This window comes from Sporisorium graminicola, chromosome SGRAM_8 (genome assembly GCF_005498985.1).
Source record: "Sporisorium graminicola strain CBS 10092 chromosome SGRAM_8, whole genome shotgun sequence".
NCBI lineage: Eukaryota > Fungi > Basidiomycota > Ustilaginomycetes > Ustilaginales > Ustilaginaceae > Sporisorium > Sporisorium graminicola.
The window spans coordinates 1-1066648 of NC_043738.1; the positions used below are offsets into that span (position 1 = coordinate 1).

Here is a 1066648-nt window from a genome sequence, read left to right on the forward strand (position 1 = left end):
CCTAACCCTAACCCTAACCCTAACCCTAACCCTAACCCTAACCCTAACCCTAACCCTAACCCTAACCCTAACCCTAACCCTAACCCTAACCCTAACCCTAACCCTAAACCCTACCCTTCCGGGTGCGAGTGTGGGCACGGCGGGCGCCTTCGTTCCCCTGCCCACTGCAGATGGATTAGTAAAGGAACTCAGTGCTTTGCTCAACCCTAAGACAACTGTGCACACGCTGGGCACGCTGCTCTGCGATGCGAGCAACCTCGTTTTGGGTTTCTTCCCAACGCAGATCACCAATATCCTCGCTGACGTTGGTATCCACGGTGTCGGAAAGACTCTCAACTGCGGCAAATAAGGCCAATCAACAGGCGTTATCTTGTCGTGGATGCGTGCCAGCGATGTCTACACGTGGCTCCCTCATCGGCTCAACCTTCCCACTTCGTCCAATTCACGCTTCAAATAGGGCCTGCTTGCAGACTCGAGCAGTTCACCGCGTTGTCCCCCCTTCCTTCTTTTTCCTGTTTCCCTCTTTACCTCTTTCCCTCTTCCCTCTTCCCTCTTCCCTCTTCCCTCTGTCCCGAACTGTCTCTTGTTTGTCAATATATTCGATTCAGATTTTTCTCTTTCCAACGACCAAATCTGGCGCTGTACAATACCGTACAGTGTTCGCCCAACGCGACGACAAATCAAGTGATTTGAGAAGAGAACAAGCGCGCTGAAATGAATTTTTAACAATTAATGCAGTTTCTGAGGGTACGAAACAGGTCCGGCACCCACCGTTCGTCTTAGCGGAAAACAGAGAAAACCAAACAGGACGCACTTTTTCGTTCCTCTTCGCCATGCACCAACCACGTTCTCAACTATGAAAGTGACGCCAAACGTCGGCAGGCTCAGCGATACCTGTACCACAAAGCGTGCTGTACCTTCACCCCAATCAGGCCCACATGTAGAGTCTTGACTGGACCAGTACCAGACACATGTTGCTGGTTCTGGAGAAAGAACCGCTCGCCTCGATTAGCCTTCCTACGTGTGCAAGCGTACGGCGTAGGCGTCTCGACCATTGTCGACGTTGAACGAGACGGTAGCAGCGTTGTTGCTCACGGCAATCGTTTGAGTGGAGATTGTTGTCCACCCACTGACCGGCCCACCGTTGCTGTATGGAAGATAAACGAGGTCGGCTTTGACTTGAGCAGCGCTTCCAAAGTATTGATCGATGTTCTGGAAGTTGACGTTCCAAGTGCCCGAGAAATTTTCGCTGCCAATTAACGCAGTAACGTCGTTGCTTGCACCAACAGCGTACGAATCGATGCTCGAGCCTGAGTCCGTGCTGCAGGGTGCGCCAGTCATCAGCTCATAGAACTTATACACTTGATACTCGCCCGTTTCAGAGTATGAGCCGTCCGCGTTCTTGATCAGCAGGCCAGCAAGGCTATCAAGCAGTGCTGCGCCACCAGCCCAGTTCCCGCGAAGGGCGTTGAACTTGAGGCGTTCGTAGCGAGCGTGGAACCAGGCGGCCCACCCGGGAACTTGCTGCTCAAGTAAGCCGAACTCGTTGTTCTGAACGCCAATGCCTGTGGTGAGTCCATACTGTTGCACGTAAGCAGGAAGCGCTTGAGCCGGTGGGATCGGGTCGTTTGGAAGGTCGCCTTCCATATGCCAATTGTAAACGTCAGGTTGTACCGCAATTCCTCCGTTAGACTGGATGGAGGACAACCAGCTGTTCCACCAACCATTATTGTACCCGGGATTGCCTCCCGTACTCGGACCCACGATCGGAAGGTAGTTGTTGGTCGAGGGGCCGAAAACGCTTCGAAGGGCGACTGTGGTTCTGCGCCAAAGCTCGTTGAACTGTGACTGATCTCTACCGCCAAAGTTGACGTCAGGTTCGTTCCACGGCTCCAATTGCAAAACGTACGGCGCCGTCATACCATTCGCTTGGACGTCAGAGATGAACTGCTGGACAAAGGCATCCCATTTCGTCCAGTCGCCGTTGTCGCCTGGCCATACGAAGGAGCCAGACGTCGTCTCGTCGGCGCCATACAGATCTGCCATTTTGGCGATGGTTACACCGCCCACCTCTCGCATTCGTTTGTAGGCTCCTAGCAGTTGTTCGAACCTACGCTGGTACGACGCCATACTCGCAGCGTAGCCGGATGGCTGAGCATCGATCTGCGCACCGCCCTCGGAGAGGTAGTTGATACCAAGATCGACGATGTATGATTGAGGAGGGTTTGTGCCATTGACACCATACAGGACGCCCTGGGCGAAGTGCTGAGGGGTGCCGGAGCATTGGTTGAGATGGACGGTGGTGGTGTCCGAAGCTCTCTTCACAAAGGCTGGGGAGGCATCGGCCACTGCGACTGCAGTGGCCGCGATAGCCAGAACGCATTTCTGAATGGCCTTCATATTTTGACTTGGGGTTGAGCGAGGAGTGGTAATGATGAAATGGGAGGGAACAAGGCCAATCAAGCGGCAGTTATATACCTTCCCGCAAGCAGAGCCGCGGGCACAGCTACCGCACCCATTGCCTCTGGAACAGGCTGAGATTCAGCCAATTTCTCTCTGACTCCTGTCCGATGAACGAGACACGACTATGAGAACTTTCGCAGTGGTCAAATGAGACCTTTGCTTGCCTGTGGAGCCCCGCACATCTCCAGGTTGAGTTTGGACACAACCGAACATCAAGGTTTCCGAGACGATGCGCTTATTGCCGAGCACCAATTGTTGTGTTGCGTGATGCAAGAACAGGTTGACCCTACAGAGAGCTGGTCAGTCACACAGCAAGCCCATGCCTGCAAGAGATCGAAAGGAAGGAAACCCACTTCTCCCCACGAAAAGGATCGCTGTAGTCCTCTTTGCACGCCTGACCTACATCTTTTTACAAAGCAGATGTCCGTGTCTGAAGATTGCCGGCACGAAAGACATACAGTACGCGCTAATTCGGATGATGCTATGCTGGACCGATTGATTGTAGATTTCCGTTCGGTAAAGTGGTTATTTGCATCGGTCTCAATCATCGGCACCAATGTCGGCTAGACCCCTGCTGAAAATGGATTCGCCAACGTCGAAGCGAGGACAGCTTCAGCCTTGCCGGCTTTCTTCAGATTTCTGTCACAAAGTCACATGCAAGTATAATAGTGGTCGAGCAGTAGGGAGGGAGATTGCCGGGAGCATCGAGGTAGACAGTTATCCGGCGATCCATCAAACGTGCCTCCCGTCGGAATGCTACCTCGGGTCTGATCGACATCCCATTCACGACTATCGGCAACGGTTACGCCACGCTTCTCACGGCCGTCAGCAGCAGCAGCGCCTCATATTGTGGCTTGTTTTACGCCATATCCGGTCGGGTTTTGCTGTCGCAATTCTCATCCAATTTTCGAGCGCGTGTTTTTTGAGTGTCAAGTTCTCGCAAGCCCCAGAGCGGAGGTTCCCAGGAAAGAGCGAGGACAGCGACAGAGACGGCAGATTTGTTGCAACCGACGCTTTGAAACAAGGAGCGGCACACAGATGCGAATCGAATCGAAGAAGCACTGGAACGGATCTTGAGAGCAAGGAGAGGCAAGACATCGCGGGCGCTGTGTCCTGACAGCTTTCAGGCCAGCCATTCCTGAAGCTGAGCGACGAGAAGGGTTCGGCCTGCTTTGGCCGCTCCTGTATCTTGGAGAGGATCGAGAAGGAGGAAGTCGTGAATGATCCCTCCAAGCCGGGCGCTAACCATGGGAAGAAGAGTTGAAAGCGAGACTGGTTAATATCGGCTAGCTTCTGGTAAAAGAGGAACAAGTTCCCTGAGACTTACCTTGCAACTTGCACACCCGCTTCGCGAAGCTTTCCAGCATACTCTTCTGCGTGATCGCGCAGGACATCAGCCTCGGCCGTCAAGATGAGAGCAGGCGGAGCTTTGGCCAGCAGCTCCTTGTCTGTGCGTAGGACCGAGATCTGCACATTGTCCGCGCTGGCGGTATGGATACCGGCGGTGTATTGCTCAAAGAACCTGCAGGTATAGCACAAATCGTCTCACCAGTATCGGTTAGGCTGCGTTGTAGGGTCCACAGGTGGAACAGCATGTGAGCAATACAGTACCTACCATTTCATCGCGTCTCGTTGCAAGAAGAATCCCTTGGCGAAATCGTTGTAAGAGCCGGTATCAAACGAGAAATCGCACACAGGGTAAAGAAGTGCTTGCCCTCGGAGATATCGACCTTGGTCACGCAAAGCGGTAACCGCGGACATGTTGCCACCAACAGAGTCGCCTGCGATAGCGATCCGATTAGCATCGCTGTGGTACCGGAAACAGAGCAAATGGATCAGGTCTGAAACGAGTCTGCGAACGGGGGATGTTCATATTGTGGCCACATCCGTGCCAGACTTACACGTTGTACATTGCGCTTTTGCCCTTGATGTGCTCGAGAGCTTCCCAAATCTGATTCAGTGCAGTTGGATACTTTGCTTCTGGAGACCTTGAGTAGTTGACAGCAAACACAGCTGCGTTGACCCTTTTTGCAATGTCGCCCAACAGACGGCCGAAAGCGTCCGGGCTACCAAAAACCCAACCGCCCCCGTGAACGTACAAAACGACGGGCAATCGCTGAGAAGAATTGTCGGTGGGCTTAATCAACTTGACGTCAAAGGAAGAAAATGTGATCACCTCACTGGTGATGCCGTCTTTGAACGCAAGCGACTCCTTCTGCACGTCATCAAAGATCTTTCTTCCCTCGTCCGGGGGGAGCTCAAATAAAAAGGGAGGCTTGGCGGTTGCGCTGTGCTCGAGTGTGTGCCAGATGGGAAACCTCGTCAATATTTTGGCCTAGAACCGAGCTGCATCCAGGTTTATGTGTACCTACTCGGCAAACTCTTGCGCAGCTTTCTCCAGGATCACCTTCATAGTACCGTATGTTAGTGCGAAGTGAAGGGTATACTGGGGTGTGGTGTGGTGTTGAGAGTGTGGGGGGAGACTTGGCTGACTCGAATGTTCGCCTTCACCTCTAAGTAAGTTACAGCAATCACACATCTCTCAGGAACAAAACGGCGTCCGAGGAAGGTGGAGCGCACGGACCATTCAAGGCCGACCAGCAGTGGATTATCGGCCCTGTGCGGAGAGAGTGACCTCCCACTTGACCGCTCGAGGCAAAGTGCGCATGCCATCTGATGAGAGGCGCGCCGGCGGCCTTGACGACGCTTTTCATACGGGATCTAATGTACCACGACCGGCTCATGCGACTTCGCGCGCCAGATTTGACTCGGACAAAAAGAGAGAGAAATAAAATTTCAGGGTCACCAACCGCACCCGTACTGTAATTCGGAGCAACCGAGTCCATCAGGATGGATGCGTTCCTTGTGCTGGGCTGTCTTAAATTATATTTAAATAAATTCGCTTACGCCTCTCGCACAGACCGATAACAGTGCGTACAAGCCAGTCTTCTGCACCGAAGCGCTTTAGCCTCACCCTTTGTATTGGCAAGAAAAGGTGAGGCTTCCATATCCGTGGATCAAACACTTTGCGGGCTAAAATGATGTGCGAGTGGTACCGAGGTCGCCGTGCAGGGTTTCACTAGAACAAAACCTGCCAACCACAAAACACCGACTGTGGAGGGGGAAGGGCGAAAGGTGAAAAAATATTTAAATATGCAATACTGTAAGAAAATTCCACTGCATTGTCGTGTCAAATAACGCAGTGATGTTACGCTTCCACGGGGCAAAACATTTCGATTTCTAGACCAGGTTGGTGGCACTCTGTTGCAACCGGAAAAGGTCTGAGTCTGGAATGACTCTTGGAGAGAGTAAAGGCCGGTGTGCGGACATGTAGAGTTGCCAGGCGTGTGTTCCGATCGGTGGAAGCGGTAGCTGCTCCACTTTTGATGTTGACCCATCTGTCCAGTGTGCTCGCGCCGCCTTCGGTCCCTCTCTCTTCGGCTACCTTCTTAGTCTCGACAGCTTCGAGGATCCTCCCCCCAAGCGATTCAGGAGAATTAATCTTTCGGCGTGAATGTTGTCTGGTGCCGTGCCAAGGGTCTCGCGCGTGACTTTGGAGCTCGCAGTAGCATAGCTTTACCTACGAGTTGAGATCACCTCGTATCTAGCGAGATCTGTCTAACCAAGCCGACTGACCCTCGTGATTCCCTAGATCCGAGATAGTGTGGCACGCTTTGATGAGGTTGGAGTTGCCGTGAGATGCGTTTGCCTCCGGTACAGTGCTTGGGCATTCTTGAGGCTTGTAGACGAGCTTGCGGCCGTCGGCAAGCAGTTTCGACGTCGGCGTTGCTAAGTTTAATTTTGTTTTCATGTGGTGCGTCGATACTACATATGCGTCGGTACTAAAGTACGTACGTTAACTTATTGTACTGTATGTGTACATTTGCTGCAGTTCCGTGGTACGCACAAGATCGATTGATGCTGACGCGACTTCTACAATCATACATTCCAACAGCCCGTGGCAACAGAGTAAGGGACATAAAGGACTAAAGAGACTGGCGGCATTATTGTTGCGATTTGCGAGCACGTTTCCGCAGCGCGACCCCGGCGGACAGAGCCAGCAAGGCACCAAAGCCAGACGTTCCTACGAGCGCAAGAAAGCCGTGCTTGTAGCGGGGAGCATCCTTCGCGCGCAGCACCTGTGCACCTGCCAAGCCTGCTGCGTTGTTTGCCATCACCAGAAGGGCCAGGGCGATCGGACGCTGTCGAGATTGAACGCTGTTGGAAATCCATGAGCCCATGACTCCAACGAATGATGCGCTGAACGCAGTCATGACCAGTGCGCCTACGAGCAGGACAGCCCGCGACGTGCCCTGAGGAGGCAAAGAGATCCAGAGGAAGCCGACGACGCCGCCAAGCATATAAGCTGCCACCCAGTACGAGTGACGGCCCCACCTGCTCACGCAGGCACCTGCAGTGAGACTGAGAACGATCCCTGCAACATAACCAGGAACTGCCAAACCATTCGCGTCGTACCTGCGGAATCCGAGCTGCTTGATGATGAACGGTACGTAGGTGCTGACAGGGGCTGTGGAAATCATGCCACTGAGAGCCGAGAAAACGATCAAGAGCACACGCCAGTCACTGACGGTGTCGAGGATATCAGCAAACTTGACCTTGCCCCGGTGCACCTCGTTGCACTTTGTTGGATCGTCGACGAGGACGCGCGTCATCATGATCCTTCCTTCGCGCTCGGTGTACCATGCACGACGCAGTTTCGACCCTTCTGGAACCACGGTGCCATCCGGGAACCAAAACAGAGCAAAGATGCCGGCAACGACGGTCAGAATACCTTCTATGATGAACAGCCACGACCATCCTGCCAAGCCTGCCGTGCCACGCAGGGTGAGAATGCCCAAGGACGAGACTCCGGCAATGCAGCTGGCGATGTTGTTGGCGCTCCAGAACAATGCGTATCGACTGGCGAGCTCGTCTCGACGATAGAAGCGGCCCAGATAGTACGCAAATCCAGGGATGAAGCCGGCCTCGAAAATGCCAACCAGAGCACGTGTAGCGTACAGCTGACGGTGATTGGTGATCCACGCCTGACCAATAGTGACGGCACCCCAGCAGATGACAGTGAGGGGCAAGAAACGATGGGGACCGAACTTCTTTGCTGCCATGTTCCAGGGAATCTCAAAGACCACGATGCCGACGTTGAAGATAGTTGTGGCGTTGTTGAGCTGATTTTGATTCATGCGGAGATCCTTGAGGAAGTTGTCGGTCAGAGCGTTGGCGACATTGCTTCGATCGAGGGACAGTGTGATAAAGACAATCATGGCAGGGATCAACGCCAGAAAATCTGTGCGCCTACGAATCCTGTTCTCTTCCTCTTGTGTCCAAGTGAGCTCGTCGTCGTAGCCTGGCTCAAGGAGCAATTGCTTGCGGAGGTCCGGATTCAGAGCCTCGCGCTCTGCCATCGTCTTGGAAAGGCCACCGAACGCCGTTTCTTCGTTGAAGGAGTGGTTGCCGGTGGCATCAGGAACCCAGGCAGTGTCGGATAGACTCTCCTTGATCGGCGACTTCTCTGCCTCGACAGCATGAGAGAGCGACATTGTGGAAGCGTTGCTGAGCGAGAAAGCTTCGGATGAAGAATAAATTCGTTCGTGGAAAAGCGTTTCCCCATCCGGTATATATGGCTTTCTTTCTTCTTCCTACATGGATCGTATCTAAGCGAAGAACTGCTCGCTGTCTTCGTCAGATCAAAAGTTATCATTGACCATTGCTGCTGAAGTTTTTGCAGACATTCGGAGTACAAGGCGGGCTGTCGACATCGTAGCGTCAGCTGTACCATCAATCACGCGATGTTTCAAGAAGAATGTCCCGCTTTCCTGTCAACTCGAATTGCTGTCAGCTAGTGCCCGTTTTTGACAGGACGCGCGCGCCAATACCGTGGTAACCATGCACTATAGCGACTGAATTCATGCGCTAAATGGCGTGCGCGTTCCTGGTTGACCACATGGCCGCAAACAGACATGGTCTTGCCGGATATTACCGACCGTCGCGCTACCTCTGGTCTTGGCGTAGCGCCGCTCCGGCTTGTTGATCGTCCGCCGTTTCGGGCCGTGATTCGGGTAAAGTGTCAAGTCGGGTAAAGAGGCTCCCTGCGGTCTCAGAAGATGCACGCGGTTAAATGTCGTGACCGTCATCGTGAGCACGCCATAGTACCGGACCGACCTGATACGACTCTTCTCAACGATTCAGGTCGCAGCTTATCAGAACCTATTCCGGCTTTCATCTCTCCAGGACCCTCTCCTTACCTCGGTAAGCTTGTTTCGTCGACCGCGTGGTCCGGGATCTTGCTTGTTGAGAAGACCTCGTCCGCGGACTCCGAGAAGATGATGGTCCATATATAAAGCGCTTGTGTTCTTTCGAGTTCGTGTCGGGCGCTTTCCTTATCTTGATACTCTCTTCAACTTTAAAGATGACCTCGGCAGCATCAAACAAGAGGCCAAACTTCCTCATCATCGTCGCCGACGACTTGGGTTTTTCCGACGTAGGTGCCTTTGGAGGCGAGATCTCTACGCCCAACCTGGACAAGCTGGCGTTGGAAGGCGTGCGTTTGACAGGCTTCCACACTGCGTCAGCATGTAGTCCGACGCGCTCGATGCTCATGTCTGGAACCGACAACCATCTTGCCGGACTGGGCCAGATGGCCGAGACGATCAGTCGCACGCCAGGCTACCAGGGCCACGAGGGTTACGAAGGTGTCCTCAACGACAAAGTGGCAGCACTGCCCGAGCTCTTGTCCGATGCAGGCTATGCGACCTACATGTCTGGCAAGTGGCACCTCGGGCTCACCAAAGAGACTACACCGCATGCCCGTGGCTTCCAGCACTCATTTGCTCTGCTGCCGGGCGCTGGCAACCACTACGGCTACGAGCCCCAGCTTCAAGACGGCTCGCCCGCCATCAAGTTCATGCCTCCTCTGTACTATGAGGATGATCGACACCTCTCGTTGAACGAGCTTCCGCAACCGTTCTATTCGTCCGACGTGTTTGCCAGCAAGCTCATTTCGCAGCTCGAGCACAGAGAGGGCGATGCCGCACAGAAGCAGAAGCCCTTCTTTGCGTATCTGCCCTTCACCGCTCCACACTGGCCGCTGCAAGCCGACCCTGCGGTCGTCGCAAAGTACAAGGGCTTCTACGACGATGGCTTTGAGGCCTTGCGCGTCCGGCGTATGGATGCTTTGGTCAAGCTTGGCTTGATCGATGAACATGCACGACAGGCTGCCCACCCTGCCATCGAGATCTTCAACCAGGATCCCAAGTGGGACTCGTACACGGACGAGGAGAAGAAGTACAGCGCCAAGCTCATGGAGACGTACGCAGCCATGGTCGAGACGATGGACACCAACATCGGCAAGGTCATCCAACATCTTGACGAGACCGGCGAGCTGGACAACACGTTCATCCTGTTCATGAGCGACAACGGGGCCGAGGGAGCTCTGTTGGAAGCGCTCCCAGTGATGGGGCCGCATATTGCTCAAGTGATCCGCAAGTTCTACGACAACAGCTACGACAACATCGGACGCAAGAACAGCTTCACCTACTATGGCCCGCAGTGGGCTCAGGCTTCCACTGCCCCTTCGCGCATGTACAAGGCCTGGATCACTGAAGGTGGCATCCGATGCCCCTGTCTGATTCGCTATCCTGGATTCGCTAAGCAGAACGGCAGCATCGTATCCAACTTCACCACGGTGATGGACATCCTCCCGACGCTGCTCCAGCTGGCAGGAACGCAGCATCCAGGCAGTACTTTCCGAGGCCGCCCTGTGCTGCAACCAAAGGGACAGTCGTGGGTGCCTTTCCTGACCAACACCTCGGAACAGATTCATGGCGACGACCATGTCACTGGATGGGAGCTGTTTGGACAGCAAGCCATTCGCAAAGGAAACTGGAAGGCGGTCTTTATCCCCGCGCCCAATGGACCGGAGCGATGGCAGCTGTACAACATTGAGAAGGACCCAGGCGAGACGGAGGATCTGGCCGAGTCGCACGCCAAGATTCTCGATGATCTCATCCAACACTGGACCGAATACGTCGCTGAGACCGGAACCATCTTGCTGACACGCAAATAACTAGGCCTGGCGGGCAAGGCTGCAGAAGATTTCCCGCCCGTACCCCAAATGGAGGTGCAATCTGCTTCGTCGAAGCGGTGGCCACTTCAATCCAATGATCGTCAAACTATCTATGCCGATTGGGTCTATGAGACAAAAAGAGAACGGCACCTGAGAACTTTCGTGGTACGGCCGTGAGCGTCTCTGGGTATGCAAGCATTGTGTGTGCCGTCCGCCCGACCAGGCGATGAGCCGGTAGCAAGCAGCGATTTCGGGCTGCGAAACGTGGCAGCACAGACTTGAGAGAGACCTCTTCTAGATACGTGCCTGTGCGGTGACGGCAGTAACTGGTGCAAACCATCGCACCCATCGCTCGTCACTCGGGCCATGAGACAGGCAAGGTTTCACATCGCAGGGGTATGCATCACTCAACGTGACAAACACAGAAGCGCGGACAAGAGGTGAACCTGCGAAAAAACGATAACAATTGCGAATTCCTATGCTAGCAATACAAACACATCGACAAACCCATCACTCAATCATACATTCTTCTCGAGGCTTTTCCTCTGGCTGTGCGACGAAGCCGAGCTGGACTGGGGAAGGCGAGCAGCCTCGGCATCGTCGACCTCGTGCAAGGCGCTGTCGTGCTTGGGCTGGGCGTAAGCCACGCGCCAGATGCTGAAGGCGGGAGTGTCAAAGATGTCCTTGATCTCCTCGAGCGATCGACCGGTAGTGTCGGGGATGCAGAAGAAGACAAAGGTGAGACCGAGGACGCAGATGCCGGCAAAAAAGGCGAAGGCACCCCAGCGGTCGAAGGCGACGAGCATCGAGCTGGTAGCCCGCGAGCAACCAAAGTAGAGGAGCCAGTGCCATGCCATGTAGAAGCCGTAGGTGAGACCACGCACACGGGTCTCAAAGAGCTCGGCAGAGAGAAGGTAGGGCAGCGAGAACCAGCCGACGGACCATGCGACAGCGTGGAAGTAGATGGCGACGATGGCCAGGCGAGAGGCGCTGGTGAGCGACTTGGAGGCCTCGATCTGTGCCGTTGTCTTGCCGTTGGTAACGCCGAGGTAGGCACCAACAATCGTAAGCGTTACAATCTGCATGCTGACACCCGTGATGAGCGAGCGGCGACGTCCGATAAAGTCGATGACAAAGAAGGCGGTCACCACGGTTGAGGTGAACTTGACCACACCGTAGAGACCGGTGGCGAGTAGCTTGGTCGTGTCGCCCGTGATGCCAAGGTACGAGAAGATGGTGGGGCTGTACTGGGTGATCGAGTTGGAACCACTCCACTGACCGAACAGGTGGGCGGCGGTGAGGATCCAGAAGCGGCGGCGCGAGTTGGCGGTGGCGAAGACCTCCTTGGTGAGCTGCCACATGCTTGCATCAGCGGTTGCGTGCTTCTCTTCGAGAACGCCGCGTTGCATCAAGTCGAACTCTTGCTGAACATAGGGGTGCGAGGCGTCCAAGTTGCGGAAGGACGACAAGTTCTCGAGCGCCTTCTCATCCTTTCCCTTGTTGAGCAGCCATCGGGGAGACTCGATGCAGAGGAAAGAGCCGGCAAGCCAGATGGCGGCAGGGATGAGCTGCATGAAGGTGCAAAGACGCCACTGCATCGACGAGTTGTTGGGCTGGTGGTGCTGGGAAGCGTAGGCAAAGAAGAATCCAAAGACGACACCGAGCTGCGAGTGATCCAAAGCAAACCGTGAGAAAGAACGTGATCAGTGTCTGGCGGCAAGTGACACTGCAAGTGGTCAATAGGTGGTAAAACTTACCTGCTGGCAAGCAGCGTACTGGAGGACAGCGAGACCTCGAATGCAGCTTGGAGCAATTTCGGCAATGTAGACCGAGGGCATGACCGTGGTGGCACCGATACCGATACCGCCGATGAATCTGGAAGCGTACAAGGCACCAATGTTACCGCCAGAGCAGGCCTGGCCAATGACTCCGGCCATGTAGACGAGAGTAAACAGGCGAAGAGACCAAAGACGTCCGTACATCTGGTTGAGCTTGATGCTGGCAAAGGCACCGGGGACGGCACCGGCGGTGGCGATCGAGATGACCCAGCCCTTGACGTTGGCTTCGTCGGTCTTGCTGAGGTGGGTCCAGCCAAACTCTTTGCGGAACGAGTTCATGGTGACGACCGAGGCGATGTTGCCTTCGTCGATACCTTTGGCTACACCCGAGAAAGCAATGATCAGCACGCAGTAGATGAGCTGCCAGCCAAAGATCTCGCGCGGACTCTGCTTGATGGCCTTGGCCGTCCTCTGAATCATTGTCTCGGTCATGATGGAATGCGAGCCGACTGGCGTGGGTTACTTGCGGGAGGGGGGAGAGAAGGCAAGGCAAGGCAGCAAAGGTGATGGAAGAACTTGCTCGTGCGCAATTTGGTGCCTCTACGACGGACGCGTGCCTGCTCCTGTTTGGTGTTGCGAGTTGGAGGAGGAGAAGGAGGTGTCCTGGTGTGGGGTGGGGAGCTTCGTACCGTCTTGTAAGGGAACGGCTTCATATATACAGGTGCGACCTAGCAAGTATGGGTGGAGCCCCACATGGTAAACTTGCGGGGGGAGCTAAGTTAGCGTATCACGTTGAAGCATGAGCAAGAGCACCAGTGAGCAAAAAAAATCACCCCTTTTGGCGAAGGCTGCAAGCCAATGAGAGCGGATCAGAGGCGCAGAGAGACCAGGAACGGAGAAGGCCATTGGCTGTGGGCACAGAGCTTGGGGTATGATAGGAAGGAAGCGCAGCTACGGTCGTCTCGGCCAAACAGCGAGCTGCAAGATGGCGCGAAGGGGGTCGTCGGAGGTAGAGTGGCAAGATCTTGGCAAGGCTGCGCAGAGTGGCCGGGTCAAGCAAGCAACGTGCGTTGGAAGCGCAGTGAGTGAGATTGGCAGTGTGGCAAAGTCACATGAGTTGCCGTGCATCCGGCATTGCCAAAGACAAAGGCAAACGATGACCTCGTGGGTTGGACGAATGGAGAGTCAACGTCGCAGAGGCAGTTGGCGAGCGGGCATATGCTCCTACCAAAAAAAGAGATCTGTGGGGTCGGCGAGGGGCTTTCAGGCACCGTCTCCGACTTTTCTTCGGTTCAATTTGGATAAGTCCCGCTTCTTACCCCTCCTTGTTCACCGTTGGCGGAGGAATGTTGAGGACATCTTTGCTGTGACCCGTACACGAATTTTGGAGAATAGTGCATAGGAAGAAAGACTCAGTTGGAACCGAGATCGGAGAGTAATGCAAGCCGGCCATTTTGCGAGGCCTCGAAGCTGGTTGCCCCGGTCATGCTTGTCGGTCAATATGCGAGCGTGTCGTGGTGGACGTTCGTGGACCGTAGGCCGTAAAACCCAGGCTGGAGTCCCGCAAAATCGCCGACGCTTCTTGGCTGCTGCCCAATCTGATGCCGTGGATCAATGCAAGGCTGCCCAGCTAGAAGGACAAGGAAAAGTTCTTGCCAACACAGCATTGGACCCTCTCATCTGAGCTTGACTTGACACTTTCGGCTCCATCGGATATCGCGCTGCCGTGGATGCGACGTAGGCAGCATGCAATCGTCTCTACTGTGAGCTGGGTGCTGCTTCGCCCTCGCGGCCCTTTCTTCGGGCAACTCGAGATGGTTTAGCCATCTATCAATGACCAGGGACAGATTCGGAACACGTCGCTCAGCACCCATCCTCCTCATCCCTAGTCAATTGCTTCTTTTAAACACATGTACCCCAGGCCATTGCTCCCTCTGCGATCTTTTCGAGCCCTCTCTTCCTCTGTGACACGATATCCCACATTGCGACCACACTCAACCATGGCACCTACATCAACATCGCTTTCCGCCGGCACGCCGGAGACCAATGCTTCCAAGCAGGCCAAGAACCTGCCGTACATCCCAAATCCGGTCAAGGAGGCGCTGGCGAGGAACGAGCTCACGTACGCATTCACTGTAAAGCTGCTGCGCTCGATCGAGGCGGTGCAGATCGCGCAGACGGCCGGGTACAACAGCATCCTGATCGACCTTGAGCATGCGCCCTTGACGCTCGAGCAGACGGGGCAGATGTGCCTGGCGGCGCTCGCACGCGACATGTGCCCCATTGTTCGCATCCCGCAGCTCGAGAGGCACTGGATCTCGCGCACGCTCGACATTGGCGCCCTGGGCATCTTGGTTCCTCACGTAAGTCATTCCTGGCAAGCCATTTTTTCTGGATATAGTGTGCTGACGCTTGCTTGCGTTGCGACAATGCTGCATTTTTTTGTCTTTTTTCTTCTTGGGGGTATACAGATCAAGACGGTGGAGGAAGTGCGTCGGGTGGTCTCGTACTCGCGCTTCCAGCCCATCGGTGAGCGCTCTGCTGTTGCTGGCCTGCCCCACCTGCGCTACAAGAGCTACCCGGTCGCTGAAGCCAACAAGGCATGCAACGAGGCGACACTGGTGATTGTCATGATCGAGACGCTCGAGGCGTTGGAGATCGTCGAGGAGATCGCCCAGGTTCCTGGCGTCGACCAGCTGCTCATTGGCACCAACGACCTGACCGCAGAGATGGGCATCCCCGGCCAGTACGACAATCCTCGCCTGACCGAGGCGTACCAGAGGGTCATCAACGCTGCCCAGGCCAACGGCCTCTCGGTGGGCATTGGCGGTCTGGCGTCAAGATCGGACCTGGTCGCCAAGTTCGCCCGCATGGGAGCCCGCTTTGTCATGGCTGCCACCGACCAGCCTCTGCTCAGCGCTGCTGCCGCCAAGAACGCCGCCGAGATGAAGCAGCTTGGCGAGAGCCTGACTCTGTAGTGTCCCTTTGCTGTCCCGTTTCCTCTCTTCGCAGCTGAATGCATTCTTTTTTGGTCGAACTCTGAATCTATACACTGCGCTAGCCACGTCAATATTTGAATTGCAGATGCTTGCTTGCTCATGGCTGATCTCCAGGGTATAAAGGCAAGGTGCCAAGTGCATCGAGCAAGTCCTTGTCGTTGATGAGAGCGTCCAAGTTCCAGTGCGAGGTGCCCATGATGTTTTCCCACAGGATTGCATCCGGTTCCGAGGCATGTGCCGGTGGAGGGGGCAGATTGCTCGTGCTCGTAGTCGGTTGCATCGCAGCCTGAGGCCCAACGTGCTGAATTGGCATCACAGAACCATTGCCCATGTGTGGATCCTGGTGGCCAGTCTCGGCATCCAAAACCTCTTTGAACATGGTGTCGAGATCGACGGTGCCCAGATTCCACTGTCCTTGGTATTGACTGTCGAGACCGTTGTTTGGAAGCGGAGGCTTGACAGCTTCTGAAGACCGTTTCTGTGCAGGCTGGCCCGGAGCGACACGCGCTTTGCGCTTTTGTTGACTTCGAGGGGCTTCAGCTGGCATGGCGCTGGTTTGCCTTCTGTCATCGTTGGCAGGTGAACTCTCGCTGATGTTCCACGAGGCAGTTGAATGTACCGAAGGGCTCGTAGCGTTCAAGCCGTCCTCGACGTAGTCCGAGCCCGCAGTGGAAAGCTTGTGAGAACGGGATCGATGCTCGGCATTGATGCGCTCAGCAAACTCGAGGAGCGCCGACGTGCTCTTACGAATGCCAGGGGTGAAGCTCGCCGAGATGCCGAGCGCGTAAGAAGCAAAGTTGAGCCTGGATGCAGCTTGGCGTGCGGTGTCGAGGTTAGGATGGCGGACGTCCTGCGCATTGACGACGGCGCCAGTGTAGACGCAGCAGCCAATGAGCCACGTCATGCGGTCAAAGGCAAAGGAGCGCGACCACATCTCCAACAAGGCATGAATCTCGATAGCTGCAGCTCGGCAGACTTGATCATCCTGGCCATCAGCGTCGATGTGAGCGGACTGGTCGTGATTGGGACTGTCGTCGACCAGGTTGTCGATACGCATCGAGGCGGATGCGGCCGGGCCACTGCGTCCGCTGCTGTGTACGAGGATGCGGCAAGTTTGGTAGATCATGTTGAGCGCCATGATGTTGGGAGGACGACTGGCAGGTTCGCGAGATGGATCCGAGATGCCAATGTGGTCTGGCAGGTCGTGCCTCCATTGCGAGAGGCGATGTCGAAGACTCAATATCGCAGATCGAGTGTCTGCATTTGTGCTTTGGCCGTGCGAACGCGTGCTGAGCTCGAGGATCTCTCCAAGGAGTGCCGAAAGCGAACACCAATTGCCAAATGTCTCGTATGGATAGTGCGAGGTACGGCCCATGACGGGCTCGTCGGAACTCGCCTCAGACTTGTCGGTGATGGCTGCCATAACGGGGATCTTGAGACCGGACGGGTCGTGCACAGTGGAAGCTTGGGATGTTTCAGGCCAGGAAGGCGAGGCATCGCGCGTCGGCTGTCCGAGCCAGATGCTCTTGATCTCTCCGGACCAGGTGAGGGCCGGTTTGCGACCGAGTCCAAAGGCAAGCGTCTTGTCAAAGGTAAAGCCGCTCCAGAACAGACGCCAGGCGCGCCGAGTCTCTGGATCCTTCAAAGCTTGCATCTGGTTGGAGGAAGAAGCGATGGAGGCTGCCATGGCTGGAATGCCCATATCTTCGATCATACGGATGGCCATGCCAGAGTAAACCCATGCTTGGGTGAACGAGCCGCATGCGACCTGTCTGCTGGCCATCATGAGGATGGCAGCGGTGTCGGAGAGGGTTGGAGGAGCATCGAGCTGCTTGTAGAGCAACTGTTTGGCTCGGGTGAGAAAGATGCCGCCCATCTTGAAGGAATCTGTGGGAGCCGAAGTCTGGACGACGACCCTGTTGGAAAAGCGGGCTGCGTGTGCGAGCATGGTGAGGAGCAAGAGGGGAGAAGCATAGCGAGGCGGATCCGTGTGGATACGCGCGAGATCTTGTATGGTAGCATCCCGGTCGGCAAAGCAGTGGATGGGCCATTGCCATGTCCAGTGGATGTACTGAAGATGATCGATGAGGTTGAGTGGTAGCTGGCGAATGAATCGCATCTGCTCGTCGAGGTCTGAGTCCGAGTCGGGTCTGCGAAAGCTGGGGAGGGGAGGGTGGGGAGGAGTAGTAAAGGCAGCAGCGTCAGACGCATTGGAAGAGGCGGAAGCAAGTCGAGCGTGCGGCGTCGATGAGCTTGGCGAGAGCGGAGAAGCGGATTGCTGGTGAGCGGTGATCATGCTGGTAGAAGGATCGAGATTGGTAGCGCGGTTGATGTCGGCACGTGCTGCTCTGCTAGACTGCCACTGTGAGAGCACGGTTGGCAGCGAATCGGGGTTCTCTGAAAGCATGTCGAGAAGACCCTCTGCTTTTGCAACACGGGCGAGCAGCACTTCTGCAGAACGATAGGAGAGAGAGGCATCGTATATGCAGTCCACATGGTAGACCTGCGTGCAGTTGCGACATGCTGGCTTTGTGAGATCGCAGCGGATCTTCTTGCGTCGACAATTGGAGCAAGCCTTGGGAATCACGCGTTGGTCGCGAGGAGGCATGGTTGAGTACGCGTCTGTGGCAGGTGCTTGAGGAGGATGACTATGATGCTGCCGATGCAAAGTAGAGTAGCGAGGGGACAACGAGCGCAGACATCACTTGGAACCGCGGGGTTGAACGCTTGTTTGGCACGATCTGGCTTGGCTTGGCTCGGCTTGGCTTATCCCCGTGCAAGGCGCTGGGAATGGTAGGAGGATCAAGTCGTGTTGAGGCGAAAGCGTCGTGTTGGTGGCATGATGGTTGACGATGGCGATGGTTGTATGGAACGGGTCAAGGTTGGTCGGCAGAGACGGTGCAGTTTGCAAAACGTCATCCTGTGCTGCGCACGAGGTCGTCAAGAGCGAAGGGATGTGCAGCTAGCAAGATGCTGGAAAGCATGTCGATGGGTCCGGTGCGTCCGATTCGTTCCTTGGCCAGCCAGTCTGCTTGCTGTTCGAGATGCGGAGAAAGAAGAAAGCGAAACAAAAGGCCAAACAAACGGAGTGGAGCGGCAAAAGCGGGGAAGACCCGACCAAATTCCCAATAAATTCAAAACAAAACAAAACAAAAAATTACAATAAATCAAAATTCATTCGCAATTGTCCACCAGGCACGAGGGCAGCTGTCAGTTTTGCATATGGCCAAATTCCCGCGGTTCGCAGATTGACCGAGACGCATTGCAAAGTGGATTTGCTCGCTGCCCAACCATGCTGTCTGTCCGTGCGTCGTCTCTCTCTCTCTCTCTCTCTCTCTCTCTCTCTCTCTCTCTCTCTCTCTCTCTCTCTCTCTCTCTCTCTTTCTTTTTACTATCTCGTCTCGCACACGAGCTTCTGTGGAGCTGGTTCGTTGGTCCAGCCTGCAACCAACGACTCGGTCCGACGAATACGAAACCCTGCGCTGAGCGGATCCTTCCGGCTATGCGCACCAGCCTGCACACGCCTCGCCCAACGAGTTTACTGTATAGCTAGCTGGCTGGCTAGCTGACTCGCTCACTCGTGAGCACTCGTTGTCTTCGCTCCATATAAGGCGCCGGACGTTCAATTGCAGCAAGCCTCCATCTCTTCATCCCGTCCTCCCTTGCCAACATTCACAGGAAAGCTTGTCAAGATGAACTTTTACCCTGCTCCTCCCGAGCACATTGCAGAGATCTTCTGCACCATACCCGAGTCGTTGCGATGCACTGGACAGCAGACTGACTGGCGCGGTGGCTCCAACCCTGCTTCCCTCTCCATCTTCCTCGAGGGCCCCACCACGGATGCGCAGGGCAACCTGTACATCGTCGATGTTCCCTTTGGCCGTATCCTCAAGATCGACTCCATCACTAAACGCATCGATGTCGAAGCGCAGTGGGATGGTGAACCCAACGGTCTCGCCATCACCCACGATGGGTATATGCTCGTCACCGACTACAAGCGCGGTCTGCTGCTCTTCGACCCCAAGACCAAGCAGGTGCTCCCCTACCTGCCCCGCAGGAACCTCGAATGCTGGAAGGGCATCAACGATCTCGTCGTCGACAGCAAGGGCTGCGTCTACTTTACCGATCAGGGCCAGACGGGCATGTCGGACCCTACCGGTGCTGCCTACCGTCTTCACCCGGACGGCAAGCTCGACTGCCTCCTCGACAACGGCGTCTCCCCGAACGGAATCGTCCTCTCCCCCGACGAAAAGTGGCTCTACGTGGCTATGACGCGTTCCAACGCCGTGTGGAGGATGCCGGTGCACCCCGATGGCACCACCACCAAGGCCAACCTCTTTTTCCAGTCGTTTGGCAACAGCGGCCCCGACGGTCTCACCATCGACGCCGAGGGCAACCTCTTCATCTGCCACCCTTCGCTCGCCACGGTCTTTGTCGTCGACAAGCACGGTCTTCCCGTCTGCCGCATCAAGGGCCGTGGAAGCGGTCTGGTGACCAACATCATTTTCGGCGGGCCCAAGAACGATATCCTCTTCTTCACCGATTCGCTCAACGGACACGTCTTTTCGTACCAGTGGCACTGCCCCGGTGGCACGCCGACACGTGCTTCCCGAGCCACCACGACTCCATTCAAGGACGCCGGCCTGTCCGAGCTCTCGGTCGACCAGCCCGCGAGACGCGCAGAGATCAAGGTTCCCCACGCACAGCCGATGAATCGCGATCTCACTTCGCCCAAGACGAGCTTTGTGCCGCAGTCGGCTACTCAGACCAACGGCCACGCCGCCAACGGCACCACTGCCAACGGTCATGTCAACGGTCATTCCAATGGCCTTGCCAATGGCTTTGCCAAGGGTAAGCTGCCGTACAAGGTGTACGCTCCGGATAACTTCCATCCCGGTGGAATTGAGCGCGCACGCGAGCTGTTTGAGACGGTCGTTGCCATGGGCGACGACGGCGTTCACGACTGGCCTCAGCATGCGGATGGACTCATGAGCCGTGCCATTCCCATCACGGGCGACCAGATCCGCTCGGCGAGCAAGCTGCGCGCTATCTCCAAACAGGGTGTGGGCGTCGACACGCTCGACATTGATGCCGCCAAGGAGTGCGGCATCACGGTGGTCAACACGCCCGGGATCAACGCCTCGGCCGTCGCCGAGCTTGTCTATGGTATGGTCATCAGTCTCAAGCGCCGAATCACGGAAGCTGACCGACGAATGCGCAGTGGTGAACAGCTGATTGCTACCAAGTGCATGGGGTCCGGTCTATCGGGCAAGACGGTCGGCATTGTCGGCATGGGCAATATTGGCAAGGCGACGGCACGCCTCTTTTTGCTAGCGAGCGATTGCCAGCTCATTGCGTATGATCCGTTCGCTCCCAAGGACGCATGGGCAGATCTCAAGCACACCCGCGTCGCAGACCTCAACGACATGCTGGCCGACGTCGACGTGCTGTCTCTCCACCTGCCCTTGACGCCCAAAACGCGTGGGCTGATCAGCAAGGCCGAGATCGAGCAGATGCGTACGGGCGCCGTGATTGTCAACGGTTCGCGCGGGGGGATTGTCGACGAGGCCGACCTGTTTGACGCTCTCAAGTCCGGCCGGATTGCTGGTGCGGCCCTGGATGCGTTGGAGCATGAGCCTGCTTCCAAGGACCAGTACGGCGAGACGCTCTACACGCTTCCTAATGTCGTGCTTACTCCTCATTTGGGTGCGGCGACCAGCGAGGTTCAGGAGCTGTCGGCTAGGGCTGTGGCCGAGCAGTTGGCTCTCGTGCTCAGTGGCGCTCCCGAGTCGCAATTCAGCAGGATCGTATAGGCGCGCCAAGAACGGCGGGCTTCTAGATTCATTGACGTGGCATGTGCATCATCATCATCATCATCATTCAATTTCATTCATCGGTTCTTCCATCGTGATACTGTATTTTGACCCATGAAGCTTGGTATACGAGCTACGTGATATGGGCTTGACGGAGTGACAGTTAGGCTGTGCACTGCATCGGCCGAAAAGGACGCCGGAGACGATGGCAAGTCACGGCCAACTTGGCCGATGAATGAGCCGAGACAAGTCGATGTCATGGTCGCACCTCGGAACGGCGTGCAGTGGCGAGTTTGCGCATGTGGTCCGAGTAGCCCCTGCGCGAACGAGGTCGAGGGACCCTTGCTGGTCTCGCTTCGGCGCCGAGAGCTTGTGGTAGGGAGAATATTCTTGCTTGCATATCGAATGCGTTCCGGTCATTCTGCGACTCGGTCAATTTGCGGGCCCCCTCCCCCGGCCATCAAAAAAAAGGGGGAAAGCGGAGGGGGGGACAGCGTGACCGGTGTCGACAAGATCCGGTGGGCACGGAGAAGTCCACGTCAGGCAACCCCACACCGAGAAGAGATCCACGATCCGTGTTACCCCATGTTTGGCCAGGGTTGGGCCCCGCAGAAACATGTGAGCTCGAGCTGTTTGGAGTCGTTTTCCGGGGGAGGTTTGGAAAGCACGCGTGGTCTGTGGGCAGTCGGAACTCGTGGTCAGTGTTTGCCTCGAGATGGCACGAGATTGACTCCTTGTTGGCCCATCTACTGCGTCGTCTGCAGATGTCGAGCGAGCTGGGGTGTCTCGTATAAAGACAAGCTTTACTGCCCGGCTGGAGCTCTCGCTGGATCAGTAAGACCACGAACACCCTGATAGGATAAAAAATGGCTCCAGTTGCTCAGACCCTCTCTGCGCTGCTTCCGTTGGTGAGCAGGGCGACGCCAGGCAACCAGACGTTCCTCAAGCAGCTGCCACAAGGCTACAACTCGAGCCTCATCTCGTTCATCGATCGACACGAGCTCGATGTGATCCACGGCAGCTTCAACCGTTCGGTCTGGACGAGCCCGTGGAACGACACGCTTTCGGCAGCCTTGTCGACTTCAGAGTTTAGCCAGGTTGCTTCGACGCCGTTCATCGCCTATGACCGTCGGTTCCTGGACATTATCGGACAGCAGCCTTCGATCAAGAAACTGATGGACTTGGACCAGCGCATTCACGAGGCACCGAGCTACATTCCCGAGACCAACCAGCTCTTCTTCACTGCGTGGGGTGAGCTCAAGCCCGATTTGTTTGCTCAGCATAACTGGCAGTATTTGGTCGACGTAGGTAGCCTGGATGACGATGCCAGCCAGATCAAGGTACGTGTGGCCGTGGCGACTGGGCAGACACCGAAGCTGGCCGATCTGAAGCCGACTGACACTTCTCCTCTTGCCTCTATCTCTGGTGGTCCACGTTGGCTTGCGAGAGCAGTGGCATAACGTGACACTGGATCCGCCGGTGCAGAACGCGCACGGAAGCTTCTACTACAATGGCGAGCTGTACGTCTGCACCGACGGCGGCAACGGCACAGCGCCGGCTGTCCACGTTGTGGATGTGCAGAGCAAGACAAGCAAAGTTCTGTTCAACAACTACTATGGCCATCAGTTCGATGGGTTCAACGACCTGGCCATTTCGCCGGATGGGACCATCTTCGTGTCTGACACCAGCACAGGCTACGACCACGGCATCAACCCGTCGCCGCCTGGCAACCCGGGGTACACGTGGATGTACGAGCCGAGCACGGGTGAGGTGCGAGCGGTGGGCAACACGCTGTCCAAGGGCAACGGCGTTACCGTGTCTCCCGACGGCCAGCATCTGGTGGTGGCCGACACGGGGGCATCTGGGTCGACGGGCAAGGATCCGTTGGGCAACCGCTCGCTGACCAAGTACAAGGTGGTGTATACCGATGAAGGGGGTCATGCTGTTACGTCTCCCTCGATTCTGGCCACGCCGATTGCCGGGCTGTACGACGGCCTGCGGTACACGGGCAACGGCAAGTACCTCGTTGGTGGCAGTTACGAGGGGCTTGACTTCCTGGACGCGGTCACGGGTTCGGTTCTGGGCACCATCAAGGTCAAGTCGACCGACTCGACGGTCAACTTTGCTTTCCGCAAAGGAGGCGGCATTTACGTGGTGGGTAAGGGTGGCATGTACTCGATCAAGATTGACGAAGAAGTCGCCTGGAGTGATGCTGCTTTTAGCGGTCAATGAGCAACCAAAGGGGCTCTTGGCACACCGTCGGTAGGAAGTGCGCTCGCTAGCTTCGGGATGCTCTTCGCTATATAAAAAAAAAACAAGGTAGAATGCTTCCACACGTGTTTGGGCTTGAATGGTTGCATACCACTACGCGAGCAACAACAGCCTGATGTAGAACGAGACCTTTCCGATCAAGCAATGGATCTGCGATGCGCCAGGCACAAGCTCAGGGGCCGTGCCAAGTCGATTGGCGGCATCCATTTGATCAGGTGGCCGGCTGCATCGCATCGGCATCGAGATCGAGGGCATCGCACAGAAAAGGACTGCGACCGAAGAACCCCGAGCATGGGATCCACCCTTCGGCTTAACGTGCACGCACTTGGCGTTTGTTTGTTCTGAATTCATCTCGATCGACCCGGGGCATGGAGCGAAGGGTAGACCGTGAGCATGACCGTGTGCTTCCGCGGAGAACAAGCTCATGCAGATCAAGGACTGTAAAATGCACAGAACGATAGGCGAGGCTGCAGAGATACACTGGATTCGGGACTCCGCACTGTTATACTGCATATATTCTCATGCTAGCCGAACGCAATCGGCTAGCCGGGACACAATAGACGTTCGTTCTAATGCACTGTCTGCTGCTCTTGGACAGGCGAAAGTTCGAAAGCCGAACCCGCTTGACAGCTGCAACGCCACCCCAGCCGCAGAAGAAGCGAGTCGAGCCAGGCGGGACAACTCTTGACGTTGGTCAGCTGATGTCAAGCTCTAGGCTGGTGCGTTGGGCCGCAGATGAAAGGTGCCAGGGTTCGGTTGCGGTGAGCCAGTTGGTCGCATACGATGCCCCTGCCTCCTTGCTTGTGCCGTTGCATGTAACATATTAAGTTGTATCGATGGGGAAACGGTCATGGATATAAAGACCCCCGGGCTGTATGACCCGTACGTGGCGTCGCTTTCACTCCTTCCACCTAGCTTTCTCCTTGTCCTGCTTCGTAATCCCCCTTTCCTTCTCTTGTCGATCACAAAGATGCAGCAGCACATGAACAGCAGCCGGCTCGGCGGTGGTTCGTTCCTTGTATGGTGCGTCCTCGCTCTGCAACTAGGCGCCCAAATCGCCCTTGCTGGTTCGGTGATGCCTCCCACCGAAGAGCTACTCCGGCGCGAGCTGGGAGACCCCCCCCATCCCGCAGATTCCTGTCTGCGTGCCACCCGAAGTCACGTCGCCGCTGACAGGCACCTACCCGACCTCTGCCGTGACGACGGTGCAGAAGGGTACCAACTGCGGCAAGTACGGCGATCCGCCCGCACGCGTGCTCAACAACCTCGAGTCGCCCGACGGCCTGCAGGACTACCTGCAGATCTGCCATGGTGAGATCTTGACGATGACGGACAGGGCGGGGCAGGCGCGCGCGGTGTGTTTCTATGCGAATCCCAACTCGACAAAGGATAAGCCGCTGCCGTTGCTGGTGTATCTGCATCCATCGTTGGCCGGGTCGACGGTGACATTCCCGCTGACGGGCTACGACGAGGTGCGCGACACACAGTCGCTCAACAACGAGGACGCTACGCGGCTGGGCTTCTCCTACATCCTCCCCGCGGGCAGGAACACGGTGCATCAGTATCCGTTCCCGGACAACACAGGTCTGGGCTGGGACAACTGGTACCGCAACGTCGACCGCACCTCGCCGGACGTCAACATCGATGTCGACTTTATCGACAAGAGCATTGCGTATGCCAAGAGCCACGTCGCCGTGGATCCGCGACGAGTGTTTTTTACCGGATGGTCCAACGGTGCGGCGATGAGTGAGCTGTACGTGGCCAACACGGACGGCATCGCTGCAGCCGTCGTATACTCGGCCCCGGACCCGTATCGCGATTCGCTGGATCCATGCACCCAGGTACCCCATCCGCAATACGCCACGCCCGTCCGCGACGTCCACAACTACTGCGACATCATCGGCATCTGCACCACGGGCAAGTACTACCGCGACGAACTCAAGCAGCGCTACCCCAGTCTGCCCCAGAGTCTGGTCGTCATCGACACGCTCACCGCCGAGGTCAAGAGCAAGGACGACAGCGCCTCGTGCAACCCGGCGTGCCAGGGCGCGTGCGGCATCACGTCCGGAACCCTGGCACACACCCGCTGGCCCACATCTCGCATCCAGGATACTTTCTTCGCCTTCATGCGCGCCAATCCTCTGCCTGACTCTGGCACCTGGGGCCCCCCTAAGTGAATCCCTTCGGCTTTTATTCTTGTACTGTACTGCAATGGGACACGTTTGAACGGAACTGGGCATGTGCGAGACTGTGTGATTGCTCTAGCTTTCAGGCTACACCCTTGCCTTTTTGTTGTTGTTGTTGTTTTGGTGCTGCTGGGTGGCGGCAGGAGCAAGCTGCTCGGCGAGGTCGGGAGACTTGCGCTTTTTTGTAGCCGCTTGAGGTACTTCTGGCTTTTGATTAGACTGAGTATGTGCGGAGAGCACGGCGACGGGATGCGAGACGACACCTCTATACGTCTTGCGCGTCTGGGATCTCAAGATGAGGCTTCTGCAGTTGTTCGAGATGGCGTCTCGGGCAGCGGACGGGTTCAGACCAAAGATGGCGCCGAGGTTGATGACGTCGTAAGGCGCTCGAAGCGATAGGGCGTCGGTGGCCCCGGAGGAGAAGAACACGCCTTTGCCGTTGGTGGCACGCAGTAGATCCCTTGCGCCGCTGATGAGGTTGCGCCTCGCCTTTGTACCGTCGTCGGACACAATCTGGGCGTAGGTGACCTCGAATTGGACGCCGTTCTCGAGTGCAGCATTGACGGTGGAGCGTTTGAGGAAAAAGGGCAGGCGGGGCTGCGCACCAAAGTCGAGCGAGATAATGTCAATGCTGAAGGGTTTGAGTTCGCTGAGCGTCAGGCAAGCGTGTTGGAAGGCAGCTTCGTTGGTGGGACGCACGGCGAGCAGGTCGTAGCTCTGCAAGGCGGTGGCATTGTTGGTGACCCAGCCGCTGCCGGATTTGGCCATGGACTGGTCATCAAGCACGAGCGTGAGTCGACTGAGCTGGGTGAGTCCGGACGCATCGCGGAAAGGCTGGGTTTTGGCTTTTCCTTTGATGCTCGCGCGTGTCCTGGGGTCGAGTTCGGGGAAAGGCGGGTTGGGTCGACCGTCTCGGTGAGGCGCTAGCAGGTTTGGATGGATGGCAGGGTCGTACCTGGAATGGACTATATGGTTGAAGGCAACGTGCGAGTATCTGAGCTGCTCGAGCTCGAGCGCAGTTTGTGCCAGCAGAGTGGCATCCTTTGGACGCAAGGCGGAAAGGGGAGTCGAAGGTGAACCTGGAGTTGCCGTTGCGGAGGTTGCAGCTGGAGGTGGTTGTTGCGGCTGCTGTTGTTTCGATTTCTTCTTGGAAGCCGTTGCTTGTGACGATGATGATGACGAGGAGGAGGATGCAACGGGTCCGGCCACTTGCGGCCAGGGTATGTTGAGGTCGTAGAACATGGTGATCAGGACCAATGCTGTCAGGAGGTCGATGACGACGGTCTAGAGGGACGAAGAGAAGGAGGAGAAGGTTGGCTGTCAAGAAGCTCAAACATAACTCAATGCGCTTTGGAAATTTTGAAAAGAATCACGGAACTCGGAGTCGGTCGGCGCTCTTGATCCAACTTACACGCTTCCATCGGCAGGTGATGGATGCACAGTGATCTCAACGACACGACATGGATCTTGGAAGCGAGGCTGAGCACAGAGAGATGCACGACGCATTGTGGAGACAGACAGAAAGGGTATAATTGGGGCATGAAAGTACAGAAAGCAGCGACGGAACGAGGGCAATAGAACAACGAGGATAGGGGGACGCTTGAGGGACGGGCTTGTGGTAATCACTCGGCTGGGCGGCAAAAGGATGAGATCGATGGAGGCAGCAACGATTGCACCAGCACCCCTCCGAGTCGATGATGTGACAGGCTGCTCCGTCGAGATCCGCCTAACAGGCAAATTCGATCGAGCTAGGTTGCGCACAACCGGTGAGTCACATAACAGAGAGCGCCTACCACTCTAGCAGGGTGATGACGGTGCTGATGGCCACGATGGCGCAGAAAAAGGTGATACCGAATGTGGCGAGGGACAGCATGTTTGCTTGCAGTTGCGTATTTGAGAGTGTGGGTGTGATGGTAAGCGAGGTAGATGGTGTTTGAGGAACGACGTGGCCAGTGGCGTTGTAGATGCGGGCCAGGAAAAGAGCAAGTTAAGTTGGTTACCAGATCGGGCACCGTAATCTGTGTGACAATTGCTTAGTCATTCTTGTGTCCACGAAAGCCGAATTCACGCGCCATTCCTCTTCCACGGCAGCCGACGAACAAAAAAGGAACAGAGCGAGCGGCTTGATGTCAGTCTTATTTTTGTTGTTTGTTTCTTTACCCCACAGCCAGATGCGCGAGCAGCATGATCATCTGCCTGTCAGCGCAACGGAGAATTGCAAATGCCACTGTGCGGATAGGCCGAACAGCGTTGTTTTTCGGCAGTCGTCGAGTGAGAGGCTTCTGCAACTGTTTGAGTTCCTAGCGGTTCTCGAGTCCAAGTAGAGAAGGTGACGGGAACCGCTCGTAATGCTGAAAGGCGGTTAGTTGTGTGGTGGACACCGGCCGGAGCCAAGGTCACCCCCAACACTTGCTGCTGCTGCTGCTGCTGCTGCTGCTGACTGCGCTCAATTCGGAGTGAGGACCCATTGTGACGCTGTGCCAGATCCACGACAGACCCTGAGAACAACACAGCGCCATGCATTTCACACGAGTGCGGCCCCCGCTTTTCAGCACTCGCCGCCTCTTCTTTGCGAGCATCATCATCCTAGACAAGCACCGCACAGGACCGCCCCATCCATCCGTCTGGTTCTTCCGCTGACCGACCTTCGACCCCTCCTCGCCCTATATCAGCATCCAGCCCTTGCCTTCATCCACCGTCCTCAACCCCCACCACCACCACCACCACCACCAACGACAGCAACGACAGCAACGACAGCAACGACAGCAACGACAGCAACCTCACTCGACTGTTGTCTCAGCCATGTCCGCAACATCCACGTCCGGCAAGGGCTTGACGAAGTTCAACGAGCCGTTCACGTTCGACTCTGTCCTGCGCATCCTGGGCAAGGCGCCGTTTTCCACACCATTTATCGCGCTCCTGCCGGCGCTCGCCGTGGCATACCACAAGTACACCCATCCAGCTGTGGTGCTGCCGAGCTCGCTGGCCGCGGGGTGGGCGCTGGTGCGAACGCTACTGTTCGCGCAGTACAAGTGGGTTGGGTATATTTGGGTGTTCCAGCTGATCCGCACCGTGAATCGGGCGCTGAACAGGTACACGCGCAACCACAAGGAGTGGCGACGCGATCCGACCGACTATGCGAATGATGTGGTTGTCATCACAGGCGGTTCACAGGGGATTGGCAAGGAGATTGTGCAGCTGTTGAGCCACCGCAAGAAGGCGCATATTGCGGTGCTAGATATGGCACCGCCTGCGTACATCGCCGCGCCCGCGGGCGCGCCCGAGATTCTGTACTTCAAGACGGACGTCAGCAACCGCGAGCAGGTGGCGGAAGTGGGCGCCAAGATCCGCGCGGCGTTTGGGGGTAAGAAGATCGGCGTACTGATCAACTGCGCCGGTGTTGCGTCGGGCAATACCATCCTCGACGTCGATCTCGATTCGGCCGCTCGTCTGTGGCGCATCAACACGTTTGCCAACTGGATCACAGCCAAGGAGTTCATCCCCGACATGATCGCGCGCAACCACGGACACGTCATCACTGTCTCCTCTGCCGGAGCCTACGCCACTCTGCCCTCGATGAGCGAATACGCCACGTCCAAGGCCGCCGCACTCGCGTTCCACGAGTGCCTGGCTATCGAGTTCCGCACGCGCTACAATGCCCCCCGCGTCCGAACCACGCTCGTCGCCCCCACCAAAGTCCGCACCGCGCTGGGCGATGGCATGGAGGATCACGCAGACCCCTTCTTCACCCCCGTGCTCGAACCCATCCAGGTCGCTCAGAAGATCGTCTGGACCCTCGACTCCGGCCTCTCCCAACACCTCATGCTCCCCGGTTTTGCCAACTTGCTCCCCTGGATCCGCGCCGCCCCCGATTGGTTCCGTCGCCTCTTGGCCGTGTTGGACAATGGCGACAACACGGTGACCCACAAGAGCATGACCAGGGCCTTCAAGAACGGCTATGGCTCCAACTGGGAGGGCTCCGACAAGGAGGTCTACGAACGAAGGGCTCGACTCTTCAGGGCAGCTGAAAACGCAACCAAGTAGATCCAGCCCCTCCCCTTTTTCCCCTCGGCCCGTCCGTACGTAGCACAAGCTTCCTCTTAATAGATCACTCCACACATTCAAGCTGCAAATGTCAAACTACTCTGCTCCATTTCTGCCCAGCGTCGATGTGAAGCAACTTGACTCTGGTTCGTCGATCGTACGACGCGAATGAGTTGAAGTATGGATATGTTTTCGTGGTATACATAAAGAGCAGATCGTTTTCTCAAGAAGTGTTTCAACTTGGTGTTGGCTTTCTCTATCCTTAGCGTCCGCTTTTCTTCTTCTTCTTTCCACCTCCTCCTGAAGTGCTGATGGGCTTTGCTGTAATGATCTTGACTACTTTCGCGTCCTTTGCTTTAGCAGATGCGTCCAACTCGTTCGCAACGTCGATGGTGTGCGTCTCCTTGCTTCCTTCGCATAGCATGCCTGATCCCACACTTCTCTGACTTGCACTGTCGCCCTCGTCCGAGTTGGACGGGCTGCTGTCGCGGTCCGCTTTGGCTTCAAGTCGGTTCTCGACCACTGTGCTAGTCTTACCACTGCTCTGGCTCAACAGGCTCGAGCGTGTAGAGCCGCCCGCAGGGAGAGCATACACCAGCTCCTTGGGCGCGCTTGCTCGGGCCATTACGTCCTGTGCGATTGGTGTAAGGCCGGACTGCGACTGCGACTGCGAACGAATCACCGTGGCCTGGTCCGAGTCTTCGTCGAGCATACCGACGGTAAAGTCGTCGTCCATGCTCGTGTTGCTGCCGTGCGTTCCTGAGGCGCCCTGTTTGTTGCGACTCTGATTTAATACCGCGTTCACGTCATCCAGTAGGCGAGCTGCAGGAGCTGCCGGACTGCGGCAGTCGTCGATAGCGTCCCAGTCGCATTCGTCTACATCTTCGACCTCGCTGAAGCGTGTCGAAGGCGTCTCTGCCGAGCTGGGCTGCGAGCCTTTACCAGGCTCATCGTTGTGCAGTACAGAAAGCATCGACAGATCCGACCGTGTGGAGCCCTGTTCGATATGTTCTGCAGTATTGTGATGATCACGATACCGGTGCCGACTTGAACGTGCCGCATCTTCGTCTTCGCCTAGCAGATCGACATCGTCGACGGCGTCAAACGAGATGGACGCTGTGTTTCTCGCCACGGGTTCCGCACTGCCTTCCGGCGGTTCTGTACCAGAGGCACCGCTGGTGCGCCTTCTGGCCATGTCGACTCCACGTCCGAGCTCTTTACCTGCACGATAGATGCCTCCGAGACCACCCGCAACGATACGGATAGGGATGCTGCTGCCTGCTGTCCAGCCAGCTGATCGGCCCCGTTGACCCTGGGGGAAGCTGGGGATATGTGCTGAAGCACTACGCGGCGGCAAGTGTTCAGGATTGAACGACATCTGGTCAAGCGCACCAGCTAAGCTGTCATCAAACGAGCTAGCCTCTTCCGACGAAGGCTCACGAGACACAAGGCGTGCAGTCCGACGAACTTGGATGGGCCTGGATCCGCGACGCTGAATGCAGCGAAGCGAGTCGGCAGGGCCCGTGGCAGTAGCAGAGTTTGGTTTGGTGCTGCGGGTGCGAGCGTGGAAAAACGTCTGGCGAGAGAGGAAGATGGACGATGGCAGCATGGCGGGTGATTGGCTGTAAGTTTCGATTTCTGCCTTGGCTACCGAGGCAAGAGGCTTTGCGAGCGAATTGTGGGACCGATCGCTGTGGTACGATGCACTCGTCTGATCGCCTAGGGCGGCGACACTATGCTTAGTGACCGAGCTAGTGTCAGGCAAAAGCTGGTCCCACAGCGCAACACGCACACACTCAGCCTGCAGTCGCGGTGCCTGCTGAGTGGGGAGAAGGCCTTCGCCGGCCTTTCTCATCATCTGCGAAAGACCAGAAGTTCGCGGGGAGGTAGCAGGAGCGAAACGATGTTTGGCATCGGCTTGCACCTCTTCACTGCCCATTCTAGCGCTGGGAGCTCGAGTCTGGGTGCTCCAGCATCGTACATTGTGCAGGGTGACGCTGACGGAGCGTGGATCGTTGGTAACAAGCTCAAAGGGAGAGCTGACATCACCTTCCAGCCCAGAAGAGGCGTGACTGACCAGCAGGAAAGAGGGTGCTGGTGCCAGCTTGCTCTGTACATCGGCCGCGGCTGTAACGTGTGCCTCTGCGCCAATTGGATTCGCCGATTTCTGCGTCGCTTCCTGCTGAGGTGGTGCTGTGGGTCGGACCGACCTTGCGAGGCTGGACAGCGAGAGACCGAAAGGCTGAAGCATTTGCGGGTTCTTGATCTTGGCTTGGACGTGATTGGCGATGGAAGGAATTCCACCGAAGGGGTTGACGGCGTAGATGTGGACGGTGCCACTGTGTGTGCCGACAGTAAGCCATTGAGCGTCGGAAGACCACTGAGCGTGCACGACATCTGCGGTAGTGATGCCACGCATGAGCTTGTACCGATGCAGGACTGGCGACGAGGATGAAGTTGTCGCAGCGTTGCCAAAGGTTCCTGACAGGGGCAGCTCAAAGACGTGGAACGCGTGTCCAAGAGTGTCTGCAGTCAAGATTAAGCGGCCGCAAGGACTGAAAGAGACGAGGGTCACGGCGTGATTGGAAGGTGCAAACGTGCAAATGGTGCGTGTATCGGATGCGAGGTCGATGACGCGAACGCACGCACCATACACGGTGTGGGAGCTGTGGCCCGAGCCAGCAGTCATGTCGTTGGGGGCGGCAGATGGAGCCCCTGTGGACAAGCGTTTTGCTGCGCGACCGCCGTCTACTGCGAGTAGCATAGGAGAGCTCGAGGCGGATGAAGCTTGGCGCGGAAGATGCGACGCCGTGTGAGGGGCAGACTGCGAGAGCAGGCTGGATTGTGGCGGCGAGAAGGCAGCGCCCGCGGCTGGAGGACTGCCTGCCTGGGGCCAGTAAGAGCTTCCCCACTCGCCAAGTGTGCGAACGCCGCTTATGACACCGCCACGGATGCGACGAGCTGCGTCGCCCACGTGCGCTGAGGTCTCGAAGAGGTTATCACGCATCTCGCCCACACGTGGGGATGCATCCGAGGGCACAGCTGCAAAGGAGGTGCGTGCAGGGTCGTGGTAGGCCGAGTTGGAGGCTTTGCGAGCGTCGGAACGAATAGGCGAGACGTTCTTGGAGGCGGTGCAGGCGAATGCGAGCAGACGATGCGAGAGAGAGATGGGAGGAGGACGCTCTGCGGAAGCAGCCGAGACCTCGAGAATGGGAGAGCCAATGTACTCGAGAGTCGAAGTGGACAACACATGGATGGAGGCAGGAGCGGCAAAGGAGAGAACAAGGTAGTTTTGGTTGCACTGAGCCTGAACTTGCGGCCAGAGGACGTTTCGACGTTGCTCGTGAAGCTGAGCAGCTGGATGCAAGACGACCGAGTGGTGCTGAAGCTGGATCGAAGCCTGAACCTGGTGAGAAGTGAGCGAGTAGGCAAGAAGACGCGTAGCATTGTCGGGTTCGTGGACGACTAGGAGGAGCTGAGGATCGGCCGTGTCAGCCGAGGGCGGTCGAACCAAGGCGGTCAAAAGGTGTGGACAATCGAGAGTGGTAACAGAAGCTGATCGATCGAGAAGTACATCCGCAGCATTCGGGAGAGAGAGCAGCTCAGAGATGGTACGGTCTTGGAGGAGAAGAGCCTGGAGCGAGCCATTGTCGAAGTAAGAGAGGAGCAAGGGAGCAAACTTGAGAGGATGCGACTTGAGGGGGAGGCGATCCCAACGAGACCAGACAACACGAGGTTGAGGAGAGAGTGTTGGCTGGGCGGCGTTGTGGAGAGCGGCTTGGATGTGAGCCGGGTCGGGAGTTGAGCCAGCATTGTGAAAGGCGTCGTAGATGGGCGAGACGGAGCCGTCTGATCGAAGCGGGGTGGCATGTTGGTCTGCGGCGGTGGCAGGAGCAATGTGAGGCGAGGCTGAATTGGTGGTGTTGGTGTGAGCTGCAATGAGGCTGGAGATTCCGCGATTTGCATGGTGAGAGATGGCCGAGATGGTGGAGGTGACCGAGTCGATGGTCGAGACAGGCTTGAGGGTGGATGCTACAAAAACTCGAGGCGCTGTTGAAGGCGATGCGGACAAGGCGACGCGTGCATTGTGAGTGGCAGTGGCGTCAGGGACGTTGAGTGTGGATTGGGCGGATGCTGGAGCTGGCTCGAGATGGGTGAGGAGAGCGTCCGGGCTTGAGGGCGAGGAGGAATCTAGAAGCGAGACTGAAGGAGGAGGATGCGATTCGATTTGTTTCTTCTTTTGCTTTGCTGAGGATGCATTGGAATCATTGGAGCGAGGGTTCATGGATAGACGGCTCGCTGCGAGCCTTGAACGAAGTTAGCAAAAGGGGGCTGGCCAGCAAGATGGATCACCAAAGCTGGCGGTACGGATGCTTTGAGAGTTCGGAACGCGACGGGGAGGGCTTGATAAGTCGTGATTTGATGATATTGACGACTAGCTTGGGATCCGAGAGAACGTTGAGCGTGGTGAAGCAGTGACGAGCCGGGACGAGACAAGGAAACAAGGAACGCGGAAGGAGAGTGGAGCAGTTGGTGGGCGGCGTTGGCTTGTGCAGGAGGCGAGGTGCGCGTGCGTGATGCGAGCGAGGTCGACTTTGTTGCGTAGATTTGACTTATGAACAAGTGAGTGAGTGTTTCTGTCTGTCGATGGTTGGTTGATCTGAGATGGTTGCAGTGATGGTCGTGATGGTGAGCAGCGTGTAATGGATGGATGGCGATGCTCAAATCGGTTACGTGAGAGAGGGGCAGGTGGGTGTGTGCCTGCCTATCTGGCCCTGTCTCTGTCTCTCCCTCCCTCTGTATGCAGGCATATGCAGACACACAGGCACAAACTGACGCGACGGCTGAGTTTATCGCCCAGCACAACGCGGACGGGCGCAAGGGCAGGACGGCTCTGTTCTCATCGAGACCCTGAAAAAAGGGCGAGTCGGCAGGCGTGCGAGAGACAGGGCGCGTCACCCGGTCCATCCGAGTCGTGGTGGGGCAGGGCGGGGAGGGGCGGGGCGGGGCAGTCCAAAGCTGCAATCGCGCTATCACACAGAGCCAGTCGAGCCAGCCAAAGTCGAAAAAGTGGAGCGGCGTATTTATTTTTTTGGGCAGACCTTGCCGGTTTGACCCACTGCTCCGGTGCCAGACAAAAGCCCCTCCTCTCCTTTCGAAAAGGGACCCTGTCCGCGTGTTCGATTCGAGTGCGGTGCAGCGCGATGCAGAGCTCCTGTGCTTGTGCGTGCTTGTCCCGTGCATCGACGGCGAAGGGGCAACCTGTCAGTAGCGTCAAAAATCACGCTTTCTACGCCTATAGATCCATTTGCAAGCGCACACACACACTCTCTCTCTGAACGCACCAATCCGGCAGTCTCTAGTCGAGCATCGTGACTGGCCGGCTGGCTCGCTTTCCTTTTGCCTGTGCGTTGACAGGAATGAGAGCATGAAACAAAGGCCCAGCACAACGCCGCGACGATCAGATTCACCCAACAGATCGATCGAAGCAAGGCGCTGTCGAACAGTGCACGCACCTCTAGAATCCACCTTCACCACCTTCCTCGCACTCTTGACCAGGATGGCTCGGTGTAGCAGGCTTTTTTTCGACGACGTTGCTTGCATCCTAGCTCATCAACATGACGGACATGACGAAACCCCCTTCGGATACTCTGCAAGAGATACCTCATCCTCGCGGTCTACACTACCTGCGTTTGAAAACGGTCGTCGTCTTGCTGCGATCCCTGCTTCGTGTCGCTGGCCTCTTTGATAAGCCACAACCACCGCTGCCCCTTTCTTTCCAGCGAGAAGACGCCCAACTTCCTTCACGCCAGCAAGGACGAACCATCCAAGCCTACGTCTATCGCTCCACCGACGCTGCCGATGCTCCTTTGCCCGTCCACATCATCTGGCACGGCTCCGGCTTTGTCATTCCTAGACTCGCCGGCGATTACGCATACATCGATTACCACCTCAAGCACCTCGGTCCCGACTGCGTTCTCATCGACGCCGACTATCGCAAGGCGCCCGAACATCCTTTCCCAGCTGCCGTCCACGATGCCATCGACATCGTCAACTACTGCCTCTCCCAACCTCATCTCTACGACGTGAATCGCATCACGATTGGCGGCTTCTCTGCTGGTGCCGGCCTCGCTCTCGTTGTTGGCGCGCACTTTGGCCCACAGCGCATCGCAGGCGTCGTCGCACTTTACCCCGTCACCGACTTTATCATCAAGCCAGACGAATATCCTCTGCCCACCAAACACCATGACAGTGGCATTATCATGCCAGGCTGCCTCACCACTTTTTTCCTCGATGCCTACTTTGTCAAGCAGGAGCACAAGCAGCATCCGCTCAGCAGCGTCAAACTCGCCGATCCTGCCTCCTTCCCTCGCCTCCTTGTCGTTGGCTGCAAGGCCGACACCCTCTACACCGAGGCTCTAGAATTTGTCGCCAGCCTCAACAATGCCGGTCGCACAGACGTCCGCTTCATCAGCATCGACAACGAGGGGCATGGCTTTGATAGGCGTCCCAAGAGCCCAGAGTCCGTCGAACGCAGAGACAAGCTGTACAAGGAGATGATCGAGTTCATCAGTGTATGCTCCTCGTCGGCCACGTCGGCTGCCTAGACGGCTCCACTTGACCACGCTAGACTCGATAATAGACCACACGCGCACCAATTACTTCGAAGTTTGTCGCACAAATACACATCCATTGCATTGCTTTGCCATGCCCACGAATGCCCCTGCTCCTGGGCATCTAGTTGCTGCGTCCCGTGACTGGCTCGGCGTCTCACTCCATCGCTCGACCATGTCTCTGCATTTGCACCCTCGCCATGGCCCACACTGTCTCCGGTTCTCGACAAACCTTGAACGGCACCTCTATCTTCACGCACCGTCCAGTCTCCTTGTTCGCTCCTCTCCTTGCTTCCGCCGCCCAACGACCTCTTCAAAAAGTGCGCCCTGTCCGCCGAATTACGCAACCTCGCTCCGATCTGTGCCGGCGTCGACTGCATCCACCCTTGCCTCGTGTAGTTGATCGGTGACTCCTCGCCTGTGAAGATGGCCAGGTCGTACAGCAGTGCGCCAAGCAGCGCCCCTGCAAAGCAGCCCGCCTGCGGACCGTACAGCCACCAGTATGCGTTGTGCGTCCAGAGCTCCCGTCCGTACCCTGCCATGTAGAGGAACAATCGCGGGCCTAGATCCCGACTCGGCGAGATGGCGTAACTCGTAGGCCATCCGAATGACATTCCGATCATGACGACAACCAAGCCGAGCACCAGCGCAGACAAGCCGTCCGAGGGAGGTGCGTTCGTTTCGTCTCCCACGGCGAGCACCATCGCCATGAGTATACTCGTCGCTACGACCTCGGTGCTGAACCCAGACGCGGCGGTGAACACGAGCTGCGGGACAGTGACGAACAGCCGTCCCGTGCCATGCTCTCCCGCTAGTGTGCGGATGTTCCGCCCTCCTTCGTACTGATCGATAGCGGGCAGGTAGATGCCGTACGTGATCGCTGCGCCTAGGATCGACCCAAGCAGCTGGGCAGCCCAATACACGGGCACTTGGATCCAGGGGAATCCACGGAACACGGCCAGCGCCATCGTGATCGCCGGATTGCAGTGCGCGCCACTTCGCCCGCCACTCAGGTAGATCGTAGATGCAACCGCAATCCCCCACGCCCAGTTCTGGTTTGAATACGCGCCCGCACTCGGGCCCATGGATTGAGAGAGCGCGACTTGGCAGTCGACGGCCGTACCCACGGTGATGAGCAGCGTTGTGGCAAGAAGTTCGGCGAGGAACTCGCGGCTGTGGTATCGCCAACGAGACCAAAGCGTGGGGAAGGCGATGCTTCCGTCAGATAGTGTGCCTTGCCCTCCTAGCCAGATCTCTTCTTCCTCCTCATCTTGCGCCGAATCTCCTTGGGAAGCACCATCGTGTGCGTCTGCAGAGTACGAGGAATATGCAGTCTCGTCGCTGTACCGCCCTGCATGGCCAGCATCCCTGGCCTGGTGCAAGCTTGGCTGCCCCGCAGACTCAGATTCTCTACTCGTCCGCTTTGCATCCGCCTCCTCGCCCGCTCGGCTGGCATGGGACGGCATCGTCCGCGCCAGCCACGCGCTCCGCGTATCACGCGCCTTGTCGCTGCCTCCACTCCTGCCCCCCACCGGCCTGGCCTCGATGTGGTTCTTTTCCTCCTGCGATTGGCGTGCCGGCTGACGAGTCGACGATGACCCCACGCGCTGCAGATGCGCAAACTCGCCTGCAGCAGCGTCGTCATCAAAGTAACCCGCTTCGTTCTTGGCGGCATTGCTCGCTCGACGCGTGGACGAAGGCTTGCGAGTGCCCACTCCGGCAGCTGGTCCGCCTGCAGCTCGACCTCTGGGGGTGGGGCGAGCACCAGATAGCCCCGGGTGCCGAGTCTTGTCCATGGCCGAGCGGCTGAGCGATTCGGTTCTGGACTTGTCGCGCTCGAGCTGATCGGTGCCATGGTGACGGTGATTGTGGTGGTGAGGCTCTGATACGAGCACCTCGAACCCTTGGGAGGGCAGGAAAGGCATCGACGACGTCTTTATGTGCCTTGAAGCCGGTTCCTTGTCGTCCTCCACTTCATCGTGCTCTTCGATCGCACTTCCTTGCGTCGCGAGCAGGCCGTCGCCATGCTGTGCCTCCTCCACGAGCTGCTGACGTGCAGTCGCAAGTCTCTGTTGTGGATCTGAATCGAGGTGGTGGCCAAGGTCAGTTTGAGTGTCGCTGCTGAGCTTGCCAAGCTCGTTGTTGCCGACAAAGCGGACGTTGGCGGTGTCCGCAGCCGTTGGACTGCTGAACGAGTAATCGAAACGCGGGCGAGCATGCATTACCGAGAATTGCTCAGCCTCAGAACCGTGTGCTTGGCCAGTGGGCAAAGTCTCGCCCTCCCGAATCGGCGTCAAGTCGCCCGCGCCCGCATTGGTGGTGGATGCAGAAGTCGTCGGGCTGATACTCAGCTCTTGCCGTTCAACATCTGCATCTGTAGTCCCTTGAACGTTGTACGTCGGCCCCAGCGTAGTGCGAGCGGCAAAGTCGTGTTCATGCACAGGCGCTTCTGGTGCCCCGGCCGTCGACTCTGTCGGCGCCCTGTTGCCCGTGTAACTTCTCGGCGTGTGCAGGGGCACCAAGCTCACAGGCTGCTGAACGATGTTCGAGCGACTGCCTGGCGTCGGATGCGCTGTCTTCGTCGGCTTGGCTGCGGGTAACCGTCTGACCCGCGGTAGAGTGCTACCCAGGCTCCACAGCGGACGCTTGGGCGCAGGCTCGATCGAGGTGACGTTCTCGTAGCCGCGTGCGGGCTGTGGCGTTGTGCCTGCAGGTGGTGGTGGAGGAGGATGGGGCAGTTGGGCGGGAGTGCGGGTGTGTAGAGAGGACTGCGAGGTCGTTGCTGTCGACGGTGCTCGCGCTGACGCGTACGAGGTGCTGTGCGTGGTGGTCGTTGAGGGTGCTGCGCCGGAGTTGGTCCTCGATGTGTTGGAGGTCGATGGGTGCTGTTGCCGGATGCTGTTCGTGGGACGTGATCTTTGCATTCTTCCGGCCTCGCCGGTGTCGGCGGGTGCTTGAGTCGAGTCGTTATCGCCCATGCTTTTCCCAGACACAAAGCTGTATGGATGAATCGTGGAGATAGGTTCAGTTGGTGGTCAGGAACAAGGAAGCGGACCGCCCGTTGTTTGACCAGCTTCTCGCTCCAGCCTGAGGGGGGAAGCTGCTAGGCAAGATCATCGACTCGCAAGGAGCTCACCCAGGCAGAAGAACCCTTCGTCAGTCAAACCGGCTTTGCAAAAGTTTCTCACACCTCGCGCTGTATGACACACGACATTTTGCGCCACCAAATCTTCCCAACTCTTGAGCAAGCAAGCCATTACCATCTCGAATCGACGTGTCCCTTTGCGAACCACCACTGCACGCTACGCGCACCCTCGGGCTCTTCGCTGGGAGCAGGGAAGACGCCGCCCGTTGTACGAAAAGCAAAGCGGTACGAACATGAAGACATCATCGTTGTGCTGAGCAGCACCAGCAGCGCGACGTTGGGCGTGGCGTGCGGTATTGGATCGGTAGAACCGTAGCAGCCTGCACGAGGGCTGATTCATCTTGCTGCAGCAGCTGCAGCGCCAGAATTGCCGACATCTCGCTCGAGCGTGGATCAAGAATCGGAAACGTAGATCTCACATTGCCGTCTGAGGATCGACACAGATCTCGAAGCCCTGTTTCGCACAGCGTCTTGCTAATCATAAATGTGCATTTTTCCGACGCTTGGATGCGAAGCGGAGCGGACAGTGACGTTGATTTCATCGAAGGTTTTTTTTTTAAAAAAAAAGGGGGGCACAAAATTCAGGTCACAAAATCTTCTCAGATAATTCACCATTCACAAAGCCACGCTCACTCGGCTCCAAGTATGATGGTCTCAAAAGCTGATACACAGACGACATCCAACAGACATGAATGGAACAGGGAACAGAAACAATTGATCTTTACTGAATGAAAAGCATGTCGCTCATGACACGGTTTTGTGATGATGGTATGGTACATGTTTGCGAAGGAAGCCAAGCACTTAGTCGATCGACTCCATGGCCGACTCACCAGCCACCTCCTCGGTAGCCTCTTCGGCCTTGTCTTCCACCTCGGCGTCGAGGCCAGCGTCGTCGATCGACAGACCGAGCGAGATGAGCTTGTACAGGCGGTTGGCAAAGTCGTGCGGCTGCTCCAGGGTGAAGCCCGAGGTGAGCAGGGCAGTCTCGTAGAGGAGGACAGTCAAGTCGCGCACCGTGGTGTCGTTCTTGTCCTGGCTTGACTTGGCGGCGAGCTCCTTGACGATGGGGTTCGAGGGGTTGAGCTCGAGCGTCTTCTTGGCAGCCATGTACTGCGACATGCTCGAGTCACGCAGAGCCTGCGCCTTCATGATGCGCTCCATGTTGGCCGACCAACCGAACGTGTTGGTGACCAGCACACAGGGCGAGCCGACGATGCGGTTCGAGACGACCACCTTCTCGACCTTGTCGCCGAGAATCTCCTTGACCGTCTTGCAGAGGTCCTCGCAGTTCTTGGTGTCCTCCTCGCGCTGCTTCTTCTCGTCGTCCGACTCCTCGAGCTCGAGGCCCTCCTTGGAGACGCAGACGAGCTTCTTGCCCTCGAACTCCTTGAGCTGCGTCACGGCGTACTCGTCGATGGGGTCAACCATGAGCAGCACCTCGAGGCCCTTCTTCTTCAAGCGCTCCAAGAAGGGAGAGTCGCGGATCGAGGCGAGCGACTCGCCGGTGAGGTAGAAGATCTGGTTGTTCTTGCCGTCCTGGGGCATGCGCGTGATGTAGTCCTTGAGCGAGGTCTGCTCCTCGCCCGACTTGGTCGAGTGGAAGCGCAGGAACTCGGCGAGCTTAGCGCGGTTCGTGGCGTCCTCGTGGATGCCGAGCTTGAGGTTCTTGCCAAAGGCCTCGTAGAACTTGGCGAAGTTGTCCTTGTCCTCGGCGATCTCGGAGATCATCTCGAGCGTCTTCTTGACGACGTTCTTGCGGATGACCTTGAGAATCTTGTTCTGCTGCAGCGTCTCACGCGAGATGTTGAGCGGCAGGTCCTCCGAGTCGACGATACCCTTGACAAAGTTGAGGTACTCGGGGATGATGTCCTCGCAGTCGTCCATGATGAAGACGCGGCGAACGTAGAGCTTGATGTTGTTGCGCTTCTTCTTGGTCTCGAAGAGGTCGAAAGGAGCACGCTTGGGCACAAAGAGGAGCGCCTTGAACTCGAGCTGACCCTCGACCGAGAAGTGCTTGACGGCCAGGTGGTCCTCCCAGTCGTTGGAGAGCGACTTGTAGAAGGCCGAGTACTCTTCGGCCGAGATCTGCTTGGGGTCGCGCGTCCAGAGGGGCTTGGTCTTGTTGAGCTCCTCCTGCTCGGTCTTGAGCTCCTTGACCTTCTTCTTGGGCTTGTCCTTCTTGGAGTCCTCGTCGTCGACCTCCTCGATCTTGGCCTTCTTCTCATCGTCGTCGGCGGTCTCCTCCTCGGCCTCCTCGACCTCGACCTCGACCTCCTTGGTGACGACGAGCTGGATGGGGTACGAGATGAATTCGGAGTGCTTCTTGACAATCTCGCGGATGCGCTTCTCCTCGAGGTACTCCATCTGGTCCTCCTTGAGGAAGAGGCGCATCTCGGTACCGCGGCCAATGGGGGGGTTGACCGTGTCCTGGGTGATGGTGAAGGTGCCACCGGCGGCCGACTCCCAGATGTACTGCTCGTCGTCGTTGTGCTTGGTGATCACCTGCACCTTCTCGGCGACGAGGTAGGCCGAGTAGAAACCGACACCGAACTGACCGATCATGGAGATGTCAGCGCCCGACGAGAGGGCCTCCATGAACGCCTTTGTGCCGGATTTGGCGATGGTGCCAATGTTGTTGACGAGGTCGGCCTTGGTCATGCCGATACCGGTGTCGCGGATGATGAGACACTTGTTCTCCTTGTCCGGGGTGATACGGATGTAGTACTCAGGCTCGGCCTTGGTGTACTCGGGGTCGGTGAGGGCATTGTAGCGGACCTTGTCGAGGGCATCGGACGAGTTGGAGATGAGCTCACGAAGGAAGATCTCCTTGTTCGAGTAGAAGGTGTTGATAATCAGATCCAGAAGCTGGCTGATGTCGGCGGCCTGTTTGTAGTGTAGTGCAGATAAGGAAAAGTGAAACCGATGTCAGTGAGTGATGCTCCTCGCCATCTATACTGGGAAAGCGGTGGCGTCGTCGTTGCTGTTGATGGCAATCACGGCTACGACCACCACAACGACAACGACGACAACCACTGCAACAAACGCAGAGCGCTAGAGCAAGTCAATACTTACGAAGCCGAAAGTCTCAGTGTTGCCGGACATGGTGAATATGCGATGCAACGTCTGGGGGGTATGTGCGGTGGAGAGAAGAGAAGGAAGGGGGGGTGAAGGGGCAAGGATGGGGCAATGGAATAAATGGCTTTGCGCAGTCTTGGGCGTGTTGAGCGAATTTCCGATTCGAGAGAACGCAGGATAGTTGCTGCTGGATTCTAGAAGAAAAAAGCCAACGCTGAGCCACAGTGCGCGGACCTTCGAGAAGAAATTGCAGAGGAAAGCGCGCTTGTTCCATGTGATTCTTTTGCAAGCAGGAAAGAGCAACAGCAGTGCGCACGCAGCCTCTTCAGTCCGACAGATCGACAGACCGACAGACTCAACCAGGGTTCAGCTCAAGTCATCATTGCTCGAAAGGCACACTTGTTTGGATGCCGTCTGGAGAGCATTGCTTGTTTCGAAGCTGCAGTCAATGTTTCACGAGCAGCTATCGGCAGGGGCGGCGATGGTGAGCCATAGAGGAGCAAGCGCAAGAGACCCTCGTGAAGTTGCAGTCCAGTTCAAGATCTAGAGCAGTTGCCTGGCCTCTCTGTGTCAGTCACACCGCGCCGCCCCGCTTCCTTGCCACGCGTAGAATTCGATGGAAGGCTTATGTAAGCTTGCCACCCAAATCTTTGTGCGCCGATAAGGATGTAACATTGCTCTTCAATGTATTACTTACAATGTTAGACTATTCAAACACACAAGTTGATGACGCACTCTTGTTCCCGCCTTTTTCTGCAACGGAACCGAGCTCGATCACCAATTTTTTTTGTTGGAAAACGCGACTGCGCTTGGGCAGTGTCAGACAAATGGGAATGGAAGCTGCAGTCGAGGGCTGCACATAATCCGAACCCCGCGCCAGTGCGAGAAAGACAGAGACAAAGAGTCAATCGACTCATAGGCTGAGTGACTGACCGAGAGGCTGCGACTGTCTCTGCATCTGCAATTCACGTCTGCGCTGTCACGAGAGAAAGAGATTGGGGCAGAGCGCGCTTTCCTCCACCCTTGTCGGTCGCTCTGTCGCCATCATCTCTCATCTCGATTCTCGATTCTTTCATCTCATACGCTTTCTTCCTTTTCGTCTGCGCCGCCCACCTCTTCAGAAAGGCAGACAAAGAGATAGAGAGTCGATCCTGCACTCTGCGACTCCGCGTTGCGCATCCTCCCTCTACCAACAAACGCGCACGCGCAACAGCACTCCCACCAGCTTGCCGCATCCGACCATCTCCGTGCTTTCGTACCTTCTTCTAATTCCTATATGAACCATCTCCGGTCTCGCCATACAACAATTCACGCACTCAAACCGCTTCCATCCAATCAACGCTGTTGATCCCATTTGCGCGTGCGGTCCTGCCACAACGCGGCCCTGCTTTCATCCTTTCCGCAACCAACCTTGCCAGCGGGAACATGCAATCATCCCGCTCCTCACACAACGCCCCTTCTATTTCTCCATCGCCTGCTATCCTCTTGGCTCAGTCCAACTCAAGCCTCGACTGCCTCTTCCAACAACGTCCAGCTCACCAGCCTCCTCCTCCCTTCTACCCGCACGCTCCCTATCGTCTTTTGAGCCACCAATAGAGCCCCGCCTTCAATAAACGCCAACCACCGCCACGTCGACCTGTCTTTCTCCTCATAAGGTCAACACCGCGGCTCGGCACCAACCTACGAATACATGTATCCCTCCCCGTCACCTTCCCCGGCCCCTTCGCCTCCAGCATTCCTCTACCTCAACAACCACCACCACCAGTCCGGTAGCCATGGAGGTGGTCCCATCTCGGGTGCTGGCGGCCAAGGCTCCGCCCAGAACAACGGCTACAATGGCGGCTCCTTCACTCCAGTAGGCAGGTTCCCCATGCCCTCGGGTGCATGGCCTCAGCGCGGCCATCAGCATCCTCACCACTCGCACCAGCAGAACCCTTCGCTCTCCTCCTTGCCCGGCTCCATCGGCCACTCGAGCGCCGCTTCCATCTCCGGTGCAGGTCCCTCTTCTCCTGGATATTCTAGCCTCGGTGCACACCACCACCACCATCACGGCGCACACGGTCCCTCGGGTCTTTCGCATATGACCTCGCCCGGTGGCATGCATTCGGGCCACCTGAGCAACTCGGCAAGTCGTACAGAAGCTGCGGCTGCTGCAGCTGCTGCCGCTGCCGCCTCCGGCTCGCCTCACTGGCAACAGCAGATCGTCAAGGCCGAGATCTCGCGCCAGTCCAATTCACCCCACCACCACGCACGTGCCGCCGCACTCGCCGCGCGCTCCGCCACCAGCTCCGCCATCGCCATCCAAGACCCTTCCAAGGGCATTGTGCCGCCTCAGGTCGCTGCCAACGGTCTCTTTGTTGCCAAGAAGGATTCCAGCTCCACCAACGGAGGTGGAGGTGACGACGGAAAGGGAAGCGGTGCCGACGCTGCTGCTACTGGTTCGGCCACACCTAACGGCGCAACCTCGACCTCTTCCAACTCAGCCGGTGCAGGCAGTGGAGCGACCAAGGACAAGCAGACGTGGTCCACCATCGACATGGGCGGTCTTGCACTCAAGAACATCGCCAACGAGGTCTACCGCTACTCGTTCCTCACGTCGCTCTTTATCAACCACAACGCGCTCACCACCATTTCTGCCGACATTGTCAAGCTTCGTCACCTCACTGTGCTCGACGCTTCGGGCAACAAGCTCGCCGCGGTGCCACCAGAGCTGGGCATGCTCACCAGCCTCCGCGAGCTGTTCCTGTTCGACAACAACCTCACCACGCTTCCACCGGAGCTCGGCACGTTGCATCAGCTCGAGATGCTCGGTGTCGAGGGTAACCCGATGCAGGACAACCTGCGCACGCTGCTGCAGCGCGAGGGGACTGGTGCCGTCATTGCCTACTTGCGCGACTCGTGCCCCGTGCCGCTGCCGCCTCCAGAGCGCGAGTGGATCATGATCGACCCAGACCTGCCGGACTTTGACGCGGACAAGGACGCCAACGAGACGACGCAAGAGTCGTTCAACGCGCTCTCGTACAACATCCTCTTCGATCGATATGCTACACCACAGATGTACGGCTACACACCCTCGTGGGCGCTAGCGTGGGACTACCGCAAGGAATTTATCCTGCAAGAAGTCATGTCGTACAGCGCCGACATCTGCTGTTTGCAAGAAGTTGGCGTCGAGCAGTACGAGGATTACTTCCTCCACCACCTCTCGCAGCAGGAATACGAGGGCGTCTTCTACCCGAAATCGCGCGCACGCACCATGCGAGACGAGGAGAAGCGCCGTGTCGACGGATGTGCCATCTTCTTCAAGTCAAACAAGTGGCAGCTGATCGAGAAGCAGCTGGTCGAGTTCAACCAGATTGCGCTGCAGCGTCCCGACTTGAAGAATTCGGAAGACATGTACAACCGTGTCATGACCAAGGACAACATTGCGGTGATTGCGCTGCTCGAGAACCGGCTGTCGGGGTCGCGCTTGGTGGTGGCCAATGTGCACACGCACTGGGATCCGCAGTTCCGCGATGTCAAGCTCGTCCAAGTCGCCATGTTGATGGATGAAGTCGAAAAGGCAGGGGCACGCTTCGCCAAGCTTCCGGCCAAGCCGAGTGTGGCAGAGGGCTACCCTCCGCCGCCCAAGTACACTCACGCCAACCAGATCCCCACCATCATCTGCGGCGACTTCAACAGCGTTCCCGAAACGGGCGTGTACGACTTCCTCTCGAACGGCGCTGTCCCGGGAGACCACGAGGATTTCATGGACCACGTCTACGGCAATTACACCGCTCAAGGCTTGCAGCATAGCTACAAGCTCGAGTCGTCGTATTTGCCGATTGGCGAGCTACCGTTTACCAACTACACTCCCGGCTACGAGGGTGCAATCGACTACATCTTCTACAGCAAGAACACGCTCAGTGTCACGGGCGTGCTGGGCGAGATCGACAAGCAGTACCTGTCCAAGGTCGTCGGTTTCCCCAATGCGCATTTCCCAAGCGACCATATTTGCATTATGAGCGAGTTCAATGTCAAGAGGTCGCGTGGCGAGGACAAGGCGACGTCGACGGCGAGGGAGGTGCAGCATTCTGGGTTTGGTGGCGGTGGGGCGGCAAGGAGGTAATGGATGCTGTTGACGGTTTGGCTGGCTTTTGTAAATATCGTGCCGCCCGGCATGGCAGCTTCTATCTTTTTATCTTCCCTCTTGGTCTGTTCTACCACTCTGTATTGCAACTCTATACTACCATACAGCTTCCTTCCTCCCCCGCCGTACACGTCTCACTCTTCCCGCGCTCATCCGCTCATCTCGCACACTTGCACCCCACCCCACCCCCCGCTCGTTCCCCCCGTGCTCCTCCCTTGTCAACCCTCGATCAACCCTCTCTCTCTCTCCTGTATCAGGCTTCTGCGTCAAGCCCATCTCCTTCTCTGTGCCACATGCTTCTTGGAACTTGTCCTCAATAACACATCTGTTGTCATCCTTTCCCAAACGAAGCCGTGATTTGAGATTGGCCAAGTTAACTACTGTACACTCTAGATGCGCTGGCGCTTGCGCTGCTGGTTGCGCGTGGCTGTAGCGACGAGGTTTGTCGTCCGCGGCGCGCCTCCTGGCGCGTTGCCGGCCGAGGCGGCGGTGGAGACGGTCGAAGGCGTGTCGGGATCGCTGACGTTGAGCGAGTCTCTGGTGCTGCTGGCGGGGTTGGAGAGCGGGCCACCGGAGGTGCCGATAGTAATGACCGGGTGATTGTTGTGCGGCAGCTGTGGCTGGGACGCATTGGTGGTGGACGAGGACGGTGCCGAGCTGTGCGGGACCGTGTTAGAGGTGGTGGGGGGTTTGCCACTGCCGATGGTGATCGGGGGAGGGGCGGCCGGCCCGCCGAGGATGGGTGCTATGGGCACCACGCCTGCGGCGGCGCTGACCCGTCCGTTGTGACCCGCCTGCATGCCCCGCTGCTGCTGCTGCTGCTGCTGCTGCTGTCCCGATTGCACCTGCATCTGCTGATGCCGCAACTGCTCCTGCTGATGCAGCAGCTGCGCCAACCGATGCGGCTGGCTGCTGTTCAAGTTGTACTGGTGCAGCGGCTGCATATGGTGCGTCTCGATCGGCGGCTGATAGTTGCTCTTCATCTTCGGGTCCATATCGTCCTGAATCACCCTGCGATTCGGATACGTCGCTGTCGGCTTGCTCAAGCTAGCAAAAGCGTTTGCAGTCGGCTTTGGATCCTGCTCGACAAACCACGCGTGCTTCAACGCTTGGTTGGCGGTCAGCCTCTGCTCTGGATCGTACTGCAGCAGCGAGTCGAACAGCTCGTAGCCTTCGTCGGTCTTGTTGCGCGTACCGTACCAGCGCGACAGCGTCTTTGGGTAGTTGTCGAGCCGCAGGTGCGGCCACCACCCCTTGTAGTCCGGCATGGACTCGATCGACGGCCATCGGTCCTTGTTGGGTGTACCGAGCACTTCGACGATGCGTTTCAGCTGATCCGTCTGAAACGGCGCGGCTTTGGTTTTCGGGTCCATCTTGGCTTCTTCGCCCTTGAACATCGGACGGAGGGCCAACAGCTCGCCCCAGATGCAGCCCACACTCCACATGTCGATAGCAGTCGTGTAGTGGCGTGCGCCCAAGAGCAATTCGGGAGCACGGTACCAGATGGTCACCACCACCTTGTCGCCATTGTACAGACTCTGCAGTGGCGAAGAGTATAGCCTCGCCAAGCCGAGGTCTCCGATCTTGACCACTCCTTGGGACGTGACCAAGATGTTGGCCGGCTTGAGATCACGATGCAGGATCCAGTTGGCATGCAGGTACGCGACACCGTTGATGAGCTGCCACAGCAGGCTTTTGAGCACGGCGGGCGGGATCGGGGAGCGCAATGCCGTCGAATGGTAGTGAATGATCTGGAGCAGATCGTGCTCTGCATATTCAAACACCATGTAGATGGCCTTGTCTTCGAGCATCACTTGGTGCAGCGTGACAATGTTGACGTGCGACAGTTCGCGATTCAGCGAGATCTCGCGCATGGCGCTCTGCGAGATGCCCGTGTAGATGGTGGCGTCGGTTTCCTTCGTGTCCGGTTTGAATTTCTTGATGGCGAAGATCTGATTGTCCGGGATACCGCCGCCATTGCCGCTATTGCCTTGGCTGTTGCTGTCGACTCGACCGGAGGTATTTGCTATCGAGGAGCCACCGCCTCCGCCACCGAGCGAGACACTCAAACTGGGCGAGGCGGTCGGCGTACCGTGTCCAGCGTCCACCGTCGATTTAGGCGTCGCATGCAGAGAAGACGCAGCACTTGGCGAGTCCAACAGCTGATGCTGCTGCAATAGTCCACCTCTCTTCTTCGACGTAGGTCCATTTCCAACCGCCGCTTTCGTCGACGCAGCACCGCCATTGGCACTGCCCATCCCGGCTGTCCCTCCCGCACCGCCTCCGCCGCCTCCTGCTGACAAACCGCCACTCCCCGCTGCAAGCTGAGGCGGATTGCGCAGCCTCGCCTTATACACCCTTCCATACGTGCCGGAACTCAGAAAGCCCAAAATGGTATACGTCGCCAACACGGGCTTGCGCACACGGTCGCGGTACTCGCGGTACGCTTTCATCGCCGCACCTGCCGACGAGTCCGTGGGGGTATGCTTCGCAGCCAAGTCATGCGGATCTTCGAACTGCGACCAGAAGGCTCCCGCGAACGGGTCCTCGGTGTCCGAGTAGAAGTAGCCCGAAGGTCGTAGATGGTCCGAGGACATTGTGGGTGTGCGAAGGTTGTGTGTGTTGCAGAGGTTGAGATGGTGCAAGCTGCTGGGCTTCGCCGGCCACGATGCGTTGGAACTGGACGCTAGTGGAGCATTCTGCGCATAGCTGCTGTTTGTTGTGGTGAAAGGAGGGGCTGTAGTCGAATATGTATGAGGAGGATGTTGGGTGAGAAAGCAATCGAGAATGACAAGCTCAAGGGTCCAATGCATTGGCCATGGTCGAATTCGGAACGCGGAAGTGGCCAAGTTGGACAGCAGAATTGGACAAACCGGCGTCGTGTACAATCCTTTGCCTTGCACGGCCACCTCTTCACCGCACCACCCTCACCTCGGGGGCCCCTCATTACCATGCCAGTCCATTTCTTTGCCTCGGCAGTATCATCTGCCGTCCCTACCGAGTACTGGGCAACGATCGCCGCCTCGTGCATTGCTATCTCATTCCTCAAAACCTGGTTCAAGGGCGCAAAACTACTCGACCCCCCTTCACCCCCGGCGTCAACCTCTCCTCCAACACCCCCAGAATCGCAGTTCACAGACCTGCACGGCCGTGTCGTCCTCGTTGCCTCCGGCGCGTTCACCCCGCTCGGCGTCGTCACGCTCTCGGCGCTTGCACACCGCGGCGCGCAGATCATTGCGCTGCACCCCGACATCTCGGCCCCGGATGTGGTACAGCTGATCCATCTCATCCGCGACTCTACGCAGTCCGAACTAATCTATGCGGAACAGTGTGATTTGGGCTCCTTGGAGAGCGTGTCTGCCTTTGCGGCGCTCTGGAACAGTGGGGACAAGAAGCAGCAGGAGGCGGTGAGGCGATTGGATGCGTTGCTGTTTTTGCCTCCGGGGCGCGAGGAGTTGCACTCGGTGCAGTTGGATGAAGGCGGACGGGCAGGTGGGGGGACGAGGAGGCGCGAGGCCATCTATCAGCTGCATGTACTGGCTCGATTTCATCTGGTCAATTCGCTGCTGAGCAGTTTGCTCGTGCAGCCGCCCGATCGAGAGGTGAGGATCGTCAGCGTTGTCTCGCCGTTCTACGCTGCGGGGTTGACGCACTTTGATGTGCTTGCGCCTCCACCCACATCCAGCAACCGTGGCAAGAAGGACGAGTCAAGATCGAGCGCGGCTAAGGCGCCGACGCTGCAGACGCTCTCGGAGTCGAGCTACTCGGCACTGGTCGGCGCGGCGTCGCTACGATGGCATGCGTTGACGGTGGAACTGCAACGGCGTGTAGACTTGCTCGCTGAGGCCGACCCACGACCAAAAACCAAGCTGCCGGGCATCGACGTCCATCCTTCTCCCGCTCCGAGCTCCAAGGCTTCCGCAGCAGCGTCAGAGTCGATCCAGCAACAAGCAGCGTTGCGCATGCGCCAGCACTCGAACATCTCGATCATCAACGTCTGCACCGGCTTCGAACGCTCCTCGGACATCATCGAGACGTTCTTCCCCGCACCGTCACCTGCACAGTCCCATGCCAGCATCCTGGCGCTTCTCCGTTCGGTGCTGCGCTTCGTCGTGCTGCTCGTGCTGTGGCCGTTTATCTGGCTGCTGGCCAAATCGCCCGCCACGGCCGCAGACGGCATCGTCTGGGCCACCACGCGCCACCTCGAACCGCTCTCGGCCCGCTTCGATCGCATCCTCGCCTCCCTCTCCCGCTCCCCTGCTCCCTCTTCTTCTTCTTCTTCGAGTCAAGATCCGCACGAGGTGAGAAAGTGGCAAGACCATCTCATCCCCGGCGAACTGTACCGCGAAGGTCGCATCGTTCGTCCGAATCTGCCGCCCAGATTCACGGAGGACAAAGACGCCTGGTCACAGCTCTGGAAGCAGACCGAACACGATGTCGAGGCAAAAGTCAAGCAGCACGGCGGCCAGATCAAACGGCCCGATGTCTAGACTCCTCCCTTGCACGCACAACCGCGACTCCTCCGTATCGAAAAACATTCATCTGTATTAATACACGACGCAATCTGAAATCTCATTATACATTCATCACTCCTCGACCGTCTGCGAAACGCTCCTCTTGGCTACACCCAACGCCGGGCCTTTGATCCCCTTCGCCTTTTCTGCAAGGAAGTTGGATGAGGCAAACGAGTTGTGCATCCTCGACCGCTGCAGCACCGACGACGGCGTCTTGCCGATCGCCGGCGTCATCAGAGCCTGCAAGTTCAACGACGTTCCTGGTTTCGACGCGACACTAGCAGACGGCGTCTTGGGGGGCATCATGCCGTGTCCACCTGGTCGAGGTGTAGCCGCCACCAGACTTGCCTGCTGCGAGCGATGCAAGGGAGTCGCTGCTGGCGACCCGGGGATCATTGCCATGCTCGGTCGAGAGTGTCCACCTCCGGCTGCGTTGACTGCGGGCGCCGGCGGAGGTGCAAGCAGGTCGGTGTTGTCGATCGTGAGCGATTTGGTGCAGTTGGCCGTCTTGTACACGCCGATCAGGCGCGACGACAGCTCAAACATGTTGTTGCGCAAGGAAATGATGATAAACTGTCCACCTTTCGTGCGCTCCTTGATCAGGTTGGCCACGATCGACACGTTGCGGAAGTCCAACGCTGCATCGATCTCGTCCATCACGTACACCGGCGTCGGCTTGTACGCGTGAAGCGCAAACACGAGCGCCAGCGACGACAGCGTCTTTTCACCACCCGACAAGTTCGAAATATTCTTCCACGACTTCTTGGGCGGCATCACCGAGAACAGGATGCCTTCGGCAAAGGGGTCCAGCGAGTCGACCAGCTCGAGCTCGGCGTTGCCTCCGAGTGTGATGGTCTGGTACATCTCCTTGAGCTTGGACGAGATGATGCTGAAGCCCGCCATGAAGTTTTCCAATCGCTGCTTGCGCAGGTCGTCGTACCTCTGCTTGGCCGCATCACGCTCCTGCGTCGTCGCCTCGAGATCCTTGGCTCGAGCCAGGAACTCGCCTTCACGCTTGCGGTACTCGGCCAGCACCGACATGTTGGCCGAACCATTCGCCACATCCGTCTCGTACGCCACGATCGTCGCTTTGAGCGCGTTCTTATCTATAGCACGCAGCTCATCTTCGGGATACTCGAACAGCTCGTCGTTGACGTTGTCATCATCGTCGTTGTCGCCCTCCTCCTCCTCGCCGTCCTCGTCTACGACGTCCGCGTTGGCGGAGGATCGCTTCTTGGAAGACTTGGAACGCTTTCCGGACGCTTTGCGGCCTTGGTCACCCTCGGCATCCTCCTCGTCTTTTACTTGCGCGTCGCCAGCCTCCTCGTCGTCACTATCATCGTCTTCGTCGATGTGGTGGAGCGACAAGGCGGCCAGCTTCTCGCGCAGGTGCTTGAGTTGCTTCTCGTGCTCGCTTCGGAAACGTTCATTATCCTCGAGATTCTGTTTGATCTCCATCTCGAGCGCACGGAATGCGTTGGCCGACTCTGAACGTTCGTCGAGCTCCGACTTGATCTCGTCGCGCTCTTCGGCTTTAGTGTCCATGAGGTGCTGTGCCTCCTCGACCTTAGCTCTCACGCCGTCCGCGGCTTGAGAGTTGCTCGCAATCTGCTCGCGCAGCTGCTCCAGCTCGCCCTCCAGCTCCTCGAGTTGCGCCTCGTTCTTCTCGAGCGACTTTTGCAGCTTGAGCACGTCCTTCTGCGCTTTCGACTTGGCTACCTCGGCTTTGGTGGTTAGCTCGGACGAGAGCTCAATTTTCTCCTTGATGCTGTCGACCTTGCTGTTTTGCGTTCTTAGCTCGACACCGCCTGCCTCGAGAATCTGCTCCTGAAGCCGCTCAATGTCGCGTTCGATGGCGCTGCTCTTTTCGGTGAGCTTGGAAATCTCCTTCTCGAGCGACGCGATCTGGCCATCGAGCTCAGCAATTCGCGAAGCATCGTTGGCGTCTGGTTTGCTCTCGGCCTTGAGCTCAGCAACACGCCTCTTTGCTTCGGTGACTCGCTGCTCGCCGCTCTCGAGGTCCATGCGGATCTTGTCGAGCGCCACATCGATCTGCGGTGCACGAGCGCGATGGCCGTCGAGCAGCGACTCGACCGTCTTCATGGACGCGACGTGGCCGCGCAGCGTGTCTTCGAGCGAGTCGCGATCGCGCTCCATACGCTGCAGCTGCTCCGGCGAAACCTCGTCGGCGGCAAATTTGGAGCTCATGGCACCGCGTGAGACCTTGTTGCCGCCACCCGACATGGTACCGCTCTTATCAATGAGCTGGCCGTCGAGCGTCACGACACGCCAGCGTTTGGCACCGTAGGCGATGCGGTTGGCGTGTGCGAGGTCCTTGGCGACAAGCGTGTCGCGCAGCTGGTGGTAGAAAGCAGCTGCAAAGCGAGGCTCACGTGGCTTGACGAGGTCAAAGAGTCGCGGGACGTTCTCGGGCGTCGTGATGGGCTCGAGAGCAGCGGCACTGATGCCGAGGCTGTTGAGCAGAACAAAGTTTGCACGACCCAGGTTGTTCTTGCGCAGATGCTCGATGCAAGCTTGGCCGCAGTCGACCGAGTCAACCACAATGTTGTTGAGTCCGGGACAGGCGGTGCTGATGGCGACGTCGTACTTGTCGTCGATGACGCCGAGGTTGCCGAGCCGACCGTGGAAGCCTTTGATCATGCCGAGCTCGGCTTGGCGCGTGAGGCTCGAAAGCACGTCTCCGCGCGATCGACTGGCGCTGACGGTGGCGCGTGCTTCGTCGGCCTTGGAACGCGCCGAGACGACCTTGTTGCGCAGCGCGGCTTCTTGCTGCTTCATGTCGTCGAGCTGCTTCTGGCAGGAAGCAATCTTCTTCTCGAGGTCACGTCGCTCCTGGTTGAGGCTCTCAACCTCTTCGTGCTTGGACTCGTTGTCGAGCTCGAGGTTGCGGAGCGCGTCCTTGGCTTCGGCAATGCTGGCTTCGACCTGCGCACCGCGGCTGGCGAGCAGATCACGCTCTTCAAGGGCAACGTTCTTGGCGGCCGACTTTTCGCTAATTTTGGCGGTCCAGGGCTGAAGCTCACGCTGCTTCTGCTCGATGGCGCGGCTGAACTTTTCGGTCTTGCCCTTGAGCGAATCGCGGATCTTTTCGAGCTGAGCTTCTTCGCGCTCGAGCGAACTCTCTAGCTTGCGCAGCTCGGCTTGCTCTTTTTCGATCTTATGGGCCGAGTCGGAGGCGGTGGCTTGTGCCTCGGATGCAGCGTGGCGGTCGTCAGCGATCGACTTTGCGAGCTTCTTCTTCTTGGACTCGACGTGCTTGCGCTTTTCTTGCAGCTGGACATCCTCCTTTTCGAAGCGTGCAAGCTCCTTGGCGACCTTTTCGGTTCCGCGGGCAATGCTGTCGAACTCTTTGACGAGCGCCTTGTATTCTGCTTCGAGCTCTTCGATGTCGGCCCGGGATCCAGAGTGCTTCTCAGCCTCTTGTGCCAGACGCGCCGTGTACTTTTCGATGGCATCGGTAGCAACCTTGATGTTGTCCTTAGCCTCGAGACTGTACAGCTGCCAGAGTGCAGACTGTCGGCGGGTGAGCTCGTTCTGGGCTCGGAGGAAGCGTTCGGCTTCGCGCTTTTTGGCTTCGAGAGCGTCCTTCTCCTTTTGGACGATCTTGAGACGGCCAAGTTTCTCAGCGCGCTTCTCGTTGGCTTCGTCGACGAGCTTGGCCTGCTCCTCGATGGGCGTCTTGAAGCAGCTGGTGCCGATGATGTCTTCGAGATACTCGAGTAGACCTTCTTCATGCTCGTTCTTGGCACGTGGGGGCATCTGAGCGATGGACTCAACTTCACCTTGCAAGATGAGGAACCGTTTGTGGTCGAGGTCGATGCCCTTGGCCTTGAGAAGGCTGGTGCACTCGGTAAACGTCGACTTGCGCGCATTGATAAAGTACTGGGAGGTGTTGTTGCGGTAGGCGGTACGCGAAACGACGAGCTTGCTGCCAGGGACCACTTTGAAGCCGTCGCCAGGGAGGTCGATGATTTCGCGGAACCAGACCTCGACGCTGCACTGCGAGAGATTCTCCTTGCCGGCCGAGTTGTGGATGAGCTCGCTGAGCTTGCCCTGACGCATCTTTGTGGCTCTCCAACCAAAGACAAAGAGGAGCGAGTCGATGACATTGCTCTTTCCGCTTCCGTTGGGGCCGACGACCGAGGAGAAGGATTTGTGGAAGGGACCAATCTCTTGGCGACCGGCGTAGGATTTGAAGTCGTTGAGCACCATCTTATGGATGACGAGACGTTTGAGAGGACCAGCAGGTGCAACGGGCTTGGCCGGGGTTGCGATCTGCTTGAGCAAGCTAGACGAGGGCGTCTGCGGTGCGTCTGCTGCATCTTTAAGCTCGGGAGTATTGGAGCGTGCTTCCTTGAACGAGACCTCGGAGGCATCAGAGTCGAGATCTTCTTCTTCTTCTTCTTCTGCCGAGTCCTCGTGCTTGACTGGGAGGGCCTTCTGCTTGGCTGAGGAAGAAGATGCCTTGGCAGATTTGGTGCTTCGACGGGCGGTAGGTGATTGGATGACATCGTCGTCATCGTCTTCTTCTTGGTCGTCGCTTCCATCGTCGTCACGAGCAAGGCTGAGCGACTTTTCGACTTCATCTGTCTCCTCCTCGTCCTCCTCTTCGCTCTCTACTACCTTTTTGGCGCGCGATCTGGATGGCTTTACAGGAGGTGGTGTAACTTTTGCAATTCGAGTGGAAGGTTGCGAGCGTGCTGTTGATGTGCGTGATGCCGGCTTGGCGAATGGCTTTGCTGCCCTTGACCTGGGAGCGGGTTTGACCGGAGTGTCGGGCTCGTCATCCTCGTCGTCTTGCTCCTCTTCGCTTTCCTGCTCGTTGTCATCATCGCTCTCTTGATCTTCATCGTCAGAGTCTTGAATGCGTCTGCGCGTTCTCGAAGACGCTGCTGTTGTGGATGGTTTGGACTTGGTGGCTGCCGACGAGCGGGACGAACGTGTTGATTTCACCTGTTCGGTGGGAGAGGGGGACAGCGAGGATCTAGATGAAGCGCTGGATGCGATCGAGTCACGCGCTTTTGTGGCGGCTGCCCTGCGAAGCGGCATGTTGGTGTGAATGAGTATGCACGAATGTGCAGCGTAGTATGGGAGCAAGAAGAAAATGTACGACCGGTCGCGAGATGTTTACAGCAGCTGAGGACGTCCGTTTGGATGCGTGTCTTGTCGATGGAAGAGGTAAGTAAGTGGTGATGATCCGAGGATGAAGGAAGAGTGAAGCAAGGCAGACAAGTGATCAGGGTTCACACAACTCAGCCCTGAAAAAGGCGCGCCCCGCCCGCCGCCCGCTGAAATGTGTTGCTCTTCCCCATCAAGGCCAAGGCTGGCAGGCGAGTCTCAAGTGTTGCTCTCTCTTTGCGCTGAGCCAAAATGCCAAATCCGCGCCGCCCCCGACGCGTCGACTCGATACTCAAGCCTGAGCTCGAAAAATAATTGTTTTCTCGGCCACAGCCAAGAAGTCTCACAATACGCGCATACGCCTCGGTCACGTGCAGAAAAGCCTCCACTTTTGCTTCGACTCGCACGACACTGTGAATTGTTCTTCCTCACTCAGCCCTACCACCACCACCACCCCCTCACCTCGTTGTCCGCGATGAGAAGGAACAACCCCAACGCACCCGCCTCGTCTTCCATCCATGCACGTCGCACCGGATCCGACGCGCTCAACGTCTACTACTGCCTTTGCGGTGAATTCGTGCTCGTCTCGGACCGTCCTCTCTCAAGCCTCCCACTGCGACCGCTCGACAATGCACGTGTCTTGCGCTGTCTAGACTCGCCGCCATACTCGATCACAGGTGCACCGCAAAAGGTGCGCAAAGCCAGAGTGTTCAAGGTTAGCGCATCGCAAGGCTCGGCCAAATTCATCCAGCGTCCAGACGGCTCGCTGGAGAAGCAGTATCCTTTCCAGTGTTCCAGGTGCAACTTGCAGCTGGGATATGAACATACTCCTCCTCCGCTCAAGAGTGGCGGGAAATTCACTTTTCTTCTTCCCGGAGCCTTGACGTAAGTTGGTTACCCCAGTGTACATGACTTTAGAGCAACAGTGCAGTAGCTGACCTAAAGAATCGTTGGTCGTATTGGGGTTACAGAGACAGACAAGGTGTTCCGCCGCCGGATGTCTTTCTGCAAGACTTTTTCGCTCAGACTGAAGAAGCAGCAGATCAGGAGGATGGCGACTACCCCCACATGCCAGCAGCAAGTGCGTAGCGACCGCGCCCAATCCTTCATACTTGTATTAACATAATCAACGGCATTATACCCACGATCACCACACCAGCAAAGCCAATATCGAGTAATATACTCAGGGAGGCAGTCACGGACTAAGTTACAGATGAGTAAAAGAAACAGAAATTAAATTGGCAGTAAGAAGCGGAAACACAAAGAGGATTGTGCTCTGGGATATCTTCAAGACTTGGAACAAGTGAAGTTGTGATGGTATCAACGTTGAGTGCGAGAGAGAGTATACGATACAAGCTAATTTAACGGATCAGACTAGCGAGCAAAGGGTCGAACAGCGAACGTCCACACGTTCTACCATTTAGATAGCAGTGGTGGTGGAGGTGGTGTTCTTGGTGGCACCGGTGGTGGGGGTGATGCTGCTCTTGAGGCCGAGCTCGCGCTCGAGCTTCTCGGCAACACCGTCGACCTTGCGGTCGCACTTGCCCGTGTTGAGCAGGTTGGCCTCGTGAACCGAGCGCAGCTTGTTGTCGAGGCTGCCGCCGCCCGAGAGGAACTCGTCCTTGCTGACGGGCTTGTGCTGGGTCGACTCGTGGACGATGGGCGCCTCGTGAGTGACAACGTGCGTGGGGATGACGGTCTGGATGCGGTGGTACTCGTGCGAGTCCTTCTCGATGACGGGCTGCACAACGTTGTGGATGTGGTGGTGGAGGTTCTCGTTGACGATCTCACCCTTGTCGACAACCTGGCGGTGCACGGGTGCCTCGGTGTACTGGTCCTGGTGCTTGCCAGCGACCGAGGTGAGCAGGGCAGCATCCTTGTCGGTCGAGGCGTGCGTCTCGTGCACCTTGGTAACGGGGTGGATCTTGGAGTGAACCTTCTCGGCAGAGTGCTCCGAGTCCAGAACGGGCTGGACGTGGTGCTGGACGTGGTGCACGTGGCGCTCGTGCTCGCGCTGGCGCTGCACCTCCTCCACCTCGTGGCGCTGGTGCGTCTCGTGAGTGACGGCAGCAAGGTGCTGGACGTCCTGGTCAACCTTACCGCTGTTCAGGTCGAGGTGCTTGGAGCTGTTCACGTCGTGGCCGTGCTTGTGGCGGATGCTGCCGTCGGTAGCGTGAACGTCGCTGGATCGGCCAAGACCGTGCTCGATCTTGTTCTCGATCTTCTCGGTGGTGCTGGGCTTGGTGGTGCGGGTGGAGTGGTGGCCAGCGGTGACAGAGTCAACCGAGTTGAACTCCTTCTGGCGGCTGGCGGGCGAGCCAGGGTTGGAGGTGGGGGCGGTCGACGACGAGAGACGGCCGTCGTCCGACGAGTCGTCACCAGACTGCGACTTGCGCGAAAGAACCTTCTTGACGGTGTTCATGGTGGACTGTAGGTTATAAACTTGGTGAAGAGCTTAGAGGGCTAATATAGCGTACTTGCAAGAGCGGGCTGTTGTTATCTTAGTCCGGGATGGGTATGAGGAAGAAGATAGTTGTTGATGAAGGATTGAGATGAGGTGTCTAAACGAGCTCCCTTATATGTTTTTTCGCATCTTTGCTTCCGAGCCAGATGAAGACCCAAGGGGAACAGGGTTGTGCCGAGCCCAAGGAGAGACCGCGAAGTCCTAGATTGACCTGGGACGGATAGCAACTGTAGCGGACCAGCCGCCGTGTACGCCAGGCAAGACGGGAAAGGGTCGAATGTCGTCACCGAAGAAGCTTTGCCGTTTGCAAGCTTCGAAAAGTGCTCGGCTCGCACGAGGCATCGGTCAAAAAGGGAAGTTGGAAGGTGCAGGTGCAAGTGGAGTCGAGTCGAGTCGAGTCGAGTGACGCAAGCTGCGGGCAAAGAGGCCAAGTGGTACGAAAAACCCAGTAAGATGACCATCCGTTGGGCAGAGGTTGAACTCGGCGGACGAGTCAATGATGTCAGAGCTAATTGCGACGAGTGCTGTCTGTCGTGCTCGGTGGAGCGGAATGAGCAATGACGGCACCGTTCCTGCGATCGCCTTGCAGGTGGTTGCCAGGGTGTGAGACCAGTCAAGAGCCTTATTGACGTCTTGCTGCACGATTAGAGCTCATGAGTGATAATGTGGCATGGCGGTGCACAGCGATGGCAGACATGGTCCCCGAGAAAATGCGGGTCTGGAGGCGTGCACCGAGCAGACAAGCGAGGCGCGAGGCGGCGAGGTGGAGTGGCGAGCCGTGACATAGCTAGAACGGAGGCATGGTTTCAGGCCGAAAGCAGGAGGGCAGCGACAAGAAGAAAATGAAACAGACACAAACGACGTCAAGTGGCGACGTATTGCTGGCATGTGCAGGTCAACGACACACAAGCGAGCGCAAGAGACGAAAGAACGAGAGGAACTGCTTTCTTGGCGAGACCGAGCGACGTCGTTTCTGGAACGCACCGTAGGTTGTGCGTACGCATATGCGTATGCGTATGCGGGCATTGTACCGCCAGAAAGCGACACGCACCGAATGTCTCAAAATGTCATTCAGAGCTTTTTGTCAGGCGACCGTTCGTATGACGGGCTTCTGCAGTCTAGGAAGCGGAAGCGGAGGGGGCTCAGCTCTCGGCGATAGCAGCTGACTATTTGGCAAAAGTGAGACGGAAACAGGGCAAAGCAGCCCAAGCGAGGCAATACCAAAGCGGCGCCATGCTGGACGCATTACTCCTCTTGACACTGTCCCGCCTCGGCATCGAGATCGCTTTGTTGTGGTGCCAGAGCGAGGAGACGAGTAGAAGAAGCTCTCTCATTGGGTTGGGAGGAGAATGGGCGCGACGCCTGTCAGTGTGCGACCAACACTGCACGAATTCGGAGTCCGCGCCAACGGCAATGGCAACCAAGCAATCGCGAGGAGGTTGCCGGGGGCTGGTAGGGGCGCTGGGTAAGGTTCAGTAGAAAGAGCAGGAAAGCGGCGAATGGAAAGCCGTGGGGTGCTGCACAGAATGTGGGTGACGTCTCAAAAGGAATGCCGCTGCTGCTGCTGCTGCTTGGATGCCAGGCACGAACGATGGAAAGCGAGGCACAGCTTGACAGGTGTGGCCGCCCTTTGTCTTTTGTTTTGCTAAGAAATTGATTATTTTTAGAGGCAGCCGCAAGCAGATGATGACGGCACAGCGTTACCGCACGCTCTTTCTCCCGCAAAAAGAATACCAAAATTCAATTAGAAAACCCCCTTCAAGCAGTCGCGCACCACCACGGCAAATGAGCAATTTCAGCCAGACAGCCAGCCACTCGGCTCGAAGCAACTGGCATTCTCTCTCTCTCTTTCTCTCCCTTTTTTCTTGATTACTGCATCTGGTCCGATCGCTCTGCACAATGATTCATGCCATGCCCCAGTCAGCCCCGCCCCAGCTCCCATCCCTACTGATGGTCACAAAGGGCCTCGACTTCTCTAGCTCGCTTGGGTTTTGCGAAAAGCTGCTAGCGTCCGCATAACCGCATCCGATGTCACGCCCGCTGCACACCTTTGCCAGTGACCACCTTTCCTTTTTGAAAATTTAGTCAACTCGATCCCAACAGGATGATTTTTTTATGCCTGCTGCTCGTCATGTCGCCAGACGCAATCATCTATATTTCACGTTCACATGCCCATCCGCTTCGGCTCGCTTTTGTATCTCGCTCCCTCGGGTCTCCTCCTCCGCACATTCGAGACATCTTCCGTCCCGAGAATTGGGCTCGATGGCTTGAGCCTCGCACGCTCCAACTCTGTAGCCGCCGAGTCGACCAGAAAATAAAACTCTCAACGGTGCAGAACACGAAGGTAATACAGTAAGTGCATGGAAGAGCTTTTACGACGTGCACTACCCTCACCTCGTTTGCTGCCGTACTGTAGAGTGCCTACGCTCAATTTTGCTGTTGACAATGAAATGATGTAAATTGGCGAGATGAAGGTGGGTTCGGCATCGCATGGACGAACCCTTTGCCAACGTGATGCGCTCGGCGACGAAAGGAATGCTAATGTCTGGTGACGACAAACCGTGTCGCGGCTGTTTTACACTAATCCCTTTCGTTTGGCGGACCCACTGCTCCGAGTGCGTTGCGCCCCGTGGACTTTGTCCGACAAGCTTCGCAACCACGTTATGCATCCGACCGCCATAACCCTCTGGTGTCGTCAGATATCGGTGGCTTAGCCAGGGTACGCGAGCCATGTCTCGTTTCGCGACATTCCTCGTCCTTGCGCCACCGCACTCACGCGACTGTATGATCTCGATAAATTAAAACTGTACAGTACATCGTCATATTGTCTCAAGAGGCCAGTCGAGAAGGTCCGAAACGTTTGCACCCCGGCAGGGATAGCTCGCTTGATGGTTACCGTTGCATAGAACACATCTTTAGGCTTGCGTCGAATCCGTATCGAGAGGCAAACCTTCCGCATGACGACAGGTTCAGAGGTGTGGTTCGATGGGGGTTGCTCATCGTATCTCTTCCATGTTGGATCTCCGCACGGCTTCCCACAGTATGGTCTTCGTCCTGCACGGAGTTGTTCCAGGGCAAGCCGCGGGTCGACCACAAGATCAGGTGAAGCGTAGTTCTGTGGGGGTGGCAGTCAATGACCTGATGCTATCATAACACTGAAACAAGACCGGAAACGTTCAGTGTTGCCATTTGGCTGAGAACTTGGTGACTGGGGGATCACGACAGTGCGTGTGTATGTGCTGCACCATTAGCTCAATAGACTGAGACACCAGTCAGCTGGCATAAATCGCCGTTGCTGCAATACGCGCTATAGCGAAACATGACGATGCTCACACGCGGGCTTGTTTCCAAACCCAAGCCAAATTCAGTATGTCGACGCACATCCAGCTCATCTCGACCAGAAGAAACTTCTATCTCCTCACGATCCCACTTGTTGGAGCTGCATGGGAGTAGCTGATCTAGACGAATTCGGAGTGCCAAATAACGATGAGAACATGCACTTGCCGGCGCGGGGGTGACGAGAATTCGGAAGCAGCGTCCTCCTTCCACCTCGCTGCCCATTCCTGTACTGTAGTACGGTACCTGCTCGTGCTCGTCATCAAATCTTCTGTTCTTTTCGGACGGTCTACCGCATTCATAGATACAGTACCAGCCATTCCTTGTCGCCAGGAGAGGATGGGCAGCAGCGCGGAACGCCGAGCGAGAGGCGATACCTGGTCGCCTAACGAAAGTCGCCAAGCTTAACGTCACAATGGAAAAGGTTAGCGATGTGTGACAGCCGGGCGGGGGCAAAAAAAAACAAATTAATTAAAAATCGAAAACTGCCTTTGGGCTCGCAAATTTGCCGAGACACAGAATTATGGTACAGTACGCGCGCTTGTGCCCGAGCAATCGGCGTCCACAGAAACCCAGGCAAGGGAGCCGGAAGCAGCGCGAGAAACATGGCTCGGAATGTACTGCATGAGCCACCGCACACTTTCCTGCTTCTCAACCTCATACATCATCATCATGGCGATGTTCTCGATTCCCGGATAGATCTTCCCGTAACCGTGCTTCCGCCGGCTCCTGGTCTGCGATCGCACCTCCACCCCTCTCATCGCCGTGTGCAGCTCGACGCTGTGTCCGATGCGGTGCGATCACATGTTTTGCGATAGTTGTTGGGGTGCATCATTTTCCTTCCCCCTCTCGACCCATTGTCCATAAGGTCCGCGATTTGTACTGTACCAAGTCCATACCGTCCACATACTGCCCCAAGCGGTTCCACGCCCCGCCCGCACCATCCAACGTCATCGCAGACAGAAAATCATGAAACCGGCAGTTCCACCTTGCGTCCCTTGATCGTCACCCGTCGTCCTAAGAACCAGATTTCTCACCGCCTCAAATGGAACAAGTTGGTACAGTGTGTAAGCAACTGACTCAGCGCACACAGTCAGTCGTGATTTCCAATATGTTAGATCCACCTCTCTATTCTCAGATCGACATTTCCGATCCTCAAGACAGAGATGAATGTGCCTATATCTCCCCCGCCTCATCCAACCTTAGAAGGCATTTGAAATCGACATCTCGCAACACATCACACAAGCGAGAACGGACGAGAAACTTGACTACAATTAAATGACCTGTGAATCCAAAAAGAATGCTCCCCAGCCAACACGGGAGCGCCAGGCTTTGTGTGTGAGCACAAAACGAGATACGATAGTGGTACCAAAAAAGTGACAATGAGACACCAAAAGACAAACGGAAACAACGAAAAATACCCTGTTCAAGGGAAAGTATGGAGAGCGGGAACAGAAAAAGGAAACACCTTATCTTTTTGTGTGGCGATGGTGGCGACTGGGACTAAGCCTCAGCGGACCCAGATCCGCGACGACTGTTGCTGCCGCTGTTGGAACCGCCGTCCTTCTCCGAGGTATCGCCCGACGTGGTGGTGGTGGCCGCTGTCTCGTCCGAAGCATCGCCCGAGCCCGAACGACGTTCGTGGAGAGTTCTCTCTCCAAAGGGCGAGATCTCGGATCCCGAAGAACTGCTGCTGCCGAAATCTGTGCTGTGACCGGCATGCAGGTACGTCAACGCCGCCGTCGGCCTCAAGTGCTGACGATGGCCGTGGCCATGATCCGGGCGTCGCTTGATGGGGCTCGGCGCCTGGATGTGAGGAACCGAAGAGCCTTGACCCATGCTGAACGCCGAAAGATCCAACATAGGTCCGCTGCGTCGACGTCCTCCGGCTACGGTCGGGCTCGGTGGCACCGACACCTTGGCGCCGTTCGCGGCCATGCCGTGTCCGCTGGCGGTCAAGTGGTCTCTCGACTGGCGGCGTAGCGCGCGAATTTCGTCCTTCAGTCGACGATTGACGTTCTTGAGCTGGTGCATCTCAAACACCCACGACGAGCTGCGGTAGGTCGACAGCTCTCCAAACACTGACGTGAGCGAGTCGACGCTGGTGCCAGTGGCATCAAAGGCCGGCTGAGGACCACCCTTGGGATAGGCCACATTCGGGATCATCCACGAGCTTTCCGCCGAAGCACGCTGAATGTGCACAAACACTGTGGACAGCGCGGGGCCTGCCGCAGCTGACGAAGGGTAGAACGAGGAGAGCACGGGTGTGGTGTTGCTGGCACCGTCGCCCATCAGATGCGAGACGCTCATGGCCTGACTGCTCCGTAACGCCTGCAGCAACGACGGCGCCGCCTCGTAGTTGGTCACCTCGAGTACGTGGCGACCAAAGATGTCCCTGCCATCGCAGTTGAGCACCTCGGCGACGGGACCGGTCGTGCTCAGAAAGACGCCATCGATAGAGAGCTTCGACCAGAACGAGGGCTGCGCCGACTCGGCACCACGGCGCACATGCTCCCACGCCAGGTTGTACACGGGACGCGGTCGGCCACTAGAAATGACCACTTTGCGGCCCTTGCCCTGTTCGAGGTGAAGCTTACCACTGCTTTCGATCCAACGGTGACCGTCGTGCTTGTGTCGCATACGCAGCGTCAGGTTGACGCGCGGACCGGCCTGGCCGCCTCCGCCCTTGGTCAACGGATTGGCAACCCCCTCTGTGCGGAGGCTGCGCGAGGCGGCCGCTGCAATGCTGGCATTGCTCGTCGAGTCCTTCAGCTCGCGGAAGACGGGGACCACATCGCTAGGATGGCAGAATTCCGAAATCGACTTGCCGATCACTTCCTCGGCCGTGTAGCCAAGGATGCGCTCGATCGACGGCGAAACGTACAGGAAGGTGCCCTTGAGAGAGAGCACATAGATGAGGTCGTGCGAATTTTCCAAGAGCACGCGGGACCACTGCTTGGAATCGCAGGGGCCCACGCCGTGGATGAGATCGAGAATGTCGGCAGCGATGGCAGCTTGCTTGGACGCTTCAGCATCGGCGTCCTTGCCCATCTCGTCCGCACCCAGGATGGCCGAGTGTGGCGGGTCGTTGATGGAACGGTAGTTGACGAGGTAGGAGCCGTCGTCCTTGCGCTCAAGGATGGCGCCGGGTTGCTCGACCAAGTCGACCTGGAAGCCGACGAGGAAGTCGACCTGCGATGGATCCGACCACGAGACGGGCACCACAGTGACGAGGTTGATGAACGGGCTGCCGTCCTTGCGATAATTGATGAGACTCGCCTGACACTCTCGGAAGCCGATCAAGTGTCGCTTGAGGTGCTCGACGGCGCGGTTGTCGGTGTGTTTACGTTCAGCACCAGACTCGAGAGGCACACCGGGCGTTTGCAGGAATCGACAGTTCTTGCCGAGAATCTCGTGGAGCGTGTACCCGGTCAAGTGGCAGAAGGTCTCGCTAGCGTAGATGAGGGGCTGCTCGGGGTGGCGCGCATCCGAAATGGCAAAGGAGCACGACAGGTCGACGGGACCGAGGGCAATGCTCGGGTTGGCGCGGGTGATGGCACGCGACAAGATCCCGAGCACATCAACGCCAGAACTCGAGTACTTGTTGGAGGTCGGGATGGCCTCGCCCGAGGTGGTATTGAAGTTGCCCTGATAGACGTGCGACGGGGGATCGACACCGCCGCTGGTTGCGCCGCCGGAAAGCAGAGGCACAAAGCTACCTGAGCGGCTATCCAGCATCTTTTGTGGCGACAAGCTTGACGACGACACGGATGAGCCAGACGAATCGTTGAGGAACGAGACGCTGCGGGAAGGCAGATGTGATGCATGCATGGGGCTGCTGCTGATTTGTCCGCTGTCGTCGGCGATGCCACGCTTAGCGCCGCGACCGGCCACAGTAGGAACAGGCCCGCCAATCCCTGGCGCGGCAGCCTGCGGTGCAGTTGGTACAAAGGCTGGCTGAAGATGTGCGCCGTTGGCGCCTTGTTTTGCTGCCTGTCGCGAGAGGCGTCGGCGCTCTTGTAGGCTGAGGTTGGCTCGAGCAGCATTGGGAGCCGTGATGCCGCGCTGCAGAGGAGGCGGAATACGCTTGAAGGTGGAGACGCGAGGGATGGAGGATGAGCTGCGACTACCAGCACCGTTGGGGCCGAGAAATGTGCGGGTGTTCATGAGATGGGAGTGGTGCGCAGCGATCTGACCGCGGTAGGATGCAGTGACGTCGCGTTTGGCTCCTTCTGTCGGGGTCATTGTAGGTGGCACAGGAGCTGTCGAGGTGGGCATCGAACCAGTGGAGGCTTTACCGTTGCCCGCAGACTGCACACCAGCAAAATCGAACGAGGAAGCGCCTCCATTAGCTGCAGCGGCAGTCGAGCCTACGTCCCACGAATCCATGAGGTCATTTCCGTAAGAATCGCCGGGGTTGCTGCCGAAAATGAGCGAGTTGGACTGGCTCATGAGCGCGGAGCCGCTCATCATGTCGAGGGTCCCATTGGACAGGAGACCGTTGGCATCGAATCCGACGTTCATACCTTGATCAGAGAAGGACGAGATCATGTCTTTGGTAGGACCAAGCAGCGACGAGGCGGCGGCGGCGCCGTCGAGATTGCTGACACCGCTGGTGGCGACCACGTTACCGAGGTTATCGACGGTGGAGGCAGCGCCATTGGCAAGGGTGTTTTTGTTGGCGGAGATAGGTGGGGCGACCTCTGCCTGCGAAGGAGAGGAGATGAAAGCGTCAAAGTCGAAAGTATCCGCCATGATGGTTAGGCGACGAAGGTAGAGCGTATACAAAAGGCTGCGAAAGAGAAGGAGAAGCTGACTGACTTCGAGTCGAGTCGAGGGTTGGGGTATAGGAGTCGGAAATGGGTAACGAAACGATCAAGAACAAAGAACGCTGGTCGCAAGTACGATCAGGAGAGCGCTGGCGTAACGAATCGGACGCCTCAGAAAGAATATGCGCTGACGGAAGAGATGGTCCCTAGTACTCGAGTGAGGAGCGTGAGAGTATCCGAGTCTTTCGTAATAACAACTGGAAGGACGAGCTAAAGTTGATAGCTAGCAGTCCTTGGCTCTGATGATAGTCAAAAAGATGGCTAACGACTGCGGAAAAGAATGGTGTCGGGATCGAGATTCAATCGGCTCCGTGTTGAAATGTTGCGAAAAGGTCGCGAGACAAGCAATGTGGGTTGGGCAGAGCGATATCGGCTGCCGGGTAACCAGAAGAAATTAGAGAGGGGATATGATGGCGACTAACCCAGGGCGGGGTGGGCGCGAGGCGCGGAGGGGGCGTCGAAAGTGTCGAGCCACTCTTCACCTAGCCGCAAACTCGATCGGAGGAAGCAGCAGCAACGGTGGTTGTGGTGAGAAGGAAAAGAAACTACGGCGCTCAGGGGCCTTCTTTCCGAGATGCGCAGCAAAGTATGCGGCGCTTCTACGTACGAAAGGTCGGAGGACGTATGCACTGAGCCTAGGATGTAGGCTGAACTTGAATGTTGACTGTGGATGGAGGCGATTCGGCGAACGGCAGCATCAAAGCCAGTTGACAACAGAAAGACGTGTTTACGTGCAAAAGGGTCGTTATCGAACTCGAAATCGTAGGATGTTACAAGATGGGACACAGAAAGGTTCTCTGGCTCTGAAGATTGTGTCGTTTGATGGTGGTGATGATGATGAAGAAGAGGAAGAAGAAGAGAAAGATTGATTGACGTAGACAGCTGAAAAGAGCTTTGGTCGGAAGGTAGAGTAAAGTAGCCTAGCGATGTCGGAGGCTGAAAGACGGATCGCCTAGAGAGAGGCGGGATGGAGTTGGCGATGAGAGATGGCTATGCTCGACTTTACTGAACCATGAGGAAGTAAAGAATGAATGACCTTTCAAGGATGGTGGTGAGGAGACAAGTTAGGGTTCAACAAGCCTCAGCCACAGTCACTCACAGTCTCTCTCTCTCACTCAGCCTCGCTCGCCTGCCAAATTTTGCGCTGGACTGGCTGGTTTGGCTGGCTACTTGCTCGAGTCGTCGTCGTCCGCCCGACTCGATATCGCGCGCGGCTACGTCCTCACTGGACGAGTGTCCTTTTCTGCAAGGTGATGTTTTTCAACCTCTGTCGCGGTGCCAGAAATTTGGAACAGTTTATGCTCCGTAGCGAGCCGTCGTCTCCTCTCTTCTCACGCCTCGCGTGCCAACAAGAAAAAGAAAAGCCGAAAAAAGGAGAGCCAGAGCCAACCCCATTCATTCGCCGGTCTTCCTTCTTCCTTCTTCATTCTCTTACAGCTCGGCTTAGCCCTTTGGTTGTTCGCAGTAAGTACTCTAGTCGGCACCAACATCTCCCTATTAGGTCTGTGCTCGAAGCATTGCCATGTCGTTCAGCCTTCTTGTGTTGCAAGGACAAGTGGAAAGAAGCACAAGGCTGGAGAGGAAGGGGCAAAGTGGTTGGAGAGCGTCGCACCGACAGCGAACACGCGGCGGGGCATATCGAGTTGAATAGGCACCACAACGCGAGAGGTGGGCGCCGATGGTGGTGGAAAGAATGTGTTACGACACTGCTCCAGTGGGCTTTTCCGGATTTTCTGTCGAAATTGCAATTGCGTCGCCCTCGCGTCGGACTTGATCGTCGCCATCCTCCAACCTGCGAGCTCCACTTTCAAAGTGACAGCAGCTTCTTGCTCTCTTGCTCCTCATATGCGAAGCCTGCGGCGGCTGTCATCGCGTAGAGGAAGCAAGCAAGCAAATCGTATGCAAGCAACACAGCATGACGCATACGCTGCTGGCTCAGCTTGGTTAGCTCTGCTTGGGAATGACTCAAGTGCTAGTTTCGAGGCTGAACGAGACTTTCGATCCTCGGCTCGATACGATGAAGAAATTGACCCACACCTTTTCGCTGTTCACGGCTGTCTGCCGTGGATCAAAATCGCACGATAGGCTGCTGCACGGAGCCAAGTTCAAAAGTGGCGCAAGGCGGCGCATTGACAAGCCCAAATTTTCGGTCCCCAGCCTGGATCCCCTGCGAGCAAAAACATTTCCCGTCGATTTTAGTTTCGGACCGACACGTAGAAACAAAAGATTGGACCCCAGGGTTCAAGACCCTGGCAGCCACATCTTTTCCGCGCGCGTTCTCCCCCGTCCCGCACTTTCCGTCCGGCTGCATCTTTTTCGTTCATCTCTCTCTCGGAACCGGAAATGCCGTCTGCAGATGCAAGTTGCGAACGACTGCTTGCCTTCCGACGCGTCGACGTTGAAGCCCCCTCCGAGCTCGGCTGCTGCACCGACGATCAACGCGACTACAATTTTGAAAGGCTTGACGCGACACAAAGCTGGTCCTTCGTTCAAGCAGAGCCCTTCTCTGGTCCGCTCAGCTGTTGCATTCCTTCTCAGACAGCCAGAAGTCAAGTGCAAGCAGTTGAGGTACGAGCTTGGTCCGTTCGATCAGCCTTGGCTGCCCGCGAAACTGTGCGGTAGGACTTGGAGAGTGAGAGAGAGAAGAAGCCCCATCGCTATGACGCGCTTTGAAATTCTTCGCGTGGGCTGTCGTACGTGTAAGAGGAAGAGACGCGTCGACGATCGCTGATCTCTGAAATGTTTTCCCCGATTTGCTCGGCGCTACAGCCGATCTTTCGACTGAGCGCACTGCACAACAAGCTTGCGCACACGAGAGCGACCAAAAAATGCAAATCGACACACACACACAACACACAGCCAACGCCAAGAAGAAAGAGCCTTCCACCTTCCCTTTTCCCATCGGTCGCCGGCGCTCAGACTGTAACTCAACGCGGCTCCTTACTCCACCGACCTTCAAGTCTTCGACGCACAATTCGATCACTTGAATCACGCCTTCCGCTCGCGACCATCGCTGCACAACCATGGAGGACGACGACGACGCTTTCTTGTACGGCGACGAGCCAGCCGTCGCCCCTACCGCTTCTCGATCAGACGATGCAGCCAACGGGGCAACGCCGACTACTCCGGCGCATGCCAAGACAGAAAACGCTGATGCTACTGGAACAGTAACAATAAACAACGCGAAGGATGCCGGACAAGGAGATGATGGTGAGGAGGACGACGACGAGGAAGGAGACGACGACGACAATGACGATGACAGCGACTCGGACATCGAGTTCATCATAGATGCAACACAGGAAGCACAACAACCTGTGCGCCCAGGCTTCCAACGGCCAGGTGCTCCTGGCGCTCGACCTCTGCCATCGCAAAGCACGCCTCAGCGCCCTCAATCGACGCTCACTTCCGAATACACTCCCCTCTCGCGATCGCAGCTGCTGGCTTCCGCCAGCCCAGCCTCTGCCGTGGCAGCCACTCCGTCGTCATTAGCTCCACAGCCTCCCGGTGCACCTCCCGTCAAGCCAGCCACTGCGCTCGATGGCACCGGTCCCGAAGGCGCACCTCCTGCCGTCCCCTCCACGGCACCGCGACTGAACCTTTCACCGGGACCCGAGGACCGCGCCTACCCCAAACCCGAAGATGCCGTCGAGGAAGAAGAGAGTTCGTCCCAAGACATCTTCGACATTGATCTTGAAAATCTCGCCGAGAAACCGTGGAGACGCTACGGCGCCGACCTCACCGACTACTTCAACTACGGCTTCAACGAAGAGTCGTGGGGTCTCTGGCGCGGGAAAAAGGAGCGCATGACCGAGGCGAGGAAGAACACCGAGAATGCCCTCTTTGGCGGTGGGGGTAATGGCGATATGATGCCCAACATGCAGCAGATGATGGCCATGATGCCTCCGCCCCAGGCGATGCAAGCCATGATGGCGCAGAACGGCGGTTCGAGTGGCGCGGGGCCGATGGGTATGCCTCCCATGCCACCCGATCAGATGATGGCCATGATGGCCAGTATGTCGGGTATGCCCGGTATGCCTCCCATGTCTGGCATGAACAACATGCCGCCCATGGGTGGTATTGCAAGGGGTGGCATGAACAGCATGATGATGCCTGGCATGTTTGGAGGTCAGCAATCCAATGGCGGCGCCAGGGAGCAACACAACAACCATCACCAACAACAGCACCAGCACCCACAGCACCTACAGCAACAGCAGCGTTTCAGTAACTCGCCCTTCCCGCAAGGACAAGGTCAACACGACGGACACCACTCGCCCTACCCACCTCCCCACGATCGAGACGACAGGCCCAACGACCAGCAAGCCGACCAGCAGAATGCTGCACACGGCTGGGACACGCCACCTGCCGGAATTAAACAAGAGAACACTGACGACGCCCCAGGCGCTGGACTTGGGCCTCCTTCTTCGATGGGCGGCGCACCACACATGAAGCCCATGTCGGAAGCCGACATGTCTCTCTTCTTTGGCGCTTCCGGTATCGACCCGTCCCAAGCAGCGGCTGCGGGCTTCCCGGTATCGAATTCGAACGACATCCCCAAAGCGCCTACGGCTCCCGCACCCAAGCCAGCACCGCCAAAATCGGCCCCTTCCGGACCCGCAGCCGCCACGAAAGGCACTTCGATCCGAGGCCGCGCCGCTGCGGTTGCAGGCAGTTCGACCAACTCACGCGGTGGTCGTGCTGTGTCGCCCACTCTGCCGCCTAATGTTCCCTCTGGGCCCAAGAACCCAGGCAAGCGGTACAACGATCGGGATACGGGAGCGGGTGCAGCTGATCTTCTCGACTACGGCGCCACCAGCGGCGGCGGTGGTGGAGGAGGAGGAGCTGATGACGATCGCGGACACGCCGATGGCTGGGATTCTCGAGACCGTAGTCCCGACCGAGGGCATCGACGCGGCGGTGGAGGTACGTCAGGTCGAAGTCGACGCGAAGGCACGCATGACCAGCACGAAACGGCCAGCGCCAACGGACGCGACCACGATGACGGCTACACCTCGCGCCGCGGCGCCACCTCGTCCTCTCGATCCTCCAAACGTGCTACCGATGACCGGGACGACGAGACCGCATCGCAGTCCTCTGCCGGGGGACGCCGTCGTCGCACCACGACTGGGAATACCTCTTCGCATCGTGAACGTGAATCGTCTTCCTCACATCGCGATCGTGACCGCAGCGAGCGGGAACGTGAACGCGAGAGGGAGAAGGAACGCGAACGCGAGGCGAGAAGTCAGGCGAGATCTGAACGTAGGGCAGGGAGAGATGTCGACGAGCCGGCTATCCCCACTGGGCCTTCTGCGGGCAGTGGCCGCGCGAGTCGGAAACGCGCGGCGCCGGAAGATCGAGATGCCGAAGAGGATGCGCCGAGCAAGAGCAGCTCGAGCAGTCGAAAGGGTGCTGGGGGCTCACGGAAGAAGCGCTGAGCACAGAAACGCACGACGATTTGTATTCTCGCCTTTCAACAACCAAACAAAAAGATCTCGATTCTTAGGAGCCATCCTATGTTTGTTCTGAATGTGATCACTGCTAACAAGGCGTTGATTGAGATGTGATGAATGCTGACGATGAGTTAAGGGTATGAGCTTGTGCGTTGTAGGTGAGCTAATTAGTACGAAGGTGAAGCACGCATAGCTCCAGACGACCGTCGATGAGGAGGAGGAGCTTGTGGTGACAGGGAGCGATCTCGGCCGCGATTCGAGTCAGGCTGGCCCCATCTGCGCATCGGTCTTGTATACGCATCGCCGCTACTATCGCGATTAGTTCTGCCAGGGGCGTACGGGTTCGTCCCACCGCCAATCATTCGCTGACGATCAGGATGCACGCCTCGCTCCTCGACGTGATCATATCCTCCGGTGCGGTCCCTATCTCTTCGCTCAGCGCGACCAGGCCACCTCTTATAGTCTACCCCTCGGTCTCTGTGCGAATACCCATCGCCCCGACGTACCGCGGTTCGCTCGGCAGGCAAATCCTTCGGGACCTCGCACGTCGTCACGATCAAACTCGCGCCGTCGATCTGGCCGCCGCTCATGTACAGCGCCGCTTTTGCAGCCTCGCCCACGGACGACATGATCACATACGCCCACGCGCTCCGCTGCTCTCTCACACCCGGTGTAAGGTGAACACGCAACACACGGCCGTACCAGCCAAAGATGTGGCGGAGGTGCGATTCGCGTACGTTGTGCGTAAGGTGATCGATGCGTAGCGCTGTTTTTTCCGCACTCTGGCTTTGAGTGGTGCGGTCGGGGCCCTGATGAGGTGAGGCGGACGGTGAGACGCGGATGCAGCTACGAGAGCGGGGAGATGCGAATCGAGGAGACATTGAGGCGTCTGAAGAGACTGAGCGTGACCGCGATCGAGAGTGGTGTATGGTTGAAGATCTTGAGCGTGAGTCCCGTCGGCGCATCCGTGCATCAGGTGAAATGGAGCGTCGGTAGTGGTTCCGATCGTCGACGGAAGAAGGCGATACGCTGCGTGCGCCAGATCGACTCGACTCGGCCCTGCCGTCCATTGTGACTGAGGCCGTTGTGAGCAAGGGGCACGGTGATGACGGTGAAGACAGAGAGAGGCAAAATTGAATGCGCAATGGAAAGAACTCGGTGGACTGTGCTCGTTCACGAAGAATCAGCAATGCGCCAAAAAGCGGGAAAGAAAAAAAAATCCCTCTCAACCTCCAAATGCACTTTCAGAGCTGTGCATCGGTTGGCTTCTCTCGGGGCCTTTCTTCGATGCATCACAGTCCCCTCACAACAGCAGCAGCTGTTCGATCGGGAAGGTATCAATCATTGCATTGGGATAGAGATTCAAATCATTCGTCCCAGGCCTTAGACAACCTTGAGGACGTTCTCAGCCGAAGTGACAGTGACGTCGGGAGCGTGGTCCTCGACGAAGGCCTTGCGCACCACGCCGCCCTCGACAACGAACGCATATCGCTTGGAACGGTGGTTGCCGAGAAGGCCGGAAGCGTCAAAGTCTTGACCGATCGCCTTGGTAAAAGCACCAGTGTCGTCAGCGAGGAAGTGGACGTTGGGAGCTTTGTCGCCGCCCAGCTTCTCCTTCCATGCCTTCACGGTGAACTGGTCGTTGACGGCGACAATGTAGATGTCGTTGACACCCTTGGATTGGAACTCAGAGGCGTGCTGGATGTAGCCAGGCACCTGCGACGAGCAAGGGCTGTAGCAGCAGCAGCAGAAAGCAAAGCAGAGCAGAGCAACAAGGTTAGTGAGGCTGAAACACCGAGTAATGGCATTGGCAGAGGACAGCAGCAACTTACGGAGTGAAGGCACCGGGAACACCAACGATGATCGACTTGCCCGTGAGGTTGTCGAGCGAAACGTCGGCGTTCTCAGGGTTGTTCTCCTTGAGCTTGATGCCCGTCTCGAGCTTGGCCCCCTCCTTGACGTCGCCCTTGATGGCTGCCTTGATCTTGTCGGTGAACGATGCCATTTTTGGTTGTTTCGATGTGAATGGAGTGAGAGAGTCGGGCAAGTGTGGGATGTTGGGTGGAGAAGGGTAGGAAGCCTTGTGAAGGGCGAATCTTCCTCAGGCTTATATACTCATCAAAGCAGCGATTTGATCGGCGAACGGGGCAAATCGAAAAGAACACACACACACACCGACGAAGCAGCTGTGTAGCTTTGCATCATTGAGATGCGCTCTTGTGTCAAAGCCCGTTGCCACACTCACACGCACGCACTTTGGCGGAAGTAAGCTCCACGCCTCGTTACACTGCCAGCTGTGGCAGAGAGCACGAGAATGGCACCATATCCGAGACTTCTGGAAGCGCAATGCACTTGGCTACAGTGCCTGAGATGGGGGTTTTCGCCGTGCGGGACTGTGGCGCGCGCTGCTGCGACTTCTTGCGAGAAGACGCAATCTGACGCAGGGTCACGGCCCCGCATGACCAGCTAGCTCGGAAAAGAAAAAGTGGAGGCCGTCCTGCCACAAAATCACCCTGCAGGTTAAACGTCACATCGGCGAAACGTCCCAGATGCAGACAGTGCCCCCGTTCTTTGAGCATTGTGACTGTATGTGGACGATCGGCCGGCTTTCCGAGGATTGATGAGGGCGATGGACTTAATCTGCGAGTGTCATTCTGGCTGTTCAGGGCGAGGGAAGTGACTGGCAATGCAAGTGTGGCCAGAACTTGCACCGGAGCCCGTCATGCGTAGATGCACGCTCGGGCCATGTCGATCCTTGTCGCGAAGATTGAGATTAACAAGCGCAGCCCTCCAGGATGTAAGGAAACATCGCATCAGTCCCTTCCATCGACAGCCTACCTCGCATCTCGCTGCCATCTCAACAAACAGGTCATCTTCTGGTAGCGAGACCTGCAAGCGGATCGACAGGTGTCCATTCAAGACATCTTCGCTATCAGCATGTCTACACCGCAAATACTCAGAGTAGGCGTGGTAGGGGCAGGAGAGGTGACGCAAGTAGTCCATCTTCCCACGCTCAAGTTCCTGTCGGATCGTTACGCCGTCACAGCCATCTGCGATGTGTCTCGCGAGGCTGCCGAGCATGTAGCCGCCAAATGGAATGTGCCCCACGTTTATACTTCTTGCGCCGAGATGGTTGGACGAGAGGACATCGATCTTGTCCTCATTGCCAACAGTGACGAGTATCATGCTTCTTGCGCGATCGAGGCAGCGCAGGCAGGCAAAGACGTCTTTATCGAGAAACCTATGGCGCTCACCCGCACCGACGCACAGGCAATTCAACGGGCTGCACACGACAACCAACGCAAGATCTTTGTTGGCTACATGCGACGCTACGCACCTGCCTTCCGAGTGTTTCAAGAGCTTCTCGCCGAGTCTGGACCCATCCGCCACGCCATCGTCAAGGATATCATCGGTCCTAATTCGTTTTTCGTCTCACAGTCCAGCACTGATCCGCGGAAGTTTGGCGCCGACATCCCGGAAAGCGCCAGCAAAGACAAGGCTGCACGCGCTACCGCCATCTTGCAAGAGGCGATAGGCTCGGAAAAGGCAGCCGACGCTCGACTCGCATTTGTGTATCGCTTGCTAGGCTCGCTAGGAAGTCACGACCTTAGCTTTATGCGCGAAGCCCTCGGTGGCAAGCCAGATCGGTGCCTCTCGGCATTCGCCAGCCACGACGGCTTGTTCATCTCGGCTTCGTTCGAGTACACCAACCAAGGCGGCGCCAACAAGGGCAGTGAAAAGTACAACGTACTGTACACGACGGGTATTCACAACGTGGGCATCTTCGAGTCGTTCTTGGAGGTGTTTACCGACGACCGCGTATTGAGGATCGACATCGATACGCCGTACGTGAAAGGGTTGCCTATCAACGTGACGGTCAAAGAGAATAACCAGCATGGACACTACTCGGAACGCATAATCAGAACGACGTATCAGGATGCCTATACCACCGAGTTCTTGGATCTGCATCAAGCGCTGACCACGGGAACGGATCTCAAGACGACGCCAGAAGACGCGATGGAGGACCTGGACGTGTTTGATATGATCATGGCCCATCTGAGGCCCTAGTCTACCGCGTGCAATGCAGATGTTGCAGAAGAGCAACAGTCGACTGATTGAGGTCGTTCTGAAACTTGAATACTGTACTGTACCTGAGCTGCAGCGTCGCATTTCACGCTCGAATTTCGTTGCTGGGAATCAAATGCAGCAGCAGAAATGGGTTCCGCTGTTTTTGCAGGTTCAAGATGCAGCCACGGGACAAACAATTCTTGACAGCAGCCAAGTGCAGGCACAGCTCTCTCTGCCTGTCTCTGAGAAAGAGCTGTCTCGAATGAATTTGGTATTTGCAACCGCCCTTTCTCCGCAAAAATGACCTGTCTGTCGCCCATGCATCCACAGCCGAGACGAGGATGCATCTTCCTCGTTCCGCCAACCACCTCGTCGCTTGCTCCCGAGAGTCCGTCCTCATCTCATTCACGAGTACAAGTGGACTGCCGATCGCACTGAGCTCCTCCCGCAAACTCATCACGGAACGCCGTCCACAACATCACACCTCTGACCGTCCTGGTTGGTATCCACCATGCAAACGTAGACGCTTAGCGAGCGCAACTAGCCTCGCCTCTCATCGGCATCGCGCTCTGCCCGCTTTCCAGCCATTCATCCAAGTACGAAGACTGCATTAGGCTAGGCCCATCTTCACAAGCGACTCCACCATGGAGCCCCTATTGGTCGCGGCATCGGCGGCCGCGGATGCCCAGCCAATCGCCCTATCCTCATCATCCGCCTCTTCGAACATCCGAAGCTGGTTGCCGGCCAAGGCACAGCTCAGTATGAAGAGCCGTCTCTTCTCCAAGAACGTCCTTCGCAGCAAAGATGTGTGGGCTGCTGGAGCTACGCCAACATATGGATCCATGGTGGTCTATGCACTCCTCTTTGTCGGAGCATGCTCTCTCGTCTATCTGCTCTTGTTCAAGCCCTCCAATGCTACCAACGGAAAACCGCTCTGGCAGTTGTCCACCATGCTCGCCGATGATGCCACCATCAATCGCCTCGACAACCAACTCGACAGCGACGAGTACGAGGACGAGGAAGGATCTTCCCGCTCGTCTGGATTCCTTGCCAATTCGAAAGAGAGGCTCGCACTCCGCAAAATGTTGGGCAGAAACGATCACACCCTTACTAGACGCAGCAGCATCGTCCGCATTACCTCTTCAGATCCCACCAGCAGTTTATGCGATCATCCTATGCAGGTCGACCTCGAGCCTCCAACGCGTCGCTCCTTTTGGCCGGCCCCTGCCTCTGCCAATACCCCGCCATCCGACTCGAGCACACCCAACAGTCCCATCATCCCGTCGCCCGTCCTGGCTGCCACCAATCTGCGATCCTCATCTGGCTCTCCTACCCCTACTGCATCCCGGCGACGAAAGGAAAGCGGCAGGCTACACACGGCTAGTCCCAGTCGTTCACCCCTTGGATCCGGTGCAACGCGCAGTCGATCAGCGGATGCGCGGTCGCCTCTGAGCCGCCAAGCTGCCAGGAACAAGAGGAACAGCACTTCGAGTCTTGGTGCCACCGACGGAGCCTCCTCGAAATCACTTCCAACTGCAGGCAAGCACGATGCTGGGACGGAACACTTCGACGAGCACGACCAAATGAGGCCAGGCACACCGAGCATGGAGTCCGAAGCCTCTTCTGCCTCGGCAGCCTTGGGCCATTCGTCGGCATTTGCTCAATACGACCACGGCCCCTTCAACTCTTCTGCTTGCTCCTCGCCCACCTCGAGCACATTTTCCATCAGTCGAGCACCGTCCATCCTCAATCGTCGACCACAGACCTTCCGCACAGCCTCTTTGCGCGAAATTGACATCTCGTACAGTCTCATGCAACGCAAAGAGTCGCTGCCCTTCTTTTCCGGTGACCACAATCCAGCTCTTGTACAACAGCAGCAGCAGCAGCAGCAAGAAGAGCTGCTGCAAGCAGCGAACGGCATCTTTCTGCCGCCGCTAGGTGCCAGTTCTCCCGCTCCGCCGCCTTATCAGCCTAATACACCAACAGAGCCTGCACCCTCTTGGTCGCGAACTACCAGGACGAGGAGCATCAAGCTTGTGGAGCCGGATTGGCGGCCTCATTTCGAGTCTCACATTCGGGCTCGCGAGCGTCTTGAGACGGCCATGCGCTTTGCTGCACTCCACGGGTATTCCTCCTCTTCTGTAAATGTAGACGAGTATGGCGACGACCAATTGGGGGATGATTTCTGGTTCGAGAGATTCACACAGAGCACGGCAGCTGCGGGCAGGGACTGGGACTGGAGGAAACGGAGGGCGAGACTGCAGCGTGCGGCTACACTCGGGATGGCGCTTGGCCAGAGTGGGCTCGCTTCCCAGCCTGGCGGCACATTACCAGGAAACGTTGGATTGACGGATGTCCAGTTGCAGCAGCAACAGGAAGGTGCACCAACACCGGCAGCCCAAGTAGCCTCGCCCACACGCAAGCACATGCCTCTCCCCACGCCACTCATCACATTCACCGAACAGGAGCTCAAGACTGCGCCTAACCTGAAAATCGATACCGAGACCGGACGCCGTTCGCTGTCACGCGGCAGCAGCGAGGCTTCGCTCAGCCCCACCGCACAGGGCCCGGGTACACCCATGAGCCCCACACCGAGCGGAACGGGCACGCCGCTGGGTGGCATCTTTGGAGCGGCAGCCGCTCCGTCTGCAGACAGCATGAACCTCGTAATGGCCGCACGCGTCGCACAGCGCAGACGAGCGAGCGACGACGCCAATTTTTCGCAGCTCGCAGCTGGGCCGCAGGGTCCGAAGAGGGGTGTCGTCAACAAGATTGCTCGTCGGAGACTTTCGGCGTCCGCAGCTGCTGGTATTCCCAGCTCGCCTGGCCCGTCGTCGTTGAACGGCAACCCGTCGACGCCCAGCGTGGAAGGCGGCTCATTGTTCCGCTCGTACTCCGCGTCTTCTCCGCTCGCGGAGTCGTCCAGTGGCTTCGAGTACAGCGGTGGCAGTAGCAGCGCGTCGGTCGAGGCGGTGTCGAAGCCGTCAGCGAGCTTGCCATCGAGCCTGAGTGTTCCTGGACGACTGAGCAGCTTGGGTGGGAATGTGGGGAAGGTTAGTTTAACTCACTTGCGTGCTGGGTTCAGAAGAGACTCGGGGGGGAACGAGTTCCTGCCCGATTCGAGCGGGATCGAGCTGGTGCCGAACTCGCCCGAGCTTCGTGATGAGGAGCCTGGCAACGTTGCTGCGTACTTGGACGGCGCAGCATCGTCAGAAGGACCGAGGAGCAGTGCTGATGCATACAGTTTCGCCTCTCACTCAGCAGAGGATAGGGAGCCACAGTCACCAACCTCTCAGCGCTCAGCCTCGGCGTCTAGCCATAGCGCTGGTTGGCAGGTGACACCCGAGACACCCATCAAAACCGACACTCGCCCACGCAAGGCGCAACCACCGATCTTCCGTGGAGGCTCTGCATTCGGCAAGCAAACCTCGTCACCGCCTTCGACCACGACATATCACCACCACGATGACATCGAAGAGCTGCGCAACGACTCGGCGGAGCGTGACTCGATCTCGCGTGGCTCGAACTCGTCCGATTCGCTGCGACGCAAGATGCGTGCTCGTTCTGCCACCGAATCTTCCCCCTCTTTCGGAGATGCCGTGCAGCACAGTGGTGCGATCACAGCGCGCAAGGACGGCCTTGCAGCACTGTCTGCGGGTCTACCTACTTCGTCTCCGCCTGCAGTGAGGGCAAAGGCGAGAAATGGCTCGCGGTCGAGCATCATGCGCAGTGCGAGTGGCGCGCATGTCGATCTAGATCGCACGGCTAGGCGACGTGCTCCGATGCGCCAGGGCTCGGACACGTCGTCGATTACGGGCAGCACGGGCTCACGCAGTGGGTCGGTGCGCTACAGTGGCTCACCGCAGCGCACGAGGAAGGATAGCAGCGCCGGCGCGGTTGATCTGCATATGCAGCCGGAGCCCGCGCCAAGGGGGATGGCGCAGCGCGCGAGGAGTGCGTCCCTGAGCAGCAACGCGAGCAGCAGCTTGACTTCCCGGGATGGCAGTCGGACGGCGAGCAGGAGTAACAGCTTTAGGGAGGGGGGTGCAGCGGGCGCGGGGATGCTGGGGTTGAGTATGACCAGTAGCGGTGCGGCGGCGTAACAGGCGGTGAGGAGGGCTTTCTAGCAGGCTGCGGACTCAGAGTGTAGCGGGTTTTTGCCTGTCTAGAGTGTGTAAGAATGTATACCATTGAATCTGTGTGCTTGTGCTAGAGTGTCAGATGTGGATGACGATGGAAGGCGAGAGGGATGGCGGGGAGCGGGAATATTTCGGAAATCGGGCAGCTGGCGAGTGTTGAGGCGCGAAGAAAGATACCTTCTCGAGATTTTTTTTGGAAAGAGACCCTCTCGACTATCATCAACTTCTTTCCTTTGTATACCTTCTCACACGCACGCAGTTGCCTAGCTACGCCGCCCTTCTCTCCATCCTGAATTCGTACACGACGATGTTTCGCAACTCGATATTGGCATCGCGGTCGATAGTTGGTCCTGCTTTGCGCAGAAACGATGCTGCTGCTGCTGCTCGACGAGCGCTGTCCTCTACATCTGCGGTGCTGGACACGACCTCTTCAACGAAAGACACTGCCCCTTCGACAACACCCTCCGCACAAAGTTCGACCTCTTCAACGGCGCCAGATTCTCCACCTTCGTCATCCTCTGCCACTGCCACACCACCACCGTCTTCGTCGACGAAACCGCTCGTGCGAGAATCGTCGTCGTCGCCAGAACAGCTGAACACGCTGCCACTGCCGTACCTGTCCTTTGCGCTTGGGGTGCCGACGCCGCCGTCGTCATCGTCGACTTCGTGGGCGGAGACGCGCGATCGTCTGGTATCACCGGAGCACCGTATGGCGTCGCGCAAGGCGATTGTGAAGGAAGCAACACGCGGGTACTTCCACGACTTTCACGCAATCAAGTCGCACGGCGGCAAGACTTGGCGTGCCCCGCACACGCTCATCCGCTCCGACCGCTCGCTCTACTTCCCCAAATTCACCGGCACACGGCTATCCGACAAGGCGAAAACAAACACGGTCGACATGCTGCGCAACAAGATCTCGGTCATCGCCCTCCTCGGCAGCAAGATCAGCGAGGAACACACGAAATCCTTCTATGCAGACACGCTCGCCCACTTCGCCTCGCATCCCAAGTTCCAGCTGGTCCACATCAACCTGCAGAGCAATCCGCTCAAGTCTTATCTCATCAGCCTCTTCCTCGCCTCGCTCCGCTCCCAAATCGACGAGCGTTTGCACCCCACCTACCTCCTCAGCAGCACCAACATCGAACTCGAAAAAGAAGCACTCGGCTTCCACAATAAGCACGTCGGCTATACCTACCTCGTCGACGAGCGCGGCAGGATCCGCTGGGCCGGCGGCGCCTTTGCCGAAGACGCCGAAAAAAACGCCCTCAAGAGCTGTACCGCCGTCCTGCTCGACCGCTTCGGCGAGGATGCCAAGGCCAAGGGCAAGGGCAAGAAGTGATGCTGTGTTTCCAAACTGCTCATGATTTCATCACATTCGCACTCATAGACTTGCAGAGATGAAGCGGATCGCCTTTGTATTGCGTGTGTGCACTGTGAGCGAATCTCTCCCTCCACCCCTTCGATGCGTGTGCAAAATGAATCAGAGGCTGCTAGGAGACGATGCATTCCTCCTTCTTGGGCTTCTGCGGCGCGAATCCCATCTCTGCAAACGTGTTGTACGGCTTCTTGGAATCGTCCGAGCTGGTCGATGCCGTAGTATTCGAAGTCGACGGTGGCTGAGACGCAGAGTGTGACGACGGAGCCGACGAGGCAGGTGCACTGTGGTTGAGAGTTTGCCCTGGGCCGTGGCGGCCTGGTTGGGAAGAACCCTGTGTGCCGGAAGCGAGGCGGCCGGCGTGTGTTGGAGGCACAGCACCCGTTGGAGCTACCGGTCGAGGTTGAGCAGGGGGGACAGCGACGGGAGCGCTCGGCATGGCTGGTTGTTGGGCAGAAGTAGAGCCGTAGTTGGGCCGTCTGCGTCCAGCGGCCGTCTCTTCGACCATCTTCATCGTCTTTTTCCGCGACAGCTCAAGGTGATTGTTCTTGTTCCCCGTCGCAGTTGGTCGGGCGATGTTGTTATTGGATGCAGCAGCCGGACCGCTTGGTCTCCGTTGCCCGTTGTTAGTACCTCCGTTGCTACTGCTGCCGTTGTACTGATCATGCTCCACCATGGGACTGCGTCCTTCGCGGTCGGACAGCATCTTGGCCTGTGTACGTTTGCGAACCAGTTTGTCGTCCATCACAGCCTCGTGTTGCTTTCGCGAGAGTCCCAGAGCTTGCGGACCCTGCAGCGCCTGCAACCTCTCCTTGGCGTCGGCGTTGTCCTTGGCCGCTGCCTTGTTGTACCATTTCCTCGCCAGATCCACATTCGGCGCCGTACCAACGCCGACCTCGTGATAGTAACCCAGCGCAAATTCGGCAGAAGCAAGCCCCCTGCGAGCTGCTTTGTCCGCAAACGTATACGCCAACGTCTCGTTCTTGTCAAAGTACGACTCGGCACCGCAGAGGAACCATTTCGATAGAGCCATGTCCGCTTCAATCTCTCCGCCCTGCGATGCCAAGCTGTAGTACTGCACGCTGAGCAGTGGGTCAAAGGCACATCCAAGTTGTGCGTATTCGAAGAGCCATCCGCATTTGTACTGTGCAGGAGCAAAGTTGAGGTACGCCGCGCGTTGAATGCGTCGTCGCGCTTCCGCTTCCAGCGAGGCCACCGAGGTATTGGGCGATCGAAGCAGATGCGATGGAATGTCGACGTGTGAGAACTCGCCGGCAAGCAGCATGCCATAGATATAAGCTGGTTGTGGAGTGTCGAGGTCCGCCTTGTCAGCGGCATCGCCCAGCATGGCGACAGCTCGAGCATAGTTGACGGGCAGCTCGAGCTGGCCCAACAGATTGGACATACCCATGCGATAGATGCATCCAACATCGCCAGCGTGCACACCTCGCTCGTAGACGTCTCTTGCACGATCCAGATCGCCGAGCACCTCGTAGTCGCGTCCGATGCGGAACCAGCTGGGCGCCCAGCCCATTCGCGCCGAGAGCTCAAAGTCGTTGAATGCCTCCTTGAGATTCTTGGCGAGATACGTGGGGAACGCGCCGGATGCTTGCAGATCGCCGCGAATGTACAGTGCTTCCACCTCTGGTCGCGGTGACGAGGCGTTGCGAGTGATGATGGAGATGGCTTCGTCGGTCCACTTGACCAGATTGGGTTCGCTGATCTTGGTGCCATCTGAAAAGTTGCGCTCGACGTACTTGAGGATCTGTTTTGCCCACGACACGAGTGATTTATCGTCCCGAGCCCTGTCTCGCTGCGTTGCCAGAGAGTTCATATCTGGGAGGGGCGCGGATAGACTGGGCGGGTTGGAAGAGGACGAGGACGCCGACGCGGAGAAGGGATGAGGCTGGGATGTTCTTCGTCCGGAGTGCGATGCGTAGGTATCGTTAGCGCTTGCTCTTCTTGCCGAAGACAACGACGACGAAGAGGGTGCCTGCGTGTTGGAGTGGATCGACATGGCCTGCATGTTGTTAGCCAGACCATACGATGGCGTCGGCATGGAGGGAGGAGGTGGAGGAGGGCGAGGCGCAGAGACAGGTGCGCTCGTACGCTGCTGGTGTGAGGATGCAAATCCGCCGACAAAGGGATGCGATGATGATGATGGCGGCGGTGGAGTGGGAGCATGGACGAGCTGACCCGGTTTGAGACCCGACGATATCGCAGAGGGCGAGGACGGTGAGTGGGAAGCCGACTGCCGCCTCAAACGCTGCTGCTCCTTTTCGAGAGCGCCAGGTGGCAGAGGTGGGAGAGGCGGTGCCGTTGGCCGATAGGGTCTTGGAGGAGAGACAGTTGTCGATGGTGCAGCCCCCACTGCTGCTGCTCCTGCTGCTGATGGTCTTGGCTGTGAGGCTGTGATGCGAGTACTGCCGGGCATCGGAGGATACGACGAGTCGGTGCCAAATCCAGCAGGCAAGCTGGAAAAATGAGGCGTTTGTCCCGACATGGTTGCAACCGATGCTGTGACGAGTGATGGTCGAGGAACAGGACGTGGGAGAGTGTGGATGTGGCTGACTGACTCTGCCGGATGGAAGTGGAGCGGCTACGGTCGAAAAGCACGGGGTGCAGAGGAAGGCTGCGTGGCTTCCAGATGCTACGGAACTGCCGATTGAGACAGACACACACTCTCCTTCACATCCACGTCAAGAGAGTGCCCTACATGCATCCAAAGTATGCAACCGGCATAACCTTGCCTTGGCTGTGCCTATTTTTCAGCTGTCAATCTCACACACAATTTGCGACACCAACACAGCAACAGCGACAGCAAGAACACAAAAGCGCGAATTCACCGCATCATTCCGGAAAAAAATGACATTCTTAATCAACAGGAAAATATGCGACAAAAATGCAGGTCGAGAAAAGAGCAACAGCAACACAGAGAACCCTCATTCTGCTCGCTCCGCGTGGTGAGACATCTGTTCTGCTCTATGTTCCGGAGGACGGCACGCGTGCTTGCTAGGGTTACTCACGCGTCCGCAGCGGCTTCGCATTCACGCCACGACATAGCGCGTGTTGCAGCAGCGCGGTGGAAGGATCTTGTCCTCGTTCTCGAGCTTGTCTCGCCAACAGGGGACAAAAAAAGGAAATGCCCGGTCATGCACGCTCGCTACCCAAACTCGCTCGCTACCCGACCCGGACGACTCGAAATATTCACGCCAGGCCGATCGAAGCGGGTCGTGTATCGGTTACCGAGCATGTGCTGAGACCGTCGTGCATCCGCGCAGCTCCGTTCTGCTTCTATGTGTCACCTTGCCTGGCCTCGCCGATCTACCGCACGCCAGACCCACAACTCGAAAGACACACACATACACACACAGAGGCCACCCTTGCACCCCTGAATTTGCCCCTCCCCCACCACGACCCTATTTTCGGCTTGGCCGTACACAGTGCCGAATCAAACAAGCTTCGGACCTCAAAAGTCTGACTCACGTTGTCACCTAATCGCGCTCTAAAAGGTTAAAAGATTAAGCCCTTGACATACGGACGTGCTCCCCTCATTGTCGGTGGCTTTCGGTTCCCGTCTCTGCTTCTGCACAAACTTGGCCGTGCATCGATCCGATTGGTTTGGAAGTGCAATTCGCTTTGTCAGCCACAGCCCTATTAGCCATCTCGCCATCTGCTGGATCCAAAGCTCAACGGCGCAAGCTACACCGCCGAGTTGGCCGAAGCCGCAAGATAGGCTACAAGTGTGTGAACAAGCACAAAAAGGCCGCCCTCTTGGGACCGTTTCGAAGCATTCGCCTCTCTGCCGCATCAATCGCGGCAATCACAAGATCGCACGTATTCAAACTCTGCTTCCAGTGATCACCTGCACCCGCATTCAACAGCCTCCCACGTCCACATCGTCTCCTTGGACTGCACCATTCTGCACGGCCGATACTCGCCACGTCCAAACGAGAGAGAGAGAGCCCCCGCCTTTGCACTGCTCGCCATCCTTTGCCTGCTCTAGCCCTACAACCAGGACTCTTCCAAGCATGCAAACGCATACGATCACACCGAGCATCTCTATATCACCTACCGTGCCAGTCTCGGACGCCACCGTGATCCCGCGTGTCGGCGTTGGCGTCTTTGTGATCAACGAAAAGGGACATGTCCTCATCGGCAAGCGCACAGGCAGTCACGGTGCGGGCACACTCGCGCTACCCGGCGGCCATCTCGAACTGCACGAGTCCTTCTCCGACTGCGCTGCTCGTGAAGTATTCGAAGAGACAGGGCTCGTCCTCGAACCACCCCACATCCAGCCACAGTCCGAGCTGTTCTCGCCATCACCACCGCAAGTGCGCGCACACCTTGGCCCGCAATCCCCCTCGCAGCCCATTCTGGCGTACACGGCGTCCACACCATCGCCTTTCGATTCGGCGACAACCCCACAAGCCAGCAGCAACAGCGACAACATTCTTCCTCTCCTACCTCCTACACCTTTGCAGTTCCTCACCGCGCAGAACTCGGTGCGCATGAAGGACTACGGCGAAAAGGGTCAGGGTAAACACTATGTCACCATCTTCATGAAGGCCAGCGTCAGATACGACCCTGCGCATCCCGTAGCGCAAGCGCAGGTCATGGAACCCTTGAAATGCCTTGGCTGGTGCTGGGTGCCCGTGCCGTATCTGCTCAATGCCGCCGAACGACAGCAGCAGCTTCAACTCTTGCAGCTCGCCGCAACCACCGAAGGCCGAGCGCTACCCGTATCCATCGACAAGCTGCTCGAAGCCGAAAGCCTCGCTCAAGCACTGCAGGACGCCGACGAAACCCGTCCGTTCAACGTGTACGGCTCGCCCACCTCTGCTGGCCCGCTTTCTAATGGCGTCAGACTGCCATCCTCTTCGTCTCTTCTCAACTCAAACGGCTCTCAGAGCGGGTTCAGCGACCAAGAGGCGCTCGCCTGGGCCCAGGCGGACGACTTTGCTCGCGGTGCTCCCCTCTTTCAGCCGCTTGTCAACGTCATTATCGATAATCCCGGTTTGCAGCTCGCCTGACATCGCATATGACAAGCGTCGACTTTGCACTAGTCGATGGCCACCATTCTCAATAAGCATGCGTCGCGGAACGGAAATGGAAGTCATGATCTCAATTATTGCGACTGTTCCCATCTCGAGTTGCCACACAATAATGGCAATGACCGCCATCACCACTGCCAACTGCCTCACGAGATCAGGGGCTTTGCGCGGCCTGTTCGTCTCGCCCGTATCGTGTCATTGCTAACAGTCAGACGTCTACGTCTGTGGGAGAAGGGACGCTATGCCATGATCCCACGCGCTCTGGCCGCCAGCAAGCCACATCTTGTTTAGAACTGCTACAACTTCATTCTCGTTACCCCTGAGCTACTGCTCCAGCATCCCCTTGATGGTGGGCTAGGCGAATGCTCGTGAGAGATCCAAGTGGAAGCCGCTCTCACCACGTTCGACTCCCTCCCAAGATAGCCAATGTGGTGTTTGTTTCTCCCCCCTTTCGCGAGCGGCTCCAACGCTCGCATCTCATCTCGTCTGAGCGGCGCACGCTTTATCGACCATCCTTACAAGGGCCAACAAAACGAGAGAAGAAAAGCTTTACTCTCTTATCCTCCTCGATCTTACCCGACTTCTGGATTGCCCTTCCACAAGCATCGAGCTCGTGCCCTTCGACGTCGTAGCCGCCATCTTAGGATATGGGTTTATCCTCGAAATGAGGTGGCCGCCCACAGGCGCAAAGGGATCGTCGCCAATTTGGACCCAGTCGGGATTGTCCGGATCACACGTGCCACTCCAAGAGCACACTTTTGATCTGGAGCACACTTTTGATCTGATCTCCGAGTTCAGATCTCATCTCGACCGTGCCCCCTTGGTTTATTTTAGACATTTGCCTTGCCTTGCAATCTGGCTCGTGGGCCCTTGATCATCCGATGCAAACCGCCAATCCTTTGAATGGGGTACGTCCTTGTTGTGATCGAGATTCGAGCTGGCTCCCGGCGCTACTGTTGAGCCGGCACAGGAGTAGTAACTTCGGGGTCCGAACAGAGATCGCAGCTGTCAAGATCCATTTGACGCGCTCGCACGCATGCCAGGTGTAGGCAGCCTCGCAGTCTCGCTGCCTGCATGAAATTGGTAAGCGCAAGAGACAGGCAGCACGACAGGACCAGCTCTGGACCAGAGCGTTCTCCACCACACGACCGGCCTCATCCGCAAAGACAGCCAGAGATGGACCACTACTTCGGACTGCTTTCGACCTGGCACAGAAATCCGTCCGCCCCATTTCTGTGGCCAGATGGTCCCAAAGTTTAGAAACGTAGCTTGCTCGAGGGTGCATCTCGCAAACGAAGGCGGCCCGTGTCCGGCTCATAACCGCGAAGAGGCTAGGGAAGATTCTCAGCATGTCGGCGGCTGCGGCGGTGGCGCTGTTGGTCTATCGCGAGCACGAGCCTGCCTACTCTTCGTGATGAAGACTAGCTGCAGCAGACTTATTGTCGGCAAATCGGCAAACGCAGAACGATGCTGCATGATTGGTTGGCAGAGGTCCATGTGATGCGTTAGTGTGGTTAATGCTCAGGATGCTTGGAGCTCCGCCCCACCACCACCCAAGCCTTGGCCGAACATGGTGTGCAAGCTACTGTACCATATGTGGCCCTGGTGTAAGTGCAGTCTTTTTCCTATGTGATGGCGAAAGCATGCCCCAGGCTGTCTCTCTCCTGTAATTCACTTGTCATATCGAAGACGGGACATGCGTGTGCGGAGATCCCGCGGCTTAGCTTCGCTTGTCATGCTGGTCGCCAAGCGAAGCTGTCAAAGCCCTCATCATCACCATCACGACGCACCTCGAACAAAAGGAAACATTCGAAAACTGCAGAACAACCCCCACCGCAGGCGGAAAAAATTTGGTAAAAGTCGATTGAAATTCGATTGTTCTTACGCTCGTTGCGACTCCAGCATACGAACTGCTTCGCTTAGTCTTACATAGCTGGGTTTCGAGGACGTTTAGGGGTAGAGTGGGCGTCGGGATCGTCCTCGGGATCGCCTCCATGCTTCTTTGCGGAGACTCAATTGCGCTTTCACTTGGAAGGGTGGGAGATCGGCTCCCTCGATCCATCCGGGCTAACTTGGCTGCGGGGCCAGAATGGACGAGAGATAGGACTCGCTTGGCTCACAGTGGTTAGGGCGGGTTCTTCTGCTAAAGCAGCGATTGATACAGCGTCTCGCGAGCTCACCCAAGTCAGAGAGCACGCTATCCATCGGACCTCCATCAGCTGCGAATGAGATATGAACGGACCCTGTGGACGGTACGGTCTATACGGATAAGCATGAGAAGGAAGGGGTCCAAGTTGGAGCTGCCTCAATCTCGAACAGGATCACGACATCGAATACCGGCCAAGAGAAGCTTCTTTTCCGGTTAGCAGTCCGACTCCATCTGTCAGAGGTCGGCCGAAGCTTCTCCGAAGGCGTCCGTCACGCTTTCGGGGCCGAAACGATTGCGCTCGTCTTCTCGATTGCCCGCCCGTAGCCTTCAAGGAGCTGCCCCAAGCTACGCCAAGCCACTTGGAGACAATGCCACCTCTCTCCTGACTGGTGAGTTCCACTGTGCGTAGACAAAAGCAGAACTACAAGCAAGGAACCTCCAGATTGGTCGTTTCGCAGGCGACAGTGGAACGGTGAGGATCGAGACTCTCCCAGGCGCTGAATTGCCGAGGCGTGAGGAGGGCCGAGCTGTCAAAACCTGATGATTGAGGTGCTCGCTCGCTCGATTGCGCTATCAAAGGCACTCTTTGTACAGTCACGCCTCGTCGTTGTGCGTCGCGGCTCTGGCCTACAGAATAGACCGTCTGGACAGTTTCATCTCGCCTGAAAGCTCCTCAGACCCCTCGACGCCAACGCTCGTTGCACACGGTCTCGAGTTAGCCTCGTACGTAGGGACTAGCTAGCAGGCCAGCGGCACAAGGTCTACTCTGCCGGCGACTAGTGCACGCTGCCGAGATGTGGTCAATGATGCGTTGCTTTGCGTTGCTTTGCGTTGCTTTGCGTTGCTTTGCGTTGCTTTGCGTTGCTTTCATTCCCGCAAGCGCGAAACATATGGGCTAGTTCGGTCTCGCTCTAAGCCACTCTGCAACAAATTTGCAGTGGCAACGGCAACAGCAACCCATCCGACGCGGACTTGCGAGTGTGGTAGCTGCCTTGGCATTGCACCGGCACCGTCACACTGATCCGGGCCTCATACACAGCGCACGTTTGCACAAGCTAGATGTCTCAGATTGCCGAGAAGGAGACGTAAGATCGACGAGGAAAAGCTGGACCAGTTAGGCTGCTGGTCAGAGCGCTGGAACGGGTGGGAGGGAAGTGTACAGACGACAAGCAGAAACAAAAGGACCTTGTCGACGACGGCGAGATTGATTAGGGTTGTGACATCTGCCTCGGTTGAGATTTGGGTCTCCGCCTTAGTTATTTTTGTTCTCTATGATTTATGGATGTAATCATGCAAGCGTCTCGTGTTCCTGGGTCCCTTTCTTTCCCCATATCTCTCTCTGGAAAGTGTCGTCAAGTAGTTTTACCCGAGGGAGACAGACAGATACATAGATAGAAAGACAGACAGACAGAGAAGGCTCTTTGTTCCGCGCCAACTTGCCTGTTAGTTGCCTTAGCGACCGGCGAACGCAGTCTAGCTCGTTGCTCTGGTTGCCGCTTTCAACACTTTCGCAACCCACCGGACGTTGCCCGCCTCGCGTGTTGGCTGCTTATCGAACCGTGTTGTCTGGCGTGGGCGGTTGCAAACCCGCGAGCTTCAAGAACGGACAACAAAGTTGCGGCGACACTTTGAACGGGAAAGGCGGAGGCAGCGGAGGATGGAGCAAGAGTGAGTGTGGCATTTGTTTGTTTCCTGTGACTGCTGCGGTTGGCTGGGACGCAGTGATGCACCAAAATTAGGTGCGGTGGGCTCGAGACCTTAGCCGAAACTTCTTGCTTGTCCCCAGAGCTGGAAGCCGAGGCGACTGGTTGCTTGCTTGACTCCCAGCAGCTTGAACGTGTGCCTGTCTGATCGACTTTCGGCGTTGGTTGCATCCTTGGCACAATGGGACAGCACAACGTACCGCAAGCAGCACAGCCAAAACGCCTCGCCCTGCAGTGCCACGGTTTCGGCCAATCGCACATCAAAAGCATGATCCTTCCCAGAAAAGAAGCCGGGTGAACCAAAGCCGTTCGTTCTTGACATCTGGCCGCATCCAGGGATAGGAGATATGCAGGCCACCTGAAATGCAGGACGCCAGCAACACCGCATCTTCCATTGTTGATCCGCTTTTTTATCCTGTAATCTCGTCCTCAAGTTTAATTTCATGGTCCTCCCATTCAGACCGAAGACCGACTGACTGGCAGCCTCGAAAACGCACACCAAGGACTCGGGTAAGACGGAAACTTGGGCATAGGCTGTCGAGCAGATGCAGACAGGCATCCGGCCTCGCTATTTCGACGCCGAGTTTGGATCAGCCGCCTGCTGCGTGCACTTTCGCTCTAGCCACTCCTCCACTCGCTCTGTCGCCTTTACCCTTCGTTTTAGCCTTTGCTGAGCCTCGTTTCTGGTCCCGCCTAAGGGCGATAGCGTACAGAACTTGTTAGCTTGCTCTGCTACGTTCTGCTCTGAAGGTGGCTAGATTGCGCCACAACCAGCGAATGGCAGTAGATGAGCAGCATTGCCACTTCAGTGACGGTGGTTGCAAAGGCTGCTCTTCTCCCTTTCCTCTGCCTTTGCCTTTGCCTTTGCCCTCGCACTCTGCTATCCACTTCGAAATCTGCTACCCGTTGCCGCTCAAATGCTTGTCCGTTCCTGCCACCGCTCCAGTCGCTGTCTCCCCCGCGTCGCTAACCTTGACCTGCTCAGCGCACACAAGCATTCCCTTTGCCTTTGCCGCCCCGCGATATCTGACCTCCACTCACCTCTTTAGCCAAGCATATAAGGATCCGCCTTCCGCGACCGATTGCAACCTCCGTCCTTTCATCACGCTTTGACACTAGGCCTTCTTCCCTTCCCTCCTCAGCTACCCGGTATCACCCCGGCTTGCCTCCAGTGGCTTGGCGATCACCTTTGCTCTTCATCTTTTCCGACCTGAGCCCTTTGCTCAACACCATCAAGCCTCTCCTCGCTTCTCGTGTACGACCCCCATCAGACAACACGCCTGGATTCGCCAGTCACTGTTACCACATCAGCACTACTCATCCTCTTACATAACCACCAAAATGGATATCCTCGGTGAGTATGAAGATTTCCTCTCGACATGTCCAGGCCGCGCCTTTGTGGATTCTCTGCTGGACTCATACTGACACGTCTTTGCTTTTTGCCTTTGCAATCTTGCAGAGCTTGTCCACGAAGACCAACGGAAAGAATGCCGCCCGTTTGATTGCAAACATCCAGGATGCCCAAAGGCCTTTTCCAGGTAGGTTGAAGCGCAGATCTGGCACGGCAATCTTGGCACTGCTCATGACATCATGTTGACTCGCTCTTTATGCTTCTTCCGATGCTTTCCACATTTAGGCGATCTGACTTGGCTAGGTAAGTTGTACTCCGCGACAGGAGCAGTGGTAAAGGGAACATTCCAGCCGGATCCACTGGTGCTGGCATGCAGACTGTGGCGGACAAAGGATGGGCGGTGGGGCGGTGGGGATTGCGCCTTTGTTGTTGGTGGACACAATGCGTTGAAGAGTGCGCCGGCACGCAATACGCTCGCCCAACTCTAAATTCCCTGCTCCTGTCGAACAACGCCACGTGGGAAATTTGGAGCGTCCCTTTGTCCATTGCCGGTGGTAGCGAAGATGTACAATGTAACTGACCACTTGCGACGCTCCCTTTCTGCCATCTTGCAACTTGGGTAACGACAGGCACGCTCGCATCCACAGCCAAGAACGGCCTTTCGCCTGCCAGTTTCGCGGCTGCGGCAAGACTTTCATTCAGCGATCCGCTCTTACGGTCCACATTCGCGTCCACACGGGCGAACGACCCCACGTATGCGAGTCGTGCAGCAAAGCATTGTAAGTGAAGAGCGTCTTTGCGATTCGAGCTCTTGCCTGTGCAAGATGACTGACCAGACTTGCACTGCTGTCCGCGCCCATAGCTCTGATTCGAGCTCGCTAGCGCGTCACCGCAGGATCCACACGGGCCGACGTCCATACAAGTGCCTTGTGCCCGGCTGCGGCAAATCGTTCTGCCGCAAGACGACGCTCACCAAGCACACGCGCCGCAACCATGCGGATGCCGAGGGCACCTACACAGGAATCGGTGGGCCGACGACCATCATGAGCAATTCGATCTCGATGAACCGATGCATTGTGCCGCCGCACATCCGTTCGACGTTCCCGCAAGGTCTGGAACACCACTACCTCGCCAGCCTCAAGGAGGAGGACACCTCCAGCAGCGCTCAATGCGGCTTTCCGGTGCAGCATGCGGCCGACTATCCAACCACTCCGTACAGCGCTCCTGCCATGTCGGCCTGCCCCTCGTCCAGCACCAGCAACGGCTACGACGGATGCGAATTCTCACGCAGGTCGAGCAGCACATCTGGCTACATCTCGAGCAACTCGCAAAGCTTTTACAGCCCCACGAGCAATAGCAGCCGCATGTGTCCTACGCCAACCGCGCTCAGTTCGGCCACGGAGCTGACTCACTTTCCTCGCACGCCAGATTTTCGCGATGCCAGGGCTTTTGAGATGCAAGGCTCCGGTCGTCCTCACTTCAACCAGCTCTCGGTGGCCAATATGGGTTACGGATCATGTGGTCCCGACTCGGCCGTTTCTCTGGCTGGGCTCCAGAGCTCGATGGTTGGTGCTGCCCCGACCTATCCTATGGTGTCCGCCAGCTGCATGTTGGACGGCCAGGAAGCTAACAACATTGACCCCAGCCTGTGGGATGCCGGACCGTCGTCTACTGCTCCGCCCACTTCGAGTGTTGGAACTCACTTCTACGACCAGGCCGTAGGCTTTCAACACTTCAAGCAGACCTTTCCGCAGCTGCAGCAGCAGCAGCAGAACATCGCCGGTACTTCTGACTTTACTCAGCCAGCTATGAGCAACGAGCGCATGAACTCGTACGCTCTCAGGGCACCGTCCTCTCAGCAGCAGCAGCAGCAGCAGCAGCAGCAGCAGCAGGTGGTGGTGTCCGCCTTGTCCTAGACTTTGACACGAACCGAAGTATCTCGCATCTCATCTCGACTTTGCTTCAAAATCTCTCGTATCGCCTGCCTTTCCAGGAAGGAATCTGTTTTCGCTTTCGTTTCTTGCACAAACTTGTTAGGTTCTTTGTTCAGTCTTGCATGTAAATCGCATTCGTTTGCATTGTTTGTGTCCTTGTCTAGTCTCTGCTGTGGCATAGTTTAGCACTCTATCGTCTTATGGAATCGTCTAATCATATCTTGCATCTTTTGATCTGGTAGGAGGTGACTGTACGAAGAGGTGGTGTGGTGTGGGTTAATAGCCTCTGCGAATTTTTCAAACGCTGTGAGATTGCACATCTGTACACGATGTCAAGCGCGAAAATTGTCGGCTTTCGGTCGAGGAGTCTGTCTCTACTTTTGATTTTTATTAATACCTTTCTTTGCCTTGTTGAAATGCCCTTCTTTCTTCCTTCGTGCATTCATCAACCTAGCTCTTCACACTCGCGGCTTTGTCCCCACATCACCATGGCACCAAGTGCGACTGCGACGTACTCGTCCTCGGCTGTGCCGACGTTGCTCGCGCCTTCGGCAAGCAGCAGCAGCAGCAGCAGCAGCAACAACATCAGCACCGACGAATTCGACATCATCTCGTGCTACCACTCGCTCCTCTCTTCGGACGCCGAATTGCCTTTCCCGATTGCAGCCATCTTTGCGCTCTCTGAACTCGTCTCCAAGTCAAAGGCCGCGACCACCTCGGAGCTCATGGAAAACATCCGCTCGGCGTCGCAACGGCTCAAAGCATCGCTCGAAAACCCGGTCCCCGCCACGGCAGGCTTGGACCTCTTCACGCGCTTCGTCGTCACAAAGAGCTGGGACACAGGCGACGACTTTGAAGCGCACAAAGCGTCTCTCGCAGCGCTGGCGCACGAGTTTGCCGTGCACACGGTCCCCAGCTGCCGCGAGAAGATCTGCGAACTGGTTTTGCCGTTCATCAAGGACGACAGCGTCGTGCTCACGCATTCCTACTCGCGCGTTGTGATGCAGGCGTTGAAACACGCCGCCCTCACCCAGCGCAAACGCATCTCGGTTTACGTCACTGAATCCCGCCCACAGGGCTTGGGACTGAGGACGTACAACCAGCTCATCGAGAACGGCATCCCCTGCACCGTCATCCTCGACTCGGCGGTCGCGTACACCATGCCCCAGGTCGACCTCGTCCTCACCGGTGCCGAAGGCGTCGTCGAATCCGGCGGCTTCTTGAACGCTGTCGGCACCTACGGCATGGCCATCATCGCCAAGGCCTGCAACAAGCCTTTCTTTGCCCTGGCCGAGAGCTTCAAGTTCCTCAGAATGTTCCCCCTGAATCAGTATGATCTGCCCACCAACTCACGGAGGCGCCTCCTGGCGTTTCCGGAACTCGATGCCGACGCCGACGTCGCGGCTACAGCACCACAGGACGACAAGGATACCCAGGGAACACCAAAGTTGTCCGCGGGCGAGGCGAGGGGTGCCCAGCAGCAGTTGATGTCCAAACAGCAAGAGCTCGTGAATCCCGCTGTAAGTTGCGCCGTGTTTACCGTTCAGAAGCTAGCTGAAAAGTCACGAAGGTGCGCTGACTCTTGGATCATTTCCCGTTGTTTGATGCTGTCCATCTGGTGGTTTGGTGATCTGTGCAGATCGACTATACGACACCGGATCTGGTCACTTTCCTGTTCAGCGACGTGGGCGTGCTCACGCCTTCGGGTGTAGGCGACGCACTGCTTGCGGTGTACGGCGGTGCCGACTGATCCATCGTCCTTGCAATGCCAATCCAGACCCGTTCTCTCTTTCCCTTTCGCGCGCGCGCACTCATGTCAAGCTCGAGCATGTTCCGACATCGACCCCTCGCCCGTGTGAAGGCATGCGACACAACTCAGAGCTTTCTTTCGCACAGACCGACCGCACGCACGCACTTGCTGCGCTGAGCGTTCTCGCGTTCCATGCATGGAACAAATGATGGATGCATTCGTATTAAAATATCGCTCGCTCCTCTCAGCGACAGCAACAGGGCCTCGAACCAAGGCCTCCTCTGCTCTGCTCTCAACGACGCTTCTTGTCGCCGAAGTCGCGGCTGAAAGAGCTCTTTGTCTTTTTGCCGCCTGCTCCTCCGCTCTTGCCGCCGCCGCTGCTGCTGCCTTTCTTGCCCTTGTTCTTGCTCAGAACCTTGACGGGAGCAACGCCGAGCTTTGTCGGTCGCTGCGCCTTCTTGGCCGCGCGGATCCCGGCATGCATGCTGCTGCCACTGGCGGTCATTGCGCCGCCGGAGCTGCTGGCCTCCTTGCGCTCCCTGTCGATCTCCTCGCGCATCATTTTGCTGCGACGCTTCTTCCGGCTCAACCCGGCATACTTGTCGCGGCCCTCTTTGCCCTTCTTTCCCGCTTCCATCGTGGCTTCGTACTGGACCTTGCCGACAAGCGCGGCTTTGTCCTTGTCGGCACCCGTCTGGAACCAGGTGCGTTTGGGGCGCGAGAAGATCTCGTCGGCGTGCGCCGCCATGTTTTCGCCCTTCTTGAGTTCCATCTCTGCGATTCGCAGCGCCTTTTCTTCCTTCTCCTCGCGCAGCACGGCGTCGACCTCCGGCTTGAGCTCCTCGAGTGTCTCGAGCATCCTCGAGGCGACGGCGGCGGGGATGATGCGGTGCTTGATCTGCTCCGCCGACGACTTTTTGATCGCGAGTTTGAGCATGCGTCGGTCCGCCTCGCCGACCAGCGTCACTGCGCGACCGTTGCGCCCCGCACGCGCAGTACGTCCCACACGGTGGAGGTACGCTTCGAACTGCCCCGGCATGTCGTAGTTGATCACCGTCTGCACACCCTTGATGTCCAAACCGCGCGAGGCGAGGTCCGTCGCCAGCAGGAAATCCACCTTGCCATCGCGGAAATCCGTGAGCGCGTCGATACGCTGTTCCTGCGACAGGTCACCGTGCAGCTCGCCGGCGGACAGGCCGAGCAGGCCAAAGACAATCTTGAGCTGGTGCGCCAGTTTCTTGGATCGCACAAAAATGATGACTTGACTGGTGAATGTGCGCGTGCAGAGCGCGAGGAGCAGTGCGGGACGTTGGGCGTCTTCGCTCCTCTTGCCGGTGACAGCGGAGGAGGCCGAGGTGGAAGCTTCTTCGCCGACACCGACAAGACCGTCGGCACCAGCTACACCGCCGGTGCCAGAGCCTCGGACGCGGACAAACTCCTGAATGAGCTTCTTGGCGGTGGTACGCTTGGGATCGACAAACAACCGCACGGGCCGTTTGAGCGACAACCTGACCAGCTGCTCGACATCGTCCGTCATCGTCGCCGAAAACAGCATCGTCTGCCTAGCGCCCTTGGGGCACGATTTGACAATCTCGTTCAACTCGTCAGCAAATCCATCCTCCAGCATTCGATCCGCCTCGTCCATGACCAAGATCTCGATGTCGTCCAGCGTAAAACTTGCCGAGTTGCGCACGTGATCGATCAGCCGACCGGGCGTAGCAATGACAACTTCGGGCCGCAGCTTGAGCTCCGCTTCCTGCGACTTGACCGACAAGCCACCGACGCACAGGCAGAATCGAATATCTGTAAACTTGGCGATCGACTTGCCCACCGAGTAACACTGGATGGCGAGCTCGCGCGTGGGGGCGAGGATGAGCACGCGCGACTTGGCTTCCTGCGCCCGACCTTTGGCGCGCCACGTGAGACGTTCGATGGTTGGGATCATGAAGGCGGCGGTTTTACCGGAACCGGTGACAGCGCCAGCAACGATGTCCTTGCCCGCGAGAGCAATGGGGATGGTACGCGACTGAATGGGCGTAGGTTTGTGGAATGAGAGCGAGGAGAGGGCGCGAAGCACGGGTCGGGAGAGCGAGAACGCGCCAAAGGAAGCTTCGGCATCGGCGCTGGCCTTCTTTGACGAGGAGGTGGTGGCGGGCTCGTCGGCAAAGAAGGCGGCCTTCTTGGCTTTTTCCTGTTCGGTCTCCGAGTCCGAGTCGTCGTCGCTCGAATTTGAGGCTTCGTCTTGCTCTGCTTGCGCGGGGTCCTCATGGTCGTCTTCTGAGGCGTCATCCTCGTCGTCACTGTTCAGTGGATCTTCTCCGCTGTCAACTTCTGCTGCGTCGTCCTCGTCCTCATCCTCGCCGACGATCTTGCCATTTCCACCTCCGAATCGGTCTTTTGTTTCCAAGTCATCGTCATCCTCTTCGCTGTCGGCATATTCGGCGTACTTGATATCGTCATCCAAGCTGTCATCTGTATCTTCCGAGCCGCTGGATCCGGAGACGTCCTCCTCCTCGTCGTCATCATCGACAGGGAGCGCCAGTTCAGGACGCGTCTTTCTCCTCTTTTCAATGATATCGTCGACGTTGAGCTTCTTGTGCATCCTTGTTCCGGTGACGCTCATGTCCCAGCCGTTGGTCTCTGCACTTGCATAGTCGGCAGCGGAACCATCACCAAAGATGTCGAACTCGAAGTCCTTGTCCAGCGCCATGCCGTCTTTGGACGCTACGCCGTTCGCGGGTTTAGCGCGGGAAGCCACGGATTCGACGATCTTCTCTTTGCCTGCGAGATGCGCCTTCTCCTTGCGCTTGCGCTGGTTCTTTGTGAGCTTCTCGTCCGATTGTGCAGCGTCCTGTGCCGGCTCTGGTTCGGACTCGTCGTCACTGGCAGCAGCATCGGCGTCGGCGTTGGCAGCATCGAGATCCTCGACATCGTCATCCGAATCGAGGGTCATGATGAAGTCGTCATCGTTATTACGCTTGGAGGGAGAGGATTTGCTGGGGATGATCTTCTTCTTTTGTGGTGGTGTCGAGACGGGTGTTGCGTTGGCCTTGCGCTTGGCAGCAGCAGGACTCGATACGAGGTGCTGAGCCGGCATGGTGGCGGGAGGAGGCGGAGCTGGTGTCAAGGCCGGCTATGCTATATGAGATGTAGGTATAAAGTGGTGGCGCCCCCTCGAAATGATGGAATGTAGCTCGCCTTTCCGTAGCGAAGGATGTGACACAAGGAAGGGATGATGGGAGCAAGGTGGGAGAAAGATGAAGAGGTCTACAGATTGGTTGTGGAGAGAACGTTTCGGTCGTAGAATTTTTGGGTTTTCTTCTTTCCTCTGCAGCCAAAGGAAGCAAAAAAATTCCAAGGTCGAGAAAGCGCAATTTTTTCGTGGACCCTGAATCGATCGGATTAGCCAGGATCCCGATGTAGACAAGATCCGGAATAGCATGTTAGACCTAGTCAGGACTGCTATTCAAACCAAATTCCGAACAAATAGCCGGAAACCTAACAGCTTAAAAGTGTCTTTGTTTTAGAGCGGCCAGCCTGTCTGGCGGAAGTGAGGATTGCGGGGTGTACCCCGTCATGATATCCGGGCTAGCCGGCACGAGTCCAGCCAAGAGACGCGGCGGTTCGCTTTCGCATTTCTCGCGGGCGGATAGCGCTCAATCCAGCAGGCGAGCGAGCCATTCACAGTGAGCCAATTTGGCGCCTGAGCATGTGGCCTGTCTGTATCGACAAGAGCGAAAAGCACTCGTGACTCTCCTGTTTGTCATGCTCTACAGCGTAGCAGCGAATGAACTGATAACCGGTCAAGCAACCGTGTCTTGCTCCTCGTCACTTCCATCTCACCCCCTCTCGAGACTTTCTGCTGGCTCCTTTTCTACCCTTATCGTCGAACTGCGCAGAATCCCCGCCTCCTTGCTTTTGACATATAAGCCCACCTCGCGCGACCCGGTCCTCTTCCTCCTCATCCACATCAAGCCTCGACACAGCAATTCGCGCTTCGAGAAACACCCATCGATATCAGATAGCGCTATCCTCATCGTCAAACATGGCCCCTACAGCAACATCCAGCGTCGGCGCTGCCGTCGCCGCCATCCCCACCACGCTCAAGACTGCCGTCAACGCCGTTTCCGCAACCGCTTCTACCTCGACCACCACGCTCTCCACCGAGGAGGTCATCCACAAGGAAGCCGAGTATGGTGCCCACAACTACCACCCTCTCCCTGTCGTCTTCGACCGTGCCCAGGGCGCGCATGTCTGGGACCCGGAGGGCAAGCAGTACCTCGACTTCCTCTCGGCTTACAGTGCCGTCAACCAGGGGCACTGCCACCCTGCTATTGTCGGTGCGCTCGTGGCGCAGGCGCAGAAGCTGACTCTCAGCTCGAGGGCGTTCTACAACTCGACGTTTGCTCCTTTTGCTGAGAAGGTGACAAAGACGTTTGGGTACGAGATGGTGCTGCCGATGAACACGGGTGCTGAGGCGGTCGAGACGGCCCTCAAGCTCGCGCGCAAGTGGGGTTACATGAAGAAGGGCATTCCCGAGGGCAAGGCTCGTCTGCTGTCCGTAGCGGGCAACTTCCACGGCCGAACACTCGGTGTCATCTCCATGTCCACCGACCCGGAGTCGCGCACTGGCTTCGGGCCCTTCCTCGACCGCGTCGGCCCCGGCGTCGACGACATGACCATCCGCTACGACAACGCAGACGATCTCGAAAAGGTGCTCGACAAGTACGGTCACGAAGTCGCCGCCTTCCTCGTCGAACCCATCCAGGGCGAGGCGGGCATCGTCGTCCCCTCCCCCGGTTACCTCAAGAAGGTCGAGCAGCTCTGCCGCAAGCACAACGTGCTTTTCATCTGCGACGAGATCCAAACCGGTCTCGGACGAACGGGAAAGATGCTCTGCCACCAGCACGACGACGTACGTCCGGACATTGTTACGCTCGGCAAGGCGCTTTCGGGCGGCGTTTACCCCGTCTCGGCTGTGCTGGCTGACAAGGAGGTCATGCTCTGCATCAAGCCGGGCGAGCACGGTTCGACCTACGGCGGCAACCCGCTCGGCTGCGCCGTCGCTAGCGCCGCCATTGACGTGCTTGTCAACGAAAAGCTCAGCGAACGAGCCGAGGAGCTGGGCGCCAAGTTCCGCCAGCAGCTGTCCGAGATTAAGCACCCGCTGCTGTCCAGCGTTCGCGGGCGTGGTCTTCTCAACGCGATTGTCATTGACGAGCACAAGTCCACCAAGCGCAGATCTGCATGGCAGCTCTGCTTGCTCCTCAAGCACAAGGGTCTCTTGGCCAAGCCTACGCACGTCAACATCATCCGTCTGGCTCCGCCGCTTGTCATTGATGAGAAGGACCTCGAGAAGGGTGTGCAGATCATCAAGGAGGCACTGGAGGAGTTGGATGCGTTGGAGGCCATTCCTGGTGACGAAGCGCACTAAGTTTAGTCAACTCAAAACAAGATCCGCACTGTATTTGTAGCACGTTCCAAAAAAGCATTGTTGATTCACATCTTGGATTCAGAGTGTGACGACCGTGAGGAAAACTGTCCTTGAGCTGAGAAGAGCAGAAGATGATTCTCAAAACCGCCTTCCACCTCGACTGCTGTGCGGAAGATCATCAGCGAGCGCACACCAAAGAAGGGAAAGAAAAATTGTGATAACACTTCCACATCCTACCCTTTCCTGTTCTGTAGCTTATCGCAGAGCAGCACGACTGAGGGGTCGAACTTGGAGCTTTCTGGGAGTAAGCGAGCAAACGAAGCTCTATCAACACTCGGAGACGCCAAACACCCGCAACCCCACCTCCTTGTAACCTTCCGGGACAGCTCTCTCCCTTGGCAGCACATTCGAATCGCGACCTCGACCGAGTCCTCGTACGCGCAAAAGCACAAGGAACAGGGGATCAAGCGAAAGCGAACGTCGGCCACGTTCGAGGAAAAAGCGTCCTAGAAAGTCCACTGAAAGGAGGGGAGCGCATGCTGCGACTCCTTTACCCTCCGAAGAGCTGTGTTTGTCCCGAGAAGTTTCGCTCAGACTCTCTCGTGCTGTGCCGCTCTGCAGCAGAGCTTGATCGACGCATCGATGCTGTCGACAGAAAAAGTGGCGAAAGAAGAACGGACGGGAAAGAGTCGAACACGCACGTACCCGAGCGGTCTTGGTCGTCGCCTCGAGAAATAGAACCTCCTTCAGAAACCCTGCTTTTCCCCTCCCCACCTGACCAGGAGGGCACTGGCAGCAGACCCTACAGTCAAATCCTCGCGCAACGACAAACGGGCATTCGTCCTTCATTGGTACTTGCGGCGACAAGAAGGACAGAACAAAGAACCGTTGCGCACTATTACGTCGTAGTGTGCAGTTTATGCGTTGCATAAAAGAGTGTTCATCGACCTGGGTTGCAAACCTGCTAGAGAGGAGGAATGCTTGAACCAGTTGAAGGTAATCGACGTTGGCAGAGGGCGTATGGTGTAAGAAGATCGAGGTGTAGGGTTGTCATCCGTGCAGGAAATTCACGTGGCCTCTTCCCTCGAAAGGGACTTCCTTACACACGCCAAAGACGCTTCCTCTCGAAGTTGGCACTTTGCTTGCTTTCCCCTCTTCGTGTTTCGAGACGCAATGGTCTGTCCTCTTTGATAACAGCGGTCAGCTTCTTAGCCCAGTAGATCCAACAAAGGACAGAGAGCGAGTCGACTGTTCTGGCTCATCACCGCCTTAGCCACTTATGAAAAGAGGCAGCCGGGAAGAGTGTCCAGCTTTCTACAGCTTCCTCAACAGCCCGCCCCTCGTCTCTCTTCCTGGACCAAAGAAAGCAACCCACCGCCATCGTCAAGGAAAGCATCGGCCCCGAATGTTCGAAAACGAGAAGAGAGCAAAGCGCCTCGAGACAGATGCATACTCTGCGTAAAACAACTTAGGGTTAGGATCGTCTAGTACCGCTTTAAAGCCCTTTCAAAGGCTACCTTGTAGCGTCTACGCTCGTTGATTCCTCTAACATCTTTGACCGACATGCTTTCGAGAAAGCTAGTCAAGGTCCGAAAAGACATGAAGGACTTTAAGCGACCGAGAGCCAAGAGGCGGGCGCAAGATCGAAAACGGGTTGAATGCTGCGTTTGCCTTGTTGCTTCTGCGAAGTTCGGTAGGGAGTGCGTTGCCGGATACCTTCCTGGGTCAACTTGTCGTCGTCTGAAAGTGCACTGTCAAACAGCACTTGGAGTAAGAGAGAAGCAGGTTTCGGCAGGGCGGCCAATCTGTCATCGGCGGGGTCCAAAAGGATCCAGAGCGAGCTGGCGTGCGAGTTTCGCCGTCCCGTCTAAAGCGCCTGTCGAAGCAAGTGCATGCAAAGAAAGACGTGGAGACGGTGAGCTAAAAACAAAGCCAAGAAGCGAATCGACGTACAGCATCTGAAGTTTGCAAGTCGTTGTAGTCGTCATGTCCGTAAAGGGTGACGACGCCGCCTCGAAGTTTTGGTGCTCACATTGAGAGTGCGGATCGCACGTTCATGGCAACACTGCCTTTCGTTTCGCATCTTGATCCTTGTTGAATGTTATTGTTGATCTCCTTGCCGCCCTTCAAACAATCGTCCCGCTTGCACCGGCCTTGGACTTGATTGCCTCGTTGGGATCGCGTCGAATCTCCCACACATTCTCTGCGCTCTCGCGTCCCATTCTCTTCTCTGCAGTCTTCTCCGCTTTCCGTTTAATCCAAGCCTCGTACTTCTCTTCTTGAGACATTCCCTTCATGGTCAGGCAGTACTTGAAATCATCCAATTTGCCTTTGCAGTCTTGCATGCCTCCGTATCGGTAGACCGCTTTGAGCTGTGGCCCAAGCGCAAAGCACTGCGCCCACTTGTCAAACATGTCGGTGCACGAAGGCATCTCTGATAAGGGCGTTGAGGCTTTGTGATATGCCACATCTTCCGCAACGTATTGCTCGTATTGTGACGTTGTTGGTGACGAAGGGGATGAAGATGACATGGTGAGGAAAAGTCGGTTGATGGAACGGTCGATGGAAAAGAAGGAGGAAGAGGAGCAGGAGGAGCAGGAGGAGCAGGAGAAGAGGCCGTGCTGGTCGCGCTCGAAAAAGGGTCTTGCTTCTCTCGCGTTCGCGTCTCAACCGTGCGGATAAAAGATCGATTTACGGAACAAGTAAAGCTCGAGCTTCATCTCATTCGCAGCTTTCCATTTGCCAACTCAACTCGTTCACACAGTACCGAGGGGAAGGAATAGAGACAAGATCTATGCATTACAAGCCAGAACCGAGCAAGACAAGGCTCTGACACTAGAAAGAAACAGTAAAGCGAGTGCGAAGACAGAGAAAGGAAGGAGGGGAAATGGGGAAGGTTACAAGTACAAACCATTCACTTGCTGCGCTCAGCCGGACAAGGAAAGCAGCCCTTGAGACGACAGAAAGGAATGGACAATTAGAAGTGGTAGAACGTGTGTGTGCGAGAGATAAGCAGAAGTATCTTTCGTCAAGAGGACGCTTCTGTAGAGGGCGTCTGTTCTGACGAGGTGATCGCAAGGGCGTCTGCCCCCGTCTCGTTGGAAAGATTGCTGGGGCGATCAGCTCGTCGACCTCCTCGCGATCCACGAGGACGACCTCGGCCGCGTCCACGCGTTGGAGTGTTAGCAGCAGTAGCTGCGTTGCTTTTGTCTGCAGCATCTGAAGTCCCGGGGATGGTGGCGTGCCTCGGAACCGGGCTCATGGCAGCATCGAGCAATAATTGAGCTTCCGACAGGGAGCTCGAATGCGTCGTATCCTGACCGTTACTGGCAGTAGCAGCGGGCGAGTTGGCAAAGCCACCCAGCACCGCCGCTGCAGCCTCCATTGCTTCGTTCGAGTCGTTGCTGCCCATGCCAGGCGAGAAGCTGGCGTGATTGCTGGCAGCCAGCAGCGCTGCAGTGCCATCCTGCGCCGACATCGAGTACGAGGTGAAGCTCGACGAGCCAGACCATGGCATGCTAGCAGCAGCACCGCCTTGGTGGTGTGCGTTTGCTGTTCCGGCGCCGTTAATCTGCTCGGCGTAGTAAGGGTTGAACTGGGCCTGCAGCGCTGCTTGTGCCAGCGTCATGGCTGCCTCTGCATCGCTCGCCGAGCGGTTCATGCGGTTGACCACGCCCGCCGCGTTGCCCGTGTTGGCCTTCTTCGCGGTCGAATTCTTGCGCCCGCGTCCGGGTGCGGCGCGCTTGGTGCCCTTGGCGACCTGTGCTGACGTCTCGGGTGGTGTGGCGGATTCAGCCGGCTCCGAGCCAGAGCCAGACTCGACTTCGGAATCCTCATCTTCCTCGTCGTCTTCCTCGTCGCTGTCGTCCTCGTCATCATCGTCGTCCTCGTCCTCGTCGTCATCATCATCATCGTCGTCGTCGTTGGCAGCAGACGGGTCGTCCTTGTTGGCCGACTTTTTGCCCTTGCCTCGGCCCTTGCCGCGGCTCTTGGGCTTGACGTAGCCAGGCTGATGGCAGCGCGAGTGGCGGTTGAGCGTGGTGCGTCGCGTAAACATCTTTCCGCACTTGGGAAAGTCGCAGACGTATGGACGGCGCCCCGTGTGCGTACGCCGATGGCGGGCTAGCGAACTGCTATCGGAGAAGCTCTTGTCGCATCCTTCAAACTCGCATTTGTGCGGACGCTCGCCCGAGTGAACACGCGAATGAACAGTGAGCGCCGATCGCTGAATAAAGCTCTTTCCACACCCAGGATAGTCGCAAGGATAGGGACGCTCGCCAGTGTGAATGCGTCGATGACGCGCGAGGTCGGATCTTCGGCTGAACGACTTGCTACACGTCTCGCATTCGTGCAGCTTGGGACCGCCTGCGTCGCTTTCCGTCTTGGTCTTGGTAGCGCTCGGCGATTTAGGTGAAGTGGATGAAGCGGCGGCGGGCGTCACGGTGACAGCGGCTGCTGACGTGGACGCCTTGTTGAGTGCATCGGTGGGGGTAACAGCTGCCGGAGCCGGCGCCAACGAGCTGGCCACCTGAGCAGCCAAAGAGACGAGAGGGTTGGCACCAAAGGCGTTCGCCGGCATGCTGGTGGCGCTGTAATCCGGATAGCCGTACGGCGAGAAGGCAGGCCCAGCATAGACCGCGGGTGCTTCAGAAGCAGCAAGCGCCGCTGAGACGACGCTGTCGAGAGCCGAGGAGCCGTTAATTGCAGGAAGCGGTGCTGGTTCTGGGGCCTCCTGCTTGACATTGCTCTTTTTGCGACCTCGCCCGCGTGCTTTCTTCGGCGGCGGCTGTTGTAGTTGTGCGTGTTGCTCTGGCTGCTGCTGCTGTGGCTGGGCGGGCTCGTGGGCATCTGGCTCGGTCTTGACATGGATCTGGGAGTCCTCATCTGCCGCGGTGCTGGCAGTGGCAGACGGCTGTACTGTCGCTTGTGCATATGGAGAAGCGCCGTCGAGGCCTGCGTCGATGCCGCGGTAAGGGCGTGCAAATCCAAGGTTGGGCGAGTTGGTGAATCCAGCCAAGGCCGAGGAGTTGGAACGGTAGGCACCCGAGTAGGGTGGGATGCCATAGGTAGGCACTCCTTGCTGGTAGAAGGCACTGGGAGACGGGAAGCGGTTCTCGTTGGAGCGATCCGACTGCTTGCTAGCTTCGTTGGCGGCAGCGGCAGCATGCAGCAGCGCGACGACACTATCGGCGTTGCTCGTGTCTCCATAATGGAGTGCGGGATCACCGGCGGGATGTGTTGGGTTGCCTAGGCTCGACTCGAGCTCTAGAGTGGCATAGTCGCGCGCGGCTGAAGATGCAAACGGAGATGAGCGTGCGTCGTTGTACCAGGGCGAGCCGTCGCGGCCCGTGTAGGAGCTCGAATGTCTCCATGCAGATGAGGGAGGAGTGGCGCGGTATCCATCGCGTAACGGATCGCGCTTCGGACTGTTGACGTAGGCTTCGCCGATGCGTGGCGAGCTAGCACTCAAAGGTTCGCCTCCTGAAGTTCTGCGTGCGGCGGCGTCTGCAGCGGCAAAGGTGGAGTGAAGTGGGGAGAGCATGTTGTCAGTATTTAGAAGGGAGTTGGTGAAGCTGATGAGCTCCGGTGAAGCCGCCATGATTGCCCTTGTTCCGATTGCGATGAGGCCGAGGTACGAGGGAGAAGGCCGATGGTCGGTCTGAGAGAGCAAAGCGATGGTGCGATGGAGAGGCGTGTAAAGAGCGTTGTAGCAAACGGCGTCCGAAACAACGTGGGATTTGCAACGGTGATCTTGCCGATCACTGCTCGAGAACCTCGTCACTGATGGAGATGATCGGATTCAGAGAGAAGCGGCCCTGGTTGCTGAAGGCGGTGTCGTGAGTGTGACGATGCGGCTTGCAACCGAGAGAGAAGGGAACGACGGTGGCAAGGTGCGGAAGGCGAAGGGATGGTATCGCTATGATAGGAAGGATTGGGAGGAGACGGACGTGCAGGCAGCGAGCAGGTGGCCGGTGCGAGAACTGAGGGCCACGAACAGAATGGGTGGAGTAAAACGGGCCAAGTCCAAACAAAGGCAGGGAGAGAGAGAGAGAGACGGCAGAGCCAAGCAACGAAGAAACCACGTCTCGCTTTCTTGGCTGAGCCAGGCGGAGAGAAACACAGCCAAGGCCAGAAAGCCGTCAAAGCGGGAACTGAGCGGAGCGAAAGCACCACAATCGCGCGAAGTTTTCAACTGCCGGGAGGTCTGCAGAAAGCAGCGACAGGATGACGGCAGAGCCGCCTTGTGGTTCTCCACCCGCGAGGGAACCAAGCAATAGGGGAGAGCTAAACTGAGCTGTAAAACCTTGCAGAGCCATCCGAAGCGAAATTTCGCTGTAAAAACGTGCGGGCACAGCTACAACCAGCACTAAAACGGGCACCAGAACAGAGACAAGCGGAATTCGCAGCGAACAGATCCCACGGAAGCCGTCACGCCGCGATGCACCTATCAGCCGAAGTGGCAGCAGACGGCACAACGCGCTGCTTGCACCAAGACGTAGCATCACATCGCGCCCACCACTTTGTTCTGCTAATGTTGTGTATCCGAAAATAACACGCCGACAACTGGCCAAATGCTGACCGGGATGGAGCTGTCTGACGAGATGCATCGCTGCCCTTCACTGCAAGTCATCGGAACAGAGCTGCCTTCCGTTTCGAAACGTGGGGGGGCGAGACAAGTTTGCTGCGGACCAACTACAAGGCTTTCAGCGTAAAGCCACTCGCTTTCATGCGAGAAGAGAGACGGGACAATCCATGCTGGTCTGGCCGTTAGGCGAGAGCAAGACCGAGCTGTTAGGTAGCTCCTTGCTCGATTCGCGGCGTACGTCTCTGCGTACATCGGAGACTTTCCCGACAGGCAATTCCAGCCGCAGCACATGAACGGAACAAGCCAATGCAGATAAATGCAGCCAAGTGTGAGTCGCGAGTCGTGTGCGGGCTCACATCGTTTGGCAATGACCAACCTTAAGCCAACAATAAATAGTGCCGCTCTCGAAACAAAGGCCTGTCCACATCGTCTCGCACGTCGTCGACCGAAAGCTACCGCTAGGTTTGCTGGCAATCCGAGGGTATTGTAGAGAAGAGGTCGGAAGCGAAACAGTTCCGCAAAGTCGTCTTCGGCGTTTCTCCACAACAAAGAAGCGGACATCGGCCAGACAATCGAGCACATCGGAAGACCCTACAGCTGAGCAGCTTGGCAACTGAGCAAGAGGGACACGCAGGCGGTCGCTCCGACGCCGCCGGCAGAGCAGCATGTCACGTCATCACACAACCTGTCTCACCGTTCACGATCGGATGACCGCTGCAGGCGATACCAAGGTGGGGCCCAGATACTGGCCATAAGAAAGCAAAGCCTTGAAACACGAGGATGCGAAGCTTAGGCTGATGCCGTCGAGGGTGCCTTGACCTTCTGACCGTAACCTTCAGCCCAGAGGAAATGCGCCGTGCCGTAGCGAAACGATGCACTGTTGCTCTTCAAAGTCTGCAGCGACTGAAGCTTGTTGACCAATGCCACCAAAGCAGCGGACCGACGAGCTCCTCGTGCACGAGCGCACGGCTTGCTCTACCGCAAAAGGAGGAAGCGGGAAGAAATCTACGCAAATGCTCGCATTCTTCCCATCGAGACGGAACATGCGGAATCGAGAACAGAAACACAGCAGCCAGGCTGACGCAATCAAAGGATGCGGCAAACTCGAGCCCGCCTAGAGAGAGCAACGTCGATGGTCGAGCATGCAATTGTCGAGGCATGCCGACCTGATGATAGGAGAGCAGAATCATTCAAAGAAAGAGGCGGAGTCGGGGATGCCGTCGGCAATTGTTGTGGTGCTGGACAAGAGGGCCGCGATGTTGACGTCGAAACGTAGGAACAAGGGCAGCAGATGGCTCAACGGGAGGACGAGATCTTGGAAGTCAGACTCACCTTTGGTGTCGATAGGCTGCAATTGATGAACACGCTTGAGGCCCCTTGGAGAGTCAATGATATTTGGTACTGCAGCGGCTGAGGGATCGTCGTGATACGATTCAGGGTGAAGATCCCTGCGACTGGACGAATCGCCTCGAGTGAGAAGGGGTCGGTCGGGGCGGTCGCCATTGTCCGCATGCGCGTGTAGTCCGGGCGAAGAGGATCTGCTGGAGCGATCGCTATCGCTGCTGGGAGAGGGCGAACGAGAGCCTGGCGTTGGAGAAGTTGGTCGAGAAGAAGAGGTCGGGTAATTGCTCCCCTTGAGAGCGGCGGTGGCATCTCTGCTGAGCGAGCTTATTCTGGGGCTTCCCAGGTGTGCATAGCGGGCAGAGGCATCACGATACGGCGACATTGCACCTGGCAAGTGCTGAGCAAAGTATGGCCGCGGAGACCCTGAAGGAGAGCTCGTGCTGTAGATGGCCGCCGCACCCAGCTTAGGCGACGAATACGAGTGAGAGAGAGGCGGTGGTCTGCTGCTCATATTGACAATGTGTATGCGCTCGAGGTGGATCGAAGCGGAAGACGTAAGGGGGGTGATTGGGCAGGGAAGTATGCGAAGCGGGCCAGACCAGGGCGGGCAGACTCGAGAGGATTACTTGGATTATCACAAGCTGTGCTGCCTAGTGGTGATGCTGATGCCAAATGGTCACAGGGTGAACATAGTGTATGCTGTTGAGTCGCTGTCGAGCCGAAGCTGAATGGACCTGTTGATCAGGCCAGAGATAGTTGGAAAGACTGCGGATGGAGACGGATGGAACAAGTCTAGGGTACAGCAACGGCAATGTGTCTGCTTGAAGATGCAGGTTGACTCCGTCTGAGGGCGGCGTAGAGCGATGCAGGCCAGGAGCTGTCGTTGATTGTCCAGCAACGAAACGAAGACTTATCGTCCCGAAAAGGTAAGATGATGAATGGCGAGGAGATGGTGGTGCTGACGATGTCGTCTGGATGAAACTATCTTGGGTTCGAGCTTCGACGAAGCAGAGGAGGAGAAGGGTGGCAAGACGACACAGCAGTTGAGCCTGACGAGCACCAAGCCATTCCAATCCGGCACGTTTGACTGGGTGTGCAGCCGCGATTTTTTTGCAGTCAAACAGTGCGAAGCCTCGGGATCCACTTTTTTTTGTCATGCACTGGGGCCCTTCACTTCTTTTTCTCCTAAACTTACCGCTAATCAGGGTCAGAAATGTCGTTGCTGAGCAAGCCAAAGGCGGGAAAAAATCGAAAAAATCGAACCAAAATTTGGTCCGTGAGAGGTGGGCCCGGACCACTTTACTGTTTTGCTTTTTGCTGGCCTTACGCTTGGGCCAAGGTTGCCGAGTAAGGGGGTTCCAACTCGAAAAATTTCACATTTTCCTCGACAACGCTGTTTGCGCTTGAGCCACCCCTCGTGGGATTTTGCCTGTCAAGGGGTCCAAGCAGCAAAATTCGCAATTTGTCCCTCCTTTTCGAACTCGTCCTCTCAACTGTTTCGAACCTTTATTTTTGGCTTTGGATTCGAAATGAAATCTCGAAGGGATGCACGCCGTGCATGCTGCGCACTGTCCAGCCTGGACCCTTCGATTCGGTTTTCGAAAAGAAGTATGTGAGATTCTTCGCCTCAAACAAAAGTCAGGTTTGTTTCGGTGTAACATCAACAAGAAGCGGCACCGAGTCACGGGAGCGCGGCCATTCCTTCTCAGAAAATCTTCCTCTGTCAAAGTCACCGCAACGGTGTCATTTGTTCAATCAAAGCATCAAAGCTTCCCTCAACCCACCATCCATCACCTCGACCACGACACACCGACTGCTTCGAACATCTGATTGCCATCGCTGCTATAGCTGTTTCATGCTCGTTGCGTCCCGGTCCCTCCTGCCCTCCCTCTCCAGACCCATCTCGGCAGCACTGCGACCTTCGTTCCTTCGCCCTCGATCCACCTTCAATACCATCGCAGCCTATACTGCAAGCAAATCCTTGCGTACCATGTCCAACGTCGCTCCCGGTGTCGCTCCGGACGCTCCGGCTCCGTCGGCCGTCTCGAATCGCCCCGATGTCAAGCGCGACGCCCACCCCTTCTCCCGCGGCCAGCTCGAGGGTCTCATGACGAAGCGCTTCTTTTACATCCAGGCCTTCGAGATCTACGGCGGTGTCGGTGGTCTGTACGACTACGGCCCCACCGGTGCCGCGCTGCAGGCCAACATCATTAACCAGTGGCGCAACCACTTTATCATCGAAGAGGAGATGCTCGAGCTTGACACCACCATCATGACCTTAGCAGACGTCCTCAAGACCTCCGGCCACGTTGACAAGTTTGCCGACTGGATGTGCAAGGACCTCGAAAACGGCGAGATCTTCCGCGCAGATCATCTCGTCGAAGGCGTGCTCGAGGCGCGTCTCGAAGGTGACAAGCAGGCACGCGCCAAGGAGGCCGGGAAGACCATCGCCGTCCCCGCCGAGACTACTGGCTCGGACGATAAGAAGAGCAAGAGGAAGAAGGTCAAGTCGTCCGCGATCAAGCTCGACGATGCGCTCGTCGCAGAGTACACCTCCACACTTGCGAAGATCGACAACTTTGACGGCAAGCAGCTCGGCGAGCTCATCCGCAGGTACAACATTCGCTCGCCCGAGACCGGAAACGAGGTCTCCGAGCCCATCGAGTTCAACCTCATGTTTGAATCGTCCATCGGTCCCACCGGCCAAATTCAGGGCTACCTCCGTCCCGAGACCGCACAGGGCCACTTTGTCAACTTCCAGCGTCTGCTAGAATTCAACAACGGCCGTGTTCCTTTTGCCAGTGCCCAGATCGGCAAGTCGTTCCGTAACGAGATCAGTCCGCGTGCCGGTCTCTTGCGTGTGCGCGAGTTCACCATGGCCGAGATCGAGCACTTTGTCGACCCGGAGGACAAGAACCACGAGCGCTTCGACGAGGTCAAGGACATCAAGGTTCCGCTACTCGCCAAGGACGTCCAGGAGTCTGGAAAGACTGACATCACCATCAAGACCATCGGTGAGGCCGTCGCGGCTGGCATCATCGACAACCAGACGCTCGGTTACTTTATCGGACGCATCTACCTCTTCCTCGTCAAGATCGGCATCGACGCCACCCGTCTGCGATTCCGACAGCACATGAGCAACGAGATGGCCCACTACGCTAGCGACTGCTGGGATGCCGAGATCCACACCTCCTACGGCTGGATCGAGTGCGTCGGCTGTGCTGATCGCAGCGCCTACGACTTGACCGTGCACAGCAGAAAGACCAAGAAGGACCTCGTCGTGCAAAAGGCGCACAAGGAGCCCAAGGTGTACGAGGCGCTCGTTCCCACCATTGTCAAGAAGAACATTGGTCCCAAGTTCAAGAAGGATGCCAAGATCGTTGAGGAGGCCATTCTCGAGATGGACCAGAAGAAGCTCGCCGAGCTTGAATCCAAGCTCAAGAACGGCTCTGCGCCACTCACCGTGTGCACTGGTCAGACGTTTGAGCTGACCACCGATGTGGTAACGGTCGAGTTGAAGACCATCCGCGAGACGGTGCGCGAGTTCACCCCCAACGTCATCGAGCCCTCGTTTGGTATCGGACGTATCTTTTACTCTTTGCTCGAGCACAGCTTCTGGACACGTGCCGAGGACCAGGACCGTGGTGTGCTGAGCTTGCCACCGCTCGTGGCGCCAATCAAGGCATTGATCGTGCCCATCAGCTCCAACGAAAAGCTCGCACCTCTCGTCAAGCAGGTCAGTCGCAAGTTGCGTTCCGCCGGCGTCGCATCCAGGGTCGACGACTCGAACGCCAGCATCGGTCGTCGCTATGCACGAAACGATGAACTCGGAACTCCCTTCGCCTGCACGCTCGACTTTGCCAGTTTGAGCAAGGGCACTATGACGCTTCGAGAACGCGATTCCACTGCTCAGCGCATCGGCCCCATCGACGAGGTCATCGACGTCATCCGCCAGCTCTGCGACGCCAGCCTCGACTGGCAGGGAGCATGCAAGATCCTGCCCGAATACTCTGGACAGCAAGACGTTGAGGCTTAGACAGCGTCTCTCTCACGCGACGAATGCGTTCAAAAAGTTTGCTATTGCTAGCAGCCATGTATGTACAGTAGCGAAGCATTCTCACAACATACAGTCGGCTACGTCGCACGGCGCCTCTAAGCATCTTGCGTTCTGTCTGTGAATCGTGCGGGGGCAGGTTTGAGAGGTTGCCAGAGTGATATGCCTTTGCGCAACCTCGCTTATTCAGAATCACTCGCTCCTTGAATGAGAATGCCGTCGAAGTAAGGCATCGTGTTCTTGAGAAGACACTGCGCTCGGTGTTGAGGCCGCAAAAGGAACGAGACTGGTGCAAGTCGTCGCCATCCATCTGTCAAGTCGGGAAGCAGTCCAAATTGCTAACCCAAAGTGGTCCCTTCGTATCGGGTCAGTTGCTCCAGCTCCGCTCTGTTCTGCGTCCGAACGTTCAACAGACTAGCAAGCAGCAAACCGCTCGAGCTCGCTTGTATGAGGCAGAGCAAGATGGGTTCTGGTTTGGATTCGAGACAAGGCGGGAGCTTCAATCGGACGTCGACGCTCGTTCGAAAGGCGTGCTCAAATAGATCCGACCTTGGACAAGACTTTGTTTGGTCGGAAGCTTCGGGAGAACAGGTGGGGAAGTTGGCGACAAAGTCGATGGTTGTCTCAAACTCGAAGCAACAGCTGAAAGCAAACGGGAACATTCGAAGGTGTGGGGTGCAGCCAGTCCTTTGGACCACCGGACGAGAATCCCGTAATGCAGACGAGACGGCGAACACTCACGCTCGTGGTGGAGGAGACTTCCAAGGTGTCCCTGATCCGATTCGATCACGGCACCGTGTCCGCCGTTGGAGTGTTCTTACGCTAGGAGCTCATTCCAGGTGATCCGCAATAAGGATGTCTTTCAGCTTCACAAGCTCCCAACTAGGATCCTGACAGCCGAGTCAACTCAACGCACTGACGACCTTTCATGTGACCGGATGGGAGAAGATGCTTCACAAGCTCACGACCTCGCTTGCACCGCTTATTAGTCGAAACGGAACCTTGACACCATACCGTGATGGTTAGTCAGCGTCACTAGCGTCCACACCCGACCGCTTCACAACGGACGTGAAGAGTTCTTGGTTCACGCTAGCAGCTTTTGTCATCACGAAAGTTCCAACGCCCTGAAGATCGTGAATCACATCGGCACCGTCTAAGTGGACCGACCAGGTCTCAACCAGGCTTGCGTCGAGTTTATTGTACGCGGACCGCCGAAAGCGAGGAGGGTACAGGTTGTTGTTGATCTGGATCGACCCGCGTGGTCAAGCAGACAGAAAACCGAAGAATCCAAAATCTTTCTACACAAAATCCGAGCTTACTTCCGTATGTCCGTGCATTGAATAAACTGCGATCGTGCCGCGGGTGCATCCGTTCTGTCCAATTATGCAAAAAGTTTCGACAGTTGGGTGACGTTGATCTTTGCACTGGAATGTTTTGCGTGCTCCAAGTGAGCTACGCACCAGTCCATAGCACATCAGGTCCGACACAACAGGGTGGACCGTGCTCTGACAGAAGCCTCCAAGCGGACTTTGCCATGTAGCTCCGAGACTGCTTGCTGCCTCTGCCTTGGGGGTTTTTTTTGTGGTCCGAGTCCGAAGTCCGAACGCAGCCTAGCCTGGCTTGTCTGTCCATGATACAAGGCTGCCATATATAAGGAGACCAAGTCGGGCGGTTGGCAGTTGACCCTCTTCACCATTACACTCTACCATTTGGCCCTGCACCAATGTCTTCTTTGATCAAGAAGCTCTCCAACCTTAGCACCAAGTCCAAGTCTTCCAACGCCTCGTCCAACAAAGAGACCGCCGCTCCCGCCAAGATGTCCAAGATCGCCATTGTTGTCTTTTCGCTTTATGGTCACGTCGCTAAGATCTCCGAGTCTGTAGCTGAGGGCATTCGCGCCACCGGCGTCACGCCCGACATCTACCAGTTTGAAGAGACGCTCAGCGGCGAAGTCCTGTCCAAGATGCACGCCAACAAGGCTCCTACCGAGTCTCTGCCCGTCATCACCCCCGAGAAGCTCAAGGAGTACGATGGCTTCATCTTTGGCTTCCCTACCCGTTTCGGCCGCGCTCCTGCTCAGGTCTCGGCCTTCTTCGACAAGACTGGTGGTCTTTGGGCCAGCGGTGCCCTGGTCGGCAAGTTCGGTGCCACTTTCACCTCGACCGCTTCACAGCACGGCGGTAACGAGACCACGCACCTCACCACTATCCCCTTCTTCGTCCACCAGGGCGTTAACTACGTGCCCCACGGTTATCGCAGTTTCCCTGACCAGACTAACCTCGAGCAGATCCACGGTGCTTCGCCTTACGGTGCTGGTACCATTGCCGCCGGTGACGGCAGCCGCCAGCCCATCGACCTTGACTTCAAGATCGCCAGGGCTCAGGGTGAGCACTTTGCCAACGTCGTCAACACCTTCGTCAAGGGCAAGTCTGCTTAAATACTGGCGATTACCAGATGTACGTGTGTAGGCTCTCGTCGATTTGAGGAGCTTGTCAATGTTCTCGCCTCAATACGAAAGTCTTTATGATACCATCAACACGTTAGAGAGTGGCGGTGACGGAGAGAAATGTGATTGTTGCAGCGTTGAGATTTGTGCGACGTAGTCGTTGGAGCTTGACCTGGTTCGTGTGATTTGAGGTCGGTCCAATTGTAGCAGCTGTCCCGCTTCTTGTTTGTCGATCAACCGTTTTGACACTTGTTCAAGCAGGTGCCGGGCCAGCCTCAGCCAGGTAGTCCAGAAAAGCAGCTGCGGCAGCGTTTGCTGCTCAGGCGGTTGGGAAGAGAGTTTGTCCACGAAAACGTTGTCTGATGCTACACGGCGAAGGACGTGGCGACGAAGATGGAACAATTCGTGCTCGGCCTTCAATGTCATCCTCTGCACCCTTTCAATACAACCTCTCGACTGTCTCTGGTGTACCTTCCAAGGTTTAAACTCAACTGAGATGACACATAGCCTCAGCCGAACTCGGACGTGACCATCTCACATCAGAGCGGTAGGAGCACGCCCGCAGGACGCAGCTACACCATGTACAGACGCTGCACAATGATCACGACCAAAAAAGAATGTTTTAGATTGCTTGCGCATCAAGACTAGTACACGGAATATGATAACGAGGGTATCAAAAGGGATCGAGGCTGTTCTAGAGGTCAGAAAGAGTGTGTGTGGAAGGCTAAGGACACCAGATCTTGACGCTGAGATCGACACTGCTGGTCGCGACGACATTGACGGTCCTCGCCTCTGGCAGACTGGAGCCGTTGGTAGCGTGGTCGCCGTCCTGGGCCGGAGGAATGGGTTGTTCGATCTTGGCTTTCCCCCAAGCAATGCTCGTACAAAAGTGCTGATGGGCATCCAGCGTCTTGATGCATCTACCCGTTTTCAGCTCCCAAATGCGCATCGTCTTGTCGTCAGATACAGATAGCAAGTGCTTGCCGTTGGGTGAAAACGCCAATCCGCGGATCCAGTTGTCGTGGCCTACGAGCGTTTTCAAACATTGACCTGCACTGTCCCACAGACGAATGGTCTTGTCCCTCGATCCGGTGGCTACGAATTGGGCTGGTGCTGTGGCGGATGCATCCTTGGCCGATGCTGCGATGCCTACGAGTTCTCGAATAGCAGCGTAGGACGCGACGGGCGCAAAGATGGCCACTTCCACGACGTGCTCATGTCCCCGCAGCTCGACCTTGGTTTCGCCTGTCGACAGCTCCCATATCCTCGCTGTCTGATCGGTCGAACAGCTGATCAACCACCTCCCGTCCTCGGAAGGTATCGCCGAGCGCACCCATTCTGCATGTCCGTGCAAGGTACGTGTGCAAAACCCAGTCGAAAACTCCCATATCTTGATGGTCTTGTCTCTGCTCGCCGAAACAATAAAGTCGTCGCCTGGCAGGAACTTCACGGACGATACACTGTGATCGTGCCCATGGAGCGTCTTGATGTTCTTGTAGTCGTTGTTAGCATCCCATACCTTGATGGACAGATCCGAGGAACAAGAGACAACAAAGTTGCCCTTGCTGTCGAAATCGACGTCCTGCACTGCTTTGGTGTGGCCCTTGAGCGTTCGTTCGAAGTCGCCCGTCTCCCAGTCCCATAGCTTGACGGTGGTGTCTTCCGACGCGGATGCGACTTGGCTGAACACCGGATGGAAGGCGACTTTGGTGACGGGCATGCGGTGGCCCTGCATGGTGTGCCGTGCCGATGTGCGTGGAACCCAGTCGTTGAGCGACGCCGAACGCTTGGCGGAAGGCGCAGCTGCTAGTTCCTCTTGCAGCTGCGACATGCGTGATTCCATCTCCATGATCTTTTTCTGCAAGCGGATCACACTGGTCCACTTCTTTTCGAGCAAGCCGGCGTACTTTGCTTTGGGATCCGGGACGAACCCATCTTGACCAGCTTCGCGCATGAGCGTCTGATACGACTCGTTAAGGCCATTGGTCTTGAAGTAGTCGAGGATGGATTTGTGCAATTCATCCTTTTGCCTCTCGGAGAGGATGCTGGTGCTGTTGATGCTGCTCATGTTGCCGCCTCAGGTTGTGCCGGAGTGTCGGGACCGGAGCCGCTGCCCTTGCCTAGCAGCAGCGAGGCCGGAGCTGCCTTACCGCTCTAGTGTAGTCACTGCTGAAGTTCGTCGCCGGCGCCGTCACCGCTGACTCGAAATGATCCAAGCCAGGAGCGGGGAGTTGTGTGAGTGTCTGTGCGCGTGTGTGCCGTCTAGCTTTGCGAGATCATCGTTCGAGAGACCGAACCAGCTGGATGATGATGGGTGGCGTGTACGCTTACTATGAGCTGCCTCCGGTAGGTGTGCACGACCGCTGCCGCTGCTGCTGATGGGGATAGTGTTCGGCAATTCACCTTTAGCCGCAGGTAGTCGATGGACGAGGTCGACATCGAAAGAGGGTCCACTTGCCGCATTGTGTTGGTGGAACTGCGTTTGTATTGCATTCCTCGTTTCCCGGCCGAATCCAGGGACGAGTTTTTCTAAATCTAACACGTCCTTAAAATCCATCACCGGCCTCGAGCTTGACCTGACTGAACCGGTCGTGAAAATCACAGCCGAATGCTCGCTCGCTCGCTCTCTGTTCGGCTCAGCCTATAGAGAACGGCGCTGGGGCTGCGCCTCACTCATCCATCCAAAATCGTGTCGTCTCCCCGGTCTCCCCACACTTTCGTTTCTGCAAATGTGAGAGCGACTTGTCCATTTCTCATCACCATCCTCCACCACCCACCTCTATCCTCCATCAACTATCTTCCAGAACGATACTACACGAGAGCTCTGCCGGACGAGCTGCAAAGTGCAACTATACCTCGATCTGCGGTCTCTATCTTGGATCATTCAGGGCACATAAACTCCCGCTCCTATTTTTTCAACAGAGCAACAACTCACATTGAACCGATCGAATGCCTTCGCCGCCAAAGCCTTGGGAACGAGCAGGCGCGGGTGCAGGCGCTGACTTCTCGTCCGCCACCAACATGGCTTCCTCTAGCGTGCCTTCGACTTCCTCTGCATTGACAACAACCTCGTCATCGGCTGCTCCAGCACTGCCTGAACGTCCGTCGACACTTGGCACAGGCGCTGCCGGTACGGGTGCTTACGGCGCGTCAACCTACAACTCTCCTTATCGCAGCACGGTGGGCGGATTGGGATCGACATATGGAGGCATGGGTTCTACCTACGGTACCTCATATGGCTCGCCTTACTCAAGATACGGCGGTATGAGCGGAATGAGCGGCATGGGTGGTATGGGCTATGGAGGATACGGTGGCTACGGTAGCTACGGCGGATATGGAGGCTATGGTGGCTACGGCGGCTACGGGATGGGTATGGGAATGGGCATGGGCATGGGAGGGATGCCCGGCATGCCAGGACAGCCGGGTGATGTCTCCTTGACGCAACGCATGGAAGCTGGTACGCAAGCCACCTTTGAACTCATCAGCAGCATTGTTGGTGCATTCGGAGGGTTCGCACAGATGCTCGAGAGTACATTCATGGCGACGCACAGCAGCTTTTTTGCCATGGTCGGTGTCGCCGACCAGTTTGCCCACTTGCGGAACTACCTCGGCCAGGTGCTCAGCATCTTTGCGCTCGCACGATACCTCAAGAACCTCGGTCTGCGACTCGTGGGGAAAGCACCTGCGGTCGAGCTTGACGCACGCGAGTTCAAAGAGTTTGCAGCGCACGGCGGCAGCGGTCAGCCAGCGAAAGCGGCACGTCCAAGCAAGCGCCCGCTCATTGTGTTCTTCATGGCCGTAATCGGTCTTCCTTACCTCATGGGCAAGCTGGTGCGTTTCATTACAGCCAAGCAGGAGGCCGAACGACAGCGCCTCGAGCAGCAGCAAGGCCAGAACCCAGGTCAAGCTGGCGTGCTTCCCGGCCAACATGGCGGTGGCATGATCTCGGCCAACGACGCCAACGGCGAAGCGATCGACCCGAGCAAGTTGAGCTTTGTGCGCGCACTCTATGCCTACCCTGCCGCCGACCCACTCGAGCTGAGCCTGCAGCCCAATGACATTGTTGCTGTGCTCAGCAAGCACGACCCGCAGACGGGTGCGGAAAGCGCATGGTGGAGGGGTCGAACGCGAGATGGTCGCATCGGCTGGTTCCCCAGCACGTACGTCGAGTCGCTTGAGTCGGCCAAGGAACGTGCGGCCAAGGCATCGGCTGCAACAGCAACCAGTTCGAGCCAAGCGGCCGAGTCGACCGACAAGGCAGCTGCCTCGGCTAAGCCTCCTGCTGCTGCTGTCAAGGCAACATGATTGGCGTCAAGAGCCTTTTGCGCGTTCGAAACCATCTCACACATTCATACATATTGTACTTGTACCTGTTATAGTAGCTTTTGCCATGTTGCCTCTTTTCCATACCATTAGTGATCTGCATGTCGATGATCGTGTTGCATGCACAGGAAGCGCGGTTGAGTGATTCTGAGTAGAGTCGCGTGAGGTGTAGAATGCCATTTGCACGCTCGGTGACGTTTTTGGCGCTCGAGGCTGCAGAAACAGAATCAGCGGCTGTCAGTAGAATTGCTGTCGGAAGCATCCGCCAAGCCAAATTATTTTTAGGGACTTTAAAGAAAACAAACAACGCTCAAACGCACACTCGACCTCCACCCGACAATGCACTGACTGCTGAACTCGGTGACTTTGCTGTTGGTACTTAGCTTGTCTCCCTCACCTCGACCTCAATCACATACGCTTCTGACCGTTCACGTACAACGGGACAGAAGCTGAGGCCGTACCATTCGGAGCTTCCTTGGAACCACTTCTGTTCTACCATGACTCCCCTATCGCCGCCGGCAAAGTATTCAAGCTGACGTTGGCAACGAGCCGTCCGACTCGCTACCGACTCGCTAATCGACACTATACCCTACACCTATCAACCCTGAAACAAGAAGCCCTCTTTCCGGCATGACCAATAGCCAGCACCATGCCCCCACCATCACGAAGGCAAGACCGCAACCAAGCGGCCGCACCAGCCAACCGGTCTCGCATGTACAATCTCGCAGGTCACGCACACTCGTCGGGCTCCTTGCTTCCTAGGTCCACCGATGTCCACGTCGCTTCCACATCAGGTGCTGTGACGCCTGGAAGAGCTGTCGATGCTGCAGATGCTCCTTACCTCACCAATCTCGAGTCGCATTTCGGCAGAGTCACCCTCACAGCGCCCGACAATCTCTTGCGCAAACAGGCAAAGGAAAAGAAGCAAAAGACACGACAACGCAAAGCACAGAATGCACAACTCGCCGCAGCCGCGCTCGCAGCAGCGCCCTCGTCCTCTACCTCGAACCTTCTCGACTCCAGTCGCAGGTACCAGACCACACTCGATGACGCTCCCGTCAGCACGGGGCTGCTTGTTCCGCCATCAGCGCAGATTACGGGGATGCGCCGGGCGTATAGTGGCGGGCACACACCCACATTAGCTTCCACATCGCAGTCACAGGCATCCACACCTTCAGCATCGCAGACGATCGTTGCACGCACTCGCAGACGGCGCCCCTCGTCTGCTGCCAGAGACGACACCAGCCGGCCTGCTTCCAGAGCCAGCGGTGTCAGCCGCCCTGAAAGCGCTTTGTCGCTCAACGACACGGACCTGGCTCAAGCTGCTGCGATCACGTCCAATCTCTCTCAACCATCAGGCGATCAACGTCTGCCTCGCTCCCGCACCGAGAGCGCACCTGCCAGCCAACGGCGTTCTCACAATGCTTTCGACACCGCCCCAGCTAATCCTGCACTGGACGCATCGGCACGACCAGACGCAGCAACCTCGGCAACAGCACCGCAAACATCATTGCATCGCCAAAATGTCTGGAACGACATCACAGAAGCAGATCCTGACGACCTTCCACCGCCCTTTCCTGTCGGAGCCACTCGACCCCCAACCCCTCCACTCCCACCGACTCATTCTGAAGCTGCCAATGATGCGCAGCTCATTGGCCCCCAACCGCATGCTCGAATTCCGGACAGCCCTCCACCAGCTTTCGTCAGCGATGACGAAGATGAAGCGCTCTCAGCTGCTGCAGAGCTCCCTTCCCCGAGACTGTCAGTATCGTCTCCATTGCCAGAACAGTCTGTTCCTCAACCGACTCAAGAGGCCGGCCCAAGCAACAGTCGTTCTGCCAGTCGCGCCTCCACGCCAAGCTCGGCATCCGTTAGCGATGACGAGAGCTTCGAGCTCACGGAGGAGCGTCGTGCATGGGAAGCAGATATTCGCAACGGGCTCAGCTTTGAGGTCAGGCTCCTGCGGGAGCAGCAGCGTCGCTTAGCACGAGAACGTGCCTCAGCGCTTCAAATTGCTTCAATAGAGCAAGAGGCGGAAGTGCAGGCTGAACCAACGGAAAGACGTCAGGAGCAGGCTGCAGCGGCAGAGCCTGGGGTAATAAGCGCTGAACAAGCTTCGCAGCTGACAGGTGCTGCAGTGGAGAATGAAGCCGCGCACATGGCTGAGGCCGTGGCAAGTTTCAGCGTGGAAGCAGGCGAAGGCGAACGTACCGTCAGCCGAAGAGTGACTCCGGTGACAGATGGAACGTCGCAAGCGGATCAGGTCTCTGATGAGCACCTTGCGTCAATTCAAAGCGATGCGGAACAGCCTCGAGCTCAAACGATCGCGGATGCACCACAGGAAGAAGAAGCTCCGGTTTCATCGGTACGCATCTCACCGCCTTCAGACGATCAGCAAGACAAACCCGACGATGAAATAGTGGCAGATCAGGCAATCGAAGCAAATGCAGATGGAGCCACATCCACCTTGTCGCTACCCGAGGAACGGCAATCTCTTGTACAAACAGCCGCTCATGAACCCGACACGAGCGGCAGGCTCGTGCTTGCGAATGAGCCTCGCCTTGGTCTCCCGCGCATGCCTTCCCAATCAAGGCCGACCTCTTCCTCAATCAACAACATTTCAAGACCGTCTTCATCGTCCTCTCGCCGCATCTCTGGCCATCGAAAGACCAATTCGGACACTCAGACTCCTGTCCAGCCTAAAGTAGGCCCCAGCGGTCTTGGCAACAACGGACGAGCGTCTCTCAGCGGTTTTCCTGTACGTCGTTTGATTCAAGGACAAGCTGCTCGCGGTCACGACAGTGACTTGCATCTTCCTCTCAGCCGACGTCCGGAAGACACACTTTACGTCATCTCTGCTCCTCCTCCTGCAACGTATGCGAAATCTTCGAGCGATGAAGAAGCAGGCGCATCGCGCGCAGACGTGGACGCCTCGCCGTTGCAAGGAGATCACAAGGGCACAGACGGCGAGGAAGTGTCGGATAATGATGCACGACCGGATCGAGAGGATGACGATGGTGCCGAGTCCGACTCATCCATCGAGCAGTGGTTGGCAGAGTCTGCTGCTTTCGATGCATTGCGCAAGAGAGAAGAGGAAGCAGCTGCAAGAATGCAAGCGCTGCGCGAGCCACTAGACTCCGATAGCGACGAGGCTGACGATGCAGCCATGCCAGGTGCCTTTGGCCACAGAGCCTCGTCGCGCCACAGACAGGCCAGCAGCGGCTCCCGAAAAGTACCAGATCCGGCCAACCTCGCTTTGATGGACCGGGCACTGCCAAGAGCGCCGCCTCCCCTCGTCTTGGGTCGTTCGCGCGGCGGTGCTGCCTACTCGGACTCTTCCTCGGAGTCGACTGATACCGATGATGCGCTGGATCTGTATTCGTCGAGTGACGAGGAGGACGAACAGCATCGAGCTTTCTACGATGCGCGCGCGGCCGACAGCAAGCAGAACGACCTCTTTGCAAACTCGCACAAGTCGGTGCATGCCCGTACTACCTCATCGGCGCCCAATCTGACTACAGTCGACGAACCTGAAGAGCAGACCTCCAGCAGAGGTAATGTAGTTGTCGCGCCTGCTGCTGCAAGTCGAATAAGTGGTAACGTCCCAAATGCCCAGGCGGTCTCTATACACACTCCACAACCTCTCGGAGCTCAGACATCGACTTCCGAGCTTCCAAGACGCAGCTTGAGCCTCAAAGCTCAAGGCAAACTCCCCGAGCGTGTCGCCGAACCCGCAGTTATTCCTCCGGACGAACGAGCAGGTGACTTCGAAGCAGATACATCGAGCAGTCGCGACCTTTCGGACGAGGATCCGCCCACCGCAGACTCGAAATACGTTCCTGAATCTGTCCGAAAGAACGTCAATGCGGCTCCTCGTAACAGTATGTCTTCGCATCTTAGACCAGAGATCGCCATACCCCGTTCTGCGGAGCCTGCACCTGTCGATGTGAGACGCTCTTCGCTCGACCCACTCCTTCAACCTCTGGCGTATGGGCAGATTGGACGTAACAACGAGCTCAGAGATCGACTCAAGGGTCTCTTCGGCCAGCCTCTTGTTGTCGGCGCTGCGAGCCAGCCAACAAATGCTACGAACACATTTGACGCTGCAACGCTTCCTTCGTCGACCACAGTGCAAGCCGGGCGATTTTTGAACGATTCTCGTCACGTCTCAGATAACAACTTACAGTCAGCGAGGGTCCCGCCTGCTGTAGAAGGACAGCTTGACTCTAATGCTGCTGCAAAATCAGATGCACTGGCTGCTGCAAAGACTGGTGCTGTAAAGCAAGACGACGCTGTCTCGATCACAACGGCACCAACTCTACACAGGCATCCGAGCACAGGCAGCGGAACGATAACAGACAAATCAGCCAGCCCCGAAGCCACAACACCGTCATCTTCTGCAACTAGACTTCCCGAGCAGAGGGCACGTGATGAGGCGCTTCTTCAGATCGCACAGCTCAGCGCCTCTACTCAGTCGAGGCAGGACTCCTTGGCTGCCTTGGAACGGCTCCTAGCTAAAACGGGTCGACCAACGTCCTTGTTGCCGCCGAGTACGATCACGCGAGCAGAACTGGGCGGGCGTTTGCAGTTGACCTCGGACGTGGCTGCCACAGATTCGCAAAGGAGCACGGAGGGTGGATTCACGAACAGCAAAGAGCAATCATCTACCTCTCCTGTCCCTACGCTGCCAGCGAGCAACCGTCTCTCGCGTCAGGGAGCCATCGTTCGAGGCCGAGGCCCGCTTCCATCTCCACCATCTGCCTTGTCCAGGGGCGCGTCTACCGCCAGTCGTCCAGTATCGTTTGTCAATCCGCGATCCTCAGCTGCACCACTGCCCCGCGGACGCCTTCCGGCCATTACAGACGCAACCCGTCACTTTCCGCCATCATCCAGCACGGGACCCGGCGTGGCTCCCTCCTGGCTGTCGTATATTCCTTCCGAAGAGCGGGAGAGGCTGCCAGCGCCGTTGGAACCACAGAGAGCACATTCCATGTCCGCATCCAGAGCACCTCCAGGTAAAGTGTCGGCCATGATCTCGCGATTCGAGGCGGCGCCGACACCTAGTCGGGATCAGCAGGATTCGGGTTCGCTCAGCTCACCCACGAAGGAAAGCGGTGGCGTTGCGAGTTCAACTCCAGGAGCAGATTCCACGCGCAGTAGTGCAACTCATAGCATCGAGCCAGGGACAATCGAGCGCGAAGGGCCGGGCAAGACAGAGCAGAGATCCGAACCGGCTGTTTTCAGACGCTTCTCACGCACCGATGGCAACGAAGCGTTTGGGGAGAGGTCTCCTACGCAAAGACGACCACCACCGCCGCCTCCGACGCTACCGGTGAGACGACCCAACACCAATCCTTTCCGGCCCTCTCAAAGTGCAGAACGCCCATCCACCAGCACAAGCAGTCTGACGCAGTCGAATTCGATGGAAGCATTGGCCAGACAGATCGAGGAGGCAGCATTCGAATGGACCGAAGCTTCTCTCCATGATCACGGAGATGGGCTGCACAACCGGCATCAAGCGCCACCTGCGAGCCGACTGACAGTGCCGGTCTCATCAACCACAGCTTCTTCAAGCGCTTGGCCTCGCTCACCGCGGACGCAGGCAATGCACACCCTCACTCGACGCGAACACGATGATGGTGCAACCACGCCGCCGTCGTTGCCTCCGAAGTCGCCGCTCATGACGCCCGAGCAAATCTTGGCCTCCGGGAGTCGAAATGGCCTGTCTGCATCCATTGCTGCCGCGCAAGCCGCGGCATTTGCTCGGCGTGATGGGCGTGAGTCTCGTACGCACTCGGCCTCGTCTAGCATGGATACAGTCAGTCGTGAGGCGAGCTCGTCGTCGAGACCCAAGTGGACGCAGCGTGTAGAGGAAGAAGGTGACGCTGCAGATGCGGCATCGAAGGGCCCGAGACCGTTGCCGACGCTTCCTTCCTCCCTGAGGTCGTACTATGGATTAGGAATCAACGACGAAAGAGGTGAGGGCGAGGCTGCCGGAGCGAGTCGCAGAGAGTTGCCTGTTCCTCCTCCCTTGCCGACGCGGCCTCGCAACAGGGACTGGGACAGTCTGAGCAGCGCGTCAGGGGTCGCACGGAGTCCGGCAGCTTTAGAAGCCTCTTCAGCGAGCAGCATGACTACAGCGCAGACGTCCAGCGCTGGGCCAGCTCGCTCGATCTCTACAACCAGCTTCAGTGAGCCAACCGATCACGTTGTTCGCGACGCGACCTCACCCACAGCTGGAGCAAGCGCTCGGGACCATCCTTTACCCGAGACTCCTGTCGCAGGCAATGCCGCGCCACCCGCAGAACCCCTAGCGTCTGCCTCATCCTCGACAACAAGCACACCAGCTCCACGTCGCGAAGCCTCGCTCGGCGTCACCGACTTTGACCTGCTCGTCGCCCAACTCGAACGGCAGGGCTCGCACTTTGAATCGCTTTCCGCGATCGGTGAATTCCTCGGCCCTGCCAAACCTGCTGCTGCCACAGCCGAGCAACTCGCCTCGCTTTCAGTGGGCTTGATCGAATGCGATTCACGACGCATGACACGCGAGGGCAAGATCAAGCAGAAACTCAGCTGCGTCGGCGTGCGCGTCGACAAGTGTGCCATCTGCTTGGCGCAGTTTAGAGAGGCTCAGCGCGCCGTCATCTTGCCGTGTGGGCATATCTTCCACGAGGAGTGCACGATCGGGTTGTTGAGGCGCATCACTACGTGTCCGACCTGTCGTGCGCCTGCTGTTTAGGAAGAGGGGACGGTAAACTGTAAATGAGACGAAAGAATGCACAGACGAGCCAGACGGTACGAATGTGGCAAAATGCTGAACAATGACATTGCAGAGTTGGTTTTGAGAGAGAAAAGATAGCAAGGGTGGACATTACTTCTTGCCCAACGTAGCCAGAGCGTCGTCGTTGAAGCCACGCTGACCCTCGGCCTGCTTGCGCAAGAAGTGGTCGTTGACACCTTCAGTGCTGCTGGACCTGCTCAGTCTCGCCTTGAACCAGCGCTTGGCCTCGGGGCTCTCCCTCCTCTTCCTCACGCCCTCTCTCAACGTATCGAGCGCCTGTACGGTGGTGTCCCAGTTGACGCAGGCGTCGGTGATGCTCTGGCCGTACTTCAACGCGGTGGGTCCCTGGGCCGGGATGCTCTGCTTGCCCTCGACGAGGTTGCTTTCGATCATGACACCGAAAATGTTGCAGGCGTTTTCGTCTGCAGCGGCAAGTTGCGAGGCGATGGAACGGACGACGTTGATCTGGTTCTCGTGCTTCTTCTCGCTGTTGCCGTGCGAGCAGTCGATCATGATGCGGGCGGGCAAGTTGGCCGCGGTGAGTTTGGACGAGACGGCAGCAACGTGTTCCGGCGAGTAGTTGGGACCCGTGTTGGCGCCGCGGAGGATGACGTGGCATGCGTCGTTGCCGTTGGTCTCCACGATGGCGGAAATGCCCTGCTTGGTGACCGAGAGGAAAACGTGTTCAGAGCTCGCCGCCTTGATAGCGTCGACAGCGATCGAGATGCTTCCGTCCGTGCCGTTCTTGAATCCGATCGGCATCGAGAGACCGGAGCTCAACTCTCTGTGGACCTGCGACTCGGTGGTTCGCGCGCCGATCGCGCCCCACGAGATGAGGTCGGCGGTGTACTGTGGCGAGATGGTATCCAAGAACTCGGTACCTGCGGGCAACCCGAGGTTGTTCACCTCCAGCAAGAAACCACGGGCCAGCCTCAAGCCTTTGTTGATCTGGAAACTGCCGTTGAGATTCGGGTCGTTGATGAGACCCTTCCAGCCGACAGTGGTGCGTGGCTTTTCGAAGTAGACGCGCATCACGATGTGGAGATCCTCCTTGGCGGATTCGGCGTACTCGGCGAGCTTGCGTGCGTACTCGAGTCCGGAACGAACATCGTGGATCGAGCAGGGGCCGACAACGACGAGCATACGGTCGTCCTCCTGCTTGACGATTTCCTCGGTGGCCTTACGGCCGTAGGCGACGGTCTGTGCCGCCTGCAGGCTGAGTGGGTACTCTTCGACGAGGATCTGCGGGGGGATGAGCGGCTTGATCGACTTGATGCGTCGGTCGTCAAGCTCGTTGAGCGCGTCTTTGTAGGTGAGCGTCGTCATTGTGGAAGATCCAAACAGCAGACAACTTGGGATGCGGTGGTGACGGTGAGACAGAAGGATGAGCGTTCGAAGAAAGTCGACGCTGAAAGGGCGAGACGGAGACGCAGCTGCAGGTCAATGCACACTCATGTCTTGCAAGTCTGTGTGCCTCGTTTCTCTCCGCCACACCTCGAGACTTTCTTCTTGAGTCTTGCGACAGGATTGAGCTTCCGACCGAGTCTCGAAGGCCGGCCACTATCGAGTCATTTTCTTTTTTTGTCTTTTCAACCAACCAGCCATGCACGATTTCATCTTCCAACATCTTCTGTCCATCTTGAATCGATGAAGCCCGATCGGCCGATTTCACCCTTTCTCTGTCCCGCTCTCACATCCGCGTCGAAACCGCAGCAAAAAAATTTGCCAGCAAACAGACGTCGTTCGTCCAGTACACACGCAATGCCAGGGAATATGCCATCCCGATGCAAGCCCTGCAAGGAACTGGAGAGGTTTGTTTCTGCGCGCCGTCAGGATGGCGAGTCTGTGATGGCCAGAACCCAGCACCAAAAGAGGCTACTGATCTGGGAAGATCACGATGACAAGCCAAAGGAGAAGAAAACTGTTTTCAGATGTGCCACAAACCGAGAGGCGGGGTGACTGGCACGTTGAAGCGCACAACGCCAGGGGACGCGTGCTGGTACGATTTGTCGCATCACGCATAAGCCGGGGTGTACGCTAGAGTGAAAGTGGGAGAGCGCGTCTCGGTCCAAGCGAGGTCTCCTCGACCAGCAGCACTGTTTCGACGGAATAAAAGGGAAACTCGGATTTTCGAACATTCCGCTTTTTGCCCCCCATTTCGATCCTTTCCCCTCTTCACACCCCGTGACCTCCTCCCCTCACGCAGGCAGCGCGCGCTTCATTTCTCTTCCTCTGCCTGCAATTTCCATGCCCACCAATTGTTGCACCAATCTCCACTAGCTAATTCGGCCTAACAGCATACGCCGACAAAAAAAACTTCAAGGCTCGCACCCCACGCTCCACATCCTTCAGCTGCACACAGCTCCGCAAAAGCATGTCGGACGACGAACGCCTGGCCTCGGGCGCAGGAGCCGATGACGAGCTTTCGCTGCCCAAAGCCACTGTGCAAAAACTTATCAGCGAGATGCTGCCCAAGGACGTGTCATGCTCGAAAGACACGCGCGATCTGCTCATCGAGTGCTGCGTCGAGTTCATCCATCTGCTCTCATCCGAGTCCAACGAGGTCTGCGAGCGAGACTCAAAGAAAACCATCGCGCCGGAACACGTCCTCAAAGCACTCGACGATCTAGGCTTCCCCAGCTTCATCGAAGAGGCGAAAGGCGTGCTCTCGGAACACAAAGCCGCGCAAAAGGATCGTGAACGAAAGACGTCGAGGATGGAACAGAGCGGGTTGAGCGAGGAAGAGCTACAGCGCCAACAGGAGCTGCTCTTCGCTGCCAGCAAGGCGCGGTTCGAAGCGTCGAATTGAAAGGTTCCCGATGCTGAGATAGCTATTTTGTAACAAACACCTGTAATAGTATGTTCCGCAAGGTATCTTCCGGCTGTGCATTCTGATCACAACTTGCTTTTGGCCTGGGCAGCACGCATCGACTCGGGTCCTCGAGGGTAGAGCGAGACGTCTGCCTGTCTCCACCACGGCCAAAAGGCGAATCGCTCGAGGTCGCCCATGGTGCCGGGGAACTCAGGTTTCCTCTTTTCCAAGAAACTCTTGGCTCCCTCCAAGCCGTCCAGCCTGGACGTTTCCCAGATTCCTTGGCTTTCCAACAGATGAGCGTCTTCGGGCGAATCGACCTGTCGCCAAATTTGGGCTTTGCATAGCGCCATTGACACGCTGCTGTTCTTGGCGAGCTTTTCGGCGAGCGCGAGCGATTCTGCGAGGACTTTGTCTTGCGGCAGCGGAGCCCGCGTCCACAGCGCCGTGTAGCTTTCGTCTTTGGGCGAACGAACGTCTCCCGTCAAGATGATATCCATCGCCTTGGACACTCCCACCAGCCGCGGTAGCAGGTATGACGAGCACGCCTCCATGGCGATACCGCGCTGAACGAAGGGGATGGCCACCTTGGCGTTGTCGGCTACCAATCTGAAGTCGCAACTGAGCGTCATGGTGATACCGATGCCGATGGCGTTTCCGTTGATCGCAGCGATCGACGGCTTCCTGCAACGCAGGATGGACAGCCCCACCTGCCCACCGCCGTCTCGGTGGCCCTGTGCGTGGTCAGCGATCGCTCCAAATCCTTGCGCGAGGTAGGCCCCTGCGCAGAACACTTTCCCGCCGGCTCCCGTGATGACGGCAACTTTGACCCGGTCGTCCGCGTCGAACAGCTCGAACGCGAACACGATCGAGTACGACATGGCGCCTGTGAACGTGTTGTACTGCTCGGGCCGGTTGAGGTACAGGATGGCGATGCCATCCGGGCGCAGTTCGACTTTGATGTCTTGCCACGGGTAGGCAGAGTAGTCGAAGTGGGCGACGTCGACATCGCTGATGCGAGGATGCGGGTTGATGGGCGTCCAGCCGGACATGGTTGGGTGAGACTGGGGGATGGCTGGAGGAGGAGGCTGGGAGACAAGATGCTGAGATGGTAGAGAGGGATCAGCTCACAACAAAAGTGCGGGGGAAAAGCTGTGTGGCATGCGTATCTGGCTTCCCCACTTTTCGTGTGTGCATTGGAGAGGCAGCTCATGCCACTGCGCATTGTGCGGGGCAGCATGCTACCCTTTCGCGCACGACCTTGCCATGCCGGCTCTTCCGGTCATCTTACTTGCCGAACCCCACTGTATTGTTTGTATTGTTCGATCAAACAAAATACAAATTTCCCCTCCAATGGAGCCTTGATCGCGTCTTGCTTTGCGTTTCCCCTAAACTCGCTCTCTCTTCCGCCCTCGCGTAAAGAGCAAGCATCGCGCGAGGTCTCTCTCTCTCTGTCGTCCTTGGAAGCTCGAAGCCGAAACTCGTCTGAGACCTCTCTCTCTCTCGCTTAGCGATGCAAGCTGTCAGGATCTCTTTGCTTTTGCTTTGCATTGTCTTGCAATCTGCAAGGCCGCCCCTTCGCAAATACAGTAAAAACAAACTAGAGCTCGCCTAGGGACGCACAGCGTTCTTCTAGCCAACTTGGGCCCCATGAAGGAACAAACGGAAGAGAGTATGTGCGTGTGCACTTGAGGGTGACAGACTTGCCGGTCAACCTGCAAGAAAGGCGCATCGGGTTGCAAGAGGCTGCCGCTGCTGCTCGAGTCCCCATTCCCGTTCTTGCTTTGCATTGCATTTCTGCGCCACCGTCTACGGTAGCAGACGGGCATGGTCGTATATCGTTGCTCGCTTGAAAGATCAGAGTTGCATGCGCGCACCTTTGCCATGCCATGTTGCAAAAGAGAAGCCTCTCAACGCCAGCGTGTTCGTCCGCTGGCTTGGGTCGCGGCGAGAGGAAAGTCTTTAGCGACAGCAGAAGCGCGTTTCTTTTCTTCTCGCAATTTCAACGGGAAATAACACTACGCCCTCAAGCGAAGTCAAAGGGAGACACGCAGGCAACACGCACGGAACCCTGATTGCGGACAACGTCGCAGCAGCAGCAGCAGCGGCGGCAACAGTGCAGAGCAGAGCAGAACGCGCCGCCTATTTTCTCTGCGCAGAGGCGGAGCAGGGTCCTCTCTTGCTTGCTGCTTCGCTGTTCCTCTCTGCCGCTATCTTTGCTCTCGCGTGCTGTGCGCCTGTCTGCGTTGCGTTGCGTTGCGTTGCATTGCGTTGCTTTGCTCCTTCACCTCCCGCTTCTCGTTCCATTTCCACCACCATACGAAACAGCACATCGGCAACAACTCATTGTCGGATCGTCCGTCGACCGATTGGGACCTTGACTTGGTTGTGTCTGCGCCACCTCTTCCGCAAGAGCTCATTTTCATTCTCTTCTTCACCGGCGCCCTTTCCGACTCTTCATCTTGGTCCTTCCGCAACGCCACGAACGCAGATACAAATTGCATCAACAGAGGCACGCTGCCTACTCATTCGGTTCCTCGAACTCGCTTCCAATCAAGCTGGAGCGAAACAAGCTGTGTTTCAAATCTGACTCCATCTTCAACAGGAACGTCGATCTGGTCGCTACTTGGAGCACCTCAGCCCACCCATCAACGCTGTTCCAAGTCGATTACTCAAAGAAAGCTGAATTCGACGGAATTTTCGTGCTACCCCCCAGAGATCTTTGCCCTGAACCACCTCGGGATTTCTCTTCTCCACTCACACCCCGTGCCCCCATAGTCATGTTGAGGACACGAGAGGCAAGCGGCGCCTCGACGCCCTCCACGCCCAACACCACATCAGTGCAAGTCGCCGTCCGAATTCGTCCCGTCACCACAGCAGACCAGAGCAACATTCCTCCAAGATGGCAAAAGAGCATCCTCACCGCCTCTTCCAACAGTAGCGTCACCGTAGAACCTGGTTCGGCACCCCCAGCTGGGCCAGGCGGCAGCTCTGCTTCCTCTTCGGCAGTTACTCGTGACAGACGTCAGGCTTTCAGCTTCGACCGCGTCTTTTCTCCTGCAGATGGCCAGAAAGAGATCTTTACCGTAGCAGAACCCTTGATCGATCGCTTCCTAGAAGGATACAACGTCACCATCCTAGCATACGGACAGACGTCGAGTGGAAAGTCGTATACCATGGGCACAACCGCCGGCGATGACGTCGATTACGAGAGCCTAGTAGCCGGACGCTCCGCGGATCCACAGATGGGCATCATTCCTCGCGCCGTCGCTCGCATCTTTTCCGCCATGCGCAACAACAAGTCCTCCGGCACGCAGTACAGCGCCAAGGTCAGCTTCATCGAGATCTACAACGAGGATCTCATCGATCTCCTCGGCGATGCGGTTGACGGCGATGCCAGGCCGCACGTTCAAATCCGCGAGGGCAAAAACGGTCAAATCATCTGGAGCGGTCTTCGCGAAGTCAAGGTGGCCAACGTTGCCGAGGTCATGAACTACTTGCTGCAGGGCAGTTCGGTACGCCGGACCAACGAGACCGACATGAACGCCCAATCCTCTCGATCCCACGCCATCTTTTCCATCACTCTCACCCAGAAAAAGTGGGTGGGCTCCGGTCCGCCCCCCAACGCTGCGCCTCCCTCAAGCTTTGGTGGACGTTCAACTCCAGGTGGAAGGGCCGTCTCGAGTCTGTCGCGCGCTTCTGGGATTCCCATGGCCGGTCGCGTTGCTTCGCCTTCGTTTGGACGAAGGACACCCAGCGGCATTCCCGCTCTTGGTGGACGCAGTTCCTCCACCGGATTGCGACCGCCCAGTACGTACAGTGAAGCTGGCGACGAGTCGATCGGCGGCAATGCATCAGCAGACGGCGAGTGGGTGACCGTCAGCAGCAAGTTCCACTTTGTCGATCTTGCCGGTTCAGAGCGTCTCAAGCGCACTGCAGCGCAAGGAGAGCGCGTCAAGGAGGGAATCTCGATCAACTCGGGTTTGCACGCCCTCGGCAACGTCATCTCCGCCCTCGGCGACCCTGCTAAAGCCAAGCGTACCACTCACATCCCTTACCGTGACAGCAAGCTCACTCGCCTGCTACAAGACAGTCTCGGCGGCAATGCACACACTCTCATGATTGCCTGTGTTTCGCCGACCGAGTACAATGTCAGCGAGACTGTCAACACGCTCCAGTACGCCAATCGCGCGCGCAACATCAAGAACAAGGCCGAGCTCAACGAAGTCGAAGTCGGATGGGACGACGTCGACTATCTCCAGACGCTGGCCCATCGCCTTCGCAAGGAACTCAGCATCATCAAAGGCGTCGGCAAGGGCCTCGTCGACCTCGACGACCCTCGCAACAAGGATGCAACCCGAACCACGCAGCGCGAAATCCTCGCTTGGCAGGACAAGTATGCAACGCTCAGCCAGAAACACAGCCAGCTCACCGCCGAGGTCACGCAGCTTCGCACCCAGCTCGATCCTTCCAAGCAAGACGGCAGCGAGCAGGACTTCTTCCGCGCCGCCGAACCTATCATTGTCGAGTACGAAAAGTCGATCGACGCGCTCGAGGGTCAGCTCAACCTCACAAAAGCCGCACTCGCCTACGTCGAAGACATTGCTAACGAGCGCGAGGCCCAAATCGAGCAGCAGGCGAGCCACCTCGAGATCATCGGTGCCGAGCTCGAAGAAAAGGAGGCTAGTCTCGCCGAGCTTCAGTCTCGCCTGAACAAGCTGCAGGAACGCGAGTCCTCCGCCGAAGTGTATGCACGCGAGCTGGAAGCAAGACTCGAGGCGGTGGGGTCGCGTGGCGATACCGACACTGCGGTGCTCGTCGAGCTGCACAAGGAGATTGCGCGTCTCAAGGAGGTCGAATCGTCGTCCGAGCAGTACATCCGCGATCTCGAGGCCAAGCTGGCATCGTCGGATGAGTCGGCTGCTAGCTTGGCTCGAAAGGTCGCCCAGATGGAGGTCGATCTCGAGAAACGTGACGAGGACTACCGCAACCTTCTCTCGCGGTTTGAACTGCTCGACAACGGGCAGGAGACGCGTGCGATGGCAGCCGAGCTGGAAGCACGTACTGGCGAGGTGCACGATCTCGAGGCTCGTCTGGCCGATGCTAGCGCCAAGCACGAGGGTCTCGCTACGCGTTTCGACAGCCTCACTGCTCAGCACGACCAGCTAGCCAAGGTCAGCGATGAGCATGAAAAGGAAAAGAAGTCGCTTTCGCAGCAGATCAAAGAGTTGCAAGTTGCTGCTGCTGCTGGCATTGCAGCTGGAGGCGTGGGAGGTGCACTCCTCGGAGCTGCTGCCAAGTCTGATCACGAAGACGAGGAGCCCAACAAAAAAGCATCCTCGCCCAATGGAGTCGAGGCATCGGTCAAGGACCTGGAGGAGCGCTTTACGAGCTTGCAGGAAGAGATGCGTGCAGTTCGCGATTCCGAGTCGGGCATCCGTGCCGAGCTCGAATTGACCAAGCAGAAGTACAAAGAGTCGCTGGCCGAGATCAACGACCTCAACTCGCAGCTCACCGAAATCAAGCTCAACGGTGGAGTTCCTTCGCACCTCGAGCCCGACTTGTTCCAACTGGACAAAGATTCTGGCGACGATGAACAGGTCGAGGTGCTCGATTCGCGCGGCGACGAAAATCAGCCACCACAGACTCCAAACCGCAGCGGCAACCCGCAGCAGAGAAGTCTGTCCAGCCGCCGTCCGGGTAGCTTGCTGATCGACACCACCAATCGACAGACGCCCAGCCCGTCGAGCCGCCTTTCTCGTCGTTCGTCTGGTTCTTTTTTAGGCTACAACAAGAGCGACGGAACGAGGTCGACAGCACTCTCTCCGCTCGCTCACGGTCGTACTCGCTCGATCTCGCAATCTTCGTCGCTGGACTTTGCATCGGCCTTGCCCTCGCAACATTCGCAGGGGAGGGGTCCAAGGCCGCTCTCGCTGACGGGATCCGTGCCGCCGTCGCCCACGCTCAAAGCGTTCGAGCACGATTCGCCGGCGAACTATGAGCGCAAGGTGGCCTCGCTTGAGAAGGAGACGATGCGTCTGCAAGAGGCGCTCAAGGATCGCGATGAAGAAATCCGGGCACTCGAGACGTCGCTGCGTAGCCGTAGACAGTCCACGGTTGCCTCACTGGCTGGCTCACCCACAAAAGCGGAGCTCGGAGCTTCCGGTGACGAGGTCGAGCAAACGCTGCTCGCCCCCGCTCATGCTGCTGCAAATGGCGCCGATCCGGGAGCACTGACCCCTGCAACAGCTAAAAATCTCGATGCCATTCGACAGGTGATGGCGCAAGACGATACCGGTAGCTCTAGTCCCGACTCGAACAGCTCTCAGATGCTTGACGACCTAATGCGGTCAATGGCTCGCAAGGAGACGCAGCACCGCGAGACAGTCGAGTCCATGTCCGCCGAGCTGTCGACGCTACGCAAGCAGAACGAGACGCTCGAGGCCTTGTCGCGTGACCAGCTGGCCAACATGTCGCTCGAGATCGAGGAGTTGCGCGCTCAGCTTGCGACCAAGTCGACGCAGACTCTGCCGAACGAGAGGGGACTCTCCAAGACCAAATCAACGAGTGGACGCAGCTTGGCTGACGAACTCGACGCCGCTGCCGCGGCTGAGCAAGACTCGGCTACGGTTGTAGCACAGGATGAGGTGCAGCGACTCAAGCAACAGCATGCAGCTGCGATCGACAGCCTCGAGCAACAGCACAGGATCAACCTGGAACAGCTTGAACAGCAACATGCAGAGAGCCTCGCGAAGATGCAGACTTCCACTTCGACGAGATCCATCCCTGGTGGATTTGGCGGTGAGGACGAGGATAATCATGCAGCAATTTTGGCACAGGCACAGCAGAATCATGCTCAAGAGCTCGCCAACGTCAAGGAACAAGCCAACGCCGTTCTGGCCAAGGCTGTGGAAGCACAGACCGCACAACATCAGAGTGTTCTCGCCGAACACGAAGCCAAGTTGGCCAGCGTCCACGCGGATCTTGCTCAAAAGTCGCGCGCACATGACGAGCAGCTGCACGCTTTGCGAGACAGCCATTCCAAGGCGCTTCAGGAAGTGAAGATGGAGCTTGAAGCGCAGCATCTTTCGGCATTGTCCGTGGCAGCACGTGAAGCTGAAGCAACGACAATAGCCATGCACACGGCATCGCTCGAAAAGATCCAGCAGGAGCATGTTGCGACTGTCTCGCAAATGACGGAGCAGCTCACTGCAATCAAGGCCGAGCACGAAAGCACCCTCGACAAGGTGAAGGCAGAGCACGCTTCGAAGCTCGACCGAAGCCTGCTGGACCTTCAAATTGTCAACAGCGACCGAGACGAGGCTCGGCGTGCCTACGAGGAGCTGTACGCCAAGCACCAGGATCTGATGGCCAAGATCGATATCGACCCTCACGAGGTCGACATGCTGCGCGCCGAGTTGAACGATACGAGCGATGCCTTGGTGACGTTGGAAGCTGCGCTGACCGAAGTGCAGGAAGAGCGAGATCAGTTGCTGATCGAGATCGAGATGATGCGTCAAGAGTCGGAAGCGGCACAGCAGCAGCAAGACACCTCAATCGCCTCGGTTGGAAGCAGCCTGCGCAATGCGGCTACGTCCAGCCCTGCCGATGCTGCACTCAAGCGAGAGCTAGAGTCGCACAAGTCGACGCTGTCCAAGACCCGAGGCGACATGACCAAGCTCAAAGCCGAGCTGCAGGCGGCGCGCGACGAGTGCGCTCGTCACGAGCAGTCGGTCAAAGACTTGCAGCTGAGATTTGCGACGTCCGAGACGAGGTCCATGCGTTCGAACGGCAGCGGCAGCTTCGGACAACACAGTCAGAGCGAGCACGACGCTGCAGCTGCAGCTGCAGCTGCAGCAGCTGCCGGCACCGGTACAGCAAGATCGTCGCTCACCAATGGAGCTCGCTCGTCGCTCAATAGCAGACGAGCTTCGGACTACGATTCGCCGAACAATACGCTGGATCTGCGAAACCATCGTCCGAGCTTGGGAGCTGTCAAGCCTCCTCCGCCGACACCTCCGCCTAACATGCCGCCTCCTCCAACGCCAGCTGGGTTGCCAGTCACGGGCCGTAGCTCTGCTGGTGTGCGTACTTCAACGTCGTCGCTGATGACGCGCCCCGAGTCGCCTGCGAACGTGGGCGCGGGCTCGATGACACGGTCGTCTTCAATGACGTCTGTCCACTCTCCTGCTGGCCAAATGCTTAGCAACGGTATGGGTCCAGACGTCAAGCTGACGCGGCTATTGTCTGAGCAGGCGGAAGAAATCAAGAATCTCGCAAGACAGCTCAACCACTGTGAAGCCGACTTGCAGGCCAACATCGACCTCGTCGCCACGCTGGAAGCAGCGCTCAACGACAGTGAACGCAACCTGCGCAAGAGCAGGGTGCAGCTGTCCGAGGTGACGCGGGAGAGGGAGAGGTACGCGGCGGAAGCCAATGCAATGCGTGCGCAGCTCAACACGGCGCAGTCCGAGGTGGAGAACGTGCGCAATAGCGTGATGCTCGAGAAGCAAGGGTTTGAGAGCAAGCTGGAGGAAGAGAGGTTGGCCAAGGAGAGGGCAAGGAAGGCGTTGGAGGCAAGACTGGAGGAGGTGAGCAAGCGCAAGGGCAACAAGCTGTTCTGCTTGTGAGTTGTGCCCGAATACGTCAAGGGTTCATCGAGATGCTGTATCTGTACATTGTTATGAAAGCATTTGATCGAGTATTTCCTGTGTCATGTCTGTGAGCTTTGAGAGCAACAACCTAGAATGAAGAGGAATCTTGGTCGAATCGTCCTACGTCGTCGTCGTCGACATGAGAACACCTTCTCAGGTGTAAAGCTTGTACTGTACAGCGAAGACAGCATTGCAAAAAATAACCCCTGAAAGAAGTCGTCTTCACCGTTTTTTCATTTTTGAATGGCTGTGCTTTTGCTGTGCATCAGCTGCTGCTGGCAACGGATCGATGCGAACAAATCGAGACTCTGTCTATCACGCGTGTGCGCGTGCGTATGTGATTTTTTTCGACAGGCAGATCTTGAGCGCCGGAGTTGGAATAAACCTTGACACGGACAGCACAGCATTAGCACAGCAAAAAGACAGAGAGGAGCAAAAGCTTCAAGAAAGAAAGAAAAAAAAGTCCGATCCGAATGCCAGTAGTCTCGGTAAGTTTGCTGTGTGTCGCTCGCTGTAGCTTGTCGATCGGGACTGAAAGCGTCGTCTGCATCCAAGCTTAAGCCAAAATGTAAAGGACTGACTTCGGCTGTTCCGATGTGTGCAACAGTGTCCAGTTCTGAACACTGAGGTGTCTGCTAGATGCTCGCCGTTGGAAAACGGTGTGGTGCGGGACGGGTTGGTCACTATAAGAACGAGCACCGGAGAGGCCGACAAGGACGGAAAAGGCATGATCTCCAGCAGAGGCTAATAGAAAGTCGTGAATGCAGAGAAAGGGGGGAAAGGGAGGAGAGGCATGTGTGTCTCAGCTGAGGATTTCCGCTTGCTCCACACGTAGACACGCCGAGGCGTTGGCGGGTCCATGGTCCGTCGCTTGGCTCTTTGAGGTCCATTTTTAGCTTCCTAGCTCGCTTTGACCCTCATCAGCAGCCAGCTTACTCCCACCTCGGAAGTACGCTGCGATTCTCTGTCCTTTTTCGGCTACCATCCTCTCTTCTCCATCCTCCTCCATCCTCCTCCTCGTCCCCATCCGTTCAATCGAGCTACCGAGCTACTCTCCTTTCATTTTGATCACGACAGCGGCACTGCTTCTCTCCCGGCAGACTACATTCGACCGCGTCGTTTTCAACCGTAGTCACAAGCCTCTCTCATACGCATCCAATTACAGCAAACATGCCAGGCAAACGTGGTGGTGGCGGAGGGATCGACATCGGGTGAGTCTCTCACCTCTTTCACACTTGTGTGAGGAGCGCATGCGCTGCCAATTCACCTTCAACTGACCCTTTCCGCATGAACTTCTCTCCTCTCTTTTTCTCTCCGCAGGCTCATCTTTGCTCATAAGATCCTCACCGTTCTCTTCCTGCTCAGCACCGTCGGATGGATCGTCGCCTTCATCGGCCAGTGCGCCGCTGAAGCCGGCTCTGGTGGCCACCAAGGTGTGCTGTGGTTCGCCATCTTCCTCCAGCTCTTCCTCATCATCGCCAAGTACCTGCTCGTCATGACCGACTCGCTCGGCACCTCTCGCCTCCAGCTCACTACCTTCACGGCAGTCGCACTCGTCTTCAGCGTCATCGGCATCAACTCGGGCATCTATTCTTCCAACTCTTCCGAAGAGGCCGTGGCCGCAGGCTGGTTCCTCATCACGCTCACCAACGTTGTCTGGTTGCTTTTCCTCACCACCGAGGAGGAGTCGGCGCTCTACCCGATTGTCAACATTGCCAACGCCGGTGTGACACCGCCTGCGGCCAGGACGAGTGGGCGATACAATGGTGGCGGTGGCCAGTCGATGAGGATGGCCGGCGGAGGTGCTGGAACTGGACTCGGTGGAGGCTACGGTGCCGGCAACGGTAGTGCCTACTCTGGTGGCTTCCAGGGCGGTGCTGGTGGATACCAGCCTGCCTACGGCAACAGTCCTTCGGCTGCCGACATTACGACCGCCAACGGAACCGGTCTGGGCGCACCCAAAATCTCGTCTGCTGCTTCCATCCGCAGCCGTGGTGCTAACGACACGGGCGTGGGAGGCGTTGGCGGCGTCTCGCAAGACGCCCCCAGCGTCGCTTCGCACGGCGCACCCGCCAGCCCAGCTCAGCCTGGTACCAAGAGCTCCGATCTGCCAGATTATGGCTACAAAGCTCGTGCGCTCTATGCTTACCAGGCCAACGCGGATGATCCTACTGAGATCAGTTTCAGCAAGGGTGAGGTGCTCGACATTGTCGACAACTCGGGCAAGTGGTGGCAGGCGAGGAAGAGCAACGGCGAAACGGGCATCGTGCCGAGCAACTACATGCAGCTTCTATGAGAAGTGGTCAGACACTTGCGCACTTCCGATATTGATCCAACAACAAAATACAACGCAGGCTCGTCGATACCCCTTTCTCTCTTGTGCTTCGCCCTTCTCGAACGGTCCCTTCTTCAACCGCGACTCTTCCCCATTGCCCATTGCTAAACGGAACCGATGTTCTTTGCGACTTTCGTTCTTTTCTCGAAATGGTCGTTTGCTCTCTCTCCTCGGTGTTTCGATCCCTCTCCACACACACACATTCACTCACTCATTCATAATTCCCTCCTTGGTCTGCTCTGTGTCCCTTCTTATGTTCCCGTTCTTTTGTAGATCAAGCCCTTTATCGTTTTCTGACGAGTGGTGGTGTGAATGACTTTGGGCGTCGAGTGTTGAGGGGTTGGCAGTTTCTCGTGCGGAAAAGAATTTCGGAAGTCGGCAGATTTGTGTGAAGCTGCCGCGTTTTTTGGCTCACTCGAGAAGAAATGGTCTTGCTCCTTTCCACGATCTTTCACTTCGACCTTGACCGTCATTACTCCTTCCTCGTAACCAGATTTCGGTTGACAATTCAAGCACATAGCTGCCTGCTACACTCACAACTACGACCTTTACCGACATATCAACACCCTCATTGAAGTCATTTGTAGACCTTGGGCGATCGGCAATGTCGTACCTCAAACAATTCACAAGAATCCTGCGGGGCTCGCTCAGCTCCTCGCCGTCGACACCGTCGACATCCGGATCGGTGGGAGCCTTCCACCTGCCCGTACGAAAACTGGTGCTGCGGTATAGCCAGCACAACGCGTCCTCCTCGGGAACACGCGCATTCCTCCTCTCTCCACGCTTCGCCTCCCTGACGCAAAAATACCCCAGCGTCGAGTTCGTAGTCGACCACGCGGCGCGCGACAAGCACCCGCTCGTCACAGGGTTCTACGCTGCCACAGAAAAGGACGGCAGGCGGAAGGACATTAACTTGGCTAACCTGGACGCGAACCAGGTCGAGGCGAAGATCAAGCAGGTCGTGGAAAGCAGCGGAAGGAAGATCAAGAGCTTGAAGAGGAGGCCGGTCGAAAGTAAGGTCGAGAGTGCGAGGGGCGTGTGGTCGCAGATGCACGATCGGGCTGTTGATATCTAAGGCGTATGGCTTGGGGACTCGTAATGGGGAATCGCAATTCGCACAGACGATCCGTCAGCGGACGAACGGTGGGTCGAAACCGGTTCGCTCGCCACCCCTCGGAAGAGGGCGGTGGCCCCTACATTCTCTACCCAGCCTGACGGTCGACAGTTCTGCATTCCACCGCATCAACATTGTAATACTATTCTATAAGTCATCACATTGCGCGCTCAGCATTGTAGTGGTTGGGGTGATAGCGAAGCGACGAGGATTGCCGTGAAGGAGGGCTCGAGGAAGCATTCGCAGCACGCAGCAAAGAGATTGTTCGGAACACAAAAGCGTGTGGCCGGGGGAAAGTGACTGATAGCCAGCGTGTGAGTTGCCTAGCGACGCATCACAAACGAGGATGGGAAAGCAAGGGAGGTGAACAGGTTGAAGGGTGCGGATACAATGGGGTCACCTGACATCGAGTTCAGACCGTCTTGTTCGGTTGTGCGCGAGTCACATCTATGGAAGGAAGGTAGCGTGTTCTTGACAAGGGACGATGCGCTTGTCGACCTGAGGAGATTGCCTCGCTGGATGATCATTTGTCATCGGCAATCACTTGTGATGAGTCAAACGACTCAATGCTAGCAGGGTAAGCTTCTCCCAACTTGTGAAACTTCTCTTTAGTCCACTCGGTTGCTTCTCCCTTCTTGAGATTCTTTGCCCAAGGCGACTGCGTCCCAACAACGCCACCCATCGGAACGTTATCGGCGAGCAAGAACCTGTCGTCATCCAGTCTGATGGCAATATCATGATTTCCCACTGGCACTCTCTTCCGCCTTTTCACCTCGGGCAGTCTCTTAGACGGTTCCCCAGCATCGTCCCAACGTGCAAACTGGTGCCAACCGTAGGATTGGGGGCTTTGCGTGGGATAGTCGGCAACGAGGTGCTCTGTGTAAGCATGGCGGCTGGACATCATCAAGTACGCGTTTTCATGGATCCTGGGCGCCCTGAATACTATTCGACCTTTGCCGGTCGTCCCGACGAACATTGTGTCGAGTCCCGTCGCATGTAGGTTTTCTGGAAGCTTGTGGTGTTCGATGACTTTCAAGTCAGGATCCTCGGTACGGGTGGCTAAATGGAGTGACGATTCCAGCGGGCCGTCGGTGGTTTCGACAAACTTAACGTCGGGCGCTATGACCTCGAGTAGCGGTGCCGGGTCTGGGCAGCGAATGACGTTGGTGCTTACAAGCACCATCGTGACCACCACAGCAATGAAACGAAGAATGTGTTTAGAGAAGAGGTTCATCTTGGAAGGTTTGCTCCCAAATGGTGCCTGCAGTCTCGAGTGACGATGATGGACTGGAATGTGGTGTAGAAAGGGCCATCAAACAGCTGCCTTTATGTACCTTTCCAACCAGAAGCTCCTCTCGAAGACACAACCCCATCGACTCCTATCTCTGCGGCTTTTCATTCACTTAGCTTCAACCTTGTCGTCGCTTTACAAATTAAAACCAGGCATCCACCAAGGTAAGCACCGCCTCTTTGTGCGATTCAGACCACACCACGCCCACATGCGGTACATAAAATTTATGTATGCTTTGTCACATGTGGGATCGAGGGACAGCACGCCCCACCTGAAAGGATAGTCTAGGCAGGAATGAGAGACCCTGATCAACAAACATGTCCGATGAAAGGGCACCACCGGACATGATGCCGAGTACACCTGGTGGGAGAACGCCCTCGCCGCCAGTGCCACTGATCCCAATTCAACGTCGCTATTGATGCAAGCAGAGTTACCAGAGCTCCTCGTGCATTGACATCACAGCCAATGGGCAAAGCTACAACGGCCCTCAAATCACTTCAATGTGTCATACCAGATGGTGCAAGTGTCCTTGATCACATTCGACCCAAGTCTATGTTCACATCAGTCACATTGACAAAAGCGATGAATGCAATGAAATTGGAGCAAGCCTGGCCCGCTTCATCCGCTGTCAAACCTCGTCCACTTTCCTTCTCTTCCGCCATCACCAACACCGCTCCCACTGGCGTTGCTGTTTGGAGTAGTTTCGCTGCCACTTTTACCTGCGAATGACGAAGCTCTTGTCGACGACGAAGCTCTGTAGGATGCACCCGAACCCGACGACGAAGTACTAGACAGAGACAACGGTTTGAAGAAACTCTTGCCAAACTTGATCAATCTGCCTTTGCTCTTTGCCTTCTTTGGCTCGGACTGGAGTTGGCCACCCCACTGTGCTGGTGTTGTCATAGATACATGACGCAACTCCCCTGCATCTTGCGTCGATCGCGGCGGAAGGGATAGCTGCAAAAGTGCGTTATCGCCTTGTTCGACCCTAGCTCTCGGTGGCGAAGTAACCAGACGCTGAGGTGAGATTGCGGCCCAAGCATCGAATTGCGGATCGTCGCCCTTGATCGGGAATTCGAGAGGTGGACTGAGGGGAAGCTCTCTTGGATGGTTGACAGACTGCCATTCGTCATCGCTCTCGCCTTGCGCGGTAACCTAAACATACCGCCAGTCGTCCGACCATGACCATGAACAATGCAACGCGTAGCTAGCTAGTCAGTCGTCGAAGAATCAGTAAGGGCGAAAGGAAAGACTGGCGCTTACAGATGGTGATGCCGACGGTGTAACGAAATATCTTGCTGGATCATAGGGTCTACTTGAATGGTCAAGACCCAAGTCCTCCATTCCTGACACAGTCTCACTTTCCGAATGAGAGGGTCTTGCCGACCAAATCTCTTTGATAACTTGTTTACCTCTGTCGACAAGCTCGGCGCCTCCGGCTCGTTTTACCACGGCATCGAACGCTCCTGATTTCCCCTCCACGCCACTTTCCCACAATACTACTGCAAATATAGCAAGCACCGTGGCTTTCTTACCATGCTTCATGATCTCAACGCTAGCGATTGGTGGATGCATCGGTAGTTCTGGGGGAGATGGAGAAAGTGGTGAAGGAGGCGGAGGTGCGAAACGCAGCCCACGGCCACACTTTTATAGCCGGAGAAAAGTATGCGTTGGACCAACCCCGGAACGTGACCAGCAACGATCGGTAGCTTCAGCACCTTGTCCCGTAAAAGCAGTTCATTTGAATGATTCATACAACAACACCATCGTGACGAGTAGCACCCTTCGTTATGAAGACAATACGGCAAACCCCAACCTTAATTTAGCCTAGCAACTCGGCCGTCTCCGTCGGATGGCCTTCCTGCCGCCCACACGCGGACCGCATGCCGTTCCACGTTCCCCTCTCAACCGACCGCAACGACGACGTCACCTCCCCCGCAATGCGGGCTCTTGTAGACATCCATCCCTGCGTCCTGCGGCATCCACACACGGACAACGTTGATTATTTTCTGGTTGAACAGCTGAGGTGTATTTTTGAAGAAGAGACTGAGCTAAAAGTACAGGTTTATCAAGGCGAAGCAAGACATCGTGAGGAAGATAGAGAGTCGAGGATCGAATGTGTACGTCGTATATGTATATGTCTGCGAGATGTAAGTCATTCTAAATGTAGCCAGCGTTGAGCTGGCCTCTTCAGGCAAAAAGAGTCGCACGGTTAACGAGTAACAGTCTGTGAGTAATCGTACTTGCTGAAAAACTTCTCCGAGTCGGTCGTCTCGTTTTTTCTGTTCGCACCTCTGGTCCTTCCACGTTTGGACTCCTCCTCCGCCCTGACTACCTTGTCCTCCCTCAGCCAAGCCAAGGAGACATTGAGCAGGGGTGACAGGTCCCTGTCCTTATCCGCACTTGCCGTCGGAGGCAGAGCAGCGATGTCGGCCGGATTGGTCGCGGGCCAATCGATGGGGAGCGTCGTCGTCGTGGTGCCCAGCCGCATGTGCGCCAAGTGCGTCGGGAAGCTCTGAAGCCCATCAAAGATGTGTGTAGCGTAGATGATCGTCGCGCCCCTCTCCTCCGTCTCTTGCTGCAAAAAGTCGAGCAGATCCGCACGGACTTGCACATCGAGATCCACAGTCACTTCGTCGAGCAACAGCAGGTCCCAGGGCTCCATCAACCCCATGCAAAGCTGGACACGTCGTCGCTCGCCGTCCGAGATAGCATGCATGTGCCACGTGAGGTCAACATCCAAAATATCGAGCAGACGATCGCGACGCGCCTTGTGACGGTAGCCTCCCACGGAGTCCAGGAAGGTGGAAACGACGATGTCGGAGCGCACCACGGGATTCATCGCCCACTCGGTGCCGAGATACGTGACGCCCGAGGGAGAGTCGCGGAACACATCCTTACCGAATACGCGCACCTTCGAGTCGCACAGCTTCTTTCCAGCAAGCAAGCGCAACAGCGTCGATTTGCCTGCACCGTTGGCACCAATCAATAGACAGCGCGAGCCGCGCTTGAGGTGCAGATTGCAGCGTTCGAGAGAAGGGGGGATGTCCGGGTTGAAGCTAAACGTAAGGTTGGACACTTCCACCGCCAGTTGTTCACCATCGGCGAGCTGGAGAGGTTTGTTGGCAGCGTCGTCGATGACGCCACCTTCGGCAGTGCTGACGGGTCCTTGCGGCTTGTTCCAGTCCCAGTAGCCGGATCCGCTGGAAGAAACCTCTTTGGCGAGACGCACAGCCTCGGCGAGCACAGCGTCACCGCACGCAGCAATGTTGGAAGCGTCGCAGTCCACCACACTGATGAGCTGCTGCCCAGCCTTGGAGATAAAGCCCTCTTCAACAGCCAGATCGATCTGCTGCTTCATAGGAGTGTAGAAGCCGTTGACGTTGAGTAGCACCATGGGCTTGCGGTGAATGCCCAGCTGCGTCCAAGTGACCATCTCCATGACCTCTTCAAACGTGCCGTACCCACCTGGAAGGCCGATGAAGCCCAAGTTACTCTCCGCAGCCATACGCTGCTTCCTCTCGTGCATGGACTGCACCACCACGGTCTCGGCTAGACCTGAGCCGGCGTCCGGGTTGTGGACGGTAGGACCGGTGCCTTCCTTGGACACGACAGTCGCTCCACCGGACTTGTGACCAGGGTGACCAGAGGGAACGGTGGTGGCCATGACTTGAGGGATGACACCGAGGACATGTCCACCCGCTTCGAACACGGCCTGAGAGACGCCGCTCATGCATCCGCGGGAGCCACCGCCGTAGACTAGACGATAGTTGTGCTTGGCGATGGCATGGCCGACGCTGGCCGCCGCCGCCATGTATTCGGGCTTGCTTCCGGGCGAAGAGCCGCAGAACACGCATATCGAGTCGGTGTAGCCGCTCATGGTGTTCAAGCTGAGTCCAAAAGAGACGATGAGGGTGGTGATTGATGGGGTAGTGGAAGCGTGGGAAGAAGCAGCAGCTGAAAGAGGAGCAACTGAAAGCTGAGTCCAGCGCAAGTGGAGCGTGCGAAGAGTCATACAGTGTGTCTCGAATGACTCCACACACAGAAATCCCTCGGAGTTCTTCTCAAAGAGCTGCTTCCTTACTCAAGCAAGTATGCGCTTTTTCACACTAATGTTAGGTTTCAAAGCCGGCTTCTTCGGCGACTTTATCGGGGCAAAGACGGCAAGGGGCTCGCTCGCACCTCGCTCTGCATCGGTATCGACTCCGAAGGTGTCGGAAGAGTCGCCGACAGAGTGTTTTTGCTGCTGCTACTGCTGTGGTCTGTGCTTTGCATTGCTATCTCTCGATCAAATCGGCCAGGCGGTTTCTTTCCCCATCATCAGGTAGCGCTGGACAGACGGCAGTGCTATATTAATAGGCAGGCGGGCCAATTTCGAGCAGCTTCGAGCATCCACGCCGGGCGCTATCTACCGTATCTCTGCTACCTCAACACCATGGTGGAAGCCCTTGCTGGCACAGCCGATGCAGCTTCACGTTTGCGTAAGCTTGGCTACGACCCCGAAGCCCTGCTGCGTCAGTATCGCGACCAGGGCTATATCATTCTCGACGGTGTTCTCTCCTCCGACGCTTCCTCGCCGCTTCACGTCGACTCGCTTCGACAATCCGCCGACGTGGCAACCCAGCTGACCCGCGATGGAAGCTGGACTCATCGCCGAGTGGTGGGCAACGCATTCCCCCCCTTCACAAAGGACAACCGGGACAGCTGGGGCGTGCAGCACCTCATGAATCCACAGCTCGACACGCTCGCCTCCTCACACACAACTTCTTCGTTGTCAAAGCAATTTCAGCAGTTCTACGGAAGCTCGCCGTTGATCGAGATTGCTTCCCTGCTGATAGGTGCCGAGGCCAATGAGATGCAGATGGAGCTATTCAACCTGCTCATCAACCCGGACTCGCACCGGTTTGCGCTAGGATGGCATCGAGACGATGTTCGGCCGGACGTTTCGCAGGCCGAAGAGGAAGCGCGGCTGCAGACTCCGACCTACGGTGTACAGTTCAACACTGCGCTCTATGACGACGACTGTCTATTCATTGTCCCGGCTACACACAGACGACTGCGCACAGCTGCAGAGATCAGTGCCAACAATGCCAAACCGCCCGCAGCTACCCAGATCGGACCTTCGCAATCCGAGTCCGAGCAGCAGCAAACCGACTTTGCACCCGATGGCTCATGGGTTGGTGTTGATCCACCCAACACGTTGAGGGTCAAACTCAAGCCGGGGCAGACCGCCTTCTATTCGCAAAGGATCTTGCACCGTGCCAGCTACCTGCCGAGTGCAAAGCGGGCAACGCTGCACGGCTGCTTTGGTGATGCTTCGCAGGGCGGCAACGGGCCAGCAGAGCGAGCGAGGAACGTACTCCAGCACGGAGTCGAGTGGATGCGCGATCCTGCTTTTGGCAAGTCGCTGCCAGAGACTTTGAAGCCTAGTAAGTGCGCACTACGGCACGCAATGCTCGCGACAAGTTGACTGACCCATCTTCTCGCCTCTCCTTTGTGGACACAGTGTGGACCAATCTGATACGCATGGACGCTATGTACGCGGACAGAGAGCTCGGATACTCGCTCGACAACGACTGATAAGGCTTTGTAATCACAAGTTGGTTGAACAATGAGGCTGCGGTGATTGGTGTTTGAATGATGCCCAGTGTGCGGGAGATGCATGGTTTCCATCTAAGCGCTGCCGCGAGTTGAGACACAGTTTTTTTCAGGGTCCAATCCGCCACAAATTTCAAGCGAGAGACATCATCCGCAAGACTTGGCTGAAATTACGCCTCGCTCAAACACCTAACCGACCTTCGTCTCTCAACGATAACTAGCTTCCACCTCACCGTGGCCTCCTCTTAAGCAGGCTGGAACGACCCTCGCTGCTCTTGTCACCACGACCACCACCACGACCACCACCCTCAAACGCAACGCACCACCCATCAAGCCACTTGACAACGATGAGTCAATGCCCACTAGGATTTAAAGGTACACCGCCACCTGGACACCCAAAAGTCGCAGGACTCGACACGTCTTCACCGCCATCAGCAAGTGATGCGGCGTCAACGCCAGCCAGCGCATCAGAAAAGGGCGGGTGGAACCCTTGGCTGCTGTTGGTGGTCGATGCAGTGTTCATCTTGGTGGCCATCTACGTTGCCAAGAACGGTGTGCCACGAGCGATAGCCGATCCCGTCAAGGCGGCACTGACAAGGGCGCAACGCAAGGTCGATACAAAGATCGAGTGAAGGCGATGGGCCCATTACAACATTCAATGACACACTGTAGATGGAAAGGGACGATTGTGGTCACCTCCGAGAAGATTAGCACCGGTCGTTTCCGTGCAGGATGGCCCGAAAGAAGCCCGCATCCTCCGAACACTCGCGCGCGGTCCTAACATGTCAAGAGGTCCATCGCTGCGAAAACAGGGCCGTCAGCATTTGCGTTTGTTCGACGAAGCTGCTCCTCGTCGTCGCAATGCCTTCTGCCCAGGTTCATCCCAGTGCAAGAGACGATCCCATCCCGAAGTATATATACACTTTCCGCATTCCACTCACTACGCTGAACTGCACTGCTTCCTTAATACAAGTTGTCCCCCTTGCTGATTCCATCAGCTTTGTTTGATACCGTCACAAGTCACGCGATTCAATACGCCGTTTGTGTGCTATCGGCAAGCGAGCAGCGTGAGTGAGTGAGTGAGAGGCTCGGATGTGAATCGGGTGATTGTGCGTTGACGTGGCAGATTTGAGAATTTGCCGATCGCTGCACAGACACGCTTCGAGAAATGTGGAAATTAGCTCTCCGCCGTGCATGAAAGCGAGCAAAGGTGTTGTTCTCGCCTTCTTCTTCCATTGACAATTGCGTGTGTTTGCCTTTCATCCACCATCTGCTTGAGGAACACCAAGATGACGCTGGTTCAGCTCGGAATCTGTGCCGGATCCATATACACCACCTTCTTGATATGGGGTCTTCTCCAGGAACGACGTGGGTATCTTCTCTTTGCCTTGGCTCTAATATCTGCATGGTATTGGATGCTGATCATTGCTTTGCCGCTTTGCCTTGCTTCTGATGCGACAGTGACCAAGACACCCTACTTCTCACCGGCGACACTGCTGCATCCTAATCCGCAACCAGACTACTTCCGCTCGCCGCTATTCCTCAACACGGTACAGGCGCTGTTTTCTTCCATTGTGGCCTGCGTCTACCTCCTCGTGCGAAACCGCGGCTCCAACAAGCCCGTCTCTCATATCCTCGGATTGCACACTCTGACGTCCAACGGCATTCTGACGCAGAAGCAGAATGGATCGACATCCGATGGCGCAGCTGTACCAACGCGCTCTCGCTGGATCTCGCCGCTGCTCTGGCGCTACATTCTGATCGCAGCGCTTCAGAGCACCGCGTCCCAACTGGGCTTCCTCAGCCTGCGCTACATTTCATATCCTACGCTAACGCTGGCCAAATCATGCAAGCTCGTGCCCGTGCTCGTCATGAACGTGGTGTTGTACAGACGCAACTTTGCAGCGTACAAGTACGCCGTGGTCGGGTTGGTCACACTCGGCATCTGGCTGTTCATGGCATTCGCGCCCGCCAAACCAGGCAAGAAGGCGAAAGGACCCGAAAGTAGCAGCGTCATCGGCCTTCTCCTCTGTTTGCTCAACTTGGTTCTTGATGGAGCTACCAACAGTACCCAGGACCAAGTCTTCTCCAAGTTCGGCCGCAAGACCGTCTCAGCAGGACAGATGATGCTCGTCATGAACGCCATCTCGGCACTCCTCATGGCGCTCGCCCTGTCTCTCCCCCTGCCCTTGCTTTCGACACCAGGACAGCCTACACAGCTCTCAACCGCACTGGCGTTCACGCAGAAGCACCCGCAAGTGTGGAGAGACATCATCGCCTACGCACTGGCAGGAGCCGTGGGGCAGGTGTCGATCTTTGAAACCTTGGAAAGGTTTGGCAGTCTGACGTTGGTGTCGATTACGGTGACGAGGAAGCTGTTCACGATGCTGCTCTCTGTAGTGGTGTACAAGCACGAGCTGAGCAGGCTGCAGTGGGTCGGTGTCGCTGTGGTGTTCGCGGGCATTGGGATCGAGGCGAGGGAGAAGAGACGCGAAGGATTGGCGAAAAAGGTGATCAATGACGAAAAGAGGGCGCTTGCCAAGGATGCTTGAGTTGTCGATGACATATAATAAGAAGCTACCTGGGCATGTCCTGACGCTCCTTTGTCTGTGCTCGGTTGCAGCGTGGGTGCTTGAGAGTGATCTTACGGAGCATGAGCACGAAGAGGTGCATCTAGTGTTGCAAATCGGGCTTTTGATTTGCCGATTTTACAAGAAAAGAATACACGCGCACGCGGAGCTCGATAAGACACTTTTTCGATTGACTTTGCTCCACTCTCGATCTTCTCATCGTCGTTGCCCACCCTCTTGTCATCCATACAACTCACCATGAAGCCGTTGCTACGAAATACTCCTGCCTGGAGCAGAGGTAAATCCTCAACTACAATGCAACCAGCTCTGCTCCGACCCACGCGACCGATGTCGATGATGCGCACAGTGCGTCCCAGCTTGGAACCATCATCATCATCATTATCATCATCATCGCGTTCGACCACGATCGCTCGATCTACAGCCCTGCGCACCTCATCCACACCCCTCAGCGCATTTCTGGCACGAAGCTACTCGACCGCCCCGAACCAACACCAAGTGCTGCAATCCTTTGGCACGCCATTCGCGCAGTTCATCTACACCATCTCGCGCATAGCCCGTATCATCACCTTTTCCGCGCTTGGAGTCGCCACCATCGGCGTCGTCTCGTTCGAAGCCGCTCATCAGTATGTCGAGCACATTGCCATGCCTGCTGCTTCCGCTTCCGCCTCTTCGTCTTCCTCTCCAGACGAGTACGGGTGGAGCGAGCAGGCGCTCGAGGAGTCGTGGTCCGGATCGCCAGACAAGACGGGCACAGACCCCAGGCTGGGGATCAAGGGCCGACACGCCGTACGATCCGCGTGGATGTGCGCCAACTGGGGCGGCGGCATCTCGCCTGGTGTCATGTTTGGCGGCGCGGCGGGCAATGCCGGTCTGGGAAGGACCGCAATCACTTCGATGGGTTCCGCAAAGACGTTGAAGGTGGATGATGGAATGATCCTGGCCATGCAGTACCTCAACTTGGCCGTCAAGATCGCAGCGGCTAAAGGCTTCAAGCTTCCTGATACAGACGCCATTCGGGCTGGGTTGATTGGAGAAGAGGCGGCAAGGCAACAGCTGAGCAACGTCGACCCGTTGGCGCTGGCTCTCGAGGCGAGGTTGGCCGCAGTCAAGGAGCGACAGGGAAGCAGAGGTGCATTGGAGTCGGCAATTGCGAGTTACGAGAAGCTGTACGATGTAGCGAGCTTGACAACGGGTGGAAAGGGGGAGCAGGCGAGCAGATTGGTGCGACTTGCTACGAAGCTCGGTGATCTCCATTCGGCGTTGGAGAGGAGAGAGGATGCCGAGGAGTGGCTCAACAAGGCTGTTAGCATTGCTGCGACTGCTGGAGCGAGCACGCCCGAGCTGGACCAGAAGCTTGTTGTAAAGCAAGTCAAGGAGACAGCACCGGAAGAGCAAGGCAAGAGTCGGTTGGGAGGGTGGTTCTCAAGATCCAAACCATCGGCCAAGGACACCACGCTCACGTCAGCAGCCAAATCCTCCGCCGTAGCATCTCCAGTAACCCCGCATTCCGGCGCAGAACCAACACCAGCACTCACGCGCTCGCTCATCACCGCTCTCGTTTCGAAATCCGCCCTGCACGCGCACACGCCCACCACAGCATCCCTGCAACAAGCACTGCAAACCCAGATGTCGGCGCTCCAACTCTCTTCCGCCGAACTCAACCGGCTCGTCTCCACCACCTCGTCGACGTCGTCGCCGCAATCGCAGCTGCATACGCTGTGGCTCACCCACCACCAGTCCATCTTGGATCTGCACGTCGCCGAGACCATCTATGCCCTCACGCGCGGCTCTTCGTCGTCGGCGGCGGCGAAAAGCTTGATCCCGGCATGGTTCAAGTCGTCAGCAGCGAAAGGAGAGGGGGAGAAGTCGATCGAGTGGCTGAACCAGGCCGAGGGCAGGGCGGAGCGTGTGATTGCTGCCCTGGAGAAGAGCGGTGCGGGTACGGGTACGGGTAGGAAGAAGGGGGGTGCAGGGGAGAGCGTGGTGTTGGGCGAGAGGTGGATGCGAGAGAAGGAGGTAGAGGTGGCGGCGATGAGGATTTTGAGGGATGCCAAGAGGGTACAAGCGACGGCCAAGAGGAGTAGGAGCACTTTGGAGGCTTTGTGAGCGGTGCGATGGAAATTTCACGACTGGGATGGACAGAGAGTAGTGGCGGCGTGCGTGGGATGTGTACAGGATTGATTGCATGCGTGCGTTTGTGGTTGCTGTCGTCTCAAAACTCAAAGATCCGTTCGCGATAACCTAGTCGTCGAACGCAAGAGACCAGACATCAGACAACACACGCACTCTCTCTCACTCTCTGTCTAGAAAAAGAAACCATTTCCATGAATCCATCAAAAGCAAAAACAAACAAAGCATCGAAATCAGGGGATGTCGCCTACCTCTTCCTCGTAGCCCTGGCCTGCAACTCGTCGATATCACAACTCAACTCTTTCCCCGGATAGACCTGCTCGAACTTGCGCCACATGTCCATCCTCCACTGCTGGACGGTCAACAACTTTGCAAAGTGCACAAAGCGCCAGACGTCCTTGAAGTTGGTGGCGACGCCGAGGCTGACGCGGACGATGCCGACGTCGGCCTCTGCGAGCAGGGTGGAAGCGTCGAGGTCGGTGATGAGGCCGCGGTGCATGACGCTCGAGGAAGCGCCGGGGTTGCACATGCAGGGCCCGCCGCGCAGGGAGATGCCCAGGCGTGCAGCGGCCCAGATGACGAAGCGGTAGTTGAGCGCGTGGCCGGTGGGCGAGCTGAAGACCAGGGGCAGGGTGCTGCCGCGCGGAGTGGGAGCTCCACCGATGCGGATGAGCTTGACTGCTCCTCCTGCAGCAGTGCGTCGAGTGCAGGAGGAGGACGTCGACGAAAAAGACAAAGATCTTTTCTCTTTCTCACCGCCATCCTCCCCTGCAACCTCCTCCGGGTAGTAGATCGCCTCGAGCTCGCTCACCAACCACTTAATCAGCTCGCCATTCCTCACCGCCACCCTCCCCATCCACCGCCCCGCAAACTCCAACCCCTCCTTGACCGCCATCATACTCGCAAAGTTGGGCGTGCCATCCTCGAAGCGCTCCGGCCCTTCCACGAGGGTAAAGTCGAACGAGTCCATCGTGATGCCCTTGATGTTGCCGCCGTAGAACGTGGCTTTCTGGTTCATATCGGCGTAGCGGTCTTTGCGCAGCAGGAGGGCGCCGAGGCCGGTGGGGTAGCCGCAGATCTTGTAGAGCGAGACAAACATAAAGTCGACGCTGTTGTGCAGGCTGCGGAGCGAGATGCGTGTGGAGGGGGCTAGGGCAGCTGCGTCGAGAGCCGTGTGCCAGCCGAGGGATCTGGCGAGCGGTAGGAGGGACAGGTCGAGTTTGGCGCCCGTGATGTTGCTTTGGCCTGTGAAGAACGCGAGACCTTTCCCATTCTTGGCTTCGTCGGAAGAGGGTTTAGAGAGGATGTCGACGTACGCCTGGCGGGAGATCATATCCATCACCCCACCTTCCGAGGTTGCAGCATCGAACTCGACCAGCTCTGCACAGCCGCCACCTCGGCGCGCCTGCCTGAGCACGCCGTTCAACGAGTTGTGCGCATCGCGCGGGATGACCGCCTTCTTCCCAGCCCAATCATACGCCTCGCCGACCACACGAAATCCGCCGCTTGCATTGGCGGTCCACACGACATCGTACACGGCCTCGTCCGCGTCAAAGAAGTGCAAAACGGCCTTGCGCGCTTCTTCCATCGCGCCGGTGCTCAGCAGAGACGCAGGCGAGTCCGAGTGCGGGTTGCCCGCGACGCTGCGCAGCAGCCAGCGCTGGTGCGACCGGATCAGCGAGGACGGATAGAGCGACGCGCCCGTGTAGTCGAGGTACACCGACGAGCGCAGGCGCGCAAACTCGCGCTTGCGCAGCGCGCTGAGTGACGCATCGCGGTACGACGGATGCTGGCCGAGGAAGCGCGCTTTGTCCTCGTGGTACGCCAGGCTCTCGGCCAGGGTGAGCTCGGGCGTCTGCACCGCCGTGGTCGCTGCCTTGATGTATGTCAGCAGCACCATTCTCAAATAAAACTTGCACCGGGGTTTGGATTTCTTGAAGAGCAAGGGTAGGGATGCTCTCAACGCTCTGATCCGACGGCTTCCCTTGGTATGTCCACGACGATCCGTTGGACAAGTATATCCGAACAGTTAAAAAAAGCCTATGCACAGCAGCGCGGCGATCCAGAACTGGGGTGATCAGCGGACAAACAGACGTGAGACCCACAAACCAAAGCACCCAGACAAACAGAGTGCTGCGTGTGCGGGAACCGGGCTGTCAAACAGTGCTTTCCGGGATTCCTGGTATACCGTGCTTCCGAACGTTGATCCGAACGGACGGGGACAGGCGGGGAAGGGGCTTTGTAATGTAAAGTGTGGGTTAAGCTTCCCAAAGTGAAGGGAAGGGGGCAATATGAAAGCGGAGCGGGGGAGTAATGGAAGGTATGGCGTGATGTGATTTCAGCGATGGCGTGATCAAGCTCCAGAGTCTGCGCTTCTTATACTCTTGCCCCGGAAAGCAATTTGCAGAACGACTATGGAGCGTAAGACCGTTTCCGACCCTTGTCGACTGCTTTCTTGCGCCAAAGCTGCCCCTCTCGAGTCATCCTTTGCCCCCTTCGAGCGAGAGAAGCGCCAATAGCTCAGAGGCGGTTTGGAGATAAGCATCCTAGAGCGACAGGAGGTGTCGCAGCAAGCGGTCTGGCTGGAGCATCTGGCACGACTGGCACGGCGCTTGCTACTCACAGAGAGACAGAGAGAGAGCGGCCTCGGCCAAAATTTGTTTCGGTTCGCAATATCGGAATAAGACAAAATTTACAGTTTCGGTCAAAAGCTGTCAAACAAATGGTTTTCGGAATACGGCTGCCGATTTCTTTAACAAACTCTTGTCGTTCGATCCGTGTCGAGCCCTCTCTTCCAAGCAGCACAACAGAAAGGGAAGAGGGCTTCTAGCACGGTCGGCTTCGACACCTCCGCACATCACCAACGAGCGTTCGAGTACCTCCCTAGTCAGATCTGGGTTTTTTTCTGTTGCCTTGCGATTGTCTTTCGCGATGAATGGTCGCAATCCCCTCCATCTCCTATCCCGGTCATCAGAGTACCGAAACAAGTCTCTATCGATTGTGAGAAGGCTGGTAGGCGATCGGAACTCTTCTTTCGGCAGACGTGGTGTGAGCTGGAACGAGACGTGGGTTAGGGGCGATTTTTTTTCTCTTCGTTCTCCGCGCAAGGCCATGTTGAGCCGCAAGCGTGACATCGCAGGGCGAAAGCAGGGGGCACAGATGGATATAGCGCGGACCAAGCCTTGTAACGTGGGCTCTGGACGCATTCATGCAACTTGCTCCAATCTACGCTTGCGACACGCGCGCGAACGGCATCCATCGGAAGCAGGACCGGTGAACAACACGGCCCCTTTTGACAACAACAAGCTGACGTGGAAGCCTGCGATCGAAGCTAGGGGAACTGCGAATTAGCAGCCGTTGCCCTTACACTGATAGACCTCTGGGACGATGGTCAGAAGCAGCGACGATCAGCTGTTTTCTCCCTCGTTACGTCCTTCCTACATTGCCAACCCTGATGGTTAGTGTAAAGTTCGATCGTACACGGCCTCACTTCGGGCGTCCGTTTTCAGCGAGCTCGACTTGCAAACCACAGCGAAATTGGCATAGCGAATGGTCACACAATCGTCAGCGAAAGAGAAGCGGAACAAGCGAAGCGCAGGGGTGAGAAGTCACGAGAATGGCCTGGGGTGCGGTCACGAGAACATCGATCTTGTGTCAGGCTGATCTATCTGGCGACGCTCCCGGGACTGGAACGCCGGTTTCCTCTTTCTCGGTCTGAACCCCGATCATGATCGTGTGGAAGAGCCGCTTAACTTCTGCATTGCACGCAAAACTTGGTCCGCCCTAATCAATGACAACGTTCGACCCCGCGCTTCTCGCCGCCTTCTTCTTCTTGGTCACTCGAACAACCTTTGCCGCCACCTCGCCTTCTTCGCCCCTCGCCTCTTGCGCCTCCTTGTTCATCCCCTTCTTCTTGCTCTTGCGCACCAGCGGCTCGGGCATCTCTTCCTGCTCCAACACCGGCGCGTCCTTCTCCTTCACCTTGTCCGTTTCCGTCGCAAACAGCCCATCGAGCCGAACAATGGGGATTTGATCCACGTCATCCTCCTCCGCTTCCACTCTCTGCTGCTGCTTTGCGGGCGCGCCAGAATCCACAATGTAGAACGGATCCATGCGCTGCTGTTCCAGTCTCGCCTGTCGTTGTGATTTGCTCTCCTTCGCCGTGATCGCCGGTGCTGGTGCTGCTGCTGCTGCCGGAGTGGCGGGGTGGTATGGAGACGCATCGTCGTCGATAAGCTGAGACGAGAGATCAATGGCGTCCAGAACGACATAGCTGTCCGGTTGGATGATCCACGCATGCAGGTCGAGATCCAGCGGCTCGGGAACGCGGGACTGCGCGTTGGCACCCAACGGTCCCAGCACGTGGTTGAAGAACAGCGGCGCTAGTAGATCCAAGCTTCGTGGCGGGGTCGTCTCGTCATGCCCGTCCTTGCCGCCAACACTAGCCTCCAGATCCCGCTCGATCAGCCTGAACAGCTGCCGGTACTCTACCGTCCTCTCCTGCACCTCTGCGTCCGATGTCACACCTTGCATCGCGTCCAACCTCGCCGCTACTGCGCGCGTCACGCCGACCATGTCCTCAAACTCCACCTGCGGCTTGCGCCCATCCGCACTCCAGCGCGTCGAGACAGCCGAGGCCCAGAATGCGTACAGCTTGACCGCGGCGTGTACGCACGCTGCCGACGTAGACGCATCGCATGAAGTGGCATCGTAGAGCGCCGGTTTGAGTAGCAGCGGGATCACGTGGGCTGGGTTGGACAGCTCGTACGCGTACTCGCCGAGGATCCACGCTGCTGCATGCAGCGCCTTGCGTGCTTCTCGCGAGTCGTCGCCGCTGCTTGCTGCGCCTGTGGTCGGCTTGGTGGGGACGGTGAGAGTCGTATCCGAAGCAGTCGTCCAGTCGTACGGAGGCACAAGCCGTCCATCGCTGAGCAACGAGATCATGGCGCGTGCGGCGTGCGGCCGGATCGCCCGCACCCTCGCCGTGATGTCGATGAGCTGATCGCGAATCTTCGACCCGATGCTGTTGCCATCTGGCAGATTGGACACCATGGCGAGGTGAAGAAGCGTGTCGAGGTACCACGAGAAATCGACGACATTGGCATACGTATCGAAACTGCCAAGCGCCAGAATCCTCTCCACGATCTCGAGTCTGTACGAAGGCGACAGTGTCGGGTTGTTGGCTGAAGTGATGGCGGCTAGCGAGCTCGACGATGGGTCCGCATCTCCGCCGCCGCCACTGGCCAGACTCGCTTTCAACGCCGCAGCAGCTGCGCCGACACCATCTAAGCCACCGTTTGCGCTTTTAGACGAAGATGAAGGCGGTTCCAGGTGCGACAGCAGCTGCGAAACAATGCTCTCCAGATTCCTGCTCACCGCCATGCCCGAAACGAGCTCGAGCGCTCGCAACCGAATCGACAGATCAGGGTCCTCGATCGACTCGAAGATCACCTCCTGATACTGCGCAACCAAGTGTGGGTGACTGGGCAAGATCTTGACTAAGGCCAGCAGCGCAATGTACTTGAGGTTCTGATCGGAATCTGTCAAGAAAGCTGCGAGCTTCTCGACACACGTGTGCGCCAGATCATCGCCGCCGGGCTGAGTGAGCATACCGCCGATGATGATAGTGTGAATGCACTCGTACAGAAGACTCATAGCCGGGGTGGTGGAGATGATGGTGGTTATTGGCGGCACGAGTTTCTTGACCAGGCGTGGTTCGAGTGGAGTGAGCGAGCCAAAGAGCTTGATGATCTTGATGAGCATCCAGTTGTTGGTCGAGGTGGTTAGCAGACGGAACAATTGCGGTGACAATGGCAAGAAGGGCCTTGGGTCTCTCCTGGCGAGCTCGCAGATGATGTTGACTGCAGCCGATACCACGCCCAAGTCCGAATCGTCGAGTTTGTCCCTGAGTCGGTCCCAGCTGGTTTCGAGCAAATCGGGCGACTTGATAATGAGCGCATACAGTACGAGCAGCGCCTTTTTCCTAATCATAGGTCTGCTGTGCGTCAGCAGCCGAATCACATCTGGCCCCAAATGCCTTGCCAGATCCGGCGTGGCAATGTGAGCTAACCCGTTGAGCGCAATAGCTACATCAAGCGGCTGACTCGACTGCAAGTCCTTCTTGATCATGTTGGTGGCCAAGATCAGCACTTCTGTATCCGCAGAGAAGCACTGAGCAGCAGCGAGGTATCCGACGTGTTTGTGGTGGTACTTTGCGGAAGCCATAGTTTCGAGCATGTGGAAGTTTGCACCCGAAAACGGGTACCCGAGCATCTGGAGGTACGTGAGCTTGAGCACGGCTTCGGCTTTGACCTCGAGGTCGCCGGAGCGCACTTCGTGGCGGATCTCGTCCAGTACCTGGGCGACATACTTGGGCTCATCCTTGCCGCGATGTGACCGAAGACCCTTGATGAGGGCCGAGAGCGAGCGTTCGAACATGGTGTAGTGTGTGGCTGTTGTACCGTGAGTAGCGGAAGCACCTATGGAAAGGGATGCGAGACGAAGAGACGATTATACTGAGAGTTTCATGGTCTGGGTCGATCTTTGAGGTGAGTGGCCAACTCGAATCGTGTGGAAGGGTTGTGGTGGATGAAGGTTAGAAGGTCTTGATTGTCGAGCATCGTTTTGTGTTGGTTGGTCTTTGCGTCGCAATTTCTCCACAATACAACCCGATTCACTCAAGATTGCCCCGATTTTCACACGAAAAGCACACCTTTTCTCGACCAATTTTTCGCTTTGTTTGCTTTGCTGTTCAACAACGTTCGACAATGACAGACACAAACGGGGATCCCAAGTCATGGGTAATACGATTGATCGGTGGTGGTGCCACGCTCTTCCTTTTCATTATAAGCCAACGGGCAGCTCTTCCAACGGTTGCGACTCGAGCTGTTTCTGACGCTCAAGCTGCTGCTCCTTGAGCATCTTGTCCTCAGCTGCCATCCTCTGCTCCTGTTCCTTGCTAGCCTCCTTCCTCAACTGCTGTTGCTGATCGATCTGCTGCCTCGCTTCGCTCGACAGCTCAAACACCCTGAGACTGCCACGGAACTTCTCGTCCCACTCGACGCCTTTGCTGGGTCGAACAATCTCGAAACCCATCTCGCCGTTCCTCCACTCCTTCTCCTTCTTGAAACGCTGCTCGCGCAGCTCGGCCTCAGTCTTGCTCGGATCGTTCTTCTCGATCTTGCTGGGCTCGCGCAGGCCTCTCGCCAAGTCGCGCGCGTCCTTGAGATGCTGAGGCAGGGCCTTGTAGTAGCTCTCGCGTGCTTCGGCGAGGTTCTTGTCCGACTTGAGGAAGTAAGGTGTGTACCGCTCCTCGGACTGCAGACCCCAGTCGAGATCGCCTCCCTGCGGGGGCACGTCGCTCACCTGACCCGGTAGTGTGCCCGGTCGACCAGCCTGGAACTCGCGCGCGGTCTCCTTAGTGCCATAGACGATCGTCAGGCCGAGCTCGGCGCCGTGGCGCACTTTGTCGCGCTGTCGGAAGAAGTGGTACATGCGTGTGGGGATGTTGCGCCAGCCGATGAGGTTGGTGAAATCAACAAAGCAGATGGGTGGTTGGGCGGGGATCTGTTCGGGCGGTTCAAGCAGTTTCGGGTCCAGTCGGGCGGCTGCAGCTTCGGCCTCACTTCTGGCTCGCTTCTTTTCGGCTTGGGCAGCAGCGGCAGGCGAGGGACCCATCATGCTGCTGAATGCGTTGGAGCCAGAGCCAAGGCTGTAAGGAGCTTGGCCAAATTTGTTGGTACCAGAGCTCGGACCGAAGCGCGATGGAAGCGGAGCACCTGCACCGTCGTCTTCTCCGCCCGACTCGGCAAGTGCGGCGATGGCTCTGTCCTTTTCGTCGAGGAACTCGCTCGGTGCAGATGTGCGATCGGTCGTGGCCGACGAAGAAGGCTCGGCGGGGAGTTCGTCGAAGGCGTGATCTTCAGCAAGCTCCTGTGCGAGTTCATCATCACGATCGCGTTTGAGCACTTCGAGCGGTGTGCACCAACCATTCTTCAATGCCCACGCCCATTCCTTCAACGCAGGTCTGCCAACAAGAACAAGACCACCGTCAATCTCTCTCTGCAATTCCTGCTGCGGTGTGAGCGAGAATTGAGTCTGGGACATGGCGGCGGTCTCGTCCAGCCAAGGTTCGAGCCCCAACAGCTTGCGTCTCCTTTCCTGGATCTTGCTCTGCAGCTCGCGTGCCAGGCCGCCATGACGTGTGCCGTTGGTGACCTCCCAGTCGATACCTGCAGCAACAAGCACGGGCTTGACGTACTTTTTGAAGTATCGCAGCGCTTTATCGTAGTCATCGTCACCGGGCGAGCGTGTGGCATATACAGTGACCTTGCGTGGCCACTCGCCAGGCTTCATAGGTGCGGTCGAGAGATGCTTGACTTTGTCGATATACTCTTGGCGGATGATTTTGCACTGTCGACGATCATCGTAGTAGAGGTAGGAGATGGTAGAGACGGTGACGAGGAAGATGGACCAGTTGCGCGATGGCAAGCGCGGCTTCCATGCGAGCACTGATTTGGGAATGCCCATGAACTCGAGGGGACGTAGCACGGCCGGGATCTCACGAGGAACCGGCTTAGCACCAGCGGCGGCATTGCTGCTTGTGGATGAGCCGGAAGCTGCGGTCGAAGAGGATGCGGTCGCCGCTGAGGATGCGGACGACGCGACGGGTGGTGTTGATGTTGATGGCGGTGTAGAGCTCATCTTTGGCGAGGTGGTGGTGGTGATGTTGATAATGATGATCGAGTGTCAAGGTGTTGGAAGATTCTGCAGTCGTCGACTCTGCTTGTTCGGAACAATTCGCACAAAACCAAAACGCGGCACAGACTCAGCCAGGAAGTTCTCTCTCTCTCTCTCTTTTTTCCTGTTTTTGCTTCTTTTTCTTTTTCTTTTTCTTTTTCCCCTTTTTGAAGCTTTACCGGGATTCGGAGCTGACACAGACAGCCGCATTTTTTGACATTTGTCGGGTTTTGCTGATCATTCTTCTTGCAATCCTCGATCATCATCACTCGAGACTACGACGGCAGAAGTTTCGACAAGATGGCCGCAACAGCTCCTTCCACATCGACTTCGCAATCAGTGCGAAGAACTTCGCCAACTGCACTCCGACCGCTCTCCGCCGAATTAGGTACACTGGCAAGGTCCGACGCCAGCGCCTCGTTCTCCTTTGGTCCAGTGCACGTAGTCGCTTCGGTCTCAGGACCCACAGAAGTACGCATCCGCGACGAGCTTACAGATCGTGCGACGCTCGATGTCATCTACCAGCCTCAACACGGTGTTGCAGGCATCCCATCACAAGATGTATCCAACTCGCTCTTGACAGCATTCTCATCGGTGCTGTTGCTGCATCACCATCCACGATCTTTGATCCAAGTGGTCCTTCAGACGCTCTCATCACCCTCGCTACCGCAGTCATCAGCACAAACTCTTCACAAGGATGTGGGACCCAGCCAACGACATGTGCCGAGACAGCCGCTGCTGTTGGGGCCGGACAACCCGCCGAGCGTCGCCGAGCAAGCTGCGCTGGTTAATGCGGCGTCGTTGGCATTGCTAGACGCGGGAATTCCAGCAAGAGCGAGCATAGCAGCTTGCGCATGCGCTATTCTCCCAGCGGCGCAAGGGACGGTGTTGAGGCAGAACAGCCACATTACAGAGATGTCGGAAACGCAGTTGGCAGGGTTGGTGCGCCAGTACAAGCAAGACCAGGGCGAAAGCGACGAAATCGAGATTGACGACGAGCAGGATGCGAATTGCATCAATTCAAACAAGAGATACACCGGAGAGTGAGTTCCAACCACAGACATCTATACGTACTTCTAGGAATTACGCCCATACTTACAGCTAGCCCTATCATCCTCAAATACACAGCACCGTCATTCTGTTGGATCCAACACCCCTGGAAGTCGACTATGCTCTCAGCACACACGTTTTTGCCTTTGCCTTCTCGCAATGCCTTGACGGAAAGGACAGAGAAGCAGCTCCGCATGAGGTGTCCGAGCAGATCCTGGCCGAATCGCACGGCGCAATCGACTTGGACGACCTCGAACGGGCGCGAGAGCTGTGTCTGAGTGCCTGCTCTGCAGTGGTCGGTTTTATGCGCACGGCGTTGCACAAACGCATTGCTTCGCAGACACTTTGATCAATGCAACACTTAGAGAAACTCGCATCAGACTACACCTTCTTTCGCTGGTGCGTGTGTGTCCATCATCATCGAGTGTGTTGTGCTATTGGTTGGAGGTCGTGACGTCGAGCAAGGTGTTGAATTTTGTAAACTTGTTACGCCGCGTTTGGCGATGCAATTGGACGAAAATTCCTGGCTGGCTTGAGCGTCAATTCGGCTCTCGGCTGAGCATCGCAGCGACGGGGCAGTGTCAGTGTGCGTGTGTGGAGACAGAAAGAGAACCCTTTGTGCGAACCTTTCTTCCCTTTGATCGACTGGCTTAAACTTATACCTTCCTGCTCGACGTTCTGTTTCATCAAGACATCACCTTCCCTTTATCTTGCTCTCGACCACCGACAGACAGAGTTCTGGACTTTCTACAGCCCTTTGTTGCTGTCTCAAAAGCTCATTTCAGCATCCGCGATTCTCCGCTTCAAGTGCATTGTACTCGGTCCCATCAGCCAAGCCTCGCTTCGACAGTCGCAACAATTAGCTCCAAGGAGGACACCCTGCATCTTTCATTCGAGAGCGTTGTGTGCACCATAGCCAAAAGTGCGGCTCGCCAAAGGGGGCTCGTTTCCATCGAGCCCTACACTGCACAACACGTATAAACAGCGCTCGAATCCAAGCCCCCTCTCCCTGAACCCCTCTTCACCATGATCTCGGCCTTCTTCATCTTCAACCAAAAGGGCGAGGTGCTCATCTCGCGCCTCTTCCGAAACGATCTCCGTCGCAGCATCGCAGACATCTTTCGCATCCAGGTCGTCTCCAACCCGGACGTGCGTTCGCCCATCATCACTCTAGGCTCCACCAGCTTCTTCCACGTGCGCCACGAGAACCTCTACATTGTTGCCGTCACCAAGTGCAACGCCAACGCCGCACTCGTATTCGAGTTCTGTTACCGCGTCATCACCATCGGTCGCTCTTACTTCGGCGGCAAGTTTGACGAGGAAGCGGTCAAGAACAACTTTGTGCTCATCTACGAGCTCTTGGACGAGATTCTCGACTTTGGATATCCGCAGAACTCGGAGATCGACACGCTCAAGATGTACATTACTACAGAAGGCGTCAAGTCGGAGCAGGCGGTGAGGGAGGACTCGAGTAAGATCACGATCCAGGCCACGGGCGCTACGAGTTGGAGGAGGGCGGATGTCAAGTATCGCAAGAACGAGGCGTTTGTCGATGTGGTCGAGACGGTCAATCTGTTGATGAGCAACAAGGGGACCATCCTCAGGGCGGATGTAGATGGGGCGATTCTGATGCGCGCCTACTTGACGGGCATGCCCGAATGCCGATTCGGGCTGAACGACAAGCTGGTGCTCGAGAAGAACGACAAGAACAAAGGCAAAGTAGACGCGGTCGAACTCGACGACTGCCAGTTCCATCAGTGCGTCAAACTGTCCAAGTACGACACGGATCGATCCATCTCGTTCGTCCCGCCCGACGGCGAGTTTGAGCTGATGCGCTACCGCTCCACCACCAACGTCAATCTTCCCTTCAAAGTGCACGCCATCGTTGAAGAGGTGTCCAAGTCCAAGGTCGAATTCACGCTCAACCTCAAGGCCAACTTTGACTCGAAGCTCAACGCGACCAACGTCGTTCTGCGCATTCCAGTGCCGCTCAATACGTCGACGGTCAAGTGCCAGGTCAGCATAGGCAAGGCCAAGTACGTGCCTGCGGAGAATCACGTCGTGTGGAAGATTGCACGCATCCAGGGTGGTGGAGAGGCCAGCTTCGGCGCAGACGCAGAGCTGAGCAGCACAACAACGAGAAAGGCATGGAGCAGACCACCTATTGAGGTGGATTTCCAGGTGCTCATGTTTACCAGTTCCGGGCTGTTGGTCAGGTATCTCAAGGTGTTTGAGAAGAGCAATTACCAGAGCGTCAAGTGGGTGAGGTATTTGACTAGGAGTAATGGGAGCTATCTCATTCGCTTCTAGAGGAGGTGGCCAAGGGTTGCAATGCTATGCAGTCGTTCAGGCAAATTCTGGGAGAAGCTTTGTGTGAGAGACGTGTGTGCAATGTGCGGGCATCACAGGGGGGATGAGGGGCCGAATGACGTCTCCATTGCAATCTGAGACAGTTCAAGACCTATACGCATTGCAGCAAGGGAACAAAGGAGAAGAACAGACAGCGGTCAGTACTCCTTTCTGCTTGGAAGCCGTTGCAGCCGAACGGAAAGCGTCCGTGATTCATGATTAAAACAAGCTCTCCACAGCGAATCCCTAGTGAGATTCTCGGAGGATTGACAGATTATATATAGATTGTTTGAAGTATCGTCATTCGCTTGTGCCTTGATATGGCGAGGTGGCTGCAGAGGGTAGTGAGACTTACGAATTGCGGGCGGTGGTGGTGGAGAGGAGGGACGGGTTGAGAGAGAGAACGAAGAATGTTTTCTGTGCTTTCCGGCGCGCTGAGAAGGAAAAAAAAAATAGAGCTCGAGTTGGTATCGGCCGGTTCGCTCGGCAATGCTTTTGGTGAAGAGCAGGGTCCACCATGTCTTTTGCTTCTTGTTCTTCTTCCACTCATCCTTCTCGCTGATATCACTCCACGCTCCGTCGTCTACCTCGACTCCACGTTCACAATGTCCTCAGCACCACCAGCAAACGAGGACAGAGCAGCGTTTCACCTGCTCGGACACCCGTTACCTGCTCTGATCGACCTCGCCTCGACCTCCGGCACCACGGTCGACCTGTTCACGCTTTCCCTGCGCTCGCCCATCATGCTCTTCCTCTATCCATCCACGTCCTCTCCGCTCCGCGCCACCCCTGCCACCTGGTCCACCATCCCTGGCGCCACCGGCTGCACGCCACACCTTACCTCGGTCAACGCCCACCTACCCACGCTGCTCGCCAAGGAACCCGAGCTGAAAATCTTCGGCCTGTCCACTCAACCGCACGCCGAACAGCTCGAAGCAAAGACGCGGCTCGGGTTGAAATTTGACTTGTTGTCAGACGAGACCGATGCGCTGAGAGAGGCGCTCGATATCCCGTCTTTTGAAGTCGAGGGGAGGAGGTACTTTAGGAGGATGACGCTGTTGTTGAGGGGTGGGCAGATAACTAGGTTGGATTACCCCGTGGATGTGCCGCAGGAGGCCGCGAGGAGGGCAGAGGGGTTGTTGAGGAGTGAACAGGAGTTGATGGATGAGGTCGAGGCAAGGGATGCGGCGGCGGCGGCGGCACGAGCGCAGGCTCAAGCATAAGAGGCGGATTTGCACAGGACGTCAGAGAAGCAAATAGATGGAAGAGAAGCAAATAGATGCCGAAGAGTGGAAGCCTTACAAGTACAATTGTTGGTTTGTGAGTGTGTGTGTGAATGTATGGATGGAAGAGAAAACTCTTCGCTGCCTCCGTTTTGAGTGGAAAGCAGAGCATGCTCGACGCCTCAACGACCGCGACCACGGCCCCCACGCATGCCACCACCACCCCTCCCCCTCCCCCTGCCCCGATCCATTCCCACGCCGCCACCACCTCTCGCCCCCCTCGCAGCTGGGTCCTTCCTCTTGCCCTTGGGCTTGGGCGCATCGTCCACCAGCAGCAGGTCCAACGGCAACGCATCGGGCAAGATCCAGTATCGGATGTTGTTGCCGCGAATCGACAGCGTGTCCAGCGTGACGGCAGGTCGACCGCGCACCGTCATCTTGACCGTCTTGAGATGCGTGTTCATCTGGATGTCCACACCTGTAACGGTGCCGTGGACGACGGTGCCGTTCTTGAGCTCGATGGTCACCGACTCGTTATTGAGCTTCATCAGGAATCTGCGTTGCCAAAGGAAGAAGTCAGCGGATGATGTTCATTCTGTACGACGGGGAGAAGAAGGTGCACTTACCTGACGAGCTTCATTGTGAGGTAGTTGGGCGTCCGGTCGTCGAGAGCAGAGAGATGCTATACAGTGTATGTTGCAATGAGGTGTGGGAAAGCCTTGACCCAGACACAAAGAATAACAGAGCAAACGAGGAGTGACCACGCCTGTTGCTAGACAGATGTATGCCAGGGAGTCCGGCTGTGGAATGAAGAGCACTCCGTTGCAGAGTGAATGTTCCTAGGGACGCTTGTGGTCGATCGAAAGTGAAAAGGTACGGTTGGATGGAGAGGAGAAGACTGAGAAGAAGTGCGGATCGACGGACGATGATGAACAAACAGCCTTCGCTCTCGCCAGCTTTCCGTTTCTTTTTTAGATCGATTTTGTAGCTCTGTAACCCGATCTCCCGATTTTGAGACAAACAAGTGCGTCGCGAGTCGCGTGTGCTGTCTTGGCTTGGCTACGAAACACACACACGAGACGAGCAAAACGACGTGTTAATTGGCCTCTTCGCTGAGAATCGGCTAAAAATGCAACTCAAACTTTCGGGCTTGCAGAGCAGTACAATTGGCTCCACTCCTCCACAAACCCAAAGTTGGCGCGCTCTTCTTGACTTTCGCTTCCTTGTCAATCTCTCTCGTCTGTTCGATTCGCTCTCAGCCATTCTTACATACCGACCACGACATCCCGGCAATCGCAGCATGAAGTAGCACGCCACCTTCGCCCAAATCACCTCTACAAATTGGGCATTCCGACAAGGGCATCGCCTCGCTAGCCCACCATGGGGATTCAGGGTCTGCTCCCATTGCTCAAGGACGTTCAGAAGTCCGTCCACGTCTCGAGCTATGCCGGCAAAACTCTCGGTGTGGATGCCTATGTCTGGCTCCATCGCGGAGCATACGGATGTGCTCGCGAGATTGTGCTTGGCGACCCTACTCCACGCTACATCGCACACGCCATGAGTCGCATCCGCATGTTGCAGCACTTCGGTGTCAAGCCTTACCTCGTCTTCGACGGCGACAAGCTTCCCGCCAAGAGCGGCACCGAAGACGACCGAGAACAGCGTCGAAGCGACAACCTGACACGCGCAAAGGAGCTCGAGCAGCAGGGCAATATGCAGCAAGCCCGAGACGTTTACGCGAAATGCGTCGACATAACGCCCGAAATGGCTTTCCAGCTGGTCAAGGTGTTGAAGGAAGAAAACATCCCCTATGTTGTGGCGCCATACGAGGCGGATGCACAGCTGGCGTACCTCGAAGCTCAGGGCATCATCGACGGCATCATCACCGAGGACTCCGACTTGCTTGTGTTTGGATGCAAGACGGTGCTCTTCAAGCTCGACCAGGCAGGCAACGCGGTGGAAATGCTGCAGCAACGCTTTTGGACCAACCGACACATTGCGCTTTCCGGCTGGACCGCCGTTGAATTTCGTCAGATGGCGATCCTCTCAGGTTGCGACTACCTGCCCAGCATCGTGGGCATGGGACTCAAGAACGCGCATCGACTGCTTAGGCGGTACAAGACGGTGGACAAGGTGCTGCAGGCCGTGCGCCTCGAGGGCAAGATGCGTGTGCCGCCCACGTATGCGCGCGAGTTTCGCAAGGCCGAGCTGACGTTTGTGCACCAGAGGGTGTTTGACCCGCGTACGCAGAAGCTCGTCACGCTGACGCCGTTGCCGGATGATACACATGACGATATGCTGCCGTTTATCGGGGCTGCCATGGAGGATAAGGTGGCCAGAGGTGTGGCTGATGGTAGCATAGATCCGATTGCGCGCACGCCGATTGTGGACAGGGTGCCCAAGACGATAGGTGCGCGCAGTAGTTCGGCTGGAAATGTCGCGTCGATGCATGGTGTGCCAACCACGGCTGCTTCGGGCGTGCACTCGCTGCATAGGAGTGCTACGGCTCCGACGACTTTCAGTGCTGGAGGCAATGGCAGTGGCAGTGGCAGTGGCAGTGGCAGTGGCAGTGGCAGCTTTTACAAGTCGTCGGTTGGTGCATCATCGTCTAGTGCCAAGAACAAGCTGGTCAGCAAGGAGACCGGGCTGCAGAGCCTCACCAGCTTTTTCCGTACTGCGAAAACCGACGGCACCAGCACACAAGTCAAGAATGCTGTCGGCAGCCGCACCAGCACCAGCACCAGCACCAGCACCAGCACCAGCACCAGCAGGACACACAAGCAAGAACGTGTGCCTCTTGCGCCGCTGGATATCAACCGGAGCGAGTCAACGGCAGCACCAGGACCACCAGCAAAGGCGCCAGAGCTAGTGGACGCGAAAGCGAAAGCAACGCAGAGCAAGTTTTTCGCGTCCAAGGCTGCTGCAGTATCGTCCTCGCATGATGCAAAGATGGATCATGCGTATCTGCATTTAGGAGGCCAGTTGACACCGCCGAAAGCGCGACAAGATCCAAACGATTCCGGTTACTGGGACGACGAGTGTGATGACTTGCGCGACTTTGTCAAGTCGAGCAGTCCGGTCCGTGCGGCGTCGGTGGCCAGCGAGTCGCAGCCGCTCGTGATGGATACGCAGGAGCTGTGGCAGACGCAGACACAGCAAATTGATATACAGGTGGTGGAGAGTGTAGCAGCTACGCAGGTGGTGGTAGTGCCGCAGACGCCGTCCAGGGGTAGCAGAAAACGAATGCATTCAGCGACTTTGACGGAATGCGAGGTGGAGTTGTCTTCGCCGGAAAGCGCGATGGGGAGTGGCTTCATCTCATCGCCTGCGTCGTCATCGGTGCGCGGGGAAGGTGGTGACGGTCCGAGTGTCAGGAGGGCAAGCGCGGATGCTTTAGCGATTGCTAGTCAGGCAGGAGAGGAGGAGGAGGAGGAAGAGGACGACGTGGTGCAAGCCGAGCCGATGACACCGTTGGCTATGCGCAGTGGTGGGGTGCGCAAGCCGATGCTGCATACCAGTGCGAGCTTGTCCAAGCTGGAAGCGTTTCGGTACAGCGCTCAGACGCCTCAACAGCAGCAATTATCCAGCGAAGGAGCGAGACGAGCGACGGTGCCAAGACGGTCGACGGACGTTCCTGCAAGCATTGCGAACGGGCTCTCGCCGTCGGTTCTCAAGCTTGCCTCAGCCTCAGTAAACACGCGCACGCCATTGACAGCGAGCAGGCCGAACAAGGTTCTCAAGCGGAGTCCGACACTGTTGCTGGGTGAGCAAGGCGAGGAGGCGGACAACACCAGCCGTGGACGCGGTGGTGGTGGTGGTGGCGGCGGTGGTGGTGGCAGTGGCGGCCTGTTTGACAGGTTCCGATTTACAGAATCGGCTCGGACATCCAACGCGAAGCAGTTTCCGTTCTAGCGAGCGCAACAACAGCACAGGGCGGTACTGTCAGCTGGTTGGCGCATGCGCAATGCAATGTCAATTCGCCTCGCAATCCATGTCAGGGAGCAGCAACGTACAGAGTCAAGCAGACAGACAGATGATTATTTCATTATTTTTTCTTTGAGTTACAGTATGAAATGCTTGAAATTCGAAGAGCGCTCGGTGCCAAGAAGCAAATTCACCGCAGCGGCAATGTGCTGTCAATGTGCATTCACCGTGTCTTACACGCTGCGGAAATGTTACAATAAAAGCGGAATCGGAGGGCTGCGGTGCATTTTGCTGCACAGCAAAGCAGCCTGAAGATCGCAAATTCAACTCAGCCCCACAGGCCAATAGAGGTGTTCTGATTTGATCGGTGCCCACCAACCAACCGACCAACCACCATCGTCGTCCTCATTTCCGTCGCCACCACTCTGGCATCTCGACTTTTATTTGGCGCAAACGGAGTCATAATCAACCGTCACACCACCTTTAGGATCTCGAGCTCTGTATTGTATGCACAACGATCCGCCTTTTCGGTAAAGGTGTCGCATTCCCGGTTCCAACCATGTCGAGCCGCAAGTCTCCACGCTCTACGCTGCAAGACGCGCAAGGCGCACCCATGGCCGGGTTTGGCGCCGTCTTTGTCGCATTCTGTCTTGTCTTCTCCATCTTCCCACTCTCCAACCTCTTCCCCGGTTACGTCACCTCCCTGCCCGCTGGCATCAAGGACAGCCAGCCCTCGCTCAGCCCGCGCAAGCAGGACGATTTGCATCTGTCGCAACCTACATGCAAAGCCGAGTTCTCGCGGCTGTATCCACAACTCACAGTGAACGAGCTCGTGTGGAAGGCCAAGGGCGGGATCCGGTATGAGGATGTGCAGAATGCGGCGCAGCACTGTCGACACGGGTGTGTGCATCTGGTGATCAAGCATGGCCAGATCTTTATTAAGGCGCAGGAAAAGGACTGGCAGAGTAGGGTGCGCTCGAGTCTGCAGCTGCTTAGCAGTGCGTATCTTGGTGCGAGCGAGGACGAAAAGGCGTTGATGGAGGGTGTGGAGCTAGTCATCTCGACGGCCGACTTTGATGGATTCACAGATGCCGCTAGTAGGGGCGCCGGCTGGGTGCTGGACAAACGCGTCAACGACACCGAAGGGCAGTATCTGTTCCCGGATTTCTCGTTTGCCAGCTGGCCCGAAGCAGGCATTCCGTCCTACCAAGAGTTCCGGCGTCAGGCGGCACAGGTCAATGATGCCGTCCCCTGGGCGTCCAAGTCCAACCTGGCCTTCTGGCGCGGCGACGCGCTCGCGGGGAGCAATATCAAGCCACGTGAATCGCTGCTCTCCGTCGCCACTGGTTCAGGCACCTCATCGTGGTCTGACGTCAAACGCACGAGTTTCTGGGAATCCGGCCCGGAGTTCGGATCGATCGTCTCGCCGCCGGACCACTGCAGACACAAGTTCCTCATCCATTCCGAGGGAGTCGCCTACTCGGGGCGATCCAAATTTGTCCTCTCCTGCACATCCACCGTCATCCTCCACCCGCTCCAGTGGGAACAACACTTCCACCCAGCCCTCATCTCGGACCCGCTCTCGCCCGATCGCAACCACATCCTCCTCACCGGAACGTACTTCGAGAATCTGCCCACCACCATGCAATCGCTCATCGCGGAGGAGGCAGGCCTGCACTACGGCGAGACCACAGGCGAGAGGGTGGCCAAGAATGCCAAGAGGACGTTAACGGATCGGTACCTGACGCCCGCGGCGACGGCGTGCTATATCAGGGCGGCACTGATCAGCTACAGTGCGGCGATGGTCAGGACGAGCTGGCCAAACGGAAAGGGTCCAGTGGTGAGCGAGGGTTCGGGCGTCAAGCCGGGCGCGGGCACGAATAAGGGCACGTTGAAGGAGCTGGGCGTCGTGGGGGATGTCGAGTTGGGCGTGTGGCACAATTTGGGTCAGCCCGAGTGGCCGCCCAAGTGAGTGCCGCGAGTTCGGCAGACTGTATAACAGCAGCATCATTCGCGATTTTGGCTCACATGGACAATTTCAGCTTTTCTTTTTTCCTTCTCATTGAACCACACACGCTTTTGCATTGATTACGGGCATGTTGCGACTGACTCGTGGGTAGTACAGTGCGAGAGAGGGCGTAAAAGTATACAATTAGGATGTCAAGATGCAAGCGCAGAGGGAGAGACGGTTTAGAACTCGTGGTTGAAGATGTCGTCTTGGTAGCGGCGCGTGGTGTAGTTGTTGGGAGTGGAGCTGGCAGTGGAGCTGTTGGTGTGAGCTGTTGGTTGATGTGTTTCAGATGCTTTTTCGGCGTAGGGGGAGAAGCGGGTGGGGTCTTCGGGGGTGACTACGCTGAGCGAGGACGTTGTGCTGGCGAGGCTGTCGCGTCTTGCGCTGCTGCTGCCAGCGAGCGCGTGCGGATCGTGTGCGCTTGAACTGCCGTTGTGTCGCGAGCGTCGGAAGCGGGCGAGCTTGGACGGCTTACCCTCGTTATGTTGCTGATGGGCGTAGTCGAACGACGACTGGGAAGCATCCTGGTTGATCCACTGGTCCGGCTCGACCAATCCGGTCCTGTTCTCCCTCACCGCACCGTGTACGTTCCATGGTGCGGTCACCCCATCCTCCCTCGTCTCCACCTCTTCCTCGACCACATGCGCATTGCCCTCGTCGTCATATACCACCCTCTGCGCCACCCTGTCGTAGAAGCGCCCCGTCCACGCCCTGCTCTTGGCCAGCTTCTTCGCCGGCCGGTCATCCACCAGTCCGTACCGAATCGCCCACTTGGGCGTGCGCGCCTTTGTGTCGTTGTTCCTTACATTCTGGATGAACCAGTTGTGTATGTGGCCCGGGATGATCCCGCAGATGGTGAGGAGAACGTTGATGAAAAAATCCTTTCCGATGCCAAAGCGCACCGCGACGGCTAGCGGGGGAAAGAGGAAACCGCAGAGTACGATGAAGCCCGTAAAGCCGTAGTGGTTCTTCCAGCTAAAGTCGATCTTGCCATCCTCGGTGCGTGGGATGCCGTTCCGGAGCAGTTTCGACATGGTTTTCGTTAGAGTTGTCGTGTGTGTGTGTGTGTGTGTGTGTGTCTAGGGGCCGTGTGGAGAGAAGGATTCGTTATATCGTGTGCAAGCTTCTACTGAAACGGGCAAGGACTTCGTTGAGGCCTTCGTTGATGCGATTGTAGGGGGCGTTGTTCAGTGTTTGTTAAGAGGTTGGAAAGCTTCAGCTCGAGTAGATGGCAGCTGTAGGGTCGACAGAAAGAGTGATGATGGTCGATAGGCAAAGTGATAGGCGTGAGTTTGGGTCGCGTTTGCAGATGCAGTTGCGGCTATGGAACAGGGACTGCAGCCCTTTGCTGCGCTTTGTATGCAGTGCGGGGAAGAGTCTAGATCACACGCCCCCTTGCCCTTCCAACAACCTTCACACACACAGCCTGATATGCCAAACAGGCGCTTGGCATACCGAAGCATTCGCCGAACTCACCGTCCGCAGAGTCTCACCTCCCTCATCTTGTGCCTCTTCGCCCTCTCCCAAAGGGTGACGTACAGGCAGACACTCTACAACTCCGACTCACCTCAGCACGAAAGCGAACCACCTCGTCACCCCATGCCGAGCGATAACCCGCCAAGGAAGTTGACCGGTGGTCCCCAGGTGGCCCCCAAGTCACACAATCGGCGAAACTTCAGGCGCTTGGCTTCGGCTATGCAAGGACTTGGTTGCGGCTGGGCTTTGAAAATAGAATTTGGCCTCTCTCAGGGACCAAAAGCCTTGACTCAGACGGATACAGGTCTTGTCTTGGCGCTTCTCTTTCATTTTACCCGACGGCGAGTTGTTAAAATGGCAGTGCGAAGCATGTGGACAATGTGCGTCATTTCGCGTCAAACCCCGCTCGCGAACCCTGCCGTGGGCGGAGAGCGGATTTGAAAGAGCTAGACAGGCCATGGCAAATAAAAGCTCAAACCGCGAAACCGCGGGCTGCAGACAAGATCGCGACGCCGAGAAGGCACATCCAGATGCGCGAGACAGAACAACATGCAATATAGGTGTTAAATTGCTTGCTTGTTCGATCTGTGGCGAGAAGCACAGACGTCCAACGTGAGCCGAATGCCAATCTAGACTCAAAGAGCGAGAGAAACAGAACAAGACTGAGGACGAAGAAGCATTCAGTTCAGTTTCTGAACGAGGTGTGCATTTGTATTTGGAGAATGGTCGAAACACGATCACAAACAGGCCACTGCGAGCAATTGGTAGGGATCTTGCGGCACCAAGGCACATTCTAGTAGCTGGGCATGTCTCCACCGCCGCCGTGTTTGGCAGTGCCGCCCTCGCTTCCCTTGGAGCCGGAAGAACCCTCGCCGCGGCCCTGAGAAAACTGCTTGTAGCCATCACCGTAGCTACCGCTGTCGCTACGTGATTTGCTTGACTCTCCGTCGTCGTCGCCGTACTCTTCGGTGGTCTTGTCATCGGAGCCGCCTTTCTTGTCGTAGGAGTCACCTTGTTGGTCTTCGGAGCCACCTTTCTTGGAGTCGGAACCACCCTTCACGTTATTCTCGCCTCCTTTCTTGTCGTCATCACCGCCCTCGTTCTCGCTGGGAATTTCCTCCTTGCCGCTGTAGCCACCCTTCTGACCACTGTCTCCTCCCGTGTCGTGATCATCAGAGCCTTTCTCGTTTCCACCCTTGCCTGACTTCTTGTCGCCCTTCTCGCTCACGCCAGAGTCGGGCTTGTGAGCTTCGCCGTGACCATCGGAAGTTTTGTCTGAGTCGCCTTTCTTGTCGCCTTGTGCACCCTGGCCGTCGGAGAATTCACCCTTCTCTTCGCCTTTCTCCCGGCCCCTCTCTCCATCTTTCTTGCTGCCTTCTTTACCAGGGCCGGAGGCACCTTCAGGACCCTCCCCGCCACGCTGGCCACCTTGTCCGAAAAAGTCAGAAGGAGGACCGTTTCCCTCGAAGGCTTCTTTGAAGTCGATAGCCTTGATGATGAAAGGGGTGGAACCGTCGCCTTTGCCCTTGCTGGGTAGGAAGATGAAATCAAAATATCGAGACTTGAGGTTGTTCACGGCGCGGGCTTGGTGCGGGACCCCTGTAACGGCCGAACCAACACCGTTGCGACCAAGACTTTGGTCAGCCGGGACCGGCCGTGCGTCGATACGGGCGGGTAGAGCCAGAGCGACGATGGCAAGGAGAGCTTTGAACTGGAGCGTGAGCAACACCATTGCTGATGGAGACTGGTAAGCGAGATGGACGAGTAGCAACGAAGCGAATAATAGGTGCGTCGAGCTGGTGCAGCGGATATATCGAGTCGATGTGAAGAGCCCGTGAAGGAGATTTACATTGAGGTGCAGACCGAGCCATCAACGAATGTAGTTATATACCTTTGAGTACCCAAAGAAGCGCCGACGAGCGAGCGGCAGCGAGACGGCAAGCTTCTGAGCTGATTTGTCTTACAGCCTCGCCGTTTTGCTGTTTCGCAGCACTCCAGCAGTGTTGGACGTCGCTATGGCGATGGCACTCATGGACGTGTGTTGCAAACGAGAGGGGTCTGGACAGATCCGTCGGGAGACTCCACGCGATTCCAAGTAGCGCTGAGGTGTATTCGGTGGATTCAATGACAGCTGAAGACGACCTAAGTTGCAAAAGACGTTCGAGAAGGAGAAGGTCGTTCGGAGCTTCCTCGACCTGGCTCGAGGGGATTCCGAAAAGGGCTCGCCAGCAGGTCGCGTGAGAGAGGTATCGACGCGAAATGCTCCTCAATTGTTGAAGCACATATGAAGCGCCTCCTTTTGCAGCTACGGGAACTGTTCTGGCACTGACGTTCTGAATCGATAAGGACCAACCTCACCAGATGCGAGCTTCGAGCCAGAACTCAGTGATCAGACTCGGCGACATGCTTGCGAGCATATCAGATTTTCGAAGGCTGAAACGCTCCCATCAGATTGAATCGGCACAACAACCGAAACAAATCGCTGCGAAGAAAGTGAGGTGTAGGAAGCTTCATGGCCTCCTCGTGGGAAAGTTAACTCTTCGTCGGAAGTACGCCGAAACGCTTACTCGCCCGCCTTCCTACATGCGCGTAACGCGTCAGAGAGCATGCGATTTGAATTTCAGGACCTTTTTTTTCCATTCTCGCGCCACGAGGCGGAAGCAACACGCACATCGCAACGGCACACGCCTGGACCCTGAATCGTCGAAATGAGACAGCCATCTTTGCCTCGAAAGTTGATTAGCACCGTGCCTGTCGTCTCCATTCTCGCGTTGGTCGATATCATCACCAGCACCGCCGTCCCATCATCACGGTACACGACCGCTGTAGAGCTTCGCCACATCTGCATTCTCGTCTCAAATGGCTACCGCAAGTACCATGCCACGCCGCTTGCCGTTGCCATAAAAGCGGTCGTTGTCAGGCAATCTTGTGCTATCGGCACTTCCGACCAGGCTGCCACACCGTCGGAGTCTCGCGAGAGCCTCACTCCATTCGCAGCCTCGCAACCCCTCCGCTTCCTTCGGCTACTCCGATATGCTTCGCAGGTCTCTTGCCGCCACTGCGGCCATCACACTCATACCTCCATTACTCTTCAATGCAGCGGTGCGATTGCACTGGAGCGGCTTCTTGTGGGCTTCTCCGCTTCTGCTTCTCGGATGCGCCTTGATCCTGCTGGCCACCTTCCTGTTTGCCTCTCATATCGCGGATGTTCAGCTCGTCCGTCGGCGCCGGCATCTCCACGATGGACTTCGTTCTCTACCGCGTCTTGCCTATCTCACTCCAGCGGCATGGTCAGCCCAGCGCACTCGCCTGCAATGGGCACGCGAACCGCACGGTGCATCCTCCTTATCAACACGAAAGTGCATGGATACTTCTTCACTGACTCGAGTTCTTGATGATGTCGTCGAACTCATCCTGCGCGACTTTGTCTGCAAGTGGCATACTCCCTTGGCTACAGGCTCGCTCGATCCGACCATCAGCGACTCTGCGCCTGAATTTGTTCAGGCAGTGGAGCAGACAATCCGAACTGCGCTCGACAATGCCACAGATATCGTCAAGCAGCTCAATCACGCCGATCTGGTCGTGCGCATACTGCTTCCTAGGATCACTGCACACATCCATTCCTACCGCCGCGCTGATGCCGACTTTCGTGGCTCGTCTGAAAACGCAGCTCAACTTGCTAGCTTCGAGACCGACCAGACCGACCTCTTTCTAGCTCGCAAATTCGAGGGCGGGCGCCTTCATCCTGCCGTAGGCGACATGAGCAGCCCCAACACCAAACCGGCAGAGCAGGCATTTCTCCGCTCCATCTGCGCCCGGCTGCTACGCGCGTTGATGCCGTATCCAGAATGCGAGAGCGCATCTGTCAACATTGTCGTCCGCGAGCTCCTCAGCTGCACAATCCTTTTTGCAGTCATCGAATCCATCAGCGACCCCGACTTCTGGAATCATCTTCTAGAGCAAAAGGCTGGCGCTGTCATTCATGAACAGATCCTGGTTGGCAAGCTACGCGATGCTTTGGACAAGCAAGAAACTCTCTCGAGTCCCAAGGTCGGCCGAACACGAAGCGTACCCTTTGTGGACATTGATGCCAAAAATCTCTTGCCCTGGTCGCAGGAGACCAAGAAGGCGGATCAAAAGTCGTTCGATGCCTTTTTGCGATCCATCCGATATGCAACTTCTCTGCTGGAAGTTCGTAGAACCAAAAACGATATCGCTGTGCAGATTAGGAAGACAAAGACGAACCTCGAGCGCTTGTCAGACAGTTCTCCCGACGGTTCCCGTGCAAAGCTGCAGTCATATCTTCATCGCCTCGAGACTGCCTACGCTGTCGCCGAGCAGAAGATCTCGCAGTTGGGCTCGGACAAGGGTCTTCCTACTGTCTCAGCCAAAGCCTCAGCGGGTGCCGATCCAAACGCCTCTCGCGTCAAGTTGCATGACGTGCTACTCAATCCGTCTAGCCTCTCCTTCTTCATGGAATTCATGGATCGCCGCAAGAGATCCATCTTGGTACAGTTCTGGCTCCTGGTGGAATCCTTCAAGAATCCTCTTGAAGACGCTGAAGCAGATTCATCGACAGAACAGGAGCAACTCAACGCTGCTGCGAACGCGTCTCCTCCATCTCGAGCGGCTATCGAGAATCTCAAAGAAGACTTACGCCTGTTTGACAGTGTCTACTACTCTACGTCTCCCATAAAGGTGTCGAGGCGATTTATTGACAGCGCTAGACAGTTCCTCAGCATCAGTGAAGATGCTGACATCACAGCATTGCAAGTGTGGCGCGTCCGACGAGACGTTCTTCACGCTCAGAAAGAGATCTACGAAGAGATCGAGGAGGAAGACTGGCCAAGCTTCCGAGAAAGCGAGCTTTTCGTCAAGGCTGCTCAGGATCTGCGCCCCAATCCTCATCTTGCCGCTGGTCTCGCATCTAGCGTCGGCTCACTTGCCGCAGATCCGCAAGTGTTCACAAATACAACATCCTTGGAAGCGAACGAGGGTTTACATCGTCCAATTGGACGCTCGATTAGACCAAACCTGGAGCATGCCGACCTCTTTGGCACTGACAAACCCATGGGTCCCGAACCAAGACATGCCGATCTCTTCGGCGACTCGCCATCCGGCAGCAGATCCAAAGCCAGCGCCAAATCGGATAATCTCGACATTTTGATTGGGGGGAGAACACAGCATGCGGGGCCCGACGGAAGAACGCCTTTGTTTCGCGAAGATCCTCTCTTTGACGAGCAGGACGATGACGACGACGATGGGCCGGACGAGGAAGCTCGTCGTGGCGACAACAGCTCTGATTTGCATCAGGTCGAAAAGATGAACGAACTACAGAGCGTGCTGCAGACCATCATCGATGATGACAATGACAAGAGCAGAAAGCGGTCATCCGGATTCGCGTCCCTCGGTTCAGAATCAGGATCGAAAGTGAGGCGCAGCAGCGATCAAGACGACCAGCACCAAACACCTGACAGTAAGAAAGGCAGCGAGATCGTCAAGAGCCTAGAAACTGCTGATCGACCTCGCACACCTCGCGAAAGGAACAGCTCAAAAGCGGACGATGGCTCTTTGAACGATGCCTTTGCTGGGTTGACGAGCTTGAATCTACGCCAAGAAATCCGCAAGATGGATGCACAACTGGAAAAGCTCGAAGCACAAGCTGACATTTTGGATGCGCTGGCTCGGAAAGCCGAGCTGACGGGAGCGAGAAGCGGCGAGACGCGACTGCTAGCGCAGTCGATCCAAGCGGTTCGAAGAGAATCGCGCGACATTCGATGGCAGCGCAATCAGCTCGAGCAGCAGATGGATGCAACTCAGCTCATACCCGGTCGAACAAAAATTCTGATCCAAGATACAATGATCTCGGTTGATCAGGAAGGAAAAGAGTACGCAGTCTACCTCATCGAGGTCAGCATTGTAGACAATGGGAAGAGCGAGTCTGACGACCACGGTAGGAAACCAGATTTGGCCGTGCGGGCTGCACGTGGCTGGATCGTAGGTAGAAGATATTCCGAGTTCTGGTCCTTGCATCAAGCGCTGAAAGAGCGCTATGCCGAAGTGCGGACGCTCGAGTCAGACTTTCCCGGCAAGAGGCTGGTCGGGCTGGTCCATGCACCTTTCGTCGATGCCAGAAAAGCGGCGTTAGAGAGGTACATGCAAGCACTTGTCAAGCTCAAGGTGGCGTGCGAAAGCGAGGAGCTACGCATCTTCCTTTCGCAGAGCCCTGCCGCCACATTGCCGAGGATTGAGTCGTCGGCCTCTGACGACGCAGCCACCTCACCTTCGCTCGGCACTTCGACCCCAGCTACACCCGGTAAACAGTCAGCCGCGTTTCCTGGCGGGGGGTTGGTCAAGACACTGTTCAAAGGCATGACTGGCGTCGCGGAAGGTCTGGACGACCTGATCGGGATAGGTCCCTCGATGCTCGATGTTGTGGTCCAACGCCTGTCGACGCAGATGCAGACCAGATCAGGCGCCACTCTCGTCCAGGGCATCGCTGATATCGACATGGTCTCGCAAGCCATGGACAAGGATGCTACCGCTGCCGAGCTCCGCGAAGCAGCAGGTGCAGGCACGACCTACTGGACTGAGCCCATCTGCGACCTCTTTACTGAGCTTTTCGAGCTGCACGAAAAGAACAATTGGCTCCGTCGCCAAGCCATTGTCATTCTGTTGCAGCAGTTGTTTGGATCCACAGTCGAGCGCAAGATCCGTGAGACGTTCTCCAACGCTCTCTCGCCTCCCTCAATCGCAGGCTACATCTCCGCTTTTAAAGCCAGCCTCTGGCCCAACGGGGTGCTCAAGGAACCAACACCACCGAGGACTAGAGCGGAAAGGGACGCGCTCCGAGAAAACGCCAACAGCAAGTTGGCAAGCCTCATCCCCGAGCTCGCCGCCAATTTTGTTGGTCGCGAAAACGCACGAAAGGGAACGAGACGAGTGTTTGCTGCCTTGCAAAATAAACGGCTCAACAAGCATCTCATTTACAGCTTGTTGGATGTTGTAGTGGATGAGTTGCTCGCTGTTCCATCGTCAGCAGCGACGAATACGCAACCATAACGTTAGAAGGGAAGCGATGAAATGTCACGCCACACCATGAATTCGTCGAGTGGTCTGTCTCGTCGACGGAAAAAGTGTGTGCGAACTTGTATGTTTGACTTGAATCTTTCGTTGCAAGCTCTTTTGTGGCCTGTCGCTCATGGAGACATTGGGTTGGCACTTCATGAAGCTTCAACGAGGCTTAATCAGGCGGCTGCTGGTCTTGCACGTGTGAAAAGGGTATCAACTGCAATTCAAATTCGACAAATGGTATCGTAAGAGCATCTATGATCTGCTAACGTTGTGCGTTCTTGAGCGCCGTAAGACAAGTCGGATCAATCGATGGAAACATCTCCGTGAAGAGGTGGATTGCTGCCGTAGGCGGAATCCGGATGCAAGCCAACGTGAGAGAGTGCTTTTGTTTCCGAGCTCACGCCTTGGACCGAGTTGCTCGCGGCGATCATTGGGGAAGAAGCGGATGAGCTATCCGCTAGATTCTTCTGGGAAAACTTGAGAGAGGAGCTCGGTGGCAGGAGATCATCTTTGCTGATGTCTGCAGAGGAGCCATCGAAGGTCATAGAGGTGTCCAATAGGTCTGTAGCGGCGGTAGTGTCGGCCTCAGTATCGTTGCCCTCGTCGTCCAACTCTCGCTGCATCTCTTCGAGCTCAGCGGGGTGTAAGACCTTGCCGCCGCTGTTTTCGGGCTCGTCGTACTCTGCTAGGATGGCCTTACGTGCTTGTTCGACCATGTGATCGACGAGGTCCTTGCAGCGCTGATGGGCAGCTTCGAGTTCGGGATCCTCTTTTACTAGGAGATCATCGTCATCCTCGCTTTCGGTCAGATCACACTCGTCGCTAAACACTGTACTTCCCGCAGATTCGCGAGGGCCTGCTACTGCGGGTAGGCCTCTGCCGTCTCTAAGACGCCTCTTGAGCTCGCGTATCTCCTTGGCCTGCTTCAATTTGGTGACTTCAAGAGCCGAGTTGATAGCCATGAGAGACTTGTTGGTGATCTCGAGGTCGAGTAGTTTGCGATGAACACGTGCCTCTTCGGCTTCGCCAACCTCGCTGGGGGAGCGTGGCGCCTCGGATGAGGGTGAGAGGGGTTGAGCAGCGGAGACCGCGGAAAGGGCGCTGGACCCGAAGCTATTACGATGCTCTGTACTTGGACTCAAGGGTTTTACTGCAGCGGCGAGGTCCATGAAGCTAGGAGGCAAGGCCGCTCTCTGCAACGCAGGCGTAGGACGTAGGCCGGCTCGACCGGTGGTCATTGCTGAGCCCGGCTCGAGGCGGGTGGCAGCGTCTGTATTGGGGAAGTCGTGTGGATCGCTCGGGGAAATCGAATAGATTGACTGATCTTCTGGAAGAGCAGCGGAGCCACAGCTCGAGTTGAGATCCCTTATCGGCTCCGCGGGCTTGGCAATGGCGGACGCAGAGACAGGTATTGACATTTGGCGAGCCGAGAGGATGGGCTCGGAGTTGTGAGTGAAAGGTCGCGGCTTTGCTGGGCTGGTCTGTTGGGCGGAGGCGGCCGAAGCGAAGGCTTGGGATGCTGCTGATGGGTTGGGTGAAGGAGCCCTGTTTCTGGACAGAGTAGCAGCGCGATCGATCGTCTCTTGAGTGCGCTGTGGCGAAAGGTGAGCACGGGGCGGTAGTGTTGCAGCTGGTCGAGTGGACGTTGAGGGAGTGGATGGCTTCTGGAATGGTGATTGGTCAGCACGAGGTAGTGGTGACCTGAGTGAGGCGGATGGTGCTAGCTGCGAGGTTGCCGATGCCCTCGCACTAGGCGATGCGACGGAAGGGGAAGCAGCGCCAAAGTCGACACTCCCATTCCGTGCTCGGATCTTTGGTGATCGTAGATCAACGGCCCCGTCGACCCTGGCTTCGCCGAGTTTGTAAGAAGAAGTGCTGACACCGACAGTAGAGCCTGACCTGCCATGAAAGGTGGGAGTCGAGCGTACGGTGGGAGACTGTGCCGACAGTCGAGCTGTAATGGTGGTTGAGGTTGAGGAGGAGGCAGACATAGGTCTGGCAGATAGGGAAGGAGACATGGCGGGACTGGATGAGGGACTCGCAAAAGCAGACATGTCGACGCGTGCGCGACCTGTACCGGGCGTAGGGCGAGCAGCAGTAGGAGTGACTTGGTTGGAAAGGGAGGGTGACGAATAGCCATGCTGTGCTCTGACGATACGTGGACGCGCGCTGGGTGTGACAGAGCTGGAGGGAGGTTCGGAAGGACCAGCGTCCATGCGACCCATCACCTTGCGTTTTGTGACCGCGGTGGGGGTTGACTGCGACATGTTGACCAAGTCAGACGCTCCCTGTCAAGGGGGAAGTGCCGAGAGTCGATACTATAGGCAGTCCTCCCGTGCTTGTGCGGAAGGCTGCCGGGTTAGTTGTCAATCGCAGCACGAGGTGACGGAGAGACAAGGTTGCGATCGGCCCATCCTCAGATGAATCTGTCGCGATTTACCCTGGTTTCAGCTGCCAGATCACGAGCGCGCTGGGAAGCGAGAATACATGCTGTAGAAGCGCTTGACTGAGGAGAAGGAGGAGTGGGCACTGTTGAGTCGATGTGTCGGACCTTCCGAAAGGCTGGGTGGTGTGGAGGAGGAACGGTCAAAAGAATCGTCGAGCTTTGTTGGCCATTGCGCTGTGTGTGTGTGTGTGTTGTTCCGACACGCGACGTAATCACTCAGCATCGCACGTCAAGAGCAATTTTTGGCATCGGACCCTGTCGATTATCACGAGCCCTTAATTTACAACTCTTGCGGACTACTCGAAGCCCACACCTCAAACGCACACTTTCAAGACAGAGCAAAGGAGTGCCTCGTTGCAATGCGATTCTGACCATTGGCTCATATCGCTAGGCAAACAGACTCCAATCACGGATCTGCAGAGATGCAGCCGCCAACTCGAACGCGGCTTGTGCTTGCGAAGACTGCGGCGCGTCTCGTTGAATCCCCGGGCCCGGCTCGTTGACGCTTAGCACGAGATCAATCTGCTTGGAAGGCAACCTCCACAGAGCGACGCGGATTTTGACTGGTTCTTCCGGCTCAGAAGCTTTCCCGAACTTTCTCACCAGCTGAATGCCCGTAAGCAGCGCTGGTGGCGGTGTAGCCGGGGGTGGAATCTCCTGCGACGGCGTCTGTGTCTCGAGCACTGTCGAGCTGCTCGCTGAGTTGTCGTGTGCAAGCGAAGAGAAGTGGAATCTATTGCGGCAGCAGCAGCAAACATCATCGACAGCGTTAGTTCCTGCGGAGGACTACTAGTCGCTTAGAAGAGTGAGCGAGAAACAGGATCGCCTCAACTTACCTGACAGCTTTGTCTAGATTCTCGTCTGCTCCTTCGTCTGTTGAGAGCTGCAGTACTTCCACGATAAGACTGACATCGGAGTCGTCTCGTACGAGCACCTCTTGATTATCTGGAACTTGTCGAAAGTCGCTGTACGAGTCGGTTTCAGCGGAGGTCAGCCGTCCAGTCGCTGTCTAGGCTCAGGCGGGCCTGATCCGGACGTACCTTGCATCGATGAAGCCCGAGGGCAAGTCGACCGAGATGGCGCCGCCGAAAAGTGCTCTTGTTTCCCTTGCAGAGGAGGCCATTGTGTCGCTGGAACGCATTCGATATGGTGTTCTCAACTTGCACCAAAGGCCAAAACAAGATGGTCACGTCCTGTACACGATTTGAGAAGAGTGGAGGCGAACAAGGAAATCGCAAGCTTCTGCTTTGTCATCGCATGTCAGCATCATGAGCCGAGAGAGAAAATCAGCTCATTTCTCGTTCCCGCCCAATACCGGCTGTGCTCCGAGAGGTTGCCTGCCGTGTGCTCCACGACCACGCGCCACGCCCTGAGTATTGTGGCCATCGATTGGACCCGCTCTCGTAGCCTTTTTGTGTTGGATTTTCTTCGCGTATCCGGTCCACTGGCATTGGCCACAGGTGTGTCGCCCGAGCGCGTGCTTTGACGAGAAGAAGCACTTTCAAGAATCTCATGATTTTCGCAAGCGTGTGTGCATCTCAGCGGCACGAGCTGCTGGCGTGTTTCTGTCTGTCTGCTGTTGCCCTTGGACCGTGTGGCTGCTCTAGCAAAAGCATGCGTCTGCATTGCTGTCGATCCTTGAATGGTGTTCGGAAGCGATATCCAACCATCCCAACCCTTCTCACCACCTTCACGCCATCTCTCCATCCACACTCTTTCCTAGGCTTCGTCTGTACATACACTATATCTCCAGTAAGTACAGCTCCTATTGACAGTGCAGGCGTGCCCTCTCTTTACGCGTTGCTCACCAACGTTTCTCCCCGCTCCTGCCTCGTCTTGTGCTACCACAGAAATGGCGCCTACTGCTACCAGCGTCCGCAACAACGACGGCATCGCCAACTACACCAAATTTTGGCAAAAGGACTCCAAGGATGACTCGGCCACCGACATGGCAAACCGCCTCTCCGAGTACACCTCGGTGGTCAACGGCTACTACGACGGTGCCACTGACCTCTACGAGTACGGCTGGGGCCAGAACTTCCACTTCGCCCGCTACTACCCCGGTGAGGCCTTCATGCAGGCCATCGCACGTCACGAGCACTACCTCGCCCACCAGATGAGCCTCAAGCCCAAGATGCGAGTGCTCGATGTCGGTTGCGGCGTCGGTGGCCCCGCCCGTGAGATTGCCCGTTTCGCCGACGTCAACATTGTCGGTCTCAACAACAATGAATACCAGATCCAGCGCGCTCGCAAGTACACAGAGAAGGCTGGCCTCTCCGCTCAAGTCGAATTCGTCAAGGGCGACTTCATGAAGCTTGCTGAGCAGTTTGGCGAGAACAGCTTCGACGCCGTCTACGCCATCGAGGCCACCTGCCACGCACCCAACTTCGAGGGTATCTACGGTGAGATCCAGAAGGTTCTCAAGCCCGGAGGAATCGTAAGTCGCTTCGCCTATCGCGATTCTTTGCCACCATTTCACCACTCGCCACGTTTGCTCACCTGTCCTCTCTCCATCTCTCTTTACTTACCTTCTTCAATGCGCTCAGTTCGGTGTCTACGAGTGGTGCATGACCGACGCCTGGGACCCGACCAACCCCGAGCACAAGCGAATCGCCCACGGCATCGAGATCGGCGACGGAATCCCCGAGATGCGCTCCATCGAGAATGCCCGAAACGCGCTCAAGTCCGTTGGCTTCCAGATCGAGCACGAGGAGGACCTTGCCGACCGTGGAGACAAGATCCCCTGGTACTACCCCATCGCCGGAAGCTTGAGAGACTGCCAGACCGTATGGGACTACTTCACCGTGGCCCGTATGACCAAGATCGGTCGAGCCACCACCCAGACCGCCGTCAAGGTCCTCGAGACCCTCCGCCTCGTTCCTCAGGGCACTCACTCGGTCGGCGCCTCGCTCGTCACCGCTGCTGATGCTCTCGTGGATGGCGGTCGCACCAAGCTCTTCACCCCAATGATGCTTTTCGTCTGCCGCAAGCCTGCGTCAAACTGAAACACACGCTTGCACATCTGCCTCCCTCTGCACATCCTCGGTCATCGCCCCCGTTCTCTGCATCGGCTCCACTCACACTTGCACTGTCACTTCGCGGTTCGCTCTCGTTGTTATTTTTCACTTTCGTGCAAGATAAGATGACTAGGAAGAACGGAGGATCGTTCACTCCGTTTTTTCCCACAATTGGTACTGATACCAGGTCCCGCCTTCGCTTGTCACCATATCCTGTGAATCCTTGAGCGAAGCAGGGCACGCGCTGCCCAGGTATTGTCGCAACGAATTAGCCGATGCTTGTGTCCACTCTTGCTGCTTGAGCAGGCCTTGGAGCTGCTCCGCCCCGTCTGTCCCTTCTGCGGCAATCTGCTTGGCGTGCTCCACTTCTGATCTGTACTGTTCCGCCGTTCTGAATTCTGGAAAGTATGCATCGCATTCGTAGCGAGGTGCCATGATGCGGGTTACCAATAACTTGTCCACCGTTGCTACATCCGAGTTGAGCTTGAGGAGATCCGTGTACAGCTGAGCGCCGCCGATGACAAAGACTCTGCCAATCTTGGCCTGAGGAGCGGCCAGATGTGCCAAAGCTTGCTCGACCGACGAGAAAACTTGAACGTTGCGCGAGCCTGGATCACTGTTGGTGTTCGAACGGCAGAAGCACGATCCTCCTCGAGTCAGCTACAGCGGAAAAGAGATGGCCGGCCACAGCAGCATACTTACATTCCTAGATCTTGGGCGCTTGAATTGCGGCTGATCACAATGTTGACTCGATCCGCAAGAGGCCGGAATCTGGGCGGGATGCTAGCCCATGTCTTTCTCCCCATGATGACAGCATTTCGAGCTCCCTGGTGCTTGTCATCCTCTGCGACGTAGGTCGTGACGCTGCGGAAGTAGGCCATCTCTCCCTTCAAGCGCCAAGGCAGTCCGCCGTCTTTGCCGATGCCGTTCGTCAAAGACATGGCCGCGACCATCGCTAGCTTGAGCTTGCCCATCTCTGCAGACCGTGTTGGGAGTGTTGGGAGATGGCGGGGATGTGATGTGCGTAGACGGTGGTGGTGTCCTCGCAAGGGACGGAGCACCGTCGCTGAGCTCGACAACGATCAGCCCCAGAAGATTTGGCAGTCTGGTCGTTTCCTTCAGGGTCTAGAAGCACTTGACCACCGTCACGAAATAACACACTCGTCGCTTCTGACTCTCGAAACGGCACGATCTTTACGCGTCGCGCATCAGCTTCGCCCGAGACCCCACGGTAAATTCCTAAGACGTGCTCTTGGTCTATGCCTGACGTTCGGGTCACACGCAAGCCATCAGTCGTCCATTTGCAGCTTGTGATTGTCTTCGAGACAGGCCCATGACTATGAGACGAAGCTCGTGTCTTGCAACATCACAAATCGAGAGTAAGGCTCGCCTGACAACGACGTCTGTTGCTACTCGCGCCGTCCATTCGTTATTGAGGCTCCATGGCTCATCTCATAAATAATATTCATTATCAATGCCGTGAATGCATCAAATATTCGTCTTTGTACGATAAACATGCGAACACCGCTAACAGAGGGAATGCAAGTTCTGCCCGCTGAAAGTATTTCTTGTTTTGAACGATTGTGGCTGTTCTCTCTGTTTGATAGATCCAACAGGATTATAGTAAGAAAGAGGAAAACCAAAACAGTTTTCGATCATGATTTTGGGAGGGGTGGGACACTGTTACACAAGCTGACACCGAGGTTACCAAAAATGTTTCTACTGGGTAACGTAAACAAACTTCAAAAAATTCTTTATGCCGCTCAAAAATACTACAGAAACAATATTGGGAAAAAAATGTTTTACGAAATAGTCAACAATACCCAAAGTCTTGTCGGATCACTGATTAACGTGGAAGACCACGTCTCAATCCGGGCCAATCGACATTTCTAAAAGAAAAAGATGTTCGAAAGGTATTGTGTGACAAATCAATGATTGGTTTGAGGAGCAGGGACAAGGATACACCGGCCAGGCAATGTACCCGTGGTGCCAATATGGAAAAGCGGTGAAACTCGACTAAATTGTAGTGTAACCATTAACAGGTTCTACGCTCTTCGCTCTTCTTGCAGAACAGTGTGTGAGTAGGTTCTGCATTCATGATTTGGCAGTTGAGTGACGTGATTCACTTGAAGTACCCACTTTTTATCAAATTAAGCCGTGTCGCTAGCAAAAATAAAATAAAATTTTGTTGCGATCAGCTAGCATCTGGAGTGACATTCATAGTTCAGTAAATTTCATATAATCCGACAAAACACGAATCGTCTGGTCGCTTTAGGGGCTGCATAGGATTAGCATCTTCACATAAACTTGTCTAGGGCCACCGTAGCAATTCCACCTGCTATTTCACCGATCTTTGACAAGTCTCTGCGGCGCGGCCACTACAACAGTAGTAACTGCAATTTCTCCACGCGAAACTTTCAAATTGAGGGCTCTGCATCCCGTCGTGGAGGATTGGCTTCCGTCAAATGCTGTCGTGCAGCCAGACGTCTCGGTTGCTGTGCCGGTCTTCGACAATACACGACGCAGCCAGCTTAGTACTTGTATGGACTTAACTGTGCAACACAAGGTCAGAAGTCATTCTCCAGGTTCTCAATCGTCACCGTCTTGAAGAATTTGCTGGCCTGAGACGCCGTCGGGCAAGCCGGGGGATTGTTGGTGTCCAGCGCGACCTCGGATCTCGGCAGGCAGCAGGACAGGACCCTGGACCTCCACACGCAGCCCACGACGTGCTGAGTCGGCAGGCCCTGCTGCGCAAGTAAGTCAGCACGACCACCATCTTGCCGCCTATCGCATCCTCAAGCGTGCACAAGAAGGCCTCGGCGCCCCACGACAATGTCGGCACACAGCGCCATCCTGCAGAGAGCTGCGTTGCTTCCCTTTCACTGCCAGATTGTGGACTCTCTGGTGCCAGGGCAAGACGACAGCCCGGACGAAGGCGATGCATTGGTCATCATCGCACGGGGTCTTGGCCTCCGCAGAATCGTCAGCACGATTCTGCGCATCTACGACTCGCCCAACAGTCTGGTTGTCCTGGTCAACGCAACATCCGAGGAAGAAAGCGGCATCGGAGAAGAGCTGACGACGTTGGGAGTCCGCAAGCCGGGGCTTCGAGCCATTCATCACGAAATGCCAGCCAAGCAACGATCCGAGATGTACCTGTCTGGAGGCATAATGAGCGTCACTTCACGCATTCTGGTGGTGGACATGCTGAGCAAGAGGATTCCAACGGGTCTCATCACGGGACTGGTGGTTCTCCACGCCGAGAAAGTGACTCCGACCTCGGTCGAAGCTTTCATTGCACGCATCTATCGGCAAGAGAACAAAGAAGGCTTCCTCAAGGCTTTCTCCGACAACCCAGAACACTTCACAATGGGCATCAGCCCTCTGCAAACGGTACTGAGCCAGCTCCGGATCAGAAAGGTGGAACTCTGGCCAAGGTTCCACCAGCAGACGAGCAAAGACCTGGGCCAACGCAAGGCAGATGTGATCGAGCTTCATCAACCCTTAAGTCGGTCCATGCGCAACATCCAGACAGCAATCATCGAGTGCCTTGATGCATCCTTGTCTGAGCTGAAGCGCGGTAATGCTAACGTGAGCCGGTCCCCTCTACTTCTGCAAATCGGATTCACCTGAGATTGCTGACACTCGTCCTCATTCCAACCTGGTACCAACCTCACCATAGGTTGAGACAGACGACTTTTCCATCGAGCATGCCATCTTCCGGGCCTTTGACGTCGTCGTTCGAAGGCAGCTCGATCCAATCTGGCATCGGGTCAGCGCCAAGACAAAGCAGCTTGTCGGGGATTTGACGACGCTACGAAATCTGCTCAAGTAGGTCACAGTCCCTGTCCAGCGTGGTCTTCGGTCTTAGAAAACTCTGACCTCTGTTGCTCTCACTCCTGGCTTCTGCAGCTATCTTCTCACGTACGACTGTATCACATTCAACTCTTACCTCGAAACGATCCTGGCCTCGAGCACAACAACTTCCAAGGGCACTACTCGACAGAATCAATCCGCCTGGCTCTTCATGGATGCAGCAAATGTCATCTTTCACGAGGCGAAACGAAGGGTGTACATCTGGGACGAGTCCCGAAGCCGGGGGCCACTGCAGTCCGAAGACCGGTCCTATGCAGACGACGAGGAAGCGCTACGGCAAGCAGAAGGAAACGGGGCAACCATCGGCCAAGCTCACGAAGGTGCAGTGCCCCCGGAAGTCGAGCCTGTGCTCGAGGCCAATCCGAAATGGCAGCTCCTGCAAGAGGTTTTGGACGAAGTCGAGCAAGAGATTCACTTTAACTTCGCCGACAATGGTGAGTTTGGTCGCCTCCTGCTGTTTCTTGATGAATCATCTGACTTCCCCTCGCCTTCCCACAGATTCGGGAGTCGGTAACACGATCTTAATCATGTGCGGCTCCGAGAGGACCAGCATGCAGCTTCGACAAATCATATCCTCGATGGATGATAGTCCTCCAGGAGAGCCAGGGAAAAAGCTGTTGCAACAACTACTGCGGTCATACTTCCTCTGGAAAGGAGGTCTTGGCAAGCTGAACGGCGAAAAAAATGACGGATCCGGAAACGGTGAACCGCGCGCAGCGCAAGGAAATCTCCTACAAGCTGGTCCCATCAACGAAGCCCTGAAGCGAAAAGCAACCTTTCAGAGGGGTCAACAGTCCGCTTCTAACAAGAGACGACGCCAACGTGGCGGTTCATCTGCTCAGAGTGCGAGCGGACGATTCAGCAGTGCCACGGACACGGTGGGGCAAGCGAACTTGCAAGCTGAAGCAGCGCAGGTCTCTGACTTGTAAGTGGACAGATTGGACCTTGTACGATGGAGTTGAACGACGCTGACGGTGATCGTACGTGCTTCACACTACAACAGCATTGCTTCTGCAGCCAACGGCAATGAGAGTGGAACGTCTACCGTCGAAGCTCCTCTCGATGCCGAACAAATTTCCGACGAGATCGACGAGGTCGAATTCGATGCCTTCTTCGGGATGCTCAGCATGGAGAACTTGGTGGTTGTCCGCTCTTACCGTGGTGATCAAGACGACAAGGTTCTACAGGAACTGCGCCCACGCTTCGTGATCATGTACGATCCTGATCCGGCATTCGTTCGGAGAGTGGAAGTGTACAGAAGCACGAATCCTGGGGTTGGCGTGCGAGTCTACTTTCTCATCTATGCCGATTCCGTCGAAGAACAGAGATACCTCAGTGCCCTTCGTCGAGAAAAGGAGTCGTTCGAGAGACTCATCCGAGAGAAGTCAATGATGGCTTTGCCACTCTCTGCAGATGGTCGACCGATAGCCGAAGACGCGGATCAGCGATTCCTTCGCACCATCAGCAGCCGCGTAGCAGGTGGACAACAGTCAGCGACGGCTGAACCTCCTCGAATCATCGTCGACATGCGCGAGTTTCGATCAAGCCTGCCATCCATGTTGCATGCAGCTGATATCCAGGTCATACCCTGCACACTGCAAGTCGGCGACTATGTATTGACGCCAACGATGTGCGTCGAGCGCAAAAGTCTCACGGATTTGATCCAGAGTTTCAACTCAGGCCGACTGTACACTCAGTGCGAGCTGATGTGCGTGCACTACCAGCATCCGATCTTGTTGATTGAGTTTGATCAAGACAAGTCCTTTTCGCTCAAATCGTCCAATGACGGGAAGGCAACGGGACGCACATCTGGGACGGAACTCGACATACAGGCCAAGCTCGTCTTGTTGACCTCGGCCTTTCCAAGGCTGCGCATCATCTGGTCGAGCTCTCCTTATGCCACTTCCGATATCTTTGCTGACCTCAAGCAAAACTTTGACGAGCCGGATGCTGCCAAAGTGGCCTTAGTGGGTCTGGACGACGTCCTCGAAGCAGAAGGAAGCACGACGAGCGCGCTCGTCAGACGTGCTGATTGGCAGTCTTCGAGCGAGCATTCCTTCAATCTAGGTCCACAAGACCTGCTACGAGCTCTTCCCGGCGTCAACACCAAGAATTTCCGCTACATCATGAGTCAAGTTCGTGACATTTCAGATCTCTGCAACATGCCTATGGAGGATCTCAGCGAGCTCATTGGCGTCGAACCGGCGCGGCAGCTCTCGCGATTCATCGAGCGAGGGCTTTGATGTCCGACCAATTCTGCCGCATGCAATCAATCCATTAAATCAACTCTCGAGAGGCATTTCCTCGCTTCCTGTGCCGTATCTGAACCGTCTGGAAGTCTTGAGCCACCGTTCAGGTTTGTGCAAAGATTGGCAGCTGAGAGTGATCCGTGATCTGCCCAGCAACCTGGCAGAGAGGATTGAGCAACACAACGGGTGCACGGGCAGGGTCGATGTCTCATGGCTCATCGCAGGTGAGAAGATCCACGCTCGAAAGCGCAACAACGATCGGGGGCTTGACAATGACACAGACCGAGCGAACGAGACATCCTGGATACTTCAAGCGTTGATTTATATTTATGGTGAATGAGGTTTTTTACGAGACACCGGGACCATGACCGGATGGCTCAAGTGCCGGGTCAAGACTCATGGCTGATGAGGGTGAAGGGCCGTTGATCGATTCGCCGCTTAGGTGCTGCGGGCGATCTCCTCAGCCTTCTTCTTGACGTCGTCGATACCACCGCACATGTAGAAGGCGGACTCAGGGAGAGCATCGTGGTCACCGCGGAGGATCTCCTTGCAGGCCGAGATGGTGTCCTTAAGGGAGACGAGCTTTCCCTCGATACCGGTAAAGACCTGGGCGACAGCGAAAGGCTGGCTCATGAAACGCTGGATCTTACGGGCACGCTCGACGGTGAGCTTGTCCTCTTCGGAAAGCTCGTCCATACCAAGAATGGCGATGATATCCTGGAGCGACTTGTAGTCCTGGAGAAGCTTCTGAACACTGGTGGCAATGTCGTAGTGCTCACGGCCGACGACGGCGGGGTCAAGCATACGCGACTTGGAGTCGAGGGGATCGACGGCGGGGTAGATACCGAGCTCAGCGATACCACGGGACAACACAGTGGTGGCGTCCAAGTGGGCGAAGGTGGTGGCGGGGGCAGGATCGGTCAAGTCATCGGCTGGCACGTAGACGGCCTGGACCGAGGTAATGGAACCCTTCTTGGTGGTGGTAATGCGCTCCTGCATGACACCCATGTCGGTGGCGAGGGTAGGCTGGTAACCGACGGCCGAGGGGATACGACCGAGAAGAGCCGAGGTCTCGGAACCGGCCTGAGTGAAACGGAAAATGTTGTCGATGAAGAGAAGCACGTCCTGGCCCTCCTCGTCACGGAAGTACTCGGCGATGGTGAGACCAGTCAGAGCGACACGGGCACGGGCTCCGGGAGGCTCGTTCATCTGACCGAAGACGAGAGCGACCTTGGAGTCACCCTCAAGGTTGATGACACCGGTCTCAATCATCTCGTGGTAGAGATCGTTACCCTCACGGGTACGCTCACCGACACCGGTGAAGACAGAGTAACCACCGTGGGCCTTGGCGACGTTGTTGATGAGCTCCTGGATAAGCACAGTCTTGCCGACACCGGCACCACCGAAGAGACCAATCTTACCACCACGGGCGTAAGGTGCGAGGAGGTCGACGACCTTGATACCAGTCTCGAGCACCTCAGCCTTGGTGGACTGGTCGACGAACGCGGGGGGTTCGACGTGGATGGGGGCGACCTTGGCGCCCTTGATGGGTCCACGCTCGTCCATGGGCTCACCAATGACGTTCATGATACGGCCAAGGGTGCCGGGACCGACGGGGATCTGGATGGGGAGACCAGTGTCGACGACCTTCTGACCACGGACGAGACCCTCGGTACCCTCCATGGCGATGGCACGGACAGTGTTCTCACCAAGGTGCTGGGCGACCTCAAGAACGAGACGTCCACCGCCCTGAACATCCTGGACCTCGAGAGCGTTAAGAATGAACGGGAGCTGCTCAGTGTCGAACTGGACGTCGACGACGGGACCAATGACGGTCTTGACGGCACCAGTCTGGCCCTTGGGCGAAGCCTCGGTAGCAAGGCCACGGGCTGATGGACAAAAAAATAAGATGAGAACCAAAGTCAGTATACGTATTAGAGCTAATGATAATTTAGCCTAGCGTGCAGAGTCCGACGACGACGAGGCCAAGCGCAACGAAAGGTGTCGATGAAGAGGAACATTGTTGAGTGCCGAGTTTTCTTCTTGAATGGCGATGAAGCCAGTGGTGTGCCATGGGTTAATTCAAGGCGATCTACGGTTGAAACACTGCGCTATCGAATTGACGTTTTCCCACCATGTCACAACATCGAAAACCCCTTCCCAATCGATGACCTTCCATTGTCGGAATCGTGGTTGTCGATCGATGGAGTCTGCTATGTTTGTGTCGATGCGATGTGTTTCGTCGTCGTCGGAGTGTGATCGATGACTTACCCTGAACGGCGGGCTTGACGGCAGCGACGGCGATCTTGGGGGCGGCAGCACGGACGCTGGACGAAGCGTTCACAGCGGCGCGGGCGACGGTGGAAAGAGCGGCGGCATTCTGGCGGGCTCGGAGAGCGGAGCGGCTAGCAGCACGCACGGCGGTGCGCTGAATGACAGGCATGATGGTGTCGAAGGGGGGTTGAGTAGGGTGAAGGGGATGACGACGGAGAGGTGTAAAGGAAAGAGGGGAGGGAAAGACAGAGCGAAGAAAGGAGAGAGCGACGGGGCAGCGAGCAGGCACAACACACGGACACAGGCAGACACGAAGAATTCCAAGGCTTGCGATCGCACTCTTTTGCCTCGCAGAACCTGTTTGCGCCGTGTCCAAGGCTCGAGAAGAAAGAGCAAAGGCCAAGCAGAGCCAATTTTCAACTCAAAATGGCGACTCCGGTTTCAAGAGCGTGGAGAGACAGCCCAACTGCCTGGGCGCTGCGAAAACTGATCGCACCTCGCTCCAGCCGGCCCACCGATCAGTTTCAACGAATAGGAACAGCGCCGTGCCCATCAATCCAACGAGCGCGCAGACAGCAAGGGAAAGAAAATCGATGAATACACATTCAAATCATCAGAGCACTCTTCCGTTTGCAGCAAGTCGCAAGTTGATTAGAGTTGGGCTTTGACAATCGAATTGGGACAAGCTTTTTTGTGCTAATTTGTATTCATGAAGCCTTTGAGCGCACGTTCCCCTTGAAATGAACTGCCTGCCGCCCGCCTTTGAGAAGAAATTACTTGATCTCGTTAATCAACCCTTGTGGTTCCGTCGCCCAACAGTGCGCGGATCCGGGATCTGGTTCAAGTGCGCCTGGAAGCTGTCCTCCCGAGCCACTTTTTCCGGTTCTCACCGTCAAATGTCGCTTCTCCTCCTAAGGTTTGCGACGAGTCTCCTACGTGTGTCCGCCGTGCAGTTTAGGAGTCGATAGATACCTGGCACGGTTTCGGAAAGGCGGAATGTTGTTGATATGTCAGATGTCTAAGGTCTCAGGGAGCAAACGATAGACGAGTGCGAAGCTGGCTCGAGATACTCAACTGTCCGTTCCTTTCCGGCTGGCGCTCTATTACGCTGACACGTGCGAGAAGGGAAACGAAGAGGAGAAGCAATGAACGGAACTTCTCCTGTTCAATGTAAACTTAACAAAATTATAAAGACGCATCACGAAGTTCGCACATTCGTGTCGTAATCTTGCACCAGATCTTCTAACACAGATGCCTCGCGCTGCTCTGCGTTTACTTTTTAACATTCAACCCTTTTGACAACGGCGGAAACTAATATCAGTCAGGAGTGCTGGAGCAGCAAAGTTGAAAGACTGTCCATAGCCTGCAACTCAGCCTCTTTGACCAGGAACCGCGAAGAGGTCGAACGATTCGATGAGGAAGAAGGATGGCTGCGATCGCTCTTCGGAACGGAAAAAGGTGGAGGGCTCCGCTCACGAAAATATGAGAAGAACCGGTAGGAACCGAGAGGAGAGGAAGCTTCGAGGCGTGATTTGTGCGATTTTTCTGACATGCCGCTTTTGGAAAAATTGGGCGACGGCCTGCTGCCTTTGATTGCTGACTCCAGACTCATGTTGGGCGGAACGGATGATGGCTAGGCAGCAAAGGTGAGGAGCATCGGGCTCACGGTCCAGGCCTACAGTGAGGGGTACGACCGCCTTGCATTCTACATCCTTTTTTCATCATTCCAACTCACCACCATCCACCCGATAAGGACAACGACATCGTCTCGTCATCATCGCCACTACCAACAACTCATCAACATCATGATCGCTAGGTCCATCTCTAGGTCTGCTAGGCCATTGGCTCGCTCTGCCGCTGGCCCTTCGCTCGCTCGTCTTTCGGTTCGAAGATACGCAACCAACCCACCTGGCCCCGTCGCTACCAAGTCGGATGCGCCCTGGGCCATCGCCTCAGTTCTCACATTCGGCGGTGCCTTTGTCTACTTGACCGCTCCCGGCGCAAAGAAGGACGACCACCACGGCGCGAAGCACGACGAGCCTGAGCAGGAGGACGAGGAGGAGCCTGAAGCTCCCAAGGAGCCCGTCGAGTTGCCCGACGGCAGCATCGAGCACCCCGAAGGTTTCGTAGAGGTCAAGCGCCCAGACCTGCGCCACGATGCTCCCGATGGTGACAAGCACCTCGACTCGAAGAAGATCGCCGACGAGCATGCCTACGACAAGCAGTCCAAGGTCAAGCGTGAGCCCTCGCTGCCTGCCGATGACACGACGTTCAAGCACGGCGTCGCTGCTGCCAAGGACGGAAATCACGTTTCGGATCCCAAGAAGGTTGTCGCCGCCGCACACACCGACAAGCAGGACAAGGCTCAGGCCAAGGCCCAGAACTCATCTTCCGATGCCGAACCTTCCTCGGACGAGTAAAGGGACCGATGACATCTCGTTGAATTGCGAGACGCCCCCTTCACAAGCTGATTAGCTACGATCACGGCAGTGACCGTATGAAACGGCAAAGCGGCATACCGACTTTTCTTGCCTTCGATCACATGCAGCAGAAACATCTCTACACTCATCGAATTGCAGCATCATCCAGTCAATGACAGTCTCTGACACATCCTCGATTGTTCAGCACCACTATCGACATCTGAGAACCAGCACTTCCTCCGCTTGCTACTTTGGGATCGCCGGACGAGCCGCGATGTACTTTTGAAGCTCATGTCGATCGAGAAGTTTGGCCAGATTCTTGACAGACGACGCATGATGGTAGCGCCATAGAAGATGCGCCGTAGCAATCTTGATCTCGGGTTCGGAAGCGTCAAACAGCAGCCACCAAGGTGCTGGCTCCAAAGGCAACCGTACCACTGGTTCGCACATTTCGGTCGCAAGCACAATTGCGGCGCAAGCGACAACGTGAGGGCCAAAAATGCACAACACGGGCGTCTGTAGGCTATGCTTGGGCAACGAGAAAAGACAGAATGGTGTCAGTCGTCGCTCGACGTCTATGCGCAGATCTGTTCCACATACGGGCGTGTGTCGACTACTTACGCATCGTTAAGGAACGACCATGCACACTGAGCAACCGAGACGCGCTCAGACGACAGATGGCCCGAGGCCTGCGTAGGTGTCCCACTTGCGTGCCAGTGCTTGCGTGGCTGCACCGTCACTTTGAGCTCGGGATCGGTGAGGCCGAGCACTTGCAAGTAATTGGCCAACAGAGCATATGGCAGCGTCACGTGCACCTGAAACCCAAGCCGCTTGAGTACTTGCATCTCGGATACAACTATGGCATCACGAACGCTAATCATCTCGGAAGCATCGTAAGCAAGAGGCGTGTAGGATGAAGCGCGTCGGCCCTTGGTGAGTTGAAAGTCGACATAGTGGTAGGCGTTGACCAAGTGACGGAGGCTGATCTGCGTCTCCTCCAGCTTGGTGGAGAGCAAGAGAGTGCCCATTGCAATCTCATCGGCGGAAAAGTTGCACATGGACGAGCTGTACCAGAAGCGCTGATAGAAGACCTGTGCCGCAGCCATGGTGCGTTGGGGCAACTGCAGAAGCATGCCGACTTGTTGAATCATCTGGCAGCCCAGCGCGCGAAGCTCCAGCTCGAGATCCAAGCAGAGACCGTCTGCCATGGTCGGAGTGACCGACAGCTGCTGAAGTGTAGCGAGCGGATTGAGCATCATGTTGCGGGATCTCCGACACTTGAGAGTAGGGGCTGAGCCAGGCTGCAGTCGGGCCAGCTTGGTCTTAGGATGCGAGGCGAGGCGAGCAGTGTCCTCTAGCTGGGAGCTGAACGTGACTTCGAGACAGATAGTGTTGCCATAGCCGCACAGGATGCGCAGCCGAGGCAGAGCGCAGACGGTGTCGGCGACGAGGCGGATGGCGGAGCGAACGATGGGAGGTGACTGTGAGAAGGGTGTTGGATCCGAAGCTAAGCTGTGTATCAGATGGTCACGAGCGACAAGGTGGAGTCAGACAGCTAAAAGTTTTTGAGTACCAATATCAATGTTAGGTTGCTATCTTCTTGCACTCGACACAGGTCTGAGCCTCGGTTGTGCTCCTTCATGGTTTTAGCTTTTCGGTCTCAATAGCCTCATGTGAAAGGGAGAACGCTTAGGCGTGCAAGCCAAGGTTTGTTGATTGAGATTTCAGAATTTTGTGTGGAAATTTGTTTGTTCGTGCAAAGCGAGACTCCTGTCGCACTGCCTAAGGGTCAGAGGAGTGTTGTGTTGTGTGTTTCTTTCGAATGCAGCTGGCCGAGCCACTCAAAGAAACAAGGGTCTCAAGCCTGGAACGCTTTCTTCACGGGTTTGGCTGTGAAAGTCGCAGCGGCCACTTGCTCGCTCTCCCAGATCAAAACCTGACCTGCAGCATCACATTGCTCGACTCGAACTGGACACGACATTGAAAGGCGAGCTCACCACCACCATCGCTTGCATCCCTCAACCGCATCTTTCACTTCAAAGCCTAGCCATTCCTACGCCGCCGCACCTACACGCTTCACAATTGAACGCGACGAATCCTGCTCCGCATTGATCCACACCCCGACAGAACCACATTCAGAGTTTTTAAGATAACAACCCGACTCATCTGCTCTTGTGCTCTACACGCAACGTAAGAGGTGACAAACTCAAATACAGTGCCCTGCTTTCGGACAGCCCTTATCGATTTCTCAACGTCGAATAGCTCAACGCCTCTTCAGGATCCAACAGAGCATACGTGCCATATCCGACGGCTCTGTCCATCTGTCATTACTGTCATCGATCATGTCGTTGCTGCTGAGCTAAACGGTCAAGCTGGCTCCACCATCTCCCGTCCTGCCAGCTTCTCCTTCAGGCAGATCTTATCGCCGTTACATACACATTCACCCGGCAGCCAGCGTGCTCCTCTTCCGAGAGCTCTCAGTAGCAGTCCGCGCGGCTCCGCGAGCAACAATCCGGTGGCTGTAACACGGTACCTGCAAAATGCCATTCATCTCATCGATATTCTATCGTGCTTCCGTCAGCGAAGAGTCCAGGCGGGCTCCCATCGGCAAAGTCAACCGCGCGCGGCGACCACCACCTCAAAGGGATCATCTCACACCCGGAGGATCCAACGATGCTGGCGATGCAGAACACACTGCAGATGTCTTCGACAGCACCACCGCAAATACCACCGATATCGACAGCTTCCAAGCCAAGGTTCAGGTGATCGAAGATATTATTGCAGAGGACAATCTATACAAAGTACTCGGCATCAAGAGGAGCGCCAAGAACGAGGAGATTCGTCGTGGCTTTTTGAACAGAAGCCGATCTTGCCATCCGGACAAGTTCCCAGACTATCCAAATTCAACCATCGCCTTTCAAAAGCTTGCCTTTGCCTACGAGACTCTGTCCAAACCCGCATCTCGCCAGGCATACGACTTCTCTCCTCACACCCACTCGATGTTCAATGGAAAATCCCCCCATGACGCTTTTGACGACGAATTTGGAGAAGCCTTCGCAGACGCCACGCTTCAGGATGTCCTCTTCACCGTATACGTCGAATTCTTCGAAGGAGACTTTACGTCCGTCAAAGCACTGCTCAAGGTCCTCGCCGACAGCGGTCTCGGGACCTACAGCGACGCCAACATTAGCAGCATCGAGGCCAAATTCAGAGCTCTCTCGCGGCTCATGCGCGCAACGCGAAGATACTCGCGCGTTCTTCTCAACGAAGTGTCACGCCTGTACGAGATCCAACAGGATCTGCGAGGTCTTTCTTACTTTGACATCCCAGGCCGTCTTCGATTGACTTTGCAACTCGCTCGGGTCACGCTCAGCATTCCGCTTGCCATTGACCAGGCCATGCAGAACCCCGAAGACTACGACCGCAAGGAGTTCGGTCAATGGTTCGAAGACATGCATGCACAATCGTCAGACTGCAGCTCGAGTGAAGACGATGACAGCAGTCGAGCAGAGCAAACTTTCGGGTTGCAGAGCGAGGCTGACATCGACGCGCCGGGATCCGACGAGCATGCACGTTTGCGCTACGTGCGAGCCCGTGACGCCCGCATCGCACGACGAGCTGCCGAGTGTCGCGATCCGGGGTCCGATCATGGCCCAGGCGGCGATCAGGATGCGGCTGCACTGCCTGACGAAGAGATCAAAGAGCTGCAAGCCGGCTTCCTCGGACCCACCGCTACGGCCCTCTTCACGGGCATGGTCAACTTGCTCGAAGCAGGCGAAGGATGGATGGGTGGCAAGCCAGCAGAGACGCTGTCACACTGACCGTATCCCGCTGCATACCATCACTCTGTGAAAGCGTCATGGCCCCATTTCTCTCTCTTTCGCTTGTGGAGCGTCTTGCAAGCGCCTCCCTTTCCCGTCTCGTTGCTCGCTCGAGCACCGCACTCCCCTTTTCACCATTTCGCATCGCAACATTCCCCGCATCGCTATCGCTAGAGATCTCTCTTGCCTTTGTTTCAGTATACCCACGTCTGTTCTCTAACGTCGTACAACGAGCTAGTCACCGAATTGTACCGAGCTGGACTGCCCGCTGCCTTGTCGAAAGCTCCTTGAAATCGAATGGCTCGTTGAAATGCCTCGGGGTCCTGACGTGCATTTGTGGAGAGCGTGAAATTCCGGGTTCCGATTTCGCAGGAACGCGTGCTTTTGAGTTCCAGTCGAGGAGCGCAGTCAAGTATGATTCTGCACAACTTCCATCCTCTTGGCCAAGGATGAGTGCAGGATGACAGCGTCTACAGGCACACGGCCATCCACTGGCCAAACAACAGCAGACGATCAATGGCTCTTCTCCAAGACCGACCTGGCGCTGACTCCGTCTGTGCTGCAAGCAGGGCTGGATGCGATTGAAGAGAAGCAACGACGCTTCAAGGGCGTGACCGCGATTTATCGGATGGGCGAATACATGCGATTGGCACAACATGTGATGAACACGGCCGCCATCTACCTGCATCGGTTCTACATGCGCAAACCGCTCGAATACGGGGTCGGCGCGAACAAGACGGGCTTCTCGCACTACGAAATCGCCGCCACGTGCGTGTTTCTGGCGTGCAAGGTGGAAGAGTCGCACAGGAAGCTTCCCAGCATCATTGACGCAGCTATGGCATCGTTCGACAGAAGTGCAGCCGGGAATGAAAGGTGGGCGGAGCGCACGTTCCGAGCGGATCCGTCTAGCAAGGTGAGCAGCCAACACTCTGGACACAGAACCGACAGGACGCAGCAGCACTAGATATTAACGCTTCCTCTATCTCGGCTCGGACGGCTTATGCAGGAATTTGCTCGGTGGAGAGACATCATTTTGGTCTCGGAAGAGACAGTGCTAGAGACACTCTGCTTTGACCTGATCGTCGAGCACCCGCACGAGATTCTGGTCAAAGCATGCAGTCGATTGAACGTCGATGCGCCTCTGGTACGCCTTGCATGGACTATTCTCAACGACAGGTGAGTCAAAGAAGGAGCGTAGACTGGCAGACTTCAACGAGCGATCGTGCGCTGACAATCTGGCATCTAATTGTCAACCTTGTGGATGACAGCTTGAGGGATGCGATTTGCGTTATGTTCGAGGCGCCGGTGCTGGCTGCAGGAGCCTTCTACCGAGCTTGTCAAATGTCGCAGGTGGATCCTTCGCAGTTTGTAGGAAAGTGGCCCAGCAAGGAGGGCGAAGAGACTCAATGGCCATGGGTGGAGATCTTTGACGTTGACGAGGCAGAGGCTTTGGAAGCGGCAGAAGCGTTCGAGAAGGACGTGTACGAGTTTCACGAGCAGCACGGACAAGGAACATAGCGAGCGGTCCGAGAACAATCTCAGCCAGCTACGTTCATGGTGCAGAGGACGCAATCGGGCAGACATGCATCGAGCAGACATGCATCGGGAGCCAAGGGTCGACGGCGTCTTGACCGATAAGCATGATTTAGGGTCCGCACCGACACAGAAGATGGCTCGGTCTCGACAACCAGCTGCAGAAAGCCAGCAATGTCGATCATCAGTACTCAGCCGAGCAGAGCGCATTGTCTAGACGCCTGGCCGATGCACATGCAGCCCAGAAGGTGGGGCTCCCAGGGCTACAAAAGGCCAGCTTCTGGAAGCAGTTCTACTGTGCAGCGCCTCCTGTTTCACTTAAGAGGGTGACACTCCATTGAGATTGAGCTCGCAATGATCAGACACGATACACGCTCCAGACACGACGCGAGAGGCGGCTGCCTTCAGGCTGCGAGATACCGGCAGCTGGCGATTGCGTGCGTGCAAGTAGACTCCGATTATGGCAGGCCAGGCGCGGGAACGACAGCTGGAGCAACTTGATCCGATTTGATGCGAGGCGTGGTTTGCCAGCGCTTGTTTTCCAACCGTCGGAGCGGATGCAGTACGCCGATCCTCTCCGGCAACGTGCAACAACATGGAACGCAGCGCACACTTACCGAAGTGCACTTCGCCAGTCTTTTTTCACAATTTGCGCAGAGACACGAGAATGCCGAGGGGACGAATTGCTCGCTTTGGCCACTGACATCCGAGCTGCATATTCGTTCTACTGCAAGGGCTAAAAGATGCTTGTAGTCTAGTTGTGGTTTCCGTTGGACGGTCACGAAGGGTTTGAGTGGAGTGTTGAGTTACTTACTGCCTTTTAGCGTGTTGTAGGCATGTTGATGATCAGCTTGACTGGTTGAGTGTCTGAAGAGTCGCCGAGGCCGCTGCGTCGGCGCATTGTCGAATCTCCACGATCAGCAGCAATGGCAGCAGCAACAGCAGCAGCATCAGTAGCATCTGCGACAGACCCCGGACAAGCGTGGCATGGCGCAAACACGCACTCGCAGTTTCGCGCTCGCACACTCGCTGTGTCAGACGTAGGAGGTGTGACGGAATCGGGACGGAGACTGCAATAGTCAAGGTGCTCAGAAGCGTCGGCGTGGGCGACAGGAGCAATTTCGAATTTTTCGACACACACAGCCTTTTGTTTCATCGTGAAATTTCAAGAACACGCACAGTTCACAAGCACTTCGATACTGGCTGGACATGCGCGCGCACACACACTCTTACACACATACACAGTCTAATTTTTACCATAAGCACCAAAGTCAAAGTCGTTCTTAATGCTCGTCGCGCTTCAGTCACAGGCAAGCGTGTCCATTTTTTCTTTCTTTTTCATGCTCCTCTTTTACTCCGAGCCTAGTCGCAAAGAGGAATGAGAAAAGAAAAAAAAAGAAGGGTTGCAGCGGCCCGCTAAATGTTTGAGGTCTAGTCTTACCTTTCTTTATCGGCCTTTACTTCCTGTATTTTTGTCACGCTTGTGTGTCTGTGTGTGTTTCGGAAGCGTCCGCATCGCTCTGCTGCTTGCTGCCCACGTTTGTGCTTTCTGCCCTGTTGGTAAAGAGACGTGCCAGCACTGTTCGAGCAATCAACACCTCGTTCTTTGTCAACGTCGATCGCAGAACCCATTTGCTTCTCCTACCACCACCACCTCGTCTTCCCTCTCCATTCATATCGTCCGCCTTTTGGTCACTCCCATCAAGCATCTCGCAGCTCGCTACTTGCAAGGCCGATCATATTCAAAATGTCCAAGGATCACACCTCGCTCCCCATGCAGAGCTTCTCGGTCGATGAGAAGGCCGGTCACGACCCCATTACGGGCCACCGCACGCCTTCCGTAGGCACCCCTGGTCACAGCGGTATGGGTGCACAGCCCACCAACGGCATCCTCCCAGGCGGTCCGGCCAAGCCGGACAAGAAGAAGATCCACCCTGCAGTCATCATTGTCCTGTGGATCTCCCTCTCGAGTAGCGTTATCGTCTACAACAAGTAAGTAGCCTCAGGCCAATACAGAAGGCGTACACCGATAGCCAAGACTGACCACAACTCTTTCCTCGCAACGCGCCATTCTCGGTTGCTCCTGCACACAGATTCGTCCTCGACCCCAAGCAGCTCAATTTCCCCTTCCCCGTCTTCCTCACCACCTTCCACATGGCCTTTGCTACTGTCGGCACCCGTCTTTTGGCGAGGTACACCCACCTCCTCGACGGTCTTGCCAACGTCGAGATGACAAACGAGCGATGGATCAAGAACATTCTGCCCATCGGTGCTCTCTTCTCGTGCTCGCTCATCTTCAGCAACATGGCCTACCTCACCCTCGGCGTCAGCTTCATCCAGATGCTCAAGGCTTTCACCCCCGTCGCCGTTCTCCTTATTTCGTTTGCTTTCGGCCTCAAGCAGCTCTCGGGCACTCTCACCATGATTGTCGGTTGCATCTCGTTCGGTGTGGCGCTCGCTTCTTATGGTCAGGGCGACTTTGCCATGTCTGGTTTCATCTGCCAGGTGCTCGCTATCGCTTTCGAATCGTCGCGCCTCGTTATGATCCAGGTACTTCTGCAGGGCCTCAAGATGGACCCTCTTGTCTCGCTTTACTACTTTGCTCCCGTTTGCGCTGCGATCAACGCTGTGGTGCTCCCCTTCACCGAGGGTCTGGTCCCCTTCTTCCAGATCTCCAACCTGGGCCCCTTTGTGCTCTTCACCAACGCTGGCGTTGCTTTCGGTCTCAACATTGCTGCCGTCTTCCTAATTGGCGCCGCTAGCTCTTTGACCTTGACACTCGCCGGTGTCATCAAGGACATCCTCCTCATCCTCGGTTCCATGCTCCTCCTCGGCGACACTGTCAGCGGTCTCCAGTTCCTCGGTTACGGTATCGCTCTTACTGGTCTCGTTGCCTTCAAGACGCACAAGGGTTGATTGCCTTATCACACTATAATTCTCCTGAGCTGCTATGCGGTCTCGTTCTTCCCCTCTATTCACAATGGACGCTCTACTTCATTCCTCCGCCTCATACCATCCCGCTTGCCATGCCACGCTCTTTACATCTCTCCATGTTGCTCGTTCAACGGCCTCGCTCAACCCGCTTGGCTTGCATCTTACGACTCAACGTAACTTTTACATGGCATATTCTCGCTGGTTGCATTCACTAGCTCAGGTTCTGTATTCACGTCTCCGGATAGATTCTCTTGTTCCACTGTACTTCAACGCTTTCATGGTCCACTCTGGCTGTGCGCTTATGCTCAGACAAGAAATATGTCTGCAAGATGCTGACCCGTGACAATGGCACCTAACAAGCAGAGCCGACCGAGCTTGTACTGTAGGTGCCTGTTCCCATGAGTTTGGAGATAAGCGCGATTCTCGACACACCCACCCACCCACTTTACGCGTGGACGCATTCTGCAAATATTTAAAAAATTGAGAAGAGTAACGCGACCCGGAAAGTAAAAAAATAAAAACCAACACTTGAGATGTGAGATGTGAGAACAACACTCCTTCTCTCTTCAGACGCTCTCGACCACCATCTGCCACCGACTGCAGCCACGGCGGCTCTAGCATGATCCTCTCTACAATGCCGCCATGAGCGATAGCCACAACACCCTGAGGCTTCCCACCCCTGGGAACAACAGCGACGCCGAGCTCGCCTCGCGCGAGTTTCACTTCCCGTATCCCGAAGCGTACTCGATACAGCTCGATTTGATGCGACAGGTGTTTTCCACCATCGAGGAAGGCAAAGTGGGCCTGTTCGAGAGCCCGACAGGGACAGGTAAATCACTCTCGCTCATTTGTGCGGCGTTCACATGGCTCAGGCAGAACGCACAGAGACATGCCAAGGCAGGCAGCAGCGCCAAGATCGGTGACAGTCGCCGAACGAGTCAAGGCGCAAACTCGCAACAGGAGCCCGACTGGGTCATCCAGCACGAGCTGGAGCGCAACAGGAAAGAGCACCACGCGTACGAACTCGACCTCAGAGATCGCATCGCTGCTGCTCGTGCGAAGCAAGCTGTACTCAAGCGAAGTCATCGAGACGGTCTGCTGGATGCCGGAGCGAGGGCGGCAAAACGGCACCGCAGCTCAACCAACGTCAACAATAACGACAGCCAAGACTCGGATGACGATCTCCTCATCGACGAGGACGAAGGAGCTCAAGGCGCCCGAGCACTTCAGATGGCTAGCTATTCTAAATCAGCCTTGTCCGGAAAGTCGGCTGACCTCGACTCGAACCTTTCACTTGCAGTTCGCGCACTTATGCAACAATACGAACAAGCGCACAGTCGCGCAAATGAGGACGAAGACGAGCCGGAAACTCTGCCTCGCGTCATCTACGCTAGTCGGACGCATTCGCAGCTCTCGCAGTTCGTCGCCGAGCTCCAAAAAACTTCATTTGGTCAAGTCGACATCTTGGATCCCGAGAAGCTACCTATCCGCACCATCGGACTTGGAAGCCGCAAGCAGATGTGCATCAACGAAGAGGTGCAGCGCATTGGCAGAAACAGAGGCTCCGAGGCAATGAACGAACGATGCCTCGAGCTCATGAAGGGCAAAAAGGGCAAAACGAAGTGTTCCTCTTTGCCGCCCTTTGATGAGATCGGACGTGCTCAGGTGCTCGAGTTCCGCGACGCTGCTATGGCCGAAGTTGGGGATATCGAGGACCTCGTCCAACTCGGCAAACAGACCAAGACGTGTCCCTATTTCGCTGCGCGCAGCAGCGCAAAGCAAGCCGAGCTTGTCACGCTACCGTACAATCTGCTGCTTCAAAAGGACGCGCGCAACGCCCTCGGCATCAGCCTCGAAGGTTGCATCTTGCTGATCGACGAGGCACATAACCTTATCGACACGATCCTCTCGACCCACTCGGTGACCGTAGATTCGCGACAGATTGCGCAAGCGTCCAAGCAGATTGACACCTATCTCGATCGATTTGCTCTCCAGCTCAAAGGTACCAACGAGCAGAACCTTCGCAAGGTGCGCAAGTTGTTATCGAGCATGTCGACGTACTTTTCGAACCAGGCTGCTAAACGCAAAGCGAATATGGAGGTGGTCATGTCCGCGGCAGACTTGGTCAGGGGCTTGACTGGTAATCTGGATCAGATCAACCTCCTGACGCTCGAGACCTGGCTGAAGGAGACACAAATCGCAAGAAAGATCAGTGGCTATGCGGATAAGCACAAGAAGGAGACAGTTGAGCGGTCGACAGCGACCGAGCAGCAACGTAACAGAACTCAAAACAGAAGCAAGGGCAGACTACCGTCACAAAGGATGGTCACAAACGGCAGTGCGGATGCAGCGCCTTCCACGACGAGTCAAAGCGCCATTTCCAGCATGCACGCCATCGAGTCGTTCATCCTTTCGCTCGCCAACCGCTCAGAAGACGGTCGGGTGGTGCTCAGTAGCGCTACGGACAGCTCTACCGGTGAGACCATCGTGCGGGCCAAATATCAGCTGCTGAATCCTTCGCACGTCTTCAAGTCGCTGGTAGATGAAGCGCGATCTGTGATTCTTGCGGGAGGAACCATGGAGCCCATGTCGGACTTTCGCCAACAGCTGCTTCCCTTTGTACCTCCAGATCGACTGGTCACCTTTTCATGTGGCCACGTCATACCCCCTTCCAACTTGATGGTCTCCGTGCTATCCGCGAGTCCAAAAGGCCTCCCCTTCGAATTCAAGTTCGACACCCGCGACAACACGGACCTCATCAACGAACTTGGCCGCACGCTCGCCAATCTGTGCAACATTATCCCCGCTGGCCTGGTCGTCTTTGTACCTTCGTACGCGTTTCTGGATAAAGTTATGGCACGGTGGAAGGATGCCGCGTCAGGAGGGGTGCTGCAGAGGTTGAGTGCCAAAAAGAAGATCTTCACCGAGCCGAAGACCACAATGGAGGTGGACAAGGTGCTGGGCGAGTACACGGCTGCTATCCGAGCGAAAGATGCAATTACGGGTGCGTCGAGTGCTGGTGCTATCATGTTTGCGGTGGTCGGAGCTAAGCTGTCCGAGGGGATCAACTTTTCGGATGATCTGGCCAGAGGCGTCGTCATGGTCGGCATGCCATTTGCCAACATGCACAGTCCCGAGCTGGCAGAACGGATGAAGTATGTACGCGAACTCGGTGCAAAGAGCGACTCGACCGGGACAGGCGCTTCGACAAGCAAAACAATCGATCCGGTAAGTAGTGCCCGGCTCTCTCATACGCTCATGTCTTGGCTGAGAATGTTGACGTCTTCGTGATTCCCTGCCAACCCCGCAAAACAGGGCCACGAGCTATACACCAACCTCTGCATGAAGGCGGTCAACCAATCCATCGGTAGAGCAGTACGCCACAAAAATGACTATGCAGCGCTGATCCTTCTCGATCGAAGGTATGCACGTCCCGAGATCCGACAGCGACTACCGGGATGGATTCGGGACCAAGTCTCCGTTGCAGATCGGTTTGGTGGGATGATACAACAGACTGCTGCTTTCTTCAAGGGTCGTAAGAGTTGACGTTCTATCGTTACTGCGAATGAAGACACTTGCTCTTTCGAAGGTGATGCTTAGCGATATGCTTGCTCTTTGCAATCTGTGCCTGATGATGAACAGCCTGCCTATAGCACAACGACGTGAGACAGACAGGAAATTCGAGAGCGTGCCGAACAAGCTGGCGAATTGAGCGGGCATTTCGCAGGCATGTGACGTTGTGTTTTTTTAATGTCCGACGCGTCTAGTGATTACACACAACCAAGGCCGTTTAAACCGAAAGGATTTTGCGACAGCGTGACCGGGGTCCCCACATTCTGCTCGACGAGGAGCGGTCCTTTTCATAAATCCCTGCTCACGACGAAGCCAATCTCTCTTGTATCACAACCTCCATCAAGGGAAGCTCTGATTAACGAACAGCGATGCTCGCAAGAACAACATTGCGTCGCGGCCTCAGGCTGGCAACCACCAGCTCCCACCCCACCACATCACACCTCCTCAAGCGAACTTACGTGCAGCAACCCTCCTCCTCCACCTCCTCCGCGTCTTCGATCCCTATCGTCTTCGGCGGTGGTAGCGCAAGCAGCCTCTCCAATACGGTGCTACGAAGCTTTGCGACCACCCCTCGGCGCCTAGCGACCGAGATCAAACCCTACCTGCTTGCCGACGTGGGCGAAGGAATCACCGAATGCGAGATCATCAAGTGGTTCGTCCAGCCGGGCGCGGTGGTGCAGGAGTTCGACCCCATCTGCGAGGTGCAATCCGATAAAGCGAGTGTCGAGATCACCTCGCGCTATGCCGGCAAGATCAAGAGGTTGATGCACCAGGAAGGCGATGTTGCCAAAGTGGGGCACCCGTTGTGCGAGATTGAGATGGAGGCTGCGGAAGGCGAGGTCGTGGAGGACCAAGGCGAAGAAAAGATCGAGACCGGAGGGGCGTCCAAGGAATCAGAGTTCAAAGCTGTGAGTATGGAAGGCTTTGTCTCGGCTGAACAGAAGCACTCCAATGGCGGAGGAGCTCAAAATGGACACGGCCTCAAAGATGTACTGGCCACACCCGCGGTCCGAAGAGTGTCGAGGGAACATAAGGTCGATCTGGCCGAAGTTCGCGGTACAGGTCGCGACGGGCGCATCACCAAGGAGGACGTTCTCAACCACGTCGAGAACGGTGCCTCCTCCTCGTCATCTAATGCTGCATCTAGCACCACTCCTACCTCTGGTGCTGCTGCTGCTGCTGGACGGGGCACCACCGATGTAGTCGACCTGACTCCGGTCCAACGAGCCATGTTCAAAGCCATGACCGCCACCTTGGCCACCCCGCACTTTGCCTACTCTGACGAAATCGACGTGACAGATCTCGACAAGGTCCGCGTCCTCCTCTCAAAGTCCATCCCTGAACGCTACTCCCAGGCAGGCGACGACGCGTCGTTCACCAAACTTACCCTCCTCCCGCTGCTGATCAAAGCGATGAGTCTAGCGCTCCACGATCACCCTATGTTCCGTTCGACACTCCAGAGCGAACAGCAAAAGCTAGTCCGTCGCTCGTCGCACGACATATCGATCGCACTCACAACCAAGGTGGGACTTCTAACGCCGTGCATCACCGACGTGCAGTCCAAATCGATCTACGATTTGTCGGCGGCCCTCACGCGTCTCCAGACTGTCGCTGGCTCGGCGAAAGGCCTGTCGCACGCCGATCTGAAAGCGACGGGAACCATCACGCTGAGCAACGTGGGTGCTGTGGGTGGGGGCACGTACACTCATCCTCTGCTCCCCCCGACAGGACAGTTGGCGATCGGTGCGTTGGGCAGGAGCAGGATCTTGCCGCGCTTCGCCTCTGAGGTTCCTTCACTGGGCGTCTCGGATCCAGACAAGATCGTGAGGAGATTGATCATGTCGGTCTCCTTCACAGGCGATCATCGGGTGGTTGAGGGCGCCGATCTAGCTAGACTCGTCAACAGGTGGAAACAGCTCGTCGAAAATCCTTCCTTGTGGTTGGGATTGTTGGCCTGAGACACTTGCTGACGCGCTACCCATTCCAATACGCAACACGTGTTCATCATTCACCAAACTCGCATTCAATGAATCGCATCTTGAATTCACTTCTGTTTGCCGTCGCCTTTCCGTGAAGGTCCTGGTCCTCTGCAGCACGAGGTCGCGATGGACCCCGATTACGAGCGTCTCGCACATGGCCACAAAGATGTTGGTTCTGGGTTTGATTTGCATCGTATTGAGTGACCGATCGTTCATGGATTTGTACAAAATGGGGTGTGTTCGAGGGCATTAACGAAAAAGCAAGACAGCGGCAAAACTTACTCAACCGTGACCGACTTGGCGAGGTTGCGCGGGAAGTCGACGTCGACGCCGGCGGCGGTGGCAAGGTGGTACGAGAGCAGCTGGAGAGGGATGACGGTCAAGAGACCCTGGAGACAGTCAATGGTACGTGGCACACGGATCGTCTTCGTGCCTGCCTTGATATCCTGGTCATCATCGTTGCAGATGATGATGGGCTGACCCTTTCGTGCTGTGACCTGCATGAGGGCGGTCTGGACCTTGGGGTAGAGCGAGTCCTTGGTCATGATGAGGATGACGGGCATCGATTCGTCAATGAGGGCGAGGGGCCCGTGCTTGAGCTCACCAGCCAGAATACCTTCCGAGTGCATGTAGCAGACCTCCTTGATCTTGAGCGCACCCTCGAGACAGGTGGCGTGCTGGTAACCACGGCCCATGATAAGCAACGAGCGCTCCTTAGCGAGCGTGTTGTGGGCGAGCGATTGGAGCGCCTTGTCCTGGGCGAGGATGGCTTTGATCTGGTCGGGGAGGGCGTGGAGGCCGTCAATGATGGCCTTTCTCCGCTCGGTCATCGAGATGCGGTCCTCGCAAAGCTGAACGGCCATCATGATGAGGGCAATGTATTGGGATGTGTAGGCCTTGGTGGAGGCGACACCAATCTCGGGACCGGCGTTAATGTGGATACCGCAGTGGGTCTCGCGCGACATTGTGGAGCCGACGGTGTTGACGACACCGAGGCAGAGGGCACCGCGCTCCAAGCAGTATCGGAGCGCGAGGATAGTGTCGGCGGTCTCACCGGACTGCGAGACAAAAACGCAAACGTCGTCGCGGAAGATGGGCGTCTTGCGGTCCAAGAAGTCCGAGGCAAGCTCGACGGAGACGGGGATCTCGGTCAACTCTTCGAAGATGGCACGAGTGGCCAAACAAGAGTGGTACGAGGTACCACAGGCGGTCATGACAATTCTGCGGCATCGACGAATGGTGTTGAGGAAGGCGGTGAGACCACCGAGCTTGACCTGGCGCTTGTCAAAGTCGACTCGGCCACGCATCGTGTTGACGACCGACTCTGGCTGCTCGTAGATCTCCTTCTGCATGAAGTGGTCGAAGGAGCCCTTCATGATCTCGGCGAGCTCCATCTCGAGCGTCTCGATGGAACGCATCGAGCTGAGACCGTCGTTCCTGCGGAGTCGGTGGATGTGGAGCTCACCCTCGGAGATGTGGGCAACGTCGTCATCCTCGAGGTAGAGCACGCGCTTGGTGTGCTCGACAACAGCAGCAGCGTCGGAAGCAATAAAGTACTCGATGGGCTGAGGCAGGCCGTCCTCGGACAGGAAAGCGCGCGACTGGGAGCGGAGGAGCTTGTTGTTGGCGTTGGGCACCGAAAGCGAGCCTGGGCCCGAAGGGTCGTTTCCAGGAGGAGCAAGCAGACCCGCGTCGCCGAATCCAGTCTCTTCCACGGCACCACCGAGCTCGACATCAACAAAGTCGACCTTGAGCTTCTTTTCGGTCTTGACACCGATCAGGAGAGGCGAGCCACGTCGAGCGACGACGAGCTCGCCGGGGAAGTGGACCGACTTGAAGACAAAGGAGAAAGCACCCTCGAGCTCCTTGATGACGCTCTTGATGAGCGAAGTGAAGTCAGGCTTGCGGCCTTGAGCCGAGTCGTACAGGTACTTGCAGAGGATGGCGACAGACTCGGTGTCTGTGTCGCTCTCGAATTTGAAGCCGCGCTTCTCGAGGACCAGCCTGAGCTCCCTGAAGTTGGTGATGATACCATTGTGAACGACGGTGAATTCGTTGGTCGGGTCGGAGCGATGAGGGTGGCAGTTCAAGGGGCTTGGCTGACCGTGCGTGGCCCAACGGGTGTGGGCCATACCCATCTGAGAGATGGAGATCTTGTGCAGGTCGATGGGAGACTCATCGATGTGCTTGCGAAGGGCGGCGACCTTGCCGACCTGCTTGAACACCACGGTATCCTTCTCGGAGTCACCGTCAATTGCGATACCAGCCGAGTCATAGCCTCTGTATTCAAGGCGCGCAAGACCGTTGACGAGGATGTCAACGACCTGCTTGCGATCTTTCTCCACCAAGTGGTTGATATAAGCGAAAATGCCGCACTGTAGGAAAAAGTAGGCCATATCCGCAGCGAAAGCAAACACGAACGTAAGTATGCTGTATTCTCAACATTTGTTCGACAGCGCCGGGATAATGCTGTGGAACTTACCATGATTACAGCGAGTTGGATCAAGTAAGCCGATGCTCAGCAACGGATCTGCAAGAACGAACGAAATGAAAAGAAATGGAGCCGAGCAAGCTGCGTCTCTAGGAAGCGTTGAGAAGCGAAGCGCAACAAACGCGAGGAGGAGGAAGAGATGCAAGGCAGCGAAGGGTGATGGAGGGTGGAAAGGTGGATGGCGAGCAGGTCGGGTATGGATATCGACGGAGAGTTTAAAGGAGTTGCGCTCGCCAAATCGAGCAACAGCGAGCGAGCGAACGAGCCAGAGTGTGTGTTGGTTTGGCGACAAAGCGCTGAGGCGCTGAATGGGGTCTGGGCTGTGTTGTTTTCTGCCGCTCGCTGCTGGTGCTGCACGCAAAAAAAGTGACAGCACCAAGGGGCTCGAAAGTTGGCGCGGGTGTGCGCATGCGTGAGTGTTGTGAGTTGGCACCGCTGCCAGCCAGCCAGTCAGCCACGGAAAAAAGGGGCTCGAGCGAAGCTCTCTCGTTCTCTCGCTCTCTCGCTCGCCTGCCCGCCTTTGAGCGAATTCGTGCAGACTGCCGCGCCAAGTTGAACGAACCAACGCAACACATCACTTTTGTTCCGGTCAGACCGAGAAATTTCGAAAAGGGCGCAAAATCCCAAGTCCGAATCCGCCCAACAGGGGCTGCCACACGGCGAGGGGTTAGCGGACGCGATTGGCCAGCTGTGATCGTTCGCCAAGGTGTTGGTCTGGAACATTTTACCTGCTGCGACTGGCCATCTGCCTGTTGGTTAAGGCAAGTCCAAATCAGCTGTCCAACTCGATCTCTGCAAATCAACGAGCAGGCGCGTCTCGGTCAAATCTCTGCAGATCATTCCAGTACTTGGCGAGAACAACACTTGGCCCTGCCCGATGCCACACGGCGCCAGCTGTGCAATTACAGCATCGCCGTCGCGTCGAATCGCACTTCCGGCCAGCCTGCCAAAAAAAGAGAGCGATCGAGTTCCAGCTGATGGTGCAGAAAATCGAAACCGTCGCTTGGCTGCACCCCGACACCTCTTCTTTCGGAGTCGAGAAGAACACCTTTCGCTCCATCGATGGCCGTTCAAATGAAGAGCTATCGATGGTGGAGTGCGGACATCAATTGCAAAATGCTCGTGACGTTTCATGCGTCCATCTGGGGTCCAAATCTCAGCACAGCTGCACGGTGCAGATCGAACCGCCTCCCCACTTTGTCGATGGAATTCCGTCTCCAGGCTGTGCCTCTTGTTTTCACTTACTGACCTCATTCCTCTTGCGCTCGACTCCCCACCTGGCTGGACTACCGTGGCCGGCAGTAGTCTTCTTGGCTTTGAGAGCTTATCTTGTTGCCGAAGTCCTATCCGAGTGGCCAAGTTCTTTTTACAGAGGAGCCAATCCGCCATGGTGCTCCCGGAGTACCTTGGTACAAACACGCCGAACGGCAAGACTCCCTAGACGAAGCTGCAGAGGGCAGTGGGTTTTGAGCGAAATCATGCCATGTTGTAGCTTATTGCTCGCTCCAACGTAGAACCGTTCGCATTGCATTCCTGCGACCTTGCTGATCATCATGCATGGTGCGGATTCACCTCAACTGGGCAAGACCGAATGCCGTAGAAAGTTAGCGGATGTCTCGTCATGGTGACCAGAAGCAGCAGCAGTAGCAGCAGCTGACCTCGAATCTTAAAAATTAATCTCCTTGAGGCGAAAAATGCTCAGGCGAAGAAAGCTCTGCCTTTCCCAATGCGAAGTCGTTCCGCGGTCGCAGAGCTGTTTGGCGGAGTTAGCTGCTTAGAGCTTGCGCTTTGAACGAATCACTTTCGAGACAGCGATCCCCATCGCTCACCTTCTGTTAATCGACGTGTGGTAGCCCTCACGAGATGATTCGAGCACGATGCCCGATCCTCCAGAGATCCGCTTTGGAATCGGCTGTTTACCTTCGGTGTGTGGAGGCAATCTTCACGCTTTATAGCGAGAGCGTGTCGTGAGCGTGACAAATTTCAACTCTGCCAGAAGTCTTCGCGTGTAGCGAGGAAAGCAAAAAGTGTTGGACTCTGCGGCGACCTGCAGGAAGCACGAACTGAGCGTGGGTCTTGATTTGTCTGTGATGTCGCCCACTTGACGCACGCAACCACCAACCCGAGCGTCGACCCTCTTTCAATCTGGCATCGTCGGAAGCTTCCGATGAAATCTTGTCTCCAGCGCAGAGGGCTCTAAAGCCTCGTGACGCGGCGAAAGGGTTCGCAGGACCCTCGGCGACAGAGAAGAGCAAAAGAATGACCACTGCTCGAGCCATTCAGCAGCACCCTTGATTCTTCGTCTTGCTCTCCTGGGGCGGCGACCGAGTTATCTCCCATCCGAAACCCGTCATCGAGCTATGACAATGACGGACTTCAACTATATCGCATCTCCTCTGACGGCCACCGCGGTTGCATCTGTCGATCACGAGCACCCTTTTGACGACGAGCTCGCTGCCACGCAACAATCCATTCTCGAAGAACTGCATACAATAAGCGAGGAAGCGCTCATGGGCAATGCAAATCAACACGGTAGCCTGGTCGAGAGCTGTCCAGACGACCATCGTATGGATGTCATGATCGACCACCAACAAGCAGAGTCCGTTGACGGCGACACGAGCACTCGCGAACTCCTCGATAGCCGGACGATACTTCGGCGGTATGCAGAGCCATCAGAGATCTGGACCCCGCAAAAGGTGACGACTCCGTCTCCATCGGCTTCCCAAACAATAGAACCAAGTGGGCCTGCACCGTCATCACCTGCCCCAGCTCTACTGGAGACGGAAGTCAAGACCTCAGTCGCGGACTCAATCGCAGAATCACACACAGTGACGAATGGAGCTGTAGGGTCGGGATCGTCGATCGAGACGCAGTGCATGGCTACCGTAGCGGCCTTGGAGCTGCTTCCACCTCAGCCAAGCCATCCGGGTCTCACGCACCTTTCAGAGAGCGTCGATGCAGCGCCCCATGCTGGTCTGGAGATATCGCACCTTGACACCAGCCATTTCGACGCCGAGGTCGAACTCACTCATACCGACTTGTTCGACGGTATCGAAGCAGACGCTTTTGACGACATTGAGCTCAGCCCACCCACTCGCAGAGCGGCTGTCTTGCCTTTACAGGAAGGTAACCATGCCCTGCCAGCATCTCCGACACGGTCCAGGAACCAAATGTCCGTTCAGTCGCTGGAAAGCGCAGACAATGCTTCAGAAACAAATGACGCTACCGATGCCGAACTACCGCAAATACCAGCGCCTAGTCAAATGGCCTCCTTCCTCGATCCTACTTTTGTCGGTTTCGTGACCGGCAAGGACAGGAAGCAGATCAAGCTAAGCGATAAAGCGCTCCAAGCCGCACGCAAGCTCATGCTCGAGATCGAAGAGTCTTCTGACCTGCTTCCGCCTGCAACAGCTTCTCAACCATCACCGCACAGACGCGTTCAGATGACCGATGCGTCTTCACTAATGACACAGCATCCTGGGGATGGCCCGCCGGCACATTCGATGCTTGACCGAGCACCGATGCAGGAGATCATGCCAAGGCAGGACGGCACTGCTCTCAACGGAAGCGACTCATTTCCAGCCGAGAGAAAAGGCAAGGCTGTGGTGGTTCAGAGGGTCTCAGACGCCCAAGCGGCGGCCGCAGCCAGCCAAATGTATCATCCTCCATTTGAAACGCCAAAGCCAACACGGAGCAGTCTTCTTTCCACAAGCCAGAGCATGGCCAGCCCAATGCGCGCTCCTGCTGTTGCTTCCGGTTCGCGCTTCTCCACGCCACAACCAAGCAAACGCATTTCGCTCGGCGTGTCACCCAGAGTCCAGCTTGGCGGCAGCAGTACAGGGAGGAAGAGGTCGCTACCACGATTCGTCCCCCCATTCATCGGCGGCAAACGTCCTCGTGGCGAGGACCTGCAAGATCCAGCGTCGCCCTTACGTAGACAGAATGATGCTGTCGGTGCTGTCAACCAGGTTCTGGGGCAGGCATCGACGTATCCTCCGACGCGAACAAAGGAGACCGTCACCTCAAAGGGGCCCGCTGTCTTTGAGATGCAGTCGAACGGCCCTCGTCACAAGCTAGCAGAGTTTGGAAGGCCAGAGTACTATTCGTCGATGCAGATGATCGCCAAAGGCGTTCCTGACGAGGTGCTCGTTATCCTGAACGACGCTTCTCGAGCTGCCCAATACGCTTTCGAGGCGCCAAACGGCACGTTGCTGATGCAGAAGCAGGCTTTTGAAGAGCTGCGGGCAAGAGGGTGCTCGAACGTCGAGATGTCGTGGGTTCAGAACCACTGGACGCTCATCCTGTGGAAACTTGCGGCCATGGTCCGTTTCGAGCCAAGCAGTGCCCCAGAGCGCTGGAGTTGGACCGAGCTCATTCGTCAGCTTCTCTACCGCTACGAGCGCGAAATTCACCTGGCCCAGCGCTCGTGTCTCAAGCGGATTCAGGAGCGTGACTCTTCCGCAGCGAGGCCGATGGTGCTCTTTGTTTCCAAGATATTTGAAGAGGACACAGAAGTGCTGGACCGGTCGGGCGCGATGGTGCCTTGCAAAACAACCATCTTGGAGCTTTCAGACGGGTGGTATCGCATCCAAGCCACGATCGACTCCGTCTTGACGAATGCGTGTCAACGTGGACGCCTCCGCATTGGACAGAAGCTTGCGATTACGGGTGCAATGCTTGATACTAAGGGCGAAGGCAAAGACGTGCTTAGCGCGTATCACATGTCGAACCTCGCTCTCGCCGCCAACTCGGTGTCGCTAGCACGCTGGGATGCCAAGCTCGGATTTGCATCCAGGCCCTTTTGTGCTAGTGCCCGCAGTCTCTCTCCTGAAGGGGGGCTGGTGTCCTTGATGGATGTGGTGATCGACAAGGTCTTTCCACGCGCTTACGTCGATGTTGATCGCTCCGCACCAAGCGCTGGAGCACCACGCGGCGAGCAGGAAGAAGCGGAGGAACGCGAAGCTTATAACCAGAGACGCGAAGACGCCATCCAACGACTTGAGCTTGAGATGGAGGCCGAGAATAGGCGACTCTACGACCTGGTAGAGGCGCTAAGCTATCTGACGGGCGACTCATTCCTGCCCACCATCCCAGACGATCCGAACGGCCGGCTGGAAGCGTTGGCGAACCAGCTGTTCGAACAGCTTATAGCACAGCCGAATCCGGCAGCAGCGGTGAACGAGAAGGTGGTAGCAGCGGGGCACAAGGTTCTGGTGCCGTGGCTGCATAATTTCGCCAAGAGCGCGATTCTGAACGAGGATGGCTTGACGGGGTCGAGGATGATCGCCAAACTGGACGAAATGTGTCCTCCTCGCAAAGTGCGCGAGTTTCGGGTGGTGCGACTCAAAGATGCACGCCTGCCACCACCGGTACCACAAGCGCCTGGTTCAGCAGGAACAGCGCAGCAAGCTGGCAACCCTGGCGCGAGGCTCCAGAAGAGGAATCCGCACGCTCGGACGGTGAAGCTCAATGTTTGGGATGCAGCGGAGCTTGGCGACGAGCTGCGGGAGGGCAGGCGCTTCTTGGTAACCAATTTGGTTCCGGCTTCGAAAAGCGCTTGGAGGAAGCCGGACGATGAAGGTGATATCTTTTTGTCGACGAGACGCGATACAAAGTGGCGGGCTTTGTCCTAGTTTTTAGAAGTCATTCTTCATTGCATCGTTTGCAATTGTACGGTTGCACGCATTCTCACACACACATGCCCCGCTCTTGTGGCAGCTTCTCTCGCTAGTGTATGTGTGAGAGTCGGTCAGCCAGTAGATGATGTGTTTGCAAGGTCCACGATAGCGGAACAAGAATGGCGCCGACGTGAAGAAAAAGTTTGGGTGAAAAGGTTGGTGCCGCAATCGAGACTAATCTACCAGCCGTCGACGAAGTGCATCCTGACGTCGTCAAAGTAGTCGTGGTTGAGTCTCCTGTTCGTCGCAGCTGCAGCGGGATCGGCCGCTGCGGGCACAAGAGCCGCTTTCGGAACCTCGCCAGCATCCACTGCCACCCCACCTCCGTCCGGCTCCTGCTGACGCTTGGCTTGGTCTACTTCTCCTTGTTGCTGCTGCTGCTGGTGGCGGTGGTGATCCGCGCTCTGTGCTTCCTCGTGGTGCTCGTGGCCGCCCCTCGCGCCGATCACGGCGTAGGGCAAAGCCATCCCCTCTCCCTGCGGGCACGCCTCAAGCAGCCTGCGCATGTCGTCTCGGGGCCCGATCAAATTTTCGATGTTATCGGCGAAACGGGCAAGCAAGTGTCCAGGGCCACGTCCGGGGCGGGAGACGTAGCGCATCGCAACACACCCAGGCCGCTTGGCGAAATCGAGATCGATGCAGCACCCGCCGTAACACACGTGGAACGGATTGTCGGTGTACGCCGCACGCTCGAAGAGAAACGCTCCCTCTGAATGCAAGCGATGAAAGCAGAAAGCAAAGGAAGAGGAAGAGGTCAGCAAGAAAAGCAAGAAGGCGAGCGCAGGAAAAGATCGACGTACGAGCATCAGTGGCGTTGACAGGCGAGGCACGCACGGTTCCCGGGCGGTTCTGGTCGACGTAGATGCAGTAGTTGGCGGGATCCTGGCACAGCTGGTTGAGTACCACGGGTGTGTACACTGTCGGAAGCACGGGGGGCGACGAATTTGGTAGCGTCGGGGGTGCATCTTGCTCTGCTGCTCCTGGTGGAGGCGCTTGGTCGACCTTGTCGCAGCTGACTAACAGCGAACAAGTCAGAAACGGGAGGAGCAGTAAGCTCGAGACCAGCATGTTTAACATGTCGATCAAGCTTGTTCTCCGAAAGATCAAGTCGAAAGCGATGGAGTCGAGAGAGGAAGATGAGACTGAATGCGTTTACAGCAGAAGCAGTGTTCGTTTTCCTCTTCACCTTCAGGCTACTTCACTGAGGCATCGGCATCGGTACGCTCGGGTGAAGTTGAGTTTCTTGGGGACTCATCTTGGTGGGAGACAATCGAGGACCAATTTTCATCTTGTACGCTGCTCGAACTTTGGCCGTCAGGGGCTTCAATAGTTGTGTGTGTCCCGGCTTGTGGCTACTACGAATCAAAATGAGAGGCGACTCAATCCGACCGTTGACCCCTACACGGGTTCATGTGATCTTATTGTCAAAGGCAGGGCAAAGAATGCAACGGGGGGAATCTCAAAGTCGGGACACGGGTGGCTGTACCGGTAGCCACCGTGGGACCGCGTTGTCACGACTGATAGCCTTGGAAATAGCTCAAGTATCCTTTCCCCCTTGTCCTTTCCAGAAGACAGGCATGGGCAGACTGCACTGTCCGTAAAACCCTAGCTTTCGTTGCAGTACAAGATGGCGCACCTGCCACCAGAGAAACACCCTGCAGGACACAGGCTATCAACCATCTTTTCAAGCCCCGACACCCAAGAATGAAGCTACATGTCCTCTCAATCACCCTTACCACCTTTCTTGCCGCTTCGGCCACCGCTGACGCTACAGTCTCCACTACCGACTGCGCAGACAAGCCAGTTCCCTGGGACGCACACAAGGACGCCGTCAAATGGACCTTCTATTCGCGACACAAAGGCACGTATCTGCGAGCCTTATCGCCGGAATACCACGAGTGCGGCGGCGCCAACAGTGCAGCGTCACCATCCCTGACCGAAAGGACGATCTATTCAACATCTTCTCGAGCAATAAGCACTTTGATTCCAAGCTTCTTCCAAATAGTGTGCTGGCGGCTAACTGTATCAGATGCACGCGTCAGACGCCCAACCATCACTACAAAGTCAGAATCACTGGTCACATCTCTTGCGACATGTACGAGGTTCAGCATTCCTAGTCGAGCCTAGAGTGCTGCAGCTTTGCCGACGTACAGCCACGCGTAGCTTCATCTGAATTGCCATCGAGCGATTGAATCTGATCTGGCGTCAGAAATTAGCTCGATCGTTTTGAGGAGAAACAGCTGCGTGCTTGTGATATGAAGGTGATTGAACCCACATCATGTGGTGATCGAACATCGACTCGGCCACACAGCGCAGCTCCCATCGGAGAGCGCAATGCGTCCCCTCGAGTGGCAGGCATCGGTGGGCCCATGAGAGCTTTTGCTGCTCCCGCCATCTCAAAGGTCTTGGAAGGAACGACGCGTGACGATTAGAGTCACAGGTAGGTTGTTACTTTAGCCCTTGCATGCTGTGCCAGGACGAGAGCTCTAGTGCTGCTCCGTTGTGTCGGAGATGAGCCTCGGGGTCCCGCTCCGACGAGCGGGCCTGAAGTGGGGGAAGGATGGTCTGGTCTAGGTCAGTCATGTGAGTTGCTGTCCCACCGAAGAGGGCTGTGCCTTAGATGAGCGCTGGCTGTGTGTGGGATGGTGGAGCCTTTGTTGCCTGCGTAAAGGGATGGCGAGGAGACTGGCCGGCAGGACCGGCTCAAGGAAAAGAACATCCCTATAAGAGCCACTCGCTTGCTATCCTTCCATCCGTCGCTCGCCTCTTAGCAACAAGTCTCTTACATAATCAAACTCCACATCACTCTACAAACGATGAAGCTGACCACCCTCTTCTTCGCCCTCGCCGCCGTTCTCGCCGGGGCCGCCATCACCGAAGCTGCCACCATCGACCACGCAGGCCCCTGGACCCAGATCCACCACAAGAAGGATATCAAGTCCTTTAGGATCTACGCCGAGCCCAAGGGCGCAGACTTGCGCAGCGCCACACCCGTGTACGACAAGTGCACCTTCTATGGCGCAGCGGCTAAGAACCACGATCTTGAGAAAAGGAAGCAGCCCAGCAGCATTCTTGAGTTCCAGGATCTGCGACACAAGACGGTGGGCATCAACTGCGTCAACTGCACTCCCCAGGAGCTTGGCAACCTGTACCAGACCGACTTGTACTTGAACTGTGCGGTGCTGGACCACAGATCGGCCGGTTGGAAGCCCAAGGGTGGCAACTAAGCGCACTCCTCCGGAACCCTTCTGGTGTATATGAGCATGGAGGTGGTACCTCTGGTGAAGGTCAATTCTTTGCTCGTTCCCTCCTCCCAAGCTCGTTGAAGATCGTCCGGGTCTTTAGTCCAATTTTTCTAGCTTCAACTCAATGCAGTGTTACCTCAGTGTAGGTATGAGCGAACAGATCTGGCAGTAGGCATGAGAGCCAATCGCGGAATCCGCGCAAAAGCAGAGGCGTGGTGGCTAGGACAGCAGAGCACAAAACGGAGGGTTTCTGCACCTGAGCAGTCTCTTGTCAACCTGCGAGTAGACGGGCGGAACCTGCACGCCGAGCTGCATTTGTGCGAATTGAATGGATGCGCGGCCGCTGGCAGTTTTGGCCCGATTCGCGCGTCGAGACGCGTGTGATATTGGAAGCAGCAGAGTGCCGACTGTTGGTTGGTGTCAACCTGCGGCTGTGGTGCAGCTGCTGTGCAGGGTGTTGTTTGGACCCTGGATTTTCGTCTGATTTGAGCTTCAACTGCTGCTCTGCCGGACTCGGCTCGACGTTGGGCGGGTCTGAGTCAAAAAGTGCAGCTCTGCAATCTTGGTACCCCCTTGAAGGAGACTATCCCTTGGCCCAGGGTGAGGCATGCACAAAGCTATGCTCTGCGCAGCAGCAGCAACCGGGCGCTTCATTTGATATAGCAGCCTAAGTAGAGTCTAATTGAATGCGGAGCTCCAGATGAGATCCGACGCCATAGTCGCACTCGCACTCGCACTCGCACTCGACCACAATCACCACCACCATCGCCACCACCTTCCTCTCCAACTCACCCTAGACCACCCGGCAACTTCCATCATCGCAAAAATAATGTCGTCACCCTCCCTACTCGAGCCGAACCACCAGCGACTGGTGGTCGCACTCCTCAATCGAGCCTCCACCACACACCGCCTGACGATCCTCGACCAGCTCGTGTCCAACGACGGCGACGATGACGCTTCGTCGCCCTTCGAGCTGGTCGCCGAACGGTCGCTGCGACTCTCGCTGCCCGACGATGACGAGCTTCTGCGATCGTTGCTTGCCAGCGAAATCCAAGCGCACGGGGAAGCTGAAACGCTGGTGCAGTGGGCCCTCAAGTTCACTGCTGCGACCAGCTTTTTCCTTGTGCTCCAACGCAAGGCTTCTGCTGGAGAGCTGTCCTCGAAGAGTATCGGCGAGCTGTTTCTGAGTGACTACGCCCCGGCGCTGTGGGAGAAATACGGCCACGACGAAATCTATGTCTCCCCCAATCAAGCTACCGCCGAGATGCAGATCGAACTGCTCTTCCCGGACACCGTCGACAAGACCTCTGTCGACGCCGTTGCGCTTCCAACCGAGCCCGCACCTGCTACCGCGGAAGCACCGAGCATGACGCTCGCGGCATCCTCCTCAAGCGAAGGCGTTGGCGCCGGAAGCGGATTCAGCCAAGCCTCGGTCCTGTCATCCACATCAACGGCAGCCACGTCCACCCGACCACCAAGCCGCGCGTCACTGGTCCACCCAACCCCCAACCCGAACCCCACCTTCAAAGCCCGCCCCATCCCCTCCACTGTCAAAAGTAAACCCTCGATCGAGCCCCGACTCAGCAAAGCTGCTGCGCTGCGCATGGGTATCAAGCTGCCAGAGTCTCCCGCCGCCGCCGCCGCCGCGCGTAGCCGTACGTCCTCCTCATCGTCGTCGAGCCCATCCAAGGACGCTGCCACCGCCACCGCTGCTGCTGCTGTGGGGAGCGTGGGGATCTCAGGCGTGGCCAAACGTGCCGTAGCACCGCCCGTGTCGCTCAAAGCACCGAGCATTGCCCCGCGCCTCAACAAGGCTGCGCTTGCGCGTCAGGGTCAGGGCGGCAGCAATCCATCCGAAGCCAGCGCATCGAGAAGACCCGCCTCTGCTGCTGGTGCTGCTGGTGCTGCTGGTGCTGGGCATGTCTTCCCCTCGACTGCACCTGCACCGGCTGCCGCGCCTGGTGGGGGAGGAGTGCAGCCAGTGCCGCGCAAGCAGGTCGACTACTCCAACACGCCCGGCCACAAACGTCTCTCGCTCGCTGGGGGCAGATCCAGCATCGCGTCGATCGCACCGCCGGCGATTGCGCCTCGGCAGAACAGGGCCAGCATGAGCCGGATCCAGCATCAGCCCACGGGCGGCGCGGCAGCGAGCGCGGCGCCGCCCTCTGCGTTCAAAGGCGCGACCAGGGGACACACGCGTGCAGCCAGCGTCGCTTCTTCTTCAGTATCCACGCCGGTGGCGTCAAAGGAGGAAGGGAGCGTCGAAAGAGCGCGCAGACCAGTCGACTTTGCGCACACGCCCGGCCACAAACGCGCCAGCCTCTCGCTGCTGTCCACCATCCCGTCGCTCGCCGCACCGTCCTTGGCGCCCCGTCAGAACCGTGCTTCGCTTGCACGTGCGCGTCCGATGAGCTCCTCCACCGCACCCGCCCCCTCGGCAGCGTCGACAGCGTCGACGAGCACCAGCAACGCAGCAGCAGCGACAGGGCCAACAGACTTCACCCACACCCCGGGCCACAAGCGCCTGTCGCTGCAATTCTCGCTTGCGTCGCTCAGGGCGCCGTCGATCCAGCCCAGGTTGAACAAGGCTGCTGGGGCGAGAATTGGCGCGGGTGCTGCAGGCGCTGGCAACGTGAACACAGGTATGAGCACCAAGTAAGGAAGAGAATCTCATCGAACTCGATGCATTACAGAAAAGACAAGAGAGGGGTTGATCGAATTTGATTCGGAAACAAGAGAAAAGTGTCCGTATGTGTGACAAAGATAAAGAGAGAGAGAGAGGGGGGCGAAAGAGATCAAAGGCGACAAAGTACGACATTGTCATTGGATGTCAAGAGACAAAGGAAGAGCAGAAAGTGTTTAACTTAGTTACGACTCGGAAAGGACGTTCTCAATCTCGGCATTGATAAACGCCTTCCTCGACTCGATCGAGGTTGCATACTTTTGCTCCAGCTTGGCACGCAGCTGCTTCTTGGTGATGGTCGTCAAATCCGACTCGGCGATCAAGCTTCGAATATCCAGCTTGATCTGACTATCGGATGGCAGGCCATCATTCGAAGCAGCCGCTGCTGCTGCACTACCAGCATCTCGTGGAGGACTGTGACTGCCTCCACTGCCTGACAGGCGCGACGCTTGTTGCTGTTGCTGTAGGTATTGCTGCTGCTGCTGCTGCAACTGCTGCTGCTGCTGCTGCTGTTGCTGGTGATCCGCATACCCGCCAAACCCGAGCTGCGAGCCGCCATAGATCGACTGTGTCGCCGCCGCCTGCGGATAGCCGTACATGCTCGCAGTCGTGTTGAAAGGCTGAGGCATGAAACCACTGCCGCCCGTCGGCATGCCAAAGCTCGAGCTAGGAGGCAAGCCATACATCGACATGGCCTGTCCGCCATACCCACCGCCTAGACTATAAGTCGACTGACGAGCAGGATCTTGAGGGAAGTAACCGCCGCCGCCAATCTGCGAACCGGGACCAGGCGTGTGTGCACCATACTGCGAAGGTGTGCCACCAAACGATGGCGAGGGACTGTGTCCAAAGCTTGCATTGGTAGGCAGCATCGGCTGTCCGTACAAGCTTGGAGCATACTGCGAACCCGCACGCGATCCCAGCGACTTGTTCTCGGCGCGCGCGGCCTCGATGATCGATCCGATCGAGCGCGCCGAGTTGCGCTCCCAAAGCTCGTTCTCGTAGTCGCTCCACGTCTGCAGAGGGATCTCGCTCGGATCGAACGTACCCTCTTCGTGCACTACCACCTTCTGGCCCTTTTCTCCCATCACGACACGCGTGTTACCCCACGAGAAGTCGTCCATGTGCCAGAAAGAGTACAGGGGCAAGAAGAGCGACCAGATCGGAATACCAATGATGTAGACGATCATCCAGCCGATCATCTCGAACTTGCGGTTGAGCAAGAAGATGAGCGCCTGGCAACCGTAGATCGCAGCCAGCATGATGATGGCAGTGAGCGGAACCGTACCGTTGGCCGTAGCCACCAAGACGATCAGGTAGACAATGTAGGCCACTGTCACGGGGGCGATGATGGTCGACAGCAGGTCGATGAATACGATGAATCTCATCGAAAACAGACAGAACCCACACAGACCCGGAGTGAAGATGAGCTCCACCAGGTTGTGGACGGTCGAGTTGATCCATCGTCGTCGCTGCGAGAGCAGCACCTTCCAGTCGTCGGGTGCCACGGTCCATGCCTTGCAGTCGCGGACAAAGATGGTCTTGTACTTGCCAAAGTGCTTGAGCACCAACGTCGTCAGATATCGATCCTCACCGAGGTGGAGCAGGTTCTTGGTGTGCAGCGTGTCGACGCGGTTCTCGGCATAGTCTTCCACGATTTGCGAGGCGATGAACAGCGGTCGATGCGTGTCGGGCGTGCGAATGCGGAACATGGAAAAACAACCGGGCAGACAGGTGACGGATCCGAACAGACTCTCGAACGCCTTGGCAAGGTAGTGGGAAATGTAGTACTCGTAGACCTGAAGCATGGTGATGATGCTCGCCTTAGCGTTGGACAGCGCCGTCTCACCACAGAGACCGATGACCTTCTTGTCGCGAATGAACGCCGAGATGAAACGGTTGAGCGACAGCGCCTCGACCTCGGTATCGGCGTCGACCTGCAAAATGTACTCGTAGAAGCTCGGGTTGACTCCGATAACGTTCTTGATCTGGTGATAGATCTCGAGCTCCATCGGATTCATCGGCAGACCAAAGTGCACCTTGTTCAGGAAGCGCATGAGAACCAGCTGAGAGTCACGCTTACCTCGGTTACCGGGTCGCGAACGCTCCGATGGTTTACCGCACTTGACGACAACAATGTAGGGCACAACGTGACCGTGGTGCTCGTACAGGCCGCTGTAGACCTTGGCCATGTTGTGCTGCTTGCTGCCTTCGCCAAGCGAAAGGAAGCTGAGCGCCTCGGGTTCCAGGTTGGGGTCGGCACCCAGGATGTCGAGCACGATGCGTGGCGTGGGTCGGTCGTTGCCCGAACCAACAATCATACCGTCGCAAATGATGAAGAGCAGCTTGCGCTTGTCGTCGTACTTGAGCGCAGCCAGTGAGTTGATCGTCTTGCGCATCGACTCTTCGCCTTCGGTGTAACAGGGGACCTGGCAGATGACAAACTTGTCGTGGTCCTCTGGCTTGCGACTACGTCCGAATTGGAGCGCAGCAAGGAACTTGAAGCCGAGGATGGCCACCATGACGAGCGACAGTGCCAACAGGATATACTGCGAAAAACGACACTGTGGCGAGTTGCGGTGGTCGACCTTGCCGATGAAGTACAAGTTGCGCAGACAGACTCGTTGGCGATCGAGTACATCCGGGTCGAGAGCAAGGTTGTCGAACTGCTTGGTGATGTCCTTGCCCGGGTTCTGGGAGATCAGACTGATGATAGAATCGCTCATGAACTTGCGGTTGGTGCCAACAGGAGCCTGGAAGCCGTCCGGGGCTCGGAGCACACCCTGGTTGCCCTGCTTGATGTAATCGCTGACGTCGTAGATGTCGCCGCGGTAGATGGCGACCGCACGTCCCTCCTCGAGCATATCGCGGATGCCATCGCCCGTGTATCCCATGAATCCGACTCGGTAGTTGGAGCGCAACAGCCACATGGTCTCGTAGTACCAGTCAGGTCGAGCATCGTCCGTGTGGTAGGATCGGAAGTCGTGATACTGAGCATTCTTGTCGGTCGAGTTCTCGTTGGACAGCTGCACCCACGGGCTGACGTTGCCGTCGACACCGTTGCAGAGAGCATTCACCTGAACGGGGAAGATGGGCGTGGCATCTTCTCCGGAATAGGCCAAGATCGTGTTTGCGGGAACGACGGGAACAACGGTCTTGTGACTGGCAATGAGGTTGCTCAGGTCGAACACTTCGCCGCGAATCGAGGTGAAGGAGGAGTCGCCCTTGTGCGAGGCAAACTCGGTGGGACTGTAAACGTGCTGCTTGGGGCAGATGAGGTTTCCGAGGACGACAATGACGAAGACGGCGCAAGCGCAGATGAACCAGATGATGATGTTGATGGCAAGCTTCTCGCGCCACGCCTGGCGGATGTCAGGCCTCTTGAGCGAACGGAAGCGGCTCAGAACGAAGGAAGGAATCCAGAAGGTGACGGCCCAGGTGAAGGCCACCCACTTGCGACGAGTCGAGGTCACACCGACCTCTTCGGCTACTTCGCCCAGCGGCTCTTCGGTGAAGGCAGCAGTGCCTGCTTTCTCGTTGAGGCCGTTCTTGCCCATGTCGGCAAACATGTTGCGCGAAGGAGCGTAAGCCTCGGATCCGATGACGGATGGAGCAACGCTGAGTGCTCGGCCAAAGCTGTTCCTGGGAAGGGTGCCAGACATGCCCGAATACTGGCTCTTGACCTCTTCGAGGCCATCGTCGTGCTCGGCGGCACCCCCTCCGACGAGGGGCAGGGCGACAGAGGAGCGCTCCTTAAAAGGATCGCCGTAAGTCCCGACAAAGTCGTGGCTGCGACTGCGCATGTAATCGTCGTTCAACGCAGCCACGGGTGAGAAGGGATCGTCCTCACCGCGTGCTGCTGCGCCGGCATCGAGCTGGGCTCGCTTCTCATTGTTCTTGGCCTCTTCTGGGTCGGCAGCGCGGAGCTCGTCTTCGAGCTCGCGGAAAGCGGTGTGCGAGAGGAAGACCTTGACGCGGCCCGAGGCAGCCTCTTCGTCGGACCAGGACATGACCTCTCGAGCCGCCGAGAACTTCTGCTTGGCCTCGCCCGAGACGGCGTTGCGCATCTGGATGGCCTCGAGCGAGGGAATGTCGGCGTAACGCTGGCAGAACTCTTCGTAGGTCATACTGACACTGTACTCGTGGAGCAGCTTGCGCGACATCTCGGACAAGCCAAGTGTGGTGATCTGCTGTTTGACGACGCGAGCCTCGAATTGGTTGGGAAGCTGGTTGTCGTTAGGTCGAAGGCAGAGCGTGAACCAGGTCTTAGTTTCCTCGAGCGTCTCGAGGAGCAACTCGAGAGCTCCGCGGAAATCGCCAGCCACGCATCGAACGGCATTCTTCTTGGCGCCGGAAGCGTCGCCAGCATCATCGTCCGACTCATCGTCCTCGTTACCGCTCTTTTTGATCGTGTTGCTACGCTTGACTGTATTGCCACGGTTGGGTCGGCGGGTGGATGGTGCACGCATGGGCCTGACGGACTGCTGAGCAGCGACGATGGTGTGGTCATTTTTGGGATGCGACTGCGTCTTGAGCACCTTGGTGTTGAAGATGCCACGAATGAAGGGGATGGTGGAGCCAGGCGCAAGTGTGGGGTCGGAACCAAGCTTGCCGGGTTCTTGCTGGTTGCCTCGGAGGAGCGAGACAAAGTCGGGACTGACCACCTCGCTGTTCTTCTCGAGGAGATTCTCGCTGGTGTAGGTGACAGCGCTGTTGTAGTGGCTAATGGTAAAGCTCGAGAAGCCGCTGCGGTCGGCGGGACCGACCTTGAAGGATGGGTGGTTGCCCCATCGCTTGCCAAAGGCTTCGATCATGGTCTGATCGGTCTTCTTGGGCATCCTTCGCGCCTGGTCGTCCATGATGTGGACGAGGCCACCGGGCTGGTTGGCCATGAGGCGCAAAGTCTCTGCATTGTCGAAGTAAGGGATCTCGGGCGAGAGGTGGCTGATACCCTCGTCGGCAAACTCCTCGCGTTGCTTCTCAAAAACGCTGCGGAGCATGAAGCGGTGCAAATTCTCGCAGGCAAAGTTGACGCAGAACTGGTCGAGCGAATTGCCCTTGGAGAGGTTCTGGAAACCGGGGAGGTCGAGGAGGCCAATGAAGGTGTCGAAGTCGTCGCGGCAGAGCTTCTCGTTGAGGCTCTCGTTGACCCAGGCAAAGAGAAGCGAGTAGAGCGACTTGGCGAGATCGTCACGGTGGTCCGAGGCTCCATCGGCATCGAGGAGAATGGTGCAGACTTCGTTGCGGATCAGCTTGGTTTTGTAGGTGAGCGCTTCTTCTAACGACTTGGACGGGATGCCAAGGTATTCGGCCACCTTGTCGAGCACCTCGGGGTTGCGAACGGTAGCCGAGTCTTGGGTGCGATGACGGTCGTAGTGGAACTCGATGTTGCCGAGGTGGAGGATGGCAGCCAGCACCTGGCAGATGGAGGCAACGTGGCGTTTGGAGAAACCGACATTCTTGAAGGCAAGCTTGAGCCTGTTGAACTTGGCGGCATCTTGGTTGTCGGCGTTGCGCGCAGTCTGGCCGAGGTAGCGGAAGGAGGCGGCGTCGTGAATGCCGAGATACTCCTTCTCCTCGTCCGAGGCACCGGCGACCATGTAGTGGAAGACGTGGAAGTTGCGTTCGCTGGAAGCGGCACTGACGACGCGGTTCTTCTCGAGGTAGTAGTCGAGGGTTTTGGCACCGACGAGCTTGCCCGAGTCGGAGAATTGGAGTTCGGTGTACTTTCCAAAACGAGAGGCGTTGCTGTTGTCCAGGGTACGCGAGTTTCCGAGGGCTTCGAGGATGTATTCGGCAGAGGGAACTTGGAAGGCAAGCTTGGAGCCCTTTTTGCCGGGTGCGGCTACGCTGAGGTCAATGAGGGCGCGAATGGCGAGACGACGAACTTCGCTCTTTCCACTCGAGGTGTCTCCGCTGTTGGTATGCGAGAGGGAAGAAAATGTCAGCAAACAAGGAATGATACAAGGTCAAGGAGAAGAAAGGAAACGAGAAACTCACGCCATGAGCAAGCTCTGATCTTGGCCGGTGCGTCGCATGTAAAAGTAGGCATTGCAAGCGTGGGCAAAGATGTGTGGAGGCAAAGCAGCGCCGCGAAGCTGCTTGTTGGTCTCGCGGTAGTCTCTTGTGTATTCGCGCAAGGTGTCATCGCTGTTGCGGTTTCCAGAGGATGCGTAGGGGTTGACGGAGACGAGGATGGAGTCGGAAAGGGCGGTGTAGGGCAAGCCAGAGTAGAATCTATCGCGAAGGACGGAAAAGATGGTGTCTGGAGTGATATTGGTGAGCTGCGAGAGCTTGGCCACCTCTTCGGACGGTGGGTTGACTGCCGACATGGCGTCGAGCAGGGATGTGAGGCAACGGCCAAACGCAGACGAGCCGCGGGCGTTGACAAGGTGAGGTGACTAGAACGAGACCTGCAGGACGAGACTTGCAGAAGGCGAAGAGCGTGACGAGCGTGGTGTGGCAGGCTTGTTCGATGCGCGAAACCCTTCCGCGAGACGTCGTCGCTCTTGAAAGACTTGAGTGAGTGAGTCGAGATGGTGGACTGAAGGTTGAGCGCAAACGGTGAAGCCAGCGGGAAGGGAATAGAAAAGAGGAGGCTGGCAGGCAGGGCTGAGCTGGAAGAGATGGAAGGGGCTTCGCGATCTGATCGAGATGAAACGCCAACAGCAACACGCACGCCCTGGGACGATGCTGGCCAATGGACGAGACGAGAGTGCTGAGACGAGGAGCGGGAATGTATGGGAGAAAGGCAGAGATGGCGGGGGAGATGGAAACACTAACCGTATGGTCCGATAGCCAGAGAGAATGCAATGTCGAAGCCAGGACGAAGCTAGAAGGGCGCCTTCAGGGGGTTCACCCGTTTGAAATTGACACCAAGCGTGGACAAGACGGAGCATCGACCGCGACATTCTCAGCCAAAAAGTCACAGCCAAAGCGAGCGATCTTTGCGTTGCTGCAATTTCAAGCCAAAAAAAAGTCCACGCACTCTTCGATGTCGGCTCCCTGTCGCTTGGCGTGCGCTGGCGTAGACGTTTGTTGGATGGGAGAACAATGAAAATAAATAAATTATTAGTAATGGAATAAAATGGAACAAAAGGGGGCCAAGCAGGAGCGCCGCTGCATCTCGTACAGTACATCGACTCGCTTGCTTGGTCTCCTGTCGAAACCCTATTGTTTCGTTCCAGGCAAAGGACATGGCACAAGTAAGTGTGACTCTGCAACAACGAGTTCCATAAGGTCGAGCGTCAAGCCTCACTGATCAGAGTCTGTCGACGAGGAGAATCTGCCTTGCTCATTCTATTTATGAAAAGGAACAGGCGCGCACCGACCAGTAAAGTCGAGGTCAAGGGTCTCGTTTGAAAGTTGGTGTTGGATTCAGAATTTCGTGGAATGCTCGCTCAAAGGGGAACGTCGAAGCGAGACGAGGTTCAAGCAAGGGTCACTTGTTGCTGCCAGCGAATGCTGTGCCGCAATTTCGTAAGGAATAAATAAATAAATATATTTAAATTACAGATACAGTAAAAGGAACAAACGCCGTCGCCGGAGGTGCTCGTGCAGCGGCCCGTTCGTGTCTATCTTCGTATGTTTCATGGCCCGGTTATGGCGTCGTCGTCGAGGCTAAACAGCGATGGCTCGTTTGGTCGTGATGAGGCATACTGTCTCCGGTTGGTGTCATATCAAGCCAGTCTACGGTCGGCTGCTGTCAATCAATTCCTGCCATCGACATTGGCAGGCTGCGCCCTGCAGTGGGCGGAGATGGAATATCCACCTATTGGTGTACATCATGCCGTCACGCTGTCTGCTCCCACCGCTTTTCTTCGTTTAAAAAGTCCTGTGGTCCTTCCGATCGTCGAGAGTGCCTGTTTTCCAGATCCACGCTCGTCGAAAGGCTGCGGCTCGTTGATCTCTCTCTAACGCTACTTTCCACAGCATGGGCTTGATCCTTCCCTCAGCCTCAGTGGCGTCCCACTCTCAACTACGTGCGCTTGAGAAGCAAAGCCGGGTTTGGCGGGATGTCGTTCGAAAGCCAGACGCGCGAGCAAAGAAAAGCCGACGAGCCTCGGATTTCCAACGCCGTAAATTGAAACTCGAAACCAAATGGCAGCTGCTGCTGTTGACGGTTTTTTTATGTTACACCGGAGTATCACACACTCCCCAGATTTGCGTCGTCGACGAAGCGCAACATCATTCAGACAACGCCATCACCAATGCAGAATCAAGGAGTTAGTATTGCCTTCGTTGGGTGGCGGATGAGACGCCGTCTTTGGTCGGGAACAATGCACTCTAGAATCCATCCTTGAGCTTGAGCCGGTTAGTCGCCTTGTCCATCACCGCCACCTTTCGCACCGCTGCACTCAGTTGATCCTTGATGTGCGGCTCCGACTTGAGACGCTTTCGGAAGTGCTGCACAAGCTCGCTCGTGTTGGCAATCTTACCATCTCGAATCAGCTGGATGATCTCGGCTTCCACTGCGTTGGCAGGAACACGCGGCGCGCCAGGGCTGCCAGCTCGCGAAGCCGGCTTCGAGCCGGGCGGCGATCCCGAAGGCGAGCCCGCTCTCGAACCTGAGCCGCCCACCTTGACACGCTTAGCCTCGGGATGGCCGCTGGCTGCATTGGATCCAGCTGCGGCCGAGCTCGGCGTAGCAGGACTGTCTGTCCTACGTTTCAGTCCAGACATCGAGGTAGAGCCGCTCAGCGTAGACGAAGCATCAGGGGAAGCAGCGAGCGGTGGCGACTCTGCGCGTCCCGGGCTGACGCTGCGAGCAAGATTGGGACTCGACGAGCGACTGACCTGCTTGCTGCCGATCTTGGACGCACCACGCGTAGGACTCGTGGCACGCTGAGCCAAGCTTACGTGTCCAGCGCCAGGACGCTGCTGCGTCTGGCTGCCGCCGAGCGTGACGGGCCGCTTTTCGGGTCGATCTGTCGGCGTGTTGGAGCCAGAAGGCGTGGTGGAAGAAGGTTTACCCTTGTTCTTGACCGCTTCCTTTTCCTTTCTTTCGCGCTCTTCGCGAGCCAGCTGGATGGCCTTTTCCGGATTGGCGACGTACGATTCCTCCTCGTCCTCGTCCGAATCATCCGTGGCGTAAGGGTTGCGTCCGTCGTCATCCTTCTCGTACGCTTCGTTGCCTTCGCGCTTGCCCAGCGCACGCATAATTTTCATCATCTGCTTGCCGCTTCCCGTCAACATCTGATCCTCATCTTCGGGTGCGCTCGCCTCTTCGGCCGCATCTTCATCGTCACCCATGTGGTTGGCACGGGCCATCTCTCGCTTGAGGCGCTCCTCGAGCTCCTTGGCTTCCTCATCATCCACCACATCCGCTTCGGGATCGTGCGTCTCTTCGTCGTCGGCAAAGTCTTCCTCGTAGTCGAGCTCGTCGTAGCCAGCACCGGGACTGTCTTCCCTCTTTCGTCTTTGCGAGCGGCTGGTATCGTCGTCATCGTCATCGCGCAGCAGCTCGCCGCCATGCACGGCCATCAGGTTGCGGCGACGGCCTGCGCCAAACGACATGCCCGTGGGCAGCGAGAGCTGGTTAACCTGGGGCCAACTGCGCCAAGCTGCGCTGTCCTCGTTCCTGCTGGCCGGGGAGCCAGTCGAGATGGGCTTGTTGCGCAAAGCCCATCGATCCATTTCCTTGGTCTTTTGATACTTTTGGTACTCTTGCTCCACCTGCTCATTGGTCATGGTGGAATGCTTAGGCTTTTGCAGGAATTTGTACATGCGAGAGACCGGCACCACCTTGAAGCCACCGGCGTCACGCTCGTCAAAGACAAAGAGAACGTGCAGCGAGGACGCTTCGGAGCTCGAGTCACCCTCGAGCTTTCCGATCCAAGGTGCGTGCGAGGTGGATGACGACGCACCAGACTCTTGCTTGATGCCATCTTCGGGCTTGACTTTGCTGCTGCCGTTGCTGTTGGAATCGTGCATGTTGACGTCGCCGTTGGCATCTGTGTTGCTGGTGTTGGACTGCTTGGCCTTGAGCTCATCGATGTGATCCTGCAGAGCGCGTGCACCGTTGGGGAGGGGTGTACGAATGCTCTCCCATTCTTCTGAAGTCTCGAAATCTTCGAGGACCCAAGGAAAGTGTTCTTCCTTCATGGTCTTTCTTGCACTGTCTGCTGCCTTGTGGATCTCTCGCACCTTTTTCTTAAAGAGCTTGCTTTTGGGAGGACGGGCGCTTCCACCTGGTGCGATGAGATTCTGATCGGCACCCGGACCTTTGGGAGCGACTTCTTTCTTGATGACTTCTTCGATACGCTGCAGATCGTCGTCCGGACCAGGCCATGTGAGAGGCTGACCATCCTTGCCCATCATGGGACGATTGTACTTGTCTGTGATGGGATCACCTGGGTTGGGACGAGGCAACTTGAGCCTGGGCGGATTCTTGCGATTGAGCTTGAGCGGCGGGATGAACTGCGCCGTGTCGTTGGGGTCGACGCGGGTGTGATGCGCAAACTTCATGAGATGCGTGAGCCACTGCCCGCAGTCGGTCGAGAGCAGAGGGATGTCCCGGTAGGTGGTGGGCGGCGGCGGTGGCAGGTCCTTTTTGTCTTCTTCGGCCTTGAGGTTGGAGCGAGCGCTGCCGCCGTTGGCAGGTCGTGCTCTTTGCACGCTGGCTCTGCCATTCTCTGCCTTTACGCTGACTGAGCCGGGCTCAGCTTTAACGGGAGGCATAGCGAGGAGGTGTGATGCGCCGTGAGGGACAATACAGTCGGGTGACAAGGGTGAGATGATAATCTTCTGCAAGTCGTCGAAGTGCAGCAGCAGCAGGAGCAGCCGAAGCAAGCACCTGAGTTCTGGCTAAACCCAAACTTACTCCACTTGTGCCTTTCTCGCACGGATCGCTCTTACCGGTTCCTCTACCGGACGCGTCTCTGTTGAGCTGCTGCAGTTGCAGGCCGCGGCACGACAAGGCGCGATGCTCAAAACCCAGAATCAGCTGGCTCTGAACACGGGAAGCAGAGCTCAGACCCTGAATCACATTCGCAAAAGGGCGAATTGTGGTTTCATTTCAGACGACGGCAAGCAAAAGGCGCAAGAGGGGGCTTCCACACGAGCACATACAAACGACGTGTTGTGCCAAGACAGACCATAAACTCGCTTTATCCGGTTCCTCGTCATACACTCTCTGTGTGCGGTACAGTCCTAGCATCGCGGCTCTACTTTTCTAAAGAATGTAAGTACAGATCACTGTAGAAGGCAGAGATTCAGAGCTGGAGAGCTGGAGAGCACAGTGGTGCAGCAGCATTCCGCTTTCGGAGCACAACCCGAACCTGTATAGACTAACGTCGTCTGAGCCTTGTCCCTACTCAGCATTCAAGTAGCTATCCAGTCACAACCACCATCAGCCAGGATGACGTCTCGTAGCTGAGAAGCACAACCACTCTCTTCGGCCACCAATCGTTCCAGCAACTCGACGGCCATGTCGAGCTTCAAGCCTTCTGCCATGCCGCAGGGCAACATCGGCATCGACACCGATCGCAGTCCAAGGAGGAAGCTGTCAACAGACCTCATGAGGATCAAAAACTTTCCTTCCTCTCTTTCGCTCCGCAAGACAGATCCCGACACGTCGCCGCGCTCCGACTCGCTCCAGTCCAACAGCACATTTTCTCGTTTCAAGGCGTTGGGATCACGAAACTCTTTGGGTACGGACCAACCCGATACTTCGAATGACTCTAAAGCCTCGAAAAGGACTTCGCGGCTGCTCGATGCGTTCAAGCCTTCCAAAAAACCATCACCCTCCTTCGAAGTGGTCCGCAAACCCCCAAATCGCAGCACCACCTCCTTCCACTCTTCGTCCCTTCAGCCCTCTCCGCATCTTGAGGTTCACAGGCCAGACAGCCATCTTCCATCGTCGCACGATGCACCTACGGATGCTCCTTCGGCAGCACCCAGGATATCCTTGTCCGTACCCACGTTCGATGTACCAGTCCAACAGCATCCTCACGTTGATACTGCCGTCGCACCACCTTGCCAGCCAACCCAGAATGCTCTCAGTGCTCGACCTCCGTATCCGCCGTCCACCACAAAGACCCGAAAATCCAGCGGCGCCATCACTGCAGCTAACAACCGCAGAACATCCGATCCCTACCTCAACTCGGGCTCTACTCCCAACTCAGCTGCGCAATCGCCCTCTGCCAGTCCCAACATGGAGCCAGCCAACGGAAGCTTCAGTCTGCATTCCTTCCGCAACGTTCGATCGGCTAGCGACGTGTCAGCACCCGACGACCTCAGCGCACGACGCCATTCGAGAGTGCAGAGCATGATCTCGGTCGACGAATACCTCACGCCAGGCGAAGAGCTGCCGGAGCCACATTTTCCTGACAATACCAGCAACGTCTCGCGACTAGCGGGTACCACGGTCGGCCCCGATCGAGCTCAATCTACCAGTCCCAGTCCGGTTCCATCGAGCGTACGACCAGCTAGCATCTCGGCTGCCAAATTCCGCCAAGCCTCGAGACAACGCAGCGAAAGCGTCACATTACCCACCCTGGACACCATCCAAGCCGCCCCCAGCTCAGGCTTGGTCAGGCCGCAGAGGTCCCGGACCCCCTCGCAAGACTTGGCCGCCATGGAGGCCGTGCTCGCACAGACCCACAAAACTACCCATCGCTCCTCTGATGCCAACGATCGACGCAAAAGCACGGATCTGGCCTTGCTGCCTGCAAACATCTTGGCAACCAGCACAGGCGAGGACTCGCAACGCTCCAAGCGTGGGTTCTTTATTGTTGTCGAGGGCCTCGATCGAGCAGGAAAGAGCACACAGGTGGAGAGGCTCGCCGAACATCTCCACGCCAAAGCCATCAAATTTCCGGAGCGAACCACCGCCATCGGTCAGATGATCAACTCGTATCTCGCCCAAAGTAGCGACCTCGACGATCAAGCCATCCATCTGCTTTTCTCTGCGAACCGCTGGGAATGCGTCGCTTCCATCAAAAGGACGCTCGACGCCGGCGAGAGCATTGTCTGCGATCGTTACGCGTTTTCAGGCATCGCCTACTCAGTCGCCAAGGGTCTTGCGTACGATTGGTGTCGCAATCCGGACGTGGGCCTGCCTCTGCCAGACCTCACCATGTTTCTCGACCTCGATGCAGAGACTGCCGCCGCTCGAGGCGGATACGGCGAGGAGAGGTACGAGAAGCTCGACTTTCAGGCCAAGGTGCGCGACGCGTTCACCCGAGTATCTCAGGACGTCAGGGCACATGGTGGCAGGTGGGTCACCATCGACGCAAGCAAGACGCTCGATCAGGTCACCGAGGATATACAGAAGGCGGTGCAGAGGGTCACATCATCGATCGATCGAGTCGGAGCCAGGCTCGGACAGCTTTTCGTCTCGGAGCGTCCGCCCAACTCGCGCGCCGGTTCCAGCAAGGAGCTCTTCCCTCCCGCCATGGTGCCTACTGCCAAACGCTCGTCCATGTCGTCCGAAACTTCAGATAGGAAGGGCAAGTCACTGGATCAGCCTCGGATTTCTGTCAACACCTCAACGACAAATGGGAACTTTCCTGCTTCCAGACAGTCCGGATCCCCCTTGACCTACACCGAACAGCTCGCGGCGGTGCGAACTGCAGCCGCCGGAACGTTATCGGGACTGTTCGGCGGGTCGAGTGCGACCGTGGATCAGCAGACGTCTCCCGCATCAGGCGAAAAGCAGCTGCCCGTAGCCGACGGCCCTTCACCGGTGAATGCGACGCGTGGACAAGGCTTTGACTCTGTGCGTCTGCTAGCCAAATACCCCGATGGGTCTGGAAGGAGACGTACTTTGATCGACCTGATTGGAGAGATCGAGAATCAGCCACAGCAAGGGGCATGGCCCGATCACCGTCGGACGGCCTCCGCAGCTGCAGAATCCACTTCGCCCACGCTGCAGTCGCCCGTGGACGGTTTTCCAAGCACGTTTGCGCAAGCCGGCCGCGTGCGACGTAGCACCGACCAAGGGCGCGTGTCTCAGCTGCCCACTATCGCGAGCAGCGGTGCGTCCCCTGCTACTGCACCTCGCAGTACCTCGCTAACGGTGCAATCTGGTGAAGGCAGCGGCGACAAGCCTGTGCCTCTGTCGCTGACCTTGCGAGCAGCTTCCTTCTCATCGACGGGAAACGCAGGCGGTGCAGAGAGCTCTCTGAACCCTCCTGCCGCGAATGTTCGGTCGTCGACACTGTCTCCAACTGCACGCACTGCATCTCCTGCGATCACCACGTCTTCACGCAGCTCTCTCGCCAGTCCGCCTCCACCGATCTCGTCATCGACACCTCCGATCGCGCGACCTGCCAGCGCGAGTCCCGCAGACTATGCCACCTATGCTGCCGGCGCGAACGCAGACGCGAACCCACTCAACTCACAGCACCTGTCGGTGCTCAACGTGCAGCAGAATCAGGCTGAGATGCAGGAGCAGTACATGCGCACTTACATGGCAATGATGGCGAATCCGATGCTGGCGCAGCAGGCGCATTACCAGATGATGCTGCAGAGGCATCAGCAGCAGTACTATGGTCGTGCGGCGAGTGCCATGGGATTTGCTGGAGGGAGTCATATGGGCGCGGGTGCGAATGGGAATGGCGTGCAGCCGGTGTCGACGCAGGGTGCGGGAGGACCACCGTTGGCGGCGTTCATGCAGCCGGCACAGGCGATGGCGATGCAGTCGACGGATGCGATTGCGGGTAGTGGTGAGAGGGGGAGGGTGAAGTCGTTGCACAAGCGGACACAGTCTTCTGGGTCGCTTTATGATAACGGTGCGGCGAATGGGGCGAATGCCGCATCATCGACGTCGCAACCTATGCTATCGATGATGATGGCTCCCCCACCATCCTCCAGCGGCACCAATGCTGCTGCGCCAGCCGCGTCCTCGCCCACGTTTGGCCCACAGGCGTTTTATGGCTCGGCTCATCCGCAAGCGTTGTACCCCCAGCCGACCGTGTTTTACCCGAACGGTGCACACGGTTTCCCGCCTATGATGGGCGGTGGTAGTAGTATCGGATGGGGCCAGCAACCTGCAGTAGGAGGACACGGTGGGAGGCCGGGATATGTTCCTAGCAGGTCCGAGTTAGGCGGCGTGTCTTCCGCGTTGAGGTCGCAGAGAAGCAGTGAAAAGGGGTTGAGGCAACAGCAGCACTAAGCTTTACCAACAAGCTACTCGATACCCATCACCAACAGGTTCGATGTGGGATATACCCCGAAGAGGGCACGTTGAAGTTCAATGCCATTTCATTGGGAATGTGCACGATATGGTGTGCTTGTGTGTATGGTTGAGTGCGAGACAGCATTATCTGGGTCGGGGACTTTGAGAAGAAAAGGATGCTCGGATGCCGAGCTTCCATTGATTTTACCGTGGCACCGGCGAATTTTGTGCGTGTGGGGAGCTAAAATTGTGGTGACGTCTTTGTGAGCGTGGGTGTGGTGGGTGCGTGCGTCATTCTCAGCCTCGGCTTCGTTATCAATCTCTCTGATCTACACGTTCTTCCTGCTCACCACGTCCTTCTTCTTTGCTCCTCACACTTTTCGTGACCTAACCCTCACTCTCGCCTCTATAGAGTTAGAAAATAGAAGAGCAGCGCAATGTCGGCATTTACGAGGTTTATCGCCGCGACGTCGTCGACGCTGCCACGGCAGTGTCTCACGGGCGGTGTCTTGTTTGCGACGGGCGATACCATTGCGCAGCAGCTCGTCGAGAAGCGGCGCTCCAAGCACGATGTGCCCCGTACGCTCCGACTTGCGCTGTACGGCGGCTGCGTCTTCTCCCCGCTCGCCTCGCTGTGGTTCGGCAAAGTGCTGGAGCGCGTCCAGTTCAGCTCCAAAGCCGCCAACATCGCCACCAAAGTCGCGCTCGACCAGGGCATCGCATCCCCCGCCTTCGTCGCCATGTTCTTCGGGGTTACCACGCTCATGAATGGCTCAGGCCCCGAAGCAGCCAAGCAGAAGGTGAAGGACAACTGGTGGGAGACGCTCAAGACCGCATGGGGACTGTGGATCCCCGTGCAGGCGCTCAACATGGCCGTCGTCCCGCCGAATCAGAGACTGCTCTTCGTCAACGTGGTTAGCATCTTTTGGAATACGTTCTTATCGATCAAAGGAGCTGGTGGCAAGGAAGGGACGGTGGAAAGCAAAGTAGGCAAGGCGGTCGAATTGGTTGAGGCGAAGGTGGACAAGTTGCACTAGAGAGAGCCGCCACGAATGGACTTCCCCAACAAGAAGAAGGACGATTGCGCACACAAGATCGCATTCGACGGCGCAGACCTTTGCACGCGTATCCACGCAACGCCTCCTTCCCCTCACCTCAACAGCGACTCATACCCTCGCACAGACGCACTTCACACACACAGAGCGAAGCAATTCACCGTCAAAGGCATTCATTCCCATTGCCCAAAGATCATTCGACCCTTGCAACCGGCAATACCCCACTGGCTGCTTTCGACCGTACCACTCGCTGTCCAGTGATGGGCAGCTTGGGACTTCGCACTTCGAGAGAGATGAAGCACTCACAATGTTTGCACAGTGAACGAGCCAAGCTCGTTCGCAGAGGCGACAGCCAGGTCGGACGGCTTGCGTGTCGAAATCCGTTCGATGCGGGAAGCGAAAAGAAGAAGGGAAAATGAGCAACGCATAAAGCAGCAGCATTGGTATTGTTACAGTGTGTTGATGTTCAAGGTCGAATGAGTTGTACGTCGGTTTCTGAGCGGAGCACTCAACTGGTGAATTGGCAGCTGGCTTGTGACTTTGAGTCATTGTAGACTTGTTCTTGCAGTCTCGAGTGATCTTCGTGCTAACGCTGCGGTATGTTCGAAGCCTTTGAGCGGAATTTATACGGTGATTCCTTCAGCTGCTGCAAGCGAGTCGACAACGACGAGGCGCCACAGCTTGTCGACAAACGCCTCTGCTTCTTCCGCCAGAACCTGTTTACAGAACAAAAGACGTCAGTATGTGTTCCAGTCTTAACATAACAATTGAGGACAAGGGAGTCAAACCTACCGGCTCAACCTGCTCCACCAGCGCTTGCGCACTCGACCGATTCTGTAACGCTTCGATGATCACAGTCACAAGCTCCTCCACCTTCTCGCCCAGACTCTCCTCGATCTCGGCATCCGCCCAAGGCCTGTACTTGTTCTGAATCAGCCTCTCATCCACCCACTCCCACTTGGGCACCTGTGCAAACAAGCCCGCGGTCTCCTTGGGCAGCGTCTCTGCCAGCTGCGTCAACTTGACCGCCCTCTCTTCTTCCGACAGATCGTTCCCAAGCTTGATGTGTTTGAGTCGGCCGGTACGTTTGCTGTGTTCGTCTTCCTCGGCCTCACCAAGCACAGCACCAGCAGTATGTGGCACACCAGCGCCATTCGTCGCATTGGCAGCGACACCACTACTATTACCAGTAGCAGCGTCTGCATTGTCCGCTTTTGCCCCGCTGCCTGCAAAGTTGAGCTTGATCGGCGCAAGCGCTCCTCCCTCCTGCACCAGCACGCCTGCCGCGCGCTGCTGTTCGGTAAGTTTGGCCATCTCTGCAGCTTGCAACTCCAAGAACTTGTCCGCCTCTTGCTGGGCGCGTTCCTTTTCTTCGGCTTCGGCTGCACGATCACGGTCATCCGCCTCCTCCTCTCTGCGCCTTGCAGATGCACGGAACTGACGCCAGCGATGTCGATCAGTATAGAAGAGCTCCTTGCGCGTAGCACTGTCGTCGTCCCAGTCCTCGTATCTGCGCAGCAGTGTGACCTTCTCGCGTTCCCATTTCTCAGTTTCGGCTTGTTGCCTGTCCTGCTCCTTTTCCCAATGCGCAAGACGTTGACGTTCGCGTGCAAGGTATGCTCGCTCTGCATCGGCTGCCGCAGCTTGCGCCGCAGCCTTTTTGCGTTCTTGACGCTGCTGTTCCTCAATCTCGTCGGCATCCTCTGGTTCGCGTGCAGAATCGGTCTTGGAATCGTAAGAGCTGGCTGCGTGAAAGTCGAGCGGTCTGCGGTAACTTTGCGGGTCGTCGAGCGATCGGCCGTTGCGTAATGAAGAGGAAGACGAGGATGCTGGTGTTGCTGCTGCGGCTGCGGCCTGGGCTTGCAAGTTTTCTCTCCTCGCGCGTTCGACCGCCCTTTGCCTCTCGTATTCCGCTTCTCTCCTTCTTGTCTCGGCATCTCTTGCAGCAGCAGCCTGACGAAATTGCTCGATCTCCGAAAGTACGGTAGCACGCTGGTCTTCTGGCAGCTCCTCGGGCGGCAGATCCTTCAAGTGGTCGGGGACGACGTAGCCAGGCTTGGACGGGTCGGTCTCGACTTTTGCGTTGGGATCCGACATCTGACGCACGATGTCCTTAACTGCAGACAGCGCCCGGCTTTCCCTCGCCTTGTCTTCGGAAGAAGCGACACGATTCTGCTGGTACTTTTCCAGAAAGCGCTTCGTGCGTTCGTCGGCTTTGACGAGTAACTTTTTGGGTGGAGCCGATGCTTCTGATCCCATGGAAGGCAACTCTCGTCCTTGAAGAACCTCGATGGCGCGCAACACCGAGTCAGGGTCGGCGTACTCGGCGAACCCGAATGATTTGGATGCACGTTTGAGCGAGCGCAAATTACCACACGCCTCGAGGAGCTGAGTGAGCCAGCTGTCGGGAATGCCAGGGGAAATGCTGCCGACAAAGAGCGTAGTCGCGACTTCGGGTCCCGACAAAGAAGCAGAGGACGGAGCCTGCTCGGGATGGGGGCTGCGTGTGTCGGCAAAGGACGGTGTACTGCGCACATTTGGACTACCGTAACCAGAGTGAGGAGAGGCAGAAGAGTGGTTGTAGCTTGGCGCGTTGGAGCTGCCAATGCCACCGCGCGGTCTTGGTGGTAAAGGGGCCATATTGGGGTTGTGCGAGCCCTGCCAATTGGAGGAGCCGTAGCCTCTGCGCGACATCCTGGCGTCTTGATGTCGTCCTTGTCTTCTATTGATGAAGAGATGGAGCGGCGATGATCGGTAGATGTGGGAAGAGGGAAGGAAGAAAGTCCCAGTAGGCAGCGGTATTGGGGAAAAAAGTTGCAGCAAGTCAGTCGGCTATTCTTATTCCGCACAAAGTGCACTGAGCGGCCGAACAAGCTAGATCGTAGCCGATCTGCTCTGATCTAATTGTTGTGGATTTACGATTTCAAGTCTTCCAACTTTGCTTTGCGGCGGTCTGTGTTGATTCGAGCAAGGGTGACAGCGTGGAAGGCTGGGGACGGCCAGAGGCAAATTGCCCGCCTCGAAAACAGGCGAGTCAAAATTAGCTCTGGATTTTCCAGCCTGGTCTGCGCTGTGCTGCCTGATCTTCCTGAGACAGAAGCAGAGATAGAAAGGATGGCTCGACCGGGCAGGCAGGCAGACAGCGAGCCAGCCTGTCAAATCACAGGCTACGCTCTACTCACTGCAGATTCTGTCAATGCTTAGCCCCCGCTCATGGCTTTGAATTCAACATGTGTACTCAAGCTGAGCATTCCGTGTGTGAGTTTGTGTGTGTCGTGTTCGAATCGAGTCGACCATTGCACCTCCGCTTTCTTCTCATCTCGCCTTCCTTCTCTCCTCCCCTTTCCCAACAACACTCTGATCATCGATCCTCGCCTCTGTGCATCTCTGCTCCTTCACGCTCAACGAGAGCAGGTGCTTCTTGGCTCAGAGTTGTCGATCTCATCGCTATCGCCGTTTCCGTCCAGATCACCATCTCTGAAAACACGTAACGACATCAAACCCTCGATCAAGCCTTGCCCATCGTCCACTCGTCGCATCCAAGCTCGTTCCAGATCACGGTTTCTAAGCACAGCATGGCGCAACCACCTCCTCAGCTGCCTCCCGGTTGGGTCACCCAGTGGGATCAGAATGCCGGTCGTCAGGTCTTTGTAGAGACTTCCACCGGCCGAACCAGCTGGCAGCCACCCACCGCTGGCGGCCCTGGTGGTGCGCCTCCCCCTCAGCATCAGCAGCAACAACAACAACAACAACAACAACAACAACAACAACAACAACAACAGCGTCCTACCCACCCTCAGGGACAGGCTCGAATGTCCATGCCTCAGATCCAGCCCCCGCCTGGCATGCGTGGTCCCTCGTTGAGTCCCATTCCTTCTCACGGTCCCGGTGCTCCCTTGAGCCCTCCTGCCGCTGGCTCTCCTGCGCCCGCGTCCATCGGTCCCGGTGCTAGCCGAAGACGCGCCTACCCAACCGCTCATCTCGCTGCCAACAGCATCAGCTATGCCGGCGGATATGACGCCAGTGCCCCGGGAGGTGCCGGCTACGCTGGCGCACAAGATGTTCAGCCTCAGCTCTTCACCCCTGGCGCTCCTGACCAGGCCGCTTCTCCTTACGGTGCCGTTCCCCAGCCCGCTCCAGGTGCACCCGGCATGGCTCCTACGCCCGGTGCCCCGGTGGCTGCCCCCGGCTACCCAGGCAGCGGTGTTCAGGGCATCACCAACCAGTTCCAAGGCATGGGAATGGGCGGCGCCGGTGCAGCGCAAAAATTCAGCACGCTTCAGACCGTCAACATCAGCGGTGTACAGCCGAACGTAAACGACCTCGAACGTCCCCCTCCCGAGATCCGTCTACCACCCAATGCCTGCGCGTCCACTAACCCCAAAGCCAACGCCGATCCATCCTACCAGCGATGCACGCTCAATGCCGTTCCCACCACCTCTTCGCTCCTCCAGAAATCCAAGATCCCGCTGGGTCTCATCCTCTCGCCATACCGCTCCGTTCGCGAGGCTGACGGCGACGAGCCTGTCCCCGTCGTAACCGACACAGTGATTGCGCGATGCCGCAGGTGCCGAACCTACATCAACCCTTATGTCACCTTTATCGAGAACGGCAACCGCTGGAAGTGCTGCATGTGCAACATCAGCAACGAGGTGCCCCAGCTTTTCGACTGGAATTCCGAAACCAACCAGCCCGCAGACCGATGGCAGCGCCCAGAACTCAACCACAGCGTTGTCGAGTTTATCGCTCCTCGCGAGTACATGGTTCGTCCGCCGCAGCCTCCCGTCTACACCTTCCTCATCGACGTCAGTTACCAGGCCATCAACAGCGGCATGGTGGCTACCGCCGCCCGCACTATCCTCGAGACGCTCGACCGTCTGCCCAACTCGGACAACCGCACCAAAATCTGCATCATCGGTGTCGACACCAGCCTCCACTTTTTCAGCATCACGCCCGAGAGCACCGAGCCCGAGATGCTCGTTGTCAGCGACTTGGATGACGTCTTCCTCCCTAAGCCCAACGACTTGCTCGTCAACCTCACCGAGTGCCGGGCTGGTGTCGAGGCGCTGTTGCAGAGGCTAGGCGATATGTACAAGGACTCGCTCGTAACTGGATCTGCGCTCGGTGCCGCACTGCAAGCTGCCTACAAGCTCATCTCGCCCATCGGCGGTAAGATCATGGTGCTCACTGCCTCACTTCCCAGCGTGGGTCCGGGCGCTCTCAAGAACCGCGAGGATCCCAAGCTGCTCGGCACTGCCAAGGAGAGCACGTTGCTCGGTGCTGCCTCGTCGTTCTACAAGACGTTCCCCATCGACTGCTCCCGATCGCAAGTGTCGGTTGACATGTTCCTGTTTGCCCCCTCGTATACCGACGTCGCCACGCTCTCATGCCTTCCACGCTACACGGGTGGTCAGACTTTCTTCTACCCGGCCTTCCATGCTGGTAGATCCGAGGACGCAGTCAAGTTCTCTCACGAGTTCTCCGAGGTGCTTGCCAGTCCCATCAGCTACGAGGCTGTGCTGCGTCTACGTGCCACCAAGGGTATTCGCGCCACAGCGTTCCACGGCAACTTTTTTGTACGATCGACCGACTTGCTTGCTCTGCCCGCGGTGCCGCTCGACCAGAGCTACGCGATCGAGTGTGAGATCGAAGAGACGATCAACGCGCCATTCGTCGTGTTCCAGTCGGTAGTGCTGCACAGTACGAGCTCGGGAGAACGTCGTATCCGTGTGGCCAACTTGGCTCTGCCCACCACGAGCTCCATGTCCGAAGTATACGCGAACGCCGACCAGATCGCCATTGCGACGCTCTTGGCCAACAAGGCGGTGGAGCGCTCCATCCACTCTCGTCTCGAGGATGCGCGCGATGCGCTGTTCAACAAGCTGGTCGACGTGTTTTCGACGTACAAGTCGACCATGACTTCGGCCGGATCCGGTGCCAGCCCGCAGCTCGCGATCGCGCAGAACATGGCTCAGCTGCCGCTGCTGGTGCTTGCGCTGCTCAAGCACGTGGGTATCCGACAGTCGTCGTCGATCCCCTCGGATCTGCGCGCGTACGCACAAGCGCTGCTGACGACGCTGCCGGCTCAGCAGCTGATCCCTTACCTGCACCCGAGCTTCTACTGCCTGCACAACATGTCGCCCGAAGCGGGCACGACGGTGGCCGAAAAGGGCTTTGTGATGCCTGCCAAGCTCAACCTCACCTCGGAGCGATTCGAGCGACACGGCCTTTACCTCATTGAGGATGGGCAAAACATCTTCCTGTGGGTGGGCCGCGAGGCAGTGCCGCAGCTGTGCCTGGACGTGTTTGACGTGGCCAACTACGGCACGCTTCGGGGCGGCAAGACGACGTTGCCCAAGCTGGACAACAGCATGAACCAGCGGGTGAACGCGATCGTGCAGAGAATCAGGGAGAGCCGACGTGGGCCCTACCGCGCGCATCTGTACGTGGTTAAGGAGGATGGAGAGCCGAGCTTGAGGCTGTGGGCTTTGAGCCTGTTGATCGAGGACAGGTTCGAGCAGACACCCAGCTACATGCAGTTCATCGGACAGCTCAGGGACAAGGTGAACGGTGGATCGTGAAGAGGGGTTGGCTGCCAGCACAGGCGATTCCTCCGTTACTCAGGTGGCTTCTCCTCACCACCCTGTCCGTGTTAAATACCAGTATTGACTTCTTGCCTTGCTGTCTTGTGCTAGTAAGATTTTCCTCCGCGGTTTGAGTCACATGATGGAAAAGATGGGAAAGCAGAGGTAATGGCCAAGGACGATGTGAGTAGATTCCTTTTGCTCGTGTTGAAGGAGAGGGCAGTCGCGTGAGCTGTGTGGATTTTCAGCAGTGAATTCCCCGAGTCGGAGGAGGCGCGCCGACACGAACGCTCAAAAAAGGGAACGCGCCGATCCTCTTTTTGTTGGTTCGAGACCAACACCTGGTTAGAAATCTCGCGACTGTGTTCGTTTCGCGAACAAGTCAGCGACACGAACTGGGTCTCGACCACTTTAGCGCAGACTGGTAAGTTTGCAAGCATCAAGCGAAGGAGATCTGTGGGCCCTATTGGGAGACGGGTAGCAATGTTAGAGGGGACACAGAGCGTGCCGGATCTTTGTGTGTGTCTCTGTCTGTGTTGTTCTCTCAGCGATGCGGGAAATTCCAAAGGTCAACTCGGCGAGAGAGCAAGAGCGGAAGGAGACGCCGAGGAAATTGCTGGCTCGAAGTGCGCAGCGAGAGAAAAGACAAGGCGCGCGTCTGAGGCCTTTTTTTTTTGTTCAAAGCCGTGCGCATCCTTTTCTCCTTTCCACCTCCGCACTCCTCCGCAACATCATACATCCCCACCATCACCACCACCACCAACATCAACAACACCTCGGTCATAAGTAGCGCGATAAAGTTGTGGGAGTTCAACGCTGCATCGAAACAACATCGCTCTCGTACGTCAAGCAACAAGAGAGCGCAACCAAATACCGCTTCGCCCGCATAGCCTCAACGAGGGCTGCTTCTGTCTACTACTAGACAGCCTCTCGAGCTGAGACACAGACTACGAAACGCAGGTACCAACTAAGGCCTGAAGAGAAGTTTTCACACGAGCGCAACCATGTCCAAGGAAGAGGCGGCCAAGGAGCCTACTTACGACGACTATGTCGAGCGGTAAGTTGACGCCGGTAGAAATGGCTCGACGACGCGATTGCGTTGGCGAGCTGCAAACTACAGAGTCGAAACCGTAGCACGCTGAACTACGAGCATCATTCTAATGACAACTTTCTATGACGCTTGTTCAACAAACAACAGTATTCACTACAGCGACAAGTACAACGACGACGAGTGGGAGTACAGGTACGTTCACCTCCATTGATCCCCCTTAGCTCCTCGCTGCTCCCTCGATCAACTCGAGCCTCTTAGTGACCCGACCATCTTCTCATTCTGCTTCCTTTGCAACGTCGACAATTTGCCCACAACCACAGACACGTCATCCTGCCCAAACCAATGCTCAAACTGCTCCCCGAATCCTTCTTCGACCCATCCGAACCCGGCGTCTTGCGAATTTTGACCGTCAAGGAGTGGCGAGATATCGGCATTACACAGAGCATGGGCTGGGAACACTACGAGGTGCATGCGCCCGAACCGCACATTTTGCTTTTCCGCCGAGAGAAGGACTTTTTGGAGAAGGTAAGTATTTCTTTGCGCGGTTCAACAGGGGCAAGTAGAAGAAGAAGAAGAAGCAGTAGCAGCAGCAGCTAGGTTTGCAAGGATGAACGAGAAAGTTGCGGTGCGTAGAGAGATAGCGGAGAAAGGTGTGCTGGAGGAAGGGCGATTCAAGGATGGAACACGGGTGGTCGTGCCAAAGGGCATGGTGGGAGGAAGCCTTGATACTTCCCGCGCTAGAGACGACATTCGCTAGGCCTAAGACGTCACAAGCCTCCATCAGCGCCAATCTCTACTCTCTATCCGCAACCTCAGCTGCAACAAGCGGGCATTCTATTTGCCGCATCATCTGCTCAAGGGAGCGCCTTCCAAGAGGGCGGGCGGGGGGCGCATCGACGCATCGACGCAGCGTCTGCCTTGGAGATCCAAACCGCATCGCTCGCTGCTGCACAACCAACACAGGACGGTCTCACTGACACCTACCACCTCCCTTCCTCTCCCTTCCACGTCTGCTTCGCTCACCTCGAAACAGTACCAGGCACAAGCGCAAGCGCAAGCAGCAGTACAACAGGCGAATGGTAAAAAGTGACGGCAGGCTCCGGACCGTTTCCGTTTCCGTTTCCGTTTCCGCTTGCGCTTGTGCGCTCGGCTATTTCAAGCCCCCATTTTGTTTGTCGATCGTGTAAATCTACGTGCACCTTGTGTTTGAACAAGATCGGAACGGATTGGCTGGTGGCGTGTGCGGACGGCGAGTGTGCTTTCGAATGAGAGGGAGCGGGAGAGGGAGAGTGAGGGTGTGGGTGCAGGTGTGGGTGTGGGTGTGGGTGTGGGTGTGGGTCGGAGGGATGAGTGCGGAGGCGTGAGCGAGCAAGTGGGTGCGTGGGACACACGGTCCTGCTCCAAAGGCTCCCCTGCGCCCCACGGCTGCTCGCCATAGGCTAAGGTATCAGCTCACCGACTTACCGGCACACTACTGCCCACTGAGGTACGGCTCACTATGCTACCAGCCACTTCCAATGACCTAAGTTAACTTACTGCAAACATCTCAGGAAACCGGTTGCTGCGATTCACTAAGCTTCACCGCTGCGCACATTTCACCTCGTCCAACGGCCCGTCACCACCTTGTGCGCTACCTTAACGGCACACCTTGTACAGCATGTGCCTACCAACTAACTTTAACGTTAGACCATTGCATCGAAAAGTACAGTACCTAAAAATACAGCCCATCTAGCTTGACGTCGACTTAATCTTCCACGCCGCCAAACGTATGTGTAGACTCGGCGAGCGAGGGCGAGTAGTCGTACTCGCTGTGCGCCGAGAAATCGTACGAGACCATTGAGTTCGCCAGAGAAGGCGTGTTGGACAGCCTGCGGTCCAGGCCCGCCACGCCCGCCATGCCCTCGCCCATGGCTATCGCACCGGCGTTCGTGATGGCGAAAACCCCGTTGTGCACGCCGCCGAACGAAGGCGACGGAGACGGGTAGCCGTTTGCTGCTCGGAATGCGCGTGCTGAGGGCGAAGCCCAGTTGGCAAACGACATCGAGGGCGATGTTGACGGTGTGTTCGATGCCGAATGCGTTGGTCGTGCGGATGGTGGAGCGGGCTGCGCCGGAAGCGGTGTGGCTGTCGCATTGGACAACGGTGCAGGCGCACTCTCTCCGCTGCCAGCCGCCGAGGACGACGCGGTCGAGGCATCCCTCCTCCGCTGCCCACGATCCGTGTCGTACCCATCTGCATTCCCATCCCCACCGTCATGCCCTGCAGATCCCCCCGACGCCGCCGCTGTAGGTACAACACCGCCAGTAGCACCATTTCTCGTAGACGGCCTGGGAGGAACAGGCAGTGAGCCCACACCATTCGACGAATACGTCGAATCGGTCGACACATCCCCCGTCCTGAGACCGATCCGGCTTCTCCTGTCCCGAACCTTGAGCGTGGTATCATTGCTGGCTTCCTCATTCATCGGCGGCAGCAGCGGCATCCTGGCAATGTTGCCATTCGCATAGACTGTAGCACCCCCGTTCGCCTCCCCGCCGCCCTTTCCACCTGCCGCAGCATCCGTAGACGCCTCTCCACCAGGAGCAGCAGCAGCGCTGTCCGCCGATGACGCCCTCTTGTTGATCAATGAGCTGGACCGCGCTTTCGGCAACGCGCCCTGTGCAGCACCAATACCAAGACCGTTCACGAGCGCGCCTGCACGGCGCGAAGGCGACCCGGACCGCTCGAGCTCGGCATGGTGGGCGCCGGCGCCAACCCCGATGTGAATGGCTGCAGCAAGCTTGTGGGCGTGCGGCTCGGGGCCTGGCGATGTATGGCTCGTCTCGCCCGTCGAGACAGAACGGGCCGAAATGGTCGAAGGCGTTGCCCAGCCCGAACCTGACCCGGAGCCGTTTCGTGTCAGCTGACTAGCTTCGGCGAAGTCGCGCGCGACGACCCCGGCTTGGTCAGACGAGGACGAGGAGGACTCGTCCAAGCGCATTGACTGGACTCGCGCAGCGACCCTGTCGGCGGATCGCACACCGGTGGAGTGCCTGTAGTCGACGTGCAATGGCTCGTCGTACACGTTGCTGGAAGGTTCCGAGGGCCGCAACCAGTTCTTGAGGTTGCGTCGAGAAGACTTGGGACGCGCTGTTGAGCCGGATCCGTGAGCTTCGGCGGCTAGCGATATAGATTCAGGCCTAGTCGGATCCAGGAACAGCCTGCCTTTGAGCTTTGTCGCCGTCGGTGCAGCGCCGTGACGAGGAGCGGTAGCGATGCCGCGGCCGGGGACAGCGTCTCCATACACGACCTTGATGTTGCGGGAGATCTCGTCGCAAGCTGCCGAGTCGTCTGCCTCGTGTTCAACATAGAAGCGCTCTCGACCCGACAGCTCGTGTTCGATGCGGCAGAGCCACTTTTCGGCAAAATCACGGTGGCCTTTATAATCCCAAACGCCATCCAGCATGGCCCTGACAATGCCGTCATGATCAATGACAAAGGTACATCTTCCATCGATCAAGCCGAGCAACCCCCTGCCCACCCCCCATGCATCCATGATCTGACGATCAGAGTCGTGCAGGATCCGGAAGCCCAAATGATGCTCATCGACGAACCTCTTGGAGCGAGTAGGCGGGTCCTGAGAAATGCCAATAACGACCGCGTTGAGATCGTTAAAGATCGGCGAAGTGCCGACGGCGTCGCGGAACGAACAGCTCTCCTTTGTGCAGTGGGGCGAACCGGCGAGCGGGAAAAAGTAGAGCACGATGGGCCGACCAAGCTGGATGGTAGCGTGGAGCGAGACGTCGCGGCCGAGGTGATCTTTGGCGTAGATTTCGGGTGCCAGGTGACCGATGAGCGGAGAAGCTCTTTCTTTGGCGGGGATCTTGAGGGCTACACCAGCGGCTGTGATGATGCTCCTTTCGCCCGCGATGGGGAAGGCGGGCACGCGTGGAAGGTATGGCATGATGGCGGCGGCGGATGCCTAAGAACAAGGCACCTGAGCGCGTCTGTAAGACGGGAACCCGAGCAGAGGAGGGCGAGATGAATCTAGAGCATGAGAACAACGCTTGTCGTCACCAGAGACTGTTGTGCACCGATTGATGTAAGGCCTTTTGTTTCCAGTGACTTTGTGGGGGCTTGTGTTCGATATCAATAGCTGGATGCGTGCTGATGTGTGCAATTAACGAAGCAATGGTGGTCGGCAGAGATCTGATCGATTCGTGGGTGTCCGTGGAGAGAATTAGATGGAGCGATGGTTTGGACAGAGAGGCGAGGACCAAGAAGAGCAGGAGAGGAGTGAAGATGCACGGGGACAAGCAGGAAGGTCAGGAGGTGGTGGAAGATGATCCAGAAGTCTCGGTACGGCAAGTCGGTGCCAAGCAGACCAGACCAAAAGGTGTGGATTTTTGAGATGTGTGGAGTGGCGCCCGGTTGGGATCAGCGGAGAGGTTGGATGAGAGAGCATCCAACGCTCGCTCGGATACTGTACAGGCGGTGCACCAGACTGGGGAGAGAAAGAGAGAGAGAAAGAGAGAGGCAAAATTAGCTCTGGAAAGCTGGGGAAACTCTGCTCGATTTTTTCCAAATTTGTTTTTCTCGCTCTCGCTCTGTCTCTCTCTCTCTCCACGGCAAACCATCTTATCACCGCGACCCATATATGCACACTCCGACACCAGTTGCAAGCAACGACGACAGTCTAGATTTCGATGGCTCGATCCACTGCTGCGCTCTTCGTCACGATTCCAAGCTTTCTTGGGAAGAATGGACAGGGGCCGAGGAACAGTACAGTACGGTACTGTAGGTGCCCGGGTAAACAATGCTTTGAGGTTTCCTGTCGCCGACGGCTTTGGCTTTTGTTTTTCGGACAAACTTGTTCTGCCGGTGAGTTCGGTCAAGTTTGGTCCTGTCGCCGTCGTCAAACTTTATGCTGCTTCATAAGGCCTCTCTCTCCCCGCCGGAAACACGAGCTCTATGACTATCCTGCGCTCGAGTTTGCTGAATCGCTTTGGGAGGGGCTCGCACCCGTCTCTCGTCCATCCGATGTGCAGCGTTGTGCAGCGTCGTGCAGCGTTGTGCGGAACGGAGCTGTAACCCTTTACGGAGCTAGAGCTGAAAGACTAAAGAAAATGACGTGAGCTTCGTTCGGCTAGCACTGTTGATCCAACCGCTTAGCACCTCTAAATTCAGTTATTACTTGGCTCTGCGCTGTGCAGTGGGACCTTACCACATGGTTCGGCCTTTCGGCGTTCGAAGTGTGAGCGTCAGACCCTTTTCTCGTGCCCCGTCTCTGTCTTTGTCGCCTGACCAAATTTGCGGATCTTCGTTTGATCGTCTGGACAGCATCGGCTGTGGATCCGCAGCCGATGCGGCGCAGATCCTCCCCGATGCAACGCGCCACAAACAAATAGAGCAGCGTCGAGCCGCGGTTCGAGAGGATCGCCATTGTGCTTTCCGTGCCACTCACAGCACGTCAGAGTGATCTTTCAATCGTGCAGCAATGGAGTGAGAGGCAAGAGACGAAGAAGGACCAGAAGAGAGACAGAGAGGACAGAAAGTTCGCCCGGTCTCCGAACACATTTGCTGTCTCTGCCTCATCCTACAAAGCATGGGATTGGGCTCTTGCGATGCCCACTGAGACGCCAGCTTGTGACTCACCCCGAACACGGACGCCAAGTTGAAGCGTAAGCGGAACGAAATGAAGTCTCTAACAGCGCGCTGTTGGAAGTATCACCTGCCATTCTTCATGTCCCCCTCCTTTCACACGAAAAGTGTTCGACACTCTGCCCCTATTCATCCCGATCCGTGAGCAAACTCTCCTCTCATGAAAAGGTTGATGCTGATCAAGCACAACAACAAATTCGAATCAACCATCAAAGAAAAAGCTTTCATCAGAGGGGAAGGTCCGTAAATTGTTGGACAGCGCCAGAGATCCGACGCCTTTTGGTGTGGGGGTGGGGGCATTTTTGGGCAAGGTGAAGGATAGTATACAGCAAACAAGGAGGATTCTAGGACATGACGAACAAATGCGAGTAGAAACGATGACTAGAGAAACAGAGAGAGAGGGAGAGAGAGAGAGATAGAAGCAGGAAAGATCAAGAGCAACTCGAGGAAGATGCCACTAGCGACAACCGACCTTGAGGCTCTTTGCCCAAAAGACGGAACAATGTATGTGTGTATGTTCTTGCAAAGCTGAAATGAACTGGAAGGAATCAACACAAGCGGCCCGGTCGCCAAGACTGGGCACTGCCAGTTGTGTTAATCCCCAAACCGATCACGCTTTGATCTTGCTGTGTGCAAGCAAAGCAAGTGCAAACGTTCAAGACCACCAGGTGATGGGCACAACGCCAGCATCCAGACCCGAGAGCTGCTCGAAAGCACCCGTCGAAAGGTCCAGCGAGCCCGAGTCGCAAGTAGGACACGTGTCGGCAACAACAGCAGAGATCGTCTTGCCGTTGGCCTGGATCCACACCGTCTGCCCGCAAAGGTCGTCCGACATCTGCGCAGAGTTAACCGCGACCAGAGGCGTAGAGTCGCTGTTCCACTGCCCGCACGAACCGGGGTTGCCGTTCTGCCGGGTTACAATCGAGGTTTGAGATGATGGTGGGTGTCGAGAGAAGAGGATGATAAGTCAGTACAGGTCTTCCGAGATGGTGTCGAGACAGATAGGGTTTCATGCCACGCTTGCGAAATGAAGTGGCAGGAAAGCCGACCTCATTTGGTGGGTGTGCATGGCTAAAGCAGCAGGAAGTGGGTTCAAAGACTTACCTGGTAGAAGTAGGTGGCCTGGCCCTGACCGCCGGCGCGCTTCGTCATGGGAGCGGCAACAACAGCAGAGGCGGCAGCGAGAGCCGAAACAACAAGGGTAGTGAACTGCATTGTAAAGGGTTTGTGAGAGTGAGTTGAGACTCGGAGAGATAGTTGTGTAGAGTGTATGTATGGAATGGAGCTGGTTGACGAATTCAATGGGAAGGGGGTCGAACGAGGGCTCCTCTTTATACGATCGAGGGTCGCCAAAGAGCCCTTCGCCGGGGGTCTACAGCATAATGGGCAGGCCACTGATGATTTCTACGCTGTACGATACAGCGACGGAAGGTTTAGGCAGTATTCACGCTGTAGGAACAACAGGTACAACCAGAGACGGAAAAGTTTTGCGTGCCTTGCTGCCAGAGAGTAGAGTTGGTGTTCCTTGGCGGCTGAACAGTACCCACAGCGGAAACGTCCAGTGCGGTGCGTTTGCACCGCCGAATAATTCTAGGGACCCAACAGAAGGCGGTACCTAACGAACGACAACATCAAGAAGGAAAGCCATACGGAGTCCGTTCGGTGTCGGTGAAAACGAGTGGGGGAGAGCACGGAATCGGACAGCGATGGAGGGGACTAGGGGAGACCGGAATGACAGCGAGACGGAAGCCCAGCCGCAGCCGCAGCTGCTTTCCAAACACACCATCTGCAAAGCTGACAAGACTGATTTTGGCAACGAGGGTACAACCACCTGTCCCTCAACCTTGTCTCGCGATCCTCTTGTCTCTCGCTGACACCTCCCCTCCGCGTGGCTTTACGGATCGATGCCGCTCGGGTTTGTCACAAGCGAACAATAGCTTGTTTGTAGAGCTCTGAGCACTGTCGAGACGAGCTCCCCCCTCTGTCTTTCTCTCTCTTTCTCAAGATCGACATATAGGAAGAAGCGAAACGTAACTGAACATCATCGTTGCAGAAGCGACGTCTAGCGAGCATCTGTCAGCGTTGCACTCCTTTCACTCTCTCTGCAACCCCCCTGAAAATCAATGGGCCGAACGTGGATCAAGCGAACCAAACCGTATCCGAGGAACAACCACTGTGTCAGGTGAAATTGGAAGTGCAGGAGAACAACTGCAAACGGGAACGTGGTTTCAGAAGACGACGGCGGGACAGTGACGGAAGAGGCTGGCTGGCTGGCAGTGGGGGGGAAGGGCGGAGTCGGCGGTAACAGACAGCTGTCCCAGTAAAAGAGCGAGCGGTTCGACGTCGGCTCGCGTGATTCTTCTTCCAGCTAAATTTAGGAAGCTTTTCTTTTTTGGCAAGCACCCTCGAAATTGTGGCCGTGGATTTCAAGCGCAACTTTTGCTCATCACGCACTTGCTCTCTTGCATCGAGGCTTTCTCTCTTGCTCCCCTCTTTCTCTTTCTCCGGGAGCATCGCTGCCTGCCAATCAAGTTCGCCAAAGCCACCGCGCCTTGCCCCTTCGTGGCTGCAGTCTGCAGTCGAACGCCGGGTTCAAAGCTCAAATCGACGGTTGGAGCTGCAGCTGGGCGTACGTGTGGGGGAGTGCAGGTGCGTGACCGGAACCGGAAGGATGGCGCTCGATGTTCGAAACTCTGCTGTCTCGCGCCTCGACTGATGGGTGCATCGGTTCGATCGCAAGCCGTGTAAGCTGCAAGCCAGATCGAGAGCTGAACGGCTTTGATCCGGTCAGGTGCTGGACTCAAGTGCATTCCTTGTTCTACGCAACAGCATGAGTGGGGGGAAGGAGGGAGGGCCAAGGGTTCATGTGGATCGAGCTCATCGTGCGACCGTCGACGACAGAGTGCATTCTTCCAGCTTCAGAGGCCGCGAGTCAGAGACAAGCTGCCGCAGCGCGGAATAGTCGCCGTGGGCCGAACTCCGAGCTGAGTGTGAGTCTAGTTCGCATCGGCTCTGCTCTGCGCAAGGACAGCTCGGGAACTGATCCGCTCTGTGGAAAAGCCGGCAAAGCTCGACATGCTTCGGTCTGTGCAAGAGAACACCCGATGCAAGGTGTCGGCACTGTGCTGTGTTGGATTACAAATGTCGCATGCCTGTGTCTGCTGCGGCTGTGAGACCGTGCTGCGGCAACCCACGCGCGGGTGGAAGCGGCCTTACGTCCACAATTGTTCCCATGGCAGAGGCTGTAATAGAATGGCCCTGTCAGGGTACCAGCGCACTGGAAGGCTTATGTTCCAACTGAAATGAATGCTGATCGGTCTCAGAGCGAGCGATCGTTTTGTCTGATGAACAGGATTCTGAGACCAACCTTCTCCGAGGCTGTGTGGGTCGGGAGTAGCAAGCTGGCCAAATGCCATGCTGAAAATTGTCTCAGCTGCGTGAGGAGCGAGACTGCAGCGCGGTGTTTGAACGGTGAACCATATGCAATTCCGGAACGTGATGGCCCTCGTGGCTTTCCCGAACAGGCAAGTTGTTGGCTGGCAGGGATGACCGACCGCGTGTACCCCGTTTTCGCCCAGCGCATTCCTCTCCTCGTGTGACACTCTGGTCCAGATCATGAAGCTTTCATCCAGCATTATCGGACATGTTGTGCAAGTACAGTGACGAGCGTGGGAAGCTCTGCGTGCAAGCATGACTGACAGCACAGGCGGCGGCAAACCGTTCAAAACCTCCACAACCCCAGTTTTGAAAAGGTTGAGAAGAAGCATAATTGCCGTGACTGGCCGCGTTTGACACATGAATGCCGACCGTCAGCGACGAATGGGCATTCTTTGCAGTGAACACCGACTGCGTGTGAAATTGAAGTGTGAGCGGTCTCTCGCAAACTCGCCTTCCGTTGGTCGACCCCGGAAACTGCGACTTGCCCATCGCACTTCCGATGGCCTCCGCGCGATGTGCGCAACGCTGCTTTTGTTGCGGTACCGTGTGGTTGTCAGCATTGCGCATGCTTCGATGCGAGTGTAGTTTGCATCAGATTGTCACAGAGCATCGACTATGCCTCTCGTTCACATTTCAAATCCACGCGTGAAAGAACCCGAGCCCGCCTCGGACCCCCTCGATCGTTGTGTATCGCACTTGTTGCCTTGTGCTGTCGCGCCAGCTTCACGGCATCGTAGGTTTACACGAAGCTTTGTCACATCGCTGAATTCGCCTGTGCTGGCTTGATCGATGCATCCTTCGCTGGGGACGATGGTGGATCGAGGCGGTGGAAAACGAGCTGGAAGGTCGCCGAAGAAGTTGGAATCCAAGACACCGATGATCGACACATGACACCTGATCGACGTCGACTCTTCTTCCCGATCTACGTAGGCAACAAGTCCGCTTTGGCCCAGCACTACAGAAAAATCTCGCAATCTCCGAACGATCCACACGGTGGAGTGATATCTCAGGAGTGCTCTCGTCCGCATCTACCCGCTCCGCCCTGCTCCACGAACTCGTGCTTGTCGCTTCGTGCGGAAACGCCGGCGTCGATCCCATGCATTTTTCCTGCGATTAAAGTGACCACTATTCAAGCGTGTGATTTTCAGCCATCCTCTTTTCTTTCTCGGTTGATAAATTTCCTTTTCATGATTTAAGCATTCTAGCATGAGCTCTAACAGACACAGAGAATAGTGCAAAATCACCGATGCATCGAGAAACGCTGTGACCGGATCGGTCCCTTGGCTGCTCATGTTTGGATCGACGCAGACAGGGTAGAAATCAAGAGAGAAAATATTCGGAATGTGATTCCGGACATTGGACGGCCTGCTGATCTGCAGAGGCGGATCGACACGCGGTAACGAGCGAAGACGAGCTCGGGCTGACACGCCGGCCGCTCATTTCCCCCTGCGCAATGCAGCGTCGTCGAACTGTTGCAGATCGATACGCTTTGCAAAGATGACTGGCTGTTGGAACCGCCAGCAACATCGCTGGTGCAGCAGCAGCCCTTCATCACCCTGCATGCCAATCCAAAGTACACCAAGACGAGAGCGGTTCAAGGTGCGTCTGGCTTCGAACTTCACGGCCAAGTTGATCAGGCACGTTGAGCGAGCTCGTTCAAAGACTTATGCTCACGTACGCCCACATGCCTTTAAGATGATGGCGATCAGCCAGACATCTCACATCTCACCGGGCCCTCAAGTGCGACTAGCACGCGATCAGGCGTGCTGAAGTTGATCTAGCCCCTCTTCTGACGGGCTTCCATAAGAAATAGCCAAGGCCGAACGTTGGAAGCAAGGACGAACGTGCCAAGAGGTCAGACTCTAGGCGTGGGGACCGAGCAGGAGATGGACGGGCAAGCATATAAGCAAGAGGCCAAGAAGAACGAGACGCAGCAGCACGCAAGTGTGTCGGTCGGCGTTGCCAAATTACCGGTCGGATCGCCCGCTTGGCTTGCATGGGCTTGCGTGGACGTGTGTTGGCTGGCGTTTGCTTGAGGTTGGCTGGTTGGCTGACTGGCTGGCTTCGCTGGCGCAGCTAGCTGGAGACCGTAGCTAACGGCTCTTCGAACGGAACGGCTGAATATTTTTCGATTCGTTTTCCTTGATCGAGAGAGGCATTTTGGTACTAGATCAGCTAGCTAGCTGCCTTTGCCGATTTCCACTTGCGGAGCGTGCTCGAAAGCCCCTCTCTCGGTGTCCGCTGCCGGCCACAACGCCCCTGTTCGGCCAACACGCGCCCAGTGATGATGAAAATTCCTATTTCGATGTCGCGCTGTGCTGCCCTAATTTCCATTCTCTTGGCCGAAAACAACCGCCAGCTAGGCAAAAGAGCCAGCCAAGGGCGACGACGCAGGGCGCAGAGGGAGAAAGGATGGAATGGTCAGGGTCTTTTCGGATTTTTGTTTCAAAATCAAAGTGTCAAAAATGCATCGCAACAATCAATGCACACCACCCGTCGCCAGCAGCCATTGCTTCAGCTCGGACACAGCCGCCAGCTGGAAATCCGATGAGAGGCTGATCTGCTCTGCGTGCGTGTCTCTCTGTGTGTGCGTTGGCTGTGCCTGTTTTGGGCCTTTATCGCTTTCTCGTGTGCCTCCGCTCGCTCCCATTCTCATCATCGATCGAACCCTGGTTTGGCGTCATCGACCTTTCTCCTCCTCCTTTCCCTCTTTCTCTTCCTTCTCCGCATCCTTTTCATCATCTCTCTCTCTCTCTCGCGGACCTTACGACTTTTGGTTGCATCTCTCATACAACTAGGCTCGCTAGACTCGACCCTGTCATTTGCCATTTTTGCAACGTCACGACCCGGACTCCCTTTTCGACTACGGCCGGACACACTCGATCTGTTCACGAGCACCCACCGCGCGTCACACACCTCTTCATCGACTGCATTAGGACCAAAGTCACACGCTGAAAACAAGGCGAACGAGCAACTTCCATTAGCCAGCGCTGTGCACTCGGCAGCCTTTCTGCTACTTTCCAACTCGGCGTAAAGGACAGACCATAACGTCACCGGAGGCCGTACCCCCATCAACGGAGCGCGTTTGGCCAGTCACAGCGCCCCAGGCACGACTCACCACCCTAAGCGCAAAGCGAGAGCCTTCCGTGGCCTTCACATTACATCATGGCGACACCCGCCTCGTCGGCATACGCCTTCCATCACCGCTTTGATGCTGTGCCGGACAAGCACTCCGCGATCGCCAACGGAAACCCTGCTGATGCACCCAAGCGTGAAGAGCACTTTGAGTACCCTGACCTAGATGCTGGTCAGTTTTACTCTTCGGCCGCGCCACATACCGCTACAGCTACAGCACCCGCACCCGCTCCTTCCAATCTCCCCGACTTTCCAGAGTTCAAGAGCTTCGACTCCAAGTCCGAATTCTTTTCTGGAAACAACTTTTTCCAGCAGTATGCGCCTCAGCCCGCGCTCTCGGCTGCCTTGGTCGAGCCTCAGTCTGCACAGATCGAAGGCAGCCCCGAGCTCGACCAGCTCGATACAACTGCTAAATCGGAAGCACAACAAGCAGCGCCAGAAGCACCAGCACCAGCAGCAGCAGCCCCTCGTGACGAGCAGGAGCCCGCACAGCCCGCATCGCCCCCTCAACCGCAGCAACACGCTCCGGCTCCTGCACCGCAAGTGTCTGCAGAGACAGGCAGAGCAGACGTGAATGGCAGCGCGGAGTCGCATTCGCATCCGCAACAGCACGAGCCGCAGCAGGCCCATCAAGCTCCTGAGCAGCCACAGCTCGAACGTCACTTTTCCTCGGCCAGCTCCTACGTCCAACAGCCCTCGTCGCACACCGTCAGCCACGACTCGCAAGCCCCTTCCCATCACTCGCATACCAGCCAGCGCAGTCCGCTCCCCAAGCCTCCGTCAATGCCCAACTCTCCGCCCACGCAGCACATACAGACAAATGGAGTTGGATATCAACATAACATGCCGCCACGCAGCCCTCCAGCTCCCGCATTTGCCTTCCCTGGGCAGACAGCCCCAGCCACAGGATCATCACAGTTGCAATCAGCCGCATCACCGCACAGGCCGCTTCCTCAGCCTTCTGCCGATGCTCTTCCCATGGCTGGCCTTAATATCAACGGAGCAGAGCGTCCCACCGATCAGCAGCCACCCGCCCAACCCGCCAACAATCGCGACGAGAGCGGCGACCGAATCCGACCGAGCAGCTTTTTCGGTATGCAGAGGCCTGCTGCTGCGCTTAACGCTGCCGGCCAACAAGTGCCAGTCCCTGCCAGCATGCTCGCGGACGACGACGGCTTCTACCAGGACCAGCAGCATCTCAGTCAGACCAACGGCCAACCTCAGCCTCAGCAGCGCAACCTGCAAGACATGCAACAGGCCCCTCGCCCCTCGTCCTTCTTTGGTGCAGAGGGCGAGCTGGCATCCAATGGCGCCCCAGAGTCCTTGTCCAACTCCAGCCACGCACGCGATGCGAGTGCACCTGGAACGCGCCGCTCTTCCATCCATCGCGCAGAGTCGACGCTTCGTGGCATCTCAACCGCTGCTGGTGGCACAGGAAACGGTCCCATGCCGACCTCGGGTGGCTTCGGAGGCCTTGGTCCCGCGGGCGCAACGCGTCCTGCTAGCATTGCTCCATCGGTAGCGAGCGGGCCGTTGCTCGACCACAGCCATCTCAAGGTCGGCCAAAAAGCATCTTTGCTCAGCCACGGAAAGACGCTCGAGCTCTACCGCCAAAATGCAAAGAAGACCAACGACCCTAACCTCATCTACGAGCTCGCCGTCTTTATGGTCGACGCCGCTAAGACTATGGGCACTGACGAAGACGGAACTGGACCCGTCACAGCCGTCAACGGCCCCAACAAGATCGACACGCAGAAGGAAGAGCTCATGAAGGAGGCCACCGGCCTGCTCAAGAAAATCGCCGATCGAGGCCACCCGGACGCGCAGTACTTCCTGGCCGACTGCTACGCAAACGGCATCGGCACGCGCACGGGCAAGCAAGACTTTGGGCAAGCCTACACCTACTTTGTCCTCGCTGCGAAGCACGGCCATCCCGATGCTGCCTACCGCGCAGGCACCTGCTACGAGAAGGGCTGGGGCTGCCGCAAGGACACGGGCAAGGCGCTCCAGTTCTATCGCAAGTCGGCCGCCCAGAGCCATCCAGGTGCCATGTACCGCCTCGCTACTGCTGAGCTCAATGGCGAACTTGGCCTCAAGAAGAACGCCAAGGAGGGCGTCAAGTGGCTCAAGCGCTCCGCCGAAGCTGCCACTCCCGAGTTCCCACACGCGCTTCACGAGCTCGCGCTGCTTCACGAGCGTGGCATCGACAACGTACTCTTTGTCGACCCCGAGTACAGCTGCGAGCTGCTCGCGCAGGCGGGCGAGTTGGGATACGCACCCAGCGCCTACAAGCTCGGCGTCAACTACGAGTACGGACGCATGGGCTGCCCGCAGGACGGAGGTCTCAGCATCCACATGTACAACATCGCCGCCCAGCAGAACCACAAGGAGGCCTGCTTTGCGCTCACCGCCTGGTACCTGGTGGGTGCGCCGGGCATCTTGCCTCAGTCGGACACCGAGGCCTACCTGTGGGCCAAAAAGGCAGCCGAGCAGGGTCTTGCCAAGGCGGAATACGCCGTGGGCTACTTTACAGAGATGGGCATCGGCACTGTCAAGGACCTCGCCGAGGCCAGAGCGTGGTACCAGAGGGCAGCCGATCACGGTGACAAGCGTGCCAACCAGCGCGTGGCCGCGCTTCAAGGTCAAGGTCAAGGGCAAGGTCGGGGCGGCCCAACTAGCCTTGCTGGTGTTGGCGCAGCACAGCCGCCCATCAATCGACAGCAGCAGCGCATGGAGCAGAAGCAAGAGCAGCGCGAGAGCATGCACGAGTTTGGACGACGCGCTCAGCCCACTTCGGCGCCCTTCCCGGGCAGCTTCACGCAGAGCTCGATGGCGCCGAGCACGCAGATGAGCTATCCGTCGCCGCTCGCCATGCGAGAAGCGCAGACGGCGCAGCGAGAGCAGCAGTATATGGCTAATGTGGCCGCCAACGAGCGGGCCCAGGCACGCGCCATGCTGCGACATTCGCCATCGCAGGCCGAATTAGGCTCACCCATGTCTGCTGGTGCTTCGCCCGTGATCGGCTTGCCTCGTCCACCATCCATCATGCCGCAGCAGCATCCACAGTACCAGCCGCAGCAGCATCAGCAGTATCAGCAGTATCAGCCACAGCAGGCGCCTTTTCAGGTTGCGCAACCGCCCCGACAAGGCTCTCCATCGTCGCAGCCACCCATGCCGTTCTCGCAGCAACAGGCGTACCCTTCCTATCCCATGAGCGCCAGCACGGCTCCTCCGCAGCCGGCTGCCAACGGGGCGGTGCACGCGCACAACCCCATGTTCCCACCTGCACACGGTCCTCACTACACTTCTCATCCCGGTATGGGAGCTGGTCCCGGTCCTGGACTCGGTCCCGCCGGCCCTGGCAGTCCTACCATGGGTGGTGCTCCGACTAGCACGTCGCCACCTGCCAAGGCTGACTTGGGCAAGGACGATGACAAGAAAAAGAAGAAGGGTTGGTTCGGCCGATCGTAGGTCGAGCTTCCTCGAACACGTTGCTCTGCATTCGTCTCGGAAATCCTCTCACTCTCACAGCCACACTCAGCATACCTCTCTCACTTGCTTGATGCATGTTTTGGTCTCAACTTTCTCGACCGTTCCTACACACCTTTCCATCTCGCTATTCTTGTGAACAATTGAATTTTTGCACTCTTCTGATGCCCTCTTGATGGTTTGCGTCGAGACTGTGTTGCTGTTACTGTGAGTGCCAGTTGTTTTTGATGTAGGTAGAGCAGTGAAGGCCAATGAACCGCACCGATGACTCGAGCTTTGAAGAAGCGAGGGGGGAAAAGGGGTATATATCATACTGTAGGTCCATGGCAGCGCGCTGGCTGGGTTCAAACATGCCTGGTCTCCGCTATCGGCTCGGCCATGACTTTTGTCCAATCCACCGCCTTGTCTTTTTCACTATCCAGGGGCCCTACCAGGCAGATGCTGTCTCCGCGCAGCACGTACAGCCCGAGCGGCACCTCCTCCACGCCCTCGTCGGCGCTGAATATCCGCTCGATGGATGAGGCGAGGATGATGCTACCTACCGAGTCCGACCCGCGGAGCGTGCCGACGAGGACGCGCCCGTCTTGCGTGAGCACGAGCACGCGCTGGTTGGCGTACTGCTGCAGCGCAGACATCGTGTTGCACCTTCGACTCCGACTTGACTCGCACCGCTCTGCTTCGTGTGGGTGAAAGCGGCAACAAGGCCCGGTGTTGTGCCAGGTGCCAATCTCGATGCTGTGTTGCCAAGGCGCTTATTTGACGAGGACAATTGGTGCCATGTGAGGTGTGAACGCGGAGTTTAATCTTGAGAAGCCAAGGGCTGAGAGTGAAGGGAGTGCGAGGAGCTGTACGCCCTGCTCGAGGATGGATGAGTGTGTCCTTCCGTCTTTGCCTCGGATGGATGCGAATTGGCCTGCTTTGCAGAAGCACTTGGCGTGGGTACTGAGGGGTCAAGATCCGGATGCGATATTCAGGACTGGGGACAAGCCGGTCGGCCAGTGTGTCGTGGAGATGGTTAGTTGGTGATGGAGACGTGGAAGAGGAAGAAAGGAAGCCAGAAAAGTGGAGCAAAGGCGGCCTCAAGTCACGTGTTAGAGTGAGGCAGCCGATGCACGCAAATCGGACTGTACGGACTGAGATTTGGGGCGATATCCCGCGAGAAGCACAGACTGGAATGACGATGAGAAAAGGCAAAGGAAGCGATGTTGAGTTCAGGCTCACTTTCGGAAGAAACTGGGCGAACTGGGCGAACTGCATCGACGCACGAGCATCGAGGACGGTCCACTTGTTCGTCATCAGCAGCAGTGCATCCCAATCTTCCCCTCCTTCTCAACAAGTAACACACTCTATTGCGCTGTTTGTGATCCAGCATGCTCGCATCTCGTAGCGTTCGCGCCGCCGCCGTTGCCGCTACTGCTGCGGCTGCGCCCATGCGCTCGTCTCCTATCGCAGCGCGTGCATTCGCAACAGTGACACGGTCGTCGACGAGGCCTCGAACCTTGCTCGCATCGCCAACAGTCGCGGCGAGATCATTTGAGCAAGTGGGACGACGCACGCTATTCACTCGAGCACCGCCAACGCCGCTGGCCCGCACCAAGCAGTACATCTATCTCGTCTTTGCCCTTGCGGCGGGTACGCTCGGTGTCGCATACTATGTAGACTCCCGATCGGCCATCCACCGCTGGATCGCCATTCCTGCGCTCAAAGCGTTCCTCGACCCTGAATCTGCCCAGAAGCTCGCCATCAAGATGCTTGAGACGGGACTGGCACCGCGCGACCTTGTCGATGACGACGCTGTGCTCGAAACCGAACTCTTCGGCAGGAAGCTCTCGAACCCGATCGGCCTTGCCGCTGGCTTTGACAAGCAGGCCGAGGCCATCGATGGTCTACTTGATCTTGGCTTTGGCTTCATCGAGATCGGCAGTGTCACGCCCGAGCCGCAGCCGGGTAACCCGCAACCACGCTACTTCCGCCTGATCGAGGACAACGCCTGCATCAACCGTTTCGGCTTCAACTCGGAAGGTCACAATGTCATCCTCAGCCGTTTGAGGGATCGCATCCGAAGGTGGCTCCTTCACTCGTCGAGCGTGGCTAGCTTGCAAGACGCGCTCGTTGCGGCGCCCGACTCGGCCACTGCGGATGCTAGGCAGTTGATCGCTACGCACCCCAAGAGCACCTCGGCATTTGTCGACGCTACGGACCTGCCTCGAAGCTTGCGACCGGCCAAGCTGCTCGGCATCAACCTGGGTAAGAACAAGACTAGCAAGGAGGAGAGCGTCGACGACTATGTCAAGGGTGTCGAGCGTCTTGGACCGTATGCCGACATGATCATCGTCAACGTCAGCAGTCCCAACACACCCGGTCTGCGTCGTCTCCAGCGCCGTGGCGTGCTCGAGGACCTGCTGACTCAGGTGGCCAAGGCTCGCGACGGCATGGTCGAGTCGCATCTGCGATTCTCGGACAAGAAGGTGCCTGTGCCTCTGCTCGTCAAGATCGCACCGGACCTGAGCGAGGAGGAGCTGCACGACGTGGCCGATGCAGCGCTCAAGAGCGGTATCGATGGGCTGGTCATCAGCAACACCACCATCTCTCGCCCGGCATCGCTCCGATCATCCGAGCACGTCCGCGAGACGGGCGGTCTGTCCGGCCCACCCGTCAAGCCGCTTGCGCTCAAGGCGCTCACCACGGTGCACAAGCGCTTGGAGGGAAAATTGCCCATCATCGGATGCGGTGGTATCGCCAACGGTCAGGACGCGCTGGATTTCGCCAAGGCCGGTGCCAGCGCCATTGAGCTGTACACGTCTTTCGGCTACCAGGGCGTCGGCCTACCGCGACGACTCAAGGACGAGCTGGTGGAACTGCTCAAAGCCGAGGGCAAGACGTGGAAGCAGGTCGTGGGATCTGGTATCGACCTGTCCAGCATCTCGATTGCCGCTCCCAACGCCGAAACCCCCACGGGTCTGCACCCGGGCAGTGACGCCGCGTTTGAAAAGAGCGTCGCCAGCGTCAAGCTCGAGCTCGACGGACTGCGTGAAAAGTTCGGCCTCAACCAGACACTGACCAAGGAGAACTTGCAGAGCTTCCTGCCCACGCGCGAGTCGGATGCGAGCTACTACGATCTCATCCAGCAGGCTCACTCTGCGCTTGGGCTCGAGTTCGCAGCCGGTGAAAAGACCTCGCTCTCGGCACCTTCTTCCACCGCTCCCCCCAAGCAGGACAAGCCCACCGCAGGCGAGAAACAGGTGGCCAAGGCGCAGGAGCTGCTGCACGATCCCAAAGTGCCGAATGTTAACGTGGACCTCAAGGAAAAGACGCGCAAGGTGTTTGGCGAGACGACGCAGGGTAAAGTGCTCGAGGCTAAGGAAAACGCGGCGAATCGCGATTTCGCAAAGATCGACAAGGTCCGTGTTGTCTAAGTTCCCATTGGGGGGGGGGGGGGGTGCCTGGCTGTCTCTGTTAGAATTCACCTTACCTCTTGATCATGACGAAGCACGTGGGAGAGCCTGATGAGAGGAGAGAGATGCTGTTGAGCATGCTTCGTAATCGGCTTCATCGGCGGCAAACCGAGTCCAAGGGCACAATTTGAGCAGCAGCAACAGTGAGCCGTTGAAGATTTATTTCAGGTCATGGGTTCGGGAGCAGCGAAACCCAGAGGAGAAAGCGGAGTGACTGATTTGGAGTTGACGAATTTGGGGATTTTGGGTTGCTTGGACCATCTTTTTCTGTCGTTATTCTCATCGTCTTGTTCTGCGGTGCCACGTCCCACATTCCAACATCCTACCACCTCATCGCTGCCGTCTCCCGACAGTTGTGCTCAACCAACCTAGAGACACGGCTCATCCGGTCTTCTGAGAACGCGGCGCTCAGCATCCGGCAACGCTGTTACTTCCAGTTTTCTTGCGGTCATCGGTGTTTGCGACACATTCAGAGGCACAGCATTGCGCTCATATACCTCCGTCCGTTCTGCTATATACTACGCTTAGACGCCCAATCGATCAGCAGGCGGCCACCCAGTATCCAGAGCAGGAGTAGGGCAGGCTTGGACATGGCTGGTACCTGAACACGGCTGAGCTGCCTTTGCCCCACCATCCCTTTTGTTCCTCGCCCCGGCTTTGTTTCAGCTCCGCACATCACCATGTCGGCCCTCGGCGTACATCAGAGCGATGCGCTCAATCGCATCTTTGCTGGCCTCAAGAGCAGAGACGAAGCTACACGCCAAGCAGCGGGCGAAGAGCTGAAGTCCCACGTCGCCTTTGTCGTCTCGGAACTCAAGGGCGACAGCCTCTCCACCTTCAACAACGACCTCCACCGCAGAATCTTCGAGCTCACTCACAGTCAACATGTTCACGAAAAGCTCGGCGGTATCATCGCCATCGAGGATGTCATCGAGCAGGAGAGCGAGGACAACAGCGCGCGTCTGTACCGATTCTACCAATACCTCAAACCTAACCTGCCATGCAACGACGCCTCGGTCATGATTGCTGCTTCGCGCGCTCTTGGAAGAGTCGCGTATCACGGTGGTCAGTCGCTCGGAGAACAGTTCATAGAGTTCGAAGTGCTGCGTGCGCTCGACTTCCTCCAAGCAGGCGACCGCAACGAGTCGGGTCGATACGCTGCCGTACTCATCATCCGCGAGATGGCCAAAAAGGTGCCGCAGCAGTTCCATCCCTATGTTCCTCGTGTCCTCGACCGTATTTGGGTCGCTTTGCGCGATGTTCGTGTCATCGTCAGGGAAGGCGCCGCAGAAGCCATGGGTGCCTGTCTTGGCATCATCGCTGCTCGTGAAAAGCAGATGGGCAGCCACTTTTTCGAGTCCATCTACGAAGAAGCCGAGAAGGGTCTCAAGATGAGCGCCGCCGAGGCCATCCACGGCAGTCTGCTTGCCGTGCAGCAGCTTCTCCAGCATTCTAAGACCTTCATGCGCAACCGCTTCCAGCGCGCCTGCGAGCTCGTCTTCCGTCTGCACAAGCATCGCGATCCGCTCATCCGCCGCACCATCACCAATCTCGTTCCCGTCTTGGCCCGCTACGACCCACACTACTTTGCCGAAGAGCATCTCGGCGCCGTCATGGGCATCCTCACCGAGCAGTTGCGCAAGGAAAAGGACCGATCGCCCAAGGAGTCCGCGCAGACGTTCGAGACGATTGGCTTTGTCGCCGCTGCCATGGGACCTCGGATGAAGCCCTTTATCGAGCCTGTTTTGGCCTGCGTCAAGGAAGGCCTGCAGATGCGCGGCAAGAAGAATGCTCCTCCAGAAGGTCCTATCTTCCTCTGCGTCGGCAATCTGGCCACGGCCGTCGGTCCACACCTCACACGGTACATGCATGATCTGCTCGACCTCATGTTCTCCTGCGGACTCAGCATCCCGCTCGTCACAGCGCTGGATGGCATCGTCAAGGCTATTCCACCACTCATGAAGGTGGTGCAGGATCGTCTGTTGGACATGCTGTCCATGACACTCATCGGCCAACCCTACCGTCCGCTAGGCGCACCAGCGAGTCTGCGCCCCTCGGCCAATGCGAATCGTGACGTCGTGTCCGCTCAGAACGTCGAGTCGAAAGGTGTCGAAACCATCACCGTAGCGCTGCAGACGCTAGGCAGATTCGATTTTCAAGGCCACATTCTCAACGAGTTTGTCCGCAACTGCACCCTGCCTTACCTCGAAGATGACCATGCTGCAGTGCGTCAAGCTGCCGCCGAGACATGCGCGGATCTGTTTGTCAACGATCCCATCTGCCGTCAGACCAGCATGCATGCCATCGAGGTTGTTAACGATGTGCTCGACAAGCTCATGACCGTAGGCATCGCTGACCCGGACCCGGAGCTTCGTTGGACTGTACTCAGCAAGTTCGGCGCGCAGGAGCAATTCGACCGCCATCTCGCGCAGTCCGAGTACGTGCGTTCGCTCTTTATCGCGCTCAACGACGAAAAGTTCAAGGTGCGCGAGGTGGCCATCGTCATTATCGGTCGTCTGGCCAAGCACAATCCAGCCTACGTGATGCCGTCGCTCCGCAAGGCACTGATCCAATTGCTGACCGAGCTCGAGTACTCGACCGTCAGCAGGCACAAGGAGGAGGCTGCCAAGCTGTTGACAGAGGTCGTGCGCGCTTCACAACGACTCGTCAAGTCGTATGCTTTGCCCATGCTCGAGGTGCTGCTGCCTAAGGCGAATGATCCCAGCGTGGGCGTTGCCGCAAGGGTCATGGAGTGTCTCGGTGAGCTCGCAAGGGTGGGAGGCGAAGACCTCGCGCCCCATGTGGATCAGCTGATGCGTCTAGCCATCGACCAGCTCTCTAGCACTGCGCCTGGTTCATCCACCGCAAAGCGAGATGCAGCGCTCAAAACTTTGGGTCTCGTCGCTTCCAATACCGGTCACGTTGTCAACCCGTACCTCACATACCGGAACCTGCTCGGCACCATCGTCAAGATTCTCAAGACCGAGCAATCAAAACCCGTCCGTCGCGAAACGATCCGCGTCATGGGCATCCTCGGTGCCTTGGACCCCTACAGATACAAGCTGCTAGAAAAGAATGGTGACGAGGGCCAGGACGAGACGGCCAAAGGAAGCGGAACGGATCTCTTTGAACTTGCGTTGGCCATCGGTACTTCGACAGACGACTATTATCAGAACATCGCCATCGATGCACTCATCACCATCCTCCAAGACCCTTCGCTCTCGACGCACCACCACGCCGTCATCGAAGCCATCATGTACATGTTCAAGACGCAGGGTCTGAAGTGCGTCACTTTCTTGCCGCAGATCATCCCGGCCTTCCTCAACGTCATTCGCACGTGCGGCACGGGTCTCTCGGAGTTCTACTTCCAGCAGCTTGCCATCCTCATCTCGATCATCAAGCAGCACGTCCGCAGCTATCTCGAGCCCATCTTTGAGCTGGTGCAGGAAAACTGGAATCCCAACTCGAGTATTCAGCTGACCATCGTCTCGCTTGTCGAAGCCGTTGCAAAGGCGCTCGAAGGCGAGTTCAAATCGTATCTGCCCATCTTGCTACCCAACATGCTGCAGACGCTCGACGGCGAGATCACCAGCAAGCGTCAGCCCACGTTGCTTCGCATTCTGCAGGCTTTCTATGTGTTTGGCTCCAATATCGAGGAGTACCTGCACCTGGTGTTGCCGGTTGTTGTCAAGATGTTCGAGCGTCCAGATGATTCACAAACGCTCCGCCGTGCTGCGATTCTGACCGTGGGCAACCTGTCGCGCAAGGTCAGCTTCTGCGACCACGCCTCGCGCGTCATTCACCCGCTCGTTCGCGTGCTGCCCTCCGGGACCACCGACATCCGCAATGCCGTCATGGAGACTTTATCGGCGTTGGTCGTCCAGCTCGGTGCTTCGTACGCCATCTTTATCCCCGTTGTCAATAAGGTGCTTGTGCAGAATCGCATCCAGCATGCGACGTACGATCAACTCGTCACCAAGCTGCTCAACGGCGAACGCCTTCCTCAGGATCTGTCCGCCGCTGACAATGCACTCGGCAGCAAGGTCGACGAGTCACCCCAAGCCGAAGCCAACAAGATGACTGTCAACCAGCAGCATCTCAAGCAGGCTTGGGACACGTCCAAGGTTTCGACCAGCGAGGATTGGCAAGAGTGGCTGAGGAGGATGGCCGTCGAGTTCATGCGTGAATCGCCTAGCCATGCATTGAGAGCGTGCAGAAGCCTTGCAGATGTCTATCCAGCCTTGGCGTACGGCCTCTTCAATGTCGCCTTTGTCTCGTGCTGGACCGAGCTCTACGAGCAGTACCAGAGCGACTTGGTCAAGGCGCTCGAGACGGCATTCGACGCGCCCGAGGTGCCTGGTGATGTGGTGCACATGCTGCTCAACCTGGCCGAGTTCATGGAGCACGACGACAAGGCGTTGCCCATCAACATCCGCGTCCTTGGCGACCGCGCCTACAAGTTTCACAGCTATGCAAAGGCACTCCACTACAAGGAGGCCGAATTCCTTACGGATCCTTCGCCGCAGGTCGTTGAGAGTCTTATTGACATCAACACCAAGCTGCAGCAGTCGGACGCCGCATTCGGTGCGCTCACATATGCTCGCGAGCATCTTGACATCACTCACCATGAAGAGTGGTATGAAAAGCTGCACCGCTGGGAGGAGGCCTTGTCGGCGTACGACCGCAAGGCGATGCTCGATCCAGACGACTACGCCGTGGCGTTCGGCAAAATGCGCTGTCTGCACGCCTTGGGAGAATGGGAGCACCTCTCGGATCTCGTGCAGCAGAAATGGGGCAGGGCTGACATGGAGGACCGCCGCCACATGGCGCCTCTGGCCGCTGCAGCCGCCTGGTCGCTTGGCCAGTGGGACTCGATGGACGACTACATCTCGGCCATGCGTTCTGATTCGTCTGAAAGATCTTTCTACCGAGCCATTCTGCACACACACCGTTCGCAGCGAGCAGCGGCCAACAAGCAGATTGCCAAGGCGCGAGAGTCGCTCGACTCGGAACTCACTGCGCTCATCAGCGAGAGCTACGGCCGAGCGTACGATCTCATGGTGCGCACTCAGATGCTTTCCGAGCTCGAAGAGGCGTTGGCCTACAAGCTCGACTACAAAGAGCAGCCTGACCGTCAGGCTACCATCCGCTCGACGTGGATGAAGCGACTCAAGGGTTGCCAGCCCGAGGTCGAGGTGTGGCAGCGCATCTTGTCGGTGCGGTCCATCGTGCTGACTCCGGCCGACGATACCGAGACGTGGATCAAATTTGCCAATCTGTGTCGCAAGTCTGGCCGAATGGTGCTGGCCGAGAAGACGCTCAACTCGCTGTTGGGTCCTGAGCGAACCAATACTGACCCGAGGTCGCCCATCGGTCCCAGGGCACCGCCTCCGGTCATCTACGCTCACCTCAAGTTCATGTGGGCATCTGGCGCCAGGATTGAGTCGCTCAGCTACCTGCAGGACTTTACGCTCCATCTGGCTGAGGACCTTGGTGTCCACACCGTGGACGAGCACGGTAATCTGATCACGCAGGACTGGCAGTCGTCGCCACGGCTCGGCGAGTTTGCACGTCTGTTGGCGCGTTGCTTCTTCAAGCAAGGTGAATGGCAGATGTCGTTGCGCGAGAACTGGGTCACGGACGATAATAGCAATGTCATTGAGAGCTACCGCAGAGCAACGGAGTTGGACAGGAATTGGTACAAGGCATGGCACGCTTGGGCGCTGGCGAATTTCGAGATCATCTCGCACCACGAGGAGAGGAACGAGCAGATCACCCCGCAGATGATTGCGGCCAGCATCGTGCCGTCCGTGCAGGGCTTCTTCCGCTCGATCGCACTGGCGAGCGGCAACTCGTTGCAGGATACGCTGCGCTTGCTCACCTTGTGGTTCAAGTACGGCCATCAGGAGGATGTCTCGCAGGCGGTGAGCGAAGGATTTGCAAGTGTCATTGTCGACACGTGGCTCGAGGTGATTCCGCAGATCATTGCACGTATTACTGCGCCCTCGCCGCGTGTGCGGCGTCTGATCCACAACCTGCTGTCGGATGTCGGTCTTGCACACCCGCAGGCGCTCGTGTACCCGCTCACGGTAGCTGCCAAGAGTCCCAGCCACATGCGTATCCAAGCTGCGATGGGTATCATGGACAACGTGCGCGAGCATTCGCCCGTTCTGGTGGAGCAGGCGCTGCTTGTATCGAACGAGCTCATTCGCGTGGCTATCCTGTGGCACGAGATGTGGCACGAAGGGCTCGAAGAGGCATCCAGGCTGTACTTCACCGAGCACAACATCGACGCCATGTTTGCCACGCTCGAGCCGCTGCACGATGCACTGGAAAAGGGTCCCGAGACGTTGCGCGAGACGTCGTTCGCCCAGACGCACGGCCGCGATCTCGCCGAGGCGAGGGAATGTGGACGTCGCTTCAGGCAGTACGGCGACATTTCGGATCTCAACCAGGCGTGGGATCTCTACTACCACGTGTTCAAGAAGATCACCAAGCAGCTGCCGGCGGGCAACTCGGTGCAGCTGGATCTTCAGTACGTTTCGCCCAAGCTTTTGGCGATGCGCGACCTGGAGCTGGCGGTGCCCGGAACGTACCAGTCTGGCAAGCCGATTGTGTGCATTACGCGGTTCGAGCAGATTGTGCTGGTCATCGCATCCAAGCAGCATCCCCGACGTCTCAAGATGAAGGGCTCGGACGGCAAGACGTACCAGTATCTGCTCAAGGGTCACGAGGACTTGCGACAGGACGAACGTGTCATGCAGCTCTTCGGTCTGGTCAACACGCTGCTGTCGATCGACTCGGAGAGTTACAAGCGCCGACTCGAGATTCGGCGATTCCCTGTCATCCCGCTCTCGCCCAACACGGGCATGCTTGGCTGGGTCGAGAACACGGATACGCTGCACGTGCTCATCAAAGAGTACCGCGAGCAGCACAAGATCTTGCTCAACATCGAGCACCGGCTGATGCTGCAGATGGCGCCGGACTACGACCACCTCACGCTGATGCAGAAAGTGGAAGTGTTCGAGTACGCGCTCGACAACACGCCGGGCCAAGATCTGTACCGTGTGCTGTGGCTCAAGTCGCGCAATTCCGAGTCGTGGCTGGAGCGCCGTCTGGCGTACACGCGCTCTCTGGCCGTATCGTCGGTTGCGGGCTACATCTTGGGCCTGGGCGATCGCCACCCGTCGAACCTGTTGCTGGATCGCTTGACAGGCCAAATTGTGCATATCGATTTCGGCGACTGTTTCGAGATCGCGTGTCACCGCCCCAAGTTCCCCGAGAAAGTGCCGTTCCGCTTGACACGCATGTTGGTCAATGCGATGGAGGTGGGCGGAATCAAGGGCACGTTCAAGGTGACGGCGGAGAACACGATGAGGGTGTTGCGCGACAACAAGGAGTCGGTGCTGGCGCTGCTCGAGGCGTTTGTGCATGATCCGTTGATCTCGTGGCGACTGGTGGCGGACGATGCGGAGCAGCAGAGGGCGCCGGATGCACAGGAGAACGAGGCGGCGGCTACGGCGGGCAACGATGCAGCTGGCTCGGCGGCGGCGGCGGGTGGAGCGGGGACAGGCGCGGTGACGGGGGCAGCCAACGTGGGAGCCTCGGGAACCGTCGCGCCGAATCAGCGTCAGCAGGACGCCTCCCAAGCCGGCACCGGTGCCGGCGCACCCGGCACAACAAATGTCCCAGGAGGAGGAGGCGCCATCGCCGCCGCCGTCCCTGCAGGCCCGTCCGCTGCCGTCGCAGGTGGCGCTCCCCCCACAGCCGTTGCACCAGCTGCCGCCGCCGCCGCAGCAGCAGGCCACGACATGCGCAACCAGCGCGCGCTCGAAGTTGTCCGTCGCATCCAGAACAAGCTCAGCGGCCGAGACTTCAACCCCGCCGAGAGCCTCAGCGTCTCGGCCCAGATCGAAAGGCTCGTCCAGGACGCCACGAGCAAGGAGAACCTGTGCGTCGCGTTTGTTGGCTGGTGTTCGTTCTGGTAAACGGTCCCGCGGTCTTGTTGAGTGCGCAATGTGATTGGTTACACGGATTCGACAAGGCTGAGAGAAAGAGAGAAAGAGAGAAAGAGAGAAAGAGAGAGCGGTTGTGTATGAACGTGTGGGAGGACATGGCTCTCGTTCCAATGGCCGTCGAAGATGCGTGTGCGACTCGGCGTTCGGGGATGAGGCCCCGTACAGTGCAGTGCCACACCGCTTGCAAGAGTCTCGCACCTTGCCTTCCATTCCCAGCTTCACATCACACTCTTGAAGTATCACCAACGGCACAGAGCACAGATCTCGAAGAGACTCACTCATTTTCAGGACCTTTTGACAAAAAAAAAACGTACATGGCGAAAAATACAACCCTACATTGCTCGCTTCCCACGCCTCCGCAGCCCTGGTGGGGTGGCACCGCGCATCATCTCGTCGCCACGGTCTAGTGCTGGGCTGCTGCCTGTTGTTGCTGCTGCTGTTGCTGCTGCTGCTTCGACGAGCTCTCCTTGAGCGCAAGCAGCTGCTTGCTCCTGAACGCCTCGTAGTGGATCTGTGCGGTGGTCTCGATGAGATCCTGCAGGTGCGTCCTCGTCAAAAAGTTGCGCAGATGCACAAACTCGCAGTGGCTCTCGTTCTCGACATTGACCACGCCGTACCTGTTCTTCCTGCCGCGCACCTGTTTGCCGTCGATGACCACCGACTTTTCGCTGCCGACGACCGCAAAGGGGATCAGGGTGCGGATGCGTTCGTTGAGTTCACGCTCCTCCTCCTCGTAGTCCTCGTTGTCGAACGGGTAGGCGCGGATGTTGTTGTACTGCATCTCGGCACGAATGCGTTCCTTGAAGAGATCGCGTTCGTCCATGGTAAGCGAGTCGGACTTGGCGATGACGGGTACAACGTTGACCACGTCGCTGAGCTTCTTCATCACGGTCACGTCGATGGGGCGCAACCCGTGACCCGTGGGGTTGATGAAAAACAGACAGCAGTGGATGCGCGTGTCCACGATATACCTGTCCCTCATCGCAGTCAGCTCCTTGCGCAGGTACGCAGAGTGCTGGTCCTTGATATACTTGATGATCGGATCCCAGCAGTTCTCGTTGTTCACCTGATCGCCGTACCCGGGCGTGTCGACAATGTTGAGCCGCAGCCTCACGCCGTTCTCCACAATCACGTGCGAGACCGGGTGAATCTCCGTCGTTTGGCGCACCACTTCGTCCGCTGCAAAGCGGCCCTTGGTGTCGATCAGGTGCGCGGCGAACAGCGTGTTGATGAGTGTCGACTTGCCAAGTCCTGTTTGACCGACGACCATGACGTTGAACTGGAAACCGCGCTTGAGCAGCTTCGACTCGATCTGCTTGGTGATCGAGTCGAATCCGACGTACAACTGCAGCGGAGTGTGATCCTGGTCTTGCGTGAGCACGGCCGTCATTTTTGTTAGAGATGGGGTGGGTGCGTGGCGAGATCAGCTGGGTGTTGCGTAGGACGATGATTCAGAATATTCCTCGAAAAGAGCGGCTTGAGGGCAGATCGGTGCGCCGAAGATAAAGCAGAAGAATCTACAAAAAGACGATGTTGTGTGTGCCGGTGAGGACGTAGGTAGGAGAGAGTGTCGAGATGGACGGTGAGGAAGAGGGTGATGTTGAAGGCGCGAACAGCGCTGCGTGTGCGTGCGTGCGTGCGTGCGTGTCTGAGTTGTATTCTCGAGAAGTGGCTCATGCGTTGGTCTCCTCCCTCCTTGCTTCTCCTTGCCTCTCTCCCTCCCTCTGAGAAGATGCGCAGACACACGCACGACCGTTCCCTCAAAATTGACGCACCATCTGAGACCAACGCAACACACCTCTTCAAAATCCCAAATTCAAATCTGGCCAGCACATGCAACTTCTTTCGAGCTAGCGAAGGCCCTTTTGTATTCAGCTTCGATTTTCCTGTAAAGTCGTCCGTACTAGAGCCGACCTAACAAAATCGACGTAAAACAGGGGCTCACCTCCTAAGCTTACGATTTGCGGCTCTCACGGCGCTGCGAGAGAATTGGTGGACATGGTGCTGAGCTCATTACATTTCGTCAAACAAGATAGTACAGGGGCATAAACGGTAAGCAGCCGAAAGAAGGGGTGACGACAGTGAAGATGGGGTGGGGCGCGAACTGGTATGATCGGTGAGGGCGGGGCGAATCTTCGGTGTGCAGCCATGCGGAATCGGAACACGGAGCTATTGGCAGCATCAAGCCTTGGTGCGGACCGACAGAGGAGCTGTACTCGCTGTTCACACCTGTGACCCACGCGTAAAGTATGCCTTCATGCCGTGCGTAGCCAGCTCGTTCTTGGCCTGCGCAAACGTGTGGCCCTTTTCGTTGTTGTGCTTCCAGATGAGCCTGTAGTACCACAAGTTGCCCAGCCCCTGCACTGCGAACCCTGCTGTAGCTACAGCTCCCAAGATGCCCGCTACGATCCTGTGGCCTGCAAACGCCTGGATCGTGTTGATCAGCCCCGCCGAACCGGTGGACGGGATGCCCAGGAACACGTACACCGAAAATGCCAGGTGGAAGCCAGCAAAGATAAAGTAGACGTAAAAGAACAGCGAGTGCTCTTTCATCAACCCGTTGTAGATGGGCCTGTACCACAGCAGGAAGCTGGCCACGGTGATGACGGGCAAGTAGACGATACCAGAGATCATATCCTTTCCACCATCCGATGCACCTTGGATGAGCAGGAAGATGCATGCGACCATATTGATGATCAGCGTGGCTACGAGCAGCAGCCAGAGCTTGTACAGGTTCTGCATGATCAGCTGGCTGTCCGGTGGAATCTCGGCCTCAATGTCGTGGTAGATGAGCGGGTAGAAGAACGGCCAGTTGTTGCGTCCGTGCTTCTGGATATGTGCGGCACGGTTCTCGAGGTCGCGCTCTCTGCGAGCCAGCTCCTCTTCTCTGCGGCGTAGTTCCTCAATCCGGTTGGCCTCGGCGCGCGATGATGGCATCTCGTCCGTGGTGCTGCCCTTGTATGTGGATCCGACGTCGTCGTCCGCACCGGCATACATGCGGGATGAGTCATTCAGCGCGCCTTGCACCGTAGGGTCCGCGAACGGATTTGCGTCCAGCGCATTGCGGTCCGCAAAGGGGTCGGCCGACGTCGCCATCTTGGGTATGTCTGTCTCTCGGAGAGGGTAGAGACTTGTTCGAAGTTGGGGTCGGGGTGCTCTTTCCGTTCGGGCTGCAATTAAGTTGCGAGATTGCTGGAGGGTGAGGGTTTGCAACTATGCTGCACAGATGATGGTGGTTGTCTATGACCAAGAATCTACCGCAGCGACTCGGGAGAAGATGAGCCAGCAGGCGAGTCGCAGTGATGAAGTGGAAAAGGTGGTCTGTGTGAGCTGTAACGGTGTGCGTGGAATCTCATAAGACAACCACCCAACGGGTCAAAAAAGGCCCAATTATGTCGAATTTAGACGCACACAGCCTCCTCCGCCTCGTCGGGTTCAGTGTCAGTCGAGCCGGCACGTTTGCCATTTTTCGGGACATGCCAAAATGCAGGTTCGGCGGGCCCGATTCGACGGACTGCTCAGTGTACCGATCTGATGCGCTTTTCTTCTCGTCCAGCCGATACGCGTTGGCCTCTCTGCGCGGTCGACAGGCGGCGGACTCTTGTTGGTAGAGAAGGGGTGGGTGGTCTTCGCGCCGCGCGAATTGCAGCGGCGTATAGGCAGAGAGGAAACAGAGCAGACCGACCGACAGACACACACACACACACCAGAACGCGCCCTGCTGTTGGACAATGGGATTCGAAGAAGGTCCACCGTCTGGCATGTTTGTGCCCTCTGCGTCTTCTTCACTCTTAGCTCTCTAGTTGCCTCCTCGACTTCATTTGTTCCCATCGCTCGCTCTTCCACTAGTCCTGCAGTGCGCTGGTGGCTCCAACCTTTAGGTCGAGGTCACGCAGCCATCCATCGGCAAGAAGCGCTCCCTCCGCGGTCACGACTTACATTCCATTTTGCAAGCCAGTACACCCACCTCGACGGCACATCCGACTCGGCGCGCCCTTGCTGTGTTTCATCATCCCCATCCGGCCGCTCCGACACTGTTCGCCTCTCGCCTCTTCTTTTACTGCTGCTGCACAGAGCTTGAGCTTAGTGTAAATCCGTCTTCTTTCAACCCTCTTCGTAACCGAACGAGCCAGGCAACTCAGCACAGCAGCGCAGCGCACGTACCAAAGCAGTTGGAATCGTCAGTCGCCTAGACTCACTTGCAGACCTTACACCTCAACCTCAGGAAAAGGTGACTCAAGAAGCAACTCGTTAGCGAATTACACACCCTCTGCTCGTCACTGCCTTACCGCTGACCTGTCAGCAGTATCGGGTTTGACGTGACTTGACCATGTCGAGACGCGGTGGAATCGAATCGTCGAATATCCTCGATGGCCCGCGCAAACGTCTTCGCGGCAACAACGACGCATCGGGCGATGATGCGCCTGCAGCCGCTGCTTCCAGCAGCACAGCCGCGCCCGCAACTGCAAGCGTAGCGGGCATGGGTGCAATCGAGCGCAAAATTCACAGCCTTTCCGTTGATCAAGTGGCGCAGCAGGGACAAAGGCTCATGGACGCTATCATGGAAGCAGTCGATCCTTCCGATGGCGAACCTCTGCACGAATTCTTTCTCGAGCTTCCCGACGCTCAGGAGTACCCCGACTATTACGAGATCATCAAGCGGCCCATGGCACTGGACGAGATCCAATCCAAGCTCGACCAACGCAGCTATTCATCACTTCCCGACGTGAAGCACGACTTTGAAACCATCTGCAACAACGCCAAACGCTACAATCTCCGCGACACCCCCGTCTGGCTCAAGGCAAGAGAGCTACACAGTCTTGTCAAGATCACCTACGTTCATATCGTCGAGACTCTGCCAGAACCTAGCGTTGCATCTGCACCTGCTTCCATCGCCTCTGCTGATCCGTCCAGCTCTGCTGTTGGCTCCGACGCTACGCCGTCGCGACCCAAACGCATCCTTCTGCGCGCTGCCAAGTCGCAGCAAAAGCTCAATGAGCACGTCCAGCCCAAATCGGAAGTGCAAGATCAACCGCTCCCACCAATGCCCAGCTCATCTCATCCTCGACCATCGTCGGACTCCAAACAAGAGCCGAGTGCGCCCGTCACCCCCGCTCGTCAGCAAAGCCAGCAACCTTACTCGGCTGCCGACACGCCCAGCTCCACCGCAGATGACGACGACGCTGACGAGGACGATGACCGCTGGGACACCAATGACGGTGACTCGTCCAGGCTCACCAAGGGCGGCCTTCTTGACGGTCGCAAACGCCCGGGCAAGCGGGGCAAGCGTCTCAAAGCCACTCTTCGCCAGCTTATCCACGACCTCCGTCGCGTCAACGGCTCACGAGGCTATCCGCTCGTCGCCAACTTCGAAGCGCTCCCTGATCGGCGCTCGAATCCCGGATACTATCAGATGATATCGAGGCCTATCAGCTTGCGTGACATTGAACATCGCGTCTTCGAGAAGGGTTACATCAACGCATATGCCCTGTTTACGGATCTTGAGCTCATGCTCAACAACGCCATGACCTTTTATCCTCCCGACTCTAACGTCTGGCAAGACGCCGCCGAGATCCGTCAGTACTTTGAACGCGAGGCCATCCCCGCTCTCATTCAGGATGGCTTCACGCTTGAAAAGGACGATGTGCGTCAGTCGGCTCTCCCTCTCCACCTCGCTGCCAATAGCACCATCGAGGCGCACAAGCTGGCTTACAAGATGATTGTATCCAGGGCCGCTGGGGGCGAAGGCGCGTCGCAGAGTCCTGAGCCTAGCTCTCGCGCTCGATTGGGCTCGGCAGGCATTGCAAGCTCTCCGGCCTTGTCTGCCACTCCAGGCTTACCAGCAGCATCGCCTGGCGCTTTCGGGTCGCCCGCTCCTACCTTGCAGCCTTCGTCGACGACAGCACCCGCAAATGTTCCTATGTCGATGCCCATGCCTATGCAAATCTCGATGCCCATGGCTCCGCCCATGTCGACTCCAACATCCATGTCTCCTATGGCTGCCATGCCTGGGATGCCTGGTGTGCCTGGTACGGCTGGCATGGGCATGGTAGGCTCTCCTGGACGACCTGTTCCATTTCCCGGAACGACCATGACACCGACAGCATCATCGCCACGACCTGCTGGGACACCTGAAGGCGGGAGAAGGCCCGTAGGTCGTCCTCCAGGCAAAGGTACCCCAAGCAGGTCTAACCCTTACCCCTTCTTGGAACGACGTGTGGGACCTGGTCGACCCAAGAAACACGAGGCTGCTGCTCGTCAAGCTGCCATCGCTGCGCACGAGGAGATGCTTCGTAAACAAGCGTTGCAACAGCAGCAAGAGGATATCGTGCAGCAGCAACAAGCAGCAGCACTTGCAGCGCAGCCTATGCCGCAGTGGCAGCAGCAACAACTGTTGCAACAGCAGCAGCAGATGCAGCAGATGCAGATACAGCAACAGCAGCGACAGCAGGAACAGGCACTGCAGCGTCAGCAGCAACAGCAGCAGCGTCGTCAACAGCAGCAGCAGCAACAACAACAACATCAGCAGCAAGTACAGCAGCAACAGCAGGCGTACTTGGAGCACCAGCGACAGCTTCAGCAGCAGCAACAACAGTATCCGCACGGACTTAGCCCGTCGCCCTCGCATCAGATGCTGCCACCAGGCACACCGGGGGCTCTTGCACCCTTTGGAAGTGGCATGGCTATAGGAGAGCCTACTTCGCCGGTGAAACGTAAGGAAGTAGTGTTGCCGGCGGAACCACGGGAGCCGCCTGCATTTGAAGGGTTGGAGGACCGTGTTCCTCTGATTTCCAACTTTGCCATTGGCATGGAGGTGGAAGAACCGGACGGCCAGACGCTGGCCGTTCCGCCGTTGGAGATCAAGAACGGTTTTGCTACACAGCATACTCTGCAGATTCCACCGAACGCTTCGAGCATCACGATCGAGTTTCCGTTACGCACGCTTTACAAAAGGTCGCGGTCGAAGAAGAGCGAGCAAGAGGACGCGATCGATCCATCGCTTGTGGATGGAGATGTGTCGACGGGTGATGCTGCTGCTGCCACCGGTTCTTCGACCAACGGCAACGGCACTGCTGATCACGACGAAGCTGTTGCCAAACCCGCAGCGGCAAATGGGACGGCCGACAGTGGAGCCGAGGGCGAATCGTCCCTCACGTGGCCATGGCAACCGGAACTGTTCTTCAACGGCAAACACACGGAGGGCAATTGGACCGCCGCCGACGCCCTGATCGATCCAGAACTGCTAGAAGCAGCTGACGATGAAGAGGGAAGCGACAAAGAAGGCATCACCACGTCGATCGGTTACTCGTACTGTCGCGTGCGTCTGCTGCCCAAACGAGGTATCAACGTGTTTGAAATCACGCTCAAACCAGAGCCTTCCCACCCGACCATCAGCCAAATTCCGGCTGAGAGGTACTCGATCTACTTTTGTTGAATGGCTCTTCTAGTGAGCTGCAATGGCAATGGTGTTTTACGAAAGCTCTGTGTGTGAAGTTGAGAGGCCCGTGTGTCGGGTGAGCGTACCGTGAGTTCGGAGCGTTTTTTAAGCGTCGATAGTTGGGCGCGAAAGGAAAAAGAGAGGGAGGGATAGGAGCTTGAAAATTCAAAACGAGATTGCGCAGCTGTTCGTCGGGCTGGTCACCGTTCTCCCGACGTTTGATTCAGCTCTTCCATCAATCGATCATTGGCGGTAGAACACGTCACCTTCTCCAGCACTCTGCTTCGCACATAGCGGTAAAGCAGGCACGCACGATCGCGATTCGACGTTGCAGGTCATCGACACTCGCTTCTCACGGCTTACGACAATCCGACTAGGATGAATCACGGCGGCGTGGACCATGGAGGACATGGGGGGATGGATCACGGTGGCCATGGCGACATGGATCACGGCGGCATGGGCGACGGGTGCAAAATGAACATGGTCTGGAACTGGGACACGACCGGCATCTGCATCTTGACTTCGAGCTGGCGCATCACCACGCCGTTCTCGCTGTACCTCTCGCTCACATTCATCGCCTTCTCTGCGGTGCTCTACGAATGGCTGCGGCTCTATATCCGCCGCCTAGACGCCCTACTAGCAGGTAGTTCTTCGGCGATGGCGGGTGCGACGCATCGACGACGTGCGTCGCTTATGCTACCCACCACCAACCCAGGGTCCGCTTCGAGTAGCTCAAGTGGAGCGGCAGGAATTACCGACAGACGCTCGATCAACAACTCGAAACGCCGCTCAGCTTCGTCTTCGTCTTCATCGCTGCTCGGGCTCGACAGGCAGAGTGGCAGAGGCAAGTGGATCAAGCCGCTCGAAACCAGTCGAAGGACTCAGATCTGGCGCAGCAGTCTGTACGCCATTTCGATCGGAATCAGTTTCGTGCTCATGTTGATAAGCATGACATTCAATGCCTATGTCATTGCTGCTATCGTTGTTGGTAAGTCTTTAATTTTCCACGGAAAGAGTTGGAGTAGAGGTAGTATAGCTGACTGACCGATGTGTCCTCGTTTCTCTGATGCAGGCGCTGGACTGGGCCACTACTGGTTCAACCGCGATCTGCCTTCTACCAGCCTGCTGACCGGCTCAGCAGACGACAAAGGACTTGCTTGTCACATGTAGCTTCACAGGAGTGAAGGATGCACACGACCACACGGTGAAATACGATCTTGACGATCACGATTAGCTACATTACAGAACACTTTTCTCTCTGAGCGATCGAGCGGATCCTTGAAGAGATGACGTATCAATACTTGGCACGAGGCGTAAACAGCTGCTCATTGGCATCGTCGTTGCTCGTCCTCATCACCTTGATGGCGTCTGCGTAGATGACCTGCTTATTGCTGCCATATGCGTTCATCTTTGCCTTGATCTTGAAGCGTCCTGCCAACTCCACCGCTTTATCCAGCGTGTCTTGAGGCGATTCGGCGAGCACATCTACGATTCCAGCGTCGTATGCCTCCTTTGCACTGAACCTATGCCCCTCGAGAACGATCTTGCGCATGGTCTTTTGGTCGGAGATCTTGCTGGCGAGCGCCTTCTGCAGGCCGAACGGCAAGGGTGCGCCGAAGTCGATCTCGTTCATGCACAGGTACCCGCGCTTGGCGTTCATGACGCGGTAGTCGTGCGAACAGGCGAGTCCGAAACCGGCGGCGAATGCGTGTCCGTTGATGGCGGCGATGGTGGGAATGGGGAACGTGAGCAGCTTCTCGTAGAGCGCATTGAGGTGAGTGTCGAAAAAGTGCGGGTCTGCCGTGGCTTTTTCAAAGTCGAGGCCGTTCGAGTAGATTTTCGCCGAAGCGTCTGTGCCTCCGGTGGAAATGAGTGCGGCTCCTTCAGACGATTCGCCAGAGCCGAGCATGTCACTCCAGGCGTCCTCGACGTGCTCCAGGGCGGGCAACAGCGCCGAACCGATCAGCTTGTGCGTCACTCGGTTGTCCGGCGTCTCTTTGCCCAACATCGTCAGCACCCAGATGCGCTTCTCGCCGTCAAAATCAAGCTTGACCAGGGCATCCGATTCGGAGGGAAAGTACTTCGAGTACGACTTCATGGCGACGACGGATGAGGAGGGATCGTACTTGGGAACGCGGGTCGGATCGAACGGGTGGAGCGGGTCGATGGCTGTATGTTTGGCTCGAAGTGGGTCTTGCTTTATAAAGGGAACGGATCGCAGAGTGTGCGTGAGCGTCGACGTTGTGCGGAGAGGGTTGATGTTGCGCAGAGAGGAGCAGTAGCGGAGGGCAGAGCGAACCATTTAATTGTCATGGAAGACAAGCAAAGTGAACCAGGTAGAAGTGCGGGGTAAAGAAGAGGAGGAGGAGGCGCGAAGAGAAATCCGTATTGCTTACTGTGCAAGCCGGTTATGCTGGAATGCCTTTCTAACCGGACAGGCTGCGCTTGGCGGTTTGGGAGCAACTTATTAGCGGCAGTCGCGTTTTCACACAGCGCAGCCGTGCGCAGAGACGCCCATTTTGTTTTCAGGGTCTTCGGGCGTGTGAAATCTGTCTTTACGGCCGATTGAGCAACGCGGGGAACGGCGTTTATAGCGGTGTTCAGAAAGGGCGTTTGGACGTTAAGGAACGCAACGCAGGCGTAGCACGTCCGAAGCAACACTCAAACCATCTTACCCGAAAGATAACAACGCTTCTACCACCCACCATCTCCTGAAATCTGACTTCAGACGTTTCACCCAGAGAGCAAAGCGACAATGTTGAGCGACGACCAAGAATATGTCGACATCTCGACCATCGGCATCGACCAAGTCGCCCAGACACCTGCACCCCTTCCGTCTTCATCTGAAAAGGCCACCGTCAGCTACTGGTTGGCCACCACGGCTGCTCACCAACTTCCCGACTCGCTAGACACCCTTCCCACCGAATCTGACACTGTCATCATCGGGTCTGGCATCACAGGTGTCTCGACCGCTTATCATCTCGTCACCTCTGCTCCATCCTCGAATTCGCCCATTTCATCCATCACCATCGTCGAAGCGCGCGATTTCTGCTCTGGCGCCACAGGACGCAACGGCGGACACCTCTCAGAGGCTTCTGCGCTAGCGTACACCGAAATCGCTGCCAATCCTAACCACCTTCTCGGCACGCGCGCTTCGGGCCTCAGTGCAGATGACATCAAGGTAGAGTCTGCCAAAGTGGTCGAGCAAATTCTGAAGTTCGAAAAGCGTACGGCTGATGCTATCCGCTCTCTCATCGCGGAAGAGAAAGTTGAAGAGGAGATCGGCTTTACCGACGACAGGAACTGGCACCTCTGCTTTGAGCATGCAGAAGTGGACGCATTCGAGAAGTCGCTTGCGCAAGCTGCCCAGCACGATGGACTGCGTAAGTTCGTCGAGCAGGTGCGTCGCGTGCCTAAGGAAGAGGTCAATAGACGCATGGACAAGCCAGTAGGTATCGTGGGAGTGTACGAGATCCCCGGGGCAACGCTGCACCCCCGTGCGCTCGTGTCCGTCATCTACCGGCGTGCGGAACGCATCGCTCGTGACAAGGGTATCTCTCTCAATGTCATCACTCATTCGCCCGTCGTCGGAATCACATCGTCCTCACCAGAGCTCACCACCCTCACCACGGTCAAAGGCGATATCAACGCCAAATTCGTTGTACATGCTACCAACGGGTACACATCCCACCTTCTCCCGCACCTCAGCTCCAGCGATAACGGCATCATCCCCACACGAGCACAGGTTGTTGCAGTCGCCCCCACACAGCGCAAGCACCTGTGGGGGATGGCGTTGAGTGCAGGTGGCGGGTACGAGTACGGCCATCAACGCCCTACTTCCGAGTCATCATCGCTCAGCGGCGCCCCAGGCGCACCGCTGTACATCTTCGGTGGAGGGCGCGAGTACGCCGACGGCCGCGAATGGGGCGTTGCAGACGATACCTCGCTCAACTCCCAAGTGTCGTCGTTCCTCCATACGTACTTGTCCAACACCTTCCCGCGCTCGTACAGCGGTGAGGAGGTGCAGATGGAATGGACCGGTGTAATGGGGTACACGAAGAGCAAGGATCCCCTCGTGGGACCTGTGTGGAAAGTGCAAGAGGGAGCGAGGAAGGGCAGGGAGTACTTGGCAGCGGGGTACAGTGGACACGGGATGACCAGGGCGTTTGGGTGTGCACAGGTCGTTGCAGACATGGTGTGGGCTGATTCGAATAGGGTCGCGTGGAGGAAGAAGGAAGATTTCCCGACCTGTTATCTCACTGCAGGGGCGAAGGAGGAAGGGATGTGGCTCAAGGAGTGGAGTGCGGACAAGGTGCAAGAGGGCGAAGGAAAGGGCTCAAATGTCGGAAACGACTCGTTCCAAGCCAGACCAGCCTCAGGCTCGACTTCTGCTATCAACTGCTGCAACGTTGTATAACTGCGTACCCCACTAAATCTAACGATTTCACTGCCACCTACATGAGCCAGCAGGTTTCTCCGAGGGTGAGGAGGTGGGGACTTACCGTTGAGATCGCCGTCTTTCGGCGCAAGGATGCTCTTGTTGCCAGCAGCAGCAGCTGTCTGTTCGACAGTGAACTGTCTTGGGACGGCGGACTGGTGGTGACGTGGGTTCGTCTGATTGTGTGTGTGGGTCCCCGACAACTCAATCCCTTCTGGAAAGCACAACGTACCACAGCCTCGATCCTGGCATCTGTTCTTCAGGCTCTCTCCCAGGATACCTGAATTGTGCGTGTGAAGGCAGTTCGAAAACCTCTTTAAGCCATAGAACGACTACAGAACTAGCAATCCTCATCAGTCCTCGCATCCGGGCGAACAGCTTCGGCTCTCGAAAGGTTGCAAACGAGACTTAGGAGATAGACGAGACACTGGGGAGATGATGATTGCGTACTTGACACGAAGCCGATACAAACTGGAGACGATGAAGCAAATGACACAATAGAACGAAGCGTCTTGCTGAGAGCCACAGCTGTTTGCCCTTTTCTACTCTTTGAACAAACGAATGTGATACATCTTTGTACAGGTGGTCACTTGTGCACCATTATCGTCTCCAGTATCACCCAGTGCAGACGCCCCTTCGGTCCCGGACGTAACGGTCATCCTATACTTGCTGTTGACATCATACTTGTTGACACTGAGGACGCCACATCCGGGTCGTACGGGACTGTACTCGAGCTGAATTCCCACTTGATAGTAGTTGATGGCGAATGACCTGTCCGCATCTCTGGGCGTGAAATCTGATGTACTCTCGCGAACAATACAGATCAGCAATGTCCAACGAACCCGGAGTCAAGGGTGAATAACTTACCAACCAGATCGGCGTCCTTGGCCAGAAGTATGCCGTCTTCCTCGAATTGGCCTAGAGGGGTAAATCGGAGGATGTCGGTGCCGTACAGGCTACCAGAACTGTGCGTGAAGCAAGGCCAGAGCGTCCGAGAATTGTCCCCGCAGTGTTGAGTGTAGAGGTGGTTGTTTGGAAGCAAGGGTGGCTTGACACTGCAGACGGCTTCGCCATCAGCTGCAATCAAAACAGTCTGGATAAGAGCGAAGACGAGAGCCAAAAACAGTGTGCTATAGCGCTGTTCGGTCAACATTTTCGGCTCTAAAGATACGCGTTGCTTTCGATGTCAGTCGGATGTGGGAACATAGTGGACGAGATTTGTCTCGGTGCTCGGAGTTTCCTTCTATTTATCGAGCACAGGCACCTCACGACGACGAAGGCTTCCTAGCGCTGAGAATGTGGTCTGGCTGGTGGGGCTGCTCTGAAAGGCTGGATAGTCGCCCAAGGCCCCCCCACAACAAATGAAATCCGCCATCCACCATGCGACCAACCCACGGTACCTCCACTACCAGCTCGACGTTGCTGGAGTTGCTCCTCGATTGACAGGGCACCCGTAGTTGGAGACGAATTCAGGACGATGCAAGCTTGTTCGGACTGAGATCGAGAGTGCGATTCGTGTTGAGAGCATTGAACCTTTTGTAGGAGAGATGCAGTTTGTTTCCGCTCAAAAGGTGCTCTACCGAGTCATGTGCAATGGGCGTATAGCATTTAACCCTACCTATTTTTTGGCACCGACATGTCCACACGCTCTGAGCACCCACTTTTGACCCACACCTGCACCCTTTGCTGTTCCGATTCTGACTCGCTAGCTACGGCCTGCCACTGAACAACTCCGCCTGGAATTTAAAAGTGGGCAGGGACTCGACTAATTACACGTGACGACGCCAATTTAGGTGCCGTGGTGGGGTGTGGGACCGCTTCATCGCTCTGCTCTACGCTGTTGCCACCCTCTGCAGATGGCTGTCACCGTGGTACCAAAGCCAGCGCTGTCGTGTTCAAATGTAGAAGTTCATTTCCTACGCAGCTGGAAAATGCTCAGGCCGTTGAATTGAGTTGCGAGTTGCTCCTTTTCACATTTGACGGGGCCACATTGAGTCCACTGCTGTATCCATCTGCAGAGGACAGCAGGAGGTGCCGCTGCAGCAACAATAACAGTGAGAGGTGGGGCGCAGGAACCCCTTTTTAAGCCTTTTGGGCCCGCGCAGTCAGCGCGTTCGTTTCATGCAAAGGTACATACAGCCACCAGATTGGACCCCAGGCAGACAAGAAAACGATAAAAGGGCTTGTGCCGCCATTTTCTTCCTTCGAAAAGATGAACGTAATCTCCCATCAAGCAACGTCCACAAACGCAAACATGCTACACTCTTCCCTCGCCGTCGTTCTCAAGTTCGTCGCCGCGGTTCTCGTGGTGTCCATCCACCCTGCTTACTCGGCCATGACTCGCGTCCCGCTTGGCCTGCTGACGCTCGCCCGTCGAAGTGATCGCAGGCAGGCCCCCTCTCAGGCGCAGTGTTGGCCTACCAAGCTCCAACCCAACAAGCCGGGTTACCAAGACCGTTGCGGCGCCGTAAGCGATCCGAAGCACCCCTGCCTGACGCAATGGAACGGTGATTTGAGCCATGTCCAAGCTCGTCCCTATCTCGAGCCACTCGCCATCGAACGGACTCTTTTCATCAAGGACGAAAACATGCTCGATTTCTCCATGGATAAACCAGAGGACGCTTTCATCGTCACCTACCTCGATGGCGGCAACACTCAACTTATCTATTCGGGCTACGATCAGCAGAGTGGATGTTATAACATCACGCTGCGAGGAGGACAAGATGACCCGCGTTGGAGGATTTGGGTATCGGACGATAAGGGGAACGATAGAGACGTTGACACCCGTCATCACCCCGAGACAACGCAAACGCTTTGCACAAAGTGGATGCACGTGCATGTCAAGAAAGACGGTGGCAGCAATTATTAGAGCCCTAAGCAGAAGTGGCCAAGATGCACGGTGTTCTTGCCGACCAGGTTGGATCATAAGGTCGTCTTAGATCGGTGCCACCGATCATCTCCACTTCCACAAGGCTTCGTTTTGCCCAGTTCAGTCGAACATATCTCGGCTATCCAGCGTAGGTCCCCTTTCTTCAATTGATAGCAGTGGCCCTTGCCTGAAAACCCTGAACATGATCGTGGGATAGCCTGCCTGAGAGAAACGGAACTGAGGAACGTGGAAAAGGTCTGAGCAAAGTCTGACTCTGAAAGAGGGCATCCGTTACGACAGGAAGGTGCGTCTGGGGAGGGTCAGATGTCCGAATTTCTCGGGGCGGTGATTTGGCGTACTCAGACGAAGTTAGCTAGAAAAGAGCGAGAGTGACAGAGATCTATTATAATTACAGCTAGGTTTTCAACCACCGAGCGCGCGATGCAATGAACCGTTGGAGACCGGCTTCGTGATGCTCATGTTGCAATCTTGGCATTGAGCCCCACTTACGACTACAGGAACAACAATGACGGTAAGCGACCAGAGGCAGGAGCTCGAAGCAAGGCGAAGCAATAACGCCAGCAATCCGTTGCTCGTTCGTACTGCTTTGTACTCAGAAAGAATCTCCATCATTCTTAACATGGATGTGAAGCCATTTGGTGCAAAGAGTCGTCGAGGTCGTTCCGTTCTCTCCGGAATGAAGGGTATCGAGGTCATGATCGTCACCATCTTCGTCCGAGACCCAGATCCTGAAAGCATCTTCACTCTGATGGCTGAGGGTGAGCTTGTAACATCCGCTCTTCTCGTCGTAGTCGGAGTAGGACAGGGTGACGTCGTTGTCCCAGCTCAGGGTGAATGGCTGTTTCGGATCTCTCGTGGTAAAGTCTGCGACGCACCCAAAGACGGAAACGCTAAGTTCAGGAAGCCATAGTAATCCCAAGAAGGTGGATCTGTGGGTCACTTACCCGTCTTCCAACCATCTTTCAGGAGGAAGTGCTCGTCCGGGTTCTTTTTGCCGTTGTCAACTTGGGCTTTGATGTAGGACAAATTCCCGGCCCACATGGTGAAGCAAGGGTGCTTGGGGTCCGAGCCAGAAGGTCCAGCCTCAGCTTCGCAGTGCTGTCGAAAGAGCGAGCGGCGAGGGAGCAACTTGGTGTATGCAGCACACCCGTGTCCACTTCTTACACCAGTACTGGGCAACGGTGCGTACTGGGCAGAGACGCAAGAAACGAGGAGAAAGGGGACCAAAATCCTGAGCTTGAAGAGCGTCATCGTGCCCTGGAAAAGGTCAGAACGCGAAAGACGAAAATTTGGTGGTTGCGATTACTTTCGACGGGCGGCAGGATAGCACGTCGGTGGTTTATATGGCTTTTGCATAGGGTAGCTCAGGTTCCCGGAAAGGCATTTATCACAGCCCACCCAAGAAGACTGAGAGTGCTAAGACTCCGTCTCGAAACCACAAACAAGAATTCGACAATGATACCATCAAGCCGAACTAAGATCGCCTGTTGCGGCCTCAGTGTACCATCGTCCCACCCTGAAGGAATGAGGTCTCAGTGTGCGTCCCTCGACATCATCGTTGACCCACCAATGTCATGCACCGACCATGCGAGCTGAGAGTCACCGGGCGAGACCACATTGAACGCACGCACTGATGAATGCGAAGCCTAGGCCTACTGAGCCACGTCAGCATGGTTACCTCTGCCAAACGAGTCTCCCACGGTATTGTAGCCCACTCAATACACCAAAGAGACACTGCAAGGCATGCAAGTCCCACGGTCAGAGGCCACATACGCATGGAGAGACAGCAACACATTAGAAAAAGCGTCAGTTTAGAGCATTCGAGCGGCAGACACCATGCAGGTGTCAGATCGTGACCGACAAAGACGAGCTTCACCCTTTCATTTGCATAGTGGCTTGCGTACAGACGAGATTGTAACACTTTCCTGACTCAAAGTCACACTTCAGAGCAAAGCTCTCGGACCAGCAGCCTGTTTTCCCTCAAAAAGATGATTCTCCCTTGCAGTATAAGAGACAGCTCTCTATCACCAGAGGCAACAACGCCCCTACGACATTTCTTTTTCTGTGCATTCCGGTCACCTCACAACCATGGCTGGTCGAACTCTTTCTGTCAAGTACGGCTTAGCAGCGGCAGCTGCAGTAGCCATTGCTTCGCTACTGCCTGTCACTCAGTCTACCAACTTCCCAAAATGGAATGGCATCGGTCCTCAAGTGACACCCGAATTGACCCGTTCGCTGACGGAGCCAGCGGGCCATCTGCTTCGGCAAGACCTCCAAGACCCGTGCTACTTCATCACACCGTTGGTCGTGGATCCCGACGGATACAACGACCGATGTAGCCCACCACTCAACGGACCTTGCTTCGAGCTCGTGGGAGCGTCGATGAAAGGTGTCTCGGTCGAACCATGGTACGAGCCTGACAACATCACCGATATCTTAGTACTGGCAGCGGATTCTGCCACTGCATTTGCAATGAAGGATCCCAGCGTTGCCTTCGAGGTCGATTTCCACGCCTATGGCGACTCCAAGTTTCGCTACCTCAACTACGATCCTGTCACAAATTGCTACGACGTGGTGCTGGAGAGGAAGAAGGACACGCTTCGCCACAAGCGCTGGAGGATCTCTGTAGGAGAGACAGAGAACGATAGAGATCTTGATACACTCAATCGGCACTATACTACCACGAGGTTCTGTGCTGAGAAGCTAGTCATCAACATCAGGAGACAGCCCAAGAAAAGATCCTAGGGTGTTGAATTTTCAAGAGACGACTCTGAGGCTATCTGGGCAGCAGCTTTCGCTCAGGTTAGGAGAGTCTTCCCATTGTCTCTCTGTAACTTGGTCCATGCAATAAAAATTGTTGATGTACGTCTATCTTCCGCTGAGTGTCTGAAGCGAACAATGAGCATGCTCACCGATCTAGCGATAGTCAGTGATTGTTCTAACAACTAGCAGGACTAACAGTCTTGATTCTGAGCAGACCAGTACCCGATACAAGGGTCTATACAGCAACCTACAGGGGCGAGCCTTCAAAGGTGAAACATACGCAAGCCCACCTTTGGACTTCGTTTTGGACCTCCATCACCTCGTGTCGCGGCAGGGCTTACGGCTCACTGTGCTACTGAAGACCGTTGTCCCACTCAAATCATGCAGTCGACAGCCTCCGTCAATTCACTCAACCTCATTCTTCACTCAGTCTTGGCAATCCCACAAGGAGCGCAAAGCCATTGAAAGGGCAGTGGCGCTCTTGTGGTCACGAAATGCAACATGGTGGTTCATGTGGTACTGAAAGGGCATTTTCTTGCGTTTGGACAACTGGGGGACCGTAGCCAGCCTTTCATAACGATACCGCTTTCTGACCACGCCCCTCGCTGCGATCCCGTTGAAACACTTTAGCCATTCACTCACTCGGTGCCCACCAAGGTCTCTCAAGACTGTACTCGTGACAAGGATAGGCTTGCCTACGAGAGCTTTTAAAGGCCACTATCTGAAAGAAGCATTGCCCTTTCCGCATTGATTACGTCTTCCAACTTCCCTACGCTTCGCTCACACAACGAGGCTAAGGTGCCTTCAAGTCTCCGTTCAGGTTGACTGGTTTGATCATCCGAGGTATTCAAAGGAGCAGCCATCATGCTAAGTCTTCCTAGATTCACCATCGCACTCAGCTGCCTTGTGCTATTGTCGCTACAGCTGGTTCTCCAAGCTCACTGTGCTGTGGTAGAGGAAGAGCCCTCGCCACCTTCGAAGCCGGCCACACCCCCGCCTGAAGAAGAGGGAGCAGGACCCTCGTCTAGTGGGGAAAGTAGCAAAGGAAACGGCGTTCTCAACGCATATGGTTACTTACCGTACGCGACTACGGGTAGTTTGGGTCAAAGTCTTGAAGGTAGCGAATGCGGACTGACGAGACTCGACATCAACGAGACCGAGTACAATATCCATTGCAGTCCTGACTCTGATCCAAAATGGCCGTGCTTCAAGCGCGATGGGCAGGACAATGTGGCCTACGTCAACGTCGTACCTTGGTTTGAACCTGTGGAAGAAAGCGACATCCTGACTGTCAAGAACTCAGATGGAAATGGTAAGTTTGATACCACCAACAGATCCCCATCAAGTTTGCTAACAAACACTTTCACACCCACAGAGTTTACGCTGAAGAATGCAAGCACCGCGTTTAAAATCAGTTACTTCGGTCACCAATTTGCCTCGCTTTTGTACTACGACTACGAGTCTGACACCGGCTGCTACAAGATTCACCTGCACGGGAAGGAGAATGCGCGTATTCATGTATCCACCACCAACAGAGACTACAGAGACATCGATACTATGAAGTACCTAGAGACCGGAAAGCGGCTTTGCAGCAAGTGGATCGCTATCGGAACCAGAGACCGCGACAGCTTTCTCACAAGGATTGACGACAGCGACAAGAGCGGCATCTGATCCGACGGTGATCTCTCGTGCACATCTCAGCTCCGAACGTAATGTGAACCGAGTCTTCTGCGAGCTTTGCACAATCAAGCTTCATATCTCTCGAACGAAACAGTCTCTTTTCTCTCTTTATTTCGGTCTCGACGCTTATTATCTTGCACAGTTGGGTGTGAGCCACGTTTCCCAGCGGCTAGAATGCACTAAGGGCAAACGTATGAAGCAGAAGGAGCCGGTTGCTGAGTTTGAGAAGAGTTCAAAGATGGCAAGACGTAGGAGCCAGACTCGGGAGAGCAGAGAATGAGGCTGTGGGCCGAAGACTGCTGAGCTCAAGCGGGGCGCTCTTGCCTTTCGACCATTCGCGCTGCGCCAGCATGTTCTGTCACTGGCTCTCGCTTCGATGTTTCTCCTTGTAATCACTCGCAGCGGTGCTAAAGGGGGGGCACCACAGGCTCCACCTGCACGACTCGTGTTGACTTTTAAAGAGCAACAAGACCGGACGTGACGAACCAGTCAGATGAAGTTCTGTTCAGGTCAACACTGCCGAGGTTGCACCTACCCGTCGTGAGAGATACAGCAGGGTCGTCGACCACAGTCGATATTGCAACTCCAATAGTGAGGATGTGGAACGCCGCTGACGGCAGCAGAAGAGGCCAGGAGGATTACTGCGAGCGCTGCCAGTTGCATCTTGTCGGAATTCTTTGCTGTTCAAGAGGTGAAGGTGGAGTTGACGATGGAAGGAGTTTCAGGGGGCCATATATGTGAAACGAGGCTCCTATAGGAGAGCCGGTTGGAAGCGTTGCTTGCTGTATTGGTGCGTATTTACTGTGTGCCGGTGTCATTCAGCATAGTGTCAGCTGTGATCGGAGTGCAGTGACCGAAATGAATGGAAAGGGGCTTGACTATCCGACCGTGCCGCGAAACGCGATGGCCGTGCCCTCCACGCCTCTCAAGCCTCTGAAGAAGAATGCAACATGCACACGCAAGGCTCTCACGCTTAGCGATTCGGACGAGAGCGAGAAGCAGCCGTACCTCACAAGCCACAGACAGCACTGCAACAGAGCTGGGTTTGCAGCAGAGCGAACCATAAGGACTGAGGGCGTTTTACTCCCACGATCCACGTCTACCCCAAATGACCTGTCATCCCCACTCAATTCCTAGTTCCTATATTATCTTGTATACGAGACACCGGTACGAGAGCGGGCTCACCCTATTTTCTTGCAGAAGCGAGCGTGAGACACTACCTTCCACAAAGCACCACCTCTATTGTTGGAACCAGTGGTCAAACGATGAATGTCGAGAACAAGGCAGACCACTGATAGCGTCACCGTCGATGTATTACAAAGACACCTCACACACCCCGGGATAGACGACGAACAAAGGGGTAACAATTGAGGGCTGGGATTGAAGGTGTAGTGGGAGCTCATGACAGGTGTAAATTCTGAGAGAAAACACAGTGCAAAAGCTGGCCAAGAGACGTGCAAGTCGTGGTTCGGCAGATCAATTGTTAGCTATCACCAACCTTGCCGGAAGCTGTGCCTTGGACTGCTTCTTGGGAAAGAACATTGTTCTCTCAGCAGTTCAAATCTTGCGAGCAGGCCCAACGAGCAGGACTGACGCACAAGAACAAGAAGGCACTTGTTAGTAAGCATTAGAGTTCGCAGATGTTTATGCATCTTCCTGAAATAATGAAGCTTACTGGTCCGAATATTTGCAGCACTTCTCATCCCGGCTACAAGTGTTGTTGCATGGGTCAGTCGCCATGGCCATTGTCATGAGAAGGATGACAGAAAGAGCAGCAAAGGGGACGGATGTGAACTTCATGTCGGAAGTAGAAAGAGGAGGGATATTTTGACCTTTGAGTTAGGTTGTGTTGGAAGGATGGAGAAGAGGACGAAGAGCAAGCAAAACCCCGGCGGCTTTTAAGCTTTTCCTCGAGCCTAAGAGTTTGACAGAGTCATATAGATGGCTCGATCATCTACGAACTTGCCAGGGGTGTGGATAGCTGACGTGGCAGGCATTTGTTGGTGGCTTGATTCGAGCTTTTGTGCACACGCCTGTTCATCAACGGCTGTTGCCGTGGGATGAGGTGGTACTCGTGGTCAGTACTCCAGGAGCCTACTCTCCTAGTAAAACTCATCGGGGGCCGAGTACTCAGTTTGTGGGAGGACTCACCAACTACACAGCTCAGCCCACATTGTCCTTTCTCACGTCGTAGGTGCCGACGACGTGAAGCGACGACGTGCTCTCCGCCCAAGAGATGAATTATTGTATTTACCGTATGAAGGGAGCGGGACGAGTTCAGCTTTGCCGAACGCTCTCATCCTTTCGCATGTACTTGCTTTCACACAGGGAATGGTTCAGAGCCTGATTGTCTTTTGTCCACCACAAGCTTGGCGGCGCCACAGTGCTCAGGACCCCACGACATCGGCGCTGATATCGTGGGAGCAGCAGCAAGATTTAGAGCTTGAAACCGATTTGGTGAAACAAAAGTCGGCACACCCTTCAACGACTTGATTCCCAATGGAGGCAACTCAGAGAACCCCAATATGAGGTCGGCCAGGTGTTGTCGCACAAGGCTGCATCACCGGTCTGAGAGTGGGACGATGTGGAGCAGCAACCTCGGCTCCTCAGCACACTCACCACTGGTCGTTGTGGCGGATAGCAGTGGGTACATTCCAACAGGGCGATACTGTTGCTTTCAGTTTGAGCGCTTTCCCTTTGCTTGCAAATGGAGCAGCAAGCTTCCAAACGGCTAGTTGATGTCGATTGCCGCACGGCCCGCCCTCTGCAGCACAAGCAAAGCAAATTATCGGGACCAAAAAAAAAGGATCACAAAATCTGGCCAAAAATGGGGCCAAGAAAGTCTACTTGAAATTCGTATGCTTTCCGAGGCCTGAGGCTGGGCGCGTGAAAGAAGGGCTCAAGTTGACGGCGGAAAGTGGCACAAGCGCCGGTTACATGACATAGTTCCACCTCGCAACGGCGAGGTGCGGGGTAAAGTTGAATACAGCGCTGCCGGACAGGTGTCCTTCGCTACTGGAAACTTCTCGAGCTTGCGGTTCTAAGAACACCTTCGTCACCAGCATCCATCATCGTTCCTCTGAACTCGGTGCAAGCATGTCGAACTCGGCCTCCTCCGCCTCTACCACTTCGGTAGCGAAGCCCTTGAACGATGCGCTCAAGCGGTCCATCAACCACCGGGTCAAACCTAACACGTTCACGATTGATGCCATCATCAACAGCCTCTTACGCCCTCTGTTCCATTCGTCGGCGCTGTCGAGCATCGCCACCATCCTCTCGGTGGTCAGGATCGTCGGTGGCGTCAACAACCTCAAGTTTCTCAAGGACAGACGCGATCTGAGTGCGCGCGAAAAGGTGGCATCGTTTGCCTCCGACTTTGCCGCTGGCTGGAGCGATGGTGCCAACCGGTTGGCGAAATGGTACCTGGTGATCCGGGTGCTCAAGACGATCAATGCGATCGGTAACCGTCTCGTGATCGACCGTCAGCGACCGCGCCCCATCCGGTGGAGCGAGCATGTCGTCGTCATCACGGGAGGCGCGCGAGGCATCTGCGGCCACGTCTGCAAGCTCCTGCGCCAGAAGGGTGCGAAGGTGGTGGTGCTTGACCTGCCGGAAAAGTCCGAGCATGGATTGGAGACGCTGTACATCCAGACGGACGTGACTGACATCAAGTCGCTGCTCAACGCCAAAAAGGTGGTCGAGGAGCAGCTAGGCTACACCACCATGCTGCTGCTCGGCGCCGGGATCGCTCGACACTCGTTCCTGCTGGATACGGAGGAGCAGTTCCCCTACGAGCTCGCCAAGCAAGTTTCTGAAGTTAACTTTCACGGCGTCATGGCCACACTCAAAGCGTTCGGCGAACACATGCTGCCGGACGGCGGCGTCAAGGACCGCCCCTACAAGCAGGCCAAGAACGGCTGGGGTGGACATATTCTCATCATCGGCTCGGGGGCTGCCTACATCGAGCTGCCCGCCAATCCGGGGTACAACGCGTCCAAAGCCGCGACCGTGTCGTTGCATGCATCGCTCTCCGCCGAGCTGCACGCCTACCACAAGGTAAACAATGTGCGCAGCTCGATCATCTGCCCACTCAAGATCGAGAGCAAGATGACCGAGGGACGCATGCTCGACACGCACGATCAGTTCTTGCTGCCGACGCTGACCATCCCAGAAGCGGCTACAAAGATTGTGGAGATTTTCGAAGGTGACCGCTCCAGGATCGTCTACATCCCACGTGCCATGTACGTGATGAGCTACAACAAGGTGCTCCCTGCTTGGGTGCTTCGGCTACTCCACGTGACACTCGGGTCCACGGAAACGTTCATGACCTATGCCAAGGAGTTTCGCAATCGCGACGAAAACATTAATCAAAAGTAGCGGAGCGCTCGCTTCGTGTACTGTAGGGATGGTCGCTTTTAATAATGTAAGACCTGTGAGGGCAAGAACCGCGAGCGCAGACTCGGGGCAGCTGTATATCAATGGCAAGGAAGGGGCAGAGTGTGAAGCTGTGACGAAAGCAAAAGAGCAAGCGGAGTTGAGTCCAGTAGAAGATCGGGCACTAGTTTGATGCGTTCGGCTCGTTTCAGTGTGAGGGTAGAAGCGTTCTTCTCAGGGGCTTCTGGCTTGGCACTCGACGCTCGTCGTCAAAAGCTTGCGACTCGTTCGGATGGGCCTTGTCGGATGCTGGAGTAGACGGCCAAGACGATTCGTTGGAAGAGTCTCCCTCGCTGTGCCGAAGCTTTGGATTTCGCTGCGCCGAGCTTGCCTTTTCGGATTTCGTCTATCCTATTGCACGTCCCTCGGCCCGTGCGTCAAAAAGCCTTTTTTCCTTTTTGCCTTTTCTCTTTTTCTCTCTTCCCCTCTCCGCACGCCAAGAATCAATTTAGGGGTCGTCGACGTCTAACTTAGCGCAGGAATGCTAGCAATCCAGGAACTCCCCCTATCCTTGTTTTCTCTTTCCATGGAACAAAGAACGGCAGACGACACTCAAGAAAGCAACACAGTACACCAACGGGGCAGCGGCCAGGTCAAGAGGGAGGGAACCACGGAACGAAAGGAAAAGCCAAATTTGAATGCGTGTTCCTGACGGTCCGAATCCGAGACAGAAACAGAGAGAGATAGACAGAGAGAGAGAGCGAGAAGACATGCATTGCCGTTTCCGTGGACCTTGTGCTTTCTGAAAACCGACGCGCTGTATGCTGTGCCACACCTGTGCGGTCTTGCCGCAGGCTGTGCTTTGCTGTCAATCGATTTTGCCTCTGTGCTGCACACCGGCGTGGCGCGTCTGGACGCGAAGTGCGCAAAAAGACGAAAGGCGTGTCTGCAATATTTTCGTGCTTGCTGGCCGTCCTGCTCGCCTGGACCCTTTTTGCCAGGCTTGAGACACACACGCTGCTCCAAGCAAGCAAGCCCCTGTTCAGTTTGCGACAGACAGGCACTGCTTCTACGGAGATACAGTAGATCCTCGCTTAAATTGAAGCCGGAAACTTTTCTTGTATTCGCCAACGGTCCTGTCCTTCTCGTCACAATGAGCAAGGTCCTCGGCTCCCTCTCTCAAGGACAGTCGAAGACTGAGCTAGGGGTACCATCAGCATGACGATGTTGATCTCCGAGAGAGAACGGGGAGCAGGAATCTGGTATTTTCCGCTTCTGCCGTTTTGGCCTGTGCAATTATCGAACATTGGCAGACATCATCTGCCTTTGCTCAAGCTTACGCCACTCGCTTACTACCGATAGTCTCTTTCTTTGCAGGCTAGTTGATGCGACAAATCAGTCCAGCCGCCGAACGTTGCACATTGTCAAACGTGGGAAAAGGGATGGCCGATGTCGAGTGAAAGCGTGTGTTTGAAGAGAGAATTGCGAAGTGATGTCTCGGGTTGGCCGAAGCGACTGACTGCTCTGTGCATGCAGTCGAGGGAAAACGGAAGAGACACAGAGCGACAGAGCTCACAGCAAGGACCCTTTCCCCCCCTCGGTGCCACAAAACGCACACGCTCGACCCTTCTCTCGGCTTTGGCTCTGTTTGCTCCAAAGCAACGCTGCTGCTGTTGCCCTTCATTCAATCGGATCAACGCCGTCAAACCAAGACTTGCTTGGACTCCCACCAAACCCTTTCATCTTGCTCTCTCCACCTTGTCACACACACTCTCCCTCCCTCCTTCCTGCTTCAAGCTGTTCCACGCCAGCCGATATTTTGACTCGCTCGCTGCTGGTTCTATCGCTGCTGCGCCTCATCACCTACTACACCTTCATCACCACCTCACCACATCGCACCATCTGTATCGACCATCATCATCGATTGCTATCGTGGTCGGCCCACTCGCTCTGATCTACCGTGTCCTTGCAGCTCAATCTCCTTCAGCCCGCGCACAGTACGCCGTCTAAGCGTCTGCTCTTCCTGAACAGATTCCACGCACACGGCCGGTTCCGTCTACGACATCAACCTATCATCGTCTCGATCGACATCTACCTCTTTTTGTCTCTGCATTGTCAGTCCGGTTCGCCTCTTCTGCATGCTTGTGTAATTCAACCTTGCCACGACCTTGCTGGATTCCAATCTTTTCCCCTTTCGACTCGCTGGCTCGAGTCAGACGCACGTCGAATCGTCCATCATGGTCTTTGGTCGCTCAGAGCACCTCCAAGGCCACAGTGGCCTTGATCAGGCCGGCCACCACTATGACCCGAACCACAGACTGCCGTATCAGCCAGGGCCGTTGGATCAGTCCTACGTTACCGACCCTACGCATCCCGATTACGATCCTATGGTCGACCCGAACCTCCAGCTCAAGACCGTCCGAACCGCCGCCGCTTCCATTGCAGAATCGCATCGCTCAGAACAACGCAGAGACGAGAGGAGAAAGGCGAAGCGCGCCAACAGCCTTTCACATAAACTCTTCCGCGGGCGAACCCTGCGCAAGCAACAGCAGCAAAAGAACTCCACCCTAGCACAATTAGTGTCGGAGGAGGCCAAGAAGCGTCGCTCCAATGGGCCGTCCGGTTATCATCTCGACTCGGATGCTGCATTCGCCTCAGCTCAGCAGGGCTCCGTTCCCGATTCCGCCATCGCTGAAGAAGCATCCGATGAAAAGAACCCGTCCCAAGATGCGATTCAACCACAATCAGAACCTGCTGGCCCAACCGTGCGCAAGATGAAGCCAAAGAAGAGAAGGAATGTCTATGTCAACATTCCCCCAACCCACTCAGAGCTACGCAAGAACGGCGAGCCCGCCGTCGTCTATCCGCGCAACAAGGTCCGCACCTCCAAGTACACCGTCGTCACTTTTCTTCCCAGATTCCTCTTTGAGCAGTTCCGGCGCGTCGCCAACGTCTATTTCCTGGGTCTCGTCGTCCTCCAGGTGTTCCCCACATTTGGTGCGACTATCCCGCAGATCGCCATGTTGCCACTCGTCGCCATCCTCACCATCACCGCCATCAAGGACTCGATAGAGGATCATCGCAGACACGTACTCGACAACGAAGTCAACAACTCGGCCGTCACGCGTCTCGGCAGCTGGCGAAACCTCAACCAGGCCAAGGACCAGCGCTCGTGGCTTCAGAAGCTGTTTGGCCTTTCCGGACGAGGCAGCAGCAAAGTTTCCAAAGGCGTTCGCAAGCTGCGTGAAAAGGAGGATGCCATCGGCATGCATCAAGTTGGTGGAAGCTCGCGGCGTTCCAACGCTGCCAACGACGCCTTTCAGGACGCTGATGACTTTGGTCGCCGACCCGATACCCGCAGTATGCGTAGTGACAGTCTCGCCAGCTCCCGTGCCTTGGGAACGATCATGAGCGAAAGCGAGCGAGAGAACGGCAGCCTCTACGGCACAAGCTACAACCAGTCCAATGCGGCACTCGCACGAGGCCTGTCATCAGCCAACTACGCTGACGCAAATGCAAGCAGCGTCTCGGTACTCCAGCCGCTCCAGCCCAATCAGCAACAGCTAGGGCCCAGCGCAACCACCTTCCTCACCACTGGCAGCAATGTCGAAGGCGTAGTTGACTATCGACGACACACGCCCGGCACCGCACGATGGGAACGCACGCTTTGGAAAAAGCTCGAAGTGGGTGACATCGTCATGCTGCGCGAGGACGAGCAGGTCCCTGCCGACATTGTCGTGCTCAACACATCCGACCCGGATGGCAACGCGTACGTCGAGACCAAGAATCTGGACGGCGAGACCAACCTCAAGGTGCGCAAGTCGCTCAAGGCCACCATGGGCATCCAGAGCGAAGAGGACGTCGAGCATGCCCGCTTTGTCATCGACAGCGAAGCGCCCCACGCCAATTTATACAGCTTCAACGGTCTCCTCAAGTACAGCGTCAGCGAACCTAGCAAGGAGGGCGACTTTGCCGACACGCTCGAATCGCTGCCGCCGGACAGCAGCGCCTACGCCGCCGCCGAAGCACGCACGCGCCGCGTCGAGCCCATCACCATCAACGAGCTCCTGCTGCGAGGCTGCGCTCTTCGAAACACCGAGTGGGTCATCGGCGTCGTCCTCTTTACCGGCGAAGACACAAAGATCATGCTCAACTCAGGCGAGACGCCTTCGAAGCGCTCCAAGGTCGAAAAGGAGACGAACTTCAACGTCATTGTCAACTTTGTCATTCTCATGGTCCTCTGCCTCGTCTGTGCCGTCATCGGCGGTCTGCGTCTCAGCAACAAGAACACGAGCCGCGCCTACTACGAGGTGGGTGCTGAAGTGAGCAGCAGCAACATCGTCAATGCGCTCGTCATCTTTGGCTCCTGCCTCGTCGTCTTCCAGAATATCGTGCCAATCTCGCTCTACATCTCAATCGAGATCGTCAAGACCATCCAGGCCTTTTTCATCTACCAGGATATCGAAATGTACTACGCCCCGCTCGACTACCCGTGCGTGCCCAAGACGTGGAACATTTCGGACGACCTCGGCCAAATCGAGTACATCTTTTCCGACAAGACCGGCACGCTCACGCAGAACGTCATGGAGTTCAAGAAGTGCTCCATCAATGGCGTATCCTACGGCGACGGCATCACCGAGGCCATGATCGGCGCGATGAAGCGACAGGGCAAGGACACGTCGGATTTTAGCGCTGAGAAGCAGGAGGCAGAGCTGGCCGTTTCCAAGAAACGCATGGTCGACATCATGAATGGCGCGTTCAAGAACAGATACCTGCGGCCCAGCAAGATGACCCTCATTTCGGCGCCCATGGCTGAGACGTTGGCCGCAGGCGCTTCGGATCCACAGCGCAAAAACGTCGCCACCTTCTTCCGTGCCCTTGCGCTTTGCCACACTGCGCTCGCGGATCGACCGGATGGCACCGACCCCTACACACTCGAGTACAAGGCCGAATCGCCGGATGAGGCCGCCCTGGTCGCAGCTGCGCGTGACGCTGGTGCTGTCTTTATCGCCAGGAACAACAACACCATCGATATCGAGGTGCTCGGACAGCCAGAGCAATACACGCCGCTCAAAGTGCTCGAGTTCAACAGCACCCGAAAGCGAATGTCGATCATCGTACGTGAAGCCGACGGACGCATCCTCATGATCACCAAGGGTGCCGACTCGGTCATCTACCAACGTCTACGTGCCGATCATCCTGAGGAGCTCAAGCAGGCCACCTTCCACGACCTCGAGGCCTTTGCCAACGCGGGATTGCGTACCCTTTGCATCGCATATCGCTACCTGGATGAGGCTGAGTATTTGGAATGGGCGCGCATCCACGATGAGGCCAGCGCCAGTCTCACCGACCGTGACGAAGCTATCGATGAGGCCAACGAGAAGATCGAAGTCGATCTCACGTTGCTAGGTGCTACTGCCCTCGAAGACAAGCTGCAGGTGGGCGTACCCGAAGCCATCGAGACGCTGCACCGAGCCGGAATTAAGCTGTGGATCTTAACGGGTGACAAGCTGCAGACCGCCATCGAGATCGGCTTCAGCTGCAATTTGCTGACCTCGGAAATGGAGATCATGATCATCTCGGCCGATCACGAGACGGGCACGCGAGCACAGCTGGAGGCGGCCTGCAACAAGATTGCGGCGGCGGGCAGACCCGTGGTGGTGGAGGAGCCTTCGACCCGCAAGGGAGGCAAGGCGCGCAAGAATCGTCTCACTGTCGAACGATCTGAGCAGGCACCCAACGATGGTTTCGCGGTGGTGATTGACGGCGAGACGCTGCGTTATGCGCTCGATTCCAATCTGCGGCCGCTGTTCCTGGCGCTCACCACGCAGTGTGAGGCTGTGGTCTGCTGCCGTGTTTCGCCGGCTCAGAAGGCGCTGACGGTCAAGTTGGTCAAGGACGGCAAGAATGCGATGACGCTGGCCATTGGAGATGGTGCCAACGACGTGGCCATGATTCAAGAGGCGCACTGCGGTGTTGGAATTGCTGGTCTCGAGGGTGCCCAGGCATCGATGAGTGCTGATTACGCCATTGGCCAGTTCCGCTTCCTCACTCGTTTGCTGCTGGTGCACGGCCAACTGTGCTACCATCGTATTTCGGACCTGCACAAGGTGTTCTTCTACAAGAATATCATCTGGACCTCGATCTTGTTCTTCTACCAGATCGACTCGGACTTCACGGGTTCTTACATCTTCGACTACACGTACGTCTTGCTGTACAACCTTGTGTTCAGCTCGCTCTGCGTCATCGTGATTGGCGCACTCGACCAGGTTGTCAACATCAAGGCTCTGCTGGCATTCCCGCAAACGTACAAGCGAGGTATCCAGGGCACAGAGTACACCAAGTTCCTCTTCTACATGAGCATGTTTGATGCTGCGTACCAGGGTGCCGCATGCTACTTTATCCCTTGGTGGTTCTTCACCTACGGTCCGATGATCAGCCATAGCGGTCAAGAGATGGGCGGGCTCAGCATGTTTGGCACCACGATCGCTGCCGGCGCGGTCACGACGGCTAATTTGTACGCTGGCGTTATCGCCAAGCACTGGACGGGCATCTTCTGGGCGGTCGAGATCATCTCGCTGCTGAGTGTCTACGCGTGGACATTGTTGTACTCGGCCTTCCCCGTTTTTAGCTTCCAGAATGTCGGATTCTGGCTTGTCCAGACGGTCAACTTCTGGGCAATCATCCTGCTCATCACAGTCGTTTCGCTGCTGCCACGCTTCTTTGCCCGCGCCTGGCGATCGTCGTTCCATCCCAACGAGCACGATATCCTGCGCGAGGCCTGGACGCGTGGCGATCTCAAGGACCAGCTCGGCATTGCTCACCACAGCAAGAAGAGGGCGAGGCGGGCCGAGGCCAAACACGGCGTGTACGTGGAGGAGGACGACGCGAACATGGATGAATCGTTTACGAGAAGCAGCGATCGCGATGTCGAGGGTCAGAACAATCACCTCTTTGCGCAGGCCAAAAGGTCCACCGAGCGCCAGCGTCACCAGCAGCAACATCAGCAGCGTCTCAAGAACCTGTCAGCTGTGGGCGAGGAAGACGACAGGTCGGATACATCGGTCGATCCGCTTCAGGTGGGCGTTGGCGATTATGAGGACACGTACTCGCGACGCAATCTTGGTGGGCATGGTCAGAATCTGCACGCGCACACGGGAACGCTGCAGCTGCAGCCGCCGCCCGGCTTCAGCCCTGCTGCGGGGTACGCTCGCGGCAACGGGGCTGTTTCTGGTCTGTCATATTACGACCCGGACGCGCTTCCGGCCAGCGGCGATGCGATGCACGCTCGTCCATATGGAAGTTACGACCCCGAGAGGACGCCGCGACCCGATGGTGTGCCGAGGATCCAGGTTCAGACCTCGTCCTGGGCGGAGAAGAGCAGATACCCGATGATGACGAAACAGCCGTCGAAGGATAGTTTTGCGCGGGCATTTGACGACGAGTTTGGCGCTGAATACGACGATGGCGTGAATCCCTACCCTGCTGCAACGGGCACTGGGTATACACCAGCAGGAGTCAGATCCGTGTCAGGGTCGAGCTACGGCTCGGGTGCCACGCACACGACGAATGCGAGGACGAATGCGGCGGCAGATCAGTCCCAGTCCGGATCGAACCCTACGACGCCGACGAAACTGGCCGGCGCTCGGTACCACGATCGGTTCAAGACACCTTCGCCGCCACACTTTGACACTGGGGCAGCCATGGCTGCTTCGGAATCGCAGCAGAGCTTGACGATTGCGAGGGAAGGCGGGCATTCACACGAGCTCTCTGGTGCCTCGGGGATGTCCTGGCACACCGCGGAAGGATCGAATCACGACAGGGCGCCGTCCGAGGCGTCGAAGTTTATGGCCTTGTGATGACTTTTTTAGCAAGTGTGGACACTTCTTTTCTCTTTATCTTTCACTTTGCTTTACTGTGTATGACTCGTTTACGAATATAGAGCGTTACAGAAGGTCGGTTGGAATGCGTGTGTGTGAAGGGGAGAGCGTAGAATGAAGGCGGTTGATCATGATGACGGTGCGGTTGTGGGAATTCCTTTGGATGTTTGGGAGCCTCAATTACTGGTGTGTGATTTTATGGCGTTGCATCAGTGAACTGCGAGTCTGAAAATAGTCGGAAGTCGGGCTATGCTACCAATGCTTCTGAACAACACCGCCGAACGAGCAATTTGTTCCCTCCCTCCTTCTTCTTTATCTCGCATACAGACCACCTCACTGTCACCTCCGTCATGAGCACAGCATCTTCATCAACAATCTACGTCGGCAACCTGCCTGCTCACTTGGACGAATCATCGCTGGCCTCGCACTTTGCCGTGTTTGGCGACATTGTCTCGGTCTCTGTGCCCTCGACATCGACTGCAGCGGGGAAGCGCAACAAGGGGTTTGGATTCATCACGTTTGCAACGCCGGACGACGCGCTGGACGCGCTGGACAATATGAACCTCAATGCGATCGGTGGGAGGACGATCAGTGTTAATTTGGCCGATCCGAACAAGCTCAGGCAGGTAGGAGCGGACGGCGGGGGAGCGAGGAGTGGTAGGGCAGTGTGGGATGACGAGGCGTGGCTGAAGCAGCATGCTGTCGAGCCAGAGTCGAGTGGAGCACAGGCCGAACAACCCGACGCTTCGCCATAAACAGCTCCCCAGTCAACGTGGATCATCTTGGCACTACTTTGTGCTCACTGGGTGCGAGCCGAATCACAGATGCGGAAACGTCGAAGCATACCCCTTCGCCACCTGCAACAAGCTGTGCTCGGCCTGCAGCGTTTCGATCGAGCGCTCGAAGCTCTGCCTCTCCATTTCTGACAGCTGGCCGGTCAGCTTGTCGGAATTATCGTCTCTCTCGAGCAGCTGCAGCAGCTGTGCGTACTTGGAACGCAGACTCTCAAGCGGCGAACGGTGCTGCGACGAGACGTTTTCCGGATGCAGGGCGTTTTGCATATGCAATCTCGACTGTTCGCCGACTTCGTTGAACAGCGCCAGGAACGCTCCTACACATTATCAAGCGGTTCAGCATCTCACACCTGGGGGAAGCAGAAGCGCAGGCTCGGACGACTTACTCTGCTCATCACGGCCCGGGGCAGCGTTGGGCGCAGTCAGCGTGTAGGCGCGCGCCAGGAGGCCGGGGATCGCCTCGCCGGCTCCCGGGGCAACGTAGGCCGGGTGCGTGTTGACGGTGCGCTGGTACGCGGCGATCGCACCGGTGCGTGGTGCTCGGGCTGTTGGACAAACAGCCCCAGCGGCTCCAGGTAGGATCGGTACAGGTTTTCGTACTGGGTCGGCTGGGTCGGATTGGCGAACACGCGGGGTGGCGGGGCCGAGTGGTACAGCGGGGGTGGTGCGAGTCGCGTGCGGCGCGGTGGGGGTAACGGGATGGCGAGGGTGATGGGGACGAGTGCGAGGGTGATGACGATTACGAGGGGGAGCTGGCGCCTGTTCATTGTGCCAGGCAGCCAGATAGGGGCAGAGAGGAGAGGGGATAGGAACAGGAGGATAGTGGTGGACATGAGCGGTCCATCGGGCTTATATGCTTATCCACCGCCCTCTAGTCAGCGTTGCCCCAGAAGATCGCACGACAAACAAGCCATCGACCCGTAACCGGCGACGCATACCATCGCACCTCGCCTCCCTCCCACACGTTGCGCTCCCTCCTCACCATTTACCGTCTTCGCGCACCCTTGTATGCAATTTCGTCACACGCTTCCGTATGTCATCCAACCCCCCTGGCCCCCCAAACCCCCTTAAAGCGAGTGTGAGGACATGGCCGAGCAGATGAAGCCGCTTCTCCTGTCTCTCTTTCCCTCTTTTCATATCTCCCGCAGCGCAATATGCGCGCCAAGGTCGTGCCGGTGCCGATGCCGGGCGCCAAGCACTTTGTTTTGCTCCCGCCTCCCTTTTGGCGTTGCATTGTCGAGGGTCGAGTTGGGCAAAACGGGCCGAGATGAGACGGTGCTCACTTGCCGGTGCGGGCCTCTGGTTGGACAGTCGCGGTGTGCTGCGGTAGAGTTTGCCCTGCGACAAGAACGATTGCACTGGGGCATAGTGGAAGGGTAGAGGGCAGTGCGTGTTGGGAAAACGGCGTCGAGGGGGTGTCATGTGGGTGCTCTTCTCTGCCGTCGGCTGTTGTTGCGTATGGTGCGCGTAGGGTGGAGCAGTAACATCCGGGGCTGCTGCACAGTGCTGTACGTTGTCCGGAAGACGCTTGGGCGGCGTGTGAGGCCGTGCAGCTGACGGCGAGAGACGAATGAACAGAGCGTGGTGTCTACATGTGACGACGACACAGGCGGCAGCAACGTCCGTACGCTCGCTTGGGTGTGTGGCCACCACCGCACTGGGTACGCGGAGCGTGCGAAGAACGTTGCTAGCCCGCTCTGTGTGGCGTGGTCATGCGACAGGACCCTGTCTTTGGACAGCTTGGCATGCCCTGTACGCTCACGGCGCCTTGTGCATCATCAGTTTGAACCAACCTGACACCAGTCTCGGCAACGCGTCAAAGAATACTCTCTCGCCTTTTCCCTCCACGGCGGCAGGATCAACTGTTTTCTCACGAACCACAATTCACACTCACTCATAGACAAGACAAGCTGGGCCGCGCAGTGGTGCGTGTGAGAGGTGTGTCTAGTATTACGAGTGACTTTTCCGAGCTGCGTCTAGCCCCAGAGCACGCTGTGCTTGCGGGAATTCTCGTTGTACCTTCCGCCGGCGGTCTTGAACTGCTTGACCTTCTGGTCCAAGTTGTCCTTGGTCTGCGGGTCGAGCTGGAAGCCAGCGGCGGCGGCGTTTTCCTTTGCTCTAGCCGCCTTAGATGTTCCGGGGAGGGGGACGATGACGTTGCTGCTGGCCATGAGCCAGGCGAGGCCCAACTGGGTGGCGGTCAAGGGGGGAGACTGCTGCTCAGCGACGGATCTGAACTCGTTGGCGAGCTCGAGATTCTTGGCCAGGTTTTCTTCCGAGAGTCGGTCCATGTGGCGACGGATGTCGTTTTCAGGGAGGTCGCTGAGCGACCGGATATTTCCGCTGAGAATGCCCTTGCCCGTGGGCGAGTAGGCAAGGATGGGGATCTTGTGCTGGGAGCAGTAGTCGACGATGCCCAGGTTGTACGCCTCGAGCTCCCACGGGCTGACCTCGAGCTCGACGCAGGCGATGGGCGCGACGCTGACGGCTTCCTTGATGCTATCCAGCCCGAGCTCTGAGAGCGAGATATGCTTGAACAGGCCTTTGCCCGTGACCTTGTTGCCCTCGGCGTTGGTGTAGGTCTCGGAGGAGAGCGAGAGCATGTTGTGCATGATCTGCGTGACCGAGGCAGCGGGATCACGACGCGCCATCTCGTAGATGTCGATCTCTTTGCCGCCCTGGTCGGTGCCGAGCTGCTCGCGGATGGCGCGCAGATCGGCCTCGAGCGTCTCGAGGGACGAGTCGGGCTTGAGGCCGGCCATACCCAGGGCACGATACTTGTCGATAGGCATGCCACCCTTGACGGAGAGGATCGTCTTGGATTTGTAGTCCGGATGGGCGTCGTAGAAGCGTTTGAGGAGCTGAAGATTGGCATAGGGGTTCGTCGGCGGGCCGTAGAAGGCGCCCGTATTGATAAAGTTGCTGCCGGCATCGACGGCAGCCTTGATGGTTTCGAAAGCCTGCGGGTCGGGCGTGGCGTCCTTGGGGTCGCACCAGGTCATGCCCATGCAGCCAAAGGCGACACGGCCGATGTGGATGTGGCTTGCCGAGCCGCCGAGTGGGATGGTAGGGATGGGAGACATGATGTTCGTTGGTGCTTGCGAATTGAGGAGGCAAGTAGTGGATGGGAGGGTGGGTGGGATCGAGTCGAGTCGAGCCGAGAGGAAAAGGGAGGGAGTGTTATTTATGCCTGATGTTCTCGATACCGCCTCTCGACCAAAACCGAGTGAGTCTGCATTCGCCACGCTTTTCTTCCTAGCTACTCCGTCGCTACTTTCAGAAGCTTCAATCGCTTAGACGTCCACCATTCGCCCAGCTGCCGAACCTAGTCGTTCGTTGGTCTCGGGGCAATGAAAGAGGCGAGACTCGCATCGTGGCTAACACCATCATCTCCGCGGATGCCGGTCGAGATTGCGAGCGGTTGCGTGTGGTGGAGGTGGAGGTTGCGAATGTTTGCGCGTGCGAATGTTACACCGAACCTGGTCTCATGCGAAATACTGTATTTCAGATGGACAAACTTGCACGTGATGCAAAATGAACGTCTGGTTGCAGAACGCGTTCTGGCGGCGTTGGCACGTCAAAACATGCTCTTTTTTACAGTATTCAATCCTTGTTTTCCGGCCTTTCTCTCGGGCTTGTTCAACCTTTGACAGGCCAAACTTGGACAGACAGCCATTGCACGATGCTGCGTCTCACATGAGCATGGATGCCTACAAACGTGTACCAACCAAGCCGCCGTGCTTTACGGAAGCAGAGAGGGAGCATCATTTGAGGCCCATCTTCGAGGACTGAATGTGCAGGTTTGGGTGGGGGGTTTCATGTTGGTGTGAAGTCTACTTGCTCGCCTGCTTCTCGTTTTTCTTTTTATGCAAACGCTACGCATCCATCCCATGTGCGAGTGGACTGACTGTGGACCAGGTAGGAAGGAGCTTGCAGCCGTCTGTCTGTGCTGTGGCTGACAGTCATCCCTAACCCCGACGCAGCTAATCGGACGCACTAAGAGAAAAGAAGCAAGCAAGCAAGCCTCTTCCTTGACCGTTCTTTGACGAAGGTCCGTTGGTATTTACCTTTTTTCTCCCTTTAGCTGTCACATTGCAGGCAGGCTCGTGTCAGTCACAAACAGCACTCGACGCTCTCCGTTGCTCGTTACTGCTGTCCACTCTCACTCTTACTCCTGACCATCATCCTTGTCTCTCTCCTACACTCACCTCTTGCTCCTTTGGTTGTCGCTTCCAGGGATCACCACACTGCATCTTGTGTGTGTCAAGATAGACCAGTGACAGCAAGGATCCTATCAACAGACACGCCGTCAAAATCATCAGTGCTCGTCATCATTGCAATCATCAACAACAGCAACAGCAACAGCAACAACGTCAGCAAGGACCTTCATTCGAGTCATCTCTTCTCCTCACAGCCTTCATTGCCGTACATACATACATTAGCACCGGCATTAGCTTCCCAGACGCTCTCTCTCATCGTCGTCTTCTGTGTCAACTCCTCCGTCACGCACGATGGCGTCCACAATGGCCACCGGGCCTTCGTCCCTAGCGCATCATCAACTGCCCGCTCATCCTGGCTATGCTCGCACTTCCACGGCTCCCACCACATCAACGCTCCCATCACGTCCGCGACCTGCTTCCACCATTGCATCCAAGCAGCCCTCCACTCAGACCGCAACCGGCACTGCTCCTGCCGCCTCTTCCAAGTCGTCGTCAAAGAAACCCACGCTGCCACCGCCGCCCAAGGTCATTATCGACTCCGAGGGGCGCGCGTTCAAGCGCGGTGAATTGCTCGGACAGGTACGTTATAACCTCCCTCCTCCCCGTATTGACTGATTCGCACAGCACCTCTGACTCACGCTCGTTACTTTTGCTGTTTGCAGGGAGGTTTCGCACGCGTCTACATGGCTGTCGACCCGGAAGGCCGACGCAAGGCGTTCAAAGTGATCGCCAAGTCGGCCATCGCAAAGTCGCGCAAGAACCGCCAGAAGATCCTTGCCGAGATCATGATCCACAAGTCGGTCGACCACATCCACGTCGTCAAGTTCGAAGACTGCTTCGAAGACGACTCGAACGTCTACTTCCGACTCGAGCTGTGCCGCAACGGCTCGCTCAACGACATTGTCAAGAAGCGCGGTCCCTACACCGAGCCCGAGGCGCGGTACCTCATGGTGCAGATCCTCGCAGGCACGCAAAACTTGCACCAGAACAGCATCATCCACCGCGACCTCAAACTGGGCAACATCTTCCTTGACGAACACATGCACGTCAAGATTGGCGACTTTGGCCTGGCTGCGCTGCTCAAGCACCCAGAGGAGCGCAAGAAGACGGTCTGTGGCACGCCCAACTACATCGCCCCCGAGATCCTGTACGATCAGGGGCAGGGGCACAGCTTCGAGGTGGATATCTGGAGTGTTGGCGTAATCATGTATACGCTCTTGGTTGGCAAGCCGCCGTTTCAGACGCCAAAGGTTGATGAAATCTACGAGAGGATCCGACAAAATGCCTACGAGATCCCGGAGAAGGCCGGGCTCAGCACCGAGGCAATCGACCTGATCACGAGGATCTTGACGCACAACCCGGCACAGAGGCCGACGCTGGTGCAGATCATGAACCACGCATGGTTCCAGTGCGGACCCGTCCCGCTCACCATCCCGCCGACATCGATCGAGGGCACCCCATTCCTGCCCGCCATCACCGCGCGCGAGAGTGCGCGCAACCTCGACATGCTCAAGCGCCAGGCCTGCTGGGACGAGCGTGCCGACGACCTGCTCGAGGACGTCGTTGCCGCTGCCGGCGGGGAGGTCTACTCAGATGCGCACGAGCGTGTTGACGTGCTGGTGGATGCACGGAGCGAGCTCGAACAGGCCGAGCAGGCCGAGGAGAGGCGCGAGAAGATGGACCGCGAGGTGCAGCACGCGATCCAGCCGGAGTCGCCCATCTCGGCGCTGCTCAAGGCGGGTCGTCAGCCGTTGCTCAAGGCACCCGCTCCCCCGCCGCAGAGCTTTGCGCGGTCGACGGCGAACAGCTTGGCAAAGCAGCTGTCGTCGCTGACACTGTCCAGGGGCCCCGGTGCGGCTGCAGGTGCAGCTGGGGATAAGGAGAATGCCAACCCGATGGCGCCTCCTCTTCCTGCGGCTGCGGCTGTGAGGCCGGAGTTTGGGAGGATGTATTCGCGCAATACCAACGTTGCGGGTGGTGCTGGTGGTGCTCAGGATGAGCGCGCGCTGCAGCAGAAGGCACGGGTGGTTGCGGGTGGTGCGACTTGCACTGCTGCTGCTGCTGCGGCGGCGGCGGCGGGCGGACTGACACGTCCACTGTCCACCACATCGTCGCTCAACGAGTACACGCCCTCGCTGGCCCCTTCCTCATCCCGCGCCACGCTCGCGTCAGTGGGGAGCTCCACCGCGCTCGCTGCGGGCGCCAAAAAGACACGCACGTCGATCGAAGTGATCATCTCGCACCTCGATGCCGCACTCGCATGTCTGGAGGCCAACACGCTCTACACGCCGCCCTCGACCTCTGCGATGGATTCGGTACGTTTTGTGGAAAAAGCGTGCGAGCTCAACGGCGTGCGCGTGGTGCCCGAGTCGCCACGGACGTTCTTGATCTCCTGGCTGGACCATTCGGAGCGGTACGGCTTGGGGTATGCGCTGAGCGACGGCACAGTGGGCGTGTACTTCCGCGATGCGACGTCGATGGTGCTGTCGGCGAGCAAGCGACATGTGGACTACATCTCGACCATTCGTGCTGCCAAAGCACCTGCTCCCGGGGCTCCTGCGGCCGCGGTGGGTGGGCCAAAGACGGACCAGCTGAAGCGGGAGAACTTTGTCATGCCCGCGAGTGGTGCGGACGAAGGGTCGGTGCCCAAGGAGCTGCACTCGCGCGTGCGCGTCATGAAGTTCTTCGAAAAGGAAATCATGGACCGTCTGTACGGCGCCGACTCGCCGCTCACATTCAGCGACACGGACCGCACGGTGGGCATGACGTTCGTGCACAAGTGGTACAAGACCAAAGACGCCATTGTCTTCCGGCTCTCGAACGGCACGGTGCAGCTCAACTTTTACGACCACACCAAGGTCTTCCTCACGCACGGTGCGCAGGTGGTCAGCGTCATTGAGCCGCTCGACAAGACGGGCGGGGTGCCGCGCATCACCAGCTGGACACTGGCCGAGTTTGTCTCGATCGCGTGTACGGACAGGAGCGCGCGCGAGGCTGAAGAGGAGCAGCGCCTACGCTTCAATGTTGCAGGCGCCCGTGCCGAGGCCGAGAGGGTGTACCGCACACGCCCGGCTGAGAGGCGCAAGGTGAGGGGGCTCGTCACAAAGCTGAGGTATGCCGTCGAAGTGCTGCACACGACCGTGCAAAAGAGGGGGGTAGAGAGGAGCGCCTCTGCGACGACCATGGCTGCTACCGCCGACTAAAGCGCTCCTCTCTTTCTCTCTCTCTCCGGGCTCACCGCGGCGCATCCCTCTTCACACACCCTGACGTCCTCGCACGCCCTCGCACGTCCTCGCTTCCGGGCTAACCCCACGCCACAACCAACACGATACCCTACTGAGGCCCCGCGCCTTCCCACCCATCTACACGCCCCTCCATCCCGTGCTCCACTCTTGCACATGCTTCCGCTTTGCACTTTACGCTTTGCACTTTCGCTTTCGTCTTCTCTTATCACATACGCTACACATACGCTACACACACTCCAACATAACATAAGTTACGTACACTTGTTTCTGTTTCGCTTGCATTTAAAGTTATGATGACTCGCAATGATATCGTTCCTCGCACTGTCCGTCTGTGTGTCTTTGCAAGTGTCGCTCCGTTGTGAACTGGCATGCATACATGGTGGTGCGATCCCTCCTCGACGCAATGGATCAGGATGACGACGAGGCCGACGGCCGACACGGAAGGCGGAGCGGTCACTGCACAACCCAAACCACGTCCGCCGGCCTCACGAACAGCTCGACGACCGTCAAGGCGTCCTTGCTCGCTGTCTCCGCCTCTGCGCGCTTCTCGTCCTCGCGCGTCCCCGCTTTTGCCGTCGCCGCCGCCTGCGTCTTGGCCCTCTCTGGAACCTGCGTCGTGGCGGCGCCAACCTGTTCGTACACGGTCATGCGCCGTTCGATTCTCCATTCCGCCTCGACTGCCTGCGTGCAATCCGGACAAAAGTAGCGCACACCATTGTAGTAGCCGTCTGTTAGCCTTACTGGGCAGGCTACCCTCGAGGTTGCAAAGAGAGAGTTGATGTGAGAGGGTGAGAGCGAGACGGTGATACCCACCCACATGCCTGTGTGTCCGCTGACGGGGCCCAGGTAGCGCACCTGTGCGCGCACTTTCCTACCTGGGGCCGCGGCTGCGGCCGACGCTGATGCCCGCCCAGTAGCACTCGAAGCGTTGGCCGTCTTTTTCACCCCCATGGGCCTTACGGGTCCGCCGACCGGCTTCCTCTGCACCGGTGCACCCGTCTTGCCCTCGACCCCACCGCCACCCAAAGGCAGCGAAACAATACACGGGATGCCAACGTGCAAGCTCACCCCACCCTCCTCCGCCACCGCCTCTGCGTCCACCGCTGAGGCATCCACCGGCCGGTACACCATCGTCTTTGTCGAATCGCTTCTCGGCAATTGGCGTGCTCTCTCGACGTTCACCAGCGCATCAACCGGCATGGCCTCCACGCGAGCTCCTGTTGCGGTCGTCCTACTAGCATCCCCACTGCTGCTGGTGGCGATACCGCGCACCGACGACGGGGAGGTGGAGCGTTTTCGATCGCTTCGAGGCGTTGTTTTGGTTGGAGTCGTCGATCGAGATCCAACGCTTGAAGCCTTGCCGTTTGCAGCGGTGCCTGCGTCCCTCTTGGTAGTGGAGCCGGTGCTGATGGTTCGAGCGCGCAGATCGCGGCCTGAGTCGGTGGACGAGAGCGAGAATGTCCCGCCTGGACCAGGCGTGGCGCGGAGGAAGGAGGACTTGTGGCCAAGAACAGGCGGTTGTTTGGTCGATTTGTCTGCGGTAGCGGCAGCGGCGCTGTCGACCGACAAGGATGCTTGCTTGGTATTGTCGTGGCTGGTGCTGGTGCTGGTGCTGGTCGTTGAGCGAGACGGGAGGGTGGTTGTGGAGCGCACGTTGCGGATGTGTTTAGCGGGCGTTCTGTTGGCGTCGGGCGTGGCGGCACGGCGCGTTGTTGAACGTGTTGGAGTGGGCGCTCCATCTGGACTTGTTGCTGTTGCAGCAGCAGCTGAATGAGAAGCTTTGGCGTTGGTCGAGCGTGCGCTTGCCAGGCTAGCGACACTGCTGCCGCTGGTAGTACGCAGCCTCGGCTGCTTGCCCAACGCTGCACCACTTGCGGCCGCAGATCTGGCAACAGACGGGCTGGCGCTGCTCGGCTTTGCACTTCTTGTCGCAGTCACCGTCTTCGTGCTGTTCGGTGTCACAGAGGACACAGCCTTGCTCTTTGGCGTTGTCCTCGGAGAAGCACCATTGACGCTCGAGCCGCTGGGACGTGCTGTTGAAGACGACGCGGAACTTTCCGAGGCAGATGTTGCGGACAAAGAGCGATGTCCGTTGGCAACTGACGTCCTGGCTGCGTTGCGGTTGAGCACAGCTGCTCGCATATGGATGGGTCCGGCCTCGCGCTCTCCATCGTCACGCACCTGCTTCTTCGTCGTCGTCGACGAAGCTGCATTCCCGGATAGCGAAGCGGTCGAAGCTACAGAAGGACTTTTGAGGCGACTTGAGCTCGCTGCGGCAGGGCTGAGGGAGGACGTTGGCCCGGTGCCGCTGCTTGTTGCTCCAACACTGCCACTGGCAAGCGAGCTTGTCCTCCGCGCGGCCATCAACCGGCTAGGCGGACCCACAGCTTTTGAAGGGCGCGGCACCTCTTGAGGCAAGACGAGATCTGTTGTCGTGACATCCAGCTCATCAGCCAGCTCCTTCAAACACCATTTTTCGAGCTTGTTGAAACCTGCCAGAGCGCGAACGTTGATCCAGCGTTTCTGAAGGTAGCGCAGAATGCTGCCTCGCGCCGTCTCCACCGCCTGTCTCGACTGCGCCACTTCGAAACCCTGCTCTCGCAGCAGCACCTGCCCCACAAGCGTCTGATACACCTGACCAGCTCTCGACTCGGTCAGGCCGTCGATGAGCATCACGAGACATTTTTCGAGAACGTCGCCGAGTGAACCGATGCCGTCCAGCAAGTCGGACCATGCAGCGCTCTGCACAATTTTGTCCAGGTTGGTGTGCAGGATGGGCATCACGCGGTTCTCGACGGTCTCGGCCATGAGTCGCAGCGACTCCACCCAGCGACTCGACCGCTCCGTATCGATGCGCTGTCCGACGATCGAGAGCTGCCGAAGCACAGAGACCACGAGAGTCGGATCCTGATTGAGTCGGTCGGAGATCGAGTCCACAATGCGGTCCTGAAGCATCGGATCGAGGTTGCCGACGTCTTTGGCCCAGTACATTCCGAAATGTGCTCCCGAGACTGCGGCGATCGCCGACTCCTGCAATGTTTGCTCGCTGACGTCTGGACTCGTGGCAAAGGCAAGTGTGCGCGGTACACGCCTGACACACTTGCGACACGGTGGAGAGCATACGAAGCCGTGGCAGAATTCGCGTTCGATGAGAGTAGCAACGAGCGCTTGGAGCGTCTCGATCTGCAAATAGGCGCCTGCCCGCCACAAGGAGAAGGCGGTCGAGAGGTCAAAGGTGCGATTGGAGAAAAAGAGCGTGCCCGTGTAGAGAAAGCCAAGTGTGAAATGAAGGGAGGCAGGCGTGAATGGTGGCGACGGCAAGTGCAGCACAGGTGCCCGGGAATCAGCATACGGCGAGAGCAGCAGCGAGGCAAAGTACTGGGAGCGCGAAGCGAGAATCATGCGATGGGTGGAAAAGGAGGTAAGCTCGTCATCCTCGGCATCCGATTCGTCGATCCTGTCCGTGTCGACGGTCTGTGCCAATGACAAGACAGACATGTTGGCGTCTGGAATGTCCATCATCTTTGTTGAACCAACTCGGCGCTGCCTGCCGCCACCGTCGCCATTATCGCTTTGGTCATCGTCATCGTCGTCACCAAGCACTAGCTTGACGTCGGAGTAGAGCTTGCTGCGCCACATGAAAGTAAGGTCTGATCGAAGCTTGTCGAGCTTCTCGTCGGGGGTGACTTCCGAATCGGAGGCCAAGCGATCCTCGAAGAGAAACTCAAAGGCGTCGACCATGGCTTCTTCGCTTGTGTATAGATACTGGAGTGTCGCTTCGAAAAAGGCCGGACTGACTTCACCCAGACTGATTGGAGCACGTAGGGTGCTGGCATCGCTGACGACAGAACGAGTCTCTGTGAGATGGGAATCGGCTGCAGATGTGACGGAAGCAAAGGACGATTTGCGCACGGGAGCGCTCGAACCGTGTCCGATGGACGAGGAAGTGTGAGATAGTTTCGAGGGTGACGTGAGGTTTGCATACTGTGCTGTTGCGGGCGGCGTAGCATTGATAAGGCGAGATGCTCGGAGACTGGATGCTGGACCCCCTTCGCCCTCGCTGTCGCTGGTGGCGAAACCTGAAGTGTAGGAGCCTGCGTCGTCGATAGACCCTTTGTGCAAGGGCCTGGATATACTGGCGCGCGAAATGGGTTTGCGCAAGGACGGTCTGGTCATGGAGAAGCTGCTTGGAGGAGCTGCGCCGCGAATCGGTTTGCGCGGTTTGGCTGGGATGCCCGTCCGACTAGATAGCGTGTTTGCATTCGATGAGAAAGCAGAGGGGTTGGGCGGCGCTGCCGCGCCGGTCTGGGTGGAGCTGGAAAAGTCGGATGCAAGCGACAGTTGGGATTCGCTGCTCTGCAAAGGAAGAGAGACGAGGCTGGCAGTGGAACCGATATGCTCAAGCTGAGCAGCAGGCGAGCGCAAGTTCAAGAAGCGGGTTTGAAACGTATTGGGGGCGCGTGCATACAGGATGGCCTTGTGAGCCCATATGAGTGTGCCGGCGGAAGTTGCAGTTGAGTTGGGTATTGATGATGAAGCTTCGGATGGGCTTTGCGGTGGTATCAATGTATTGCGTGCGTGAGCGGTGTCGGAGCTGTTGCGACCGACACTGCTCGAGTAAGCGCTGGTCGAGTGTCCGAGGTCAGAGTCAAAATGGTTCTGCTGATCGAGAGGTTCAGCGCTGGTGGTAGTCCAGCAGACATCCGCAAAGCGTTCTTCGGCTCGTTCTAGCAGCCTGCGCATGTCAGCTTTCCAGACGCGCGTTGCTTCTTCTTGAGCAGTGCGGACTGGATCATCGTGTTGCAGACGACGGGAGTCTGGTTGTGACGCAGGCATCCTCGAAGGACCCGCCTGTGGGTGTGCGCTGCTATTGGATCCATCGGCATGGTCTCTGCTGTTGTAGACGGCTGATGGTCTGCCGGGCTGACGACTGATACGGGAGGCTGGGCCGCTGTTGAGAGCCATAGCAGCGGACATGATGATGCCAACCGGTGGGCTTGGAGCATAGACGGTGACGGAGACTTGCTAGGGTCGCTGCTGTTTGGATGTGAGTGTCAAGCATCAAGGGCATTGGCTCGCCAGGTGTGTTGGCGCAGTACGTGCGTGGCTAAAAGCTAGACGATGACCCTCTCTCAGGGTATCAAGCTGTAGGAAACGAGACCCGATCGACTGGTCGGAAGGCGGTGGTGATGTTCAAGGGTGTCGTTGCTGCGTGCTGCGCTCCCCTTTTCTCCCTTTTGTCGGATGTACCGATGATGAGCGTGCGAATATGGGCGGAGCAGTCAATGCAGGGAGCAGCTTCTGAACGGTGTTGAGACCCGCTGTGAGCCTCGTCAAGGGTAATGGTGTAGGGATGTCGGCTGGTTCAGAAGCAAGCAAGTAAAGCAAAGCGAGGGAGCGGTCAGTCACGCGTGCGCCCCGAGCAAGTTAGGGTCCAAGCACGCACGCTCTTTTTTTCGAGCACCATCAGCAAGTATGTTTGAAAGTGTTGGTCTCGAGACCGCTTAGATTTTTCGAGAGAAATAATTCACGCCAAGGACCGACGATTACGATTCACGCCCAAACCAAGCCCAGCCGCAAACCCTTCTTCTCTGTCAAGGCCAAGCTTCGGTTCAGATAGGGCTGGCTGGATCTGAAAGCATAACTCAAGCGCAGCCTGCTCATCAGCCCACCACCAAAGGAAGCTTCAGAACGATTGACGATTGACGGCAGATCTAAAAGATGCATCTTCGTTGACACAGTGGAACACTAAGCCATCTTGATCATTGTCGGGTCAAGCGAGCAAGAACGTCCGAGCATTGGAGAAGAGCGTTGCATTCAATTCCCGCAAAGTAGGCGAAACTGAGTTGATTGGCTGAGAATGTTTCTTCTTTGAACGGTGTGGTTTGCATCTACGTCGACACAGCGAGACGCTTCTTTCGCAGCTCGCCCAGTGCGCTCCTTCCCACCACAATTGTCACCAACCCCGCACCGAGCAGCAACGGCAGCATCTGGAACAGCGTCAATCCGATCCAGTACCTCACGGCCAGACCTTCCAGACCCGCGAGCGTAGCAAATAGCACCAGCGCCTTGGACGACGGCGACTGTACATCAGGCTTGATGATGCCCAGTGCAGCCAGCAGGAAGAGCCATGGAACAGCGGCGGTGACGAGCGAGGCGAGGCCGCTGATCTTGGTGCTAGGCATGGTCTCGGTAGGTGGGATGCCAAATGTGTGCTTGTGCTCGGGGAGGCCGTGGAAGCCCTGTTCGGTTTCAGCCTTCTGGCGAGGAGAAAGCGAGGACGAAGCGGCAGCCATAGCGGTATCGATCAGGCTCGAGGGTGGAGTGAGTGAGAGCAGGGGCAATGAGAGCGCCGAATATGCGCCTTCCGAGGCCGAGTTGGCGGGGAAGTTGGCGATGAGTAGCGAGAGAGTCAAAGGCGACGGTGCTCGAAGAAGCGATGCTGGGATCCTGTCCATTCTCTGTTGCATGCGAGGAAAACATTTGATCAGTTAGCGGTCGCTCTTCGTTGTTGAGAAACGATGTGATGTGCATGACTTACCAGGTTCCACGAAGCCTTTCCCGTGCTTGGCTTGACAACGATGGGCCAAGCATGAGATGCCGCCTCATCAGATTCGGAAGCGAGTACGACGAAAGCCTGGTGAGGTACATGTTCCTTTCCAAGCGCAGATCCCTCCTTGCTGCCGCTGATCTTCTTTCCCGTTGCCTCTTGCACGCCCAAGCTGAACGTCAGCCTGATCACATCGTCGTTCTCGAGTTGCGTCGGGCTGGTAAGGCTGAATGGCGGCGTGTTCTTCGAGTAGTCAGGATATGTAGTGAACTCCTTCGAGAGACGCGATGAGCCATCTACCGTCGAGAGCGCAAGCTTGGCCGATTTGAGCACGTAGCTCAGCTTGGGCTCCGAGAGTGCTGCACTCGCCTGGATGACGAGCATCAGCGATAGAAGGAGCGGAGCGACAATCAAAGCTATTGACCGCATAATGTGGTGTGGCAGCGACTGTCGATGGAGGTGGTGGTATTTGGTGGTGGAATGTAAATGTCGATGGCCGGTGAGCTGGAAGAGCCGACTTGTTTTCGGCGATGGCGCGTGCACACAGGAGCATTCGATGATTGATTGACTGCCTTTGCCGAAATGCAGCTCTGTGACGGCCAACTTGCCAGCCTGGAAGCAAAGTCGCAGGCAAAGTCTTTAGCCCAGTTCTTCCTAAATTTGGGCAGCAGCAGCAGCAGCAGGAACGGCAAGCGTCCATTCGTGCGGCTGGACGCGAATGGCATTTTTTTTACAAATTACGCTCTGCAATCTCGAATTCAGCCAAACCAGATTCCCGATTTAGATCTTCGCCGATCTGCTGCGGCAAGTTCGAGTTTTGATTGGCTGCTTAAGCGCGTCTTCCCTCTGCTTTTTCGGGGCCGAGTCGAATTGCGAATTTTGCCCGTTGTTCTTGGTCGTGACCAATCACCGCTCCTTCCTTCTCCTCTTCCTCATACTACACTTTTAGTATACCTTGGTCACCGCTGGTTTTCATCTTCGACTCTCTACAACACCACCAACCCACCCCAACACTCTATTCCAAGATGAGCTACGTCGCCAAGGACAAGGATGTCGATGCTTCGGCCCCTGCTGCCAAGATCCACAAGATCCGCATCACCCTCACCTCCCGCAACGTCAAGAACCTCGAGAAGGGTAAGCATCTCGACTCCCAATGCTTCAGACCATCGCTGCCGTTGCTTGTTTCGACAATATACTGACCTGGATCATTACTTTCAATTGTGTTTTGATTGCTACAACAGTCTGCTCCGACCTTGTGAACCGCTCCAAGGACAAGCAGCTGCGCGTCAAGGGTCCCGTTCGTCTGCCCACCAAGGTGCTCACCCACACCACCCGCAAGTCGCCTTGCGGTGAGGGCTCCAAGACCTGGGACCACTTTGAGATGCGCATCCACAAGCGTCTCATCGACCTGCACTCGCCCTCGGAGATCGTTAAGCAGATCACCTCCATCTCGCTCGAGCCCGGTGTCGAGGTCGAGGTCACCATCCTCTCCTCCAACTAATCGTGCTCCTTGTTAGATGCACGTTGGGCACAAAGGATGGCCGCTTCTTCTCAGCTTGTTCGTTGACATTGCCAAAAGGGTGTGGTCAGGTGGTGGATGCGTCGATACGTCTTGATTGCACGTCGTCGGCACGTCTACCACTGTTCAACGGCCGCCCCATTTGCCCTACACCTGGGCGTTACGAAATATCACGACATTCCTTTTGCTCTATTCATACTTGTCTTGTGCTGTGTGTGTCTATTACGCTTTTCATTTGAGTTCGATTGAAGATGGAATGCATGAGGTCTACTTTTTCTTCTTCTTGTTCTTCTTTTTGTTCTTCTTGGCTGCTCCGCCGCCGCTCGTGTTGTCGGGGTTGGGCGTCGTCGGAGTGGCAGGCGTATTGGCCCCGCTGCCATCCGCTTCGCCAGCAGCTTCTTCTCCGTTCTCGTCATCCTCGGCTGCTTCCTCCTGCTCAGCCTCGGTGTCGACAGCCACTGCTTCACCAGATGGGGCGGTGGGAGCCTCTTTTGCCTCATCCTTCTTGCCAGCTGCATCGAAGGATAGCTGACTGTTGTCCTCCTGTGTCGGCTCTGCTGCGTCTCTGTCGCCGGGCTCTGCGTTCTCTGCATCTGCTGCAGCATCCTTGCTGTCTTCCTGAGTGACTGGTGCTTCTGTAAACTTTTGCGAGGCTCCTGCAGCGGTGGCGGCGGCAGCTGCGAGGTCGCGCTCCTCTTTGCGTTTGCGAAGCTTCTCTGCGAGGCTGGACTTCTTCAACGCGCTGGCGGACGATGCACCTTGCTCGGGAGTTTCGACTGTTTCCTCGGTGCCAGCGTCGGCTCTGTTCGGAACTGCGAGGCTCTCTTCGGCCTGCTCCTCGGCTTCGTCTTGAACAGCTTTAGCTTCTGCTGCCTTGTCTTTTGCTTCTTCTTCTGCTTCTGCTTCTGCTTCCGCTCTCGCCTGTTCCTTCGCTTCCTCGTCTGCCTTCGCTTTCGCATCTTGCTCCGCCTTGTCCTTTGCTTGCTGCTCGGTCTTCTCCTTCGCTTCGGCTTCAAGTCTTGCGTCTTCCTCAGCTTTGCGAGAGGTTTCATGTTCTTCAGCGTCCAGTCTGACCTTCTCTTCCGCCTCAGCTTCAGCTTTGGCCTCGGCTTCTGCTTTTGCTCTCGCTTCTGCTTCAGCCGCCGCTTTCGCATCTGCCCTGATCTTCTCCTCCGCTTGCGCTTTGAGCCGCGCCTCTTGTCCCGCCTTGATGCGTGCCTCCTCCTCAGCTTTGAGACGCGCTTCTTCCTCGGCCTTGAGACGTGCCTGCTCCTCAGCCTCCAGGCGAGCTTGCTCTTCAGCCTCGAGTCTGGCTCTTTCTTCAGCCTGGCGGCGGGCTTCCTGTTCGGTTTTGAGACGTGCCTCTTCTTCAGCCTTGACCCTAGCCTCGTGTTCAGCTTGGATTCTTGCCTCGTGTTCAGCTCGTCTTCTTGCTTCCTCTGCAGCCTTCCGCCTCGTCTCCTCTGCAGCAGCCCCCGCTTGAGCCTCCGCTTCCTCCACCGCCTTCATCCTAGCACTCGCGTCTGCGCGCCGTTGTTTGGCGTTCTCCCTCGCTTGCGCATGCGTCCCTTGGATCCATTTTTGCGCTTTGACCCAGACTTCGTCAGCAATGGTCGCAGCACCTTCTTTCTCCGCATCCAGGTCAAAGATCTGAGTTCGAACCACGTTAAGCGTCCAGGCGACGACGGAGGAATGCCACATCGCCATGACTTTGCTCAAGATGGCGCGCTTGCGGTCATGAACGATTTGCGCCTGCAGCGCCTGTTTCGTCTCTGCATCTCCATCCAAATGCAGCAAAAGGGACTGGGCTTCGTCATCTGCCAATAGCCGTCCGTCTCTTGGCGTGGCAGTGTCGAAATTGGCGACGGAGTCGGGTAGCGCGAGCAAGCGTTCCGAGATGCTTGCGAAGTGCATATCCAGTCGCTGCAGAAGGACACTGGCCAGATTCACTGGCGCAAAGACCTGCAGCGCATGGATCCATTCGAGCAACCGATTCAACAGCTTTGCAATGACAGGATAGTCGACGAGCTCGATGTTGGGCCGCGTGAGGTCGTCGTACACGGACGAATCCACGCCCGTGCCTGCAGAGATGCCATACAGATCCTCCAAGGCCGAGGTGGGCAGTTGCGACGAAATCAGGAATTGTAACAGCAGCGAGGTACCGTCGTGGGCTTGCAGATTCTGGTCAAGCTCGGCGTGAGTGAGTGAAAAGATGCGATCCAACGCGTGGGTCAATGCGTCGAGCCATGTAGATTCGATGGTGCTGAGCGAACGCGTGGATGGATCAGCGTCAGAGTTTTCAGAAGGGCCGAAGAGGAGCGCACCAAAGTCGAGCCCGAAACGTGTGAGTGCAGCGGAGGCGTAGCTGAGTTGCGTGTGAATGTTGGCGAATGTTTCGGCAAGTGTCTCGAGACTGGCAGTTTGGCCAGAGGATGCAGAGGAGGCTGATTGAACCCGGTGGGAAGTAGCGACAAGTTGCACAGAGATTGTATCGCGCAAGCGCTGCAGACCGGACGTCGCAAAGGACGAGACAAGGTAAGCGGGGTTCATCATCTCTGAGCTTGTGTCGTCGTCGCGATGCCTTTGAGAAGCTGAGGGAGCTTCGTCGATGAAGAGAGGGAAAGCCATTCCAAGCGTGTCTGCCATCTCTTCACGCCAAAGGTCAATGTACCTGCGAAGATAGGCCTCGCTGGAAAAGGATGAGGGCGATCCCATAGCTTCGACAGCCGAGTAAAAGGAGCGGATCCGTGCTTTGAGGAAGGCAAGACAGAGCTGGTTTTCGGTCATGCCAAGCTGCGGTACAAGTGCATTCGGATTGGATCGGGCGGAAATCAGTAGGTTCTGCCAATCTGGTAGCCGGGGGAGCGAGGACTCAAAGTGGCTGAGCCTGCGGAGGATGGTGACAGATTTGAGGGCAGCAGGGAGCTTGAGACCGGCTTTGGAGAAGCTCGAGATGAGGTCGGCTTTCATGATTGCCAAATGTGAGAGAGTCTCAATGAGCAAGGATAGGTAGGTGCTGCGCTGGCTGTGTAGAGTGTGGGAGCTCGAGGTAGAGGTGGGAGGTTCTTGGGATTGCTTGAGCAGATGAACGAGGTGCTCAGCCAGCTGGATGGCTTCCGAGTGGTGGCCAGCGCGGACACACGTCTGCACAAGCGGAGGGATCTCGAGGAGATCGGAGAGATGACCGCGCTCATACTGATCTGCGAGATTCTGGATGCGCTCTCGTTCGGCGAGTACGGGCTGACTGGCCGAAACAAAGGCATCTACAGCAGCTTGAAGATCCGGCAAGGTGTTGGCGATCAAGTCGTCGAGGTGAGTGGCAAATGTGGAGAGGGAGGGGGCAAACTGCTGCTCGGCGTGGTGGATGTGAATGAAGGCGTCGGTCTGCGAGATACAGAGCTCTGAAAGCTGATGATGGAGCGCTTCGGATTTGGACTGAAGGTGCTGTGGTTGTGACTTGAGGTCTGTGAGGCTGAAGTTGGAGAGGGAGCGGATGTAGGAAGCGACTTGCTTGTCCGCTAGCGACTCTGGCGAGATGGGCGAGTCGGAGGATAGGGCAGCATTCTGGATAAGTGATGTGAGCGAGCTCGGGGAGTTCGTGTATCCATCTGCTGCTGTTGTCGATACTGACATGGCTGCAGACGAGCGAGGCACAGATGGTTCCACAAATACCGAGGGGATGTAATGCGGAAAGGACGAACAAGGGCAAACAGGCTGAATGAGGTCCGTGTGTTCCTCTCCATCTTCAAAAGTGTTGGCCCGAGTTCCGAGTCTGAGTTGAGCGTGTCTGAGCTGACAACTTAACATCTGCACTCCTATTTTTGACAACGGTCTGGGCACACGAGTCCTGCTGCAAGTCGATTTGACCGGCCGCAGAAGAGCGAGACACGCGGAGCCAATAAGACGTGATGTAGCTCAACCACGAACCGAGCGCAACGCAGATAATCAATCACAAAAGCACGTCTCGGTTGCCACGATCCAATCAGATTGAACAGCAATGGAGCCGAGAACTGGATCGCAGGCGCGGCGACTCTTGTCTCTCGTTCCGCTACGAGAGTTAGAGAGAGAGAGAACAGGCTGGAAACGCTGCGAGGCCCAATCAGAGCGTTCGCCTTGATCCGCTGATTTCGCACAATCAAACCTGAACAGACGGCTCGATGTGGCTGTGAGCTCAAGTGTGGGCGATCTGGGGAATGACAGCCAGCAGTGAGCTGCTGAGGCGGGGATCAAGCTCCAGGTGTAGAAGCGAGCATTCACCCCGAGTCGCAATGGCTGGTCAGCGATTCTTCCAAGCGCGGGGTAAATATGGTCCAGAGGCAATGAAATGATGCTTTGTGAAGGGGTGAATGGGCTGCAATAGCAGAACAGCTTTTCGAGTCATCTGTTGCTGTCTCTGGCTCAGAAAAATAGTCCGAGAGTGAGTGAGCCAGAGTCGAGTCGGTGCTTCTCTTTCATGTGGGGATTTGGCTGCTTGGCTGCTTTTGAGGCGGGCAATTTCGGTTAGATTTGCATTTCAAGAGCCGGCCAGTCCAGTTTGTAGTCGCTTTTCCCTTCTTCGCAGAGGGCTCCTTTCGAGAGAATGAAATTGAGCATTACAAAACCAGACAAGCCTCGCCGCTGGTGGCAAACGAGCGGATTTAAAAGAAAAAACAAGACAGAAAATATTTAGCCAGCCCAGTCATGCCTTTCAGCTTCTGCTTCTGCTGCTGCTGCTGCTGCTGCTGCTGCTGGATCCTTCTTGCAGCTAATGCGCCTGACTGACCGAGTCACCGATTCTTCTCGCTCTGTCTCCGTTCTCCGCGCCTCTTGTTGGCTGGTGACTGGTGAACCCCGGCTCGATCGGTCCAGAACGCGATGGTATAACCCTCTTGGTCCCACCTCGTTCCCTCTTCCTCTCCCCCATCTACACCTGTGACGTCTCCTATCGTCCGACCTCTTCCCTCTGACGGAACCTTCCTGCCATCTTCTCTCTATCACCGTCGAACATTCGTATTTGCTCCCCCTAAAACTCGGGTTGCCACCACTTCAAAGCACTGCAGAGTCCAAAAAGAGGCGCTCGAAAGAAGCACCGACGACCACCCCATAACTGGCTCAATCATGACCAGCTTCGCCGTGCAGTTTGCACGCCAGCAGAGGAACGCCTTCCAGGCTGCCTCGAAACTTTCTTCGTCGGCTTCGACCTCCAACATTGTTGCCGCTGCCGCCGCTTCCACATCCTATGCCTCTACCCCCAGCGCCGCAAGAGCCTTCTCCACCGCTAGGAATAACCTCCCCCGCTCCGCGCACCTTGCACGATCGCAACGTACTCAGCTTGCCCTCTCAAGACATATCTCCACAAATCAGCCCAAAGAGCAGGCCGCCGCTGCCGCTGCCCAGACCTCTGCCGGCGTCCGCCCAGAGCCGTCGCCTGCTTTCCAGCAGTCCAAACCCGCTCCGCTCGCCTCGAAATACGATGCCAACAAGCTCGACGAGTCGTTTGTCGGCATGTCTGGTGGCGCCATCTTCCACGAGATGATGCTGAGGCACGACGTCAAGCATGTCTTTGGCTATCCCGGTGGTGCCATTCTGCCCGTCTTTGACGCTATCTACAACTCGAAGCACTTTGACTTTGTGCTCCCACGTAGAGAGGACGGCGCTGGTCACATGGCCGAGGGCTACGCTCGTGTCACGGGCAAGCCTGGTGTGATTCTCGTCACCTCGGGTCCTGGTGCTACCAACGTCATCACGCCCATGCAGGACGCTATGAGCGACGGTACGCCGCTGGTTGTCTTCTGTGGTCAGGTCGCCACCTCGGCCATCGGCTCGGATGCCTTCCAGGAGGCTGATGTCGTCGGCATCTCGAGATCATGCACCAAGTGGAATGTCATGGTCAAGGACATTGCCGAGCTCCCTCGTCGCATCAACGAGGCCTTCAAGATTGCAACCTCAGGTCGCCCCGGTCCTGTTCTTGTCGATCTGCCCAAGGATGTCACCGCTGGTATCCTCCGTCAAGCTATTCCTTACAGCCAGACGCAGCCCAACATGATCACCAGCCTGCCCAGCCGACAGGTGGCGCGCAACCGCCGCGGTGCCACGTTCCAGCAGAACACCAACCTGCGCTCGTCGGAACAGGACATCCTCACTTCGGAGCTGCAGGAAGCCGCCCGCCTCATCGGCATCGCCAAGCGACCCATCATTTACGCTGGTCAGGGTATTCTCTCGTCCCCCGACGGCCCCAAGCTGCTGGCCAAGCTGGCCAAGGAGCACAACATCCCCGTCACCACCACCCTGCAGGGTCTCGGTGCCTTTGACGAGCTCGACCCGCTCAGTCTGCACATGCTCGGCATGCACGGATCGGCCTACGCCAACCTGGCCATGCAGGACGCCGACCTGATTATTGCGCTCGGTGCGCGATTCGACGATCGTGTTACGGGCAAGATCGACAAGTTTGCCCCGCACGCTCGTGCTGCAGCGCTCGAGAACCGCGGCGGTATCATCCACTTTGAGGTGATGCCCAAGAACATCAACAAGGTGGTGCAGGCGACGTGTGCGATCGAGGGCGATGTCGTCGCCAACCTGGGCAAGCTGATGCCTTTCCTAGAGGGCAATGCCCCGGACAGGAGCGAGTGGCACCAGCTCATCAAGAGCTGGAAGGAGGCGTATCCTTTCACGTACGAGCCGTCCAAGCAGGGCGAGCTCATGAAGCCGCAGGAGGTGATTGAGGCGCTCGACGCTGCCGTGGCGGATCAGAAGGACAACGTCATCATCTCGACCGGTGTCGGCCAGCATCAGATGTGGGCTGCGCAGCACTACCGCTGGCGTCACCCTCGTACGTGGGTCTCATCCGGTGGTCTGGGAACCATGGGTTTCGGACTGCCCTCGTGCATCGGTGCCAAGGTGGCGGCGCCCGAGAAGATTGTTGTCGACATTGACGGCGATGCGTCATTCAGCATGACGGCCATGGAGCTGGCCACGGCTGCGCAGTACAACATTGGCGTCAAGGTGCTGGTGCTCAACAACGAGTTCCAGGGAATGGTGGTCCAGTGGCAGGATCTCTTCTACGAGAAGCGATACTCGCACACCGAGATGCACAACCCGAACTTTGTCAAGCTCGCCGAGAGCATGGGTGTTAAGGCGATTCGCTGCGACGACATCAAAGACCTCCCCGCAAAAATGAAGGAGTTCATCGAGTACGACAACAACAAGCCCATCCTGTTCGAGGCGAGGATCACCAAGAACGAGCACGTCTATCCGTTCTGCCCAGCCTCGGCGGGTCTGCATGAGCTCATCGTGCATCCCAGCCTCAAGCCTATCCCTAAGAGGGACTAGGCCGCTTTTTCCGTCGAATGGTTTTGATATGCAACACATTTTCAGTCTTGGTTTTGCTCAACATCTGCAGTGTGTGTGTGTGTATGACTTTGTTGCGAAGAGCAAAGTGAGGGAGGGAGGGCAATGAGAGCAAGGGTAGGGAGGGAAAGGCGGATCAGATGAAAAGAATGTGGCAGATCGGGGAAAGTCGAGGTGCGAGCTAAATCGGGGATTATGTCTCCACGCGGCGAGAGCGACAGAGAGACGAGAAAGCAGAGAGACGCACCCGAGTTGCGCATGCTCGTGGCCGAGGCCGACTTGTGTTGCTCTGGAGCCTGGACCCTCGCACACGTTGCTTCACTTCTTCTTACACTCACCCCTTTGACGACAAGCTACACCTTTGCTTCAACTTGCTTTTGCGGGCGATTACTGTACGGCCGCCGAGCTCACTGCAACGAGCACACCTACCCACGGCGAGGAGTCCGAGATCAGCGTTTGAAGACCGCTACGGGGTTCTCCGCGAAGGCAGGAGAGCGTCGAGAATGGAGGTCTAGACGATCAATCACACCTACACGCTGCTACGTCTAGCATTCCCACACCCAGCCGTCAATACAGATGTCGGCCTCCGAAGCGTCGACCTCAGACGCAGAGCGGGCGTCCCTCGACACGCCCTCCGCAACCACCACTGCCCACACGAACGGCAAAACCACCTCAGATACCGACAATTACACCGCCAACACCAACGGCGAAGAAGGGGAAGAAGAGGACACATGGCAACCAATTTCCAGTATGACCGACGCTGCTGTACGCACAGAGCTGCAGCGTGTACGCGAGGAGCGCGACACCTTCGAAACACAGTACCGCTCCCTGCTCTCGAAACTCACCACGATGCGCGCCACGCTCGGCGACCGACTACGGCAGGACGCGGAAGAGCTCGATCGACGCGAAACCCAGATCGAATCCCTCACCCTGCAGGTCAGCACGCTCGAATCGACTGTGTCTACTCTGCGGGACGAGCTGGTGGCGTCGCATGCGGAGACGGATCGGCTGGGGGCGGAGGCAGATACGCTGCGTAAGCGCTTATCCGCGGCTGCTGCTGCTGCCGCTTCTGCGGAGAAGGAAGAGGCGGGAGGCGGAAGGAAGGAGCGCGAGCGGGAGCTGCACGAGTTGGTGGAGCGCGTGAAACTTGACGCGCACGGCTGGGAGGCGACGTGCTTAGAGGAGCGCGCGAAACGGCAGGATGTCGAAGCGCAGCTCGTCGATGCTCGCACCGAAGTCGAACGGGCACAGCAGTCCGAGGCGCACCATCGAGCGCTGGCGGAAAGAGAGGCTGCATCGGCAGCCAACCTGTCCGCGGTGCTGTCCGAGTTCCAGTCGTCTCAGGAGAGCGAGCTCCAGCGTGCCCTGGGTGACCATCGTACGCAGCTCGACGCGCTCTCGTCCTCGCTCTCCGAGTATCGAACGCGCGCAGAGCAGGCAGAGGCGCAACTTGCGCAGAACGCAGACCTGGCATCGCAGGCCGAGACCTTCGCTGCTCAAGTCAAAGAGAAGAACCTGCTCATCGGCAAGTTGCGCCACGAAGCCGTAATCCTCAACGAGCACCTCACGGAAGCTCTACGCAGGTTGAGGAACGACCAGAGCGATGCCAACGTGGACAAGCGGCTGGTGACGAATCTGCTCATCTCGTTCATCACCACGCCCCGGGCTGATGGGAAGCGGTACGAGATGCTCAACCTTATCGCCGGCGTGCTCGGCTGGAAGGATGCAGAACGAGAGGCGGCGGGCTTGCAGAAGAGTGGTGCCGGTTCGTCCCGTCCCGGGTTGGGCGCGAGAGGAGGCTCGTCCAGCAGCATGTCGACGCCGAGGCGTGTCTCGAATGGCGGCGGAGCGGACGAGAGCTTCGGAAACCTGTTTGTCGAGTTCCTCCTGTCCGAGGCTGAGCGCGGCAAGGCAGCCGAGGGTGGGGTGGATGGCGACGCTGCGACGACAACGGCGCCGAGTACGCCTGGGTTGCCGAGCCGGTTGTTTTCGCCGACCAGGACGTCGTTTGCTTCCGAGCCCATATCGCCGAGCAAGAGCGATGCGGGGGTGGCGTCGATGGTGGGCAGTCCCACAGCAGCGGGGGCGGGCGAGGGGTCAGCGGGTAAAGCTGCTAGCGGGGGCGGGTTGGGGTCGTATTTCGGTCTTTCAAGAGGGAGCAAGAAATAAACTGGGACGTTTGCATCGTATGTCGTTCTCGTACGTCTTGATCGTTCCACGCACACAATACCATGCACTTTGAAGCCACACACACAAACTCACAAGATCGGCACATCACACCACGTTCCGATTCTCTTCTGCCGCGCACAGCGTGAACACCGTGACATTTGTCAGCGTTTGCAGCCACTCGAACAAAGGTACAACCCTGGGTGCGATCACTTTGGCTTTTTACTCTTCTTGTCACCGTCCTCGGCCTCCCTCTTGCGCTTGCTCTTGTCCTTGGCGGCGCCGTCCTCGGTCGGGGGGATGAAGGCCTTTGCGCGCTCCGCCTCGCGCTTGTCCTTGTGCTCTGCCTGCTTGGCGAGCTTCTTGGCCTCCTCGGCCTGCTTCTTCTGCCTGGGCTTGAGGAAGTATTCACCGCTCTCGAGCTGAAGGTCGATCTTGCTGGGTTGCTGCGGTGGAGGGAAGGGGGTATATGTCTTTGCTTTCGCTTTGGCCTTCTTCTGTGCTGCGGGTGCTGCGGCTGCTTCTCCTCCTGTTGCTGCAGCGTCGGTCGAGGGCTTCTTCTTCTGGTTCTGCTTCTTGAACTTGGGCAGGAAGCGTTCCCAGTTCTCTTCGGCGAGTTTGGGATCCTTGGCGAGCTCGCGCTTGATCATGAGCTCCTTGATGTGGTAGATGGGGTGGATGTTTTTCAGGCAGTCGATGACAATTCTACGGACCTCTTTGAGGTTTTTGAACTGGCCCATGGCGCTCACTGTGTTTCCCTGCACGAGCACGTAGCAGTTGGTGAGCAGCTCAATGGCCTTGAGCGTGCTCCCGTTGGGCCCGATGATACGTTGTCTTCGCTTGACGAACCTCTCCTTGTTGCGCAACAAATTGCCGATTTTGATCACATCGCACTCGACACCATCTTCCAAGATCTTGACCGCCTGCGGGAAGGGAACAGAGCGCGACAGGAGGCGGATCATGTCCCTCGCTTTGAGGATGACGTAAGGATCGTACGTTTTACGGGTGGTCTTGACCATCATGGAACCTTCGACGAGATCGAGCGTGCATGCGATGCCATGCTTGTCGAGCGCCGAGGTGACATGGCCCCATACTTCTTTGAGGTAGCGTTCGCGGTATTTGGGGAAGAGCGTGGCAAAGGACGATTCTTCGAGAAAGGGGCCCTTGATCTCGTCTGCGGTGAACTTGGGCACTTCCCAGTGGTTGATCGAGTCGTTGTCCCAGGGTTTGTCCTTGCGGTGCTTTTTGTTTTTGGATACCTCTGCGGGGGGAGGGGGCGAAGAGGAGGTGGTTGCGTCCGCCATTGTGTTGAGACTGCTCTCGCTTGGTTGCAAGGTGTGCGGGTCGAGAGTGATGGAGGAGAAGGTGGAGACTGAGCATAAGATGAGAGAGAGAGAAGGGTCTTCCGAACGGCAAACGGGAAAAATTCTAGAAATCCTGTTCGGTCGCGATTGCACAAATTTTCATCGCCGATTTAATTAGCAGCAGACGAATCGGGTAGTGATTCTTCGCATTTGCCGCTTGGACCCTCGTTGAAGACCAACCAACACTTGGCAGACACCGAGCTCCCCGTGCATCCCTCACTTCTACCTCACTTCTACACACCACAACCTTCAGCAATGTCGACCACACCATCACCATCCAAACGACCGCGTATACCCACATCCTCCGCTGTCGCCTCAGCCACCGCCTCGCCTTTTCCCGGTGCTGGTGCTGGCACTGGTCGACCCTCCCATGGCGGACCACGCTCCGTCGGGCCCACTGGCACCTCTGCGCACCCCTCCGTCGGTCCTATGCCCATCGTGGGCCTCGGAATGAGCCTCATGGACACCTATTCCCCCGCACCCGGAACCGTCGACTCTTACGGCATGACCGGATTCACGCCGTACAGCACCACCTCGCCCGCGTACATCGCCGGTGCCGCTTCGGCAGCTTCTCCCATCAGCGCAGCACTGGCACACGGATCGCGCATCCTTTCCGGCATCCAGGCAGGCTCTCCCTTCTACAACAACGGCTCGACGCCCATGATCCCACAGCAAGCACGGTACGCGCCAGGGATGATGCAGCCAACACCGTCCCAGCTGCAACAACATCAGCTGCTAGCAGCACAGCAGGCACAACAGCCGAGACCACCATCAGTACCTCAACACGGCTCGCCCGAGTACTTGAAGCTCGCGTTGCAGCATTTGCAAACCACATTGCTGACGAGACTGGAGAGCGATGCAGAGGCATTCTTCGATGCTGCGTGAGTCTCACATCCACAACGACGGTGCGAGTGACGATAAGAATTCTGACTGACGTTCGAGCTTTTCTTGCTTTTGATAATGGGTGAATAAACGGTAGAGACTCGGCGGTTGCGAGCACAGCAGACTCACGATTGGTCGCTCAAAAAGCTGCCTCGTTCCAGCTGGCCATGGACAACGTGTTGGCGTACCTCGAGAAAAACGGACTGGCAAGCATTCCTCTTCTTCCCCTGCCAGAATCAAATTCTACCGACACTAAAGACACCGCACCACAATCGACCGAGAGTCCAAAGGATGCGGCCTCCACTACAATTCAAGACGCAGCGCCAGCAGTACCAGCTTCGACTTCAGCAGAAGCATCTCCGCCTTCACTCCAGACAGAAATTACCCTGCTGCAACATCAAGCCAAAGACCTCTTCGATCGCCGTCAGAGACTCAAAGAGTCGGCTTCCATTGTCGGCGGCATCCTCGACTCCTAGATCTTTCCTCACCCCGCCATTCTCGCCTGACTTATACCACGCGGTCGTCTGTACCATCATCGCACCTTGTCGTAAAATCACTAGCAACTCGCAACTACAAATACAAAAGCAAACATGACCACACCGCCTCCGCATCGACTAGGCATACTGCTCCAGATCAAGCGTCAAACTGCTCGACGAGTTGACGTCCTGATCCCTGTAAATGCCCACCAAGCTCTGACTCCTCTCGTACAGCGACGCCTTGAGCGAAATGACGATGAACTGGAACTGATCGCTCGCATGCTGTCGGATGTAGTTGCTCACCTTGGCCACGTTTTGCGAGTCGAGCGCGGCATCGACTTCGTCCAGCACGAAAAATGGCGCAGGCTGGAAGCTGTGGATCGCAAACAGCAGTGCGAGCGCCGCCATGGTCTTCTCGCCTCCCGACAGCGCTGTGATGTCACGGAACCGCTTCATGGGCGGAACGACGGAGTAGGTGATGCCGCCCAAGTAGGGCTCTTCGGTGTTCTCGATCGAGAGGTAAGCGGATCCACCCATGGGCGCAGCCTTCGAGCGCGACAGATCCTTGTACGTCGGATCGATCATCTTCGAGATGTGGTTGAACGCCGTATTGAACAGATCACATCGGCGCTTCTTGATCCGGTTGAACTCGTCTCGCGCCTCTTTGGCCTGCCGACGCGAACGGTCAAATTCCTTTTCGGTCTCGGCCAGCTTGGCTTCCGTGTCATCCAGCCGTTCGACGGCCTTCATGTTGGGCGACATCTTTTCGATCTCGGCTGTGATGCTCTCGATGCGCGTCTGCAGCTCGTTGCCCATCGATGCACCACCGTCCTCTCTGGCTTCGTCGTCGAGGCTGCTAAAGTCGACCTGAATACCAAAGTCCGGGGCCGTGAGCGGCTTTTGCGTGTCGTCGTCGTCAATGTTCATAGGTGCATCGACGTCGATGGTCTCTTCGAGTCCCACTTTCGCCAAAGAACCCTTGAGCAAGGGCAGCGCAATCTCTTCCAGACGACATCGACGGTAGATGGCCGCACGTTCCGATCCGAGGGCCTCGATCTCGTCGTTGCGCGCCGAAATCTCCTTGGACAGCGAATCGAGCAGCCTGGATGCCTTTTGTAGCTCGACACGCTTCTCTTCCAACGTCGCCTTCTTTGCTTCGTTCTGCGTCTGCAGTTGCGACAATTGGGTCTGGAGCTCTTCAATCTCTGCGAGCATATCGTCCAGCTCCTCCTGCTTGCCTTGCTTCTGCGCCTCCCACGATTGCAGCTTCTGCCCTTCTCGTGTAATGGCTTGACGGATCGTCTCGAGACGTTCTTGGGTGCTCTGGATCTGCTGGCGCTCGAAGTTGGCCTGATGGTTGAGACGCGCCAGCTGCGACTCGAATTGAAGCCTGGCATCGCTCTGACGCTCCATGAGACGAACTTGACGCTCTTCGTACTCGCGGATGTTGTCTACCCCGATTCGGCGGCAGAAGCTGGCAAAGATGCGATCCTCCTCGCGGTCGACGACCGTCTCGAGCGTCGACATCTTTCGCTGCAACTGGTCCAGCTCATTCTTGGCGGTGCGCAGCTTCGGCTGAATCTCTTTGGTTTGCTTGTCGATATTCTTGAGTTCATCTCGAATGCCAGTGAGACGCGTGCTGACCGCAGCCAGCTCGTCCTGTGCGGACCTGAGGTCGGCCTCGAGACCGGTGATCTTGGCGACCATCTCATCGTCGCTGACAAAGGCGCGCTTCTCCTTTTGCAGCTCCTTGAGCTCGGCCAGGCACTTGTCACGCTGAGTGGTTAGACCTTGCACCTCTCGCTCTTCCCATCGCTTACCTCCGGACGAGCTGGACTGACCACCTGTGATGAGACCGCTCCTGTGGATAACGGTACCTTCGAGCGTGACTGCCTTTGCCTCGACCTTCTTGTCGTAAACAACGGATCGAGCAATGTCCATCGTGTCGCATACAAGCGCGTTACCGCAGGCATGGTGGATGGCTCGTTCGATGGAAGCGTCAAACTGAATTACGTCAACCGCGAGACGAGCACCTCTTGCGATGCTGCGCAGACGGTCGTTGATGGGCTTGGCCTGGATTCGGTCGAGTGGAAGGAAGGTGGCCTGGCCAGAACGAGTGTTGCGGAGATACTCGATGCAGTCGATGGCGGTCTTTTCCTGATCGACAACGATGGCGTCCGTGTTGCGTCCGAGCACAGTCGAGATGGCCGTGTCGTACTTGCGCTGTACAGGTTTGCAGAGATCGACTACACGACCACGCACACCGGGGAAGATGCGCTGCAGCTTTGAAATGGTCTCCTTCATAGCAGCCTCACGCTCCACCTCCTTCAGATCGTTGCCGGCCTGCAAGAGCTTGTTGTAGCAGACCTGGAGGGTATCGTTGAGCTTGGTCTCGCGCTGGTTGATGGCGGTTTGCTTTGCTTGCGTCCTGTTGAGCTCATCGCGAGCTGCTTGCAGGTCCGTAATGATGTGATTGCGCTTGGCCTCAAGCGACGAGTGCCTTTCCGAGAGGGTCGACTCTTCGTCCTTGAGCTTGTCCTTTTGCTTTGAAAATTGCTCCGACTTGTCCTGGAAATCCTTGACAGCGTCCGTTTTGATTCTGGCATCTCGCTTGAGGCCGTCGAGCTCCTGGCGTTCTGCAACCGCTTCGAGATTGGCCTGTGCTTTGAGATTGTGGTATTCGCCCAGGTCGGCCTCGCTGAGCGTGAGACCGGCAGATTCGAGCGCACGCTGCTGCTCCTGAGCAGCACGATCTGCGGCTCGCTGAACGGTTTCGCGATCGCGCTCGAGCTTGGCCAGATTGGCTTGCTGCTTGGCAAGGTCGCGCTCGACCTGCTCGGTCATGCGAGCGCCGTTGTCGAGCTTTTTGCGCGAGATGGCAATCTTTTCTTCGTAAGCGTCGAGCGTAGGGCGGAGGTCCTCGACATCGCGCTGCTTGCGCTTGATCGACTTTTCAACTTGGAGGATCTCGGTTTGTGTTTGACCCTGATCTCGTCGGGCACGCAGCACAGCGTCCTCAGCCTTTTTGTGCTCGGTGCGCAAAGGCCGCATGTTCTTGGCCTGGGTCTTGACAAAGTCGGTGCTGAGCTCGATGTCCTCGTTGATATGAAAGAGCCTCCAGAGGATGTGGTTAAGAATGTGCTGGACTCGCTCTTGCTGAAGACGCTCAAACTTTTCGGCTTCGCTCTTCTGCTCACGGAACTGCTTGAGCTCCGAGTTGATGCCTCTGCGCTTGTTGAAGTTGAAGGTGGAGTTGTCGGTGGCACGTTCTTGAGCCTGCTTGGCACGCTCGTATTCGTCCTTGAGTTCGAGCGAGCCGCTGATCTGGTCGATGAGGCGACTGAGCTCCTTGGCGCCCTGGGAAGCGACGGCTTCAACGTCACCTTGGAAGACGAGGAAGTTTTTGGCTTTCACAAGGATATTGAATTGCTCGAGCTTGGCGTTGTACTGCGCGTACTGGATAGCGCGACCATTGTACCTATATTCGCTGTTTCCGGAGATGGTGATGGAACGCTGGAAACGATGCTCGTAGCCTTTGCCATCCTCGTAGATGGCGGTGACACTGGCTTTGGTGGCGGTGCCTTCGCCCTGGTCGTCGTCGTCGGAGCCCGAGGCATCGTCATCGTCGTCGATGCCCTCACCTGCCCTGCCCATCTTGCGACCTCGAAAGATAAGATCCTTAAGTTGGCTGGATCGAAGCTGTGCAGAGCGGACGCCAAGCACAAACGAGATGGCGTCCATGAGGTTGGACTTGCCGCTACCATTGGGGCCGATGACAGCCGTGAAGGCATTGAAGGGACCGACGACCTGGTGGCCGCGGTAGGATTTGAAGTTTTCGATCTCCAGGCGTTGGAGCGGCATGGTTGCGAGGCAGTCTAGGAGAGGCGCCTGAGCCCTCTATCGAAGGTGTGATGCGATGTCAATTCGTGGCGGGAGGGTCTGATGGTATGACAGAGACAGGCGTTTTCGTTGAAAAAGGTGATAATGATGCAAGTGATGGTGATGGAAGGGTTCTGTCGCAACACCAAAAGCTGGCTCTCGAAAGAGAAGAAGAGCAGCAGCGCGCACTTTGTCGAGAGTCCAACATCAACCGAAAGGAGCCAAAGCAGCAACGACGCGACGCAGAAATTGAATCCGACTCAGCAACGCAGCGCACGCACAGATTCACATTTTGCGACTAATCAACGCGTCCACCCGTTTCGCACGCGCAGCAAGGAAGTGTGCGTTCCATCTGCAGCAGGTTGACTGCGACCAATACGCGTTGAGGGCAAAGAGAGATGGAGCGCGCTCTGCTGCCCCTCCTAGCTTTCGACTTTTATTTCCGACGCACGCCCCACACAAGCAGCGCGCGTTCGGAACGAAAGTCAGGAAAAAGCCTCCCTCCACTCAGCTAAAGCGCTCGCTCTGCACCCTGAAGCCCAAACTCGCGAGCCTGTGCCAAAAAGGGCGGCGCTCTTCTTCTTCCAGCGTCGCTCATTCAACATTTTGCAAAGAGCCGAACGTCAACAGCACTTTGACCACTTCGGAACACCCGCAAGCTCTTGCCATCCGAACCTATATGGCGCCCAGCTCAATCCGACTCAGGCTTTTCGTCACTCTCGACGACGACCATATGCAGCGATGATTCGACGAAGCTCTTAACCTGATAGGCACAACAGTAACGAGGACTCGCCTTTTGCTAGCCAATAGCTGGTCAGGCATCATCGTCCAACCATGTCGTCGGCAGGCTCGCCTCGCAAACAGGCTCCAGGCTCGCCTTCGAAGCGTCTCAAGCGCAAAGCTGCCGACGTAGACGATGCTGCTGATCCCTCCGCCAGCGCCGGCAGAGGCAGAACTGCATCCGCCAGTCCCTTTCGTCCCGACTCTGCCTCGTCTTCCACCACACCGTCGCCCGTCAAGCGTACCTCTACATCTTCCACATCACGGCGTGACAGCCGTGCATCTCGCACATTCCAGATCTCGGACGACTTTGGACAGGACGAAGATGCGCCATACGACGAAGAACTCGACGCCGATGGCGAGTTTGACGAAGAGTACGTCGGTCAGGATGCGCAGGGCGAGGAGGAAGATGACGAGGTCGAGAAGGTGGTCGCGACGCGAGCGTCTAGCTCGACCAGCACAATGACGCCATCGCGACAGTCCGCGAGGCCAAAGAGAAGCAATGCGCCCAATGTCTCGTATTATGCGGTCCAGCCGTTGCCGAGCTTTTCGGACGATGAGCAGGATGAAGAGGTGACACCTTCCATTCGAAGGCGAGGGAGAAAGGCAAAGCTTCCGGACACTTCAGATAACGATGTCGACACGGACGATGACGATGCCGAGGATCACATCCGCCCTACTGCAAGATCGAGCAGCAGAGGCACACGCACCGACACCCCGTCTACGTCAAAGCAATTATCCGGCAAAACTCCCAGACGACCCATCGACAAAGACGTCAGCGAGCAAAGCAGTGTCAAGCCGCCAGAACCAGAATTGTCCGAAGAAGCAAAGCAGCAGGCCAAGGCCGAAAAGGAAGCACACGATCTCCAATCTCGCTGGACTGAGGAGTACTTTGAGATTGTCGAACAGCTGCCCTTGGAAATGCATCGCACCTTTGCCCTTATGCGCGAACTCGAAGGTCAGATGCAAGCACGAGTGGGCACCATGGTCCAAAATATGACTGCTTACCGCGATGTCAGGATGGAGATGCAGAACCTTCTCGACGCCGGCAGCCCGGAGGAGCAGACGAATACACGCGTTAACGAGCAAAGCAGCAGTCGCAAGAGTGCACGTGGAGGGAGCGAGGACGAAGCAGAGAACTTGCTTGGTGGGTCACAGGACGGGCATAGAAACGGACAGTCATCAGCATTTCAAGATGACATCGATGGAGTTGAGGTCCACTCCGCGGACGGCATTCAAGCTAAAAATTTGTTCGACAAGGACGCGCGACGTCAACTGTTGCGCTCCATCTCGCTGGCAGCCAACGAGTCGGTCAAAGCAGCCGAAGAGAAGATGGGTCTCGCTGCTACTGCCTACAACTGGATCGATCGGCACATTCGTCGTCTAGACGCAGACATTTCTAAAGTCGAAAGCAGCATTCTCCTCGGCTTGCGCTCCGGTACGGAGGAGTCAAGAAACGCCAGAGAGGCGCTCGGCTTGCCGGTCGACGATGCAGGAGAAGAAGGCGCGGAAGATGGCGAGGATGGACGTACCCATGCCGGCGAGGGTATTAGCGCCGAGGCAGAGAGTGCAGCACTGACCAAAGCTGCTGGTGCCGCAAGGAGAGCCTCTGCTGGTGGCGCTGAGGGTGGCAGAAGGAGTACGAGGACCACCCCGAAAATGGGAGGGCAAGCGCAGCTCGCACCTTCGCCCAAGGGCACTCAACGATCGCTTTCAAGATCCCGTTCGCGTTCCGCCTCTACTTCTGCTGCCGCGGGTAGTAGCACCGACAAAACTACCGCCGCTGCATCAGTCAGTACCACTCGAGCAGGACGTCAAAAGACCACCTCGCCCGCACCTCTCGTCGCCAACGCCCGCATCACGCGCAAACGCAAACCAAAACCGCTCTCGCCGCAAAAAGGCGGTCGGCGCTCCATCGTCACCGCCACCCCGACCATCGTCTCGCCCACGACGCAACTCCCGCGCTCCTCCGGCACCATCGTTGGTCCCGACACGTCCGAGATGCCCTTCGACCCGACCGAGCCGACGTACTGCTACTGCGATCAGATCTCGTTTGACGAGATGGTCGCGTGCGATAACGAGGACTGCACCATCGAGTGGTTTCACTATGCTTGTGTGGGGTTGACCAGGCAGCCTAAGAACGAGTGGTTCTGTCGCTTTTGTGCGCCGCCGGGCTGGAAGGGCGAGGGGATGGCCGTGCCGAGCAATGCCAAACATAGGCCACCGGGGTTTAAGAAGGGCGTTGGAATCAAGGCGTAGCCGTCTGCTCTAGCCAATGCAGCTCACATTCATTCACGTTGCTCACAGAAAGGCTGTTTCACCTGCGCTCACAATCGTACATCGTCTGTCTGTCTATGTAAAGAGTCAAATTGAGTTGGATAAAGTGTGATGCTGTGTGCTACATCGCTCTCGCTCACCCCTCCAGTGTCTCACCCTCACTCTGCACTTTCCCCTGGCTCTCGCTTGGAGCATCGTCCTCGACATTCGCAATCCCGGCCATCTCGGCCAACGAATCAATGATGCGCTCGCAGCTGTCGACATGCCATTCGGCGAGCGTCTTGCGGTTGTTCGGCCCGATCATGGTTGTGTAGATGCCACTCCTGGTCAGCTTGAGCTTCTTGGGACTGCCGACGGGGGTACCGGACTTGAGCGGGGCTGGGGGCGAGATGAACAGCGGCTGGTCCTTGGGTACTTCGCGCGCTATGTCGATGCGGGCCGGCACGGGCGCCAGCGTTGTCTTGTCCGACGGCCCATCTGCCTCGGGCGAGAAGGGCGTCAAGCTCGAGAGCGTGCGGAACATGTCTTCGTCGGTCTTGTCGTCTCCGGCGCAAAACACGAACTCGGCATCCGGATGATCGTACAAGATGCGCTTGACGATCTCGCCCTTGTTGATGGCCAGCGGACGAACCTCGAGGTTCTTTTTACCCACCAGCACCTCGATCGCCAGCTTGTTCTGCGAGGTGAGGTTCTCCAAGTGCGCCTGGCATTCTTTCGCCTGGAACGAGCCAAAGTCAGGATCGGCGCCACGGTAGTGCCACGTAACTGCGCTCTTCTTCTGCTCGATGAAACTGCCCGCAGTGCGTTCCGTGTAGTATTCAAACACGCTGCGGATGTCCTTCATCCACGTCATGTCGAGCGTTTCCGTGAGGTTCTTGTACTCGTCCTCACCGGGCTCCTTTACAAATCCACCGTGCTCCGCCGAAAAGCCAATCCCGCGGAAGTGTCCGAGATGCTTGCCCAAAAACCCGGCATCGCGCCCAGAGATGATGTAGAAGATGTTCCTCTCGTCCTTCGACAGCACCTCGAGCGCCTTGAGCAGCCTCTCGGAAGGCAGCGCCATCTCCGGCACCTTGACGATCGGCGTCAGCGTTCCATCGTAGTCGAGCAGCAAGAGGCGCTTCTTGGCGTTGCGGTACTTGTTGACCATCTCCCTGCGATCCAGCGGTGGCGTCAGATGTGCCGAATGCTCGTTATGAAGACGCGTCAGCAGCTGCTTCACAAGACCCGCCGCCCACGTGTGCGATGTGTGCATCACCACCTGATGGTACAGCTGGTCATGCCTCGCCCGCTTCTCCTCATCGGTGAGGCGAAGCGCATAGTCGATCGCCTTGGCCACGCCGAAGATGTTCCAAGGATTCACCTGGATGGCCGAGCGCATCCGACCTGCCGTGCCGGTGAATTCCGACAGAATGAGGGGGCTCTTGTTGAAGCGGTCCTGGCAGATGATGTACTCCATCGATGTGGTGTTCATGCCGTCTCGCACCGAGGTGATGAGGGCCAGATCGGCGACCGAGAGCAGCGCAAAGTACTCGTCCCTATCGATGATCTGATGGTAGTGGTGAACGGGCGTGAAGCTGAGCGAGCCGAACTCGCCGTTGATGTGCGAGACGAGCTCCGACACCTGCCTCTCGAGCTTGGGTGAGTCGTTCAGCGCAGGCGCAGTGACCTGGATGAGCACCACCTTGTTGCGCCATTCGGGATACTCGGCGAGGAACTTGTGGAAGGCCTGCAGCTTCTGCACCACACCACGAACCACGTCCAACTTGTCCCTACCCACGAGGATCTTCTTGCCCTTGTACATCTCTCGAATGGCTTGGATCTTGGGCAGCACGCCCTCGGACGAGCTGTCCTTGGCAATCTTGACCGAGTCGATGCCAATGGGGTTGTAGGTGATGTTGGTGACGTGGCCGTTGGCCGACTCGACGGCATTGGACGAAGCCTCGTAACCACAAACACGGATGCACGACGACAAAAAGTGGCGCGAGTAGCTGAAAGCCTGGAAACAGGCAAGGTCAGCGCCGAGCATTCCCTCGAGGATCTCCTTGCGCTTGGGCAGGCATCGGAACACTTCGCTACTCGGGAACGGAGCGTGCACAAACAGCCCAATGACTGCATCGGGGACGAGCTTGCGCAGCATGAGCGGCACAAGCAAGAGATGGTAGTCGTGGATCCACACTAGGTCGCCAGGCTTGTATTCTTGGGCGATACGTTTGGCAAATGCCTCGTTGGCGGCGTAGTAGGCGTCCCAGCTGTACTCTTCCCAAGCGCGACGCTCCGAGTTGACGTCCTGCCAGAGCAAGTAGTGGAACAGAGGCCAGAGCGTCGCCTTGCAGTAGCCTTCGTAGTGTCCGTGTGCGACGTTGTAGTCAAGCCAGACAGGCACGTACTTGATGCCGTGCTCGCGATCGCCTACGTCGTTCTTGGCGGCGGCGGAAAGGCTGTTGTGCGCGGTAGTGGCTGCGGCAGTGGCTGCGGCGGCAGCAGCCTTGCCCTCCACCCGGGTGCCGTTGGTACGCGCAGCTGGATCTCCTGAACCGATGGGCTCGGCGCCGTTCATGACAGGAACAGGGACTTTGCTCACCGGCGGCTGATTGGATTCAGGGTCGACGGGAGCACCAGCAACAGGAGCCTGCTGCGGGACCCACGCGCTCGCCTTGTCGAGCGAAGCAAGTACCTCTTCGATCTCGCGTTTCTCGGCATCGGTCGTCTCGGAAGGATCACTCCGATGGTCGTTGCGCGCCTGCGCGGCAAAGTGAACGTCACCCGGCCATCCAATAAAGGTCTGGCGATGGGTGCTGCATAGACTGCGGATACCGCTGTTGAGGGCGGTATGTCCACGACGTGCGGTGAGCACCCACTGCGGCGGCGGCGGCGCCACGGGGGGCGATTCGGCAAAGGGGCTGTTTGCGTCGCTGGTGCTGCCCCACTGCCTCCATGGCTCTTGGTTGAAGCTGCTGAAGCTTGCACGACTTGCCGTGGACCACGTGGAACCTCTGCGGGATCCGACGGGGGTGAACCGGTCCTCTTCCGAGCACTCGCTCGTGTCGTCGACGACTTCGGTCATCATCCAAGCTCGACGACCTGCTTTGCGCTTGGCACGCTCCTGGTTCTCTCGCAGTCGTGCTTCGAAATCCTGACCCTCGAGCTCGGTCATGCCGAATCCGGGAGCAAAAGACGATCTGCGCGAGGCGGCACGGAAGCTGTTCTTGCGCGATACGATCTCCTGCAGCCCGGCCTGACGCTGAAGTTCGCGCTGCGCCTCCATGTCGCGCTTTTCGGCCTCTGCAGCCTGCTTGGCCGCTCTGCGCGCACGGGCAGCTGCCGCCATGGCAGCGACGCTGGCGGTGGCAGCTATCCTCTCCTCGCGTTGACGTTCAAAGTCGACCTCTGCGAGCGGACGAATCTCGAAGGGGATGTAGTGGCTGACGTGGATGATGCGCCCGCTGAGGGGCTTTTCGGGATGCCTTGCGTTGAAATCGTCCTCGAGATCCTTGACGACCTTGCGCATATCATCGAGGGTTTCGAACTCGGCCTGTGCACCGAGGTCACCTGTGGCAGCGGTTCCCAGACCCATACCGCCGATGCCGTCTGGACGCATCGAGATGCTGTTGGGAGGGGCGAGCGATTTGGGAGAGGCGACCAAATCTTGGTCTGGGTTGCCTGTCAATGGCGATGGATCAGCAGCACCAGCACCAGCGGTGTTATTGTTGGTGTTGCTGGAGTGTGACTGTGATGTAGAAAGAGACGCCGAGATGATGTCCGATTCGGCCTTCTGGCTTTCCCTCTGCAGCTGGAGGGTGTCGGGAGTGTGGCTGGTGCGGGGCTGAGCGGACGCCGAATCCACATCAGCCGTCGAGCCGTTTTGCAATGGAGCAGCGCTCTTGAAGTAGTCGACGCTGGATTGCTGTGATGATGATGAAGGTGCAGAAGCAGCAGCGGTAGCGTTAGCTTTAGCAGTAGGAGATGATGAGGAGGCGGTGGCAGCGGTGTTGGTGGAGTCGTGCGAAGGCTGAGTTGCTGAGGAGCGATCTGCTGCTGGTGGTAATGTCGGCGGCTCTTCCGCGAAGACACCAGGAGTGAGGGATCCACGACGATCAGGCGCTGGTGGAGCGCGGCTGCGCTGACTATGGCTGCTGCTGCCGCTGTTGCTTGTGCTGTCTGTCATCTCGCGTGTCCTCTTCGGCTTGGCAAGACGAGCTTTGAGAGCCGAATCTGAGTTCGTGGGTGATGGAGTGACTGAGAAAGTTCTCGATACAACAGCACCGTCCAAGCAAGCAACAACGGGGCACTTTCCGAACGGAACGGAGACCTGGGCCAAGCGCAGATCGAGGCGAATCACCTACCAATGTCGTGGTAAACCGGCGTCTGAATCCGAACCGGGGCGGCGTGAGAGCAGAAGCGAGCTGGTTGGTGGCGTCGGCGGCGTCGGCAGAGAACGGAAGAGCCTCGTTTTGTGCGTAGACACAACGAGATGCGAGAGTTGGGCTGCAGAAAGGTGATTCACGCAAAGCAAAACGTCGACCAGACCAAGCCAGCCAGCCAGCCTCCTTTGCCGATCTAAAGAAATCAGTCAGCGTGTGACAGGGGCGTTCAGATTGGAAACGCGGCGACTTTGGTTGGATGCCAAGAATGGGTTGGGAAGAGCCAAAGCCTATATGTCGCAGAGCAGAGTCTTTCGAAGCTGCGACTGAGGATGTGTAGGGGTAACGACGATGGGGGGTGGGTGAGTTAGGCTTTGGGTTGATGTCTGCTCAAAAGCAGAAAGCAAAGCCGGGAACGAGCGAGAGAGCTGGTGTTAGATACCGTTGCCGAGTTGCTCGCTGACGCCGGCTGGTGTGGGCGTGAGTACAGCTCTCGTGCCTTCGAATTTCTTCGAGAAGCCATGGAAAAAAAAGCCACGGCCAGTCGCGGGTGTGCAGATCAGCGAACAAAAGATTATCGCCGTCGTCACTTCTAGACGCTTTGATCAAGCAAATCAGGACCGAGCGCAGACTGTGGACAGCAGAAGCCACAGAAACGAGAAGCTCGCTCCCTTGCGCCAAGAGAAAAGAGGATCGCACATGCTGTTCTGTGAGCTTCTCTGGATCATGCCGTGCTTTCCTCCCATCATGTTTGATCTGCAGCTGGTTTCATAGTCATCCTTGGAATGGATGCTGAAGCTCGAGCCGATTCTGAAAGTTGTTCTAGTCAGTTCGCTCGCGGAAGATGGTTTGATTATTTGATGGAGAGAATTCCAAGGCTTCTTATCGCGGCCACATCGCCTTGCTCCTCAGCCTCTTTCTGGCGAAGAGTGGAGATTTCTAGCAAACCGAGAAACGCACGCGAATGCAGTTCTCATGTATGACTGAATCGTGCATCAGGCTTGATTGCCTCTGTTTGCCATGCTCTTTCTCCCCCTCTTCGCCGCCACAGAAACACGCAAAGCCAGACCGCATTGCTAAGCCGAGAGTCGAAGGGCGTCGTACAAGACAGGTAGCGGCTGCACGCTCCAACAACAGCGGCCACCTGAAGCAATCTTGCATGTCGTTGTCCGGCTTCTTGCTTCATTTGGAGCACCAACAAGATCCTCTCGCTTGGTTGAGCCGAGCTTTTTTGTCATCAGCATAGAAGCGTAGAAGCGTCTCGAAAGGATACCAAACAAAGTCTTGACCCTGTCATGAGTCTGAGAGGAGCATCGAAGCCAAGGCTGGGAAGGTCGTCGTTCAGCAGATCAGATACAGTCGATCGGGAGCGTTGACGTTGCGATCATCGGCCAGGTGCAAACATTTTTGTCAACATGGGGTGTTAATCGGCGATCTGACATGGTCAAAAAATGCGACAGCGTCCTGGCACGGATGCTCGAGCCCGACAGCTCTGCAACCCCACACTCCTTGCAATCTGCAACCATCTACTCTCGAGGCTTCCCGATGATGGACCGAGGCTCGATCTTGCAGCTTCATCAGTGTGTCTCCAGTCGTCCTGTCTCCTTGATCTCCTTCTTCGGTGGTCAGCCTCTTTAAAAGTCGGTCTCCTGTGTATGAAGGCTGATCACCTCTACTCTTACAGATCCTCTAAGCAGCATCAGAATGGCTGCTAAGATGTCTCCATGCTACATGTCGTCGGATTCTGCCAATGCGACCAATCGTTTTTAACAAACCGGCAAAATACAAAGGCTAGACTTGTAACACTCGGCGATCTTACGAAAGACACTCAAGGAGATCGACCTTCGCTTCTCTACTCACCGACCGATACGACTGGCAATATGACACACACCTCGGTCACATCCATCGCTGCGAAAACAAGAGGAAATTAGTTCACCATGAACGTGAATCGGATCGGAGCGGAAGGAAGGGACGCAGAAGCGAGGCGGGAAAGCGTCGACATCGCCTAAAACCGAAGTGTGGATCTCTTTTCCCCGCGCAACTCCCCCGCAAACCATGGCTGAGATTCACATCGGAGCTTCAAACCTTAAGATACGCTCTACGCGGAAATTTGCCCGCCCACAACAGCCTCTGATGTTGGTCCCAGTCTCTGCCTGACCAGGCTTGCTGACTTGCTGGGAGCCAACTGTGCGCTTTTACTGCGCCGCCTGCGGACATGCGCAGCTGAGTTATGCTGTTTTACACGTTTCTCATGCACGCACACCACTTGTTTCACGCCCACCTGCAGGCATTTCGTGAGCCGAGTACGCTAGGTTTACGATGCTCTGCTTCCATTTCGACATCCGCTTCCGATACACATCGATCGGCTCACTCGTGTTTCACTTCTCTGCTGTCGAACTCTGCAATGCCTCTGAGCCATATGCAATCTCTTGGCTTCCCAGATCGAGGGGACTCACTCTTTGTCAACCGGTACGAAAGCTTCCCAGCATGCTCAACATGGGACTCGGTCGAGTTCTGCGCGATAGAGGATAGTCGAGGCAGCAGCGGTCACGAGCAACCCTCAAGGACCTGCGCATCTAAACATCCGTGGAGGCGGCTAGAACGTCCCGATCGCCAACAGAGCATACGGCTCTGCTCGACCAACTCCGACTGCATTAGCTTCTTTCCTACCCGGTGTCTGGACTTCCCCCGCCGTGTGAAGATTGCAACTTCCTGGACCTACAGTACTTCTCCCTTCGTTGATGTTCGCCATTCCTATTTTCCCCGTTCTTTGCTCGAATCCGTATGACCTTGCATGATTCGCAACTGTTGCGGTACCACCCAGATCGAGGCTTCTTGACAGATCTGAGTCTAAGCTTGTCGACACAATGCCGAAAGAGGAGTACAGATCATCAATCTTGGACGTGGGCATCGGAGATATAAAGGGATCTTGAGTCGCTGCCTACTCGCGACAGAACTACTCGTTCCCCACCGCACTCTCCTCTTCTCTCCATCTTCCTCCCACGCCATCTGGAAGCCCCTAACCTTTAGAGCCGCTCGTCCGCTCACGGTCTTTCCTGGAATCGTTGCTGGATCTCCTCTACGCCTCCCACTCCAACTTCGAAGCCATCCTACTCCGTGCCCAAATATTGTGAAGCATCGACACCATGACGCTCGCCGTGATCCGCCTCGCCATCGTGGCTGGCCTCTTTGCCTCCTTCGGCGCGGTCAGCAGCCACCCGATCGAAGACGAACAGCCCCGTCGAAGGCTGCTCTCCCCCTCTGCACCCGCCACGGACACGTACGACTACATCGTCGTCGGAGGCGGCACCAGTGGTATGACGCTCGCCGGTCGGCTTAGCGAAAACAACAATGTTACAGTCGCGGTGCTCGAAGCAGGCATCGACTACCGCTCCAACATCATCAACCAGCAGCTCGTCGATACCCCAGGCTTCGACGTCTTCGGTGTCGGCGCTGCACCTAGTGAGTCGTTCGTCAACGCGCCCATCGACTGGAATTTTGTGACCGAGGGAGAGCCAGGATATGACAACCGCAAGGTGCACTATGCGCGCGGCAAGTGCGTCGGTGGCTCGTCGGCGAGGAACTTCATGCTCTACCACCGCCCGCCCAAGCAGGCACAGCAGACGTGGGTCCAGCTGACAGGCGACGGTCAATGGTCATTTGACAACACGCTGCCGTACTACCAGAAGACGTTCACCGCTTTCGGGCCCCGTCACGAGTTCAGGAAGGACGACCCGCCGGCCGAGTACAACCCCGCTGCGTTCCCTGGAAGCGGCCCGGTTAGTATTGGGTTCCCCAACTACGCCCAGCCGTTTTCCGGTCCGCTGCTCAACAGTCTCAATGAGGTTGGAGTGCCGACGACAAACGATATGAGTTCCGGTAACATCCTGGGTGCGCAGTACTCTACGTTGACGGTGGAGAAGACGAACGGGAAGAGGGCCACGTCGCGCTCATTCTACGACCAGGCGCTGACGGATGAGCGCGCCAACTTGAATGTCATCTTCCAGGCTCTGGCGAAGAAGGTGGTGTTCGATACGTCGGGCAGCAAACCCAAGGCTGTTGCGGTCGACTACACTCTGCCCTTGGGAGTCAAGAAGACGATCAAGGCCCGCAAGGAGATCATCATCAGCGCGGGAGCGTTCCAGTCGCCTCAGCTGCTCATGGTCTCCGGAATTGGACCTTCGGACCAGCTCAAGGCACAGAACATCCCCGTGCTCGTCGACAACGCCAATGTCGGGCAGCACATGCAGGACCACGTGTTCTTCGGTCCCACGTACACCGTTAACGTCGATACCCCGACCAAGGAGGCCAACGACCCCGTGTTCCTCGCCTCGTCCATCGCTGCGTTCAACGCGGAGAACCAAGGCATCTTCACCAACAACGTCGCCGACCTGATCGCCTTCGAAAAATGGAACAACACGTTCCTCGACTCGATCCAAGCTGGAGCGCTCAAAAGCAACCCCTCGGACTGGCCCGAGATCGAGTACCTCTCCGGCCCCGGCTTCATCGGCGACTTCAGCAACCTTGTGATCAACAACTTCATCAACGGTCTCACTCTGCAGCAGTTTGCTTCGCTGCTCGTTGCTATCGTCGCTCCCGTGTCGGAAGGGTCGGTGACGCTCAAGAGTGCGGATACGAGCGATCTACCCGCGATTCGACCCAACTGGCTCTCGAGCCCCGTGGACCAGCAGGTGGCGATTGCGGCCTTCAAGCGCGCGCGTGCCGTGTTCAATGCGAAAGCGATGAACAGCACGCGTACGAGCAACACGGAGAGCTTCCCCGGTCTGGACGTGGCTACAGACGACCAGATCCTCGCGAGCATCAGGAAGAACTTGATGACCGTGTGGCACGCCGCGTCGACGTGCAGGATGGCCAAGGACGCTCAATCCGGTGTGCTCGACTCGAACTTCAAGGTGTTCGGTGTGGATGCGCTGAGGGTGGTCGACGCCTCTTCGTTCCCGAGGCTGTTGCCCGGTCATCCCCAGGCTGTGTGCTACATGATCGCTGAGAGGGCGGCTGATATTCTTCTTGCTGCTAACAAGTGATCGAAGCCTCGGTGACACTCCCGATCCTTCCGACCTTCTCTTCTCCCTCTTGACGTAGTTGCGCGGTTTCTCTTGTCAGTCACGCTGTTTTTATGACTGTTCTCGATGCGAATGTACCTCTTTTTATCAGGCTTGCATGTGTGTGAGTTGCCCATGACGCCGGTGGTGTTCGTCGACTGGGGGATGTGGAGAGACAGGATCGCAATGTGTCAAGAAGTGCAATCACTGTTAGAAATGGTTTTTTTGCATCCCTTTTCTCGAATAAATTGTTTAATTTTGCCAAACGGAATATTATTTTAAATCAATCTTGTTCAGAAGAAAGCTGTATTGGCCTGAGCGTGTTGCTCTTCCTTCCAACAACACCACCCGTTTTGTCTTCTCCAGTCACTCACACACACCATTTACCACAGCTGCCGTTATTGCGGAAGCCAGGCAAACAGGATGCAGGTGGAAGCAAGTGGCGCGGGTAGAACCGCGACTTCACCACTACCAACACCTCTACTCGACGCGCAAGTAGCACAGGCGAGCACCTCGAAAAGCGTCGCGGAGGCGCAAGTTGCGGATCTATCGTTGTTTCTCCAATCCTCCTTCGACGCAGGGAGCTATGTTTCGGGTCTTCTTGCCGACGTCGACTCAGGATTTGCCGAGACGGGGCAGCAGGCCGTCGCTGGATCGTCAGCCAAACACCTTGCCTTAACCCCGTCTTCACCGACACGCAAGCCGAGCATCTCGCTCTCCACCCCCATCGACACCACGACCGAAGCTGCAGATGCCACCACAAGGAAGCGCCAACAGGCTCAGGAGGATCTGGATCTGTCGCTGGCCATTTCACGCCTCAACTTGGCGATTGAAGAACTGAACCGCTCCATCTCAACGCAGGTCAACGCCAACGCGCCGGACCTGCTCCGCCGCACCTCGAACCTCTCGCTCATGCAGACTGGGATCGGCGAGACGCAGCAGGGTCTCAGGGGCTTGGACGAGGAGGTGTCGAGGCTGCGCGCCAAGGTACATGTGCCGTTTGTGCGCGTGGTGGAGCTACAGCGCGAGATGAAGCTGTTCGATGGGGCGGCGGAGCTGGTTCGGCGGACGAGAGGGGTTGTGGGGTTGGCGAGGCGGTTGGAGAGCCAGATGGAGGCGTTGTTTGCGCGCAAAGATGGTGGTGGTAGGGCGGATGCGGATGGTGAGGCGGAGGATGCGGTGGTGGGCCAGGTGCATGAGAGAGATCTGTCGCGGGCTGCACTGCTCGTGGCCGAACTCACGTCGTTGCTCGATGCGGAACGTCTGCTGCAAAAGCAAGAAGGCGAGACGTCGCTGCTCGATCTCAAACTCATTCAGGACCTCATACCCACCATCGACAGCGCGCGCAAAACCATCATCGACTATATGGAAGACATGATTGTGCGCGGCTTGCGCGATCTCTCGCCACTCATGCTCGGCTCGTCGCTCCAGACGGCGTTTAACATGCGCATGCTACCCACGCTAGTCCAGGACCTGCTCAACGACCTCACCGAAGTGGTCAAAGAACGCACCGCTGCAGCGTTCGACCTGGATTCGCTCGCACAGCAGCTCAAACTGCCACTGCCCTCACTCGATGCACCTGCACCCACATCCTACTCGGCCTACCGCAGTGGACGCAGAGGCGCGGCGCACGATGACGAACTTCGACACCAGCATCAGCAGCAACAACAGGTGTGGTCGGACAGCGTGTGGAAGAAGCTCGAGTCGCTCGTGGCCGTCGAGATGGGCGCGGTCTGCAGCAAAGTGTATCTGCTCGAGAAGGTCTTGAAGCTGAAAACCGATAGCGAGACGGGCGTCAACTTCTTGGACGCGGCGTTGGAGGTGCTGGGCGACAAGCCGAGCTACACATTCTGGCTGACGTTTGCGCAGAGCTTGCAGCAGCAGGTATCGGCGGTGTGTGCGCGGTCGGCGTGGCTGGCACAGCTGCTGTCGGTCGGCGGCAAGGCTGCAGATGGATATCCCAAGCTGATCCGGCTGTTCCAGGAGTTTTTCGCAAAGATCTCGGTATATACCGATGTGCAGTATACCGCTTCGCATCAGAGCCCCGAGACGGTGATCCTGCTCAAGGGCTTGGGATCGCTCGAGAAGGCGTATGTGGAAAAGATCACTAGTCGCACTGCCGAGGTGTTGGCCCAGGCCCTGTCATCGCTAACTGCGGCGTCGGGGCCTGGTAATGGCGCGAGACGAGTGGTGGTGCGGGAAGAGGAGGCCGAGGCGGTGGTACGTTCGATCGCCAATGTGTTGGATACGACGCGGTTCGATCCGTTGCTCTCGCGAGCTGTGGTGGTGCAATGCACTGCATTGGTCGGCCAGTTTGCAGCGCGCATCGAGGCGGTGGCGGCGAACGAGGAGAGAGCGTCGGAACAAGTGTTGGAGCGTCTTCGGAACATGCTGCCGATCAAGGGGGTGGACGAACAGACAGAGCAAATCATCGAGGGCCTACTGAAACCCTCAACCTGCACCTCACTGCCGAATGCTTAGAGCGCTCCCAGACAACCCCACACACACACTGACTTGGATCACATTCGCGCCGCACGCACCGAAGACACACCTGGGCTGGCTCTGTGGCACCCGACGATATGAATTCACCCACTGCGGAAGTCAAGCGTCAAGATGAAACTGCCTAATCTCTACTCCTGCCTCGGCGAAGATCATCTTTGTCCGAGTATCCATACTGTACTCCAACTGATATACCACCTTCTTGATCCCCGTTTGAATGATCTTGACCGCACACCGCAAGCAGGGACAAGTATTGCAATACATGGTCGCGCCACCGGCTGCGATCTTGCCCCTGCCTGCCTCGAGCAGTGCATTTTCCTCGGCGTGGAGGCAGAGGCACTCGTCGAGATTTTGGCCGCATGCGCTGCTGCCCGTGCGCGACCCGGACACCTGTGCTGTTGTGGTAAGAGTGTTATTGCACCGCGCGCATCCTCCTTGGTTGCAGTTCTTGAGGCCGGAGGGAGTGCCGTTGTAGCCTGTAGCGAGGATGCGGTTCGAGGCGACGAGGACCGCGCCGACACGGCGCTTCATGCAGTTGCTGCGCAGCGAGGCGAGGTTGCACAGTTTGAGGAAGTACGTATCCCAGCAGGGACGCAGGCGTTCTTCTGAGGGCAAGTTGAGCGTCGTAAGGTGGGTATCAAGTGAGGAAAGGTGCGCGAAGTCGTTGTTGATGCTGAGGTGGACATAGCGGCGTAGTGCGGTCAGACCAGTAGGTGGTGTGTTTGGGTTGGAAGGGGCATCAGCGCCACCCGAGGCGAAGGCGGAAGTGGAAGAAGATGAACGCAGCGATATGCTAGCCACATTGTCGATGATCCCATTGCCGCCGGTCAACGAGCTACTGCTCGATCCGCTCGCCAGCGCTGGCCGCCCACCTGACACACCGTTGGAACTGGGCGCTGACGGACTACCGAACGAAAGTGCATCGTCGATGCGCACAAACTGCTCCAACCCAACCGGGCCATGTTTCGACTGAAACCGCTCCCATCGCATCAACAGGGGTGCACCCACCTCAACACACAGGAAGAAGGGTCGCTTGATAAACGCATCCAGATCGCCGACTGTGTGCAAGTCGAGCGTGACGAAGCGCTGATCCCATCGATCCGTGACGTAGTCGAGCATCAGTTTCGAGCTCGGTAGCGAGGTGATTTTGGGAGCGGTGGTCGTGGTCGCAGCATCGTCAGAGGATGAGAGGGGGTCGATCTTGAGCAGCTGGAAGTCATGCTGGTCGGAGAGGTAGTGAGCGACAGACGCTTTGCCAGCCCCCGGTGGACCGATGAGGGCGATCAACATCTCTTCGCTTCACTGTCTTGTGAATCGTGCTGGTCGATGTTGGTTGTATTAGATAGAGGCAAGGCAATAAAGCAAACGAACGACACCTCGATGGGGTAGTAGCGGTGACGATGGTGTTGGTCTTCTTCTTTCTCTCTGCGCCGCGTCTTATTTTCCAATTTACGCGTTGTGAGCATTGAATCGCGCTTTCCCGTACAAGCTCGGGGGCTGGTATTTCAGATGCTTAGTTGCTGCCATTTGGTTCGGATCAAAAGAGGTCTGTCTATATACTTGTTAGAGCAGCTGGCTCCAAAAAGCCTTGGTGGCAAACCTTGTTTCCGATCAACAATCAAGCTCTTCGGCCAAAGATAGTCACGCACACGAGCAAGATGTCACAAGGTAGCCACATCGATGCTGCGATTCTCAATGACAGCCATACTAGGAGTGTTGCAGCACAAGATATAGAACCTTCTACCGTTTGTACCAGCTGCTATGCGCGCCCAGTAGCTCTACATGAGCACGGAAAAGTAGTGAGGAGGATGTCTTCGACGCCACAGTGCTCAGTGCCGGACACATGCCCTGGCCGGTCTTTGCCGCATCTGTGCGCCGCTACGGCGTGAAACCTGGTGATGCGTTCCTCGCTGTAGGCGGAAAGAAACAAAGGGTAGTTTTCGTGTCTTGGACCGGAAACGAGACGCCTGCCGGCACAGGTAACATTGGCTTTGATGACATTCTGGACGGAGTCTCCTACCTCTCCGGCGCCGTACTTCACACACTGGATCACAGCATACTCACCAAACGCCACGATAGCTCATCTGGAGCTTGTTTGCCAGTTGCTCGCTTTGGTCAGCAGCGACCAACTCCGTACTCTCTCTGCATACGAACTCAGCACTATAACAGATGCCCACATCGAGTACGTAGTGGTCGGTCATATCCATGACAAATATGCTTCGATCATCTACGAGCACATCAAATCCAAGCCAGTTCTATCACAGGTCATAGGTGGGTGTCTGGGTCGTGGTTGTAAAGCGTTTGTTCCAAAGGTACATCCCCGAGACATATACTGCAGCATGAATCCAGGTAAGCCTGTTGTGGTTAGGCATCGTCCAAGTCTGTGCTTATCAAAAAGAACACACTAAAAATACAAAGATGAGTGCAGATTCTCACGGAGTGGCGCGAGCCGCTGTCATGAGACTAAGGCCTGTGCTGCACAACTATGCAGAGTTGGCTACCCACTGGTGCTAAGGGGAACAGCTTACTGAAGGGAGCAGTACGATCTGTGAGAGTCGTATCGAAGCTGCGAGGCTCCCAACCCGAAAGCGACACCTATGTATGTAGCGGGCTGGCCAGACGAACCAGCCTACCACCTTCACGACCATCTCCAGACGATTCCTGTCGTCGCTATCGTACCGACTCCCGTCGTCGCTATCCTGCCGATTACCAATGAGTAGCCTTTCAAGCAATTCACCTTTGCAGAACACTGTCGTTCATGCTTACTTAAGTGGAAAACCTCCAGTTGCAGGCGTCAACTACACGGACCCAGTGACTGCGCCCACCTTCTGCGCAGAGGATGGCGGGATCTGGAACAGCAGCATCTACTATTGCACTCCGGCTCCTGGTTCGAACTTCACTACTCTTTGGGACAACGTCACAAAACACAATCGAGACAGCGCGATCGGCTACGATCCCGCGGCCAACACTGCGCGCCCTTTGGCATCGCCTGCAATCAAGCAACTCGCTCTCCTGGCTTGCGTTGTGGTCCTGCTCACGTCGGCAGTTCAGGCACTAGTGTAAACTCAAACTGATCCTTGTCATTCTAGCTAGCTTCAGTATCTCCTGCAATCAATCATCTGTTGTGACAATCCAAATTGAACTCAATGACGATGGACCCGCAGCATCCGCCTGACGACGAGCGCTATCAGCGCCTTGCGCGCGACATAGATGCGACCTCTGACCCTGCCGCAGTCCCCGTCGACGTGGCAGCCGAAAAGCTCGTCCCTGCTCTTGCGCCCAAGCATCCTCTCTGGAGCGAACGTTGGGCAGCATGCTGGCCTAGAGAAATGTGGTCATACAAGTGCAAGTTGAAAACGATCGGCCAAAGGAACCACTCCCAGAAGTGCAAGGCCAAGGAAAAGCACAAGAAGGACAACAGTGCTCAGGATGCTCAGCCTCTCGACGTCTAAGCTGCCCAAGGCACTGTGCCACATCGCACATGCTTCAATCTGTCATGAAGAAAAACACGTCCCACTCTGTTTACGATTCGCGATACAACGATTTGATGATGCAGACATTTTACAACTTCGACCCCTTCCCACTCACGCCCTTGTCTTCCTTCCTCGCACCCTCCGCCTCCGCCTCCTCCTCCCCAGCCTCGATCTCCGGCGGCTTGATACTCCGAATCGGCGCCAGTCTCCACTGCAGATCCTTCAGCGCCTTCGACTTGGCATCCGGCTTCCACTCGTCATAGCTCTGCAGCAGCGCCAGCATGTCTTCCGCAAACAAGCTCCTGACATGCTTGTCCTCGAACAGCCCGCGCAGCGACCACGGCAATTCGTACGGATTCCATCGCTGTGCTTCGAACGCCTCAGAGACCAGCACTGCTGCATTGCCAGAATCGGTGTCCGAGCTCGAGACACGGCGCGCCGACGAATTCGCAGAAGCCGCCGGTGGGGACGCTTTGACACCCGGAGGACCAGGCACAAACGTCGGTTCCGCCAGAGGATGCGTCACCTCAAACAGATACCGCGTTGCCAGATCATACACCGCTTTCTCCTCGTACACCTGCGAGTGTCCCTTGCCGCCATACAAGCTCCCCGCCACACTCGCCGACAGCAGCGTCAACAAATTGTGATCACTCAACCCTGCGTTCCTGACCGCCACGCAGAGCACCAGTAGATTCGTCAAGAAATCCACCTTGGGGAACGCCTGCCCGTCAATGTAGAGCGCGCGCAAGATGCTCGGATGGTTGTTGCTCGAATTGAGCGCCGAGTAGATTGGCACCACATTGTCGTCGGTCGACCCCACATAGACGCACTTTACCCCCGCATCCAGCACGATTTTGAGCGCCGCCGTGTACTGCTTGGATACAGCCGTCGACGACGACTGAAACTCGAACAGCTCCTTGGCCGCTGCCGTCTCAAAGTAATTGATGTAGCTCGCGGTGACGGACGACTTGAGATGCGCAAACGGCCCGTGATGGATGCCGCACATGGCAAGCAGACAGATGCGCGTTTGTTCGGCTTGCACGATGCGCTGCTCGATCAACCGCGCCAGAAGTTGTGTCGCCACCACTGCACCCTGCGAGTGCGCCGACAGGAACAGTGCATCTGCGTGCTTCAAGTCGTTGACCCAGTTCGGTCTGCTGATCAGTTCCGAAAACAACCGGTCCACGCGATCGGCCACCTTGCCGTTGCCCTGCAAGGAGATGGCAGTGATAGCTTCGGGGTTCAGCTCCAAGCCAGCCTCCAGGAAGTGGCGACGGATTGACTCGGTCTGCATGGCCGCAAATTTGGCCGAAGTGCCTGTCGGCTCGCCAATCATGTTCTTAAAGATACTTTGTGTAAACCAGCCATGCACTCCAATAACGACAACCTTGCCAATACCGGCAGTCCCTTTCGACTGCGCCCGTTCGTGCATGCCCACAGTCGACCAGGCTCGAGGAAGACGCTGAGCAGAGCCGGCGACTTCTTTAAGCGCAGTCTCGACGCCCTTATCCTTGCTCGACCCCGCGCCCGTGGCTTTGGCTTTACCTGCTAGGCGCTGAGTGGGTCGGCCGCCCTTGGAGGCGGACGCATTGGAACCAAGGCTAGGCTCCCCGTACGTCGAAAAGCGCGTCGGCCGCTTCATGCGCTCCAGATCAGGCACTTTGCTGAAGAGGTAGCTGTTGACCGCGCTCAACGTCCTTTCGAGCACACCAACCTTGGGCGGCCACATCCTCGGCGCTCTTGCAAAAGTGTCATCAAATGAAGGCAGAACCAAGTTGGGCGGCACCATTGGTACAGGATCGCCGGCAGACCTCGTAGGCGTAGTAGCGCCCGATCGAGAGGGGCCAGACCCGTTGGGTGCCACGTTTTTGCTAACATCCTTGGCTGGCTGTGCGCTGCTGCTGCCGCTGCCGGTGTTGACGCCACTTGCAGTATCGTTTCTGGTTTGGGCGGAGTCGGTTCGCTTCCCTTTGCCAAGTCCCATGGCTGACGCGGCTGTGGCGTTGGCAGCTTTGGTGATAGCCACCTTGCTGAGATTCTTGACGCTGTCCTTGCTCATGCTCGTCGACAACGGAGTGGCTGAACGGGAGTGCTCAGCATCACCAGCGAGGGACGACGACCTGGACCCAGTCACGCTGCCATTGGTAGTCGTTCTAGAACGTGGCTCTCGCGCCGCATCCGCGGTGAGCCTATCAGTTTTAGTAGCTGCGATGGCCCGAGCCGCCGTTGGACGAGCCGGTCCATCGATTTCGCTGATATCCATCACCTCCATGCCATCGTCATTCGTAATGGCTTCGGGTGCTTCTCGCGGAAGATTTGCGCTGCGAGAGCCAAAGAACTTGATCCAGCCGCCGCGTGTCGATTCGTTAAGCACCGCTTTGTTGGCATCGAAGACGGCAGCCGACGCATCCCTAGCCAGTGCATCGGCCTTGACTTGCTCAGCAGGCGTGCGTGGTGGCACCTCAGCAGGAGCTTCAGCGGGAGTGGAATCGACTTGCGCAGCACTGTCGTTAACAGCCAACTCCTCCTGCTGCGCATTGTACACCCAGGTCGGCACCCAGCTGGCCAGGTACGAAGAGTAAGTCCACGAGCCTCCGTCCGGTGCTGTTGGTGCCGTGGCCTGATGGCCATCCTGGTCGATGTCCATCGGCATAGCTGTGTCTTGTGGATACTCCGAGCCAGCAGCTCGAGGAGCAGCGGGCAGTGCATCCGGCACTTGGAGCTGTTGAGCGGCCGAGGTCGCATCCACCTCTGGCCGGTCCTCGTGGCCAGACCAGAACCTCCATCGCCAGGTTGCACTGGGTTGTCTAGCATTGCTGCCTTCCGAGGCTTCTGCTGCTGGACCAGTTGGAGGATACGAGGCTTGATGCTGGACAGGCTCGGCGGTGGCACCTTCATTGTTGGCTTGCACCCGGCTGTCCTTGGTGGTGACGGTGACGCCCGGTCCCGACGCTTGAGCTGCATCTGGTGCAGGCGGGTCAAACATTTTGCGCAAACCAGATACGGGCTCTTGCACTTCGTAACGAGCGCCCATCCAGCCTCGCTTGACAATGGTCTTGTATGTGACCGTGTCTTTGCTATCGTCGCGTCCTTCTTCGGTGATGGCTTTCTTGGTCTCCTGCGCAAGAGCATCAGCGACCTCTGCGGGTGCCGATTCCGCCATCTCGACGTTCTTCTGCTGACCAGCACCGTCGTCGGCAGCCTTTGCGACCGCCCCAGCCGTTACATCAGGATCAGGAGGCGCGATGTTCCGCCAAGGCAACCACGACACACGTCGCTCTCGAACCGGGATTTGAGCAAGCGCCGGCTCAGCCTTGATGGTGGCATCCGAGTCGCGACCTCCAGGAAACGCCGCCCTTTGGTCGCCCAAAGGCTGAGCAACGCCTTTGCCATCCGCCGAAGAATGGAAAACATCTTTGTAGCCAAGCGATCTCCTAAATGCAGCTTCCTCCTCACTCATGGGTGGAGGCGGTTGGTCGTCTGCGGAGTCCATAACGTGCATCGGCTCATCCTTCATCTCGGAAGGTACCTGATCCTCTGCCTCTGCTGCCCAGCCAAGTCCGAACCACGTCTTTCTGCGCGGCGCTGGCTGACTCGGAATGAGCTGCATGGGAGGAGCCTTGATATCCTTGGCCGTTTCTTCGAGCTTTGCGCTTGAATGCGGAGACGAGCTGCGTTCCATCTCGTCGGCACTGCGTTTTGCCTGTGTGGGCGAGGCTGCCGGTGATGTGGGCAGTCCGAGCCCTAGATCCGTCGCACCGAGCTTGCGCGGCGACATCACGCCAGAGGGCTGTGCAGGTGGCTTGTGGATGTAACTCTGCGGCCTCCGTCGGGGAGACAGAGGCTGAGCGCGAGCAGTAGGCGAGGTAATTCGAGGTGCACTGGTTTGCCTTGAAGTCGAGGTCGGCACGACCGATTGATTCGACGTAGTCTGTGTTCTAGTTGCCGTTGCTGCAGGAGACTCCACCGCAATGGTCGGAGATCGCGCAGGCACACATTGTCCAGAAGGGGCTCTGGCTTTGACGGTAGCATTTCTCGCTTGAAGCGAACCCGAAGCACTACGGCTCTGAAGCTGAGCTGCATGCCCATGCGCAGTCAGATGACTCTTGTTGTCCACCGTACGCCCGGTGACGGGGCTATCATCGATGCCGAGTTCAGGCGTTTGTGCCTCGAGGGAAAGCTGTTCCAGGAACTGGCTCGTAGGATTGCGGAAAGTGACCGAGTAGTTTGAAACGGATCGAGGCGCTCGCGAGACCGCAGACAGCGTCGCATTATGTCTCACGCTCGTAGAGGGGGCATTTGGCACAGCTCGTTGGCTGTTGACGCTGTTGAGGGTCGACGAGCTGGCAACTCTTCGTAACGACTCGGCTGCACCTTGGGGTCTGCTCGCGTTCTGACCACTGGGCGCAAGGGTAGCCACTCTTTGGGCTTGCTTTTGGCGCTGAAGATCGTCTTTGGCCTGTGCCTCGTTTAAGAAGCGTCGAAAGTCGTCGCTCTCGTCGGCGCTTGTGAGAGCAGCAGAGGTGGAAGACTTTGCCACCGATAGCGACGAAGGCGGCAGTGCCGTAGAAAAGTGAGAGCCGGAAGCACTGCGTGCGCTGGTGCTCAGGCTGCTCACATTCGAGGACATGGAGGTCGAGTGAGGCAGTCCGCGACGGTGACCTGCTCCTGTTCCTGTTCCTGCTCCTGCTCCTGCTCCTCTTGTCTGTGCCGGAGAGGCCGAGATTCGACCCGAGGGAGCGGCCGATGTCGACGAAGCGGTTGCTGCGCGATCGTGCGTCCAGGCGAAAGGCATCGTGTCTGACAGGAAGCTAGACGGCCTAGCTCAGCTTGCTTAGGAGTGAAAATGACAAGTGGCTGGCGATGCTAAATGCGCAGATTGTAGACATGAGCAGTTGCCTCGGCGTCCGCCTTTCGCTTCAGCGCCGCTTCAACATGCAGCGCTGCGTTCGTTTGTCAGTGTAAAAAACGAATTGTCCCGTAGGATCGTCCGTAGGAAGATGCCTAGTGGTGGGGATGGTGATAGCGGCTCCGATAGGGATGGGGCCAGACGATGAGGTGCTGATAGCCACAGTTGAATGCAAGACACAAAACAAAGCACACCTCTGAGTGTCTCTATCGCTCTCACGTTCACTCAAAGCAATTTAGCTTAGACCTCTGTCTCTCTTCCTTCGGCTCTCAACCGGCACAGTGTGTGTATGTGGTTTTTGTGTTTTGTTTTTCTTTTTGAACTGAGCTGAAAGCGGCCCACACCTTGAGTTTCTGCCGGGTCAGGCACCCTGCATGCAACTCTCACGCAGCCCGCACGCTCCCTCTCCCTGTTTCACTCTCTTGTCCTCCACATCAGAGCGCAGTTCCAACTCAGCCTCTATCCCAAAAATGGAATGAAAATGTTAAGCTGTCGGGTTCAAATGGACCCTGAATGGCCACAACAGGATCAAAGGTCGACCACTTCTCACCTCGCCCATCACTGATGCCGTTCGCAGTGCTCGTATCACCAACGATGACAGTGGCACCTATGATAGATCCATCCTGGCATCGCCTACCAGAAGACGCATTTGGCGCCGGACCGTCCACTCTCACACCGCTGGATCCTTCTTCCTCCATACCTCGCGCTGACGAGTCGGACAGCGATGGTTCCGAATGGTCCTTCTGCGACCAAGAGGAGCTCATCACTTTGGACCTGGGCACGGAACGCGTCGCCAAGCGCGCACTGTTGGGATACTCTGTCGGTCTGGACTACAGCGATGCTGATCCAATCCCGGCGGCTGCTTCGTCGAGCTCGAGAAGTATAAGAGGGTTTAGAGGTAGCGGCGGGGTCGGCGATGGAGTGGAGATGGACAAACGCATCAAACGAGGCACTGATCCCAAATCTTCCCTCGTTAGTAGCTCGAACGGACCGCATCTAGGCGCGGGAAAACAGCTCTCCATCACCGGTCTCGACACATCTACTCCACTACTGAAGATCAACGACACCGTGTTGCGCGGTAGCAACATGACGCTGTTCGGAAGCGAGATCGTGATCGTCGACCACTTCGACCCCACACGCCCTCGGAACAGCCAGCACCGCCTACAACCCATCCCACCATCAATCTCGGACGGCCGTGCGAATCTTGCCTCTTCAACCACGCGGAGGCGGATCCTGTTCAAACCGATCTACGACCCCGCAGCGCGCGAAACCAGCACCGAGGACGGAGAAGGATACGAGAAGCTACGCGCACTCGCCAAACCTCCTGCCTACGTTCTCGCGAACGAGGCGAAGCAATCCGCTCTTGATGAGCAGCACAGGCTAGCTTCGCTAGCAAATCTGCTGAGTGCGCCGTCAGACGCTCAAGCCGATTCATCACAAGCTGGGGTAGGCAGGGGCAAGAACAAGAGGAAGGATGTTTCACAAGGAGAACAAATGATCCGCGCTATGGAGAAAAAGATTCGGAAAGCCGCCAAGCTGTATGATGAAGAACAGAAGGAGCAGCGAGAGCATCAGGATGCAAGTGCTACACCAAAAGAAGGGGCGGCCGATCAGTCGCAGCACGAGATCGAATCAGGGAGTGCGGATCAGGGGAGCATTGCTGTACAGGACCCACCTCCATCGTTCGAGGGCCCGTCTTGAGCCACCTTTCAAGCATGTCTGCAAACAAAAACTAAATCCGCATCGCACACTCACGATCATTCTGTATCACTCGCCTCTTGGCACACACACAACAGTCGAAGAGATGCACATCTGAATTGCAACCGACGCTCTGAACGTCTTGAGTCTAAGCCCAGTCATCATCGCTATCGTCCATCTCGCCATCCGCGATCTCGGCGGCCAACTCCCTCTCGCGCTCATGCGCTTCCGCCACGCTGTTCAGCTCAGCCTTGTGACCGTTGAGCGGGTAGCGCATCGCTTTGACGCTCTCGTTGTGCAGCTGAAGACAAAACTGGATGCGCTGCTGGAACTGCTGCATGGGCTCGTCCGTCTCGTACAGATCCTTGGTCTCGCGGTTGACCATCTCGGCCTTCTCGTGGTCGACACGCGTATCTCGGCTGTCCACCACATTGTCGCGGATCGCTTTCGCGACGATATACTCGGCGTCTTCCTCCGATTCGAGGTGCAGCTTGTGCGTAATGTCAGCGAGCGAGATGCGCGAGTACGAGAGCGAAATCATTCGAATGCCCGTCTTGATCACGTTGTGGCGGAGACGCACGATCAGCGAGAGCGTCTTGTCTGTCTGGAAGAGCGAAGTGTACTTCTGCAGCGTCGACTGGAAGCGTTGCAGGTCACCCACGCGCACCGCCTGCACAATCTCCATGTACGGCGCAAGCGCTTTGCGCAGAACAGGCGTACGGAAGATGGATCGTTCGGGGATCTCACCCATCAACAGCTCCACCACCACCAAGAACTTGTGCGCGGTCTGCAAGAAGCCAGCTGCAGTCTGAGATTGCCCAACTGGGTTTGACTCCCTCTTGTTGGCCGTATCCTTCTTCTCGACAGTCGCCGGTTTAGGGGTAGCAGCAGTGGTATCGCTACCAGCCGAGCTCGAGTCCTGCGGAAGCGAAACCTGAGGCGCGCGTCGGATGGCCTGCTGGAGGTGGACGTGCGCCTGCGTGTAGTCGAGCTGGACAGCACGGATGCGTCCGACGTAGTAGTCGTACCTAGCCACCTGAGGGTTACTGGCGCTCGATCGAGGGAAAGGAGCTCGGGCGACGAGCTTGTCAGCCTGGTCGTACAGATTTGCTTCCACAATGTACGACCTCAGCAGCAGGTTGATGATGGTCGCCTCGGTCTCGGAGTCGTGACGCAGTGAGGCGGTTCGCTGCAGGCCGAGCAGCTGGCTTCGAATGGCGGTGAGGCCACCTTCGACGCGCGCACCTTTCGCCTTGGCATGGTGTTCGACTTTGAGTTCTTCGGCTCTTCCCAGGTAGAAGATCGTCTTGGCAGCGAGGTGGTCGAGCGTTCTCCTGTTTTGCTGCGTGATGGTCGAGATGGAAGCAACGGCCTCGTCGGAGGCTGCATCGAGCTTCTTGTTGTCAATGAGGTGGACGAGCGTCAGCAAACGCAGGTAGGCAACCAGCTCGGGCTGCGCCTCGGGCTGCCTCTGTGCGGGTTTCGCCGAGGCGGCGGCAGTCGAAATGGGTTTGGCGTCCTTAGCGGCCTCCGCCTTGGGCTCGGCAGAATCGACGTCCATCGCCTCCGAACGGACTGCGGCACTCGCAGCCGCGTTCGAGCTGGCAGAAGGTGCTTCGGGCTTGTAAGGCTGGGGCAAGAAGGTGAGCAGGTGTTTTTGGATCGATGCGTTGTCCTGTGCGTTGGCGAGGATGCCTTCCTGCACAGCGAGCGCGAGCACTTCCGGATAGGCGTTGACCTTTCTCCTGATGTAAGGTAGCGTTCGAAGCACACGTGCAGTGAAGCGCTGCTCGATATGCGAAACGCTACGCTCGATCAAGAGAAAGTTGTGTCGAAGAAGCGCAAGAAGCTGTTCCTTTTCGCTGGGCGGCTTGATATCGGCGGCGTCAGCAGCCTTGACTGCCGATGCAGCAGGGACATCCTCCTTGGACGCCTTTACTGGCTCTGGCATGATTGGCAATGGGGGTTTCGGAGTTGTGTAGAACCAGGGAAGGTTGAATTGCGATTCGAATCGGAGGTGGTCGAGAACGTCAATCCCGAACGGTGCGAGCGAGAGTGAGAGGATGAATGGAGGAAGGAAGGTGTTGGTTGAGAACACAAGTGTGCGGCACAGTCTGCGAGCTGCTGCTTTGGTTGAGACGCGCGGTCGGTCGATCACAAAATCCGATTTCGTGTTCCCTTCTCACTTTGAGGCGGTCAGACCTCCACTAAACCAACGATTTTCTTAAGGAAAAATGATGGATGTCCTCGGCCTAACAAACCCATCCTTGAAGCTTCCCCAACCGTCACAGAAGGCCGCGTTGCCCTTCTCTCACAGCACATGATCATCGCTGACGAACAGAAAGAAGTGAGATGCATGCTTGCAATAACAAAAGGGTACAAATACAAATATTAAGATAGAGATGTGCGTGAGAGACGGAGGGCATCCCATCCTTGCCGTTTAGGCGGCTGTGCCGTATAGAGGAAGTTCGGTCGTGGCCATGGCGGGTTGCGACGTCTTGCCAGGCTCTCCGGCATATGCCCAGTCCCCTTCTTCGTCCACATTATGATAGATAGTCCCAGAAGAGGACTCGCGCTCGCGTGGCGGTCTTGATCTCTCGGATGCCGAAATGCGTGGCGTGGCCGGAGGGTCGGAAAAGGAGGTTTGGTCGGTAGCAGAGGATCGTCGTCTGTCGTCCGACTTGATGGAAGCGTTCGAACCAAACCGATTCGATCTAGCGTCTTCGAAGTCTTCTTCGTCAAGCTCTTCGTCCCCCGAAGATGACGATGAATCTGAACAGGGAGGAAGAGGAGCAGGCGCAGTCGAGGTGGGACGAAGCCAGCCTGCTCCATGCCAGCCCTTGGACGCGGCTTCCGACGGCTCGATACCACGGTTGCCCTTCGAACGCCTTTCACGGCCAGAGACGCCTTGGCTGTCGTTCGCAGGTAGTAGATCCGAGCTCGTCCCAAGACGGGACGTTATGGAAGGATCCTTGGCGAACTGATCGTTAGCACGGCTGGTACGTTTGAGCCGCTCGAGACCCACCGAGGCATTGTTGGACAGACTCGGAGGCATCGAGAGCTCGGCCCGATACAGTGCCTTCAGATCGCTGGAGCTTACCTTCTTCCCATCGTCCGAGCCGTTTGCAGATGACAAAGAGGACTGACGGCTGTCTGCGTCGGCGTAGGCATTGTTAGCCATCTGCTGTTTGGGAGAGAGGGGCGCGCTATCTGCAGACGACGCTGTACTCTTGGCTCCCGCGACTGGCCAACTGCTCGAGGCGTTGGCCGTCACATCGACAGAAGACAAAGAAGCAGCAGTAATACCTCCCGCACGAACAGGGATATAAGCATGATCCACGACGACGGACGGCGGCGGTGGCATGGCAGCCCGATCCTGTGCTTCCTTGTCGTGAAACGTCTCGGCTATTGGCGTCGTCTCTTGCGACGGTCGAGGGTTTCCTGTCGCATCATCGCCGCTACTACCCAAGTCCCAACGAACAGACGAAAGTCGCTTAGCAGAAGAGCGTGTTGCGCTGGTTGGTGGCACAACCGCAGAATCGCTGTTGGTGCGTTGGAGTGTGTCTGTAGAGGCAGATGGCGACAGGACCAGTGGCCCGGGCGTCAGTTTCCCAGCATCGGCACCGAGAACGCTGAGATGACGGCTTTGTGCTTTGTCTACATGCACACTGTCCGAGTCGGCTGCGATTGAACTGCCCTTGTGGCCTTTCTTGCCGTCCTTCTTTACTTTGGCTTTCTCCTTCTCCTTCTGGTTCTCTTTGCGCTCCTTTTCCTTTTCCTTGTCTTTGTCCTTGGGGCGAATTAGGCCGAAGGAGAATGAGCGTTCCGACTTTTTGGATAGATGTGACGCCGAGCTTACGGTGCGAGGACGTTCGCGCGATCGTGATCTTTCCGAAGACTTGCTCGCCTTGTGCCTCAATTGGCGCGTCTGGGAGTCGACCATGGCGGCAGCTCGCTCGGCTCTGGCGGCACGGGCAGCAGCCGCTTTGGCAGCCGCGGCTTGGTCATGCACCTGACCATGGTGGCTGCCACCGACGGAGATACCTTTGAAGATAGCATTGACAACGTCTTCGGGCGCACGATCACCTTGAGAGCGCCCGGAGAAAGAGGACGGCTCGTGGTGGCGTTGCGTCTTTTTCTTGGCACCGTCCGCGCCAGGAGCAGTAGCAACGAGGTTCTCGTCGGGGATGCGATTGGTCCAGGTCTTCTTGGTATAGATGGACTTCAGCGGAGGTCCGTACATGCTGTGATGCGAGTAAGCCGACGAATTCATGTGGTTGAGTGTGAAGCTGCTGGCACTCGGCAAGCCACTGCCCATGAGGCTCTGATTTCGAACGGAAGCACTGGCGCGGATGGGCTCATTGCGCAGACTGCTACCCGCGCTGCCACTGTGCGAGGACGCAGGATCACTGCCGGGGCGTGCCGGAGACGAGTCGTGGCTGGCTTCAAGCAAAGAAGGAGCCATAATGGACCCCAAGCCGTTGACCATGAGGCCATTCGAGATAGGTGGAACATAGTACTCGCGCGCGCCGCCGAGGAACGTCATGCTGATGGTGATCTTGATAGTGGCATTGATCTTGCTGTCGTTGAGCAAGAACTTGCGCGTCTCAGTACGACATACACGATCCCGATACGAATGCTCTCCTCCAGGTCCGTGGCGATGGTGATGATGATGGTGGTGGTGATGGTGATGGTGATGGTGACGGTGACGCCCTTTCAAGCTCGCTGCGGGGGGATTGGGTGCAAACTCGGAGAGATCGAGGACAACATGGCCAAGTACGGAAGGATGAGTGGTGGACTTGGCATGGGCGGGCATCTCTTGTTTGATGGTGAGCTTGAGTTCCGAGTTGGTGAGACGACCCCAGGCGGTGGACAGATCATCAAGGTGCTGGTCGCGGTTGGAGCGCGATCGGAGATCCTTTGCACTCGACTTTGCCGAAACGGCGGGGCTGTCATGGCGACTATGGCTGGGAGACGAGGTCTTGGGCTTGCCAATCCCGATGCGCATGCCGACCTCGACGTCGCGCTCCCACTCGACCTTGTGATCGTGAACTTTGACAAAGTCGGTCTCGCCCTTGGGCTCCTGAGAGAAAAAGAGGAGCGGGTCGACGTTGTGATCGTGCTTGTCGGAGGCATGAGGACGTATGAGGCCTTTGAGCGCCTTTGATCGAGAGTGGGAGGTTTTGCGGCTTGTGATGCTGTCTCTGCGCGAGACTGGACTCGAAGTGACGCTTTCAGACACATCAGCAGGTGAAGTGAGGGAAGTTTGACTGCTTGCTTCAGCTGATGCCGCTGGTTTTCCTGACTCGGATGGCGGTTCGTGGTCGTCCGTGTGTTCCGAGCTTTGATTGTTGTTGTTGTTGTGGTGGTGGTGGTGGTGGTTTTGCGATGGACGTATCAGATTATTGAGAAAGCCATATTTATTAGAAGCATGCTGAGACGTGTCCTTGCTGGACTTGCTCAGAATGGAAGCTTCGTCTGCATTACTGGTGGAGCCGCTGGCATGCTCGTGAGGTGGACCGAGCGCTAGATCGTTGGATGCTCCTGATTCGTGATCGGTAGCGTGAATGTCCTTGGCGGCGTCTTTGGCAGAGATCGAGTGTGCTTTGCGGGCAGCGGTCGACACAGCTTGCGAGGTTTGCTGGTGGAGGGCGGCAGCTGCAGAATGCTGCAGGCTTGCGAGAGAGTGGGAGCCTTGGATCTTCCATTTGCAGGCGAAGAAACCGGTGACAAGAGGTACATTGGTGAGCTCGTGGATGGTGAGCTGAACGTGGAAGTACGAGTGCTTCTGACCGAACCCGAAGGGTGCGAGCAAGGACATGATGACGGCGATAGTGGTGTCGATCGCTCAGTCTTGCGCGGCTCGCTGTGCGGCTCCTTCAGCGTCCCAGCGGTCCAGGTTGTGTGCGAAATCGATGTGCTCCGAGGATAGAGACGCAGCAGAGCTCGGTTGGTGGTCATCGGAAGGCAGCCATATCGGCGGAGCTGGGCTTTTTAAGGGCAATCGATCTAGTAGCAGGCTCCGTGCTTGGTGGGTGACGACCAGCAACGTCTTTGCCCGACGACGACTTGGCTGTTTAGTCGTTGTTTGATCTAGAGGGAGACGAATGTTGACGAGAAATGGCGGCTGCGAGGAGGTGACACGGTAGAGCTGCAATGGCCGAAGCTGTACCTGGAACCCGTGTGGTTGAAGTGAGGAGCGGTAGCAAGCGGGTCGCGTGTTCAGGTCGTGCGTCGATGCGGGATATATCGTTCAGCCCAGTCGCCAACGACGCCTCAATAGCGGGAACGAGGATGATGAGGATGAGGATGGCGACCAGCAAGAAGCCATGATCGGAATGAGCACGGCGATAAGTCGAGTTCAGAATGTGAGAATGACGAAGCTGCTCGGATTGCGGTGGAGCATGCGTAGCCAACCTGCACGACCATGCAATGCTAATGAGAAAAACAGAGGTCCGACGCTTTAACCTATTCCTTTTCCGTGGACACTGCAGCTGTGCGTTGGAATTGCGATGCGGTGTGAACAGAGAGGGGAGTGCGTGGCGCTGTGCCAATTCGGTGGGTGCGGATGTGGTAGATCTCGGATTTTAACTTAGCGAACAAGAGAGAGAGAGACAGAACATGCGAGTCAACAGAAAAGCGTGACGTGACTGCACCGCTGCTGCCTGTTTCGTTCAGCCTTGAGAGGTAAGCAGAGTAAGCCGCGAATTAAATGATGTGGAGCCTGGCTGCAGTCAACTTGCATACAGGGCGGAATGAGGAGGCCGTGGCCGCCCGCGCGCTGTTTCGCCGTGCCTCTCTCTCTCTCAGTGGGTGTCCCGGGCGCAATGACATGGTCGGGTTGCCTTCGAGCTCAAGCTCGAATCTGTTCATTTTCACTCTTGAGCAGTGACAAAACAGGCGTGCGAGTGCAACCGAATCGGCTCCGTCCCGAACCAGCCAGAGGAGCGAGAGGAGAGGCGAGGCAGAGCAACAAGAGCTGTTGGCCGGGACATTATTTTCATGGCTTCGGCAGGGAAATTCTTTTCTTCTGCTGACGCCTCCTTCGTGGGCTGCGATTTGCGCATCTCCTGTTCCTCTCCTTCGTGCCGACACGGGTTTCAGCGCGAGAGTTGGGCTTGCCGGGAAGCGCATGTGTCCTAAAATCACGGCAATCCAGATTGTCTCGAGTAGGCCCGGCTACTCCTTGCCTTTTGCACAATCCCGTTTTTGATCTTGAGGGCAGGTACAAGACCAGAACATGAAAAGCAGAAAGGCATGCGGGACAGACCATGCGGGACAGACCGTAAGTAGCTTTCAAGGGATGGCTTCCCACGTCAGCGGAAAACGTTAGCGCGGCGGGCCGCATGGTTGTTCGTATTCGAGATGTAGTGGCGTCTGCTTTTCCCACGGAGCTGCCGTCGTGCCGCTTAGCAGAAAAAGCCTTCTTGTTACAAGCTCCTTGCCGTCTAGCACCGAAAAGGTCCGAACAGCCTTTGCCTGCCATATGGGCCCTGCTCATTGCTCAACACGGCTGCAATCTCACTCGCCATTGTCGCTGTATCACTGCTCTCGGGAGTGTAGTTCGTGCACTTCATTCATTTCCGTTGCTTGATGTGCGCTGAACTGTATCTATGGTTACAACCTGAAGTGGTGCTGATCGTGACACATCGACATCTGCCACATGGGCCCCATCCGCGCTCAAATGACAGCCGCAGACTGACGTCCGCCTTCTTCCTGGTCCTCTCGTAGCATGCGTTCAAACGCCGCGCTTGGGTTCAGCTCGTTTTCCAGACTCATGCTGGGCCGTTGCGAGATGCTGTCCCGTGGAGTCGCTTCACTGACGCTACCACCACCTCGAGTACCGTTGGCAGCTCGACCACCCGCTTCAGCCATCGACCTTCGTTGTGCCTCGGCCAGATCGCGTGCCTCCTGCTCTTCCGCGTTCACCGTCGCGCCATCCGCATTGCGACGACGACGACGGCGTCGGCGAGGAAGCGTGATAAACTTGGGCATCGCTCGCTTCTCCAGGTCCACCGACACATTCGTCGCAGCTTGCAGCGCTTCGATCCAGTCCACTACGTGTCGGTCGCTTCGCGTCTGCAGCAGGAACTGCTCGCCCTCGGCGCGTACACGCACCACGTGTCGGCGCTTGAGATAGTCGGCTGCGAGTCCGCTCTCGGCGCCTTGGAGCGTGTAATTGCGTATGAGGCCGTTCCTGTTGTCAAATTGCGTCGAGGCTTCCTTGTGTTTCGACGCATCGTGACGATGAAAGCCGAGTGGTGTATGCGAGATGGCCTCGCGCGCAGCAGCACCCAGTCCGATTCCAGAACCAGAACCATTCGAACCATCCTCGTTCATCGGCTCCAAGTGAACGTGAACACCTTTCATCTCGCCCCACGACCCGTTGGCGGCAAGTCGGTCCACACTGAGATCGTTCTTGTACACACGCAGACTCGTGCCGTGCAGCACAAAGTACTGCCTCTTCCAACTTCTGTCCTTGGCCTGCACGCCCGGAGCGGAGAACTCCAACTTTCGCGGCAGGTAGCCCTCGATGTGCACACCACAGCAGTACGCCGGCAGCTTCTCGCGTCCTTCCTCCTCTCGCGGCAGGATAATTTGCCGTCCTTCGGGTCGGTTGTGGATGATTGAGTATACTGGAGGCTCGGCCCGCATCTCAAACATTGACCTACGACGTCCCAGTGTAGCTGCGCCGGGCGAGGCGATCGAAGCCGCCGCAGAGAGGCTCGTATCAATCGGTGCCAGCCCGTCCTTCTTGCTGTAAGTGGGCGCTTCGGACGGCGGACGAGGCGTCGTCGGTGTGCGCAGAGCTTCAATGCCCGCAGGTTCATTTACAGGACGGATCGGTGAGGATGGGGCAATCTCAAGCCGCCTTGAGGCAGGCCCAAGCAGGTCCACGAGCGACTTTGACTTTTGCTGGTAGAAGTTGGGTCGAGCCGCGGAGGTCGAGATGCCATCGAGTCCAACCAAGGGTTTCAGTACTGGCTTGGGGCTCGGCGTTACCTTGACCTCTTCTCCTTGGCCTGGGCGCGCAGCAAACCTCTCGGACGCTGGTCTGTCGATGCTAGGTGCTCGGCTTCTTCCCACCTCACCAGCAGGAGCCTGCAGTGGCGTCAGCGTACCAGAAGTGCTGGGTCGACTGCTGACTGGCGTTTGCGCTGGAGACTTGCTCCTATCGACGACCACCTTCGACAGTTGTCGATGCAGTGTCAACGGAGGCAACGCAGCCACAGGTGCAGGCATGGATCGGTTCGGAACAGGGCCAGACCCCACGGCACCCGCGCCGGGTGTCCGAATCGTTCGCATGCTAGCGGATGAAGGAGCACGAGACCGGCTGATAATGGATGGTGAAGGCGGTGGTGCGTCGCCGCTCATGCTGCCCACCGTGGAGGCGCGGTTGCTGTTGCTGGTGCCAGGACGAGCGGTAAAGTAGGACGATTCGGACACCTCCTGACGAGCTCGTGGCGTTGGTCCCGAAAAGTTGAATCCTCCAAGCCTGGGCGTCGGTGTCTCGAATGGAGTAAAGCCACTCGCACTGAAGCTGGTCCACGAGTCGCGACCGACATTCTGACTAAAACCATCGCTCTGGACTTGCACTTCACTTGTGGTCGATGCTGCGGTTTCAGAGCCCCGCGAAACGTGCGAAGTTCTCGTGTTTGGGATGAAGGTAGGTGCCGGTGGCAAGATGAGCGACTCAGTTGGACGATTGCGGTGGATTCCACCAAAGCTTCCGGTGGCAGCCATTGGTGCGGCCGACATACGGCTGGCAACAGGCGAGCCGTCATAGTCTGTGTCATCGTCGGTCTCGGTGTCGTCAATGTCATGGTAATCGGATGTCTGGCTGGTTAGGTCTCCTTCGTCTTCCTCCTCGCTCAGCTCCTGCTCTTCGTCGCTCGTGTCGCGTGTCATTGTACTGTCCTGCGTGCTCTCTGAGCCCGTGCGAGAGGTTCTGGTCCCATCTGCGCCTTCCTGCCCACTGCCAGAAGCACTGGGAATGGCACGCATCGAGTCGAGTCGTGGCAGGTGCGACAGTGCGTGATTCGAGCGTGTCGTTCTCTGACGTGCGACGTTCGAATTCGGGCTTGCTGTAGCAGAGCCGGTTGTGCTCAAGGTGGCACCACGCGGAGCGGGCGCGTCTGTGATTGAGTCGGTTGCCTCTACGGCGTCTTGCTCCTGGTCGATGCCTTGTGATGGGCGGCGCTCGGCAAGGACGCCAGAAGCAACATCGGTCACACTCCTGGGCTGCGGTGCGGTGCCATTGACGGCAACAGCAGCATCAGGGTAGGCAGGAGTTCCTGAACCGATGGGGTCGACATCGTTGGGTGCAATTTCATCGCGGGTGGCGTTTTGAGCCGTCGTTGGAGCGTTCCAATCGACAGTCGAAGACATGCCAGGATAGGTCACGCTCCCTGGGGCCACTGGCGCACGAGACTCGAAGACACCGCTTCGGAAAGCCGGTGGCTCAGCCTCGGCGTGAGGTGTCGCCTCTGAATTTGCTGCGTCTTGTGGTACATCGCCCTTGCTGTTGCGACTCCATGTCCTACCCATGAAAGTGCGCGCAAACGAGCCCCTCCGCTCGCCGTTGACATTGTCGGCAGCCGAGTGGTTGCTGGTGGCACTTGCACGTCGCAAGAAGTTGAAGCTGGTACGGGGAGCAGACTGCGCTGATGGAGACACCGACTTGTCCGCCTTGATGAAAGCTGTGGGTATTGGCGGCAGTGCCATCGTATCAGAGGTACGTACGGCAGTACTCGTGGAAGTCGCCGTGTCAGAGGTTTCTTCCGCATCCAAGTCGATGAGATTTGCACGGGGCAGATGCAGGCTCTTGCGCGGACGGATCGCTTCTTCGCGAGCTAAAGCCAGACTGTTGCGACCATGCGTCTGGGCGGGTCCCGTGCCGAGCACGTCGGTAGAAGCGGATGCCCAAGGCTGCATTGACTTGCGCAGGTCGCGGCCGCCATTGGGTGAGGTCTGGTGTTCGCTGCCTCGGCCGATCTTACCGAAGCTCGAGAATCGCGATCGAGATCTGGCTTCGGGCGAGGATGCGGGCGACTCGTTGGTGCTGCCTCGACGGCTGCCGCCCGGCAAGCTGATGCGCGAGAAGAATTTGGACGAAACTCCGCCGCTGGGAGAGGATGCATGGCGGATCGAGTCTGTGTTGGCGGCGTTCGGAGACGGACCGTTGCCCATACCGGAGAAGGATGCTCGCGTTACCTTGGACGACGACATTTTGCTCGCCGTGGAGAAGCCACCAAATGGAGCAATCCTTCGAAGGTCGAAAGAAACTCGACTGGAGCTTGTACTGGAGCTTGTTGGCTCGGGTCGAATAGTGTCGACAGCGACCGAGGAGCGTGGTGAAAGTGGATTGATCGACGAGGGTGCAGGCTCGTCGCTGCTACCTCGACGGCTGCTACTCACCGAGCTGTTCCTGTGCGCAGATGATGCCGGAGGAGAGGGTGGGCTGACTCTGGCCCGCTGCGATGTGTGAGTGTGGGCTAATGCGCCGCCGGTGGACGATCGCGGCGATGTGCACGCACCCGAAGAGCTCGGTGGAGTAAGAGGAGGTGTACGGGTAACGTCGATAGCTTCAGCGGCGCCGGCAGACGATTTGATAGATTCGCTTTGCGTGGCTGGAATCTGGATATTCAGAGACCCGTCGAAGGGTAAAGATGCATGCTGAGAGCTGGGCAGTGCGGGCGATGCGAGCGCTGGGGTGCTGTGAGAGGGAGTTGTAGCTGCTGTCGAAGCCTGAGTGGTGTTGGGCGTCGACGTCAACGTCTGAGTGGTGATGATGTTGGAGGTGGACGATGCCGTAGAAAGAGTGGGAGCGACACTGAATGCTTCGCCAGCTTCGGAACGGGAGGAAGCCGTTCGAGAGGGGGTTGTAGGAGGCAAGCTTGCAAATGGGGAAACTGGGGAGAAGGAAGACGAAGCTGCAGCAACAACGTCGTCTACGACAAACACGGCAGGCGAATCGGTGGAGTTCAATGGAGTCGACGGCGCAGTGGATAACGCTGTCACGACCGCAATGGAAGGATCCAGCAGCGACAACGACGACGTCAAGACAGGTGAAGACGAAAACGAAGACGAAGCTTTCGGCTGTTGCGAAGCGTGAGATGGGGACTCAGCGTGTGACTGAGACCGGAAATTGGACTGAGGCAGAGAGGATAAGGAAGAAAAGGTGCAGAGCAGCCGATCGTCAGACACTAGCTCTGCAAGCTGGGTTTCAATTGGCACAGCATCGGCGTGGTCAAGCGCGCCAAGGGGGAGAAAGACGGCCGCGGCGCGATGGGAGGATCTTCCTTTCTGTCAGCGGGGGAGAGGAGCGGCAGGCTCAGCCGATGCATTTGCTGCAGCAGCAGCAGCAGGAAGCTGCACGACCACAGCACAAGAGGAGAGGGGTCGCGATAATTTGCGCTGGTGCGGGTTGCTGACGCCGGCATCGCTGACGCTGACACTGCAGATGCCGGCTCTGGCAAGACCACTGCTGCAGCTGCTGCAGCAGGGAGTTGTGCCGCTAGCATGTTGGTGGTGCCTTTTTATTTTATTTTATTTTTGAAATTCGTTCAAAAATTCCCCATCATCGATGCAGCAGATATGCCCGGCGCAACGAATTCATGGCCAAGCGGGAGTCCGGCTTGGCAGACGATGCTGACCGAAGTGGCCTGCGTGGGGCCTTGCTGTGCTGATCGGACGACACTTTCCATCTCCACCTTGGCTGTGACTTTCCCCTCACTTTTCCCGTGTTAGGGATTTGTTTTCCTAATGAATTCCCGGTGGAAGCTGGAAAACGGGCTGATGCGCGAAATACGAAACACGGTGGCTCTGACTTACCTCGGCAGTGGATTTTTTGGCGGTAGCGGAAGCGGCAGAGCTATCGGCTTTCAAAGTCCGTGTGTCGCCGCCGCCTTGCCCAGCAGGAATGTGGATTTTTCGGGAATGCAAAAGCGGGTCAGCTGGTCGGCTTGCTTGCTTGCTGTGGTATTGGCGGCTATCGAGGTTGCTAGGACCGTCCAGCACCGTCGCCTCCGTCGTTCTGGACGCCTGCTCGTCCGTTGTAGGAACGTCCGCGACAGATTCCAACGGCATCTGCTGAACACTGAGCCCGCCATCGGAAAAGCCGGTCGAGACTGTGCTAATTGCCTCTGGCTGGTCTTCGGAGACGCCGTAGGAGCGACCAAAGAACGAACGTGAGGACAGGAGCGCCTGGCGTGCTGTTGCGGTGAATTGGTTTGAGCTTCGTCGCCGCTGAGTCCATTTCGGCCGTGCATCCGATTGCTGCGATTGCTGACTGGTGGACTGGCGCGGCAACGGACTGCCAGAGACAGAAATGGTACTGGTCGAGGCAGAGGCAGAGGCGGAAGAGGTGGCTCCCGAACTGAAGAAGGACGGTCGACTGATTTGCAACGATGGCCTCGAGCTGGACGCCGACGACGACGGCGAAGCGATTTCTCGACAGGGAGAGCTGATCTGAGAAAAGATGCTGCCTTCGCTGCGCCTCCGCCCCTCAAGCTGGCTGTGCTGCTGGTAGCTGGGCGGTGCTTCGGCGTCGTTGGCGACGTTGTTGGAGCTGCCTCTGCGCAAGTTGGCAAAGAAGCGCGTCGACTGCGAGAGGCCGGCGGTTGCATTGCTTGAGAAGGCCTCGGCGGCGGCTCCAACAAGGTCGTTGGTGCTTTCTTTGGAGAGCTGTGTGACGCTGCGGAGCACCTGGCTCCTCTCGCGAGAGTCCATCGAAGAGTTGTAGATGCACCCCAGCCCCTCGCTTCCTCCCACCGGCCTGCCCCAGTCGTCAACACGAGGACGGGAGACCGACTTTCCTCTTTGCCGTAACAGGGTACTGCTAAATAGCGTAGTGGTCCTCGAGCGGGGCGACTTGCGAGTCTGAGCAGCTGCAGGAGAAATCGAGCCAGGAGACAATCCTGATGCTGAGACAGCAGCTGGAGCGTTAGCAGTAGTGGACGAAGGAACTGCGGGAACCGCAGATGCCTCGGCGTCCGACATGAACTCGGCTTTGCATGACGCCATGGCGTGGTCGATGCTAAACTTGCTCAGCCGTAGCTGCCGTGCTGTTTGCGCTTCCTAGTTGGCCGAGGTGGTGATGGTGCCGGCTTGGGGGCAGTAGCTATAAGCGTCGCGGGCGTTTGCTGTAGTTTGATACGTCACTCCAGACGTTGCTTCTTGAAACTACTGCTCTTTGATGCGATGCAATGCGCCGTGATGCTATGCAAATGGGAACGCCGGCGGTATCTTCCACTCTATTGTGTGTCGGGATGGGCTTCAAGAAGGCCTCATACAAGGCCGATGGTGGGAGCAAAGCGAGAATCGCAGATCGAGGTGTCGACGAGGTCAAAGTTGCGAGCCAGGACCCCTTTTCTGGAGGCTCGAATGCGAAAACGAAGTAGCGTCTGAATGATACTCTGATCGACTTTTGATGCGCAGTCAGAAGAGAGAGTCCGGGGCAAGCAAGGCTGGCAGCGGAGCAGGACTGTGACACAACGGCACACGAACAAAGGCCACGCTCGTCTTTGTCACGCGAGAAGCATGCATTCTAGCGTAGTCTCTTTTCACGCAAAATTCTAGCCTCCAAGCTTCCTACTCTTGCAGAACAACACAATCGCTTGTAACACGCAGTATTCCTAATCTCTGTAAGAGGCAATCGCCAGTCAGGACGTCGCCTAATTTTAGTGCCTCGTTTCAGCGAACCGATCTCGACAAATCTGGAGAGCAGAGTCGTGACGCGCAGCTTGCGACCCTCTTTCTCGGCTACGCAGTATTGCAGTGCATCGAATGTGCGGTTTTTGACTTTCCAAAAATTGCTCCATTGATGACAGTAAGTAGCTTGAAGGTACAGTTTCGGACGGGACCGTAACGCGGCCTGTTATGTCGGGTACAGAGCCAACGAAAAGAGGGCAGCAGCCCATGGCTGCATTACCGCGATCATGCAGTCCAATCGAGAACGTTGACTTGAATTCAGCAGCTGCTTCCTGTGATTGCTGACTGGCATGTCATGCCTTGGTTCGGGACCGATCCGAGTAATTATCCGTCAAGTCGGCACGAGCGCGTTGCAGCGAAATCGGGTGCTTGTCAAGACCACGCAACAACGTAGAGCTCTTAGGGAGGCGTCTCGCTTCCTGCTGATGCCGAAAACACCCCCACGTTGCATGCTGACCCGTCACTTGTCAAACCGTGCAGTCCATGTGATGACAATCGACATCTCCCCAACCGCTGTCCACCCTGTAACCCTCGGCGTAAACAACTACCGCAACACAGCTTTGACTTGCAAGGCTCGCGGTTCAGAATTGGATCGCGGACCCACAAACATCAGCGTGGCCTTCGTCTTCGAAAGCGCCACGGAACGATGTGCGCCACTGTGTGCTTTCCGTGTTTGCATTGCCAAGCGAGCGATGTGCCAAAAACATTTTCTTCCGAGGATTGGTGGTGCTCACTGCGAAGGGTGCCAACGAACAAGCTCTTGTTCGCAATCTGGGAGGCCGCTGCTCGGTTTTTCTGTTTCTTATTCAGCTTGTCGAATTTCTCATCCGTACTGCGTGACACAGTTGACGCCCACGCATATACATCTGATGACGGCGACAGACATGCGGCGAGCATGCAAGGCGAATTTACAATCACTCGCTCTTCCCGGCGGCAGCGCTACGATGCATCACGAGATGCGAGCCTGCGTCATTCGCGCGTGGGAGTGTTATTCTCGAATTTGTTTTCCAAGCAGCGAGGCAGCTGAGGTTAGCTGGTCTAACAAATCTTAGGTTGGGAAAAACCTGCACGATCTTCAGGGTCCAACAGGCGCTTTGCTGAGGACACCGAGATTTGACTTGAGACAGGTCCCTCTTCTTCCACTTCGCGCAGTCACAACTCCTTTACCTTACAGAAGAGATCGACGGTATCCGACACGGCGCTCTGCATTGACAGCCGGCCATGACCCGACCACTCCTCACGCATCTGCGCGCTACCGCACGCGACGCAATCCACCCGACCGCCCTCGCACTCCTCTGGCTCGCCCTTCTCATCCTCTTCAGGAAGGTCTGTATGGCCCAGATACCAACATGGCCAGCACGCGCGCGCTCCTCGCTCGACGCATCCTACCTCACCGGCGAAGCTACAGAGGAACGATACAACGTGGACAGGCTGTGGATGCATCTCGAATGGGCGTCGTATCGCATTATTGCGTCGCTCTCGCCCGTCACGGGTCTGCTGCTCGCCTTCCGTTCCAACAGTGCCATCGAGCGTTGGAGCACGGCAAGGCGGAAATGGTCGGATGTACAAGCAACTTCGAGATCGCTCTTGCGGTTGCTGAGTGCGTCACTGCTACCGCATAGCACGACGGAAACAGTCCCAGACGCGGCCTCCGTGAGAGACTTTGCTGAGAAGCAGGAGAAGAGGCGGAATGCGGAGGCAACGTTGGCTACAATTCCATTTTTCAGCATCAGCCTGATGTGCGAGATGCGCGGCCTAGTATTGCACCTCTCGCCAGGGAGAGAACAGAGTCTTTTGCGCACCGACTTGGTCGAGATGCTTCCGCCTGCTCTCATCGCCCTCGCCAAGCGACACCATGGCGAGGACCCGACGCAAGCAAACGGGTGTGATACAGCGAGCAATCAGGAGAAACGCAAACAACTGAAAAACCTCAACTCGCCCCACGTCATCAAGGATTCCACACACAGCACCCACACGAGCACCAACTCAAATTTGGCATTGATATCGCTCGTGCTGCTACAACAGTCGCTCGACACGTTGCACTCGAGGTCGCAACTCACGAGTCCCGTCTATGCCCACTCGATTGGCCTGCTCAATAGCCTTTCCACGCACATGACCGAGTTGGAGCGTGTCCGCGATACCCCCATTCCACTTTCCGTATCGACGCACTTTTCGAGGCTGTTGATGATCCACTCGTGTTTGCTGCCCGTCGTGGTGGTGCAGAAGCTGAAAGGCGAGCGCTGGTGGTTGTGTGCGCTCGTGGTGGGGGTGGTAACCAGCATGTTGTACGGGGTAGATAGCTTTGCGGCTAAGCTGGGTCAGCCGATGGGCTTAGATAGGGAAGATCTCCCGTTGGAAAAGTACGTTGCTGACGCGCAGAATGAGTGGCAGGAGGTGATGAGTGCCATTCTGTCGATACCCTAGTATCCCGTCACGCTGCAGGTGTATCCTTCATCTTACCAATGTGTTCTCTGCCGTTAGTTTGAAGAGATCAAGCGACCACTGTCGAACAGTTCGGTGGTTCTCCGGCCTCTCGCTGGGCGCCAGCTGATCTTTGCTCGGTTCTGCATCGAATTCCACGTGTACATCAACCAACGCCTTGCGCCCTTGTTCTCGCCTCTCTGCGAGATGTATAAGCAAAGATAGGTAGATCTTGTGTTCCGGGCGCATCGTTTGTGAGGGAACGTTCTTCCACTGTGCTTCTGATTCGCCCATGTCGACCCAGTATGGTTGGATCTCCGAGGACGGCTTGACCTGCTTCAATAGCTCTTCGTTCAGGTGTGCTGTGAATAGTGCAATGCAGATCTTTTCTCCGCTGTCAACACTGATGGTAACTCGTCCGGCGAAGTGTGTTTGCTGAGGTGGCAGACAAACATGGATTTCTTCGTGCGTTTCTCGGATGATCGATTCAAGTGCTGTTTCGTTAGGGAGGAGCTTTCCACCGACTCCATTACATGTGCCAGCCCCAAAACCTCGTAATTTCAAGCCGAGGAGAAGCTGAGTGCGACTGCCGACTGAATGTAAGGCGAAAAGCAGCGTATGTGTGTATCCGTCTGACGGAAAGTCGGCTTCAGAACCACCTTTGTCGGCAACAAGGAAGGACTGGCGCTCTGCATTGTCCCAGTACCAGCTGAAGGAGGAAGGCAGTTGCGAACCTGTAAATCTCTCCGAAGGTTGTGACGGCATGGTCATCGTCTTGACATGTCCCCAGAACCGCGGCTTCACCACGGATTGAGGCAGCGCACCATGCAAAGGTATGCCAAGTCGATGTTGCAATGAATGTAGACAGTCGTGGGTAGGGATGCAGCTTGAGGACAAGAAAGTCGATCATTTTCCGAATATGTTGCATCGGAGTTAAGACACACTTTGCACCCTTTTTCTTTCCCCGGCTTTCGGAAAAGGTTGAGGCGAGAAGCAAGCGCTTCCGACACCATTTCTCCTCGTGACCCATTCACACCATTCGAACCAGCGAGCAAAGACAATTGGCTGATTTCGACACTATGTCGTCAACGACAGAAGAGGTAAGCTGCTACAACACTGGGAGAGCGAACATCGAGCTTTCGACATTGAACGCTGACTCTTCATTATCCCGTCTCTGTTCGCCTTCCTTTTCCACATAGGAACTCAAACAGGCGCTAGCATCATTATCAGAGCTCTCCGACCTCAAGACCGCCATCGAAGACGAGGCTGACGACATTGCAGCTCAAGAAGCAAGAGAGGCAGCGATACGACTCCTGACCGCATCTACACCACTCTTTTCCACGCTGAAACGTCTGAATCGTTGCATCCATACCGACTTGCAAGCACAAAAGACAAATGTAGCCGAAGAACGCGCTAAGGTCGACACAGCTCGTTTGGCGCTGCAGAACCTAAAGTACGAAGAGAGCATGCTCGAGCTTGAAGTCAAGGTGTGCCAAGAGTTCCAGTCCATCTTCCAAGACATCGAGCTGCACGACCTGCAAGAGTTTCATCGACTTCGATCCACCGCTACCACCGCAGAGGCAAAGGAAAAGAAGGAGGACTCGGGTTGGGTCTCGGAAGGGCCCGCCGAGGCAGAAGAGGACGGAGATCTGGATGACGATCATAAACTCATGCTGGCCAGATTGCGGTTCGAGTTGAAGGAGCGAAAGAGGCTCGAATCGGAGAAACAGACGTTGCAGCAGGATAAGACGCAGGTGGTCAAGCAGAACAAGGACAAGAAGGTCAAGTTGGAACAGGCCGAGAAGCAGCTCAAGGACCTGTTGGCCGCTGCTCAAGCGGTGCAGGCCAAGTTCGAGAGCTTTTGAGGAGAGAATGACGATGCTCGCAGCTGTTCTGAACGCGCAATCCGCGCACACGCATACCCCCTTGTATTTGTACTCTCTCACACACACATTCGAATTCATCGCTCTACAGTCCATCACAGGCTCCGTCAGACTCCTTCGAGTGACGCTCTATATGGATGCTTGAGTGTCCCTTTGCCATTTCAATTTGCCATTTTAATTCAAGCCAACGCTCTTGCGCACTTGAGACATGGTCCTTCTCGCCACGGACTGAGCCTTATCTTTGCCTAGCTGTTCCATTTGCTGTAGGTATTCCGGATCCTGTCGAAGCTTCTCCAGTTCCGACTGGATCGGCCTCAGCGTCTCTACGATCGCTTCGGTAAGTGAAGCTTTAAGATGTTGACCTGACGAAGCGCCCGTTGCTGCGATCTCGGTGTTGAGTTGTTCTGCCCACTCCTGCGGAGTGTTTTGCACATCGCCGTCTGAACTTGATGGTGGCTTGAGCGCTGCGAGGATCGACAGCAAGTTGCTCACGCCAGGTCTTGCTGCAGTATCATAAGCAAGTGTCCTTTCTGCGTCCGTGACCGCCTTTTTGATCTTGCTTGCGACCTGTGTGGGTGTATCCGTGATCAAAATCCTAGAATTGACGTCGGGAGCGCTCTTGGACATCTTGCTCGCTGGATCGCGCAGGGAAAGCACCCGTTTGGTCGGCGTGATAATGTGCTGTGGGAGCGGGAAGAAACGTTTGCTGAACCTGCGATTGTATACATCCGCCAAATCTCTGCTCAGCTCCAGATGCTGGATCTGATCTTCTCCCACCGGAACGTGCGTCGCTTTGTACAGCAAGATGTCAGCCGCCTGCAGCACGGGATACGCAAAGAGCCCCAAGCTGAGATCCTTTTCATCCACCTCTGTCCCCTCGGCAACGTTTTTGGCGGTAGCAAGCTTAGACTTCCAGGTCGTCATGCGGTTGAGCTTGCCAAACGCGGTAATGCAGTTGAGGATCCAGGCAAGCTCGGTATGCTCTGCCACCTGGTCCTGGTGGAAGATGGTGCATCTCTGTGGATCGAGTCCGATGGCAAGTAGGGTGGCCATCATCTCTGATCGCTCGGATCGCAAGCGAGCGGGCTGCTGCGGCATAGTGATGGCATGGTAGCCGACAATGCTAAAGTAGAGCTCGTCCGAGGTGGAGAAGGATGCATTTTGAAGGTCAACCCAATTGCGCAGTGCACCGAGGTAGTTACCTAGATGTGGTATACCGGTGGGCTGGATTCCTGAGAAGATGACACGTGGTCGTGGAGCTGTCTTTGTTGCAGCTTCCGCACGTGTGGATGTGGAAGAGTCCTTGGACGGGGACAGCGTGGAGCTGGATGCTGTTGACAAGCTAGGAAAGCTGGAGATATGTCGCGTCCCAAGCTTGTGCCCCGCCAAAGCAGTTGAGATGCTGCGATGCTGAACTGCGATTGCTCTTGAGTTGACCATGGCTGATATGCGGGTCCATGTCGAGAAGAAGCATGCCCGCATGTTTAAAGCAAAAGTGCAAAGCTTCCAAAGAAAGTAGCAAATCCGAGATCCGAGGTGGAGGGTTCGTTAGCATTCAATTGTGTTAGAAACTCCGCACTAACACTTAGAGATATTTCTCTCACCTTCTCAGCGCCACCTGTGAAGCATCGTCTCCCACCGTCCTCACACAACAGGATGAAAAAGTGAATGGTCTTAGAAAACGTCTCTCGATTAGGTGTCGTGTGACCTAGTCCTTTCCATCGGAAAAACTGGCGAGGCGTTGTATAGTGAGTAGCAGCTAATTGTCCCGTGATTGAAAGACCGCGCGTGAACAGAAAACACGGCGTAGAGGAGGGTCGCAATGTCGTGCTACGTGCATCGACGTACAGTTTGACGTGATGACGAGCTTTGAACTTGAACAGAGTGGGGAAATGAAATTTTCGAATCTGCGCGCTGGAGCGGAGATTGTCAGCGCGGCGACTGGGCTGTGTTCCACGTTGCGACGTGAGCCTTAGGCGCCTTTGGTTCTTTTCCCGCATTTCAAATACCGCCTTCGCCGCATTTGCCTCTTTCTCCCAGCGAACCGCCGCCGCGAGCACAGCATTTTGCTGGAACGATCCCTTTCCGCCGCGTCGGTTGTCGTTCCAGATGCATGCAGCTCATCATCGTCTGCCTTCGTGACGTGCGGGCGTGCTTGTGGCCCACTGTCTTGGCATGCCTAGCTCAAAGTCACCGGAAACCGCTGCACGCTCAACCCACCGACAGTGCCAAGCAACCAGAACAGACCCTTCTGGTCATCCGCCGCTCTTTATTGTTCAGCTTTACCCGGAACGGACTCATGTGGGTCGACGTTAGCGAGCAATGAAAATTTCACCTCCGTTGCACCACTGGTTTCTGAGCCTTGAATCACGATCAGGCACTTGTCGACTCTGGTATCCACCCTCGCCAAAGCCAACTAACTTCCCGTTTGAATCCGCTATCCCCTGATGTCGGTCCTCGCTTAACTTGGGCGAGAATCAGTGGCTCGGAATCGTTGTCTTACACACTCCTATCCAGCCGGTTCTGTGGACATATGGCTCACACTATCGTAGCACAAGCGTCGTTCCTGACCGCCAGAGAAAAAAAAAACGTGGGCGAACCTGTACTTGAATAACTCTTATCGCTTTTGCTTCCTTCTACCTTCCCGACCACATAGCGATCTCACTCAAGATGTCGGTCGTTGAACAACAACAATTCAACGAGAAGCAGGAGGCACGACTGCCTCCTCACTCTGATTCCAACGATGACTCGTCCGACGACCTCGAAAGGGCCTCCAAGGCAGACAAGGCCAAGAATGGAGGCGCCACCGACGGTATTGTCGAGGTGAGCAGCGAGGCCGACTCGGAGGAGGCCCTGGCTGCTGCCCGTGCCAAGGAGGCTCAAGAGGGCGGCACGATCAAGTACCGAACGCTCTCGTGGCAAAAGGCGGCTATCCTTCTGTTCACAGAATACGTCTGTCTTGCCATCCTGTCGTTCCCGTGGGCTTTCAGCTATCTCGGTATGGCTGGAGGTCTGCTAGCCACCTTCGGAGTTGGCCTCGGTGCGCTCTACACGTCTCTGATCTTGTGGAGATACTGCTTGCGCCACCCCCAACTCCTCAACATTTGCGACATCGGATACCAGATCTTTGGCAAGAGCAAGATCGCCTACGAGCTTACTGCCATCGCGCTAGTCCTCAACAACGTTTTCATTATGGGTCTGCACACGCTCACTGGATCCGAAATCCTCAACACGCTCTCTGAGCACGGTACCTGCACGCTTGTGTTTTCATTGGTCATCATGATTCTTTCCATTATCCTCACCTTGCCGCGAAAGCTCGAGCAGCTCACCAGCCTCGGTATCATCTCGGCCGTTTCCATGTTCATCTCGATCATGCTCGTAATGATTTTCACCGGCATCCAAGGTCCCAACCCCGACGTCAAAGACTTTAACGAGCCCGTTCGCATCTCGGCCTTTGCACCCGCGGGAACTGGCTTCGTCAACGGTTTCTCAGCTTTCCTGAACATCGTGTTCACCTGGATCGGTATGTATTCACCTTGCCGCTTCCTTGCCCTCGCCCTATCGTAGCCCGAAACAGAGGAACTGACAACATCTTATTGCTTACTCATACTTGTTCTGACAGGCCACATCATGTACCCCACCTTCATTGCCGAGATGAAGGACCCACGCGAGTTCCCCAAGGCGCTGTACGCTGTCACCATCGCCGAATTCATCCTGTTCAGCGTGACGGGCATCGTCGTGTACCGCTACACTGGACAGTACACTACTGCTCCCGCCGTGGGAACTCTGCGACCGGTTTACAAGAAGATCGCCTTTGCCTTTGTGCTTCCGACCACGATCATCATTGGCGTTCTGTACGCCTCGGTGGTGGCTAAGTACCTCTTTGGACGCATCTTTATGAACACGCGACACTACAACAACCACACCGTCATCGGATGGGTTGGATGGATCGGCTGCGTAACCATCACCTGGGTGGCTGGCTGGGCGATTGGCGAAGCTATTCCCTTCTTCGGATCGCTCCTCAGTCTCATGAGTGCGCTGTTCGATTGCTACTTTGGCTACATCTTCTGGGCCTTTGCCTTCTTCGAGCTATACAAAGGTCAACTCTGGGTCGGACAGCCCTGGACCAGGAAGCTCGAAACCGCCTTCCAATACGTTTTAATCGTTGCCGGGCTATTTATCTTGGGTCCCGGTCTTGCAGCCTCCGTGAAGTCCATCATCGAGAACTACCACACCGGCAGCGTCAAAGCTCCCTTCACTTGCGCAGACAATTCACTTTGATATCAAATGGTGCATGATACCGCCTTTCACCTTTTCAGCGCGTGATGGTAGTCTGTTCCCTTTTTGTCGCCCTCTGTTCATTGGAATTTGTTTATTGATTTATTTTGTGTTTCTCCGTTCCCCTTTTTGTCCTGCTTCCTGCCCATTTTCCCGTTCCTTTTTCTTTATTTCGTGAACCAATGGCGTCGTCGTCGGACACACCATACGTGACGGCGTTTCCCAGGTACGCTCACATCAGGCACCGTCACATATGAAGGGGATCTCTTCAGGCACGGCGCCCATGACACTCGCAACGGCGCAATCACCTTAAAAATATGGGAAACCTTAAAAGTTTGGGAAACCTCTAAAATATCTCGAAAACCTCCATTGTCTCGCTTGTCATCCAGATCGACAATGAAGATGTCGATTGCAAGAGGCGCTTCGAACGGTACTAGCAGCGTGGGATTCAAATACATTCGTGATACGAGCGGGGAGTGAAGGCCTCTTGAAGCAGCGCACCAAAGGCCGCTGCATCGTGGTTGAGATCGATTTCGATGCTCGGTGCCTTGCTCTCCTCCACGAGGATCCCAGAGACGAGATCGGCCATCTCACAATCATCCTCTCGGCTGGCAAACTCGAACTCGAAGGGGGGGATCGGCCCGCCTGCCACGATGGCTGCAAACTGGAGGGGATGCGACTGCCTTAAGTGCCGCATCACCTTCTTCTTGTACTTTTTGCTTTGTGCTGGCTCCCGACTTATGTCGAAGCGAGTGTTGTCCTTCTTGTCCAATATGGGCCCGCCGAGGGTGAGCTTGCACTGTGCACTGTCTAGCTTGAGACCGGCCTGGTGGAGAGGGCAAAAGCCGCAGTATCCGGACTCCTTGTGCAGCTCCACAAGTCTGTTGAAGCGATCCGATGCTTTGAGGCGTCCATAGTACAAGCGCATGACCGCAATGCGACTGACTTCAATATCGCCACTGAGACCAGCGAGCTCAACGTTGGGGTCAGTCACTTCATCCTCTGCATCGATACCACCCGCAGCCTCCTCCCCCTCCTTCTCCTCCTCATCTTCATCGCCAATGTCAGCGTCCTCGTCTCCGAACTCGTCCTCGTCCCCATCCTCATCTTCGTCCACATCCTCATCCTCTTCCTGTCTTGCCCCGTTTTCCGCCCGATCGTCGCTAGCAGGCATGCCGCCTTCGACCGAGGTTTCTTCTCCTTCTGAGCTTCTGGCCTCCTTTCCCTTGCCTTTCTCACCTGCCGTGTTCTGGTCAAAGAAGGTCCTCACCCTGCGATAAGGGAGACCAGTGTACTTCTCGCACTGTAACTTTGCCAGCTTCTCAGCTGCCGTCGCCAGATGATCCATTGCGTCGATTCCAAGCAGTTGCTGGTGAGCTTGAGCAAATTCATCTCTGGTGCCGCCTACACCCATCTTGCGAAGGCTGTTGCGATACTTGACTTGCGTCTCCTTCCGAACGAGCCTGGCGAGGTTGCCCTTCTGCTTTGTGCGTTTACATTTGGTCGCCGACAGGTCCTGCTGGATGGCGTTGAGCTCGCCCTGAAGGGCAGCGTTGTCCTTGTCTCGGCTCAAGGCGTTAAGAGCCATCCTCCGCCTCTCTGTAAGACGAGCACTTTCGGCCTCGAGTTCGAGATAGGTAGGATCGGCTTGAACACGTCTTGCCACTTCTTCGTGACCCGCAATCGAGAGCTTGCTTTCCGAGGCCAACTTTGCGACATCTTCCACGTCGGCTTCCTGTGCTGCAAACTTGCGGACTACAGCAACCATCGCATCCGACATCTGCTGTCTGAAGTAAAATCCAGCCCTCTGCAGCTTGGCCTCCTCGTCCGGGGTCAGACTCTCATCCAGCAAGACACAGTTGACCGGATGTACATCCATGCCAGCAGAATAATGAACATAGCCGACGTCCGCGTGGGTTCCATACGTTTTGTGATGCAGCACCTCGGATTGCGCGGCGGCCCCATACAAGATCCGTATCTTGTCGCCCTTATGATAGCGAAAATGATAGGAGCCCCCTCCCCCCAATCCAACCTTGGTATAAAGGTCGCCAAGCTGACCAAGAAGCAACGCAACTTCTAATGGCTGTTCTTGCTGGAAGCTGTTGTTCTTTGTCTTGCAGAACAGAGGCCTGGTACCGACGCCACGGAAGATCATGCTCTTCGAACGCAGGAATTGCTCCAGGCTTTCGATCATTGTGCTATTGCCATGCGCATCCTGCTCTTCCAAGGCGCCCCGATGAATCAGGACCGGAATGAGCGTAGTGGCCAGCTCGAACTGTAGATTTTGCGTATGCTTTGAGGGATGCAAGGTGATGTTCTGAACGTCTCGGAGGTCGAGCGGATCTCGTCCCCCTTTCCAATTCTCGACATGAAGGACGATATGCCACTCGTAGCGAGCGTCGGACGTGATGTCCCTTCGAACTTCGATATCGCAGAGACGCAAAAAGTCTGGATAACGATCCGGCTTGCAGAACTCGCCAGGCCGCAGGCCAGTGTTCAGCATGAACTGGACCAGCGTGACCTTTTGCAGCGTCGACTCCCAACGATGCGCCGAGTCCGCATTTTCCAGGATATGGGTGATCAAGAGACTGGCCTCGAACTTGCCGTAGGAGGGTCGCCTTTTGGGCTTACGACGTAACTGCAACGAGTCTGCGGTGGATCTCGCCCAAGAATAGAGCCGAGTGTAAAGTCCATCCTGCCCTCTCTGCGTCCAGCCCGAGATGAGCACACCGAGGCTACGGTCAAGTTGGCGGAGCTCTGAGATGACGAGGCTGACCATGTTCGATACCCATGCTCGAAACGTCAACACGTTGACATACTGTTCGCCGAACTTGCCGGGCGTGTTCTCGAGGCACCATGTGAGGAAGTGCGTGATGCGTTTGAACAGCTGGTCTACGCCTGAAACGTCGAATGTGACGCCGGAGAGCGGATTGCTGGAGGTTGGCGCGGCAGGATAGGCAACGCAATAGACCTGCTCGTAGTATTGACTAAAGTTGTCCCACAACGTCGTCATTGCACGGTACACGTGGGGAGCCGCATCGGTCCAGTCTTCAAACTGCTCGTCTAGGACCTGGACAGAGCGCAAGTGGCTTGCCATGCGATCCAGATCGCCGCCTGAGGTCTCGATCACCTTGCTCATACGCGTCGGCCCGGTTCGGGCGATCTCTGATTTGCGCGGCATCTGGAGCAGGAACCACAGATCCGTGACAAGAGCGGGTTGGATTGGAGACGAAAAGATCCACAACGGTGACGCTGGCGGCAAGGTGGGATGGTGGTGGTGGTCCATTGTGAGCAAGCAAGACGGCCTCTTCCCTTTCGGACATTGTTGCTGGCCGTCAAAGTCCTTGTCCCTACGTGCCTCCCGCATCGCCTATTTCCCGCGATTGTTGCCCGTGCCTGTCGCTCTGTGCTCGTCGCCTGTGCTCATCTGCCGTGCTGCTGCTTTTCTGCTTCGTGTACGGATTTTCCTGGCGGTTGCAAGGTCAGCCCTTTCTTTTCGTCTGCTCCGACGCCGATAAAGAGGCCTAAGCGCTGAAACGCCGAGCCAACATCTAAACAAAGTGTCTCGACTTGTCTTATTTCTCGTTTTCGTTGGTGACGAACCGACTGAGTTGCATCATCTGGGCACGCACAGTCTGCAGGTGCTGGAGGGCCGCAGACCACAGCCCCAGGGCATTGCATAACGGCAAGAAAGAACAGAAAGGACACAACAGTGATGACGTTGGTAAACGTCCACGACCATCGGAAAAGCGGAAACCAGTGTGACGGTAGGTGAATGGATAAGGCTGGCTAGCCAGCCGAGCCGCTGCCAGCCAAACGGCCGCACTCTAGTATGGTCGGCTTGGGATCCTCGACTGAGCCAGTCAATAGGCTTCACTTTCCGGATAAGGACCAGAACCACGCTGGCGAGGCAGCCTAGATCAGTACATTTCGCCGCACGCCACACCCATACGTTGCTGTCACAGCCAGCGGAATTCGAGTCGTTCGACGCATGGTTGCGAGAGAGCCAAAGTGAACGAGAGACCGCGAGAGACACAAAGAAGAGCGCCTGCTCGAGTTGCAGCGTCCCATATCGTGCAAGACACTACGGCAGTGAGCTCATCCAGACGCTGGTGAGAGACGTCGCCCTGGCCACCGTGCGTGGGGTGCGACGCGTGGCTCCGCCCAACCTGGCTGACTCACCCGCTCACTCACCCCTTCACTCCAAAACCATACAGTACATCCCCGGTCCGAGGGTTTGTTTTGTGAACCGGTCCCGGTCTGAATGCTTCCACCTGGACGGGTTGGGGGGGGGGGGGGGGGGGCGTGCTGCGATATGGACGATGAATCACGTCGATCTACTCCACGCAAACACGCACGCACTCTCTCACAGTCAGCTTGCTTTGTCGTGGCGCCTTCCCTCAGATTCCCTCGGGTTTTGGGGGGTTCTCTTTCTTTTTTTGGTTTTTGTTTTGGTGTCTTCGGCGCTGCCACTTTGGCTCACTCTCTCTGGCCAAAACTCGGCTCATCTACCGGCTTGTCCACGCTGTCGGATGTTGACGGTGTTCGCAGCCTTTCGGATGATTCAACGCAATGCATAGCCTTGGGAATCACACGAGCAAGGACAGAACAGCCTTTCCTGCTGCCCAGTGATTTGCCGTCTGTGTGGGGCGAGTAAGCCAACGGGTGGTCATCTGGCTCTGCGTTGGTCTCGAATTGGCTGAGCTGGTTCACAGACGGCTCCCTTGTCGCAGGAGGGGTTTTGCAATATCGCCTAGGGCTCCGAAGAGCTCAGCCGGCTCTGGCGTCGATATAAACGGTCTCACATTGGCAGGTACGGAGCAGACCGCGCCGTTCTTGTCATTTCGCCTTGTTGCTCTTCGTTCCTTCTTTCTCTTTTCCGATTCCCGTCTCCCTCCTCGTGCTCGCCAAAAGGATGCCCAGGCCGACGCCTTCACGCCAAGCCAAAGGTCGGGCTCAGCAACGTCTGCAGACCATGGATATTGAGGTCATCGACGATAGTAGCAGCAGCAGCAGCGTTAGCGGCGGCCGCCAGCAGGATATGCAGAAGGACGAATCGGATGTTAGCACCGGAGACGTTTCGGATGCACCAGCACAAGTCGTGGAGACGACCGACTCCGACAACGAGGGCGGATCCAACGCGGGCGGAGCGAACGAGGATGAGGACGACGATGACGAAGAGGTCGTGGCAGTTGACAGTAGCATTGCCTCCCCTAGCCGACCAGTAGGCACACAACCGCGCACTCCGCCATCCAAAACGAGCTCTCTTCGAGCTGGAGTTCAAGTTGACAAAGAAGACACGGAGCTTCTGCGCTTTGTTCAACATCCAGTACCTCCCCCCCCCCCCCCCCCCCCCGCCCCCTCCTTTTTTGCAAGGTACCGAGAGACACGACGAGCCAAGCTCACAACGCACATGACCTTTCCTCCAGCTTCTTCGACAGTTCCTTTCGCTCAAGTTTGTCAACGGCCGCATGCCTTGCCCGGTCTGTCCAAAGACCTACGAGCGCAAACACTCCTGGATCGGCCACATCGAAACGCATCGCAGGACCCCGTGGGCGTGGGCAGCAAGCAAGGCCCTGGCAGAGCACAATGTCGAGCTGAACGTCTTGTTCTCCCGGGTCCGGGCTCTGCAAGGCCCAAGTGCTCTTCGACTGACGAGGCCTCAGACATCGGGTCTGGCTGTATCGCCACAGTCGATCCTCGACGCGCCTTTGGACCGAGGCGAGATGGTCAACCCTGCTGGCGTCTATGGTAGTGCGGCTCGTCTGCAGATGCTCACACTGTCGGTGCTCGTAGCCCAGATCGCCATTATATGCCAACTTCTCAAGTACATGTGCGAAGCAATGCGTGCTCGCCACCCGGGCCTACCACCGGTGCCGACGCCTTCAGACACCAGCAGGCAGCTCGTTGAACGCTACGAGGAGCTCGTCTCCAACCGTATTCACTTTCGTCTGCAGGATCAAGCACTCACCGGCCAGGTGGCGGTGCCGACGCAGGACGGCGCCAGCAACGCTGCCCAGCCTGCCGCTGCCGAGTCTCGCCCTTCTTCGACGCGCCCTGTAGTGGGTCCCTTGGCAGGCCCATCTGCTCCCCCCCGTGCAGGTGCGGCTGGCACTGTGGCAGTTCCTTCGCGAGCTTCGCCAACCGAAGGGCAGACGCTCGACCAGATTGCTGCGCAAAAAGGTGTCGCTCACAACGCGAAGAAACGCGCCGCAGACGCGCAAGCAAGGCAGAATCCGAGCAAACGGTCTGCCTAGTGGTCGGTCGCCTTGTTCATCCTGCTGCAAAGCGGGACGCCGCTCGTCTCCCCTCTCTTCGCGTCTCGCTGTCTCTTTGAGCAGCTCATGTGTATCGTATCCCTCCAAGTTCAATCTCATCCTCGTTCCAGTCCATACGATGTGGGAAATGAGAATGCCTTGCAGCCGTTTCGCGGGGTCGATAGCACAGACCTCGAAAAAGTCGAGGCGATCGCAGACGACCGACAATTAGATACTTTTTCGAGAATTTGGACGGTTTGGAGGTTTTTAAGATTTTCTAGATTTTTAAGGTTTTCCAGATCTTTAAGGTTTTCCGGATGATGGAGAGAAACCACGTGCAATGTCGAACGATGACAACAGCCAACACACTCCGGGATCGGACTCCGGCAGGACTCCGGCAGCAGGCACACGCACTGTCTTTGCTCTGCACTGCTCCGCTGTCGCGACAGTGCAGGCTCTTCCCACAGCGTACTTGCAGAAGCCAAAGCCCAACTTGTTGGAGCAAGACCTGGTACGGCAGCAGGTCCAAGGCTTGCAATGAGCGTGAATGTAGATGAAGCAGCGTAGACACAGGGAAACGAGGTAGAGATAGGATGGTAGGCAAAAACCAGGCGCTTCGTGTTTTGCACACAGTGTAGGGAGTGACAAGCCATCGTGCTGGTTCCCGGTGAGATTCCGAGTGTGCTTCTTCTGCACCGTTGGACCCAAATCCAATTCTCCCCTTCGTCCGCCCGATCCGCCTCGTCACCGTTTGGCCCTGTTCGCCCCATCGCTTCCATCTCAAGATCGCACCACCACCAGCCTTCAACGCAATGTTCAAGGCAATAGAGGGGGTAACTATCGTCATTTCTACAAGTCGTCTATTCTGTACACCGCCATCACGTTCTTCTCGGCCTCAGAGATTCGCCTTGGGTTCATTGTCGTCGATGGCGACGGCACCCGTCTTCCCCAGCACCGCCTCGGCGATCTTTGCCAGCTCGTTTCCTTCCTCGCTTGGGTCTTGAGCAAGCTCCTCGAACGACCTGGCCGGCACAGCTGCCTTGGACGGGTTGAGCTGCGCCTTGAATGCTGTCGCGTCTGTGACGTCTTGCGGCTGGATGGCGCTCTCGACCTTGACGGCTGCTGCGTCGGCAGCAGGCGCAGCGGCAGCGTCGTCGGTGAAGGGGAACTGCACAGCGAGACCGTCGACCAGCTGCAACATCTGCTTGACAGCGTCGGCTGGGAGAGGCACTGGGTTCTGCGCCATGGCTTGCGAGGCCATGTCCTTGACCGCCTCGATCGCCGGCTGCTGGGTGCGCAGCGTGTCGAAGACCTCCTTGGGCACTGCAAGTCCTTGTGCGCTGACGGCTTGCTCGAGCGCATCAACGGCCTTGGTCGAGAAGCGAAGGGAAGGCGAGGCGGTCGAGTTGAGGTGCACCGACAATTTACTCCTCGTTGTGCTGCTCGGGTGAATGTACTTCAGGAACAAGTCCATCACTTGCTCCTTGGTTGTCTTGGCGATCGCTTCAACATCGTCGTATCTGGCAAGGAAGTCGTAGGTGCCGCCAAAGACGGGCGACCAGAATCGCTGCGACTCTTCCACAAGGTTCTTGACGTTCTCGAGCTTCTTGTGGATGATGCTGCGCTTGTGGCCTTCGAACTCCTGCTCGGTCATCTTTTCCAGCGTCGCCTTGAACTGGTCGAGGAAGGCATCGACACGACCTTCCAGATAAGGTGCATCGCGCTCACTCTGTACGATGACACGCCAGCCGAGGCTGCCGACACCGCGTCGGATGCCGCTGAAAACCAGATAGCCGAGCTGCTCCTTGGTACGCAATTGGTCGAAGACGGGCTCGTTGGCAATCTGCGAGAAGAGTGACAGAGGCGCGCGCAGCGAAAGGTCGGTAGGGTCACCCACCTGCACGTAATATTCGATGGCGCTGTTGACGTTGGCGGCGTTGGTGACGGGCAGCTTCCAAATCTTGTTGCACTTCTCGGGAAGGAGCATTGATCGACTGGAGAGCAGCTCGGTCTTGTTGACAGGGCGCGACTTGAGCGTGTTCCAGGCCAGATTCGACAACTCGATGGCCTCGTCCTTGGCCACGTTGCCGTGCGCCAAAACCTCAAGATGCATGCGCTGGAGCAGATCAGGCAAGAACTGCTGCACCTCGGCAACGTCGAGCTGCTCGAGCTCGCGCAGCTTTTCCTGTGGAGTCCACATCCTTTCCTGCAACAAGTAGGTGGTGTAGTAGGTTGCATGTCGGAAAGGCTCCTCGATGGCAAAGTTCTGGTAGGATCGCTTGACGCGGTCCTTGACCAGCTCAAAGCGGCGAGGGTCGACCTGGAAGTTGGCAAGCTTCTCGAGGATGCTGCGTGCCAGAACGGGGATCTTGTCGTTGTAGCCGCTCAAGGAGAGAGCGAGTGACTGATCCTGCGAGTCGAGCATGTAGCTGAGCCCCGCCAACGTGGCGTCGTACGAGTACTCGACGAGCGAGTCCGAGATGAGCTCAATCAGCATGCGAGTCTTGATCGAGGTGGAGGGCGTAGCGTTGATGAGCGGGTTGCGCAGCACGAAGAAAACATTGGCCTTGGGCAGTCCGAAACGGTCGTCGAGCTTGTGCCACACGCGCATGCTTTCGTTGTTGAGCACGAGCTGGGGCCGTGGAGTAGGTTTCTTGCCTTGTGCCTCAGCAAGCGGACCCTTGAATTCAAAGTTGGCCGGGATGAACGAGTTGGGTCGAGGCAGGTGCAGATCTTCAAATTCGGTCGGGGTCTGCGTCAAGAGCTGCGAGGGTAGTGGCTTGATCGAGTATTCGGTGCCGTACCACTTTTCCTTGCTCTCCCATGTCGTGCTGCCGTCGGGGAGCGTCTTGGCCATGAGGACGACGCGGCAGTTCTGCGGAGTGAGGTGGTCGAGCGTCTGCTTGATGAGGTCGCGGTCAAAATCGCGCGTGAGCCAGGCACCAGAGAGAATCCACTCGCGAGGGTAGGTCATCTGCATCTGTGTTGCGGTGCTCGAGGCGTAATCGGCCGGGTCAATCTTTTCCTTGAAGCGGAACATGAGCTCGCTGAGCTGCGCGACCTCGTCGTGCGTCCACTGCTCCAAGTTGCTGGTACGGAGGAGGTGGATGTACTTGAAGATGGACTCGACGACCTTTTCGTGGTTCTGCAGGCCTTCTTGGGTGAGGTCGATGGAGATCTGGAAGAACTCGAATCCATTGGCATCGCCGGTGGCACCGGCCGAGAGGCGGTCGCACCAACCCTTCTTCTTGAGGTGCGAGAGGATGGAGCCCTCGCCCTCGTGGCCAATAAAGTGAGACAAAAAGTGGCCGGGCTTGGAACGGAAGTGAGGGCCCTGGTCCGGGATGGGGAAGGCGATCTTGAGCTTGCGAACGTCGCGGACAGACTTGGCAAAGATCTGCTTCTGGAGCTGCTGCTGGGTGAGTGGGCTGCGGTCAAAGAGGGGAGGCTCGCGGCCGGTGTTGCGGACACCCGAGAATTTGTCCACAACCCAGCTGGTGAGCTGATCAAGGTCCTCCCTGCCGAGGAGAACGAGCTTCATGACGTTGGCCGAGTAGTATCGGTCGTGGAACTTGAGCAGCTCGTCACGAACGTCCATTCCCTTGCTCTTGGGGTGTTCCCACAGCGTCTGGTAGTTGCCGGTGCCAAAGTGCGAGTAAGGATGCGAAGGGTCTGAGAGGGTCTTGTCGAGCTGGAAACCACGCCACATGTCGCTCTGGAGGTTCTTCTTGTGCTCGCTGTCGACGGCCTTAATCTCTCGCTCGGAACAAGAAGGATCGAAGAGAGGCTCGAGGAAGAATTGGGCGAAGCGGTCCAAAGCTCCTTCAAAGTGGTCCGGAGAGACGTCGAAAAAGTAGTTGGTGTTGTCCATTCCGGTATAGGCGTTGGAGCCTCCGGAGTGGTTGGAGAGGTATTCCGAATACTCGTTCTCGTGAGGGTACTTTTTGGTGCCCATGAAGAGAAGATGCTCGCAGAAGTGAGCGAGACCTTGGAGCTCTTCGGGGTCGCTGAGGTGGCCGACGCGGATGTCCATGGCGGCGCTCGACTTGTCGGTCTTGGGATCGTGAATGACAAGCGCCTCGAGGCCGTTGGCGAGACGGACGAGGCGGTAGCGCATGTCGTCCTGAGCAGAGATCTCGAGGTCCTTGGTGAAGACGGCATACGGAGCGGCAGCTTTGGAGCCGCCAAGGGTGTCGCGAATCTCGAAGCCGGTGGGAAGGCCTTCGAAGGGCCCGGTGCCGAGAGTCAGGGCTGCTGAAGCAGGAGTGGCGAGCTGGCGAGACGAGCCGGGAAGGCCGCCGACTGGTGATGAAGTAGCCACCATGCTGCGGTTTGCGACGGGGCGAGAATGAATTGGCGAGGATGAAAGAGTGGTGGAAGAGAGGTGACGAGCACCAACCGCTGTTAAGCTAGCACGGAGAGGCTTGGCAGCGGGAGTAGGGGACAGAGAAGATCTATGAGCTGCAGAAAAACCCCGCAGAGGGGAGCGGTGCAGAACACGACGGAGGGGCAGCATACACGAGTCGATGTCGTCTCTGTGCTGGATCCCTCGTGAATGAGTGGAGGAAAACAGACGAGAGTTGGTGGGACGGTTGGTAGGGCGAACAAAGAGGAAAAGTAGAAGCGCAAGGGCGGCGTAAGAAACAGATGAGGTCTTGAAAGGGAGCGTTCTGGCGTCTCAGGCTGTCAGGAGCCAGTGCCGAGTTTTCGAAGAGAGGACCTTTGCAGTTGTACCCTTTGTTCTTTCTAAGTCTATCGTGAGAAAGACGAGTCGAGTAGCCCGTCGCTTTTGATCAGCGGGTCTATGCTGTCTGCTGCCAAATCAGGAGTTCCTTTGAGCAAAGAGAGAAAGAACGTGAATGTCGGTGAAAGGTACCGAATGTCCAATGGAAAGATGATGGAGGAGGGTGAAGCTGACGGAGAACGGGAAGCCCAGGTTGCCACGCAAGCTGAGCCAAATCTGCCGATCTTTGGGTACGGAAAAGCCGAGACGATACGCGCTCGAAAAAAAGAAAAAAACAAAAAACAAAAACAAAAAAAAAAGGCCCAAGGCAACCAAGTAGTTGCCTGCGATTTGACCGCAGAGGCGACGTTTTGTTTGCCTGTGATCCTCATGGAGACGGCAACGAACATCGAATATCGTACCATGAATCCTCTTTTTTACTTCAGTCGGTCTGTCGATCTAGTAGAGAGAGACGCAGTCGCCTGTTGCAATGGATCTGGCGCTTCCTTACCAGACCCAAACGAACGCAGGCGAAAGATCCGAGCGCTCTATCACGAGGCGTACCGACATCCAAGGGAGGTCGACCTTTCCGACCGGTTGGAAAGCAATCGCAACGTGCTGGGCGAGACCGAGATCGTGCAAAACGACTTGCATGCCGAACACATCCACCGAAATCTCTATGTTTTTCTTGAAGGCAAACTGATTCTTCAGCGACTAGGATCTCGAATAGAGAAAAGCCACTACAGCCTCTTGCGTGAAAAGAAAGTGTGGCGGGAGCACTTTGACAGCATGCAACAGAGTGGTGCTCCAGCCCAGACCTCTCTCAAAGACTGAGCGGGAACCTCGACATCCTCTAGAGCGGCGCAGAGACAATGGCAGCACCGTGAAAAGGGAGGAGGAGGACGAAGCAGGGTCGGCCTGTATGCTCCACTTGGAAGTGAGAGAGAGTCCTTTGCCCGGTCCCCCTCCCCCCCCCCCCCCACCCCCTCGGCCCAGACGAAGGGTGCCCATCCCGAGTCTTGCGAAGCGGCCGGCCATCGATGAACGCAAGCAGCACCAGCGTCCAGCAGAACCCCCGCTTCCACCTGGGTGCCTGGTATGGCCAGGCCAGTCGTTGCGTTACTCCAACGGCCGACACGCGTCGGATCAAGAGCGACAACATGCACGAGGCAACGGCACGAATGCTGCGTTTCATGGCGTGGTTACGACGATATGTGAACACCCTTGTACAGCCACTCATCAACGAGGAGGGGGTGTCTGGCCCCACTTTCGCATCAGCTTGGATCAACGAAAGCTCATTTGCGAATGGCTCAAGGACAAACCTCCCATCACCGAAGACCTCTGCCACCCGCTGTACAGTACTTGCTCCCCGTCCCACAGCTTCACTGGACACGCCCATTGCATGTCAGCGACGTCGCACCTACGGCCCTGTTCAATTTTGTGTACACACGGCTGAAGCTGGACGACTATGGCATTTACATATACCTGCTACCGGGAGAAGTGGTGCTGTTCGATGCGCTCGTACGGCACGCCACGGTCCCTCACCCCGACTTTGAAGGCAAGGAGGACGAACGTTGGGCAGTGAGCTGCTTCTTTCACAGACGAATTCTCCGACGTATCAAGCCTGACAAGGATCCAAAACCCGTCGATCTGCACAGGCATTTAAGGATGATAATGGAAGAAGACCAGCAGCATATGGCAAAGCCGACCGATAGACAGGAACTCATCAAAAATGCCAAGTGTACTGTACCGTAAATATCGTGTCGATTTCACAGCACCTTGAACATACAGTACAGTAAGAAAAACCTCACAAAAATGAGGAAAAAAAGGAAGAAAAAAATCACAAACAAAAGAAGAAAAAACACCCCTTCGGAAAACCTTTGTTGTTTCAGGAGGATGCATTAACATCAGCGAAGTCTGACCATTTCTAAGAAGTGCCGTCTTGTTCTCACACGCCAGTCCTGCCCGTTGGGCCTGCTCGCAAGATTTGAACTGTAGTATTGAGCACCAAGCCACTGCTCGACCACCTACCGCTTCTGTAGGCACGACTACCCCAGCGACAAGCGCTGTTGTATGACCGCTTCCGGCTGCCGCTTTCCTGTTGTCGTTCCAGTGCAGGCGTCCAAAGGACGTATGGTAATGAAGTCCGAAGGCCTAGTTCTGTCGACCGAAGAGTTCACTGTGAGATCGAAAGGTAACGTACAGATAGGAAGGCGAATTTAGCATGCGGTCGCAACGGTCTAACAGCTTGCGGCCTTTATTCAGATACCGTAGCATGCGCCGTATAATCAATCACCCACACCACCACAAAGTCACACCTCAAAAACATCAAAAACCTCAAAACCCTCAAAAATACCCGAACCCTCGAAAGTATGAGGAGACCTCGAAAAAAAAGCCGAAGACCTCCTCAAAAGATCCCCTCTCTCGATGACCTCGTAGTATCACACAGGCTAAGATCACACTCTTGTGGAACACCGTATTCTGAGTTGCAATCCCCGCACGTGAGCAACCCGCACTCGAAATTCGGGCTGGCCGTGCGCAGGTGCGAGGAAGAGAAGAACTCGTCTCATCGCCAGCCGTCGTTTTTCCCTCCATCATCCTCATCGTTGCACCATTGCGATCGCAAGTGTACTCGCCGTATTTCCTTCTAACGCTACCGCAATGCGAAGTTAGCATCACGGCCTCGCGATCTTCATTTGCTCGACTGGAACCTTCTTTGCTTCCGCACCCTCTGTTCCGCACCTTTGGCTTCCGCACCCCTCTATTCCGCAGTGCCATGTTCGCGTGCTTGATGGAACAGTTCTGCTTCCAGAGCTCGCCCCCTGTAAGTCCTTCCCGCACTTGCTTCATCGACACGAAGGGATATATGCTCGCTTCTTTCCTCCTTGCTCTCCGTCTTTCTTTCTCCCAGCACCTTCGAACACCGCTCTTCCCACATCGACCTTCCACCTCCACCGCCACACAAAATCTACCAACATCGCCTCACACTCACATCGCCTTATTCCGACCACGCCTTATACGTACATTATCTCGTCCGCACATAATCCGCTCATCACACGCCTATTGTCTCTTACGCCTATCGCCTCATACGCCCCCGTCGCCTCATACGCTCACATCGACCACCCACCCGCCCGTTTTTGGATGGACGCCCAGCTCATTCTTGCGCTTCTGAACGCTCAGGGTTTGGGATTGCCCGAACTTCTCGCCTTGGTCGGTGACCGAGATAGGCTCGCAATCGTGCGGCAGCTCGCCCCACCCGTACCCTCCGGTAAGCCCAACGCCGCCACTCCCACGGTCTTCCCCGATCCTCAGCCTGTTCTTCGCACAGCTGCACCTTCCGCTTCCGCTACCGTGCCCACGTCTGCCGCTTCTCTGCTCGCCACTGTCGCTTCCACTTCTCCGCCCACAGCCCGAGCTCTGCCCACCCAGCCTCACGCCCTCTCTCCCACATCCGTTCCGTCCAACGTCATTCAGAGCCCGTCTTCCACCTGCCCCGTGCCCAGACAGCCCGAACCGCGCCCCGAACCCGAAACGTCCGTCCCCCCATCTCACCAGCGCGGCCCGATCGACCGCCAGGACGAGGCCTCTTCGCGCCCACCCCAGACGCTTTTGCCTCAAGGTTGTGCTCAGGAGCAGCGCGAGGCTCAGCAACGCGAGGTTCAGCAGCAGCGCCGCCAGCACCGCCAGCGCCAGCCCTCCCTTGGACCCCGTGCAATCGCCAACGTCGAAGCTCGCCGTGTCGTCCAAGATGCCGGCCCACCTCCTGCCCGTCCTCGAGCCGCCGCCTCTTCAGGCCCCACGATCCACGTCGAGCATCACACCGATAACCGCAGCGCTGTGCAGCTGCAGGTCTACAATCCTGACGCAGAACTGTGCGCGCCATTCCGACTGCACAGGTCGCGCTATTGGAACTCGGAGGTGACCCCGTTCACCGTGCTCAACGGTGACAAGTCCTGGACCGGGCCGATGCGTTTCGTCGCAATTATATACGACACCACGAGGCAGGCGACCTGGGGTACGATTGCTAAGCAGAAAATTGTGCTGCGATTCGGAAGTCAGCGCTATGGGACTCTGTGGGCGATGAAGGGCACGGCGCTCTACAACGAGTTCGGTAAGAAAGAGGAGAAACGCAAGTACAAGGCCGGTGTTCGTATTGTCGTGGAAGGGGTACACATGGAGTACCTCCAGGGCGAGATGGGTCTCATTTTCGACCAAGGAAGCCACATCTGTCGTTTCGACACCGGCCATGGCCCTTCGGACAGAAACATTGACGAATTCAACGAACATCTCGACCGTACGGGTCGAAGCGGCTCCGTTATCACTGTGGTGGACGAGTAATTCCAACCCCACCGTCTCCGCGATTTGTCTTGCCGCTCCACCCCCGCAACGCCTGTCTGGGCTGTCGAACATCACATCCACGCGCAACACCTTCTTTCTCAACGCATCAGCAATAGGGACGCTCGTCATAGCATGCGCTCGTAACATCAAAACACAATCGTGACACCAACACATTCTTTGGGGGTTAGGCGATGGCCCCCGTAAGTAGACTTTCTGTCGATCCGGACCTCGCTAGAGACATAGGACTGAACATACTTCGCCTCCATCTCTTTGTCTTTGCCTTGCTTTCTCACCGCAATGCCGCCGTCCGACATGTGCTCGAGCGCTTCCTGCAACATACGCACGAAAGGAAGCAAGGCGACGGCGTGAACGGAGCCAGCCAGCCGACATCCTCTCCCACCCGGTAAGTGTTCGCGCCGCGTGCGGTGATATGGCATAGCTCACTGGAAAGGCAGAGCTTTTCAAGGTTTGGGAGGGTTTCGAGGTGTGTGAGGTAGCATCGAGCTTGCGACCGGCATTTCGGACCCTACCTGCAAGACGACGACAACCACCCATCATATACGGAATCAGACCACACCGGCAGACACGACGACGTTGGATGCATTGGGTCTGCAAGCACAGCAAAGCGAAGAGCATGGATTGCGACGATACGATCCACATTAAGTCATTCTTGAGTTTGGAATGAAGCCACATACACATGAGAAGACGCCAGAGTTGCATACGGTCTAGCAAGGACCAACGAGCGGGGGTATAATACACGTGTGTCGATCGAGACAACAAGCGGATGAAGTGAGCAGTAGCGTACCTGAGTGTCACTGCGGAGACATTGAAACACCTACATTCTCCTTGGCCGGGCTGAAAGGCTTGTAGCCATGATTCATCCCATCTGTCGGCGTCCTGGACCTGTGCACGGCCGATTGCTCCATGTCTAGTGGCGACCTTGCCTCACTCGCCAAGCCCTCCGCGTCGACGGTCTGAACCGACCCAAGCGACGACGACAGTAGGGCTGGTTGCGAAGACGAGCGCAGACTCAACTCTTGCACCTCGCCGCTGGCCGCCGCGGCCTTGGCCATGTCGAGCTCGGCACGGTCCTGAGCAAGCCTTGCAAATGCCAACCGGTGGTACGTGTGCATGCTTTGCACAAACTTGCGCCCGACCGGATGGCGGCATAGTCGGAGGAAGAAATCCACCACGGCATCTCTTGCAGCCTGGGAAGGATGAAACAGCCCCAGCGCCAACGGCAGCAGGCCTCCCGTGTGCGGCGGCAGCAATGCCAGCACCTCGACGATCTGATCGTGCGTAACAACACTCTTGGCGATGGTGTCAAAGATCAAGTCGGCCTCGCCGACGTGCAGCTTCCTGGCTCTACGCAGCCTTCCGATCTGGTGCGCCAGATCAAAGCCGCGGACGGCTTGCGTATAACCATCATGCCTTTGCAGCTCTTCCACAAGCAGATGGTAGGCAATGGTGGAACGGAAGCCCTCGATGCGCATCTGATTCGAGAGGATCTCGCGCATCTCTGCGTCGCGGTCGACGTAGACTGGGCCTGAGCCCAGTTGTCCGTTGAGAAAAGGCTGGCAGGTAGGTGCGAACGAGGTGCGCCCGTAGAAATGCTCCTCGTGTCGCGCCACTCGCTGAACAAAGAGAAAGACATACTCCTGAACGCGAGAGCGGATGAAGCGCTCACCGTAGTGGGCTGTGATGGCGCTCTGCAGCTCCTCCATGAAGAGGGCGTTGCTCGTGTCGGAGCGCGGGTCGTACTGTGATGCATTGGATCGGTCGCGAGATGCTGCGCTACCCAGGCTGGACGCTTTGCCCGAGACGGGTGCGTTCGAGACGGCTCCTCCGGAAGACACGGCTGGCAAAGCACCGAATTGGGCGAGCTCTGCGTCTGGCGTCGCCTTGTTGTCGAGACCGCTGGCAGATGAGAAGCTTCCGAAGGTGGTTGACGAGGAGACGCCGGCTGCTTCGCGAGGGAGCGTCGCGGACCGTAGCAACGCCTGCGACGATGTGCTGGCAGGTTGCGAGGCAGGTGCAATGTCCTTGGCGACCTGGATCCGGCCTGTCTCAACGTTGAGCAGCAAGTCCCAAGCGTGCAGATCTTCGAATCGGGGGTTAGTCACTCCCGCAATGTAGCCTGGCACCTTTTCGAGATCGTCGAGATTGAGCAAGTTGGTGTAAGGGAAGGCTCTGGCAGCAAAACCCTGCAGTACGACACCGCAACCGGAACCGAGGGCACAAGCTGCCAAGACAAAGCTGGCCACCTGGTGAGCTGGTTGTCCGTAGCCGAGAAAGATGACACGCTTCTGGGTGACGAGAGCGTTGAAGAGGACGATGATGGGATGCGTAGACGGCCCGTTGGTGTGCAGGTGAGGATGTACGGGACCCGTGGGCGCGGACTGTGGACCCGAGAAAGTCTGTATGAGGCGGATGAGCGAGTATTCGCCCACCTCCTCGGGGAAGGCGGTAAGAGGCACGCGAACGGGTAAGGGAACGTTGCGATAAGTGAGGACCGTGTCGAAAAAGTGGGTATCACGAGGTCTTGCTGATCCAGGAAGCGGGCTGGTCGAGTTGGGGTTGGATTTCCTGTCTGGATTGCCTGCCGTGCCAGCGATTGAATTGGCAGAGGAGACTCGACGCGCGCCAAGGGATGGACGTAAGGAAGCAGTACTGAGCTTCTTTTTGAGCGACTTGGTCTCGGATGAGAAGGTGGAGGTGCTGTCAGTGCGACGCCGGGTCGTCTCAAGGCCGCTGGGACCAGCGACGCTCGTTAGCGAGGAACGCGTTGTTTCTACTGGATCGATGGGCGACATGGATGCTGTGCCGTTGTTTGCTGGCGTTGGCTCGACATCTGCGCGAAAAGAAGCGGAAAAACGCTCTTCGAACAAGTCACGACGATCGGAACCGCGGAGCACGAGCTTTTCGGCACGAGTAAAGGAGGGCGCCGCCGAGAGATCGAGACGATTGATCGACTCGTAGAGGCGCGCCAAGCAGTCAGGTCCGGGATCTTTGAAGTAGTCGTCGAGCGCGAGCAGGAGGGCCGGCTTGAAGATCTCGATGAAGGGGAGTCGCGTGCCAATGGCCATAGCCTTGACCATGGCTCCACGGCGTACCGTAGTATCGTGCTTTGTGCGTACTAGGTTGATAACGTAGGTGAGATCGTCTGATAGCCAAGAGGATGGTTCTATGGACGCGGCTGCTTGGGAGGTATCGGGGTCGTCAGCTGCATCGTGAAGGGCAGCACGTTGGAACTCTGGTGGTTTGAGGAAGAAGAAGGTCCAGTCCTCTGTTCTTGCGTGGACGCCGTCGGGGAGCATGAGCTCTGCGAGCATGTGTTCGTCATAGCCGGTGGGAGCGGGATACTGGTGAGAAAGGGTGGAACCGCGATCGATGTCAAACTCGGCCAGCATGCAAAAGGTGCAGTAGCCGTTGCCGCTGCTTTTGGTTGCGGTCGAGGAAGAGGCAGTGGCCTCGTTGGCAGGAGCGTCGGTGATCGACATGGTTGATCAGCAGTGCAGCGGCGTCAGCAAGGATTGGTCGCGAAGCTTGAATGGTCTGATGCTTCAGCCATTGGTCGGTGCCAGGCTGAGATGGGAATCGGCTGCTCCGGCCGTTTGTAAGCAACCAACGCCTAGTTCAGCGACGTGGCATCGCAACGAGATAAACCGGAATAGGACGTGGCAAGCTTTCCGTTTGAACGGCGTGCTGGCTCGACTGTCTAGAAGTGAATGAGTTGTTAACAAGAAGCACAACCCGAGCTTGTGACAGCAAAAGACATGAAAGTGAAAGTCAATTGATTGCCGTCGCCTTTCGGATGCGCTACCAACAGACAAGCAAGCGCACAGAGCACCGCATCGCTGCCTGTCTCAAGCTGCACCCTTGAAATCCTGTTAGAAACCTACTTCTTGTTCCGTGTCGGAGCTGTCCGATGAAAGACAGCTGAGTGTTAGTTTTCAAAATCACGTGAGCTAACACGCTGGTTTCCGCGTAATCCTGCCTGTCGAGTCGGATTCGCCCTTTGAGTGTGTGTGCGTGTATGTGTGTGTGTGTGTGGGTGATGTGTGACTTTTGCGAAATGCGACTTTGAATACTCTTCTCACTTTCATCTCGTCATCCTCTATCTCTCCCTTCTATCCTAGAACCACCAACATCATGCCAGGAAAAGTTGCCGCAGCGCCTGCTGCTGTTGGCACTGCAGGTGTGTCCTCTGCTGCCAAGACGGTGACCAGGACTCGCAGCGCTGCTACGGCAGCTGCACCGGCACCGGCAACTCGAAGCACAGCCAGCTCCTCGTCCGTAGCTAAAGCGGCGCCCTCAAAGACGACGAGTGCATCATCTAGCACGACTCGGGCTGCTTCGGTAAGCAGATCGACGACGAGACCAGCAGCGGCGACTTCATCCGAATCATCCAGCCGTTCAAACTCTTCCTCCGCTCCTTCCACTTCTGCCACTCGATCCACAAACACCGCTGCCTCAACCATCTCCACGGGCTCCTCTGCAGCGAGATCTCGTACAGCATCCACATCGAAAACGACCTCGACAAACAGCGGATCAGCAAAGAAATCTGCGGCAACAGCCCGCTCTTCTGCCGCCAGAATAGCCAGTAGCCAAACAGTGGTTCCACCAACAACCAAGCCGCTGACAGCCACAGTAGATGGAGCGTGGACCGAGGCAGAGGTGCTCCAAGCGCTTGCAGCTCCCACAACATTCCCCGTCGTTGTACCTCACTTTGTGCTTCTCCAACTCGGCATGACTGCGCAGGCTCTGCATCTCGATGCAGAGCTCGACCGTGGCGTCACCTTCACCTCCCCTCCCACCGCTCTTGCTCCTGCCCGTCGCGTCTACTTTGCCAAGCAAATCGTCAATGCCGGACTTTCACTCCTGTCCAGCTTGACCACATCAAACTGGTCTGCCACTGCCACTGCCACCGCCGCCTCTTCCCAGCTCACCCACGTTCTTGCTGCCGTCAACACCTACCGTATTGCTGCGCGTTTCCTCCTTGTACCGCGCGACGAAGGTTCCTGCAAGGCTGCAGGCAAACAGAAAGAGCTTGAGGTTGAGACCGTCGTCCTGCGCACCTGCAACAAGCTCAATGTAATTGGATTGGCAAGTGCGGCTCGTGCCGACTGCAAGTATTTGGGACGACTTGCTGCTGCTATCGACGATGCCGTAGCGGATCCCGACGCAGTCCCGCGCTCTATGCTGCTGCCGCCATTCCATACTCCGGGTGACTCGATATCCGGGGCCTCTTCAGCACGTATCTCGTTCCTCGTCGAACTGCAGTCCAGCAGTGCAATCCACGCTCTGGAGACAGCCGACTCGTCTGCGCTCGACTCCATCGTCGTCGACCTCAATCACGAACAAGGGCCCCTCGCATGGCAGCTCTACGCCCGTCGGCACGGTGGAGAGGTACGTGTACTAGACCGCGCCGCTTTTTCAATAGAGCGTGCCATCTCCAAAGCCTTGCAGCGACTCGATGCACCCAACCGCCAGGAACACCTGCCTCTGCGCACTCTCGCCTTGCAATTGCTCGCTCAAGTGAGTGACATCGACCTCACTGCCTTCTGGGAGCGCGTAGCACGAGTCGGAGGCGCCGTTCTCAAAACAGCCCAACAGGACGGAGAAGATCTTGCATCCGCCTACTGCGCTGTGCAAGACGCCTTCGAAACCATCATCGCCACTGCCAGAAACTTCGCCCAAAACTCGCAAGCAAAGGACAAGCTTCAAGGCGATGGTTACCTGCGCTTCTGCGAGTACTGGCTCAGCTTTGCACGAAAAGCCGGAAGCTCGTTCGGAGTGGAGCGTGCTACCGCTGCCATGTCAGCCACCAGCCCGTCGTCGCAGCCTGCCTCTGTGCATCGTCCCTTGGCCATCGACGACGCGGGCGCGGCTAAGGCAGACCCAACCATATCCCCTGAGCCGGCCATGCAAAGACAACTGAACGACAAGGAAATCGCCAAGGTATGCGCTATCCTCACGGGCAGCGTACTCGCGCTTGACAAGGTGCTTTCTGGCTCTTCGGAAGCAGATACACAAGCCAAGCTCGACGATGCAGCGAAGATCCTTGGCAAGGAAGTGGCAGTTTGGCCTGCGAACAGCCCCATGTCTTCCCAGCTCAAGCTGTATCGTGTCGTCGATCAACTGCATCGTCGCAGCTGTACCAAGCTCAGTAATCAAGGCTGCGACAGCAAAGGTCAGCCCAAACCAGACTCCACGGGCTCAGCCGACGTCGACAAACTCTTGCGCGCCTGCTTGCAACTGCTGCGTAGCCTCTTTCAACATTCCGAGTCCGATACGTCGGCAGAGTCACCTGAGCTGGGCTCTACTGCCAAGTCCACACCGACTCGAACCGCGCACCTCCCCAATAGAGACGCTTGCTTGGCCGACATCGTCTACGGCTACAGAGTGCTCGCCAACAAGCTCTTCAATGTGAACTCTCGCAGCGCTCGCGATGACGCTCTCAGGGAGATGAAGGATTGCTTCCAGCTTTTGCACAGCGATACAGCTCGACAGATGCCCCAAAAGGCACGCTCAGAACATTTGCGGCTCCTGTCTACCAGCTTATACAATCCAGCGGGCATCCTTTACAATGCGGCCAACTATGTCGAGGCAGCCGTCTTCCTCCAGCTCGCTGTTGACTGTGACGACGAGTCTATGCAACTCCTCCCATCGACAGACGATCCGCTGTCGGAACAGCAACTTCATGATGATACGCTGCGCAAACGACAAGATGCTTTCAACAAGAAACTCGAATACACGGCCGTCGCCTACCGCTTTGCCGGCAACAAATCCGAGGCATTGCAAGCATACCGTCGACTGCTCTTTTCGCATGCCCTTGCCATGACCAAGGCACTCGATGACCAGGCGAGTAGTAGCAGCATCGATGAAATGTTCAAGTCCTCCGAATGGAAAGGTCTGTCCACCTCGATCAAGGCGATTGTCGATCTTTCCGTGCACGAGCTTGGCCACATCATGGATCTGGAGGACCGCGAGCACAGCTTGGCCACTTGGCTCATCCAAGACACGCAGATGAAGCCGAGTGTCCAAGGCGCCGTCCTCGAGTACGCTCTTTCTCTGCTGGAAGCCCGCTCCCATCTTTCAAACGCCGCAAGGGCCATCTGCAACATCCACCGTGCTCTGCTGAAAATCTACGCTGCATCAGATTTTCCACTTCGTCGCGCCAGAACCTTGGCGCGAAGACTCGACATGGACGCGCTATCTCACTCCCTGACCCTGGCAGAGAAAGACGTTGCCAGGCTGGAAGAAGACGCGCTTACCTGTCTCGGTGGCCTTTCGCTTGGACAAGATGAAGGTCTGCGTCACTTTCACGCGCAGTATCGCTGTTCCGTGCTGCTATCGACGGCGCTGCATGCTCGCTTACGCCAGCCTTTCGATGACCCGCAGGCGGTATCCGCCAAGGTCGAGTCGGCGTGCAATGGTCTCTCGTCGTCATTGGTAGCATCATCAAAGGTGGTACAACCTGCGAGGCCTCTGGCATCTCGCTGCTCGCCAAAGAGTGGAGGAGCGATGCCAACGGTGACGCCTGGGATGCGAGGCGTTCCTCGCAAGGCGACAGCAGCGCCAGGCAGAGCTGCGACGACACGAAAGGCTCTCGCTCCGCGCTCGGCTCCATCGCAGCCTACTGCAACACCCGCCAGAGACCCTTCAACACCTCCTTCGAAAACCGGCAGACCGGACTTTGACTTGACTGCTCCTACGCTGAACCGACGTGCCCCTCAAACGAGCAATGTCGCTGGACGTGGCAAACTGGACCGTGCCGAGCACTTCTGCCAGTCTATGCTCGCTTTCCACGAGGCCTTCTCCACTCTTGCTTTGACTCGCTGCAGCGTGCAGATCCTCAAAGCCGTGCGAGTAGCAACGCGTTCTGGTGCCGAAATCGTGACCGGGTTGGAAGAAGCCTTTTGTCGTGCGTCGATCGACCTGTCAAAGACATACCTCGCCCTCGGTAAAGTCACTCGTGCAGAGACCGCCCTTCGATCGGCTACGGCTGTGCTCTCGAGAAATGCATCGCCGAGCTCCCCTTCTAGCAAGCTGCTGCTTGTCTCGCAGGACGTTCGATTTCAGTGCTCGATGGCACAAACACAGATCCTCGCCCACGGAGGCGATCTTGTCGGTGCACAATCACGCTTTGCTGAAGGTCTCAAGCTTGCAAGAACACCGAGCAAAAGCGAAAAGCCCGGGTCTAGCTCGCTGGACCGGCTTCGTCAGCGCGAAAGGCAGGCGATCGCATTCACGGTGTGTGCGCAGGTGCAGATGGCACGCAGGGATCTGGCCGCCAGCATCGAGTCGACCACGCTCGCTCTGCGCCAGCTCATTCGGCTGTCTGGCAATCTCTCCCACATTGCCAGCAAGACTCAAGAATCGCAGCAGGACCAAGCACAACAGGCGCAATCGGATGAACTCGCGCCTTCGAGCGATATCGACATGGACCCGCCCGAGGAGCAGTACAAGAAGCAGGATCAGCAGCAGCAAGAGCAGCAGCTTCCCAAATTCAGCAGTGCCACGTTCTCAAGCCTCTTCTGGAGATGCTGTGGTCTTTTGCTCGACAACTACTTGCGACTGAGTCGACTGCATAGCATCCGTGGCTCGGCAGGAGATGCCGAGGCCATCGCTGGAGAAGGCATTGATTTTGCCACTTCCCTGCGCTTTGCCTTGCCTCTTGCTCAGGCGCTCATCCTACGAGGAGAACTCCGACTGCTGCTCAATCGATCCGAACAAGGCCAAGAGGACCTGTCGCGCTGCCTCGAGGTCCTGCAGAACACATGGATCCCGCAAGTAGTGTCGCTCTCCTACGTCCAAGGCGACTGTCTCATGCGCATCGAGCAGCTTGGCGAGGCTCTTCGCTCCTACACCGTGGGTGAGGCCACGCTGCGCTCCCTCAGCTCCGCTTTCGTCGATGCTGAAAACTCTCTGTCTTCGCCTCGAGCCCCGACGCATCGCCGCAGGAAATCCAGCCTGTCGTCGCCTGCTGCACAGATGCGCGCCCGACTGAGCTCTAGCGGCCTAGAGGCGGACTTGGTGCTGCCTGAACTACAGTCGAGGCTGCTGCAAAGGCAAGCTTGGATCTTGCACCTCATGAACGAACCGGAGAGAAGCGAAGAGGCGATGGACAAGGTCGCCTCGATCACGGACGGTCTTGCTACGGTCGATGCGCGAGTGGACCAGTTTGTGCTGCAGGGTAGAATCGCGCTGCGAAGAGCGCTCGACCATCTCAAAGATGACCACTTCTTCAGTATGCTGCCCGAAGCGGCCCTCTCCATCCCGATGGTCCCATCCGTCAGCGTGCGGACGCTCGTCGCCGCTACCGGCTCGCATCATCGAAGCATCTCCGAAGACACGGTCAAGACAGCGCTCGAAATGCTCACGCCTGCTGATTCCGCCTTCCGAGAGGCCCTTTCTCTCGGCCTGCTGACGTCGCACTCGCTCACGCTGCGTGAAGCTCTTGCCAGTCTCGCCCAAGTCTATACCACGCAAGCGGCCCTGGGCAAGAATGTCAAGATGGCAGCCAACGCCGCCGCCGCGCTCCTGGATTGGGCGTCGAGTGTCTGTGTTCACCGCAATCTGTTGATGGCCATCTCTGCCAAGTTGCGTGGTCCGAACGTGGCCATGGAAGACCAGGAATGGCCCAGTCTCAGTGGCATCGAACAGCAAGAAAACGCGCTTGTTCTTCGAACGCAGCATGGGCTCGGTGGGCAGGAAGAAGAACCAGACGAGGAGGAAGCACTACCGAGTCGATTGGCCAAGTTGTCTCTGCACAAAGCGGCTCGTATCTCGCAAGATCGTTCTGCGGGGACGAGCAACCCGTTTTCTGCGTTCTGGCAGTCGGTGCGTCTGCGTCATCAGCAAGCGCAGCATGAGCCCGGCTCGACCAAGCCCCTACTGCCTCGAAACTGGACTGTGATTTCGATATCAGTGCGAAGCACCGACGTCGAGAATCTGGTGCTGACGCGTCAGGAAGGTGGTGGAGGATTGGACAGCTGCACTGCCAAGGAAGCGGTGCTGTACAGCTTGCCGATCAATCGTCGCAGTCAGAGGGACGGAACGGAAGAGGAAGAGGAGCAGCTGACGCTACAAGCTGCGCAGGACAAGCTGGTGGAAATCGTGCGTCTGAGCAACGACGGCATCCACGGTGTTAAGGATGTTCAAAGCATCGATGCGCGGAGACAATGGTGGAGCGAGCGTCACCGTCTCGATGACGATTTACGCGACCTGCTTCAAGCAATTCAAGATACGTGGCTAGGCGGCTTCAAGGGCGTTTTCTCCGAGCCAGCGTCCGATGCTCGAGCCATCACAGCGTTGCGAGCGAGATTCGAAAAGATCGTCCGACGAGCCTGCTTCCCCACCGCGAATAAGCGACCCGCCAAACTCAAGCTGGACGATGCGGTGTTTGAATGCTTCGCAGGTCTGCCAGCCGATTGCACGGATGAAGATCTGGAGGACCTGGTGCACTATGTTATGGACGCGCTGCAGTTCAGCGGCTTCCAGGTGGCGGTTGACGAGATCGACCTGGACGAAACGGCAATGGACCTGCGCGGAGCATTGGAAGAATTCAACGGCAAGAAGGCACAGTCGTCACCCAACAAGACGAACATGGCGTACGTGGCCGTCGACGAGGAAGAGCAGATGCAAGACCACCACGTCTTTTTGGTGCTTGACAAGAACACGGCGGTGTTCCCTTGGGAGTCGATGCCCATCCTCCGCAACCGGGCGGTGAGCCGCATTCCATCGATGGCGTTCCTGCAGGATCGGATTGAGATGGCCAAGATCTTTTGTCGCAAGCCGGTCCAAGGCCAGGACGAAGAGGACGACGACGAGTTGGGCGGGCCGGAGTTGAGCCCCTTGCAGAAGGGCAAACAGGCAGCTCGGTCTAGGTCGCGGTCGCCCACCAAGTCATCTCGGCCAGTCAAAGAGCCGACACTGGGCAGCAGCAAGCATGGCAGGCCCACAGAGGACCACGCGATGGCAGCGGCTTCGCACTCAGCATGGCAGGTGGCGCTGCGCAACGGCAAGCTGTTCAGCCTGTCGAAGCGCAAGACGTTCTACCTGCTCAATCCGGGCGGGGATCTGGTGCAAAGCCAGGATCGGTTCGAGCCATGGCTACAGGGACGCAGTGCCACTCACGGATGGAGAGGCATCGTTGGTCGACAGCCCATCGTCGACGAGTTCCCCGACGCGCTGTCCACGTCCGACTTGGTGCTCTACTTTGGCCATGGAGGCGCCGAGCAGTTTATCCGACAGTCCAAGGTGCGCGAGCTGCAACGATGTGCAGTGGCGATGCTGTGGGGCTGCTCGTCGGCCATGCTGCATAACAATGGCGAGTTTGACGGCACGGGTACACCGCTCAACTACATGTGCGCCGGTGCTCCTGCCATGGTGGGCAACCTATGGGATATGACGGACCGCGAGCTCGATTCCGTCTGCGAGGGCGTCTTTGGCCGCCTGGGACTCATGGAAGCGGGAGAGCGGGCCGAGGTGAAAGCAGCGGCGCGCAACATCAAGACGGATCGCAACGGAAATCTCGAGGCCAGTCGAGCGCCCAGCGAGATGTCGTTGGCCCGCGCTATCGCCGAGAGCCGCAACGACTGCAGATTGCCGTACCTCACGGGTGCTGCTACCGTTGTCTATGGCGTGCCTGTCTACTGGAATGATGGCGATCTTTGATTGCGGAAATATGCATACCTGAACAAGCACGCAAGCTGAATCTGAATTGAATGTGTAAAGAAGCGGAGGCGGAGGAGGCAGCGACAGTCGGATGCTGTTGATGTTGGTGAGGCTCGCAACAGAGTGAGGCTGTGAGTCTAGGCTGTCTATGATCGCAGGCATCGCTCGGGTTAAAACTGGACCGCCGCGGAAAATTAGTGGCGACGACGCGTAAATGACAGGAAAATCGAACGAAAATGTGGTTCAGAAAAACTGTTCGAATTGCAATCCGCGTCAAGGCCATCGGGAGGTCGAGTGCGGAGAGAGAGAGAGAGAGAGCAGCTGCGAGTTGTATGCAGGGTTGCAGACCAGTGTCCACATGCTTTGGAGTGGAAGCTCAGTTTTTGTCGCCAGACAGTCAAGAAGGATTGATTGGACTTTTGACACACCCTCGCAGCCGGTGGCGAAAAGTTGGCTGAGTCGACTCCCAACACCCCGAAACCAACGTGGGCCCTCCAACTGGTTTCCTTCCTACGCCCACCCACACCTCTCTTCCTTTCCGCAGCCCCTGACCTACGAGCGACGAGCCTGTTTGCACCCGCAACGGTCTCGATCTCGATCTCGAATGCTCTGAGCGTTTCCTTACCCCTGCTCGAGTGTTTTACTTCTTCTTGTTTGCTCTCGATAGCATACACCCTCTCTTCTTCGCGACTGGCTCGTTGGCGTTTTTCGACCCAGGTCAAAGCGCTCTTCCCTCGCCTCGCACATTCGGGCCTTCCTCAAAGTTTCGCACTTGACCTACTTATCTTCCTCTCTCGCTCGCAGCAGTCACTGCTTCGCGGGCCTGTTCGTCCAACTCATCTTAGCTGCCTAGCCCTTCCCCTACCTGGCCAGCTTGCACCCACGTCGCCATTGCAACAAGATGCCTCCTCGTCGCTCTTCTCGTCAGTCGGCTGCCGTGGCAACCCCAAAGAAGGATGAAGTGATCATCATCTCCGACGACGACGGAGAAGGGGCCCTCGCTGAGCCAGAATCTCCTGTCGTCATCTCTTCGATCCGACGTCGAGGTGCCAACTCGATCACTACCTCATCCGTCAACACCCCGGCCACTTCACGCTCTTCGCGCACCAGCTCCACCTATGCATCTGGCAGTCACACCCCCGACACCCCCGACTCCTCTGTCGACGACGGCAACGACGACAGCAAGGCCGGTGTGAAGGACGGCGCTGTGCAAACCGATCCATTCCCAGCAGGTGCTCTGGCTTACGCTCAGCGACCCACTCGCGCTAAGCGATCGACCTCCATCAGAGCCGAGACCAAGCGAGAAGCATCGTCGGCCACCATGGCCCCTGCAAGCAATGCACGCAAGCGCAAGGTCAGCACTTCGGCGGTCGTCACACCGTCCAAAACACCCAAGATCGAATCCGAGATTAAATCACTCGCCCGTCGACCGTCGGGCCGCGGACGACCTTCGACCAGCTCAGCAGCGAGAAGCTGGAGCGAAGAGGTGGACGCCATGCTTGACAGGGAGCTAGGACCCTCGAAAATGGAAGCCGTCAAAGCAGAAGTCGACAGCAGCGAACTGCAAGGAAAAGGCAAGGGTAAATCTCCGGCCAGGGCCAAAGTCAAGGCCAGAGCTAAGATCGAAGAAGATGAAAGCGACGATGTGCTAGAGGATCCCATCCTCACACCTCGCTCGCGTCGTCAACCGCGTCGAAGCGCTTCTTCGGCCATCAAGGCGCCGCCCAAGCAGGACTTTGACGAGTCCGAAGGCGAGCGCCTGTCCTTGGATGGCGAGGAGGACGACAAGTACGAAGAGGAGGACTCGCCCTTTGACAATCTCAGCAGCGATGACGAGCCCCTGTCGAAGAAGAAAAATTGGTCCACACATGCGCAAGCGAGTAGCGCTGTTGCTGCTTCTGCTCAGGCCGGTCCGAGCACCTTCGCAAGGCTCGAGGACATCCACTTCGACTCTGACACGGACGCCAGCGACGGTGAAGACGACGACTTTCAGCCGCGAGGCAACAACCACTACGCTGAGGACGTCCAGTACGAGACAGCCAAGCAGCGCAAGGCTCGACTGCGCAGAGAAAAGCACCAGGCCCGTCTCAAGAAGAAGGACCTCCGCACCCAGTACGACAAGAATTATTCCGCGCTCATCAAGCACCACCCGCAGCTCAAGTCGGTCTGGGAGGATCTACAAAGGACTGTGGCCGTCATCAAGCCCGAGGAGGCCGAGCAGCCTACCGGTCTCACCATCAGGCTCCTGCCGTTCCAGCGTGAGGGTCTCTACTGGATGACACGACAGGAGCAGGGCACCTGGAAGGGAGGCATGCTCGCCGATGAGATGGGCATGGGCAAGACGATCCAGATGATCAGCCTCATGCTCTCGGACCGCAAGAAGCCGTGCCTCGTTGTGGCACCCACTGTCGCCATCATGCAGTGGCGCAATGAGATCCAGCAGTACACCGAGCCCAAGCTCAAGGTGCTCATGTGGCACGGGCCCAACCGCACCCAGAACCTCAAGGAGCTCAAGGCGGCCGATGTGGTCTTGACCAGTTACGCCGTGCTGGAGAGCAGCTTCCGCAAGCAGGAGTCGGGCTTCCGCCGCAAGAATGAGATTCTCAAGGAGAAGTCGGCGCTGCACGCCGTGCACTGGCGCCGCATCATCCTCGACGAGGCGCACAATATCAAGGAACGCTCCACCAACACAGCCAAGGGTGCGTTTGCGCTGCAGGGCGACTTCCGTTGGTGTCTCAGTGGTACGCCCTTGCAGAATCGCGTCGGCGAGCTGTACTCGATGATTCGCTTCCTCGGCGGTGATCCGTTTGCATACTATTTCTGCAAAAAGTGTCCTTGCAAATCGCTACACTGGTCTTTCAGCGATAAGCGCAGCTGCGACTCGTGTGGACACACACCGATGCACCACACGTGCTACTGGAACAATGAGATTCTCAAGCCCATCCAGCGCAGCGGTGCGCAGAACGGCGAAGGGCGCGATGCGTTCCGACGTTTACGCATCCTGCTCGAGCGCATGATGCTCAGGCGAACCAAGCTGGAGCGTGCCGACGACATGGGTTTGCCGCCGCGCACCATCGAGGTGCGCCGCGACCTCTTCAACGAGGAAGAAGAGGATTTGTACACGTCGCTGTACACGGACACGACGCGAAAGTTCAGCACCTACCTTGACCAAGGCACCGTGCTGAACAACTACTCGAACATTTTCACGCTGCTCACTCGCATGAGGCAGCTCGCCAACCACCCAGATCTGGTGCTGCGATCCAAGACGGGGCTGGCCTCGAAGCTGCTCGGCGAGGACCAGAGCGAGATCCACGTGTGCCGCATCTGCACCGACGAGGCCGAGGACGCCATCATGTCGCGATGCAAGCACATCTTCTGCCGCGAGTGCGTCCGACAGTACCTCGACTCGGAGATCGAGCCCGGTATGGTGCCCGACTGCCCGTGCTGCCACGCCACGCTGTCGATCGATCTGGAGGCCGAGGCGCTCGAACCTCCGCAGAGCTCGATCCGCATGAACGACTCAGGGCGCCAAGGCATCCTCGCGCGTCTCGACATGGACAAGTGGCGTTCGAGCACCAAGATCGAAGCGCTGGTCGAGGAGCTGACGCAGCTGCGAAGCGAAGACAAGACGATCAAGTCGCTGGTGTTCTCGCAGTTTGTCAACTTTTTGGACCTGATCGCATTCCGTCTGCAGCGGGCTGGCTTCCAAATCTGCCGGCTGGAGGGCAACATGTCGCCCGAGGCGCGAAACCGCACCATCCAGCACTTTATGCAGAACCCGGGCGTGACGGTGTTCCTGGTGTCGCTCAAGGCTGGTGGTGTTGCGCTCAACCTGACCGAGGCGTCGCGCGTCTACCTGATGGACCCTTGGTGGAATCCATCTGTCGAGGTGCAGGCCATGGATCGAATCCATCGTCTTGGACAGCACCGACCCATCATTGTCAAGCGCATGGTGATTGAAAATAGCATTGAGTCGCGCATCATTGAGCTGCAAAACAAGAAGAGCGCCATGATCGAGGCTGCGATCGGCAAGGACGACGGCGCCATGGGTCGGCTCAGCGTGAGTGACCTGCGTTTCCTGTTTACGCTGTGATCCACCCAAAAAAGCATCAGCCAACAGCGTTGTTTCGTCGTGTTTCTGCACCATCATCACTGTGGTACTTCATTCTTTTGTCTTCTCGCATGTCACGTCTCGTTCTCGCAAATGTCATTTCTCGCAACCGTTGTACAGCAGAGCGTGACCTACGACAAGCTTGGCTGGATACCTGTCCGCGGCGACGGGACAAGTGTACATGCAGCTGCACTACTTGAACGGTGAAAGAAAGGAACTAGAGGCTCGGGCTTCTCCGAGGCTCTTGCTGTACGGACTCGAGGCTAGAAATACGGAGAAAAAGCAGGTAAAATTGCAAAAGCCAGCTGGCTGATTGGGTGTTGGCGCTCTTGAAGCATCAGATTCCACCCCACGTTGCGTTGTTGCACATCAAATTTTCGCCGTAGCCGCTACGTCTTTGATATGAAGGAGAGAGGGCGAGCGTTGATGGCCACCAGTGATACAGGACAAGCTCATCCGGTGGAAGGTGGGCAAGAAGATTCTACAGCGCTTGTGCGAATCCAGATCTTGGGGGACAAAAAAGGGTTATTAATACAAAAGAGCTGAAAAGCCCCAGCTCGAATTGCGTTTCGGATTTGGCCGAACAAATGTGAACCGGGATCTGGGACTGCACTGGGCCTTGCTGCCCTCGCACTGAGATTTCAGTCTAGGACGCGCGCTGGTCACAAGATAGAGAAAGAATGCTGCTGCTGCCGCCGCTCCTGTGGGGTGTGGCAAAAAGGCACAGGCACCGCGGCCCTGATTTGGCTCTGTCCTACAAGCACAGCAAGGCAACACATTTTTGACAGCTCAATCCAAACGACAACTTCCAGTATAAGCTTATCGCCCAGCGCCTTCCCGTGTCTGTGCCTTCTTTATAGGTCGATAAGCTGGTTGGATCTCTTTACCTCCTTCTGTCTTCATCCTTACAACGGATCGAAAAGGCCTTTCCTATCGACTCTTATCAGCAGCTCCCTCCCACGTCTTCCTCATCAATCACATCTTTGGACCTCCTTCCATCTGCCTTGGATTGGATCCGGACACACCACCATCTTCAGTCTCCCCGTCACTAGTCCAACTCGCCGTCCCCACTTAGCGCTCATAAAGGTCATCCTCCTACTCATTTTAGTGACGTCCTGGACTTTCCCCACACTAAGATGCCAGTTCCTGTGCCCGCCACCAAGGTGGTCGACGGCTTTGAGCTGCCAAGCTCTTTCACTCAAACCACGTCCAAGCTCGTCTTCACTGTAAACAACACCCGCTTCCAGCTCTCTCCTGCCAAAGGCGACGATCTCGACCTCACACTACTGGAGTTCATCCGAAGCAAGGGCTTCACCGGTACAAAGCTAGGATGTGGTGAAGGTGGCTGTGGTGCGTGCACCGTCGTTGTCGGCAAGTACGATTCCCATTCGCCGTCCTCCTCCTCCTCTTCCTCTTCGAAAGCTCCCTACAGATACAAGTCGGTCAACGCATGTTTGCTGCCGCTTGTCGCCGTTCATGGCTGCCATATCCTCACCGTGGAAGGCATCGGTTCCTCGTCCAACCCACACCCTATTCAGGAGCGCATCGGAAAGCTCTTTGGATCCCAGTGCGGCTTCTGTACTCCCGGTATCGTCATGTCTCTCTACGCTACTGTGCGCAACGGCTACGGCCATCTCACCGAGGAGGACATCGAGCACTCGCTCGACGGCTGTCTCTGCCGCTGCACAGGATATCGCCCCATCCTCGATGCTGCCAAGTCCTTCGCCACCGTCAAGAGCACCAACGTCGGTTCCAGCAGCAACTCGAGCAACCTCAACAGCGACGATTCGGACGACGCAGAGCCTACAACACCCCCCGAGGCTGACCTCATCACACGAACTCCCTGTGCCAAGGGCGACGATTGCTGCATGGTCAACGGCAAGTCCAAAGGCTGTGCCCCAAGTGCCACGACCCCTGGTATCTCAACTACAGCAGATGCCATTCACAAGGTCCTTGACCCCGTCCAATTCAAACCTTACGATGCTGCCTCCGAGCTCATTTTCCCACCTTACCTTGCCAAAGATACCTTTGACGCGCAGAACCTCGTCTTCATCGAGGAGCAACCAGACTCGGACGACCTCGAAGGCGAGACCCCTTCAGCTAAATCAACCTCGGCACGACAGGTCTGGCTCCGACCCGGCTCGCTTCAGTCGCTTGTCGAGTGCATGAAGCTCTACGGTCTCGACGCCGGCGGCAAGATTCGCAGCGGCAACACCGAAACCGGTATCGAGGTCAAATTCAAGCATCTCAAGTACAGCGTCTCCATCTTTGTCTCAGACCACATCAAGGACCTCGCCTTCTACCGCTCGGACGACCGCGGCATCACCGTCGGTGCCAACTTGAGTCTTACCGACCTCGTCCGCCAACTCAAAGCCGAGCGTCCTGCTTCGGCCTATGCTCAGCAGGTCAAGCGCGCCATCCTCGACAACCTTGCCTACTTTGCATCCAACCAGATCAGAAACGTGGCTACGCTGGCAGGTAACATTGCCACCGCATCGCCCATCTCGGATCTCAACCCTGTTTGGGTGGCCACCGGCGCCCAGCTCTTCTTCGTCGACACCACCTCGTCTGAAGAGAAGTCCGTCAACATGCGCGACTTCTTCCTCGGTTATCGCAAGACTGCTTTGCCCGCCGGTGCTGTCATCACCAAGCTCTTTGTTCCTTGGTCTGGCGACGCTGGCAGCGTGGTTCACGCTTTCAAGCAGTCCAAACGCAAAGACGACGACATTGCCATCGTCAACGCGTGTCTTCGCCTCTCCGTCCGCGAGGACAAGATCGTCGATGCCACGCTTGCCTTCGGTGGCATGGGTCCTACCACGATGCAGAGTGTTCAAGTGCAAAAGTTCCTGGAGGGCAAGCAATTCAGCGCACCGGAGACGTTGAGCGAGGCTTTGCAGATCCTGGCTACGCAGGATTTCCCACTCTCGTATGGCGTGCCTGGTGGTATGCCGATCTTCCGCAAGACGCTGGCGCTCGGTTTCTTGACTCGCTTCTGGGGTCTCGCTGCGCCACGCCTCGGTCTTCCAAAGCTTGCTACTGCGCTTGCAGCGCTTCCGGACCTCGAAGAGCTTGCCACCAGCACTGTCGAGCGACCCGCTACTTCTGGTCAGCAAGATCTGGAAAACGTTGCCATCAAGCAGCCTGTTGGTGATTCGATCCCCCATCTGTCGGCTATGAAGCAGGTCACGGGTGAAGCTGTCTACATCGACGACTTGCCGCCCGTTGCCAACGAGCTGCATGCCGGCTTTGTGCTGTCTCAGCGTGCGCACGCCGTCTTGAAGAAGGTGGATGCATCCGAGGCGCTGCAGATGCCAGGTGTCGTCGACTTTGTCACGTACAAGGACATCCCCGAAGGTGGTAGCAACATTTGGAACCCGCCTGCGATGGACGAGACATTCTTTGCTGAAGACAAGGTCTACACTGTTGGTCAGATCATTGGTGTTATTGTTGCCGACACCAAGCGCAATGCGCAGGCTGCAGCCCACAAGGTCAAGATCGAATACGAAGACTTGCCTCACATCCTCACCATTGACGAGGCTGTTGCCGCCAAAAGCTTTTTCAAGCCGCGTCCCGTCATTCACCGTGGTGATTCGTCCGACGAAGGCTGGGCGCAGTACGACCATGTCTTGGAGGGCGAGACTCGCATGGGAGGTCAGGAACACTTCTACCTCGAGACCAACGCGTGTGTCGTGATTCCAGGCAAGGAGGATTCGGAGATCGAGGTGATTTCGTCGACACAGAACCCTTCCGAAACCCAGGTCTTCTGTGCTTCCATCCTCGGCATCCCTAACAACCGTGTTGTTACGCGTGTCAAGCGATTGGGAGGTGGGTTCGGTGGCAAGGAGTCGCGTACGATCGCCTTTGCGGCTCCCCTCACCCTGGCAGCTAAGAAGGTCGGTCGACCGGTTCGTGTGATGCTCGATCGCGACGAGGACATGCTCACGACGGGCCAGCGTCATCCGTTCCTGTGCAAGTGGAAGCTCGCCTTTAGCTCTTCGGGTAAGCTCGAACGTCTACATGCCATCGTGTACAACAACGGTGGTTGGAGTCAGGATCTGTCGCAGGCCGTGCTCGAGCGTGCCATGTTCCACATTGACAATTGCTACCAGATCCCGCATCTCCACGTCGAGGGTTTCATCTGCAAAACCAACACCATGTCGAACACCGCCTTCCGTGGCTTTGGCGGACCTCAGGGGATGTTCTTCACCGAAGACTTTGTTAGCAAGGCGGCGTCGGTGATTGGCATGCGGCCCGAGGTGATGCGCGAGATGAACCTGTACAAGGAGAACGAGGAGACGCACTTCAAGCAGAAGCTGGTTGACTGGAACGTTCCCACGCTCTGGGAGCAGCTCAAGCGCTCCGGCGAGCTCGAGGCTCGTACCAAGGCGGTGGATGAGTTCAATGCAAAGCACCGTTACCGAAAGAGGGGTATTGCGATGATCCCGACCAAATTCGGCATTTCCTTCACGGCAATTTTCCTGAACCAGGCGTACGCTGTTGTGCACGTCTACCATCACGACGGTAGTGTGCTTTTCTCGCACGGCGGTACAGAGATGGGCCAAGGTCTGCACACGAAGATGGCGCAGGTGGTGGCGACCGAGCTCGGTATCCCAGTGTCGATGGTGCATCTCACCGAGACCAACACCACGCAGGCGTCCAACACCTCGGCGACGGCTGCGTCGGCGTCGTCGGATCTCAACGGTATGGCGCTGAAGAACGCTTGCGTTCAGATCAACGAGGCGATTGCCGCGTTCCGTGCGGATGCGGCTGCGAAGGGGTTGGCGGGTGTCGAAGCATGGAAGGATGCGGTGCACGCTGCCTACTTCAACCGTGTTCAGCTGTCTGCGATTGGGCACTACCGTACGCCCGGTATCGGGTACAACTGGTCGAATGGAACAGGTACGCCGTTCTACTACTTTACCCAAGGTGCGGCCATCTCCGAGGTCGAGTTGGACACGATCACGGGCGACCACCGCATTGTGCGTGCAGACGTGCACATGGACATTGGCCGTTCAATCAACCCTTCGATTGACGTGGGTCAGATCGAAGGTGCCTTCACCCAAGGCTTTGGACTGTTCACCATGGAGGAGACGCTGTACCTGAACAATGGACAGCTTGCGACGCGTGGGCCGGGTAACTACAAGATCCCCGCTTTCCTCGATACGCCGACGGACATGCGTATCTCGTTCCTCAAGGTGCAGGACCCTTCGAACCCGGCCGTGGACAGGCACAACAAGCATCTGGGCACGATCCAGTCGAGTAAGGGTATTGGAGAGCCGCCGCTGTTCTTGGGAAGCTCGGTGTTCTTTGCGCTCAAGCAGGCGATTTCCGCAGCGAGGGTGCATTACGGTGAGGCAGGCGTGGATGCGTTGAGGGATTCGTTCCATTTGGTGTCGCCGGCTACGGCGGAGAGGATCAGGGTGGCTATCAACGATCCTTTGGTGAAGCTGGCGCAGGAGACGACGCCGAGGAAGGACGGGGAGAAGCCGTTCTTTGTTTCGATTTCGTGATTGTCTGTAGATTGGGGTTTGTTCAGTTGCTCAATTCCAGTTGCTTTAGCTTCAGGAGGTGCGTGCTTGTGTGAGTTGGCATGATGAGTTGGCATGATGAGCGAGTGGTTGAGCTACTGAGTGCTGGCGGAGCAAGAGAGGTGTTAGTCATGAAGCCCTATCCCATGGATCCCACTTCGTGCGAATGCGCAGAATCTCCTCTTCGCTATCAGTCAGCCTTCGTGTGTCTTTTCATCATACGTTCACAGGCTCGACACTCGCGAGTGAGGTTCTACGATGCCGAGGATATAAAATTGCGAAACTACGGTGACAAAAGCTTTTCAGAAGAGGACGGTATATACCCTGACGGCGGAGCTGCTGGCCTAATGCCCGTTTCTCGGAGAGATGCTGCCAAAGTAGGAAGGCTCCTGATGAGCCAGCGCTGCTGCGGAGCGCCTCCTGCCGGCAGGCGGTGATGCGGCGTACAAGCTGGAGATGGGAGGGAGTGTGGGTCTGTTTCCTCGGGACGAAGAGGAAGATAACGACGATGAGGACGACAAAGAGGGAGAGGGGAGCTTGCTGATGCTGCCCCTGCGACCGTTTGAGGGTGTGGCAGCGGGGTAGTCTGCGTGGCTGGGCTTGTTGAGCGACCCCGCTCCGTTCGCTGGTGAGGAGCTTGACCTTTCACCGCCGTTGGACACGAACGGTGTGCCTTCGTTGGTGGACGAGGATGGGGTCGAGGCGAAGCGTTCAAAGCCTTCCCTTCCGTTCGAGTTGGAGGTGTTCGAGTTGGAGGTAGCGACAGACGAGGAGGAGGAACGGAGTTCGAGCGGCGGTCGTTGACGCTCCACGTTGTCGGTCGTCATGGGCGAGAGGATGCGTCCATTGTGAAGATGGTTGTTGCTGCTGCTGATGCCTGCATCCGCAGCAGTCTGGTATTGACCAAGCCCCGGAGAGTGTGCCAAGCCTTGCTGCCTATACTGCTGCTCGTCATCCTGCTGCTCCTGTTGGGAGGTCCACGCCGAGCGCGAGGACGAGTGCGGCTGCGGATACGGGGGCAGCTGCGAAGACGAGAGGTGCAACGCGAGTGGTGGAATCGATCGTGCTGTATGCGATGGTCTGGTAGTCAGACGCGCTAGACTGGGCAGTTGGGGGATCCTGTCGCTACTGCTCCCTGCGGCTCGGAACGTGGGGCTGAGTCGATGTCTCGGAGGCGGCAGCATCTCTGCATGGTTGCGACGATCCTCTGCCAGCGTCAAGATGCGTTCGCCCGAGTGCGCACGCTGCGCAATGGGTCTCAACAGCTGTCCCGGTGCATCGCCGTGCGGTGAACGCGAAGACGAGGACGATGCCGCAGCAGCAGCAGCAGCAGCAGCAGCAGCGGCATGGTCTCGGCTGTCAAACTCGCCAGTAGCATAGCTCTGCCTGCGAGCAGCTGTCATGGAGCGTTCGTCTCCATAGTAGAAATCTTCGGGCGATTTGCGCTTCTTGGGATTCTGCTTGTCGTTGGCTTTCCTCAACTTGTACTTCATGCCTCGGTCCACGAGTGCGTCCATCAGCGCTGAGGAAGCCGAGAGACCCGGGTGCTTTCTTCGCTCCTGCACCTCGAAGGCGTCGCTGTAGACCGAGGCGATCTTGAAGATCCGCAGGCCGACGCGGTCGAACAGGTCGAAGCGCAGACGGTAGACGCCGCGATTGCGCACGCCGAGCTCCTTAAAGACGAAGAAGCTTTGATCCTCCCGAGTGTCGATGCGCGAGTTGAACGCACTCTGCAGCGTATCGCCCACGAGCGGCTCGATGAGCCGTGCATCCGACGTACACTCGTCCATGGGCGAATCACCGCGCACCAGCTGTGCGCGGATAAACGCCTCGGGAAGCGAAAGCAACTGCTCATCTCCACTGCGGTCGACGAGCAGCTCGCAGACGGGTGGCGGGTCTATGGGGATTGACCGAGCCGAACGCAGCGAAATCTGGCTGTTTCCAATGGCGAGGCCGCGACGAGGCTGCTGTCGGATGACGAGCGAGAAGCGAGGTTCCTGACGACGGCGGTCACCGTACATGCCGAGGGCGTGGGTCACGCTGGGCAGGACGAGCCATTCGGATTGGCTGGGAAGGCTGGGAGTGGGAGCGTCGACACGAGGTCGGTAGCTCCTCTGCTGGGATGCTCGTCGGTGCGAGGGGCCCGGTGCGTCGGATACCGACGGCGGCGAGCGAGAAGGGACAAAGCCATAGCCCCAGTCCGGTTCTCTCAGCAAACGTCGTTGCCCTTGTTGCTGCGGCAAGTAGTCATCGCGATACTGCTGGGCTGTGTAGGAGCGTTCATGATGGCTTGATGTGGAGTTGCTGTACTGTCGGTCGTCACTCGGCATTTCCGAAACCCGGTCGTGACCACTGCGCGCCGAGAAGCGAAGCGTGCCTCGGTCATAGTGGCGATCATCGTCCATCGGATCTCTGCGCCGAGACTGTGAAAGTTCGTGTGACCAGCTAGGAAGCTGGTGAGCAAGACAGACAGCGGTAATGGTGAATAATTAATGCCGCCACTTTGCGACCTGTAGGTTGCTATTGCCGTTGGAAGTGCGAGATGAAAGGCGAGACTTGTATCGATGCCGACACACGTCGAGGTCCTCCTGGTTGTGCTGTTGAGCTAGGCTGTATGAGTGTGGAAGGTGTGGTGTCCAAGGGCAAGTCGATGGTGGTGGTAGAGCGAAAGTTGTTGCAAAGTGTTCCAGGAAATGAGGATGAGGAGAGAAGTCAAGGAGGAGGAGGAGGTGGGGAGCCAAGAGACTAAGCAAAGGAGCTCGTGGACCAATCAAGCATGGTAACGGACACGAATTAGCGGTACCCTAGTTGTTTGAGCGACAAGTGTATGGTAAAGGGTACATGAACGCAAAGCGGCGAATGTAGGAGGACGGGGCCACGCCAGCAAGCAAGCAGGTTGGAAGCCGCGAGGTTGGTGTTTGTATCGATGGAAGCGGTCCCCGGATGTGGCAGCTTTGAACCCGGTTTACTGTACCACCAAAGGGGAAGCGATTGGGCAGAAGGATCGCTGGACGAATTCTAACCCGGGGAGGAGGACGCGAATCTAGTGTGAGTGCGCGAGGGATCTGGTCAGAGAAGCCAGGGTGCAGGCGTGAGCCAAGGTTGGGGCCAGAGCAATGCGAGCGGGAACTCAAAAACCAGACACCCTCTGCCACTCCTGACAGTCTACGGAGAGTCCACCGGGTGGCGGGAGAGGAAAGGAGGTAGACAGAGACATGTGAAGAGACAGGACAATGAGCAGCAGCGGAGTCCATACTTTAAAGGAAGGAGACGCCGACAAGCCCGGAAAAGGATCCAGGCCCTGTCGAAGCGGAATCAGGGTGATGCCAAAATCAGGTGTTGGCGGTCCGCTGTACCACAAAAGCGGTACAGGTATAGTCCCGGTGACTGGTGCATGGGACAGGGTGCAGGGTCAGTGTGGCTTGGAAGCCGCCTGCACAACGGAAGCGAGGTTCGGCGTCGTGCACAAGCAGAGAGCACCTTGAAAGAGCGTGTCGGCAAACGACTAACAGTAGCCCTTCCACCCTTTGTTGGCCAGGCCATGCCTTGCCCTGAAACGAACACCACCGGTCAGCCCATTGTTCCAACTCTATCATCGTTGCGCAACGTGTTTCTAAAAATTGAGGCCGACTCGGGACCTGCTGCTGCCAGAAGAGGATGCCGAAGGCGAGCGGAAGAGAGAATGAGAGAGCTACCGACCCAGCACATTGATACGTTTTTTTTGGGTTGTTTGACATCTCACTCGGGCAAAATGGAACGCCGTCTACAGCAGACGGGGATCCAAGGGGCTATTTTTTTTTCTTCTTGGGGCATTTTAGGGTCTAATGCGTGAGCACTCAGACAGCTCGGTCCCTTACGCCACAACCAAGTAGAGTGCCCATGGGTCCAGACCAAAAGAGCATGCCAGAAAGTCTGCTTGCTGTTGTTGTTGCTCCTCCCCCGACAAGCGCCACCGCCCTTCACACGACTGCAAAGCTGTCCATTCAAACATATTACGTACATTGCAGGTGGCATGTATCGATCTTGTTGTGGTCTTCGGGGGTAGAGAGGGGGAGCTTAGCTGCGAGCACTGCTTCCTGCTGTCGCGCTGGTTGGGCTATACGCTAAATGCACGCCCACTCGTTCCCAGACTAGTGTTGGAATCATGGATGGAACGAGGGGAAGAAAGTAAGTCGCACATGGCAAGGTTCATTTTTCTTGGTTGAGCGCGCACCCCGTTCCGATCCCCGACGGCTTTCCCATTCGCGAGGCCAGTTCGAACGCCGCTGTATTCGCTAATTAGAACCGGATGCGACGCGAAAATCCTCCATTACAGTCCCAAAAGTGCGAATTAAAGTGCTTCCAAAAGCCGTTTGTATTGTGGGTCCAGACCCTCGACCGTGGCTGCGCGAACATTATTGATGGAAGCCCGGAAAGAAGTTCGGTTGGAGCTGCAGCAACTGCAAGCCTTGTTGGTCGCGTCTTGTGCCTGTAGTCGTTCGACAAGGATGTATTCGGCACCAGTGGCTCGAAAAGAAACATGTCAACGCTGCTGAGCGCAGATCATTCCCACCTTCCATGACACGAGTTGTGTGGGAGCTTCGCATCTGGAGCGACATCATTGGCTCGGCCCAGCTATGGTTCTGCGTGCGGTACCACGGTAGTGTTCTGCAATCGCACAATGGAGTTGCTCCCTCGAGAATAGAGGCCATTCTCAGTTTATGTCTGCTATCGCGACGCTTGATAGGCTGGAGCCAATAGCACCCTGCGCTAGGACTCGGCAAACGCGGGACACTCAGCCTGTCTCCCCAAGCTGGATCTGAAACATGGTCTGCACTCGGGCACGTCCGACCAATGGCAAATGGCAGCGAGCCAGGTACCGCAGAGTGTGTTCGGTTCTGCCAAGAGCTCGTTCGCTTTGCTCCGGTACCGCCTCTATTAGGACAGGTACGGTCTTAAAACAGTGCTCAGCCCGCGCAGCTGGAGCTGCATCCAATCCGTCGTTGACCGCGTTCCGTACAAATGGCCAGACCCTCACCTGCAGCGAGCGAGCAGCCGCTTGCTGCCTTGTTATGCGAGCTGAGTTAAGCTTGTACCGCCATAACACTTTCCCCGCCTCTATTACCCTTGATGCCTCTACAAGGATCCGATCTCGTCCGCTTGATCTTTACAGATCGGCGATCGGGGCTCATGAGCAGACGATGCCACACCTGGGCAAGGATGTTTGAAGGCTAGGATGCACATTATCTCTGCTGATTGCTGGGTATATGGTGGATGTTTAGATCCGTCCTGGTGCGGCGTGCGATGGCAGATGCTACTCCGCATTGCTGCACAGCTCAAAGCGCATTTCAGAGGCTAGTTGCGTGACCGCGGAGGAACGCAGAAACGGCATCGGCGCTCCAGCAACTCTGCTCTGCTCTTCGCCTTTGCCTCTGTTCCGCCTGTGCCCTCTTGGCTTCCGCGCCATCCTCGGAATCGTCGTCGCTGTCCTCTTCCTCTTCCTTGGCGTCGTCCCCTTCGTCCTCGCCGTCGTCTGGGTCTGGAAGTCGTTCGCGAACATTGAGAACGTTGCCCTCCTCGTCCGGTGCATTTCGAAGATGGTACCACATGCGCAAAGCTCGAAGCGCCAAAATGTCGTGCTGCGAGATCTCGTCCTGGATGTGGACCAGCTCTGCGTGGATATCTTTCTGCGCGTCGACGCCTGCAGATGCATCGTAGCTGTCGATCAAGCCGCTTTCCTCCTTTAAGATCTCGACCTCTGGCGCTGTGCGAAGTAACGCGCCAAGAAAGTTGATGTTGTCGTCTGGAATCGGCAGCACGGGGTGAGCTAACAAAAGAGGCAACGGGTTGTTGCGATCGTAAAAGTTGAGCTCGGGTAGGCCGTCTGCTGTAGCCTTGACACCATCGTCAGCCGCACCGCTCGAGCTGGCCGCACCCATGATGCCTCCAAAGAGTGCAGAAGCCTCAGCTGCATCAGCATACAGGTTGGCGTTCTCTGCTTCTGCTTCAAGCACCTTGTTGAATGACGCGAGCTGCGATGGCAAAAAGTGCGGAGATGCCGACAGGAGGGATGACGAGAGCGAGTAGACGTGCGAGAGCAGGTTGGTGTATCGGTGCAGCAGCGCCGGCCACTCGTCCAAGCCGGGTACCACTGCGATCTCTTCTTTGAGACCGACGATGGATGACAGAAGCGACTCGAATCGCTGTAAGAGGATCTGCAGGTGCTCAGCGGGTATCTGCACCCTTGGCAAGGTCGGAGGCGCCGACACGGCGGCTGCAGCCTCGGCCGCTCGTTTTGATGCCATTGTGTCTTGTCTGTAGTCTGACTCGTCGGTTCATCCGCCAGATACGCGAGTGATGCCGTGAGGTGCTGTGACTGTTCGCGGACGTCCCGACCTCCTGAGCCTCTTGCGAAGCTGTGTTAGCCTCTTGACACGACAGCAAAGGAGCCGCCTGAACTGTCTGTCAGCTCTTTGTCAGAGTGTTCCAGTTTGACACTGTTGCTGGCTGATGACGATAAAAGCGACGAAAGTGTAGAATGTCGATTCCGAGCTACGGCCTCGTCAGAACAAGTGATGAGAAGAAACGCGGAGAACGAAACAGGAGATGACGAATGTTGAAATCGTCGAATCGGGACCGCGTTCGTTTTTGGCGCACAGATCCACTCAGCGTCGGAAGGACGTGCCGAATTTGCGAAGGGTAAATGGTCTTGGCAGCTGCACGCCTCCACACAAGTGCTTGTCGAAGAGCACGTTACAGTCACAGAGTGAATTCGTTGTTTCGGACTGTCACTACTCCGAAGAACGGCAGAGTTGATGGAGTGCTCCCGACCTCCGTCTCTCCTAGCCAATACACAACTCAAGCTACGTTCGAGCTGCCGGAAGGTCCTCTTTTAGCCATCGTAAGACGTCTTTGGCCTTCGTCTCGCAACTCTCGATCAGCTACGGTGCTAGATCGCCTGCGCTTGAAAGTCACAACCCAGCTTTGTTCTGCGCATCTGTTTTAGGCCACCATCTCGATAAACTCGTTGTCAACTTTGCATTCTTGACCTTCGCATCTTCTCGTTCCGACTCGGAACACACTCGCCCGCAGCTAAACGCCGCCATAGTCCTTGAAGATGTCCTCGTCTTGGATCAAGTCGCTTCGCGACCGCGCAGCGCAAGCTGGCGGATCTAGACCGCCCGACTTCCTCTTTCAGACCGACTGGTCGCGCAGCCTGGCCAACGCACATCTCAGCAGCGCTGGTACCTTCAATGAAGGGCTTCTCGCTGGCCTCGCTTTGCCCGGCGAGGTCACCGCCATGGCATTTGACCCCGTCCAGGGCTTCCTCGCAGTCGGCACCACGCTTGGCACCATCCACCTCTTCGGATCCCCCGCCGTTCAGCTCTCTTTCTCGCTTCGACCAGCTCACAAGGTCAATCATCTTGCCTTCAAGTCTGGCACGGGCCTCTTGATCTGTATCGATGAGAAAGACAACATTAGCGTATACGACCTCGAGCGACCCGACCCGCAGATCAGAGCCGCTCACGGCTCCTCGAGTAATCAGTATCGCGCCTCGAGCGCATCTACGGGGCATAGCATCACAGGTCCACCACATCCAGATACACCACAACGAGTCGGCGTTCACACCGTCCGCAACAAGGTGACTTGCATCGAAGTGTCCTCCGCCCATTCTCACATGTTCCTCGGACTTCGCGACGGCACTGTCGATGCCTTTGACCTTGAGCGCATGTGTCCATCCCCATACCGCGTTCCCAATCTTTGGTGGGAAGAAGAAGAGATCCTACGCAAGTCCGGTGTCCCTGATGCACCCAACCGTCGTCACGTGCCGCTCATCATCGACATCAAGACCCACCCGAAGGACATCAACCAGATGCTCTTGGCCTACGAGGGTGGCACCATCCTGCTCGACATTCGCGAGCGTGCTGTTCTCAAAACTTTTCAGCTCCGACTACTCCCGGGTGCGAGCGGCTCGGGCGGACATCCGGATCTGATATGGACAGAGCGTGCACCTCCTGCTACTTGCATCGCCTGGAGACCAGACGGCGAAATTTTTGCCATGGGCCATGAGGACGGCTGTATCTCCTTCTGGTGCATTCGCGACGATGACAAGCCCATCATGGTTCGAACACTGGACAGCCTCGACGTCGAAAAGCCCCTCGTCGATCCTACACTCATGGACATACCTCGGCCGTCAAAGGAGCCGATCTTCAAATTGGCTTGGTCCGGCTTCCCGGAGAAAGGTTGGATCGATATGGCGAGTGAGAGTGCTGCCAACTGGCAGTCTCAACAACGCCAACGCACGTCTTCATCCACCGATCCAGCTGATAGCCCCATTAAAGGCACAGTGCTGACAGTTTTGGGCGGTGCCAATGCCGGCATCGATCCGCCTGGTCTCTTCTGCGCCAACCTTCCGCCCTACAGTAGCACACTCACTTTGTGGGGAGGCGCAGGCGTCGAAGCCAATCACAAGCTGCGTGTTGCGCTGCACGACTCGCTCGTACCTTTGTCCGAGGTTGTGTACCCAACTTCGAGCATCGTCGAAGACTTTCTGCTATTGCCCAAAAGTAATCCGCACTATTCCGGCACCTACGACCCGTCTGCCGTGGTAGTTCTGCTGGCAGCAGATCCAAGCCTGCCCACTTTGCCGCCGCCTGCCGCCGCGCGCGGCCTCGCTTGCTTTGCCTTCCCGCCCAAGCCACACTCATCCACATCGCCGCTCCCTCCACCGCCGTCAAGCCATCATTCGGGTCCGCAGAAGGAGTTGCATCTGCCCTTGCCTCTCACTCTCTCGGGCGGAGGCGCCATCTTGGGTGCCAAACTTCAAATCTTGACCCCTCATGCTTACCGCAAACTCGTTGGTCCGCTCGATGTGACCGGTTTGAGCCAGAAGCAGGAGCAGCAAGCCGCGGCGTCCGCCCTTCGATTTTCGCACGACAATAGCAAACCGCCGCTTAATCTGGCAGGCGGAAAAGCATCGGCCTGTCTGTCTGGCGAGGGCACCGATGGCATACCGGACCTCCTTCGATCAGCCAGATTTCGAGTTCTGCTCACCTGGCATCTCGATGGCACGGTGCGGTTCTACGATGCCAGCCCGCAACTACTGCTGATGGGCCGGCCTGACGAGGACGACTTGCGCAGCCAGTCCCCGTTCCCGCGCATTTGGTTGCAACAAGGCTTTCCATCGCCTTTGCCTCACCTTACTATCGACACAAGGAGTCTCCTGCGTAGCCCGTCGATGGTAGGCCATCCCTCCTTCGACCGGGCCCGCGACAGAGCTAGAGTGCAGGATGTGCAATTTGCTGCCGAGGTCCTTGAGGCGACGATTTCCCTTTCTACGGGACAGCTGGTCCATTGGCGCTTTGGCTTTGCTCATCTCAGCGAGACGGAAGCAATTCAAGACCAGGTGGAGGAGGCCATCGTAAGGGAGGAAGCGGAACAGGCGCAGCTCATGATCCCGCCCGTGACAAGCCCACGTAGTGCTGGCAGATCATCCATCTCGGTTGCCTCGCCCCACTCTCGCAATAGCATTGGCTCGTCAAGCTTGCTCGACGCTGAGATGTCTCGAGCCATGAAGGAGCTCGGAGTGGAGGATAGCGGACGCAGTGGAGCTGCCGGACCTTCGTCAGATGTCGCTGATGCCAATCGCCTGTCAACACATAGCACAGAGGTGTACAGTGGTGTTCCTCCCCCGCGTCCGCGTCGTGATCCCAAGAGACTTAGCACGCACGGCATGCCCGAGGGCAACGTCGATCACAGAAGTGGATTCTACGCCGACGCAGCGTCTCTTCAGTCAGGAACCGGCCCTGCCTTTGTGCCACCTCAGGGGCACAATGCTATGCCGTCAACCGTGACCGAGCATGACGAAGTCGTCTTCCTTCAACACCTTGCGGATCCAAGACACGACGGCTTCAAGCCCAACTTGATGGTGGATCTCATGCGAGGTGAAGTATCTGCATTTGCCGCGACCGACATTGGCTTCATGGCAATCGCTTGTGGTACTACGCTGGCTGTGCTGGATTTCCGCAACGCCGAGCTCATCCTGAAAGAAGGGGTTGGCGGTCAGCACGATGCTGGACGCAGCGACAACAGCGATGACAGGGCACTTCGCAAAATCCTGGAAGCCGAGTCTAAGAGTCCCGTCGTTCATCTTACTTTTAGCGTCTGCCGCGTCGCTGAGGATCCGAGTTTCGCACCTCGTCTCATCGTAGCGCGGGCCAACGGGTTGACTACGGTATGGACACTGCAAAAGACGCTCGATTTGTGGCTCATGGAGCGAACGGGCACGCAGAAGCTCGACGAGATGAGCGGGACCCGAGCCATTCACATTCTCGACGTCGGCGGTAGAGATCGCCACACTCTACCCAGCGATCTGCAGCAGGCGTTGCGAGAGCAGGAGTATGGTCCCACAGGATCGATGTCCCAGTCGTCGGTGCCACATGCGGACGTTTTGCTCGGCTTTACAGACCAGCAAGTGACGCTTCGGTATGGTGTGACAGGATCCATTGTATCGCGTGCAGAGATCGGCGAGCGCGTACTGGGCTGTGGAATCATCGAACGGGCGCAAGACAAGGTAGCCTCGGTGGTGACGTCGAGCAGCATCCGGCTGTTCAGCTTGCCTCGACTGGAACCCATTGTTCGACTGCAGCGTCACCATCGAGAAGTAGGCGAGGTGCAGGGCGCGAGGCCCTCGATCTCCTTCGACCCGCATGGAGACTTTGTCGAGGTATGCAGCAGCCTGGATGTGCGGCTGTGGACGACATTTGCATCCTTACGTCGACCTGGACAGCCGAATCTCACACTCTATAATCCGGCGTTGGGCCATGCGATGCCGGTGCATCCAGGCGTGGCAGCCTCAGCGGCAGGAGTTGCGACCAGCATTGCGGGATGGTTTGGCACCAAGACCACGGGCGTGCTCTCGGTCGGGGCTCAGATGGACGCGGTGCTTGCAGGACCCAAGCGGCCGGAACCGCCCAAGCTGGCAGAAGCGCTGCCGCCGCGGGACTATCGGCCAGCTCGCGTGGCAGCGGCGGCACAGGCGGAAAGCGAGCGAGAGCGGCCTGAGGAGCGCGGCGCTGCTGGTGGATCGAGCCTGCCAGCTGTGCGAAGAGATGCAAGCAAGGCCAAGGCGGTGGCTGCGTCGACCACATCGGCATGGCAGACAGGCTATCAGAACATTGATCTGCTCAAGGCACGTGGCGCCATGATGAGCGGAATCGAAGACGGATTGACGTCCCTCGAGCGCGGGGCAAACGATTTCCTGAAGAGCACGCGCGAGGCAGCTGTCAAAGGCGCGGCCAAGGACAAGATCAACAAAATGTTCTTTTGAAGGGCCGTCACTGCTGCACAGTAAGATAGTCGTACTCAATTCGATCTGGGTGTAAAGGCATTGGCGCGAGGAACCTCTCTGACTGTGTGCGTGCGCGACAGGATGGAAACCGCTCATCGAAGCATCGTGACACGATGATGGAGCTGACCTTTCTAGGTCAAGATTAGATCGGCCGTCTGGTTCGTCCTGCATCTTCGACAGTCGAGCGTTAAAGTCGCTCAAACGTAAATAAATAATGCTCAATGTTGGAGAGAAAGCACTTGACGCAGAACGTGGCCTGCACGCGAGCTCCGCTACCTTGGCTCTTCCCTCTCGTCTTTCGGCCTTTCGTTGGTTGCTCATTGACAACGTGCGCACCTTCAGGTCGCGTCGGCAAAACCCCAATGCACGGCAGGCCTGCCGTTCCTTTTGGTACTGTACAGAGAAGCGGTCACGCCGTATAATAAAATCAAAATCGATTTTAATAAGACAAGACCAAAACGGGCCGTCTTTGGTTCGCTTCACGACTCACTGTGTGCCTGGGCGGCGGGCAATGTTCCTCTACGGCCGCACGCAGACCCTCGATCTTGCTTCGCTTTGCCGCCTCTCTGTCTCTTTAGCGAGCTGGGCTTTCTTCTCACTCAGAAAAACTCAGCCGAGTCGGCGCCGCTCTTTTATTGCGACGCTGCATCCGTCTTACCCTTCACCCACGCAGACATCAATGCTCAGTAGCAACGCGCAACACGCAGACGACATCAACCCAGAGCAACCCAGAGCGGCTGCTTTGCGCCTTGGATGGAGCAATCGTCGCCATCCGTGCGCTTCCTACCGCTCACCACCACCTTGTGACAGCTTCGATGCACGGAGCCACGACATCGACTCTGAGATACACCTCCTCGCCCAAGAGCGCGTAGCGCCGACCGACCAAGATGAAGTTCGGCAAGACCTACATGGAGACCATGGCGGACCCCGCCTTCCCCGAGGAATGGAGGAACGGTGCTTTAGAGTATAAGCATCTCAAAAAGCTCATCAATGGTGTCGTCGCCGAGCTCGAATCCATCGGCCTCGGTGCTGATGTTCTTCGAGAGCTTCTCATTCGCCCTGAAGATGAGGCGAATGGCTCCCCACACGACTCGCCCAAGCACAAGACAAACCCGCTCCCAGCCAACGTCGGTGGCTCTGATTCTGCGCTGGCAGACGACTCTGGCAACAGCTCGGAACAGGAAGATCAGCATGGTGCTCCCAAAAAGCTCACTCCCGCTGGAAAGTGGGTCAGCGACTTTTCCGTCGACATGATTCGCAGAGCCTCAACTCCCGGCAAATCGGTCGCTGTGACGAATGCAAAGGCCACAGAGACAGCCGAGGCTCCACCAGCGTCCTCTAGCAGCGCTTCTCAACAACTGCCGGCCAATTCCGACGTGCTAAACGTGCCTTCGTCACCCAAGCCTCGTCGCTACAGTCACGGCGTCGAAGCCGTCAGCTCCTCGATGGACGATCTATATTTGCACTCGGAGACGCGCGGCCGAGCCTCTTTCAGCGCCGGTCATCCACCAGATGCTACCAAATGGGCAGGGCTCGGGCGAAAGGACTTGGCAGCCATGGGTCTGAGCAAGAGGCCCTCCGATGGCAACGCTGCAGCCGCTCCCAGCCGCTCCTATGATCCTAGCCCAGGCCGTCACGATTGGAACGCTAGCAAGTGGAGGGAGGAGGCAAAGCTCGATTGGGATCCCAGCTCGAATACTACCAGGAATCCTCGCACCACCCTGTCCCTACCCAACACCTCGCGCAACGACAAGAGTGCCAGTCCGGCGAGACATCGCTGGGTCGAAGGCAAATACGGCCGCCGCGCCCGTGCCGAGTACGAGCTCGGTGGCACACCAGAGCACCCCGTGCCTCGCATTCGACTCTACATCGAATCGCCGCTGCCTTCCGATGATGAAGGGGACGATGACGAGGATGCTGACAACAGTGAGGCTGCCAGTCTTTCGGACGACGCTAGCAGCCGCAAGAGCCTCGAAGAGCAAATCATCGAGCTTCCCACCACTCCCACCAGACGCTTCTCGACCATCCCAGAGGATGGTCCCGAAGGCGAGACGCGAGAGCAAAAGGTCAAGCGTCAGAGCGAGATTCGAAGGAAGCGCGGCACTCGTTCCCGCGAGGTGGTGATCCCACTCACGGCAGACACACAGTTCCTGGACACGCTGACGCATGCGCTGCAGAATCTGTCCAACATCCAGACGCACCAGCGTGACAACTTTGTGCTCGAGACCGAGTCGCTGTGCTCGGCCATCGCACGTGCTTCTAGTCCCTTTGCGTCCAAAAACGATCTGTACGTGTGGAGGGAGATTTTCGGTCTATGGGTCGACATGCAGGTGTTCGAGAGCCAACGCGAAAAGGACCGTGGCGAGCTCAGCATCGATGAAAGCGAAGCTCGACTGAAGCGCTTTGCACTCGAGCTCGCCAAGCGCGGCTGGATCCACGATCCTGATGCGCCTGCGCCGAGCAAAAAGGGACGTCTCGTCAAGCTCAAGCTCGGATCGGGTCCCAGCAGTCAGGGTCTCAAGAATCAAGCCAGCGCCACCGCTATTGAGGATTTCCTGCGTCTCAACTTTGCTCTGCTTGACGTGAAAAAGTTTCAGCGCGTCAACGTCGAGGCCGCACGAAAGATCCTCAAGAAGCACGACAAGCGGACGGCTCTGACGGCTAGCAACGATCTTCGGGCTTTCATGGCGCAGCAGGAGGCAGCGAGGCGTGCAATGGGGATCCATCCCGTCGGCTCAGGCGGAGTGATCAACCTCCCCGCGTCGGCGTTCCAGCCTGCAGCGGATGTATCGAATGGCAATTCGACAGCGCTCGTCTCGTCGGCCGCGCACCCTTCGTTGGCGGCGTTGCTGCCGTCGGCTACCACGGGCATCCTGTCCGAATCGCTGCCGCACATCCTCCTCTCGCTCGTCACCACCACGCTTCTGCCCATCCTGCCCGCCGTCGACGACTACAGCTGTGCCATCTGCACTTCGGTGGCGTGGAGGCCCGTACGGCTCGACTGCTCGCATCTGTTCTGTCTGCGATGTCTGGTCAAGCTGCAGCGACAGGGCAAGGACGACTGTCCGCTGTGCAGGGCCCCCAGCGTGGTCAAGACGGCCGATCGCCGAAACATGGACGAAGACGCCGACAAGTACCTGCAGACGTGGTTCCCGCGGGAGGTCAAGGAGAAGTCCAAGGACAACGAGAAGGACCGTCGACAGGAGGATCTCGAGGCCTTGGGGCTTCGCGAGGAGAAGTGCGTGATCCAGTGAACGAGCGACGCTGCCCGTCAAGGTTAGAAGCGCCAGTAGAGGCTTGGCGATACCATGATACCCGCTTTTTTTGAGGTGTCCCGAAGAGTAATGGTCCGGCTCACGCCTGCAGTGTGTAGCCGCAGTTCAATTTTAATTTATATCTTGCACTGGTTCAACTCGCATTGCAGTGTGTGAGTGTGTGTGTGTGTCTGCGGCTATTCGAAGCTGTTTGATCGTGGCTGAAAAACAAGATTACATTGGTACATAATCTGTTGAACACCAACCCCTAACATCTGCGGCCATAGAACCTTGAAAGCACCGCATCCCGTCCGATCTGCGAAGTTAAGCAAGGTATCGCCTAGTCAGTACTGCGGTGGGGGACCACGCGGGAATCCTAGGTGCTGCAGTTCTCTTTTTGGTGACGGTTCTTGGATGATGAAAGAAACGAGTTCAGGGTCCAGGTGGCTTTTGAAATTTTTACCCCTTGTTTCTTCCTCTCCTGCCACCATTCCTGCATCCATACCTTCTCTGCACACGCCACTCGGTCTAGGACGCCTCTCGCGCGCAGACAGCGACCAAGATGAGCGGCACCCCACGCATCCCATCGACACCCGCAGCGGGCCCGACAGAGCTGCGGTCCGCTCCATCATACGCAGGACGGTGGACGAGGCTCAACCCGTCGCTCACACCGTGGATCCTGTCCTTGCTCTCGGACATGGGGTTCCACCAGATGACGCCCGTGCAGGCATCGACGATCCCGCTGTTCCTGTCGCACAAGGATGTAGTGGTGGAGGCGGTGACGGGCTCGGGCAAGACGCTGGCGTTTGTGATTCCGGTGCTGGAGATGCTGCTGCGGCGATCGACCAAGTTGAAGAAGGACGAGGTGGGTGCTTTGATCGTATCGCCTACGAGGGAGTTGGCGGAGCAGATTCACAAGGTGATCGGGACGTTTTTGGATGCACAGAACCAGGTGGAAGCTGCTGCAGCAGCAGCAGAGGGAGACAAGCTAGAAGAGGAAGAAGACGCAGAAACCAGCGACAGTGACAGCGACAGCGATAGTGATTCCGACTCATCCGCCGCTCGCAAGAAAGCCAACAAGAAGAAAGCATCCCCACCACCGAAAACGACGACGAAAATTGCAGGGGTACAGCTCGTCGTCGGCGGTTCCAAATCCACCCCGCTCGACGACTATCGCATCTTCCGCGACTCTGGCGCGGACATCCTTGTCGGCACTCCCGGGCGACTCGAAGAGCTGCTCTCCCGAAAAGGCGTCAAAAAGGCTCAACTCGAAGTGCTCGTCCTCGACGAAGCAGATCGCCTGCTCGATCTTGGCTTCGCGGAGAACTTGCGCCGCATCCTCTCGCTCCTCCCCAAGCAGCGCCGAACGGGGCTCTTTAGCGCAACGATGACCGACGCGCTCTCCGAACTCGTCCGCATGGGGCTGCGCAATCCGGTGCGTGTTGTGGTCAAAGTTGAGGCCAAGAAAAAAGCAGCCACAGCGACATCAGCAGCAGCAGGAGCATCCGCGGGCGCGGCGGCGGGCGACGATTCGAGACGCACACCAGCCAGCTTGCAGAACCTCTTCCAAGTCTCGCGTCCGGAGAACAAGCTATCTCAGCTCGTGCGCATCCTGCTCTTCGAGAACAGCGACAAGGGCATGAGTGGCGGAGCGCGCAAGTTCATCGTCTACTTTAGCACGTGTGCCCAGGTCAACTATTTTCATTCGGTCTTCAGCCAGCTGGCGGTGCTCAAGCAGAACCGGATCAAGCTGCACGCACTCCACGGCAAGCAGACGCCGAGCAAGCGCAAGAGCATGTTTGACGCCTTTGTTGCGAGCACGGCGCTGGATGGCGCTGTCGCCGCCTCATCTAAGGCGACAAGCGGGGCGACCGTGTTGTTCTGCACGGACGTTGCTGCACGAGGACTGGACTTGCCCGATGTCGAGGTGGTGGTGCAGTACGACCCGCCTACGGATCCGAAGGTGTTTTCGCACCGATGTGGCAGGACGGCGAGAGCTGGGCGCCGGGGACGCGCCATCGTCATGCTGCACTCCGGGCGCGAGGAAGACTTTGTCGCGTACATGGGTGTCAAGCGTATCCCGCTCGCACCCTACCCGTACCTCTCTGCGACACTCGAGGGCGTCCTCGAGCCCGAGGAGCCAGACCCCGCCGCGCGCGAGTTGGAATCCACCATCCGCACAATCGCACAGCAGGACCGCGAAGTGTTCGACTTCGCCATTCGCGCCTACGTCTCCTACATCCGCGCATACAGCAAGCACGAAATGTCGTACATCTTCCGTCTGGCCGACCTGGACCTTGCGGGTGTCGCGCATGCGTTTGGCTTGATTCGCTTGCCCGCCATGCCCGAGTTGAAGGCGCGCAGGGCCTCCGGTGCGTTGGTGTACGACGAGGCGCAGATCGACTTTGGTGCGATTCCGTTCAAGGACAGAGCCAAGGAGAGGCTGCGGCTCGCCAAGGTCGAGGAGGACAAGGCAGCGGCGCTGGCTAAAGCGGCTGCGGCTGCGGCAGCGGTGAAGGACGCGGACAGCGGAGACGATTCAGATGACTCGGACGCATCCGGGTCGAGCTTCTTCCCCGCAGCAACGGCAGTCGGCGGCGGCAAGAAGAAGCGCAAGGTGGACAGCGACGCCGCCGGTGCCTGGTCGGCACAAAGGGAGCGCCGAGAGTTGCGGCTGGCACGCCAAGAGAAACGCGCGCGCAAACGTGCGTTCCTCAAACAAGAAGCTCACGCAGCAAAGCAGGCGCAAGCCGCCGGCGCCGCCTCTTCGTCCACGAAGGACTCACGCAAAGTCAAGGACGACAAAGACGACGACGACGACGAAGAGGACGACTGGAACGAGGAATACCGCAAACTCAAAAAGCAGAAACGCCAGCAACAACAGGCAGCCGCTGCGCGCAACAGCTCCCACTTCCACAGCAACGATAACGGCGACAGCGACGCCGGCTTCAATAGCACCAGCGATACCGAACAACCAGAGCCCTTCTTTGTCATTTAAGTTCACGTTGAATATCCCCACCCCCCTCTTCCCCCCCTGCAATCGCAACATCACACTCTGCACTGCACTACACTAACTTAACCCCAAGCCTGACGTCTCAACCCTCGAGCCGGCACCCACAACACAAGCCAGAGCGCAACAGCCAGACAAAAGCCATCCAATCCAATCGTGTGTTCTAAGCGTGCGGGCCGATAAGGTAAAAGTACATCTTGACAAAACATGGGAATGCATCAGCGCGATGCGATGTGTGTGTAGAGAAACATTGTTGGGAGAACGAAGCGATTCCGGTGACCAGCGATACAAAACTAAGGAAACCAAAGCAGAAACAGAGATAGATTGGGGGAGGGGGGGTTGAGAGAGTTGAGGAGGTTGAGAGAGTTGAGGAGGTTGAGAGGATTGGCGATTGACGAGACTACATATAGTTACGAACCTCGATACGAGCGCTGTCTTCCTCGTGCAAACCGTCTTCGTGGTTTGCTCCTTCCAGCGCCGATTCCTCCATCGACACGCCGAGCGAAGGGCCCTCCTGCCCATCTTCCATAGCACGCACCACTTCGCCCTCAAGGTCGCGTCCCAAGCCGCCTTGCTCGCGCGACGAGCGACGGATGAAGATGGGCGGCTTCTCCGCCATCGCCACCTCGGGCGCCGATAGCACCTTAGGCGCTGGTCTCACCTTGGCTGCCACTGGATCCTCGGCGACCACCTTTACGGGACCAGGGCGCATCAGTCGACGCTTGCTGCTCTTGCCAGGCTTGGGTGTCGTCTTGACCTCGGCCAAAGCGTCGTCGTCGCTCTCGGCGCGTGATGTAGAGAGAGAGGCCTCGCGCGAGAGGTTCGCAAGCGCAGACGAACCGTCTGCCTCTTTGCTCGACCCGGCCACGGGAAACTCGATTGATTGCGAGGACGAGGCAGCCACGGGCGTCTGCGTCGCAGCGATCTCGGCCGCCACAGCCTCACGTTCGGCGATCGGGTTGAACGAACCGCGTCGACCAGACTGGATCGAGCGCGGTCCCATCACCGTCTCGGTCGAATCTCGTTCAATCAGACGTGGCGGCGAGCCTGGCTGGCCCGCGGTGGGAATAGTCACCTCGAGTCCTGCTTCAGGCTTCTTGACGCCAAAGTAATCGCCGTGCGCGGGGGGCGCAACATATCTTGACAGACTCTGTCGTGTCGAAGGGTCAAAAAGCCACTTGACCAGCGTCGATTCGAGGGCAGCGCTCTTGACCGGCTTGGAGAGGTAGTCAGACATGCCTGCCGCCAAGCACTTTTCGCGGTCGCCGCGGATGGCCGAGGCAGTCATGGCAATAATGGGCGTGGTGCGGACGTCGACGCTGTCCGACTTGCGCAATCGCTTGGTGGCCTCGTATCCGTCGCAGTTGGGCATGTGGCAGTCCATGAGGATCAAGTCGTAAGGCTGCTTGCCCACCTCTTCGATGGCCTCGAGACCGTCCTTGGCCACCTTGCAGCTGAAACCCATCTTTTTGAGCGTCTTGAGCGCGATCTGTGCATTGATCAGGTTGTCCTCCGCCACCAAGATCCAGATGTCCTTCCTGGGTCGTTGCAGGGGGTTCTCGCTAACACCAAGGCTGCTGGTGGCTTCGTCCATTTTGATGGTGGGGATTGCCTCTTCATCGGGCGAAGAATCGCCGCCGGACTCGGTGGTTCCAGCCTTTTGGAAAGGAATGCTGAACCAGGCATTGGAACCCTTGTTTTCGACCGACTCGAGACCGATGGTTCCGCCCATGAGATCAACCAGGTTCTTGCAGATGGAGAGACCCAGACCAGTGCCGCCGAAGCGACGCGCAAACGAGGGATCGGCTTGACTGAACGGCTGGAACAGCTTCTTGAGGGTGGTCTGCGAGATACCGCACCCCGTGTCGCGCACCTCAAAGTGGACGTGCAGGCTCTTTTGATCCTCGTAGGTCTCGATGACGCGGAGCGTGATGGCACCGGCAGCGGTGAATTTGATCGCGTTGGTCAGCAGGTTGGTCAACACCTGACGTAGCCTACCCGCATCACCGACAATCTGACCCGTGAAGCTGAGCTGGCACTCGTTGCGGAACTCGAGACCTTTCTTCTGCGTCGCAAACGTCAGCATCTTCTGGGTATCCATGATTACCACGTTGAGGTTGAACGCCGTCTTTTCGAGATCCATCTTGCCGAGTTCGAGCTTTTCAAAGTCGAGGATATCGTTGATGACGGTGAGCAGCGCGTCGGCCGATCGCTGGATGTTTTCGGCGAAATCACGCTGGTCCTTGGAGAGGGGCGTGTCGCAAAGCAGCTCTGACAACCCAATGACACCGGCAATCGGCGTTCGAATCTCGTGACTCATGTTGGCCAGGAACTCGGACTTGATGCGGCTGGCTTCCTTGGCTGCCGTCTCGGCGGCAAGGGCACGCGACCTCTCATGCATCGACTCCTCCAGCTTGAGCTCGGCACGTCGGCGGTCGGTAATGTCCATCGAGGCACCGACGACGCCAATGATCGTGCCTTCGTTGGCATCGTGCTCGTACGACTCGTCGCGCTGCGGCGTGTATTGCGTGCGGAACCAACGACCCTCGATTTCCATCTCTTGAACGACAGACTCGCCGTTGAGAGCACGACCGATGGCTTCTCGGATCCCCGGCGAATCCCAGACCTCGTAGATGCTGCGGCCGATCATGTTGCGTTGGGCTCCACGCTTGCCTGGGCCGCTGACAGCGCTCTGGCTGTTGGTTTGTGAATCTGCATCCTTGTTCTCTTCGCTTCGTGCGTTGAAAGTGCCGGTGCCAACGGATCCTGTGAGCGAGTTGCCCGAACCAGAACCGTCACCATCCGAGCCGTTGGGCGTGCCCGGAGCGAGCCGCAGCGAGCGCACACCTGGTCCCTCAGCGATGGTGATGATGGCGTCTCGGTCGATGGCCCAAATGGTGACGTGTGCGTGGTTGATGACGCTAGTGAGCTGCGCTTGCGACTTGCGCGATGCTTCCAGTGCCTTGACCTCGCTGTCGCAGTCGGTGCAACTGCCGTACCATTTGACAATCTTGCCCGTGCTCGGATCGCGTACAGGTAGAGCGCGGCCCAGCAGCCATCTCCAGCTACCGTCCAGCACCTTGCATCGGTACATGACCTGGTATACTTCGCCTGTGCGTAAGGAATGAGACCAGCGGAGGTTGGTCTCTACCATGTCATCTTCGTGGAACAAGTGTTGCCAGCCGCGGGACAGTAAGTCCTGTGTGCTGATACCGGTAACGCGGGTCCAACCTTCGTTGTACCAGTCGACGCTGCCGTCAGCCTTGGCGGTCCAGAGCATCTGCGGCATGCTGTCGCAGATGGTGCGGAAGTATTCTTCACCCTTCTTCTCGACTTCCATCCTGTACTTTCGCTCCGAGTCTGTGACGTCGACGAGGGTGATGACACCACCAATGTGCTCTCCAAAGCCTCCGGCGTCGCGCATGGGCTTGGCGCTGATCTCGTACACCCTACGTGCACCCGTGTCGGTAGCGACACAGCCGATGCGAACGGGCTTGGTGAACTGGCCATAGATGGCGGCCCGGTAGATGGGATAGTTCTCCTCTGGGAAAGGCTCGCTGAAATCCTCGGTGAAGCAGTCCATGACGTCCGAGAGCCAGGACATGTCGACCTCAAGACCTTCCCTTGGCTTGCGCGGCTGGGCCTTTTTGGGCTTATCCTGAGGGTTTTTCTTTTCGAACATCTTGAGCATCTCGTCACAGGCGCGATTGCGGATGACAGTGGAACCATCCGAGGCCATGGCCATGATGGCGGTTTCGATGGTGTGAAAGACGCCTTCCCTGAGCTGCTCAGTCTTGCTGATCTGCAAGTCGGTGGGGCTCATGCGTCGCTCGGCAAGACGAGTGGGAACGATGCTGATGGTGAAGTACGACTCGTGCGGAAGCGACGCGCCTCGGCCGTCCATAGACTCGGAGCGATTTGGAGCAAACGGAGATTGTTCTGGCTTGTCGGTGTCCACGGAGAGACTCTTGGCGTAGTGATTATTGAAGGTCTCGGAGAAGACCTCGTCAGTGGGGTGCCAGGCGGCGATGGACATCTCTGCGGTGAACATTTTCTGATCATCCTGGAGGAAGGTGAGGCGCGTGAGGACAGGCGGCGCCCAAGCGGCGGTAGCGCGGACTTGAGATGCTTCGTGGAGCGCCGCAGCCAGGCCGCTACGGTGGGAATCTGCGACGAGTTTATCCATGGTCTGGCCCATGCAGCTGACGCCGGTCATGAGGAAGATGCTCTCGCAGGGACGGTTCATCATGCGAATCCTTCGGTTGTGATCGAGAACGAGCATGGGAGTGGGCGCAAAGTAGAGCGCCCGAACGGACTCGTCGAGATCGAACATTCTGGTGGACGAAGACTCTCCAAAATAGGTGGACGAGTTGGCAGGGAAGGGTAGGTTGACGGGTGGCGAGCGGTGATCAAAGCTGAGCGGGTTGGAACGACGAGATGCGGGAGCCGAGCTGGAAGTGGCGGGTGAGTCGGGATTGCTATGCGCGGCGGTTGGAGCAGTGAGTGCGTTAGACTGCGAACCAAAGCTGCTGGTCGAGCGAGGCGGGTGGTTGACTCGGGGCGAAGATATGGCGCGCGTGGGAGGCAAGGGGGTGTAGTGAGGGCCGGGAAGCGACTCTTGAAAGGGAGTGAGCGGCACTGGGTTGGAAGCGACAGGGGGTGGGAGAGCCGCTGAGCCGCTTGCGCTCTCGAAGCGCGCCCTCTTGGTGGTGGAAGGCGAGGCAGCGGCAGAAGCTGCCTGAGCCGATTGGTCGGAGTGGGAGGCCGACTGCGTCTGGATGGATGTGGTGGTGTCAGCCTCTGCTACGGGTCGCTTGCGTGAGGGAGGAGGACGGAGAGGATCTTGGTGAGCAGGTGGGCCCGAAATGGTGACAGAGGTTGGAGATACTCCCGACTAGGCTCTGGAACTCGCTGCAAAGGAGTTCCTAGAACCGGAGTATCGTTTGATGAGCGTAGAGCGCGTGGATGTTATCGACCAGGTGTCGTGATGGCTCTGGTATACGGATGTACCAGTGGATACCCTGCTATGCGCGTTCGGTTGGTGATGGGGCGAGGCGGATCGAAGCAAATCGATGGCGGATGATCAAGGAGGTGGTGGAGCCCAACGTCGGAGAGAGGCCGCTTTACGAACGGAAACGGACAGGGCGTCCAGAAATGAAGACCCTGCTGCTGCTCCCTCGATCGTCTGCGAACGGCCCGCAGCAACGATGACAAGGATGGGGAGGTGCAAAGCGGGGAAAGGAACGAGGATGATGGAGAAGGAGCGAAGAAAGCGGTAGCCACGGTCACCACCAAGGCATGTGTGTACGGTAAGACGCAGTCAGTCAAGACGATCGATGACCGGGTGCAAAAAGGGCAGGCGGCAGAAAGAGAGAGGCGCAGCGAGAACGACCAAGAAAGGATGTTGGGTCAGGCGTCGTGCAGACAGGCACATCCACCCCGCCGGACACCGACCGCAACAGGAGGACCAAAGACAAGTTGACGATCGGTAGTATCGGCAGAGGATTGGCAAAGGGGAAAAGAAGCGGGCGATGTCAGCGGGAAATCGAATGCAAATTGGTTCGAAATTCCTGTCGGATTCTCTCGTGCTGCTCAGGCGGGAAAAGGAGCTGCAGAAATAAATTTCAAACCCTCAATCGACGAGTGCAAAACAAGGAAATCAAAATCGAAGAACGCTGCAACGGAAGCAGACCTGCAAGCCAGACAAGTACACTAGCGTCCTCATGGTGGGTTGCCAAGGCCATGTGGATGCTTGGCCTATGCAACAACAACGTTGTAAGGGTATAAACGGGGCGGCGCCATCCCACGCGACGGTCCAATATGCTCCTTCGCCAGCATCCAATGAGCATCCGGTCAGGCGCGTCCGAGCCTGTTCTGAGATGGAAAACAAGATGCAGCGTGCGACACCAGCTCCGCCCTGATGTACGGGGCGGAAGGCAGAGACAGCTCCGAAGCGAATCCGCTGCACCCGTCGATGGCACAGAGCGCAGGCGGAATGTCAACTGGGTCCATGGTAACACTGGTTCCTGCGGTGCCGCTGCCGCTGCTCAAAGGACGAGAGGGCATGCAGTAGAATGCAAAGCAAATTCAGGTTGCTGAATCAGTGATAGAGTGTCCGACTCTCAATGCCGCGTTTTCGTCCAGAGACCGGCAGAAGCAGCAGCGGCGAAAATTGCAACGACGCTGGGAGTTCCACTCAGGTCGATCCGGTTCCGAGACGCAATCCTGTGGTGTCCGTCTTCTGCGAGCCTGCAAGCCTGCCCCGCCGACCATGATCAAGTGAGAGGCAAAACCTGATGAAATCCATATGCTGTGACCGATGTCTGCAAATTTGGAGCAGTGTGCCTGAAAAAGGAAGACGTCGAACTGGGCTGCAGCGGGAAATCTTACCTGACGCAGAGAAGGTCGGGAAGGCGAGTGCAATCACCGTTTCTGGACAGCGTTGGCCGAAAAAAGAAAAAGAACAAAAGCCACAATGAAAAGGAGGCAAAATGATTTCAATTCGTGTCGAAATGCAGCTGCACCGGTGAATGCAAGATCCAACGGATCCCTTTGCGTCGAACAACGCCGTGCCAGTCATATCGCCGACGACAGATCGGCGCAGCCCCCGATCGTCCTTCCTCAAGCCCAGTTCCACCCATTTCTGCTACCAGCGCTGCGCACAATCTGGACCGAGTCTCTTCTGCATCCCTGTGACGAGAGGCAACAGCAACGACGGAATGGTCAAGGCGAGCTGGGCGCAAGCGCGGGCTTCAACCGCTGTGGCCGGCTCATGGTCGACACTGCCGGGAATCGCTTCTTTCAGCCCCTCTTCGGCCAGACCGAACCCGTCTTGCTTTGCATCTAGCTATTAGGGCAACGAGCCAAGCTCATGTGATTGTGACGACTGTTCTGCTGTTTCGCTTTCCAGATTCTCTCTTCTGCGCGAAATAAAACGAAGCTCGACGAGAGCATTCCTTGGGAGAGCAGTCGGAAGCAGAGCGTTTGCGAAACGAGTGGGCATCTAGACCCGGCAAGGAAAAGGTATTGGCCTCGATCCGCGACACTTAGACTCATTCGCCCCCCGTCCTTCCTTGCCTTGCCTGCTTACCATGCACCTGCCCTTCACGAGAGTGTCGTCCGATTCGAGGAGAGAAACGCAGGATTCCGCTTCTTCAGCGCGTTCGGTGCTTTCGCCTATGCTCGACTCGCCGATCATAGCCTTCGTTTTCGATGTTCATCATGGCCTACCCCGATTCGTGCATGTATAGGCGTCGACTGTGGACGTGGACACTCAAAGCCAGCCGACGGTACCATGGAATGCGGGGAGAATGTGCGGCTCTGATTTCGATGGCGGTGCTCTGGTTGAGAGCCCAAAAAATGGCAACACGTTCAGTCTCACGTCACAACTTGCACACCCGGAACGCTGGATCGTGTGCTCATCAGCTGGTGATATACGAAAGCGAGGTTGCATACATTACAAGGACAGGACAAGAAGCCAGGACAAAGTGGAAACAGTAAAGCTCCACACACACGCATACCATTTAGATACGGGCAGGAGCGTGCTGGTGAGGAAGGTGCGAGTACAGAGCCGAGGTGAGGAACTCATCCGGCGCAGGAGCACGCAGCTGGTCGGCAATGTATCGCTTGGCCTTCTCGACGCTGGCGCCAATCTTGCTCACCTTGGCCGCCTCCTCGTCCAGGATGCGGTCGACGTAGGCCGGCGTAATCGCGTTGCCCTCGGCCGTCTTCTGCTTGTGGTACACCCACGACCACAATCCCAGACGTGAGATCTCACCAGTGGCAGCGTCCTCCATCATGTTGGCCACGGGCACACAGCCCAGACCGTTGAGCCAGTTGGCGCAGTACACCAGCAGAGCGGCCACGTTGGCTCGCACGCCGGCCTCGGTGATCTGGCCGGGCACGTTCGAGTTGAGCAGGTCCAGAGCCGACACCTTGACCTCCTCGCGTCGCACGTGGTACTGGTTGGGGCCGAGCATGTGCTTGTCAAACACCTCGAGCGCGATCTTGACAAGCGCAGGGTGCGCCACCCAGGTACCGTCGTGACCCGCCTGCACCTCGCGCAGCTTGTCGGCACGCACCTTCTCCATGGCAGCGTCGTTGGCCTGCGGGTTGTCCTTGATGGGGATCTGCGCAGCCATGCCACCAATGGCGGCGACGCCACGCTTGTGGCACGTCTGGATAAGCAGGTTTACGTACGCCTGCATGAAGGGAACCGTCATGGTCACGGCCGATCGGTCGGGCAGGATGGATCCGCTGTTGTAGCGCTGGCGCTTGATGAAAGAGAAGATGTAGTCCCATCGGCCGCAGTTGAGACCCGACGAGTGCTGGCGCAGCTCGTAGAGGATCTCGTCCATCTCAAACGCAGCCGTGATGGTCTCGATCAGCACGGTACCGCGGATGGTGCCGCGGGGCATCTTGACGTAGTCCTGCGACAGGTTGAACACGTCGTTCCAGAGACGAGCCTCAAGGTGGCTCTCCATCTTGGGCAGGTAGAAGTAAGGGCCGAAGCCGGAACGCACGAGCTCGTGGCCATTGTGGAAGAAGTAGAGACCAAAGTCGACGAGCGAGCCGGACATGACCTTGCCATCGACGACAATGTGCTCCTCGTTGAGGTGCCAGCCTCGAGGGCGGACGAGGAGCGTAGCTGTCTGGCCGAGGGGCTTGAGCTTGTACTCCTTGCCGTTGCTCTGCTTGAAGTCGATGGTGCGGTTGATGGCGGCGCGCATGTTGACCTGGCCGTCCATCAGGTTGGCCCAGGTGGGCGAGGTCGAGTCCTCGAAATCGGCCATGTACGTGTAGGCGCCCGAGTTGAGAGCGTTGATCACCATCTTCTTGTCGACGGGACCAGTGATCTCGACACGGCGGTCGCGCAGGCCGGGAGCGGGGGGAGCGCATTGCCAGGTGGGGTTGTTTCGGATGTGGGCGGTCTCGGGGAGGAAATCGGGCAGAGCGCCACCGTCAAACCTCGCCTGTCGGAGCTGACGTGCTTTGAGAAGCGACTGGCGGGTGCTCTCGAAGGAGCGGTGGAGCACAGCGAGGAAGCGAAGAGCCTCGGGGGTGAGGATGGAGGCCTGCTCGCCCTCGATCTTGCCTGCAGAGTCGGAACCAGCGGCAACGAAGTGGAAAGCCAGAGACGGAGGAATCTATCAGCACACTGCCACAGGTGGACCGAACGAGTCAACTGCAGGCTTTCGCTTCAAACATGAAGCTGGAAGCGACGACCACGACGAGGACAAAAACTTACCGAGCACGCGGACGCCTTCGACAGACATGGTGGCTATTTTGTTAGGGAGGGAGATGAGTAGTTGTTGTGGCGCGGATTGGTTCTGAAATGAGTTGACGTCTTTCGCTGGACCTGAGACGATGCAGAGGAAAGGAAGACAAGACGGAAGGAAGGTTGCGGTGGTAGAGATTGAAAGGGAAGCCACTCTGATCTATATACTGCTTGGCTCGAGGAGGCGGGATGCCACTCTCGATCGTGACGCTATGTCCTCGCGCAAGCCCCAGATGTGTGGGAAGTGCAGTCAGCAACGGCAGCGGCAGCCAGCCGGTCCAAGAGAAGAGCGAGAAAGCGGGTTGTGGAGAAAGACGAAAAAAGAAAGAAGCTTCCGGCTGCAGAGCCGGGGAAGCGGCGAGCAAGAGATAGGGCTCAAGTGCCTGCAGCACGGCGAGAATCGGCAACAGTTGGCAGAAAAGAAGCGTGAATGGCAGCATCAGCCAACCTGAGCCAAAAGCGGGCTGAAAGCGGTAGAGCCAGCGTAGACACTCGAACCTCCACCACGACTTTGCGGAGCACACTGCTCTGCTGCCTTGGCATTTTCTTGGCCTGTGCCCGGTCTAAATGGAAATAATGTCCCTCCAAAAAATCACTTGCCCGCTCGAGCGAGCGCATGCATGCATGGACAAGCATGCATGGACGTGAGAGCCTCTGGCCCAGGACGGGTTGTCGCCCGAAGCTTGAAGCTTGACGGACTAGACCGACCTCCTGGTCGACCTCATTCGCCCAGCTGTAGGAAATGCGAGCCTGTTACGGTTGGACCAATGAACGAGCGGAACTGTTGCTGCTATCTGATCACGATCAGGGATTGGATGGATGGCCACGTCGAGTCCACTCAGAAGCCGATAAATGGCAAGTGGAAGAAGGAGTTGAGAACATGCTCGCGACGATCTGTGCATCAACCAATGGAGCAAGGACGCTCTCGCAGGCTTTGCTTGGTCTGGGGAGACTGGCTCCCCGTCCATATCTGATTTCTCCTCGTGCTGCGGTCCGCTGTTCGTTCTTGTGGCGACCGATCTTCGGATGGCCGCACATCTCATCGCTGCTCGCTGCTGTCAAGAAGAGCTTCGATGCCCTTTGGCCATGGTTCCGACTGAATGCCGAGCGGCAACGTGACCAATCCTAGCTGGAAGCCCGGGGCGATCAACAGATGCTCTACAAGAGGCTAATCTGCCTTACGGAGGAGGCCGACCCTTGCCGCGCTCAATTCGGTCGAAAGTGGAAAATCGGAGGCCGTCTGGACCGCAGCGTCCGTCCGTGTCAGAATGGTTCGCAACCGAGACGGTGTCGACGTCAGTGCCTCGACCGGTCACGGGTGCGATCTTCGCTCGAAAGGCAATCAGTCCTAACCGGTCACAGGCACGCCTCCTTTTCTTTGCATCCGTGACGAGTTGATGTGAACCAAGGCGGGCATTGGCGTGAAAAAGGGCTAGGGACGAAGCGGCGCAAAGGGCAACTCCGGAAACGCCGCAGATGCCGTCCGCTGCTTCCGCTTCTGCGAAATTTCACGTCGAGGATCTTGACTCGTACGATCTCATTCATCGCCGATACCCAGTTCGTTTTTTTCCGATTCAAACCTCGACTTTCCATCGCTGCTCCTTGACTCCCCTCGCTGCACCGTAGGGTCTATCGCTGACCCAGGACGACCTCGAAGCTCCTAGGCCAATCTGATAAGATGATCACTCTCGGCGCTCTGGAATCGCGCCTGCATCTCACGCAGGCGCGGCAAGGAAAGTAGTTCCTGGCGCCTCTTGTCTGCAAGGGTTGGAAACGCTGCTCTTCCTCTCATCTCTTCGCGGCCCTCACACTCAATAGTCCTGCTTGCCAAGAGAGCATCCATTCTCATAGCGAGGCTATGCGGCGAGAAACGACTGCTCCGTCAGTCGAGACGGATGACAGTGACATGACCTCACAGCCACAGCGTGCGGTCCAGTGAAGCCTTGCACCGACGCACGAGTGGTTCAAACACCAGAAGCTTCCTGCAACAGTCAGCACACGGACCATGGCGCGCTCACGCGGTCGTCTCGCGAGTGCAAAGTGTTCATTTGTCACTGAGTGCGTAAAATGAGCTGTCTGTAGGTGCGTTTCGGCTTCAAAGAGAGTTGGAGAGCGAGCTGACAGCCTCCTGCAAGTTTGGATAATCAAAAGTCAGAAAGAGATATAATGCTGTCAGTGAAAGGCTCCCTCACGATGACAAGAGAAACGCCGTCTGCCCGCGAACGACAGTATTCGCTGTCCTCCGGGACACGTGCTGCTCGTGCAGCGTTCTCAAAGCCAAGTTATGTACTCACCTGAAGAGCAGCAGGGTTGGCACCAAGGACCTTGTTGACGGGCTGACCCTTGTTGAAGAAGACGAACGTGGGCATGGCCTTGATGCCGACCTCCTGGGCGATCTTCTCCTGGGTGTCAACGTCGACCTTGTAAAAGTCGATCTTCTCACCGGCAGGGGTCTCCGAGATCTTTTCAAAGATAGGACCGATGACCCTGCAGGGACCACACCAGGTGGCCCAGAAGTCGATGACGATGGGCTTGTCGCCGTTGATCTGTGCGAGGCGGTGCAAGTGGCACAAAAGGATGCAGAGGCAATCGAGCGGCAGAATTTGCAAAGACAAACACGCAAAGAGTCAGTCAACAATTGCATTTGTGAGTTTGGAACCAGAGGCAAGGTCCGGCGACTACTACGAGAGCCAGTGGAGGCTTGCCAAGCTCGCTGCAATACTCACGAGGGTCTGGAACTCCTCGTAGGACTCGATAGACTTGACGACCATTTTGAATTTGTACGATATGGGATTGATCTGGTGAATGTGATGATGGCGAGAGGCGGAGACGAGAAAGTAGTAAGCAGGTTATATACGCGACGCAATCGACAACGTGTGTTGTGCGTTGGTGTTGCTTGATCCAAGCACTTTTTTCCTTTCTTTCTCCCTCGCTGAGGGGTCTGGTGAATGTCCGCCACAGCTCGAGGCAAATGCCGACGGCGACGACTGCTGCGCTTCTTCCTTTCGGTCTATCGCGTTCCAAACAAATCCTGGATCGGCGACCAAAGCACGTCAGCAACCCGATTTCAACTGAGCAAACTCTGATCGGAGTTTAGGCAGCGTGGTAATTCTACAGATGTTAGAGTTGTGAGGCTTCTCTGGACTTTGCACCCAGCACACGAGCGAGCGTTGTTGCATAGCCGGTCGTCCACGCCTCGACCAGACTTGGAGACCAACGTCCTCAAACATATTCCCGGCACACAACGAGAAGGATTTCGGTCCTTCTATAGCCACGGCCTCGTCCCCCTTCTGCTTCGAGTGGCCGGGCTCGAGCATTTGGCGTCCACGTCCATCGTGCGCCTGCGAGGTGTGCAAGGATGGAGATAGGCCAACACTGCGCCTTCTCAACGTGCGGGCGGCTCTCATTTCTCCCCGTCGCCTGTCCGCTCTGCACCACCACCTTTTGCGAGTCGCACTTCCTGCCAGAACAACATCGTTGTGCTAAAGCTGCATCGACGAGCAAGGTGCTCAGCGACGACGAGCTTCTGCAGCGAATCGCAGCCTCCGGCTCATCCGGGCGTTTACCATGCCAGAAGCAAGGCTGCAAGAAGCTGAGCTTTGAGGTTCAAACACAACCAGCTACAGCCTCGCCGGCGCAACGAGCAGCAACAATAGCGAGCTCAACCCTTGGCCCACCGGCCACAGCACCATCGAAACGAGCCTTCACTCATGCGGCGCCTCGCTGCGAGCGATGTAAAGGTCTCTTTTGCGCTATCCACCGCTCGGCTGTTAGCCATGGTTGCCTTGCGCCTGCGCCTCTCACAGAGGGACAGCTCAAGCTCAAAACTATCGAAGATCGCAAGAAGAAGGCGGCTGCCGTGCTCGCCAAGAATTTTCCCAATCGTAAAAGGTAGCTGGCCGCATTGACTCACACTATATACCCTCACTTCATCAGCAACCGTCGCTGCATAACAAGCATCATCTAGAGCATAATTTGAGCATCAAAAGTGCGTGTAATTGTGTGATCACGACTATGCTTTGGCGTGTAGAATGCGTTCAACGTCATGGCAGCTGTCTGCAGTGACGCAAAAGGTGCCGCCCAGGTCAAGGGCGGCGTCGACGCCGTCAAAAGTGCCACCTGCTTTCGTGGCATGTTGCTTTGCGCTGGAGCTTGTGTCCTTGTACGAGCAGCGGATCTGTTGCGGGAAAGGGCACGGGCAGTGAGAGGGCTTGGCGACGCACGATAGCGTTCGAGGGCACAGATATTGCGTGCACTGTGCTGCATCCACTCTCGCCTCGAACCAGCTGGCGTCTCCGGACTGCGTGGCATAGCAAAGGGCGAAACCATGGCAGATAGAATGATCAGCGTTCCTGATTGAGTAGCGTTGGTGCTAGCGAGCACGACTTACCGGAGGTGGTTCCTGTTCTCGTTGTCCAAACATGGAGCCGCCTGCATGGCCTCCGAAGAACTGCTGGAAGAATTGGCCTCGGACAGGTGTCGACAGTAGAAGCTGGATCGCCACCAGCAGCGTCAGGTGCCATGTGTAGGCGAGGAGTCGCAACATCATCAATTGTGCTGATCTCTGCGTCCGGAAGCCTTGTCGTGGGCCAAGGCTGCTATGCTGATGAGCTGGAGTGCGTTGTTGGCAGCGTCCAGCGTGGAAGCCAGCCAAGGGTCCTGGTCCGTTTCCCGAGATTTTACCGCCGCAAAAGTGGAATTTTTCGAAGAATTATGCGGCTGCAGAGAAATTTAGGAGCAAGTCAAAGCGAGCAACAGCAGCAGCGCAAACAAAGCCTCCTTCGGACGTTCCGCAAGCTGTGCTACTACTTCCCTTTCTTACACTCAGCACCCCCCAGCACACCATGTCCGAGAGCACAGGAGACGAAAAGGCTGTGCTATCATCAGCTGTGCTGCAGCCAGATACCGTAGGCGCCGCTGCTGTCGAACAGCAAGATCCTGCGGACCGATCAGAACCACAATCAAACGCTGCGACGCAGCCTGCGCCAGAAGCATCACAGGAGAATTCTGCCATCGACGGGTCGACAAAGCCGATCGATGCGGAAGAAAAAGTAGAGGGTACTGCCAAGGAGGCTCAGCCATCGGTGCCGTCGTCTCCTCATGTCGACCGCTTAGCAATCGCAGACGAGCCAACAGGGGCACCGCATGCCACAACCGCCGACGAGGACACAGACTTCGTGCCTCCGGACATGGAACACATTGTCAGCACTGGAGCCGCACAGGATGGCGCCTCTTCCATGCAAGCGCTTCGTGAACTCGTTGCCCAAGCGAGGGCATCCTCGGGACAGCCTCGAGAGGCATTGCCACCAGGTTTTAGCGATGAAGAGTCCGAGCCCAGCACCCCAACTCCAGCACAGGCACAGCGGGGCGAGAAGCGCAAAGCAGAGGACGAGCTGGAAAGTCTGGTGCGGTCCAGTGCTGGTATCGACGAGGTGAGAGCAGCCGCTGAAAAGAGTCAGCATCCAGAGACCAAGACTTTGCTGCAGAAAGCTCTTTCTTCCATCTCGGGCCTTGTTTCGCGGCGCGGTAAAGCAGAGGCTACTGCTACAGCGCCTTCCATCCCAGCTACGTCAGAAGAGAACATCGCACAAGATGTTGTCAAGCCGCTCGTCGTCGGCGAGGCAGCCGATGACAGCGATGACTCTGATGCCTCAAGCAGTGACTCTTCAGATGATGAGGATGAGGACGATGTGGAGGAAGCGAACGATGTTGCATTGGCGGGCGATGATGACGACGACGAAGCGGGCGGCGACAGCACTGCACCAGCGACCAAAAACGAGATCCTCGCCCCCGACTTCGATCAACCAGCCATACAGCAAGTGACAGAAGCGGAAAAGCAGACGCTCAGAAAGCTCGGAAAGGTGCACTCCATCGTTGACAGCGTTGTGGTGGTCGAGCAAGACGTACAGCAATCTCAGTCAACTCAAAGCTCCTCCACCAACGCTGCCCCCGCCTCTGTTCCCGTCGACAGTACGGGCCGTCGAGGCGAACGACAAGGAGAATACAGCGTGCTCGATACAGGAAGTTTGCTCTGTTTCCAAGACGGGAAGGTGCTCGGTCTCGTCTTTGAAACCTTTGGATCGATCCACAACCCCATGTACTCGATTCGCTTCGCTTCAGCAGCCTCGATCGACCGCGAATTGATCCAGATGGGCAAAGCGGTCTTCTACCTGCCTTCGCAGAGCACCTACGTTCTTACACAGCTCCTTCGATCCATCAAGGGCAGCGATGCAAGCAACCAATGGGACGAAGAGGTGGCCGAGGACGAGATCGACTACTCGGACGATGAGCAGGAAGCAGAGGCCAAACGCCGCGCTAAGGCGACTCGCTACGGCAAGGTCGACGACCAAGGCAATCCTCTTCCGGCTCCAGCACGTGGCAACAAGCGTCAGAAGCAGCAGGGCACTGGACAAAGCTCCCAGACATCTTTCAACCCCTCTTCAAACGGATATGCCCATCAGCGTCCCAATCAGGGTGGTGCCGGCAATGTCAGCCACACGGCTGATCTGCAACACCCTCAACAATGGCCATTGTCTCTGCCAAGACGCAGTGGCGGTGGCCCGGATCTACCGCTGCCACCTATCCCTTCTGGACCTGCGTCGCTGGGACCTGCCTTCCCTCACGGGCTCGCCTCACTGCCACTGAAGCCTTCAGCTGGACTACCTTCCAAACCTAGCTTTGCACCGGAAAGCCCCATGTCTTCCCATCGTCACTCTTCCGAGCTCACGTCCGACCAACAAGCGACTACGATCGGATCAAGGTCACGAACGGCCACTGCAGAGAGCAGCATTGGCGGGCTTCCTCACAGCAGAATGAGCAGTACCGCAGCCAGCAGTCTGCCTGCCAAGCCTGTCGACGCCCTAGCAGCAGCAGCAGCAGCTGAAGCACTAGCTTCAGGCTCGACAACACCCAAGCAGAGCACACCCGCCATGTCGCCACATCGAGCTCCAGCGGCTGGCACTGGCGCTTCGCCGCCGCCGCCACATGCGTCTCGTCCAGCTCTCATGAGGGGAGCCGCGCCAACACCAGTTCCCGCTTACCCGCACCAGGGTTCGCCGGGGTGGTATGCCGCGGCTGGCTCGGCGCCCTCGAGTACACCCGCTTCTCCTGCGGCCCCCCCTCAGCACGGTGGTGCACTTCGTGGCATCCTGTACAGCCCTGGAGCTGGTGCGCCAGTAGCAGCTCAAGGGGGTGGTCATTATAATCCAGCCTACGCTGCTCACTGGCAGCAGCATTCTTACGGTCCCGCAGCGACGTCGGCTCCTCCAGCGCATCCCAGCGCCGGTGTGCACGCCTGGACCGCGCCGTATCAGCATCATTCTGCCCCTCTCCATATGGCGCCAGGCGCCATCAGCCACCAACAGCCGTACGGAGGCTACGGCGGCTACGGCGCTCCAGCCAATGCTTCTGCACCCTGGGCTGGAGGTCCAGCATATCCTGGCTCGCACTATCCAGGCTATACAGACCGACAGTACCACGCCTCAGCTGCCAATGCCAATGCCCATGCTGCTGCTGTTGCAGGATATGCCGGCCATAATAACTACGCACCTGCGACTCCAGCCCATGGCTACAGCGGCTATCCGACGCAAGGTGCCAACTCCGATCCCTACAACGGCTACGTGTACGCTCCTCCCAACGCCCAAGCTGCGCCAGCTTCCAATGCTGCAGCGTCGTCAGCTACACCGGAGAGCTATGACCCAAGAAGTCCTCTCATGGGCGGCAACAGCGGTCAGAACCAGCATGCTGCTTCGGGCTCGTCGCAGAGCCGCTGAAAGAGTAGAGTGCAACTCGGCAGTGAAGTGCGTCATCTCCGCTGCGATTGTCCTTTGAGCTGGCTGGCCAGCAAGCCCGACAAGGAAATCAACGGTCTGTCGATGCTGCAGGTAACCACGTTGCACGACAACCTGGTTCGGACCTCTGGGGCTTCGTGAGGGTCTATGTTTATGCCAATCCCGAGGACAATCCGTAGAGAGCAATGCCTATGTTACGCGTGGAAACGTGTGGCGATGGCCAGCTTGGTGGGCGTGTTGGTGAGCGGTAACGGGTTTAGACCATCGCGGGACGGCTCGATCCCTCGCCTTCTTCTTTTCGATCGTGCAATTTTGTTGATCCGAGCTTCTCTGTACAGTACTGTACTTTGCCGCATCGCTGTCGCTTGGATGATCAGCATACTGCCCCGATGTCGCTAGCACGCCTCTTGCTTGACTGTTGGAACAAATTGAAACTCAAACGTGCGCGGTTATGAGACTGAGCCGCTGGCAGTACCCGAAATGAGCTTGGGAAACTGAAATCGTGAGATGAAAGGCACTCTTACAGTACTGTACCTCCGCCGAATTCTGAAAGGGACGGATGAGCAAGAGAAGAAAGGGCAAGTGCAGTGGAGCTCTTCTCGACGCTTTGGCCTCCACGCGCGCGCATCCAAACCAGAGCTGCGTGTGCGCAGCTGCATTCGTCTAACCCTTCGTTGTATGCGCAGCGACGCGAGGTGACAATCCGTTCCCACTTCTTCTTGCAGTCCTTTCGATACTCAGCCCTTCCCTCCTTTCTTCCTTCACGCCCTTCGTCACCAGATACTCCATCACCGCCCTGATCCCACGAACAGCGTTTGTATCCGTATCTCACTTCTTACTTCTTCTTGACGTTGCAGACTTTTCACGGTTGTCTTTGCTCTCTTCTCCGCTCTTCATCCACGTGTCTGTCACTTCGTCATCGCCTTCGGTCCAGAACCATCTGCCGGTCGACAATTTGCTTCAACTCCTCTTTGCTGACGGCTTATGCGGCACCATGAGCAGATATCGCGGCGACCATCACGATCCACGATCTCACCATCTCGCGGACGCACACGGCCGACAAGTATACGAGAGCCCATCCACTGTCTCGCAGCAGCGTCGTCCTCATACGTCCCAGCCTCATCAGCCTCATCAGCCTCATCAGCCTCATCAGCCTCATCAGCCTCATCAGCTTCATCACAAAAACCCTGTGGTTCCGCTGGATTCAGTCTCGAACCCTCACGGCTACCCCGAACGCGATCAAGGCTGGGCAAGTCGACGACCCCGATCAGGAAGCGTCCACGTTCTGCCATCTTCCCATCCTGGCGACCCACGCCGCGGCGCTGATCCAAGCCTTGGCCCACCTTCGACAGGCTACGGCTGGTCGCCGCCCGAAGCATCACCGTCCGAAAGCTCTTCTCGCAACGCGGCAATTCACACTGGCCGACCCCACTTTAAACAAAACAGGAGAGAGCCACATCGCAATGATGACCCAAGGGCTCGTCCAAGTTCCCCACGCAACCACGGCTCGCAGCCCGATCCATCGGCAAGCATCCCTCGCAGCGCTGCAAGTCACGCATCCCGTCCCCAGTATGGACAAGCCTTTCCTGCTCCCGCCCTCAGAGCCCCTGGCATAGGAGCCAGCGACGACACCCAGCGAAGGCTGCGAAGGCTCGGCTACCTCCTCTGTACCATCGAAACCCGGCTTGGCAGTGAGTTGGCCGTCACGGAGCCCCACTGGACTTCACGAGATACGGAACTCTTCATACAGCTTGTAGTAGAGCAGAACGAGGTCGGAGAATCAGCGCCGATGCGGATGAGGACGATGCGCACTGCCTCTACGTACTACGGTATCTTTGTCAAGTGCCGAACGGCTCGTCGGACCGATGGCGTTTCCATGGAACAGGTCACTACCATGCGCAACGGTGTACAAAGTCTCGTCTTCGACGTCTGCGAGGAAGCAACGCTCTCGACTCGCGAGGAGGGCTACCGTAAGCTGCTTGAGCTCGGAACCATGGACACGACGCTTATCAAGAGCAATGTCTCGGCCTTGGTTCAGCTCCTTGAGAATGACAACGATCATGGCAGGGAGCGTAGGGTTGTTGAGGATGTGCTTGCCAAGCACCTGGTGCTGGCTGAGGGAACGAAACACGAAGATGGGCCGCTCACCGTAGCCTTGCAGGCGATGTTCGAAGACAAGGTACCACACATCAATAGCCTGATCCTCGATTTTCTCCTTGAAGCAGGCTCTGGACAGGAGATCGTCGACATGATGGCGGCCGACATCCTACATGCAGCCGTGCTTTCAACCTGCATCGCCAGCATGTTGCCTGTCGCCGTTGATGAGGATATCACAAAGGCCATCAAAATTATCCACGACCTGCAGAGCATCTGGGTTGAACCAGATGAAAAACTCTCGGATGCAGCGGCGACTGCCGCCCTCGACGCTGCCATATACGTCTTGTGGAGCTTCAGTCGTTTGCTCATGCACCAATACAAAGTCCTTGTTTTCACATCTTCGGAACAAGGCGAATCGGACGTTTTGGGGTTGGCCAACACCAATCTTTTGGACGGATTGGACCTGACACCAAAAAATCGATATGTCGAAGGAGGTGTCAGAACCTTTAGCGCTTTGATTGGCGCTGTTCAAGAGATGATTCGCGGTAGAACCGAGGAACATAAGCTTGCGGACGAACAGAATCTCTCCGAGGCAAAGGTCTTTGTCAACCAACTAGAAGCTTCAACGCTGTATCTATTCTGCTTGCTTCCCATTGACATCAGCACCGAAGAGCCGAAAGTCGTCGAGCATTTCAGCGCTGCTCAAAGGATCGTTCTGTTTCGATCCGCCGCCAACCTGGCAGCTCGAGTAGCATCAGCCGCAAAGCACTATCCTCAGCAACTCGGCTTCCCGGGCGAACAGATCACTACGCATATTGCTGAAGTGACAGCAAGAGCGCTGAAGGCCTATGTACCTACCACCGGAACGGGAACCAACGACAAAACCAAGGCGCAGGCTCAAATCGCGTACAGCATGCTGGCTGGACAGGCGCTGCTGACAGCCATCCATTGGTGCGAGTCTTCGCTTGACCGGCCTGGAATCGTATCGACCGACAGAGACTTGCGCGAGAAGGTCCACAGCCTTTCCTCGCTTGCGCAAGAGATCCTAGAAAAGGAAGAAGCCGATCTGCAGGTGCTCAATGCAGCCGCCCTGATTTCTAGCTTGGCCAAAGGGTTCTTGTCTCTGTCGAACAGAGCACGAAGCGACGTCAAGCAGCCGAATCCGACTTGGCTCATGCCTGTTCCTCCTTTACCTGAATGGGTCGATCCATCTGTAAGTGTGCCGGCGCCGGCACCCCTGCCACCCTCTCCGTCGAGCAAAAGCAAAACCGGTAAAAGGAGACGAGCGAGTGAGGAGGGGTCGACCGAAGGAAGGCACAACGCGAGCGAAGGAAGGCGAGTCCGGGGTCGCGGAGCTGTTCACTACAGAGAGCGTTCTCCCGATCACGGGTGGGGCTCGCAGGTGAAAGCTGAGCCCTCGGTAGCCGGTCTAGCTCGTGCAAGCACAAGTGCCGACAGAGGAATCACGATTCGAGGCACAAGTCGAGCAGAGCACGAAATGCATGCAGATCGTGCAGACGCAGGGCCAGTGCCACCTTGGTCGGCTGGAGGCGTTGCTGGAGGCGTTGCTGGACGTGTTGGTGCGCGAAGAAGCTCGGACCGATGGCCGGAATCGCACCGCCTGAGACCCAAAGAGGAGCGTAACGAGGACGTGGCTGCCTGGAGTCGTCGACGTGATGCGGATAACCAAGGTCACGGCAGCAGGAAGGATCGTTGGGGTCGTTGATGAAAGGATCTCAGGATCGTTCATTCAGCGGACATCCGCCAGGCACAAGTCACGGCGCACGCATAGGATAAAGCTTGGAAGCAATGAGCTGCATGGCATTATCGTTTGGCTATTCTCGGCCCACCGAGATCGTTTTCACTCACTAGCATCCTCCTCAGAACTGGTCTCTTCCTCCTCGTCATCGTCCTCCTCCTCCTCCTCCTCCTCAAGCTCATCCTCGTCGTCTTCTTCGTCCCAGTCGTTGGCGCGAAAGTCATCATCTTCAGGAGCCGGATCGTCGAGATAGGCTCCACCCGCCATGTCCTGTTCGTCATCGTCGCTCTCATCCAAAAACGAATCCAGGTCCTTGTACTTTTGAAGCGCCTGCGCCGAGGTGGTGTTCGCCTCCAGCTCGATTGGAGTTGCGCTGCCGCGCGAGGTGGGAGTCGAATTGCCTTTGCCCGGTGTCAGTACGATCGGTGAGGCAGATGCAGCACCGTGGGGTGACGCGGCAAAGTCGGAGGACGAGAAGGATTTCAGATTGGCCAGCGTGGTGTTTTGAAGCGTGGGGTGGGTGGGAGGGGAAACAGCAGGTGGTTCGCGCATTGTGGAAGGCGTCGGCTGTGTGGTCCATTCGGTAAGGGTGGTATCTAGCCAGCCTTTGATGAGCTTTCCTCCCAGCACCAGGGAGAGCGAAGCAATCTCCGGGCCGTTGACGGGTCCGCTGGCGGGCGAGGTCGGAGATCCGTCGTCGGTCTTGTTGAAAGATCGGCCTGACGCGTCTATACTATTGGTTGTCGTGGTGTGGGACGCACCCTTGCCCTCGAATAAGACGTGGATGACCTGCTCCCTTCGCAGACGTACACCCTTTAGGTCTGCATCTCCATCCTCGGTTGTGCTTTCTCCAATGGTGCGTGCCGCGGTCTCGATGGCTGCTTGGATGGTATCAACTTGCGTTATCGCTTCTTCTGTCTTCGAAGCATCCTCGGCTTCCCCACCGTCGCCGCCGCCGACGCTATTCGACTTCTTCTGCGCAGTGAGCGGTGCAGTCAGTCCCTTCAAGAAACGTGCGCGATCGCGCACGTCAAAGTCGGCATCGTACCGAGCCAGCTTGAGCAGATAAAAGTGCAGCACAGTCACGGTTGACATGAGACGCTCCGACTTGCCCTGCTGTCCCTCGTCCAGTGATGGCGTTGGACTGAGCACGGTAGGTAAAAACGCAAAGACTTTGCTCGACGTGGCGAGGATTTGCAGCTTGACGATGGACGATTCGTTGGCAAAGTTGAGCGCACACTGCCGAAGGATGTCGGGCACCACGAGCTCGGCGAGCGTCTTGGTCTCTTGAGTCGAGGCTTTCGGGAGTGAAGACATGCTCTTGTCGGAGACCGAGACGGACTGGCGCGCATGTTGACCGAGCAGCCACAAGATGCTTGCTCTTGCGTCAGGGTGAAGGATGGCACCTTTGCCGACCACTTTTGCTTTCGTTCGACGTTTCTGCTTTTCTGCTCCAGCGGCAGAAGAAGAAGATACGCTCTTGGAGGCGGTGCCGAAGAGCAAAGCTGCCAAACGATACACGATGGCAGAAGTCCTCCTGGGCTCGACAGTTCCTTCTGCAGCGTCTGATTCCTGAGCAAGTTGCAAGAGGTTCTTGATCGCCAGTACCGCTCGCGCAATGGTCGAGTCATGAATCCGAGGTCCTGTTTTGCGCTTGCGAAGCAGGTCGAGCAGAATGGCGAGGCACCTGGAGCTAGCGTCCAGGTCCTTTCTGAGAGCCAGCTCGCCCAGGCACGAGACGGCGTGCGCGGCGATGCCTGCATCAGCGGATCGCAGATGACTTGCTACCTCTGTCAGCACCAGGTCTAGGTTTCCCAGATTGCAGACGACGACCAAAGTATCGAGCTTCAGGAGCGACAAGAAGATGGGCTCCTCGTGCGATGCGCCCAGAAGGAAGGATGTGACGTAAGGTGCGAAGAGCGAGCCATTCTGGCGTGCAATGGCGAGGATGTTGAGCAAGACCAAGTAACTGACGTCTGGTGTGGATCGGAGTAGTCTCACGAGTGGCCTCACGAGCATGACGTGATCGGAAGCAGGCGCAAGGTAGAGGATCGCTCGTGCGCCAGCAAGCACAACGGCGGGGTTCCGACTGTGCAGCAGCCCATGCGATTTGCTAAGCAGCAACTCGAGGTCGCGGTCGAGGTCCAATGACGGGCCAGAGGTCGGGACAACGCGCGTTGATGCCGTTTCCGAAGTCGAACCTTTGACGGGAGCAATCGGGCTGGCCGCATCGCTTGTAAGGAATTCCTCGAGACCATCGACATCGCTTTTCTTTCCACTGTCAGGCTCGGATTTTGGTGCTATTTCAGGCGTCCTAGCAGCTGATGGCGCCTGGGAGCTGAGAGCGGAAGCCTTAGGACTAAGAGCAGTCTCAATCCGTGACTTGGGTTGGACGAGGTTCGCTCTTGCATAGCGCGATAAGACTTGAAGCGCAACGACTTGGCCCCACTCGTCCATGTCGGAAAGCGCATGGCAGATTCTTCGATAGTTCTGGTGGAGTAGCGACCAATTGGTAGCACACATGCGCTGGAATGCGGAAAGGGCAGCGCCCAAGACGAATGGCGAGCGATCCGAAAGTAGGGTTGCTAGCACCTCTTGGAGTGTGGCGAGCTGCGATCGATCGATCTGGTAGCATTTCGGGATGGCCAGAGCGGCGATCTTGCGGACGTATAGGTTAGGATCGCGAGAAGCTTTTGTGACAGCCATGATGACGATGGGGGATACCATGACCACCTTGATGCTGCTGAGCACACGCAGCGCCATAGCGCGGATGAGCGGACTTGGATCGGACAGGTCTCGTTGAAAGCTGTTGATGCTGAGGAGCGTCAAGTCCGGGTTGGTATTGGCGTAGCGTAGGAGCACAATGTAGACGAGCTTGCGTACATCGAGGTTGGAGGAGGAGGTGAGCTTCAAGACGGCAGGGAGGAAGGAGGAGGCGTCGCGACCCTTAGATACCATAGCGACGATCCTCGTGAGTGCTGCGATGCGGTCCTCGTCCCTGCTCGAGTCAATCTGGGTAGCGATGGTGGACAGCTTATCCTCAGAAGTGTCGAGGTACTTGGCTGAGCCGACGCCGCCGACGAGGCCCTTGAGCGCAGCAATCGCATCCTCTGAAGTCTCGGAGAGAAACGCAAGCGCACGCGACGAGTTCGAATAGGCTGCACTCATGATGGGCAGTGAGCATCCGATGGCTCGAGACGAAAGTGCTGAGAGCGTTGCAGCAAGACTGTGGACGGAGATGGGCGGTCGAAGCAGAAAGAAAGTCGGAAGGCAAGCAAAGGAGGAAAGGAAGAAAAGATTGAAAAGTATTGTCTTGTCGGTGGAGGTTTCGAAGCAGTCCAATTTTGCTGCAAGCTCAAGTGCGACTTGACGGATCCGTGCGAAGTCACGATCAGTGGAGTACGGCCTCGAGAGCAACACAGAGGGCACTAATGCGCCTTCTGACAGGCCAAAGCTTTCGCTTCCTGCAGAACTACTTGAGCGTCAATGCCTGGCTAGCTTTCAGACGTTTGTGCAATCAGGTACAGCGAGGGATCAGCTCAACCTCAAAAGAGCAAGAAAGGACGTTCAAGAAGAATGCGCTGTGCTGTCTAAACTCGGATACTCCAATCAAGGGTCCGTACGCCGCACACGCCTCTCCGAGTTTCGTAGGCGCACGGTCTAAATATTAAATCGAGCTTGCGGTCGATGTGACCCCACGCGTGCTCTGAACCTTGGCTCCCATCGCCTTCCCCTTCACCATCACCAACACCTTTGCTATCATTCTCACCTCTGTCTCCGAAGAGGGCTCCCTCCGGACACGCCGACACCGCCTCTCTCTGCAATCAGACCACCACATTCAGCGCAGCTCGTGCGTCCACGCTAGCCTCGCAACTTTGCCTTTTTATCGGCGATTCCGAAGGTGCGCTCGCCAAGCTGACGCTGATGCCGACATCAGCTCCGCACATCCCACCTCTCTCAGCGGTGCGGACGCCACAAGAACAGCGAGACCCGACAACCGTTCAAGTGCTTGGCATGGACGTCTCACGGTCCCAACCGCTCGTGCGCAATTCTTCCAGTAACAGCGACATCTCTATCGCCTCGGGCACATCGACACCTCATAGGCACGGAGACTATGCCGCCACACGCTCTTACATTCCTTCGCACAGCTCCACCGCCTCGCGTCTACACAGCCAGTCATCCTTCAGCACCACTGCTTCGCAGAGTCCCGCCAGCAGCGAAGCACACGAAGAGCTTGCATCCATACCTCCGCGCTCCACAAACCACAACCATGACTCGTCCTCACTCCGACTCGCCGGTGCTCCCGACACAGCCTCGCGTCGATCCCATCTCACTCACGGGAGCCGTGTGCTGAGTCACAAGGATTCCTTTGGTGGCTCCTACGCCTTCAACACTGGGGCGGACCTCAGCTTCGACTCAGCCGACGAAGCATCCTCTTCGCCCCATTTCGTCAACTCGCAACGACTTCCGGAGGATCGATCACTAGAAAGTCATCATCGGTCCATTTCCCTGTCTCGTCCAGCCCAGCGGTCTCATGACGGCGCTCGAATCCCACCGCCGTTTGACCCGCACCGTTCAGCGGACGACAGCGGCGTTTCTGATCTCACCGAGCCCATCGAAGTGCTGGGTCGTCCTTCGGCATTCACCGACTTGGCAGCAGGTATGGTCACCTCCTCGGCTTCGAGACCTTCTCCTCTCACAGTCTCTCGCTCTCGAGATGCGTTGTCCGCCGCTGCCGATGCTGCTTCCACGCGTGCCGACGATCCTGCGGATACGACCTTTGCTGCGAGGTTCGACCAATCTTTGTCGCTCGATACAGTCAGTCCGACCTCCAACGCATTTTCCAACGTAGACTTGTCTGGTACCAAGCAGAGTGATTTGAACTTGCCTGATTCCAGCATCGCTCAGAGCTCAGCCGGCTCCTCATCAACGCCACTAGCTTCGAAAACTGGCGAGCGCTCCGAGGAAGACATCTCGGCGGCCCCAGCCAGCCTCAATGATCCGCGACGCTCGACAGCACCGCCTGACAAATCAGAGCCAGCGCTCGCTCGACAGAGAAAGCCGTCTGCACCCCTTCCACCCAATGCATTACAATCGAAGGACCGACGCAACAGAGATGAACGGGACAAAGCAGCGTCTGCTTCGAGCAAACGTACGGCAGCTGTGAGCCGCCCACGCGAGCCGGCCCTTTCTTCCCCATCCACACGTGCGGACGTCAACAGCGCCGCGCCACGCACACTCAAGACTTCGCATCGCACTCTGCCCCAGCTTCCCTCGGCAAGCAGCGTTCAGCCAGCACCTCCGCCCGCAATGTACTGGTCAAAAGCTCCAGTTCACGGCAGCGTGCCTCGCCGAAGTTTCCGCGCACACACCGCAAACTTGTGCGATGAAGTGCTCTGGCTGTTTGGTGGGTGCGACAACCGCGGCTGTTTCCGTGATCTGTGGTGCTTCGACACTGAGACCATGTGCTGGTCCAAGCCCAAAGTCACGGGTGACATCCCGCCTGCTCGTCGCGCACACTCGGCGACCATGGTCAACAAGCGACTCTTTGTCTTTGCCGGCGGTGACGGCCCTCACTACTTCAATGATCTGTACATCTTCGACACAGTGTCGCTCAGGTGGTCCAAGCCCGAAGTCGGCGGCACTGCTCCCAGTCCAAGACGCGCGCACACATGCAACTACTACGAGGGCCAGCTCATCGTCTTTGGCGGAGGAAATGGTGTCGGTGCGCTCAACGACGTCCACACGCTCGACGTAAACGATCTCTCGCGCCTCGAGTGGCGCGAACTCGAGTGCAGCGGCAAAGTGCCCATCGGTCGAGGATACCACACCTCAAACCTCGTCGACGGCAAGCTCATCGTGATTGGCGGCAGCGATGGTCACATGTCATTCAACGACATCCATATCCTCCGTCTCGACACGCGCACTTGGTACCAAGTCAAGACTGACGAGATCCACAACCGTCTCGGCCACACTGCCACGCAAGTCGGCTCTTATCTCTTTATCTTTGGTGGACATGACAGCAAAACGTACACCTCGGAACTCTTGACGCTCAACCTTGTCAATCTGCAGTGGGAACCACGCAAGGTGTGCGGTCAGAAGCCACTCGGACGTGGTTATCACCAAGCTTGGTTGCGAGATTCAAGGCTGTTCGTGCATGGTGGGTTTGATGGCCAAGACATCTTTGACGATTTGCACTTTCTCGACTTGGCTGCTTGCGCCTATCTGCCGCAGATCACCAGCTTCAGCGTGGAGCTTGACCACGATGAGTGATCGGAAATTTTTGCTTTTCGATTCAGTGCGGATGGGAAAGCTAAGCATGACTCGTCGTCTGTCAACAGAGCTGCAATATCATTGCTATACCCCATTATCAACACCTTGCTCACTTGCAGATCTTATGTGCGGCTCGGGTTCAAGTGGGTGGCTGTGTCGCTGTGGGACCCGTTGCCGTTTGGCGTTCACACCTAGTCGTCGGTGTCTTAGGAAGAGACCGGTGGTGGGCTTTCTTCCCTGGACAAAAGACCCACACAGAACACGCTTTCCACCCGGCTCGTTTACCGGTCTACACGCAAACACATTTTGATCGTTGCAAGGTCGACCGGCTGCTATGGGTCTGAGCGCGCATCTGCGTTGCGGCGACGCCCAAGGCTGCTCTGCCTTGCACACCTCCAATGTGAACAATGCCAATGACGGCAGCTCCACTCGAGCAACAATGGTGATGGGTGAAGCAACGAGGGTCGCAAGCAAGATGTATCGGAAACCGATCACGGGACGAGCAATGGCATTCATGTGCAGTTTCCCCGGGCCAAAGAACCGGACGGAGCAAGCCGGATCACTGACGAGACCGACATCGAGCCGACGGATTGAGACACCAGTCTGTCTTTCATCTCACAATCTCATGTCCGAGCCTGATGCAGTGGGTCAGCCACTGACGACAACCTATCAACGCATGTGCGCCGCCGTTATCACCACGCGTCGTTGGCCACCATTCGCATGGAGGCGAACAATGGAGACGACACGGTAATCAATGCACGCTCACCACTTGCTACCTGGCGCTGCTTCGGCCGAGCAACCTCTCGTGTATCAGCGAGTCTCCGTGAGCAGGGGAGTTGATTTGGTCAGCATATCAATGCGACCAGCTCAACTCGAGGTTGGTGGGCTTTGCCGGCTCACGCAATCGTCACCCTCCTTGGTCACTTCATCTGATACCTGCTGGTCAACAGTACCAGGCATCGTCTCGCCCGTATCTTGTGGCTTCCGATCGGCTGCTTTCTCTCTGCTCTCTGGCGTGCCGGAGATGATTGGTGTCCACTTTCCACTTCACACGATGACCCTCTTCATCTCGGTCTGATGCGTCCCACAGCAGCAATAAACTCCTCGTCTCCGTTCCTCCCACACCTCGGACATCGCTTTGGCTCCAGCGATGAAGTCGGGGGACAGGGGCCTCAACCACGCCGAGTCGCTTTGTCATTGTTGCCTCCGTTGTGTGCCACAGGAAGTGGGAAGGGTTGACTTTGTTGCCCCCCTGGATCAAAGGGTGACCACAATGCAAATGAAATGGGGCGAATGGCCGATTGTACTCCCTCTCTCAGAGCGTGTCCAGTGGCGCCGGTCTCGATTCTCATCGCAAGAGCAAGACGGTGGGTACTGCATTTGTGCCACAAAGACGAAGCTCGTCTGTTGCAGGGCGACTTGACTCGAGCTGTCCCCTTTCTGACAGCATAAAGAGGGACGGTCGACCGGGTCATCTTTCCCTCCTTTCCTCACAACTTCTTATCCGCTCTTCTCTCTATCACACACACTCTCTTCTCTTTGACTTTCCCCCTTTTTTCTCGTTAATAATTCTTGAAGCTTCTGGCAAGTATTCAAGTCGAAACATATCTCGATCGTCATCATGAAGTTCCAGGCCTCCTTTGTTACGCTTCTGGTCGTTGTCAGCGCCGCCATCTCGGTCGCCGACGCCAAGACCCCCGCCACGGCCAATAAGCGCCCTTCCAACCTCAACCGTCGCGATGAGGCTGCTACTCTCCAGAAGCGTGGCAGTCTGAGCGGCTTCGCCGGCCGCTTCTTCCGCCGCGACGGTGGCGGCGCTTACGACGGCGCTGCTAACCAGGACGCCGACGCTAGCACTGGCGACATCTCGAATCCCAACGCGGCCAACAACGACGGCACCACCAAGGAGGACTACAGTGACAAGCCCAAGAAGAACGGCCAGGGTTCGTCAGGCCAAGATGGTTCTAAGCGAGAGGGTTACGCCGACGATTCGGCTAACGATGCGGATGCCAAGCCTCAGCAGCCTGGGGCCGAACAGCCCGAACAGCCCGAACAGCCCGAACAGCCCGAACAGCCAGAACAGCCCGAACAGCCTGAGCAGCCTGAGCAGCCTGAGGACGACAACTCGAAGCAGCAGAGTAACAACACTCCTCAGCAGCCTGGCGTGGACGGAACGCAGCAGGAGGGCTATGGGGACAACGGCTCGGTGCCGCCCCAACCTCAACAGCCTCCATTCGACCAGCCTCAACAGCTCCCGGGTGACCAGCCTCAGCAGCCTCAGGATCAGGGTCAGAAGCAGAAGGAGGACGAGGTCCGTCAGAAGGAGCAGGAGAAGGAGCAGAAACGCCAGCAGAAAGAGCAAGAGCGTCAGCAGAAGGAACAGCAAAAGCAACAGGAGAACGAGCAGAAGCGTCAGCAAAAGGAGCAGGAGCGTCAGCAAAAGGAACAGCAACGCCAGCAACAGGAGCAGCAGAAGCAGCAGCAGGGCCAGCCTCAGCCTCAGCAGCCTCAGCAACCCGATCAGGGGCAGCCCGAGCAGCCCGACACCGAGGAGCTGCAGCCTGTTAACTCTGGCGACACCAACCAGCCGATCACTCCTGACGAGTTGGAGCAGAGCCCCATCCCCGTCAACAATGTTCAGGATGCTCCGGCCTTGGACAATTGCCCCAAGCTGCCCAAGAAGGGCGGTGGTGAGGCTGACACTGCTCCATGCTTCGCCAAGGAGGCGACGCGCAAGGACATATGCTCGGCGTTGAAGCAGTTCGCTGTCGACACCGTGAAGCTCGGCTGCTCGGACGACGAGTGCAGCGAGGACGCCAAGGACTTCTCGAACCATGCCTGCAACAAGAAGAAGCAGTGCGACTTTGGCTGGGACAACAGCTGTGACTTCTACCTCCACATGGGCTTCAGCAACGTGCGCAAGTTTGGTTGTGGTGCAGCTGGCGCTCAGCAGCAGCCTCAACCCGATTTGCAGGGTGGTGACGACGACACCGAGCAGCAGCAGCCTCAGCCTCAGCAGCCCGGCTCGCAGGTTGACACTGACAGCCCCAACAAGCCTGGTTGGACCATTGACGGACCAAAGCAGCCGTGGACTCAGCCTGACTCACAGGGCGGCGGCAAAAACAGCCCTCAGCCTGGCAGCGACTACGGTGACGAGGACTGCGAGGAAAGCGAGGACCAGGGTGCCGATCAGAACGGTCCTTACGGTGGCAAGCTCAAGGGTGACGACACTGAGGATTCTCCTTACGGCGGCAAGCCCCCTGGCGATAACGACGCCGAGGCTTCTCCTTACGGTGGAAAGCCGACTGGCGACGACGACAGTGAAGCTTCTCCTTACGGCAGCAAGCCCAAAGATGACGACGCCGAGACCTCTCCTTACGGTGGCAGCCCCGACAGCGACGACAAGTCCAACGGCGACGCTGACAAGGCAGCTCCTTACAACGCTGGCGCTAACGGCGATGCTGACAAGAAGCCCGAGGACTGCGAGAAGGACAAGAAGAAGGAAGGTGACGACACTAGCGACGACACTGCTGGCGACGACGACGAAGACGCCGACAAGTCGGATGACAAGACTGCTGACGAGATCACTGACGACAAGACCACTGTCGGTCAGAAGAAGGCCGACGGCCAGACAGCTGGCACTGACGACAAGTCGGACGACCAACCGGACGACTCCAACTTGCAGTAAGCGCTTCTTCTCTCGGCTCTGTCGCTGACTGATTATTTTTGAAGTGTCATCGTCCTCTTGTAGATCTTCTCCCCGTCTCTTGTCTTGGTTGTTTCTCCTTCCTGTCTGGTCACGGACTAGGTACGGCAACTTCGCCGCTGCTGTTGCTGTACTTAGCCCTTTCCCATTTTCTTTGTTTCTTCTCTCCTTTTCTTCCGCCTAAAAATGTCCAGTCTTTTCCTTTCCCTTTACTTCACGTCGCATGTGGTGTGTCTTTGGGAGCGACGAGTGGGGAAACGGCATTGAGATCACGCTGACGTCGTGTCGTGGAAGGTACGATGGGTGCTTGGCAGGCAAACGTGTCGAAAAGCGCCGAAAGGCGGTCGCTTCCGGGTCGCCAAATTTCGAATAGCCGAGTCTCTGTCAGTTTGCGAGCTTCCGGGCCGGAAAGGCTTGAGATTTCGGCGGACAATTGTGCGCTGTGGTTTCAACTCGACCCCGCACTTTGAATCAAGTCTCTTCTCCGTCCTCCATCCACCACATTCAACTCGCAGCATCGCGCATCTGGCCACTGCATATCACCACATTCCATCCCCTTCCTTCAGGATGCAGATCAAAGACCGAGTGTTCTACGTCACAGGCGGTGCTTCCGGACTGGGAGCGGCCACGGCCGCACACCTGCATTCCCTCGGCGCATACGTCGCGATCATGGACTTGCAGCTCGAAGCGGGTCAAAGCTTGGCCGACTCACTCAATCACCAAAGCGGCTCGAAGCGGGCGGCGGCGTTCGAGGTGGATGTGTGTTCGGAGGATGCTGTGAGCGCTGCGATTGCCGGGTCGGATGCTTTGTGGCCCCAAGTCACCGTGGGAGGGTGTGTCAACTGCGGCGGGGTGGGGATGGCAGGCAAGACGATCAACCAGGACGGCGAGCCATTTGACCTGGACACGTTCCGCAAGACGGTGGAGATCAACCTGATCGGCACGTTCAACGTCTCGCGGCTGACCGCGGCGCGGCTGGTGCGCGATCTGCCCAAGCCCATCCCCAAGCCCGCAGAGGCCAGCGAGGATCTGGGCGTCATTATCAACACGGCCTCCGCCGCCGCACTCGAGGGCCAAGCCGGCCAGTGCCCCTACTCGGCAAGCAAAGGAGGTGTCCTCTCGCTCACCCTGCCCATGGCACGCGACCTGGCCTGGTTCGGCATCCGAGTCATGACGCTCGTCCCCACGCTGTTCGAAACACCCATGATGAGCCAGCTACCCAAGAGGGCGAGGGAGGCCATCTTGCGGACGTGCGAGTTCCCCGCCAGGTTCGGCAAGCCCCAGGAGTTTGCACTTGCCGTTCAGGGCGTCGTAGAGAACCCGATGCTTGTAAGTTGTTGCACAAACACAGGCTCGTGAAGTGGTAGAGTGCGTGCTGACCATTGTTGTTCGAAATTTTATGTGTACAGAACGGCTCATATATCCGCCTCGACGGTGCTTCGCGACTTGGAAAACTCTGATCCATACCTGGCATGTCGGACTATCTCCACACGACGCACTCGCTCAACGCTCACACTGTACGCACAACCTGTCTCTGCGCCAGCGTCGCAGCCACACCAACCTCACATTCTGCACGGGTAAATGCAATCTTGCACACCAAATGAAACCCAAAACCCCAAAGAAATCGCATTACGCCTTTCTGATCAGTCGTCATCATCAAACTTGATCGAGTGGGAACCGTACACATCGATCGCGCCACCCCTGTACGAGCCGCGCTTCTTCTTGTTTTTCTCCTTGGTGAAACCTTTGCCACGAGTGACGATGAGATCCTTACTGGCGCGTGCGCCGTACTCGTCGCCCGAGACACCCGCTTTGCCTGCGTACGACATGTCCTTCATTCCTTCGTGCAGATATGTCACCTTGTCCGCTTTGACGCGTTGAAAGGGCGTGTTTGTAGCCGAGGCGTTGTTCCTTCCGCCGCTGTGAGGTGCAGGCTGCTGCGAAGGTGTGCTGGGGGAGAAGGATGAGGTAGATGCGACCGGGGCAGGAGTGGGGGTCGCAGGAGCAGGAGCAGGCGAGGCGACCTTTTGACGCTTGGCTGGGGGTCCTTTGGGAGAAGGTGAGCTGGACGACGACGATGACGAGCTGCTCGACGATGAAGAAGAGGACGAAGAGGAACTGTCGCTGTCGGATTCCGAGTCGGAAGAAGAGGACGAGTCGCTGCCGCTGCCGCTGCTGGAATTCGAGTCCGAGCCCGACTCAGAACTCGAGTCAGAAGAGTCGTCACTGCTGCTATCGGACGAGTCGTCACCGTCATCGTTGCCGTCAGCAGCAGCAGCCTTCGTGGCGGTTGCCTCGTTCTCCTCGTCACTCGAAGATTCATCGGAATTGGAATCCGAGTCCGAGTCCGAGTCCGAATCCGAGGAGTCGGAGGAGTCAGAGGAGTCAGAGGAGTCCGAGTCCGAATCGTCCGAGCCATCGTCGGCAGCCGTCTCCTTGACGACCACCTCGACCTTCTTGAGGGTAGCGTTTTCCTTCTCCTCGTCATCATCATCGCTGTCGCTGTCGCTGTCATCCGAATCGCTGGATTCGTCGTCGCTGTCGTCACCATCATCGCTGCTGCTGCTGTCACTACCATCGCTGTCATCCGAGCTCGAATCGGAGTCCGATGCTTCAGAAGAAGAGGTGGAGGACCCACGCTTGCGCTTGTTGGTAGCAGCCGCAGTCGAGGGGCCTGCAGAGGATGCACGCGTAGGAGTGGCAACGCCCTTGCTAGGCAGCTCTGCCTCGGCCTCGTCCTGCGAGTCCGAGACGACGGTGGAGGAGGCAGCTTCGGTGTCCTGGTGAGGCTCGTCGTCCTTGGAAGCCTTGAGCTTCTTGTCATCTTCGTCGTCCGAGTCTTGCTCATCGTCACTGTCATCGCTGTCACTGTCGCTGTCGCTATCAGAGTCGTCCGAGTCGCTGCTACTGCCGCTGCTACTGCTACTGCTACTGCTGCTGCTGCTGCTATCCGAATCAGAGTCAGAGTCGGAGCTGTCTGAATCAGAGCTGGACGAATCCGAGTCTGAGCTGTCCTCATCCATCGGGGTAGGTGACGAGGGCTCTGGAGCGACAAGACCGGGCCACGAACGTCTTGGCGAGTTACGGACGTGGTCGATCAGCGCAGAAGCGAGCGTCCTGGGTGGCGCAGGAGAGTCCGGCAGGGTGGCAGCGAGCTGCTGCGCCGCATTAGGAGCGTGTTCGGACAAGAAGGCATGGACGATCTGGAACGTGTTGCGCAGGGCTTCGTCCGCCGCAGCCGACGACGAGTTGGGGTTCACCTGAGGCATGCTGAAAAACCGGATACCTTGGACGTGATTGGAAGGGGATGATTATGCGACTCCTCGAGCTAGCTTCGCAATCCTTTGCGATCCTTTGCGTGCCAGAGCGTTAGTCGGCCGTCTAGAAGATGGAGTAGGGAGATGAAGGGAGTGTCGAAGAAGGAGCTCAAGGAGCTGCTGTCGTTGCATCTGCGCAATCTTGACCAGAAATCGAAGCAGCAAAGCTTTTGACTCGGAAAAAAGAAGGGTTCACTCACCGCCACTCAGTGCGCAATCTTCCTGACACAAGGCGCCAACCCCCAGCAGTTCGCAACGCAGCCGAGGCGAAAAAGTTTCAACCAAGGAAAAAAAGTGAACCCTGAAGATAAAGCTTTTCACCTTAGTCACGCTTATGTTGGTGGAGCAGGTCACCCGGGTCGGATCACCGATTTTGAATCTAGAACCATGCCTCCACACTCTGGACAGAACGGATCTTCTTGACAGCGTGACTTGCTGTTGAACAGCTTCGGGAGGATCTTTTTCTTCTTGTCCACTCGAGCGAGTATCAAGCTTCTACAATGTCAGAGCAAGCATCGAACTCGGGCGAGGCGCCCCTGTCAGCGCTCAGCACATCGACGCTAGGATCTGCACCCAAACGCATACGCCATCGAGAGACGCAGATCGAATCAGCCTACGAGCTTCAACGTGTAAGTAGGCCCCTCACCGCTCGCCCAAGCCACCTTCGCATCGAATCCACGTCCCTCCAGCAACTGACTCTTGCCTTGCGTTCTAAACAAACCCATGCACAGAATGCTGCGATGAAAGGTGCCCTGCTCTATACCGCCCTCGGAGCATCCAGCTGCTTCCTTGCGCACCATCTCTTCCCCGGTTTCCGCCGACAGACCCTCGCGCTTAAAGGCTTCATCACCTCTGGTTTTACTATCTTTGGCTTCGTCGTGGGAGCAGACACGGTGCTGCTCAGCCACGAATCGCAACAACGATCGGAGGAGAACATGGTCCGTAGCCGTGCACGTGCCGAGTTGGGGAAAAAAGGGATCGTAGCGAGTGAGAAGGAGATCGAAAAGTGGAAGGACGAGTATATTCAGCAGAAGTTGGAGGAAAGAAGACTAAGGAGGGAACAGTTGATGCGACAATTTGAGGAGGAGGCTCATTCAAAGGAGGCAGAGGCGAGCTCAACATGAAACTCACATCTTTTGCATCATGTTCACGACCAGGAAGCAAACAATACACCAGACATAGAATGCATGCTCATAGCTTGAACTTTGCACTGCGCGAGGGGCGGTACAACTACACCAAGGGAATACAGCTAGCACTGACAGCGCGCACCACATCTGTGCCCGGTTCGCGCATCAGCAGCAGATGCGTTGTCTCCACCGGATTTCTCGGCCTCCGCCTTCCCTTCTCCGCCGGACCCTTCAACGCTGCAACCCTTTGCTCTCGATCCCGCAACTCCATCCAAGCGCGAAACGTGACTGCACCCACACCGAACCCTTTGCCATTACCCAGCGAGTAGTCTCCATCCAGCACGGTACCAATGGCGTTGTTCCAGTCGGCGCTTCGATCGTGCATCTCTTCCGGGTCGGCTGCAACCCTGACATATTCGCTCCACACGTTGCCGCCTATGACATTCTTGTGCTTGAGGTGAGCTGCTGTCGTTAACGGAGCACTACGTCCCAACTGCATTATCTCGCATCGTCGTTCGATCAAAGCTTTGAGATACTGCTTGTCCACCTTGGCTGCTCCCGTGCTGGACCGGTTGGCGACGGCGGCCGGATGGTCGATCGGGTCCAGATGGTGCACCCAGCTGACATGATCTTCGAACGTGGGCGCCAGCATCAAGCTGCTCAGCGGCATCACTGTGCCCTTGCGAACGGCGTGAACTTTGATCGGGACCATAGCAGAGGCCAGATGTGACGTGGAGAGGGCTGTTTCCGCATTTGATGGCCCTGCCAGCTCTGCAGACGCGACTAGCCACGGCCGCGCCATGTCGGTATCTGCAGCTTGCTGAACTGATCCTTTTCCGAACACTCGTTCCGAGTTGCTGACGATCCACTCCCAGTGGTGCGACCCTCCGAAAGGGTAGGGCCTGGCTACACCCGTTCGGTCGTGCGCCAGTTTGGCTTGGACCCGATCGGGCGTACTCTTCTGCTGAAACGCCGCCCAATCCTTATGCGAAGGAAAAAGGAACTCCGACCTCTTACCCTTGGGCCTCTTGCTCCACTCTTCCTGCCTTGCTAGCGCTGCCTCCCTTTCACTGACTGCATGTGCTTGTGTACCGAGCCAGTTGCGAGGATAGCTGAGCAGATCCGCTTTTGCTGCTTGCTTCTGTGCGACAGCCGACGAAGCCAACGCCGCCAATTCGAGTCTCTGGTGTTTCAGCTGGTGCTGGCCCAACACTCTGGCCCCGCTCGATGCCCCGGATTGGTGGGTGGCGACGAGCGACAGAAAGAATGCCGTGCCCCAGCCGCGAGGGACGATGAGAGTGAAGCGATCGACCGAGGGCTTTTGAACGAGTTGATCGCGAATCACGACGACAGGCGCAGTATCATCGGGCGACTCGGGCTGCAAGCGTGCCCCAGGTACGATGTTGCGTGCCCGTCTCGAGTCGATTTCGCCCTTACTGAAGCGAGGAGGATTGGCGCCCCTCCAGAAGAGGGTGTTTGTGAATGATTCGACGGTTGAAGAGCCGTTCGCCACCGATTGTGAAGGAGCACTTGCGTTGGACGACAGCGGTTTGAGCTTTGGAGGGTACGACAGACGTGGATCATCAACTTGCACTTGAACCATCGCTGCATCTGCACACTGCTGCTTGCTCAAGAGTTGTCGCAAGCTGGTCTCGTCGGCTCGTTTCCTGTCGCCCTGCGACACTCGCAACACCGCTTGCAAGAGCGGTGCCGCGCGAGGCCCAACCAGTTCAAAGACGTTGAATCCTTGCTTTCGCAGCAGAAGAGCCCCGTCGTCCAGCAACCTTGATTCGTTTGGCGCTTCGACATCCGAGCTCTGTGTCGCTTGCTCTGATGAAGCCTTTTTGCTTCCGGGCCAACCGGCCTGTCTCCTGCGTTTCTTCTCGAGCTTCGAAAGAGAGCTGTCCTTGCCGCCTGCGGCTAGCCATGGGTCAGGTGCCGATTCGAGTTGATAGGCATATGTCTCCACCTTCAGCGAACAGGGGTTTTCGATCTCGAAAAACATGTTCTTCCTCTCGTCGACCAAGATGACTCCGGCCGCCTTGAGTCCACGGCGTACATGTAGATCTGCTGCCGGGTGAGCAAAAATCAACGCCTCTTTGGACCTGTACGAGCAGCCCGAGTCTTCCAATATTGGAACGGTCGAAAATCGCTGAGTACCAGGGAGTACAACGATGCGCGCTGGTGCAAGTGCGGCGGATAACGTGGTGCCCGAATGATCGCCCTCGGTGGAGCAGCTTGACGGATCGCCCTTCATCTGCGTGAGAACGGTGTCGAGAACACGGGCTGATGAAGGTGCAGCGTCTGAATCAAGCTTGGCGATATGAGCAAAGCCTGCTTTGCTGAGACTTTCATGCAGCTGCTTGACCAAGTTGGGTTCGACTTCTTCTCCGTTTACCAAGGCATCCAAGTTGGCCAGACGAACACCAATGCGAAAGACCGAGTAGTAGCTAGCATCGTGCACGGTGACAGATTCTCTTGCACTTCTCCAGCTTGCACGGTGGCTCTTCATCATGGTCGTCTCAGGCAGAACAAATCCCCATCTTCCATATGCGTTGCCCTGATCCCTCTCCTTGCCCTTGCCCTTCTCTGTGGTCATCCTGAACCTCTTTGCATGCCAAAGATGCGTTTCGAGCCAACTCCTCTTTGGATGGGAGGCTCTCTCTGCGAGCTTCTTGCGCCTGAGGGTGGCTCGAATAACGCCATGGCTGGGCAGACGTTTCCTGATATCAGAGCGAGAACGGGCCTGGGTGGTACTGCTGCGGAGTTCTGCTAGCGCTTTTGATCGAAGCCGCGATGGCAGTCGGAGAAGGTTGTGCGAAGCAGCACGCCGGCGTGCATGCCGAGGGAGGAGCTGCCAGGCTCTGGTTGTGGTTGCCGATTTGGCAGATTTGATGGACCGAAGGAAGCTGCGAATTTGGAAGGCGCGGGAAGAAAGCAACGATTCCAGCTCGACGCTTGTTGGTAGAATCGAGGTAGCAGCGGCAGCAGCGGCTGAGACGTGAGCTGGTACGGGGGTCGAGGCTTTGGAGACGGTGCGAGAACTGCTCGCTGAGGGTTCTGACGTCGAGGCGGTCTGAGTCTGGATGAAGCGTGCGTTGTGTGCACGCTCTTGCTTGCGCTTCTTCCAATTTGGGCCCTGTCCGGCTGCGAGATTGGTAGCGCTTGCAGGCTTGGAGCTTGAGGCTGCTGACGGTGCAGGCCGCTTCTGAGCAGGCATAGCCGTTAGCCGCGGAAGGTGGACGTGTGTCCGATCCTCGCCGCTCTTGCTTGTAGCAGGTGATGGGAGCCCTACTAGAGCGTCGGTTAACTAGCAATGTCGATGATGATGCGGGTTGAAAGAATGATGCTCAGCAACCTAGTCAATCCAAGGCAAAGTCAAAAATCTCCAGTGTGGAGCAAGAAGAATCAAAAATAGGAAGGGTCCAAGAGTATAGAAACATACGGCCGACAAGGGACATTCTTGTGCTAAAGATTAACAGAGGCCGTGGGCGGATTAGAACGACCTGAAAACGGCGCTGTGTTAGTTCTCCACATTTAGCACTCGCTTGTCCCGACGCTGTCGGTCAATTCATCGGTAGGCTGTGCTTTGCCCACTGACGACGTGGAATCTGACATTCGACTCAGCCTTCCTTCCTATATCCCATCTTCCTTTGCTCGATTCTCAAAGCACATGCTGCCATCAGATCCTGCTATCATCATCAGCGAAAGCTGGGATCCACATCACTCCAACCAGCATGCCACACACAGTAGATGCCGACGAGCTTAATCCTTGGGCAAGCCAGATCTCGACAGCTGCTGCTCCTCAACCGCAGCCCGGTTCATCTCCAAATAATGCCATCGTGGTAGACGACCCGCCAGAAGAACTGGCATCAGCTTCGTACCAGCAAGGCTTTTCGCAGTCCGCACAACCACCTCGCACCGATGTCTCCTCCACTGGAATGGAGGGTCGCAACCAACTCCTCTTGCTCGTTTTCATTCACGGCTTCAAAGGCTCCTCGGATACAACCTTTGAAGACTTTCCATCCCGGCTCACATACAACCTGCAAGAAACTTATCCTGGTCTACACGTTAAATCGCTCATCTATCCCACCTATGACACGCGCGGCAGTCTCGCAGCCGCCGTCGAGTCGTTTGTAGAATGGCTCACCGAGCAGACGGTCACGCTCGAGTCCAAGCCAGAGATCGATCCGACCACAGGAGACATTGTTCCGAACTCGGGCAAAGGTGGTGGAATGGGAAGTGTCAAGATTGTCCTCGCTGGTCATTCCATGGGTGGTCTCGTTGCTGTCGACGCCGCCCTCGCCATTGCACAGAGCAGTGCAGACCAACAAGCAAACACTCCTATTGAAAAGCGCAACAGCCTCAAACTCTGGCCTCGTGTCGTCGGTGTACTTGCCTACGACACGCCTTACTACGGAGTTCACCCAGGTGTGTTCAAGCACGGCATTAATAAGTACGCCGGCTATGTTCAGACGGCACAAAGCATAGGAACGTTTTTGGCGCCTATGGGTGTCGGTCTAGCTGCGCGATGGAACTCGGAGCGCCAATCCAACTCGCAGGCGCGTTCTACCTCTTCGCAGTCCTCGACGGCCCCCTCGCGCTCTTCTCCCTCTTCAAATTCGACCAACGACCCCGCTGCATCGACCAGAGCGACGAGCAACTGGAGGACCGCACTCATGGCTACTGGCGCTGTCGCTCTCGCTTCGGGCGCCGCTGCGTCCGCTGCCTATTTCAACAAGGACAAAATCAACGGTGCCTACGGTTGGGTCACTGATCACCTCGCTTTTGTCTCGAATCTGTGGGATGACAACGCCCTCCGCTTACGTCTTGATCGACTCGTGGATCAACCACAGATCCTTTTCCATTGCTATTACACGAGGCTGCCTTCAACTTCCCGCGCCGCCAATCCTACCGTTCAAGGAGCAGCAGCAGCACCACCACGCGATAGGACGTTCATCATTTTACCACCACGTGCGGCCCGCTGTGCAGGCAGCTTTACGCCCATGGACAACACCAAAGCGTGCGATGAGGTGGATGCACACATCAGCATGTTTTCCGCCAAGAACAATCCGAGGTATTTCGACCTGGGCCTGAAGACGAGCGGGCTGATCGCTGTGTGTTTGGACAACGAGAGTCGGTTTGGAGATCAGGTTCAGGCGCAGAAGGAGAGCGAGGAGGTAGGGGCCAGTGGATTGGAGGAAGAGAAGGGATTGAGGGACGGCGACGAGGAGCTGGAGAGGATGAAAGATCAGGCTAAGCATGCTGAGTGATGGATGCCATGGCGGGAGCATGCAGTATATACCCCCCCGCACCGCAATGCGCATTCGTACGCGATCAGGATTGCATTACTGTGATGAGATTACAGCGACTCGAGATACGCGATGAGAGCCGTGAGGATGTCCCTTGTTTTGAACCCCTCCTCTCCATCTGCTGCCTCAATTGCCACCTGATCGCCCACGTTCTCGCTGTACTCTCTCAGCGTCTCCGCCACATTCGCAAACCGCGCACCTTTCCTTTTCAACATGACGCCGACGTGGTCCTTGCACGCGTCATCCTCCATAACGAGCCAGGCAAGCACCGTGTCGAGCAGCTGCAGGCTAAACAGGCCGTGTTCGAGTCTGCTCAGGTACACGTCTTGCTCGTCCTCGTCTGTCTCTGGCGCGGGGGGGATGGCGTCGAGGCGGGTGGTGAGCGAGTCGCGCAGGTCGAGCAGGTGGTCGGTGCGCATGTAGTTGTCGGCGACGAATTTCGAGAGGACGCGGATACGCGGGATCGAGTCTGACGGGAGGTGGGTGAGCAAGGACGCAAATATGCCGAGCAGGTGCTCTGCCGTCTGCGCTGTCGCGGATGAGCGTTTGCCGGCGTTGCACTGCATGAAGATGCTAAAGAGCGGCGAGAGGGCTTGTGCGTCGACGATGCGGTGGCACACAGCGCTGCCGGACGGCCCCGAGCATGCGTGGTCCAGCACCTTGACCGCCCGTGTGCGCCCGAAGGACTTTTTCTCCTTCATCAATAACACCATCAGCTCTATTCCCTCCCCTTCGAGGAAGCGCGCCTTGTTGGATGCGTCGGACAGAGAAGAGCAGAGAGAGTCGAATATGTTTTCGACAAACTCTTGCTCCTCTGCTCCCGATGGTGCCGTGCGCCGGTATCGCGCCAGCACGCCGAGTAGCACGTCGATCCCATTCTCTTCCTCTTGCCTTGTGGATCCCAAGGCAGCACGGTTGGGCTCGGAGCTTTGGAGCAGGATCGCGAGCAGCTCAGCTGCGTAGTTTGTGTTCTGGTCGACTGCACGTTTAGCCGCCAAGCGTTTCAGCACCCACGGCAGAAACGGTGTCGACGAGACGAGCTGTTCTGAAACCGCAGATCGGGAAGAGACGAGATTCTCGATGGCGCCCAGGGTGTGGTAGATTGCTTGGGCGTCGTTCTCAGCTTCCACTGCTCGTGTCGCTGCTTCTTCTGCTGGGAGGTCTGCTTCGAGGTGGTCGTTAAATCGCGAAAGATTCGACACGAGCAGGTCCAGCAAGCTCTGCTGCAGAAGCGCTTCGACGAGCTCGTTCATCGCTGCTAATGCTCTTGGCCCCACATTCTGCTTGTCCGCATCGTCGTCATCCTCGCCCTCACTCTGCGCGTTCGCCTGATCGAGCACATCGTCGTCCGTTAGCTCCTCGATCACCTCGATCGCCGCCGCGGCGATGTCAGCATTCTCGTGGCTCAACAGCCCCACCAAGCTTGCCGCACCACCCAGCTTGACAAACTCGCTATAGAAAAGCACAGGCTGCGTGGTGAGCACGAGCAAGCTCTTGAGTTCGGCGTCGAGGTCAGCTTCCGAGTCGATGAAGCGTGCTGGCTCTTGGGCGTGCTTGACGCGCATCTCTGCGTTCTTGTTGATGGAGCGTTCAAAGCGGAGCAGCTGTTTGCGGAGCGCAGGAAGGTCGTTGACGGTCGAAGGGTCGGATGAGGCCTGCTCGCCGCTGTCCATGATGTCGAGAATTTGCTGCTGTTCCGCAGTGAGACCGCCGCCGAAGAATCTGCCATCTTCCTGATCGTCGTCTGAGAAGAAGTGGGTTTCTTCGACAGGCTCGTCATTGTCGGCATTGTTGTCTTCGACATCGTCGTCTACTCGGGCGGCCTTGCGTGGGCGGGAAGAGGAAGGATCGGGTGGACCTGCTTCAGTGTGAATGGCGGAAGATGAAGTAGAGGCAGAGGTGGAGGCGGCAGGGTCGTCTGGTTTGGGGGCGTTCCATTTGCGCTTGTTGACGGCACCTGAGGATAACTCGGGGAGCTTGAACAGCTTGCCCACGTCCATGTTGGCGGCCGTTGCTGTGATGGGGAATGCAAGGTGGAGATGGTTTGAGTGCAAGATGTCTGTGACAAGTGCATCATGAAAGCGTCGAATCCGGCCAAAGTGGAGTTTTGGCTGTTCCGGCATCCGAACAAATTTACAGAACTGAGCTAGAACCTTCTCCTTCTCTGCTTGTTACTTCTCGACCAGCATCCACATCACTGACCACCACATCCCCCTTCTTCACAACTATCAATACCTCGTCATTATGAGCGGCTATCCACCGACAGCTGGATCCTCGTCGAACGCATCCGGACCCGCGTCGACAGCCGACGACCCCTATGCGCCCTTCTACTACTGGGACGCCAGTGCCAACAACTGGGCCTTTGACTACACCTCATACTACGCCACATACGGCTACCCCGCCGACTACTACACAGCATCTGGTGGTGACGGTGCCTCTTTCTCTTCCACAGCTGCTGCAGCATACTCGGATCCATCATCCGCAGCGAATCCGTATTACTTCGACTACCAAAACCAACAGCAGCAACAGCCGCAGCAACCACCAACCGCACCATACGACAGCGTCGTCGACCCATTCGCACCCGCATCCTCATCCTCCGCCGCCGCTGCATCCAAAGAAGAATCGCGCTACGACGAGCACGGACGCATCATCCCGGGCAAGCTGCGCAAAGGCGAAATGCGCCCCACTGTGCTGCGTCGAGCAGCCGGGAAACTCTGGGAAGATCAAACGCTGCTCGAGTGGGACCCATCCCACAAAAGGTTGTTTGTCGGCGACCTTGGCAACGATGTATCGGACGAAACCCTCGCCGCCGCCTTCGACAAGTTCCCCTCCTTCAGCAAGGCCCGCGTCATCCGCAACAAGGACGGCAAAGCAAAGGGCTACGGCTTTGTCGCCTTCGCCGACCCAGAGGACTTTTTGAAAGCCTGGAAACAGATGGATGGCAAGTATATCGGAAGTAGACCGTGCAGGCTGAAGAAGGCCGCCGACGTCGTCAACCCTGTACAGATCGGCGCGAGGAAAGATCGATTGCTGGCAATCAGTGCCAAGCAAGATCGTCAGCAGTACAAACAAAAGATGGGGGGAGCAGTGGGTAAGAATTTGAGACGGGTCGGCAAGTGATCTGCGGTAAGCACACGTCAGACGACGCAAGAGTACCTGTACAGTCGACGGTGAGGCAGGCACACAAGCAGATGCGATGTTTGTTCCTAAAAAGTACATTTCTTCCGCTCGAATTAAAGACAAAGCAGGTTAAAAGAACAACAGCATCCCGCCGAATCAGCAGAGAGCGAGAGTGAGTGTGGAAAAGGAGGAGAGGGAGGGAAAGTGGCTGTTCCGTGCGTGGATCAAGAGTGCATGCTATCTTGTCGAGCGCCCGCCTTACGACACCCGAACGACGATAGCGCCCGGTTCGTCGTTGGCGTTCCTCGATGTCGGGTCAAACGCCCTCGACGCGTCCGCAAACGGCAGGACGCTCCTCAACCTCGGGCACACGTTGCCCTGTTCCGCCGCGCGCTTGACCGCCTCGAGCGCCTCCTTGCAGTCCTCGCCCGAATCAATGCCGACCCATTCGTAGCCAATGTTCTTCTTGTCCTTCTTGAAAAACGCGCGTCGCAAGCTCCGGAAGTGTGACTTCAAGTTCGGATTGGCCGTGCCGTGTTCGTCGCCGAAGCACGTGCAGAATTGGCCATCAAAGGCAAGGATGCGGCGCGAGGCGTCGTACACTTTGCGTCCACCCACCGTGTCGACGATCAGATCGAACGACGACTCGTGCAGCGAGTTGATGGCCCACAGCGGTTCGCCGATGACCACCTCGTGTGCACCGTTGGCCTGGCACACGGCCACGCCGTCCGAGATCGACGGCGGACACTGAGCCACGATCAGCAATCCGAGACCTACCGACTCCTGCATCGTCAGCAGACCCACGCCGTCGTGTGCGTTGAGAATGAGCACCCGCGCTCCCCTAGGCAGCTGACGGCAGTGGTTCTGGATTAGCTGGTGTGCCATCACACCCGCCGACGGCAACGCCGCAATCTGCTCCGTCGTCAGGCAGTCGCTAGGAGCATGGCAGACACGGTTGTAGTCGATCACCATAAACTCGGCCAGCGCTCCGGATTTGCGGCTGTCCTGCAGACCAAACACCACATCGCCCTTTCGCATCTTCTTCACCTCGTAACCGCACTCGACGATGCGTCCACAGAAGCTGCGCCCTGGCACAAAGCCGAATGCATTCTCGGCTCGCACCTTTTCGCGCAGCATCAGTTTGTCCGTCTCGTCGATTGCTACCGCGATCACTTGCACGAGCACCTGGTGCGAGCCGATCTTGCGTGGCGGAGGAGTATGCGCCGTCACGGAAAGCGTTGTCAGCGACAACTCGTCCTGCAGATGCTCGGGCACATCCGCCGAGGTGCGACGGTCGCCATTCAGGTCAACACTCTGCTTGCGCTTGACCACCGACTTGCTCCTGCTGGCAAACGCACCGCTCGTCACCGCAATGCTCTGCATCGTCGTGCGGTTGTTGAGCAGGTCATCCGCATTGGTGCTGAACCGCTTCGGATCCTTGTTGGGTCGGTAGCTCGTCGGCACTGTAGGCATCGAAGTGGGGATCGTGCTGGTCAGGCTCAATGCAGACTGCGAAGCCGAAGGAGAAGAGCTGCTATCGGATGATGGCCCGGTCAGGTGTCCCACCACCAAGGGAGGGTTGAGCGACTCGATGGCCGACTCGCTAACTGCCGACAACCCGTCGACCGACATGCGAGAACGGGGAATGGGAGGGTGTAGGTATTGATTCGTCGATGCTCCCAAAGGCGCATTACGCACCACCGCAGGCGAGCTGACGGCGCTGATAACCGAGCTACTTCGCGACACGGTCGAAGCCGGAAGCGCCGGGTATGGCGACGGCGAAGTGGGGCGTGACGGGTACGGCGACGGGCCAGCGGCCGCCTCTTCTGTCTCTGGCACTTGGCTCTCCCACTCATTGATCGCCGACATGAGCGAGTGACGGTTGCCCGTCTGAGACAAAGTAGGGAGGGCTGGGCTCGGCGACAGCGAGCGCATCCTTTTGGCGTATGGCGACAGCTCGTGATGATTGACGTACGAGTACTCTGGTCGCGGACTGCTGCGATACGACGCCGAGTGGACGCTCGACGAGACGTGGGAGGCGACCGAACGACCAGATTGACTGGGCACCGCACTAGGTGCAGGAGAGGCAGAACGACTATCCCAAGCCTGTTCAGACGAAGCAACGCTGTGTGTGTAGAGGCGAGAAGACGATCCCGAGACGGATGAGGACGCCTGATACCCAGCGGGGATCTGTGGCACGGGAGGAGCTTCGGCCATGAGCCTGTTCATCGTCGGAGATTGAGTCAACGGACTCAGCGACCCGTTCGAGCGCTTCATCTTGGGACCCGGAGACGAGGCTGAGCGCGAGTGACGCGGAGGAGACTCCAGCACTGACGGCGGCGCAGTCGCTACAACCTGACCGATGGTCGGGTCGACAGGCAAAGCAGGCAAAGCCCGTTCCGTGTGGTTAGTGCTCGTTCGAGAGGCCGAGGTGGCAGCAGCAGGCTGAGACGAAGACGACGACTTTCGACGCAGCTGCGACGAGTCGATCGTGGTGGCGACAAGGCCAGGTGGCAGGCTAAGGCCTTTGCCCTTGTACTCCTGCCACATGCCTTTCTTGGCCGGTGCCATCGACCTGGATCGAGAAAGGCCGTCGCTGGCAGCGTCGGCTTTCGAGTCGGCATGTACAGCCGTGCGCTGGCTGGATGACCTCGACATGAGCGGCGGACGCTGAGGAGAGACCGACTCGTCATGCTCGGCGATGGTCGGCGTGCCGGGCACCTGCGAGGAAGCGAACGAATTGCGGGACTCGAGCGCTGGCGGTGTGGGAGGGATGAGGTTGATGCCGACACCAGGAATGGCCTGAGGTTTGCCAGTAGGAGTGCGGTCGTCTTGGGAGGGAGCCATGACTTCCTCGACAGCTCGCGGAGGAGGCATGGGCAGCTTCCTTTCGAACGCTTCCATAGGCTGTGACGATGGAAGGGCTTTCGACGACTCAGACGCTGGGACCTCTGTCACGACGGCTTTGTCTGTATCCAGAGCGTTGGATGCAGGTTCATTTTCCGGTGAGGTGGGGATGGTGCTAGCGAGGCTCGGTTCCGACGAACTCGGTGCAGCGCTGTCCTCGGAACGCTCAACAACTGGTGCAGCCACTGCACGCTGCTCGAGCTGTGGAAGTGCAAACGAGCCGAAACCGTCCATCTCCTTCATCTGCTCCGACAGCTTTCGCTGGTGTTCTGGGCGCACGTCGGCTTCAGCAGCAGCGGCACCGTTTGGCATTGCTGGCACCGGCTTGGGATCGGCTGGGTAGGAAGGGATGGTCGCATCCGCCAGAGCCTTCAGGTCATGGGCGGTGTGGAACTTTTCCGGTGACGCCTCTGCACCAACAGCACCCTGCAGGTTGGCCATACTCTGCAGAGGAGTGGCAAAGGTGTGGTAGGTCTCAGAGGACGTCAGGCCCGTCGGCTGCTGCGACGCCGTCGTCGGGGCGGCATCGTCGGCAGTACGTTGCTTGCCCAAAGCCTTGGCAGACGGCGAAGGAGACGAGGGCACCGACGCACTCGAAGTTGCGCCTGCGAAGTTTGCGGCAGTATCGGTGCTTGAGCGTTGCTTGGACGAATCGGCGATCGATGAACGATCGCTCTTGACAGAGGCGGAACCGATCGAGTCGACCGACACCTTGCGGCTGTGCTTGCTCTTGTCCTTCTTGTCCTTTTTCTCCTTTTTCTCCTTTTTCTCCTTCTTCTCCTTGCCGGGAGAGCGGAAGCTGATGCCAAAGAGCGTGTCGGCGAGCGATTTGGTGGGCTTCGGCTTCATGGCCGACTTGGCAGGAGCAGGCTTGTCCTTGCTGGCAACGATGGCGGGGGGCTTGTCAGGCGTGGTCTGCTTGCTCTGAGGCGATGACGCCGCCACATCCGCACTCTGCATGCTGCGCTGGGAGAGTGAGATGGGCAAGGTGCTGCGTGTGTCTTCGACTTCGACCGGAGCCTGCGGCCTGTCGGCCTCGAGCCTGCCTTCCGAGATGGACACGCCGCCCATCTCTTGCGGTCGCTGTGATTTTGGTCGCGGTCGGTTGAGAACAGATTCTTTGACCTTTTCCGAGCTGGCTCCGGTGGAAGAGAGCGTGGGGTTGGAGGCACCCTTGAGTAGCGTCGAGGCCGTGATAGTTCGATCGCCTTCCTCGTCGGAAAGAGCGCGGGTTGGGGCCGATTCATTTGGGCCTTGCGCCTGGTTGAGGAGCCACACAGCAGCAAAGCTTGGAGCAAGAGCAGTAGTGTCGGCGCTGTTCCGCCTCTTGTTTTCTGCTACAGCTTCAGCACGCTTTTGTCGCACCGCGTTGATGGCCTGTTGTGCGTCAACGCCGACGCCGTTGGCTGATGCGGTAGAGGCAGAGGCAGCAGGACCGGTGACGAAAGAGTCGCCTCTGGCCTCTGAAAGGGTTGAGGGTTGGTCAGGCTCGCGCTTGAGCTTGTTGACAGTGGAGTCCGAGTAGCTGTATCGGTCAAACTTGTCGAGCATGGTTGAAAGCGGGGGGCCAAAGAAATCATCACCAACATTCATTTTGCGCAGACGATCCTGCTCAGCCAGAGCCTTGGCTTTGAGCTCGGCATCGTCGTCCGAAAGCTCAGCGCCAGAATCTGAGTCGCCGTCACCAGTGAAGCGCCGAGACGAAGCGGGTCGACGCAGGATCCCGCTGACGGCGAACGAGGTTCCCAAGCTGACTTCGCTGAGGCGGCGCTGGATCGTTCCTGGCCTGGAAGACCGAGAAGTGCGCATGCTGGGACGCTGCGAGGGTGCAAGGGAGACTGTGTCGGCCTCGGCACCTTCCTCGGGAGCCTCGGTGGGCAGCTGCACCCGTGCGATGGATGCGACTGCTGCTGCGTCGTCTTGGGTATCTTCGCCGTCGGATGGCTCCCCCGGAGTGGGCGTGCTTGCGCCGCTCGTGGCAGATTGATAATCGCTGTACTCCGAGGTGCGAGAGACGAGCTGCGGCCTCTGGGAAGCGACGAGCAGCGGTGCCGTAACAGCTTTATCAAGTGCTGGCTCGGCCTTGAGTACCTCTGCCTGCGGTGCAATGGGTAGGTCCTGGGTGGGAGGCTCTGTCACATGAATCTCTACACCAGAAGGAGCAACAGGAACCTCGTCATCGCGTGTGTCGTCTGGTTGGCTCTGCGTAGAAGCTTGTCGACGGTGCAGGCGAGCCTCAAAATCGTCGTAGTTACGACTGGGACCCTTGCCCTTGGCCGTGTTGCGCATGCGCATCTCGTGATGAAAGTTGTGGCCGACGCTCGAGCCTTCCTCGTCCTCCTCGGCAACCACGTCCAGTGTGGGCTGACCACCGCCAACGAGACCATCGTCTGAGGTCGTGTCGTCGGGCTCTTCAGACTCCTCGGATGATGCGGCCTCCTGTTCTTCGGGCACAGCTTGTCCGTCGGCAGATTCTTGTTCCTCGACGCGATCGGCAAGGTACTGAGCGGTGGTGGCTGGTGCCGGGACTGCTGCCGCTGAGATGTCAGTAGGAACCGGCGCAGCTGATTGAGAAGCCACAGTCGAGGGCAAGGTCGGCTCCGGTGCAGTGTATTGAAGAGTGTCCACAGGCTGAGGGGCTGCGCGACGAGTGGGTACTGCAAGTGGAGCGAAAGTCTGGGCAGGAGATTCCTGTACCGGTTGTATTGAAGTAGGCGCCGCCACAGAGACCTGCACCGGGACCTGCGCTGTAAGCGACGCTGGCACAGGGACGTACTGCTGCGGTGCAGTGGCAGAGACGGCTTCGGGAACGAAAACCGAACCTGGCTGGATTGCTGAAACCGGCACAGCCTCGCCGTACTGTTGTTGTGACAGAGATTGAGGATGCACGTAGTGTTGCTGTGGCTGCGGCGAATGGATCAAAGGAACCATTGGCACGGTTTGCGGCACCGGGACAAGCGCCGGTGCTGCTGTTCCGTACAAGACGGTGGAGGCTTGTGGCGACATGGCAGTGGGTTGCTGGGCCACGTTGAGGGACGAGTTAGATGTGACGGGTGAATAGACGGGCGAGATGGGCGCGACCACCTGGCCTGGCTGCAAATGTACGGCGGGAGCGAGGTGAGGCTCGGAGAGCGGCGAGATGGGCGTTGGTGGCATCTCGCCAATGACCTGGGAAGCGGCGCGCGCCAAGAGGTCTTGGTGGACGATGCCAGGGTCGCGCTGAAGCTGCTGGAACTGCGCATCCTGCTCGAGCTCCTTCCTGATGCGGCTGGCTACGACGCTGCTGCGCTTTTCTGAACTGCGAGGCGGCTGGGGCGCCAAGGTGGGCATGGTCTCCCACGTTTTGGCGACTTCGGTGCCGGACATGGACTTGACAAACGAGTTCCAGTCGGAAGAGCCGGTGGCAGCAGCTCGACTCGGACTGCGTGCTCGCCCTACGGAAGCAGCTGGACTGACGGGACGGGCAAGGTCGGCATTGGATTGGGAGATGCTAGGCGATCTGGCTATGGCAGGGCTAGAGGCTTGGTGCATGAGAGTATGCTGCTGCTGTCCCAACGGAGCAACGCCAGATTGGCGTCTCATGGAGGACATGGAGGCCTTGCTTGCCAATGGCGGAAGCGGAGGTACGGCAGGCTGGGACGAATAGCGCCTTCTGCTCGACGTGTGACCGCCATAGTCGCTTCGTGCGCCACGAGGAGCTGTGCCTCTAAGCGAATCCGAGATCGAAGGGAAAGCGGAGGGATTGGCGACTTCAGGCTCGGAAAAGACGCTTCCTGCAACGCTTGGGGGACGGGAAGAATAGTTGTTGCGCGTCACAGTGCCGCTCTCCCACCATCGAGACTTTCTTGGACTTGCGCCGACATCTGTTGGTGCGACACTGCTGGCGCCATCGTAGTAGACGCTGCCACCGGAGATGGAGGGGGCACGAGCCTTTTTACGAAAGATGCTAAAACGGCTGGTGTTGCTCCTCCCTGACATGACGGAAGGTGCCTGGCTGTAAGTTTGGCCGGCGTGATTGAGCGAGCCGGCACCTGCTGCTTTGAACATGTTGCCGGCAAGGATGGAATCGGGTCTGTTGGGCGCATTGGGGAGGTCGGAGGGCGTCTGGTAGCGCGCGTTTCTGGAGTGTTTGGCATCGAGGGGCTCAGCGTACCTCTGCGAGGGACGGTTGAGGATGTTATCCATAAAGCTGTGTTTGGTCATATTGGGAGGCGGTGCAGTCCCGGACGAGTCTGCGACAGACTTCTGGGAATGTGGCTTACGGGGGTAAGTTGAGGAGAGATTGACGACCAGTGCTAGGAGATGAACTCCAGGTCTCGCTGACTAGGATGTGCGGCAGTCGAGCCGAGTCGGGACGAGACGATTGAGACGGATTAGGAGGAGTACGGCATGAGTGGTGTACGTCGTCAATGGAGCGAGCTCGAGTTGGCGGCCTGCTATCAAAGGATGGTGGTTATGTCCGCGGTCAAAGCCGTGATGGAGGAGAAAGTGAATGTGGATGGCTCGAGAAAAGAGTGGAGAAAGAGCGAGAGCGCGCACGGCAAAGATGAGAGCTCTATGAGAGCTGAGTGGAGCCGGCCAAGGGGAAGCGAGCGAGTGGGAGCGAGAGCAAGAAGGATCGGACAAGAAGGTTGCAGGGATCGAAAGGGTCAGCGGATCGAGAGTGTATAGGAGTGTCCACAACAGCAGCAGCAGCTAGCTATGCATCAATGGTGACCGAGGCCGACAAAATGACAATTCGAGCCGATCGAGCTGATCCGCAAGTCAAATTTCTCCACTCGTCTCAGTGCGGCAGTGTGTCAGGCATCAGTCTGTATGTCTGCCTATCTGTCTGTCACTCTCACTTTCTCTGGCGATTTTCAGGGTCATCAAGACACACAAATCGCTTCTACAAAATCACGCACCTGAGCAGCAGAAGTCGCGAGAGGCCCAAATTGCAAATTGATCCATCCAAACGTATTTGGTATGTTCAAAACCCGCACGCTTCCACCCTTGGAGTCTGATGCAACCGTGCTTTTGCTGCCGCTGCTGTGTTGTTCTGGCCCCGAAGCTTGTTCATTTTGCTTTGTGCGATGGCAATAGGTGATGACTTTCCGCTGCCAAAGACTGAATTTTCACTGTCCGATGGTATGGGTTGACTGCAACTAGGTCGACCGTAAGCAGTACAGTGGCCTTGCTCGACAGGCTGCTTGACCACGGGCTCCGAACTGTCTCGACTCGCCAGTGAGTTCGCTCTGACTTCCTCTCGTCGGGCACGTGCAAGTTTCCAAAGCTCAAGCAAGGGCTCTGCTCGCCTCTCCACCAACCAACACTCTGCATCGATACAGCGGGGCAACATCGATTCTGTGTTGAGTTGATCATCGCAAGCGTGTTCCGATGCTGCACGGCAGACAGGAACGTCTGGCCGTCTCTGTCCATCCAGGAAGCCGACAGGCAATGCAAGCGATTACCCTCGCAACCGAAGAAGGGTTATTTTTAGTCCTTTGGAGAAGGAAGGGCGATCCAGGCGAGGGGGCGTCTCAATTTGGGGCCTTCTTGGTTCTGTTGGCCGATCCGACAGACGGAGACCCTTGCCCATCGGTCTCGATCCGAGTTGATTTTGTTCAGAGAAGGGTGGCGCGCCCTCTTTCCATGCCAGAGTATCTGCTTGCTGTCCGGGGTGCTGCAGCCGGCCGACGACTTTGTGTGCTGCGCGTGCTTCGCTGATCCTGGCAGAAATAATGCGCTAATTGTGCATGAGAAGAGCTGGTCGAACTTCAGAGTGGGTTGATGCAGAACCAAGCGAACAAGCGAACAAGCGAAATTCACAAAATCGGATTCCCGCTCCTCGTCGTGCAGCAGCCATCCATGGCAAACGAAACAAATAATGGCCTATCGAACCGCAGCCGTGGACAGCTTCCTAATGCTAACAAGCTGATAGGCCAAGAGCAGCTGGCAAGCTATCGGGCAAGCAGGCTGGCTCATAACGAGCTCGTGGTCCAGGAACGACACAACGCTCCTTTCCGACTTTGCCGACGCCAAGCGTGCGGTTCAGCGGACAGGATGCATGCACGCGACGAAGCAACCCATGCCGGCGAAATTCCATTTACTTTCGCTTGCAGGGTCCACAGTTGCATCCGCTCCTTCGTTCACCAGCACCAATTTCAACTCGCTCGCTTGAGCAGCATCTGAAGTTGGGAAGTAGGCGAGCTCGTGGAGAGCAAATGCCGCCATTGATATGTTCCCCCAGCAAAGCAAGGCTGGGGGAGACTATGACCAAGGAAGAACCCGCAAAGGTTTTTGTGCGAACTTGAACACTGAGAAAATCGGATGAGAAAAAGAGGCTCAGAAAAGGCGATGACTACGCAAAGGCATCACCGGTCACCCTTTCATTCTGAGTCCAAAAGCCGACTCGTCCATCAGAGGTGCTTCGTCGAGCGGATCACGTTCCTAGGCAGTCGGCGCAGTGGAAAGCTCCAGCCAACGAAAGAGTCGTCGCCCACACCTCTATCGCCCACTACAACCTGATCTGCGGGATACTGTAGAGGCGTGACCGAAATCGTCGCCACGGATCAATCAATGTACTCTCGGACCTCTTTCCAAAGTTCGCTTATTGGGCCAGAACAATGGGGAATTTGCAGCTGTCACAACCCTAATCCATCTCTTCGTTTCGAAAAGGTTTTTAAAGTGCTCTTATCGAGCAACTGAGCCTTGATGAGGGGCAGGAAAGATCTAAGCTAAAGGGTACCAAGTCTGGCGAGGTGAAGAGGGGCTTTGTTGGACCTTGAATGGATAAAGTACAGGTGTCTAAGCGGTCCAAGAATCTCCTCTTTTTCATCACCATCAGACCATTCCTTCTTCCCGATTGTGACCGTGTTTTCCTTTCCAGTCCTTCTGGCATCCCACCATGTCCAAGTCAGGTGTGCAGAGACTGCCAAAAGGCACTGATCGCTTTCGTCAGCAGTATCACCTCGTCCTCGCCGCCGTGCCTGCTCCGGCTTCACGTCAGTATACCGTGCAGTCCGGCCGGTCCAGGACCGGGACCGTCAACCGCCCGCGAACAAACTTCAAGATGCTTGAAAAGTCTGTAGCAGCCATTCTTCAGTGCCAGTCCGCATCGCCACTTGCTCCTCCCGAGATCCCGTCTCGCCTTTTTGAACCGCTCCCTCGCCGACTCAAGCAACTTGACATTAGAGACAGGATTCAATTCTTCGATCATTTCATTCACGGTGTTGCTGCTCACATTCAAAGTGCATCGCTTACCTCGACAGAAAGTTTGTGGCAAGACACGGAAGATCTCGAGTCCAGCCACGCAAACATTTCACAGCAACTACCAAAGACCACTCTCAGCAAGAACACTCGGGCTTCCGCCTTCCGTAGCGGCACTCAAGGCTGGCCTGTGTCCAAAGCGCGAGCCAGCCTTCTCCGCCGATATGGAACAAAGCGACAGAAGCAACATTCCGAAACCATAAGCATCGACAAGCTCGCGACCGCGCTTCAAAACATCGCAAACCGTCAAGAAACCATGGATGGTGCGATCAAGGATTTGGCTGCTCAGCTCAACAAAGAAGATTCGTCGTTCACCCACGCAGCCCTACACACTCTCAAGCAAGCTCCCCAAGCTCTTCTAGATCTGCTCTCTGGCTGCTACAGGTATATGGTCAAGACCAGCGAGCCGGCTGTGCAAGCTGCTCGGCCGACCAAAGCGCAGATGGGCGTCATCGCGTTCGGAGCTGCATGCTACTGTGGAGGAACCCATGCTTTGGCTTCTCTGTTGAGCAAGGTCGTGGCATCGCAGCCTGAATCGTCGCTGCTGTTATCCAGCCTCCAGAACATGCTTGGACTCGCCGTCCAGACATCATCGCTGCCAATCCTCCTCGCCATGACGCCTCGCTTCAAAAATGCCTTTCGCAGGCTTCAGAAATCCAACATCTCCAAGAGATTCTTCACATCGCATCGCGTTGTCCAAGACTCTCGCAAAGAAGTCGCCTTTCGCGATCTGGTCATCAACCATCCAGACCTACTCGACCGGCCCTTTCCCATGGCAGCCGTCTTCAACGACTTGCGCAATCTACAAGCGCTTCGCGGTTTGTCGAGCAACCGCGATTATAAGCTCGCCGAGCGTCGACTGTTTCGGGTGCAGCACGAGTCGGAGTTGGGTCAAGGCGCACCACTGACAGTGCGACAGGTGACGCAACTGCTTCAGCCAGACGACAGTGTGGGGGTGGACAACAATCAAGCAACGTTGGTTGGACGCCATCGATCGTCTGACCAAAAAAGATCGTGCGCGAGTCATGTTTCAGCGCGTATACGGGATTGGAGCCACCAAAGCGGAACGATTCGTCCAAGCCGGCTTTCTGACGCTCGAGCAGCTCCGTGAAGCATCGCTGGAGCGAGCTCAGCGCATCGGGCTAAAGCATATGGACGACATCGAGTGTTTGATCCCTCGATCCGAGTCTGAGCAGTGGCGAGACATCATGCTCGACGTGTTCCGCACTGTAGATCCGCATCTCGGCGCCGAGCTGCTGGGAAGCTTCCGACGCGGTGACCTTTACTTTTCCGATCTCGACTTTGTCCTCTTCCACCCCGATGTGATCAATTTGCGCAATCCTCGCCCGGATAACCCGACCAAGTACGACCCGCATCCGCTCGCCGCCTCCCTAATCACTTCGGTCATCGACGAGCTGCGCGTTCGGAGCCTGCTGGCAAACGACGTGCTCGCCCACGGCCCACTTGCCATGGAAGGTCTTGTCCGCCTCGACTCATCCTCCAAGGTTCGTCGCATCGATCTCAACTTCGCCCCCTTCACCCGGCACGCTTTCTATACGCTAGCAAAGACAGGCGATGCAGATTTGATGGTCCATCTCCGCGCGAAGGCCAAAGCTAGAGGTTGGGCGCTCAACGAGTAGGGCATTGGTCCATCGAACGCCAATGGCTCTGCGTGGACCGAAAATCTGCTGCCAGAGGCGACGGATGAGAGGCAGATCTTCGACTTGCTCCAAGTACCCTATCTGGAGCCGGCCGGAGGAAAGGTCATTCAGTCTGTACGCTTCCAGACTCAAGATTGTACGCTCTTAGACCGCCACGTTACGCACACACTGCAGCCCCACTCTCAATTTGCCCTTTGTATGAAATGCGAATGCCGATTCCTAGACGGTAAGTCACTGCAACGAGTGACTGCACCGCATCAATTTGACTTGAGCGTCCTCTGCTTCTCCGCAGCGGCCACGATCCTCTGGGTGACAAACAAGCCCTTCCTCTTCCGCACCGAGTCCATGTACTTTTTGGCCACATTCTCGCGATCTCCCTTCTCGCCCAGATCCTCGAGCTCCTCCTCGGTCCTCGGCACCCAGAACGGATCCAGATCGAACAGCTCGAAGCCTTTAAAGATGAGCTGCGGACTGGCTGCGCCCGAGGTGCGCTTCCGGATCTCATCGGCGAACCCAAAACTCTCGACGACGGGCAACAGCGAGCCTACGGTAAAAAACGAGGTGCCCTCCTTCATCTCTTCCGAGATGATCTTGCCTCTGCGTTTGGCCAGCACGGCGTGCACTTTGCCCAACACCTCGGTGGACGCCTGAATGTCACAGCTGTACATGGCGAGCATAAGGCGTGGCGACCAATCCAGGAGCGACTGCTTGCAGCTTTCGCGGAAGGTCGACATCAGCGGACCGGTCACGGACGACAGCGAAGACGTTGACGTGGAGGGCGAGAGCGTGATGGTCTCCAGGAAGAACGCAACGCCCTGCATGGGTTCCGCGCACAGCGGGCCAGCAGAGGTGGCCATCTGGAAGCCGGAGTCGAGACTCTCGTTGAGCGCAGAGAGGTTGACACCGGTGCGCGCAGTGGACTCCTCCGAGTCTTCGCCAAGTGCCATCTTGTGCAGCGCATCCGACAATTTATCCGCAGTGCCATCGGCGCCATTCGATGCAGCAGCTGCAGAAGGCGTGGCGATGCCCGAAGACTGCCTCGTCGCCGCACGCGAGGGGTCCGTTCGGTTTCGCAGACTCGTCCTTCCACTGCCCGTTCGGTCGACAAGCATGTTGGCACCCACTCGACGCGGTCCGAACGACACAATCTTCTCCACAATCTCGCGCCAGTCCTCACCCGTCCTATCCTGTCCGCACTTCTCCAACACGTTCGCTAGCGTCGACCAGAACTTGTCGGCCCGCACCGTCTTGCTGGCCAGCGACCCGGCAGCATCCACCGAACCCGACGCAGCATCCGCATCCTCCTCCACCGCTCCACCCGCACTTCTATTCTGAAGACGACGCAGCGTCTGCGTGTTGGCCAGCAGGAAATCGACCACTGCTTTGGGCAGAGGCACGGCACGCACACGATACGAAACAGCCCCATTGGCAACGTTACCCTCGGTAGTTCCTCGCGCTGCACCTTCGAGTTTCGGAGGCGGCATCTCGGGCGCTCGGACACACGTCTCTCTGAAAGGAACCAGAGGTGGACTGACCTGGATCTCGCATTTGGCGAACCGCTCTCGCAGATCCTTAAGGCATCGCTCGAGGTGCAACTCTCCTGCAGTGAGGATGACGTGCTCGCCCGAATCTTGGACCAAGGACTCCACGCACGGATCAGCCTGGTTGAGCAGCTTGAGCCCTTCGACGAGCTTAGGCATGTCCTGCGGGTTCATCGGCTCGAGCGCAACGCGGACGATGGGAGCAGATAGCATGTTGATGCCGGCCAAGTTGACAAATGTGGACTTGGCAACGGTAGCGTCGATCGAGACTGGGTCGGTGTGGCGGTCGATCGGGTACGATTGGACGAGCGAAGGCGAGCAAAGCGTGGCATTGCGAAGCACGCGGCCTTCCATTCCGCGAATGGCAAAGACGTTACCTGCAGGCACCTCGTTGACGGCGAGCAGGTCGCGACCCATGATCATGTAAAGTGCTTCGATCTGCACCGCTTTGATGTGCTTGCCATTGGAAGGATGAGACGGCGGGAGAGATGTGTTGTACTTGGGCAGCAGAGCGTACATCCACTGACCCACGCGCAAGGTGCCCGAGTAGAGCCGGGCAAAGCCGAGCACGACCTCGTCTGAGCCCTGATCTTCCTCTTCGTCTACTTGTGTCGCGTCCTTCTCCGCTAGAGCCTGTGACTCTCGCTCAGCACGTGCAGCACGCTGTGCCTCTGCTTCTTCGAGACTGGTGCCGTTGGACTCGATAGAGGCGTCGGTGGAAGCTGCATCCATCGAGGCACCTGTCGCGGCCAGCGCAGCTCGGACTGCATTCTGACGCTCCCTGCTTTCCTTTGCACGCTCTCGCATCTGCTCGGCGGTCAGCGGAGCCTTCTTGGCCTCAGGCAAGTCGTCCTTCTTGACCGCGAACATCTTACTGACGTAGGCGATGCGGTTTGACTTGGGCCCAATCTCGGCACTCATAAGATGCTCTTCCAGCGCCGTCTTTGCCTTGTAGTTGCCTCGATCGAAGTAACTCATATCGGGATTGAGCATCATGGGAATCCTCTTTGCTTGCGCCTTGCTCGTGGGTGGGATCACGAAGATGATGGCGGCAAACGCACAGCTCGCCAGAGGCAGCCACTGACTGACGATGGCCTTGATGAGCGTCGAGGCGTCCTTGGACTTGAGATCGCGCGGATGTACCTTGAGGTTGAGTGACGAGACAATCTTTTCGATCTTTTCCTGATCGCGATTTTCGACAACGGCATCGTAGACCGACCAGATGTTCTCGAGGACGAATTGGACGAACATAGGCTTGAGCGGACGCTTTTCCTTTTCTTTCTGCTTTTGACTGAGAACACGTTTGGTCTTGGGGTCAAAGTAGAAATCTCCCCACAGCACTTTGCGTAGTTTGGACTCTTGGATGCCCATCTTTTTGGCGTAGAGCATGGCGAATCGTTCGAGACGGAAGGCCCAGTTGTCCATGGCAGAGGCAAAGATGACGTTGCCTTTGGAAGGGTCGAAGTAGATATCTTCGTCGTCTCTCTCTTCACGATCCTGGTCTTGCGCATCGTCGCCGGCTGCTTCAACGTCGGTAGCGGTCGAGGCAGCAATCGAGTCATTTTTGGCTTGCTTGCGTGCTGCAATGCGCTTCTCACGCTCCTCGTGCCAGCGCTCGTCGTCGTCCATACGTGCAGAGGCAAAGAATGAACCGACGACAGCATTGACCTGCTCAATGACTTGTATAAGGTGATGATACGCCTCGTTTGGCGAGAGTTTGAGTTCGGTGATGAGTCGGTCGACCTTGTTGAGCACGAGGATGGGCTCGAGACCATCCTGCCACGCCTGGCGCAGCACCGTGACGGTCTGAGCACACACGCCTTCGACGACATCGACGATGAGCAGTGCACCATCGCACAGTCTGGATGCTGTTGATACTTCGGAAGAGAAATCGACGTGACCGGGTGTGTCGATGAGGTTGATCATAAAGTCCTGGATGGGAGGGAGATTGTCTGGATCCCAGCCTTTTGTAGGGTCGTGCACGCGCATCTTGACGGAGAGCGACACCGCCGATGCCTCCATGGTGATTCCTCGTTCTTGCTCATCTTCTCTCGAGTCAAGGTAGCGGATCTGGCCAGCCATACGAGCCGAAATGATGTTGTTGGCGGCAAGCAACGAGTCGGCGAAGGAAGACTTGCCGTGGTCGACATGACCTATCAAGGTGCAGCACCGCACATTGTGCGAGCTGAAGCGTTTCCCGTCCGATGCCATATTGGATATGGCTCTATGAGATGGAGCTCGGTCGCTGCAATTTAGTGGAAAAGCAAGCACAAGTGTGGTGTAGAGGAGAGAGAGAGGAGGACAGGAAGAAAGCGAGAAGAACTAGCTGAGTCGCTGCGTTTGCTGTGCTGCTCAGCACAAAAATTCCTCGAGTGGAGGTACCCGATGCATTTGCTGCCAATCGGGCTCAAAGTAGCGGGAGTCGGACTTCTCCACTCTGACCGTTGTTGTTTTGGAGTTTATGTCTACCGTAGTTGAGGAGACCTCGCAGATCTCTCGAGCACTTGTTCCTTCCATCCCCAAACCCCTCCTCGCCTGCGCTCATCTGGTCCACAACTATGGCGGAGAAGCGCAAAACATCGCCTCCCATCTCATACCGGGAAGCCGCGCTGGTCAAACGTCAAAGGCAAGCGGGCGACTACGACGATGCCGCGTCGTCCCAACGGATTGCCATCGCCTCGTCCAAAGACGGTCAGGACAAGGGTCTGATTCGTTCCGTCAAGCGAACCTCTTCGCTCTCACACCCTATCCTGGGATTAACAGGCGCACACACATCCGAGATCCTCGACGTCAAATTTTCGCGCGATGGATCCAGAATTGCAGCTGCTTCCGCGGACCGCACCATATCGATCTGGAGCGTATATGGAGAGTGTGCCAACATTGGTCAGCTCAAAGGCCACTCCAAAGCGGTCACCTGCGTCGCTTTCAGTAACACCATGTCGGATGCGCTCTATTCCGGCTCGGCGGATGGCACTATCATTGCATGGAAATTGACGACAGGCGAAAAGCAGAGACGGTTGAGAGGGCATCGAGCCATTGTCAATTGTGTTTCTGCCACTCGATCTGGGCCGGAACTGCTGGTGTCTGCGTCGGACGATGGTAGGGTCCTAATCTGGGATCCGCAAGCAAAAGAACCTCTAGACGTGCTTGAGGTGGGATACCCCGTGACGGCCGTCGCCTTCTCGGAAGACTCGAGTCAGATCTACGTCGGCGGCATCGACAACCAGGTTCATGTTTACGACCTCACTCGCAAAACCATCGCTCTCACACTCCGCGGCCACCTCGATACCATTACCTCAATCTCGCTCTCCCCATCCGGGTCACACATCCTCACCACATCCTTCGACGACTCGCTCCGAATCTGGGACGTTCGACCCTTCGCACCGGAGCCTAACCCAGCAGATCCCAACGCCCACACGGCGAATCCCAGACTGTACAGGACGCTTAGAGGCACCACATTTGGCGGATTTGAGAACCTGCTCATCAAGGCAGGGTGGAGCGCAGATGGCGAGAAAGTGGTAGCGGGCGGTGCGGATAGGACGTGTACGATTTGGGATGTCGAGAGCTCGTCCATCTTGTACAAGCTGCCTGGGCACAAGGGGACATGTACTGCAGCCGTTTTCCATCCGAGGGAACCGGTGGTCGTGTCGAGCTCGACAGATATGACGCTGCTACTGGGCGAAATCGATCCATAGGTGCGACGCCAGATTCGACTCCACAATGGTACTTTACACCAACTTCTTCTGAAACGAGACTGTTGTACAACATGTGATTGATTTGTATTGCTCTTTGATTCGGAGTTGGTGAGGACCTCTGAAACAAGATGCGTCCGGGCCCCTTTACGGTCGCTACGCACGAAGAGAAGATCAGGTGGTATTTACGGTACTGTTGCCCCCAAAAACCGCTTGCTCGAGCTACCAAGTTCGGACGAAAGCAGTCGTTGTCAGTTCCACATCCCTCTGAACAGTGCACTTCCCTTCAAGGGCTTTCGGGACTTACCACACTCAGCCTCTCTCTCAGCCGGCTGCAGTCGGTGTTAGCGTTCATCAGTCGGTCCTGTAGCGCAATGAGTGTCTGTTGGACCGAACACAGCTCGCCGGCTTTTTCGAAGCGGAGGATGATCTCTTGCAACACTGCCTCGCCGCGGGAGCCAAGTTCGGCCACTTCGACTTCTTCGTCTGCAACGATTGTCGTTGTGCGATAGGCGTTGATGGAGGCACTTGAGGAAGGGATGGGTGGGCTGCGTGAAAGGCTGCCGACATTACCAAGGGCACCCGTGTGGTGTTGGGAAGTGTCGATGCTCTGCGTGCTCTGTTCTACCGCTGCACTGCGCTGCTGAAGCGACAGGTACTGGCTTTGATCCGTTTGCAGCTTCTGTTGACCCTCGGCCCGTTCGTCGTCAAAGCGCAAATCGATCAGACTTTCCTCGATCAAGCTCAAACAATCCCTGCCCTTCGCCTCCCTCGTACTATCCCTACTCATCGCCAGATCCACGAGAGGAGCCGCATCAACAACCGGCGGCACCGCCGAAATGCGCTCTTCCACCTTGTACCGTAGCATGACCACCAACAGCAGCCCAGGCCGGTTCTTGAAGATGCGATACATCTGATCCGGGTGACGTCGGATCATCCCGTCGAGCGTGTCGATGTGTTGCGATGCTTTCTTTTCCAGAACGGACAGCGTGGTCGCGGGCGTATCGAGCGAGGTTCGGCGGTCATCTTCTGTCATATGCGTGGGGAGAAGGTACGTGGGCGTAGTAGGAAGCGCGGCCGCGTGAAGATGCTGGCGGCTGCTATTTCCGGGAACGGTCAGGGTGGAGGGCTCGCATGGGATGGGTGCGGAAGGAGGGGACCTTTCAGTAGCGCGGGCGAGGCGATCGAACTGCGAATCAGACAGTCGAGCGATGTGGTGCGTGCCCAGCTGGAGTGGACTGATTGGAGGCGGCTGCCTATCGCTCGACTTCACGCTCTTTGCACCCGACACTTTCATGTCTCGAAGAATGTCCCAGTCAATCTTGGGGATCAGGTGCGCCTGCGTAATTGACGTCGTTTGCGAACCTGCTTCTTTCACCTTGCCTTTCTGCTCTCGCCCTCCCATCGCGGCGCTGTTCTTGGACAGCGGACTCCTGCTAATAGAAGTCAAATGCGACGAAACACCATCGTCCTGGGCAATGCACCTTGAATGCGCCGAAGCCACCTTCGAAAGCACCGACGGAGCCTGCATGATGTTGACCCTCCAATTTTGGATCCTCTTGACCGACTCAAGCTCTTCGCTGCTGTCCTCGACGAATAGCGACGAGGGCTCTGCAGTGTGCCCTGCCGCGACCTGGAACTTTTCGTTCAGCTGCTGCTGCTGAAGGTAGTGATCGAATGGCGAGATGGCGCGCGCCGATTTGTCCGACGGACGCCAGTGGTACAGCGCCGCGTTGCTGCTGTCTGCCACGTGCGCCGCAGTGGCTGAAGACGCGTTCGACCTTGCCTGCTGGCGGCGTCGACGTTGTGCGGTGAAGGTGACTAGACTGTCGAGCTCCTCAGCTAGACGATTGGCATTGAGCAGCATGCCGTCGGCTCGACGACGCAGGGAGGGGAATCGTTCGAGACGGAGATTTGCGTCGACATGCGAGTCCGCGATGGTGTTTTCGGAATTTTTGCTTGATGCTTCCGAACATGGTCGAATGTGGTTGCACAGCCCGAGTTCTGGGAGTTGGTCTGAAGTGCAGACCCGCTGTTGATGTTGTTGGCGCTGAGGCTGAGGTTGATGCTGAGCTTGTTGCTGCTCAGCAATGGGAAGCGAAGTAGACAGAGTCGGAAGAACGGCAGGCGTGGGAGGCAGGGGTCGACTGGCCAAGCGGACAGCGGGGGAATGGGCTGGATGAGGTGTGGCGGTACGTGTCCGGGGCAGTCCGTGTCGTGCTAAGCCTAATCCGCGTTCAAGGCCATTGCCGTATCGTTTCTTCGCAGCGACGGCGATCGGGGGACGTGCCATGGGCTGCAAGACATCAGGCGGAAAGTCCCGTTGCTTTGGAAGCGGGAGCGGAGGAAGAGTTGGAGGCGGAGGCGGAGGCGGACGATTGGCGATCCCCTGCTGAGCGACAAGGCGCTCCCGCAAGCTGTCGATCGCAGGCCTCTCCACGTTGCCATCCGTCGCACCAACTTGGACACAAACCTCCTTTGCGGTCCCAGGAACGTCACCACGGCTCGCAGCCTGTTTCCGCACCACATCGCCCCTCGGACACGCCACAACAATCGATGGCACTCCCTGACCAGCAATCGGAAGGCCCTTATCACTGACACCTGTGGCAGCATCAGACACTGGCCGCTTCGAGCCTGACAAGAACCGCGCAACCGCCTGCATCTTGGCCTTGACATTGCGAAGACCCTTGTTGGTTTTCGTCGACATGCCATCGGGTTCGATCAGGCTGTCGATGCTGTGCTCGGGCGAAGATGCAGCGGTAGCGGCGGCGGCGTCGGTCAGAATGGGAACAGGAAGCCAGTGGACCCGTTTGGCGTCACGAACAAGGTCGCTGTCGGAGATGCTCGGCATGTACGATGCGTCGTCGTCGCCTCTGACGCAGCTCGTGTCGTCAGGCGAGCCAAACAAGTTTGCCACGTAGCGGATATGCCGAAGTAGAAGCAGGACGAGACAACAGGACGTCAAGGGGATCGGTGGACAAGGATCAGTGGCTTCCCTTTTTAATCTGAGAGGACTCCCGACCTCACCCGCTGAAAACTTGCACACAGAGGATCACATGGACCGAGAGACAGATGCGTAGAGAATAGCTTGTTGGGGTATCTTGGACGAGTGGTGACTATGCATTCTATAAACAGGGGTGATTGCTCCAAAGCGGGCTAGACGCTGCGCTGCCTCAGAGCAAAGGAGTAGTGTAAACAATGCGGTGGCCGTCGAGATCGCAGAGCTGCAGCTCCTGAGCATCCCAAGGCGTCTGCTGAACTCCACCAAGGAGCCTTGCGCCGTCAAAGCAGTTCTGCGCAGCTCTATTGCGCTCAATTCTCCATTCGTTAAGCTTGGCCGAGAGGCGAGAATGCAGAGCATCGAGTGCGCCACCGTGTTCGACCAGGACGGTGATGCCAGACAGAGTGGCGGGTGTGATTGAACGGAGCGGCAGGCTGGTCGGAGGCAGTTGGATCGGTTCTGGATCCGGGTGAGACAAGCTCAGCGAATCAGGAGTGGGCGGCAGAGTAGGGTCGTTGTCGTCATGTGGCTCTTCGGACATGGTCGGTAGAGTGGGACGTCCGAGCGCGAGCGGCTCCGAAGCAGTGCTTTTGCGCAGGACCTTTGCTCCGTTGGGCGTCGGAAGCGCTTGTGCGAGCGTGCGAAGACACACAGTTGCAGCTGGCGTGCTCATGACCGCTTGCACGTCGGGCACGTGCGCGATGCAAGTGAAGTCTAAGACCTTAGCGTAGAATGCCATCGAGTCGGCCAGACGATGGACTGGAAGCAAAGTCATGCTCGACAGCGGTGCAGAAGCGGGAAAGTCGTTGGAGCCATGGGCCTCCTCGATGGGGGAGATGGGCGCTATATCTGCAAAGACGCTTTTGAGCGAGAGCGGCGGCGAACTCGTTGCGCCTGCAGCATCAAAAGCATCTTGCTGAAAGGCTGGCGACTGGGAGGCTCTCAAGATACGCGATCTGCGCTGCGACTCGTTGCGCTCGGTGGAAATGATGAGTGATCTGCGCCTCGCGAGTTCGCTGTTAGGATTGAGGCCTTTGAAGATCCTTAACCTTTCGATGAACTCGTCCTCGTTGTCGTCTTGAGATGGAGACCGGGGTGTGGAACGTCCAGAGTTTTGCAGAAAGTCCTCAGCGGCCGCTCGGTCACGGAAGGCCTGCATCAAAGGGCCAGGAAACTGTAAAAGCAGGCGAAGGATGAGAGTCAATATGAGTTTTTTGTTGCCGCAAATGAAGTCTGAAGACAACTTACGTTGCGAACCTGACAATCGGCGTCTTCCTTCGTGGTGTAGACACCTTTCCTCCAGCCTCTAGCGACGGCGTAGAAAGATGGGCTGGATGAGGAGGAGGGAGTATCGATGGCCGAATGACAGCGGCGAGGAGAGGGCCGTCTGAGTGGGCTGTTGCTGCTGCTGCTGGATCGCGTAACGATGCTGTTGATGGTAAATGGAGACTGCGGTCGAGCGAAATCAAAGTTGGCATCGTGTAGAGGCGATGTGCCGGACTGGGAACGTGCTCGAACGGTGGACTGAATGGGCGACGTCGGCACGGCTTCGTCTACGATTTGGACAAAGAGCGAATCCTCTTCGGCATGCCCGATGCCGAGCTTGTTGGAACGAGGCAGACTGCGCGTGCGCTTGGCTTTCTCCTGTTGCTGAGGTGAGCTCGACTCTGCATATCGGTCGAACTCGATGGGCCGTGTCAAGAGGGCTCTGCTAGTGCGCTTGGCATTGTAGGTCGACGAGCGTTCGTGGTTGATGCTCGAGTATCCCAAACCATAGTCAGCCTCTCCCGAAAACGACGTGGTGGGCGGCGTTTCCGAATCTGGCGAGGCGATGGGGCTGGAAGCAGAGCGAGTCGATGTCGACGAAGAAGCGGTAGACTGACGCTTTGTTCTGAGGGTCAACTTGGCCAACAGGCTTGAGCTGCGCTCTCCCATCGCGCGACTGCCTGAACTTTGAGCGGAATAGAGTTTCGGCTGTGCCGAGTGAGGGTGTGACTGCAACTGTCGGGGGCCTATATGAGATGGGAGGCGGCAAGGACGGCGGTGGTGATCAAGGAAAGGCCGTTGGCGATGATCAGAAGGCAGCGTGGGAGTGGCACAAGACATCAAGGGGGAGCGAGCAAGCAGGCAAGGCCGGCTTATACTCCAGGAAATGGGAAGGCTCACAACCGGCCACTGCCAATCAAACACAGGCTGAATCTAACGCCGTTGTTTCGGCTCTACAGCCCTTCTCGAGAGACGTCCACCAACACACTATGAATCAAAATTCAGCCCCACTCGTGACCACGCTTCTGTCTGAACTTGAAAGCAATGTGAGTCCGCCCATCTTTGCAGTTTAGTGAATGAAACAAGACCGCGAGAGGCCGGTAAAGTCAACGGAAAGTCGAAAGAAAAAGAAAAATAGTTTAAAATGCAGGGCAGCCCCAGACTGCGGGACGGAAGAGGAAAATTGTCTTTGCTTGGTCTTGGCGTAGAAAGTGTCTCGATTTCTTTGTGCACCCTGTCCGCGCCACCTCGGCTGCTGCTTTTAAGAGTTGGTGGCATCGCTGCCTTTCCCGGTTGATGGTTCAAGGAAATGGTCCCCTCCTTTCTCCCAATCAAGGAACGACCGTAACTTGACCAAGAGTACTAAGCAGGAGGAAGGCGAAATAGCAGAACTCGCAGCTCCTACAACAGCGGATCGCGTCGTGCACCTGCTCCTGAGGATCGCTCACAAATCCGTGGACTAAAGATGCAGGCCGCTGCAGCAACACGCCGCAACGTGGCGTGGATCATCCGGTTTCAAAAAAAAAGAAACCCCCAACAGGAAAAGCTTGGAAATGAAGCCGGTGACGGTGCCTTTGCTACCCTCGGTTGAGAGCGGCGGTTGATGACAACCACGATTTGATCTTAGCCTCTGTTTTGCGTGGCATTGCTGCCTTACTGTGGACACTCTTTCACGGAGGAGATACACCATCAAGGTATTTTGAACTGATAGAGGTATTATGCGCCTATCAGAGGCAAGGCATTGGTCAAGCGACGGGGGAACGGAGAGCTCCTCTGTCGTGATCGCACGAGGAGGAGCATCGGCGAGCTCACCATCACGGAAAACGTGCGAGTTCAAAGGCCGTTTTTAGGAGGATATGTTTTAACCGAAGTGCCAGAAGTTACAAGATAACGCTTCTAGGGTTACCATCCCCCATACCTCCGATTCGGGTCACCGCGAATTTGTGTCACCGCAGCGCTTTTCAGATCGCCCGCTCCAAGTCCCGCTTGCGCAGCCAATCTCCGCTGGGCTGGAGCTGCGAAGCCAAGACTAGATTGAAACGCCATAGACCTCAGCCGAAAAAGAGGCCTGACCAATGCCTCGAGTTTCTCCGCATGGCAGAGTCGCAATCGTCTCCTCGACTCTGGATGGGAGAGCAAAGTGGATTCATTGTTGATAATCTGACGATGACCCATGACCAGACGCAAGACGCCGGCCGTTTGCGATTCAACGGCTTGAATGGCAAGGAACGTTCCTGACATGGGCGCAGATGTATTGGATCAACGAGAACGAGGCTGGTGAATTTGATCATCTCTTGGAGCACGTTCTTAGAGGCAACATTCACGCAACTCCGCTCGCTTCGCCAGCCTCACCGTTGGACGCACTCCTTTAGTTCCTTCTACCCGCACAACAAACGATCGCCGCGACCTCCGTCTCAGTTGCAGTGTAGTGCACATTAAAGAATGAAATGCATCTTGCTTCCAGTTGCTAAGATGACTTAACCCAAGTTGGCCTGCTCCCTTGCCTTTCTATTTTGGAACACAAGGCGGGATCGAAACCGGACACGGAGAGAGCCGACGGTCCGGTTTCGTTTCCGCATTCTCACGCCTTCCCTGGAGCCTCTCGCACCTGTCGCAACTCGCAGTGCTTTTCTGAGCGGCGCCTTCCGGGTTCGTGCGGGTGCGCCCTCAGGCTGTGCCCCTGCGGAACGCTTCCGGTGGTAGACAGAGCATTTTCTATATTTGGTTCGCGGGCTCCGCGGGCTCAACAAGTGGCAAATGTTCTTGTTTTCAGACTGTTATGTTGTGGATGTTATCTAGCGGCTATCCTCTAGAAATCTAACGCGTAGCTCGCGACTCGGATCCAAAAAAAAAAAAAAAAAAAAAAACACAGCGAGCGACCAACGATCTAAAAACAGAGCAGTAAGCAATGCAGATCAACGGATGCCAATGCAAGCAAGCTTCAGGGTCGGTCTCAGCGAGCAAACATCGCCGAGGCCAAGGAGCCGAACTGCCAACGGATCTGCAGAAAATATCAGAGTCAAGAGACCAACACCGTGGTTGAACCTTTCTCGTCGCGATCACCATCCATTCGCTCTTCAGCTTGTCACGTCTCTGCTCCTCGCTTTCGTCTCTCACTCTCCTCGTTCGTCTCTTCATCTCTGTCAAGACCAGCTCAGTTCCAACACTCTTGAAACTCGCATCGCAATTCTCTGCCACAACCAATTGATCCTGCGCTTCGTCATCGCTTTGCACATTGTTGTCCTCCCATCATTTCGAATCAGCACACGGACCCATCTCACCATCACAGCTAGCAATGCAACCCTGATCCGAGCGCTCCCTCTTCGATCGTATCGACACTTGATCCTACCGACGACCGGCTCGTCGTGTAGTGCCGCTCCTATCTCTGCTCGCTCCCCTCTTTTCGACCTTCTTCAAACGGAGCACCGCTGCTGGTCCAACCTTGCCTCCACCACATACAAGCCGTCGCATCGCACTGTATCCTGCTCGCCCGCATCTCCGTAATCTTTTCTGGTCCTCGCCCGTATTCGAATCCATCCGCATACCCGGCACTACTTGCTAGTCAAACTCAAAAACACGTTTCAAGCACACGCCTCTCTTCTGTGCTGCGTCGCCCAGCATGTGCTGCGGAAGCGCCAACTGGAAGCGCGAAGAGGTGCCCGATCACAAGTTCGACTTCATTGATGTGCGCGACTTTCGCAACAATGGCTGCTTTCAGCATTTCAAGTACGTCTTCCTCTTTGTCATGGTGGTCAAGTCGTTTGCAGTCTACGTCGCCGATATCTACACTGCCGTCACGCTGCTAGCCTTTGGACACTTCAGCGGCAGTCTCTACGACAAGGTGCAGAACGATCCGCAAAACAACTTTCGCGTGCCCATCGCGTATGGTCGATGGATCTTTAGCGGGTGCATCATATTTTCGTTCCTCCTGCTCGCCTACGAGGCACACAAGTCCCGCGCCATCGTCAAGAGCCGCGACATCAGCTACGCGTACACCAACGTCATGGCCAACAACTACTACTCTCTGCGCAGCTACGACCACTTTTGCTTCTTCGACCACATCAACGATAGCAAAAAGAAGAAGGACGAGCTGGCTTTCTTCATCTTCTTCACCTTCAAAGGATGGAAGCGTCTTCTGGTTGCCGACGGTCCACGTCAGGTGATCAACTTTTTCACCCTCTACGGTCTCGGCTCCTTTGCCAACTGGTCTACCAACCCGTACGACTACTACGAGGGTAACATCTTTACGGGCATCATGATCCTCTCGATGCTTTTCACCGTGGCCGTGTTTGCCGGCTCGCTCATCTTGCTCATGTTGGCGGGCATCGCATACATCCCGCTGCTCTGCTACATCAAGGGCAACCTCAAAGAATACTGCTGCCACAAGGTGGACAAGCGTGTCACCGAGCTGGTTCACCTCAAGAAGAAGCAGCGTCTGGCCAAAGTCGCCGAGATCGCACGTAAGGAAGCCGCGGGAGATTTCTCGCATTTGATGAACAAGAAGGGCGAGATGATCGGTCAAGCCATCCCTCAGCCTACCTTGCCCACCGTTGACGTCGACCTGCTCAACGACGAAAAGCCCCTCAAATCGGCGCCTCTGCAGCGCAACAACAGCGTCGGGAGCTCGACTACACCGCATGGCGCTCCACCAGGCGGCTACTACGGCAACGCAGGCGTGCCCGGACACCAGTCGCCCGGCTTTAACCCTTCGCACTTTTACGGCCTCAATGCGCCTTCGACACACAGCCTGGGCTATGGCGACAACAAGGCCGAATATGGCAGCTCGGCGAATCTGGTTGCCAACGCTGGGCCTGTAGGTGGTGACTTTGCGAATACCAACTTTGACGCGTTGGCGGATCGCATGGGTCCCATCGGAACCAGCCCGATGCTGTTTGCGCAGCGCGTCGGCGGCGGTGCAGGCAGAACGTCTCCTGCCCCGCCGTCTATGGCTCCTTACAACGCGCAAGCTACCGGACAGCGGTCTCTGCTCGACGCCAGCAACGGGGGCATGTCTCAGCATCCTGGCGCCATGGGAGAGTCGTATGAAATGTACGGCCGACAGAGCCCCTACCCGGATGCACATGCGCAGCAAACCGAGTCGCCCTACATCTCGAGAGGACTCGACTACCCGCCACCGCAGAATACACACGACGTCGATGGCCTCGACTATCCGCCGCCGTCAGCACCCGATATCTCATCGTACGTGCCGTACCGTGGGCGGGATGGGTACGATCACCAGCCACCTGCAGTCGAAGTCTCTGTTGCACCTCCGAGCACAGCCAACGAGGGCAGCAGCAGCCATCTGGGCGTCGGATACGGCACCGACGGCTTTGGTGGAGAGCTGCATCCAAACCTGTACACCAACAGCAACGGCGCTCGATCGGGGGCCAACTCGTCATCGCACAGTCCGACGACGAGCGTTGGGAACGGCCTGGACGATGTCTATGACGCCTATCTCAACAACTCGCACGAGCACTCGCCTGCCATCACGCCCGACCAGCGACACAGCTACATGATGAGCGACTATCCGGATCATGCTGACGGCGGCATTGGCAACTACTACCAGCAGCACGAACAGCAGCAGCACTATCAAATCGATGGCAGCAGCAACAACGATGGCTTTGATCAGTATCACAGTCATAGCCATCAGAACGGGTATGCTGAGCACTGGTCACACCCCAATCAGCAGCAGAGTCAATACTCGGAGTCGTACGGCCATCCCGACTCGTATCGACAAGGGCACGCACATGGTCACGGCTACTAAGAAAGCCTGCGGTCAGATCCGCTCTCCATCTGATAGAAATAGACAATGCCATCTTGGTGCTGTGAAGGCTTGCCCTAATGCGTGAGTGTGCATAGCAGCGAGGAGAGCAAGTGAGTGTGCAGCGAGCATTCAATCGGCCGGTAAAAACCGCCAGTCGGGCGGTAACCGTGATTGCCTGAGAATTCAACCGGCAGACACGCGTTTTCACATTTAGCACCAAGTTGCAGCGGCTGGCTGCTCCGCATGAAAAGCATCGGCGACGCAAACCATCATCATGTTGACTCTTGAAGGGGCTTGCAATGTCCTGCTCCATGCCATAGCATCGTTGGGGACGAGCAGTGTTCTGGCCGGTAGTCCGACGATGAATGCCTCTGGTCTGTATGTAGGTGCTCAAAGTGGCTGGAAGAGACGTCCGGTATTGCAGTCGGAGCAGCTGTTCCCTCGACAGCAACAACGGAACTGCCGGCACTCGCTTTTTCAATGTTGCCGGTCAAGGTGGAGAAGAAAAAAAGAAACCAAAACAGGCTTGGCCCGCGCCGTGACGTTGAATAGGCGAAATTGAGCCCAAATTCCGCGAAATATTTTAGCTGGGTTTTCTTCCTCGCACTCTGCTTGTGTCGCCTTTCAATGAGTGACGCAGGGCCCAACCGGCTATCGCAAATCGAGCAAGGCGGCGTGTTGGCTGTGTCTATTCCCTCAGACTAAGCTATTCGCAATGGCAATGCCGCTGAAGGAGAAAAACGAGGGGTCCCGCAATCAAGCCAGGAAAAAAGGTGGGATACAGTCAACGGTCTGGTCGCTCGGTCGGCCGGTCGGTAGGTCGGTTGTTGAGTGAGTGAGACGGACGCGAGCGGAATTGGGATGCATCGCAGCTTCTCCTCTGACGTGCCTGGTGCTGCGAATCTTCCTGCTCGCTATCGGTCAGCGCTTGAGTGTCGCCGTCTTCCCTTGATTTGCTACCACCACCCATCATCCTCATATTCGCCGCCTCTCTCCACTCAGTGGACCATCAAGAGAGCTCGAATTGACGTTCTGTCTGCTCCATCATCTCTCTCGCTCGCATCAATCAAGAGCAAGCACGACTTGATCTCGCTTCGATTTCGTCATCGCGACATCTGAAAGCTCACCGAACTCTTACCACACGGACGCACAACACCAGTCTGACCTTTTCCTTCACCTCGATCCTTGAATAACTGGTTTCTAGCCCTTGGGAATCGTCACCTCGGCTCTCCTCCCTACATCGACTTACCAAGTTTCCAAGCATACACATATAGAACAATGGCGGAAGAGCCCCTCACACCCTTCGGCCAGGCGCTTGCCGGTGCGCTTGGAGGCGTCTTTTCGAATGCAGTCATCTATCCGCTCGATACGGTCAAGACGCGCATCCAGGCAGGCCAGAGCTCTGCCGTCGTGGCGGGCAAAGAGGCACGAGACCCCAAAGACCCCACCAAGACCATCGTCACGGTGCCCAAGAACGCTGGCATGATTAAGGGCATTCTCCATATCATTCACAGCAAAGAGGGCGTCGCAGGGCTGTACAAGGGTTTTGGAGCGAGCATGGTCAACACGTTCTCGACCGGCTTTGCCTACTTCTACTGGTACTCGGTGGTGCGTACGCTCTACCAGAACCGTCTGGCCAAGCGCTCTGCGTCCGGTGTCGCCATCATGAGCACCGCAGCTGAGCTAATCCTCGGTGCTTTTGCCGGTGCGCTGGCGCAAATCTTCACCATCCCCGTCGCGGTCATCGCTACTCGACAGCAGCTGGCCACTGCGGACAGCACCAAGGATGGCAAACCCGTCGACGAGAGCTTCGTCGGTGTCGCCAAAGACATTCTCAAGGAAGACGGCGTCACCGGCCTCTGGCGAGGACTCAAGCCTTCGCTCGTGCTGACCGTGAACCCGGCCATCACCTATGGCGTCTTTGAGCGCGTCAAGACCGTCATCCTCGCCACGTCGCTCGACGGCAAGATGACGCCTGGCAAGTCGTTCCTCGTCGGTGCGCTGTCCAAGACGCTGGCGACCGTCGTCACCTTCCCTTACATCCTCAGCAAGATCCGTCTTCAAGCTAAGAACACAAAGTACACGGGTGCTATCGACTGCTTGACGCAGATTGCAAAGGAAAAGGGCATCAGCGGTTGGTACCAGGGCATGCAGGCTCAGATCACCAAGGCGGTGCTCGCCCAGGCGCTCCTGTTTTTCTTCAAGGACTACTTTGAGGTGTGGACCCGCCAGATCCTCAAAGTGAGCAAGAAGACGGTTGCTGCTTGAGAGAGTAGATTTTACGACTAGTCGATCCGGGCAAGCAACGAAATGACCTCTCGCCTAGGAACAGCCCGGTCGAGTCTCGCCTTGTCTTTGCTCGTTCATCTCAGCTTCTGACTCTCTTCAACCGACTGCATGTATCTTGTTTCTCGCCTAGACTAAGTGATGTTGCCATCTTATCCTTAATGCTTCAATTGTTGTCGATGTGATTTTCACGCTCCTAGCTGCGAGCATGTTCGTTATCACCAGCACGCCCGTGCTGTGCGTCGTCCTGACTCAGCTCACCTGTCTGGATGCAACAAGGGTCTGCTGCTGCTGGCGACAGCAGAAATGTGGAGTAAATCGCTTGACACTCTGAATGGAACCGGAATTCAACAAAATCAAAATTTCGCTTTCTCTGCGCTGTTGCGCGTCAGTCTGTGCATGCTTGCCTCGATTAGGCTGAGCTTCTACACTATTTTCAGTTTTTTTTCCTCCTTGCATTTCAGCTGGCAAACTCTTCTCCACGCTATCGAGCTCCTGCTCCCTTGGCACCCATCACAACCAAAGTCGGCGACCTCGTTCTCTACCACCAAGACCATTCTCGTTTTGCTTCGACCTCTCATACATCCGAATATCAACAGCCATGATGAGCTGAAAGGGCTGGCCAGCTCACCTGCCTTCCAAGCCGAGTCGCTCCTACAGTAGGCAAGTCACCCTGTCACCGAGGTCCTCTTGGTTCGCTCGCCACCATGTCTCGAAGCAGCACAAGCACACGCGCACTACTCGGTACCGTAGCAGGAACGTCACGATGGGCAGCCACATCATCGAGATCTGCTCCCAAGACTCTGCCGCCAAGACAGTCGGCGGTCAGAAAGGCATTTGGGTCCAAGCCTGCGTCATCCTCCCTCAACTCTCTATCATCATCTCATAGATCGGCTTCTGAAGGTAAGCTGTTGCCTACTCGTGGATACTACAACTCCCTGGTAAGATCCACAGACGATACTAGGCGCAGCTACCTCGCAGTGCAATCCTACTTTTCGCGTCAGTCGAGGCCATCCACTCGGCGGCATGCGTATTCAGCTTTCAACACAAGCCCTGCGACGTCTTCCAGCTCACCACTCATGCATTCCAGATGGACACAAGAGCCCCATGACAGCATCACACGACAAGCGCGTGCATTCCATGCTGTCCGAGTCGCCCAAGCAGACGACAAGGATCGCTCAAGATGGGATGCTGATAAGAGAGACCCGACCTCCTCATCTCTGAAGACGGAGACATCCGCACACAAGCTTACAGAGTCGCCCGAACCTTCTCCGCCGCACAAATATGATCATATGGTAACAAAACCGAATCCTTCCAGCACCGAGCTGACTACCGCCGAACGTGCCTACCATCACTTTGCCAACTATCCCGCGTCGCTGCGTCGATTGGCCATGCGCGCTGTACCCACTTCCGCACAGAGCAGTCAGGTTCGACCATCCACGAGCAACGAACTTCAGCCTCACGAGCACCATCGATTGAGGCCGTCCAAGGAGGATCTGCTCAGAATCTCACAGGGTTTCTGGACGCGACTCCGCATCCGCTTCAAGTGGTTCACCATCCGTGGCTTCCGCCGCTTCAATGCCGACGACATCAGCGCCTTTTTCACCCTAGGAGGCTTCACCACTGCTGTTTTCGTTATCGTTGGCACCACCACCTTCTTCTCGCTCATCTTTGCCGCTCTCAACGCTCTCAACTTGCAAGAGTGGATCGCAAGAAAGATCGCCGACTACCTAACTGCCGAGACGGGCGTCACCGTCGTGTTCGAGAGCGCCATCGTGCCCAAATGGAAGGAGAGCAAGATCAGCTTTAAAAATGTTTTCATTTCTCGCCGAGCGCATGGTGATGTCGATTCGTTACTTAGAGAGAGGCGGCAAAAGGCGCGCAATGGCGGTGCGGATCGACCAAATAAGGTCAAGCGGCGCACCGCCATGACTGCGGGCGACGGCATGGCGTGGGAAGGGACTCACTACGAAGAAATCGAGGAAGTGGCTCCGCCCATGAGCGACGAGGCGCGGGGAGAAGACTTTGCGGAGGACGACACGGTCAACACTAACTACACCATGTTTGACCTGCAAGTTGATTCGATCGATGTGACGCTGAGCCTGCAGCGCTGGTTCGAGGGGAAAGGCCTCATCGAGGATGCCGTCGCGCGCGGTGTGCGAGGCATTGTCGATCGACGCAACGTCTTCTGGGACCCGAGCAAGCCCTACGACCCCAAAGCCGCACGACGAGAACCTAGTCACGGCGACTTTGAGCTGGAATCGCTCGAGGTCGAAGATTTCCTCGTCACCGTCTACCAGCCCAACGACTTCCGCCCGTTCAACTTTAGTATCTTCAGCGCGCACATACCCAAGCTACGCAAGCAGTGGCTGTTCTATGACCTTCTCAGCGCCGACTCGATCACGGGCCAGGTCGACGGCTGTCTGTTCAGTCTGCACAAACCGCAAAACATCAGCCGTACCGTCGAGAAAGACCGCGAGATGATCCACTCAAAGTGGAAGACCATGTCACGCATGCGCGTCGACGGTGTCAACTTTGACCACATCCAGAATCAGTCGGATCTGACGGGTCCTATCTCGTGGATCTTGTCGGGCAAGTTTGACGTTGTGGCCGATATCAAGTTCCCGCGGGATCTGGACGACGAGGCTGATATCAACACGATTATAATCGAGGTGCTGGACAATCTGACGGCTGCGCTGTCGGGCGAGCCGAGTCGAGACCACGATGACGACCCCATTCCGGGACAGCATCGGCTGAGCGGTCCAGCCATCGAAGCGCCCGTGTCTGCGGTTGGCGCGACGGCAGAGAGGGTGCGCAAGGAGAATGAAGAAGCGAGACGTCAAGGCCGACAGCCGCCCGCACGTGCCGAAAGGCGAGCTGCCGCCGATCAACAGCAGCTGGGCAGCAATGCCAACGAGCTGTCCGAGCAAGACGTCCGCAAGGGAGCAAAGCCATCCATTCCCCCACCGACAGTGGTGATCGACATGGATGTGCGCTTCAAGGACATCAAAGCCGCCGTTCCGCTTTTCACGAGCGACATCAGCTACAGCACCAACGCGTTCGTCCGGCCCATCGTCGCATTTATGAACGCCAACAAGACGCTCATCCCGATCCGCTGTCGAATCGTAATGGATCTGAGCGAGTTCGACGGCTCGCTCGACCTTGCGCAGACAGGGCTGCTGCCCGTCGTGTCTGAGAAGATCTACGAGGCGCTGGCGAATCATGTGGCCAGTCAGAATGCATCTAGCAAGCGGCTCAAGAACGTCAGTCTTTGGAGTCTGCAGGTGAGCGCCAACGCTGCGTTGAACTTAGTGACTCTGTTGCGCAATACGATGGCGCGGACGACGGGGACGAGTGCTGCCATCGCGAGCAAAGGGGTTGCTTGACGTAGAGCATCTGTATACCACCGCTCTTTAAATGTAATGGAGCTTGGAGCAGAGTCGATGCGACTGTGTGTGTTACAGGGTTTTGGCGGTTTGTAATCTGTGTGAATTGGCGGACTTGTACTCTCGACGATTCGGTAACTTTGATCAGGGTCCTCGGGATTAGTCTATTGGAGGACGCCTGTCTTTCTCGACGATCGAAAGGCAAATGCAGCGCTAGAGATGAAGTCGGCTCAATCAAAGGTCGTCTGACAACGTCGAGGTGTCGATTCTCGACATTGTCGAGATGGTGGGGACGCGGGATGGGGGAGAATGTTCAACACGCACCTTTTCTCGGTGAATTAATCGGAAGCAATCGCTCCGACGTGGCTACAGGAGAAGAAGGAAAAAGAGAAGCACGGACCTCAAAAGTTCTTTCCGTACCACCAACCCACCCCTCATCCTGACTGACATATATAGACTTGTCTCTGTCGTCTCGCGCCGCTCTTTCTTGGGTAGCTCTCTCATTCATCCTCATTGCCAATCAGGACGTTATAGCAGTCATGTCGACGATCTCCCTGTCCGCGCAAGAGCTGCAGCAGGTGCGCTCACAGTTCCCCGCCTTGGTCGCTGCCGACACCCCTGACTCCGCCACTAGCGGATACAGTATGTCTTCCATCCCCTTCTCCCCCATCTGTTGACATCACCATCCTTCCCAGCTAACAACCATTGCGTATTCTTCGTTCCTTCTTTGCCTGTCTGCTACACAGTCTTCGCCGAAAATGCCGGAGGCAGCCAAGTGCTCTCGTCTGTTGCTGCCTCCATCAGCTCCTATCTGCTGTCCACCAACGTGCAGATGTCGTCATACCCGCTCGCACAGGCTGCGGAGAGCCGCGTGTCGCTGGGCACGTGTGCAGCTGCAGCTTTGCTGGGAGCCGATTCGCCGGACGACGTGATGATCGGGCAGAGCGCTACGGCCCTCGTAGCGGCGATTGCGGCCATGATCGAGCACCGCGGTGTGTGGGGCGAAGGCGGTGAGGTGGTGATCTCCGATGCGGACCATGAGACGAACCGCGGCGCGTGGAGCCGTCTCGCTCAGAGGCTGGGGATGGGAATCAAGCACTGGCCTGTCACGCCTATCTCGTCGAAAGGTAGCGAATACGAGGTGACGCTGGACCCGCAGACGCTGCATACGCTCGTCACGCCGCAAACCAAGCTCGTCGCATTCACAGCGTGCTCCAACCTCCTCGGCGCGTTTACGGACATCAAAGCCTCAGTCGACATCGTCCGCTCCATCGCTCCAGACGCCATCATCGCCGTGGACTGCGTAGCGTACGCCCCGCACCGCCGCATCACCCCACGTGCATGGGGCGTGGACATCGCCTTCTTCAGCGTCTACAAGACGTACGGCGCGCACGTCGGTGCCATGTACGTCAGCCCGCGTGTGCAAGAGACGCATCTGGCAAGGCTCAACCATTTCTTCCTGCAGCCGCAGGCGGGCGCCCAGATCAAGGGCATGTACCCGTTCCAGACCAGCTCGGTGCAGTATGAGCTGAACCACTCGATCGCTGCTGTTGCGGACTACCTTGTGGGCCTCGGGCTGGGCAAGCTCGAGCAAGGGGTGAAGTTCGATTGGAACGCGCTGTTCGGCCGACCGGCTAGTACCGCCGAAGGACAGCGGGTCGGCATGTCGCTTGCTCAAGTCGACTCGGCGCTGGACACAGCCTTCGCCAAGATCGCCGCACACGAGTCGACGCTGCTCTCAAGCCTCATCCCGTCCCTGCTCGCAAACCGCTTTCACGGTGTGCGCATCGTCGGTCCTGAGTCCACCGACTCCAACACACGCGCCCCCACGGTCGCGTTCATCCTCGTCGACCCCGCCACGGGCAAGCCCAAGGCGGACACCAGCAAGAAAGTGCACTCGGCCCTGGTGGGCGGTGGGCAAGTGGGCGCGCAGCAGGGACACATGTACGCGCACAAGCTGGTGCAGAGTCTGGGCCTCGATCTGGCAGATGGCGTCGTCAGGCTGAGCTTTGTGCATTACAATACCGCCGACGAGGTGCAGAGGGTGGTGGCGTTGTTGGAGAGAGTGTTGCGCAGCGTGCTGTGAAATGATCGAGTGGAGCAGAGGGGTGTATTGGGGGCTTGGTGGATGTCTGACTGCTCAGTCGATGGCGAATGTTGCGAAAGACCCAGGGGGGATGCACGCGACACATCCTCTCGTGTGCAGGGGCTGACACTTCACAGATGCACACTTACCCACTCGTAACGACCGACACGTCGCCTTCTCTTGTCTAGACACTACTCGTCACCTTCGAATCTATGATGACAGCGTATCGCTCCGGCCGTCTATGCAGTGAATGAGCTTTCCGGAGGACACGTTTCCTTCGGATGTTTGTTTTCAAAGTGTTCTCTCAGCACCTTGTAGTTCTGTAAATCCCCGCCCCGCATTCGAAGATCAAAAGTATCAGTACCAGTCCCTTGACTTGCTCTACTTCGCGCCCTTTGCGCTGCCCCAGCCTCTCTCCCTCTCTCATTCCTTGATTCGTTCGCCGAGACAGCATTGTGGATCGGGGGAAGAGGATGTCTGCACTTACGGGGCTCTGACCCTTGCACGTGGGACAGGAAAACTTGAGGCCCTTCTGCCTCGCTTCGCCCAGCTGTGATTTGCCGCCTTTGACCGCGTCGGCTTTCTTCTTGGCTGCTTCCTGAGCCTGCTGCTTGGCGTGGCCTCGAACCTATGTCCCGTGTACACGAGAAAGAAAAAAAACACACACAGCGGGGTTTAGTTTCCACGTCGGTTCGACGGGTGTGCAAGAGGGGGAGAAGTGTAAGGGCTGTGCATGCGTACCATCTTTACGGAATCACCTAGCAACACCAATGGGGGTAGAGTGTAGGAAGCGACCCAACAGCAGGATCCGAATGAGGCGTCGGAAGGATAGAAGAATGCAAAGATAGGAAGAAACTTAAGGGCAGAGGGTATGGAATCAAGGGTCCGTGCAAGAAGTCGTCCGACATCCGAGTCTCTCTTGGTTTGATGGCAGCCCCCATTTTTTGGCCTTCATTTTTTGGCCTCCGTTTCCTTACCCCTTGCCATCGCCATCGGCCTTGCCCTCACATCTCCTCATCCCTTGTCGAGCACCTCACGCTCACAAACACGGGAAACATCACTTTCACAATGTTCGCAGTCACGCAGCCGTGGTCAAAACGAGAGGAATCTTCGCTTCAAAATCGCATACATACACGGCAAAAGAGAGCGAGAGACACACGGAAAAAGAGAGAGCGAGAGAGAGGGACACCATTACTACAACAACAGAAGGCAACGGAACCTACAGAGTTACATCGGTGACAGAATCCTTTTCGGGTCAGGGTACAAGGCCAAAATCTCACCACCTTCTAGCCACAGTGTTGTTGAGAGGGGGCAAAGTGATCTTGGGATCAGCAGCTAGCCCGCTCCTCAAGCTGGAACTCATCGTCTTGCGGTCCAAGTCCAGCGTGTCTTCGCTGCTGCGGTCGCGCGCCGACGAGATGGGCGGCAGCGACGTAGAGGCGTAGTTAGTCGAGCGGTCCGAGCTGTACGGATGTTGGTAGCCTGCCGACGACGACGACGACGACGAGGCGGCCGAAGCACCGTTGGCACCGCCGCCCATGAGTCGACCGCGGGCCGACAACGACGTCGTGGCTGCAGGGCTGGACGACGCAGCCGCCGCACTGAGCTTGTCGAGCGCCGAAGCTGCGATGCCCTCCGGAACCGAGTAGGCACTCGAAGTCGGGCTCGATTTGGGGCTCTGCGAAGAGCGGGCTGAAGGCACACCGGACACGGGCGCAGACGCCGCATGAGCCGCCATTGGCATGCGCGAGGCAGGGCCCGGCGGTGGTAGCGTGGCTACGCTCGGTGGCACGCGATCGCGCTGGCTGCTGCTCGTCGATGTGCTTCGACGGTGGTATTCAGCAGCCGACGAGTCGGCACCAGCCAGCTCAGGATCCAACGACGCTGCTGCGATGCGCGACGACGGGTCGTACATGTCACGTCGATGCGGCGATACCGACACGGTCGAACGAGGATAGCCAGGGGCAAAGCGAGGATCGATGAACGGTGGTGGAGCTTGACTCCACGCGACAGGCGGCGCAGAGCCGGGGTAGACGCCACCGTTCATCGCTGCATCACGAGCATACGGTGCAGGCGGAGCAGGGTCGCGGTAGCGAGGGTCGTAAGGAACAGCACTGTGAGGCAGGGACAGACGGCCTTGCTTGGCCATCTGTGCTGACCAGTAGTCGGCCGGCGCCTCATAGTGACCCGCAGCATCGAGACCCACGCCGGGTAGACTCGACTCCCTCTTCATTCGCACGTCATCGATCGAAGAAGGCGAGGCGCTGCGGTCGTCGTCGAGACCACCGCGCAACGAATCGCGTCGGCTGCGCGGCATGCCCACCATCCTCTCGATGGTCTCGCCCTTTTTGCGGCCATGCTGATCTTTGACTTCGTGCACCACGGCGATGGCGGTGCCATCCTCGAGAGCGCGTCGGCCAAGCTCGGCTTTGGCTTCCGCCTCTGCATCGGCGGCGTCGAGGTCGAGATGGTCGAGCTCCAGCTGAGCTGCTGCATCGCGTGCCTGCGCCGTCTGGGAGGCGCGTCCCTTGGGGTGCAGAATGTGGGTGCGATAATGTTGCAAGCTGTTGTCTTGTCGAGAGAAACGAGCCTTGCAACCGGGGAAAGTGCAACGGTAAGGTTTCTGGCCCGTGTGGATGCGGTTGTGACGCGCAGCGTGGCCGCTAGTTGAGAAAGTCTTGTCGCAACCAGGGTGCTGGCACGGATAGCGCTTCTTGCCGCCGACGGTGATGGCGCCCGAGCTGTTATCCTTGGCGCTGCGCTTGGCCATTGCGTTGCTAGCGTCGCCGTAGGGCATGGCGCGGTCAAAGAGGTAGGTGCTGTCGCTGCTGCTGCTGGAGGAACGACGGCTGTAGTCGTTGGGATCGAGGTAGGCGCCCGATCGGTCCCACTGACCTGGAGGAAAGATGCCGGTAGCTGAAGGAGGCAGAGGCTCTCCCGGTCGCATACCAATGCTCTGGGGCTCGGTGGAGATGTGGTTGCCGCGAAGCACCTTGTGTCCCTGCAAACCTCGATGGTAAGGCTCGGGATGCTCCTCGAGCGTTTCGATGCGCGGCAATCGCGTTGCGGCGGCGGTGGCGGTGTGAGGCTTGTGATGAGCAGACCTGTTTTCGTAGGACAAGTCTAGCGAGGTAGGTGGAGAGGTGGAGGCAGTGGAACGGTCGCCACTGCGCAGGAGAGATTCTGTTGACGATGAGGTAGAATCGAAAGCAGAATGAGACATGCTTGTGGGAGAGTGACGAAAGCGGGAAGGGTACGGTGGATCCGAGAACGTGCTAGTTTGCTCGGTCTTGTACTGCGGTGGAGCACGGTCGTTGAGCAAAGAAACGACGCCTCCGGCGGATGGTAGGGAGAAGGGTGCCATAAAGGAGCGAGCAGGGTAAGAATTGGAGAGAGATAGAGATGTGAAGACAGTCCGACTGTCTACAACGGCTACAGCGGAGGAGTGCGGCTGTAGATGGGATTGGCTGAAGCGCGAAAGACCTGTCCTCTCACAAAGCGTTGGCGATGAGAGATCGTGTATGTGACAGAAGTCGCTCGATATGCTCGGTTCGCAAAGGATGTAAGAGTCGATCGACGATCCTGACTGTGCTGCGATGAGAAAGTGAAAGAGAGATCGTCTGAAGGCGGTCTCTGGCAATTTTTTCTGGGGAGAATGCAAGACGATGATTTATTGGGAAGTCAAATCTTGGTATCAACGCGTTGAGAGGGGGATTGTTGGTAGCGGTCTACGGTAGATCGCGATGGACGTGTGTAGAGTACGAGTTGGTCTTTGTGCTGGTGAGAGCGTTTGAGACTGTTGTAGAGTCGCGTGCTGATGTATCGTTGGGTTCCAGAAGGGTGTGGATGATGATGATGGCGGTGGTGGTGGTGGCGGTGGTGATGGTGGTGGAGGGAGGGGACGAGCGACGAAGCGAGAACGAACCTGAGGCTACAGCGTGCAGGGGAGGGAGGGAGGCAGCAGCAAGGATCGGATCCAGAGGCTGATGGGCAGCGTCAGAGGAGCGGGCTAAGGCACGAGGAGGAAAACCTGGGTCGTGGCTGGTGCACCCTTGGATGGAGTGAGCAGCGTGGTCAAAGGATGGCGGCGGAGATGGAAGCCGTGTGACGATGACGAGAGGTTGACACGGTACCGTGACAGAACGAATCGAGAGATAGGGAGGAGCCACACAAGTGGTCTGGCGATTCTGCAGATGGAGTCCGGCGACTTGAGCCTCGACGACGTTTGGCGGGCAGAAGAGGTGTACCAGACGGTGAAGGGGCAGGTGACAAGCGAGAGAGGCAAGTGAGGCGACGGGCGAATGAGGTTGGGAAGAGGCCGTAGTGGATTGGAAGCGAGATACGGCGACGGAAGGATGGAAGAGGAAAGGGTTTGCGTCGAGATGCTGCTGGTGAGCGCGATGGTGTTGGAGATCTGTTCGCAAGCTAGAGCGAGGCGAGAGAAGCGGAGACAGAGAGAGAAAGATAGGGACGAGAGGTCACGGAAAGAGCAAGGATGAGGTCACGCTCGGTTGACAAAAGGATCTGTTGATCGTGGGTACCAGAAGAAAGAGCGACGTGCTGAGCTATGCCGGCGAAACCCAAGGATAGTTGAACGAAACAAGGGTGAGTTGCTGGACGGATGGTGGGGAGCGGCAAGTCGATCTGCGTGGGCTGGTCAGCGAGACAATGACGAAAGACGACGTCGTGGCGAGGAATGGGCAAAGGAAGCTGGCTGGGTGTGACGAAAAGGGTCCAACGTGGCCGTAGAGAAGGTGAGGAGGATGAAGAGGTCTTTCTCTCTAACTCTCTCCCTCTCTCTTCTCAGCCACGACGAAGATGTGCGACTGGGCAGAGGCAGGAGGTGCGACGATGACGGAGGAACCGCAGCAGCAGCTGGCAACGAGTCAATGGAAGAAGAAGAAGAAGAGTAAGGGCGAGCGAAAGCGTGGCATCCGGACTGGGCCCTGCCAAGGTAGGGGGGGAAAGGGAAAAAATATGGGTCACGCAAAAGCAAGACCCTTGTCTGCGTCCGTCCGGTCGAGGGAGGGAAAGGAGGGAGCACGCTGATTGGCGAGGAGCACCCAGGCGATGAGGATCGAAGGGCAAAAGTCACGAGGAGGCGAAAAAGGCGGCCCACGAGCCGAACGAGAGAGAGGACACACTGCCCGAAAAGAGAGCGGAGGCCAAGGAGAAGGAACAGCACGATCGGAGGTGAATGATGATGCTGCTTTGCTGCCGCTGTGGTCAACACGCTCAAACCGTGGCAAAGAAAAGAGAAGAAAGGCGAAGAAAAGGGATCAAGTCACGGGCGACGCGGTACGTGAGGGAGAGGAAAGGCTGCTGATGATGATGATGATGAAAGTATGACGATACAGCCGTCGATGGTCGGAAGAATGACGCTGCTGGCTGCCGCTGCTGTCGCAGCCGCTGCCCTCGACGATGCTGCAGACCGACGGAACGAGCGCCAGAACAGAGTTAAAAGCAGAGAGAGGGCCTGAGGAGAGATTTCCAAATTTGGATCCAGCCAGCCAGTCAAAGCTGCTGTAAGGGTTCTTCGGCCAATTGCTGCAGAGCGTCTCTGAAAGCAAAAGACGAAAAAGAAAAAAAAAGAAGAAAAAAAGGCACGCGACGTGCTTTTGTTGACTGGGTCCTTGGTCGACAAAAGCAGGGTTCGCACATCGCTTGAATGCCTCTGATTGACAGGGCGATCGGAGGGTCCCGAAATTGAAATACCTCTTTACACAAAAGAAAACAAACGTTAAAACAATTAGAGCAGCACTCCGAAAACACTTCATGAATCAGACGAAAAACAAACTTTTGCATCAGTCTGCATCTGAGTGCTGTACAGTCCAACCCAGCCCGCGACTGCCGCTTGCTCCGTTCTTCAGTCAGCCTGCACGCAGCATTGCGATGCCAACCTATCGGAGGCGAGGCGAGGCAACAAAGCGCTCCAGCCGGTACGCGCACACGTCTGTCAGCAGGTCTAAACAAGGCCGTCGGAGTGCAAACAAAGCAGCTCCGAGTTGTGCCAAGGCAGGGACAGCTACTGTTCAGCCATCGAGCAATAAGGGCTCCACCCCCGTGCTCTGGGGTCAAACGGCCCTTGAACGCCTTCGTTGTAGACTCCATCTCCATTCGTTTCTTTGCCTTCCTTCGCCTTGTCTGCGCTGGCAAAGTGTGGACGGACCAGCTACAAACAGGGGACAAGGGACACACCGGGCAGTGCGGGCAGCGTCAAAGGGTGTTACTGCAGGGTCGAGAAAGCCTAAAACTGGCAGATCCGTCTGGCATCCAGGGTCCTGAACCCTCTTTGGCGGGGCCGGGGAGACGCAGAGCAAGGCGAGCGAGGTATTAGCCGTGCAGAGGCTGGAAAACTTTGGGCTGGCTCGCGAACTAGAGGGCAGAAGAGAGAGAGAGCAAGCGCATGCTTCTGATTGGACGGCAAATTTCAAACCTGCCTTTGTGGCTTTCCTGTTCTTCTTGAGACGGGGGCCAGACGCAGGGGAAGTGGGCGGCGAGCAGAGACCGAAGGGATCGGCGGCCGCTTTGGCGGGCCAGGCGCCGAGACTCGTTTGTCGTGTGAAGGCAGAAATTTGGCATAGGGTCCAAAGCGTCCCAAGCGCACACCAGGCGCAGACACGAAACGAAACGAAGAAAATTGCTTCTTTTCTCTCTCCGTTTTTCCGCGTGTCACGATCCAATCAAATTCCTGATGAGGTCGAAAAAAGGGTCTCCCGACCCTCGCCTCCCACCTGCATCACTGTCAGTCAGTCACCTTAGCGTGGGATGGCCATGGGGGCTTGCCCGTGTGCCTTCTTGGGAGAGATGCACAGCGATCGGCACAATTGAACGCCCACCCTCTTTTGCCCCGCTAGTCGACGAATGCTGTTCGCGCTGTTGACGTCGAATCAAAACGCTCCAGCCCTCGTGAGAGCGGGCTCCAGTCTGGTGGCCCTGCCACTATTGAGTTGGGAATTTGCTTGCGGTGTGTGGCTTGGATGGTCTTCATGAAAAATCGCAAAGAGACACACATGAGGAGATGGCCGAGCTGGCCTGGAAGACAATGGAAGGCAAAGGAAGCTAGAGCTGCAAGCGAGCCAGCCACCGGCAACACGACCGATCCGAACGGTGAGAAAGGGGGCCGACGCATCAAATTTTTGCCTGTTCGCTTTTCTTCCTCAAGTGGCTGCAGCCACAACCACCACCCGACGAATCGCTCGAAATATCCTGAAATGGCCAGCTAGCGTACGATTCGAACTAGGCCAAGCTCATGAGCCATGTCTGCATTCTTGCATGATCGAAGAGCAAGAGGGGGGATGTTTGGTCGATAAGAGGATCGAGGGCAGAGCGCTGATTGAAGCCCGGCCGGGGTTGAGGCTAGTTCAAAACTCTAATGCGCTCGGGCGTGTTTGTATGGGAAGAACCGATCTTGGCAAAAGAGGGAACCCTGACCTGGACCCTGTCCTGAACCCCCAACGCCATCGCACGCTCACCAACCCTCGGCTCTCCAGCAGGGTTCAATTTTTTTTCTGCCTGTTGGGGAGCAGGAAGCAAGGGGTGATTGAAATGCTGCTGGACATTCCTCCGGCCGCACACCGCAGATCAGAGGATTCGGCATCGATTCAGCAGGAGCTGCAGATGGTGTGTGAGAGAGAGAGACAAAAAGAAAAGAGAGAGTTTCGTCAGCTAGGCAGCGCTTGAAAAGACACATGCAGCCAAGGCACACTTGTTTTACCCCGTCCGCGCATTCACTGCCAGTCACCTCACTCTCCTTGCTGGCCCTTTCGACATAAAATTGTTTGTCCAGCAGTGAGTCTCAAATCTCTGTGTTCGGAATGGTGACTAGCACCCTGGGTGTTGGTGTCGAAAAGAGCCGCACGTCGGGTGCAACTGGGTTCACCCAATTTCCAACGCTTTAAATTGCTCGTGGCCGATCGTCGCGTCTTGCATCGTGGCGATCGGAAGAGGCAGTCGCTCGACATTCAGCTTGCAACTCCTACTCTCCCTCTTGTTGCAGAGGTGTTCACTGAATGCAGATGATACTGTTCCGTTTTCCCGTTCGTCTCTACCTTGGACCCGTCGACATGTTGGTCGTCGAGACGGAGACGAGGGTTCAAGCACACCTTGGACATGTGTGTTGGCTGCATTCCCAACTCCGTCCTCCGTTCTTCGTGCTCCGTCGTCGTTGTCGTCGTCTGGTGACTCCGCGTTTGCCATCGCTTCCGAGTCGCATAGGCATGCTTCTCCCTCTCTGACTTTATTCTGCCTGCAGGCATTGATTCGCGTGTGGCCCTAATCTTGTGCTCGCATCTGCATCCTGCGTCGTTCGTGCGATCGACATCGCAGCTCGAGTCTCACGCTAAAGTGTCCCCTCGTCGTGATGCCGAAAATCCTGGTCGAAAGCAGGGGGAAGCCAACTATCCAACGCGTCGCTGGGTGGCCGTGACGATCGACCCTTTCAGCAAGCGAACGTAGCTTGGCCTCCCGATGGCCATGGAAAACCAAAGCAGGCGCTTGGAAATGGCAACGCAACCACAACTCTCCCTCTTCTACTCCTCCTCCTCTTCTTCTTGTTCCCACACTGCGACGATTCGACCCTGCCTCGCCTTGAATGTGATTTGCCGTTAGCTTTCTTTAGGGCAGGGTGCCGCTTTGGCCGACTTCGACGGGTGAGATTTTGCTGCTGCGGTTAGACCCTGCAGGGTCCGACACCGAAATCCAGGGCCCTTTTTGACATCCCCCTACCGCCGACCACGTGTTGACGCATCATCAACTTTCATCAACCGTTGATACTCCTTACTCTCATCTCCTAACACGGAGCCAAGTCGATCAACACAAACAACTGCAGCAGCGGACAATTTCCAGAGTCTTTGGATTTCAATTGCGAAAGTGAGCCAAAACAAATTAGTGACAATTAGAGAACAAGTCGATGAAAGAAACCGCGTTTGCTTGCCTTGCTTCCTCGGCATTGCCTTGGGCAACACACCTGAGCTTGCGGCAGCTTAGACAGATCCACGGAACTGTGTACCGACGAGAGATTGAATGGCCAGATTGTATAGCAATGCGTCCGTCACCGTCGAACGGACAGATTCGCAGGGCAGAGACAGTCATGCCTTGCGACATGGGCTTGCTTCAGATTCGCAGAGGCTCGGCCTCCTTATCTTCCAAGTCGTAGTTGAGAGCACCGCCAAAGATGCCGCCGAACAAGGGCGAGTGGAGCGGCGTCTTGCATGCCGACGAAGGCAGAGCGCCCGACATCGAAGCCGAAACCGACGAGGGCTCTTGCTGCTTCTCCTCAGCACTCGCTTGCGCTTCGCTGCTCGGCATCGACTCGTTCGAGGGGGCCTGCAGTGCGGGTGTCTCGATCTTACCGCCAAGGTGGCTGTCCGGGTTGAAATTCGAACCAGGCTGGAGCAGGTCCTTGCCTACCGTGGGCGGACCAGAGGGAGCAGGTGAGCCTCGTGGCGTTGGCGTCGCATCGGTAATGCGCATCCTGGGGAAGGCAGTGGCTGGCGACTCGACGCCTTCGTCGTGCGTGAAAGCCACCTCGGGCATACTCGAAAGCCGCAGTAAGGGCGTGGTGGGGGCTGGCGCGGTCACTGGCGAGCCGGAAGCTGCGCGCTCATCGTCCGCCACTGTTTGCGGAGACACAGCCGCACCTTCCTCAGCTTGCGAAGCGAGTAGAGCAGCTCGTCTGGCCCGCTTCTCTCTTTTTTCTCGGCGCGTGATTCGTCCAGGACCAGCGCTGGTATTGGAAGCCACGCTGGCAGCATCGCCGACAACACTGTTGCCACCGGGACGCAGGCCTGCGATCTGACTGTACGTGGGCGGCGCATTGTGAGCACTATACGCGCCGGACGAAGACGAGGGCGGTGGGATTTCGCCACCACGCGTGGGAAACAAGACAGGCGAAATGATGAACGATCGTCGTCTTCCCGATATGCTGTCGCTTGAGCGCCCAGCATCATTGTTGTCCTCCTCGTGCGCCTGTCGCAAGGGGCTGATCGAAAACATCTCGGGATGACGCGCGGCATTCGAACTGGATCGGAAGGGCGAACTGGTGCGTCCCGCTCGGTTGCCAGATTGACCCTGTGAGCGCGTGAGCAAGAATGTGCCCAGCGGCTGTTGGTGCTGATGCTGTTGCTGCTGGAACGCGTTCTGCGACGGAACGGGGCCCGCTTGCGAATCGCGGAACGAGCCCATGGGGATCTTGTTCCATCGCGCAAAGGCGTTCAAGTTGAGGCCGGGCGCCGACGAAGTCTTGCGAGCGGATCGCATTGAGGGTCGACGGCCCGTATCAGCTCCGTCGCCACCTTCCAGCTCGGGCGAAGGTGACTTGGAACCCGTGCCGCGCCAAATCATGCTGGAGTCGACCACGTCATCGAGCTCCATGGGGTTCACTTCCTCGATGGGCTCGGGCGATGAGGGTGCCATCTCGCTGTACTCGTCGAGCGTAGAGGCGGCGTCGTTGGCGGAAGAGAAGCGTCGAAGACGCTTTGCCGAGAAACCCTCGTCGAGAAGAGAGCTGCGACGGGCGGCTCTGCGTTTCTTGGCGAGGCCTTTCTTCTCGAGACTGCGCTTGCCGGAGAAGGGAGACGGTGCTTTGCGAGATCCATCAATAACGGCGCGGTGCACCGACTTGGCAGATGTAGGCATGAAGCTGCCCATCTGAGGTTTGACGATGTTAGCGGCGCGCTGCTGGTCCGGCGTCTTGGGTGGAGCCATCGTGCTATCCAGCGTAACAGAGCCGCTTCCACTTCCGTGGCTGCTGGTGCTTGTGCTGACGCTGGCGTCTTCGCCGTTGCCCATGCCCTGAAGCTGAACGCCGGCCACGAGAGTGGCAGCTTCTTCGATAGTGACACCGAGGGCAGCGGCGGCCGCTTTCAATGTGCCTTCAGGATCGCGCGCAAGCTGTTCGGTCGAGATGGTGATGCCAATCTCGTTGGAGTTGGAAGCTGGGTCATCGGAAGATGTGGGCGACACTCTTGAGCTCCTAGGCAGCGTTGTTGTGCCGTCGATGCCCGAGTCTGACATGATCATGGCCTGGGCGGAATGAGGCAGCGAAGGAGAGGGAAGCGAGCTAGGTGCAGCGGGAGAAAGGCGGCGCGAGTTGGTGGCCATGGCTCTGGCTCGTCTTGCGTTGCGACCACCGCGAGGAGCCACGGAGCCGACGAGAAGACGTGGGTATGGCATGTCTTCGTCAGGAAGCTCGTCGGTGGTATCGCCGTCGTCTTCGGGAGCACCGAGCAAGCGGCTGTGGCCGCCCGCGCCGGCCCAAAGCCTGTTGCCGCCCTGGTCATACTCCCAGTCGGCGCTGTCGTCGTCACTGTCGTCGACGAACTCAAACTCGCCATCGGAGCCAAAGACGGCTTCGCCATCGCCAGCTCGTGCATAGATGAGGCGACCGTCGAGGTCCTCGATGACGAGCAACGGCATCTCTGGCTTGGGTTCGAGTGCGCCATCCTGGACAGCGTCGGCGGCAGCTGCGTTCGGATCCTCGCCAGCCGTGCCAATGTGCGCAATCAACGGAGCATCGAGCAGGCCGCCCTCAAGATCACTGATGTCGTGATCCTCTTCCGAATCGGTGGTGAACTCGTCGTCGTCATCGCCAATCTCGTTTTGCAGGTCGGCCACGTCAGCTTCGCTGTCCGTCGATGTTTCAAAAAAGTCGGTAAAAGAAGGCTCAGAGGAAGAGTTGAAAGCCTCTTGCTGCTCAAACAGCTCGTCCTCGATGACGGGCAAGCCGTACATGCGAAGAGTGTCGGGGGACATGGAGAGCAGATCGACGTCGTCGGCGTCATCATCATCGCCGTCGTCGTCAGCGTGGTCTTCGACGTCGGCCTCTGCGTCTTCAGCCTGTGCGTGTTGACCGTCGTGCTGAGAGCCACGGCGTATCGCAATGGAGCGGGCGCGGTGCTGAAGATCACTTTTGCTGGCTGCATCGCGCTCGCTGCCGTGACGGCGACGGTCGGACGGGTCGCGATGCTGAAGACGCGCTTTCGCTTTCGACTGTCGGTCGAGAGCATCTTGGATGATGAACCGCTCTTCCTCTTCCTCGGTGTCTTCGCCGGAAGCGCCGCTGCCGAGAAGAGATTCACCGTCGCCCGCCTCGGCGAGCTTGCGTTCCATCTCGGTATCCGAGTCGGATTGCAGATCGTCACTATCGCTATCGATGCTCCTTGCCTTGCCTTTGTCGAGACCAGAATGCGAAGGTCCGGCGACTGCGGCGCGTGCTTCGGCGTCCTCTTCGGAAGGGACGTCGGTCAGGTCCGAGTCCGTGTCGAGTTCTTCAAAGCGTTCTTTGCGGACGCTAGCCTTTCGCTCGCCACGGACACGCTCCTTTTTGGTGGAATAGACCTTGATGGGCTTCTTGCCCATGGACGTTCTTGATGCCTTGCGAGATGACATGGCGAGTGTTGGAACTGGGAGTTTAATTCCGGGGATGTGTTTGGAGCCGAGGTCGTCGTCGTGGTCGTCGCCTGAGCTGGAGAGATTGTCGTCCGAGGTGAAAAAGGGACGAGGGGAGCCTCCGACGCTCGAGGCAGAGCGTGAGGAAGGAGGTCCGGATTTGAAAGAGCCGCCTCTTTGGTAAGGACTGGCGCGATTGGGCGAGGCTCGAACTTTGGCCTGAAGGCTCTTTCGATGGCTGAGGGGGTGTACAGAATCGGCTTTTCGAACGGAACGAGCTGATATTGATGAAGAGCCAGATTGAAGAGCATCGGAGAAGTGCGAGTGGCGACCAGAGCCAGTGTAGATACGTTTGATGATGTCAAATTGATCAATCAGTATTAATGACCGAAAAGGTGCGTGAAATCAGATCTCACCAGACTGCAGTCGTAAGAGATGACTTACAATAATCTGCACTAAGTTGTCGGGACATAAGGTGGGAGCTGGCACGAGCGAAGGGTTGCCCGTGATGAATTGCTGAGAATGGGAGTTGGTGGACGCTCAGAAAGGGCTAGGGTGCCTCTGAGAGATTCGTGGCGAATGCGCTTACGCGCTGGGTGGTGACGAGAGGAAGCGCTAGAAGCGCAGACTACGGTGCACCGATCGGGTGCGAGTGACAAGGCGAGAGCCTGGTATTGTGGTAGAAGAAACCAAATGTATGCGAAGAGTTTGGAAGAAGCGGGAGGGAGCGGTGGACAGCACTGAACATGGTCTGTTGTCGGAGAATGATCCGGTGGATGAACCCCTCTCTTGCGCTTGGTTGACGGCAAAGACGGTCAAGCGGCGGCTGAGTACGATGGAGGTGAGGATAGCTCCTTTGTGCGGGCGTTTGAGCCTTTGGGATGTGCAGCGATTTCTCGAGCAGGAAAAGAAGGTGTACAGTCCGACCGACGAAAGAGTTTGCTGCGAAGACCAAAGAGCTGATCACAGTTTGATGTGGTTGAAAAACAGCTATCGAGCAATTAGCATGGGTCGAAGGCGATGGTGAATATCGAGCGATGCTGAGGCTGATTGTTCGAGTGTCTGTGAGTAGGCTTTGTGAGGTGGTTGATGGTGCGGGTGGTAGTGTGTGAATGGAGAGGAAGAAAGGCGAATTGAAGCGGTTGGATGGTGGCCTTCTCCGAAATTGCGACTTTTTTCTTTTGGCGCAGTAGGGCAGTCTGTTCCAAGAGAGGCGGAAGGCGGCGGCTTCTCGAGGTCGAAAGACTGCTAGGCTGAGCTTGTAATTTTTCCAAGATAGCCTCTGCCAGAGTTCGCACATTGAATCTCTGCAGATTGACGAATCAATGCGCCAACAACACAAACGAGTGGAAAAAATTTCGCAACCTGTCAGCGCGATCATGAAATTTCTAAGAAGAAGCGCAGCAAGGTCAGCGCCTGAAAAATTTCAAGAAGTAAAGGGTTCAGTTCCGAAAAAAAGAGGAAAGAAAAAAAGGAGATGGACGGCCACAGGCTGAGCTTGAGCCTTCCCGGTGCTTGCTTGTCCGCATCTTCCACGGCCTCTGTCACCGTTCATCTCATCTGCTTTGTGCATGTCCACTTTGTCCGGATCTGTGTGTCAGGTCTTGCGCCGGTAGCGGTTGAATCTCTCCTGTTGGGAATCGAATGTGCGCAAACTTCAAGGTATGGTGAGTCTGATAGCAGAAGCAAGCTAGCGACTAGTTGCAGCCGAGCGGCTGGCAGAGTGGCAAGGAGCAGAGAAGGAGCCCAAGATAGCTTTCGCGCGAGAAAAAGTATTGTTCAGTCGCAGTTACGCTTCTGCCCCTCCGACTTCCGAACACGGGTCCATTTCAAGAATTTTTTTCTCCCTCTCAGTGTGTCCTCTGCACTGCCAAATTTTCAAAATTTTGGAAAAGAAAAAAAAGGGTTGCCTGCAGCCTCCAATCCCTTTTTTTCGGCCCTTCCTGGCAACGACTTTTCAGGGCAGGAAACAGCTTAGCCTTCCGCCGCTGTCGGTGTCTTCTTCTCTTCACCCTCATCACCCTGATCAACGTCGCCGCCACACTGTAGTTCTGCACATATCAGAACGAAGCCGACGACAAGCCACTCCCTATCGATTCATCCTCCGGGCTGGACCAGTTCTCGAAAGCAAGCTCGCGGCTAGGCTTCTTTCTGTCCTTCGAAGCGATTGCTCAAGCACATCGCCAACTCAGTCAAGGCGCTGTCCAAGAACAGCCCTCTTGTGAATCGCGTTTAATAGCGACCGAGATCACAGTTGTTTCCCCCCGACACTCGTCACAAAGATCACAGCAAAGTTAAGATGGCGACGCTCAAGACGCCCATCGCACCGGTCCCGACCGCAACCGACTTCTTGGACATCGTCCTCTCCAAGACACAGCGAAAGACGCCCACCGTCGTTCACCCAGGATGGAAGATCACGCGTATCCGCTCCTTCTACATGCGCAAGGTCATGTTCACAAAGGATGCTTTCGCGGAGAAGCTCGACGCCATCCTCAAGGAGTTTCCCATCATGGACAACTTGCACCCCTTCGTCTCGTCGCTCCTCAACGTTCTTTACGACAAGAACCACTACAAGCTCGCGCTCGGTCAGCTCAACACCGCCAAGCACCTCATCGAGCAGGTCTCGAAGGACTACATTCGACTCATCAAATTTGGTGACTCGCTCTACCGATGCAAGCAGCTCAAGCGTGCTGCCCTCGGCCGAATGGCCACCATCATGAAGCGTCAAAAGGACCCGCTTGCATATCTCGAGCAGGTTCGTCAGCACATGTCGCGTCTCCCACCCATCGACCCCAGCACGCGTACGCTCCTTATCTGCGGCTACCCTAACGTCGGCAAGTCGAGTTTCATCAACAAGGTTACCCGCTCCGATGTCGATGTCAAGCCTTATGCTTTCACCACCAAGTCGCTCTTTGTCGGTCACATGGACTACAAGTACCTCCGATGGCAGGTCATTGACACTCCAGGAATCCTCGACCACCCTCTCGAGGAGATGAACACCATCGAGATGCAGTCCATCACTGCGCTTGCCCACTTGCGCGCCGCTGTCCTCTACTTTATGGACCTCTCCGAGCAGTGCGGCTACACGGTTGAAGCGCAGGTGCAGCTCTTCAACAGCATCAAGCCTCTGTTTGCCAACAAGCCTTGCATCCTCGCCATCAACAAGACCGATGCCAAGCGACTCTCGGACCTCGAGCCCGAGCGCGCTGCCTTGGTGCAGAGCATCATCGACGAGTCCGAAGGCAAGGTCAAGCTCACCGAGCTCAGCACATACACCGACGAGGGTGTCATGGAGACAAGGAACCTCGCCTGCGACGTGCTCCTCGCATCGCGTGTTGAGACCAAGATGAAGGGCAGCAAGATCAACGCCGTCCTCAACCGACTCCATGTTGCTCAGCCCAAGTCGCGTGACGATGTCCCGCGTTCCGCTTACATCCCTGAGGCGATCGCCAATGGCTCTGTCAAGAAGCACGACTCCAAGGACGCTGAGCGCCGCAGGACGCTGCGCGACGAGCAGGAGGAGAACGGCGGTGCCGGTGTGTTCAACATTGACATCAAGCGCGACTACATCCTCGACAACGACGACTGGAAGTACGACCACATCCCCGAGATCTACGAGGGCAAGAACATTGCTGACTTTGTCGATCCGGACATCCTCGACAAGCTCGACGCGCTCGAGCGCGAGGAGGAGAAGCTCGAGGCCGAGGGCTTCTACGCTGACAGCGAAGACGACGGATCCATGCTCGACGAAGAGGAGGAGGCGATTCGCAGCGCTGCTGCCGCCATTCGCGAGCGTCAGCAGAAGGCCAAGCTGGCAGCACAGGACCGAAGTATGGTCAAGAACCAGGCGCGTGTGCCGCGCAAGTTCCAGGCGCGCACTCTCTCGCAGATGGCCGAGAGGATGCGTGAGATTGGTGTGGATCCAAGCAGCGTCACAGCGCGTGCCGAGATGCTTGCCAAGGCTAAGGGTCTCGCTGGCAAGCGCAAGCGCTCTGGTGCTGACGATGACGAGGACGCGGAGATGGACGAGGATGATGAAGACGATGAAGAGGCAGCCTGGGAGGACGACGAGGACATGGACACTGAAGAGGCCGATACCAGTGCTTCCAGAAAGGCGCGCAAGAGCAACGTTGGCGGACGCCTGCTCTCGTCGACCACAGCACCCGTTAACCGTTCGGGTGGCCACGTGAGCGCCCGTGCGGGTCCAGCACGTGTTTCGGCTTCGGACCGACAGCTGGCAGGTCTCAAGAACTCGGAACAGCTGGAGAAGGCGAGAAAGCTGCGCGAGTTGGCGCTTCGACCGGGCAACTGGCACGCCAAGGCGGGCGAGTCGGATCGCGTCATCAAGGAGAAGAAGCCCAAGTGGCTCTTTGCCGGCAAGCGTGGCAAGGGTACTTCGAGGTCGCGCTGAGCAATGTTTCTCAAACCTTACTGTTCATATCATTCCCCCTCACACATGGTTTCGACTTCCGCATGTCATCTCGGTTTCCGGCAAGTTTCATTCGCATTCGCGATCTGTTTCAATGCATTCTTATTGGCCTGCCTTTGCCGTTGCTGATTTGCTGTGAAGCGCAGTATGAGAGTGAAAGTGAGGGTTCAAGCTTTCTGCCGTCGATGCAGTGAACAGTGAATGCGATGCTGGTTGGGGCCGGTCTGCGAGTTTTTTTTTGGTTGTACCTTGTCACATTGTTTCCAGGACGAGGCTGTGTAGCGCCCATTTTGCTGGCAGAGCGAAGTTCTGGGCGAATTTTCAAACAGGCTGTGCTCTGCTACTCAATTTTCTCATGCCGTGTCCATGCTCCAACCACGCGGCCGCTGCTGGTCAATTCTCGCCTGCCAAGTTTGAGATGCCGAAGAACCCCTTAGACGGCCAACCGCTTGTTAAGCGGTCCTCGAGGCGTAAGGATGCATGGACTGTCAACTAACTTAGCTGTGCAAGCTGCGCTGGAACAGTTTCCTTGGTACATTGCAGGAGCGAAGAAGGCGCCTCCCGAAACAAGCCGTGGGGGCTTGTCCTGCAGAACAATGTACATACAGCACCGCAAGAGGATGCCGGCGAATTAGTTGTGTCAACGTCGTGTTGTAACCGTTCCTGCGACAGGCTTGCCGTCCTCGTCAAGAGGGCTACCGCTTGCAAATGAAGTCGTTCAGCTCTCCTCTCTACCACAACGACTAAGCGTCCTTGCATTGCCTTCCATGGTACGCGAAGAAAGTGCATCAAGCAGCTCGTACAACCAACCAAACATCAGCAGCTTGAGCTCAGTAGAGCTACCGCAACCAGTAGCACCGCATACACCATCACAGATCCAGCTCGGCTTGGACGCAGCTGCACTGTCAGTCGAGTCAAGGTTTAACGAGTTCCTCCCTTGGATCAAGCAGGACAATTGTCAACCGATGGATCTCGAGGAAGGCTCGCAGCAGTTGCCGTGCCGCGCTACAGAGGTTGAAAAGATGCATATTACAGCATATGAGCAGCGAGATGGTGCGTACCTCCATCGCAACTCTCTACAAGTGCTGAACGGAGCGGACATTGCCCAATCTGCAGGTTCCGCACGGGTTTCACAGGCATCGCCCTCGTCTGCGTCTCACCAGAGACCGCAGCTCGCTGAAACGTTGTCTCCGGCTGAAGCGGAGGACGCGACTTGGAGGACTTCCACAAGCGAGGCCGCTGCTCCAGCACTACCTCTGATGACACCTGCTTCTACCTCACCAGGGGCAGTTGCCTCGTCGTCATCACGGCTTAGTCGGTCGGCTGCAGGTCCTGCTGATCTCGGGCGCAGAGTCTGGATTGGACCCAGGGCGAAGAACGTAGCTGCTCACACTCCGGAACCAGCAGATGAAGAGGGGCGTACATGCTGCGAGGTTCTAGACATGTTCGAGGACGACGTGCTGCCAGGCTACCAGGTGCAACGACGTGGCGAGCCGGGCTCGGGCGCTCTCGCAGTGCGTGTACCGCGCCAATTGATGGGATGGAAAGCAGTGCTCATGGACCCCAGCGGCTTTGATGACGCCCAAGTGGCCCTGTCCAAGAAGGCACGACGAGCTAGCAAAGTCCTCGGCAAGCAAGGGTGGGAAGTGAGGCAGGAAGCTCTCAAAAACAGTTACGATTTCCGACGGGGCTCGGGGATCTGGGCGACGATGCATGCGGGGCATCGACTCTTCAAGCACGACTGGCACATTATCGTCAAAGACGGTTCACGATACATGTGGAGAATGGACAAGCATGCGCTCGCGCTGTATCGCGAAGAGGACGATGTCAAGCTGGGCGAATTCTGCAAAGCCGTGCCGTCGAACAGCGGCGGTGTTGGAACTGACGACAGGGCTGGCAAGCGAATTGGATCGTTCAGGTTTCACGGTCAGCGATCGAGGATCCGTGCCGGCTACGTGCCGGATGGGGCCACCTTTGGGCTGAACTTAGCGCTGGCCAGTCTGATTGCTGTGTTTGGAGCCAGAGGAGGACACGAGAATGTGTCGGCGGCCTTTGAGCCTTCTTCGGATCCAAGGAGGGACGTGCTCGAGCAGCAGAGGCAGGAAGCTCTCGATCGTGAGCAGGTCATGCTGGCGTTGCCACGACCTGGGTTTGCTAGGGATGCAGAGTCCGTGCTCTCGGACACTACCGATGAAGAGGCAGGGGAGCCGGCGAGCGATACCTTGCGACCACCTCGACTTACTACGACTCAGCAGAGCACACTTGCCCAGACACCACAAACCGATAGTGCAGGGTTCGGCAGCAAGAGACGCAAGCGGTTCTCTTCCTTTTTTGGCAGAGCAAGCGCTCAAGCTGTCATGGAAGAGCAAGACAGCTCGATAACCGACTCACAGCGCATCGCGAGGCAGTACCATCAACGTCAGAGCATGCAGTGAGGCACTTGATCGAGTCAGACGATGAACGTCAGAAGTGGCATGGATCATATGTGATGTAGCAAGTGTGCCAAAGTGTTCCCATGTGTGGTTGGGTGGTTGGAATGACCCTGGATCTATACATTCGGTGAGCAACCGGCAATGCTTTCCGCGACCGTTCCACATGGCAGCCGACGCAAGCCAAGAAGACAGGCGTCTGCTCGTAACGTAGCTTACATGCTCGCCCCGGTCCCAGCTCACTTGAGCGTCTAACGTCTTGCGTAAGATTCGAGTCCGTAGCCGTTCGACGAGAAGGAAGGAAATTTTCGTATCTTGTGTGTCTCCGCTCCTTACTGTCCAATACCGTATCGAAAGGTCGGAACAGACAAGCTGCTGGCTGCTGCGGACGAGCTCGAGCAACAAGAAGCAGGAACTACCGCTTCAGTCCCGGTGCAGCGCCGATGCTCCGGACCAACAGCGAGAAATGGCAGCAAATGGCACAAATCGAAATCTCGAAAGCGGGGGCGGAGTGTGACTTTGCCAGGAAACTTTGGCTATTTTCTTTTTCTTGCCACGAGCTGACTCGAGAGAGCAAGAGCGAGGGAGAGAGAATGAGCGCGAGAGACAGAGATGAGCCGGTCTATCACCCGACAACCAAATGTGGATTGGGGACGGTCTGGTGACCGTTTTTGAACAGCTAGCCAGCCAGCCAGCCAGTCAATTTGCCCTGTTCTTGTCTCTTTTTTGCTCTTCTCAAGAGTCACTCGAGAGATAGGAAGGATTGATTGCGTGGTGGCTCGTTTTGTCCTCTCATTCGTCCATGCTGGGATCTGCTTAAATTGCCATCGACTCGTCCCACTGTTCTTGTCTCCTCTCTCTCTCTCTCTCTTTCCACCATCCCCGTTTCCAGTGTCTCCTCTTTCCGTTGTCGCTTGCCTCTCGTCTCTTCCATCTTCTTCTTCGTCCTACTTCTACTAGAATCGCTCCTTTGCCATCCCGCTTCCTGTCACACACAGAACCAAAAATGGCTTCCGTACCTCAGGCGCCCCAGATGGGCCTCTTCTCGTTGCCCCCCATCAAGAACGAGCCCATGCGCAACTATGAGCCCAAGAGCGAAGACCGCGTCAAGCTTCAACAGGCTGTCGACGACATGATCGCCGCCGGCACCTTCGAAGTCCCCGTCGTAATCAACGGCGAAAAGATCAAGACCGGCAAGGTCAGCAAGCAGCTCAACCCTTCCAACCACTCGCACGTCCTCTGCAACTACCACGAGGCCGACGCCTCGCTCGTCGACAAGGCCGTCCAGGGCTCGCTCAAGGCCAAGACCGCTTGGGAGAACATGCCTTGGAACGACCGCGCCGCCATCTTCCTCAAGGCCGCTGATCTCATCGCCTCCAAGTACCGCTACAAGGTGCTCGCCGCCACCATGCTCGGCCAGGGCAAGAACGTCTGGCAAGCCGAGATCGACGCTGCCGCCGAGATCTGCGACTTCTACCGCTTCTCGGCAAAGTACATCCAGGAGCTCTACTCGACCCAGCCTCCCGAGTGCTCTGCCAACACCTGGAACCGCACCGAGTACCGTCCTCTCGAGGGCTTCGTGCTCGCCGTCTCCCCCTTCAACTTCCTCGCCATTGCTGCCGGTAATTTGATCTGTGCTCCTGCCATGGTCGGCAACGTCGTCGTCTGGAAGCCCTCGCCCATGTCCATTTACTCCAACTACGTCGTCTACGAGATCCTCCGCGAGGCCGGTCTCCCCGATGGCGTCATCCAGTTCGTCCCCGGTCCCGCCGAGGAGATCGTCGGTGCGGCCATCAACCACCGCGAGTTTGCCGGACTGCACTTCACCGGCTCCACCCACGTATTCCGCCAGCTCTGGAAGCAGATCGGCAACAACCTCGACAAGTACCGAGGCTACCCGCGCATCGTCGGTGAGACCGGAGGCAAGAACTTCCACATGGTCCACAAGTCGGCCAACGTCGACGCCGCCGTCACCCAGTCCATCCGTGCGGCTTTCGAGTACCAGGGTCAAAAGTGCTCGGCACTCTCGCGACTCTATGTGCCCAAGTCGATGTGGGAGGGCGAGTTCAAGCAGAAGCTGCTCGACCAGATTGCTTCCATCTCTGTTGGCCCCGTCGAGCAGTTCAAGCACTTCATGGGTCCCGTCATCGCTAAGCACTCTTTCGAAAAGATCATGGGCTTGATCGAGGCTGCCAAGAAGGAAGGTGGTGAGGTGCTCTGCGGTGGTCAGGGCGACGACTCCAAGGGCTGGTACGTCCAGCCCACCGTCATCGAGACCAAGGACCCCAAGTCGGTCACCATGGTCAACGAGATCTTTGGCCCCGTCATCACTGTCTACGCCTACCCCGACGAGGAGTTCGAGCAGACGTGCGAGCTGATCGACAACACCACCGAGTACGCTCTCACCGGTTCCATCTTCTCGGCTGACCGATACGCGCTGATCCGCGCTAGCAACTTGCTCCGCAACGCCTCGGGCATGATGTACTACAACGACAAGTGCACGGGTGCCGTTGTCGGTCAGCAGCCCTTCGGTGGCGCTCGTGCTTCGGGTACCAACGACAAGGCTGGTTCCATCTCGATCTTCTACCGATTCGTTTCGGCTCGCACCATCAAGGAGACCACCATCGACCCTGCCACCCACATTTACCCCAGCAACCTCGAGTAGACTTGTGCACAAAGTGCTCAGCTGGGGTTTGATGATGGACAGGGACACACTTGATGGTGGTTCGCGAGACTTTTGAGTGTCACAGACACCACATATACCCGATGTGAGGATCGTTTCGTACGCTCTCTCTCTCTCTGTCCCTGTCCTCTGTTCCCCCACCTGCCTCACAAAGTTGGCACCGATCGACTCGATCACCCATTCTCTTGGTCTTCTCTTGCATTCGCATCCTCGCATCTTTCCCGTTCTCTCTCTCTGTACTAATGTCTGCGCGTAGGGCCGCACTTAACACAGCCCTGTATATCCTCTCCCTTTGTATTAGCGCGGGGGGCCGCACTTAACACAGCCCTCGCTTTTCTCTTTGTTTCGGTAGCATTACGTTTCAGTCACCGTATATACCTGGATTTGATCTGGCGCGGCGAGGCGCCATTAACACTCCTCGCACTTCTCTCATTTGTACTCTTATGCATACTCTTTTTCCGTCGTCAAATCTATGGTTTCAAACCCAGAACAAGAGTGTTGTGCGTGATTAGGTGGGTGGGTGAGATGGGGGGGAGCGCTGTTGCGGCTTGGGTCAACACACGCTGGAGGTGAAGCAGTGTGAAAAGGGTGTACGATCAATCTGGGGTGAAGCGAGGTCTGGCGCTGTCTCATGCCGTCTCACGCTGAGGTGGAGTCACGGTGGGCTCTTGTCTAAAGACGAGGGCGAGGTGGATAGTAGTACAAGTTGATTCAAAGATGATTTGGTCTGTGGGATTGGACTAGGTACTGGAGGGAGGAGAGACGAGGATGACGCTGTCTCCGCGAACAAAGAGCATTTCGCTTTGACGCTTCACCACCTGTTGGCATCATTGGTGTGAGTAGCAGCAGAAGCGAGTGCGTGAACCAAGGATAGATAGAGCATCAAATGATTGAGTTAGGGTGGGGCGGAGTTGATGTGGTTCAACATGGTGGATGTTTGAAGTCGACAGTGGCCATGAGGCGAAGAGGATGGGTACAAGGAGAAGACGAAGGGTCAGTTACCGGGTTCGAGAAGAGACAGGTGGTTGTCGGGCTAGCTTCGACACTGTAAGCCGCCGTAGCGTGCGGCTCATAGAAGAGCCTGTGGCTTCCTGCGTGAAGCTGCGAAGGCTTCAACGTAGAGGCTTTATTCTACTTACACGAACAGTCTCTGCGCCGTTCTCCTCGTTGATGTCCACAACGTAGATGGTCTCCTCCACATCTCCTAGGATCAAGTTCATGTGTCCGTCGTATGCCTGTTCGCCCCCGTTGCATCGCCCAAAACAAGAACAAAGAGCAGCACAAGGTCAGCAAAACTTTACCTTCTTATCTGAAGACATTCATTTTCTTCTCGACCGACGCCGGAACACGACGCTTTCCGTCGAGGATGAAAGAGAACCATCGACGATGAGATTGCGCGCAAAAGACTCACATGAAGGGTACCACGCAGTTCGCGATCGCCTCGTAGCTTGACATAGACACGTTCCGAGATGGACAGTCGGATGAGATCAAATGGTTCTGTTACCGAGCCGAGCGGTGCTGGCGCTGAGTTCGCCGGTGCGGCGGAGGATGATCGTTCCACTTCGGCCATTATTGCAGGATAGAAAGAATTGATGAATGCGTCTTGGTGCAGGTTGTGCGTGCGAGAGGAGGCTTTACGACAGACGCTTTACTGCTGAGTGTCAGCTGATCGGAATGCTTGACGAGGGTGTGGATGATGAGGTAGCTGCGACGATGGTGTTGGTGTGTGGATGTGAATGAGAAGTGTGAATATGGACCGAGCCAATCGCGATGCTGGTTGGCGCCTTTTTCGTACGTGTGTGTGAGATCTTTGTTTTTGGCAGAAGAAAATCGGGTGTCGCCCTCTTTTTCTTCTAATTTTTTGTCGGTTCTTCTTGCTCACGACGAATCGAAGACGACGACGACGACGACGACGACGACGACGAGAAGAAGCAGGTCAACTCTAGCCTATCGTCCTCCACCATCCCGCTCATCCTTTCATCATGAACCCGGCAACAACGGTGATGACGACAGTCAACATGCTTCGCCAAGCTGCTTCTCGCTCCGCTGTGCGAGCTGCCGCCGCCTCTTCTTCCTCTTCCTCAGCGTCCGGGTCATCTCGCACGCTCAGCACCTCCTCTTACGCCTCCGCCGCCGCCGCGGCCAAGTCAGCACGAACAACCCTTCGTCCACATCCGGTTGTTCTGGGACCAACACAGCTGAATCGCTACCAGGAACACTACCGCACCACTCTTGCCTCCGATTTGCTGTACATGACCTTCGACCCAGCCGTCAACCTCGACCCATCGCTCCCGCCCTCCTCCACCGCTTCGCCCGCCACCGCTTCCAACCCTGCGTCCTCTGGGGATATGCTGGATCGCCAGCGCTCGTGGGACGCCGAGGATCCGTACGCCGTCAACCGCCCGCAACGACCTGCGCGAGGTAACCGTCGCCTCTCCCCGCTCACCAAGCCGCTGTCCTCGAGCAACACGCTGCAGGAGATTGCGCGACTGGACAAGATCATCATTACGTGTTTCAGTAAGGACGCCATTGCGAACAAGCATGCGCTCGTGCCACTCATTGCGCAGATGCGCGCCATCACGGGGCTCAGTGTTGAGGGCTCGCTCTCGGATCCCTCGCTCGGAGCTATTGGCGCAGGAGCACACCCGACGCGCGGACACATCGAGATCATCCGAGCCAAGTCTGGTGTCGCCAGTTTCAAGCTGCGTCCCGGAATGCCTGTGGGCGTGAAAGCAGTGCTCCCCGGCCCTGTGGCACACGAGTTCCTTGAAGTGCTCACCACCTTTGTCCTGCCGCGATTGAGGAGTTTCGCTGGGTTCCCGCTCCCGCCCGCGAGCCAACCGCCCGCGAGCCCCGCGGCCATGTCCGGCGTCGTGAGCCTGGGCATGCACCCGGAAGCCATCCCGCTCTTCCCGCAGATCGAGATCAACTTGGACCAGTACCCCAACAAGCCGCTCGGCTTCCAGATCGACTGCATCACCAACCAGCGAGGCAAGAAGGCTACCGAGAAGGCCAGGGCGCTGCTGTCCGGCTTGGGCATTCCGTTTGTTCGCAGAGGTGATATGTAAGCGTGTACGCTGTACTCTGAATCGTGCTGCTCAATGGAGAAAAATAACCCTCAGTTTGTTGTCGCTCCGGAGCTTGTGCGGTCTGAGACGTTGGCACTTGCTCCGACGCTGGGGGAGAAACGCTGAGTAGGAAGCCATTCGTGTCGTCGTTGTCACAGTCTGACAGGCACATGGGCCAGGTTTGCATTTCGTACGACGGCATTTTGTGTTTGTGCACGCTCAACTTGTATCCATACGGTCCGAGGCAGGTAGGTGCTCCCTGGCCCACAGTACAAAGTCGTCAATGACCGAAGGCCAAGCCGCTGCAACGCACAACACACAGGAGTCGAAAAGAAACAGAAAACCAGCCCGTCAGCCAATGTATGCCTCTCTCTCTCTCTCTCATATCTCTACCCCCATTCGCGAGACGTCGGCACTTACCATCAAAGTCGTGATTGCTGAAATCGGCATTGATCTCCTGGGTGAAATCCAAGAACTGCGTCCACGTGTCCTTGCTCACCGCCCTACCTCCCGTCTGTTCCGTCAAGAATTGCTTCCACAGATCCAGCTGCTGCTGGCTGAACTTGCCCGCTCCGCTCCCTTCCCTGTCAAACGTGGGCGAAGCCGGCAGGACAAGGTCCCAGAACGCGAGCGCATTTTCGAGCGCCAGACTCTTCTGCCCTTCCCGCCTGGCAAACCCATACGTGTACTCGTACACCTTCTCGTACAACCCCTTGTTGGCCGAAGCCGCAGTGGCTGGGTTCGACTTCTCCTCTGCAATTCGCTCGAGTCGAAGCGGCCTGTTCTCGTACAATTCCTGCCGCAGCTTTTCCAGCGTAGCCTTCTGCTTGTCAATGGTATCTGACAGGTCGAGCATCTTCCAGCCATTCACATAGTCTGTACGTGTAAATGTTCCGATCGACGGCGACTTGAGGTAGAACGACAGCGGCAGGAACACGACATCTTCCGGGCTTACTTCGAGCGCTTCGCACATCTTGAGCGCTCCTCCGATGCTGATCGTATCCGGATCTTCCGGTGCTGCTGCCCCGCTTTCTTCATCATCATCGTCATCGTCGTCGTCTGCTGCTGCACCGGCATCGCGGAACCGATCAAAGAGCGCATTGAGACGCTCCTTGACTTCGCGCTCCGTCTTCTTGTCCAACGTGCTGGATGAGGCGGAGGCATTGATCTGCGCCTGCTCGTCGTTGAAAAAGGCATTGGTGGCAGGCTCGAGGCGGTAAGCGTGCGCTTTGAGGATGCGGTGTGCGTCCTGAGGCGTCGCGTTGGTGAGCTGGCGAAACTGCCGCAGGATGGCCTCCTTTTTCGCGGCGCTCGACATTGTTGCCGGGGGTTCGAAAGCGGCGCTGTAGGATTGCGGTGCCAAGTTGGTTGGATCTGTGGGGGTGGTGGTGATGATGTCTGAGGGCTGAGTCAAGCAGATGTCCGATGTCCGACACAAAAGCTTAAGCTGTTTGGCACGAGGCTCAGATCTCACTCACGACGGCCTCTGGAGGCTTTTGCTCCACTTTCGGGACGCATCGGTCTGATCTACTGCCCGATTCGGCGCAGAAATCCGCACGAATGGAAGAAATGGACACATTTTCAAACAAGGTCGGCACTCAAGCAAGGACAAGACAATAAAAAAAGATTAGATTCAACCAACCCACACCAAAGACGCTCGCCCCGCTCGACGAACCAACCAGAACAAGAAGCGGCCGACGCTGTACTGCAACGAGTCACACAGCGCCTGCCTGCAAAGCTCCACACTGCGATCCCCCCACTTTCGGCCCCCACCGCCGAACAATTCCAGTTATGTAAACCGTCTTGCGCTGCCCTTGCTCCCCCTTTGCGCACCACCACCATCATCCAATCTTCGCGAGACAGGATCCATCCTCCATCCCTACTCCAGGAACCACGCTGCTCTACTCCAACCATGTCCAAGCAGGAATACAACGTCGTCGTGCTGCCCGGTGACGGCATTGGCCCGGAAGTGGTCGAGCAAGCCACGCGCGTACTCGAGCTCATCTCGTCCAAGAGCAGCACCTTCTCGATCAACCTCAAGTCGTACGACTTTGGCGGGTGTGCCATTGATTCTGCAGGCAAGCCTCTGCCGGACGACACGCTCGAGGCGTGCAAGGCTGCGGATGCCATTCTCATGGGTTCCGTCGGTGGACCCAAGTGGGGAGTCGGCAAGGTGCGACCGGAGCAGGGGCTGCTGGCGCTGCGCAAGGAGCTCGATCTGTATGCCAACATCCGCCCATGCCTGTTTCCCTCCGAGTCGCTGCTCTCGCACTCTCCGCTCAAGCCCGAGGTGGCGCAGGGAGTGTCGTTTATCGTCGTTCGAGAGCTTGTCAAGGGGCTGTACTTTGGTGAGCGTCAGGAGGCGGATCTGGACGACCCGAACTCGGACGGGGCGGCGTTCGACACGATGGTGTACAACAAGCACGATGTCGAGCGCATCACCAAGCTGGCGGCGCACCTTGCGCTGCAGTCCAACCCGCCTGCGCCGTTGCACTCGATCGACAAGGCCAATGTGCTGGCCACGTCGCGCCTGTGGCGCCGCGTGGTGCAGTCTACTGTCGACACGCAATTCGCCAGCCAGGGCATCAGCGTTGACCACCAGCTCGTCGACTCGGCTTCGATGGTCATGGTCTCGAACCCGCGCAAGCTCAACGGCATTGTGCTGACGGAAAACATGTTTGGCGATATCCTCTCGGACGAGTCGTCCGTGATCCCTGGTGCGCTTGGCCTGCTTCCCTCGGCCTCGCTTTCCGGCCTGCCCGACGGCAACGGCAAGTGCAACGGCCTCTACGAACCCATCCACGGCTCGGCCCCTGACATTGCTGGCAAGGGCATCGCCAACCCCGTCGGCACCATCCTCTCTGCCGCCATGCTCCTCCGGTACTCGCTCAACCAACCCCTCCTCGCAGACAAGGTCGAACAGGCAGTCAGGAAGGTCCTCGACGCAAAGAACATCGGCGGCCTCGAACTCAGGACCGCCGACTTGGGCGGCAACCACGGCTCCAAAGACGTCGGCGACCACGTCCTCTCCGTCCTCGAGAACCTCCTTTAACAAGCCCCCCTCCCCCCACTTCTCTTATGTATGAATGAACAAAACCCCCTTCGCACCGCACACAATGCAGATCACACGCCCTCTTGCCCCTCCCATGTTCGACGAGACACACACACACACACTCGCTCGCTACCAAGCTGAGCAAGCACCAGTCCAGAGCCAACGTTTTGAGAAAAGCAACCAAGTTACAAAATACAGCGAAATAATGCAGAACCAAATCGTCAGCGTACGACACGCTCACACGAGCCGCCCATCCTCCCTCGCCGTCCCGCCGTCCTCGTCGCCCAAATGCTGCGTCAGATCCACACCCGCCTGCTGAGACACCTCTCCCGCTTCCGCCCCCGCTTCCACCGCATCCCCATTCGCCATGGTCACCACCACGGGACTCGCCACGGGCGTCGTCGCCACCCCGACCGGCGGCGCCGGCGCCGGCGGCACCGGCACCGTAATGTCGCGCTTGCAGATCGGACACAGCTTCTTGACCCTCACCAGCCAGTCGTCGACCTCTTGGCGGTGGAAGATGTGCCCGCACGGAAGTACACGCACTCTGTCGCCGTCGACAAAGTCGCACAGGCAGATGGCGCATTCGTCCGTGCTAAAGTACGTGCGCCCCGGCGGCAGGAACGACGCCGGGTTGACAGGTTTCGCAGCAACGTCTTCAGGCATCTTGACCGTAATGTGCGAGGCAGCACCAGCGCGCCGAGAGGGGCCGGCTCCGTTCTCGTCTTCTGCGAGAAGAGGGATGGTCTCGGCTGCTCGGCTAGATCCCAAGTCGTCCGATGCAAAGGGTGCTGATGCAGATGCAGCAGCATCGCCGTCAGCAATGCCGTTACCCGGGCCGGGGTCAACGTCAGGGCCCTCGACCTTCTCCCAAGGCTGCCCATTGCCCCTCCAGATGAGACATGGCAGTCCAAGCACAACCAGCTCGGGTGCACGCTCCTTACGCCTCTGTCGCACCATACGGATGCGATGCACAATAATCGTAATCACCGTCATGAAGCTTGGCAGCAGCAGCAGCAAGATGCCAAAGTCGATCAACGGCCACTCCCACACCAAGTCGTCCTTGCCGATCACTATCTCGAGACCGCGTGTCATGGGTGCGCGTGCGTCGTCGTGCTGCGAGGGGTGCTGCTTATGCCAATCCTGCTGATCCTTTTCGGTTTCCTGGATGAGACGCTCCAGGTCGAGGTAGCTGGGACGTGTGACGAACGTCGAGGGAATGTGCACGTCGCTCGTGTCGCCAGGGGCAAACATGGTTATGAGACGCTTGCCGCTCAGACCGGGATCGCCTTCCTCGTTGGGATCGCCCGAGCGGCCGCCGTGCCAGCCAGGACTCGGGGCATCACCGACCACCACGGCCACCGCACCGAGCTCCTGTGCGACACGCACCTTGTCAGCGAACCCACATCCGCCACCCCGCTCGACCAGCGCAATCCAGTTGTGTGGAGGCTTGGAAGTATCTTCGTCGGGAGAGCCACCGTCATCTTCATGAGTCCAAGTGAAAGGCGCCTGCGAAGAGGAGTCCGAGCCAAAAGCAGAGTACAGCCGACGGTCGTCCTCGTCCTTATACTTGTCCAGCAAGGCGCCCCGTCGAGATCCGGGACCCCCTTTGTATGGGCATGCGTGGATGGCATCCCGGCTCGTGTCTGAAGTGGAGAAAGTAGCGTCGTTGGGCACCTTGTAGAAGTCCGAGATGGGCAGCAGGAATCCTTTGAGCCCAGCATCATCCGTCACACGAGGGCCGAAGGCAGCGGAACGAGTGAGGAAGATGGCCTGAGAACGAACCACCTCGAGCGTGCTGCCTCCCCAGTTGAGTCCCGGTCCATCAAGGATCCCGTCCGAGTCCAGAGCAAGCTCTTCGGATGGGAGCGGGTGATAGTCATCGAATTGATCTAAGTCGTAGGAAAAGTAGCGGGGGTCGGGGATGGCATGCGAGAGGAAGCGTGAGACCGTGTCAAAGACGTGGTCCTTGGCAGCAGCGAGCCACGGCCTACGCGTACGTTGCACAGCTTGCGCGACGGAGACAGTCGGATTCAAGCTGGGAAGGGGGAAAGAGGCGGAGGATGTCTGGCGTGCAATGTTGGCTTGGACAGCGGGAGCGACAGCGGCGAGCGCCACCAGAGACAGGGTGGCAACGCGTTTGAGCGAGGAAGCCGGAGGGCGACTTGGTACGGTCGTGCGTGTCATGACAAAGAGGCAGAGAGAGCGAGCCAGTGCAGTGACAATGTTCCAAACAAGAATGAAGGATGCTACGTGCTTTCCGTTTTGTCCTTGTTCGCGCTGAGTGGCGAAAGGCGGCGGAAGGCGAGTTGAAGATGACTTGTTCCTATCCGCAGCCGCCGTCGAGGAGAGAGTGTCTGAGCCGAGCCGGAGAGGAGAGAAAGAGAGCGAGGATGAGGAGAAGACTAGGTGGCGGTATTGGGTTGGAGATGGTTGTGGATGAAAGGAAACCCAAGGAGGCTTGATCGAGTCCGATAGAGACTTGGCTTTTGATTTTGCCTTGTGGAGAAGCGACAGCGTGGAAGCGTGGAAGCGTGAGCGCTGTGCTGTGCCGGGCTCAGCTCGACGTCAGATTTTCATTTGAGCGAGCGAACCCTGCAGCTGCAAGCTCGATTTTGGACGACTGTCGCGCGCAGCTTTCTGATTTCGCCGACTCAGCCTTCAGTGCCAGAAAGCAGCTCACACGAGTGCATACCGCATTGATGACGTTTCCGAACCCTGAACTCGTCTAATGTCGTCGACCTAACATGGCACCCTTTTTTCCCGCCAACGTCCGAACATTTCCACAATCCGACGACGACGAGCGCTTTCGAGTGAGAGACACAGACCCGTCATACAGCTGAAAGGTGAAGATACTGATGATACAATTACAGGGAGAATGGCACCAAAGAGGCGGCCAGAGTGAACCAAAGTGCCGAGAACAAGTGCGGTGATCGTGTTGCGCTGGTTCTCGCCTAGTGAGCAGCAAAGTCACCTTCGTCCATGTCCTTGGGCTCTTTCGGCTCCTCGTCCTCGCCGTACTGGACAGCATTGTCGATGTGAGAGAGGATGGTGCCCACCGAGTCCTCGTCCGTGCTGTCGAGTGGCATGAACGAGACCATGCTAAAGTCATCGATCTGTCCACCCCAAAGAGAGACAAAGGCGCTTGCTCATGTCAGTAATCGGGTTGTCAAGAGGCTATAAGCGGTGAAAGACACCGAATCAAACAAGACTTACCAGCTGAACCAGCGCCTGATTCAAAGAGTGAAACTTCGGATTCGTCCTAGAGTTGACCTCGTCCATCAGCAGCAGTGGATCCGGGTCAAGATAGCGTTCCATCTCCCTCCTACGTCCCTGTTTCGCCTCGGATCCGATCTCGCCCTTTTCGACTAGGTCCATCTTGCTAAGCAGGTTAATATGCGGTACCTCGAGGTTGATCATGGCGCTCATCGCACTCAATACACCGGCAAAGTACTTGGTCTTGTCGTCGATAAATTGCGACTCGAGCAGATACGTTGCACAGATGCGGAAGTGGTACTGGCCCGAAAGGATATTGACCAGCCGTGACATGATGGGAAAATGCGTGTAGAGCTCGATTTGGCCTGGGCAGTCGATGATGATGTAGTCGTCGTTGAACTGGCCAAGCTCGTCGTCGAGCCAGTCCAGGTTGTCCAGCAGGTATCTGCAGGGCGAAAAGCGGAAGGAGAATGCTAAAAGTCAGCGCATTGTTGCCAGACCAGCACGCGAAGTGCGCTTTCTCGACAGAATCGTCAAGGGTAGGCTTTGCAACACTTACTCGAAGCAGTAGATAAGTCCTCCATTGGGACCGAGATTCATCTCTTCCATGACATCTTCCAATGAGATGAGCTCTTTGATATCAATGCTTGGCTGGTATTCGAAGCGCTCAGCCGCAGGATCCAGGTTAAAGAGGTGGACGTTGCGACCAAGCGACTGGGCGTGCGCGATCAAGGCCGAGCAGAACGTCGACTTGCCCGAGCCAGCAGGTCCAGAGACAAGAATTGCGTAGCGACCCATCGCGGCTGTACTTGATCAGAACGACCTGCTTTTCGATATCCTGTGCGCTTTGCGACGCTGAGAAACGTCAGAACCGTCGTTGCGAATGGGCGAGGTGTGGTGGAAAGGGCAGAGAGGGCGAGGTTGAACCCTTGCTTGCGAAGAACCAAACAGACAAAAAGTGCCAAAGCTCGCTGGCCGTAATCCGAAAAAAAGGTATTCACTTCCACTGTGGAGGCTGAAAGCGCGATCGGGCAGCAAGACTTCCGATCTGAACGGGATGCACAGTGCGGAGTTCCTTCGGTCTAGACTGCTCAAGGAACGCCGCACTCCACAGAAGAGGCAGACGCCGTCCACGTCCATCGCAGCTCGAGCTTCATCTTCAGCCACCACCACCTCGTACGGCCTCCTTCGCCATCCCAGCATCGTCGCTGGCTCATATCCCATCATGCTGGATCACTTTACCATCTTCACCAAGAGTAAGCACCATCCTTCCATGCATTTCTTGTCGCAACTACAAAGAGAGACGTCTCTCGCTGACACTCATCTCTCCTCGCTCTTTGTTTCGCATCAGACGGCTTTGTCCTTTGGTCCAAGACCTTCAGTCCAGCGCTCAGCAGCTCCGATGCATCCGCCAATCCTGTCAACTCGCTGATCAAGCAGGCCTTCCTTGAGCAGCGTACAGCCGATCAGAAGTTCGACAAGGACGGATACACACTTCGATGGACGTTTGCCAACGAGCTCGACCTCACCTTTGTTGTCGTCTACCAGCGAATCCTCCAACTCTCCTACATCGACGAGCTCCTCGACACCATCCGCTCTCTGTTTGCAGACCTCTTTGCCCCCTTCGTGCAAAAGCTCGCCCTCGCATCCAACAGTGCCCTCTCTTCAGGAACATCCAAAGCCGCTACATTGTCCGAAAGTGCGCGGCTCGAGTTCGCAGCCGCTTTGAAGGAATGGGACGACATCTTCACCAAGACGCTCAGGAACCTCGAGAAAGCTGCTGCACAGTCCAAGCGAAAGGGCGTGCTTGGCGAGAAGAAGGGCGCAACCAACCAAGCACAGATCGCAGCAGGCTCCGACAAGGACAGCGGTCACAATACCCCGAGCTCGACCAAGGACGTTAAAGATTCCACCGACATTGCTAAGAGCGTTGAAGCACTCAAAAGTCGGCTCAAGCTTGAAGCTAGTCCGGGCGGCAGGCGTGTGGTGCGCGGCAAGAAGAGCACCCCGGCCATCTCAGCCTCCAATGGTGGTAGTGCTCCCGGCACTCCTGGTCACGCCAGCGGCACCGAGTCGCCTGGTAGTAAGAAGCCCAAAGCCACCAAGGAGATGCGCAAATGGGACGGTAGCCGCAGCGTCAGCGCCCAGCAGGTAGCTTCACTCGATTTCAGTGGCGCTACTGAAAAGACCGACGATGACGGCGCCGGACTTGATAGCTGGATCGACGAAAAGAGTATGGGCACCAAGCGATCGGACGGCGTCTACGAGATCGCTGATGTCTTGGACGATGACGATGACGATGACGATGAAGCCGACGACGACGATGACGCAGATGGAGACGCAGCTGCAGGAGGAAGCACTGCCAAATCTGCTGGTTTTCTTTCCCGCATTGGATCAGCTTCATCCTCTGGAGCTTCTTTCTTCTCCAGGCTCACCGGCGCCAAGACTCTCACCAAAGAGGATCTTGCACCTGCACTCTCTGCCATGGCGTCGCATCTTCAGAGCAAGAACGTCGCTGCCGATGTCGCCCAACGCCTTTGCGACAGCGTGGAGCGCAACTTGGTCGGCAAAAACCTCGGAAGCTTTGGCTCGGTCAAACTCGAAGTCAAGAAGGCGCTCGAAGAGGCCATCACCCGCATCCTCACGCCCAAATCAAGCACCGACATTCTCCTCGAGATCGCCACCAAGAGGCAGCGGTCCGCCGCTGCCTCATCGCTGGCACTGGCAACAAGCGCCAAGGACAAGGAGCTGGCCAGCAAGCCGGACCCGTACTCGATCTGCTTTGTCGGTGTCAATGGCGTCGGCAAATCGACCAACCTCGCCAAGGTGTGCTTCTGGTTGCTCCAGAACCGAATGCGCGTGCTCATCGCTGCTTGTGATACCTTCCGAGCTGGTGCCGTCGAGCAATTGCGTGTTCACGTCCGCAATCTGGGCCAGCTACGCGTCGACGGCATCACTCTCGACGAGCAGAAGGGCCGCATCGAGCTCTACGAACGTGGCTACGGCAAGGATGCTGCCGGCATCGCCAAAGATGCCCTATCGTATGCGAAAGCGGAAGGCTTCGATGTGGTGCTCATCGACACGGCCGGTCGTATGCAGGACAACGAGCCGCTCATGAGGGCTCTTGCCAAGCTCGTCTCGGTCAACCGTCCGGACAAGATCATCTTTGTGGGCGAGGCGTTGGTAGGCAACGAGGCTGTGGACCAGATTACCAAGTTTGACGGCGCGATGAAGGACTTCAGCGGTGTCAGCAACCCGCGCGGGCTCGACGGCAGCTTGTTGACCAAGTGGGACACCGTCGACGACAAGGTCGGAACCGCCCTCACAACCACTTCGGCCACCGGCTTGCCCATTTACTTCCTTGGCACGGGACAGACGTACACCGACCTTCGACAGCTTCGTGTGCATCATGTGGTCAACGCTCTGCTCAAGAATTGAGTTTTGATCAGTATCTTAATTGTAGCATAGCAGGGCTTGTAATGCAAGGGTGTCTTTTCACTTGCGTCCTGCAAGCGGCTGAGGGCATGAAATTGGATGGGTGTGACTTGGAGGGCGGCAAAGTCTTGAGCGAAGTGGCCGCGGCATGTGACCCCTGAAGAGCAAGTGGGCTGGGTGGAGGCGCGACACCGTCATCGTGATGTTCATCTCAAGCGACAATGGCCTGACAACGAATGAAATTGAGCGGGATCCGTGGGTGCGTTTCCAACAAAGGTAAACATGACCGGACCCTCTTCTGCCCCTTACTCCTACGCTCGGTTGTCTCCTTTTGAAAGGACGAAACTGCTCGCCTCACCACGTCGTTCGATAGCATCCTCCGTCATGCGTTCCTTCAAGACCTTTGCCATACTGATCGTCTCGCTATGCATCGTCATCGCAGTTTTGGTGCAAGGCAAAAAGCGTAACAAGGGCTCTCCGTGGCGGTTTGGTTCCAACTCTTGGAGTCTCTCTCGAAGCGACTTCTACTTCTACGCCTACTCGTTCAACCAAGAGAGCTGGCCGGACACGCCGTACACGATGGAAGAGTTCGGCAACAACAGTGTCACGATTATGTGGGCCAACAAGCCAGCAAACATGTCGGCGGCGATCTGCATCCAGGGCTCGTGGTCTGCAAAGAACTACGAGCTGATCAGCGCGACCATACGGACGTCGTACTTCAAAAAAACCTGGCTCGGCTTCACCACCTGCGAAGTGCGCAAGTAAGTAATGAGCGCTCCTCACAACGTGCTCGAGATCGTAGACAGCATGAGAAGGGGGCACTGACAGATTTGGTTTCTTTGCGGCGCGCGCACACAGCTGGGACTGCCTCTACATCGCCGGCCCCGACAACCAGTTCTATAGCGAAGACGACGTCGAATTTGACCGGATGGCTGTCCGTTTGGACGAAACGAAATGCACATGGGACATGGACACCATGGATGTCACCTGCCACACGGCTCCCTGATGTCTTGCGGCTCCAGCACAGTCGTTGTTGAGTTCTCGCTCTCTTCGCAGATCTTGAAATTCCGTGCAGCCAAGAGTCAGACCTCTTCCTTTTCATTCCTTTCTCCGTGATGGTGGCAGAAGCATGCATGCCGACGTCATGCAGAAGCTCTTCCTGGAACCATCTCCCTTGAAGCCAAAGCCGGAGATGGTAGGGACACCAAACATTGCTTGACCTCCGATTTTGCAAGTAGCTTCGAGTTGGCTCCTTCGGTGTGATACCATACATCATGATAACTGCATCGTTAACATCCTCTTTTCGTCGGCAGTTTTCCTGTGTGGGACTGAGTGTGTGAGAGCTCTGAATTTGGCTGACCTTCTCCCTGTGATCAAGCCGCATTCTAGGAGGTGAGCTCGTTTTAAAGCTCTCACGCCTCGCTGACTTTGTTGCAACCCTACGTCAGTTCTTGATCACCAACAGTCGTGCAACGCCAAGCCGAGCCAGCCTGCTTCACCCGGTTTCGTCTCCCGGTTCTACCGGAAACGTGTCCCGCCAAACCCAGCCGCCTCCTCCGAGTGCATTTGGGCTTGTCGAGTCGATGCTCGTGGCTTGAAGCAGGCTTTAGACAATTGATTATTGAGCACCGTTTCGGGAAGCTGGGCATATGTAATAGTGGAACCGATGGCCGCCTCGAGTAATGTAATTGCGAGTACTGCTAGTCGCTCTGCAACCAGTGTGAGCCGCTGCAGAGATATAAGAGTACCGGGACGTGAAGGAGGAGGCGCACAGCTCTTAGGACACTGTTCCACTCCTCGATTCCTCTGGTTATTTATCCTTGCATATCAACATGCGATTTCCACTTTTGACTACACTCCAAGTGGGTCTTGTCGCCATCGCAGGACGTGCATCGCCGACGGGGCCACTAATCGAACGCGTTTTTCAATCGATCTCAGAGCATGATCCGGCTACCGTCACAAAGTGGGAGGAACCACCTTCGCTTGGCAGTGGATCATTCCTTTCTCCCCTGCCTTTGACAGTAGCACCCAAACCACACGAGCAGGGAAGTAGCTCGGCTTTGGCTTTGGTCGATTCGCAGCCTGCCGCTTACATTGTGGTGCCAAATCGAGAGTCAACGAGTGCGAGAGCCGCGTCCGCTCTTCCGCCTGCGCAGGGCGCGAATGGTGAACCGATCACTCCACTGATCGACTTTCAATTCTCCAACTTGCTCAAAGATCCGCTGCGAACAAATTGGCTCATGCTTCCGACCGACAAGGTGCACTTGCGCTCACCCTGGCTCAATAACGTCTACCAGCACCTCGTCACCGCACTTCCAGGCCGTAAGAGCGCTATTCCCTTCGGACAAGTCGAGCTTTCGGACGAGCAAATCGCCAGCCTTATTCCACGAAAACGCTTTTTCTATCCTCAAGGCCAAGTGTACAAGCTGCATCTCCCCGCTTCCTGGTTCAGGCCACCCGTGGTTGAGCCTATGGAGCTGCTCTTCAGATATCACTCCAAGCTCCGCTGGTCCACGGGCGATCAGCTCAAGTCCAGTATAACATTCTGGAGCACGACCGAGGGCGGCTCGAAAATGGCGTTCCTCGGCGCCTTCCACATAAGCTGGCCCAGCTGGAAGAAGTTCGTCGAGAAAGCTCCTGGCGTAGAGAGGTTCGTGATTTTCCACGGCTGGGACAGAAGTACTGGAGTGGCTGAGAGGCTCTTTCTCGTTCCAAAGCCTCCTGCAGACTCGTAGGCTCCGTTCATGCGCGATCATCACTGGTGCTGTATGCCCGTCGGCATCGACTGTGTTCATTGTCAGAAGTGCCTTGCTGTGAAACTCTCGTCTGTCTGCAGCTCCTGAGAGGGAATGAGAGCGTCTGGGAAGTACCCACTTCCCACCAGTGACGTGCGGGTCTCACTTGAGTTGCACAAATGGAATGCTTGGCAGGATCACACCTTTGGAGAAAAGGAAAGGTCGCTGGTGGGTCCAAGGGTGCCTTCGACCAGCTCGTTCTCCGTTAAAGGCCGTGCTCGATTGTAGACCGTCATCAGATATCTTCAGCCACTTCCTCATTCGCTCGTTAGATTTTCCTTCGTGGATTGAGACACTATGCGACTCGGCACCCAGATCGCAGCACAAGTAGGCTTCTTCGCCCTTCTTGGGTGCGCAATCCCGGTATGGCCACCATTGGATGCGGTCGGTCGAGTCATTGAATCTGCTTCCGAGCACAGTTCCGAGGCTGTAACTACCACAAGTACTCTGAACAGAGGCTGGGAACCATCCGCTCCACCGTCACACTTCGATTTCCCCCGATCAGAGAGAGCTTTTGGACCTCCTCCTTACAGCGTCGGCAGCAGCAACCTGTTTTGGCATTCTCCCACGTCTCCATTCATGCCTTTCTCGGGCTCCCTTCCTACAGCACCACCCCAAGAATTCCACCTGACAGTACGTCCCCACGACGACTCAAATCTAGCTGCCCCGGCTGCTGATCTCCATGTTTCAGACAGCACCATTCCAACAGTATCCATCCAGCAAGACGTTGCTGATGCTAGCTCGCTCACTGTTTCGCCGACTCGGAAAGACCTTGACACAGGCCTTGCACCCACCGCATCGAGGATTCAACCAAACTTTCGTGAAGTCATCTCGAGTCGGATCGACTTTGCAGTTCCGAGGGACCCGAGTCGAGGCAACGAGATTTCTCTGCCCGTCGAGATCACGTTCATCCGTTCGCCATGGTTGCGCGAGATATACACAGGATTCGTATCAGGGTTGCCACGACAATGGCGCACGCGCACTTTCAAAGAGCTAGAAGTCTCAGACGAGCTCATGGGCAGTCTCGTTGCACGGAAGAGGCGCATCTTCAAATCGGACGGTGACATCTTCAAACTGCACGTCTCTGAGCAATTGCTGAACGCGGCCGGAGTGCACCGGCGCGTGGAGCTGTTCGTACGGTACCACCACGAGCTCAACTGGAAGGAGGGGCAAGCGATTCACAACACGGTGACGTTCTGGAGCACAGCTGATGGGGGGACCAAGCTAGCTTTGCTTGGCCTTTTCCACATCAGTAAGCTCAACTTTAGAAAGCTCGTCGACGCTTTTCCGGGCTCAGAGAGGTTTGGTCTTGCCAAACAATTCCCTCGAGACGCGGAAGGGGCCTTTGACGCAGTCGAGGAGAGATTCTATCTAAAGCAAAAGGATCTGCATGGTTTTGCCCCATCTGCCCGCCGTTGGAGACAAGCACCTTCGTCCTAAGTTTCATTATACCTCTATCTTGGTAATGAAAGCATGCATGCTATCCTGTTTTGTCTGAAACGCCGCTTGCATTGGCAGGCTCTTTCTCGTGCTCGTTCTCGCTGGACCAGTCAACCGGCGTCCTCACTACCGGTCCCTTAATTGATGTGGCTCTGCAACATACACTTCAAGTTGCACCGAGCTTTGTCCGTTCGCGCATCGACGCAACGTGGCATTGTTATCAGATCCCACGTCACACATCGCTCGCGCTTGTTGCTTCCCGTTCTAACTCTGCGTCAGCAGTCTGCAGAGCGTACCATCTCACACCCTTGTTTGTAGGCGGAAAATGACAGTGTTACGGTCGGTGGGACTCTGCTTAGCGAGCTGCAATGAAGCTCGGGTGGAACCAGATCCACCAACTACAATGGGGTCACCGAACAAGATTAAAACCCCCCTTTTCTTCTCCTTCAAACTTCTATATCGACACCCTCTCGAGCAGCAATGACGCTCTTCTTCTTGGTTCTGTGCTGCCTCTGGCATCATAATGTGCACACCTTTGCCAGCCTGCCGCCGATTCGACCAACTGCACAGGTTGGGGACGCAGTTGGGGCGTTTCTCGAGCATCCACCCTCGACGGAACTCACTCTTGGACACGCCTCGACTGCTGATGCTCATCACGGAGCTGCAAGTTGGATGCCATGGATGTCGATACCGGTGGAACCACACTTTCCGCCTGCTTCGAGTGGGCCTGTCGTCTTCAGGCATTCGGACTCCTCCCCTTTCCTCGATCCAAAGACAGTGTGGGATACGGCTCAACCGGCTCTGGCTCCTACCAATCCGGTACAGCCTTCAAGTTCTGTTCCCTCTGTCGGTGATTTGACTACTCCGAGCGAACCACACGCCGACGCCTTGACAGAAACTTCGATGGTACGGTCCGTTGAAGCCGCATCGCCGGAGCTGTCTCCGCTTATCCCCGATATGGTTTTCGACAGACTTCTCCAGGTATCTGACAATCCGGTTCGCTGGAAGCTGCCAAGCACAGTCCAATACGCAGCTTCTCCTTGGTTTGAAGCCTCCTACAGAGACCTCTTCGGTGAACGGCAGAGACGTTGGAAGCATTCGATCGAAGTACCCATGTCAGAGGCCTATCGGCAGAACCTCGTCTCCAACACAAACATGTTTTTCTCCCTCCGACACGACGTACACATCCTCAGATTCCAAGCGGTGAACGCGAACAATCGAGAGGCGGGAGAAGTCCTGCTTCGCTACAGTGGCGACGGCGTTAACCGGGGCAACTTCCATCTTGCCCAGAATACCATTGCCGTCTGGCAGTCGGGCAATCAAGGACATCGTCTGGCGTTCCTCGGCCTGTATCACTGCCCGAAACCGTTTTGGTACAGTATCCTCAAGCCCAAAGTCCAGCCAGTGTCTGTTGTCAGCACTGATAGGAGCACTGGAATCTTCTTGGTTCCTCGGACGCCATCCGTTTAGCAGGTTGCCGACCCGCTGCACGTCCAGCCCGACATTGAAGCAGAACATCGGTTAAAGCTTCTTAGAAAGGGGACGGGTAGTGATTGAACCGAGGTTGCCGTCAGAAGGTAGTCTCATGCATGCCGAATGTTGCCTCTCAGATTGGCTTTCAATAATGGCATCGTCTATGTGAGGTGCACAGCGTTCTCGCAATTACAGCTGTCTACTCGCTTGACACCCGTGTGTTACCGACACTGAGTTTCTCAGTCCAGCCTACATAGCGGCTTACGCATCCTGTGACAATGCATTCTCATGAGACCCTCAACGGTGGGACATATTGCTTCCAGTTCCAATCCTTGTTCAGGTTGCCAAACGCAGCATTTCATTTGCTTCAAAGGACAATTCACTGCCATGCTAGCAGAACAACAGCCAGCCAGCGGCAACGCAGCTCTGGTGGGATGTAGTTTCCTCACAGTACGTACTCCGACTTCATTGGCCGAATCTGGCAGTGTACGGCAGGTGTTTTGACCCAAGATCATGTATAAATCTCCGAACGCTGCTGTAACCCGCCTTCCCCTCGAACACCCTCGTCCATCACTTCGCACAGATGGCGCTCCTCTTCCTCCTCTTGTTCTTGTGCTACCATTGGTGCCAGCCTGAGCTTGTCTTTGGCTCTCCGCCAGTCAGACCATTTGCGCAGGTGGGAGATGCAGCTCGGAGCCTGCTTGACCATCGCCAAGTTTCAACCGAGCTGACCCTTGGGCCGCCTCACGCTGCTGATACTGGGCAATACGAGGCGCCAAGCTGGCAACCCTCGGTGTGGGGGCCCGCCGGATCGAATCGTCCACCACTTTCGAGAGGTCAAGAAGGCTCCTCCCGCTCCGCCTTGTACACTTACCCAGACTCACATTTCTCTGGGCTTGCATCGGGTCCAAGCAATCAAATGGCATCTCCAAGCGTCGATCCTACTTACGGTACCTCGGCTGCAGCGGATGGACCATCTTCCATCGCGTTTGCTGATACGTCGTCAAGGACAAGACCTGTACACGTAGGACGGGAGAGGGTGACTCCAGTACAGCTCGACCAATTCTTCGGCAACAAGCTTGTCGATACTCGCCATCCGAATGTGTGGAAGCTGCCAGACCAAACCATAGTCGCGTCTTCATCCTGGTTCGACGAATCCTACCTGACCTTCGCTGGCTTCGGGCCCGGAAGTTCGAAACCCATCTGGAAAGACGGCTTCAAGGTGATCAAGTCAAACGCAGAGATCGAGGCAATCTGGCAGAATCGATGGAGGCTGTTCAGAGCTAGGGTCACTGCATACAAAGTGACGTTCGAAGAGCCAGGCCAGGGCCCGGCGGGAGAAGTCCTGATTCGCTTCTTCACCAACGACATCCGTCATCCCGACTTCGATGTCCCCGAAAATTCGATAGCCGTCTTCCAGTCCGGCGGCGGCGGCAGAGCGCTCGCCTTCCTGGGCCTCTACCACTGCCCCAAAACGATGTTCGACAAGATGTACGCCCTCCCAACAACGCAACCTTTCAAAGTACTTGTCTCAAATGAAAATAGGGGCATTATTTTGGTCCCCCAGCCTCGCACTGCTTAGCTGGCTACAGCGGTCACAATACTGGTCAAACGTCTTCTCACCCCCCTGGGTTCACATCGGTTCTAGGAGTTGGTCGTCTTTGATTGGTACGATAGAGGGAGATAGGATGAGCAAGATTGAAGCTAGACGTTTTCCTCGAAGCACAAAGGAAAGTTGAAGAGCAGGACCAAGTGGGGGCCCTTTGACGACAAGCGTGATTGCAAAGAGGCAGGTAGCGAGACAACGTCGGTGAGAGGTGCTTGTTATCCTGACATGTAGTGGAACGGCAGGCGGGATTACTGAAATGCCGCTTCACTTCTGTGCTCCCCGTGTCTTTTTGTGACAGATCTGAATGCTTGTGGTCCAGGGCCCGAGGCTTCCGGCTCAACACAGGGACAAAGTGGGCATTGATGGCAACAGCATGCGGCGTTCAGATGAAGTAGCAAAGGGTCGAACCTTACTGCCCTCGAACCGGTGGCAACCGCAACCATACTGCATAGTCATAATGGTTCTGCGTTGGTAGACAAGATCTGATAAAGTGGGCCAGCGTGACCTGCGTGTTTTACGTATCCAGGCACAGCCCACGTGTGACCATCATGTGCAATGAACATGCAAACGTTGATGGGTACTGACTGTTCTGCATGCTTTCGAGGTAGTTGCCTATGCAGTGACGCCAGACGGACAGTCTGGCCTCGATGTGGTTTCGAGGGCTCACTTGACCTTTCCGCCCAGACTACTTATAGGCACATCTACCCTTGGGAAACTGCGCACTCTTTTCCGCCACCTCCACCGTACGCCTTCCTATCTTCTCGCTATGCTGAAGCTCCTTTTGCCCATCTGCATACTAGGTTGCATAGTGACCCCGGTGATCTCCCTTCCTCCTGCTACCAAGCTTCTCGCCGTTGAAGACGCTGTTTCTACGGAGCTGTCTCTGGGATGATCAGCCCCACGGCAGGCAGAATGGTCAGCCTCGCCAGTTGCAGTCGTTCACTACCAGGAGAATTTGCTTCCGGGTGATGTGACTCGCCCGCAACTCCTTCAACTCTTCAGCGACACGAGTAGTCGAGAACCTCAGGACTCTACGCTAAGGAACAAAGGATTGATACACTTTTCTCAGAGCTCGGGAGCCACAGCGTCGCGTCCACAGCAAGCCAGCACTGCTGAACGCGAGATAGTTTTGCAGACCGCAAACCTTGCTCGTGTCCCGATCACTCCGGGCCTTGACCCGTCTCTCGAAGCTGCTACGACACGTTATTTACGCGACGGCCTTTTCATGACGCTTCCATCGACGTCATGGTACCATCTGGACTCGTCGTGGTTCGAGAGTTTCTACTCGGACGCTGTCAACACCTTTGGGGACATTCGTTTGAAAGACCGCTTTGGGCAGGAGCTTATGAAAACGACCTTGACTCAAGCAGAGCTCAACGAAGTCCATACCAGGAACATTGCAATCTTGCAAGGCAAACTACCCATCTACAAGCTCAATCTTCATCAAGAATTCTCCCCCCGACTAGACAAAGGTGAGGTGCTGATACGGTACCACCATTCGCTGACGTTGGACAGCAAGATTCAGCTCAGATGGCAGCTATCCGCTTGGTCCACTGGGAATCATGGACAAACCCTTGTCTTCCTTGGTCTTTACTACTGCCCAGAGACTTTCTTCGCTAACCTGATGAAGAGATCTCAAGCGCAGAAGTTCTGGCTACAGCAAGACATACCGACGTCAAGATACTATCTTCTTCCACAGCCATGAGCTGAGCATCCGGCCACGGCAGTTCTTACTGGCCCTCCCCCTTTTTGGCATCTTGATGTTGCTTGTCACCTCAGGTTAAAGTAGAATGATGGCTCAACTGTGTTAGCCTGATCGAACTTTTCCCTCCTCCCGTATGTCAATCCGCTCGCACTTGAGTTGCAAGTTTTCATGCAGGCGTGCTGCTGCCGTTCCAGCTTGAGTTGCTCGGCGATGAGGTCCAGTGGGACGAATGTGCGGGGAATTCAACGAGGCTGAGCGGTATGTGGCTGCAGGTCAAAACATGAGGCGTGAGACGGACAATCTGTTCCTTAAAAGCCACTCGGTTGTGCGATAACTTAAATGTTGCCGAGTGGTCCCGATCACCGGTGGTGTCCTGCACTACCGCCGTGGGAAGAAATGAATGGGCGGTTCCTTGGTATGCTACCCCCGCTTTGTAACCGTGGCGAGCTGCACACAACCTGGTAGATGCTTTAATGACCGGACCGTAAACACGACTTGCTCGATTCTCAAGCGAGTGGGACAGAATGATGCTCCTCTAGACAGGGGACAAGGTTCGTTGACGTAACAGCAGTTCGACCGTCGCTGTTCCGGCTCTCCTCCCTCAAGGTGGGCCCGGTCAAGAGATATATACTTCATCGACCCAAAGAAGGGTCTCTCCTCGCTCCATCGCTCCCCTCCTCACCACAGACCAAGTGTGTTCTTACTACGCACCTTGGTCACCATGCACTTGGGCTTCGTACTCTGCTACCTCGGCCTGGTTCTTTCGTCGCCAGTGCCAGTCCCAATGTGGCTATCTCCCGGCGGGTTCGAGGCGTCTGAAGGTGTAGCACGAGACCTAGCTGAAGCTTCCACTCGTTCTGGAGCCGCAACCTCGCAGAGCCACGAGCTTGCACCTCTACCCGAATCGCTACCTTGGCCGGATCGTTCCACAGTCCCAGCTCCGGACCACTTGCATCATCAATTCTCAGGATGGCCAACCCCGGCACGCTATCTGCCAGCCGCTCACTACGAAGGAAACATGGCTCCTTTGCCGTCCATGCACTCGCACGGGGCCCCTAGTTCGTCGTCCACTGAAACAAACTACCATTACGGCCAGCAGCAACCGCAGCGTAGCCCCATACAGCCCGGATCGAGAGCTAATATAGCCGATTCAGGCCCTCCTCGTCAGTCGAGCGTGGTTGTGGAGGCACTGCAGCACCTACCTCGGCTGAACCTGAAACTCGACACGTCGCGCATTCGACACTTGCTGGCAGGCACCCAAGCAGCCAAGCCTATGGCGGAAAGGCTGCGTACAGGATATCTCGGCGGGGCGGAGAGCTATCACCCCACGCCGTTGTCAGGCTCTCTGCCCTCTTATGTTCGCGAGTTCGGCTACGCACGTGCTCAGCCAGGGCTGGCTTCTAGCAGCCGAGCAACTGAACTTCCCGCAAGAGGGGAAGCCGAAAATCGTCTTCGCATCGCTCCGACTCGCATCGCATTTACAAATGCTCCCTTCGAACGGACGATCCATGTTCCACCTTACATCAGGTGGAAGCCATCCAACGAAGTTGTCCAAGGGCTCCTGCGATATTTCAACGACGAAAACGGTAAATCTCCTGATCTCTTCCTGGATCTCAGTTACCATATCGACCAGCGCATACTGGCGGTTCTGCCCGACATCCGGAACATTTTTCAGCAAAAGACTCACGTCTATGCGTACAATTTGCCCTCGGGTCGGGTCTTGGTCATGTTCAACAGAAGGCAAAGTCTTAATATGGAAAACCGGTCTGGTCGCGCAGTCACAATCTGGACGGTCGATTCTGATCCAGACAGGTCGTACGTATCCCTTCGAGGGGTGGTGGGAGTGAGCGGTAGTCAGATCAACTCTTTGCGAAGGAACGGGCGGGGAAGAGCAGAGTATCGGTACATAAAGAACGGTAGGTTGTTGGAGCTTCAAAGCCACAGCTGATGGTCTATTCGACATGACATCAATCTCAGGTCGTCTTGGTCTTCGGCCTGTTCTGTCCTATTTAGCCACCTTACCCTCCAGGCCCAGCAAAGCTTCTGCTCAGAAATCCGTACTTGCCACATCCACCGCCGTACTCGCAACCGTCAATCACTGTGCGTCTTTTGCAGTTCCTGCTTCGTCTTCGGCAGAGAAGACCGTCTCAATGAACAAGTAGGCCCGTGCCGGAAGTGAAGTTTGCTATTCCAGTCGCAGTCCTTTCTTGTCACCATGCATGAGCGTGCAGGGCCATGTGTACCGAAGAGGCTGGTTTTCTTAGCATGTGTCTATTGTCTGTCGATAAGCTCCGCGCTTCTTTTGTGGTACAGGGATGGAGTCAGTGTATGTTCGTTAGGCTTTGTAGCTACAATGTCTGTGGCGACTGCCGAATGAGCTTGTGCCCGGCCTATGAACTAGGGTCAGCAGGTCACAGAGCTACACAAGCAGAGCTGTTTCAGAGGACCCTTTCGGCCACTTCGACCTTTAATAAATTATCTGCATCTGCACTTGATGGAATCGCTCACCCACTAGGCCAAGGAGGTCAAATACTGAACATGTCTAGCCCAGTCTCCTCGTCCACTCCCTTCCACCTTCTGTTCCCCCCATTGGAGGCGATGTTTTTCATGACTTTCGCACTGCTGTCTCGTGCTCTTTGCCTCCTTGTTCTCTTCAACTTCTTCTGTCTGGTGGTCTCACCACCGCCACCAATATCATCGCCTTCTTGGTTGGAAGACTTTCTGGCAATGGATTGGCGGGAAGCGATTGAATTCAGCAAGCAAATGGCCGAAGGCAGAAGAAGCCTTCCTGCAGATGCGCCTTCCGCTGCCGACTCCGTATCTAGCTCTTTCAGATCTGACACTCCACGATATCAACCCGCACTGGCTGTTCAAGCTGCAGGGCCTTCTCCTACAGAGGTGTCTGAACAGCAGGTTCGGGCCCAGATACAATCTCTCGCCACACTTGCAGGCGCCCTCCACCTGCCCTCTACCTATACCTGGCGTCCTTTGGATCAGCTGAAGGCGGAGATGGAACGTCATGTCCTCAGCCTCGATAACCGGCTCGAACAAGATATGTCCCCGATGACTCCTTTAGTGATGGGCGGCCTCAGCCGTTTTCCAAGCTCTGGATTGTTCAAGGCAAACTCTAAGGCGTTCGCCATCCAACTGCCCACCGGCATCACCTTCGTCAAGTTCTTCACACAAGATAGATTCGGATTGACGAACCCTTTCCCAAGCACCATGACAATATGGTCCCTCAATTTAGAGATCGTGCAGCGACCTTCCTCACCCCTCGCTTTGTGCGGCATCTGGGGCGTTTCGACAGGGGTGCAGGCGGCAGTCATCGAGTCGCTCCGCTCTGTCAAGTACGTTGTGCGGAAAGGATCAGACTCCAAATTCCTGCAACGGGACGATGTTCCGTCTGCTCCTGACCAGCCAGTTACGCTGCACTGACGCTGTATGTTGTTCGCGGCCTCTCGAGTCATTGCCAGATTCTGACTACGTGGTGCTTCACCTGAGCTCGGTTTGTGTGTAATCTCTGGGGTCCTTTCGTTGTCAGCACAAGTGTTCCCTCGTCAGAAGAAGGCAGCGCATTCGGTGCAGCGTCACAGTTTGGTACCTCTGTGACTCCTTGTGCTTGGTTTAGACTTTCAATCCACTTCAGTCAGCGTGCCTTTGGTAGTAGCGGCTGGAACTTCTCAGTCCGCAGCCTTTGGATGAAAGCCTCCTCTGGGCTTCGTGTAGAGCAGCAGCGTCAAGACCACGCACCAGGGCAGGAGCAGGTTGTGGTGACGATGAGGATCCTCGAGGCGACAGTCCTCCATCCTGACATGCAGCAGCTCAGCGAGTCCGGAGAACTGGTACGCATCCTGGAGATACGTCGACTGCTAACGGGGCCACCACCTTGATGTGTTCCAGCGATCGTCCCGAATGTCGGTTCTGATCGCACTGTTGAAAGCTAGCCTGATCGACGTTGCAGTCGACCTCAAGTCTATCAAGCTCCCACAGGCGAGGATCAAGGACTTTGGCGCAATCTCCACTAGAAAGTTTCGCAGACCCAAGGAAGTCAAGGTCCTCAGCAAGGAGGAGCAACAGATGTTCATGCTGGGCTTTTTCCTCCGACTCAACTGGCCCTCGAGATCAAATGTCCTCACCGTCTGGCAGTTCCAGCTATCGAGGGAAGGAGGGTGACGATATGCAGGGGGTTTTACCGTCTTGGTCGCAGATTGTATGACCAGCTGACACCGGACACGGTTCCAGGCTTGCGGAACTCCAAGTTTCAATATAGCACGGCAGGGCTGCCATAGCTCTAGGATTATGCTGATGCGGTGTTCTCCAGCTTTGGTCTTGACGATGGTCTCGGTGTCCGGTCACTCTCATTCTTATTCGTAGGCCTAGGTCACGAACCAATCTACTAGTCTCTCCCACATATTTGATCGGATGAGATCCTGCGCACCGTGGGAGTAGGTTCCGATGTGAAAACGCGATGAAGGAGCAAATCGACCCCGAGGACACAAGTGGCGCGTGCGTGTGACCTGCGAGTCCAGAAGTAGATGGGGCATGCTAAAGCAGCCGTAACACTGTAAGAAGGCGACAGCCGCAAAGTAACGCTTCATTTTGGCCATGTCTAGGACGTGTGTGGTCCAGTGCGAGAGGTTGCCAATGTGAACTCTGTCAGGCTCATTTGTCTAAGCACCGCAACCGCTCACACCTTATATAATTATATAAGATCGAAGTTTCCTTGACAACAAGCAAGCTAGTGTCACGGGCTGACTCTCTGCCTTCCTCTCTTCTTAAAGCTCGCGATACCACTCTGCATTCAACTCCAACAATGATCGTTAAGCTGCTCCTTATCCTTTCTTGCTTCTGCAGATCAATCTGCGCTCCAACGCCTCCCGGATCGCTGGTTTTTGACCTGAACGAGCTGTCGGAAGAAGCTGTGGCAGCTGGAGAATCGGATGGTGTCCATTCCAATCTTCAAGGCTCTTTCCATGGACCTGCAGTGACAGTGGACAGCTCTAGCACTCATGCACCCATTCACAGCTCGCGAGCCCCCTCGATGTCCCAAGGCGGACCTTTCTGGCCGGCGACTGGACAGCCCCAAAGCTATTTGAGCCCACAGGGAGAGCTGACTGGCTTTCGCTACTCGTACATCCCCACTATCGTGTACCAGCCGGTTCTTGTTCACCATTCAGCGCAGTATCTCGACCCTGCGACACTGCGAGCCTTACCTCAAGGCCAGATCCCGGTTGGTAGCAGACGAGGCGCCTCTGTCAGCAGCGGAATGTCCCATTTTGGAAGTTCGTACCCGTTGGCACCACCTTCAGCACCCGTGCCAAGACGTGTGCACCCAACGCTTCCCCAGAGCCACCATTCCATGCTAGAAGGAGCCAAAGCCGTAGAGCCTCGAGCTGGGATGTCGTCAAGGGTGGGAGAAATGAGCAACGACTTTGAAGCTGGATCCTCGCGAGGGGTGCAAGAAACAGAGCCGCATCAGCACGAGGTGAGCTTGCCCACGGAGCCATCTGCCACCAGGCCTCTTCTGCCGGTCGCTTTGCTTCCCAATACGGTCCGCAAGAGAAAGCAACAACGAAAGCCCGAGCTGTCCGCGCTAGAACGTGCGATCCGCGAGCGTCAAGAATCCGATCCGCTCGAATTGCCGCTCCGTGCGGATCAGATCCAGAGACAGCTTGTTCGAGACCCAAAATTCTTCTCTGGTGCTCCTTTCCGCTTGTCGACGCGTGCTGATCCCGAGATCAGCCTCCTGGTCAAGCGTCTCAGATCTCCAGAAACAACCTCCGGCGCAAGCGAACATGGGCAAGGCAGTCAGGAACAGCTCGCCGGACAGTTCCCAAAGAACCTGGACCAATTTCTCAGGTCATTTTTCTTTCACAGAAAGAAAGCTAAGCAGGTTCTGCTTCGCACCCATGACGGCACGAGAAGCTTGCTCGTCATCTACCTTACCGAGACACAGAGGCTGTCCCACACGCACTTTGACAGTCACGTCAGCGTTTGGGAGTTCGCCCCCTCGGGCTGTGTGCCGGCACCCAGTTCGCGATGCGTCCTGGACCTGTACTGCTACGGCTTCTACCCCTTCTCCGCATCCGACTTTCTGGATCTGGATGCGCATCCGCAATCCACAGGCCAAAGCTACTGGATCGAGCTTATCAGCAAAGTCGGTGTGAAGCCAGACCAGCAGCTGCCCCTCATCGTCTCCGCCGCGGAACCCGACACCGCTCAGATAGATGCGTCCGTCATGACTCAGGAGGTGGAACACCATCCCGAGATCCAAGCACTGCTCCAGTCGGGTGAGATTCAGCGAGCCCTCTCGACCAGCTCGTACGTGGTCGGCAGACACCTGTACGTCGTTCAGGAGTTTGCGCCTGATGTCATTGCGGCCATCGGAAGATGGGAGCGCGAAGCTCAACTTCCATCCCGTACTTTTGATCCCGTCAAGCTCGATGAGAAGCAGATCGACCTTTTACCTCAACTGACTGTTGCCGCGTATCGCAAGGGTAAGCATGTCAAGGTGGTCACGGAGCCGAATGGGGAGATGTACATGTTGGAGTTTCACAGCAGACTGAGATGGCTACAGCAGCACCCTCGCGGAGTAGTGACCGTGTGGAAGCTTGGGCCCGAGGTGAGCCAGAGGAGACTTCTCATCTTCAAAGGCAGCTACCGGATCAAAGGGCAAGATTTCTATCAGCTGACTCCTAGGAATGTACACGGTCTGCGCGATTCTTTCTTCAAGTCCAGCCAGGTAGAGCTGCCGTAGTCACCCACTTCGCTTTCAATACATCGGTGCATCCTAGAGTGATTATGTTTGGTTAGCGTCCTGTTGAGAGTGAGAACTCAACTCCTGGAAGGCTGATCGCTTTTGAGCAAAGTCGTGTCACGACCGGGCCGAGTTCCGGAAGACGAAGATGAGAGAGGATGAGCACCACTCGAAGCAGCTGTTGAAAGGGGGAGCATGTGGGAAGGCGAAGCTCGACTGACCCACTTGATGAAGCGGCATTCAAAGTATCGAACTGGTGTGCGGTGCATACCTATTCTTCTCGCTTACCCACATCATAGTCGCTGCCTGAGCAGCTTACAACAGCAGCATCTTGCCTCCTGCCTTCGTTCTTAACCGGAACTCTTACTTCGGCTCGTAGCATCTTCCAGTCCGCAAACGTCAAAAAAGTCTTTCTTCAACGCTTCCTCGTCTAAGCACCGCTCGTGCGACGTCAGTCTGCAAAGCAGTGCCTTGTCGCCGTATGTTCATGTGCCCACATCGGATATACCGGCTAGCTGCCCTGGGATCCACATCCGCTGTGAATTTTTTCGAGGCTTGCTCGAATGTATGACGTCCATGTCACACTTCATCAAACGTTGCTTGGTCTTGCTGGGAGCTCAGAAGGGGTCAGGCCAGCAGCAGAGCTTTCTCCTGAAGGACCGCAGAGATAAATTCAGAGTTGCCTCGAGCATTACTTTCCCCTGAACAACAATCTCACCCTCACAGCTTCGCTTCTCCTAACTTCTGCGAACTTTCAGAGACAGGCAACCTAGAGCCATGCCCATCATGCTTCGTAAAAGCTTGTGTCGGACAGTCGTGTCCACGCTAATTACCCTCGCTGTTTTCTGGGTTGCAGCGGTCTGTGGCAGTCCTGTCCCTCCCACACAGGATGCGGAGGTATTTCAGCAGTACCTCAACCACCTTTCTACCGCCACTTCGGATGTCGATCTTTACGGATACCTACAGCACCAAGCCCTTCGGGCCCCTGCTCGAACGCACGGAGCATGGGGAATGCATGCCTCACAAGTTAATGTACAGCTTGATCGAGGATACCACGCCCCGTCTGCTCCACCGCCCGGCGTACTTGGCGTGCATCCCTTGCAAGTGAATGCAGCGCCTAACCAGGCATACAACGACCCTTTGCATCCCCACCCACTACCCCGCTTCCCTTCTCTTCGGTCGGGTTCTGGAACTAGACGCGGCGCAATCCTGGCTGATTCCACTTTGGTATCTGTCGCGCCACAAGAGGCTCAGCTGGTTCACGACACGGTTCCATCGTCACATCCGCCTATACCCGAAGGCGTTCCGATGGGTTCCTACGAAGCGGGTACATCGCAACATCGGCCTATACTAGAAGGAATGCCATTGGGCTTCTACGGTACCCACCCGTCTCCTCACTTGCCTGTGCTAGACGGCGTGCGTGTCGGCGTTCACGCGGGTCTTCCTGCATACGGTCGAACGCAACCTGCACTCGCAAACCCGATCTTGGAACATCAGCCACCGCAATTGCCCCTCGGCAGTGAAGTGCCTCCGACTTTCGATGCTTCAGCCACCCCGTCGCAGAAGATCGATCATGTGGCTTCACCAGAGGAGGCTGCTGGACCTTCGAAGCCACCAGTGGATGAGGAAGCTAGCTCATCAAAGCTAGTCGGAGCTACAAAGGGCTTCACCTACCGAACAGTTCTCCACCCCGATCCTGAGGTCGACGCCTTCATCGCTGCTATGAGAGAAAGAGTACTTGATTCCGATAAAGATGCAGCGCACCAGGCCGATGGAACAAAACAGATCCAACTACCGCCGAGTACGTTCGTGGATCCGGACGTGCTGGCAATCAACACGTTCTGGCGTCGGACGCAGGCCAAGGAGCTGCTCATGCTCGCATCCTCCAGGCAGAGACGTCTTTTCGTTACTTACAATCTCAGGCCACGGTTCCTTTCCCATTTAGCGAGCACTGGATTCGTGGGCGTGTGGGAGCTGGGCCCATTGAACACTGACTCTCTGTCCAGCTTTTTCTTGCACGGATTCTATCCTTTTACGATGGAAGAATTCGGCAGACTGGCGCATCAGCCAGAAGCCAGCGGAGACTTCTGGTTCACGGTGCGCCGTCGCACATCTGGACTATCGCTTTCGATCGATCGAATGTCGAGCAAGGAGATCGAAGAAGAGGCTGGCCGCCGGAGGCAGTACCGAGGCTCTTTGACCCAAGTCGCCCCTCGACCGTGGAGGCAAGTCGACTCAACCGCACTCGTTTCGCACAGCTACAGATATCAAGAGGACCCGCAAATCGTGGATCTGATTGCGTACTGGTCCCAACTCGCAGGATTACGGAAAAATGCGTTCATTCCGATCCACCTGAATGAGGCAGAACAGAAGCTGCTGAGCAGACGCATGGACCAGGCGTTCCGCTTCCCTCGGCACGTCAAGCTGGTCACGTTCGACAGTGGACCTCCTTTGATGTTGTGTTTCCACCAGAACTTGTTGTGGCTGCCACAGTATAAGGGTTCCACCATGACTGTTTGGAGTTTTGGACGCCCCGAAGTGACGGCGGATGGCTTGGGCTTCCAAGGCAAGCCGTACAGCGTTGTTCACAGGACCATGTACGCTACTGGAGTCTTTCATACGTCGAGGAGGAGCTTGAACAAGTTGTCCCCGACAACTGTTCGGGGACTGCAGGACTCGACTTTCCAGTACGATCGCCTCGACGTTCCTCATGTTCAACCTACGTAGTATTCATGGCGATCAATGTGGCCTGTATGTCCGATTTTCTATAATTCTGACAGACACAATGCGCTACCTATGCGATCAATATTTGCAGTTCAAATCCTAAGCGTTGATGAGTGAGATGTTGCTCCTTCTGGCCCAAGAGCACAGCACGGCAAGGTTGTACGCAGCTTGTGTTACGAGTGGACCTTGGAAAGACGCGACTAACTTAAGACCCGGAATTTTCCCGAGCATTGTCCGGGTGAAGTCGTAGATCTGGTCAGCCAGAAGGATATGATCCTGCGTAATTCGACGCACAGTTTCCTCGCTGACCTCTGGCATGCACAAGACTCGGAGCTCAACCTGTCTCTGTTGCTCGCGATGGTGCGTTCCGATAAGCTCGGCGATAAAGACCGAGACGATAGCTGCACTGTTGCCGTGCATATCTTCGAGAAGCTGCACCTCTTCTGTGTTTGTGATATCGACCGTGATCCTGCGAACCTCGGGCAGCAGCAGCACTGAACCTGCAAACAGAGAGCGTCGCCCGAGGAAGAACGGCGTTTCTCCAGCTGGGAAGTCAAAGTGACGGATGCGTCGCTGGTGGTGGAGCAAGATTTGCTTAAGAAGCAGCTCGTTGAGGTAGTCGAGCTTTCCGATCTTAATTCTGTAGACAGTGCTGTTGGCAATATGTGCCAGGTCGGAACAGTTGGAAAGAGCCTGCTGGAGGGTGACGGGCTGAATGTCGGTCAGAACCCCGGAGAGTTTGACGTTGTGAATGACGTCCGCATTTCTAGCCAGAGCCTGGATGCGTTCGGCGATGGAAGACCACTGGGCTACATTTGGCCTAAGGTTGAGCCAGCGCTTCTGCCAGAAATGTCGCCGGTGGAGACTGTGCCAGTGCTTGGAAACGAGGAGCATGTCTCCTTCACTGAAGCTGCCGTACTTGCGGACGGGGTGGCGCACAGCAACCAGGATCCCAGTCTGTAGTTCGATCGGAAGTGGTCGGCCGAAGCAGACGCCTCGGACTTGGCTGAGAATTACGCTTGTGATCGAGAGTGCTTTGTTGACCACGCGAATGGGCAGCCTGTCCGGGTTTTCCCACTGCCAGCCGTCGTGTACGAGAGGGCGACGAGTGCTAAAGAGGCTCAGCGATGATGAAGCTGAACTGCTATCTTCTGCTGCAGAAGCATTCGACCTTTCGGAACCAGTCGGCGTAGATAAGCGAGAATTGGGACGAGTCGGTGCTGGCCTGGGGACGTTGGTGTGCTTGACAACTGTACGAGCGGGAAAGCTAAGGGTGTGAAGCAGGTCGCCAGAAGCAGAAGGGTACTCATAATTGGACTGACTGCTGAGCAGCTGAGATCTTGAAGTCTGACCGGAGCTGCTCACCAGTCTGGAAACGGCCCAGAAGCAGGGAGCCCAACGTAGCAGACGAGATATGCCGCTCATGGTTGGAAGCAGAAGAGGATGGAGGTGAAGAAACGGAGCAATGGTCTTGAGACTCCGAGCTACTTATCGCAGATCAAAACTGAAGCAAGATCACAGAATCAAATTTGCAACAAGGACATGCCAACGACCTCATCAACCTCTATTGTCCGCCTTGTTCAGGCGGAAACTTTTGCCCACGCTATTCCATGGAAGCGCTTCTCTTTGCCGTGCTCGGATCGCTTTCAGCTGCAATCCTCCCGTTGCGACGTCGCCTGCTCTTCGCAATCTCTACAGAGTAAGTACTGCTTATCGCTTGCATCCCTAGGAGCACTCGACGTCGGCTCTGAGAACGGCGGCAGAAAGGCGCCTCTGGAGTCTGATGATAGAAAGCGAAGAACCACGGGCACAACCTGACAGCTAATGAGCAATTCTCAGGGACTGTTAGGTTCTGTGGCTGCCAACTGACACCCTTTGGCTTTGCATCCCCGATTCTCCGATTCTCCGATTTCGAAAAAGGGCGTGATTGCAATGCAAAAAAAATCTGCACGTTGTCCTCAGACGTGCAGGATGCTGAATCTGCAGCTAGGTCCGAAGGCACCGCTCGAGTCACTGGGCCGAGACCACAGGTCTCCGGCCTCCTAGCTCTCCTCCTCCAGGCCGAACATTCAGCTTTTGTTAGCGCACGCTTGACTAACTGCGGTTGCCAACGGAAATAGATTCGTGGGAAAGTGTTACGCAGACAGGCAACTTTGACGGAATGAGGCGGGCCCCTGCTGAGCCTGTTCTGAGACAGCGAGGCGAGGCCAACGCGCCACTGAAAGCGAAATGAAATTTTGGTGATTTTGGAAGAAATCGATTGTTTGTCAAGTCAGAGTCACACTCCACCGCTGCAAAGGCTCTCGGTGTGTTTGAGAAAGCTGAGGCAGGCTCGAGCGCGTACAGCTGATTCCTGTCGGTGACCAGGACTTAGGCGGTTCAGCATTTTGCTGCGCAGACGAAGCCGCTCATCACCTTGTTGCCCAACCACCATCTCTTCGCTTTGGACGTCTTGCTATCCCCTCAAAAGCAGTCATCCTATCCTCACACATCGACCATGTCGGAAACACACGGACAGGCTTTCCACCGCGCCGGCTTCTCGCCGCCTGCCAACACCGGCTCGTTCTCGGCCATGATGGCCGCCCAGGCCGGTGCCCAACGTCTCGCCAACGGCACCTCGATCCACCCTTCCACCTCGCCGCCCGCCTCGTTCTCACCGCCCCACGTGCGCGCGCGTGCGACTTCGCAGTCGGTGCCCCTCTCTGCACCACGTCTGTTGACGCCGTTTGACACGGAAGACATCCGAATCCTGCTGCTTGAAAACGTCTCGCAAGGGGCGGTCAAGATGCTCAAGGAGCAGGGCTACCAGGTCGACTTCCACACCAAGGCTTGGAGCGAGGATGAGCTGATCCAGAACATCGGACAGTACCACGCCATCGGCATCCGCAGCAAGACCAAGCTGACCGCCAAAGTGTTCCGCGCGGCACACAAGCTGCTCGTCGTTGGATGCTTCTGCATCGGCACCAACCAGGTGGACCTCGAGGCGGCAGCCAAGGCCGGTGTCGCCGTCTTCAACTCTCCGTTTGCCAACTCGCGCTCCGTAGCTGAGCTCGTGATCTGCGAGATGATCAGCCTGTCGCGTCAGCTCGGCGACCGCGTCAACGAGATGAGGGCCGGTACCTGGAACAAGGTGTCCAAGGGCTGCTACGAGGTGCGAGGCAAGATTCTCGGAATCGTCGGGTACGGACACATTGGATCGCAGCTCTCGGTTCTCGCCGAGGCGATGGGTATGCAGGTCATCTACTACGATGTGGTGCCGCTCATGCCTCTTGGATCCGCCAGGCAGGTGTCGACGCTCAACGAGCTGCTTGGCCTCGCCGATTTCGTCTCGCTGCACGTTCCCGAGCTGCCCGAGACCAAGAACATGATCCGCGCCGAGCAGATCAAGGCAATGAAGAAGGGAGCTTACCTGATCAACAACGCACGAGGCACCGTCGTCGACATTCCTGCGCTCGTCGAGGGCCTCAAATCCGGCCACTTGGCCGGTGCGGCGGTCGACGTGTTCCCCAAGGAGCCCGCCGCCTCGGGACCTGGTACCTTCTCCAACGAGCTCAACAGCTGGGCTTCCGAGCTGTGCAAGCTACCCAACGTGATGCTGACGCCCCATATTGGTGGAAGCACAGAAGAGGCGCAGCGCATGATCGGTATCGAGGTCTCGGACGCCCTGGTGCGCTACATCAACTACGGCGGCTCGGTTGGCGCGGTCAACTTCCCCGAGGTCGACCTTCGTGCTATTACCGAGGCCGACTCGCGTGTGATTCGTATCTGCTACGTCCACCAGAACCAGCCCGGCTCGCTGCGTGCAGTCAACGAGATCTTGGGCTCCTTCAACGTCGACAAGCAGCACTCGGATTCGCACAAGGCTACCGCCTACATGCTCGTCGACATCTCGGGTGTCTCGGAAAACGACGTGCGCGAGATCTACGACCGTGTCTCCAAGACCGAGGCCAACATCCTGACTCGTTTGTTGACGTGATTTCCATACTGCGGCTCGGCTGGGCTAGAAAGAGTGTCTTGTTAGGACGCCTTGAACGGCCACAAGGCTTTTTCTGGTTCTCATCGCCTCTGCAGTCTGTATATACTCTGTCTCTGTTCCCCGTTCAACGCATTTTAATCTATCGTTCGTGCATACCGTCGTTCGAAGTCGAGTGAGTGAGGGTTGGAAGACCAGGGGAGATTGCAGTGGGGGACCTCCAAAGGAGAGGAATGCGAAAGCGTTGAATCGGGATCAGGGTTTTGGGACGACCAAAGTCCCGATCACGATCCTCGAGTGAGCGTCGATTGCCATTCGGTGATTCGGCGCCAGGGTCCACCACACTCGACGCATCTTGAAGCCCAACTTGAGGCGGCGCCGCGGATCAACGCGCGTGCCGGCTGCGGTTTTCATTCTGCCCCGGCAAGCCCAAAAAACCCCCATAAAAAGGGGGGCCGCGCACTTGGCCGTGCTCGTGTGAGAGCTGGAGCACGAACCCGGGCTAATTCTGCCTTATCGCTGCCTGCGGCGGCTGAGCTTGAAGCGAAACCGCCGCGATGAGCAGGGTCTGCAACAGCAAGCGCAATGACCGCAAAGGTCGCGCAAATGCATTAATCATGTATCTATTGCCTGCTGTGCTGAGCTGGACGAGCTGCATCGGTATTCGGTCGAGCCCCTTCCGAGATGGACGTGCACCGCCGCTCTGCTTTGCTCGTGTGGACCCTGTACTTGTATTGTGAGATAGCGTCCCTCCCTGCTGACGAGTTGGCCGGTGGGATGCCGCCGCTTTCGGCGCGCTCAGTTCGCTCCGCTGTACAGTGCTTTGCCCCCACACACACCTTGCATGAGTGCTCGTTATCTCCTTTTTTTGGCGTGCGTGTCACCTCGTGAAGCTGTGCCGTGACTCGGCCCATCCCATTCCAAGATAGCAAGCACAGCAGCAGCTCGTCTCGGTGTAGTCTGGTAGCCTTTGTACTTATATACTTCGTCGTCACATCGGGGTTGCCCCACTTTGCTCTCTTCTCCACAACCGATTAGACCTCGACCTGCTCCTTCCCAACTCACAGTTTTTCGAGTCTCTGACACCCACCCGAAACCCACATACATCCGCACACAGGATCACCGACATAGACACCGACCATGGGTTCGTCCGCATCCAAGCCGGTTGCTGCCGATAAGGCGGCCAGCAGCGAGACGTTTGACGAGAAGGCGGCCAGGTACACGGCCAGCGGCGACTCGTCGCGCGCTACCGCGCAAGGCTCGAGCACGCTCAACCACCATGCTGCCGACCGACTCGCGCGCATCCAGGCCGAGACCCTCCAGCGCTTCGGCGGTAGCGCTGCCACCTCGACCACGCTTGCGCTCGCCGACCGCGCACCGGGCATCTCGCTCAAGTCACTCCCGCACTGGCAGGACTCGGCGCTGTCAACGCAGGCGGCGCGGCTGGCGCAGATGACCCTGCACAACGCCGCCATCAACGCAAGCCTGCACAAGCGCACCGTCGAGGTGTCGTGCCAGCATGTCTTTTCACATGCCATCCCCTACGAGGTCAAGCCCGTGGTGAACCAGAAGAACTCCGGCCGCTGCTGGCTCTTTGCCACGTGCAACGTGATTCGTCACCAGGCGGCCAAAGTGTTGGAGCTCGACGAGTTCGAGCTGTCACAGAGCTACTTGAGCTTCTGGGACAAGCTGGAAAAGTCCAACTACTTCCTCGAGAACATGATCGAGCTTGCTGACGAAGCACTCGACCAGCGTGTTGTTGGCTTCCTCAAGACGGCTCCCACCAACGACGGCGGGCAGTGGGACATGGTAGCCAACCTATTGGAAAAGTACGGTGTGGTGCCCAAGTCGGTGTTTCCCGAGAGCTACAACTCGAGCTACTCGAACCAGATCAACTGGCTCGTTACGCTTAAGCTGCGCGAATACACACTCGAGCTGCGACAGATCAAGAACGACGTCGAGCGCAAGTTGGGCCAGACGGTGCGGACGCACGAGGTGGCGCGTGCCGTACAACAGGCGCAGCGCGCACGCAAGGACGAGCAGATGGAAGAGGTCTACCGCCTGCTCGTCATCTCGCTCGGAACGCCGCCGCAGCCCGATGAAGAGTTTACGTACAACTACCGCAACAAGCACGGCAAGTTTATCACGGTGCGCTCGACGCCCAAGAGGTTCCTCGCCGATTACACGGGCAGTTTCGACCACAAGGAGCGCTGCTCGCTCATCCACGACCCGCGCCACCCGGCGGGGAAGCTGATCACCGTCGAGCGCCTCGGTAACGTCTGGGAAGGCACCCCCATCAGCTACGTCAATACCACCGTCGACGTCATGCGCCAAGCCGTCGTCGGCTCCATCAAGGCCGGCCACCCGGTCTTCTTCGGCTGCGACGTCGGCCAGTTCTCGGACAAGACCACCGGCATCATGAACCCGGAGCTGTTCGGCTACGAGGAGGCGTTCAACATCACACTCGGCCTGTCCAAGGCGCAGCGCATCGAGCTCGGCGAATCGTCCATGACCCATGCCATGGTCATCACCGCTGTCCACATCGACGACCGCACGGGCAAGGTCGAGCGCTACAGGGTCGAGAACAGCTGGGGCGAGGCGGGTGTCGGCAACGACAAGGGCTTCATGGTTATGAGCGACAAGTGGTTCGAGGAGTTCAACTACCAGGTGGTAGTGAGCAAGCAATTTATCCCCAAGGACCTCTGGAGTCTGTTTGTCAAGGGCGTCGATGACAAGACGATCCGCTTGCCGCCTTACGATCCGCTTGGTGCGCTGGCTTAGATGCGTAGATGAATCTATGCTCGTTGTTCGTTTTTGGATATGGTTTCGAATGATAGTATGCTTTGCAGCGCTTCACGAAGAGGTTGTGCGCGTGTGAAAGAACGTGTGTTGTTTAAACAGAGAGAGAGAGCACTGGGACCAAGGCACCCATACAGTTGGCACTCAGAAACAGGGACAAGATCCCACAAAGAGACACGTACACAGCGACGAAAGAGAGTGTGTGTATGTCGCGCAATCACAGATCCGCACACCCTGTTTCTCACAACGTAAACCACTCTATCATTTCCGCATCACACCTATACAACCACTCCCGCCACGTCCTACTTCGCGGGAGGGGGCATCTTCCACCTGCCCAAAACGTAGTTTGCCCTGATCACAATCAGATCCAACGCCATCCTGATCGAGTCCCTGACCAGATCGATCTTGCTGCCGCCGACCTCTTGCCAGTGCACGCTGACTTCTGCAATGGGGATGGGCAGGCGATTGAGCTCGCGCCACTCGTCTGCGTCCTCTTCCTTCGGCTCGGATTTATCCTTCGAGGAAGGGGACGCGCAGGAGGTTGGCAATTGCTGCTGGAGCGCAAGAGCCGAGCTGGTCTGGGCAAGGATGAGCAGCTCGACATCAAAGATCCATCCGTCGATGTGGCTTGCTGGAAACACTACAGCTGCCGTCGGACGGGTGAACAGCTTGAACCCGCACTGGGTGTCCTTGATCTCCGGTTGGACGGGTAACGCCTCCCTTCCCTTCGTCTTACTCTTCCCTCTCCACCTCCGCAACAAGGCGCCCAACGTCGGCGGCCTCAAGAGCAGCGTCAAGAAAAGATGGAAGCAGTGCATGAGAAAGTTCCTGACAAAGCTACGCTTCACCACGGCATCCGACTTGACCATGTGTGCTCTACTGCCCACGGCCACCCCGTGGCCCGCTGGCGTAACGACACGCGCGAGGACAGAGCACAGCTTGCTGAGGTCACCGAAGGAGGTCGCGCCATCCGCGTCTGCAAAGAGCACCAAATGCCCACGCGAGTGCAGGACGCCATGTCGCACTGCTCCGCCCTTGCCACGGTTCTTGACGAGGCGCACTACGCGGATCGTAGAGGCAGCGGCGGAGGAGGCGTGGGAGCGGGCCCAATCGAGTGCAACAGCGTGTGTGCCATCGGTACTGCCATCATCGACGATGATGATCTCGTAGCTCGTGAGCGGGTCGTGCAGTGCGGAGTGGACGGTTGTCGGGGTGGAAACCCCATTCGATGTACCGCTGCCTTTGCCGTTGGACTGGTCCTTTGGTACGCCCTGCACAAGACTCCGTTTGCCCTCCTTCAGCGCATCCAAAAACCCGACCGTCTCCTGCAGCATCGTCGGCAACCTGTCCTTCTCGTTATACGCCGGTACCACCACGCTCAGCTGCACCGCCCCATTCACCCCTCCATTTTCCAATGGTTTCAGCAACAATGGTAACCCCTGCGGCTCTGTACTCGACGTCGAGAGGAATGTCAGCTCGGAAGGAGAGCTCGTCTTGGTTTCCGGCGTGAACAGGATCAGCAGCAGGTAGAGCGACGAAGCGCCCAGCACCAGCAGTGTAGCAAGAACCAGTGTGATATGCGGGTAGTAGTGGTAGAGCGCGATCGGGATGGCTGAGAGAAACGAGTAGATGGTTCCGTCGAGCAAGCTGGATGGGCCGGCTGAGGCGGCAGAGCCAGCAACGGCAGCTCCTGCACAGCACGCTGCTCCCATCGTTGCGATTTCACTGGGTGAGGACGGCAAGTTGTCGTGATCGTCTTCCAGTGCAAAATCGTGGCGACCGACGTCGTTGACCGTTTCTCGCGATGCAGTACGACCCTGCTTGGTCAAAGCTTGTCCTCGACGCTAGCGTGCGCAATCTCTAAACTTCACAACGCGAGGCAGCGGTGTCGAAAGACGAAAACAGCGATCCAAAACTTTGGCTGGGCGCTGAATCCGAGGTGTGATGGAGAAAGAAGGATGCGGTTATCCCTTTTGAAGTGGTGATTATGAACGCAGAACCTTCTCAGCCGGAGCCTTCGACAGATGGAGTCGAAGGCACGGTTCACCGTCTGTCTGTCTCTCTCTGTGTGTTGCTCCAGAGGACCCTTGCTCGCCGGAATTCCCGTGACGCCTAAGGCGAGGGAAAGCTGTGCCGAGCGCTCAAAAGCCGTCGACGTGTCGCACTGCAGTCAGCCGAACGTGGACGCCCTGCGGAGGCTCTATACATCTCAACCAATAAAAAGAAAAAGGCGAAAAAGGCGAAAAGAAAAAGGCGACCACAAAAATTAGAGGAAAGTCGACCAACCACGTCGAGAAGACCCTCCTCCATCCTTCGCTATCACGCCCTGCTGTGTCTATCACACGACTTCGTCCACTCCATAGAGTAACAAAAGATTCCTTAGATGTCTGATGTCTGGTGACTGTGTACATTTTTATGACGAATGAAGCTTCCCACTCGACTAGATACTATTACGACGAGCGCTGATGCCAGCCTTCCTCCTCGTGCGTCTCTTTTTCTTCCTCACCCTTCTCACCCGTCCGCCCACTCCCCCATTCTCATCGACATACTCTTCGTACTCCGTCTCCTCGCCATCCTCGTCATCATCCTCAAACTCGTCCCGCTCCATCCCGGACGGTAGCTTGCCCTCTGCATCCCACCCGTCCAGAAGCTCCACAGCCGCCTTGTATCCCTTTTCGTAGATCATGTCGAACCGACCAAATGCCAGGGTACCAAATTCTTCCACGGGCATGCGCATGTAGAAGCACCCTTTCACCTTCTTGGCCTCTTCGAGCGTCTTGACCGACGACACGTACGTGAGGCGGCCCTGGATGTCCGGAATCGACGGAATCTTGCCGGCGTCCGACCACGGGTTCCACCGGTTCAGCAACACCCACCAGCCGGACAGCGTGTCGCCGTACGCGCGCGGGCTCGTGTCATCAATCGACCCAACGTCCACCGCGAATACCGAACGAGCACCCATAGCGAGCATCACCGTCACAGGCAGATTGTCGACATACCCACCATCCACGAGCATGTTTCCATCGTCGACCAGCGGCGGAATCAGACCCGCCAGCGTCATCGAACCGCGAATGTAGCGCCAGGCGTATCCCGTCGTGTGCACCTCCATACGTGACCAGGTGATGTTGGTCGTGTTGCAGAAGAATGGGATCCACATGTCCTCGATATGAGTCTCTTGAATCGCTTTGAACACGCCACGGTTGAATTCGTGGCCTGTTGTATACGACACCACCGGATACGTGAGATCTGAAGCAAAGCGCCACAGAGATGCCATACGTCCAGCAAACCGCTTGGCGCGTCCGAACGTCGACACCATCTCGGCCTCTCTCGCATACAGACCGCCGACAAGCGATCCGATCGACGTACCGCCCACCATGTCGATAGGGATGCCACGCTCCTCAAGCGCACGAATGACGCCCAAATGCGCGCAGCCACGCGCACCTCCTCCGCCCAGAACGAGTCCAATACTCATGCCGCACAGCCGACGTGCCAGCCTTGCAAAGTCGGACGCATGGTGCGGCCGTCCCGAGGCAGACAGTGGCGTTTTGGTCTTGCGGTATCGCTGCAGCGAAGTCTCGAGCTTCTGCTTGAGGTTTCGCAGCGCCTTGACCGCTTTCGGGTCACCTCCCGTCGTCATGGCCGCAGCCGCGTGCGATCCCGTCAGACCAGGCATCTCAACGTGATGGTGAGCATGCACCCACGGCCGGTTCTTTAGCCATTCTCGTGTCGAACCAAGGGGAACACTTCGCTCGGGATGCAGCAGCACCAGCTCCTTACGCGCCGTCGTCTTGACACTCAGCAGCAACCGTTCGTACTCGCCCATCGCCGGCTCGTCGCCGAATCCCACCATCAGCACGCAATCCGCCTGCCGGATCGACGTCTGTGACCAGGCTGAAGAGACCGGAGTGTCGACCACGTAGACCACCATGCGGTACTTTTGTTCCAAGTCTGCCAGCCATCCGGCCAGCTTGAGCTTACCCATGCGGCTAAACGCGTGGCGTCCCAGCACACCCATGACGCTGCTCTGATCCAGAAAGATGGCGCGTCCGCCAATGGTATCGTCAAACGCAGTCTGTAGCTTGGCGGCGAAATCTATCACGGGCACCTGGCGCGTCACGGGAACGATGGCCACCGTCTTGAGGTTCAGATTGTTCCTACCGAGATCCGGCAGACCAGGAATGGGCGCGCCGAGCGCAGCCCCCTCCTGCTTGCTACGGATGAGCTCTGCCCGCACTCGACGCGCGATGATCCTCGAAATCTGGATGGTAATGGCCGGATGACGCACAGAAATGGCGTTGAACAGCGTCGACGGCATCTTGGCCAGCTCTGAGTCTCGGATGGCATGCAGCGTCGTACGTCTGCGCGAGTTGGTGATGACGTCGAGTTCGCCCACACTGTCACCCTGGCCGTATTCGTTGTGTACCTCGATGCCGTTGCTCTTCTCGGTGATGGCTCGCAGCCGTCCGTTGATGACAATGAAAAAGCTGTCCGACGGATCGTCTTCGCGATAGATGACCTGTCCAGCATTCACCTGCTGCCAATCGAGCGAAGAGTCGATGTGAAGGATGAGAGGAGGCAGCAGACTCAACAGACGCTTGCAAAGTGTGAGCAGCACGATGGGCCGACGCTCCATGATGCGCTCAAGCGCATGAGCGGGCAGGAAGCCGACGTAGACATCAGTCTTGGCCGTGATGTCGACATAACTTGCCGTTCCTAGCAGACTCGAAAGATAGCCTGCAATGCCTCCACGTCCCACAGTAAAGATGGAACGTTTGCCGTCCTTGAAGCGATGCCCGTTCTGTTGAGGGGAGTGGCCGCGAAGAGGCTGTTGGTGCAAGGGTGGACGGGTTGCAGAAGGCGACTTGGCAGGAGTCGGCACCTTGGAAGGCGCCGCGTCCGAAGGATGACGCGGCGTCGAAGCGGGTCCGGTGCCACTCGAGACGTGGCTTTGTTTGCGCGCACCGCTGCTACCGGCACCGCCTGTGCCATCCAGCGCATTGCCCACCTTTGCTGACTCGGTAGGCCGTCTACGCAGACCATTGGTCGTGCCGTAGGAAGCGGAGGTCGAGGCACCTTGACGCATAGAAGCGCGATGCGCAGAGGACGTGACAGCCTCGTCGTTGCTGCTCAGGCGGTCGGCGTCCGTGCCTCGGCGTTGAGAGCGTGATGGATCGCCATCGCGCTGAGCGTCGTCCTCATATCTGCCAGCGCGCAGTGAAGCGGAGGACGCGTCCTTGCGATGCGAGCCAGGCTTGTGCTGACTCGTGGCTGAAACTCCAGAGTTAACGCCAGCACCAGTGCTACTGCTGCCTCCGCGCCCGCTGCTGGCAGATTTACGATTCTTGTTCGGATGATCTTCCTCCTCGAGCTCGTTGGCGTCGGCGGGAAGCAAGACGTCCAAGAAGCCATCGATAACGTAGAACAGCCCGGCACGGCTCTCGCCTGCCTTGACCAAGGTACTACCAGCGGGGAAGAACTTGATTTCGACCTCGTTTTCAAAGTCGGATGGGTGGAAGCCAGATTGGCCATGTCCAGCCATGGAGCTGTTGGTGCCCGTGATGCTCGACTCTTCTTCGGCCATGGCAGCGTCGAGCATGCTGAGCGAGCTGAAGGCCGACTTGAACACGGAGCGCTGCAGCAACGAGTCCTGCGCACTGACGTGAGGACTCGCCTGGAAACTGGGGGCGATGGGCGAAGTGGCGGCCTGGGCGAGACCGATACTCTTTGCGATGCAGTCCATGACCTCATTCTTGATATCAAAGTGAGGAAGTCCAATGTTGGAAAAGGGACGTTCGCCATTCAGGTCATCGCCATACTGCGACGCACTCATGCTGCCATTGCGCCTGGGAATGGGCGAGACACCAGAGCGCGGACTGGTGCCGCCGGTGGAATCGTCCATGGGATGGGCCAATGGGCCGTGGAAAGGCTCGAGCTTGGAGACGGACCGTGGCTTTGCACGCGGAGTGGGCTGCGCCGAATGCATGTCGAAACCGCTGGTGTGCCATCCATCTTGGCTCATGCTGGCCATACTGAGCAGATCGCCGGGTCCGACGGTGGTGCGAGCGGTGGGGGTTTTGAGAGGCGGGTCCGGATGACCCCATGGCGTTTTGGCCGTAGTGTTGCGCTGGGGCATTGCACTCTTTTTGTTGGTTTGCTTGGGACTCGCTGTGAACGATGGCTGCTCTGGAGCGATGCGCACCTTGGGGGGACTGCTGGTGATGCCGTCGACATCGCGTGCCGATCCCTGTACCGGCGTTGTGCTTCGTTGCGAGGCCGAGGTCCACTGTTGGAAATTGCGGAAATAGTCGTCATCCAGGGTCGAGTCGCGCTTGGACGTGGGCTGAGGAAGGAAGCGGTGGCGGAGCTTGTCCATACCGCCCTTTTCATAGAACTCGGAGGGAAGCGGGAAGCAAGCGAGGTCGTTGATGGACTTTTCGGTGCGCATGACCTCCTTGGTGAGACCGAGATACTTGTGGGCAGTGTGGAAGGTGACGCGAGAAAGACGAGCGAGGATGACTTGGACGATGTGGGCCGCGGCGTTGGGAAACTTTTTGGTGAGACGCTTGAAGGCCTCTGCGGGGATGACGGCGAGTGTTGTGTCAACGGTGGCGCGCGCAACCGTGCCTGCGCCCTGTCGCGGAAGGTGGTGTGGTTGCGGCGGAAAGTGACCGTGAGCGCTGCTGCCCATGGCACTGCGAATGGATCCAGGGGTGGTGGGCCCGCCGCCAAGACCTTCGTGAAGACCATGAACCGAGGTAGCACGACCGGGAAAGAAAGGAGACTGGGAGGATGACGGCATGGTAGACAAGGGCGTACCCGCGGAGGAAGCCTGGTAGCTGGGAGCAAAGTGGGAAAAGGGGGCAGCGGCCTGGGCCGGAGGCATTTGGAGATCCGGAGCATGGCCGAGAGAGTGGGTTGTGCTGTCGTCAAAGTTTTCATGCGGGTCCATGATGGTGCTCGTGTCACCGTCTTGAACGGTCATGGAAGCGGAGCCGGAGGAAGCGGTGCGAGAGTGAGACGACCTTGACGCGGAGCGGACGGCGGCGGCAGTTGCACTCCCGAGACGCTCTACGGCTCCTTCGGTGGAAATGGAAGCAGGCACGTTGCGAAGAGCGGCGGCATTGAGTTGAAGCTGGGCAGCGGTCTGGGATGGCGGGTTGAACGCGGAGGCATAGGGCGAGGTAGGGGCGGTGGCGTTGCTGCTGCGTACAGTATAGGGAGCAGCGGTGCTAAAGTTGCTAAAGCTGTACTGACGGTCCATGGCGACATTGGCGAGATGAGAGTCGTCGTCGCTTCCAAAGGAGAGCTTGACATCTTCGGTAAAGAGGCTGAGGATGGTGAAGAGACTGCTGAGGGTGCCGCCGCTCTCGACCTCGTTGAGCAGTTGATATCCGCTGTCGTCTTCGTCTTCCACCGCGTCCAGGCCGACTGCACTGGCGGTGGCCGAGGGCAAGGGGGCGTATACTTGAACATGGCCATCGATGACAATGTAAAAGGAAAAGTCGGTGTCGAGCGAGAGGCTGTCACCAGCAACGAGTCGACGTGTTTGCAGATGGCGCGCAAGCTCGTGAAAGACGGGCTTTTCGAGAAACCCAAAGATGCGAATGGCCTGGAGAAAGTCGTCGAGGTAGTTGTGGAAGCTGCCTCGATCGTTGTCACCTCCAGCGGATGCTACGTCAGGGTTGAGGTTGAAGCCTTCATCTCGAGTGAGAGGCACCTCGCGAAGGCGCTCGTACTTGTTGAGATGGCGATAGCGTAGCCAGATGAATGCGGAGACCAACGAGGTGAGAAAAAGAAGGGCGAGGGAGGGGAAGTTGAGCTGAAGCGTCAGACTGTAGTGGAGAATGGTGTAGACGAGGCTTGGAAGCGTGATGGTGAAGAAGGTGGCGAGGATACGGATGAGATTGAGCGATGCGAGCAAGACTCTGAGCAGGCCATCGAACAAGGCAATGAGGGGATTGCGTTCGTCGACGTAAGGGTTGGCGGCTGGTACTGCGGCTACACCAGTGGAAGCTTCTGTGGCAGCCGACATTGCAGCGGAAGCGACCGAAGACCAGGATGGCTGCGAGGCCACTGAGACCTGCGACATGGTGCCGAGGCTGGCTGGCTATCTGGCTGTCTGGCAGGAGGACGCGCGATGTATATGCCAGAGACGAGCGGCTCTAAATGTGGTGATGTTGGGTTGATGAGGGTGACAAGCGGCGGGTTCTGTTGGACAGACTGAGCTCTGAACTGGTCCGAGCGAGCCGAGCCTTGCCTTGCCTTTTTCGAAAAGTTGCTTTTCAATCCTGAGAAAAACAGATCATCAAAAAGGCCAACCAACGCCCCTAGGCTCACAAGCTGCGGCCTGTCTCAGTGTTCCGCTTCTTTTATGTTCGTTGTCGTCGCTGTGCATGACAGCAGGCGATGGCTACTTTGAGTATGTTCGGTCGCTTTGTTATTCACACAGCCTCTAGAAAACAATTTGCGATGGCTCTGATACCCACCACCATTCCGCCTTCATCCTGAATGCCTTGCAAACATGAAGCGAAAGGATGTCTTGAAGCTGCTTCAGAAGGTGCTGAAGTTGTCGTGTCTGATCCGCGGATGGTTGGTGGGGTCTCTCAGACGTGCTGGCGTCCGCTGTGATTCGGTTGCAGAGCCTTGACGTCGAAGGGTACAACGTTTTAAACACCGACAGCAAGCAAAAAGGAGCCAAGCGAGATGCATCTCGCTCATCAGAGCATCCCCACGCAAGCATGCAAGTAATCAGCAACCCCTGAAATCTATGTTTGACCCTTTGCTGCCCTTGCTACTGTATGCAAAAGTCGACGCCGCCGCCGCCGCCGCCGGCTCCAGCTACTGTTTCTGTCTCTGCCACTGCCAGATTGGCTCGAAATCTGGATTCGTCGGTGATAACCCCCTGTTTTTATATTATTTTCTTTACTATGTTGCAATGATTATTTTGAGGGCAGGAGTGTTTGTGGGCTTGGTTCCCCCACGCAGTCAGTCAGATCAACCGAAAGCTACACCTCTCCTTCAACAATACTCTCCTCACAAACACCATCTCACCGCGCCTCTTCTTGCTTGCTTGTCCGCTCCTCTCGAGTTGCTGAAGGTGATTCACACAACACCGTCTCCTGAACCGCATGCTCTAGCCTTCCTTTGACCGGCTCACGAGCCACGACATGCCCGCATACCCATAGCAGCAGCATGTCGACTTCCATGTCCCCCTCGGCATCTTCGTCGCCGCCGCAGCCGGCACCCTGCACGTCGAGTCCGTCTGCTCTCTCTACTCCATCTCTTGCCACCGACGCTGAGGCGCTGCATCCTCATCAGCCTCCGCTGCGTGCACGCCTGCATGCTCTGCTCCACCACTCGGACTCCCACTCCAACTCCAGTCCTGCTCTGTCTCCTAGTTCCGACGCTCCAAGTCATCACCATACAGACCTCGACCCATTGTCCAGCTCAACGTCAATACAAAGCGCTGCCCATGCCTCGTCCTCCTCTCTCAAGCTCGACAGCTCGCCGCGACAGCGCAAGCGTCCCCGAGGCGCCGTCCATGTCTTGTCCAGGGCCAGCGTGCCTTCCTCATCTACTGCCAACGCAGCTGCTTTGGCATCTTCGCCTCCGCCAAAGCTCGCAGCTTTGCCTCGCTCCGTCACTGCATCCAACTTGGAGCGCATCGCAGGTGCGGCCGCTCAACGCTCCGACTCGCAGTCCTCTGGCCCTTCAAGAGCGTCCAGCCTCGACCCCTCTCATCTTTCCACAGATCCGAGTCTCTCTTCGGCAGTTCCAGGCCCGTCACAGCCACAACCTGCGCAGACGCAGCCTCAACCACGCCAGCGTCCTTCCATCAAGGTGCGCATCATCACTTGGAACATGCACGACAGCGTCCCCAAGGGTGACCTCCAAGTCTTGCTCGGTAAAGCGGGTCAATACGTCGCACCTGATCCTGATTGGGATATTAGCTACGATAGTGCCAGTGAAGACGAGGACGAGAAACAGCAGCAATCGGATCCAGACCGCGCTCCGCAAAGAGGTGCACATGTTGTAGGCCAGGAGCATGTGCCTAGAGCGGATCGCATTCCTCCACTTCCACACAACGACTCGCATCCTTACCACCTGTTGGTCATCGCAGGACAAGAGTGTCCGTGGGGCGACGGCAAGCGTTTGGCGACCAGTGTAGGCATGGCGGGCGAGCTCGGCGATTTCGGCAAGCAAAAGACTCGTGCCGCCAAAGAAAAGGACAAACCCAAGCACACCAAGACCAAGGACAAGCAACGCTCAGGCGACAGCGATAGCCTCTCCAATCCTTCCGCTGAGCCTTCCAAATCAGCGCACTCGATCACCGACGAAACACCCTCCTCGAACAAGGACGGCCTTCAAGGTCCGACCGAAGATCATGGCTTCCCATTTCTTTCTGGCCCGCTCTCCTCAGCGCTTCCCGGTCAACCGCTCGCCTCGCCCATGATCGGCGGCAGCTCCATGCCTGGCTTCGGCACCTCGTCTGAAGCTAATAACGACGACAAGCTCGTCGCCTGGCCCAACCTTGGCGGCAAAGGCTGGAGTGATCTCTGCGAAGACTGGCTCTGTCGCAACCAGCTTTCGAAAAAGGAAAAGGAAAAGGAGCACAAGGAGAAATCCTTCATCAGCGGCGCACGCCTTGCTCGGGCTCTCTCGCACTCGGCATCTCGCAAAGATTTCGCTCAGTCTCGCGAGTCGTTGACGGATCCTCAGCAAGCTGTGCCCTTCCACTCAGTTTCAGCCGCTGTGACGCCCGATCTCTCGCGCGCAGCCAGCCCGGTCGCTATCCCCACCAGCGTCAGTCTTCCGGGCACGCCGAACCAGAGCACATTTGACGGGTTTGCGCTCTCGTCGGATGCGTCGCCTGCTGAAGCGCTTGCCGGCGCCGCCAGCAGCGCCGATAAGAGAAGACGATTGATGCCAAAGCTCAATGTCGGTCGCGCCGAGCTTGCGAAGAAGATAGCGACGGCTTCAGGCCGCTCAAGTCCTGCCGTCTTCACGGATACCGAATGCGTTGCGTCTCCGGTGCTGCTCTCGCCTACGGCCGTGTTGCCCAGGAGCGGGTCGCAGCCGTTTCAGGCGCCTTCACAGCAAGCTGCTGCTGAGCAAGCGATACAAGCCGGCGACCCAGCGAAAGAGGCATCCTCCACAAACTCAGGTGGGTGGTTGGCTGTCCCTGGTACACCTGCTATGAGCCGTATGAGCTCGTCGCATAGTTTATCGAAGCTGGCAGCAGCTGGGGGGGAGGCTGCTGCCTCGCGCTCGGTCTCGCCTGCGGGTACCGAGGTGCACGTGGAGCCGCCGACACCGTCTCGCTCTCCATCGCCGTATCCGCAAGCACCTTCTACAGCGGCAGCAGCAGCAAGCGCCAGCGGCCAGATGCCACGCGAGACTGCGTCTCCTGCCCCCGAAGGCTCCAGCAGCATCCCAAAGGGTCCCGAGCGGGCGTTTGCCGACTCGATCCCGAAAGCGTTAGGTCCGTACGAGCTGGTGATCAAGGAGCGCATGATGGGCTGCTACATGGCAGTCTACGTCTGGCGCGGGTGCAAGGATCGCGTACGTGGCGCATCTCGCTCGCACGTCAAGTCCGGCCTCCTCGCTGGCCGCGTCGGCAACAAAGGCGGCGTCGGCATCTCGCTCAAGCTTGGCACCACTCGGCTTTTGTTCGTCAATGCACACCTCGCAGCGCACGAAGACAAGGTCGCGCTCCGCCTCGCCAACGTCGCCAAGATCAAAGCCGCGCTCAAAGTGGATTCGTTCCTCCCGCCCGACGACCCGCGATCACGTGCGGAGGACATCACGGAGCAGTTTGACCATACGTTCTGGTTTGGCGACTTGAACTTTAGGATTGACATTTCGCGCCAGCATGCGGACTGGCTGATGATGAACAAGAAGTACGACCAGGCATTGGCATTTGATCAGTTGGGCAAGGTGTTGAAGGAGGGCGACGCGTTTAAGGGGTTCAAGGAGGCACCAATCCATTTCCCACCGACGTACAAGTATGATGTGTTAAAGACACTCAAGATTAAGCGGAGTCGGACGCAGACGTCGGTAAGGAGCGCAATGGATGTCTCTGGTACTGCGAATGTGGCGCCACTCTCGGACGTGGTTGGGACACCGCTGGGGGAGAGTGTAATCCCGGAGGAAAGCCCGGCTTGCTTTGACCCTCCCGAGGGGCAAGTGGAGCCGCACACAGATGTGAGTGCATCATTCGTGGCGCCGAGCGAGATCGACACAGATGCGTTCTCCACCCGCGACACGCCGAGATACGGCGGCTCATTCAACGCCGGCGATGACAGCTTGGCGACAGCGACAGAGGCGCAGGATCCAGACCGCTCCGACGAGGACCGATACTCGATCGCCTCGTCTTCCGCTTTTGGCTCGGTCGCCTCTTCCTCGGGCTTTGCGCGCTCCTACCAGCTGCAAGAAGCTAAAATAGCCGAGCCTCCTATCGATCCGGCTCTGGTGCGGGAGCGCGAACTCGAGCTGCAGAGGCAGCGCCAACTCGCCGAAAACACGAGCGCCGCTCAGGGTCCACGCTTTTTCTCCCAAGGCGCAGCGATCAAGGCCAAGTTCAAGATCATGGACATGATGCGCAGCGCTACGCAGTCGAATCTCAAAGAGAAGATTACCAGCGCCGTGTCTGCAGATGGGCAGCAGGGCGGGCGGAAGAAGTGGCTCAACGTTCTAACCGAGTCGCCGAAGAAGTCGGTGGCGCCCGCTTCGGCATCGAGCGACAACTACTCTCTGGTCGACTCGGTCGGGTCGCTGCCGTCGCCGCGTACCGAGCTATCCACGTCTGTGCCCGACGCCGACGAGTCGTGCTCCATGGGTGGCCGACGCGGCAGCATGTTATCGTCCGAGGGCCATCTCTCAGGCAGCAGTGTTGGTCATGGCGACATGCCTACCTTCCGCAACGTGCTCAGCGGAGATGGACAGGTCGTCTCCACCGACACGGAGGCCGAGACTGCAGCCGTGGCGCCCATTCGAGCAGGACCGCGCCGTTCGTCGCTGCAGATGGTCAAGGCCACCGCGCTCGCAGCGGCCAAAGCGCAGCGGGAGGCGAAATACCCGCATCTCACGGGGGCTACCGCGGAGCAGATCGACTTTCTGGAAGCACAGCCGTACGATACGAGCGCCAAGCAGAGGGTGCCTTCATGGTGCGATCGCGTGCTGTTCCGGTCCACGGTTCCGCTGGATGACGAGGACGAGGAGGATAAGGGCGGAGCGGCGCAGGAGGTGAGGTTGGGCTCGAGGGTGGGGCATGCGCTGTCAAATGCGTTGAAGGGGCCGTTGAGGCAGGCGGCAGAGCGGAGGCAGAGGAGCGCGTCGACGGGTCTCATGGCGGCCGTGGCGGCGAGCACGAGCATTCCTTTTGTCCACCACGAGCAAGTCGAGCTGGGTGAAGACCCGTCCCCGGCGCACTTGGACGAAAAGCAACCCCACACTGCTGCTCCGCTCACAACAGAGCCGGCCAAAGCAGAAGCCCCGCGCTCGCCAACGACCGCCGCACAGCACACACGCCCTCCGCACCTCTTGCAGCGCTTCCTGCACCCGAGTCGGCGACGCCATCAGATGAAGGCGCTCACGCCCAGCCTGACGTTTTCCGACCTGACGCACGAACCTTGGGGTCGCCGCGCGCTCAGGAGCAGCAGTAACAGTATCGATCTGCCCGCCAGCTCGACGACGCCCGAAGCAGGCGCCGGGCTGGGTTTGTCCGGGTTGCCAGCGGGGTTGGAGGCCAGGGCGATCAGCAGTGTGGATTTGCCGAGCCAGGTCGAAGAGCGCGAGGGGCGGTTCGGTGGCGTGGCGAGGGCGCGCGTCGTGATTCCGCCGAGGCAGTCAAGTTCGGGGGCCGGGGGCCCTGGGAAGCGCGCGCCGGTGCGGGTGAACAGTGCGGAGGCGGCGGTGGTGCGGCCGGCGGTGAGGTCGATTTCGATGGCGGCGCCGGTGGTGGAGCAGGTATCGTCGCCGCCGCTGTTGTTGCCGCGTCGCAGGGTGTCGGCGAATCTGTCGCCCGATCGAGGTGGGTGGATGGACAGTCTCTCGGCGCACCTGCCTGCGTTTTTCGCCCCGGCCATCTCGGCGCTCCGCTCGCACCGCCATCCGGCCGACGCGCTCGCACAGGACAAGGCTGCAGCCCCACAAGAGGCGGGCAAGCCGGCGGGCGAGGTGGAGCTGCTCGGTCCCAAGAGGGGCCAGATCGAGTGCTTGCTGTACAAGTCGCTCGACGATCGCGAAATGCGCCTGTTAGAGGGGCGTTCCGACCACCGTCCTGTCATCTTTGTCGGTGCTATCGGCATCTAGGCAGGACATGCAACGTGCAACAGCGCTAGTTCAGTGCGCACTGCTTTCGATGTTTGTGCTTTCGAACGCGTGTGATGCCTGTGTGAGCGCGAGCGCTCGGTGAGTGAGGGCGGAAGGCGGAACGAAATGAGGGGGCCGCGTCGCTGCCTCGCGCCGCTTGTTGAAGCATCTCAGACTTTGCGATCGACGGCTTGCATTAACGTTACTGTGCGTGCCGCGACAGCAGTGCCCCACCAACCGCACACATAACTTTCAAAATGGCCACACACACCTTGCTGCAGCAGCAACAACAAAAGGGACGGTAGAACTATATTTACTTTTTGTCAAAACAAACGGCGACGTGAATGAAAAAAGAGGGAGGGGGAGAAGGGTGAGGTGCAGAAGTAATGTTGCAAACTCTACGACAAGTCCAGACTGACCAGCAATGGGAGATCAAGCGGTAACCGAAGGTTGAGCCTTGCTGAAACCCCAAGCGCCAGCGGGAGCAGCACCGCCCGCTGCTGATGGAGCACCCGAGGTCTTTGGCCTGCCGCCACCTGCAGCACGCTGCGAGAAGCTTGCGCCGCCAGACTTGGCACCGCCAGCCCAAGCGCTCTTCTTCTTTCCATCCTTGCCGTCTGCTCCAGCAGCCGCGGCGGCGGCGGCGGCAGCAGCAGCAGCCTCGTCCTGCGCCTGCTTGGTCACAATGGGCAACGGCTTGCTCTGGATGTTGCTCAGCACGTCGTGCATCCTGGTACCGTTTCGGAGGAACCAGTCGCCGTACCTGCGGCCGACGCGCGACTCAGCAATGTGCACCATGTTGGTGTCGATGACAAAGTCCAAGTCGCTCGTGTTGACCACTTCGCCCTCCAACAACGACCCGCTGCTCCACTTGAGTGAACGCGTCGAGTTCTTCATGACCATCATCATCTCGACCAGCTCCTCCTCGTCGATCTCGAGGAACGACGCGAGCTTGTCGGTACCCAGCGTTGTGTACAGGCGCAAGAAGGAGCGCACGTTGGCGTTGGACAGCTGCGTCTTGACATCCGCCAAGAACACACGCAGCTGGTGCTGCGTCGGGTCCGGGAACACGGTCCTGTCCTTGTACTCGGCCAGCGCCTCCTCGTCGTGGTAAGGCGGCGAGTTGCCCGTGATGAACTTGGGGCAGGCGTAGAGGAAGAGCTCCTCGAACGCGGCGACACCCTCAGTGCCGGGCTTGGTCATCCTGTTGAACTGCTCGCCGTACTTCTCGCGCATCTGCGTCTGGATGTTCTCGTCCAGGCGCGTAGGGCACAGCGCACACGCCATGGACAGCAGCGCGTACATGCGGTCGGCGGTCTTGTTGATCTGGTCGTACTGGTACGAGCGCGTGTGGTACTGGCGCAGACGCATGATGAACACCAGGATGTGCGTGAAGCTCTTGATGCAGTCCGGGTAGCGGCGGAGCATGAGGTAGGCGAAACCGACGTAGTAGTAGGCGGTGACGTGGCAAGCCGTAACACGGTTAATGAGGCCCGACTTCTTGTTAAGCTCGATGTGGTCGAGCATCTTGAGCGCGAGTGTGTAGTCGCCGAGGAGGACGTGGACGCGCAGCAACCCAATAATGCTGAAGTAGCCAAGCATGCGGTAGAGAGGCTTGGAGCCAAACTCGCCGGCGACCTCGTCCGGGTCCTCGCCCTTGCTGGCGGCCACGAGCTGCTCGGTGATGCGCGATTTCTGGATGAGCGAGTAGAGCACGTTGAGCACCGAGTAGCTGCTCCACACGCCGCCATCCTGAAGCAGAGCAATCTCGTCATCCGACTTGTTCGAGGCGCGGTTCCTCCACTGCGAGAAGCTCTGGAACTGGTAGATGAACTCGTCGATGATGTCCCACAGCCACTGGGCGGGGAGCTCGAGCTGAACGGGGCCGTCGCTGTTGAGCACAAAGTTGAAAAAGTCGCAGTAGTTGTCATACGAGTGGAAGCGGTCCTCTCCATCGGGGCTGAGACGCGAGTAGACGTGACGGTACCAAAGCTCGCGGTAGAGGGTCAAGAACTTTTGGTCGTCGTTGACCAAGGGTGCGATGGTCTCGGCTTCGGGCCACTCGGAGCGGGCGTAGAACTTGTCGGTGAGTCGGTTCCACGTTCCCTCGTAGGCGTTACTGATGTCCTGGATGTTGTTGTTCTGGACAGCCTGGTTGAAGAGGACAATGTACTTGCGAATCTGGTCGGGCACCGCAGCCAAGGCAGCAGCTTGGGCCTGCTGCTGAGCCTGAGCGTGAGCAGCTGCAAGAGCAGCAGCCTGCGCCTCGTCGACCTCGGCGCCAGCCTCACCAGCAAAGGGAGCAGAGTAGTCGCCTACAACGAGGTCGACATCGTCACCAAGCTCCTCCTCATCGCCGAACTCCTCCTCTCCGCCGAAAAGCTGTCGTTGCTGTTGCTGTTGGAACTGCTGCGGTTGGTTGAAAGCAGCGCCGTTGGACTGGCCCTGCTGAGATGGGTCGGCGACCATGTTGTGCGTGTAGGTGTTGTATATGTACCGTGCAGAGCTCCTTTGAGGGTGGTCAAAAGATGCTTGCAAGGGGAGATGAACGGATGTGGTCGATGGTCAAGAGGAGCCAGCTGAAACCGTAATCAAAGGCTACGCAGCTAGCAAGCCTGTAAAAGGCAAAAGCAAAGCAATTTTGCTGCACGCTCAGCTCTCGCTGCTCCTTAGTCTTGTCTGATCCTCGCCAGCCAATCTTCTCAAAAAAGAAGAACGAGAGAGAGGGCCAAACGTACGCCGCGCGCGTATCTCAGAGAGACAGCAGGCAGCAAGTAGCACAAAAAGTTGCTTTTCTTCCTCCCTTCGAAAGCCTGTCGTGTATCTTTTTTCCTGTCCTAAATAGAAAGATTTCAGTTCACGCAGGCACTGAACCAAAAACAAAATACAAACTATGCGAAGAATCCAAATTCAATATTACTTGATTGAATTCATTCTTGCCCTCAAGTGCCTCTCGCGCGGTAAGAGCTTCTTCCAGGCTGGAAATGGAAGCGCAGCGTTCTGTCTAGTTGGAATCTGCTGTTGGCTCAGGGTAACACACTACGAGCACACGCATAGCTACAGAAACCGCAGCATGGGATGATGTCCTATTCCTGAGCAGTATCATCTTGTATCCTACATCTAACAAAGGAGAGTCGCATCTGCGGAGAAAGGACCGCATCTTACTGATAGCCTCGATTATCGAAAAAGGTGCTCTGCGGCTGCTGCTGATGGTGTTGTTGCTGCTGCTGCTGCTGCTGTTGTTGTTGTTGCGTTTGTTGCGCATGATGCTGTTGCTGATGCGGTTGATGCATGCGCACGCCACCGCCATTCACCATCGGGCTGAGATGCGACTGGTGACGTTGATCATCTAGCAACCCGGAACTCGAGGCGCTCAGGCCCGTCTGGCCTGGATCCGAAGAAAGGTAGCTCGAGTTGTGGTGGTGGTTACTGTGATGTCCATATGATTGGTGGTGCGACAAGGCTGGTTGCGCCGCAGCCGTCGTCGCGTAGTTGGACTGTGCGAACAGTGAAGGGCCCGGTGCGGCTGTCTGGCTTGCCCATGCATTGTGCGTCTGGTCCTGTGCGTGTGTCGCTTGGTGTGGATTGTGGTGCTGCGCGTGCTGCGGCGGTTGCATGTGCTGGCCGTGTGAAGCATGCTGCCGCGAAGCTTGCAATGCATCCGATGAGGTGGCAGATGCGATGGTGCTCGAATCGTTGCTGTACCCGCCGGCGTAGTCAGGTAGGATGGCGCCACGTCCGCTGCTGTGCGCCGCTTCCAGTCCCGACGACGAAAGCGATCCTTGCTGCGCTTGTAGCGATGAGCCGGTGGGGTCGTCGTTGCCGCCAGGTCCAAGCATAGAATTGCGCTGGCTGGGCGCCTGTCGGAAGCGCGAAGGCGTGTCGTCGAGCTCCGCCTGATCCGCTTTGCGGCGCTGAACGCCCTTGGCGTTCTTGTTGGCGCCCGCAACCATCGTCGCTGTAGCATTGTTGCCTTTGCGCGCCAAAGAGATGCTCGTGTCGCCGCTGCGCAAGCTTCGATCTGCGTCCGCCAAGGCTGACGACGAGCTGCTTGCGCTCGTGCCCATCATGCTGGTGCTCCTGTTGCCATCCGCGTTGCGCGGTGTGCTCTCGCCCGGCTCCTGGTGCGCATTGCTGGCACGCGCCTCCTTTTTGCGGTGCAAATTGGCCTCGTCGATGGCATTGTCGATGATCTGCTGAAGCAATTGCTTGGCTTTCCAGTGTTCCTCGCAATCGCCCAACTCCGGGTGGTCGTTCTCAAGCCGGTTGATGGCCGCCTTGACGCGATCTTCGGGCTGCTTTGCGAGGCGCACCTCCTGCAGCAGCCATTCCTGGTACAGCTTTCGCCCCGTCTTGCGTACGCCCAAGTACTGTTCTGGTCGAATCTCGAGGAACTCCTTGAGCGGCAGACGACCGAGCGTGGCCATGGATCGCTTGGTCTGGTCACGGTGTGCACGTCGAGCCTGCTGCATGGTGCGATACTTGATGTTGCGCGATTGATGACCCGGAGGTGGATGCCAGGTGCGATTGAGCCAGCCTTTCCATTCGCCGAGTGAGGCCTCGGCGTTGGCCTTGCGTGCGCTATCGTTGGCAGCTTGCCCAGCTGTCGAAAGGCGTTTGAGGTTGGTGGGAGTCTGATGACCCGAGGACGAAACTCCTGCCGACAGATCAATGGGATCGTCTGGAAAGACAGGGCTGGGCAAGCGACTCTTGAGCAGATCGTTGGCATCATGCGTTTGTTGTGCTGGTTGAGGTGGTTGACTGAGGCTCGATGGCTGCGTTTGCAATTGAGGCTGGTGAGGCTGCTGCTGCTGGAGATGCTGTTGTTGCTGCTGCGTCGGTCGAGCAGCAGCGGCAGAGAGGCTGCTGTTCAGGACAGGGTTGGGGTTGGGTGAGGCGCCTCTTAGCGTGCTACCAAAAGTGCGATCGAGTGTGGAGCCGGCCGGGTCGAACGCGCTGCGGAAGTTGTTGTTGTTCGAGGGGCCTGCATTTTGATAGAACTGACCCTGTCGGGAGTCAGAGCGTGTTGCATTGTTGCCAGAGCCTGTGGCGACATTGTTGGAAGGGAAAGGGGACGCGGTCTGATTGCCGTTGACGCGTGAACGATTGAGATCGACAGCGGCGTTGGCAGGACTCGCATCTGCCCTCATCGCCGGCGCGCTACCGAGCGCATTGGAAGCGAGCGCGGAGCCGGATGCAGCACTGGTGGTGCGTCCGTTGGCATTCTCGGCAGCGGCAAGGTTGATCTGGGAAATCTCGATGAGGCGCGAAGTGAGCGAGACGAGGGAAGCGAGCTGGGTGCCCATCATAGAAAGCTGGCTGGAGACCTGGGAAGACATGGCATTGATGGCCTGTACCACGTCGACATTAGAGGAAGAGGAGGAGAGAGATTGGGTGGGCGGTGCTAGCTGAGACGAGACGAGCTGTGGTGTGGAGGAAGTTTGCTGCAAATCCTGTTGGGCTGCGTTGCTCAAGCGCGGAGCCAGGCGAGGGTCGACGGCGGCCGAGAGGCGGTTGAGAGGCGGCGAGGAAGGCGACCAGCGAGGGTGTGCCTGCGCGGTGTAGCCGTGATAATCTTGTCTTGATAGGCGCGACATGATTGCGATGCGGGTGGATAGCCGGTAATCGAGATTGATAGGCTGTGTCTGAGAATTGTCAGAGCCTCAGCTCGACACGTCGAGTCGCTTGCAAACAGCAAGGTTCGAAGGTATCGAAGCCAGTAAATACGGGCAGATCAACTGTCGAAACGAATGACAACAGCCGACGCCAAGGGATGGTGTTTGCGGTATATGAAGCGGAACGCGTGGCTAGAGATGCGTGGCCTGGCTTGAAGTTGGAACGGAGACAAAGGCGGAATAGCACTAGCTTGAGATCCGAGGCGATGGCAGCCTTTCTCGAGTCGAGGATGCTGAGCCACACTATGATGAGATGAGTGCTATTCCAGTAGATTGCAGCAGAGCGATCCAAACCTATCGAACGCGTCGGACGTGTGGTTGTCGGACAGATGCTGAGTGACGACGAAACTCGTTTTGCCGATAAGGGAGGCTGGTGTCGATGCTTCTGCTGTCAGAGAGAGAAACGAAATCGAGACGAGACCCGAACAAGGTGTGAAAGGAAACAAAATAGGATCGATATGGAGACGGGTGATGGCGAGTTGTATCGTGAAGAAGCAAGCGAGAAAGAGCATTCAGCACCGCATCGAAGTGGGGAAACCAAGGATTGCAGAAAGGCTCCTCCTCCGCTCGTAACTATCGCTGCCACAGCGCCCTTTCTGGAGCCGATCCTGGGTCAGTCTCAAGACGCGGTGACTGTAGCAAAGCACAGAGCATCACCGTCCACAGGGGGGAAAAAAGAACGCGAAATTGACCTTACCACGCACACGAGCAGCCAAGAAATATCCCCGACGACTTGGAACCAAAAAAGAAAAAGGTTCGACGCGTCCCAAACTGTCTCTGGGTTTTCTCCAAGTTAAACTCGGCTCAGCACAATCTTGCAAACAAGTACATGATAGCCGTCCAGCCTTGATCTGTTCCTGCCACGAGCCCTTTCGATAGACACACTGGGAACCAACCCGTTGACCCTCTCGTGCCAGACACCTCTTGTGTTAGCCGCACACCCAAAAGTGAGAGTGCTTGTCTTCATTATTAGTATTTTCGTTTCTCGCTATCGAAAAAATCCGGGTTTCAACTACCCTTTCATTTGGGTCGACGTCGTGCCGAACGAGCTTTCGAATCTAACATTCTGGACATTTCATTGTGATGCGATAGCGGCTACGTGAGCCTTGTGGAGGTCTGGTAGCCAGTTTACTCTCCTACATGCAAATCAAGTAAGCCTTCTGGCTCTTCTCAAACACGGCTTCGACTCTCCCACCTTCCTACCTTCAAACCATCTCTTTCCTCCCGCTGCTTTTGACCCGGTCACCATGGCATACAACCTCCCTTAGATTCATCCCGATTCGTAATCGCAAGGTCTTGTCAACGGCGTTTCGGCTTGCTCACAACTCATCGCTTCGGTTCATCCGTCGCATCCACGATGCCGGGTCTCCAACTACGATCGGGTCTTTTGGGCCACCGCTTGATAACTTGCACTTCGACTATGCGACCCTTGCCATTGACTGGCGTGCTTGTACTCCCCCGAAGCCTGGCCCAGAGCGTTGGCACGATCCGCACCATTCACATTGGCAGCTCAGGCACCCAACCGCAAACCGCGATCTCGGACATCCTTGCCCACTCGGCCAAGTCGCAAGGCATCAGGCCCCCATTGCCAGACTCGCTCCCCCACATCGTCAAGCTCGAAACACCCGCTCGTCGCTCGTGGTTCCGCTCCTCATCCGCCTCGCAGCGTCCAGCTTCCTCTCAAAACTCAAGCGGCCCTCACGGGAAACAAGACGCACCCCCCACACGACCCGGTCGCTGGCTGAGACGATCCGGAATCCTAGTGGCCGCATTGGGCATCGGCTATGTCTTCGACGAATACCTGAATGCACGAACGGCGCAACGCAACCTCTTGACCGCCTGGACCGGCCTGCAAATTGCCTTGGACTACAAACTCAACTTTGACCGCGACTCGCTTGAGTCCATCAACGCACTCCACGAGCGATGTGCCGACAAGCTTATGTACGTCTGTGAGAAGAACCAGGGACTTTACGTCAAGCTCGGCCAAGCCATCGGTTGTCAAGCCGCTGTCTTGCCCAAGCCGTATCATCAGCTGACGAAGCTGTTCGACAACGCCGAGCGCTTGCCATACGACGAGGTGCGCAAGGTTTTGACGGCAGAACTGGGCGCGGATCCGAAGGAGGTGTTCGCCGAGTTCGACGAGGTGCCTATAGCAGCGGCGAGTGTGGCGCAGGTGCACAAGGCACGGCTCAAGCCTTCGCCCGCGTCCCCGCCGGGAACGTTGGGTCCCGAGGTGGCTGTCAAGGTGCAGCGCCCCAACATCCGCAAGTACGCCAAGTGGGATCTCTGGTCGTTCCGCATCCTGCTCAAGCTGTACGAACGCATCTTTGAGCTGCCGCTGGCGTTTTCGGGCCAGTACATCTCAGACCAGATCGAGCAGGAGACGTTTTTCCAACACGAACTCGCTAACTCGCTGCGCGCCAAGAAGGCCATCGAGACAGACCCGGAGGCGTTGGTGCGCAAGACGTGCTACGTGCCTCGATTTTACGAGGAGCTGTGCACGCAGAGGGTGCTGGTCATGGAGTGGATCGGAGGTACGTGTCGCATGACGGACCGGGAGAAGCTGGAGGAGTGGGGGTTGTCAGCGAAGGGGGTTTCGCAGTCGGTGTGCGAGGCGTTTGCGAGCCAGATTTTCCAGCACGGGTTTGTGCAAGCGGATGGGCATCCGTCGAACGTGCTGGTCCGCAAGCATCCGAATGGCAAGAAAGGGCAGCACCAGGTGGTGCTCATCGACCATGGGTTGTACGTCGAGCTGAGCGAGGATTTCAGGCGCAAGTACGCGCAGCTGTGGAAGGCGATCTTCACGCTCGATCTCAAGACGCTCGACGAGATCACCGTGAGTTGGGGGATGGGCGAGGGGTCGTCTGAGCTGTTTGCGTCTGCGACGTTGCTTCGGCCGTGGAGCAAGCCCAAGAGTAGGGATGAGTCGGGCAAGCAGGGCGGCCACACCCGCAAGACGGATCTCGAGTTGCAGCGCGAGATGAAGGAGAAGCTCAAGAGTTTCCTTGTGCACACCGAGCTGCTGCCCAAGGAGCTGCTCTTCGTCGGACGTTCGATGCGAATCATCCAAGCCAATAACCAGGTGCTCGGCTCACCGGTGAACCGCCTCAACATCCTCGCCAAGCACGCTGCCGCCGCACTCATCGCCAACACCGAAACGCCCAGCCTGTACCGCGTCTTCCGCCCGCTGCACACCCTGCCTTCCGCCGGCAAGACTAGCACAATAGGTCACCGCTTCGCCGCATGGATCAAGGACCGCCTCGACTTTGTCCGCTTCCGAACCACCCTGCTCGTGCTCGACATGGCGTTCATCGGTTCCGGAGTCTCGCACTGGTTGAGGTATTTCTTTAGAGCGCCCGTGTCAGCGTTGATGGGCAGGAGGGATCCCAACGCGGGCGGGTTCGAAGACGATCTGGAGCAGAGCATGCGCCAGATGGCGAGGGATGAGTTTGGCGTCGAGCTCGACGAGGGTGCTTTCGTTGGTTGAGATCGCCACCATTCCAGAATAGACTTTTTTCACTCAAGACTGTTGCTGCTAACGTCGACGAACGATGGATTAAAAGAGCATGTGAACGGTTCGATACAAAAGCCAGTAAACAGAACAGCAAGGAGGAGAAGAAAATATCTATGCGATCCAGAGCGTGCATCGCGTCTTGCAATTCGGGGGTGAGGGTATATAGCGAAAGCACGACTGATTGGAGACATCACCAGGCGGGCCGAGGAGCCTGAATCTCTTGTGGTAGCGCCGCCAATTGTTGCGGGTTGAAGTGACCGAAATGTTGAGCTGCGTAGTTGAATTGTGGCGTCTGTTGTTGTTGTTGCTGCTGCTGTTGTTGTTGTTGCTGTGGCTGTTGTTGCTGTTGTTGTTGGGATCCAGGCTGCTGTTGCTGATGGTGGCGATGATGCTGGTGTGGATCGGCACCAAACATGCCTTGGTTACTATTGGGCGACATAGTCTGGGACCAAGCGGCCTGGTTGGCGTCGACCGGAAGATTGGTCTGTTGACCAAAGCCAAGATCGTGGTTACCTGTCGACGTGGAGGCGTCGCCGTAGAAGCCGCTAGCTGCATAGTTGGAGAAGTCGGCTGAGGGGACGTGGGTGTATTGAGGCTGATGTTGCGGTGTTTGTTGATGGTGCTGTTGCTGCTGGTGGTGCTGCTGATGCTGCTGCACTGCGTCATCACTGAAGCTCTGGTGCATGGCAGGCGGGGGAGGCATGGGCGGGTGCGATGCGTCGGCCGCCGCCGAGCCGCCGGAAGATGCTGTTCCCGTACCGGCCGTGTTCTTGCGAGGTCGACCACGACCGCGTTTGGCCGTACCGAGTTGCGAACCCGAGGCACCCTCATCCTCGCCACCAACACCACCGCCGATGCCAGCTGCTGCTGTAGCTCCACCACTGGCAGCCGATGCGGGCGTGCTTGACGACTTGCTGGTGGACGCAGTGCGAGGACGTTTCCTGTTTTGCACCGCGCGCTTGTTGGAGCTGGCCTGCGATTCAGAGGGAGAAAACCCATCGTCGACATCACTGCCTTCATCGGCTGAGTGGTCCTCCTGCCCGCTGTCACCGCCGCCGTTGGGAGGATCGGGAGCATTGAGACAAGCCTGGATGAGGTTGCGTCCCTCAGCCTGAGTGACGAGTGCCTGCAACTTGGGCGTTGTGAATGTGTACACGAGTCCAGTCTGAGACACGACGAGCAGGAGCACTTGTGTGCCCGTAAGCGTAGCCAGCTCGTACGCCTTCTTCATGATACCGGCCTTACGCTTGCTGAAAGTGATGTGCCTGCGAGCGTCGTCTTCGATAAACTCGATCTTGATCTTGCGACGACCGGTCTTGATGTCGCGCTCGCCCTTAGCTTCAGAACGTGCGCGCTTTCCCTTCTTTCCCTTTCCCTTTCCGCCATCCTCCGAGTCACCATCGTCATCGTCTCCCTCCTCGTCGTCCTCCTCGTCTTGATTGTCATAGTCGGCCGGGGCAGAAAATCCCGAGGCAAGATCAAAGTTGCCGGAAGCATCCTTACTGGAAGAAGCAAGTTGAACGGTACCAAAAGGAACGTCGTAAACGGGGCTATCGCTGGTAGATCCCGGATGACGGACGCCAACGACGCCGGCGGACAAGGTGGACATGGTAAAGCTGTGCCGAATTGGCTGTGGTAAATGGAAGCAAAGGCGGTATCAACGAAGTGCGATGCGTATCTATTGTAGATGTTTTCCTTGTTGCTAATCCGGTCGTTCGACAACAACTTGCGCTGCCAATGGGATGCTGGTGGGATTTGGTAATGGGAAGCCGAAGACGATATGAAGGCAGATGGTAGGGGACGACTGGACGAGCGTCCAAACTTTCAAGAAGTGTGTCTGACAGAGTCGAGAGAAGAGAGAGAGAGAGAGAGAGAGGACAGACAGCGAGAACAACAATACAGCAAAGGGTCGTCGGTCTGGCACTCAGTCTCGGCAACTCGAGACCAACACAGAGCAGAGGCTCTGCAGCCAGATTGTGCAGAAGCGATGGAGGCAACTCTACAGCCCAACACACCCTCGCTCGCTCGCTCGCTGGCCGTCCACCGTGTTTACCGGTCGCTCGGTATTTTTTTCTTTCTATTCGAATTCGCAGTGTCATGTGGGCTTGCAAAATACAATTTTGAATCTTTGAGATTCAAATATTTCAAGAATTCAAAATGGTACAGCAAAGCTACAGTGCTTGGAATTCCAGCTGGAGTGCGTCAAGAATGTAGTTTGCCACGAACAGAAGGCTCGCAGCCAGCGTTGAATGGACTCTGGGCTTGCAATCCAAAAAACAAGGGTCTACCTGCGGATGACAGGTGCTCGACTGGATCACCCACACAGTTTATCATATCATATGTAGAGCTGAGCTGCCATAACAAGCAAAGCCAAAGCACGAAGCGCTTTCTGAGTCAAGATCGGAGTTGCAAGTCTCCGATGCTCCCGATGCGATCTGGCCGCGTGCTTGCTATCCGAACGACTCGGTCGTAGGGCAAGTGTCAGAACCCGAACCAGCCTCACTCATACCGCTGATCATCAATCCTCGCTCCAATGCCATATGAGCAGTACTGTCTTGCTCGTCGAGTAAATGCAATCTTCGTCATCTTGTGCGCACCAAAAACTCCGATTTCGACTCACAGTCTGCTGGGTGCCGGATTGCCCGACGGTTTTCAGGCCTGTGATCCAACCAATCACCACCAGACCGAACATCGTCACCTTCAGGTAGCGAGAATCTAGTTACTCGAAGTTGGCTGTGTTAAGGAAGCCCTGGTAGAAGGTCCGGTCCCTCCCATTTGGAATGATGAGGAGAACAAAAGAGGCAAAGCAGGCTGCGCGCGCTAGAAAAGACGTCACCAAGGCACAGATTCGTAGCTCACTCATGCAGCACACTCACTGCTGCTTGGGCTGCCGAGACCTGCTATTTTTGATTTCTTTATTTAAAGCTTCCCGGAGCAGGCACGCCCGCGACCCATCCGATCCTGTGTTATGTCGAAATTGAAGACGGCTCACTCAGCTTTACTTTGCAGCCTCGCAAGAGCTCACGAGCTCGTCAATTGCATGTTCTGCCTCCTGGTCGTGGATCCAAGTCCCACCAACAGAGCTTCGTGATCGTCTCGCCTCGAGCTGTGCTTTGCCTTTTCCGTTACTACCATCATCCTCGACCAACGCGGGTGTGACCTCACCTCAACCTGCACACTTTTTGGCGCTCGCTCTTCGGACCGGAGTCCTATGCTTGCCTAGGCGCTCTGCAACCCAAAGGATTAAATTTCGATTTCGTTCTCCGCAAGGGCGGCCACAGCGAACCTTTGCGAACAAGCCACCTCAACATCACCGCCACGCCATCAGTTTCGTCATTGCAAAGCTCTTTGCCTTTGTTCTACCATCCTGCGCTGGCGAACACGAACTTGACCACTTCTCTCACACGCAATATCGACCACCCTTAAGCAGTTTGTCAAGCGTCCGTTTCCTCACACCCTGACTTGCTCTGTCGACTTCGTACACCCTCACATCGGGTGTGGCAGCCATGGCCATCCCCCCCAGCGGCAAGCCCGCAGCTCCCACTATGGCACATAGCGCTTCCGCTGAAGACGTCCTCAATTCCGCCACCCCACATTCATCTACCGTGGTCCCAACCCCCGCGCGTCGGCGAGCGCATCCCGCGCCCAGCAGCAGTCGGGTGCTTCAGCACCATTACCCGCCCAAGGACATCGATACGCCAGTCGAGGAACCTTCCACACCCATCGTCCACTCGGGACTGGCCGTCAGAGCACCCATCGTCATCCGTCCATCAGGTCGTCCCGGCTTCAATGCGCCCAAAGCCGCCACCTTCTTCCTCGGCAAGGATCACGAGCGATGGAGACAATACGACCGCGAGCGCTTTTCCGGCATCTTCAGCTGGGAGAGGGTAGCCAGCGCCATCAGTGCTCACAGTCACCGTGGCAGTCGCGGCGCCTTCTCCTCGTATTCGTCTGGCTCTGATGATGACCACAGCGACAGCGGCACGTCGTACCGCTCCAGCCGTTCAAGATCCTCGCGCTACAGTGCCGGGTCTCGGAGTCGTCGGCCCTCAGATGCTTTTACTCCTCCCATGACACCATTCGATCTAACCCAACCCTCCTCTCGACCAAGACGCTTCTCCTCCAATGGCCACGAAGCTGCTTTCCAGCGACACGAGACCGTGATTGGCATTCATACACCGAGACGACGTTCGTCCGCCTCGTCAGATGCACTGCCCTTCCTCCGTCCCCTTGCTCAGATTCACCCTGCGAGCGGTCATCCAAGCAGCGTCGATGTCGCCGATCCCGCTTCAAAACCTGTTGACGCCAAGGACGACACTCAGCAAAAGCCCAAAAAGGTCAAGCATTCCAACGAAGAGCGACCATCCAAAAAGAAGGACAAGACTTCTATCGCCAAGTCGCATGCACCAAAGCCCAAGGTTAAGGATGCGCCAATACCCAACAAGGCAGGGCCCCATGCGATGCTCGACCTCGACGAGGCCGCTCGCCCACACCTGCGCAGGCTCAGGTCCAACTTGCAAGAAGCCGCGGCGGCCGCGGCGGCCTCGACCGAAGCAAGCCCTGCTATCCAAGAGGCCGAAGAAAGTTTGCACGATGCAGTGGGCATGCATGTTTCGCTCTCGGATGCGGCCCTCGAAGGCAAAGGCCCTTTGAGCGCCCAGGACCTGCGATCGCTTCTGCCCACAGATCGAACATCGTCCACTTTCCTCTCTCCGCTTTCGCGAGGTGCCTCGCCACGCGCACCCCCGCTCAAGCTCGCAAAGCGCCTGCAGCCACAAACGGTCGAGGGCACTCTGTACGACAAGACGGGCCCCTACCGTGAAGGTGCAGTCTCGGATGGCTTGAGCGTGAGGCTCTTCAGTGCTGAAGCCGAACCGCGCACCAGCTCGTTTGAGGATGCGGATCTCTCCAACTCAGAGCATCCCGTCACCAAGCCCTGGGGTCGAAGAGGGTCCGGTAGCAGTTTTGATCACGATGACGACGATGCCGTCTTCATGCAGACCACGCGAAGAAGGTCCAATAGCTCCGGCGGCGACAACCGACGATTGTCTCCCCAGGCTTCCTTTACCGACGCTGGTGATGCGCCATCGGGCTCTGCCGTAGACGACGGCAGCAACAGCAGCCAGGTCTATCTCATCACGACGCCCGACAACCGTGTCTCTTCGGCGGCCAAGCTACGCAGATGGGCCATGGACAGTGCCGGCAACTTTTATGCAGCCATGGAGATCAAGAGCATCGAGGCAAAGTTGAGGGCTGCCGATCCGTCGGCGGGAAAGGTGTCGCGCGAGCTCGCACAAGAGCTGGAAGAGACCTATCTAGATGATATTCTTGATGAAGTCCAAAAAGCACAGACGCTCAACCCGACCCGCAGCGGTGCCGTCTCGAAGATTCTCAAGACCGAAGATGACCGATACGTTCGTTTGGAGGAGGACTACCCCGAGGAAGCCTTCTTCGTCATTGCAGGCTGCGAAGAAGCCGAGCTGAACGGCGTCATCCTCAACGTCTTCGTGCAAGCCATCCGCACACTCTCGCGCTTCCACGCTTCCGGGTGGATGCATGGCGATGTCAAGCTCGAAAACCTCATGTTTGACGAAAACGGAGAGCTGGTCGTGATCGACTACGAGAACGCGAATCCGTACCGAGGTATTCCGGGCGGGGATGGGCAAGTGCAGCTGGTCAGCTACGATTGGATCCCGCCTGAGGCATGCCCCGGTCCGATGGGTCGACGTATGGGCCCGTCGGGTGATCTGTGGGCGCTCGGGTGCAACTTGATTCGTGCCTATGCGCTGCGGGATGGTGTCGAGGACGCATCTATTCGTGAAACGCTGTTGGGAAAGGGGCAGAAGGCGTTCCTGGACAAGATGAGCAAGCTGGTGTCACGCAAGTCGCGAGATACGGCGGGTAGTGTTCCCGCGGACGACTACTTTGCAGCTAAATCAGTGGATGGCAGTGAGGTTTCAGCAGGGGTGGCGGGAATGCCCTGGGACATATTTGCGTATCACGTCGATCTCGAGCCCATTCTCAACGATACAGTCGTCGAAGACGAGCCTCTCTCCTCCTGCCCTCACGGTGGCACCAGGCAGACTCAGCCAGCGTGGGCCACCACCACCGCCTCCTCCGATGCATCAGGACCGAACACAGACGAAGGCTCCTCGTCCTGCTGCAACTCGTGCATCAACGCGGCCACTCCCGATAGCTCCTTCGCCGCTTCCTCCGGCCGCACATCGCCGCGACTTGAGCAGTCGACACTGTCGCTCGCCCTGCCAACCCCCGCACGCCTGCTGTACAGGTTCGCGCGCTCCGCACCCGAACTGCTCACCTGGGTCCTCTCCCGCTGCGTGGTAGAGTCGATCGAACAGCGCAACATCGCCGAAGCCGAGGCAGAAGGATTGCAGCTGGCCGAGTGGGTCGAGGAGCACAAGGCCGAGCTGATGCAGGTCGGCAAGCAGGCCGTCGACGCCGCAATCGAGTTGTCCGGAAGCGTATGGGTCAGGCCTAGACTGGATGATGCGCGCAAAAGCTTGGGGCTGGATTAATCACTTGTCACTCAGAGTCGATCGCAAATTGCACCTTGAGGTGACCACACCGTCCAATGCATTCTGTGTGAAGAAGTGTGCAGCTTCGAAGGTGATGAACACTCCTAAGCGCTTGTTGAGCAACTCGCATCTAACTTACCTCTTCGTAACTTTTCCGCTCGACAAACTACCACACGCACTCAGTCAATCAAACAAGCAGATTACCAAAGTCTATAAATTTGTCTACTGAACACCAAGACGCTTCTTGCTCTGCTCGTACACGACATAGCTGATACTGACCGCAGGCACGACCTTGGCCAACGTGGGCACCAAGCCTCTGTAAAAGCCAACGAATCCTTCGCGGACGTACGTCTTCTTGGCCGCATCCCAGAATCCGTCATACGTCGCCGGATGAGCCGGGGTCCCTGCAGCCTGCAATCGCGTTCTAATCAAGTTGAGCGGATACACGGTCGTAGCACCCACGCTGCCTGAAACGGACCCAAACGACAGCAGCGCTAGCACGCCCGGCTCTTCCTTGCCCGTGTACTTGATGTAGAACAGCTTGATCCCTTCAAACGTCGACATGTCGATCGCTGAATACGGGAACACGCCGATCAAGCCCGCGGTCAGACCACGATAGTACGTCCTCAGCCCACCCGCAGCCCACATGTCCTTGGCCGTCTTGGCCAGCAGCGCATTCCCCTGCAACGACGTCTTGGCGTTCTGCGACGACATCAACCGCGTCTTCAGCGTTTCCACCGGATAAATCGCCAGCTGCGACGTGATACCGCCAAATCCACCGGACATGAACCGACTCGAGCCCGAGATATCGCGAGAGTCCGACACGTTGTCCACATACTTGGCAAACGCCCTCTTCGCCGTTTCGTATGACAGGAACTTGATCGCGCTCTCCGGGAAGATCTTGAGACAGTTCAAGCCGTTGCCCACCCAGAACGCTCGCAGACCGCCGCCATCACGGTACAGGTTCCACAGCGCCTCCCGTAAGATACCCAGACCTTGACCGGCTGCTTTGGCTGCCGATGCTCCATTGGCGCCTGCCTGACCCGAGACGGCGGCTTTAGCAGCTTCTGCCACGTCAGGGGACCGAGCCGTGGTGATGAGATAGATCTTGAGACGGTCAAACGGCGCAGTGGCTGTACGTGAGACGGCTCCTGCGATACCACCGGCCACCAAGAACTTGAGTGCGACGGCTCCACGGATCATGTCATTGTCGTCTTCCTCCTCTTCCTCGTCGATGATTTGGTCGTGCGCTGTCTTGGCTGCCGCTGCCGCATCCTGGGCTACCTGTTGCTTGATCTCATCCTTGCTGTCCAATGTGGTTGATGAGGAAGACGCTGGTCCGTCCGGGGTGGAATCAACTGCGTCGTCAACCGCCTTGGTCGCAGCAGCAGCAGCCGCCTCTTGACGCTTACCAAGCTTCTCCGCTCGTTTCGCCTCCTTGGCCGCGGGCGACTCCCTCTTCTTCTCTTCTCCCGCCAAGCTGACGTCGCCGTCAAAGTTGACAGCCGTGGCACCGCGCTCAGTCCTACCCCAGCCCACGGTGAGTTCTGCAAAGATGCCACCCATGCCAAAGAGACCAAACGCCTTTCGCACCTGGTAAAAGCGGAAGATCTCCGATACCGAAGGCTTGCGCGGCAGCAACAGAAGATAATCGCGGAACTCGGGGAAAGTGACGTAGGTCTTGTCGCCGCTGACGTGGGACAAGGTGCGAGTGCTGGTGAGACTGGCGACAAAGTCGTCGAGCGAGATTTGCGGCACGTCGATGCCAGCGCGATCGAGCGCCGTGTGGATCTCTTGAACGTCGAGTCGCATGTCGCCATTCTTGTCCATCTCGACAAAAATATTGTACAGTTCACGCTCCTTGTTTTCAGCGTAGGCGAGGAAGCCCTCCCATTCGATCTGTCGTTGACGAGCGCCACCGTCATCATCGACCTTATGACCTTGACGGACCTTCTCGTCCCGGTCGCGATCGGCAGCCCGCTTCTTGTGACCGACGGCAGAGAGACCCCACACACCGCTGCCAGTCCAACCAGCTTCGTGCTCCATATCTGGCGGGTTGTGGCCGTAGCCGAGGGCCTCTGCGTCCGAGGTCGATGCATTTCCGTAGCCGAGGAGAGATCCGATGGAGCCGAGATACGATGTGGAATCTGACGATGCCTTCTCTTCCTCCTCCTTTGAGGAACCGGACAAAGCCTTGGGCAGGATCTTTTCCTTGACGGCTGCGATGGTGCTTTTGGAGGATTCGGCAACGTCCTTCACAGCGTCAGGAGATTTGTCACTGCCACCGAGCCAGGTAGGCAAGCCCCATGAAGAGGAGCGGGAGGGACTGTCGCAACGTTTGGCTTGCCCCTCGATGAGCCGTTCGCGTTGAGCCTCGAGATCCTCACGGCACTTGCGGCACTGGTTGAGAAGCTCCTTGGCATACGATTGTCGTGGAGGCGGTGGTGGTGCTGGAAGGTGCGAGTCTGTCGATGACAAGGACGATGGCGCTTTGTCGGAAGGTGCCGATGAAGATGTCGAGCTCGAGGGCGATGAGGTGTCGGCAGAAGAAGCCGAAGGCGATGCGGTGCATGCCTCAAAGCCGACGGTGGAGTTGCGAATGTCCGAGGGAGCGAGACTGCCACGAGCCAGGCTTCCGCCGGCACCGTAGCGTGCACGACGAGCCGATTTGATCCATTCCTCCCGGGCTCTGCCGCCGGCCAAAGCCTGCTCATCGTCCTCATCGAGAAGAGTATCGAATAGGCCACGAAGGCGAATGAGACGGGCCTGTGGGGGTTCCTCGGCACGAAATTCCTCGAAGGAAGGACGACGTGGCCTTGTTCGCTTCTCCATGGCGGCAGAAGCGGCAACAGCCGAGGACGAGGACGGCGAGACCCACGAAGACCAGAAATTGGAGCCGAGTCGAGACGGTGAATCGGCGGGTTGTGCCGGAGACGATGTTCCGACCGAGCTTGTAGATTTAGTCGAGGATGAGGATGAAGGTTCTGATAGTTTCGCTGCTCCAGAAGAGAGTCGAGTCGAGGCTGACGAGCCTGTGTGATCCTGAGGTTGTGATGTGGAAGCGTTGGTTGAGCTCATCGTGAGCTGCGCACAGAGACGGCCCTTGACACCGGCGAGTTGAGCCTACCTCCTGGCCGCCAGTCACAGACCACAGAAGCTGCAGGATCGTGCAAAATCGAGCGCTCCAAGGGCTTGAGAAAGAGATCGCTGCGCGAGGTTCGTTGACGATGTTGGACTCGGATGGTGTGGTTGAGGAAAAGAGTCTGGCACCGAGGAGCAAGAAATTTTGAAGAGCTGTGCACCGGCCTGTCGTAACTTTGTTGCAGTTGTAATCGCAAATTGGCCAGCTGCTGCCGATGACGGATCTCTCCACTGACGCTAACGCCAAGTCACACCGAATCCTCAGGTCTGGAGAAATTGGCTCTGCTGCTTGGAAATCCGAGCCACCAGCAATCACGAATTTTTTCTCTATCTGAGAAATTTAGCCTTCTTCAAGCAAAGCGTCCGCACGGACACACACAACGAACGAACGCCCTCTTGCTCATTCGTTCATTCGGGTGGGCTCAATGCTACTCTGCCTAGTAAGCATCCGCGCCTTTCAAGCTCCTCGGACCATAGGCAGCTGTTGGTCGTAGTGCAATGCTGCACGTCATTTCTCCATGCTCACTTGCCATCAAGGTGGCTCTAAGAAGACCCGGGTCAAGCAAACATGACAGGTCACCGACTGCGAAATGTTGATCCGCTCGACCCGCGTTTGGATCGTCGGCTTTTCGCCGCATTTTCCTTGTCAAGGCCCTGCAGCGGATTTCTGAGGCTCAACCCTCACCAAATCCCTCTCATCCACACAGACAGCCTTGTGCACCTGGCAACGTATCAGCGATCAACGTGAATCATCCTCGTCGAGGCCTTGCTGCTATTCACCCATTCTCATCTGGCAATGGCACCACGAAGAGCAGGACAAGGCTTCCAATCGAGACGCGCACGTGACCAAGTCCGGACAGGCTTAACAGGTCTTAGAAATTCCAGTATGTTGTCGCGTATGTCGCGCGTATGCGTCTCTCTGAAATCACATCTTTCGAACGAACATCACCTTCGTAAAGTCACACACAACGCGCACTTTCCTCCGTCCAAGTGTTTTAATTCTGATTCAAATCGAAAATACAAAAGTGTGTGCCTTTTCAAATGGTGTTGGTCCGAAAACACACGCAGGCTCTTGCGCAGTGTCGCGCTTTTTGCATCACTTCGTCGAGTGTCCTCCCTTGAGGGCTACACGCAGTTCCGCAATGCCAACACCTCGCGGCGCCCGCGCTGCCATCCTCTGCCAGCCTGCCTTTGTCGACGTCGTCGCGCCCATCCCATCCTCTCGGCCACCACCAACACAATTCTCGCTCTACGTTACTTCTGAGCGCACCTCCCATCTTCATCACCAATCTTCTCTACCTATTCGTAAGTATTCTCCATACAACCTTTGCATGCGAGCACGAGGCTGCTTTGGTCCAGATCCGCGTGCCAGTCTGTTCTCTCCTCAAGAGACAGCACCATTATGCACATAGATAGCGGTGGCTGACAATGTGACATCTCGCGTTTCGTGCTTATTCCTCGACAGCCCCCCTAAACAACATCAATCATGCGTGAGGTTCTTTCCCTCCACGTCGGTCAGGCCGGTATCCAGATCGGTAACGCCTGTTGGGAGCTCTACCTCGCCGAGCACGGTCTCAGCCCCGATGGTCGCATCCTCGAGGGCAGCCCCTCTGAGAACGACGACGGCTTCTCCACCTTCTTCAGCGAGACCGGCAGCGGCAAGTATGTGCCCCGCTCCATCTACGTCGACTTGGAGCCCAATGTCGTCGACGAGGTTCGCACAGGTACCTTCCGTTCGCTCTTCCACCCCGAGACCCTGGTCACCGGTAAGGAGGATGCCGCCAACAACTACGCCCGTGGTCATTACACCGTCGGCAAGGAGCTTATCGACCAGACCCTCGACCGCGTCCGCAAGCTCGCCGACGCCTGCTCGGGTCTCCAGGGCTTCTTCGTCTTCCACTCATTCGGTGGTGGTACCGGTTCTGGTTTCGGTTCGCTCCTCCTTGAGCGTCTTGCTCAGGACTTTGGCAAGAAGGCCAAGCTTGAGTTCTCGGTCTACCCTTCCCCCAAGATGAGCTCGTCCGTCGTCGAGCCTTACAACTCGGTTCTCACCACCCACACCACGCTCGAGAACTCGGACTGTTCGTTCATGGTCGACAACGAGGCCATCTACGACATCTGCCGCACCAAGCTCGGCATTGCCTCGCCTGGTTTCACCAACCTCAACAGGCTTATCGCCCAGGTCGTCTCGTCCATCACCGCTTCGCTCCGATTCGACGGCTCGCTCAACGTCGACCTCAACGAGTTCCAGGTCAACCTGGTGCCCTTCCCGCGTATCCACTTCCCGCTCGCCACCTACGCGCCCATCCTCTCGGCTGCCAAGGCCGGCCACGAGCAGAACTCGGTCGCTGAGATGACCTTCTCCTCGTTCGAGAAGGGCAACCAGATGGTCAAGGCTGACCCCCGTGACGGCAAGTTCATGGCCTGCTGTCTCCTCTACCGTGGTGACGTGGTGCCCAAGGACGTCAACTCGGCCGTCGCCACCATCAAGACCAAGCGCACCATCCAGTTCGTCGACTGGTGCCCTACCGGTTTCAAGATCGGTATCTGCAACGAGCCCCCCACCACTGTTCCCGGTGGCGACCTCGCCAAGGTCTCGCGCTCGCTCTGCATGCTCGCCAACACCACCGCCATCGCCGGTGCCTGGGGTCGCCTCGACAACAAGTTCGACTTGCTCTACTCGAAGCGCGCTTTCGTCCACTGGTACGTCGGTGAGGGTATGGAGGAGGGTGAATTCTCCGAGGCACGTGAAGATCTCGCTGCCCTCGAGAAGGACTACGAAGAGGTTGGTCTTGACTCGGTCGACGTTGGCGAGGAGGACCTCGAGTACTAAGCATTGCGCAGCAAAGCTCGTGCGCGAGGCGGCAAGGGCCGCACGACTGGCAGCTGTTGAAGCTCTTCCTTGACCCCTTGTGTCGTTCCTTCTACCTGTACTCCCCCTTCGACTCTCGTTCGCAAATATCCTTTGACTCTTTCATTTTTAGGTCGTGGCTGTCTGAGTGGTTTGATGTACGCAAAGTGGTCTGTTTGACTCCGAACTAGCTGTGAAGTGGGCTGATGAGCACACGAGTGGATGTGTCACTTTGCAGCTTGGCAGGGGGTAGAAGGTGTGTTTTGTTGAAGCTGTTGCTGTTGTGGCGTTCGTTGGAGAGCGGACATTGGAAGCGAGACCGTCCGCCTCATTCAGTGAACGGCGCACGGCTCGCGGCTGCCCCCTTCCACTCTCGCTCTCTCTCGCTCTCAGACACGATCAAGACACTCCGAGCGACCACCGACGCCGCTCCCTCTGCCAAACCCGTGTCTTGTGTCTTCACCTCCGATCACACATCTGGAAAGTTGAAGAACATTGTACGATGAAATTGAACAAAATGATGCTGAGATTGGACATGTGGAACGGTCTTTTGGACACGACCGTTTGCTTGCTTATGTGACTTTGACTTGTGGATTCTAGAATGGAGGCGCTCGTGGGATGTTTGCTTTTCATACTTGCTTCTGGACGTACGTCGGACCGAAAGGCGGGGAGAGAGTTCTGGGCGATCGCAACTATGGGATCCCAACAAGATGTTTTTCCCCCACTAATGATGATGGCCACCGGCGAAAGGGTTGACCGAAAACACCTTGAGCACGGGCGGAGACTTGGACATGTCCGAAGTCACAATCACAGGTACATGCATCAACTCGCGGATCGTCTGCACGTTATCACGCCCCTGCTGCACACCGTCAAACTGCAGCGCAGCCTTGTTCAGACTCTTTGCGCGCTGTTCTGACTCCTTGGCAGCTTCCACATTATGCTGCCGGATGATGGCAGCCGTCGACGTCTCGTCGTCTTCGTCGTCGTCGTCAGCAAACAGCGCGGCCTCGTCCGTCTGCGACTGCGACGTCATCTCCATCATCTGATGCTGCTGCGCCACCTCCTGCAGCTTCTTTACGTGTACGTCGTCCGACGTCTCGGCGAGCCAGGCAATCACGTCGACGTGCTCCTTCCAGTAGATCGAGAGCGCATTGGTCTGCTCGTCATACGTGTGGTTCTCGATCGGCATCTGGTCCACATGCACGCGCTTCTCGATGCCAAACTCGGGCACGATCACGTCAAACGCTGCATCGAGCACCCCCATCACCGTCGCCGAGCGAACAACGGGCCCATAGCGCATGGTCAGGTCGTGGATCAGCAAGCACAGGAACAGGTGCGCACTCTGCTCCTGCGCCAGCTTGGCCGCATCTTTCTTCACGTTGCACTGCTGCGCGATCTTGGCCATCGCCTCGCGGTCGACGGGGAACTTGTCCTGCTCGGCCAGCACCACCTCGAGCTGGCGGTGCACCATCAGGTCGGCGTAGCGTCGGATAGGCGATGTGAAATGCGTGTAGACTGGCACGTTGAGCGCATAGTGGTGGTACTTGGCAATGTCGACCATGCCCGTGCAAAAGTATTTAGCCTTCGTCATGGCATTGGTCACGAGGGCCTCGAGCGCCAGACGAGCCGAATCGTCCTTAACCTCCTTGAGACTGCGGTGCAGCGAGCCGCCGGACGAAATGTCGATGTCGTAACCCATCGACTTGGCACGACGCAGGAAGCCTTCGAGACGTCGGTCGAGCGGCTTCTCGTGTCGGCGAAGGAGCGCGAGGTCCGGTAGACCAGCAGCGATCTGCTGAGCAACAGCCATGTTGGCCTGAAGCATAAATTCTTCTATCAATCGGTGCGCGTCGTACGAAGAGTAGATGCTGGCGTCAGTGGGCAGACCGTTCTCGTCGAGCTTGAAGCTGAGCTTGACATTGTCGATGCGGAGGGCGCCCGTCTCGAATCGGCGGGCACGCATCTTCTGCGCGAGCTTGTGCAAGATGAGGATGTCCTCGGCGATCTCCTTGGGCTGGTGTGCGTTGATCTTGTCCTTGGGCATCTCGCCGCCTTCAATCACCTTCTGCGCATCCGCGTAAGCGAGCTTGGCGCACGATTTGATGATTGACTTTCCAAACCAGCTGTTCACCACCTGCGCATCCTTGTTCATCGTGAACACAGCGGAAAATGTGAGCCTCTCGACGTCAGGCACGAGGGAGCAAAGCTCTTCGCTGAGCGTGGGGGGGAGCATGGGGATGGCGCGCTGAACCAGGTAGACCGAGGTACCGCGCTTGCGGGCCTCGCGGTCGAGGCTCGAGCCGAGCTTGACAAAGTGCGAGACATCGGCAATGTGGACACCGACTTCGAAGTTACCATTCTCCAAGCGTACGACGTGCACGGCATCGTCGAGATCCTTGGCAGTTTCAGGGTCGATGGTGAAGACGCGGTGAGAGCGGAAATCCTTGCGCGTTTCGAACTCCTTCTCGGAGATCTTCCACGGAAGAGGTGGCAGACACTTGAGTGCACCCTCTGTGAACGCTTCGGTGGCGGAGCTGAGCGTGTCCTTGAGCAGAGCCTGGGTTTCGGCCTCAACGTTGCCGATCACACCAATCTCCTCGACGAGAGCGCCAAAGGGGTGGAGCGACGTGATGGGCCAGCGCTTGATACATGCGACAAAGAGCCGACTGTTGAAGCTCTCCTGACCCTCCTCGGCCCAGAAGTCTTCGGGTGCCTGGTCAGCAGGGATGGCGATCAGGGGCACACGCTTGTCCGTGGGACGGAACCAGATGATCTTGGGGCGAGGCTTGACCTCTGGAGCAAGAGCGTTGGCACCCTCGCGCTGCACCCTCTCGGCCTGCTGCTTCTCCTTGGTTGCAGCAGACGAGGGTCGGAGCAGGCCCAGAGTGCCGGAGAAGAGCTGACCGGGCGAGCGTTCGACGATGGCGACCACATGACCGGCCAGCTGAGGTGGGCTCTGCTCGGTCTCCTCCTCGTCTTCGATGAGTCGAAGCTGGGCACCCTCCACTTCGAGATCATCCTTGGCCTTGTCAGGCTTGCGCGAGAACTGTCCGTTCTGCTCTTCTTTGCGCTTCTTCTTGTCCTCCTTTTCCTTCTTAACGTTCCAGACTTCGAGAGGATCGAGAAGTTCGACTGCAACGAGATCGCCCTCGAGAGCGCGGTTGCGGTCTTTAGAGCCGCTGATGAAGATGTCGCTGTCGAGCACCTCGGTGGTCACGTAAGCATCGCTCCTGTTGCGCTTGTTGATGCGTAGCACCCCAACGACAATCTTGCCGTGGGCAAGGAGGGTAGGCAGAGTACCTTGGGGAAGGTAGTTGCCAAAGAGAGCCTTGCGCTGAACGGCACCGGGACCATTACCGCCCATGCCACCGCCGAACTGATGGGCCGGAAAACCACCTGCCATGGGGTTGAAAGCACCGCCGATAGAGGGGGCGCGGTAGTGGCCAGTGACAGCGGCCGACTCTCGGAACTGGTGGAGCATGGCAAGATGAGCCTGCGCCTGAGCCAGATCGACGAGCTGAGGAGCCTGTGCACCGTTCATGCGCCACTGCGTGCTGTTAACACGAGCGTGGCCGGCTCGAGGAGTGCCAGCACCGGCACCGGCACCACCAAAGCCATCTGCGAGATCGGTCATGGAGCCACCCATGCCAAAGGAGTTGAGACTGACGAGACCGCCACCGGCCATGAGATAGTCGGGCGATAGATCGGTCAGCTGAGCAGAGGGACGAGCATAGTGACCGACGGTGGGCTGCGAAGGTTGGTAAGCAGCTTGAGCTGTGCGTTGGGCACTGGCTGTGCTTGGGAAGGAAAAGTCCAGGTTGGCATGCATGGTGGGACCGTTGGATTGCGTGTTGTCTGCGTTGGGAGAGCCGCGCTGTTGCTGCGGCTGCTGCTGTTGTTGTGTCTGTTGCTGCGGCTGTTGTTGCTGTTGCTGTTGCTGTTGCTGTTGTTGTTGCTGTTGTTGTTGTTGTTGTTGTTGTTGTTGTTGTTGTTGTTGTTGTTGTTGTTGTTGCTGCTGCTGCTGCTGCTGCTGCTGCTGCTGCTGCTGATTAGCTTTGTTAAGCACGTTGACCGAGTGTCGGCGACCGTGACCTCGCGGCAGGCTAGAAGCCTGAGTGGCAGGCTGGCTGGAAGCAAAGTTGCTGAGACCGCCGCTGTTGAAGGAGGTGCCAGTGGAGAAGCTGCCCATGGGACCCGAGCGAGGGGCATGACTCTGAATGCGGCGATGACCACCGAAGCTGTGATTGCCACCATTGAGCGGGTTGGCGCCCGATGCGTGAGGTTGTTGAGGAAGGCCTGCCGAATGCATGAGTTGCTGCTGTTGGAGCTGCAGCATCTCGATCTGTTGCTGCAAGGCAATCTGCTGCTCGGCGAGCATCTGGCTCTGAGCGGACAGCGAGTTAGAGTTGCCGCCAACACTTGCTGCGGGCTGATGGCCTCTGTTGGAGAGCATGCCGCTCATATCGCTGCCGGTGCGACGGTGCGAAGCGGTGCCAGAAGAGCTGAAGCTGAAGTCAGAGACGTGGCCGCGTTGGCCTCGCGTGGGGTCAAAGGACGAGGCGCCGTACCCAATTGAGCTTGCGCCATCATCAGTCATATCGTCCGCTTCACTCGGACTGGGACCAAGACCGGAACCGACGTTATAACCGAGATCAGCAAAGCGGCTTTGCAGACTGAGCTGACGCTGGTGGGATAGATTGGCGCGAAATTCGGCAGAAGAAGAGGGTGGAGCAACGTTGCCGGATTGATTCGAATGGCGAGCCATGGCGCTCTGGAAAGCTGCGTTGCCAGCAAAGCGAGGACCACCTTGACGAGCGTATGTCGACTGAGACTGGGACGGATGACCGGCTTCGGAGGTGGCTTCGGCATCTTCGCCTAGACTTGCGAGACCGGCAGGTCTGGAGGCAAACATGTTGCGAGCCTGACCGGCGCTGTTGAGGTTGAGTTGCTGCTGCAAGTGGCCTTGAAGGTGATCGGTCTGTGCGGCCAGACGGTTGCTGACGGCGTTAAGGTCGCGGTGATTCTCTGAACGGTCCATGGCTGGGTCAGAGGCCGGAGTGAGATGCGATAGGCTGGTGAATCCGTTAAATCAGAGACGAGACGTGGGGTAGGGTGAGCAAGAGAGATGTCAGTGATACCGTCGTCAGAGATCGGCTGAAAGCGAGCGCTTGCAGACTTACTACAAAAGTTTGATGTGATGTTGCCGAACCAAGGATGCAATGATCAGCGGGGACGATGTATGCTAAAGGCAAGGGTGCGAAGAGAGATGCAATGAGGGAAGGTATAGGCGAAAAGGAGGAGACGATGAGATGCAGTGAAGAGTGAAGGTGTGAGTGAGTGGGTGGGTGAGGAATGATTGCGGGTGGCGAATGTGTCCGTGGATCTATCGATATATAGGCGTTAGGAGGTCGAAATGCGATGAACGAGTTGCGATGGCGTCGTGCGGCCAGTTGTCGAAAGACGAACTGATCAGGCGGGGGAGAAATCTATGTGGCGGGTTTGGTAGAAGGACGGGTGTGGATCGCTGCTCGGTGGGTCGGCCGGACGTTGAGCTCTGCAAGCCAAGTGGCGAGAGCAACCTTCCGTCTACGCAAGGAGATGGGGAGCCGATGCTGAAACTGCCAGTGATCGAGTACGACCAGCGATTTGTGCGAGGTTTTGCGTTGCAGAACGGAACAGAGGCAACAAGGAAGATGGCAACGAAAGTGAGGTGAAACGAAGGTGAGGACGAGAGATGCGAGAGGTGACGACGAAAGCACCACGTCAAGACGGAAGACGGAAGATGGTGGGATGAGGAGGAGAAGAAGAAGAGCTTAGCAAGCGGTGGCGAGCGTCTGATTGTCAGAATGGCAGCGAGCGTGCACGGAAGGTCGTGGAGCAAGGAGGCAAGCAGCCGCAAGAGTTGTTCTTCGCCTGAACACGTAAGGCTGCGTCGAGCGTCAGCGGCGATTTTGCCAAGTTGGCGTGCGTGCGTGCGTGCGTGTGCGTGCGTGTGTGATTTGAGTGGGTTTGGTGCGCGTGTCATTTTCCTGTGTTTCTTCCGAGAGTCTGTGCCACTTTGCTGGAGGACGGACGGTGTTCGAAGGTAACTCAAAACGACACGATATTGCAGCGCTTTTGGTGAGTGTGATTCGAGTCTCGTATCACGACTATTGCACTGGGCGTAGAAGCAACGGCGGCGACCCAACCGACCAAGTATGTGGTCGCCCGACACAGACCACTTTGTGGCTGCCGACTGCAACTTCTTCCAGTACTGTACTGTACTGTGCAGTACTATGCATCTGCAGCGAACGAGCCAACTCGACCGCAATTTTGGTTCCTGTTCCTTTTTCGTTGATTTGTACAATACTTTTTCGGACGGTGCCAGATGCGCAATGACTTTGCTGGGGAAAAGGCCGACAGCCAAAGGTAATCAATCGCTCCTCTCCTTCACGTTTTTCTGCTCGACGAGCTCTGCAGAAGGACAGGCTCGGAAGCGCTTCCGTTTATCCGGATGATTTCTCGAGTGAAACCTCAGCCGTCATTCATGAGCAAGAGGCGTGCTCTTTTTTCTCGGCACGGATCAAGGTTTAGAGTGCAATTTGTTACGAGGCTGTCAAACTCTGCCATCTCCCGCCAAAAATTAGATTCCGAGGGCGCCGACGGACAGCGGCGAAGTCAGTTAAGCTGCAATAGCACTCTCGATACGATGATACTGTACTGTATGGCAATGCCTTCCGTCTATGGAAGGGTTGTATCGACACTGCGTGGAAGCCTAGTTGAAATCCACGGGTTTGTATGCTGCCATCAGCTTCATGTAACCCGACACAAGGAGGTCTCGTCTCACTCTCGACCCCCCGTCTCTTTTGTTTCGTTGGAGAGCCTCCGTCACGCGGCGGTCTTGCTGTAGCTGGCGCGCCGAAAATGGCTCACCTACCGTTTCCGACGTAAACTCCTTCCTTTGCCCGTATGACCGTGTGACAGCGGAGACCCTCGCATCTTTTACGTCTTGCACATCAACTGCCATCGTCCACAACGTGCCCAATTATGCTGTCCACCTCCAGATGTCTAGCTGTCTGTCTCGTTCGCTCACTTTGTCGCACAGCTTTGCCCCTCGAGCAACCATGCTTGCCGCCGCGGAATAGCGAAAGTCCAAGCCTTTCTCTCAAGTTCGACCATCAATCCGATTTATGCGGCCCCGCTGAGAGAGAGAGAGAGAGAGAGAGAGAGAGAGAGAGAGAGAGAGAGAGAGAGAGAGAGAGAGAGAGAATAAAGAATCAATTCGCCACGAGCAAGACTAGTACAAGGTACAGTTGGAGACAATTTTTCTGATTATACAAGCAACAGTTTGAGACTTGCGCATCTTTTCAGCGCAGCAAGACAGACACATGGGATATCATAGCGGCACACAAGCCCGGTCGAGTCGTCACACAAATTGACCCGAGTTGCTCTCGAGAGCTAAACTACCTGCGCGTCGCGCTCAGGGGTTCTTCTTTGGTCGGCCGCGGGGCTTCTTGACCGGCGTCACGGCGGCTGGCACTGGGGCTGCGACCTGAGCAGGAGCAGGCGCGGGCGCAGGGGCAAGAGGGTTAATACCGGCATCCGACTTCTTCGGTCGTCCTCGTGGACGCTTGACGGCCTCGTCGCCCTCAACCTTCTCCTTGGGAGGACGGCCACGCTTCTTGCCCGAGCTGGGCGCGGCGGGCGAAGCTTGGCTAGCAGACGACAAAGTCACCGGGGTGTGTGGGAACGGTGGAGTAACAACTTGGCTCAGACTTGCAGCGTTGGCAGCGACCGGGTCCGTCTCCTTTTTCGGACGACCTCGCTTTTTGGCGGGCGAGGTGACAGACGTCGCAGGAGCCGGTGGCGCAACGTAGGCGGGCTGAGGAGGAGTATAGCTAGCTGCGACACTTGGGATGGCCTGAGGCAGCGAGGTATCTTTTTTCGGGCGACCACGCTTCTTGGGGTTTGGTGTAGCAGCGACGCCGGGAGCAGCCACAGGAGCTTGAAAGGCGGCCAAAGGCAGGCCAGGTGTTGCCACCGGGTAGTTGTGAGCAGGAGCTGCGACGGGCGATGCCGCTGCTGCGGCTGCTGCAGCAGCAGCGATCGATTCCTTCGAGGGGCGGCCTCTCTTCCTGGCAGGAGCAGCTGCGGCCGAGGTCGGAAGAGGGGTGGGGGCGGGGACAGGTGCAGGTGCTGGAATATGAGCAGGCGCGACAGGAGCACTTACCGCAGCAGTCGCAGACTTGGGCGGACGTCCTCGCTTCTTGGGAGAAGCAGGAGCGGGCGCAGCAACGGGCGCTGGGGCAGAAACCGACACCGGCTGAGCAGGCTGCGCAGCAGCAACTTGCGCCTTGGGGGGACGTCCTCTCTTCTTTGGTTGCGACGCATCGGGCGCAGCAGGCTGGGAAGGAGTTGCAGGAGCGACAGCAGCCGCCGGCGCTGGGGCAGCAGGAGTTGCGGCTGCGTTCTTGGGCGGACGGCCGCTCTTCTTTGGTGGCGACGCATCGGGCGCAGCAGGCTGAGAAGGAGTTGCAGGAGCGACAGCAGCCGCCGGCGCTGGGGCAGCAGGAGTTGCGGCTGCATTCTTGGGCGGACGGCCGCGCTTCTTTGGAGAAGGCTCACCAGGCGTAGCAGCGGGAGCCGGAATTGGAGCAGGTGCCGCTACAGGAGCTGACACGGGTGCTTGCGCAGTGGCATTCTTGCGAGGACGACCGGGCTTCTTCTTTTCTTGAGGTGGCTGGACAGTAGTCGCGGCATTGACACCATTGGGCGCGATAGGCGCAGGCGCAGATTGCAAGGGGGTAGGCCCTGCAGCAGCGGCGGCAGCCTCGAGAGATGCTTTCGAGGGGCGTCTGTAGCAAAGCAAATTCGTGTATACAGTGGCGAGACGCACAAAACAACAACAGTGAGGTCAGTATAAGATCTGAGCGAGAAGCACAATTTCTTCGCGCGTCGACTTACCCTCGCTTCTTGGCAGGAGGTTGGGAAGGAGTTGGAGGAGCGGCCGCAGAGGCAGCCTGTTGCTCGACAGCCTCGGCATCCTCAGTGTCTTCTTGTGCCTTGAGCGCCGACTCGGGGATATCTTCGGCCGCTACGTGACCGTCGGCGAAGGCGCGTCTGACACGAGCCTGGTCTTCAGGAATCAGGTCTTCGAAGCCATCGAGGTCGGCAGGGTCGGTGATGCCGTCCTTGTCCTGGATGTTTCGAATAATCCTAGGAGTGACGCATCCCCAATGTCTCCACTGGAACGACTGAGAACCCTGGATTTCGACCAAAGTACCGAGACGGAGTTCACCTCTGAAGATCTTGGTGCCGGCGCAAGGCTGTGGGCCTTTGCAGCCCGCGCGATTCGAGTTGGCGTACTCGAGTCTGTAAGGCATGCCTGCGTTTGGCAAACAGAACGCGACAGTAGCTTGGACAAGGAAGCGGCGGCGGTGGAGGCGCGGCTTGTGCTGTATCGTATACGGTGCGCGTCAGATTGCGCGTGGAGGTTGTAGGCGGCGCGTCGGAAATCGGGACACAAGCTGGACCCTGTCTGCAGGGCGCGGATCAAGTGACGATGCGCTTGGAATATGGGAAAAGGTGGTGTGTATGCGCAGCCACGATCAATGCCACAAGTAGTTGGTGACGACGACAATGCGGAAACGAAAAGCTCGATGGTGTCGGAAGGGGCGGATGGAAGGGATGGCGGCCCAATCTGGTCGATTGATAGAGAATTGCGCGAGAGAGATCGGAAAAGGGGAAAGAAAAGAAACGAAAAGGCCAGAAAAGGGAGAAAAAAAGGGAAACACCTCCCCTGCTTTCCCGCATCAGCATATTTTACTTATACTGTGCAATACTGTACAGTATAGTTCATTTTTATTGGATTTCGAAAATTAGAGGTCAAAAAGAATTCGGTCCTTTTTCTTGAATTTAAATTTGTGTGATTGCCGAGAGAACATGACATTTACAGTACTGTAGTCACCTCAGTTCGGCACGACTTTTTTCGAGAAATAAATCCGGGATGGAATCAAAATCCTTTCCAGTGCAATTTCCTTTCAACCGGACGAGGGCCCATTTGACTGATTCATTGCGCGCGCGCGCACGCATGCATTTGGCGTCGAAAATCCGTCAGTCAATGCAAGCGGGCGGGGCCTAATATTTAAATATTATTTAGGGCTGATGCTGCCTACAGTAGTACCAATGCTCTGGATACATCATCAATGATAGCTGGTGAGCATCAACGACGCTTTTGCTTTTTGGAGTTGGAGCTCTTTCCTCCTTTCTTCTCGGACGCTTTCTTGGGACTGGACTCGGCCTTATCATCAGCCGCACGCTTGGTGCCTTGGACCGAGATGGTGGTGTTGAATCCCTTCAGATCGTCGCTACCGTTCTTGCGAAGCATGTTGGCCACCTCGGCTTCCGCTTGACTCCAATTGGCGCCGTCTGCTCCGTCATCCTTGATCGCATATTTGGACAGATCCATCGAGTCAATCAGCTTTTGCTTGGCTGCAAGAAGCTCCTCGTCGTTCTCTTCTTCCTCTTCCTCGTACTCTTCCTCATCATCTTCCTCGTCGCCGTCCAGATCTTCTTCATCGTCGTCCAGCTCGCCTCGCGCCTCTCCTTGCTTGTTGCCGGCCAAAAATTCGCGTCCGGCATCCCGCAACTCGGACTGCAGATCGCCCTTTAGCGCGGTCCAGTCGTCTTTTTCGTCCGCATCACTGCCATTTGCCTTCTTACGCAGAGGAGCGCGTGCGTCGAACCCGGATCCGAGCTCGGGCATCGACTGAGCAATGTCCTTTTTCTCGACTTTGCGGATGCTCTTGACGAGCAGACGCACCGTCTTGACAAACAGCGCCATGGCCTGTTGAAGAGGCAGACGTAGCTCGGCGCTGATCTCATCCGGCGTCTTCCTTTGCAGGCCGATCGCCAACAGCAGCGAAGACTGCAAGCCGGACAGACGCAGCTCTTCCTCCTCCTCGTCTGCATCGATCGCCGACGCAGCCGCCTCGTCTTCACGCACCGCCCGCAGCCTATTGTTGAAGTAGAGCGCACCCAGCGTGGGAAGTAGGTCCAGCACCACCGACATCTCGATCATGTTGTTCGAGTACGAGTCGAGACGCTTCATGTCGAAGGGCGACAGCAGCGTGCGCAATTCAGTGGCACCCAACGGAGATGATGCAGACGAAGGGACTGATACGTCGTCGTCGCCATCGGCAAGTCGAGCACCCTGTGTTGCAGCCTCTAGCACGGTGAGCGCCGTGATGGTGGAGAACTCGCGGAATTTGTACGACAGCAGCGAGATGAAACGCTTGCGGAAGTCGGCAGCGAGCGAGCCCAGCCAAGCCGAGCCTGTGGTCGAAGTGGATGTATCGAGCGACTTGAGCTGGACAGTGGTGTACTCGCCGGTGAGGTCGTTGGGAATCTGTCGAACCCAAAGCGGTGTATACCCGGCCTTTTTCCAAAACTTGAACAGCTGAGGTGTGAGGCCGTACGACACGCCAAGCCAATCGAGCCGTTCTGGTCGACGCTCCGATAGCCTCTGCAGCAAAGCGGGCATGCGTGCCGCATCGCGGATCCGGATCTCGTCGCCCTGCAACAGGCTAGCGTCCTTGGAGATCTTTTTGTCGCGCACAGCTGCAAACGTCTCGCCATCGTCGAGGTCATCTCGCACGTTGTCGACGTCGAGCAACTGTCCGCTGTAGAACGCCTCGAGCGCTTGCAGAGCGCGCGCTCCGTATCCCATGCGAGCGTAGTCGGGATGAACAGCAATGCGCACCACGCGAGCACCGGAGAGCGAGGCAAAGTCGGCGTCTTGGAACTGTTGAGCCACAAGCCAAGGAATGAGATCGCCTGCTTCTCTCGTGCCACGGCTCAGACTGTTGAGCACCGCACCTCGACTGATGTTGCCCTCCAAGGCGACTTGAACCACGCAGAGAGGTTCGGGGAGACCGCCTTCGTTGCCCTTGAGCGGTGCCAGCAGGACAAAGAGGCGGTGGCCCGGAGCGTCGCTCATGAGCTGAAGATCGTTGGGCGAGTTCTTGTAGTGACTCGCCACGTAAAGCGCCATCATGCGTTGCAAGAACATCTCGGAAGCAGGATGATAGCTGAACAGCGCATCGCGGTTGACCATATAAAGGTCGCAGGAAGACGGGTGAGGGCAGCCCTTGGCTTTGAGTGCCGCAGATGAGAGTCGAGTGAGCGATGCATCGAGGCAGAGCAGCTGGTGGAGCCACGACTCGATCTTGTCGCCGCGCGAATATCGGATGGGTTCCTTGAGCTCGACTTCCTTGAGCGATCTGGTAGCGAGCGCAGCACCGGCAGCACGACCCGTGTTGAGACCGCCCTTGGCCTCCTTGCGCGAAGCTTTGCTGGACGAGGCGGAAGCTTCGTCCGTGCTGGAAGCATCCACAATACCTCTGGCACTGTCGCGGAGCTGCTGGATGAGCTTGAGCGACAGACTGCGCCCTGTGCCCTCGTAGCCGTTGATGGTGGAAGACAAAAACACCAGGTAAGGACCCATAAGGTTACGCACAAGCGGCAGTGGGATGGCGGCAGCTTCGTCGATGACGACGAGCTCGGCCTGACCGAGCACCTGATGATCTTGCGGCTGAATATATTGGATAGTCTGACGATGACCACGGAAGATGTTGACGCGCACCACAACGTCCTTCCACTCTCCCGTACCTCTCTGCAGATCCCAGTCGGCGACCTCCTCGTAACCGAGTGCGTCGAGACCCTTGAAGACGAACTCGAAGAGCGTCTTGAGGTTTTCGGGACTTGGCGAAGTGACAAAGATGTTGCTGTAGCCATGTGCTACGGCAGCGGCGATGCAGAGACCGAGAGCAGCGGATTTTCCGCGGCCACGAGCTGCAGTGAGCGCGACAGTGGTGGAGAGAGACGAACTCGAAAGGATGTCGAGGATGGTAAGGACCGCTTTGGCTTGGTCGAGCGTCTTTGCATGTCGAACCACTTCGCCGACGACCTTTGTTTCTCGTACCTGATCCTTGAGCTCTGCGAGCTCCTCTTCCGCCTCGACACGCTCCTTGCCCTTGCGGACTGTGGAGCCTACGCCTGTGCCAGCGCCCGTGCTGGTCTCTGGTAGGGGCTTGATATCTTTGCCCTTGCTAAGTGGAAGCACGTTAAGCTCGTCGTCGAGCAGCAATGTGTCCTGGTTGGCACCGAGAGAGAGAAGGAAGCGTTCGTTGAAACGCGCGACGGGATCGTCGTCGGAGGCGTTGGATCTGTAGTTGCGATGCACATCCATGCCAAGAGAGTAGAGCTGTCGCAGGCTGGACATGGTCTTGAGCAGTAGGATGACGACGCCGCCACCTTCCACGGTCTCGATGGTTCGTGCGAGCATGTTGGGCGTGACGGCCTCAAAGTCTTGCAAGATAAGCATGCCGTACGTCTGGCCGAGGATCTTGGGTGTGTCCTTGTAGTAGCAGTATCGAATGTCGGTAAGGCTGACAAAGAGTTCGAAGGGGTCGCCCTGGCCCTTTTCACGGACACCACGCTTGATGTCATTCTTGATCTTTTGCTCGCGCTTCTTGCGGTGGGTGGTAAAGCCGAGATCCTTCTTGTAGCACCAGAGCACGTTAGGTCGGGACTGAACTCGGGACTGAGAGAGCAAGAAGTGGAGATTGACGATCTGGTCTTTGCCCTTATCACCGACGATCACGAAGAAGGACCGATGGTTGAGCGCCACATTGTTGCGGATGAGGGTGGGGATGCGTGGATCCAACTGCTTCCTCATCGTGGCTGGTGAGGGAGGCGCCACTCGAGGTCGTGGTGTCGCTACGTCCTGATGTTCGTCTAGCGCGCTGTATGTTGTACAGAGCTTGTGCGGCGAGAGGTCGTGCCAAGGTGTTCGTCGATGAGGATGAGGACCAGGGTTGCTGTACGAGCTGTGAGTGAACGAAGCCGTTTTTCTTCCTCTTCTTCTTTCCCTCCCTGTCAGGGTTCGATTTTTTTCCCTCTCAGCCAAGCTTGACAAATCGCGAGTTCCGAGAAAAAGCGCGGGAGTGGAGGGAAACAATTTAACAGCCTTTTAGTTCGTCATCGTGATCTAACATCTTCAGAGTGGTTATGACCCGCCCCCGAGCCTGAGGCCTCTTGGCGATCGTCGCTGCCCAAGCCTGATCGAGACAACCAGAGGCACCGAGGTCGGAGTGCAACTACTTGCATTCCGCTGAGCATCTTGTCGAAGCCGAAGGATGCTTCACAGTCGACAACGCCTAAAGTGTGAGCCTCGTTGTCAAGCCGGGGGTCCCGTCGCCCGGTTTTCTTTGCTCCGTGCCGGTGTTGTTGAAAGTCGGAGAGGCGGCTAAGTGGTTCTTCGGGCAGAAGCAGGACCGCGATCCGCTTGCTAAGCGAGCGAAGCGAGACAGAGGATTGAGCTGAGCAGCAGCCGAATCAGTACAGCGAGCACTGTTGCGGAAAGGGGGTGGGGGGTGCAAAGCAACCGCTGCTTGTCTTTTTGCGAGGTACACGAGCAAGGGGACGGAAAGCCTAGTCGAGCTTCTCGATCCGTGGCTTCTCGAACTACGTCTCGACCCGACCAACTCTCGACTCTCGGCTTTATGGCATCGGACAAAGAAGATTCACGTAGGTAGAGAGAGCAGACGTGATGTGTAAGTGTGTGTGTGTGTTGTCTCTTTTTGGTGCTCCTTTCTCGAAATTGGACTTTCAGCGTGGGGATTTTTTTTGGGTTGCATTTCCTTTCGCTCGTTTTTTTGGCTGTCTCGCCAGATGAAACCGTGTGAAGGGGGCGAGAATCGGACGCGGTGAGTTGCTTGGCAGCAAGGCGTCTTACGGCGACTAAATGTGGCTTGACATACTGTATTTATCTACGACACCAGCCTGCAACCGCTGAATTCGGGGGACGCACCCCATGGGCTTGCGGCATGCAACCCGTCGATGCGGAGACCAGACCGCTGGCAGCGGCAGATCATGCAGCGCTGTCTGCAGTACAGACGTTGTTATGCACTTTAGCGTGGTTGTCGTGTCGTGTCGTGGCCCGGCCCGCCCCTGCGTGCACGAGGTGACTGCACGACGCCAATGGACGGGTTGTTGGGTATTTTCTTTAGCATCGCCTCGTGAACATGAGAGCCGAATCGGCCGGCCGTGCGTTGGCCTTTCTGCTTCGCTTTCTATGCTGAGTCCAGCCGCCGACACTGGTTGTGATACTGGCCGTGGACTGTCGAGCTGTCCAATCTACGCGTATAGCAACGGCAGAAACTGCAAAGCTCGAGGCGACTGATGGGGGACGCGGACGTCGGTTCGCATAAAACACAAACAAGAACCGAGCTGCTCGTAAATTAGCTAGCTCGTCTTCCGCTGGGGTTCGGTTAACCGCCTCGTCCAGTGTTTCCAGTCGAGACCCCTGGTCGAAAGCGAGCGGAGACGAATCAGCAGCAGAGCGAGTGAATCAATACGTCGCTTGTCCATGATCGCCTTGGCAAGTCCAGCGGTTCCCAGTTCGAGAGGAGGGTTCGGGTTCAAGAGAGTTGCGTTGTTCCGCTTGTCCGCGGTGATCTCGATCGAGATGGTCGGAAAAAAGTCGCGCTCAGCCCCGCTCGCTCTCGAGGTGACTAGTTGAGAGCCAAGCCCGCTCTACGCCGCGGCGCTTCTGGAATTTTCGCTGTTGCTCCGGCAGGATCAGTACCGTAACAACCACTTGTTTCACCTCGTGTTGCCGAGCACAGATGGTTGCTATACGCCTGGACCGGTACGTACTGCACTGCGCACGAGGAGGCATATCTTCGCTGTTCTTCAGACTTCTTCTTCACCAGACTTTGGGATAGAAGCAAGTGCTCGTCGCCAGCGAGCTTGTTGTAGCGATCGGCTTCTGTCACGCCTTGTCGTCGCCATGCTCACATAGGAACGAGCACACGGACCGAGGGCAGATGTCACACGGGTCAAAGCAAGACGCAGGAAAGAATCGAAGGCAATGGAAAGCTGACTTCGGGGGGTCCGCTGCTGCTTGCTGTCGCTGGATTCATGCATGTTTGGGGATGGCTGAGCCTCGCTGAGCCTCGCTGAGGGTTGGTCGACGCTGGCTGGCTGACAGCAGCTGACCCTCGAAATTTCGAGACAAAACAAAAAAACTTGGCACCGCACAGCGAGTTCGCTAGACCGGGCTGCAAAGAGAAGGCGGAGACGGCCATTCCGCCGAGGCTAAAATGCAGCACGCGCTGTTTCCGCTCCGTTGTCGAGTCGAGTCGCGGTGTCGCTTTCTCCCACGGAAACTGAGTGTCTGTTGGATTGAGTGAGAAGAGCAACGGTACGAAAGCCCTGCACCTGTCAGCAGCCTCTGTCTGTACCTCTGCTCCATTGATTGTCCCACCATCCACCACCACCACGACCGGCTTACTCCTCCGCCGGCATCACCATTAAACACCACCACCACCAGCGTCATTGATCCTTCCTCCTTCCTTTCTCTACCATCACCACGTTCCCTTTTGCTCTTCTTCACGCCGATTCCGTTTCAAAACGAAACCTCTACCTACCGCCCTCTGACATCCGTTGCGTGCGCCTCTTTATCCGACTGTTCGCCTCAGCCTTTGTATTCCATCTCGCCACGCTCTGCCACAACCAATCGAGCCGACGGCGTGGAATTCCAGGAGTGTACGCCCCCCTTTCATCTCCACAGCTAGCCGGCAGCGTCCAGCCCACTCGCCTCATATCGCGGACCCCCCGCACTTTCCGCTGCCCTTTCAAAAGTCTTTGCGGTCATCCACCGCTATCTGGGCACACTAGTCAAACCAGGATCAGCCCCGATTCTTGCGACACCCCTCCACCCAGTGCCAACATCCTACCTTGTGACGATCGGTGCTGTACAAGTATTTGCATCAACCATCTGTTTCTCCATGTCTTCGCCGTCTTCATCTTGACACTCAACTCCTGCTTGCACCGGCTTACGTTGCCCATCGATTCGGCCAATCGTCTCAGCGGCCTCGTCAGACACACTCAGTCCCTTCAGGAGACAGGCCGACTCTCGACTAGGACCTCTCGCTCACCTAGTCGCCCCTGCGCCAGCTCCGTGTGCATTCCAACCTCGATGCATAGATGGCCATGAGTCCAGTCGACCACGATCTCACTCCGTCGGCTCCCTCTCAAACTTTTGCCCACATGCAAGACCAGTCCCACCCACTCGGCGCAAGACGATCTCATCCGCACCCGACTGCTAACTTGGACGCTCACTATCGCACCACACCGACACAGAGGACCAGCAAAGCTGCTGTTGCCGCTGCCGCTGCAGATCTAGAACCCATGCTCGATCCCAGCCCGCCCCCGGCCTTCTCCAAAGCTTCTCTCTACCAGATTGGCTTGGTCGAAGGTCTCACTCCACCAGCGCATGCCTCGCTCTCCGCCGTCGGCACCTCGCCCGTCGAAGTGAGCAGCGTCGTGACCACAGGTCTCGAGATGGGCCTTGGAGTTAGCCTCGCCTCGTCGGCCCTTATGACACATATCCCAGGCGCCAAAGTCGCAGCGCTCTCGGGTCTCGCCGAGCCCCGATACTCGCGCCCGCACCAGACCACCTTTGAGCCAACTTCATCGGCCTCGGACGACGGCGCTTTCGATTCACAACCATCGCCATCCCCTTCTTCTGCTCCCTTCGACTTTGACAGCCCAGAGGCTACCTCGGCCGCCGTCAGCCTGCCTTACCGCAAGAGCGGCAGTCAGAGTCCCGACTTTGCCGCCGATGGAGTCGAAGGAGACCTTCACCGCAGGCGCACCACGGGCGCGCGTCAACCAAAGCATCGCATGGAGCCTATGAGGCTCGGTCGTCATCATCGTGCTGACACGCACGATTCCATCATCCCTTCCATCCCATCGCCTGCCAACGTCGCAGAGATCGAAAAGCAGCAATACTATCAGAACAACTATATCGCGCTCCGCAACGAAGCCAAGATCCTCACCCACGGCCTGCCCAGCAGCTTCAACACTGATGCTCCATTGTCAGCCACCACCAGTCTCGATCAAGAGCCGTCGCTGAGCGGTCGCAGCAGCACACACGCACAGGCCTCGCTCGGCAGCAGCACGCAGCTTCAGACGCCCTCGCTCGGCGACAAGGTCATGCTCTCGCCCGACGTGCACCACCCGCTGTCTGGTAAACCCTTTGCAGCTGCCACCTCGTCGTCCAGCCCGTTCCACGACGCTGCACATCCCACCGAGGCAGCTGGCTGGAAGTCCATCCGACAAGGCCTGGCTGCTGGTGCACATGGACCCACCCAAGCGGCTTTGCTCGGCCTGGGAGGCGGCAGTCACTTTGGACCGGGCGTCCGCGCAAAGGTGTCCGAGGTACTGCCTTATCTCGTGGCGAGCATCCCAATCTCTGGCGAGGAGGGCGAGACCATCACCATCGCCGAATACGGCAGCCTCAACACCCGATCCGTCAACCTGATGCAGGCCATCATCTCGTCCTTCGTCGAAAAGGCGCACGCAGATACGCCAAGGAGGGAAGCCAGCAAGACCGAGGAGGCCAGCGACTACTTTCCCGGCCTCGATGCGGCGGGAGCTTCGTCGCTCCGATCCATCTTGGGCGTCGATGCGTCCGCAGACGATCCGTGCAAGGTCAATTTCTCCATCATCCACGAGGATTCGCCGCAAGCCGACTTCCGGCCCTTGTCGCAGATGCTCGATTCGAATCCCGAGTCGTACCTTCATCCGCAGTGGCAGGCCACGCACGAGCCGCCTCTGCACAACGCCATCTTCCCTAGCTTTGTCTCGAGGCCGTTTGCATCGCGCATCGCTCCTCCCTCCACACTGCACCTTGGAATCAGCTTGATGGATCTGCATTGGTCGCACACGCCAAGGAGCCCCACCGTATCTCTATCCACGTCGGCACACGCCGAACTCGCTGCTTTCCTCACGGCCAGGGCGCACGAGTTCCGCAAGGGCGGTGTCATCGTGATGGCCTACATTGCTCGATCCGAGGACAGCAACGTCGTCTTGCCCGATCGTCCCCGGTCCACCGTACACAGCATCGGCTCGACCGAAGTGGACAGCGTGGATGGCGCCGCCGCGGACGAACATGCGATCTCGCCACGTATCCCGATGCTGCGCAAGGAGCGAAGGCGCTCCAACTCGTCGCCCAGCCGTGCGTCGTTTGCCGGCGCAGGAAACGCAGCAGATGCCTCTCATCGGCCGTCGGATATCTGGTCGACCTTGACCAACACGCTCGCACCGTGCTTGCAGCGACTGGTGTCGTGCGGCATGCTTAAGAGCGATGTCGCACGCCACCTGCTCAGCCTGCCTATGCATGCACGCACGCCACGCCAGACGCGCAACGTGCTCAAGTCGGTCAAGCATCTGTGGAAGGTCGAGTGGAGCTGTGGCTTGGGCGACGAGCTCGTCTCTGCCAACGATCCGCCCTCTCTGCCGTGCGAAGCCGAGCCGTTGCGTTTGCCGCACCCGGCGTGGAAGGCGTTGCAGGCGGGCACGCTCTCGCGCGTCGCTTTCGCCGAGCACATGATCCAGCTGTTCAAGAACCTGTACGAGTCGCACTTCCGCGCCATCCTGCGAGAGAAGGGCAAGCTCAGCAAGGGCGCCGTCGAGTTTGTACTCGATTCGCTCTGGGATGTGCTTCAGTCCAGGATCGACGATCAGGAGCCGTGTCCGATCGCCGAGTGCGAACTCGAAGTGCAGATCGTAGCTCTGCGTCGCATCTAGTCGTAGCACAGAAACACGCGCACACGTAACGGACCGCTTCTCCTCTCTGCCTCTCTTTCATTCATTCAGCCCTAGCATGTGTTTTTTTATCCTTTCGTGCTCTTCACGCCTTGAGCCCCTCGTCACCGGTCTATGGGATTTCTTTTGTCTAGTCATGGTCACTGTCGTGTTATGTATCTTTGTCTTCGCATCCTTAGCCATGTCATTGTTTGCTTCGCATGTTCTCTGCCTCCCTGAATGGGCTGCAAGTATTGAGTCGTACAGGTCTGTGAAAGGATGGCACGACATGGAAGAAGGCTAAATATCGGGAGTCGGCAGGCAGGCCGAGCTGGAGCGCGTCAGCCAAAATCGCACAGGGTCCGAGCTGAGCTTTGCTGGCTGAGGAGAGCTCCACATGGCGCTCACCGCTCCAAGTCGCGCAGGTCGTGCAGATGGTCACAGTCGTTTTCGGCTCCTTGGCTCGCTACTACCAAATAGCAGCATCAACAGCAAAGCGGCTCATCCAAGATCGTCATTCACGCACTGCAAGACGGCCTCGTAAGCGGCGATATAGGCCTCGCATCTCGTACTGAGCCGAGAGCTCAGCACCCAGCAGTTTCAACTAGTGGCACAGACAGATCACGACCACTTTCCGACAAAACGTGCGCCAAGGAGATAAAGAGCTTCTCAGTTCAGCTCGAATACCAGCTCCATCACTTCTCCTCCATCCCCATGGCCGCATAGTCTCCATACAAAGGCTCGATAAAGAGCTCTACGAAGCGTCACGGACAGCAAGGGTCTGCGACGACCAACGAGAGACGGCACACAAAATGGCCGTCGAAGATGTAACGGGGCCGTCGTCCCAGCCGTCTTCCTCCTCATCCAAACGTCTCTCTTACGTCCCATACCAGCGCAAGTCCCATCAGAGGAATGCATCCAGCGCTTCTCAGGCATCCGTCCTGACATCCGAAACGGAAGCAAGGCCCCCGCGTCCTGCAATAGATTCTGCACCAGCGTCGCATCGCTCGAGTCCAATTCTATCTTCCAGCAGCAGAAGAGGCAGCGATGTAGTAGATCGAATACCGATGTCGCCTGCCCCTTCGCGATCGCAAACGAACCCTTCACGCACGCCATCTACGCTGAGTCGGCCCGCCGTCGCATCGCCTTTGGCGCGAGGAGCTGGGCTGGTTCGATCACAGTGGGATCTGGATGCGCCTCCGCCGCCATTACGAGTAGCATCAAAGCTTGGTTCGAACAACTCCCATCCAACAGCATCTGCCGCCTCCACAAGTACTCACGTGAACCCCTCTCCCTCACTTACACGATCACCTAGCGGCTCCACAGCGACAGCTTCCAGCTCTTCAACATCTCGTCCCGACCGCAGTCAGAGCCTGACATCAACGTCGACTATTCGCGCGGAAGGGCCTCCTCGCTCGCCCGAAAAGCTTCAAGAGACACCTCGAGCATCCAACAGGACGCAGCCAGGAACGCCGAGCTCAGCATCTCGTCCCGCTTCCGCTCGTGAAGACACGAGGCCGAACAAGATCGTAAATGGCGGCACGACTATCGCTTCGAGCGCAGCATCCAGCATTCGTGGGTCAAGCAGAACCTCCTCTGCGGTCGCTAGTCCACCCGGTAGTCGATCCTCGACACCTATTGTTGGCGCCTCGGGAACGTCGATTCCAGCTCACGTCAATTCGTATGCTGCGCTGCTCGCAGCTCAATCCAGGCTCGGTCCCATTCCCGTGCCTCAAGGTGTCGCCCTAGCGCAAGCTTCAGGGGCCAGTGCTTCGCCTGACACTCAAGCCATGGCGCTACCGAGCAGAGAGGGAAGGCGGACCGCTTATCGATCGGGTTTCCAGCCCAAAGGCGTCCTGCGCACTAGGACAGGAGAGTTTGCAGAGCTCAGGCGCAAGGGCAGAAGCGAAGGAGAAATGGAGGCGCAGCGTATGGATCGAAGACTTGCCAAACTCATCGCCATTCACTTTGCTCCTCGCCACGATGCCGAAAAGGCGTCTCTTAGCCCGGCCAAAAAGTCTCTTGGGTCGTCCTTTGCCGACTTGGATCTGGATGAGCTGAAGCGTGATCCGGGTAGCATCATCCGCAAGGGTGGCAGCGAGCTGTGGACTTCGTTTCGAGCACGTGGTCGAGGCGAGGATCCTGCGATTCGCCAGGCCGAACAGAGCATCGTCAACTGGCAGGACGACGCCGATGTCAAGGCCTGTCCTATCTGCTCGACGCCGTTCAGCTTTACGGTGCGCAAGCATCACTGCCGCTTATGCGGGCGAGTCGTCTGCGCTTCTCCTCATCTTACTCGCCTGACATGGGCTGAGCAAATGGCACCAGGCACGGGCAAGATCCTGACGGCGGAAGAACGCGCTGAACTCGACACTAAATGCTCTGGCAACATTGTTGCCGATCCAATCACCGGGCGAATTGAAGAGGTCAAGGAAGGTGCTGCCGCAGCCTCGTCCAAGCCCGGAACCAGCACGGCCCAGTCCAAAGGGGTGCGTATCTGTCGCGACTGCAAGTCGATCGTCCGCAAACGGCAGTACATGATGAACGATGAACCGCTACCCGTGTTTGTGAAGCTGTACGAGGCGCTGATGCGCGTACAGAAGGAGATCGAGCAGTCTCTACCCGAGTTCCAGGAGATGGTCCTCGGGCTGCAGAAACAGGACCAGACGGCTGCACTGGGTTCGAGTATCAAGGCAAACATCGAGCTGCAGCGCGATGCTGTGCAGGCCCGCAAGCAGCTTCTGGCCAACTTCGCGACGTACGACGAGCTCGCCAAGCGTATCCGTGCCTTGCCCGTGGTGGATCGAGACAGCACAGGAGCAGCGGGCAGCGATGCAGCGCAGGAGAGGATCCAGCATGCCATCTTTACTCGCGCCAACTTGTTCTTGCAGCAAAACATGCTGCCGTTGCAGAGCCTGCCCAAACCAGGCAGCAAGAAGGCCGCGCAGGGGGATGATGGATCAGACTCCACAGGCAGCACGCCCAGCTCTCCTCAACCAGCCTCGCCGCGTCTCCAACCAAGGCGAGGAGGCCAGCATGCCAACAAGGGGTCGGTCAGCTCGCTCGCAAGCTTCCGAACGCTTTTTGCAGGGAGCGGAAGCGTGTCCGGTTCGCTCCGATCGCTCACACGCATGGATCTGGACGAGCAGCTCAATGGTGACGCAGATGAGGATACTGACGGTGTTCTAGCCACTACCGATCCGGCAGAGCTGAGGGAGCAGCTCAAAGTATTGCTGGAACAGGAGAAGCTTGTGGCGGACTACGTGGAGAGCGCCGCCAAGGCGCGGAAGTTTGAAGACGCAAAGACGCTCAAAAAGAGTCATGACGAGCTCTGTAAGGAGATTCTGAGGATTCAGCGCAGGCTGGTTGTAGCTGGTAGTGGGCGTTGATGTCGTGGCTTGGTGCAATAGTTACAGTACTTTACCCTGGACAAGATGGATGTCGACTTGTTGTCCAGATCGCCCGACCCTGCGCTCGAGCGATCGCTGTCATCGGTGATGTGACACATAAATTTTTCTCGCACGATACAAAATTGTTCACAAGCACCCGCCAATTCCATATCGACGAGGGCGAACTTTTCCGAACCTCGCACTTTAGACCGAGCTCTAACGATTGGTCGAACCGCTTCCTGGCGAGGCATTTCTCACGACCGGCCACCGGACCCAGCGTTTTGATGCCGAATATCGACGCTAGGAGTCGTGCATCGCAAAAAAAGAAGGGTCGGTCCCCGTTCATCCTAAGCGAGGTACTTTACAGTGGAAAACAAGCAGGAACCCGATCCCGCAGCCATGATACAGTACGCATCGATGGGAAGCCCCGTATAGAACGGATGGTTCGGAATGGTTTCCAAGCAGCAGCAGCAGTGTGAGATGTTGAGAGCTCCATTGGCAGTCGCAAATCGAGTCTTTGATGCGGATCGGCTTGGAGGGTAACCGTTGCGAGTGCCCACCTCAAGTCGCGCACGAGACTGTAGACCCATCGTCGCGCTGCATTTCGCGTTCCGATGTCCGACGCTGCACCAGCACTGCTACCGCCAAATCGATCTGATCTGGCGACCAAATGGGTTTTCTGTGCCGGGGAAAGCCCATGAATATCGGGCTGCAGAGATGGAGAGCGAGCCCGAGACGCATCAATTCTTGTACCGCTGTAGATTGACCAAAAGGCGGGGCAGGCGGAGCCAGCGGCGATCCAACACGAAGAGAACCTGATCTTTGTCGTGTTAGTCGTGAGAAGATCGGGTTGATCGAAAATCAAAATCAGGTAGAATAGGCGGCGGAGAACGTTGCGAAAAATGTGGGAAGGCGAGCTGTCAAACATGGCAGCTGGGAGATAGCACCCTCAATTTTTCCTCGGCACCAAAGTAAAAATCGAGGGTGCTGCCCTTTCCAAACCGGCGAACTAGAACGCACGAGGCCGAGATTGAAAAAGAAGAAAAAGTGCGGCAAGATATTGGAAGAAGATGCATTCGGCGGGAACAAAGTGGTCTGTGTCGGGCGATCAAATACTTGGTTGGTTGCGCAGCCGTTGCTTCTACGCCCAGTGCGGATCGCTCGCCGATCAAACAAGCTTGTCCCCTGGAAATTCAAGCCCAACTCACAGTACATACAGCGCGGTGTGCCACGCTTCTCACGGTCTTTCATGCGAGCCAGCTCCGTCTGGGAATGAGATTCAATTGAGCCGCATGCTTCCTCCCGCCTGTGTGCGGACTTGCTTCGTCCGGTTGCCTGCGAGTGAGAGTATCGCCGACAACAAGATTCGAGCCCCACCCCTTTTCTCAGAACGCGTGGCTACTTTACACCAAGTACGTGTTTCGCTTTACATCGTTGCCCATGTACTAGTTTGGAATGGCAACTGAGACACGCTTTGACAGAGCCAAACAACGAATGTGTCTCGAGAAGAATGTCTGAAAACCTTTGGTACGACTGTGTCACCGTTGGTAACTCGGAGAGAGCCCGAGGCCGGTTTTGCCATGTTGGTCCGTCATGTTGGTCGGTGACACGGCCGAAAAAAATGCCTTGGCCCTCTGCCTCGCATTCAACACCGAATCCTTGATTGGTTCACCTTCGTGAAGCCGACTCGCGTAAGAAGACGTTGATGGCGAGAGCCTGTTTTTTCTTGACACCAGTCGACGATCGCTCGATCGAAAAAAAACCGAGCTGTACCGTGATGCTGGCTTACGGACGGCCATGCAACGGCAAGTCAAGCGAGGGCGAGCAAAGGTTGGACTGTTTCCCACCTTCGACTGCAAGCGAGCTGTGGGCGCGTGTCAGCAATGCTGCTGCCGTAGCTCTGTTATGCCGCAAGTGGCCCGCTGATCGAGATCAAGAAGCGAGGGTCAGGCGGCGGCTCAGCTCCATACTGGTGTGCGCCAGGCAGTGACAGTGGTTAGGTGGCTCGTTTGCAAGAGCGGACTCCGTCTGTAAGCGATGCGAGTTCTTCAAACTGATGCACCCCGAAAATCGCACGGTACAACTTTAAGCTCTTCCTGCCTAGGCCATTGAGCAGGCTAACGGGACCAATGCGGGCTCACTCGAATGCCGAATCGTCGCGTGGCATCAGCAATAGCAGAAAGAAAAGGGCCAGAAACTGATTTCGGCATTTCCAACAGCAGAGAGACCCACACGGTTGCGCGACCTTGCATTCAAAACGGTTTCGCCATCTGAATTTTTTAATACAGTACGTGTGGGAAACCCCTCTGCGACAGTCACATGCGGACTCGCTGTGCTTCTTTGTCTGAAACTTTCACACTCCGAAACCACACCTTTCTCTGTGTGCAAGCAACCTTTGGAACAAAAAAAGTCAATTAGTCGCCGCTGAATTCGCCAGATCCCTTCCTCTCTCTCCCTTTCTTCAGTCACAAAATCTCGCAGCGGTCATCCAGCAGCAACCACAGCATGGTAGGGTGACAAGTTTCCGAGGTGATGACGAGACACACGTGGATGTGAAGGAGTATGCCAAGGATTCGAATCTCGGCGAAACCTCTCCTTGATCAGATATGGAGGAGATCAACCGTCTGGACCGAGCAGCGGCGGAGTTAGGTACACTTCGCAAACCGGCACAGAGCATGCACGAAAGCGGCAGACCGGAAGTGTGGTGACACGGTGATGTCTAACCACGAAAGGCTGTCGAGTAACCCTTTGCCCTTGTCGTTAAAAGCCAGAGCTTACACCGCGGGGTAAGTACGATCTGGAAGCAGCACAACGGACCGGTGATGGCCGTGGCCTTCCGATCAGGGACCGATAATCAGGGTGCTCTTTGCTCATAAAGCATGATTCGCCGGTAGTGCAAATTCGCGGGACCGCGAGTGTGGGAAGAACGGTGCGAAGCGGACGCAATCTAATCTTTCTTTTGCTCGTTTCGCTCTTCTCCGCCCTCGTCTGGCAATCACTGCTTATCATTTTGTAGGTCGGAGTCGCACCTCTGTGCTCCGAGAACTGGGACTAGATGGCCGGTTGACGGCATTTACACTCCACGTTCTTCGCGCAGATCAGGTGTTCGTCGGGTCTGGTTCAATAGTCCAATCCACGCCCCCTGGGATGGTGTCGATCGATGGGATTGCCAAGAACGGATGAGATCGAATGTGGCAGGCTGAGTTAGGCGATCAACAGCATGGCGATAGCAAGGTGCAGCTGTCGGGTACAGCAAAAGGGCTTTGTTGAAGTTGAACGGGGACCCATGGGAGATCACGGGTTTCAAAGAGCGAATAGATCGATGTGATCACTTGCAGCAGTGCCGGTGGAAGCCGCAGTCGCGGCCGGCAGCCACAGCCGCAAGGTGGGAGTAAGCGTGCATTGTGCGGCATGCCTCTCGTGAGAGTCACATTCCTTGTCCTGTGTTCCTGCGTATTCAGGAGACAAATTTGGCTCACCTGCGACAGCCAGAGAGGTGTGCAAATGTAGCACCTCTCTGCATGCTGAGCCAGCCACAGTTGGAAGTTCTTTCTCAGCCGCGCGGTCTGTCATCTCTTGGACTGTGCGTGTGGCGGCTGGTTGACAAGTCTATGCTGCAGCTCGTTTCTCCCACCTAAGTTTCGAAGATAGCAGAAAGTCGGAAGTGTGGTCTAGAAGCGCAACAGGCTCTACCATGGCGTCCCAACCCACAACCCATGTCCAGTTTCGTCGGCCACGGGTTCCTGTAATTCTGAGGAACGATGCTTGACCCGCTTTGCTTTGATTGACTGTGAGGGAAGGGGGCGAAATGGTAAGCCGGACTGCGGCAAACAGCAGAGCCGCTCCGGACGGCCGAGCATCCACCGAGACATAGCTGTCAACGGTGTATGACAGAGACCCAAGGGACCAAAAATTCTCTTCTGAACAGCACCCCGAAATTTTTCAATAGCAGCTTCCTTCTTTCTCGAAGAAGAAAAAGTCTTCAGAAAGTCTAAATTCTACTAGAGTCAGGATTAGGCGTTTGCCTCGAAGCTTAGCGATGATGTTCTGCCAGATCGACATCTGCGTCGATAGAAGTTAGTTGCAACGCTTCACAGGCAACCCCTATTGCGATGACAGGGGCTCGTAAGCGCATGGAGGAGGCGCGAAGGCGGACTCGCGGACCAAAAATAGGGCATGAAAAGCGATGGCGCTCACTCATCGCCTCGCAAAAGAGATCGCCATTCCGCCGTTCCAAGCGAGCTTTTCTCGTCGATCTTTTCCACGATCGATCGCGACCTGAGGATGCCTGCAGAGAAGAAGGGCTCTTTTTTTCAAAATTTTGGTCTTCCGATTGATCGTCTTGATTTTCAGAGACTGACGGGCAGCTGCATTTGAAAATTGTTCAAAGAACGATTTTCACACAGAACTGAAAATTGCGAATAACGATCAAAATTTCCAAAGTGAAACCGAATTGCTTTCTCTCTGTCTAACTGCCATTGTCCCCCCTTTTTTTCAAATTGACTATGCCTTTTTTTTTCGTCGGCCATCCAAGGTCCCCCATTTTTGGTGTTGCTTTGGAAGAAATCTCACGAGCTGCCTGCGGGTGAGACAACCCTCTGCTTCTGCTGCTGGGGTTGCGGTTGCGTCTGAGCTTGCTGCAATTGCCTCACAGCACGTCTTTGACAGCCTGGCAGGGGAGGCGGGATCGTGCTGCTGTGGGCGTCGAGCGCTGATCCCTGTTCCTGACCTCTGGCTCGGAGCTGTCGGCAACCTCGAGCTTAGCTTCCCCTGAACCGGCGTCGCCGTCGTTACCTGCCAGCTAGCGCCGCCTCCTTCGTTAGCAAAAAAAATTGGGGGTGCTGCTTTCTAACTTCTCTGTTCGTCACCCCCCGCAGCATCTGTCACGCTGCGCACACCGTCTGAAACCCCTCCCGTCGCCACCAGTCGCAAGCCCGACCAGCCATTCGGCCGTTGTTTGCTGCCACTCACTGACCCCAATTTCTCACGTTTCCAGGGTTCACCTACACCAGCCTTGAAAAACTTTTCTCGCCTCTTCCATTCACCATGCTTCGGGACCATGCTGCTTCTCCTCTGCCTCCTTCGGCCGCGTCCTTTCCGTTCTGCTCGAATTGAGCCCTTGGACCCCTGAAATGTCGTCTGTGCCACTGGCTCAGTCAATGCTCCCTGCGGTCGCCACAAGGGAGCATGTCGCTCTACGTTCTACCACTGCTCGTCCGCCTTCTTCGGCCAAATAAACCGTGTCACGGGCATTTCAAGGGATCAACATGTTCCATCGTACCGACACTGTCGATCCGCCTCTTGAGACCCTTTGTTCGCCGCAAAGTCCCTATGCCCGCCATGCCATGAGTGAGCAATCGTCCTTCATGCTGCCTAGGAATCGTCTCGGCAAATGCTAGGAACATGGCACATCCTCTGTGCTTCCATGCTCACAAGCTACAGCATGGATTGCTGTGAACCAACCTCTGCCTTCCCGAATCCATATAAACCGACCCAGCTGGATCCCAACCATCCTATCCCCCCTCATCAACTCACTCCATCCCATCGACTACACTCCCTTGTTGTCCATACTCTCCTTCACAATGATCGCTGCCAACGTCCTCGCTCTCGCTCTCGCCGCCGTCGGCGCTGCTGCCGCTCCCCTCGCCAAGCGATCGAGCGGTCAGGCTACCTACTACGCCGCTGGTCTCGGTGCATGTGGTTGGACCAACTCTGGCTCCGACTTCATCGTTGCCATGAACGCTCCCGAGTGGAACGGTGGTTCCAACTGCGGTAAGACCGTCACTATCACCAACACCCAGAACGGCAACACCCAGCAGGCTCAGGTCGTCGACCTCTGCCCCGGCTGCTCGTGGGGCTCCCTCGACATGTCCACCGCCCTGTTCTCTGCCCTGAACAACGGTAACATGGACGCTGGTGTCTTCCCCATCTCCTGGTCGTACGGCTCTGGCTCGTCTGCTCAGCAGAGCAACAACCAGCAGCACCAGCAGCAGCAGCAGCAGGCCGCTACCTCGTCGAGCTCCACTCCCCAGGCCACCTACACCAAGACCTACTCGCCTTCGTCGACCCCCACCCCCGTCTCGGTGTCCTACACCCAGGCTACCCCCACCTCGTTCACCACTTACGCTCCCCAGCCCTCGTCGTCGTCCAACTCCAAGACCGTCGTCTCCTCGCCCGAGTGGTGGGCTGACGTGAACAACGCCTGTGGCTTCGTTCAGGATGCTCGCTCGCTCCCCATCGCCATCTCGGCCTCGTCGCTCCTCTCGGCTGACAAGCTCCAGAGCGCTTGCGGCAAGTGGATCCAGATCAAGAACAACCAGAACGGCAAGGAGCTCTCCGTCCAGGTTGTCAACTTCTACGACGGCCCCGAGGGTGAGGTCGCCCTTGGTGAGGGTTACAAGCGCCTCGCCAACAACTACGAGAACCCCGAGACCATCGAGTCGGTCACCTGGGGCTTCATCGACGGACAGGACATTTAAATCGTTCCCTGCTTCCGTATCTCCTCCCCCATAGACATATAGATGCATAGTCGCAGGCACGATTTGCCTTGATGGCATTCGCGCTCTCCTTTGCTTTCTCTCTCTTTTGCTTTCTTTCTTTTGGTTAGTTCCTCGCATTATGGGCTTTAGTCTTTTGTACTTGTTTCTTCCCGCACACACATACATATGCTCGCCGATGTCTTCTCTCTCTTCTTGCGGGCCCAGTTCTTTCAGGGCATCCCAAGGCTAGGGGGACCATTCGTGTACACGGGCACTTTTTACTCTCTCAACCGAAAGAAAAATTGGCGTATAGCCATTTAGTTACATATACTTTTTTGTTCGATTGTGGTTGTCTGCTTCTGAAGTTCTGAATGCGAGTCTCCTCTGTTTGCCTCAAGACAGAAGACAGTGTCCCTTCTCACACATGCATGGGATCAAGTTGGGCGGCAACGTATTGCTGTCTCTACCTAGGAAGAGCACGGTCGCGTGACTAGTCTCAGCCGTGGTGAGCAAGTAATGGAGAGCAATCGTCCGAAATGAAGGATGAGTCTCACGGCGATGCGTCGCCGATAGCAGCTCAGCAGCAGAATGCTGGCTTCGGACCCTACGTTGATCACGACCAGCCTCCCAGGAGCAGTCGGCGCAACTTGGCACGAGAACTGCACGGATCGGGCAGTCGTTGCGGAGCTGATGAGATTAAATCGGGCAGAGCTGACGGAAACGTCGGTTTTGATTCGTTCAGACTGGAGGCGCGCGCCGAATATGCGATTTGAAAGCGAGTCAGTCAAAGCCTCTTGGCAGCGTTGGTTTTAGGTGTTGAAAACGCTACCTGTTTCCGGAAGGGCTCGGTCGCCTCGGCCGGTTGCAGGAAGAGCCGCCCTCCGCCGATCCTCTCTTTCCCTCTCTTTCGTGTCTGCTGTCACACATCCGCGCTCGCCCCGCCCCGCATCCTGCGGGCAAAACACACACATTACCGCTCTTCCGGACCTTCACACTCCTGGCCGCCGACGTCGTCGTCGCTTACGCAAATTAAACCGGCACCGCCTCTAGCATCCCTGTGCTGCATCCACCCTTAGCCCCCTTTACTACCATCAACATACTGCATTGTAACGAAGATCATTTCTTGGTCCACCACTTCAAGCACGCATCGGAGCTCTCTTCGGTCGCATCCGCTACACGTCGTCGATACTCATAAAATGTTCGCGGCTCGCGCCACAAACGCCTCGCCAGCCCGTCTGGCGAGCGCCCTCCGTGGCGGTCCTATTCGCCAAGCTGGTCGATCGCTGCGCGCCACCTCGTCTGCTTCCACTTCTTCGCTCTCTACACTTGCGACACGCAGCTACCTCCCGAGCAGCCGAGTCAGCACCGTTGGCCGTTCCTCCCTAGGGCTCGCCTTTTCGACAACGCCAGCTGCTCGCCAGGCCACGCCCGTCGAGGAGGGTGACGGCGAGCCGTTCGATCTCAACACAGTAGAGCGAGTCTCGGACGAGGTCGACGTCATCATTGTCGGTGGCGGCCCCGCGGGTCTCAGTGCTGCCATCAAGATCAAGCAGCTCGCTGAAGAACGTGGCGAGGAGATCCGTGTCGTGGTCCTCGAAAAGGGGCCCGAGGTCGGCAATCACATTCTTTCAGGCGCTGTCATCCAGACCAACGCCCTCGATGAGCTCCTGCCGGACTGGAAAGAACTCGGCGCGCCGCTCAACCAGCCCGCTCTCGAGGATCACATGCGCTTCCTCACACCCACCGGCTCCATCCCCATGCCGCATCCTCCTCAGATGTCCAACAAGGGCAACTACATTGTCTCGCTCTCGCGCGTCGTCGCGTGGTTGGGCGAGCAGGCCGAAGCGGCCGGTGTCGAAATCTACCCCGGTTTCGCCGCCGCACAGCCCTTGTGGCAGCTGGACGACAGCGGCAAGCCCATCGGTATCAAGGGTGTCATCACCAACGAGATTGGCCTCGACAAGTCGCGCAAGCCCAAGGACTCCTTCGAGCCGGGTATGGAATTCCACGCGCCCATCACGCTGTTTGCTGAAGGTGCGCACGGCTCCATGACGCAAAAAATGATCAAGCAGCTCGGCCTTCGGGACGCCGTCGGCGCCGATCCGCAGACGTACGGTCTTGGAGTGAAGGAGGTGTGGCGAGTCAAGCCCGAGAAGCACCAGGCTGGTTTGGTCACTCACACCATGGGCTGGCCTCTCGATACGAGCACCTACGGAGGCAGCTGGACCTACCACATGGAAGACAACATGGTCTCCATTGGTCTCGTCGTCGGTCTCGACTACCCGAACCCATACCTCAGCCCCTTCCGCGAGTTCCAGCGCATGAAGCACCACCCCTTCTTCAAGGATCTGCTTGAGGACGGTGAATGCCTCGCTTACGGTGCCAGGACGCTGAACGAGGGTGGCTACCAGTCGATCCCAAAACTGCACTTCCCTGGTGGTGCGTTGGTCGGCTGCGCTGCCGGTTTCCTGAATGTGCCCAAGATCAAGGGCACGCACAACGCCATGAAGTCCGGAATGGTTGCTGCCGAGGCCGTCGTCGAAGCACTGGCCAAACGTGCCGAGTCGGGTTCGGAGGAGTCGATCGACCTGGCCGACTACAAGACGCGTCTCGACGACACGTACGTCATGAAGGAGCTGTACGAGGTGCGCAACCTGCGACCGTCGTTCCACGGCCCGCTCGGCTTCTGGGGAGGCCTCGCCTACTCGGGTCTCGACTCGATGATCCTCAAGGGCCGTGTGCCTTGGACGTTCCACCACCCGGGCGAGGACCACGCGCAGACCAAGCCCGCAGCGCAGTGCGAGCCCATCGAATACCCGAAACCAGATGGCAAGCTGTCGTTTGACATCCTCACCTCGGTCTCGAGGACGGGTACCAACCACGCCGAGGACCAGCCTGTGCATCTTGTCGTCAAGGACGGAGACTACAAGGCACACGTCGAGAAGAACGTTGGCACCTTTGAGGGGCCGCTCGGCCGATGCTGCCCCGCTGGCGTTTACGAGTACGTCGAGGCCGACACGCCGGATCAGGAGGATGCGCTGGGCAAGAAGCTCGTCATCAACTCGCAGAACTGCATCCACTGCTACACGTGCTCGATTAAGACGCCTGATCAGAGCATTCGATGGGACGTGCCCGAGGGCGGAGGAGGTCCTAAGTACTCGCTGACCTAAGGCGTCGTTTCCCTCAGCATACTCAAAACGCAATGAATCTAGACTCAACCAAACTCGTCCTTTGAATGCAGGTGTGTGATCGTTGGATAGAATGGACTAAAAGTACAGGAGATGCGATGTGAAGGAAACTGAATTGGTAGAGACAGAAGCTGCGAGATGAGATATCTCGATCCAGACCGCGACGAAGGACATTTGAGCGGTCACTCGGATTTAGGGTCGACAACGATAGCAAAGTTGTTTCTGTCGTTGCCCGGATTCAACTCGCGCTTCTTGAAGACGGTTCCGTCCCACTCGTCGCCGGCACCCACAGCCGCATTGTCGTTCTTCGCAGCAGCCTCCTGGCGTTCCGCCAGCGGCTTGCGCTGCAACAACCACCGCGAGAGTTTGGCCGAGTCTGACTGCTTGAGCACGCTGAATCCGAGCGAGTCGAGAATGCTGCGCAAATGCGACTGGTTCATATACCTCGAGTTGGTCAGGCAGCTGAGGGGAAGCACGAGGAAGCAGAACCCGGGAACGTCCGGATTGGTCGGCAGGTACTTGTGGACATGACGAAGCATCTCCCCCCTCTTCCTGACGTCACCGACAAAGTTGATCACCAGGCTGAGCGCGACCATGTTGAATTTCTGCTCTTCGGCGGTGGGGACGGGGAAGTCGAAGAAGCTGTACTTTTGCACGTTGTCGCCCTGAGGGTGCAGGTCGATGTACGTCGCATCCACCCAGCGGTACTTGGCGTAGGCGGTGCCCGTGATGGCGCCGACGTCGAGCACGCGGAACTTGGGCTGATCGCGATCGTGCGTGTACACGCTGTTGAGCGCTTCCATGCACCACTTGCTGGTCGGGGTTTGACCGGCTTTGGCTGAGCCTGTGAGGGACCACGCCTGGTACTGGGCGAGACCTCCAAGCGAGTCGAGGCCGGCTTGGATCTCGTCCTTCTCTTCGGCAGTCTTGGCCTGTTCGAGCTGTTTGAGAAGGGTATGGAACTTGGCGATCTTTTCGGCGTGCTCGGCAGGGGGAACAGGAGCAGCCTTGGCGTCGGTGAAGTCACCGGCGTCAGAGGACGTGGGTATGCTTTTGACCTTGCGTGCTTCCTTGAGTGCTGACTTTTTCACGTCGTCTTGCTGGACTCGAGCTCCACCTTTCTTGTGCTTGACGCCGCCGCGCTTGCCTCGAGGTCGAATGAGCTTACCCTTCTTGGCAGTGCCTGCGGTTTGCGCCTCGGTGGTGGTAGTAGTAGTAGCAGTCTGCGTCGGTGCAGCAGGAGCAGGAGCAGCAGCCGCAGCAGGTTCGGATGCAGACGCGGCCTGAGCCTCCTGTGCCTTGGCACCTGGCTTGTTCTTCTTTGTTCGTGACATGATGCTTTCGGACCGATGTATATGGTGGTTCGTTGAGATGTGATCGGAGACTCGTGTGTCGTGGTGGGCTATGACCTGTACGTGTACTGTGCCTGCGAGGCCAGACAGCAAGAAAGGGTCCAACTCGACGCTCCAACGCTTGAAGTTTTCAAAATTTTGGAAGAAAATTGAGTCTGATCCGCTTGGCACCCACCGCTTGCTGCTGCTGCTGCTGCTTCACGGCTGCTGCTGCTGTGCTCCACATTCGAACGAAAATTCACCGGAAAAGCCGTCTCGATCTTCTCGTGCGCAGGCAGAAGGACTATGACAAAGGAGAGCGCCCTTCATCATAGGATCCTGTTCCGCCTCTGCTTTGCATCTGTCCAGCAGCGAGGCCTCGTCCTTTTCATTCCCTCGCTCCCCTCCCATCCATCCCCTTTGCCAGGCTCCTCCGAATAATATCTGGAGAATCTTTCGGGCGCCAAATTCCTCCTCCACAGCTACGACAGGATCCCGCAGATCAGATCATGAAGACCTCGCAAATCGTGCTCACATCGCTCTCCGTGCTCGGAGTAGCAGGTATTGGATACGCCGTCTACTTTGACCACCGTCGTCGCAACGACCCGGCCTTCCGCAAGAGTCTGCGCAAGGAGAGCAAAAAGTCGTCCAAGGCCGACAAGAAGGCCGCCGCCAAGCGTGCGCAGCAGGAGGATGGTTTTATCCAGGAGCTGTTGCAAGAGGTACGTGCGCCCGGCACCTTCCCTTCGGGTGTCGAGGAGCGCGAGCAGTACTTCCTCAAGTACGTCTCGCTCGGCGAGCAGCTGTTCGCCATGGGTGCTGACAAGTACCTCGATGCTGCCGCTGCCTTCTTCAAGGCGCTCAAGGTGTACCCCCAGCCCGTCGAGCTCATCATGATCTACCAGAAGGCGGTGCCCAAGGAGGTGTTTGACACCATCATGCGCATTGTCAGCAAGGACATTGCCACTGGTGGTGGTGAAGGCGCCGAGGGCATGTCGGCTGCCAGCCTCGACGAGGTGGACGAGGATGGCCCGTCGCCCGCTGCCAAGGCCGACGAGGATGAGGACGACGAAGAAGAGGCCGACGACAAGAGCGACGACAAGGAGGCTTCCACGTCCACATCCACCGCCGCCGCCCACACAGCAGCGCCTCACCAGCAGGGCACCGACAGCGGAACCACCTCGAGCCAGGAATGGGACACCCTTTCCGCCACCAGCCTCAACGACACCGGCGTCATTGTCACCCCCAACGCCTCCGCCACCCCTGCCGCCACCCCCGCCGGTACTTCCACGCAGAGCCCCGGGCAATCCTCGTCATCCAAGACAACGGAGGAGGAACCCACGTTGACAAGCATCGACACTTCGTCCGCCGCTGCGGCTGCTAGCTCGTCACCATCCAAGCAGAACTTTACCTCTGGTTGGAGCCCTGCCCCCGTGTTCGGCGCCTCGAGCCCGCGCGCAGAGAAGAAGGCCTCGCTCGAGGACGAGTCCGAGGAGACGTCTGCCCAGAAGTCTGACCAGAAGTTCGAGTAGGCTATGTGCGCTAGCACATTCCATAGTGCCCGCTAACATCCTCCCCTTCCATTTCCCTTCCATCGCAAACAGGATCTGGCGGTCACAGTCAGTCCGTCGCAGCTTGACCTGCTCAGCAACCTCCTCTTTCATGTAACTATCTTGATTCGCTCTGCGCACCCCCCACTCTTGCCTGCCCAATGTACAAGTCTCCCGCCGTCTGGACGCCTGCACCAACAAACCTCTGCGTTGCACTTTCGTCTCCGTGAACCGTCCGCCGACGCGCCACCCTGCCACCCACAATGCACCTCTGTGAATTTCTTCTAACCCTAGCAACCTGGCAACGGCGCAAACGTATATGTACGCAATCCAATTCTCTCGCCCGAAAACGCTCTGCTCCGGTGGCCAAGTTGGATCAAGGCATGCGGCTTATGGGTTTTCATTGTTGTGGCTGGAGAGGGAGACCCAACAGAGACCATGAAAGAACACTCGCAGGAAAGAAAGCTTTTCTATACCACAACCGCGAGATCGTGGGTTCGAGTCCCACCCGGAGCAAAAAAACGCCGAATTTTTTTGCTCGTCGAGGGCTTCCACAAATGCACCGAGACCAAGAGCAAGGCTTTCGTCAAAGGCTGGCTCGAACGAGGAACCTTTCTCAGACAACAAGAAGACACGCTCGTTTTCTTCTCAATGAGGCTTCCGACTCCGGCTGCGGCTCAACCCCGTCAGGCACCCAATGACGCCGGGTGACCCAACCCAACCCAGTCGAGCCTTTCTCCCACTCATCCCTGACCGTTCTTCTGCGTACTGCCTCACACGCGGTTCGTTCGAGCTCGGCCTAGGGTATGTTGTCCACGCTCCCTCCTTGCCGTGGCTCCTTGTACATAATGTCGTGTTCGCAATCGTAAATAGGCCGTAGACGGTCTGTTTCTGCGGCCTGTTCTTAGACAAACAAACAAAATGCATTCAGTCAGTTAGGGGATGGGGATCCGCGGGTTGGAGGAGGGTCTCGAGGAGAGGTCTGTGGTTTTCATCTTGTTGCGGAGGATGATTCTGAAGCTTGCCCTGGAAGACCTGTGTGAAAGACACGGAGGGGAAGAGACTGGCATCGGGACCCAATCGGCGATTTGATGCAGACTCCACCTTTCTTTTTTCAGGTTTCACAGTATCAGCCGAAGGTTGAGGAAGGATCTCGAAGTGGACAAATTTGGTTCAGACCTGCGAGTGCAGCAACAATTCTGCGCGAAAAATGGGGATGAGAAATGGTGGTGCCCAACAGAGCTGAACGTCACACGACTGAAAGGACCACGCACACCTGCACGTCCGGCTCGTCTCGACCGCTCCGCCTGAAAGAACGAAAGGCAGCCCTTTGGGCACGACTGAGCATTCCTTTGTGGCGTAGAGGACGGGTCTGCCACCTCACCAGACCCAGCGGTCGCTCCGCTCTGATACTCAGCCGAGAAGAAGAAAAACAAGAAGAGGAAAGCAGACCGAGGCTCAGTAAGAGTGTGCGCGCGACAGCAGTAGCAGCGGCCTGGAGGGACCCATCAAGTGGAGCATGAAGGAGAGAGAGAAAAATTGCATCTTCGTGCTGAGCTGAGTCTTGCTTGGGTAAAACGGAAAGAAAAGAAGTTTGGCAACGGAGACCTGGACCGAAAGCGCCGTGCTGTGAGCAAGAACGTCCACTCGCCTTTTTTTTCTATTTTTCCTGGACCTTCCGGTCGTTTCTCAGTTCTGCCACGGCCAAATCAGAATGCGCCTCGCTCGCTGCTGCTCACGCCCGCACCCGATCAATTCCACCTGGTTCTTCTCGTTGCCCGCCCGCTCCGTGTCTGTGCCCCATGTGACTCTTTTCTCCACCCGCTATTTTCTTCCTTCGGATTCGCCGTTTTCGGATCATCTTCTTCTCGTCACCATCATCCTCTGCTCCAGAGTCTACATACCCCATCCTCCTTGTTCCACAGCTCATCGAGGACTCTTCCGCCCTCTTTCCCTCCCACACCATCACCACCTCCTCCGCATCCGCACACATCACACAGCCATGTTCTCTCGTGGTCTCCGATCCGCCGCCCCGGCGACAAGGCTTTTGAACCAGCCTCTCCGCTCCGCCGCCCCTGGTGTTGCCGTAAGTGCCTCTCGATCTCCATCATGTCGTCGCGACTGGAAACAGCTGCAAAAGGATGGACTGACGTCCTCACACGCCGTGGCGAGCTCGTATAACTGACAAGTTTCTCTACTGTTCCTGTCCCGCTTCGCATCTGCAGCGTCTCGCACCGGTCGGCGCCCGTTTCAACTCCGGCAAGGTTTCGGGCCCTGTCATCGGTATCGACTTGGGAAGTGAGTATATGATCTTTGGGACGCACAGCCCGAGCCTTGACGATTCAACAGGTGGTTGCAAGTCAAGGAGCCACTGCGCAGTTCAGAGAAAAAGCACGGTGGCGACGCCCGTTGCAGGCCTTACAACGAACGACTCGAGCTGACATTATCATAACTTTCCTTTGATTCACAGCCACCAACTCATGTGTCTCGGTTATGGAGGGCCAGCAGGCCCGTGTCATTGAAAACTCGGAAGGTGGCCGTACCACTCCTTCGGTTGTTGCCTTCACCAAGGACGGCGAGCGTCTCGTTGGTCTCCCCGCCAAGCGTCAGGCTGTTGTCAATCCTGAGGCCACCCTTTTCGCCACCAAGCGTCTCATTGGCCGCAAGTTCCAGGACAAGGAGGTCCAGAAGGACTTGAACAACGTCCCCTTCAAGATTGTCCCCCACTCCAACGGCGATGCCTGGCTCGAGGTCCGAGGGGAGAAGTACTCTCCCTCGCAGATCGGTGCCTTCGTTGTCGGAAAGATGAAGGAGACTGCCGCCGGTTACCTCGGCAAGTCGGTCAAGCACGCCGTCATCACTGTCCCCGCCTACTTCAACGACTCGCAGCGACAGGCCACTAAGGACGCCGGTGCCATCGCTGGTCTCGACGTTCTCCGTGTCATCAACGAGCCTACCGCCGCTGCTCTCGCCTACGGTCTCGACCGTGACGACTCGTCGGTGATCGCCGTCTTCGACTTGGGTGGAGGTACCTTCGATATCTCGATTCTCGAGATGCAGAAGGGTGTCTTCGAGGTCAAGTCCACCAACGGTGACACCCACCTCGGTGGTGAAGACTTCGACATTGTTCTCGTTGAGCACCTTGTCAACGAGTTCAAGAAGGAGTCTGGCCTCGACCTCTCCAAGGACCGCATGGCCATCCAGCGTATCCGTGAGGCTGCCGAGAAGGCCAAGATCGAGCTTTCCAGCACCCAGCAGACCGACATCAGCCTGCCCTACATCACTGCTGACGCCTCGGGCCCCAAGCACATCAACTCGAAGATCACCCGCGCGCAGCTCGAGTCGCTCGTCGGCAAGCTCGTCGACCGCACCGTCGAGCCATGCAAGAAGGCGCTCGCCGATGCTGGCTGCAAGCCCTCGGACATCCAGGAGGTCATCATGGTCGGTGGTATGAGCCGCATGCCCAAGGTGCTAGAGACCGTTAAGGGCATCTTCAAGCGCGACCCAAGCAAGGGTGTCAACCCCGACGAGGCTGTTGCCATCGGTGCCTCGATCCAGGGTGGTGTTCTCTCCGGTCAGGTTACCGACGTTCTGCTGCTCGATGTCACCCCTCTCTCGCTCGGTATCCAGACGCTCGGCGGTGTGTTCACCCGTCTGATCAACCGCAACACCACCATCCCTACCAAGAAGTCGCAGGTGTTCTCGACCGCTGCTGACGGCCAGACTGCCGTCGACATCCAGGTCTACCAGGGTGAGCGTGAGCTCGTCCGTGACAACAAGCTGCTCGGCAACTTCCAGCTCACCGGTATCCCCCCCGCGCCCAAGGGTGTTCCCCAGGTCGAGGTCACCTTTGACATTGACGCCGACGGTATCATGCACGTCTCTGCGCTCGACAAGGCCACCAACAAGGACCAGTCTATGACCATCTCGGCCGGCTCGGGTCTCAGCGACACCGAGATCGAGAAGATGGTCTCCGACGCCGAGCAGTACGCCGAGGCCGACAAGGCGCGCAAGGCTGTGATTGAGGAGGCCAACCGTGCCCACTCGGTATGCTCCGAGACCACCAAGGCCATGCAGGAGTTCAGCGAGCAGCTCCCCGCCGAGGAGAAGGAGAAGCTCAACGTGCTGATCAAGGAGACCGAGGAGCTCGCCTCCAAGGGTCTCAACGGTGACGCTGAGGTCGAGGCCCAGACCATCCGCGAGAAGATCGACGCTACCCAGCAGGCCTCGCTGCAGCTCTTCAAGCTGGTTTACGAGAAGAAGGGTGCCCAGTCTGGCGGTGCTGAGAACGCCGAGGCCAAGCCGGAGGGTGAGGGCGAGAAGAAGAACTAAGCTGCACTGCTCCAGTTCTTGTTTCGTATCGTCCAGGCCTCATCGCTTCCACTGCATACCATCTACCCCTCACACTCCGCACATCCAGCGGTCCTTGTAACAACAGCTTCTCCTTTCGTTCTTGCTCACTGACACATTTGTCAGTGGTAAGGGCGCTCCCAAAAAATCCCCACGCTTCGAAAGCAGAGCGAGGGTGGTAGCCCCCCCTCCGTGTCTCTCTTCGATCCTACGGTTTTCAGTCGGCTTCTCTTGACTCTCTCTTGCATCTTGCCCCCCCAACGCATACACCTTTACACCACCACCGCTTATCTTTTTCTCTATCGAATCCAAAGTCTCGTGTAACTAATGCTTTGCTGTCTGTGTGTCATTGCGAGGACGCCGCGGGGTTGACACGGGTTCCGACTTGTGAATGGAACGGGCCAACACAGTGGGATCCCGCTGAACCACGTGCGCGACGGGTGAGAGTACGATGTGATGATTGCAACGAGGATGTAGACGCTCAGCAAGGGAAAACGTGATGTACATGGTGTGACGACAGTCAGACAGAGACGGACAGAGACGATGGAGAGGAGGACGAAGGAATAGCACGACGGAAAACAGTGATATGATAATGGGATGCAAAGAGCCTGCGCGAGAGGAGGATTGCCTTGACCTTTCAGAGCAGATTGTGGAGCTTCGAGTGAGTGAAGACAGGTCCGCGGGGCTGGACTATGACGAAGCTGTCTGTTGCGCACCCGCAGCTGTACCCGCTGCCGTGCCCTCCTCGTCTTCCTCCGGGATGGCCTCCGGCACCTCTCCGTCGTCCAACCAGCTGGCCTCGACCGTTGCCTTGACCCTCCTAACGTACTCCTTCATGTTCTCCCTATACAAACTCGCCGCCTCGGCATTCGCAGGGCTGTTGGGGTTCGGATCGTGCAGCAGACTCTGAATGCTCGTCAAGATCGCCGCCACGTCGTACGTCGGCGACCACCTGTTCTGCAAGATGTCCAAACACAGCTCCCCGTTGGCGTACACGTTCGGGTGGAACATCTTGGACAGGAACTTGACGGTAGGCGGCTTGTTCGGATACGACTCGTCAAAGGTAAGCACGAGTTTAAACGTGCCATCCTCGAATGGCGTATCGGCGGGTCCGAAGATGACCGCATTCCAGATCATGAGGTTGTCGGCACATGGTGCTCCGGAGATACCTCCCGGTGGGTCGGTCGACAGTCGCTTAAAGTCTCGAATCAGACGCTTTTTCGATGGTGTGGACTACCAAGAGGACGAGATGACAGGAATGCAAAAGTGTTCCAGTCAGCTATGCTGTCGCTATACAGCCCATCCTCGGACTCTCTGGATATATACTCACCATATTGGGCTATTAGCTATCGCTGTTAAGGATCGATACTATATCCCTTCCGTGTGTAGGTTTGGATAATGCGCAAAGATCGATGCTTTGAACAGCTGTTGCAGATGCTTCGGCTTCGGTACTGGCGAACAAGAGTAGCAACGAGATAAGCTGTGCGGTGATTGGGCTTGTGGTTCTGTAAGAGATTGGGCGAAGGATTGAAGAGGTGGTCTTGCTGAAGAGAGAGAACGTCGATGATGGTGGTAAGCGCGGCAAAGCGTTGTTGGTTGGTCCATTCGCACAGATGAACTCGCTGAGTCGGATTGAAATTGTCAGTATAGGCAGCTGAGCCATGTTCACACTTCATTTGCCGCTGCTTGGAGCCACTCAGACGAGGCGTTTTTGGCGCGGATTTCCACTCCACACTAGAAAAGCATACCCTTGCAGTTGGCGCACCCGCGCCCAAATTCGTACGAAAGGCGACAACCACACTCCGAATCTCTGTCTCTGTCTCTCACGACAAGCTCACACCAACTCTTCGAGCTTCCGTCGGTCTCAATCAATCAACCAAGACTGTTGGGAATAAAAATGCTGATTGCTATCTACGGAACGAGTGACAAAGAAAGCAGAATCAGATATTGTGGCCGAATTGCCTGAGCTTCTCGCAGCTCTCGTAGACTTCCTCGAGGATCCTTTTCGCTGCAACTTCGTCGCCACCAATCCCGAAGAATCCCTTGGCCGATTGTAGCCGCCTCTCCTGGTTCTCCCTCAGCCGCTCGCATTTGGTGTACAAGATCTGCTGGTACGCATTCTCGACGCGCTTTTCGAACCCAGCCAAGTCCTTGCTGCTGCGTTCTCCAGTGACAAAAGGATGGTTGTTGAACTGGTGGTCGTTGACGTAGTAGGGAACGTTGTGTTCAGTTGTCATGCGTTGCGTCTTGTACAGGCTTGAGGGCGTCCATTGGAAAGTCGGGTCGGGTGTCGAGAACAACGACGGCGCATAGGCGAGCAAGCTGAACAGTCCCAGCACGAGCAGCGGCAGCAACTGCAACAGGATGTTGGCGTTCTGCGGATCTGCTTGCGCTCGACGCGGACCTGGGCGCTGTTGTCGGAACTGATGCGTTCGCATACCTGGACCACCGAACGTGAAAGTGGTGCCGCCGAATTGCGTTCCTCCCATGCCACCTCCGAAGAACATGTTGAACAGATCGTTGGGGTCGATCTCGTCTGCGTACATTCCACCGCCCCGGAACGGCGTCCCCCTCATGCCTCCGAATGGATTGCCGTGGCCTGCTGCAGCGGCGCCTGCTGCTGATCTCGCGTTATCCGGATCGCCTCCGTATCGGTCGTATGCGGCTCGCTTGTCTGCGTCGGTGAGGATGCTGAAAGCTTTCGAGACGACTTTGAACGCCTCGTCGGCACCGGGAGCACCGTTCTTGTCGGGATGCAGCTGCAGCGCGAGCTTCTTGTATGATTTCTTGATGCCGTTCTCGTCGACCGTCTTTTCGACGCCGAGCACCTTGTAGAAATCACCTCCTGCCTTTTTGACCCTGGTCACCACTTCCAGTTGCGCTTGCGTGTATGGTCTCTTTGGTGCCGAGTGTGTGGCATCTGAGGTCGAACGTCCGTTTGGCTGAGCACTTGCGCGAGATCGAAGCCCTTCGCTTGAGGAGGAAGCACCAGCAGCAGCGGATGATGTCGAGGCCGATGCAGAGGCCGAAGCTCCGCTGCCGGAAGCACCGCTCTTCTCTAGCCTGACGAGAAGCGCTTCAGCGGAAGGCGTCTTGTAGATGGCGATGCTCTTCTTGGTCCACTTGATTGCAGCGGCCGTGTCGCCGTTTGCATCGTGCTTGAAAGCAAGCCGCAAGGCTTTCTGAGCGTCTTCTGCCTCCATCGTGATGCAATGGTCGGCGTGTGAGCGAAAGACGGAGCAAATCAGAGATCCCTTGAGCAGGTGTCTCGTGCTGTTGCAAGCAGGATCGAGTCCAAGGGTCCGTGCTGTTGTTGCAAGCACTTTTAGGGGAGCTGTGCCGAAAGATTGAGGGGTAGCGGGTGAGGGTGCAGTGTAAGACGGTGGTTGCACTTCAGAGTTAATATCTCGACGAAAGCGCTCAGAACTTGACTTCGGTTGCACGGCCTCAATTCTCAGGGCATCTATCTCTTCCAGAAGTACGTGTCGTCCGTCAATCCGGATTTTTCACACAATGTTACATTTGTTCATGTCTTGAAGCAATCTGGCCGAAAAAGTCGCGTTAGGCAACCGACAACGGGGCTTGCATTCTTACGGCGCATTCCGGCGCCTCCACCACCACCACCGACGCAACCAAGCATCATCTGTTCATCACCACCTTCTACCTCAACTAGTCGGTTGCTGCTGTCCTTTCGACGCATCACGATTCTGACAGCATCTTCACCGCGACCACATCTCATCGCGAGCAACGAGCGCTGGCGCCGTCTCACGTCATTCTCATGTCGAGCCGCGACTTGTAGTCTCTGGCCTTGCTGGCTCGAATCTCGATTTACTGAATCGCTTTTGATACCCGGACTCGACTGTCCACCACAACTTCTCATCATTGCATTGCACTCACGAAAAGAGCCAACATGTCGTTTAACTTCAAGTGGCCGACATTCTCGGAAGAGTTCCACGAGAGTGCCGCCCAGATGCTCAATAGCGCGCTCAACCGTGGGCCCAAACCAAAAGTCATCGCCGACGACATCCTCGTCGAGGAATTGGGAATGGGCACCATTCCGCCCGAACTCGAAATCCTCGAGATTGGCGACCTTGGTACCGATCGCTTCCGTGGCATCTTCCGACTAACGTATGCAGGCGACGCGCATCTCGTTCTAAAGACCAAAGTGCAGGCCAACCCACTCTCAAAACCTAACCGTCCCGACATTGGCCTCTTTCCCTCATCCAACGCTTCGAGAGGCATCCTTTTTGCTGCGGCGCCGCTTATCGTACCTATGCACTTGCGACTTTCCTCGGTCAAGCTTCGTGCTATCGTAGTCCTGGTCGTTTCCAAGGCAAAGGGCATCACGCTCGTCTTTAAAAACGATCCACTCGAGAGCGTAGAAGTCAGCTCCACTTTCGACAGTGTCGCCGTCATTCAAAAATACCTTCAGCAAGAGATCGAGGGTCAGCTCCGCGAGATGTTCAGAGAGGATCTTCCGGGCATCATTCACAGGCTCAGCCAAAAGTGGCTCAGTGGCGAGGTCAAGTCGGAAAAGGATACGACCAAGGACAAACAGAGGGCACAAGCAGCCGATGGACAAGCTTCACGACCCAATGAGCCTACACTGGCCCGCTCCAACAGCGAGCCTTTAGCTGTCCTCGAGACTGCATCCACACCTGGGGGTACACCGCGACGCAACAGAAGCAAGAAGCACGCCAAGGCGGGTGGGAGCGTTGCTGGCTCGAACGTCTCGCCCAGCCGATCGCCTCAAAAGCCTCGCTCAAGCATGCGACGTCCTCGCCACGTCGCAAAAGCTGCATCTACATCCGCTGTCTTGCTTCACAGCGATCTTCCCGCCACGCACACGTCACCATTCGATGCCGCTTTCCCCGAGATCGAAAACTACGACCCAACCTACGGCTTGCGTCCTGACGATCTGCCCACCCACAGCGGATTCTCTGGTCTTGGTCGTTTGGCCCAACGTGGCCTCGGCGGCCTCAAAGATTTGACCGCCTCTCCCACGCCGGATCGCGCCCCAGAGAGGCACGACATCGATCTTGATGGAGCTGATGTGTTCGAAGACTTGGGACAGCGTTTCAATGAACCAGCGACGGAGGCTGGTCAGGAGGAAGACGAAGACAGCTGCTCGCAGCTCGGTGACCGCACCCAGGATGATGTAATGACCGATTCGGACCTGGAAGCAGCCTCGGACGACGGTGGCGACGACGTCTCCGACCTCGACGTGCAAGAAGAATCTGGTCTCGTCGATGCCTCCATCGACTACACTCGCTTTGGCTATCCACCCGCGTCAGCCGCCTTCTCCGACACCCACGAGCTGAACCGGGCCTCCTCCATCATCTTCGATGACGAGCCTCAGTTGTCTACAAAGCGCAGCAAGCGTGGCTCCGTCTCCGGGCGGTCGACTGCCGGCGCTGGAAGGCCCTCCTTCAGCCGCTCCGAGAGATCCGCTGGCACATCTTCACAACGGAGGAAACCCGAGCCCGAGGTGGTGTACGAGACGATTCCTGCTGTGGGTGGAGGGACGGTAACACGCCCACGCGTCTATCACATTGCAAGCAAGGTGCAGCCACCCGAGGTGGATTGGGATGACGAAGATACTGCGAGGCCTTCTCAGTACGGTGGCACACCATCGACAAGAACGGGGGCAACACGATTTGGCTCCGATTACGGCAGCGCCACCATGGGAGCTCAGAGCTCACGCACCAACACGGTTAGAGGCATCCCCGACTCGCCGCACCTCGAAGCTGCGTTCGTTTCGCGTGACAGCAGCGAAGATAGCTTGGTGGACCTGCCGCCCGAGTCTTATCATAGCAGCGATGCATCTCTTCAGCATGCTCTCGACGCTGCCCACTCATCTGCGTCGGCTTCGAGTTCCAGAAGAGGTGCAACCAATGCCCGTCCCGCTTTGACGAGCCGCGAATCGTCGTATCGCGATCTGTCCAGCCAGGACCTGCACTGGGACCACAGTGCTGCCAGTACCGCGCCGACCTCGTCTCAATCGCAGAACTGGGACATGCACAGCAGGTACGATGCTGCTGTCCGAACCGCCAATGTGAACAGGGGCTCCGACGCCCAGTCCAACTCGGGCCTCACCTTCCGCAAGAACAAGAGCGCCAATCACCAGCGCTCTCAGACGATGGGCGGTGGCAGCGGCATGCCTCGACGTCGTGGCGAGGGTCCCGGTCTGTCTGCCACCCCAGCTCGAAGCCGTGACTCATCTGCGGCGCGTCCTGGTTTCATCACGTATGCCACGTCTCCGCCTGGTGATTCGTCGTCGTGGCAGCGGAGTCCACCTCTGCGTGCTTCGTCAGATCGGCACGCCGCCTTCTCAACTTCGCCGGGTGGAGCGCAAGATATGCTCTCCACTTCGCCGTTCCGCGACTCGAGCTTGCATCACGGCAGTCCACGAGGCGCATCGCACATCGCAGGGGCGTTCGCGAGCGCAAGCAACAGTCCACAGACGGTCGGGCAAGCCAGAGGCGCGCAAGGCTCGGGCCTCGCGCCCACTCATTTGTCGATCGATGCCTCGGCGCACTTTTTGGATCTGGTGAAGTCGAATCATACCTTGAGTCCCTTCACGCGCAACATGGAGCATTTCACGGTGCGCAGTGCGCCAGTGACGCCTGGTTGGCAGACCGCGTCGGGCAGCGCAAGTGCAGTGGGAAGCAGTGCTGCGAGTGGGACGGGCACCACCAGTGGAAGCTCTCAGACTGGCGCGAAGGCCAAGCATGGCCAAGGCGCTGCCAACTCGCAGAAGCCGTCTGGCGGCAGTTCTACTGTCTCGGAGCAGAGAACGCAACGTGATACAGACTCTGCTGGCCCGTCCTCTTCGTTGCCAGCTCGCAGACGACGCACCTTCCAGCTCGGATCGTCGAGTTCGCCTGAGGACACCACAGCGTCTCGGTCCAGCAAAGCGGCGGCGACGGAGGATCGTGAGGGCCCAATCCCCACCAGCGGTGTCGTTGGCCAGGGGGACTACGGATTCTCGCGCTACGCCGGATCGGGCCCCAGACCGTTCCAGGCGCCTGGATCGTCGGCTTCGTCTGTCACGGATTCGTCCTCCAAAGGCCTACGATCGGGGATCAAAAATTTGCGCAGGAGAAGCAGACCCGATTCCATGGGTCCGCCTTCGGAAGCTGCACGACTGAGTTCGCTGAGGTGGGAGGCGATTCACGAGTAGGTGGACTGGCTGGAGCATATACTTTTTGTTTTTGGATACCCCTCTTGCTCAATGAGCAGATGTGCTTTGGCTGCTTATCGCACCGCTCACAATATCAGACTTTCACACCGCTCACAAATATCAGGCCTTGCGTGATAGCGTTGAAAAGCTCGTGGCTCAATTTGCATGGCATGTCTATCAGATCTTCACAAGCAGCGCTAGGACCTTGTGTGGGATTTCTTGGCACCTCGTCAAAGTGAGATGCCAAGCTCGGCTGCTAGACGTAAAAAATGCTGCTATTCATGGTCTACGAGGCTTGTTCGGCAACACACGTGGGTGGGGGTTTAGCTGGCTTGCGTCAGGTATCTGTGTTCGGAAGCGGCGAGCCGAGTGGCTTCCCCTTGGCAGGCTCGCAGCTAGCAGATTAGTGACACGTCCACGCCTGGAGTCAGGAGCTAGTGTCTATGGCACCGGAAGCATGAATCCGAAGCGCATGGCGAGATAGAAGCTCGAAGCTCGGGAAGGGGGCCAAGCGAGTCGAGAGCTCGAGGCGAGATGGTGCGGGATGTCTTGGCTTAAGGGAGGTTGGAATGGGGGCGAGCACCGCTTGCACCATGCTCTCCATGGTAGCGACGAACAAGCGCTGCGGAAACAGCCGCAATATGCGGGTTCCGCGCTCGACAGTCTGACAGTCTTGGCATACCAGACACATGGAGAAAGGCGGTGCGATGTTGAACAGCTGGGTGCTTTTTCTTGGCTCGATTGTTGCTTCGGCAAATCTCACAATAGAACAACTTGGCACCGCAGTGAGAATTGACCGATCTCGAGTGAACATCGGCGAAAGGGCTCTACGAAAGAGGAACGTGGAAGAACAAGCTCCTCAGCAATGGCATCTGCTCCTCCTCGACGAGCGCGAACTTTGCATGCAAGATCAAGGAGACAGGCTCGTGCGAGCCGTGCGGAGCGATCAAAGCGGCGAACCGATCTATAGTGGGGACCCGCAACGCCCAAACCCTGCTTTGGTATTGAGATCGTGGGGTAATGGACCTGCTGGAATCAAGAACACCACCAGGTTTGGTATCTGCTTGATCGCAGAATTCGCGCATTTAGCGGCCAGGGTCGCCGTCCTATGACGAGGAAGCGCCTCGCCTTGGCAACGACGAGGGTTGAGGGTTACCTGGAATGAACAACGAAAGTGGCCCGCTTTTGCCAAGAACCCGCCAATGGCGGAGCAGAGAATGTTTGGCCGGAGGTGAGGAATTTCGCCGTTGTACCGTTGAGAAGAAGTGTCTCGATTCGAGATGGTAAAGACCGAGCACAGTCCGATCAACCCGTTGGCTCTCATCACTCACACGATCTGGGGAATCTCGCTTTTGCCAAGCCAGTGAGCAGCCGTGGGTCTTTCCCCGCCCCGCCCTCGAGACCCTGGCCGACGCCGCAAACGTAGGACGGCATCTGATGAGCTTGATCGGTCGTGAGCCAAGACCAAGATTTTTTTGGACACGGCATCGAGGTCGGTTGGTTTTTCCGTGGCACAAAAAACTCGCTAGGGTCAGGCATGATCCGGCATGCGATATTTGATCGATTACGCACAAACCGGCTCATTACTCTCTTTTTGAGAGAGGAGAGGCTTGTTCGTTTCGCACCGCGGGGATTGCAAAGCATCGGGACCCGTTGCTCTCAAGTGCAGCTCAAACCAGACACTCTCCCGAAAGTCAGCGACAAGCTCAATGGTCAGAGATGCAGAGAGCAGGTTCTTTATCCATGGAGCAATGTCGTGCTTTGAGACAGCATAAATTGGATTAGTATCGTCGGTCGGGATCGGATTATCGGGAAGCAAAGCCGTGGTGGGGGCCTGGCGTGAACAGGTGTGACAAATGCTTTCGGCGCCGTGGATCCGAATCGTGTCGAGCGATCGAGCTTGCTTGTCAGATAGAGCGATATCCTGGAAGTTAAATGTCGAGAGGACAAAGGGCTTCGTGATTGGGGGTGAGAGTGTGGACGGGAAGAGCGCCCCTTGTGGCAGCCAGTTTCGCATGATTTGCTACCCTCTCTCGGCATCTCGCACATGTCGTCTTCGGCAGGCTTGCATACCGGGCCCACACACTGACGCCTTGGCATCTTGACATTCGAGCCGTGACAAGGCACGGTTTCGCGTGCAACGACGACCAATGGCATGCTCCTCGTTGCCGTGCAAATTCATGCACCTTCGTTCCCGGTACACACACATATAGAGACAGAGAGAGACCGGTCAAATTTTCGCGACTTCGCCCGCCTCACCTTCGGATTTCCAATTGAATCCAGCCATGGCCCTGAGATAAGCTGGTGAAAGGAGAAGGCTAGACTGCGAGTCCAGAAGGAGTCGGTCAGACTTGATTGACTGAAAAAGAAAGTGTCTCTTTTGTGGCCCCAAAGGGTCAATTAGTCGGTGGTGTTTCGTCGCAAAGAAAACCGAAATGGCTTGAGCAAGCCACGCGAAAAAACGGCAACAACGAAAGCGAAGATCCACGAGACCGGAAAATTCTCCGACAGCTCAGTGCGAGAGAGAGAGACAACGAATCGGTGTCAAGGCGTGGGCGCAACCCTTGACCCACGAAAAAATTCTGCACCACCAGAATTGCGATTTCTACTTCTTCCTTCAAAAATTTCAATTCTGCGGAGCCACACATCCCACCCTTCGCGTCGACTCTGCGAGCCTATGTTTCTACAGTTTGGTGTGATTTGACGCACCTCCAACCAAGAGGTCCAAGTCGGTCTCCTAATTTGTTTTTCGATTCAGAAAAGGCACCGAGAGATCTGCAGGCAATAATCTGACTTTTCGTCCCTTCCTTTCTCCTTTTTGCGAAGATTGGCCGGCGACCGACGTGCAGATACGACGTAGGGAGGTCTCGGCCGCGAATCCTGACTGAGAGGCGCTGAGAGGCGGCGGAAGATCTACCCCACTGTCTGCCATAGTCGGTTGTGTTCCCCCCACCCCCCTCTGACAGGAATGAGGAGTGAGCTTCACGGTAAGACCCGATCTATGGAAGGGCATGGTCTCTCGCTTCGTTTGAGAGTGACAGGCCAAGCATTCCTAGCGCTCTCTTGGCAGGGTCTTTTCTTTGCCAAGAGCACGCCGAAAGCATGGGGAGAGGAAGGGGCGAGCCGAATTCTAATTTCCCTTTGTCCACGCCGTTGTTGTCGGCTTTGGCTTTCTCGTTTCTGTCGGTGGCCCCTGAGCTCGAAAGGTCAATGTCTGCATTGGGTGCCTGTGTGCGTGCCATTTGCGTACGCCTTTGATCTGCATCTACATTTGAGATGCGCAGCGACGGAAGACGGTCTTCCTCGCTGCTCGAGGCACATCGGGGAGTGCAAGGCATTCTGCGGGTGTCGTGCAGGGGGAAGTGCGAAACTTCAAACAGTCTGTGGCCGGCCAATTGGTGAAGAAAAGCGGACTACTACAGCTCTGTGAGGTGGAACGTCTTCGAGCCAGAATAGCGCGGATTTTGCTGCTAGAGAAGGGTCGAGCTGCATTCTTTTTTTTTTCGCCATATTCTTTTGGATTTCAAATGCGTGCAGTCTGCCTCTCTCTTCAACTCCGAGAGATCTCAGCTTGAATCGGTGCCTGTTACCCTCAGAGGCCGTGATTGCATCTGCGGACCGCAGCAACAGCGGTCGATCACTGCAGCTAACAGCGCGCTTCCTCTGCCTTCTGATTGGGTGCCTGATCGTCGCGGTTTGCAACCAGCCAGAAGCGACATCAGAAAGTCGGAGGCACAAGCTGTCTCCTAGCCACACGAAAGACACCTTTTCGAGGTAAGACGATTTCGTTTGCGACCCTGGCCAAACACCTGTCGCAAGGCTGAATTGAATACTAGGCACGGAGCTCGTGATCAACCTCATTCCAGTTCGCAGTCTTGGCCTTTTTCCACCCAAGTTGGACCAGGGGTCCTGAACGCTAGTGCGTCAACGTGGACACGGTGCACTGTCGGTCTACGGAAAAGAAAGGTAAAATTCAAACAAAGGCGTCGAGGCAACGCCGCCTTGCTACTAGCCTACTCGCTTCGCATGTCAGAATCTAGAAGAGCAAAGAGTGTTAATCTGAAACAGATGGGCTAAAAGGATGCGAGCGATTAAGGCCGAGATGCGGACCTGATTCGAAATCAAGGAAAGGCCGGCACCGCGAGAACAGCTAGTCGAACTTTGCTATCTTTCTGTCTAAAATGACGCACAATAAAGCCCTTGTGCGTCGGTTGAATATTTTTGACACCACGCGAGGCAGGCCATGGTCGCCTTTGGCAGCAAAAGCGCCAAGGAAACGGCAAAATTGGACATGTGCAAGACGAAGAAAAAAAAGTATCTTTCTTGACAGGTGAGCGTCGATCTTTCCTGCGACTCCGTGGCTACGACAGGCACTGGAACCGTGTGGTCGACTGATGCATGACTAGAGGTCGTGCCCACTGGGTTTGCCGTTTCTGTTTCTGCTTTTGGTCTGTGTTGGTCCGACACCGCTGTCCCTCTTTTTGCGACTGCACACCTTGCCCTCTTGCTGCAAGAAACGAAGCGCCTGCGAGCCCTTGACCGGCCACAAGCAAGCGAACGAAGCAAGTTAGCTGCGAGCGTCGGGCGGAAACCTTGTTCGGCGGGCCGCACTTCAAATGCCTGCCGATTGGCCAAGACTCTGCGAGATATGAGGAGTTCTGGCCATGCTCGTCCTTGCGTGCGTGTTCGTCAGCCAGTTTGACAGTCTCTTCCGGAACTTGACTGCCTTCAAAGTGTGCCTTTTCGGTTGTGCCGACGAAGCAACAAGCCGCCCTGAGCCCTTTGCCCTCCCCCTTTCCAGCGCCGTGGGTTGGGGCCCAATGTCCTCCTCGCTCATGCAGTTTGAAGGCGTCAGAGGGCTTTTCGCCTCCAAAGAAGAAGATTGCTTGCGTGTTGTGATTTTTTTGCTGCATTCAACCAGCCCGCCGCCGCTTCTGCTGATGCCGGTGCGAGTCCTCCCGTTGTTGGATTGGCCGCTTGGTCCCCCTCCCCGGTGGTGCTCGCTGGAGTATATAGTAGCTTGATCCCCCCTCGTCTCCGCCTTGATCGGATCTTCCTTTCTTACCTTGTTCAACCTTTCATCACCTTCTTCCCCTCCTTTCCGACTTCCGTCGTCCGCTCGGAAAACAGAGATCAGGCACAGGCGCCGTCTCAACTCTCAGTCACCTTTCTGTCTTTCAACCGTCGAAAGCAGATTCTCCTTCCCTGGTTCATTTCCTTAGGTTCGAGCAACTTTTGTGTTTGCCTTCGTTCCTCACCTTGAATCGAATCCGACTGAACACAGACAGTCAACAACAGGTAAGTTGCCATCCGCACGACTTTCCTGCGACGCCCTGCTCTTTTTCGCCTTTGAGGCTGGAAGGCAATTTGCAGAGGAAGGGAAACAGGGAGAGCCGGTCTCATATCAACGCCGTGCCAAGCCTAGTCGTTTCAATGGGGGTTTTCCCCCACTCGTTGCCTGGCAGGCGATGGACGGACGAGACTGAGACCCGGCCTTCCCTATCTGTTGCAACGCCCCACTCTGCAACTCCCACTGCAATCACAGCAAGTACAGCGACTGACTCCTTTACTCTTTTGCTTTCCTCGCTCCACCTACGAATACTTGGTTTCACCTCAGGTTCAGTTCCAACTCACCTCCGATACCCATCTTCCCCACCTCTCGAAAAATCGCCCAACATGTCGGACGTAGAGCCCCAGCAGGAAAAGAAGGTGACCAGGCACCGAGACATTGACGAGGAGCACGCCAGCAGCGGCCCCAAGCATGCTCTCGTTGACATGAGCACCATCGAGCTCAAGGCCGAGGACCTCTACGACAAGGCCAAGGTTGACATCGAGGCCGTCGAGCTCGAGGATGTCTGGACCCTCCTCCAGTGCAACGAAGGCGGCCTCACCGAAGAGGAGTGCGAGCGTCGACGTGGCATCTTTGGTCCCAACAAGATTGAGACCGAGGAGCCCAACCCCATCCTCCAGTTCCTTTCCTTCATGTGGAACCCTCTCTCCTGGGTCATGGAGGGTGCCGCCATCGTCGCCATTGCCCTCTCCAACGGTGAGGGCAGGGCTCCCGATTGGCAAGATTTCGTCGGTATCGTCCTCCTCCTGCTCATCAACTCCACCATCGGTTTCATCGAGGAGCGCAACGCCGGTAACGCCGTCAAGGCGCTCATGGACTCGCTCGCCCCCAAGGCCCGCTGCAAGCGTGACGGCAAGTGGATCGAGATTGAATCGTCTGACCTCGTCCCCGGTGATGTGATTGCCTTCAAGATCGGCGACATTGTCCCCGGTGACTGCCGTCTCTTTGACGCCATCAACGTTTCGTGCGACCAGGCCTCGCTCACGGGCGAATCGCTCCCCGTCAACAAGAAGCTCGGTGACCAGTGCTTCTCCGGTTCCATCTGCAAGCAGGGTGAGGCCGAGGGTGTCGTCATCTCCACCGGTCCCAACACCTTCTTCGGTCGTGCCGCCACCCTCATTGGCTCTGACGACGACACCACCGGTCACTTGCAGCAGGTCCTTTCGCGCATCGGTCTTTTCTGCATGGTCACCATCGGTGTTTTCATCGTCCTTGAGATCCTGATCCTCTACGCTGGCTTCCATTACAAATACCGCCGTGGTATCGACAACATCCTTGTGCTCTTGATCGGCGGAATCCCCATCGCCATGCCCTGTGTGTTGTCCGTCACCCTCGCCGTCGGTGCCCAGCAGCTCGCCAAGCACAAGGCCATCGTTACCCGTATCACTGCCATCGAGGAGCTCGCTGGTGTTGACATCCTCTGCTCCGACAAGACCGGTACCCTCACGACCAACAAGCTCACCATTGACACCGAGCTCGTCAAGCTCTACTCGGACTGGGCCAGCGTCGAGGACGTCATCCGCTTCGCTGCCTACGCTTCCCGAACTGAGAACCAGGACGCCATCGACGCCACCATCGTCGGCACCCTCAAGGACCCCGCCGAGGCTCGCAACGGAATCAAGCTGCTCGACTTCAAGCCCTTCAACCCTGTCGACAAGCGTACCGAGATTACCTATCTCGAGGAGGCCACCGGCAAGATGAAGCGTGTCACCAAGGGTATGACTTCGATCATCATCGACCTCTGCAAGCGCAACAAGACCGAGGCTCAGGAGAACGCTCTCGAGGCTGACGTCGAGGAATTTGCCAACCGTGGTCTCCGTGGTCTCGCTGTCGCTTTCGAGGAGGTCCCCTCTGGTGAGGTTGAGGCCGAGGGCAACGGTTTCGAGCTTCTTGGTCTGCTTGCCATCTTCGACCCTCCCCGCCACGACACCAAGGAGACTCTCGACAACGCTCAGGCCCTCGGTGTGCGCGTCAAGATGGTCACTGGTGACCAGCTTGCTATCGCCAAGGAGACCGGTCGTCGTCTTGGTCTTGGTGACCGCATGTTCAACTCCAAGGTTCTCGTTGATGGTGTCCTCCCCGCTGGTAGCCCTTACAAGTCGCTTGACGAGATGATCCTGGATGTTGATGGTTTCGCCGGTGTCTTCCCCGAGCACAAGTACGAGATTGTCAAGCGTCTCCAAGGTCTCGGCCACTTGACTGCCATGACTGGTGACGGCGCCAACGACGCTCCCGCTCTTGCCCGTGCCAACGTCGGTGTCGCTGTCGAGGGTGCTACTGACGCTGCCCGTGGTGCTGCCGACATTGTGCTTACCGAGCCCGGTCTGTCGACCATTGTCGAGGCTATCCGTCAGTCGCGCATCATTTTCGGTCGTATGAAGAACTACGCTGCCTACGCCGCAGCCATCACCATCCGTGTCGTTGTCGGTTTCGCTCTGCTTGCCTTTATCTGGAAGTCGGACTTCCCTCCCTTCATGGTTCTTATCATTGCCTTCCTCAACGACGGTTCCATCATGACGCTCTCGCTCGACACTGTCAAGCCCGCTCTCGAGCCCCAGCACTGGGACCTGACCGAGCTCTTCTTCTGCGGTTCGCTCTACGGTCTCTACCAGGTCGCCTCGACTCTGGCGCTGTTTGCCGTTATCTACAACACGACGTTCTTCGAGGACAAATTTGGCGTTACCCCTCTGCACGACAGCCCTAACGACCCTCGTCTGCACATGATCATGTACTTGCAGGTTGCCATTCTTGCCCAGGCGCTCATCTTCGTCACCCGTTCTCACGGCTTCTCATGGATGGAGCGCCCCTCGTTCGCTCTGATGGGTGCCTTCTGCCTGGCCCAGCTCATCTCGTCGATCATCGCCGCTTACGGTGATTGGGGCTTCACCAACGTCCACTCGATCGAGGGTGGCTGGATCGGAATCGTGTGGGTGTGGAACATTATTTGGTACTTCCCCATGGACTTTGTCAAGTTCTTCGCCAAGTTCCTGCTGCGCAAGCTCCGCTCGCAGAAGACGCCCGCTGCTGCTCACGAGAGCCTCAGCCGCACCACGTCGCGCGCCGACAGCATGTACTCGAACCGTACCTCGTTCCTCAAGCGTGCCCAGCGCAAGGCTGGCTTCGGAGGCGAGAAGAAGGTCCACATGTCGAGCAACGAGCTGCAGCGCCTTGGAAGCATCCAGGCCCAGGAGGCCTCGCGTCGTCTCTCCAAGTCCCAGTAAGCCGAGCTTGCTGTTTCTTCTCTCACACTCTCTCATAGCATTTAATTTCCCTTGTTCCACGCACGCAATCGCCTCGTCTACGTTGCTAGAATGAATCTTCGGTTTCCTGTATTTGAAGCCAGTGGTCATGATCTGTGATGTAGATGGGGAGCGTCCATAAAAGGGAGGCGGGTCGCGGGCTTTCGGTCCGGCGCTCTCCCCTTCCCCTACTTGAGTTCGGCTTGCGAACTCGACAAAACTCTCTCTCTTTTGCACTTAGATGGTTCTTGCCTATCCCACCCACGTCTTTCTTTGCCACCGTTGCATCTCACACACACTCTCTCGGGTTGCTATAGTATCGATCTCTTCCACAAGTGTCTGCTGTGTGGTTTTTGCGTGTTCAGAGCGAGGCAGCTTAGTATTGAGGAGGTTGTCGCTGGCGTAGATTGGCGATCGAGATGATGCGGTTGCCACTCGATCATGCTGGCTTGTGAGGCTGAAAGACGTTGCCTCCTCCGATGCCATGAATGGGGGGCGTGGCGAGGGCGTGCAGCGTTGACGTTGCAAGATCTAAGCGAGAAAGGGGAGCATGACGTCGATGGCGGCCTTCTCCTTCTCCTCACTGGTACGGCAGAGGTCTTTCTGAAAGTATCACAAGCGCTGCTGCTGTTTGGTCGCAAGCGATGGATGGTTGCGACGCCGAGCGCGAGCGGCTTCGTGTCTTGCTGGCAAAAGCGTGAACCGGAACGCCAATGCAGACCAGCCGAGAGACCAACACTGATACCAGCTGTCAGCGACTGCCAGCGTGGAGAAAATTGGTTCTGGTTGCTCGGCAAGCATTACTTGGCCCTCGAATTGACGACGTCCTGCCACGCGAGCAGCGCATGAATATTTCTCAGTTGGCATTGCAACTCAACCGACCTCGTTCGCTCGTCGCGACCACAAGGCAAGTCAGTGACATGCTGTGATACCGCATCTGCGACAGATGGTTTTCAGGTTGCAAAGGCGGACCAGCAAGTAACCAACGAGAAGCGCTCTGATGCAGAAGTGCGCAGGTGTGCTAGTGTTTTCAGGGAAAGAAGGCGAGGAAAGATGAGGCAAAGTGGCCGAGCTTTACCGTGTTCAAGTCCGAGTCGGACTCTGAATGCGCGAGCGATCTTCTCCTTGTTCGACACCCTCTCGCTTCGGACCTAGTTGTCTCCCCCCTGACGGCTTGTAACGCAGAAGACTAAGTGTCTAGTTTCGCTCGGTAGTGCTGCCACAGGGATAGATGGATGTCGCTCGTCGATCCAGCGACTTTTGCCCAAACAGAACGGTTCCGTGAGTGATTCGGGGCTGCAGCCGACCTACATGAAATGCTGCTTGGTTGTCGGTTGCCACCCTTTTTGCGCCTGGCTTTAGGCTGGCAACGCCCGAAGGCGCCCCCATGCACACGCCCCGGATAGACGGCTTCGAATCGAACGAGCCGATTCGAGAATCATCGAAGACAAGCTGGCATTGTGATTTCAGGTGATGTTGTCTGCCGCGAGTACGGCAAGAACCGAGCGCGAGGCCGAGAGTGCACGCGACATGGATGTCACTGTGTCAGTCCCTCAATGCGGCCCCTCGGTGTGAGACACTGGCGATCGTTGATCGTCTTTGCAGGACAAGAGGAGCGGACTATAACTAGTCCCCGCGCTCTGGAGGCGATCAACAACCCGCCCTCTCCGCATCACTTCACTTCACTTGTCGTCGTCGTTCGCCGCTGTTTGTCCGACACCAGTATTATATATCACCCTCGTTTGAAGACGGTATCGCCGCTTTCACCATCTCTACGTCTGCAGAATCGTTTGGGAAGCAACAGCTATGAAGATCGCCGCGACACTCGCTGCTATCGTGAGCACGCTGGCCGTGCTTGCGCCGCTTTCTGCCGCATCCCAGTCCGCCGTCGAACGGGACAGTGTTGCGGTCTACGAGGCCGAGCTCGAATCTAGAAGTGCCTCCTCGTGTGGAGTCGGTAGCAGCCGCAAACATCATCACAAAAAGGGCAAGAAGAAGAACAAGCATAAGACGAGTTCGGCACGACCCAGCCACTACTACTCGAGCACCATCGAGAAGGCATCTCCCTCGACCAGCCCCAAGACATCGAACCCGGCAGCCTCGACAAGCACGCCTTCCTCCAGCACTGGTACTGCATCGCTGTCGACCTTCGAACAGACCATGTTGAGCATGCACAACGCGGATCGAGCCAAGCACTCGGCCTCGGCGCTGACGTGGGATGCCACGCTCGCCTCGGCTGCAGCCAAATGGGCCGCAGGCTGCAAATGGCAACACACTCCCAACAACCCGTACGGCCAAAACATCGCGGCGGGCACAGCGAGCGGTTTCGGCGCCAAGGACTCGTGCACCATGTGGTACGACGAAGTGTCGCAGTACGACTTCAGCACGGCTCAGTACAGCGATGCTACGGGCCACTTTACGCAGATGGTATGGAAGGGGACAAAGAGGTTGGGTTGTGCGATCCAGAGTTGCTCCGCTAGCCAGATGGGGTTGGGGTCGTCCGGCAGCGCGCAGTATGTCGTGTGCAACTATGACCCGCCTGGAAATGTTATTGGACAGTTTAAGGAGAACGTGTTGGCCAGCTGAGAGGTCAGCTCGAGAGGTTGTAAGAGGCGCAGCAGGTGGTTGGAAACGACATTCAGGCAAAGGTTGGTGCGGGCCTCGGCGCGTAATCAAGTCAGGGCAAAATCAGGATTGTTTCTGGAAGAGCCATTCGTTGGAAAGAAGCGCCTATCGCTGGTCGGTACGGCGCGTGGAAAGGCAAGCATGGTCTGTAGTACAGTAGCATCGCATTCTTTGGAAAGGAAACCTTTTTGTTTCTGGCTCGCTGTGACGAGGTCCTTCGACAAAGGCCAGCAGTGAGGCCAAAAGCTTGACTCGGTGCTCGCGTGTCATGCATGTACATGAGCGGGGATCCACTGAGCATATTGTCCTTCCATTCGCGGAGTGACACACTTAGCTGCACCACAAGGGGGACCGTGTCAGATGTGTGTGCATGATCAATTTCGCTCAACGTGGCGTCGGTCTCGAAGTCCTTTTTTGTGGCTTTGGCGTGGCAAGGCACACGACAAGGCCGGGGCCCTTGTGTTCTTTCTGGGTTTGCACGAACTGCATGTTGAGCTTGGTGTTATAGTTAAGCTCAGATCAGGAGGTTGTGTCCAGGCTCGAGAGACTACATAAAGTGCAACTTAATCTTGAACCCGGTCCCGCTGTTTGAGGCCCCCACTTTCCCCACCCGTGCCTTCTGCCACCACCACCTGCAAACCGGCTATCGCGCCATCAGTACCGACAATTGTTCGCGGATCATTTCACGAGATCCATGTCATCTGGTTGCTGCGAGGAAAAAAAACACAAGGTCATAGGCACCGTTAGATACACATACGGTCGCCTTGCTAGAGGCTTTGCATCGCCGCTCTGCCTTTTTCGGCGAGCGGGGAGCAGTACCGGATATCACGCGCGAAGCCTTCAAGAGCTCTGGGAAGAAAGCAGCTCAGCTGACAGGGAATTCGAGCGTAAAAGCGGCCCGCCGACTTGACTTTGTTTGTCACCGCTAAACCGGCGTCACACGCACGCTGGCTCGCTTAGCAGGGCTATGGGGAGGTTTCATGCTGCTCGAGACTACTCTTCCGTTGGAAACGCATGTCTTCGTCGTTCTCCACCACCACGGCTGTCCATGCTGCACTCGCAAGGTGAGACGCAGCAGCAACCGGAACAGTCCCGCCTGGAGGCTGTGCCGCACAGAACTCTGTCTAGCTCGAAATTGCATTCTACGCTGCGACGACAGCAAGCGGACGAAGAAGCACATAAAACGCTGCCACAACGTCGACGACGTTCCCTCTCTTCCAGCCTTCGTCGACTCTGCTCGCATTTCAGCTCGAGTCATTCACCCAAATCATCAAAGGTACCGCCACCACCTTGCCCTCGCGCCGACGCAAGCAGCTACTTGGCCACAAGGTCTGGCCCGTCCAAGAGCAACTTCTCGACACCCTCGACCTCGCAAATCTCACTGCCTTGGTCACCAACGCTTTCATTACCAGGATCAATCGCATCGTCAAGCTCTTCACTCACCTTCCCGCTGCATCCCGAGTTTGAGCTCGAGCTGGAAATTGCACTAGAGATGGCGCCGCACGAATTGGGATCGGCCTGGAGCCATGATTCGTACAATGCTATGCAGTACCTGCGCGCCCGCACGGCTTACCCACCGACGATGACCGAGACCACCTTCGACTATCACGAACAGGGGGACAGCAAATCGAACCGAGCCGATCAATGGCAGTCGGCCTTGGAGATTGGATGCGGACCGGGCCAGATGTCGGTACACCTTGCCACCCGCTTCTCCAGGGTCTATGGACAGGACCCGTCGCCCAACATGCTCAAGCTGGCGAACACGGTCAAGCACATGTCGGCCGAAGAGCTGGCCGAGGTCGGCCTGCCTCCTGTTCAGGATCCGACGCGGATCGAGTATCTTGAGGCCAAGGGGGAGGATCCTGTGCTACCGCCGGGCGAAAAGGTGAACCTGATCATGATGGCCGCCTGCATCCATTGGATGGATTGGGAGACGCCCGGATCGACCAATGCCAACTGGACCAAGTGGGCGTCGTTACTCAAACCAGGTGGCAGCCTCATCGTCATGGGCGGAAGACCGGTCATCGGACCCTACTTGGGTGAAAGGGGAGAACAGCTTCGCCCGCTTCGAGACTGGCTGCTCGACTTCCCGCTCAACCATCCCGAGATCGATCGGTACTACGGCACCACCAAATTCATCCAGGAGCTGCGCACTGGTGGGCTGTATCGCAAGCTGCCCATGCCCTGGGACCACAGCCCCGAGCTCGAAGCGCTGTGGGACCGCGACTCGTACTGCTGGATCCCCATCGACGACTGCACCGTGCTGGGCGAGCAAGCCACCTCGGCCGAGCTGTGCAAGATCGACGACCCTGAACGCTTTGCCGAGGCGATCAACAACTTGCCGCACTGGATCCGACCCAGTGTGCGTCGTGCCGCCCAGTGTGATAACTCGGAAGGCGACTTGGTTGTGTCGATGACCACGCCTCGAAAGATGGCGGATTGGGTCAGGTCTACCTCGGGCTATCTCAAGTTTTTGCAGGACCACCCGGAACAGCGCAAGCTTAGCCTTCAGGACGGTGATTTTGCCGCGGTCGAGTTGCAGAAGGTGTGCAACTCGATCGGGATTGACTTTGACGAAGAGATCGAGTGTCATCACTCGGGCGGTGTGCTTTGCATTCGACGTACCGACAAAGAGTGTTGATCGTGTGGGTTTCCGTGTTTCGTCCAGTCTTGTTTCTCATTTTGTTTCGGTTGTCTCTGCATTTTGCATGCTCCTCGCTCGTTCTCTTCTTTGCATCACATGTTGTATCGGTCTAATTGCATTCGTTTCGGCTTGGCATCCAGCGTTGAACGTCTCGATGGTGATGGTAGAGGTGTGTCTTGACTGCGTGACTGCATTCTAGTCGCGAAGCGCTAATAGAGCGCGACCCTTTTCCTTTCTTTTTGAGAAGCTTTTATGGACGTGGAGGCTGCATCCACGACATGCCATCCGACCATCCATTGCATTCACCCTTTCCTTCTTGACACGACCAAGTCATCAACCAGCGCTGGCGTTGTCGGCAACAACAACACAGCACCAGCCTGTCGCCTAGATTGCGGTGAGACAAAGTTAAAGACGACCGAAGTTCATAACGCGAGAAGCTGGTACGGTCGACCGCATAACTCTCTCGATCAGCACCTCATCATCATAGCGCAGTGGCCCCTGGGTGACGCGAAGGGCGACAGCACACCATGTATTACCGGCTCAGCTCAGGCTCGACAAAGTAAAGCCTCATTCGACAAGCCCAATCGTCGGCTCAGCTACGAGCTTGACCGACTCCCCGAAGATGCCGTCTGCTATGCTATCCACATCCAACCACCAGCGAGCCACGCAGTCAGCGTTTCTACCTGTGGGAGCAGTCTGCGAAGTGGTCGATGGCAAGACAGGTCATGCGTACCCGGCTACAATCGTCTCACGCAGATGGGGCAGCTCCTCCAATCCTCCATCCGCTGGAGGGGCCGACATCGACAACGTCCAGTACTATGTCCACCGCCACGGCCAGGACAAACGCATGGACGGCTGGGTGGATGATTCCTCCATCCGACCAGCTTCTGCACTCTCCAACTTGGACGTGAAACTCGAAGTGCCTTCGAACCATCCTTCGACTCCAATCAAAGGCGCCAATGGACTGGCATCAGCCTCCGCAAATCCAACCCCGCATTCCATGGAGAAGGGCAAGAGGAAGGCGGAACACGATCTTGTCAACGAGGGCAGCGATGGGAGTCGCACGCCCTCACTCAGCCGGCAGCCATCTCCGGCGCTTCTCGACCGCAATGCCAATCACCGCGGGAGGCAAAAGACAGCTGCATCTCCTTCATCCGACACGCCAGCCTTGCGAAACATCGATCGCGTCCTATACGGGAACTACGACATCAAGACGTGGTACCACTCTCCCTATCCGCTCGACCATGAGGATGCTGCCGACGGGCAAGACAACTGGGCTTCCCACTCGGCTTCCGCTCATGCATCTGCAAGTCATTCGAGCAACAAGCGCAATCAGTCTCCTGCGTCTGCGACAAACAAACGTGCAGCTCGCAAGGAGAACCTAAGCAGCCTCGGGGGAGCCTTATCCTCGTCGGCGCGTGATGCACCTGCCATCAAGGCACTGGCCGCAGTGGGCACAGCAGCAATAGCATCAGATTCTGCCTTGCCATCGGGACGACAGTCGCCTGCGTCGCCTTCCACCACAAGCGGGTTCAAGGGCAAGTACAAGGAGGTAACCCCGACCAAGATGCTTTGGATCTGCGACGGATGCTTCAAATACATGAAGACGTACAACGGCTTTGCGGCGCATCGCAAGTTCTGCCGCCACACGCACCCGCCTGGTCGCAAAGTGTACCAACGCGGAGCGCACATCATCTGGGAAGTTGATGGGGCGGCGCAGAAGCTCTACTGCCAGAACCTCTCGCTCTTTGGCAAACTCTTCATCGATCACAAGACCATCTACTTTGACGTGGAGCCGTTTGTGTTTTACGTGCTCACCGACGCTGCTACTGCGTCGTTCGACCATCCGCTCGGGTTTTTCTCCAAGGAGAAGATCTCGTACGATGACTACAACTTGGCGTGCATTGTCACGTTTCCGCCATTTCAGCGCAAGAGCTTTGGCACGCTCATGATTGAGTTTTCGTACTACCTGTCGGCAGCACAGGGGATGCTGGGCACGCCGGAGCGGCCGCTGTCGGATCTGGGGTTGAAGGGATATCTTTCCTTCTGGACGGCTGTGTTGCTAAGGGCACTTGTGGGCTGCTTTGATGGGCCGCTGCGCATTGCGAGTGGCAGCAGTAGCACACCGGCGAGACAGCGCCGACTGTCGTCTGCTGCTGCTGCTGGCGATGTCAGCGATGCTGGAGCAGCGACGGACAACAGAGTCAAGGCGGAGGATGCACTCCGAAAATGGCACATCCTCACACTGCGGTGTAAGCTCCTAGGGCTGTCGCTGGAGTCGATCTCGCACCAGGTGGGATTCGCAGAGCTGCAGCGACTCGCTGCCGAAGTCGCCGAGGCATCCGATACACACGCCAGCACAGGTTCGAGCGCTGGATCGCACAAGCGTAAGCTGCGGCTCAAAGGGTGGGCGGGCAGTGCGCCTACGCGGACGGCTCGGCCACCTCCACCTCCACCGCCGCCTCACGCTCAGCCTGGCAATGGTGCCCTGGCAGCAACAAAGGTAGACAGTGAGGGTGCGGCAGCCCGGCGGTCGTCCCGAGTCGCAGCGAACGGCTCGGATCCTGAACTGGTAGCCGTGCACCCAGCACTGGACATTTCCGCGTTGGGCGACCGCGAAGCCCCCTGCACGATGGCAGTAACCGTGGAAGCCTTGTCGCGCCTCACGCACTTACGGACGGACGACATTGTGCTCGCGCTGTCCGAGGCTGGGCTTGTCGATGCACCGGGCACGCCGTTCCTGCCCACGGCGGACGAAGCTGTGACACAGAGCGGTGTAGCTGGAGCGACTGCTGCTACTGGTGATGGTGGTGGCGGGCAGCTGAAGCAGACGAATGGAATCGGTCGGTCGGGCAGCGGTCTCGCACTGGTGCTCACGCGCGATGCGGTTCGCGAAGCAGTCCGCAAGTTCAACGTGCGGCCTGCGGTGCTGGACGAGTCGTATGCGCTCATTTGAGAAGCCCCACATCAAACCCCCCACACAAACACACGCAATGTTATGATGACTTAGTTTGCTGCCACCGAGAACCCCCTCTTTTGCAATTGTGACGTGTGAGAGAGTGCGCAACACTACTTGCGTGCGGATCCGCGTCGTTCGAGACGAGCCAGGCTTTCGGCCGCCTTGGTCTTGGCGATGGCGAACGTGGGCCCGCCGATCTTGTCGGCCAATGCGTAGGCTTTTTGGAAGTAGAGTCTTGCTTGGCACGTGTCTCCTGCCATCTGTAGCGCGCCAACAGAAAGTAGAAAAGGGGGGGTTTGGTGTGGTTAGTCAAGATATGATCGATAGAGGCAGCGAACATGTTGTAGGAAGGGGATGGGAACTTACGTCGTGCAGCACGCCGAGGTTGTACAGCAGCGTGAGCTTGACGCCCAAACACTCGGTGCGCACCTCCTGCGTCCTCTCGTCGGACGAGTGCACCACCTCGGCCGTACTTGGCGACTCGAACCCAGCCAGCTGCACCGTCTGATCCGTGATCTCGAGCCCCTTGAGCGCCCATTTCGAGGCGTCCTTGATGTTCCCTCCCGACAAAAGTTGGGAGAGATTGTTCATCACCAGACCGGCCTTGCAGCGCTCGCTCGCCGTCGGAGCCGAGGCCGCGTTGGGCGGCAAGAGGATCGACAGCGTCTGAAGGTACAGCGGAACCGCGTACTCGGCCAGGTTTTTCGAGGCGTAGAAGGTGCCGAGTGATTCAATCGAGGCGAGCAGGTCGAGCTTAGTCACCCATGCGGGGAGGTCCAGGTCGGCGAGCGAGATCGAGGTGGGCGGCGTGACCGTGGTGAGCGTTACGGGCGAAGTGGAGTTTGGGTTGGGCTCGGAGGGTGCGGCATCAGTAGCAGCTGCTGCTGCGAGGGCGGATGCGTGGACGCTAGCAGGTAGGACAAGCCGGAAAAGCTCCTCGACGCTCCACACCAGCCAGCGCTCTGCTGGATCCTGCGAGTCTGCTGTGCCCGTCAGGCTGAATCTAAATGTGTCCTCGTCGCCGTCCTGCTGAGCTCCAGGTTGGGCCAGCTTCGCCTTGTGCAGCAGTGTGATCCGCACTTCAGGTAGCTGACCGAGCAGACCCAGCTTCTGCGCGATCTGCACTGCGCGCATCCTGTCCCTATCCGTCCTCTTGCACTCCCCTCTCTCCTCGCCTACGTTAATGTACTTGCCGCGCTGCATCACTTCATTCCACACATCCTCCAACACCTGATAGCTCTCCTCCACCATTCCCTCCCCCTCGAGTAGAGCAGCCAGTGCGATTGCGATACCCGAGATTTTGAGCATCGCTTCGCCCGCCTCCCCGGGCGGCGCACCCTTGGGTGTCGGCGTGGGCTCGTTGAGCTCCGCCTTGATACCACGGGCCGTGGCAAGCGCCTTGCGGAAGTACGACTCGGCACGTCTCGCATCTCCACGGTTGCGAGCCTTGATAGCTGCACGGAGGTCATCGCGGATCGAGACGGGCCAGGCGGAGAAGGAAGTGTAGTACTCGTACAGGCCGTAGCCGGTCACGGCGACCGCGAGCGCGATGAGCGAGGTGAAGAGGGTGCCCACTCGAACGGCGCCGGGGCCGGAGACAGATGGGCGTGGGCGGAAGCCGGGTGTTTCAACGTTGCCTAAGCTGGTGTTCTTGGTAGACGAGCTGGGCTGTGGCGAGGCAGATGCGTTGGAGGAGAGACGAGATGTAGAGAAGCTTCGGGGAATGGCGTTGGGCAGTCTCGGTGCAGAGAGAGGCTGTCGGAGGATGGATCCAGCGACGGTGCGGCTTGCCGCCGTGACAGTTCTGAGTGAAGCCATGTTTGCAGCAAGATCGAGATTGCTGCTGTTATGGGGACGAAGGCAAGGTGGAAAGCGGTTGCTTGGTCACAAAGGTGCAACGTCAGGAAGTGCATTTCTTGTCGACTTCTCCACTTTCCTAAGCAAAAATCGACCGATTTGCTGCCAACAAATGAATCGCCGATTCGGGGGCGAGTTGGAATGGACTTATCCGAAGAGCCTGTCAAACAGTGAATCGACGAAAAAAAGCCTTCTCACTGCACTGCCGAGCATCCGACGTTGGTGCGCTCTCCATCTCGTTGAGCTGAGCGGATACACGTTCGAAGTTTCTTTGTTCACCAACATCATCTTCACAACAAACATGTCCCGCGCCACTGCCACCCAAGATTCGCTCGCATCGGCCATCGAGTCGCTGCTCGCCTCTCTACCCGCCTCGCTCGACTCGCTGGCACCGATCGAGCCCACGCCCCAGCTGCCCACCACCGAAGCCGAGGTAGCGGCCCTCATCGACCACACGCTGCTTGCACCCAATGCCACACTCGAGCAGATCGCTGCCGTCTGCGACGAAGCCAAGCAGTACCGCACTGCCACCGTCTGCGTCAACTCGTCCATGATCCCCTACGTCTCGCAACACCTCGCCGGCACCTCGGTGAAGCCTATCTCGGTGGTCGGCTTCCCCTTTGGCTCGTCCAACACACCCTCCAAGGTGCTCGAGGCCCGCTTGGCCTGCGAGCAGGGCGCGCGCGAGATCGACATGGTCAACAACATCGGTCTTCTCCGATCGCAGGAATACCTCCAAGTCTACACAGACATCCACGCCGTTGCAGAGGAATGCCGCTCACACAACGCCAGGCTCAAGGTGATTTTGGAGACGGGGATGCTGTCCAAACCCGAGATTGCAGCTGCGAGCTATCTGGCTTGTTTGGCGGGGGCAGAATTTGTCAAGACCAGCACGGGGTACGGTGGGCCCGGCGCGACCAAGGAGGATGTGCGACTGATGTACGAGGTGGCTAAGCGCAAGGATCTCGGTTGGAATGGCGATGACAAGGAGGTCAAGGCAAGCGGTGGGATTCGAAGTCTGGAGACGGTGCATGTTATGGTCAAGAATGGAGCGACCCGGGTCGGTGCCAGTGGTACCAAGGCCATCGTCGAGCAGATCAGGAGCGGTGCGGCTGCTGCGCCTGCTGCTGCTGGCTCGAACTACTAGTTGTTTATGAACACACAATATATCGTTTCGACCCATCACAGCATCATTTCGGTTGTGCGAAGCAAACTATTACAATTTGGACGCCAGCAGCTGAGCAGACGTCCTGATTCGGCCATCCTGTGCTCCTCTTGCGAGTCCCCTCAGCTGTCTTTCGTCTGCATCGACCCACTGCCTGACACATTGAATGAGCCGATCTATGTCCTCCACCGTGTTGTCCGCATGAACGCAGATCCTTACCCTATCTTCCCCCTTAGGCACCGTAGGATAGCAAATCGGCCTTGCCAGCAAGCCGTTCGACCTCAGATGCGCTGCAAGATCTCTAGCGTGGTCCGTCAACAGCGGAATGATCGGCGATGGCTGCTGCATCGACCAGCTCACAAAGTCGGTTTCCTCGCGCTGCTTCCCACCACTACCGGCAAAGTCGGGTCGAAGATGAGGCGGCAGTGCAACGCTTCTCTGTGTACCCGCTGTTTGTGCTCGAATGACAGCCTCAAAGCCATCAACGAGCCTTCTAGCGTTGGAGAATGTCTTGCGCGCCGCAACTTGCGCGGTGCCGTCCTTGATCGAGTTGAATGATGCGAGGATCGACGCGAGCTGCGGGTAGCCTAGAGCAGTGCTGAAGATGAGCGGCCGGGCGTAGTTGATGAGGTAATGTCTTGCTGTCTTGCTGCAGAGCACAATGGCTCCTGAAGCTCCCCATGCTTTGCCGAATGTCATGAGGCGTGCTGCAATTCGTGGATCGGCTTGCAGACCCAAAGCATTGACCAGTCCGCGCCCGCGCGAGCCGTACAGCGCTGTGGAGTGGGCCTCGTCGACGACGGTACAGATGCGATTGCGATCGACATAGCGGGACATGGTATCCAGCAACGACTCCAAGGGACACACATCGCCGTCCATCGAGTAAACGCTCTCCACCGCCAGCCAGACGTTTCGCCCAGTAGCCCCGGTACCGCTGCCGCCGCTACTGCTGCTGCTGCTACATCCTGTTGTCAGCGTTCCATCTTGCTTCAAACGAGCAAGTATCTGCTCGAGATGTTCGACCGAGTTATGCTGAAACGGGATTCGCAGATGAGCGGGCACCCGAGACCGCCTGAGCCCATCGTGTACAGAAGCGTGAACGAGCTCGTCGTAGATGACCACATCTTTGGGTTGAGGCAGCGTGCTGAGCAGCGACACATTGGCCTCGTAGCCCGAGTTGAAGAGCAGACCAGCTGTCGAAGATCCAAAATGCTCGGTGAGGTCGTTCTCGATCTCTTCATGGATCGCAGAGTTGCCATCGAGCAGTCGGGAGCCTGCACTGCCGAGTTGAGAGGAGAGCGTTGAGTTGCGAGTGACGATCGAGGCAAAGTCGGCGCAAACGCGTGAAGAGGTAGCGAGGCTGAGGTAGTCGTTGCTCGAGAAATCTACTAGTGGTTGCTGAGATGAAGCGGCCGTGGCGGAAGAACAAGACGAGGATGGGATAGTGGGGTACACTGTGAGCTGACGGAGGGTTCCTTTGGCAGCGCGCTTGTCGAGAGCCGACTGAAGCTCATCATCGAGCATCGTTGTGATCCCAATGGTGCGGGTGGTGTGGTCAATGTTTACGATTCTGTAAAGAGGGGACGCAGACAGGCAAGCAGGACAGACAGACAAAAAAAGAATGGTGGATGGCGATGGTAACAGTTCCGGGTATCACTTGTTGGGTGTTGGACCGCTACCGGCTTTGATGATCATCTGATCTGATCTTCTCAACCCAAACCAAAAAAGCCGGCCTTTAACGCGGTTCTACGTTGTAATTTTTCGCGAGCTCACGCATGTTTGATCGACACTTTGCAACCGAATCGGAGATTCACGGTGGAGCTCACAGAAGGCACGTTGTCGGACAATGGCCGGCCGCTAAGAAGAGCGTGGCCGAGCTCGCTTCGCTTTTTTGGTTGGCGTTGCTGCCCTGAGCCAGCGATCTTGCGTCCAAAAAAAAAGAAGCAGTTGGCCCCTCCACACTTTTTGAATTTCCGACCTTTTGGAGCAGTTACTTTGGCAGAACAGGCAGGGTCACGTCACAACCGATGGCGCCGGCTGTGCCGTGTTCTGTGCTGAGCAGGAAGCGAGACAGATACAGATGCCGATCGACTAAGCCTCTTCCTCTTCCTATCTAAGCATATCGAGCTGCCATCCCGCCACCACCACTACCACCATCATCACCATCGTCATCCTCACAGGCTTGTTTTGGTTCCGCAGAGCTGCCTGAAACGCTCTTCTTGGCTCTGTCGACGGCGACCAACGCCGCTCGATACGGAAGAGGTAGCGTCTTTGCTCTTCGCTCGTCGCGCACTGTCCGTCGATCTGCGCATTCATTCCCCCCGTCATGAGCCTTGCAGCACACTACGATCCTGCCTTTGCTTCGGCGGGCACCTCGCTAGCTCCCCTGCAAGCTGGCGATGACAATGCCATCATCTCGGGCAAGGCAGCGCGCGCAAGCATACCCAACCTGGAGAACAAAATGGACCCTTCCGCACTCACACCACTGCGAGCCCACTATCTCAAAAAGACGCTCATTCGTCTGCAAATGGAGAAGGAAGTAGCTCAGCTCAGCACCAAGGACGCGCTATCCACCTTCGGTCCGCCCTTTCGCGCCTCCCCCGAAGCTCGACGAACGGATCTGCCTTTGCTCCGCTTCATGTTCCAGCACTTTGTCCTCACATTTCCCTTTCTTCGATCGGCGCCGCCCAACTTCTTCGCAGACAAAGTGCAAGTCTTCTTCGATAAATTTCTCGAGCGCAACATTAGCGGTACTGATGATAGAGACGAGTCCACAAAGCGCCGCAAACTCACCAACAAACTCGAAAAGTACTTTGTCCTCCTCATGGGCTCCGCCATCAAGGTCAAAGGCATCGGCGAGGACGTCGTCCGGATCTCGGAAAACGATCGGCTCAAGATGAGTGCCGTCGAGTCTCGTCGCAAAGCTGCTCTGGGTAGAGCCGCTGTCGCATCTTCAAAAGGAGACGACGACGATGATACTTCTTCCTCTGGCTTCGACATCAACGTCGTCTCGGTTCGCAACGTCGTTACAAAGGGCAGGATCCGTAGCCGAGCCCACGAAGAGTTCCTTATCCGCACACGCAGAGGCTATGGTCAGCCGGATATCTACGTTTCGCGCCGCTATGGTGACTTTGCCAGACTCGCAGAAACACTCAAAGTCGAGTATCCCGACGAGGGGATCCGTCCACCACCACCCAAAGATCGAAGCAACACGGATGTCTCTGATCCGTATCGAAAGCCAGTCGCCGATTCGTCGCAGGCTACATCGCTGCAGCCCCCGGAGGCTGTCAACGACTATCCGCGATCCTCGATAGATTCTACCGGCTCTCAATCACGCGTACCCTTACCGACCGGTCCGCTTGCCAGAGAAAAGAACCGTCTTACGTTGCGAGCATATTTACGTTCGCTTCTCGCGAGTCCATCCGTCGCCGAAAGCGCAGTGCTCATGGACTTTCTCACTGCAGAGCCCACCACGCTTTCCCGCGCTGAAGAAGAAGACGCCGCCATCCGAGAAGGTCTCGACCATGTCCGTGAAGAGGAGCACAAGCGCTTCGCCGACGAAGCCGCCAGACGTGCGCAGGAGCTGCAACAGCATCTCAAGGAATTCAAGCAGGACTTAGTGCAACACGACGGGCTGACCCGCATCTTTGCCACCATCAAGTCCACGCCTCGTATCGAAGACCTGCCCGAAAAGTACAAGGCACTCATCAAGTGGGCGCGCATCAGCCTCGCTTCCACCATCTTTCAGATCTTTATGGGCAGCGACAATTCGTCCGAAATCTTTTCACAGATGAAGCGCATGCATGGCATGATGCCTTACTTCATGCTGCGTGGCATACTGCGCATATCCAACCCCATGGCCATGGTGCGAGGCGTGCTCGACATCTTTCTGGCTCAGCCATTTGGTCAGCGCAGTCTGCTGCAGCGCATGTTCTCCAGCAGCCTGCAGGACGAGGTGCGCGAGTTGGACGAGGTGTGCACCGCCATCTGTACCAAAGTCGACGACGCGACCATCTGCGAGAAAGTGCGTCAGTTTGTCTATGCCCCGGCCGAAATCCAGGCTCTGTACCGCAAAGATGCCGACGAGGAGCGTCTTGACTTGCTCACCACCATCCTGCGCTCGCCAGAAGCACCGGCGCTCGACAGGTCACAGGTTCATCGTGTCGTCAAGGCGAGTCAGGCGTACGAGGTGTACAAGCAGTATCGTAGAGGTCTCAAGAACCCTGACCTGGAGGACGAAGGACCGCAGGATGATGACGCTTGGCTTTACGAGGATCTGCACGTGCTCATCAAGATGCTCACGCGCAAGCGCGACAAAGAGCAGATGATCTCGCTCATCTTCGAAGGCGTCACGGCCGAGCTGCTCAAGGACATGGTGACCATCTTTTACTCGCCGCTCGCCCAAGTCTACAAGCTCGCCAATATCGCTGACAGCTTGTCGGACCTTCAGGCGTTCATCACCGACCTCATCAAGACGGTCGAGGCCAACGAGGAGCTGAGCTACACGGATCCCACGCGCACGGTTCAAGTGTTTGTGGACTTGGTGGAAAGGCACGAGAATCGTTTCTACAACTTTGTGCATCAGGTGCACTCGAAGGGATCGGGTCTGTTTGATGGGCTCATGCACTGGATCGAGCTGTTCATCAACTTTGTCCGTGGAAACGAGCGATCCGCCGAGGTAGTCTCACAGCAAGCGACGAGCGATCCTGAACCGGCGGTCGGCAAGTTGGGAGGCATCGGAGAGGTGGACCTCGAGATCTGCTTGCCTGCTGGAGGCGAGGAGCGCAAGAGGGCGCTCGATGAAATCGACTCGCTGGTACTGTATGCGTATCGACTCAAATTCTTGCGCGAACTCAAGCTGCGTCGCAAGTTGGCCGACCGAGAAGTTGCTGGCGTTGCGGGGAAGCTGATGGGAGCTGACAAGAAGCGCAGGGCAGACGGCCTCAACGAGGAAGACGATTCGGCTTTCGTTGGAGCCATGGTGGAGAATTTGGGGGTCGGTGACATTTTCACAGGCGAGGTAGCAGATGCCGAAGCAGAGGAGGACGAGATCGAGACGTCGGACGAAGAAGAGTCGGACGACGAGCAGGTTGGTGCGCTGCGTCACGATGGACTCAAACTGCACAAAGTCGTCTCGAGCGACAGCGAGGCCGACGCCGAGGATGATGAAGAGGTGGCTCCGCGATGGAGACCGGCGCCTTCACGCCAGACGACGCTCACGCCGGGCAGCTTGAAGCAGGTGGACAAAGAACTTCCGTCGTTACCCCAGGATGCAGCCACCGATGGCGCCGATGCAGCAAAGAGCCGCAAACGTCGTAAGATCCCCAGTCCCAAAGCGCCAGAGCTCAAGGTGCTCCCAGAGATGCTGCCACTCTTTGTTGAGATGGTTCGACCCCTTTTGCGACCAGCCAGGACGGCCAGTGCCTCGAGCTTCCGCTCTGCGAGCTACGACCCTTACACCTCTCAGCAACAACATCAGCAGCAGCAGCAACGCCCTGGCCAAGTGCCTGGTCTGCAGCTGCCGCCCATGGCAGCTTCAGGAGGCAACGGTGGGGATAGATTGGCGAGCGGTATGCAGGACATAGACCTAGCAGCCACGTCGTCGCCTACATCGTACGTTTCTTCACCGTTTGCGACCCCGAGGGCGGAGGGCGGTCAGAGTCGGCAGGATTCGCGGACGGATCGTTTGCCTGGCGAGTATCAGTGGTGATGAGGGAACAGTGCAGAGCCACAGCAATGACATTGTCACCATTACGCACGTAAGCAGCGTCTCTGTCTGTAAGGTTGTGGTGGCATGCCGGTCTTCCTCGAGCTTTGAGGCTGAGCTGCACATGATGAGCATGAGTGACAGAGAGGGCGCCGAAGGTCGAACATGGTATGTTGAATCGGAGAATGTAACAAATTGATCATCGGAGTTTGACGTGCAGATGGCGTGCTTGGAGGCTTGATTTTTTCTTCTTTTTCTTTTCCTTTTTCTTCTTCCTCCTGTTGTATTTGTATCGGGAAATTTGGAGATCTTCTGAGAGAGTCTGCAGCCATCAATCATCAGCCTTGAGCTCGGCGTCTCTCTCTGCATTTTCTTCTCAAAAGGCAGATCCGGAGCCGATAGCCATTGAAGGTTTTCACCTCGATTGTAAGTCTTCTTCTTCTCTTCCGACATCATCATCACCATCATCCACCTGATAGCCTCTGCGCACCACTCTCTCAGGCCAGGGCTCAAAAGATGCACGCGATGCTCAACTCTAGTGTCCGCGTCTCGGCGAGGGCAGCATCTCGCTCTCGCCTCACCAGCAGCGCTGCCCACGCTACTCGCACTCTGGCCACCGTCTCGGACTCAGCAACACCCGTTCAGCATGGTACATCTGGATCCAGCAGCCACAAGGTCGTCGTCATTGGCGGTGGATCCGCAGGTATGGCGGTGAGTCACCAGCTCATTCGATCCGGTGGATTTACGCAGGATGACATTGCCATCGTCGACCCTTCCGAGTGGCACCACTACCAGCCCGGTTGGACGCTCGTCGGTGGTGGTCTCAAGGACAAGCGCGACCTCCGACGACCTCTCGCCTCGCTTCTCGACCCTCAACTCAAGCACTACGCTTCCGCCGTCGACGAGTTTACTCCTGAACAGAACCAGATCACCCTGGCCAATGGCGACAAGATTGCCTACGACCAGTTGGTGGTGGTGCCTGGCCTGAGCATCAACTACGACGCCATCAAGGGTTTGCCCGAAGCGCTCGCCGACTCTTCTTCGCTCGTCTCGACCATCTACGGCTACAACACGTGCGACAAGGTGTTCGACACCATCTCCAAGCTCAAGTCTGGCAAGGCCATCTTCACGCAGCCTGCCGGTGTGATCAAGTGTGCCGGTGCGCCGCAGAAGGCTATGTGGCTCGCACTCGACCACTGGAAGAACCAAGGGCTGTACAACCCTGCCGACCCGTCCAACTCGCCTATCTCGATCGACTTTGCCACGGGTCTGCCCGTCATGTTCGGCGTGCCCAAGTACAGCGAACGTCTCAACGAACTCCGACAGCAGCGCGGTGTTGGAGGACTATTCGAACACGATCTGGTCGCCATCGAGGGCAACACGGCGGTGTTTGCGCGTCCCAACGGCGCCGAGCAGGTGCGCAAGCAATTCGACCTGCTGCACGTCACTCCCAAGATGGGTCCGCTCGCCGTGATCAAGAAGAGCCCGCTGGCAGATGGAGCTGGGTTTGTGGACGTCGACCAGGAGACGACTCGTCACAAGCGATTCGACAACGTGTGGAGTATCGGGGACGCTTCGTCGCTGCCCACTTCGAAGACAGCAGCGGCGATCACTGCGGAAGCGCCTGTTCTGGTGCGCAACCTGGGCCAGGCGTTGCAGGGTAAGGAGCCTGACGCGGCGTATGACGGATACACGTCGTGCCCGTTGCTCACCGAATACGGCAAAGTGATGCTGGCCGAGTTCAAGTACGGTGGCAAGCCCAAGGAGACGTTTGGCAACCTGTTTGGCATTGACCAGGGTGTTCCGAGGAAAGCGTTCTACCACCTGAAGAAGGACTTCTTCCCGTGGGTCTACTACAACTCGTACGTCAAGGGCACGTGGGGCGGCCCCAAGGGATTCTCGTTGTCGGCGGCGCCCTTCAGCCCGGAGGCTGTAGCAGGTAAGCGAAGCTTCTCTTCGTCGTCGTCCAGTCCGCTCAAGAGTGGTGTACCGGGTTCAAGGCGAGGCTTTGCGACGTCAAGCGTGGGACTGCGCAACACGCCCGCACGCCGACCTCGCGACCCGCTCGACGCCTCTCCTGATGCCACGCGCCACACCCTGCCCTCGGGTGAGACGTTTATCGTCCGCCCTCCGCCCTCGTCGACCCCGGCACGCACAACCATCTACCAGCGCCAGCCGCTGCTGCATGCCCAGCCCGCTGAAGACGCCTCCTCCCTCCCGCCCGCACTCCGCCCGCGCTCGCGCTTCGCCGCAACACACCCCGACGTCGACACCGCCATCACCCCGGACCAGATCGCCTCCATCCAGCGCCTCCGCGCCCAGGACCCGATCACGTACACCAAGACCAAGCTGGCCAAGCAGTTCAACTGCAGCCCGCTGTTCGTATCCATTGTGGCACCGCTGCCCAAGGAAGTGAGGAAGGTCAAGAAGCAGCAGGACGAGTTGAAGAAGTCGTCCTGGGGGTTGAACAAGCGAGTGGCCAGGGCTGAGCGCGAGGAGCGCAGACTGCTGTGGTAGTAGCTCTCAATGCATCGATAATCGCTATTCGTGGGTACAATCGATGTCATGCCGTCTATCCTATCCTCGTGAGGAATGTACCAAAGCATTTGTTTCGCACAAGGCTTGACGATCGAGGTCCAGTCCGAATCATAGACAGCACCGAGTGAGTCGAACAACGCGGAGTGACACGTCAAAGTAGACACAGAGAAAAGCCCTTCTTGTGAGCAGATTCTTACCCTATATATATTCACAACAGGGCCAACCCAAGCACGTGCAGAGTCATGGCGGCCGCTTGGCGTAGTGGTATCGCGCTTGCTTTGGGTTTAGCGGAAGCCTCCGGGCCTCAGTTCGAAATATGCAAGAGGTCACGAGTTCGATCCTCGTAGCGGCCCTGGTTCCGATTTTTTGGCCTTTTTTGGCACCCCCGGGCACGCGGAACGACGAGGGCTTTCCCCTCATCAAATTTGGAGCAAGATTGATTAGAAAATGGCCGAGTAATGGTGGCTCGAAGTTTCTGAGATGGCGGTGTCGCAGGCATCCAGAATGGCAGGAACGCGGTTTGATGTGGGATGAGGAGGGGCCCGTGCCAAGTTGAGGTTGAGAATGTTCATGTGGGAGCAGGAGGCAGGCAAAGACCCGGACGTCGGGTGTCGTCGAGAGAGGACGCGAAAGCACGCGTCGTTGGTCACGAATCGAAACGCGAACGATTCATCGCAGAGACAAGTCGGAGATGTATTGCGCCTGTACTGAGGCAGACTGGTTCGAACGGAAGAGACCGGTAAGGCCAAGCCAAAAAGTCCGTGTGATTGGGGAGGTGGCTCGAAGCTGCAGCGCAACGCAGATGGATCTGATCTGATAAGCAGCGTGCATGTCGGTCGTGTCGGACGAGTTTGACCTTGCAGCTCGCAGCTCAACGAGTTGAACGAGCAGCTCTTTTTTGGTGCAGAATCGGTCGGTCGGTCAAGCACGCAAGACACGCAGAGATGCAAGTGTTGAGACCCTTGTTCGAGTTTTAGTCTCAGGCAGACACACAGGACGCGCAACAAACCAGGGAACGCCTGCAGGACCTCAGCGCCGTGAAAGACCGATAAGATGCCGTGTGCCATTTTGCCCTCCACACTAGCCTTTTGCATTAGCGCACTCAGCGTGGTTTGGCGGCCCAGGTTGAAAGAGTTCCGCACAGCACAGCACAGCAGGGCACAACACAGTGGAATCAGTCAGACTGAGTTCGGGCTCGCAGTGATACGGACTTAGGGGGTTCGTGGCCGGTCTCCCAGCTAAATACCACCCTCTCCACCATTACTACCACCCCTTTCAACTGCGAAACACCTCTTATCATTCGGCACGCCTCCAAACTCGCTCACACTCGTCAACCACATCTCGAACGGCTCACTCCAGCCAAGATGCTTTCGAGATCAGCCCGACTGCACATGCTCAAGCGGCCGAGTGCGGTACCTTATGCTGCCGTTCGCTGCTACGCTGTTCCGGTCAACCCCTCAAGCTCGGTCGATGCGCTGCTCGGCACGTCCGTACCGCCACCGCCTAGAGAGGGTCAGGGGTTCGGCTCAGCACAGGGCACTCACAACCCGTCTTCTCGATTCGGGGCCAAGAACCCGAACGATATCTCGGAGCTGCTTCGTGGCAATCGTCCATGGGACCCAACCAACGGACGCTCCAGTGGCAGCAACAGCGGCGGCAACAACAGCAGCAGCAGCAACTCGGGTGCTCGCCATGCCGAATTGCAACGCATCAAAGGAACCGCGATTGGCGCCGAGCGCAAAGGCATCCCCATCCCTTCACGGGACGAAATGCTAGAGGAAATGTTCAAGCGTCCCATGCGAGAGCTCCAAGACCGACGTGGGATCGTGGATCGCGAGCATCCCCACCCCATCGATGCGCTGTATGGACGCAACGAGTTGGACGAGCGCGTCCTGGCGGCTGCACGCGCTCTGCACGCCGCTTCGGCCAACCCACACCCACGAGCTGCTGGTGCGGCTGATACGTACAAGGCTGCGACGATCTCGCACTTGCTGGAACGCTTCGAGTCGAGGGCTGGCTACCAGCTGTCTATCGAGCTGCCTTACGAACCCACTCCCACTCACGAGCGCAAAGTGCCGCTCACCTCGGCGCATAGCTCGGAGGCCGAACTGCAAGTTGCCAATGATGACGGAGTGTTGCTTCTTGCCTATGTTTCCAACTTGACGGGAGAGAGGGGCACGGAACGCATCAGTGTCTGTTCAGGGTTTGCGGTGGAGGGAGGAGACAAAATCTCGGCAGAGGATGGTGACGGCAAGGGAGCGCTTGTGATATCTTGCGCACACACTTTGCGTGCTTCGCTGCCGTCCAAGAGTGCGTCTGAATCCCAGTCCGCTGGGTCGGGCTCGGATGAGGGCCCTCCATCGGACAGCATTGCTCTGGCCATTACTCGTACTGGCGCCATCTATCCCGTGCGCAACCTCATCAGTAGTCTGGCGGCCTCGGACGTCATTTTGCTGCAGCTCGGCAGCACGGCTCTCTCGCTCAACGGCTCCTCTGCCGCCACTCAGCCAGTCCGCACTCTTCCTGTCTCGCCCTACCCGGCGCACGTCAACAGCGAGCTGTCCGTCTCGTCGTTCTGGGGCTGGGAGGACGACTCGGGCGCCATCCTGCCCGCCTACACGTACGACCCGCAGCAGCAGAGTCTCGGTGTTGCCGCCGCGACCACCGCCCCCACGGGCAGGGACAAGGCGCGCGTCAAGCTCGAACGCGACGACGCGGGCCGCAGCCGGTGGGGCCGTGCGAGGCTGGTCGAGTACAAGGACCCGTGTGGAGCCAGTGCGATGGTGGGCACGTACGACGAGCTGGCGCAGCTCGACTACAAGCTGTTGGTCTCCTCGCCGGCCAACCCGCCGGCGTTGCAGGGTGGCCATGCGCTCAGGCTGTCGAGCACGGTCTCTGAGGCCACGCGGCCCGCGGCGGCGGCGTTCGGCGAGGGCACTGTTGCGACGGCGAAAGCGGCCGAGCTGATGCAGGGCACCCGCAAGCCGCTGCCCAACTTCCCACCACCGGGCTCGTCCGGTGGGCCCGTGGTGGACGTCGAGACCGGTAGTGTGGTGGGGGTTGTGCGCGGGCATAAGATGAGTGCGTTGGAGGGGAGGAGGGGCGATGCTGTGCCTGCCGAGAAGGTTTTCGAGTGTAAGTATGCGCAGTTCAGTGTCTGGTGTGAGTACGGATGAGTAGCTGACGTTGACTTTTTTCCCCTCCTTTTTGGCTTTATGATCGCAGTCTTTGCCTTGCCTGGATTGGGAAGGAAGAACTAATGGTTTCCGTTCAGCACACACACACACGCGCGCACACACACGGAGCATTCCCAATTTCAACGCATGATCGGCATTCCTACTGGCTGTCGGCGTCATATCGGCTTGTGTGGCGGTGAAGGCGGGTCTGGCGAGTTTTGTGCGTGCGGCTGAGGATGAGGGAAGAACCGAGGAGAGATGGCGAGTGGCGTTCAGAGTTTGCAGACGGCGCTGATGCTCGATACGCCTGTGTGGTCGGCATACGGGAAGAAAGGTGGTTGTTCGTCGGTCAGTACGGTTTTCTTGCATCTCATGATCCGGAGCCACATCTCTAGTAAAACTTACCCGACAACCAAAGCAGCTTGTTCGCCTGGTCCCACATTGCCGTGGTGGCGCCGCTCATGCCCGTGCCCTCGTCCTCAAAGATCTTTTCGACGTTCCACTTCTTACCGAAGAACTTGTCGTGGCCCTGGTTCTTGCTGATCTTGAGCACCGTGGTGGGCGAATGCTTGTTGTACGGGTCCTTGAATTTGGCCAACAGCTTGGGGACATTGGGGAAACACGCTGCGTAGATGTTGTCCTCTTCGTCGACGGTGAGGTTGTCCGTAGGGTAGCCAATGTGGATGACGTCGATGAGCGAGAGCGTGTTGTCGGCCTGCAGCTCGAAGACGCGGATGTTGGGGTCTGCGGTGGTGGGCACGTAGAATCGGTTCGGATACTTGGACGAGCGCACAACGCCGTTAGGGTAAGTGTACGGACCGGGCGCGGCGATCTTGCAGCCGCTCTTGTCGCAGAATCCGACATCGCTTCGAGGGAAGAGAAGGTCGAGCACTCGCGTCACGCCGACTTTGGTAGCGTGGTCGTTGGTGAACACGAAGCTGTCCGGACCAACGGCGGCAGGGCGGTTGGGGGTGCGGATGGCGTCACCGACGTAGGTCCGGATGTGTCGCATCCTCGCCTCGCCGAGTGTGGTCTCGAACAGCTCAAACGTCGAGTTGGCCCCGACTTTGGTTGCGTCCAGGACGGTCTTGGTGACAGGATCAATCGGCGGGCGGTGGTTGTTCAAGAAGATCCTCAGCGTCGGTTTGAGCTCGGACGACTGCGCTGGAATCTCGAACACAGAGATACCGTGCACGTTGAGCGTGCCCGTGAAAGACACGGGCTTGATCTTGGTGATCCTACTCGCAAAAGGACCGGAAGCACGCGTATCGAGGATGGCGAGATAGTCCGTGTTCGGTCGACCAGTCACGTCGAGCTGGTCCACCGCGGGGGTCCATGCCAATCGACCTTTGATGTCGGAGCATGCGAGGTAGAGCAGGCCGGAGGCGTGGTGCAGGTACATATCCTCGCAGGCTTCGAGTTCGGGGATGGGCGTACATGTGTGCGAGGTGTAGTTGAGGGCGCGCCCGAGTCCGAACACGTCGTGCGCTCTGCTTCCGGGGCCGGAGAGGAATTGGTACGCGAGGGCGGCGAGCGCGATGGGTATGCCCACGTAGGTGAGCAGGCTGGGCATCTTGGGTGTAGATTGCTAGTATGAGAGAGAGACGGCAACAGGAAGAATGTTGGTAGTGGGAGGAAGGAACGGATGGAATACACACGTCCTCTGGAATGGCGGCAATTTAGGCGAACTCACAGTGGGCGTCTTCAGCTTGCACGCGCACAGATGCCAAAAGCACAGAGCAAACCCCGGACAGCTCAGGAACGCTTTTATCGCCGGTCTGTTGCAACTGTCCTGAACATCCCCGTGGACGTGGTCAGGAGCAGGAGCCTGGCCATGCCCAACGTCAAAGGCGTGCCGAGAGGATACTGTACTACTTGACGTTTCCGACCAAGCGGCACAGCTGCGAAAGCGCACAGACCACAGCAGAGGACATGGACGCGGCGGTGTGATTGATCCGGACGCATACTGCCGGGTGATCAAACAGAGGTGATCTCTCTCCCTTCTCTTCTCAGCCTTGCACAGCTCAAAGAAGGCGGAGCTTACTTTCCCACTGCTACCGTCGGTCACCGTGGAGCTGACTATCAAAGACCAGCATACCTCCGTGCTATGTCGGACAAAGAGCACTGCCGGAACAACTCTCTCTCAACGTCGTTCAAGGTGGGACAACGCATGCAGAGTGCGCGACTGTGCAGATGCTCTTTCCCCGCAGTTTCGAGAGCATCGACCCCTTTTTGGCCAATGTTACGCCGCGATCAATTTGGAATTTCGAATTGTGGAGAAATTGGCGAAAGCGTGATGATGCACTATGACGCCCGTTGCTTGTCAAACTCAGCGATAAAGTGGTAGCAAAGTCACCGACGATCTCGACAGCCAAGACACTGCGAGGATCCCATCGATAGAGGGTTCAGAGAACCCTGACACTCGCTTCTGCCCCTTCTGCCGCTGCTATCGCTGTCAAGCCTGATATCGCGACTTTTCTTTTTGCTTCGGAGCTGGACTGCTCGATTACATCGTGGCGTCGTTATCGCGGCTTCCTACCTGCTGAATCACTCGAAGGCTCCAGCACCCCGATCTCGCTTCCACTCTTTGCCCTGAGTCCAACTTGTTGCTTCTGTCTTTGCCTCACTCTTCTTCTCTTCTTCCGCTCCATCCTCCTCGCCACCACCGCTTCTTGCTTCAACCCAAGCCGTCCTCAACGCGTCTAGTGAAGCCCACTTACACTCGGAAAAGAGAGAGAGAGAGAGAGAGGTTTCTTCCGTCTCGACGATGACTTCCTCTTCGCAATCTGACCTCAAACCCGCTCCGGTCCTAGATCCGGACCAGGCAGCCGCTGTTGGTGCAGCACCCGCTGCTTCGGCCGCTATGCAGCCCGCCGATCCGGCAAAGCCCGCAGCTGTCGATCCCGCACAGCTCAAATCCACCACAGACCAGACACAGGAAGCGGGTCAATTCGCAGACAAAAACCACGTGTCTTCTGCTGCTGCTGCCCTCGACCATGAAGCGCATCTCCACAAGGTCCCCAAAGCCGAAGTAGCGCCTGAACGTATCACAGAGCTGCCGGGAACGCAGAACGACGTGCCTGCTCCTGCCCAAGGCGATCCTCACCGTGCCATCGAGCCCGAGCTCGACGATTTGGGCTGGAGCGAGGAGCCCAGCGTGCCCATCCCTGTGCTGCACGGCATGAAGAACGAATCGCTGTGGCTGCTCGTGCGTCGCTTTAACAAGCAGACGTACCGCGTCAAGGCGCTTCCCGACGCCAAAGACCGAGATTTCGACATGTACATCAGCAACAAGGAGGAGTTCCAGCCCGACAAGCTCAAAGCCACTTTCGAGCGAGTCTACGTCAATGTCGTCGTGGGTGTGGTGGCTTTCATCCAGCACCTTGCACGTCTCCGTTCCTGGTCCGAGCCCAGACGTACCGCTGGGTTCATGGTAGCCTATGCTGCTGCCTGGACACTCGATCTGCTGGTCCCCCTCTCGCTTCTCTTGTTGCTCGTACTCGTCCTTTCGCCGCGCGCTAGGCTGGTTCTCTTCCCCTCGGCTCCCCTGGCCGCTATCGATCCAAAGACCGGCCAAGCCAAGGTGCCCAAGGCCGGACATCTTGGCAGCAAAAACAGCTTGACCGGCGCCGCCGAGACCTATGAGGGAGAAGCAGTCGAACAGGAAGCGTCCAACTTTGTCGGTGCCCTTGGCTCGGTTGCGCTGAGCACTGCTGCTGGCAAGTCGTCCAACCAGGGCGTTGGCGCCAGCACGCGGGTGGACAGCGACGAGGACGAAGTCGAAGACGAAGACGACAGCAACGACGGAACTTCGACTACAACCTCTGCTTCGACAAAGAAGAGCGGCTCGTCGACCAAGAAGTCCAAAAAGGATCCCGAAGACAAAATCCCCGACCCGACCAACGTCGCTGCTCTCTCGCAAGCTGCACAGAGTAAAGCAGCAGGCGACAAGACTGGTCATCCCGACAAAGGCGACCACACCAAAAAGCCCATGGAGGAGGCCATCTTTGCAAGCCTTGCGCCGTTCATGCACATCCTCAACAACATCTGCGACGATTACGAAAGATTCGGCAACGCGCTCTCGCCCACTCCCCCCTTTTCGCGCTGGGTCCCGCGCGCCCGATTGGCAGGCGTCCTCGTCCCGCTTTTCCTGGTGTCGTTCTATGTCAACGAGACGATGATCTACAAAGGTTCGACGTTCGGTATGGGCTTTGCGCTGTTCGGCCAGCCGCTGATCGACCGGGTCAAATTCCCACAGGTGATTGCGTGGCTCGACCGAAACGTTCCGGACTGGAAAAAGTACCTCGAGCTTCGATACTACTTGCTGCGTGGTGTGCCCACCAATGCGCAGCTTACGTTGACGTTGCTGCGAATTGGGGAAGCCAACAAATCGCCGCTGCCGCCGCCTCCGGCTACGGTGGTTGCTCCGCCTCCCACCGCGCTGCACGGCTCGGACATGGCGCGAGACCCTAACCTGCCGCCCGAGTACGCCGAGCAGCTTGCAGAGGCGCAGGCGCAGGACGTCGCCAGCCGGCCCGAGGGCGAGGACGCTTCGGCGACGGATCCCAAGGCCGGCAAGAAGGGCAGCAGAGTGCTCGGCATCCTCAAGGGCGTCACCAAGGTTGGCGTCGAGACGGCGCTCGGTGTCAATCGCGTCAAAGCGACCACGATCCAGTCGATGCACGCCAAGACCAAGCTCGGCGTCGTGCAGTCCGAAGAGGCCGCCAAAAGGTACGCCGCCGACGGTCCCGTCAAGTTCCAGGCGCGCTACAAGGGCAAGCGTGGTCACGTGTACATCCTCACCACCGCCGCCACCCCGTCGGTCGCGTTCGAACGCAAAGGCAACGCCAGCCCGCTCCACGCCGCTGCGGCGGCGAGCAAGGGCAGCTCCCCGACCTCCGCCGCAGAGAACGCTCAGAGGCTCGTCCAGCAGCGCGGTGCGAGCTTCTCGATCGCTATCGACGAGATCAAGGAGATTCACAAGGTCGGCGGTCTGGGCTGGAAGGGCAAGCTCGTGGTCGGCTGGGCCTTGGGTGGCGAGGTGGCGGATGGTATTGAGATCGTGGATAAGCAGGATAAGGTGTACAAGCTCACAGCGATGGGCAGGAGGGACGAGGTATTTAATCGACTCCTGTCGTTGGGCAAGCAGAAATGGGAGGCTTTTTAAAGTGACGCCAACTGGTTCGCCTTGTTTGTAAACTCGCCTCGCTAGCAATCCGGAACTGTTCCGCACTCGTTTGCTTTGACTCTGCTTAACCTGTGCTTCTCGACTCCCAAGCTCCAGGAAGCAATCACAGCCCACCACTACCACCAGCCCCCCAATCCCACAGCCACTCGTCCAAATCAAACTTGACCCTCTTCGCCAATACGCTGACAACGTTGTAGCTCACGTTGGTCCTAAAGTTGATACTCGTGCCCAATTTGTCCTGCGCCGACGTCCTCACCAGCATCCTCCTTGCCACCAACCCGTTGATCTGCGAGTACACCGACAACGACTTGCTCCTGTACTCCCAGAGCGTCGAGCGGTCCACTTCAGCCTGCACCGCGTCATGATCCGGAACAAGCGACGAATAGATCATCGACATTTCGGGCGCAGCTTCGGTGATGAGTGCCTGGAAAATGGAGAGAAGACGGTCGATGGGGAATGGTTTCGGGCCGAGCAGTTGCTGGCGGTTGAGGTTTTCGGTTTGACCATCTTGGTTTGTGACGCGAAGGGCGCTTTTCGAGGGGCGGCCGCGACGCCCAGACGAAGCAGCGCCTTTGCGCCCTCGCCCAGGACCGAGCCTTCGCCCGCCTTTGAGGGATTTACCCTTGGAAGCGCCGGACGAAAGACTGAGGAGCGAGTCATCGCGTAAGAAGTAGCGCACGTCCAAGCGCGACGGGTTGTAGGATGCCAGAAAGGACGCGATGACGAGGAACGTCGGGATGAGTGCCAGTGAGGGCAGCAGCGAGATGTTGGCTTGCGAAGACGCTGAGCGCAAACGTGCCAAGGCGGCAGTCTCGCGTTCAAGCCATTCTTCCTCGTCAAATTTGCGCTCCTCGTCGACCATGTCCACATCATCGTACGCCGGCTGCACAGATTCAGCACCTGCAGGCACTTTTGCCGCTGCTAGACGCGCAGCACTCGCCTGAATGCTCTTGATTCTCGAATCCTGCGTCCACTCTCTCGGCCCGACCTCTCGCGTCTGCAGGCGCACAATGGCATCTTTGAACAAATGCGAGGAAGCGAGCAGAAGCGTCTGCAGCTCGGACGTGGTGCACTCCTTGGTCTGAACGGGGACGACGAACGCATGCCAAACCGCAGCACTTATGGTCCTGAGCTCTTCCACGTCCCTAACATTGGAGCGCACCGAATCGTAGAATACACCGACAAATTGCTCGTGCAATGCGCGCAGCGCCTCCATCGAGACAACTGAACCCGAACGTTCTTTCTTGAGCTTGTGCAGGATGGAGGGCTTACACAGAGCCGGTGAGGTGCGGGCGCGCATCTGAGCAGACTCGACAGAGGTTGTGTACGAGCTCCACAGGAGGGGGAAGTCCAGCTCGAGAATGGCCAGCATGTCTTGGCGCGTGAGGCGCGGGAAACGGATGGTGATGGGCTGATGCGATACTGTGAGCCCGCTAGGCGTGCGGTACTGGGACCAGGCCAGCGTCGAGATGAGCACGGTCGAGATACGACCTGGCTTGCCCGCAAGAGAAGCGAGTCTGCAAAAGGCAGTCCATATGTGCTCGGGCCAGAGATCGCGAATGCGTTCAGCGTCCTTGATGACGATGACCACGCGACCGTTAATGGTGTCCAAGATGGCACCGAGCTTATAGAGGAAGTAGTCAATGGATGACTCTGGCCTTCGGTGCTTTGTGTTTGACCCGCCTGCTGATGTTGCAGCTATTGCTGAGTCGGTCTGATGTAGCTGCTCGAGTCGCAGCGCCTGGATTTCGAGGCTGGCGAGAATATTGCGAAAGAGCGAGGTTGGGTTGATCGAAGTCAGTGGTGATACGCTGCACCAGCACAGTGGGCTTCCATCGTGATCTGAATTGTCAGTCAGACTGGAGAGAAGATCAGATACAAGCCGAGCGGTGGTGTTGGGGCTGCAAGCGTCCTGCAGCACAAGTGATGCTGGAAGTGGCTGTGACGATTGACCCAACAGATTCGTTAACGCGCTGATCTGGTCGGATCTGCCGATGTGACTTGAGGTAGAAGCAACGGACATCTCCAACGGACGAGCGCTGATCGGACGATGCGATGCCACCGCAAGACCTTTGAGGAGAAGCTGTGTCTGTGACAAGTGAGCCAGAACCCAAAGCGTGTAATGTGGCTGAATCGGACAAGCGATGGTTGTCAAGGCGTGAGTGTTTCACAGCTTGACAGTCGAGCCAGTGTGTGTCCGTGTAGAGTGTGGAGGTGTTGCTTGACCTTTTTTTCTTGGCTGCTGCTGCCGGGCTTCGCTAAATTTTCTTCTCAGAGAGCTCGAGCTCGAGCTTGGACCCCTTTTCCTCGACTTGATCCTCGCCTCTCTGCTTTCCAGAGTCCCACCAGCATCACAGTCTCGCTCGCAGACTCAGGTCTGGATCAAGGGCCCTCATCAACATGAATCTTACCTCCTCAAATCCACCATCATTCCAACGATAAACATGCTCGACCGAGTCCAGCAGCGAGCTTGGTGTTCGATACGGACCGCTGGTCGAACGGGCTCCATAGCAACAAGCCAAAAGACTCGCATCAGCAACATCTCGAATATTTCATCGCTATCACAAGTCTCTCATTGCTTTTCATGTCAATATGCACGCCGGTCTCTTCGGCCTGGAGCTCTTTGGCCCATAGAGGTCCAGCGACGCAACCTGCACTTTGGTCCCGAATACGCGAATCAACCAGGCCCAAGCCGATTCCAGGCTCGCACAGCAACTCCCTTGGACGAGATCACCAGGCTGCGTGAGCTCATCAACCGTGCTAATGCGACAAACTCGAAGCTATCTAAAGAACGCATCCTCGCCGAGTTCGACGACCTCATCCCTCTCCTTGCCTTTCTCTACGACCCCTACACTCGCTTGCACGTCACCTCATCCAGCGTACACATGTACCTCCGTCAGAGGCGTAAGGATTTCGACTGGCAGAACAATCGAGCTCCTCTTCTCAGCCTTCCCTCTAATAGGTCCCGAGACAGAACGCGAGCTGCTGCCCTTCGGGCCAAACAGGAGGAAGACGTTCGAGGACAAACCCCTGATACTCTGCTGGAGCTCTTCCAGCTGCTAGCCTCCCGTCGCGTCACTGGCCACGAAGCACTGGCTGTCATCCGCAACTTTCTTGAGGAGCACGGTATCATCGAACAGCACGAATATGCACTGAGCGGGTTCGACGATCCGAATCTGTCCACGACCGAACTTTTTCGTCGCGGTCTCCTTCGTCCCACAGCGCTCGAGATCTTCTACAGGTGTTTGGACCGCAATCTCAAAGCCGGATTCAGGGAGCGTATCTTGCATCAAGCATTTGCTGCAGGGTCTTCTTCTCATCATCAAGCTTCGACAGACACAGAGGACTCCCCCCAACAGAGCCGTACCTCTGATTCACCAATATCACTTCGAAAGTCATTTCAAGTAGCCCTCGGTAGAACCATCACGAGAGAAGAGCTCCCCTCCCTCTTTGCGAATTCGCACGCTCCCAGATGGTATGCCAGCAGAAAGCTGGATGGTGTTCGGTGCCTCTTCGTCGTACGTCTACATCAGAAGTCGAAAGAAGATGCTCGAAAGACATGGGAGGTCGGCTCCATACTTGCACTTTCACGCAATGGCAGGCCCTTCTCAACGCTAGCCGTCTTGGAAAAGGAGCTCGTGCAGAAGCTGTGCGACTTTCCAGGCTTGCAGGATTTGCTCGGATCAGCGGAGGTCTCATCGGCCCACAATACAAGCGGCGATGAGCAACCGACGACCGCAACTCTCATTCTAGACGGCGAAGTCTGCATCCTGCGGCCGCCAGAGCAAGCCTCAGCCTCTGCAGTCAAGCAGTTCGATGCAGCTCTGCATGACACAAATCACCACGCGGCAGAGCAGACCATGGTTGAAGATTTTGGCGCGGTCGTCGGCCTCATTAAACGCAAGAACTACACTATACGCGACCCGGCCTTCTTCCCGTTCGACTTGCTTACCTTGGAGGAGTTCACAAACTGGCGGTCGCAGCCCGATAGCGGACAGACAAAGAGAACATTTGCCCAGAGGCTTGTGTCACTCGAGTCGCTCATTTCGTTCTTCGAGTCAGCCGCGCGAGAGAAAGGAGACCAGAGCCTCGTTCGCAAGCTCTCGCAGCACGTGGTTTCCACGACGGAACAGGTCGAACAAATGCTTGCCACCGCTAGCCAGCGCGGCTGGGAGGGACTGGTCCTGAGGCAGGATACGCCGTACGAGGGGAAACGCACTTCGGCCATCCGCAAGTTCAAGGAGTGGAAGGATGCCGAGTACATCGTGCAGGCTATCACGGTGGCTACCATGCGCTTGCCCATCGATGGCACTTTCGAAGAGCGAGAGGCTATGGCGAGCATCCAGATCGAGCACAAGGGTACACGAGTTTCTGTCGGCTCCGGCTTCACGCCAGAGCAGCGTGTCGAGTTTGCTAGTGATCCGGCCAGGATTGTGGGCAGGGTCGTGACTGTCGAATACTTTGACGAGTCCAAGACGACTGCTACAGCGACGGCGGGGCAGGGTCAGGTGGGCGATGGTGAGACGGGTAGGCACGTGTATAGTCTGCGCTTTCCTCGCATCAAACACATCTGGGGTCAGAAACGCGACGTCTAGCTCTTCCAGAAGTAAAAAGAGCATGCACGCTCAGCCTTTGATCTCACTCTCCCCACCAAACAATCTAGATCCTTGAATGGCACGCACACACAAACGCAGAACGAGGTGAGAGAAGCAATGGGGGAAGCAATCTGCATTCGCGAGATGGGCGGCAAAATGTAGCTGTGGTCACCAAAACACAAGCACAGAATCTAGACTTCCGGTATACAGCTGTCCCGGTTCAATCAAATTGTTATGTCGATAGCAAAGTATGGAAAAGACGGCAGAACACTTTAGATCTTGGCCATGGCGGCGACGTCGGTGGACTGGACGTAGTCCTCGCACTCGTCGGTGATGCGCTCCTGGAGCTCGTCGAGCGAGACCTTGGCGTCCTCGACGACGAGGGAGCACTGCAGCTTGGAGACACCGTAGCCGATGGCGACGAGCTTGGAGGAACCCCAGACGAGGCCGTCCATCTCGATGGCGCGGACGCTGGCCTCGAGCTCCTTCATGTCGGTCTCGTCGTCCCAAGGCTTGATGTCAAGGGTAACGAGCGACTTGGCGGCGGGACCAGGGCCCTTGGCAGCCTTCTTCTTGTTGTACTCAGCGACACGCTCGGCCTTGATGCGCTCAGCCTCCTCATCGACCTCATCGTCGTCAGAGCCGAAGAGGTCGACATCATCGTCGTCGTCAGCGGCGGCAGCGGCGGGGGCGGCGAAGGTGGACGAGAGAAGGGTGGCAGCCTTGGCCTTGTCACCCTTCAGGTCCTTGTGCTCGGCCTCGTACGAAGTGATGTGCTCGTACCAGCGGGCAACGTGCTCGTACTTGCCGGCCTCAGGAGCCTTGCCGATAGCCTCGTAGACAGCGACATCGGCCTGCGAGGGCGAGTGGCTGCAAAAATGCGCAAGAAGATCGAAGAAGGTCCAGAATGAGAAAAAGTCAGCGTCACTGTCCCAATTCTTTGTTTCGAAGAAAAGTCATATCTGGCCCTCGAATCGCTCGAAATCAGCCCCAAGGCAGTGATCCTTCCCAACCAATTTCTCTCGAGGTAAGAGAGAGAACGGTCACGATGTTGGCATAGAAACAAAAGATCAGATGGCTTGGAAAAGTTGGGTTTCGTCAAAGCAGAAAAGGTCGCGGGGTCTTAAGCCGCTGGGCTCGGAAACACGGACCAAAGCAAAATATTCATCATGTTGTTTCCAGCACCAAGGCGTGTCCTCCTCCATCACTAGCACAGATGCTTCGAGGTAAAGGATAAGCTCCTGCTTCCTATCCCTTCAAATTGGCATACGTGAAGCTTCGAGAGGATCCTCCTTGCTCTTCCTTCGTATGGTGTACCGCGGCTGTTGGAGCTGATCGAGACTCGAAGGCGACAGACGTTCGAAAAAGATGCTTACCCGTCAACGTAGGACTTGTCGGCGAGGTAGCCGTCGAGCTTGGTGAGGTTAGCAGCCTGAGAGAAGTCGGGAAGAGACATTTTGGATATGAGGGGTATGTGGTGTTGGTGGATTAGAACAATGCGAGAGGAGGCCTTCAGGCCCTTCAAGTTGATACCCTCTGGCTTTTGCGCTTTTGCACTGCGCAGGGCCAACAATGCTTCCTCTCAGAAGAAAAGAGCGAAGAAAAAAGTCTCAAGAAAGTCAGATTTGCAGCAAAGAGCACTGCAACACTGCGCCGTGCTGTGCTGTGGCACTAAATTTTTGTCGATTTTCCTTCCATCTTCTTCCTGTCTCACAACGCTGTGTGGCGGCGGTCTGTGCTACGAAGTTCGAGTTTTGATTGCAAGGCGGGAAAGGCGAGCCAATGGGAAATTGAATGAGAGAATCCGTTAGCGCGCTGCTCTCGCTGTGCCAGAGTGGCAAACTCTAGCGGTTGCCCGATCACAAATTTTATTAATAGCGAAAGGCACGTGCGAGAGGGGGCGCATCTACCGGTATGTTTTCTTTTTACAATCTGACATCGAGGAGAACCACCACAAAAGCGCCCGACTCCCGGTTTGGCGGAGAATGGAGCGAGCGAGCGAGCGAGAAAAGACAGGGTCGTGCCTCTGGTTTCGATTCAGCCTGCGAACACAGAGAAGGCCAAAGGAGCGGAGACTCGGCATGCAGCAAAGCAAAGCAAAGCGGGTGACCTTCTGAATGCCTCTTGGTTGCCTTGCAGCTCGCTGCGTTCTTTCATCCGGTTCACCATCCTTTCCTCCCCTTCTTTATCCAGTGACGAGCCTTTCGCCAGTGCTTCCTCCTTGACGCCGCAACTTAGATCGCCAGTATCACCGCCTTGTTCCGGCCTCCGTCTTTGACTCCTCATTCCCGAAAGCGTCACCTCAAAAGACGGATCGCTCGACACTACCATCCCAAGTCCAATTTACCACACGACATCTGCACGGCGCTAACATCCTAGTCCACGTTCGCCAATTCGTCAGTCTTTCCACGTGATAAAAGCATCCGCTTGCGCTTCGCGTACCCCATGAAACAGCAGTCAGGGGCCGTCTCGACCGCTTCGGGTCCTTCGCGTGCTCAGCCTTCCGGTGCCCTAATCAAGATGGGCGGCAAGAACGCCAACACCGGTATCGGTGGCCTTCCTGGAGGCGTAGTTGGTCCTGAAGCCGCTGGTCTCGACCCATCCGGCCCCGAGCACTTTTTCGTCACCCTCGCCGCTTACGCAGACGCTCTCGATGCGCTCCCACTCGACCTCACCCGCAGCTTCTCCGACCTCAGAGAGCTGGATGCCGTGCTCGGCTCGCACCTCAACAGCCTCACTGCGCGTCTCAACCATCTCACTGCGCTCATCGAAGACCCGGACATCGACCAGGGTCAACGTCTACTCGCGCTCAAGGAGGTAGCCGAAGAGGCGCGCGCCTACAAGATGGGCGGCGAGGACAAAATTCGCGTTGCGCTCAACACGGCTGAAACCATCATCAGCCACACAGACTACATCGATGCTCTCGACAGCCAGCTCGACCGCTTCGCTGAGATTTCGGCGCTACTCAACCCTACAAAGCATCTCAAGCTCGAACAGTACTACGTGCCGGGGCAACTCAAGGATCGCAAGCTCGTCTCGTCGCTCGACGCTCTCACTGGCGCAGCGGCGGGTGTTGCAGACATCAACGGTAGTGGATCATCCAAGAAGAAGAAGGTGGCTGCTCACGTCGCTGCCGTGGCTGCTGCGGGAGGCAAGAGCCACAAGGCTGCCGATGCCGCCTCAGCCATCGGGTCAGCAGCAGCCGCAGGCGGGTCGTCGACCAGCAAGAAGCGTAAAGCCATCTCCGGTTCCGCTATCGGTGGACCTTCCGCCGGAGGCAGCGCCAAAGTCGCAAAGACTTCGGGTGCGGGCAAGGGAGACGAAGACGTCAAGACTGCCGCCAACGGGTCGATTTCGCACAAGAAAAAGACCGACGGCAGTTCGCACACTGCTGCTGGAAGCGGATCTAAAGCCAGCGCCATCAACAGCAATACGCGTCTCCCCCGCGCCGCACACGCGCACATCGGCTACACGGAAGATGACGAAGACGCTCTCAGTGGACGCAAGGACGCAGCATCGAGACGCGGTGGGGCAGGCGATGCCGACGAGTCTTCTTCACGCAGTCGCAACAGCCGTGCGGTGCGCGCCTCGGCCGCGGCGCAACGCAGCGATGACGAGGACGAAGACATGGACGACGGCGATGTCGAAGAGGAAGAAGACGACGCCAACGTCCGATCGAGCACCAAGAGCCGTGGTCGCGCAGGTGCTCGTACAGGCGCTTCCAACTCCCGCGCCCGCGGAGCCGCCGCAGCCGCTGCTTCGCCTCATACCGGTTCTGCTTCTGCAAGCCGTGCCGACAGCCCGATTTCGAATGCAGGCGGCGCAGGCGATGATGCCGACGAAGCACGCTACTGCTTCTGCAACAACGTGTCGTACGGCGACATGATCGGATGCGACGACGATGATTGTGAGAGGGAGTGGTTCCACTTGGGATGTGTTGGCTTGACCAAGCCTCCCCAGGGCACGTGGTACTGCGAGGCGTGTTTGGAGCGCAGGACGGCCAATGGTAGGGGTGGCAAGAGTAAGAAGGCGAAAAGCGGCGGAGGATCGAAGAGCAAGGTTCGTCGTTGAGAGTGACTCTGAACTCTGCTCTGTTGTTGCCAGCCCTTGTATACCAGTCTCTTCCACTCTGTTGCCTGTTCTTTGTTCTTATTGATGCATTTTGCTGTGTTCTGTGTCTCCTTGTGCTTCTGCGCATCGTATGGCCTATTCTTCACGTGCCGGGTTCACCTTGAGAAAGGTCTTGACCACCGGCTTGTATTGAGCGATGTGAACCTCCGACAGTGATAGCAGATCGGGAGATCAAGAGAGTGCATGGGACCGATCCAGATCGGGTAGTCGTGAATTTGGGTGGAAGTGCGGCGAATTTTCGGGGGATTTTTGCAGCTCGGATGGCGTCACAAAGCGTATAAGATGGGAATTCGCCGAAAACGGAGGCTGTCGCCAATCACACTGAACCTTCCGGCGTATGCTCTCCCGCATCGAGTCTTCAACAGGCGGTTGCAACAGATTTCGCAGGTGGGATCGAATAGGCTCCGGCTGCAAGCGAGACGAAAATTTGTGATGGATCGTCATTGTGGTTCGGCCTCCATGTGGTTGGCAAGTGGCGAGAGGAAGAGGAGAAAAAGTTTCGGGACGCGCAGCAGTTTGCCGAGCGGCGGCAAGGGGGTTCCTTTTTCCATCGCCGGTCAGGAGCAGCGATACAGATGAGAGACAGACAAGGTTTCGGAAGGGTGCGAGGTGGGGGCGTCCACGTCGAAATCGGTGCAAAACGGTTGTGGCGTTCGACTGAACGTTTAGCCGTGATTGCTGGATCCTGTTCTGACAGAACTTTCCGAACAAGCGCCGATCCCAGCTCTAGCGGCAGCCGACTAGGCTTCCTCCAGGCTCATTTTGGTGGGGAATGCATGTGTCGTGTTGTGTGGTATGAGGAGAGGAGGAGGTCGTGCGCAGGCTTTTGCTCTTGGTATATATCAGTATCCTTTTCCCCTCCCCAAACAACCACAATACGTCCGTATACCCACACTCCACCTCCGCATACCCACGACACAATGACCTCTCCAGCCGCCTCGCCGCCCTCCTCGGTGCCCTCATCGCCGCGCCGCTCGCTCTTCAGCCTGCCCGGTCTGTCTAACCTGTCTAAGAAGAACTACACCCACTCCTCCGCTGACGGCGCCACCACGCCAGGCGGACACATCACCAACATTGCGCAAACGCCCATCCTCGAGTCGTCGAACCCGCTGGAGAAATCTTCTGTCCCCGCCGAAGCACGCGAGCAGCAGATCGTGGGCGTGCCGGGCGCCAAGCTCGAGAACGAGACCGCCAAGATTCTCATCGCGCTCGACGGCACCGAGGCGGGCGACAAAGCGTTCAAGTATCTGCTCGAGAACAAGCTGCTCAAGACCGACAGCCACGTTTTCCTGTGCACCGTGTTGCCCGCCAATGTCATCTCGACGCCCTGGGTCGCGGGACCACTGACGATCGATACCGAGAGACACAACGAGCTGCTCAAGACAATTCGCGCACAGGCGATCGAGAAGCTCGAACCGTACAAGTCCCAGCTCAAGCAGCGAGGCTACAACGTCACCATCCACGTCCTCCACGGTGATGCGCGTGCATCGTTGCTCAGAGTGGCCAACTACCACCACGTCGATCTCGTGCTCGTGGGCAAAAGGGAGAGAAACTGGAAGAAGAACCTCTCCACCTCGGGCACTGTCTCGAGCTACCTCGTTTCCCACTCGAACGCTCCTGTTCTCGTCATCAAGTAGAGTCATCACCATGTCGCTCTCGATGTTTTACTCCGTTGTTCTAATTTAAACCCCCTGCTCAAGTACTGTCGATTCAGAAGCTCGATGTCCGTGTTGAAGAAGCTTGATTGCTGGACACACGAGTACCGCAAACGATGACATGAAAGAAAATGGAGATGAGCTGGATTCGCTTTTGACAGGGGACACCCATCTTGATCACGGCAGTAGCTATAGAACGTAGTCTCTAGCCAACCCGCGCATCATTGCTCGCGTCCGATTTGGAGCCACCTCGAATCCGGAATAATGTGACCCTTGCTATTAGCCTTGACAGCCAAAGCACCCCTTCCCCACCCAGTCCCAGTCACGCGCGCGTCCCACGGCAGGTTCTCCGGGTATAGACCCTGCAGACCCGACTCCGGCGCGGGGCACCAATTGAGCAGATCCGCAATCTCAGGTGCCGAGCTCATGTACGGGTGGAAGCGGCGCGTAGGGTTCCTCTCGATGCGCTTCTGCTTCAGTCTGCCGTGGCATCCGTACATGTCCTTGTCGAACAAGTTGTACGCCTTGAGCTTCTCGCCCTTGTACTGCGCGGATGCGTCGGAATCAGAGAGCTCGTCGTCAATGCCCACGTACTGGAAGGTTCTCTCGCCCTTGTGCAGGAAGCCCTTGGTGTTCCAGCGCACCGCTTTGGCGTGCAGCTCCTCGAAGCGGGCCTTTTTGAACGCATAGCCGACAACGGTGATACGTGCTGGATAATGGCCCGTGTACTCGCGGAAACGGGCGATGGAGAAGAGAAGGTTCTCGAAGCTGTCGAGCGCGTAATTTTCAGTTGTCATTCGGACGTCTTGCAGACCGTGGCGAGTGGCGACGGCTGCGTTGGCGTGGGCGAGCGAGCCGATGGAACTAGCTGAGGAGGTAGATGCCGAAGCAGCGGCGGAAGAGGTCGACGAGGCGCTGGCGAGGCTGCCAGCGATCATAGGCACTTCAAGGTTGGCAGCCAAGGCGAGCGAATAGTACGACTCGCCCTCGGTCTGCAGCGAGTTGGGACGAGTCTGTCCGCCGGAAAACACAAGAAGCGCGCTGGGGTCCTCGTTGGTGAGCTGCAAGCCTTTCTCGATATGCTTGTAGAACGTCTTGACGCTCCCGCCCTTCTGATAATCTTCAAGGATCCAGTTTGCGTCGTCATCCTTGCCTTTGACATCGCAGCCCGCCCAAATGGCATGACCGGCGACGATGACGAGGTGGTTGAGGTGATCAGTGCCATTGCGTGGTGGTGGTACGCTTGCACTGAGCAGTTCCGGGGTGCGACCACGAAATTCGATGTACCCTTGCGGTGTCGGGGCAGAGTTGTGGTGGAACAGCATGTAACGAAGGTTCAAGAGGGCTGAAAAGCTAGCAAAGCCGAGAAGCAGGACGATGCCCAGATTCGTGACTCTAGACCTTGCCGACAAGCGGTCGTGGAGCGAGATCCCGCCGGCCGAGCCACCATTAAGGGCAAGCGAGATGCCCGACTTACGAGCGCCCGACAGTAGCGATCCAGACGATTTGGGCACCATGGCTCGCGAGATAATTGTGGTCTATGTGCGTGCTGCTGATCGACTCGGTCCAGCCTGTCGACGGTGGTGACGCTGGCCCGCTTTGTTTCAAAACTGCACCGGCCGACACCTCGAGTGGTGTCCCTTGCGGCGGGCGATGTGAGCTGTGATGAGTGCAGAGGCGCCAAAGCGTAGAGGTGACGAGGGAAAGGCACTGGAGATGGTTGGCGAGAGTCGGTATGGTTGGATGGCAACCGGAACCCCGCAGCTTTCTGGAATCTGAGTCGAGAGCCTGCGCAGTGAGTGTTGGGCGGTGCGCTGGTGCGACGAATTTCCCCTCTCTTTCTGCTTCCAGAAGCTCGAGTTCTAATCCCGAGAAATCGTGTGCAGACTCGTCTGGTGCGCGCCTGTCTTGCCCTCGCGATGCTGTGCTGCCCTGTGGAACAGATAGTCGAAAGCACGCGCCCAATTCCACGAGGGCCGAATCACGAGCGAGTCTGTGTAGCGAACCTTACTCGCTCGCTTCCCTCCCTCCGGTCAGTAAGAGAACGCGCAGATCAGCCGCGCCTTCTCGCACACGCAATAGTTACCGACGGTTGACTCCTCTGTGTGAATCCTCGCATGTCCTCGAATCGGCGACTTTCATGCAATGTCGCCCCCGCAAGTGGCGGGGCAAACGAACGTAAATCACCTTGAGACGCTGTGTCTGGTGACTCTGTCAACTACTGCTGCCGGTCCGTGTCTACAGTGTCGACCACAGGGTATCGGCAATGCTGGTCAACCGGGTTGCGCCGTTTCTCAACGACGTCCAGCATTGAAACACAAAGAAAAAGATCGACAAGAAATTCAGGTCTCACACTCAGAAATGTTAGATTATGGCGCATGCCCCCAACCTCCACCTTAGTCACCTTCTTTGCATAGAGTCGAATAGCCTGCCTTTCATCTGGAACGCCATCATTCAACCATCCTTTCGCAGCAACTTGCTAGCAGGGCGACATCCGGACCATGTCAGATATCCGATCCAAAAGCGCCAACTTCCTCGGCGACTCCATTGCCGCTGCTACAGGCGGACAGGATGCCAGCGTAGCATCGGCACAGCTCGAGCAAGCCGTCTTTGACAAGTTCGGCCAGTCCACCTCCAACGACTACCGAGGCGACGTCCGCAACATTGGCCTGACGCTCAAGAAGGACAACACACAGCTGGCTCAGGATCTGGTCCAGGGGAGAATTGCCCCGGAACAGCTGGTCAATATGACACCCGAGGTAGGTTCAGATCGTTGGTCAAGGCTGGTGTTTCCGTCAATGACTGACAAATGGTCTGTCTTCCTGCATCCCACGTCAACAGGAGCTCAAGACAGAAGAACAGGCCAAGAAAGATCAGCAGCTCCGTCAACAGAATCTTGAAGCGTCCGTTGGCGTCGATGAACTGGATCCAGACCGTGGCCCCACTGTGACCTACGAACAGGGCATCTCGCGCATGCAGGAAGACGGCATGGAGAAATACGGTGAAGCCGGCGAATTGTCGCTTGGCGGCGGTGGCGAGGGCGACTTCAAGGCCAGAGCGCAACCCAAAGTTGGCGAAGCGATGCGTGGTATCGAGTTCGAGACCGGTGTATAAACCAAGCACAGAAAGCAATCAAAAGCAAAAACAGAATGGTAATAGTAGTACATTGACCTCAATGGGGTCAAACACGAGCCGTGTGAATGCGATGGTATAGGTACAAATACAAGTGTAACGAATGCGAAAGAGATGTGAAGAGGCAGAAGGGGCTGAAACGAAAAGGCTGTGCACACATCACATGGGACGACCAGCAGCAGCCTGCGCCGCCTGTTTGCGTGCTTCTGCCTCCCTCGCCTGTTCTTCAGCACGTCGCTTCTTGCCTTCCTCGGCCATCTGTGCCAGACGATTGTGATCCAACTTTGGCTCGACGTGCGTCTCGTAATTGCCAGCGCTCAGGCTTTGATCGTACGCCTCGCCGATAGCGGCGAAGAGCTGATCCAAGTTCTCGATGGCATCGCGGAGAGCGTCCAGTGCCGAAGCGTGGTCTGCAAGTAGCAATCAAGAGCAAATGACAAGAGGTTGGTCAGATCGTCAAGTCCTCGAAGAACATGTTTCTAGGGTGCTGACAGCAGAGCCCACTGCAAAAAGACCAAAGAGCTTGCCTCTTGATATATGTCGGCTCAGTAGGAACGATTGTACAAGAATCTAAAAAAAATCTTCGTCAAGCTCCAAACAACCTGGCAGGTTGCTGGGCACATACGATCCCTGTTTCTCATCACGGCTAACGCGCGGAAAGCTCGCGTCCTTTTGCAGTGGCCGCAAATGTCGGATGTGCTGTAGAAACTTACCATACATCTGAATGCGAAGGTGGATCTTGTTTTCCGAAGGGTGTGGGTTGCTATAACCGCAGAACTCGACTCGGGGGCTGGTAACAGAAGCACGACAGATGGCATCAACAGAAAAGGAAATGACAGTCAGCGCTTGCTGTGGCAAAAGTAGGCGAACGTACGCTTTGCGATGCGCCATCTTGCGACAGGAATGCCTCAGCAACGAAGAATTCCATTATTGTATAACCCCCACCACTACTATGTCCCGATGCGAGTCGGCCAATTCGTGTAAAGCACAATAGTTAAAGTATCATCTCGGGACGTTCCTGCGCAAGAGTGAGCGGAGCAGAGCTAAACGCGGCCACGTACTTACTCCTTCATGATGATGTATCGAAGCGAGTTGCCCAGCGTGTGGTCTTCCTCCTTGAGGCAGAATGTGACGGCAGAGAAATCGGGCTCGTAGCCTGGCAGCAGCGTGAGCTTGTCCGATATTGAGGCCGGGCCATCGTCCATGACCTCTGCGAGGTTTGGGTTCGACATTATGCTGAGAGAAAGGAATGGGAAGAGGCAATATGGGATGAGGGAGAGGTGGTAAGAAAAGGCTGAAGAACGAACATCATCCTTTTGACCTTGGGAAAAAATCTGTGCGTGGAGCAGTCTTGAATATTTCTTCCAAAAAAAAGAGTTGTTGCAGCGCAATCTGTGTTCGATAATTCGTACGAGACAAACCCGATTTTCCTTGCCATTTTCCGATCGAATGAAAATCTGGCAAACACGCCCGTCCAATTGTTTGAGATAGAGGCATGGGAGCAGTGTAGATTGACTACCGATATCCAGCGATTCGACTCAGCGCGCTAGGTAGCCAGAGGAGAGAAAGCCCTCGACGTGTCGTGATTAGCGGAAAGTCAGGCAAACGAGCAGGGAGAGCGAGACACCGCGAGAATGGGCTTTTTTGGCACTAGCAGCAGCAGGACAGCCCAGGAGTGAGTGTTCCCTTTCTGCTGAGCGGTTCAGGATCGCAAGAAACGAGCAGAGTCGACCTGATTTCGCTCGCTCGTCTCTCTCTTTCAGAGCAACCTCGAAAATCGCACACCGCCAAAAGCGTGACTTGCTCTCGACAGGCTCAGATACGATTATTGCATCCGCACCGCATCCACCTCTCAAACGCCAGCAGCTTCCAACGTGCCGCTACTACCGCTTCCACAGATTATTCCTTCGCACCCCAGTGTGTTGGTCTTTCCGTCGCCGTCGCCGTCGCCGTTCACCGCCCGTCGCGTATCTCCGCAGGCGATCCCACTCCTTCAACGACTTCGATACTCGGTCGCAGTAGCGCCTGTCCGCCTTCCATATCCCCTCGACCCCGTTTAGCGCTTATCATTTTCGCGTGAACATTGTCGTCGCGTCTCATACCGTCGACCATCGCAGTCAACTTCATCGTCTGCCCTCCGACGCGACTCGAGAACGACGTCCAGCACGGCTCTTCCCCTCCCTGTTCGCCTCGACTTCCACCTCACTGTCAAGGTCATTTCAGCAGACGCTCGATCTACGAGAAGTAGTCCTCGTCGAGTCGAGTTCGCCGTCGCTAAGCTTGGATCGTCGCCATGTCCACCATCGCCAATGGAGCCAGCAACGGCTCGCCAGCTGGCGCTCAGCCACCAGCGCTCAGCGCACAAGCACAACAGATGTTGACCGGCATGACCAAAGAGCGACTACACAGCATGATTGCTCGCATGCAGCAGCTCAAGGCCAGCGGCGTCAACGAGTCCACCAGCCAGGAGTACGCCACACTCGTCAATACGCTCAAAATGTTCCAGCAGTACCAAGCCATGCGTCAGCAGCAGGCCGTCGCCATGCAGGCCCGAGCTGCCCAACAGCAGTCTGCCCCTCCCACCCCCACCACAGCAGCTCCATCCGCACCGTCACCATCGCAGCCTGCCAATGCCTCAACGCCAGCAGCCGATGCATCCAACCCTTCGTCCTCCACCAACGGCATCGTTAAAACCGAAGAAGAGATCACACGCTCCTTGAGTCCGGCCAACCTCACGCCAGACCAGCTCAATGCGCTCAAGACTCAGATCATCGCCTTTAAGCTCATCTCGCGCAACCAGCCTTTGCCATCGCATCTACAGGACGCCATCTTGGCTGCAGACCGCGAGTCAGAGGCTCAGGACGCCAAGAAGGGCGAGTCGCTTGCAAGCGCAACACAGATCGCTGCCGCAGCCGTAGCGTCCTCCGACAAGGAAGCTTCTGACGATGCAGATAAAACAAGCTCCTCCAAGGATGGCACTACTGCTTCAACTTCCGCCTCGTCTGAAAAAATCGCCGAGATCCCCAGGCCACCGAGTCCAAAGGACGAGCCAAGCAGCTTGGTCTATCCGTACAATGCCTACGTGCACCCCTTCTCGTACATCTCCAAGCCTCTGCTTGAGGACGACGACTACACAGCAACCAAGCAGCAGCGCCTTTTGATACCCAGCCTCATGCCAGCCGGTCTCGAACCCAGACTTTTGCTGGAAGAGCGCGATCGCTTCGTCCAGGCTCGCATTCGCCAGCGCATCCGCGAGCTCGAGTCCTTTCCCGCCGACATGTCTCAGAACCCCACCATGGCCAGCCTTAAAGGCAAGGAGAATGCGCACGATCTCACCTCTCAGCTCCACGGCACCCACCTGCAAGGCGACAATGCCAAGCTCAAGGCGCTCATTGAGCTCAAGTCGCTCCACCTCCTTGATAAGCAGAAGCAGCTTCGCGAGCAAGTCGTCCAGAGTCTCAACCTCGCCACTACGCTTGGTCTCGACCGTGTCGCTTTCCGTCGCGTCAAGAAGCAGACGCTGCGCGACGCTCGCATGACCGAGCAGCTCGAACGCAAGCAGCGTGTCGAACGAGAGAAGCGCGCTAGACAGAAGCACATCGACTACCTCAGCACAATCTGCAACCACGGTCGCGACCTCATTGCAGCTCATGGCAAGGCGCAAGACCAAGCGCGCAGGTTTGGCCGCGCCATGCTCAAGTTCCACGCCGATTCGGAGAGGGAAGAGCAGAAGCGAGTCGAGAGGATCGCCAAGGAGCGTCTCAATGCGCTCAAGGCCGACGACGAGGAAGCCTACCTCAAGCTCATCGACACCGCCAAGGATACTCGTATCACCCATCTCTTGCGACAGACCGACGCCTACCTCGACAGCTTGGCTCAGGCCGTCCAGGCGCAGCAGAACGACGATGTCCATGCCGATGCCATTGCAGCCGAGCGTATCATCGAAGACACGTCCAACCAGGAGATCGGCGTCGCCGTCGACGAAACCATGTTTGGCGCCACTCGTCAGGACGACCCGAGCGAGGACCGTGGCAAGGTCGACTACTACTCCGTGGCGCACCGCATCACGGAGCGTATTACGCAGCAGCCCACGCTCCTGAGCGGAGGTACCTTAAAGGAGTACCAGATGAAGGGTCTGCAGTGGATGATCTCGCTCTACAACAACAGGCTCAACGGTATCTTGGCCGACGAAATGGGTCTCGGCAAAACAATTCAGACCATTTCGCTCATCACATACTTGATGGAGTTCAAGAAACAGAACGGGCCTTTCCTCGTGATTGTACCGCTGTCGACGCTGACCAACTGGGTCAACGAGTTCAACAAGTGGGCTCCCTCGGTCTCGATGCTCGTCTACAAGGGTACTCCCAACGTGCGAAAGCAACTCACGGGCCGCCTCCGCTCTATGAACTTCCAGGTGCTGCTCACCACCTACGAGTACATCATCAAGGACAAGCACCTGCTCAGCAAGATCAAATGGGTGCACATGATCATCGACGAGGGTCATCGTATGAAGAATACGCAGTCGAAGCTCACGCTCACGCTCACGCAGTTCTACGTCAGTCGATACCGACTCCTCTTGACGGGCACGCCGCTGCAGAACAACTTGCCAGAGCTGTGGGCGCTGCTCAACTTTGTGCTGCCTAGGATCTTCAACTCGGTCAAGAGCTTCGACGAGTGGTTCAACACGCCTTTCACCAATACAGGCAACGAGGGCGGCATGATGCTCAACGAAGAAGAGGCGCTGCTGATCATCAAGCGTCTGCACAAAGTGCTGCGACCCTTCTTGCTGCGTCGTCTCAAGAAGGATGTGGCTTCTGAGCTTCCGGACAAGGTCGAAAAGGTGATCAAGTGCAAGATGAGCGCGCTCCAGCTCAAGCTCTACCAACAGATGAAGAAGCACAAGATGATCTTGTCGGGCGAGGACAACAGCACTGCGGGCAAGAAGGCCAAGCCGCAAGGTATCCGAGGTCTGCAGAACGCTATCATGCAGCTGCGTAAGATTTGCAACCACCCGTACGTCTTTGAACAGGTCGAGTTGGCCATCAACCCCACCAAGGAGAACGGACCTGATCTGTACCGAGTGGCGGGCAAATTTGAGCTGCTCGACAGGCTGCTTCCCAAGCTGTTTGCCACCAAGCATCGCGTTCTCATCTTCTTCCAGATGACGGCCATCATGGACATTATGGAGGACTTTTTGCGATACCGAGGGTTCAAGTACCTCCGTCTCGATGGTTCCACCAAGCCGGACGACCGATCACAGCTGCTCAAGCTTTTCAACGCGCCAGGATCCGACTACTTTGTTTTCATTCTCTCGACGCGAGCTGGTGGTCTCGGTCTCAACTTGCAGTCCGCCGATACCGTCATAATTTACGATTCGGATTGGAATCCTCACCAAGATTTGCAAGCACAGGATCGTGCGCATCGTATCGGTCAAAAGATGGAGGTGCGTATCTTGCGTCTGGTCACCGAAAAGTCGGTGGAGGAGACCATTCTCGCCAGAGCGCAGGATAAGCTCGAGATCGAAGGCAAGGTCATCCAAGCCGGTAAATTCGACAACCAGGCTACTGCCGACGAGCGAGAACTGCTGCTCCGAGCCATGCTGGAAGCCGACAACGACGATGAAGACGAGGACGACGGCGAGTTCAACGACGATGAGCTCAACCAGCTGCTGGCTCGTGGCGAACACGAAGTGCCCATCTTCCAGCAGATCGACGCTGAGCGCCAGCAAGCCGACGCCGAATTCTGGAAGTCGCATGGCTACAAGGGCAAGCTGCCTGAACGGCTCATGCAGGAGAACGAGCTGCCCACCGTCTATCAGCAAGACTTCGACGCCGACAATGTGCTGGCCGAAGAAGCGGAAGAGGAGCAGCCGTCCACGCGAAGGAGGAACGTTGTACACTACGACGATGGCCTGACCGAGGATCAGTTCTTGCGAGCTCTCGAAGACGACGATGTGGACCTGAACGACATCGTCGAGCGCAAGCGCGAGCGTATCGAGAAGCGTCGAGCCAAGGCCATGATGCAGGCCGTGGATTCGACCGAAGGCACGCCCGAGGTCGAGGGCGGCAGACGCAAGAAGGGTGTTGGTCGTGGTCGCGGTCTTGGGGGAGCAAGCGAGACGCCAGAGCCGTCGCCTGGACCCTCGGGTCGCAAGCGAAAGCGTTTCGGCGGTGCTTCCATGGATGGCTCCCCCGACTACGAGGAGAGCCCGTCTGCTGCTCGCATTGCGCAGCCCAAGCGTCGCAAGACCGGCGGCGAAGACGAAGTCCGCGACCGCATCAAGTGGGCCCTCAACCAGTGCTATCGCGCCGTCGAGACGTGCTTGGAGCCCGAAACCGGTCGCAAGCGCTGCCTGCTTTTCCTGGACGTGCCCAAGAAGAGCGACTATCCGGACTACCACGTGATCATCGAAAAGCCCATCGCGATGCGTCAGATCAAACGCCGCATCGACAACCGCACCTTCCGCCGTGTCGATACGTGTCGCGACGAATTCCACCTCATGGTGCGCAACGCCAAGACGTACAACCAAGAGGGATCTTGGGTTTACAACGACGCCGTCGAGCTGCAAAAGGCGTTCGATACGACGTATGATATGTTGTGTCGGCTGAGCGGCTTACCTGGCTCGGAGAATGAGGGTGAGGCGCAGGTTGGAGGTGACACGTCTGTCAACGATACGCACGATGGAGATGATGACGATAACGAGGGTGGCGAGGAAGAGGAAGAGGAAGAGGAGGAAGAGAAGCCGGTCCCTGCGGCTGCCCCGCGTGGCATCAAGATCAAGTTGGGCAAGAGGAGCAAGCCGATCAAGAAGGGCAAGCGGGACGAGTCGGATGACGAGGAGTGAGCTGCGAGCTGGCGAGTGCGGTTTGCGAGATCGCCGAGACTCCAACGGTCACTGTCAAAAAACGATTTCTCAATGTGATTTGATTCTATTGGTCAGTTGGAGTCTTGTTGACTGTGTGACTTGGGCTTGCCTCTCACGATGGGCGGTGGGTCTTGTGTGTGCTGTCGAGATGTGCAAGGCGAGAGGCGGTTGCGGATTAGACTGTGTCAAAGCGTAGCATCCACAGCTGGCAAGGTTGATGTGAGGGTGAAGGTGGATCAAGGGCGCTCGCTGCGTTGAGGTTGTCGTAAATCGAATGTCAACCGTTTGTTAGATCGATATTACTCTCCGCCGTCACTTCAAGGACCGCTGCGAAGATGACGGAGGGCACTCAATGGGGTTGCACTTCAAACACGTGGTCTGGCTCTGTGTTGTCGTTCAGCGGTGTGGGCAGGAACAGATAGATGCTCAAGCATTGGAAAGGAGAGATGATGCGTTAGGCGTACAATGACAGAGATGTCGCAGAAAAGCAGAGCGGCCTGATGCCAACTCTAGAACGGTTGAAACTCGTTCGATGATGAGGACGAGGAGCGTGGTGGTTGGGAAGCTTGCTGTCGGGACGCTTGCGGTATTGGCGGTGCGGATCGTGGTTGTTGCTGCTGCTGCTGCTGCTGCTGCTGTCCCGTCTGCGGTGGGGCCTGCCGATGTAGCGTATACAGCATCGCCTCCGGCGCGCTTTCCGCGCGATGCTGCAGCGTGGGTTGCAAAGGACCCCTCTCCTTCTGCCATCCAAACCGCAACCACCGACTATGCAGAAACACACCCTGGATGCTTAGCGAGCAGATGGCGCTCGCCGCCTGCTCGTGGCTCGCCAGCGTGACGAATCCGTACCCTCGCCCGGGCGGGGGCGGGATGCGAGCCTCGAGAGGCTGCCCGTGGTTGAAGGGCGCAAAGATGCGAATGAGGTCTTGCTGCGTCGTCAGCGGCGAAATGTTGCCGACGTACACGCTGGTCTGCGAGGCGGGTGCTTCGGCGAGCACTGCGTCGTAGTTGTATTTGGCCGTGTTGGCAGGTTGGTTGAGAGTGGTGGGGAGGGACGATGGGAGGCGCGGTTGGGATGCGAGGGTCGTGTGACGGCGTGGGAGGAGCGGCATGGTGGAGGCTGGGTCGTACGAGGGCGGGGTGGAGGGTGTAGCGTAGCCCGATGGCGCAGATGATGTGATTGACAGGTTACTGGCTTGTCGCTGGGCGAGGGCTGGAAGGTCTGGATGGGATGACGATGAGGAGGACACCAACCCTGTAGCCGCTGGCGATGCACTCGCGGCCGATTGGTTCTGGTTCTTTTGGCTGGCCCAATTGATGCGGATCTGACGACCGCCCAACCACTGGCCCTGTGTCAGCGCAATACACTCCTCCGCGTCGCCCTTGCTTCGAAAGCTGATAAAGCCAAAGCCCCTAGACTTGCCCGTCTCCGGATCGTACATGACCCTCACATCAACCAATGAAGCGAATCTCGAAAAAAACGCCCGAAGGACGCCATCATCCACTTCAGGAGCGAGATCCCCCACAAACAGATGCGCATTGCCAGCGCTGCTACGCATGGCAACAGCTCGCTCTGCATCCATCGATTCGGCCACGGCGTCCGGATGCATACTGTGCCTGGCCCAACACACCTTGATGGGCGTGCCGAACCACAGCCAGCCATCCATGGTCCGAATCGCGCGCTCGGCGGAAGCCAGATCTACGTACTCTACGAACCCATACGCCAGACCCCCCGCAGCCCGGCTGGTAACCACTTTGGCAGACTGAATCGTGCCTAGCGAGCCAAACATCTCGCGTAGGTCGCGCTCCGTCGTTGTCGCCGGCAGGTTGGCGACATGAACGAGTGGTCGAAGCACCATAGCCATGTTGACACGCTGCGACGACGGACTGGAGCTGGTGACGGGGCCTGTCTGAGCGGGCACGTAGGTCATTTTCGTGCTATGCACCTCTTTTTTTTCCTACAGAATGGTTGGAGTCGTTTGTGCTGATAAAGGTGCTGAAAGACGAGTCCAACACGGTCGGACGTGTGAGACGTTGATACAGTAGTGTCAGTGAATGGGAAGAAGAATGCCGTAGATGGATCTGCTAGGCTGTCGGTAGGATGAGCGTGTCGTGAGATGGCTGGTTCGAATCGAGATATGAAGCGACGCGACAGTACGACCAAGAGAGCATGTGTAGAGCAGACGTCGTCACATGCGACGGGGCATGGGTACCATTCCAGCCGCCAAGATACTCCTTCGCAGTGTCACGAGCAACCCTCCTTACAGTCCCCGGAACGATGTCGACATGCAAACGACGGGCGAACGTCGAGCCTCAACGCTCAATAAAAGTGGCCGCCGCGCAATAGGAGCATTCACCAAGGCGATAACCGACCAAATGCAACGTCGATACTTACCTTGATCATCTAAGCGCTGGTAGATCATGCCAGCAAGCTCACCGCCTAGTCTCTCCTATACAGATCTGCTTCCAAGGGATGGTGAGCTCCCCCGCAGCCACACGGAGCGAGTCCATGCAGGTGAAGAGGATGCGGGTGGCAGTCGGCGTGATCTGGCAGAGGAAGCAGATGGCGTCGACGAGGCGATGAGAGAGGCCGACACAGGTTGGCGTACTACAGATGGCCGTCAGTGATTTAGTTCGGACTGGTAGCACCGGGAGTTCCGAAGGGTAAAGAGATGAAAGCAGTCCTGGTCGCTCGAGCCACCTTGCGAAACGCGAAGAGGGAACGGCGACACCCAGGAGGGAAGGAGAAGAGCAGACACCACTACACAAGGGACAAACGATACATGGAGGGAAGAGGGAAAGGTGTCCGCCAGTCGAGCAGGAAGACAAATCTGCAGAAGGTGATTCAGCCGTAGCCACGATCAAAGTCTTTTTCGTCCTTTCTGGTGAAGGCCGCCATGTCGGGCACGCAGCCAGGATTGGGCAGCGCAGTAAAGAGAGGCGAAATCGTCGGTGCGGATGCGAGCGAGGCAGACGGTGAGCGCGCAGGCGGAAGGAAGAAAATGCCTCATTGTACATGGGCGCTGGAAGCGGACATCAGCACATGGGAAGCCAAAAGCAACGGCAAAGCAGCAAAGACAAGCAGCTGGTGCAGATGCAGAAGAACTGAGGAGCCATCGCTCGCATGAAACATGCCTTGCTTTCCGAGGAAGGAAGAGAAAGAGAGAGAGAGAGACAGAGCTCTAATTTTTATTTGCGAACGTCACTGAAACTCGACTAAGACACTCTCCGAGCCAGATGCGTATACATGTGCTGTTGCTGCTAGTGCTGTGACATGGAGCGCACTGCCCAAGAGTAAATACAGACTTTTTAGCTCAAGCTGTCCTGTCACCTTGGTCTGGGATTCCGGAGTGACCGAGGTTTGCTGACGCTTTTCCCTTTACGCCTCTCGTTCTCCAACCCTTTCGAGGCGCGTCTCTTTTCCTTAACCTATCTCGTTGTCAGAGACGGAATGGGAAGCAACGCTGGCAGGAACAAGACCTTCAACATGAAAGCAGGAGACAGCCATCGGTTCACAGAATCATTCGGAGCCCGAATAGCCGAGGCTGCCAATCCGAGACGAGGTATGGGTCTCGGAAGGCAGAGCTCCATGTCGCTGGGCACCACCGGGATGAAAGAGCGCAGCGGGGAGGGACGGTAGCTGAGCCCATCACGTCGTTGGGGCAATCAAAGACGAGACAGGGGAAGCACAGGCGGTGGTACCACTTTCCAAGGAAGCGATTTGCCAGCGAGACGCCGAAGACGAGCAGGACATGGCACCGGCACGAAACCTGACCTGCCATTCTGCAGGCTTGCACGCGAGCAAGTATGCAGGCTGATGCACAACGCTGAAGACCCAAGACCTGATTTGTAGCAAGCGGACGGGGAACCGACAGAGGAGCGCAGCGCGGGACGCACAGACGGCAACCGTGTTCCTGGACGAACCCTCTGACTTACGTCACTAGAGCAGAACAGCTTTTGTGGTACAGCGCAGCGTGCGATACGGGGCACCGGGGCCAGCCTGTATCCTTTCGTCAATGAGCAGCGTCTTTAAGCAGAGGAGCGATCAACAAACAGATAAGCGAGTCACCAAAGAAAAAGATCCCGTCGCGCATGCAACGCACAGAGCACACTAACCATACGCTTGCGCAATGAATCCATCCATTTCAACCCATCCCATCAACTCGGTTCACCCGAACCTCCCAGCCTGGATCGCTAGTGATCATGTAATTATGCATCCGTTTGCTGTTAAGGTCCTTCCGAAAACTTGCTCGCGCGCGAAGAAGAGGCAGATCCCAGCGCGGAACTCTAGGCTATGTGTCTGCGGACGACAACATTGAAATATCTAAAGGGCCGTAAGCAACGCGGAAAGCCAAAAGGCCACGGCCACTTCAAACGAGCTTTAAATTTCTTCGAACGTTCAAACGCCGTTCGTTACCCGCGCTAATGACGCTGGCCGACAAGAAAGAAAAAAAGAAAACGCGAAGGCTCTACTGTACCAAAGCGAATTTATCCGAGCGGACGCATCTCAGGCTCGGCTTTTGCAGTAGCAAGTGTACGATTGCAGCTTGGAGTGAAATTAAGAATAAAGCTCGCTTCCCTCTCCTACTGTAAGGCTCGCTACGGACGCAGAGCAAGCGGTCTCGCTTTCTTCTCCTTTTTGTTTCCTTTAGCCAACCGAGCATTACCTAGCGAGGACAGAGATGAGAGATGGAAAGAAACTGCGTGCGAGACACGCTGTTCGGTATAGGTGTTCTCTGCCTCACATCATTCTCTGTGTCCGATTTCGGGCCCACACATTCCCGGCGCGGCCTCAGCGTTAGATCAAGCCAATAGGGCCTGTCCAAAATGAATGATATGCCGGCTTTCCATCGTTCTTCACAGAGGAGCTTTGTGCGTGGTGAACAGCGAAAGAAGTCCGCATTCAACCGACTTGTCGACCGAGCCCGGTACGCCTGCGGTCTTTGGCCGTGAGTGAGACAATCGCCGGAAGCCTTCTCGGTATCCCCGGTGACCGCTGCTGGCGTTCATGCCTCACGCCTGTCTTGGCCCCTTCCCTTTCCGCATCTCCGCATCTGTCGCTCTCCGACCATCGAATTGAACCGCACCCATCACAGCGCCGTTAGTGCACGATGCCGACTTTCAAGAACAGTCAACAGTGACCTTCGGAAACATTGTGTCCCTCGATCCGTCTTGACGATCGCCTCCCGGGGGCTCCGCTGCTTCATGCTATGCCCTTGGCAGATGCGGGCTATAAGTGTGCTGCAATTAGAAAGACGGTGTGGTATACATAACATAGTTTTAGATCAAGAAGAGAAGTAACATATCTCTATCGACGTCTGTAAGCTGATCGATCTTTGGGGTTTACAACGCTTCTTACCCCTGCTTAACAGCATCACGCGCAACGGCAGCATTCGGCTCCTCGGTGATCCTTCTCTCGAGCAGGTTACTCGACTGATACCCGACCTTCTCTGTTGTGACCGGTGCCTCTACTCGCTCATCCCCCACATCCTGATCCTCCGACGACCCAGCCGAGTGCAGAACAGTCGCCTGCCCATCCGGCAGCGAATCGTCCCTGTCCACCGTACCAGCCTCGCCCAGCTCCGCCGCATCCACCACACCATGCTCCACCTTCCACGCTTCGAAGTCCTCCCTCCCGCCGAATGGCTGCCACATGTCCAACTCCGGGTAGCATCTGCGCACGGACGACTCGGCGCCCATCGCCATCAACGCCATGATTGGGTTGGTGAGCAGTGAGAGGATAGCGCCGTAGAGCAGCTTGATGATCATGGGGATCCACGTGTGTGCCAGTTCGCGGTGCTCGTAGATCGGCGCGACGATGGCGATGGCGAGCGGCCAGTACCACCAGAATGTGAGGCAGCAGAGGAAGAATCCCTGTGCGGCCGTCCAGAGCAGTCGTTCGAGTCTTTGTCGCCACGAGATGCCTGCAGCTAGGAGATCGTTACGCTCCGAACCAGTGAGCACCGCACGGACGAACCACCACCACCAGCCGTTCTTCTTGGATTTGCCTGCCGAGCGGCCCATCCTGCACGCCACGCCATCGCGTTGCACGTCATCGGGCATCCGAGCGCCGAGCCAGTGTCCTTCGGGTCGAGGGGTCGAGGGAAGATGCAGAAGTGGTGGCCACGGGCGTCGGAGAGGGCCGATGGGGCCTGCGTATAAATCGTGATGAACGAGCGAAGAGGTGATGATGAACGAGACAATCTGCTGAATAATGACGGTGACACCCATATCTCCGGCTACTGTTTGTCGGTCAAAAGTCCAGATGTTGATCGTGGGCTGCGAATGGTAAAGCGCCACTGCCACGCCAAAGTTGATCGAGCCCGAGATCAGGGCCGCAACGATGCTCTGCCCAAAGACCAGATACCACCATTGGCCGTATCCAAATGTCAATGGCCCTGGCACCATCCAATCGCGCCACGTAGCAGGCTGATCAATAACTGTACCCGATCGCGCATACGGAGCTGCAAACGGAATTGCACGTCGATGGGGCTCGCCTGCGACGTGTTTCGCTTTGTGCGGATCGCGCTCGGCCAAGTGCAGCTCGTCGGGACGTTTGCTGATCGACCGCCGCGGTTCTTGCATGGGGTCGATGGGTCCAGACGACTGTCCTGGGCGTATGAGCGACATGGATCTGCGGATGGCGCCGCTCGTTTTGGACGCAGCCGCATCGAAACTCGTCCTACTTTGGCTGAAGCTTCGTTTCGCCGATTGAGAGCGACGATGGGATCTTGCTACTGATCTTGAGCGTGATGGTCGTGTAGAAGAGCCTTCAGGAGCATCATCGTGAGCATCTGCTGCGCCAGAAGCGTTGCCGCTTCGATCGCGAGGCGGCCTCTCTGTAGGATACGATAGCGAGACCCTTGGCTTGGCTGCCGTCGTCGAAGCTGCAGCACTCGAATGAGCCGTTGCGCTTGTAGAAGCATTCAGGATGCCTGTGCTAGCTGAAGGCTGTGCGACGTCGCTAGCGGGATATGAAGGGACCACGTTGGGGGTGGAGGCACCAGCCAAAGGCGTCGTAGAAACGGCAGGAGCGGCGACAGGCATGTCTGCATTGCTGTGTTCGAGAGTCTGTGCCAACTCCGCATCGTTGCGAGTCGGCGACGTCGTACCGCTTCCTTCTGTCACTTCCGTCATACTTAAACAGAGACGTGACGATGATGGCGGTGTGGTGGTAGCAAAGACAAGATCAAGTATGTTTCATCAGCTGGCTCTGGGGAAGGGGCTAGAGAGACCAAAACTGAAATGATTACGGACAGGTTAAGTCGAAAGTAGAGTCGGAGTTAAACTCGCTCGTGCCGCACCCTGGAAAACCAAAATCAAGCAGCGCCGAAAACACGCATGTCATGTCAGTCATGTCATCGCAGCGCTGTAGAATGCCGATCAAGCATGATGCACGTTTTTTACTATTTTTGCATTTTACAGTATGTTGGCAACAAAAAAAAGGGAAGAAAAAGAAAAGAAAAACAAGCATCAAGCAGCAGCAGAGGGCAGAGCACGCGCAGACGCGCACAAACACCTCCGAATCCGTCGATCCGAACGAACCCTGCCAGAGCCTCTCAGTCACTGAGACACCAGAGCCCGCCATGAACGTTGAATGATCCTTGCTTTGTCTGCCCCACTCGCTTATCCCTCTCATGGGCGGCGCACTTTCGACGCTGATCCAATCCACGAGATTGTCATGACCCTCTTCGATCTCTCTCCTATACTTTCTCGACGCCCGCAGTTGACACAGTCATCATTCAATCAAGCATACCGCAACGCAATTGGCTTCGATGGTGTGTGTGTACAGGAATAGACCATGACTAGAGACAAGAAACACAGATCAACTGTAGGAAGACAGACGTGTGGGCAAGAGCAGCCACAATAGTGGAGAGATAAATCGAGATGATCTGAAGTCCATGAAGCTGAGACGAGGCTTGCACCGGAACCCGCGAGATGAATCCACCACTAGCGTCTTCCCTTTCCTCAGCTGGCAACCACCTCGCCACGAGCAGCAGCCGCCTTTACAGGTTCAAAGTATGGGTGGTCCTGCGCTTCCTTGGCCGTAAGACGCTCCTGGTGATCGTAGCGCAGCAACTTGTCCAAAAAGTCGATGGCGTCGTTGGAGATGTATCGCTGGTTCTCCGACGTGATGAAACGGCTCCACGGCTTGCGCTGATATCGTCCCAAGATGTCGTCGTACTGTGGGTCCAGATCAATGTCGTACTTCTCCAGATAGGCGTACAGCTCATCCGTGCCGAGCACCTTGCAGATCTTGACCAGCTGGTCGTAGTTGTCGTGTCCGTGGAAGAAGGGCTCCTTGCGGAAGATCATGCTGGCAAACATGCATCCCAGACTCCACATGTCGAGCGAGTAGTCGTACTCTTGGAAGTCGACGAGCAGCTCGGGGCCCTTGAAGTATCGCGACGCCACACGCACGTTGTACTCGGTGTATGGATGGTAGAACTCGGCGAGACCCCAATCGATGAGGCGCAGCTTGCGCTTCTCGTGGTCGATCATGACGTTGTGTGGCTTGACATCGCGGTGCATGATGCCGCGCGAGTGGCAAAAGTCGAGCGCCTTGAGCAGCTCAAAGATGTAGAAGCGCACGTCAAAGTCGGTGAATTTCGGGTAAAGGATCTTGAAGTCAGTGTTGTTGATGTATTCGGTGATGATCGAGGGCGTCTTGGATTGCGGGTCGCGCACCACATCCAAGAGGCCCACAATGTTGGGACCACCCGCCAAGTTCTGCAGGATCTTGATCTCTCGCTTGATCTTTTTCTTCTTGACCGGCTTGAGCACCTTGATGATGCACTTTTCCGGCACACCCGACGCCGAAGCAATGTTGACGCCTTCGAACACCTCTGAGTACTTTCCGCGTCCTACTTTGCGCAGGATTTCGTAATTGTCCTGTGTACCCCATTGCACTGCGAGATTGTCGTAATCCCACCAAGGTCGACCAAACTTTTCGTTTGCGCCAGGGTATACCCTCGCACAGCTCGTTCCGCCGGACATGGTTGTTGGAGAGATGCGATGATGCTGGTCCTGCAGTCGAACGCTATACTACTAGACCCGGATACAGCGAGGGTCGCGCGGATGCCGGAAAGATGTTACAAAGAGGAATGGTCCGACAGCAACTCTTGTGGGATGCGAATGAGATGTCTGTGTACGTACGTTGTACCCCTTATTGCCACACGTTCGGATCGTCAAATCGAGATGGAGATGCGACGGCGTAGCTTCGGTGCGGAACACGTCTGGTAGACTCGTTGCAAAGGAGACGCAAAGCGATGAGCGATGGCCAAATAGATGCGGAGAGGTCGTTGGACCTTGCAATCAAGACGTGCTGATGTCGAGCGAAGCCACGATCGAAGTTGGCTACGGGACGTGTTTGCAACGTAGGTAGTGCCTGACTGTCAAAGGTGCAGTTGTATCACCACGTCGTCGACGAGAGCGAGGCAATAGAAGGGAGATGGAGTGCGGATAGCAAGTGGATGATGCGATGAGATGCGAATTGTAAAATGCGAAAGAAATGAATTTGTCCGTTGCAGCTGGCGTGCAAAGCAAGACAAAGTCAAAACGGCGACCTAATTGTTCTTCTCGGAAAGCGGCACCTCCGCGAACAAGCCAACGCGACCAAACGAGCAGCAGCACTCGCTAATTTGGCCGACTCAGCTCACTTTGGCCGACGATTTTCACGATTTCTGTCGTGATCGTCGTAGCCCTCAAACATTGTAGCAGCAGCATTCATATACGCAATGTAGAGTTCATGCACTAACAGTCCATCCCGGCTAGCTCAGTCGGTAGAGCGTCAGACTCTTATGCAAGGGTTTCCGAGTTTGTCTCGGAGTACATCTGAATGTCGTGGGTTCGAGCCCCACGTTGGGAGATTTTTTGGCGAAATTTTGTTCTCGCAGTCAAAGCTGTCGCCCATTACACCTCTCTGAGCTCTCATTTGAGCTACAGCGTCGCACACATCAATCGCAACAAAGCTGAATGCAGGATGCAGGATGCACTCGATTCCGAGGGTGTCAACTAGACGTGAATAAAAGGGTCAGGACTTGACGAACAATGGTACAAATACAGATTGCGAAATGCAAACGGAGACAGAGAGTTAAGAAAGAGCTAGGAGATGCGATGTAAGTAGAAAGTGATCCAAACTTGCAACTATGCGCTACGTAGGTGGCGTGTCAGGTAAATATGCTTCTCGTTCATGGCCGAGGGCGAAGCTGCAGACCAAAGGCATCTTCAGCCACACCTGCCTCAAGAGTGGTGGAAGCATTCTTACGCGGTGACCCCGTTTGCCGCAGCACGCGGATCGAAGCGGACTCGTCGTCGTCGTTGTCAATGCTCGACGTGGCATGTACCTCGGTGCTACGACCGCGATGAGTCGATTGGAAAGCACCGGCTTCAAGCACGGTGATATCGGGCATGGCTGATAAAGCAAACCCGTCCAGAGCTGATCCGGACGATGAGGGAGTGGCAGGCATGCCATTCGCACTGTTCATGCTCTCGGACGCCGTCGATCCCTGGGTCAAGCTCGTCATTTCCGAGAATGCCGAGGGCGAAACAGGCTCGAGCTGCGTAGCGTGTCGACCATACCCGCCAGCTGCGTCGGCAGCAAGCGCTTCCGACGCAAGTCCAGGGAATGCTACGCTGAGTGTGGGCGGCGCGCCCCCTCCCGTTGTCGTCATCCCAGCAACGCGAGCCAGACGGGCACCGGGAATTTGTAATGGCGGCAGACTGCCTGGGTGAGGTCCCAGCGCACTCGTGTCCAGTGCCAAGCTTGCTTCATCTTCTTCAGCATTGCTCCTTCGTCGAGAAGACCTGGTTCCCTGTGCTGGCGACATAGTTCTCGAGCTAGGCCGGTTTGTGGTCCGAGCTGCCCTCTGCGATGCAACGGGCACTACACCAGAGGCAGCGGTAGCGGCACGACGCTCAAGTAGCGTGGTGCCAGGCCTCTGCGCATCAGCATTGCGGGTTCGCCTTTCTTGTGCCGTCGACCGTGCTTGGTGGAAAGCCGACTGTGGCTCGTGAGCCTGTGCCCTCACCGCTTCGTACGGCAAGCCAAGTGCATCGACAGCAACGGGTGTGTTGAGCGCATTGGTTAACCTTCGACTCCGAACGGAGCCAGCACGATTGAGCGTTCGACTGCGCGTTGACATGGCTGGACTCGAGGTCTGTTGCTGCTGCTGCTGCAAGTGCGTCGAAGCGGTCGAAGGAGACGATGTTCCCGGCTGAATCATGCTCGATGAAAAGCTTGTGTTCGGGTCGAATGATTCGTCGAGAGGCGTCATCTCGCCTGGGAACGAGGATGCAGAGGGCGAAGGCAGCGCATCGTACTCGCCGAAGTAGGAGGGAGAGGGGCTGACGCGGGCATTTTCGTCACTTTGACGTGGCCTTGTTTCGCGTAATGAGCGTCGGAAGGGCACGACGGGTGAGGTGGAGCCATTGCGGGTGGCGCCTGGACTAGATGGTCCCGAGGAAGATGAAATGGACACCGTCCTGGCATGGCGCGATGGGACGGTCCAAGGTGCACCGAGCATGTCTTCCCTGTCCATGAAGCTGGCCGAGCTCGTGCTGCTCCGGCGACTTTCACTTCGCATATCGGCGAGCCAGAGCGGAATCTCGGCGAGCGGCGTCCGGGGCGTCGACATGCCAGAGGGTGGATTGTAGGACGGATCCAACCCCCCGCCGAGCGGAACGCATCCCGTGGCCGAGTTCTGACGGTTGTTTTGGTTAGATGCGAGGATGTTGGCGTTGGAGCTGCTGGACGCGAGGACGTTAGAGCTCGACGTCGAGCGCGATCGGAGCGCGTAAGAGGAGGAAGCGCCGTTGGAGCTCGAGAGTAGGGGTCGACTCTGTGTGCGTGCGGAAGCTCGGCGGCGAGGCAAGGAGCGTGTAGGCCGAGGTGGAGACATGTTGCTAGTGGTACGAGCCATGGGTGCGGTCGCGGAGAATGCAGAAGGTGTCTGGGGCTGGGTAGAGACGTTCTGGGAGCGGATCGTCAGTTGGCCCGCAACTGCGCAAAGTGGATCGCTGTCTGCTTGCTGTGACAAGCCTTGAGCGGGAACTGTTCGAATATCGGTAGGGTCTGTTGGATTCTCCAACAGCATCTCGTCGACATAGCGAGACGAGAAGGACTGGCTTGAAAGGTCCCTTGCCATGGAAGAGGATCTCCAGAGACCGTTCTGTGCCGTTTGATTTGTTGTTGCCGCTGTTGCTGCTGCTGCAAGGCGGTTCTCGATGGCGGAGCGTGTGCTGCGTGCGGAGCGGAGGGAAGAGCTAGAGCGAACAAGGCTGCTGCTACTGCCGCTGCTGCTCTGAGATGGATCAGATTGCATCATGGTAAGTCGCTCACGCGCTTGATTGGGAGTCTCGAAAGCCGATGAGCCGGCAAGAGGAGCGGGTCGAGATGTATCAGTAGCGGAGCGTCGCTCTACCTCGCGGTGACGGCTGGCATAAGCACCGCGCTCAGCTTCTGCCGCATTTGCCGACCTGTCCTCTGTTTCGGACGGAGAGTGCGAAGCAAGCGGTGAAGCAGCATGGTCTGCGGAGCCCTCGCGAGCGGGATGGGCAGGGCGCTTGCGGGCGCGTCTGGTCTGGACAGAGGCTGCAGGCTCGATTGTAGCGTCGCTTTCGTCGCCGGTATTGTCCCTTGACTCGGCAAGCGACTTTGGGGTGCGGGGGCGGGGCATGGTGCTGTGCTGGTGTCTGTACGCGGCGGCGCCTGGATTGGAAGGAACCACAGGCGGCTTTGACGAGCTTAAGCGCTTGTCTAAGAGAGGTGGTGCTTCATGGACGTGGTTGGGATGGTAAGGTCGGGAATTAGGTGCGGAACATGGTCTTGCTGCACGGCAAGGGTGGTTGCCTGGTGTGCAAGGCGGTGAGGATCGTCTGGGCCAACGATCACCAAGTGACGATGCCGTGGAAAGGGAGATAGAGAGAGAGAGGCAGGGAGGGAGGGAGCGAGGCGTCAGAATCGCCCTCGCTGATGGGAGCGTCGAGGTGCGATGATAGAAGGGAGAGTGGAGCCAGCGATGGCAGGAGAGGGAGCAAAAGAGCGCGAGTCTCACTCAGAAGCCGCCGAAAGGGAACGAGAAGGAATTCGTGCAACTGCGTGGAGACCAACGGGACAACGACGGGGACAGGGACAGGCGACAATGGTAAAGGTTTGCTACTCGATGCAAGCTTGCTGCTCGAACGGCAGCGTGCAGTTGCAAAGCAGGCCGAGAGCGGATAGCGGAGAGAGGAGGGCGGAGGACAAGAAGAGGAGAGCGAGGGCCGCATACCAAGACAGGGCGAAGCGAGGAGGTGACCAGTCGTAGACTTAACTTAGTGCGTACAGAACCACAGAAATGCAGCCATCAGGCGAGCATTCGAGTCGTCGAATCGACGCGCTATGGTCACACTCTCACGCACTCCCATCCTCACTCTCAGACTCGCAGGTCGCTAAACAGACTCGAGTCTAAGACTCGGAATGGAGCCGATGCCCTCGCAGGTGTCTCCTGACCGTCTTTGGCCGTCTTGACAGAAGTTTGATAACATCCTTGAAAACTACTCTGCTTTCCCTGCGTGCACTTCTTCTCCAACAGTGTAAAAGAAAGCAAGAAGAATAGGCCCCACGGTTAGGGCGACCGACGACTATCAAATTCCTATCTGATGCGAACGAGGGAACAAAAGCCCAACCTGCATTGGGTCCAAGTCCGACAGATAGAGAGATTCAAGGCTCCGAATTCAACGCTATCCACTGCACCATCTGTATTGCCGACAGTGCATCTCTTTGTTCATACGGTTGCTCGGGAAGCGGCTGCCGAATCCGCCGATGTGCAGTCCTGTGGCGTGGTTTGGATCCCAAACTGTTCTTCAGTGGTTCACAACAATGAACAAAGGGCAAGATGCAAACGAGAGCAAGCCACCCTCTACCTAGCGGGTCCTAGGCGTCGCAAAAGCGCTTTTCCTTTAAAAAAGACCTCGGGAAGAAAGAAGGCAAAGAAGCGACGAAAGAAGAGAAGCGGTCGCGTGCGTGGGTGCAGTGTGGTAACAAGGGCTTTAATGTACAAAGGACTTCCGCGTAGCCACTCTGTGTCAGCACCGTGTCGGCACGCCATGATGGGCGGGGAGCGGACAATGCTCGACCGACGACGACGACAATGGTGCTCGCCTGCCTTCTCTGCCTGCCTGCCCTTGTGGCAACAATCAAGACTCTCACACGTTTGAAGGTTCGTCGAAATTGCAAAGCGGAATCCGGCATTTCGCGATCCGAACTTGCCTTCTCCGTCTGTCGGGGTTCTCCATCATTCTTTCTTTTCTGACCGGTTCGGTTCCTGTTGGTGTTCATGTTGGGCTTGCGTATTGCATGCGATTCGGCTTCGACTATCTCCAGCTTTCGAGAATGCGAAATCTCTCGATTTTTTTTAATCTTGAGCTTGAACGTGAGCTTGAGCAAATGCCTCAAAACCCCATTCTGCTTGCCACCGCCTGCGTTCTCTGTGTGTTCGGCAACGGCACCGACGAGCGCTGATTGGAAAGAAAAAAAGAATCGAAATTGAATCTCTCACGCCTGCTCGCCTTCGCTTCTCCCTTTGTCAACCGTGCAAGCATGCAACCTCGACGCACACATCCGTTCTGATGCAGCAAAGCCACAGATAGACAGAGACACACATACTTTCGCTTTGTTCATGATCCACTCTGCAGCCTGCACTCTGCTTGCTGCGTGTGCCTGCATAACAAACGAGCATCGAGCGGAAAGAGGCATTCATCGAGCAATGATCAGCTTAGCCCGAATCTTCAATAAGTTCTCGACTTTTCATGCCTTGTTCCACGTTGAGCTCCCCTTTTCTCACAAATCGTAAAATCCGCACTAGAGCTTCTCGCACAAGTTCCATAGACATTGTGTGACAGGCAAGAAAGAGGGGTTACATTCTGCCGCTGCTCTCTGTGATCCGGTCAGGCGTCACGTTTGGGGACGAGGGTTTCTGATTTTTCGACTGAAACCAAGAAGAAAAATGTCTTGAAAATCTTGGCTTTCTTTTTGACAGGCACGAGAAAAAGGCAGAGGTCGCGTGCTTGACATTCCAACATCTACGCCAGGGTTCCTTTTGCTCCAGGAAAAAAAGGGTCCCGCTCTGACACACACGCTGTATCGACGCAACTCGTTTCGAGCTGCGCCTTCTGATCATGAGACGGCGATGCCTTGCAGCTTGCAGTTCTTGCAGGTCCGCCGCACACGGTAGAGTGCCTGTCCCGTCTCGTCTCTATCTTTGGAACCGCTCTTTCGGATGCAAGCCGAGCTGTCCATCCGCCTTCCGTTGGATCCTTCTTGGTCCCAAGGTTCGGATCTGTAAGGTCGTAAGGTAGCGCCTCTCCAAAACGGCGCTGTCACGACTTCATTCCTTGCATGACTGTGCAAGTGACGACAAAAGAAGACTAGCGCACGAGTTCGAGTCTACCGCCTCCACTCTCGCTTCCGTGCTCGCTTTCTTCGTCGTCAGCAGCCGCAGCGAGCCTTTGGTGAGATGTGCCTCTACGCCCAGGAACTCCTTTCGGATCCGCCATCTGTGGGGCGAGAGGAATGCGCCGCTTGCGCCATCAACAACCTTGTAGACGCCAAGATTAACAGTGCGGGGACATCTTATCCTTTCTGCGCCGCTCTGAGCCGCTCTGAGCCTCTCTGAGGCGCGTGTGAACTTTTGTGGTACCAACTGGCAAGAAGCGAGAGAGAGTTGCAGCCTAAGCGAGACCTTGCAGGGGGCCAACCTTTTTTTCTCCTTTTCTTCTCACGCTCCCTTGTCCCGACTCTCGCAATGAAGCTATTGTGTGAGACAGACAACGTCCGAGAACACCACCGGTTGTGGCTTCCCCACTCGCTTCATCCCCTGAAGAGCCACGCTATAAGAGGCTTTTCCTGCGATTGGCTTCCATCTCTCGTTCGCTGACAGGTGTAGGACGCAGCTCGAGAGGGAGACCAACGTGCTAGTAGCCCAAGCGCAGGCTTTAGTGTGTCTCTTCTGTCTCGCCAAAGCTGAAGGTATTGCCTCTTCACTCATCTCCCGTCTCTCCCATGATCGGACAACGACCCGATGGATTCGCTGCGAACATAAGGTTACTTTTCAGTCGCTTCAGCTGCGTTCACGAAGCCGTCATCTTCCTTTCCACATCACTAGAGTTAATTGCTTGTTCTACAGCATTCCCGCCGTGACCGCATCAAGAGTGAGAAGCCTTGCGCCTGCCAACGCCGCCCATGAGCTTGCTCAGTCGGTTCCCAGGCCCCTGGCTCGAGGGTGGCTTCGCCGACGTGCTCCCGCCTCTGATTGAGCCCAGATCCGCAACCGAGTAGCTCGAGTCCTGTCGGGACATGGGCCCTTTGGTGCCACTATAGATGGTGTGGTCCGCGTTCGAGAGCGCGGCGGGAGCAGCACTCGGCATGGCTGCAACGCCGCCCAGCATATCTTCCGAGATCGGTGGCAGGACCTTGCTCCCGGATGCCGTGACGGATCGATCCGCATACGAGCTGGATCCGCCGAATGTGAGCGAGTTGTTCGAGTCGGATCGAGCCATGGCGTTGTGGAGGGGGGGCGCTGCCGCCGTGGGGGCCTCCTTGACTGGCGTCAATGGGTCTGCCTGCCGCGTCAGGAAGGCTATGTGACGCTGCAATGGTGACTGGACTGCGTTGCCACGTCGGCCATAGCCAGTCTGGGCGCTCGTTTGCAGATCCTGTCGTCCCTCGTCGGCGGCGGAGAAGCCTGCCCCATTAGCAGCGCGGTCAATCGCACCCATGCCCGTCGTAAAGCCCCGGCTCATGGTGCGCTCCGGCGACCGCCTCGGATCCTCCTCCATACTCCTTCCACCTGCGCCGACGGCACTCGTGCGCTCAAAGGAGCCAGAGCCTGCCCCTTCGAGCTTCCTGACATCAAGGTCCAGATGCTGAATCTCCTCGCTGAAGTTTTGGATGAAGAAGCGCTCCAGTGTCTCATGGAATGGCTTCATTTCGGGCGGGCACAACTGAGCATGCAGTCGGATGCACCGGAACAGCACCGCCGCCTGCACGTCGATAGCCTGTTTGAGTTCTTCCACTACTTCCTGCTGATCCGCGTGTGTTGTTAGATACTCCGAGTCGAAGAAGGTGCGCTTGTACATGGGCACGCCGTCGTCAGCAGGAGCATCGACAGCGCTGTTGAGCGCCATCGACAGTCGGTTCGTGTTGATCTTGCCCGTCGAAACCTTGCGAATCGAGTTGTACTTCTTCTCCAACGTCTCGAGCTCAGCCGTCTTTGCACGGACATCTTCCAGCGCCTTTTCCAGCGGGCTGATCTCCACCACGTACACCTCAGCCACCTCGCTGCGTCGCAGCACCGTGGGGAACGCATCCTCGCAACGCAGATACGTCTTTTCAACCCACTGCTCCGACGACGCAGCGCCGGCCTTGTTGAGCGGCCGCACAAACGAGAAAAGGTCGGTCCCGCTGTTCTCGTAGTACGCTCGCACCGTGGGTGGCACTTCCGCGTTGGTGAACATGTCCTTGGAACGATCTGGTTCCGGCTGGACCGCCGTCACCTGCAAGAACTGGCCTTCGGACGCTCGCACCTCGTCGTCGGGCACACCGGCGCTCTTGATCAGGATCGCCTTGGGATGCTTGGCGTGCAGACGGTCGCAGAACGCGGTGAACTTTTCCCACTCGTGTCCTCGATAGACGAACATCTTGGACTGCAGCGAAGGCGGCCATTCTTGCCCGTAGAATGCCACACGGAAGTAGGCCGGGAAGGAGCGTTCCTCGCTGGCGATCTTCTGGTACAACTTGGCTTGATGCTGCAGCACCTCGGCAAGGCGCGTGTAGTTTACCGAAAGGAACTCGTACTGCTGTGCAAGCTCGCGGCAGATGTCGACCGAAATCTCCCAAGCCTGGCCCTTGCCAAGGTAGTCGAGGATGAGCATGTAAAGGGTCTCCTTGCGAGCGAAGTGGGACTGGCGCGGCAGATCGAGGTCCGGGATCGGATCGACAAAGCTGTCCATATCCCACGAATGGAGATCGGCGTGCAGCTTGAGCGTGAGCGCTGCTTCGACGTAGTTGAGGTTCTCCAAATGCAGATTGACGAGTCGCAGCACATGGGTCGAAAAGGCCGACACCCTGTTGGCCTGGCGCAAGAAGCCGAGCAGCTTTAGTGTGCCGGCGATGCGGTCGTCTTCGTAGCCTTCCTCCAAAGGCAAGCTTCGCACGCTCAGCAGCAGATCGAGGAAGCGGTTCACTGAGATCAGGCACGCATTGACCTGCTCGCGCAAACCGGCGTCGACGTTAGGGTTGTCGAAGAGCGCGCGCAGCTGACCGATAAAGAAGGCTCGTGAGATCTCGTCGCCCTTGGTATGCGTCATGAAGAGGATGTCGAGCTTGTCGATGATCTCGGCCTCGATGACGGTAAAGTCACCGTTGAGGTGCCACTCGGATGTTATCATGGTAGCCAGAACGCGCACCGCACACGTCCTGAGCTCGTCATGGTGCGACAGGCACAGCTCGAGGACAGGCTCGACGAGCGAGGGCACAAACTGTACCTGGAAGCCACCCGTGTTCATCCGCTCGTCGGACTGGCTCACTCCGTCCTCGTGAACCTCCTCTGCCGCCTTTTCCGGCCACCCGATTGATGTCCACAGCTTGGCAAAGATCTGGGCTCCCTCGCCTCGAATGTCGCCGGCGAGTCGCCACACAGCCCTTCGCCTCTGTGGTTTGAACTGCTCGATGACGAGCTGGTCGCTCGAGAGCAACGTTAAGACCATAGTGAGGCACGACCGCCACAGCGTCGTATCAAAGCTGTCGCTGTGCTCGGCTGACGGAATGTAGTGACGCACCATCATGGAAGCGATCGGATCCGCCATCTTGAGCACCATCTGGTGACTGAAGATGTTGAGGTTGAGCCAAGTGCTCGGAAAAGCCTCGTACGAAAGGATCGAGGTGGCCACTTCGAAGAAGTCGAACAAGATCTTGGACGCGCGCTCATCGCCCCCAAGGTCTCGTTCCTCGTCGAGGAAGCTCGAAAGGTGCTTTCTCGGGCTGAGCACGATCAGCACCATCAGTACGGCACTGATCTCAACGAGGCCACAGTTGAGGAACTCGGCGCGTTCGCGTCGGCGACTTCGACGTGACGAGGGTCCACTTACTACGGATGCTTCGCCCAGCGGCCGCTTGGCGACGAGCGGGAACGGGTAGCTGGAGGGGAAGATCACTGGAACGGGTGAGGGCGTGGTGGAAGGAGCGCGATGGCGCTCGAGAGTCCTGGTAGTGGCTCGACTGGCCAGCTCGCGATAGGTCTCTAGCAGCTTGGGCAACATACTCAGCAGATAGTCGACATCGTCCTGCTCTTGACGGAATTTTTTGCCAACGCGTGCGCCGTTTGCCGTCGATCCGGAGCCGGTGGCTAAGCTGACCTGCAATCGGTCCAAGATCACGGCCAAAATCGTGACAGCGAGTCGCGCCGCCTCGAGCCAGGACACTCTAGCGGCATCGCGAGCATTCTCGTGAGCATTGGCCGACGCATGAGCAGCTTCGTCATAAGAGCCGAGATGAGGACTGATCCATCGGACAACGCTGGGGATCAGCTGCGAACGCGAAGCCTGCTCTTCAAAGAGCGGGCCTTGTGTCAGCTGGAGGATGTGGAGCAGCTTCCAGATGACCATCTTGCCCTTTGTGATGAAGACGCTGTCGGCAAAGGCGGTCGCCGTGCGAACCAGCTCGTCAGCAGTAAAGACGCGCGCCAGATCTGGCAGGATGCCGGCAAAGTGCTGAAGCGCAAGCGTCTGAGTGCCGATGATCGAGGAGGGCTTGGTGGCGCTCATGAGCTGATTGATGCTCTGCAGGAGGCCTTCGAGCTCACGCTTAAAGCCAGCTTCGAGATGGTCCAGGACGGCACCTCCACCCACATCGCGATCGCCTCGCTGATTCTCGCGGCTCTGAATGGCAAACTTGAACAGATAGGGCCACACCTTGATAGCAGCACGCAGGTCCTTGGACGTTTCGGGTCGAGAGGGATCGGCCATCAGCTTGGACATGGAGGCGATCAGCTTGTTGTGTGCGGTGGTGAACTTGAAATGACGCTCGATGTAAACATCCAGGGTGGCGCGGAAGTTGTTGAAGCGGCGATCCTGCACGATCCCGAGCACGGTGACGAGGCCATTGAACACCAGATCGTCGAGCTCGCCGCGGCTGTTGCGACTGCTGGTGGCGATGCCGAATAGCGAGTCAAAGATGTCGCGCAAGAATTTGACAATCTCGACTTCGCCGACAAACGTGAATTGGTTGAGCACGCTGCGAAGCTCCTCGAAATCGTCGACGAGCAGGCGCTCCCAGTTGAGCAGCTTGAGCAGAATGTCGTTCTGAGAGTATTTGGTTGAGACGAGGAATGTGCGCAGGGTGAGAATGTCGCGAAGGGGTTGCACGGTGGAGGCAAGACTGGATGGCACCACATCGTGCAGGTTTCGACCGACTGGGGTGACGGGCGGCAAGTTAAAGTAAAGATCCGGACCGATCTGACCAGGCGGCCTGGAGGTGCGCCAGAGGAAGAGGGTGTGGCTCCCATCCGGGATGAAGGCGCGATTGGACTCGAACAAAGGCAGGTACCCGTAGGCAAAGGGCCTCGACACGGCCGCGGACGACGACGACTGAGAAATGGGTCCGTGGTGCGCGCCATTGCTTGCTGCCGCCGACCCGCGCTCCTCCTTGGTGCTGCGATGGCGGAACGAAAAGAAGAGGTGGCAGTCCTCCATAATGTCGTGAGGCAGCTGCAACTTGATCAGCTCGCCCCAGGTGGGAGCATTTTGGTGGTAAAAGACGAGACTATCGAACTGCGTGATCAGCGACTCGCCTGCACCGCGAGAAATGACATCCTCGACGACGCGGCCGTTTCGTGTGCGCACTTCGGCCGAGACCTGGATGTTTCTGAGCGCGTTGCCGGCCATCTTGTTTCCTGAAGGGAAGAACTCGCCACTCCAGAGCTTGATGTAGGCCTCGTTTCGTAGATCGCCAGGGAAGACGACGTCCGGAAAGCCGAGGCGCGCGGTCGGTGGCGTGTCTTGAAGCAGCGAAGGGTTCTCGCGGATGACGGCCGAGGTCTGCCCGTGGAAGACCTTGATGTTGACGGCCAGCATGTCGGCGCGTGGCGATTTCTCGAATTCGCGTGTCCTGGAGGCGATGATGTCCTGGTGGAGCGTGCTGAAGGCGGCTTCGTTAACGGGGACAAAAATAGGCATGACGTGTTCGCGCATGGTGGAGGACGAGGCGACGTCGGTTTGAAAGTGGTGGTGTTGTCCAAGTTCGAGAACGGCGCATCCAAAAGGCCTGCGGAAGGAGTGATCGCCGACCATTCGTTTGGCTCGGAAAGACGGTGTATTTGCGAGAGAAGGGTCGGCAAAGGTATCGATGCGATCCGGTGGCTGGTCCTGTCCAGCGGCCCCGAGCGGAGTCGCTTTGATCTCTCCCACGCGCATACCTCCGTTCCTCACAATGCGGCACACGACGTTGAGATCTTGCATGTCGCTGGCACTGAGTTCGGTGAAGAGCGCGCGCATCTTGCTGAGCTTACCGCTCGTATCTCTGGCAGGCACGCCACGGTGATTGAGGATGACGCAGAACTCTTCGGTGAGGAAACGCGACTCTGCGCGGTTGTAGAGCGAAAAGTAGAGCTCCACGACCTCGCCAGCGGTACAGGGAGTGGCAACAAAGGCACGGAGATCCACAAAGACGTGGAAGTACTTGGCGCCGGCAGCTGAGGCAGAAGAGTTGTGATCGTTGCCCCGGGTGCCGATGGTAGCGACTGAGCCCTGCCTGGCCCCGTTGCGCGAGTAATCGTTGGAGACGCCTGCGAGTACACCTGCGCTGGTGGTCGTTGGTGAAGTGATGCCGAATGCGTTGGAAGCGGAGAGATCCATGCCGCCACGCGCCACGGTAGCCGCCGAGTCGTCCTGCTGATCCACGTAGGCGAGCGCAGCCTGAAGAGCAAAGAGACGGATGCCGCTGACCCAGCTGTCGGGATCGGCGTCCTTACTGTTGATGTCAAAGTCGACGAGACCACCACGACCTGGATGGCGTACGATGACATCCAGCCCTTGGGCTACATTGGCCTTGACGAGGCGAGCAACGCAATCTCTCCTGAGCTTGCTGACCTCTTCGGCGGAAAGGGTCTGTGCGAGGAGCTGTTTGCGAGCCATGTAGAGCACCTCGATCTGATCCTTGACGGTGTTGAGAAGGTCGTAGTCGCGGTGGCCGAGGTAGATGTACATGAGCGCAGACCATTCGCGCAAAGCACAGGCGATTTCGTCGACCAAGGGCTCGTGCACGCCCGAGATGGTCTCGTCGCCGCACTTGAGGCTAGGCAGCGGTGGTGGTGGACGCTCTACGAGTTGGCCATTGAGACCGACCTCTTGGCTTCTAGCGTCTATGGAAGAGAGTTGGGCGGTTGGCGGCTGATTTGGACTAGATGGCAGCGATGCGGATTCGTCGACCTCGGGCAACGTCTCCATCTGTGCTCTTTGTCGCGGCAAGGGTGCGTTGGCCCCCACGACACCAAGTTGCTGCGCATGTTCGTACACGGCAGCCAGCCGCATCTCGGCATCGTCAAGCTGCTCGCGGATGTGTACATGCGTTGTAGGAAAGACGCCTACGTAGACCTGAGGCTCTGGATCGACGGCTGTACTGGACTGCTGACCGAGCGCATGGAAGGTGCTGTAGTCGCTAAGACTGCTGGCGCTGGCTGCTGTGGTGGGAAGACGGTTGTTGGAGACGACATAGCCTCGATACCAGCTGACGTCGGAGTGGCCAAGCTGTTCGAAAGCGTATACTTCATCTCCAAGCTCGAGTGCGATCAGGTTCTCTTGAAGGTTCTCGATGAACTCTGCCGGTAACGACTCGAGTGGGATGGTAGAGGACTCGAGCAGATCCGTTTCTGGCGAGAAGGGGTGCGTTGCAAGGCCGTAGAGGATCTTGGGAACTGGCTCCCACCTGCGGTAGGAAGAGGAGCTGGCCATGGTCTGAGAGATCGCAGGCGAATGAAGGCGGCTTGTTGAGCTGATCCTACGCAGCGCGGCAGCGCAGAGAACGAAAGCGGAATCGACCGCTCGATTGACTTGTCGGGGGGGGGGGGGGGGGGGGGGCAGTCCGATGCTCGGTCGGATGGTGGTGAATGCAAGGCAAGAAACAAAGGACCGTGGGAGTGTTGGATCGGCAAGTGCTCCGAATAGAACTGCAGTAGCAAGTCTGAGTGTGAGTTAGTGTCCTCAATGAAACAAGCTCTCTGAGAGAGAGAAAGAGAGAGCAATAGACCGAGTTAAATGGGCGTCAAGAGTTGCCCCAGGTTTGTGCGCGTGCTTCAACCGTGTTCTTGCATGGTGCGTTGGCGGTGTCTCAAAATCTCACAGACTCACGCCTCTCTCTCTCTCTCTTTCGCCGGTTTCGGAAGTCGGTTAGTTTTGTGCGGCTCACACGCCCCGGCAAATCTGGAGCTCGCTTTGATTGCAGTTGGACTAACAGGGATCACGCGAGGCTCATCTTCACCCGCAATTTGGAAGACGTTGTTAAACGGCGTGCAGGGACGGAAAGCGGCCTGTCATAATCATCATGGTCGATAGCAAGAGGCGGCGACCGATTCAAAGGACCGGAGACTGCTCCATCGGCACGTCTGGCGGCTAGGATGACGACCGAGCCATCCATATGAATGGCCCTGAGGTCCTGCACGTAAGAGTGCTGGACGGGGACACGCGAGCTTGGCCTTCGTTAAGCGCGGTTGTCTCAGCATTTTCGTGACGCTGCTTTGCTCTTGCATTTGGGACGAAAGCCTTGGTCGGAGTCAAAGCGTTCCCTGGCATTGGCTCGACGAGGTTGACAAATTTGCGTAGATCAGCCTTCTGGCCACGTCTGCCGAACTGTATACCGAAGGCCTCCGTGTGAAGGCCTCCATGTGAACGAAGAAATCCCAAACTGGAATCACTTTGCCACAACATGGACACTTCACAACTTCATCATCGATGGCAAAATTGCGAGAGCTGGGTGCAATGTGGTACACCCAAAAGTGAAGCGAGGGTGCTTTGTCTCCTCCATGCTGGCTTGGCTCATGGTCCCCGCGATACGATGGTCAAACACCTGCGACGCAAAACCACCTTCCGACTTGAACTCGATGTTGCGTTCTCCGCCTCACAATCTGATGCGACGAGAAGAATAAACATTCATTGCAAAAACTCACTCCGCCGCCGCCCCACTTTCTACTCTCTTCCCTTCTCCCGCCCCTTCCGTCTCGGCCGACGCAACTGCCTGTGGCGCAATTGCAGTGGCCGGCCTGAACACCTCCTCCACCAATCCAGGCAAGAACCTCTGCAGCCTGTCGTGCGTCATCTCGAACAACCTCGTCTGCAACCTTCCCGCCCCCGCCTCCGGCGCCGACAACAGCCCCGACGTCGACATGACCAGCAACACGTTCTTCAGATTCTCCGGCATCGCCTCGGTCAACGGGTTCCTTCGCCCCGCATTGCCACCGGTCGAGTTGATCATGCGGTCCATCAAATCCAACACGTCCAGCCACAACTTTTCAAACTCCTCCCCATCCCCATCCTCCGAGGGCGCAAGGCGCGGCATGAGATGCAGGAACGTCTTGCAGATGAGAGCCGAGGCGCGAATTCGGATTTCAAGCATTCCGCCGTTCTTGTTGGCCGCCGAAGGCGGGTCGATCTGATACACTTGAGGCTTGAGCAGATCTTCGATGAGCGGGAACAGCGTTGCTGAAAAGACGACGCGGATGATCGATGTCCGCGTTGGCACAGCATCGTCGCCAGAGATGAGTTCGCCCGAAAATAGCGCCCGCTGCAACAGTGTAACCGCAGCAGAGCGTACCGGCGCATACGCATTGATCCACTGTCGTGCGATCCCCGTCAGCAGCGCCAGCCAGTACTTGCTCCACGCCTCGTCCGCACTTGTCTCCGCCGAGATCAAACGCGGGATCTCGCTCTTGAGCGACTCGAGCAGCTCGACCGCCTCGACCCCGCGTTCCTGCTGCACCTTTTCTGCCTCGGCCATCTCCTTCTTTTCCGTCAGCGTCGTGCGACGTTGCGGCGATTCGCGCAGGATCATGTTGCGCCACGCGCTCGTGTCTGCGCCATTGGCAAAGTCGACCAGCTGCGACACAGCAGGTAAGAAGTTGTCCGTCGACAGCTTGGACGCTCCATCTACCCCGGCTCCGGCAACAACGGCCTTGGTTGTCTCAAAGGCTAGACGCGCCGAGTCTGCATTGCGCATGTTCGAGTTGTCGGCAATGAGCGCAAACACTAGGCTCCACTCGGTGTGCGAACGAACGAACGTCGGATGAGATGCCAAGATGCGCGTGAGCCCTGCGAGGAGCTGCTTCGATCCCGAAATGCGGATCTCCACCGGCAGCTCACGCAACAGATCGAGTGCCAGAAAGACTTGATCACGCAATCCCTCTTCAGCAGCGGCGGACCTAATGATGCGCAGCAGCGCAGCCACTTCGCGCTCGACCGTCATCGGGTGATACGACTTGGCGTTGCGCAACACGGCCGAAATATGCTCCGACAGCCAGGGCCACGTCTCGGCCACCAGCTGACTCGGGGACGAGGCGACGATGTGCGTCAAGAGCTCCAAAAGGAATGGCACACGCGGATCGTAGCTCAGCGGTAAGCCGCCTGCCAACGAGGCTTGCGTCCCACCAGCTCCACCGGCGGCGAGACTGCTAGACGAAGAAGCAGCTGCCCCTTGCAACTTGCTCGAGTCCTTGCCATTTGTACCACTACTGCCGCCATGCTGCACACTGTTGGGGGTCGACGTTCCATCCGTGTGCCAGCCGCTCGACTCGCGGAAGAGCACTTTCTCGACCGTGAGCGCTTCGATCAAGAAGCGCAAATAGTGCACGGCACATAGATGCGACTCGGTGTCCAGATGAAGCACCTGGTGCCACAAGTCCTCGAGTCGGCATGATGCGATGCAGTCGACCGAACTCAACGTAGCTTCTATGTCCTCGGGAGTAGCCTCGTAGGGAGCCGGCTCGTTGCTGTTCGAGTACGGAGATAACAAATACGATGAGAGCGTGCTGAACAGTCCGCCTCCCTGAGCACGAGGATCTTGAGGTGAAGGACCTGGAATCTTTTTCGGCTTGAGCGGGATGGGCACCAGTCCGTCGGCAAGGTCTTCCATCTGCACCATGGACGAGGGAAGCATGCCGTGTGCGAACAGGTTCTTGAAAATCTCAAACAGGTCGGACCAACCGGTGCGAATGGCGTCGACGTTGCCGTTGGCGATGGTGAACAACACCACTGCCGCGAGCTGACCTTTAAAGTTGACGCCAAAGCGCGTCGAGAGCGGGCTGACAGTGATCTGCTGGTTCTCCACTTCCACTGTCGGGTTGCTCGTGAGCGTCTGTGGCACTGAACTGTCCAAAAGACCTGTAGCGCTAGCGAGGGTGTGAACCATAAAGTCAAAGACCTCGATCAGGCCAAACTCGGATGCGAGAATGCCGCACTGGCGGATACCAGAAATGGCGCGCTCCACCATGTACTCGTCGGCAAAGGTGGAAAAGGCAAAAGAGATGCTCGAGAGGATGGGCTTCCAGCTGGTTTCAAACATGCTGCGATCAAAGGCGGTGGTGTGGCAGGCGACCAACGTGCCGGCAGTCCGCGAGCGTCGCAGCAGCTCCTTCCAGATGTACTCGAAGCCAAGCTGCCCGGCGTGCTCTTCGGGCATGACAATCTCACGCTTGCGGATGCTCTCGTAGATAGCGCCCGTGAGCTCGGGAGCAAAGTCCTCGCCGCCGTTGACACCACGAAGATTCTTGCGGTAGTCGTCCACCGTCATGCGGCGCTTGTTCTGCGGATTGTGCTGATCGGTGTTGAGCATGATGACCGAATAGGCAAGAATGAAGACCGCATCTTCTGTAGCGATGCCTTCTGGCTTGGCTGCAAAGTAGGTCGAGGCGAAAGTCTGAGTGATGCGCTCAATTTGCTGTGACTCACCGGGTAAGCGGAAGCTCTCGAGCATCTCACGCAGCGCCTCAGCGATGGGCTTGTCTTTGAAGTCGAAGAGACGAATGAAGGCCTCGAGCGCTTTGACGTTGTCGGGACGTCCGATGTAGTCGCCGACAAGCTTTTTGTCGAGTCGCGGACATTCCTTGAGGAATCGAGCGATGCGCTCCTCGCGCGACAAGCTAGCATCGTCGTAGTCGAGAAGCCCCTCCTTTTCGAGGAAGGCCAGACCGTCCTTGGGCTTGGCGTTGAAGCGACTGGCACCATCCAAAATGGTGGCCTTCTTTGCCTTTTGGAGCGCCAAAGCATGCGTGGTGAGACCGCCTGGAAGAACGGCATTTGCATCGGCGGATGTACCCTGCGTCGCCTCGGCGCGGTTCGCAATGGCGGTGATAAAGGAGAGAAGGGCATCGAGTGCAAACAGCTGGATGGGATCCTGCTGAGACGGGTTCTGCGGGTTGGCAGCATGAATGCTGCGACACAAAAAGTGGAGCACGCGCTCGTACATGTTGTCGCAGTCCGTGTAGCAATCGTAGTTGAGGTAGAGATCGACGAGATACTCGGCAGAGCGTTCCGAGTCGAAGTTGCGGAAGAGAAGCGCAAAGGTCTCGAGATAGAGTTCGCGAGCCTCTCCCGTGGCGGGCGCACGCTCCGAATCCTTAGGAAGTGGTGGCGCAGGTGGTGCTGGAGGGGGCGGCGGTTGGAGCTGGATGGCTGACGAGTTGGCATCAGAAGTGGCTGTGCGAGAGACAGGGTCTGCAAACATCGTGCGCTTGGCAACGCTGTCAAAGGTACGTTCGTTCCACGGCTCGAGCGCAAGAGGGAAGGTTGGAGCGAGACGATCCATGAGATAGTTGAGGAAAAGCTCGTGCTGCAGCTTGAGATGCTCGCGCATGGTCTCGAACAAGGTGGAGAGGGTGCGCAGACTCAATGACAGCGGGATCGTGTCGTCGCTGCGCGCCAAGGTGAAGAGGTGCTTGCAGGCGGTATCCTGCATGAGGGCACGCAAGGAAGGAAAGTCGCCGATCGATCGACCGGACGTCTCGAGAACAGATATGAGCATCGACATGCCAAGTCTGCGCATGGTGTTGGTGTGCTGGAGGTTGTTTGGGTCGAGAAGCGACACGATGACGCGACACACCTCGAGAATGGCCGGTAGACCGAAAGGCTCGATCTGGATTGGCGTTGGTGTAGGTTCGACTTGTGTCGCGCCTACAGCGGCGGCTTGCTCTTGCTCCTGAATGTCAGCAGCCGACTGTGATTCGTGCTCATCTGCATTGTCATCCTTGGACTCTGTGGTGTTTTCGGAAGCGGTACCGTGCGCCTCTTGTTGCGATGTTGTGGCCTCCTGCTTTTCTTCTTCTTCGCCTATCTCACGCAGCTGGTCGAGCACTTGAGCCGCGGCGGCAGGGAAGGCGTTGCTGGTAGGATCGGGCATGGTCATTCTTCGACGCTTCTTCTCATCGAGCTCGGCGTCTTCTCCAACGGGATCGGCGGCGAGCGTGGCGTGCTCCGGCTCGGGCTCGGTTCCACCGGGGCCAGACGCAAAGAATTCGTCGGTAGAGGGAGGGAGGAGCGGAAGGCGGCTGAAAAGAGTGCGCACCATTGCTGTCATAGAGAGCTCGGCTGTGCGTCGGAGGACTTCGGAAAGACGTGTTTGGCAGCACATGGACAAACCGGTCTCCATCATTTCGCAGATGCTGTCGTCGCCGAGACAATCCGCAAGCGTGCGGGGAGGTCTAGTTTGCGAAGCATCGATACCGGTTGGCATGAGAGTGTCAGAGTCTGAGTCCGTAGGCTCGCAAATAAGGTCACGCATGACCGCAAGGATGCGGACCAAAACAAGCTCATCCGTCGTGGCCTCGGAAGCTTCGAAGCGGCAGTGACTTGTGGCATGGGCAATCTCTGCAACTGCGATCTGTGCACCGGGCGCTGAGAGGGATACGACGTTGTAGACGAGGAACTTGTGCACGGCCTGAAGTGCGGCCGAAGTGACGGGAGCCGAGGTACGGGGGCTGAGGATGACTCTGAGGAAGGGAGCCAGAAGTGTGGGGAGCGGAAAGGTGGAAAAGGTGTTGCAAGCGCGCAGTTGAGCTTTGAGGGTCGCGAAGCCAGTGAGCAGGCTGACGGGATCATCCGACTTGCCGTCGACGCCAAGTGACAAGCCGAGTCGTCTAGCAGCTGCAGTAGAGCTCGAGGCCATGTCGGTGGTCGATCCTCTCTGCATTCCTCTCAGCGCAATGTGCGCACTGGGAATTTGAGCGACGTGCGCTGCCGAAGTAGAGTTGACACCATCTTGAGTGGGGTGCTGAATTTGCTCTGTCGTAGCGGCCTGGACAATGGGAGCAGAAGAGTAGCTGTACGAAGTGAGGCGAGCGAGTGCGGCTGAACTTGTAGCGTTCCAACGTGTGGCTTTTCGCATTGCGGATGTGACAGCGGCAATCTCGGACAGGACGAGGTGGAGCTTGTGCGATTGCAAGCTAGCAATCACATGTTGTCGAGTGGACGCCTCTGGTTCGACCGAGGTGCTGCGAGAGGCAGTGATGTGTGCTGAGCGACGATGTCCCGCCGGCGTGGGTGATCGGGACGAGGTTGCTGTGCCCGACAAAGAGCCGAGCCGTGGTGTCGCCATGTTTGAGTTTGAGACGTGAGCCGCGATCGACTCAGCAGCTGCAGTGGCGATGTTTGTGATCGTGATGAAGAGCGGAATCAAATATCGATGCAGAAACAGAAAGTTATCGACGTGGATTTCCGTTTCACAGCGGTAAAGGTCAACACGCACAGGGGGCAGCGAGACCAACACCACGTCAGTCAGCTTGAACTGCCTTGTGCTGAGCCGTGCGCGAAAACAAGAAGGCAGACAACTCGTGTCTCTCTCGCTTTGCTTGAATTGACAGCGGTTCTTCTCAGAGTTTTCATTTAGAAAGAAAATGTTACGTCGCAACAGTTGACGGTCTTCGTCTGTGCTCAAGCTGAATCGGCCGTTGCGCTCTCAAGGTTGACGAACTGCGGTTGCAACGGAACAGAGCTTGAGAAGCCTCCGACGCCATCCGGACCACTTGCGGATGAGACGGGTAAAACGTCTGAGATGCGAAGCAGCGGTGCGCCAAGCAGATCTTCAGCGGCGATGCAAAGCGGCCATCTTCTGTCCTGTCAATCCATTTCGCCCGATCTGCCTGCAGAATTCCAGGCAGCAGAGCAGTCCAATTTTCGTTGGGCTTTTTTTCTTCTTTTTTTTTTTTTTTTTTTGGTTCGTACAAACAATCTGTCGCGCTGCTCGACACCAACGCCGTCTCCATCGCACAAGCTCGTATCAAGCCGTATAATCAACAAAAAACCAGCTGCAAATGAGGCGAATGATCGAATTGGATGAATGACAGGCTAAAAAAGAATGCGAAAAGCTTAGTACTGACGCTTGAAGGGTGGGACGGGCTTGCACTCGGCCTCGTCGAGCGTCGTGCTGATCACACCACGGTAATCGAGCTTGACCTTGTCTCCGGTGCTCTCATGCTGCCAGGACAGGGTATGCTTCATCCACTCGTCATCCAAGCGGTCTGGGAAGTCCTCGCGCGCATGCGCACCACGGCTTTCCTTGCGAGCAGCGGCCGAGTGCATTGTTTGCGCAGCGCACGTCAAAAGGTTTTTCAGCTCGAGTGTCTCCACAAGATCACTGTTCCAGATCACAGAGCGGTCCTGAATCGACACGTCCGGGAAGGTCTCGTACACCTTGTCGATCTTCTCCACACCTTCGTCGAGCGTTTTCTGTGTACGGAAGACGGCGGCGTCGGACTGCATGACACGCTGCATGTCGTTGCGGATCTCGGCGGTGGTCTTGGAGCCGTTGGCGTTGCGAACCCAGTCGAGGTCGTTGATCGACTTGGCACCGGCGTCGCCCTTGAGCTCCTTGTGCGGCTTACCGGGCGAGAGGTTCTCCTTGATGTGGTTGGCGCAGGCACGGCCGAAGACAACAATGTCGAGCAACGAGTTGGCGCCCAGACGGTTGGCGCCGTGCACCGAGACACATGCGGTCTCACCGGCGGCGTACAGGCCAGGAACAATTTTGTCCTCGCCGTTGGGTCCCTTGGTGATCACCTCTCCGGTGTACTTGGTTGGGATACCACCCATGTTGTAGTGGACCGTGGGCAGCACGGGGATGGGCTCCTTGGTGACATCGACACCGGCAAAGATGGCGGCGGTCTCCGAGATACCGGGCAGACGCTCGTGGAGCACCTCGGGAGGCAAGTGCGAGAGCTGCAGGTAGATGTGGTCCTTCTCGGGGCCCACACCACGGCCCTCGCGGATCTCGATGGTCATGGATCGCGAGACGACGTCACGCGAGGCAAGGTCCTTGGCGGTGGGGGCGTATCGCTCCATGAAACGCTCGCCCTCCGAGTTGAGCAGGTAGCCACCCTCACCACGCGAACCTTCGGTGATCAGGCAACCGGCACCGTAGATACCGGTGGGGTGGAACTGGACGAACTCGAGATCCTGGAGGGGGAGACCGGCACGCGAGACCATGGCCATACCGTCACCAGTGCAGGTGTGGGCCGAGGTTGCGGAGAAGTAGGCACGTCCGTAACCACCGGTGGCGAGCACGGTCTTGTGAGCGCGGAAGCGGTGGATGGTGCCGTCCTCCATGTTGAGCGCAGTGACACCGACGCACTCGCCGTCCTCCATGATGAGGTCGAGGGCAAAGTACTCGATAAAGAAGTTGGTGTTGTGGCGGAGCGACTGACCATAGAGGGTGTGAAGCATGGCGTGTCCGGTTCGGTCGGCGGCGGCGGCACATCGGTAAGCCTGGCCACCCTTACCGTAGTTGAGCGACTGACCACCGAACGCACGCTGGTAGATCTTGCCGTCCTTGGTTCGGGAGAAGGGAAGACCGAAGTGCTCGAGCTCGATGACGGTGCGAGGAGCCTCACGGCACATGTAGTGGATGGCGTCCTGGTCACCGAGCCAGTCGGAACCCTTGACGGTGTCGTACATGTGCCATCGCCAGTCGTCCTCGGTCATGTTACCGAGCGCGGCGTTGATACCACCTTGGGCGGCGACGGTGTGCGAACGGGTGGGGAAGAGCTTGGTGATACAGGCCGTGTTGAGACCGGCCTCTGCCAGACCGAAGGCGGCACGGAGACCGGAACCACCGGCACCGACGACGATGGCGTCGTACTCGTGATCAATGACGGGGTAACCCTTGGCGGCGTCGAGCGGGGTGGCGGCCTCCTTTGCACGGAGTGGCTGGGAGGCAATGATGCGCGAGGCCTTGGCGGTCGAGTGGAAGCCGGCAAGGCGCTGCGAGGGCCCGACCAAGCTGGTCGAAGGCGCAGGTGCACGCGCGACGGCGCGCGAGAGCGACCTTCCGAAGATCATGGTGATGCGTGGTCTCGACGACGGCAGTCAGGCAGGTGGTGAATGCGTGTCAGATGCAGATGACGCTGCAGGAGGAAGAGCGAGGGGGGAGGTCGGGAATTGGTGGTAGAAGAGATGATGGCGTTGCACTATTTTTGTGTTGGCCAATCGCCCGCAATCCAAGAAGTGGATGAAGCAGACGTCTGCTCTGCTCACGGCGATGAACTAAGCTCACGGTCAGACCCGCTTCGAGCTTGCGGGGCAAACAGCTTTCCCTTTCACTCACACGGCCGCTGACCACGGACTCGACGGAAGGCACGCTCGCCGAGCTGGTCTTCTCGAGCTGGCGAAGGACGGATTAACCAATGCGCATCCTCTGATTCGTACACTCTTTTTGCTGTCTTTCGCTGAAGCCGACTTGGGCCACAGAGACGGCATATTTCGTCCGCGCGATGTGCGAGGCAGGCGTTTGTATTCGCAGGTCTTTGGCCAGATTCAAACCTCAGAAGCAGGACACTCGAATTTGTATTTTCGCGTGTCCTCAAGCGGAAGAAAGTACGGTATGCGCGCCAGCAAAGAGCTGAATTTAGACTAGACCGACGGGCAGAGATTTGGTAAGCGCAGTGTGGCTTGAATCCCGTCCAATTCCGTAAAAGCAGGAGAGCGTGTCCGTCTGGTCCGAGTTGAACCGAAATCGAGACAATGTTAGACTGCATTCATACTCGAGGCTTACATACTGCTGACTACGATCAAGGGTCCACCTGGTTTTTGCCAAAGGCAAGGCCTTGAGCGAGCTGCAAGAAGAAAGTAGTCATTGACTCTACTCCACCTTCGAAGACGACCCGACCCGCAACTACAGCTGACATGGCATTGATCATTGTATCCGGCTTGGCGAGCTCGGGGCGCTCGACGCGTTCCGCACTCATCAAGGAGGACCTCGAGCGACGCATCAAGGAAGCAGCTTCCTCCGGCCCTTCTTCGTCGGCTCAAGGGCCGAACAGAGTAGTGGTTGTATCGGATCACGACATTCATGTCCCGCGTTCGGCGTATTCTTCGCAGCGCGCCGAGAAGCCGGCACGAGCATCTTACTTGTCTGCTGTAACGCGGGCACTGGGCCGAGATACGATTGTGATTGCGGATGGCGGCGCCGGGCTCAACATCAAGGGGTTTCGGTATCAGCTGTGGTGTGCGGCACGCGAGGTGGGGGTGCGTTGTCTCTCCGTCCACGTCCATGCCCCTCCGCAGGTGTGCAAATTCTGGAATGGAAAGCGTAGGAAAGAAATCGGACAAGATGCCAGCTATGACGACGAGACGCTCGACAGCCTGCTCATGCGGTTCGAAGAGCCCAACGCCATGACGAGATGGGATTCACCACTGCTCATCGTGCCCACCACACTCTCCTCAGCTTCGGAACCACAGCCTGACGCTTCCGCTCCATCAATAGACGAGTCTCGAATCAATGTTGAACCGACTCCATTCGACGATATTTGGGATGCTGCTACGAAAGGCTCGGTGAACAAGGCCCCGGAAGTGGTGGCTCCTACTCGCTCCACCACTGCCAACTACCTCTCGGTACTCGAATCGTCAACGCAGACCGTCGTCTCTTGCATCGTGCAGCACCAGTCCTCTTTAGGCTTGCAACCAGGTACGGAAGTACCGATCAGTCATCCGAGCCTGACTGGACCCTCGCCGCTTGCCTTCACGCCACCAGCGGAAAAGCCGGTGACCATGGCCTCGCTCCAGCGCATCCGACGTTCCTTCGTCCGTATGCACAGCTCCGGTTCCGCTCAGATCAACGAACTCGGAAGCGCCGCACGGTCGGAAGGTGTCCAATTCTCGCTCACATCTCAGTTGTCACATTCTGGTCCGAAGGCAGCAGCTCCAGCTAAGACAGCTCAATCTTCCTCGACCGAATACGCCATCGCCAAGCGCTTCCTCGCTTTCCTCGAGGGTGCGCTTTGATGTCCGCACATGGCCATCCCTTGTACTTGTAGCTGCTCATTCACTCTCGCTCTCACTCAACTACGACAACTTTGCACGGCGAGGCATTCTGAGGCTTGTCATCTTGTCTTTGATTGCACGCCATCACACCACAGTATATCGGCCTGTGGTGCCCGGATTCCTCGCTTCTGCCTCGAGCGCAGCTTGCGTCGCTTCGACCAACAGACGCTGGATCTCTCGCACCGCATCCTCCACCATCGACTTGGTGTTCGACTCGATCAAAAGTTGCAGCTTGGGCGGCTCACCTGGCTGTGGCTCGGTGCCTTCTTTGTAGAACACGCCCTTGTTTGTGATCGACGCGCCCGTCGATTCGATCAGATGGCTCATCGTCTCCTTGTTGGTCACCCTCCAGCGCGCTCGCTGCGGGAAGTCGTTGATCGGCACGATCGCGTGGAAATCGGTGGCGTCCGGATCACGCGCTTTGCGCTCTTTCTGCTTGTCCGCGTCTGAGTTGCGAGCCGCTTCCTTGCGCGCATTGGCCTGCTTGCGGATGTTTTCCAGCACGGCGGCCAGCTTGGTGGTATCGGCGCCGTGCGCTTTGGCAGCTTCGAGCGCCGCTTCTTGTGCCTTGAGCTGTGCAGCTTCTTTCTTCTCTTGTTCCTGATCCGCTTTAGTTTTGGCGGCTGCAGCCGATGCTTCCTCGCCGACTGAAACAATCTTATTGTCCCGCACCGACTCGGGAGCTGCGCCATGCATGATCTCGATCTTCATGCCTTGAACCTTGCTCAGCTGGTCATCTGAGCTCGCCGAGGCGGCCGTTGTTGCACTTGCTTTAGCGTTGGCTTCGCTCGTATCGCCTGCATTGGCCGCCTTGCTGTCTTCGTCTGCTTCGCCATACGCCGACTTTTGGGCCTTGAGCACCTTTTCGCGGTCCGTTTCGAGGCGGTCTAGACCCTTGCCTCCGAAACCAGATCCGGCTGCTTTTGCCTTGCCTGCTGCGAGCTTCTCCTTGAATGCGGCTGCCATCGCCTCGAGCTCTGCGGGGACGTGCGCTGCACTGGCCTTCAGCGCTGCGATAATGTCGCGTGCGTATCGATCCTGCTCGGGCGTGATGAAGGTGATGCACGTTCCTTTCTGACCCGCCCGACCTGTGCGTCCGGCACGGTGCACATAGTCTTCCATGTGGTTGGGCACATCATAGTTGATGACCAGCTTGAGTTGCTTGACGTCGAGGCCACGCGCTGCAACCGAGGTGGCCGTCACGATGGGCACATTGCCCGCCTTGAAATCAGAAATCGTTTCATCACGGTCTACCTGATCCTTGCCACCGTGCAGCGACATGGTGACGTATCCCTTGCGGGTGAGGTCTTTGAGCAAGTCGTCAGCTGCCTCTTGACGATCGACAAAGATGAGCGTGCGCGCTTCCTTTTCGCGGTTGTATAGCTCGCCGAGGATCTCCAGAAGACGGTGAAACTTGGTGGTTTCGGGTCGCACCTCGACGATCTGCTCGATCTCGGCGGCAACGACGCTGCGTCCACCGACGGTGATCTCGAGCGGCTTGTTCTTGAGCACCTTACGCGCCAGTGACTCCATCTGTTTGGGGAAAGTGGCGGAAAACAGCACGGTTTGGCGGTCTGGGCGAATGTTATTCACGATCTTCATCACCTGCGGCTCGAAGCCCATGTCAAACATGCGATCTGCTTCGTCCAGCACGAGGTAGGTGACGCGATGCAGATTGGTGACGCGCCCTGAGTTGGCGGTCAAGAGGTCGATGAGTCGGCCCGGCGTGGCCACCACAATGTCGGCGGTCTTTTTCATCTCGGCAATCTGCTCCGAGATAGGGGCTCCTCCATAGACACAAGCGGCGCGAAGGCCGAGCGCTTTGATGAAGGGCCTCATCTCGCGATAGATCTGCACGGCAAGTTCGCGGGTGGGCGTCATGATGATGCCGACGGGACCTTCAGCAACCTCGACGGGGCGCTGGTCCTTGATATGTCGGAACATGGGCAGCAGGAAGGCCATAGTTTTACCCGAACCTGTCTTTGCTACGCCGATAATGTCCCGACCCGACATAATGGCTGGGATGGCTTGGCTCTGGATGGGCGTGGGCGCAGCATAACCAAGGCGCTTGATGACGTCCAGACAGCTGGCAGGAAGTCCGCAATGCGACCATTTGGTAAGAGGTTTGGGGCAGTCCTTGCCGCGCACAGTAATGGCGTCCATCTCGAGACGAATCTGGTTGGCGAGCTCCTCGGACATGTCCTGGATCTCGCCGGGAGGGTTGTAGAAGTCCTTGCGGAAAGGCTCGTAGTCCACGGAGGCGTGATCGACGGTGACAAGCTCTTTTTTCTTAATTTTTTTGGCGGCGAGAGCCAGAAGGTCCTCGGTGGCGACACCGACACGGTCGAGCTCGTCGAGCTCGTCGTCTTGGTCATCGACTTCTGCGTCGCTGTCGTCCTGTCCAAGCACAACCGCTTTGGACTTGGCCTCGGTATGGTCGCTCTCACCACTTGCACCTGCCTTGCGTCGGTCCTCTGCATTGACTTGGGCCACCTGCGTCTTGACAGTGGACATGAAGGCGTCCAAAGGGTCTTCTTCGTCGTCATTGACCTCCATGTCAGCGTTAGACGCGCCTGTCTGTGTCGCCGGTCCAGGTTGTGCATTGGCATCATCATCGTCGTCGACGTCGTCACCTGCAAATGTGCCTTTGCGTGGTGCGTCGATAGATGGATCGAGAGGAGGCAGATCACCAAGGCGGTGGAGATGCATGCGGGTCGACGGTTCGGACGCGTCTTCCATCATGGTACGCGATCGGTTTTGTGCACTGGTCCTGGATGGGTCCGTTCGCAGAGACAGCGTACGAAGACCAGTTGCATTGATGGGAGTCGAAAGCGACTGCGGATTCGAAGAAGAGGAAGCAGCAGTGGAGGCTGGTGTGCGCTGGATAGCCGGTGCGACGGCACTGGCGATGGACTGAGCTCGCTGCCTGGCTTCCTCGAGCGCCTTTTTGGCGGCCTGATCCTTGCGCCATGCGTCGAGTCGCGCCTTCTTTGCCAGTTTCGCTTGCTCTTCTGCTGACACTGGAGCGGCGCCCGAAGAGGTCGCATTGGTCGAAGGCGCTGATGTTGGCAGTGCGGATGGGAGGGTGGGGGGTGGTCCTGGGGTCGCGCCAGGAGGCGGTACGGCTGGTCTGGATGGAAGGGCGTCGTAAGCACTGGTTGACGCTGACACTACTTCTGCAGCGGTAACGGTGGCTGTAGCTACCTGGTGCGTGGGAGCACCCTCATCCCATCGCCTGCGGCTGCCATGCCTCGGCGCTTCACTATGGGAGTGCCAGTCATCACGGTGAGCGTGAGCACGAGAATCGTAGTCGCGCCTGTCCCGTTCTCGATGATGATCTGGATCGTACCGCCGATCGTAGCCAGCGCCGTTCAGAGAGGGCTCGGTGGTGCGATCACGGTGACTTCGTGAAGAGTGGGAATGGGTATGGGTATGGGCATGCGAGGAAGGAGAACGAGAACGGCGTCTGGTCGGCGCATGTCCGTGGCTTCTGTAGGAGGAGGAGGAAGACGAGGCATCATGCTTACTGGTGCGAGATCTATGGTAAGACGAGGAGGAAGAGCGGCGATAGTCGTCGCGGTCATCGTAGCCGCCCATGATGAGGAAGGGTTAGAGGCCAGCGATGGCTGCCTTGATCGGCTCGACGTTTGTGGGCAAGCTGTCCAGTGGCCCTCAGATGGGGGCAGCGTTCATGGAACCAGCGTCGACAAGCGCTCGTTCTTGGAACTAGGTCTGCTGGCTCAGCAATCGTCGATGATCACAGTGAGTATAAGCCGATGTGACGTCCAAGTGTGAATGTTGGGTGGTAGAGGCGTGGCAAAGTGCGAAGGAGAGGAACTACCGATGATCTCGAAATTGGCTCAGCCCCGCACTCACAAGATACAAATCACGCTTCGGCCTCGCCGACCAACGGTCCCATCGCTCGCTGCCGTTGGGACTAGCTTGCGTCGGTTCTTTTTTTGTTCCTGCTCCACATGATGTCGAGAAGAAAAGGAAAAGAGAAAAATAACATTTCAAGAAGAAAAAATCAGCCACAGGACCCTTCTGAAAAATTCAGGCAAAGCGGACCAGTGTCCAGTCTCCAGCCTTGTGTGGCTAACTGAATCAATGTGAGCCCTTGTTCTTCATCTGTCATCAACTAACATCACAACATCGCATCGTCACATCATCAGCATCGGCTTGTTGCCGAACCAGAGCTCTCATAGCATCCTAGCCACTTCAAACGCAAAGGTCTGTTTAGGACCGCCGCCGACCCGACTTGCAGGACTCTCATTGTGGCTCATCGAGAAGAGCTGCGAGAGGACGCGGCTAGCGCAGCTTCGAGGCGGTCTGCCTCCGATCAATCTGCAAACAATACTGGCGTTGAAGCCCAGTCGGCGCTTTGCTGTGAAAAGCTCAGCAAATCAAGCATCCGCCTTGCCTACAAGCAGCATAAGCTCAACTGTACAATAGCAGCTCTCACTTCATGCCGTCGCTGCCCACTGTCTCTTGATCTCACCACACGATGCCCGTCTCGGCAAAGGAAAGGGCGTTCGGCGCTCAAGACTTCATCGCCTTCGACTTTGGAGCAGACCACGACGACGACAATGCACCTCAGTCCTCGACACAGTCCAGAGGCAGTCGGGCAGTCAAGTCGCGCAACGACGACCATCCAAATGCATCGCGAAAGGGCAACAAGCGCAAGGCAGACGACCGAGAAGACGATGGGCGCAGCAAAAAGGAGCGTCAAATGGCTCGCTCGCGTCACACGCCATGGTCCGCCGAGGTAGACTGGACCCGATGCCAGAACGGCGCAGAGGCGCTGCACCGCGAGTTGATTGCTTTTGATGACTGGATGGCCCCCACTGTTGCTGAACATGAAACACGTTGCATGGTCGTCGAGCTCATCAGCCGCGCCATCAAGTCGCAGTTCCGCGATGCAGAAGTACATCCTTTCGGAAGTCAAGAGACCAAGCTCTACTTGCCCCAAGGCGATCTCGATCTGGTCGTCGTCAGCAACTCCATGTCTAATCTTCGAACCCAGTCGGCGCTCCGCACCATGGCTGCCTGCTTGCGGCGCCACAATCTCGCAACCGACGTCCAAGTTATTGCCAAGGCCAAGGTGCCTATCATCAAGTTTGTCACCACCTACGCACGTCTCAAGGTCGACATTTCGCTCAACCACACCAACGGTCTCACCACTGCAAGCTACGTCAACAGCTGGCTGCGAAAGTGGCCTCACATTCGACCCCTCATCTTGGTTGTCAAGTATTTGCTCATGCAGCGAGGCATGAGCGAGGTGTTTTCGGGCGGCCTCGGAAGCTATAGCGTCATCATCATGGTCATCAGCTTTCTGCAGCTTCACCCCAAAGTGCAACGGGGCGAGATCGAGGCTGACCGCAGCTTGGGTGTTCTCCTTCTTGAATTCCTCGAGCTGTACGGCAAAAACTTCGGCTACGACAATTGCGGCATTTCGATTCGAGGCCGCGGTGGTTACTTCAGCAAGGCGCGCCGTGGCTGGAAGGATGAGAGGCGGCCATTCATGCTGTGTATCGAGGATCCACACGATCCCTCCAACGACATTTCGAAAGGCTCGTTCGGCATCATCAACGTGCGGTCGACGCTAGCAGGTGCGTTTGACATTCTTACCGCTGCCATCTGCCAGCAAGCCAACGAAGGCAGTTCGAGCCTGCTCAAGGCATCTGGGGGTCGTGGTGATCCGGCCCGTAGCAAGCATCGCCGTTTCTCTGTCGACTCGGATTCTGATTCCGACGCTGAAGCTCGGCGAGCGCTGGTACGCGACTCTACAGCTGAAGGTGGGAAGGACGACAAGGATCCCAACAGCTTGCTTGGTACCATTCTCGGCATCTCGAATCCGGTGGTGCGGCAGAGAGCGGAGATGGAGGAGCTCTATTTTTCCGGTTCTCTCCAATTTAAATTGGGCAGGCCAGCACCGCCCAGCAGTCCACCCCCTGCGCGTCCTTCTTCGTCCTCACGACCACAGCCTCTCGAAGCTGCTGGCTCGTCAGATGCGCGTCCCTCGGCCACGGGCAAAGAACGAGGCGACAGCGGAGTCATCTCGATCGACGATGCCAAGCGCGGCAAGATGCCTAAGCTGTCCATTCGCGGATCTGCTGCGGCGGCGGCGAGCAAGGCGAGCGACGCATCTTCCGCAGACACTCAGCGTGGATCGAATCGTCGCACCAGAACCAGGAGCCCTGGCGCTGCAGGCTCAGGCGACGATGCTTTCGACCCTGAGGAAACAAGCAAGGCAAGACCTGAAGCAGAGAGCGAGGAAGAGGACTCTCGGTACCGTGCAAGTCGCTCGGCCAAATCCAAGGCATCGGCTGGTTCCGCCAACAAGCGTGCTCGCACGACGCAGAGTGAAATCACGCAGGCCGATCTGGAAGATTTGTCGCAGTCGGCGCCGTCGACGTTTATCTCGGAAGACGACTCGGACGACAATGTGGCGCGCGGCGAGGAAAAGATGCAGCTCCCCACGCTTTCAAACGCTGGCAGCACCAAGTCGTCACCCAAGCTCGGCAACACAAGGAAGGGAATGTCGCGCATCTCGTCGCGCACCAAGAATGAATTTTGGACCTCAAAAGGTGTCGATGCGCAATCGACGGACAATTCGGCGTCTCCGCCGCCGCCATCGGTTGGCAAGGTCACGTCGAGCTAAGTATCGGATTCAAAGGCATTTGCATAGCGTCCTGTTCAATGCAAGCATGTGCAACACAGTCGTGCGACACAGACTGTGGCATTCAAGACGATGAATCTGTTGTGCGATGGCGAGAAATTGCTTGAACTACATGCGTGGACGTCGGGTCAAATGAACGGTGGTCCAGAGGAACACGTCACTCCCAGTCGGAATCCTCTTCGGATTCTCCGGCTTTACCTGGAACGGGCTTGGACGCGGAGACAGCGGGAAAGGTGGTCGTGGTTGTCTTGTCTGCTGCCGATGCTCTGTCCGTCGCCGGTGTTGCTGGAAGAGCAGCCTCGGTGCTGGCGGCGGCGGCCTCCTCATCATCTTCGTCCCATGCAAAGTCTTCTTCCTCCGCAGAAGCTGCAGTTGGTTTCTTCGCTGGCCCTGTCGTGCCCTCGGAGGCCTCGATAGGCTTCTCGGATTGGGAGTCGGGAGTCGACTTGTCTGCTGCTCCTGCCTTGCGAATGGGCTCGGACCCAGCACTTGTCGGAGCGCCGCTCTCTGCCGCTTCGCCTTCTGGCGGCACGATGCGGACCAGCTCGCCGACAAAGTCCTTCATGTCTGATTGCATCTCGCGAGCAAAACTCTCGGTGGCGTGCAAGTAGCGTGTGGCCAACTGTTGCGACTCTTTGAGATCGAGATGTGGAAGATGCGACTGAATCGTCACCGAGAGCTTCGCAAGGGACTCTTGGATGTTGATCGGGGTCGTTCCTGTCGGCTTCTCCGCAGATTCGCCGTCTTTCGGCTCCTTGCTGCCTGCTTGTGAAGGTGAAGAGACGGACTGAAGCGTGGAGGTCAAAGAATGCTGCAGCTGGACAAGTCGTGGGTCGGAGGTGAGTTTATTGAAGAGCGACGAGACCGAAGCGCTTAGGGTTGGACCGTCGCTGTGAGGCGTTGTGCTGTCTGTGGCTGCGGCTGCGGTAGGATCGTCGATGGCTCTCTGTTTTCCCTTGCTGTTCTCGGATCGGATTGCAGCATCTCCAGAGGCGATGTCCAGGGATTCCGAGTCGACCTTGGGATGCTGATCACCTTCTTGTGGTTGCTGCTGGCTCTGATCGCGTGCCTTCTTCTGAGCTTCGCCTATGGAAGATTCGAACTTGGCATATTCGCTCTTTGCGTAATTGACGATACCTCCTCGATTCTCCATCTCCTTGCGCGCCTGTGTGATCGAGTCCTGCGACTTTTTGGCAAAGCCAGTCCACCAGTTCGAGATGTTGCCCACGAGCTTTTCGACGTTTTGATCGAGTTCCGTCTTGTTGGTCTGATCGTTGCTGGTCGGCGTACTGGACCCATCAGCACGGCCAGTACCGGCCAGAAGACCGGAGTCGTAGATGTCCATGGTTATTAGAAGTGGTTGTCGAGCTTCGCCTTGTGCGATGACGAAGAAAACTCGTGAGGATGAATGTCGAGAGTGAAGGCGTTGGGCGGGGAAGGTCAAGGGACAAACACGCACCTGCCACCCGCGGAATCACAAAGGCGCGTGCGAGCCGAATTTTCCCGCTGCAGTCCGAGTTCCGAGCAGCCAGCAAGTTTCGAAGAAGCGCAAGAAGGATAGCATCAAGACGGCCACCATATCAATAGCTCAACAGACCCAGGTGCTGCTCAACGGGGATGAAGCTCCCGTCGCAGTCAGCCTTTCGCGCGTGCCTCGGCGCCCGACTAGCCGCGCGCCCCGCTCAGATCCGCGCAAGGGTGCAAAACCTCACCTCGCAACTGCACTCGCGAGATCGAAGCCTTTTCCGAACATGCTTTGCGCGCTCGACCGGCATCAGCTCTGAAAGTGCGGTCCTCCGTACCTTTTCAACCTCCGCAGCTGTCAGGCTGGGTGCGAGCATCGCAGCTCAATCTCCCACCACCATCACCATCCTCGGAAAAGAGTATCCTACGGATGACTACACCAACATCCCAGCCTCGATCCTGTCACGGCTTACGCCGACACCGGCTCTTCCTTACACTAAGAACCACCCTCTAGCGCTCTTACGCGACCAGGTCGAGGCATCGCTTGGCCCCAACTACACCGCTATTCTTGCCACCTCACCCGTCGTCACCACCGAGCTCAACTTTGAAGATCTTGGCATCGCTGCGGACCATCCTGGCCGAAGCCCCACAGACACTTACTACGTGAATCGCAACACCTGCCTGCGCACCCACACCTCAGCTCATGAAGTCGAGACGTTCCGCAACAAGCATGAGCGGTGGCTGCTCACCGCTGACGTGTATCGTCGCGACGAGATCGACGCCTCGCACTATCCCATTTTCCACCAGGTGGAAGGAGCGGCCATCTTCCCTCCCAGCGAATATGCACCCGGCGGCAAAGTGGAACAAGAATGCTTGGAGATGGAGGCCAAGCTGGCCCAGGCGAATTTCGCGATCGAGGACCAAGTCGGCCTCACTGAGGCTGGAGGGTATCAGAGCCATCACGATCCTCGCGAAGCTGCATTGGCAGTGCGACATTTGAAAGCGACGCTCAACAGTCTTGTGTTGCAACTGTTCGGAGATCGGCACGCCTACGATGCGGCGCAAAAGGGAGGCTCTGCTGCAGACCCGCTGCGCGTTCGTTGGATTCCGGCCGTCTTTCCGTTCACGTCGCCGTCTTACGAGGTGGAAGTGTGGTTCCGAGGCAAGTGGCTCGAGATTCTCGGATGCGGTGTGGTGCAGCAAAAGACGCTGGACAAGGCAGGTGTGCCCAACCGACTGGGATGGGCCTTTGGAATCGGGCTGGAGCGCATCGCTATGGTGCTCTACTCGATCCCGGATATTCGCCTCTTCTGGACGCAGGATCCACGCTTCCTGGGGCAGTTTGCGAGCGCGAGCAGCAACTCGGTCTCTGCAGCAGGCGGCCAATCCAACAAAACCGCCGGCCAGCCTGCTTCCAAACCCGAGCTGCTCACATTCAAGCCGTACTCGAAATTCCCGCCATGCTACAAGGATGTGTCGTTCTGGTTGCCACAGGACCGCGCGTTCCACGAGAACGACCTGTTCGAGATCGTGCGTGATCGCGTCGGCGATCTGGTCGAAGATGTGGTCAAGATCGACGACTTTGTCCATCCCAAGACGCAAAAGCAGAGTCTGTGCTACCGGATCAACTACCGGTCCATGGACAGGTCGCTCGAGAACGACGAGGTGAACCAGCTCCACTCGGATGTTCTGGCCAGGCTGGTCGATCAACTGTCGATTGAGATTCGATAGATCGGAGAGCCATTGCGATCTTTGATTGTCGTCGTGGTTCGCGACCGCGACGCTACACCGGCCTGAGTGGTGCCAGAGGTGAAGGCCAAGTTGAAGCTCCATACACACAATTTGATCAATTTCAAAAACGATTTCAGAGATCTACAACTACAGGTGCATCTTCGCCTTGCTCCGCTTCGAGATCGCCTTGAACTTCAGCTTCCTCGTCGAGCCTTTGGTCGAGGTGCCAGCCGAACCTGACGGTGGTGAAATGGCTGAGGGATCTCCAAGCTTTTATGAGGTGTTCGGCTCCTCCACCTCGTGGCGACCGCTGTGGGCTGGTGGCTGCAGTGGAGGATAGCGAGCGAGCGATGCTTGCGCGTAGCACATCGAGCTGTGTGAGCACATGCGATTCTTCGTGTGGCGAAGACTGCGAGGACCAAAAGTCTGGTGTAAGTAGAGACAGCTGTGACCGAAGAGTGTGGAGGAAGGCGACGTGCGAATCCAAGTCGGGCTGAGCGTGCTCTGCGGAGACAAGTGGAGAAGTCGTAGAGGGATGCGGCTGGAACCCTGACTGAGCTCCGATAAGTTGAGCAGAGCGACAGAAGAGCGCCACGAGGTCCTTCCACTGCTCGAAAGCGTACACGTTGTTGGCGGTGACGAAGAGGATGAACGCCAGCTCGAGCTCGCACAGTAGTGGCAGGTACCATTCCTCCTTGCTCGGATCGATGATCCCGACGAAACATCGGCGTGCTACATCTTGGAGCAGCCAACTCTTGTCTTGACTCCACCGCGTGATTTCCGACCCCACCGAGTTTGGCGGCCAGCTTCGTCTCAGATCGAACGACGTAAAATAAAGAAGCTCGTCATCATCGTCGTCGTTATTGTTGGAGTCTGCCGCTGTTGTACGCTTTCTGCCCTTGTCCTCAGTCGAATGATCCGCTTCGCCATCAATTGCGACCTCAAACGGCTCGGGTGCAGGTCTCGACTTTCCCCAGATAACTTTGCCCTTCTCGTTCCGACCCAAATTGCCGGATCGCTGCAGCGATGCTTTCTCCTTTTCATCAATGGAGCTGCTCGGTCCAGTCGCGAAGCTGTCTGTAATCGAGTCGCCGCTCGTGCTCTCCACGCCGAGGACTTTGGCTACCACCTGTCGACCAACGTGACCGCCGTTTTGACTGAGATGACGGGTTGCGCTTCCCCACGGATCCTGAGCTGCAGACGGATACGGCAGCAAGCGCGGTTCGACGCTGGCGAGTACGTCTGGGGATACGATTGTTGGGATGGACCCGCTGCTGGATGGGTCGACGGTTCGAGTGACATGGCGACGCCTTGACCGCCCAATCCCCGAGTCTAGCGATGCGACTAGACGCTGTTGGACGCGGTCGAGTTCTCGAACTGCTACCTCGTCCGCGTCGAACCAGCGAAGTAAAACATTACGTGTCGAGGTACTTGAAGGTTCAGTCGCGTCTGCTTGGTCAGAAGATGAAGTGAGCGCAGGGATGCTCCACGAAACGCAGTGCCAGCCAGCCGGGAGCTCCTTAATGCCAGCAAATTGCTCGTTGGTTACGTACGCTTCTGAGTGAGCGTCCAGAATCAGCTGTGTACGTGGGGGCAAGCCATTGAGCAGAAGTGTTGCCGGATCCTGTGCAGCCTTGCTGGCCGACATGTCTGCGTCTGATGTGAGGGAGAGATGCCCAATGTGATACAAAACGTACAAGAAGAAGGACTTCTGAACAGAAGGACCAGAATGAAAAAGTCAGTGAATGGTCCTCCACATGTCCGAAATCCGAACTGAGGCTGCATGCGTTTTCCAACGAGCGTCTTGACCCGGACTTGCCCTCCTCACTACCATCCTGTACAACGACCAACACACCACAAACATGCCACAAACCACCAACTCGCAGCACTCACTCCTCACACGATGACCGACTCAGCAAGGGCAGTCTCCAGCCTCGCCTCAGTCCCAGACAATCAACTCGACGCATACATCGCCGATCTGATCGTGCAGAAATCCAAAGCAAAGGAAGCACGATCCGAGCAGCATGGAATGGCCGCTGTTCTCGACAATGCCGATCACAACGTTGCCAAGGTGCCAAACACGAACAAGAGGTTTCTGGCATCCGTAATTCGGAATGTGGAAGGCCACAACCAGGCGCTGCTACGACAGCAGGCTAAGGAAGAACGTTCACAGTCTGCTAGCGCTAGACGCAGGGAACAGGATGGAACCGGCGGGCCTTCTAGGCTGAGAGGCTGGTCAGACGACGAAGATGAAGACTCCTACAGATCTGAAAATCGTCGGACGGAGGAGGAGGGAGAAGAGTTGGGTCTCTCGAGCAAGATGGACAAGTACTTTGAGCGACCTTCGCACGCAGAACGTTCGGATTCACAGTCAAGCCGGCTACAGGAACCGCAGGCACCTTCAATGCGGGTCCGGCAGAAGGAGCGAAGCAAACCAAATCGCCGATCCGATCGGCATTCAAATGATGAAAGCCATGCCTCTCCAAAATCCAGTTCTAGCAGGCACCGCGAGCGTAGCCCCCACGAGAGCCGGAGGGACAAGTCAAAGAGAAGCAGAGACGATCGACACTATAAGAGCGAAGAGGAGGAGCACAGACACGCATTACCCTCCAAGCACAAGTCGGTCGAACGTCGCCGCTCGCATCGCAGCTCGCACGTGCAGCGCGATAACGGCTCCGACGACGAAGAGCGGGACAGGCGTCGGCGGAAAGCCATCTCACAGCATTGGGATGGAGTGGGCTCGCATCGAGACAGGGGTAGGAAAAGGAGCACCTCCCCTCCGCCTGAGCCGCCAAAAAGAGTTCGAGAGTGGGATCTTGGCAAAAATTCGTTTGCTTTCTGACCTGCTACTCGACCTCGCTGTGTCTCACGACTGCCGACATACGATACCCCTGTTCAGACCACTACGCACGCTTGTTCGCATCGAATTCAATTTGCTGAGCTAGAAGCACCTGAGCCTCTGCCTTACTGCCTGGGGAACTGATTCAAAGCTCTGAGCTTGTCGAGGATCTCATCGAGACGGCTACGATCGACCTGAATCTTGGGAGACCATCCGAGCACGCGCTTAATCTTGGTGTTATCAAAGGCAAGGGAACGGTTGGCGAGCAGATCGGTGTCGATCCAGCCGGAGAGCGGGCAGTCTCGGATGCCGGTTTCTTTGGTGATCTCCTCAATGGCTCTGGCGTGCTTTTCGTTGACATCGTTGACAACGCCGGAGAGATTGAGTCGCGCGTACGTGTTGACCAGAGCATTGACAAAGCCAGTTTCCACTTGGAATGCTTCGCCGATCATGTCGAGCAGCTTGCCTTGGTTCATATTCGTGTCGTCAACCAGATTGAAGACGGGCGCTCGCGGTGTCTCTGTGCGAGGACAGCATTCGGACCCCACTTTTTCTCGCAGCGAATCCTGAACCTTGTCCTTGATGCGCACTGGCACGAGGTTCTCGCCGGCTAGCTGGTTGGCTTCGGAACGCGATCGCGAGGCCACCCATTCGACGAGCTTCCAGGCGGCGGAGCACCAGTCGTCGATGTGGATCGTGTGGATACGGAGCTCGGGACCCCAGAGCAACTTGAGTGGCTCTCCCAGGCGGCTGTACACCTTACCGAGAGCGTAGCGAGAGGGGAGGGAGCCAGAAAAGACAAAGGGACCGACGACCTCAGCAGAGCGTAGGATGGCCAGTGGAAGCTTGTCGACGCTAGCAGCTGCGCGCTCTGCCTCGTACCACCAGTAGGCACGTGGCGAATTGGGCTTGATAACGTCCGACTCTTTGAGGGCGGGTGCATTTGGCTCGAGGGTGAGGAAGGCAAAGGTATCTCTGATGTGTGCTTTCACGTTTCTGCGAAGCGACTCAGATGCGGTTGAACGAGCAGTCTTGGCTGTTCGTTCGAGCAAGACCTCTTCAGGAAAATCTTGAAAGCCGATGCCTTCGCCGGCGAAATCAAAGACAACGTCGTACGAGCCGCCCTGAGGGTGATCGTAGACGGCTGGCAGGTTGGCAGGGATATTAAGGTTGACTTGACGATATTCGACTCGAGGATCTTGGAGGGCAGACCAGGTTTCTGGATCTAAGTAGGTGGAGCTGTTACCGTCCGAGACGTGGAACTTATCAGCGAGCCGAACGTGTTTGATCTTGATGCCGTTCCTCTCAGCGTCATGAGCTGAGTCGAGCAGCCATTTGAGCAGCGGGCGTGAAAGATAGGCTGTGCCACCGAGGATGAGCACCGAAACCTCGGCGGGAAGAGCTTGCGACATGATGGGTTGGCGCGAGCGAGCAAAGCAATGCTTCGAGGCTGGAAGAAAGGTGAACAGGGGATTTTGCTCGCTCGATCTGCCGATGGAAGGCAGGAAAGGAAAGGAAGCTCGGCTAAGCAGCTGGGCCAACAAAGAGGGGCGTAGACAAAGCACACTGGAGCTAAGCGAGACGGAGCTTAAAATTGAAACGGCGCAGCACGCACCGCTCGAGGTATACAGCTAGCTGTTCACCTCTGAGACTGAAATGAGGACCCACCAAAGCACGTTGTTGAGAAGCAGACGCTTGCACTTGGCCGGGAAACAGTCTTGATGAAGAGCACCGCCCGATGTGACTTGATCGTCCAAGTGTCAGAAATTGTGATTCAAGTGAGACAAACACAAACTAACACTTCCGAATTCCGACGCGGCTCGCCCGTCCACTAATCGAGACATGTCATTTACTGCAACCAATCCAGGCCAACGCCCCCGTATCTCTGCACCTGTAGTCTATTCCAACGTCACTCTCGTGCGTTCAGTCACGCAGTCACGCAGTCACACAGTCACATAGAAACGGAGTCACTCTTTCACCTTGGCGCCAAGCATCAAGCTGACCTTCGCTGTCTTCACTCTAGTGTGGATGTTGAAACCGCACCGCCTCTTGTGCCTTTATGTAGCATAATCTTCTTTCTTTCCAATCTCGGGACATGGCACACCGACAACTGAGCATCTCCCTTGATGCAGGTCATCGCGGCTACCTGCTCAAGCTGTTCAATCTGGAAACTTGGAAGCGACCGCCAAGAACATGCTTGGCAACCGTCTAAGTCGCCGTTTGACCGACGAGAAGTTGAACGCATAGCTCGTCGCGCTCCCGAGTTGCAGCCGTAGTCGCACCTTCGAATTGTTTTGAGTTCGTCAGCTTGGTCCCTCAGCCATTGAATTCTTCCTTCCCCCTTCCCATACGGGTAAGTTGGAGCCACACACTCAATCCACCTTCGCCCGGCTTTTAACATAAGCGCTTCGGCTGTTCCCTCTCCTCCCCGTCTTCCCCTTCCTTCCGTTTCACTACCACCATCCCACTTCTCCCTGCACCCGCAATCACGGTCATTCTTCTCCCTCATCGAGGCTGGTCCTCTCGTTTCTCGTCCCTTTCGTTCTTTACCTTTCTCTTCCGACGCAGAAACCGCTCTTTCATCTAGGCCAGGTGCCTTTCGCTTTACCAGCTTTGCTCACCTCTGACCGGTTCAGAGACAGCGACTCGCATCAACACTCTTTTTTCCCGACACCTTCCTCCTCGTTCGTCGCCGCTAGCAGGAATCGACTTCTTTGCTTCCACCTCAGACTCTTTGCACCATGAGGCTCTTTCCTAGGGATACCAGCTTGAACACCGTAGCCAGCGCCCTTTCGCTGGCTGCCGCCAACTACAAGCCCATTCCACAGCTGCCCACAGCGAACCAGAGCACAGCCATCACCGATGCCAACACAGGCGGTCGAAACGCTGTCAACACCAAGCCCATCTCGTTCCAGGTGCAAAAGACCGGTTCCGCCACCGACTGGTCCGCAACGCACAACTCTTCCGACTGGGGTGTCCCTTCCACCCTCTACGTCCCCGTCCAGTCCGCCAACCAGACCACCACAGCAACCGACGCCGACTCTGCACGTAAGCTGGCCTCTTCACGAAAGGTAGGCCCTGGAAGCTGTCCTTATTCGGCTGGCTACACGCCCAATGGAGGATGGGACAAGCTTCCTGCTCCCACCTTCCCTGCCTTCGATCCAGTCAGTGCCACCATCATGCGCTACCGACAGCAGCAGGGTGTCAATCTGGGCGCCTGGTTCGTTCAAGAAGGTTGGATGGAGAGCAACTTCATGTCCTGTGCCACCGGTTCCAAGCAGGCCGAATTCGACATTCTCGATGGCTTTGGCACCACCAGCGCTGGTCTCAGCTCGGCACGTGCCTACATGGAACAGCACTGGGACACCTGGATCACCGAGGACGATTTTCGCAACCTCGCTCAGATGGGCATCAACACAGTGCGCCTGCCCATTGGCTACTGGTCTGTTGGCCCTTACTTCACCCACTACAGCCCATTCGAACAGTACAAGTCGGTCTACGAGTTCAGCTGGCGCTACATTGCACGAGCCATCAACTGGGCTGCCAAGTACGACATTGGCGTCATTGTCGACCTCCACGGCGCCTACGGATCTCAGAACGGTCAGGCCCACTCGGGTCTCAGCGATGGCAACATTGAATGGTACAACTCCTGGAACCAGAACCTCACCACCGAGCTCCTCGTGTGGATTGCCAAGGAGATCTCCGACGTGACCAACGTTATCGGCATCCAGCTTCTCAACGAGCCCCAGAATCGTGACAGTTACTGGACATGGCTGCCCACTGCCATGGATGCCATGCGTGCCGCTTCGCCGTACGCCAAGACCATCCCTCTTTACTTCCACGACGCCTTCGTCCTCGAAAAGGGTGCTGCCTTGGTTCAGAAGCGTTCTGATTTCGTCGTGTCGGACCACCACGCATACTACGTCTACACCTCCTCCGACCAGGCCCTCTCTGCTCAGGGCCACATCTCCAAGCTGGACGACTCCATTTTCAAGCAGTTCGCCCAGCAGTCCGCCGTCGCTCGCCGCAACCTAATCGTGGGAGAATGGTCATGTGCGCTCGCTTGGAGCTCGATCAAGAACAGCAAAAACCAGTCTCAGGACCAGACCGAGTTCTGTCAGACTCAACAGGATATCTGGCAGACTACCGGCGCTGGTTGGACCTTCTGGTCGTACAAGATGGAGAACTGCGACCAGAACTCGGGTTGGTGCTTCCAAAGTGCAGCCAACAAGTTTTTGCGGGGCAACTTCTCGTCGTGGGGCACTGCGGTTTCGTCAACCTCTCTTGCCAGTGCAGGTAACGTGACTGGTGACAAGATTGGCTCGCTCTCGTCCATCCGCACCGACATCAGCCGCGTTCGTCTGCCTACCAACAACACCACTGCCACCGCTCTCAAGACGGCCAAGTCGTTCCTTGCTGTGGGTGAGTCCGATGACGACGCCGAGGGCGATGACATCAGCAGCGTTGGTCCCAACGGTTTCGGCCACTCGCTGTTCGCCACCGCTGCTGCCGAGTCGACCTCGCAGCAGGACAAGAAGCCAGTGGCACGCGGTATCGGAAGCTACACAACTTTTGCTGCTCGTCAAGCGCAACAGGACCGTGCGCTCGTCGAGCGTGCTGCCGCCGCAAGCGCCACCGTCGCCAATCGTGGCTTCTCGGACGGCTTCTACACCTCACGCATCCTCGCCTCTTCCACCGACACGCTTTCGCGCCTCGGCTTCGGAACGCAGTACCAACAAGACTCGTTCCAGTCCTACGTCGCTGCAGGCACTTTCAAGAAGAGTGACGAGGCGGCGTACAACACTCAGTTTGTTGCCGGTGTCAAGGCCGCCGAAAACGCCATTAGCTACATTGTCTCGAGCTACGCCAACAAGACCAAGTCTTGAGCAAGATCCCTCCTCCCTCTTTACCCTCCTCCCTCCCCTCCTCTCTCTTCCTGTACCCACATCGAGTCACATGATCAATACAAACTCATTGTCACTCAAGTTCACACTCTAAACACGGCGCACTCGACGAAAGAACAAAGACCGACTGTGCAAAAACATTGAATGTGTGCAGAAAAATAAAGCCACGACCGACCACCCGCTATCTACCGCCATTACCTCCTCTGCGGACCAGGCAACTTGTACTTGCCCTCCTTGACATTCTCCAGATCGCCCAACGTCACCTGAACACCCTGCATCGTCTTGGCAATAGCCTGCGTCGCGCCGCGCGCGCCTCGGAGGATCGCGATCGGCACCGCCTTGACCACCGGCCTCCCCCTCGCCGCGCCCTCGACACCGCGCCCTCCATCGGCGTCCGGCTCGTACACCTCCATCGGAATCGCCAAGATCGTCTGTGCCGCACTGGTCAGCCCTTCGGTCAGCCCGCTGTACGCCTGCGACAACGCATCGCGCATGTCCTCCGGCTGCGCTGCGTATCGACTAACCATCGTCTCCCCCTGCTGCTCCGCCGAGACCGACTCGACCATGATGCTCTCGCTCAGACTCTCGTAGCTTTCCTTCTCGCCCTCTGGCCCCACGGCCCTTGCCGTCACAGGCGCACGCATCCTCTCTCCACCCAATACGTGCTCCGCCTGCTCCAAAATCACCTGTGTCCCCGTCGCGAGCCTGGCGCCCAGCTTGACCGCCTCCAACGCTGTGCTCTTTGCAAAACTCGTCGCCCCTCGCTGGACACCCTTCAACACCCGCCCGTCACGATGATACTGCTCGATCGGTAGCAGCACCAAATCCGCCAACCCCGCCCCGACATTCACCAAGCTCCGAATCGGCCCCAGACCCGACAGGAAATCCGCCAACTGATTCGCTTTCACGTCCGGCGTCCAGATGTCGTTGAGCGTATCAAACAGCCGCGCCCACCCGTTGATCCCGCGTAACGTAGTATGCCGCAGCACCATCTCGGATCCTTCGAAATGGAAGAAGTTCATCAATTCGATCGTCTTGCCCTGACGCAGCAAGTTGTAGTCAACGCGCTTCGGCTTGTAGTCCAGCTTGATCTTGATCGGCAGCACCTCAGCGAATTGAACAAACGGCAGCGGTGCCGAGGTCGACTGAACGGGCGGTGGCGTCTCCTTGTGCCCCGGCGCCTTGAAAGTGAAAAACTTCTTCAAAAAGTCCAAAGCATCCTGATCCACATGCAGCCGCAGGGGCGCGATCTTGGCGCGCATCCGCACCTCGCTCTCCCCGGCAGACCCACTCTTTCCATCCCCTACCGCCGCCCCTGGTCGCACATATAGAATCTCGACTTTGACCATCTTGCTTTCGACATCATGCCGCAATGCCGCATTCCTGTCCTGCATCTCAGTAAGAAACGTACGCCAAGTTGACGTCTCGATGTTGTCAATGATCTCGAATCGCCTCGCGTTGACGGCAATCCTCGACACGACATGCCCAGCTTGGGATGGGTCTGCTTTGTCGAATTCCACCTCGACTCCTCGAAAGCTGAAATCAATCAACGAGCGTGATGATCGCTGCAGTTTGGCGTGCTGGACGTCGGTCGTAGTGGAAGCTGCCGTTGCTCCAGCGCGGGAGCCTCGCTGATTGCGTCGCACCGTCGGAAGCGTCTGCCAGGACGCAGTCCCGTCCCTGTCCGCCGTGGAGTCCGCATCCGAGTGATCGCCCAACTCATCCTCGACGGCACGCAACATCTCGTCCGGCCCCATCTCTGCAGGGATATTGGGTAGGCTGATATGAATCGAGTCGAGCAAATTGCTCGTAGCCGCTTCCACGCTGTCATCCGGCACCTGACCCTCCGCCAGCAGCTGCTTGATCTTCTGCAACCGCTTGCGCACCAGCTTGGCCTCGCGCTGCACCGCCTTCCTTGTCGACGGCCAGTCGTATCCCGAATGAAGACGTAGCGAAAGGTCAAAGTTACTCACGCGCACGCGCACCGAGCTCGCCGATGATCCCAACGCAGCGTCGACATGCGGCCGCAGATCGGGATTCGTGAAATACTCTTGCACAGGGCAGATGCCTTTCGGGTCAAGCAGACGCACAGTGACATCTTCGTCGGCAAAGATGACCGTATCCGTGCGCGGAGCGAGCAGCGACAACGAAGCGACCGACTCGCCACCAAAGAACTCGTCCGAGTCGAGCGTCGTCTCGATAATATCCGGATGATATCGCCCTTTGGCGCCGAGGAATGCCGCGTCTGATGGCACATCGTCATCCACAAGATCGGCTTCTCCCGAGAGAGGAGCTGCTAGGCGATAAGCATCATCCTCGATCCCGGACATGAGCTCGGCCATCCGGTCAAAGTGGGCTTCGGTCGATGGTGAGGTTTCTGGCGCGGCTGACTTCTCGTGGACACTGCCGTGATCAGACCCAAGGTCATCCTCTTGGGCGGTCGAACCCCGCGCCGACTTGCTAGACGCGATGGCCTGCGTTTGAGTGATAGCATCGACGAGTCCGGTCACAACAGTCAGCGTATCCGCCGTCGCCTGAATCTTGACACGCAGCTTTGTGACCTTCACATCGATTTCGGGCCGCGTCAGAGTGTTGAAGTGGATGCTGCCCTTGTTGTCGGGAATGTACAGCAGCCGCGCAAAACCACGGTCAGCCCAATGCTCGGAGGCGGATCTGGCGACATGCGCGCGACGTGAGGATACCGAAGGAGCTCCCACCTCTGCTACAAAGAGATCTAAATTGGCAATCGCAAGTTTGATCGACGTTTTTGGCGCATGCGATGTCAGCTTGGTTTTGACGGATGCCTCTCCAATCGCCACAGCGGCACGATGGTCGGTGTTGGCAGGTGCTACCAAGATGGAACAGTCTTTAGCTTTGAAACTAATCCGCGTGACCTCGTTGGGCTCCACGTTTTCAAAGACGCCAGCAGGTGATTTCAAGAGTCGCTTGATGCGCGGGATCAGCTCGTGGTCGAAGGAAGGAGACAGCGTCACCGAACAGAGGGTGAGATCCACGTTTTGCTCGCGGTAGCTGCTGCCGGGTTCCGCGTAGGCCTCGAGCACGAGGAGCAGCATCGTGTTGCGCCCTCGATCGTCCTGATCCCTGCTCATCGTCCTGTAAGCCAAAGGGAAGCTCGAAACCTCTTCGAACGCACTGCCGACTTCCGTGCTGAGCTGCATCTCTGGAAGTCGAATCTCAATCCGTGTCGTGTTTCGTGCCTTGTCGCTGTCGAACAGCAGCTCAAAGTCGGAGGTCATGAGCAAGAGGCTCTTCGATGAGCCCGTTCTCCTGTCGTCGGTAGTCTCGACGTCTGGTGACAGGCTCGGCAGCCAGAGCCGAATGGATGACTCGGTGATTGTCAAGAGCAGCGATGAATTCTTGCTACTAGCGCGAGCTGTAGCGGTCGAGTCTGTGCTGGCCGATATGACCGACATGCCGGCGCGACTACCAAAGAAACGACTCCCCAGAATCTTGAGCCCTTCTGCATCGAGCGAGTCAGTTTCGTCGAGGTCGTCCGACGTCCACAGGTTGATCGACTGTGTCAAATCATCTGCCATATACTGGAGCGAGTCGAGCTGCGCCTTGCCGAGCTCCACTTTGATGGATGGGGTCGAGATGCTACAGCGATCTTTGATCTGACGATGGTCGGTCTGTCCAGGCTCCTGGACTCGCGAACGCTGGATGCGCGGGAGCAGTGGAGCACGGGAGCTGACGAAGGGCCCCTGCTCGTCGGCGTTATCACGTATTGCTTCGATCAACGCCAGAACGAGCGCGCGTGGTTGTGAAGGCAGCGCCACAAACGCTGACACCTTTTCTGCGCTGATTTGACCTGTCACGGCCGGATCTCTGCGCTGCCAGCCATCAGCTGCCGTGCCAGATGCAGCGAATCGAACCGTATCGGAACGCAAGTGCGTCTCAGAGAGCCCTGTTTGCACCTGGAGGCGTTGCACTTGAAGCACCAAGATGCCGGACCTTCTGTCCAGACCGGCCAGCCTAGTTGAGCTCAGAGAACGACCTGCTAGGGCGACGGCATCGTACGATATCTTAGGCGTCCGGACGTCGATGCGGACGAAGCCGATCTGGAGATCGAGCTTGAACGGGCTCTTTTTGCGTGCTGCGCTGTTGATGCCGGACAAGTCGAGCAGGCTGTCGGTGGAAGCTTGGATCGTGGCCACGCTGGCTGCTAGAGTGGCGACCGAGCCGGCCATGTCGTACTCTGCTTCTGCGGTCTGTCGGAGGGCAACGAGCTGTGCCGTCGCGAATCTGCGCAGAGCTGGCATGAGCCTTGTCGCGAACGACACATCGACGAACAGGTGGACTGGCGCGACTGTCGCACTGACTTGGCCCTGGTCCTCCTGCCCTCCAGGTAAAAGAACGGAGATGACGATGCTGGGTGGGGATGCTTCTGGTGCAGTGCCTTGAGTCTGGGTTTTGGCGGTAGCTTTGAGCTTCCAGCCGCGGTCGCCGTACGCAGTGCGGACGTAGGGACTTTGCATTGAGCTGGAGGAGCCTGGACGTGCCTCCGTCGGCTTGAAGCGAGCCGCTTTCCCCGAAATTTGGGTGTCGCTGCCGGCCCTCGGACGATGCGGCGCTGTGAGATGAGCAGGGTAACGCCAATCAAACACATCGACAGAGCTGGCGGCATAGTTGTGTCGAGGCTGCTGGGCAGGTGCGGAGCTAGCGGCGCCGGATTGCGCCAGATTGGGATCGAGGATGAGGATGGGAAGCACGCGCGACACTTCGGCTGGGCATTGTTCGTACAGAGCTGTCGGCAGATGCTCAAAGAGGCCTACATCGTCTACCGTGAACTTCATCCGAGATCGTCTCTCCGAATGCCGGTCGCTATCGGCTGCGTTGGTGAAATGCGCAGAGAGCTTGTCGCATCGCAGGCGAATGTGACCAAAGTCAGGATGCGAGCGAGTTGGACGAGCCCAAAACGCGTCGAGAGAAGACGGGTCTTGCTGAAGGGAGGTGGGATCATCATAGCCGACGATCAAGCTGAAGCTGTTGACATGACAGCTGAGTGCAACGTCTCTTTGGATTTGCGGGCGAGCGCCGGAGCTCTTGAGTTGTGCTTGGTTCCGACGATCGGGTGGTGTCGTCTCGGTCTGCGGACCACCGCGGCTGAGGGATCGAACCAGCGTCATGAGAAGGCTGACGTGGTCAATGCAGACGATGCCACCGACGGTGCCAATCTGCACGTCCACGTCAGTGACGATGCTTACGAGGCGTTGAATCGAACGACGCGAAGGCGCTTCGGTGGGAATGGTCTCGTGACGCTCCTTGGTCGTCTTCAAGGTAATGAACACGGTATCTTGACCTAGGCTGAACAAGAGTTGTCCCGCATTAGCAGAAGATGGTAAATCTGATTTAGCAGAAGATGGTAACTCTGATTTACTTGCTGTAAGAGAGGGTGCTGAATCTTGATGTTGCTCGGACGTTTCATGATAGGCAGACTCGCCGACGGCGCTCTCGTAGAGGCTGGCGGACGACTCTTGTAGAGAAGCAACCGATTGCTCCAAATCTTGAGTGCCGTGCATCCGAGCCGAAGTATCTCCGTCGATAGAATCATCGGAAGAATAGGAGGAGTCCGAATCTTTGGGTTTGGTTTGCGTTCGCTTATCTTGCAGCCAGATCTCGAAACCTTGAAGCTCGAGTGTTCTCTTTGTTTCGCTGAAGAGACGCCGATGGGGGAGCTCGACGGTCGTTGAAGACCCTTTTTGTGAGCTTTTCGGCTCTGGGGTGCGTCCTTGCTGTTCTGTGCGAGTGTTGGAGCTGTGAACGTGGGCGTGTTTGAGCTTGAGCGAGAGGTCGACTGTCTCGGATTGGAGGTGGACCTGCACATTCTCGATCGCGACTTTGAGTCGATTGAGAAGCGCTTCAACGTATGATGCGACGAGAGAGCTGCCCTCTTCTGCCGACGGCTTCTGCGTTTGATTTGGTTGGTCTGCCTCGAGAGACTCATGAATGGACTGTTCGAGATCTCTGGCCTCTTCGTCCTCGACAAATAACTGACTCGCTGCACTTGCGAAGGATGCTGAGAGATCTCGGATCGCGTGAGAGCTTGAACTTGAGGAGTCGGGGCATGGCTCGAAGTGTATGGACACGTCCGATACAGTGACGGATAGCTCTCCACTCCAAAAGTTGGGCACTGGAAGCTGGATGAAGATGGTGCCGATGTGGCCAGCGACAAGGGCAACAGGCAACGAAGGGGGCATGCGACGATTGATGGCTTCAACATCGAGCTGGACATTACGCACCTCTATGCGACCACTGCCTATACCTGCGTCGATCTGGGCGAGATCGAGCTGGCCTCCATCGACGAGATGTCCGAGTGTCCTCTTCAAGAGGTAGGAGAGAATCCTCTTTTGCAAATTAGCAGAGAGTGAAAAGGCAGAGACGGACGAGAGGTCCCAGCCGGACAGGAAGGAAGGCAGGAAGTAGGAGGCCATCTTGGACTGAGTCGAGCCGGGTCGAGAAGCGCAAAAATTGCGCCTTCAGGAATGAATGTACATGCTCCGATCGAGAAGGGTGCAGCGGTGGATGGACGGCTTGCCGCCTCACCGTGGTTACGTCGATCCGCAGGGTATCTCCAAGTGAGGGAGGATCCGTTGGCAGTAGTCGTAGTGAGGTGAGGGCCTCGGAAGGATGGACGAATGCTAGGATGATTGGCACACTGTCATGTCGAGCGTGGACTCAATTGCTGCCTCGCTATCTGTTCGCTCTGCTTGGCTCGTGATTCAGGGTCCAAGCCAAAGCTACGCTGCTGCGCATTCTGAGAATCTTCTCCACATGCATGGCTGGCAGAAGTCGTTTTGTTCCTGGCCATTGTTAGGTCGATAAACCATCTAGCATCCCTGCTGTTCCAAGCCGATTCAAGTTAACGCGTCGCGCGCGTCGCTGGCACAGTCAACAATGAGACGAGTGAACTTGTATGGGCCCACTCTGCTCGTCTAAGCTAGTTCTGTGAGATGCTATTGACTTTTTGCTGTTCTGCAAGCATTCAGGTTTGACACAGTTGCCTTCCCGCACAGACGTACAGTTTCCCTTTCACATAGCGGGCATTCTGCCCGTAGCTCAGTTTACGCCCTCGCTTTCCAATGCCAGAATTTCACGCGGAGAGTGGAGAAGGCGGAAAGGGGCCAAAGGGCTAAATTTGTCGATGCGGAAATCGGATTTGCGCAAAAGCCATCATCGAGTGAAGCATTGACGCTGGCCACTCCTCAGCGGATGCTTTCCGCCTCTTCCCACAACCACGTTTAGGGCCGCCCAGAGCTTTCAGAATCACGACGGCAAAGCTGCAACCCTGTCCCGTTTCTGAATGCAGATCGACAACAGGACATCGTCTTGATGCGACGCTCTCCGCAAGACCGTCGTGGCGCGCAACTTTGACATCCTCTTTCCCACGACGAAGCGATCCCCGCCGGAGCGGCTTGATTCAAGCTCGTCTCGTACATCGTGCTCAGACGGAACCTGTCGAACTCGCTCAAGAGCGGGACAACGCAACTTTACTCGATGGCATCCCATCCTCACGAACCTCGATCGGATCCTGCCACACCTCAACGAAGGCAAACGCCTAAAGACACTTTGAGGACCGATTCAACACCTTTAGCAAAGCGCAGTCCCTTCGATGCGATTCGGTTCCAACTAAACAAAAAATCGACTTCTACGGCAGATCGCCAAGCTTTCGATCTACCCACACCGCCATACAGTGAAACGACGAGCAGCGCGAGTGGCAGCGTCGGACGCGCTCGTGTGGATTCCAGCGAGATTGCACCCTCCGACCACCTCGTGATTGTCCGCCCTCCGGTCACAGATTATAAAGCTTCTGCATCGCCACGCTCCAGCTCGGTTGCTTCCTCTTCCAACAACACAGGCAGTGACACAGTAGGCGCAACCAGTCCACAACCCCTTCACCAAAGCCAATTTCGGACCGGCCGACTACAGTCTCGAGAAGCTTCAACAACCATGACCAGCGATTCGACAGCTGTTGCCCGCCCCGCAAGTCGGCTCGTGGCTGATTTCAATGAGTCTCCAAGCGCTTTACGCTCTTCTTCGTCTCTCTCCACGCATGTCAGCTCCCCGGGCGAGAGACGAAAACGTCGGAGCGAAATGCACGAGCGCGAAGTCAGTCGGATTCGATCCGAGTCACGACTAGGGTTATGCGCAGCTGACGACGATGACGATGCGCCGTCGAGAGAGCCCGAAGCTGCACCTCAGCAACATCCCTTCCCGCGCACCTCTCAGCACAAGTACTCCCCACGCAAGTCCACCGCACTGTCCGTCGCTTCTTCTCGCTATGACGATGAAAGCGAGCCTGCCCTCAATACCACATCTCCGCTCACGCCTTCCTCTGGCAGAGCTCCGCGGCTCAACGATGGCAATGACACATCGTCTGGCTCCATGAGACGGCTCGTGAAGACTACAGGCCCAGCATCAGGTCGCAGCTCGCTCGATGACCGAACCTCTCCTCGCATCGCATCCGCCAGTCGCAGTCCTATGCCGTCCGAGTTTCGTATGCCAGACAAGGAAGCACGTCGCGCCTATCGCGCGGCACATCAGCGCACACCCAGCGATCCAAACGACTCGGACAGAAGCGGATCTCGGGAAGAGTTGATCATAGACTCCACCTCAACCGATCTCGGCGAAAATGCAGTACTTCGCAGTCCCGTCTCGACACGACGTGAGAGCCTGGATGAAATCCAGGAAGAAGGCGCAGCACACAAACCCACCAACCCACCACGTTCGCCCCAGAATCGACGCCGCAGATACGCCTCGGATGCAGCAGCAGAAGCGGTACCAGATGAAACACCTTTGCGATTACCTTACGACGGTCGGCTCGGCACGCAGGGCAGTCGCATCTCCGTCGACTCGTCCTCCGCTCAACGCTTCCTTGCTAGAAGCTCGCTACATAGTACGCCGTCAAGCTCGACGCGCCGCACGCCTCAATCCTCCGACGTTGGCTCCCCCAGCGAGGATGCACGTGCTCGAAAGATCTCGTCGACCTCTTCGAGCCGCTCTCAAAAGTCGTCTAACAGCGCCTCGGAGCTTCACCGCGCCGCTTCACGAGTCAGCATGCGCAGACAGCACGGCTCCGACCTCTTCTCCGCCGCTGAGCCCATGCCTCAACCTTCATCGGTAACTGCACGTGCTTACAGCCCTTCTGTACGCACGGAACGGTCGTCATCTCTGACCAACTCGCCGGATCGATCGCATCCTCATCTCGACCAGCCTCGTCGCGTCAACGATGCAGCCATGGAGCATCTTCGAACCCAAACCCATGACCTACCCGTCGGACGGTCAGCAGTAGAGCACGACCGCCGCCACGTTCCTCCTATATCGCTGCGCAATCAAGCACAGCTAGGTTCCACTCGCTCGTCTCTGAACCTCGATTCGCCGACGCTGGGCCCCATGCGCGCCCAATCCGTCATGGGTCTGCGAACGCCGAACGACGCTCTGCGTTCTGTCAAAATGCATCAATATCCTTCCACAGACCCTCAACAATCCCGGCACGATCGCAGCTGGCCGAGTGCGGACCCAAACGCCTCTTCAGATGCCGTGCATCGCATCCACGAGCTCGTCGGCCTTCGCGGCGGGACCAACCCGCGTCAGATAGTACCTCCACGAAGCGCTACCGTTTTAGGCACAGCTGCAGACTCTTTTGCTAGTGGCCCTGCATTCAACCAGCAAGAACGCAAAGCACCCAATGCCGACGAGCCTGCTCCCATCCGCAACCTCGCTGTCCGCTTAGCCCAATACGAAGCCCTCTACACCAAGACACCAGCCACCGACGCAACCAACGCCGCTACCTCGGGTCCTCATACGGCGCGCACCGTAGAGCTCATGGGTGCCATCGTACGAGGAACCTCGACCATGTGGGCAGAGCTGGCATCGATGCAGCCCATTGCCACCGAGGGACACCTCATGGGTCGCCCCGGAGACGCATTTACAGACGCATTTGGTCAGCTCGACGACGGCCTTGCATTCGTGAACAAGTTGGTGCTCGAGCAAGCTCGTGCCATGCAGGATTTGCTCTTCCTCCTCGACCGCACCGAAAAGGAGAGGCAGGTCCACTTCAACCAAGCTTTGATCGAGATGGGCCACTCGCCTCGACCCTTCTCTCGCATCGGCACGGGTAGCTCGGCGAATCTGACACCAGGACATGCCAAGCTGGCCACCGGTGCCGAAGCAGGTGCGACTGCTGAGCGCAACACGCAGCTTCTACGCCGAGCCACCTCGTCAGTCCGCACTGGGTCGAGCTTGAACACCGAGTCGCCGTCTCCCTTTACACGCTTGTCCCGTGGTACCGGCAGCACCGAGCGCGGTGGTACGCTGACTGCTTCTCAATTGCGATCGATGACCTCTCTTGGCTACACCAGCAATCACGGCCGTTCGGCGTCCGAGCTTTCACCTTCGTCCAGTGCTGCGCAGCGCCGGCTCGACCGGGTAGCTGCCGGGCAGCCTCGTGAAGGCTCCCAAGACTCGCCCTTGTCCTCGCGTCCCGGCAACTTGGGTCAAGTGTTTCCGGCTAGCGATACCTCTTCCAGTGAAGTGAACGCAGCAGGTGCTGTAGCCTCACGACCTCCGCTGGCTTTCACTCCACGTCGGCCTAGACTGAGCAACCCCTCCGTTTCGAATGCCACAGCCTCGTATCAGCCGTCAACCGTTTCCGACGCCTCAAGTGTCGTTAACTCGAGCCCCGAAAACAGTCTACGTAACGGTCATAGCGGTGCCGAACAACTGGACAGCGAGAGGAGCACCATCGGACGTGAGCACGGAAGTGTCAATGGCCAGACGAACGAGTTTGGCCGTCTGGTAGGAGCGCCTACGGAACCCTTGTCAGGCGGAGACACAGTCAGGCTGTCTTCACGCAGTCAGCGACTTCGATCTGAACGCAATCACGGCAACGCCACCATCAGGGGTGGGACTAGGGTCGTCGATACGCTTGCCTCGCAACTCGATACGTTCAGGGGCATCGAAGGCCAGACCAACGAAGTAGAGCAAAGTTCAGGGGACTCTCGTGCAGGCACCAGACGCTGGGTGCATCGAAGGTACACCACCAACTTTGAAACTGCTGCGTCGCCGTCTGCTCTGCTTCCCGACGACGCACAAGATGACACACGCTCACCGACAAAGTTGAGCCAGTACGGTCTGACAAAGTCGAACAACCCACCGCCTCGACCTCCCCGCCATATTCAGCGGCCGTCGGAGGAGAGCATGTCGTCTCCCGATCGCAGAGCTCAGCGGGCTCTCGATGAACCCTCAACGCCGATGTCGGCGCAGGTCGCAGATGTCAGTACACCACGTCCATCTGATCGTGCAGGTGGTGGCGCTCGTGAGGGGGAACGTCATGGGGATGCGGGGAATGCCGGGCTTGCATCGTCTGTGGTCAGGAGCTTGGGTCGTACAGCTGCACGCCGTGTGAGCCGCGCCCTTGGATCCGGCACATGATTCCAAGACTCAATGTTACGACTGATAAATGTATCAAGTAGAGCGCACACGCAGAGATATGATTAACGACGCAATCGATTACGATTGCATGATAACGAGCTTCCGAAGCGTTTCGAACGCTGTTAGAAAAAGTTGCTTCGATCCGTCGACGGTCCAGCGCCGCTGTTGTTGCGACCGACTGTGAGCGGCGATGTGGTTCTTTCGCGAGTGCGCTGCGTGTCCTCTGCGATCCGGAGGGCACGCAAGTCAAGCTTTTCTGACACCGTGTTGCGATCCGCATCGTCTGCAGCGACACTCGGACTGGGCTCGACAGGCCCCAATCCAGTGACACCGCCGTACGCACCGAGATGCTCTTCCACTTCAGGCAGACGCGGCGATGTGGGTGGCTGCTCGCCTACAGACGTGCGACTGGATTGCCTGAGTCCTGCGAGCGAGCGACGGCTCGAGGTGGTCGCGACGGACGAATTTGAGTTCTGACGGCCCTTGATGACGCGTTTGGTGCGCACGATGTTCGTGGTCCCGCCGGCGGATCGGCCGTCTGCCCCTGCGGGGGTGGGAAGCGGCTCGTCGGACAGCGTGTACTTCCGAATCACCTCACTCGGCGACTGTGCCTCGCTTTGGTCGATCAAAGTGCCCCTTTCCAGCGAAGGCGCGTCGTATCGATCCGAGGTGGACAAGGACCCGTTCCTAGACGCAGCCCAGGCTCCCCTCGCAGCGTACTCGACCCCATGCGGACTCTCGCCCCTCTTCGCAGCTGAGTCACCCATGGAAGCAGGCTCCTCCGAGACAATCCCCGCTTCTAACGTGCCAGCACCATCGGCAACGCCATAGCTCTGATCAGCAAAGCTGTCAACGACATTTGTCGTCTGGCTGCTGCGGTTCGAGACTCGCGTACCGGTCATGGATCCCGACGTCGAAGCGGTGCGCGACTCAACGGTCGAGCTCGACGTTCTCTTGCGGTTGGATACGCGCGGGCGCGAAATGCTCGCGCTCGTCGCTTGCACAAGCGGCACATCTGAGGAACTCGACACATGGCCAAATTCAGGACGTTCGCGGTTAGGATCGGCGGTCTTGGTGGTGGCTCTGGCGAACGCACCAGCAGAGACGGTACCTTCCTTCGATACCATGCCCTGCAACCCGGCAACGGCACCGTGCAACATCCGTGAAGGTGCACCGTGAGGCTCAAACGAAGCCACGCTGACGGGGACGGAATGGCTAGAAACGGTTGCTGCGGAGCTCTGCCCCATCAAACTTGGCAAAGGCGGCAACGTATCTGACTGCGAGAGACCCGGCATGCTGGAATCCGCAAAATCAGCTATAGAGCTTCGACGACTGTCGGCCACCGAAACGGAGCGCGACGATCGGCCGCTGACAGAACCGGCTGCACTGCTCCTGGCATCCTGATGACTGTTTCCGCGGCTCATGCTGTGGCCCATCGGACCTGACGAGATCTTGCGAGATGGCTCGTCCACAGCGAGTGAACTGGGGCTGGGGCTGCCTTCGCGGGGTGGTCGTGCAGCTTGCGACAAAAGAAGTGGTTTTGGCCCGGCCGAGCGGCTGCTAGGGCTGGCAGACTCCTCGCGGAATCGTTGTGGAAGGATGCCCATCCGGGCTGCTGCCCTCATGCTCGGTAGCGGAAAGTTTCTCAGCCCGTTCTCGCTTCCTCGTTGCTCTCTGCTGTCGTCACCTGCGATGGAGGAAGAGGGCGAGGCGAGCGATCTGCCGTTCTGCGCGACGCTGATGCGCTTGCCAAACGTGTCGATGTACTCCATGCGGCCAGCGGGGCTGTCTGCTACGTTGGGCAAGGGGAAGTCAGGCATGGTCTCGCGCGACCAACGCGCCATGTCAGGCGTTCGTGGTGACGGCATGCTCTCGCTCGCATTCCTCCTGGTCCTATCAAAAAAGCCTGCACCGATGGAGCCTAGAGAAGCAAAGCGCGAGTCCAGAGTTCCATTCACCGACCCGCCGGTACCCATTGGGAAGCCGCGTCCCAGCGAACCATATGCCTGATTGCTCTGCGGAGAAGGAGCATTCTCGGGCGTCGACTCGCGGCTGGTACGATCCGCGAAGCGTGCCATGGCTTTTGCGGTGAAGTTGGTGCTTGCTTTCGAGAGATTGGCAGCAGCATCGCTACTTTGAACAGCCTCGGCATACTTGGCCAGGAAGCCGCTAAAGGTGCTCTTGGACGATGTCGATGTGTCAATGGCAGCATCATCCGCGCCACTGGCAATGGAGAGGTCGGCATCTTCGGTGTCGGCCTGACTGGTGCGCGGTCTGGCCCGGGACACGAGCCAACCACCCTTGGTCGCTGGCGGCGTGGTATCGGATGGCTCGCTGACGTGAGATGGGGCAGGAGGGGCAACCTGACGCGGACTTGTCCAGTCACGCCAGGCCTGTGCAGCTTTCGCCTTGACCGCAGCTAAGGTAGGATTGGTTTCTTCGTCATCATCCGAAACCGCCGGTGGCCCATCGCCGGTAAGATCGGCAGCAAGGCGTCGTTGTCGAATCAGAGTGGCCATCTCTACAACAGGACTGATGTCGTCGTCCGGATACTCTTGCAGGACACGCATACCGCGGGAGAAGCCATCGGATGCGAGGTCCATGTCGTTGCTGCTTGGTAGCCGGTCCTTGATCTGTAGGATCATGGACGCGCAGACATCGATGAGAAACTCGATCTTTGCGGAGCCCGAGATGCCGGCCGTCTCTTGCTCGGCTAGCAAAGCGTCCCAAATTCGCAGCACAGACGGAAGCGAATGCTCGGTGCTGAGGAGGCAGGCAAGCCAGCGCAGCGAGTAGTAGGGAAGACGCGGATCAAGCGAGGCGACTTGGAGATCGCGCCACAATGGTGGGTCGAGCCACTTGATGCGCAGACTGAACCGGCGGAGGGCACCGGCCATGCCCGCCTGAGAAGGATGACGATCTGCTGGAGCCACCTCGCCACGGCTCTGCTGTTCGACTCGATCGAAATCGTACAACTCGCGCGTCTCACCGATCAGTGCTGAGAAGCACCAGAATGCATCGGCCTCTGCATGTGTGGTGAGATCCGCAAGGTCGACTACATTGTCCCAGGGTCTGAAAGTGTGACCATTTGAGTCGTAGGCGATTCCCTTCTGCGAGCTGCTGGGCGTCAGAATGTCATCGGATCGGTGTGGATATTGTGCCGAGCCAAATACGTAGAGCAAAGTGAAGAGAGCCTCGTTCATGCCTTGCACGTAGCCGATGCTGGGGTTGAGAAGGGCGAAGAGATAGAGAATGCGCAAAAGCGAATGCCAGTTGCGTTGAGCGGGGAACTCTGACGGCGAATTCGATGGCTGAGAGGGTCGGCCAGCTATGGACGCTAGCTGAGACAAGGCTTGGTCGTCGAGTTGATTTGCCGAGCTCGTCATGTTTTCGAACGCTTCGTTGGCAGAGGCGAAGGAGTGTTGCGAGGACTGACGCGACATACCGCCCGGAGAAGGCGGGGAGAGGAGGATGGGTGGGCTTTTGATGGGATCATCGACGACATCAGATGCAGCGTCGTGTGCTGCGAGGTGGCTGGAGGTCTGCACATGCAAAATATGGGGTGGACGGCTTGGGCCGCTGGAGGAGCTTGCAGAGGCGATGCGCTCGAGGGAGAGCTGCTGGGCGTATTCATTGCTGATGTCAGCAAGGCGATGCAAGAGGTTGTCTCGCGTCTCGAGTCTTTGAACGGGGAAGTTGGACGGCAGCGTTGATGCTGCGTGGTCGGTAGGCAGGGGAACGACGGGACATGACGCACTTGGCCGCGGTGGAGCTTGATAGAAGGCAAAGCCATTCTTGCGCGAGCGGACGAGGTCTTTGTAGATCTGGTCAAGAAGCTGGTCGTTGCTCGTGAGCTGGGCGGTGGGGATGGGTTCGTCAGAAGACGTCGATGGCGGTGAGAGGTCGTTGAGGAATTGGTAGTATTCCCTGCGTCGCTTTGCGAGCGTCGAGGACCACTCCTTCTTTTCTGGAGGTAGGTAGCCGAGCAGGACCTTCCAAGCTTGAGCTCTGAGCCAAGAGGGTGAATCTGGGAGACCGCCTCGGCGGGTGAGATGGCGGAGACTGTAGAGATCTGCGGTGGTGCGACCGGGTAGCAAGTCGTTTGGATCGAGAAGCTGTAGGAGCGAGCGATCTCGAGCCGCAGCCGCAGCTGCAGCAGAAGCCGCGTTGCTGCCGCGAGCCTGGGACGAGCTCATGGTGGTGCAAGTTGAGTCGCTCGAGCATTCGACATGGGTGATCGAGCTGAAGGAGTTGGCCTATCGAGTGGAATGCTAGTGCTGTGTGCGGTGGGAGTTGTAAAGAGGCTGCCGCCTGCTTGAGGATTGCAGAGGCGGTGGCAGACGAGCGCAAGGACCAGCTCGCTGAGAATTGTGTGCTCGGTGCAAACACAGCTGATTCGAGCGACACTGCCCCAAGAGTAGCGTCGATCGTAGTCGATACCTGTCGATAGTGATGTTGAGGGAGCGGTGAAAGATTCAGAATGGAGTCGGCAAATCTGAAATCCAAAAGCCAAAAGTGAAGCCGCGTGAGCACGCACAGTTTGTGACGGCGGGTAGCGATCTGCAGATCGGCGCAACAGCCGACGATACTTCGATTGCAGAGCGAGCAATTGCCCAAGCACGCACGTCAACAAGAACGTACGAAAGCCAAGTCAAGATGTCCAAACAAAGCTTCAGTCTCGGCACAGTGCGAGACGCATATCTGTGCTGCAAGCAGCTCTTTGCTGGAATGATGCTTTGTTTGCCACGACAAAATTCCTTGCTTTCCTTTTTTTGATCAAGATTTTGGAAGAAGCTGCAGGTTCGTGCAGCCCGGACGCTCGCTGTTGAGACAAGAAGCAGAGTCAAGACGAAGCGCATGTGTGCATGATTGCTAGCTCTCTGCCTGCTTGCCTGCTTGCCTGCTTTCAACGCCGAGCTGCTGTCATATAAACGATCCATCTGACCCTTTGATTTTTTGCCCCCGCTGCAGCGACTTGGCCATGCCAAGACTGTCGACGCCTCGTGTCATGGGCCTTTTTCTTGAGACCAACTTAGAGTTGGACTCTACTCCGTATCAGAGTCAATCAAGGCTACTTACTCAACCAACACCAAGTCTCGGCGAAGAGTGGCTGTCGTTTTCTAGCTTTGCCCATAGCCTGGATCAGTAAAAGACCCCTTTCGAGGCTTCCTAGCTTCCCAGTCGCAACAAGTAGGCCCTTCAGTGTGTCAAGTTGTCGAGTAACCTCGAAGCCCCTGCGTCCCCAAGCAAGAGGCTGATGTCCTTGGAGCAAAGGCCAACCATCATCTAACCCGGAGAGTTACAAGAAAGAAGGGTCCAACTGAGACGCAGCGTTCAGCTTGACTTTCTGTATAGTCGGATAGGACAGAATACAAATTGATTAGGGGCAAAAGGCCCTCGATAGTAGCAGCCACACCCAAATGAAAACCTCGGACGCACACCTCGAGTTGAATTTCAAAATAGAATAGTATTGTTTAGCGCATAGCGGTGAATTCAAAAGAAAACCCCTGCCTCCAGCATAGCCAAAAGTCGTCCTTCACGCTGACTGTTTGTCACCTTGCTGTGCTTAGGCCCGGCTGACGGTTTCCGTGGACTTTTTGGACGCGTGTGTGTCTGTGTGTCATTTTTGGGTGTGCGTGTTTTTCGAGCACAGCAACGCACTCAAAATCCGTTCAATCTCAAGCGCAGTGACGGAGAAATGTCGCCGAGGCCGATTCCTGCTTTTGCCTTGCTTTGCAGGCCTGCAACACATATCTCCCTCTCAACACCGTCTTCCATCTTGAACACCTGTGTCATCCTACGCTTTCGTCTCTACACACGCCTTGCACGAATTTGAACGCAGGTCCTGCTTGCACACCAGCGTCACCATCCGGACGTCTGCATCCAATCATCTCGATCCGAGTCCACCGTAGCACACCCTCCGGACACCCTTCATTGCAGTCGCTCCTGGCCCATATACTTCGCACACTATGGCCATCTTCAAGCGCAATCCTCGCGCCACCGACGCCGGCGATGCTGCAGGAAACGGCTCCGCCAACGATGCAGACAGCGATGCCTCGTCCGCTAAGGGTTTGCGCAAGTATGCCCAGCGCAAACCCGCCAACACCGCATTCAAGCAGCAGCGATTGAAGGCGTGGCAGCCCATCCTCACTCCCAGGACTGTCCTGCCCGCCTTTTTCCTCGTTGCCATCATCTTTGCCCCCATCGGCGCCGTACTCTACTACTTTGCCGAGCAGGTCAACGAGTTCACCATTGACTACACCCAGTGCTCCACCGCACCTGCCACCCCGACACAAGCGCCCATCCCTTCGTCCAAATACAACTACCAGCTGCACGACAAGAACTCGACCAACTTCCAGACACCCACTTGGTCATGGGACAGCGCCTCCAAGACGTGCAATCTTTACTTCAGCGTGCCGGCGAGACTCGAGTCGAGCGTCTTCCTCTACTACAAGCTGACCAACTACTACCAGAACCACCGCAGATACGTCAAGTCGTTGGACTCCAGCCAGCTCAGCGGCGATGCCGTCTCGTACAGCACCATCTCGGGTGGCACGTGCAAACCTGTCGATGTGGATCCCAACACGCACAAGATCATCTACCCGTGCGGTCTCATCGCCAACTCGGTATTCAACGACACCTTTGGCGACCCCGTCCTACTCAATGTTGCTGGCTCCAACTCCCCCAACGAGACGTACGTCATGAGCGAGAAGAACATTGTCTGGCCCGGAGAGAAGGACAAGTATTCGAAAACAAAGTATGCGGCCGACCAGATCGTGCCGCCACCTTACTGGCAGGGCGCCTCGGGCCACTACGGCTTCTCAAGCGGATACACCGAGAACAACGTCTTCGACCCCAGCGAAGACGAGCATTTCATGGTGTGGATGCGCATTGCTGGCCTGCCCACTTTCCGCAAGCTGTACAAGCGCAACGATACCATGGCCATGGAGCCTGGGCGCTATCTGCTCCAGGTGGTGGACAACTACCCCGTGGCCATGTTTGACGGTACAAAGAGCGTTGTGTTTAGCACCTCGTCCTGGGTCGGTGGCAGAAACCCGTTCTTGGGTCTTTCCTTTATTGCCGTGGCTGCGCTGGCGGTGCTGCTTGGACTCATTTTCACCGCTCGCCACTTGATCAAGCCGAGAAAGCTCGGCGACATGAGCTATCTCTCCTGGAACCAGCCGGAGTCCAAATGAAGGGCGCCGCTCGCTCACGTTTTGTATCAAAAGTGTTTCTCTTGCCTTGCCAGTCTCTTCTTTTCCGCAATGCACACGGTTCTCGGAGTGATATATATCGTTTGCATTCATCTAAAGACTACGATGATGTGTCTTTCTGAGCTACAACGGCGGGGATGCTTTTACCTTCGCTCTCGGGCCAGTTGGGCATCAACTCGTTAGACGGTACGCCGTATGGGTGCAAGATCTTCTGAGCGACTTGGTCGCCCGCAATGGGTAGCGCTGTGCCCGGTTGGAGCGAGCTCTTGACGGGGTCTAGCAGGCCGAGTTGGACCAAAGCGTTTGCTTGATCCCAGTAGAGGCTTTCGTAGGCGAGCTTGTCGCCGCGCAGGTTGACGATGCCGACCATGGGGATGCGCAGCTTGCGGCCTGTGGGGGGGACGCCGGGGAGGAAGTAGTCGATCGTGGTGGTGTGTGTGCACTCGAAGACCATTTCGTCGATGATGCGATCCGTGCCGATGGTGCGCGAGATGGGTACGAGTTGGGTATCAGGCGGGGAGACCGAGGTGAAGTGGTGCTCGTAGAAGCGCGCGAGCTGGGTGAAACCCGCGCCACCGGTGAGGCAGGCGACATGGTTGACGTAAGGTTGTGCGACCATGGTCGACATGGTCTTTGCAGAGTCGCGGGTGGCAAATTCGAAGAACGTGTGTTGGTCCCAGAGCTGTTCGAGCGGGAAGCGTGGGCCCATGGTGGACTTGAGCAGCGCGACGGTGCGCGAGTAGCTCATGGCCGCTGCGCTCCTGTGCGCCTCGTTGACCTGTCTCGCAAAAGCGAAATCCTTCGCATGGTGCGAGAAGGGAAATGCACATCCCCACAACGCTGCATCTTCATTGACGCCGATCGAGGCATACGTGAAGATCGAAACGGTCTTTGGCTTCACTGGGCCTAAGGATGCCTTGAACTCGGCGAGCTCGGGATGGAACGGCAAGGCGTCCTGTGGAAGACCCCCGCGCTTGGCTGCTTCCACGAGCGCATCCACCCGCTCCGTGTCCGACTCTGGTACGTGCACGAGCAGTGGGACATCTCCTGAACGGTTGGCGGCTTCGAGCAGCTGGTTCGTCTTCAGCAGCAATCCATACAGTATGCAAGCCGACAGCCCGCCGCGCTTGGACGACTCCGTGTGCAGCGCCGATACAACGACTGCATCCTGCGGCTGCATTCCGAATGTGATCAACCCAGTGTATTTGTTCCAGCCTCCTTGGATGTGCGCATCGACCAGTGCGATGAGGTTGACAGCCACAGACCAGCCGTCGGTGTCGCGCAGGTCGTTGTCCGTAACGTGAGTATCCGGTTGGGTGGCTGGCCGACGTCGAAGCGCATCGAGCGAGGCCGAGTTGGGCGCGGTGTCGACCAGCACCGCTTGGTATCCTTCTTCCGAGAGGTTGAGCGCCAGACCCTGCGTTCCAGCATGCCACGGCCCCAGCAGCAGGACCGTGGGTGCCCGGCCTGGGATCCGGGCTGGATCGACACTTGTCTCATACACCTTGAACTGAATCTCGCCGGACATGGTTTCGTCGATACCTTTGGTCGAGAGTTGCGATGATGAGTTCGAGGTGGAGGACATGCCTCCTCCTCTTTTAAAACAGAAGACGGCGCCGCGCAACTTGAGGGTTACGGCGATTTGCCGTGGGTTCCGGATGCTTTGCAATGAAGCCGCTTGTGTTCCATTACCGACATGACAAATGCTCGTGCCAAGCAGCTTTGTCGAAGACTCACATGCGTAGGTAGCGTTTTTACACTCAGATCCTTGGCCGCGGAATCGGTGCGCAAAATTGGCCGAAGCGCGGCTTTCTCTCTCGCCTCTGCTTAGGCGCACAACCCCACAACGCGGTTCTCGGCAACCTCCTCCAACACGCTCTCATGACGGCGCCGTACTCGTCTCGGAACGCTCTCTGCGTCCGAGCAGAAATGCATAAGATTGATCAAGTTTTCTTCTTCGTCATGTTCTACAGTATCAAGAAGTATGCAAGCTCAATATTGCGATCACTGCGACTCCTTTGCAGCTTCGTCGCGCAGCATTCGTCGAAGGATCTTGCCCGATGGACTGTTGTCGCAACATAGAACAAGAGCAATGAGGTCAGTATTCTTTCTTTTAGTTCCTCGAGCTGTGAAAAAATTTCGTCAAGGCTTACCTCTTAGGGATCTGCTCGATGACCTTGACACCGCCACGGAGGCGTTTGTGGTTAGCCACCTTCTTGGCAGTCCATTCTATAATCTCCTTGGCCACATCCTCGGCATTCTCCTTCTGCGCAACTTCTTGCTTGAGCACTACGTACGCTCGGGGTAACTCGGTGGCCTGCGCTTTGTCTTGAACACCGATCACAGCCACATCTGCAATCTTGGGGTGTGACAGCAACGTCGCTTCCAGCTCGGCAGGAGGCACCTGGAAACCCTTGTACTTGATGAGCTCCTTTTTGCGGTCTACGATCCAAAAGAAGCCGTCCTTCATGATGGCGATGTCGCCCGTCTTAAACCAGCCGTCAGGGGTGATGCAGTCGTCGGTTGCCGCCTTGTTGTTGAGGTAACCCTTCATGATGGTAGGGCCACGCACCCAGAACTCTCCCGGCTTGCCATTCTCGCCTTGCTCGAAGCCAACGTCGTTCCCGTCGTCGTCAACCAGCCGTCCCTCTACGCCTGCCAGCAAGCGGCCACAGCTGCCCATGTGGTCGTGATACTCCTCCGGGCTCGCAAAGGTGGCGGTGGGCGACGTCTCGCTCAATCCCCAGCCTTGGGTGACAAGCAAGCCTGGATGCACGGCTTCCACCTCCAAGCTGAGTTCGGATCCAAGCGGCGCCGCCCCGGACATAACCCACTTGAGACTCTTGAGGTTGTACTTTTTGGCGCGTGGGTCCTTGGCCAGCAGCACCAGCATGGGCGGTACGACGTACGCGATGTTGCACTTGAATTTTTCTACTGCCGAGCAAAACACATCGAGATCGAATTTTGGGATGACGACCGACTCTCCGCCAATGTAAATGCCCTTACAAAGGTACTTAGCAAGCCCAAAAATGTGGTTCATAGGGAGCACAGCAACGTAGCGGTCGTTGGGACCGATGGCGTCGCGGAATGTGTTGACGATGGCGGTGGTGACGCCAGTCATGTTGCCGTGCACCAACTGGACACCTTTGGGTTTGCCGCTTGTACCGCTCGAGTAGACGATGAAAGCGTCTTCAGTGCGGTCGTCGACGACTTTGTGCGTTTCCAGACGACCATCTTCCAGCAGTGTACGTGCATCAAGCTCGCCTTTGTCGCCCTTCTTGAGGCTGTCGCCGTCGTCCACGATCCAAAGACGGTTTTGACCGTTGCGCGATTTGAGGCCCGACTTGGCTAGCTCGAGACCCTCCCGCGCCGTGCTGAGTACGCTCTGGTGGCAGAAGATGTACTCTATCTCGGCATCATGTATAGGGTGGACGAGCTCTTCGGGTCCATACGCGGCGTTGAGTGGAACGAGAACAACACCAGCACAGAGACCGGCGTGGACAACCCACGGGTATGCGGTGCTGTTGGGCGAGAAGACGCCGATCCTCGATCCGGGCTTAAGACCGAGCTTGTGACGCAGACCATGGGCGAGTCGTCGCGAGTCGTCTTGGAGCTGTTTGCGCGAGTACTCTTTACCATCGAGTCGGATGTATGCTGCCTTGCGGTCGTCAACCTTGTTCGGGTTGCTGTAGAGGAAGTCGAACAAGTTTCCACGCTGCACGCGTGGTGGTGCTGGCTCGCGCGATGTGAGGATCTGAGGTGCCATTGTTGATATGTCGGATTAGAGTAGATGAGGTTGAGATGGTGAGGGATAGATAGGTGGATGGAACGAGGAGGAGAGAGAGTAGAACGTCACAGGGTTACGAGGCTTTTATTGACATGAAATCAGGCAAATGAAAGCGGGGAAAGCGTGACAGAAAGACAGCCATGCGCCAAATGCAGACTTCATGCTATGACCCCACGAAGATCAGCCAGCCAACCAACAGTGGGGGCGCGGCGACGAAAATCCCCTCGTGCGAAAGACAGGGCCGCCGTCGGCCGCTGATGCCGGAATGCTGAATTTGGCTGTTCGGTTGGCATCCCGTCCATCCTTGATTTCAAACAGCGGTGGTTGGCATCAAAGCACGAAACAGGAAGCAACCGGCATCGGAGCGCTTCATTATCTGCAAAGGCCGACATGTCGGCACCTCCGGCTCTCGACTTTGCCTGAATTTCGCGTCAATATAACCGGTTTAGCGTCGAGCCTAGCCGTGGTCTTGTTAGAGTAGTGAACACCGAGACCCTATAACGACGAGAAAGTCCTCGGACTCGCTGGTCGGCTGGTAGTGGAACAACGAACAGGATCGGCAGACCACGGTCTCCCGGTAAATCCTTCTCGAAGTGGGAGCGACGCAAATAAACGCCGCTTCCCACAAAGGACGTGTGCTGTAGTTTAACCGCAATCCCCAACCTGGGCGGTAGATGCATCTAAGCACCGCTATGCCCTTCCTCTTTCGGCTTTCAGTGGCCGAAGCGGACTACGCTGGCTTGCAACGAGAAGAACTGTTCCTGTCAATCGATCGATGCCTTTCGGTACTGTCAACGAGGTGCTAAAAGACAAAAGTCGGCTCAAGAGCGGCGAATTTTGTAACCCGGATTTCGAGTCTTGTTTTCGGGTTGTTACAGTACCATTCTGCAGCAAAAATCACATCTATCTCTGACAATGCTGAGCCTTTGCAGATCTGGAACAAGGCACCGACTCTCCCACCAGCATCGGCGATGCAGTCAATGTCCGTGGCATCTCCGCTTTCAAATGCCAACATGCCGAATGTCGACAGAGATGGGACTGCTGCTGGCAAAAGGGTTGATGCAAGGGGAGAGAGAGGGTGTATCCCGACGACCCACGCTCCGCACGCACGGAGAAGGGTAAAAACAACAGCGATTCTCGGCCGCTCGAATGTGGCGCCGGAATGCATGCTCAGTTACGAAAAGGCCATCGACCGAAGTGACCGAGGTCAGGCCTGCGATACGAGCCAAACAGAAAAGCAACCAAGTGATGAAGAACAATGATAGTTAGACCAGAATCCCGAGATTGCCTTCTCTGGCCCCGGCGCACGGCCAGCGTGCATTCTCCGCTCGCTCTTTCATTCCTCGAAGCCTTTCTAGAAATCTTCCCTGGCCTTGCTTTGCGATCCTGACAGCGAACGCGCTGGCGCCTTGGCCCATTCTACAGTTCGGCCCATTCTACGGGCTGCTGCAGTCTTCGTTCTCGGGATTCCGTCCTTGCTGCAAAGCCGACCGCCCTTCGATGCATCGGTAGTGTGTTGTTGTTCGTTCGATTGGTCCTCCAACCGCATCACACCCTGTTCCTTCGCTGCCATGCTACCCGGGCACGGATCAGGTACAGGCGCGTTGTAGGTGCGCATGTCTCGAGCGACGCGAATCTGAGCCGGTCGACCAATTTCGCGTGTGCCTTGGAATTGCCTCGATGCAAGCTGCTGATCTGTCTCCTTCCAGCTCACCATGCATCGGAGAGAAGACAAAGACGCATCGTCTTCGCTGTGCACTGACTACAAACAATCGATCATCAATCAATGAATCAGTTGATCGATCAGCGAGTGAGATATAGCCAAAAAAGGGGGGGGCCTTGCCAAGCCACCCAGATTGGCTCGGAGCGCAGTCCATTCGGAGTGTGCTAGCCGACACGGAGTGACTGCTTAGACCGTCGGGGTACCGTGTTAACAAGGTCCATTTCGAATCAAAGCTCTGAATCTCTCGTTGGAACAAAGGGAAAGTTAGAGGTATGCAGCAGCTGGGCGACGAAAGACGCTACTGCGCTGTGCTGTTCTTTTGCACTCTTCTTGATTGCCGTTCTATTCAGGGTTCCCAAGGAAAAAAAAGGGTCGGAAAAATGGCAAGTGTTGGTCTTTTCTTCACGATGTTTTACGCGTCTTCTCGTCCCCTCGGACAGCACAACCAGGCCAGGGCGCAGTGCGAAAGAGAGGCTCGAGCGGGAGCAAGAGCAAGGCGAAAAGAGAAAAATTCGAAAGCAGGCCAACCAAGGGGGACCGCACGCGCCACACACCCTCGCTTCCCCTCCCTGTCGCAGGCTGGATCTTGTCTTTTCCCGTGTGCTAGCCGAATCTATGTCAAAATCTTTGGTTCTTGTCCCGCTCCGGAAGCTCTGCTTAGCGTGCGAGAGGCGTGGGCGAGGAAGGAAGGGCGGGCGTTCGGAGGGTGCTGCATGTGTCGTGCATGTGCGGTGCGCGTGTGAGCGTCCGAGCAAGCGCACTGCATGTGTGTTGCCTGTGTGTTTCCAAGGCGTCCCGACCTCATCAAAGACAGTGACTTCCACGTCTTTTCGAAACGCAGCCTAAGCACGCTAGCACGTCTCATCGATTCGCTTCTCCTCACACTTCATCGCGGCGCTTCGCATCACGCTACATTGGCATCACCACCACCATCACTAGCCGCTCCTCGTGGAAAACGACGTTCGCATTTTCTTGTCGTTGGATTGCGACCACCACATCGGCCCCACCGAGCACCAACGAGCTCAGCACCGTAGCAGCCGTGTGCCAACCCGTCAATTCTCGCGGCGATCTGTTCTGGATGCCGTCCGACGTCTGAGGGATACCCGCCACAACCGCATACGCTGCATCCACGGTGATCGAGCAGCGTCGTTCGAGTCTTGCATTCTCCACGACCGCTCACTCGGCTCTTCCTCTCGAAAGGCGCGAGCCTCAGCGTTACAGTCAGCATGCCGCTACCATCTCATCAGGCCGCTCAGCAAGCAGCCTCATCGTCACCGCAACCACATCAATACCATTACCAACAGCAGCAGCAGCAGCAGCAGCAGCAGCAGCAACAACAACAACAACAAGCACAGCAGCATCATTACCTTCAATCTCAGCAGCACTACCCTCACCAACAGCCACAGCATCACGCTGCGCCACCATCACTGGACAAGTCCCAGTCTCAGCCGATAGGTCGCAGCCAGTCCGCCTTCAACTTCCTCCTCAACAAGGCCAAAGCTCCTTTCTCCTCTTCGTCAAGCTCCTCCAATCTCAATGCGTCCACTTCGCTCTCGTCGCTGGCGACCCACCCGGAGGATCCCTTCGATGACACCACCAATCACATTCAGTATCATCGGCAGCTACAGCAGGATCACATGTTCCCACAGGCACCTCCGGGCTCTGCGCAGAACCGTAGAGTCCCGAGCGCCAACTATCAACAGCAACATCAGCAGCAGCAGCAGCAGCAGCATCACCCCCACCATCAGCACACCGACTCCATTGTGACCTCGTATCCTTCCCGGCCAGGACCGTTCTCTCGACCAAGCTACTCCGAGGAGGCCTCCGCCGGCGCCGTGGCCAGCCCCTCCAAGCGAGGCTTTTTCAGCGGCATGGGTCGAGATCGCAAAGCTTCCACTGCGTCGCTCAAGCAGCCACAGCCGGCCCTTCAAAAGCTCAACTTCTCCTACAGTCCTCTCTCCAAAGGGCAGCGTCAAGAGCCACCCATCAGCAACAACTATACCCACTACAGCAAAAGCCAGTCCGACCTGCATGCGCGACCTGACCTTTCATCCCCGACCAATGCCCACTTTGAGCTTTCGCGCGTACCGGCTATTTACCAGCAACAGCATGCTTCTTCTGCCGCTACCGACGGAAATCGATTCTTGCGCTCTCCCAGTCCCGCAATGAACTTTTCGCGCAGCGTCGACGATCTCAGCTTGGCCGATCGCTCCGCATCGCCTCTCCCTGCCTCGCCTGGCTATGATGAGAGCACATCGACCCTTGCTACTGCCGCCACTTCGACCTCGCCCGGCACATGGGGAGAGCTCGGCGTCGCGGGCGCACAGCCCGACTGGCGGCCCAGCGACATGGGTACCCTTGCATCGCCCGCCGCCCAGCAACATACCGCTTCCTTCCAACGCTTCAAAGCCGGCCACAACAAGCTCAGTTCGGTCTCATCGCATGTACAGCCCTCCACAACGTCCATTGCATCTACCAAATGGAACAGCATGTCGCCGCCCCAGCACAGTCACCTGCAATCGGCTGCCGCGCAGCGATTTGAGCCAAAACACGCGCGCAAGATCTCCAAGCTCGGCGGCAAGGACACCGGCCGCGGTGTCGTCGCAAGCAGTCTTGCGGCATCGCTTGGCCTTACCAACCTTGGCAGTTCCCCTGTTTCGCCCTCCCCACTCTCGATCCAGACCGCCCTCGAGCCCGTGCCTCTTCCCCCGGGAGCTGTGTTCCAAGGCTTCCTCAGTCGCAATGCCAACATCAGCTTGACCATCGCGCAGCTTGGTGGGCACGATCATACCAAGGGCAAGGACAAGGACAAGGAAAAGGACATCGCCAAGGGCTGGAAGCCATACCGCGTTGTGCTGCACGATGGGCGTCTCTACTTTTACAAACCGCCCAGCAGCGTCTCGGACGAGGTCAAGGCCATCTTCCCCACTGGCATCGTTCGCAGTGTGCCCGCCACGCCCGCTGCATCCTTGTCGAATCTCAATGCTGACCTGCTCTTGCGAAGCGGTCTCAGCAAGCAGGACCTACTCACCGCAACTTCCAGCAATTCAGACATGACGTCGCCGCTGCCATCTCCGAGTCCACGTCCGCGGTTTCCAGCCGTTCGACAAAACACGTCGGGTTCCGCGTCTGCCGAGCCACCAGCAACTCCCCACGCAGCTCCTGCCGAGTTGGATACCAGCGGTGCTGCGCACCGAGACTGGGTCAAACCGGGAAAACATCCTGACCTCGTTTTGACCGATGCCATCGATGCGCCTGCCGCATGGATCGAACGTATCCAGGGTGGCAGTATCTCAGCACTGGCGCACGAGTTCGTCAAGGCAACACAGCTGCCCGCAAAGGCCGTTTCAGATCCGAGGCGGTCCATTACATCGCCCATCTTGAATCATGGCAAAGCAGACAGGTCCGACAACTGGCCCGTGGAGGGATTTGTGGTTACCGTGTTTGCTTCCATGCTCGCCAGCGGAGAGGGAAAGTCATCAGAACCAGCGCAGATCACTGCCTTCCTCTCTGAGGTACAGACGCGTGCAGAAGAGGTCCTTGCTGCCTCTGCGCCAACAGCCTCACCCCAGTCCGACTCTGCGCTCAAGTCCCGTCTCGCGACGCTGCTCGACGTTTCTGTGCGAGCCGGCATCAGCGCAACAATGGAGCGGCGCGCCGCTCTCGAACGTCTGGCAGGTCTATTGCAGCTTGACAATGATGACCTTTCGAAGAAGGTAGATGCATCGGCAGCGCCCGTCCTTGATGCCGAGGCCATTGCTGCTACCCAGCTCCCCGACTGGATCACTGTCGTAGCTGACAAGGACGTGGGCGAGACCCGCCCAGACTTGCGCAAGTTGCGTAGCTCCCTCACCATCTCGGACGATCTTTTGCTGGAGCTGGAACCTCTCGAGATCGCTCAACAGATCCAAGTTTTCCACGCCAATGCGCTGCGTCTCCTGGCTAGTCCTCACCTATCATTCTGCGAGTTGCTCGAGGCAGCCAAGACACACCCTCAGGTGGTTAGCGCGCTCAGCTTCGACTCGTTGTCTCCTCATCCGCTCACCACGTTGGTTCTCAAGCATCTGCTCAGCTCAAGCTCGGCCGGATCCGATGCAACCAATGCAGCGCAAAATGGCGCTCGTCACCGCGCCTCGGTGCTTCGTCATTGGATTGCCATTGCCTCGTATCTTCTGACGCTGGGCGACATCGCTGGCTGGATGGCCGTCTGTACCGCCCTGTGCTCTCGCGCCGTGACTCGCCTCGAACAGACGTGGCGCTATTTGGCCGAAGGCGACCGAGTGCTGGTGGCAGAGGAGTGGGCGCCCATCTTGTCGAGCATCTCCTGGTCTGAGGGTCTCGCTGTCAACGTGCAACCGCGCTTTGTTGGCGACAATGCCGAACCCTTTGTCACCTTGCAGGACGGTACCCGCACCGCAGCAATCCCTTACCTTGGCAACTCTCTCTATCGTACAGTACGCCAGTCCGACGACTCCGCAGATCGATCGGCTCAAGATGGTCAAGTCAAAGTCTCGGGTCGAGGCGATGCTGCTTATGGTCTCTGGACCTCGACGAACGAGTGGCGTGCGGCATGGCAGCGGCCTGCTGCCGAGTCCACTTTGTGCATCGCTGGTCAGTCCGAGCCTTTGGCAGAATACCAGGCAATGATGCAACTGCTGCTCCGAGATGCATCCAAAAGCCGCACGCCCGACTTCCACATGGAACGCTCCTTCCAGCTCGAGGCGAAGGCTCTCGGCAACCTCGATGCTCGCGAGAGGCACTCGTTGCCCATCTCCGCCAATCCTTGCCTGCCTGTAGTACCTCTTCTGTTCCCACAACCCCTGCCGCTCTTGTCCTTGCTGAATGCGGCTCAGATCAAAGCCGAGCTCTCGCGACGCGACGGGCAGCGCGTCAACATGGGAAGCGACTCACAATCCACCATCGCTTCGCGCCCTCTGGCTCGTCCCACGCTTGCAGGCTCCCCCATCTTCCGATCTTCGGCGTTTTCGCCGCCTCTAGCAGGTCGATCTGGCCGCAATCCTGCCTTCAGCGGCGTCGTTGAATGGTCCTCGATCGCCCCTACGCCGACCCGAGAAGATCAAAGCAGCAGCAACAGTGTCATCAAGATCGGCAACGAATTGGTGCTCCGCGTGGCGCAAGAGACCAAGTTGTCGCTTCCCAACTCTCCCATGACCAGCAAGCGATTCTCGCAAGACTTTGGCCGCTACTCACGACCGCTCTCGCAAATCTCGAAGCGCTCCAGCTTGCCCACGTCCAACCGCAGCTCGGTCGTCGACATTGTGGTGCCCTTGCAAGTGGTCGTCAAAGCTGCTACTCTCGATCGCATGATCGACCTTCTTGTGATGGGAATCCAACACGTCGGTGTTACGCCCTCTCCCTCCGCCAACGAAAGCAGCGAGCCGCACAACGCGACCAATCGAAAGACCAAGCTGATCATGGACATGGAAGCGTACCGTACCACGTTCCTCGCGACTTTCCGCAGTCTCTGCTCGCCGTCGGATCTGTTTGAGCAGCTTCGCAAACGATTCTCGACCGCCATCACTGCAAGCAAGGAGCTTACGGGAGCGGAAGAGTTCCGCCCCTCGAGCCAATTCCCTTCGTGGATCCCACTCATCCCAGCCGGCAGTCAAGCGGAGCCGACCGATTGGGACATGGTCTACCGCATCCGTATGGGCGTTGTCTTGACCTTGCGCCTGTGGATAGACCGCTTCCCGCAAGACTTTGTCGATGACGATGTTCTCTACCAGCTGACGTGGAGTTTCCTTCGTCATCCGGGCGTGGAGGTGACGCCTGAGGATCCTGATCAGCAAAAGGTTGTCAACGCGCTGGCTCAGCTCCGAGGCACGTACGGTGCCAGAATCATGGGTGCAAACGCGAGGCAGGAGGAGCGCAGCTATGCCGCAAGTCTGCCAGTGCACGTCTCTGCCGACCAGCCTCAGGCCGAATTCGACTTTGACAGGGCCACCGCGGCCGAGCTGGTCGAGTACCTCGAATCCATCGCCACCGTCTTCTTCGACAAAATTGTCGACCGAGACCTGCTCGTCGTCAGCGAAATCTTTGAGAAGCAGGCGAGCCACCCGGCCGCTTGGTTCACCGTCAAGCCAGCCGGCACTGGAAGCGCTGACGAGGACAAGCCCGTCACCAACATGTACACGATGCTCGATGCTATCAAGGTGGGTGACGGGGCGAGCAAAGACGTTAGCAAGGATGCGTCCTTGCAGCACAAGCTTCCGTCAGCAGTTCGCGACGCCTTGGCAGCACAGAGTCTGTTCCGCGGTTGGATCGCAATCCACATTATCGAGTCGGGAATCGGCCTGGAGCGTCGCCAGGAGAGACTCTGCAAGCTCCTCGATGCCCTTTGGATCTGCAGAGCCCGAATGCTGAGGCTGAGGGGCGACGAGGCTTCCAGCTCAATCATTCCCCAAAATGTCAGCACCACCGCCGTCACGGACACAGCTCTGCCGTTCCGCGAGCCCACCATCGGATCGTTTGTTGAGTCTGCCATCGTCAACACGCTTGGCTCGTCCGAGTCACGCATCTTTTTGCGAGCCTGGCAGGGTGTTGCCGCGAGTCGTAGCGCCAGGGGTGACGGTCTTGAAGACCTTTGGCCCAAGCAAGTCGACTCGGAAATGCGCTCAGCTGCCGAGCTTTCGGGGACGACGGATATCGGTTGGATCCTCTCGTGCTTGGCCGAGGCTGCCACAAAGGCTCCCAGCGTGCAGGCGGGAGACGTCGAGCTGATCGATTTCGAAAAGCGTCGCACCATGTGGGCGCTGATCGACGGTGCAGTACGAGTGCGACCTCCTTGCAACGTGGCCGATCTCGTCGAGCTTGCCGGGGCTAGGCTTCGTTTGATGCAAAGTGCTCTCACTCGCGTCATCTGGGATCGTCGAGCATTCCGCGAGGACGCAGCCAAAGAGATGCGCAATGCACCGCCCGTGCGCTCCGATGGGCAATTGCGACCCATCAGCTCCGGAAAAGCGCTCACCGGCCTCTCCAAGCAGCAGCAAGAGAAACTTCGTCGCGACCGAGCAGCCTTGATGATGCTCCATGCGATTCCTCTGCGTCCTTCCATCTCGTCGCGCGTGTCGAGCATGCCTTCCAGCAGCTCACGCACCTCGGCCGCAGCCTCGCCGGCATCCGGCTCGACGCCGTTGCCCTCGGAGAAGAACACCAGCGCTCCGGCGCCTCCGCCTGACAAGGCTACCATCCGTGCCCGTCGAATGACAGCGCTCTTCAAGGGTGCCGTACGTCCGCTCATTTCGCTTGACAGGCCTGACGCGCCCGCGAAGTCGGTCTCTGAGCTGATGCGCCTGACTCCACTGCAGAAGCCTTCGATCGTTGCAGGTCTCGGAGGTGCTCGTGTTTCGGTCTGGAACAATACGCAGCGCTCGTTTGTGTTCCACCTAACTTCGCAGGAAGGCGCCAAGTATCTGTTGCAGGCAAACAACGCCGCCGAGCTGTCAGAATGGGTGACTCACATCGAAAAGGCCTCGATGGAGTATGCCGTAAAGAGCCCGCTAGATGCGCGTAAGGGCTCAGTGCCTTCCAAAGGCAAAGCTGCACACGCGCCTCTCTACGGACGTCCACTGGTGGAGCTTGTGGAGCGCGAGGGACACTCGGTGCCGACGGCGGTCGAACGCATGTTTGCCGAGATCGAGGCCAGAGGTCTGCGCGAGCAAGGCATCTATCGAATCTCGGGATCCAAGAGCGCCGTCGAGAACCTGCGCCGTACATGGGACCAACAGCCGGCAGAAACGGTCGATCTTTCCACAGGCGAGTTCAGCGACATCCACACGATTGCCGGTGCCGTGAAGACGTGGCTGCGCGAACTGCCGGAGCCGCTCATCACGTTCGACTCGTACGACGATCTCATCGCGACGAATGCCATGGACAACGACGATCGCCTGTATGCCATGCGCGACATTATCTGGAAGATGCCCAAGTGTCACTTTGACGTTCTGCGTCGCACGGCAGAGCATCTGGCACGTGTCGTCGAGGAGGGCGAGGTGAACAAGATGCTCGCCCACAATGTGGCGCTCGTGTTTGGCACGTCGCTGTTGAATCCGCCGCCGGGCCCTTCGAGCGTCGCGATCGGGTTTGGCAACCTTGGCAAGGCTGCCAACGTGGTCAAAACGATTGTTACGATGCACGAATGGCTGTTTGAGCCTGAACCCGAACCGGAGGCAGAGCCTGAGGCTGAGCCCCAAGCCGAGCCTCTGGCGCAGCAGACTCAAGAGCAGGCCCAGTATCAGGCCGATGAAGGCAATGCTGATGCGGTGGCTCACGGTCAGGACGAAGAGGCATCGACAGTGCTCTTGGATTCGGACCATGCTTCGCCCTCTCCTAGGCAAACCGTACCTGCGCAGGATGACCCTTTGTCGATCGGTGAAGGTGCGGCCCAGCATCAGGCAAGTGACTCTGTTGAGGGTGACAGTGTAGACGACGAGCCTGTAGACGACGAGCCTGTAGCCGAGCTTCCGGTGAGGTCTCGTCGTGGAGGCGGCCGAGCAAGGCCTCTGACGATTGTTGGCCTTGACGGACTATCGGCTCTAGGCGGAACCAATGACATTGCCAAGGTACTGGAGAGCAGCGACGGTGTCAAGGAGGCGAATGCAAGCATCGATGATGACACGCAGGCTGACAGGGGGCCGGCAAGCGATGCTCCCGTTGAGCCGCGGTCGATGGAAGCGGCGCCTCGCATCGTGCTCTCGCCCGACGTCGACAGCGAAGACGATCTAGCGAACGAGGATGACGACTCACAAAGCGGCGCAGACGACTCGAACGACCCTGTTGCCCCTTCTGAGAGCGAGGCACAGCAGCACGACGACAGCAAGCCAGAAGGCGAACCTGACTCTCTCGATGCACAATCCAGCCCCACCGAACTTGCAGTAGGCTCTGATCGTCGACAAAGGACGCGCAGCACGTATCGGGACAGCGTGTTCACCTCGTACTCGATCTACGCCGACTGCTTTGACAACATGAAGCTGGAAAGCCAGTCTTCTGCTGCAAGCATGGTCAAGCGTCAGTCGATGCACTTGCTTGGTCAGCCTTTGGAAGGCACAGCTGCCGGGGCTAGGGAAGGCAAGGCCGGTGATGCGTAGTCGCAGACTTGTCACTATACATTATCGACCTGCAAACTTTTTTTTTGTGCACCATATTCTCCAGATCATACCCTCAGTATCAACTCAGTTGTTTTGTAACATTCCCTCGACCCTTGTTCCTGTGATGTGTATTGTAATGTTTGAAATTGCGAATGTGAATGTGGTGTTTGGGCTAGAAACCGTCTTCGTCGGCGTCGACAGCAAAACGGGGGGGACGATTGGTGTCGGATGAATCGGCTGCCCGTGGACGTTGTACCGGCGATATGGAGCGAGCGAGTCGGGGAGCAGAGTGAAATCCTGAATCCGAGACGTTTGATTTTCGTGGTGGTTCTCTCAAATCAGTTGTAGGGTACGATTCGTCGGTGTAGTTGGTGGTCATTGATTCGTCCTGGTCCATCGCAGATCCGCGCGGTGCGGAGCTTTCCCACGCTCCTGCTGCTGCTGCTTTATCTGCTTCTCCGCCGAGACTGGTAGGGAGAGGGGGCATCAAGAGCCACCGATTCCTGGCATCCAATTCGGACTGCAGCTTGCCCTCGGCCTCGGCCTCGCTCGGCGGCCTCAGAGCCTTGAGGTGCGAAAACGCAGTGCCGAAGAAGCCGCGCAGCTCGGCCACTTCGTGCGCGGAGATGTTGTGCATCTGGAGATGCACGCTGTTGATCATGGGTACACCGGACAAGATCTTGGACTGTCGTGCCTCGCGGATGTCCTTGAGCAGCGCACGTACGCGGTTCGAGTTGGGCACATCGTCCGGTGCACTGCTGAGCAAGGCCTGCGACACACCGATCCAGTAGTGTGGCAAGTCGGAGAATCCCGCTTGCGTCGTTTCGTGCTTGAGCGTCTCGGTGAGCGCATCCACGGTGAGCCAGGTCGGCAGGACGACAATTGCCTTTTTGCGTTTCTTGAGGTGCAGCGCCACCCAGAGCGGGACCGTGGCAGGTGTCGGTGGGCGGAAGGGCCCGTAGATCCCAGAGAGGAGGCGGACGCGGTCGATCGAGGTAAGCGGCACGATGGTGATGGCCGTGGAGGAGAGCGAGGTGGTGGCGAGGTCGAGATCGGTTGCGCTGCAGCCTCGTGTGTAGGAGGAGAGCGAGGTGCTGGTCGAGGCGATGTTGCCTGGTGTGGAGGAGGTGGATGCCAAGGTGGACGTCATGCTGCTGAGCTATGAACCGCTTACTCTGTGAGTATGCGCAAGGGATGGTGAGGAAGGAAGAGCGTGTTGGAGAGAGATTTGTCTTGCTAGTGTTGGTCTTTTCTTGGACAACGACGCGCGCGACCACTCAACGCGATTTACATTTTGTTGTTCCTCGAATCATTCACTCATGACTGATCAGAATGCGACTTGGACGCTGTTATTCTCGAAGGCTTGGATCCACGGAGATTCCGAGAACGTGGCTCTAGCAGCTGCAGCGTCCCCACCAGGAAGCTCACGAGCCGATCGCTTACTATGAGCGTTCGCAACGGCAAAGCCGAAAGAAGATCGGAAATTGTCAGAACGGCATTGTGATTCCGCGATGGGTGAAATTCGGGCTGTGCCGAAACGGGGCTCTTATGGGTCCAGGGTCCAGTTTGTTGTTGATTGCGTGCCGCCGAGCAACGTTTCAGATCTTACAGTCAAGATGAAGTTGGCGGCGTCGATTCCAACTCCCACTCGCACTCCACCAACTTCATCAGGCCTCCCTCCATCGCCGCTCTCGTCTCATCAGCCTGTTGACCAGCTGGAAGTTTGGCTCGGGCTTCGTCGCTCTTCGCAGCTCCACCTGCAAAGAACCCTTAAAGGAGACGGCCGAAGCTTGATTCTGACTGCAGCTCAGACGTCGTCACAAACCTTCAACGATGCCGGCCTCTCATCCACATCAAGCGAGGTACGCCTCGTTGCGGCGAGGCAACGACTCGTCGTTCTCTACCTATGCATCACATCTACAATCAGCCTACCATCGGGCCCACTCGTACACGGAAACGACATGGCAAGCGTTCCTCGCGCTACGCCCCGAACAGCGCTACCTCATCTACTTCGTCCTCGGAGTCAAAGCGCTCATCCTCGGGGTCGTACTCTACATCGGACCCGAGGCGATGTTCAATGCGACAGCCAAGCTCGCTATCTGGTTCGGATCGCAATCCTACGGTGCTGTGCTGCTCATCGCCTGCGTTGTAATCGTCAGCTTCCCGCCGCTCATTGGCTACGGTACGAGCATCACGCTCTTTGGCTTGGGGTGGGGGGTGCATGCAGAGGCTACGTCGGAACATGCCGAACTGCGCGGCAACTTGTTTCAGGCGTGGCTGCTCGCTTCGTTCTCCTGCCTGCTGGGGGGCAGCGTCGCATTCGGCGTCCTGCGCTTCCTCATCGTTCACCACTCGAAACGCGTCTCGTGGATCAGCAGCACCCTCAACGACCCCAAGTACGTCGCCCTCTCCACCGCTGTGCGTCGCAGAGGCCTGTCCATGGCCATCCTCATCCGGTTCTGTCCGTTTCCCTTTGCGTACTCGAACCTGTTCTTTGCGAGCCTCGTCGATGCCGTGTCGTTCAAACACTTTCTCACGGCGACTGCGCTCATCACACCCAAACTTTTCCTTCATGTCTGGTTGGGCACGCGCATGTTTCAGCTCATGGACCGCGATCAACGTGCACAACTCGACGGGTGGGCCAAGGCGCTCAACGTCGTGTATATCTTGGTTGGATCTGCGGTGGGTGTGGCGACGGGTTGGGTCGTCTGGAACGAGACGACCAAGGTGCTGGAGACGATTGAAAGGGAAGAGCAGTCGCGTCGGGCAGATGGACGTCCGAGCAGCAGCATTGCTGATGGCGCGAACAGGATGCAGAGGCGAGGTACTGCTGAATCACCGTATCGCGACAACGACGACGCAACGTCTGCCTCACCATTCATCCTGGACTTTGATGAAGAAGCAGACGCAGACGAGGTGGAAGACCAAACCGCTGCGAGTGGCAACCGCACGCGCAAAGATGACTCCACCAAAAGTCTTTTACCTCGATAGAAAGACCCACACTGTAGTAGAAAAGAGATGGCAATCTGGACATTGTATATCGACTGTTGAGCCCGGTTACTCGACATCGTCCGACGGAACGGCCTGATATCTCTCCGACCGATCAAACGCATTATCCACATCGCTCAAGCTCAACCCGGACATTTCCGGCAGCTGCGCATACGTGAACGCGCAGCACAGCGCCGCCATGCCACTGAACAGTCCAAAGCACCCGGCGGGATGGATCAGCTTGACCAGGTGTAAGAACGTCGACGAGACGAGCAGGTTCGTCGTCCAGTTCGTCGCTGTTGCTATCCCTGCGCCCAGGCCGCGGACTTGGCCGGAGAAGATCTCGGACTGGATGAGCCAGGGGACGATGCCGAGCCCAAGGGCGTAGCTGAGCGTGAAGAGGATCATGAAGACCAGGGTCGCGTAGGGCCATGGTGTGGTTGAGGAAGAGGCGGCCGTGTCGGCGTGGTCAGGTGTGCCCGTGACGGGGCCGACGTCGATCTGGCTGAAACCTATCGCGACGAGCGCAAGGAACACCGCCATCGCAGCTGTGGTGTACAGCAACAGCTTCCTCCGCCCCCAGGCGTCGATGTACCGAACCGCCACCACCGTCCCTCCAAAATTGGCCAGCGCAATCCCCACCGCCGCCGCATTCGGATTCGCAACAAATCCGGCCATCATCAGCAGCCTTGAACCATAGTAGATGCAACTATTTGCTCCAGTAGCTTGCTGGAAAAACTGCAGCCCGGATGCGATCAGGAGCGCCCGTCGGTGCACGGGGTCGTACAGGAGCATGCTGAGCTTGCTCTTCACCTGGGTCGTGGTTTGACGCGCTGACGATGTGAGTTGTGCCTGGGCGGAAGTGATGCGATCCAGCGTGGCTTGGATGTCGGCTGCTGTTCCGCGGTGCGTGTGCTGTTCTGCCTCGCGCTCGGCTGTGTGATGTGCGTCGGGGTCGACGTGGTCGTAGGAAGTGGCGCCTTGCATGCTACGCGCGATGCGGTCGATTTCGTGGTCGATCATGCGCACACTGGCGTGTGGGTAGATGCGCTGCAGCACCCGCCGAGCACGGATGATCCGTCCACGCGCCACTAGCCAGCGCGGGCTTTCGTCCAAGTAGACCATCCCCACCAGCTGGAAGACAGCAGGCACACCACCCGCTAACACCATCCACCGCCACCCATGAGGCAAGTGGTAGAACGCAGCATCCACAACATACGCCACCACCTGCCCGCCGGTAATCAGCAGACTGTTGATCCCCACCACGCGCCCCCGCACCTTTGTGGGCGCCACTTCGGCCAGGTAAATCGGAACCACCATGCTTGCCATCCCGACACCAAGCCCCACGAGCAATCGGCCCAGTACGAGCTCTCGTACCACTTGCGATGCTGCCTGCTCCATCGCCCCGAGGAGGAAGAGGATTCCGCTCCCGATCATGACTTTTTTGCGCCCTAGCCAGTCGGCCATCCTGCCGGCGACGATGGAGCCTAGGATTGCGCCGACGGTGGTTGCGCTGACGATGAGTTCCTGCTCGCCTTCGCTCAGCTCGTGGCCTAGGTCAGCGTGGATTGCGACGAGCATGCCACTAGCTACACCAGTATCCCAGCCGAATTGTAAGCCTCCTAAGCAGGCTACGCCGGTGAGCCGCGCGAGGTAGCTTGCCGAACTGAGCTCCGAATCGTCCAATGGATTTGGTTGTTGGTCGTCTGCGTCTTGGTCATCATCATCGCCCTCGGTGGCACGTAATGGATTGAACCGATCCAAGTCGCCAAGCTGACCATTCTTTCCTGCACTTGCGATGCCATCCGCTGGAGCAACCGCATTTGCATCCACATCAGCACTGGCTGGATCGCTCATTTTTGTTGTCACTGGTGTTCCTTGACCGAGCCCTCCCTCCTCGCTCCGTGAAGTCGATAACGCTGCTGATCTATCAAGCTCGTTTACAGGCGTCGAAAAGGTATCCAGCTCCAAGTCCGAGTCGGAGGAGGTCGGCGAAGAGATGCGGAACGAAGGAAGCGACGACGGGCCCGCCCGCCGCTTGTCTGTAAACGTTGACGCTGGAATGGTGATAGTGCTGCCTCTGTCTATTTTGTTCAGGGAAGAAGCTTCTGTTGAGATGGATCGGTGCTGCCTCTATAGAGAGGCCTGTTCGAGGTTGGTGGTAGTGGTGGCGGAGCAACAGAGGGAACGGTAACAGCTACAATGAAAGAAGCAAGGCGAGTGATGGTCAGGACGAGAAGGCGTCTGCGAAGCTGGACCCTGCTTGAATTTAATCCGGCACGCATCCTCCACACTGCCAGGCTCACGCTGTCACCCACCGCAGGTACCTCTCGAAAGCCACGCGACCGAACCCAAGCTCAAACCTGTCACTGACTGAATTCCGTCCAATTTATGCTGGCGGAGCATCGATGCTCCAAACGTGCAAAAGTGGGATGTTTGTCCCAATCGCTGGTTCGTCATCTGGGATGCGGATCTTGGCGTAGGTGAAGTAGTCGCCGGAATTATGGTCTTCCACCTGCCACTTGGTGTTGCGAAAGATGATGCCACAGTCTTCGCCGAGAATGGCGCGGTGCCCCCTAGTGGCAAAGGGGTGGTGGAGCCGAGAGAGTGGGTTTTGAGTAGGGAGTTGTGCTGGGTTGACGAGTCTCATCTCCTGGATGAGAACCGAGTCTGTTTTACCGATTGGTGTCGAAGGACTGTGCAGAGCTGCAATTCGATCGGGCGAATTCAGAGTAGCACAGTTCCAGGTTGATACCGTGAGAGACGAGGAGAGTCTCCTGTTAAAGGCCGTAGTCGAGGTCGAGAGCTCGAACAGCATCTTCGCAAGCTTGCTGGGATACTGCCACTTGATCGCCTGCATCAGGAACTTGCACAGGGGCCGTACAGTTTGCCGAAAGATGTCCAGAGCGTTTGCGCTTGCTGCATTGTCGTTTGAGACACGTCTCGAAGGTGTGGTAGTATTCGGCCCTGGATCTGCAGGTGGAGCACCAGTCGAGCCGGCCAGCAAAGGCCAGAGGCATCTCATTATCGTGGATTTTGATGTAGCCGGGGATGACAGCGAGGATGATGGGGTCGATGCGATTGTCTTTATCTTTAGGAACCGACACAAGGGCCAAGTAGATGTTCTCGTCTTGAGGGGCTTTGCCATCGGCTGCATAGGAAACCTGGCGAACCCAGATATCGTGCACTTGGACATACTGGTGGAGGGCTGCCCAGATGAGGCGGGCAGTGCCAGTCCAGGCGGCAGTGTAGGGCAGATTCTGGATTTCGATGACAAAGTAGTTGAAGTCAAGGGCAGGACCGACGAAAAGGCGCTGCAGCTTGGCCTGGCGGAAAACAAGAATGGCCTCACTGGCGGCAGCAAGATGCGGCTGCAGAACAGTGATGTCGACCATTTTGTTTCGACCGGTTCCTTTGGGGAATTTTACCATGCAGTTGGCGTCGGGGAAGGATCGCGCATGGAGATAGTCGCACATTTGCTTGCGCAGGGAGCCAAGGGCGGGCCCTTCATCGCGGTTGGAAAAGAACTTGCCAGTGAACTGCCACCGAATGGTGCAAGGCGGAAGTTTAGCACGGTCGGTCTTGGGGAGAGGAAGATCCTCGAAAGGCACCAAGGGATCGGAGCGGGTGGCAGACCAGACATGTCGGCCAGTGTAGATTGGAACAAAGGCGTCGAGGTCTGGTTCGGGCAGGAAGTCTTGGTCCTCGGTAGGATCGATACTGGACTCCAGGTTGGTTTGTTCGTTGGCGTGGGAGGCGTCGAGATCTCCACCATGTCCCTGGGTTGGAAGGGGAGCAGGAGCAGCGGTGAATGGGCGTCTGGTGGAGCGGTCAGCTGGCATTGGATATCAAACGTTGGATTGGATGCTGCCAAGGTTGGTAGTAGAGGGCACTGAAGTTGAACCGAGTGGCAACAAAAGGGCACGGGCTCCTTATAGCGCAACAAGACAAAGCCACGCAAATCAATTTGAAGGAACGCGGGCTGGGGAGGAATGCAAAGTTGAGAGTACCCAAGAGCAGGCAAGCTAATCAGGCCGGGAGCCACCAAAAGCCAACAGATGAGCCAAATATAGACAAGGAGCTTAAGCCACCAGGACAAAAATTTTCGCAGAGGTCTTGCCAGCGTGACTCACAAGCGGCCCGAGCCCCCAGAAAGCGCTCGTCGCGATCAGGGTGCAAGGAGCGGCAAAAGTGGTCAGTGAAAGGGACTTCTGATGAATAGTGTCGATCTTGATGTTTAGAAGGGCCAGAAAGGCCGTGCGGGGGGCGCCAGGAATGCCAGAAAGGCATGGCCGCCGAAGTTTCTCGTGTTGTATAGTCAAATTTCGGTATTGATTGGGCAAAGTTTGCCCGAGTTCTGTGTGTAGCCATCAAAAGATGGTCAGGTTGCAATGCTTGGACAGTGAGGGTCCGGTTGTGGTGGTTGTTGTTATGGCGGCATGCCCCATGTCAGGAGGAGTCGATTGGTACCGGATTCGATGGAGGTCGTGTCCGCTGCCATCAACTGGTCTTTGGCGTTGTCTGACAGCCGACACCTACACCATCTCTGGAAAAATGGTTTTGACCATTCCTCGGTCATTTTCTGATCGATCTTGCTCGAAAATTGTGGAGGGCGATCCCCTCAGCTTTCCGCATGTCGTGGTGCCAAAAAAAGGCCAAAAAGCTAGCTAGAAAAAAAAGAGGCGACGGCGGGACTCGAACCCGCAGCCTTAGAGTTGATTCGCCATTTCGAGAGCGCTTCGCCCTCGAACTTGAAAATTTTAGAAGCTCTATGCGCTAGCCATTGCGCCACGACGCCGAAGGTTGCCTTGAAGGCGTTATATTTGATCACATATAGCATTGCGTAGACAAGCTCAAGTTTGGATGCTCGCCCCGTCAGAGTCTTGTTCTTTGCGCAGCTCTGCTTTCACCTTTGGACCCAACAGCTTGCCATTGATCCCATGGCAGGCAGTCAAGTATCGAGGGTACGGTGATGAGTTACTTTCAAAGGTGAGGGTACGAGTACAGTGAGAAGGTCGCCATTTATCCACGACCAAACCATCCGCCGAGCCAGCTCTTCTTCTTGGCAGCAGCTTCGGCCTCGGCTTCGGCCTCTTCCTCCTCGGCAAGTGCGTTGCCCGGGTCGTAGGCCAGCGAAAAGTCGCCTTCGTCGTCGTCGTCGTCGTTGTCTTCCTCGACGTCGTGGTCCTCAAAGGGCTCTGCTTCGTCGTTGTCTGCTTGCACGGGCACTGGCTGAGCTTGAGCTGTCGTGTTGTTGGCGGGCTGAGCAGCAGCGGCGGAGGGGGCGGGTGCGGTAGCGGGCTTGGCCTTGGCAGGTGCCTTGACCGCCTTGGACTTGGCCTTGGCTGCAGGCGTCAGAGTGGCCTGCTGCTCCTGTTCGTACTCGGCGCAAACATCCTCTGGTACGCGCTGGGCTTCTTGCAGCGACACGGGGTCGAAATCAATGTACTTGCGAGCCAGATCCTGCAGGGCCTGACCAGCACGCGAGTCCGACATGCCCGAGCCTGCCTTGCCCTTGGCTCCAGCCCCGCGCTGTTGCTGTCGCTGCTGCGCCTTGAGGAGGGACTTTTGCACGCCTCGCTTGAGGTGGGCCAGAACCTCGTCCGAATGGTCGAACACGGCATCCGGGCCACTGCTCGCCTTGAGACGTGGCGGGAAATCCGCATCCTCCTCGTCGACGTCCTCTGCCAGATCGGCAGCCTGACGTGCTTGGCGAATGTACAACTGCGCACGCGTCAGCAGCAGCACCGCCTCGGCATGGGCGCCGGACAGCGAAAAGGCACGAGCAAGGTGGCGCAAGATCTCGCTTCGGAACCAAGCCGCCTTGGCTTCGACGAGGCTCGACACATCGGGCTCCGACTCGATCAGGCCGATTGAGCCCATGGCGACCAAGCTCGTCTCGGCGGCATCAAGCAGCTTGGCGAGCGAAGGCACAGCACGAGCGCCGCGACGCTTGGACTTCTGGGCAGCGATCGCACGCGCGCGATTTTCGCGAGCCAGAGCCTGGCGGGAGCGCAGCTTTCTGGTACCGCTCCTGGCCGGTTTGCGGACGTGGGTGCGGGCAGCGGTGCGCGGCTTCTTGGCGCGCGATCCGGGCGGGTTCTTGCGCGGGTTGGCCTTCTTGGCAGCAATGGCATCCTCGAGCTTCTGCTGCTTGCCCTTGCTTTTCTTGCTGCGCTTGTAGGTCGTCGCAGAGCCTGCCGATCGACTGTCCTTGCCCTTGAGACGCGCTTCGACACTCGACATGGCGCGCTTCTCACGCTTGTCGGCACGTCGCTCCACTTCAGCGACCAAACGCAGGTTACGCCAGATACGCAGCGCAAGCAGACGGTAAAAGATGAGATCGTGGGCAGTCTGCAGATCCTTGCTGGCAGTCTCGTACCGGGCCGAGTGGCTCTTGGAGAGCGCTTCGGCATTGTCCTCGACAAGCTTGCGCGCAACGTCTTCGGCATCAGTAAAAGCGCTGAGAGCGCGGTCGAAGGGGTCAAGCTCAGTGTGGCCAGCTTTGCCGAGTCGCACCGTGGAAGAGGTGGCGGTGCGTGCACCGTCGGCAGAGGACTCGCCCTGTGCGATCTCGCGCTTTTTAGCTTTCCGCTGGGCATGCGATAGTCGGACGCGCTTGCCATCCCGGGCGGGGGCATTGGATTTGCGGGAGGTAGCAGTAGCACCTGCGTCAGCATCTCGCTCGCTGATAGCTTCGACCATGACCGACTCTCGTAGAGCCGCCTCTTCGGCCTGAGCGGCCACAATGGTGTCGAGGAGTTCCGGGTTGCGAACGGGGATGTCGTGTCCGTGCCAGCTCAAGGAGAGCGCGGACTGCTTCTGCCCGCTTCCACCGCTGGCCTTGGCGGAGGCGAGATCCTGCACGAGCTGGTTGTACTCAGGAAGGGTCTGCTGGCACACGTCGGAAGTAGCAGTGGAAGCGGCGATCTTGTCCATGTCTTGTTCCGAGTTGCCAAGCTGGTAGGCAGAGTAGCGCATCTGAGCTTCGCCTGCGTCGACAAAGCTGTTGGCAAGGGCCTCTCCGCGACTGGTGGGGCTGTTGACGGCAATGGCGTTGAGCAGGTTTCGGGCGACAGAGAGGAGCTCAAGCGCCTTTTCCCACTGAGAGCGGTCGAAAGCGGTGGTCGACTTGATGATGAGCAGGTAAGCCGCGGTCTCGGCACGAGAAAAAATGTCGAAGCGCGACGCCAGCGCCTGAACAAGCTGGTGGAGAGAGTGGGACCACTGCTCGGCACGTCGCAGCCTCGAGATGCCTCGCTTGCGCAGCTGAGGGTTGGACTCGTCGTCAAAGGCTTCCGCTCGGAGTTCCTGGGAGTAAGCCCATGCTCGCTCGGCCTCAAAGAGGAGAAGGTGCGCAGGACGAGCGTCGGTGACTTGAGCGATGTCGAGCTTCTTGGCGGTAAAGACATTGCCGTGGCCCTTTGCGTTGGCGCTCTGAGCAGCGGCCTGCTGAGCCTTTTTGGGTTTCTTGCCCTTGGCCGGCTTTGCACCCTTGGGCTTCTTGACGTCCTTCTTGTGCGAACTGTCAGCGTGGGTGAGGGCGAGCAGCTCTCTCAGACGGTGAACCTTGGAGGCGCAGTAGCGTCGGTAGCGAGCAAAGTCCTGCTGTCGCATACCATGCTCGTTGCGAGCTTCGCTGATGAGCTGGAGCAGAGGGAAGGCGATGGGTTCGCCGCCAGCCTGGGCCGCTTCCTCGCGGTTGGCGAAATCGATCTCCATGGTGAGGGACTAGAAGCCGACCTAAAGGCAAGATCGCGATGGTTGGTGGGTCTTGATGGTGGTGTAAAGTTGAGGACGAGTGAGTGTGAGTGGAGCTGCGAAGGTTGCGGTGAGCGCTGCAGCCTCAGTCGCCTGACCTTGTCCCGGATCCGGAGCCGATGTAAATTGTCTCTTTAAAAGTAATGTGGAAAATCCAGAATCAAACATTGATCCAAATTTTCCATAGCCCTGCACCTCCTTGCCTCGCTCTCTTTACCAACTCTTCAACGGTCGGCCATCGGTCGTTACTTCCTCCATCGTAACCTCCTTCATCGAAGACAAGATCGTAGCATGCAGTTGAAAGCTAAGCAATCCTGGTGCTCTGCCTTGTGCCGTCTGTTTGCATCAATTAGAAGTGCCCGATGAGAGTAATCCCACCTCTGCTTTTCGGCCGTTTGATTCTAAAGGCCTTTCACTTCGCACCTTGCGGTCCGTCGTTGAATGCTGAACAGCAACAGTAGTTTCGAGGACACCCTCGCGATGTTAGCCTTGGAGCTAGATACAGGGGCTGACCGGCAAAGAGGGACGTGGTGCATGGAGAGCGGACGGCGAATTCTTGGTTGAACACGTTCTCAGCTTTGTTGCAGCACGGACCACAGCCGCTTGCCGAGCGAACGTGCGACTCGATTCCAAAAAAAAAGTCGAAGAAGAAGATTATTGATAATCAAATAGAGGGAAAACGCAGGAAGCCCTCGTGTCACACTGCGCTTCGCTTCGCTTGGCTTTTGGATGGGCTTGCTCAAGCCGCTCCTAATTACTTCCAGCTTCGACCACGACCGATAATCCTCTGACAGCTCGTCTGCTCGCACTGCAACGGCCTGTCTGGTAGATAAGCAACTCGATCAGCATCACCATACTGTGGCGGTCTGGAGACATTGCCCGGCAAAGTGGTGGGCAACAAAAAATAGTCGGTGGAGGAGGTTTGTACCAGTTGAGAAGCTCGCCCTGCATACAGTACAAAATCGTCTCATGCAGATTAAACGTCAGTCTGGCTTTGCCGACCCCCACGCCCCGGCCACCAAAAAAATTAGACCCCTCTGCACGTTCCTTCTCGTACATGCTTGCTTGCCTGCCTGCCCTGGTCGCCGCAACACGGTATCTCTCAACAATTAAGGTCTTTCCAGCTGCAACTCGCTGAGAATGAAAGAATGAGCCTGGTCCTATCGCCGTTGCGGTGAAGCGTGAGCGTGAGAATCAAGCAAGCGACAGCCGCTGGGTCGCTCACCCTGTATCGCTCTCGTCTGCTTGCTGTGGTCATTGTACAATGTAAATTGCACGCTCGAGCTTGGTGTCAAGGGCTGCACACAAGCGTTGTGAGGCTGGCGAAGTTGCTTTCTGGGCAGCGATCAAGGTGAGCCAATACATGTGGCAAGCAAGCTTCATCTTCTGCAGACTGGCTTGTGCGAGCATGCAGCAAGGGTGGCGGCGGAGTGGGCACCGGGACAGAAGCCTTGCCCAACAGAATCCGGATCCACGTCGTGCTGTCTTCATTTAGCATCAAAAGTGTTGCTCTCCAGGAGCTTCCTGAAAGCCTCGCGCTTGAGCCGGCGAAGCGTGTCGTCCGACGAGCCTTGTCTCCCTATCCTTTGGCCCGTTGCGCTTGTCTAGAGAAGTGTGCCACCTCACCTTGACGCTTAGCCCGTGTCCTGAGATCTCGAGACACGCTCCAACGCAGCCTGTCATTCCTGCTCTCTCTCCTCGCGCCCCTTTAAGAAGAAACAAGCTCGCGTGTCGCTCTGCTTTCGACGACCACCATCACCCTTCCGTGTTCGTCCCCTCCATTGGGCTTCTTGTTCAACCTCTTTCCTCCTATCGCAGCTCAACGCTGTGACGCTTTGCCCCCGAACTCGACAGCCAGTTTGTCGATCTTTCAGAAACAACCGTCTCCGTTTTTTGCTCGCCAGACTCTGTACCTGCTCCCTCCTCTCCTCTCTGACAGCAAGATGTTCCAGTTTATCGAATCTCACGTGGCTGCTACGCCCCTGGCGCACCTCTACGCCTATGCGCCCTCCTCGCTAGTCAATGCGACAGCCCTTGCCACCGTCTTCATGACTGTTGTCGGCCTTGCAGCTGCCGTGAGTCAACAGGTGCGCGACGTGCTCGTCTTCAGCTACACCTGCTTCCTCCAGCCTCTCGGCAAGACCGCCAACCAGGCTGAGCGTCTCGACAAGTTCTACCAGCACCAAGCTACTGGTAAGTCGCACATGAACGGTGGACAGAGCTGATGAATGCCGATGACTAACTTGGTTTCCTTTGTTTCATTTGGTTTGAAGTCTACGACTCTACCCGTTCTGGACTCCTCAAGGGCCGAACTACTATGCTCAAGCTGTGCGCTGCGCAGCTTCGTGACATGCAGGCCACCAACCCCGGCAAACCCCTCGTCTGGGTCGACATCGGTGGTGGCACTGGTTGGAACATTGAGCAGATGAACGAACACTTCCCCATTGACCAGCTCTCTCAGGTCTACCTGATCGACCTCTGTGAGCCACTCCTCGAGGTGGCCCGCAAGCGATTTGCTGCTAAGGGTTTCAAGAATGTTCAGGTTCTCTGCCAAGATGCCAGTCAGTTCAACATGCCTGGTCTTGCTCCTGGTCAAAAGGTCGACCTGTTTACCTGCAGCTACTCGATTTCGATGATCCCGCCCTTCTATGCCGTCCTGGATCGCATCAACGACTTCCTCGACCCTGTTACGGGTGTCTTTGGCGTCGTCGACTTCTATGTTTCGGCTAAGAGTGCGCCTTCCGAAAAGAGTCCCATGATCGGAGGTGACACCCGCCGCCAGTGCGGTTGGCTTAGCCGATGGTTCTGGAGCATGTGGTTCTCGCTCGACCACATCGAGCTGCACCCTGCCCGCCGTGACTACCTCGAGCACAAGTTCGGTACGATCAAGTGCTACAACGGCCGCAACAACTTTATCGTCCCCTTTATTGTACGCATCCCGTACTACATCTGGCTTGGCGTCTCGCGCGACCGCGACACCACCAAGGCGCTCCAGGCTTTCGAGGTTGAATCCGGCAACCGAGTTGTGGTGCCGCCTTCCTTTCCTGAGCTCGCTTACCTGCACGAAGACGAGTCGCTCTCCAAGCAGCGATCTAATGCCACGGCAACTGGCGTCGACGCGGGCGACGACGCTAGCAGCCGCTTCGAGCCAGCTCGGAGGCTCATTCGTCGCAGGGTTTCGGAAGCGACCACCGAGGGCAGCATCGACGGCGACTCGGACCGACCGCTCAAGCTCGAACTCGGCCCGCACTTCCCACTGAGCTCGTTCCATTACCAGAAGCGACAGTGGCGGCTGCCGTTTGTCGACAACGAGTTTAGCGATATGTTCCGTACCTGGATCTACGGGTTCACTTGGGAAGACCCTTACGTCGACATGGAACATCTCAACCTCGGCCGTGACGACTCGATCCTCTGTATCACCTCGGCCGGCGACAATGCTTTGCACTACGCTGTAGCGGGGAAGCCACGCAGGATCCACGCGGTCGACATGAACCCTTGCCAGGGCCACTTGCTGGAGCTCAAGCTCGCATGCATCGCTGCGCTCTCCTACGACGAGATGTGGCAGATGTTCGGTGAGGGACGTATCGACAACTTCCGCGAGCTGCTCGACAGCAAGATCTCGCCTTACCTCTCGTCACACGCCTACCAGTTCTGGCGCCTCAACACGTGTGCCTTTGACAAGGCGTTCTACTTCCGCGGCTACTCGGGTCACGCTCTGAGGCTGGCCAAGTTTGCCTTCACAGTGACGGGCGTGCGACGATGGGTCGAGAGGATGTGCACGGCCAACTCGGTCGAGGAGCAGCAAGACCTGTGGAACAAGAAGCTGCGCTCGACACTGATCAACAAGCCGCTCATCCGGCTGTTCCTGTCCAACCCGGCATTCCTGTGGAACGCGCTGGGTGTGCCCATGAACCAGTACCAGATCTTCCTCAACGAAGGCGTGTCGGCGGAACAGTTTGCGATCGACACGCTCGACTCGATCCCCAGCCGCAGCCTGATCAAGAACGACAACTACCATTACCAGCTCTGTCTGCTGCACAAGTACACCAAGCAGAGCTGCCCGCTGTACCTCAAGCCCGATGGATTCGCCGCACTCAAAAAGCAGGCGCTCGAAGACGGCCTGGACTCGTTCCGCCTGCACACGGACTCGATCGTCAATGTGCTGCGCGGCTTCGAAGACGGCGCTCTCACGCGTGCGATCACCATGGACCACATGGACTGGTTCGACCCCGTCCCCGCCTCGCAGCCCGCCCCGACGATCAAGCAGGCCCGCAAGGATGCGGACAAGTCGGTCTCGGATCTGGACAGGGAGATCTGCGAGCTTTCGCGCGTCGTACGCAAGGGCGGTGCGGTGTTCTACCGCAGCGCTGCCAAGAAGCCGTGGTACAACCAGAGATTCGAGAAGATGGGCTTCAAGGTGGAGCCAGTTCATATCCGTGAGACTGGCAAGCCGATCGATAACGTCAACATGTACGCTAGCTTCTACAAAGCAACTCGACTGTAGAGGGGGCGCTTTGTTTCTTCTTGCTGGTGGGTGTATCCCAATCGATTGTCTGCGGGTATCAATCCAATGACCTTACTAGAAGTCGTATGTCTTGTTGTGATGTAGCTGAGTGTGCTGATGGTTCGGTCTGATGTTGAAGAGGCTGACAGCGAGGGAAGTGGAGTGACGCCAATCCGGCAGCAGAGCACGTCAGTTTTGCAAAATAAAGCTCTGCGCGCTACTTGACCGCCGGCTACCAAGGAAAGCCGTAATTGCGCAACTCAAGAGACCTGTGCACGTCCCGCTATCAGACCCTGTTCACTCTGTGACACACACACACATTCTTCTCACCATCATCTTGGACGACGGGCTTGTGTCTTCTGAAAACGACTGGACCCTCTCAATCTACCTCAGAAAACAAACACGCATCTGCCGCAGCCGCTTCAGAACAGACAGTTGTCGAAGGCTGTATCCCCTTGACATGGCGCCGACTGCAGTATCGTCCGCGACCACCCTCTCCCCCGCAACAGCCGCCAAAGATGCGTCCTCCGGCACACCGCAGCAATCGCTCTCGGCACTGACCGACTACCACCTAGACTACACGCTCTGGGATCCGACGTCACCGCATTCCCCCAGCTCGCAGCGGTTCGTCGCCTCGCTGCGACGGGCGATGGTGGGGATCGGATTCTTCTATCTGCACGGCACGCCGCTCGACTCGAAGCGCGCTGCGATGTTCGACTTGGTCTCGCGGTTTTTCGCGCTCCCGCTCTCTGAACGGCTGAGTATCGACATGGATCGCAGCCGACACTTCCGGGGCTACTGCATGTTCGGCGATGAGCGGACGCAGCAAAAGCAGGATCTGCGGGATCAGGTGGACTATGCGCCCGAAGTAGACCGCGTCGACGATGCGCGGTTGTTGGAGGCGTATCCGTTTTTGAATCTGTATGGGCCGAATCAGTTTGTGGGCGACGAGGTGTGCGCGGGTCACCGGCGCATTGTACTCGACTGGTTCGAGACGGCGAATGAGGTGTCGAACCAGCTGACGCGCGCGATCGAGCTGGCACTGGGTGTCGACGAGGGGGAGCTATCGCAGTTCTTGACGGGCAAAACCACATCGCACGCGAGCGGCGATGAGGCGTTGGACCGACTCGGAGCGCTGCCGTATGCGCGCATGAAGACCATCCGCTACCCGCGCGGGGCGGTCGTCGACGGCATCACGCGTTCCGATCCAACCTCGACCCAAGGTGTCGGCGCACACAAGGACAGCGGCTGGCTCACGCTGCTCGCGCCCTCGGCCGACGTCGGCGGCCTGGAAGCCCAAGACTTTACCGGCTCCTGGCTCACCGTCCCGCACGTGGACGGCTCGATCATCGTCAACTTCGGCCAGCAGGTCGAGTTTCTCACCAACGGCATCGTCCAGTCCGCCACGCACCGCGTCGTCTCCAACCCGAGCGCCAAGCACGACAGGTTCTCCGTCGCCTTCTTCAGCTCGCCCGCCCTGAACACGTTTTTGCAACCGCTCGACTCGGCCAGGTTCAGCGCCGAGCTCGTCGACGCGTGGAAGCGCGCAGAGGCGCACAGGAACGGCGGGGACATCGTCAGCGACGTACCCAAGGGCGATCTTTTCGCCAAGGCCAACGAGCCGTTTGGTTGGATCAACTGGAGAGGCATCGTGAGGAGCCATCCTGGCGTCGTCAATGCTTTCTATCGCCATCTCGTGCAGCAGTGATCTGGCTGCGCGCAACCGCCGCCGGAGTCTGCCGCTCAACTTACCTCGGTGTCAGCTTGGAATCACAGACCACAGACTGCACCAGTAGCGAACTGCCGGTTTCCAATACGAATGCAAGACTGAATTGTTTGTAGAGAGAAGAAAAAGCGACTGCCTGCTTTTCGCGATGCGTAAGAATCACTTGGGCTCACCCTCGACAGCGCCAGCCCACCACTTTGGCATGCACGAATACCCGTTTCGATCGAATGACTGATTCGGGTCGCAGTTACATCGGCCCGTGTCGTGATACTTCTTACGGTTCGCCGGGCAGTGGTGAAACGGATTGTGATAGTAGCCGATGTCGTCAAAGTAATGCAGACGGCTCCGGTCGACCAGCAGCGAGACGGCAATCGAATGCACGGGAGCATCACCCCACCGCTCGTAGAAGAAGCCACCTGCCTTGTCGAGCCACTCAAAGTACTCGGTGTACTCTTTGGAACGCCACAGACGCAGGTCGCCAATCTCAAAGTTACTCCACATGTGGCAGCGGTTCCAGGTGAACTCGGAGGGGAGTTTGCCCTTCGTACCCTGGTCGTCCGAGATGAAGTGGACGCTGGCATCCTTGGCCAGGTATTCCGGGTGCGCCGAGAAGAACTTTTGCGTCTGCTCCCATAGCGTGGGGACGGTCTCTTGGTACTCGTAGAGCGCCAGGGTAAATCCGTACGACTTGTTGTTCATCTGCATAAACACGAAGGGGTCGTAGTCGACATCGCAGTAGAGCCTGATGCTCGGCTCGACGCGCCAGTAGTATTCGAGGTCGAGGGTGAGTTCGTGACGGAAAAAGAAGCCGGACTGGTATCGACACATGTGGCGATAGCTTTCCGAGGAGCCGTAGATGACGTCCTTCATCTTTTCTCGGGTCTCTTTGGCCTTCTCCTGGCTGATATACTCAGGGTAGCCCCAGTGCTCCTTGGGGATTAAGCCGAAACGGCACTCGCTGCGAGTCATCTGCTGGACGCCGCGCTTAAATTCGTCGGTGAAGGGCTCGTTGTTGAGGAAGATCCAGGGATAGCCGTACTTGCGGTTGAACTTCTCCTCGACGTCTCGCATGGATTTGCGCATGTCTGGCAGCTCCGAGTTGCGAACGAGGACGATAAAGCCAGCCTTGGCACGAGGAGCTTGGTTGGCCATCTGAGGGACAAAGGTGGGCGGGTAGAGGTTGCCGTCGTCACCGATCTGTGCCCATTTGGTGAGCTCCTCCACGGACGATGGTGCGCCCGGGTTGTGGGTGTACATGTCGGCTACTGAGCTGGGCGGCGGTAACGAAGCAGCGCCCTTGTTGGACGCCTGCCACGGACTGGAGAAAGCGGGGAGCGAGCTCAAACGATCGCGAACTTTCTGAGCACCATTGTCGGAGAAGGAGACGTAGGTGGTAAAGGTGAGGACGAAGAGGAAGACGAGAACGAGTATCACCAGCCTCTGCGGGCGACGGAAGAGCGCATCGAGGAATGCGGACGCCATGATGTCGTGTTAAAAGGAGAGAGGCACGTGAACAGCTTGCTTCCGAGTCGCCAAACGCTGCGAGTGTGCACTGATGCCGGTCTGCGCGAAGGAGCGCCCGCAGTCGAAGTTGAACAGATCGTGAGTGGTGGGGGAAACAAGTGATGAAATGAGGCCGTTCCAGGTCCAGCGGGGGCGACCGGCGCCGTATAAGTGGTTGGAGAGGAGCAAGAGTGCTGCTGTGGGAATCGTCTTGACACGATTTGGACAAGGCTTCGGACGATGGTGATGGAGAAGAGCGAAGGCGAAACGAAGCACAACAGCCGAGAGTGCGGGAAGAAAATTGGTTCTGCACAGTGCGCATACAGACAAAGCGGCGACCGCATGGAAGCAATGATCCGAGACATTCACAGCAAAGCACAGCACAGCACAGCACAGCACAGCACAGCACGGCACAGCACAAGCGCTCACAGCACGTCACGCCAAGGCGCAGCAGCAAGCCAAGTCACCAGAAAAGTGCATTTTTGATAGACAAATACTGTTCTAGTCGACCTAACACTATTTGGAGTTGTGCCAAGGCCAAGCGAAAGAGCAGTAACTCGAGCATTGACCACCAACCAACTAACCAACGCCGTGCGCCATTCTCGTTATGAACCCTGAAATCAAGTTTCAATTTTGAGGTTTGAGGTTTGTCTGCGACCCTTCCAACCCCCGCCCGATTCTACCATCGACGCCTTCTGCCTGCTTTTCAACATGGCCGACATGCTAATATCCTCGACACCGTGATCCTCTCTGGCTCCACGAGGCTGTATACCGAGGCTCGGCATGATCACCGCCGCCGTCGAGCCTCGTGTGCCATGAAGCCGAAATCCAAGGTCACACCGCCAACACTGCGCAACGAAATGCCCTCCGTCGTCGTGCTCATCCCTGGTACGGCCGGCGACACACCTACGCCGAGTTCCGTCTCGTACTCACCTTACAAGCAACACAAATTGCTGAGTCTGCCACCACCATCATCGGCTTCAGCACCGGCGTCATCGAGATCGTCCAAGCCCGGAATATCCGCGGCTTCGACCTCTTCCGTCATCGTGCCCTTAACGCCTCCACCAACATCATCCAGGCAACCCCTTCTTCCATCTTCATCATCGTCTTCGCTTTCGTCCTCCTCGTTACTGCGCAGCCACTCAAGCTCGTCGTCATCAGCCTCGTCCACTACCTCACAACCCGCGAGCGGCAGCCACAGCAGAGGCAAACGCCATGAACGCCCCATTGGCATCTCCAACCCTTTCGGTGACGAGCACATCTACAACTCCACCAAACGGTGCTCGCCCTCAGGCCCAGGCGTCTACACATGTCGATGGCGTCTTCGCGACAAGAAGGGCGTATTGGATCCAAACGGCCACCAGTACTGCGACTCTCAGCTCATGACGCCCGACCTCTTAGCCCAGCATGTACTCACCCACCACATTCCTCAACACTCCGCCTCGCAGTATGCGCACCTCAAGATCGCTTGCAAATGGAACAGCTGTTTCAACCGCCACTATGATCCTGCGGGCCTTGCATCACATCTGGTACATGACCACTTCACCAACCAGATGGGCCTCAAGTACGCTTGCATCTCGTCAAACTGTTCCGTCCAGACCGTTCTCACATCGTTCGAGGCTTTAAAGCGCCACCATACCCAGTACCACGCCGGCTCGCCTACCTCGCAACATCGCAAAGTCTGGCAGCCACGACGGCCGCAAGAGCATCCTGAGCGAGCCTCAAAGCTGCTCGCTGCCATTCGAAAGCTTGACACCCCAGAGCACCGACCACGCATTCCAGTCTCGACCTGCGCCAATCCACAATTCACTCCTGTCGACCCAAAGATACGTGCACTGCGGCAGATCGAGTTGAAGCGCCGGTACATGGATCCATTGACTGTCGAATTGGGCGACGGGCAGGAAGGGCAGCCTTGGAATCGGCTGTACAAGCGCATCGACAAGCGCATACAGGCAGAGAAGAGCAAGCAGGCCGCTCACGATACCATCTTGCGTGCGACCGAGTATGAGGAACATAATCTCGACATCAAGACACCAGTGTTTGTCGAGGTCACCGGCGATCCGATCCTACGAGCTATCGGGGAGGGCTTGCAAGACGCGCAGCTTTATCACGACGGCTGCTCGTCCCCGTGCCAGTCAACAGTGTCTCGCAAAACACCAGGGTTGGCATTGCCTCCGCCACGAAAAGCTCACGTCCTACTACCCGAGCACGATCCGCAGCATGCGCAAGACCACATCGGCGCGGCATCCCTCCACTCGGTAGAGCGAGAGATGAGGTTTGACGCAGCGCTATCCAAGCAGCTTCATTGGTCCGACAGGGTGCTAGGTGGGAGTGCCTTCGTTCCATCTCACAATGCCCCGTTGAGGCCGACCGCATCAGAGAATGCGCCTTCGAACGTCGAGAGAGATGACGACGAAGGAGCGTCCGATGACTGGGTGCCTCCATTGCGGCTCGATTCCTATCATCCAGTCTCACGGAGTCGATTTGCGATCGTCGAGGATAGTGCATCTGACGACAAGCCGCGAGCCATACGACGTCCAACAGAAGCAGGACCACACGCACCATCGAGTGGACAAACAACAGCCACGTCGAGCCGTTTAACCTCGCCCAGCATAACATCGTCCAGCTCCAGCCTCACACCCATGTCCGTCTCGAATGCAGCTCAGGAGAGAGTCAAGAGGGAGCGCGAGCATGACGAGGACGACGACCTGAAGCATCACGCGCACGAACCGCCATCGTCCAGGATCAAGCTGGAAGGGAAAGAGGTCCCTTACATCGACGTCACGGGTTTACTCGAGCTAGAATCGAGTGCTCGCGCCACGTCATTCCCAGATCTTCGTGGGGTGAGCGGGGTCAGGCTGCAGCGGGCTGGCAGGAAAGCGGACGTTCATGGTCGACCGGCATCGGAGTCATGACTGGATAGAGAGCAAGCCAGGCGTGGCTAGACTAGCGAAGGGATTAGGGTTCGAAGGGTGTTATTAATAATGGTTCTCCAGAGGAGCTGGTAGATGCACCCGAGAGATTTTTGTACAACAGGGTTCATTTGGCAATTGACTGAACACGAAAGATTCACAACACAGAACAGCGCGCAGCACGCCAGGAGGGCAACCGTCGCAGGCAGAAAGCTGAACAGCATTCCCAAAGTCACATTGCTAAGCTACAACACGATCAAGCCACGCGGATCTTGCGCTTCCTCGCAGCGTTGGCCTCGATCTTGGCACGCACCGTGTCCTCGTCGACATTCAGTCCCTGGCGCTCGTAGATCTCCGTGGTCTTCTGAGCGACGTGCTGCGCCTTGATAAATTTGAGCGCCGCCAGGTTGAAGCCGATAGTCTGCTTCTGCCTGGCGAGTGCGCGGCGGAGGTGCGTCTTGAGGTCGAGCAGCGTAGGGCGCATGATGCGGTTGGCGACGATCTGGTTGTGGTGCGTGCGCAGGAGGAAGAAGAGGATGCGGCTGACGAGGGGGATGTTCCACTCCTTTCGCGCAAAGTGATCGAGGTGGCGCAGGAGCGAGAGGACTTTGTCGAAGGGCAGCACGAGGAGCGCATCTTCGAGTTGGGCGGGGAGGATCTTCTCGAGGACACGCAGGACGTACTTGTGCGCGCTGATGTCTTCGTCGACGGGCGAGCGCGATGAGTCGAACTCGGCCATGATGAGCGCGTGGTAGGCGGGCTCAGCTTGCCCAGCAGAGCGTGCAGCAGTACGTGCTGCAATGTCGGCATCCGCCGTCTCGAGCGCTTCGATCAATCGCTCGCCCGCCATCATGGTCTCGGTCGTGCTCTTGGAAACACCCGTCGCTTCAGGTCCACTCGACACGGCACCCTCGGCATCGGGATCCACCCCGTCGGCCAACGACCCAATCGCGCGCTCTTCATCCTGCCTCGTCTGCCCCGCCCCCTCAAACGCACGCTCCATCTCCCTCTCCCGCTCCTCCTCCAAAAACAGCGGCTCGTCCGTCTTCTCCCACGTCCTAATTGACCGATCCGCACCCGCCGTCACCACCACCTTCCCGCTGTGCCCCGGCGCCACCGCCCACACTTCCCCATGATGCCCCTCGAGCTGCTGGATCATCTGGAAGTTGTCTCCATCCCAGTGCTTCAACAAGCCATCCTTGCCCACGGTCCAGAAATGGTGCGAGTTGCCCTGTCGACCGCCCATCAGCCCACCACCCTGCTGGCCGTGTTCGAAGCAGACGCCCATGATGCTCTCGTTGTGCGCAAAGATCGACTTGTGACAGTCGCCGAAATCGAGACCCCACAGTTTGACGTTCTTGTCCGCGCTGACGGTAACGCAGAGCTTGCTGTCGCCGGAGATGTCGAGCGCGAGCACGGGCAGCTTGTGGCCGTAGAGCGAGAGGAAGAACTTGAGCGAGTCGGCGAAGAATACTTTCACCGTGTTGTCCAGCAGCGACAGAGCGAGCAGCTTGCCGTTGGGCGAGAAGCGCGCGCAGAGCACGTCGTCGGTCATCTTGAGCGTTCGTACGTGCACCAGCGCCAGTTGAGGTGGACCTTGCGCTTTCCCTTCCTCAGCGTCATCTTTTTCGCCCTCGCTCTCGTCCTCGGGCACCTGCATCTCAAACTCCCAAAACTTGACCTCCTTGTCGGCACTTGCAGAGACACAGCCCAAACCGTCCGGCTGAACAGCGACACTCCATAGCGGACCCTGATGCGCATCGAGTGTCTCTACAGCGATACCGGCGCGCACGTCAAAGCTGCGCAGCGTGCCGTCCTTGCAACCGACCAAGACGTGCTGGTCACCGGGCAGCCAGGCGACCGAAAGCGCATAGCCGCAGGGAAGCGTGCGGATGCAGCGGCCTGTGTTGACGTTCCAGATCTTGAGCTGGCCCGCTCCGCAGGCGGAGGCGAGCAGCGTGTCGTCCGATGACAGGGCAACGGCGCGGATGTCGGATCGGTGGCCCGGCGCTTCGAGTGCGCTGGCGAGGACAGGCTCAATGGGGGTAGCCTTTTCCGCCTTGGAACGTGGCGGTGCGGGTACGCTGTGGATTTCGAGCGCGTTGGTCGAGAGGGCACACAAAACGCTGAGCCCGAACTTGTTGGATGAGGCCTTGTTGGAGCGCGGCGTGACGAGCGAGAAGCTCTTGAGCTTGCCTGCCGAGGGTCGGACATTAGTGTAAGCTTCGATGCGGTCGGTCCAGGTAACATGATCTTGCACAGCTTCCTGAGTGACGTCTGCAGCAGTCGAATTGGCTCCCTCCTTTGCCCGCTTCTTGTCGGCTTTCTCCTTGTTGCGTTTCCTGCGACGTTCCATCTTTTTGGCCATCTCTTGCGTTGAGCGCAGTCGGAACACTTGCACCGCCTTGTCGGTACCTGAGACAGCGATGAAGCCCTGGCCGTGCGAGGGTGCCACGGCGGTAGCGCCGGCTTGACGCTTGGGCACGCCACAAAACTCGATCTGCGTCACGCGGTGCTTCCCCGACAGAGGAATGGAGCCTTTTGAGATTAGGAACTTGTCGGACGAGCCGTCGCTCGTAGCATCGTCGGTGCTAGTGACGGTTTGCAAACCACGAGATAGCGCCTCTGAAGAGATTTCCCATACTTTCATGTCGCCATCGGCACTACCCGTGAGTACGAGAGCGCCACCATCGGCGATGGCATTACGGTCGGCGGCATCGTCATCGTCGTCGTCTTCAGCGGCCTGCTTTCCCTTGGTCGATACCTGCATGGCGAGGGGTACATCTTGCGAGACGGCTAAGCTCCAGATCTCGTTGGACCCGTGTACCACTGTTTCCACACAGTGCTGCAGCGACAGATCCCACAGCTTCAGAAGGCCGTCTTTGGACGTACTGAGCAGATAGCCAGCGGCGTTGGAGTCTGCGTGTACGACGGCAGCGGAGGACGATGCGCCGTTCGAGGTGGACTGCTGGAATGTCGATGGAGTGCGCACAAAGGCGATGGCGGTGACAGCGTCGCGGTGGCCACGCAGACGGTACAGGCCCGTCTCTGCTACGAGGTCCCACAGAATGATGTCCGTGTCGAGACTGGCACTGGCCACTCGCAAGCCCTGTGCGTCGAAAGTGAGGGCGATGACGGCTTTCTTGTGGCCGTTGAAGGTGACAGCAGTCGAGTTGGTCTCTGCCGACCAAAGGCGGATGCTGCCATCTTCGTAGCCTACAGCGAAGGTGTCGGGGTCTGTGGGCGACCTCGCGAGCGCAGTCACTTTAGATCGATGACCTATCTCGTGCCAGGTGGCGAGGAGCGCACCTCGTCGAACGTCCCAGACGAGCACATCTTCTAGCGCGGGGACGAAAGCGGTCTTGGTGTCCGGGTCGAGGATCGAGTTGGCCGAAGCGGAACAGATGATTCCGAACGCAGAGGTTGGCTCGTGGCGAAGATACGAGCGCACCATCTTTTGCCGCCGATTCGGAGAGTATGTCCGTGTTGTATGTATGCGACAGCAGAGGTGGCGTTGAAGACGATGATGATCACAAGACAGAGAGAGAGAGCCTCACGTCTCCGCAGCAGTCAAAAGCTTCAATTCGCCAGAGCCAAAATTTTTGGAAGAAATGGAAGAAAATCTCGATAAAAAAAGGAAAGTCAGGGTTCTTTCCTACGCGGCTCCGAAGCCAGATAAAAAAGCGCCCTCTTCCTCCACTCTAAACTCGACGAGCCAACAGTATTGAGTATCAGCCCTCATAGACCGGCTTAACATTGATCTCTTTCCTTGCCAAGGCAAGGCTAGGAGGCATGCAAGAGTCTTCAGTTGGCTAGACATGCCAACGGAAGGCTTTGGCGCATTCAAAACGCTAAAGCGAAAGATGAATCGCTGTTTTGGCCCAGTTGGTTGTACAGCGAGAAAGACCGGAATTGGACAGTAGTGCCATGCTCGTGTGCGGTGCCGTTGGATGATGAGTAAAGTCGAGCTGCCTGCATCCGAGGTCACAATACGCCACTGCCGGTGTGAGTGTCAAAGAGCGCCTGAGTCCAGTCCTGCAGCGAAGAGAGACAGCCGGAGGGTCAATTTTCGCAGATTTCTTTATTTGCTCCTGTGGCTGAGCGCGTGGGACTGACACTTTAGGTGTGTGTGGGTGAGTGCTTTGTTTCTGCGTGTCTGCGGGTGTGGCAAGCTGCAGGTCAGGAAGAGGCGCCCACTGAACAGAACAAGGCAGCCACAGAGCGCGTCGGATACGCCGCTTTCGTCGTCGCCAAATCGCAATTTCGCTCAGAATCTTGAGAGAGCGCGAGGCACGGAGAGAGAGAGAGTCAGGGTCCATTTTCTCATCGCATCGCAACGGCAGTCGCAGTCGCATCGTCGTCCTCTCCTCGATCATCATTGCTCGTCCACCTCCAACGTCATCATCATCGTCAACATCATCATCATCACCACACCCTACGATTTCGCCCTTCGACTCATCACATCCCAATACACGACCTCTCAGCTTGCACTGCACCGATAACGTTGCCGGCACTGGTCCTCTCGCGCATCTTCAAGTAGGAGCACCTTTCCGCTTCGCCCTTGCTCGCACTCTCTTGTATTGGACAAAGACGTGGACTTGAACCAGTGTCGGCTGTCATCCTCCTTTGCAGAACGACGGCCCATGCACCCGCGGTCCGCATCAACAGTACACTCTCGCGCTCTTCTCACACGTCCCTCCCACCACTCGCATGCCCCAGCGCTCCACTTCGCCCTCATTCTCAGCCTGAACGGCAGAAGAGCATGCTATGGCGCACGAAAACGCCTTTGACGCATCCGCTCAGGCCAATCCGTCTTCTGTCGCAGAGGTCGACGCGCCCATCACAGCTCAGAATGACGCGCCTTCACTAGAAGATCGGTCAGCAGATGCATCAACATTGCCGGATGCCACATCGTCACAGCCCACGTTATCTTCAGAAGTAGCACTAGATAGCAACGATATCCAAGTGGATGCCAACACGTCCATCGCGTCTTCTGCACTTCCCGTCCTACCACTGGCCGCTGACGCCGCCCAAATACCCCCCATCGCATCGGAGCTACCTCATCACACCTTCACCACCGCCAACCTGCCAGACATCCCAGACGAAGTTCTTGCCCTGGAATCCGATCAGTATGCATCCTCCACTGCACCAATAGACCAGCCCAATGCGCCAGCAGATGCGGATATGGACGCCGATCCAGCCGTCGACGACTATCGCGCCGCCATCACCGCTCCTCTTCCGTCCATGCTCAACAGTACCGCCATTCCCCTTGAAGAGGATGCGTCTGGGGACCTCTCTGCATCATCCAACGAGGCGCTCACACTCACATCCACCGTTTCGCGAGGCAACTACCATCAGTGTGGCTCGGCTCGTCGCGTCAAGGTGTACGAGCTCAAAGGCGAGACCTGGTTCGACAGGGGTACAGGCTATTGCGCTGGTGTCTATGACGAGACCGTCGATGAGGCTCTCCTCGTGGCACGCAGAGAAGAGAAGTGCCAGTTCCTCGAGGGCATCGATGTACCTGCCGAAGCAGAGGCGGACCCTGCCGAGCCAATACTCGGCGCCGCAACTAGCGAAGATGCGCCGACGGCCGGCGCACAAAAGGCTCCAACCACGCAGCCACAACCTTGCCAGTTTGTCGTGGTCGTCAGCGAGAACCTCGAGTCCGAGGACATTCTGCTTGCTAGCAAGGTGGTAAAGGAGGAAGTCTATCAGCGACAACAAGATACACTTGTCGTTTGGACGGAGCCGACGGGCGTTGACATGGCGCTCAGCTTCCAAGAGGCGGAAGGATGCAACGAAGTCTGGGAGTTCCTCACCGAGGTGCAGAAACACTTCATGGGTCTTGCCGAGGAAGCTCTCACCGACTCTCCACCGACCACGCCCAACCCTCACTCTCCTACAGGCGTGCTGGGCATGTCAGCTTCCGGCTCGGGCCTCGAGCCACTACTCAACATCCTTGGCGACTACAAGGGCTTGCCAGAACCCAGTCTCGCCAACCTTGAAAAGATCGACGCTATGCTGAAGGACACGACTGCGAGAGGGCCCATGATGCGCGAAAAGCTCACCACCTGGCTCATGGAGGCACACTACATTCGCAAGCTCGTGCCTTTCTTCCACACCGTCGAGGAGCTTGAGGCGCTTCCCTCGCTCCACATGCTCTGCACCGTCATGCAGACCATCCTCTTGCTCAACGACAGCTTCCTCTTCGAGTACATCCTGCAGGACGACGTCTTTCTTGGCGTGGTGGGCATGCTCGAGTACGACCCCGAGTTCCCACGCCTCAAGGCAAACTACCGCGACCACCTCACGCAACGTGCACGCTTCAAGCAGGTTGTTGATATCGGCGATCCCATGATTGTCGCCAAGATCCACCAAACCTACCGCCTTCTCTATCTTCGCGATGTCGTTCTTGCGCGCGTCGTCGACGACCCCACCGTCTCGATCCTCAACTCGTTCATCTTTTTCCACCAGAACGACATCGTCAACTACTGCTGTCAGAGCGATCACTTCCTTGGCGAGCTCTTCCGCATGCTCATGAGTCCAGATGAATCGGAAGAGAGGCGGTCCGAGGGCGTCCTCTTCCTCCAACAGCTCTGTGCCATGGGCAAGCTCATCCAGCTGCCTGCGCGCATTTCGCTCTATCGCACCTTGACCGACTGGGGCCTTCTCAACGTGCTGCAATACGCACTCGAGTGCCTCGGCCAAACTGCGCGCAATGCGGCTGCCGAGATCCTCATGACCATCATCGAGTACGATGCAAACAGCGTGCGCGCGCATGTCGTGTCGCAGGTAGAGCTCAACGCGCGTCCTCTGGTCAGCATGATGATCGACATGCTGCACAACGAGCGCGATCCCGGTCTCAAGACGCAGATTGCTGAGGCCATGCGCATCATCTTTGATGTTGCCACCGATGGTGGTCCCTTGGCGGCGCAGGCCCAAGTGCTCTCGGTACAGGGCCTCAACAAGGCCAAAGCAGACCCAGATCGTTTCTTGACTTGGATCTACGAAGCCGAGATCGGCCGTCTCTGTTCGCCGTTCAACACGCTTCCGGACTTTCGCGTGCTGTCCAAAGGCGAAAAGCTGCCATCGCAGCCGCGCCACCGATCGGCGCTCTATGGCCACCTCTGCGACCTACTGTGTCACATGATTGCGCATCATTCGTTCAGGAGCCAGTACTTTGTGCTCACATCAGAGATCTCGAAAAAGGTCGGATCGCTGCTGCATTCGCGCGAAAAGTTCCTTCGCCTTTCTGCGCTCCGCTTCTTCAAGTACTGCCTTGCCAGCAACAACCAGTTCACCAATCGCCACTTTATCAAGATTGAGCTATTCTCTACCATTTTGGGGCTCATCGAGGCAGAAGGAGATCGCAACAACTTGGTAGCCTCGGCATGCCTCGACTTTTTCGAGCACATGAGGAGGGAAAACATGAAGACGCTCATCAGCCACTGCATGGAACGTCACGGTGCTCGTATGCGCCAACTCGCGGATCTGCCTCACACTGCTCCCTGCTTCTCCTTGATTGTCAGTCAGTGGGAGAAGAACCGAGAGCCGCTGCCGCAATCAGATGCAGGCAATACTTCGCAACGGTCTGGCGACGCGGAGGAAAAGCAACGGCAGCAGTCGGAGGCTGGACGCGGTCAATCGGGAATTGCAGCTGCGGATGCGGAAGAAGAGAGCTACTTCCAGGGCGAGGACGAAGGTGATGGCAAAGGCGCTGACACGCGCAGCACGGGCACTTCGATCAGTCTTGTTCCTTACGACGACGACGATGACGAGAACGAGGATGGTAGCGAAGAGACGTCGGTCGCCCAGGTCGGTCTCAAGAGGATCGTCACACCGGACTCGTCGCCATCGTCTTCGCCTAGCTCTGCGTCGCCTTCTTCGCTTACGAGGTTGCCCGAAAAACGCCGGAGGATCGAAGAGGACGACGATGCAGACGATCAGCTGTCACGCTTGTCCAAGCGAAAGCCCACCCGTTCGTCCAAGAACAAGGGCACGAATTTGTCCCAAGCACGCTCACCGCCCGGTGATGACAACTCTAGTTCCAGCCCGCAGTCGACGCAGTCCCCCGGCGGATTCATACGCAGCATGGCCAACACGATCAGTAATACATTCGGTAGCAATAGCGGCGAGAAGGGCGACCACTCTCGCTCGCCCTCACCGAAAAGAAGTCGGAATGCCCGCTCAGACGATAACTCGCCCTCAGCGAAGAAAGATTCTATGGCGCCGTCTGCCAGCAAGGACGCTGCTGCTGGTGCTGCCAACGCAGGCAAGAATGGTGCAAGCAGTGGCGGTCTCGGCATCAAAAGGATCTCATTAGGGCTCACGGGCTCGTCGAAGAAGATGGGTGCGCAGTCGAATGTTCGCTCGACGGACAAGTCGGAAGACGAGGATTCCTGAGGCGTTGGTTTCTTTCCTTCCATTCGTGGACGCCCTTTTTATTCGTGCATTGTTCCTGTTTCGGTCTCACGTTGACGCTTTGCCTGGGGAAGGCGGGGCGTTTTCTGTTACATGTACTACTACTGTAGAACAGAGCTCACAAGCTTGTCTTTCAAAAAGAAGACCTTTGTCTGACGCAGGGTCGGACGATGATCAATACTGGCTTGTGTGATGTAAGTGAGCACGAGAGAGGCTGCTCGGTGTGTTGAGCGGTGGATTTTTCGGCGTGAGAAATTCGCCGACCAAGTGACAGGAGATGCTGATTTGACTCTCGCCAATAAGTCGTCGACAACAACGTTCGAAGCGTCCACGAACCTATTTCCGCCTCATCGACTCTCACGGTAGAAAACATGACCTCGCCGCCTTCGTATCACGTTGCCATCCTGGGGTGCGGCGTTATCGGGCTCTCGACGGGGCTTGCGATTCTGGAAGGTCAGCTGCAGAATGGGCCAGGTGGCAAGACGGTAGTCACTATTGTGGCCAAGGAGGTTCCTGACCTCAAAACGGCAAGAAAGAAGCATTCTGCAGAGTATGCTAGTGTCTGGGCGGTGAGTATGCGAGCTGCGGCGGACGCAGGCGAGAGGGCTCGACCGGCTGACAGACTTCTCCGTTACGGCAGGGTGGACATCATGTAAGTGATGCCAAAAGCGAGCGAGAGCTGCGTAAGTAGGATCCTTCTCTAGCTATTTCGACACCACACGACTCAAGCTGACACGATACCACGTGGACGCGAACAGGACACGACAAGATCACCTTTGAGCGAATGAGCATGCTTGCGCGAACACGACCTTGGTCCAGGGCAGCAACAACATCAGCTACCGCTGTGTCGCCGATCGTACCCTCGCCGCCAGCACAATCAAGCACCAGCACGGAAGTCACAGCAGAGCCTCTGGTTTGGGTGCATCAAACAGAGCTATTCGAAACAGCGCCAGGCTCTGCTTCCACCGCGCGTCCACCATACAAAGGAGTCCTCGACTGGTATCCCGATGTGAGTTTCGCTGATTACACCCAGGCTATCGACTCAACTTTATGCTGATTCTTTTTCATCGCACATCGGGTGCTGCAACAGTTCAAACCCCTACCGTCCTCCAGCCTCACAAGCGGAATCGGATGGGGCTGTACATTCTCGACAATCGACGTCAATGTTCCCATCTACCACGGCTGGCTGCTTCGCCGCTTCCTCGAGCTCGGCGGCCGGGTTGTCGTGGCCGAAGCCAGCTCCCTGCGACAGGCCGTCCAGCTGGCGTCCGCTCGTTTATCGACCACGGCCATCTGCAGCGTCCCAGAGGCCTGGACATTGGTGCGCAAAGTAGATGTGCTCGTGGCAAGCCCTGGTCTCGGAGCGCGGTTCATCGAAGGCCTCAACGACGAAGCGGTGCACCCGCAACGCGGGCAGGTTGTCGTCGTGCGCGCCCCGTGGCTCTCCACGGCATCTTCCCCAAAGTGGGCCGAGCCACCGCGGCACACACTGCCCGGCTTCTCCGTGGTGCGCGCACAGGGCGGTCGAGAAGTATACCTCATCCCGCGCGGCGATGGCACGGTCGTCTGCGGCGGTACGCGCATCATCGACGATTGGGACCCGCACCCGCGGGCAGAAACCACACAGCGCATCCTCGAGCGCTGTCTTGCCCTAGTACCGCAGCTTGTAGACCCACAGAAGCGGACGGCGCTGGCAAAGGCTCGCGTCGAAGATATAGACGTTGTCGCGGTCAATGTCGGGCTCAGACCGGCAAGAAGGGGAGGCGTACGGCTCGAGAGAGCGAAGGAGGATGTGGACGGCGTACGAGTTGTTTATAGTTACGGGTGAGTAGTGCTGAACACCCTAGTGTCAGAGAGAAGGCAGCGGTGCTGACAGTTCGCGGACTCTTTCTCACGGCGGCGGTGCTCGAAACAGGTACGGCGGTGCTGGCTACCAGGCTTCGTGGGGCGCAGCGCTGGAGGCCAAGACAGTAAGTACCGCCACAACTATGTAGCCGATGCGGAAGCAGATTGCTGACGAGAATTGGCTGTTTTGTCTTTCGCTCGCAGCTTGTTGAGGAGGCGCTTGGGCAAGCGTCTGTGCCCTCTGCCAAGTTGTAGCAACGCACCAATCTAGCCGCAGCAAGCACAGTTTTCTGCACAACAGACGGTTCATGATGTGAATATTGTGCCCGTGCGAACAGCTATCAGAGCAGCAGAGTGTCTTGCAAACGTGATGATGAACCGTCTGAGAACACGAAGTTGTCTTGAACGCTGCTGAGCTTTACCTTTTCTCGCTGTGCGCGCTGTGATCCTCCACAAAGGACGATTGAGAAACGCCGGAAAATGCGCCGCACGGAGCGAGGCCTGCATGAACACTTCTTTTCTGTATCTCTCAGTGATACGTTTTCCATCTTCCAACCACAGCATCACTTGTGCCTACGCACCTTCTTCCTCCACACAAACTCACCCCACCAATCATGTCAAGACCGGACCCAGTGACGCCATTCGCGCTGGGCACGCCGCTGTTCAACAAGCTTGCAGGCAAGCGTGTGGTGCTCGCAAGCTCGAGTCCGCGCCGCAAAGATATTTTGGCCTCTGTCGTAAGTGTGCCGTTGCCGGCCAAGTAGAGTTGACAACAAGCGCTGACGACGACGGGGCATTTTGAAAATTGATTGAAACGACAGGGATTGGTGCCAGAGATCGTGCCAAGCACATTCGAGGAGAACTTGCCCAAGAGCGAGTTCACCGGCGAAGCGGTATACGAGTACCCCGTCCAGACTGGCTCGAAGAAGGTTAGTCATCCTTAGCAGCATCCTTTGCCCTGCTCGCATATGTCAAGCTGACTTTTGCTGATCTGAAATTTCATGTCGTTTAGGCGCTCGAAGTGTACCAACGATTGGTGGTAAGTCCAAGCTTCTCCAGGTCAACAAGTCACAGTGAAAGCGACGGGGAACTGACGAGAGTGAGCTCTTCGACCAATCGCGCGCCAACAGAGAGAGAACCCCGAAGACCCACCAGACTTTGTCATCTCCGCCGACACGGTCGTAGTCAAGGACGAAGTGATCATGGAGAAGCCAACAGATCAACAGGACAATCTGCGCATGCTTGCGGATCTCAATGGCAGTTCTGTAAGTACGCCCAACTCCCGCTGTGAGACACTCTCAACTCGTGATAGTAGCCTTGTTTTTTCGGTGCTGACGCTTGCTTCCCTGCTTGGTTGTACGCTGTCGATCCTGTAGTGTGAGGTCGTGACAGGCGTGACGGCGGTTTGGCCAGTGATTGAGGCGCCGGGTTTTCAGATGAGGTGTGTATGACGCTAGTCCTCCAGTCCCCCACTCACGCATCGTTCGACACTGACACAGCTCCCTGCCTTGTTGCTGCACCAGATCGCTATGCGAAAAAACCATCGTCCGATTCGCAGACAACCCATACTACATGCTCAAAGCCTACGTTGACTCGAAAGAGGGCATCGACCGTGCGGGAGGCTTTGCAATCCAGGTAAGCTCCCCTTTCCAAACCCACCCACGATCGTCAGCGCGCTAAGCTCACAAGAGGAGCTGACAATCGATCCTTTCTTGCGTTGACAGGGACGCGGCTCACTGCTGGTACGCTCGATCGAGGGCGACTACAACAACGTGGTGGGCTTCCCGCTGTATGCGTTCAGCGCGTATCTGCACGACCTGCTCGAACACGATGAGCTTGATATTGTCGAGAGCGACGACTGAAGGTGATTTTCCTCTCTGTGTAATGTCCCTCATAGAATGAACGTGATCTGCTTGGACCTGCTCGGTTGTGATAGAGTCTGCCGAGAAACCTTTCATGTGCTGTGGATCAGGAACAGGCGTTGTGCGATCTGTTCGAGAGCTCATGGCTGCAACCATTAGCCTTGCCTTGCGCCGCGACTCTCTGATCGTTCAACGCTCGAAAGTTTGCAACCTTTCCGTCTGCTCACGAAAGTCCTCCGTTGACGGTCCACGGTCGGCGCGCACGAGTGTTTCGAGGAAAGCAGACGATGTTTGCATTGCGGGCAAGATGAGGGTGCAAACGCACGACCACGCTAAGACAAGCCACCGCGTGAGGGTGTGTGTATTCGGACGTTTACGAAGACTGACGCTTCTTGCCCTGTTGACATGTGCGCGGAAAAATGAGAAGCCAATGATCAGCGTCAAGTGGGAAAGCCAGGTCGACGGCAAAAGTTTGGAGGAGCCACTTACGACAGCCATGTTGTAGAAGCCGACGGTGGTGCCGTACATGCCGACGCCGAAGAGGGTCATGAAGAGACCCATGTAGAGCTTGGAGCGCGGGAGGCGCTGGAAGACAGGGCGCGGGTCGGCCTGGAGGGCGCGCTGGCGCTGGGGCACGGTGTTCCTGTTCAGATCAAGTCGAGCAAAACGAACCGTCGTGAATTCATCGTCAGTACTCGTCCTTTGCCTGCTTCCATTACCAAGATAGCAAGCAGCCTGCATCGTAGGTTGGACTGCTGAAGTTGGATGGGCTACTCGGTGCAAGTGCCGGTTGCGAATCGCTGTAGCGGCGCCAGCCTAGGCCGAGATCATGATGATGATGCTTACTTGCGGTAAACGAGGGCGTCCATTGTGATGCGAGCGAGGAGGTGATGACAACGATGGTGGAGACAAGCAAAACGTTGATGGTGACCAAACAGTCAAGTGTGATTTCTAACCCGATGCCAATCGCAAAGCCTTCGAGGATTCGCTTCCGAAATTCACGACGCTGCTCTTAGAGAGGGCCAAGCCGGAATAAATTGTGCAAAGCCCATTTCTCACTCGTGCGATTCACATCTGGTTGGTCCAAATCTAAAATCTTTCTTCGAGTGTCGAAGATGCCGCCGTAACAGCGTGATGATTTTCATTCGACGCCGTGCAGTTCGGTTCCTGAACGATCATGGGGTGCTGTTGGGGGAGACAAGGCCCGGTAATCCGACCGGTCACATGCCTGCCGTCGGAAGACGCTGGACGCACCTGAGTTTGCAGTTACCACAAGATGCATCTTGACGTCTCAATGGCGATGGGCATGAGAACCGAGATCGAGCGCGGCTTTCCTCTAACTCGTTGTCATGGTACGACCTGCAATGAAACGTAAGCTTGCCCTTGCGTTTGCACAAGGCGAGGATCGTATCGGGTTCAGGTTGGCTGACTGTTCTGGACAGTGAATGGAGGGTAACCCTGGAAACTTTTCGCTGCAGCTTCACGGCAAAGAACAGCCGGACGACCTTCCGACGTTGGGATCAACAGTGTGCCGTACAAAAGCTTTCAGAGAGAGACCATAACATTATCTTGCGCGGCTTTTCGGCAATTGCCAAATCGAGCCTTGATGAGAGAGAAAGAGCAAACCAAAGATGAAGAAAAGGTGGAGCTGGGAGATGCAGAACTTGGAGAGCTGCACGTCGCAAAAGGTCGCATGTGCTGTGCTCGGTTGACCGTGGCGTAGAACCACAGATAGAAAGTTGATCTTGGACTTATTTCAGCTTTGTGCGCGCACCAAGCAACACGACAATGACGTTCGCTCATGCTGTTCTGCAAGCGAAGATTTTGAACGTCCTCGTTCTCGTGATCCCTTGGCCTCGCTTGTGATTGTCAAGAGGAGGCTTTTGACGCTGCAAATCCGACGTCAGGTCAGGTCAGGGTCCTGATGTTCTTCTTTGTATTTTTGGTTCGATTATTTCTATCTTGACAGTTGCTCCTTGGCAAAGTGGCCCTTGCTGCACCCTGATGTCGGAGTTTGTTCGACCTGATCAGCACCCTGCACACCTCGTTTGAGCCTTTGCGCTCAGAGGACGGCGAGCGGTCAGTGTTAGCCGACGCCGACAGCGGAACCTGGCTGCCGGTGTCTGTCGATCTCCCCTCAAAGAGGTCATAGACGGCGGCGATCCGACAGAGACGGTCAGTCGCTCTTGTCATGTCTGCGTCTGCTGTGCCGGTTAATTGAAGCCGTGTCTGAGGACTAACACGGCGATCCTGCCGAGCGTTTCTGAAAGCAATTCGGAACTGTACCCGACGACGAATGCCTTGGCTCTTTGTGCTACTGTTGGACGTGACGAAGAACGGAGAGAGTACATATAGCCAGCCTCGTCTTGCCTGAGAACGGCTTGGCTCCTTCCGCCCCGTCGTCCACGCCGACTCTTGACCCTTGCCACGCCATCCGCCGTTGTTATCCCTCCTAAGACTGAACATATACAAAAGCAGTACCGATCAGGGCGCCGCTTTCTCTACGACCCATTCACGACCCGAGCCCAGACCCTCTATACACGAACAAGACCATTCACGCACACACCAGAAGCACGACGCATATATTCAACGAAAGTATGGCCAGAAGACGCAATGCTGTTGCAGCAGCAGCAGCGGCGGCGGCGGCGGCTGCTACCTTGGTCACTACCGCAGCATCATCCATGGCCGCAACGCCAGGAGGAAGCGAGATCGTCGGATCCTCGGCTGTCTCTGGCATGATGATGTTCAACAGCGCTCCGGGCAAGGTGGTCATCCTCGACAAGACCCAGGGAAACGCAGCTCGTATTAACGGTCATCCTGCATGGGGTCAAGAGTGGGACACCGACGCTCGTACGGGACGTCTGATGAACGTCATCACCAACACCTTCTGCGCCGGTGGAATGTCGCTCGGCAACGGCACCTGGGCCTCGTTTGGAGGCAATGAGAACGTCGGGCTAGGCGGAAATATGACCACACCACGTTTCACCACCACCGCGCCATACTACGATGGAGACGGCGGTCCTGCAGCTCGTTTCTACACACCCAACGCGCAGGACAATTCCGACTGGGACGATGGCGCCCACTACATGCAGAAGCGCAGATGGTATCCCACCGTAGAGGCTCTCGGCGACGGCACGCTCTGGATTGGCGGTGGTGAGGACTACGGTGGATACGTTGCGGACGCAGGACAGAACCAGCCCAACTTCGAATACTGGCCGCCAAGAGGAGATGCCATCAACATGGACTTTCTCACCCAGACGCTGCCCATGAACCTGTACCCGCTGGCATGGCTCATGAAGTCCGGTCTGTTGTTTGTCCAGGCGGGTCAAGATGCAATCCTGTACAGCCTCGACTCGAACTCGGTTGCGAAGGGTCTTCCGTCCACTTCTGGGCCCATGAAGGTGTACCCCGCCTCGGCGGGTGTGGCGATGCTGCCCATGACACCAGCCAACAACTACACGCAGGAGGTGCTCTTCTGTGGTGGTGTGCAGCGACCGCTCAACGAGTGGGGCAATGGTGGCGGCCCTCTGTACAACCCGCTCAACACGCCGGCGAGCAAAGTATGCGAGCGCATCACACCTGAGGCGGCCAACCCGACGTGGGAGCAGGATGACGATTTGATCAACGGTCGATCCATGGGAACGTTCATCTACCTGCCGGACGGAAAGCTGTGGTTCGGTCAAGGTGTTCGCATGGGCACAGGAGGCTATTCAGGACAGCCCTACAACAAGAACCTTGGCATCTCTTTGGGCGACCAGCCGGACTACCAACCGATGCTGTACGACCCTAATGCTCCTAGGGGCTCGCGCTTCTCGATTGCCGGACTGTCGCAGATGCAGGTGCAGCGAATGTACCATTCCACCGCGATCCTGCTTGAGGATGGCTCGATTCTCACCGCGGGTTCTAATCCCAACGCCGACGTGGCGTTCAACAATGCAGCGAACTACACCAACACCGAGTATCGCCTCGAGCAGTGGTATCCGTTGTGGTACAACCAGCCGAGACCGACGCAGCTCAACGTGACTCAGCTTGCGTACGGAGGTGGCTCGTTTGATGTTGCACTCTCGAGCTCGGATCTGTCCAACAATATCACGAACATCAAGACGGCCAAGGTGGTGGTGATACGTTCGGGCTTTGCGACGCACGGTGTCAACTTTGGGCAGCGGTACCTGGAGCTCAACTCGACGTACACTGCCAACCAGGACGGAAGCGTCGGGGGAACGCTGCACGTGTCCAACATGCCGCCCAACTCGAACATCTTCCAACCGGGTCCGGCGATGGCGTTCCTTGTAGTGGATGGCGTGCCCTCCAAGGGTCAGCATGTGATGATCGGAACGGGCCAGTTGGGCAATCAAAATGTGGTGGCTTCGACAACGCTGCCGGCCTCGCAGGATCCCCCGGCGCCCAAGAGCACCAGCACTTCCAAGAGCAACGGCTCCGGATCGGGCGGCGCGAATGGTTCCACAAGTTCACTGTCAGGTGTGCCGAATGGTGCCGTTGCTGCGACAGCAGGTATGGGTGCCAGCGTTGCTATGGCAATGACAATGGCCATGACAGCGGTGCTCTCGTCTGCGCTACTGTTTGCTTGATCTACCGACTGTGGTTCAATGGACAATACTGCCTCCTCGAAAGTCGAGGATGGCGTCGCATGTACTTTTAGTCTCGGCTGCATAGAACAATACCATTGATTTACAAGCTCTGATCTGTCCGATGAGATGTCAGATCACAGCCGCTGTATCGCTCCCGCCGCATTTCGAGCACGTAACAAAGGGCAAGGCGACAGGCGCGTTGCGAGACGCGCGTGAGAGAGAGAGAGAGACTGTGGGTGCGAATCCAAGATCCAGGCACATCGCCCGAGACTCATGCACGTCTGGTCGAATTTTCCCACCATCCCCGCAACTGAACGAGATTTTTTGAATTTTTTTCTTTGCCTTTCCTTTTCCCTCGACAAGAAAAAGTGGCTGTTGAACACGCTTGCTGCTTGGCCACTCGCTCAGAAAGCCACACTCAAGGCTTCGCTCCATCCGAGCTCTTCTTGGCAACTACAGTTAAATTCCACTGCCTCCTGGATTTTAGCAGGAAGGCTACCGATAAACGAGCGAATCTACGAAAAAGAGACACTGAGACACGACAGCAAGACACCAACCAGAAAAGTCACTCGCTTACGGGAACTCTGTGGAACGAGGGTCCACGACAGACGCAATTTGACCGGCGCGTCGGGCGGCGTGTGCGTGTGCCGTCGCAGATTACAAGGCGCCACAATGAAGCCTCAATCTAAGAAGGAGCGCACATCGCGTGGCACCGTGGAAGCACCATCGGCATCGAGCCCTCGGAGCTCTTTTGCAAAAACCGATTCGTTCTGCAGGCGATGCATGTCCCGCCCTTGTTCTCGCCGAGTCGTGCATGCCCAGTCCAGTCCGTTCTTTCCTAGTGTCGGCAAGCCATTTCAAATCCCAGATCCGAGCTGCAGCCTGGTATCTCCAACGCGCCTTTTTTTTTGGAAAGACTCGCAGCCAGCCAGGCCTTCCACTCCCCCTTTCGAAGCCCCTTACTCAACTTACTAGCTAGCTTGCTTGCTTGCTTGCTTGCTCCTGCTCAGCAACGTCTTATGGATGTTCACATCACACCCTTGTTCCTTTGTCCCACCACCATCACAATCGCCACCACCACGACTCGCGCAGGTCGCATCTCCTTCGCATCCCCTGTCAGCAGTGACGTTACCTGCTAGCATCTTGCGCTCCTGGTCAAGCCATCGTCAGGTGCAAGGCTCGCCTCTCGTCAAGCAGCCGGTCTGCTCTCCCCCTCGTTCCGGCTTTGCGGGCTGATCAGTACGATAGCTTGACTGGTCCCCTCCTTTCATCAGCAGGAAGTGCCATATTTGCAACCCACACTCCACGCAGCCGACTTCGCATATCACAAGGGCAAGCGCTTCGCACTCATGAAGGCCGCAACTCCATCCCCATAGCATCCATCTCCTGCCATCCTCTGCCATGACCCCACAGCTCTCGTCCAAGGGGCTTCCGCCTCCACCTCTGCGCATCGACAAACGCAACATGTCCGACTCGAACCAGAATCATGGTGGCTCGCAGCAGTGGCCCATGCAAGCCCGTGCCACAGCTGGTTCCTCTCACCTCAGTGCAGCTTCCGAACACAATGATGCTTCTACAAAGCTCTCGCGCACCCCGAGCGGGCGCTTTCGTATCCGTGTACCGTCTCTCACCAAACAAGCCAAGAGCACGGAAACAGCGCAGAATGCTGCTCCGCTGCTGCAGAACGCTCAATCCCAGCCTGTGCATTCGCAATCTCAGAACAGCGGCAAAGTGTGGCAGCCACGATGGGCGCCAAGACTCAAGCGCACCAATCCTTCCGAGTCCGTAACCACCTACTCACCCATCTTGGATGCTCCACTCCCACCTCTTCCATCATCCATGGCCTCGCCGCCGCCCGCCGTGAAACTCGACGATACTGGCTTTGGTCGACCGTTCAGCACCGCGGGTCTGCTTGACCTCAATGCTTCACGCTTCTCGTTCCTCGACATGAGCAACATGGACCACGAAAACGATGCTGACAGCGACGACTCGCATGGTGCTCCAGCGCTCGTGAACCGGCTCCCGACAATCTGCGAGCCGCCAACGTCGCAACATGGCCACTCCAAGCTACCATTGTCTTCGGCCTCGTCAGCGACCAACGGTCTGGTCGAGCCTGCAACCGCTTCTAGCTCCTTGCAGCCGAGTTCGAGCCGCGAGATGCTCAAGGTCCTGCAATCCCCCACTTCCGTCTCGGGGCAAGACACGCCATCACCCCACGTGTTGCTGCCAACCTCATCCCCTGCCCTTGCATCGCTCATTAGTTCCTTTCCGTCGCCCCTCACCCGCGATCGTGCATTGCCTCCAGCTCCATCGTCTTCTCATCTGTTACCAACAGAGACGATGCAGAGCAGCAACGCCACCAGCGGTACCGCTTGGGCCGCTGCTATGAAGAAGGAGAATAGCTGGGATGGAGGAGAACGCTGGCGTACCGATGGGCTCAAACACGGCGGCTTGCCAACTGGACGTGCCTCCACCGAGCTGCCTTACCTCGACATGGACGATGACGATAGCGGGTCCGAGCTGGTCGAAGCCGCTCCGGCCAACCCCTCGAGTGCGAGCATGCAACCCCAGCTTAGGCCCTCCTCCATCTCACCTACAAAGAGTCGCCCCGTCCGCAACCCGCCTCCTCGACCCGCTCCAAACATGGCGCTTCCGGATCTGCCTGCCCGAGCAAGCGCGGCGGTGCCAGCCTCTGTTCGCCGGCACACGCCCACCAGCAGCATCCAACTCGACATGCAGCAGCAGACAGCGGGACCCGCTTCGGCGTCTTCCTCCAAGTCGGTACAGAGACCACTCATTCTACCCTCCCTGCGATCTTCCACAAGCATCGATCGATTAGCTGCCTTGGGCTCGTCCAGCTCGTCTCCTTTGGATGAGGCTGCTCTTGCCAAAACGACGAATCGACGCAGTCTCAAGCCATTGACGCTGTCCCGCAGTGCTTCCACCGACGAGCTGGCCAAGTCTCTCGACATTCCTCGCGAAACAGTCAAGCAGATGCTCGAAACAACGCAACACGTATGGCGAAACCACTTGCTTGGCTCCGTCGCCATGCACCTCGACCAGCCAATCACCGGTGGCGGCCTTGAGCGGCTTCCAAGATCCAGTTCGAGCCCGGTGCTTTCTACCATGTTTGCATCTCAGGCCTCGTCCGATAGCATCGCCGCTTGCGAAGATCCGTCCAAGGGAAGTGTGGCCAAACCGCCGGCAGGGAAAAGCAGCAACCGTGCCTCGATGCTTGGCCTCCCCTACATTTCTTCGTCCCGACCATCGTTCGAGCATCAGAGCCCCGGCTGGGCTGTCACAAAACACAGCATGGACTCTTCGCGACCTTCCATGCTCGAATTGCAGGCCGAGCGTGCCAGGCATCGCCGTACCTTTCTCGCACGAAGCAGTGAGGATGGGCCCACAGCCAACTACAACTTTTCTCGACCTATCCCTCGCGATGCCAATGGCACGGACTCGGGATTGGCTGCAAGCGCAAGCATGCCCTCGCTCGCGATGGCCAGACAGGCTCCCAAGCCGCCAGCTCTCCTGCAGAGTCCGCTTCTGCTCAAGGGCGAATCCGAGGCCACTGGCTTCGCCCAGTTTGTTGCCGACGACGAGCAGGAGATCCTGGTCGATTCCAACTCAGAAGCTCACCAGTCCTTTGCGTTGGCTCGCGCACTGCAACCGAGGGACGCCATCAACTTCGACAAGACAACAGAGGCTGCTCTCAGCGCAGCAAAATTCAGCGTACACAAACCAGTCCCTGCATTGCCCCTGCTCAGCAGCGGCGCGTCTCCGAGACTGGTACGACGCAACTCCGACACAGTGCTGAACCGGTTCGCACCCGAGTTCGGCAAGCGTGCTCCAGGCGAGCTTCATGCTTGGAGCGTCTGCATCGACGACGATGGCGTACCTGCCATTCGCCCTTCTCAATCAGCTTTCCATCGCCCAAGCTGCCCGCTGGCAGGCAAGAACAATGCTACGTGGCAGTGTGGTTGCCGAAACTCCTTCAGCCACAATGCTGACATGTCAACGCCGTCTCTGTCTGTGCCAGGCCAGTCTTCGCCTGGTCGCAATCGATCGCTGAGTGCCGGCAATGCGATGGACCCCATCCGCCAAGCACAGTTGTGGGGCCAAGTGGAGAAGAACAAGGAGCTTATCCGAAAGCACCAGCAGGAGATTGCGGGCTTGCAGGAACAGGTGGTGCGGATCTCGACCGAGATGACATCTGCGCGACCGTCGTTCTCGTCTGCGTTTGCGACTCCGGACCTCGCCTCTGTCACGGCCTTCCCTGCCCCACCGGCCAGGGCGAGTGCGAGCATTTCGAGCCCATTCTCTGCCATGGCGTCGCCGCGACCTGGGAAACCTGCTGTACCGGCCAAGACAACCAGTGTGACTCCATTCCCGGCCTGGAATGCAGCTTCCACACCCTTGCCAGATTTGCCAAAAACGCCTCCTACACAGCAAGCCCAGCCACCTCGAACTCTGCGGGGACGCATTGCATCGCTGTCGAAGATAAGTTTGGCCAAAGACAGCGAGGATGATCGGCTATTCGAATCGTCGAAACCGAGCCACTCGCGTCTGCGATCGTCGTCATCGACATCGAGCCTAAATAAGGTGTTCCGCTTCCCATGGTCGCGCTCTTCAGACAAGGAGCAGGTATTTCCGGAACCGACTCCGTTCACGTTGGGCGACCGCCGTCACAGCAAGGCGCACTCGAGCGTATCTTTGCGCGAGAAGGCTCTGCCTCGCGTACGAATGTACTCGGTCGACGAGTCGAGACCGTTGCCTGCGCCTCCCCTCCAGGATGCGGCTATGTCGGGCAAGGACAAGCGATACCCTCCGAGCTCGCGCAAGTTCTCGTATGACATGCTGCGTGGACCAGCGATGCATTCGAGCGTGGGATCGCGACACTTGCGTGGTCGTTCGGGGAGCTCGAAATCGTCGTCGTTTGGGACGAGCATCTTTTCGTCCAACGAGAGCCACGATATGCACGAGACGTCGCGTTTTGCCAGCTTCCCTCGCTTTGGACGGCGATGGGATTCCATCTCATCGCGTGGCACCAACGCTTCTGCACGCAATAGTGCTGAAGTCAGCACACAGCCGAATGGATACTCGTTTGGCTCCATGCCGGCTCTGTCTTCTGTCGCAGCGGGCACGGGCAAACTGATGCCTGCTCTGCCGATCGAGGCCGACACGGGGTTGAGACAGCACAAGGACCCCCCTCCTCGACGAAGCTCGCTGCTGCGCAAGTCGCTGGAAGCCGCACCCAGGCGCACACCCATCCCGAGCGAGTTCCTGCAGGCCAACGAGGGCGGCATGGCGCCCATCTCGGAGCTGAGCGAAGTGGGCAGCCCTGCCTCGGGACGAATCGCTCCTACTCGGGCTGACCCGGAGATGAGTCCTGTCAGCTTCACGGGGGCTTCGCCGGCGGGGCCTGTGCGGATGAGCATGAGCGAGCGATATCGTCTGCAAGGACTTACGGTGCCAGCGCCGCTCGCGCTCTCGTCGTCGCTGACGTCGCCTGCACTGGGATCAGCGGCGGAACCAGGCTCGGGGACCAAGGTGGGAGAAGGCCCTTCGCGATCGCCCACTTCGCCGCGGTCTGCTAGATCGCCTCTGCCTGTTGGCTTTTCGCATGGTGCTCTCACGGTGGCAAGACGTCCCTCGCTCTCGACACGAAGCTGAGGACTGTACTTTTATTCGCAAGGCGTGTCATTATCAACGAATCATACTATGTGAACGCCATCACACCTGATGACAGCGCTTGACTGAGTTGTGTATAAACCAGGTTCGTGAATGATGCTGCTGGTCCATGTCGACATTGCCCTCACCCAAGGGAACGGCGGCGAATGAAGCTACACCAGGCCAAGGAAGTGGCATTCAGGAGTGACGCTACCATCAAGGCTGCGTGCTGCTCCTGCTGCCTGCTCGTAAAGAACGGAGCTTGGATTCGAAGTTGAACCACGATTGAAAGACCGAAAGCTCGAGAGAAGTTCAAATATTTCAATTTACGAGTGGAAGAACAACCCACGACATCAAGTTGAATACAAATTACGCAGAGTTGGAGAGAGGAAGAGCGAGGTACTGCAGCTAACTTTGTATTTGAGCTTCGGCGAGAACTCAAGAGCGCGCGCTACTGTTGGTGTCAGCGAAAGACGTTCTCTGCCCGTTCCCCGCGACCCCTTTTTTGTTTCTCGAAGAGTGTGTGTGCATTTCGAAAGCTGCAATCACCGTGCCTGCCAGGCGCCTCACCTGCTGGCTGGCGGACTGACCGTGGATTTTGCCTTTTCTCCCTTGCGCTTTGACCTCGGCGCGCGCTCTTTCTCTCTCTCGTTTGATCGCCCAGCTGCTGCTGCTGCTGCTGCCGCTCTTGCTGCGCGTTTGGCTCCAACTCCACCTGCCGAAACAAACGCATTTCAACCGAATCAGCAGTTTTAGCATCACAACGACGCGCTTCCTTGCTCATCGTCTCTCCCTACCTTCTCCACAGAGTCGACATCCTCACGCTCTTCACCGTATCCGCCGTACTTGCTGCTGCATCGCATCATCTCGAACCATTGCATCTTCTATCGTGTCCATCCTCGCATCGACCATCGTTTGCGCTCAAGACTCGGGCTCAGTCAGCCGAACCCCTCGAGAAACGGAGTCTGGCCTCGTGACCCACTCGCAGTTACCTCCTTTGCGGTCGCATTGGTCGTCTTCATCGGATCTGACGTCGCGGCTCACCCTTTACAGGACAGGGAAGCTGTCGACTGCCTCGCCCAAGTTCTACGCCAACCACAGCTGAGAGCTTGAAACGGATCGCATCGATCGCAGCGCACCGTTGGACCCCAGGCAGCATTCGAAACCACATCATCGGGCACACGAGCAGAGACCTCTAACGCAAACCTGAGCTATGGGTAACATTTGCAGTTGCTGCGGGTGCGGCTCCTCGAGAAACGCCAACTACGAGCCTCTCTTGCTTGACAATGAGCGAGATGCTGTAGCTGACCTGCTCCAGTACCTTGAAAGTAAGTCTGCCCTCACTCTTTCCCATCGCTGGCGGAGCATGGCCATGCAGCCAGCATGACTTTGCCGCTGGCATACTGTCGTATCAGTTCGAGAACAATCACTAACTCGCTTCCTTCTGCATGTCAATTATTCCGTGATCTTGCCTTTGCCTCTCCTTGCTGCTTGCCCCCCCCCCCCCCTTCAGACCGCTCCGAGACCAACTTCTTCACTGGCGACCCCCTGCGAGCATTATCCACCCTCTCGTTCAGCGACAACGTGGATCTACAGAGGAGCGCAGCGCTCGCCTTTGCCGAGATCACCGAAAAGGAGGTGCGCGAAGTGGGTCGAGACACGCTCGAGCCCATCATGTTCCTGCTGCAGAGCCACGACGTCGAAGTGCAACGAGCTGCCAGCGCTGCTCTCGGCAATTTGGCCGTCAACGCCGAAAACAAGTTGCTCATCGTCAAGCTCGGTGGCCTCGAGCCGCTGATCCGCCAGATGCTCAGCCCCAACGTCGAAGTGCAGTGCAACGCCGTCGGCTGCATCACCAACCTCGCCACGCACGACGACAACAAGACCAAGATCGCCAAGTCGGGTGCCCTGGTGCCTCTCACCCGTCTGGCTCGATCCAAAGACATGCGTGTCCAGCGCAACGCTACCGGTGCGCTGCTCAACATGACACATAGCGACGAGAACCGACAGCAGCTCGTCAATGCTGGCGCCATCCCGGTCCTCGTTGGCTTGCTCGGCAGCTCGGACACCGACGTCCAGTACTACTGCACCACCGCCCTCAGCAACATTGCCGTCGACGCTGCCAACCGCAAGAAGCTCGCCCAGACCGAACCTCGTCTGGTTCAGAACTTGATCGGACTGATGGAGAGCAGCTCGCTCAAGGTGCAGTGCCAGTCGGCGCTGGCGCTGCGTAACTTGGCTTCGGACGAAAAGTATCAGATCGAGATTGTGCGGTCCAACGGTCTGCCTCCGCTGCTGCGATTGCTGCGATCGTCGTTCTTGCCTCTCATCCTGTCCGCTGCCGCGTGCGTGCGCAATGTCTCGATTCACCCTGCCAACGAGTCGCCGATCATCGACGCCGGCTTCCTGCATCCGCTCATCGACCTGCTCAGCCACGAGGACAACGAGGAGATCCAGTGCCACGCCATCTCGACGCTGCGCAACCTGGCCGCGTCGAGCGAGCGCAACAAGACGGCCATTGTCGAGGCGGGTGCCGTGGAGCGCATCAAGGAGTTGGTGCTCAACGTGCCCTTGAGCGTGCAGAGCGAGATGACGGCGTGCGCGGCTGTGCTGGCGCTGTCGGAGGACTTGAAGCCACAGCTGCTCGAGATGGGCATCTGCGAAGTGCTCATTCCGCTGACGGCTTCGCCTTCGGTCGAAGTGCAGGGCAACTCGGCGGCAGCGCTGGGCAACCTGTCGTCGAAATCGGACGATTACGGGCCGTTCAACGCTGTGTGGTCGCAGCCGGAGGGCGGACTGCACGGCTACTTGATCCGCTTCCTCGAATCGCAGGACTCGACGTTCCAGCACATTGCCGTGTGGACGATTGTGCAGCTGCTCGAGTCGGGCGATGCGCAGTTGGAGGAGAACATTCGCAGCTCGGACCAGCTGCTGCCGTTGATCCAGCACCTGGCGTCTTTGTCGGCGGACCAGAGTGGCGAGGAGGAGAGGACCGAGGGTGGCGGGTCTGACGACGGTACGTCGGCGGAGGGTGAGATCAGTTCGTTGGCTAGGCGCATTCAGGAGATGATTCTGGAGCCTCAGCAGTGAGGCGCTGCGTCGAGCTAAGAGAGGGGGTTTTCAATCATTATTAGTTTATAGCATACCCCCACCACGCACATTGTGCCCTCGATCAACGGTATCGCCCTATCCTACAAGGTCTGGTCGATGTTGGGATCCCTCTTGTATTTGCTCTCGCTTGCTTGGCGCGAACGCAGAACGCAGAACGGACGCTGCCCTATGCGCGTGTTGCTCAGACATGTGCGCAAGTTGGCTTTCTCGGCTCGTGTCCATCGCTCTTTTTCTTCTTTCTTTGGTGTCTGTTGCGTTCCACATTCAGTCTTCTTTTCTTTGCTTTGTCTTGTGGTGTGTGTGTGTGAGAGAGAGTGTGCGTTCGATGGGTGAGCGGTGGATGATGCGTTGCTGCGTTGCTGCGTGTCTGTGTGTCTGTGTGGCAGTCGGGGAGAGCTGGGTGTGCAGAGCTGGGGCACCGAGCGGGTGAGTAGGTGTGTCGACCCAAGCGGGCAAGAGCGCCAGCGGCGACAGCGGCGCTTTGCGGAGCGTCGAAGAGCCAGAGCCCGTCGAACGACGTTGCGGCACGAGCAGCAAACACGCCTCTGGCCCCCCGGACAAACAACAGAGGTGTTTCGAGACTTGGCAAGACGTGAGCCTCGTCGGACATCCACGCCTAAGTTGGCTCAAGGCGCGTCCACCACCACGACCTCTCTCACACACACACACAACCTGGCCCACACGTTCTCAACACGCTTCCCACACCGCACAGCCTGTGCCTCGAACACGTATAAGTTATGAAATTGGCGCATCCTCGCTCTCAGTCGCTACACCCTCACGACCATACCCTAGCTCCGCCCGGACTAGATAGCCCTTGTCTTAAGGCGAGACAGCGTAGTTGATCATGTCGTTATGGAAGAAGCTCTTGGAGCCGTCGCCCCAGGGGAAGGCTTTTTTGCGGATGTTGTTGTACTCGTAGAAGGTGCGCTCGGGCGGCTGGTTGTCGTTCTCGTGGTACTCGTGCACAATGTGGTCGTAGTGGTGCTTCTCGATGCCGTAGATGTACACGCCCAGCACGATCGCTGTATTTGGAAAGAGGAAGTCGACGAGACAACGAGATTGAAGACAGAAGGGATACAGGCGTCAGAACAGGGTTGACGGAACGTGTGGAGGAGTAGGCCGAGACACTTACAGCCAGGGATGCAAACGTAGAGCGAGACCTTGCGCCAGAGGTCGGCAGACTCTGTTCGATTGACGAATAGGGTGAAGAGGAAAGGCGAGGTCAGTTGTTGTCTAGCTGGGTAGCCGTGCTAGGCGATGTGTTCGAAAATGCGGAGAGATGCTGTTCCATGACCCATGGGTCGCCTCTGTTCTTCGACACCCGTCACTCGATCTTCTCCCTGCGACTCTCCTCCAGAGGAAACCTTTGACGAGACGATGTGGCCGCGCGATGCAAGCCACTTCTGCCAGACCAAGCCTCGCTAGCACCAAAACCATACCATGCGCTGTCCCGTCTCTCTAACCCTTTCCGACATTCCTGCCTTCATACGTCGACTTGCACCGCTTGCGTGCATCCATCTGATTCCTCCGAGATCGACCTCATCGCCTTGACTGACACTTACTTCCAGCGTGCTCCTTGTGGTGGGCGCGCTCGGCGAGCCACTCGTTCTCGCCAGCAGCCGTAGCCAGACGGCGGACGGCACCGCCCGCCTTCTGCACACGACCGACGGAAGCGGTCAAGTTACGGCCGAACAGGCCAGCTGCAAATCGAGATGCCATGATGTGCGCAAGATATAGGATAGGTTGAAGAGTGTGTGGGTGTGGTGTAGGGAGAGAGAGAGAGAGAGAGAGATGGCAAGAGGTGATTGCGATTTGGAGATGGTGCAGCCCGAGAGCGAAATCGGCGTCGATTGATTCGCTTCCGAATTTCTCATCACCAGCTTCGGTGCGAATGGTTCGGATCAGACGAGAGCGGTGGCCTGCTGCGTTTTATTTTGCGTCCGTCTAATCCCGTACACGTGACCGGAAGCGGTTTTCCGCATGTCATCAACCAAGCTCTAACAATTATCAAGAAAACTCAACATCTTCCAATCATCATGCCTAAAAGCACTCTGTGAAAGTCGCTAAATCTCCGAGAGAAGCATCACATCCACTGTACATCACACGCATGTTGTGTAGCTAGTACAAAGCATGGCTTGCCGCCTTGGATGATTGCCCCTTTGTGTATATAGTACTGAAGCTAATTGTTATAACAAGACTTACTCGTCATCATCGTCCCCACCCGACGCTCCATCGTAGTCGCCCTCGCCACCGTCGTCGTTGCGACGGCGCTGCTTCTTCTTATCGTTCCTCACGGGAATCTTGATCCCCTGCGACGCCAGTTTGCGCGAGAGCGGCGTCGGATCCAACATGCCTGGGAAACGTCGTGGCGAGTAAACCGTAAACGGCTCCGTGTACGTCTCTGCAAGCGCCTCGGCGACACCGGTCCCTACACGACCGCTGACCTCGAGGTTGACAAACATGAGCTTGATACGGTACACACCCTCAGTTCGTACCGAGATGTCTTGGAAGACAAAAAACGTGCACCACTTGTCCTGCTCGTCCTTGAGCACGGATGCGCTGGCCACGGCGGCACCGACCAGATTCCTCGTGTACGACTCTGCCTGACCTTGCGGGCCAAAATTGCCGCCGCCAAACTGCATCGACGACGAAGAAGCTTGACCGTGCGGAGATCGATCGTACGCATGGACCGCCGAAGACGACGACGATGATGAGGCAGCCCCGCCTGGAATGGAGCGGCCGTCCGGCGAGTTGGAGGGGCGCGCACCACTGGCAGATCGATAATCGCCGTTGGGTGCAACGCCGTCCCCATAGCTGCCGTAGTTGGAACCAGAGCGATATGCAAATTCGTCGCTGGGGTATCCGCTGTGACCGCCGTGCTGCGTAGGCTGGACGGGCAACGACGAGGCGTGATGATGCACCAGAATGTTGCGCGGTGCCAACATCAGATCTTCCGGATGACACAGATCGGTCGCAAGCAGGAAGAGCGACGTGTTGACGTCCAAAGGGCTGATCTCTTCGTCGGTCGCCTCGTCCGTGATGACAAGCTTGACGATCAACGTCGGACTGAGCGGGCGTCGATCCTTGTCTCCAAACCCGCACATTCGAGCGCGGCTCGGATGCTGAACTACGACAAGTCGGTACCGTTTTCCGTTCTCGACGCGAGAAAACCCGTCCAAGTTAGGTCGTTCGCTCGTCGTAGGTCGAGGTCCGAACTCGTCGACGGCATCGCGCTGCGCAGCTACACCGCCATAGGCATGATCCGCCTGCGCTGGTCGGCCGGACCGCGCCGCTTGTTCACTGCCATACATACGCTCCCGCTCTTCTCGAGCCTTCATCATCTCGAGCTCGTGCTGGTACTGCCTCTCTTGCGAAGAGCTCAAGGCCCCGCCACCCCTCGAGTGTTGGGATCGGTCCGTGTCGCGTGGGTCGGATTCGTATACGGGATGCTGGCTGTATGGATCCGAATGTAGATCGTGCGCTGTATGAGATCGACGTGTCTCATCGACTGCATAGCCATAGCCGGGTCGACTCCGACGCTGAGAAGGATGCTCTGATGGTTGCGATGGACCAGCGGCACTACCACTTGCCGAAGCTGCTTCGCGTTCGTCGGTTTCAGAACGAGACATTTTCGGGTCAAGGTGGGCTCTGACTGCTTTTGGGTCAAAAAGACTTATGTGCTCTTTGCTTACGAGGTGCACCACGCTAGGACCTTTTCCCTTGGACTACGGTGGGAGCTTCTTGTGAGAGACGTGCGGTTCGATGGTCGGGGTAGGAGGGTGACGCAGCGCCGACTATGGGTGTTTGAGACCGGAAAGCAGGCGAACGAGAGGAGCCGAACAATGATGATTTCGGTGGGGGAACTGCCGCTAGCCGGAATCGTCCTGCAAGGGTAGGATGAAGTGATCATGCAGATGAAAGGGCAAGTCAGTAAAACCGCTACTGCATGGCGACAGAGAGAGCATACTTGGCTGGGAATAACTCGGGTCTGTTTCCCCCACCATCGAGCAGCGAGTGCAACCCAGTCTGACCACCCCAGCGCCAACTGGCGGCTCCGCAAATGCCGATACGAGCTTGTGGTGGGGAGCGAGCGTCAAGCAGCTTCCGATCCCTACTTGACCCGCTTGCGACAACCACCGATGAACGATGGCGTCATTGAGAACGGAGAGTGTCAAGAATGCACGACGACGGTGCAGCCTGACGTTGGTACAGTCGGTCGTTGCTGCAGATGCCGTCGAGGTGTTGGCAGGATTGTAGGTGGCTCTGAGTGTACCTGGTCGGTTGAGGGCACTTACTGGGAAACGTATGATTGGGCTGGGCTGACCTCGAATCGACAGCGACGAGGCTGAATGGGTGGGTCACCAGGAAAGAATCGTCCGGCTTGTTGCTGTCTCCATGAACTGGCGTGTATGTGTTCAAAGGAATGTTGCCTGCCGGCGCGACCAGTAAAACGGCTTGATGATTGAACTCGAACGTGTCGAGTGTGCTGACAGCGAGTCGACTGCGTTTACGTCTCGCCGAGCGTGGGAAAGGCAGAGCGCCGATGGGAGTTAGCCGAGTCGCACCCTTGTCCTTTGCTGGGGGAGAGAGCGCGTTTCGTCCGGCTGGTCGGAGGTTCCGATGGAGAGAAGTAGCAAGCAAGCAAGGATGGCGGAGGGATGGACTCGTGATTGTGTCGGGCTGGGATCCGCGCTCAGTGCTGAGCAGCCGAGAGCTCCTGGTACAACAGAGTGTGAGGATCAGGAGCCAAGCTATAGTACAAGCAGAAGTTGAGATGGTGGTATCAGGGAGAGTTGTCAGGCAGAGCTCGAATCAGGCCAGGCTTGAGCAAGGCTCCCAGGGACCGAGAGGAGATGGCACGGCATTGACAGAGACGTGGGCAGGGCAAGGCATGGCATGGCATCATGGCATGGAACCTCACAACATGCATGGCATGGCATGGCACAGCAAAGCGGTCGAGTTATTCCGTCCGTTCACGCAACGGAGGCATTGCTTTACCGAGACTGTGGCCAAAATCACACATCCTCATCCAGAGCTGCTCAGGCACGCGGCGAGCGACCGACAAGCTGAAAATGTTGCCGACTTAGCCTCTAAAAGCCGGGTTTGTCTTCTGAGGGGAACACCGGCGGACTTCACGAGGACAGGCCAGACAACAAGAAGCCTTTTTTGGGCGGGATGCGCTGTCCGACACGAAAAGAAAACCGTTTCAGGGTTCCGGTGAAATGTGCGATCAGGCAGCGGAGAAAGATACGGGAAACTCTCTCGAGCAAGACCGGAAGGGCCTCACGACGCGGCATCAGAGGAGGATCGACAGGGGGAGGGGGGCAACAAAAGCCACGAAACCGAGACTGCTGGAAGAGCCCCGTCATGGGTTTTTCTACGGGCGCTCCATGCAGAGTGCGTGGCTGAAATGTGCTTGCTCGCTTTTTCGTCGGAGCTGAGCACGAGGAGCAGCAGGTGGGTTGCCGCTGCACGTCAGGACCACAGCTTAGCTTTTCACGAAAGAGAGAGTGTGTGTGTGTCTGCGGGTGTGTAAGAGAAAACTTCATGACCATAACCATCAAGCACAAGGTAGTAGCAGCGGCGGCGGCGGGGGTCGCGGGCCCGCTTCCCACATACACGACGCCCTTGCAATCTGAGGCAGTGTCTCGGATGGAAGAGATTCGATCTAACGCTTTTGCTTGCAACCTCCGGACGGTGGAGACGGGATGCAAGCAATCTTGAGATGGATCTTAACGGAGATGGGCAGAGGACCAGACGGCCCTTGCCCATGTGAACTTTGCGACCCTGATCTCCTTGTTTGAAAGGAGCGCCGGCTGGCTCGCCCACCCAAAAAAAAAAATTGAAAAAGTGAAAAAGTGAGAAACAGAAACATCGCGTGCGTAGAAGAGTTCGAACAACGCTGCCAGAAGAAGGAGAAAGGGTCCAGAACCTCGTGCCGAGTCGCTTGCAATGTCGGCGCGGTTCATGAATTTCCTGTAATTTTGTTTTTGTTTTTTGGTATTTCCTTCTCTTTTAGCTTGCACGTCGTCAGATTCATTCGACAAGATGCGCGTGACACCTTGAAGATATCAATCACCAGCTTTGGCAAGAGGCGGGATAAAAGAGACAGGGATACAGCTTCAGTAAGTCCATGAGACCGGCGATGTCGTACCTCACGATCCAGTTGCAATGTTCAATTTGCAGTGCAGCTTAGCCATGAGAGCGACAAAGCGGTGTGCAAAAGCAGAATCTCGAGTGGGACTGAGACATGGTGCTCGCAAACATTGTGAGCCTCCGACTGGCTCGACATACTGCTGTCGTCGAGCGAACAGCTGTGCAAAAGGATGCAGTAGTCTTCTCGGGTGGTACAGTCGAGCGCAAGAGCACGGTAAAGTCAAGTGGGCCTGGTTCTCATGCAGCGGATCAAGCTAGTTCGCTCCTCGCGAGACTCAGGGGGCCGGTCCCATCACTATCTGCGAGGCTCCCATCCCACAAGCAGAGGAATGCACGGAAGCTGAGATGCCGCGCAGCTGTGAACTGAGATGCCGCGCAGCCGTGAAACAACCAAGCATGCGGGCGATCGTCCGTTCGCCCATACCACACGACGAGGCGAGATAAACTGATTTGGCGGTAAAATGCTGTTGCAGCATCTTGAACTGGTTCTTGGTCGCTGCTCTTTTCAGGTTTTTCCCATGCAAGGCAGGAGCAAATGCCGTCGACTACAATGGGCATCCTCGAGCGGGACGCGTACGGACGTGTCCATCCTCACCAGTAGAGAGAAACACAATCACGAGGCTGTTGATGAGCGGTCTGACCTAAAGATTTCCCGGTGCGTCTGCCGGCGTCGTCTAGGCATGACCATGCTCAGAGTATGTTTGTTTCTCTGTTCAAATGCCGGTGCCAGCCTGGAAGCGTCGTCTCGCTTAGATCCGGAGAGCGGCTCTTCGCTTGCAAGAATCGAATGTCTTTTGGCGTTAGTAGTGCCAGCTGAGCTGATCGTTTTGTTTCACTTGTGCCCTCGGAAGGCAGCCGAGCTGATGCTCAAACCCATGTCCGAGCATAAAGCTTCGACATTGCAGCCTTCACCTCACGACAGTCAGAACAGCAAGGAAGCAGTAGCCACGGCGCCGCACCATCATTCAGTCCCTACTATTACAATCATTCAGGTAGATAGATCTCACTCGAGTAGCTGACACGCCTTGCCGCCAGGACATGAGCGGGCTGATCGACGATAATCTGTCCGGTTGACAAGGCACGGGCATATGAACGCTTCTTCTGCTTGGAAGTCATGGTTCCATATTAACCTGACTCCGGGCACAGCGCCCTGCAGAGGCGCATTAGTCGAATCTGCCCTGCGCAGCCGAGAGTTTACGGCAGATTTTACGTGCTCCAATCAAGTCTAGACTTTGAGATCCGGTCTCGATTCTTCAGTCTGCAGTGGTGCAGGGTGAGCTTACAACTCCGCCCGGCAGAACCAGAAGGTCACCCACCACCTTCTGCTAGTTATTTGGTCTAACATGCTTGAGAGAGAGAAAGAAAAGAAAAAAGGGATCGATGCTGCAGAGTCCGGATCTCGGATCGGGACTGGATGCCTTTTTTCTTGCTGCACTTCACAAACCTCGTCATGCAGCTCGAAGCTACCTTCTCAGCCCCTGCCATGATCGATCGAGTCATTCGATCAATTCGCGACTTGTGGGAAGCACTCGACACCCTCTGAAAGAGTTTGTCTAACATGAACGGCAACTACGCAGAGGCAAGCGGGTCGGGCTCTAGCAGCGCAGCTCATCAGCTGTTGCGAGCGGCGTTGGACGTCGAAAGGGTCTCGGATGCGCAGGTGTCGCAGTACTATCGCGAGCGACTGCAGGAACGCCGTATTCAAATTACCAACCTCGATCGCGCCCGTCCCAAGGCCGGCGGAAACGATGATAGCGCTCGCCTCCGAGCCGAACGTAAGCTGGCCAAACGCAAGAGGAGAGTAAAAGGCGAGTTGTCAGAGCTCAAGAGGCTTCGCATCGTCGCAGGTCGGTCGGCCAAGCAAGCAGCCAGTCGAGACGAAGCAGACGAAGCGCAAGAAATAGTGGCTGATTCTGGAGAAGACAGCGATGGCACTTCCACAAAGGAGCTCGTTCAAAGCAAGCAGCGACTACTGTCGGATGCTACCAGGCAGCTCAAGCGATTACAGTCGGCACCTCGGCATAGGACAAACCAAGCCAAAAAGATCGACAAAACATCCACAAGGTCTCTCAGCCGCTCTCGCCGCAAACGTATGGGTCTGGAACAGGTCGACGCTAACATCAGCTACGAGCTAGTCAAGCCGCTGCACGATATGTGGCGCTCCTACATCCAACAGCTGCTCAACATCGTAGCTATGAACAGCAAAGGGCACCTCGTGCCAAATCCGCAGTTCGATCCAAGGAATTTGGCGCAAATGTCATCAGGCACCGTCAGCGCGATTCAAGCAGCCCTCATCAAGGCCGATCTGTGCGGAGCAGAGGTCGAGGTCGTCCGTGCTGCGAACCCATCGCTTGTCTCGCAACACGGCCTGGTTGTCAAAGAGACCGAGCATACCCTCATCATTGCTATTCCGCCATCGCAACAGCCATCGTCCAATGCAACCCGGACTATACCCAAGAAGAACGCAGTGTTTGCCATCAAGGTTCCATTGGCCCCTAGCCTCGACTCATCGGATGCAGGGTACCTTCGCTTTGAGCTCCATGGCAACCACATGATGCATACTCTACCTTCCAGAGCCACTCGAAAATACAAGGCACGACCCACCATCGACTTCTGAACACTACCACAGCAAATCAGCAATGCAAAGATCCACAGACGGCCTCCAGGCCGATGAAGGCACTCTGCAAAAGGTTTCAGAGCAATAACACTACGTCTGCATTCGGTTTGCGAAACAAAGTGAGGCAGGTAAGAAAGTAGAACGAGCAAGATTCTCTAATCAGGAATCTGCGTAACATCGTCGACAACAATCTCTCCGCGGCCGTTCATTTTGCGGCGGAAAGCAGCCGACGCCTTGTAGACACCCTTTCTCAGGCGGTTGATCGATCCGAGTGGCTTGTGCTCCACAAGGCCATGCCAAACGTCGAGTCGATTGTGATCTTCCCAGAAGCTCACTCGCTTTGGTGCAAACGATTCTTGCGGGGGCAGCGTCAGCCTGGCCACGGTGACGAAAGGATACTTTTGCTGGTCCCATTCCACACGCACGTCCTCGATCGGCTGCTCGTCCAGATTCTCTAGGAACTGCACCTGGAAATCGTAAGTGGCCGCCTTCGAACGGAAGTAGTCCTGCAGCCAGTCCTTGAGCACTGTGTTGCCGTGGTCATTCTCGCCGACCGTCTTGCTTGCCAGCTCCTTTTGCGCGTCAGAGGTCGGCAACAGACGGTACTTGACCACATGGTCGCCGTATCGGATGGCCGCCTGGGAGTATTGACGCTGTGCGGCAAGGTGGACGTTGGGCGCGACGTTTCGAGCGTTCTGCACCTTGTAGTCGGGTCGTTTCTTCAGATCGGCATCGAGCGCTTGGTTGTCAGCCCCATGCAGCAGACGCAGAGCGATAACGTCACGACACGTCCGGGCGTTGCCGAGCTCGAGAAAGGCGCACGAGTTGAACTCAAAGTCCTGCGTCTCGGGATCCTTCATGTCCTGTCGCAGCTTTGGGCCGCGAGCGCCGAACACTTTCAAACCAATCCCGCGGGGTTGCGGAACGCGGTCGTCGATCAGGTCCGTCGTCTCTGTCGAATAGCGCATGGCGACGGGGAATTTGGCTCCGGGTTGTTTGAAGAGACCCTGGTAGAGGTGCGAGTCGAGACCTTGGAGCACTTCTAGCTCACCTTTGACGATGCCTTGGGTTTTAACGTGTGTGCCGGAGAAGGCGTGTCGGTGACACTCCCAGACGGCGGTTTGCGCCGTGTTGATCTGTCGCTCGACTTCGTGGATCAGCTCATCTTCGGTGGCACCTGCTCCCGATTCGACGTTGGGGTCGTCCCATCGGATGAGGGTGTTTGTCATCGTGTTTATGGCTGGTAGGCAGTGAAGGGTGGTGAGAGAGGAGAGGTAATTGTGGGTCAATCTAGGCTTACGTACGAAGTGCAGTCTCGAAGGAAGGGCAAGCATATATATGCACTTGTCTCCTCATCACTCAGGTGCCACAAGCATAACACAAGCACAGCAGAAAGAACCAAAAGCCGGTTGCAAGCGACCGCTCAAAAGTGTGGCCGAAAGCTTTGGGTTTGACACATCCGCTGCTTCCATGGGGAGACCGAGCGATGACAAGCAAACAATCGGCGGGGAGGGTGGCGAAACAGAGGCAACCATGTGATGCGAGAGACCGAAAAGCCGGGGTGCCGGGGCACATGATCTTCGTCCTGCACCACGGCTTCGATTCGCCACTGCTGTGCGGCACGGTCCGCAGGTAAGATAGAAAAGGCGCTTCTCTACCACCTCCGCTCCTTCGGTGACCAGTTCGATCGCCGTACCATGGAAACTCACTGTACGCGCTCCATTGCTTTGTCTCGTTGATTTTTGCCCGTTCGATGTTGTCGTTGCCTTGCGGCCTTGACAGCAATGTGAAGTCATAATAGACAGGCTCGTTCATGAAGCTGACATTGCCAGTAAGTCACAGTGACGAGGTGGGAAGGAGGGACGCCAAGGGAGACGGAATGTTTTGACGGCGAATGGGACGGAACCTGTCCAACTTCGCTTACAGAAGCAATGGAAGGCCGAATGCCCGGTTATGCGACGCCTTTTTGATGCTGCTTTTTGTATTACGCGCCCGTCCGTGTTCAGCTCTCTTCCTTGCTTTGTCTCTGCAATTGATACTGAGAGCCCTGTGTCAGGCACAAGCGGCGCTGTCTGTGCTGAGGACACCTCCGGCGACATAGAATGGTCAGGTGGGGCGGGAGTGGAAAGGCGGACCCAACTGAAGGCTTTTTTTTCTTTCGGCGATTGTCACAAGACCCTTTTTCCCCTCGCTTCATCCGTCGTTTCGGTTTTGCCGCTTGTAGCCACGGCCCCTAGCTGTGCAGGATCTCGCACACGATTATTGCACAAGCGTCGCGTCTCCCGACCGGAACTCAGCAAGCCCCAAGCTATCGGTCTGATCTTGCACAGCTTCGACCGCACGCACACACCAAGTAGAATCGTAACCCCTCAAATCCATACCCGCTTCCTGGATGAGAAGCTTGGGTGGAGAGGAGAACATCGACATTGAAACAAAACAAACCGAGAAGAGATGTGCAGATATCGAGCAAACGGGCGAGTCGAAAAGGGTGTAAAGGAGCGAGTGAATGTAGGGAAGTCGGAAATGCAAGTTGGCTGTCAGGCGAGCCCTCGTGGAGTGGTCGATGCAACTGGACAGCAGGTTCCGCCGTCTGGAGGCGCTGACGGAGGGCGAGTCCCTACAAGTCTTACTTAGAGCATCAGAGCAAAGACAGCAGCGACGGTGCCAAGGCTGACGGTCGACGCGCCGGTGAGGAGGCTAGCAGCACCGGAGTTCGGACCGCCTTTGGAGGCTGCACTGCCGCCCGAGCCGCTGGTTGAGGCAGAAGTAGAAGAAGCAAGAGGACGAGCAGTGCTGGCGCTGGCCACAGCAGCACTGGCCGACGACGAAGCCTTGGCATTCGCACCGCTTCCATCCAAATTAGCGTAAGCGCTCGTGTCGGGAGCCCTGGAGCTACCACGCTGGGCATCCGAGTGGACGACATTGATGGGCTCACGCGTAGGCAAGATGCTGTCCACGGCCTCCTTCTTGGAAGTCAGGTTCCACTGGTTCTGGTAGTACGGCAAGCCCTGCAGCTCGGGGACAGCCCCGATGTTCCAGTTGTTGTGCTTGAGCGCGCGGTGGTAGCTCTTGAACGAGTCGATGGCCTGGTCGGTAGTCTCGTGCTCGAGCGAGATGAATCCCGTGCGGTCGCTACCCGAGTTGGCCCAACTGGTCATCTCCCTGATGACGCTCTGCTTGGTCGCGCCAACACCGGTGGTGCACGTGGTGAGCTGCGCAGTATCGTTGCCCTGACGCAGACACCAGTCATCGGCATCCTTGTTCCACATGACGGTCTGCAGACCGAGCACCTGTGTCGCAATCGCGCGGACACGCGCGTCGACATCGCCCTCAGGAGGACGCCAGTACATGGGCACGCTTCCGGTCAAGTCGTAGATGATCTGCATCGTCCAGCCCAGATCACCGAGAATCTCGAGGTCGCTCTTGCCCGTCTGCAGAGTGTGCGACCAGGTGTGAACGCCGAGATGCATGGGAGGGTCCGCCTTGACGTACTGGTCCATGGCGGTAGGGTTCCAGACAATTGCGCTGCCAATGAGGAAGTGGGTCGCGCTCGTACCTTGTGCCTGGAGATACTTGATCAGGTCTGGCGATTGCGGGGTGGGACCATCGTCAAAGGTGATGGCGACGTAGTTGTCTGGAGCCAGCCAGATGTCGCCCGTGTCGCACTTCTGAACGGTCCAGGAACAGACGTTGGTCATGTCAGTGCCGGCTGGGTAGACGGTAGCACGCGTGTTGGGGTCGGTGATGGATCGAGGGATGTTGGGGATCAGACCGGCAGCCTTTTTGGCGTTGTAGCGGTCGACCCAAGCTTTGGGGAGCGAGCTGGCGGGAGGCGGGTCAGCGCCAGCGGGTGGGTAGGGCATGCCGTTCTTGGAGGTGGAGGCGAGCTGACGCTTGGTGAGGCTGTGGTGCTCATCTCCGCGCTTGTCGAACAGGTGGCCGGCGGGGTGGTGCTTTGGGTCGACGAGGCCTCGCTCGTGGTATCCGGAAGCGGAGACCAGAGGAGCGGCCAGAGCCATGGCTCCGACAGTAAGGGTGGTGAGACGCATGACGAGAGATGGGGCGTTTATAATCGCGAAAAGAGGGGTCAGGAGATGGGGATGAAACGTCGGAACGCGAGGACTATAAGGGCGACAAGGAAGAGGACTGCAGTAAAGACTGTGTAGGAGCAGACGAGACGGCGTCGACTGACCGAGAGAGAGGGTGTTTGTGGGACAAGGCAGGGGCGGTAAGGAAGGAAAGGTGAAAGGGGATGGTGGTGAGAAGGAGAATCTGTTGGACGGAGGAGGGGAGAAAGCAAGGGCGAGCTGGATGAAGGAGGGAACAAGACTTCATACAACACACACGCATGCACATACAGTCGAGCTGACGAGCTTGGCAGGCGATTCGCATCGCCTTCAAGACGCCGGAACCCCTTTGTTGCTCGTCGGTCACTTAACACAGCTGAACAGCACGCAAGTCGAAAGCGCGATCCATCCCACTTTGTCTGCTGCTCAAATCAGCAGGGCTACATTGAGCGGAATGAGATGCACGATCGGAGTGTCGGAGGGAGAGGCAGACAAGCGCTATTCGCATTGCAGTCCCATGCTCCGGATGCACTTCGACTGCGACAAGAGAGCAACAAATCGTCGTTCCCCACTGGCCTTAGTCCACCCGACACTTACACACGAATCCTTGGTGAAAGGGCGGTATTGAGCAGAAGAGCAGCACGGATCCCAAGACGTCTGCAGGATTTGATGGATCGAGAGCGCCAAGAAGCACCGCTTCGGACACGGTCGCCCAGCGTACCGCAGGCAACTTGCAGCGAGCGGAGGCAAAGAAACCGAGCAGGGCGAGAACCCAGCATTAATCTGTGCCAAGACTTTCGCTACTCCTGTCGCTGCTGTCACTGCTCGTCTCCCCAAGAGAAAATAGCTCGCGAGTGTGTGCTGGCGTGGCTTGCATGACATGCAGAGTCCGCTGGTATGTTTCGCGTTTTTCTTTCTGCGAGCGCGTCTCCCCGACCGCAGAGGTCGCTCTTCCGCTGCGACTTCAATTCGCCGACAAACGGACCAGGAGCAGTTGGGCTCCATGGGTACCAAAAGATTTTCTGACAGCGAACAGAACGCGGGGCCTTGTGGGTCTTGCTTGGTTGTAGTCATGACCAACACGATCCAGCGAGGAGAGCGAGCAGCGACAGCGTTGAGAGCAGCAGCCGAGGCGTTCTCGAATGATGTTTGCAGATCAATTCTAAAGCTTGGCAAACACAGCCGCCGTCTCGTGGATCTAAAAATTCGGAAACCTGAAACCAACACTGCCCTCTCTCCTCTCCCTCAGCAGCGAGCTGCTGTGGCGGGATGGAATGATTTGATTCGAGTTTCCCGTCCTCGCCGAGCCCGACGGACTTCCGCGTCGCTGTGCCAAGTCCTGTCTGTTGCTTCATTGTGCCGTGCCGTCACCATCATCAACTTCCGCTCCCAATTGATCCGCGTTTTGACGATTGACAGCACGGGAGTCGGTCGTCTGAGTGCCGACGTGAGACATGAACCGCAGCTGCTCTCCTTTTTCTTTTCGGAACACATGGATACCGTTCCACGTTCTGGAAAGGGGACGAGCCAGTCGAGAGCTGGGTCGAGATCACGAGCCTCGCAGACTGCAGCGTGCAGCTCTGGCTCCGATGACAAGTCGGTGAATTGAGCTATCACCTGCCTCGCTTCTGTTCGATTCCGATCTGAGGTGATCTGCATAGGATAGCGACGCCATCGCTGCCTCGTCATCCTCGCAAGTTGATTCGGTAGAGGCTGCAGAGTATATACAACAACGCAGATGGCAGTCTACTGCACTCTTCTGAGAGGTCAGAATGAGAGGGAATGGAGTGCGCCTTCTTCGACAATGCCGCGATCCCCCAATGAGAGGGTACCACCTAAGACTAAACAAAACTAAAGTAGAACTAAGTTATAAAAGGTTGTCAGGCTATGGCAACCATCTGCGGCCATAGAACCTTGAAAGCACCGCATCCCGTCCGATCTGCGAAGTTAAGCAAGGTATCGCCTAGTCAGTACTGCGGTGGGGGACCACGCGGGAATCCTAGGTGCTGCAGTTCTTTTTTTGGCTTTTGGTCGATTCTTTATATTGCCTTCTTTTTGCACCTCCTTTTTTTCTGTCCTCCCTTCCAAAATGGATTTGTTCGCTCTCTGTTCAACCTCAGGGGACACCGTTGGGCTTTACCTCTGGAGCCAATCAGACAATTTGCGAAGTGTAACACAGAAACATTAAAACACTTCGATCGTGCAAGACCCGTACGGCGAACGCTAGTAGCTAGGAACGGGGATGCTATGGATTGCAACGACACGAGGAAGAATACAGATCAGAAATGCTGCACCGGGCTGCGCGCTCATCTAGTTGCTCGACGATGCAGGCTGTGACTCGCTGGATGCAGCTTCTGTTGGTCGCATGGCCGACTTGGCGAGGCCGAGAAAGTCGTCTGCAGCGTCGGAGGACGAGCTCAGGCTGTTGCTGTCTGCACCTGCAAAGGACGCCGCTTGCTGGCTCGGCGCGGTCTGAGCAACGCTTCCGAGACGGTCGGGGCTGATCTTGCCGTCTCTGAACGCCTTGGCTGCTTCGAGGTAAGCATTGCCCGAGGTGAAAGTCTGGTCGGTGCGCTTGACCCTCGCCGCCTTGGCCTGCTGTTGCGCATCAGCGCCGCTGGCGGCATCGCCACCCGCCATTCCTCCGGCAGCCCATGCAGCCCACGACTCGAGCGCTTTGTCCTCTTTCTCGAATCCACGCTGCGTCTCGGACTTGCCCAAGTCGGCTCCGTAGTATTTAGCCTCGAGGATCGCATAGCGCGTTGCATGCTCGTGCTCGGCTTTGAGGCCGTGGTACGAGGAAAGCGTGTTGTGGTAGGCTTGCGACAGCGAGAGACCCCCCTGGCGGTGTGCGGCGAGGGTGCAGGCGACAAAGTCCTCAACGCTCGGGTTGCGGCCGTACGAGCGGAGTCGCTTGGGATCGCCGTGCACCCGCGTCTCGCTGCCCACCTGCTCGCTCATCTCGACGAGCGTCTTTGGTCGGTACGCTTCCCACGGGTGGTCGCGGAAGAATTGCTGTCGGATCCTGTCCTCATCGTAGACGATGGGTTTGGGAGTGAGCTTGGGCGTCAATGTGCGCGATTTCTTCTTCGAGTTGGTGGTGTCGCGGCCGTAGGTTCCTGCGGCAGCCGTCTTGGAGGACGATCCGACCTTGGCGGGCGCTGTCTGACGAGATGCACGCAGGCGGACGGGGAGATCTTCTTCCGGACGCTGGTGAGGGTGACGAGCGGGCACGGTGACGGGAGGGTGATTGTTGACCGCATCGAACCATGCAGGAGGCTTTTTGAGGAAGCCCGACTCGAGCAACCTCGAGACGGTCTGCGGCACTTGTGATGGGATACGGCGCGGCATGTCGGAGATGAGATATGCTTCGAAGTAGACACCGTCCGTCAACGATGATTTGCACCTGCGATGATAGTGTACGAGATGGCAAGATGATGGGCTTGCGATAGCCGAACGGGCATAAGCTATGCAAAAAGTGTCGAGAGGTCGCTGACCTTTCTTCTTGGACTCACCAAAAAGAGGCTTCAATCTTCACGTGATGCCTCCCTCCCTCTCCAACTTAATCGTACGAGAAGGCATTCTCTACGCGTGAATTGGCGCGGCACGCGAGACAGGGGCTAAACAAGAGAAATTTGAACCCTGCCTGAGACGCAGCAGTAGCAGCAGCAGCAGCAGGCGGCGCAAGGCGGAACAGCCGCGCCGGCCAGCCAGCTAGGTAACAACACCGAGAGTGGAGGTTGGAGGCTGAGGCAAACAACCATTCACCCTTGACCCCTCTTTTGACCCTAGCCGTCCGCGGAAAGCAGCTTGTTGATCGCCGCTGGTGCATGGCAGACCCACAAGCGCCTCAGTGTGTGAAAGCTGGCCGAGTAACGGGAAGCGGGTCGAGGGAGGCTAGCTCGCAAAGGACGCCGGATCGAACAATTTGTCGAGACCAACACTTTTTTGTAAAATGCATAACCCCCCATCGAGACAAGCCCTTTTGTACTACACAGTGCTCGAATGATTTGACCGATGTCGGAGAGTGAAGACTGTTTGGGATAGCCGCATCGGACGAAGAGAGCGTCAGAGAACAGGCAAGCGAAGGATCAATGATCGTTCAGCTGCTAAGCCAGCTTTCGGAACAATGCCGAAGAGAGTCCCTGTCTAAAAGTGGAAATGCAAATCGAGTCGATCGGAAAGTGCGTGTCTCAGTTGGCCGAGGTGAGGTTGCCATTTCGTCGACTGCGCATCACTCAAACCTCTCGACACCATCATCTCAACCAGCTCCAAGCTTTGCTACCACACTCACTAGTGGGTTGAGCACAGAAAGCAACTCAAATCTTCATCTCGAATCAGAGATCCCACGCAAACTTAGCACTTCATTTGTGAAGGACACATCGCTCAGACTGCGCGTCGCAACGATGCTTCCCTACAACTGGTAACAAAGCTATTGTTGCCCAAACCTCGACCTTGGCCGACACAAACAGCATCACCACCTACCACGGCAGTCGAAGCACCACCCTCACCATGGCAGGACGTGAGCTGCTGCAGGTCCTCCTTCCGGGCAACGCGGCCATCCTCTCAGCTTCCGTGCCCTCGTCCGCGTCCACCTCGATTCAGGATCTCATCATCGCCCTTCTCACGGATCTCGCCAATGCTAGGCACCTTACAGCTGCCTTCGGGACCCATTTCCGGCCATGGGCATCCGCGACCTCCAACGACTTTGAAAGCTCGGAGAAGTGGCTCATAGATCACCAAGGGCAACTCTGGGGCATCCAGGCGGTCCAAGCGACAGAGCCAAATCATGAATGGATGGAGTCAGAACTTAAGGCCATCGGTGATGGCTTGGTCCCATTACAAGCAGGCGTCTTTGGGTTCCTCCGCAGCCTCGCCCTCGGCGCAAAAGAAGTAGAGCAAAGCGCTGAAGCACACCCGCCGGCCGACTTGTCCTCTCCAACCGCCTTCTCCGACTTCCTCTTGTCGTCGCATCTGCACACACCACGCCTCCGACTGGTTTGCGGTGCTGCCGGTCTGAGAGTACGGCTCCGCTTTGGGCATGTCCCAGAGATCTACGACGGCTGGGACCAGAGGATCCTCTTCCTCCCTGTCGACGCCACCAGTCCAGGCGCAACGGGTGCCGGTTCCACCGTTGCAGAAGCCGTCGAAGCCATTTGCGAAGAGTTTGGCATCCGTCGAGTCGTTCTTCAAGGAAGTAAGTCGGCTCGAGTCGTGTACGCCTTGGCACCGCTTCCTTCCACACCATCCTCTGCACCAGCACCGATGCCGCCGCCCTCTCCACTTCCAGACCTCGCTTCGCTACCGCAATTGCTGCGCACCATGGACGAAGCAGACCCCGGCCTCATGTTTACCATCAGCGCAAGTTGGCTTTCCAAGCTTGGCACCGTCGCACAAGGATTCTCCAAGCATGCTCGCAGACAAGCTTCCAGCGGAGCCACACCCGCACCGCCGACGGCTGCTGAACACGGCCAGCTTGCTCGATCCAATTCGCCCACCAAGCAAAGTGGTGGTGTCAAAGCAGGCATGCTTGGGTTGTGGGGCTCCTCAAGTGTAAGCAAAGCCACTGCGGCTCTCCTTCCTGCCGCCTTCTCACCGGCTACCAAGAATGCCTCCGCTTCGACGGGCGATGTGGACCTAGACGCTCTGTCCATGGAGCTCACCTCTGCACGCTTATCCAGCGAAGAAGACGAAGACGAAGCGGGCGGCACACTCAAAGGCAGCAAGCCGCCCACGCCTGCTCAACCCATCGCATCGTTGCCTGGAAAGTCCAGCTCCTCAGCCGAGGTGCAACCGGGCTGTGCAGCGTCAGGACCAGAAGAGGGGGCCTTAGAAGCGGCTGTCAACGTCCCAAAAGGTCGTCGCCATCAAACGCCATCGGCTACCGCACGACTCAGCAGAATGTTTGAAGGCTGGATGGGCAGCAACGGCGAGCCGTCGTCCCCAACATCGCCAAGCAGGGTTCACAATGCTGCCGAAATGCCCGAGACGCCCACCAATTCAAACGCCCGCCGTGTACCGGGTACCGTTGGCAGGAGTGGAAAGACGTTTAGCGTCAGCGGTCCCCTCGAGCTCGAGAGCGACAGCAGCAACGTGTCGCGCTCGCCGTCCATCGCTTCTCTCCATCAGCTTTCTCCAGCGCCCGAAGACCTCCACAGCCCGGAAGAGCTCGCAGCCAGGTTCGAAAAGCTCATGCAGGATCTCGGCATCAAAGGTACGAGCCGCACAGCGATGCTGGCGCTGCCAGACGACCGCAAGCGCTTCCTGATCAGCCAGAACGAGACAGCCAAGGCGTCAACACCGTCAAAGTCTCGGAACCCCACCAATGCGCTTCAAGGCGACAAGCCTGTATCACCGACGCTCAGTTCCACTTCAGAAACCATGGGTCGCACCTCGATCATCCCAACTGCCTGGTCCAACCGCTTCAGCATCTCTAGTATCGCGACGTGGGCGACCAGCGACGCGCACGGCTCTGGCACAGGCTCGGTAACAGAAGGCCATGACGACGGTGACACGAGCCCGCGTGCCAGCCTGTCTGGCGATGTTTCCAGTCAAGGCAGTGGCAGCACTCGTCCCACAACCATGCTGTCCGAGACCGGCTCGTTTGGATCGATGGATTCTAAGGTGCAAAGCAACGGCGATCATACCAACACCATCAGGGCGCACCACACTGGCAGTAGCGCAGGAGTGACTGCAACCCTGTGGAGCAACTGGTGGGGTGGTGGCAGCGTCATCGCAGGCAGCAGCGGACATGATCAAGGCATCGGCGATGAAAAGCATGTGGCCATGATCCATGTCACCAAACTCAAGGACGGCAAGTTGAGCCGCAAGGATCTCTTCCGACATCTGCTTTCGTTGCGTGTGACGCTCAGCAGCGCCAAACTCTCGTGGATCGACAGCTTCCTTTACTGCGATGGACTGGGAGCTCTCGAACATATCATGCAGCAAGAGACGGATGGAATCATCAGCGGACACAACAGCAGCCGGTCGAGACACGTCGAGCGCAAAGATATGTCTGATGCCATCTTACTCGAGGCTGTAAAGTGCTTGCGAACGCTCATGAACGTTGAGCTGGGCTTCGAAAAGGTACTGGACCAGCCAAACTTGGTCAACTACATCGCCTTTGCCCTCCGTTCTCCCTCATACAAGCTACGACTCCAGGTGGCCGATGTGCTCGCCGCCCTGTGCGTGCTGTCGCTCGACGACGGCCATCGTATGGTCTGCGCTGCTCTTTCGGAACTCAAAGTCGTGTCTGGCGAGCGCTTCCGCTTCGCCTTCCTGGTCGAGGATCTCAAGCCCGAGGCCTCGAGCGACCTGCTCAACGATGCAGATCTTGAAGACACAGATGCCAGTGAAGCCATCGAGTGGGAGTACAAAGCGGCAGCCATGGTGCTGGTCAATGCCATCACCAATAGCCCTGAGGATCTCGAGGAGAGGGTCTCTCTACGCGACGAATTCGCCCGCCGCGGTCTCAACGAAGTCCTCGTCTCCCTCCGCTACATAGATCCACCGGAAGGCTTGGCGACGCAGATCCAAGTGTACGTCGAGGAGAAGCAAGAGGACCAAGACGAGCTGCACGACCGCGCACTCCACCTGCCGCACCGCGAACAGAGCGATGATGCCCTGTCGGACTTGGGCGAAGCCGGCATCATCCTTCGCAAAACTCAAGACGCTCACGAAGACCTCTATCCGATCATGATCTCGATCTTGCGACACACGTCGAGCATCCTCGACCGTGACATCGATCATCAGTTCAAGACTGATTTGCTGTTTGTTGTCGAAAAGTATCTAGAGCAATCCGTTGACGTTGCCGACTTTGACGAAGGCTGGAGGAGCTTCATGCGCTCCTACCTCGCCAACATTCAGCACTTGGTCGGAAAACAGGCCATGATCAAGGCCAACCGGATGAGCGATACCAGCACGGTTCCGAGCAGCTTCATCGAGGAGCTTGAAGGCTTGCGCGCCAAAGTCGAGGAGCTCAGCGACGACAAGGCCAAACTGAACAACAAGCTGAACGAGCAGACGGCCGAAGTGCTTACCCTTCGAAGCTTGCCGGGTGCCGCTGCGCTTCGCAAAGATGTGTCCGACGAAGACAGTGCCCCCTCTGGCGTGCCATCGACGCTGCCAAAGCGCGGAGACAAGGAGAGCTTTGCTGGCGTAATCCAGCGCCTTGTCGCCAAAGAAAAGCAGGTCCTCGAGCTGCAGGCCGAGCTCGACCGTCTATCGTCCGCTGCACGCCCCAACGAGCGCACAGATGGAGACGACCGAGCAAAGAAGGATCGATTGGAGCGCAACCGGCAGTGGACCAACCTCATGGACGAGATCGCGCGTCACAAGGAGCAGCTAGCAGGCGCCGAGGCCAATGTTGAGGCCAAAGAGCGAGAAATCAAGTACCTCAAGCGCGCCCTCGAAACGGTCTACGGACGTTTTCAGAACGGCATCGCACAGGCTCAAGAAGAAGCCGAGGCGAAGGACAAGGAGCAAGAGGCTGCCAAGGAGGCCACATCGGCAGCCAACTCGGAGATGGAAGCAGACATGATGGCACGCCGCACCATCGAGGCGCTCAGCAAGAAGGACGCCGAGATTTCAGATTTGCGTGCTGATTTGGCCAAGCTGCAAGAGAAGGCGCTACAGTCAATGGAGGCGGCCAAGTCTACAGAGCAGACCGAGACGCTGAGAAGTCAGCTCGGCGAGAAGGACAAACAGATCGCCAAGCTCAAAAGCGAGATGGCCAAGTTGCAGGCGCTCCTGCTTCAGCTTCAGATCCAGCCTGCTGCATCGGAAGCGGTTGCTGCGGGTGCTGCACCGGTGCATCGTCAAGCACCAAGGCCGCCCGGTGCTCCTCTATCTCAGAGTAGAAGCGCTGCTACCAGAATCGCGCCACTACCACCTTCACAGGCTGCTGTTGGAGCGCCAAGCGCAGATGCGATCTCGGTCGGCACAACTGCTGCGGCTCCGCCTCCTCCGCCACCGCCTCCGCCACCGCCTGCCGTTGCTGGGTTTGCCGCGTCGGGTCCTCCTCCACCCCCTCCCCCTCCTCCGCCGCCCGCCTTCGCAGGATCACCGTTACCACCAGCATTTGGAGATATAGGTGCACCGCCTCCGCCGCCACCACCACCGCCGCCGCCGGCGCTGCTGTCGCAAGCAAGCGCGTTCGGAGGACCACCACCGCCTCCACCTCCCCCTCCTGCTCCAGGTCTCGCAGGCGGGGGACCGCCACCTCCTCCACCGCCTCCCGCTTTCGGTGGTCCAGCGCCGCCACCACCGCCGCCTGGTGCACTTGCAGCACCCAAGCCACCGCCCTTGCCTCTCATCCCCAGAAAGAAGCGCAAGGCGCTCTTCTGGAACAAATTGCCAGCGCACTCGCTCTCGAGCACAGTGTGGAGCGATCTGCCCAAGACGTCGGTCGACGTGACGCGGGAGATCGATCGTCTCGACGAGCTCTTTGCTGTCGGAAGCAAGCCCGTGGCTGCTGTCCCTGAGGCCAAGCAGACCGGGCGCAAGCTGAACCCGACAACTCTTCTCGATCTTACTCGGGCGCAGAATGTTTCGATCGTGCTGACGAGGATCAAGGTGCCGTTTCCCGAGCTGCGCGTTGCTCTGTTGCAATGCGACGAAACCAAACTCAGCGTTGACAACCTCAAGAGCATCAAGTCGTGCCTGCCCACGGCGGAGGAGCTGGGGCTGGTGCGCGACTACGACGGCGATATCGGCGGCCTAAGCAAGGCGGATCAATTCTTCAAGGAGATGCTGGGCATTCCGCGGCTGTCGGAGCGTCTGGCCTGCATGGTGTACATGCGAAAATTTGAACTGGACTTGGAAGAGATCAAGCCAGATCTGCGCACTCTCAAGCACGCCGTCGACGAGATCAATGCTAGCGCCAAGTTCAAGTCGGTGCTCCACACGGTGTTGACCATCGGCAACGTGCTCAATTCGTCGACGTTCCGAGGTGAAGCCGCCGGATTCCAGCTCAGCGATCTGCTAAAGTTGAAAGATACCAAGCCGTCGCAGCCGACACCGGCGACACCCACGCTGCTACACTATCTTGTTCGGGTGCTCAACAAGACAGACAAGTCGCTCGTCGGGTTCCTGGACGACTGCTCACACGTCGAAGCGGCTGCGCGTCTGTCGACGACATCTGTGATGCAGTCTGTCACGGCGCTGATTGCGGGCCATGGTATAGTGCAGGAGGAGATGGCCGTACTGCAAAGGATTGGAATCTCGTCGCAGAGTGACCGGTTCGTTGACGTGACCGCCGAGTTTTTGCGAGCGTCGGGGCCGCAGATCAAAGCGTTGCAGCTCGCGGGGACGACGGTGCAGGCGAGTCTTACGAAGCTGCTGGCGTACTTTGGTGAGGATCCGAGCCAGGCGAAGCCCGAGGACTTCTTTGGGCTCGTGAGCAGTTTTGGGCAGGCGCTGATGCGCGCAGAGGAAGACACGCTGCAGGCGGATAGGAAGGCCGAGTTGGAGGAAGAGAAGAAGCGGAAGGGGTTGGCGGGCGAGGGCAAGTTTGGGCTGCGCATTCCGCAGTTTGGGCCCGAGGTGCGTGGTCCGCTCAATGCCGCTGCCAAGGCACCGCCAACGAGCGGGCAAGAGCAGCTCGATGCGATAGAACGACTTTCACCAGTCGACGACGTAACGCCGACATCGTCACGCTTCCAGACGTCGTCGGGTGGTGCAGCGGATGGCAAGGACAGCGAGAGCGGCGGAACGCTCAAGGCCGCCGACAAGCACGCGGATGCAGGCAGACGCTCGTACCGCGGCCGAGGCCAGCTGGACGAAGCGATCAAGGAACTGCGTGCCGGTGCGGCTGGTCGCAAATTAGCCAACGTCTTTGCTGCCCGCGACGGCGCCTCACCGTCGCCCTCGCCATCGAAGTCGCTGTCTAAGCCTGGATCGCGTATGTTCACGCGCCCTGCGCCAGAAATCGATGTGACGGCCGAAGAAGACGAGCAGGAGCTGCAGCCGGGTGGAGGCGGAGGTGGGACGATCGGAAGAACGCGTTTCTCGCCCGGCACCTTGCGAACCGGCGGTGGTGGCAACGCGAGTGGGAGGGAGTCGATCTACGGGACGCTGTCGAGTAACCCGAACGGCACGCTGAGTGGGCGCAAGAGTTTGAGGATGAAACAGGGCGCGTCGCGGAGGCCCTTGTCGAGGGTGTTTATCACTGGGGACCCGGTCAATCGGGATGATTGATGGGGTGGCGGTTCTGCAGTGATGGAGTTTGTAACGAATGCCATGTTATGAAGTTGATGACGTTGGTTCAGTTGGAGCGTGTAGGTTGTGGTGAGGATTGAAAGAATATGAAGTCTGAAACAGTCGAAAGGGGAAAAAAACTCAACTCGGTCAGGCTGCTCACTTCACACACAACTTTGCAGAGACACACCAAACCAGCATTTCATGGCATCTCGTGGCAAACACAAGCGTCTACGCCTTCTTGGTGCTAGGCACCATGGTGACCACCTCCTCGGCACTGGTCGGGTGAATAGCGCACGTCTCCTGGAAATCCTTGACGGTGGCGCCCATCTTGACGGCGACGGCGAAGCCCTGCAGCATCTCATCGGCGCCCAAGCCGACAATATGCAAGCCGACGACCTTGTCACCGGGACCGACGACCATCTTGAAGGCCGAGGGGGCCTTGTGCTCCAACATGCCGTAGTACATCGAGGTGAACTTGGACGTGTGCGTCTTGACGTTGTCCTTGCCGAATTTGTCGATGGCCTCTGGTTCCGAGAGGCCGACGGTGCCCGACGTCGGGTGCGAGAAGATGACGGTGGGGATGTTGTCGTAGTCCATGTGGTCGTCCGAGAGCGACGGGTGGCCGTAGAGGCGGTTGGACAGCTTGCGGCCCGCGGCGATGGCTACGGGCGTGAGCAGCGCCTTACCCTGGATATCGCCGATGGCAAACAGATTCTTGACGTTGGTCTCCTGATACTTGTCGACAACAATATTGCCGCCCTTGTCGAGCTCGACGCCGACGGTCTCGAGACCCAAGTTGTCCGTGTTGGGTCGTCGACCGATGGCCCACAGCAGCACATCAGCCTCGATCGTGCTGCCCTGGTCCGTGTGGATGGTGAGCGGCCCACCCTTGGTGCCCTCGACCTTGGTGATGTTGGTCTGCTTGTGCACGTTGAGTCCCGTCTTGGACATGTAGTCCTGCAGCGTTTCCGAGATGATCGGGTCAAACGGACGCAAGAAGGTATCGTGGCGGATGAGCAGGTGCGTCTCGGAGCCGAGCGTGTTGAAGATACCAGCGAGCTCGACAGCGATGTAGCCGGCGCCGACGACAACGACGCGCTTAGGCTGTTCGCGCAGCTCGAAGAAGCCGTCCGAGTTGATTCCCAGCGAGGCGCCGGGGATCTTGTCGTCCGAGGGGATGATGGGCCGTCCCCCGGTGGCGATGACGACACGATCGCCCGTCACCTTGTAAGTACCCGCGTTGAACGAGCCGTCCTCGCCACGCAGGGTGACCTCCACCTCGTTCTTGCCCGTCAACTTTCCGTGGCCGGACAGATACTCGACGCCGTCCTTGTCGAGGTTGTGGTCGTAGATGCCGTTGAGCCTGCGCACGTACGCATCACGCTTCTCGGCAAAGTACTTCCACGAGAAACCGGGCACTTTGGGCTTATCGACCACATCGCCAAATCCGTACTCGGGCGCCTCCTTGAGGTGCTCACCGATGTCGGCAGCGTGCCACATGAGCTTCTTGGGCACACAGCCGACGTTGACGCAGGTACCACCGAGACGACCGTCCTCCTCGATGACGACGACTTTCTTGCCGTAAGCAGCAGCACGGCGCGAGACACCCATCGCACCGGATCCACCACCAATGACAACCATGTCATAGTGGTTCGACGAAGGCTTGGCGACGGGAGGCATTTTGGCGGTTGCAGACGTCGAGAATCGCGAAGAGGAAGAGGAGAGGTGAGTGGAGGTCTGCTGAAGACGGCTCGCAGCAGAAGCAGCAAAGGTTGCAGACGACGTCAGCTTGTTGATGTTGGTAGTAGCAGTGGAAGCGAGACTGGCCGACGAGATGGTTCGGATGGTGGAAAGAGCTCTCGAGGCACGCAGCACTCGCAGCGAACTGGAAGAGGCAAGGAGCGGTATCTTGGAGGGATTGCTACCAAGAGCGACGTTGGAGGAAGGGAGCGTATGCGTGTATGTGAGAGAGTATCTGAGAAGAGCGAGTCGGTGAGCAAAATGGTAAGCTGAGCAAAAGTAGCCTAGCCTTCTCACGCTTATGACGGCATTCCACGACAAGGCACGAGCCAACAGAGAGAAAGCGCGACATTTTCGGGAAGTTGCTTCTCTTCTCTGCATTGGCAGCCGTTTCAGACGAACGAAGCATGCAAAAATTGGCCTTCTGATTTCAGCAAAATCTCGATCGTGTGCGGATTTACGACAGCTTGGCTGCTCTCGTCCGCGGGCCCTCTCACGCTGAGCTGAGCCGATTCGTATACAGCCAATGCGGCAATGCAGATCCGCTTCGATATAGGGTCCTCCTGCTCCTCCCATGTCCCAGCGATTGTAATTCGACAATGGTATGCCCAACATACATGGTCCACATACTCGGAGGTTTCAAACGGGCCAATTTTGTCAGATAGGGGTATAAATCGGTTCGTTTCCAACTCGTGTACTGGAAACAAGACACATCGTGTGGGGATTGCAGCGCTGCAATGCTCCCGGCTACTTGTTGCGACTCTTGCTATTCGGCTTCATCCACTTGGGCAGCTTAAACTTGCGATCCTTCAACGAGCTCGCTTTGGTGGACGCCGTGTGTGTGCTGCTCGACGAAGGAAGCGTCATTGAGTTAGAAGACTGGATCGACGTATCGGCGGCCAAAGATGCGCGCCTGCTGGTCTCGGACGCTCTTGTGACCGAGAGCAAAGCTGCTGGTGCCTGATCTTCGCGAGAGTTGCGTCCCAGCGGGCTTCCCGCTTCATCGGAGAAGACATTGATACCTCTCGAGACTCCTGCGTTTCTGCTTGACGATGCTTCGCCACTCGAGCCACTGCCACTGCCACCACCGCCGCCGCCAAAGATGCTGAGCGTCGACAGCGTCCCTCCCGAGGCTCGTCTCTCGGGCAACGCCGCACGTGCTAGACGCAGACGCGCCTCTTTGCGCGCTACAGCTCGGTTGGGAGTGATGTCGATGATATCATCCGGATCACTACCTTCGGCTTCTTCGTCGCCTTCACCGTCTCGCTCGTCTTCCTCCTCCTCATCGTCGTCGTCGATCACCGACCCGTGCAAGCCAGCAACGCCAAGTTCCGCGGCACCGGGCGATCTCGAATATAGATCTGAGCGCGCCGAGTCGCTGCGACTCATGCCGCGTGCCGACCCTGCTGCTGCTGGTGAGCGCGCGCTGCGTACACTGCCTGGTTGAAGATGTGCTGAGGATGAGCCTTGAGGCGTTGTGGGATCAGAAAGCGTGCTTCCATAGCCGCGTGGGGTCGAGGGCCCTCCGCCGAGAAGAGGCTGGTCGCTGCCATCCGCCTGTTCGTTGCGGGAGAGGTTCGAGATGGGCGAGGCAAGCAGCGTTCTCGCCTGTTCCACGTCAGCAGCGTGGGGCGCAGCTGCATGCTCTCCAGCACCACTGCCCTCAGCAGCGTTTGCGTCAAGCCTGCCCTGCTCACCCTCACCGCCGTCCTCGGAAGGATAGAGACTATGCGCGTCCACACCACGCTGGAAGTACGGATCGTCGGCCAAATTCCTAGCCCATCGTTTCGCCTCAACAGGATTGCCGCCCGGTGGAATCTTGACGCCAACGATCGCAATGTACAAGATCCATTCAAATAGCGTAAAAGCCATCTGTGCGCCGACGAGGATGGGCATGGTGGGCTCGAAGTTGCGGAATGCATCCGGCCAGCGCCATTCTTTCGAAGCGAAGAGGCTCGGTCGAGAGGGAGGCGACGTTACGAGGTTATTGGGCTTTGGCCTGGCTTGGAAGAGCAGGTTGGCAACCGAGACGTAGAAGAGAGCGCTGAGGATGCTGGTCGCAGCTACAGTCACACCGAGTTGGCGGACACGTCTGCTGATGCCGACGATAGCATAGGCGCATGCTCGTGCGATGGAGAAGGCGATCACCAGCAGCACGATTTTACGACGCTCCCAGGCACCCTTGTCCAGTGTTGCATCGCTGTTTTCGTTGGCCGAGCTCGTCATGACAGGATCGTGAGGTTGTTGCTCCGGCTCATTGTGTTTCTCTTGCTGGCGTAGAACGAGGATGCCGAGAGTGATTGTGGTCGCAATGTCGAGGGCAGCGACCAGGGGTAGAAGGAAAACCAGCCTTGGTCTTGCCGAAGGTGCTCTCTGAGCCTGGTCAGGTATCGCTGAGGAGTCATCGAGCGGCGCAGAAGATGGCACGAGGATATAAGAGCCGGCTCGTGGCGGTGATGGCTGTGAGGTGGACGACATAATTGATCAGCTGGAACAGACACCGCAAGCTCGCTATGAAGCATCCATAGCCAGGGCCACTTCGCCGGAGCCGATTTTATAGATGGGAGCTAGTTTCCCACGATTCCGATGGATGGAGACGGAAGCGATGGTGATTGTCGAGACAGAAACGTGATGATGGCACGTTGTCAAAAACGTTTCTGTGCTGGCAACATCAAAAGCCCCTTTTTTTGGAGAGCTTGACAGCTGCCAGAACCAACACAAGCGCGCGCGCTGTCGGTCGGCGCCTTCCGAGATAACGTTCCGCTGCGTCTTTGGCAAACCAAATGTGCAGGGTCCAACACCCGACCTCCTCGGCTGTCACTCGACCATCCTGCTCCTGCTCCTTCCCAGTTCTTCAGTCACGCTTACTCACGCCATGGTCTGCTGCACTTTCTTTGTATCAAGCTATTCTTGTAGGTGACCTTTGAAACCAATACAAACCCAGAACTGCTCTCTGGACTCTTTGCGGCTTGCATCCATCTTTTCGGCCTTGACGAAATGAAAGTACTTCTGCAGCACCTCTTTGCGAAACAGGTCGGCTTCTTGCGACATGAAGTACTTCATCACGAGTACAGAGCAGGTCGAGGCAAGCGAGTTTGCTGTTCTTCGTTCCGGGTTCTGCTTCTGCTTGAGGTCAAGGTCGTCGCGCTTGAGTGTCTGAACGGCAAAGCTCTGGCGGAGGAAGGGGAGGAGGAAGAAGAAGACGTCGTCAGTACAAAGGCATCTGGCTGTCCTTGCTCGATCTCGGACGCTCCGCCAAGGCTGCACTTACCGTTGCTGCACGGCAAAGCTCCAAAGATGCTTCGGTATCCACGATCGGATTGCCCGTCGTGTTTGCTGTGCGTTGTAAAGAGCCGTTTCAGCTTGTTGCACATAAAGCCTTTTGTACGTTCAGCACTCACCCATCATATCGCTGACGACAACATTGACGAACCCATCTGCCTGCTTTAGGTCATCCTCATTGGTTCCAACACCCAGCGCTGCCTCCGACACCAGCTTCCTCAGCTTGTCCTGCGTTGCACCGTCCAAAAAGTCGCCTTGGATCGATGTGACACCCTCGATCTCCACAACCGGCAACAGATCCAGAGCGAACACGAGCGGTATAATCCTCGTTCCACCCGCTTTTCCAATCGACCTGCTACGCGTACGCTTGACAATCGCTTGACTCCATCCCCCAGGCGCAGCACCTAGGTCTACGATCACGCGTCCAGGCCGCAAAAACCTGTACCGATCGTCCAGCTGCAAGAGCTTGAATGCCGACCGGGCTACATAGTCACTTGATGATGCCGAGAATTCTTCATCTTCCACCAAACCCTGCTTCTTAGGGCTAATAGAGCGAGACCGTTGCTTGACGTAGACGTCGGCCTTTTGTCGTTGCATGTATCGACTCGAGGAGCCTCCCCGTTTCGAAGATGCATACCGAATCGAATGCTGTTGAAGCTCGATTGGTGTACATGGTGTGAGAAGTCGTACTGCAGGATGACGTATGCCAGCACCGACAGCGGCTACCGATGCCGCTCGCAGCAGCATCTCTTGCAATCACGTAGGGTCGATACGACCAGGGGTCGTTGCGAAGGAGTTCTTCCTCCTCCACCCGTTCGCTCGGTCAAAAGCAACACCGAACACTCAATTTTCGAACACAGCCCAGCCTCGAAAATTTAAAAAGAGGTTTCAACCGCCGGTCAATTCATGCCGGCACGTGGCTGCAGTGTTCGCACAGATCTTCCTCAACTCCTATCTCAACCCATGAAAGCACGACGTGAGCGGGTCTATTCCTCTTGACCTTTGACCACGAGCACCTAAGGGTAGCAACCCAACATGGAAAACACAATTCTTCTCGCAAAAAGGTCGGAGGCTGCTGGCCAAGTCACCGTCGACACCACCCGCACCTCGCTCAACGGCTTTGGCGTCTTTGCCATCATCGTCTTTGCCGTTGTATCGCTCATCGTCATCCACCCCCTGCGCATCCCCATCCCCACCCGCATCGCACGCTTCCTACGACGAACGGCCCGTAAAGTCTGGCTCGCCCTCGCAGGTCCGCCGGAGACTGAGCAGCAGGACCAGGATGCGGTCGAACGCGAGTTGAGCAGCATCCATGCGGACGATGACGACAAGGCTCCGATGCATCTCACCATTGACCACGTCTCTGCGCCCCTAATCGGTGTGTTGGTGCTTCTCGCAACAACCACGATCGGTGGAGAACAGGTTAAGCAGGGTATTGTTGGTGAGGATGGGATCGAGCCGTACGATGTTCTCGCGCTGTTCATCTCTTTAGCCTACATTGCGATCAGTCTGGACGCTACCGGGTTGCTGCGCTTCCTTGCGTTTTTGATCTGTATCAAGGCTGGCAGACAGGGACGCGAGGCCAAAGGCAAGACGCTTTTCCTGCTGCTGTACTTCTTCTTCTGGTCCGCAGGCGTGCTTGTCGGCAACGATCCAGTCATCTTGTCTGGAACCGCCTTCTTGGTCTACTTTACGCGCGTAGCGGGGATCAGCCCGCCCGATGCGTGGATCTGGGCCGAGTTTGTAGCAGCCAACGTTTCTTCAGCGGTACTGGTCAGTTCGAATCCCACAAATCTGGTCATTGCTACCGGATTCGACGTCAACTTTATCACGTATACCGCTTACATGGTCCTGCCTGCCTTCGGGTCAGCCGTTGGCGGGTTGGCGGCCATGTTGGTGTTCTTCAGAAACAGAGAGGAAGGGGGATCATCCAAGGCTGCAGAGGACGAACAGGACAAGTCAACAATTAGGAAGTTCGTCGAGAACGTCCCCGTCATCGGCAGTCGAATCCAGCGTCGATCCAGCAATAGTCAGATACGACAGCGTTCTACCGCTCCTGTCGACACTGCCGATCGATCCTACACCAACGGCGACGGCAACGCCACAGCGGAAAGAACAGGCGGTACAACTCCAGCATCTGACACCGCCTCCACGACGCCTATCACCACTAAAGTGCACAAGAAGAGTACGCAACCGCTCATCTACATCCCCGAAACCATCATCCGTCCGGACGTCGATCCGCGCGCTGCACTCGTAGACAAGACCGGCGCCATTTTTGGAAGCATCGTTATGGCTGCTACGCTGGCCACGCTTGTGGGCACCTCGGTTGTGGGCGGAGTCAAAGTGTTTGAGATTGCGGTGCCGGGGGCGGTATTGTGCTTTGTAAGGGATGGCGTGGCGGATTGGCTGAGGTGGAGAAAGCTGCAGCTGGAAAAGACCAAGCCGGAAGAGATTGGCGAGGGCGTGGCTGCGGAGGGCGAGAGTGGCAGGTCGAAGACGGCGGCGAGGGTGGTGGAGGAGATCGAGCTGGACACTGTTCCTGCTGCGGCTGATGGTGATGCTTCTCGTGGCGAGGGCAAGCACGCATCTTCTTCCGCAACGACACCGACTTCTGAATCTGCACCGACACGCAGCCGCAACCCGCTCCGCCGGTGCATCCATGCTCACCACCGCCTCACCACCATCTTCCCCACCGTCACCATCGTTCTCTCGCGCCTTCCCTTCCCCCTCCTCCCATTCGCATTCTCCATGTTCATCTTGGTCCAGGCCCTCGCACACGTCGGGTTCATCAACATCCTCTCGTCCGGCCTCGGCCGCGTCTGCTCTGCCGGCTATGTCCCCACCGCTTTCTTCATCAGCTTCCTCGGCATCGTCCTCTGCAACATTGGCGGGACTAATATCGGCGCCACTATCTTGCTGACCAAGTCGGTACGATCGCCGTACTTCGCCGCAAAGATCGCTTCGCTCTCGCAGAGGGATCAGGAGCTCGTGATGAAGGTCGCGCAGTACTCGATTGCTTTTGGCTCCAACGTGGGCGCGTTGGGTGGTACCTTTGCGGCTAGTCTGGCAGGGCTGCTGTGGCTGGGTGGCTTAAAGCAGGGCGGAATCACAGTGGGTGCGGGTCAGTTCTTGAAGTGGTGTGCAGTGGTCGTGGTGCCCAGCACCGTCATTGGGATTGCGATCATTGTGGCCGAGGTGAGGTACTTTCACGTCAGCACTTAGACCCGACAGAGTTCTTCAATCACACAACACGATCGCTTATAGACCATAATCCAGTCTGGTCAGTGTGATGGAAAGGAAGTACATTGCAGTGCATCGAAGCGACAACCTTGAAAAGTCATGTGGAAGAGCCTACAAATAGTGTCGAAGCGAATAAAGGAGTACTTTGCCCCTCGTGTTTCCAATAGCAACGTACTGGCTACCCGGACTGAAGTCGACTGCACTCACGCTGCCTAGCGGCGTGCCCGATGTCGGCCAGTTGCTAAACACACGCATGGAGGGGAAGTGCACCAGTCTGAGCGCATCCCTCTTCGCTTTGGACGCAATGGCAAGGATCTGGCCATCGCCGTTCCAACGCATCGTCGTCGTGGTCGTAACGAGGTTCTCGATCGTCTTGACCGGGTCCATGTTGCCACCGGGAACCTTACCGGACGCTGCGTCGTCGACTGCCCGCGACGAGGCGACCGAGGCGCTCGAGAAATTGTATGATTCCTGCGGGCGCTTGTAGACATTGACAATGCCACCCTCGCTGCCGACAGTCCAGAATTTGCCGTTGGGCGACACTTCGAGTCCTTTGGCGCCAAACGAACCAGGGTCGTTCCAGATGGATGTGCATCCGACCTCGAGACCCATATTTCTGATATCCCACAAATGCACACTTCCCTCCGTAGACATGGTCAAGAGCTCGACATCTTTGCCCGTGCCAGTGACGCCAATACCCGTACCCCGATCGCCCAGCACCGAGGCAGCATCCCAAGTGAACCCAGCAAGCGGAGAGTTCATACGCACACCTCCGATGCGCGTTCCACCAGCAGCACCCGATCGACCCCAGTCCAGCAAGTGCACCACGCCGCGCCTGCCCCCAATTGCCAGCAGTCGATTCCCTTCTTCAGCCGTGTGCGGCTGGAACTTGGCATCCGAAAGATGGAGCTCCGCAGTGTCTTCCTCTGCCGACTGAGAGTGGAGCGAGCCAGCGCCTCGCCAGGGAAGCGAGCGCACCACACGGCCTGCCTGCAAGTCGTAAGCATACAGGAACGGACGTTTGCCCGAGATGAGTGCCGACGAGCCCGACGGGTGGAACGACGCGTGTGTGATAGGCAGGTCCGGCACGTGAACGGTCTGCACCAGCGGATTGGTCTTGCCGTCGATCTGGAAGAGACGCACGCGACGGTCGCGCGAGGCGGTCATAAGCACACTGGCACGCGGACTTGGGTGGAACCGAACCATCTCGATACCCGGCAACGACTCCTCGGCCGCAATGGCGTGTGCGTTCTGTGCGTCGTTGGCGTTGCGAAGTCGATCGAGTTCAATCTCTCCCGCCCTGAGCTTGCCGCGCGCCTTGATGGATTTGGAGGCCAAGCCGTTGTTGCTGGAACCGTATCCTTCAACGAGCCCAGTGTCACTGCGAAGGAGATCGTGAATGCCCTTGCTAGCATCTTCGTTGGTGATGACGGCTTCGCTTGTGATGTCGAACTCCTCTGGCTGCTGTTCAAGTGAAGTAAGACGGAACGAGGCCCAACCGGGACGGGGATGGAGCTTTTCGAATTGGGCTCGCAGCCGGAGCTCGTACTCGAGACCACTGATTTTTTTCTCGCCAAGTTCTTCACGGAGACGTCGAAGACGTGATACACCCACACGAGAACCGTTGGCGGCGAGGTTGTTGCGGCGTGTGAGGTCGATGGTGAGAGCTGCATCGTCCGGGTCGGTCCATACGCATCGCTTTGTGCGCTTTGGCTTTTTGACGTGCGTTTGACTGGGGCCCGAAGAAGCTGCATCGGTAGCGATTCGATCGACAAGGATATCGTCGTCATCATCGTCTTCGCTCTCCGATCCAGAGGATCGGCCGGCCTGCTGATCCTCAAGCTGCCCATCATCGTCGCCTCCTGCTGTGTCGACCATGAAAAGGTCGCCATCGGCTACGAATTGGTTCTGTGCTGCATCATTTCCCTCATCGTCGCTGTCGTTGTCTTCTAAGGCCTCTTCACCTGTTGTGCGCTTTGACGTCGATGGCTGAGAGAGAAGAGAAGAGGAGCCGCCAAAGATGAGCTTTTCAAGATCGAGCTCGTTGCCGGCGGGCGGCGGGGGTGGACGCTTCTTGCGACTGCCTGGCAAAGTTTTGACATTATCGCCTAGCACTGCTTTGGGTTGAGGTGCTTCTGTGTCGATGCTGGCTGCACCAGCCTGTGCAGTGCTGTTGTCGTTTCTCGACCTTTTGCGCGAAGACTTGGCCATGATGGCCGACTCGTCAATGGGGGCTTGCCGTGCCTGGGAGTGGCCTTCCACGTGCGCGGCTGCTACAATGCAGTATTTCTGCGTCTACTGTGTGCAGGTGGCTTCGAGGGTTCTGTTCGTTGTCGAATGTAATGGGAGAATCGCGAGAAGAAGTTGCGAAGAGAAAGTACGAGAGCAAAGCAGGAAAAAGTCAAAGGCTCCACACCCTTCTCGACAACCTCGAAAAAGTCGAGCCAAAACTTTCAAAAATGTCCGACTCCTTCTCTCTTGGGCCCTGAATTACAGCAGCATGACTAATCCGAAAATCGTTTCTTTTGATTAGAAATCCACCGTCCAAGGGAGCAGGAGGCATTCCTTTTGCGACCCCGGCAGAAGTCGGCGTCCCGAAGTTTTTCAGGGTTTTTGCGCCATTTTTCGAGATTGCCATTGCCACAGCGAGAACAAATCAGCTGAGGAGCGAGCTAGAGCAAGCATTCTTTCGGCGTCAAGATCTAAGCTGAAAGAGGGAAAAAACACAGCGCATCTCCACACTCTCGGTTCGAGACCTTCCAGCTAAGATCCATGCTCAAACCCAAGCAGAAGCGAGACACAGTCAGTCATTCAGTCGGTCAGGCAGTCAGTCAGACAGTCAATCAATCAATCAATCAATCAGTCAGTCAGTCGGTCAGTCAGTCAAGTCAGACGTCTGTGAGCTCGCTCATTGGAAATCAACCGGAACAAGCGAGGGTTAAGCGCCGCCGCCGCTTTCACCTTCACGTCTCGCTCTTCGACACGTTCGCCTTTTCCATCGCCACCATCAGCTCGATTCAACTGGTCACCCACACCTTCGTATACAGGTGGCGACGAGTACAAGATCTCTTCAAGCAGCACCTCTGCAAACACGACTTCGTGCTTCGAATTCAGACCGCGAGATCAAGAGCGACACTGACGCTTTCTTTGTCACAACCTGTCCCTTAAACTTCCACACAATCACCAGCTGGTCCGCTCTGACTTGCTCATAAGACACAAGCTATCATGTCGCCCGTACAAGATCATAGCACAGCTGCCTCGGCGGCGCACGGCGAGCAAACCTCGGCACCATCCTGGAGCGATGGCTCATCATGTCCCGTTCCTCACGCCAAGTCGCAGCCGCTGCCTCCTGGTCACCCCCCGGTCCCTGATGCACCTGCCTCAACTCTGTTCCCGCCCACCGGCTCTCGTTGCATCTTCTACCGCTCTCCGGAGGACCTCGCACAGACACCGCCGCTCTCTCGCTCGGCGTCCTCGTCCATGCTTTCCTCCACCACCACGCTTCCATCGCTCCACGAGCTTGCCGTCACCCACAACGCCTCTGCCTACGAGTTCAACAAAGCGCAGATCCTCGATCAACAAAGGAAAGAGGCCAACATCAACCCGTTGCCTTCCGACCGCGACGGTCAGCTCGGTCTCGATCCCAGCTGCACCCTTGTCCTCGCCAGTCGCAACAGTCAGCTGGCACTCGTTCAGAGCTCGCATGTGAGCGCCATGCTCGAAGCACGTTACGGCAAGTCGTCGCCGCTCTTCCGATCGCAGGTGGATCAGCTGAACAGCGCCTTGGATCTCGGCAGCAGCGAGGCATCCCCTTCTCCATCTCCGTCCCCATCCTCGCCACAAGCCTCTTCCCCGACAGTCCGTTTACAAGAGATCGGCGACGAGCACTCGCACGATGACGTTGCGTTCCTCCACGACCTGCTGCAAGGCTTTCAAGAAACAGCGGACGCACCGCTGCGTCCACATACTTTCCCCATCACCTCCATGTCGACAGCTGGTGACCAGAATTTGCGATCGCCGCTTTACGTCATCGGTGGAGAGGGCAAGGCTATCTGGACCAAAGAGCTCGAGGTGGCACTCGAACAAGGCGCTGTCGATGCCATTGTTCACTGCCTCAAAGACGTGCCCACCGCTCTGCCAAAGGGACTCGAGCTCGCTGCCATCCTCGAGCGCGAAGATCCTCGTGACGCTCTCGTCGTCAAAGACGGCTTGCCATACAAGGTCCTCGACGAGCTTCCCGTCGGTTCGGTCATCGGCACCTCGTCTGTGCGTCGAGTAGCGCAACTACGACGCAGATACCCCCACCTCGTGTTCAGTGACGTCCGCGGCAACATTAATACGCGTCTTGCGAAGCTGGATGCTCCCAACGGTCCCTACACAGCCTTGATTCTTGCGGCTGCCGGCTTGATTCGGCTCAACTTGCACTCGCGCATCACAGCCTTCCTCAGCTCGCCTGTGCTGCTGCACTCGGTTGGACAAGGCTCGTTGGCCATCGAGGTCCGTACACCGCCCGAGGGTGCGGATCCCACCACCAACCGGGACGCACGGATCCGAGAGCTCGTCCGTTCCATTGGCGATTGGCGAGCCACCTTCCGCAACGAAGCCGAACGTGCCCTGCTCAGGGAGCTTGAAGGCGGCTGCTCGATTCCCGTCGGCGTCGAGACGCGTTTCGATGACCATGACCAGGTCGAAGGACAACGCTCCGAAGCGATCGCGCTTGTGGATGACTTTGTCACTCAGGGCGACGCTAGTGCCAAGGCAGATTTGCCAAATGGCGGGGTACCGCTCATCAAGGACGGACACACAATCCCGGCCAGCCAACTCTCTGGGACCAGCGAAGCACCTACGTCGCCTCCGCAGCGCCCACCGCTCGAATCGCTCGCCACAGGTATCCAGGAGATGGAGACTGCCAGAGCGCAGTCCAAGTTGGCCGGAGTGCCGCAGAACGCGACCACGATTGCCGAAAAGATTGTCTCGACGTCGTACAGCATCGTCGACCGCTCGACCCCCGCACCAGAGGGTCGCACCCTTCATCTCGACGCCATCGTCGTCTCGCTCGATGGCACAAAGGAGTCGCGCTACTCTGCCTCCAAGCATTGCTACACAGTTCAAGATGCACGCGATCTAGGTATACACGTAGCTCACGAGCTCGCGCACAAGAAGGGAGCGCGCGCCATCCTCGAAGAAGTCGAGCGACACCGCAAGCTTGCCGAAGCAGCGGACCAACGTCGACGTGACGAAGCAAGAAAGCGAAAGGCTATGGGTCTGCCAGGCGGTGAGCCCAACTCCAACGGCGTCGCATTGGCGGCCGAGCACGGAGACCTCAACGCTCTGAAGAAGTCCAAGGACAGCTGGATGCGTGGACAGACCGAGATCAGTCTCAGTGTAGAGCTCGAAAAGTTCAGGGAGGTCCGTCATGCTACGGGAACGGGTGGTCAGGCGGATGCGTCGTGCGACCCACTGGAGATGGATCGACGAGGGGTAGCGCGCGATGATGGTCAGCCAAAGGCTTGGGAGGTCTAGCCATTGTTGGCGACCGGAATGGAAGTGTTTCTAAGTTGTCATCTCGCACACAAGACTGTACTTTTTTAATCACTGTCACACCTTTCATATGCATTCTCTGTGTTTTTGTCCTTCATTGCAGTCACCCTGGTGCTTTTTGCCTGCCTTGAGAGCGCTGTGGAGCGTCGACATAGCATCCAATGCTATGATGATGGTAGCGCGGTGTATCGTGTTAGACCTACAAATGAAGCAGGCACGTGCAGGCTCTGAAAGAAATTCCTACAGTAAAAGCCCGGATTGCGGACAAAAGCTGCAGCTGAGGAAAATTTTGAGAATTTTTTCCTCTGGCAACAGCAGACCGTGCGTTTGAGGAGGACTTCTTTTTCTTGCGCCGGAGCGACTGCGACTGCTGTCGTCTGCCATTCGAAAGCCTGTATGAGGCCGTCCTTCTCTCTCGATCCTATCCAATCCCCTATCACTCGTCTCAGTCTTGTCGTCGGCTGCCTCGAATCCCCTCATTTCATCCTCACTATCTACACTTCCTTGATCACCACATAACAGCACTCCATCCCTCGGAGTAGTGGCTGGAGGAAAGAAAGTCATTCCGCATCTCTGCCTCGTGACGGAAACCAACCCTTCGTACAGCGGATCCTTGTAGACAGCCCGCGCCGAGTCGATTTGGACGCCACCATGTCGGACTCTATGTCATCAGCTAGCTCATCGAGCTCACGCTCGTCCTTCGACGGGCCCTCGACTCCTCCCGACACGGTTCACTCGCTCCCCAACTCTCTCAAAGCCGCAAGACAGGAAGCTGGCATCGACACCGAAGAACCGCTGTGGAAGAAGCGACACACCTTCTTCCCGCTCGAACGCCAGGAACGCTACTCTGCTCCTACAGACAAGGGCTTCGTCGCTCCCGAACTCACTGAGCTCGTTGCGCCAAACATCGAATCCTTCAACGCGCTCTGGGCCGAGGATCCTTCGCTCGACCCACCGGCATCAGCTACCGTCTCGGGCTTCGTCAACGAGGGCACTGGCTTGCTCGAGAAGAGCTTGCGGCGTCTGCCTCCACGAATCGTGTTCGATGGTCAAGGTGACGCCAACAACGGTCTCGGCAACCGCATTACGCTTCGTATGGACAGCGTCAACCTGTCCAAGCCGCTCGTCAACGAACGTGCAAAAGGTGTGAGGGAGCGCAGGGTTTTCCCCTCCGAGGCGAGAGAGAGACTCTTCACCTACACGGGCAAGCTCACCGCTCGACTCTGCTGGAGCGTCAACGGCGATCCCGAGCAGAGCGACATTGTCTCGTTGGGCAACTGTCCCGTCCTTGTTCGCTCCAATCGATGCAACCTGCGCGGCATGTCGTCCAGGGAGCTCGTCGCACACCACGAAGAGTCCAACGAGTTCGGCGGCTACTTCCTCGTCAACGGTAACGAGCGTCTCATCCGATACCTCATCGTCGCCAAGGCCAACAGTCCGCAGGCCATCGAGCGTCCCAGTTTCGAAAAGCGTGGCCCTAGCTACTCGAACAAGGCCATCGTCATCCGATGCCTGCACAAGGAAGACCTCATCAGCGTCACCAACGCCGTTCACTACCTTCACAACGGTGGTCTCACGCTTCGATTCAGCTGGAGAAAGCAGGAATACATGGTCCCCGTCGTCATGGTGCTCAAGGCGCTTGTCGATGCCACCGACAAGGAGATCTTTGCCTCGATTGTTCAGGGCGATTTCGACAACACTTTCCTCACCGACCGTGTCGAGCTGCTGTTGCGCAACTTTAAGCAGTACAGCCTGTGGTCTGGTCACCAGTGCCTCGAGTACCTCGGCTCCAAGTTCCGCGTCGTACTCGGCTGCCCCGAGGACTGGAACGATGCGCAGGTCGGAAGCGAGCTCATCCACCGCATCTTCCTCGTCCACCTTGATAGCCCCCGAGAGAAGTACAAGATGCTCATCTTCATGATCCAAAAGCTCTACTCGCTCGTCGCCGGTGAGTCGTGCGTCGACAACGCCGATTCACCCCAGCACCACGAGATCCTCATGCCTGGCTTTCTCGTCGGTCAGATCATCAAGGAACGCATTGACGAGGCTGTTGGTAATGTTCGCGCCCAGATCGCCCGAGACGTGCGCATGAAGGTCAAGGGTCTCGACTTCTACGACTCTCGTTACATCAAGAAGACCGTCTCCAAGGTCAACATCGACATCGGCGTGAAAATCGCTTCGTTCCTCGCCACGGGCAACCTCTCTTCACCCTCGGGTCTCGATCTGCAGCAGACGTCCGGTTTCACCATCATGGCCGAAAAGCTCAACTTTGCGCGCTACCTCGCCCACTTCCGTTCGGTCCATCGAGGTGCTTTCTTCGCCGAACTCAAGACCACCTCGGTCCGAAAGCTGCTTCCCGAGGCCTGGGGTTTCCTGTGCCCCGTTCATACACCAGACGGTTCGCCATGCGGCCTGCTCAACCACTTCTCGCACACATGTAGAATGACGACGCGCCAGCCGGACGTTTCGCACATCCACGCGCTGCTGTCGGGCCTCGGCATGACCGAAGCCGCCTTTGCCGTCGGTGCCGTCGGCGCTGCCAGCCAGAAGAACGCCAATGCGAGCGACAACATCGTCGTCGTGCAGCTCGATGGCGCCATCCTCGGCTACACCACCCCCGCCCTCGCCAAGCACATGGCCACCGCGCTCCGCATCTGGAAGACCGAGGGCCTCCACCGCGTTCCCCTCGACCTCGAGATCGGCTTCGTCCCCACCTCGCGTGCCGGTCAGTACCCCGGTCTCTACCTCTTCTCCAACCGCGCCCGCATGATGCGTCCCGTCCGTCTGCTCCACAACAACAAGATCGACATGGTTGGTCCCTTTGAGCAGGTCTACCTTGACATCGCCTGCGACCCGCAAGAGATCCAACCCGGTGTTTCCACCCATGTCGAGTTGGCGCCCACCTCCATCCTCTCGGTGCTCGCCAACTTGACCCCCTTCTCAGACTACAACCAATCTCCACGCAACTGTTACCAAGCGCAGATGATGAAGCAAACAATGGGAACCGCGTCGACAGCGGTGAGCAGGAGGACGGACAACAAGCTGTACCGGATCCAGACGCCGCAGACGCCTGTGGTTCGCCCCGAGCTGTACAACAAGTACGGGTTCGATGACTACCCGAACGGAACGAACGCGATTGTGGCGGTCATCTCGTATACAGGTTACGACATGGAGGACGCGATGATCCTCAACAAGAGCGCACACGAGCGTGGGTTTGGCTACGGAACGGTGTACAAGTCCGAGACGATCGATCTGCGCGATCTGAAGGGCAAGTCGAGCTCGAGTGTGCCGACGCTACACTTTGGCTTTGCGCCCAACTCGCGGCCGACAGAGGCGCAGCGGGCGATCCTGGACCAGGACGGCTTGCCCTATGTCGGGCAGAAGGTGTTGGCGGGCGAGCCGATCTGCGCCTACTGGGACGAGGTGAGCGGCAAGACCATGTTCAAGAAGTTCAAGGGTGACGAGTACGCCTACGTCGACACGGTGCGTCTGCTCGGCGGGGATGCCGGGTCCGGTGGAGGCGACAGCGAGTGTCAGAAGGTGCAGATCATGCTTCGTATCACGCGATCGCCCGTGATTGGCGACAAGTTCTCCTCGCGTCACGGACAGAAGGGTGTCTGTTCGCAGAAGTGGCCCGCGGTTGACATGCCGTTCTCGGAGAGCGGTATGCAGCCGGACGTGATCATCAACCCGCACGCGTTCCCGTCGCGTATGACGATCGGAATGCTGATCGAGTCGATCGCGGGGAAAGCGGGTGCGATGCACGGCATTGCGCAGGACTCGACGCCGTTCACGTTCAGCGAGGATTTCACGCCCACCGAGTTCTTTGGGGAACAGCTCAAGGCGGCCGGGTACAACCACGTGGGCAACGAGCCCATGTACTCCGGTATCACGGGTCAGGAACTGCGCGCCGACATCTACCTGGGCGTGGTGTATTACCAGCGTCTGCGACACATGGTCAACGACAAGTTCCAGGTGCGTACCACGGGTCCCGTGCACGCGCTGACCCGCCAGCCGATCAAGGGCAGGAAGCGTGCCGGTGGTATCCGATTTGGTGAAATGGAGCGTGATGCGCTGTTGGCGCACGGAACGTCGTACATGCTGCAAGACAGGTTGATGAACTGTTCCGATTATTCGACGTCGTACGTGTGCCGAACGTGCGGCTCGCTGCTTTCGGTCGGCTTCGACACGTCGGCGTCGACGCACGGTGGCGCCGTTTCGAGCATCGACATGTCGACGCAGGGCACCACACCCATTCTGGGCCCCAACGGCGAATTCTGCCGCGTCTGCCGAGCCGAAGACGAGGTGCGTCGCCAGCAGGGCCTCGAGCCGCTGCGTGGCAAGCGACTGCCCGTCGGCGGCGTCGAGGCTCACATTGGCATCCCGCAGGCAAACGTCATCAACAACGTTACTGGAGGAGACCTGGATGTCGTGGCAGTACCCTATGTTCTCAAGTACCTTGTCGCTGAGCTCGCGGCGATGGGTATCAAAATGAGCTTTGGCGTCTCGCCTTGAGGTGGAACCTCTTGGAGGGTGTGTTTTTTTCCCTTGGTTAGCTTGCATCATGTTTTCAATAATCACTCAAGTTCTGATGATCAGATGCTGCGGTGTGCGAAGCTTTGTTCTTGGTGACTGCGTTGAGCTGTGGTCGAATGGATTGACAGCGTGTTGGAAGGCACAGACGGGCTTTCTGAGGGCAAGATCTTGTTTGCCGCTGCAAACTGAATCGAAAAGAACAGCCAAGGCCTGCCTCCTCGTGAAGAGTGAAGCTGCTGTTGGTGCCAAGAGAAGACAGACGGCTCTAAATTATCAAGATCGCTTCCGAAGATCTCTCTGTCTGTGAACGAGGTACATGGCCGCTAGCTTTCCTCGCTTGTGCGTACCATTGCAGAGCTTTGATTGTATTGTCGAGGTCGGCCGTGTCGGCGAACTGAACGTGGCTTTTTTTTATTCTCTCTGATGAGCCTGCGCGCAAGACACGAGATGCAGGCAGAGTTTAAACTTTTTTTAGAGCTCGCTTCTCTTATAATACTCTGCTTGCTGCTATTAGCAGCACCAAAGTCAATCAACCGAAGTTCGGGTGAGCCAACCAAGGGGCTCGCTTGGCCGCGAGAAAGCGAAGGAAAAGCGAACGATGAATCATCATCGCAAATACCTCACTGGCTCGCCCAGACGACGTGGACGGCCAGCGAGATCAATCCTCGATGGGGGCTACACCACAGGCTCAAACGACGGAGTGTACTGGTAGTGTGCAGCTGCAGAGAGAGAAGTCAATCCGATTTCGACTGCTGCGTCTGAGTGCTGTTGTGCATCGGGGACTGGTGAACGACTTGCAAAGGCCGACTGGAAGCTGCAAATGTTACACCGACGCACCAACCCGCTCGCCCGAGCGGGCTTTTCTTTGCAGTAAAGTGACGTGCTGCCCGGCAAATATAAGACTCGCATTTATGCACGTCGATGCATGCTTGACCTGTCTCGATCGGCCGTGGTCATCGGCACAAGCAGCGCAGGAAATTAAGCCTCGCTCTGCTCTCGCTTGCTTAGGGCACACACATTTTCGCGGTCTAACGAGTCTAACGAGGAGCAGGTTGGCCACGAGTTAGTTTCTCTCGCATACAGCTCCTCCTCGGGCTCCGGTCTGACGAGACCTTGGCAGAGGAGCAACGTCGATCCCTCGCCCTCGTCCGTGAGTGGGTTGGGTGGGTTTGCGGTGTCCCTTGAACGGCCTCGACGAACCATCAGGAATAGAGCGTGACTGCTTCTTTGTCCTACGGTATCTGGCGCTCGTCACTTCAGCTAAGAGGAGCGAACCGACGCGAAAGGCAAGGCTGGAATGTGGTACGGGACAAGCGCCGCCAAGCGACACCTGCAGCGTGGCACCTCATGTAATGGCTGCGATTCAATGACGGAGTGCGATGCCGAGGTCGAAGGACGTGCTTGGATCGGTACGGATGAGTCAGGGAGGTGAGATGCCCATCCCGAGCCATGTCTGACCCAAGAACCTGGTCAGTCAGTCGAGACACACTTAGCAAAGTACCGCACCCCTCAGCCCCATCTCCGAAGCCGCCGCCGACCAACACAACGGTTGGGCATGCATCGTGGGCAGGCCTCACCACACCTCTCTGCGCTCGGAAAAGGGGTCACGAGCCAATCAGGGCGCTAGAAAGAGTTCGTTGCACCGTAAGGGCTGGAGTGGATCGGAACATGCTCGCCCTACCCTCGCTTTTTTCATCCTTGTCAACTGTGATTTGGATCAGCGATTAGCCGACACTCGGTCGGTCAAGTCGCAGTTCATCGTCGCCTTAGGCTGCGGCGGTCGCCTCGGTGCTGCCTGTGCGGTCGTCGCTTGTGCTCTTTTCTCGAATCTACTGCTACTTGGCACATGGCTCGAAACTGAGAACGGCCCTCATTGCATCGTCAAGACGGTCCTTGCTCTCGCGGACAGGGGAAGGAAGGCATATAGGCGGGCCAGCTCGACGGCCTGGGCGTAGCCAGTAAGCGATGGACGGAGAACAAAATGAGGGGAATAAATCTTTTTCGTTTTCTCGGTATTTTCTCAAGTTGTAGCTGTGCTGTACTGCGCTGTGCTGTGCGGTTCTGTAATTTGTCGTCGTGTGCCAGGTGGGCTCTTGTGCTGCGCTGCTGCGAAATGAAACTGCTTGCGATGTAAAAGGGCGGATCGCAGTCTCCTGTGCTGCTTTTCGTCACCATCATCCACTCACCTCTACACTGGCCACCATCTTTTCTGCCATTTACCAGGCTGCCGCAGTCCTTTCTGCATCTCATTCTATCCACCCTTTCGTGGAGCTTCGTAGCATCAGTCTGACCTCCCCTCCATCTACCACGCCACTCTCCACATAGATCCTCAATCTGCAACCTCACACGCACTCTCGTCTGCATTTCCACGCCATTTTCGATCACCTCGACCCGACACACACCGTCTCTTTTCGACTGCTTCATCATCACACACCCTCGCATCCTCGCTGCATCACTGTTCCTACTCTAGTTTTGCACCAGCCAAACGACTTGTAGAGCCAGTTGCAAAGTTCGTAGTCACGCACTCCCATTCGAGCCTCAAGCCAGTTTCAGCATAGACTCGACCACCCTCTACTCTGCACTTTTGCTGTACCACTTCCAACAGCCGTAAGCAGTAGCCAGTCAGCTGCGACGTTGGTGCTTTCACATCGACACATCTTTAGCAAATCATCCTCTCGCGCAACGTGACGCTTTCGTCACAGTTGCGTCCTCAACTTCTCCCTCAAAGAGGCACACACCTCCGGACTACCCTTGCATCTCTGCTAGTCCCTCTCGTCTTGCACCACCAGCAATCATGGAGGGATCCAGCTCTTCAGCATCACCCAGCGCCTCGCTGGGTGGGACCTCTCCACTCGGCTCCGACGAAGGGCGTAGCGTTCTCATCTGCCTGCTCCGTCTCGACCTGCGCATTCACGACAACCCGCTCTTTTATTACGCTCATCAGACACCCAAGCCTATCGTCTCCACCGCCGAAAAGACGATCGACCTCAGTAAGCTCGAGGATGAAGCGCTGCTCGGTTCCACTGCCGATTACCTCCTTCCTGTCTTTGTATTTGATGAGCGAGAGATGGAGCTCAGCGGTCTGCCCGGTTACCAGAGGAAAGGTCCCGAGGCTCGCACCAGAGAGTACGGCTTCTGGAAGACCGGCGGCTTCCGAACTCGATTCGTCTCCGAGTCCGTCTATGACGTGCGCTCGCGCCTCCGTTCTGTCAGTTCTGACCTGCTCATCCGCTTTGGTACTCCAGAGGAAGTCATCTACAACCTTGTGCATGCCTTCCAAGCAGAGGGTACTCACGTAGAAGGCGTCTGGATGCAAAAGGAAATGACCTACCCTGAAATTGATGTCGAGAACGGCGTCGTCGAGAAGCTCCAGGGTAGTGGCGTGCCCGTCCACTTCGTCCAAGGAAAGACTCTCATCCACCCTTCCGACCTTCCCTTCGAAAGCAGCGAAACCCCCGACGTCTTCACTCCCTTTCGCAAGAAGGTCGAGGCGCTGGGACCCAAGATGGTCCGTCCTGTCAAGCACTCTCCCACCAAGTTCAAAGCCTTCCCGCCTACCGTCCCATCCACACCCGACTATGCTCTCGATGTATCCTACGAAGTTGACGTCGACGGCCTCGCCCCGCGCGCGCTCGAGTCCAAGGATAAGCAAGAGGGTCAAGTCTCCTTCCACGACATTCTCCGCTTCCTCCTTACGCCTCTCAACGATTCCCAACTCCCACCAAGCCTAGAGGCCAGCGCTTTGCTCCAACAACGACATCCCGCTTCCGCCTTCCCGCTGCGCGGTGGTGAGTCGTCTGCCTTGGAACGTCTCGACTGGTACTTCGTCCGGGGCAAGTCGGCGGACTCTTCGCGATGGGGCAAGGCCGATCCACCACCCGTCGCTCGGTACAAGCAGACCCGCAATAACCTCATCGGCCACGCCTACAGCACCAAGATGTCGCCGTTCCTCGCCTACGGAAGCATTTCTCCACGACAGATCTGGGAGGCGCTCGATGACCACGAGAAAAAGTTTGGCGAGGACCAAAACACGTATTGGGTTCGATTCGAGCTGCTGTGGCGAGATTACTTTTTCTTTGTTGCCGAGAAGTTCGGGCCGCTGCTCTACGATCTCGGCGGCTTTGAGCGCGCCACTGACCCGCGACAGGCCGCCAAGAAGATGGAGGAAGGCTGGTGGCGCAAGTGGGATCCACTCAAGGACGGGCCCGAGCACGAGATGACCCGACTGCTCGAAGGCCGAACCGGTATACCTTTCATCGATGCCAACATTCTCGAGTTGAGAGAGTCCGGCTTTATGTCCAACCGTGGTCGCCAGAACATTGCCAGCTTCTTGTCCAAAGATCTGGGCTACGACTGGCGCATCGGTGCCGAATTCTTTCAGTCGCATCTCGTCGACTACGATCCGACATCCAACTACGGCAATTGGCAGTATGTCGCGGGTGTCGGCAACGATCCACGGGCCTCGCGCCAGTTTAACACGGTCAAGCAGGCCAAGGACTACGATTCGCACGGAGACTATGTTAAGATGTGGATCCCGGCGCTACGCAACCTGCATGCCGACTATGTGCACACGCCCTGGCTGCTCACCGCCGAGGAGCGAAGACGCTACGGCCTCAAAACTACCAAGATGGATGTCACCATCGACGCCTACCCTGCGCAACCCTTGTTTGAGCACGAAGGCTGGCAGCGTCACTATGAGCGCAAGCAGGGTGTCGGCTCCAAGATGCACGGCAACCCACAAGAAAAGGTCAAGGATGGCAAGGTTCCCCGACGTCATCGACCTAGCTACCGTGTACAGGCTGCTACGTATGGCGCTCTTACCGATGGCGGCCACATCGATCAGTTTTCCGCATCGACTGGCACCTTTGGCGGGCAGTACGACAGCAGTGCCTTACGGAACGTAGCCCCACCTCTGCGAGGCGCGTCCGGTTCCATCGGACCATCCTATGTTGCACGCTCCAGCCCAAATCTCGCCGCCAACGTTGCGGCACTCAACATTGGTGGCGGATCTGAGCGCAGCGGGTCGCCCTTTGGGACGTCTCCGGCCGGGCACAACAAGTTTGGTCGTTCCCCAGCCGGTGGTGGCAGCGCGCCGAGCAACTTGCCTGCGCCAATTGGCCGTGCACCAGGCAATGCGTTCGATTTTGGCCCCGGAAGGACAGGCAGCGCCTCTTCGCTGGAAGGACCGAATGGCCGATTGCGTTGTACCACGGGCGCGAATGATGGCGGCGACGCGTACGCAGGAGGTTCTCCCAATGGGTACGTTGATTCGACCACCTCAACAGCAGGAGGCAACGGCAATAACGGACACGGGAATGAATCCGGAAGCGGGCCGGGCAGCGGTAACGGCAATGTCAACGGCGCTTTTGCCGGAGGCAACGGTCACGCCCCACAAGCTGTCTCTAAAGCCGATCTCGAGACGAGCTGGCGCCGTGGATCCAAGTAAGAAAATCCGACCCTCACAGTCTTTGCATCTTCATCAGCATGTTTGTGTTTGTTTTTGAGGGAGACACTTTTATCTTTGCTTGCAGCGTCTTTCTTTCTTCATTGAATGTTCAAGGTACTTTCAATCGAAGTCGCTAGGGCAGAGTGTGCTTGCGAGCTTTGCCTTTGTAGTCTTGGTGAGAGGTTTCGACCGTTGGAAACGCCTCGCTTTGAGATGAAGTCCGAATTTCGATGGTGGCGATGCATGGCGGCGGTGTGGGTTCGGGATCGAGTTGCGTTGCGCAAGAAGTTATTGCTTGTGAGGACGTGGGATGGTTGATAAAGTTGGGTGTCTAGCAGCTTTGGCGGGTGCAACTCACGGTTCCAGCAGGGGAGTGGTGGTGCGGGTCAATGTGGGTGAAAGGAAGACCTGAGGAGCTGGTTGGGAGTACTTAAGCGCAGCGCTGGCAAGCACACCTTGCCTCCCTCCCTAGCGACATCACGGCAGCAAAGATGCACGTAACGACGATCTCGACTGTGATACTGTACTGGCTACAGCTATGCTCTGCTGCCAAAGCGACGTCGTTCTGGTCGTCGATCCATGCGATTGAAGCACGAGACCCTGCGGTGCACGATCAACGCCACCAGTACCACTCGTCGTCGCAATCCTCTTCTCACGTGTACACGCAGGCTCTTGGACACGACGTCGCCACGCCTGTGGGTCACACGTCGTCCGTGCGATGCACACACCCGGTGGCGCGCGTTTCGTTCTACACGCTGACTCGTGCCGAGCAAGCGGCGTGGATGGAGCACTTCCAGCTGCTGCACACGCGCGGCAAGTCGATCTTCATCAAGGGCGGGAGCTACATGGACGACCTGGTGATGGTGCACATCGGCCTGCAGGAAGAGATGCACTACAATGCCTGTTTCCTCGTCTGCCACACGGCGTTCCTGCGTGCGTTCTACAGCCTGATGCGCATCACCGGCTACCGCGGCCGCGAGGCGTACTGGGACATCGAACACGACTGGCCACACGGCATGCACCACTCACGCCTCTGGCAGACGCTTGGCTCCTCGTCCGCCCACGGTGGCGCCATCCCCTCCGGCCCCTTCCGCAACCTCCAATGCGGCGTCCTACCCAACACGCGAAAACCCGGCTACTCGCTCGTCAAGCCCCACTTTGTCACGCGCCACTTTAACGCCAACTGGACTCACACCCCGCTCGTCAAAGGCGACATGTACTCGCACCACTACAACGCGTCTCTGTACACCCGCATACTCACCGCGCGCACCTACACCAGCCTGCGCACCCTGCTCGAATCCTCGCTGCACGCCTGGACCCACCAGAGCATCGGCGGCGAAATGTGGCTCTACTCGAGCCCCTGCGAACCCGCCTTCTGGTTGCTCCACGCCGAAGTCGACCGCTGCTGGCGCAGCTGGCAGCACAACCACCACGCCTGGTTCCACTACGACGGACACAGAAGGCTCCAGGACGCGCATGGAAAGACGGCGATCAGAGCAGCCAGTCTCAACGACAGCATCGACTTCTACGGCCTCTTCGAAAAGGTCAAGGTGCGCGACGTCATGCATCCTAGGAGGGGAATCATGTGTTTCAGATACGATCGCCTGTTGGGTGGGCAACTAGACACCGGCGCCTAAGTGAATGTCCCGTGCCGACCCGCTCTGTACTTCTGTGTTCACACTCTCACCTCGTCACTAGGCCCGGTCTCTCTCATCCCCCTACCTTACATCTCAGCCTCTCCCTTGCCACATCCACATCCACATACCGTAATTGTTCCCATAGACGTTGCATTAACTATATCAAAAGTGCCAGAGGTGGCCCCTATCTCTGAACTTAACGCCTGCCATCGATCAAATCGCGCGCACTCCTCACCGCCTCCTCCCTCTGCCTCTCCCTGATGATCTCGACCTTGCGCTCGTGCAGGTCCAGCAGCCTCGCTGCGGTGCGATACGTGTCCAGCAGCCTGATGACCTGTGCCGCCTCGCGCATGTCGGCCAGCCCGCGGCTGATGGCCTCCATGGTCACAAAGTGCGCGTACCACGGCGAGAAGCTGTCTCCTCCTCCTCTGCTGGCGAGGTCGCGATGCAGAGGGAGTTTGGCGTCTGGCGAGAGGTAAAAGGCGCCCGGTGCGGTGTAGTCGTCACTGTCGTGATCCGGGAGGGGTGGGGTGGTGGTGGTGCGGGGTTCGGTGTCAGGGTCGACGTCGTCTTCGCCAAGCGAAGGGGTGGAGCGGTCGAAGGGCAGATCGACGTAAGGATCGTCGTCGTTTCGCCCCTGATGTCGCCGGTTGGGTGGGGTGGAGGAGACAGTCGTTGCGTCCGAGCGGTGTGTCGCAGCCGGATCGAGCAGCGTACCTGGCGGCAGCGGGTCGAAGTCGACCACATCGTCATCCAACTCCTGAACCTCAGCCACGTCGCGCCCATCTACAAGCCTGTCCACCTGCGCTTCGACCCCTACATCCCTCTCCTTCTTACCCAGCTTGTCCCCACTCAGCCGCGACCGCATCCACGCATTCGGAGGATCGCGATACAGCACATGCTCGACCACCGAAAGCGCTTCCTCCAGCTGTCCTGCGCGAGCCATCGACGCGGCCAAATGGTTCCAGTTGTCCGAGTCGAAGCCGAACCCATCGTTTTTGGCGCGCGACCAGATCCTGGCAACCTGGTCGTGTCGGCCCGCTGTAGACAGCAGGTCGATCATGATCGAGATGGGCAGACAGAGCATGCTGCGGCTGCTTGCGTCTTGCCTGCGCTCGGACGACCGTGCGACCGGGCCGTCCTCGGCGACTTGGCTGTCGCCATCAGAGGGTGCGCTGTATGCGTAGACACGACGACGCTTGCTGTGCGCCGCCTTGAGCGCCGATTCGTAGATCTGGTCGAACAACGCCAGCGCGCTGTCAATGTCTCCTGCTCGTCGATATGCGTCGAGCAGCGGCGTCAGGGCAGGCACAGACAAATTTGGCATGCGCCGTGCCATAGTCTTGAGCGTCTGCTCCACCTTCTCTGGCTCGCCACGACGCGCCTGAGCCACCATGAGCACCGTGTACAGATTCTCAAACGGCGCGCTGTGCTTCGCCGCAAGTCTGTGTTCACCGCCACCGCCACTGCCACCTCCACTTCCGCTAGCAACCTGATCCGCCTTCTGCACCTTGGCCGTTTGCGCCCGCGTAGCAGGCACATCCCACGAAGACGGCCGGAAGATCCTCTTCGTTTCGTCGGTGACGAGCTGCGAAACGAGGTTGCAAGCGAGATCGTAGTTGGCCTCGTTTTCGCTGTGCGCATAGCTGTGCACCATGACGCTCCACGTGATGGCGCTCGGTGTGAGTTTGCGACTCTGCATCTCGTCAAAGTAGTCTTTGGCCTCCTGGTGGTCACCCAGTCGAAGGTAGCCGTGGATCATGATGGTAAAATGGTAGATGTTCGCACCCTGACCACTTCCACCATTGCCCGTGAGATCAGGCAACGCCAACTCCGCTTCTGAAAACACTTCTTCAGCGACATCCATCAGGCCGGCGTCGCATGCGCTTTGCAACATGAGCGCATACGTGCTTGCATTGGGCACGATTCCCAGCTTGCGAACCGTGTCGACGAACTTCATCACCTTCTGCACTGGCAGTGAGCTGAGCACGTACGCCTTGAGAATGATGTTGCACACCTCGATGGTGGGGCGGACGCGCGAATCGCGCTGATCCTGCATCCACCCGAACAGCCGGATAGCCGCCTCGTACAGTCCGGACTCAACAAAGCAGTTGAGTAGTGCAGCGTACGTGATGCGATCCGGCGACTTGCCTGCTGCAATCATGGCTCGGAGCGCATGCGCTGCCGAGTCTGGATCGCGACGAAGGGCAAACCCATGAATGAGAATCGTGTAGGTGTACGTGTCTGGCTGCAAACCGAACTCTTTCATCTGCTCGAAGACAGCGAGAGCCGCATCAATGTTGGCCTTGCGGACGTGCATGTCGATGATGAGATTGAAATCGGACGATCGCGGCGTGATGCCCCTTTCTAGCGCTTGCGTCAGGTAATGCTCAGCCAGATCGACGTCGTCAGAGCGGTTGCAGGACTTGATGAGGAGACCGTAGGCCTTGCCATCGAGCGGGACCTTGTCCTCGGCACATTCGTCCAAGCGACGAGCTTCAAAGTCAAATACCTCGCCCAAACGAGCATGGAGCATCTGGACGTCGCCGCGAGCGGCGGCCAGCTCCGCCATGACTCTGCGCGAAAACTCGTCATGACCTTTCGACGAGCGCCTCTTCAGGTGAGCCAGAAGCGCCGTCACTCGGTCTGCACGATTCCGCACGGCCCAGGAGAGAGCTACATTCCGTAAAAGCGCGATCGACGCCCGACCTTGACCTTCGGATTTGGCATTCGTGACGCGATGCAAGAGCGCCTCGAGACGAGCTGCTGGTGCTTGGCCACCGCTTTCCGCAATCATGCGATTGATGAGCCTACAGGGCAGATGTACGCCGCGCGACCAGAGATCGTCGTACAGCTCCAACGCCGCCTCTTTGCTTTTCCGGAGCTGGGACCGAAGAAAGATTTCGCAGGCGAATACGAATCCAGGTTGTTCGGAGTCGCGATTGGTGCTGATTGCCTCGAGTATACTGTGAGCGTCGTTCGTTTGCGACAAACAATGGAAGAAGGCAGTTCGAGCGTTTCTGAAAGCTTTGTGTGAGAGCAGGAATGCATGCGGCGAATCGAGAATCCACTCGAGGACGTCCTTGATGGGATCGCCAGATTCTACTGGCATAACGTGGCCTCTATCGAGGTCGGCTAGCATGCCGTCGTCTTCGAAAAAGCTGGGTTGCAGCCGAATCGCTCTCGACAGTGTCTTGGGTGACGGTTGGCAGTTGATTTCAAAGTCGATCGAGTCGGCAATGGTGAGCAAGGTGGTATGGATGGGCGACAGATAGTCGTCGTGCATGTTAGGATCGGTCTTGTACCTGTAGATATCCGGGCGACATTCAAGCAACACCTGATCCATGGTTTTCAGCGCTGCGATCGGCTGCGCCTGAAGCGCGACTCCAATTGGCTCCAGCAATGCAATGGTGAGATCCGAGTGCTTGAGGGTCGACTGTAAATTCGAGGAAGCAGCCAGACGGCTTCTAGAGCGGACGATGTGGCAGTCTTGCAGGATTGCGTTGATGCGTCGACCCAAGAGATGACGCAATGCCTTAGAGGTGGGGAGCTCTGCTTTGTTCGTGGTTGTGTAGTGGGCAGACTTGGCCAGAAGTCTGGCGATGACTACGCGGGTGGCCACAGGAAGCGTCTCTTTGTGTGCGTACGTTCGATATAACCGCCACATACGATGGGCTGCTCGTCTGCGGCGATCAATCCCTAGCCTGTCGCTTCGTTGCTGCCAACCTGGAGCAAACTCTGCTTTCAGATCGGCAAAGCTGTTGTCAATGTCTGCCTTCATTTGGGCATCTTCGCGTGTGAACTTCTTGCGAGCAGGCATCCAAGGAGCGAGCCAGTGGTCGGGATCTGAGCTGGGTTTTGCGGAAGGAGGAGCGACAGGAGAGCGTTCATCCGCGCTTCGTTGCCATTGGCGATGAGAGGGTGCTGAGGATAGGCTGTGCGGGAAGGTCAGATGGGCGGCATGCTGTTCTACGTGTGAGTTGCCTACCCTGCTAGTCGCGGCGGCGGTTGAAGCGTATCGAGCCTGGCGATGTGGCTGGGTCGGCTGGGCTGAAGCGGAGCTGCGCACGGGAAGACTGAGCTTGTTATCATGTTGTTGAGGGGTCAGGTGCTGCCGTGATCTGCTGCGAGACGAGTAATATTTTGTTGCTCGGACAGGAGCCGATGCACCGACAGCCGGATAAAGAAAGTCGCACAGCGACAAAGGAGCCTTCGACAGATCGGAAGGGCCCGCAGAGACGCGAGATCCAACATGATGAATGGCACGCGGGGCTCGGGCACGATTGTTTATCTGGTTGATTCTTTCGATGTCGGCGGCCAAGAGACAGATGCGGTTGGCCAGAATGAGTATGTCAAGCAGACCGTGTCTCTGCGAAGAACTGGCCCGCACAATGGCGGCTGCTGGTGGCGGCCTCATTCAGCCGAACTACTTCTGGTCCAAGCAGCGGCTGGCCCTTTACCGCATCAGCACCGTGGCTATGGACAAGATGAGTGGTGCGTGCTGCGAATGGTCGCCATAGGGGGAAAACGTCTTGTGCAGTGATGTTGCTAGGATGTCCTCATACGGAAGCCAGGAACCGTCGTACTGCCAGGTATCCTCCGAAGATCGACGCAGGAGGAGGAGGCCGATGTTATCCTGGATTGGGCTCCAGCCTGTAACCGCGCGGATGCGAGCACGAGAATCTTTGAGCCCCTGATGATTGCAGAGACTTGCACGAGCCTCTGCCGATTGACTGGACGTGGTGCGGTCTAGGATGGGTAAGGAGTGAGTGACACCTGGTTGGTTTGTGAGGAGGTGTTGGTGTTTCCCTTTTGCAGGGTTGGCTGAGCGAGCAAAAAATCAGAATAACGTCAGCCAGGCCCTGTGACAGGGACCAGACAGATTTCTTCCAGTGAGCAGGCCTGGGATTTTTTCGTCCCATTTGATCCGGGTTGCGGTCGGAAGACCTCCATTTTTTAGAGGCTGATTCTCCACTTTCTTCTCAAAATGAGGTTTTCTCGCCCGAGTTGCTCAGCCCAGAACGCGGATGTCGGAGCCTGGCCACATCTCGAGACCCTAACTCTCTACCGAGAGACGTGAACTTCGATTCTTTCCCGACCTCCTCTTTGTTTCAGACGCAGAATCCACCCAGCACCATGTCGAACAAGCGTGTCCGAGGACTGGCAATCCATCGGCCCATCCTGTACGGCTCGACGTCGACGCCGCTCACACCTGCAGAGAAGCTAGCTGCCCCACCGGATCACACTCACAAATGGACCGTTGCCGTTCGCAGTGCAGCTTCCCTTCCTCTTCCCTCGCTCTCGGCCATCTCTGGCGCACCGAACGGTAGCACTTTCGAACAAGGCTCAGAGATCGGCGCAGTCAATGCAGCAGGCGGCACGACGACACCCTCGACCATAGCAGCAGCTGCAGCAGGTTCGTCTGCTACCATCTCCACGCGCGGACGCGATCAGGAACATGACTATCACAAGATGGTCGGAAACAAGGATGACATTTCCCATTTCATCAAACGGGTCCAGTTCAAGCTGCACGATACGTATGCTTCGCCGACGCGCAACGTCGATAAGTTCCCGTTCCATGTGACCGAGACAGGATGGGGAGAGTTTGAGATCCAGATCAAGATCTTCTTTGTTCCCGAAGCCAACGAAAAGCCACTCACTCTTTTCCATCATCTCAAGCTGCATCCTTGGCTGCAGAGCGTAGCGGCTGTCGAAGCCGAAGCGCCAGCAACTTCCATTCCTGCACCGCTTCCTCCCTCCGACGCGCCCGCTCCTTCCGACACTCCGCATGCACCTGGTGGCAACGGCGAACAAGGTGGAGAAGCTTCCACATCGGCCGATACGACCAAGCAGGAAATGGAGACAGTTAGCATGGAGGTGGACGACTCAACCACTACCGCGCAAGCCGAAGCAGTAACGAGTACGGATGTTTCTGCAGACCCTTTATCGGCCGCAAAGAATCCCTCATCGTCATCATCATCAGCAGCAGCAGCAGCAGCAGCACCGGCAGAGCCACCGAAACCAGCACTGCCTCCCGTAGTCCACTCCTGGCAGTACGATGAGATCGTATTTCCCGAGCCCATGGAGTCTTTCTACGACATCCTGTCCACGCATCCACCCACGCCCCTCCCCGTCGTCTCAGCACTAGCTTTTGCCGATCCTGCAGCCTACCGCTCCTACCTCTACGCCAAAGCAGATGCAGCCAAGGGCAACTCCACCGCTGCACCACCCATCCCGCCGCATCCGCTGCACACCCCCACGGGTTATCTCTTCGATGCACTCTCGCTCGAGGCGCAAAACGCTGAGTCGGATCGTCTCGACATGGCGCGCATCGCCGCCATCCGCGAACTTGAAAAGGGCCGCGAGCAGCTCATCAAGGCGGAAAAGGCGCTCAAGGACGCTCGGCTTCGCATCGCCCGTCTGAACAATGCCGCTCTGGCTTCGGGAGGCTCGTCTTCCGCAACACCGGCAGCACCAGGGGCTACCGTTCCATCAGCATCGTAAAATGCTGGTCTCAAACGTCTTGTCATAGTTGTATTTGTACATTCGGAAGCAGAGGAAATCACTCGCGTTCTCGCGGTGCTACAGAAGTGAGGGTCTGAAGGAATTACTGGTGTGCGGGGACTTGGCATCCGATGAAGGAAGTATAGATGGGCAGCGGTTCGTTTTCCTTTCCCTTTTCGCTGAATTCGGCATGGAGGAATTGGTCGAAGACGTAAGGCACCCAGTCGACGCCATCTACGATGCAGGTCGCTGTGAAGCCAGAGAGGTAAGTGCCGTCGGAGGCAGTCTCCGCCCCACCCGTGCACCCGCTTCGGAACTTGATGTCTTTCAGCGGGTTGCCCGGGTCTTGGTCGTCGTCGTCACCACTGTACTTGCTGACGAGCGCGGAGACTTGACGCGAGCGTGCTTTGCGGGAGAGCGGAGGGCTGGACTTGAGATTGCGGATATGGCGCGAGCGCATGTCGTCGCGAAAGGAAGAGCAGAAAGCGTCGAAGGCCGGGCATAGAGCCGAGGCTGGTGGTCCCGGTGGACCGACTGCAAACGTGCATGCTGATACAGAAGCCCCTGAGTCAGATGGCCACTGTGGGAGCTCTCCGCTCCACTGCACGCTTGGAAAGTGTGACGCTGGTGATGTTGATGACAAGGAAGATGATGTTGACAGCGATGACGAGGCAATGTGCGGATTGAAGGCGGACAGAACAAGCTGGGTCAGTGCTAGGATCGGGGTTGGCACTAGCATTGTGTCTTGCACGATCTCCACAACGTTTGATCGCTGTCACTGATTGCTTGTATGAGATCGTAACGATGTCGAAAGGGGAACGATGGTATTCAGGAAAGAGCAGATGGTCATCTATGGGCACAAGTTAGGACACTTGTTGCACTGCCGTAATGCCCCGAGGCTAAGCAAAGCCCACATGTACCCATAGGTGCCGCCAGCTGAATGTTATCAACACATCATATACCGGGCCCTCTGCATCGAAGCCATTGTCTCCTTCAGACACAAGAAGCAGAAAGCAGAAAGCAGAGTCTCATCACCGAAAGACTTCAGCCGGGCGTCTGGCTGCCTGCTTAGTGAAGCGGGCTGAAACGAACGAGTCTCGCCGGACTCCCGCGCGCTCAGGGTCCGACTCCTCCAATGCAAGTTCAATAAAACCCGACCGACCTCTAACACCAAACTCTGTCTGCGTCGCTCACGTGGCAAAAACCCTTCCCCCTCGGACTCAAGTCCGTTTCGTGACGCTATTCTATGCAGTTCGGCCATGGCTCGCAAGCTGACCATGTTGTTTGGTTCTCGCTTCACCGTACAGATGCAACCTGCCGTGCACCAATACAGGGCCCCAAATCATCACATAACGAGCGAAAAGCAGGAACACAAGAGCCACAGCCGGCAAAAGAACCGCGAAAAGGTCGGCTGCGATACACGACAGCCATCCCGTGTGCATTGTCCGTCTATCCCGAGTGCACCATTTCTCTCTTCTCTACCCCGAAGACACTGCATACGCCTTGCCGGCAAACATCAGAGCCAATGATCGGGGCGAAAAGCCGTCGAAAATGTCCTTTGACATGAGCCGTTTCCGTAGCATGCTATCCAGAAACATGAACCCTGGCACAAGCAGCATCAGGAACATCCAGACTCGCTTGGCGACCGCGATCGTTGTGCGACGCTTCTTCCACGACGGTGGCAGTGCATCAAGTGCCGCCTGCTCTACCAAGACACCTACCCCTTGACTGAGGAAAAATGTGATCATGCCTGGATCTATCATGGCTGAGAGCAGCGTGGGCAGGTCCAGTGTATCCGATGGGCTGGGCCGCAATCTGGCGAACATCCAGGAGCTGTCAGCAGCAGGGCATTGTGTGCGCATCAGGTATCAGAAAGCGGCCAATGTCAGTTCCTGATTCACGACCCAAAATTGACGTAAGCGTCGATCTAACTTACTGCTGCACTCCGGACCAGAAGAACACGTAGAGCAGGTGCAATACTTGATTTTGCGAGAACGGCATCACGAAAGCGAGGTTGAGATAGTCGCGCTGCGAAACGGAGTGCCAGCTACGTGCCCAGAGACGTGCCAGACCAGGCGAAGTGAGGGGCTGCTCGAAGCTCGAGAGGAAAGACGTCGCCGGCTTGGGCCTCCACACTTTGAGAATGAGCCCCTCCAGGAAGCCAGGAGCGAGAAAGATGGCTCCTCCGACTGAGGCAACCATAGCAACCCTTGTAGGCAAAGGCAACTCGAACGCCGAATTTGGAACGCCCCGCAGAACCAACTGCCGCCGTGTAAAGTTGGAGGGCAGGATCTTGTGACAGAGATCGCGAGTTGTCGCAGAGCCGACAGGAAGGTAGAGGCCCATGAAGTCGATCACTTCTGATGTCGGCGCTGCCAAAGCGTATAGCCACCGAGAGGACATCAGTACACAAAGCGCTTGGAGCAAGCTAGCCCAAAACGGCATCTCTGACTGTCCGAACCGGCGCACAGAAGAATGCGCGGGAATGTCTCGAGGCTCACACTTGTTGAGCTTGAGAAAACAAGACCATTCGTTCAAGCCTCGCTTGGACCACTCAAGCGCTCTTCCCTGTTTCGCAAAGATGGGGCTGGTACCCGGGCGCCGCAGTAAGAGGACATCGAGACCGTATACGAATCGATCCCATGAAAAAAGCACGGGAAAATTGACTTCCTTCCACTTGTACTTGGCGTAGTGGGCTTCTTCCATCCTTGAGACTGGCTGGGCAGCATTGGGCAGAAACGGACGGATGTGTCGAGGGCCGCCCTTTGAGTATACGAAGCAGATTTCGACCGCTTTGCACATGATGGTCCAGGTAATGGTCGGCATGGCTAGGTCTCGCAATGGGTTGCCCAACGTGTACGCGCGGTTGAAGGCGACCGGGATCGCGATCGAAGCCAACGCTGGGAACGAAGCTAGACGTACAAGTCTCCATGCTGTTGTTCGTGAGGGCAAGGTGAGGCACAAGAAGAAGAGCCAGGAGATGCATAGGGCGACGCTGGGGAGTACAGGTCGAAAGTTGATCTCCCAGCTTGCCTCGAGTGGTCCACCAATCGTAGGCGCCGCCTTGGGGAGCAGCATGGTTGGATGGCGACACGCTTCCGATTCGAGCTGGAAGATCGGAGATGGAAGCAAGGAAGCAAGGAAGGAGACGAGGTTCACATGGGGGTTTCAAATGTCGAAGCACCAACTGAGCTCGAGATGTTTCACAAGAGGGTGGGTAAGAGCTCCCAGGCTGTCGGTCACGGCCTCCGAAGAGCGCGCCAGATGAAACTCAGCTTTCATTTCTGCCGGGAAGTGATGTCAAAGCAAAGAAACGTGTCCTTTCTTGCCGAATCTCTTTCAGTTCAGGAAGTCCCAGACAGACAATGGGAGCAAGCACCAAGGCTGTTGGATCTAACTTCAAGAAGCTGGCCGGTGTCGTTCCGTCTACTTGGCAACTCCGACGTATGATTGCAAGCATTCTGTGATTCTTCTTCATTGCTAAGGGTCCCGAGAATCTGACGGCTGAGTCGATGAAGACACCTCCACCAAACAAATCCTCTGCTTCTGCGCGGTAAATGTGATGCTCGCCTACGGCAGACGCTCGTGCTTATTTCGCTATTCCGCTGCTTCGCTGGTGGTGGAAGCAAGAGTCGTGCGTTGCTCGAGTCGTATCAGCGAAGCTCGAAACACAAGGCTCGTTCCGCTGCGGGTCCGTCCGACGAGGGTTGGCAATCCGCTCGAGCCGTGCATGTTCGAGTCCGACTTTGTTAGTGCGCACAGCGACCCACGTTTTAGTGTCGCTGTTGCCTCGAACGGGGATGGTCTCGAGCTTCGCACCTTCATAAGCCTTGGAGCTTGAACCTCCAACCTGGTGCGTGGCACGCTTCGGAAAAGGTCCGAGCTTCCAACCAAGCCGGCGACCAGAAGAACCGTGCGGCGGATTGTGTGCCGTGCCGATTGCCGCTCAAGACTATGCTTTCAAGGACCGCAAGCTTCTTCACAGCAGCAAGTGGTGGTGGTGACTAAGCTTGGAATGATGTGCGGAGTGCTAAAAGTACATTGAGGATCAAGGAGCGGTCGGTGAGATCGAGGATTGGGCAGCATGCAGTGCCGAACCATGCTTTCGGTGGGAGGTCTAGTGTATGGGACGGAGGTGAAGACTCAGATGACCTTGGGTGCCAAACTTGCAATCTTGCCCCATCCTGCCGCACGCAGCTCGTTGGCGACAACGCCGTTGACTCGGGTTCCTAGTGGCTCCTTCTTGTTGTTAAGGAGGACACAGGCATTGTCGTCGAATCGGATGACGCGCCCGTCAGGTCTTGTCATCTCCTTCTTGGTGCGCACAATCACGGCGTGTCGCACGTCGCCTCTTCGTACCTTTTGTGTGCTTGCCTGGCCAGGTGCATTGGAGATCGGACGTGCCTTCTGAACGACGACGACAATCTCGTCGCCTTAAACACGCCAGAGTGGACGTAGCAAGCAAAAGCAGCAGAGTCAGTATAAAGCAGGCGTGAAACTACCTACTGTGTGAAGAGCAACTTACCAACTCGACCAAGACCTTGTGTTGTCTTGTTTCGTAGGACATTGACACACTCAGCGATGAGTCCGCCCGAATTGTCGATGATGGCCATGCGTGCTTTGAGACCCAACATGCTGATGAAATCGAGGCCCGTGTCTTTTCCGAAAGCTCGAGTTCAGTTTGAAGATGGTCTCTTTGGTAACGCTTCGAGAGGCTCCGAGAGGCTAGTCTGCGGCTCTTTGTGTGTGTGGTTCGGTGCGAGTGATTGCAATCGATGACTGGAAGTCGTGTTCGTGCGTAGATTCTGGTGGGCCGTCTTCGTCGTCGTCGTCTTTGTCGAGGCAAGACGAATACGAAGAATTGGCTGCAGGATCTCCCTGACCAGAAAAAGACGAAAGATTCTCGGAAGCGATTTTCGGGACTAAATTCAAATGTATCGGAAGTCCCGATATGGACGTTTCCCGATGTCTTCTGTTTCGCGAGTCTATTCTCGCAGCGTGTGCTGGCGATGTTAAAGTGACACTGTGCCTGTATTGACCAGGATGGGATGCTCCTCGGCTTCTTACATCGCTATAGGTGGTGTCAAACACGCTCCAATCTAAAGTGAGCGAGCACAACATACTAGTATCCTCGAGATACTGACTGCACTACAAACACACTTCCACCAATGGCGCTGCCGCTCACGAGGCATATGTGCACATGTAGCCTCAGCCTAGCGGAAAACGTCCACAAGAACGTTGGCAAGTCAGCTTGAATGGCTGGTTTGCTATCGGCACTTCCACCACTGCCCCGTGACCCAATAAAGCTGGACCTCTTATTGCTTCTCTTGGTGGGTCGGCTGAATCACAAGGTGACTGTTTGTGTACTGAAAAGGAGGCGGCACACCCGATGGGCACTACAGTCTTCTGATCTGTTGGCATAGCTTCCGCCGCTGACACATCAGCCTTTTCGAAAGCATCGTGTCTCTCTTGTTGAACTCGGAGAGAGTCTGCAAGAGAGGCTTCGCCGATGAGAGGAAAGATGTCGAAGTGGTGAGAGAGCCATCTGATATATCACAGTTCAGCCAAGGTCGGAGAGGTCAGATGCTTACGCCCCGGTTAGGGGTGCGATACTGGCTGGATCAGGACGTATAAAAATGGATTTTACCGCGGGATCTGCTTCCGAGCCTGCTCTGTCGGCGATGATCAGGGCGCAGTAGCCCTGGGTTGCAGCGTTCGGGCTTACCCTAATGTACAATGTGTAGAGAGCGCTGAGAGAGATGAAACAGATGACTGGAAGAGGAACGTTGTTGGAGATGAGAGGGTAGCGGGATGGCCTTCGCAGCTAGACGTGACGCGAGATTTCGATGCGGCGGGGACCCAACGGACGGCACGGAACAAAGCCTGGATGACTTTGACGGCCTGAGAATGGCGTTAGGGGATGTTAGTTGCTCAAGCACGCTCGAGTGGTGCGTTGAGAACGTGTCTTAGATACCGCCGCCACTCCTTTCGGGGCAGACGATGCGACCGCCAGCGGTTCTGCTGGCAACTTGAGCGCTTCGCCTAGCGGACAAGACGGCGAAGGAGGCAGCAACAACGGCGGCCGAGGCGGCAAAGAGAGTTCGCTGACGGGTGAGAATCGGCTGCATGGTGACAATGCGTGTTGACCTGCGCGTTTTTCGTGCGAGGAAGCTCGTGGTGTTTGGATCGCAGTTGATGCTCTTTTCAGGCAATGACGAAGTGGAGATATGGGAGACAAGTAGATGGGGGTGCTGAGGAAAGTGGGTGGCGCAAGTTGATAATCGGATGAATCAAAGCCGGCCAAGAGCGATGGGAGGCTGCAAGCGGTACATTGCCGTAATGAGTCTTTTGGTGCTCAGGCCCGCCTCAGCCCAACAAAAAGTGTGGGGTAGCGGGAGCAGCTGCGCAGTCGGGCCAGGGTCTAGAATCCGAATGCAAGCGTCGGGCACTGAGGACTTATCGGGCTGCTGCTTCAAGAATTACGTCAGTTAAAAATGTAACAGAGTAATTCTGTTGCGAAAGGCTTTATTTCTCGAAATTCAATGTTCACAGATCCCGTAGCGCCCAACTCCGCGATACAGTACGTCCGTCCTCATTCCGTCAGATCATGGCCAAGATTCCTTCCACGGCCATCGCAACCGTTGCGAGACCATGGTATTGAGCGATGGTCTGCAGCGACTTGAGCTTCTTGAGCGTCTCCTTGCGCGTCACCATGAGACCAAAGCTACCCGAGCACTCACAGTGCGGCTGCAGGTTGGTCTGCTTGAGCGCACCGCACTTGTTGCATCGCAAGTCTTGCAGATGGAAGGATTCCAGATACGACGTAGCGATGTTGACGAGGCGCATCTCGAGATGCGCGATGTTGTACGGGAAGGCACACTTTGCGCACTTCCACTTGGGCGTCGTCGCTCCCGTCGCCGTGGCTTCTGGCATCAGATCGGCATCACGACACAAGTCGAGCGTTCGGTCGTCGTTGCAGAAGGTGCAAATCACCAGCGGCAGCTTGAACGGCTCGCAAGGGTTGCGGAACTCGGCCTCGGACGAGAACTCGCGCACATTGATCATGTCAAGCAGGTTGCGTTTCATGATCTGCACCTCGATCGCGTTCTCCTTTGCCAGCGCGAGAACGGCTGTGGTCGTCTTGATGAACTCGAGCAACGGGTTCGAGAGCGCCATCCAGGTTCCAGGAAGCGTGGGGAAAGACCATATGCGGCGGTGCTCGGTGGTGAGCATGTCGATGTACTCTTCGTCTTCGTCGCGAGCGACGGCGGCGTTGATCTCGTCCGACGACGTCTGCATGGCGTGTTTGAGCTCTGAGAGCTGCTTGAGCATCTTGCGCGTCATGGTGTGGTTGATAAGGTCCGTCGCAAACTTGGCAGCCGGAGCCAAGGTCGACGGTGCAGCAACTGACTCGCCCTTGTCGCCCTTTCTTTGCTCCTCGTCGCCCGGTGCCACTGTGTTAGCGGGTGTGTTGGGCTCAATGACAGCACGAAGAGGCGTGCGCTCGTGCTCGCCAGCCAGAGCGGCCCGACGCTTGTACTCGTACAGGCTGTAGATGAAGGACCCGACGGCCACCGAGAACTTTTCCTGCACAGCGAGCGGAAGGAATGTTTGGATGTTCCAGTTCATCTCCACGTTGAATGTGGGCGCAACCGCATCCGCCCGAGCTCCCTCTCCTGCTTGCTCCTTCGTGGGTGCGACGAGCGACTCTGCATCCGCGATGACACCGCCAAAGTTGGCCGTGTCCATCCAGAGCAGGTACTCCCAATAGTGGATAATGTCGAGCTGGATGTGCTTGAACAGCTCGCGACTGGTGACCGCCGAAAGCAGGTAGCGCGAGTAGGCCATCGCGTTGGCGGCCGTTGGCTTGCTGGTGAGGAGGAACAACCGATTGAACGAGGCGTACACGATCGAGGCTCCCAACCGCTTAAACTCGGCGAGCAGCTGGAGAAGCGTCTTCTTCATCAGTCCAAACAAGAACCGCTGTAATGCTGGCTCGAACAGCGCCGAGCCATCAGACGACGCCCAGCGCCAGAAGTTGTCCGACAGCAGTGCAGCGTACGGCGAGCGATTGCGTCGTTTGGTCGTGTACCAGGCCTTGACCATACCCTTGACAGCGGTGAAGACAGCCGAGGTGAGGACCGAGTCGCCCAAGATGGTCGAACTCTCCACCGTACCCCTGGAGTACTCGTCCAAGTTGTGGGAAGCGCCCTCGAAGGCAAGGCCAGACGTGCTGCCTTCCATCTCGTTGACCGTACCTGACTGAAGGACCGAGTCGACGGCCAGGTCCACCAGCCCGACCTCGAGGCAGACGGTCGAGTAAGCTCCTGCATGGCTGATCTCGAGCGATTCCTGCTCGTCCCATCTGGACTGAGCGTGGATATCCTGCTCCCTGCCACCGAGATCCGGCTGAGGATGCGGCGACCACCACAACACCATGTCCTGCTTGACGAGACGGCGCGCAAAGTCGATATCGGCGCCAAAGAGGCTGAAGTCCTTCTCCATGTTGCCCAACGGCAGATCAAAGTGGCTGGCAAGATCAATCCAGCCGCGGATCCAAGCCGATGCTCGCAGATAGCATTGCAGCATCCTGCGCGCCGAGTAGAGCTGCCAGCCGAGCGGCGGCAGATCATCCTCAAGGGCGGCGGCGGCGATCTTGATAATGGGAAACTCAGCGACGCTGGGGATGCGCGTCTCGTAGTATGCCTGGTCCTTGGAGGTGCATAGTGCCAGCATGGCCGAACCCTGCTTGGCGACCTTGAGCGTGGCGAGGTCCTTGGCGAGCGCCTTGAACGCCCGAGACGCCGACGTGTGAACGCGAACATCGACACGCATCGTGTCTGCATATTCAAAGACGCCACTACCCTCCGGCAGCTTGCCCCGCTTGCGCATGTGGGCGACACGGTCCGCGTACATGGTTTCGAGGTTGGGCACCTGACGCAAGCCTGCGGAGTCGACGATGTGCACCTTGATCTCGCCTTCGGGGCTGAAGAGACTCATCACGTGACGGCCATCCTTGTTGGCATGGTACAGGTAAAAGTAACGGATACCGGTGCCTCCCGAAAGGTACTTGTGGCTCGGCGAGATGTCGACGGAAGTGGGAGCAGACAGATCCTGCAAGTGGAAGCCAGTGTCGAGCGCTCGGCTGAGCTTTTGCGCCTGCGAGTTCCGTCCGTACACGCAAGTAGAGCCAAGCTGGATGAGCGCCCGCACATCGAGAGGCAGCTGCTTTTCGTAAACGCCTTCGACGTTGGGATGGTGGATGAGGTTGCTGAAATGCGCCTCTTGCTCTTGATACACATCTTCGTCGACAGTGATGCGGTAGAGGTGTCGACAAGGGATGTCTCGTGGCAGCGTCTTGACCAGCCTCTCGGCCTGATAGACGCCCGACAAAAAGACCGCGCTGCTGGGTTGGCTTTTAAAGTTGACGTAAAATTGGCGCGGCACTCGCAGCTTGAGCGACTGCAGGTGCTGGTCGATCGAAATCCACATTCGGTACTCTCCCGGACGCGACGACGGGCAGATTTGCACCACGTCCCACACCGCTGTGGCCATATTGGCGGAGCGTTTGGAGAAGAGCGAGCCGACGGTCCCCTTGCCGAGCGTCGACGAACCAAAAGCGTCGCCGCCACTGGCTCTTGCCTTGCGCTCCTTGGCCCTCTGCAATCGCTGTCTGCGCCATTTCTTCTTCATGACAGCGACCCATCCAGAGTAATCTACGCTCATGTCGGGGGCCACCTCTTCTACCTCCGGCTCGATCTCGGTGATGGTCGCCACTGCCACTGATGCCACTGGTTTGACTGTGGTGCTCGCCTCGGTCGAAGTTGGCTTGGCAGCAGGGCGGAAGACGTCGGTGAGTTTCCTCTGCTTGAACTTGTCCTCACGTGCAGCGACACGTTTGTAGAGCCAGTCTGGGTGGCGCACTCGCGGTACTGGGTTGGACACCTTCTGCATGGCGGCTGGGATGGTGATGAGCTTCTGGATGACACCGCCGAAGCGTTCGATGTAGTAGTTCCAGTCGAGGATGTTGCGGATGTCGAAATCGGTGATCGAGTTGTCGCGAAGGAACTTTTTGAGGTAGTGCTGCTTGACAGAAGGCTCTGCGTTGAAGAGCGCCACAGGCACGGCACGCTCGGTGACGGGCGCTCCAAAGGGCTTGGCGCTGATGATAAACTTACATGCGAGGCCCTTGTCCTTGATCATCTGAGCACCCAGGAACTCTGCCAGACGCTTGGCGGTCGTGATGGCAGTCGACTTTTGGCTACCGTACTCCTGTAGGGTCTTGGACATGGACTTGTTCTCGGCAATCAAATCAATAAGCTCCTCGTCGTGCAGCGTGGAACCTTTGCTGTACAGCACATCGAGCCACTGGTTGGCGACCTTGGCGACGGCAGCGTAGCACTCGTCGAGCGTAGTGCCGAGCAAAAACTTTTCGAAGATCTGTTTCTGGAAGTCCTTGATGAGCTGCAGTTCTCCACGACGCTTAACCTCGAACCCTTTCAGTTCGGCGAGCGAGCCGTCGGGATTGAAGACGGCGTAGCGCTTCTTGAGCAGCTTGTCCTCCTCCTTGGACGAGGGCAGGATCATGGCCTTATAAGGGCCGTCGAGCTCGAAAAAGATCGAGTTCTCGCTGCGAATTTCGTACTTTCCTTTTTCCTTATCGACCAGCTCGTGGTACTGATGGTTGGTGAATTTCTCGTGAACGAGATGGTTGAGCATGGTGCAAGGATAAGAGATGCCGAATTTTTTGCCGCCTTTGACCTTGAAGGTGAAATTCTCGGGGAAGACGCCGGGAAGCATGCACCAGATACCGTCGGTGTCGAGTTCAAGCGGTCGGCCTATGCGTTCGACGAGCTCCTTGGCCATCTGGATGATGGAAGCGCCGGTGAGACACGTGATGCCGGCCATCTCCATCGAGTACCAACGGGCGCCCTTTCGCATCACATAGCCGTAGAACGAGTTCAAGATACACTTGTGGGCCAGCTGCAGCGAGTCGTAGAGCACGATCATCTTTTTGGCTTCCATCGTGTCGTTGAGCGAGTCGGCCTTGTCCAGGTTCTTCTTCCACGTCTTGTGCAAGCCTTTGTATTCGTAACGACGGTCACGGAAATCGCGCACCGTGTTGATGTAGAAGGGGTTCTCGCGCTGGCAAATGACGGCTTCGCGAATGACAGTCTTGGATTCGTGCGTCTTCCTGTAGACCTTGCGCGAATAGTCTCCGAGTCGCTTGTGGAGCAGGGCGGTGCGCTCGTTCTGCTCGAGGTCGTCGTAGATGCGACGGGGCAGATGCGCCGCCTTGGGTGGGAAGGTCTCGTTGGCGAGGGCGTTGCGGATCATGTTGACCTCGTCGCGCTTGGCTGGAAAGTACTCGCCACGCCACGCCCAGTCCATGCGCTTGTCGCACTTCATGCCTGGGCGGTTGTAGTCGCACGTGGCGCACATGGCTTCGCTTACCATGGAATCCGGCTGGAGCCGGTAGCTAAGCATGATATTAGGATACATGGCGGCGACGTCGAGATGGTAGATGAGCGGGCAATCTTTACGGATCGGATGGTCGCGCATCACCTCGAGCATGGTGCGGATCTCGGCCTTGACCTCGTCGTAGTTCTCGATGTCGTCCATGGCCAGCTTGCCCTCCTCCCGGATGCTGAACTGCAACGCCGCATCGAGGTCGTCGATGAGCTGTTGGATCGCGGCAGGATCCACGCGAAAGTCGGTCTCGATGTCGGAGCGGAAGACACCGGCTTCCAGAGCTTCCACGTGCCCGCCGACGTAAGTTTCTGACTCGAGAAGGTGGCCCTTGTAGGTGTTGCCGACGGGATCCTCGTGACGGTTGGGCATGACAATGTTGCCCTTGAAGGCTTGCACCATGAGAAGTGTCTCGCATAGCGTGCCCGAACCTTTACGCAGCACCTCGTCCGGGTTGAGAGGGATAATGTTGCAGAGCGAGAAAATGAAGGGATGCACGTACTTCATGTAGAGGTAGTAAGTGGCGACGGCGTCGGAGACCGAATACTGAGCCAGTGTCTGGGGTTGCTCGATGGCGTACGGCGTCATGAGTTCGGGGTCGAGCTCCATTGGGTCGTAGCCGAGCTTGGCCACGGTCACGGCCTTGAGACCCTGCGAGCCCTGCGGCAAATACGAGTCACGCTGCACCCATCGGAAGCAGTCGAGGTGGGCGGTGGCGCGCGACTTGTACTCGTTGTCCGAGTCCTTTGCAAAGCCGATCTCGGTGGTCATGTTGAGGCCATGCGCGCGAGCACGTGCATCGATGAAGGGGAAATCGAACGAGTCACCGTTGTACGTCGCGACGACGGTAGGTTTGGCGTCACGGAAATGTTCAAAGAAGCGTTCGAGGAGGGCGAGCTCGTTCTCTTCGTTGAAGATCATGAAGGGACCTTCGTACTCGTCCTTGGGGGTATAATCGAAGTTTTCGATGTCTTCAGAGACAATCTCGCGATTGGTGATAAGATAACCTTGGCCGTCGATCATGTACGAGATCATCATGATGGCATCGGTCTCGGCGTCGGGAAACTTGAGCGGCTGCTTTGTGGTCTCGATATCGAAGGCCATGACGACCGGATCGGCACGTTTGACGCGGTCGGTGACCATTCGAAGGCTGACGATACCGTCTTCGAAGCTGACGTCGTACCAGAGACCGACTCGGACGTCCTGGTCGATGGCAACGCGGAGGTAGTAGGGGATGTCGTACTCTCGGATGTCGACGAGGCACTCGGCAGGATCCAAGGCGCTGGCCGCTGCTCGCCTCCGGCCTCCAGTCCAGCCGTCATCGCCGACGAGACCACCGCTTTCGCCATTCGTCTCCATCTCGATCTCGACCGAGGCACTTGCGGCAGCGGCCGAAGCGGCGCTCAGCACGTCGGCGTACGTGTCGACAGCAGAGAGCTTCTTTTGTGCTGCTTTTGCGATGGGCAGAAGCTCCTTGCGGACCGAGAGGAGGTCCTGAACGTTGAGGAAGGTGAGTCGAAGGTAAAGACGCTGGTGGCCGAGCAGGTGGTTGGGAAGCTTGAGATCCTCTTTGCGGTCGCGCTGTATCGACTGGATCAGACCTTCGAATCTGCGACGGAGCCATTCCTCGACGGAGCTCTCGGACCCTGGTCGGCATCCGACGAGGAAGTATGGCTGGTAGAGGACGGTGGCCTTGAACATGCTGGCGTCGTCCTCGATGAAGTAGAAATCGACACCGCTCTTGCCTGTGGGGTGATCCGAGTCGCGCAGGAGGGTGGGGTGCATGTTGACTAGCCATGCTTGCCTTGTTTCACCCTGCTCGAGACGGTGAAAGCCGAGCTTCTCGTCGATCTCGTCTCGCTCCTTGACCTCTTGGAAACGTTCCTCGACGGCGGAACCATCCTCGATGCCCTTGACCAGCTGCGCTGCCGCATTGGCAATGGCTTTTTCGGTTGCGCTCTTGAAGGAGCCGGATCTTGGACCGCCTCCACGCTTGCGAAAAGTGCCACGAGAGCGGACGTTGGATCCGCGGCTTGTAAGGCCAAACGTGCTCGGCATTGTGCGAGAGGACCCTGGCGGACGCTGAGGCAAGGTAAGCGGATGAGGCAAGGTTGATCTTGCTGTGTGCTTGCTGGTCCGAACGCAGGACTTCGTAGATGCTTGTCAGGGACAGCTGGGCTGATTGTGTGCGATAGAGTCTTGGCTGCTAGAAGAGGGTCAATGGGTATGAAAGTACGGAGCAAATGCAAATGCAGTAATGACGTTGGGAGGGGGGAGTCAGGGAACTCCTGATGCTCTCCGTTTATGGGCCGAGTTTGAAGTGCGATGATACAGATGCTGATGATGCCGAACGCGTTTATAGAGAGATGCAGCGAGCCAGAAAGAAACAAGAACAAAGTGTGATGATGATGAGGAGGAGGAGGATGAACGATTGAAGGAGCTGCAGCTCGTGTGCTCTTCCAAGTTGTACATGTCGTCGCTCAGCCTCTGAGCTTCTCGCCTTGAAATTTCAAACCAACACCGAATCTAGCTGCATGAAGCGAGCGAGCGCGCACGACGCGTTGCCTCGGCGAGAGCGCTGTGGCGTTGAGTGGCAGCGACGCGTTTAGTTGACCTCCGAAAGAAAACAAGAGAAAAGAAGAATAAATACAATAGACACTCACATTATTCAGACCGTGAGCTTGATCCTTTGACACAGGCAGGAAGGTCAAGCCTGTCTTTTCCTCCAGCGTCTGATCCGAGTTGTGTCGCCTAGTATCGTTCTCTTTCATCAAAATCGTTGGTGAAGAGAGTGCTTTGGAGTGAGTTCGCCCTCGTTTAGCTACCTTGGTCTCTCCCTCCCATCACGAGGGAGGGTTCATCATGAGGCTGCTGTTCCGATGCATTTAGCCAGTGTCCAAAAGTGCTTTCCCACGCAACACCCGCTCGCAGTCGGTTCGCGGCCGAAGCGAAGAGTCAGTGCTTGACTGGGCCCGAAGATAAGATCAAGCTCGGCCGCCTCGCTATGATTGCCCTGGATGGCGCGAGCGAATTGTGATTTTGATGCGGATGTGACAGATGACAGCAAGAAGCAACTCGAACGTGATGCACATGTAGCAGCGAACGGCGCTGACGGAGTGATTCATCTGCAGATCCTCGCTGGAGTGCAGTTTTTCATTGTGGGCTGCGTGACGAGAAGGAAAGCAGAAACACGCCGATGCCCCTCACGCTTGGACCCTCCCTTTGTCGTTCTTCTGCTTTGAACTGCCTCTTCTCTCTTCAGCTTTCTGCTCCTGAGCCTTCCAGACCGAGCCAGAACAGCAACGTCTCCAAGCAATGATCGCTTCCTCCACCTTTCTCCAGCAAATGTCAAAGCAATCTACTCCAGTCTACTTCGAGCCAAGATCAAGGAAGCGACCGCAACAGGGGGAAGCAAGGCAAGTTCATGCAATCGTTTAGGGAAGAGTAGCATATGTGTGCACCCGACTCAGTGCTCATCGCTGGTCCTGCGTTGATCAGAGCCCTCAGCGTACTCTGAGACCGACAATTGACAATTGCATCGCCTCTTTCCAGCATGTACCAGGACGACCGAAGCTCTCCAACTTTAGTTACGACAGCACAAACTGATGCCCCGGACACATGGGATTCTGACTTTCTTCAAAGTCGAGTACCCTACGGAAGCTCTCAAAAACATCCCAAAAGCAGCTTCGACGTCATCGACAGCGATAGCGATAGTGAAAATGTCATTGACAGCACCAGCGGCAACGACGACGATGTTGATATGCATGACACCCAGGCCGACAAGGGCAAGGTCTTACTGATTGGACGAGACGGCAGCGAGTTCCATTGTACCCGCTCCGACATTGAGAAGCGATCGACGGTTCTGCTCGACATGATCACTTGGGAACGCAAACAGGCCCGCATTCGCCTGCAGCTTCCTAAGGACGAGGTCTCACTGCTCGCCGACACCATGAGCAGTTCGGACTTGCTCCAGATTGGCCATTGGCAATGCCGTTCGCTCGAATACCTTGTTCGAGCACTCGAGTTGTACGAGTTCTACGGATGTTCCGGGTACGACATCGACGGAATCCAGATGGCGATCCTCGAACAGTTGCGGGACGGCACTGGCGACCCACGTTTTGCGCTTGATGATGCGAGATTCGCCCTCAAGCTACGCGCACTCGCGTTGTACCACGACATGAGCTGGCTCCTCTCCGTGATTGACCAGGAATCTCCTGCACAGGTACGTGCCTTCTACGGAGGCGATGACGATCTACAACCGCGCAAGTGGCGCAAGGTTTCGAAGAGGTAAGTGGCAAGGAAGACAAACGGAAGGAAGCACAACAAATAGATGCTGACCGACCTTGTCGTGCTCTTTTGCCGCTCTTCAGTTCAGCGGTTGAGATGAAGCCGCCTTTCACAAGCTAGCCTACAGAACAATTGCTTCGAGACAGAGAGAGGGAGAGACAGAGAGAGGGAAAAAGGCAAAGAAGGAAAGAGAAAGAAAGCAAGAAAGGCTGCATTGACGTGCTTCGCAACTGCTGCGATCTAGGGTACAATTGTGGCTACGATCTTGCGCTTGTGAGCCAGTTTTCGGAACTCGCACAGATAGATTCCTTGCCAAGTTCCAACGTTGAGGCGGCCGTCAGTGATAGGGATGGTGATCGACGGGCCGATCAAGCTTGCCTTGGTGTGCGAGACCGAGTCGTCGGGGCCCTCATCGGTGTGCTTCCACGGCAGGGACTCGGGGACGACCTTGTCCAGAGCCTATCATTCCACCGTAGGTCAAGAAGAAGCGCAAAGTGGTGGGAGAAGAAAGGTGGAAAAAGGTATCAATCAGCCAAACCACGTCGAGCACAATCAATTTGCACGATCGACGGCCTCGTTCTCCAAGGAAACTTACCATATCCATGTCCGTTCGGACGTCGCGGTCGAAATTTTCGTTCAAGCTCAGGGCTGCCGAGGTGTGCTGGATGAACAGAGTCAGGATGCCGACCTTGACGCCCTTGAGACCTTCCTCCAAGTGGGGCATAACCTCGTTGGTAACGAGGTGGCATCCCTTGCTGCGGGAGCCGAGGGTAAACTGCTTTTGCCACGGCATGGTCGGTTTAAATGCTACAGACGGTGTTGCCGAGTTGCCAGCACAAGCCGTATGTCGTCGTCTAGAGTACAGGAACTCAAAGATGCCAGGGATCGGAAGCAGCCAGTAGAGTAGAGCGAGTGCAAGGACGAGCAAGGTGATGTGCGTCGGATCCGCGTATTGACCTGCCCTGTGCTGCGCTTTCAGTCGTCGACGAGCCTCTCGTTTGTCGATGGGCGCGTGCGGTGACGAAGAGTAGAGCGTTTCGTTGCTGGGTCTACGAGGTAAAGTGCTGCTAGACATCGAGATGGAGGTTGGCGGAAGAGTCTTGCGACCAACGCGCACCGCGCAGCGCACTTGGATTTGTCGAAACCTTCTAGCCGCTGCAGCAACAGGCTGTGACGTCATCTTTTTTTTTCTGCCATGGAACAATGGTGTTCTAACATCGTGTTTTTTTGGTGGCGACATCCTGAACCATCATCGTCGCGCAGCTGCGAAGGCCAACCATACGCGAACACAAACTGAGGGGCAGCACACCGAGACCTATACAACACGCCGATGGCCGTACAGAAACAAAGTTGGTATAAGTTTTCGTTACAAGAGGGATCCGATTACGTCGTTAGCTCATCACAGCCGAAGGCGCAGCTTGGTTGTGGTGCAACGTCGGGTGCTGCTGCTGGCCTTCGCCGGTGTGCTGTTCGTACTCCAATTGTCTGTTCGAATAGTTTCGCTCACCGCCTGCGGCGCCGTTCTCGACCCAGCTCTGGTTGGACGGCTCGTCAGGAATTCCTTCCATGTCTTCATCTACGGTCCTGTGGCTCAGACTGCGTCCTTCAAGTCCCAGCAACCTATCGGCTTGGCTCTCGCGATACTGCACGCTGTTGCGCTTGTTGCGCTTGGCGTTGTCCGAGCCGTCGCCATTGTAACCCTGTTCGTTGACATCAACGGGCGCAACTTCTTCCTCGATGCGCTTGGGTGCTGGTTCGCCGTTGGCATCAGTCTCGAACACCGAATCAAACTCGGTCAGGAAGAGCGCGAAGACGCCAGCACCGATGGCGAGCGTGGGACTGAAGACGATACCGACATTGCGCATTGTCATCTTGTTGACATCCGAATGCTCGATAATTTTGATCAGGTGGCTGCATAGCGTGCGGAGGAGCGAGTAGTTGGCCAAAGGCAGCTGTGAGACAAGATCTCCTAGCTCGTTGATGCGCTCAGCACGGTCTTGCAGCTCGTTGACGCGCATAAAGTCCATGTGCAGCTCGCGAGTCAGAACGCTGGTGGGCAGTTCGCGCAAAAAGGTCTTGAGCAGACCGGCGATAGCGTGCGGGTCGTAGTACTGGTTCTCAGCAAGAAGATCGACGTCGCCCTCCATGTTGAAGCGGTCCTTGAGCGTCTTGATGACGGCAGACGAGCCAGAGAGACGATAGATACCCTCTTCCATGAATGCGTTGCGCTTTTCGAGGTACTCGATGCAGCGGTAGACAACCGACGGCAACGCCAGGCCCTCGTGAATGCTCGAAATCGCGATCGACTCTGCAAGTGGCACGCCGAAGACGGGTCGAGGCTCCCTGTTCTGCTTGTCGTGGCCTCCAAAGGCTCGGAATCCTTGCCAGAATCGCTTCTTGTCGTCCTTCTTGCTATCGGGCGCTACGTCGTCCCTGGCCCCGAACTTGTAGCCGGCGGGGATGGGCGCGCCGTTGATGGGTCCACTGATGGACGCCTTGCCACGGCTGAGGGACTCATTGCGTTGGCCAGGCGAGCCGGGAGGTTCTTGCAAATCGGCGTGTCGGGTGCTGGCGGGTGATCGTGGCTCGTTGAAGCTGCGGTACGAGGCGGAGTGCGGTAAGGAAGTAGGGACGGTGGACGCGGCTTGCCTGCTGGTAGCCGTGGAGTCGAGACTGTTCAAGCGCGCGGGTGTTGTCCTGTTGGGATCTTGGGCAACAGACGCGCTGCGATCTCCATCATGTGTCAACGGCCGCGACGAGAGATCGGCAGACGGGCTCAAGGCAGCATCGGGTAAGCGACCGCTGTAACCACCATCTCGACCTGGCGTGGAAGGGTTGTGCGAGAGCGACATCTTGCTCATGGCCTGGGTGGGAGAAGCAGGCGAATCGTCGACCGTGTTGCCATCGAGCTCGGCAATGGCGCGGACCAGCACATCCACCCAGTCATCTCGCTCCTCGTCGCTCTCAGCACACAACACGTGTCGAGCAATGTGGGCTGGTTCCTCGTGGCTTGCGTCCCTCTTTTCGAGGATGAGGAAGGCGTGGCGGTAGGCATTCTCGTCCTGCTCGCCTGCAGTGCTCTTCTGCTGTCGACCGATCTGTGCTTCCTTTATGCTGATACTTCCGATCTGGGCCCCGCCGCGCGTCTCGAAGTAGCTGAGATACGAGTTGCGTAGCACGTAAAAGCGGGTGACCCATCGGCCGAGGTTCTGGCCCTTTTTGGTGAGGAAGCCTTCTTTGCTGCAAGAGGTGGGATCACGAGTGCGGTTGGGGACGACGTCGGTACAGAGGAAGGTGCAGACCTCGTCCTTGTCCGGCAGGTCGAGCACCATGAGGCTCTGAAGGTAGATCTCGAGCAGCGCCTTGCGTTGATCGACTTTAGCAGGCGCATGATCCTTGAAAAGAGCCTTGTCGGGCAGAGGCGCCAGGCGCTGGGCTGCTTTCTTGCCCACCTTGCTGCGAAGCTTGGCATCGAGACCGACGATATCACTGTAGCTCTTTTCGATGGTCCACGAGGTAGGCGGGGTGGGTTCACCTGACGACATGCTGTTGAGACCCCACGAGGCGGGAGGGTGCAAAATGTCGACAGTGATGAGGAACGAGATGGATTCCTTGCCTCGATCGGGCGAGCGGTAGTTGGTGCCTTGGATCTTGACGCTGGCCACACGCAAGAGGGACGAGTCGAGGCGCGGAGCCAGCACACGCTTCTTGGCGTCGTCCTTGGAGCGTTTCGAGCCGGGACCTCGAGAGCTGCGATCGTCCGTCCTGGACGCGAGGGATCGGGTGCTGGCAGAGGATGGGATCATGGTGGGGGTCACTTCGGTTCGATTGCGGTTGGGGCCGGAGGCCAGCACCGACCTTTCTTGCTCTGCGCTTCGATCGACCTGCGGCTGATAGGGAGAAGCGGTGGCGCCATGCGGCGAAGAGTAGCCTTGCTGGTGAGGGGTGCGAGACCTGTCTTGGACGGGGGTGCGGGGAGTCATTCCGATCTGGTGTGGGTTTTCGTCAGTGCCCGAAGCGGAGCTACGTTCGATGGCTTCGAAATCTTCGTGGCTGGCGGGAGAGTCGGTGAGGTCGCCTGTACCTTGGCCCGGACGAGCGAGCGACATGGACTGGGCTTGCGCTTGGGCAGCCGCCCTCTGCTGCATAATGGAAGCGTGAGGGCCGTTGCCGGTGTCGACGGGCTGGGTGCGGTGCGAAGGGCCCTGATCGACGCTGGTGATGGGACTGTCGTAGACGTGGTTGGAGCCGTTGGCGTTAGAGCCAGTCAGATTTTCCTCGTGGGGCGCAGCGGCGGATCCGAACGACGGCTGAACGAGCTCTGGTGGGTTTCGGTAGGCCCCGACTGCGGGATGTGCTGTCGCAGGTGCAGCAGCAGTAGCATCGGAACGGGAGTTTTGTCGGGCGTGACGAGGCGAGCTGAGCGGGCTGCTCGACCGCTCGCCCTCGTTGGCATAAGGAAGGCGTCTGCGATTGCCAGCCGGCGAGCTTGGTGTCTGGTTGGGTGCTGAGCTGAGAGGCGACCCTTTGGTGGTGGCGCTAGGCGCAATGCCGTGCGCGCGTTCGATCTCGGCCAATTTCGCCTTGAGGCTCTCGTTCTCCTTGCGGATACGGCCCATCAAGTTCCAGATGCGCACGTTCTCGGAAGAGAGCTTGGTATTGTCGAGGCAGAATTGGTTTCGTTCGGCTAAGACTTGGTCGAGAGCAGCGACGTGGTCGGCGTTGGAACGAGCGAGTACTTCAGCCAGTGCTATCGGTGCCGGGGCCGGTGTACCGGTGGAACGAGTGCCTGCAGCGGGGGTAAAGCGGCTGGACGAACCGTGAGAAGCGGTGGAGTTGGCATCGGCCGCGTAGCCGGCTGAGTCCATGGCGGGATCGATGCCGTAGCGAGGTGGTCTCGCTGGCACGCTCGCCATACTGTGAGGTGGGTCCAAGACGACTGTGCGAAAAGCGGGTTGTCGAGGGTGATCTGAAAGGAGCTAGATGGAGTGAGCTGCGATGAGAAAGGGTATTTTTATCGGAAGAGGTCCAAACTTTGGCTGGTGTCGCGAAATGCCGAGGTTGCCAAGTTGCAACGAGCGGATACGAGATGTCCGGACGTGGGTGATCCAGGTGGGAAGATGAGTCGCCAGGCCGCTCTCAATCGAGTGAGGCGATGGCTGAGAATGGGGACGGAGAGGAATCGGGAGGGAGGAGATGGACAGGGAAGAAAGATGTCGATGGTGTGAGTGTTCACAGGAGCTTCCGAGTGGGAGTAAAGAGCAAAGACAAGCCAGCCACCTGCGACGAGAGACGAGCTGCAAGTGAATAGGCGCAAGGTCGAGGCAGGCAGGACAGGGGGGAAGAGAGATGCAGCGAGACAATGAACTAGGAAAAGCGCGAAAACAGACGTCAGCACGCGAGAGACAGACGCAAAGCCAGACACGGTCAGCCCTGTCACAGTCACAGCGTAAAACGCAGGCGGCGGCGGCGGCGGAACGGAGCCAGACAGCGAACCAAACGCGACCTTGCAAGCGAGCGAGGAAGCGTTTCATCTGTCTCTCTCTCGCTCTCTCTCTCTCTCTCTCTCTCTCTCTTTCGCGGGGATGGACTGTCCGCTGTTGGTCCCCTCGGCTTTTGCCCCTCCAATGTCTCAGAGTTGAGCGCCATATACTACAAAAACTCAACTCGACTTGATTAATACGCCCATACCAAGCGCTACCAGCGTGCTCCGATGCTCATCACAGGAGCTAAGATCCAGCGTGGAGCCATTGCGATCGTTTTACAACAGAGCTAGCCAAGGGTCAAACTTGAAAACGAACTTGAAAACGAAAGAGGGGCAAGGGAGCTCGCGACCAAAGAAGGTGGCAGAGCCTCGCCTTTCGCAGTCCGACCGCACCGAACTTCGTCGCATGCAGGCGAGACGTAGATTAATTAGGGTTGAATCTGAAGCCGCTCACGCTCACTCTCACTCTCACGCCGACTCGCCCATGTGCGGCCTTTCCTGTCAAATTTGCCGGACCGAGCGAGAGGAGCTCAGGACGCTCTACTGTAATGCATTTCTGGGAATGAGCGAATGTGATTCACGACAATTTGGATCTCTCCACCTGTTCGAGCCTCGAGCACGACAGACTCGGCGGCATAGATGCCGTTGAGAGCGGACGTTCGTCAAGAGCCAGTAGTAAAAAAAGAGAGAGAGAGAGGGAGCTCGCCAGGGAGCATCAGCTTTGACTTGACGCTCGTGGGCGTGGCACAGCACCACTGATCGGGCGCATGAAGGACATGCTGTAACGACAAGCAGACTGCAGACTGCAGACTGCGAAACAGATGAGTCGGTCTATCTTTTCATTTCCGCCGCTTGAAAAAAGGTGGTCGAGGTGACCGACGCCGTGCACCTCGCCAGCTTGCATCGCTTGCAACGCCCACATGTCGGCAAGGTGCCTTTGCACTCCAACTAAGTGGAGCCCACTTATCTCTAGGCTGGATCCGACACCTTTCCACCTGACCCGGACAGAGAGTAGCTTTCGAGGGTTCAAGCTAGCTCTGACAAGAGAGAGAGAGAGAGTCAGCCCAATTTTTGTCTCGGGTTTGTTAGGCTTCGTCGAATGAACACCCTTGTACGGAAACGTGCATTGGACCCTGAGATCTTATTGTGCTGTTCCCCTGAAAACAAAGGTATGTTTTGGCGCGCTTGGGAGTGAGGCATTTGAGCAGTCTATCCTCCTCCACAACAACACAGTGCGCAGCTGCAGCATGCGCAGCAAACCAACACACGGGCTGCCGCTGCTGCTGCTGCTACCGCCTACATGTGGCTCGCGGCTTTTCCTCATGACCTTCAACTAGGTCAGCTCGGCGTCGGGATGCTCTGATTGCTGCGATACAACCTCAACATCGCTTCTCTCATTACCAGCCCTCTTGAACTCATCGACTCTTCAAAGGTGTGTAGCTTGACTGTTACCACAAAGCAAATGTAGCGCACCTGAACCTCCAGCATACGCATGGCCTCGAGATCAGCGTCTTTTTCGCCACCATGAGGAATCGCAACGAGGCCACTCCTCTCTACGGCTGGACGTTCCACCAATCTCACGATCAGGCCACCGTCCTGTTCCTCGTTCCGCACACAGTCTCGGCCAACGACCTCGACATCCGCATCGCAAGCGACCACGTCTCTGCATCCATACCTAACCATCCGCCCATCCTACATGCCAAGCTCTACGGTCGCGTCAACACCGAGACTTCCACCTGGAGAATTGCGGATCGAGATCGTGCACGAAAACGCCAAAGCAGATCCGTGGTACGCTCCTCGCAACCGACCACAAGTACATCAGGATCTGGGTCGGGCTCCGTTGCGGACCAGGACAGGCGTCGAACGCAACGAGGCTCGCGTCAAAACCAGACCGTCGGACCTTCTGAAACCGTTTCGTCTGAATCGCATGTTCATGTCGAGTCCTCGACTACATCGCAATCCAGCTTGTCCGCGTCCATGGTCTCGTTGAACTCGGGCTCTAGCTACGAAGTCCTCTCGCACTCGATCCCATCGACACTGCCACTCCATTCTGCCGGCCCTTCCACCGAATGGTCTAGCGGCTCCAGCGACCTGGGCTCCTCTGACTCTGCCGAAGCAGGCCTCATTCAGAGCGTTGTCTTGTCCGACCCGGGCGACATGCGCGGTCGTGGCGACGAAGCCGCTCCCACCTTTCGGTCTGCCGGCAGCGTGGACCTCAGAAGGTCGCAGTCGATCTCTGACCTGGCCTCTTCTTCGTCGCCTGCCTCTGGTTCGTCCGCCAATCCATCCGTGATGCCCCAGGCCTCGCCTCGCAGCGGCCCTCCCGAGGTGCGGCTGGTAACGGTGCATCTGGACAAGATCGATACCGGCATTTGGCCGTTGCTGGTGGTGGGTCCCGCACCTTTGCAAAGCTCGACGCTTCCCGCTCGCTTGGCTAGGTTGCTCGATTCTGACCTGCCTCGAAGCAATTTCCTTACCGAGTCTTTTATTCACGATCGCATCGTACATTACCGCAACGTACGCCAAGAGCAACAACAGCGGAGTGCGGCTCAGCTGCAGCTTAACCAAGCGCTTGAGGAGGCGCTCAGTGCTTTTGAAGGGGGCGACCGTGTGCTGGCCGCGATCCGAAGTGGAATTGATCCCATCACGTATCATACAAGTCTCCGCGCGCGCTTTGACGGTCTCTCTCGGAACAGCATGGACAGCGATGAAGACTATGGACCGAGCACTAGCACGCTCAGCATCAACACCATCGGCAGCGACGAAAGCGCCACTGTCCTCGGCAGTCGAGTCGCTAGTCTCTCGGGAACGTCGCTGGATCTCCACCGAGCTCGTCCCAATGCTGCCGATGCCACAGGAACCGATGCAGAGCACGAAGAAGAAGACGAAATCTTAGAGGCGTGGAGGGAGCTGGAGGTGCTGGCCAGATATAACATGGATCCCACCACACTGTCGTTGATCGGGCTGCAATTTACCAACGGATACACCGCGCAAAGAGCTTCCAGCCTCTCTGCACAGCCATGTAGAACCTCATCGTCTGGCATTCCGGACGCTTTCGAGTATTTTGCACGAGCTTGGAGGGCAGCAGATGTCAGCTTGGCCACTGAACGCTTGGTGCAGGAGTTTTTACCACTGCTCCCCTCCACGTCCCATGGTGCTGCGACTCCGGACCAGAGCGGCCAGCATGCCCACATCGCAGAGCCTTTCGAGACATCGTTACAGGTAGCTACAATGCCGCCGACTATCGACGTGATCGCGGATGCACTGAGGGACGTACTGCATTCCCATTCGTACATGTCACATCGACAGCGGGTGGTCGCTTCCCTTGGCGGGCCGAAGGCATTGGCACGTCTGTACCTTTCCTACGGCAGGTTGCATCTTCCTTCCCTTGCATCCAACCGCTCCCCTCTTGCCTTCCCGTATGGCCAGCTGACGAGTCCCTTTGTCGGCGGCGGACATGGTGGCATGTCCCAACCCAGCCATCCCCGAAGAATCTCCAGCCGAAAGCCAACATCGTCGACTTCAAGCCGCACTCCTAGTTTAGCCTCTTTGACATTTGGCGGCGTTGAGGGCGGCGTTGCTTCGCCTAACAAGGGCACTCGAGCCCCCAATTCTCCCACCATTGCAGATTCAAGCAGAGGTGTGTCGCCGGACTTTGCATCTAGTCATAACGACGCTAACAGATTCGACTTTTCCGATTTCCACATGCACACCGACCACAGCACAGCGAGCCAGCCGCCTGCGTTCTACTTTTTCCGCGAAGCCTGCCTACTCGACAGCGATGTGACAGATCAGATCAGCTCGGAAGAGTGGCGCGAGGCGCTCAACTTGGCTGCTGAGCACGAATATCGCCGCACAGCAGAGCGCGATGCCCTTGCGCAAGCAGAAGAGATGGGCAGCATGGCGGGCGACAGCGAGAGCGGCGAGCTCGCGTTTGAAAGCGACAGCGAAGCCCATCGACGCCGTGCGCAACGCCGATCCAAGCTTCGTGCCGCGCACTCTTCGGCTTCATCGGCGAGCGGCAAAGGCGGGCTCTTCAAGCTGGCTTGGCTCAAGGATGCAGACGCGACCGAGTCGGGCCGCAAGCGCAGTGGTAAAGCTCCTCGAAGAGCAGACAAGAGCAAGCGCCGCAAGGAGCGTTCGAGTCGAGCGCATCAAGACGCTGGCGTGATCAACTTTGTCAGCGGAGCCGCTCTACTTGGCGTAGCTCTGGCAGGCAGCGTTGCGGCTCTTGGTTGGTGGAGGCGCACCTCTGCTGCGTTAAATTCTTCTGCCTAGTCGCCGTCGAAGCGTCATCCTCTTCACAAATGGCTGTCTTGCGCTTGCTAGCATCTCTACATTCATTCCGAACTATGCCCGCGACCATTCCCAATGTATCCTACCTTTGTTTTGCCTCGTTCTCGTTCGCATTCGCATTCCTCACGCAAATTTCACCTCGTTCTTGATCAGTCATGTCATGCGTCGCATGCGTTGTGAGTCATTGCAGTGAACTTGCGATCGATCTCAAAGACCGATCCAGGAGCTGCGTCCTCCAGGGTTATGCAGCCTGGTCATGCCAATCTTGACCCTCGTAACGGGGGTTTGTGGCATTGCGCTTGCCTGCAGGCCACTCGTGCCCTGTGATGACTCGACTGGATGCTGCGACAGCGAGACGCTCGGAATCCTGGGCGTGTTGAGAGCATTGGAAAAGTTGCTTGCTTCCGCAGCGGTGCCGTTGGACCCAATCGACGAGCTAGCGTCCAGCGACACCGGTCGTTGGTGCTGCTGCCTCGCTGCTTCCAACGTGCTACTGGACAGTGGAAGGAACGCTTCGGCATTCCACTCGTACCACACCCGATCGCTCGAGGTGAGTCGCCACATGTGCACTTCCAGCTCCGAGTTGGGCGGCAGGTACAGCGGTTCGCGGAAGGGAAAGTAGATCGGAAACCAGCTCAGCATGTCCTTGGACCCACGCACAGGATCAGGATGGATGCTGAGCGTCACATTGTCGTACAAATGCGCTTCAAAGTAACCGGCAAGACCGTGGCATGTGCCGGCTTGTGGAATGTGGAATGTGTGCTTGGCTGAGCGGATGTTGTGGCCGTTGGAAGCTGGAAGGCCTTGCTCGTTGTACACGAGGGGCGTCATGGCGGATGGACGGTGTTCGAACGTCCATGACTCTTGCACCTGCTCCCAACTGAGTCGGCCTCCTCGAGCAGCAAGTAGAGCCACGTTCTGGAACAGGACGACGTACGGTGTTTCGGACGCCTTCTGCACAGCCGACGGCAGAGCCGCGTTCGAGCCATTCAGCACCTCGGTATGCAGCTTCGACGACGAAAGCGGCGAAAGGAACGCCGTGTACGACGACGGAATCGAGATGCCATTGGGCTTGAGGAATCGCATGGCGCCATCGAGGCATTCAGGCGACAGCTCGTTGTCGCCAAAGCTGCCCAGCAGTTCGCTGACGACAATGTCAGGTCGCTCTGCCATGCTCGAAGGGACGGGGTGTCGACGCATATCGCCATGCTGCACCTTGACTTGATCGCCCCATTCGAGCGCCTGTCTCTCTTGCAACGTGACGAGTGCATTGGGGTTCTTCTCCAACGCTACCAGGCGCACTGCTCGCCCGGCTCTGTCTGCGGCATTGAGACAACGATCCACGAGAGGTCCCCTTCCTGCGCCACAGACCCAGATGAGCGTGCTCGAAGTGACGGGTCGATCGAGCAGCGCCTTGCACACAGCTTCTTCGTACAGAGCATACTTGACCGGGTCGCGCTCAAACACCTCGTACGTCGTACCTTCCAGGTTGTCCATCAGCGGCTGGAGCGGTGCTTGGAGCCAGTCGGTATAACCGCGGGCAAACGAGTCGACAGCTCCGTCCGGCGGGGTCGCCTTCTCCAAGTGACGCACGTATTGCAAGTAGGCGAGCGGGCCGCCTCTTGAGTGCGTTGGCGGTGGGCTTTGGACTCCACTGAGCACAATGGTCGGACTCTTCCTGAACATGGAGCGAATGAAGGCCTGAGACGCTTTGGAGAGGACAGGGAAGCCCTTTGCGTTGGCGAGGTAAGACGCACTCGGGACCCATAGCATGCTGACGGGCTCAGCCATCCAGCGGGAGAGGATGCTAGGTGCAGGCAACGGACATCCGAGATCGAGTGCGACCTGGAGACGCGTGTTGTACGAGCAGAGCTGTCGAATCTGCTCCCACGTCTCCCAGGCCCAGTCGTCTTCGGCTCGTAGCAACGCTGCCGATGAGGCTGCGCTGGCGTGAGACGCTTGCGAGCTGGCTGAAGCCGTGCTACCAGCTGTGGTGGATGCAGTGAGGCCGTGCCCGTTCTTGCCGTTCTGACGCGCGAGGATCTTGTTGAGCAGATGCGGCGAAGAGATGGGCAGCTGGATGGTGATTGTCATCCACGAGCCTGCAGGTGCCGTCTCTGCGCTCCCGCTCGCGAGACAGGAGTTGAGGGCGCGAGCATAGTCGGCCAGGAACGGTCGACGAGCAGGTTCAGACGAGGGCGGAGGCACGACAACGTTGGAAATACCGAGGTAAGAGGCGTAGGCGAGCTCTTGTCGAAGGGCCAATTCGCAATCGAGACGAACACCCTCGTCGGAAGAGTCGAGCTCGATCCATGGACTGGCTAACGCTATGACACCCTCGGTCTCCTCGAGCTTGGTCAGGTTGACTTCGGAGCGTTTGAATGCGGGAGCTGTGCGCCATTCTTCGGCTTCGCGGGCGATGGTAGCAAACGTCTGCGCGGCACTGCTGCTGGCCGCGGGCGAGGGAGACTGCCTCACGCCACCGGCAGAGAAGCTGTTGAGACCCTGTCGACTACTGCTTCGCGCCAGTGATGCTGGGCCTGATGTCATCTGTACCGATGTCAGTTGAGGGGGTTGTACGGCCGAGGAGCCAGATGCAGAAGGCACATCCGCAGGATTGGCGAGGCAGAGGCGTTCCCATCGCTCCTTCCATCGCTCGTTGGCGAGTTCCACCACGATATGGTCGTATCCCTGCGACCGCGACAGAGCGAGCGTCTTTTGTGCGGGGCTGAGTCCGTGGAGCGCGGCTTCTGTATTGGCATCGAGGTCGGCGGTGAGTCCGAGTGCCGCGGGCGCAGGTCCCGTGGCTGTGTGGAGGGCATTGGCATGCGATGCTTCAGGTAGCGTCGGAAGCGCCTGAACGTTCTGCTGGATGTGAGAACGTCGGTTCGGATTGCCCGGAAGTGGCGCGGCGCCTCCCTGTGCTAGATGGATTTGGTCGACTGCCGAAATAGGAACGTGCAATGCCACTGAGAGAGGCGGTCGAGCCGTGCTCTCCGTTCCATTGGTTTGCAGCGTCGCCTCCACCGCTGCCATACTAGAAGACGGCATCGCGAAGGAGATCAATGTCGGTCAGACAGTGAGTTGGTGCGGTGATGGTGATGAGCGAGAGGTAACGTGATAACTGTGATGGTGTGATCTTGTGAGGATGCAAAGTCACAGGATGCCAAACGGTGAGAGCCTTTTTTTTGTTTTACTCCGCGAGCTGCGAGCTGCAAACAAGACCGTGACGCTCAGGAATGATGAATCGACTCCGAGACCAACACTCTGAAAAAGAAAAAACATGCTGTTTGCTTCAGAGCCAGCAACAGGCCGAAATTTGTGCTGTCGCCTCCCTCTCTACGCGCAAAAATACAACAGCGCAGTTGGAAAACATACAGTAAATATTTAAAAACTCAAAGGACAAAGCATCACACATTCGGGCGGGCGCGTGTCACGCTCTGGAAGGACTGCGTTGCAGCCCAGCCCGATTTCCAAGAGGCGTTCGAGCTTTGGCCTCACGACAAGTAGCAGACGCAATCGTTCGTTCGCCTCATGTCGCTTTCTCCACATCTCTCACCCTCCCACTTCGGCCTTACGTGATCTCGACTCGCAAAGACAAGCTGGGACCAACTCCAATCGGAACTGCTCGAGGCCAGAGGGAGTGGTTCCTCAACCTCGATGCTGCCAGCAGACATCTGAGCACTTTCCAGCTATCTCGACCGAGGGCCGGCGGCCCGTACTGCTAACTTTCTGCAGCTGGACGGGAGCAGCAGCCGCACTCACCACTGCGTAAAACTCGTCTGCATTTGTTACCCACGATCACTTTCGTTATGTCGAGCTACGCCAAACTCAAGGAGATGGCACTTAAGAAGGCCGAGGAGGAGCAAGCCGCGCTCAACAAGGAGCGGGAGCGCAAAGAGCGAGAGGCAGCCGTCAAATTAGCCGCACGAGAAGCACAGGAGAGGGAGCAAAAGGAACGGGAGCGCAGGATCTTGGTTCAGCGCATGACTCGTCAGAAGGAGGAGGAAGCTCGCGAAAGGGTGCGTAAAGAGCATGCTGTCAAGCTTCAACAGAACAAGGTGGCAAGCGACGACGGTGCAGCTAGATCGACATCCGCTTCATCCTCCAAACAGTCGTTGTCCGGACTGACCAGACCCAAAAACATCAAGGCACCCGGATCCACTCACAAAGTCGACCTCTCTGATCGGCTCAAAGCCAATTCGAGCAACGGCAGTGCGGCGCGGAGGAAGCGCAAGGCCGACCAAGATGATTTTGTGGGAAATCGCTTGGAGAAGATCAGCGCAAGCAAGACGGATCGCAAGGCGTCGTCTGCATCTGCAAGTGCTCCAAAGAAGAAGGCAGTCCCCATGACGCGCGAGGAGAAGCAAGCCATCAAGCGTGCTAGAGAGTTTGGCTCCATCCCCCGGCTGCCTCCCATCGGCCGCCTCAGTGCAAGCTCGGATTCGTCGAGATCAAGCCCAAATCTGGGCGTCGGAGATGACAGTGCGGGACGACTTTGGGCACGTTCGCACCTCGCCAAGGACAACGGGCTCGTAGCGCTCGGCACAAAGAAGCGAGATCAACGCTCGATTGACGAGATCGAGCGTGACCTCCGAAGGCTAAAGGACAGCAAGGCGAAAGGAAAGAGCGACGGCCCCTCGCAAGCCGAGCTCGAGCGCGAAGCCGCCCTGCTTCGAAGGCAGAAGGCCATGGAAGAGAAACGAAGAAGCGATCTGGAGGCTAGAGAGAGGGCAGCACTCATAAAAGAGACCGACAGCGCCGACGATTCGAAGGACGATCTCTTTGGATCCGAAGACGACGACGGAGTCAAGGTCGTGAAACGTACCAAAGCTGCTCCATCGAAAACAATCAACAAAAGCACAAGCCATGTTCCCGCCATCAATACCCCTACGAATGGCTCGAGCGGTGCAGCACAGCCAAAGGAGCCACGATCAATTGTAGGACGAGCTCCTGGAGGCATCAACCCCGCCGACTTCCTGCCTGGTGCACCTCTTCGCCCAGAAGCGATGGCACGACTCAGTCAAAAAGCGCGGACAGCGTCTAATTCTGCATCGAACCGCAAATCGCCGGATCCCGATTCTGTATCCAAATCGAAGCGGCCGTCATTCGATTCAAAGGCAGCCTCACCCTCAGCTGCAGCAGCAATTTCACCCGCTGCTCCACCGAAAAGAGAGACGGCACGGGATCGCTTCATCCGAGAACAGGAAGAACAGAAGAAGATGGCAGCAGGCCTCGCCAACGGCCATGAACGTAGAGGTGGTCGACTACGATCACAGTCGCCCGATGAGTACGATAGCGAAGAGGGCGATTACGATGACGAGTACGACAGCGAGGGAATCGATGACGACGAAGAGGATGGCAGCGGCGGTCGAGGAGGCAGTCAGAGCTATCGCGACGAGATCTGGAAGATCTTTGGCAAGGACCGCAAAAAGTATGCGAGCCGGATCGTGGACAGCGACGACGATATGGAGGCGGACGCAGCTTCGGTTCTGCAGGAGGAGCTGAGAAGTTCAAAGCAGGCGCGCGAGGAAGACTTGCGAGAAGAGCAGTTGGAGAAGCAGCGCGAACGCGAAAAGCTGCTCCGCAAGCAAGGCTCCAAGCGTGGTTAGACTTGTCCACCATCGAGACGGTCTCAGTTTGACAGCCACATCTCCTCATTTCTCATGCGTGTGCACCTTCACCTCAACGCAATGGACAGTGACATGCAAATTCGCAAAGTATTTAGTGTACAAACCGCCCGGACGATTCGGACCGAGCAAGTAGATCCTTGTCGAATTCCGGGTAGCATGGTCGTGATTGGTGTGTCAAGGTCGATTAGCCCTCTACTGGAGCTGTAGAACCCACGCCGAGGCCGGCTGGATCCTTCGATAGTAGTTGTCTATTGTCTCCGCCACTTGGAAGCCGAACTTTTGATAAAAGGTGCGCGCCTCGTCGTTGGACGTCTGCACATGGAGGTAGATGGACTCGACCTTGACCGTCTTCTTGACGGGCTCCGGTTTAGTCTCCTTGCCGTTCTTGTCCTTCTTTGGCTTAGGAGTGGGTGCTTCCTTGTCGATGATCTGGATGTCTTTGCCTGGCCTTACATGGTCAAGAACATGCTCCAGCAGTGCCGATGCGATTCCGAGGCGTCGGTACGGGGCCAGGACACCGAGGGTCATGATGTAGATGCGAACAACACCCTGGGAGACGGGTTCTAGGCGGCAGCAGATGGTGCCCACTGCGACATCGTTGAAGAGACCCAGCTTGCAAATTTCGGAAGCATCCGGATCCAAGACGTCCTTGTAGAAGCGTTCGGAGTATTGCACGGGGAAGAGGACGCTGTTGAGCTTTCGAAGCTGACCGAGGTTGTTGGGGGTGAGCTGCGCAACGTCGATCCTCTTTGGCAGCAAGGACCTCACGGCTGGCCGCGGTTCGTAGCTCATCGGAGGAAGCGGCCAAGACGACGAGGAAGAGGAAGCAGAAGAGGCAGCGGTGGCAATCATGCTCGATCGATGTTCCTCTCTCGGCTGAAGACGGGGCTGTGATGTGATGAGGAGGAGGCGGGTTGAAGGTGGAGTTGGTTGAGGAGTCGGTGGATGAAGTCGTGCTTTCTGCTTTCTTCGCGCTTTGCTGTGTGTGCTCGCGAGAAGGCGCGCCACGGCCGAAAAAGACACTAATTGACCTGCCATTGGCGGGAAAAAAAGTGGGGTTGGCGAGACACTGTAACCAAAACTTGCCTCTTTTAACTTAGCGAGCTGCATTTCCTATATGCACGAGCCTGCTGCACATCGCCGCCAACCCCTACCACCACAACCACAACAACCATTGCCATCCTCACATCCCCGGAATGAGTTTCGCTTTCGCTACTTTTATCTAGGAGGAGGGCTCACGGCCTTTGAACTCACTCGACGTGCACAGCGACTCTGCGACGAGTGGAGGCGAGACAACTGACGGAGGAGTTCGGAAGCCAATTCCGTGATATCCTGTCAGCCAGAGGCGCGCTACCACCATGCCGGGTCAACAGCCATATGACCATTACGGCGAAGGCTATCCACAGTCTTCACAGCCAGCATCCTCGTACAGTTCCGCATACCCCACCATCGAGCAGCCATCGGATCGGTATCACACAGGTGCTCGCACACAGTACGGACCTTACGACCCTCGATATCCCTATGGTCACCCTGGTCCGCCTACCCATCCTCGCAGTCCCTCATCTGCGACACCCTCTCCCGCGTACGAGTATCCGCAGCAGCACAATCCGCCTACCTCCTCGTCCTACTCGACAGCAAGAGCAGCTAACGCAACCGCAGACCAAATGAGTCGAACACAAGTTCGAGACGACGCTCCGTATGCATCCAACGGCTCAAGTTACGACTATGCTCAGCAACAGCAGCAGCAGCAGCAGCAGCAGCAACAACATCCTCGTCACTATGCCGCCCTAGTGGACCACAGCTACGGTCAGACAGCCAATCGGCCTCTACAGTACTCCAAACACGGCGCTCTCTTACACGACTCGCGTTCGTATTCTCAGACCTCCGCGCCGTCTCAGAGTGAGACCACGTCTAGACAAGACAGCAGATCAGAGCTGTACTTCCCGTCTTCGCAAAAAATCGATGCAGCGAGGCTAGCCGTGGCACCCGCAGCCGTTTCTTCCCATGCGTCTACTCCGCAACAGCATTTCGCAGATCATCGCGAGCCCGCCGATCGACCTGTCTCTTCGTCGGCCAGCGGAATCATCAGCTTGTATACCGATGATGCCGGCACACCGCTTATGGACCACAACTCGAGCTTTGCCTCCCTCTCCGTTGACCCTTCCATCCCAGCTACCTCGGAGGAGAGCCAACCAACACGACACCCGACACAACGAGCAGGTCGTCCACTTCCCGTCACTCCATCCATAAATCGATCAGAGCAGCTTCCATCACGCGGCACAGGCGCCTTGCATGCATCTGCAAATGTAACTTTTGGACCTGCTTCACCCGCGTACCGTGACCGAGGTGATGGACCAGCATCGTATGCACAGCAAGGCTTCTACAACTCCGCATCTCCACAACCAAGTGCATGGTCGCCGCCAATCACTCCCTCTGCTACCCAGCACGCTGCAGCTTCTTCCGTCTCATCCACCGGGTATTCTGCGCCATCCTGGAGCCCATCTCCGACGACGCAGGGCACTCCCGGCAGCTCCTACAGCCATCGCCCGCTGCCGTCAACAGCCGTATCAGTTGACCGATCCTTTTCACCCGCTCTCAGAGAGGGTGCGACCGCTTCGCCGCTCTCAACTTTCCGCACTCCCTCTATCACGCATCCCAGCGCTCGTTCGGCGTGGTCACAGGCTTCTCAAAGAGGCGACTCGGATAAACAGGGGTACCGAACCACATCTGCAAACCAGGCGCACACCGTCGACTCTGCTTACGATCCAGACTCGTTTGAGGTTGCTACCCCGGAACGAGGTGCGAGTCGTCAGCGCACGCGCAGCGAGGCATCCGATCTGTCTCTCAAACCTAGCCGATCTCATCGCCAGCCCTTGCCACCTATTCCCAGCTCCGCTGTTCCTACACAACAAAACAATTCTTTGGGTTACGGCCTTCCCACAAGGCCGAATACCGATCAGGATCAGCAGTACTCATTATCTGACCAGTATCAATCCCGAGTTCCATCGCATGGCGCTGTGCAGCGCCAGCCGAGCTATGCACCATCGCCAACTTCTGCCTCGCTGCCACACCTTCAGCAGAGGAGCGCAAGCTACAAAAAGGGGGATGGTGGCGAGCTGGCTCGGACGTACGGCCACGAGAGGTTTGATTCGCTTGCCTGGGAACCTGTCAACAGCCCGCCGGCAAATGCCAAGCAAGTGTCTCAGCAGGCGACTCGTACCAGCCGTCCCCAAGTGCTTGAGTGGTCTCTTCTGTCAACTGTAGCCCTGCTTCTGCGCGCCAACATCCCGCGCGGTGTTCAGATTAAAGGTAGCATCGACTACCCGAATAGCTTCACAGGCAAAGACGTAGTCTCAACACTTCAGGACCTGCTTGTGTCCGACGCTGTAGGCTCTCGACATGCTCTTGTCGCATCCGGCGACTCGTCAAGCGTACGGCATGTCGCCCTTTCACTAGCAAAATCGCTTAAGAGCCAACTCTTCTTCCACGAGGTAGACTGGGGAGGAAAAGAGCTGACCGACGATGTCGACGAGGTCTACACTTTCCTCGAGGACAGCCTCGCAGATATTGGCTCACCTCAAGATGATCCTGATGATTGGGCCGCTGGTCTCAATCACAGCTCAAATTTCGATGCGGATCTACAACTTTCCCTCGGAGCTGTTGGCACTGCCTTGGCCAACGGTGCTGGCAGGGGTCGGAAGCCAGCGCGGATGGCCGACCTCGACGACCTTCCCAATGGGGTTTTCACTCCTTTCACACAATGCTACTGCCCACTCTGCAGCCCCGGTCGATCCACCTCGTGCTACAGTCCATCGTGTCCCAACTCTGGATCGAGTCCCCTACGTCTGACGGTCACCGATATGGAGAGCAAAGGCGCCTCGCTTGGCGGTGTGTTGGACCACGGCCTGTCTGCCGATCAATCGCAGAAGAAGGCGTGGGCAGAGATTGTTCCGCCGGAACTTCTCCAAAACATTCCGCAGGCCGAGATCGCACGACAGAATGCGATCCTGGAAACCATCCAGAAAGAAGAGGAGTTCCTTGCAGATCTCGAATTGCTCGACACGCTCTTTGTGCAGGGGTTGCAAAGGCCTAGCGATGCCGGCGATCCACCCCCGCTGCCCATCGGGCCGGAACGCGACGACTTTATCCGCGAGGTGTTCGGAAATCACCGCGAACTGGTGATCCACATTCGCGCATTGGTCGAGCGTCTGCATATTCGCCAAAGAGAGGAGAACCCCATCGTCCAGACGATTGGAGACCTGTTCCTGAGCGCCTCTCTCGACTGGGGTGACGCGTACACGACCTATCTCGTCAACTATCCGCTCGCCATCAGCAGGGTCAAGCGCGAAATCTCGATCAATCCACGCTTCAAGGCCTTTGTCGAGGCATGTCGACGCCATCCAGCGGCACACAAGCATCCGCTTGAGAATTTTCTCTTTAGGCCACCAGCGCGTTTGCAGAGGTACCACCTGCATCTGGAATCCATCCTCAAGAAGACAGAGGAGGGCAACCAGGATTGCGACAGCCTGCAGAATGCCATTGACATTATCAACGATCAATGCAAGACAGCCCAGGCGGGTGTCGAATCGGCGGAGCTCAAGGTCAAGATCCGCGAGTACGCGTACAATCTCTCGGCCAAACGCAACAAGCAAGCCATTGACATGGATCTGCTTAACCCGGAGCGTCAGCTCATCCATCAAGGCAGGGTACTGCGAAAGCCGGATGCGTTTGACTTCGACTGGACCGAGCTGCTGGCGATCCTGTTTGACAATTACTTTATCGTCACCAAGCAGAAGCGCCTCGCCGAAGGCCCTGACGACGACAATCCTAACGTGGCTTCCTCATCCTCGGCAGCAGGCGCTCGCTTCGTGCTTGCCAAGCGTCCCATCCCCGTCGAGATGCTCGAGGTGAGTGGTCTGACCGAGTCGTCCATCTCGCGATCCATCGGCCTCAGCAACTTCCACATCAGCAGAGAACGAGAGGCTCGCGATTTTTGGCCGTTCACCATCTCGCATCTGGGTGGCAAAATCGAGCCCATCACCTTGTACGCGCCTTCCAAAGCTGCACGGGATCAGTGGAAGACCAAGCTAGACGAGGCGATTGGTCTGCGCGTGGCAGTGCAGGACAGCAACAAGGTGTTTGATCAGCACATCCTGAGCGACGACATCTTTGCCATCGCACCCACTGCCAGCTTGGAACCGGAAAGGCCTGTTCTGGGCGTCGACCCGAGCGTCTTCCACGGGCGTGTCAGCTGCGCCGTTCCCTTTGTGACCGCCGATGGCCGGCGTCTGGTGGCGGTGGGATGCGCCGACGGCGTTTGGATCGGGCTGCGAAGCGATCCAAAATCGTTGCGCAAAGTGTTGCATCTCAAGTATGTAACGCAGTGCGCGGTGCTCGAGTCGTTCGGCATCTTTGTGGTGCTTGCCGACAAGGTGCTCATTTCGTACAGTCTGGAGGCGCTCGTCCCGACGACATCCAGCAGCGCTTCGACCTTGCGCCCACCGCAGAAGCTCAGCGGCAATCGCGACGTGCTCTTCTTCAATGTCGGTGTGCTCAAGGACCGCACGTTGCTGATCTACATGAAGAAGAAGGCGAACGAGAGCGTGTTCCGTGCCCTAGAGCCGGTGCTGAACGCGCCTCGCGGGACCGAGGGCAAGTCTGGCTCGGGCTTCTTTGGCAAGTTTGGCAAGGACTCAAAGAACTCGGACTGGTTCCGCATCTACAAGACGTTCTTCATTCCGTCCGAGGCCTACTCGATCCAGTTCCTCAAGTCGAAGCTGTGCATCATCTGCGCCAAGGGCTTCGAGATCATGAACCTGGACAGCCTGCTCCCGGGGACGATTCCGGACTTTGTGCACGCGAATCGCGAAGACATCCGCGTCCAGCAGTTGCAGAAGCGCGTCGAGACAGCCAAGCCGCTAGGGATGAACAAGACCGCCGACGGCGACTTTTTGCTCTGCTACGACCAATTTGCGTGCTTTGTGGACCGCTTGGGCGAGCCGACACGACTGGATCAGATCATCGAGTGGGAAGGCTTTCCCAAGCAGGTGGCGTTCTCGGGCAACTATGTGCTGGCGTTTGACCCTCGCTTTGTCGAGGTGCGCGATGCGCTCACTGGACAGCTGGTGCAAATCATGCGAGGCCTCGATCTGAGCTATGTATCTGGCAACAGCACCGTCACTTCGTCGTCGTCTGAGAGTGCGCAAACAGCGGCGCTCGACGCCGATGCGAATCCGGTCATCTTTACACGGCGCGAGCGGGTGGCCGGGCGCATCCCCTTCGACTTCCAGCGAGTGGTGGAGCTGACACCTACTCGATCCGCCGAAGCGCGCGCCTACGCACCGCCGTTTCAACGCACTGCGACCGTCCTGTCGAACGGCAGCAGCTTCAATGGCCGTCCCTCAGGCCGTCCTTCCGCGGCGAGCTCTAGCAATTGGATCTGAGTCGGAAGCACCTCGTAGCAAATCATCTCAATTCGTTAGACATCCATGTAGCTTTGATCGTCGCTGTGTGAGCGTGTGTATTGCCTGATCTCGGTTCTGTGAACGCAAAATGACCCTGCATCTCTGATCCCGTTGCGGCGCTTGAGGTGCGATGTACTGTAGGTTGATCATCCCTGCCTCCACCGCAGAGAAGCGGGAAATAAGAGCAACACAGCAGCGCATCCGCAAAGCACACGCGCACACGCCACAGAAAGACCCTGAATTCGCATTTGGCTGAGCCGCGCTGCATGGACGATCTTGCTCTCGTGCTTCCATCATCACTTTCGCCTGCTTTCACCTTCGATCTGGTCCGAGCTCCTTCTCATTCTTGAAAGTGGACCTCGACGAGCAGCACGGCAACTCATTCCGCAGTTTGCGAGTCGAATGGCACGATGACCACCCACCATGCATGATCTGATCAGCGGTCCTCGGCAGCATCTTATTACTCGCACCCAACTTGGCAACTCGATCGCAGAACCGCAAAGTCACGATCATCACTTCCGATTGTTTTCTCGTCAGCGCTATCTGGATGGCCACTGGCGCAAGTCAGGATGGGCAACACACACTCCAATTCGAATGCCCGAATGGCGGGCATCGGCAACCTCGTCGCAGAGGTTGGCAATGACATTCAGTACGACAAGGGCATTGGAAATTCGCGCTTTCTCCGAGCTGTGCGCGCCAGACACAAGCTTGGTCCGATCGTTGTCAAAGCCTTTGTCAAGCCGGACCCTTCGATCAGCTTAAAGAGCCTGGTCAAGCACATTCGCATCGAGCGAGAGTCGTTGGCGGACGTCCCCAACGTCCTGACCTATCAAAAGGTGGTGGAAACCGAGCGTGCCGGCTACCTGATCCGACAATGGCTGCATAGCAATCTTTACGACAGGATTAGCACGCGGCCTTTCCTCAGCGCGGTCGAAAAGAGATGGATCACCTACCAGCTGCTGCACGCTATGCGAGATACGCACGACCGCGGCATCGCGCACGGCGACCTCAAATGCGAAAACATCCTCGTCACCACCTCTTTGATGATCTACATCACCGACTTTTCATCCTCCTTCAAGCCAACTTTTGTACCGCTCGACGACCCGTCCGACTTTTCCTTCTTCTTTGACACTTCGGGTCGACGAACGTGCTACCTGGCGCCTGAGCGCTTCTACGAGGCCGGCTCCAAATACACTTCAGGAACGACTGGTGGGGCTGCCAACGACTCGGATTCGCTGGACCATCTCGGTAGCGTCCAGGCAGACCTGCTTGGGCTTGGGCGGCAGAGTGGCAAGGTCACGCAAGCCATGGACGTCTTCTCGCTTGGCTGCGTCATCGCTGAGCTCTGGCGAGAAGGTGCGCCCACGTTCACTCTGAGCCAATTGTTCAAGTTCCGCGAAGGAATGTTTGACATCGACTCGATGCTCGCTGGTATTCCCGACGACCACGTACGCGAGCTTGTGAGAAGCATGATCTCATTGAATCCGATGGACCGCAAGACGTTCGCACAGTACTTGAAGGACGGCCGAGGAACTGTGTTCCCAACGACGATTCCCGACTTTTTCCACGAGTACTTGGTCCAGCTCCAGCGCACCTCACCTGCTTTGCTCAGCAACGCGAACGGGGCTGCAGGCGCCTCGTCTGTTGAGAGCACAGCAAGTGGCTCGAATGCCTCTGTCACTGCGGCCTCGATGCGATCGGATGCCGCCAACCGGCAGGCACACCGAGCCGAGAGCGACGAACGCATGGAGAAGCTCTACGAGGAATGGTCCGACATCATTCCCTTCTTCGACGACGTGGCCATCCGGCCCAGCACCTCGACGCCGTCCACCAGTGCTGGGGGAATCTCGGCACGCTCGGACGGTGTCTTGGGACGCTTTGCTTACAGGTCGAGCTTTCAGCCGTCAGCAGAGGAGGAAGATCCTGAATCAGAGCGGGGCAACGCAGGCGATGCAGAGGATACCTACCCTGTCCATCTGTGCGTTCCTGGCATCGCGCCGCAGCTAGCCTTGCTCGAGGGCGGCGGGGCAGAGGTAGATGGCGCAGCGCAACTGGTGCTTTCTGTCATCCTCGCTAATTTGCGCAACTGCATTCGACCATCATCTAAATGCCATGCCCTCGAGCTTCTCATTCATCTCTCTACTCGATGGCTCACGGACGAGACCAAGCTCGATCGCGTCCTGCCCTTCGTCATGTCACTCTTTGACGATCCGTCTTCGCAAGTAAGAATGGCCGCGATCCGCAGCTGCGTGCAGACGCTGATGCTGGTCAAGATCGTCACGCCCTCGAATGCGTCCATCTTTCCCGAATACATTGTGCCCAACATCAAGCAGCTTGGTCTCGATCCATCCACGCCGGTGCGATGCACGTTTGCCGCTTCCATCGTGCCCTTGGCTGAGACGGCCGAACGCTTCCTGCAAATGTCTCAGGCCATGCGAGCTGAGGGCCTGTTTGCGGTTGAGCGCGATCTCAATGGTGGCTTCATCGACGACCAGCCCAACGAGTCTAACTATGACGAGCAGCTTCGAATGTTTCAGACGCTGCTGCAGGAGATCATCGTCACGCTTCTCACAGATCCATCTGCATCAGTTAAGCGTGCGCTTCTCGCCAGCATAGCGCCTCTATGTCGCTTCTTTGGCATGGCCAAAACCAACGACGTCATGCTGAGCCACATGATCACCTACCTCAATGATCGCAACTGGCTGCTCCGAGACGCGTTTTTCGATATCATCGTTGACGTCGCCCAAGTGTCGGGCAATCGCAGTCTCGAAGAGTACATCTTGCCACTGATGACGCAGGCGCTCTCGGATTCGGAGGAGAATGTGGTCTATCGCGTCGTCAATGGGCTTCGTGCCATGACGGAACGCGACCTGCTGGATCGCGCACGGCTGCTGACACTGCTGGAGACCACCATGGGCTTTCTGTGCCATCCCAACCTGTGGTTGCGGCAGGCGTCTGCAGGTTTCGTCGCGGCAGCAGCGGCAAAGCTGGACGACGTGGATGTCTGGGCGATCCTGTATCCATCTTTGCGTCCGCTGCTGCGTACGGATGTGCAAGATTTGTCTGAGATCACCCTGCTCGATACCGTGAAGGCACCTCTCACTCGGCCCGTCTATTCAGCAGCGCTCGCATGGGCATCTCAAGCGTCAAACTCGGCGTTCTGGAAGGGTCAAGCCGAAGGCAAGGATCAAGCTGGCCTCAAGAATGGACTCGCCACCGAAGGGGTGGGACTGTTGCTGGGCAAGAGCGGCCGCGAGTTGATTGTGCCAGCCAGAGGTCGCACCGAGGAGGATGACCGCTTCCGTGACAAGCTGAGGAGCATGGGCATGGAGGACGAGGACGAGGTCAAACTCGTGGCTCTGCGCAGCGTCATTCGCCGTCTCTCGAAGCAGGGCTCCAAGCTTAATTCCGCGCAAGCCGATTGGGACTTGGCTGGCGCGCCCAGCACTGCGGATGGTCTCTCTGGAGAAGGCGCCCGCTCACATCCAAAGGCCATCATCGAGCCGCAGTCGCTGGACGGCATCACCCCGCAGACCATTTTTTTCAGTACCAGATCCGAGCAGCGAGCGACGCCTCTAGCATCCGAAGGCGCCAGCACCCACACAGGCACGCTCCGGTCACAGGACGACGCCTCGTTCTCGGCGCAAGTTGCCAAACGAAGGCTGCTTGGACATCGCACCTCGAGCGAGAGTTCTTTCAGCAGCCCGATTGCAGAGCTGAGACGGCGCGTGAATGCAGGCAACGCCGCAGAGTCGCAGCCCTCCACACTATCTACGCGCCTTTCGAGCCTCGCTGAGGAAAGCGCGCAGAGCAAGCATCGCGTGAATGCGGGTATCATACCTCCCAATCCACTACCTCAGCAGACGCAGACGAGACTGGGAGTCGGAAAGGCAAGCGCGGCTGTAGCTTCTACTGCGCTGACAGCGACCGGAACAATGACCGAGACCTCGGCTCGGGCTCGGGCCCAGCACGCAGCCGCAGCTCATGGATCGTCTAGGCCCACACCAGCTGGTTCGCGCACCTCAACAGTGCGAGGTTTGGGTGGTGCCGGCGATGCTGGAAAGCTCGGAGCTGCTGCTGGCGTAGACGGTGGGTCGAGCGTTGGCTTTACGAGTACCTACGACGGCAATGACCCCTACATCCGCGCCCACCTCGAGGCAGTGTACTTGGACTCGTTCCGCGATCGTCCTGAGCTCGGTCCCAGAGTGCATGCTGGTGTGGCTCGTCGAAAGGGTGGCGCGCCGTGGAATCGCACATCGACGCTTCCTCGCGCTCCCACTTCAAGTGCGAGCAAACGTCGACCAGAGGGGAGGCTGATCGCGTACTTCACGGAACACTCGGCTGCAGTCACTTGCCTTGCACTCTCGCCGGACCATGCGTACTTTGTATCTGGTTCTCAGGATGGTACGCTCAAAGTGTGGGACACGGCTCGGCTGGAGAAGAACGTGACGTCCAAATCTAGAGCCACCTACTCGGCGCAGAAGGGGGCCATCACCGGTGTGATTGCGATCGAAGCAAGTCACTGCGTCGCTTCGACGGCTACCGACGGCTCGCTGCACGTTTGGAGGATCGACATGATCCAATCGAAGGCTTCGGTACCGCGGTACGGCCGGCCGAAGCTCGTCTCGAACTTCCAGCTCAGCACGCCGGATGAGTATGCGACGTGCTTGGTGCAGAGCAGCAACGAGACTTCATCGCACCTTATTCTCGGCACGACGCTGAGCCGGCTGACCATCTTGGATCTGCGGACGATGCAGGTGCTGCAGACGCTTCGGAACCCAGTCGAGTTTGGGCCGATTACGTGCCTTTGCGTGGATCGGAAGAAGACATGGCTGCTGGTGGGGACTTTGTCGGGTGTGGTGTGTCTTTGGGATTTGCGATTTGGCTTGCGGCTGCGGGCGTGGCGTGTGGGGCCGGAGGAGGCGGGGACGCTGTACAGGGTGAATCGGATTGCGATCCATCCGTCCAAGGGGAGGGGGAGGTGGGTTTTGGTTGCCTTTGAAAAGGTTGGCGAAGGGGGGGTGGAACATCGAGAGGATCATGTCGAGCAGCCTGAGGTGCTGGTGGAGACGTGGGACGTGGATCGAGGGATGCGCGTCGAGACGTTTGAAACGCAGCAGGAGGGTACGTTGTCCGTGTCGACTGCGAGGCGAAGTACAAAGCTGCGACAAGTGCTCGGCACCACCGACACGCGCGTGGTGACATCCAAGAAGAACGCAGAGATGGACGACGGTGGCGGTTCCAGCCGCAACGTGGTGAGAGGCGTGTCAAAGAGCAGACACGATTCGATGCTGACTGGAGCCGCCGCTGCGATCGAGAAACTGCTCCAGCAGCAACAGAACCAGTCTCAGGCGCCACTAAACGCTGAGGCGGATGCAAATGCAGCAACCCTAGACCCGTTCAGCTCTGCGCCGCCCAAGACCGGCACTTCCAGCGCAGCTCGTGTGCAGAGCTGCGCGGTCAAGGCGCTGTTTGTCAGCCTCGAGGGGTATTCGAGCTCATCGCTCTCGAACGCCTCTTCTGCGACGTCGTCGGGGGCGGCGGCATCAGCCAAGAAAGCAAAGACGATCGAGCCTGCAGCAGCAGCAGCAGCAGCACGAGATGCTGCCACCGACATCGGCGATGGCACGGAGACGATCCACGCCGAGACGGGCGGGGGCTGGCTGGACGTCGGCAAGCTGACACGTGCCACTGACCGCCTGTCGGTCGCTCCTGCCTCTGCAGGGCATCCGTCTGCAGCTGCAAGCGTGGCAACGGGGGTGGACAATGGAGGCGGCAGCGGCCCGGGCGGGTACATGATTTCGGCGGGCTCGGACGCTCGGTTGCGGTTCTGGGACCTGGGCAAGCCGGAGCGGAGCTTGATGTTTGGCGTTGCGCCGCGCGTTGTCGCCTCGCACACCCGGTCCGCGGCGGCCGGCGGCGGAGGAGGCGGGGCGATGACGGCTGTGGAGCCCCGATCGGAGTTCCGCACGGTCAGCGAGGCCGGCGCGCCGGCGAGGGTCGTTCACTCGGTATGGTTCGACCCGGACGACGACGCAGCTCGAGCGGCGTCGACGAGCCGGCTCAAGTCGCCGCTGCTGGCGAACCAGACGGCGCTGTACGCACACATGTCACGGGCGCACAAGGACGCCGTGACGGACGTGGTGGTCATCGAGGCGCCGTTCCGGTGTGTGGTCGCGGGGGATCGGAGCGGGTGTATCCGTGTATGGGAGTGAGCGGCGAGCGCGGCAATGCATCCATCTTTCGGCGCTGTCCTTGTCTGAGTGCCGTCTGAGTTTGTGTGCGTGTGTGTGCGTGTGTGTGTGTGTGCTGTGAGCGAGGATACGGTCTGCGCTGTGAGTGCTGGATGCTGGGTGCTCGGTCGGTTGCACAGGGATCGCCCTCGCGGGGGGCACAGGTGCTCTCTCGCGCTTTGCTCACTTCAGCAGGCCAGCTTAGCTTGACGTTAAAGTTATCGTTATCACAGACACACACCGGTGCACCTCACGCACAGCACTTGCAGCAGCAGCAGAAAAAAATGGGATTGAAACAGCGACGGTAACCGCGCTTTACACAGCGGCAATGCGGTCCTCCGTGCATCGAGCCGCCTCCTCAGGGCGTGCGACTTACACACTACCAAAGACACTGAACTTCCTAACAATGCTCGGCCCGTGCTCCTCGTAGTCCTGCTTGTTGTAGCAGTAGCTGTAAAAGTCCGGCAGACTGCCCAGTAGCGACCCGCCATACCACACGGCGTACCTCTGCATCTTGTGGCTGATCACGTTGACCTCGAGCCCCGAGGAACGCATCAAGCTGCCACTCGCCGTCTCGCTGGCGGCGAGGCGCTGGTCGACAATGGTGCGCAGATCCTTCTTGAGACGCTGGCCAAAGTGTTGGAACATGGTCGAGCCGCCACTGAGCACGATGTTCTTGTACAGACCACGACGCACGTCAATGGGCGACTGCTGGATCACCGTGTCGACCACCTCGGGCAAAGGCGTGAGGAAGTCGGAGCTGGCGATTTCCGGGTTGAAAAAAATTTCGGGCGCGAGGAAACGTTCGTAGCCGACATCGACAGAATACTTTCTCCCCGTGACGGTATGCTCGCCCTCGAAGCGCTCAAAGTACTTGTAAGGGTCTTCGTCGTAGCGTCGGAACTCGCGCACAATGTCCTGGCAAACGTACGAGTAGTCCTCCTTGATCTTCTCGGCGACTCTGCGCGAGTCCTCCGGTGGGATGTTGGCCGCCTCGCCTCGCTCTCGCAGCAGCTGCTGCACAAAGTAGGTGATGTCGCGACCGGCAATGGGGATGTGCTTGATGGCCGAGCCGATCACATATCCCTCGGCAACGGGGATGACGTGCGTGACACCATCGCCAGAGTCAATCACTGTGCCCGTAAGCGTGCGGTCGGTCACCTTGTTGCTCGTCCACGAGGCAGCCAGCGCGAGCACGGCTTGTACGGCAATGTAGAGACCCTTGATGTTGAACGATTCAAACATGATTTCTGCCGTGTTCTCGCGGTTCTCGGGCGGATTGAGCGGCGGCTCGGTGAGCATAAAGTAGTGATCTTCGGGCTCGGCACGGAGGTACTTGAAGATGCATTGCTCCCAGAAGCGTTCCATGTGGTCCCAGTTTTCGATGAGACCGTGACGGATGGGCTGGTCGACCTGGTAGGTTTTGGCGTTGGCGTAGGCCTCGTCTCCGATGAAAAAGTCGAGATCTTCAATGCCGCGTTTCGAGGCGAGCGAGGAGGAGGACGAGAGACCGCCTGGCTTAGATGGCACCGAAGGACGCGAGCCAGCACCGCCCGAGGAACCAGCCGCAGTTGTGCGGGTCGCAATGGCAGTAGGGAACACAAAGGATGGGTCCGAGTTACCGGCGAAGCCCATCTTGGTGTACCCGGTACCATTGTCGAGCACGATGACGTTGGAGCGCGACATGGTGGGGCAATGAGAATTCTGTCCACGAGACTAGTCAATGTGGTGATTACAAGTCGTGAGTGTGCTGAAGCCTAGGTGGGAGCTGCAACGGCGATGACTGGACGACGCTGTGTGAGTAGACCGCGGTATGAGCAGACCTGGGATGAAGAGTGGTCGACTCGATCCAGGATGGCGAGCAAGATAGAAGTGGATGGCTCGTGTGGATGGACTCGAAAGCGCTTTGTGGAGTGGATGTGGTGGTGGTGGTGCGTGCCCAAATGCTGTGCTGTGCGGTGGTGCGTCTTTGGCCGATTTGCAGAGGAAGCCCGTGCGCGCGTTGAAGCAGTGTGCAGTGGATCGAAACTTGAATTCGAATAAGCCGCCATGTGGCTGTCTCTCTCTCTCTCTCTCTCTCTCTCTCTCTCTCTCTCTCTCTCTCTCTCTCTTTCTCTCTCTCGCCTTTGCCGCCTTTTCGGCTCCGGTTTCCTTCTTTCTTTTCTTCTTTTATGAAACCGCGGTGTAACATTTTGCACCCTTGACCAAAAGGGATCATATGACCTCACTCCGCTTTTCCGTGCATAGCATCGTTCAAGCGGCATGAATTTGTTTGTCACTCTGCAAATCGTACATTTAGTGCTTCTGTCGGCAAGAAGACTCTGACTTGCAAGTCAATATAGAAGAAGAGGGGCGAGCAGCAACATTTCTGCTGCCATGGTGCTGCCATGGCATGGTCTCGAGACAAGTGCCCCACAACGTCAATTCCGTTGATGTACAGCTGGTTGGGGTCGCTTGGTGGGGCGGCAAAGTGCGGTTCTGGAATTCCAAGGTCGGACAGGCACGACATGACGCGCGCGGCGACAAAGACAAACCTTACCGCATGGGTTTGGTGAACCGGTTTGCGACCTTGTGGTGGTGTTCCGACTGTAAGCAGGCAGCTGACGACCCTGTCTTAACGCATTCCGGCTGTTGTGTTTCGAAATGCAGGTCGCGCGATCCACGAGGAAAACCCGAGCTTGGCTGTGCTTCGGCAAAAACTCTCCGGCGCTGCAAGCCGGCAGGCTAGCTTTGGTCAGGGCGGCGCGCTCTCTGTTCGCTCGCTACACAAACGTCAGCGCGAAAAAAAAGGGTTTGGAAGGATCGACGACAGAGTAAACGAAATAACAAATAGCAACCAACCTCCGCGGCAACTCTGCGCAAGCGAAGGCTTCCATATAAGACGCCTGCCTCCTTTGCTCTGTCCTGCCAACGTTTCGTTCCCAACTAGAACCCGGCACGCTTGCAAAGAGGGAACAGGACTGGCCACGGAAACCCCCCTGACAATGAAACTGTCCATCCTCAGCACTTGGCTGCTCAGCCTCGCGCTGACCACATCCACCTTGGTCCAGGCTTACCCTTCCGTCCCATCCCAACTCACGGACGACGAGATCACACGCATCTCTCACCTTTCCCGCGCGGAGAAAGTCAAGTTTGCAGAAAAGATCCTCGAGATCCGCACGGCCTACGAGTACCAAAAGCAGCAGCACCAGCATGCGCTCGGCAAACGTGCATCGCCATCGGGCTCGTTTGCGCCCGCCAATATGGCGTGTCCCAACCGGACCTCTCAGCAGGGACCGGGTTTGATCCGCCCAGCCTACACCAAGCAGCTGTCCAACGGCGAGGCCGAGTACATCTCGCGTCGACGCAGCAACACGCAGTCCGACTGGGCCACGTGGTTGTCCGACTCGGCCAAGCTCGGGTCGTCCCTGCCTGGGGGTGCGTCCAACTACACGTCGTCCACCAGCCGTGTTCCGCGGCTTGGGTTTGCGTTGAGCGGTGGTGGACTGCGTGCGATGCTCGTCGGGTCCGGGACCTTGCAGGGCTTCGACGGGCGCAACAGCACCGCCAACCAGCGCGGCACCGGGGGGTTACTCCAGCTGGCCCAGTACGTCGCCGGGCTGTCCGGTGGGTCCTGGGCCACTGCTGGGCTGAGCATGAACAACTGGGCCACCACCCAGTCGCTCAAGGACTCGGTGTGGAATCTGGAGTCCAACCTGCTCGTGCCTGAGGACGGCAAGGTCTCGTTCTATGCCTCGATCCTCGCTGCCGTGGCGGGCAAACGCACTGAGGGCTATCAGACCAGTCTGACCGACTACTTTGGTCTGTCGATCGCCACCAAGATCCTCAACGGCTCGACGTACGGCAACAAGTACAGCGTCGAGTGGAGCGATGTGCGCAACACGTCGAGCTTCACCAACGCCTCGATGCCCTTCCCCCTCATCATCGCAGACGAACGGGAGCCGGGTGAACTCATCATCCCGCGCAACACCACCATCTGGGAGTTCAGCCCATACGAGTTTGGATCCTGGAACCCCAACGTGTCGGCGTTTGTGCCCATCGAGATCGTCGGGTCCAGCTTGAACAACGGGTCGAGCGCGTTGCCGGATGGGCAGTGTGTGGGCGGGTATGAGACCGTGGCGTGGGTGACGGGAACGAGTGCGACCTTGTTCTCGGGCTTGTATGTGGAGCTGGTGACGAGTTCAAGCGACAGTGTTATCACGAAGGCACTCAAGGAGATCGCCAAGGCCGTGTCGGACGATCAGAACGACATCTCGCTCGTGCCCAATCCGTTCTACGGCTACCGCGGCGACGGCACTGTCCAGATCAGCGACCTGCACAATATCACTCTGGTCGATGGCGGGCTGGACAATGAGAACGTGCCGCTGTGGACGCTGATCGAGCCCGCTCGCGATCTGGACGCGGTGATTGCCATCGACAGTTCGGCCGATGTGACCAACTGGCCCAACGCGTCGGCGCTGTATCAGACCTCGCTGCGCGCGCAGTACTCGGCGTACAGCGCCTACGCGTTCCCTCGGATGCCCGATACCAACACGGTGGTCAACCGCGGCCTCAACACGCGCCCCGTGTTCTACGGCTGCAACCCCACTGAGAACGTGACGAATGCCGGCACGGCGTACAACGGCACGCGCACGCCCATTGTGATCTACATGCCCAGCTATCCCTACTCGGCGCTGGCCAACACGTCGACGTACAAGATGGAGTACTCGAACAGCGAGGCACAGGGGGTGATTGACAACTCGGTCGATGTCGCGACGCTTGGGGGCGCGGATAGCGAGTGGGCCACATGTCTGGGGTGTGCGATCCTGCAGCGTGGCTTCGAGCGCAGCGGCACACCGAGGCCAGATGTGTGCACCCAGTGTCTCAACAAGTGGTGCTGGGACGGCGTCACCAACACCACCACGCCCTCGTACAGCTACAGCCCCGCCCTCGGTGTCCCCGCGTTCGTCACCAGCAACGGCACCGTCCAGCAAATGCCCGCCTACACCGGCGGCAACGGCACCAACAGCCAGGCCAGCGACGCAGACACCCAGTCCGACAGCTCGTCCAAAAGCTCCAATGCTGCTACTGCTGCCGCCGCCGCGGCGGTCAGCAAGGAGGGTACGATGGTGCGATACTGGATCGCTGCGGTTGCTGTGGCTATGGCCATCTTGTAATGCGTCGGGGTGTTGGGAGAGGCGAGCTAGATGGGACGTGCGATAGTGTGCGCGGACTTTTCATCGAAAACGTAACATTCTTTTGCTCAAATGTCTGGCTGGATGTGAGAGGGCGTGCCGTGGGGCAGGTAGACGTCTATAGAGTGGTTTGAGATTAGGTTCCGACATACATATGGGGGGAAGAGAAGGGTTAAGCATTGGTCAGGTCTGCGACCCAAGGATCTTTCTTCCGTCTAGAGGAAAAGAGGGCACCATTGGCCTCTGCGTCTACTGGTCCTTTTTGGGCGGCTTCAGATTCGTCGGCGGTTTGACCACAAAGCAAGCCATGCCCAACTCGCGCGTGATCGTCGTGATGACCTTCCAGCAGAAATGCACATACAGCACTGCCGCGAGGCCCAGGCTGGCCCAGATGACCTGCAGCTGCCTCTGCGGGTTCGTCTGCAGGTACGAATTGGCCAAGTTGGCGTCCAGGGCCAACACGAGGGACCAGACGATGCCGACGTTCCAGTAGGGGAAGGGAGCCTTGGTGACGTGTGCGACGATGAGCAGGCCTACGTTGTACGCGAACGTGACACCCCAGTACGAGAGGAAGGGGAGGAGGGCGCGGGGGTCGGCGAGGATAAAGGCGCGGTTGGCGTTGATCCAGAAGCAGTTGGCGGCGGTTTGCACGATGAGCGGGGCGAGGCCGAGGAGCGGGGTGAGCGCGGACTGCCCGCGGGCCTTGCGGGCGGCGACGACGTTCGAGTAGGAGCCCGCGATGTTGGACAGCAGACCGAGGAGCGCAAACGTCAGAAACGCGTCGTTGAGGGGCAGGTTGAAGCGGGCCAGGTGGCTTTGGACAAAGTCGAACTTGGAGAGGCCGAGGACGTTGAGGATGCCGCGATCCCAGAAGAGCGGTCCTCCGACGAAGCCCGTCAAGGCGTAGATGAACACGATCATGAGAATGCCCTCGACCGGCCCGCTGAAAGCCGAGAGGAACAGCGTGCCCGTGTGGTACTCCTCCCAGGTCGTGAGGTAGAAGTTGGACAGAGTCGCGACGAGCGAGGCAGGTGCCCACACGGATCGGCCCAAGTTCAAGGCGGCGCAGCAGAGAACGCACTCGAGCGTCGTGTTGAGCGCGTCGCATCCGTGATCGAACATCTCACCCAACGGGCCCGCCATACCCGTGCGCCTCGCCTGCTTGCCATCGATCGCATCCAGGCTCTGGTACGCAAACAGGCACAGCGCCCATGTGTAAAACACCCACGGCGGCAAGCACCTCCCTGCTACATGTGCCTTGGGCGCGAAATCGATCTTGGCCGCCGCGCCCGGGATGGCAAAGTTGGCAAACAGCGGGTTGACGGGCATCAGCGAGACATCCGAGGGGAAGGCAGAGTGGAGCGCGGCCGTGTGTGCTGCGGGATCCAGCTTGAGCTGCGTAGCGCACTGCAGGCCCGGATCGACATAGGCGAGTGTCGCGAAGTTGAGCACCACCAAGAGCAGACCTGAGAGTGTGATGGTGTTGGGCGCGACCGACGTGGGGAAGAGCGTGACGAGCCAGTTCCAGTAGGGGCCGAGGATGTATTTCGAGACGAGAGACTTGTCCGTGCCACTGTACTTGTACAGGTGCAGGTTCTGGATACGCGACGAGGGGATATAATCGAGCATCTTGGGCAACGGACGCAAGATGAAGCAAGCAAGTGGTGTAGCCTTGCGTTGCGATGCCTTGGTGGTGTGGTTGGTGCTGAGGGTGACAAGCAAGCAAGCAAACGATGCTGTTGGAGAGCGGATGAGAAAGCACGACTGGCAGCAATGCGTGAAAGGCAGAAAACAGTTGGGGCTCGAACATGGCTCGCTCTCATGCATAGAAGATTAGAAAAAAAGGCTCGCTTCTCTTCTCTCTCACCCTCGCATTCCTCCACACCCAAAGAACGCGAGCAAACGTGTTTTCTCTTTGCAGCGACGTCACTCACTTGTACCACCAAGCTGTCACGCATCTGTCACCCATCACACACCAATCGGCCCGATCTTCGTACGGCTCCCTCCTCCACTGTCAGTCAACCTTTTCGCGCCAAGTTGGGCAGCTCGCCAAAAAGACGACGGCAATCTTCCTATAAACCCTTGAAAGCCGTTAATCGACCTTCGAGTCACGCAGCCACACATACAGCTTGGTCCACCACCACCACATCACACACAACGCGACAAGCCAATAGCGAAAGACGAGACCATGCGCTACACACGGCTCGCTCGAGCAGCCGTCGAGACCACCTCGGCCTCTGCCGCCGCTGGTAGTGCCTCCTCGTCCTCTTCGTCCTCCTCATCTGCTCTACCACGGAAAGCGCGCATCGCAATCGTTGGCGCAGGCCCCTCGGGCTTCTACGCTGCTTCTCGCCTTCTCTCCCGCGTCCCCTTCTCCCCCTTGGATCCCCCCGCATCCCAGCCGTTGCGCATAGACATCTTCGACCGGCTGCCCGTCCCGCACGGCCTGGTGCGGTACGGCGTCGCACCGGACCACCCGGACGTCAAGAACGTCGAAAACAAATTTGCCACTGTCTCGCACGATCCCAGGTTGCGGTTTGCGGGCAACGTCAATGTGGTTCACGCGGCCTCTCGAGACGCCAGGGATCCGTATCCTCGCGCGGTGCAGGTCGGGTTGCAAGAGCTGTCGCGGTACTATACGCACATTTTGTTTTCGTACGGTGCGTCGACGGCGCGCAGCTTGGGCATTCCCGGATCAGAGCTGGGGGAGCTGGCGGGTGTCTATTCGGCGCTCGAGTTCGTCAACTGGTACAACGGACATCCGGCTTCGCACGACCCTTCGTTGGTGGCCGAGCATTTCCACATCAACCTGGCGGACAAGCATCACATGACCGTCATCGGTGCTGGCAACGTCGCCCTGGATGTAGCGCGCATCGTGCTCCGCTCTTCCACGCCGTTTCTCGAGTCCTCTGCACGCGTCACATCCAACAAGGCACCCGGCTTGGCAGCACTCGAAGAGACCGACGTCCCCGAACCCGTCCTCGCTCAACTCGCACGGTGCAAAATCCGCGACGTAGACATTTTTGCCCGCAGAGGCCCTGCACAGCTCGCGTTCACCAACAAAGAGGTGCGCGAGATGCTCGCCCTCGAACGCATCGCATTCCGACCACCGGACAAGGAGCTGCTCGATCGCGCCGCCGCACAGTTGGAGGATCTGGCAGCGTCCGAGGCTAGCGCTGAAGCGGGGCGCGCCAACGAGATCGCGTCCGAAGTGCGCGTCAAGAAGCGGCTGCTCAGCTTGCTCACCAAGGGGAGCAAGGCCAAGGCTGACGCGGGAGACGTCAAGACGTGGGGGCTCAACTTTTTCCGTTCCCCTGCCAGGTTTCTGCCCAGACAAGATGGTGTTGCAAGTGCGGTGGGTCGTGTAGAGTGGAACGTGACGGCTCTGCGGAGTGGACAGCCGACAGCGAGCAGCTTGGATGCAGCCGATCCGAAGAAGGCTGCATGGGGGGCGGGCGATGCTGCGCCTGTCTCTGGCGCGGCGAGCGCTGCTGCTACGGGAAAGACGGTCAGCACCACGACCGACATGGTCGTTTCTTCCGTGGGATACCAGAGCGAGCCGCTTTACCCTCCCATTTCACAGCCTCCCCAAGCGCTAGTGCAAGACGGCAGGCTCGTACAGCTTCCCTTCGACCCAGCTCGCAAAATTGTCCCCAACGTAGGGGGCCGCATCATCGACCCGTCCACGCAGAACCCGATCCCAGGCGCGTACGTCAGCGGCTGGCTAGCCCGCGGTCCCAACGGCGTCATTGCTACCACGATGATGGATGCCTACAGCGTGGCCGATGTCATCTTGGCTGATCTGCACTCGGAACCGGCGGCAGCAGAGGTGCAACTCGGCAAGGATCTGTTGGAGACACTGACAAGAGAAAACAGCGGTCAAGTGGTTGGGTTCGACGGGTGGAGGGCGATCGACCAAGAGGAGAAGAAAAGGGGGCAGAAGTTGGGCAAGATCAGGGAGAAGATTCTGACCGTCGACGAGATGCTCCGAATAGTCGGCTGAGCGCCGCCCCTCGGCCAGCAGCACCTGACGTGAGACGATCACAGTCATCACAGTCATTCATTATCATCCTCCTCTCCGCACCATCACGGTGCCGTCTTAAACACAAAATTCTCTTGTCACCGCTATGATGCATTGCACTGCTTAAGTTACGAACAATATGATGACTTACACGTCTCGACTGCCCTTTCAGTACCCAGCCTCTTTAGCCGCAGCCTCAAACGCCTCCTTGAAAATCCCGCAGGCCTGGGCCATCTCGTCCTCGCTGATCGTCAGCGGCGGAATGAACCGCAGCACGTCAAACACCGACGTGCTCAACAGTAGCATGTTGCGCTTCAGACACTCTCCCACCACTTTGGGTGCCAGCTGCGGCTTCGGTCCACCAGCCGCAGCTGCCGTGTTCTGGCTGCCGGCGTTGGTCGTCGGCGTACTGGCGAACTGGACACCAATCATGAGACCGCGCCCACGCACATCTTCGATCAGGTGTCCGTACTTGGACTCCTCCTTGAGCTGCTGGAGGAACGACACAAGCTGCTCGGACCGTTTCGCGACATTGTCCAGCACGCGCTCCTCCTTGAACGCCTTGATCACCGCCGACGCCGCAGCGCACGCCACGGCATTACCCGCATACGTGCCGCCCATCGAACCCGGCTTCTGCCTCGACATCAACTCGTTCGTCGAAGCAATCCCGCTCAGCGGGAACCCGTTGGCAATGCCCTTGGCAAAGATCAGCACGTCCGGACGAACGCCCGACTGCTCGACGGCAAACATGGTGCCCGTTCGACCAAAGCCGGACTGCACCTCGTCGCAGATGAGCAGCAGGTTGTTTTCGTCGCAAATCTGGCGCAGGCCGTGCAGGAACGAGGCGGGTGCGGGCACGTAGCCTCCTTCGCCGATGACGGGTTCGATGACGATGGCGGCAGTGTCCGAGGGGGCGGTTTGCTGCTGCAGCGTGAGGCGCACTTGGTGGAGCGACTGGCGCACCAGCTCTTCGACATCCGTGTCTACCGGCAGGCCAAAGTGCGAGTAGAACGGGAACGACGTCGCAAAGACACCGGGCATCAAGGGCCCGTGTCCCTCACCGTAGATGGTCTTGCTTCGTGTCATGGCAGCGGTGGCGGCGGTTCGACCATGGTATGACCCCTGCATGACGATGATGTTCTGCTTCTTGGTCGCTGCGCGCGCGAGCTTCACCGCAGCCTCGACAGCCTCAGCGCCCGAGTTCCAGAAGAACACGGTATCGAGCGAAGCGTGCGGTAGGATGGGCAACAAGTTCTGGATGAGCTCGATCTGCGTTGCCGAAAAGCCGATGTTGACCTGCGCATGCGTGATCTTGCCGCACTGTTTGGCGGCAGCCTCGGTGACCTTCGGGTGGCAGTGGCCCAAGTTGCACACGCCAATCCCCGAAGTCATGTCGAGCAGCTTGACTCCCTTGTCCGTGGTGATCCAGCTGCCCTTGCCGTCTTCAAAGACATGGGTGGTGAGGCGACCGATGCCCTTGGTGATGTGCGACTCGCCGAAGGCGGCGGCGTCAAAGTCGGCGGCGGGCATGGTGGGGCGGAATGCGCGTGGTGTCGAAAGGGAGGTGGAAAGGCTGCGTTGAACAAAGGCCGGTCGGTATGAGTGAGAAGAAGAGGAGGAGCAGGAGGAGAAAGAGGAAGAAGGGGGAATGAGCGAGCCCCGGGTCAAGGAGCTCTTTATAGGCTGGGACGAGAGCAAGGCACGCATGGTTTGGCTCAGCTCGTCCTGTGGGTTACCGATACGACGCAAAGGTGGCGCTTGGAAGTGACTCGCTGTGACAATGTGCAGGTCCAAGGTGTACAGGTGCCGACAAGGTGGGGAATGTGAAGGGAATCAGAGGATACCGTGAGCTTATCAATGTCTTTCTGTCTGCAAGAGAGAGCTGCGAATGCAGTGTTCGACAAGCCATGCCGGACTGCTTCCGCTGTTTGTGCCGACCGATTCTCCGCCAAAAATTGTGGTTTGAGCGTCAGTTTGGCCATTACGCTTTCTTCGTCTATGGGCTCGGCGGGTTGCAGCTCTTCTCCAGCCCCTGGCGCATGCTCGTCAGAGCTCGTCAGGCTCTGCTCGAAATCGTCTCGAAATTTCAGTTCAGCTCTCCAATCCAAAAAACAAAACCACCCCGAAGAAGTGGGTCCTTTTCCTGTCTTTCTGTCTCTCTCTCTATCTCTCTCTTTCAGGCCGTGGCTTCATTTTAGCCGCGACAGCCGCGCCTGCCACTGGCCACCGACGGTCCTTACTACTCTATGTGCTGCTGGCTCAGCTGACGTTGCCTTCTCTCTCGTCTGTGTTCTTGCGCTGGTCACCGTCCCCCGTTCGCTCGTCTCACAAGACACAACACGATCACAGAATAGAACGCAAATGCAACTAGAAAGAGCAATGATGGATCTCGATCCTACGTTCGGAAGGGCAGTGAACAGGGCAAGAGATTCTTCGGACGTGGATGATGTGCTTTGTATGATACAATAGATGCTGCAAAGATTGTGCTATGAATAGGGAATAGTTGTACAAAAAGAGCCAAAGAGCCAAACAGTAGAAGTCCAAAGAGAATGTTCACTGTCGGGCTTGTGAGAACCCATGGCCACCCGTGAACGCCTGGATGCCGCCCGCAGCCTGGATACTGTTCCACGCCTGTCGCAGTGGCGAAGCTGGCAGCCCTTCGCCGACGTTGCTAAATCCAGCGTAGTGAGCATCCATAGGCTGCGCGTGGATCTGGTGGTGCTGCACCATCTGCTGATGCTGCTGCTGCTGGTGCTGCTGCGCCAGGTTGGCCTGCATCTCAAACGGATCGTCCAGGTACCACGCCTGCTGCATGCTTTGCGGTGCAGCACCCGCCAGGCTCATGCCCATCAACTGGCCATGCCCCGAATACCCGCGTCGACCCGGTGACATGCCGCTCGCAAACCGCAACGAGCCAGGGGTCCCACCCGGCGCCAGACCGGACCCCATGCCAAGCCCAGCACCGAAACCAGCGCCGTTGAAGCCCATCTGGCCCGCACTGCCCCCCATGGCCAGCTGCATCTGCAGGCTGGCGCTCGAGTTGGGTGAAAGCATGCCCGCAGCGCCGCTTCGCAGAGGACTACTTCGAATAGGCGAGCGAGCCAACGCAGCAGCGACGCGTGCCGTCGACGTAGGCGATCGCATTCCTTCCTCACCGTGCCCCTTTTGCCCGCGCAACGACGACATGGGCGAGCTGATCGACCACAGACGCTTCGGCGACGTCACCGACGAGTTCTGCGAGCCATTGTCGCCGCCGCCAGTCGATCCCTTGGTCTGTCTTCGTAACGGTGAGCCACGTGACGTGTCCGAGTCCATTCCATTCGAAAAGGCAAAGGCACCGCCCAGCGCCGAGCCGCGCATGGCATAAAGCGAAGGAGAGAAGCCAGAGCCATAGCCCAGCTGTCCGTTGCCCTGACCTGCCAATTTGCGCTTCCTCGCGCTGTGGTTGGCGGTCGCCTGCATCGACGGCGGCGGCATCAGCGTCAACGGACTGCTCGGAGGACTGCTGGCGCTGTCGACGAGACCGGGGATCGTCTTGCTGTAGCTGCTGCCGGCGAGGCTGCTGCTGTACACCGACGAGCCCCCGTGTGGACGAACCGGAGTAATCGAGTCGAGCCCGTTGATGGCCATCGCAGCTCCTCCCAACGCACCAACACTGCCGTTCTGCGGCTGCGTCTCGAGGAGCGGCAGACGATCGGCCGTCTTGGCCTTTTTCGAGGACAGAGGTCGACCGCTCTCCTTGTCCGTATCGTCGCCGCTATCTGCCGCCACGTCGCCTGCCTGCGCCTTCTTACGCTTGGCTTTGTTCCGCTTCTTGGCACTGCCTTCCACGCCCTCGCTCATCTGCGAGGATGGCAGCGTCGTGTCGGTATCCGGCGCGCCCAGTGCCCTCTCGACTGCATCGGGAGAATCCGTGATCTTGTTCGCTTGGCCCTGCTGTTGCTGCAGCTGCTGTTGCTGTCGAGCCTTGGCAGCCTCGAACTTCTGCGGAACAGCATTGTACAGCCCGTTCTGGAATCGGTCCTCGTGGCCAGGCTTGATTCCCCACCAACCGCCCTTGCCCGGCATGTTGGCCTCACGTTCGATCTTGACGAAGCTCTTGTTCAGACTGAGATTGTGACGGATCGAGTTCTGCCATCCGCGGTCGCCCTTTTCGAAGAAGGGATATGTCGAGCTGATCCAGTCGTATACCTCCGACAGCGAGAGGCGCATGTCCGAGGATGACTTGATCGCTTGACCAATCAGACCGGCGTACGACACCGAACTCGGCTTGGCCTTGGACTGTCCGAATCCAGGCGGAAGCAGGTAGTAGCGCGCAGCGGGCTCCTCGACCAAGGTGCCGGCATCCAGCGCCGCCTTGAGCTCCTCCGAGACGAGCTTGACCAGGCGGCTTCCGTCGGGCTGGTCCCAGCCGATCTCGTCGCCATTCTGCACCGAAGGAGTCGCTTGAGCCATGCGCTCGAAGTCCTGGCAAGGTAGCTCGACCACCTTGAACACTGCAGAGTCCGAGGCAGAGCCGGCAGCCGCCTTGCCCTTCTTCGACTTTTTCGTGGACGAAGGCTGAGCAGCATCGGCGGCAAGCTGTTCGGGACCCGCAGCAGCGGCAAAGAGTACCATAGCCGGCTCACCGCTTCCGACGGGCATCACTAGGTTCGTAGCAACGCCCCGCAGTTCGGCAGGAGGTTGCATGAGCATCGCTGAGTCGTTGTCGGCCCTCTTTTCTGCCGTTAGCTGCTTGCTGGGCGAAGGCGGCGAGTCGCTCTGGACCCGGCGCACCTCTGCCACCTTCTTGCCCTTCTTGCTGCGGTTCTGCATCGAGGTTAGTTGGCTATCATCTTGAGACTCGGCGAAAGGCGCGTCTAAAGCATCGCGGACGCCCTTGCTCGGCTCAGGCAACGGGTGTCTGGTCTCGACGTTGGGCGCAGACACGGTGCGCGGCAAGCTGGAGCCAAACACATCGGCGGGGCTGATGGTGTCGATCTTGCGGGACAGTCCGCGCTTGTGCCTGCTGCCGCTGGGCCCGGAACCCAAGAAGTCGCGGATGTTGCCCGACGGCTGACGGTCGCGGCGAGTGTCGATGGCAGTGCCAGACTGAGCGCGGACGAGAGCGCTGCGAGGGCTCGCGAAGGGGAGCTTGCCACCGATCATCTCGTCGCCGATCGTCCCTGCTCGAAGAGATCGGCCGAGGCGCATAGGCGACGAAATGGGTAGAGTGAATGCCTTGCTGGCACCGTCGTCGAGCTGAACCGCTTCGGCGAGCGACGACGACGGGGGAGGGTCGAGGGCTGTGCCACCGGGCACAGAGAAGAGGAGACCACGCTTAGCGTTGAAGGCCGAAGGCTTGCCGAGGTTCGCGGCGTCCTCGTGGTGGACCCCAATGTCGTCATCCGCATCAAAGTCGAGGTCGCTCATGCGGCTAGCCACACCAGAGACCAGGCGTCCCGAAAGCGGAGACAGCACGGCAACATCCTGCGACGAAGCGCGCATGAGCGAAGAGTTGACCGACGCCTGAGCACTCGGCTGCCTCGCGTGGAAGAAGCCGGCAACGGAAGGACTGACGCCGATGAGCTCCGGGCGATGCTCTTCGGTGCTCAGGAGGAAGTGCGCAGCAGGCGTGATGGCCGAGCCACCTCGCACACTCGAGCGGTTTGCGTCCGTCCCCTTTCGCAAGCTCGTCAAGGGCTCGGCATCCCAGGTGTGGAAGGTAATGGGACCCGGTGTGGAGTGGATGTTGCAGAGCGTGTCGAGTGAATCGTAGCCGGGCTGGCTGGGCGAGATGCCGTGCATGGTAAAGTCGTAGTGCTCGCGGGTGGTCATGCGCGTGTGCATGTTGCCTGGGCTGGCTCCGAGGGTGGTCCAGCGCAACGCGCGAGCGGAGGAGGACTCCAACGGAGTGGCACACACAACTGAATTGGGCGACTTGCGCGTCTTGGTGCCCGTGTTGGGGGTGCTGAGCACGAGGGAAGCGTAGTCCGGGTTCGCTGCTTTGATGGCATCGGCGGCTGCGGCTGCCTTGACCGCCTCCTTGTGTTCATACTCTGCGCGAGCTGCCTCCTCAGCCATCTGCTGTGCGGCCAGCTCTGCCTGGACCTGCTCCTCGACGACTTTACGCTGCATGGCTTCCTTTTGGCGACGCTTTTCCGCCTTATACAGCCGTCTGGGACTGGTCTGCTTGGACATGATCCTGTCGAGAAAGCTGAGTCCGCTCATCTTGGTGTCCAGGCCTTCCATGTGGTTGGGCGCAGCAGTGCCGTTGGAGCTGGCCGACAGGGTTCTTCGATGAGCAGCGCCCCACCCATCCGCAGCCAGACCGCCGCTTCGACCCTCCACGGCAGAGGAAGCAGGCTCATGGACGGCAAAGCATACGCCCGAGTCGTCGATATCGACGGGAGGGCTGCAGAAGACGGCATCGTGCTCGATGGGCGACCTGAGCAACCGCAGCGTTCCACGAGGACTGACCCATGCGCGGCGACTGAGCTCCTCGAGGGATGCACAGTCGCGCACTTCGTCGGCAACGCGGACGACGGGGGAAGACTCGAACGAGACGGTACGACCGCGAGATCTGCGTTGCAAAAAGGCGCTGGAGAGGCCGTCAGGAGGGGTGGAGAGGTCTGGGCTCGTTGTCGAGTCGCTGCCCTGCAGGTCGAGGCCGAGGCCAACGCGGGTAGCCGACTTGGTGCTACTGCAGCTGCCAGTTTTCGCGTGTGTGCGCGTTGGGGGTGTTCGGAAGGCGGAGCTGGATCCCACTTCTGGCGAGGATTGGGCGACGGTCGAGCTCGGAGTAGCAAGGAGGTCGTGCGAAGATGTCTTGCTTGAAGACGAGGCGGGGGCGGCGTTGTTGGCAGCAGCGAGGGCGGCGCGTTCGCGTTCGCGCCGTTGACGCATCTTTTGCTTTTTGATCTTGAGACGACGCCTCTCTTCCGCATTGCCAACCTGGTCGAGGCTGGGGTGGATCTTGGGCGAACCAGGCGAGTCCTGGGGCTCGATGACAGCAGTAAAAAAGGAAAGGCCAGGGCTGCTGGTGTTGCGAGGCCACGAGGGACCGCCTGGACGCGTCAAGGGTGAAGGGGCCGTGAGACGGGCTTGGGAGGCGTTCGAGCTAGGATCGGCCGTCTTCGGAGCGTCGATCAAGGTTTCAGCGGAAGTTGAGGCCTTTGTCGTTGGGGCTGATGTGCTCTGGCTGCTCGATGATGGTTTGAGGTCGCTAGGATTGGAGGAAGACGCAGAGGTAGAAGCGGCAGTAGAGGTGGTAGCACTGGGCGTGAAAGGTCGACGCTCCGCCTTGAGAAAGGCGGCGACACCAGCTTTGGTCCTCTCATAGTCTTCACGGGTGAGACGGAGACCCATGGCTTGTGCTCTGGCGAAGAAGTCTTCGGCGTCTTTGGTCAGGGCGGGGCTTGCGGCGGTGGATGCTGATGATGCAGCTGCAGTGGTGGTACCGGACCTTGTCGCCGTCGGAGCGAAACTAGCCGACTTGGAAGTGGTGATGCCGGTCAACGGAGAGCCGGTGCTGGTGGAGGCACCCGACGCGGTGGGACGGGCACGAATGCTCGTGCGAGCTGCTGGACGCGATGTGAGGGACGTGTTTGCGTTAGAGGAGGAAGCATCGTCCTTCGCAGTTGAAGAGGCGGCATGGTCGTCCATGCTGGCAGGAGTAGCGGAGCGAGAGCCTGTGGGTGTCGGACTGGCGTGGATGGCCTGAAGGGGAGACTCGTCGGCGGCGTTGCTGGTGAGCATGGAAAACTTGGCGCGTCGGTTGCCAGGGCCGGAACGCGAAAAGGTGCTGGGAGCGATACTGGTGGCGCGAGTGGCAGGCGTGGCAAAGGGGGTGCTGGTGGAAGTGGGCGAGTAGTCGGAAGAGGACGAGGCGGGTGGGTAGTCCGACGAGCCAAACGAGCGCGGATGAGACGGCGTCGTCATGGTGCTGAGAAGGAGTCACGTCCGGAGCGCGACGGACACGGACCTGAGCGTGGATGGCTGTCTTTGCTGGCTAGTGATGATCAATGTGCGGGTGATGCTACAAAGATGACGCTGGAGGGGTTGGACGCGTCGAGACGTGGGTGATGTATGCAGTCGAAGGACGATGCGCCGCACGCGTGGGGACTGGAAAGCGCTGGATCGCGTGTCGCGGGATGATCCGACTGTGCTCTGAAGTGTCGCTGTGTTGTGTATGACAACAAGAGCGTTTCGATGGTGATCGCGAGAAAGAGAGAGAGAGAGACTGATGGTGTGGTAGTCAAGATGAACGCAGTGATGCAAAGTGAAAAAGTAAGATTGGTGGGCACGAGGCAGACTAATCAAGTCCAGGCGCGGAGCAGAGACAGCAGTGACGGTGCAGCGGAGGAACGCCAATTTGAAACGCGTGACTGCTGAGCGAGAAAGGGCCTCGTTTGCAGAGCGCGACTCGAACTTTGCAGGCAGCCAGGCAGTCGGTTCACCAGCAGTCCATCGTGATTTAAGAAAAGAGACAGAGCTGCAAACTCATTTTTGCTTTGGCCTTTAAATCTCACAGAGTCGGCCTTTCCCGCACCGCACTCTCATTGATTGCGACAGAGCTGGCAAGCATAGCGAGCAAATCTTCAGTCGACTGTCATTGTCGGTCCTGCTGCGTATAGACGGCCTTGCATTGTCAAGCAGAAGAAAGCGAGCACCAAGTTGCCAAAAGGGCCCTACAGGAAAAGTTGAAAGTCCAGCGTCCGCTGCCGCTTCCACCTTGAGAAAGTGCATCAGCTGCTGCTGCAACTGCATACATGCCTATAACGCTGGGCGCATCCAACGAGCGGTTGGCCTCCCCCGGTCTTTCCAGAGGAGCCTCACTGATCGTCGCTGACTTGCCCTCTCACTGCTATTCCTGAAGATCGACGCCGACTTTGAGACAGACACGATGCAAGGTGATAGTGTCAAAAAGCCGTTTTGCCGAGCCCAAGCCCGCCATTTGAAGCGCAATCCGCCTCGCTGTCTGTCTAAGAATGGGACGGCGGCTCGGCGTTGGATGTGCAGAGAGAAACCGCGAGGCGCGGCGCATCTAGCAGGGAAAAGAAAAACACTGGAAAAGTGCCTTAGAGGAGACAGGTCTCGACTCAGCACCAGGCAAAGGTTGCGCATGCAGGTCTCCGAGCCAGACGACGAAGCCATGCATGAAGCGTTTGTCGTCCCCTTCGATGATCAGCCGCGCTGCTCGCGATCCTCCCACTCAGTCCAGCTCGGAGTCGCCGTCGCCGTTATAGAAGCAGTCGACAGACCTGAAACGCAGCGCCCGCCGAGCGCAAAGGGGTAAAAAAGGACGCAGAAGCCACACCAGGAGACGCCTCTAGCTCTCTGTTGAACTACCGATCTGGAGCGCCTACAACAGGCAGTCGTCCTGCTGTTCGGTACTGCTCTCGGAGAGGCCTCCAACGCAAGCCCGACCTGATTCTAGCTGGATGTCCAAGGCGATCAGTCAAATACGACTAAAAAAGGCGGCAGCGCGAGTGAGCAGTTGCGTGCCTGTCGAGCGTCGAGGAATGCATCATCCAACTGCTGTGCGCCATCGAGGGCGCGCTTCGACGTGCGTTCCAGATGACGCCAATGCCAATAATGCTCTCCTGAACCACTGCTAACTCGATAAGGCATGTGCTTCCACATCAGCTGCTGTTCCTCGGATCACACGTACCGTCTTCAACCCTCGGATACCTCGGCAGATCCTTCACATGCTCAGCAAAGCGTTGACAGCCTTTCCCCGATCGAGTGAGGGAATGCGCAGGGTGTGCTCTGCTATGCTGTGCTGCAAGGAGTGCTGTTGTATTTTTCATCACGTCTGGATTTTCGTCTTTGGCTCGCGCTGTCGAAATCAATTTATGCGACGCGAATTACGACCGCGTTCAAGTCGCGTTCGGTCACGTGATTTCAGCACATCATTTACCTCTCCTCTTCTCATACGTCTGTAGCTGCTTGCTTGCCACATCGTCCACAGCCGCCGTTAGTCAATGAGTGATACCATGGCAAAGAAGAGTGCAGCTGCGAAACGATCCGAATCTAGTTTACAACCCCTTAAGTGCCCACCAGAGCTAGACCTCGACACTTGCGGCAACAGCCTCGACGACCAGGGAGAGATCGAGCTTGGCAGCGTGGGTATCCGTCGAAACAGTGTAAGTGTGCGTCACCGTCGAGGACCCCTGCACTTCGAATCGCAGGCCATAACGCATCAAGCAGCCATCATGCTCCTCCTCGTCGGTTACACTTATCAGTTTTCCCGGAGTAAGCGGAATGACCGTCATCGCAGAGCGATCCGTGGCAGATTTGCACAGCACTAGCTGGCGATCCACCACCTCGTACCAACGTCGTCTCCACTGCACCGCCTCGTCGCTGTGCAGGTTGAGCCATCCTGACAGGATCACTTCGCTGCCCTGTACGGCCTTTGTGAGTTCTTCCAGCCGCTGCTGGCGAAATGCTTCGCTCGCACGCGCGTGTTCTGCACGCTCCTGCTCACGGCGCTCCCTCTCCTCGGCTTGGGCTTTGAGCTTTGCCTCCCGCTCGGCGAGAAGCTGGATGCGCAGCTCGTACTCTTGCTTGATGCGATCTGCTTCGTGCTGGCGCCACTCTTGTTCCTCGCGAATACGGGCCGCTCGATCGCATTCGAGCCGACGCTGCTCCTCGATTGCGCGTCGGCGTCGCTTCTCGTCCGCTTCGAGCTTGCTGCGCTCGTATGCGTCCAGCTGGTCACGCGCAACCTGCTCGCGTGCCCATTTCGCTCGTCGGATCGCTTCCGCCTCCATCTTCTCGCGGGTTCCCCTTTCCACTTTCGCTAGCTCTTCGGCTAGCCGTCGCGTCTCGATCTGTACCTCGCGAACGGCGAGCTCAGCGGCATCTTCGGCAGCCTTGGCTCTGGCTTCGGCTTGCGCCAGTCGTTCGCGCAAATCGTGCAGCTCTGCTTCTTCGACGTTTTCCGCCTGGCGTTCTCGCTCCTTTTTGCCAGGCAGCATCGAGGCGGGTGAAACATACCTGGGCGAGTCGTGCACTTCGAGGTCGCCAATCCACTCATCGCCGCCGTTGGATCCGTAATCGAAGTCAGAGGGCAAGGCAGGCAGCTCTTTGTCGAAGAGGGAAGAGGCTGCAACACTGCCCCTCGAGCTGGATGTGGTGCATGGCTGATTCTCGCCAGAAACCACCGACTCGCTGCCGGACCCTTGTCTGCTGCGGACGTGACTGGGTGTACCACTACCTGAGAAGGATCGTCTCGTTGTGCTGGGCATGGAGGGGGACGCGCGCCTAGGCAGATGCAGGAATGAGTCTTGTCGAGACGCAGCTTCGGCAAACTCCCAGAGGTTGAGCGATTGGATGCTGCTGCGGATGCTCTCGTGACTTTCGGACGATCTCGGCCTTTCGTCAAACTGTCGCTGCAATGCTTGTAACTCACCGCTCGCGTCGACCGGTTTGCTGCCACACGATCCCGAGACCGTGACCGTGGGAGCGGTCGTAGGACTACTCTCGCCATCCAGCTTTTGCTTGGAAGCGGCGCGCGGTGATGCGATGCTGGATGGCCTTCGGGTGGAAGCGACGAGCATTGCATCAGAAGATGGAGGAGGAGGCGGTGCAAAAGGAGGAGGAGGCGCCAGAGGCGGAACGACAGCGAGCCGAGGAGTACGTGCAGTGGGCGATCTGAGCGAGGTCTGCTGCTCAGCTCGAAGCTTCTTCATGACTTGGTCTCGAATCGCCTCATCGGCGCGAAGACGATCACGTTCGTCCGACAGACGCTTCCGCTCGTCGGCAGACAGGCGGACACGAGGGCTGCGTGGCCAATGAGGGCTGCCCGGATCGCTTGGCGTGGCTGAACGCGGTGTGGCCAAGGAAGCATCCAGACTGACTGGCGAGCTCAAGAATGGCTCCTTCTTGCCAAAGTCAGCCGCTGGCAGTAGGGGGAACTTGTCTTGAGATGTAAAGGGTGGAGTCGGCTGAGCTGTTCCGTCGATGACCGACGCCAGATCAATAACGATCCCCTGAGAGGAGGGACTAGCTGAGCGAGTGACAAGCACTGACTTGGCGCGAGAGCCAACAGAGATCGACTGTGCCGCATCGCTGTGATGCAACGGCCCGATATCCGAGACGGGACGAGCCCACGAGGCATCGTGTCCCACGTCTTCGGGTGACGAGGGCGCGCTTGGCTTTGCTCGGCTGACGATGCTAGCCGCCGAAGTCGACGCCGACGCCCAGGAAGCCCTAAAGTCTTGATTCAGGTCCGGAGAAGGTACATGGGCGAACCCCTCGAGCTGCAGCTTTGAACTCACAAGGGCTGGGGTAAGTTGCGAGGTGGACGCAATGGTGAGCGCGGCAAACAGGATGGCGCCCAGCGACGATTGGAGTGCTCTACCCTGAACCAGCACATGAGCGCGCTTGAGTCCCGTAATGCCTTGGCCAAGCGATACGATGAGCAGAACTCGTGTTTGCACGCGCAACAGGGCGAATCGAGTCTCACGGCTTTGGAGCTTTGTGCGGAGTGCATCCAGACCACCGGCAGCGATAGAGACGAGTTGGAAAGGGGCGGCTCGACTGGTGCTCCCCTCGGCCGTGGTCAGGATGACGTGTTCGTATCGAGAGTCGGCTTGCTGCAGCTGACCGATGGCGTTGCGGACACTTGGTTCGAATGCGCCGATCGACGTGGTGGGAGCCAGCATGCTGTTCGCTCGCTTCAAATTGATGGGTTGGGCGACACAGCGATGATGGTGCAAGTCGAGACGGTGCTGTGCATGGGTAGTGGATCTTGAGGGCAGCCAGCCGCCTATCAGTTTGAGAGGACGTGCGTATCCTGATACGAATCAGGCGGGTATGGAGCAGGTCTAACGTGCAGAGGGGTGGTGATGATGGTGAGGGTGAGGAGCGAACAAGGGATGGCAGATGAAAAGCGGACAGCGGCAGTTGTCCAAGGCTAGGTCAAGTGCAGCGGTAGCTTCTATCGGCTACATGAGTCTGCAACAGCATTGACATGTTGCTATTGCCAATGCAGAGCCGCGCGGGGCCTGTTTGACTTTGCAGCGGCGGGATCAAGGCTGTAAAGACCGCACGCTTGATGGGCACTGTGGATCGTCTGGGCGCAGCACTTTCAAACCCGCGTGCTGGTCCGCTATGCTTGCCTCTCTCTACCGATGTGAATTACAATTCTATGCTTCACCCGCCTGCGTGCAGAGGCCAGGGCATGATGCCGGGAGCAAGGGATCGAGAGGCACAAAGCAGCAGCAGTAGAAGGCGTGGCTTGAACCTCCTTGCGCCGGTGTTTTGCGGCTCTCGTTTTTGCTTGCTTGCTTGCTTGCTTGCTTGCTTGCTTGCTTGCTTGCTTGCTTGCTTGCTTGCTTGCTTGCTTGCTTGCTTGCTTGCGTGCGTGCGTGCCACTCAAATTCTCAGCGGAAGGAGAAGTGCGTTCCATGTGCGTTAGCTGCACCTCGTTGATCCTCTTTGCTCGAATTGGCTCGAATTTCCCCCTTTTTGCTGCTCGCTAAAAACGGAGCGGCGCTTAAATGAACGCAGACCTGCTGCAACTGAAGCCAATTCCAAGCGTGTTGGTTTCACTTTGATCTGCCGTGCAGCTGTCTGCTCTGCCAGATTCAGGAGCGCAGCAGGAATCGCGGTGGCGCAGGCCGGGCAGCATCGAAGCTCCGACACAATCTCGACAAGAAAGTATACTGCTCATGTCGAGCAGGAAAAGTCGCGGCTATCGTCAGCAGCCGTCCATTGTAGCTCATTCATCGCTCTCACATTCTCGTGACACTTGCTTCGGTATCTACGCCGCACCGAGCGATTGGGTGTCTGACAGGTACGACAACTCAATTTCGCATGACTTGGTTCATTTACAAGCTCGAGAGACGAGAAGCGTGTGCTTAAGTTTCTTCGAACCTCGCGCTGAGGTTGCACTGCGCACTCCGTCGACGCTGTTTGAGCTTGCCATCCTTGGTGTGTGTTTGCGCAGCTGCAGAGCCATCCCCCCACTGCACTCAGACAACAACACGTCGGATCATCTCCGCAAAGCAAGGTTCGAGCAAAGCAGCGCAGTTCCCAACGCTTCTTTTTCTAAGAGAACCTCGGCTAGCCCCGGCCCGTGCTGTCGATTTGTGCGCAAGGCTTCGGTCGCCTTCTCTCTCCTCGCCTCCTTGAAGGCGCACACTCTTTCCGATCAAGCGTCGTCCCGCATCGTCGATCCTCGTTTTCCAATCCAGACACTTTTGTGTCCCACGACGCTTGTTTTCACACGAAATGTGTCACCTCCTTCATCGTTATGCGCTCGAGCAAAAGCGTCAACCAAGGTCGGTCGGACAGCGCAAACCAGCATCGTGTGGGCGTGCACCCTGACACCGCCGGGAATGGCGCACCGCAAGACAATAGAGCAAAGCCGTTGGGTGCCTGCATCGCCTCTCCATCCTTTCTTGCTTTTGACTGCGGCACAAGGTCGCATGCAAGCACGCGTGCACCACCTTGGTGCAAATGAGATCCGGGGCGAACACGGTCCTCTTACCAACTTCATTCCCACGGACCCCGCTCCTGCTCGAGCTCATTGCGTCATGCCCACCTTTCAGCGCGCCTGACTGCTTGGCCCTGTGCGTGGCTCGAGTCTATACTGCAGCTACGCACAAGCTAGCGCAGTGAGAACACATACCGTGATTCGCCCTTTGCTCGTGATACTCTGTCGTACAGGCAGTACCGTAGCAGATGGGCTGGACTAGTGCTCTAGCGAAAACTCCCCACGTTTGAATTAGACTATACACGCCGTCTCAGAGACCAACTTTTAAGAAAGAGTTCATCTCGGTGCTAGCTGCTGCTCGAGCGCTCCGCTCCTGGACCCTCTCTTGAGTAGCCGGTCTTAGCTAGTGTGCACGGTCGCGACGACAGGATCCATTCACCCGCCTTCACTTCGACAACCTTTACTCTCACGAAACGAGACTTGACTTCCTCCATAGCTAGGGCTTGTATCTCGGGCTTCTTCTCCATCATGGACGGGCTTGGTTTCATCGCGACGCTTCACGCTACAACCTTGGACCACCGCGATGAGCGGCCCGTGCTCCTGTTGAAACCTGTCAAGAAGCCGCCGGTGCGAAGGGTGTCGAACGGATCCACCTTCGGCCGAGCGAAAACCCTCGTCAGCAAGAGCAAGAGCATCTTCTCCACCCCAACTACAACTGGCGCTAGGACGTCGATTGGCTCCTCATCCTCCCGCAGCAGGTCGAGCAAGTCTTCGAGCAGCTGCTCGCGGTCTTCGTCCCGACACCCGAGTCAAGAGCAGCCCAGACCACAGGACAAGTCACTGCTGGCCTCCCCGCTCTCGTCGGCGTCTCTCGACGCGCAGCCGGGCGTGGTGGTGAAGGTGCCTGAAGGCGCGTTTGTTGCACCGCGGTTTGGTGAGGAGTGGTTTGCGCAGTTCTTGGATGTGGAGTATACGTTCTCCTGCGATGCGCTGACGTTCGGAGAGGAAGAGGGCGAGGATATGGAGTGGGCAGGCTGCGGGTCGGATATCGAGCCGAGTCGCCCGTCGAGCACGTTCGAACGCGATTGGGAGTGCGGAGCAGACGAACGAGGGGGCTGTGAACCAGCATTGCTCGATATGGCATGCACTCTCGTTGCGGATTGGGATCAAATCTGGCTGCCAACGCGTGAGCAGTCTCATCCGCAAAACCTGGCCTGCAAGGGACACCTCCAGCAACAAGACACACCAGACCACGACCAGCTTCAACAACGACGTAGTACTTGCACCGAGTCCATTCTCGCGCACAGCAATTTTCAAGGTACAAATACAAAGTCACGAAGCTAGAACAGATCCGAAGCCCTCATCCTCGGCTTCGTCTTGCTCCTTGCTACCACCCCATTGGCCGCTCTTTCCTCGGCCTGCGCCGCCTCACCCTCGTCGTCGAGATCAAACGTTAGCAGCGACTTTTTGGCCGCTTTCCCCTTCTTGCGCTTCTTGTCGCCCTGCCCCTTTGGCACCGGTGCCACCGCGTCTTCAGCGCCGTCTTTCCGCTTCGCCCTAAACACGACACCGACTCCAGAAGTTGGATCCTGCATCTTCGGCTTCGTCGTTGTATCGCGTTCTTGTTCTGCATCGGACGCTTCTTCGTCCGAGGCAAATATCGCCTTGTATACATCCATCGACGGCTTGACGTAGCTCAGCGTATCGCGTCCCTGGCGCTCGTCGCCCGCCATACCGACCGTATCTTGTTCGTGCGAGTCCTGTGTAGCGTCGGGTGTGTGTGGTGTGTCGCGTCGTGTGGAAAGCTGCGCGTCGAGCGAGAGAGGTGTCTGACCGGAGGCGGCTAGTGCCTTGAGCTGCTCCTTGTTGCGTTCCCAGTGCTGGTCGACTCGAACAGCAGAAACAGCAGATGATTTGGATCTGGACGATGAGCCGTAGAAGGGGTCCGGATCGTCGTCTGTGTACGGCCGAGCGTTGGAGCTTTCAGGCTGGTCCTCACCGCGTCCCTTGCGAGAGACAGGCGGCTCAGGCACGCCAAACCGCTTGCAGAGCAGTCTCTCTGGTGCCCACGTGTCGATCTGGCGAGTGAGATGTCCGAAGTTGCCCATCTGGGCCGCGCTTTGCGCTATGGAGAGCTCCCTCTCCGGTTCTGCCACGGTAGATTCGCAAACATCGCGATCCTTGGAAGCAGACGCTGGAGCGGGATGTCGCAACCCCGGAGTTGCCGTAGTCGCCCTCGTCTCGTGCTCCATCACCGCCGCACTCGCAGGAGCAAATCGGCTGGCGATGGCCGAGCTCATAGGACGAAACATGGAGGCGCTCTTCGCAAATTCTCGCAGTTCGTTTGAATATTGCTCTGTGGAGAGACCGAGAGGTACTGGCAGACGCGTTGCCTGCTCGGATCCCGGGTCGGCTTGTCCTCGTAGGTAGGAAAGGTAGCGCTCTTGCTTGGCTGCGTCTGCGCCAAAGGGGGCAAACCCTTGCAGAGCCTGCTTGGCGGTGGCGACTTCGAGTCGAGGAGCATCGACGTACTCTGTGCGCGGCGGGCGCTGTGTCGATAGTGATGAGGGTAGCGCTAAGTTAGAGTCCGAGGCAAGCCGTTCGCGAGCTTTGGCCGAGAGGAAGGCGGCGATATTAGGTGGAGGGCCTGGGAGTTTGGCCTCGCCTAGAAGCTGTCCTCGTGTCGCGGGAGTAAGATGCTGGACCTTTTCGTCGGACGGGGCAGCATAGCGGGCCCACACTCTGGTTGGATCCGGCTGCCAACCCTCCGGTACGGCTTCGCCCTCGAACACGTGTTCGGCTGGAAGAGGCTGTCGAGCGAGGCGAAAGCCAGACAGCAGCGGTCGTCCATCCGGCCATACTTCCGCGTCCTCGCGATATGCACGTGCTACAGATGCCGCATCTGTAGCTGAATTGAGGTGTTTCTTCGCAAGAGTCTGTGCGAGCGTCGGCGTGTCTTGCGCGCCCAAGCCTTTCCTTGACGAACGTCCTTGCTGTCCTATCGCTGACGTGAGGAGCGGTGTTGGAGGTGGGTAGTAAAGCATGGTATCTTCCATCTTTACACTGGACGAGCTGATCATCGTCTCCGGCTGATCAGAAGTGGAGATCAAGCTGAGCAACCTCGCTCTCTTGCTTGCGTTCACCTTGGGTCCCAGGCCTTGGCCTGGCTTCCAGCCCATGCGTCGCAGAAGCCGGTAGCCGATATCGTCATCGGTAGACGCGCCGACGTCGATGCTTCCCAGCAGAGCACCTGTCAAGGGATCATTGGTCCCCCTCAGACCAGCGACTTGATTCGTCGCCCCAAACGAAGACGACGACGAAACGTGCTGTGCAGCCTTCCAATCTTGCAAATCCTCCTCGTCCATAAAGTCTTCCGGTCGACTGCCCACCCTCCCTGTCTCTCCATCTCTTCCCCCACCCCCGTCCTGCCTATCCTTCCTGCTCGATCGAAACGAGCCTGGCGTCCACCCCTCCTTGGACCCCACTGTATTGAAGTAGCCCGCAGACCACCCTCCGGTGAATGCGCCATGGAACCTCCTTCTCCCCTGAGCATCACGCGCTTCTTGCTGCCATATCGGCTTCAGCTCGTTCTGGTCCTTCTTGTGCGAGGTGAGCGAGGGTAAGGGGGTGCCGATGGTGCAAAAGCTTTCTGTAAGCGTCGAAAGCTCGTCCGGATCCACATCGCGAAGCTTGCGCCTCAGGCGATCGGTCGCCATTTTGAAACGTCCTCGTCACGTCAGTGGGCAGATGTGGATCATATCGGTGCAGAGGCGGTGCTTTGCGTGTGGTGGAGATGCTGATCGTTCTGCGATCAAGATTGAGCGGTACGAAGGGCGGAAAGCTATCAAAAAGTGTTGGTGTGGAGGAAGGCCGTGAAATTATCGGCCGACAAGAGCATGCATGCCCTTGAGTGGGCGGCTATCAGATTGCCGCTCGAAGCGAGCCGATCATCTGTCTCGCTCTGAAGATCAGGACAGTAGAACTATACCCTCACAAGAAACAGCCACGCAACACATACACTTCAAGGCCAAGGAAAAATGTAAAACAAAGGTGACAATTTACAGAAAGGTGTTTGCGAAGGAACGATCTTGGGTCGAGCAACTACGATAAGAGACAACTTTCACAGATGCGATCTAGGTGTGAGTGACGGCGTATTTATCGAGACGGAGTGAGCGGCAAGGTCAAGAGTCTGAAGAAATCGCGTGCCAAGGGCATTCACTCGGACATGGCGATACCCGAGTCCGAGGCATAGGTGCTGTCGGGCGAGATGACGCGGTGGGGGACCCCATCCACAGTACGGTAGAAAGCGACCTGGTCGTTCTCGTCGACAAACTTGCACGTGTTGATGCTCTTCCAGAGCGAGACGAACACGTTCTCGGTGCTCTTGACGTAGTGGTGACCAAGGCGAGCCTTGAGCGCCTCGGTGGCCTCCCAAGCGTTGTAGTGGGGGATCTTGCTCGAGACGTGGTGGAGCACGTGAGTCTCGGCGATACCGTGGAAGAGGTAGGGACCGACGGGGCCGAGCCAGTTGCGGTCGATGGTGCAAAGAGCGCCACGAGGGAAGGTCCAGGCCTCGGCCTTGTAGTGGGGAAGAGCAGGGTCGGTGTGCTGGAGGTAGGTGATCATGACGAGCCAGTGGTTGCAGAAGAAGTAAGGGATGACGTAGTAGCGGAATACGTCCGAGAAACCGCCCTTGGAGAGCATGCCCCAAGCCGTCAAGGCGCAGAGGGTAGCAGCGATACCAATGTCCGAGACGACAATCTGCATGCGGTGGCGCTTGTCAAAGATGATGGCGTCCGGGTTGAAGTGGTTGGTGAACTTGGGGTAGTGGAGCTGGCCCGAAGCGTTCTTGAGCAGGTACAGAGGCCATCCGAGGAGCTGCTGGATGAAGATGTAGAAAAGGTTGTAGAGGGGGGCGTCCTCGAGAACCTCGCTGAGCCACTCGCCAAAGGTCTCCTCGACGTGGACCGGACTAACCTCCTTCTCGACGGCATCCTCGTCGTTCGAGTCGTCGCCGGACTTGGGAGCGGGCTGCAGAGGAAGGCGGCCACGCTGGGATCGAGTTCGGGGAACGAAGACCTCGTCACGGGTCAAGTGGCCGGTGGCGGCGTGGTGGCGAGCGTGCGAGATCCTCCACGAGTGGTAGGGGACGAGCAGAGCCGAGTGCAGGACCCAGCCGACGGCGTTGTTGAGCGTCTTGCTGGTGCTGAAGCTCTGGTGGCCGCACTCGTGAGCAATGACCCAGACACCGGTGAAGACCATACCCTGGAGAATCCAGTATGCGGACCAGGCGGCGAAGCGAACCACAGCCGACTGGGCGCCCAGCGAGACGTAGGGCGAGAGAGCGTTGGACTTGAGCCCAGAGAAGGTGCTAGCGACAGTGGGGTCGATGTAGCTAGCGGCGAAGCCAAGGGCAGCAATCATGGCAAAGTCGGCAAACACATAGGTGAACGACTTGAAAGCAGAGCGCTCAAAGCAGTGGGCGGGGATGGCCGAGAGGAGGTCCTTGACAGTGAACGAAGGCACGTCAAAGGTGGGAATGTCCTTCTCATCGTACGCAGCAGCCTTGCGGTGCGAGTAGCGGACGTTCTCGATCTTGTTGGCCTTGGTGGCGACGGCAGCAGGAGCAGCGGCGGCCTTCTTGCCAGCACGCTGGCCAGCAGCGGTGACGTTGGAAGCGACAGCGGACGACATGTCTACTGATCGGACAAACAGCGAAAAAGTGGAAGCAGGAAAAGGTGAAGGATGATGGGGTGACGAAAGTGCAGCGTGAAGGAGGGAAGGAGGAAGGGTGAGCACCGACGCATGCATTAATAGGAAAGCGTGCCAGAATCAGCTGTCGAGGGGGGCTTTCGGTGGCTCGCACTCACACCCGTGAGAGGTAGAAAATTTACAGAACAGGGAAAGGCGCACGAACCAATGCACCGCTTCCTGATCACCATCACCACCCCCTTCACTCAACTCGCACTCCAGAGCGCTTCACACACAGCCTGTTCTCGGTGTGACTTAGACGGTCGCCGAGCTTGCAGCAGCAGCGATAAGTCTGAGAAGGTTTTACGAATTAGATGCGAAGCTCTTGATTTCCTGATTCGAAGGTGCTATCGGTGTGGCGAAATTTTGGAGGGAGAATGTGATGGCTGCCCGCTGCCTGGTTTAGAGGCTGGCTGGACAGTTAGCAAGCTCGTGATTGGTGTTCGGAACCTTTGCGCTCGAGAGCGAGACTTTGTTGAGCCAGCGCAAAGCACCGAGCCGGCGAACGTAGGAAGAACAAGGTGGGGTCGAATCCGAAATCCTCTGTCCTGTCGGCCTCTGCCTTCGCCTTTGCCTCGGTTGATGGCCACGTCGGTAGGCGAACAGGGCATGCACTGAAAGTTTGCCATTTGACTCATCGTCGCCACTCAAGACTCGTACTCGTGCTCGTGCGCGGACGCAAAAAAAAAAATCTTGGCCGACTGCCAGGGTGCCTGGCTGGCATGGTTCGCAGAGACTGACACACACATGTTAATCAGGATCTTCCTTGGCTGATTTGCTTGCTTCCCTTGCTTATTCTCGCGAGTGTGTCTCAAGATGAACGTGGATTCAACTGCCACCTCGGCAAAGGCAAGAAAAAGCGGAAATTCTTGAAAATGCTGTCCGGGCGCGGCGCTAGATTGACGCTCTGCACACGGCGACTCAAAATGTTTCCTGGACAGAGAGAGGGGGGAGAAGGAGAGGCTCGCGCCAAAGGTTGGGGCGCCAAGTGAGGAGAGCCCTTTTTTCCCCGAGAAATTTCTCAGATTGCTGTGAAAGCGCCGTCGAGCTCTTAAATATTTCAATTGCTTCGCTTGCCACCCAGCCGAATAGAAGCGATTGGCTGGGCAGCCTTAATCGAGGAAGTGTCAGCAGATGCGTCGGTCTAACATGTTTTAGTTGCTACTATCGCACGAGAATAATTTAAATCTGGCCTTTAAATCTAATCGGGTCGATCATGGTCCTCCCTCAACAATGTGGCCTAGACCGTTCCTAAGACTTTGCCCGTTCTGTCTTGCGCAACCTACTGACCACAATCTCCAAGGCTCACTCGGTCCGAAGTACAGAGCCGAATCAGGATCACTGCCGGTTTGAAGCTAGGCTCCCACTACAGCGAGACCTGCGTCGTATACCTAAGAGAGCACACGGTCTACAGAGTCAGTGGGGGAATTGAAACTGAGGTCGGGCGGATGTGTGTGCATGACGTTGCTCATGCAAAGAATGCTACCCTCGTGGCTCCAAAGACGATTTGGAGTTCCAAATTGGTAACAGTGCAGAGTCGATCGAAGAAAGCAGTTCGAACCCAGCACAGGTTTGGAATTACGAAACGACTTCGGACGGCCAAGTGTCTTTGTTTTGTATTTTCGACCGAGTGCCGTGCTGAGCTGCTGCCGCGGTGCCTGATTGATTGACAGACACACCCAAGAAAGAGGAAATTCTTCGCTTCTTTTTCGGCTTGTCTGTCTCCTGAGGCTCGCTCGTGGAGGTCGCGCGAGGCAACGACAATTCGAGCTTTTCGTCGACAAGGCAACTTCCTATCGTCTCGTCATCTCACCCACCACAACCAAGCCGATCTCGACCATAACCTCACCGCACACGTCGCCTTTCGGGAGTGCTGGTCTCTTCTACCTCTAGTTCAAGCTGAGAACCGTTTTTTGTTTCGGTACATCAGCCTCTGATCCAGCGTCGAATCTCACAAGGAGCAGTCATACGCACCTGCTCCGCCCGCCCACCATTCCACGCCAAGTTGTCGATCTGCGCCTGAAGGCCGCGGCCAAAAACTTCCTCACTGGAAGCTCTCGGTAAGTGTTCGACGCCGATTCATCATCTAGCAGAGCAGGACCCACCGCCTGGTAGTTTCGGGGGCACGCGACGAAGCGACACCAAACCGCGTTTCAACCGCTTCCAGGCATGTCCCACGAGGTCAGCGTCAGGGAGCCATTCGTCAGCTGCTCTCGCTCTCGATCAGTTGCAATCTCTTGCGAAATCAGGAGCACCCGGCTGACCTGATATTCAATCGCATTCCAACCTTGTCGAACACCCCAACAGACCACCTTAATACCGCTTTCGCAGCACCGCATCGAAGACATCTTGAACTTATCTTAGAAAAGGCCGCCTGGCTGTACAAGCTGGCGACCCACCCTGAACGACCGAGCTCGCTCATTCCTTTACAAGGTAAGTTTCATGCTGCACTGGTACACCTAGATCGACGTTTACGTCTTCCCGATGACGGCCATCGAGACGTGTTTCCGATTCGAGCGGGTTTCGCGCATGCAAAGGCCAAGCACGAGCATGTCATCGGGTGTGAACTGCGATCGGTAGATCTTGGCTGGAAGCGCAGATCTAGACGACTTCGAATCTTCCTGAAAACATGGCCGTTGAGCAGCGCGCCTTGGCTATGTCGAACACCCTACGCGCACACCTGCGCAGCTTGGCAGACGCCTTTGACGCTGCGTGCCAGCTAGTTTAGCCTGCATGGAAAGACTCGTGACCGTCTTGTGTCCGGCGTTCGAGTCTTGACCGAGCCCTGACCTCAGAGGCGAGCGACCGTCGATGCTCAATGAGCCTTGGTTGGCTCCCTTCAGTGCGGCTTGGGTTATTTCATCTCGGCACATAGCGTCGGCAGCAACAGCAGCGGCAGCGAGGACACAGGGTTTCCATTTCGAGCTAAGAAATCCCGGAAACAGGCAGGTCAGGAGCGTCTTTTTCGATTTTTCGATCTATCAATATTTCGAAAAGTCGAACATAGTCGAGAAAGCGGATTGACTATGGCCCAAAGACGCCCCCCGCCCCCTGAACCCTGGCAGTGCTTACTCGCTCGCTCGCTCACTCTCGAAGGAACCCGGAACCCTTAGACAAGTCCAGTTGCGCGAGAGCTTCAGTTCAAAACACTCGCCTAGCCTGTCAGACATCGATGTTGCTAAGGGTGATGTCTCTCGCCATCACCTCTCGGGCCAGGAATCCCCTGCGCCCTCTCCCTTCGCCACCTTAGCCCCCTCTCGTCGACTGCTGCAGGTGTGCTAGGGTGGTTGGCGACACCGGTGATGAAATGTCTCTCGTCTAGGCGCGCTTCCACACTTGCGCTCCTCTCCGCCCATGAACTCTCGCTTGGCTAGTTGCCGATCATTTCGACGCCTTCCTCCGGCCTCGCCTGGATCCACGTCTGTCAATCTCGTTAAGCACTCTCGTTGCTCCACTTGGAGTTTGGATACATTCGCTGACCCGCCTCTTGCTCTTCATCTCCTGCTTTCCTACCCCCTGCACCGTCCCTGTACCCTCGACCCTTCCTTGTGTTCGTGCCTCGCATCGCGATGATGTGATGGATCTCCGCCGCGTCTGCCCTGCGAACACCGTACATCGTTGACTGGTACACGCACCGCCCCAACGCTCCGCACCGCTTATGCTCCCATGTTTTGTTTTCTCTCGGTAGCACCGCCGACCGTCGTCGCTGGCTCCCTTCGAAAGAGCACCGAGCTTTAGGTACGTTTCTTCCGCCGCCCTCCAAAGCTTGCCTTGCAATTGTGGTCAAAAGGACCGCCCTCGAGATTTTGTCAAGCTGACCCCCCATCTCTTTTTCCACCTCTTCATCCTGCCCCTTCCACTGCACATTCAACACTGCCAACTCGTCTTTGCGCCACGCTTTTGACCTATCAACATGACTTGCTGTACCTTGAAACCTCCGGACCTCAACCTTCCCGGTCCTTCTCGTTACGCCCATCAGTCGATCCCCATCGACAACTCGTACAAAAGTTTCGCGCCGATGGCTGCTCCGTACATCGCTCTGCCCCACCAGCAGCGCCTGCGAGCTGACACTCCTCCGCTCGACGATGAGCTCGACCACATCAAGCCGTTCGACGGCCACAAGCCCATCTACCACGGCGGTTTCGACTCGCAGCTGAAGCGTGTCCTTCAGGACATTGACATCCACGGCTGCGAGGCCAATGGAGAGAATGCCTTCTTCGTCGCCGACCTCTCCGAGGTCTATCGCCAGCACCTCCGCTGGATGCGTGCCCTTCCGCGCATCGTGCCCTTCTACGCCGTCAAGTGCAACCCGGACCCTTACGTGTTGCAGCTGCTCGCCGCGCTCGGTACCGGTTTCGACTGTGCCTCGAACGGCGAGATCGAGGCGGTGCTCAAGCTGGGCATCAACCCGGCGCGCATCATCTACGCCAACCCGTGCAAGGCCGCCAGCTTTGTGCGCCACGCCGCCGCGCACAATGTCGGCCTCACTACGTTCGACAACATGGACGAGTTGGACAAGATGAAGCGCTACCACCCTTCGTGCAAGTTGGTGGTGCGTATCTTGACCGATGACTCCAAGAGCGCGTGCCAGTTGGGACTCAAATTTGGTGCGCCTCTGGCTTCGGTGCCTCGTTTGCTGCAGCGTGCGCGCGAGCTTGAGCTCGACGTTGTCGGTGTCAGTTTCCATGTTGGGTCCGGGTGTTATGATCCAGACTCGTTCCGGGATGCTGTGTACCGCGCGCGTTGTGCATTCGAGATGGGCAAGGAGGCCGGATACACGTTTGACCTGCTCGACGTCGGTGGTGGCTTTGGCCACGATAACTTCGAGATGGTTGCAGGTGTGCTGGGACCTGCGATTGACAGGTACTTCCCGGACGAGGACTTTGCGCCTGGAGGAAAGGAGGTGGTTGGGAAGGCGAATGGGCTGAGGATCATTGCCGAGCCCGGTCGCTTCTATGTCCACTCGGCGTTTGCGTTGGCTACCAACATCATCGCCGCGCGTCGTGGCGAGCCGTCGCCGGCAGCCGCCGACGTTGAGGCTGCCGCCCCCACCAAGCCCCAAGTCATGTACTACCAGAACGACGGCCTGTACGGCTCGTTCAACTGCGTCATCTTCGACCACGTCACCGTCTACCCCAAGGTACTGACGCTGGGCTATGAGTACGCGTACGAGCCCGCTATCGCTTCGCCCGGTGTGGCGGCGATTGCGGCCGACGACTCGGTCGAGCAGAAGGACGCAAAGACGCTCCAGTCCTGCAGCGTGTGGGGCCCCACATGCGACTCGATCGACTGCGTGCGCGATCTCGTCCAGCTGCCCAAGGGCTTGAAGGTCGGAGATTGGCTGGTGTACGAGAACATGGGCGCGTACACGATCTGCGCCGCGAGCACGTTCAACGGTATCCGCCGCTCGGAGGTGAGATACACGTTGGGCGAGGGCGAGGACGCGCAGGTCGTAAAGCAGTTGATGCTGCACTAGAGAATCAAGCGTAGCATTGCGCGTTCCGTCTAGAGTCTCGACGCTCACTTGTTCCTAGAGATCTTCAGTTTAAAATTTCATAACTCAGTCTCGTTATCCTTGCTCGTTGTTCGGCTGTGTATGGCTGTCTGGTTCATGTCTGTTTCACGATGGATTGAATGCCTTTGCGAACGACGGCTTGGATTTCAGCTTTCATGCGTCGTCGTGTTTGGTTCTATGGGAATATACACGTTTTGTGGAGATCACACAGGACAACCGGCTTTCAACGGAAGCGCTTGTTCTACTGGGCGAACAGCTCCTTGATGTGTCTCGAGATGATGAGGCGCTGGATCTGATCCGTGCCCTCGTAGAGCCTGAAGATCCTGGCGTCGCGGTAGAGCTTTTCGACGGGAGACTCCGTGTTGAATCCGAGGCCGCCAAAGATCTGGACGGCGGCGTCGGCGTTGAAGTTGGCCGCCTCGGCCGCGCGGCACTTGGCCATGGAGGCCCAGAACGAGTTGCGCTGACCCTGGTCCTTGGCCCACGCGCTCTTCCAGACGAGGTTTCGCGCGGCTTCGACGTTCATCTGCATGTCGGCAAGGAGGAAGGCGATGGCCTGGTGGTCGATGATGGCCTTGCCCATGGTTTTGCGGTCCTGGGCGTAGATCGCGGCTTCTTGCAGGGCGCGTTGGGCCAGACCCACTGCTCCTGCGGCGACGAGCGGACGCGTAATGTCAAACGCTCCCATGGCTGTCTTGAAGCCGTCGCCCGGCTTGCCGAGGATGTTCTCCTCGGGCACGACGACGTTTTCAAACGTAATCTGGCGTGTGTCCGAACAGCGTTGGCCCATGTTGATCTCCTTTTTGCCGACGTGAATGCCGGGCGTGTCGGCGTCAACGACGAAGCCAGTCATGGACTTGGCTGCTTTGGCGCTGGGGTCGGTCTTGGCGAGCACAAAGTACCAGTTGGCCTTGCCGCCGTTGGTGATCCACATCTTGCTGCCATTGATCACCCACTTGTCGCCCTGCTTCTCGGCCTTGGTGGCGATGCTGGCGACGTCCGATCCGGCACCAGGCTCCGTAACGCAGTAGGCAGCCATGAGCGGCTCCTCGGTCATACGGCCGAGGTACTTTTGCTTGATCTCGTGCGATGCCGACACCAGCAGAGGCGCCTCGGCCAGACCGTTGGCCTCCATCGCTGTCTGAATGCCCGAACAGCCGAAAGCGAGCTCCTCGGAAATGAGCGCACACTCCATGAGACCCAAGCCGGGGCCACCGTACTCTTCAGGGATGTGCGTGTTGAGTAGACCCACCTCCCAACCCTTCTTGAGGATCTCGGTGGGGTACTCCATGGTCTGGTCGTGGTGGCGTGCGTTGGGGATGATCTCCTCGCGGGCAAACTTACGTGCGAGGTCACGGTAGGCCTCTTGATCCTCGCTGAGACCAAACGAGACGCCGGAGCTCTCGACGGGAGTAGAGTAGGCGCGAGCGGCGCCGCCTCGTGCGGCTGAAATGGCGACACCCTTGTTGACCGAGGCAATAGCACGGCTGCTGCCGGCAACGGCTCGCTTTGCGAAAAGAGACATTTCGATGCAAAGAAAAGGGTGTTGACTTGAAGGAGGAGGGGCGATGATGATGTGGTCGTGAAGGAAGCTGTCCAGGCGCTGTCTGCTACAAATACACACCACAGGACAGCACGGCAAGCCACACATAAGTTCACGGAGCGTGTTGGTCAGGGCGAGCGAACGGCGATTCCGGGAAGCGCGGCAACCGTGTCGAGGTCGGTCGGAGCCCCTTCGAGTATAAGCGAGAATTGCAAAGGGTGCTTGCTGTGCTTGCTGTGCTTGCTGTGCTTGCTGTGTGCTTGCTGTGTGCTTGCTGCCTGTTGAGTCGCCAGCCTGCTGAGACCTCCCCGCAAAAAAAAAAACAGGGAACGCTCAGCAGCTCAGCCAGCAAAAACACTGCCCTAGCATACCGCTGTCTCGCGAGCTGCAAGCCTGGATTCCTCTTTCTTCTGCGCGGCTGCCGGTATCTCGCCCTGATTTTCTTACCGAAGCTTACTTTGGCGTGCATTTCACGTTCAACTCGTCGGGCTCGATTCGTGCTCCGCGCCGCAATCTCATTTCGCTCAGGGACCGATCAGATCGGGCGGCCAAGGATCGCCGCTTCATAAATCCTGGCTCACCGTCGACACCCGTTAGTATATGAGGACTCGGTTTGCCTTTGAAGGGGGACAGGCTCACACACCTTTTCAGGCACATACGCAAAAGCAACAGTTTCAAGCAGAACGCAAAGTATGGTATTCAATGCAAAGTATATAGCTGTGACGCTGAGAGCAGCGTCTTTTGGGGGTACTGTTTAGGTCCGCGGTGTGCTGACCGTTTTGGGAGGGCTGGAAGCGGTCGGCATTCTGGATGCGACGTTCATCGGCGTCTCTCTTCGGACGCTGCCACCATTGCTCCTCGACTGTCCGCGATGGTCCTGCTCAGCAGGTCGCGCAAAGCCGCGCCAGTCACCTGCCTTCTCCAGCTTGGCTTTACCATACAGGTTATCCCAATTCCAGTGGTCCTCGTCCTCGTCCATGTCCTCGGCACGACCGCGCTTGTCACCGGGCCTGGCCGATGCCACGGGCGTGGTTCGTGCATCAATGCCCCACGCAGTCGCCTTGCGCGCGACCGATGGCGCTGCAGAGAGCGAGCGGCTCTCGGCCGCCGTCGAGAGCGTACTCGGGGGTGAATTACGCTTCAGAGGTACCGCGTCCATCACCGGAAGCGATGCCATCCTCTGCTCAAAGCTGTTGCGTCGCGAGCTAGGCTGTACCTCCGACGACGCGAGTAACGGTCGAGACGCTGGTGGTCGGTGCGAATGCAGGGCAGGAGGAGGCGGAGACTCGAGCTCGTCCCTTTCGCTCGACGAGCTGCCATTGTCGTATCCTTGCGAGCGTCGCGAGGCAACATCGGCAACTTCCTCTTTGACGGGTGCGTCGCCGGCTCGAGCGCCACGGCTGCTCACGCCAGGACTGCCTCGAGCGGAACCAACCTGAGGAGGAGACTCGCGAGAAGCTCGGTGACCGTTGTGCAGCGCACTGACGGGCGCAGCGGCCACCTCGACTGCGTAGTTGCCCTGGCGAGCCGAGGCGAGGAAAGCCTCGGCACGGTGAATCATTTCGTCGAGACGTCTACGCTCGAACAGCAGCTCGTCTCTCAGTCGCTCGAACTCGCCCAGCTTGACGCCCCCACTAGATGCTTGGACTGCGTGTCCGTGAGCGCTGCCACTCACCGCAACGGGGTGATGGTGGTGGTGATGGTGTCCATGGTGAGCAGCGTGCGTTGCGTGGTTGGCATGATGATGGTGATGGTGATGATGGTGATGCGGTACAGTCGAGCTAGGCCGCGTGGTCTCCGAAGCGCCAGTGCGTGCTGCGTGCTCGGCTGCGATGCTAGAGCCGTGGAGCGCCTCATGGTGGACATCGGAGCGGCCAGTCCTGTCGGAGGAGGCATGGACCGGCGATCGCTGCGACCTCGGGAGGCTGCCTGCATGAGCCTCTGCAAAGGCTGCAGATGCGTTGGGAGAGGTATCGTGTTCATCGTACGCATCACGAGGAGCCAACGGATACGACTTGCGAGGTCGCTTGGTGGCTCGAGACTCGTCTGCGTGCGACAGGCGATTCGAGTCTGCACTCGTCTTGGCAGAGTGCATGTCGTGATGCATCGAAGTCGAGGCCAAACCGCTCTGGTGAAGACGGTCCTCCTCGTGCATCGAGGGGCGCGATCTGGCGCCGGCGCCGACCTCCATCAAGAGCATGGCGGCCTCGCGATCGCGGGCCTCGCGCATGACTTGCTCCGACGTCGAAGCCGAGGCCTTTTTAGATGCGCGCTTGCCTTCAGAAGGAGTGGGCGTCGAATCGCCGCCTGCTCGGCCAGCAGCGGGTGCAATCACAGGCTGACCGTTGGCGTTGATCTGAACGGGCACAACGTCCGGATGGTTAGCGGCCTGTGCGGCCGCGTTGGCAGGGATGCGTTTTCTGCGTTTGATGACAGTCTTCTTCATGCCAATCGGGCGATGCGTGCCGTGCAGCTTGTGGTAGAGACCGCAAGCATTGCAGATGTTGTTGCCATCCTCGTCACGTCTCCACAAGGGAGTGGTGGTGGTCTGACAATTGGTGCAGCGGAGGGCCCCCACGGCGCTCTTGTCATCCTCCTTCTTGTCGTCGGCCGGCGTAGCCACCCTCTCTACCGGGCGAGTGGGCGAGGTGTCTTCGCTAGCGCGTGGTTCGCGCTTGCTCGCTTTGAGGGCGTGAGACAGATTGTTGTTGTAGGCTGGGCAGCCGCTGCAGCTTGCAGTTCCGCCGGTGCCGTTGCAGAGACCATCGCCGGGACAGGACCCAGATTTGGGATCGTCCTCTCGGGAGCATCTGGGAGCGGCGGCGGCAAGCGGCGTTTCACTGGTGGGTGGGCTTGCATCTGCTCCGCCGGGACGACTGGGAGTAGAGCGGTGCATGCTATGCGACTTGATGTAGAGACCGCAAGCATTACATATGGTGCTTCCGTCCGGAGCCCTTCTCCAGAGTGGAGTGGATGTGACGCCGCAGTTGGAACACCTCATGCCCGCGTTCTGTGCAGAACGAGGCGACATGGCGCCTTCCGGGTCGTACGACTCGCGGGGCACTTGCTGTGGGCTATTAGTGCGTCTAGCGCCGTTCGGCTGGTGAGCGGCCTCGTTGGATCGCGAAGAAGTAAGGTGGCTCTCACGGTACGGTATACCGCGCGGATCGTGCTCGTAGCTTGCTCTGGGAGCGGGCGCGATGGCTCGAGGATGCTCTTCGGCATAGTGCTGCGGCTTGGCACGATCTTCGCCCGCACGCTCGTGACGGTAAGCGGGGTAATCGTGACGCATGGTGGCGGGGCTACCCATGTCAGGAGCTGGGCTCGAATCAGCGAAGGTGTTGCCCATATGCAAGCGTGCTGAAGGGCGAGGTGAGGTGTTTGGCGTGCGGCGACGATGCGCAAGAGCGTCTGAATGGTCGGTGGTCACCTCTCTCGACAGAGAAGAGATGGGAGGGAGGTGGATGCCGGTCGATTCGTGGGGATGGCGGAACGACGAGGGATGCAGCAGCGGACTGTTGGGTTGCGATCGAGAAGGACCGAGATGTGACCTCTCCGAGCTCTGCGATCGGTTTCGAAAGGCAGCGATGGGCGACTGTGAACGGCCAGCAGGATGAAAGGCTCGTGGATCGCGAAAGAGACTGCGAGCCGTACTCCTTGTCGGTGCTGCTGCTGAAGCGTCGTGATGAGAAGATGATGCGTGACCAGAAGGCGATGGTAGCCGCGAGCCTCGTGGACGAATGTGCGGCAAGCCGTCAGCTTCGTGGATGGAGCCGGTTCGCGAGTGCTGAGAGAGGCGATCTGGGGAGCGATCAGCCGGAGCAATGGGGCGAGCTGCGATGCGAGGTGGATGGGAGGAGGACGATGACGACGTCGAGGCGTATGGTGGTTGGTGATGAGAAGAAGTGGGGGACGAAGGACGCGAGGCGATCTTGACGGGAGGGAGAACCATCTTCGGGAACGAAAACAGAAGGAGGAGGAGAAGAAAACTTCGGCAGGCAGACGACCGATGGAAGTTCGAAGACTTTCGGATGCAGAAAGGGCTGCCGAGACCGCCGACAAGATAAGATGGCTGCCGAGAAGGAAAAGAGCGATCTGCAAATGGACGACGAAGCGAGAGTGACGATCCAAGCTTGCTGTCGACCAAGCAGGAATGCGAGCTGGGCAGCCCCGCGTGGCTGAGTCGAAGCGACGTCGACAAAAGGGAATCCAGTCCCAAAGCGGTCCTCCAGCGGCGGAGTGCGAGTAAGCGGGAGGCAGTCCAAGCACGCAATAAGCAAGTGTATGTGCGCTTACGCTGGACGCCGCAGAACCGTCGGTAGAGAGGGGAGGGGGATCAGTGCAGGCCCCTAGACTCGTTTAGACCGCGTTTCAGTTTGGCGGCGTGGTCAGCTGGTTCACTATGTCTTCGGCTGTGCTGATAGTGTCGAATGCGTGCAGGCGTGCGTGCGGGCAACACCGAGGGCATAAGCACGGGGGGGAGGCTGCCGTGGGGAGTATCGAAGAGATAAGGTCGAAGGTGGTGTTGGAGATAAGAAAAGAGAGGGAAGGGGATGAGATGAGGGGAGAGATTAGAACGAAATGCATCCCGCTAGATAGCGAAAATCCGCGCGAGCAGAAAGGCGTCAGCTGAGCAAATTTGGGCAAGATCAATCAGGCGGACGGACGGACAGACGGACAGGCAGAGTGGGGGGGAGCAACAAAAATCGAGCTCAGCCAAGAGCGGCCGGCCAGATAAAAATGAGAGAGGGAAAAAAAGAAAGAAAGGAAAAAAGGATGAAATTCTGATAACCCTCTCGCGCCGCGCAATCAACATTTCAGTTATCTGAGAATCGTCTCGAAAGGCGCCGCGGCATCTGTTTCGCTCTTAGGCTTCTCTGTGGGCTAGACACGATAGGCCAGCTTGTGTTTGCGGACAAAGACGAAGGACCCCTGTAGCGATTCGATACCGGACTTTGTTCGCCTTTCCGTCGCCAAAGAGTGGCATTCCTCGGTGTAGATAGCATTAGGTTTCAAGCCGCTTGAACCCATTCCAGCTCGCAGGGCTCGGTCTGGAAGGTTCGAAGCTTTGTTTCACCTGGTTCACGTCGAGGTCGGTGTACGGCAGCGGAGTGCGTGACTGGCGGGTGAGACTTTGGCTGCAATGACCCGCACTTTGGTCAACGTTCGAACGAAGGCTCGAAAGCGAGGCTTGAATCTCAAAGGCGAACCGTCTGGTCTCGGCAGCTTTCTAGCTTGAGCTCGTCCGTCAAAGCCCTCTTGTGCGAGCGAACCAGTGTCCGAGTGGGAGATACGTCAGCAGCGACGGCTGACTGCACAAAGAAGCTAAGAGCCGTATACGGTTGATTATTTCCGAGGAGGATCATTCATTCATTCTTCCTTCGGGGCGAGCTAGCTGTCGCGAATATCGCCGCAGATCGCGGCTGTGTCGGTCTGGTGATAATCTGATTGGGTGATGAAGATTTGTTCTAGATTTGAATTCGCCCTCCTCCCTCGATCAAACGGCGCGAAAGTGACTCTGTCCAATCACATCTCTGCACAAATGTCATCGTCCATCGGATCAAACGGCCAATGGATACTTGGTCGGCCCATCCCATCGCGACAAAACTTATCTGCCTTGCTCTCTGCCGTCGGCTCGGGCCTGCTTCCTTGGCAGTCCCGTCTTCCAAGTTGGCCGGTGCCCGTATGGTAGTACCGAACCGTCCTCAATCGAGAGGCAATGGATCCAGAAAAGATCTCGGCACCTTTCGAGCAAGGAGGGCTGCGAGCCTGAGCTATACCTGATAGTACGTAACTTTCACCTCCGTGGGGGTGGGGAAACGGGAGGAAACCTTGACACGTCTGAAGCCAGCCCGAAGAAAATTCGACACCGGGGGGGAGGACTTCCGTCTTTCATGCCATTGCCAAGCGGCAATCGGCTTGTTTGCCGAGCCCTTGACTTGTCATTTGACCATCAACGTCGGGGGGGAGAGACGACAAGGAGAAAAAAATCATCATTGTCGGAAAGTGGTGAGCCGACATCCAATGAGAATTATGCGATTGATTCGTGTTCCAGCCAAGATTTCTGCGCTGAGCGGCTCTTCGAGTTCCGATCAGCCTTTGATCAACGTATAATTTTGATCATCTCAGAACTTTCCAGGCAAGTAGTGTGATGCCGATCTAACATGCAGTCGTTACTTTCAACCCTCCGCGTCTCTGTCTGTACTGTTGCCGCCGTCTGGTCAGATAGATGACCACGTTGCGCTGTGTCGGCTTCTCGGCCGACCGAGTGTGATCAAGCTGCAACATCCATTATGAGTGCGCACTTTTTCGACGCCTTTTTCGCGCGCATTTTCATCCGCATTTTCGAGACCATCACATAGACGGGACATACACGCGATGAAAGCCATGAAGAGCACAACGCGAGCGCGACGTCAAGTAAAAGTGACCTTTGAACGACAGTCTCGCTCGTGTCATGGGGAGGTCATGCTGAAGATCACCCGTACCCGCCTGTCCGACCCATTCTGACTACTGCGTGTAGAAACTGCGTATCAGGGTACCGGCGACATTGTGACTGGCTATATATAGACCTATACACCAACACACAACATCTGCGGCCATAGAACCTTGAAAGCACCGCATCCCGTCCGATCTGCGAAGTTAAGCAAGGTATCGCCTAGTCAGTACTGCGGTGGGGGACCACGCGGGAATCCTAGGTGCTGCAGTTCTTTTCCTTTCTTTTTTTGCCCTTCTTCCTGTATTGGCTGTTGCATGTTAAGTTTGTTCGAGCCTCTTCTTCATCCCGGAGACGGGTTCGACGGCTGGCTTTCCTCCCTGCATATCCGAGCGTCAAGCGATACGCCGTACGGCACAGGTACGTAATGGAGGGAAGACTTCGTAGTTACGTACAACGACGTTCCAGCATGCTCCACCCGGCCGTCGCGATACACACTATTTTCGGGTTCGACGTTTCGCCATTTGTCTCGTCAGGCGAGCGTATCGCCACCAGACGTGCAGACCGTGTATGTCCACGAAGAACCTCGTACCAAACTCGTGGCGGTCGGGAGCGGGAACCTCGAAAATCCTCGTTAAGCACGCAAGCGATCCGCAGCTAGTCCCCGTAGGCGAGGCGCTCACTCATCGTTCTCGAGCGAATCACGCCAAGCGCCGTGACGGCATTCGGAAATTCGTGCCGTAATCCATTTTTTGACAGCTCGTTGTCTGTAATACTGCATTTAACCTCGCATGCTCGTTTAGGCGGGATGGATGCTCGAATTGATCGGTGAATTGATCGGCGACCTTGCGGCTCAGTCAGTGGCAGGCCGGAAGGATGCGAGCCTGCAACGCTACCTTGACTTCTTCCTACTATGTCACATTCATGTGCCAGTCCACCACGACCCACCAAGCGGATCAGCTTAAAACACGGACATAACCTCTTTGTCGCAAAAGCCACAGCCCTTCTGCTCAGTCACACCAACGCAATTCCGTGACCCTCCGTCGCCTCTGTCGCTCTAAGTGCTTTCCCCCTCCCTCTCGCCTCTTGCATCGCTCTCTTCGATGTCGACTGCGAAAAGCCAAAGTACCCTCATCACACAATCCTTTCACAGCTTCGAGTCCCAGGCTCTACCTGACGGCTTCAAGGTCCGAGACGTCCATTGACGCTTCCGCCGACCTCCACCTCGTCTCGAAGAAAAGCCATCGACATCGCGCAGGGTGGGCCAGAAATGTCGACAATGCTAGAGCAGCCATCTTCGGCCCAGATGCATCAGAGTCTCGATGTCGAGCATCAGAGCACCCTCAACTCCACCCCTCGCCAGCACTCGCCCGACACGGCTCTGGACGACGAAGACGAAGACGACCCCTTCCTTGTCAATTTCGAACACAACGACCCTCACGATCCACGCTCCTTCCCAACATGGCGAAAGATCCAGATTCTCGTAGTCACCATGCTCCTCGAGTTTTGGGTGAATGTCATGTCCTCCATTTACAGCTTTGGCGCCCCAGGCGTGGCCAGCGACTTTGGCGTCGGAGACGTAGCTTCCAGGCTGCCCACAGCAGTCTTCCTCTTCGGGTTCGCATTCGGCCCAATTGGTGCTGCTCCTCTCTCGGAAGACTACGGCAGGGTGCCAGTCATGGTGACCGGCCTGACTGTCGTGGCCCTTTGCCAAATCGGCTGCGCTCTGGCCCAAAATCTCGCAACCCTCATCGTGCTACGATTCCTCAGCGGCTGCTTTGGTGCCGTCGCTTTCAACTCGATAGGCACTGTTTCTGATCTTTGGGACTCGGATGGCCAAGGATGGGGCGTCAACACCTTCGCCCTCTCTGCAGAAGGCGGTGCTACCGTAGGACCCATCGTGGGCGCATTTATCGTACAGGATGCCGGGTGGCGATGGACCTTTGGCGTGGCTGGTATCGTGCTCGCCTCCCTCCTCGCCATTTTTGTCCTCACCGTGCCAGAGACGAGGGCCGGCGTCATCCTCACTAGGAGAGCCAAGAAGATGCGTCGCAAGGACTCGAGGTATTACGCCAGCCACGAGAAGCTCCGGTCGCAGCGCACCTTGAAGGATATCTTCAAAGAAACCGTGGGACGGCCTCTCCACATGCTCTTCTTCGAACCAATTGTGTTTTGGTTCACCCTCTTCGATGCAGTCAACTATGCGGTGATCTACATTTGGCTGGAGTCTTATCCACTGGTCTTCGCACAGTATGGATTCGACGTTGGACAGCAAGGGCTGACGTTTATCGGCGTCCTGGTGGGATTTTTCATCGCGTTCGCGTTGTTTGAGCTGCAGTTGAGGTGGTACAAGCACGCGGGCACGAAGAGGCCTGGCGGCATTCCTACCCCAGAAGACCGGCTACTGTGGGGCATCCCTGGTGGATTTCTGTTCCCCATCAGCCTGTTCTTCTTCGCTTGGACATCCAGGCCGCCAGTGCCCTGGATCGTGCCTACCATCGCCGGCGGGCTCTTCGGTGTCTCGTCCCACACGCTGTTCCTCATCGTCTCGGACTACACGGTCAGCTCATACTCGATCTACGCCGCCTCGGCGGTGGCAGCCCAGTCGTTCTTACGAGAACTCTTCTGTGGAAGCTTCACGTTGGTCACCGAGATCATGTATCACAACGTCGGCTACCAGTGGGCCAGCTCGATCCTCGCCTTCATCGGAGTACCGCTGTCCATCATTCCGTTGGTGTTCTACAAGTACGGGCCCACCATCCGAAAAAGGAGCAGCTTTGCCAAGGAGCTTCAGATCGTCGAAGAGCGCGAGAAGCGGCGACGGGCCAAACTCGAATCCAGAGCGACCACTTTGACCGCAGAAGCCAGTCGCAAGGCTTGACGGACCGCAACCCAAGTCTTTGGTCGTCGTGACTTGTCTGTGCTGCGCCTCCTCGTCTGTAGGTTCAGCTTCGATAGGTCAATGACCAAATCACATCAAATCCTACGATCGTTGTAATGGGCCATCTTGCTTCCTTTTTTGTTTAATCCAGCTTACGAAATTCTATGTGTGGTCGGAAGCGGCCAGGCACAAGACATCCTAGCGCCAGCAAGAAGCCTGCGAGTTCCTGAATCTGCTACCAGTTTCGTTTGCTCTCTAGCTGTTCGTATTAAGCTCACGGGGTGAGCGACCGTTGCACTGTCACAGGCCATGCGAGGCTCGTCTTTTTGATCCAGACCAATTGTGAACTGGCGCAAAAAGAAGGGCAGAAAAAGAACTGCAGCACCTAGGATTCCCGCGTGGTCCCCCACCGCAGTACTGACTAGGCGATACCTTGCTTAACTTCGCAGATCGGACGGGATGCGGTGCTTTCAAGGTTCTATGGCCGCAGATGTTGGACCGTTCATCGCAGCACATTATGAACCGCAATGGCCAAAGATGCAGAGGAACCTCTAACTGTTGAGCCTTGATGCAACGCTGCTATCAGCTCTCGAATCGAGTCAAACGTACAGTAGGATCTTAATACGAGGTGATCAAGATGAAGCGGCTTGCTTCGCTAACGAAAGCTCACTGTGAGTCTGAGCTCATTACCTTCAAGCTTGCCGCAGACGCCTAATGACTGACAGAGCGAACGTACAGTCGGATGCCTCAGGTGTTTTTGGTCGGCCGCCGCTTCCATTGGAAGTCGAAGTGGGCACACACGCGACGCTCCCAAGCGAGCACATCGCATCATGCTCGATCTCAACGCAAACAGCTTATAACTGGAGCGAGAAAAGTGAATGGCTTTGCGAGACATGACGGACATTACAAGTAGACGGTGACGGAATGCGAGGAAACAACAAGGATGGGTAGAGCACAGATAAGGGGTATGGAGTAAGTAGTAGCGGTACAGGACGTTATGTCCAGTGCGTGTGGCCTTCGACAGCGCACACGAACGGCAAAGTCAACTAGTGGCTCTCGCCAACACGAAGCACGTTAGGTTGTTCGAGGGCGGTAGAGATACTGCCGGGCTGCGGATAGACCTCCTGCGAGAGCGGGGCCGAAGTGCTGACGTGGCTGACCGAAGCAGGGGCAGCAACAGGCTCGGAAGCCTTGGGGAGCATGGCAACGCGGCCAGCACGGGCGGTGCGAGGAGCCGCAGCCATGGGCACGGCGGACGAGGGTGCGGGCGGTGCGCGGATGGCTGAGCGCGAGGAAAAGGCTCGACGGGCGACGGCGTTCATTTTCGTAGAAGTGACCTCAAGGGCGATTTCCTTTGGAGGAATGCGAGTGCTCAGAAAGTTGAGAGAGAAAAGGTTCAGGCCACAAGGGAAGAAGCGAAAAGTTGTGAGGGCGTATGTGCAGTGGTTGTAGCTTGGAGCTGAGATGGGGTGGTGCGATGGGGAGATGTCAGCGAGGGATGGTGGGTTGACCTTTATATCTGTCGCTGACAGACCCCACGGCAAGCTGCAACTCAGCCTCGTATGCTCTTCCCCCTCGCTGACTACAAAGGACGCTGGGGCTGCATTGTCTGAGCTTCCCACGCTTGAATGTGCTTCTGTCGGCTGTTTCGTTAGTGTGAGACACGCGCAGTCTACGTGCCAACTGTGGTACGATAACCATCCCCACGAGGCAAGCCGTGGCCTGTTCTTCTCTTGACAAGTCACCGAGACTGCCCTTGTTGCATGCGGACTGAGCTCGGTCACAATGCGGAAACGGCGGTTTTGGACAGATTGCTCAACAAAATCACTGGGGACGCGCTTAAGTTACTGATAACAATATCTTTTGGGCAAGCAAGCAAGCCAGCTTCCATCTACGCTCGTCATGCGGGCCAATGTGGTTGTCCCTGCGCGGAGATGCCGACGATAAACAAAGAATGCCGCTCAAGTTGACCTCGCTTTTCCGAATAGCGACTTTGGCAATTGTCAGCCTATTGTTCTGCTGCGCCAAAGCAGATGAAGCCAATGCCGCCTGCTCATCCAGTCGGACGTACAAATCCAATGTCACAGCACGCCGACTTCCAGCGTCGCACCAACTGCCGTAGTCAAGTGAGCGTCGTTGTGGCTCTGGCCCGTGCCATGGCTGGGCAGCGACACGGTGTTCTTTGGTGGACATCCTTACGCCTATTCCTATGCAGAACGCAGAGCAAGTTCACCGTCTGTGCACAGTGTAGGAGTTACACCAGCGACCGACACAGTTGCAGTACATCACAACTTTTACTGCTGTCACCCAGAGTGACATATAGACGGAAGATCCTCGGTTTTAACTTTTTTGGGAGCCGCGTCACGCCGGTCCGCACAGGCCACAGAACCCGCATTCCAGCAGCTGTCTCGGAGCGCAGCTTCGCACTCACTCTCCACTGGGCTAGGGGCCGGCAATCTCTTGCTCGTTACATCGTCGCCACTATTCCTGCACGTCCCGGCTTACTCTCATATCCACACACGAAATCACCCTCTTCTGGCATCAGGGAACACGAATCATTTGCGGGATCATTAGACGTTCTACACCTTTATGGATTTTTGTTTTTTGTTTTTTCGTTCTTTGATTCAAACTCGCTTCAGTGCTCAATCTCGCAGAGCAAGTCGCCCTGAGACACCGAGTCGTTCTGCTCGACGAGCACACGCTTGACGTGACCGCCAACGGGGGCCGAGACGACCGTCTCCATCTTCATGGCGCTCATGATGAACAGCGGGTCGCCCGCCTTGACCGCGTGGCCCTCCTTGGCGCGGATCTCCACGACGATACCGGCCAAGGGTGAGCCGACGCTGCCCGGGTCCGACGACGCCTTCTCGCGCGTGACCGTCTCCACAGCGGCACTTCGGTCGTCGATGGTGAGCGCACGCGGCTCGGCGTTGAGCTCGAAGAACACCTCGCGCATACCGTTGTTGGTGTTGAGCGCACCCACCGCGAGCAGCTTGACAATGAGCAGCTTTCCGCGGTCGATGTAGGCGTGCAACTCTTCGCCCGGGTGCGCCTTGCCGAGGAAGTAGCGCGTCGGCAGGTTGCTCAGGTCTCCGTACTGGTCGAGGAAGCTCTGGAACTCTTCGAACACCTTGGGGTACATGATGTAGCTGATGGCGTCCGTGGCGCTCATCGCACGGCCGTACTTGGTGGTGAGGTCCTTCTTGACTTGAGCGAAATCGATTGGCTCCATGCTGGCACCAGGTCGGCCGTCGATGCGCTTCTTGTCCCGGATAATCTTGCTGCGCAGCGGCTCGGGGAAGCCGCCGGGGGGCACGCCGAGGAAGCCCTGGAAGTACTCGATGACCGAGCTGGGGAAGTCGAGCTTGTCGGCTCGCTCCTCGACGTCCTTGGCCGACAGCTTGTTGGCCACCATGAACTGAGCAAAGTCACCCACCACCTTGGACGACGGCGTCACCTTAACAATGTCACCGCACAACTTGTTGGCCTGGATGTAGGCGTTCTTGATCTCCTTCCACTGGGTGCCCAGACCGAGCTGTTGCGACTGGAACATGAGGTTGGTGTACTGACCACCGGGCATTTCGTGGTCAAAGACCGACGAGTCCGAGGCCTTGACGTTGGCCTCGAAGCACTGGTAGAGTTGTCGCACCTGGCTCCAGTAGAGGTTGAGGTTCTGGATGTCCTCGTGGCGGATACCGGCGCCGAGACCGGTCTGCTCGAGCGCGCTGACGAGCGCACCCATCGAGGGCTGCGAGGTGAGACCACTCATGCTGTCGATGGCCACGTCGACCACATCGGCACCGGCCTCGGCACAGGCGAGCATGCTTGAGAGAGCGATACCGGCCGTGTCGTGCGAGTGGACGTGGATGGGCAGATCCGGGTACTTCTTCCTGATGGCGCCAACGAGCATCTTGGCGGCGGTGGGCTTGAGCAGACCGGCCATGTCCTTGATGCCGAGAATGTGAATGCCCGTCTTGACGAGCTCGTCGGTGAGGTTGAGGTAGTACTCGAGCGTGTACTTGGGGTGCTTGCTCGGGTTGGCAACGTCACCCGTGTAGCAGATGGTACCTTCAGCGACACCACCGGCCTTCTTGGCGGCGTCGATACCGAGCTTCAGCGAGTCGAGCGAGTTGAGTGAGTCGAACACACGGAAGATGTCGAGACCGCACTCGACGGCCTTCTTGCTGAACTCGTAGATGGCGTTGTCGGGGTAGGCGGTGTAGCCGACGGCGTTGGCACCACGGACGAGCGCCTGCAGAGGAATGTTGGGCACGAGCTTGCGGATCTTGCGCAGACGCTCCCAGGGATCCTCATAGAGGAAGCGCATGGCAACATCGAAAGTGGCACCACCCCAGCACTCGAGCGAGAAGGCGTTCTTGAGCACGTAGCTCGTCTCCTTGGCAATGTTGACCATGTCAATCGTGCGCAGACGCGTGGCGAACAGACTCTGGTGGGCGTCACGCCAGGTGGTGTCCATGATGAGCGTACCCTTGTAGGCGCGCACCGCCTTGGCAAACGCCTCGGGACCCTCGTTGACGATGATGTTCCTCCAACCCTCGGTGCAAGGCTTGGTGGTGTCGAGCGTCTTGGTGGGATCCTTGGGGTCGCTAAACGTGGGGATTTGGATCTCTTCCTTGAGACCGGGCTCGCCGACCTGACCAGCGATGGAGCTGCCGTTGACAGCGACGTCTCCGAGGTAGGCCAGTAGCTTCTGTGCTCGATTCTTGGTTTGAACCAGGTTGAAGAGCTCGGGGGTGTCGTCGATCATGGTGGTCCAGGTGCTGGCCGTGGCGAAAGCCTCGTGGGTCAAAAGACGGAACAGGAAGGGAATGTTGGTCTTGACACCGCGGATACGGAACTCGACGAGCGCTCGCAGCATCTTTCTGCGCGCCACCTCGTATGTGGCACCACGGCATGAGACCTTGACCAGCAACGAATCGTAGTGTGGCGTGATCTGAGCACCAGCAAAGCCGGAACCAGCGTCGAGACGCACACCGTTTCCACCGGCGGAGCGGTACACTTCGATCCTGCCCGTGTCGGGCTGGAAGTTGGCAGCAGGGTCTTCGGTGGTGATTCGACACTGGATGGCGGAACCACGCTTCTGGATGGTCTCCTGGCTGAGACCGAGGTCGGCCAAGGTGGCACCGGCGGCGATCTGGATCTGGGCGCCGACAATGTCGATACCGGTGATCTCCTCGGTGATGGTGTGCTCGACCTGGAGACGCGGGTTGATTTCGATGAAATAGTAGCGGTTCTGCTGGTCGACGAGGAACTCGCAGGTTCCGGCGTTGCGGTAGCCGGCCGTCTTGGCGAGACGGACGGCGTCGTTGAGGATGCCCTGTCGGACGTCTTCGCGGAGGTTGGGAGCGGGGGCGACCTCGACGACCTTCTGGTGACGACGCTGGACGGAGCAGTCACGCTCAAAGAGGTGGACGACGTTGCCCTCACCGTCGGCGAGCAGCTGGACTTCGATGTGGCGCGGTCGGTCGAGGAAGCGCTCGATAAAGACGGTGGGGTCACCGAAAGCCGACTGGGCCTCTGAGACGGCACGCTCAAACGCCTCCTTGAACTCGTCCATCTTGCGGACAACACGCATGCCACGTCCACCACCACCCATGGCAGCTTTGATGATGACGGGGAAGCCGACCTCCTCAACGAAAGGCCTTGCCTCCTCGTAGCTCGCAATGGGACCGGGCGTGCCGGGGACGATGGGCACGTTGGCCGCGCGGGCGAGATCACGCGCCTTGGTCTTGTCACCCAAACCATCGATGGTCTCTGGGCGGGGGCCGATGAAAGCAATACCGGCCTCTTCGACCTTCTTGGCAAAATTGGGGTTCTCGGAGAGGAAACCGTAACCGGGGTGGATCATGTCGACCTTGTGCTCGAGCGCGATGCGAACAATATCGTCAATGGCGAGGTAGGCAGAGACGGGTTTGAGGCCAGCACCGACCTGGTAAGCCTCGTCGGCCTTGTATCGGTGTGCGCTCATCCTGTCCTCGAACGAGTAGAGGGCGACGGTGGTCATGGCGAGCTCGTGGGCGGTACGGAAGATACGGATGGCGATCTCACCACGGTTGGCGACCATGAGCTTCTTCAAGGGACCCGTGGCTTCGCCAGTCATGCTGCTTCGGATGCGCTGGATGGTGGGAAAGAGATGGCCGGTCCTCTCACCAGGGGTGCCGGGCTGGCTCTCGAAGGTGTCGACAAAGGTGCTCCTAGGAGCGCCCTGCGGGGCCTGGGCCGTCTCGGGCTGAGAGGGGCTAGGCATGGTTGCTGTACGAGTAGCCTGCGTCGTCGATGCTATCTGCAGATGTGCGATGGAGATGCTGCTCAGCGCTTAAACGAGCACAGTGGTGTGCACAGCAGCAAACGTGTATGGATGGGTGGAGTTGCAGTTGAGCGAGAGCGAGTGTGCTCGCAAAGTGGGTTGCTATGCTCAGTCTTGTCGATAGAAGGAGGCAAGACAAGAGGAGCAGAGACGAGCCTTGACGAGAGGGGTGTAGAAGGCGTCAAGGATCAGAGGAGCAGGGCGAGGAGGGAGAGGAGAAGAGGGAACGAAGTGATGTGATGGAGAGAGAGAAGGCTGATCACGGCTCGAGGTCAAGGAGAAAAGTGGAACGAGGACAGCGATGCTTCAAGAGAAGATATGGACGCAGAATCTGACTCAACTAGGAAGACGGGCAAGCGAGCTGAGGAAGGAGAAGCAACTCTCTATCTCTCCCATCTGCCGCGGAAGAGCCTCCAAGGACGGTACAAGCGGGAGCTACGCCGTCAAAAACTACTCTCCCTCCCTCCCTCTCTCTCTCTCTCTCTCATCTGCCCTTTTTGGGTTGAAAAGAATGACATAGACGGCTTTCTGCTTGACAGCAGCGACTGACAAGCGAGCAAGGCCCCATGAGGGGAGACGACAGACAGATAAGGAAAAGACGATCGTGGGAAGCCGCACCCTCCAGACCGGTCTTGGCTTCAGGAAGAGCGAGCGTGAAGTGGAGACAGTGATTTTACTTTCACGGCTCGATCTTCAGTGCACGGACGCATTTTGCGAAAGCAAGCGAGCGGGCGATCGCAGCTGCAGGTATCAAGTGGCCGTGCAGGTGCCGCTGAAAGCACGGTAAGTCCATCTCCTGGCAAGGCCGAAAATCACAAAAACTCACCTTTTCTACTCTGTTTGCTTTCTTGGCTGCTGCCGGTGATTGGGTTGTCTGGACCCGCGTGGACTGATCAAGAGACGCCAAGTTTGCTTGTTCGCTTTCGAAGAAGGCGATCGACACTCACAAAGCGAAGTGCGAGTCTGTCACTCATCGCTGTCTTTATCTCAGTGCCTCGACGAGCAAAAACCAACGAGCTTGTCGAGCGATGTCTTCGTGCGAATTTCAAATCATGCGTAGATCGTGTGTGTTGCAACTCGAATCGGATAGGGCGAAAGAGGAGGTATCTTTCCCCGTCGGAGGCGAGGCGGCAAGGCTTCGGAAGATCCGATCTGACTTCTAGACATCACTGATAACGAATCAATCGAGTATTCAGCCGTCGACGAGGTTACATCACAAAGATGAAGCTTGCAAGAAGGAGAAGACCACCAAAAAAGTTGTCTCGCTGTCTTGCCGGTTATCGATCGGCCCACTACGAAAGTGACGTCTCGGTGATTTAGGTTTTGAGATCTTGCTCTCAGCTTGCCGCTGCGCACGCGATCACAATCGAAAGAGATTGCCGACACCTCTTCCGCGAAAACGAAGTTTTAGAATGTGAGATCAAGGGTTGGTGTCAGCAGAGGAACAGTCGGAAGGGAATGAACGGCAGTCATGAGCGAGGACAGCAACGTCCAACAGTGCACTCCAACTATTTGCTCCACCATCTTTGGTCTACCCTCACAGGCAACTTTGCATCATCCCCCGCACTTCGGGAACAAGTACACCCAACTTTGACAGCACTCGGCTTTAGTGGCTTCCTCGGATGCTGCATTTCCGGACAGCCTGAACGAGAGGGGATCCGAGGGTATGACAGCAGGTGCGGAGCAGGTCTTTGAAAACGCATTGGCACCCGATTTCTCCCGTTCATGCACCCCGCATGCAGGCTAACACCCTCATTGTGACGATCCAACCAACCAGACTCTCCTTTCACGTCCGCTATCCGCTCAGGCAGCGCCTCATGTCGTGCCTACCTGCTGACCCCGGAGAGAGAACGGATCTGCCCGCTTGTTCTTCCTCGCCATCTACTCAGCTTCACGTGTTGGAGGTGTTGGGGAGGTCGGCCCGACTTCTAGGGTCTTCGTCCTCTTCAAAGTTTCCAGCTTGCTAAAGTAAAGTCCCGCTTATCAGCATAGTCGGCAGTTCCGCTATTGGGCCGGACGCAAGGCCGTGAGTGAGCCTCCGGAGCATCTTCCTTCTTCTTAAAAACTCAGGCTGGGATGGAAATATCCGCTTCCCCAGCGGGTATGCACCCCGGTCAAACACCGAGATGGCAGAAAGATTGTCTTGATTGAGCGTCAATGTCCAGGTCTATGGTGAGATCTAATTGCGGCCAACAAACTGATATACGATTCGGCGAACAAGCCCAGAAAGGTGTTCTGGGTTCTGAGCGTACGTTCCCATCACGAGCGACATGCCCGCCGTTGTGAGCAACAGGTCGCCACCGGGCACGAACGGAACATAGGACTTCTTCCTCAGCACCGACCAGGCGCTTTCCATACCCTTTGGCAGCACGTACGCGGCCAGCTCGGCGCGACGCCTCGAATCGTCGACAAACAGCGACAGGCACGTCGCAAAGCCCGTGACCCACTTGACCCAGCTGCTGATAAGCATGCGCGTAAACCACTTAGGCACGTACTGCCTCAGCGTCTCACTCGCCTGGATGAAATTGTACAGCGAATGCTGTGCGCAGAAGAGCGTCTGGAAGATGATGACGAACACGCCCAGGAACGACGACGAGCGCACCGAGCCCCTCAGCGAACGCAGCGTCGCATCGAGCGGGTTCTTGAGGAATTTGCCGGGACGCAGGAAGATGGCAGGCACAAAGTGAAGTGTAAGGTAGACGGGTAGAATCCAGCGCGTCACCTCGATGAAGCGGTCAATGGGGCTGCGCCAATGGTTGGGCTCCCACGGGTGGACGAGCGCACAGTCGACCACGCTGCCGCAGTCGCCCTTGCGTGTGCGATCCATCCACTCGACGATCTTGCGCACGTTCTTGCCCTTGATGCCGCGACGGTTGAATGAATTGGGCGCGACGTCTGGATAGCGAAGCGGACTGAGAGAGATGGGCTCTGGAATCTTGCCATCGGGGAACCACTTGAGTGCAAAGTCTGCGTCCGCCTCGCCCTTGAACCTGATGTCCCGATAAATGTCTGTCACGCGCGGAGCGACGTGCGAGGCACTTGTGATCCAGTTCCTGTACCCCTTTGGCAGCGAGTCGGGTGCTTCGAGCCACGCCCACATAATCTGACCGCACGCAAGACCAAATGTGATGACAGCTCCGTACGGAATGTTAACCAAGCCTCGCTCGTGCGCTACATTGTACGAGCCTTCGAGGCCTCGAACGAAGAGCTGTTGAGCCAAGGTAATCCGGTTGCTCGGGCTCTCGACCAATAGACCCAACGCAGAGACAGCGCCGGCGACATAGGCATGCCACACCTTGGAGCGTGGATCCGGCATAAAGGCACGTCGCTTCTGTTTCGCCTTCTCCTTTGCCTTTTCCTCGGGCGACTTACCCTCCAGAGCGGCCCGGCCAGAACGGGGTGTGGCTGTTCCGCTGGTGATCTCGTCGGGCGAGGCGTTGCCGTCCTTTTCGATGGTGAACGTGGCGGTCTTTGCGGCGGAAGCGGAGCGCGATCGCGACCTCTTGACGGGGGGTGGAGTCATCAAACGCAGCGCATTGTGCACTGCCTTGTAGAGCGACGCCCAGATGGCAAACATGGCTGCAAAGCGAAAGTTGCGTGGTCCGAAGAGCGCAATGCCATATGCGCTGCCTTTGAACTTGCGGGTGCGCATCGACTTGACCAGTTCGAGCACGAGCATCAGCGTGGCTCTTAGCGCGAAAGCAAGATTGCCGGCCCGGAGACCGCCTCTTGCAACGTGAACGGCTAACCTCTCCCAGTCACTGGGGATGCGAGCGACTTCGTCCTGCGGGCGCCACACCTTGTTGACGGCCGACTTGCGGATCTGGCTTCTTGGCGTGTGTGCGAGTTCTTGCAGGGCAGTCACGCTGAGACTGCGTCGTAGCTGTGCTGCCGTCTCGGAGATGTTGGGTGTGGTCGGCCCCGAGCTGGCTTGCCATCGTGCGAACTCATCGGCAGAGTCGCTGTCCGAGTCGTCTTGATCGTGATTCACTTTCGTCATCTGCGGCAATCGGATGCCATGCGGTTTGCGACGTTGTGGTCCGCCTCCTGACGAAGATTCGATTGGCTTCTCGGAGCTGTCCAAGCTGCGGTGATCGCCTTGTCCATGTGAGCCCGCAGCCGTCATGGTGAAAGGTGTTCAACAGTTGTGATGGCCTAGCCTTGTGTTGCGAACCGAGCCTGAGACGGGAACAGTGCGAGGTGTGGTCTTTGACGGATCGATACGGAGCGGCACGGGTTGAGCGGTAATCGAGGCCCTTGTTCGTCGAGGATGCGCGCCAGTCACCGGCCGATTTTTGGTCGAGGCGAGTGGCGAAAGCGTTGGATCGCAAAACAAGACAGGTTGATGGTTGAGAAGAAGGAAGAGCTGGCGACCGGCGGGCTTCGTCGTAGCAGGTCCGGGAGGCTGGAGAACTGGAAGCACGGGCGTCATCGTTTGCAATGCACGATGCGCACAGGTTATGGCATTTGCTTTGAAAGAGGCGGCGTGCATGCGACACTCCTTTGGAAGCGGCGATTCGAAATTATCGGTTAAAATCTAGCCTGATGAAGAGAAAGAGGACGTGCCACCAACTCTCTACTCCTTCTGCCGTTGTTGTCGTTTGTCGCGCCTGACTTTGCCATCTCTGAGTTACGAGCGCCAACCCCGCTCATTGACGTTTGGCGCTTTTTTCAGCTCCCACGCGTCATTGACCCGCGTTTCACGCCGAGCAAACAGAGCAACCAGAAACAGGGACGCAGCGGACGAGCTGCAGGAAGCCCCAAAAATTAGAGTCTTTCAACCGCTCGTTCCCATCGTCTTGGCAGAGTGTCTGAAGGTCCAAGCCTCTCTTGAAGCCGTCCTCTCCGCTCTCAACCCACGACGAACACTCGAGTCAGGCACACACCGCGCATCGCGAACCAACGTCGATCTTGCTTGAACGGCTCCTCGTCCCGAGCAAAGGTCTTCTCACTTCTTGGGTGAATGGGAGTACGCCATCGCCCTTGGAACAGCCCCCATTCACAGTGTGTGTGAACATTGCCCGACAGACACTAACGTCAATGTAAGCATGAGAAGAGCGTTCAGAGTGCAAGCGAGTCGAATGAAAAACAACTAAAGATCCTACCCCACAAAGAAGCCAACCCGTCGGCTGCATTTTCCGCGTGAAATTGGAGCGCTGTTGGACGTCCTTGCATTACATCAGGCTTACATAATCAGCGCAGTCGAAAAGAGGGAGGAGAAGACCCCCGAAGAGATCTTCTCCAGTTCCAAGATTCGGGCAAGCCTCCCCCCAGAGGAGAGAGGCGGGAGGACGTCGGCGGTAGGACAAATCGGGTGGCCGTGCAAGCCCACCGACCCCCTCTCTCCAGCCCCCATGCTTGAGCGAGAGTGGAAATGCCAAGGTCTATGGAACGGTCGAGATAGATGTCGGTCACAAATGCGAGGAGAGAAGAAGCAAAGCGATGCAGACAGGTTCAAGAGTCAGTGATCTGCAGCTGGCTTTAGATTGGGCGAGCGCTCTCGAACCAAGGACCTCGCAGCATAGGAACGCAACAACGACACTAGCAAGCTGTGCTGGATGGCGAACCCGCGGCAAGTAAGTGGCGTCGATGTGTGTAACGCTGTGAAGCCCTCGTCGGAGGTGGAGCCAGTTAAGGGGCGGGGTGGTGAAAACTTACAAGTATGAGGTCCAGATAGAAGGATGCCGAGCCAGTGAGACATATATACTCTCCCTGCCCCCAGCCAACCGGTCTGTACAGCAATTCGGATCGGCTGCTGCCAATATTCAAGCCAACACGGTGACGCATGTGCTTTCCTCACTCGCTCTCTCAAAATTCGAGTTTGAAGGGCCACTTCCTCCCAAAATTCCCGCTTGCTTTTCTCGTTGTTCTTCTTGAAGCGATCTGCGAGAGACGCTTCCATCCGTCCGCGAGCTCACGCAAGACCTTCCGCAAAGTGTTGCTCTAGGCAAGTCTGCTGTGAACCTCCTCATCGCTCAAAGAGTGGTACACGGTCCAGAAACGTGACGTAAGATGTTGTTTGTATTTACTGAGAAAGGGTCGATTGCGAACATGCAACGGAATTGTGCTTCTGCTTCGCCCTGACCGATCCTGAGACAAACACATCCGACGCGACGCCATCGAGAGCTTTGAGCATTGATCGCAACGGTCGGAAGGCAGTGTCGAGACGGCGGAAGAAGAGAAGAAATGGGTGCCAAAAATTGCCAGGCCGTCATAGTGACAGCAAGGACGTGCAATATAGGTAATTTGCAATCAGCAATAAGCTTCTCCTCGGTATAGACCTCACTGGATGAAGCGCCTGCCTCACTGTGTGGATGCGCGAGCGTTGCAGAAGAGAGGGGGCAAGTAAAACAATCGAATGGTCAGCGTCTGTTGCATTGATAAAGCGCGTGTAACATCTCCAGCCGGCGAAATGACATATTGTATAAAACAGAGGTGCGATGATAACTTGGAGAGGCTGGAGAGAGCAAAGAACAGAAGGTAGGGGCCACGGCGGTACTTACGAAGATGGATGAGGAGCACAAGGAAGAGGCGCCGCCGACCTGTGGATTATAAGCGCAGTCGCACTTGACCGACTCAGCCAGACAAGGTGCTCTCGCGTGGAGGCCCGAGCGGAATCCATCCGCTTCGAAGAGATCGGGATCCTGAGATACGATTGTTAGAGCTCTCCAATGTAGAGGCCAGAGTCGATGAAAATTGAGTAGGTAGTTCGGACCCGCGAAAACTAAAAATTCCCACGCTTGAAGTCTGATCTGCGCATCTTTTGTCCGAAAAATTCTCTGATCCCTCCATCACACGTGATACCCGGCGTAGCTCAGGCTTCTAGACGGTACCTTCAAGGGTAAGGGGTGAGGTTCACAGCACCGAAGGATTGGATCGAGTGGTTGCAGACAGCGATCTGAAGCTAGCCAGAGAGACAAGGGCCTGCAGACCAGTCCAAAATCCAAGAGAGTGTGCTGCAGACCGTGAAGTGTGACTGGCCAGTCGAATCGAGTGCGGGTCGTAGAGTGCGAGTGGTGACCTTCTTGTTGCCTCTATCCCTCACGCTTCTCGTCACCATCAAGACTATCACCACATATCGCCCAACATGTCTCTCGTTCCCCCCGACCCGTCGCAGAACTTCGCCTTCATCTTGCGGTGAGCATCCAACAGCGACGGTATAGGTAGCAGTCCCGATGATCAGCATAGCAGAACAACACAGCCACGTTCAGCAAGCAGGGTATGGATGAACGAAAAGCAACGCAGCAGCATATACAGCATAAGCATCCGTTCGCATAGCAGGACTCGCATATCTCCAGCATCGTCGTGTCAGTCAGAGCATTTGCAGCAACCGAGAAGCGCATTGGAGGTGGTCATTATAGATCAGGGATGGGGAGTCAACGTCCCCACGAGATTGATTCGAGGGATGGCTTGGGTACTAGAAAAGCTTGGCAGATTGCTGATGACAGCAGAAGGATCTTGTTCGTTTGTCATCGTTGAGAAGGGAAGATTGCAACTCGGGACAAGAGTATATTTTCCGGATCTCAAGTGTCCAGGGTTGACGGTGGTGTTGCCGCACAGGAGGCGCAGTTCTTTGACCTGCCGCTGGCCGGAAGAAGACATAGGAGGTCTCGGGTCATTCGTAGGTGGAATGCTGCGGACCTACTTTGATCGAACGACCTGTACGGTCAGACTCTTGTCGACTCTGCGAACCCTCCGCCTATACAACCAGTACAGGATTACTAAGACGTCGACATGATACCCAAATCTCGCCCTTTCCATGTCATGCGACTCATTCCATCGATGCATTCTGCCGACCAATCACCCTGCTGCTTTTTAGTCCTCCATCTGCGCCCACCTACGTTGATCATCGAGCTGCTCGCCGATTCCGTCGAACCTAATATTACGTTCTGAACTGCATACTGATCGTTTCCTCTTCCCATCGTCTCTTCTCACAGTCTGCTCAACACCAACGTTGACGGCAAGATCAAGGTCCAGTACGCCCTGACCCAGATCAAGGGTGTTGGCCGCCGATACGCCAACATTGTTTGCAAGAAGGCCGATATCGACCTTGGCAAGCGTGCCGGTGAGCTCAACTCGGACGAGCTTGAGCGCATCGTTACCATCCTGCAGAACCCTGCCGAGTTCAAGATCCCTTCGTGGTTCCTCAACAGGCAGCGCGACATTGTCGACGGCAAGAGCAGCCAGCTCCTGTCGAACAACATTGACTCGAAGCTGCGTGATGACCTGGAGCGCTTGAAGAAGATCAAGGCCCACCGTGGTATCCGTCACTACCTCGGTCTGCGTGTCCGTGGTCAGCACACCAAGACCACCGGTCGCCGCGGTCGCACTGTTGCCAACAAGAAGAAGTAAACGGATGTGCCACCTCGGTGTTTCTCGCTTCTCCTTTGATATTCTCGCAGCATTCCTTCCAGTCCATCACTCTTCCATCATCATGGTGTTGTAACATTTCCCAGTCTCTTTCATGTCATTCGCCTTGCTGGACAGTAAGGGGGCTGTCCAGTGGGATCTTCATAGCTTCTTGTGCGGTCTAGAAGCGTCGTCGGATGCCGTCCGTCGACGTTGCCGTACCATCCATGCTCATCATTCTCCCCCTACCAAAAATCTCAACTGATTGGCCTTGTGCCAGGATCTCGAATCGATGCTGGTGTGTGTTCTTGCACTGACGATGCCTTCCTATCGCCAAGGACTTCGCTCGTGGTCAGGATTGCAATTGAGGCGGCGGCTTCCGCGAATCCCCCCGACGGAGGCCGGCGCTGCACTCCGCGCAGTCGTTTTCGCTCGTTGGGTTGGCTTTGTGCTAGCAAGGCGTACAACCGGTAAAGCTGATCCGAGGGCGAACTGAGAGAGAGCCCTGCTACAGGGCAAATTGTCACCCAAAGATCCCGGAACGGCCAAGCTTGATTGGTCTAGATCAGATTAGCGCTTGTCCGGCCTTCGAATGCGTCTATCTGCTCCTTTTTTTTCTCTGCTAGTTCGACTCTGGCGGCGAGAATAGCATTCATTCTTTGTCTCAGCCCAGGGCGTCGCGTTCACAAAGTCGCGAAATGACACTCGAGAATGGATCATCGATTCTGATTAAATCTGCGATTAATTTCAGCAGTTACGCAAGCTTCTGTGCGCTCTGTGTCTTGATATTCAATTTCTGCTTGGCGCAGCAGGATACTACCTCGCTTCTAGGACTTCTTCTGAAAAAGGAAAAAAAAAATCGAAAAAAGACGCAGCGGCGCAGCCGACAGAGTCACCCGAAAAACGCAGAAAACGGGATTCACCGGCTTCACAACCGTTGACAACCATCTGTGATTCGTCAGGTTTTGAACTTCTTCGAGCTCCACTCTCGTCGTCGTCGTCACTGTCGTCACTGTCGTCTATCTCCTCAAAACGCTATCAGTCCATCCGACGATCCACCTGGATTCGCACTCAAAAAAGCCAAGTCGAGGCTATCTACCAGATCCTATTCGGTGAAAACGCAAGAACAACCGGCGATTGCACCTCGTCCTATTCTCTCGATCAAACCATCCAGGTTCTCTTGGTATCTTCACCGTGGCACAGCGCTCGCTCAACGACGTCGTTCTTACTCGATTCAAGCACCGAAAGGTCGCATCGCAGCGGCAACACCGGCCAAATAGCCTTCTCGCGAGCGGTACCTCACACCGACTGTAGGCTTCCGTCGGCCTCAGCACAGCAGACCGTATTTGAAGACTTTTCAGCATCGCACAACAGCAAAAGCAGCGAAACAGACACATCGCATAGCTTGACGTACACATCCATCCAGCAATCTTCAACCCCGGCGCCGTCTTTGCGAAAAATGAGCGACCGAGCGGTTCCAGCAGTAGAGGAGGAGGTCGACTATGAGGGGCTCGGCGACAACGTGCCACTGCACATCAACATGATTGCCGGTTCGCTGGCAGGTATCAGCGAGCATGCCGCCATGTATCCTGTCGATGTGATCCGCACGCGCATGCAGGTGCTCTCCGCGACACCCGCCGCCACGTACACAGGCGTGTTACAGGCGTTCAACCGGATCAGCAGCTTGGAAGGCATGCGTACGCTGTGGCGTGGTGTTGCCAGTGTCATCATGGGCGCCGGTCCAGCGCACGCAGTCTACTTTGGCACCTACGAAACAGTCAAGGAGGCGACGGGCGGGAATCGCGAAGGACACCAGTTTGCCAGTACAGCCTTCGCCGGCGCATCCGCCACTGTCGCCGCCGATGCGTTCATGAACCCCTTCGATGTGATCAAGCAGCGCATGCAGATGCATGGCTCGCAGCACCGCACCGTCCTGCAGTGCGCCTCTACGGTGTACAAGCAGGAAGGTCTGCGTGCGTTCTACGTCTCGTACCCGACGACGCTCACCATGACGGTGCCCTTCACCGCCGTGCAATTCTCGGTGTACGAGTGGGCCAAGAAGGCGCTCAACCCGGGGGAGAGCTACTCGCCATTGACGCACGTTTCGGCAGGTGCATTCTCGGGTGCCGTAGCAGCAGCGGTGACCAACCCGCTCGATGTGGCCAAGACGCTCTTGCAGACACGAGGCAGCAGCACCGACGGACAGATTCGAAACGCCTCGGGCATGTTTGAGGCTTTCAAGATCATCCACGCAAGGGAAGGAATGAAGGGGTTCGCACGAGGTCTCTCGCCTAGGGTTCTGACGTTCATGCCGTCCAACGCGCTTTGCTGGCTCTCGTACGAAGGATTCCGTTTCTTCCTTAACGAGCAGGCCAAGGCGTCCGTCTAAGACGCTTCGCTTGCAGCACCAACGTCAATCTTGCACCGATCATCCTACCATCGTAGATGCATATCCACTTGCCCCTGCAGATCGCACTGTCGTCAACCGCAGCCCAGATCATGGCAAAGAACGACACTTCTTCGTCTTGATCTCCCTCATCTCGTGCTAATACCGCGCACCATCGCAATCCATGTATGATTTTCCCTTCTTAGTACAAAATGTCAGTCATCTTTTGGTCATTGTCCCACATCCATCCGGTCTCGTCAGCCAGGTATTGCACGCCTCAGAACGCTTCCCAGAGGCGGTCACTTCAGTCAGTACGCAGACGCCACAAGTGTAAAATCGTCAAGCGACGAGCGAGGGGTAAAAGTACAATGGTAAAGCGGCAGTGAGCCTAGAGCCCTTTTGTGGGGCTTGGATGCGATTACCGACGACCGGTAGAGCGACCGAGATACTGATTGCCGAGGTTTGAAATGGCATCGACCATGAACGTGCCTCTTGGCCAGGGTATTGAGCTGCCGGCTGTGCCCGGAAGGGACAGATTCAACGAGGCTGGGTTCAAGCTGGCCAGGCCCGCTCCTGCTCCCGCTGCGACACCGCCCGCTTGAGCAACGCTCGCCTTGCGCGCTCTCGATGTCGCCTGAGCCGCCGTCACGATTTCGTTGATGTTCGTCTCGACCACCAGTCCGCCCTGAATGACCTCGTTCAGGATTGCGTGCACTTCGTCAAAGTGGAAAATCAAGTCCAACTCGCACACGTTTTCGAAACACCGATCCAAGCTCTCGACGAACACCTGAATCAGGTCGAGGATGCCCAGCTCGGACTCGCTCGAGTCGACAACAAAGACAAAGTACAGCGTGGCGTAGTGGCGGTAGATGACGCGCAGCTGGTCCTGCTCGTGCAGCGACGAGGTTGACGCGACGGGGTCCTTTTCGCCGTGCTTTCGACTGAGCGGGGAGGTGAAGCGGACGGCGTCGGCGGGAGGCGGGAGGAGCGCAGTGAGCTCGGTTGCGTCGAGAAAGTTGCACACGCCATCGGGCCGCTTGGAGACTAGGCGGAAGATCTCTTTGATCAGCGCTTGTTGGCGGGAGGCGGGCAGTTGGGTGTAGAACTTGGTCAGACGGGGTTTACCGTGGTTGTTCACGATGAGTGCTGCTCGTATTGTCATCGTTGCGATGAGCGTGAGTATGTGTGTGGGGTGCCAAGCGCTGCTGTCCCTGTGCAGCTCGTTGAGAAGAAGTGCGCTCTCGTTGGGATCCTGCTAGAACGGACGCTATCGATGCGGTCAGATGCAGGTGACGACTTCCTCGCCGTGCGTCCGATTCGGTTGCGACTTGTGCTCGAGCAAAGTGTTGTCGTGTCGTGTGCTGGGAGTCGAGTATGCACACGTGGTGGTGACGAGAAGGGTTAAAGAACGAGTTTTGTGGATCGACCCTGAATGTCTAAGTGGAGAAGAGAGGCGAAAAGGTCGAGCTGGCGTGCCCGTGCGCCCCCCGTGCTCTCTCTTACTTCCACTTTTGCGTCTGCAAAACGTCAATGTGATTGGACCCCGTTTTCTTCTCGCAATCTATCTGTGCACTCGTTCTTCCGCTCTTGCCTCCATCATCACCGACCCTTCCACCAACCTCATCTCTACCTCGCCGGCCTTCGTTCAAAATGGGTTTTCGCAGTGGCTTCGTTATATCATCCACCTCGTTCCTGTTCGGCGTAATCTTTATCGCATCGATCTACGATTTCCCTCTACTCTACTTCTCCAATCTGGCCGACAGCTCTGTCGAAGCAGCGGAGCGTTTCTACCTCTCGCTCTACCACGCACCTCTCGCCGTCTCCGCACTGCTGCACGGCATGATGGGACTCGGTGTCATCGGACTTATTGCCAAGCTGCACCGATGGAACGAGATGGCCAAGTACTTTGACGGTGGCTCCCTCGCGTTGTTTGTCGGTGCCATCTGCATGTATCTCGGCGTATCCGTGCCCAATCTGCGCCTCATCGCGGACCCGACAAACGAGAAGCTCGTGTGGAACTCGGCCATCGCTACCCAGCGCCAGTCGCAGTTGGAGGCCTACAATAAGGGTGAAAGCACCTTCAAGCCGCCCGAGGGCGCCATGACCCAGGATGAGAGGGTTGCCGCCATCCGCATCATCAGCGCTAGCAACACTATCTGCATTGTCCTGCTCACAGGTGTTCTTGTCCTGCAGATCAGCGAATGGTATCTGGAGAGACAGGAGGCTATTGACGCGGAAAAGAGGCGCAAGCAGCAGGCCAAGGAGTTAGTCGAGGCCAAGAAGGATAAGTAAGCCGATGGAAGTGTGTTCTGTGGTCGTACTTTGTGGATATACACCTCTTCGGTAATTCAATGCGGAACTTCCTCCGCAAGCACTTTCAGCAACTCGACTTAGACTCACGAGCGATACCGATCGTCTACACTAGCACGACATCGTCCCCCATCTGCAAACATCTGGTCTGGCTTGGCGTCGCTCGTTGAACAATGTAAAGCAATAAAAGGGTGCAATACACAGCAATGGAAGAAGTGGCTTCGAAGCCCGTTTGAGGACGATTGGGCAACATAGCACCTACGATTGAGTTCGCTCTTGGGCTACAGCGTCGATCCAAGCAACGAGCAGTGTAGTGAGCATCTCCTGCCACCCAGTTTCCTTTCGTGCCACTTTGGCAGGATCAAAGTCAATTTTGAAGCTCGAACTACTCGACGAGCCGCGCCGGGAATTGGACGAGGAGGCAGTGGCGGCCGCTTGTGATTCCGATGCTGCCCTGGGCGCGTGCAGTGCGAGCTTTCCCAAACCGAGGCTTCCATATGTTTGACCGGGGTTGCTGGCTTTGGCGGGGCTGGCTTTTGTCGCTGTCGTCTGTATGTGGTGGCGTAGCTTAAGCGCTGCTGCCCAATATCGAAGGTTCTCGCTCTTACGGAAAGTCCAGCCTGGTCGATTGGTCGGCGGCTCGGGTTCAGTCTTTTCGACTGCGCTCCCGCCCTCGTCTGAATTAGATGCATCTTCACTGACGCTCTTGCGATTTGTTCGCGTTTGGAACTTGATTGCGTCGTCCTCTTGTGCTTGCTTGGCTCGAAGCATCTCCTTTTGAAGCAAGGTCGCTTCCTCTGCCTCTAGATCGTGCATTTCGTGAGGCGAAATGTAACCCCAAGGCTTTTCGGATCTGCGCACCGCTTCGTTGAAAGCTCGGCAGAGCAGGTAGCCGTCAGAAAGAAGCGGCAGAAGTCCGTCCATGTCGTTGTGAGCCGCAAGCAGGCGGTCCAGTCGCGATGTGGACTTCGAACCGACGCCGCACTCGCAGTGGTCGATCAAAAAGCTAGATACACGCTCGGCCGTGCTGACATCAGGCGTCATCCAGTTTTGCGATGCTCCTGACGAAGAGCAAGTGTCGGCCAAATCGATGTGGATGGTTGGCGCGCTGGTCGCGGCTATGATTCTATCCACTGTCCCCAGCCAATCTTGCAAGATCTTGCGCTCTGCATCAAAGTCAGAGAGCAGCATATCGGATCGGTAGAGATACCCAGCACCAGGTGTAGGATCCTCGAAAGCGGTCATGGACTCCACTGGATCAGAGGCAGTTGTTGCTGAAATCCTGTCGTCTGCTTTATCTGCTGTCGGCACGGCTGCAACGTTCTGATTCGTTTCACCGCTGCTGACGTCAATGTCCGCTATCCGACTCTTCTCTTCCATCTCTTTCAACGCCGATAGCATCTCGAGCGCGGCTTTTCGAAGGATTCCAAGGTGATCCTCGTCCTCGCCTTGTGTGTCCGAGCGACGCCTTCCAAGGGACGGCGCGGTCACAGGCAAGGAAGAGCGCACCTCACGCCCAGAGCCGTAGCCAAGGATCGAGTCACGATGAAAGACCTCACTTGTCCTTGTTGCGACAGGTGTGCCGATCTCGCCGGAACGAGGGACACCGCTGAAACTGGACTGGCGTTTGAACCGGTCTTTTCGACTCGGCTCGAATGTGGTGAGAACTTGGGAGCGTCGAGGCAGGGCAAGGACGTAGCTTCGCACCGATCGGATCGCTTTAGTCGTGACATTGATAAGCTCGAGGGGAACTATCGAGCACGACGGGGACGTCTGAGCCGAAATCTTCGGCTTTGCAGACAATAGCTGGTTGATAGTGTGTGTCACTGTGCTTTGCGCAATCCATTCGTCGAGGTCCCATGCACGGGAGAGACGATCCAGGTCAGCGATCAATTGCGCCCATAGCGCGTGTGTGTCCGCCTGCAAGGGTCTAGCGACATCGAGATACTTCGGCCGTGCGTAGCTGCCTGCCTTTGGGCTTGGTGGCAGGAAAAGCTGCTCAAGCTCTTCGTCCTCCTCAATCGTGTGGCTCGATGTTGGCGATCTACTTGTAGCCGAATTTGAGAACACCTCTTCGTTCGACGAGCCTGTGTTGCTTGAAAGCATGGCTTCTCCAGCAGGTCCGATAGCCAGTGTCATGGCACCTTTCGTCATAGGGCGATTTCGATTGGCAATGCCTTGCTTCGTGTACAGGTGCTGAAGGTATCCGATGCTACCTAAGGCCATGATTGAGTCTCTCTTGGCGGCGCTGCGAGAAAAGGGCTGCTGGTTCGATTTGGCAGCCAGGCTGGCAGATGGGTAAAAGAGCGCGGATCGTTTTTTGCGCAGCGTCTTGCCATCGCTTGCGAGGACATCGCGATCTTCCTCCGGATCCTCTGCTGGAAATGCGAGGGAGACAGGCGTTAGAGGAGCTCTCGCCGAACTTGTCGCAGAAGAGCTGTCGTTGAAAGGAGAAGCTAATGGTCGCTTTGGAGCAGGATCGCCTTCAGAGGCCGCACGGCAATTCTCCTTGTCTGCCACTGCCATGTTGGACATCTGGCCTCGACCAGAGTGTGAGTTTCAGCTGCACAAGGCTTTCTAGCCTTCGAACGAGCGCTGGGGGAGTGTTTCAGTTGCCGCGGGAGTCGATGGTGCTTGAGCTGGACAGGCTGTGGTGGTGAGTGGGAAGACAAGGAGCGACTCAAACTCCCGACACCCCTTAAGAGTGTAACTTGAAGGATGACAAGTAAGCTTGACCGGCTCACATCTCCACACTGTGTGACTTGCTCCTGCACGAGGCTGAGCTCCATGCAGCAGCAGCAGCGGAAAGCTGCGAGGGCCCAAGTGCAGACCACACACCGCGCCTGCAAGCGATTCCGAATGTTTCGAGATCAAGGAGCGTTTTTAAGATCAATTGCCCCCTCTGTATCACACATCAGTCCACCTCTGCCTCCCACATCACTCATCCCTGCGTACATTCGGACATGTCTTCTCGATTGTCCCACGCCACGGTTCAGGTGTGACCAAACAGGGGGCTGGAAATGGCGTAGCGCTAGTGCGGGTTAGTTTGGGCAAATCACATTCGAGGAGCGGGCCTTCCGACATGCCACTTCTGTCACGAGGCTTGGAAAAGAGGTTCGGCCATAGTGTGCTTTCAGGAAGAGAACAACACTTAGGGACCTGAAACACACGCACACACATGCAGGACGCACTGGCAAGCGACTTGCCTTGCATGCAAGCCTCGCGCGTAAGCCGAGTCTGCGTCTCGTGCGAGACGGGAAAGGTGTCAGGGAATGCCTGCTGTCTTCCGTGGAATGATTCGCAACATACTCATACCCCTGCTCCCGACTCGACAATCACAAATCGAGCACCCTCATCGCTGCACGCTGTTCGTTCAAGGCATATAGGCTGCGAGGGTCAAAGTGGACGATTGCTTCTTTCCGTGACTGGCGTGTACAAATACAAATGTGGCCCTTGGGCTCGATGTGCGAGGTTTCATGGAAGTAGGTCTACAACAGTGGTTGATTATGCAAGAGACGAAGCTAAAAGGTAGAATTGAAAGCAAAGCCAGGCATGCTGGTCAAGTCGTCTTCAGTTTTAAATTGCTGTGTGGGATTAGTCGTGGCCGCCGCTGCTGCGTTGGTGGAAAACACGTTGAAGCTGTGGAAAGTGTTGTTGAGTTCCGAGACGGGCGAGAGCAACGGCAGCGACGTCGACCAAGCTCCCTGCGACAAGAGGGAGCTCTGCATACCACTGCTGCTGTTGCCCGAAGACGGTGAGAGAGCAAAGGGCGACATCTCGCGCGACAGATCGTTGTTGGGGAAGTACGAAGGATCCAACATGGGCACCTCGGCAGTGAGCGACGCGGTATCGGCGGTGCTCGAGCTCACGCTGCAAGAGGAGGCTGCGCTGATCTCTTCGGTGCCGGGTTCGGCTTTGACCAAACCTGTAATGAGCGGCGCAGGTGGGGAGAGGGCATCGAGAGACAAAAGCCCGTCCGAGTTGGAGCGGCTGGTCGGCATCGTCACAGGAACGTACTCCGAGTTGCTGGCCGGCTGCGAAGGTGCTATTTTGCCGGTAGTTTGGAAGCCACTCCACGAAGCCATGGAAGCAGGTAGTTGCGACTGGACGTGGACGTTCCAGGCCACAATACCGGAAGCGTCGGGAGTCAAGAGGTTGTCGGCGAGCTGCTTGATGTCTGTGTCGATCTTTTCGGCGCGCTTGACCGCCACTCGCTGCATGAGGGCAGCGGTGGCTACCTCTGCCACCGATGGCCTCCTGAAGGCATCAGCAGTGCCGACGGGCAGATGGATCGAGCTGCGTCTGCGCAACGAAGCCAGTGGAAGCTCCAACGAGAAAGTATCCTGCGTGGGGAAAGGGATGCTGGCAAAGTCAAAGTGTCCGTGCGGCGCTGGAAGGTCCACTGGTCGGACGTGCGCCGATGTGGGCACCACCATCGGTACACCCGACATATCGACCATGCCCAGGTTGAAGTCGGCCTCAGTGGCGCTGGCGCAGCCAGAGGGCACTTCAGGCACCGACGTCGACGAGCTGAGTCCGATCAGGTCAACAATCTGAGGCGATGCCATCATCTGTTGAGCATGAGCAATGGCGGGCGAGGATTGGACAGAACTGAAGAAAGGCCCTGAACTGGTGGGCGGCACGAACGGTGTTGACAAAGAGAAGAAGTCGGCGTGCAGTTGGTCCTGTGCCGGCGAGACGGCCAGCGACTGATAGTAGCGATAGGCCTGTGCAGGTGTGGGTGGTTGCGAGACAGATGCATGCTGGTAGGCGGCGTCAGGCAGCGGAGACGTGAACGGGCCGAGCCTGTGCTGCATGGTGGCTGCCTGCGTATCAGAGATGCCGCGGCGTCGGCGTGGCCCAAATTGCGACTCGACGCTTGCGGTCTCTGAGCGAGGGTCCGACACCGACACGAACCCTGGCGTCATGTTTTGCTGCGAAAGATCGCCATAGTGCGCGAGCGGTGTTGATGGCAAACCAAGCGTTGTGGCGGGGTGCAACATCGACAGGGGCGACTGTCCAGCAAAGATGCCGAGCGAAGCCATGCGTGCTGCCTTCTTCTCCTTATTTCGTCGCTTGCGTTCCCGAGACACGAGGTTCTCATACTCAGTGACGGGTTCGTACTCGCACTCCCTGCGCAGACGCACGCAGGTAGCACAGGCAGGCTGTGTACCATCGCATTTGATTTTCCTGTGACAGCATGGAGATCGGTACCGAAGAGTGTCAGTATAAGCACAGAGAGGACTAGAACCCTTAATGGGCTTCGACGACGGAACATACCTGTGGCGGCAGTGGATGCAGGCCATGTTGATGCGTGCCCTCGTCTTGCCTTTGCCATCTTGGCTACCAGAGGGTGACGCAGGGTCCATGTCTGGCTGCTCGGTTTGCACTTTGTCGGAGGTGCGCTTGCGAGCCAGCGCTGGACGAGAGGAATATGTCGAGTCGTATGGCGAGATCATATCGAATCAAGCCTGGCGTAAAAGTTGTGGTGGCGCGCTGATCAAGGCTGTGAGGGACTAAGCGAGGGCGTTGAGACCGACAACAGAATCGAAGAGGTTGGATTATGATGTTTGTGGCATACGGCGAGAGGCGTAGAAAGGACGCGAAAATGAGCAATCTAGCGTACTGACGGGTGTCGACGTAAGGGCTGGCGTGATCGTCGTCGTCTGGGCGCAGGTCGAGGGGCAAAGGATGCGGCGTAGGGACAGAGGTGGACGGAGAGGTCAAGATTGGTGGGGCCAGGGGAACAATGTGGCGAATGCGACTTGGAGCGGAGGCTCTATATACCAACCTGCTCTCAGAGCCTTTCCGACCGTTCGGCTTCCAGAACAGGGTCGTTCGAAAATACTGTTGTCTGAAGAGAGGAACGTTCAGCACATACGGATTCCGATGAGTCCGACTGCTGGGTTGCCAGAGCTGAGACCGGACCCTAGGGTTTCTACTGACAAAACCCTGGGGCCTGATGCTCTAGATGGTGCGGTCACCTGGGTGCACCAAAGCGACAGCGATCCATGAACGTGGTGCGACGACGAGGCTCCGTGGAGTGTTTGTCTCGCACTGTGAAAAATAAAGGCTCGCAGGATACACTGCGTATGTCTACCAGTGGTTGGCTGGACTTGCGGGCGACAGTGTTACAGTAGTCCAAGCTGAAGACGCAACAGGTGATAGGACAGGCAGCATGCACCTTTTCAGACACCGATTATGCGAATCGAAGAGCACGATGGCAACAGATAACTCCGTCACTCGCATTTGCACGAGGAAAAGCACCTCTCATCCACGCTGAGAGTCTGCACCGGAAAATCTATGCTGAGCTCCTTCGACTCTTTCCTTTCCGGAACGGTCCATCAGGATTGATAGCCTCCTTTCTCGCTTGGTCATGACGAGCAATGTTTGCCGTGAAAGCGGCTGTTCGAGGGGGCGATCCCTCAGCCCGTTCGCGTTGTTGAAACATGCGCTGGACCAGAGCAAAGATTCTCCATGTTGCCCGTTTTCTGCGGGGACCAATTGGCAGAAGACGAACTCTGGTCAAACGAAACAATGGCCGAGGCTGCCGAGGTAAGGCGAGACTAGCAGCATATCGGCAACCGAAGGAGTCGGTGGGGGAGCACAATGGCAAGCGAAAGAGACACACGAAAAGATAGAAGCTGCATCATGCAGAACCGTGTCCAAAATAAAAAGAAAATTGCATGAAGAGGCAGCAGAAGTGGCGAGTCCACGTCTGATTGTTGCGCGGCGATCTGCGTGCGTGCGTATAGAGGCAGATGGACGAGGCAAGGCAAGGCAAGGCAAGGCGAGGCGGTCTCAAGCTTGCTGCAGCAAATGGCCAGGTTCGTATCTGAACGATGGTAAGGCGAAGAGCGCGATTTCTGGGTTGAAAGTCTAGGCGAAGCGAGGTTGTGGCGTGGGGGATCCGGAAAAATTCCGCATATCTTTGACCTGCCATTCACGCTTTCCTTTGCAGTGGCCCATGTTTTCCCATTAGCCAGACTCTCTCGTTCCTGCTCGATGCAAAGAAGCCGTTCCGAACGAATGAAAGAACAAACGAGTGTCGAATGAATGTAAACTCGAGCCGGGCTGATCTTGATGTTCCGAAGCAGACCGGAACAGCGCAAGAAAAAGAGAGAGAAAGATTGATCCCAACAAAAGGAAGAAAAGAGAAAAAAGAAATCTTGTCTATCTCGCCTGGCCCCAGCCGTGAAAGCGCGCTGGATCCTAAAAAACAGATTTTCCTTTTTATTTGTTTTTCGTTCTGCCTTACACGAGAGAAAGGCAAAGCGAAGCACAGGCTCGCAGTCCGGACCTATCTGCACGCAGCTGGTCCGGTCTTGCTCAGTTTCCGGGTGTGCGTTCGGTAAATGCACTCACCATGTGGAAAACGGTGGTGGGAGGTGGGGACACGCCGCTCTCCAGAAAAAGTGGGACTAGGCCCTGTGAATGGCTGTGGATCACTCGCCGCTGCTGCTGTTGCTGCTCGTCGCAATCAAATACTGATCTCCGATATCAACAGAATCATCCGAGAAGCTCTCATTGCAGCTAACTTCATCCCTCCAGTAAGCTACAGAAGGTAGAGGGGGCGAGGCGCAGGCTGAGACCACTGTCACATGGGGTAAGGCCTTTGTTCTTCATTCCCATGCTGCCGGTCAACAGGTCGCCAGTCTCCTCCCAGAACGGAGACGCAGGCTGAAAACGATCGGATGACGGATAGCACAGTTGCCAAGTCGTCGGAGTTCTTGGTGAGTGTGTGTAGGTGCCAGCGTATTCCTCCTGACACCCCGGAGTCATCAATGCAAGGCGACAATCCACGAGACGGCGAGGAGGTCGACCTCGTACTAGCACATTGATTTCCTGTCTTGCTGCGGAAGGCCTTCGGCAACTCGAGCCAGACGACCTGTGGCATGTTTTCGTTCGTCAAGCTTCTCTCGCTGTGGCCGCTGGCCGAAGGGACTTTAAGCCTCTAGAAACGATAGTATTGTGCCAGTGGAATGGTCTCGGAACCGACCCTCGTAGATGGATGTCTCACTGTACCGTTAGCAAATCTTGGTCACGAGCCAGACGAGACCGAGCCGAGACAGAAGGAACGGCGCGAGCAGAAAGGACATCGACATCGCTCTCTGAAAGCACGCGAAGAGTGGCCAAAGCGAACAGTGGCAAGGCGACCTGCCCTTGACCGTGTCGCATCTGCAGCCTCGTCGCCTTATCCTTGGCATCCATCCGACGTCTTTTGGGGGTTTTTTTTGGGAGCTCCACTCTCACATTTTCGGTTAGAGTCCGAGTCCTAGTAACCTGCATAATTTGTATAGATAAAATAAACCATGTCTACGGCACCGGCCCCACAGCGCCTTTCCGACATCGACTGCTGGAAGCGAGGGAGCCATCTGAAGCATGGTCCGTGGATCGCTGTTCTCCCAATTCTTCTTAGTTTTCAATCATTGATTTGCAACTTTCACGCCCTATGCAAGTCAATGCACTCGACCCTTGCTTGTCCCCCTTCAATGTGTTTTTTGGGCTATTTTAACGCAGGATTTCCAAGCGAGGCAAAGCGACGACGCTGCCCCTCGGTCAACCATCCATGCCTCCGTGCACAAGAGAGTTTACCGGATGCGAGACACCTTGTAGCTAGCCGCAACATGCTGGCCTGCAAGAATCAGGCCACTACTTCCGAAACTGTGATTGTCCCTTTTTCTTCGAAATGGTCGACGATCCGATAAGCTTTGAACCGGGGGGCTATGAGCGCCAAGCCACTACTTCACACTACTGTAATCTGTTTGAGTCGAAGTGGCGTCGAGACTCTCCGGCGACTCTCATGGGACGAGGGAAGGCGACGCCGAATATTGCTTCATTGGTTCCGAGATAGTTGCCATGGTCGTCACTTGCCAACCCGTTCTCAGCGCTAGGCCGCGTCAGGCCTCTCTCCCTCCCTCATGACCAAGAGCACACCATTGCCTTTGAGCAATGAGCCCTTCTCTTCCATCTTGGCCGTGCAAGATTCAGAGTCGTGGGCTGCAGTCCATAAGAATGGGGCGACAGCAAGCAAGGATGACATCGGTGTCTTGAATGTTCCCGTCGGAAATCGGAAGTCAAGCTGAGCTGAAATTCAGCTTCCGCTCAGGAACGGTGGCCTTGTCTTCTACTACACACCTCCTTCACATCAGCAAATCCGTGGGCGCGTTTTGCACCGACGTAGCTGAGCAGATGCTGTCGTACTCTTGGCGGTGCTTAGACGTGTCGAATGAGTTGAAGGCAGAACCATGGTCGTCCGGTTCGCATTCGTATTGAGGAACTAAAGTAGGCAAATCAGCTTTAGAAGAGAGATACAGGAAGCGTTTGCATAGCACAGGGCGGTCTGCACCGAGCTATCACCTTCCGTCGGAATCAAAGGCATACCCCCGGACGGAAGTGCGACGAGCAGAGGCGCTGGTTTCGGTTTAGAAAGGGCTCGAACTTTGAAGCACATGCAAAAGCAATTCGCCTCGTGGCCTCCATTGAACAGGAACACGCGATAAGCGCGCGGGGCTGCCGAATTTCACATTCAGAAGACCTCCTTTTGGCGCTCGCGGTAGCAGAACCAAAACCAACAGCAAGCCGGTGAAGGCAGAGGTGTCGGAGTCAACAACGGCAACAGGGAAGCAAAACTTGGATGTCGTCGTCGGAGCTGGTTCCTGGCGGAAATAAACTTTGAAGAGATCATGGTCTGCAGCGGGTTGCGTTTGTTTTTTTCCCACTCTTTTTTTGGCAGTCCCAAATTTTTCCCTTGACTACAGCTTGGCTTTCGGGCTCCGACGCGCTTCTGGTCATCGGAGTGGTTGTCGAGCACGTCGGCCCTACACAAGGCAGCAGGGGAGTTAAAATCGTGCGCTAGAACGGCTTCGGGAGTGGCTTGCCTAGCATCCCTTCCTCCAGGCACGAGCTGAGGTGTGTCTCGTCCTCAAGCTTTTCTTCTCGCGTGGCTTTGCGTGGGTGGCCACGTTTTTGCAACTCCGTTCCGGTAAAGACCCTCGGCAAATTCGGATTTGCATTGCAATCTTGATCCTTCCCAGGGTCCACGAGGGAGATCATTGGACGGACAAAGTGCAAACAAAGGCAGTTGAGATTGACAAATCCGAGTCCCCCTTTTCACACACCGTCTGGCTTTGTTGACGAAGTGCAACTCAGCAACCAACTCAGCGTTGTCTCATCCGAAGTGGCGCCAAGTGGTTGTCGTACTCTTCTCCTCGGACCCACTTTTTCATTCATGTCGTGGCGAGACGAAGTGGGCCGTGTGATCATTTGTTTCCACGATGTCGTCACCCGTCCTCGAGCGAGAAGCTATGGTGCTACGCAATGCGACTCGCTGGGCAGATTGTCGGGCTGTTCGGTACAGTGGCCGAGACTGCTGCATGCAATGGGGCCTCCACCGCTGCATACAACGCAACCCTACGACTGAGGTCGCACCGGAGCGATTTGCTTCGAGTTTCCTTCTTGCAAGGTCAGAGTCGATTCGGTGCCGATTCCGCATGAACAGACTAGAGAGAGAGACACACACACACACACACACACACACACACACAAAGTGCTACGGCGATGCCGGAAAAACCTTGTTTCATGCGAAACCTCCTGGCGTTCTGGAGGCAAGACTGGCTGTCACTGTCGGCGCAAAGCGTGAAAGCAGCTGCCAGGCGCCAATAGCTTGAGGCTGCGTTGCCGTGTCCTTTCAGATTGTCACACGTATGAAAATGCGCGGAAAGCGAGCGGGGACGAGTGCAAACCGCCAAGAACTTGAAGATTGTGCCTGAAAGCGAGGACTGCAAGCTCAGAAGATAGTCGTGGATATGAAGCTTCTTAGCATAGGCCGATCATCGGAAAGGAAGCTTGCTTGGCGACAGCCGAGTTTGTAGAGTGACATCTACGCCCAGGCGAGACAGAACCCCATTTTGGTGCTCCTCACTCAGCGCGGAAAGAACAGATCAGAGGTAGGCGTTGCGAAATCACTCTTTGTTGGGCACGTTCCCGACTGTGACCCAGACCCTCTTCCTTATCCGCACTTGACCCATCGGAATGGAGTCATGTTGTCTGACACCTTCAACGTGTGGACTACAGAGATACACCTCGAGGTGGGGGAGGGCCGGAGGATAAAAACGGTGAAGGCACCAGAAATATCCGACTGAGATTGAAAAAATGCGGGCAGATGAGAGACAGTGCTTCGCACACTCTTCCCCGACGCATGATCGGTTCCTTCCCTATCTCGTCCAGTCCTTTATGTTGCTTTTTCGCCACACTCAGCCTATCGGAAGGCTAGGCGACAGGCTGAACGAGGTGAGACTCGGGACGTTCTTTCGGTCCCACGCGCGGGCGGCTTCCAGCGAAACGTATTGGCGTCTGTGGCGCTTCCGCCCAATGTGCACAGGTGGCCCCTGGGGTCTGTAGCGGCATCGACACTACCAACAGATCGCCTTACCGCTGGCATATTTAGGAACAATGCGTTTAAGAGGTGCTAATTGAGATCCTCCGAGTCTGATTCCAACCCTGCACGGCTGTGCCCTTTTCCGGACCCCATTCTCAAGCTGTACACCACGTGGCGCTGGGAAATTTGATGGCGGAGCTTTGGGAGCTTCGGCTCCAATCTAAGCACCTCGGTCTCGTCTCCGAAGCGTCGGTTTCCAAGCTAGGGTCCTTGAACCCTGACCATCCTTTGCTGACATCTTGATCGACGGTTCGGATATTCCAACAGCGACCGGAACAACACCTCTGTTCTACTCGGCCCGACGGCCGTCGAAGCTCGCAAAGATCGCAGTGCCGCTCTGTAATGCAGACGAGCAAGGTAGCGCATTCGTAGCGGCGGCGATGTTGGTCACAGCCAGAGCGCGTGGGTCCGCCGCTCGAGTTTCCGAACGCATGGCACCAAATTTGAAAATGAGTAGTATTTTCGGGTATGGCCGAAGTTCTAGAACGAGCAAACGACTCGAAGGGAGTCCGAGTTAGCGCAAAAGAGGGAAGAAGCCGATCATTGGTTCACCACTCAGTGACACACCGTTCCTGCCATCCTAGCCGACCTGCTTGTGTCCAGCTTTTCGCGTGACCGTCTCTTTAGCGGCCGGAGATGACAAAGGATTCGCGTTGGCTGTGTCTGAGAGCCCAAACCCTCAGCACGTGGCGATCAATAGTAGCCGATGCAGCGGTCTGACAATTATATGTTTAATTTGTGTCGGCCGATACTATTCCTGTTAACGAACCTTGTAAGCTGCCAAGCACCGAAACACATCATTGCGCTCGCAAATGGAAAAGCCAAGCGCTGTAAGATGATGAATTCGCTGCCGGATCTGCAGTTGGAGAGCCTGCGTCTTCTAGCAAGTAATGCTTTGCCTTGCTTGGCGTACGGCAAGGCTGTGCAAAGAAAACAGTGGTCCGAAGAGCAGTAGCAGTCAGGCTGCGTGATGGGTGATGGCCTTGCTATTCGGAAAGCTCGCAATGGACGGACGGCTATTGGTCCACGGCCCGGTAGACATGCTTTTCTGACAACTTGTAACCGCCAGATGGACCACAGCTTGTTCAAGCTTCCGCTGTCAGCAAAATCATAGACGCTGTTTGCGTCGGAAGAGGCGAGAGGAGCAAGCAACCTGTCTGACCTCGGGTCCACACGAGAGTGTTCTCGAAGGTGCTTGCTCGATACAGAAATGCAGAGCTGCAGCATTCAACACCACAGCGCGGAATGAGATTACTCGCCCAGCCGCCAAGTTTGTATTGAATTGGAGTTTCCATTTCAAGTGGACTAGCATGCAATCAAAAAAGTTGAACTGCTTCAGGTCATTGTGCATTGGACCGTGCCGTGCCGCCCTCTTTTGGGCGAAATAGCAGAGCTGCGTGAGCGAGGCTGCGAGCGAGAAACACGGCACAACACTGCTTCAAAGTGGAGTTTGTTTCTTTCTATCTCTCTCTTTCGAGTTGGCCCAAGAGCCTTCAACACTGCCCGGCTCGAACTCCGCAAGCGAGTTAGGTAGCGAGTTAGGCCAAGCACAGAGCAAGTCGTGTGTGCCGCTCTGCTGCCTTTGTCTTTTTATCGCAAAGATACTACAGCTCCAAAATCGGCTCCTGCTTGCCGCTGCTGCTTTTGCGAACTCGATTCTTTATCGTGCATTGCTGACAACCCTGTTTCATCCTCACCACCATCCTCGTGATCCCGCAAAATCCGCATCCAACGAACAACTTGCTATTGTCTTCCGTTGCAAGTTCGACCTCGATCTCTACTGCCAACGCGCACACGCACATACATACCAACCTTTGCACCAAGCTTATCCCAGCACCCCAACGCTTTTTCCGCCAAGATGGTAAGTGCAACTCTATACGAAACCGAGCAACTCGAACACCGGGCAGTGTCGGAGCTGTTGTCATCCAACTGACGGTCGGTGGCGCTTCTGGATGTGCGGCTCTCGATTGTATTCGCCGGAGCCGAATGGCTTTTCTTTCCATGGCAAACGATGTACTGACGAAAACTTGAACTGCTCTTCGTTTTTCCTCGCCGCACGCCCACTTCTGCACACGCTTCTGCAACATCCTTTCAATTCATCTCGATGGACAATCCTGCTTTTCGACTGCATCTTATGACAGGGTTCCTGCTTTTCGAGTCCCTCCGATGGGAAAAAGATGAAGCGCACCGATACCAACCCGGGCAAGAACAACACCGAGCTGCACCGCACCACCTCGTCCTACCAGGGCTCCGTCGCTGACGGCATGCGCTACTCGGACCGCGCCGCCAACGCCGAGCGTGATCGCCTTACCGCCTCGCAGCTTCACAAGTCCAAGACGCTCGAGGAGAGGATTAGGCAGGCAGAGCGTGAGAACTCCGCAAGGAATTAGGTAGAAATCCGCCAAACCTAGGTCTCTTTTACCTCCTTCCTCGACGTCCCGAATTGATTCAAAGCGTTTGACGAACGATCAAGTCTTGTTCCCCCTCATGATATCCCCCAATCGGCCAGCTCGCTCCTCCGTTGTACATGCTTAATCCCCCCTTCTTGCGCCCTCAGAAATTCAATGTTCTTTTTCGATTCTGTTTTACCGCTCATCGTGCAGACGATGGGGATGTGTGTAGGATTGTGTGTGGGGCAGGCTGTCACTTGGAAGCGACGTCGATGATGATCTTCCCAACAAACTTGCCCGACCCTTGGGCGCGGAACGCATCCTTGGCATGCTCGAACGGGAACACCTGCTCATCGATGACCAACGGGGCCAGCACGTTCTCGTGCGCCCTTCCAGCTTCGACTTTGCGCTGTACATCCTCATGCGCGTCCACATGCGCGTCCAGATATTGTTGGAACAGCTGGTAGCTTCCGCACATGACCCCGCGCAGCTGGGCCTGCGAGTAGAGCACAGCTTTGGCGACGTCTGGTAGCGCTTGTTCAGCCTGCTGAGTGGAGGAAGGGGGTTTGTAGTCGTCCATGTAGCCGACGATCCAGATGGAACCGTAGGATTTGGTGGCGAGCAGCGCACGGGTGAGGGTGGTGCCGCCGGCGATGTCGATCGTGTGGTCGACGCCTTGGGAGCGCGCAGTGAGCGAGCGAACGGTTTGCCACCATCGCTTGTCTGTGCTGTAGTTGATACAGTCGTTTGCGTGGACGCCGAGCTTCTGGACTAGGCGGAGCTTCTCGTCCGAGCTCGAGATGACGATGGGTCGGGCCCCGCAGGCAAGCGCTAGCTGGAGCGCTGCGATGCTTACCCCTCCCGTGCCTTCCACCAACAACGTCTGCCCCGGCTGCAACGTCCTATCAGACCCAAACAGGCAGTGGAACGCCGTGAGCCCGGCAACGGGCAGGCTCGCCGCTTGCCGATAGTCCAGATGGTCAGGTATCGGCAGCACATTGTACTGGTCCAGCACTACGTGCTTTGCTAGCACACCGTCGATTCCACCTCCAAGCGCCCGCGTTTGCATGTCGTTGCCAATCTCTCCGTGTTTCCAGTCGGCAGTGAGATGGGTGACCACTCGGGCACCAACGCCGACAGTTGAGACAGCGGATCCTATGGCCACGACCTTGCCAGCGCCATCAGAAACCGGGATCAGGCCGCTAGGAGGAGACGTTGGGGCTGGGTACGTACCCGTTGCGACTGTCGATAGCGAACAGGGCACCGTCAGTCTCATCTGACGTATACGAGGAGCATAGGAGGAATAGGAGGGTTCGGTGCTGGTGTTGGTGATGGCGGCGGTCTGAACTCACTCTGATAGTCCCTAGCGTTGAGTGACACGGCATGGATCTCAACCAGCACCTGTGTTGGCTCCAACTGCGAAGGCAGCGGAACATCCTGCACCTCGAGTCCATCGAAGCTCTTGTCAAACGACGCCAGCTTATACGCTTGAGTGCTTCGTGGAATGGCCATTTTGAACGAGTGTCTTGTCCCTTTTTGGTGATGGTAGTGTCACCGGGAGCAAGTCAACTGGATCATGCAAAGATGAGCTAGAACGCCCGTTCACTCGGCCACAACAACCTCGTCGAACACACCACTGACATTTCTCCAACCAGTCAAGAAGCGAAGAAATGTGCATTGCCGTAGAGCAAGATGACTTCACCCGCCCGAAATTTGCCCTTAAAAATTGAGGACGCTTAAATCACACATTCAAAGCCGCGATCGGCTGCGACATTGCACCATTCGGTGCAAGCCACCTACCTCTTCTCATAAACTGAAGCACAGACGAGGCCAAGCTCATGCTTTGGAATCGCGCAAGTATCCCTGGTTTAAAAAAAACTAAAAGATGAGGGTATTCGAAAGAGTAGGGGTTGGGGACCATCACTGGCCAGCCGCACCTCCGCGGCCGCCACGGGCTGCACCTCGAGAGGGAGCAGCACCGTGACCACGGCCGGCACCACCTCGTCCACCGCGACCACGAGGACCATGTCCACCAGTCTGGGCGGCAGCGGTAGCAGGAACCGCGGGCTGCTGGGGAGCGTTGGGAGCCGCATGCAGGCGAGGGGGTCGAGCGCCACCACGTGCAGGCCCATGGCCATGACCGTGCCCGTGACCATTGGTGGGCGGGCGGATACCCAGAGCAGCCATAATGGGGTTGATCTCTTCCACCTGGTTTGTCGAAGTCGCCGCGCGCGTGGGCTTGTGCGCACCGCTAGCGACGCCGGAGAAGGCCACGTCCTGCGAAACAGGAGCATGGCGCTGCTGAGGACGCTGCAAGATCTGTGTGCTACCACCTCGGCCATTCTGCGCAGCTGCGCTGGGAGTGAAGGCGTTGGGCGGGCGGTACGATGTATTACCCGCTCCGTAGCCTTGGACGCCATTGCCGTTGCCGTTGCTCTGCGCACTTCCTGAGCCTCCGATCGGTCCAAGCGTCCTTTCGAGCGCGCTGCCGACCGAGGCGCTGGTGTCACCGTCACCACTGGTGCCGGCACACACAAATTGTGGCTGCGTCAGGTTGAGCACGCTGACGAACGACACGGTGGCACCCTTGTAAGGAGCACATCGATCACCGAGCGTGGTGCCGCTGAGGAAGGGCACGTCAAAGACCACTTCGAGCGAGTCGCTGTTGATACCGATCACGACACCGCGCGCTGAGAGCGGCACGTTGCCGCTGTCCTGCACCATGATGACACGGTCGCCGAGCTCGAACCTCTGCGCCTGCAGACGGAAAGGAGCGTGACGAGGCTTGAGGAGCGCGGTACGAGGAATACCCTTGATAAAGACGCGCTTGACCTGGCTGGCGGCGCCGATGGCCGTGCGCGTGTCGACAAGTCGCGAGGTGAAGGCTTCGATGTTCTGCACCGTTTCCTTAGACAGTTGCTCGGCGTAGAGCGGCACTGTCTCGAGGTCGCGAACGCCCTTGGCCTTGATCCAGTCCTTGAGCTGCGCCATCTTCTGGTCGACGACCGACTGGTCCCAGATCTGGGAGGCACGCGTGATGTCGACGCCAGATTTGTGGCCGAGCATGGCCGGGATCTCGGGGAAGAGCTGCACGTACTCTTTGACGAGCTCGACAGCCTTCTCGGAGAATTCCCATCCAGCCAGCTTGCGCGAGTAGCCGAGCACCTTTTCGCCCTTGGCCTCGAACTTGAGTCGGAGACCCACGTTGACCTTCTGATCCTTCCAGGCGAGCATCATGCTCGAGGTCAGCTTGGAAAGGGCGAGGGAAGTGATGCCGCACTTTTTGGCGACCTGGTAGGAGGGGTAGTAGTTGACGCGAGCGCGCTTACTAACGAGGTCGCGCAGATACGCGTTCTCCTTCGCCTGATTGGGGAAGAAAGCGACCTCGATGGCGAGCGAGGCGTCGGTGCTGCCGACGACATGGGCGGGGGTACCATAGGCATTGGCGCCGAGGAAGAAGACTTTGGTCTTGTCCGGATACTCTTCGCGGATGGGCTTGGCGGGGGATTCGAGGAACCGAGCATCGTCGTGGACAACGTTGGTCACGATCACCTGCACGGCCTGGTCAACCTCCTTCTTGGAGGTCTCTTCGTAGTCCTTGATGAAGGCGCCGTCGTCGAGACGCTTCAGACCCTTGAGCGGACGGATGTGAACCAGGATGTCGACGTCGCCGATAAGCACACCCATACGCTTGCTATAGTGGTACTCGGCACGCTCGGCCTTCCTCTGGAAATCGCTGAGGGTGGCGCCTTGGTGAGCGTGGGCGATGATCTTCTGGTGGCCACCAACCAGGCCCATCTCGTAGCGGAAAAGGTTATCCGAAACACCGACCACAAGGCCTTCGGTGATGAAAGGCCAGTTGAAGAAAGCACGCTTGCCGATCATGGCCTCTGCGATGGCTTCGGTCTTGGCATCTTCGTAAGCATTCTCGATGGTGACGACCATGCTGACACCTTTGGACTCGGACTGGAAGATGTTGACTCCGTGGTGGCCCAGACGACCATAGTGAGGAAGCGTCTTGAGCGAGGGGAAACCAGCCAAAGCGCGAACACCGAGCTCGACGCCCTTGGGCAGGCCCTTGACAAGGTGGAGACCGTCGAGCGTGGGGAGGTCAAAGTTGTTGACGCGGGCTCGGCAGTGCACGAGGTCAGGAAAGGTGCCGGGAAGACTCGAGGGGAAGAAGACTTCTTCGTTCTCGTTGTAGGTGAACTCGCGGCTGTGACCAAAACCGTTGCGCTTTCGCTCTTCGATGCCCAGGTACACTTCACGCTTGTCGAGAGCGTCGAGCAGGCGTTTCTCGTCAATGAAGGGGATCTTGACGACGGCTTCCCAGTCTTGCTTCTTGCCGTTGAGATCGGCCTCAAAGTTGGTGGGATAGAAATCGATGATGGGCGAGTTGGGGTCGGTCATGAGGTCGCGGAAGGCAGTGGGAATGTGCTGGTTGCTAAGCGCGGGCAGTACACCCATGAGCTGGTCAAAGGGACGGAAGGGCTTGCCAAGCTCGAACTCGAACTTCATCTGACCAGCATTCTTGAGATCCGAGATCTTGGGAGCGTAGTGGTAGTCGTAGAACCAGCCCCACGAAGCGACACCATCGTAGTAGTAGTGGAGCACCCACTGGAGGCCCTCGATGTAGCGGAAAGCGAGCTTGGACATGGCTTCGTCGTCATTGTAGTCAATCTCGAGCTTTTCCTTGTAATAGTCCTTCTTCCATGCGGTCATTTGTGTTGCGAGACGCTGTTTGTAGTCCTCCTCGGGGTCGACATCGTCATCGCTCGCAGCGTCGACCTTGGCCTTGAGGTAGCGTCCCAAGACGCGATCGACCGCAGCGTCGGCTTCTGACTTGGCGGCAGGGGCCTTGATGCCAGCTGCCTCGTCGGCGGCGGCCTCGTCCGAGCTTCCATCAGAGTCGTCGCCATCCTCGTCGGAAGGACCGTCGTCGCTGTCATCGTCTTCAGCGGCAATTGCGGGGAAGGAGAGAGTGATAGCAGGCAATTGGGAAGCAGGGTTGATCTTGTTGAAAGAGGCACGCAGCTTTAGACTGGACGCGAGATCCTCGAGGAAGCGCTTGTCCTTGTTGGGGAGGTCCGCGGGCACCAGAAGCTCCTTGGGAGCGCCAGCGGGGTCGTAGCGTCGTGCCATGACGAAGGCGTGCACTTTATCAAAGAGGTCACGCTGCGATTTGGTGAGCACAAGGCCTCCCTTGGCTTTGGCTTGGGTGATGGCCTTCTTCTTCTTCGAGACTTTGGCCTTGTGTGTGGCGGTTTCGCCATAGTCGCGCTCGAACTGCTCCATCTCGAAGGTGCAAAGCTCTGAGAGGACCAGCTCGAGACGGTCGGTACGCAGCGTGCCGCTCTCGTTAAGATAGCCGCCAGCGGCGGGGAGGATCTGCTTGTAAATGTTGAAGAGCAGATCCATGGCGCCTTCGTTAATGTGAAGGCCGGGGAGATGGGGCAGGAAATCGTTTCCCACAAAGATGTTGAGCAGAATGAAATCGTCAATGATCCTTTCAAAGTCGTAAGCGAAAGGAAGGGACGAGCGAAGATCCTGAAACTCGAGATCGAGATACTCTCGGAACAGCGAGAGGTGGAGAAGGAAGAAGTTTTGCGACTCGAGGCTGCCCTTGGACTTGCGACGAGGGCCAAACTGGACCTCTTCACGGAGCAAACAAAAGTGAGGGTCGTGGCTGAGCAAGCCCAGCATGATGAGGTCGGCGTCAAGACCGTAGAGACAGTGGCGGACGTTGGGGTTGTAGGTGGGCTGTGCTTTGGAGAGACGAATGTACTCCATGATCTTGTGCTCACCCTCACCAGGCACATCGTGACCCGAGAGGATGACCTGCACATTGCGCCAGTCGGCGTCTTCGGTGATCTTCTTGGCGATGAAATATTCGAGCTGTTGCGAGAGCTTGGCCATGAAGGGGGTTCCTGGGGTGATGCAGTTGGAGTCAAAGGCCTCTTCCTCGGGTAAAACCTCGCCGCGACGTTCAGCCTTTTCCTTGATCTCCTTGGCCTCCTTGGCGGTTCGGAAACGACGGGAGCGCTGCTGGTTCATCTTTGCTCGGGGTGCGACGCCGTCGACGGCGAGGAAGAAGACCTTCTTGGGCTTGATCTTGTGGAAGAGATGCTCTATATATGCAAAGACAGCTAAAAATATTTGTGTCTCCGTGATACGGAAAGATGCATCGTTGTCGTTGGGGTGGGAGCAATTGTGGATGATGCCGTTCATGTCGAGGTAAAGGTTGTCGAACTCCGGGATCTTGTTCTCTTCAATGAGCTGACTGATGAGCGGATAGCGCTCCGACATGAAGCGGAAGAACTTGGGGATACCCATGATTGCAAGTTTCGAGGATGCTCAGCGGCCTTAGCAAGCGAGGGAAGCAAACGAAAGGGGGTGTTCGGGGACGAAAGAAGGTCGCGGACCTTGCGTGCGGAACGGCAACGGGAGGAGCAAACGGGCGAAAGCTTTGAGAATCGTATAGGACGAAGAAAGAGTTGCGTAGCCTGTTGCACGAGTGAGTGAACCGTGTTGAAGAGATGCAAATGTGGTTGGCGAGAAGCGAACTGGAAGAAAGGCTGGAGTCGGACCGAAAGAAAAGAGAGCAGAGATGTCTGAAGCAAAAGATCGAAAGAGAATCGAACAAAGAGACACAAAGCTGCTAGACGGAGGCGAGAAGCCGATGAGGAGAAGAAGGAAGGCAGGAACGACAGAACTGGGGTTGAGATGATGGCTTTGCCTGTGCCTGTGTGCCGCGCTCAAAGTCACCGGCAAGCTTGCCCGCCACTCAATATTCGCGCTCAAGTCAAGTCGTACTCGCGCCTTTGCAGAAAAGCGCAGCAAGGCATAGCAGTGTTTAACTCTAACAAGCCCAAATCGATTTTTGGTGATCGGTTCACTTGACGGCTTGTCCGAGGCGTGTTCTTCCTCCACATTGCTATAGCCTGAAGCATGCATTCTCTCAGCGATTCGGTCTTAACATAGTCATAGGTGGCTGGGCCATCGTCTTCACGTCGGATCATGGGACATTGACTTTCCTCTGTGAGCTTACTTCATCCGTCGAGTCAGTATCGGCGGTGAACGGTGAAGAAGGTGTTGGTTCAAAAAGACGTCGGTCGAATCAAATGCTAGTCAGGACGGTCCCCATGTTGCTGCAAGTTGCGGTCGTTCGACTGAGCCCAAAATCGCGACTCAGGACAGAAAGAAGCAAATTAGCCACGCAATTCGCCGGGGCTGGCTGGCTGGCTGGCTGGCTGCACACCTCTCCATTCGGATGAGCAAAGCGGCTTCGTAATTAACTCCTGATCCTGCCTCTCGGACCCCTTCCGAACCTTTCCTTCTGGTGATCACGCACTCTTCCACCACCTCTCCTACTTCCTCTTCCTCTTCCATTTCTTCTTCTGCTTCCACTAGCATCCGTTATCTCAAGTATTTTCGTTCAGCAGCGTCCATCGCTCGCTCCAAGTGTCCCCTCGATCGCACTCGCAGGTCTACCGATCGTTACCGGACCGCCAGCCACTTCTTCCGCTTCAATGATCCCCTCGCAAAGGTACGCGGCTGGCAACGCCGCTCGCTGGCGCACCTCGGCTCCCAATGTCGCCACCATGAGCTCACGGCGCCTTACTTCTTTCTCATCGAGTGCTGCTGCGACCGCGCGCAAGCCGACGGCGTCTCGTTTCGCCCATGCTCGGATACCCCTTACTGTCGACGCCAATATCAATGCGACCGCCACTTCTCTTACTTCCATCCCCGCGCGCTCCTTGTTTACCTCGTCACCTCAGTATCTTCCCAGAGTGAAGAAGCTGGATCGAATGCTCAAGGAGGGTGAGGAACAGGAGGGCGAGGAACACGAGGTCGAAAACGAGCAAGAACATCGCAAGGAACCAGAAGAGTCGGAAGCCAAGGCCGAGTCTTCCAGCTCCTCCTCCTCTTCGGGCGCCAAATCTGTTACAGGCGGTGCACCAGCTTCTGGCTCTGGTGCAAGTGGTTCTGGCTCGGGCTCGGGTTCAGGCTCAGGCTCTGGCTCCAACTCCATCGCTCGCTCTACGGTGCCATCGGTCTATCCCCAAGTTCTTGCCCTTCCTATCACTCGACGTCCACTCTTTCCCGGATTCTACAAGGCGGTTGTCATCAAGAACCAGGCCGTCTGCGCTGCGATCAAAGAGTCGCTTAAGCGTGGCCAGCCTTACATTGGCGCCTTCTTGCTAAAGGACGAGGAGGAAGATGCCGACGTTATCACCGATCTCAGTAAAGTCCACAAGGTTGGTGTCTTTGCTCAGGTCACCAGCCTCTTCCCCGTTCAGGGCAGCGGCCAGACCGGCGGAGGTAAGAAGGGTAAAGACGGCGAGGACAAGTCCGACGAAGAAGAGGGCATCACCGCTGTCCTCTATCCACACCGTCGCATTTGCATCGACGAACTCATCACCCCCACTGGTCAGACCATCCCGTCGCCACCACCGGGCAGCGAAGGCGCCGGCCCTGCCAACCCTATCAGTGACGAGGCAGCCAATGAAGCCGTCAAGGCTGCTTCCATCGCCAAGGTGCACGAGATCCAGCAAGAGGCACGAGACGACGGCGTCTTGCCCGAAGTAAACGACGCTTCCGCCGCCAATCTCCAGCAAAACGCACCTCCCTCAGCGCCCACAGCTGTCGATGGACAGCCTGAAGCTGAAAGCGAAACCGCACCCGCCGACGGGCAAGATATGCCATCGCATTCGGCGCCGTTCCAGACCTCGTTCCTCCAGGACTACGCCGTCTCGCTCGTCAACGTCACCAACCTGGCTCCCGCCCCTTACGACAAGCGCAACGACCAGTACATTCGTGCCGTCATGTCCGAACTCATCAGCGTCTTCAAGGACATTGCACAGCTCAACCCGCTCTTCCGCGACCAGATCGCCAACTTTTCCATTTCGCAGGGCGCAGGCAACGTCTTTGAGGAGCCCGAGAAGCTCGCCGACTTTGCTGCTGCCGTCTCCACCGGCGAGGTCGGTGAGCTGCAAGCCGTTCTCGAGGCTCTCGACATCCGCGAGCGTCTCCAGAAGGCGCTGGTGGTGCTCAAGAAGGAGCTCATGAACGCACAACTTCAGAGCAAGATCAGCAAGGACGTCGAGTCCAAGATCCAGAAGCGTCAGCGCGAGTACTACCTCATGGAGCAGCTCAAGGGCATCAAGAAGGAGCTCGGCATCGAGAGCGATGGCAAGGACAAGATGGTCGAAAAGTTCCGCGAGAAGGCCGGCGAGCTCAACATGCCGGAAGCCGTTCGCAAGGTGTTTGACGAGGAGCTCAACAAGCTCCAGACGCTCGAGCCTGCCGCCAGCGAGTTCAACGTTACTCGCGGCTACCTCGATTGGCTCACCAATATTCCCTGGGGCGTCCATTCGCCCGAAAACTACTCGATTTCCAACGCTACCGGCGTCCTCGACGAAGACCACTACGGTCTTTCGGATGTCAAGGACCGTATCCTCGAGTTCCTCGCCGTCGGCAAGCTCAAGGGCACCGTCGAGGGAAAGATTATCTGCTTGGTTGGTCCGCCCGGTGTCGGTAAGACGTCGATTGGCAAGTCGATTGCACGCGCTGTCGAGCGCCAGTTCTTCCGCTTCAGTGTCGGAGGTCTCAGCGATGTTGCCGAGATCAAGGGTCACCGAAGGACCTACGTCGGCGCTATGCCAGGCAAGGCCATCCAGGCACTTAAGAAGGTCGGCACCGAAAATCCGCTTATTCTTATCGATGAAGTCGACAAGATCGGACGAGGTCACAATGGCGACCCGTCGTCGGCTCTGCTCGAGATGCTCGACCCGGAGCAGAACGGCTCCTTCTTGGATCACTACATGGATGTTCCCGTCGACCTTTCGCGCGTCCTGTTCGTCTGCACCGCCAACACACTCGAGACCATCCCGCAGCCGCTACTCGACCGAATGGAGGTGATGGAAGTTTCGTCGTACACCGCCGACGAGAAGCGACACATTGCTCGAGGCTACTTGGCTCCCCAGGCCAAGGAAGCTTCGGGTCTGCAGGATGCCAACATCGAGCTTCCAGATGAGACGATCGATTTCCTGATCAAGCATCACGCGCGCGAGAGCGGTGTCCGAGGTCTTCGCAAGCTACTCGAGAAGGTCTACCGAAAGATCGCTTTCGAGATCGTTAAGCAGCACGGCGAGTCAGTGTTTCCCGAGCCTCAGGAGGGTGAATTGGCGAGCGCCAAGACGGAAGCCGCATCCGCTGTCTCGGCGGGCGCTGCTGACAGCTCTACTCAGTCGGTGACTCCACCGGCTGTGGATGGTCAGCAGCCAGCAGAAAGCAAAGAGACGCCATCGCCCTTCACAGAGCCCTCTGCTTCGTCGAGCCAGGCCGAGACCTCACCTGACAGCCAGCCCAAGCAGGACGGCAAGGTGCTGGGCAAGGAAGCCGCGCCGCCCGAGGCACCTGCCAAGGTGACGACCGAGAAGCGTCAACCCATGGCTGTGCCTAAGGATGTCAAGGTGGTTATTACCATCGACAGCTTGCGCAAGTATCTTGGACCTCCCGTGTATCACAAGGACCGTTTGTACACGAGCGCCATGCCCGCAGGTGTGTCGACGGGTCTTGGGTACTTGGGGAACGGCTCCGGCTCGCTGATGCCCATCGAGACGACCATCATGCCGGGCAAGGGAGGCTTGCAGTTGACAGGTAAGCTCGGTGACGTGATCAAGGAATCGGCTTCGATCGCACTATCGTGGATGAAGACGAATGCGTTTGAGCTCGGCATCGTTAAGGATGCCAAGGACCAGCTGCTGGAGAACAAGGATGTGCACTTGCACATGCCCGAGGGTGCCATCGGTAAAGAGGGTCCTTCGGCTGGTGTCGCGTTCACCGTCTCTCTCACTTCGCTGCTGACCAACCGATCCGTAGCACCGACGCTGGCCATGACGGGTGAAGTATCGCTCCGTGGAATGGTGCTGCCCGTGGGCGGGTTGAAGGAGAAGCTGCTGGCTGCGCACCGAGCTGGTATCACCAAAGTGATCCTGCCCGCGCAGAACCAGCCCAACGTCGAGGCGGATGTACCCAAGGCCGTGCTCGACGACCTCGAGGTGCACTATGTGAACAACGTATGGAGCGCTCTCAACCATGCATTTGGAGAAGGGCCCTGGTCGACGAGAGCGAAGGAGATGGAGGAGCTGGAACGTCAGGAGTCGATTGTGCCGCCGGCCATTCCGAAGAAGACGTTCAAGGAGGATGATGGGGCTAGCCAGGATCAGCCGGTAAATTAGTCGCTGCAACACCACTGCAAAATGCAGTAAAAATTCCCACCGCTCTCGCCTTCCTGCGCTACAGCCATCCATGTAAGACTCTGCATAACAAAAGAGAATAATTTTGAGGCTAAACGTAAAGTGCCATTGCGATTGTGTGCGTGAGCGAAACGTTCAATGTGACGGACACGCTTTGGAATATGGAACTCGCTTGCGGGCATGGAGGATTCACAGCGGGTGGAGTGATCTACGATCGAGGGCACGTGCAGCGCTGATCTTGAGGGACGTTGGCAAAGACGGCGTCGATGTGTCTGCCACACCCGCGCCAAGTGGTCTTGCCGCACTTGTCGCCTATATTACAGTACAAGATCGAGGGTGTCAGGACGAGTTCGCGAAAGCGGGAGGAGGGGAAAGTGAGAGGAGGGTACGTACAAGTGACGGCCATGCAGGAGTTGACCATCTTGTCGGTGGAGGAAGGGCGAAGGGTAAAAGCCATGTTGTCTGAAAGCGGGTGTGAGATAACAGAGGAGGCGAGGTGGTAGATGATGGATGGCGTTGGGGAAGGATGTCGTTCGACTCGATGCGCAGCTGAATAGTAGTTTGTCCGTCACCGACCGATAGTGCGGAAGCGCACCGGCCAATACTTCGGCTTTAGAGTTCCGCTCTCGCCCCGTTGTTGCTCAATTTCAGTTTTTGCGTCCAGGGTTCAAGGAAAATATTCTTTGCAGCTTTTCGAGGTTACACCGTCACTACTTGCCACTGCATCTCCTCCACCATCACCATCGCACAGCCACGCCAATCGCATCAGCAAGCGCTAATTGCAAGCATCTCGAAAGCATCGATCTCGCTCGTTCATCCCCCAAGTCGAACAATCATCTTGTCTCTAGCAACAGTCACGATGGTAGCCAAATCAACGTGCCCCACCTCAGCGGCTTCTTCATCAAAACCCAAATCATCCGTCCGAGCATCCTCGGCATCCTCACTACCAACGTCAAAAGCCACAACGTCACTCGTCCAATCAAGCGCCAAAAAGTCGCTCAAAAAGAACACGGCAAGCAAGAAGAAATCCAACAAGTTTCGCGACTCGGAGAAACGCGAGCGTCTCGATGGGCAGACAACTGCGCTACTTGCTCAAGCGGACTCTGATGTGAGGGGAAGCGGAAGCAGTGATGGGAAAGCGGACCCGTTCTCGTATGGCGTCTCGTCGAGAGAGGACCAGCGGAGAACGAGGAGGCAGGTAGACGAGGCGGCCTTGGCGCTAGATATGTTGATGAAGTCGTGAATTCCCTGCTGGAGGAACTCAAACGCCGCATTGTGCTCTTTGTTGAGAATGCGTCTGGCAAAGTTAGAAGCTGCCATTGCTACTGTATCCCCTTTTTTAAACATTGTCCCGTCTCATCGTATACCCACATCCTCCATTCATAGCATTTCATTCAGTTTCAATTGCATCTCATCATCGTCGTCCATCACAGCCATTCACTGCAACCTCTCATGTCCAGCTTCAGCTCTGGACTGACTGTTGGAGATGTCAAGACGAGATCGCAGGGGAGACCTGTCTTCTCGAGCTGATTGTCGAGGCTTCCAAAACAGATTTTAGTGTTAGCTCCTTTGGGCAAACAGGTGTGAGAAATTCGAACTTTCTTCGGCACTCGGGTCATCGAGGAAAGAAGAAACGCAAAAAACGGGCAGAGCCAAGAATTCCATGCCTGCCCAACCACTCTCTGCCTTCTTCTGACTGCCACCATCTCCAACCTGTTCGCCATCACACGCACCTCTTCCACATTCTACTCACTCTAACCCGCAGTTCGTCCCACTTGGAATCTCACGTTCCTGACTCACTGCGACGACGTGATCAGACTCACAATCTCCCATATAGCGAATCACGCAGCATAAACACACTGCCGCAAGATGGTCGTGCGACTGCGCCTTAGCCGCAAGGGCACGCGCAACAACCCGTTCTACCACGTCGTGGCGATCAACGATTCCAAGCCGCGTGATGCACGTCCTATCGAGAAGCTGGGGGAGTTCGACCCTGTGCCGCGCGCGCCTTCTGCGGCACGGCTACCGACGCCGTTCCTCGGCAGCAGCAGCAGCAAGAAAGCGCACGCCGCGCCCGGGCACGGCGCACTCATGACGTCCGGCCTCCCCCCCACCGCACCGACATCAGTAGAGGGTAAGCAGCAAGAGGAGGGGTTGAAGCAGAAGAGACTCGAGTGGAACGAAGACAGGATCAAGCATTGGTTGAAACTAGGCGCGCAGCCGAGCAAGCCCGTGGCGAGGCTGTTGGACAGGGCGGGGCTTGTGCCCGAGGGGGTGCATTACAAGGGCATCTACCGGCCGCCGCCCGTGGAGCACCTGGTAAAAGAGGCACGCGAAGCGGCGGTCAAGAAGGCCAGCTCATAGGTTTCGCGGGTTAGCAAGCCATTGTCCATGTTGTGGTAATGCACTTGCGTTTCGGATACACACTCCAAGCTTGCACTCTTGGCCGAGCAGACCTCGCTCGTTTGGGCTGCACTGAAGCGCAAGAGAATCGCGTTGAGAACTCGACTTGTACATGGAGCTTCGGAAGAGGCTCCAGCCTGCTGCCTGTGTGTGTCCATGCTCGACGTTGAAATTGTGGACTTCCGCCCCGCGAACGTTTCAGCTCTGCTCTCTCTCCTGCTCTTCCACCCTTCCATCCCCGCACCACACGTCCCAATTGCCCTCGGCATCACGCCAAGCTTTCATTCAAGTTACACACACAGTCACAATTCTCTCTCTCTCTTTCTCTCTCTCACACACACACACACCAGCAAGATCGACAGAACAAAGAAACGTGAGATGCATACAACAAACCAAGACACGCGGGGGGTATGTACAAGCAAAGAAGCTGCCAGCCAAGTAGAAACACCAAAAAGCCAGGGTCAGGCCTACTCCAATCGAAGCCAGGGCCCAACATCGACTCGGAAAGTCGTGTCAGGAGCTACTGAGAAGGCTCAGCGCCTAATCGCGGGACTGGTTGTTCAAGATGCGCAGAACGCTGATGAACAGGTTGACAATGTCCAGATACAGACTGATGTTGGCGAGCACCCACTCCTCTGCGCTGAGCCTGCGCTGGATGAGCCAGGTGTCGTAGACGATGTAGAGACTGAAGATGACGCAGCCGGCACCGGCCATGATCAAGTCGAACGTCTGGTTGTAGGGCAGGAACACACCCACAAAGCCGACGCCGACGAGCACCATGAGTCCGCCGAAGAGCCAGCCGCCCATACTGCTAAAGTCCCACTTGCTCTGCAGCGTAAAGAGCGTCAGTCCGAAGAACGTGAATGCCGTGATCACCATGGCTTGCAGCACGATCTTCTGGTCGACGTACGTGATCACTGTTCCCAGCGACAACGACTCCAGCACCGTGAACAATCCCAGCAGAATGATGTTGGTGGGGTGAGAGTGGCGTTTGAAGTAGAGCACGCCCATGGTGATAAGGCTGCCGACCATGGGGACGATGAACGACCACTGGTTGCGCTGCACCCACGCCGCCACGCCTTGCGTCGTCATGAGCGCCGCAATCACGGTCGTTCCGAGGATCTGGAAGAAGAGCACGCTGTACACCTTGCGCAGGAACATGGCACGGATCTCGGGAGATGACTGCTCGACTGTCACACCGAACTTGAAATCGTCCGGATCGCCTTCCTCGTCGACATTGCGCGGGATCGTGCTGGTTTCGGCTGCTCCGTACGATGGAGCTGGCGTTTCGTGCTGCGGTACCGCGGTGTAGCCTTTGGGTGCCGTGTACGACGGCGGTGCTGCAGGGTAGTTGGAAGATGACATCTTGAAGAGGTATGGATGCGCAGCGATGAGGTTGAAAGCGTATGGTGGTTGATGGGGATGGATGGCGAAGGCAGAGGCCTGAGCCACGTTGAAATGGCAAATATGTGGAGCGGAAATCGGCTTGCGGGTCAAGCGGCGGCGGCTGCGTCACAGCGCGCGCGCCTTCCCTTTTTTAGTCGGGCTGAGTAAACGCACACACAGCCCCACGTTTTCACCAAAAAAAGAAACCGTGGCTGCTCGAGAAGCTGCTAGAATTCCACATCCTCACCATGTACACGCCTGACCAACACACTACACACTTGCTTTGCACGATGTACAAACTGGCACTTCAGATTGCGCAAGACCATCATATTGACCGAGCCTTTTTTTGGTACAGATTCAAACGAGAGAGGGTTTCTTCTTTCCGTCAACGAAGACCAACGAGCAAAGCTAGCATGAGGCGATGAAGGGGAGAATTGTTCTGGGATGGGTGATATTTCCGATTTGTTTTGATCGAGTGTGATTCGACTTCTTTGTCATCTTCAGTGTCACAGGGGCGCGGCGACACAAGATCCCACATTCTGGCATCCAGGCTCTAGTGGTAGACCGACTTGAACTTGCTGATGGGAGGACGGGGCAGCAAGCCACCGTGCGACTTGACACCGTTGATACGGTGGTAAGCGTTCAGGTTCTTGTGCAGCGTAAACTGGAAGACCGAGCTACCGCCCTCACGAGCAACGATGACACTCGACCACAGGAAAAAGCTCCAGATGCGGTACATGCGGTCGCCGTACTTGGCCACCACCTTGTCCTTGTTGGCTTCCCAGTTCTGGGCCCATCGCAGGATGGTCGCCGAGTAGTGGACACCCGCGACATCCACCGAGCGGATCTCGAAACCGGCCTTCTCGAGGTGCGAGACGACCCAGCCGAGCGAGCAACTCGCATCGGCACCGGGGAAGACGTACTTGTTCATGAACAGACCCCACTGGAGATCGTGGAACTGCCACGTAGGTCGGAACCCGGCGACCTGGAACACGAAGACTCCATCGTCGTCCAGCAAGTTGTACACATCCGAGAGGAACTTGTCGTAGTGTCGGATGCCCACGTGCTCGGCCATCTCGAGCGAGATGATCTTGGTGTAGTGGCCCGGCTGCACGGGGATATCGCGGTAGTCGAGGTTCAAGATGCGCGCCTGGCTCGAGTCGATGCCGTTCTTCTTGAGACGGTCGTTTCCGAATCGCGTCTGGGTCTTTGCCAGGGTGACACCGGTCACGTCGCATCCGTAATTGACAGCGGCAAACGTAGCAAAGGTACCCCAGCCACATCCGATGTCGAGCACGCGGTCCTCTTTCTGCAGATCGAGCTTGGAGCAGACGAGGTTGAGCTTGTTGTCCTGCAGTTCTTCGAGCGTCTCGGCCTTGTTGGCGTCCGAGATGATACCCGAGGTGTAGATCATCTGCGGGCCGAGGAACCACTCGTAGAAGTCGTCGCCTCGGTCGTAGTTGTCCTGGATTTGCGTCTGGTCCTGCTTGGCGGTGTGCATGAGAACATCGGGGATGAAGTTGAAAAAGACGTGCTCGAACAGGGGCCAGGTGAACTGCATCGAAGCCCAGTCCCATCGGTACTCGAGCAGCTCGTTGAGCGGCAGCTTAGGCTCAATCTTGCCGGCAAAGTAGGCGTCGTGGAACGTCTGGTAGGGGATCTTCTTGTCGCCGTGGTACTTCTTGCGCAGCTCAGGGTCCTTGATCTCCATGTAGAATTCGAGCGGCTTCCCGGGGAGCGTGACCTTTTCGTTCTTGCGGGGGCCATAGGTGGACATGACAGTCCAGTACCCGACAGCGACGGGAGCGCCAAAGAGGGCGCAGAGCAGGAGGTAGCTGAACCATCCGAACCACTGCGGGTTGACAAAGGGGATGAGACGGAGCACGACAGCGGGGGTGAAGAAGATGAGTAGAGCCAAATGGATGTTGTTGAACGAGCCGTTGCCTTCAGCGGGGAGAGGAGCGTTGGCGATGGCGGGGTAGTTGGTCAGCTTGACCTTGCCTCCAGGAGCGTACTTGACGGAAGCATCGCCATTGGCAGCAGCGGCAGCAACACCGGGGGAGCTGTTGCCGAGCTTGAGGCTCGAGCCATTGGCAGCAGCAGCAGAAGGGGCAGCGGAGTTAGCGGCCTGGTCGCGAGGAACGGCGATGGCAGCAGCCGGGGCAGAGTCAACAATCCGGGGGCTCAAGCTGGAGGAAGAGACATCGTGAGGGAGATCGACGGTCTCGGTGACGCCATGCGAGTCGAAGGAGAGGTTCTTGGTGAGACGCTCGTAAGCTTCCGCGGCTGGGTCCGTCATCTTGAAGGAGCCCTACAATCGCAACGAAGGCAGGAAGGAGCGGGATGGAGGAGGGGGGAGGGAGCAAAGGAGGGAGTGAGAAGGGAGAAAGGGTAAGAGGGCCGGCGCAAATCAGAGTGTCGGAAACGATACGTCTCCAAGGAATAATGTGATCCGAGCGAGCGAGCGCGAAAGCGGAATGAAAAAAAAGAAGAAAGCTGCCGAGGCAATTGGAGCGTGCGTGCACGGTTGACAGCGATCACATCACAGAGTAACAGAGCTGCAGGTCGTTTAGCAGTGGAAAACAGACTTGGATAAGACTAACAGAGCCAAGCGCTTTGACACCAGCAGGCCAGCCAGCAAGCATCAGAGAAAATGCATCTCCTCCCGTGCTGCTGCTGCTGCTGCTCAAGTCCAACACCGCGCGCCAGTTCTTCTCGCTTCATTTTTCTGCTTTTCTCCTGAGAAAAAGACGCGAGCTTTGGCACGCCAGAATCGATGAAACCTCACAGAGGGATCCAGCGCACTGCCCCGTCCCGAGCTTATCCATTTCGATCGTCAGCGTCGACACACTTGTTATGATGAGAGGGTAGCACTGTCGAGATTCAAAGGCGCAGCAGTCATGAGTTGGCGTCATAGAAAGAAGGCATGCAATGCGGTTCCGAACAAGCAGCACGAGCAGAACCTGAGAAGTCGACTATCCACTCACTGCTGGAGCTCCGCATCTCTGTAGCGATTATGCTTTCTATCGACGGTCCAATCAACAGCAGTCACCAATCACGTCGTTGGTTGGGTGGCGCAGCACGAAACTAATATTTTGATTATGTTAGAGTGATGGCTGACTGCTGCCGATAGAGTCCCGATTCTTCCTTGCCAAGAGCGATGCGCGACAAGGTCCAAGACGGAACTGGCGGACCGGTCGTGCAGCTTTGGAAGCGTCGATGTGCTTTCCCCGCGGGCAGCAGCAGCTCTTTGTTCGACTCTACCCTACACCGGCAGCCTTTTTCTTTGCGTGTATCACACACTTCGTATCCGGAACACTTTGCAATTCATAACCTACTCGCGCCCTGACGGGCTGAATCGAGTCGTTGCGATCCACCTGTGTGGGAGTGTGTCAATCACTGGGCTGGTGGGAACGGCGCTGATATATCTTTCGCCTATCATAATCGGCACATGTTTCAATCAGGCTCAAGAAAGCGAAGACCGCGATGCCTCCCCCCGTGAGAAGCAGTGGCTCTTGGCATTTTCGTTGCTGCTGTAGGATTAGGACGCAGACGATTTCTGACCTGGTTATGTTTGGGTGTGGCCAGCCAGTGCAGTGTCAAGCTCAGGGCGCAAAGGGACATTTTGTGTGATGCTCTTCTGTGTTAAGGAACAACAACGGCCGACGTTTTCAAACCGTCGGATGGAGAGAGGCGTTCCCCCACGTTCATTCAATCGACCAGAAGAGAGAGAGAGAGAGAGACAGACAGACACAAGCTTCAATTTTTACCCTCGCTCCCCGCGCTACTTAGTGTCTGTCTCTTGAACATTAACCCCACTTGATCTGCCTTGCTGTAGAGTGAGCGAGCGAGTGGTAGGGCCAATTTCCTCGCCGGCCATTTGAGGCTTCTCCGCTCGTACAATATGCAGAGACCAGTCCGGCCTTGCTTATAATACCACACACTCCACTTCTCAGAAGATTCTTAGTTCCTTCCTTTCCTACTTCTTCTCGTTGCTATACAACTCCTCTTGCTGTAGTCCTATCCCATCGACCTCTTGGAACCGCCTTCCTATCATTCACAATCATGTCCAAGCCCCAGGTTCTCATTTGCGGCACCATCGTCCATGCTCACGACGAGCTCAAGAACGATCTTGGCTCGGTAGCAGAGATCCTTGTAAGTTCGACCAAAAGCACACCAGCGCGTCCACATGACAAACTCGCTGACTTCTCCTCCTTCCTTCTGCCAACAAACAGCAACTGGACACTTCCTCGCGAGCCGAGTTCTTCCAGGCCTGCGCGTCCGGCGGCAAGTACTCCAACATTGTGGCCATCTACCGTCACAATGATTCGGCAGACAAGATCGGCGTGTTTGACGCTGAACTCGTCAACCAGCTCCCCGCCTCGCTCAAGTCCATCTGCCACAACGGTGCCGGCTACGACCAGATCGATGTGCACGCTGCCAAGGCGCGCGGCATCACCGTCTCGCACACGCCTGCTGCTGTCGACGATGCTACGGCGGACACGGCCATGTTCCTGGTGTTGTCGAGCTTGCGCCAGTACTACCGTGCCGAGATCAACGCTCGCAGTGGCAAGTGGAAGTCTGGTCTGAAGCCCGCCCACGACCCTGAAGGCAAGACGCTGGGAATCATCGGAATGGGCGGCATCGGTTCGGCGCTCGCCAAGCGCGCCGCTGCGTTCGACATGAAGATCATCTACTACAACCGCAACCCCAACCCCAACGCCGATCCCTCGTACAAGTACATCTCGTCGCAACAGGAACTGCTCGCCCAGTCCGACGTCGTCTCGCTCAATCTGCCGCTCAACAAGCAGACCGAGAAGTCATTCGGAAAGGCCCAGTTCGACCAGATGAAGGACGGCGCCGTGCTGGTCAACACCGCCCGTGGCGGCGTCGTCGATGAAGAGGCCCTCATCGAGGCCCTCACGTCCGGAAAGCTCTCCAGTGCCGGCTTGGACGTCTACCCCGCCGAGCCCAAGATCGACGAGCGCCTCGTCAAGATGGACAACTGCATCCTCCTGCCCCACATGGGCACCGAGACGGTCGAAACACAAAAAAAGATGGAGGTCCAGGTGTTCGGCTCCATCAAGACCGCCCTCGAGACCGGAAAGCCGTCTTTTATCGTCAAGGAGCACAAGTGATCTGCGCTGCAATTCCGCACTCTTCTCATACTTTCCGCTCTCAATATACACTTCCAATACATCGATAGAGACACATCGTGTGAAAAGAGACCATGTCGTGATTGCTTTGCAGTGAAAAAACCCCCCCTACCCCCCCTAATTCTCCTTGTCTTCGCCGTCCAGCAGCAAAGACGGCTTTCGAGTAGCGCCGGTACCGGCACCAATATACACCGCCGAGGTGCGAGGTTTGAAGCCGAACCCACCTCCGCCGCTCGAGGATCCCGCACGCCCAGTCATGGACGGCCTGCGTGTGACCGGTATGCCGCCGGTCTTGGACGCAGAGACAGCCGAGACCTTGGCTGCAGGCACACCGCTGTTGCCCCTCGCCTCTGACAACGCCTCCACCTGGGCTGTCGTCGGTGGGACGCGTGCAGACCCGCCAACCGCGGTCGCCACAGTCGCTCTCGGCGTCACAAGGCCCGACGTTCGAGTAGCTGCGACACTACCGATCCGGCTCATACTTGCACGCGGCACCAACGTCCTCGGCCGCGCAACGCCAGTGGGGGTCTCACCCACATCGACGCTCGAGTTATCGAGTCCGTGCGGCTGCGATGCGCTTTTACGCAAACCTCCTGTGGCCAAAGGAGTGGCATTGGCGGCAACAGCGGCGGAGCGCGTGGTGGCAGTACGCGCAGTAGGGGTGGCCAGCGAGGCAGAACGCGCTGTAGCTGTGCGTGCGCTGGGCGTTCTAGTCAAAGCGACAGAAGAGCGTGCCGAAGCGGATGTGGTGGATGAGGCGGTGAGCGACGCACGTGGTCGTGGGATGGCCCCTACACCTGCAGTGCCCGCAGTCGCAGGAGCAGAAGCACGCGGAGTCGGGAGCACACCGCTGCTCCGACTGGTCAACGAGGCGCGTGGCTTCGGAATGGTCCTCGAAGCGGCAGTTGGGGTCTTCATACCTGGAGAGCTGCCTGCTGTCGTGGCCGGGGTAGACGCAGTCCGACTACGTCCCGGTGTTGCGGGCCCGAGGGAAGGAACAGGCGGGATAGGGTGTGCTTGCACGACAGCAGCGGACGCTAGCGATTCCCTTCGACGTGCTGGGCCGGAGACGGGAGGGCGTGTGGTGGTGAAAGTGCTCTTGCGTCTGCTTCGCATGGGAGTCTTTGCTTCGCTGCCTGGATCGATGCTGCTGAGCTGCGCGGAGGAGGCGAGTGAAGAGGAGGATGAATGGGATGACAAGCCGCTCGAGGCGCTTCCTGAGCGAGATAGGGCTGGTTCTGGTTTGGCTGCCGCCGCTGCTGCGCCTGACGCTCGAGGCTGGAGCAACCTCGACCCAGCTCTCGGTGTCACGAGCGAAGTGCGTGGAGCACTGCGCGAGACTGGCTTTGTGACGGTCGAAGGAGCGGCAGAGGGGCGAGTGACGGTGGATATGGCAGTCCTGGCGGAGGCTAAGCCTCTACTGGGAGTCTTGTCCACAACCTGTCTGCCGACCAGCGCCTTGCGTGCAGCCTCGGTCGCCCATTTCTGCATGTTCTTCGTATCCCTCTCAAAGTCTTCCTCCTCCTCCTCATCGTCGTCATCGTCATCGCTGCTGCCTAGTCTGGCTTGCTGTCTCTTTGGTTGTATGTTCGCTTTCTCCGCGCCCTTTTTCGGAGACCGCGATTGCGAGATGGAGAACGAGTTGTTTCCGAACAGCAAAGACGCCTCTCCGCTTTCATCCATGAGGTTGCCAGCAATGATGCTCGAGTTGCCGATAAAGCTACCCGTGAGATTCAACTCGATCGTGTCGTCACCAGCCGCGTTCTTGATTACCTTTCCAATACCGAGCCCCCTCAGACCCAACGTATTGCTCCTCCTACTCGGCGTGCCCGGTTTGATCTCGGGAACATCGTCCTCCGGAACCATACTGCATCTCGGCTTGGCTTTGTATGCTCCATACTTGGCAGGCGAGCTTCTCCTCGTTGTGCCAGCAGCACCGACGGAGGCCGAGACAGAAGAAGAAGACTTGATCCTTGCCTTGGCGCTCGACACGTCGAAACTATCATCGATGGTGACGTCTGCAGCTGTGTTGGCAGCAGCAACGAGGAAGCTGGCGTCCTGGTTGAAGAGCAGCTCTTGTGTCCCCGTCGTGTCGAGGTTCAGGGTGAGATCAGAGAGCTTTGCACTCGGGCTGCTCGAAGAAGCCAGCATCGAAGGTCGCATTCTAGGAGGCTTACCTGCAGTGGATGACGAGGCCGGAGCCGGCGAAAGCGGGGTCGTCGCATTGCTGGTTCTAGTATCAGTCAGCTGCAGCCCCTTGCCAGGTGAAGAAGAGGAGCTGATAATGACGGGCCGGCGCAAGGGAGAGTCACGATTGTAAGGTCGAGGAGAGGCCGGATCGGTGGATCCGATCTTGGAAGGGGAGGTGGTGGGAGAGCTGGGCTTGGTAAACAGCGACGGCGCGATATCGCGAGAAACCTGTTTAGATGGAGATGAGAGAACGCTACTTCCCGAAGCCTTGCGTGGTGATTTGGAAGGGGAGGTCGGAGGTGGCATCTTGATCGAGTCAAACATGGCTGCCAATGCAGCTTTCTCAGGCGACATTGGCTTTGTTTCGATGCTGAACGATCGCTTCTGTTCGGGGGATTGCAGCCCCGAGAGCATGACGCCTTCGAGAGTGCCTGACTGAACATTTTCTTGAACGATAGCGGCGGTGGTGCTGGGATGCTCTAGCGCATCGGATTGGCCGATGGCTGACGCTGCGACACTCGCTTGCGCCGGCATCAATTGCACCAGTGACCCGTCCGGGCTGACTGGCAACTGAACCGACGCAGCGCCGTCAAAAGAATCTTCAAGCGCCATCTCCAAATGTTTGGTAGCGATCCGGAAGCTGGTGTAGAGTGTATTCGAGTGAAGAGGTGGATGGTGTTAATTGATACGGGTGCCAGAAACGTCAAACAGCTGCAGCTTCATAGAAAAACACCCGACCAAAAGTCCAACACTCACTTACACTTCGCGATTTCGCCTGTCCGCGAGATTGTTACACGTGATTCTACGCTTCTGTTTTCGAACGGGACCCGATTCAGCCCAATCCCGATTCAATTTTTCGGGAATGCCGAGGCCACGATGTGGAGGCAACAAGTGCGAAATGCATGCACAGCCTATGAACCCTTCTTTCAAAGAGCAGAGTCAGCCTACGTAGCCCGAGCTCAGCCTAAGCCACTCGCCAAGCGTCGTTTCCTTCCGATCATCACGGCCACCATCAAAAGCAGCTAACAATGCGATCACCAACATAGCTCGCCAGCATGTGTGGCCGATTCGCTAACGCCCAGTCCATCCCTCAGTACCGCGCAGCGGTGCAGGACGAGCTTCCTGATCATCCGCCACCCACTCCAGCCCCGGATGCAGACGACTATACCCCTTCCCACAATGTCGCGCCACAAACACGATCGCCCGTTGTCCGTCGCGAACTCTCCTGGGAGCGCGAACGTCGTCTCAAATCCCTCCAGAACCCCACCGACGACGACCGTAAGCACCAGCTCATCATACAGACCATGAAGTGGGGGCTCATTCCTCGCTTCCACAAAAAGCCGCCGAGCTACGGAGAAGCATACAAGACCATCAATGCGCGCGACGATACGCTCCTCTCGCCACAGAGATCGATGTGGCATCCGCTGCTACCGAGTCAGCGATGCGTCGTGTTTGTCCAAGGCTTCTACGAGTGGCAGAAACGCGGTGCTCCGGGCGATGGCGATAAGGTCGAGCGCATCCCGCATTTCGTAGGCATGACAGAGCCAGGACAGGGTCGAAACGACAAGACAGGGCACGGGAAACGCCTGATGCCTCTCGCAGGTCTCTGGGAGCGCGTGCGCTTCGAAGGCGAGGATAAACCACTGTACACTTTCAGTATCGTCACCACCGCCAGCAACTCGCAGCTCGGCTTCCTTCACGATCGCATGCCCGTCATTCTCCCCACTGCTGAGGCCATCTCCACCTGGCTCGGACTGGACGCCAACCCGAAAACAGACAGCGAGGTCAAAAAGGGCGTCGATGTTGACGATACTTGGAGCTCCGAAGTCGCCAAGCTGCTCCGCCCACTTCAGAGCGAGTTGGAGTGCTACAAGGTGCCCACGGAAGTAGGAAAAGTGGGCAATAGCGATCCGAGCTTTATTTTGCCGGTCGAGGAACGCAAAGATGGCCTCAGGGCGTTCTTTGCCAAGCAGAAACAGCCGAAGCAGCCATCGAAGAAGCAAGTAGGCGCTAGCAATGACGGAAGCTCAGGTGTCGCACAAAAGGACGAGAAACAGCCATCGCAAGAAAGTGAGGCGCTCATGCCAAGCTCGTCCGACGACTCACAGGATCTGTTGGCCGCACACAAAGTCGAAGAGGCGGCTGCTTTGGCGGAGGCCACGGCTAGGGCAGAACAGGAGGAGCAAGACCGAAAGCTGGCAGAGCAGATGCAACTAGAGTTCGAACAGTCGGACCGCAATCAGCCGGGCGGCGCGGCGAATATGAGCGAGTCGATTGTCGTGGTTGGCGAGTCGTCTGGTTCGGAGCCATCGTCAAGCTCGAACGGCGGCAGCGGCCCTCATGTCAATGGTTCGGTCCGAGGCGAAGAGGTCGGAGATGGATTTGGTGTTCCTGAAGGCGAGCTCGGTGCTGTTTCGAGCGGGACGAGAAAACGTGATCCGTCAAATCACAGCAGCGAGGCATCCAAACGCCCTCGAACCCAGTCGTCCTCCTCACCGCCGCCTCACTGCGAGCAAGACACTCGCGCCGCCCCTACAGCAGAGGAACCATCCAGCCGCTTCTCACCAGACCCGTACAACCCGCCGCTCTCCCCACCCCGGCCACGCGGGGGCTACAGCCGTCGCCTGTCGCCTTCGTCCGGCGGAGGCGTCCACGTCAACGCGCCCCGCGGCAAGAACCGCGGCCAGCCAAGACACGAACCGTTCCCGCAGGCTCCCCCGCACACGTGGAAGAGCTCCCCGAAAAAGGCACGCGGTCCGATGGACGACATGCTCGAAAAGCAGAGGAGCGCCGCGGAGAGCGCCAGGGAGGACGAGGGGCGCGCGTGGAGGCAGCTGTCTCCTTCCCGGGGCGCTGCACTGGAAGAGGCGGGCAAGGAACCGCCTAGAAGCGCGCAAGCGAAAACGAGCGGGAAGAGCAACAAGAAGGCCAAAGACTCAGGAACCGATATCCGGTCCTTCTTTTCGCCCCAGAAGAAGGCCAAACCATGATGCAACACACACCGATACCACACACCGAAAATCGCACGTGCTCTTCCAACGTGCCTGAAAGATTGTAGAGTGTCAAATGAGAATCAAATGAGAAGACATACATCACTACGACCCCTGTCCACCCTGACCAGGCCGCTTGATCGCAACCGGAGCCCCCGCAGCGCGAGGCTTCTTCGCGCCACCCTGCCCAGCCTCTGCACCTCCGGCATTGCCCGCGTTGCCAGCGGCCGTGGCAAGGCCCTGGGCGGAGAGCTTGCGTTTGGCGCCTGCAGTTGCACCGCCGCGCCCCCCACGCGCGGCAGCGTTGGCGATGCGCCCGCCTCGTCCCGCAGCGGCTGCGCCGCGGATCGAGGCGATCGTGGTTGGCGTCGTATTTGCAGCGCCGCCGCCGCCGCCGCCGCCAGCTGTAGTAGCGTTGGCGGGTCCTGTAGGGATCGGCCTGGCTACGACAGGTCGTGCGGTCGCTCGGCCGGCTTGTGCTGCGCCTCGACTGAACACTCCCGGTCGCGTTGGCAGTCCACCTCCTGCTCCACCCCCAGCAGCAGCACCGGCAGCCGCAGCAGCGGGGCCCGTCGGCGTGCTACCGGGTGCGGCACCGCCACTAGCCCCAGGCGCCTCTTCGCCCTTGAGAGCGGCAATCTCGGCCGTGAGCTTAGCGATCTTGTTGTCCTTCTGCTTGATCATGAGCGTGTTGCGCAAGTTGGCCTCGTTCTTACCCGCTTCGAAGCGCGCCTTGGCTGTCTCGTCATACTGCGCCTTGAGCTCAGTCTCGCGAGCAGAGACCGCAGCAGCGATGGCCTCCTGCACAGCGACCTCGCGTTCGTCCTCGAGTTCTTTCAGGCGCAGTTGCACCTGCGATTCGATGTCGCCGTCTTCGCCACGGGCGGCAGGTGCTTGTGCGTACTTGTCCTCGAGCGACGCCTGCAGCTGTTGCAATTCCTCAGCATGGGCCCGCTTGAGTTCTGCAACATCAGCAGAGATCGGCTCACCACTGCCGGCGGAAGCAAGCTGAGCCTCGAGCTCCCGAATCCTCGTCTCGGCAGCTTGGAGCTTGCCTTCGAGTTCGGCGACACGCATGCGCAGCGCGGCCACTTCCGAGTCGGTGTCTGCGGCATGAGTGCCCGTAACGGTACCGTTGGCGGCTGCAAGACGTTCCTGGACCGCCTTTTCGATCGCTTCCGCGTTGTTCTCGGTGAACTGCTGCTTGAGCTGGGCGATTGTCTCGTCGCGGGCCTTGACTTCGGCTTCGGCTGCGCGTCTGTCTCGAAGGAACTCCTTTCCTCTCTGGAGATGCTTGTCACGCATCACCTCGGCCTCTGCTTTTTCCGCTTCGAGCTTGGCCTTGATCTCTTCGAACTGCTTTTGGGCCTCGGCGACCGCTGCTTCGATGGCTGCCTGTTGGCCGGCAGTGGCGGACGCCGCCGACTCGTCACCATCAAGGGTGGCAGGTGCGGTAGTGTCGTCCGCAGTAGTAGATTCTGTGCCAGAAGCAGGTGCGATGCCCTCGACAGCAGAAGTTGCAGCAGCAGCCTGAGCCTTCTCAAGCTGCTCCTTCAGAGCATCTCGCTCGATGACGAGCTGAGCAAGGTTGGCCCCGTGCGTCGCAATTGCCTCCTCATACTTGGCTGCGTCCTCGTCCTTTTCCCGTTGCAGAGCCGCCAACTTCTCCTGAATCTCAGCGACCGCCTTTCGCTCGGCAGCAATTCTCGTTCGCGCCTGCTCCCTGAGCGCTTCAAATTTGGTTTTGGAAGCTTCCAGCTCGGTCTTGAGGGCTTCCGTCGCAGCTTCCTTCTCCTTCAAGCTTTTCTCTGTCTCTTCCACCTTTTGCTGGGCTTCAGCACGCTGCTGTTCGACCTTTTGCATCTCTTCGTTGATGCCGTGCGTCTGGAGAAGCGACTGAGCTCGGGATTGCCATCGCTTGCTGTCCTCGCGCAACACGTTGAGTTCTGCCTGCGATGCTTCGAGTTCGATCTGTGCATTGCGCAGCTGCTCCCGGACGGGTTCAAGCTCCGTGTTCGCCGCTCTGAGCTCGGAATCCAGTTGAACAATGCGCGCATCTGCACGATTTGCGCTCTCTTGTAGCGTGCTGTAGTTCTCGCGCAGCTCGTTGAGCTGGTTGATCTTCTCGAGCAGCTCCGAATGCTGAGTGGCGCTGCTGGCGGTGGACACGTTCTTGGTCCTCTCGGCGTCGAGCTCGGATCGCGTCTCGGCGAGCGTCTTGTTGAGATGCTCGACTGTCTGCTTTAGACGAGACACGTCTTGCTTGTTGATCTCCAAATTCGATTCAACGACTCCCTTTTCACGTCGGAGGAATCCAACCACTTCGTGAAGCTCGTCAACGCGACGCTTCATGAGTGAGTGTGCCAGCTCAGAGCCTGAAGTGCTTGTCTCCTCCTTCTTGACCTGCACGACGTCTGTAGCTGGAGCGGCAGGGGCCTCCGACGTCGTTGCTTCCCCAGCGGTTCGAGCTGCTGCGCTGTCGCCGGTGCCTTCAGAAGACGCTCCTGCGGCTTGTGCTGTCGGTTCGACCGTTGGTTCGGCACCTTCCGCCGCTGCAGCGGGAGCTGACTCACTGGAAGCAGCCACAGTGTTGCTGGCCTGATCAAGCTCCATGTCGACGTCAGCGCTTGGGAGAGGTGCTGCCGCAGCCTGGCGCATTTGGTCGGCTTGCGCGTTGATGGCTTCGAGATGCGTGTGGAGGATCTGATTCTGAATCGTGAGGTCGTCGATCCTGTGCTTGAGATCTGACTTTTCCCGTTCAAGTGCCTGGCGCACGGCATCCCAGCTGGCTTTCTCTCGGCCCCATTCGGCTTCGGCCAAGTCCTTGGAGCTGCGAAGCGCGCCGGCTTCCTGTCGAACTTTCTTGAGTTGTTCCCGTGCGTCTGCAAGATCGGTGGTGAGCGTCTCGACCTGTTTCGTAACTTCGTCGAGCTTGAGCTGGGCCGCCTTTGCGGCTTGCACATGCTTGCGAATCTCGCCCTTGACATCCTCTTGCTCGGCGCGAGCACGCTCCTCGACGGTGCCGAGCTCTGTAATGGCATCCTCGAGAGATTTCTTCTCAGCCTGGAACGCCGCGCGCTCAGTGTCCAGCTGTTGTTTCAGATCCTGCAGCTCGACCTGGACAGCTGAGAGCTGAGACGAAGCGCTAGAAATTTGCTGCTGTAGCGCGTCGATCTCGGCAGCCTTGGATGATAGCTCAGATGAAGTGCTGTTCCTGAGCTGCTCATGCTCCTGCGTCAAAGAAGCGAGGGCAGCATCCTTCTCAGCGACTGCGGCTAGAGCCTGCTCCACCTCGAGCTTGCTCTTCCGCACCTCCAGCTGCGCGGCTGCCCTTCCGGCTTTCAGGTCGGCCAGCTCGATCTCGAGCTGCTCTTCCCTCGAGAGTTCGACATCAGCTTGAGCACGGAACGCGACAGGATCGCGCGAGAGCTGGTCGCGGCGTTCGTAGATGCCAAGCTTCTCCTGTGTAGACTCAAGCTGCCGAGTCAAGTCCTCCACGCGCAGCTGCGTGTGATCCGCACTGGTTCGGGCAATGGCAAGCGCTTCTCGAGCGCTGCTGAGCTCCGAGCTGGACAGATCGATGCGGCTCTGTAGGTCTTTGGTCTCAATCTCGCGGCGAAGGCTGAGCTGACGATACAGATCCTGTTCGGCGGCGAGACGGCTGCGGAGATCTTCGTTGATCTCTTCGAGCCTCTTGACGTCTTGCTCGAGGCGCGACTTAATGTCGCGGCCACCTTGTTCGAGCTCGGTCTGCATGGCTTGCGTGGTGCGAACGAGCTCTTGCAGGTTGTTTCTCTCGACCTGCATTGCGCGATTCTCTTCGAGCAGCTTAGACTCGGAAGACTTCCAGATCTCCTTTTCGGCCTGCAAGCTCGCGACCTGCGTGCGGAGCTGCTCCTGGCTGGATTGGGCTTGGATGAGCTGCTCCTCCAGCATCTGCACAGAGACATCTCGGCGCGCCAAGTTTTCTTGGAGTTGCGTTGCTCGCTTCGACAGATCGTCCAGGTCGGTCTTGGTGAGTTCGAAGGTTCGTTGCAGGTTGGCGTACTTGTCCTCGGCAGCTTGACGCAGTGCTTGCTCACGCGCCGAGGTGACGGTGGTCTTGCTCATCTCTATCTGCAGAGATCGCACCTCTTCACGATAGCGGGAAAGCTCGGCGTCGGTGTCGGTCTTGAGGCGTTCGTGTCGAGACCGCAGAGCCTCGTACTCAGCAAGAGGCAGGCCAGAGCTGGTGGCCACATTGGCACTCGAGGGCGCCTCTTCACCTGCCTTGGCATCGCCGCTGCGACCGCCCGTAGCACAGAGCTGACGGAAGAGATCTCGCTCCTTGCTGACCTCCTCCACCTTGTAACGCTCCTGTCGCACTTCATCTTCGAGTCGCACGATCAGGTCGCGCGCTTCGTTGACAGCATCGTCTTGGTCCTCGGCAAGGCGCGCTCTGTAGTTGCGCTCCTCCTCTTCCATCTTGGCCCCGAGCTGGCGCGTTACCTGCAGAAGCCGGGCATTCTGGCTGCAGAGCTCGGTCAAAGAGTGGAAAGTGACGAGCTCGTTGGTGATGACGGCTTGTGTGTCGGATTCGGGCAGCGCCTCAGGAAGAGGAGCAATGGCATCCAGCTCGGCAAGAAGACTCCCGTCGTCCTCGAGGCGTGCAGCGGCGTCAGGGTCGTCCCGCATGATGATGGCCTTGGTGAGCTCGCGCACTTGACGTCCAAAGTCGGCAAGCTGCTGTGACATGAAGCCGTTCTCGCGACCGATGCGCTCGAGATCGAGCTGCAAACGCTTGGCCTCGGCCTGTGCTGTATCTCTCTCTTGTGAGGCAATAGCGACCTGGCCGACCATCTCGTCGAGGTCGGTAGCAAGGCGCTCGGTCTCTTCGCGTTGCGCCTGCAGCTGCGGTGCCCGATCCTGCAGCTCGTCCATCACCTGAGCTAGGACCGAAGTCAGACGCTTGGATTCGAGTCTCTCGCGACGAAGCTCTTCTTGTGTCTTGGCAAGCTCCATGTAAATTTGACTGAAGCTCTTGCCGGACTTGCGGATTCGGTTGGCGATTTCTGCGGTGGGTGAGATGCCGAAGCTGTTGTTGAAGGAAGAGGCTGTGCCCATCAAACCTGCTCGTCGTGGTGTCGAAGCCGTGCTGCGAACATCAAAGTCGACGCCGGCATCGCTCGCAGCATCGAGGGTTTGGTCCAGGAAAGCGTCGCCGTTCTCGCGCTGACTTTGGCCGATGCCGACTCCCTCTGCAAGACGGTCGAGCGCCTCAGAGAGTTCATGGTTCTCCTTTGCGAGAGCTTCACGGAGCTTGGCCTCTTTCTCTGTTTCTGTCCAAGCCTCTTGCTCTCGCTGGCGACACTGTTCGAGCACCTCTTCCCACTGGTCTTCGAGCTCAGCGATTCGTTGCGACGCGTGTTCGGCACGCCTTTCGAGCAGCTTGACGAGCTGACTCTGGCTGCTAACCTCAGAGCGGAACGAGTCTTCCTGCGATGCGAGGCGGCCGGAAAGCTCTGCAACCTTGTCCGAGGTCTGACTGAGCCTAGTGCTGGCCTCGTTGTACGCGGCTTGGAGAGATTCGACCTTGGAGCGTGCAACGGCCGCTTCTTGACGGGCCATATCCAAGTCGGCCTGGACGCGACTGAGCTCGGCGCGTTTGGTTGCGCGGAAGGTGGCGGAGGTTTCGTTGAGCTTGAGCAGCTGGTCATGGGCCCACTCGGCATCCTTCTTGGTGAGTTGGATCTCCTGCTCGAGACCTTGCACCTTGAACTTGGCGATGTTTTCTTGGCTGCGCGACTCTTGCACCTCTGTGGCGAGGCGTGAGATTTCCTGGCGTGCATCGCGATTGCGGGTGAGCAGCGTATTGATCTCTTCGGCCTTGCGCGTGCTCTCCTCGCGTTCTCGCTGAAGACTGGCTAGGATGTCGCGCTTCTCCTGCTCGGACTTTTCGAGCCTGCCACGAACTTCGGCAGCTTGACGCACGCCGGTCTCCGTGGAGCTTTTGAGTGTGGTGAGCTGTGCACTGACGCCAACCAGTTCCGCGGAAAGGCGATCCTTTTCGCTTTGAACGAGCTCCTTTGCTCGGCGTTCCGTCTCGACGTCGATTTTAAGGGCGGCAGTCTGTGCCTGAGAGGCGGTTAGCTCGGCTGCTAGTTCTGAGCTTGTCTGCTTGGCGGCCTCGTGCTCTCGCTTTTCGTTCTCAAGCGAGGTCTGCAGGGAGCCGATCTGAGTTTGAAGGTTGACCACTTCAGTCTGTAGACTGTCTTTGAGACGCGAAGCTTCAAGCGCCGCCGTTCTCTCCTTTTCAAGCTCCTGCTCCAGCTGATGGCTGAGGTCTTGAGCGGCCTGTTGAGCAGCTTGGGAGCCTTGCTGAGCTTCTTGAAGCGTCGAGATTTGCTCTTTCCAACCCAACGAGCGGACAGCAATGTCGTAGAGGTGGAGCACTAGGTCGGCATCGGGAGACTGGATACGTTCAGTGGTGATGAGCGGGCGCGGCTCTGCGTCGCTCAGTGTTGTCAACGCAAGCGTGAGCTGGTCTGCAGAGATGTGAGGTGGGAGTTGCACGTGGAGAGGTGTTGATGTGACAGTAGGGGCGACGGCAGGTGTTGCGGTTGAGTCCTGCATGGTAGCGTCCGCGGATGTAGGTGCAGATTGCTGTTGTCGGGCGTCAGCAGCATCAGCGGCAGCTAGCACCAGCCTCTGGATCTCCTGAGCGTCAGGAGCGGGGTTATCGTCCGCCATGGTCGGCGTCGAGCCGTGCACAGGCTAGCCAGCTTCCGACTCGGGTCTGATTTGTTGCTTGCGTTTAAATGAGCGAAAGCATGCGCAAAGGAAGGGCGGATTCGAGCTGTATGCAGCTCTCAATGGCTGTTGCAGACAAATGTCCAGATCGAAACGAGCGTTGAATGGTGGTGGAGAGAGGACTGGATGGAGGCAAGGATGGATGATGATGGTTGATGCGACACGCCAGATCTTCGTGCCTTCTCAATTTCGCCGATTTCCTGCCTCATGTTTGCGCTTCACGTGACGGCTCAGAAAATTCGAGCTTGCAGCGCTGCACAGTGAAATGGAAGGGCGCGAGTTGAGTGTTGGACGGTCGGGCCACCATATTCTCAGCAAGCATCCTGACACGCGATAGCTTGCATTTGCCAGAGGCGACTTCCTTCATCCTCCACCAATCACGTCTCTTCTGGTCTCAACATGGGTGCTTCCGAATCACGGTTGCGGGTAGACGACTCGAACGAAGCGCCACGACAGGGCTATCACGTCGTCCGCGTCGCCGCGGGTTCCCCGGCACACCTGGCAGGCATCGAACCGTTTTTCGATTTCTGCGTTGGCCTGGACGGTGTGGCGCTCGATCCGACCAAGGATGTCGACGGAGGAGCCGACTCGACCGGCTTGGGCGCATGGAAGAGCCTGGAAGAGCGGGAGGGTACGCAAGTGACGCTCAACGTATGGAACTCCAAACGGCAGCAGCTGCGCCAGGTCAGCCTCGTACCTTCGCGTCAGTGGTCTTCTCAACCTTCCACCAGCAGCATCAACGGGACCAGCTCGGAAGCCAAGTCACAACCTTCGCTGCTCGGGCTGTCGCTGAGGCTATGCAATCCTTCTCAGGCGCTTTCACACGTATGGCACATCCTCGAGATCCTCGAAGGATCTCCTGCCGAGTCGGCTGGTTTGGTCCCGTTTGGCGACTTTGTCATCGGTTGGCCTGGAGGAGTGCTGCAAGCAGAAGGCGACTTCTACGAGCTCGTCGAAGCACACACTGACCGCGCTTTGCGGCTCTACGTATACAACTCGGATTTTGACAACACGCGAGAGGTCATCATGATTCCAAACCGCGAGTGGGGAGGGGAAGGATTGCTAGGCTGCGGCGTGGGATACGGTCTGTTGCATCGCATTCCAAAACCTCAAGACTTGCCCCAGGTCCCGCCAGAGCTCTCGTCGCGCCAAGATGAAGAGCAAGGAATTCCCGAAGACCAGCTCAAGACGCCGCGTATCGGCGGACCGCCCTCCGTATTCGCTACACCCGGAGCCAATTCTCACTTTGACGAGGACGACTTCAGCACGCCCCTCGCCAACCCTTCTAACGTCCAGGCACGAGCAGCCACTTCGAACGGCTTCCAAGGCCGCGAGCTGTACAGCAGCAGTCACGATGAAGAAGATGAGGACGACTACGAGGCGAATCGGTCCGGTGTCACTGTCAGCATGCGCCGTGAAGAAGACGACGAAGAGCACGACGATGTGGCCGACTTGGCTTGAAGCTTTGACCTCGCCGCAGCACCCGACTTTTCTTTCGGCATGAATGTACAACTAGCAACTAAATCAGAGCAGGTCTCTCAGCAATGTCTTGGAAAGTGGTGTAATTGATGATGGGAACGATACGCAACGAAGGGAACGCCGCACTTTGCTGTGCCATTGCTTAATCGCGCTTGAGCGGCTGTCTAAGCGAGGCAAAGAAAGGAGGCGTCTCAAGGCCCAGCCTTCGTTGCACCTCCTCTGCCCACACTGTAAAGAGACCGATCTTGTGATCGAGCTGTTCGACTTGGATCCTGTGCGTCTTTTCGCGCCTCGTCGCCTCGTCGGTGAGGTCGTGACACATGTCTCGCATCGAGTCCAGACGCTCCGAGAGCTCGTTGAGTCGGCGCTTGTAGTCGGTCAGCTCGGATTGCTTCTGTTCCAGCTTTTTCGTCAACTCCTCTTCCCGAGTATCGGGAGAAGCCCCAATCTCGGGCTGCAGGGAAGTAAGCTCGAATGGAGCGGGTGAGTCTTGTTTAACAGAGGATGGGAACATCAATTCGGCCATGAACTCGATCTCTTCAGCGGTAGTGGAGGTTGCATCGGAATCATTCTTGGCGACATCCTTTTTCGCCTTGTCGGAGCGCAATCGCTCGAAAAGTGCTCGATTGGGATTCGCTTTGACGCTCTGAACCGAATCGTCTGGCTTCGAAGTAGAGGAGAT

At 57.2% G+C, this 1066648-nt stretch overlaps 344 protein-coding genes across 344 annotated transcripts in view; 177 read left to right on the forward strand and 167 right to left on the reverse strand.

Annotated features, from left to right (window-relative positions):
• Positions 1 to 1017: 1017 nt before the first annotated feature.
• Positions 1018 to 2400, reverse strand: EX895_005781 (uncharacterized protein; the record flags this gene model as incomplete). Its single annotated transcript, XM_029886373.1, has 1 exon — positions 1018 to 2400. The coding sequence occupies one exon, from the start codon at positions 2398 to 2400 to the stop codon at positions 1018 to 1020; it is 1383 nt and encodes a 460-aa protein (XP_029736686.1).
• A 1186-nt stretch (positions 2401 to 3586) lies between these two features.
• Positions 3587 to 4876, reverse strand: EX895_005782 (uncharacterized protein; the record flags this gene model as incomplete). Its single annotated transcript, XM_029886374.1, has 5 exons — positions 3587 to 3704; positions 3791 to 3985; positions 4079 to 4270; positions 4365 to 4751; positions 4836 to 4876. The coding sequence occupies 5 exons, from the start codon at positions 4874 to 4876 to the stop codon at positions 3587 to 3589; spliced, it is 933 nt and encodes a 310-aa protein (XP_029736687.1).
• A 1591-nt stretch (positions 4877 to 6467) lies between these two features.
• EX895_005783 (uncharacterized protein) lies at positions 6468 to 8018 on the reverse strand (the record flags this gene model as incomplete). Its single annotated transcript, XM_029886375.1, has 1 exon — positions 6468 to 8018. The coding sequence occupies one exon, from the start codon at positions 8016 to 8018 to the stop codon at positions 6468 to 6470; it is 1551 nt and encodes a 516-aa protein (XP_029736688.1).
• Positions 8019 to 8887: 869 nt separating this feature from the next.
• On the forward strand, positions 8888 to 10543 carry EX895_005784 (uncharacterized protein; the record flags this gene model as incomplete). Its single annotated transcript, XM_029886376.1, has 1 exon — positions 8888 to 10543. The coding sequence occupies one exon, from the start codon at positions 8888 to 8890 to the stop codon at positions 10541 to 10543; it is 1656 nt and encodes a 551-aa protein (XP_029736689.1).
• Positions 10544 to 11061: 518 nt separating this feature from the next.
• EX895_005785 (uncharacterized protein) lies at positions 11062 to 12813 on the reverse strand (the record flags this gene model as incomplete). Its single annotated transcript, XM_029886377.1, has 2 exons — positions 11062 to 12207; positions 12301 to 12813. The coding sequence occupies 2 exons, from the start codon at positions 12811 to 12813 to the stop codon at positions 11062 to 11064; spliced, it is 1659 nt and encodes a 552-aa protein (XP_029736690.1).
• Positions 12814 to 14321: 1508 nt separating this feature from the next.
• On the forward strand, positions 14322 to 15299 carry EX895_005786 (uncharacterized protein; the record flags this gene model as incomplete). Its single annotated transcript, XM_029886378.1, has 2 exons — positions 14322 to 14684; positions 14793 to 15299. The coding sequence occupies 2 exons, from the start codon at positions 14322 to 14324 to the stop codon at positions 15297 to 15299; spliced, it is 870 nt and encodes a 289-aa protein (XP_029736691.1).
• Positions 15300 to 15417: 118 nt separating this feature from the next.
• On the reverse strand, positions 15418 to 17928 carry EX895_005787 (uncharacterized protein; the record flags this gene model as incomplete). Its single annotated transcript, XM_029886379.1, has 1 exon — positions 15418 to 17928. The coding sequence occupies one exon, from the start codon at positions 17926 to 17928 to the stop codon at positions 15418 to 15420; it is 2511 nt and encodes an 836-aa protein (XP_029736692.1).
• A 1084-nt stretch (positions 17929 to 19012) lies between these two features.
• EX895_005788 (uncharacterized protein) lies at positions 19013 to 21133 on the forward strand (the record flags this gene model as incomplete). Its single annotated transcript, XM_029886380.1, has 1 exon — positions 19013 to 21133. The coding sequence occupies one exon, from the start codon at positions 19013 to 19015 to the stop codon at positions 21131 to 21133; it is 2121 nt and encodes a 706-aa protein (XP_029736693.1).
• Positions 21134 to 21999: 866 nt separating this feature from the next.
• Positions 22000 to 23365, forward strand: EX895_005789 (uncharacterized protein; the record flags this gene model as incomplete). Its single annotated transcript, XM_029886381.1, has 2 exons — positions 22000 to 22473; positions 22586 to 23365. 2 exons carry the CDS (start codon positions 22000 to 22002, stop codon positions 23363 to 23365), a joined length of 1254 nt encoding a protein of 417 aa, XP_029736694.1.
• Positions 23366 to 24374: 1009 nt separating this feature from the next.
• EX895_005790 (uncharacterized protein) lies at positions 24375 to 25581 on the forward strand (the record flags this gene model as incomplete). The annotated part of the gene is made up of 2 exons (XM_029886382.1): positions 24375 to 24427; positions 24498 to 25581. 2 exons carry the CDS (start codon positions 24375 to 24377, stop codon positions 25579 to 25581), a joined length of 1137 nt encoding a protein of 378 aa, XP_029736695.1.
• Positions 25582 to 25677: 96 nt separating this feature from the next.
• EX895_005791 (uncharacterized protein) lies at positions 25678 to 26832 on the reverse strand (the record flags this gene model as incomplete). Its single annotated transcript, XM_029886383.1, has 1 exon — positions 25678 to 26832. The coding sequence occupies one exon, from the start codon at positions 26830 to 26832 to the stop codon at positions 25678 to 25680; it is 1155 nt and encodes a 384-aa protein (XP_029736696.1).
• A 1560-nt stretch (positions 26833 to 28392) lies between these two features.
• EX895_005792 (uncharacterized protein) lies at positions 28393 to 29634 on the forward strand (the record flags this gene model as incomplete). Its single annotated transcript, XM_029886384.1, has 1 exon — positions 28393 to 29634. One exon carries the CDS (start codon positions 28393 to 28395, stop codon positions 29632 to 29634), a length of 1242 nt encoding a protein of 413 aa, XP_029736697.1.
• Positions 29635 to 29896: 262 nt separating this feature from the next.
• On the reverse strand, positions 29897 to 33919 carry EX895_005793 (uncharacterized protein; the record flags this gene model as incomplete). The annotated part of the gene is made up of 1 exon (XM_029886385.1): positions 29897 to 33919. One exon carries the CDS (start codon positions 33917 to 33919, stop codon positions 29897 to 29899), a length of 4023 nt encoding a protein of 1340 aa, XP_029736698.1.
• A 1333-nt stretch (positions 33920 to 35252) lies between these two features.
• On the forward strand, positions 35253 to 36242 carry EX895_005794 (uncharacterized protein; the record flags this gene model as incomplete). The annotated part of the gene is made up of 1 exon (XM_029886386.1): positions 35253 to 36242. The coding sequence occupies one exon, from the start codon at positions 35253 to 35255 to the stop codon at positions 36240 to 36242; it is 990 nt and encodes a 329-aa protein (XP_029736699.1).
• Positions 36243 to 36372: 130 nt separating this feature from the next.
• Positions 36373 to 39226, reverse strand: EX895_005795 (uncharacterized protein; the record flags this gene model as incomplete). Its single annotated transcript, XM_029886387.1, has 2 exons — positions 36373 to 36392; positions 36481 to 39226. 2 exons carry the CDS (start codon positions 39224 to 39226, stop codon positions 36373 to 36375), a joined length of 2766 nt encoding a protein of 921 aa, XP_029736700.1.
• A 968-nt stretch (positions 39227 to 40194) lies between these two features.
• On the reverse strand, positions 40195 to 42495 carry EX895_005796 (uncharacterized protein; the record flags this gene model as incomplete). The annotated part of the gene is made up of 2 exons (XM_029886388.1): positions 40195 to 42276; positions 42466 to 42495. The coding sequence occupies 2 exons, from the start codon at positions 42493 to 42495 to the stop codon at positions 40195 to 40197; spliced, it is 2112 nt and encodes a 703-aa protein (XP_029736701.1).
• Positions 42496 to 44158: 1663 nt separating this feature from the next.
• Positions 44159 to 46573, forward strand: EX895_005797 (uncharacterized protein; the record flags this gene model as incomplete). The annotated part of the gene is made up of 1 exon (XM_029886389.1): positions 44159 to 46573. One exon carries the CDS (start codon positions 44159 to 44161, stop codon positions 46571 to 46573), a length of 2415 nt encoding a protein of 804 aa, XP_029736702.1.
• Positions 46574 to 46983: 410 nt separating this feature from the next.
• On the reverse strand, positions 46984 to 49191 carry EX895_005798 (uncharacterized protein; the record flags this gene model as incomplete). Its single annotated transcript, XM_029886390.1, has 1 exon — positions 46984 to 49191. One exon carries the CDS (start codon positions 49189 to 49191, stop codon positions 46984 to 46986), a length of 2208 nt encoding a protein of 735 aa, XP_029736703.1.
• A 354-nt stretch (positions 49192 to 49545) lies between these two features.
• On the forward strand, positions 49546 to 51084 carry EX895_005799 (uncharacterized protein; the record flags this gene model as incomplete). Its single annotated transcript, XM_029886391.1, has 1 exon — positions 49546 to 51084. The coding sequence occupies one exon, from the start codon at positions 49546 to 49548 to the stop codon at positions 51082 to 51084; it is 1539 nt and encodes a 512-aa protein (XP_029736704.1).
• Positions 51085 to 51180: 96 nt separating this feature from the next.
• Positions 51181 to 56178, reverse strand: EX895_005800 (uncharacterized protein; the record flags this gene model as incomplete). Its single annotated transcript, XM_029886392.1, has 1 exon — positions 51181 to 56178. One exon carries the CDS (start codon positions 56176 to 56178, stop codon positions 51181 to 51183), a length of 4998 nt encoding a protein of 1665 aa, XP_029736705.1.
• A 544-nt stretch (positions 56179 to 56722) lies between these two features.
• On the forward strand, positions 56723 to 57336 carry EX895_005801 (uncharacterized protein; the record flags this gene model as incomplete). Its single annotated transcript, XM_029886393.1, has 2 exons — positions 56723 to 57132; positions 57219 to 57336. 2 exons carry the CDS (start codon positions 56723 to 56725, stop codon positions 57334 to 57336), a joined length of 528 nt encoding a protein of 175 aa, XP_029736706.1.
• Positions 57337 to 57667: 331 nt separating this feature from the next.
• Positions 57668 to 58669, reverse strand: EX895_005802 (uncharacterized protein; the record flags this gene model as incomplete). Its single annotated transcript, XM_029886394.1, has 1 exon — positions 57668 to 58669. The coding sequence occupies one exon, from the start codon at positions 58667 to 58669 to the stop codon at positions 57668 to 57670; it is 1002 nt and encodes a 333-aa protein (XP_029736707.1).
• A 4881-nt stretch (positions 58670 to 63550) lies between these two features.
• Positions 63551 to 66802, reverse strand: EX895_005803 (uncharacterized protein; the record flags this gene model as incomplete). The annotated part of the gene is made up of 1 exon (XM_029886395.1): positions 63551 to 66802. One exon carries the CDS (start codon positions 66800 to 66802, stop codon positions 63551 to 63553), a length of 3252 nt encoding a protein of 1083 aa, XP_029736708.1.
• Positions 66803 to 69899: 3097 nt separating this feature from the next.
• EX895_005804 (uncharacterized protein) lies at positions 69900 to 72308 on the forward strand (the record flags this gene model as incomplete). The annotated part of the gene is made up of 1 exon (XM_029886396.1): positions 69900 to 72308. One exon carries the CDS (start codon positions 69900 to 69902, stop codon positions 72306 to 72308), a length of 2409 nt encoding a protein of 802 aa, XP_029736709.1.
• Positions 72309 to 73706: 1398 nt separating this feature from the next.
• EX895_005805 (uncharacterized protein) lies at positions 73707 to 74328 on the reverse strand (the record flags this gene model as incomplete). The annotated part of the gene is made up of 2 exons (XM_029886397.1): positions 73707 to 74055; positions 74156 to 74328. 2 exons carry the CDS (start codon positions 74326 to 74328, stop codon positions 73707 to 73709), a joined length of 522 nt encoding a protein of 173 aa, XP_029736710.1.
• A 932-nt stretch (positions 74329 to 75260) lies between these two features.
• EX895_005806 (uncharacterized protein) lies at positions 75261 to 76391 on the forward strand (the record flags this gene model as incomplete). Its single annotated transcript, XM_029886398.1, has 1 exon — positions 75261 to 76391. One exon carries the CDS (start codon positions 75261 to 75263, stop codon positions 76389 to 76391), a length of 1131 nt encoding a protein of 376 aa, XP_029736711.1.
• A 644-nt stretch (positions 76392 to 77035) lies between these two features.
• EX895_005807 (uncharacterized protein) lies at positions 77036 to 80494 on the forward strand (the record flags this gene model as incomplete). The annotated part of the gene is made up of 1 exon (XM_029886399.1): positions 77036 to 80494. One exon carries the CDS (start codon positions 77036 to 77038, stop codon positions 80492 to 80494), a length of 3459 nt encoding a protein of 1152 aa, XP_029736712.1.
• Positions 80495 to 80837: 343 nt separating this feature from the next.
• EX895_005808 (uncharacterized protein) lies at positions 80838 to 81869 on the forward strand (the record flags this gene model as incomplete). Its single annotated transcript, XM_029886400.1, has 1 exon — positions 80838 to 81869. The coding sequence occupies one exon, from the start codon at positions 80838 to 80840 to the stop codon at positions 81867 to 81869; it is 1032 nt and encodes a 343-aa protein (XP_029736713.1).
• A 151-nt stretch (positions 81870 to 82020) lies between these two features.
• Positions 82021 to 84408, reverse strand: EX895_005809 (uncharacterized protein; the record flags this gene model as incomplete). Its single annotated transcript, XM_029886401.1, has 1 exon — positions 82021 to 84408. One exon carries the CDS (start codon positions 84406 to 84408, stop codon positions 82021 to 82023), a length of 2388 nt encoding a protein of 795 aa, XP_029736714.1.
• A 1528-nt stretch (positions 84409 to 85936) lies between these two features.
• On the forward strand, positions 85937 to 86938 carry EX895_005810 (uncharacterized protein; the record flags this gene model as incomplete). Its single annotated transcript, XM_029886402.1, has 1 exon — positions 85937 to 86938. The coding sequence occupies one exon, from the start codon at positions 85937 to 85939 to the stop codon at positions 86936 to 86938; it is 1002 nt and encodes a 333-aa protein (XP_029736715.1).
• A 6048-nt stretch (positions 86939 to 92986) lies between these two features.
• On the forward strand, positions 92987 to 94078 carry EX895_005811 (uncharacterized protein; the record flags this gene model as incomplete). The annotated part of the gene is made up of 1 exon (XM_029886403.1): positions 92987 to 94078. One exon carries the CDS (start codon positions 92987 to 92989, stop codon positions 94076 to 94078), a length of 1092 nt encoding a protein of 363 aa, XP_029736716.1.
• A 506-nt stretch (positions 94079 to 94584) lies between these two features.
• Positions 94585 to 95846, forward strand: EX895_005812 (uncharacterized protein; the record flags this gene model as incomplete). Its single annotated transcript, XM_029886404.1, has 2 exons — positions 94585 to 95616; positions 95736 to 95846. The coding sequence occupies 2 exons, from the start codon at positions 94585 to 94587 to the stop codon at positions 95844 to 95846; spliced, it is 1143 nt and encodes a 380-aa protein (XP_029736717.1).
• Positions 95847 to 96138: 292 nt separating this feature from the next.
• Positions 96139 to 98943, reverse strand: EX895_005813 (uncharacterized protein; the record flags this gene model as incomplete). Its single annotated transcript, XM_029886405.1, has 1 exon — positions 96139 to 98943. The coding sequence occupies one exon, from the start codon at positions 98941 to 98943 to the stop codon at positions 96139 to 96141; it is 2805 nt and encodes a 934-aa protein (XP_029736718.1).
• A 948-nt stretch (positions 98944 to 99891) lies between these two features.
• On the forward strand, positions 99892 to 101280 carry EX895_005814 (uncharacterized protein; the record flags this gene model as incomplete). Its single annotated transcript, XM_029886406.1, has 1 exon — positions 99892 to 101280. One exon carries the CDS (start codon positions 99892 to 99894, stop codon positions 101278 to 101280), a length of 1389 nt encoding a protein of 462 aa, XP_029736719.1.
• A 2126-nt stretch (positions 101281 to 103406) lies between these two features.
• On the reverse strand, positions 103407 to 103811 carry EX895_005815 (uncharacterized protein; the record flags this gene model as incomplete). Its single annotated transcript, XM_029886407.1, has 1 exon — positions 103407 to 103811. One exon carries the CDS (start codon positions 103809 to 103811, stop codon positions 103407 to 103409), a length of 405 nt encoding a protein of 134 aa, XP_029736720.1.
• Positions 103812 to 104308: 497 nt separating this feature from the next.
• On the reverse strand, positions 104309 to 106822 carry EX895_005816 (uncharacterized protein; the record flags this gene model as incomplete). Its single annotated transcript, XM_029886408.1, has 1 exon — positions 104309 to 106822. The coding sequence occupies one exon, from the start codon at positions 106820 to 106822 to the stop codon at positions 104309 to 104311; it is 2514 nt and encodes an 837-aa protein (XP_029736721.1).
• Positions 106823 to 109052: 2230 nt separating this feature from the next.
• Positions 109053 to 109721, reverse strand: EX895_005817 (uncharacterized protein; the record flags this gene model as incomplete). The annotated part of the gene is made up of 1 exon (XM_029886409.1): positions 109053 to 109721. The coding sequence occupies one exon, from the start codon at positions 109719 to 109721 to the stop codon at positions 109053 to 109055; it is 669 nt and encodes a 222-aa protein (XP_029736722.1).
• A 1344-nt stretch (positions 109722 to 111065) lies between these two features.
• EX895_005818 (uncharacterized protein) lies at positions 111066 to 113246 on the forward strand (the record flags this gene model as incomplete). The annotated part of the gene is made up of 1 exon (XM_029886410.1): positions 111066 to 113246. The coding sequence occupies one exon, from the start codon at positions 111066 to 111068 to the stop codon at positions 113244 to 113246; it is 2181 nt and encodes a 726-aa protein (XP_029736723.1).
• A 1741-nt stretch (positions 113247 to 114987) lies between these two features.
• On the forward strand, positions 114988 to 115701 carry EX895_005819 (uncharacterized protein; the record flags this gene model as incomplete). Its single annotated transcript, XM_029886411.1, has 1 exon — positions 114988 to 115701. One exon carries the CDS (start codon positions 114988 to 114990, stop codon positions 115699 to 115701), a length of 714 nt encoding a protein of 237 aa, XP_029736724.1.
• A 733-nt stretch (positions 115702 to 116434) lies between these two features.
• EX895_005820 (uncharacterized protein) lies at positions 116435 to 117778 on the reverse strand (the record flags this gene model as incomplete). Its single annotated transcript, XM_029886412.1, has 1 exon — positions 116435 to 117778. The coding sequence occupies one exon, from the start codon at positions 117776 to 117778 to the stop codon at positions 116435 to 116437; it is 1344 nt and encodes a 447-aa protein (XP_029736725.1).
• Positions 117779 to 118659: 881 nt separating this feature from the next.
• On the forward strand, positions 118660 to 120015 carry EX895_005821 (uncharacterized protein; the record flags this gene model as incomplete). Its single annotated transcript, XM_029886413.1, has 1 exon — positions 118660 to 120015. One exon carries the CDS (start codon positions 118660 to 118662, stop codon positions 120013 to 120015), a length of 1356 nt encoding a protein of 451 aa, XP_029736726.1.
• A 667-nt stretch (positions 120016 to 120682) lies between these two features.
• On the forward strand, positions 120683 to 126772 carry EX895_005822 (uncharacterized protein; the record flags this gene model as incomplete). Its single annotated transcript, XM_029886414.1, has 1 exon — positions 120683 to 126772. One exon carries the CDS (start codon positions 120683 to 120685, stop codon positions 126770 to 126772), a length of 6090 nt encoding a protein of 2029 aa, XP_029736727.1.
• Positions 126773 to 126904: 132 nt separating this feature from the next.
• Positions 126905 to 128140, reverse strand: EX895_005823 (uncharacterized protein; the record flags this gene model as incomplete). Its single annotated transcript, XM_029886415.1, has 1 exon — positions 126905 to 128140. One exon carries the CDS (start codon positions 128138 to 128140, stop codon positions 126905 to 126907), a length of 1236 nt encoding a protein of 411 aa, XP_029736728.1.
• A 1048-nt stretch (positions 128141 to 129188) lies between these two features.
• EX895_005824 (uncharacterized protein) lies at positions 129189 to 129623 on the forward strand (the record flags this gene model as incomplete). Its single annotated transcript, XM_029886416.1, has 1 exon — positions 129189 to 129623. The coding sequence occupies one exon, from the start codon at positions 129189 to 129191 to the stop codon at positions 129621 to 129623; it is 435 nt and encodes a 144-aa protein (XP_029736729.1).
• Positions 129624 to 129709: 86 nt separating this feature from the next.
• Positions 129710 to 130678, reverse strand: EX895_005825 (uncharacterized protein; the record flags this gene model as incomplete). Its single annotated transcript, XM_029886417.1, has 1 exon — positions 129710 to 130678. The coding sequence occupies one exon, from the start codon at positions 130676 to 130678 to the stop codon at positions 129710 to 129712; it is 969 nt and encodes a 322-aa protein (XP_029736730.1).
• Positions 130679 to 132406: 1728 nt separating this feature from the next.
• Positions 132407 to 138256, forward strand: EX895_005826 (uncharacterized protein; the record flags this gene model as incomplete). Its single annotated transcript, XM_029886418.1, has 1 exon — positions 132407 to 138256. The coding sequence occupies one exon, from the start codon at positions 132407 to 132409 to the stop codon at positions 138254 to 138256; it is 5850 nt and encodes a 1949-aa protein (XP_029736731.1).
• Positions 138257 to 139450: 1194 nt separating this feature from the next.
• Positions 139451 to 140576, forward strand: EX895_005827 (uncharacterized protein; the record flags this gene model as incomplete). The annotated part of the gene is made up of 2 exons (XM_029886419.1): positions 139451 to 139491; positions 139601 to 140576. 2 exons carry the CDS (start codon positions 139451 to 139453, stop codon positions 140574 to 140576), a joined length of 1017 nt encoding a protein of 338 aa, XP_029736732.1.
• A 643-nt stretch (positions 140577 to 141219) lies between these two features.
• EX895_005828 (uncharacterized protein) lies at positions 141220 to 141690 on the forward strand (the record flags this gene model as incomplete). The annotated part of the gene is made up of 1 exon (XM_029886420.1): positions 141220 to 141690. The coding sequence occupies one exon, from the start codon at positions 141220 to 141222 to the stop codon at positions 141688 to 141690; it is 471 nt and encodes a 156-aa protein (XP_029736733.1).
• Positions 141691 to 145232: 3542 nt separating this feature from the next.
• On the reverse strand, positions 145233 to 146900 carry EX895_005829 (uncharacterized protein; the record flags this gene model as incomplete). The annotated part of the gene is made up of 1 exon (XM_029886421.1): positions 145233 to 146900. The coding sequence occupies one exon, from the start codon at positions 146898 to 146900 to the stop codon at positions 145233 to 145235; it is 1668 nt and encodes a 555-aa protein (XP_029736734.1).
• Positions 146901 to 147455: 555 nt separating this feature from the next.
• EX895_005830 (uncharacterized protein) lies at positions 147456 to 148600 on the forward strand (the record flags this gene model as incomplete). Its single annotated transcript, XM_029886422.1, has 2 exons — positions 147456 to 148449; positions 148527 to 148600. The coding sequence occupies 2 exons, from the start codon at positions 147456 to 147458 to the stop codon at positions 148598 to 148600; spliced, it is 1068 nt and encodes a 355-aa protein (XP_029736735.1).
• A 365-nt stretch (positions 148601 to 148965) lies between these two features.
• EX895_005831 (uncharacterized protein) lies at positions 148966 to 149250 on the forward strand (the record flags this gene model as incomplete). The annotated part of the gene is made up of 1 exon (XM_029886423.1): positions 148966 to 149250. One exon carries the CDS (start codon positions 148966 to 148968, stop codon positions 149248 to 149250), a length of 285 nt encoding a protein of 94 aa, XP_029736736.1.
• Positions 149251 to 149907: 657 nt separating this feature from the next.
• EX895_005832 (uncharacterized protein) lies at positions 149908 to 151170 on the forward strand (the record flags this gene model as incomplete). The annotated part of the gene is made up of 2 exons (XM_029886424.1): positions 149908 to 149986; positions 150080 to 151170. The coding sequence occupies 2 exons, from the start codon at positions 149908 to 149910 to the stop codon at positions 151168 to 151170; spliced, it is 1170 nt and encodes a 389-aa protein (XP_029736737.1).
• Positions 151171 to 151446: 276 nt separating this feature from the next.
• On the forward strand, positions 151447 to 153315 carry EX895_005833 (uncharacterized protein; the record flags this gene model as incomplete). The annotated part of the gene is made up of 1 exon (XM_029886425.1): positions 151447 to 153315. One exon carries the CDS (start codon positions 151447 to 151449, stop codon positions 153313 to 153315), a length of 1869 nt encoding a protein of 622 aa, XP_029736738.1.
• A 271-nt stretch (positions 153316 to 153586) lies between these two features.
• Positions 153587 to 155239, reverse strand: EX895_005834 (uncharacterized protein; the record flags this gene model as incomplete). The annotated part of the gene is made up of 1 exon (XM_029886426.1): positions 153587 to 155239. One exon carries the CDS (start codon positions 155237 to 155239, stop codon positions 153587 to 153589), a length of 1653 nt encoding a protein of 550 aa, XP_029736739.1.
• Positions 155240 to 157122: 1883 nt separating this feature from the next.
• On the reverse strand, positions 157123 to 159777 carry EX895_005835 (uncharacterized protein; the record flags this gene model as incomplete). The annotated part of the gene is made up of 1 exon (XM_029886427.1): positions 157123 to 159777. One exon carries the CDS (start codon positions 159775 to 159777, stop codon positions 157123 to 157125), a length of 2655 nt encoding a protein of 884 aa, XP_029736740.1.
• A 405-nt stretch (positions 159778 to 160182) lies between these two features.
• On the reverse strand, positions 160183 to 162042 carry EX895_005836 (uncharacterized protein; the record flags this gene model as incomplete). Its single annotated transcript, XM_029886428.1, has 1 exon — positions 160183 to 162042. The coding sequence occupies one exon, from the start codon at positions 162040 to 162042 to the stop codon at positions 160183 to 160185; it is 1860 nt and encodes a 619-aa protein (XP_029736741.1).
• A 336-nt stretch (positions 162043 to 162378) lies between these two features.
• Positions 162379 to 163477, forward strand: EX895_005837 (uncharacterized protein; the record flags this gene model as incomplete). Its single annotated transcript, XM_029886429.1, has 2 exons — positions 162379 to 163121; positions 163207 to 163477. 2 exons carry the CDS (start codon positions 162379 to 162381, stop codon positions 163475 to 163477), a joined length of 1014 nt encoding a protein of 337 aa, XP_029736742.1.
• Positions 163478 to 164154: 677 nt separating this feature from the next.
• On the forward strand, positions 164155 to 165438 carry EX895_005838 (uncharacterized protein; the record flags this gene model as incomplete). Its single annotated transcript, XM_029886430.1, has 1 exon — positions 164155 to 165438. One exon carries the CDS (start codon positions 164155 to 164157, stop codon positions 165436 to 165438), a length of 1284 nt encoding a protein of 427 aa, XP_029736743.1.
• Positions 165439 to 166082: 644 nt separating this feature from the next.
• On the forward strand, positions 166083 to 166700 carry EX895_005839 (uncharacterized protein; the record flags this gene model as incomplete). Its single annotated transcript, XM_029886431.1, has 1 exon — positions 166083 to 166700. One exon carries the CDS (start codon positions 166083 to 166085, stop codon positions 166698 to 166700), a length of 618 nt encoding a protein of 205 aa, XP_029736744.1.
• Positions 166701 to 166882: 182 nt separating this feature from the next.
• Positions 166883 to 167340, reverse strand: EX895_005840 (uncharacterized protein; the record flags this gene model as incomplete). The annotated part of the gene is made up of 2 exons (XM_029886432.1): positions 166883 to 167255; positions 167327 to 167340. The coding sequence occupies 2 exons, from the start codon at positions 167338 to 167340 to the stop codon at positions 166883 to 166885; spliced, it is 387 nt and encodes a 128-aa protein (XP_029736745.1).
• A 740-nt stretch (positions 167341 to 168080) lies between these two features.
• EX895_005841 (uncharacterized protein) lies at positions 168081 to 170612 on the forward strand (the record flags this gene model as incomplete). Its single annotated transcript, XM_029886433.1, has 1 exon — positions 168081 to 170612. One exon carries the CDS (start codon positions 168081 to 168083, stop codon positions 170610 to 170612), a length of 2532 nt encoding a protein of 843 aa, XP_029736746.1.
• A 571-nt stretch (positions 170613 to 171183) lies between these two features.
• On the forward strand, positions 171184 to 172596 carry EX895_005842 (uncharacterized protein; the record flags this gene model as incomplete). The annotated part of the gene is made up of 1 exon (XM_029886434.1): positions 171184 to 172596. The coding sequence occupies one exon, from the start codon at positions 171184 to 171186 to the stop codon at positions 172594 to 172596; it is 1413 nt and encodes a 470-aa protein (XP_029736747.1).
• A 218-nt stretch (positions 172597 to 172814) lies between these two features.
• EX895_005843 (uncharacterized protein) lies at positions 172815 to 173669 on the reverse strand (the record flags this gene model as incomplete). Its single annotated transcript, XM_029886435.1, has 1 exon — positions 172815 to 173669. The coding sequence occupies one exon, from the start codon at positions 173667 to 173669 to the stop codon at positions 172815 to 172817; it is 855 nt and encodes a 284-aa protein (XP_029736748.1).
• Positions 173670 to 174904: 1235 nt separating this feature from the next.
• EX895_005844 (uncharacterized protein) lies at positions 174905 to 175843 on the reverse strand (the record flags this gene model as incomplete). Its single annotated transcript, XM_029886436.1, has 1 exon — positions 174905 to 175843. The coding sequence occupies one exon, from the start codon at positions 175841 to 175843 to the stop codon at positions 174905 to 174907; it is 939 nt and encodes a 312-aa protein (XP_029736749.1).
• A 1301-nt stretch (positions 175844 to 177144) lies between these two features.
• Positions 177145 to 181173, forward strand: EX895_005845 (uncharacterized protein; the record flags this gene model as incomplete). The annotated part of the gene is made up of 1 exon (XM_029886437.1): positions 177145 to 181173. One exon carries the CDS (start codon positions 177145 to 177147, stop codon positions 181171 to 181173), a length of 4029 nt encoding a protein of 1342 aa, XP_029736750.1.
• A 314-nt stretch (positions 181174 to 181487) lies between these two features.
• On the reverse strand, positions 181488 to 183452 carry EX895_005846 (uncharacterized protein; the record flags this gene model as incomplete). Its single annotated transcript, XM_029886438.1, has 1 exon — positions 181488 to 183452. The coding sequence occupies one exon, from the start codon at positions 183450 to 183452 to the stop codon at positions 181488 to 181490; it is 1965 nt and encodes a 654-aa protein (XP_029736751.1).
• A 566-nt stretch (positions 183453 to 184018) lies between these two features.
• On the reverse strand, positions 184019 to 184772 carry EX895_005847 (uncharacterized protein; the record flags this gene model as incomplete). Its single annotated transcript, XM_029886439.1, has 3 exons — positions 184019 to 184364; positions 184468 to 184596; positions 184672 to 184772. 3 exons carry the CDS (start codon positions 184770 to 184772, stop codon positions 184019 to 184021), a joined length of 576 nt encoding a protein of 191 aa, XP_029736752.1.
• A 711-nt stretch (positions 184773 to 185483) lies between these two features.
• Positions 185484 to 186636, forward strand: EX895_005848 (uncharacterized protein; the record flags this gene model as incomplete). Its single annotated transcript, XM_029886440.1, has 2 exons — positions 185484 to 186068; positions 186178 to 186636. The coding sequence occupies 2 exons, from the start codon at positions 185484 to 185486 to the stop codon at positions 186634 to 186636; spliced, it is 1044 nt and encodes a 347-aa protein (XP_029736753.1).
• Positions 186637 to 186798: 162 nt separating this feature from the next.
• Positions 186799 to 187622, reverse strand: EX895_005849 (uncharacterized protein; the record flags this gene model as incomplete). The annotated part of the gene is made up of 2 exons (XM_029886441.1): positions 186799 to 187264; positions 187351 to 187622. 2 exons carry the CDS (start codon positions 187620 to 187622, stop codon positions 186799 to 186801), a joined length of 738 nt encoding a protein of 245 aa, XP_029736754.1.
• A 1858-nt stretch (positions 187623 to 189480) lies between these two features.
• EX895_005850 (uncharacterized protein) lies at positions 189481 to 192767 on the forward strand (the record flags this gene model as incomplete). Its single annotated transcript, XM_029886442.1, has 5 exons — positions 189481 to 190239; positions 190331 to 190479; positions 190561 to 190958; positions 191023 to 191449; positions 191528 to 192767. The coding sequence occupies 5 exons, from the start codon at positions 189481 to 189483 to the stop codon at positions 192765 to 192767; spliced, it is 2973 nt and encodes a 990-aa protein (XP_029736755.1).
• Positions 192768 to 193211: 444 nt separating this feature from the next.
• EX895_005851 (uncharacterized protein) lies at positions 193212 to 195216 on the reverse strand (the record flags this gene model as incomplete). Its single annotated transcript, XM_029886443.1, has 2 exons — positions 193212 to 194662; positions 195045 to 195216. The coding sequence occupies 2 exons, from the start codon at positions 195214 to 195216 to the stop codon at positions 193212 to 193214; spliced, it is 1623 nt and encodes a 540-aa protein (XP_029736756.1).
• Positions 195217 to 196852: 1636 nt separating this feature from the next.
• On the forward strand, positions 196853 to 197467 carry EX895_005852 (uncharacterized protein; the record flags this gene model as incomplete). The annotated part of the gene is made up of 1 exon (XM_029886444.1): positions 196853 to 197467. One exon carries the CDS (start codon positions 196853 to 196855, stop codon positions 197465 to 197467), a length of 615 nt encoding a protein of 204 aa, XP_029736757.1.
• Positions 197468 to 197713: 246 nt separating this feature from the next.
• EX895_005853 (uncharacterized protein) lies at positions 197714 to 198726 on the reverse strand (the record flags this gene model as incomplete). The annotated part of the gene is made up of 2 exons (XM_029886445.1): positions 197714 to 197990; positions 198089 to 198726. The coding sequence occupies 2 exons, from the start codon at positions 198724 to 198726 to the stop codon at positions 197714 to 197716; spliced, it is 915 nt and encodes a 304-aa protein (XP_029736758.1).
• A 1281-nt stretch (positions 198727 to 200007) lies between these two features.
• Positions 200008 to 201288, forward strand: EX895_005854 (uncharacterized protein; the record flags this gene model as incomplete). Its single annotated transcript, XM_029886446.1, has 1 exon — positions 200008 to 201288. The coding sequence occupies one exon, from the start codon at positions 200008 to 200010 to the stop codon at positions 201286 to 201288; it is 1281 nt and encodes a 426-aa protein (XP_029736759.1).
• A 460-nt stretch (positions 201289 to 201748) lies between these two features.
• Positions 201749 to 202806, forward strand: EX895_005855 (uncharacterized protein; the record flags this gene model as incomplete). The annotated part of the gene is made up of 3 exons (XM_029886447.1): positions 201749 to 202201; positions 202295 to 202464; positions 202557 to 202806. 3 exons carry the CDS (start codon positions 201749 to 201751, stop codon positions 202804 to 202806), a joined length of 873 nt encoding a protein of 290 aa, XP_029736760.1.
• Positions 202807 to 204568: 1762 nt separating this feature from the next.
• On the forward strand, positions 204569 to 205737 carry EX895_005856 (uncharacterized protein; the record flags this gene model as incomplete). The annotated part of the gene is made up of 2 exons (XM_029886448.1): positions 204569 to 204813; positions 204915 to 205737. 2 exons carry the CDS (start codon positions 204569 to 204571, stop codon positions 205735 to 205737), a joined length of 1068 nt encoding a protein of 355 aa, XP_029736761.1.
• A 660-nt stretch (positions 205738 to 206397) lies between these two features.
• Positions 206398 to 209467, forward strand: EX895_005857 (uncharacterized protein; the record flags this gene model as incomplete). Its single annotated transcript, XM_029886449.1, has 3 exons — positions 206398 to 208983; positions 209071 to 209177; positions 209398 to 209467. The coding sequence occupies 3 exons, from the start codon at positions 206398 to 206400 to the stop codon at positions 209465 to 209467; spliced, it is 2763 nt and encodes a 920-aa protein (XP_029736762.1).
• Positions 209468 to 209696: 229 nt separating this feature from the next.
• Positions 209697 to 211286, forward strand: EX895_005858 (uncharacterized protein; the record flags this gene model as incomplete). Its single annotated transcript, XM_029886450.1, has 1 exon — positions 209697 to 211286. One exon carries the CDS (start codon positions 209697 to 209699, stop codon positions 211284 to 211286), a length of 1590 nt encoding a protein of 529 aa, XP_029736763.1.
• A 299-nt stretch (positions 211287 to 211585) lies between these two features.
• EX895_005859 (uncharacterized protein) lies at positions 211586 to 213792 on the reverse strand (the record flags this gene model as incomplete). The annotated part of the gene is made up of 2 exons (XM_029886451.1): positions 211586 to 213682; positions 213790 to 213792. The coding sequence occupies 2 exons, from the start codon at positions 213790 to 213792 to the stop codon at positions 211586 to 211588; spliced, it is 2100 nt and encodes a 699-aa protein (XP_029736764.1).
• Positions 213793 to 216164: 2372 nt separating this feature from the next.
• Positions 216165 to 219431, forward strand: EX895_005860 (uncharacterized protein; the record flags this gene model as incomplete). The annotated part of the gene is made up of 1 exon (XM_029886452.1): positions 216165 to 219431. The coding sequence occupies one exon, from the start codon at positions 216165 to 216167 to the stop codon at positions 219429 to 219431; it is 3267 nt and encodes a 1088-aa protein (XP_029736765.1).
• A 224-nt stretch (positions 219432 to 219655) lies between these two features.
• EX895_005861 (uncharacterized protein) lies at positions 219656 to 220544 on the reverse strand (the record flags this gene model as incomplete). Its single annotated transcript, XM_029886453.1, has 2 exons — positions 219656 to 220185; positions 220277 to 220544. 2 exons carry the CDS (start codon positions 220542 to 220544, stop codon positions 219656 to 219658), a joined length of 798 nt encoding a protein of 265 aa, XP_029736766.1.
• A 1748-nt stretch (positions 220545 to 222292) lies between these two features.
• EX895_005862 (uncharacterized protein) lies at positions 222293 to 222703 on the forward strand (the record flags this gene model as incomplete). The annotated part of the gene is made up of 1 exon (XM_029886454.1): positions 222293 to 222703. The coding sequence occupies one exon, from the start codon at positions 222293 to 222295 to the stop codon at positions 222701 to 222703; it is 411 nt and encodes a 136-aa protein (XP_029736767.1).
• An 847-nt stretch (positions 222704 to 223550) lies between these two features.
• Positions 223551 to 225380, forward strand: EX895_005863 (uncharacterized protein; the record flags this gene model as incomplete). The annotated part of the gene is made up of 1 exon (XM_029886455.1): positions 223551 to 225380. The coding sequence occupies one exon, from the start codon at positions 223551 to 223553 to the stop codon at positions 225378 to 225380; it is 1830 nt and encodes a 609-aa protein (XP_029736768.1).
• Positions 225381 to 225589: 209 nt separating this feature from the next.
• Positions 225590 to 231736, reverse strand: EX895_005864 (uncharacterized protein; the record flags this gene model as incomplete). Its single annotated transcript, XM_029886456.1, has 2 exons — positions 225590 to 231320; positions 231405 to 231736. The coding sequence occupies 2 exons, from the start codon at positions 231734 to 231736 to the stop codon at positions 225590 to 225592; spliced, it is 6063 nt and encodes a 2020-aa protein (XP_029736769.1).
• Positions 231737 to 233690: 1954 nt separating this feature from the next.
• On the reverse strand, positions 233691 to 236084 carry EX895_005865 (uncharacterized protein; the record flags this gene model as incomplete). The annotated part of the gene is made up of 1 exon (XM_029886457.1): positions 233691 to 236084. One exon carries the CDS (start codon positions 236082 to 236084, stop codon positions 233691 to 233693), a length of 2394 nt encoding a protein of 797 aa, XP_029736770.1.
• Positions 236085 to 236832: 748 nt separating this feature from the next.
• EX895_005866 (uncharacterized protein) lies at positions 236833 to 240522 on the forward strand (the record flags this gene model as incomplete). The annotated part of the gene is made up of 1 exon (XM_029886458.1): positions 236833 to 240522. One exon carries the CDS (start codon positions 236833 to 236835, stop codon positions 240520 to 240522), a length of 3690 nt encoding a protein of 1229 aa, XP_029736771.1.
• A 440-nt stretch (positions 240523 to 240962) lies between these two features.
• On the forward strand, positions 240963 to 241562 carry EX895_005867 (uncharacterized protein; the record flags this gene model as incomplete). The annotated part of the gene is made up of 1 exon (XM_029886459.1): positions 240963 to 241562. The coding sequence occupies one exon, from the start codon at positions 240963 to 240965 to the stop codon at positions 241560 to 241562; it is 600 nt and encodes a 199-aa protein (XP_029736772.1).
• Positions 241563 to 242203: 641 nt separating this feature from the next.
• Positions 242204 to 244274, reverse strand: EX895_005868 (uncharacterized protein; the record flags this gene model as incomplete). The annotated part of the gene is made up of 2 exons (XM_029886460.1): positions 242204 to 242296; positions 242373 to 244274. The coding sequence occupies 2 exons, from the start codon at positions 244272 to 244274 to the stop codon at positions 242204 to 242206; spliced, it is 1995 nt and encodes a 664-aa protein (XP_029736773.1).
• Positions 244275 to 245155: 881 nt separating this feature from the next.
• EX895_005869 (uncharacterized protein) lies at positions 245156 to 248161 on the forward strand (the record flags this gene model as incomplete). Its single annotated transcript, XM_029886461.1, has 1 exon — positions 245156 to 248161. The coding sequence occupies one exon, from the start codon at positions 245156 to 245158 to the stop codon at positions 248159 to 248161; it is 3006 nt and encodes a 1001-aa protein (XP_029736774.1).
• Positions 248162 to 249168: 1007 nt separating this feature from the next.
• EX895_005870 (uncharacterized protein) lies at positions 249169 to 250305 on the forward strand (the record flags this gene model as incomplete). The annotated part of the gene is made up of 4 exons (XM_029886462.1): positions 249169 to 249221; positions 249363 to 249407; positions 249536 to 249740; positions 250249 to 250305. 4 exons carry the CDS (start codon positions 249169 to 249171, stop codon positions 250303 to 250305), a joined length of 360 nt encoding a protein of 119 aa, XP_029736775.1.
• Positions 250306 to 250959: 654 nt separating this feature from the next.
• EX895_005871 (uncharacterized protein) lies at positions 250960 to 253158 on the reverse strand (the record flags this gene model as incomplete). Its single annotated transcript, XM_029886463.1, has 1 exon — positions 250960 to 253158. The coding sequence occupies one exon, from the start codon at positions 253156 to 253158 to the stop codon at positions 250960 to 250962; it is 2199 nt and encodes a 732-aa protein (XP_029736776.1).
• A 2352-nt stretch (positions 253159 to 255510) lies between these two features.
• EX895_005872 (uncharacterized protein) lies at positions 255511 to 256070 on the reverse strand (the record flags this gene model as incomplete). Its single annotated transcript, XM_029886464.1, has 2 exons — positions 255511 to 255762; positions 255960 to 256070. The coding sequence occupies 2 exons, from the start codon at positions 256068 to 256070 to the stop codon at positions 255511 to 255513; spliced, it is 363 nt and encodes a 120-aa protein (XP_029736777.1).
• Positions 256071 to 261458: 5388 nt separating this feature from the next.
• EX895_005873 (uncharacterized protein) lies at positions 261459 to 264899 on the forward strand (the record flags this gene model as incomplete). The annotated part of the gene is made up of 1 exon (XM_029886465.1): positions 261459 to 264899. One exon carries the CDS (start codon positions 261459 to 261461, stop codon positions 264897 to 264899), a length of 3441 nt encoding a protein of 1146 aa, XP_029736778.1.
• A 362-nt stretch (positions 264900 to 265261) lies between these two features.
• Positions 265262 to 265552, reverse strand: EX895_005874 (uncharacterized protein; the record flags this gene model as incomplete). Its single annotated transcript, XM_029886466.1, has 1 exon — positions 265262 to 265552. The coding sequence occupies one exon, from the start codon at positions 265550 to 265552 to the stop codon at positions 265262 to 265264; it is 291 nt and encodes a 96-aa protein (XP_029736779.1).
• A 735-nt stretch (positions 265553 to 266287) lies between these two features.
• On the forward strand, positions 266288 to 268333 carry EX895_005875 (uncharacterized protein; the record flags this gene model as incomplete). The annotated part of the gene is made up of 1 exon (XM_029886467.1): positions 266288 to 268333. The coding sequence occupies one exon, from the start codon at positions 266288 to 266290 to the stop codon at positions 268331 to 268333; it is 2046 nt and encodes a 681-aa protein (XP_029736780.1).
• A 719-nt stretch (positions 268334 to 269052) lies between these two features.
• Positions 269053 to 276360, forward strand: EX895_005876 (uncharacterized protein; the record flags this gene model as incomplete). The annotated part of the gene is made up of 1 exon (XM_029886468.1): positions 269053 to 276360. The coding sequence occupies one exon, from the start codon at positions 269053 to 269055 to the stop codon at positions 276358 to 276360; it is 7308 nt and encodes a 2435-aa protein (XP_029736781.1).
• Positions 276361 to 276793: 433 nt separating this feature from the next.
• On the reverse strand, positions 276794 to 277780 carry EX895_005877 (uncharacterized protein; the record flags this gene model as incomplete). The annotated part of the gene is made up of 1 exon (XM_029886469.1): positions 276794 to 277780. One exon carries the CDS (start codon positions 277778 to 277780, stop codon positions 276794 to 276796), a length of 987 nt encoding a protein of 328 aa, XP_029736782.1.
• An 833-nt stretch (positions 277781 to 278613) lies between these two features.
• On the reverse strand, positions 278614 to 279486 carry EX895_005878 (uncharacterized protein; the record flags this gene model as incomplete). The annotated part of the gene is made up of 1 exon (XM_029886470.1): positions 278614 to 279486. One exon carries the CDS (start codon positions 279484 to 279486, stop codon positions 278614 to 278616), a length of 873 nt encoding a protein of 290 aa, XP_029736783.1.
• A 1234-nt stretch (positions 279487 to 280720) lies between these two features.
• Positions 280721 to 283825, forward strand: EX895_005879 (uncharacterized protein; the record flags this gene model as incomplete). Its single annotated transcript, XM_029886471.1, has 1 exon — positions 280721 to 283825. The coding sequence occupies one exon, from the start codon at positions 280721 to 280723 to the stop codon at positions 283823 to 283825; it is 3105 nt and encodes a 1034-aa protein (XP_029736784.1).
• Positions 283826 to 284206: 381 nt separating this feature from the next.
• Positions 284207 to 284998, forward strand: EX895_005880 (uncharacterized protein; the record flags this gene model as incomplete). The annotated part of the gene is made up of 2 exons (XM_029886472.1): positions 284207 to 284816; positions 284901 to 284998. The coding sequence occupies 2 exons, from the start codon at positions 284207 to 284209 to the stop codon at positions 284996 to 284998; spliced, it is 708 nt and encodes a 235-aa protein (XP_029736785.1).
• A 124-nt stretch (positions 284999 to 285122) lies between these two features.
• EX895_005881 (uncharacterized protein) lies at positions 285123 to 286130 on the reverse strand (the record flags this gene model as incomplete). The annotated part of the gene is made up of 1 exon (XM_029886473.1): positions 285123 to 286130. The coding sequence occupies one exon, from the start codon at positions 286128 to 286130 to the stop codon at positions 285123 to 285125; it is 1008 nt and encodes a 335-aa protein (XP_029736786.1).
• A 453-nt stretch (positions 286131 to 286583) lies between these two features.
• Positions 286584 to 288245, forward strand: EX895_005882 (uncharacterized protein; the record flags this gene model as incomplete). Its single annotated transcript, XM_029886474.1, has 1 exon — positions 286584 to 288245. The coding sequence occupies one exon, from the start codon at positions 286584 to 286586 to the stop codon at positions 288243 to 288245; it is 1662 nt and encodes a 553-aa protein (XP_029736787.1).
• Positions 288246 to 288808: 563 nt separating this feature from the next.
• Positions 288809 to 289419, reverse strand: EX895_005883 (uncharacterized protein; the record flags this gene model as incomplete). Its single annotated transcript, XM_029886475.1, has 2 exons — positions 288809 to 289062; positions 289134 to 289419. The coding sequence occupies 2 exons, from the start codon at positions 289417 to 289419 to the stop codon at positions 288809 to 288811; spliced, it is 540 nt and encodes a 179-aa protein (XP_029736788.1).
• A 1101-nt stretch (positions 289420 to 290520) lies between these two features.
• On the forward strand, positions 290521 to 291135 carry EX895_005884 (uncharacterized protein; the record flags this gene model as incomplete). The annotated part of the gene is made up of 1 exon (XM_029886476.1): positions 290521 to 291135. The coding sequence occupies one exon, from the start codon at positions 290521 to 290523 to the stop codon at positions 291133 to 291135; it is 615 nt and encodes a 204-aa protein (XP_029736789.1).
• Positions 291136 to 291748: 613 nt separating this feature from the next.
• EX895_005885 (uncharacterized protein) lies at positions 291749 to 292197 on the reverse strand (the record flags this gene model as incomplete). Its single annotated transcript, XM_029886477.1, has 2 exons — positions 291749 to 292020; positions 292101 to 292197. 2 exons carry the CDS (start codon positions 292195 to 292197, stop codon positions 291749 to 291751), a joined length of 369 nt encoding a protein of 122 aa, XP_029736790.1.
• Positions 292198 to 293244: 1047 nt separating this feature from the next.
• EX895_005886 (uncharacterized protein) lies at positions 293245 to 293901 on the forward strand (the record flags this gene model as incomplete). The annotated part of the gene is made up of 1 exon (XM_029886478.1): positions 293245 to 293901. One exon carries the CDS (start codon positions 293245 to 293247, stop codon positions 293899 to 293901), a length of 657 nt encoding a protein of 218 aa, XP_029736791.1.
• A 4794-nt stretch (positions 293902 to 298695) lies between these two features.
• EX895_005887 (uncharacterized protein) lies at positions 298696 to 299976 on the forward strand (the record flags this gene model as incomplete). The annotated part of the gene is made up of 1 exon (XM_029886479.1): positions 298696 to 299976. The coding sequence occupies one exon, from the start codon at positions 298696 to 298698 to the stop codon at positions 299974 to 299976; it is 1281 nt and encodes a 426-aa protein (XP_029736792.1).
• Positions 299977 to 302210: 2234 nt separating this feature from the next.
• EX895_005888 (uncharacterized protein) lies at positions 302211 to 307832 on the forward strand (the record flags this gene model as incomplete). Its single annotated transcript, XM_029886480.1, has 1 exon — positions 302211 to 307832. One exon carries the CDS (start codon positions 302211 to 302213, stop codon positions 307830 to 307832), a length of 5622 nt encoding a protein of 1873 aa, XP_029736793.1.
• Positions 307833 to 308203: 371 nt separating this feature from the next.
• EX895_005889 (uncharacterized protein) lies at positions 308204 to 308608 on the forward strand (the record flags this gene model as incomplete). The annotated part of the gene is made up of 1 exon (XM_029886481.1): positions 308204 to 308608. The coding sequence occupies one exon, from the start codon at positions 308204 to 308206 to the stop codon at positions 308606 to 308608; it is 405 nt and encodes a 134-aa protein (XP_029736794.1).
• Positions 308609 to 308671: 63 nt separating this feature from the next.
• Positions 308672 to 310069, reverse strand: EX895_005890 (uncharacterized protein; the record flags this gene model as incomplete). Its single annotated transcript, XM_029886482.1, has 3 exons — positions 308672 to 308964; positions 309034 to 309192; positions 309931 to 310069. The coding sequence occupies 3 exons, from the start codon at positions 310067 to 310069 to the stop codon at positions 308672 to 308674; spliced, it is 591 nt and encodes a 196-aa protein (XP_029736795.1).
• Positions 310070 to 310623: 554 nt separating this feature from the next.
• EX895_005891 (uncharacterized protein) lies at positions 310624 to 311730 on the reverse strand (the record flags this gene model as incomplete). Its single annotated transcript, XM_029886483.1, has 1 exon — positions 310624 to 311730. The coding sequence occupies one exon, from the start codon at positions 311728 to 311730 to the stop codon at positions 310624 to 310626; it is 1107 nt and encodes a 368-aa protein (XP_029736796.1).
• Positions 311731 to 313158: 1428 nt separating this feature from the next.
• EX895_005892 (uncharacterized protein) lies at positions 313159 to 316070 on the forward strand (the record flags this gene model as incomplete). Its single annotated transcript, XM_029886484.1, has 2 exons — positions 313159 to 313446; positions 313530 to 316070. 2 exons carry the CDS (start codon positions 313159 to 313161, stop codon positions 316068 to 316070), a joined length of 2829 nt encoding a protein of 942 aa, XP_029736797.1.
• A 495-nt stretch (positions 316071 to 316565) lies between these two features.
• On the reverse strand, positions 316566 to 321089 carry EX895_005893 (uncharacterized protein; the record flags this gene model as incomplete). Its single annotated transcript, XM_029886485.1, has 1 exon — positions 316566 to 321089. One exon carries the CDS (start codon positions 321087 to 321089, stop codon positions 316566 to 316568), a length of 4524 nt encoding a protein of 1507 aa, XP_029736798.1.
• Positions 321090 to 322003: 914 nt separating this feature from the next.
• Positions 322004 to 323091, reverse strand: EX895_005894 (uncharacterized protein; the record flags this gene model as incomplete). The annotated part of the gene is made up of 2 exons (XM_029886486.1): positions 322004 to 322573; positions 322654 to 323091. The coding sequence occupies 2 exons, from the start codon at positions 323089 to 323091 to the stop codon at positions 322004 to 322006; spliced, it is 1008 nt and encodes a 335-aa protein (XP_029736799.1).
• A 596-nt stretch (positions 323092 to 323687) lies between these two features.
• Positions 323688 to 324163, forward strand: EX895_005895 (uncharacterized protein; the record flags this gene model as incomplete). Its single annotated transcript, XM_029886487.1, has 2 exons — positions 323688 to 323796; positions 323904 to 324163. The coding sequence occupies 2 exons, from the start codon at positions 323688 to 323690 to the stop codon at positions 324161 to 324163; spliced, it is 369 nt and encodes a 122-aa protein (XP_029736800.1).
• A 285-nt stretch (positions 324164 to 324448) lies between these two features.
• On the reverse strand, positions 324449 to 327814 carry EX895_005896 (uncharacterized protein; the record flags this gene model as incomplete). The annotated part of the gene is made up of 1 exon (XM_029886488.1): positions 324449 to 327814. The coding sequence occupies one exon, from the start codon at positions 327812 to 327814 to the stop codon at positions 324449 to 324451; it is 3366 nt and encodes a 1121-aa protein (XP_029736801.1).
• A 1464-nt stretch (positions 327815 to 329278) lies between these two features.
• On the forward strand, positions 329279 to 331489 carry EX895_005897 (uncharacterized protein; the record flags this gene model as incomplete). The annotated part of the gene is made up of 1 exon (XM_029886489.1): positions 329279 to 331489. The coding sequence occupies one exon, from the start codon at positions 329279 to 329281 to the stop codon at positions 331487 to 331489; it is 2211 nt and encodes a 736-aa protein (XP_029736802.1).
• A 594-nt stretch (positions 331490 to 332083) lies between these two features.
• EX895_005898 (uncharacterized protein) lies at positions 332084 to 333676 on the forward strand (the record flags this gene model as incomplete). Its single annotated transcript, XM_029886490.1, has 1 exon — positions 332084 to 333676. One exon carries the CDS (start codon positions 332084 to 332086, stop codon positions 333674 to 333676), a length of 1593 nt encoding a protein of 530 aa, XP_029736803.1.
• A 206-nt stretch (positions 333677 to 333882) lies between these two features.
• On the reverse strand, positions 333883 to 334977 carry EX895_005899 (uncharacterized protein; the record flags this gene model as incomplete). Its single annotated transcript, XM_029886491.1, has 1 exon — positions 333883 to 334977. The coding sequence occupies one exon, from the start codon at positions 334975 to 334977 to the stop codon at positions 333883 to 333885; it is 1095 nt and encodes a 364-aa protein (XP_029736804.1).
• A 315-nt stretch (positions 334978 to 335292) lies between these two features.
• Positions 335293 to 336395, forward strand: EX895_005900 (uncharacterized protein; the record flags this gene model as incomplete). Its single annotated transcript, XM_029886492.1, has 2 exons — positions 335293 to 335918; positions 336017 to 336395. 2 exons carry the CDS (start codon positions 335293 to 335295, stop codon positions 336393 to 336395), a joined length of 1005 nt encoding a protein of 334 aa, XP_029736805.1.
• Positions 336396 to 336533: 138 nt separating this feature from the next.
• On the reverse strand, positions 336534 to 340256 carry EX895_005901 (uncharacterized protein; the record flags this gene model as incomplete). The annotated part of the gene is made up of 1 exon (XM_029886493.1): positions 336534 to 340256. One exon carries the CDS (start codon positions 340254 to 340256, stop codon positions 336534 to 336536), a length of 3723 nt encoding a protein of 1240 aa, XP_029736806.1.
• Positions 340257 to 341108: 852 nt separating this feature from the next.
• Positions 341109 to 343313, forward strand: EX895_005902 (uncharacterized protein; the record flags this gene model as incomplete). Its single annotated transcript, XM_029886494.1, has 1 exon — positions 341109 to 343313. The coding sequence occupies one exon, from the start codon at positions 341109 to 341111 to the stop codon at positions 343311 to 343313; it is 2205 nt and encodes a 734-aa protein (XP_029736807.1).
• A 154-nt stretch (positions 343314 to 343467) lies between these two features.
• EX895_005903 (uncharacterized protein) lies at positions 343468 to 347499 on the reverse strand (the record flags this gene model as incomplete). Its single annotated transcript, XM_029886495.1, has 1 exon — positions 343468 to 347499. One exon carries the CDS (start codon positions 347497 to 347499, stop codon positions 343468 to 343470), a length of 4032 nt encoding a protein of 1343 aa, XP_029736808.1.
• A 3342-nt stretch (positions 347500 to 350841) lies between these two features.
• Positions 350842 to 352740, forward strand: EX895_005904 (uncharacterized protein; the record flags this gene model as incomplete). The annotated part of the gene is made up of 1 exon (XM_029886496.1): positions 350842 to 352740. One exon carries the CDS (start codon positions 350842 to 350844, stop codon positions 352738 to 352740), a length of 1899 nt encoding a protein of 632 aa, XP_029736809.1.
• Positions 352741 to 353181: 441 nt separating this feature from the next.
• EX895_005905 (uncharacterized protein) lies at positions 353182 to 355239 on the forward strand (the record flags this gene model as incomplete). The annotated part of the gene is made up of 1 exon (XM_029886497.1): positions 353182 to 355239. The coding sequence occupies one exon, from the start codon at positions 353182 to 353184 to the stop codon at positions 355237 to 355239; it is 2058 nt and encodes a 685-aa protein (XP_029736810.1).
• Positions 355240 to 355359: 120 nt separating this feature from the next.
• EX895_005906 (uncharacterized protein) lies at positions 355360 to 356547 on the reverse strand (the record flags this gene model as incomplete). The annotated part of the gene is made up of 1 exon (XM_029886498.1): positions 355360 to 356547. One exon carries the CDS (start codon positions 356545 to 356547, stop codon positions 355360 to 355362), a length of 1188 nt encoding a protein of 395 aa, XP_029736811.1.
• A 2271-nt stretch (positions 356548 to 358818) lies between these two features.
• EX895_005907 (uncharacterized protein) lies at positions 358819 to 363525 on the reverse strand (the record flags this gene model as incomplete). The annotated part of the gene is made up of 1 exon (XM_029886499.1): positions 358819 to 363525. The coding sequence occupies one exon, from the start codon at positions 363523 to 363525 to the stop codon at positions 358819 to 358821; it is 4707 nt and encodes a 1568-aa protein (XP_029736812.1).
• Positions 363526 to 364233: 708 nt separating this feature from the next.
• EX895_005908 (uncharacterized protein) lies at positions 364234 to 365340 on the forward strand (the record flags this gene model as incomplete). Its single annotated transcript, XM_029886500.1, has 1 exon — positions 364234 to 365340. The coding sequence occupies one exon, from the start codon at positions 364234 to 364236 to the stop codon at positions 365338 to 365340; it is 1107 nt and encodes a 368-aa protein (XP_029736813.1).
• Positions 365341 to 365485: 145 nt separating this feature from the next.
• On the reverse strand, positions 365486 to 367288 carry EX895_005909 (uncharacterized protein; the record flags this gene model as incomplete). The annotated part of the gene is made up of 1 exon (XM_029886501.1): positions 365486 to 367288. The coding sequence occupies one exon, from the start codon at positions 367286 to 367288 to the stop codon at positions 365486 to 365488; it is 1803 nt and encodes a 600-aa protein (XP_029736814.1).
• Positions 367289 to 367777: 489 nt separating this feature from the next.
• Positions 367778 to 371158, reverse strand: EX895_005910 (uncharacterized protein; the record flags this gene model as incomplete). The annotated part of the gene is made up of 1 exon (XM_029886502.1): positions 367778 to 371158. One exon carries the CDS (start codon positions 371156 to 371158, stop codon positions 367778 to 367780), a length of 3381 nt encoding a protein of 1126 aa, XP_029736815.1.
• A 1859-nt stretch (positions 371159 to 373017) lies between these two features.
• Positions 373018 to 379362, reverse strand: EX895_005911 (uncharacterized protein; the record flags this gene model as incomplete). The annotated part of the gene is made up of 2 exons (XM_029886503.1): positions 373018 to 377490; positions 378172 to 379362. The coding sequence occupies 2 exons, from the start codon at positions 379360 to 379362 to the stop codon at positions 373018 to 373020; spliced, it is 5664 nt and encodes a 1887-aa protein (XP_029736816.1).
• A 1908-nt stretch (positions 379363 to 381270) lies between these two features.
• On the forward strand, positions 381271 to 382473 carry EX895_005912 (uncharacterized protein; the record flags this gene model as incomplete). Its single annotated transcript, XM_029886504.1, has 1 exon — positions 381271 to 382473. The coding sequence occupies one exon, from the start codon at positions 381271 to 381273 to the stop codon at positions 382471 to 382473; it is 1203 nt and encodes a 400-aa protein (XP_029736817.1).
• A 1076-nt stretch (positions 382474 to 383549) lies between these two features.
• On the forward strand, positions 383550 to 384335 carry EX895_005913 (uncharacterized protein; the record flags this gene model as incomplete). The annotated part of the gene is made up of 2 exons (XM_029886505.1): positions 383550 to 383570; positions 383670 to 384335. The coding sequence occupies 2 exons, from the start codon at positions 383550 to 383552 to the stop codon at positions 384333 to 384335; spliced, it is 687 nt and encodes a 228-aa protein (XP_029736818.1).
• Positions 384336 to 384527: 192 nt separating this feature from the next.
• EX895_005914 (uncharacterized protein) lies at positions 384528 to 385793 on the reverse strand (the record flags this gene model as incomplete). Its single annotated transcript, XM_029886506.1, has 1 exon — positions 384528 to 385793. The coding sequence occupies one exon, from the start codon at positions 385791 to 385793 to the stop codon at positions 384528 to 384530; it is 1266 nt and encodes a 421-aa protein (XP_029736819.1).
• A 1230-nt stretch (positions 385794 to 387023) lies between these two features.
• Positions 387024 to 388634, forward strand: EX895_005915 (uncharacterized protein; the record flags this gene model as incomplete). The annotated part of the gene is made up of 2 exons (XM_029886507.1): positions 387024 to 387876; positions 387976 to 388634. 2 exons carry the CDS (start codon positions 387024 to 387026, stop codon positions 388632 to 388634), a joined length of 1512 nt encoding a protein of 503 aa, XP_029736820.1.
• Positions 388635 to 389079: 445 nt separating this feature from the next.
• EX895_005916 (uncharacterized protein) lies at positions 389080 to 391917 on the reverse strand (the record flags this gene model as incomplete). Its single annotated transcript, XM_029886508.1, has 1 exon — positions 389080 to 391917. One exon carries the CDS (start codon positions 391915 to 391917, stop codon positions 389080 to 389082), a length of 2838 nt encoding a protein of 945 aa, XP_029736821.1.
• A 1629-nt stretch (positions 391918 to 393546) lies between these two features.
• On the forward strand, positions 393547 to 394888 carry EX895_005917 (uncharacterized protein; the record flags this gene model as incomplete). The annotated part of the gene is made up of 2 exons (XM_029886509.1): positions 393547 to 393822; positions 394073 to 394888. The coding sequence occupies 2 exons, from the start codon at positions 393547 to 393549 to the stop codon at positions 394886 to 394888; spliced, it is 1092 nt and encodes a 363-aa protein (XP_029736822.1).
• An 895-nt stretch (positions 394889 to 395783) lies between these two features.
• Positions 395784 to 399212, reverse strand: EX895_005918 (uncharacterized protein; the record flags this gene model as incomplete). Its single annotated transcript, XM_029886510.1, has 1 exon — positions 395784 to 399212. The coding sequence occupies one exon, from the start codon at positions 399210 to 399212 to the stop codon at positions 395784 to 395786; it is 3429 nt and encodes a 1142-aa protein (XP_029736823.1).
• A 3540-nt stretch (positions 399213 to 402752) lies between these two features.
• EX895_005919 (uncharacterized protein) lies at positions 402753 to 403949 on the forward strand (the record flags this gene model as incomplete). The annotated part of the gene is made up of 1 exon (XM_029886511.1): positions 402753 to 403949. One exon carries the CDS (start codon positions 402753 to 402755, stop codon positions 403947 to 403949), a length of 1197 nt encoding a protein of 398 aa, XP_029736824.1.
• Positions 403950 to 404761: 812 nt separating this feature from the next.
• EX895_005920 (uncharacterized protein) lies at positions 404762 to 407449 on the reverse strand (the record flags this gene model as incomplete). Its single annotated transcript, XM_029886512.1, has 1 exon — positions 404762 to 407449. One exon carries the CDS (start codon positions 407447 to 407449, stop codon positions 404762 to 404764), a length of 2688 nt encoding a protein of 895 aa, XP_029736825.1.
• Positions 407450 to 408101: 652 nt separating this feature from the next.
• Positions 408102 to 415631, forward strand: EX895_005921 (uncharacterized protein; the record flags this gene model as incomplete). Its single annotated transcript, XM_029886513.1, has 1 exon — positions 408102 to 415631. The coding sequence occupies one exon, from the start codon at positions 408102 to 408104 to the stop codon at positions 415629 to 415631; it is 7530 nt and encodes a 2509-aa protein (XP_029736826.1).
• A 901-nt stretch (positions 415632 to 416532) lies between these two features.
• Positions 416533 to 419724, forward strand: EX895_005922 (uncharacterized protein; the record flags this gene model as incomplete). Its single annotated transcript, XM_029886514.1, has 1 exon — positions 416533 to 419724. One exon carries the CDS (start codon positions 416533 to 416535, stop codon positions 419722 to 419724), a length of 3192 nt encoding a protein of 1063 aa, XP_029736827.1.
• A 1154-nt stretch (positions 419725 to 420878) lies between these two features.
• EX895_005923 (uncharacterized protein) lies at positions 420879 to 425252 on the forward strand (the record flags this gene model as incomplete). Its single annotated transcript, XM_029886515.1, has 1 exon — positions 420879 to 425252. The coding sequence occupies one exon, from the start codon at positions 420879 to 420881 to the stop codon at positions 425250 to 425252; it is 4374 nt and encodes a 1457-aa protein (XP_029736828.1).
• A 362-nt stretch (positions 425253 to 425614) lies between these two features.
• Positions 425615 to 427675, reverse strand: EX895_005924 (uncharacterized protein; the record flags this gene model as incomplete). The annotated part of the gene is made up of 1 exon (XM_029886516.1): positions 425615 to 427675. One exon carries the CDS (start codon positions 427673 to 427675, stop codon positions 425615 to 425617), a length of 2061 nt encoding a protein of 686 aa, XP_029736829.1.
• Positions 427676 to 430597: 2922 nt separating this feature from the next.
• Positions 430598 to 431554, reverse strand: EX895_005925 (uncharacterized protein; the record flags this gene model as incomplete). The annotated part of the gene is made up of 1 exon (XM_029886517.1): positions 430598 to 431554. One exon carries the CDS (start codon positions 431552 to 431554, stop codon positions 430598 to 430600), a length of 957 nt encoding a protein of 318 aa, XP_029736830.1.
• Positions 431555 to 432366: 812 nt separating this feature from the next.
• EX895_005926 (uncharacterized protein) lies at positions 432367 to 436578 on the forward strand (the record flags this gene model as incomplete). The annotated part of the gene is made up of 1 exon (XM_029886518.1): positions 432367 to 436578. One exon carries the CDS (start codon positions 432367 to 432369, stop codon positions 436576 to 436578), a length of 4212 nt encoding a protein of 1403 aa, XP_029736831.1.
• A 908-nt stretch (positions 436579 to 437486) lies between these two features.
• On the forward strand, positions 437487 to 439853 carry EX895_005927 (uncharacterized protein; the record flags this gene model as incomplete). The annotated part of the gene is made up of 1 exon (XM_029886519.1): positions 437487 to 439853. The coding sequence occupies one exon, from the start codon at positions 437487 to 437489 to the stop codon at positions 439851 to 439853; it is 2367 nt and encodes a 788-aa protein (XP_029736832.1).
• A 562-nt stretch (positions 439854 to 440415) lies between these two features.
• On the forward strand, positions 440416 to 442851 carry EX895_005928 (uncharacterized protein; the record flags this gene model as incomplete). The annotated part of the gene is made up of 1 exon (XM_029886520.1): positions 440416 to 442851. One exon carries the CDS (start codon positions 440416 to 440418, stop codon positions 442849 to 442851), a length of 2436 nt encoding a protein of 811 aa, XP_029736833.1.
• Positions 442852 to 443263: 412 nt separating this feature from the next.
• Positions 443264 to 448607, reverse strand: EX895_005929 (uncharacterized protein; the record flags this gene model as incomplete). Its single annotated transcript, XM_029886521.1, has 2 exons — positions 443264 to 447666; positions 448577 to 448607. The coding sequence occupies 2 exons, from the start codon at positions 448605 to 448607 to the stop codon at positions 443264 to 443266; spliced, it is 4434 nt and encodes a 1477-aa protein (XP_029736834.1).
• Positions 448608 to 450386: 1779 nt separating this feature from the next.
• On the reverse strand, positions 450387 to 452138 carry EX895_005930 (uncharacterized protein; the record flags this gene model as incomplete). Its single annotated transcript, XM_029886522.1, has 2 exons — positions 450387 to 451957; positions 452111 to 452138. The coding sequence occupies 2 exons, from the start codon at positions 452136 to 452138 to the stop codon at positions 450387 to 450389; spliced, it is 1599 nt and encodes a 532-aa protein (XP_029736835.1).
• A 2097-nt stretch (positions 452139 to 454235) lies between these two features.
• EX895_005931 (uncharacterized protein) lies at positions 454236 to 454911 on the reverse strand (the record flags this gene model as incomplete). Its single annotated transcript, XM_029886523.1, has 3 exons — positions 454236 to 454268; positions 454435 to 454686; positions 454867 to 454911. 3 exons carry the CDS (start codon positions 454909 to 454911, stop codon positions 454236 to 454238), a joined length of 330 nt encoding a protein of 109 aa, XP_029736836.1.
• A 1241-nt stretch (positions 454912 to 456152) lies between these two features.
• Positions 456153 to 456689, reverse strand: EX895_005932 (uncharacterized protein; the record flags this gene model as incomplete). The annotated part of the gene is made up of 2 exons (XM_029886524.1): positions 456153 to 456440; positions 456531 to 456689. 2 exons carry the CDS (start codon positions 456687 to 456689, stop codon positions 456153 to 456155), a joined length of 447 nt encoding a protein of 148 aa, XP_029736837.1.
• Positions 456690 to 456984: 295 nt separating this feature from the next.
• On the forward strand, positions 456985 to 459912 carry EX895_005933 (uncharacterized protein; the record flags this gene model as incomplete). Its single annotated transcript, XM_029886525.1, has 1 exon — positions 456985 to 459912. The coding sequence occupies one exon, from the start codon at positions 456985 to 456987 to the stop codon at positions 459910 to 459912; it is 2928 nt and encodes a 975-aa protein (XP_029736838.1).
• Positions 459913 to 460924: 1012 nt separating this feature from the next.
• Positions 460925 to 463753, forward strand: EX895_005934 (uncharacterized protein; the record flags this gene model as incomplete). The annotated part of the gene is made up of 2 exons (XM_029886526.1): positions 460925 to 463240; positions 463430 to 463753. The coding sequence occupies 2 exons, from the start codon at positions 460925 to 460927 to the stop codon at positions 463751 to 463753; spliced, it is 2640 nt and encodes an 879-aa protein (XP_029736839.1).
• Positions 463754 to 463888: 135 nt separating this feature from the next.
• On the reverse strand, positions 463889 to 466954 carry EX895_005935 (uncharacterized protein; the record flags this gene model as incomplete). Its single annotated transcript, XM_029886527.1, has 1 exon — positions 463889 to 466954. One exon carries the CDS (start codon positions 466952 to 466954, stop codon positions 463889 to 463891), a length of 3066 nt encoding a protein of 1021 aa, XP_029736840.1.
• Positions 466955 to 467800: 846 nt separating this feature from the next.
• Positions 467801 to 470059, forward strand: EX895_005936 (uncharacterized protein; the record flags this gene model as incomplete). Its single annotated transcript, XM_029886528.1, has 1 exon — positions 467801 to 470059. The coding sequence occupies one exon, from the start codon at positions 467801 to 467803 to the stop codon at positions 470057 to 470059; it is 2259 nt and encodes a 752-aa protein (XP_029736841.1).
• Positions 470060 to 471680: 1621 nt separating this feature from the next.
• Positions 471681 to 473747, forward strand: EX895_005937 (uncharacterized protein; the record flags this gene model as incomplete). Its single annotated transcript, XM_029886529.1, has 1 exon — positions 471681 to 473747. One exon carries the CDS (start codon positions 471681 to 471683, stop codon positions 473745 to 473747), a length of 2067 nt encoding a protein of 688 aa, XP_029736842.1.
• A 585-nt stretch (positions 473748 to 474332) lies between these two features.
• On the forward strand, positions 474333 to 475225 carry EX895_005938 (uncharacterized protein; the record flags this gene model as incomplete). Its single annotated transcript, XM_029886530.1, has 2 exons — positions 474333 to 475094; positions 475175 to 475225. 2 exons carry the CDS (start codon positions 474333 to 474335, stop codon positions 475223 to 475225), a joined length of 813 nt encoding a protein of 270 aa, XP_029736843.1.
• Positions 475226 to 475408: 183 nt separating this feature from the next.
• On the reverse strand, positions 475409 to 477034 carry EX895_005939 (uncharacterized protein; the record flags this gene model as incomplete). The annotated part of the gene is made up of 1 exon (XM_029886531.1): positions 475409 to 477034. The coding sequence occupies one exon, from the start codon at positions 477032 to 477034 to the stop codon at positions 475409 to 475411; it is 1626 nt and encodes a 541-aa protein (XP_029736844.1).
• Positions 477035 to 477582: 548 nt separating this feature from the next.
• On the forward strand, positions 477583 to 478206 carry EX895_005940 (uncharacterized protein; the record flags this gene model as incomplete). Its single annotated transcript, XM_029886532.1, has 2 exons — positions 477583 to 477711; positions 477814 to 478206. The coding sequence occupies 2 exons, from the start codon at positions 477583 to 477585 to the stop codon at positions 478204 to 478206; spliced, it is 522 nt and encodes a 173-aa protein (XP_029736845.1).
• Positions 478207 to 478312: 106 nt separating this feature from the next.
• Positions 478313 to 481429, reverse strand: EX895_005941 (uncharacterized protein; the record flags this gene model as incomplete). The annotated part of the gene is made up of 1 exon (XM_029886533.1): positions 478313 to 481429. The coding sequence occupies one exon, from the start codon at positions 481427 to 481429 to the stop codon at positions 478313 to 478315; it is 3117 nt and encodes a 1038-aa protein (XP_029736846.1).
• Positions 481430 to 481946: 517 nt separating this feature from the next.
• Positions 481947 to 483482, forward strand: EX895_005942 (uncharacterized protein; the record flags this gene model as incomplete). Its single annotated transcript, XM_029886534.1, has 1 exon — positions 481947 to 483482. One exon carries the CDS (start codon positions 481947 to 481949, stop codon positions 483480 to 483482), a length of 1536 nt encoding a protein of 511 aa, XP_029736847.1.
• Positions 483483 to 483571: 89 nt separating this feature from the next.
• EX895_005943 (uncharacterized protein) lies at positions 483572 to 485521 on the reverse strand (the record flags this gene model as incomplete). The annotated part of the gene is made up of 1 exon (XM_029886535.1): positions 483572 to 485521. One exon carries the CDS (start codon positions 485519 to 485521, stop codon positions 483572 to 483574), a length of 1950 nt encoding a protein of 649 aa, XP_029736848.1.
• A 244-nt stretch (positions 485522 to 485765) lies between these two features.
• Positions 485766 to 486641, forward strand: EX895_005944 (uncharacterized protein; the record flags this gene model as incomplete). Its single annotated transcript, XM_029886536.1, has 1 exon — positions 485766 to 486641. One exon carries the CDS (start codon positions 485766 to 485768, stop codon positions 486639 to 486641), a length of 876 nt encoding a protein of 291 aa, XP_029736849.1.
• A 258-nt stretch (positions 486642 to 486899) lies between these two features.
• Positions 486900 to 493751, reverse strand: EX895_005945 (uncharacterized protein; the record flags this gene model as incomplete). The annotated part of the gene is made up of 1 exon (XM_029886537.1): positions 486900 to 493751. One exon carries the CDS (start codon positions 493749 to 493751, stop codon positions 486900 to 486902), a length of 6852 nt encoding a protein of 2283 aa, XP_029736850.1.
• A 3301-nt stretch (positions 493752 to 497052) lies between these two features.
• On the forward strand, positions 497053 to 498436 carry EX895_005946 (uncharacterized protein; the record flags this gene model as incomplete). Its single annotated transcript, XM_029886538.1, has 2 exons — positions 497053 to 497751; positions 497831 to 498436. 2 exons carry the CDS (start codon positions 497053 to 497055, stop codon positions 498434 to 498436), a joined length of 1305 nt encoding a protein of 434 aa, XP_029736851.1.
• Positions 498437 to 498714: 278 nt separating this feature from the next.
• Positions 498715 to 502209, reverse strand: EX895_005947 (uncharacterized protein; the record flags this gene model as incomplete). The annotated part of the gene is made up of 1 exon (XM_029886539.1): positions 498715 to 502209. One exon carries the CDS (start codon positions 502207 to 502209, stop codon positions 498715 to 498717), a length of 3495 nt encoding a protein of 1164 aa, XP_029736852.1.
• A 347-nt stretch (positions 502210 to 502556) lies between these two features.
• Positions 502557 to 503693, forward strand: EX895_005948 (uncharacterized protein; the record flags this gene model as incomplete). The annotated part of the gene is made up of 1 exon (XM_029886540.1): positions 502557 to 503693. One exon carries the CDS (start codon positions 502557 to 502559, stop codon positions 503691 to 503693), a length of 1137 nt encoding a protein of 378 aa, XP_029736853.1.
• Positions 503694 to 503976: 283 nt separating this feature from the next.
• EX895_005949 (uncharacterized protein) lies at positions 503977 to 506541 on the reverse strand (the record flags this gene model as incomplete). The annotated part of the gene is made up of 1 exon (XM_029886541.1): positions 503977 to 506541. The coding sequence occupies one exon, from the start codon at positions 506539 to 506541 to the stop codon at positions 503977 to 503979; it is 2565 nt and encodes an 854-aa protein (XP_029736854.1).
• Positions 506542 to 506863: 322 nt separating this feature from the next.
• Positions 506864 to 508626, reverse strand: EX895_005950 (uncharacterized protein; the record flags this gene model as incomplete). Its single annotated transcript, XM_029886542.1, has 2 exons — positions 506864 to 507865; positions 507940 to 508626. 2 exons carry the CDS (start codon positions 508624 to 508626, stop codon positions 506864 to 506866), a joined length of 1689 nt encoding a protein of 562 aa, XP_029736855.1.
• Positions 508627 to 511576: 2950 nt separating this feature from the next.
• Positions 511577 to 513721, forward strand: EX895_005951 (uncharacterized protein; the record flags this gene model as incomplete). The annotated part of the gene is made up of 1 exon (XM_029886543.1): positions 511577 to 513721. The coding sequence occupies one exon, from the start codon at positions 511577 to 511579 to the stop codon at positions 513719 to 513721; it is 2145 nt and encodes a 714-aa protein (XP_029736856.1).
• A 1278-nt stretch (positions 513722 to 514999) lies between these two features.
• EX895_005952 (uncharacterized protein) lies at positions 515000 to 515989 on the forward strand (the record flags this gene model as incomplete). Its single annotated transcript, XM_029886544.1, has 1 exon — positions 515000 to 515989. One exon carries the CDS (start codon positions 515000 to 515002, stop codon positions 515987 to 515989), a length of 990 nt encoding a protein of 329 aa, XP_029736857.1.
• Positions 515990 to 517935: 1946 nt separating this feature from the next.
• EX895_005953 (uncharacterized protein) lies at positions 517936 to 519393 on the forward strand (the record flags this gene model as incomplete). Its single annotated transcript, XM_029886545.1, has 1 exon — positions 517936 to 519393. One exon carries the CDS (start codon positions 517936 to 517938, stop codon positions 519391 to 519393), a length of 1458 nt encoding a protein of 485 aa, XP_029736858.1.
• Positions 519394 to 519932: 539 nt separating this feature from the next.
• EX895_005954 (uncharacterized protein) lies at positions 519933 to 521479 on the forward strand (the record flags this gene model as incomplete). Its single annotated transcript, XM_029886546.1, has 2 exons — positions 519933 to 520035; positions 520140 to 521479. The coding sequence occupies 2 exons, from the start codon at positions 519933 to 519935 to the stop codon at positions 521477 to 521479; spliced, it is 1443 nt and encodes a 480-aa protein (XP_029736859.1).
• A 239-nt stretch (positions 521480 to 521718) lies between these two features.
• On the reverse strand, positions 521719 to 522223 carry EX895_005955 (uncharacterized protein; the record flags this gene model as incomplete). The annotated part of the gene is made up of 3 exons (XM_029886547.1): positions 521719 to 521799; positions 521967 to 522107; positions 522221 to 522223. The coding sequence occupies 3 exons, from the start codon at positions 522221 to 522223 to the stop codon at positions 521719 to 521721; spliced, it is 225 nt and encodes a 74-aa protein (XP_029736860.1).
• Positions 522224 to 522755: 532 nt separating this feature from the next.
• On the reverse strand, positions 522756 to 524843 carry EX895_005956 (uncharacterized protein; the record flags this gene model as incomplete). The annotated part of the gene is made up of 1 exon (XM_029886548.1): positions 522756 to 524843. The coding sequence occupies one exon, from the start codon at positions 524841 to 524843 to the stop codon at positions 522756 to 522758; it is 2088 nt and encodes a 695-aa protein (XP_029736861.1).
• Positions 524844 to 530593: 5750 nt separating this feature from the next.
• EX895_005957 (uncharacterized protein) lies at positions 530594 to 534341 on the reverse strand (the record flags this gene model as incomplete). Its single annotated transcript, XM_029886549.1, has 2 exons — positions 530594 to 534147; positions 534314 to 534341. The coding sequence occupies 2 exons, from the start codon at positions 534339 to 534341 to the stop codon at positions 530594 to 530596; spliced, it is 3582 nt and encodes a 1193-aa protein (XP_029736862.1).
• A 1827-nt stretch (positions 534342 to 536168) lies between these two features.
• EX895_005958 (uncharacterized protein) lies at positions 536169 to 538280 on the forward strand (the record flags this gene model as incomplete). Its single annotated transcript, XM_029886550.1, has 1 exon — positions 536169 to 538280. The coding sequence occupies one exon, from the start codon at positions 536169 to 536171 to the stop codon at positions 538278 to 538280; it is 2112 nt and encodes a 703-aa protein (XP_029736863.1).
• A 983-nt stretch (positions 538281 to 539263) lies between these two features.
• On the forward strand, positions 539264 to 540733 carry EX895_005959 (uncharacterized protein; the record flags this gene model as incomplete). The annotated part of the gene is made up of 1 exon (XM_029886551.1): positions 539264 to 540733. One exon carries the CDS (start codon positions 539264 to 539266, stop codon positions 540731 to 540733), a length of 1470 nt encoding a protein of 489 aa, XP_029736864.1.
• A 1000-nt stretch (positions 540734 to 541733) lies between these two features.
• Positions 541734 to 543392, forward strand: EX895_005960 (uncharacterized protein; the record flags this gene model as incomplete). The annotated part of the gene is made up of 1 exon (XM_029886552.1): positions 541734 to 543392. One exon carries the CDS (start codon positions 541734 to 541736, stop codon positions 543390 to 543392), a length of 1659 nt encoding a protein of 552 aa, XP_029736865.1.
• A 758-nt stretch (positions 543393 to 544150) lies between these two features.
• On the reverse strand, positions 544151 to 544980 carry EX895_005961 (uncharacterized protein; the record flags this gene model as incomplete). The annotated part of the gene is made up of 3 exons (XM_029886553.1): positions 544151 to 544228; positions 544550 to 544645; positions 544822 to 544980. 3 exons carry the CDS (start codon positions 544978 to 544980, stop codon positions 544151 to 544153), a joined length of 333 nt encoding a protein of 110 aa, XP_029736866.1.
• Positions 544981 to 545392: 412 nt separating this feature from the next.
• Positions 545393 to 546478, forward strand: EX895_005962 (uncharacterized protein; the record flags this gene model as incomplete). The annotated part of the gene is made up of 1 exon (XM_029886554.1): positions 545393 to 546478. One exon carries the CDS (start codon positions 545393 to 545395, stop codon positions 546476 to 546478), a length of 1086 nt encoding a protein of 361 aa, XP_029736867.1.
• A 219-nt stretch (positions 546479 to 546697) lies between these two features.
• Positions 546698 to 547796, reverse strand: EX895_005963 (uncharacterized protein; the record flags this gene model as incomplete). The annotated part of the gene is made up of 2 exons (XM_029886555.1): positions 546698 to 546780; positions 546899 to 547796. 2 exons carry the CDS (start codon positions 547794 to 547796, stop codon positions 546698 to 546700), a joined length of 981 nt encoding a protein of 326 aa, XP_029736868.1.
• Positions 547797 to 548612: 816 nt separating this feature from the next.
• EX895_005964 (uncharacterized protein) lies at positions 548613 to 549530 on the forward strand (the record flags this gene model as incomplete). Its single annotated transcript, XM_029886556.1, has 1 exon — positions 548613 to 549530. The coding sequence occupies one exon, from the start codon at positions 548613 to 548615 to the stop codon at positions 549528 to 549530; it is 918 nt and encodes a 305-aa protein (XP_029736869.1).
• A 237-nt stretch (positions 549531 to 549767) lies between these two features.
• On the reverse strand, positions 549768 to 551717 carry EX895_005965 (uncharacterized protein; the record flags this gene model as incomplete). The annotated part of the gene is made up of 1 exon (XM_029886557.1): positions 549768 to 551717. One exon carries the CDS (start codon positions 551715 to 551717, stop codon positions 549768 to 549770), a length of 1950 nt encoding a protein of 649 aa, XP_029736870.1.
• Positions 551718 to 552484: 767 nt separating this feature from the next.
• EX895_005966 (uncharacterized protein) lies at positions 552485 to 553544 on the reverse strand (the record flags this gene model as incomplete). The annotated part of the gene is made up of 3 exons (XM_029886558.1): positions 552485 to 552646; positions 552747 to 553191; positions 553306 to 553544. The coding sequence occupies 3 exons, from the start codon at positions 553542 to 553544 to the stop codon at positions 552485 to 552487; spliced, it is 846 nt and encodes a 281-aa protein (XP_029736871.1).
• Positions 553545 to 553803: 259 nt separating this feature from the next.
• On the forward strand, positions 553804 to 556184 carry EX895_005967 (uncharacterized protein; the record flags this gene model as incomplete). The annotated part of the gene is made up of 2 exons (XM_029886559.1): positions 553804 to 554002; positions 554098 to 556184. 2 exons carry the CDS (start codon positions 553804 to 553806, stop codon positions 556182 to 556184), a joined length of 2286 nt encoding a protein of 761 aa, XP_029736872.1.
• Positions 556185 to 556565: 381 nt separating this feature from the next.
• On the forward strand, positions 556566 to 557187 carry EX895_005968 (uncharacterized protein; the record flags this gene model as incomplete). The annotated part of the gene is made up of 2 exons (XM_029886560.1): positions 556566 to 556942; positions 557040 to 557187. The coding sequence occupies 2 exons, from the start codon at positions 556566 to 556568 to the stop codon at positions 557185 to 557187; spliced, it is 525 nt and encodes a 174-aa protein (XP_029736873.1).
• Positions 557188 to 558013: 826 nt separating this feature from the next.
• EX895_005969 (uncharacterized protein) lies at positions 558014 to 558916 on the forward strand (the record flags this gene model as incomplete). Its single annotated transcript, XM_029886561.1, has 1 exon — positions 558014 to 558916. One exon carries the CDS (start codon positions 558014 to 558016, stop codon positions 558914 to 558916), a length of 903 nt encoding a protein of 300 aa, XP_029736874.1.
• A 3892-nt stretch (positions 558917 to 562808) lies between these two features.
• EX895_005970 (uncharacterized protein) lies at positions 562809 to 563471 on the forward strand (the record flags this gene model as incomplete). Its single annotated transcript, XM_029886562.1, has 1 exon — positions 562809 to 563471. One exon carries the CDS (start codon positions 562809 to 562811, stop codon positions 563469 to 563471), a length of 663 nt encoding a protein of 220 aa, XP_029736875.1.
• Positions 563472 to 570244: 6773 nt separating this feature from the next.
• On the forward strand, positions 570245 to 571960 carry EX895_005971 (uncharacterized protein; the record flags this gene model as incomplete). The annotated part of the gene is made up of 1 exon (XM_029886563.1): positions 570245 to 571960. The coding sequence occupies one exon, from the start codon at positions 570245 to 570247 to the stop codon at positions 571958 to 571960; it is 1716 nt and encodes a 571-aa protein (XP_029736876.1).
• A 1359-nt stretch (positions 571961 to 573319) lies between these two features.
• Positions 573320 to 574687, forward strand: EX895_005972 (uncharacterized protein; the record flags this gene model as incomplete). The annotated part of the gene is made up of 1 exon (XM_029886564.1): positions 573320 to 574687. One exon carries the CDS (start codon positions 573320 to 573322, stop codon positions 574685 to 574687), a length of 1368 nt encoding a protein of 455 aa, XP_029736877.1.
• A 96-nt stretch (positions 574688 to 574783) lies between these two features.
• On the reverse strand, positions 574784 to 576109 carry EX895_005973 (uncharacterized protein; the record flags this gene model as incomplete). Its single annotated transcript, XM_029886565.1, has 1 exon — positions 574784 to 576109. One exon carries the CDS (start codon positions 576107 to 576109, stop codon positions 574784 to 574786), a length of 1326 nt encoding a protein of 441 aa, XP_029736878.1.
• Positions 576110 to 577181: 1072 nt separating this feature from the next.
• On the forward strand, positions 577182 to 578660 carry EX895_005974 (uncharacterized protein; the record flags this gene model as incomplete). The annotated part of the gene is made up of 1 exon (XM_029886566.1): positions 577182 to 578660. One exon carries the CDS (start codon positions 577182 to 577184, stop codon positions 578658 to 578660), a length of 1479 nt encoding a protein of 492 aa, XP_029736879.1.
• Positions 578661 to 579797: 1137 nt separating this feature from the next.
• EX895_005975 (uncharacterized protein) lies at positions 579798 to 581438 on the forward strand (the record flags this gene model as incomplete). Its single annotated transcript, XM_029886567.1, has 1 exon — positions 579798 to 581438. One exon carries the CDS (start codon positions 579798 to 579800, stop codon positions 581436 to 581438), a length of 1641 nt encoding a protein of 546 aa, XP_029736880.1.
• Positions 581439 to 581758: 320 nt separating this feature from the next.
• Positions 581759 to 583168, reverse strand: EX895_005976 (uncharacterized protein; the record flags this gene model as incomplete). Its single annotated transcript, XM_029886568.1, has 1 exon — positions 581759 to 583168. The coding sequence occupies one exon, from the start codon at positions 583166 to 583168 to the stop codon at positions 581759 to 581761; it is 1410 nt and encodes a 469-aa protein (XP_029736881.1).
• A 728-nt stretch (positions 583169 to 583896) lies between these two features.
• Positions 583897 to 589545, reverse strand: EX895_005977 (uncharacterized protein; the record flags this gene model as incomplete). The annotated part of the gene is made up of 1 exon (XM_029886569.1): positions 583897 to 589545. One exon carries the CDS (start codon positions 589543 to 589545, stop codon positions 583897 to 583899), a length of 5649 nt encoding a protein of 1882 aa, XP_029736882.1.
• A 1103-nt stretch (positions 589546 to 590648) lies between these two features.
• Positions 590649 to 595769, forward strand: EX895_005978 (uncharacterized protein; the record flags this gene model as incomplete). The annotated part of the gene is made up of 1 exon (XM_029886570.1): positions 590649 to 595769. The coding sequence occupies one exon, from the start codon at positions 590649 to 590651 to the stop codon at positions 595767 to 595769; it is 5121 nt and encodes a 1706-aa protein (XP_029736883.1).
• A 432-nt stretch (positions 595770 to 596201) lies between these two features.
• EX895_005979 (uncharacterized protein) lies at positions 596202 to 598238 on the reverse strand (the record flags this gene model as incomplete). Its single annotated transcript, XM_029886571.1, has 1 exon — positions 596202 to 598238. The coding sequence occupies one exon, from the start codon at positions 598236 to 598238 to the stop codon at positions 596202 to 596204; it is 2037 nt and encodes a 678-aa protein (XP_029736884.1).
• A 692-nt stretch (positions 598239 to 598930) lies between these two features.
• Positions 598931 to 601366, reverse strand: EX895_005980 (uncharacterized protein; the record flags this gene model as incomplete). Its single annotated transcript, XM_029886572.1, has 1 exon — positions 598931 to 601366. One exon carries the CDS (start codon positions 601364 to 601366, stop codon positions 598931 to 598933), a length of 2436 nt encoding a protein of 811 aa, XP_029736885.1.
• A 1498-nt stretch (positions 601367 to 602864) lies between these two features.
• EX895_005981 (uncharacterized protein) lies at positions 602865 to 604931 on the forward strand (the record flags this gene model as incomplete). Its single annotated transcript, XM_029886573.1, has 1 exon — positions 602865 to 604931. The coding sequence occupies one exon, from the start codon at positions 602865 to 602867 to the stop codon at positions 604929 to 604931; it is 2067 nt and encodes a 688-aa protein (XP_029736886.1).
• A 217-nt stretch (positions 604932 to 605148) lies between these two features.
• On the reverse strand, positions 605149 to 606567 carry EX895_005982 (uncharacterized protein; the record flags this gene model as incomplete). Its single annotated transcript, XM_029886574.1, has 1 exon — positions 605149 to 606567. One exon carries the CDS (start codon positions 606565 to 606567, stop codon positions 605149 to 605151), a length of 1419 nt encoding a protein of 472 aa, XP_029736887.1.
• A 1897-nt stretch (positions 606568 to 608464) lies between these two features.
• EX895_005983 (uncharacterized protein) lies at positions 608465 to 611494 on the forward strand (the record flags this gene model as incomplete). Its single annotated transcript, XM_029886575.1, has 1 exon — positions 608465 to 611494. One exon carries the CDS (start codon positions 608465 to 608467, stop codon positions 611492 to 611494), a length of 3030 nt encoding a protein of 1009 aa, XP_029736888.1.
• A 222-nt stretch (positions 611495 to 611716) lies between these two features.
• Positions 611717 to 614572, reverse strand: EX895_005984 (uncharacterized protein; the record flags this gene model as incomplete). The annotated part of the gene is made up of 1 exon (XM_029886576.1): positions 611717 to 614572. The coding sequence occupies one exon, from the start codon at positions 614570 to 614572 to the stop codon at positions 611717 to 611719; it is 2856 nt and encodes a 951-aa protein (XP_029736889.1).
• Positions 614573 to 616121: 1549 nt separating this feature from the next.
• On the forward strand, positions 616122 to 617468 carry EX895_005985 (uncharacterized protein; the record flags this gene model as incomplete). The annotated part of the gene is made up of 1 exon (XM_029886577.1): positions 616122 to 617468. One exon carries the CDS (start codon positions 616122 to 616124, stop codon positions 617466 to 617468), a length of 1347 nt encoding a protein of 448 aa, XP_029736890.1.
• Positions 617469 to 618210: 742 nt separating this feature from the next.
• On the reverse strand, positions 618211 to 622524 carry EX895_005986 (uncharacterized protein; the record flags this gene model as incomplete). The annotated part of the gene is made up of 1 exon (XM_029886578.1): positions 618211 to 622524. The coding sequence occupies one exon, from the start codon at positions 622522 to 622524 to the stop codon at positions 618211 to 618213; it is 4314 nt and encodes a 1437-aa protein (XP_029736891.1).
• A 2421-nt stretch (positions 622525 to 624945) lies between these two features.
• On the reverse strand, positions 624946 to 626848 carry EX895_005987 (uncharacterized protein; the record flags this gene model as incomplete). The annotated part of the gene is made up of 2 exons (XM_029886579.1): positions 624946 to 626320; positions 626430 to 626848. The coding sequence occupies 2 exons, from the start codon at positions 626846 to 626848 to the stop codon at positions 624946 to 624948; spliced, it is 1794 nt and encodes a 597-aa protein (XP_029736892.1).
• An 839-nt stretch (positions 626849 to 627687) lies between these two features.
• Positions 627688 to 631203, reverse strand: EX895_005988 (uncharacterized protein; the record flags this gene model as incomplete). The annotated part of the gene is made up of 1 exon (XM_029886580.1): positions 627688 to 631203. One exon carries the CDS (start codon positions 631201 to 631203, stop codon positions 627688 to 627690), a length of 3516 nt encoding a protein of 1171 aa, XP_029736893.1.
• A 3377-nt stretch (positions 631204 to 634580) lies between these two features.
• On the forward strand, positions 634581 to 637124 carry EX895_005989 (uncharacterized protein; the record flags this gene model as incomplete). The annotated part of the gene is made up of 1 exon (XM_029886581.1): positions 634581 to 637124. One exon carries the CDS (start codon positions 634581 to 634583, stop codon positions 637122 to 637124), a length of 2544 nt encoding a protein of 847 aa, XP_029736894.1.
• An 809-nt stretch (positions 637125 to 637933) lies between these two features.
• On the forward strand, positions 637934 to 640510 carry EX895_005990 (uncharacterized protein; the record flags this gene model as incomplete). The annotated part of the gene is made up of 1 exon (XM_029886582.1): positions 637934 to 640510. The coding sequence occupies one exon, from the start codon at positions 637934 to 637936 to the stop codon at positions 640508 to 640510; it is 2577 nt and encodes an 858-aa protein (XP_029736895.1).
• A 5582-nt stretch (positions 640511 to 646092) lies between these two features.
• Positions 646093 to 646989, forward strand: EX895_005991 (uncharacterized protein; the record flags this gene model as incomplete). Its single annotated transcript, XM_029886583.1, has 1 exon — positions 646093 to 646989. One exon carries the CDS (start codon positions 646093 to 646095, stop codon positions 646987 to 646989), a length of 897 nt encoding a protein of 298 aa, XP_029736896.1.
• Positions 646990 to 648185: 1196 nt separating this feature from the next.
• EX895_005992 (uncharacterized protein) lies at positions 648186 to 650159 on the forward strand (the record flags this gene model as incomplete). The annotated part of the gene is made up of 1 exon (XM_029886584.1): positions 648186 to 650159. One exon carries the CDS (start codon positions 648186 to 648188, stop codon positions 650157 to 650159), a length of 1974 nt encoding a protein of 657 aa, XP_029736897.1.
• A 200-nt stretch (positions 650160 to 650359) lies between these two features.
• EX895_005993 (uncharacterized protein) lies at positions 650360 to 651511 on the reverse strand (the record flags this gene model as incomplete). Its single annotated transcript, XM_029886585.1, has 1 exon — positions 650360 to 651511. The coding sequence occupies one exon, from the start codon at positions 651509 to 651511 to the stop codon at positions 650360 to 650362; it is 1152 nt and encodes a 383-aa protein (XP_029736898.1).
• Positions 651512 to 652017: 506 nt separating this feature from the next.
• On the forward strand, positions 652018 to 653040 carry EX895_005994 (uncharacterized protein; the record flags this gene model as incomplete). Its single annotated transcript, XM_029886586.1, has 1 exon — positions 652018 to 653040. The coding sequence occupies one exon, from the start codon at positions 652018 to 652020 to the stop codon at positions 653038 to 653040; it is 1023 nt and encodes a 340-aa protein (XP_029736899.1).
• A 2020-nt stretch (positions 653041 to 655060) lies between these two features.
• Positions 655061 to 657390, forward strand: EX895_005995 (uncharacterized protein; the record flags this gene model as incomplete). Its single annotated transcript, XM_029886587.1, has 3 exons — positions 655061 to 655144; positions 655284 to 655356; positions 655529 to 657390. The coding sequence occupies 3 exons, from the start codon at positions 655061 to 655063 to the stop codon at positions 657388 to 657390; spliced, it is 2019 nt and encodes a 672-aa protein (XP_029736900.1).
• A 708-nt stretch (positions 657391 to 658098) lies between these two features.
• On the reverse strand, positions 658099 to 658741 carry EX895_005996 (uncharacterized protein; the record flags this gene model as incomplete). The annotated part of the gene is made up of 2 exons (XM_029886588.1): positions 658099 to 658641; positions 658739 to 658741. 2 exons carry the CDS (start codon positions 658739 to 658741, stop codon positions 658099 to 658101), a joined length of 546 nt encoding a protein of 181 aa, XP_029736901.1.
• Positions 658742 to 659348: 607 nt separating this feature from the next.
• EX895_005997 (uncharacterized protein) lies at positions 659349 to 660611 on the reverse strand (the record flags this gene model as incomplete). The annotated part of the gene is made up of 1 exon (XM_029886589.1): positions 659349 to 660611. The coding sequence occupies one exon, from the start codon at positions 660609 to 660611 to the stop codon at positions 659349 to 659351; it is 1263 nt and encodes a 420-aa protein (XP_029736902.1).
• A 707-nt stretch (positions 660612 to 661318) lies between these two features.
• EX895_005998 (uncharacterized protein) lies at positions 661319 to 664591 on the forward strand (the record flags this gene model as incomplete). The annotated part of the gene is made up of 1 exon (XM_029886590.1): positions 661319 to 664591. One exon carries the CDS (start codon positions 661319 to 661321, stop codon positions 664589 to 664591), a length of 3273 nt encoding a protein of 1090 aa, XP_029736903.1.
• A 5676-nt stretch (positions 664592 to 670267) lies between these two features.
• EX895_005999 (uncharacterized protein) lies at positions 670268 to 673162 on the forward strand (the record flags this gene model as incomplete). The annotated part of the gene is made up of 1 exon (XM_029886591.1): positions 670268 to 673162. The coding sequence occupies one exon, from the start codon at positions 670268 to 670270 to the stop codon at positions 673160 to 673162; it is 2895 nt and encodes a 964-aa protein (XP_029736904.1).
• Positions 673163 to 674986: 1824 nt separating this feature from the next.
• On the forward strand, positions 674987 to 675766 carry EX895_006000 (uncharacterized protein; the record flags this gene model as incomplete). The annotated part of the gene is made up of 1 exon (XM_029886592.1): positions 674987 to 675766. One exon carries the CDS (start codon positions 674987 to 674989, stop codon positions 675764 to 675766), a length of 780 nt encoding a protein of 259 aa, XP_029736905.1.
• A 1531-nt stretch (positions 675767 to 677297) lies between these two features.
• Positions 677298 to 678446, forward strand: EX895_006001 (uncharacterized protein; the record flags this gene model as incomplete). Its single annotated transcript, XM_029886593.1, has 1 exon — positions 677298 to 678446. One exon carries the CDS (start codon positions 677298 to 677300, stop codon positions 678444 to 678446), a length of 1149 nt encoding a protein of 382 aa, XP_029736906.1.
• A 625-nt stretch (positions 678447 to 679071) lies between these two features.
• Positions 679072 to 681405, forward strand: EX895_006002 (uncharacterized protein; the record flags this gene model as incomplete). The annotated part of the gene is made up of 1 exon (XM_029886594.1): positions 679072 to 681405. One exon carries the CDS (start codon positions 679072 to 679074, stop codon positions 681403 to 681405), a length of 2334 nt encoding a protein of 777 aa, XP_029736907.1.
• Positions 681406 to 681518: 113 nt separating this feature from the next.
• Positions 681519 to 683226, reverse strand: EX895_006003 (uncharacterized protein; the record flags this gene model as incomplete). Its single annotated transcript, XM_029886595.1, has 2 exons — positions 681519 to 681668; positions 681775 to 683226. 2 exons carry the CDS (start codon positions 683224 to 683226, stop codon positions 681519 to 681521), a joined length of 1602 nt encoding a protein of 533 aa, XP_029736908.1.
• A 340-nt stretch (positions 683227 to 683566) lies between these two features.
• Positions 683567 to 684412, forward strand: EX895_006004 (uncharacterized protein; the record flags this gene model as incomplete). Its single annotated transcript, XM_029886596.1, has 1 exon — positions 683567 to 684412. One exon carries the CDS (start codon positions 683567 to 683569, stop codon positions 684410 to 684412), a length of 846 nt encoding a protein of 281 aa, XP_029736909.1.
• A 69-nt stretch (positions 684413 to 684481) lies between these two features.
• Positions 684482 to 685954, reverse strand: EX895_006005 (uncharacterized protein; the record flags this gene model as incomplete). The annotated part of the gene is made up of 1 exon (XM_029886597.1): positions 684482 to 685954. One exon carries the CDS (start codon positions 685952 to 685954, stop codon positions 684482 to 684484), a length of 1473 nt encoding a protein of 490 aa, XP_029736910.1.
• Positions 685955 to 689051: 3097 nt separating this feature from the next.
• On the forward strand, positions 689052 to 690140 carry EX895_006006 (uncharacterized protein; the record flags this gene model as incomplete). Its single annotated transcript, XM_029886598.1, has 1 exon — positions 689052 to 690140. The coding sequence occupies one exon, from the start codon at positions 689052 to 689054 to the stop codon at positions 690138 to 690140; it is 1089 nt and encodes a 362-aa protein (XP_029736911.1).
• A 513-nt stretch (positions 690141 to 690653) lies between these two features.
• Positions 690654 to 692654, forward strand: EX895_006007 (uncharacterized protein; the record flags this gene model as incomplete). Its single annotated transcript, XM_029886599.1, has 1 exon — positions 690654 to 692654. One exon carries the CDS (start codon positions 690654 to 690656, stop codon positions 692652 to 692654), a length of 2001 nt encoding a protein of 666 aa, XP_029736912.1.
• Positions 692655 to 694039: 1385 nt separating this feature from the next.
• On the forward strand, positions 694040 to 695935 carry EX895_006008 (uncharacterized protein; the record flags this gene model as incomplete). Its single annotated transcript, XM_029886600.1, has 2 exons — positions 694040 to 695810; positions 695901 to 695935. 2 exons carry the CDS (start codon positions 694040 to 694042, stop codon positions 695933 to 695935), a joined length of 1806 nt encoding a protein of 601 aa, XP_029736913.1.
• Positions 695936 to 696123: 188 nt separating this feature from the next.
• Positions 696124 to 697424, reverse strand: EX895_006009 (uncharacterized protein; the record flags this gene model as incomplete). Its single annotated transcript, XM_029886601.1, has 2 exons — positions 696124 to 696158; positions 696257 to 697424. The coding sequence occupies 2 exons, from the start codon at positions 697422 to 697424 to the stop codon at positions 696124 to 696126; spliced, it is 1203 nt and encodes a 400-aa protein (XP_029736914.1).
• A 1194-nt stretch (positions 697425 to 698618) lies between these two features.
• EX895_006010 (uncharacterized protein) lies at positions 698619 to 701018 on the forward strand (the record flags this gene model as incomplete). Its single annotated transcript, XM_029886602.1, has 1 exon — positions 698619 to 701018. One exon carries the CDS (start codon positions 698619 to 698621, stop codon positions 701016 to 701018), a length of 2400 nt encoding a protein of 799 aa, XP_029736915.1.
• Positions 701019 to 701142: 124 nt separating this feature from the next.
• Positions 701143 to 703062, reverse strand: EX895_006011 (uncharacterized protein; the record flags this gene model as incomplete). The annotated part of the gene is made up of 1 exon (XM_029886603.1): positions 701143 to 703062. The coding sequence occupies one exon, from the start codon at positions 703060 to 703062 to the stop codon at positions 701143 to 701145; it is 1920 nt and encodes a 639-aa protein (XP_029736916.1).
• Positions 703063 to 703924: 862 nt separating this feature from the next.
• EX895_006012 (uncharacterized protein) lies at positions 703925 to 705634 on the forward strand (the record flags this gene model as incomplete). Its single annotated transcript, XM_029886604.1, has 1 exon — positions 703925 to 705634. The coding sequence occupies one exon, from the start codon at positions 703925 to 703927 to the stop codon at positions 705632 to 705634; it is 1710 nt and encodes a 569-aa protein (XP_029736917.1).
• Positions 705635 to 705906: 272 nt separating this feature from the next.
• On the reverse strand, positions 705907 to 707090 carry EX895_006013 (uncharacterized protein; the record flags this gene model as incomplete). Its single annotated transcript, XM_029886605.1, has 2 exons — positions 705907 to 706504; positions 707011 to 707090. The coding sequence occupies 2 exons, from the start codon at positions 707088 to 707090 to the stop codon at positions 705907 to 705909; spliced, it is 678 nt and encodes a 225-aa protein (XP_029736918.1).
• Positions 707091 to 708079: 989 nt separating this feature from the next.
• On the forward strand, positions 708080 to 709705 carry EX895_006014 (uncharacterized protein; the record flags this gene model as incomplete). The annotated part of the gene is made up of 1 exon (XM_029886606.1): positions 708080 to 709705. One exon carries the CDS (start codon positions 708080 to 708082, stop codon positions 709703 to 709705), a length of 1626 nt encoding a protein of 541 aa, XP_029736919.1.
• A 980-nt stretch (positions 709706 to 710685) lies between these two features.
• EX895_006015 (uncharacterized protein) lies at positions 710686 to 711402 on the forward strand (the record flags this gene model as incomplete). Its single annotated transcript, XM_029886607.1, has 1 exon — positions 710686 to 711402. One exon carries the CDS (start codon positions 710686 to 710688, stop codon positions 711400 to 711402), a length of 717 nt encoding a protein of 238 aa, XP_029736920.1.
• A 239-nt stretch (positions 711403 to 711641) lies between these two features.
• EX895_006016 (uncharacterized protein) lies at positions 711642 to 712937 on the reverse strand (the record flags this gene model as incomplete). The annotated part of the gene is made up of 1 exon (XM_029886608.1): positions 711642 to 712937. The coding sequence occupies one exon, from the start codon at positions 712935 to 712937 to the stop codon at positions 711642 to 711644; it is 1296 nt and encodes a 431-aa protein (XP_029736921.1).
• A 984-nt stretch (positions 712938 to 713921) lies between these two features.
• On the forward strand, positions 713922 to 714534 carry EX895_006017 (uncharacterized protein; the record flags this gene model as incomplete). The annotated part of the gene is made up of 2 exons (XM_029886609.1): positions 713922 to 714179; positions 714262 to 714534. The coding sequence occupies 2 exons, from the start codon at positions 713922 to 713924 to the stop codon at positions 714532 to 714534; spliced, it is 531 nt and encodes a 176-aa protein (XP_029736922.1).
• A 177-nt stretch (positions 714535 to 714711) lies between these two features.
• EX895_006018 (uncharacterized protein) lies at positions 714712 to 715784 on the reverse strand (the record flags this gene model as incomplete). The annotated part of the gene is made up of 3 exons (XM_029886610.1): positions 714712 to 714962; positions 715266 to 715342; positions 715618 to 715784. 3 exons carry the CDS (start codon positions 715782 to 715784, stop codon positions 714712 to 714714), a joined length of 495 nt encoding a protein of 164 aa, XP_029736923.1.
• A 1061-nt stretch (positions 715785 to 716845) lies between these two features.
• On the forward strand, positions 716846 to 721396 carry EX895_006019 (uncharacterized protein; the record flags this gene model as incomplete). The annotated part of the gene is made up of 1 exon (XM_029886611.1): positions 716846 to 721396. The coding sequence occupies one exon, from the start codon at positions 716846 to 716848 to the stop codon at positions 721394 to 721396; it is 4551 nt and encodes a 1516-aa protein (XP_029736924.1).
• A 530-nt stretch (positions 721397 to 721926) lies between these two features.
• Positions 721927 to 723348, reverse strand: EX895_006020 (uncharacterized protein; the record flags this gene model as incomplete). Its single annotated transcript, XM_029886612.1, has 1 exon — positions 721927 to 723348. One exon carries the CDS (start codon positions 723346 to 723348, stop codon positions 721927 to 721929), a length of 1422 nt encoding a protein of 473 aa, XP_029736925.1.
• A 3424-nt stretch (positions 723349 to 726772) lies between these two features.
• Positions 726773 to 728554, reverse strand: EX895_006021 (uncharacterized protein; the record flags this gene model as incomplete). The annotated part of the gene is made up of 1 exon (XM_029886613.1): positions 726773 to 728554. The coding sequence occupies one exon, from the start codon at positions 728552 to 728554 to the stop codon at positions 726773 to 726775; it is 1782 nt and encodes a 593-aa protein (XP_029736926.1).
• Positions 728555 to 729385: 831 nt separating this feature from the next.
• Positions 729386 to 730414, reverse strand: EX895_006022 (uncharacterized protein; the record flags this gene model as incomplete). The annotated part of the gene is made up of 1 exon (XM_029886614.1): positions 729386 to 730414. The coding sequence occupies one exon, from the start codon at positions 730412 to 730414 to the stop codon at positions 729386 to 729388; it is 1029 nt and encodes a 342-aa protein (XP_029736927.1).
• A 1193-nt stretch (positions 730415 to 731607) lies between these two features.
• On the reverse strand, positions 731608 to 734094 carry EX895_006023 (uncharacterized protein; the record flags this gene model as incomplete). The annotated part of the gene is made up of 1 exon (XM_029886615.1): positions 731608 to 734094. One exon carries the CDS (start codon positions 734092 to 734094, stop codon positions 731608 to 731610), a length of 2487 nt encoding a protein of 828 aa, XP_029736928.1.
• Positions 734095 to 737602: 3508 nt separating this feature from the next.
• EX895_006024 (uncharacterized protein) lies at positions 737603 to 744403 on the reverse strand (the record flags this gene model as incomplete). The annotated part of the gene is made up of 1 exon (XM_029886616.1): positions 737603 to 744403. The coding sequence occupies one exon, from the start codon at positions 744401 to 744403 to the stop codon at positions 737603 to 737605; it is 6801 nt and encodes a 2266-aa protein (XP_029736929.1).
• Positions 744404 to 745610: 1207 nt separating this feature from the next.
• On the reverse strand, positions 745611 to 751028 carry EX895_006025 (uncharacterized protein; the record flags this gene model as incomplete). Its single annotated transcript, XM_029886617.1, has 1 exon — positions 745611 to 751028. One exon carries the CDS (start codon positions 751026 to 751028, stop codon positions 745611 to 745613), a length of 5418 nt encoding a protein of 1805 aa, XP_029736930.1.
• A 770-nt stretch (positions 751029 to 751798) lies between these two features.
• Positions 751799 to 753766, reverse strand: EX895_006026 (uncharacterized protein; the record flags this gene model as incomplete). The annotated part of the gene is made up of 1 exon (XM_029886618.1): positions 751799 to 753766. One exon carries the CDS (start codon positions 753764 to 753766, stop codon positions 751799 to 751801), a length of 1968 nt encoding a protein of 655 aa, XP_029736931.1.
• An 843-nt stretch (positions 753767 to 754609) lies between these two features.
• On the forward strand, positions 754610 to 755707 carry EX895_006027 (uncharacterized protein; the record flags this gene model as incomplete). Its single annotated transcript, XM_029886619.1, has 1 exon — positions 754610 to 755707. One exon carries the CDS (start codon positions 754610 to 754612, stop codon positions 755705 to 755707), a length of 1098 nt encoding a protein of 365 aa, XP_029736932.1.
• Positions 755708 to 755830: 123 nt separating this feature from the next.
• On the reverse strand, positions 755831 to 759343 carry EX895_006028 (uncharacterized protein; the record flags this gene model as incomplete). The annotated part of the gene is made up of 1 exon (XM_029886620.1): positions 755831 to 759343. The coding sequence occupies one exon, from the start codon at positions 759341 to 759343 to the stop codon at positions 755831 to 755833; it is 3513 nt and encodes a 1170-aa protein (XP_029736933.1).
• A 907-nt stretch (positions 759344 to 760250) lies between these two features.
• Positions 760251 to 762407, forward strand: EX895_006029 (uncharacterized protein; the record flags this gene model as incomplete). The annotated part of the gene is made up of 1 exon (XM_029886621.1): positions 760251 to 762407. The coding sequence occupies one exon, from the start codon at positions 760251 to 760253 to the stop codon at positions 762405 to 762407; it is 2157 nt and encodes a 718-aa protein (XP_029736934.1).
• A 175-nt stretch (positions 762408 to 762582) lies between these two features.
• On the reverse strand, positions 762583 to 763770 carry EX895_006030 (uncharacterized protein; the record flags this gene model as incomplete). Its single annotated transcript, XM_029886622.1, has 1 exon — positions 762583 to 763770. One exon carries the CDS (start codon positions 763768 to 763770, stop codon positions 762583 to 762585), a length of 1188 nt encoding a protein of 395 aa, XP_029736935.1.
• Positions 763771 to 764042: 272 nt separating this feature from the next.
• On the forward strand, positions 764043 to 765620 carry EX895_006031 (uncharacterized protein; the record flags this gene model as incomplete). Its single annotated transcript, XM_029886623.1, has 1 exon — positions 764043 to 765620. The coding sequence occupies one exon, from the start codon at positions 764043 to 764045 to the stop codon at positions 765618 to 765620; it is 1578 nt and encodes a 525-aa protein (XP_029736936.1).
• Positions 765621 to 765753: 133 nt separating this feature from the next.
• EX895_006032 (uncharacterized protein) lies at positions 765754 to 767268 on the reverse strand (the record flags this gene model as incomplete). Its single annotated transcript, XM_029886624.1, has 1 exon — positions 765754 to 767268. The coding sequence occupies one exon, from the start codon at positions 767266 to 767268 to the stop codon at positions 765754 to 765756; it is 1515 nt and encodes a 504-aa protein (XP_029736937.1).
• A 1316-nt stretch (positions 767269 to 768584) lies between these two features.
• Positions 768585 to 769871, reverse strand: EX895_006033 (uncharacterized protein; the record flags this gene model as incomplete). Its single annotated transcript, XM_029886625.1, has 1 exon — positions 768585 to 769871. One exon carries the CDS (start codon positions 769869 to 769871, stop codon positions 768585 to 768587), a length of 1287 nt encoding a protein of 428 aa, XP_029736938.1.
• A 1329-nt stretch (positions 769872 to 771200) lies between these two features.
• EX895_006034 (uncharacterized protein) lies at positions 771201 to 773345 on the forward strand (the record flags this gene model as incomplete). Its single annotated transcript, XM_029886626.1, has 1 exon — positions 771201 to 773345. One exon carries the CDS (start codon positions 771201 to 771203, stop codon positions 773343 to 773345), a length of 2145 nt encoding a protein of 714 aa, XP_029736939.1.
• A 212-nt stretch (positions 773346 to 773557) lies between these two features.
• EX895_006035 (uncharacterized protein) lies at positions 773558 to 779815 on the reverse strand (the record flags this gene model as incomplete). The annotated part of the gene is made up of 1 exon (XM_029886627.1): positions 773558 to 779815. One exon carries the CDS (start codon positions 779813 to 779815, stop codon positions 773558 to 773560), a length of 6258 nt encoding a protein of 2085 aa, XP_029736940.1.
• A 1516-nt stretch (positions 779816 to 781331) lies between these two features.
• On the forward strand, positions 781332 to 784814 carry EX895_006036 (uncharacterized protein; the record flags this gene model as incomplete). Its single annotated transcript, XM_029886628.1, has 1 exon — positions 781332 to 784814. One exon carries the CDS (start codon positions 781332 to 781334, stop codon positions 784812 to 784814), a length of 3483 nt encoding a protein of 1160 aa, XP_029736941.1.
• Positions 784815 to 784936: 122 nt separating this feature from the next.
• Positions 784937 to 789010, reverse strand: EX895_006037 (uncharacterized protein; the record flags this gene model as incomplete). The annotated part of the gene is made up of 1 exon (XM_029886629.1): positions 784937 to 789010. The coding sequence occupies one exon, from the start codon at positions 789008 to 789010 to the stop codon at positions 784937 to 784939; it is 4074 nt and encodes a 1357-aa protein (XP_029736942.1).
• A 1773-nt stretch (positions 789011 to 790783) lies between these two features.
• On the forward strand, positions 790784 to 792010 carry EX895_006038 (uncharacterized protein; the record flags this gene model as incomplete). Its single annotated transcript, XM_029886630.1, has 1 exon — positions 790784 to 792010. The coding sequence occupies one exon, from the start codon at positions 790784 to 790786 to the stop codon at positions 792008 to 792010; it is 1227 nt and encodes a 408-aa protein (XP_029736943.1).
• A 118-nt stretch (positions 792011 to 792128) lies between these two features.
• Positions 792129 to 793613, reverse strand: EX895_006039 (uncharacterized protein; the record flags this gene model as incomplete). The annotated part of the gene is made up of 1 exon (XM_029886631.1): positions 792129 to 793613. The coding sequence occupies one exon, from the start codon at positions 793611 to 793613 to the stop codon at positions 792129 to 792131; it is 1485 nt and encodes a 494-aa protein (XP_029736944.1).
• A 419-nt stretch (positions 793614 to 794032) lies between these two features.
• Positions 794033 to 795794, reverse strand: EX895_006040 (uncharacterized protein; the record flags this gene model as incomplete). Its single annotated transcript, XM_029886632.1, has 2 exons — positions 794033 to 794093; positions 794182 to 795794. 2 exons carry the CDS (start codon positions 795792 to 795794, stop codon positions 794033 to 794035), a joined length of 1674 nt encoding a protein of 557 aa, XP_029736945.1.
• Positions 795795 to 798764: 2970 nt separating this feature from the next.
• EX895_006041 (uncharacterized protein) lies at positions 798765 to 806642 on the forward strand (the record flags this gene model as incomplete). The annotated part of the gene is made up of 1 exon (XM_029886633.1): positions 798765 to 806642. The coding sequence occupies one exon, from the start codon at positions 798765 to 798767 to the stop codon at positions 806640 to 806642; it is 7878 nt and encodes a 2625-aa protein (XP_029736946.1).
• A 172-nt stretch (positions 806643 to 806814) lies between these two features.
• Positions 806815 to 807792, reverse strand: EX895_006042 (uncharacterized protein; the record flags this gene model as incomplete). Its single annotated transcript, XM_029886634.1, has 1 exon — positions 806815 to 807792. One exon carries the CDS (start codon positions 807790 to 807792, stop codon positions 806815 to 806817), a length of 978 nt encoding a protein of 325 aa, XP_029736947.1.
• A 683-nt stretch (positions 807793 to 808475) lies between these two features.
• On the forward strand, positions 808476 to 809633 carry EX895_006043 (uncharacterized protein; the record flags this gene model as incomplete). Its single annotated transcript, XM_029886635.1, has 1 exon — positions 808476 to 809633. The coding sequence occupies one exon, from the start codon at positions 808476 to 808478 to the stop codon at positions 809631 to 809633; it is 1158 nt and encodes a 385-aa protein (XP_029736948.1).
• A 66-nt stretch (positions 809634 to 809699) lies between these two features.
• Positions 809700 to 811487, reverse strand: EX895_006044 (uncharacterized protein; the record flags this gene model as incomplete). Its single annotated transcript, XM_029886636.1, has 1 exon — positions 809700 to 811487. One exon carries the CDS (start codon positions 811485 to 811487, stop codon positions 809700 to 809702), a length of 1788 nt encoding a protein of 595 aa, XP_029736949.1.
• Positions 811488 to 812019: 532 nt separating this feature from the next.
• Positions 812020 to 813472, reverse strand: EX895_006045 (uncharacterized protein; the record flags this gene model as incomplete). The annotated part of the gene is made up of 2 exons (XM_029886637.1): positions 812020 to 812336; positions 812515 to 813472. 2 exons carry the CDS (start codon positions 813470 to 813472, stop codon positions 812020 to 812022), a joined length of 1275 nt encoding a protein of 424 aa, XP_029736950.1.
• Positions 813473 to 814652: 1180 nt separating this feature from the next.
• Positions 814653 to 817352, reverse strand: EX895_006046 (uncharacterized protein; the record flags this gene model as incomplete). The annotated part of the gene is made up of 1 exon (XM_029886638.1): positions 814653 to 817352. The coding sequence occupies one exon, from the start codon at positions 817350 to 817352 to the stop codon at positions 814653 to 814655; it is 2700 nt and encodes an 899-aa protein (XP_029736951.1).
• A 1982-nt stretch (positions 817353 to 819334) lies between these two features.
• Positions 819335 to 821895, forward strand: EX895_006047 (uncharacterized protein; the record flags this gene model as incomplete). The annotated part of the gene is made up of 2 exons (XM_029886639.1): positions 819335 to 819584; positions 819665 to 821895. 2 exons carry the CDS (start codon positions 819335 to 819337, stop codon positions 821893 to 821895), a joined length of 2481 nt encoding a protein of 826 aa, XP_029736952.1.
• Positions 821896 to 822355: 460 nt separating this feature from the next.
• EX895_006048 (uncharacterized protein) lies at positions 822356 to 823603 on the forward strand (the record flags this gene model as incomplete). The annotated part of the gene is made up of 1 exon (XM_029886640.1): positions 822356 to 823603. One exon carries the CDS (start codon positions 822356 to 822358, stop codon positions 823601 to 823603), a length of 1248 nt encoding a protein of 415 aa, XP_029736953.1.
• A 177-nt stretch (positions 823604 to 823780) lies between these two features.
• Positions 823781 to 825103, reverse strand: EX895_006049 (uncharacterized protein; the record flags this gene model as incomplete). Its single annotated transcript, XM_029886641.1, has 1 exon — positions 823781 to 825103. One exon carries the CDS (start codon positions 825101 to 825103, stop codon positions 823781 to 823783), a length of 1323 nt encoding a protein of 440 aa, XP_029736954.1.
• Positions 825104 to 825984: 881 nt separating this feature from the next.
• On the forward strand, positions 825985 to 828039 carry EX895_006050 (uncharacterized protein; the record flags this gene model as incomplete). Its single annotated transcript, XM_029886642.1, has 1 exon — positions 825985 to 828039. One exon carries the CDS (start codon positions 825985 to 825987, stop codon positions 828037 to 828039), a length of 2055 nt encoding a protein of 684 aa, XP_029736955.1.
• Positions 828040 to 828292: 253 nt separating this feature from the next.
• On the reverse strand, positions 828293 to 831490 carry EX895_006051 (uncharacterized protein; the record flags this gene model as incomplete). Its single annotated transcript, XM_029886643.1, has 1 exon — positions 828293 to 831490. One exon carries the CDS (start codon positions 831488 to 831490, stop codon positions 828293 to 828295), a length of 3198 nt encoding a protein of 1065 aa, XP_029736956.1.
• Positions 831491 to 833220: 1730 nt separating this feature from the next.
• EX895_006052 (uncharacterized protein) lies at positions 833221 to 836439 on the forward strand (the record flags this gene model as incomplete). The annotated part of the gene is made up of 1 exon (XM_029886644.1): positions 833221 to 836439. One exon carries the CDS (start codon positions 833221 to 833223, stop codon positions 836437 to 836439), a length of 3219 nt encoding a protein of 1072 aa, XP_029736957.1.
• A 389-nt stretch (positions 836440 to 836828) lies between these two features.
• Positions 836829 to 838557, forward strand: EX895_006053 (uncharacterized protein; the record flags this gene model as incomplete). Its single annotated transcript, XM_029886645.1, has 6 exons — positions 836829 to 837026; positions 837098 to 837140; positions 837216 to 837466; positions 837548 to 838281; positions 838373 to 838427; positions 838507 to 838557. 6 exons carry the CDS (start codon positions 836829 to 836831, stop codon positions 838555 to 838557), a joined length of 1332 nt encoding a protein of 443 aa, XP_029736958.1.
• Positions 838558 to 838916: 359 nt separating this feature from the next.
• On the forward strand, positions 838917 to 840164 carry EX895_006054 (uncharacterized protein; the record flags this gene model as incomplete). The annotated part of the gene is made up of 7 exons (XM_029886646.1): positions 838917 to 839039; positions 839124 to 839231; positions 839315 to 839341; positions 839433 to 839567; positions 839679 to 839743; positions 839826 to 839937; positions 840027 to 840164. The coding sequence occupies 7 exons, from the start codon at positions 838917 to 838919 to the stop codon at positions 840162 to 840164; spliced, it is 708 nt and encodes a 235-aa protein (XP_029736959.1).
• Positions 840165 to 840537: 373 nt separating this feature from the next.
• Positions 840538 to 841033, reverse strand: EX895_006055 (uncharacterized protein; the record flags this gene model as incomplete). The annotated part of the gene is made up of 3 exons (XM_029886647.1): positions 840538 to 840561; positions 840654 to 840807; positions 841011 to 841033. 3 exons carry the CDS (start codon positions 841031 to 841033, stop codon positions 840538 to 840540), a joined length of 201 nt encoding a protein of 66 aa, XP_029736960.1.
• A 1728-nt stretch (positions 841034 to 842761) lies between these two features.
• EX895_006056 (uncharacterized protein) lies at positions 842762 to 844753 on the forward strand (the record flags this gene model as incomplete). Its single annotated transcript, XM_029886648.1, has 1 exon — positions 842762 to 844753. One exon carries the CDS (start codon positions 842762 to 842764, stop codon positions 844751 to 844753), a length of 1992 nt encoding a protein of 663 aa, XP_029736961.1.
• A 1401-nt stretch (positions 844754 to 846154) lies between these two features.
• On the forward strand, positions 846155 to 850426 carry EX895_006057 (uncharacterized protein; the record flags this gene model as incomplete). Its single annotated transcript, XM_029886649.1, has 1 exon — positions 846155 to 850426. The coding sequence occupies one exon, from the start codon at positions 846155 to 846157 to the stop codon at positions 850424 to 850426; it is 4272 nt and encodes a 1423-aa protein (XP_029736962.1).
• Positions 850427 to 851636: 1210 nt separating this feature from the next.
• EX895_006058 (uncharacterized protein) lies at positions 851637 to 853513 on the forward strand (the record flags this gene model as incomplete). The annotated part of the gene is made up of 2 exons (XM_029886650.1): positions 851637 to 851751; positions 851937 to 853513. 2 exons carry the CDS (start codon positions 851637 to 851639, stop codon positions 853511 to 853513), a joined length of 1692 nt encoding a protein of 563 aa, XP_029736963.1.
• Positions 853514 to 854353: 840 nt separating this feature from the next.
• Positions 854354 to 855253, reverse strand: EX895_006059 (uncharacterized protein; the record flags this gene model as incomplete). The annotated part of the gene is made up of 3 exons (XM_029886651.1): positions 854354 to 854556; positions 854667 to 854717; positions 855097 to 855253. 3 exons carry the CDS (start codon positions 855251 to 855253, stop codon positions 854354 to 854356), a joined length of 411 nt encoding a protein of 136 aa, XP_029736964.1.
• Positions 855254 to 855732: 479 nt separating this feature from the next.
• Positions 855733 to 857163, reverse strand: EX895_006060 (uncharacterized protein; the record flags this gene model as incomplete). The annotated part of the gene is made up of 1 exon (XM_029886652.1): positions 855733 to 857163. The coding sequence occupies one exon, from the start codon at positions 857161 to 857163 to the stop codon at positions 855733 to 855735; it is 1431 nt and encodes a 476-aa protein (XP_029736965.1).
• Positions 857164 to 861248: 4085 nt separating this feature from the next.
• EX895_006061 (uncharacterized protein) lies at positions 861249 to 862307 on the forward strand (the record flags this gene model as incomplete). Its single annotated transcript, XM_029886653.1, has 1 exon — positions 861249 to 862307. One exon carries the CDS (start codon positions 861249 to 861251, stop codon positions 862305 to 862307), a length of 1059 nt encoding a protein of 352 aa, XP_029736966.1.
• A 155-nt stretch (positions 862308 to 862462) lies between these two features.
• EX895_006062 (uncharacterized protein) lies at positions 862463 to 863536 on the reverse strand (the record flags this gene model as incomplete). Its single annotated transcript, XM_029886654.1, has 1 exon — positions 862463 to 863536. The coding sequence occupies one exon, from the start codon at positions 863534 to 863536 to the stop codon at positions 862463 to 862465; it is 1074 nt and encodes a 357-aa protein (XP_029736967.1).
• A 1401-nt stretch (positions 863537 to 864937) lies between these two features.
• On the reverse strand, positions 864938 to 866356 carry EX895_006063 (uncharacterized protein; the record flags this gene model as incomplete). The annotated part of the gene is made up of 1 exon (XM_029886655.1): positions 864938 to 866356. One exon carries the CDS (start codon positions 866354 to 866356, stop codon positions 864938 to 864940), a length of 1419 nt encoding a protein of 472 aa, XP_029736968.1.
• A 2328-nt stretch (positions 866357 to 868684) lies between these two features.
• EX895_006064 (uncharacterized protein) lies at positions 868685 to 869725 on the reverse strand (the record flags this gene model as incomplete). Its single annotated transcript, XM_029886656.1, has 1 exon — positions 868685 to 869725. The coding sequence occupies one exon, from the start codon at positions 869723 to 869725 to the stop codon at positions 868685 to 868687; it is 1041 nt and encodes a 346-aa protein (XP_029736969.1).
• Positions 869726 to 870886: 1161 nt separating this feature from the next.
• Positions 870887 to 877570, forward strand: EX895_006065 (uncharacterized protein; the record flags this gene model as incomplete). The annotated part of the gene is made up of 1 exon (XM_029886657.1): positions 870887 to 877570. The coding sequence occupies one exon, from the start codon at positions 870887 to 870889 to the stop codon at positions 877568 to 877570; it is 6684 nt and encodes a 2227-aa protein (XP_029736970.1).
• An 841-nt stretch (positions 877571 to 878411) lies between these two features.
• Positions 878412 to 879253, reverse strand: EX895_006066 (uncharacterized protein; the record flags this gene model as incomplete). Its single annotated transcript, XM_029886658.1, has 2 exons — positions 878412 to 878426; positions 878504 to 879253. 2 exons carry the CDS (start codon positions 879251 to 879253, stop codon positions 878412 to 878414), a joined length of 765 nt encoding a protein of 254 aa, XP_029736971.1.
• An 807-nt stretch (positions 879254 to 880060) lies between these two features.
• EX895_006067 (uncharacterized protein) lies at positions 880061 to 881791 on the reverse strand (the record flags this gene model as incomplete). Its single annotated transcript, XM_029886659.1, has 1 exon — positions 880061 to 881791. The coding sequence occupies one exon, from the start codon at positions 881789 to 881791 to the stop codon at positions 880061 to 880063; it is 1731 nt and encodes a 576-aa protein (XP_029736972.1).
• A 426-nt stretch (positions 881792 to 882217) lies between these two features.
• On the reverse strand, positions 882218 to 883192 carry EX895_006068 (uncharacterized protein; the record flags this gene model as incomplete). Its single annotated transcript, XM_029886660.1, has 3 exons — positions 882218 to 882484; positions 882585 to 882649; positions 882715 to 883192. 3 exons carry the CDS (start codon positions 883190 to 883192, stop codon positions 882218 to 882220), a joined length of 810 nt encoding a protein of 269 aa, XP_029736973.1.
• Positions 883193 to 883630: 438 nt separating this feature from the next.
• EX895_006069 (uncharacterized protein) lies at positions 883631 to 885817 on the forward strand (the record flags this gene model as incomplete). Its single annotated transcript, XM_029886661.1, has 1 exon — positions 883631 to 885817. One exon carries the CDS (start codon positions 883631 to 883633, stop codon positions 885815 to 885817), a length of 2187 nt encoding a protein of 728 aa, XP_029736974.1.
• A 129-nt stretch (positions 885818 to 885946) lies between these two features.
• Positions 885947 to 888046, reverse strand: EX895_006070 (uncharacterized protein; the record flags this gene model as incomplete). Its single annotated transcript, XM_029886662.1, has 1 exon — positions 885947 to 888046. One exon carries the CDS (start codon positions 888044 to 888046, stop codon positions 885947 to 885949), a length of 2100 nt encoding a protein of 699 aa, XP_029736975.1.
• A 1014-nt stretch (positions 888047 to 889060) lies between these two features.
• On the forward strand, positions 889061 to 891358 carry EX895_006071 (uncharacterized protein; the record flags this gene model as incomplete). Its single annotated transcript, XM_029886663.1, has 1 exon — positions 889061 to 891358. One exon carries the CDS (start codon positions 889061 to 889063, stop codon positions 891356 to 891358), a length of 2298 nt encoding a protein of 765 aa, XP_029736976.1.
• A 669-nt stretch (positions 891359 to 892027) lies between these two features.
• EX895_006072 (uncharacterized protein) lies at positions 892028 to 895891 on the forward strand (the record flags this gene model as incomplete). The annotated part of the gene is made up of 1 exon (XM_029886664.1): positions 892028 to 895891. One exon carries the CDS (start codon positions 892028 to 892030, stop codon positions 895889 to 895891), a length of 3864 nt encoding a protein of 1287 aa, XP_029736977.1.
• Positions 895892 to 898706: 2815 nt separating this feature from the next.
• EX895_006073 (uncharacterized protein) lies at positions 898707 to 901358 on the forward strand (the record flags this gene model as incomplete). Its single annotated transcript, XM_029886665.1, has 1 exon — positions 898707 to 901358. One exon carries the CDS (start codon positions 898707 to 898709, stop codon positions 901356 to 901358), a length of 2652 nt encoding a protein of 883 aa, XP_029736978.1.
• A 491-nt stretch (positions 901359 to 901849) lies between these two features.
• On the forward strand, positions 901850 to 902995 carry EX895_006074 (uncharacterized protein; the record flags this gene model as incomplete). Its single annotated transcript, XM_029886666.1, has 1 exon — positions 901850 to 902995. One exon carries the CDS (start codon positions 901850 to 901852, stop codon positions 902993 to 902995), a length of 1146 nt encoding a protein of 381 aa, XP_029736979.1.
• A 196-nt stretch (positions 902996 to 903191) lies between these two features.
• EX895_006075 (uncharacterized protein) lies at positions 903192 to 906662 on the reverse strand (the record flags this gene model as incomplete). The annotated part of the gene is made up of 1 exon (XM_029886667.1): positions 903192 to 906662. The coding sequence occupies one exon, from the start codon at positions 906660 to 906662 to the stop codon at positions 903192 to 903194; it is 3471 nt and encodes a 1156-aa protein (XP_029736980.1).
• Positions 906663 to 908131: 1469 nt separating this feature from the next.
• Positions 908132 to 909499, forward strand: EX895_006076 (uncharacterized protein; the record flags this gene model as incomplete). The annotated part of the gene is made up of 1 exon (XM_029886668.1): positions 908132 to 909499. The coding sequence occupies one exon, from the start codon at positions 908132 to 908134 to the stop codon at positions 909497 to 909499; it is 1368 nt and encodes a 455-aa protein (XP_029736981.1).
• A 103-nt stretch (positions 909500 to 909602) lies between these two features.
• Positions 909603 to 909959, reverse strand: EX895_006077 (uncharacterized protein; the record flags this gene model as incomplete). The annotated part of the gene is made up of 1 exon (XM_029886669.1): positions 909603 to 909959. One exon carries the CDS (start codon positions 909957 to 909959, stop codon positions 909603 to 909605), a length of 357 nt encoding a protein of 118 aa, XP_029736982.1.
• Positions 909960 to 910977: 1018 nt separating this feature from the next.
• Positions 910978 to 912577, reverse strand: EX895_006078 (uncharacterized protein; the record flags this gene model as incomplete). Its single annotated transcript, XM_029886670.1, has 3 exons — positions 910978 to 911332; positions 911436 to 911871; positions 912001 to 912577. The coding sequence occupies 3 exons, from the start codon at positions 912575 to 912577 to the stop codon at positions 910978 to 910980; spliced, it is 1368 nt and encodes a 455-aa protein (XP_029736983.1).
• A 1065-nt stretch (positions 912578 to 913642) lies between these two features.
• Positions 913643 to 914133, reverse strand: EX895_006079 (uncharacterized protein; the record flags this gene model as incomplete). Its single annotated transcript, XM_029886671.1, has 2 exons — positions 913643 to 913932; positions 914025 to 914133. 2 exons carry the CDS (start codon positions 914131 to 914133, stop codon positions 913643 to 913645), a joined length of 399 nt encoding a protein of 132 aa, XP_029736984.1.
• A 1966-nt stretch (positions 914134 to 916099) lies between these two features.
• On the reverse strand, positions 916100 to 923026 carry EX895_006080 (uncharacterized protein; the record flags this gene model as incomplete). Its single annotated transcript, XM_029886672.1, has 1 exon — positions 916100 to 923026. The coding sequence occupies one exon, from the start codon at positions 923024 to 923026 to the stop codon at positions 916100 to 916102; it is 6927 nt and encodes a 2308-aa protein (XP_029736985.1).
• A 1495-nt stretch (positions 923027 to 924521) lies between these two features.
• EX895_006081 (uncharacterized protein) lies at positions 924522 to 925375 on the forward strand (the record flags this gene model as incomplete). The annotated part of the gene is made up of 2 exons (XM_029886673.1): positions 924522 to 925255; positions 925339 to 925375. The coding sequence occupies 2 exons, from the start codon at positions 924522 to 924524 to the stop codon at positions 925373 to 925375; spliced, it is 771 nt and encodes a 256-aa protein (XP_029736986.1).
• Positions 925376 to 925495: 120 nt separating this feature from the next.
• On the reverse strand, positions 925496 to 926330 carry EX895_006082 (uncharacterized protein; the record flags this gene model as incomplete). The annotated part of the gene is made up of 2 exons (XM_029886674.1): positions 925496 to 925714; positions 925851 to 926330. 2 exons carry the CDS (start codon positions 926328 to 926330, stop codon positions 925496 to 925498), a joined length of 699 nt encoding a protein of 232 aa, XP_029736987.1.
• Positions 926331 to 926646: 316 nt separating this feature from the next.
• EX895_006083 (uncharacterized protein) lies at positions 926647 to 930171 on the reverse strand (the record flags this gene model as incomplete). Its single annotated transcript, XM_029886675.1, has 1 exon — positions 926647 to 930171. The coding sequence occupies one exon, from the start codon at positions 930169 to 930171 to the stop codon at positions 926647 to 926649; it is 3525 nt and encodes a 1174-aa protein (XP_029736988.1).
• A 2093-nt stretch (positions 930172 to 932264) lies between these two features.
• Positions 932265 to 935018, forward strand: EX895_006084 (uncharacterized protein; the record flags this gene model as incomplete). The annotated part of the gene is made up of 1 exon (XM_029886676.1): positions 932265 to 935018. One exon carries the CDS (start codon positions 932265 to 932267, stop codon positions 935016 to 935018), a length of 2754 nt encoding a protein of 917 aa, XP_029736989.1.
• A 225-nt stretch (positions 935019 to 935243) lies between these two features.
• Positions 935244 to 938087, reverse strand: EX895_006085 (uncharacterized protein; the record flags this gene model as incomplete). Its single annotated transcript, XM_029886677.1, has 1 exon — positions 935244 to 938087. The coding sequence occupies one exon, from the start codon at positions 938085 to 938087 to the stop codon at positions 935244 to 935246; it is 2844 nt and encodes a 947-aa protein (XP_029736990.1).
• A 761-nt stretch (positions 938088 to 938848) lies between these two features.
• On the forward strand, positions 938849 to 940648 carry EX895_006086 (uncharacterized protein; the record flags this gene model as incomplete). The annotated part of the gene is made up of 1 exon (XM_029886678.1): positions 938849 to 940648. The coding sequence occupies one exon, from the start codon at positions 938849 to 938851 to the stop codon at positions 940646 to 940648; it is 1800 nt and encodes a 599-aa protein (XP_029736991.1).
• A 213-nt stretch (positions 940649 to 940861) lies between these two features.
• EX895_006087 (uncharacterized protein) lies at positions 940862 to 941521 on the reverse strand (the record flags this gene model as incomplete). The annotated part of the gene is made up of 1 exon (XM_029886679.1): positions 940862 to 941521. The coding sequence occupies one exon, from the start codon at positions 941519 to 941521 to the stop codon at positions 940862 to 940864; it is 660 nt and encodes a 219-aa protein (XP_029736992.1).
• Positions 941522 to 942027: 506 nt separating this feature from the next.
• EX895_006088 (uncharacterized protein) lies at positions 942028 to 947112 on the forward strand (the record flags this gene model as incomplete). The annotated part of the gene is made up of 1 exon (XM_029886680.1): positions 942028 to 947112. The coding sequence occupies one exon, from the start codon at positions 942028 to 942030 to the stop codon at positions 947110 to 947112; it is 5085 nt and encodes a 1694-aa protein (XP_029736993.1).
• Positions 947113 to 947702: 590 nt separating this feature from the next.
• On the forward strand, positions 947703 to 953348 carry EX895_006089 (uncharacterized protein; the record flags this gene model as incomplete). Its single annotated transcript, XM_029886681.1, has 1 exon — positions 947703 to 953348. One exon carries the CDS (start codon positions 947703 to 947705, stop codon positions 953346 to 953348), a length of 5646 nt encoding a protein of 1881 aa, XP_029736994.1.
• Positions 953349 to 953738: 390 nt separating this feature from the next.
• EX895_006090 (uncharacterized protein) lies at positions 953739 to 955052 on the reverse strand (the record flags this gene model as incomplete). The annotated part of the gene is made up of 1 exon (XM_029886682.1): positions 953739 to 955052. One exon carries the CDS (start codon positions 955050 to 955052, stop codon positions 953739 to 953741), a length of 1314 nt encoding a protein of 437 aa, XP_029736995.1.
• A 1808-nt stretch (positions 955053 to 956860) lies between these two features.
• Positions 956861 to 958522, forward strand: EX895_006091 (uncharacterized protein; the record flags this gene model as incomplete). Its single annotated transcript, XM_029886683.1, has 1 exon — positions 956861 to 958522. One exon carries the CDS (start codon positions 956861 to 956863, stop codon positions 958520 to 958522), a length of 1662 nt encoding a protein of 553 aa, XP_029736996.1.
• Positions 958523 to 958789: 267 nt separating this feature from the next.
• On the reverse strand, positions 958790 to 960169 carry EX895_006092 (uncharacterized protein; the record flags this gene model as incomplete). Its single annotated transcript, XM_029886684.1, has 1 exon — positions 958790 to 960169. One exon carries the CDS (start codon positions 960167 to 960169, stop codon positions 958790 to 958792), a length of 1380 nt encoding a protein of 459 aa, XP_029736997.1.
• Positions 960170 to 960728: 559 nt separating this feature from the next.
• On the forward strand, positions 960729 to 962543 carry EX895_006093 (uncharacterized protein; the record flags this gene model as incomplete). Its single annotated transcript, XM_029886685.1, has 1 exon — positions 960729 to 962543. One exon carries the CDS (start codon positions 960729 to 960731, stop codon positions 962541 to 962543), a length of 1815 nt encoding a protein of 604 aa, XP_029736998.1.
• Positions 962544 to 962729: 186 nt separating this feature from the next.
• EX895_006094 (uncharacterized protein) lies at positions 962730 to 964091 on the reverse strand (the record flags this gene model as incomplete). Its single annotated transcript, XM_029886686.1, has 1 exon — positions 962730 to 964091. One exon carries the CDS (start codon positions 964089 to 964091, stop codon positions 962730 to 962732), a length of 1362 nt encoding a protein of 453 aa, XP_029736999.1.
• A 1023-nt stretch (positions 964092 to 965114) lies between these two features.
• Positions 965115 to 970481, reverse strand: EX895_006095 (uncharacterized protein; the record flags this gene model as incomplete). The annotated part of the gene is made up of 1 exon (XM_029886687.1): positions 965115 to 970481. The coding sequence occupies one exon, from the start codon at positions 970479 to 970481 to the stop codon at positions 965115 to 965117; it is 5367 nt and encodes a 1788-aa protein (XP_029737000.1).
• Positions 970482 to 972607: 2126 nt separating this feature from the next.
• On the reverse strand, positions 972608 to 975211 carry EX895_006096 (uncharacterized protein; the record flags this gene model as incomplete). Its single annotated transcript, XM_029886688.1, has 1 exon — positions 972608 to 975211. The coding sequence occupies one exon, from the start codon at positions 975209 to 975211 to the stop codon at positions 972608 to 972610; it is 2604 nt and encodes an 867-aa protein (XP_029737001.1).
• A 3115-nt stretch (positions 975212 to 978326) lies between these two features.
• On the reverse strand, positions 978327 to 980702 carry EX895_006097 (uncharacterized protein; the record flags this gene model as incomplete). The annotated part of the gene is made up of 1 exon (XM_029886689.1): positions 978327 to 980702. One exon carries the CDS (start codon positions 980700 to 980702, stop codon positions 978327 to 978329), a length of 2376 nt encoding a protein of 791 aa, XP_029737002.1.
• Positions 980703 to 982357: 1655 nt separating this feature from the next.
• On the reverse strand, positions 982358 to 982680 carry EX895_006098 (uncharacterized protein; the record flags this gene model as incomplete). The annotated part of the gene is made up of 2 exons (XM_029886690.1): positions 982358 to 982381; positions 982498 to 982680. 2 exons carry the CDS (start codon positions 982678 to 982680, stop codon positions 982358 to 982360), a joined length of 207 nt encoding a protein of 68 aa, XP_029737003.1.
• Positions 982681 to 986650: 3970 nt separating this feature from the next.
• On the forward strand, positions 986651 to 988213 carry EX895_006099 (uncharacterized protein; the record flags this gene model as incomplete). Its single annotated transcript, XM_029886691.1, has 1 exon — positions 986651 to 988213. One exon carries the CDS (start codon positions 986651 to 986653, stop codon positions 988211 to 988213), a length of 1563 nt encoding a protein of 520 aa, XP_029737004.1.
• Positions 988214 to 988493: 280 nt separating this feature from the next.
• Positions 988494 to 989777, reverse strand: EX895_006100 (uncharacterized protein; the record flags this gene model as incomplete). The annotated part of the gene is made up of 1 exon (XM_029886692.1): positions 988494 to 989777. One exon carries the CDS (start codon positions 989775 to 989777, stop codon positions 988494 to 988496), a length of 1284 nt encoding a protein of 427 aa, XP_029737005.1.
• A 772-nt stretch (positions 989778 to 990549) lies between these two features.
• EX895_006101 (uncharacterized protein) lies at positions 990550 to 993747 on the reverse strand (the record flags this gene model as incomplete). Its single annotated transcript, XM_029886693.1, has 1 exon — positions 990550 to 993747. One exon carries the CDS (start codon positions 993745 to 993747, stop codon positions 990550 to 990552), a length of 3198 nt encoding a protein of 1065 aa, XP_029737006.1.
• A 4159-nt stretch (positions 993748 to 997906) lies between these two features.
• On the forward strand, positions 997907 to 999109 carry EX895_006102 (uncharacterized protein; the record flags this gene model as incomplete). The annotated part of the gene is made up of 1 exon (XM_029886694.1): positions 997907 to 999109. One exon carries the CDS (start codon positions 997907 to 997909, stop codon positions 999107 to 999109), a length of 1203 nt encoding a protein of 400 aa, XP_029737007.1.
• Positions 999110 to 1000155: 1046 nt separating this feature from the next.
• Positions 1000156 to 1000431, reverse strand: EX895_006103 (uncharacterized protein; the record flags this gene model as incomplete). Its single annotated transcript, XM_029886695.1, has 1 exon — positions 1000156 to 1000431. The coding sequence occupies one exon, from the start codon at positions 1000429 to 1000431 to the stop codon at positions 1000156 to 1000158; it is 276 nt and encodes a 91-aa protein (XP_029737008.1).
• A 1313-nt stretch (positions 1000432 to 1001744) lies between these two features.
• EX895_006104 (uncharacterized protein) lies at positions 1001745 to 1005377 on the reverse strand (the record flags this gene model as incomplete). The annotated part of the gene is made up of 1 exon (XM_029886696.1): positions 1001745 to 1005377. One exon carries the CDS (start codon positions 1005375 to 1005377, stop codon positions 1001745 to 1001747), a length of 3633 nt encoding a protein of 1210 aa, XP_029737009.1.
• Positions 1005378 to 1007616: 2239 nt separating this feature from the next.
• On the reverse strand, positions 1007617 to 1009563 carry EX895_006105 (uncharacterized protein; the record flags this gene model as incomplete). The annotated part of the gene is made up of 1 exon (XM_029886697.1): positions 1007617 to 1009563. The coding sequence occupies one exon, from the start codon at positions 1009561 to 1009563 to the stop codon at positions 1007617 to 1007619; it is 1947 nt and encodes a 648-aa protein (XP_029737010.1).
• A 2961-nt stretch (positions 1009564 to 1012524) lies between these two features.
• EX895_006106 (uncharacterized protein) lies at positions 1012525 to 1013789 on the forward strand (the record flags this gene model as incomplete). The annotated part of the gene is made up of 2 exons (XM_029886698.1): positions 1012525 to 1012574; positions 1013375 to 1013789. The coding sequence occupies 2 exons, from the start codon at positions 1012525 to 1012527 to the stop codon at positions 1013787 to 1013789; spliced, it is 465 nt and encodes a 154-aa protein (XP_029737011.1).
• Positions 1013790 to 1015245: 1456 nt separating this feature from the next.
• Positions 1015246 to 1016175, forward strand: EX895_006107 (uncharacterized protein; the record flags this gene model as incomplete). The annotated part of the gene is made up of 1 exon (XM_029886699.1): positions 1015246 to 1016175. One exon carries the CDS (start codon positions 1015246 to 1015248, stop codon positions 1016173 to 1016175), a length of 930 nt encoding a protein of 309 aa, XP_029737012.1.
• Positions 1016176 to 1016590: 415 nt separating this feature from the next.
• On the reverse strand, positions 1016591 to 1017334 carry EX895_006108 (uncharacterized protein; the record flags this gene model as incomplete). The annotated part of the gene is made up of 1 exon (XM_029886700.1): positions 1016591 to 1017334. One exon carries the CDS (start codon positions 1017332 to 1017334, stop codon positions 1016591 to 1016593), a length of 744 nt encoding a protein of 247 aa, XP_029737013.1.
• Positions 1017335 to 1017822: 488 nt separating this feature from the next.
• EX895_006109 (uncharacterized protein) lies at positions 1017823 to 1018464 on the forward strand (the record flags this gene model as incomplete). The annotated part of the gene is made up of 1 exon (XM_029886701.1): positions 1017823 to 1018464. One exon carries the CDS (start codon positions 1017823 to 1017825, stop codon positions 1018462 to 1018464), a length of 642 nt encoding a protein of 213 aa, XP_029737014.1.
• A 276-nt stretch (positions 1018465 to 1018740) lies between these two features.
• EX895_006110 (uncharacterized protein) lies at positions 1018741 to 1021017 on the reverse strand (the record flags this gene model as incomplete). Its single annotated transcript, XM_029886702.1, has 1 exon — positions 1018741 to 1021017. The coding sequence occupies one exon, from the start codon at positions 1021015 to 1021017 to the stop codon at positions 1018741 to 1018743; it is 2277 nt and encodes a 758-aa protein (XP_029737015.1).
• Positions 1021018 to 1022003: 986 nt separating this feature from the next.
• EX895_006111 (uncharacterized protein) lies at positions 1022004 to 1023941 on the reverse strand (the record flags this gene model as incomplete). The annotated part of the gene is made up of 2 exons (XM_029886703.1): positions 1022004 to 1023672; positions 1023763 to 1023941. 2 exons carry the CDS (start codon positions 1023939 to 1023941, stop codon positions 1022004 to 1022006), a joined length of 1848 nt encoding a protein of 615 aa, XP_029737016.1.
• Positions 1023942 to 1031780: 7839 nt separating this feature from the next.
• On the forward strand, positions 1031781 to 1032312 carry EX895_006112 (uncharacterized protein; the record flags this gene model as incomplete). The annotated part of the gene is made up of 2 exons (XM_029886704.1): positions 1031781 to 1031783; positions 1032064 to 1032312. The coding sequence occupies 2 exons, from the start codon at positions 1031781 to 1031783 to the stop codon at positions 1032310 to 1032312; spliced, it is 252 nt and encodes an 83-aa protein (XP_029737017.1).
• A 253-nt stretch (positions 1032313 to 1032565) lies between these two features.
• EX895_006113 (uncharacterized protein) lies at positions 1032566 to 1033824 on the reverse strand (the record flags this gene model as incomplete). Its single annotated transcript, XM_029886705.1, has 2 exons — positions 1032566 to 1033554; positions 1033665 to 1033824. 2 exons carry the CDS (start codon positions 1033822 to 1033824, stop codon positions 1032566 to 1032568), a joined length of 1149 nt encoding a protein of 382 aa, XP_029737018.1.
• A 408-nt stretch (positions 1033825 to 1034232) lies between these two features.
• EX895_006114 (uncharacterized protein) lies at positions 1034233 to 1038645 on the reverse strand (the record flags this gene model as incomplete). The annotated part of the gene is made up of 1 exon (XM_029886706.1): positions 1034233 to 1038645. One exon carries the CDS (start codon positions 1038643 to 1038645, stop codon positions 1034233 to 1034235), a length of 4413 nt encoding a protein of 1470 aa, XP_029737019.1.
• A 1268-nt stretch (positions 1038646 to 1039913) lies between these two features.
• On the forward strand, positions 1039914 to 1043555 carry EX895_006115 (uncharacterized protein; the record flags this gene model as incomplete). Its single annotated transcript, XM_029886707.1, has 1 exon — positions 1039914 to 1043555. The coding sequence occupies one exon, from the start codon at positions 1039914 to 1039916 to the stop codon at positions 1043553 to 1043555; it is 3642 nt and encodes a 1213-aa protein (XP_029737020.1).
• A 1887-nt stretch (positions 1043556 to 1045442) lies between these two features.
• EX895_006116 (uncharacterized protein) lies at positions 1045443 to 1045937 on the forward strand (the record flags this gene model as incomplete). The annotated part of the gene is made up of 1 exon (XM_029886708.1): positions 1045443 to 1045937. One exon carries the CDS (start codon positions 1045443 to 1045445, stop codon positions 1045935 to 1045937), a length of 495 nt encoding a protein of 164 aa, XP_029737021.1.
• A 579-nt stretch (positions 1045938 to 1046516) lies between these two features.
• EX895_006117 (uncharacterized protein) lies at positions 1046517 to 1047341 on the reverse strand (the record flags this gene model as incomplete). Its single annotated transcript, XM_029886709.1, has 1 exon — positions 1046517 to 1047341. The coding sequence occupies one exon, from the start codon at positions 1047339 to 1047341 to the stop codon at positions 1046517 to 1046519; it is 825 nt and encodes a 274-aa protein (XP_029737022.1).
• Positions 1047342 to 1047915: 574 nt separating this feature from the next.
• Positions 1047916 to 1049661, reverse strand: EX895_006118 (uncharacterized protein; the record flags this gene model as incomplete). Its single annotated transcript, XM_029886710.1, has 1 exon — positions 1047916 to 1049661. One exon carries the CDS (start codon positions 1049659 to 1049661, stop codon positions 1047916 to 1047918), a length of 1746 nt encoding a protein of 581 aa, XP_029737023.1.
• Positions 1049662 to 1051427: 1766 nt separating this feature from the next.
• EX895_006119 (uncharacterized protein) lies at positions 1051428 to 1052500 on the forward strand (the record flags this gene model as incomplete). Its single annotated transcript, XM_029886711.1, has 2 exons — positions 1051428 to 1051517; positions 1051598 to 1052500. The coding sequence occupies 2 exons, from the start codon at positions 1051428 to 1051430 to the stop codon at positions 1052498 to 1052500; spliced, it is 993 nt and encodes a 330-aa protein (XP_029737024.1).
• A 135-nt stretch (positions 1052501 to 1052635) lies between these two features.
• EX895_006120 (uncharacterized protein) lies at positions 1052636 to 1055320 on the reverse strand (the record flags this gene model as incomplete). The annotated part of the gene is made up of 1 exon (XM_029886712.1): positions 1052636 to 1055320. The coding sequence occupies one exon, from the start codon at positions 1055318 to 1055320 to the stop codon at positions 1052636 to 1052638; it is 2685 nt and encodes an 894-aa protein (XP_029737025.1).
• A 443-nt stretch (positions 1055321 to 1055763) lies between these two features.
• Positions 1055764 to 1057698, forward strand: EX895_006121 (uncharacterized protein; the record flags this gene model as incomplete). The annotated part of the gene is made up of 1 exon (XM_029886713.1): positions 1055764 to 1057698. One exon carries the CDS (start codon positions 1055764 to 1055766, stop codon positions 1057696 to 1057698), a length of 1935 nt encoding a protein of 644 aa, XP_029737026.1.
• Positions 1057699 to 1057803: 105 nt separating this feature from the next.
• EX895_006122 (uncharacterized protein) lies at positions 1057804 to 1064427 on the reverse strand (the record flags this gene model as incomplete). Its single annotated transcript, XM_029886714.1, has 1 exon — positions 1057804 to 1064427. The coding sequence occupies one exon, from the start codon at positions 1064425 to 1064427 to the stop codon at positions 1057804 to 1057806; it is 6624 nt and encodes a 2207-aa protein (XP_029737027.1).
• A 459-nt stretch (positions 1064428 to 1064886) lies between these two features.
• EX895_006123 (uncharacterized protein) lies at positions 1064887 to 1065948 on the forward strand (the record flags this gene model as incomplete). Its single annotated transcript, XM_029886715.1, has 1 exon — positions 1064887 to 1065948. One exon carries the CDS (start codon positions 1064887 to 1064889, stop codon positions 1065946 to 1065948), a length of 1062 nt encoding a protein of 353 aa, XP_029737028.1.
• Positions 1065949 to 1066108: 160 nt separating this feature from the next.
• The window catches only part of EX895_006124 (uncharacterized protein), a gene marked incomplete at both ends in the record, with an annotated part of 2142 nt that continues 1602 nt past the window's right edge, over positions 1066109 to 1066648 (reverse strand). The window contains one exon of the mRNA XM_029886716.1: positions 1066109 to 1066648. This exon is cut by the window's right edge and continues 1602 nt beyond it. Coding sequence (XP_029737029.1) covers positions 1066109 to 1066648 — 540 coding nt within the window.